Genomic DNA, 1,068,264 nt, shown 5'->3' with positions numbered 1-1,068,264 from the left:
TTTCGATGATGTATTTAGGTAACTATTTTTTTGCTGGACCTTTCCTTCATTAAGTGTGCAGGATGAATTGATTTCTTCAAATCAGTAATTGCATAAGCCCTAGCATTGCTGCCATCCATGCTTCTTCCAAGACCACCAGTTCTCTGCTGCAAGCCTCTCGTCACTTTGATTCTGTAAATTGTCCCTCACTTTAGTGACTGCTTAGACATCAAGAGGGCTGCTCCTAAAAAGAAGGAATTGCCTCAAAGTCTTTCCATATTTTTCAAGAGACACAAGCTCATATCTGCTCTAACATGACTCTAAAATGAAGTAAATCCTGACATATGGGAAGACCCAGACCTCAAATTCCACAGCCCACAAGTGCCCAGAGCAGGGGATTTGGTCTAGCACAGCATATATACACATCACCCACATCCAGAGCTAAATTTGGGTTCATCTCTTCTATCTGTACATGTGTTCCTTTGTTTAGGTCGACAAGAAAAATCTTGTTATTCCAGGGATATGTGCATCAAGCACCTATTTGTGTACTCAGCTCAGTTTAGTTTTGCAAGCGTAAAAATGCAATCGAATTCCCTTTAACCATACACCTGCATTTGCCCAAACCTTCAGTTTGTTTCTGTGCTTGTCCCCCTCTCTTGACAGAGGTATCTGACCCTTCTCTACAAAACATCTGCCAAAGGTGCTTAAGGCCACAAAGCACCTGCAATTCAACACTGCTTGTGAGCAGACCTCCGCTTCTACCTTCACACCTGCACCAAACACAGACCGGCACCACACTGACACCAGCTTGTGCTGTTGCTCCCTGGGCATGCTGGCACTTCCCCATGCAACGCATCTTTGAACTTTAATTGCCCCCACTTATTTCTAATGGGTTTGATAGTGGAAATCGTCATCTAGCAAAGATGACTCTTGTTTCTTCAGACACACAGCTGGTCATTAACTATGATCAGACACCATACGCAGCAAAGACTGCCTGAGGCTCGTTAGGGAGTCAAAGAGTGAGAGGAAGATGTGGTTTGACATTAAAATGGAGATAGCGATGTGCTTCCTCTATTCTTCCTTATTGTCCACAAAACGCATTGCCTTTCTCAGCCAGGTCATTCCTGGCAGCAGCACAAGTCTCCCACAAGGTCCTGTTTAAAATATTTGAGACTCCACCTGACAGCTAGAGAGACTGACATCACAGAAGGGGCACATGTTTGCAGACGCTTGTAGACTGCAGTTGCTAAGAACTGCAAGATGCTATGTCAGATACTTAATGACTTGGAGGACATGTGAAATACATGCACTTGGAATTTAAAGACTAAGTGCAAAGTGCAGAAGGAGGCAAGTTTGATTTCAGCACCTCATTTTTTGGTCCCTTCAATCAGCAGTTCATGCCATTCTTCTATTAATTAATTAATTTAGTATTAATAGTTACTATTGGTATTTTGGTGGTGGTGGTGATTAAAGTTTGAGAAAGCAAAGGGTGTGACTATTAAGGTTATTCTGAACTATCGCCACTTTTGCTGATATCCTTCATTGCTGTAAAGTAGCATATCTTGGCTTCAGGTATGTTTTCCCAATCCAAGTGGTAACTGTCAGGTTGTTTTCAGAGGGAGCTGGGGCTCAGCAGCAGCCAGAGCATGAGCACCCAGGAAGCTCTGTAGGGCCGTGGCACCCACCAAAGCCAAGGAAGCTCAGCTGTTTGTAAGGAAGGTGCTTTATGCATTGCTTACTGTGGATAAGATCAAACATGCAAGTACAATAAAACTGTCACTTCACCTGGTCCAGGCAGCTTACAACCTGAGCGTTATCAGCAATTGCTTGATATTAAATGTTGAATCCTCTTGGAGACACTTTCAGCCCAAGCAGAAAACACCATGGTTTTTACCAGAAACTTTAAAAACTGCCCTTATTTCTCCTCCTAGGAAATGTGGCTTTGTGTTAGGTTACTGTGGGTGGGGATCAATGTAAAGTTCTGGCCAAAGAGAGCAGTTGGTGGCTGCCTTTGCCAGTGCCGTACAAAGCATACCCAGTGCAGGCTGGGCTTGTCAAAGGCTGATGTTCAGTAGAAACTGGGAGTTAGATCGCTTGGTTCTCCTTCTGCAGTACCAGAAATGGGTGTCTTCCTTGCTGCTTTCTCACCTGATCTGATGTAGAGGCAAAAAACCCTGCAGTACTGAGTGGCTTTTTCTGTACAATTTGGACTCTACTGAGGAATTTATTTGGGGGACTAATCTCTTATGCATAAATCCAGCAGAATAATGCTTGTCCTGGATATCCTCTTTTCTCCTTTTTTTTTTTTTTTAACATTTTTAGCAGAATGCAGCTGAAGTGGTAACAAAGATATTAACGGGTTTGTGCAGAGCTTGGCTCTATTTCCAAGATGTCCTCTTCACTGTGCTTGGCGCGACTGCTGAATACTTGTGTTTTTACAGACTCTCGGGGCTCCAGAGATGTAAAATGAACCAGGATAACTGGGAATTCATGCTGTTATCTTGATTGTCTGCATAAGAGGAGGCCCTACAAGAGGGGATTGTATGGAAAACCAAGAATCTCCACTGAGGATGATATATGACTGTGGCAAGGTCTTTCTACTACTCAGCAAGGAAGGAGAGGACAATGGTAGCTGGCAGCTACTGTTTCAGCTGACATACTTGACTTAGATGTGCACTGGGCTAAGAGCGTGCATACTGCCAATTGCTAAAGCTCAGCTAACTTGCAGCAATTTTTTAAGTGGTGGCAACTTGATGGCTTGCATTGTCTCTTCAGAAGACAAACTAGCAAAATGCTTTAAGGCAACAGCGCCCAATTTTTCACTACTGTCAACTTTCTGTGTGTCTCAGAAAGCAGCACTCATTTTTGTGATCTTTATTTTTTTAATTAAAAACTGTTATACACGAGGATTTTGGTGGTTACTTTGGATGGCCTGCAAAGTTATCCAACGGGCACGGCAAGCGCAAGAACCACTGCCCCAGAGCACATGGTGCTGCTCGTCCTTCAAGAGAAGATGGTGGGAACTAAGTTGCTCAATCTACTCTGGCTTCTGCAAACTCCTTTGTGACAATTTCTAATACAATACTGTAAGGTCCCTATTCTTCCTGCCCCAATGACATGAGAAATGTGAAACACTGGTTTGAGCACAGATAAAAGAAACTCCTTCCCCTTGTGCATTTAGGCCAGCATTCAAAATCCTCCATCACCATGATGACATTGCACACCACAAACTGTGCTTCCTACCAGTGCCCTCTGAAGGGTCCTCTCCTGTTACTTTGGCAGCAACACGACACCTTGAATCCAGAATGGATCCCTCGCTAGACCCAGGGCAGGAGAGGTACAACAGCCTAGAGGAACCACGAGGAAATGACGGAACTGGGATTTGTCAGCAAAATATAACACAAGTTTGCAGCTTCCATCAGGAATCCATGTCCACAGCTGTCCCTGGGGTGGCAGGGAGGGATTAATGTCTTCAAACACACACTCTGTTTGTAACCCACAGTTCCTCGTGGGCTCGAGCCCGGTGTGCCAGGGAGAGCGAGCGGCTGCTGGCTTCGCACCGAGCTGCAGGAATGAGCACTTTGCCAAACTTTGGATGTCAGCGATGTAGTGCACCTAACGCACCACCAGTCCTTACAGTCTCCCCCGAGTAGCCCAAGTTAGGCACAATGACTTCAAGGTGACAGTGAAAGGCTGCTCCTCACCCTTATAGTTGGACGCTTTAATTTGATCCCTTTGTTAATGAAGTGATGACTCTTGAAAACAAGAGTGGTAACACAATTATTTATGCTCATCTGTCAGAAGAGTAGATCAAAGCTATCTATACAGCTGCAGGCAAATATCACCATGGATGACCCAGAGGCTTCCTTTGTGCAAAGTGACAGACCGGAGCATGACTTCATTGGGAAACCAGTCTTAGATCCATACAGCAAAGTCACCCAGCCTAACGCTGACCCAGAGCTTCCTCTGCATTTACTTACAGCTGAGTAGTGACAGGGGTTAGAGACGATGACGCCAACCTTCCCTGTTTTTGTTTTTCTGGTAAGAGACCTTATTCAGCACAACAGTATCGCTTATGCTCATCATTACGTGTGCAATCTTAAGATGATATCTCGGCAAGTTCAGACGCGACGGAGGCCTTTGGGTTGTATTGCTGCGAGGTGTGTTGCAGCCTGGCACTATGCAGCGAGGGTGTCGTGGATCATTTGGGAACCTCTGTGGACGTGTGAGGAGTCAGTGGTGTAGCAATCACTTCATGCCCAGTTTGGAGCCAAACCTGACCGGATCCCTGCTGTCCGGGTGTCTCGAAGCACATCCTCACCGTAGCGCTGACACCATTAACTATTAACATCTTCTCAACAAGGAAGAGCTAAGGAAATGTAAGAAAAGATAGAGAGCAAATCAACCAAAGACAATGTTGAAGGCCAGCTCCCCCCTTGCCTTCAGTAGAGCTCTGTCAGCACGTACCAGCTGCAGTTCAGGCCTCTAAAAGGACTGCTGATGTCTAGAGGTTTAGCTGCTGTGTGCTTGGGAAGGTTCCTGTAACTCACTGACAATGACTGATGTGGTCACCCCTGAAGCCCAGTTTTATATACTCGTTAAAGATCAAGAGAGGCAGATCTGAGCCCTCTGCACCACACAAAAGCTCATTCGCTCTCTGTGCACAACGTTATTCATGTTAACTATAAAAGGGATTATATACAAGCCATATCTTGAAGGGTGTTGAACACAACGTTACAATCTTCCATGACATTTGGTTCTTCCAAACACGGCCCCTGAAGCCCCGTGATGGAAAGAAGGTCCCCATCTGCATTTACAAAAAAAGAATTCCAGCTCTCCTTGCTGGAGGGAAATGAAGAAAAATGTAGCTTCAGTGAACACTAAAGGCTCAGAAACAAGAATCAAATCCACCAAAAAAAAGCTTCCCTGAGTAAAAAACATCTAATGCATGTGAGCAAGTATGTTTTGGGACATGAATCACAGTGTCTTCAGTTTTTGCTGGGGTTTTTTTGGTTTGGATTTTTTGGGGAGTTTTTCTTCCATTTTTTGCAGGTGTGTATAATTACAGTCCCAGGATGTGTTGAAGCATTTAGTGATTTGGCTTAACTTCACATGCCACAAGTGGTGTTAGCACGTAGGTGCTCTGCGCATCCTGGAAAATCAGTGTCTCAAGCTGAAAATTCAGAGTCATGACTTAAGGGTGACACAGAAAGTACAGAACACAATTACACTTAAATTATATGGGGGAACTCTATGTCTTTAATTTCACGTTTGCAAGAGTACATGACAGCAATCTGAACTAGAGCTCATTGCTTTATATGTCTTTAGTTCCTTGCATGTGTAAATACTCACACAATTTTTTCATGAGCAAGCGCTTGAAATGTGCCAAGGGCTGCTTGTGCCACGGGAGCACCAGTATCCCTGTGCATCCCTTTGTCTGGTGGCTGAGCACCAAGACCATATTCAACACAACATTCGAGTGCCTTAGAAGAAAACTGTCTGTTGCCATGTGGTTTCTTCCTTCTTCGTATCTTGTGACTGCACCGGTGCTTCAGTTATAGTTTCTTTCGCTGCCTACTTTGCGTGCTTTAATGCTGATGTTTATGTAAGCCCGTATATTACCTGTGCTATATATATTTGTTTAGAAGCCACAGTGTCTAGGGATTGTATTTATGTTCCCTTCAGGTTGCACTGTGAAGGTGAGACTATTAAGCAAAGGCATTTGTCATCAAAGGACACTTTGGAGACTACGAAACACAGTGGTTTTCATACAAAGGCTTTATTGTCATCGGGTTGGTTTGCAGGACTTGTGAGTGGCACAGCCAGGAGCTGCAGAGCCCATCCTAAGCCTCGCTGACGCTCTTCAGTTTGTCCCTGGGCTTTGTGGGACCCAGAAATAAAGCAGGAAATGCGCTGTGGTTTCACTAGCTGTAAATAGCGACCGTCCCCGGGCTGCATGAGATCCATCCCAGGGCAGCGTCTGCCTCTGGGCAGCGGCACCAGCAATCACACGCCTGGCAGACGTACATTATGTCATATATATTATCCCTCCCTGTGCCTCCCTCTGCAGCCCTGCAGTCCCAGCAGCTCTGTCCCACCCTCCCGTTCTGCACCGTGACATTCCCGACCCCGTCCAGCCTCTGCCTGCTGTCCCAGCTCCCTGGTGGCAGGGTGGCACTGGTCGCACCCTCCTGGCTTGGCATCTCAGCACATTTCTTTCCCTTCCCTTGCCGCGGAGCGTGTGCCACCCGCCCCAGAAGCCAGCTGTGTCACCTGCGTGCCCCCGGGGCCACCCAAGCAGGGCGTCGGGCTGGCCCCGCAGTCGGGAGTGCCCAAGCCAGCGTTGATGCAGAGAGGCACCGAGCAAGCCCAGGGAGAGGCTCTCAGGTCGGGTTTGGGTTTTGGGGGATTCTGCCCCCCCGTGCCCACCCGCAACAGTGCCTGTGGGGCCAGGCAAGGGCGAGGGGGCTCGACCCTGTTAGACCATCCTCTGCCTCGCCCCATGGGCGTGAGCCCACCCGTCTGCATGGTCCATGGGAAAGCTGGATGTGACATGCGAGCTGTGTTTGTTTCCTCCTTTAGCTGAAGTTGCTCTGCAGTATTAATCCCAGTGATTATCAGGAGAATAATCCCCTTTCATTTCGTCAGCGCCAGATCCAGCCAGAGGCCTGTCTTGCTTTCGAAGAAAGAAATTACAGAAGAACATTTGAGCAAGTGCAGAAAGAAATTACAAAGGGAGATGATTGGGGCAGGGGGGGAGAAAAAGAAAGACAAAGACAAAGAAAAAAAGGAAGGAAAGAAGGAAGGAAGGGAGGGAGAGAGGGAGGAAGGACGGAAGGAAGGAAAAGAGAAAGAAAGAGATTACATGGAAAAATTAGGGAGCATGTAGTGGAGCAAAGTAAACCCTTAGCATTGGCCAGGATTCCCCTGGTGCCATCCTGAGGAAGGGGCTCTGCTGCAGTAAGGAGCACAGCGCAGATGGGCACGCATCCCCTCCCACCCCAGCTGCAGCCCCTGAGCAGCTGCAGACCGCAGGAGAGGGGGATGCTGGGGCTCGTCTGTTTCTATCTAGATCCCAGCTAGAGCCTTGCGTGCACTTTCCCCAAAACCACCCATGGATGCTCAGCTGTTTGGGGACATCTTCTTGCCAGATTTGTGGGACTTCAGCATCATTTCACTAATCCGGCGGGAGGGGGCTGGTGAGGTGAACGCTCCCTTCTGACTGCGCGGGGCAGGAATTTGGGTTTCGTCGTTCCCTGACAGTCAGGCGTTGGGGGGAGCCCTCTGTCACAGCACCCGGGGTGAACAGCCCCAGCACTGTGGCCTCAGTGCCCCCGTGCCCCAGCCCGGCTGCACCCTGGGGTTGCTCCTGTCCTTGCAAGGTGATGCTTGCTCTGCCTGCAAGCGGGCAGGGGTGCAGTGTCACCTCCCGTGCACCCCAGCCTGCACACACGCATGCACACAGAGACACACGCATGCACACCCGTGCGCTGCTGCCGCTGGTGAAGCCCATCACATGGTTGCTATCACAGACCATGTTTAATTATGCTTTGGAGCTCATTACCACAGGAAGCAGCCGAGGCCAAGAATTAAGTAAGACTTTAGAACGGGATCGGCCATTTGAACAGACAATAAGAGTATCCAGAGTTGTCATAATTCATGCCGATAAAGATTTTGGAAAGGATGTGCAGCTCTTTGCCTCGGGGTTTAAGCCAAGTAGAAGAGACCAATAGACTTGGTCTGAGAGGAGGGGAGTCGGGGGGCAGATTACCTCACCGTCTGGCTATGGCTGTGGCCCTACGCCTCCCCAAACCATGGAGCCCCTGGGCCTTATCCGTGGCCGGGCACAGGGCTTGGTGCCCCGGGCTGGCCCCAGGGGCATCTCCTGTCCTCTTTGCCTGGCAGTGCCGTGGGGCCAGGTGATGCTTATCTGCCCATGGGAGGGAAGGATGGGGAAGCTCTCCCAGGTCCATGGGAGAAAACCCTACAGGGTCCTGGTCCATCCCCATGGCCATCAAGGGGATGCGGGGCAGCTACCCCCATGCCAGCCTGCGATCGGGGCCAACCCTGTGTCCCTGCCCGAGCCAGCAGTGAGAGCTGGTGGGACTTGGGTGGGAGGCTGGTCCTGCCCTGGTCACACGAGCCACGGCTCCTCGCTGGGGGCCGCTGAGGAGGGCAGTTACACTTTAACTCGCTCAGCCCACAGAGCCTGCTGTCAGGAGCGCCTGTCTAATGATTAAAGTGCTAAACCAGGAGGCATGAACTCTGCGTGCTCTCCACAGCCTTGCTACCGAGTTACGTGGAGCCAGGCAAGTCAGGACTTCACCCCACCGCAGCCGCCAGGTCCGTCTGGTTACTGCCACGTCCTTTAAATCCTTGTGTCTTCACAAGGGTTTCTCGTTACTTGATTTCTTGGTATTCAAAACCTAGGAGTTGGCTCGGTTCACCCCTTTGTTCAAGGACCAGGGAGGAAGAGAAGGGAGTCACAAGGAGGAGGGCTGCAGCCGTAGGAGATCTGCCATAGGAGAGCTGTACCCTGATCTGCCCTGCACCCTGTGGAGCTCGACACTCAGAAATGCAGCTCCAGACACTGAATCCCTTGTGGGCACCTGACGGGCTTCCCAGAGCGGCACTTTGGAGGACCAGGAGGGAAGGGGCAAACCGGACAGAGGATAACATTTGTAGCCACCGAACATGAAGAGGTAGCCTGCCATCTGGCAGGGCGGCACATACCAGCCAGCATTGCGGGCTGTCCCATCTGACCTCTGGAGCTGCCCCCCAGCCAGCAGCACCGTCGAGACAGGGGGATCACTCCCAGGGACCCTACTAGTGCATCACCGAGGTGAAGAAAGGCAAATGCACAGCCTACAATTACTGCCCTTTGGGCCCTGTGTTGGCGGAGGGGAAGAGCATGCTTGGTGATGTCCACCTCCAAAGGCAGCAGCTTCTGCCCACCTCATGGAGCCCCTGTCTGGCTCCTGTCTCTTCTCAGCGGGGTGTCCTTGAGTCTAGGATGGGTTTTACGTGGTGATGTCAGGCCAGATGAATCCTGGTTTAATTGACCGTGGGTGAAATCGTGCTTCGATGGTTAATGTTACACTTGGGGCTGGGAAAACTACTGCAAGATCATAGCAATTAGAGCTGGAAATGATTCAAGTAATCTAATTTATTTCCTCTCTCCCCCCTCATTGTCTCTCCCAGGGATGGGGCAGTAAGGTTCCCAACAATACGTCTCCCTGTGCGTTGTCCGGTCCTGTCTCCCTGACTCAAGAAGCGGAGCATCCACGTCTCCCTGGGGAGACAATTCCACCGCTTGAAAGACGTCAACATTAGAAAATGTTTCAGAAGTTTAGCCTATATTTCCTTTTGTGGAGTGCCACAAATTCTCAGGTCATGAGCTTTACGCCTCAAGGAAACTGGCTGCTTCCCACGAGGGCAGGGGCTGGGAATAAGGTGGTGGTTTTCTTCAGTGTTTGCAGGGGCAGGTAGAGAACTTGGGGGGGTGGGTCAATGAAGGTTTTCACACCTGTGAGGCAGGTCAGATCAGGTAACTCATCTGGAATGAGCCCTCCTTTGGCAGAAGCTCATGATACTTTTTTTTCTGTTTCCAGATTTTTATTCCATGAATTCTACCTTGACTCATAAAAATCTCACTGCTGGAAACATGTCCAGTTCCTCACAACAAATTCAATCCCTTTGACTTGCTCCTTCTACTGCTACTAATCCCACCACAGGATTGTGGGGCAAGTGGTAATTAAAGGACAAAAAAAGGTCCATCTCAATGAAAGAAGCATAGTGAGTACTCCTTGCAAGCTGTCGCAAAATAGGCATCATCTTGGCCTCGACTGCCCTGCATGCAGAGAGGACACAGGACCATCTGACTGGGGAAAGCTTATTGTGCAGATGCAACTGGGGTAGAAGAAACTTCCCAAGAGATCAGAGCTTATGAATACCACATAAATGCTAGACTGGGGCTAAATCTAAGTTAAGAAAAGTTGGAGCCACATGGCTGACATCCTAGTGATAAGGTCTCCTATTTCTGAATATATTCTGCAGGGTCATGCCATTAACTGAGAAGGACTTATGTTCCTTATACATTTTAAATTGCTCTTCTCCTCTGCCAAGTGAGCTGAGTATTTCCACATCCCAAATAGTTTGAGCACTTCCCCACCCTCTTCCTGCTCACCAGCAGCAGAAGCCAGCCAGGTGAGAGACACACCACCTATTTGTGCAGTAGAAGAGAAAGAGGAGCGTGAGGGCGACTGGAGCCATAGGAATGTTTCAGCGAAATGAAGTAAAACGGCTTGTGGTGTCCAGGGGGCTGCATGGGTTAAGCTACTTTTCGCAACTGATCAGATGTAACATCTCCCCTGGGTGTGCTGTGACAGTGTCTCCCACCAATATTAGTCACATCCCAGACTCTGGTCACAGAGTAAAGTCCACACCCTGCCCAGTTCCAGTTGTGGACGCTGCTCATTATTAAATAAATGAGGCTTAATCATATCGGGACATCTTCTAAAGAACATCTGGAGGACATCTTCAGCAGCTGAGACTAGACAGGAGCCCTTCCTACTGGCAGCTGGTGCCCCCAGTACCTAGTGAGGCTCACCCCTGGCCAGGTACAAGTGCCCTTTCCTCATCTGTCCTCCTCTGTAGATGGAGTGGACAAAAACTATGGTATGATATTCATAGGGCGGTGTTTTGGTGGAGGATAAAGCAAACTTACAGGAGAAACTAGAAGGAAAGAAGGCAACCAACTTTTCTCCTTACAGGAGAAAAACATCAAAGACATTTCAGCAGAGAGGACGAAGTGAGGTAAAGCAATAGGTGGTCTCCTGTCTTCAGCCACTCACGCAAGCACCATGACCAACTCATTCTATGTTTTTTTGTTGTCAGCACTGGCAGGAGTGCCAAGTCTTCACCCTTGTGAGACACACACCCTCCCAGATGGGCCATGCAGCTTGTTACTGCTGGCTGAGGACCTTTCGCCTCTACTCCAGCCCTTCAAGCAGCCAGCCAGGGGCCCACTCCCACCCAGCTTTCAAGGTGTGCACCCCCAGCTGTCCCTCCTGCCCTTCCTGGCACCCAGCACCACCACAGGACTGACACACGCCTACATGCCTCCCAATGGCTCGTCTTGTCCCGCCAAAGCAAGAGTGGAGACAGCAAGGAAGGATTAAAGCTTTAGGAAGTCCCATCTTCCTCATGGACTACACTGAAGCCAGCATGGTCTTTCAATAAGCTGGGATCATTTTTGAATAATTCACACAGCTCACAGCTGGAGGTTTTAAGGAGAACATGTATCCAGTCCTGCCCATCTGTCTCTGCTGTTGGTCCTACAGTGGCTCTGCCTTCCCCTCCTGCCAGCTCTAAGCCTGATGTAAAACACCGTCTCGGGGTGTGAAGCAGTGCCAGCCCCAGGAAGATGCCCGTGAGGACCGATGAGGATCTCTGGCCTGCTGACCCATTGTGGCCAGCTGTCCCTTGTAGCACCAAAGTGGAAAAGCATGTTACTCAACAGGCCAAGCAATTTGTTACCAAGCCTCAGTTCTATGACGCTCCGCTTCACACCTCCGGGTCCCCAGGAGGGGACTCTGCTGTTTTCTAGGTCCCCAAAGGAGCACCTCACCCCTGCCCTCCACAGCCTTAATGTGCAAGTTAGAAGTTTGACAGACAAGCAGGGAACAACAGCCCATATGGTAAACTGGCTTTACCTCGGAGCAAAAGAGCTGGCACCCAGAATTTCCTGCAGCCAGCTACAATTTCAAGACTGCCTTTGCCCTCTAATTAGTTGGTATTTGCTGTACCAACTATTATCTTTCTAGTTACATAGTGCTGAGGACAATGGCTCCTTATTTCCTACCACAAACACTGGGTTACTATTTACCTCCAGCTGTACCTCCTCTATCTCCTATTCCCATTAAAAGAAAGTATCATTAATGACTACAGTGATGGGAAACACTGCAACAGTTGGTCATAAATTAAGACACTCGGGGCCTTCAATTATTCGTACCATGTAGCCTGCATTCAAACATTTACCTGCTCCTCTACAAATGCTCACATAAGTATTTCTACTCTGAACCTGAACGGATGCTCAGAGCTGCTTGAAACCCCGCACTCGCATAGAGGTGCGTGCCTCAAGCTCCATTGAGTCCCAGTCCGGTACAAATTTGAGTAATTCTAGGGGGCCAAATGCCTCCCTGATCTAACTCCCTTTGGATACTCATCTGCGTGCAGCTGTGCGTGCACAGGAGCAGCAAGGCGCTCCCTGCATTGCGCGCAAGGCTCTGCGACTCCTGCTGCGCGGAGACTTTGGATGCTCGATGCTGTGGGGCCCGCAGACGGGGATCCCAACACAACAAGTGTAAATCCTGGCTTCATTGGCTGCTGCAGAGCTGCCACCGAGCTCAGAGGCCGGGCAGGTAAATCCTGCCTCCACGCACCGAGATGCCCAACAATCCCCAGGGCTAGGCACCGCTCCGTTACACCAACATAAATTTGTGGTGATCCTGCTAATGCCTGTGCAGCTACTCCCTGCTTCTGCCAGGAAAAGTGAGAACAGGATCTGGCCGTGAATCTGTGAAGTTTTATGGAAGGAGAGGCGGGGGAGAGCCCCCAGTGTGATTCCTGGTGTTGCAGCCGAGGGATGGATGTGCCTGTTGAGAGCCAGCCCCATCAAGAGCTTCACGCAAGCTGTGCGCTTCCTCCTCTGCCAAACTTTGCCAGCCGTTTTTAACAGCGTCCCCAAACCAGCCTTTGCCTCCTTCGCACCTTCTCTGCACCCACCCCACCCCAGCCCTGCCCGCACTGCGAGACAGATGCCAAAAAATCCCCGCTCGACCAAAGCAGCAGGTCACCAGGTCAAAAGCCCTTCTCCAGCGGGAGCCAGAAACCCCACTGCCCGCGCCGGAGGGGCTTTGCCTTCCAGCACGTTGGCCCCCGGGCCAGGGGCCACACGGGCACGGTGCCCGTGAGCACCCACGGCGGGAAACGTATGGCAACGCGCTGCTGTCTGCTGCACCGGGTGGTGGGGCCTGGCAGCCGGCGGAGGGGGGGGCGACCCACGAGTGAGAGTGCCCCTGCGGGGGCTGTGCTGCCGGGCACGGGGCGGGGGCCCGCAGGGACCGGAGGGCTACAGGCGCCGCAGCGGGGGGAGCCAGCCGGATGCCCTCTACCGCACAGGGCCGCGGCGTTCCCCCCCCCCCGGTCGCCCCCTCCACCCGACGGCAGCGGGCCCGCACCCCGGCCCCTGGGCCAGCCCCCCGCCCTCCCCATCCCCGGGGCCGCCCCGGCGGGGGAGGCCTCCGCGCCCCCTCGAGCGAGCCCCATCCCGGCGGCGGCGGCGGCGGTGCCCGCGGCGGGGCGGGCGCAGGGCGCGGGGGGCGGGCGCGGGGCGGGGGGAGGCGGAGCGGAGGCGGCCGGAGCCCCCGGGATCCGCCGGCACCTCCCGGGCCCGGCACTCGCCGCCGCCGCCAACTTCGGCCGGGAGTCGCCCTCGGTGCCGCCGTTCCCGGAGCCCAGCGCCGCCGCGGCGACGGGGAGGGCAGCGCCGGCAGCTTCCCCCCGCTCCCCTCTCGCTGCCGGCGGGGGGCTCGGCCCGGCGCGGCGACGGGGCCGCGGCCCCCGGGGCAGGTGCGTCCCCTCGCGGTCTCCGGCCGCCGCGACGCCGCGGAGGGGGGTGCGGAGCCCCGTGCCCGCCGCGGGCGCCCCCTCACCTGCCGCCGCCGCCGCCGCCCGGGGACGCGGCGCCCGGGAGATGCAGGTAGGAGGCGGCCCCGGCCCGCGGCGGCGGGGAGGGCGGCGGCGGCGGCGGCGGCGGGGGGAGGAGGCCGGGGGCGGGGGGCGTTTCGCCGTGCCGGGCGGCGCGGCTGCCCGGGCCCGTCCCGTCCCGGGGCCGGACGCCTCCCCGGGCGGCCCCCGAAGGGGCGGGAGGCGGCGCGGGCAGCGCCGGGGCGGGGGGGGGGGTTGCCGCTTTCTCCCAGCCCGGGAGGCACGGCCGCCTTCCGCCGCCGACCCCCGGGGGCGCCCCCGGCCCGTTACGGCCGCCGGGCGGGGCGGGGCAGGGCAGGGCGGGGGCTGCGGGGGGCCGGGGGGTAGGGCCGTCCGGGCTGCGCGGAGCGCCCGCGGCGGGCGGCCCCGGCCGGGGAGAGGGGCCGTCGGGGTCCGCAGGCGTCGGGGGTCTGAGCCGCGGCGGCTGCCGCCGGGCAGCAGCCCCCAGGTGAGCCCCCCCAGGACACGGAGCAGCGGAGGGGTGACCGGAGCAGGGGGCTAGGGCCGGTCGCGGGGTGGCCTTGGTGGTGTTACTGGGGTGGGAGAGACCTGCTCTGGCAGGACAGACGCTGCTGGGGCGTGAGGGGCCGTACCCTGGCACGAGGGACGTTGCTGGGGTGCGAGGGATGCTCCTGTGGGGTGGCAGACGTTGTGCTGGTGATAGGGATCTTCCCTGGGCATGACAGACACAAATTTGGCAAAACAGATGTTACTCTGGTAAGACGGACGTTACTCTGAGCGGAGGGATGTTGCTCTCCGAGGAGGGCCATTTCCCTGAGCGTGAGCACAGCGGCTTTCCCAAGCGCACCCAAGCCCCCAGCCCACGCCGTCCTTCTCACCCACGTGCCCGTGGTGTGGCAGCATATGCCATCACGGGCCGTGGCATGTGACGTTGGAGAAGGTGCTTGTGTGCGTGGAAACACAGACAAGTAGCAACAGTGTGCCCGGGTCTCATGGTACCAGGGCGTGAGCATCCCAGTTACATCCGTAACAAATGCGCTCTTTTTATGAAACTTGTTTTTTTTCTGGGAATTATGGTGCAATACTTCCCTTAGCGGTAAGGGTAAAATAACTTCCCCAAACATTTTTTTGTGTGCTGTGACGCACTTCATTGCCCCATGTTTTTCGTGCTTTTCCTTTGCCACCAGATAAGCATCCCTGTCGGTCTCTCTATCCAACTTTTACCTGCCTCTTAGTGCTTTCCTGCCTGCGCTCCAGCATGTGACCATCATCATCCTTGCTCTGCTGCCTGCACCCACATACTCACCTATTCATCTTTGGGGCTGGTTTTTTTGGTGACACGTGGAGCTTTTTGTCACACATGTACCAGCATTTATGTTCTTGCTTCATTTTCTTCATAGCCAAGAACTCGGGTGCATGCGCCTCGCGTTCCTCGTGTGTGCCTGCACGTTTCCAATATAATGTGCTTTGCCACCCTTCACCCACACATGCAGACTGACTTTTGCACTGATGCCTCCTTGTCTGCCTACACATCAAGGGCTCTTTCCTCTTGCCCTTTATTTGGGCTTTTGTGTCCACACAGCCTCAGGCACGCATGTATAATGGGCACACAATGTATCTCCTTCTTTTACACTCATATTCATCTGTCTGTCCCTTCGGAGCCTGTCTGGTACATGCGTACCTCTAACGTCTCCCCCACCTTCCCTTGCAGGTGGGAGGGCTGCAGGGGGGCACCAACACTCAGGCATTAAGTCTGTCGTTGCCCTTCCTGCCCACATTTGCTGCTGGGCATCGACACATGAGCTGAAGCGACCGCTTTTTCTGGTGGTGGCAGGTTTAGCCTGTGGGTGCCTGTCTTCTGTCACACGCACAGATGCTGTTGTAAATGCAGAACCAAGTTGGGTATATGCTCTTCTTCCCAAAAGAGAAAGAAGTGGGCTTTCTCAAAGTTGTCGGGAGAGACAGACTGCCCTTAAACCGGTGTCCTATGCGTGGACACCTGAGTTTATCCAAGGTGAAGGTTGGGCACTGCAGGAATTCAGGTGGAATTTTTTTACCCCAGGAGTCCAATATATGTGGTAAGTTGCCACATGTGGCACTGAAGCTAGCCCGAGTACTCGGGTTTTTTTTCCTCCTTCTTTAAAGAAATTAGCCAAGTATATGGAGAGAAAAGCATGAGGTTGAACTGCCAGTGCCGGGTAGGAGGCAGAGCTGGGGAGGCGAGCTGGGCCCATTCCAGCTGTGGGTTTCCTCTGCTCCCAGGCTCCGTCACTCACTTGTGTTTCTGTGCTCAGGAGCATCCGCGAGAGATGCCTCCCTTTTGGACAGGAGTCCCTCCCTAGCTCCTTCTGTGCCTTCAGCATTAGCACACCTCTCCTCTCAGTAGCTGTAAGCAGCCCCTGTGTCCTTTCCCCTGTCTCTAGTGCCCGTACAACGAAAATGTCCTTCCATGTGTGACTAACCTCTGCTTAGGGAAAGCTGAAGCTGAAATCGTGGCTGCACACTCCCAGCCCTGAGAAGTCTTCTCTCTTGGCCTCTTCCCTCCCAATCTGCCAGAATTCATTACGTCAGTTGAAAAAAATGGAAGTTTTGAAAGAGCTGGGTCTAGAAAGTTGGCGATTCTATTTTTTTCAGGTAGTAAGGTATGTCCCAATTGTATTGTCCAGACTTATTCTGCAAAGACCAGAAACACACCTTTTTAAAGAAAAAATTCACATTCTTGTATAGTGGAGTCTCCAGGAGGACTTTTAGGAAGAGATCAAATATTGTGAAATTTAAAAAATGAGTAAATCAGTGCAGTCACCTTTAATGCTGTTTGTTCCTTTCTGTAGCCCAGTAGGTCTCTGTTTCTAGACTGCTTCAGATCTTGAGTCTTTTGTCCTGAAGTTGTTGGGTTTGGGTTTCAAGGCGCGCAGGGAAAACAGTTATTTTCTGAAAACTGCATGATTGCTCATCTAAATGAATATAAATTGTTTCTATTCATGAGATCTTTTTTCTAATGACTGATCAAAGTTGGAGTGAAAACCATTTCATCATTTCCAAATTAATTGGACACACACACAATAAGCATTTCAGAGAGACTTTTAAACACAGTACTTTTAAAATCAGGATGCGGATAGCCAAGGCATGTTGTCATGTAAGACAGGGCAGGCCGTGATTTGCTTCCATTTTTTGCCTAGAAAGGGACCTTCGCTTGCTGGCAAAATGCAAACAGACTTCATTAAAACTGAAGGCAGCGCACAGAAAAGTCATGGGAATTTTTCCTGGACTGGAAAAAAATCCTTTTCTAATGGGACATTTAAGGAATGTGAACCTAGGTAGCATTTCAGAAAGAAATCTAAGAGGTAGCATGGTGTGATACCTGAGCGCTTTCAGCGGCACTGAGAGTAACTGGTATTTGGCGAGCTTTCTAATTCAAGAGGAGAACTTAAAGCATGTGGCTGGGCATTTAAGATCTATGCATTCACGTTAGGAACAGGCAACGTTTTTAACAGCAGGGTGATTAACCATCGGAACAAACGACCAAAGGCAACGTTAGCTTCTCCAGCTCTTAAAATCTTCAAATAAAGACCGAATGTCTTTTTGGAAAAGATGCTTTACTGGAGCACGAGTTCTTGGGCTCACTGCAGAGATAACTGGCTGAGACCATATGGACAGAATTACAGACGAGACCAGACCCTGTGATCCGCCGCCCCTTTCCAAGCTTTGGCTTAGGCCTTGATAAAGCTTACGCAAGCCTTCCCCTGCTCTGCGTGAGGTAGAGCAACAGGGTCACTGAAAGGAGATTGTCGCTTTTCAGCACAGCAGTTTCCACAAAGTAGGGATGCTCTCATGTACCTTGTAATTGCATGGCCAATCTCCACGAAAGCGCTTTGCAAGGGGAGCCCGTTGTAGATGGCAGGCTGCCTATGTGGGGATCCTTTACCTGTCCTCGGGAGCTGTGAAATGGGCAGTGAGGTTTGAAGGCTTGCAGCAGGGCTGCAGGGAGCATGGGGAGAGGAGTGCTATGTGTCCCCTCCGGTCCTTGGGGTCTGGACGACTCAAGCTAGAGTTTGGCTGAGTTTGCAAGACTTTAACTCCTCGTTCTTGCATTAATTGTCACAAGCAATGGCTAAGCCTCTTCTTTTACCCCTTTTTCCCTCAGAAAGGGAGCTCAGCAGGGCTCTGGCACCCAAACGGCTACACCGACGCTGTGGCCCCCATGTTTCTGGTTGGATTTTCCCTGGTACCTTTCCTTTGCACAGCCCCCGTGCACCATGCGTACCCAGGACTGCGGCTCTCCTCAGGCCGCTGTGTCCTGCACGCTTCTCTCAACAGCTTTCCCAGTTCCTGGGGATGCTGCCTGGCAGGGAGGAGCTTGGAGCAAATGATGGGGAAAAAATGTCCACGCAGTTGGGCACTCCCCCACCTGCTTGCCCCCGACGGCCCTATTCGGCGGTGCCCAGCCCGTGGCTACAGCCCCCCAGCAGTTTTTTTAGGGGGTCTTCATCAGGGCGTGGCAGTGGCGGATGGTGAGGGCTGTGTGAACCCCATCTCTTCCCCTCGGTATGTTTACCTGTCTAAATTTAACTCCCCAGCCGGCTTCATCCATCCTAAGCCGACCTGTTCTCTTGTGGCTGAGCTGTGGGTCTGGCTCCCGCTGCAGCGTTTCCTGGCTGCCTCGGGCTGGTGGTTTGCTGCTCGCTCCCTCTCTCTGGCAGACGCTGGCTCTTTCGAGGTCCCCAGCAAGCCAGTCCTCCCCACTTGAAGGTTTTATTTTTAAATCTGGCTACACAGCCTTCGGGACTGGAGGGTCCCTTGTTCTCTCATCCCTGGTTGCTCTGAGTATTTACTCTGCCGTGGGCTTCAGGAAACCTCCCCTTGTCCTGCTACAGCCCACAGCCGTTTTCCTTCTGGCTGTGGTTGCTCCTGAATGGAGACCAGGCACGCAGAGGAGCTCCCTGGCCATCTCTAAAAGGACAGTGCCTCTTTCTGCCCCTGTCGGGACCCCAGCGGTGGGGTCGGTAGGTGCTTCCCCATGGAGGCATCTTCCTCATTTCACTTTGTTCAGAGCTGGGCTTCCTGGAGCTGGCTTTTGTCCCAGTTTGTTTGGGAACTGAGTGATGTGCCCCTGGGCTTCAGAGGAGCTGTAGGAAGGGAGAAGCAAGGGAGAGGGAGCGCTCCTGTTTCTGTAGGGCTGGACAGAATTCCCTTTCTTTGGAGTTTCAGAATTTGGGACAGTAAATATGGCCCAACCTGGCAGCTGCCTTCATCTAAATAAAACCATTGGGATCAAACCATTCGTGTCCTGCATAACCCTGCGAGAGACCCCTAATTGATCTCTGCTTTTCTGGGCATGCCTGCTTGTCGTGTAGCTAATGCTGTGGTCTACCACATGAGAGAGACGGTTTGAATCCTGGCCTCCTCTGTCACTCTTTGAGCTAACCCGGTGGCCTTGTGTTTAATACTCTCATATTCAGAGGAAAGGTAACGAAGGCCAAGGTTTTCAGCAACGACTAGTGATTTGGGGTATCCGACTTGAAACACTGTCAAAGGTCCTGATTTTTTTCCGAGGTTCAGCTATTTCTGATGCTTGGGCTGGCTTAAGTAGTCTGGACTTGATTACTCAAAATGAATAGCCCATTTTGCAAATCTTCATCTCGGGATCTGGAGCAGAATTAGGCAAAACAAAATGAGATCAAATAACGCACGATGCAGGTCTCTAGCAGGGATACTCAAATGGAGTGAGTTTTCCTAGAGTGGGAATTAGTTCGTGGCCAGAGAGCTCATGGGACTGTTGCATGCAGGGATTTGAAAAAGAGTTCTTGGTTTACTTTAATTTGTGGTTTTCGATAGCTCATGAGAAAGGCTTGAAGGATTTAATAGTTTTATCTTAGGGAAAGAAAAGGAGAGCAACATTGTACCTTCATATATAGCGCTGTGTGTGTGTGTAGGTACACACATGACATTTAAGTCTTATTTTATTTGAAGGATTTGGGGGGAAATATACGATGTTTTCTGTAAACTCTCCCATCTCAGTTGGAGATGAAGGAGACTGAAGTGGTTGGGTGGAGCACGTGTTTTGGGTTGTTTTTTTCATCATTAAGGGCAGAGTGTTAACAAACGTCATACCAATACTAGGATTTCAGTGGTCTCCATAAATTTATCTTCCTTTTCCAGTTGTTCTCTGTTCAGCTTCTTGGCTATTTTGGCATCATTGTTTCACTGAGTCCTGAAGCATTGTAGCACCTCTATTATGGACAAGTTGGAGTTCTAAAGCAAATTAAATGAGAATCTCCCTTGCTTAGCCGTGAAAACATTTCTGAGCTTTGTTATGCATCAAGGAATGGCGAGAGAAACATATGAGCGCAAATATATCTTCATTAATGGAACATTTTTCAGAAAAAATAATTTTGTGACTGTCGGGTTCATTACTCTCTGAGGTGTTCCTAAGTACTCCGAAGTTGTCTCTAATCATAAAAAATTGATACTGTACAAAAGAAAATTAAGTTCCTTTTTTTTTTTCCTCCTCTGTTTACAGATAGAGCAATTCTAGAGGTTTCCTTATTATATGCCGTGGCCCAGATTTGTTAATACATACTGTAAATATTGGTCCTGGCAGAATGTCAGGGTTTTGTTTAGTAAATATTTTGCCATTATCATTTCTGTGTCACAGCTGGGAAGGTTTGGAGTATCCTGTGGCTGCCATCACGCTTGATTCTGCCCAGCTTTGCAACTTTGAAAACTAACTGGAGCTTTACAATCTTGTATCAAGATGCTGCAGTTATTCATGGGGCAGCCCCATTACTCCACATGCTGTAGTGGAAGCTTCTGGTTTTGGACCAAAATGTCAGCTCTTGCTCCAGTGCATGGTGTGTACAAACCAGATTTCTCACCGACATCTGCAGCCTTGTGGGTGGCTGCAGCTGTTATCCCACCTGCGGAGATTTTGCAGCCTGCCATACAGGTAGAGTGGAGTGAGTGCTCCTGTGAATTATGACCAATTACCTGTCCCAATTTCTTTTCTGTTTTTATAACTATTCCCCATTTCCACCTATTCTTAACAAGCTGTTTGGGAGTTTTGCCAAAGTACAAAATGAACTTCTATTTTTTATTAATGGCAAGAAAGTTTTCAGCTGGGTAAGCTTGGTAAGTGCAGCACTGTTTATATTCAGTTTTTAATGTAGCTGCCCAGGCTCTTTCAGCATCTCTGCCATTTTCCAAGGAGCCTGCACAATCCTGTAAGGCTCGAGAGCTGGTTGTCGTCTCCTTAGCATGCTGAGATGATCTAAGAGTGGGTCAGTATTTCTGCGCAACGACAGTTGCGCTCCAGTGGCATAAAACCCCATTGCATGTAACAACCAAACTTTTTGTCCACAAGGCATGTAAAACTTCTGTATCTTCTAAGAAGATGGTGCCATTTAGCTCAGACTTGCACATCAGGAACAATCTACTCCAATCAAGCTCTGTCTGAATTTGACTGCTTGTGTTAGGTTGTGTCTATGGTAAAGCAGTGCCAGGCTTTTCTGCCAGCGTAGCTGTGACACCTTTCCAAAGACCATGAAGGCAGGCAGCAACAGCTCCTTCTGTGGGCACAGCTGTGGCCATGCAGGCATCTTTGTCAGCGCAACAGTGTTCACTGGGGTGTTGGGAGGCGTGTGTTTTTATTCTGTCTTTTTTTCACTCTGTGAACTAACAAGGTTTTATGGGGTAAACTTGATAGTCTGGACCAGGCCCTACTTACAGACACCAGGTAATGCTTCTAAGTCAAGCATAAAACCAAGCTACAAGCAATAGGAAAAGTGGTTGTGTTTAGACAGAGTTAGTTCGTGTTAGCTAAGCCTAACTTTAGCTTATGGACAAAGCTGAACTAGGAAATGTATTTTAAATTCATTGGAGGTAAGGCTCTGTCAGTTCATTGCCACTTTTGGTAAACCTGTGTGAGATCTGAGTTGGCGAACTTCGTGCTTCGTGCAGTCGATTCCAAGCTGAGCAGATGGAAGGTGACCATCAGACCATGCCTCTGAGCCGCAGGGACAGCTTTGCCTGTCACCTGTACCAATTCCTGCACCTCCCTGAGGCAACAGGGAAGATTATCCTCTTATTTCCCATGGACCAGCCGGTCCAGTAACTCATTCTTTCTCCTGGTGAAAGAGGTGGTGATCTTCACAGAGCCCCAAACCTTTGGCCATAGCCAGGGAAGGATTATCCAGCAGACCTGTGTGCAAGAGGACATGTGTATGCTGGCCTGTAGGGTGTGCTGGAGCTGGACCAGGGATGGGGGAGGATACAGCCCTATGGAAATTGTGGCTCATTCGCATCTTGGGACAGGCCATCAGAGGCTCCTGTGGGGTGGGCATAGCTTTCTAAACTCAGCCTGGGATTGAAAGAGCTCAAAAGCAACACCCGTTCCCAAGTTATGGATTGTCATCCAGAAGGTCCGTCAATCTAGCAGGTGCTGGTCTCATGTTGAAAGCCGTGGAGCTGCTTGAGCACGATCTATTGCCCCTTTGGGTCTCAGGCAGTTGTTGCTGCTCTGCTTAGTGTCCTGGTTTTAGCTGAGTTAATTTTCTTCTTAGTAGCTGGTAGAGTGTGTTTTGGATTTAGTGTGAGAATAATGTTGATAACACACTGATGTTTTAGTTGTTGCTAAGTAGCACTTATCCTAAGTTCAAGGATTTTTCGGTTTCCCATGCTCTGCCAGCGAGCAGGTGTACAAGAAGCTGGGAGGGAGCATGGCCAGGACAGCTGACCCAAACTAGCCAAAGGGATATTCCATACCATAGAACAGCATGCTCAGTATATAAACTGGAGGGCATTGGATGGGAGGTGTGGATTGCTGCTTGGGCTTCGGTCAGTGGGTGGTGAGCAGTTGCATTGTGTGTCACTTGTCTTCTTCTTGGGTTTTATCTTTTTCTAAATTTTATTTTGGTTTATTATATTCCTTTTCATTACTATTATTATATGTTATTATTATTATTGTTAGTATTGCATTTTATTTTACTTTAGTTATTAAATTGTTCTTATTTCAACCCACAAGTTTTACTTTTTTTTCCAATTCTCCTCCCTATCCCACTGGGGCGGGGGGGAGTGAGTGAGTGGCTGCGTGGTGCCTATGGCTGGCTGCACTTAAACCATGACACTTAGTCACGGTTGTGACTCCACCTAAATACATTTTACTTTTCCCTTCAGTTCCTCTGCCCAAATGTGCAGGAGCCTTTGGCTTTTAATACTAACATCATCCCATCAAATTCATTACTTGATCCTGTCACTCCTTCCTTGGTAGGGCTTTCTCTCAGTGTACCTCAGCATTGGGCCAAGTGGATCTTCCAGACCATCTTTATGACTTGTAATCTGTGGTCCTGCATCTGTGACTAGTCGCTGTAAATTGACTTGCTGTGGGGTTTTTGTGCTGCGCAGACTTGCATGTTCATAGCCATTGTCCCATGTGTCCTAAGCAGCAGATGTTAGTGGCGTAGTTGCCCATTTGGTCAAAGTTTACAATCTCGTTTGGGATATACCGCTTTCTTTCATTGTCCCCCCTTCCACAGAAAACTCCAGGTGGTTATTTCTGCGCAGGGCAGAAGTTGCTGGTAGTCATACATCTGCCAAAAGACATCTTCAGAAATTTTGTGGATTCCTGGAGTTGGAGTTAGGCTTTTGATTGTGTTTTTTTCTGCAAAGAATTAATAATAAATGAGTAACAAGTGATTAAAGGTAATTTTATGTTTCCAGAGGCCCATTTGCCTTTTGCTTTCCAAGGTTTTGCAAAGCTCACCTTTGGACAGAGGTCTGTAATCTTGTATGCTGATGAGGAGATGCTGCTTTTGAGGGCATCTAGGAGTATCCTCAGACCCCACTCCCCATTGTGTGCAAAGTGGGTTTGTGTTTATCCAGTACTCATCTGACACCGTGGACCCTTTCCCCTAAATTAAAATCTCTAAGTGCTCTGTAATATTTCTGGTTCCTAAACAAGACTGGGTGCAGATATGCCAAATTCCTGGACTTCTGTAAGGAATCTCCAGTGTGTCCACAGTGTGGACATGCCCATTGCAGACATGCATATGCTTGGAGCAAATGCCCAATCCTCAAGCAGCAAAATAAACAAACCTGGAGCTCGTAAAATAAAAAGGCTTTCATAAGAAAACATGGTTTGGTCTAAATTGAATTTTTTAGAAGAAAAACATATTTTTCCATAGTGATGTTTCAAAACCTAATGATTTCTGTTTCCAATTGACATTCAGACTTAAATGTCATTTTAAGTTGAAACCTGAAACGAGAGTTTAAATTTCAGGTCAACATTCCCAAATTTCTTGTTCTGAATCAACATTTCATTTTCATAGAATCATAGAATACCAGGTTGGAAGGGACCTTCAAGGATCATCTGGTCCAACCTTCTTGGCAAAAGCATGGTCTAGACAAGATGGCCCAGCACCCTGTCCAGCTGAATCTTAAAAGTGTCCAATGTTGGGGAATCCACCACTTCCCTGGGAAGATGATTCCAATGGCTGATTGTTCTCATTGTGAAAAATTTTCCTCTTGTGTCCAATCAGAATCTCCCCAGGAGTAACCCCTTACCCCGTGTCTTTTCCATGTGACTCCGTGTAAAAAGGGAGTCTCCATCTTCTTTGTAGCCACCCTTTAAATACTGGAACGTGGTGATAAGGTCTCCCCTAAGCCGCCTTTTCTCAAGGCTGAACAAACCCAGTTCTCTCAGTTTTTCCTCATATGGCAGGCTTCCCAGTCCTTCGATCAAATTCGTAGCCCTTCTCTGGACCCTCTCCAGCCTGTCCACATCTTTTTTGCACAGCGGGAACCAAAAACAGAATGCAGTATTCCAGGTGTGGCCTGACAAGGGCAGAGTGGAGTGGGATAATGACTTCTTTATCTCTGCTGGTGATGCCCTTGTTGATGCAACCCAGCATTCTGTTCTTGCTTTGCTGCAGCAGCAGCACACTGGTCACTCATATTGAGCTAGTTGTCCACCGGGACCCGCAGGTCCCTTTCCACAGAGCTGCTCCCCAGCCGGGTAGATCCCAGCCTGCACCGCACTCCTGGATTATGTTTTCCCAGGTGCAAGACCTTACACTTCTTCTTTTTGAACTTCATAAGGTTCTTGTTAGCCCACTCTTCCAGCCTATCCAGCTCTTCCTGCAGGGTGGCTCTCCCTTCGAAAGTGTCCACTTCCCCACTCAGTTTGGTATCATCAGCAAACTTGATCAGGGTACACTTGATCCCATCATCCAGATCACTTACGAAGACATTAGATGGCGTTGGGCCCAATATCGATCCCTGGGGGACCCCACTTGTGACAGGTTGCCAGTTTGAAAAGGAGCTATTTACCACCGCCCTCGGGGTGCGACCTGTCAGCCAGATCCCCACCCACCACAGAGACCACTTGTCTACACTGTAACGCATCAGTTTCTCAAAGAGGAGGCTGTGGGAAACCATATCGAAAGCCTCGGAGAAATGCAGGTAGACAACGTCCACCGCTCGCCCCGTATCAGCCAAGCAGGTTACTTTGTTGTAGAAGGCAATCATGTTTGTCAAGCACAATTTGCTCTTGGTGAATCTGTGCTGGCTTTTCCCAATCACGTGCTTCATTTGACTTGTGATGGCCCCAGGAGGATTTGTTCCGTAACTTTCCCAGGGACTGAAGTAAGACTGATGGGCCTGTAGTTTCCTGGATCCTCCTTTAAGCCCTTCTTGTAGATGGGGGTGACATTAGCCTTCTTCCAGTCTTCTGGGATGTCCCCCGATCTCCACGACTTCTCAGAGATTATGGAGAGCAGCCTCACAATGATGTCAGCCAGCTCTCTTAACACCCTTCACGTGAATAACGTCAGGGCCCATCGATCTGTAGGGGTCAAGCTCCTGTAGTATTTCACATACCAACTCTTCCTTCACTGATGGTGGGTCTGTGTTTGCATCGACCTGGGTTTTTGTTCCCAAGGCCTGGGGCCCAACAGTGCTGGTAAAGACAGAGAAAACACTGGTAAAACATTTTGAATGTTTTGTTTCTATCAGTAATATCTTGGGGTTTTTTCCCTGCATTTTCAAATCAAAAGCATTTGGAATTGTTCATGGCATGAAATAGTATAATATTTTGACCTTTCATCCCTATTTGGGATGCAGGCAAATGTTGAAATCCCAGCTCTTCTTGGGGAACAGAGATTCCATTCTCTGACCAGATCCGCAGAAGTATATTTCCACTGGTTTTGCTGGCCGGCTACTTCAATACTTTGTGTGTGATGACTTGTAATTCACTGCAGATTGAATCCGTGGCGTGTCCACATGGCTGGTCTGAGAGGCTGAGGGCAGTTAATATTTCTTGCTCTGTGTTGTGCTTTCAAATTAATATCCAGCTTTCTTTCCCAAGATAAATTTTCCTTTCAAACCAGCGTTTGGTAGTGCGCTGCACAGCTGCCTGATACATATTCCATGCACAGTTGAGGACTCTGGTGTTCTCTCAGTCTAGCTACAGGCTCTTATATGAAATCATGATGTTTTAAAATTTGGACAGCTTCTTGGTCGTCTATTGTTTGCAATATCACAGACTGCCATATATCTTTCTGCTCAGAAGTTACTTTTTCCCCTTCCCACCATTGTGGGGAACTTTTTCCTGCCGGGCTCTGTGCAGTGTGTCTCTGAAGCAGTTTTATAGTGTTCCCCAGAAGCATGCTTTTGTCAAGCTGCCTCAAAGAATAATCCAGAGAAAAGTCTCTGAAGCAAGAAAAGTCCTTTTCTATTTGGCTTTGAGGTGTTATTGCCCCTCTTCCAAAATGCAATTGGCTCCATCTACATCCCTAAGCTGTTTTGTTTGGAGCAAAGAGAGCTCAGAAAATCAAGGGAGGCCACACACATAAACAACTGTGCGTGAAATCAATTAATCTAAATGAGCAGGAGACATATTCTTAAAGAAGACTGGTTCTCACAGAAACCTCCCTTGTGTACGGCATTGGTGGGACCGTTACAAACATTACGTCACTGGAACAATGATGATCTAGGTGAATATTTTAAACCTTTTGGCTAGTATTAGCCAATATTTAGAGGAAGAGTGGTGTTTGATTGTCTTTGAAGAGCCTTCCACGCTCTTTGTGAGTATTTTAACAAATTATTGTCATAATGGAAATGCTCACAGATACAGTGTTAACATGCTAAAGCAAACGCTATTGAAGGGACCTAAATTTTGACATCTTAACTTCAAATATTTGCATCATAAATTTGGTTCCAGGAATTGCACTCACCCAGGCAGGGATAGGAAGCTACGCCTGTCATTCTTGTGTGTGTTCAGGTAGCAGATACTGTCAGCAATAGGTACCCAAGCAACCTACAGGAAAGGAATTACTTGCAGGAGTTTTTTTAAAACTGAGATAGAAAACCCCTATTTTTTATCTCAAATTAGAGAAAAATCTTATATTGCTTTTTAAAAAATCTGATAAGAAAAAGAGGTTTCCTCAAGCTGTATGTTATAAACTATTATTCGTCTCTGTGGTTGCAGGACTCTGAAACAGGACACCGATGTGCAGGGATTTCTAAACCTGGTTAGCTCTTGGATCGTGGTCACACATAGCGGCAGTGCCCAGCTTTCCCGCAGGAGGAGGGTTATTCACGTCTCAGCACATTGGGGTCCTGTGCTTTAAGGTGCCCAAGGGCCAGTGATTACGATCTTCTCCCAGTTCCTCTCTGCACCTCTTTAAATAATAGTCTTCTCTCTTAGCTGGCTGGCCTGGGGCAGCGATAACATGTGCTGGGAGCAAAAAGCAGTGCTCGGCCTTTCTTGGCTGAGGGAAGGCCATGGAAAAGAGGCCTTGAGAGAGCACTCTTGGGGAAAGGAGCAAAAGATTGGCAAATCTAGGAGACAGCTACTCCGCTCAATCTCCTGAATTGTCAGAGGAGAGTATAAAGCCGTGGAACTCTGAGAAGTCAAAAGTCTGTGCTTGTAATGTTACTCAGACATTGAAGTTTTTTCACAGCCACGAACCCTCCCTGGCCCTACCCTACCTCCCATTTGGGGATGAGGAAAATAATAAGAGAAATTGCTTTGTGTTTTGCACTGAGGTCTCCCTAATGACTCACGCTCTGCTTTTAGTCCAGCTCTGAACTGAAAGTTCATCCTGTGGAGCAAAAGGTTCCCAAAGGCTTGAACTAAAACCAGCCGTGTTCGGGAAGGCTGCAGGCTAGGGGTCTTGATAGGAGACTCCTGTTCACGCAACATCGTCGTTAGGTTTTGCCCTGATTTCTTGTTTCATTTCTAGTATGTAATGGATTATTTTCCTGATTTGAGAAGAAAAGAAAGTCCTTTACAACTAAGACTTTGGTGTGTAATTTTTTTAGTTGAGGCCAGGAGATTGTCCAGCATGGAAGCCAAGAAGATGCCCTGTGTTCCTGCGCTGCAGCTGGGAGCCCTTCTGGAGAAGGCAGAGAGCCCTGCCTGTAGCTTTCTGGGTGGAAGAGCATCATCACCACGTACAACCTGCTGCTGCCAAAACCCAACAGGTTGGCAGATGCTTCTGAGCAGCCACTGCCTTTTATCGTTCTGATCGCCATAATTTGTTTTATTTGCTATCTGATTTGATGGAGGCTGAGAAGGAGATCAATTCCCAGGGCTCTCAGGGCAAAACCTGCGCTTCCTAGAGCTAACCTCTCTTTCCAACCCTCCCACAGCCCGGGGGTGACCCTGGGAGGCATTTCTCTGGGGAGTTGTCTGCTGAAATGCACCAAGTCATTTGTAAGTTAGCTGGCTATACACTGCTGAAATTCATCTCCCGCAGGCACTTTTCTAGATCCCAAAAGCAACCAGCGTGCTTCTTTGGGCACCCAAATATTGCTGTTAAAGTGGCTTACTGTCCCCTAGTTTCACTTCCATGAAAGGGGAGTCCCAGCATGTTCGTAGGTCCGTGATGCTCATGTGGCGCTTACGCTATTTTTCTCCCACAACAAGCCTGAGGAGGAGGGGTAGAGCCGTTCTCATCCCCTACATTCCTGTCTGGTGCTCAGATGGAAATACTAAGAACATCCGACAACACAAATAAATTAAACTGCTAATTTCCAGGACCTAATTACAGCTCTTGGGTTTGCTGGCTGACCTGAAAATAAAACTCCTCTTGTGAAGTTTCCTTGTTTGTTTGTTTGTTTTGTTTTTAAACAAAGCAAGTAAACAAGATCCACGCTACTGAATAGGAGAGGATGGTTTGCCCGGTTCATTTTCCTATATTCCTCCCTGGGTTCTGCTCGGCTGGTTGTGCCCCACGCTGCACTTTGGGAGGGGCGTACTGGGCTAAATATATCTGCACTGCCTGTGAAATGCAGTATGGGGTGCTGCGTCATTTGGTGGAGTTTACTTGGAAACTAAGGTGGGAAGCCAGCTTTTATTTTCAGCCTTGGGTCAGATGCATTGGTCAGTCGTCGCACCCAGAATTCTAGTCTCATCAGGAGTTTGTCCTTGCAGGAGAGACATAAAACCTATTCTCTAAATAAAAAGCCAAGGTAGTTGCAGCAACAAAATAACATTGGGGCAACCGTATTTTTCTTGTTCAGCAACCAGATTTATGATCCAAGAGTTTCTTCAGATAGGTCACCTTAAGAAAAGCAAAAAAAATCATAGCTCAAATATCACGGATTAATGAGTAGAGGAGTTGGTGTGATGCTGCATGCTCTAAATATATCAGAAGGAACTCTAGCGCTGGCAGCACGCTGACAACTGGAGTCCTTGGGCTTTTGCTCATGTTGGGACAGAAATGTATACCTCCAAGAAATGTGTGAGGAACAGATGCAACTTGGTGACTAAAGAGGACTTAGATTTTGCAGTTTCTAGTCCTGCTTTTTGGCTTGTCTTCCTCTGCTGTTTCTGCTAGCACAGTGGGAGTGATTTCAGGGGAGGGGAAAGTATTCCCATGGTGTGTAAATGCCAAGACGTGGATGCAGCGCAAGGAGGCACACCTGAGCTCACTTTAGTCTTTGCCGTGTGCAGGTGACAGCAGCAGGGCAAGTGTAGCTGCATTGGTGACACAAACCTGCTGGGGACTTTTGGGGGCTTACCCAGGCAAATGGGTTGGTGGAAACCCTTGCTCTTTCTCCATGAGCTCGCCAGGATTGCCTGCCTGCCCATCTAATGTACTGCATCACATCTCTGGCTGCCAAATACATTTTTCTCTCTTCTTCCTTATGCCACTCTAAGTGAGAGGAATGCCAGTGTCGCTATATGGCTGCCTTACTAAAAAAGGTGATGAGAAAACTCTTCAGTATAAGGTTTTATATTTATCTAGGGGGATAATGATGATGTGAAGTAAGTTCTGTCTTGTGCTTTATAGTGCCTAGCACATTGGGGCCTCTGAATATTACTGCGGTGCAAGCCACACTTTGCAGACCAAAGCCATACAGGCATAGCGCTCCTGGCACACTAGGGTCCTGCTCTACACCGAGGGATGCTAGAGCTCTGGGATGTGCACTTCATGCTAATGACAATAAAATCTTCCAGATTTCTCTCTGAGGATTCAGTTGTGAGGGTGAGGGCTGGGCACTGGGATTTCTGGGGTTAAGCCGCACTCTGTAACTTCTGGTAAGCCTGAGTGCCTCCTTTCCTCCATGGACTTAACCTGGGTGCTGATGGCTGTGAGCAGCAGAGAGTGCAGAGGATTATCATTGCCATTTGAACCTGCCCAGGTGTAGCTTATCCTCTCTGTAACACAGGAGTGTTGAGAGACCAGATGGGAATTACTTTTATTTAGCTTCCCTTGGGGGCTTGCCTGGTCCTGCTTTTTTGACTGTCCAGCAGTTCCTGGAGGTAGGTAAGTGAACAATCCTAGCAGATACCGCTGTAGAATTTTGGTAACTTTGTATCTCCTTGGCTTTCCTGTACTTTGGTCCTTGGTGCTTGCTTCCCTCTTCCCATCCATCAGTACCCCCACCTCAGCCCTGAGGAGCAGGTACAGCTTCTGTAGTTGAGATTACCTGGTTTCAGCGATGGGATGGCAGGGCTTGGGGAAAGGTTTTTTTTCTGGCAGGGTTAGGCAGAATTCACAAATAGCTGTCCCACAGCCACGTGCTTTAGCTGCTGTACCGCGTGCTGTGGCGTAGACTTAATATTTGTGGCTTTTATTCAACTGTTATGTGAAAAGTAAAGGCTGGCTGCAGAACATGCCAGAAAGATACGTCTATGGAAGTGTGTGTCTCCTCTAGTCCACCTCAGGTTATTAACTAAACCATAACATGTAACTAACCTTTCAAAAATAAGCATTGCTCCTGTGTGAAGTTTGCTTCCTTCCTTCTTTCCCCCTTAAGCCCTTCTCCCTATGCCCTTATCACTATGGATCGCTTCCCAGCCGGGCTCTTCAGCCATCCAGTATATCAGTGGGCAGGTTGCAGCCTGAGTGTCTGGTTTTTGAAGGGCATCTGTGGCCTTGCCTCGAATCCAGCTGCAGAAGGTGAAATTGGCTGAATCGGTTGCTGTGCCTGCACAGTGGGCAGTTGTGTGAAACCACCGAGTGATAATGCTGCGCTTGTGAGGACAGCACGTGGTTTTGCCCGTCAGTAATGCTGCTGATGCTCAAGCTGGAGTTCTGAGAGTGACTCTGGGAGTGCTGAAGTGATATGGTCTGTGTTTCAGTATGTTAATGTCCCCAGTCCCTATACCCTGGGACTCCAGGGCAAGAAACTGCCTGCGAAGGGCAGCTGATCTTGAGATACCAAGTTCCTGAACTGCAGGTTCCCAGTCCCTTCTGCAGAGGGATGCGAGATAGCGCCGAGGATGTGGTGGGCAGGAAAAACATACACCTCTCCACCAGTTCTGCTCCCAGTTGCAAGTGTGAGCGTAAAGCAGCAGCTAGATCCTGGCAGCCCCTGCCCTCCCTTCGGCTTCTGCATGGGCCTCTCATTTTGGTGCCTTTGAGAGAACAGCTGACGAGTTCAGGGCTGCAGTTTTGGGGAGCAGCCTGGCTCACAGCAGCAATTCATTCAGCCGCGCCAGCCAGCGTAACCGTGAACTTCCCTGCCTTTGGCGGGTATTGACTGCAAGGGGATGAGGAGCAGGGGCCAAGAAGGGAAAAGCAGCCTTGGGACTGGAAAGAGCAGGGACAGAAAAGGAAATGACCAGGGAGAGAGCACGGGGTAGCGCAGCGGGGATATGGCACGCGAGAAGGAGGTTGCAGGTTTGATCGCCCACCTCGCAGTATTGACACTGCACTGGTGTGCTACACTGGTGACCCCGGCACAAAATCTCACATAGCTGATGGGCAGCAGTGTGTGTGGAAGGAGATGGGGAAGGAAGGGATGTGGTAACACAGAAGTTTAACCCCACTGCTGTGAGCTTTTCTCTGTTGGCAGGTATCTCCTGTTCTGTATTTTCTCACCCTTGCTTACCTGAGGGCTGTTATCTCCCAAATAAAACGTGCGCATTGCTCATATCCTGTGTAGGAAAGCTGCAAAGAAACCCCAGAGCTGCAGAAAACAAAGTAGGAAATAACTTTTGGGGTTTGTGGTTTTGGTTTTTTTTTTTTATTCCTCAGTCATTACTGAGCCAACGTTCCAGGCAAAAAGAAAAAGATAGGGTGCTGTGTCATGGGAGAAATGATCTGCCTCATGGGATATAAAACTCTGTCTGACCAGTGAAGGTCTCCTGGCACTGCTGCTAATCCTGCCCAGGTTTTATTGCGCAGTATGTAATGTAAAACACGTGATAATTCCTTCTGTAGTTTCAGTAGAAATTTTTCATTTCCTAAACAAGTGTGCTGTGTCCCTATGTCCTGTTAAGCCGCTGCTGTGTGCTGCTCCAGCAGCCCTACCTTAACAGCTCGTCTGGTTTGCTGGGTGGTTTGGAGCCTTTTGATGGAAGGCGCTATTTAATTATCAGCGGTGTTATGTTCCCGGAGCTCGCTACATGAAAGCAAAATACTGGCAGCCTGTAATTAATCTAAGCTAATGTGCCACTGTTTACACTCCATCTCCTGAACCAGACAGATGTAAGAAGACACCCAGCCTTCATCTGGGATCCTCCCAGGTTATTTCTGAGCTGCCTTTGGGGAACTGCAGTGAGTGTATCTACCCACCCCGCAAGTCCCTCGGAAATGAGTACGTTTAACTTTTCTAAGGAATGAGTGGGAGACTTTGTTTCCTAGCAGGGAGCAGGGTTAATGCCTTTGCGTTTGCATTACCACAGCCGACACTGGCTGGCATGGTACAGGAGCACACAACTCCTCCAGTGGTCATGAATTGTGCAGTATGAAAGGGTCCGATGTAATAAGCCCTGCTTCCTCCATTGCTCCCCTCGCTTTGGGTGAGGAGGAGGCTGCTGGCAATGGGATGTGCTGGATCTGTTTAGTGGAAAGACGAGTGATTCCCTGCGACTCCGGTCTTAAAATATTATATGTTCATTTCTGATCACTAGGCCACAAATATTTAGCAGAAAAAGGTGATGAAAATGCTTAGAGGTGTGGAGAGACTGAAAAGATTATGCATTCTTAGTTAGAGTGAAGAGTAATAAAAAGCAACATGACAGAAGTATGTAAACTTAGAAGTACAGAGAAGTAAACCAGGCATTCCTGTGTATACTTCTACATAATACAAGGTTTTCAATGAAATTGAAATAAAACATTTGACAGAGGTGAAACTTATTTTTTTCTTACAGCACATAAATAATTGAGACCAAGAACATAGTAGAATGCAGAAAGGATTAGACATTTATATGGATAAAAAATCTTATGCACAGTTTATGAATTTTATTCTAGCTGTTTTAGAAGGTATCAGGCCTCCTGCTCCTGGACAGTCTTCCAGCTGCAGCTGGTTAAATGCTCTTCCCGGGCCCATAAACCTCGAATACCTTCCTTTGAAACATCTGACAGTGGACAGTAGCTTAGAGGAGTCATTGCCTGAGCCTTGCGTTCCCCAACATCTCTGCATTGAATGATTACTATAAACCTGGCTGGGATCAGAGGTGACCACAACTTTCTAATCACCCGAAGGCTGAGATGTAGAATATGAGGATGATGTTGTCGTCCTCCCGGACTATAGATTCAAGATGCCAATTATCCACCTTGTCAAGCCACCAAGTCAGTTGTCTCAATTACCTCTTTGCTGGTCGTCCACCCCCATGTTGTGGTGGATAGGTGACCTCTGCAGGTCTGAACCGCAGTGGAAGCGTTACACCATCAGAGCCTGTATGGCTCCCATCCTCTTGGGGAACAATGCGTTTTAGGTGTTACATCAGCATCTTTTGTCAGCAATATGTTTTGTTCAGACTGAAGTGAGTTGTAAGCAGCTTAGTCATGTGGGGAAGGCTTTGGTTGGGTTTGACTTTCCCTTGTTATGAGTACGTCTTTGGGCTCTAATTGTTCTCAATGAAAGCTGATTTATCCTGCTGCAGATATACCGGTGTAGAGTAGTCCCCCCCTCAGTGCGCTGGGCATGTTGTACACTGGGGCATCCCAGGGATACCCAGGACAGGCTCCTTGCTTCCACACCCCAGTGTTTTGCTGGTTTAGCAGAGGTAGCCTGCTAGCATCGCTGGCCTGGAGGGAAGAAAAAATTGTAATATCCAGCAGAGGGTGCTCATAAACAGATATGCCAAGTGATCAGGTACCACTAGTACCTCTGCGGGCCAGGAGGAGCGGGTCTGGAGGGTGAACAGTTAGTGCTGGAGACCTGGCACCCATGGAATAGCACTTGGTGGGGGGGGTGTTATTTTGGACTAGTTCTTGTCCGGTCCCATGGATGTGGAGGAGGCGTGTGAGGTATCCTCCTCAAGCATGGTCTCCTGTGCAGTTTCATCCAGAGAGAACCCAGTTCGCAAGCTCTAAGTCTGCTCCAAGTTGCAAACCACTGCATGGGTAGTGGGATTGATGGGGGATTTGCTTCAGAAGTGAATCCCTATTTGAACTACAATACTGGCATTCTCATGGCTGTCTCAGTGTTGGTAGTGGTCAGGTCTGCTGTCGAGTCCTTGTCACCCCTGTTGAGCTGATCCTTTTTGCCGTGCAGGTGAGTGCATATACTCCAGCCACTCTCCATTCAAGGCAGTTTCCAGCCTCTGAGTTCTGAACCGAGTTTATGCCTAAACTGAACTCAAACTCTCAAGTGCATCTCAGTCAAAGCTTCCAAGTTTGATCAGACTTTTTTTCTTCTCCAAGCCACAAGGTACAATGCAAAACTGTAACTTGGTCCCAGCTGTGCTCAGAAGGGTCACAAACCTTTCGGTGAACCTGGGCTGAGTTTGTGCCAAATCCCAGAACCAGGTGTATTTTTCATGTGTTTTTAGGACTGTGTGTTGTAAATGTCACATGGTTCTGAAATGGAGTCCCCAGAGCAAACGTAGCATGTGATCAGAGCACTGGGATTAGGGAAGAAGAGGAAGAATTTTTCTTCAGATAATTATAGGCAGCTGAGTTGCCTGTGGAAAAAAATCCTGCTAATGCTCAGCACCTTTAGAGCACTTACTGTAGAGTAGGCATCATTGAACTCATCTGCATCAAAGGGGGAAATACCTGTCTGGTCTGTAATCCAAGGCACTCTTGGATTAAAGAAAGATCACAGGTCATGATTATAACAAATGCAGAAGACTCACTGCTGTCTTTACAAATCTCTTATTTTTCCTAACGCCTTTTCTACTGAAAAATCCCCAAATGTTTGATCAGCGTACCTAATTAATAGCACCATGTTGCATAATTCATCTTTATAGTGCTCTCTTACATGGGATTTTCCACTGGTTTCCACTGGTTCCATTTTCCACTCTCAATGCATTTTACAGAAGAGATTCTTCTCATGATCCCCCTTTTGCATGTGGGGAAGGCAAGGGAGAGGGGAAGGTAGAAGAGACATGCTTAGGTTATGCGGCCAACCAAAGGTGGGGTCAGCAATAAAATTCCAGGTTCTTAGTTTTGGGCTCTGCTGGAACTGTTCCTCCAACCATCAAAGTGCATTTAGGGCTGGATGAAACACAGCAGCTATTGAAACAATTCAGGACAGAAAGTGGAGGAAGGCAGAAATGTAATTGCACACATAGGGAGCGGTCACGTAGCCAAATGCCAGTGTTTGTGTAGACCGACGTGTTGTCTTTAATAACCACGAGTGTGGTCAGGCAACCATTTATTTCCTCTAAAAGACAACGCACCGAGCAGGTCAGCACCCTCCGGCATGATGCTGAAACGCTGGGTCAGTGTTGACTCAGAGGAAGGAGTTCCACTGCCTGAGTCAGCCGCATCGCTTCCTGAGGGACCCTGGTTTCCCCAGGAGTATTGGCGAGACCCAGCACTACCATCCTGCAAAGATCAGATGAAATCATGACCTGAAGTGGTCTGGCTGCAGTTAAATATAAAGAGCTACTGAAAAAAACCACAGCTCACTCTAAGGACTAGAAAGGTGGTGTTTTTTTGTTGGGGTGGGGTTTTTTTAATGATTTTTGTCTTGAATTACAGATCTCTGCCCACCCACCCCCCACCCCCCCAAAAAAAAAGAAGAAAAAAGCCTTCTTTAACTAACTTGGTAATAATAGTATGGTTTTAAAAGTTCTTGTTTAGCCAATGCTGACTATATGCTTACACAGCTACCTCTGGCCCGGGAAAGATTGAAACCACAATGGCTAAGTATAGAGGCCTCTAAAATGTCTTCATATATACGGTGCCTGAATACACAAACAGAACTGGTCTCTCTTCTGTCTACAGGAGCAATATTTTCCATAGGATTTGTATTGACAGAGGTTTTCCCCCTGGAGTTATGCATATTTATTCAAATAAAAATCCTCCAGAACTGCATCCATATGCTGAACCCCATTGAACGACCATTGTCAACCTGATATAAGAAATATCATCTCTTCCTGAAGAAAAGTAAGCACTTTTTCATTCTGTGGCATAGCCAGCTCCTGACTAGGGATTGGTTTTTTTCTTGGTTTTGGTTTTTGGTTTTTTTCTTTGTTTTTAAAGAGGAGGGGGAACTATTGCCAGGATTTCAGCCTTAGCTCTTGAGAACAGCTAGTGCATGAAGGAGAGATGCTCCCATCCTTGAAGTGTGGTAGGATCCATGGACTAAGCGACCAGAGCTGCACTAGATGCTGGGCATACCGAGATGCATTTGCCTCTGTAAAGAAAGCATGTCTGTAAGAAGCATGAAGCTTGCTGCTGGGATAAACTCCTCTTCGCATTTAGTGCTTTGTAGCCTGTTTTCTGGAGTGCAAATCTGTGTCTCTCTTGGAGCCTGACCCCTGACTTCTCTGTGTGCCTCCCTTTAAGTCTTTGACTGAAACTGCTGCAGTTGCTTTTGGGCAGTTGTGGGCAAAGCAGTTTTTCTGTTCCTCCTCTTTGAGTGTGATACCTCAAATATGTTCCTGCCAATTCCCAGCTGTGGGCTAGTTTTGTACTGACACAACATATTCTTGGGTAAATGATGGATTTCTCTGAACCAGGGTTGGCGCTACTTGCTTTGCACGTAGCTGTAGGCAGTGCGTGACATTGTTTTGGTGGGAGCCAGGAGGTGGTAGGAGTGGCACACTGAATGCATGCCCAAATTATGTGCTCCAGGGAGCAACACCTGGTTTATGAGACACGTGCAGATGTTGCGTAGGTGGTCCTCAGGTGCTTGTAGATTTTCCTATTGTTTCTACCGTGACTATCTCTCCTGGCTCTGGATCGTTTGCTGGCACATCAGTAATCCTGGAAACTCCCCAGCTTTCATAATAATAAGAACTTGTCCTTCCTTTTTGGATACAGCAGCTTCTTTAAATGCTTGTAACAATACGCAACTGAACGTATAGACATTCTTTCAACACCGAGCCCCTGTCTGACACAATATGTCTGCAGTTACTGTACTCAAGCTGTGTTTTGAAACCCTTCTGTCTACAAGGCCCATTCTTCAGGGAAATGGTATGGCAGGGGCAGAAATGAACATGTGCTGGGACTTCCTCAAGTGTTGTTGGAAGGCTCTGACAAATTTCCTGTACTGTGCCCTGGGTGCAGGAATATCGGTGATTATGTTTGAGACTTCTCTGACTTCCATGCAGAGGCCTCAAGTATTTTTTTGAACTTCCAGAAATAAGCTTTTCTATTCTCATAGGTACGTACTACTCTCAGTTTAAGCACAAAGCAGCTGAGATGCAGAGGGGTGGCAGGACTTGCCTGCAGTTGTGCAGTGAGCCCAGAACAGAATTCACTCCGTTTTTTCCTGAGAGGTACAATTCACCAGAAGCTCCTGTGGTGCTCTGGGATGGCTGAGTGCCTAGACTTTTAAAAATCCAAGCCATAAGCCTCTTCACTTTCCTCACTCCACTGCTGCTAATGGCCACTGCATTGCATAGCTACACACGGGGGCAATACACTGTGTAAGACGTGGAGTTGTAATTTCCTGGATGAGCAATGTTATTTCTGTGGTGTAGCTCAGCACTTCTGTTCTGCACAGTGATGAGCTTGAAATTGTCTTGAAAATAGTAGTGATAGTGCAAGCAGGAAACAAATACCTACCTGTGCACCATACCTTCTCTGAGTACAGCGACAGTCAGCATGACTTCTCTGCTGAGAGCTGGAAAGGGATTTTTTTTCACTGTTTATCATTGCGGGACATCCTATACTGGTGACAGAATTGACAAGAGCCCATGAAGTTCAAAGGTCTGTAATGCTCGTGCTAGGACAGTTTTGGTGTAGTGTCCAACTCAGACAGGAGTGGTTCCAGTTGGCACGGCCTGTCAGTCCCCTCTTTTCACTTGCGTGATAAAGCTACACTAGAAAAAGAAGATTCTTCTACTTTGTGTAGCTGCATGTGAAACACTTGCTGGTGGTCTTGCTGAACTGAGCACATCCCTCGTGTCTCCATCAATGGCCCCGGGGTAGGGGATGGAAATACGGTCCCTGTTGACTCCTGTGGGGAACACAGCTGTTGGATCAAGGAGTATGAGAGAATACCTGTAAGGAGGATAAAGAAGCGGGGCTGGCAGGTACCTATAAAAGAAAGTAGTGGGAGTGCTGGGACAGAGGGCGAATACTGAGTTACCTATATGTCTTAGGAAGCTTTAACAACTTACAAGTGGCAAGTTGTATCTTTATAATATTTTTGTAGTATATATTATAATAATATTGTAAAATATAAAATCTTTATGACATCCCAGTGAGCAAATCACTTTACATTGTTGGGATTCTGGATTCAAGTCTTGCAGGCCGCAAACATTTGGGAGGATCATAATAGTTTTCAGACATGTTTATCACACATCTAGAAATCCATCCATATAATGCAGCATGATAATTGGGCTCTTCGCAAGGCAAACCCTGCACGGAGGTGGAGTTGAAGCATGGTGCATCCGAGGTGCATCTGCAGGGAGATGAGCGTGAGGACTAAGGGAAAGGAGTTGTGGACCCGGCGGTAAGAGGTTGCCCTGAACAGAAAAGTCTGCAACTCTTTTCTGTTGCCAGTTGTGGAGAGCATTAAAAATACAGCCTAATGTGGAAGACAAAAACAGAATATTTAAGGTGGATAAGGAGAAAAAATATTAGAAGTAAACTGGAAGTGGTTGGGAAAGGGGGCTGCAGGCTATGCCTTTAGGGACAGTTTTAGGAATGGGTAAGATGAACCCTTGTCAGCAATGATCCAAGTATACTTGATCCTGCCTCTGTGCAGAATTTGGACAGTGATCTCTGGAAGTCCCCAGTGTTTCCGTGGTACTGTAAGCAGGGCTTTTCAAGGTTATCTGTGGACAGCAGGCTGTGTGTAAACAGAAAGTCTCGGGACTCCAAGAGCAAGGCTTGCCAACAGCACTCAGGAACAGCAGGCTGGGGGAAAGATCTGCTTCCTTGGAAGTAGTAAAGGATGGCTCTCCTGTGGTGCTATGCTCGGTGTTCAATTTATTAGGGTGAGAAGATGGAGCTGGAGCTGACTCTTCACCTGGCCTTACATTTCTAGTGCCACTAGTGAATCACACAGGTCACATCCTACACTACTAGTTACTGGTGATTCTGCATCCCTTAGCTTGAGCGCTTCAGTATCCAAAGATATCTTGGAGAGCAGACTCATCCGTCTTCTAGAAGTTAGACGTGTACAGAGTATCTTAAAGCACATCAGCCTTAATGAGCAATTTTGAGCATTCGTCTTTTTATCTTACTGTCTTGGAACTCTGCAAAAACAGTGTCCATGTAGATGGAGAGAATACAGTAGAGAAGGGCAAAAGAACTAATCCAAGAAAAAAAACCCCACCAAAACAAATGACGTCTAGGCAGTATTCAAAATTGCAAAATCAAAATCCCCAGCTTAGGCACCACCTAGCTCCTGGAGGCATCTAAATTCCATAAATGCCTCATTTGCCTTTTCTCTGTGTTTGTTTGGGTTTTTTAAAGTTATTTTAACACCCCTCGGGTGCTGAGTGTTATACCTATGTGCCTGCCCAAAACTGCTTGAGGCTGATCATGATCCAGAACGAAAGCACCCTGGCCCCTCAGCCTCCCCAGGTGCTCTCGGAGCACACCTAGCACACACGGACACCATAAGATCGAACACCCAGTGGCAGCTACCACTTTCTTTTGAAACATCTCATATAGCAGCCGAATGGTTGGAAGGCTTAGGGATCAAAACCTGCTTCTCTGTTTTATCCAACAGTTGCTTTATGAAGCACACTGAGAGGCTGGCACCAAGAGTAAACACTGGTGGTCTAGAGCTATTGCTTCCTTCACGTACTCTGTTTCTTGTACTGAGTCCAGAATAATCATCTGCACCGTAGCATGGCTTATATGGGAATAGTGAAGAGTGGCCCTTTCTCCTGGCCCTCGCCTGAGGGCCGATGGTTAGTGCCTTCTCTGGGAGGGGTAGGTTTGAAGTGCCACAAAGGGAGGAAGGAATGAAAGCAGGTCTCCTGCTTCCTTAGGCTAGTGTTTAAAAGCAGGGCACGCTGCTGCTTCCTCCAGGTATGGCTCGCCCGCTTGTACGCAAGCGGAAGCGCGGCAATTTGGCGGCAGAGGAGAAGCACCTAATTTTGGGTCACGTGTGAGCATAGGCAGCTCCTGGTAGCTCTGAGCAAGGTACAGAGCTCCTCAGGCAGGAGAGCCAGCGGCGTTTCTCCTCTGGCCAGCCCATGCTAAACATGCTGACAGTAAGTGGCTCCACGCTCACAAGAAGTTGTTTTGGAGCCTCGGTGGTGTCTGACTTTTCTCAGAGGCTGCAAAAGCACCAAGGACCCTAACCCCGGGATCCACCCTTGGAGCAAGGCCCTTAAAAGCTGGGTGTTGCAGCGTGCATGTCTTTGGTGCCAAGTCTTTTTTGGAGCTTGCTGCAAGTAACTTGTGCAAGACCTCCTGCATAATGGCTTTGCAGAGCCAAAGCCCAGCCTGTCCGGTGGACTACAACCCTGCTGGCTCCTTGGATTTTCAGTTTGGTGAGGCTCACAGGACTGGAATTGGTTGCTTTTTCTCAAGTTTTTCTTTAAAAAGATCTTCTAGCGTTGCTTCTGTGGAAAAGCATTTCTGTTCGTTGCATGGTGCTGGCATGGGACTCGTTTAACCTGGAGGCTGGGGTCCATCCCGTAGGACAGAGGAGGAGTGCCGCCCAGCCGAGCCCTGGTTTCACTGGATCCAGCTGCGGTGGTTTAGGTTTCTGGCTGAGTCTGTCTGAAAGCGGCACAGAGCAAAACACAAAGAGAGGGAGGGTCGTAAGTACCCCCATTCTCTCCTGATAATCCCTTAAAAAATAATTGCAGGCCTAAACCTCTGGCCTCCAGCAAATTTTCCACTCGATTAGAGGCTTTTGTGAAGCGGGGGAAAGGGACACGCAGACTTGCACATTGTGCCGCTGCCTGAAACTTCCAGCTGGGATTTTTTCCATCAAAAGGGGATTTTAGTAAAACCATTATAAGGGGCTTAGTCACAGAAAAGCAGTTGAGCTGAGACAGGGGTAGATTAGCTTTAACATGCTTGTTTTTGGCACCAGGGACAGGGTGGAAGTTACACCCAGCCGCTCACATGCAGCCTCCCCGTCTGGTTGAGTCCCTGGCAGGTGTGTGCGGGAGATGATGTCCCCGCTTGTCCCCCCGGCACGCTGTGTCTCAAACCGGCAGAGGTGAGGGGAAGGGAGCGGGCAGCCGAGGCGCAAGCCCTCGCACCATGTGGTCTGGGTCTGGAAACCAAAAGTCGCTGTCGCTTGGTTGGTCTTTGGTGTGGTCTGGGCAAGTTTTTGCTAATGGATAGGTGCCTCTCAGGAAGGAAAACCTTGAGGGGCGATAGCATTTGCAGCCTTAAGGACCGTGTACTGCCCGCGCCTTTGATCCGCATGGGTGGTCCCCGAGTCACGGCAGGGACAGTCCTGGTGAAGATGTAGATAGAGCAGCTGGGCGAGCTGCAATCCGAGCCGTACCTGTTGTTGTGACGGGACATCGGCCTCCAGGGCTGTCAAGGCGGCACTTTTTGTCAGCTCCACGTTTGTTTGGTGAGGCTCGCTGTTGCCTGAAATAAAAGGCGCAACGGCTGAAGAGTCTGAACAGATAGGGATGGCTTATTGGAGCAGTTCCTGCTGCTGGGAGCATTCCACAGCCCGCACTCGTTCACCCAGTGCTTCTGGGGCTCTGGGTAGCAGAGCCTGGTGTGGGGAAGAGTAGGAAGATGTCCTCTGCACTTAGTGTTTCTCTGTCCTGACCCTCCCTCTCCAGGGCTACCTTAGGCTTGAAAACTCATTTCAGTTGTTGCTGCTCCAAGTGGCAGAAGCCAGCAGGACTGGAGGTGGGAGAGGTGGATGCCAGGTGCTGTTTGGCCACTCACGGATTTGGGATGTAACCTTAGTCAAGTTGCTTCCACCTCTCTTTCCCCATTAGTGATGATACTTCCCTTTCTGATGTCTGTGCACGTAATGAGCCATGCAGAAGCTAATTATTAATTCTAGTAAATTAGCAGGTATAGCTGCTTCTGAAAAAGACACCATCACTGTATCTGTAGCAGCAGTGTGAGAAGTGGATAAAAAAAACTATTCAAGTTTAGGTGCTAAAAAGGACATGCGCATACAGCTCCAGATACCTTAATCACTACAGAGGTATCCCACGGAGTAACCATGCCAACAACATAGCAAAGCCCTGCACAACAAAACTGAACTAAAATAATCGAAGCGTTAATTTAAGTTTGATCCTGCTCCATTACCATTCTCACGCTTGCATGCTTTAAAAAAACCCAAAAACCAAAAAACAAAATAATTTTCTTAGTGTCAAGCTATAGATGTCAAGAGGTGCAGACTTCAGGCAGAAGTACTAAGTCTGGGATGGATGTTTTCCAGAAGGCAGCCGATTCAGGCTGGGGTGTGCGGGTCTTGCACAACGATGGGGTGCGTTGACCACCGGTCCAGCTACGCCAGCTGTGGCTTCCCGTTTTGGTTCGTGGTGCAAACCTTCAGGACCCTTCACCACCATCAAGCACTGATGGTGACGATCATGATGAGCAGCAACGGAGTTCACCATCCCTTTGTAGCTTCGACCTCGGCCACCCCGCACTGATTTGTGCCCGCACAGCCGCGGTGCAGGGTTGCCGTGATCCGATTTCTCGCCCTTCTCACTCGGTGACCCCCGTACCCCCGCTGAGGACGTGGCAGGGGACCCGGCAACCCTGTGAGAGTGAATTAATTAGTGCGTGGAGTTTGAATTAATCGTGTGAGGTGGGGAGCTTTGGCCCGGGATGAGTCGACTCCACCGCCCCGGGGAACCGGGGGCTCCGCTGGGGCCCGAACGGGCCCCAGCGGAGCCCCCGGTTCCCCGGGGCGGTGGGCGGTGGGCTGACCCGGGAACGGGCGGGCGGCGGCACTCGGCGGGCAATGCTGCCGCCTGGCGGAACGGCGCCGCCGCTGCAGGCGGGACCCGGCCCGGGAAAGGCGGCGGTGGAGCGGGGAGGGGGGAGCCGGCGGGTCCTCGGAGGTGTTGCGAGATGGGGAGGGGGAAATCGGTGGCTACGCGGATGGGGGGAGGATGAGGATGCTTCACCCAGCCCACGCTGATGGAGAAACCCCGCCGGTATCATAGGCAGCATTCGCTTTGCTGTCTTACCACGTTGTCCCCGTCTGGTTTTACTGGGTGTTTGGGCAGACAAGCGGCCCAAGGGATCTCGTTGTCCCCGTCGCCTCTGGCCAACCCATATAGGGATTGGTGGCGCGTAGGGCGCTTTGGTCGAGCGGCTGCAGATTTGCCGGAGCCGAGAGGCCCGCGTTGCATCCCAGGCAGCTCCACGAGCCTGGAGGAGCAGAGGAAACCAGCTGGCCTGTGGCACAAGCAGCCTTACGGGACTTTTCCCCAGCGTGCGGCAGGAGGAGTTTATAGCGCTGAAGCTGGGGTGCTGGGCATGCAGCTGTGGCTGTCAAGAAAGGAGATAATGGCAGGGTTTTATTGCTGCTGGGCGCTTGGTGTTTTAGCTCACCGAACAAGGGGAGAGGCTGCTGGCTGCAGAGCTGCAGTCGGCGTGCCTGTGTGGTGCTGTCTGTACACCTCTGGTGTTGACCTGCCAAGACCCTTAAGTTGCTCAGGGGTTGTAAAGCTGGGACATTTTGGGGGAAGAAAGAGTGGAAGGAGAGGGGGGAAGAGGATGAACCTCAGATACAATTTTTTGGCTTTTTTTTAAAGCTGGGAGGGGAAATTGCTTCATCTTCAAATCACTAAACTGTGCCTGGAGACTCAAGGCTCAAAGGAAAGAAAATAACTAGGAGGAATTGCCCATTTCTTGATCCGAGTTAGTTTCTGTAGCAGAAGAGGAGTTTGGTTTATGTCTCAGTAACCCTCTCATGTGGAAATACTTGCTCAGGGCATGTGTCCAGGCCCTGGTATTAAACTTTTGACACTCTTTCCAAAACACGCCCCAGATTTTAGGGAATCTTTTAGGAAAATCATATTTCCGTTCATCTTTCTGTCATAAGGACAGATCAGATTTGGATCTTTTGAAATCTCTACGGTGCTATTTCAGGTTGGGCTGCCATTGAGCTAATGCATTTGGTAGATTTAATTAAAGAAGGGGGAGAAGCTCTAGCGTCCCTGCCAAACGTGGCTGGAGTCTAAGTTCTGGCACGGGAGCCCGACAAACCCTCTCCAGCTCTTTCTTTCGTGCAGCTTGGGGCTGGGGAATTGAGCGGGATGGCCTCGCTGGCTGGCTGCGGCAGGGAGCGTCATGCAGCCCAGCCAGCAGCTCTGGCATGGGGCCTCGCTCATGTCCTGAGGGGTCCTCACATCCAGCCCGCACCACCCAGCTGAGTTTATCGATTATCTGTTTCCTCCACAGAAGCCACTGCTAAAGAGCTGCTGGCTAAAAGAGTGGGATTTAAGGTAGAGGAGGGAGGGAGAGAAAACAAAAAAGGGTCCGCTTTGCTAGAAGCATCGTGCGTACATATGTAGCGAGGCTGCCAGATCTGCGGGACACTTACGCTTGAGCTGTTAATGGCAGCCTGTGCTAACTTCTACCTTTGGTTCCAAAAACTTTGGGTGTCTTGGCCACCCAGCTCTCGTTTTAACTCTTTCCTGACCTCCAAAGGGCAGGTTCAGCAGTAAGCTCTATACTATCTAGCACGGAGATCACCTCTTGTCCTAGCACAGGGGCCAGGTGGTTTGCGTGACAGCTGCCCCATGACCCCGTTATTTATTATCAGGGAAACAAAGGACCCCAGAGTCACCATGACAAACTGATTCAGTCGAACCTGTAGTGTGGGGCAGGAAGGTATAAAATGTATAAATCTGTCATTCACGGACCTCCCGTATGCTAGTCCATACAGTAGGACCCAGGTGGAGCCTCCTTTTCCTCCCCATCTCCCAGGGAGAGGAGCCAGCCACTGGCTCTGACCAGGGGAGCAGCTGCTGCAGCAGCCCAGGGACCCCCACACACACACAGGACTTCGCTGCAGCTTGCGAGCCGGCATCCCCCGCCGCTGCCCCTTGGTCCCTGGCTGCCCCCTCTCCTGACCAGTCCCTTCATCCCTCCTTCATGTCGCTCCTGCTCTGCTCCGCTTTCTGCCGCCGCCTCTTGAGCATGGCCCCTCTGCTCCCCACAGCCACCGGTCCATAAAGCAGGTCCCTGGTTCATCCTCCGTGCCCTGGCTTGCGCAGCTGTAGGCAAGGGACCCTGCTGCCCCAACTGGCACGGCTGGGTGGGCTGGGAGTGCTTTTGCTCTTTTGCTGGGCGCAGCAGCGAAGGCTGGCACCGAAGCCATTGCTGGGGACCGCGGGCTCGCTGACACAGATGGGAGACTTCCAGCTCGCTTCCAAATGCGGGGGGGGGGGGGTGGTGGTGGTGGATATGTTTTTCTACCCCAGTTGCCAACTGAGTCATCTTCAAAAATACAAGAGCGGCTGGAGAGTGAAAATGAAGTTTCCTTGTTACCCTGAGGAGTCATGTGGTAATTGGTCTATGGTTGTTGGCAATGGATTATTTATTTTAAGAAACCCTTCTCTTTACTAGTAGACGCATGCGTTCCCCCAGCCCTGGCCTCGCTAGGCAGGGAGGCCTGCGTCTGTGCCCGAGGTGGTGCTGTCACGCTGCGGCAGGAGAGGAAGGCATGAGGAGCACTTGCTCCATCTATGGGAACAGCCCAGGGCATCTAAACGCTGGGCTTCAGGGAGGCTTTGGTTTCGGCAGCTTCCTTTGGCTTGGGTTGCCCTTAAAGAGCATGCCAGACCACGTGGGCACTACTTTTGGCTTGGTTTTTTTCTAAGTGGGGAGAGGAAGTTTGGGGTTTTTTTCTAAGGGGGAAAAAAAAAAAAATCCTGTCCTAGTTCTGATTACAGAACTTATGAGCACACACGTTATATTTAGACACAGATGGCCCACCATTATCCATGTGAACATGGGGCTTAATAAGGAGATGCCATTTTCACTCAAATCCAGCAGAAACAAACCTACCTTGAGAGATGTATCATTCCCCATTCCTGGCTGGAACTGCTGCCTACCCCAGGAACATTTACATTTTCAGCAGTAATGGGAACCTGATCTGGAATTCCCGTTGTATATAACGTTCGTACATACATCCTCTTTTTCGGTCAAAAAGTTACTGTAAACTTTTTTCTTAACGCAGGAAAGACAGACCCCACACCTCCCTCCAAGTAGAGGAAGATGGATATAGTGTCAGGCTCAATTAGATCCAATTGTGGTGGCTTTCCCTAAAGCGAACAATGCAGCTTTTGTGATGGACTCCCAGCAGAAAGCTTGGAAGTCTTGGAAAGGAGGAGGAAAAAACAACACACACCCCAAAGTCCAAACCTTGAGATAGTCCAGGTCCTTGGGGTGTGGAGGAGATAGTGTTTCTTTTTAAGAGGGCCAGAGTTGGGCGCTATTTTCCCCTTTGAAATGCAGCACCGACATAAAAGGGGTGAGGTGGTTAGAGCTGGCAACAAAGAAGTATGCCCGGTCCAGCCTCAACCAAAAATACCTGTGGAGGCAGAGGCTATGCAGCCGGGGCCGTCCAGCCGGGACGCGGAGGGGACCTCCTTTGGTAGGGCATCCGACCCACCTGGAGCAGCCCCCCAGCGAGGGCTGCTGGAGCGGGGTAGCGCGGGGGAACAAAGTGGCCTGCTCAGTGCTGGAAGTGCTTAAAATGCAAATGTACAGGAACTTCAGACCATCCCCCTCCCTCCTCCTCCTCGGCGCGGAGGAAAGCAGCTTAAATACAGCCAGGCCTGGAGAGGAATGTTAAAAAGAGGGGAAGAATCACCCTCCTCCTTTCCATAGGGACCCGGGCCCGGCCAGATTGAGTATGCATGACTGAGCAAGCAAGCAGGGACAGCTCCTCTTTTAACTTTCCTGAACAATGGCTCCGGCTTCTTCCACCATTTCGCATTCCCCCTCCTTCGAGGCAGGAAGGGGGCAGCGGGGCGAGTGAGCCCCGCCGCCGGGCTGGGGGGAGACGGGCTTTGTCACTGCCCTGTAAACACCGCTTAAGCTCCATCTCCAACAACAATTAAAAAACCCACCTCGCGGAAGGCTAAAAAGGGACCCCGTCGGGTTAAAAGTCATACGTTGAGGAGAAAGATTATGGTATAGGACAAAGGACACCTTAGATTATTCAAATTTTTTTTTTTTTTACACGTTCCCACTTTACTTCCTCTTTAATCTTTGCCTGGGCAGCGGAAACCAAGACATTTTGGATTTTCCAGGCCCTTGTGTGCTGGCGAGGGCACGGGTTTTGGTGGCTGTCGCTGCTGGGCAATGTTTTTATTTGATGGGTCTTCCACCCAGGGTGGGCCTCAATTTAAATCACAAAAAAACCTCTGCCATCTACCTGGAGTGTTAAAAAATTAGGAAACACAGCCCTTCTGTCCCCCCTCCCAAATACCTTCCTGTACTGCCGAATACTCGATTCACTTGCTAGCGAGCTTCAGCACTTTTGGTTTGTCTGACCTCAAACTGAGCTGACACCTCACGCCGATGGGCAGCCGAACTTCGTTTCTCCCCATGGATGCCGCAAGCGCCCTTGCAGACAAGGCTGGTTCTACCAAACCCCTTCCTTACAAACTCTTCCTGATGATGTTACTCAACATCCTGCACAGGAGGCACCAGGCTCTCTTCCTTCCTTCTCCTCCTCTGTCACCCACTGGAACAAGAGCGAGCAGCCCCAAACCCCCAGCATGAGCCATACAGCATACTTACCAAACCCAACAGACAGATAAATAGATACATGCCTTTAAAAAGCACAGACAACACAGATAAGGCTTTTTTTTTTTTTTTTTTCAAAAACATACTTCATATTTCCTCTTTTATTATATAAATATGTTTAACCTTTTTACTGTAAGAATATAAAATGTTTTAAGAGGATCTTTGTTATTTTTTTTATACAAATTCACAAACAGTACAATTAATCCATAGGGGTCTCTGGGTTTGCGTTAACTCCGTGGTCTGGCCTGTTACTGTGGAGGATTTGAGATTTTGAACAGATAAGCAAAAAAAAGTCAAGATATTTTTCTTTAAAAAAAAACAAAACAAAACCAAAACTTACTCTTCCTCTTTAAAATAATAATTAAAAAAAAAAAATCTAAAGACCCAGCTCCATTTTATTGACAGAACAGAGATAAGACAGATGAACTTCAGTCTCCTCCCTGTCACATTGCAGCCTCAGGGCCCGCAGGCCAGCTCTGCTCCTTTCCACCTATGAACAGGAAGCCTGGCATAGTGACCTTTTGTAGGTGATTTGGGAGGGGAGGGGAAAGCATTTGCATATATCTATATATATAAATTTTTTTTAAACGAACTTGCATTTTACACGTTTCTGTTAACAGTAGCCCAATCCTCAGCATGGATTCTCACATGTTACATGTTTGTGCTAGAAGAGTAAAAATGCAGAAGCACAGTTTGGGTCCCCAGTCCCCAGTGAAGAGGGAGGAAGAGGCACAACCAGAATGTGAAGGTGGGACACAGTAGGGTAAGCTTAAAAACAAAAATTAAAAAAAAAAAAAAGGGGGGGGGAGGTGAGGGAGAGAAAAAGAACAAACCCAAGGGGCATTATTCCAGTCTAGGCACAAAAATGTTTCAGTCTCAAAATCTCTTTCCTGTAAGAATTCCAGGGCTTTTAAGGAGAAGAAAAAAAAAAAAAGTAACAAATTAAAACGAGGTAGCCAGACATCATATATATATTTATATATATAGAATATATTCAGCAGAAAAAAAATGTACTTAAAAAATCCACAAGAACAGCAACTTCAAATGTCTTTAAAAATAAAACCATGTAAGAAAATGAATACTGTAAAGAGGAGAATGAGTGAGGAAAACTGTGATCAGTTACAGGATGTAAGCAAGGGATAGATGGGAGAGTAAGAGGCTGTTTTTGTAGCAGTAATTTTTTTTATGCATTTCAAAATAAAAACAGGTCACAGTATCTCAAATGAAGCAGAAATGAAGCTGGAGATTCTTCCTCAAGTCCCCTGGGTAGAGGGGACCTAGCCACCCCTTCTACCCACTCACCCCTGACCCAAAGAGGAATGGATATGTAGCTGGATATGTCTATCCCTGTTGCCAAGAAGAAGGAGGGGAGAAAAAGAGAGAATGATGAAAGGGAAGACGAGTCTCGGTAACTCTCAGTGTCCCCCAGTGCATGGGAAGGCTTAAGAGACTGGGGTCCGTGTCCTGTCCCCACAGAGAGAGGAGAAGGAGGAAATGGTATCTTCATCTCCAGTAGAGAGATGGGGAGAAAGAATGGAGTGCCTAGGCTTTTCTGTCAACCGTAGTGCAGGATGACACGGAAACGTACTGACAAAAGGAGAGGCTGTAGCTATCCCTAGTCTCAGTGCAGTGGAGAACTGGAATAGCAGGAGGTTGTATCCACCCACAGCAGAGAATAACATGGAACTGGAGATTGAAAACAGATTTTTTAAAAAAAATAAAAGAAAAAAAAATCAATGTACCTAGGGAGCAGTATTTCTGTCACAATTCCCAGTTGACAGGGGAGGGGCAAGCGCAGAGGTGGAATGGTTATTTTACCAAAAGCTGTGTCTGTGCCCAGTGCAGGATGACTGGGTAGCTGGGTACATAAGTGTAGCTAGGAAGCCTTTTCTGTTATTGTTTGTTCCCATCTCCATTCCCACTCTCCTTTATATAAACCAAAAATAATCTATTCTGAATACATGGCAGAACAAGGGTCTGTCTTTATCCATCCTTAGTGCACGAGGGGATGGAATCAGGGAGTGGGGATAAAGAGGGGTGTCTCTAGCCCCAGTGCATAAGTTTGGGCTTCTACCTCTTCTGCAGGAAAGGATGCTGTGGGGGAAGGGGGAGCTCTGTCTCGCCAGCGTGCAGCTGGAGGCACGACCTGGAAAAAGGATAGGTGCTTTCTCTCTCTCGTCCTGCCCCCCCTTCCTCCTCCTCCTCCTCCTCCAGAGCAAGGGTAGGTAGGCAGCACAGAAGGGTTGAAGGATATACTCTTTTTCTCTGTGTTCCTCCCTCCGGTGCCAGGGTGCGTGGGTAGCGTGGCTCTGTGCGTGCCCCTCTCTCTCTCTCTCTCTTTCTCTCCTCCATTGCAGCAGTCAGTCAGTCAGTCAGTGAGTCCCTCCAGAGGAGATGGAGGTCTCAGAGCACCCCCCTCCTCTCACCTGACCTTCTCGCTCTCAGTCATTTCCCAAAGTCCCAGGTTGAGCACCTTGAGGCAGGGCAGCTGGGTGATGCGCTCCAAGCCCCGCTTGGTAATGCGGGTGCAGCCGTAGAGGTCGATGCCCGTGAGCTGGCTGAGGTGTTCGGCGATGAGCTCCAGGCCCTTGTCGGTGATGCGGACGCACTGGCCGATGTTGAGGGTGCGGAGCCCGTGCATCTGTCGCACCATGCGGTTGATGCCCTCGTCGCTAATGTGGCAGGAGCAGAGGGAGAGGGAGCGCAGGCCGTCCAGGCCCTGCGCGATGTAGGCTAGGCTCTGGTCCCCGACCTTGTCGCAGAAGGAGACGTCGAGGCCGGACAGCCGCAGGCTGCCCATGGCCAGATGCATGATGCCCGTGTCGCTGATGTTGTCGCAGGAGCGCAGGTTGAGGCTGCGCAGGCTGCTCATGTGCGACAGGTGCAGCAGCCCCGCGTCCGAGATGCCCCCGCAGAAGCTGAGGTTGAGCTGGCGGAGGCGGCCCAGCCCGCGGGCCAGGTGCTTGAGCGAGAGGTCGCTGAGCTTCTGGCAGTCCTGCAGCGTGAGCTGCTCCAGGCCCAGGCAGCCCTCGGCCGCGCTGCGCGTCATGCCCGCCAGGTGCCCGATGCCCACGTCGGAGAGGTGCCGGCAGGAGCGCAGGTTGAGGCTCTTGAGGCGCTGCAGGCCCCAGGCGATGAGGAGGAGGCCGGTGTTGGTGATGTTGCTGCAGCCCCCCAGCTCGAGCACCTCCAGGCCCTTGAGGTACTGGGCGATGCGGCCCAGGCTGCTGTCCGTGATCTGCTTGCAGAGGCTCAGGTTGAGCGAGCGCAGGGAGCTGATCTCCGCCACGAAGGCGTGGCCCAGCCCGTTGTCGGTGAGGTTGTAGCAGCCGCTGAGGTTGAGGCTCTCGATGTCCGCCATGCCCTGGATCACGTAGCTCAGGCTGCGCCGCAGCGACAGGATCTGCACCCGCCGGATGCCCCGCGCCGCCAGGCTGGGGAAGAGCGAGGGGTTGGCGCGGCGCAGGTGCAGCTTGGCCTCCACGCCCCGCCAGACCGAGCGGTGGTAGGCGGCGTCCCGCCAGGCCGTGCACACCTGCGCCGCGCGGCCCTTGTCCCGCACCTCCAGGTACCCGAAGATCATGGCCAGCAGCTCGGGGAACAGGCACGAGATGTGCGTTTCCATCGCACGCCCGCGCCCGGCCGCCCCCGCCGGCGCCGCGCTCCTCCTCGCCGCCGGGCCCGGCCCGCTTCCGCTCGGGGCCCGCCCGCCTTCCGCTCCGCGCCGTGCCGCGCCGCGCTCCTCGCCGCCGCCGCCGCCCCTCACATCGCCGGCCCGGGCGGCGCGGCCCGGCCCGCGGGAGACGCTGCTGCGCGACCGCCGGCCCGGCCCGGCCCCGCGCCCTGCGGCCGCCGCCGCCGCCTCTACCGCCGCGCCGGGCGGGCCGCGCCGCTGCTGCCGCCGCGCTGCTGCGGCCGCGCCGCCCCGTGCCGCATCGTGCCGCCTCCCGGCGGGCGGGCGGGTGCGCCCCGGCGGCGGCGGCGGCCCCCGCGCTCCGTCCCTGGTGCCGGCCGCCGAGCCCCGCCGCCTCCCTTTGTCTCCGCGCTGCCGCCGCTCACAGCCCGCGGCCCCGGGCCGCCCGCATCCCGCGGCGGCGAGAAGGCAGCGAGGGCAGGGGGTCGCGCCGGCCCGGCCCGGCCCGGCCCGCCCCGCCGCCGGTACCGACTCCGCCGCTCCGGGCCCGGCCGCCGCCGGCCGCCTGCTCCGCTCCGCCGCGCGCCGCTCGCTGCTGGGCCCCGGCGCCGCGCTCCGGCCGGGCGGGAGGGGGAGGAGGCGCGGCGAGGCGAGGCGGGGGGGGAGGAGGGAGGGAGGGAGGAGGCGGCGCTGGGCCGGGCCTGGCGGCGGCGGCGGCGCCGCTCGCCTTCCCCCCCACCCCCCCCCCGCGCCGCTTGCGCAATGGTACGATCCGGAACACTCCGAGCTGTCGCCCTGGAAACAGCGCGGCCCATTCGCTGCGCCCCGCCGTTAACAGTTGCTGCGCCCCGCCGCCCCTCCGCCGGCGGCGCCACCGAGCCCCCCCCACCCCCGAGCGCCGCCGGCGGACCTCGTCCCCCTTCCCGCCCTGTCGGTGTGGAGGAGTCGTGGCTGGGCGCTGCGTTGTCACCCTCGGGTGACTTGTCCCCGCCTAGGCGGCGGTGGCGGAGCGCTCCGTGAGGGGAGGGTCGAGCCGCAGATGGCAGCCCCGCTTCGGCTCGGGCCCGCACCGCAGCCCGGCCAGCCCCCTCGCTTCGGGCCTCCCTTGCTCACCCGCTCCCCGTGAGCCCCCGGCGTCTGCCACCGGCCCACCTCAGCCATGGGCCGCGTTGGGCCGGCTGGTAAACAAACACTTGAGCTCTCTGGGGAGCCCCCGGCCCCGTGAGGAGGGACAGGGGCTCATGCTGCTGCACGGGGCGGCAAGGGGAAAGCGGGCCGCTGCCTCGGCCATGCCTGGCGGAGCACAGGCCGCTGCAATCTGCGGCTTGCCCTTGAGACTGCGTGATGGCCTTGAGGGCCAAAGTTTGGGAACCTTCTGTCTCGGCATCCCTGCAGGAGCGATAGGAGCATGGCTGTAAATAGCTCGGAGATCTGGGTAACTGTCAAGGTTGCTAGACCTCCGGGTGGACCGTTTTAGGGCCTCCGTGCTGGGAAATGGAAAAACGTCTGAAAATGGCTTTCAGCTAGTGGTCTTCTTGAGCTAGCTCTGAAAATAGTTGAAGTACTCACATAAACCATGCAATTTCCAAGTGATTTCCAGCAATTTCAAGAAAGAATGTTTGAAATCCCTGTTTCCTACATGTCCGTAGCCTTGTGTAATGGTAACTGTGCATGCTTCAACACTGGGCAGTGCTGCGGCAGTGTTAAAAATGGGTTAAGTTCTACCAGAGATCAGGTAAGGCTTTTCAAAACAGTTTCAAAGAGCAGGGCTGCCCTTCTGTGCCAAAGAGCTGTAAAGAAAAAAATAAAGTTCACAGTTGTTCAACACGACAGGGCGCATTTTTAATACTGTTTGGATTACTAAAATACTGCAAAAATCAGCCTAGTTACTGGCGTGTTTGCTGTACCGAGACTTTCACTAACCCGAAAGAATAGGCTCTATTTTAATCATCATCTAAATTTATCTGCTACAGAAATGCCCACGGCTCCATCTTCACGTACAGATTCCATGTTAGTAGACTCTGTTGACTACTTAGAGGTTGAAGGTTTAGGTTTCATTCTGCTTTTTTCTTTTTGCTTTAAGTTGAAGGCAAGGCGAGTTGAAGGACTCTGAGGCCCTGATCCTACAGTGAGATCCCCATGCATATAAGCATCACTATCGACGTTAGACTGTGGTTTGGCAACGCAGAAAAGCCAGCAGTACAACTCCTATTACTGGCTCAAAAATGGGGTGGCCACATGATGTGAAGCGCTGACCTGGTATTCATTCACTCTGCCTGCTCAAGTTAATTCAAGAAGTTTTTGACAGGTTAACTTTTTACTAGCAGTCTTTATGCTGGATCAGGTATCACTGTACACAACTCTAGCCAGATCAGGTATCGTCTGCACCCCTGCGGCTGGCATACGGCCAGCGCAAAATTGGCGTTGGCTCTGTATCGTGCGCTCTGGCTCATTCAGCAGAAGCGTAATCACGTGCCTTGGCCCAATCCCGATCAAATTTGTACTCCTGGGTGATCCAGAAATGCATAGACCTGGTTTTAATGATCGTGAAGCCGCAGTCCCACACAGACGCTGTACCGGGGTGTTACCCAGTGCGAATGATCTTTGTAGCATTATTTATTTAGTTTTGTGCTGTCGGAGAAAGGGTGGTTAACCATCGGGTTAATAAGAAAAAGATTAGGGCCAATAGATTTTGCTGAGCAGCCACACTGCAGATCTACTGTGCTCAGACTAGTTGTAGAGCATCGCAGCCGAAAAGGAGAATTTCCGTGAAGTGAGGAGCAGGTGAAAGGTGTGGCGTCTCGCAGGCCATGTGGGCCTGCCTCGGCGAGGATTGCTTGGCTGAAGACAGCGGGATCGCTTACGAGAAGGCTGAGTCCAGTAGACATCAGGGAACATGTGAAAGAAATGTGGTACAAAGGTGGTGTTGGTGTATCTTAGTGATGGTTGCATTACTCATAACTGGCAAAGCTACAAGCAAGTTATACAAGTCATTCTGAAAGAGTGCTAATGAAGTCTTTTACCGTATTATCCTGAATTTGACTGCAGAATCTTACCGTGGAAATAATGCGGTATTTCCTCTCTCTTAAGCCTTTCACCTTCAAACCACGTTTGAGGGGGAGTAGGGAAAGGCGTGCTCTTTAAGGCTTAAGCTTAAGGTAAAAGCTTACCTGAAATACTTTTTTCTTTATGTCTTAGCACGTTGTGTCTGTAATGCCTGTTGTGTGTAACCAGAAATAGAAATAGATGATGCGTTAGAAAACAGATGATGCATTTTCTGGAGGCCCTGAAGTTCCCTTTCTCACATGTTACATACTTTGAGCATCTGTGCTTCCTTGTGAACAATTAAGATTTACACGTTAAATGGAACAGCCCTGGAATTTAGATTCCTAATCCTAATCTACTGTGGGTTTGGTTTTTGGGGGGAGGGCACAGAAAGTATTTTTCTAGTAGATTTTTATTGCTCACTTAGACAAAGTGACAGATGTTTGGAAATAGAGGTTTAGAAAGACAAAGTAAAAGTGCATGAAAAGGACCAATTTATCACATGGTTGTTCAGTTGACTTTGTGTTTCCAGGAGTAAGGAAATACGTGCCATGTTTTTTGTGATCTCATATGGTATAAATAGGAGGTGGTAATCACCATGCGATAAACTGCATTTTATTAAAAATCCCTGCCTGCCTCGTATGCACTCTGACGGCTGATCTGTCCCCCTGGAACAGTCTGCAGCATTCCAGCCCCTTGAGCAGCTCCCAACAGCCGCTTTCTCTTTCTGAAAGCACTTGCCAGATAAATGTTTCGTTCTTTTTTTTCCCCCAATTACACCGGTGTTCGGCGGAGGCTGGACATTTTTGCTTGGCAGGGGTTCAGGAGGATCTGCATAACTCACTTGTGGCTTCTGCGATTGGAAGTAATTCGTGCTGATAAAGCTGCACCATCATCTGTCCTGCATCTTTTATTGCATGATTGGGCATAAAGTCCACCAGGTCTTACTGCAGCTCCCATCTCTGTCTGTCCCTATTTGTTTCTTTTGCTTCTCAATTTGCAGGGTAACTTTTGGCTCAAATTAATTATTTAAGAGATAACAAATACAGAGTCCTTCCTTAGCCTGCCTTTTCTTCTGCCACCCTACTCCTGTGCTTCCTGCATTTTTACAGCTTCAGCCATGGAATGGAACACTTGTGAATTTACCCACAGGAATCTGCTTGGCATTTGGTTTTTTCTTACCTGTGGGTGGTGGTCACTGGTACTGCAGGATAGAAATCACACAAAACCGCTTGAACAATAAAGGCCATGCCCCACTAACCCTTCTCTCTGTCTTTTGATCCACTTAGCCTTAAATTAATTCCTACGGTAATATATTTCTCTGCCTTGCTTAGCTAACTGTACTCCTTTCCCTGAACTGGCTCCTTGAGAGACTGTGTTCCTTCTTGCCTTCTCTTGCACCCTGCAGTCGCTAATCACTCCCATTGCCCCACCTGACCGTGCTGTCCCACATCCCAGCACCTGAGGGACAAGGTAGCTTCATCCAAGGGAGCAGAGAAGGCTGCAGGGAAGGGCTATAGAGGCTGCTCAGATTCGCATGCTCCACTCGGTGCAGCTATGATGGTCAAAGGAGTATTAAGCAGGTAGGAGCCCATTGGGTCCTCATTCATGCACACAGCTGTGGAGATCTAGGCTTTCTTTTAAAACAGTGGTGCTTTACTTCCCACCCTTGCAAAAAAGAAGGCATGGATGGCCTCAGCCTCCCTCATCTGTTGCAGAGGCTGCAGGCTGGTGCAGTTTGGGGTGTAGCCTGATATAATCCATTAGCTACTTTCCTGTGACTTGCTGATGTTTGGGTTTCAGTCCTTTTGTCCAGCCCACCACTACATTACTTCTCAGTTTAAAGTGTTTCACTGCAGTCTAAGCTACAGTGGGGAAATTTCTCCTCTCCAAAAAACATAACTGGCTTAATGAGTAGTTCAGTTAACGCTGCTTCGTGACTCGTTCAAGTTCTAGTGTCAGCCACGCTCCACAGAGGGCTACAGTTGTCCTTCACAAATTGGCTTCCAGACCTTCTTCATTAGATTTGAAGCGTGTCCACAAAAATCAACTAAGCCTGATACAACCTGTGATCTTAAACTGGGTTTAAAGTTGGTTTAGTGGAACTTCTTAAAAGTCAATTTGGGGAATGGTTTTTGTGTATGAATGAGACACCTAAGCCACTGTCTTCTGACATGGCTCAGCAAAATGAGGCTGCCAGCTTGTCGTGGAGAGAACATGGTGCTCATCACTGTTTCATGCTGAGTGGACTCCTGACTACTACTGTAGAGCTGTTCTGCTCTTGGCAAGGTGTCATAGAAGCTGCGCTAGGGTGTTTTAGAGGTTCCTTTGCTTTCTTGAACATAAAGCAGAAATGATCCCCTAGAACCCTTCTGTGAAGGCAACCAGTAATTGCATGACAAAGATCTCTATTAAGAGTTAGGCATTTAAGTGTAGGCAGAACAGATGTGTAATGTGCATATTTTAGATACATAAGCATATATACATATCTATGTACGTGCATACAGACGTATATAAATCAGGATAGGGCTGTTACATGAATGGATTCCCTTTGGAATTCATGCTGGTCTTTTTTTTGACCAGAGATTATAAAGAAAATGTAACTAATCAGTGGGTTATTTGGAAATTGTAACATTAGGATCCTCTTGCATGCAGAGGTCAAGCTTAGGTCACTATGAAGCTTTCCTTAAAAATAAAAAACTGGTGTTTTTTCTGTACTTTGCAGGTATCATGTCTCTAATAGGTGCTACACGAATCTGTATTTTAGGATTACATGGTTCCTCCTGCATAAAGTAATTCCAATCTGCTGTGTGTTTCGTGGTGTTGGGGATGGCTTATTCAAAATACAGCATACTGTGAATCTGTGGTTAGGTGCTGGGGCAAAATTCAGAGCTGATGTGTCAGTGCAGACTCCAGCTCTAAATCTGAGCCTTTGGGATTTGGGTATTTTCTTCAGGTTTTGATTTTACTTGTCAGTCAGTAGCTGACAAGAATATAACTATGCTGGTATGAGGAGGAATGGTCAGAGGATGTAAAACGTGGGAGGTCTGGACTATGCTCCCAGTTTTGCCATTAATTGGCCAGTGACTATTGCTGCTGTAACAGACTGAACCAAGCATAAATGAAAGGATTGCTTGAAGAACCAAAATAATACATTATGGTCCAGGCAACTGCACTTGAATGCCGTGTACGTATCATGTATGTCTTGTCTGCTCTTGTGGGACAGGACTGTCTGGTGGTTAGAGCAAGCAACCTGGGCCGTTGGCCGCAGGCAATTCTCTGACTCTGCCACGCATGTCACACCCTTCGTGGCTTATAGGAAGCTCAGTACTCAGTGGTTAAAATCATCAAAGGGAAAGTGCTCTGGGAGGGCAGGATGTAAAATCTGAAACCTCAGCGCTTGCAGTTCATTGCATTGGGTGCTATTTTAAATGTTGGGCTTTGTCATTTCCTTATTAGCAGTACCAAAGAAGATGGAGATGGCAGAAAATACCTGATGTAATCATTATTATTAAAAGCAGTGGCACAAAACCAAAGAGACCTTTCAGGTAGTAATTGCTTTGATAAGCCATTCCTGGGAATTGAACTCTGAGACCTCTACAACTCTACCTAAATGGGGCAGCCCCTGCAGTCACAGCAGAAATATTTGTGTCCAGCGTGCTGTGTGGTACCTGTTACAGCAGCAGGTTTGTGAAATCTTCCTCTGTAATGGCTGTTTAGTCCAAAACCCAGCAGAGATGGCCGGACGCTCTGTGTGTGTAACTCCACTGACAGCCAGCACGTTCAGCCTGGGACAGAGGAGATGTTCTGGCCTTTGGCTGAGGTTGGAGAAGAGTGGATGCAGCCTCCCCTCTGCCGAAGATTTCCATGCAGTCAGGGCAGATAGAGCAATACTGGCCAGCTTGCGAGTAAGGCTTATGTGGCTATCAGGGAAGCTTCTTGCTGTCCTCTCTGTCAGAAGCTCCAAGGAAGAAAAGGCATCAGTACCTGGGCTTGTCCCTCTCCAGTCAAGCCTTGCATGGGGCCCCAGGAGCGAGGTCCAGGGATGGGTAGTTCATATATTCCTGCAATAGCAAGAGTTAGAGGAAACCTCACAAGAAGGTAAACTCGGCCCAGGGAGGGTACAGATGTAGCTGTGTGGTTCTTAAAACACAGGATTTTTGTAGCCATGGATTGCTGGAGCATTACTTTTAACTCCTCCCTTTCTGGACCATGGCCACCAGCACATTTTCAGGTAGTAAATAGCATTCTAAAATTGGCAGTTCACTAGAATTGGACAAAGTTATGTCACCTGCCCTACGAGCATCGCCTCCAAAGAAAGTTCTTAGAGGAAAACTGAAAAATAGGGCAGTACTATTTTGGAAACATGCTGTGAAAATCAGTCACAGTTAGAGCCCGGCACAAACTGCAGGTGAGAGTTACAAAATACAGTTTTATACGGAAGGCAGGATAAAGATATAAAATACAATTTTATACTTAATAGAGGATTTGCATTAGTTCTGGCCACAGGAAGGTTACTTTAACATCTTGTTCCTCAAAGTAACACTGCAGAAACTGTTGGTGCTAAATTCCCCTGATTTTCTGAAAGTAACCTGCTGCAACTCCAATGGATGCACAGAGAAGTGGTGGCAAAAGGAGGTGCCTTTCAGAAACTACCTTCATTCTTGTTTCTGTTCTTGGGTACATGTGGACACTCTAAACCCCCATTCAAACTGCTTAATTCACCAATGTATGTTACCTACCTGCTCATGACAAAAATCTTGAAAATCCTCTCTGAAAATATGAGGGTAAAATTAAGGGCAGATGCAAACAGGGTGGGAAGAAAGTACAGAGTTCACGTGTTGGAGGTGGAAATATAAATGGGTAAAACAAGATCTGTGTTTTATGCTAGTTCTTTCAACTTGTTTCTACACCATTCAGAAAAAACACAATAATCCTTTGCCTACAGTATAGTGTAAATTAATCTTCTATGTGGCCAGATTCTGTCATGTACAATGAGAACACAACTTTCTTTAATCCAGATGGTTCCAAATTTTTTTTAAAAATGTGTGTGCACAGGAAAACGTAAGCTAGAAATACTGCTTTTACTCTTTTTTTTTTTCCCCAGCATACATGCTGACTAAATTATGTGGAAAAGCCTCTTTCTTTCCACTATTTCACCCCTGAGATCTAGTATTTTCCTAGTCTTGTCGGTGGTGGTGTTCCACACTTTTTGCCAGCAATCCTGGTCTGTATTCTTTATGTTCCTTTTGGAACAGTAAATCCTTTCGTAAGAAGGATATTCCTTGATGCCCTGAAGCAGGAAACATAAACAAAAATCTTCAGAGGTATTGAAACCTGTGAAAATATTTATAGAACGGCAATGGTTGCCAGGACGTGGGAGACAACAGGTAACTAAATAATACTCCTTTGCATATCTGTAGCACCTCTCCTTTGGCAAAATGAGAGGTCTATGTAATCATGTAATACCTGCAGCTTCGTAGCATTTTGCATTGCTTCACAGGTTTTAGCCCCGTTGCATCCGTGATGAAACTGAGCCCCCAAATGTATCTTCTGCGTGGATGGGAAGTTACTACCTGCGGCTTAACTTTGTTTGAAATCCTGCATGTTTGGGCTCACACTGTCTCACGCTAGGTGCCCAGAAGTATAGGCATGAAATCAGTTTTTGGAAACTTAGGGCTGAATGACTTTCCAGCGTCACATGCTGGGTTTGTTGCAGGGCCAGGAATACAGCCCAGATCTCCTGGCTCCCTACCCACTGCCTGAACGGCAAGGCCAGTCCTCAGCTCCGTTTCAAGGGATCCTAGAGAGCACTGGCATTTTAGCAAGTCAGCTGGCAACTTCGCTATGTTTTGTTTAGAATGGTTCACATTCTTCCATCTAATTCCCACACTGAAAATTTCCAGCTTCCTATTTTCCCTGAGCTGTCCCGGCAAGATGTATTGAATATGCAGATGTGATGGCACACACTCACACACGTGCTTTTCCTGAAGCAACCCCTCAAAGTTTGTTCTGGATGTTTGTTTTACTCCAGTTCCTCTAATCCCCAAAGTGACATTAAACAGATTTTTTTGTTTAACCTTTGTATGAAACGCTGTCTCTCCCTTTATTTGTAAGGATATGCAGTTTTAGTTACATTTTGTTATATTCCCTTGTGCGTGGAGGAGATGCTGTGTAAATGAAAACATAATTATTACACACCACGCACAAATGTCTTCTCAGACATCTCCCATACATGCCTTCTCTAGAACATATTTTTGAATGTGCACGTGACTATATTTTCAAACCCATTCGTGTAATAAATAACTGCTTTCACACTATGAGTGTTCAGCAATATGAAGGCAGTTCATTCGAAGTCTTGGAAATACACCTCAAAGGCAACTGAAATTCTGACCTGACCGAGAGCAGGAACAGGAGGTAGGAGGCTTGGTAGGCTGTTTCCTAGTGATGAATCTCTCAGTACAAAACTGTCACTGGGCTTGACTGAAGAACTGCACACTGTCAGCACGAATGAAGTAAAGACAATGAAAAAGCTGGCTTCTGCTTCAAGTAGGAAAGTTATTTTGCTACAACAGCATAAATCCTTAATAGGATTTCTTGCTTTCCCTGCAATATAGAGACTCAGGCAATTCCTTCTCTCCTCCTACACCTTGCCCACTGCAGGGATGGGTGCGTATATCCTCATACACCAGCTTTCTGTGGTCCGCACCTGCAAGCAAGTGTGCAAGACACCACACACATAACCCTTCTATGCAACGCAGCATGCTTCCCTCACCTGCAAGGCGAGCAATCCTTACCTTCTCTACAAATACACTGTTTTTTGCAGGACAAACACATTTTTCACTGCAAGGACTTTGTATTTGTCCAAAAAAACCAAGATTGTATTCCAGATGTACAGCCGTTCCACCTACAGAAATTCCCTAGTCCTGTCTAGTCAACATATTCAATAACATACTGCCAGAGAGAATAAATATGTTCAAGATAATGGGGAAAGGAATCTCTGGTACTGTAAATGTCCTTTTGGATGGTAGCATAAAAGAGATAATTTTAATTTTCTCTATTTGAGTGGCAGTTGGAAGAACTTAACCTACTGGATTTCTCCCACTGGGTACATGTTTTCCCTTTAGCTTCAAGGGAAGAATAAACACATTTCTTTCTTTGAAAAAAAGAACTCCTATAGACTGTTCTCTTGTGTTTGGTAAGTTTTGCCTGAGGCATTACTATGAACATGGACTTAACTGTATTTACATGTTTTCACTGAAGGATCTTTAAATGCATTAGAGCCTGTAACGTATCACAGCATCCACAGGCAAGATCACAATACCGGTCCTGAACTAAATTTACCTCCCACTGGCAGATGAAGAAACTGAATTTCAGAGTCTCGGTTATAACCCAAACGAGATGGCTAAGCAAATCAGCAGCGGTGCTGGGAAGACAAGGTCCCGACCTGAGCCCTTGCTGCAGTCACCAGACACAAGGTCAGATCCCCACCTTGCCTAGATCAGCAGGGCTCCAGACGAAGTTACCGCGGCGAGGACTGTTTGTGCCAAATCGTCGGCTTTGTACGTGCTCCTCGCTGGAAATGCCAGTGCAGTGCAATTTAAGTGCCATGTGTTATATGGCCAGAGAGTACCATTAGCATAAAGGTGTGATGCGGCCTCAGTGACTGGGGAGGGGAGGCAGGCTGTCCCTGTGTTACCGAAAAAGCCGGTTAAAGAAACTCTAAGACTCGATCTTGGAGTTTTAGAAAGCAGGCATTCTTTATTGCAGTGCTGGGTGCACAGGGGATCGCTCCACCTATCGTGCACACTGTTACCTACAGCAAGCAGAAAGTTATATTATTCCAGTCATACATATTGATATTATCATTTACATAGTGTCCACCCACAGTGTGGGTCATCTCTTTCTCCTAGTTAAGTGGCCTTGGCAATTTTTAATTACAAAAACTCAGCAGAACTCAAACCTTATCATCAGGGCTCAAGGCACATCAGGCCCGAGGCCTCCTGTCTGTTGGTGCGTTTAGCACATATCATTGACAAAGCTCAAGGTTTTTCTTATCTAATTAGTACATACCAAAATTTTGAAGTTTTCAAGCAAGCAAAAGTTTGTTCGTACAGCGATACAGTAAAATTTTCCTTCTCTGCCTTTGTTCAAGGCATCACCTGCAGGGGACCTGACCCGTTGTCCACCTTGTGCCCAGGGTAAAGTTTGGCCACAGGAGAGGATTTTAGCCTCAGTCTTCCAAGCTCTGTTTGCTTCTGAGGAAAATGCCTTTCCCTCTGATAAATTAGCACGATTGTATACGTACCTGAATTTTCACCAGGAATGAGAATCACTCAGTAGTTGCTTGTTTCCTTCTTCAAGTGTGGTTCTGAGACCTGGTGACAATCTCACGCCATCTGACGCTGTAGGTGTATGATCATTCAAAGATGTCATCAGCCCACATTGCATCAAAAGAAGCAGTCTTGCCCTCCCTCAGTTCTTGGTAGCAAACTGGATTGAAAAACTGGTTGGCATTAGAAGTCAAAATATCCAAGTGCCTTTCTGAAGTCTGCAGGATCATAACGACCTGAATCAGGTGCCCTTATCCAGCCCAGCTGCACCTGCTGCAGGAACGGTGACTTTTAAATCCATATTTGAAGGGCTGCAAAATGTGGGTACTACCAGCTGGGCTCTCAGAACAGCATAGGGCCAAATTCTCCAGTGTCCATCGTTCATGGACTTGTACACCACTTTCTGAGTAGATGAGGTGTTAGATAAGCACCTACATTTTACAGATAATTTAACCCCTTGGAGTTATGCTTCTGGTGGTTACAACATTTTTCATGTCAAAAGCAGGAAAGGAAAAGCGCAGTTTTCCACAGGCACCTCTGAAGTCTGATTCCTTGTTTTGAAGCCTAGGTGTGGGCTGAGCTCTTCAGAGGATGAAGTCCCCACCGGTGGAGTGCAGGATGTGCTCAGAAAACCTCGCGATGGGTGGAAAGCCGGTCTGGTGACAACTGGCACTGGCTGTGTTGATATAAAGCAAGTTTTGACTTTCGTTAGCCCTGCTGGGCAAGCAGAGCTGTGGGAGGAGGAGATGGGTGCTATTCTAGTGTCTGTACCACCAGCAAAAATGTCACAGTACAGTTCATGTTGAGGAGAGAAGCAGGAAAAAAGCATAGCTTTTTTTGGAAAGGTTTTGGATAGCTTTGGCAGTTAAAATATCTATATAATATGCTTTGAAAACTGAGTCAAATTCAAAGTCATTGAAAAGGAATAAATTTGAGTAAAGTGCGCTAGCAATTTTAGTTACTTTTCCAGTTCTTTTTTCTTTCTGCTCAGGGAAGGATTTACAAAGCAGCAAATACTAGTTGCTACACTGGAAACCTCATCTGTTCCAAAGCAGGTAATTTTACACAAAGGCATCTTTCAAATTAATGCTTTGTTACTAATTTTTTAAGACTTAGATTTAAATAACCATGTTTTTTACTATTGTGCTCTTGCACTTCAGGCCTTGCCCTGATAACACAGGGGCTTTGGCAGCAATATGGGTTTAAGTAATCGGTCAGGAAACGGATTCACAATCCACAAACCTCCCAGGAATACAACTTTTCTTGAAGTGCCAGTGCAGCTCCATGCAAATTTAACTCAGGTGAAGGTGGTACCACCGTGGCTCAGCCCCTCCAGCCACGCGTTCCTGCCCTGCTCCGCTGCGCTTCTGATTCCCACGTGAACCAGTCCAGGCAGTTAAATAAGTAAAACCTGGTCTTTTCTTTTTTGTAAGTTTAATTTTGAATCATGTTAACTCCTTATATCATCTTTTTAACTGCTTATATCGTCAAGGGGCTGCACCTTGAAAGAGCAGTGTCCTGCGGCACAGAGCTGGGGTGAGCCCCCAGGGTGGGAGAGGTCTTTATTACCCTGGTAATGCTGCCAGAAGAACCATATTGTCAGGCTCTGGCCTCAGTTTTGGCATCCTGAGCTTTAAGGCACAAGCTGGCACATGAACAAATGGGCGTGAGCTGGCCATGAATAAATTTAGACTGGAAATTAGAGAAAGAGTCACAGCTTTTTACATGGTGAGATGCCAGACAGTGTAGGGACCTCAAATAAACCACAGCTTTCAAGGTGCTCACTGAGTTTACATATGGGATCGTATGTGTCACTGAAAAGAGGCACAACCCCTTGTTCCTAATATTAGATCTTATCTACTTAAAAAGAAAGAAAAAATGCAGTGATTTAACTGAACAGTCTGGTGGTTAAATCATACCGATCTTAATTTTGAAGGCTTTGCTTTTGGTTTAAAGGCTAACTAACCTGCACAACACTGATACACTGATAGAACTCTTCCAGATTAAGTTTGCATGAATGCATGTTTTGCTGAAAATTTGTATCTGGAAACTCTTTATTTAAGCAGGTAATAATGTTACGATAGCATTTTACAAACAAGATCTAAAACAAGATACTTTATTTTCTGCAGTTAGAATTGCACATACATGATTGGTGCTAGAATAAAGGTGAGATATAAAATGATCTTCTTTTTGGTACAAATGTATATGCAGTCTATTCCCAGACAGTTTGAACAGGTTTAGCTTATGTCTGTTGCATCCAGAATTAACAGGAAATGCCTTCACTGAAGTATGATGGTATAGAAGTAAGTTCTGAAATTGGTTAAATCAGTGTAATCTTCTGATATAGACTTTATTTATAATAGTGTTTCAGCCTTTTCTATGTATACTTTTTAATACTAAAACGTAATAAGCATGCTTGGAACATGTTTTTTCTTTGGTTTGGAAACTGTGATAACTATGTAGATGATACAGTTGATACACTGGGGCATTATTCCCAAAATGTTTTGTTTATTACTTGCACTTTGAATGCACTGTATTTGAGCAGGAACAACATTTAATTGATGGCAGAAGTATTTGGTGGTCGAAAGAATGGAAAAAGCAAGCAGATTTTAATTTTTATCCTGATTCAGCAAAAATGAGCAGGCGTATGCTTATTTTCAAGCACCTGGTTTAATGCTTTGCTGAATGGAGGTAAATCTGCACCACAGATTTACTGTTTTGAACCTGTTACACAGCCCTTCCTGCACCTCTTTTTTCCTTTCTGTAAGGTAAGGGAAAAATAGTGGCTGTTAGAGTTGTGGGGTCTAATGTATGGGGTGTATGTGTTTGCTTTGCAATTCTAGAGTGGAGGAAGAGCTGATCATTAATATTATTTTCATTAGAGTGGACTTTATAAGAGCATCTTTGAAGACTCTAACTGGAAGGAGAGACATTAAATTCAATTTGATTTTATTCCATGGCTTACTGTTTCCTTTGGAAATGTATATATCAAGCTTTGCTGGCAATGATTTAACTGACAGGAGGCTATTGATCCGAGTCAGTCTGACACCGGTCCCTGTGACCTACACCAAGGCGTTGAATGTCCGAGACAGAGCAGTAACTGTGCATCTCCCTATTTCCCCTGGTCATTCACTCCTGGAGAGCTAAGAACCACTGCAGCAGCAGCTTAACTGTATTTAAAATATTTGACTTTCTTTGCCAGTTGATGTAATTATTACAGAGTATGGAACAAACTGAAAGGAATATATATATATATATCTACTGAGAGCAGAAATGAGGTCCAGGTCTGTGAGATGCAGAGACATAAATCTTCTTGGTTTGGGATGACTCCAGTGGGACTGGAGGAGCTAGACACCCCTTTAGGGAGGATGAAGAGTGCTTCGTGCTTTGCAAGATCAGAGTAAGGAAGAAAACAACTTAAAATCATCCAGCTGTTCCCATCCCCTGGCCCGTTCTGAAATCTCTGCAGAGAAGTTGCTTTGACTTGGATTGCCTTTCACTGCCTCCTTGCTCATGCTGTCGGAGAACTTTGTCCTCTTATCCTTCCTTATCTTCAAGGAGGGCTGACGTACATGCTCATAACCACCATAATCTGAGTCCAGAGTTCTCATGCAAATCCTGCAGCCAGCATCAGCTCTCTAGCAGGACCAGGGCTGCCCTCCTGTCACTGCTTGAGGGCTCTGTGCCGCAGTCAGCTATGGCAGGTAACAAACCAGCTCCCAGGGTTGGCCCCTGGAAAACAAATAAAGGAGGGATGTACTTTCTTCTTTTCACTTTCCTCATGTCTTATACCCCTCTAGGATGGTTAATCCTCCATGTAAACTTAACACTTGGGAAAGTTGTTGGCTAGATGGCATTAAGGGTTTGTCATGGTTTAACCCCAGCTGGCAGCTAAGCCCAACACAGCCCCTCACTCACCTCCCTCACAGTGGGATGGGGGAGAGAATCAGAAGGGTAAAAGTGAGAAAACTCGTGGGCTGAGATAAAGACAGTTTAACAGGTAAAGCAAAAGCCATGCACGCAAGCAAAGCAAAACAAGGAATTAATTCCCCACTTCCCAAGGGCAGGCAGGTGTTCAGCCATCTCCAGGAAAGCAGGGCTCCATCATGGTTACTTGGGAAGACAAACGCCATCACTCCAAATGTGCCCCCCTTCCTTCTTTTTCCTCCAGCTTTCTATGCTGGGCATGACGTCCTGTGGTCTGGAATATCCCTTGGGTCAGTTGGGATCAGCTGTCCCGGCTGTGTCCCCTCCCAACTCCTTGTGCCCCCCCAGCCTCCTCACTGGTGGGGTGGGGTGAGGAGCAGAAAAGGCCTTGGCTCTGTGTGAGCACTGCTCAGCAGTAATGAAAACATCCCTGTGTTATCAACACTGTTTTCAGCGCAAATCCAAAACATAGCCCCATACTAGGTACTGGGAAGAAAATTAACTCTATCCCAGCCAAAACCAGCACAGGGTTAGAGTCTCATTCCTAGAAACCTGTGATGTTGGGGAGCAGCAGTGTGGGCTTCCTAACCCTGCCTGGGCTTGTGTTTCAGCCTGCCCTCCCGCAGGTCCTTCAGCGCGGTCTGGGGAACTATTGCTGAAGAAGAAATCGTTAGTGCGAATTAAGGAGATGGGGTGCCTGTTTGGCAAGTAAGGTGTGACACCGTGGGCATGTTAAACAAACCACTGAACAGTCAGCAGAGGATAATGGTTTGTACTTTTTTCAAATATATGTATTTAGTGATTTGTTAGATTATGACTACACATAGTGGAGCTGGTCTAATTTCTTATAGGGCTTGCCCATATAAATAAAGGACACTAAGAAGGTTTGAGTTTGTGATTATGGATGATTTGCTGCAGCCCAAGAAACCCTGGTATTCTAGTAGTTGTGGGAACAAGAAGTGCAAAATTTGGGCCAGACATGTCCCGGTTCAGGTCTCTGGCTCTTGACTGAGGTTGCCAACGTGCAAATAGAGTTCCCATGGAAAAAAGAACCGGATGGCCTGGATCTGTCCCTGGGAATATCGTAAATATGGACAGTTTCCAGGCAGCTATGTACCTGCAGGGATGGGTCTATGTTGCTTCCTCCGTGATTTTGAAAAATCAAAATCAGTTTTGTTTCAGCACATGCAGCTTCTACAGGTGCTCCACAGGTCACTGCTGAGTCTCTTGCACTTTTCTTTGGGACATCTGGTGCTGGTCTCAGTGGACCAGGTTGGCTCAACACTGGGATTTAATCTGCTGTAAGAGTACAACTACCACTGAATCACCTTGAGAGGGAGGAGGCTCATGTCCTGGTTTATCCTTGGAGTTTGCTCCTTTTTTTGTAGCGGGTGAGATGGTCTTGCTCCAGATGAGCTCGTCGCCTGTCACGTGAAATATTGTGGCATAAATGACAATGTTGATAAGGCTTTACATATATTCTGTATCTTTCACTAATGAGAAGCTGTTTCATTCATAGAATCACTATCCTTTTTATCTATTCTGGTTTTAAATGGTGAAAATATTAGTATCTGGCCTCTTTTGTTGTCTAATACTTCTGCTTTACTTGCAGCCTTCCTCCTTTCTTGCTCTCCTTGGTGAGGCACTTCAGGGACAGCTGTCACTGGGTCTGCTGAGACTGGCAGGTATATCTTGGCATTTGCTGCACTACATGCCCTGGTGACAGTGAGACTGGATGTCATTGGCCATGGGAGTCATGGAAAAATGAAAGAGCAAGGTAGTGGTAAAAGGAAATCTGGATCTGTCAGCAGGGGTGACAGGTGATGAGATGCAGAAAAAGGTAGCGCATGAGCACATCAGGAGATAAAACTGAGGCTATAAGTACCAAAAGAAACAGGCAGGACATATGCAGGAATAATCTGCCCTTCCAGCAGTGCGTAACAATTCAATGCGGCAAGGCAATGTCGAGACAAAAGAGGCTGACACGAGGGACTGATGTGCTGGGATACTTTGAGAAGGTTTTATTACAGCTTCTGTAACACCCCAGCTGGATCTGGACCTATGGAGGTGACTCCAGTTGCTACTTAAGTAGTAATTGCAATGCACATAAAATAACACATTTGGATCCGGGAAGGCTGACACCAGTACAGCAACATGGTGGTACAGTGCTGAGAGAGGGACAGGTCGGCAGCAGGGGAGCAGCACAAGACCAGATGAGTAGGGGGTGGTGGGATAAAAGATGATTTAGGTTTCTCTGTGAGGGCTGCAATTTAGCTTCAAGGGACTTGTTCTTCTGTTGTTGTTTTTTTTTTAATCTACATTCCCTCTAAAACTGGTTCAGCTGAATGGGCAAGTATGAGACTTCAATGAGATTCCTGAAGTCTTAGTAAGAACTGTGGTTAAAACCAAGCCTGGTTGCCAGAAGCAGATGTATAGCAGGACATTACGGTACACCTCTTGGTGCTGTCAACCAGCAGGTCCATGGTACAGAACTGGAGTGCAGGGATTCCCTTTCGAGCAGCACATGTAAACCCTCCTTCCCAGCGATGCATGTCTACTGGCTCCTTAAGTAGAGGAGACTCTACTTCATTGAGTATTTTTCCCATCTTCAGTGTCTTATGTCAGAGAGAGCAATAAATGGTTCTGGATGCACTGGACATTGCAAGGCATTAAAAACAAGCATTGAACCACAGTGAAGTTGCAAGAATAAACAGGAACTTGAAATAAGCTCTTGATCATTACAGGAAGAATGTATGTCCAGTTCTCCCCAGCCTGGGAGAAACCAGACAAGTTGCAGAAATCAGGATCATTGGAGTTACGTGGAAAGAGACCTACGTTTTCTTTCAACGCTTCTTATAGCACTTGATAAAGATCTGTGTCACACTTGGGGACATCCCAAATTTTTTAAAAACAATAAGGGTAGGACAAGGAATTTGCATGAGTAACTCTCCTTTTCTCACTTATCAGGGCTGTCTTCCAGCCAGAGTTCAACTTTTTTCACAGTCTGCCAAAACTGTGCAAATGATCTCATGGACATGACCTCCCCTTCTTGGAGTCTTGCAGCTTCTCCTCCAGCAAGCACGGCAGGGACGGTATTGGGAAAGCGGTGATAGCTCTCCAGCTGCTCCACTGTGACTTTGGAAACTCGATGTGTAAATTTGTGCTTCGTGCACAGTTGTCACCTCTGAAAATCGAACAAAGGCAAACACAGGTACTAATTTTAGGCATCCAGGCAACACAGTAGACAGTTGCCTAGGGCAGCAGACTGTTGAATGCAGCAGAATGCCAAGGCTTTACGAAGATGCAGGCTTGCTGCCGCTGCTCTTGCCTCTAAGAAGGGAGCATTAGACCTTTAATCTGAGGGTTGAGATTCATGTCCCGTTTTCAGGCGACAGCTCTCTATTTGGCCCAGGTGATCCTCAGCGATCCGGGTGCAAGCATCAGACCTGCAGTGCTTGAGCCGCAGTGTGGGTTCACTACTGCTGAGCGAGCCAGGCCCACTGGAAGGGGTGGGATGGGGCCTTTTACAGCAGAAGTAAGAGCAACCCCTGGTTTTAGAGTTCTTTCTGCTGCCCGTTCTTCCCCTCCTGTAGCAGGAGCAGTGTGAGTTGGTGTGAGTGGGCTGCTGCAGGGGAGGGATGGTTTGGGATGAAAGCGGGAGTCACTTGGGTGGTGGGGGGTGGACAGGGGTGATGGCCAGGAGGGGTGGTCTGCCTGGGGTGAGGTTGGGCTCTCCTGGTTCTGATAGAGGGGCTAACCAGGGAACAGAAAGGCAAGTGAGACTGGCTTTCTCCATGGCCTTCCCAATACCCGTTGGTGTAGTGACCCCCTTCATGTCACTCGTATGGAGCCACCCCAAAATCCTGCTCACTCCTAGCCTCCTTCCCCTGAACCCTCTAAGTCCTGATGACCCTGCCAGCATCCCAGTCGGTCATCCAGGATTACCCGCCGGCAGCTCCTTACCCCCTTCTTACCTGACGCTTCACTGACTCCATTCATCCTAGCCCACCAACAGCCCCGCTTCACCCCACCTCTCATCCTCACAAAATTTCACTGACTTCTCCCACCCAGCCCTGCTTTGGCAAACAACCTCACCAAAGCTGTTTGGACCAGCCCTGTAGTTGGGCTTAAAAAGTAACCCAAGCTTTTTATTTACAAAATCGAAAGCTGGCTTTCAAGATTTTGGTGGCAAGTAGAAACAGGCACAAGGAAGAGGGATAGACAGTATTCTTCGGACCACCAGCCAAACGCTTTGCAGCTTTCGGTCTGGAAGTTGCTGGCTGAGGCTAAATCCCTCCAATGCCACCTCACCTGCTATTACCGCTTTATCCGAAGTCATAAACACAGCCAGTGAAGAAATTATTTCCAGCACCTTAAAAAGGACTCACTTCCACAATGCACATCTTAACTCAATGGCAGTCACTCTCGCCAGCAGCAGAATTTAGGTAGAATTCAGAGTTTCAGACCTTTCCCGCTGAAGCATCTCCTTTAGTTGCCACCTTTGACAGGATATTGGGTTAGCTGGATAAGCAATCTTATCCCACATGGCAGTTTTTATGTCTCGTGTTTCAAAATAAGATCATTGCCTTGCTTGTGCTTGTTGGTGGTCGGGTTGCTACTAGCAGTATTCACATCACTTTGCTGTTGTTAATCATTGGCTGCCTTTGGTTATTAATACTTAAAAGGATATATTTAATTAATGCCGTGTGTTTCTGGACCAAGTTTCATGTAAGTATCTCCCAGGCTTTACCAGCTGGAAAGGCTTTTGTTTCCACTACGCCACAGTGCCGGAGATGGACCGCCAGTGCAGCACCGTGTGGTGATACATCCTTGCTGCCCCGTGGAGTGCTGCGGCTGCGCACATGCTCTCAGAGAAGCTCACACAAACGCGGACATTGACATCACCTGTATTTGTGGAAGTGCCTCATCGGCTGGTGCAGTCTCACATTCCTGGCTGGGAGAGGCACCGGGGTGGCTCGCCACAGTTTACTCCTTTCTCAGAATCCGCGAGGAGACTTGGTGAGGGCGAAGCTTGCAGATACACCTCTCCCATCGTGTCATCTGTTTACATGGCGCATGCCTTGTGCGCGTGTGTATGTGTGTGAGACAGCGAGGGCTTTTTTTTTTCCCTCTGCCCTAGTTCTTCCTTCTGGCTGTGGTGAGATGGAAAGGTGGGACGCTCTCATCTCTGCCAGTGAGAAGGTTTTCTGTATCTGAGGCTGGCTTGGAAATTCTTTAGGTGACATCACACCATGTCTGTGCAGACTCATTGTTTGTCATGGAAAAGCCATTCATCCATACACAACTTCCTTCCTCCCCAGACTCCCGGAGATAAACTTTCCATTCTGTCTATTCCCTATAGAAACAGACCCAAAACATGTATGCGTGGCTACACACACATACACCTCGCCATCCCTCCGTCACGCTCGGGGCTGTGGGAGGAGGAAAGGGGAGGATATAGAAGATGCGAATAAAGTCACCCTGTTTTCTTCAGACGTGGATCCTGCTGTGCCCAAGCAGTAAAACTCCCCTCCCACCGAGGTTCTGGGTCACACAAGGCCTTTTTGTCCTGAGGCTAATTCTGGCACTTGCAGCCCCACATCTGCCTGCCAGGTGAGATGGGCCACCAGCTGCAGGTACAGCACATCTGGATGGGGGAGGAAGCGAAGCGTGCTGCAAACAAACACAGCAAGTCCACCGTGGCGGGAGCGAGGAATTCGATAAAAAATACACTTGAGCAGTCTGAGCTGCCGAGTCTGGTGATTCATGTCTCGGGCGCCGCTCGTGAGGCAGAGCGAAACGCCGGGGACTTGCGGGTCTCGGACCACGTACGCTGTGGCCGCAACCCGGGGGGGACTCGCACGTTCAGCCTGCGTTCGGGGACCCACAGGGGCAGGGTCGGGGTGACCCCAGGCCTGGCGAGGAGGCTGGGGCGGGGGGCAGCGAGGGCATTTGTCCCTGGTGGAGAGGTGGGGACCGTGTGGCGCAGGGTGGGACAGGATGGTGGGAGGCCGTGCAGAGATGAAGGCAGCAGCAGTGGTGGTGATGGTGTGGTAAGGTGGCTGTTTCCCCGCGGCTTGAGAGAGGCAGGGTGCGAGGAGCGTTTGTGACAAGTACCGGCACGGGTGCGGGATGCCTGCGTTTGCTTTCTGCCGGTGTCTGGGGGCGGCGACGGGGGGAAGAGCTGAGGAGCCGCCAGATTGCCCGCGCCTTTGAGGTTCCCGGTGGGTCGAGCGGGGAAGGGAGAGGGGTGTTTGGACAAGGGGAGCCTTTGAAGCTTTTCTCCTGTCCACCTCCCCTGCCCGTAAAGCCATTAGGCTCTGGTGCCAGCCCTATCAGCGCTCGTCGCCGGCAGCCCGGCCGAGCCTCGCAGACCCCCCGCCCGGGGCGCGGGGCTGGGGCCACGGCGTGGGGCCCTTCTGGAGGCCGTTTTGGGGAGGGGGCAGCTCATTTCCGAGCCGGCCCTGCATTACAAAGGCAGCGGGGCCAGCGCGGCGCTTTGATGTGCCCGGCCGGCCGCCCGCACGCCTGCGGAGACACCGCCGGACCACGGGACGGGACGGGGCGTCAAAGGCGGCCAAGCCGGGGGCGGCCCGGAGGCTCCGGGGGCCCCTCCCGACGCCCCTAAGGGCGAGGCCAGCCCCACACGTCTCCTCACTCCCCCCCGCCCCCGGGCGGGACGGGGCGGCTCCGGCGGAGCCCCGGCAGCGCGGCCCCTGCCCCGGGGCCGAGGGCGGGCGGGAGGCAGGGCCGCCGCCGGAGCCCCCGGGAGGCGGCGGCCGGGGGAGGGTCCTGCGGGGGGGGGGGAGGGGGGCGGCAGCCGGGCTGTGCTCGCCGCGCCCCCGCCGCACGCAGGCCCCGCTCCAGGGCTTCTCCTCGGCGCTTCTCCGCAGGGCGCCCCGTCCCGGCGGCCGGCTCTGCGGGGGCTGCCCCAGCGCCGCCGCCCGCAGCCCACCATGACCGGGCCGAGGCTGGCCCTCGCCGCCGCGCTCCTCTGCAGCTGCACCTCGCCGGTGGCCGACGCCAACTCCTGGTGGTGAGTGAGGGCGCGGGGCAGCCGGCGGCGCCTTTGTCCGCCGCCGCGGGCCGGGGAGCGGGCAGCGTCCTGCGGCGGGCGGCGGAGCGGGAGCGGGGCGGCCGCCCTGCGCTCCCCGCGGGAGCTTTCCTGCGTGCCGGGCTTCTTTCGCAGCAGCTCGCTTCTCTCCGGGTTCCCCTCTCCCGCTGTCCCTGCCCCCGTTCCCGCGGCCGCGGGACGCAGCCGCCTCTCCTCCGGGCACTTCTGGGTTCCTTGGGTGAGGGCTCGCTGAAATCCCGCCCGGCCTCGAGGATGTGGGGAACGCGTAAGGAGAGGATGGGTAAGGTTTCCTACCCGCTGCCAAGAGCCCTCGGAGCGGCCGCGGAGCCCCCTTCCCCTAAGGAGCGGAAAACAGCCTGGCTTGAAGGCAGGCATCGCTCGCTGGCGGTCTGTAAAAAAGCAGCCCGCTTTCTTCTTTAGCAGAGAAAGCGCTGAGCTTTCTCTCTGCCCCCTCCCCATCCCGGGTGTCCTCTGTGCTTAAACTCGGGTTACAAACGAGCTGTGTTTCTCCCGCTAGAGCCCTGGAAAAGCCTCGCATCTGGCAGAGCCGTGGAGGGAGGCAGCTGACATGAGAAATGCGCCCGAGCTTTGGGAGCTGGGCTGGGCTGGGCTGGCGGGGAAAGGTGCCGGGCGTTTCGCGGAGGGGGGGCCTCTCCCTCCAGACTCCCTGGGATGTTTTTCTCATCGTAGGTCTTTGGCCATGAACCCCATCCAGAGACCTGAGATGTACATCATCGGCGCTCAGCCGGTGTGCAGCCAGCTGCCGGGGCTCTCCCCTGGGCAGCGCAAGCTTTGCCAGCTCTACCAGGAGCACATGGTGTTCATCGGGGAAGGGGCCCGCAGTGCCATCAAGGAGTGCCAGTACCAGTTTCGGCAGCGGCGGTGGAACTGCAGCACGGTGGACAACACCTCTGTCTTCGGGCGGGTCATGAAAATAGGTAGGAGCACCCGGCATAGAGAGGTGCTGGGCACAAGCCAGCTGTCCCTGGGCAGCTTTCTCCCTTTCTTCAAATACACATGCAGGAGTGATGAGCCCCATTAGCACCGCTCCTAAAGCTGCCTTTAATGAGCTTTTCCATTCCCTGGTGTGCTGGTGCTGCCTGAGCCCTGCCTGTGTGCTGCCTGGGCCTGGGCGGGTGGCAGCAGTGCACCTGAGCCGCAGCGGGGGGGCGAGGGGGGCACACTTTCTGGGGGCGGGGGGGGGGGGAACGGAAGGTCAGGAAGAGGGGGGCTGCTTTTGTGTGCTTGGTTAAAGGTAGGGAGGGAAGAAGCTGGAGCCAGGAACAATGGACCGATGTTATCATTCCCAACATCTGGAGTGCCCTTGGACAGGGAATGCAGCCCTGAGATGTGGGAAATATGGACTCCCCTGGCATGGGATCTGCCCCCCTCCCTCTTCTGCCGCTTTCTGTGTAAACCTAGGAGATTTTTATAATTCCTGCCCTGCTGGCCGTAAGAGGCACATTGACAGGCCATTGCTGCACTTGAATTGAGGTGTGACCTAGCTACATTGTCCCAGCTCCTTTTGAAATGCAGTCATCTGATGGCAAGAAACTGAGAAATCCGGGCTCGGTTTGATGTGTCCGACAGCCGGGACAATAAAGAAAAGGTGTTAAAACAGCCACACACGCGCACACACACACACACGCACGCACAACGCTCTCCGAGGTTTTGTTTCCCACCCACAAAGCCGATCATTTACACTGAAGAACCACCACTATTTCTTGATTGTGAGGTCAGGGAAAACGCTTACCACGGGATGGAAAAAGACTTCCAGCTCCTGCACCCCCAGCTGCCCCCCAGCATTGCTTGCACCTTTTTGGCTTCACTCTCAAAAAAACCGCATAGGCAGCAGGACACCAAGAGATGCATCTTTAATACCTCTGGGGCGTCAAGGCGATAGAGCGCTAGGGTAACCAAGTCCTGTGATCCCTTCCACTTGATCCTGAAATTCTTATGTGTCATCCTAGAGAATTCTAGGGGTATTTCTGCATGTGTTACTCAACCTTTTAGGAATTCCTAATTCAGGCCACCAGAGCCATTCTAATTCCTTCCTTTCTGCCCAGCTCATACGCTAACAAATCCCGGCTTCTCTGGGGTGCTGCCCTGGGAGATGCCGGTTCCTGACACATACTTTCAGCTCCTGACCAACATCCAAGGCATGTGCACATCCTTGATCTCTCACTTTCTGATAGCAAGGGCGGTGGCCAGATGAGGCTGCACATAATCCTAGATTGTTAAAAGTTGTCCTTTGGGGTATGAAAACTGAAATTTCAGCCACTGAAGGGAAAGGACAGAAAATAACACTTCCATCTCTCCTTTCTGGTGTCCCTCCCTCACATGTAACTTATCCCAAAGAATAGGGTAGATTTCAGATCCTCACAGAGATCCTAGTGACTCCACGAGGACACAAGAAAATAGGAATCTCCCCTTCTGGAGCAAACCTCCTCTTCTTCAGTACCTTCCTGCAGCCCAGGTTGGTGCAGTGGGTGAGTCCACACCTGGAGAAGAGAAGTAAGGGTGAACTAAGAGAAAGCAGAGATGAGAGATGAAGGATGAAAAGTGTTGGGAAGGATGACAGAGGGTATACGGGAAGAAGAGACTAGAGTGGATAGTGGAAGAGGGAAGATTCCTCCTCTCTAAAATGAATTTGATCCTGTTAGTTTAGATCGGGAGTAGATTTGGGGTTTGATGAGGAAAGAGGTGGTGTGGGTATGTGATGGGTATGTCCAGTAGTCCTGCTGTTGCTGTTTGGTTTGTGTGTGCTTGCATTTTTTTGTTGGGAGTACTGTTGTATCACTAGTAGGAATCTGCTGATGGTAGTGTCTGTGAGGTGACTGCCTGCGGTTGCCCCTGTTTAAAAACCTATCCTAACAAAGAGTTTTGAACCCATCTCCTTTAGATTCTCTGGTCAGTTAGAGCATGTTCAGATGTTTATACTCCAGCACAAGACAGCACAGAAGAAAGAAAAATGTCACCAGTATTACAGGGGTATTACAGGGTCTGTGATGATTCATTGCTGTTGTCTATGTCAGTGATAAGCTGCTGTGCAGGGGGATGCTGCCTTTTCTCTTAGTTCCACCTTCCGCTTCTACTTTTTCCTACTTTGTAATGAGGCGTTGCTCATCATTTCAGCAAATCTGTTTTCCATGCTGGGGAAGAAAACAAAGCCTTTTAATCTCGCGGGTTGTGTCAACTATAAAATAATTCTTCCCTGGATTCATGCTGTGTGCCTGTCTCCTGTTTTCAACCTCTGAACCCCAATTCTGGACCACAGCCCTTTTTCTGTACTCTGTGCCAATGGCACGAGAAAGGTCTGGAGACCAGGATATCTGCAAGAGCGCAGAAGCATGCCAGAGTGTTGGGGGGGGGGGGGGGGGAAGAGATAAGAAGGACCCAGAAGGTGTATAGTGTGCCAGCAACCCTCAGCTGCCCACCCACCAATGCCGGCATGGCATATATTACATGATTTCTCGAGCTGCTCTAGATTGTGAGAGGGGAGGAGAACCTGTCCTGGCCAAGTCCAAAGCCTGGGAGATCCTCGCGAGACCGTTCACGCGGAAACCTGGAAGATTAGTTTCCTTTCCCCCTCACAGAAGTTGGCTCAGCTCAGAAAAGGGAGACCCGGTCGGTCTGTGTTCAATCATTACACCTTCAATTTGTGCATTTCATGGAGGTGAGGCGGTCCAATGATACAAAGCTTTGTAGAGGCATCTGTAGCACTGAAGTAGGCTGCTTTTATAGCATTGTTTTTTCCTAGTGTTTGTGATGTTGTGAGAATTGCTCTTACCTTTTAAATGTGGTTTATTCAATAATGATTTCTGGCGATGCACAGAAGTTGTCCTTCTGAAGTTGCTTCTTGTTCTGTCAATACAGATTTTAGACTGCATATGTGTGTACATTTATTTCTATACATCATATACAGACACATTCCTTACTTCTACATTTATGAGGGAGAGGACAGAGCACCCAAAAAAGTCATGTTACACTCTCTCCTCCCCTGAGGAAGTTCTATCTCCTTCAGCGCAATCCTAAATGCAAGGCTGGGGTTTCCGGGCTAGTCCAGTCATTTCTGGAGCCAAAGATCTTATCTCTTCTGCCTTTTCAAATGCAAAAGGGGGGGGCGAAGGAGTCATAAAAGAAGAGAACAAAGCGAAATATTCTTCCTCGTTTTTCTTCGAGATTGGCGAACTTCAGGGAAACGCTTTTAAAAAGAAGTCGGTTGAAATGAAAACTTTTTCATCCAAAAAGTTAGAGCGACGCATTTTTACCATCTTTGCGTCAGTCTCCCCACGGGGGCCAGTTCTCCCACCTCCTCCTCGTGCAGCTCCAGAAAAGCAAGCCGTGGGGCCCGACACCTTGCCTGGACCATACAGCTCACCCCGCCACCCGCGCCGGTGCCCCCCGAGAGCTGCCGCAGCCCGGCGCTCCCCGTCCCGCCGGCGGCGGCGGGTGGGCGGCGGGCACAGGAGGGCAGCAGAGCTCCGTGCAGCTCCGCGCCGGCGGGCAGAGCCGCCCGGGGACCGCGGCCCTCCGCCCCGGGGAGGGCACAAGGGGCGCGGGGGGGGGTGTTACTGCCTGACCGTCTCTGTAACCTCTGTTCACGTTTGCACGAATTTGGGGAATAACAGACCTCTCCTTTTTGAGATGACAGCAACTGGAGTGAACTTTGAGGGGGTGAGCGAAAACCCAAATACTCTTCCAAGGCTGGAAGACGTGGCAGGAGAGCAGAGAAAACTAGGATGGATGTACAAGCCCACAATTGCCAGCTACAAATTTGCTTTGTATTAGCACAGGGTTTCATGCACACGTCCGATCCCGCCTCCCAAACCAAGCCGCTGTCTTCCAAACCTACGTCTAGTGAGCACCGCTGTTTCTCTTGCTTTGTGGGCAGCGAGGGAGGAAAAAACCCCGCTGTGACTTGTTTCAGCCTTTCCCGCCACCGTCCTCAGCAGCCTAAACAACTCGTGCGGATCCAGGAGCTGCGCACTGAGTTGTCATGCTGCTACATCTGAAACGTGGAGGCGGTTAAAACATGGACAGTGAAAGTGTAAATCCAGTCTGTGCTTTCAGGGATCTCAGTCAGGCTGTAAGGATGCTAAGCACCTGGAGTCATGCAGGCTGTGTTGCACAAGCTGTGACACCGGGAGGTCCTTTCCTTGTATGTATTTTAATCTCTATAGATGCAGGGAGTGCTCTGCTTAACAGGGCGATTGGTGTGTCTGCTGGGCTCTCACCATACAGGCACAGGCTGGCAGGAGCAAAACTGCACATGGGACCATTACCTTAAAGTACCCATAACACCCAAAACAAACTAGATGAGTAAAAGCTGATTTTGGTTGCTGAAAAATGACCATAACTCCCTTATGGGCTAGTCTCAGCTGAATTACCTTAACTAGGAGTCATTTCTCCTTACTGCTCGGACCACGGAGGTTTGGGGGACAGAGTCCTCTCCTTATGACCTGCTAGTGAGGCCCTCCCTTCCATATTATGTGTCCTGTAGTATTTTATCACCCTTGCGCTGTACTCCAGAGCAGAAGCCCTTAGTGTACGACTCATTTAGGGAGGAAAAAAAAAAAAATCGCAAGGTGGATGCCATTCACAGCCTTGCCTTTGTCTTGGGTCATTACCACTAAGCTGGTGATAAGCTGCTATTAATTACAAATTGTCAGCACGTGCAGATTTGAACAAGAGTTTACCAAAGCCATCAGCTCAGTCCTGCTGAGGGAGCTGGCACTGAGAGCCTCATGGGCTGGTGACAAACTGTTCTTGGAGGATCTGCCCTCTGAAGTCATTCAAATTTGCTTGAGATGCATCTTGCTGGGGTTTGGTGTAAGTAGCTCTTCACAATCAGATTGCTTATTCCAGTGAAGCTTTGGCAGTTGTTCTCTTTATCACCTGAAAGTTCGGTGATGCATACAATGACTCTGACTCTGAAGGTGTCAGTTTAGCTATTTATTATGTGTGGTGAGAGTACAGGTGTAGATTGCTTCCTTCTCCTCATCCCCCTCTACAACCTGCGTTCAGACCCACAGCACTCACTGGTGCAGCGTGCTTGGCCTCATGCAGTGTTCTGGCTGTGTTGGTGCCCCGGTCAAATTGGGGCTGAATCACTGCCAGGAATACATAGCTGGAGACCCGATCCAGCTGCTTGGCTCAGACTCTAAGCTGTATAGAGCATGTGCTCCAAGCAGGGCAGTCTCTAGTAAACCTGCTAATGGAAAGTCTTTTCATTTATTGTTGTCTACATGGGAAAGTTTTACTTGTTCCAGCGCTGCCGTTCTGTAGGCATTGGGAGACCCTGTGCCTTGATGCTTTAGTGTAAAAATGGGTTTCCTTCAGTTTGTCTCAAAACAGTTCTCAACTGACCTTATGTAAACCAAAATAAGGTCAATGAACCGAGGAGCCCATAAAGAGTGCTTGTCCCAGTTAAATGAAGACCATTCCAGAGTGATATCTGGCTTAACCAGAATGCTCCTTTTGCACAGACCCAACCTCATTAGTTGTTCTCAATGATTATTGGCAAATTCAGTGGCTAAGGCAGCAGCTGTGTTTTCAGCAAATGAATAACCCTCTTGCTGCTTGAGAGTTTCCTCCAGGTTAAAATGAGAGGATACTGAAGGAGAAAGAGGCTGAGCAGTCCCTGCCTATGGTGTTGCTATTTCTTTTGGGCAAGGCCTGGAGTTTCCAGGGCTCTTGAATGGGCAAACATAGGTGTAATGAAAATAATAACCCTTGAGGAGCAGCACCTACAGATTCACGAAGAACGTGCTCTTCCCAAGAACGTTCTTCCAGGCGACAGCAGGAATCTCAGACCCTTCCCTGGTGTGCGTCAGAGAATCAGATTTGGGTTTGATCCTGGTTACACAGAAAGTGCCAGTTCTGGATAGTCAAAACTGGGATGCAAGCATGTGTTAGGACAGTCCCCCCTCTGCCAGAATGGGGCACTGCCCTTGTGCTTGACCACCCCATTCCTTTGTTCCAGTTAATTCTGTGCACCTTCTCAGAGCACACCACGTCCTACTGTCCGGAGCCCGTTTGCTTGCTCCTTGCTGCGCGTTGCATTTGTTAAATGAGATCTGTCTGTTGTTAATTTGCTTCTCACGTCTCTCTCGCAGGGAGCCGAGAGACTGCTTTTACCTACGCTGTCAGTGCTGCCGGCGTGGTGAACGCGATCAGCCGGGCTTGCCGTGAAGGAGAGCTCTCCAGCTGTGGCTGCAGCCGGACGGCCCGGCCCAAGGACTTGCCCCGAGACTGGCTGTGGGGTGGCTGCGGGGATAACGTGGAGTATGGATATCGTTTTGCCAAGGAGTTTGTGGATGCCAAGGAGAGGGAGAAGAACTACGTGAGAGGTTCAGAGGAGCAGGCTCGCATGCTGATGAACTTGCAGAACAACGAGGCTGGTCGCAGGGTAAGACAAATGCTGAACCTTTCCTCTTTCTCGGAGGCAGATTCCAAAGGCTTGAGATTGCTAGATACCAAATTACTTGGAGGTTTGATGAGGGATAGTCCAATGATGCCCCAGTAACATTGTATGGTCACATTTTCTGCATTTTTGTGAATATTGCAGACAATATTGACAATATTATATTCCAGTTTTAATGGTAGGCTTCCTTTGCCAGCTAAAGCCAGTGAGTTTTTGGGTCTCTTGAGGTACTGTTATGGCACACATGTGCAGACATGTAAGCCCTTTCCAAATAAACTAGGTGCTGCCATGGCCCGCCTTCAAGGCTTACGCCTCAGAAATTGGCTTCCCAGAGCTGCCAAAGTGAGAGGCTGGTGGTGAAAAGAAGAATTTGTTGGCATGTGGAGTTCTCTTCTACTGCCATCATTTAGATTTTGGGGAATATAAGGCCAGAAGCAAACATCAAATCGGGCTACCTGGCTATGTCTGAAACTTATGCCTTGGTCGGTTACCTCAGTATTGGGCAAAATAAATAATTTGCATCTAGGTGACAGATATTTTCTAAGAAGATACACAGTTTTGATCTGGAGACCCCTAGGGATGGAGAATCCATCACTTCCTTTTGTAGTATGCTACCATGGTTAATCACCCTGTTGCAACGCTCTGCTTCATTATCATTTGAATTTATCTGGCATCAGCTTCCAATCAGTTCTTTTTCTGACTTTTACAGCTAGATCCAAAAGCCTCTTAGTAGTCAGAATTTCCTCTGCACAGAAGTATTTATCTGCTGTAATTTATTCACCACTCTTTCTTGACAAACTAGATTGAGCACTGAAGACTCTCTCAGAGGTTCTCATCAGCCATCAAATCATTTTCACATCACTTTAGTGTACCCTTTCCAGTTTTCCCATGTCCTTTAAGAAACTGGATACCAAAATGACATGATGGGTTCTGGTATTGGTCTCACTGATGCTGTAAACGTAGGTGAAGTTGCCCTGCTTGTATGCATTCAGTGTATGCACGTTTGCTTTTTACACAATTCCTCTGGCTGTGATTAATAGCCTGGAAGGTGTAGCATCATTCATATGTGGTACAATTGTGTAATCCTGCCTCTTTCCAAACGTAGAACAGGAATACTTACTTGAACATTTGTGCCTTTTCCACAGGGTGTTTAAAATTTTTATCATTCTTCCCTAGTAGTGAGCTTTTCTCAGGTTAATTTGATTTCTAATGCATATTAAAAAATCCTATTAGGTGTACTTAGCCTTGCTCTTTTGCACATTCTTAACTAATATCCTTAGTTCCTTATCAATTTTCTGCCCTTTCTTGCTTCTAATTGTTACTGAATTATCTTTGCTTTTCCCATATATGTCTGTCTTTTCTGCATGTAATTTTGGCTTCATTTTGCTACCAAAGAAAATTTGTGCTATTTTTTTGATTCTGAAATCAATGTGTCAGGTTGAAGCATTGCAAATACTTCATGGCCCTTTTGCAAAATCAGATTGGGGTAAATTTGCAGTGGGTGGAAAACCGGGGACGTGAAAGCTGTAGAACTCAGTGGATTTTGGTTTGGGGTTGGGTTTTTTTTGTCTTGGAACGGCAGAGGGTCTGCATTTGCTTAGAAATGGGGGGCATTGCCCCGTGGCGTTGTAGCCTGAAAGTGACATTCTTTTCTGCATTACTTGCTTTGAACATCTTCTATGTCTGGAGTCATGAACTTGGATTACAACAAATAAATACCCTGCCTAAAATAGGGAGTGAATATGTTATGAGAATTTTTAACAGCCAGTCCTATTGCCTTGAGGGATCCAGAAACAGAGTATGGCCAATAGTTTGAGGCGCCAGTTGAACTGTAGTAACATCTGTATTAGCAGATCACGTCAGAAGATACTTGCTCCACAGCATGGGTAAAACACTAGCCTGGCTCGTTAGTCTTGTTATATGGGCAAGAATCTCACTGAGCTGTGATTTCAGGTGGTGATACAGTTTTACATGGAAGAAAGCTTTGTCCTGCTTTAAGGACAGAGCTAAAAACAGTTATGTCCTGCCTTTACTACAGTGCAGAAAGCTGTTTAAATTGTGCTTGGAATGCTACAGCGCCCATGCTTTTTTGGACTCCATAGACAAGCTCTCAAGGCAATTTCTGTGTCTCCAGTTAACACAGAACATGGACAAAAGCTTTCCAAAGGGGCCAGCAAAAGACTATGTTATTTCAAGCTTGGTTTTGGTAGACTCTGTAGGACAGATGGCTGTAGAAAATAACCTTAGATGAAATGAGCACAAGTCATTTTAGATTAAATTAAGTGGAAGTATAAACCAGTGTGTGATTAAGCTTGTGGATTTCAAAGAACAAACTCTGATAAACTAAGGGAGCTGGTTAGTAAACTCAGCCGAGGAACTCGATGTGGAGGAGGTCTGGAACTTTTTCAAGTCAAAGATGCTAAAGCCATTACAATTCTGCATGCCAAGCAAGAGGAAAAAGCTTGTAGGAAGAATATCCAGACCTCACTGAATGAATAACTACCACAGAGAAGCTGTTAGGAATAGACCGAGAGCCTACTAAGAATGGAAAAAAAGAACTGATAGCAAATAAATAATGAAAAGCTCTGTCTTAGAGGTCAAGAAGTGTAAAGATGAAGTGAGAACAGTAAAAAATCACGCTGAGTCAGACCTTGCAAAGGGTAGTAAAATAAACGGCAAAAGTTTTTTAAACTTTGCAAATTGGAGGAGACTGGAAGAAAGGAGACAGCTAGTCAGTGAGGATGGGGGCTGAGTCTAAAGACAGAGTAGTTTTGGTCCCCAGAGTGAGCGAGTGCTTTACCTGGGGCTTAAAGTTGGAATGGGGGGCATTGCTCCCCCTGCTACAGAGGGGTACCGTATGTCTGCTTCACAATGGAGATGTCTTTTTCTGTCCTCCACACTCCTGCCTAGGGGAATAAGTGCTTGTAGTGTAGATTTTTAAATCCCTCCGGGACTGTGCCTTTTGGGGGAAGCCAGGCAGGGTGCCCGAGGGGCAGGCAAGGTCTATCCCAGCAGGTTGTGGCCCATGGTGCTGGCACCCTGTGGGAGCGAGGAAAGCATGAGGAGGCAGCTGTCCTGTTCAGGCAGGTAGAGGAGGAGAAGCTGAGCAGCAAGTACTGAACTTTGGGGCCAGCGGACCTGAGGTGGGTGGGATGGTGCAGGGGGGCTGCTGATGGAGGGGAGTTTGGGATTGGGTCAGATGTTTCAGATGGGAGTCAAGTGGCAGCAAAGGGTTGGAAGAACAGAGGGCTCTGGAGTAAATGAGAGTGGGGCTTTGGGGTGGATTGAGTGGATGAGGATTTGGGGGTAGTGAGGAATGGAGATGCTGGGTTCGGGAAAGGAGATGAATATGAAGGAATCTGGACGGAGATGAGACCTGGAGCGGCTCTGAGATGGTATTGCTACAGGTTCCAGGGTTGTCTAGTCAGGGTGGTATTTGGCCAGTACAGGGCAGCCTTTCCTCTTGGCTTTTAGAAATATATTAGCATGGGAGCAAAAGAGAAAGGAAGGCTTGAAAAGGAAATTATCACAACCAAGGTGGAAGCAAAACTCAGCATAAAGCTTTCAAGTCACCAGGAGTGCCCACTTTCTTTCCTGGCACTGTGAAAGAGCTGGCACCTGGTAGCACAGGCAGTGTGACCTTGGCAGCATTTACAGGAGGACCTGGGGGAAAGGATATCTCAGAGGAAGAGGCAAAATGGGAAATAATTTGAGAAGAATTTCTCAATTGATCACACAATCATTTAGAACATCACTGATTTCCTAAAAAGCAAAATAGATCTGATAGGTCTCATTTATCTGAACTTAATGTGAGTGAGACATTTAATACATTTCCCACATGGGAAACACTTGGTTAAATTAAGAAAGATAAGGAAAAATGCAGCAGCTATGAGGTGGACAAGAAACTGGTTCAAGGAAAGAAGTCAGTAAGTTGTGTGAAAGGACGTATCTTGATCTTGACAGAGCTTAATTAGCAGAGTACTTCAAGGACTTGCCTCAAGACCAACACTCACTATTTTTGTTTCTCAGCCTCAACACAAGAATTAGGAATGGGCTTGATGAAATTTGCTGGTGATGCAAAGGTGGCAGATATTATGAATACAGAGGAGAATCCGAATTTTGTACAGCAGCTAATGACATCCAATAAAACTACATTAAGACCATCATTTGAGGTCTTATATGAAAAATATTTTAGTCATTAGGACACGAGTAGAAAAGAATTGGGCGCAGCAGTCGGCTGCAGATGACTGCAGATGTAATGTGGCTCAGAAGGTGGTAAATATCCTATAATGTGCTAGGGAAAGTCTTTTCATAAAACATGAGGGAATACTAATGCCATTGTATTAAGGTCTCGTGAGGCCCCAAAATATTGTATGTTCTCATATTCCCAAGCAAAATGACCTCAGACTAGAAAAGGCTTGTTATGGTTGACCCAAGGGATAGGAATCTTTTCTTAAGAAAGCGGGCTAGAATAGCTTGCCATGTTTAGCCTAGCAAAGTGAAAGTTGAGAGAGGATATGACTGATGTCTGTGTTAGTGGGAGAAATAATAGGGGAGGAAAAGTACTTTTTAAGCAAAAGGCCAATTTGGCACAATAGCAAATGGGCATAAAGTGAATACATTTAGGCTGGAAATTAGAAAAAGATACTTTATCATTGGAATAGTGATCAGAATAATGGTGGCTGAAAACCTAATTGCTTTTAAAAGGGCACTCTATACATTTAGGGAAAATATACTATTTGAAGCGGTGCCTACAATAGCAAGAGATCATACTTAACTGAGGAGGTCCCGTCTAGTCCTGCATTCCTAAATGTTAAGTTTTCACTTCTGAGATTCTGGTTTTGGAAGTAGGAAGGTGCACATGTAACTCCATACTCCCGAAAGTTGGTGCTGAAAGAAAGGAGTACTGGAGACACGGCAGTGGGCATTGCTAAGTGACCACCAGGTGCCATCCCACATACAGCCTTGCCCCACTTTCCCAGCCAGTGTTTCAGTTGATGTCTTCTGATTTCTAGGCTGACTTTTGGCATGTCTCCTCACTCAGTTTCCTGTAGGTGAGAAAGTTCTCCTTGAACCCTGAGGAGCTCTGGTGGCAGGAGAGAAGGTTGTCCCTGCTTTCTGTGGTTCTCAGAAGGAGCTGCGAGGGATGGTAGGGGACCAGAGGTCTTTTATCTTTCAGGCAGTCCTGACCCCATCACCCCTTCACTCCACATCGGAGTCCTTGTGGTGGTGCCTCCTGGCTTTATTGCCCTTGTTTGTTTGTCTTTGGCTGTTATCTCAATATGTCCTTCCCTTCCATCTGTCTTTTTATTCCAATTGGTCTCCATTACCCTCTCTTATTTCTCCCCGTTCCTTATCTGTCACCCTGTCTGGCAGACTGTGGCAGTCAGTCCTTCTGTGCTGTTTACCCAGTCGGCATATGGCAGGCCTCAGTCATCAGTCACTCGAGCCACTGCCAGAAGAGCCTGGAAGGGGGTCTGGCTAATTGACCACAGGGGAATTCTCCATTAATTCTCTTCCCATTCCCATTCTTGCAAGAAAAGAATTGGAAGAGAACTTGGGCTTATGGGAAGGGGCTTTAAGCCTTTCCATTAGAGGTGCTTTGAACCTGTTTAAATGGCATGGCTATCAATCAGACCCTGCCCTTAGAACTGCATGTGGGGTCTTTACCTGTACCTTCTTTACCTTGACCCGAGCCTGGCTAGAGAGGAATTCTCCGATTTCCTCTGCTTTCTCCCCATCTGGGCAGCAAAGGCAGAGGGTGGGAGAGCCATTTAGCAGCTGAAGCTGTGGTTACCTCCACAGGACATTGCTAGTGGGAGCTGCGGGGGGCTGAGTGGCACCATGCTTACCTGCGATAACTGGTAGCGTTTGCATTCCCCAGCACAGCTAGTACCCACATGGGCCAGATGTTTTGAGCATCAGTTGCTTAAAGCCAAGTCGCAGTGAACTCTGTCCCATGACATTAGCTGAGAGGGATCGAGTTGCAGTGTTTTTCTAAAGGAACAAAGCCCGGGATTAGGAAGAATCATAATACTTTATAAAAACACATGCAAGGGCAAGAGAGGCATGAGTGGCCTGGGATTTGACAGAACCATAACCAAAAAGTGCTAACACAAGCTTATAACAAGCAGGCTGGCAATGCAGTGAGGATATAGTAAGTGTCTGGGACTCGGGAAATTCAGCTGTAGCTCTGTCTGGTTATAGTACAGCAGGAATCCTTAAGTAACGGTGTGGTTGGTCCTCCGCAGTTGTAGTTCGATCCAAGACAAGTGCTTAACTCTCAGCCTGTAGCTGTTACATTGCGCCGTGAGGGATTGCCTCAGTAAATTGAGCTCTGAGGAGCAGAACTAAAGCTTCTCTGTTTTAAGGACTCACTCCATTGACTTTCTTGGGAGCTGGATCGGCCTCCATGTGATTTAGCCATTAAGCCAAATTGTATCTTCACTAGCTGTCAAAAGCACTAGATGTTAGTTAGACCAGGGGCATCCAGTTGTTGTAGAACTCTGACCTCTTGCTGCTGGTCCAGAACGTGGTCGTAGGCATAAGGTTTTGCTTGCAGTATGCTCAATTGCCTTAATCACTTACTCCTTGGCAAGCAAATGCAGAGAGCTGGAGAGCTTTCTTCTGTGTCGGTGAGCGAGGCAGAAAAGAAACCTCAGTGTTTGGCTGCTTGCTTCAGCAGAAAACCTGGCTAGAAGACATATTGCCATCTCCTTCAGAACATCCTAGTTTTTTCTCATGTTCCTTGATCTCCCCCACCAGATACCGCTGGTGGTAATTTTGCAGCTAATGCCAAACAGCCCTGCTTGGCACATGGGATCTGGCAGGGGCACTGCCCTGCGAACGTGCAGGACGTGGGACGGTCATGGGAGAGCAGATGTGAGCCTGATGGTGAGAGCGTGAAGAGCAAGGGCTGGGGGGGGTCAGCTGCTGTATCACAGAGCAGCTCTGATCGCATGGGGATGCTAGCTCTTTGCTTTGCAAACTCTTGTCAGTGCCCCTGAGTGCTGACGGGATCTCATGTAGCATGCGGTTTTGTACCTGTCTCTGAAATTAATGGAAAGAACAAACCCAACCTGCATTTTCAGTTTATTTTGAGCTTTGTTGTTCTAGAATATTTTTCAGTATTTCTCTCTCCTCCCAGCTAGTGTGGGGAGGATGAGAGTAACCACCGTTATCCTTTACATCATGTACTTGCTCTGCTCAGGGTTTAACGTTCACAGGCCTGAATTTTCAAGACTATTTGTTAATTTTGATGCCGAATTTTCAGGGGTATGATGCATCTATAGCCCCTGCAGACTCCTGAAAACGTAGCTGAAAGTATCTCAGAAAAGACAGCACCAAAAGCTTGGGTTTGCTGTTTAAAACGTAGGCCCTTCTGCGTGACGAGAGTCCTGTTAGTGAAGGGAAATGTCTGGACACAAGATGGCGCAGGTTTGCAGTTAGGGCTTGCAACTCAGCCCTGCTCTGCATGGAGGGCGCCTGGTAACAGACCCCTCGAGCAGAGGTGAGCTGCTCTGTGCCAGGGTAGAGGTGTTCATCTCTCTCATCACCACTGCCACCCCTGCTTGCTCCTCTCTGGAAAGCAATGACTCCTCTGGACGCCGCCCCTGAACGAGCCCCTCTCAGCAGAGGTGGAGGGAAAGGGAGTGGGTCCGTGGGTTCATTTCCAAAGGATGGGGATGTATCCCTACAATGATAGTGTCGGTTCCTGGTGCAGGTGATAGGAAATGGGCAGGTTCCCAGGTGTTCCCTTTTTGCAGCTCTGAAGGGAAAAATGTGCAACAGCATGGTGGTCTGTGAGACTGGGGGAATTTCCAGAGTCCACGTGGTGAGGACTCTCTCTCTTCTTTTTTCCTGCTCTTGACCCTGCTGTCCAAGTCAGAAATCTGCCAGGGGAAAAGAAGGTGGGGTAGGGAAGTCATGTTTGGAGGCAACATGACCAGAAATAGAAATATTTAGGCGACAAGAATGCAGCAGTTGCAACAAGAGGAAGAGGACTTTTGTCTCTTCTGAAGGGCGAAACAACAGAAACTGGGGGATAATCAAAGCAGTTATGAAAATGTGATGAATTCATTGTAATTAAGCCAGCTGCCAGTGCAGCAGGAATAGACGCAGCTTTGCCTGATTGCATTTCTTTTCCCGCAGGCCGTGTACAAGCTGGCGGATGTGGCCTGCAAGTGCCACGGTGTGTCGGGCTCCTGCAGCCTCAAGACCTGCTGGCTGCAGCTGGCTGACTTCCGCAAGGTGGGCGACCTGCTGAAGGAGAAGTATGACAGTGCCGCTGCCATGAGGATCAGTCGCAAGGGCAAGCTGGAGCTGGTGAACAACCGTTTCAACATGCCGACGCAAGAGGATCTGGTCTACGTCGACCCCAGCCCGGACTATTGCCTGCGCAATGAGACCACTGGCTCTCTGGGCACCCAGGGCCGACTGTGCAACAAGACCTCAGAGGGCATGGATGGGTGTGAGCTGATGTGCTGCGGACGGGGTTATGACCAGTTCAAGAGTGTCCAGGTGGAGCGTTGCCACTGCAAGTTCCATTGGTGCTGTTATGTCAAGTGTAAAAAGTGCACAGAGATCGTCGACCAGTATGTCTGTAAATGAAAGGAGCCACCAAAGCAACAAATCTATATTATATAAATCTATATAAATATATTTTATATTTGTATAAATAAACAGATGATGATAATAATTAAAGAAGCTTATTTAAGAGACATTTTGGTTTTGAAATTTCCCCTGTCAGGCTAGCTGGTTTGCCATTCCTTCAGTTCTGCTGGGGACTTTGTGTTTGGGTGCATCTGCCCATGGATGTCTCAGTCAGGGTGAAGAGGCTGAGGAGGTACTGACAAAATGAACTCCTCCCTGCACACAAGCACATGCTATTTCATTACAGAAACAAAGCCAGCGTGAAGGAGAAGAGTGGGTTTCTTCTGCTCCCTCATCAGTAAATCTCAGCATTTTGCGTAGTTGTTGCACATCTGAAATTACAGCCAGGCATGGCTGAGTCCTAGTTATCTGAATTTCAAACCCTGCCACCCCACTAAACCCACTGGGGAATTTGGAACCAATTCTTAGTCCCTCTAAAGGGCTTTGTCACACTAGAAGGAAGGTTAGCCAAGGCTCCTCTACAAGAATACAGCTTAAAATCCAGAGTCCTGTAAACCATTCCTGGACGCTGCACAGACCACAATGTGGTGGAGGAAAGTTTTACAACCTGCTGTTGTGAGGAAGGAAGGTGTGACCTGTGGCTGACCAGCGCACAGCCTGGGAGTCCCCATGAAGCCAGCACCTAGCTCTTCTGTACCTGCTGGGCAAAGGGGAAATCTGTCCAGCTCGGGCTACATGGCTATGTGCATGAGGGAGATTTTTTTTTTTTTTCCTTTTAATCCCATGCTGAAACTTAATTTGTCAATATAGAGGAGAAGCTGCCGGTGCCCAGGGATGTTTGCAAAGGCAATATACTTCATATGTTGTCAGTAGAAGGAAGCATTGCACGCACACACATGCACATGACTGCATAAGCACTCCTCATACCGCTGCTGGTTTTCTTCTTTGAAGTGGGTGCAGGTGGTCACCTTGTTCAGCTCTATTAAATCCTCCTCACCACCATCACAGATGTATAGTTTCTCTTTAACATTAAACACCCCTCAATGACATTTCTTTCCCTCTGTTGCTTGTGTATATGCGTGGTTTTGTTCTACTCTTTTGGTGGGTTGCCTTTTATTTTGCTGCTCTGTATTTCAGAGTCCAGGGGCCATGCTCTTCCCTGGCATAAGGTAACCACAGATACGTTTGTTCCCAGAATGTGGGCGTATGTTCACCGATGGAAGTCTTTTCTGTGTTTTTCCTTGGTAATAAAAGAGTATAATAAAACTGTACTAGGGCAGAAGGCATTACCAAAGTCTGCTAATCAGTCTTACCACGTTGGGATTTTAGTAGAATCCAATTCATAAAGCAGGGAACAAATGCTGTTTCTAGCACAAGACATTTCCTGTGCCTCTCGGCATCTGCAGAGTTCATTTGCAGTCAGAACAATCAAGAGAAGCCAGTCCCCAAAATATAAGGGTTTGCTAATATACATGCCCTTTGTTACTGACATTCTAAGGGTGTTGGTTTTTTTTCCTGTAAATTTTAAAATGCGCAAAATATGCCAATAAGCAAAGAGCCAGTCATGAAGATTATTATTTTTATATTAAGCCTCTGTTTCTTATAAAGCATTGCAGTTTTACAGATTCCACCATTTCAACCACCAGAGAAGAATTTATATGTACCTTTCATACTTCAAATATTTGAGGACTCCAGAAAAGCACAAGGAAGAAAAATTATGTTTAATAATTAGGACCTGTTGTTTTTTTAAACCAATGTGTCCAGTTTTTACTTTATTTTTTTTAATCCAACAGGCAATATATTTGCTGGCATCCCAGAATGCAGTTTCTTGGAATATAAACAGTGGCCTAGATTTATTTTATTATATAAAATCCAAAGCCAGTGGTATTGTAATTCAAAGTAACGGAAATAGTTTTCCATGCATGGAAAAAATGTGAGTGCAATGGCCTGATCCAACTCCCATTAAACTTCAGTGGGAGCTGGACTGAGCCCAAGATCGGATCAAATCTGTGAGCTATTCACTCCTGGGATGCTATATGTTTCTAGCCCAGTAATAAAACTTACTCTACCTTGGATACATCTAAAAAAGACCTTTCCTCCCACCACCCTCACCTCATGTTCTTGTCCATCCTTATTGCGTCAGTACTTAAAGGTGTCAGCTATTTGTATATGACACCCTCAGGCATTGTTAATGTGTCTAATAATTCAAAATTATTTCATCTGGCCTTTCCAATAAAGACCACACATTTAAGGGAGTCGCAACTCTCCTTGCAGCTTGGCACCACGATTAATTTTGTGGGTGTAAACAACTTTGGGAGCGGAAGAGTTGGCATTGTTAGGGCTACTATTCATCTGGGCATCTTTGGATACCTCCTTCTTTTTCCACCTAAAATGGTGTCTGGATGGAAACAAGATGATTTTTAGCCTTTTGTCCCAGAACTCCGGACCTCTGGCAGCCTGGTTGGAGCCAGCAGTTCCTATTGGACTGGAACCATCTAGCGACAGGAGAGAGGTAACCATTGGATTTCTACCCCCCCCCCCCCCTTTTTTTTTTTGCAAGACCTAGGTTTCAGTCTTCTTGACTTTCTGGGAGTTTTGTATCCAAAAATTTGATCCTGCTAAACTCTAGCTTAAAACTTAATTTCTATGGAGCCCACACATAAAAGGACCTCCTTAGGGTGGTAGTAAGTATAAAATAAGAGCACAGCCAGTTTGGTTTGATGCAAAGCCAAAGAAAGTCAGAAAGCTGTAGCAGAACTGCTTCTTTACCATGGAAGTTAAAAAGTGGTGGACTTTTGAGTTGTGCCTTGTTAGATGCACAAAGTGATAGAGGGATGTGGGGGTGGGGAGCTAAGCTTGATCCTGAGCTCTGCTGATTATCTGCTTTATAATCTTCAACAAGTTACTTGATTTCTTTGCTTTTTAGCCTCTAGCCTCCTCCTGTATAAAATAAGGAGCAGAATACCTACTTTTTCTGTAAAGCTCTTTGAGAAATATGGCTGAAAAAAACCATAATTGAAGGCCTACCCTCTATGCTCATTAACTCTGGCAGGCAGACAGCTGTATCCCCATTGTGTGGGGACACGCTCAGTTTGGGACAAAGAGGCTCAGCGGCACCTCAGAGGGTCAGATGTTCAGAGGTGGTTGCTGGGGGGCTCAGCAGGAGCCTCGGAGAGTCTGCTGCGGTGAAGCCCTGCTCTGGCACAACACTGGAGGGAAGACTGTTCTACAAGAGAGGTGAACTCAGGGCTTGTTTAGTTATGGGTATTGAATATCTTGTAGCAAGAGTATGGCTTAGGGAAGTTAGCCTGGTTTCTGAATCAAATACCTGCCTGCTCAAATTCTGTTTGCAGTTCATATGGATAAGATATTCACACAATACGCTATTATATAGCATGTGCTGGTAACCAGCTGCCACATTCCAACCCTGAAGTCACTGCACTTCAAGGCTGATAGAAATGACCACCCGTAAGTCATGTAAAACTAAAATATTTTGGAGTTAAACGCACTATGCAAATACACGGTTATTGCAAGTCAGTGAACATCAGCTCCTAAACGGAGCAGAACAGGATGCAAATCTGTCATCATTTTCCAACTGGCTAGTAATACATAAGTTATAACGTGAATGAATAAGGCCTTTAGTATGCTCCGCTGCAAGGTAAGCTAAGCAATAGCTGATCCCAGAACAAACAGAAACTTTCATTTTATATTAATTATGGTAAAGAGATAGTGCCAGAGTTGTGAGAGAATTTAAATGAACCTTTTAACACTGCTGGACTCTAGGCCATTTGCATCATTTGGAGGCTCCCATTCTTTGTCCCCAAAAAGTCTGTGCCTACCCAGAGCTCAATGTAACAGAGAGACGGCTGCCTTTTGCAATTCAGGAAACAGCAAAGTTGAACCCAGCCACACAGCGCGAGAGTAACTTTTACACTTTCTATATGGATCCAAGTTTTGTAGCCCTGACAATGCACAAATTAAGCAGATCTTGTTCAGTCGTATAAAATCAAACATGCAAGGGTCTTGCTCTGCTCACTTGCCTGTGTCCAGGCAGAAGCCTAGTAGGTTTAAATTAGGCTGTGGGAGCAACTCCTAATCACCTGTGGCTACAGAAATGTGGACAGTATTTTCATCAGCTGACGCAGATGCAGAACATCCCAAGGACACCTTGGGAAATACCTTCCAGTGACTGAAGGGCATTTCTCAAATGTCTGTCACGAGGTATTCCAGAACCTACTGCTTATATGGTCATTCGCTTTCATTTAGCTTTTGTTTACCTTTCGGGTTAAACAGTTTCTAGAAGATACGCTATGAAATCAAGTTCACTGAATGGCAGGCTCTGAAGGAACTGTCGTATGACAGACAGTGAGTAGATACGAACATAATATCGGACGCCTTTCTCCTCAAAGGTAGACTCTGGCTATGTCTAATACCTGGGACCCAGAGATGCATCCCATCTCCTTGATCCAGGTGTGTATCCTGGTCATGTCCTGACTCCTCCAGGACACTGCAGGCACCAATACCCCATGTGCAAAGGCTTATGGATGCAGAGACCATTGAGCAGGTAGCGTGTCCTGGCTCCAGCTCCAGCTCCAGTGTAGATAGCTGGTGGCTTTGGGACTAGGCCATGTCATGAGCATACCAGCTCTGAAGTCTAAATATAACCAGCTTCAAAGATAAGCAAAACAGATTTCCACGGCCAACAGGTCACATACCAGAAAGGACTAAAAGAATCACGATCAGCCTTTGTAAATCCTCAAATAACAATAATAAAACCCCCAGTATAATACAATGATCACAGCATGCTCACCCTTCAACCTGTTGTCAGTCTTTTCCTGCAGGGCCTGAAGCTGCTACTACACCCTCTTCTTTCTTATCTCTGTTTAAATGACAGTTGAAATATTTTTTTTTTTTGCATTAGGATTCAAAAAGGCATGATCTACTCATAGCATTTCCTCAAAGAGAGAAAGGGGGAACAAACAGTAGGGTTGGGAGTCCTCCCTGTGAGCCGGAATAAAGTGCAGCAGCCATAAAATGGAATACTAAATATTGCCCTGTGACACTCAAGTTGGGCGCCTGCCCCAAGTGTCACAGTTACCTCTCCACACTGCCCGTCCAAAGCAACTTGGGTCTGATGGCCCTGTGGTATTGGCAACAGCTCCGGCTGTTTGGAATGTGGTGGCTGCAGGAAGCACCAGCCTTCAGCAGTGTGACAGAGCGTGCGGTGAGGGTCAGGCCTCTTGGTGATTTGGGAGGGAGAAGACGACTCTGATAAGGAAGGAAATACAAAGAGAATGAGCAGGCACCGCTTTACTGGGAGGCAGGGAGATTATAATACCTCCCCCAGGCCCTTTCCCATTAAAGTTGCCCCATGATGCTGTCACATGGTGGCAGCCATCCTGGGGAATTCAGAAGGGAGCAGCTCAAGTATGTTTGCCAATAGAGATGAAGCAGTTTAAAGGCTTGCAGCAATAAGGCATATCCTGAAAAACACACCAAAACCAAAAAAGGTCCAGGCTCTTCCTTACCCTTGGGCAGTTTTATTCTGAATCATAATTTGTCTTTCTAGAGTGCCATATAGCTGTGTCAATCCTTTGCATGACTGCAAGAGCGTCGTGATCACGTGGGATGGGCAGGATGAGGCATTGCCATGCAAAGGCCACATTACAATCCTGGCTTTCAGGGGAAAAAAAAAAAAAAAAAAGATGTGGGGTAGACCCGGCGTCACTTAATGACTGTCACAGTCACTGTGCTGGAGCTAATTGTAGCCCTGCCTCATTCACAGCTCCAAGGAGCTGCACAAGTGCTAAGCCATTACCTTTCTTGGGCTGAGAAAACATCTAGACCAGGCTCTTAGAGTGGCAGCCTTCTGCAATTCACTGTGATGATTCTGGCCAGTCTCAGTTTCATTTACCACAGGCAAATTAATTCTCTCTTGCTTGGGAATAACAATGGAGTTAATGACCTGCCAATTTTCACAAAGCACAGGGCTATATATTTACGACAAAACCATTCAGAGATGGAATTAAGGCAATGGACATTTTATATTAATGCTAAAATTTCTAGGAATTATCTGTAAATGCCCAGGAAGTACATTACTCAGTTTTCTAAAATGTGTCTTTCTGAATGAATACTTTGCCCCGTATGTCAGAGCACAGCTTTCCTTTTTGATTTCCAGGGTCTCGAACCAGAATAAACCACCCTAATTCCTTTTTTTCAATATTTAACGAAACAGTATTCCTATCTCAATTTCCCTCTTAATTGCCTGAGTATATATTAAGTTACGGTGACAGGAAATGACAGATGAAAATGACATGCAGTTTTTATATATATTTTTCATCAATGGAGCTGAAAATATTTTAAAATCAGTAGCGCCATTTTACAGATGAAATACTGAGAGGGGGCAGGAAATACTTCATCCGGCAGGCACAGGGTGGAGCCGGAGCAGGCTCTGCAGCTGCTACTCTGCGCTGCTGCCCAACGGCTGTCAAAATACATTTTGATTGATGAGAGAAACTGTAAATACATGTAATAGTGCAACTGTGATGTTCAGTAACTACCTTGCTCTCTTCAAAATAATAAAGATTTTAGCAAATGCGCGAGATGGGACAAATTTTAAAGGAGACAATAGGGAATCATAGTTTTATAAATAGGGTTTTAAGGAATGGGCAGTATGTTTTTAATGTTGGTGGGTATTAGGGGCCAAAATGTTTCAAAAACTAACTTATAGGGATAATTTTGTTCCCATTAACTATCTTGTTTACAGTCAAGTGTTTGAGCTAAAATTTCTGGCTGTGGATACAAGTGTATTGGAGTGTGGCTCAGCAAAGCACTGAAGTGCGTAGAGCCACACAAATTACTGATAGACATCAGCCAATTGTTCTCCTTGGCAATTCAAGGTTGTCCTCTAGCAGGATAGCGTTGCTGTAGTGTTTTGACTAGTCTCACTGTACAACATGAACGTGTAGGCTTTCCACCATTTTCCCCAAGGACACCACTTCAGAAGCCGAGATCTCCATGTCACATAGGTTTTCCTGCTGCTTGGACTACACTTCCCATTACTTAACAGAGGAACTTCTTATTCTCTCTGGTGTTCCCTCTCTGCGCCCCTACATTAGACAGAGGTGTTCAGGCCCTGTCACAGGAGCCAGGTTTCCCACATGCCTCCAGCAGCATCAGGCCTGGTAATACTGTCTGGTACTTCATCTTTCTGGTGCTGCACTGGCTGTGGCCTCCCCACCTTGTCCCACGTCCTGGAGTACGCAGTTCAGCCCCAAGCATTAAACCCCGGCCCAGTGAGGCCTCTTCTGCCACCACCATGACCTGTGGCAGCTGCCGTGGCCCCCGGGGACGCTTCACATCTCCCCACCCCAGTGAGTTTCACAGTGTGTCTCTCAGCCTGGACGGCTCTGAGCTGCCACCACAGGCGGCCCCTCTCGGGCCCCTTTCCATCACGCATGCGGGAAGGGCCGCGTGGCCCGGGGTTTACCGTGACACCGCTTTCCGGAGGAGAGGGTCACGCTCTGCCACCCGCTCAGGGCCCAGAGGAAGCGGTGTCACGGGAGAGCCCCCCGCCACCCCGAGAGGCAGGGCGGACGGGCCCGGCCGTCCCTGAGGGGCCGCCGCGCCGCGCCCCTCCCCGGCCACCAACGGCCACCAACCGCCCCACGCAGGCGCTGGCCCGCGCCAGCGGAAAACAAAAGCCCGCGCAAACGTCACTCGCTTCCCCCGGCCAATCAGAGCCGGCTCCCGCACCCCTCCTTTCCCCACCCTGCGCGGCCCGGGGCGGACGGGCGGGCGCCTCGTGCGCCTGCGCGGTCCGCCGAGCGGCCGCCCCTTCCCGACTGCATTCCCCGAGATGCAGCCGGGCCCGCTCCCCGCCCTTCCTTCCGGCGCGTAGTGCGCAGGCGCGATGGGGTGTTCCGCATTGGCGGCGGCGGCCTCGTGCGATGATGACGCTCTAGGGCAAGGAGGAGGCGACGGGGCCGGGGAGGCGGCGGCGACGGCGGCAGCGGTTGCCGCAGGAGGGGGGCGGCGCGGCGCGGCGCGGGGCGGCGGGCAGCACCTCGCGGGCGCCGGCCGTTGCCAGGTGAGTGCACGGGGGGCCCGCGCGTCCCGCTCCTCGCCGGAGGGGCTGCGGGGCCTGGCCGCCGCCCGCGGGGCTGGGCGTCCGCCCGCTCGGCGGGGCGGCCGAGGAGGAGCCCCCGCGGCAGGGGGGATGCCGCCTTCCCTCCCGGCGCTGCTTCCTGGGGACGGCGGCGGGGTGGGGGGTCGGGGCCGGGGCCGCGGCTGCTCCCCTCCCCTCCCCCCCCCCGCTCCCGCCCCCGGCGCGGGTGGGTGGCCGGGGGGAAGGCCGGCGGTGAGCGCTGCCCTGGGCCGGGGCCGGGTTTTGTCGGCGCGGCGGGGAGCGGGGCCTGCGGGCGGTTGGCCGCGGGCAGAAGCGAGCGGGGTTTGTGGTCAGGGTGTCTGCTTAGGGGCACGGAGGAGGACTTGGAGATGCTCGGCTGGAGGAGGCTTTAGGCCAGCGAAGCACTCTTAAGTGGGTCAAGAGCACTGTAAGTGGGTCTTGTTTGTAGCCTTCTGTACACTTGTTGCTTGTCAGGACAGGGAAGTCTGCTGCTGTTGCTCCTACGGTCTTTTTTACGGAGGCGATAAAAAGAACAGCTGCTCCACTTGCACAGTATGGGAACCTTGCTTTGCCTGCAGAGCACTCTGTGTGTGTGTGTTTATGTGTATGCATCTATAAACACTGGAGTTATCAACAGTAGATAATGTAAATATTTGACACTAGTGTAACCACAATTTGGGTATTCTCAAGTGACAGTTCAATAAACTTTTTAAAGTTTGATTTGCTCGTTTTTTTGTTTTTTTTTTGTTTTTTTTTCCCTTTCCGTGGGAGAATCAGGTAGTCATCTCTTGTTTGCTTAGGATGAGCAACAAAGATGTTGAAGCATATGGTAATCGGCTAGAAGACAAAGAAGGTGTGACAGCTGTTGTTCTTACTGAGCTTTTCAAACAGTGTTGGTTTCTTTTTGTGTCTGTCTTAGCCTTACAAGTCAGTTGATTTATTTGCTTTAGTAGATGTGTGTGTTGGCACATGTTTAAGGAAAACGTTAGTATTGGATTATAACTTATTTGACATACAGGCTTTGTGACTTTGTGTGTGTAAACTATCATATGCACCTGTCACACAGCAGAAAAACTTTTAGATATTATTCCTTATTTAAAGATACATTTTTTTTCTTGGTGCAGCATTGAAGTTCTTCAGGCAGTTGAATTGTCTTGTGTATCGCAACTGTGTTGTATATTTTTTTAAAATGGGCCAGGTCCTCTGGGCAAACCCTTCAGGGCATAATCTGGTTTTCAAGAGTTGAGGTCTTAATGCAAAATTTAAACTCTTGTTTTCACTCCCTTGCTGTACTGGTTATGTCCTGGCTGTGATCTTCACAGATCTGGAAGTCCATGAAGAGCTGTGTACTGCACAGTCCTCTCTCTGAGTTATATTGTAAAGATCCTCAGCTTTCAGAGGCCTTTTTGTAGCATTTCAGTAGCGAGGTGCTTGATTTCTACAGAACCTTAATAAGACTATATCAAATTTAGTGGTAGCTGCTGTAACAGAGGAAAATACATTTCTGATCGACAGAATTAGGTGTTGTGTCATGGAACTACGGGTGCAGCGCGGTTGTGAAACACAGCCTGTTTTCCTTGTCTTCGGCTATGAGCTACTATTGATTATACAAGAAAGGAAGTGATTGTGTTGTGGGTTTGTTTTTCATTTTCCTGTACGGGTACTAGCCAGTTCCAGTTATGAAGATCTTATGCTGTGGCTCTTACGTTACAGGGATAACTTATAATGTGTAAACTTCATCTGTACTGTGACACTTTAATCCTATGTGAAGACTGTGAGCTTGTGTTAGTAGGCAACTTGAAAGAAGTTCATTGTTGTGTTGGAAGTGTAAGATTAGTTGATAAAATATGGAAATGACTCCCTTGTCTGAGCTGACAACTAAATATGGTTAAATGAACCTGTGGATAAGGTTGTTGGCAGCTTCATGGTGAAGAGCATGGAAAATAGTTGCTAATGTGGAAAACTGAATCGGAATTAGTGATGGAGGAGTTAAAAGCTGCATCCCAACTCAGCCTGGGTTTTCAAAATGATGCTTTCTGAGTTTAAATCAGATATGAAAAAATAATCTGGTGTGAAAGACAAGAGTGTATTTTTGGCATACTTCTTAAAACCTTTCAGGGTGAAAATTCCTTCAACAGGTTCTTATCTATTATATGTGTGTTCTCAAATACAAAATGTGATGAGTATAGGAGCTTAAATTGTATCAGGTCTTCAAGAGAGCCAGACACAAACTAAAGGGCTCCTCCTTAGCCCCCCACCCCAGTCTTTGCATCAATGGAGTTGTATCAGTGCTGTTGAACTGGTGGCATTCCTACTAGTTTGCTCAAGTGACTAGTGAGGTGAGATGGTGGTTTTGGCAATGTGGGTGAGATTCAGACTTGAAGCCTGACTTCTGGATACAGGATAGAAAGGCTGGAGTTTGAGAAGCCTGTGCTTGCTCTAGGCAAGAGTTTCTGTTGATTTGTCATGAAGGAAAATTAATGGGAATTGGCAGGATATGTAATGCCAGTGATTTTAATGCTTGGATCTCTGCTGTTATCTTGTGTCTTCAGTTGCATGTTCAAGGAGCTGTCTCAAGCATTCATGTAGAAAAGGTGCTCAATATTAGGCACTAAAAATTTTACAAGTTTTACAGGTTTCTGGTTGTGTAACCATATTGTCCAAGACACTGTGCAAAGAAACAAGGCTTGCTTTCGTCAGTGGAGATGCTGTCTGTGCATGAGGAAAATCTTGATAAGGAAACTCCAGGAGGTTGTTGGATTATTATGCCATCAGCAATTCAAATGCTTAAATAGGAGTAGTTCTGAAATAGAAATAGCAGTTTTGAGTATTTATGATTTGAAAGTGTCTGTGTCTGAGTCATTCAGTGAATTTTCTGGCAGACAGTGTTGGTAGGTTTGAAAAGACATTACACGAGATAATGGTAGTGATTATGAAAAGGTATTTGAGACAGAGTTTAAGGGGAGGACCATTACTTTAAACTGTATCGTTCTCTGATAAAACTTGTTTTAAATGCCTTATCCTTTCTACAAGACATCATATTTCAGCTGGTTGTACTTAACATGGTGACCAGCTGCCTCTGCTTTTTAAAGCAGTGTGTTTGTCAAGACAAGTTCAATAGAGAAACTGGTTTTCAAAAATTAAGAATATGGAGACAAACAAGGTACTAGTTCTGCTTCTTCAGAAAAAAGTTTTCTGAAAACATTTTTAACTTTCACTTGTTTATTTGAATATGGTCCGACTACCAGAACATGTTACTTTTGAAGTAGGGTGCTGCAGATCAGTATGTAAACTAATAAGAAGCAGGAGGTGAGTTGTTTCTACGTAGTTCCTGCTGCAGTGCTTTGAAAAGAACGACCTCCTGCCTTCTGTGTGGCAGAGTGAGAGATTCAGACTTTTATCATCAGGTAACTGTAAAACTGAGCTGGAGTTTAACTTGCCCAGTGATTACATATGTTTTCTGGAAAGTTTATTTGACATAAAAATAAAATCTTTATCTTAGTCCAGTTTGAAGATGAACCTCAAGGTTTCCTTTCAGGACACAGTGACAACCTTTTTCTGTGCAGAAGACTGCTCACTACATTGCGATGTGACGGCTGGTGTGGTGGTAAGCAGGCAGCCTCTCTCAGGGAAGGAGGTGCCACAGCTTATACTGCTGCTGCTTGATTTGAGAGGTAGCAAAGATCTTCAGGCGAGGAGGTTTTAGCAAAATCAAGGTGCTCAGAATTTTGAAGAGGAAATATATGTTTAATACCAATTTGCCCTCTGATTTAATATGATTTTCAATTATAACTTCTTCGGAATTTTCAGAACTTCATGGAAATAACTCTGTCCTTTACTGCTTTTTGTTAAGTGGCATCTGTTTGAGTAATGATATGGCCAGGGTAGGAAGAAAATTACTGTACAGGTTTTGTTTGGGTTTTTTTATTTGCAGCTTAATGGTCTCTTGAGCAGATGAAATATGTTGTAGGGCTGATGGGTATAAAATAAAATTAGATTGCAGTTGTATTTGTTGTTGCATGTAGCCATGATTACTCTTGTATTCTAGAGTTACAGATCTCTGCTGCTCAGTTAGCAGAGGAGAGAGTCTCTTTTTCTGTCCACGCAGGATTCTTTGGCCTTCTGTGAACTGTACGTGTGTCAGTGAATGTTTTGGGACTTCTCAGGACTGCCTTGTGGTTAAACTGCTTGCAGAAAGGTGTCTTCAAATGTATAGGTAGATATAAGGTTCATAGGACATATAATTGTCAGTGTAGAAAAATTTGCAGCGTGGTTCAGATGGATTTCAGTAGCTGTGAAAATGCAATGGAGTCTGCTGGGATGTGGCAGCTGCTGTAGCTCTCTGTGAACAGGACTAATTAAGCCCTTGTGAGAACAGAAAATAGTCAGGCACTATTCACAGGAAGAAAGTGTTGGAACAGGCAGAGCTATAATCATTGGCTCTAAGGTACCTTTAGACAGCAGTAAGCAAGAGAGTAGAAAATTTATTTGCAGAATGGGTTGAAAGTCTAGTCTGAATACTTAAAATGGGTGTTGCAGTGTTCTGCCAGCAGATCTAAGTACATTGCAAACTTCTATTGAGACCTGCTGCAGGAAAGGCTACTTCCTTTTTTCACCCTTTCTTATACTCTTCGTTCTGGCAGTATTTTATCTCAAAATGGTTAGCATTCTTGTTTCTTCATCTAATGTTGAAAACCAAACTTATACTAGATATAGATGTCATAATGTTACAACATTGCCTGCATTTGAATAGGTCATGTAAAAGTCTAGCTGTCTTTGCCAACGTGAATTGTTGTTTTTCTAAATGTAGCTATGATCATCTGCATATATTCAAAGGTAAGGTGTGGCTAGGCTGACTTACCGTAAGTATGCCAAAGCCTTTTTTTGTATTTGTTCGTCCAATTTTCCTCCTTAACCAAATTAAATGCTATTTTCCCTAACCCGTTGGGTTCCATCTGCTTAGAGGATTGCAGAGACTGCCATTCCCTTGTTTGAAGCCAAGGTCAATTGTGCTGCTCTGTTTAGGTCTAGAGAATGACAATTTATATGCCACAGATTTCCTTAGGAGATCACTGGGTGTGTTAAGCAGTTCTGCAGCTTTTACGTAAGGGTTGTTTTGTTGGAAGGAACCTTTAGCGGGCTTTTCTCTTGTTTTAATGACAGCATTCTGGTGAGGTTCCTGTTTTACCTCCTTACCGATGGATATGTTTATTGCTCGACTAGTATGATTTTCTCAAAATGTTGTCATAAGTGTGTTTTAGTAAATTGGATGTTTATGGATATTTGAATAAACAGGCTGTTCTTCTGGAGGGAATGTGCCATGGACCTTCTTGCTGTATGAAAGGTATTCCTCACATAATTCTGCAGACCTTTATTAAAGGCACTTGTTTGTGTTCTTCTGATTTCTTGTGCAAACTACTTGGTGGGTGATACTAGGTTTTGGACCTGTTACCATGATAAGGACTTAAAGCCCACATAAGTCCATACATTGTTTCTGAGTTTTGGTAAAATGCAGAACTTCTGATGAAAATGGAATAATTGAATTGAGGCAGTAAAAGCTGCCTTCTGAGAACAAATACCACCTCTGGCTTCTTAGATTAAATCTGACTGGTAAAATTCCTTTAGCTAGTGGTAAAATTCCTTCAGCTAATCTTTAACTCCTGCTTGTACTAGAAATACTTACATCTGTCTCCCAGTTTGCAGTGGGAGCTGTTTTAAAAAGCCATGCAATGCAAAGATAAGTATGGCTGAGGCTGGCTATACTGTCAGTCCTGAGAGTACTGGCAAGCTTTTACCTGCAGGGAAAGGGATTTTAGCATTTGAAATGAGGAAGTGGATGGCTAGTGGGACTTGAGATGAAGAGCTACTGAACATGCATTTCGGCTTCTCTCAGCTGACAGTTCAGGTATGCTTTTGTTATGAAGAATACAGCACTGCATTTGCTAGTGGGCTGCTCCTGAGATTTAGTGGTTGCCATTCCCTGGTGTAAACTGAAGGATGTACTTTTTCTGTTTTCCTTCCTAATGCTTTAATTTATGTCTTGGTCTCCATGGCTGGTGGAATTTGTGGGCATTTATTACTTAGACAAATACTAGTGCTGTGGAGATAAGTTAATGGTGGTGTAATCTTGTACTTTCTGACATTATGGGGTGATACAACCAATTTGCTTGTGAGGAACAGTGTGCTTTGCAAATTGCGTTAGTTTAAGCAATTATTTGTGTGTCTGTGTATTCCCTAGAACAGCATATAGCATTGCAAGGCTGATAACAGCAATGTTCTGCTGTTCTCAATATTAATCTTTTAGGCAAATAGTTTTTTTGTTTTAATGGAACGTGACCATAGAAATAAAAGGAAGAGCCTATTCATAATTCTTGTTAAAGTAGTTATGTGACAAAGTGCCAACTATTGGCTTTCTGCCTGCAGCACCTTCAGTGGGGAACAAAATGGATTATTTTCTGAGGTGGGTGTCCTGAGAGTTGAGAAAAGCATAACAAAGTCAACAAAAGGTTTACTTAGTGGTTTTCTGACCTTTATATAGTCCAAGCTAAGAGGCAGATGCTGAAAAAAGGCTTGTGTCCTGATGGTCTTAATGTCTATGGTTAAGTGCAACTCCTCTTTGGCTTCCTGCTTTGTGACTTTTTAATAATTGGCAACCATATGAATTTTGTAGCATTACAGAAATAGTTCAATAATGGATGTATTATAAAAATCCTTTCGTTTTTGTGAGCTTCACTAATGCAGTGAAGTAAGTTGCTAGGTAGCTTAGACTTGATTTGTAAGATATTTCTTAAGGGGCAATTTTCAAATATGTTTTTGGTATAGAAGAGGAACATGAAATTTCTCTGACCACCTGATAATTATGAATTATTCATTTCACTCCTATGAAGGATATAAAGGAATAGTTTTTGGTGGTGGGGTTTTTTGTTCAGTTTTTTAGGTCATTCTCCAGAAACACAGAGCATGATTTGCCAAAGCCTCCTTTTCTTCTTATTAGGATTTTTCATAGGTGTTCTGGCATTCTTAAATCAGCTAGGACTATAGAGGGGGAGGATCAGTAATAAAACATTAAAACTTTCTGGGTTACAAAAATCCAATGTTTGATTCAGTAGGAGGTATTTGTTGCTAAAACAATCGAGAAGATGTGTATTGGTTATAGCTATTGTATCTGTAAAACTTTTGTAATTTGGCCTTGATCCTATACTCTGAAGTTTAAAGGTAGGATATTTCCTGTCTTCTGCCATGAAGGCAAACTTAGAATGATAGAGAGTGAGAGAGGCTGACCAGGTTTTACAGCGCTTGCATAAATGTTTCTGTCCAAAACATCTAGCTAGCATGTGATGCGGTTGAAAATGCCAGTTATGTCAACTGATTTGGAAGGATTCCAGTGTAGGGTCAGTGTAGGAAAAGGGAGATGATACACAAGACTGTTGGAGACGATACCAAAAAATCTCAAATACTCAGATAAAGTCAGGGTTGATGTAACAGTACAGCTCTGCATGACTGTGGGTAACCTAGGTCCGCTTTGGGTTTTGAGCAGCAGAGTCTTAAAATGCTGTTGAAAAAGTGGTACAAGATGCTTTCAGAAGGACATTAGCTTTTCATTCTTCCATGTAAGCCCTTTCCAGCTGACTACTTCTGTATCAGTTAACCGGTTCAAATACCTCCTTGTTACACATCACAGTAAAGTCTTTGTGAAAAACAAAGCATGATCGGAGAACCCATGACTGTTTTCCTCTGAAAACTCATGTCTTGGCTCTCTTTCAATAGATAATTATTATGCAAGTGCCTGAGGGCTTATCTGCCTGCAAGACTCACATGAATGTTTTGTGCAGTCTACGGTCATCCTTGAAAAGGTACAATTCCACATTCTTGTTCTTTTAGCAGTAAGTATGATGTGTCCAGTAGTTCTTGTAGTACCACCTGAAATATTACTACCTTTTGAGAGGCTTTATGCTATGTAGAGATTAAAACTCCCATAAAAGTTGGTGCTCCCTTCTTGGAGATCCTGTTTTGAGGTAACAGAATATTTGAACACTTTCTCATTTCAAGCGGAAGGGACTCCTGAACTGGGTGGTAATCTAAGTAATGTCTTTGTAATAAATGAACAGTTTATCAGCATATTATTTGTTACAACATTCAAAGTGACAGGTAATAGTGGTGGTATTTGGGGTTGACCGAAGCATAGTTGCATAATTCCTATCGTAGAATGATGTTTAGTCATACCAATGATGGAGCAAGTGAGAATTACTGGCACTTAAAATTAATTACTAGGCAGACATAAAAAGGAAAGGTGTAGAATGTATGCATTACTGCTGCTTGCATTGGAGACTGCTTCTTCAGGGGATGTGACCAGTAGTAGACCTGTATCAGCATATTGTGCTGATGGTGATCAGTTGCTAAGCAAACATGCAGGATGTGTATGCTAAAACTGCTTCTCTTCAGTGATTGTCCAACTGTCTTTATTTGTCTTTGAACTTTTGATTCAATTGTGCTGAAAATCTTGGATCATCTGGTAAGTCGTCTAGAGAATTGGTTGTATTAGGAGGCAAGCAGTCTGTTAGTGAAAACCAATTCTTTTTGTTGGAAATATTTAATAAGGAAGCCATACAACTGGAAGGCTTTAAACTGTTGGGGCTAAGAGTTTGTATAGAAATATTACCAGCACTTATTGTATATAATGTAATACGTGTAATGTTTGAGCCAGCTTTTCTGTCTTGTGTACTGCTTGAAGTATGGATGAAGTAGATTGTATAACTTACAAAACCTTCCCTCCTCCATGGGAGTGCAATGAATGTCAGTTTGAAGCTGGTATGTGAGTGCTGTATGCTTTATAACTCCAGTGACACAAGATCCTAAGATAAACTCAGCCTTCATTTAGTGAAGTTTTGGGGCTCTAACAACATGCCATGAAGTGAAGCAGAGAAAATGGAAATGGATTACAGAAAAAGTCTGCATTCCTTGCTGTTTTCATGCTGTAATATTTATGTCATAGAGGATCTCTCCCAAGCTCCGATTTCAAACTCCCATGTGGACCAAAAGCAACATTGTATATGGCTTGACAAAAGTCTTTTCTGACTAACTTTAAGTGACCTGAGGCAGATTAACATGCAGATTAATGTATTTGACAGTAATAAATCAGTTTTAACAAGTACCGAGGCAGAGATTTGTTTGGCAGAGGGTTTGAAAAAAATATGGTATCTGGAGTTACATTGAACATTTTGTGGAGAATGATGTAGCTGAGATGGTTAAAGAATTTCCTGCTTTCCTTGGTTTTGTGTTGATGCATCTTCATACAATTTACCTGTAACTATGTGTAACTATGTTTTATTTAAGTCAAAGTTGTCTTGGTGAGCGAGCCTACAAAAATCAAAGGATTCTAATTTAAATGGGATGCATGCATTTTGTCATCCACTGTAAATGTTTAATAACTGCTGTATAGCACGCATACTCTAAGGATTTTTTTTTTCCCCGTCTGCATAAATTTATTATCTAGTTTTAAGCTAACTTGGAGAAACAGCCTTCATGTTGATTTCACGTCCTTTTTGTAGGAATCTTGGACTGTAACCTTCCCAAGCTTGAATACAAACATCAAGAAACAGTGACAAGTTTGAGGTGAGAGAAATTGATCTATGCTTCCTTATAGGTAGCACAGTTATTTGTCAGAGAGCAGTAACAAATTAGAGATTAGGAATACTGGGTGGGTTTGGGAAATGTATTTTGGTGGTTGAGATAACTGCTGTGTGTTACTCCACAGGGATGGTATGAGATCTGTTTGTGTCATTGTTCTAAGTTGTATTTCTCAGGACTGAGGCTTACAAGAAATTTTTATGTTTCTGAAATGAGGTGAAACTTAATGTGACAAGCTTGGCTTCCAAATTGTGGTTGATAGTTGAGATGAGTGCTAGGTATGTGCATGAGAGTATAAACCAGTCAGAGATGGGACTTTAACTAGTCATTCTTTTCCCTTTTAGGAGGGAAACTGTAGCGGTGCGTCATGTATTTGGTAGGGTAGTTTTTTTGGATTTTTTTTTTTCTTCAGGTTTTGGTCGTCTTTGGGGGGGTTGTTTGTTTGGTTTTGGGTTGGTTTCACTGGGGTGTTTTTGGTGTGGTTTTTGGGTGTTGTTTTTTTTTTTTTTTAGTTTTTTTAGGTCGTTTTTTTTTTTAGTTTTTCCTTAAACCTTTGCTCGTATTGTTCTCACTTTGGCAATGGAAATCAATGACATCAAATTGCCATGTGACAGTTTAAACACTATTTGTGGAAGAAGGTAAGAATCAGTGGTTAACAGATTTTATCTAATCTGTATGTAAGAATTAAAGTTGGGGCACACTGAATGTTTTAATTTCCTTGAGTCTCTGGAAGAAGGTGAGTCATGCCATTGAAACTTGGAATTCCAGAATAGCTATAACATAAACCAGGCTGGGTTAAACTAGAAGTCCCTCTGGTTCAGGATCCCACCTTCATTGTGGAGCTGCTGCCTTAAGCTTCTGCCCCATGAGACTCTCTGACCACCCTCTTGTGTGTAACCCAAGTAGGCTGTGTGATATCCACCCAGTCTGCCTCCAAGCCATGCTACGGAAACATTTTCTCGTTCTCCCTTTCCACTTGCTCAGTTTTCTTGCCTTTGTGTCCCACCCATGCACAAAGTGACAAGACCTCCTGCCTGAGGTGGAAAGACCAAGAAGCTTTAGGCTGGCTTGTGCTCAGCCAGTTCTGTGTTTCACTGTGGGGACAAGTTGAGGGGTAGGGTGAGAGTTGTGCTATGGGTGTGTTCATGGTATGGTTCACTTGATATGTCCCTCTGCTGCAGGATGAAATCCTGACGTGCACCAGATGTGCCAGGTTGCAGCACCTTACTGATGCTTTGACTGTGCTTTGTCCCTAACCTTTCTATTTATACCCTTTGAGTCTGAAGCCTGGCCAAGCTGTAGGACCACTTACCAGTCCCAGCCAAGCTGGCCATTCAAGGGAGAAGGAAGAAACTTGGCAAATGAGATTCTGGCAGCTATGGGGTTTTTCTGTTCCCTTGTCCTCTTACATAAGTTGATGCCAGAGCATCAGGGTAGTGCCTACTGGCTTCTTGGATGCCTTTGGCGAGTGTCTGGCATTGTTAGGGTGCTTTGCTTGGTGTCCCTGAGAAATTTTCTGTTTCAACCCTCATCCTTTTTTCTGTGGGGTTTTTAATTTTCTTTCTCATAATCATTTGACTTCTTCCTGGTTTTCTTTTGTTTTTATTCATTAGGACCCTTTCTCTCTTTCCTCAGAGAGGACTCTTAAGGTTTCAGTAAGGATGCCCATCCCCTAAGGAAGAAAATAGCTTCTAAGCATGAATATGCAAGCAATATATGATAGATATGCACTCGTATTTAGGAACTTCTAGAGCTAGAGGTGGCTTCATGTGCTTAACACCCTTTGATGGATTTATCCTGTGTGTTTGTCCACTTTCGCTGTGAATCCTCATCCTGTAGCAAGGAGTTCCAAGGTTTAGCTATTTGCTGTGTCAAGAACTTCTTTTTGTGTTTGAGATCACTATCTGCTAACTCTGTGACCTTACCTTGGCTGACAGGCAATGCTCAGTCTTTTTACTTTTTCTTGTTGTTTTGGGTGGTGGTGCTGCTGTTGTAGACATGAAGATTGGGAAACCTTGTGCTGTGTTGAAATTCTACTGCAATTTTGAGTGGTCAGCTCTGGTTTTAAATAAAACTTCCTTTGCTATTGCAAAGCAGATCCTTTCTCAAGTCATTTAATAAATGTGTAAAATGTGATGTAAAATTTCTGAACTATTACTGATTAACTAGCACATGATAAAAATAGATATCAGATTTTGTATTTCATAAATGCAAAGCTTGTGTCACTTTGTATTTGTGTTTCCTTAGCTACAGCTGCTTGCTTGTCTACGTAGGTCAGGGCTTGCTTGGTTATCTGGGCAGGTCAGTTGTTCTCCAAGATTTTACTTCTGCTCTCTTCTAACGTACTAAATTCCCAACACTGATTATTGACTTACAAATCTGTCAGTGTCTACTTTTTTCCCAAAAGTATACATGCCACTACTGTGCTGTCAATACTGGAAGAACCTTTCATGCTTTTCATAATAGTATACCTTGGGATTTTAGAAGTGGATAAGGTAGTGCTCTGTTTACATCTGACCCCCTGTATAGAGTTCTCGGCTAGGTTTCCAAGTACATCTTTAGCATGCAGATCAGTGGTTGGCTTCTATGTGTAGCACTCGGTCTCTACTGAGAAGCTTTGCCTTCATTTTCTCAGTATTGGTGATAGTTGTCTGTGCACATCAGATGAATCTGAAGAGCTCTGTTGCCTCTCCATCACAGCCATGGACATGTTAGTTACTCTGTGCATCAAAAATACACTAGATTGTTCTCTCTCTGTAAGAAAAATAAGGTAACTTATACTAGAATGAGATCCCTTATTTGCTATCTCCATTGACAGTACATGTTGTGTCAGCATAAGGTACTTTTTTTTTCTTTCCAGAACACTTTATCTGAATAGTTCTACACATATTAACACCCCTTACAGATCTAGTTGGCCTAGGGTAAGAGTGCCTTCAGTGGGTATTTGAAAACTAGGACAAATAACTATTCAGTAGTTTGCTGACCCAGTTCTTGCTCTCTGCTTGTATTCCTCCTGTCTGGGCCCTTGTCCAGGAAGTCAACCCAAATTCCTACCCTTCCTACTCTTAAGAGTGTGGATGCTTATCAACTTGGCCATGTTTCCTTCCTGTTCTTAGGGTTTCTTAAAGAAATCGAGTGTCTTATATGATATCTAGAACTTCTTTCTGCAAACAGAAAGTGCAGACAGTGACTGCTTAGCTCACTGGTTTTTGTGTTTAGGCGCTATTGTAGGAGCGTATATACATGTATGAAAGGCCCTTTGGTACAAAACAACATTGACTGGGTCACCCTGGCACAAAGAGTTTCCTCTGGGGGATGAATGTGTTACAAGTTCAGATGGCTCATTTGGTTGCTTTTTCTGGGGCTGTTTCAGACTTTGTTATTATATTGTAATTTTCCTGTAACACTTTAAAGACTAACAATGCTCTTCAGAGTTGCAAAATGGGAGAAGGAATGGAGGACTCCATCAGTGTTGTTACATTCTCGTTTATGGGCAAAGAGTGCGTGTGTCTGTGTGTACATAAAAATAAGATGTGTGTTTTAAGTAAAGCCAAGAATTTATTGTTAGTATAATGGAAATCCTAACAGTCTGACTCAAGAATCATTAGTCTAGCTTTAATTCTTAAAGAAAAATTGAGAAGAATATTGCGGTTAGAGTACTTGCATATGGGAAAATGTTGCCAAACACAGCTAGAATTGTTAACACGCATTTTTTGATTTCTGTCCCTTCTGGAGTTACTTTCACCCCTCCATTGCTGCTGTGGGTCTTTTAAGTCAGCAGCTTTGGACTGCTGGAGAGGATAACAGAAGGTCATCAGCCTTGGAAGTCATTTGTTGGGAGAAGTATGATGTTGACATTGCCAATTTCTTCTTCCTCCCTCTAGGATCCACTTGGGGTTTTTTTGTATGTTTGCTAACATGCTTTTACACCGCTTTTCTTTCTTCGTTGGTCTACAGCTCCAGGTTATATCTGAATTTACTATATATGGTGCCCTTTATGTATGTTAGTTACTATTTCTTTGTTACCCCTAAAGCCAGGTTTATTCAGCTTCAGGTCTGCGTTTTTTTTTTTTTTTTAACTGACCATTAGTGAGTTGTTTATAGCCATGGGGGCTCTGGTGGCAAGCCTGTGCCCCATCTCTTATCCATGCCTGTACTCCTCTGTACTGCATCCTGTCTCTCCACTTCTCAGGGCCTCTGTTGTCATACTAGGCCAGTATTTCTCAACATCATTGTAAATACCTCTTTCTAGGGAGGATAACAGGAGGTTATATCGCACCAAGGTAAACAAAAATAAAATAAATTAGCCATAGACATCTAGTCAATTAGAGAAGCTGCTGTCAAAGCTAAACTGAGTAGAAGGCAGGTCAAGAAAAGTTTAGACAGAGCAAACCTGACAAGCCTCAGTCTTGAGGCCTTGCGGCTTGATGGAGCTTATGGCCTGCTGCTCGCACTGGTAGTACTGTTTTTACAGGGCTGCATGGTTATGATTCCCCCCTCCCCCACGTTCGATGTCTGCAAATCTCTGCTTATCACTCACAAGTCCAGGAAGGGTGTTGCAAACCCTCTTATGACTCCAGGCTCCCAAGCAGGACTGAGTCAAGGATTCTGGAGGCATCCTTTCTTTTCTATCTTCTCTTGCCTTGTGGTGACCTGTGTAGGTCTGACGGTAGCCAGTAGTGCTTTATTGTGGTATATAGCCATCGTTACATAGTGTAAGTGCTTCACATAATAGTCTTGTGTTTTCTTTTATTAATTTTATTATTACAGTAAATGCTGTATTCTATCTATGATAAAGGCAACCTGGATGTCTAACTCAACTTTTTCTGTTTTATGTGAAATTATGGTTTTTATTCCTGTTTTGTAATAAGGCATTTCTGTAAGTGTAAATATTGTGTCTGTTTCCTTTGAGGAATGTTTTGCTTGATCTCCTGTTGTCACTATCTTCTGTTGTGAGTTATCTACTGCAAATAGTTTGTCATAACAAAATAATCTTTTATTTTCCTTTAATGTTGCTGATTGTCATTCATCCAATGTTACAGCCTGTCCTCATTTTGCTAAACAAGCAGCATAGCTCTCTTATCAAAGGGTGGATTGCAATTCCATGCTTCAAAGTAGGGACAGTATATTTTTTCACTGAAAGTATATAGAAGTGAAGTGCTCCTCATTGTCACAGTTCACAGCACTTTTTTAGACAATTCCAGTGCGTGTTTGCGGGGCTTTTTTGATTTTGGTTTTTTTTGGAGTTGGAAAAGACATGGATTCCCCCCCTCCCCATATGGCTATCTGTATGCATCAATAAGTGGTATTAAGTCATGCAAAATATCTAATATGTGTATTCCCAAAATGCTTCCTGGTTACTTGAAAATTAACTTGGAGCATGTTTATGGTCTTAAACTGTTTCAAACTTAAAATTTACACTAGCGTAGCTGTGCTGATTAGACTGCAGGCTGCAGCTATACTAACAAAAACTTCTCCAGGGAACACAGTTATACTAGCAAACAGTGTTATGCCAAGATGGTAAAACAAACCACAGCAAGATGACTTTTTGTGTGAGTGTCTTGGTCTAGGTCCTGTAGATGTGTTTTGACTTTAAGCTACACCTGTACTTACAGGTCTTGCATGTATACGGATAATAATTTTGGCTTTTAAAATTTTAGCGGTAATCTCACAAAGTATCATAAGTAGACTGAGGGTGTTTTGCCATCTCTGCTTAGTTACAGGACAGTGGAAAGTAAAAGATTAACTCAACATTTCTACTTTTGAATTACATCAGTGATGTACTGTGATATCAGTGTCCTTGGTCTTGTTTCAGAATTTGAGATGATTTCAAACAATGTTATCAGGAGAGAAATGTGTATCTGAAAGAGTGGCACTAAATGGTAGAGGAGACTAAAAGTTCACTTTGGGTTATTTCTTAACTCTCAACAATTACTATCTTTTCAAAAACAAATTATTCTCTGGCTATTGCATTGAGGAAGTTAAGATATGTAATTAGTAAGTAGCTTTATTTGGTGTTACCTAGAACTTCAGCTATTTGACTAAATCTGCTTCTGACTGACATAAATTAGGTGCAGCCTAGTTACAGTAGGTCTGTCTCTTTTGCTTGAATTTTGGTGGTTAAGAAAGAATCTGAAAAAGATGTTGCACTGCTTTTTTTGATCTTAGACTGATACAATGCTGTGGGTGTGGATGTTGGTTATTCCTATAATGTTCTTGTAACATTTTTGCTACAGAAAAGTAGCAGATTTTTTAGAGTTGTCTGACTTGTGGCAAAACATCATTATGGTTTTTGAGGAGAGGAATATATGCTGTTTTCAACTGAAGAAATGCCATTGTTGAGCGTTAAGTAAAGGAGTAAATTTTCTTTGTTCTTATTTTTTACAAATATGGGAATGCAAACATATTTTGTAGACCAAACGGGTCAGTCACAAAATAAAACACTGATGGGCAAACTCAAAACCTCATGAATAAAGCTTATCAAGATTATCAGCAAAACTAAAGAGTAGGTGCTTCCAAAAACTGGGAAGAGTGTGATGGTCAGCTTTTTGCAACCAAGCTTCTGAGATCCTGACCGCTGCATTAAAAGCAGTAATCTTGGTAAGGTGTCTGGTTTGCTATGCCAGGTGCGGTCTGCAGCTGGTCAGCAGGTCCAAATCAAGGCCATGGTATGTACATATATGATAATTAAAGGCTTGGTCCAACAGATAACTGTCAGTCCTTAACAGGTTAGGAAAATACTGCCTATAAAATACATAAACAATTAAAGTCTTGGTGTGTGTGGTCCTACCCTTTTGGTCATGTTGTCCATGCTGCATCTCTGTGTATTGAGCCAATTCACTTTGCTAGTTTGATAGTAAACGATTTCTCATTCTCCTCCCTGGGTTACTGTTTTTCTAGACTGCATCTGGAGTGGGTTGTGTCAAACATCAGAGTGCCTCTGGGGGGGGCAGCTATGAGAAGTGGGGCTGTTTGCCCACCGAGGGAAGAGTGGGGCTGCCCCCTCTTGGCACCAGCCAGCCCTTAAATCTGCACAGGGATGGCTTCTAAGTAAACAGATGTCCAAGCAAACCAGTAAGAATCACTGAAGGCAACTGTCTTAAATGCTTTCCTGCTTGAAGTTTGCAGCTGAAAATGTGTATTCCTTTTTGGTTTTAAAAGCAAGGTGGTAGTGTTTGTTTCTGTGCAGTTGCTCCAGGCCTTAGAGCATTTTCTTGAGTTGTAAAAGATCTCGGTCAGTTTCTAGAGAGATTCAGACTTAACACTTCCTAGGAGGAGAGTGTTGTACCTGCCAGGGTAGAGGAATGTTTGCTTGCTGGATTGCTGCTGTTGATCTTGGTGCCGTTTACATTCTCATGCAAAGATCCCCTGTGTAGAGGGGTTAAGTGAATGTAACTTCAGTTTAGTAGTCTAGCTCTGGATTTTAGTGCCTGCTCCAAAGACTTTGGTTTCTTCATCTTCACCCACCAGTTCTGTGAATCGGATGTCCTTGAGGCAGTAGTTAAAAGGATGTATTCTAAATTTTCACTTATGAGGAAAGTAATGTCTAATTTCATTCTTTCACTTTTAGACAGTCTGTGATCCAAAGCGTTACTAACAAAAACCAACTGCATCTTTTTGTTGTTGGCAACCATGAAGTAAGTTGGTGTGTGAGTTAGTAACATGCCATAGAAATAAAATCATAAAAGGGCACAAAGATGGAATGTTTCTCACTTGGAGAAACAGAGCTGTTTAATGAAAAATGAAGCAAAAGCAAGTTTTCCAGGTCTAGGCTGTGGATTTTTGTGGAATGTGATGTGAAAAGAACTTGAACTTCTGTTCCTCGTTTTGTACTGCTTGTGTGACAATTCTCTTGGTTTTGGTTTATTGCAGGGTAAAACTAATTTACAGCAGTCATCTAGTCTGTAACAACCAGATATTGTGCACTGGGGGTGGGCCAACCTCTGACATAAAGCTTAACCCAGTTACAAAACTGAGGTCCAATTTGCAGTACAAATTGGACAAATGTTGTAACAATGTAATGGGATCCTCTGAAATGGAACCATTTGGTTAATGTAGGCAGGCTGCTGGCTTGTTTTCTTTCTTTGGATCCAAATGCATAAGAATGTGCTTGATTGTTTGCCTCTGCAGCCTGCTGTGAAATAGCTTAGGCTGAAGTGTCCAGTGACAGTTTACAAGTTATAAAGACAGCTTTTTGGCCACTGACCCTCTGCGGGAGTCTAATCTTTATTTTGTAGATGTCTCTCTATCTAGGGAAATTACATCTAAGAGAAGAGGTGTTGGATTGCTTCCTCATTGTTCCTCATTGTTAAAGATGACCTCCAAAGAATTTTTACAGCCCGATTCATACTTTTCCTTTAGGGTACATTGAGAAAATAAGGTTTTCTGTGATTCTTCTTCCTTCCCCTGTTCATACATACCCTTGTTTGCTTCATTTTTGACTGTAGTTTTGGAGAATATTTAGAATGTTGCTGTGGATGTTTAACTCCTTAATTGAAAAAGACAGCTCAATCATTGAAAGATTAAGAAAAAAAAAGGATAAAAATCCCTTGAGCACAAGTCTTATGAGGAGCGGCTGAAGGATCTGGGGTTGTTCAGTCTAGAAAAGAGGAGGCTGAGGGGAGACCTTATCGTTCTCTACAACTACCTGAAAGGGGGTTGTAGTGAGGTGGGTGCTGGTCTCTTCTGTCAGGTGGCTGGAGATAGGACAAGAGGAAATGGCCTCAAGTTGAGGCAAGGGAGATTTAGGTTAGATATTAGGAAAAATTTTTTTACTGAGAGGGTTGTCAAACATTGGAATGGGCTGCCCAGGGAAGTGGTTGAGTCACCATCCCTGGAGGTATTCAAAAAGCGAGTGGACGGGGTACTCCAGGGCATGGTTTAGTGGGCATGGTTAATGTTTGGACTTGATGATCTTGAAGGTCTTTTCCAACCGAAATGATTCTATGATATTTCAAGTTATACTCTTGAATCTTTCAATACTGCTGCTTTGTTAACTTGTGGCCTTATAACTTAGGGGCAACTCACAAATCTACTTAAAATGTGTGCATTTCTTATCTCTTCTGCTTTGCTCTATGCATAATGAAAAAAGCAGCCCAACCAGTGGATGCCCCATATAGTTAATTAGTGACCCCCAATGGGTTAGCTAGGCCACTTGTATGGGTGACACTCAAACAGCAGTCTTAACTCATGTGACATAGCGCTTGCTGTCTGACTTCTTCTTCTTCCCTTGCTCAAACTGTGTACGCCTGCCTTGGATTGGCACCAGTGCTTGCCTAATTTGCCCAGTAAATGGACCAGGGTGCCGTGTAGGCAGAAAATCAAAGACGACTGCCTTCCCCCCAAAAACCCAAAGCACAAAATCCAACACCTTGCCAACTGAATACTGTTGGTGTTAGTATACCATTTGGGAGGGACTACTTGTGACAGAACCTCCCTACCAGAAGATAGTAGTAGAAATACAATGTGCCAAGAAAGCTACATTTTTTTTTTTTTTAATATACCTTATTTCAGTCGAGGTAGCCAGAATCAACTATTTTATAGGCAAAAAATCCCCTCCATCACCCTATATAAGCCACGTTCTTATCATGAACAATCTGCCCATGGGTTGTACTGGAAGTGCTTTGCCATTTGCACCTGTGCTAACAGTTCTGGAAATGGAGTTGTGCCTATTTTGTTACTAAGGCCTAGTCTAAACAACTTTGGATTTGGTAAAGTTATTCAGCCCATAGGTGGCTTACTGTTCAATTAGCCTTGCCATTCTACTGGCATGGATGTAGGTAGCCAACTAGTGATGCTGTTGTAGCTGTGGTGGTACATGGATGCGGGTAAGGCAAAGTTTGTAGATTGAGAGAGTATCTCTTATAAGACTTTTCAGGCACTAAAGCCTTTCATAAAACATTAATGAATGTTCTGAGAAGTGATGTAGCCTGAAATTTTCATGATGACCTTTTGATAACTTTGATAACTTCTTTTGATAACTAAGCTCTGTTAGGGAGAATGAGATAATCTTATGAAGATTTGTCCAGTGTGTATACATTGCTTATGCTAGTTTAATGGATGCTTTGAAGAGGATTAGCAAGGAAGGAGCTAACATCCATACAGTGGATGCCATTGCCTTCCTGAACAGGGAAGCGTCTATCAGAAAGGCTGTTGGATCTATGACAGGGGAGTGGAGGCGGGTGCAGTTTTCATTCTTCTTCCAAATACCAGCTATAGAGAGAATGAAATACCTTTGAAGGGATCATTCTTGTGGTTCTTATAGGAGGAACATACTGACATACTGAGAAGAGTTGAATGCTGGATAGATTGCTTTGCTTAGGGGTAGTGGGAGGTAGTCTGACCATCTGGGACTGTGTTTTATCCTAAAAAGGGAATGACAGATCTCTTAAATTTAACTACAAACACTACCCTTAGTGTGCTTGCTTTGTTTTGCTACTATGTGGCATTGTTTAGCTGAGGTAGAAAACCAGTCCTCATGCCAGGTGAATTCTGGGAGGTTAGAAGGGCTGTATCCCTTATCCAGGGAATATTCAGGGAAATCTCACAAAGAATAGTAGCATCATCCTGTGGTGCTTCAGTTTGTGTAACTACTCTTTGTCATCTTGACGAGTGAAGCAGTGTCCTAAATATGCTGTAATTGTGGATGTTGACTCTTCTGACATTGCACAATTGTGGTGAACTGCTGAAATGGTATTGCCGTCTGATTCTATTTTCAGAAAGATGCCAAGTGTCTGTCTACAGCCTGAAACTGGCACTGACTCTCCTTGCTGTGGGGTTGACTTCTGAACTGGGATGGAGTGAGCAGCTGGGAGTGATGACCACTTAGGCTATTGTAGGTTGTGTGGTGGCAGCAGCATATTAAGTCGACTAATGGAGTGCTACATTTTGCGTTTATAGGCTGTGTTTAGAACTATGATAGTATTAAACTGGTAAGTCCTTTCTAAGAGCTGACTTAGCCTTTAGAAGTTTTCTGTATTAAAAAAAAACAAAACCAAACAACAAACCAAACTCTGTAGATGCTTTTCTCAGATGATTTTAAACAGCAGGAACTCACTGATTGATCTAGATGCTATTATGCTTACTATACGTGCAATCATTAAGTAGGTTTTAAGTTGTACATGGCAACTTCCTCTTTAAATGGAATGTAATTTTAATGAAAGCTTTTAGTTTGTTGCATGCTACAAAAAAGTTAAAGGATTTATTTATAATCTCAGTGAAACACAAAATCTCTTCCAAGACCTCAAATGTTCTATAGCTTTCCATTTTCTAGTTTTTGTTTTCATGAACTGCCTAGTCTTAGAGACAGAATGGGGCAATATGTCTCTTCATGATGTTTCAACCATTGACTTCTGGCTAGATGCTGCTGACCATACTTAGACTTCCTGTTTTCTTAGGAAAAGGTCATCCTAGTCATTCAAACCCTTCACTGAACTGTGGCGTCATAGAAACTTTATAACAGAAATTAAAGACCATCTGTGCCTTTCCTGTTCATAATCTCAGACTGCTTTCTTTCACTTGTGAACAAATAGTTCTGGCTATTAGCACTTTTCTGCTGGCAACTCCACGTTGCATTCAGGCGCGTGTTTTTTGCTTTTGTAGTACATTTTTAAAAATGAGTAAAAACCAGTAGTGGTGCTTTTGGTCTATCTTTTGGCTTGCTTACCTTTGCATGCCCAGGAAGGGCAAGCATATTTAGCACTAAAGAATCCTGCATGAAGGACAACATGGAAACATCTTAGTTCATTGAGCAATTCCACTGTAATTTCAAGAAACAATGACTTCTGTTTATGCAGAGCTCTAAAGTTCAGCTCTACTTCTGAATGCAAATCTCACTCACTGGAGGTGAAATGCATCTTTTATTTTTAACTGTAGTGATTGCTTGACAGCGGGTGCTAGTGAAGTAAATCTTCAAGGCCCGATTTAAGAAGTCTCTTGGCATTCTTATATCTTCTTGTATTAGAAGAACCTTTCGCAAACATCTTGGCCAAATGTGGTTAAGCTTGTTGTGTTGGTTGTTACTGTGTCTCTGAGCATTGCTCCCACAATGTCATAGAGGTGATGTAAGGACATGCTGTTAGGCAATATAGCAGTTAATGCAGCACACAATGGCAATTCTATTGCTTAAAGCTAGTAGAAAGAAAAACTAGTAAAACTTGCTGGTTAAATGTCCAATGCAAATTGAACAATCCATGAAACTAACTATGACTGTTTTAACTAAGTACCTGTTTGAAATGTTGTGGGGAATATCAGGCAGGGGTGTGTGCATGTGTGTTTGTAACTGTTTACAAACAGCTGCTCTGCTTACTTGCATTTTTTTGGTTTTAGCTACAGCTTCAAATTGGTATAGTGTACTGTACTGAAATTAGTCTCTTATAAGTTGCCTTTTAAATTAAGACGCCCAATAAGTTTCATTTCAAACTGTAGTTCTTGTTGCATACTCTTTTCTTTCTTCCCTAGATCAGTTTTGCCAAATGGCAATGTGATGATGTCTTCATGTTTCTCGCATAAAAATAAATTGTGAATTGGCTGCTTGAAATATGACAAAACCAGTCAAGATTTCAGTTTTTCTGTGGCTTTCTAAATATTTGTTCTTGGTCTTAAAATCCACTTGCTCAACTTCTTCATTGGGCTTCCTGTGTAATGTTGTTAACCCTTGGCATAATTCTCATGGGGTGATAGTCCTGTGGCTCTTGTGTTTACCAAGTAAACAGCTGTGGCCATTTTAGATGTTACTTCTTAGGTGGAGGTTACTGACCCTGTAGTGGAGTTAGCAGGAAGGTGGGCATACCATCTGCTCTGCTGTCATGTTGTAAACTTACCTTCTTGGGTGATTAAAACAGTGTGCCATACTGAACTCAGACAACTGAGGTATCATTTAGTTCTGCAAAGTCTGTTACCTGCTCATTAGCAGCTCTCTCCTCTGGGGATTGCTAGGCAGCTGAGGCGATATAGTATTACAAACTGCTGCAGCAAAATTAACTGTAGCACATTTGTCAGAGCTGAGAATTATCTTGCAGTGATCATGTGTAAATGAGATTAGTCCCTGAAAGGAAGGAGTACATTATTTGTTGGCTTTTTGGGGGTGACATTTTATTACAAGATTGCCAATACCAATATCCCATCTTATATTTTTAATTTGCCTTCCTACGTTATGACAAAGTTCGGCATCTTTTATTGGGCACTAAAATTCCAATCTAATTATGCACCCTGGCAAGTTAAAACTTGTTAGATGGGTTATCTTAATGTTATGTGTTAGTCACATCTAAGTACTTAGACGTTACAGTAATAGAATGACACCAAGTGATTAGCACAAAATGAAGAGATTCTTATTCAGAGTGAATCTGAAGTCTCAGCTAAGCGCTAATTCATTCTGATGGTTTCTGGCACTCTGATTGCAAAGTGCTTTGGCTATTGTGCTTCCCAAGGCTACCAGCATCAAACAGATACCTCTTGACTGGCTATTGAAGTGACCACCACACAGTGGTGTACAAGATAAATAGGTAACCAATAATACTCTTGGATGAGGGCTCAGATTAACAGGTTGTCATTAGGTAATTTTCTGCAAATCTAATTAATCTTTAGCATCTTGAGTTAAATTTACCCCAAATCCTTTTTGCAGTGTTACAAGTGTAAAATACAGTTACTTTTCTGAGTAGAAGGCATGGGTTATGGTTTTCTGGGGGAATTATCTGGTTTTGCTGTGATGGAATGAATGGTGTTTAAATCTGTCTGGTCTAATTCCTTACACAAGTAAAGTTACAGACCCATTGCTAGCAGTAATTGTGAACATGTTAATTTAAGCAAGGGAAACATAATCACTGTGTGTACTACTGCCCTCCTTGCAGTCTGTCTAAAGATAGTTGCTGCTTGAGCTCTGCTTGCTTGCTATTACCCAAGCAGCTGTACCAGTACTTAGCATCCTAGTTTTGGTGAAACCTAGCCCAGATGATTGAGCTTGGGTATGAGCTTCATACTTACAAAAAGCTGATAATTGCAGAGTGCCTGTGATAAGTAGTTTATCTGTAAATAGTATTAACAGCCCAGTGTTTGCAACTTCGTAAAAATAATCTATAAAAACATCACTGTGCTTTTGTGAATTTTACTGTTTTATGGAGCTCACTTTCTATTATCTTTCAAAGTTTTGTTTAATTTGTGTTAGGATACAAAGTGGTCACAAGATGAGAATTCATTGTCCAGCAGTGTGGAAGCCTATATAATTAATTGATCCTGTGGGAGTTTGGGCACATATAGAAGCAGTTGTCATAGCTGTTTGGTAGCTTTTAAGCATGCTTTTCTTCCAGCCAACTCACGCTCTTCTTTTTAACTTTAGTTCAGTTGTACAAACTGTTTGTCTTTCAGAGCCGACACGTAATCAGCCAAACCGAACCAAGAGGAAAGAGAATATTTGAGAAGGCTCCCAGCATCTCATGAATGAACTAACGGAACTCGATAATGCTGGTTCTCCAGAGCCAGGTCTACGGCTCAGAAAAGGACACATGTCTGACACTGCAACAACACAGGCACCCTTTGAAGAGGACAGCTGTGAGCAGAGGCTTCTTTTAGTGGATCCACCTCTGTCTTCTGACCAGGAAAATGTAAGTTTGTGGTTATCTGTTAGGTTTGCTAGGAAAAATGAGTTTGGATATAAGTGCTTCAGTGCTTGAAATAAGTTCCAGAAATGTGAACCATGAGCCTACAACTTCTTTATGCCTGCTAAATAATTGTAATAAACCCAGGAAGATGCCAGAAATATTCAGTTGAGTGTATGGGAACTTGGGTGACGAGATGGGGCTAAGTGTAAGTTTAGCAGCGTTATATTTTTTTTATCCCCTCCTCAAAGAAATGGGACTTGAACTTGTTTGTTCTCTGCTGAGACGCTGCTCATATCGAAAGATTTTTGTTCTGTAACTTCCAATTAATTATAAGTGAAAGGAGAAGATACATTGACTCTGGCTGAGTGTAATCTGAACCTTGGCTAATTGCTATCGTTTAGCGGATCAGGACAGAAAAATCTGTTTGCAAGCATTTTTGTTGGAAGAATGGCCATACTGGATTAGGCCAAACATCCACAGTATGCGATATCCTATCTCGGACAGTAGCCAGTAACAGACTCATAAGGAAGAGTACAAGGATGGGGAAGCGTGTTGTGTTACTTCCCTAGGACACTCTCCCAGCCTTTAAATTGGTGGCTTACGGATTTCCTGAGCCAGTGGCGATGTTCTTGAATTTTTGGTGCATAAGCCTTTGTAAACTTTAGCAGCTACAACATCCTGCGGAAAAGTGTTGCACAGCTTAATTAGGTGTTATATGAAGGTAATGTCCAGGCATTGGAGAAAAGTACCTTCTGGTTAGAGAGTTTCAGAAATGTAATTAATGCTGCTGATAGCCATCTGCATATATCCTGGGAGAAGAGTTAAGTGGAGGAGACATTCATCTTAGGCTCACTATTAAATTTATCATGGCTTAATGAGTTTACTGTATCAGCTCAGTTACAGCAACTGTGTGGTTTTAGCCAGCAGCAAAAACGTGCTGATGCTGCTTAATGTAGCCTTCTATGCAGAAGAGTTGGGCTGTTGCTGTAATTGCATTTGCCACAGATTCTGGGTGTGTGCATGGACCACTGTCATGGTTCAGCTGACATGAGAACCTGTATTAGGCTGTCTTAACTTGATTAGTTTGCACCTTTATAGAATTTAGTTTCAAGTGTCCTTGTAATGAGAAGTCAGAACAGGTATTCATGGCTAATAAGCCAAGCCAGTGCACTGTGAGCTGTACACTGCTATAACTTCTATAGGACATTCTCAGTATCATGATAACAGGAAATGCCCAGAGTCTTTTTCTTTGCGTTATGTGGAAGGTGGTAAACCATGTGTAGAAGGTGCAAAGTCTTAGCCGATAGCTGAATTTGCTAAGGTTACAAAAAGAAAAGTTGAGTTGTACTAGCAGATATTTTGAACATAAATATGTTTATCTGACTGTGTGTTTGGGATCATCTTTTTTTGAAGGCTGTTTTCATTCTTGTCTGACTTTCCTAGTTGAATAATGCGAGTTACCTGTTACCTGCAGATGGAATAGCCCAAAGTAAAAGCCTGTAACTGATTATGTTCTATAATTCTTTCTGTACATTTGCTTAGCTAAATAGAAATTATTTGGATGAGTCAAAGTGTTTAATTTTAGAATTTTGGAAATAAAATGGTTAAAGTACTTTCATTCTCTCTTCTGCTTTTTCAGGCATTCTTAGCATGTGTTAGTCCTTTTTTTGTTTGTTTGTTTTTTGTTTGCTTTCATCCCTATGACAAAAGTATGTGTTTCTTTTGTTTTGGCTTACTACAAATATTTAGCTTTCTTGTATTTGATGTCTTCTTTCTTTCCCAGTCTCTTAAAATGCTGCCACAGAAATTTGTTTTTGCCATTTGGGCCTTGCTGTTCTGTCTTGAACTGCTTCACTTTCTCTGCCTTATACGGCCTCTTGATTTTTTGACTTTTTTTCAGTGTAAAGTTTTATTCCTGTCCTCTGTGACTTCTTGTTTTTAATACTGTGATATCTTTAAACTTTGTTCTTAAAAGGTTGAATAATTGATGCTTCAAATGGATCATCCCAAAACACTCTGCTGTCAAAAGTACCAATATTAGCTTGCAAAATGGCCTTTATTATGTGACATACTTGCAGTGTTCTAAATAATCTGGAAAAAACATTATGCTATATATCTTCCTCTGCCTTGTATAAGCCTCAGCACAGCTGTTGCTCAAATGCCAGCTAGGATTCACTTTTTTGCTCTACTGTACATTCTGGCTATGTGCTACTGCCTCAGAGATGACTTACTAGTTCAAAAGCATGATTTTCCTCGGGTTCTGAAGAGGCTCTTGTTTAGATAACAGTAATATAAGGTTATTGTTCTTCCGTAGGTGGCAATAATACTCGGGCACACAAGCTAAACATAGCCTTGTAAAAGGACTTAAGTGGTGTCCGCTTCATTAGTATTCTAGTGGCTAAAAGCAACCACATTGAAGCCGATGGTAATGATCAAGGAATTCCTATGTTGGAGAAGGAAAGTGGATGAGAGCTATATAGTGTCTTGATGGTAGGACAACCATGGTTATTTAATATGCTTTTAAATAGTTCTACTTATGACAAGCTAATCATATTGACTTTCTTGAATATCATAATATAGATGTATTCTAATAGATATGATACTTCCCCAAAATGAACGGACTCTTTATGCAGCCCTAAAAGCCTTGTGCTTGACTTTTTTTTTTTTAAATATACTTTAACCTCTCAGTGACAGGAAGTAAACAAAAGAACCATTTTCTTTGCCTTTATTCCAGTCATTAGGCTTTCATGTTCCTGAATAATGATTTCTTTCATGCAGTTGAGCTACGTTGTGCAGTTGTCCTATGTAGCACCAAAATGCACCCATGAAGTGGAGACCTGTTGCTCTAAAGTGTTTGATAACCTGCAGTAATGGTTTGGGGGGAGGTATGCATAGCTCCCAAGTCATCTGAATGGACAGAAGAAATTTGGGCAAATAGTCACTTGGATTGTTTCTCAGGGAGCATGGGTTTTGACTTCTCAGTGGAATTTACTTGACCTCTGACAGATTTCATGATACCTGCATGAAGCTGTAAGAGTCTTTCTAGAGTATAAATACCAAAGTGACTTGAAGGAGGAGGCAGAAGGACGTAACATTTTCAGGTACAGAAGAAAAGTTTAAGAATAATTGAAGGTAAGCAAATGACTTGAGGCTTTTAACTTGAATCATAGAACTTACTCAAAGCCTTTTCTGTTACAGAAGTGTGTACTTATTATCCACAAAAGAAGACTTCAAAAATAGTTTTGGTATTGACAGAAGGGTGCATGTAAATTCATGGAATTGTCAACTTGTCTTTATGGTGCATGCTAGCTGAGGGAAAAGATTTACATGAAGTCTTGAAGGCCAAAGGTAGATGTTTCAGTGCTAAGAACAGTCTTTCTGGAGCTGATATTCGTAAATTCTGATTGCCTTAAATTTTTTTCCTTTATAGATTTACCTGCAAGTTTCTTGCTCAGTTTCAAACTATTTAGCTTTATTTTTAATCTAGCATTTTACTATTGGTACTGTGGAGTTAAGATTAAAAACTTGGCACCTGCTTCTATATTTGCCTTCTTCCTGCATTACATTACAGGTTTTGTTGGTAGAGAGTGTCTTCCGAGTGTGTATGGGAGAGGCCTGGCATAACAGAATTTGAGGTCCCACTAAAACATGTTTGCTTTTGTTTTAAAGCAGATTATGTTCAAAATATGTTGTTCTGTGGACTTCTTTATCACCTCTTCCGTTTCTCCATTTTTGCAACTCTTGGGAAAGAATGTTACTTCTTTGAAAGCATATGAATTGACGTTTTACTTCAGATCAAAAGATCTTAACAGCTGAATTTCTCCTTCACTTGCTATTCTAAGCACTGGAAGTAATGCATGTTTTACTAAGACTGCTAGTCACTGAAGAAAGTGTTTGAATCTAGTATCTTTCCCTACAAGTATGCCTTTTTTTTGTATGGCAAAGCATTTTTTGGATACGCAGAGCAGAGTATCTCAAAGCATTCCCACTTAAACAGTACAAAGATGTGATATTCTATGGAGATGGTTTCCAGGCTCCACAGGCTTGAGTTGGTCAGATGCTGATGCGTCCTTCACTGACAGTTGATGTGCCTGGTTTATTAACAGGCTTTTAGAGCTTGAATGTCTGCAGAAAAGGCAGAAACTGGTGACCTAGTCAACTACGAGTAGACAGTATTCTGCTCAGAAGGCTGGTAACATGGGAAATGGCCATGTCTCTGTGTCTGCCCTGTCTCCCAGAAAACACTCATGTAAATTAACAAGAAAGTTGTAATTGTTGAGTTGCAGCTGGGTTCAACTGTCTGGAGAGTCTTAGTTCTTTGAGAGGGGAAGTGTTGGTATTCTGCTGAGTTTGCTGCCTGACAGCTGGTTTTGTGTTGAAACTAGGAGAGGGAGGGAGGGGTTTTCTTTATAATTCACTGGCACAGCTGTTTCCCTGGACAAGGGTTAGATTCCACAGGTTTTGCCTTTGTTCTCCTGGAGATTGTATCTGCCTGATTTGGGCAGCAATGGGGGACTTGACGGCCTTTTGCAGTGATATAAGAGTAAATAGTGTTGTACTGGTGGGTTAACTTGCATCTTCCTCTAACTGTCTTTGATTGATTGACTCTGCTCTTATGTTAAGTTCAGCAGTACGCTTTCAGTCTCTCTTAGTTTATTTTTTTAACAGAACATTTTTTCCATAAGCCCAGCATGCTTGTTTTCTTTTTCTGCTGTCAGGATTAACAATGACAGAGGAGCAGAAAACAGCACATGAGCATCTTCTGTAGTAGAAGCAATTTTTACAGGCTTTTCCCCAAAGTGTACTGATGAGCACATGGTGGGCATTGAGGTCTTTGGTCCTAGTCGAGTACTGGGCATTGACAGAAAATCAGTAGTTGCTACTGCTTAGAGAGTCAACAAACCCTTTTCATCTGAAGATACTTAATGAGGGAGCTAGTTCTAATAAGGATGTATTAGCAAAGTTGCTGAAGCCAAAATGTGACTTTGTCCTAGGACTATTTGCTAAACCAATGTTAAATGTCAGTGCTTGTTTTTAATGAGTGCCAGCAAGCAGTCACCCATGACCAGTTGTATAAAACTGTTTCCAAGTGCTATATTAAATGGATTGTAGCTTTTATAAGAAGGTGACCTACAAAGGAAAAATACTAAACTCCAGGAACCTTCAAGTACTTAACATTTTGACCAATAGGCTGAAAGGGTCTTTGGCACAGTGCTAACAAAAGACTTTTTTTGATCCTGTGACAGCAAAAACAGCTTTGCACACCCTGCTGAGAGGGTGACTGTAGTTAGTCTTTTGGAAACTGTGGTGTATCTATGTTTACAAGCCTGTCAGATTAAGAGAGAATGTAAACTCTAAATGACAAAGCTGTTATTTTAAAATAACTTGGTATGTGCAGAAGTTAGGGGAAGTCAGGGAAAGTTTTAAGGTGCTGTGCTTTTCCAGTTAATTAGTTACAATCCAAAGAACATAAGCTGACGAAATTTTGAAAAATGTGCAACAGGCGTTTAGGAGAAATGGCATGGCACGGCACCACCTATTGCTGCTTTCCCCTTACAAAAGACCAGTTGGTAAAAGGTCAGCTGACAGACTGGGCACAGAGGAGTTGCTGAAAAAAGCAGTCTTGCTAGCTGAAAAGGATGTTACAGGTCTGTGATTAGAAAGATAGCATTTTTTATATTATAGTCTTGAACCTATCTTGGCCATTATGCTGAAGGCTCTCGAGTTACTGAATCTGGCATGCTGCCCCAAGAAACATTAAATGACTTGAATGTCATGTTAAACACTATTAATCATTTATCTGATGAGATCAAGATAAACAGCAGCAAAAACGCCAAGTCATGGCTAGACTTTGTGACTTCAGTTTTATATGAGGGATAACAGTGGTATTGTAAATGCAGTGACATATGTTTTGTAACTTGCATTTTAAGAAGAGAATTGTATATAAGTACTGAGTCGTATAATATCCCACAACTCAGTGTTAATCAAGACATTTACTTTTTCTGAAGTATCTTGCCTGTGTTAGTGATGTGTTTGTACTAAGGCAGAGTTCTCTCAAGCCACAGATCAAGAAGAGAGTGGGGAAGCATCTATCAGCAGCTGAAGGAAGCAACAAGAACATTAGAACAGATTTAGACTGCATTACGCTTTGGAAATTCCTGTGATGGTAGCTATAGGGCACCAGTGACATCCTTGGTGGTGAATTGGCATCACAAACAGTTGAGCTTTGAGACATGGGACTTCATTAACTCCAGAGCTTAATACTACGTAGGTATGTGCATGGTCAGTTAGGCCCTCAAGTAACTGAGTGATGACTGTCTGAAAAGGAACCCTAACACAGAAGAGTTCTGCCCTTTCTGGGGTTTAGGAGACTTATATTGCAGTTGCTAGTGTTACTGGTTAATGTGTGCACTTCTCGTTCTGCATCAAATGCCATACATGCAACCAATGAAAACTATCAAATTTCTTAAAGTGCAGTCCTGAAAGCTGCTGGAATTTTTGAGAATACAGCAGCCTATTGAAGTGATCATTAGTTTAATTTTCCTTAATCCATGCCTAGCTAGGTTCTTAGGCTCCTTTCTAACTGATGAACAGTACAAAAAGGAGGACTGGAGATGATTTGGCATCCCACTGGTATGTGTTGAAAAGAAACTTGGCCTTGCACATGATCCACAGGAAGTATTCTGTAGTGGATCTCAGTAAAATGAGAGCTGATGCTCCCTTTGTTTCTGTTGCACTAGCTTGAGCTCCTTAAATCCCTTGGTTATCTGAACCAACTTTATTATCTAATAGGAAGCTCACCTAGCAAAAATGTGAGTAATTTCTGCCAGATTAGTATTGGATCAGTTAATCAACCCAAGGATCAGAGGGGTGCCAGAAGCAGTGTAAAGGAAGATGGGGCTGAGGGAGGAGAGGACCACTTTCGACACAGTAAGCTTCTTAGGTGGCTTCATTCAAGTCTGATTTATGTTTCAGTTTGCACACCCTAATGAACGCAGATTGATGATGTTTTCTAGCAAAATAGCAGTCTGAAGTGATGAACAAGAACTTGCTTGTCACCTGTGCAAGTAGTAGTCATGTGCAAACTCTCAAACTTTCTAGAAATCTTTAAACTGAGATCAAGAAACTACAGACCTCAAGAAACTACAGTTTTACCACTTGAAGTCCAGAGAACAGAACTTTCTCAAAAGTGGGAAAAAGGTTTCTGGAATCTTTTTCTACCATTGTGCCTTGACTTCTGACAGGCTTTTCCATAGTAAGGGCATTAATAAACGATGTGCCTGTTAACAGATTTGAGAGCAATAGTGTATAAAAACTGTTAAACTATGTGAGAAGGATAAGCTGTTGTAGTAGACAAGAGAAGTATACTGCATTTACTAGAGCAGGTTTCACTGCAGTTTTCTTTGTAACAGGGCCTTGGGCTATGTGATCTGACTTTTTTGGACTGTATTCGCGCAATAAATTCTTTTACTAATGTAAACTTTTTTAAACTTTTGTGCCATTGCTATAAGAGAGTGAGATTTTAATGTTAAAATAAACTTATTTAATGATGGGTACTGTGCAATTGGGCTCTTAAGTTTCTTGCTCCTGTTTGCTCTGGTGCTCTAAGTCTTGGTTTTGGCATTAAACCTTTTCTATCCCTACCAAAGCGCACTCTGAAATTCTTCTTTAGATGATGGTCTGTCCCTGGAAGTGTGTTGCCTGGAACTCTGTACAAAGTGGTATAATTAAGTCTGATTTCTACCTCTTTCTTTCACCTTCTTGTCTATCACTGTCACCACAAAAGAATCTGGAAAACTTCTCAAAATAAAGTGAATATGGATAAACAAGTAAAACTGTTTTCTTCTGGCCATTGTCACTTGTCCTTCAGATTTAGTTTATTCTCTGGTACAATTATTCAACTCAGGATGTGTTTATACTTCTGCTGTATAATTTCCATCTCATTATGTATCTGTACTACGTTTGTTGGTAGATTTAACACTCTGTGAATTTGCAAAGGGGGTAGGATTAAAATTGGAAGGATTATTCGGCATTTCCGTAGAACTGAGTGTCCAGACCCTCTAGACTGTAAGTATACAGAAGCCATGATGTCTGATTTGTATGAAAGACTGATTCTACACATTGCTACTTATGTACAGCAGAAGAATGACAGCTGATGATTGTAACAAGGTTGCTTGTTACAAGTGAATGAGGGTTTTTATTTAAAGATACTCTAAAATGCTCTAAAGACTTCACAGAATTATTTAGTCAAAATTTGAGACTGCTTTTAAAATAAATTGAGTAAATTAGATGGCATGAAAGAACATCTGAAACATCAGCCAAGTGACAATTCTTTTGGCCAATGATCTAGAAAGTACAAAAGTACAAAGTCTTTAATAGTGAGTCCAGTCATCATCAGGGTACTCCACCTCATGAGCTGGAAGGTAAGGATGGAGAGCATAACATACCCCCCTTAATCCAGGAGGAATTAGTTAGGGACCTGCTACGCCATCTGGACACTCACAAATCTGTGGGACCTGATGGGATCCATCCAAGAGTACTGAGGGAACTGGCAGAGGTCCTTGCCAAGCCACTCTCCATCATCTATCAGCGTTCCTGGTCAACAGGGGAGGTCCCAGAGGACTGGAGGCTTGCCAATGTGACTCCCATTTATAAGAAGGGTCGGAGGGAGGATCCGGGGAACTACAGGCCTGTCAGCCTGACCTCGGTACCGGGAAAGATTATGGAACGGTTTGTCTTGAGAGCACTCACATGGCAACTCCAGGATAAGAGGGGGATCAGGCCCAGTCAGCATGGGTTTACGAAAGGCAGGTCCTGCTTGACCAGCCTGATCTCCTTCTATGACCAGGTGACCCGCCTAGTGGATGAGGGAAAGGCTGTCGGTGTTATTTTCCTAGACTTTAGCAAGGCCTTTGACACTGTCTCTCATGGCATACTCCTTGAGAAGCTGGCGTCTTGTGGCCTGGATAAGTGCACTATTCACTGGGTGAAAAACTGGCTGGATGGCCGAGCCCAGAGGGTAGTGGTGAATGGGGTGAAATCCAGTTGGCGGTGGGTCACGAGTGGTGTTCCCCAGGGCTCGGTGTTGGGCCCTGTTCTGTTTAATATCTTTATTGATGATTTGGATGAGGGGATTGAGTGCACCCTCAGCAAGTTTGCAGAGACACCAAGTTGGGAGGCAGGGTCGATCTGCTTGAGGGTAGGGAGGCTCTACAAAGAGATCTGGGCAGGCTGGATCGATGGGCTGAGGCCAATTGTATGAAGTTTAACAAGGCCAAGTGCCGGGTCCTGCACTTCGGTCACGGCAACCCCATGCAGCGCTACAGGCTTGGGGAGGAGTGGCTGGAAAGCTGCCCGGCAGAAAAGGACCTGGGGGTGTTGGTTGACAGCCGGCTGAATATGAGCTGCCAGTGTGCCCAGGTGGCCAAGAAGGCCAATCACATCCTGGCCTGTATCAGGAACAGTGTGGCCAGCAGGAGCAGGGAGGTGGTTGTTCCCCTGTACTCGGCACTGGTGAGGCCGCACCTCGAGTACTGTGTTCAGTTTTGGGCCCCTCACTACAGGAAAGACATTGAGCTGCTGGAGCGTGTCCAGAGAAGGGCAACTAAGTTGGTGAGGGGCCTGGAGCACAAGTCTTATGAGGAGTGGCTGAAGGATCTGGGGTTGTTCAGTCTAGAAAAGAGGAGGCTGAGGGGAGACCTTATCGCTCTCTACAACTACCTGAAAGGGGGTTGTAGTGAGGTGGGTGCTGGTCTCTTCTGTCAGGTGGCTGGAGATAGGACAAGAGGAAATGGCCTCAAGTTGAGGCAAGGGAGATTTAGGTTAGATATTAGGAAAAATTTTTTTACTGAGAGGGTTGTCAAACATTGGAATGGGCTGCCCAGGGAAGTGGTTGAGTCACCATCCCTGGAGGTATTCAAAAAGCGGGTGGACAGGGTACTCCAGGGCATGGTTTAGTGGGCATGGTTAATGTTTGGACTTGATGATCTTGAAGGTCTTTTCCAACCGAAATGATTCTATGATTCTACGATTCTACAAAGGCAAAAATTATTGTGGAAGCACTTGGTTCAGGATACACCATACCTCATTGAAAGTGGGAGTATCAGAGTTTTGTTCTGGGCTTTCATTTCTTGCACGGTCTTAGGCAAGTGAGATTATTTACCCAATGTGTTCCCCATTTTAAAGTGTGGTTCTGTGGGCAGACCTTAGAAATAGTTGAAAACAGGTCCTAAAGCGTATGCTTACTTATGTTGTTATGTTCTAGAATTATGCTTGAAATTCTGATATAATCAGCCAAAGAAGAGAGAATATGGGAATCCTAAGATAGGAGGGAACTTGTCACAGTGGAAATTTTACAACAATATGCCTTCTAAACAGAAAGTGGTATTTTTTTCCCTTCAGTCATTGTCTGAAGAATTGAAGGTCAATAGACTCCTTCAGATTTCCAAATGAAAACTGGCATTGGTGTTGCACTCCCAACTATAGATTTCCAGCTTCAAAGAAGCACAGTTTACTGTGCTTTCTAATGGGATGTTACGGGAAGGAGTTGAGAGAGGACAGACGTTCCAGAACAGACCTCATTTTGCCTCCTTAGCAAGAAAAGGTCTAAGAAGCTGAGCTTTAGTTTTTTTTCCTTGAATGCTAATTTTGCAGTTTAATGGCAGGAAGGAGATAGTAAAATCAATTCCATTTTCTGGCAGTAATCTGGACAGTCTATATGATATGAATTCTTTTTATCACTAGAAGAAGCTCAGTAATGATTTGTTTGTAGGCATATTGCCAAAATGCAGAGATTTTGGACTAGTTCAGAAATAGCTATGCTCTTTGAGCTTTACAGTCTGTTCAAATTTAAACCTTCCCATCATTCTAGAAATGGGAGTATGTGGAGAGGGGGAAATGAACATTTTTTGGCTTTGAGTCACTGGGCAGACTGCATGAATACAGGCTTTGATTCTGTAAGGGACCTTTTTTCCTTCAGTCCACTCAGTTTTGTAAATTGAGGATTACTAACTTGTTCACCCCATTCCAGCTGGTCATTGTGTGCTGGGGGAGGGAATTCTAGGGTAGCTAAAAGGCATAGCAGTGCTTCTTCTATCAAGTACATTAGAACTTAAACACTAGTCTTGCTTTTCTGTAAGGCGTGTTCTTGGAAACTGAAGATTTCTTTGGTTTGTAAGATTGTGCAGACCATCATGAGCATCTTATCCAGACCCTCATGGCAGGGGGCTTGGACTAGATGATCTTCAAAGGTCCCTTCCAACCCAAACCATTCTATGTTTCTATGACCTTGAGTTAATTATTTATAATATTGAAAAATGAGAATCCTAACCAGAGAGATCCATTAGTAGAAAAAGCCAGTAAAATTGATATATAATAATGGAAATAATGTCAGTGAATGTTGTTGAGTCAGAATGAAACCAAATTTGTTTGTTATCAATATGCTTTCTGGTCCAACAGGACATGTGCCTGTTTTAGAAGGATATTAAACCTCTTTACATCTTGATGTTGCCTGATGCCTTTTTTAATAGAATCTTAATAGAATCTTAATAGAATTAATGGGATAATCTAGGCAGTGAGAGTGTATTTAATACTGTCTTGTACTGCTGTAGTATCTGGCTAGAGCTGATCAATATTTGTATCAATCATCTGCTATAAAATGTGAAATCATTGTGCAGACTTACTCAGAGTGGGTATTGACTGGAATGATAAATGAAGACAAGTAGACAGTACAAGGGGCATGGATTATGTACCAAGATTCATTTAGTATATCAAGTTGTCCTAGTGTGGACAAATGCGAAGTCATACATAAAATGTGAAGGATGTATACTATGTATTACATAGCAGAGATCTGTATTCTGGGTAAGCAAAATTGGGTCAAGAACTATGTGGTGGGAGGACCTCTTTGAAAGATGAAGCTTCAGTGGCTACTGCAAGCCTTGGGTACATGGCTCACTGTAGTTTGGAAGAAGTCTCATTTATTAAAAAATGAAAGTTTTAAGCAGCTCGTTCAGTTAACTTGTTGATGGAAGTAGTTAATAAGGCCTTACTCTAAGAAGAGAGCTGTAACGTGGGATCTCTTGACTGAAAGTTCAGGACATTAACCTGAACATTACTGATAATAATTCATAGATAAAGTGTGTGAGGCTTATATAGTAGATTCTCAGTCACTTTGGATGGCATTATTGATAAGTAATCTTGATTTTAAAGTTTTTAACCTTGATATGGGACTAGGAAGGAGGAAAAATATTGTGGCTTGTAATACGGAGGAGGCCAGTCCCCATACAGATCGTGGGGCTTTCTTGGCTTGGTTATGAGGTGTGTGGCAGTTTTCTGCATCAAGACTGAAGGGTACAAAAGACTCATTCTCTCTTTTCTAGCTTTCTCAAACTCGTTTACCTTGGAAGCTGAAGCACTGAATGGAGCCATGAGCATTGTAGTAAGCAAACAGGAGTGTAGAACTTTTGTGGCCCCCCTGCTTTTTTCCTAAATGGAAGGCTAGAGTGTATTGTAATATGTAGATGATGTGAAAGTCAACATAGGGTAGAAAACTACCAAACTTCGTTCCTGTAAAGTTATCAGTGGTGCGTACCAGCTGAATATCCAAGCTGTGGGGGTTTTTCTTGTTTTCATAATTCTCTTGGTACACCTTGGAGCTATGGATGTTCCTCTTTATTTGAATTTTGCTTAAAATTCTGATGCCTGTTACTGCTTTTCTTTGATAACTTGCCTTTGTCTAACTGGCAAAAGTTTCATACTAGTTTCTGAAATACCTTGAAAGTCAAACAAGTGAGTAAATGTCCGTTCCTGGATTATGAACTGAACAGAAGTCAGTTAAATGGAATAGATCTTCAGATTTGAACTAAAAATTGAGGCGAAACATTTATAACAAGGTAAATGGATTCCTCTCCTTGGCTTGCCTTTTATTATCCTAAAATGCCAGATATGTTATAGAGGCATTAAGGCAGGCATAGTGACATTGAAACATAAAATAGGAAGTAAACCTTCCCTAGAGGTGGGTAGGCTGCAAGCCTCAGACTCCATATCTGGGCTTTAATGAAGCGTAACTTACATAATACTTCTTTCTTCGAAACCTGGTGAAAACACGTGCAAAATGGATGAGACATGTGAGTTGTTCTCAGATACCTAAGAACGTAATAATTTTTTTGCTGGTTCTTTTGAACTCCTTCCTCAGTGCCATACGAGGAAAGAAGACTACTTTATTTGCCAAGACCTCAAATCAGTTTTGTACGCAAAACAACGTCACCTTTCTCTGTTCATCTTTCTACAAAGCATTTTCTCTATTTTTTTTTTTTCTCCCAGTGTTCTGAGGATTATAAACACAATGATGAGTCACCTCAAGAAGACGAAGGGTTTATGGGTATGTCACCTCTCCTACAAGCCCACCATGCTATGGAGAGAATGGAAGAATTTGTGTGTAAGGTAAGGGCATGTGAAAACTGCTGAAGTAGTTTCTGTTTTTAGGAAGCTCCAGTGGGCAACAGACTATACATGCAGCAGCTATGCTACTAATGTGAGGGAGGGCAGATACATGCCATCCCTGAATGGGCATCTCTTGTGATAACTGGTAACACTACAGCTTCTCAAGATCTCAGTCAGTCATAAATGAATAAATTGTAAAGTACAGTACTATAGAGATTACAAATGAGACTCTAAAGCTGATCGTGCAACTGAGGAGTCTCTTGAGAAACATCCGAGAGTGCAAAGCAGAATAAAAGCCTTCTGGTTGAAGGCACTTTCATTTACAAGGTCATTTTTTTCCCAGGTTTCTTCAGACTTGCAAATATTTTGCTTTTCCAGCACCATTTGCATCCATTGTAGAATAAGCTTTGCCTCTTACTTGAAAAGAAAACACGGCTGCATTAAAACTGTAACTAAGTAAATCCATTGTAGATTTTGTAATTGCTGACCTTGGATCATTTTTGCGACTTTTCAGAGCCATGGGGCTGTATCAGTCTCTGACCCTCCTTTCTTGGTGAAAGGAGTGCTGCCCCTTTATATCCTTGTTACTGCTGGTTTTATGAACTATTCTTTGATGTTTTTACAGAGGGACCCTAGTTACTTGGTCGTCTTTTGTGTGGCGGTCGTTTTGTTGTTTGTTTGGGGGTTTTTTTGTTTGTTTGGTTGGGTTTTTTTTAAAAAAACTATGCATCTTCCCCCTTTTAGATGTTCTGTAGGGTGGATTGTGTCAAATGAATTCCCTCCTGCTGTTCCTACCTCAATTCAAATTGTTGGTTCATGAAGTAAACCAGTTATTTTCTTGTTTAATGTATTTAAGAACCCAGTCTTTAACTGGGTTGGTTATTCTGATTAGATTTCTTTTGCTTCCATGAAGGAGTGTGGAGAATTGATTTAAAAACTCTGGGCTCTTGTTGAAACTGAAATAAGAATGTAGCTTTTTAAACTTAGTGTTTCAGGATTCTTCAGGCTCGCTCCTGTATTACTAGCCAGACGACCAATCCAAGGAACACTGCAGAAACAACCCTGGTACATAAAGTAATTCCCTGCTACCCCGCTGCTTGGCAGTGCTGCTTCTGACACCAAACTGAAGACTACATGTATCATATGTTACTGAAGCAGTGCTAGGAACACCTGTGCACACTTTCTTTCATTTGGAACCAGCTGCAAGAATAGATTGTGCATATATGCTTTCTCTCCCTTTAAAGAAGAAATCTGGTGGAATTGAGAGTCATGGATCTGTTGCCTTAACTGATCTGTCACCATTTGTTTTGGGAGTGTGAGAGTATTTTTCTTCCAACCTGGATAAGGGATTGGACACTTCTCACTGGACTCTTGCCACTTAATGCTTTCTGGCCCATATTAGTGCTGATGAGTAGCTTTTTTGCTAGACTGCCCCAAATGCTAGCAGATATATAGTCAGATGGGCTTGTGGTTGGAAGAAGAGGCTTTTAGTTAGTTATTTCTTGGAGAGAACTAGGTGTAGGCTTCTTCAATTAAGTAGAAAGGATGATCTGTGAAAAGAACAGAACATGGAAATGAATTAAATGCTTTCCCTTTGTTAGCAGTAAAAAAAGTCCAGTAACTTTCCTGTTCAGTGAAATGCTGAAGTGTTTCTTTCTGTGGGGGTGCAGCTCAACTTCATAATGATACTGTTTTGAATAGGGAACTTAAGCATTATAGTTCAGGTGTAAAGCCTTTTCCCAGAGATGTCCCATCAACCCTTTTCTGTTTACTGTAGTCATAGATTAACTAACACTTTTACTAATATGGGTTTTCTGACTTTTACCATACATCAGTGGAACTCAATTCCCTGCATTTAACTAAAATCTTCTAACTTCTAGGTATGGGAGGGCCGATGGAGAGTCATTCCCCATGATGTTCTGCCTGACTGGCTAAAGGACAACGACTACCTGTTGCATGGACACAGACCACCCATGCCTTCCTTCCGGGCTTGTTTCAAGAGTATCTTCAGAATACATACAGAGACTGGTAACATCTGGACACATCTTCTAGGTATTTTCAGCTTGCCCTAACACTAATAGGCTTCATTGCTCTCTTTCTTTGAGAGCAAGGTATAAAGGGGTGTGGGGTGGTCAGCATTACCATTCCACTAGTAACCTGTTAAATTAACAGGTTGGTATCCCTCTCCTAATTTTATCCCACCAGGGTTGGATGGGACTTCCTTAATTATGGCATTCAATACAAATGAATGAATTAAAAATTTCCTGATTGTTAATAAATTACTGGTAGATGTTCTTTTTTTGCCAGGTGTGTAGGTGTTAATTGAGATCACATTTCTTGCCACAAGAACATGCTTAAGGTGCAGCTTGTATGAGTGGTTTTCAGCTTGCAAGGAGCCTTGAAGGGAAAGGGTTTCTTTGAACTATGCCCTTCTCTTTTTACGTTTTGCAACAGATTTTTTTCATTGTTCTAGAATGTCCAACTAGTGCAAAACAAGTAAAAATAGAGTCCATGCAAGTCTGTATTGCATCAGTCTGAGACAGAAATGTGGTTGGAATGCATAACTGAAGTAGGGCAGTACTTTATTCTGCATGTGTGCTGCTGGTTGTCATGCAGCTCCTATGTTTAGTGCTCCTGTACATTAAAGTCATGCTTTTAGAAAGAAAAGCTTTCAGTATGCATGAACTTGACACCTTTCTGCCTTATTGTTTTTCAGGATGCGTGTTCTTCCTTTGTCTGGGAATCTTCTACATGTTCCGGCCAAACATGTCCTTTGTAGCACCTGTGCAGGAGAAAGTGGTTGTTGGATTGTTTTTCTTGGGAGCCATACTCTGCCTCTCCTTCTCATGGCTCTTCCACACAGTTTATTGCCACTCAGAAGGTGTTTCCCGGCTCTTCTCCAAGTAAGTGCCTAAAGGACATGGTAGGCCAAATAGGAAACAGGTGGGAAAACGGGGTTGGGATTTATGCCTGGAGCCCCGGTGTAGGAGTTGTTCACTGCATGACTGCATGTACTTTGGAACAGAGTGGAGCAGAGATTCAATGCAGCTTCTTCTAATTATTGTTTGTTTCAGCATGAGTTTTCATGCTGTCATTTTAGCCTTAAAACACCGTCATTTTCTGCTGTTTGGCAGACATGTGCATGCATCTTGCTGCTGAAAGTAATATACCTAGAGCTTAGTTGCAGGACTTTGAATTTTTAATGCAACTGTCACTTCTTGTCATTTCAACTATTCTGAGTAACTTTGAATCTTAAACTTATGTAAGACAGCTCCACAATGTGTATCAAGATGTCTTGGTCTTTTGGTTTTACTATGCATTCTTTTTTGGCTGGCTGCTAAATATCTCATATTTCCTAAGATTATTCAGCCTAGGATTGTGTAATCTGCAAGACCACCTCTAAAGTAACCCAGCAATTAATATTCCCTACTGAAAAATTAACTCCATCTTTTGTAGGAGCATTTTGTCAGGGTGTGGTAAAAAGCAATGGGTGTAGGAATTCTTTTTCTTCACTGGTGTATAGAAAAACAGTGTGGTTGAAAAATTGCGACGTTATTCCCCAGTGGTCACTTAAGCTGATGCCTAACTAACTTATGCTTGTCAGATACTAAAGTGTTTGTGTTGGCTGTGCTCTCACAACATACTGTGTGCCCCTTTTTCTGTTCAGAGGACTCTTGTGCTGCTTTTTTTCCCTCATCAGAAGCTTAAATCTGAGTTTCCTTCAAAAACTTTGGTCTAAAGGCTACTGTATGTATTGCTGATGACTGTCCAAAAATGGCCTTACTAGCTGTCTATGAAGGTAATCCATGACTGTGGGAGGACATTGGTGGAACAGTTGGCATTGGGAAGTTGGAATAGTGAGAATAACTTCATTTTGCAGTAAGAAGTAGACAGTTGGTCTACTAAAGAATAGAGTGTTGGTATGAGGACTTCCAAAGGTTCACATTTCTTATCAAACTGATTTTTTGTTTCCTTCTAGGCTGGATTATTCTGGCATTGCACTTCTCATAATGGGCAGCTTTGTACCATGGCTGTACTACTCCTTCTATTGCAACCCTCAGCCTTGCTTCATCTACTTGATTGTGATTTGTGTCCTGGGCATCGCAGCCATAATTGTCTCACAATGGGACATGTTTGCGACCCCTGAATACCGGGGTGTAAGGGCAGGTAAGACCTGATGTTAACTGTTTTGCTTCTTGACTGCCTTTCCTCCTTCCTACTTGCCACTTGGAAAAGCCATCTTGGGAAGATTTACGAGAGCTTAATTTTATGGAGAGCTAATATTCTTGGATTGGGAGCTTGATGGGTTTTCTTTCAGCATTTATTATAGCCAACTGGATGCACAGATAAGGGCTGGTGCAAGTCCTGGAAGTGCATTCCTGAAATGGACAGTAACACATGCAGCAGGGAGGGTAGTGCAAAGTATTTCTAGCTATGTCTAGCAACTTTGCTCTCAAAAAATGACTGACTGCTTGGTGTGTGTATGGGTACTTCTACTGTTTGTCTTGGTTTTGTAATACTAGACTTAGACACTAGCAAATCATTGAATGATTGAATTAGTCTGAATGATTTGCCTAGGTAAAATACATATTCAAAACAAAGAGCCTAGTTTTTCTCTTCACGTGATCAAAAGAACAAAGCCAGATTTGGTTTCACATTCTGAGATAGGAAGAAAGAGAAAGCTTTAGGGGGCAGCTATGGAATGTGCACACAGCTGGGCTGAATAGTAATATTTCTTGTTACTTAACCTGCACATGCTGTCTACAGTAAATCTAGATTTCCTGGACAAGCTATGGGTGTACCTTCAGAGAGTTCAGCCTTCCAAACTTAAAATCTGTGGATGGGACATGTTTATTCCCTCCACGCACTTTTTTTTTTTTTACACAAGATTTCTGTACGTGCTGCTAAAATCTAAATGAATAAACCATGTTCTCGTATATGGCAGATCAGGTGAGCTGCAGATGCTACTTTTCTGTTTCCTAGGACTACTTGTACACTGTATGATAAATAATCTCTTTGTTGTCTCTCCTCGTTGTCTTACTCTTGAGAGATTATGGTAAAGTGGGACATAGTTCATGTAGTCTCAGTGCCCTCTACAGTCCAAGATGTGTAACTGGCTTAATGTACATTAGAGCTGGTGGACGCAATCAGTAAATGAAATATTTCAGTATCTGCTGGAATATATAACTAATTAGCTTCTGGTATATGAAGCAATTCTGTGCATTCTTTAACTTCCTTTCCAATAAAGCTCTTCTGGGGCCCTCCAGCATCAAGAGTTGTCACCTTTCTGCTGCTTTGGCAAATATTGAGTTTTCCTTCCATAGCTTTTGTGTTTTCATTGTTTCCCTTTACCACCACTGTGTTCAAACCTGACTCTCCCACATTTTCTTTACCTCCCAGGAGTATTTCTAGGTCTGGGTCTTAGTGGGGTTATTCCCACCCTGCACTTTGTCATCTCTGAGGGGCTCCTGAAAGCAGCCACAATGGGGCAGATAGGCTGGCTGGCACTCATGGCATGCCTGTACATCACTGGTGCTGCACTATATGCTGCCCGCATCCCGGAGAGATTCTTCCCTGGCAAGTGTGACATCTGGGTGAGTCTACAGAACGACTGGATGAGGAGACCAACGTAAAAGCTGGTTCCCCTTGAGGCTGGAGGATGTTGTGTCAATGTTTTCTTATTGCAAGTATCAAACTGCTTCACTAGAAGCATAGGTCTTAAGGGGTCAAACAACTCTGGGCTCTCTGAGCCCAGCTTACCTGGTGCCTCTCTTGCTGAGTTACCACAAACTGGCCAGTCTGAGGTAACTGCTGGTGTGCAAATTCACCCCGCACATGTACTAGATAGCTTTAATAGATGGGTAAGCAGCTTTGCGAACCTTTGTGTGTGTGTTGAAGATCCTACAAACATGCACCTTACCTTGCTTCTGTGCATAATAGTGCATGGTTATTTCTCTGATGTTCGCTGTGTTCTTTGGGATCTTCACCATGTCTGGCTCCTCATCTTGTGCAGCAAGTGAAAACACTGGGTAGAGATGGTAGATGTTGGAGGAATCTCTGGCCCAGGAGAAGGGAAAGTGGGGTGAGCAAGTGGGTGAGTGGGGGAAACTTGGTGTGAGGGAAAGGATCATGAAGACTGGAGGGAAAATATGTGGGGAAGATGTAGAGAAAGAAATCGGGTAGAGCAAGAGTAGAGATGGGAGGGAGGTAGAACTTTAGAAGGCCACGGTACTTCCACTAGGATAGTTCAAGGCCCCTGAAGAAGACCAGAAGTGAGAATGAGGCCTGGGTGGTTTGAGTGGCTTTTGCACAGCACCAGTTTGCCAGGTTTGTTTAAATAGCCAAACAAAGCCTTGTTATGATAATGAGCTAGGCTCCAAAAGCACTGGTGTACCACCAGTTCTTTTCCAAGCTTCCCATGGAGCCTGCAAATACATATTTGTAGAAATTTTTCAAGAGCATTATCCATATTGGTATGGCTTCCCTCAAACAAGGGCATGCTTTGTCATGTAGCTCCCTGATGGTTTTCATTCTGTTGTACTATAATCAATAGCATCCTGGGCATTCATTCAGAACATCTGGTTGTTTCTAGGTTTTAATATAATACCATTTTTTTCTGTTCTGTTTCTCTGTGGCAGAGAAAGAAAATAACGTTCAAAATCCACTTGGTAGAACTTATGCCTGTGACCAGAGCAGAGTTTGTACCTGTTAGCTGTATGAGAGCCCTTTCTATCAATAAACCACCGGTGTGTGTTGTGAAGGAACTAATTTTAAAAGTGTCCTGCTTAAGCCTTTTGCCCAAAGCTCTGAAATTATCCTTGTCCCTTCACAAAGATGCACTATAGCATTTATGCTACATATTTGTTGATTGACCAGCTGGTTAAGATGATTGTGAAGGAAACGGGGGTGTGCGTGTGTGTGTGTGTGTATAGAATTTGATTATTTTGCTAATGATAGAAGAGGGATGGGCTTTAATACACAACTTGGAGAACTTTGCAGTTTGTGGTTTGAGGTACTGCTACGTGTTACTGTGTACTTCAGCTGAATGTGTGGCTTTTTTGGAGACAGGGTAGTATGAGAACCCAAAGTACCCCAGCTGAACAGAAGTGTTTTCTTTTCCGCAGTTCCACTCCCATCAGCTGTTTCACGTCTTTGTAGTGGCTGGCGCATTTGTGCACTTCCACGGGGTTTCAAACCTCCAGGAGTTCCGTTTCACAGTTGGAGGAGGCTGCACGGAGGAAGATGGGATGCAGTAAAACCAGCCTTCAGCCCAAGATAGTAACCAAAATAGCACCGCAAGCGCGGTTGAAGCATACAGGCTAGCAAAATGAATACCTAAGAAGAATCCAAGTTTCAGCTGATGGGGCATGGAGCTTCATGGGGATTCTGACTAACCAAGATAAATTCTATACCTCAAGCAATGGAATGAATCAATTTGAAGACCAGGAAATTCTGAAACCCTAACTTATTCTTGGGATCTACAGATTGAGCTACAGAGGACCCTTTCCAAATCGGCTTCTGTTCAATGCCATATTTATTTGTAGAATTGGGGAGGGATAGCTTAGCAGTTTCTTTTTTTTTTTTTTTTTTTTAAGAAAAAAATCAAGGTTAAATTTATATCCTCTTGGAGGGTTTGGGAGTTGATTTTAGATGCTCTTTTGGGAGAAAAAATTGTAAATAAGATTTCTAACTTTCTGTTTAAATAAAATTTATATAAATGTTTTAAACAATGGGTGGGGGGAAAAGGGTTTTTGTAAAGAATGCAACATGCAAGTACCACACACTGTTTCAATTTTGCACAAAATAAATGATTGCAGGAGGACCAGGTAAAATTCCCAGGAGTGAAGCGTGTTGGCCCTGCAGATTTTCCTGGTGGCTGGCATGCCCTGGGCAATGTGGGGTCTTGGCCAGCACTTGGAGTAGGTTCAGTATGTGTACACAAGGGTTGTGAAGGCTGAATTAATCACATAGTCATTCAGGTCACAATGTTAGGAGGTTTATTTACTCAAGTAACTGGAAAGATACATCTGTGCCCTGCCTAAGTGTGTGGGACAGCTGCCTTCCAAGCTTGTGTGGCCTGTATAGTTTTGGATAGTGGATCTTACAGTTAGTTGTTTTGTTTCTCATCATATGAATTGGAGCATGATGGGATAACTGCACATGAAATGGCAAACAGTCCAACTCCCATCAGTGCCTGCCTATACCCAAAGGCCCCCATTGAGTCGATGGTTGCCATTTGCAGGCCTGTTCTGTTTTGTCTGAACAAATGATGGTAATACATTTGTCAAAAGATAGTTGAGCATGTGAGCGGAAACAGAGGTGGGGTTAAGATGGACTGGAAAGAGGAAGCTGTGTGCTCCAGGACTTGGAGTTAACAGTTACTGCAGACCTCAAGCACATTACCTTCTCATGTGTCAGACCATATGCCAAGGGAGTTTGCAGGTTTTTCTTTTTAAGAGGAAAAATCCATGATCAGCCCAATGCAGTTCCTTTTTTTTTTTTTTTTTTTATTTTTTTTTCCTTAGGTCTGCTTCCCATCTGTGCTTTAGCAATGGGACTGCTGGTATTTCTTAAACCTAAAACTACGAGTTCAGTTGGATTGCTGTGGAGCAAACGCACCTCCTATATAAGAGGAGGCATATACCCTTCTCCTGTGTAATTGATGTAGCTTGATCTTTGGAGCCCAGTCAGAAGTCAGACTGAAGGAGAATCTTTGGAGTTGTAAGATAAGATTTGAACATTTTGTTTGTTATGGCACAGGTATTGCTTGGAGTGTTTAGTTGGAAATTCAGAGCAATTACCTCTCTCACAGATGAGTTAAACAGCTATAAAATGCTGTATTTCACAAGGAAGGAAGGTAAAGGGTGGGTTTTTTGTTGTGTGTGGGGTTTTTTTTGTTGTTTGTTTGTTTTTTAAGACTCCTGCAAGTTTGAATTTTCATCCTTGAAGAGGAAAATGTGGATTGCAAAGATCTTCCTTGGATATCACGGAGTGTGTTTTGGGGAGTTACTTTGCCCAACGAAGTCAAGTAGAAGCAGAATGCCTTCCTAAAGTTGACTGGATATTAAGGCTTCACCCCACGAATGGAGTCTTTGTAAAGCTTCTGAGAGCAAGGTCAGCTGCAGAAAGAGGTGCTGCAGCAGAGTCTGTGAGCTTAGAGGGACGTGTTCTCAGTAGGATCACTACACTGGATGCCTGCAGGGCCAGAAATAGTTTATCACAGGTCTGTGTGGTACTAAAATGAAGTAAAGAGCAGTATTAACTTGGATGTAAGGGCTAATAGTGCTGGCATCCTGGACAAAGATGTAGAGTTGCCTGGCAGTAAGTATACTGGTATCTGAGAAAAGTGTGGTACATATCAGAATCAGAGTTGTCTGTAAGGCGCTTTGGGATTCCTCTGTAACAGTACCAGCAGAAGTGGCAGTCTCCATCCTGGATCATCCCACGTTCGCTCCTTGAAGGGTGATTGTAACCTGGTCCTACACAGCACAGAACTATTACAAAAACACAGTACTCCACCTGCTATTCTTAACCCAGTCAGTCTCTCCATTCAAGAAGTTTGTGTGTTCCAATAAAAACAACCTAGCTGTGCACTTTTCTGTAGCTCTTGCTGAGAACTCTTCCCAGGTTGGCACCTGAATGCCTTACTCTCAGCAGTCAGAGGCTTGCTTGCTCTGTGTGCAGGTTATTGCCATAGAATAGTTAGGACCTACAGCTTCTTTCCTTCCCCATTAAATAGTGGCCTTGTTCAGTATATTTCTTTTTAAAAATTGCTTACTGTTGGAAGCAATGAAGCACATTCTGGGGTTTTGATGGTTGGGGACTCTGGTGATGGTTCCATATAAGATGGGATCTTATTACTTGCTGTATTCTTAACTTCTGCTAATAAAAGAACCAAATGGATTATTGTCTAGTTTGGGTCTTTGTGCTGTGTGTGAAGCTTGAAAGAGTCACTCTTGCTTTCTTTCTTCCCAACGCTTGCAGGCAACACTTTGTAGGTAAAAGACTTCTGCTGTTGCAGAAACCAAACCAATGCCTAAAGGCTTGTTTATGTACGGTTGAACCGATGCTTGCTGTATGCTTCCTCAAGGAAAAGCCAGTGGGTGGGGGAGTTCGCGCAACAAACATTAGTTTTGCTATGTGGCATCCTCTTGATGTCTAGAATTTACATCAAGTATGTGCCTGGTCTTGCTGTAAGATTTCAATACTGTCTAGTGCATTTAAACATCACAGCAGACAAAGGTGTCCATGGACCGTGCTGCCTCTTAGTTACGGTGCTAATCTCCAGGGAAAATTTTTTTTCCAAAGTCTAGACTTCTATTTGATGCTCACTGGAGTTGCCAGTTGTAGTACAGGGCTGATAGTGGTGTGGGGGAAGGAGGTGGTGTTAGGTGTGTCTGGTTGTATTGGGTTTGTGTGGCAAGGTTTTGGTAGCAGGGGGGCTACAGGGGTGGCTTCTATGAGAAGCTGCTAGAAGCTTCCCCTGTGTCCGACAGAGCCAATGCCAGCCGGCTCCAAGACGGACCTGCTGCTGGCCAAGGCTGAGCCAATCAGTGATGGTGGTAGCACCTCTGGGATAACAGATTTAAGAAGGGGGAAAAAAGTTCCTGTGGCACAGAAAATGCAGCCAGAGAGGAGTGAGAACATGTAAGAGAACCAACCCTGCAGACCCCCAGGTCAGTGCAGAAGGAGGGGGAGGAGATGCTCCAGGTGCCAGAGCAGAGATTCCCCTGCAGCCCGTGGGGAAGACCATGGTGAGGCAGGCTGTCCCCCTGCAGCCCATGGAGGTCCACGGTGGAGCAGATATCCACCTGCAGCCTGGGGAGGACCACACGCTGGAGCAGGTGGGTGCCTGAAGGAGGCTGTGACCCTGTGGGAAGCCCATGCTGGAGCAGGGTCCTGGCAGGACCCATGAAGAGAGGAGCCCATGCTGGAGCAGGTTTTCTGGCAGGACTTGTGACCCTGCAGGGGACCCACGCTGGAGCAGTCTCTTTCTGAAGGACTGCACCCTGTGGAAGGACCCATGCTGGAGCAGTTCATGAAGAACTGCAGCCCATGAGAAGGACCCACGTTGGAGAAGTTTGTGGAGGACTCTCTCCTGTGGGAGGGACCCCACGCTGGAGCAGGGGAAGAGTGTGAGGAGTCCTGCCCCTGAGGAGGAAGGAGCAGCAGAGACAATGTGTGATGAACTGACCATAACCCCCATTCCCTGTCCCCCTGTGCTGCTGGAGGGGGGTAGGTAGAGAATTTGGGAGTGAAGCTGTGCCCAGGAAGAAGGGAGGGGTGGGGGGAAGGTGTTTTAAGATTGGTTTTATTTTTCATTACCCTACTCTGGTTTGATTGGCAATAAATTAATTTTCCCCAAGTCAAGTCTGTTTTGCCCGTGACAGTAATTGGTTGAGTGATCTCTCCCTGTCATTATCTCGACCCATGAACCTTTTGTTATGTTTTCTCTCCCCTGTCCAGTTGAGGAGGGGGAGTGATAGAGCGACTGTGTGGCGCTCAGTTGCTGGCTGGGTTAAACTACAACACTGGTGCCACCACTTCATGAAGCTGCTTGTCATAAGAATTCCCCTGAGATACAATTATTCTGAACTTGCAGAGAATGAAAAGCCTGGGACAACGTGTATCCTGTCCCATGTCTGCTTGGTTTTGACCTCTGCCATATTTTAAAAGTAACTTTAGGACAAAGTGGGATTGATGTTACTGCTAAGTTTCATCTTTTGCTTTGGAAAGCTTAGCTAAACCCACACTGTAGAGTGAGGGCATAAAACTGCAGGGTGGTCTTGGGGCTGGCTAGCCTTCGTCAGGTCTCCCTCTCCATCCTCCAAGCCTCCATCTGAACCTAGGCTAGCTATAATTTCAAAGGTTATCTATTTTTGCATGTTTAGAGACACTAATTTTTAGTGGCTCAGTGTTCCAGTTCCTGGTCTTGCAGATTTTAGAGCAGACTGTATGTGTACTGGTCCCCTTCCTTGCTCCAAGGTTTAAAAGGGCTTTCTCACTGCAGCTTGGGTGCCAGGAGGTAACAGGCAGGCAAGGGAAAGGAACAAGCTGGCCAAGGAGTCAAACTGGGTCGAGCATGATGGAAGGAGCAGAAACTGTGATTTATGGACAGTATTGGAAAGCCAAAGGTGAAGCATTGTGGGGTGGGAGCTTGTAAGGAGAAAAATGGGCAGGAGGGGCTGAGGGTGCAAAGAACAAGAGCTGGTGGGGGGAAAGAGGGTGGGTGCTGGAGACCTCGGTGGTTGTGGGCAAATTTTTAGGTGAGTTGAGATTGAGAAAGAGATGTCCAGGAAGCCTGGACTCAAATGTCTGATGTAGAGGAAATGCCTCCCAGCCTGTACCCATGTAAGGGATTGATTGTCTCCTCCTGGTATGCAGGCTTAGGGGCTGGCAGGGGTGGGAAGGAGTGGGGTTTGGCTGGGGAAGGAGTGGGGCTGGTGCTGACCAGAACAGCCCTGTGCCTGGAGCGGGGCCTTCTGCTCCTTCGTCACTGTTCCTTGGCTGTCAGCAAACATCTGTGAACTGCCTGGGCAAGATATGCCTAATCCTCCTCTTGTGTTGGCTCACACTGAGTCTGGGCATCTACAGCTGTGCTGTTTATCAGTTACTTGACTCGAGATACATGTTTTGCAGTGACTTGTAAGAGCCAACTCCAGTAAATGACCTGTGAGAGCTTGAGGTCTCAGGATGGATGTTTTGGGTTTTTTTTTAAAAGGCAAAGCAAATTCAAGGAACGTGGAGAATGTTGGCATCAGATCACACGAATTACACCAGAATTAGCTGCCATGTTTGAATATGAATTGGGTTTATTCTGTTTTCATAAAGCAGGGTGATGCTTAAAAGTTGCCTGGGCAGGCTAAAATTGTATGTTCTACCTCTTCTGCATGTAGTTGTGGCCATGCTTTGGCTTCTCCCAAGAATTGGTTTGCCGGCTCGGTCTTACTTCTGGCATTTCCAGGAGCTTCACCTTTGCCCTTCTCTCCTCTAGTAAAATTCATGTTTGACCAACAGAGCTATTACTGTTTCTGAGCTGGGAGATGTTTGCACTGGAGATTCACAATGATCTCGCTTGCTAGCAGCTTCATCTCTATAGTGGTACAACTGGGCACAGAGGCTCTTCACAGTTGGCATAAAAGCTGAACCGGTCTAGTTGTAAATGAGATGGGAAAATCATGGGCCTGGCAACGATGTGTTTCCTTAACAGAGGCAAATGGCACCCAAACCAGCTCCAGTAGCTCTCTTTTGGTTTCATCTCTAACCATGCCAGACCTGTGCATGTGGTTTGAGGTTTGCCTTAGTGCTGGCTGGAGCCGAGCTCCCCTAAACTGAAGAAGTTGTTCTCCGCAGCTGATGCCAGACTGCGGGGCCAGAGCCGCTGGCTGTGGCAGAGGCAGGCTGCGGCAGCTCCCGCTCGCAACAGGAGCAGCCAGGGCCGTGGGGCAGCAGCTGCTGCTGGGACGGAGAAGTGGGAAGCCATCCCTCCCGGGAGGGAGCAGCCGCTGCCACCACCTCCCTGCCTGCTGCTGGCCGCTGCCGCCAGCCCGGGGCTCTGGCCCAGCTCCCCCGTCCCGCTGCCTGCAGGGCGGCCAGGCTGGGTTTGCTGCCTTTGCCAGGGAGCCTCCTGCCAGTTTTGAAAGCGATACTGTGTCCCTCAGAGCCGGGCAGGAGGAGGGTGACAGCAGGCTCCAGCCCCTGCTGCCGGAGGGGCCGGCTGCGTGGCGCCGAAGAAAGCCACTGCTGGCTGAAATTTAGACGAACAAGAGCAGCTTGGGGCTTTGGCTAGTGTGTGACTTACAGCATCGGCGTACTCGCCCTCGTTGGTGCGGGGGCTTCCCCGGCAGCCCCTTCCCTGTCCCCTGAGAGGCCAGCCCCTGGTGTGACGGTGGCCTCCAGGAAGGCTGCCAGCCTCCTGCCACCATCCCCGCAGCCTTTCCTCGAGGAGGGCCGAGGAAGCGCCTGTGTGCATCCCTGTGCAGCGCAGGTGCTGCTCCTCGTAATGCCGGTGGGAAGGCCAGCGGTGGCTGCCCGGCCCCGGAGGAGCCAAACGGGGGTGTAAAGACGAGGCAGGGTGCACAGCCCTCTCCTGCTGCCGGCGGGGCCTGCCTGGGGAAAGGCGGGGAGCCAGGGCTCCCAAAATTTGAGGCAGCAGCAGCGAGCAAAGCAGGAAGAGCTGATGAAATTTCCTGCGGGGCCCACGAGCTATTTACAGAAGAGACGTGTTTGGTGGCGTTCAAGTGGGGTTATTACAGTTTGTGTCACGTGCTGATGACGAGCTGCGTTGCTGCAGCTGATGTCATGGGATGTAATGACAGCAGTGTTTGCTGGCCGAGTGACAGAGGGTGTAAAGGCTCCTTTCAAGTGCAGGGCAGAGGCCCAGGGAACAGCCTGCGCCGAGGGATGGGGGAGTTCCCCAGCGTCCGGCGGGGACAAGAGCAGCAACCCCCTCCAGCAAGGGTCCAGCTGGTGATGGAGTCATTCAGCACATGGGAGTTTGGTGCTCCTTCCCCACTTGCTTTTGAAAAATTGCTTCGTGCAAAGTGCGTGTCGCATTTGGCTGTCCTCAGCCTCTCTCCCCTGCAACCAGAGGCCTGTGAGAGCCCAGGGTTTCTGCGCTGAAAGTACCATGGGGTTTATTAGCAGAAAAAGCATCCTGGAAAATATCTGAGGAGCTCGAGTTTGAGAGGTGTGCATAAAACCAAGCAAGACTGTGGTACTGGTCCTTCGCTGTGGCAGAGAAGGGCAGCCCCCCTTAACACAATTGGAGTGTGCGGCTCCTTGCTGCGACTGCTGCCATCCCCAGCCCAGGGTGTGCCAGGCTTTTGCTAAGTATAAGCCAACTCAGGCCAGCCTGCTGAAAAGCTGCTGCTTTTGTGCCTGCTCCCAACTGCAAACAGCTGCTGTAAATCCAGGGCTGATTTTCCTACTATTTTGTAGGATGAAGTCATCCCTGTCTGGCCATACTCGAAGGTCTAGTCATCCGTCTGCTCTGTTCCAAGGCATGAGTCAAGGGAGGGCACATGTATGCGACGCTGTGTGAGGTGTGCGTCCCTGCCCACGGCTCAGACACCCTCAGTGCCCACCACAGCGTTCGGGAGGGATCCAGGGTTACCTCCAGCCTGCAGTGGGGTGTTTCTGAAGCCTGTAAGGAGTGCAACAGAGAGATTTCAGGTCCCTTCCCAGCTCCCTCTCCACCTGCCTGGGAGGAAATTGGCTGCAGATTCAGGGCTTGTGAAGGCCCTGATTTGTGCAGCAGCCAGATGTGGCCAGGTGGGTCTGATGGACACCCCTCACTGCAGAGCACTGCTTGTGACTTTTCTCCCATCCTGTCTTGCCTTGACAGCATAAATCCCAATGCCTACAGTTTGCATGCTTATGGGAGTGGATGGGATCTTGCAGGGGGTACAGCTGTGATTTATAGGATGGCAGCAGGATGCTGCTCAGCTGGAAGTGAGAGGCGGCTCCTCTCACAGCTGCTCCACTGCTGGTCAGATCCTCTGACCTCAGATCTCTGTTTGCTTTTGCTGACCTATTTTCATCTGCTGTGCCCAGCACATGGCTGAAGAAGTTGAGAGCTAGAGCAGCTGCTCTTCCTGGGGATTTTTCTCTCGCTGTAGTGCCATGAACCGCCATCTCTGCCAGGCAAGCAGAGCACAAGGTGGAATTTGCTTAACCCCATGTTGGAGAGCAGAAAAGGGTAGGTGTGCTTGGGTGCTTGGGGTCTACTTTGCTGGCAAAAACCAAGCAAGCCATTTGCGTTCCAAGGCTAAAACCATACCTCCTAGGTACCTGCTGTGGATCAGCAGCACCGTGGAAAGAAAAGGGCTGTGTTTGCCTCCTAATAATTGGCTAAGACAAACCTCATGTACGGAAGCAGGAGCTTCTGTAGCAAAACTGGGTGCCGCAGCATGTGTGTGCTGCCTCCCCTGGGGAGCAGCGGCATGGGCCCCTTGGGAGCTGCTGTGGCCAAGCACACCCACCCGGGTTTCGAGGGCAGCTGTGTGGGGGGCCCAGGGAAGCTCCCTTCTTCCTCGCTCCCTGCAGCAAGCCTGGGAGCAGGTCTATAAACCACACTCCCTCCCTGGGCGGTGAGGACTCCCCTCAGAGGGGTGCCTGGCACTGCTGGAGCTTCCCAGGAACGCTGGGGTCTCCTCCATCCTCCTGCACAGGACCTGGGTGAGGAGAGATGCCTAGGACATCCCTATCAAGCATTGAGTGCAAGTGTGGGGACACAGTGGGAGCAGGCGGTGCAGCCCAGTGAGGGGGCACAAGGAGATGTCTCCCCTGCAGCCAGAGCACAGAGCTGTGCCGCAGGAGCGGGGCAGCCCCAGAGCATCCTTGGCTCAGATGGTGGGAGGCTGTGGGGTCATGCCTTACCCTCACCCCCTTGCAGGGGCCACTCTCCTCTGGAGACACACCAGAGCAGCTCCTGACTATTAGTTGCTGTCTGGTTTCATCCCCCCAGTCCCTAGCTGAAGCCCTGCAGCGTGGGCAGGAGGGGAGCTGTTTGCTGCGGGGCGTGGGGCACTCGGGGAGCAACTGGTGAGCGCTGGAGGAGGCACCACGGGCTGGTGGGTTGGGATGCGATCTGTGGGACTGAGGCAACGCAGGCTGAGGTGAGTGCTTGGCATCCGCTGCCAGCCCCGGCAGGGCCCAGCTGAACTGGCCAGCCGTGCCCACAGCCTGGCTCTTGTCTGACAGATGCCCTGGCATGGAGACCCTGGCTGCTCTGGGAACAGCTCCTTTTGCTTTAGCTGGGTGTACCCCAGCACTGGCTGCACGGAGGCAGACATCCATCCTCCCGCTGCTCACGGCAGCAGCGTGCAAACAGTGCGAGTGACTCCACAGCCCAGTTCCCAGTGTGTGCTCGGGTTTTAAGTCAGGGCAAACCTTCACCCTTATTTTTTGGTTTAAGAAATAATCCGGTTCTCACCCCTGTCCTATTCCCTCCAGTTACAACCTATGCACAAACTTGCTGAGTCAACTAAACCAGGTATAATTCACATCTTCACTCTCTCCGTGCAGGTCTCTTTACAGGACCATGTTTATTGTGGATTAATGCACCTGAAATCAAACATGGTTCATATGCAGCAGGGCAATGTGTATTTATGTATCTTTTTTTAAGCTGAGTGGAGATGGGACTGCTAATCCTTTCTGACAGGGAGGTCACCCTTGAGACTGGTGCCCCAGGAGGGCAGTCACCACGGGCAGGCGCAGGGAGCCGTGCCAGCTGGAAGGGGATGCCCTGAGCCCGTGGCTCCTCCGTCTGCGAGCGGCTCCTGACTCCTCGGCCTTGACAGCAGCCCCTTTTCCCTCCGTGCTGCCTTCATCTTCCTCGGCTGCTTCTAGCTCTGATAAGGTCACTGCATCTGAAGCCTGGAAACCATCTCCACCTCCAGATTTACTTCCATTACCGCAGTCGTTCCTCTCCTCTTTGCTGTAACACCACCTCCAGCGAGGCAAAACCCGCCACAGCAGGAGCTGTAATGTCCTGAAATGTCCCCATCAGGACCTGGTTGTGACTGGTACTGTCCCCTTAGTGTTGGGTGACACTGGTGGCAAGAGGAGCCGGATCCGTACTGACCCTAGCACACATGGGGTGCGTTTGTGGGCTCCTGCTTGTGCGGAGAAGGGGACAGCGCTGGTGTGAGGATAAAGCCCTTTCCCATAAAACTGCCCTTTGCAGCAGCTGCATGTGGGTCTAACCCCAGCGGTGGTGGCTGCGGGAGTGGGTGGCTTGGTGGGCTCGGTGAGGAGCCCCGCAGCTCCACACGGCCAGCACACGTGGCGGGCAGTGTTGTGGGCAGTGCTGCTTGTCAGGCGGCAAGCGAGGAGGGTGTGGGCGCTTGCGCTGCAGGAGGTGACAGCTTGGTGTGATGAGCCGCACAGCTCTCGGGGCACCTGGAGAGGTGCAGGGGGCTCCCGAAGTGGGCCACCTGGCAGAGGAGGCCAGGGCAAGGTTCTGCCCTGCTGGCCTGCTCCCTTGGTGCCACCACCATGGTGTACCCATGGGTGCGGGGGTGGCTACAGATGGGGATGGTGTAGAGCTCAAGGTGAGACCCTGTTTCCATCTGTAGCCATTGGTTGTGGCATCCCTACCCCTGACGTGTATCCTGCCGGCGCCGGTGCCAAGAGCCCCACCCTGCTTCAGAGGTGACAGAGAGCTGTGGGCTGTAGGTGGCTGGTTCACAGCACGCGCTGCATGGCCAAAGGCTCTTCTTCCCGTAGCTCCGGTAAAAACAGCGGCGCAGCAACCAGGAGCACTTCTTGGCATCCCCATGAGTTGCTGGCACATCCCTGCTGGCCAGGCCACCACAGCTGCGTTTGCAGTCCCTCCACTCATACCCTGTCCCCACAGGTTTGGTGGGGAGAGGGTTTTCTGGGATGTAGTTTAGGGCTGCGATTAGCACCAAACATGACATGCTGAAGCTTAAGTATCTATTTAAAATATGCCATATATTTGTTTTTAATGAGATGGTATGGAGCAGTTCATACAAAAAAAAAAAAAAAGGAAAAATGGGTGCTCCCCACCCATTGTCTGTAAAGCTCTGTGAGAAACGGCCCATGCCCACCAGCCAGGAACGCCAGGTCCAGGGCAGGGGGCTGCTCACCCTGGGACAACTGAGGGCAGCTTCAATGAGCAGGGCAGTGCTGCTCTGAGGGCAAAAGTGCCCATTTCTTAGCTGCCTCTGCAGTGAAACTAGCAGGCAGTGGGAAACATACTCCCTCTTTTGGTGGGTCACGCATAACCCCTTCCCAGAGGTAAGTCCATCTAGACAAGAATCTGGATGCTGTGCTAGCAGTGTTAGGAAGGGTCTCCTTGGCAGAGCTGGCGTAGCTGCTGTTAACTAGTCAAGCTGTGCTACTTCCATCATCTGGTTGCGTGTTAAATTAGTGCAGTTCAGGTTAGGCGCCATGTCCTGCCTCTGGGGTCCCAGTCGAGGACCACCCCCAAGACCAAGAGCTGCTGCCTCCCTGCTGGGAACCACTAAGGGCCCTGTTCTGGCAGGGCTGTGCCTGGGCTGCCTCAGACTCGGGCGCTCAAAATCCTGGTGGCTCCCACTGAGGGACAGGCAGACAGCGTCCCCTGCCCCTCCTGCTCTCCTAAGGCCAGATCTGCCCCACCGAGCTCTCTGCCTCCTGGGGCCAACTACCCCAAAGCGGCTCCACGGGAGGCAGGGTGATGGTGAAACGCCAGCCATGCCAATGACCTCGGCTGTCCTGGCTGTGAGCCGATGGCCAGGAGGAGCAGCTCAGTAGGTGTTGTGCCAGGAGCCGACCCTGCTGGTCCTTGCACAGCCCTTTTGCCGCAGCCTTTCGAGGAGGGAGCAGCTTCCACTGTCGGCACCATGCTGGACCTTGTGTTGAAGGACGCAGGATGCGCTGTGCCATGTCGTTACCACCTCATCTCCCCAGGGAGTTGCAGTGGGCATCCCAGAATGGCCTGTCTCCCCATTTCCTCCCCTCCCATCGCTCCGGCCAGTGGCAGCCCCGTCCTCCCGGGTCTCTGCCGCATAAGGCGCGTTGCGGGCAGCATCACCGTTGCAGGCAGCATCACTGCAGGAGCAGCGCCAGGGGCAGGAAGAGCAGCGTCGGCGAGACGGAGATCTCGGCAGTGCCACCACAGTCTTGGGCGTTTTCCTGGGAGATGGGAGAGAAGGCATCAGCTTGCTTACTGCCAGGGTGGCTGCTGGCAGAGGGAAGGGAGCCTGCCCCTCGCCTTTGGAAGGGGGAGCAAAGCCTGTGGCCAAAAGGCAGGATCACCAGCGGAAAAGGAAGGGACTGCTTTGATGCCCGTGGGCCACCTGTGAGCTAGGAAGCCATTTATTTCCTTGGCTTTCGCCATGCTCTGTCTCACACCCTGAAACCAATCCCTCAGCCTCGGAGGCTGCAGCAGGATTGGCTCCTGCCTGCATGTGCCTCCTGCAGCTCCTTCCAGAGTCCCCTACCCACAAGCAGGTCACTGTGCCTGCTCCTGGCCTCGCGGGGCAGGGTCAGGCAGCTGGGCTGCCTTGCACACTGTGCAAAGGTACCTGGACCAAACTCCTGCCAGCCCGGCAGACAGGAGAGCTGCCTGGCTGCACCAAGCCCAGGTCGCAAGGGCTCGTTACAGGAATCAGGGCTCTTCCAGCAGATGAAACCCAGCAACCCTGTGATGTCGCAGCTCAAGCCCTTCCCAGCTGTCACTAGTGTGACCGTCCTCCTGTTGGGAAGCCCCTTGGGGAGTCACATGTCTGTGTCTGGGTCCAGCCAGCATGATGGGCATGCGATGATACACACAATGCAGGGGTGTAAGAAGAGGGGTGCACGGGTACAGGCATGCCCATGATGAAACGCAGCCGCGTGGTCTCCCTCCCTCCTGCTCTGCCCCGGGGGTACCTCAGGGTGAAATGCATGGCATGTGTCTGGCCGCCGCCTCAGCTTCTGGGACCGCATCCGTTCACACTTCACTGAAGCGTTATGTGCGAGGCTGTTAAGGACACTGGCAGCAGCAGGTAGCGAAAAGGGGGACGAGCACCACACAGACCCACAGGCCCCTGATGCAAGTCATCTAGGTGTAACTGCACAGCTTGGGAGACAGAGTGGGAAGGGCAGGTCACCCTGCGTGGGCTGGAGATATCTCCAAGTGCTAGAAGGCAGCAAGGAATGATGGGCAGCTGAAAGTGGCCACAATGCATGGAGAGGGCCCAGCTTCATGGTGACAAGCTGCACCACATTGCTGCCCTTACGAGGAGTGAGGGATGAGGATCCAGCAGGGTTGAGTTACGGAAGCACCTGGGAGCAGTGCTGGGGAGCCAGCCCAGCTGCACCCACCCCACCACTGACCCTTTCTTCTGGCCTGTCCCACCCTCACCCTTGTACAACGCATCTGACAGCCTGGCCAGTGGAGGTGGGCTTCCTCCTGGGGGGCTGGAAGGCAGAACCGTTACCTCCCCTCCACCACACTGCAACCCTACCTGCTCCTTGTCTCTCCCCAGCTGTCCCACAAGTCGGGCCATGCCCCCACCCCTGTGGCAATTGCCCCGGGAGCATGTTTTCTACCCTAGCAAACATGGAGATCAAAGGGCCTGTGGAGCCACGCATCCTGGCTGCGCATGGAAGGATATATTTGACCTCTTTTGCATCCAGCAGGACAGGTGGGAAGACACTGCAGTCGCAGGCAGCATCCGTGATGAGGAGCAGCAGGTTACTGCTGGCAATCTGCTGTGCCACAAACATCCTGCAAGAAAAGAGTGGGCGGGAGAAAGCACATCCCTCCTGCTGCAGCACCAGAGCAGCAGCCCCGGCATCACCTGGCCCACAGCAAAGAAATCCAAAGAAAACAGAGATCATTGGAAACTGGATGTCAGCAGAAAGCGGGACAGACACAGTGAGCAGCCGTACGTACGGGGGAGGTGGCATTAGCATACCTTTTTGGCCTCAGGAAGCTCCAAACTGGCTGAGATTTACAACTCCATGCTAGACACAAAAGCCAAAATCAAACCCAAAGCACCAACCAACAAACAAAACCCAACACAAGCCCTCCCAAAATGGGGCAGCATGTCATAGGACATGATACCTGAGAAGGCCTGGTTTCATTTGGAGGTGTGCCAATGCCCATTCCATGTATATTTAGGCATATGCTTATACAATGCAAGGATGTATGTACTATGTGGTTCTGCAAGGAGCAGAGTTTTGCTAAATTTCATGTTACTGGAGTGAGAAATGGAGGATCCCAGTAGCATCACACGTTACATCAGTGTGATGGGACTGACCATCACCACTGGTGCTTGGTCTTGTCTGCTGCCACAAAAACCATGCAGCTTCACTTTGCAGCCACAATTTCACCTGCCCCTTCCCCTCCCTGTCAGACAAGTAGACTACGGAAAAGGGCTGGTGACGAGCACAGGCATATGCTGGTGGGGATGTCTCTAGATGTAAGCGTTTGCCCAAGGACGCGCACGTGAGGGCTTGCGGCAGCACTGCCGCCCAGTTGTGCAGGCGGCAGAGGGCTTGCGTGGGCAGAGCAGGATGAGGGCAGGCACGTGTTTCGGCTGCGTGTAGGGCTTTGTGCATGAGTGTGTGTGCGCACATGCACATGCGTGGGCAGCTCAGACGTGTCTCCGTGCTCACGAGGCTGTGTGTGCCTGTGACTGGGGGTTTGCGCACCGGCACGTGCATGTCTGTGGCACCCCTGGGTGAGCACAGGGAGTGGCAGGGGGTGCGTGTCCAAGCCTATGCATGCCAGTGTCACCGCAAGGCACTGTACATGTCTGGGCATCTCACCAGCCTGAGCCAACCCCCCCGCCCGATGCCTGGCAGGCATTGCCTGCCCTCTGCCAGCACAGAGGCTGCAGCCAGCCAAAGCAAGGCTGAGCTGCCCACGCTGCTGTCCTCCACTGCCTGCTGGCAGGCTGTCCTGCCGCCGGGCATCAGATGGCCGTACGGCCCTGGCAAAGAGTCTGCAGGCTGGCCTGGGGCTGCTGGGCATAGGGAAGGCCAGGGACGTCAGGCTTGGCATGCCTGCGCTGGTGGCAGGGCTGCGGCGCTGGTGGCAGGGCTGCGGCGCTGCAGCCAGTACGTGGCTCTGTGCACTCCCGGTTGGGCTAGCCACCTCTCAGCCAAGGGAGAGGGCTTAGAAATACTGGATTAGAAATACAGGTTTGTGAGGATGTGCCCCCTGCATCGGCCAACCTGACTGCACCGGAGGACTGCCCTGTCTTCCTGGTTATTCACCACCTAGTCTTGCTGCCTTCTAGCCTTCAGGAATTTTTGTATTCACTTTTAGAGGTGTTGAACGTCACACACTGCAGCATGACCGTTTCATTAGTATTCCTGGCTGATGACTGCTTTGGGAGCTTTGACAAGCAGATTTTAACCTACGCACAAATTCAGTAACCAGGATAGAGATGCCCCATGCACCAATCTGCAAGCCAAATTTTTGCCCAGGATGGAGCACCCAGCCTACCCTCACTCCACTGGGAACCACCTGGGCTTGTGAAACGTGACTGGGAAAGCCTGCACACCTGAGCAGGCTGCTGGCTAACGCTCCACAGAACCTGTGTCAGGGGGTGTGTGTGTCTCTCCCGAACACCTGCATGAAAGATGCACAAGAGATGCGCCTGGGATCCAGAGGCTGCAACTCCACCTGTAACTATGAAGGAGACGAGCAGGACCCAGCGGTGGCTACTGCTGGTGCTGGTGAGGTGCTGCCTCCAGCAAGGAGGGGTCAGCCCCAGGCTGCGTCGGTGGCTTAATGCACAAACAGGTCAGTTTTGTACACTCAGCTCCTCTGGGTCTGCCCAGATCTTACTGCACCTACACAATACCTTGTTGTCACCAAATCTGCAATCTCGTCTAAAACAATATTTAGCAAGGCCTGGTTTTCCTAAAGTCAGGCTGACTAGCGCAGGCTGTTTTCCTAACCTTTAAGTCTTCCCTGCAGTTGATCCAAGACTGCAGTCAGACTAGGTAGGATTGTTGTTTTGTTTTTTTTTTTTTTTTTAAGAGGGATTCCAGTCAGATCTGTTTGGACACTTCATGTTAGGAAAAGCTGGACCAGTGGAAATTCAGCCTTCTGTCACCTTTCTGCATGGGATTGCTGATGGTGCTGTGCAACTGCTGAAAACAGCCTCTTTTCACAATGACTTTTCTGTAATTTTGGACTGTTCATTCTCTTAAAATGAAAACGGAAAATAAAAAAGTGGACCCGTGTTTTCATTTCTTTCAGTTTAACATTTCTTTTTTCCCCCTCCCTGCTTTTTTTTTCTGTAGAAAAACAGAAAAGAGAGAAAATAAAAAAAGGAAAAGGAAAGCCGAAAGCATTGCAAAAAGGAAAATTTTCTAAGGAGAAAACTTTTGCCAGAAACATGAAAAGCCACGAAAAGTTCCTTTCTGAAATCTGTGGAATGGAAAGATATATATATATTTTAAATGTTCTTTCCCTCATTCTACAGCCACTTCTGCTTATTAACAGATGGTTTTAAATTTTTTTCTCTTTTATTGAGAAGCAGTAACTTGGTCACTTCACCTCCTCATTGTCCAGTGTGGCTGTTTAGCTCTGCTCTGTGGCCAGAGCTGCAGATGGTGGCCATGCCATGGGCACAGTGGCAGGCAACTCTTCTCAGATTGCTTTTGTCACCGATGGGCTCTGTGACAAGTCTCGCGTGCCGTCACGACCTGGGGAGCCCCCAAATGAAAGGGAAGCTGCAATTCTTACTTTTGGCAATCTCCGCACTCGATCAGCCCATTGGTCTCCTTGATGGCCGGCTCGTACACAAAAACAGGGTACTCCGTGTCGCAGGGCTGCAAGATGTCGTGCTTCTTGTGCTTGTGAGCTGCGATGGTAAGGAGACAAGGTGAGAAATGAAGGGCAGAGGATCATATAGGAGCGGTCTGCACTGAGATGGAAGCATTTAAGACTGGCGCTGTAGGTTGGAGGAGCAGCCCTGCGTCCCCCCACCCGCGGCAGTTGCCAAGAGCAGGTGCTTACCAGAGAAGAAGGGAAGGAGATGCTGCAGAAAGCAGCCAGGCAGTGATCCCTGCTCCCACTAGGTGGGGTGGGAAAACCGGCCTATGTGAGAAATGTGCCCAATATTCCCACTCGCCTTCCCCAAGCAAGCCTGGATCCTGCCCTGCCGAAGCCGCAGCCGTGGGGCCGCAGCGGCCACAGCACCCCAGGGACACCCGTGGCCAGTTAGGCAGGGGCATTTGGGCACTGGTACCCCTGTGTTCAAAGGAAGGGGGAGTCTACCGAACCAGCAGCGTTAATAAAGTCCCTCCTGTCTAACCGAGCCCTGGTTCACGCACTTTTTAAACATTCAAAGCTGCGACTAGGCTCGTCCTCAGTGCCCGTGCTGAGGGATCTGCCCCTGCAGGGACCCTGCGTGTCCGTGGTGGGATTCTCCATCAACCACTGATCCTTCCTGAGCCCTCTGACATTTCAGAGCAAGCCCACAGCAGGCAATTTGAGGGGTTGAATACGTATCACGTTAAAAAGAAAACACCGCCAGCAAACAGATCTGGCCTGAGACCACAGGGAAACAGACAACAGCTCTTGAGGACGAGCAGAGACCCAGCTAACACACAGCGCTGGCTCCTGGAGGGAGCCATCCACCGCAGGGGCAGGGAGCAGCTGCTCCATCACTCATCAGTCACACTCTGTGGGACTTCCAAACTAATTTGGGGATGAGGGAGAGCTGAATTGCCTTACTGACCCTCCCTCGAGAAGCAAGGGCATCCTTTCTAGGAGTTCAGCAAAGTCTGCCTTGCCTGAAACAACCGCCTTGGGCCCTTCTGGCAATTATTTTCTGCAGCTGGAGGTAGCAAAGCCAGCTCCTGCCTCAGTAAGACACAGGGGAGTGTCGCCGATGGAAATGTGAGGCTTTGTTGCTAGGGCAGAGGTGGTTGTGGCTCAGCCAACAGCAAGTATGAGAAATGGTTTCTACATCAGCTTTGGGTCTGAGCACAAAAGACTCACTCTGCAGCCCTCCACCCACACAGCGGGGGGGCAGGGAAGAGAGTCCTTCTGATGTGGAGGACGGCCAGCTTATCCCTTGCAGCAGCGGCACTGAAGATTTATAGAAAAATGCAGCAACATGGGTTTTAACCAGTAAATGTATGGTAAGAAGGCACCGAGAGGGCATCCATGATCCTGATGGGTAATTTGCATCACTGTAAAACCCTCACTGAGAGCTATGGTCTCCTCTACCCTGACACTGCCAGAGCACCCAGAAAGCAGCAGGCACTACCCCGTGGAGCTTGCCATCTAAACAATGTGGATTACATGAGAGAGAAAAGCCAGGTGATTTTTCTCTGATTTTTCTCTCCACCATGGCCATCCAGCAACACAAGACATCCATTAAGAGCCAGGAACTGCCACACAATCTCCCCTCTAATGCCTTCCCCAAGTGAGTATGATGGGTACTCAAACACCTCCCTGCAGTAGAGAGTCCCCAGTAGTTGTGCCTTGTGCTTTTCTTCCGAACTCTCAAAAAATGTCACTTGCAAGGCAGCCTGCTACTTAAATCCTCCCAGACTGTAGGACCCATCTTTCAGTATCATGGTTAGGTTAATTTTGCACAGATCCAAAAGCACACAGGACTCAATTCCAGCGTGATACCTTGTTCTGTATTCACCCTGGATTCACACTAAATTAATCAACTAAACTCATCGTTTCAGGGTCTGCCTGGCTGTGCTTTGTCACCATTCACCGTCCCTCTGTGCAAACCCCACATTGCAGAAACCCAGAAAAGCCTCTCCCGTTTTTGCTAATGGAGAACACCTCTCCTGTTATGGGGACAAACAGTCCTGAGAACATTTGGCATGAGCAGTAGAAGACCTTGTTACTGAGGTGAATTTCAAAGGCTTAGACATTTCTGATGAAACACGCAGAATATCCCTGTTTATGCTGTAAGGAGAGAAACAACAAACTCTTTCCAGCTCAGACCATCTCCGGGGCTGCTAACTGTATTCTGGCCAGTGAAGTCCCTAATGGACTAAAGGAGTGTGAGGCACAGAGTGGGAGCCCTTTCCTTCAGCCTAAATTCACTGTACTAGTGGCTGGGAAAACAGCTCCAAACTCTGAAACAGGTGGCCAGACTATCATAGTGTGGGCCAGGGACAGACCTTAGGGACATGCTTGTGGCAAGACCGTGCATTGGTCCCTCAACCATGAACCATCCAAGTCCCATTGTGTTACCCCTGGATTTGCAGCACTCAGTGACTGGGGCTGTCACCGCAGCACAGCTGTTGGTGACGGACTGTGCTGGTTCTTGCTCAGAAGAACAGCTGCGATGACCACAAAGGTGACCTGATAAAGTTGGGGCACAGCTGCTTGCAAGAATTTAGCATATTGCTCGTGTCAGGAGTGCCAAAGTGTCCTGACATAGCAGAGACTTCATCCAGGTCCTCATTTTTCCTCTGTCCCTGGTAAAGAATGACATCCTTCACTGGCTCCAGCTTCCTGGTTTAGTGTCATCAAAGCAGATGGAGTTAAAGCAATACAAAAAAACGGTGGTGTGAAAGATGGGGTGCAGGGAGGGGGTGAGTGAGACCATCAGCTTGGAAAATATGGGATGGAAGGAGATTTGAGGCCTCCCAGCCTCAGCCAGTGTTGAATCAGGGCTGTCATGCTAGACTTGTTGGGCTTGGAGAACTGGGCCTCAAGGAAAAAGTCAACTAAAGAGACTGCATGATCGACACCCAGGATAAACCTGGCCAGCACTGCTTGCTGGCCTGACCTGCACACATGGGCAAGAGCTGTACCTCAGCCCTGGACACAAGGACTAGAGAGGCAATACTTGAGCAGTAACCCTGGGCTGAGCTATGCCAAGGTGGCACTCCCAGGAGCAACCTGTGCATTTGGAAGTAAGCAGTGGGAAGTGTACCAGGTTTAGTGCACTTCAGGGGCACTTTTGCCGCTGGCAGTATGGGCTAAAAGTCACTCGCAGAGGTTGCTTTTCTGTTTGAGTCTTTCAAGACCGTCTGCAGTTTGACTTGCTCGGGGTTAACTTCATCACATGCACCAAGCTGTATTTTTAAACTCTTCTAAATTGGCACAAGTTCCCTGCACAGACAATCTTAAATCAGTTTCTTGGCACAGGCTAAATGAAAAGAAGCCACTTTAAAAGCTCCTAACTTCTGCACAGAGACAAGACCTATGACAGAGATTATGCTTAAGCCTACTGCCACTTAATTTGCTTGGAAGCAATGCAGCTGCAGCAGTATTGAGAAGTTCAGAGAAGCCCAGTAGCATGTACATCATCGGCAAAACACTTGGGCTGAGCCTCTGCATGCACATGCTGGACATCAAAATCTTATCAGCGCTCTGAGTCTGGTGGTCAGGGATTAGTAAACAGTCAGAGGAGCTGATTGATAACAAATTGCAAACTTTATAGCAAAGAGTGAGTTAATTCCAGGCTGTCGTTGCTACCATCTGCACTTCCAGAAAGACTTTGTCAGACATTTGGCAACCAATCCTTCTGAGTAGCAAAGGCAGCCGCCGCGCGTTGTTATGACCTATACAGCCCAGATTGTGAACTCTTTCCCACCAGCATAAATCATCCACCAAAGTCAGTGGATTTACTCTGGGACACGAGACAAAATCTGCCACTTACTTAGTTACAAACACAAAACACAGAATTTAATCAATTATCTTGTAAAATATCCTCTGTGAACATTACCATGCAGTCAAAAAGAAACTTTTGTGAGCTACAGAATTTTAGAAATAGTCCTTTCTAGGCTGCATGCCTTGGCTGGAAGTATTTTTGGCTTAATTAAAAGCTTTCAAACCTGTGGTGATGTCCATAAAACAGAAGCCCTCACAAACACAGAGGAATGAGATGCTGAGAGCAGTGAAAAATCTGTGGAAGCAAATGTGTCTTCTCACCATCTCTGAAAAGCAGATTTGCATGGTGAGTGCAGTCTGAATATAGCATGCCCATATTCCAACAGCAAGTCTCGCCTTCCCAGAAAGCAAGACAGCTTGGGAAGCACAAGCTGCAGAGCCAGAGGTGCACAGTCCGGCAAGGGTGAGCATTAGATCCTTGACCATTAATTCCTCTGCACACATCCCTGAATAAATGTGTGCTCAGTTTCTCTCTCACAAAATGTCTCCTTCTCTTCATATTTTTTGCATACACCAGCCTTGGCATGCAGTCAAGAAAATATTAACTTCTCTGGCAAAAATCTACAGCCCCTTCTTAACAACACATGCAATCCATTTCTTCCAGCCCCAACAGTATTCTTCCACCCTGCTACTCCCACACACACATGGGCACTCAGTTTTTTTCATCCATAGACACCCTCTCTTTCTTTTGCTCGTCTTCCTATAGTAAGGCGCATTCCAACTATCTCTATTTCTCTGTCTCACACATACGTCTTGCTGGGCAGAGAGCAAGTCGGCGGACACAAGCTAGGTATGGAAGCAGGGAGATACAAACACAGCCACAGTCTGGACTTTCTCTCGAAGGGATTTCTAACTTGCCTGTAGGAGCAGATTTATGAACTAGAGTATATACTGATCAGTTGAACTGCTTGAAAGTAGTTCTGCATTATCCTGGAGCTGGGCTGGGATTCATCAGAAGGAGCTAAGCCATGGGGTGTGGAAAAGAAGACTTAAGTTGCATCTTAATAACTGAAGTCTACAAGACCCGTATAGTTTTTCCTGCAAGAAGGCACAGGTCGGTCTTTATTTTTGGCATAACAGCTGAAAAGAACGGGGCAGCTGGGAAACAAAGTGAAGAACATGCCATGGTACACAGGCTACAGGCTCATCTATGCCATAGTAATGAATGATGGTGTTGTCTGTGCCCACAGTCCCTGAGGAGGCTGGTGTGTCCCTTCTTTTATTGACTTCTCCGTGGCAGACCTTCAATCACCAGCTCAACCAGTTAAATGAGCAACAGCATCGCTTGCTTCTTTGCAGTGCAGGGAAATAGAGCCTGCCTTGTCCCTGTCACACCTTTCTGCAAGTTCCCCATTGTCCAAAAGGTGGAAAAAGTCTTTCCTAGCCTGGGATTTCTAGCTAAATCCTGCTTTTTTGGCTGTTAAGTGGTTCTACTTACAGTGATGGAAGACAGCCTTGGCTGGAAAAGTCGCATCACACACACAGACACACAATGAAGATGGAGCCACGTGACAGTTTCACATGATGGCAGCGCAATGAAGAGATGAATTTGCACACAGCAGTCATGGAGGTGATGCGGGAAAGAGACGAAGAAAGCACAAAAAGAAATGGTAATGAGCAGTGAGAACCCCCTCCCTTTTTCCTCACATCTCCTCAAGCAAAGACTAAATCAAACTGCAGCCATTTAGTATCCACAGCAGCTCCCTGCAGGAACACCAGGTCAGTCTGTCCCCCAGAAAAAGCACTCCCTCCTGTACCACCACAAGTACTGCACTTGCTCATCTGACTCTTCCTCACCAATTTCTGCATGGGGCCACTCCCGTTACCCTGATGCGCGTGAAGCAGCAGCCGGGGCCGCGTAGAGGATAGCTGCAACTTCTACCGCCGTCTCTGGGGATCCTCTCAGGAGGAGGTGAGTGGGACCTAAACAGTACCCAGACATTGGGCTGGTTTTCTGACTAGAAGGAAATTTTGCTTTCTAAAAATTACTGTTTCCCCATTGTGCCAGGAGAGTTCAGTGCAGAAGACTCAGCCCCACAGTTAGCAGGGAAGATACCACTGTCTCCACTAAAAGCACCATTAGTGAGGATGTAATAACAGCACCTACATGGCTGCACAGAGCACTCCTCACCTTTCCCTTTGGATTGCTTCAGGGCCATTAACATCCCCCCTGCCTACAGGGGCAGGGATGGGACCGCAGAGACTTCCAGGATGTTTTTAGCAGGCAGAACTGCAGCTGCAGGGCAGGTCACTGGATTTCAACCCAGATACACCCCTCTACTGCACTCAGCTGCTGTGCAATACCATGTGCCATCATCTTCTCTCTTCCAGAGAGGGTCCAGAAGGGCAAGTGAAGACCCTCAATGTGTTACTGAACCTTACAGGTTTCTGGCTAGCTTCCTGGGACCCCTGCTAGGCTCCAGAGAGCCTGCTGCTCCAGCCCTGCTCTGTCCTGTCCTGTAGGCTACCCTCAGGAAGGACTGGAAGGGAGCCTTTCCAACTGAAGGGCTTTGCAGCTGATGGTCTCTCTCATCCCACTGCATGTAGGGTGGGGGTCCTCAGAAAGAATAGCCTTCCCCTGCCCCGGCAGTTACCCTGAGGAAAGCAAGTAGCATGCTCCGCATCGCACACACCTCACCCTGACTGCTGTGGTGCTGCGGCAGCCTGAAATGGGGGTGGAAATGGGGGGAGACAGGGTGGTGGTGGGACCTGGAAGCTGGATTCCAGTGTCCGTGGAGGGAGAGGTGACAGGGCAGATGGCAGGCTCCTTGCATGAGGCCGGGCTTCCCCATACAGCTTCTTCTGCCACCAGTGGCTGTAACACTCACGTGCTGTGGGGCGGCTGGACTCTTGTGTACTCACCATCTGCCAAGTTGTCTGAGTGCCAGAAGCTACTCATGTTAAACTCCAAAAGGAAGCTGTCAAAAGAGCAAGAACAGAGGATGCTTTTTCAGCAGCCTGGAAGGGTGCAGGTGTCAGGGAGATGGCCCCGTTGCCTGGCGAGTATCAGTTCCAAAACATTTACTATGAATTTGCTGGCAGTGGAAGTCTGAGTTTGGGTTTTTTTTTAACTTTTTTTTCCTCTCCACATGATAGACTGTATCATGGGATCTGTACTGTGGAATATCTGAATGGGCTTTTTCCTGAAGTACATACTATGAGGGGGCCTCGCCAGCGAAGGAAGGAATGAGTACAGCAGCCCCTGAGGCTGGAAGGGGATTCAGTCACCGTGAGACCCACCTGAGGAGCAGGCACGGGCCGTCAGGGAGCCCATACTCTGGCTACTTGGAGGTAGGTGCACGTCACATTAAATTATTCTGTACCAATATGCTCAAGCCCTCAGAGCTGGAGCTTTTCCACACCTCCCTTTTTGCACACCCAGCAAGCTGAGCCGCGGCACTTTCATCCTAATTTGAGCTTGAACTCTGATTCCCCCCAGCAGTTTGAGGTGAGCCTGAATCCAGCGCTTGATTCAAGGCCTCCCCTCTCTCTTCCCTTGTGTCTCACTCAGACCTGAGCTCCCTGGCTTCCTTCCTTCAGCCTTTGTCCCCTGTGAAACAAAGGTGTACATTTGCTCATCACGGGCAAAGGAGACAGGCAAGAGGACTTGGCATCAAGGATCTGCACGGGGCCCCGGGAGACCCGAGTCCTATTTCTGACTCTGCCACTTTGTACTGAGTGACTTCAGGTAAATCCCAGACCCACTCTGGGCCTCTGCCTCTCAAAATGGGAATGGTAATAGTTTTCTGTCTCCCAGGAGCAAGGCGCTGAGCTGAATGTCAGGAGAAGGCTGAGAGCAATGCCCTATGCGGGGGCCTCTGCTTGCAGCTTTCTCAGCTCTTGCCCCATTGGTCTGAGCCTCCCAAACACCCCCATCTTTTGGTACTCACATGAGGAAATCACTTATCAGCCATTTCACTGCAGCTAGAAAGGCATAAATTGGCTGGAGAACAAAAGAAGACATGAGAAATACCATAAGGACCTGGTCAGAGAGTTTATAATTGTTATGCAGGACCCAACGTTTCAGACCACTTCCCTGATCAGAGCTCTCGAAGACAAGCTGGAAATTCAAGGTCTGGGCATCACTGGAAAATGTTCAAAATATACATCAAAAGCCAGCAGAGCTGCCTTGCTACTAATAATATCTTCTCACCCCCTCCCCATCAGGGTCAGGGAGTTTATCACAAATGTATGAAGGACTTTGAAGATGTAATTGCTTGATGATTTCTCTCCAGTATGGACGACCTTGAGAGCTCAGAGCAGGAGAGAAACACAGCTAAATGGGACACCACCAGTTTATGATGCTTTTATATTCTGGTAGCAAGTGGTGTTTCTGGGACAAGCAACAGCATTGCCCAGGATTTAGTATTATCTGCCATTGATTGATTATGCTTAACTGTGCTTTCATCCAGCTTTTCCTCAAGATGGCATGACTTCTATCAGCTTCCTGCTTTTCAGTTACAAATTGGAAATCCAGCATTGTCCCAGGGACAATTCAACTGCAGAGGATCCTGCTGCTTCTTTTCTTCATGGTAACCATGTCTAATTTTCATCTCTCCCTCTCATAATCACACTGTATCCTCAAACCCAAAACAGATGCAGCAATCACAGGACACAAGATAATGTTCCATTACTGCTAACTGATTTATCTTCAGCCAAAATAAGTCAGCAAACGGTAAAATGTATAGATGGTTGGGAACTTGGCTGATTTTTATGTATGTATATGAAAAATTGACTTTTCTTGATTTCTTCCTTTTCAAGGGTTTCGCTAAGAGGGGAAAAGGACAGATGGAGGCTGAATGCTCACCTTTTTATTCTCTTCCCAATTCACCTAGGTTTTGGCAGCTCATATTTTGTGACATTTCTTTCAGTAATCAGAATTGGAGGATATGATCAAGCAAATATTTTCACTACAATCACAGTATTTTCTCTATCCAGCAGAAATATAGCCATTGCAAAATGGACATATTGTTAAAAATGTAACACGTTGTTAAAAAGTAATATTTTGTTGAAAATTCTTTTACTGGAAAAAAATTACAATGTCATGCTGCAAGAAGTACTTCCAGCACACCACATTTTAAAGTATCAAAACCCGATCATAACAGTAATAAACTCATCCCTGTTTAGGGTTGCTTCAACTAGTTTGAAGGGAACTGAGTGTTGAGTAGTTACTGAGTTCTGCCTGTTTCTGTCTGTTCGGGGCCAGGTTCGGAAGGTAGAGTGGGATTAGATTATTAGCTTGTTCTTGAGGTTGCATTTGGGTACTGGCAAAACTATTCCCTCTGACAGTTTGTTCCCTGGGCTATCAGCATTTCTCTGACGCTTTAACCCCTCTCTCTGTTGCTCCAAGCCCACTCATTCTTCCCTGAAAGGCCAACAGCTTTCTTCCAGATGCTCTGTTCCCTGACAGTGCAACTCTCCTTTTTGAGCTGCTGAGTAAAACCATGCCCTGTTCATTTCAGCTGCTCGCTGGTTCCTTGGCTTTTAGGAGAAGCTTCGCATACTCTGGTTCCTGTCATCTCTCTGGTCCTTATGACTTTCAGTGAGATCCTATATGCCAATAGAGAGCCAAATCGGAAACCAGTCAGTGGCCATCACTGCCTCAGAAATCTGCCTTAGATGAGTTTGGACATTCCCATCATTTGAAAGCAAACATCTACTGAACTTTTTCGGGGAATGTGCTACATCAAGGTGTTGGAGATGTCCTAGGAGAAAGCCTCTGCAGCCAAGGCCAGAGAGGGCTGCATGCCGACAGATACGTACGCTGAGCAGAGGCCGGGCACCGCTGTGGTGGTGGTAGGGTACTTTACACATTGCTTGATAATCATACATGGTCACCCTGCAATCAAAACAAAACAAGCAAACAGTCAAAAGCAAGCAATGCAACTCCCTATGGGGGACACACGTCAGCTTTTTCTAAAAAATTTCCTGTATGGAAGAACTAAAGCAGTGGCCTGCTTACACGTGTCTTTGCTGTTTGGCCAGTGCTGGATCTTGCAAAGCGAGAAATACAGGCTCTGGATTAATGTAACTGGGTCAGTACAGGAGGAAATATGTCCCTAATTTCAAATGGTGAGTAAAGCAGGCTGTGAAGCAGGAGAATTATAATTGTAACTACCTCAGGTCCCCCTAGTTCCTGTTTTCAAGCCACTGAAACTCTGAACTCTCTTATGACATAGGCTGGGGGAGTGGAGTGAGACGAACAGAGGTATTTTTAGGAGAAAAAGAAATGTGCTCAGCCCGCTGCAACAGCACATCTGGGGGGCTCTCAGACAACCGCTCATAGAAAGGCTTTCCAAGTGGCAGAAGGAACTGAAGCAGTTTATACCCAAAATGCCAAGAAGTGTTTCCCATAGCATCTTGCCCTGGAAAAGACAGAGGAGCAGCTGCTTTCTGGCCACATAGAGATCAGGAGTTAATGTGTCTCTTGGCACTTTGCAGCAGGTGGAAGAGCAGGAGATGAGGAGGAACAGGGTGTGTGGTTACAATGGCTGAGCAAGTCAGGGGAGGGGGCAGGTAGATAAAGGAGCTTTTGTATCAGAGAGTCACATGCATCAGTATGTGCATTTTCCCCTGCTCAAGTGCTGCTTATGGGGACCAATATGCCTGACCCACACACCAGCTGAAGAAAGAGAAGTACAGTGCAGAGATCCCCACTTACCGCCTGAACATGCCCATGTTTAGCAGCTGGGTCATTACTGAGCCATCCACTGCACCAAAAAATTTTCCAGTCTGCAAGCACAAGAAAGGAAAAAACCAGAATAAACCGACAACAGTAAAATTTCCAAGTGCTCAATGGCTCCAGCCAATCTAGTCTGTCTGGAGGCCTACTACGCATAACAAGGGTTTTATAAGGAGGTAACGCTGAACTTTGTCCTTTGGCTGGCTGGAAAGCTTGAGGGAGGACTTCCCCCATTGCCAGCTGGGCATCCTGCACCGTTCCTACCGCACCTGGAAATGATTTAGCCCATGTAAAAGTCCCTGCAGCTTGTGACAGAAAAAGGCAGACTCTTAAGCTGCAGAGACCCAGGCACATTGATTCACTGGAAGCCTGGGCTCTCCTGTGGGTTTTTGTGAATCCACGTTCTCTGGATCTGAACGCTTGACTCTCTCTCACTTGAGCCTCTCTGCTAGCCCATGGCTACAGTGACTTCAGAAGCCTCTGCTGTCCTGCTGCCCTGCTGCCCCTGGTGAAATAACCCACCATGTGTAAGTGTGCTGTACAGATTTATTTAGGTAGCAAATGCAATTTTACAACTCACTGCTGTGCAAGTTCTGAGCAGGCAGTAACCCAAAACCCACAACACAAACCAATCCATCCCTTTAGCTTACACACTATGCACTGGCCCGGCCAGAGCTGTTGCACAGGCTCCACTCTAGCAAAAGTTGCATTTTTGCAGGGGGCAACAACCCCCAAATCTCAACTGCATGCCTGGACTAAAAGTGCAGCTTGTGGGCCTCTGGTCCCATTTATGTTTTGGAGTCAATAACCTCAAGTACAGTCCCAATCCCAAATCTGGGAACTGCTGCTGTAAAGACTTCTTCAAATAAACCACAGTTCTGGCTTTCCTGATTACTAAAGCATGACAAATCTATTGCAAAAATGCTTCAAATCTGCCAAGTCCAGTGCTTTGTTTGCAAGCAAGTAAATAAAATACTCGTAAATAATAAGAGCGCAGATATGAGCTGCCCTTCGTCTATTTTCCTGGCTCATGGGTCTTGACATAGTAAATAGCTCCTATATGTTATGGAAGCATTCACACAATTTGGGGGGGACATTTTACTTTTCCACTGATAGGCTAGCAGTCATTTAGCATGTATTAGCAGATGACTTCATTTATTTGAGTGGGGCATTTCCACTAAAAAAACAAAACCCTTAGGCAGATTTACCTAAGATCATATGGTAATCATCTAACAGTAGTGTTACACGATTATGAGCCTCTTCTCAACAGGGTTTAGCAGGCGTTTCACTGTATAAATTGATACATAACATCAACTCCCCTTCAAGCATTTAGGCTGTAATCATCTCAGACATAGTCAAATGTGCCTGAGCAAGCACTAACTTTTTTCACCTCCCTCCTTCTTTCAATCTGATTAGGGTGGTGAGGAGGCCAGCTGCTTCCATTTAATACCGGTCTGCAGCCCCAGCAGGAGGCAGAGCAGTGGGATTTAAGGCAGTGCAAGCTGCAGTTGGTGTGGCAAGGGGAGGGCCGGGCCGGGCCGGGCCGGGCCGGGCCGGGCCGGGCCGGGCCGGGCCAGGCCAGGCCAGGCCAGGCCAGGCCAGGCCAGGCCAGGCCAGCCACCCACCCACCACAGGACTGTAAATGGGGCCTGCCCTGTCCAGAGATGCTGAAGTCTGACCCAATTTCTCCAAGTAGGATGTCTTTCCTATAGGTACAAGTATGAGGAGCTATTAGTGTAATTGAGGTAAGGCCTAGGGAATGTGTTCAGAAAAGCATCACTGTTTTAGGTAGCCTGTGCAGGTAGTAACACAGAAAAGCATCACTGTTTTAGGTAGCCTGTGCAGGTAGTAACACAGGAAAGCATCACTTGGCAGAAACCAACGTGGTCCTGTACTGAAGTGGCATTTTGCAAAGCAGCTCTCATTACAACCTGCTTCCTCCAGTGACTGGCTGCTGCTCTCCCAGATGTCCCTCTGCTGTGTTTGTCCTCACTCCCAGCTCTGGGCAGGTTTCCCCAGGCCTTTGCGATTTTAGAGGTTCACAGTACAAAGCATCGCCTCTGACATCCTGTGTGACACATGCTGTATCACATCCCCCTGCAGCTGAGAGTGTACAAGTACATACGCAGGCTATGCACAGGAAGAAGATGCATCCTGGAGCACCTATACGGCTCAAAAGCTACATCACTGCTTACAGACGTATATGCATCCATGCTTTGCTGGCTCATTGAGAAATTTGCACTTTTGGTACACACAAAAGCTGTAGACAAGCAGGATCTGCCAAATGGGCCAGGCTTTGGGTGAGCTGGCAGCCTCCTCGCTGCATGGCTCAAACAAAGCCAGCCCTTGCTTCTCCACAAGCTCTGTCCAGCCCTGGTGGGATCTTGGCCTTTTAGCTCCCACCCTGTCCTTGGAGTCCCACCTGAGCAGAGCTTGCAGACATACCCTGCAAGATGCCTCAGGGAGCAGGCAGCAGTCCTAGAGAAAGAGGTTTGGTGAGTGAGGGGACATCTGGATGCAGCAGGCGGAGGGAGCTCGAGACCCATGATCTGCAGCTGTGCCTCTGGCTGGCACAAAAGGCAGCTAAAAACTCAGGGGTGGTTGTGGGCCCAGGGCTGCAAACATCAGCAGAAACAGCACCATAGCGTGGAGCAGCCCTCGCGCCTGCCACTTACTTTCCTGCCCTGCCCTGCCCTGCCCTAGATTGCCTGGTCCTCTCCCTCACTAACTGCCTTCTCCTGATTCTATTAACTCTTTGCTCCCTCCACGATGAGTCTGGATGGGGACATTAGCCCGAATTAAGAGATTACCCATTCTTCCCCAAGTAATCCCGCAGGGAGCTTCCAACTCATCACTCATTAAAATCCTGAGTCCCTCTTTCTTCCGTGGTGGCTTCTAGCTGCTGGTAAGCTTCCTGATGCCTTCAGACGGGGGTTATTAGAGCTGATCCCCTGCCCTGATCCCCCCGTCCCAAGGGCAGAGGGGAGCAGAGACTGAGCCAGGCTGTCCTCACCCTGGTCCTGTGTGAAGCTGCTCTGGTTTCCAGTGTGGTCACCCAGGGAAGGAGGTGCGGGCAGCAGGCAGGCGCGGGCAGCAGGCAGCCCCGGGCAGGCAGCGGGCTGAGCGTGCCATAAAGCACTGCCGCCCCCAGGAAGCAAGCGGAGAGTTGGAGCAAAACATCTCAGAGCCCCCGGAGCAGGTCTCCAGCACCAGCTGCTCACCTGGGGGCTGTAGGAACACAGGTGCTTTGGCACCTCTCCGCTATTCTTAGCTTGCACTTTGCCTTGGGAAGCAGGCGTTCTGGACACGACAGCTCCTTGGCTGCCTTCCTCAGGAAAGCGGGGATGCCCGTGGGGTCCTGCTTTTGCTGGAGCCACCACAGCCCATGGGGCTTAGTGGGGCAGATGGCTCGCCTGTGCATCCCCACTCCGTCAGCATCTGATAAACTCACTCCCATCCCAGCTGGTGGGGCAGAACAGGCAGTGTACGGGCAGGCTGCCTTTCTCCCCGCTGCTGGGCTGAAATGCTGACCCAGGCAGCTGAGCCACTCTTGCTGGTTCTGGTGTCTGGTATGAGGCAGGGAGGGAGGGCAGTGAACTAGCTGACTTCTCCAGAAAGGCAAAATACCCACAAAAATCCAGGTATGGGATTTTTTTTGGCATTATGTTAAAGGACGCACTGAGGGAAGAGTGTGGGATGGGGCAGGGAAGGCCACATAGCAGCAAGTGATCCCATGCAGCAACATCCAGGTGGCAAAGCTATGAAACCCGGGGTATTGATTTAATGCTGCTGCTGTCTTGAATTCCCTGTAGGGTTTAACAGTGTGGACACTCATGGTGCCACCAGAAAATAAAAGCAGTAAGTGGAACAAGATAAAGAAATCAGAAGAAAAGTAGTGGCGAACTCTCTGAGGTCAGGGGAGGTAACAGCTGGAGGAGATGACAGCTCTGGTGCCTGCCAAAATGCCTGATCTTGGAGGCATGTGGATAATCTTTATAATTTACCCAAATCTACTATAATGCCATGTTTCTGCTAGTCAGATCTTTCAGAGATGAGCTTTTGGAAAAACCCATTTTCCATAAGATGCAGGAAAAATAGAAACAGAACCCAGGAGGGTGGTGCTGAGGACAAACAGTAGACGTGATAGCTAAAGGGTGTAGTTCCCTTTATCTGTGGACACATGCCACAGGACTCAGTAAATCACCTTTGAAAATGCCGTGGGGGTCAGAGGAGGAAACATCAATTCCTAAGACTACCAGCCCATCCTGGATATGTAGAAGGACCTGGCCTCCCAGAGTAGAGAGCCAATAAAACTTTACAGCATTTTCCTCCCTTATTCTTCAAGTTTTCTTTACTTTTCTTTTGGCATACCATGTCATTGAAGGGGCACTTTTACTGGAATATTCAGTGTCCTGAGTAGGTCACTTTCCCGACAAAGAGTTTGGTTATTCCTTGCAATATGCCCCTCTTCTTTTCTGTCTGTATCACCCCCTGGTGCCACTGTGTTGCTGATTCATTTTGCTTTGTGAGTCTCAGCAGTTCTCATTTTGGCCTCTCTGAACTTACTGTGTAGTTCCTGCAGAATTCACAATCTCACCTTTTTCTTTTGCCAGCGTATTCTGAATATGCTAACCAACACAAGTCCAGATGGGAAACCATGGGACTCATATAGCTGACGTTTTCCATCTAAATATCCATCTAAAAATTCCTCTTCTTTCTTTTCTGTCCCAGCTACTTTGAGATCAATGCCACTGCTTCACACTTCACTCTTTAACCAGAACTTCTTTAACAGCCTCTTGTAAGGGACTCTGTTCAAGGCTTTTAGAAAAATTGAAATGCAGTAGGTCATCCATTCTCCCTTATCTCCTGATTCACTCACACTTTCAGAGAACTATGGCTGATAACATAGGTTTTCTTCCTTTACAGAAGCTGTGCTGCTTGTCCCAATCACATCCATCGGGTGTTCTGTTACTTTATTTTTAATTTCCATTTCAACCTGTTTGTCACATCTTGAAGAAAGTAATTTCTGGGATTGGATCTACTGCCTTTCAGAAATACGCATACGGTATTTGGTAACTCCAGTACTATGGCAATTTTAATGAAACTCTGCACTTCTGTCAGTAACAAAACTGCTTCATTTCCCATTTCTTCTTTAAGCCCACACTTGCTATTGACTTACTGCTTTGTAGTTTATGAGGCTGTTCCAACACGTCACTTTCTGACATCCAAATCTATGGCCTTTTATTATTTTGAAACAAATAGCTCTGTGGTGAATTTACCGGAGAGCAGAAAAGTATAGCTAAACCATGCAGTGGCGGGTAGTGTTGACTTTACCCAGGCTGTATGGGATGTCGCATCACAAACTGTGCCCCTTCAGCTCCCTAGAAATGGTTGTGGAGGCACTGGCAGCAGGAGGAAAGGAAGCAACTTTTGTTGCTTATATTATTATTACCATTCTGAGTCTTTTTCCTCACTCCTTTCAACTCTGCGAGTCCAGTAAATCCTCCAGTTCTTTAGGTTTGCTCCTGTTTCCAATTTGTTTACATGATTTTTTTTCTTCATTTTTGCCTTTGGCATTTTGCTCTTACCATCCCCTCAGTTTCCTTTCCTGAAGAATGCCTGCTTTGACTTCAGAGGCGCTCAAAAGTGCTGCTCCCTTCCCTTCCCTTCCCTTCCCTTCCCTTCCCTTCCCTTCCCTTCCCTTCCCACGTCAGGGCACACCTGCCTTCTGGGGCTGTCTCAGATCATCTTTCAGTAGCATCTGTGCCGAGGGAAAGGAGCCTAATTTCCTCACTTCTGATAAAAAGATATTTTGATTAGTTCCTTCCTTATCACTGCAAACTCCTTCCTCACCTAGGATGTGCTGTCACTCTGCCAGGAGGCTTCCCCCTCACCGCACAGCTGAATTTAATTACACCGTGGCCACCTTTATTACACAATTGAACTTCATTTGTTTTAACCAGCTCTGGTGGGTTATTTAGGAACAAGCTAAGCCACTCTCCGCCTTCTCTTATGCTCTCTTACCTCTGCAGGTCTTTTGGAAACGAGTATAAAGCCGTTGTTATCAACGAGGAAGCAATTCAGAATCTGCAGAGATGAAAGAGAAGCAACATTAAAGACAGCTTTTTCCATGGCTGTCTGGTACACAACCACTGTGTGCAGTATGGAGCGGTGTGGGCTTGTGCTTATGGCAACAGCCTTGGCATTTCCATGCCTAGCCCCACGGCTCAGCTACCGCGGGTTTTACACAATTGACTTTTCCCTCTCTGCCTCCATTTTGAGGTATTTAGTTCGTGAGCTGTCTGTGACAGAGATTGTCTCTTGCCAGGGCTGTGTGCAGGCCTAGCAGGCTGAGCGCCACACTTAAGAAGGCAAGGCATCCTGCAGGAAGCGACAGGATATTTGGAGAGCACTTCTCTTTAATAAAATGGTATCTAATGCTTTCCATCTTCAGATTTCAGAGTTTTATAACCACTCATGAAAATAACCCTCTCCTCACCACTGAGCGCCAGTGCTGGTCTTATTTTTATTTTGCAGAGCAGGAAATAGAGGCACAGTGTTTGGATGAAAAACTTTAGGTCTCACAGGGAAAAGCTAGGATGCAGAGGAAATCCTACATGAACATAGAATGAAAATTCTCTGGTGATCCCACTCTCCTGTCCCAAATATGCCTGAGACCAAGTTTGAAGCAGTGGCATAAATGCAAAGAGGGGTGTCCAGCATGCATGTCATGCTGACAGCCTCTCTCTTTGGAAGACCTGGGATGCCAGTGAGACAGCATTTGAGGAGATGGACTCCTTAGAGTCACTGGCTGGAATCCCCATGCCCCTGCCTGACATCTCACAGCTGAGGGGAAGACCTAAACTGCAGGTTTGTCTCAACAGCACAAGGTCCTGCCTCAGCTGTGCAACCTCTCGTGCGGAGACAACAGGTAATACCTTTTTTGCGGGGGAGACAGAGATCTCCACAGAGCAGGTAGTCAATCACACCCATCACAGGTACAGAGAAGAAATCTGGGCAACTTACATCATCCTGACAGCTTAGCGGACAGGCACCGTCCAAGGCACTGCACTGGAAAGGAAAAGCAGGGAGTTAACCATGGCATGATCTCATCTTACAGTCTCCCCTTGGGACTGCTGCGCTAAAGGTCTCCATACCAGCATGCCATAAAGCTCAGCAATTTAGCTGCTGTTTCCATCAAGATGAGCTCTAGAGCATGCACAGGTACCATCCCCACAAGCTGCCCACTCAGTGGCTCTGCATACTCCCCACCTCTCTGAGCAATGTCTCCTTTGCTGAGGGCTCTGATCCTGCACCCGCTCCCTGACCGCTTCCAGCAGTACCTATGCACTTTGAGCAGAGACTTCTTAACGAAGGGGCAGTATCAAGCTCTCTGGCTACGAAAGCAAAGGTTGTTGTGCACCGGTGAGAAACCAGCATGCATTTCAGCATCTGCTCAGATCTGGACTAAACACATGGCATGGTATTTTAGACCAGGATTCTTCTTAGGCAGGGATTTTTTTGTTGTTGTTGCTGTTGGTTTCTTTATTCTCCAGACAGCTAATGATAAAATAGGATGTGAATGGCGCTCGTGTAGCCCAAGGCACCATCCATTTGTTTCATTTAGGATTTCTGTGTACTGGACTTGACATGTGTTTCACAACACTGAACTGGGTGGGGACACGAGGGGTTAAGTGGTGAGTAACAAAGCCCTTCAGGTGCTTATTGATTTCATAATTGTTCCGAGTTTGCTGTGGCTGCATGTGTCTGTCTCTTTGTGTTATTTTTTAATGCTATTTTCTCTAGCAGTGGAGGGAAGAAAGCTGACATGGTGTTGCCATTTTTGCACACGGGGTCCCCTTCCTGCCAGAGGTTTTCTGGGGTCAGGGAAGGACACTGATGTGTTGCGTAGCCTGTCTGCTCTCAGCCAGCTGCCCTTTATTTCCAAAAAACCCTTATACATAAGCCCCCGCCCCCTTTCTGGATGATTCTCAGTAACAAGATGTGAATTTGCCATTTCAAACCACAAGATGACCATTACTTTCAGTTAGAATTTATTTCTCCTCTTGAGTTTTGCAGAATAAAACCAGTAGTTTCAGGTTTCCATCCCTCTGCTCAACTTCAGAGGAGGCTTGTAGATGCCTGAGTTTGTTTCAATCCTCATGGCTTTGCAATATTGCATGCTCACGCTCCGACTCCAACTGGCTTTTTGAGGTTCTAGGGATGATGGTTTAAAAACATCCCTTTACCCACAGTTGCAAGCATTGTCTCACCCCTGCCTCACCACAAAACAGCATTGGGTTGTTTTGTCTCCCTGGACGTATGCATAGAGGTGGCCCTGTACTTCATCCCTGGTGGGTTCCTTCCTTTAGTCAGCAGAGAAATATGGCCACAACAAACCACAATTATGGCCTTGGGGGATAACAAATACAGAGCCCAGAGCTTGGAAATCAGAACAGAAACCCAGGTGAACCAGAGTGGTTTCCCAGAAGAAGGGCCTGTGTCTCACAGCATCTTCCTCAGCAGTGTGAGGACCGAGTCTCGCTGCTACTGCTCTTCCAGACCTGGAGAAGGTCCAGCAGTGCCTAGTGCTGCTCTGGCCACGCAGCAGTGGGACCGTGGTGAGGAACCTGGTCTGAGAGCACTGGCAGCTTGCAGGGAACCCCTGAGCAGGGCGCAGAGCTGAACCTGAGCTCCCTGGTTGCTCTGAGACCACATCTACTGCCTTACAGGCACAGCTCCCTCCTCAGAGACCAGCCTACTTCACAGCATCCTCCTGCTGTTGGTCAGGTCTCTGAAACGCTGTGACCCAGAGCACTTTCAGCTTTGCCAAAGACACTTAATTACTGTGAAGACAAACACAGCCTACGACAGGCTTGGACCAACTCCAGTGACTACAGACAAGGGACCATGCCTATAATATGCTGGCACACAAACGACACAATTATGAAGCCGAGCTGCAGTGAGGCACGCCGGGATGCCTCCCTGTCCCCAGCTTTTGCCTACTTACATCACTGTCATTGGGCTGGGAGACAGGAGGCACAGCATGGACGTCCAGAGTGGCACAGCATGCGGTGAAGCAGGGGAGAGAGAGAAAACAAAATCTGTTAGTCATTCCTCTGTCAAACGGCGGTCACGTCCTGGGAAACCATATGCAGGCTTTTTTCATACCAGCACCTACCAGGGCTGTGGCATGCAGGCGCTTAGCACACAGGCCTCCTTTCAGCTTCTTTAATAAGCCTTCCCACTTTCACTGAACGCCCATGCGGGCTTGCTTGTGTGAGAGCTGCCTGTGTATGGCCCTCAGGAGATTTTTTAAAATGAAGCTCTCTGCTGATGCTTCAGGATGTACTTACGTGCTTTGCAGAAGTCTTTTTAGCTCAGGTTAGGTTTACGTGATCTCCCACTTGCAAGGATGCTCCTGCCACTGCAGCCAACTCTGGGCTTTTTCATTCCCCACGTGTTCTCGCTCCCAGCAAGCAGCCTCCTGCCCTCCTATCTTCTCTGTCATTCCTGTCTGATGACAGGTCCCTCTCCTGACAGCACAGAGTCGCTTTTGCTGTGTGCTGCTTTGGTCCTGTCAATCTCACCCCTCCAGTATATCTCCCTGAAAGCAAAGCCTGGGGGGAAAGACCTTGGGTGGTAAGGGAAAGGTGTTTCACTTTTCCTACCTCTCAGACCGGGAGGGACTGTTTTAATTATTCCACTTCTCTCAGTCCGGCAACAGTGTCCAAAATCAGGACAAGACTGAAAGCTTATCCTTGGAGCAAATAATTTTTATTTTGGCAAGCTGGTAGCGTTTTGTTACTGTTATCAAGATGATAAGAGAGGGCAGTAGATTTTTTTTCCATGTGCCCAGAATTGCAGATTTCCATGAGGTTTCTGAAAGGCTGAATGAGCACAAACATATTTCCACAATTAAATGTGTCATATGCAGCAGAGCTAATGCCAGGCCAGGATGCTGACACTGTCAACATGGCATTTGCGGAACAGACTCACGGCTCACATGGCATTAGTGCCATCAAAGGATTACAGAAATGTGTGACTTCAAACTAATCTACTTCATAAATCTTTTAATATGAATTTTGCAAAAGCCCTCATCAAAATGCCATCATATGTGATGTAACACAGCATCAACCTAGCTGATGAAAAGCATTAAATTGTCTCTCTGCGTGATTGCTGATGCTCCTACCTGTTGCATGGCCATCCAAAACTTGCGTTGGAGCAACTCCAGCTTAATTTGCACACCCACCGCTATGGGAAACAAAAAGGGGGCGGAGGATGAAAAGAGGAATGTGCAAGAGAGAGAAAGACAAACACAAGTTAGGAAAGGAGGAGTAAATATTTGCCCGAAGTGATAGGATGGAAATCGCATTGCAACCTGCTTCCACATGTGAATGATAAGCATTGGGGGATCAGTGCTGACTCAGACTGCCAAGTGAGAGTCACAGGTTTAACAAGGTAGAGGAAAAGGGGACACTAACTGTACTGAGGTACTGACACCTCCCTCCCACTAAACACTATGCAGCTACAAACAAATTAACAAAAAAAACCCAAACCAAAAAAACCCCAAGAGAGTGAGCGCATGAGCCTTCATCTTTGTCTTTTGTAGATTTGCCTGGCCAGAGTGGATGTTTCTCGTCACCCCAGCCTCAAGTCCTGCACCACACAGCATCAATCAGAAATAAAGTAGGTCAGTGTGAGGAAGGGATTCATTCAAAACCCCACCTGTCTCAAGGGGAGACCACAGAGATTTAGATTGCTCCTAAGCCACTACAAAAGCACAAAACCATGAATACCACTTGACAGAAAAATGTCGTTTAGAAGTAGTGCTTCGTTACCCGGTCCCAGCCTAGTGCACGCTGGGCTAAGCAAAAGTGTATGTGTGTGTTTCTTAATTAAGTGCGTCCTAATTTCTTGGCTTAATTTCTCTTGTATTCCCAGCATCATGTTCCTGAAGTAAGGCATAGCTCCACAGGAGAAGAAACGGTGCAGGGTCTCCCCAACAGAATAACCGAGCTGTCCCTGGGCAGGTTGCCTACAAGCAGACGTAATAACCAGCGCAGTCGTGCGCAGCCTGTCATGGTGACAGGGAACAACGGGGCTGCGTGTCAACTAGTTGAATCCAAGAGCTCTGCAGGAATTACAGCCTCAAGCAGGACCTTGAAATAGACTATAAAGTGCAAGTGAGGGAGAAAAAGAAGTACAGAGAGAAAGAGTTTGAGCCTTTTTTCACAACCACCAATATCGGGCGCATGAAGTGTTGCTGTTTCTACAGATTTCCTCTGAACTAGCAGGAGCTTCAAAGGGGGGAACAGATCCTTTAAATCTGAATCATGCCGTGTGGGTGCTTTTAAGTTAACAGTATGATCTGATGCTCTAATTCAGATGGGTATGAATTAGAACTGGAGCATGCAATGGTATATTTTCTTGCAGCATGTACATGAGACCCTGGCACCTGGCATCAGCTCTGCCTTTTGTACCAGTGTCCTTGTCACATTCCCACTGCTGGTACATCTTACAAAATCCCATTCACAGGCACATTTCTTATCCAGCTCCCCCTGCTGTAGACTGAATCTGACTGCTTGTACATGGGGAAAAGGAATGATTTTGTAGCGATGCCATGCCCTAAGCCTCACAGAGCACAAACCAGACAAGACAAAGAATGCAAACAAAAGAGGAAGCATGGGGCTGAGTCCAGCCCTGGTGAAGATTCATCAGCTTCAGCAGGGCTATCGCAGGCATGGTTTGGCTTGGTGCCCCCGCTGACAAATCAGCGGTCCATGACAGAAGGAAAACGGTGCTGTTGCTGCTGAGTCCAATGAGGCCCACGCACCCGATTTGGTATGTAGCTTTAAATAAATTCATCGTTATCCTTTAAAACCATCTCAAGAAAGAGTTATTTTCCTTATCACAGCAGATCACATCAATGGGACTGAGCATTACCCAGGACACAGAGTTCTTATGACACTTGAAGAGGAGTTGATACCTACATAACTAACCTTGCAATGCAGAGACTTACTGAGTGGCTCATGTTTTTGCCAGCAGGAACACCTAGCCTCAAATTGTTCTTCAAAGGGAGCTTAGCCCCTGGTTGTGAATCCTTGCCTCTGCCCAGGAGGCATGAGTAGCATGTACGAAACTTGGACAGAGTTGCCTGCAACATGAGGAGGAAGAGTACCTGGGGGCTCGTACTGGTGGCCAGTGGCAGGGACAGAAAGCAGAGTCTCCCAGTTCTCTTATTCCTCTTTCCACATCACTCACAGCCCTGTCTAACACATCTGTGCCATCTGTCAGCAAGTCTTGTCCTTTGGATGCAATCTTTGCAGCCCTAACCTCTCTGGAGGGCTTACGCTTATTCATCTTCTCTGCACTAGCCCTTTCTTTCCTTCCCAGCAGTCCAACATACATTTCTAGCTATTCCCCATGGAGCTGCGGTGAGCACCTCTCTCCTCACATTGTGGCACAGTCTGAAGAGGTCATTGAAAGCAAAGCTGGGGGCTATTCTGCCTTGCAGCCAGATTTGTCTGTCTGGATGGTACCCATCACAGGGAACCATACTAGAGGGATTGGCTCCATGGTTCTGCCTGGCAGCACCACTCCTTGCCAGTCGGTGTGGATTGGAAGCTCCTGGCAAGAACTGTGAGAAATTTCCATGCATTCAGGTGACCTGAGGAAGACATGGGAGCTGAGGAGAAACAGGCCACAATCACCCTCCCAGTGCTAGTAACAGATAGTCACCCGGCTGCCTTCAGGCTGTTGGTGAGGCTGGGGAGAAAGGAGGAAAACAGTGATTCAGTCTGAGGTAAGGATGATGCTACAGCTCAGGTGAAAGGGAGAAAACTGGAATAAGCCCCCTTCTGCTTGTTCCAAAGTATAACTGATCATTAATGAGCCTTTTTTCTCTGGTGGCAGAGTATACTGTAGGAGTGGGAAGATCCGAGGTCCGTGAAATGATGAGTAGCCCTGGTGTGCATCACAGCAACAACCGTAGAGTCCTCAGAGAGACCATGGCTAATAGTTTTATTCCTACTAATGTGCAAACAACCTGTGCAACTGTAGCATCCCAGCAATGAAATAAAACACGAGGACAAGCAATGCTGCACACCTTGCATAGTTAGACGTTGCTTCACCATGTCGATGAACTACCCAGACCTGTGCACAACTTCCCACCAGCAGGCATCCTGCCTGCAAACCCAAGCAGTGCCCGCTGCATGGCTGCGGCTGGCTTTCTCCAGAGTTACGTGCTGCCATTCACCGTGGAGATAAGAGCCTTCCCCTCCACCTGTTCATCCCTCTGTTGAGCATGTCTGCCTCATTAGCTCATCCTCTGCCTGTCTCTCTTTCTGTCTGCCTTCCCTGGCTTGTCTCTTTGATTATCCATATGCTATTCTCATAAGGAGCTTTCCCCAAGATTTAATTCTTGGGCCTGCCGCACGACAAAAAGGCATAACAAAGAGTTGCAAGATTTCATCCTGTAGAGTGCTTATCAAGATGTACCTTGCCATTCACAATCTGTTTTCATGGCAGCCGGTCCAATGGTTAAATAAACCCCACGATTCAAATGGAAGAATGTGCCAGAGCAGCAGAGCAGCCCTGCCCACACCATCCATTTGCATTCCCCATTCCATATTTCTGAAATATTCCTATTTTCTCTCTCAAGCCAGCAGCAGAGCTGCCCCACTCAAAATTTTACTTGAAGTCCCCTAAAAATTTTACTTAAAAAATAACTTCCAGACAAATTCAAATGAACAAAAAGCCCAAACCAAGGGCAGCCTGCTTATGATACTGGACCTGACAGAAGACGCAATTCAGGTGGATCAGCAAGAGTCATTCTTGCAAACGTGAGCTACCGAGGTCCTCAGCAAGCTGGAGGAAGGCAAGCGAGGGGTCTGATTTTGGCAGGGGCAGGCTGCAGGAGCCCACGGGATAGCACAGCGGGAAGCTTGACAGAGGCAGTGGGCTGGATTCGGGTGCTTCCCCAGGGCTCATCCCTTCTCCTCCTCACACCTTTCTCTCTGGGTTTATTGTCATCAGCCATACCAGGCAGGGGAGAGATGGAGGGAGGGGAGGAGGCGTTCAGCTCGGTGCCTCCTCTCATAACCTGTGCCTGACCAATCTGCCTCCCGAGGGGCTGTAGGGAGCTCCCCAGCCCTGGCATCTCCTCACCCCTCCCCGGCACGCGGAGAGGGATGGTGGAAAGGGGGGGAGGAGGGAGAGAGAGGGACTGACAGCAACTGCCCTTTCTCCAGGAGGGGTCGAGAGAAGTGAAAACCTCCTAAGCTCCTTCCCTTGGGTGTTTCGGAGCAGACCCTGCTTGCCTGGCAGGGTGACTCCTCTGCACTGTCTCTGCGCGCTCCTATGCGCGTGCTGCTGCCATCGCAGATGTACCCCCAGCTGTCACTTCGCCGCGCGCAGTCGCTCCCTCTCCCGCCTCTCTCTCTCTCTCCCTCTCCTCTATTTATTATTTACGGAGGATTACAGTCCCTTTCCCACGCTGCCATCTCGCCGTGCGGCTCCTCTGCCCTCCACGCAGGGTGAGTGGCTGGCTAGGAGGGGCTCCTGCCAGCTAGGGTCCACCGAGAGCCCAGCTGGCAACGGAGGGACTTTCTGCTGGATTTGTTTTGGGATTGTACCGGGTTCGCTGGAAGAGCTGCCGTTCTCACAGGAGGGTCCATCCCAGCCTGAGAGAGGTAAGTAACGACATCTCTTTTTTGTATTCCCCCCCGCTCCCCGGCTATGCGAGATCAGTGGAGCTGCCCCCCAAGAACCGGCTTCGCCGGGGAGCAGAGTGGCGGTCAGGGGCAGCACCGTCTGCCAGACGGCACAGTCCACAAATCCCAGTTGTGCGAGGTTCACGGGCAGCGATCTTCCCCATAAGGCAGGATGACAACCCTGCCGCAGAGGCTGCTGGTACTGGTTCCAGTCCAGTTTCAGTGCAGGCAGCTGGGAGGAACTTCTACCAGCTGTGAATGGCACCAGTGTCTTTCATTGCAGCACGGGCAGCTCAGGTGCAGCTTTGAGGCTAAGTGCTTGCTGCTGTAGTCACCGGGTACCAAGCAGCTCCTGGTGAGCCCTGGCTTTTGTCCTCTCCTCGGGGCTGTGAGAGGGGTCGGCATGTGAGGTGCCACTCACCTGACCCATGGTGGCTTTGCTGGGAATCATTTTGGTCTCAGCTGTCTTAGTAAGAACAACCTAAAATGGAGAAGTGAGGACCAAAATTGAACAGGTCCAGCACTCAATATACAGCTTTAGGATGAGGGTGTGTGTGTATGTGTAAGGGTGACTGTGTGCATGTACAATTTCACACACAAAGCTCATGGATGTGACCACAGGACGTGAAGTGAAGGATACCATATCACAAGTAGAGCCAAAAATAAGTCCCAAGTTGCTTCCAGCATCCCCACAGGCTGAGCCTGTGATTTCTGAACTTTTGGGCGGAAGGCACAGCACCGAGGGTGGGAATGAAACACAGCACAGAGAAACTTCATGGACTTGTCCAGCCCTGCCTGGGAGGAAAGGGGGAGAATGAGGTCCTGAATGAGCTGATCTGAAGCCCCCTATGGCTAGGGGTATATATGTAAGCATTAGCATGTGTGTGTGTGTGTGTGCATATATACATGTGTGCATATATACACATGCACAGACACGTGCACACATACATCCCACGCAGGGCATTCTACCCCCCCCTTCTCCCTCTGCCTGCTCAGTTTATTACTGCCACTGCATCTCATGCTAATTAAGAGAGACATGTAAAATCAGAGCTCTCCCAGTTTGGGGAGAGAGGATGTTTGCAGCTGTTGCTCCAACCAGGTCATGACCGAGCCAGGTCCTAGGCCTGCCATGGGGACTATCAGGTAGCCTGAATGTGCCACATCCAGCACAACCCCAATGGCAATGGTCGTGAGCAGGGTGTCTGATCTGCCACCCAAGGATGGAGGGAGAAATGAAGGTCTCATTTGGGGAAGGGCTGGAGCAGCTGCTACTGCAGGGTTTAAAGAAGGAAAGCCTTAAAAGACAGGGGGACCCTTAAAGGCACACAGGGACTTGTCACAAAGCAGGGGACATTTCTAATGGTGAGGAGGAGGGGGTGCCTTTCCAGAATTGCAAACCATTTTTCTTCTGAGCTTTGTCGTTCGGGTCTGTTGGGGGGCGGGGGGTGGATCTTCCTCCAACTGCTGTGGGCAAACAACATTTGCAAGGGAATTATTCCACATGAGCGAAAGGCTTGCGGGAGTTGTCTCCCTGTCAGACATCAGTGCAGTCTCTGTTAGTGTATCTTGCCCACTTGGAGGAATTATGGTAAATCCTGAGCAAAGGGGCTGTTTGCAAAGAGAAAGGGGGGAAGCCCTTTACGTAATTTTTATAGCAGATCATAGCTTTACCCTTGCCTCCAGCAAAGTGAATGCCACACGCTAGCAAGGTGCACTCCCAGCTCCAATATCGTCATGAGCTACTCCAGCTTTCTGCTCTTCTTCTGGCTTTTCTAAGCCTGATGCAGAAAGGATTTTATAGGCTCTTCAGAACCACAGAAGCCTGATGAAAGGAGACCTGTGCCTTGGTGCAGCAGGGAAGACCAGCAGCAGCACAGGGCCATAAGGATACCTGGACAGAAGCATCCAGGGAGCAGCAGAGGTTGGAACAGAATGAGGTCAGGCTCAAGCCTGTGGGAGGGCATTTCTGGGCAGCTCTTTGGTGACTCTTCAGCACTTGCCTGTTGCCGATTCAAAAGAGAGACCAAGCAGTTTCCTTCACTTACCATGTTTGGTTACAAGCAGCTGCTTACACCTCTTGACATCTGTCCCAGCCCTGGATAGCTCAAGCCGTAATTCAAATGACCATACTGGGACACTCCTGCCAGCTGGGTGATGCTCCAGAGTACTACACCATGACACACGCTCCAGTTCTCAGTGGGAAGGAGCTGGAGTTGGAGTCCTGGGCTGTTTCTGTCCCTACTGCATGGAAATACCTTATTCCTGCTGTGGCTTTACCAAATGCTGGCTCACAAAAATGCTTTGTGTGGCTGAGGGTGTCTTAATAGCAAGAAGAAGTATTTTTTTTCTATAAACCAGTTCAATTCCAGGCTGGAGAGATGGAAGGAAAAGTTGTTTCACCTGCAAGGGGTGGGATTATGTGAAATATGGTTTTATTCACATTGCAGAAACTGGCAGTTGAAAGTTAGGAAATGTTGGGATTGGGGGCAGCATGCCATCTGCACCCGGTTGCAGTCCTGACTGGTAGGATGACATGCTTTATTTTCATAAGCTGCCTCATTCAGGGCACTGGCTACACGGTGCTTGGGGAGTGAAGCAGGGGGCTGTTATTTTTTTGGTACTGCAAAGTGTGTGCCTGTTTTATTTGTTTACTGCCTGCCATCCAAGCCCTGCAGGCAACACATCATTATTCATTGTCTTGTGGTGTTCTGAAGATGCTGGCTGCTACAATTGCCTCATAGCTTATGATAGAGAATTTATGCTCCTGATGAGGCAAGACAGAGTGGTTATTTTCCTTGCTTTTGAAGGGAAAGAGACTTCCTCTTTAGCCACACAGGGAAGGAGCAGCAGGGGCAGGACCGGAGCCTGGGGCCTCTTGGCTCTTGGAGCCATTGACTCCTCGAGATCGTACCAGTTTGCTGGCTAAGCTGCCAGCATTTTGGAAAACAGCTGTGAGTGCTCAGCAGTTCTGCAAAATGGCCCCTAGGGTCTTGTGTTGGGCACCCGCAAAATTAGGAATGAACAGACTGTGGCCACCTGCCAAAACTGTGGTTTAATATTTAATACTGACCATATAAATATAGCCTTATTTATTACAACATCCTCATTGTTAGCTTGAGTATCACGTGTCCTTTACACTGAGTATGGGACAGGTCCTGTGAAAAAAAGAAATAGTACTTGCTCGGGTAAGCAAAGGCTGTGTTGTAATGCATACATGCAAGTGGCTGAATTAAGGATCTGCAGGTACTAACTCACATTCAAGTGCTTGGCTTTGCAAGCCAAATAGCATATCTTATCATATGGCAATTTTTAAAAAAAAAATGAAAATGGCACTTCCTTGATTCTTTTTTTATGAATGGGAAAACAAGAGACTTTCCATTATTTATACACTGCAATGCCGCACACCCATCACAGGAAGGACTGAGACTTAAATTTACAGCAGGGCCATACAAGTCTGAACTTCACAAGTGACTGCAAGAAAAGGCTGTTACTTTGCAGGCAGGCCCTGCTACCACGCTCCTCTTCACTCCAAGGAGGCTGGGAAGCTGGGAAGCTTCCTTCCCCATGGACCATGCCCTCACACAAGGAATAAAAAAGTAGAACCACATCCTGAGTCTCGAGAGGAGCTGTTAGAGGCAATTTGACTTAGCACTCATCGCTTGGACTCTCTTCCCACTCCTGGTGAGGCTCTCTGCTGCCGGTGCTCCCCAAAGCAGGGCATGCTGCTGCTGCGATTTTGCTGCGAGGTACCTGTGTGGGGGCAGAGGCGCTGAAGGTGGGCCCTGCTCTCCACACCACTTGCCTTTAGGGATTTTGATTGGATGTGAACGTTGCTATACTCGTAACTCTTCTGTGGCTGCAAACCCTCCAGAAAACTAAAGTCACATCAAATTTGAAGACCTTCCCCAGCCTCAGCAAGCTTGGCAGCATGGGGCTGTGATATGTATGCTAACCCAGATGCATCCAAGAATCCTGGCTGGAGCTCTGGGTTGTGAGAACTGTCACCACATCTTGTCGAGCTATGGGCAATGTTCCCAGCTTGTAAAGAGTGTAAGTGTGTCCCAGAGATCCTCAGGCAGCCCTGGAGCTGCAGGCAGCAGCTTGTGTGGAGTTTGCAGGGATCCCCCTCTTGGATGCTCTGGGAAGGTGATGGGGGGCGATAGGGAAGGGGAAGAAGAGCTCCAGGCTCTCTCTAACAGGCAGCACCACCAACCTCATGCCACAGTGGCAACCGAGTGAAACAGATCTAGGCAACTCACTAAGGCAGAAAAAGGTCTCCTTCAGAGTTCAGTGTAAATGCATCGTGTGCAAACAATGAGAGTCAGCCTTTCCTTGGGAGGTTTGCCAGGAGCTGTGTGCATGCTGGATTACCGATCCCCTTACGATAAGAGCAGAGAGGATTTTTACTGCTGGCATCTTGTGCTCTGCCCCACCACTGCGCATGCATGGATGATCCCTGCCCCTGTGAACACACCCTGGGCCACAGGCTTGTGAAGTGGGACAGCAATGAAGTTCTTCCCTTGTCCCACTGTGTTTTCTACCTCCTCTCCCTCCTCCTGCTCCAACTGCTGAAGTGGCAAGCCACTACCCTTGCAGCCGGTGGTCTGATTCAGAAAGGCTGGCAGCCGGGGAAAGGAAGCCAAGGTGCGGGGTGAGGAGGAGGGGGAGGGACTCTTTCACTCAGCAGCTTAGGTGGCAGCAGTTCTCCATCACTTTGGCTTCTCCACCAGAAGCAAAAGTAACCAGAGTCAAGCACTAGGAAGGCTAGTGGGCTTGGAGTCCTGGTGTTTTTCAGAATGCAGGCTATCAAAAAAGGCAAAGCCAGTTCTTGGGCAAATGCAGACATGAATGATGGCAAACAAGTAGGTGTGGGATATTTTGTGTGCGCAGGATCACCCAGGCTTGCAGAAGCTCACCTGATTCTAGGAATGAGGAAGCACAGGAGAAAGGCTTATGGCTGAAGTGCCCTGGGCCCCATAAGGTACAACACGGGTTTCTTGGTATTGATCTGGAAGCCTCTTGGTTCGGCAGTCTGGCCGTACTGTTTGATAGACGTCTGGCCTAGCACTCCAGGGACAGAACTGTGAACTGAGAGCTTATATTGATAAAAAAACTTACATTTTCCTATCTTGCTGCTAAATTGATGCACCTCCATCTACTACTCTGTGCATGTAAATGTATATCTCATCTCAGACAGGCTGGGACCTTCCCTCTTATGGATCTGCTGCATCCTTTGCCCCTAATAAGAGACCCAGGGAAGGTACTGGGATCATCTCAAAATTTCTGAGCCCTCGGGGAACCCTTCACAAATGTGGGCCCATGCATACCCTCCTTCTTGAACACTACCCGAATAAAAACAAGAAAGAGATTACTTGGGGATCCAGAGCACCATCCAACTAAGAAGTGCGGAAAATACCTGGCGTGGTGTGGGGAGGGGAATGAGGACCACAGAACTAGGATTCTCCCACCAAGCCGCCTTCTCGGCCTGGAGCCTCTCCCTGGGATGTGCCACCCACCACAGCCCCGGGCTAGGCTTGGCAGGAAGGGGGGGGGTGTGGCATTTTAAATGCCAGTGAGCTGAAGAATGCTCGTGGGGTGTAAAGGAGTAACTGGGAGCAGAATGATGCCTCCCTCAGACCTGCTGGGTCAGGAGCAGCTGCAGTCCTTCTGTCAAGGGGCTGAGTGCAAGGATTAAGGGCCTGAGCTACTACTGACCATGGGATTAACCCCTGCAGGAAATTAAAGTTGTAGAGAAGGCTCTTCACTCCACAGCTGAGAGAAAGAGAAAAACTGGGATCTGGATTAGAATTGGCAGGGCTGGTGACAAGCCACCACCCACAGCCAACTGTTCCCAGCTGGATCAGAAAATGTTATCTCAGCCTTCATGTAGAACCCCCCTCCACATCTCACTCAGTTACCAATTTTTGCCAACAGTATAAGAAGAACAAAAACATCACTCTGTGGCAAGAAAAAGAGGAGGAAACTGGGTAGCCAGCTCACGTGTCCCTCCTCTGAGCCCCTCTCCCACTCCCTCACCCGCTTCCCTTCTCGGCTGCCTCTGTTTTGCATGGAGGAAACATGCACGTGGTCTGTCGCATTCAATAATACTTGGAGAAGATGCTGGCACACACATGGCTGGATTTCTTCCTGTCAACTGCCCCCTCAGCTCTCCTCCTGCTGCTGCTCTGGGCCTCCTCCATATGCTGCACTCTCGCTGTGCTGGGACTTTCCTGTCACTCCCGTGTTGGATATCCCGGTCTCCCCACCTGCTTCCACAGCTTCCCAAGGAATCCCACTTCTCCACAACAATCTGGGTCTTTCCCATCAGTGCTACCCGCCCTGGCTCCCCTTCGGATGCTCTGTGCTTTCCCAGAGGGTTTGATGGGGCCCAATGCCCTTGGTATTTCCAGCCCCTCTAATATCTCTCAGTCTCGTTATTGTGCATTGGTCAGGGAGGCTTGGGATGTAAATAAGGTTTCTTGGTTAAGGTACGGGATGAGGAATCAAGAAAACTGGCTTCTCTCCTGATTTTGCCACAGGCCCATCAGGAAGCTTTGGGAAAGCCCCACCAAAACTCCTTTATTCTGTGTAACTTTGATAAGCCCTACAAATCATCTCTGCAGGACAGGAGAGCATTTACAAGCCCAAGTGATCCAGTGTAAGCACTGTACTTGGCAGCTTTGGAAATACTGAGTGGGGAACTGATGTGGGCTCGTGATGAGGTATCAAAAGCTGGGCAGCTGAAATTTCAGCCAGCTAAACTCAGCAGCCATTGTTACCTCTGTCGTAGTTTACCCCTCCATAAAATGGAGATAAAGTTGATTTTTCTTGGAGGGGCTTGGGGAAGAAACATTTTTTAGCACCAATCACATTTGCATTTCAGAGGTGCCTACACATTGTCATTCCAAGATGAGAAGCTTTTTGACCTCTTTACATCCCAGAGAACAGGGTGAGGTTTTTATTCACACCAAGTCAGGAATGTGGCAGAGTCCCTTACAATACCGAGTGGGTTTTGCACGCCTTCCACTTACTTTACAGCTTTCTGTATGAGGTGTTTTGCTTAGCTGTGATCGATCACTGCAAGTCAGATGGCACCATTTCTTCTGCAGCTGGGTTTCTAGTGTGAATTTAAAATGTGCTTTCCATTGATTGTGACAGCACAACACTAATGAATCCTGAACACATGTGTTAATAAATCAGCAAGTGCTGGAAATGAAGCCCCCAGCTATTTAGCTCAGAAGCTCACTGGGGCAGTGACACACACTGTATGTTTCTACAGTGCTGCTGAGCTTGGCTGCCTCCTCTGGGTGCTTTCGCAGCCCAAATAAACAACAAACGAGGAGCTGCCACTCAGACAAGGTGACCTCTTGTGGTCAATGATTTGCTAGACCGACCTAGGTCTCTTGGGGGACCAAGAACGGGCATCATCTCCATGCCCTCTAAACCCACTTGTGGTACTGTCAGGACCACCATTTTCCCCTAGGACCCATCAGCCAGGTTACTTCATGAACTTTCAGTTGCTGTAGTCAGACCCCATGGCTGCCGCGTCTCCCTGCCCTCTGTGCACCAGCTTTTCTCCTCCAAGGGCTGATGAAGGAACAAACATAGAACAACGTGCTTTAATCACTGGGCTCTGGGGTACCACTGTCCCCCTACATTATGGGTGATGGTAATAAAGAAGAATCCTAAACACAACAAGAAAAGGGGAGGAAAAAAAGATAATCTCCTTAAAGTGTCCTCTATGCCCTCCCTCACCCTGCTGCTTTTCTGATAAAGGCTGAAGCAGTTCAACATTGGAAAGGGTAAGGGGACTTTGCCATCACTTGCCAAGGAGAGTGTGGGGGAGGGATGAATGTCTGTGTGTACTTCCTGATAATTTATTGCTAGCATCTGTTGCAGCCTCTGTTACCTACTCTTTTGTAATATAGGTCACCCACGTGCCCTGCCAATGCTCGTAAGCCAGGCTGTTAACGGAGTCTGATCCCTGAGCCATGATCCAAGGGTTAGTGCAAAGGACTAGGAGAGATAATCAGAGACAGAGGTTGTTGGGCTCTGTTTCTGACTGTGACTCATCCTAGTGACACAGTCACCTGTCTCTCTAGCCTCAGTGTCCCTGTCTGGAAAATGGGATAGCTTTATCCACCTACCTAGAGCAGAGGCACTACCGGTTACGACCTCAGCCTTAATTCTGGGGGCCATTAAATACAAAATATCAACAACACCTACAACCATGGTAAGAGCCATTCATAAAGCAGATGGAAAGCTTTGGATAGAATATGTCACAGAATTGGGAAGTGTTAGTAAAACAGTATGTGGATGCAGTAAACTGAAACCCTCCCCAGCCTCACAGTGTGGTCCTTGGGACCCAACTTATGAAAGGTAAGGCTTTAGAGTGATACTGCAAACATTACTGGTTACTGGGCAGGGATATGGGAAGCACAAGACAGTGATAGTGCCTGCTGTAGCTTTTATGCCCTGGCAACTGCTGCAGAGCCATTACAATCTCCTGAGCATCCCCCCCAGCAGTAAAGTTCCCTGTTCGAGCCAATTAGGGGAATCCTCATTAGAGAGTCCTCTTGAGTCTGACAGCAGGCCAGATGTCCACGTGGCACTTCAACTCAGTGTATTTTTGGCCACTGGAGCCCATGGGCCAGAAATGGATGATTTCATTCTGTTGCTTTGAGCTGAAACTAAAAAAGTTGTCTTTTACTGTCCTATATCAAACGGCAAGAAGAAAAGGCCATCACCAGCCCCCACAGGCTACTCTGTTCATTTCTCCAGAATCTGGAAAAGAGACTCAACTCCAAGCATGTGGAAGAAAGCTCTGGACACCGTGTCCAATGGATCACAAGGCATTCAGCTGACATGTTGCTCCAGGGGGAAGGAATCACCTAGTAAGCCTGGAAGAAAAACTAATGCCTGGTTTGTGGAGCCCTTGGGTGACTTCGGAGCATTCTGAGCTCCAGCAATGCAGATCAGCCTTGAGCCCCCAAACCCAGGCAATGCCATGCTAGTTCTGAATGGGTGGCATGGTGCCTCACCTCTTGGGCTGGGGGTGCATGGGGGGCACTCCTAGGTCTGACAGAGTCCTCACTGCTGGAAAAGTCCCCGGCTCTCAGGCTGAAAGCAGCCGGACAGATTTGGTGGTGCTCTGGAGAGCCTTGTGCTGTGGGCAGGTGCTAATTGCCCCAGGACTATGAGGTTCCCAGTGCTGTGTTGGCAGTGAGCGCAGCTGGCCTGGTGCTCTGCAGAGCGGAAGGCATCTCTTGGGCCACAGTAAAACAGCTAATTAAGTCAGAATTCAAGATAAGTCAGAGAAAACCTTTAAAAAAGAAACTCTTAAAAATCCTCTCTGCCTCCTTGCTCTCTCCTGGCTGCAGAATGTTAATCACTAAGGGTCTAATGTGCTTATGGGCAATAGATACGTGGGAGAAACTGGGTTTTTCTGGATCCTTGGAATTAAAATTTCTCCATAAACATACTACTTCAAGGTATAAATGCAGAAGCTCATTGCCCCTTGCACTTCAGTAGTCAGGAACTTCTACCTATTCCAAATCTACTGCTCTGCCACCTGAGCATATGTTATGCTTGGAGAAGCAGGCAGTTTTGTGCAAGACATGGATGTTGATAAATATGGGTCACAGAAGAGTCCCCAGCACGCGTGCAAGCCCAACTCTGTGCACACATTTGTAAATGTAAGCTAGACTGGTGACTATATCTGCATACATACATGAAGAAAGCTGCTTTTAAGTCTTCGAAACGTGTATGAGTGCACAAAGGGTGGCTGCTATCTATGGGGTGGGAAGCACTGTGTTTGTGTGACATGCTTTTAAAATAATCTTGGGTTTATCAAGGCGCCTCCATCTTTGTGTGTGTGGCAGCGCAGGAGACAGCATTGAAGCCTGAACAGGTGTTAATCACTATGCACTGTAATAAATTCTAAACATAGGGAAAGGGCTTATTTATACACGGCTGCTCCTCCCACCCTGCACTCCGTGCCTGAGCCTTGGCGCTGCCTGAGGGAAAGAGGCTTCCGTGAGGTACCAGAAATGAGTGCAAGAGCCGGACTTGCCCTGCCAGAGCAGAAGGAGCTAGGGTTAGAAACCCTGACCCCATCACCGTCCTCGCGCCCCGGTATGTTGGTCCTGCTCTCAGCCCCCCACTGTCGCCTGGGGGTGGCATGGCTGAATTGCACAGAGCAGCGAGCAGGGTGGGGGAGACACCAGCCCATGGCCTGAGTGGGAGCCTGGGCTGAGGGGAGACTGCAGAGGGAAGCCGTGTCACGAAGCACCCAAGGAAGCTGCTGGTGTTTTTTTTAAAAGCTTAGCCCCCCTGATTGGAGCCGAGCCAGCTGATACAGATGGGGTGTTACAAAACAGAGCCAAAAGGCGAGAGCGCAAGGAACAGAGCTATCTATAACCCTGACAAAGTTAGATGGAGTGAAGGTGGGGAAGAGGGAAAGACAGAGTGTGGCAGGCAGCCCCTGATGCTGAGAGCAAGGACGCGATTGTTCGGCAACGGGATTTGGAGCTGAACGACTCCCGCTATCCAGCAGGCAGATAAGGCTCTGTGGCTGTCAGCTTAACTCTGCTGTTTATTCCTGTGCTGTAGGGAGTTAAATAGAGCACACGGAAAGCCTGCTGCCGGGGAGTGAAAGTCAAGGAGGGAGAGGGAAGGAAGAGGCTGTAATTGGGCAGTGCCCGGGGAATTGGTGGAAGTGGCTGCGGGCAGAGCCCCTCCAGGTAAGTGCTTGCGGCTTTTCATCCTCTTTGTTGATACTGACAGCCGGGGACAGGAGACTTCAGGGGTGGCCATTAGGACAGAGACATTGATATGGGGGAGGCTGAAAGTCTCCTTCTCAGCCAGGGTGAGTGCAAGCACCGATTGGGGACAGTTATTTGTTGCGGCTTCTCTTTCAGTGGGGACTGCAGGGAAAGGGCTCTAGCTCGGTTTGGGGAGTGGGGGGCTGCAACGGGTGAAGGCTGGATCGGTTTCAGTGCCGTGAGAGGTATTCCTCTATTTGGTGCATTGGCATTTGGGTAAATGATCTAAATAGCCTTGCAAAATGTACTAGTCCAGGCACTGAACCTGCTCATCTGTCTCATCAAGGTGCTAATTTAAATATTTCCTGGCGGTTTACATTCCCATATAAAATAAATCAGTCATGGGAGCCTGGGGGAGGGGAAGCAGCTGGCACGTGTGTGGAGAGGGTGTCCCAGTGGGAGTGCAGCACCCAGTTATAATAATGGCTGTGGATGTTGTCAGAGCCCCTCAGAGGGGATGGAGGATGGTTTATTTCTGTACCCTGGTTGAAACGTGTCCATCTAACTGCTGCTGCGACTGTGGGTGGCACATCAGAGAGCAAGCAGGGGGACAGGAGGGTCCGTGGGGTTTCCCCTTTTCTTGCTTGCCTGTATCCAAAAGGGAAGCGGGAGGGAAGTTGGAACCTGTTGTCAGTCACTCATTGTCAGGGGAGAGTTTATGGTCTTTGGGTTTCTAATTAGACTGAGCATTTTTCCTTCTTCTAATTGAGATGTAATTCCTCTCTTTTCAACACTCCCACTCAGTCTCCCCCGCCCCGGGTCCTCCCTTCTCCTCCGAGGCTCACTCGCTCTTCAGCTCCTGCAGTTGCTGCAGTGTGAATTCCCTAAGCTGAAGCTGTGCTCTGCTCAGCCCTGCTCTAGCCGCCACATCCATTTTACCTTAAAACATAAAGGAAGCACTAGCACGGAATACAGGGGTGGGGGGAGAAGCGCCTTGGCAGCTGCTGGTGCCCAGACCTCAGTGAGCTTGAGCTGTGTGTCAGTGAGAGGATGCACAGGTGGTACCAGCCTGCGTGGAGGCGAGAGGGAACGAGCTGGAGTCTGCTGCCCTGGCAGGGTCACCTCAGCAATTCATCAGGTTAACCTTGAGCGTGAGGCTAATGTAGCTACCATAGCAGGCTGTTCAAGCACCAGTCTGTCTCTTCGGCCTTATCTCTGCACTGCGAGGTTCAAAGTGAATTAACGTTGTGCCTTTGTCATGCTGCGCCTGCTGAAACATCCTCCACCTCTCCTCCAAAACTGAGCTAATGCCTCAAAGGCAAAACTCTAGTTGGGGAGGGGAAAGGACAACACGGAGCCCAGCCCTGCGCCCAGGGAACTGAATCTCACCCGCTCTGCTCTGCTCTCCCCCTCCAGGACCTGGCAGGCAGGCTACAAGGTCATTCCTCCTCCCTTTGGGGCCGTGTGCCAGGCTGGCTGGTGGATGTGAAGACACGCTGGAGAAGACAACAATGCTGCCTACAACTGCCGGCCACCGGTGGAGGAGCAGGTTCCTCATGAGGTGGCAAGAGGCTTGTCGTAAGTAATGCCTACTCAGGTACTAAGTACAATGATCCTGTTTGTCAAGGGAGTGGAAAGAAAATAGGTCACATCAGGGTTAAGAATAAGGGAGAGGGACAGCTAAGAATGGAGATATTTGAACTAATTCCTGATTCCTTTAGAGGCCAGGCGAGCTAGGAGGGAGAGTGAGACTCTAAAGCTAAAGATGGGCTTAAAGTGGGACAGTGAGTGATGATTGCTTCTGAATTCCAGTGGGCCTGGCAGGTGAGAAACAGCGAGACAGATACCGTGGCACAAAGATGCACTCCGAACATTTCTCAGACCGGCATCCTGTAAGCTGCAGACTCCTCTCTGTGGTAGGGGTTTATACATAGGCTGCTGAGCAAGGCTCCCAGCTCTTCACAGCAGAAGTCATGACAGATTTTAGAAGGGAATGCAGGATGCGAATGCAGAATTCTCCTACCGGGCACTGCCACATGTAGTGAAAATCAAGGAGTAAATAAAGAAGATCTCTTTTAAATTAAATTGTAAAAGTTCAGCCTGTGCATATTCCCAGTGGACCAGGGCATCTGCTATAGTATCCCTGTATGCAGAGCAGAGACTGCTAGGGTGATGTGGGGCTTCAGGGAATGTACCTGCACTTCAGAGAACCATCTGGGAATTGCAGCAGAGGAAAGGGAGCACTTGGAGGGTATCCATCACTATTGCATGCCTAGGTGCCGAGCTGTGGTTTCCCTTGTTCCTGCCCCCCTGATCAAATTTGGGGCTGCTCCTGTAAGAAGCTGGGGGAATTGTTTCCTTCTCCAGAAAACAGGTGTCTTTGTAACCCATCCTCACAGACTAGATTGCTGTATAAATTATTTATAATGAATGCTACTGAGCCTTGACTTAATCTGATATACCTGGATCAGCTTTCTGCTACCTATCAGAGTCACCAAACACCCCACAAAGTAACTTCATCTTCCCCTAACATGAAAACACATACTACTCATCCTTCTGTAGGGCTGGAAGACAGCTGCAGGTTCTATCGCTTCCCTGCCTCTCTTCCCCGTAGAGCTGCATTCTAACCAGTGTGATGAATTCCTTGGTCTCAGCTCACATCCTTGTGGATGCACCTCTTGCAGGGACTGAAAATGAAATCAGACCTTCTCCTCCCTATGATTTTAGTAAAATATTTCCAAGAGCACAAAGCAATATATGGGTAACAACAAGACATTTTTGGCACATCCTATACGTCTGCAGAAACTTGGCATAAATCCAGTTCCTGAGCATAACCACAGCCAGCTGCCTGAGACTTTGTTCCTTCCAGCCACTGCCAGCATACATTCTGGTGGAACCCCAAAGCCACCCAGTCGGGGCCGGTGGCGGGTAGGCATTTTGAGAGATAAGCCCTGAACAGAATGCCACCTGTATAGCATTACACACAGTCTGCTCTTACCTTTCTTGGTGTACAAAGCAGCTAAGTGTTATCTCATCAACACAGCTATCAATCTATTATTAATATTGTACTTTTGTTAAGCATCCAGGAAAAGATGGGGTTACCTGAGTGACTCACGGCTCTCTCCCTTCCCCACTCTAGCTCCCATTCTTTTAATTCTCTCCCTACAGCAAGAGTGCAATGTATTCTGAATGGAATTATATATCAGTCAGCCAGCCAGTACCTGCACTGCACCAGTCCACAGGCTATGATCTGCTTTCATGGCAATCTCTGCTGTTGACCCCAACCTTTGCATGACAAGGAAGCACAGAGGTGCTCAGGGTAAAGATCTCTCTCATATTTCACCATAAGGATCCATAATTATCATTAAAAGAACATACAGATTGGCACAGCCTGGGCTGATGTACACCTGAGATCTCAACTGTAGGACAGAAAAAAGTTCTTGCAGGAGTTGTGAAAGATGGATGAAATAAAAAAGAGCTGAGACACTCTCTCTGAACACTTATCACTTGGCCCTTAATAAAGTCATATAGCTTAGGATCCGAACTGTGTAGTTGTCCTTAGGCTACCAGTCCATAAATCTGCCAGTTCTCTCAAGGATCGCTGGGAACACAAAAAGGCCCTAGGCAGGATGACAGGGTTTGGGTGTGAAGGCAGCAGTACTGAGAGAAGCAAAGTTGATATAAAAAAAATGGGCTATGGGTCAGACTAAACTCTAGAGAGAGTGGTGCGAGGGAAGAGAGGAGGAGCATGGCTGACTGTAGAGCTGTTCCATGCAGAGCTGCTTCAGAGCATGGGTCTCCACTGGCTCCCTCTCCTATGGCAGTCCTTTCACAATTCCTTTGGGGTTAAGAAACAAAATACCTGCTTATTGGTTCTTTGGAAAAAAGCAAAACGGAAGAATCTGGTTTCCAGTCCAGGAAAAAATGGCGAGACAATAAATGCATCCACTTTAGCTACCATTCACCCCTAAAAAGACTCTACCAACCCCAAGTGACTACTTTCTCTGAAGAAAAGTGAGAAAGGGAGAGGACAGGGCATGATATACAGAAAAACCTGCTTCAGTTTTAGTCAAATGCTCAAACTTGTCACCTTAAAAACCAGCGAGGGAGCTGAATTTGCTTCCCACATTGAAGAAATTAATCTCAATTCCACAATAGGAATGAAGATGAAGGATGCAAATGTTTTACATAGTCTGCTTAAACATAACTCCCACTCCTCTAATGACAGAAGGCAGAAAGCTTGCTTTCCTGTTGCTGATGCTTCTTTGTCACAGAAATGAGAGTTTTAAAAGCCACTGGCTCCCAGGGAGAGGGTTGGTAACTAGTCCTTTGACACCACTCACAGGATCTGGACCCATGTCTGGAATGGTGATCCACAACAGCTCTAAAAAATGCTGTTTTGTGGATTGTCTGACCTCACCTTTGAGACACTGCAGGAGAAAGGGGGTATGTGCTAACCTTCTTCCTAACACCCTTTTCTTCAACTACCAACCTGCATTTTTTTCCCTCATCTCCATTGCTATGGGCAATTTTGGTCAGAGGAGATACTTGTGGGGCTATTGCTGTGGGATTCAGAAACTATTTTGAGAGCAATGGCAAGCACCAGGTGCCCAGTGTTTTAGGGACTCCTTGTTACTTTTTAACAGCTTTCTTGGTCATCCCTTTGTAATGTAATCTAATTAATAAAAAAGTCTCTTGCCACAAGGTCCACGCAACACAATGTGGATATGGAAAGCAAATGCTACCCTGATTTAGGGGCTAACTTAGACCCGGGTCTGATCTATCACAAAGATTAGGATTCAAACTGCAGGAGCACAACTGAGATGTAGGTTGTTTTGTTTTCATTTTTCTTAAAAGCTTTTCATTAACATGTCTATTTCTGAAAAAATAGAGCTTCTTAAATATATACCAGTCCCTCCTCTCTCCACTGTGACTGTTTAGAAAGAGCTGTCCTTTATCAGAGGTGACACCTCCCACCACTCTCTGCTCCATTCTCCTCTGACAGGTTCCAGTGCTCTAGTACCTGGCAGCAAAGTCCTCTGGGATGCACTGTTCTAACTTCTTTGTGAAACTGGAAGGATATTTACTTGCTTGCTCTTGAAAAGAAGGCTAAGAGGAAAATCCTGCTGCCAGGGTACAGGGCAGCAGTAAAGGGATGTAGCTGTGAGGAAGCTCACTACACTGCAGGGCATTGCGGTGAAGAGTCCCTCTGTGAGGGTTATATCGTAGCCGTAGCTGGGCTCAAGGTGGCGATGGGTGAGGATGGGAAAGCACTGCTCTAACACACGCACTCTCTTTCCCCCGCTTTTCACCTACCAGTGCTTGGCTGTTGGCTGTCTCTATGTGCTGCCGAGTCCTTCTTTGCTTGTCCTTCCTCATGCAAGTGTAACAGTGGCAACCTGGAAGTGGACTGTAGTGGCTTGGGCCTCTCTTCCATCCCCTCAGACATCCCCACAAACACCAGGACCTTCCTCTTTCTCAACAACAAACTCAGCATCCTGCCGGGAGCAGTGTTTTCCAACCTCTCTGCCCTACAAAGGCTGGATCTATCCAACAACTTCTTGGACCAGCTCCCTCAGAACATCTTCAGCGACCTGGGGAACCTCACGGAGCTCCATCTGAGGAACAACAGCATCCGGGCCTTGGACAAGGACCTGCTACAGCACACAGCCCTGTTGCGCCAGCTGGATCTCTCCATCAACGGCCTGGCCCAGATACCCTCGGGCATCTTTGACGACCTGCCTGCTCTCCGCTCCCTCTCTCTCAGGTCCAATCGCCTGCAGAGCCTGGACAGGGTGACCTTTGAACCACTAACCAGCCTGCAGCAACTCCAAGTTGGGGATAACCCCTGGGAATGTGACTGCAACCTCCGAGACTTCAAGCACTGGATGGAGTGGTTCTCCTACAGAGGTAGGTGCTTGCGCAGCGGGAGCCAAGCTCCGTGGTCTTCCACGGAAAGGCAGACAAAGGCAGGCAGGGAAGAAACACGAGCAGATACATCTGGCAGGTCAGGCTGACCTGAATGCTAGATCTTAGCCAAGGAGCATGAGGGCTGTGCTACAATGCTAAGAGACTTTTGTCTCTTTAGGTGCCACCGCACCTTCACATAGCAACACTGCCAGTCTGAGAAGTCCTCAGCAGCCCCAGATCTCCTATTTCCTTGTTTTGTTTCTAATCTGAAAGATTACTTTTTTTTTTCTTGGGAGAAGAAAGAACTTTCCTCAAATAACATCAAAATTTTAGGATTATGAGTTCCCCTCGCACTTTCTGCCTAAAGAGAAGAAATGCTTTTCACGCTTGAAAATAACCAAACCATTCTCTTTCTTAAGCCGGGAGAAGTAAAAGCCAGATTTGGCTGTAAAGCATCAGGTTTGCTTTCAACAAAAGAACCATAGGAAACAGTGCCACTTAGGAAAATACTGCAACTAATATTAGCAAAACCAAACTAAAGCTCAAATTAACAATCCAGACCCAAGTCAGACTAGCTATAAAATCATCATTTCAAACCAAGCAGTTTTTGACAAGTTTGCATTTCCAGCTTTTCCTCGAAATACGGAAGGCTGGAAAGGTATGTATCACTTAGCAGGAATGCTGACGGGATGACACACTTTCAGGAGCTGCAACTCAGAAAGATGGCACATTTTACAGGAATAATGATTGAAGGCCTGACCTTCTGTCATTGGAGCCAATGAGTAGGAAAGGGTCTCAAATCACGTGGATAGCAACGGTCAGCTGTCACGTCCTTCCTGATCACAGCCATGCTGCAAAAAGATTATCTATGCCTATGGCTACACTGCAGTCTGAAATATGCATTTGTGTGAGCAGAATCAAACAAGCATACGAATGTCGCTTCCTTCTTTTATTTGTTTGTTTCTTTTCCTTCTTGACTCTCATATGACAGAGTCGATGGAAAGCACACGGAGTTAATTTTGCTTTTTTGTCCCCTTCCAAAGAAATTGCCCAAACTCACTCAAGCATTTGTTTCAACATCTGTCACTATTTTCACAGAGGGGGGATGGATTAGTTGTTAGAAGATGGGACTGTGTGTCTGTTGTTATTTTGAGAAGATACAGCCTGGTCCTATCTTTTTGCTTTAATTTCTCCTTTTCTAAAATGGTTTCTACTGACACTTATATAACTCACTAAACAGTGTGAGGCTGACTTAATAGACAGTTTAAGAGGGCTTTCATGTCTTGGCCTTAAAGATGTCTATGCAGATATCATGCACCATGAGCTCTACTGTCAAATCCAACCTAGGCAGAAGCATACCAGCCAGCTGCCGTGGTTGAAGCTGTTCCAGTTGTGGGGGGCCAAGGCATGCAAAATGCCTCCAAGTTAGGCAAAACAATCATTTTAAAGGATACCGCATGCGCTCCTTCTGCCAGGTGCATGGAGGTGCAGCCATTCCTCCCTCCCTCCATCTTTGACAAGGACTGAGGATCTGGCAGGCTCTCTTGAATACTCTCTCTACTCAGCAATGCATTCACACGAGGGACTGGATTTTATGGCCCCACTGCTATAATAAAGCAGTTCCCCACTTGGTAACCATAATGCTGCTACGGCTGACTTCTGTAGGGCAAATACTTAGCAGGTGTGAATGGAATCATAGGAACTTACCCCACTTGAGGATCTAGCTCTGCTGTCAGTATATTGGGAGAAAGCTGTGGTTCACTCCTATTATCTCTATTGGGACAGGTGGGAAAATCGACCAGCTGGCATGTACCCTGCCCAAGGAGCTGAAAGGGAAGGATATGAGAATGGTGCCCATGGAGATGTTTAACTACTGCTCCCAGCTGGATGATGAGAACAGCTCTACAGTGCTGGACAATACTGGCCCACCCTGCACTAAAGGAAGCCCAACTCCTTCCAAATCTAAATCAGGCCCAGAAACAGAAGTGGAGCCCAGTGTGGGATGTCCTCAGAAACAGCGATATAGGCCTGTGAGCGTGCGCCGGGCTATTGGCACTGTTATCATCGCAGGGGTGGTTTGCGGCATCGTTTGCATCATGATGGTGGTGGCAGCTGCTTATGGTTGCATCTATGCCTCCCTTATGGCCAAGTACCACCGGGAGCTGAAGAAGAGGCAGCCACTCATGGGTGACACAGAAGGTGAACATGAAGAGCAAAAACAAATCTCTTCTGTGGCATGAAACTCTTCTAGGAAGGAACGGACAGCAATGAACAAAGGTACCGGAGAGCAGTCAAGCATGGGGTCCTCCCAAAATACATCCTCCCAGACAGACAGACAGACTGTGCTATTGCTCCACTCACCCAAGTAGTGCAACATGCTTCTGGGGAGTCAGGGCACCTGGCTCAATTTCTGTTCCTCTGCCCCAGGCCCATTTCGTGCCCTTTCACCCTTGGGCCCTCCCAGACAAATAAAGTAGAGTCAGACCTCGAGTGCTTGCTGTGCCTCATGCCCTTGCACAGAGTTTCCCTCACATGCCTGCTGTGGAGGCAGCTGGCACCTTCTGGGAACCTGTGTCATCCTCTCAGCTTCGGTCCTGAGTCGTCCTGTATCCTGTCAAGAGCTCTCTGCAAACAGAGAGCAGTTCTGTGAAAGCTTATGTGAGGAGCAGGACATCAGAAATGTCCATGCCTCTCTGTTAGGGTCACTGCTGTTGTGTGACAGTAAGTTGCTGCCCACCCTACAAGTCAGTGCTGCCGAGAACACATCAGAAGGGAGGGAAAGTCCCTAGGGGATGACAACAGTCGGGGGAGATTTCCCTTCTCACTTTTAAAGGTGGAAAGATACCCGTATCACTCAAACACACTGCCAGGGAGTGCAGTGTCCCTCTTTTTGCTCCTGGCCAAGTCCAAATCTGCAAGCTGACACACATATCATCTGCTATATGTGCACAGATACAGAGCTGTCCTCCTGTACACACACACACTGACTCATTCTGATGCCAACACACAGGCACAGTCAGACCCAGCTCCAGACACGCCACCTGTGCATGCAGATCCACATGTGCCCATGCTGATCTGCCCTCTGCATGCAGCCATGAATACATTCAGCCATTTTACCTTAGTCTTATCAAAACAGTGCATACCACCTCCTGCTTCAAACAAAATACACGCACCCTGCCACTGAGGAGCCAACAGAAACATCTCAGCCATAGTACAGAGCCAGTGGAAATGGGTGGGAGAGGATGGAGAGAGGCAAAGTTATTAAGGTTACAGCATGAGTTTGTGGAAATGAGTACGCAGCATGAAAAAAATAAGGTGTGTTCTTGTTTTCTATTTTGTTTTCTATGATAAATGGAGAGGTTAAGGAAGGATATGAAGCCTCCATCTGGAAATGTTGGATTGGCAGAGCACAAGTGGGTCATCAGGAAAGACTAGAGGAGGAGGCGGCTTACCACTCTTGGTAGTGTAAGCCATGCTGAGGAGTAGTGTGAGCCTATGGGAAGGTGGTGGGAGAAGACACAACCCAAGAGCTGGCATGGCTGGCGGAGCGGCAGGCACAGTGTATGGAGCAGGGTTATGCAGCTGGGGTGACTGAAGAGATGGGGCACAGTTCTGGAGGGTCTTGAGATGAAGGCTCAAACCTGGACCACAGCATGGCACAGGTGGGAGAGCCCAGAGCACAGGTGGGAGACTCCAGCACGGTAGGCAGCACAGCCCGCATACGCTCCCCTCACCATGACTCTGTGTTCACTGCCATCCATAGCTGCACATGAGTGTGCCCACACACACAACTGCGCACACTGCCACTGTCATGTAGAGTGACTTCCCCCAACCAGATTTTAAAGCTCTCAGACTGCAGTGTCTCCTATTAGTCTTGGCTCTTTCTGACACAACAGGAAAAAAAAAAAAAAAAAAAGTGAGAGGGGAAAAAAAAAAATGAAAGGAACTCAACATAAGGACTCATTTTGTATCACTGGAAGTGGGATAAAATGCTGTCTCCAGGGGAGAATGCATATTGCCATGGTAACCTGCTCTAACCCGTCACAGTGGGTATTCCTGGGCGAGGAAGATGACACCGGAGGTCGTGCATCCGCAGTGCCTGTGGATGCTGTGATCCCTGCCATCAGGAAACAAGCTGGCAGCAAGCCCAGCTTTGCAGGGTGTTTCGCTAGCAACCTGTGTTCAGAGCTGAGCATGCACTGCAGGTGGACCCTGCCAGGGCACTTCACCTCTTCCCCCTGCTCCAGCTGGATCCCAATGCCTTCGGACATCTCACAGCTCTCCTGCTCGCTGCTGCTGGATCCCCATGGAAGTGATGCACGCTGGCTCCTCACCCCCTTCTGGTCCCAGACAGGTGGTTGTACTGACCCATGGGCACAAAATACCAAGTCTTTAATCAAAGTCTGGAGTGGCAAAATCCCTCCTGGCCTACCCAGGGCCACCAGAGGCAAAGAGACAGGATGCTCTGGACTGTTTCAGCATGACTTCCCTTTGACACAGGGATACATGGGACAGGGGAGGCTGTTCTTCAGGAAGCAGAAGACCAGGCTGCCCTGGAAGGACTGGGAGAAGCAGTCTACCCACAAGTGTGCACACACATTGTACCCCACTCCCAGCACACTGCTTGTGGAGAAGAGGAGGAGGAGGAGGGCTCACAAGATATGAGGAGGAAGGACTCTTCCCCCATGCACTGTATAGCCACTCCAACCATCCCATGTGCTGCAACTGTAGCCCAATCTGAAGGGCAGAACTGGTGCACTGCAGACTCCGTATGCGTGTTACTGCTGCTCCACATTCCCAGCAAGCCAGGACTAGACTCTGCCTGCTGGATCCAAACCTCTCCCCAACCTCCCTCTCAGGGGAACTTCTCCCTTTACCATACTGGACTCCACAATCATACTTGAAATGGGACTTGAGTCAGAGCGGTATATTTATAGATCTATATTTTACTTGCATCAAATAATGGTGAAATATTGCACAAAACAAATGGGATCTATATATGTGTGTGTGTGTATGTGTGTGTGTGTGTGAGTGAGCAAGAGAGTGAGAGAGAGATTGTTTTTAAGGGGATAGACTAGAGGTAAAACAAATGGGAGGGAGGCAGAGGACAATGCAGGGGTTGGGGGGTGAAAACCTCCTTTCCCTGCACCTTCTGCATGACCTCCTCCTACCCTGACCAATTTTTCTTTGTTGCTAATAATATTTTCTATATCTTGTGTTGTGGGACTGATGATGACCTTGCCCATCCTTTCCTTTTTGTTTTCATTTATAAGGCAGAAAGTCTGGATTCATCTCAACCCTAGACAAGGGACTGCTATGTTTAGAAACTCACCCAGGAAAGGAGAAGACAGGAAAGGGGAGAAAAGAGCGCTGCTGAGAAAAATGAAGGCTGGCTGCTGTGGGAAGTCCCACTGGAAAGCAGATACTGGGCTTGGAAGGACGAGGACCTGTCCTCTTTCATGCAGAGTAACAGGGTTCACTGGGAAATGCCCACTTTATACCACTGTTTGCAAACAGGCTCTTTACTCTGTTCCCTAGCACACCTGGAAAACAGGCTGCCCTAGTGTGACCGAGCTGCTGCACTGTCCACAGGCACTCTAGGGAACATGGTACGCAGCGTGGTCAGAAATGAAGCTCTCCTGTGGGATGCTGGATACAGAATGAGACCCAGTGCTCCTTTTGTGCCCAGGCAATGGGTTCCTCTGGTGTGTGGGGACAGGGGCTCCCGTTCCCCCTGCAGGCATGGCTAGGCATGGGGGGAATCCCCCTGAACGCACCCTTTGCTGCAGGCAGGAGTACCAATGCCACAGGCAGATGCCTGCCCTCAGGAAACGGTTTTCTGGGGCGGGCAGGTCCAACATGTGCCAGGGCATGTAGGGGCTGGCAGGACCACCAGAAACACCCCTTCTGCTCCCCCTGCTGCCCTTCCCCACACACCCACCTGTAGTACAGGCAGGCACATTTCTTGCAGGGAACAGATGGCACTTGTAATTTCTTTTTCTTTTTGTTACTGTTTGAAGGAGAGCAACAAGATTTTCTAAAATGATTGAATGGAGGTTTCTTTGGCATGAGACAGAAAATTTTTAAAGGTATATTATATTTCTGGCTTGTTGTTACAGAAGAATAATAAAGAATGTATTTTCCTATGCTCCTTCTTGTTTAAATGAGATCTCTGATAGTAACCTTCCCTCTATCCCCTACCCCTTGTAAAAGCAAACACTGCAGGGATACAGCCAGCCAACTGAAAAGTCCCTGAATTCCCACATATGTGTATGCTTGTCTGTACATAGTGTTTGAACTTGGAATGAAAACGCACATATATACACATACATACACTATATCAGTGTAAGTCCGAGGCAAGCATGTACCTGCAGTTGGGGTGAGGCTGTAGGACTAAATACAGTCAGTCAAGGTGAGACCCTAGATCTAGAAACACACACGCAGAGTACTCCAGGGACACAGCCAGACAAGGGCGATTGTGTAACAAGGATAAGATACTGTGGCAATCAGCTCATTACATAAAAGTAGAAAGGGCCAAATTAATCCCTAGTGTAAGAACGCAGAAGCCAACGGAGTTATATTCAGGTCAAATTTGATTCCAAAAGCTTTTTTTTTTTTAATTAGAGCATAATGTTCAATAAAACTTACAGTAACAAATGGTGAGCTATGGGTTCCTACATCTCCAGATTCCTGACCCTCCTGAGCAAGGTTATTTTGAAACGAATGGAAATTGCTATCTAATCCTATTGCACCCCCAAGTACACAAGCTGTCACCCCTAGAGCTAAAAGAGTCTCTCCACCAGCTGTTCACTGGCGAGGTCTATCACACACAGCTAAGAAGTTTAAATTCCCCTCTTCTCCACTTCCAGTGCTAAGCATACACAATTCATCACATACTCTTCCTGTGAAAAAAAGCTCATCCTGATGCTTGTGGAACCACGAAAGATGTTAAACCCCGCCACAAGCAAACCCTTGTGCCACCATACTCACGCTGTTATACTTGGCCACCCTATTATACTCAGTCTGATCTTCAGATGGAAACCAGGAGCAGAACCCAGATATTCTTAATCCAATAACAGCTGAGGCATCTGTTCTGCTCAAAAGGTATGTGCCGCAAGAGAATCACCATTATTGTTTAACAGTATGGTGTCTATGACACATAGTTTAATCTAATTTTGCCATGTAGGTAGAGAAGTGCACACAGATACTACTAAGCAATTCATATAATACCAGAAATGTAGAGCAGAAAAAAACCAAAGCCAACACACTCATCCAATGACTCTAGGCTTTTTAAGTTCATGAATTATCTGGGAGCAGGCTGTGATTTTCTGCAATTTGATTATTATAATCTGATTATTATTTGATTATTTGATATTGGCAAATGTATTTGCCCTGCATACATATCTACTCACACACACATATAACACCATATATATAAACATGTAATTACATATATGTATATATAAAACTTGTAAAATATATAGATTAGAACTCCTCCTCAGTATCTTGTTCATCGGCAGCTTGCTATGCTGGCTTGAACAGTGTTTGCTAGCACTGATTGGAAGCACAGGTCAGAGGGTCAGCTTCTATTCTCTGATTAGATAAGTGCAAGCCCTAACATGGGATTTCTGAGGACCAGAAAGCCTTCCCTCTGAGAATACTGTGCAATACATACAAAAGACTAAGCATTCCCTGACGAGTATGGTTACAGAATGAAGTGCAAGTAAATAAAGATTTCCTGTGTCCTTTTGGGCAGCTCTCCACATCAGTAGCAGCCCTGGAAATCTGGGGACAAGGCAGCATCATCACACCTTTTCTCCCTTTAGAGGGTGGGAGAGAAGCAACCAACAGGGGCTAGACCTCTGCTTCCCACAGTGGCACTGTGCTGCAGCCAGGCAGAGGCCACGTGCAGGGCACCTGGAGCCAAGGAGAAAGCAAAGCTAAGAATAACTCTGCCTTGCTTGGAGCTTCTGGGCCAGTACAACAACACGCCACTATTTGCTTGGGGCTCCAAGTTGAGATTTGGCCCTTCGCATTTGCTTTTTTTGTGTCCTAACTTGGGAATAAACTTGTTTGTTAGAACAGCTGCAGAAAATCAACTCATAAAGGGCACCGAACAAGTGACAAATGCAGGTATTTCATTTGAGGAAATATGCACAGACGATACACTGAGATATTCAACCAGCTCTGCATAAAGCTCAAGGGAAATATCCAGAGTAACAACAATGCTTTGCATTTCTATAGTGCTTGCCTTTGGCAGCTCTTTGGGAGCTTGGAAACATTAATGAATTCACAGAGGCAGAGATTCAGAGAGTATAAAGGCCAGAAGGGACTTTAGATCATCCAGTCTGACCTTCTGCGTATCGCACGCTACTTGGAAAGTGTGTGGAAAAGAACCACAAATATTATTTGAGGGTGGCAGAAAATGCCTTGCTGTGAAAGGCTTAAAGAGCTCAATCTGTTTAGCTTATGAAACAGAAAATAGAGAAGTTATCCTGTAGAAAGTCCAACAGTGAGTGTTTACATGCAGCTAAAGTGAATCTTCCAGAAAGGCATCTACCTTTGATTTAAAAAATATTCAAGAGATGAAAACCCCCCTTTTCCCTTGGTGTCTTACTACAATAACTATTCATGCTCACTGTTAGCATTCACGCTTAATATCTCATTTGAATCCGTTTGGTTTCCTGTCACAGGATTTTTGTTATGCTTCTCTCCCTAGATTAAAAAACCAAACGTTTAATAACCAGTATCTCTCCCTGTGAAGGTACTTTATACTCTAATGAAATAATCTCTCCGTCTTCTTTTTGGTAAGATAAGCAAATTGAGTTCATTAAGTCTTTTGCTGTAAAGCATTTTCCCACCTCTGGAGCAATACTGTAGCCTTTTGTCGCACTCTTTCCTGTTTTCCCTCCTCCTTTTAAGAGTATGCTCCTCATCCATCAAAATCTGTGCTCTGTATTACAGATATTACCCAACTACTGCCATACAATAGTAAATATCACCTTTTCCTACACCTCCCCACCAACCATGTCTCACAACACACTGGCTAGGCTGTGTGAGCATTTTTCCTACTATAAAGATGGAGGCATATGGAAACCCTAGGGCAAGATCCTACAAGTCATTTTGAGGGAGCCCGATTATGGGAAACTGTTCTGATCCCACTCATAACCACCTTTATAATAGTATAAATTCACTGGATTTTAAACAAGAGTCTCCAGATTTGTGCAATTCTTGGCAAGAGAAAAATCTAGCCCTTTATTTAAACTGATGGTCCTCTTCTAGCAGTCTCCACTTTCTCATCCACTCATAGTCTCATATGGTTATCTTTCACATCTCTCCCACTGGACATAAATGTCTTTGATTCCCCAGTTATTCTTTCTCTCTCCCCTTTATTTTCATCCTCTTGTGACTGATCATCCCCTTCTCAGCAACTGCCTCTGACCAGCTGCTTTTCAGATTCTCCCTTCTCTGATCTCCTCAACTGTCACTTGTCAGCTGCCACAAAACACGCCAGCCCCCACATTCCCATCTGCTTTTTAAAGGCTTGTTATCATAAGCAGGGGCTTCTCTGCTCACTCTTCTTTACTTTGCAAAACGCAAATCAATCAAGACAAACCACCACACTGTCCAAGGCTGAAAGAGGAGTTTAGGTCAGCCCTAACTTCTGGCCTTCCAGGTGCTATGCTGGGGCTTTCAGCTGCACTAGCAAGCATATTTTTATTCAGTCATGACTAAAATCATGGAGTGTGTGAATTATATGATAAAAAGGCCCAGCCTTGTACCCCAAGGGAGTGCTGTGGTGAACAGGGAGTGCCCTGAGTGACTGCCCCATGGCTTGCTTGCTTGCTGGTAATTGTACTGTGGCATGGCGATACAAGGGACTTCAGCTCTTCCCTGGTGATGGAGAAGGGACTGCAGGCTAGCAGAGTCTCACCTCATTCTATTCAAGGCACCACCACCTTCTTACAGACTTTTCAAGCTCCAGCTTAAACCTGTTTGTCTTTTTACCTCAGATTCTGGCTAAAGCTGCTTTAGCCTAATGGCTAGAAATCCTCTTCTAGCTTTCCACCCTAAATATTTTCATGGCCTATCTATATTACACTGTCTTCATACAAGCCATGTGCTTTAGTTTAAATGTTTCCTCCAAGATGCATTTATTACAGCAATCCTATCTGCTTCAGCCTTGGTTGGATGTTGTTAAACAAGCTGGGTTCTCCCAGGCTCCTCCCATGAAGTCACACTTCCCTTTCCTCTCATCATCTTTCTGTCCTGTCTGTACCTGTCTCAGCCTGTATTCCTTTGGCCAAAACTGTAACACAAACTAGAGGAGAGGACTCACAGGGCTTTGGGTAGGAGCACCAATGCATCCCCATCCCCAGTGGGAACAACTCTCCAGGTACGTTCTAGGACAACATTTGCTTCACCCACAACTGCATCACATTATCTCTTGCCATCATCCTACCATCACTTAATACAGAAGTTCTCAGCATTTTTCTCCTGAGCTTTCTCAGGATATGTTTACCACTGAGTCTACCCGGCTGCCTTTCAGCAAGGATCTCAGGATGGAACTTGGTGGATGACAAAGGTTCCCTGAATTTTATGTGGGCATCAGGGGGCAATACAGCCTACACTGAGGATCCTCACTGAGACTTGGCAAAATGGGCCCAACAGTTTCCAGAAGACAAGGGCTGCCTCTAGTCCTGCTTGCTGTGCTCTCCACTAGATCTCACAGAGTTCCCAGCTTACAGAAGATTTCTAATATTAGTTCTCAAGCATATGACCTTGTCTGTCGTACTACTGAAATTCATTCTGTTTCTGGTACTCCTGCCAAGGTCAGATAAGGCTTTCTCTACAATATCCTGGTCCTTCCCTGTACTAGCAATGCCTTCTAGTGTTGAATCATCAGGACACTGCCTCACTACCTATTGCTATGTGAGTCAGGGTCTCAGGTTAATGTTAGCGAAGACTACTGGCTGTTAGCAAATCCCATGGCTGACCACGGGAGAGTGCTACAAGTAACCTTTTGCTAGACTTTGAGAGGTGATCTTGCTGCTGCCATCTTCCCAGACTGACTTCTACCTCCCTGCCCCTTACAACTCCTCTGCCTTTCCTGATCTCCTCCAGTTTAACTAGTTGTTTCTTATGTGGCACTGTATCAAGTGCTTTACTGAAATACAGAGATGAGACCTTTGAATTTTCTTTTGCCTTCCAGGAAAACAACCATCTGAAAGAAAGCTATTGGGTTAGTCTGGTATGATCTGGCATTGACAAACTTATATTGCCTGACTCCCTTTCCCCCTAACTGCTTGGTAATAACTATACTTTCCTTCAAGATCTCCTCTAAAGTGCTACAAACATTACAGAGGTCACACTTACAGGTCTGAGACTGACAAATTTATTTCCCCCCCTTCCTTAACCCTAACTGCTGAATTTTCACTTTTCCAGTCTACATGGAGTGACCACTGAGGGTAGAGTTGAAAAAAAATCCTTGCTATAAGCCTGTGTTTTCACATGCCAGCTCTCCTGAGGCCGCAGAGCTCCCAGGCCCAGCACTGTGAGTGCACTAAGCAGCTTGAGCTGCTTATTCCCAGTAGTCAGCTTGTTTCTTTCCCCAAGGACAATATTGCCGTCCATATAAATAACTTGGGTGCAGAGTCCTCTTTGGTTTTGGCTCAGACTATAGTCTCCTTGATCTTGACTTCACTCTTACTGCCCAGAAGTGGCCTCACTTCTTATTCTCTTTTTTTTTTCCAAATAGCTGAAGAATCTTTCGCTGTTTGTTTTAATCTCCTTTGGAGGGTCTAACTCAGCTTGATTTGTAAGCAATCCTCACTTATCCCTACATTTCCTGACCTCTAAGACACAGCTTTCTTTGCTATCTGTTCTTTTTCCATTCTACGTAGGCTCTCTGCAGTGCCAGCTTAAGGAGCCTAAGCAGTTGCCTGTGGTGGCAGACAGATGGAGGGCAACAGAATCAGGCATTGCCATTTACTGACTCCTCCCAGCAATGTGGGCTCCACAGTGTCCCTGAAAGTTGAAATACTCCCTCTCCACACTCCAGACTTTGCCCTGCTGCCTGTGAAAGCAGTGCCAAGAGCCAGCAGCAGACCAGCCCTCCACACGCTCTGCCTGGGCAAGCAAAGATGTCCACATCTTGCCTATCTCCCACACACACAACATCGCTACCCTGCCTTCCCACTACCTTGGGAAAGCCTGATGCTTCCCAGGGCTTCCAGGCAAGGGCTCCCAGCCAAGCTCTTCTGCAGGCAGAAGCAGGACGGCCACCTTTCAAATCTCCTTTCCTCTCACACCCTCTGTGCCTCGCCACCCAACAGTGGGCCCATACCCACGGCAAACTACCCTACGTCCAGCACCTCCGCATGAAGATTTGCTGATGGTTCTCATGCAGAGCAAGGATAGGGAGAGAAAAAGAGAATAATGGCTATCAGTACAGCCTCTGCATGGTACAAACAGTGAGAGCACAGCATATGATCATTAGGGAGGAACAAGGAATATTTCTGGGAATATTATTGCAATAAAGCTCTAAGCAAACTGGTCTGAACTCATAGCTGACCCTGCTTTGAGCAGGAGGCTGTCTAGAGACCTCCTGAGGTGCCTTCCAAACAGAATTATCCTATGGTCCTATGAATGGACTTGGGTATCCCAGTGAGGGAAAGGAGGAGAAGCAAAGGTCTTATGAGGGGAAAGGGCTGGTAGTAGGAGTCCTATTACATAGCCTTATGACGAGGAGATTTGTGCCTTAAGTGGATAGGTAGGGCAGGAGAAGAGGAACTCAGGAATTCAGCCTTGGCTGAATTTAAGCCAAACCATCTCACAAGACATTTTGTATAACCTCCTCTGCTGTAATATTTACCCCCTCATCCCTACACCTACAGACTGCTTCAGCAATCCCTTTCAGCATCTTCTCACATGACTTTGCTCCTCTGCTGAACTACAGGTCCTAACGCAGGTCATGACATCAATTATACCTATGCGAAGGCTATGGTCCTTGCATGGGCAGCACTGCTTTCCTCCATGTAGTTTAGATGCATAGATGCAGGCTGTTGTGGGGGGACACACATAAGAGAGGCAATGCACTGGCGTTGCAATCACACAAGATTTAGGTTTGCACCCTACTTGGTCAGAGGTATTAATGCCACTTGCTTGGCAGTCTGTGGATCTTCACACAGCTCTGAATGGAAGGTCCTGGCCAATTCATGACCCTTGAAGTTTGTCAGTCCCCCTGAATACTCAGTGCATATTGACAGACTCTACACTCTGGGTACACTTCCATGTTCACACAGATTACTCACGTACATACCTGTGTGCATACACAGCAAACATTCCATCACAGACAGGAATAAGTGCAAATCGCTCTGTGAGTATATGCATCTGTGCACGCCCCTAGTTATGCACACAGACAGGTATCTCAGCCACACAACGCACTGCAGAGAAACTGTGTATGCAAATACACACACATATGCACAAATCCCCTCACACATTGTACATCTACACACACTCTACATACAATGCTGTCCCAAGGGCCCATGTGGTCCTGGGCAGAGATTCAGGTCCCTGCTGATGCTGGCTAGGTAGGAGTTAATGCAAGAGAGGCTGGGAAGGAAATTAAAAGCAAAAAAAAAGTTGAAAGCCCAGCACATGATTCTTCTCCTATCACATCTGTGAATCCTGGAGCGCGAGAGTAATTGTCTGCAATGAGTCAGACCAAAAGGCACAAGGAAATGGTTGCCATGACAACCCACACACTGCTCTAATTCGGCTCAGAATTAAAATGATATCAAATAATTTGCAAGCAAAGGGAACACGGCAAAGGCGCCGGGTGCCAATCTAAAAAATCCAGCTATATGCAAGCCTCTCCTGAGCCAGTGTCAAGGGCTCTTTTCCCTTCAAGCGTGACAACCATGGCAATCAGAGGAGCTACAGAGGCAGCAGTGATGGATAACCTTAGGCTAGAAGTTTCTGCTACACACAGGCAAGAACAGGCTCCTGGGCTGGAGCTCCAGCCTGGAACAGGCTCCAGGACTGGGGATGTCCCAGAGATGCCTGACCAGACGCCACAAGAGAAATCCTATTGCTCACAAGTTGTTATGGTATCCCATTGACAAAATACCCTGAAACAGCTGGTGAGGGCAGAGTGTGGGCACAGGTACCCATCCATATTGGGGGCTCTGTGCTGGGCAAAGCAATGCCCACATGGACTGAGGAAACGTGGGCTGATTCACTTAATGTTTTTCTCCTGGTAAGTGGTGCAGCATGCAAACTCTGGCACTCAGCTGAGGCTACAAGGAAATATTTATTCTACAGAATTGGCTATTGTCTTTGCTTTTCCCCTAGCCAAAGGCTCACCCCCAAGGCAATAGGTAATGTCCACACACACAGGGAGGAGGCACGATCCCTGTGCTGAAGATCTTACAGCCTACGCAGAGAGCAGATACACCTTGGAAGAAAAGGAAATTGCTGATGTCCAGCCAGAGTGGGCAGAATGCTATGTAAGATGTCTCACATACCTATTTTTAGCATTCTTTTGAGGATAAAATAAACTTATTTGACCCCCTTGTCACCAGTTACTGTCTATGCATGGAGACATCTATATGGAGTTTTGCAGGCAGATGCTTGCTCTTTCTGCCTGTTCACTGACCTGGCTGGAGGATAACCAGCTCTGAACAGGGAACCATGTGGCCCCAGCACTGATACCAAATCTTGGTGAAAGGCAGAGTTTGTAAGATCAGAGCCAGTGCAAAATAAGGCAACCACCTCACTTTTGTCTGGCTCAGAACAGTTTGTGTCTGCCCCAGAAACACCCCAAAAAGCAGCCTTTATACTTACAGGTCTCTCCCCCAGGGCTCAGAATGTAAAGTAGAATGCAATGGATGCCAGGCAGGCAGAGGGATGGATGAAGGGTGCAAAAGGCAGTGGTTTTGGCACACCAACGCCACCGTGTAATGTTGATACCCTGGCCTGTGGAGTATTGGCTCAACCCTTAGGCCAGCCAAATGTTTACTTACTGAATGGCCTCCAGAGAGATGTCCTGAGAGGTAGAGAAGGCATGGCTGCTGTTAGTACTAAAATCATTAGCATTTCTGCCTTACTGAGTGCCCCTAACACTTTTTATGACTGAGCTCCAAGGCATGGCCCCTTCAGATGTCTCTCTTTTTGTCAGATCAAAGGGACGCCTGAGAAACTGCTTGGGCTTCGGGGATTGCCAGGAGGGAATGGCATCAGGCAGAAACCAGACGTAGCAGGTGATGGGCTGAAAATGAGTTGATTCTTCCTTCTTTCTACCCATGCTACCACTGGATGCAGGGAAGACCGTGATTTCCACAAAGGCACCCGGGTCATGCCTTGGGACCTCACAGAAGTCCCTGCACTGGGACAATGTTGGCACAACCTCCAGCATTAAAAGAGGGGCAGCATTCCTTCTGAATACCGCAGCACACGTTCAAGAGATCAGCTGCTCTCAGGTTTTGTATGGGTAATGTTATACTGGTTTCTGAGCCAGTCTAGTGAAATCATTTTAATTCTCCAGCTTGAATGCAGTTACTCCCATGTAAAAGGTGCTTATGCTATTGTAGCTTATTTCCACACATTTTAGCAGCTTCTACAGGTGCAACTGTCACTTTTTAGAGAGGAGGTTGAAATGTCTTATCCACCCAAGCAACAAAACTGTAGGAATACAGAATTGTGTGTAAATTAGTTTGAAAAGATGCCACAGCAACAGAACTGCTGAGAAATCCACCTGCATGTCCTCTCTTTGCTCACTGGTAACAGACAGCAGGTAGCCAAAATTGGGGACCAAGGAAGAGGATGGAGAGACATCGAACTGGCCTGTAATTGCTTTTCAAACGGAGAGCTTCCGTCAGACTGATAGAGGCTGTATTTTAACCAGCAGTATAATGGCAAAATTACTTCCCGTTATCTATTTTTCAGACTGATTGATTTCAAATACTTTTGAAAAAAAATCTAAGCTTTTTTGAAAATCTGCTCCTGCTGTGAGTACAGAGCTCTTCTGAAAATACTGACCTTAATAACTCAGTGTTCCAAAACCCTCTCTGTAAAATAGAGACACTATTTCTCTTCTCTCACCCTTCTCTAAGCTTGCCTAGGACTCTCCCCAAATACATCTGTATATACTGTCGTCATCATGGGGTAACGATTTCACTGTGGTCCAATCACTGCAGATAAGAACTAACAGTAACTCTGAATATAAACAGAGAAGAGAGGTATCACATAAAATAAACCTGCATCTCCCAAGTGCCCATTTGGATTTGTTTTATTGGGCACCATGGAGCCTGTGCATGCCTCATGCTTTGTTGGTATCAGCTGTCTCCCATCCCCGAGACACGACAACCATGGCAAGGAACATAATGGGAAGAAACCCCTACCTGCCCCTATCGGGACTGGCAGCCAACTGACAACCACATAACTTGAACAGCGAGAAGGTCAGGCAATGAAAGAGACGTCATACACAGCCTGAAGTGACAGCTAAACTCCTGCACAGATTCCAGCAGTTTCACTGGGGCTTTAAATCACTAAAAGCTTCTGTCAGCATCTACATGTGATTTCTGCTGCGCACCCCCTGAGGACCAGAAAGCCCCAGGCTACTGACTCACGGGAGGGAGCAGATGACAGTGCTATCTGGGGCAGGACTTGGCTTGGGGAGAGTGCCATCACAATTCCTTATTTTTCATTTCCAACAAAGTTAGTGTGCGTGAAAGGTACTGGACTGACATCCCAGGAGAATAGCTGCCTTCTAATTAATTATAATTAATCATCCAGGCATTACTTAATGTTTGCATAGTGCTTTGAACTACCAAAACACAATATAGCAGGTAGATATTATTAATTCAAAGAAACAGGTATAGCCAAGCCAGGGGTAGGTCTGCCTGTGTGGCTTCCCACCAAAGAGATCACACCAACTCAGCTTGCACAAGGGAACCTTGCCTTGGCTCCACCATGTCCTCTGAGAGACCTGCGGGTACCTTGAACCCTTTGTGTGTCCCCCTTGCGCCCCAGGTACAGGGGCTTGGCCCACGGGGGAAGGAGAGGGATGGGTGAGAAGGGGAGCGGGTAGGGCAGGGCAGAAGACACTGCTTTTCCCTCTTGAATATGGCTACCTCCCCACCTGTCCTTGTGTGGAGCAGCATATCTAACAGTGAGAGGAGCATCTCAGACTGCCCCCAAACCCATTCCGGGATTCCCTACTGAGCTAAGCCAGACTGAAATGGGAGGAAGGAGGCCATTGTACTCCCCTTCATCCCTGCCCTCAGCCCTCCAGCCTGGCCACTCTCTAATCCCAGCTGACTGCTCCCTCACGCCCTGACAGCATCCAAGCCTGTGTCATCTTCCTGGACATTTGATTTTACCAGTTCGCCTTTCTCTGCCTTGGCTGGGGACTGCCATTCAGCTGCCAGAAGAAAAGGGGCCCAATGCTCCCTGTCATTGGTGTCCTCTCCATGGGGGCACTCGGGGTGCTGCCTTCCCACAGGGATGGCTGTAAATCCTAGAGCTTAATTTTTCACTGCATGCATAGTGAACATTTCAGAGCGCTTACAAATCCCCCCCAAGCACTGTCAAGTCAAACAAGTGACAGTAACGATCAGTGGCAGAATGACAGGCCAGTTCATACCACATGCACTTTTATAGGGGCACTTAAAAAGTCTCTGTTGTTCTCCTTTTACAGAACTGTGACTGCATTTATGCAGAAACTACAAGCCTACCCAGATATTTGGCTTTCTGGGAACCAGTGCTGGGTACCAAACATCTGGTAGTATCCTAACTCTAAATGAACACGGTATCAATCCCACTGAGGGCTGATGCCATCAGAATAACAACAATAATAACAACAGTCTGCATCCCATTCTGCTCGGATTGCCTCTTGCTGTGTCTCCGCTCACTCCCCTTCCTTCACCTCTCTCCAGTACCCAGGATGGTATTGCAGCACTGCCCAGCATCATTTGTGCTGCAGCCTCTGCTGTGGGGTGAAGTCCCCTAGAATCAGGTCCTAGCCACTCAGGATGATTAAATTAGTGTGAGGGGAGATGAAGAGAGACCTACATCCTTACCCTCAAAGCTGCTATCCTCAAGATCAAATAGTATTGCAACAGGTAGTGTGACCACAATTATTCCCCCTCCCCCCCTTTTTTTTTTAATTACTATTGGTATGAAAGATTTAGATGATGAACCTAGTCACTACTGGAAAAAAAACAAATGGTAATACAGACATAGTACCTTTTTGCTCCCTGAAACCCCCCAAAAGATAGTGTAAACTTATGCCCAAGCCAGCAGATGGGACATACCTCGGCAAACCCTTGCACTCCCACTGAAGTCAATGGGGGCTACAGCTGGGGGCCTGAAGGACTTTGGACTCTTTGGGAGAAATTATTTCCCTCAGTGCTGTCATGCAGCCCATACTTTGGATGAAATATGGGTAGTTTTCATCAACGCTTAAGAAATGGGGAATGAAGAACACCCAGCAGTATGTACCACGTATGGAAGTAAGCAGAAGATGCTTTTGGTCAGGTCACCTAATGTGCGGGCTAGTGACAGGGACTGTGGTACCTTTAAGGAACAAAAGCAATTGAGTATTCATTTCTGTGTCTCAACTTCTGTGGTTACCAGTGAGGAAACTGGTTTGTTCTGTATCATTTCCACAAATGACAGAATTTTTACCTTATTGTTATTGTTTTAACATGATTTCTTTCCCTATCCTCTGCTGCTTTCTCCACCCTCCTCTTCCCTCTGCAGAGGATCCTGCCCCTTCACAGCGTGGCCACACTGACAGTCAATTCAGCATTCAGCATAACTGAGGGGGTGGAAATCTCCACAGGGGTTGTGAAAAGCGCTGCTGACAGCAGAGAAATGGCTCTGTCAGGGGCAGATCTTCCTGCCACTTTTTCTTGCTCCAGCTCTTCCACCCAGAAGTTTCCTTTCTTGTATTTATGCTGAGTGCCAGATGAACTGCTTGTGTGCCTCTGCTCTAACTCACAGAACGGGAAAGGGAAGGAAAAGAAACATGAAAACAATCTTTTTAAAAAAAAATGTTTTTCCTCCTCCCAAATTCATGCTTAGAAAAATGCTCCAGTGCCGCACAGAGACCCTGGGTACACTTTCAATGCTATTTCATTCTCTGCTGGGTATATTCATAACAATGCCAGCTAGTATCAGTTTCGAGAGCAGTTTCTATGACCCAAGCACTTACTTAACATGAACTTTACTGAAACCATCTCTATTTCACAGTGGTCTCTGGACAGACTTCATAATAATTTTCTGGCTTTGGGCTTGAAATGGTGGTATATTAGTGAAAAGTGCTATTTCATAACACCCCCCCTTCAGCTTGTAAGTACTTTCTCAATGGCCAGAAGATAATTAAAGAGTACCATGCTCAACTGGGACTTACTGAAAGCTTGGAAATTAAGGAACGCTTCATCAGTTAAACTGCCATAGTTTTACTGACTAGTAGTATTGAAGACCATTCATGGTATCCTACCCAGCCTAGGCAAAAGCAATGGCTGACTCTCTGATCTGAATGTAACTGCTATATGGCCTTCTTTCTACTGGATACTCCTGTAACAAAGTCATTGTTTGGTATCTATTCTGCTCAGTCATTCCTTCCATTATACAGGACTCCAATAACACTAACCATTCTTTCACAAGCAGCTTTGCAACTCGGCATGTTTCTGGTGATAATTACTCCATTACCTGTTCCATCAATCTTTTCCCTTAGTCAATGCTTCCAGGTCTAAAAAAAATTCCACTGAGCTACATCTTCTCTTACCCCAATACTCCTACACAGAGAATTTAAGCTGGATATGATGCCAGCATTATTGATTAAAGTTGCTTTGTTTCGTTAAATGGTTGCTCTGTTTCACTTCTGAGTTTACTGTACTTCCATAAAGGCTGAAGCAATTGCTGCAGAAAATAGTAAAGCTTCAAAAGCTTTGGGGTTCTGTTGGAAATAAAGTGCTTTATGAATTTTCCAAAAGTAGACGCAGAATCTAGTGAAGGTCTGCCAAAAGGATTTTAAAGCTCAGATACAAAGATAAGTTTGGCAATCTATATGTCTGATTTGGAAATCTAGCAACAAGCCTATCCCACCAGCAAAAGTTATTTTTCAGCTGAGATAATGATGGAGATGCATGAATGTTCTGTTCTTCCAAAACCAAAAGTGTCTCCTGCAAACAGTTTAAAACCTGCATGGGCTTCTCAACCTACTCATGCTCCAGAGAAATAGTCTCAATCCACAAATTCACCAGCATTGAAGATGGGAAGCTCCCATTCAAACAGCCAGTTTCCCTTTCAAAAGCCTATCAGCCATTCAGTACCTGTCCTAATATTCTGCTCAACCTAGTTTTCAACATCACAAGCTATTGTGGCTCCTGTCATTTCGCTTGAATGACAAGCTAACAGCTCTAAGCTCCCACTCTCAATACAAGATGCAACCATTTCATTCAAGATAAAAAGAAAAACCAGAATGTCCTACCTGCAGCAATACCCATCTTCCCATCCACAGATACAGCCACAGCCGTGCTCACTGTCACCACTTTTGGCAGGCCACCTCCCTCTGTCAAGACACAAATACAGCAGGCTTGGTTAGCTTACCACCAGAGAGGAGTAAAACGCAGCAGGAGCAGCTTGCTCATATACTTTCACATCCAGGTCAGTGTGTACATAAGCCTCAGCCCTGAAACATTCAAGAATTTGGAGGACTGCATCTTTCAAGACACATAAGCAACCTAAGGGGTTATGAGTAGATTTTTTTTTTTCTTCCAGATAATGGCCCATGATAAAAGTAGCATCCTCAGCATAAAATGTAAAGGACTGGCCTCCCCCATTTTGGGCATGTAGAGCTTCTCTTAGGCCAGAAAGCTGCTCTGCTCCATGCACCAGCTAAACTCTGTAGACAGAAGAGAAGCAGGACACCGACTGTCGCACAGCAAAGGCCAGACTTACACCTAAGTCTGTTACCCAAGCCAGACCAGCACTACAAACTGGAGAGAAGGACACGGCACTTCCAGGGTACACTCCATTTTAGAAACAAAGTCTTCTGGGACCTTGCTGCATAAACTCTGTTATGCCCCAGGGTCTCCTGATTATCCTTTTGCTGCTGCTTTAAGCATCCTGTAGGTCCTGTGTCACATCTGCCAGCCCTGTGCAGATCTCAGCTCCCACAGGGTGTTTAAAATAGCATGGCTATATAGGTTTAAGCAACTGAACCCCACCTCCCCTCTCTTTGTTAGTGCAGTTGTTTCAGACTGTAATTCTCCATGTGACAGATTCCATTTCTGTGTTTTTTTTTAAAGTGATTAGATTAGCTTCAGCTGGGGCAACTCTTTTGGAACTGCCAGGGGACAGTTTGAAGGTCAGCATGATCGATTTAGCCTGCAACTGATTCCCTCCTCGCATGCTGTATGGAAATCTCTTGCTCAGACAGATGGGTCAGGGATTCTTTCCTTCCCAAGAGCTCCAGCATTTGTTACTGCTTTCCATTTCTGCCTTCATCATTCTTGTTGGTACCCAGTGTGTCCTGAGCATGATTCTGTGTCTACCACAGTTTAGCCTGGAGTCTCTCACTCATTTTTTTTGGACTGAAGCCAGATTAAGTTGCTCAAGGATGCCAGAAATAGTAAAGACCTTGTGAAACAAATACCCAGACAACTTATGCTCACATGCCTTGAGTCTAATCCTGCTTTTATGGTGAACCCCAAATTTCTTGCTCTCCGTAGGATGGGACAAGTAAGCAAAATACACTTAGCAACCCTAGAAAAAAGAGACAAACCAAAAAAACCTAAACACCCAACGCATGAGAGTTCTGGGCTGCAAGAACAGTTCTACTTGACTTGCAGAGCTTTCCCTGCTGTCTTCTTCTCTCTGGGACTTTTGGACACTGGAAGGAGGTGCCCTGGATTAATTATTCTGATGACCTGCAGCCATTCCCTGCTGGTTTATTCCCCAACAGGGAGGTCTTCGGGGTCTTCTCTCTTATGTGATGACAAGTACATCTGCCATGAAAACCCCTTGTCACAGAGTGGGCATGTACTGGGTCATGTGGAAAGCATGAAGGGGGGACTTCAGCATCTAATCATCAAGAATTTCATAAGAAACTGGGTAGTCTGCTCTGGCCAAAAGGTAGGGCACCCCTGCTTCATTGGATGTCAAGGAAGGGCTTGGACTCTGCTCTGACAGTGAAGCACTGTGGCTCAGAAGCACTGAGGATTATTTCCTGGCTCTTCACAGGCATACTGTGTGATCTCACGGATCACAGTCTCTCTAAGCCCAGCTGCTCATCTCCCTTACAGTTTAGAGCATAAGGTCTTCAGGGCCAGGTACTACTTCTTACAATGTGTCTGTAGGGTTTCCAGGTGAATGAGGTCCTGGACTTGATTGAAGCTTCTGACCAACAGCCATATAATACAAAAAACAGTGGCAGCTGCTTGTCTTCTGTCTTTATCCATGCAAAACTACCTGTGACTTCTAAAAAAGCCACATCAAGCCACTACCCCAATGTTCAAGCCAGCATTGACTACTGTGGCCTGGGTAATGGCTGCCCTAGGAAGCCCCACAGGGTGTCACTGCCTGGTTTTCTAACCCACGCTCTATTTCAAAGAGGGAATGCCGTCAGGGGAGTAAAAGGTCCCTCCTGCCATGCCTCCCCCTCTCTTCACGCTTGCCTTTTAAGTGAGATGTAAGGGTGCTGGGCAGAGAGAGGCTTTTGTGGAAGGTTTCAAGTATTTTCTCTTTCCACCCCTCTCCCTTTACATCCTGGTTCATCTCTTGCCTCCCAGTCTGGTTTTCTCCTCTTTGCTACTTGCTTTCCCACCCACCAGCCTCCCACCACTGCGCCACAAAAAGCTTTAACAGCTAAAGCGCTGAGCTCAGTGACAGAGATGGAGTGCTAGGGGCCAGGGAGAAGCACAGAGGGGATTTCTGCCTTCTGTGTAGGAGTCTCACATGAGTATTTTGTTTTGATTTTTTCTTTCTAGGCTCTTCTGCTCTCTTCCAGCCTTTGAGGAGGTCCTGGCTGGCCCTGCAAACTCACAGGAACCAACACCCTAAGCAAGAGACCCTGAAAAGCCACTTCTTGCTTACCTCTTGTGTTTAAGCTCCTTAGCTGGGCAAGAGGTGCCATAGTCTAGTAGTATGATGGGACAGGAGACCAACGAGACACCCTCACCAAGAGGAAGCTATGGAAATACGCTCCCTTTTCCTCTACCATCTTCCATAACAAACCCATCCTTTCCTGTTATGGGAAGTGGTGATGGAAAAAATGACACCCTCTAAACTTAGACTTCCTGACTGAGTGCCTGCTGATCCCTCATCAGTCCTAGCTGTTACTTTCATCCAGTTCTCCTGATGATGTTCCCTCCCAGGCCTGGTCACACCTACATGTCTAATTCTTTCTGTGATACCTTTCCCTTCCCTTTCTCATGGTTCACGTATTCTCCAGCCCCACAATTACCTTGTGGTTCCCCACCCCCTGCCTCCCTAAATCCTTTGGTCCGCCCAGGCCCTGCATTCCTACGTGTCCTTTGACTCCTCCGCAACCTTATGTTACGCAGCCCTGACTGCCTTCCCCACAGCTTGTAGCTTTGTCTTTCTGCTGTGTGCAGTATCTTGGCCATGACCCCTCTGCCTCTACACTGGTGTGACAATAATGCCTAGAGACCAGGTCTCAGCACTTCCCATTAGGCAGGAGGCAGCGATAAAGGGATCGGGACAAGCATGGTGTGGGATGCAAGATGTGAAAAGCTTTCTCTTCCCCTCTCCTCTGCTCTGGTGTTCAGGCTGGGGTTACCTGAATCGTCTTCTGAGACAATGCTGTAGATGAAGCTCCCCGGGGGATGCTCGGCTGCCCGGCGGTACCACAGAGGGAAGTGGTCCATGGTGAAGATACTTTCCTTGTCCTTCTGTGTCAGGAATTTCCTGCCAGGAGAAAACCCAGGGCAGCCTTTGTACAAGGTGCGGAGGGGCAGTAGCCCTCCTCGGGGCAATGCAGTGGGACTCCTGGGGCTGGGCGCATCACCTGCATCTCATCACCTGGGGCTTCACCTGTGGGGACGCCCGGGGGGCCGAAACTTGCCAGCGCTAGGCTCCTCGTGGAGCACCCCTCGCCCCGGGGACTCTGGGGCCGTTTGCGAGGCCTCCCTCGCTACCGAAGCACGGGCGCGCCGGCCCGTGCCTCGCCCCTCCGGCAGGTGTGGGTCAGCGACCGACCCCCGCGACGGGCTCAGCGAGCGCTCCCACCGGCAGCCGGGCCGGGCCGACGCGAGCCGCCGAGGGCCAGACCTCGCCCGCGGCACAACCGCCGCCATTCCCCCTCAGCGCCCGGGGGCCCGGCGGCGGCGCCCCCGCCCCGCTCCCCGCCGCTCCGGGGCCAGCGCCTCCGCCGGCCGCCCGCCAGGTGCCGCTGTTGCCCCGGCCGAGGCCCTCGGCGCCGCCGGCGGCGGGCGAGGGGAGGCGGCGGGGCCGGCAGGGTGCTGCCGGCGGCGGGGCGGCGGCTGCCGCGGCTTCCCGCCGCCTCTGGGGCTCAGCGCCTGCGGAGGGCGGGCGGGCGGGAAGATGTCGCTCTTCTCGGGCTGCCCGGCGGGAGGCCTGGCAGGTTACGCCGTGAGGTGCAAGGGGCAGGGCCGGGAGCGAGAAGTGAGGCACGGCGGGCGCGAGCGGGTGGGCGAGGGAAGCTACGGCGGCGTGTGCCCGGTGGAGGGCCGCTAATTACCGCAGGAGAACGGGGAGCAGGTGAGAAAAGGGAATTAGGCAGTCTCCTACAAAAAAACCCCGCCGAACAACCCAAAAAACCGAAGGTCACGCTGCTGTGGCTAAATACGGGACTCCTCGAGATGCAGGGAACTAAGTGCTTGAGGAAATCGGTGCTCCTGAAGGCAAGAGAGTGGGTCCTGAGGGCATGGTAAGACGGGCACTGGGTGCTCAGGAGAGACCTCGTGAAAATCAGGTCATTGGCCTCCCTGGAGGTCCCTACATCTTGCCTGACAAATCCCCTTTGTTTTCAGGCTCTCGTTTTGCTGTATATTTTGATAGAACGATAATTATTCATTTATATGGTTCCCTCCCTTTAGGGGATTCCAGAAGTGCCCCTCTTGTGATGTGGGGGGGGTCTGTCACTGCAGCGTGGTGACTGCAGCTGTTTAAAAGCACTGGACGATGCTTCTGATGAGCAGTCTGGGGTAGGGAATCATCATATCGGCCTCCTATAGCACAGGTTGTTTTCTCCCTTGTCACCAGAGCCTGACGACTCTGACTTATCCAGACTGCCTCAAAAACATGAAGAGTGTGGCTGACGGAGTGTCACCTTTCAGGCACAGCCGAGCTCTCTGCCTTGAACTTATGACTTGTGTTTGGGGAACTCAAAGACAGAAACAGCTGCCAAGAAGCTAAGGACCACCACCGACACTGTCTGCTTCTGTTCCATCTGCTGGTGTGGCTCTGTGACCTGTCCTTTCTTAGAGCAGCATGCAGCAGCCTGCATATTCAAAACGCAACAAAAATGCAAACTGTACCCTTTCCACGTCAAAACCCTCCACTGAACACACGCTTTTGCCTTGAGGGAGAAGACAAGAGAATGAATCATATATGACAGATGTCACTCACATCACTTAATGCCTCACTGGAAGGCACTAGGATACTACTGCGATGTGGGCAATGTAAGAGGCAGAACAGAATAAACCTGGAAGAGGAATTGAGACAGAAAGATCAAACCTAGCCAAGCTGGAATGTCACCGGGGCACTGGAGTGCAGAGCCTCTGCACTGCAAAATGGTCCTGGGGATATATAGTAACTGTGAACATTTTCTCTATTAGCTGACTGAAGTCAGGGAACGATTGAAGGTTTTCATTGAAAAGAATGCACTTTGGGACAGTATTTTAAGAAAAACTCAAAAGGACCAGAAGATGACAAAGGACCCTTACTACCCTAACTCTGTAAATCAGCACCCATGCCACCAAGGTGTTGCTTCTTTCCTTTCTGTTTCTGTCTTCCCAAATACATTTCTAAGGCTGGTGGTGATTTCGTGCTGCCCTTTCAGAGTCACTGAGAGAAATCCCTTAGCGCAGTTGAGGGACGTACCTGTTGGAAATTTTTTCAGAACCCACGTATAGGGCACTCCTCATGAGTCCAGCCCGAGTGCCCAGAAATGCCATCTCGACACCCACCTCAGTCTCCCTGTGGAACAGAAATACACAAGCAGAAGCAAACAGTTCTCAGAACAACAGCCGTCTCCCTGCCTCAGGGTGAGGACCTTTCAAACTAGAAGCCACACCTGGAGATGCGGTCCCAAGTTCATTTGCAATATAACCCGTTTACACCAGGAGTGACACTGGCTCCTACCTGCTAACGGCAACAGATTGTTACTGGCTAACGGTTGGCAGGCTTAGACCTTTGCCTAGATTCACACCTTTGAAGTTTGCTCATTCAATTTACTTCTAAGTAGACCATAAGCTCCTCTCCTCTTGCTAGCCCTGCTCCAGGTTGCCCGCATGAGGCTGAAGTGAGGGAGAGGGACTGCAGAGAGAGAATGGTTGTCTCAAGCATGCAGGGGCTGGGCAGGCTAGCAGACTGACTCTGAAGCAGTAGATTGTTTCGGGTACATCTTGCTAGAGGTATCAAGGGCACAGATGGAACAGCTATGTGGTGGAAAGCCTGCTGCAGTGCCATTGCCTTAAAGTGAGGGGATTGTGTTGGTCTAGCTGTTTAAAGATGTGCTGATAATCGGGTGTCCTAGCATGATTGCGGTTGGCTCAAGCTCTGTTAGTGGTGAGGATACTGGTAACTGAAATGCGGACAGGAGTCCCGTGGCCACGCATCTGTGTAAGTGGCATGTTGTCTACTGAAAGTAGATCTGTGTGATGTTATTAGATACTACAAGCAAAAGGTGTGTCTCTGGAAATAATAAAGTAGAAAGTTGTTCACTGAAGCCAGCGTGTTCACCCCCTTCCTGAGGCTTAATCTGAAGGCATCACCAACAGAGACAAGATCAAACTCCCTTTCCTTTGCTGATGCTAAGGGAGCAAATTCCTTGCCACCTGGCATGGAACTTCTGCTACAGTCATATGGGAAGTCAAGCCAAACCACACTGCTGCCATTCAAAGGGATAACTGATGCATGCAGAAATAACTCATAACTTTAAACTGAAATGTCTCAGGTGCCCTGAGATACCAAATTCTATCAACTACAGAGGCAAATGCAGTGCATCTGTGTTAGGTGCTGCAAAGAATTAGTGCTGAACACCCCTTGCAGTGACATATCTGCATCACTGCTGTCCTCCAGTGATATACAAACTCACCAAACTAAAGGCTCCCCTGAGAAGGTCCAACCTGCTGGAGTCCACTCCTGAGAGACACTTTTTGAGTTATTTCTAAAGCTATTGAGCTATTTCTATCAGCTTTTTTAGCTATTTCTAAAGTTTCTTATACGCTGTGCAAGGATCTGTTACTGTTTCAGGCACGGCATAAGCCCATAGCATCTGGCAATGCATCTTCAATCGTGTTTTACTCATATTTATTTCTAATAGACTTACATGGTCATATTGAGGGCTAGTGTTGTCCAGTAGGCCTCCATGGGTGCAGTGACCACTGCATCAAACAGCACTTCCTGGACCAACTCCTCATCACCTAAGAAGAGAGAACAAGAATCAGGAGAGAAAGATATGTCTCTCCTGAGATGTCTTAGAGTTCCTTATTATGGAACATCTGCCTGGCCCAGGGCAATGAAGCAACATGTCACAAAAAGAGGCTTCCCCTTGCAGGGCTGAGAACAGGACCTATCACTCTGGATGACGGAGAGCACAAGAACAGATGTTACATCTGAGATCATCAGACTGGTTCCCCTGCAAACTTAGTGGAAGGGTTTGAAACTTTGGGTTTGAAAGTGTGGGCAAATGAGAGGCTTTCAAATGAAGTTATTCATCAGACCTTCAGTCTGACCTTCTCCTTGATTGAACAGGCTGTCCACAACCATTGCTTCAAATCCCTGTTTTGATCTGTCTTCTAGGTGCCCCGTAGAAGGACACCAGACACCCCATTCCACTCAAGAAGCTTCTTCAAAGCCCCTAGTGACTGCTTCATGGCTTCTACTCTGTCCTTGTGTTCATTGGCTTCTCTATTTCCTCTCTGTCATTTCTGTAAATCTCACAAAATGCTGTCCTGTCCTGGTTCCCCCCAGATGCTCAAGCCAGTCTGGGCTACCAGTCTAGTCCAGCATGGATTGGGACTGAGAGGTGTTTAGGAAGGTTCGGATATGTGCTCAATGGCATACTGTAAGATCCCATTTATTTGACCTGCTTCATTTCTGTATTGTCCTGCCTGCGTTCATTTTGTCCTGTGAGAATTTGATGGCTATCATATTGCAGATATGTCCCTTTCAGTGCTGTTCGAGGCAGAGCCCACCTCCCCCTGTTTCAGTGTTTCTGCCTCCACTTACTGGGTTGAGGTCCCAGGTCTCCCCTAATATTTTCTCCCAAGTTCTCCCAACTTTTTCTCCTGTATTTGTCACAGTTGTCAGAATCCATTTCTCCATCCTTGCTGTCATTCAGACCTCAAAACCAGAGCTCACCAGCAGATCTTTCCCTCCCCAGGCCCCACATGTCTAGGATGTATCCAAATCCTATTTCTTTTTCCTCCACAGCACTTCCAAATCTGCATGTTTCTCACAGTCAGCTCTCCTGAAGCTTTTCTCCTCCTCCCTGGCCTCTTCAACTCATACATGTCCTCTTTTCAGCCTCCTCCAAAGACAGCCAGGAGGGGTCTGCTCACACTGTGCAAGAGAGGAACAATTATTGGATTACATTTGGTTTTAGTTTTAAGAGATTCCCATCCTCGTGCCAAAGGTTTGTGCCTCTCAGGTAGAGCATTACATGCAAAAGCTTGTACTTGGCACAACTAAGGGGGCTGAAGCCATGTAGAGTGAGGTGGGCTGAAGGACATCCTAAAGCTAATTTGCTGTAGGGAGTTCCCATGCACAGCTGCCCACCTCTGCCCCCCGACAGAGATCCCACTCCACAGTGGTGCTGTATCAGCTGCTTGTCTGGCCACACGTCGCCTGGAGAATGGGACCTGGTGCAAGGGATGCGCAGCAGGGGGGGCAGGAAAGATAATAGTGCTGTAACAATTTTTTTTCCCAAATCAGTTACCAATTGTGTTTGGAAAACAAAATTAATAATCCTTGTTCTGAAAGAACCCATCTGTCTACATGTCACCACGCACCCCTTGGAGGATGCTGGCTGGGGCCCTGGAGAGCAGAGCAGTCACAGCATCTTTCCTGGCTCCTCCTACCATCACCCCCTCTAGCCCAGCTAGTCAGTCTGTCTTAGACATGGTGTGCAGCCCCCCACCAAGCTCCATTCAAGCCTTTCACTTTTCAGTATTTCCTATGCTGAGACCCACAATAAGGCTGAGTTATGTGACAGCTTTGAAATGGAAAAAAAATCCTCTGACGAAAACAAGGAAGTGGATCCTCAGCTCATTTCCACATGTGAATTAAGCTGGGCTTGAGTTCAGTCCTGCCTGTGTGAGCAGGTGCCACAGGAGCTCAATCTGACACCAATCAGTTTGTCACAGTCCCCTCTCCCCTGTGATGGGTACAGGAAAACCCCAGCAGGGCCCTTTTGGTGCCTGGGACTCACATTCTAGGTCAGGTTCCTCTCCGGTGAGGAAACGGATCACAGCCTCCAGCTGGCTGAGCTTCCGATGGTCAGGATCAATGTCGGTGATGCAGTAAATCCTGGTGGGGAGGGGAGAAGAAGCCCACAAGGGCAAAGAGAAACCACAATCAAGCAAATGCTCCTGGAAAATAATAACTGAAAACAAACATTCAGCAAGAAAGCTTGGGCTGCAAAGATTTTGCTGCTGCTGCTGCATGCCGTGCCCACTCAAAATCTAACAATGTGGCTGTAAGTCAAACCCTACCAATAAACCAAACACCAATTAATCTGCCTGCTGCGCTTAGTAGGGCTGCTGTTATGTTCTCCAGCATAAGCTCACAATGCGACATAGCAGTCCCAAATCCTTCCAGCAGTTATTGTATATGTTGTTTAAGATGTGTACCTGTACCTATGTAAACAATAACAATGTGATGGAGAGACCTGAAAAGCAGAGGGTCGCATGCAATATGAGTAAAACTGGATTGGGAGCAGATAAACCAAGACGCAGTGAAACCAAATGTGAGATGAGGAATGAGCTTGCAGTATGATATGGTGGCAACAACAGCTGTCCAAATGGACATGGATGCAGGAGCCTCAGGGCACAGTTTGGGGAGAAGCGGGAGAATGTATTACAAATGTATTATAAAAGAAACCAGTCTTCTAATCCTGCTTCCAATTTTGACTGCTTCATTGTCAGGACAACAGAGAGGAAGGGGTTATAAGAGAGAATTACAACTCATAAAGGGGCTGAAAGGAGTGATTTATGAGAGACATCTAAGAGAAATGAATATGTAAAGTGTGGTAAGCTGACACCCCAAGTTAGGAGTAGAAGAAGGAGAAGTCACTGCTTGTGTCTCAAATGCGCTGCCTGTGAAACTTGACAGTGTAATGAGAGGTGTGAAGGGCTACAGGGCTTCTTGAATATAGTTATTTTGGCTTTGTTACAGGCCGGGTTCATGTGCCTGGGTGTAATTGAATGTTGGGTTCATGAAAATCCCAAACCTCACAGCAATAAATGGAAAGTGCCATGCTTCACCCTGTTTCATATCCAAACAAAGCAAAACCATAAATTATGCTTGCTATTGAAATAGGGGTCATAAATCACTTCCATGTTCACTAGAAATTAGGTCTAGGCCGAGTTCAGAAGAATGCCAACCAAAAATAGGCTAGGATTTAAGAAAGCATTTCAATCTCTCGCTAAGCTTGCAACAAAATTTCCTGACAGGACTGACATATTGTAGGTTTTGTAGCACAATTCTGAGGAACACAAGGAGGAACAAAATAAGTCTGAACACAGAAAACTGAGGATAAATTTCAGGAGATGTTTCTTAGCAGAGGGATGTGCCAGGCCTTGGTGGGATCTCCCAAAGGGAGAGGTAGAACTGAATTGCCTGGAGACAATCAGGTCTTTGCAGGTACAGTCCCTGAACAACACTGCTTTTTCTCTAGGCCACAGAGGGTGGTGAACTCAAGCCAAATTGCTGGGAGCTTTGCCAAAATCTCATGACAAAGTCCTGTGTCATTGACAGGATTTCCTCCACTTACCATTCATTTGCTAAAGACAAGTCTGGCTGGAGCAAGTCATGCAAACCTGAAACCAGATAATACATACAGTATTCAGTTAGGTAGCAGGCAGGCAGATACAGGCTGTGAAGGAGAAGTGAAGCAGTGAAGTTCAGAGTAGCTACCTTGTCCCTTAGGACAGTGTGGCTGTTTCAGCTTAACCTACCTTCTTCCACTGAAGTGTTTCCCAACAGAATGTACTCCCCATGGCCCCTGGACAGCACAACACCCAGGCTGCAGTCAGGAAGGAAAACAGAGGGCTTGTCAGCAAGGAGAGGTGTAATCCCTAAACATGACACTGCGTTCCCTGCAATTACAACCCCTAAAGACATTAACTCCCTCCACAGCTATTAAAGAACAGAACATCATCAAAAGAGGATTAAGTGAGATCCTATTTCAGCACAAGAGGCTAGGGAACCTGTCTGTAGAGCTATGAGGCATTTTTGGTGACAATTATTTTGGCCCACGTTGTAGGTTCAGGTCAACAATAACATTTCTCAAATCTGTGCCAATTTCAAACCATTTCAGCTGGGGAAAAAAAATCACAAAAAAAGTGTTGCTTGATTTCTTATGTGATGTTTTATAATTTTCAGTTTATAACAATGTTTTGGTTAGAGCCATACACCAGAATATAAAACATATTCAGTGGAACTAAAAATTGGAGATGTGTCATTTCTTTGAAATGAAACAACATGCTTCTCCTAAGGTGTAGCTTTTGGACTCTGAACTTCAGATAAATCATAATATTCCTTTTGAGTTGACCCCAAACAATATTTTAATGGCTATAGGAACAAAGAAGTCAGTTATTCCCACTGCTCTACTCATTAGTCGTAGCCAGTTTTATGAAGGGACCAATTTGCTGTCCCTGATGGCAGACTTCTGATACACCATATTGGTGTCACGGGAGTCCTTGCTCACCTGAAGGGTGTGCCACTGATATCCGTGAAGAAATAATCATTGGTGAGGAAGAGAACTCGTTTCTGGAATGAGAGCATGAATAAGAAAGTGAGAGACCATCTGACAGACCAAGAGCATAGTGATGATGGGGACCTGGGATATACATCCCCAAGCAAGAACAGTTGATCATTACCAACACTTCACACCCTGCCAGGGCTGGCTGGAGGCAGGGATGAATGTGCAGTATTCAGCATATTCAGCAACTTGTGACTTTCAGGATCCAGGCAGCCACTCTATCTTTCAATCTAGGGCTTCAGTTAAACCTTTCTTTGCTCTAGGGCTCCAGCACAGGCTGCAGGAAGGGGTGGGGGGGAAGCTGCCCTCCCTCTCACACCCTCCCAGCCAACGCGCTGGGGCCCTGCTGCTCTTTTGCTATACAGAGCAACCTTGATGGCTTTGCACATCATCATCACAAGCAGAAGGGGGGCTCAGTAGGACAAGTAGGAAGGAGAGGTGGGGTCGGAGGAAAGGCAGGATGGCAAACCTACCCACTGTGTGGGTGGGCAGCCAGGGCCAAGTCTCCCCACTCCTGTGGGAAACGCTGAGATTCTTGACATTCGCTTTCATGCCAAACTGGGACAAAACATTAACATATTCCAATTTTGTTAAAAAACATCAGTAAAAAAAAAATTACATTTTCAAATTGAAAAAAAGTGCTGATTCAAATCCAAGCTGTTTTGATTCACATGAAAATATTTTCTTCAGACTGACATTTCAACCGAAGACATTTCAGATTATTGAAAGCTGCTTCAGAACTTCAGCTGTTTGCCAGACTGGCCTTTTCCTGTAGAAAAGTGTTGATTTCAGTGGAACTCTTTTCCAAAGGAGAAAAGTTTTTGGAAAGTTTCTATCCAACCCTTATGCCAGTATATGAACCCTAATATGTTTAAAATCCCAGCCCCAGTCTGAAAACGAGGTGAGAGGATGTGTGTGGGAGACAGGGAGTGAACACAGAAAACTCAGTGTTCCCCAGGGAAAGTAGCGCCTGCTCTAACCTGCTCAAGCTGTGCAGCAGTGGAAGTGGAGCGAAGCACAAAGGGCGAGCCAGTGCCAGCTCCACAGTGTGCCCCGAGTTTGTGCACACAGCAGATGGGCTGACGGGGATGGGGTTATTGTTAGGTGAGAAGGTGGCAGACGGCTCAACCCCTTCCCTCCATGCATGGCAATTGTGTACTGCTGAACACCAGGGTCCGAGTCTTTTGCTGAGCTGAGATGTTCCAACAGTGCTTTGATACCCCCAAGGAACATGGCACGGTGGTGTTTTGGTGGCTGTGGAGAACGTATAAGAGATATTAAGCCTCCCTTTCCTTGCCAGTCTGATCTGATGGCAGAGGCAGGGAGGCATGGGGAAGAAGGAGACCTGAGGGTGTAGGCCTGCCCCTGGGGGAAAGGATGCAGTAGAAAATGGCCTGGGGCACCACTACTCTGAGACCCTTTCCTTCAGCAGGTCTTGTTCTGCTCATCCTTTGTTCCCCTGACCTGCCCCTCTTCTGCACATATAGCCACTCAGCACTTGCGCCTTATGGGAGGGAAGGCAAACCTCTGCTTGGACAAGGGGCTGGGAATGGGTGGCCAGCCCTCCCCAAGACAGCTGGAGGTATCACCACTTATCCATGGGACTGAAGAGAAGCAGAGGCACCCTTGAGCCAAGAGGGGCTGAGGATGATCAGACAGGACTTTGCTATGTAGGTCAGAGCAACAGAGAAGACAGGAACACGGGCATGTTGGCACAGTGATAGGATTGCTGACTACCAGCACTTGCTGTCTGGGAACACATGTGTTTCCAGTTTTGGTACTGTAACTGTACTAGGCAGCCAGTCCTAGCTAATGCCATTATCAGTGGTTTGCCACAGCTCGTACCCATGTCCGTGCTCTTCTGCTTTCACAATCACAGCCCTTTTGCACCCTAGCTGCAAGGGAAGGCATTTTTGCCACTGGATCTGTCTAACAACTGCCCCTTGTCTTTGGTCCTTGTTTTTCCCTCTCTGTCTCACTCCACTCTCAATACCTTCTCGAGATCAACCTGGGGAATCAACGTTTACATGGCTGGCAGAATAATTTCTTCCCCTTCACTCAGCCCTTCTCTCCACCATCTGACTGCCTCATTCTCTTTGTTTCAAGACTCCGTCAGCACTTTCTTTGTTTCAATGCTGCTCTGCTTCATCAGCTAGCAGAGTACAAGTGGGAATTGCTAAGTTTCACTTCTGGTCCTCTTTCTGTGTGTATTCTGATAATAGTAAAACTGTCACATACTCAGCTTCAGTCTCCTATTATGCTTCATAACGCTTGCAGAGTTGCAGAATAAAACAGGTAATATCTTTTACCAAGGCTACTTTTTGTTATCTTTTTTTCCCTGAGTAGGGGAGCAGAAAGATGTCCCTAAAATATTGAACTAAAAAGGTATCCTTGGATGACTCAGAGGAAATGTTATTGAGGGTGCACAGAGACAGAGAAAGAGGTTAAGCTAGCAAAATGAGCAATCTAGACCTATAAAGAATAGATCTTGCTGGAAAACCCTGATTGCTTTTCTGGCAGAATAACAAAGGTAATGGATGAAGGGAATAAAGGACATGCAATGTATCTGGGTTTATATAAAGCACTTGAAACAGCTTCTCATGAAATTTTATTCTAAAGAATCAGTTAAAGTGGGCTTAAATAAGATGCAGAGTGAGAACCAGCTGCAGTACTGTAAACAAAAAGAAACAGTAAACAACAGGGTGTCGAGGGAAAAAGATTTAATGAGATGAACAGACAGGCTCTGTCTTAGGAGCCCTTATGTACAGTGATCTGTAAGACAAAATAAAACAACATTTCTCTGCATACTGAGAAAAAGTCCCAACAGCCCTAAAAATTAGAAAGACTGGACAAAAAGGAGTGGGATTCATGTGGAAAAATGGCAACTGAAAAAAATAGCTAAGAAACATGGACACCAAGGTAGCTGTTCTGGCGCAACTGTGGGAAGGGGTGAAAATTGAAGGGACAGCAGAAAGGAGACTTGGGGCTCCCTGTTCAGAAATATCCTATTGCGGAGAATAGACGCTCTCTACAGAGCAACAGGGAAACAGTACTCAAATAATTCAGTGAAGCCCTGGTACTTGTGTACCAGAAATGATACAAGAGACAAAGGGAACAAAAATAATTGCTGAACTGCTTGGACTGAGAAGCGTGCAAGTATTTCAAATGCAGATGTTGGCAATGCCCAAGAAAGGAAGGGCAAAGCAATTGACAGGTACCTGATAGTTGCAAATACCAAGAACATAGAAAGAGAATTTAGTTACAAGATCCACGAGTACAACCATTCAAAGGAAATGGAGGGGTGTCCTCATTAGGAAATGGCATCATTTCAGCAGTGGCTGTGAGCAGTCAGTTTATTGGAATTGGTGCTGACTGTGGCTTAGCATGGCAGCAGTTCAGCCAGCTTGATCGCTGAAAAAAATGCTCTTTATAAAAGATGGAAAGTTTTCCTGAAATATGGAAGACTTCTGGGCAGTGTAACTTGCAGGACTCTGGAATACTTCCTAACAGGAAATGATGAAAGCCAAAGTCTTTAGGAGAGTTAAATAAACCTGAATGAAAAAGTACGAGTGAATGTAAATGTACAAGATAATTTTGCATTGATTCCAAGGGAAGATGTATAACCCTACATTAAAGCTGGTAGGGAACATTCAAAAGTCTCCATTTCACTAGGACTTTTCATAAAACGTCTGTAAATATTTGCATAGAAATTTAATCCTGGACCTGGATAAAGGAAATGGCATTCTGACAGAGTGAGGGACAAAGTTTTCGTGAGCGTTTTTGGGTAGGGAAAGGGAGTTGCAAAATAGCCTCCAAACCTCTTTCTGTCTAGGTCAGCTCAGCTCAGCATAGTCTTTCCCCATTCTAAACTCTTGAAGATCTCCAATTCATTTCACAGCCCTATAAACAATGAACAACATGTTTTTTGGTTTTGCCTGTACAAAGTAGGGAGCTGTGAGGCATTTCCAATATCTTTGCAAGAGAAGAATGTCAGGAGGTATAAAGAGCATTTCTAACGATGCTCTATTTATGTCTTTAGCACATGTGTTATATATGCGGTGAAACAATAAAATCCTCACACTCAGAAATGCTGAGTATTAAAACCACATCCTTCGTGGTTCTTCAGCATCCATTTCCCATCCCCTCTCTTGTGTGACCTGAACAGAAGGATAATTTCTTACCCCTTTATCCACAGGGACCTTCACACCCATAGAGAGGTAGCCCGTTTCTCCATTGATCATGGCAGTTCTCAGCTGCAGAGGTGAACAAGATTAGTATTAGTGTCTCCAGGCAGGGCAGAACAGGAACTAATAGAGCCACTTGTCATTAATGAACAGGGACTGGCAGAAAAGAGTGACTCTTTTTTTGTCCACCCAACAGCTCTTTCTTGCTTCTTTTAAACTGAGAACCTGTTCTCAGTAGTCAGTATCCTTGTTCAGTCAGGCTGATAAGTGACACAGAATAATAATGGCTTATGCTGAAAGCTTGTTGATATGTCTTTTTAGCAAAAGGAAAGGATCTGGAAGCTATGAAGTTGCCAGTCCAAGTTTCAAACTTCACCATTTGGCAGCCAGAAAGTCATTAGCATAGTGCTTTAAGAGCCTGGAAGAGGAGACACCCGAGAAACCCACTAACTCCCCCAGACCAATTCCAAAGCTCTTGGACATGTTTTAAACTGATTTATAAATTATAGGCTGTATTCACCTCCACTTCTGAGGTGCAGCAAAGCAGCTGTTTAACACAGTAAAGCAAGACTGTATGATAGCAGAGTAGGCAGCAAGAAGACCACTTTATTCAGTCCAGGTTTCAAAGGCAAAATGTAATTTTCACCGTGACTCCCAGCCTCTTGCAAGAGTGAGCCAGGGAATTTTTCCACAAGTGGAGAGGCTTTGACTTTTTGTCCAGCCTGCCAGAGCATATCAACCCATTGCTTCAGCCTGGATAGAAAAAAAGGTGGGAAATAACTTATTCATTCACACAAATTGCTTCCTTACTGCCAGAGACAGGCCTCCATTCAGGTGTTGGCCAGTCTCAACTGCCTTTGCTTTACAGGGCCACAGCTCTGTTTATTATGGCTGCTTGATGTGGGTTATTTACAGGCCTAGAATATAAAGCTTGTGTTTCCCAAGGCCTGTGTCTTGGAAATCAAAACACTGACTGGTACTATTACTCCTTTTTGGCTAAGAGTGTTTGACCTCTTGCCAGAGCCACGGCATACTCTCTGTTCTGGTCTGACAGCCTGCAGCATTTTCTATGGGTTCTGGCTTTAGTTCAGATAGTGCTGCTTCATCCATATCTTCTTGAATGTCAGGCGTCTCTCGTTGCCCCATAAGGCAGTGGAGAAGTAATTCAGTGGATATCTGAGATCTCCTTGGATCTCCTCAGCTCCAGATAGCCTGCAGGCAGGCTACTTGCCCTGTGCCCAGCCCCCAGGTGACAGTGGCTGTAGGTTGGTGCCACAGTCCTGGCTTGCTGCTTCTTCCTCAGTAGTTTTTCCTGCACTGAGAAATCAATTACAGTCCTGGTGTCTGGGAGCCCCCGTAATGCTTTTCAGGCAGGACACTTCTGGCAACAGCTGGCCTCCACTTTGAAAAATGTGTAGCAGAGTTCGGACAAAGGGGTGGTCTGGTGCATGCTGAAGCACTCATTCCCGACACCCCAAACAGCAAACTCTCCTGCTCCAGGGCTATGAGTCTGTGCCATTCCCATCACTGGTAATGGGTGCTGCTGACACCTTTCCCTTATCTGCTTGTGTGGTTTCAAACCAACGCAGACATACAGTTTACCTGAGGGGTCTCACAACATCTAGGTGTTTTGCCACTCAGTTTCAACATCTTTGCAGACTAATTTCTTCTTCAGTGGTTCTGTCAAGGCTGAAGAAAATCTGTTTGGGTGACAGCTCCTAGACTGCTGGGGAAGATCTCTTGACACTTCCCTTTTCTGCTCTGTGCTGGTTTTGGCTGGGATAGAGTTAATTTTCTTCCCAGTACCTAGTATGGGGCTATGTTTTGGATTTGCGCTGAAAACAGTGTTGATAACACAGGGATGTTTTCATTACTGCTGAGCAGTGCTCACACCGAGCCAAGGCCTTTTCTGCTCCTCACCCCACCCCACCAGCGAGGAGGCTGGGGGGGCACAAGGAGTTGGGAGGGGACACAGCCGGGACAGCTGATCCCAACTGACCCAAGGGATATTCCAGACCATAGGACGTCATGCTCTGCATATAAAGCTGGAGGAAAAAGAAGGAAGGGGGGGACGTTTGGAGTGATGGCGTTTGTCTTCCCAAGTCACTGTTAGGCATGATGGAGCCCTGCTTTCCTGGAGGTGGCTGAACACCTGCCTGCCCATGGGAAGTGGGGAATGAATTCCTTGGTTTGCTTTGCTTGTGTGTGCGGCTTTTGCTTTGCCTGCTAAACTGTCTTTATCTCAACCCATGAGTTTTCTCACTTTTACTCTTCTGATTCCCCCATCCCACCGGGGGGAGTGAACGAGCGGCTGTGTGGGGCTCAGTTGCCAGCTGGGGTTAAACCACAACACCCTCGCACTGAGAATATCCCTGTGGTGCTTTACAAGCAACTCCAAACTTCCTTGCTGCCCAGCTGCAGATAGCACTATTGTGCATCAATTGGTATTTTCCAGACAGTGCCATCTTCCTTCCCCTAGATTTCTTTTTAGCAGCTGGCTGTATTACACATCATTAACACTTGGGCATATTTTTCCAGTCTGAATTTGCTGCTTATCAGTGTTGCTGAGATTATACTGCAACTGATGTTGAGTCTGTCATTGATCTAATACCATAGCTGCAAATCTGAGTGTTGAAATGTTGGCAGCTTTCTGCTGCAGTGGGTGTATCTTGAGAGTCTCTAGACTTGCTGAAGTCACACTGCAGATATCGTTCGCGTCACTGAATGTCTCTGTACCCTCAGTGACTGCAACCTTTCTTTCTTCTGGAAGTCACACAAAGTGACTTTGTTTTTCATGCCTCTTTTGACCTTTTTTTTCACTGGATAATTTTACTCTGATTGCCTATGGACAGAAACCTTACAATTTGCATCATATTTGCTTTCAGGTATCAATGTTATTTGGCCAGACAGGAACCTGCAAGCCAAATAAATATGACAGCAAAGCAAAGTCCTCTCATTTCCTGGATTTTTTTTTCCATAAAATAGCAAACTGGGTAAAGAAGAACAGCTCTAAAAGTGTCTCCAGTGAGAGAGAAAACTACAATGGGAGCAGAGGTCCTAGAAGATATCAGCAAACCCACACAAAGCCATTGGCACCTGTATCTTGGTGGTTCCACTGCATGTAAAGCCTCTTATTTTTGTTTTGCTTTCCATGTTTCACACTCAGTTCTGCTGTACTTCCTTTCTCAATTTGCCACTCTTCCACTTCTAAAGTTCCTTTGGTCTGGCCCTTTGTATTTGGCCTGCACTAGTGGCAGTAGCTACTTTGATCCTCTTGCTGGGCAGTTTGTTTGTCCTACCTGTTTAAGTGGATATCTATAGCATCAGATCCATTTATGTCAGCAGTCTCCCCCGTAATCCAGAAGCATGTGTCCCACAGCTAATTCTACCTCACTCCAAATTCAGTTCTTATCTTAGTAACTTAAGTATCTATTCTCTCCTAATTCTTCCAAGTAAAAGAAAACCAGCCACAGAGGAATCTCTCTACCTTCTCATTATATCTGGGTTCCTAGTTGTGCAATGCGGCAATGTGCAGCTGTTAAGGTGCATGCTGTTTCTTGTTTATCACTTTTTAATAATTTTGCTCGAAAGACAGTAGAAAAGGTATTTTCTAATCTTTTCCCTCCGGTCAGCTATTGTTTTCAGTGCCTCCACACCTGTGCAACAAGGTGGTTTCTGGAAATTTGGTTTTCTCAAGTGTCTGAGTCCCTTATCCTCTTTGTCTGTTATTAATAGTGACTGGAAGCTTTAGTGTCTTTTTGAATGTACTTTCTTCCTTGTTGCAGATCTCATTAGTTGAGTGGCTTCAGCTGTATCTCACATACTACATGTATGGATAACATCATGGGACACTACCATACTCCTAAGCTATCTTGCCTTTGTATTAAGGCAGCATTTGGGCCATGTACACACAGACTGGCTCCCCAGGGCACCCTCTAAAGTGCTTCCTTCCTCCTGCCAGCGCTTGCCCTGCCTGTTCCATGAGGAAGAAAACTCACACTGGGAAGGAAGACAAGCACTTTGTAGGGGAGCATCATCCTTGACCTCTTGTGGACCACCAGCTTCTCTTAGTCAGGGCCAGTCAGGCACAGAAAAAAACAGGAGTGCCTGCTGCCTGCTGCTCCTCCGCCCCTTCCATACAGGCACACAAAGCAATAGAAAGAAGGAGCTACAAAAAAGGCTAAATTCACTTTCTGATACTCACAATTTCATCCTGGTCTTCCCATTCCACTTCTGAGAGATCTACGCTGTTGTAGTTTGGCTTAGGCTTCAGTTTCTTTCCTTCTTTATACTGGCATTCATTAATAAAAGAAAAACAGAACAAAACAAACCCCAAGTAAATGGCTAGATAACTTCCTAAACTAACCCTTTAAGAATTGATATGTAATTTGAAAAATACGGGTGTCTAATTTATTCTCTGACTAGGAAGACACCGTTTGGGTGCAAGTGCCTTCTTGGTCCTGTGCCACGTATTTCTTCATGTGGGCAGTGCAGAGCTAGGAGAGTTCAAGTGGGAGAGGCTGATCCAGGAGCAAGGGACAGGCAGGAACACAGGTAAACTTGCAGGTAAACGCTACGACCTCCTTTGTGAAAGTGTTCTTCTAAATAGATCGGTACAATACACTTGCCTCCAGAAAATCAGTTTTTTCCCCCAGCTAAGAGTGGAATCCATTAACACTATAATACCAGCAGGAGATCTTTTCTGATGGGAATTTGGCTTTGACTCCACTGACAGAAAGGTAGGCTTTTCACCTAGGGCTAACTGATGCAGGAGAGCTATTTCCCTGTAATCTTCCAGCTGAAGGACAAGGTGTGAAGCAGATTAAGAGAGGCCAGTTTCAGGTAGAGGATAAAGCAGTCCCCTTACCTAGGATGTGTCCCTTCTCTTCACATACTGAAGTAACTACCTGTGCCTGTGGTCTCCCTGTGCAGAGCTGCCTTTTTGAAGACAGCTGCTGTGAAGGCCTGTGGTGGCATTTTCCCTTGCCAGTATCCACACTAACGGTTTTAGCTGTGTGCAGGTGGATTTGTGCTGACAGACAAGTGTATGAAATGTAAAATCATTGCATGCCTGGGTATCTGAGTAATGAGGCCAGCTGTGTGTCTGCAGACAGATGTGTGGGCTGGAGCTCCAGGTAACACTGTGAGGGAGAAACATTGTCCTTGTGTCCACTCCCTCAAGTCCCAGACGGTCTTTGCAGCCTACTGGTCTCTAAATTGTCTCTGACTTACCATGTTACTAAGATTTGTGGTACTGGACCCTGCTAACCTCAGATTCCCACGACGTCCAACACTACAGGTGCTGGGTAGCTATTACTGTGGTCCTACTCATGCTGAATCTTCTTTTAGGAGATATGCCTGAGCGAGCGGAATTGTTTCTTCAGCCGGGCAGTGAAACCTTGCATGGACACAAATACACGTGCACCCACAATACAGCAAGTGCACACAAATACAGCCCTCACATGCACTCTTATGGAGAACAGACAAGCAGCGAGCCTTACACTTCATACACGTGTGTGTGCATATATACATCTATGTATGTGGAATTGATTTCTCTAGCTCTCATGCTCCTAGGTGCCTATATATCAGTGCCTGGTAGCCTTCACAGCTCAATAAAATATATGAAATCAGGAGCATCCCTGAAAGCCACTGTTTCCAAGTAAGCAAAGGTTCTCAAATTCAGAGCTATACATACCAAAGGACGGAGGTCTGGGTGTGAAAGGATGTAGCCATTGTTGGTGTTCAGAAAGGCGTATCCGTGGACACCCAGCTGGAGAAAAAGGCATTAGAATAATTAGTGCTTTAGCTAGAAACACTGCTGTGTAATGGGTGCACTGATACCCTGGCACCACCAATATTCAGAAATATTTTCCTTTTAAAGGTATTGACCAGAAGAAAATAGGGTCCATCCCAAAGCATTTATATCTGGATCTCTGGCCGCTCTGAGCAGGCTGACTGTGCTTGGATGCACAAAAGGATGGGCAGGTAGTTGATTTGTGTACACATTCAGAAAAAGATGCCCTCCTAGAGTCTGATTGTCCTCGTGGACAATTACCACCTAGAGGCAGAATAAGCTGTCCACAGCAGGCACAGCAGTGCTGCACATAAAATGGGCAACGATGGGGAATGTTGGAAACAGTACAGAAACAGCAGTGACAGGTCTGTATGCCCCTCACTACACATGCACAGCAGTGAATGAACAAGCGAGTATGAATCTCACAGATGGCTTCCCTGGAAACCGGTCAATCTTCAGAGGAGCTCTGCATTATGTTTTGGTGCTGGCAAGACCAGACCTAGCCTAGGCCAACTGTAGAAGCCTGTAGTCTTAAAATGCTTTTTAAGGAACAGCATAATCTAACAAGAGCAGACAGTGGCTGGCCTGATCTGCAAGAGATTTCCGAGAGGGCAACTGCTTGGATCAAGCCCATATACAATACAAATTCCAGCTAAACCCTGAGTTGCTAAAAACCTGCTGATAGCCCGTGCTTGCCGAAACAAGAGGTATCTTGAGGAAAACAAGAATGGCTAAGGTTTCTATCTTCAAAAAGATGTTGCAAATTTATATTCCTATAGAGACAATCCTGGAGGAATAACAGTAGAGAAGTGGGGAGGTAAGTCATTTACAATCCATCTGTGCCTTTTTGAAGGGAATTAATTCTGTGTTTCACACATATCACCAGATCAAAACTTTGGACTCTCTCTAAGTGAAACAGTTCTTTGCAAAGCACACTGAGCTCAGCTCAGCTCAGTGTGGCAAGAATGAAACCAAGACATTGGATCAGGACTACAACAAACTTCCTTGTTGGCCTATTAAAGCTGAAATTTCCCAGCCCAGTAAGCACAATCACGAACGTACGAGCTCTCAAGGGCTGTAACTCTGGAACTGGTCCTTTGTAACGCATATGCCAGGGGATTCAAGTTGAGGATCCTAGGTTTCCAAACTGGTTTGGAGTTGGAAGAGCTTCTGGGAAGTCATGTCCTGCCTCTGATATAAAGAAATCCTTCAAATAATTTTCCCTCCTTTCCTGGCACTGCTTGGAGGGAAGAACAGTGTCCCTCCCTGGCCCAGAAGAAAGATTGTTGTGATCACATGGCCTTTGAGTGATGTGGAGGGAGGAATATGAAGAGGTATTAGTCTTATAGAGAAAATAAATGTGTATAAAAATTGAAGCTCCTAGACAAGGTTCCCCCAGATCCAAACCAGCTAGCTTTTTCATGCTGAGTGCATGCACCCTGCCTCTCATAGTTCCTGGGTTGCCGGAAGGATCATTTCCTACAGCTGCATGTGAATGGTCTGCCCTGCATCCATGTCTGGAAGCGCTGCACAAATTCATAGCTTCTGACAGCACTTTCAGTCCTGTGAGTCTTCAGCAATCAGATTTTGGACAACTGCCTAACTGGCAGTAGTTGCCTGATAGTTATTTAAGAGAAACTGAAAACTTGAAATGATGGCTCAAATTGCCTGATTTCAGCATGATCCTCAGATGTGCTTGCTGTCTCCTGGTGTGCAGACTGATTGAACAAAAGGTCACTGCACAGAATTTACAGCAGAAACCAAACTAAACAGTGCATCTCGGGGCCGGGGTGGTGGTGGTGGTTCCTGTGGATGAACATATTTTTTTAGATATATTGAACATAGAGCTAATGGAAAGTGGTTGGACTAACAATTCTGGAGAGCAAATACTCTATCTAGGTACAACACAACTGAGTGAGAACCAACTTCCCGTACACTGTCCTGCCAAGAAATCTTCATGCTGATCAGGAGAAAGGAACCTCTAGGCATGACAGAAAAGTTGGCTCTCTGTAGTCCATTCAGTCCTCAGTTTTTCTGCTAAGAATATTGACAATGAAAGCGGTTTATTTTTTGCCAACTGGGATGGCAGCTTTTGTCCACTGGCAACTGGATGTAGAACTTTAATTCTTCTGAGATAGGCTGTCAGATCATATAATCTCTGAGAGACCTAGATTGGTGACCATCAAGATGCAAAGGCTCCATGACCTGTTGCCAATCTACTGGATCATCTACTCCTTCTGTTTCTGAAGCAGCCTAAGAGCTTCCAGTAGTGAATGATTTCCTACATGCTGTATAGAAACCACACATCACCACATCCAACATGTCTTGCTTTACACTCATAGTTCTTCCTACAGACAGAGGAATGATTTTTCAGTCATGGCCATGGAAGAATGACTAGTGACTTTGCTGTGCAAAATAACAAATTGCATTATCTCAGTCTTACCTTATACCGTGGAGCAAGTTTTAACAGCTCCCTCAGTGGTACATCAGAGCCCACCACACCCAGGAGAATGCCATGAGATCGCTTAAAAACAAAGGAGAATCCACTTTCAGAAGCAAAATTTTGGTAGCTCTTTACCTGAATACATATTACTGCCTTCCTACTAGTCTCTCACATGTTCTCTCTAGGCTTGTATGAATATATCAATTCAAAACCAACTAACATACCTCAAAAAGTCTCAAGGAGTTGCCCCAGTGTTTATGGAGAGGAGGTTTTCTACCCAATACTGGTCAGCGTAATAGACTATGATTCAGAAGTAACATAAAATCATGACAACAAGTTTTGAGGGCAAACCCCTGCATTCAGTATGTGTAAATAACAGCAAGGGCAAGGCAATCATGCAGAACAGCATGGATCAGTTGATAACTTGGGCCAACTAAACCAAACAACAAATACAAAGTTGTTTGCTAACCTAGGAAAAAGAAATGCAGGAAATATACGCAAAATGGGGAACTGGTTGTTTAGTAAGCATCTGGGGAGCATGATGAAGGCTCCCACTGCGGTGCTGTGCTAATACAGGTTAAGGCCAGCCTCAGATGGAGAAGGCAGGCAATTGTTTGTAGGACCTGGATGAAGAGTTTATCCCTTGTACAGCAGTGGTAAGGTACCACCTACCATTTTAGATGCTGAGAAACTAGAAATGGTACAGAAAAGAGTGTCTAAACGGTTTCAAAACCCAGAAGAAATGCCCTTATCAAAGACACCTAAATTGTCCAACCTTTTTATCTTCAAAAGATAGACAGGTTTGACATTATTGCAGTGTAGAAGATACTTCCCAGGAGAAGATACCAAAGGGTACAGGCTTTTCAATCTAGCAGAGAAAGCCATTATAACAGGAAGGTGAGGTCAGACAAATTGAAAGTGGATTTTAGACACCAGTTTTTAACGGACAGTGAGAAACCACAATGGAGAGCTCAGGGCTGGATGCCTTTCTTCAATGACACTTTTGCCAAACACAGGTTATTGGGCTCATGAAGGACCGTCTGTATGAAATGTAAAGGTCTGCAATAAAATGGACAGACTAGACAAGATAATGATCTCTTCCAGCTTGAAGCTTTATGGGTCTGTGAATTAGGCTAGGTTTGAAAATGGAAGGGATAAAACAGGGAGAAGTGTCATATTTAAGGGGTATTTTGAAGAAATAGCATTCAGAGGAAATGACAGACTGTCATTTTGTCAGATAAATTATCAGCCGCACACCCTGCCAGGGGTCTACCGCAGTCAATAACGGCCAGCTCTTCTTTCAGAGACCATTGGCTTTAAAACCCTGCAAACGTCCGCTGCATCCTTTCACCTCTGCTGGTTGGAAGGAGAGCGAAGCCCACATTGCACTCACCGTCTCGTTCTTTTTGCTGAAGACTGGCATAGCCACTGTTGTCATGAGCAACAGACTTTGAGCCTGAGATGCAAAGAGCTGCCACAGAACAATGAGCCACATGTTAGCAAATGCAATACTGCAGATAATCCGAGTGAAAGGCACTGGAATTCCCAAGGACCCCAGATGTTGATTACAATTAGCCACCTCCTTGTCTCCCACACCCCTCTAAAAAGAGATGGCAGCACTTTTCAATACTCTGTATCCAAGAGGATTGTAGGATGGATGCTTGCTCATGTGGGGTGATAAGGATGGGATGAAAGCCAGAGAAATGTGTTGAAGCAGGAGAAATTAAAGAGCTGTTTTAATGAAGAGACAGGAACCTGTAGAAGTGGTGGCACTATTTATACCCACCACGCATTGGGAGTGTAGACATAAGTACTTATGCAACAAGTGTAAAAACCACCAACACAAGGAGCACAGAATAGAGAAAAGCAACACAAATATGAACAAAATCACAAACGAGATGTCATCTACATTGCAAACACAAGAATACCACGAATCCGAAACACCACAGGCAAATATTTAAAAGGCACAACTACACACAGAGCCTGCTTATATATACTTGTTACTCAAGCATTTAAGCTTAGGAAAAACAGAGACAAAATAACGATCCAAACAGATATAACATAGCAAGCTATCTCTACAGGGGATACAGGACATGCACATGTAATGGCGTAACAGATGCTCCCAGTTCTGCAGAAGACAGATGCTCTAAACACATACATGAAAGGAGGTAAAACAGGCAAGACACATGCAAAGGAGTCTCCCGAACACACCTAGCTATCGAAAGGACATAACCCCTTGATGCCAGTAGCATCCCCCTTCCATCTCTCATTTGGTCAAGTAGCAAGGCAAGAAATGACCTCCTGTATCCATTACTATGTATGCTGGGAGCCATAAAAGACCCAGTCAATAATCTATACAGTCGCTTGATGGAGATTTGAGCCTGGTATCTTGAGTTACTGATCTGGATGATTCTTTGTGGAAACTTCCCATTCACAGCAACACTTGCACTAATACACAGCAAGTAAAGTTCTCTGACACTTACCTGACATATGAAAAAAGAGATCTGGTGAACTAAGTTACTGCACAACAGACACCCCTACCTACTCTGAGCCAACAGCACAGCACAGCTTCCCAGTACATCCAGCATTTCCTCTCCTCTTCTTGCCAGTGTAAGAGGGCTCCTTCAGTCCTGCAGCCCCAGCCCCCCCTGCTCCAGATGTACAGGCCAGCTGTGGCTGTGAGCACTGGCACTGACACACCAACTGGCACAAGGCAAACAGCACACTCACAAAACACAGGGGTGGAGTTACCTCCTCAGACTGTGGCAGCTAGTGAGAGACATGGATGAAGAGATGAATGAATACACGAATGGAGGAATGAATCAAAGATGGGAGAGGTTGGGGTGGAGGAAGAGAATGGCAAGCCAAGCCAAGAGGCAAGAAAAGAGATACAGCAAAAAAAGTGCAGCAAACAAATCCCTGTGGCTGCCTTGGGAAGCGTGACACCATACACCAGTGCCGGGGTGGCATGCCTGCTAATAGCATAAACTTGCTTGGTAGTGAGTAGCATTTCTGGAGGTTTTGCTTAGTGCACTCAAGTACCACGTCCCCAGCTCTCACTTGGCACAGCTCCTGCAGCAGAAGACATCCCCATGTCACCTGCACAGAGCTAGTGTGCCACAGCTGCAGCCTTAAGGGTCAGCCACAGCACAGAGGTGGGGGACGGTCCCTTCCCACAAGAGTCTCCTGAGTATAACATCTATGCACCATGATGGTGCAAGCCTGGCTGTCTTGGAGGTATTTCTTGGGGTATTTCTTTCTCAGGTGGTCTTGACTCTGAGCACAACACCGAGCACCACCATGTGTGACCTGGACTTCCACGTTTCCTGCTACAAAGCTAAGCTCAGTACCCCTACTTTTACTCCAACTGAGAGAGTTCAGGTTTCTCACTGTGGATCTTAAACCTGAAAACTGTGCCTTCTCCCCAGGGCTGTGGCAGACACCCTAAATCTGCTGCTGGCCAGACCAGAGCCAATAACTTCAGTCCCACAGTGGGATTGTCTATGGAAACATTCTTAACGTTTCTAGAAATTTTTTCCCCTCAGATAGTATAAATAGTCCTGAGATGTCAGGTTTGTTTCTGGTAGAGGGAAATCTGACTTCTGGTCAGCTCTAGCTGTCACAGTTATGCAGACACTTCTCTGGGGTGCAGAGTCCAGCGTAGGAAAAAAACTTTGTCTCTCTCCCTGAAAGCACAGCGAGCCCCAGAAGAACTGTAAATTTCTCTTTTGGCAGTGTAAAAAGGGATGGAGACGAACATTGGGGAATGTCTTCTATTTGGGGAAGTGCAGGGGAAGGTTCCTTCTGTGGTGGTCTACTCCTTTGAATTTCAAAGCTGCCTTGGCAACACAACACCATAATAGCACCTGCTCATGATCCACATATCTTCCTGTAGGACAGGCCTGTGACAAAGCAAGGGGTATTGGGAGTGCTGACTGTCTGGTCCTTTGCGATGTGTCCTTTACCCACAGGGCTGAGCACAGGTCTGCGGTGACATTAGGTCTTGCTAGCTCAAGGACTGAAAGAGTGAGCCTGCTTCCCAAACTGAGATCTGTATCTTTGAGTGGCAAGCAGTATGCAGTTAGCTACGGGGCTGGAGGAAATAAATCTCTGTGACCTGTATCCTGAGCTGTAAATAATCTTTCCTGTGAATAATCCTTTAGAAGGTAACCTGCTTTCACAGAAGCACAGCTTAAGTCATGCTATGCCTGTGTGATTAGTCCTGGGCTCCTGGTTCACTGCAGATGCAGACCTGAGTCTGCATACACATCTCCAGGAGTGAGCAGAAAAGAAATATTGTCTGTCTCAGCAGAGCCAGAGACCAATAATTTCTATCAATTACCCAACTCCTGGTTTTACATAAATTTCAGGACTTTATTTAAATTCTGATACACATAAGATATTTAGATGGGAAGCTGGGACAAGTTATATGCCTAACATACTAGCTGGGTGTCTGACACTTTTGCCAGTTTGGCCCATAGGCCTACTGTTTGCTGACTAAAGACTTGTGCTGTAGGTCCTTACCGCACTGTCCATGTAGGCTTCAGTCCAAATAATGTCATGGTCGTGGTTGATGACCATGGGACGGCTGAGCACATGCAGGTACTCCATTACATTCTCCTGGACATCCGCTAGTGTGGAGATCTGAGTGTAGTAGCCTTCATGGAGAGACAGAGGGGTGAGTCACTCTGCTAATGTGACTTCCATATTTTTAAATGAGTATCCATGCAAAGCTAGAAAACTAGATGTCAAAGACTGTATCTACCCAGACAGTTTATCTGCTCTTTACCAAAAGAGCCTTGATGTGCCTTGTATCCACTAGTTTCTGTGGAAATCTAGAGTTTCAAAGCACTGGCTCTCTTCTCAAAATACTGGACCAATGCTCAAGACCAGAGTCTTGATATAACCAGAATCATACCAAGCAGATATAAAATGTTGCTTTGGGTCTTAGGCAAAACCGTCCACTAATCAGGCTGCCTTTGGTCCTGAAGGCCAAACATATGCAAACAAAGTATTCCACCAGGCTACCCACTTACCCTGCCCAATTTTATATGAAGCCCAAACTCCCAACTTCTTTTCCAGATTTTTTCCAGCGCTCTACTCTTCTGTCTGCCTAGCTTTACACCCAAGGATGGTGACTACATCCATCTATCCATTGGAAGCAGCATGTAAAATTGCAAGTTGCCTATTTGCAGAGCTTTGTCCCTGCAGATGGACCCATAAATCTAATACTACAACAAGGAGTACAGGGGAAGAATGTTTTCAAGTTATCAAAAGTTCCTCAAAACTAGCTGCTTAAGTGGTTAGGAATGCTAACACAGTGTAATATCATAAGGACTCTTGTCCTGCTTCTCACCACATGGAACCCATTTGTTGTACTTGGTATAGGACAGAGTATGTCAGATAGATGGAAAACTTTTGTTATCACTAGGAAAACACTGCCGTGTGAAAGGGCTCATGATCTGATAAGCTTTGTGATGTGGAAACAGATTTAGTGTGCTTGAAAACAAGGACTAGAAGAGCTATACAATGTGTTGAAACAGAACCACCAAAATCAGTGAGCCTTCTGCAGAGGTCAAGTCTGGTAAGTGAGAATTCAAGTGCAAAGAGCATATTTTTGTTCTCTGTTTGGTTATTCAGGAGAATCCATTCTCACATTTTATGGTGAACCAACAGCACTGTGAATTCCCTGCCACTAATCTTATGGCTGAATATGCAATCTGAAATCCAGGGTTTTGTTTCGTCCAACAAAAACTAGAAATGCTATGTGTGGTTCATAGTGCTAATAGACAAACATTTAAGCCTTGAACGTCCCCAGCTCACAGACATTCTGCAGGCCAGCAACTCTTCTCTGTCAATTATTTTTGGTAGCAAACACACCCATGCATTTCATAGTCTGCTGGAACCACTGCTCAGCCAGGAAAAGAGTCGATATACCTAGCTAGTCAGCCCCCAGCTTCAGTTTTCCCTTCCTTCCCCTGTTTAAGCAAGATACTGATGTAGCAAGCATTGCCGACCATCTCCAGGCACACTGAGGCCAGGTCATGCCCAATCAGGGAAGACTTTTTTTTTTTCTTTTCTTCCTTTACCCTTGCAGACTCTGATAGGACTAACTGGACTTTTTAACTGGCCCCAAATGCATAGAGGTGGCTTACCTATTCTGAATGGATTTTCCCATTCATGCCAGCTAGAGAGAATATTGGTTTTGGGGCGGGATTAACAAGCTATCCTGGTACCTCACTGAAACCACTGGCACACAAAGAATTTGGATGGGATATAGGGGTTAACCTGTAGACCTTGTGAAAAATGCTGTAAAATCTTTAAAGAAGAGATGTTCGTTTTACATCTCAGCCAAAAGATGTCAGGCTTTCTGACAGAGTTTTAGACAGATTGTCAAAAGCCAGCAACTGGGACACAATAAGCACAGGGACTTAGGTGGACTACAGCCAGCATGAATCTCGGTCATAGTGTCCCTTGGCACCGTGACAGGAAAATGTGGTGGCTCAGCACGATGGAGTTGTGTTAGTTGGACACAGGAACACTTCATGGACTAGCAGGGTCTGCTTTTTCCTTAGGCTGTTTTCCAACCAAGGGCTTATGGGCCCCAGCTGTAGTAGGTAAGCCTTAAACAGGTCCAGGGCCCCATGGCTGCAGTCCACGTGACATGTGTGATGGGGGCTGGGGAATCATTCCCATACAGCACCTTTGTTGTTGCAGGCGATCCATTTCACACTGGGGGCAAAAGTGACCTCCCGTCCAATGAGGTAAGTGAAAACCCGGACCTGGGATCAAGAATGTAAAGATAGAAGAATTAGGCTGTAATATGCTACCAAATTCAAATGGCTGAGGTTTGGCATCCTGTTGTACACTGGTGTGAATGCCTATTTGTGGCAATAGCTCTGCCTTCACACAGAGTCAGGAGCATCCTGCTCCATTGGTTTTGCATTTGTGGACTAGAACTTAATTTCCAATTACAATAAGCCCAGAAAGCCAAGTAGCACCCAGGATCATCTGAATAACAAGGCAGAAGTGCAAATTCTGTTTGATTTTATGATAGCAGCTCTGCCAGGCACTCAGCAACCACATGCGGAGAGGTTTATAGCTCACAGGAATCCTTTACCCAGGGGAACAGCTGGCCGCATGAATCATTTAGAGAAAGCTTCACCATTTCTCTTGTGTTTGACCAATAACAAAAGAGCCAATCCTGAAATAAACTGCTTTAACAGCCCCATGCTCTGGTCTCTCAGTAGGCTGCTTCACTCCCTTTGTGCATTGCTGCTAGCTGGGATGAGGTAAACAAATAAATCAGGAGGGTTTAGGATGAGCCGTGGTCTATTCCACTTTCACAGCCTGCTCTGCTAGTACAAGCCTGTAATCACAGCCCCCAAAGTAAACAGGGCTGGAAGGCACCTAGAGAGGTTGTCTGGGCCATTCCCCTGCCCACTGTAAGAACTGGTTATAGCCAAACCTTTCCCAAACAGGACCAATATAAACAGTCCTGGATGGGATTAAAATTCTTTGCAAAAGTTGTGTTTGTTTTTTTTTTTAATTTTAAAATACTCAGCTCAGTCTGTATCATTTTATCAGAAGAATGTTTTGATTGCCCACACCTTTAGAAAACAAAGTGTATGGAAAAAAAATAAAATTAATTGACCTACAGACATCCATCTGTGATCCTCTAAAATCACCACAGCAGGTTCCTGGCTGGCTGCTTTGTCTTGTGTTTACAGCCAGATGCATGCATTTTGGAGGACGTGAATGCTCAGCTCTGCCCGACATCCTGGCTCACGCTCTTCTATTCCCACCATAGCAGGACAGCACCTTTCCTCACCCTTTCTATTTATCACTTCCCAGACAAACCTTCCGATCTGGCCAGTTGTATTTTTCAAATACAGCTTCATAATCCTCCACTGCTCCGTCTGTGATCAGCATGATAGCTTGGTTACACAAGCCTCCTTGACCGGCATCTCTGAACTACAAACAGAGAGGAACAGCGTTAGTTATCTCAGCACAGGCCATGTCTGTGTAATTGCAGCATACTTATTCATGGTGGGCCAGATCCTGACTTCGTCTTGCAAACCTCACACTGTGCTTAGAAAGAATTCTGCTTAAATAGAGATTGTGTTTGTATGCTGCACATAATTTTTTTTATTCATATAGCCCTGCCTAGCACATGTAGACACAGGAGGCTTTAAAGAAGTAAAATAATAAGGAGAAAATAAGTGCTGTGGAGTAAGGGTGCGATTCCCTGCTGCCTCACATCTTGCAGTCACATTCATTTATGCAAAACAGCTATAGACTGACCATAAACACTGCAATTTGGATTTGACAGCAATAACTGTCACTTTTTATGGCAGAAAATGTGACAGGAGGGGGAAATCAGACTCATTATTTCAGGGTAAATCCATCAATCTGCCAAAAAAATAGCAGAGAAGGGCAGGAGCACATGAAAAAAGAAGGCTACTGCCATCAGAGCTAAAATAGGTTATGAATGTGCCAGATAGGCCATACACTGTAATGACAGATGACCTGTTATCTATGCATAAGTGATATTTAAGGTAGAGTGGAAGCACTCTGGGACTCTGGTACAAATGTTGATGTGCTCCCAAGGACACACGGAGAGGTGTTGAACAGGTTTGCTCTTACTGACAAGCCAGATCCTGCCTGTTCAGCCAGGCAGACCAGCCTTCGAATGCTCCTTATCTAGTGCTTCTGCATGCAGAGGCATTTGCCTCTCATGCCCTCAGGTACATTGGCTCTAGAGAACCAAGTGCCTTACACAGCACCAACAGAGGTGTTGAATTAGCAGTCACCAGAGGAGGTAGCAGAGGACATCAAGGCACAAAAATGAGCAGCTACTTTGCTGCGGCTCTTAGCTCAGTGTCAGTATGCACTTCTTGCACAGCACCTCACTGCTTCTACGCTCTGAGCAAGGAAAAGTCTAGTCAACAAAGGAGTATACAGAAACTGATGCAGAGTAAAAAATATGGAAAGATGAGGATATGACAACTCTGCACAAGAGATTAATGAGAGGCAATGGTACGAGATGGAGAGCATACGAGAGACTAATTGAAGGGTGACTAAGGTTATATCAAACAGCAGCAATTTTAAACTGGAGAGGGTAGTTATGTCTTATAAATGAGGAAAAAGGTATCCAAGTGGCAAGACTAATTGCATAAAATAAAAGCAAGCACTGGATGGGAGAACAAGAGCACAGGGTGTGAACTGGGTCTTTTTAGATGTTTTAGGGTTCAATTCACAAGTTCCTTCTGGTTTGGTAATGCTATGTTAGGACAGAAGGCAAACGTCTTTAGCAACACGGATGGTACTGTGTTTAACATCATGACCATCAATACTTGGAAGCCAACTCCAAGTCCAGATTTCCCCAGTTATTTCACCACTCCTACAATTACCTCTGTGATTGTCCCTTATTATGAAATTACCAGGTTCAGTGCTAATATCACCATAACGTCTCCTTTCACCACCACTTATGGTATCAGTCCTGCCTCCTTCAACGTTACTCTTAATATCATGGAAGTACCTGTTACTCTACTGCAGTAAGCATGGATTCAACAGCTTCTGAATGACCACGCATATGAACCCATCTCTCCCTGTTTCTTGATAGTCCCATTACTTGTATCACTGACCAGAATCAGTACAGATGATCATGAGAGAGAAAGGTGGTGTAACAGGGTCATTTCTAACTAGCTGTTCTCAGGCAAAACATCCATGTGAATGACTGAATCAGGATGAGGTGGTTGGGTGTGCTCCTCCTCTTTCATATCACCAGAGCAGCACATTCAGAGGGGAGACACACTGTACCTCTGCGGCTGTGGTCATGCCAACCCAGCAGTGGGGATCTCCCATGTCTTTCTCTAGAGACTCCCCGAGGTGTGACATTTCCAATGGTCCAAAAAGCTTCTACACCTTGTACCATGGAAAAAAACCCATCAATGCCAGCTATAGGGTAATTGGAGCTCCAGGAAGGGTCAGAGAACACATGCCCCCTGCTCAGCAAGGAGACTCAGGGCAAAGGCTGAGGGGGCACAACAGGAACAAGCACAGGATGTCCTTAGGCGCAAAAAAAAGGGCAAAAGCAGTTGACAGCCACATGGGATTCTGCTACAGACCATCAGGTAGGAAAAGGACAAGGAGTACCAAGTGAGCTATTCCTAGGACAGAGATCAACTGCGTGCAGATTAGCAGAGAGAACGGCTAGCGTGAGTGTCCATTAGGGAGGCATAGGGTTACAATGGTGTGGGAGATGCTGTCAGGATGAGGTTCAGATCACAGATATGTGAACCTTGTAGTTATGAAAGCAGCTTATTCCAGACTGTTGCAATCTACAACATTTTGTTTAGACGATTATTAAATTAACACTTAATTAAGGTCACCCACCATTTCATCAAACTACTTAAGACATCTCTTCATGTAGCTTACTTCAGACCTCATAATACTGAGAAATTAGATGCTGTATCAGAACCAGCAATCTCCTAATTACAAGAGTAGATGATATTTTCAACAGGGAAAATGAGATCATCAGTGTTATAGAAATAGAGATTAAAAAGACAGATTTAGAAAACAAATGAACAAGAGGTAATCCCTGATTTTTAGGTCCTTTTGTGGCTGGCTGCAGCTGTAGCAAATGATCTGACAGCATTCATATCAAGCTCTGAGCATAATTCCCTGCTCTGACTGAAGTCTCAGGAGCATGAAAGAAGGGGAGATGAGGAACAAGATGTCCACAGAACAGATGTCTGAAGAGATGCGGGCTAGAGCTGCAGTCGGTGAATGAGGCACAGAGCTACATATTCTCCTGTTTAACTTCGGTGATGTTGCCAGGAGTAACAGGCGTGCTTTAATTAATTCAGGGTCATAGTCTCTTGTACTCCCTTGTTTGCTCGTTGCCATTTACTTTGCAGTTATAGCCTAGCACAGAGTTACTAGTGAAGCAATAGGAACATCAACATAGCTCAGTGATGCACAGGCACGCATGCTGATAATATACACATCTGGCCAGATGACTGAGCAGCCCCTCTCAGTCTCCACCTGCCCCTTTCTTATGCAGACCTGCCTCCAGAGTAGCCCCCAGAATTACTGAAAATTCAAACTTAGTGGAAAGTGTCTCATGGGTAGAAAATTAGCAGTAGAGAAGGAAACAGAAAGCCAGTGAAGAAGTGAGAGAGAGATGGCATTAAACAAAATGGCATAAACTGGTAAACAGGAAATCCTGAGCTTTGCATACCCTGACAAATTTGCTGCAGAATCCAGGTCCATAAAAATGCAAGTGGAGTCAAGAAAAGATTTATAAACCTTCAGAGAAGTAACAAGAAAGGGAGTAAAAAGAGTATGTTGCCAGACGATAAAAACCAGAGGGAAATTGTCAGGCAGAGATGCTTTATAGCCTCCCTACTTCATCATCAAAAGGACAATATTGTAATGGCTGGGTACATGCTGAAGTGATAAGGAACAAAGAAAAGAATGAATGAATTACAGGCAGGGTCACAAAGTGGTAGGGTTAAAGAAAAAGTTAATTGAAAGCATTAGAATAATCTGTGCTCAGCGGGAAGGGAAAGGATTGCAGAAGGTGTCACTGAACTACTTGCCTCATGGGCTGAGACCTGACTGGGACTATATGAGATCACAAAGGACAAAGAGGAAATCAACAGAAAACGTGTTACAAGAAGGGAGGAAACTAGATGGGTAAGTTGTCCTTAAACATTTAGCACACTGCTAGAAAAATTAATAACACAGTCCTCTTGTGAGTGTGCAAATGAAATGCTTCCCCACACAGGTTGGGCATAAAAGGCCGCAAACTCCTTTGATTACTCACATCAGCAGACGGGTTCATTCTTTTTATGACACCAGTTTTCTCAAGTCACACAGAAATTTACATCTGAAATCCAGTTTGTTACAAGTTTCACCATTTTTTTTCCACCTATAGCTATTTTGGAGTGACCTACTCATAATTAACCTCAAAATTTATGTAATTTCTGAGTTCAGCAGTGAGTCAAGGCACCATTAATCCAGTTTGGTGTTAAGAGGTGTTCTGGTTTCAGCTGGGATAGAGTTAACTGTCTTCCTAGTAGCTGGTACGGTGCTATGTTTTGAGTTCAGAGCGAAGAATGTTGATAACACTGATGTTTTCAGTTGTTGTTCAGTAGTGTTTAGACTAATGTCAAGGATTTTTCAGCTTCTCATGCCCAGCCAGTGAGAAAGCTGGAGGGGCACAAGAAGTTGGCACAGGACACAGCCAGGGCACCTGACCCAAACTGGCCAACGGTGTATTCCATACCATGTGACGCCCCATCCAATATAGGAACGGGGAAGTGGGGGGCAGGGATTCGCCGCTGGGGGACTGGCTGGGTGTCGGTCGGCAGGTGGTGAGCAATTGCACTGCGCATCATTTGTACATTCCAATCCTTTCATTATTGCTGTTGTCATTTTATTAGTGTTGTCATTATTAGTTTCTTCTTTTCTGTTCTATTAAACCGTTCTTATCTCAACCTGCGGGTTTTGCTTCTTTTTCCCGATTTTCTCCCCCATCCCACTGGGTGAGGGGGAGTGAGTGAGCGGCTGTGTGGTGTTTAGTTGCTGGCTGGGGTTAAACCACGACAAGAGGAAACTTCTTTCCAAGGTGGCCTCAGAGAGCAGAACTTGGGGTTTCTTTTCCTCCGCAGCATCAGAAAAACATCAGCTTTCAAAATACTTACTCTGAGCAGATCCTGAGAAAGGACGACCCATAAAAGTCACAGATTTTGTACTGTCTCATCTTAAAGGATTCATATATAACAAATATATGAATATATATATGACTCCTTTAGGATTAGGGGGGTGTGTTTGCATATGTATACATGTACACACACATATTTGGCATGTTTATAAAAATATATAAATATCTTTACAATTGATGTACATTAGAAAGGATAGTCAGAGGCTCAAATACCAAACAGGAGGCTGAATGCTGGCTGGAGAGGAATACCAGAGAGGCAGATCAGCTGGATAGGAATTAACAATGTGACAAAGTCTGAAGAAATGTAGCTGCTGTTTTACATTGTGTTAAGAGGACTATGGTGTGTAAAACAAGGAAGGTAATTATTCTGCTCTGCTTAGCACTTGATAGCTCTCAGCTGCAGCACTTACATACTGTTGGGAGGATGGTGTTTCAGGAAAGGCAGGCAGCCTGGAAGCAGCCTTGAGCAGAGCAGCGCCCAGAACAAAGGGGTATAAATCCTGCAGGAAAAGGGTGAGAGGACAAGACATGCCAAGCTTGTTGAAACAAAGAAGAGAAGATAGCAGTGAGATAGACTAAAACTTGATAAACAAGAAAGGAGCTCAAAAGGTGGCACTTGAGACCTGAGAATTTTGAAGCACTTTATAAATGTATGCTTAAGACCATGGTTTTCCTGGCACACATATTTTATTGAAACCACTTGATGTGTGGCTAAATTGAAACAGAGAGTTTAAGTGGTTTATTGTGCATGGCAGAGAGGGGCAGGGGAGGCTCTGGCTAACTGTTCTCCTGAAGCTGTTCTGCAAATTGCGTCATGGATTAAAATATGCCCTGTCTACCCCAGAACATAATGGAGGAAAACAAAAGACAGTGAGAGATCGTGCTCTTCTTCAACCCGTCTCTGCTACTCATACCTCATTGAGTAGGTCTCTACTGGGCCATTAATTCTACAAGCAATTGGACTGAGGAAAATTACCAGGGAAATTTTGCAGCCACTTTCATTACAGATATTATTACTGGTTGTCTATTGTAATCAGCAAAGCCTGTTTCATCAGCATGATGTAGCAATTTTCATTTTCATTCTCTTGCGTAGGCTCCTGTGAACAATAACAGGACAGTCTGTGAGGAATGGCTATGATTACAAGCTGAGAATGTGAATTTTGTCTGATGGGAAAGGGGTGGCCAATTCCACCAAAGTTCCCCCTTCTCCCATCTGCATGACTGCAGCAGCACAGATTTGTTTCAGGGCACACTGATGGAAACCCTTTTCCTCCTCTATTACTGATACAGATCTAAGAAGCTCTAAGAGAAGATTTTAGAGTCCTTAAAGCATAGGAGCACTTGATAGGCGGTACCCTTTTGCCTTAAGTTGTGGTACTTGCAGAGCCTGGGGTCCTCCAGCTGGTGATATCAAGGTACTCTCTAGATAAGCCCTTACCGGGAAAGCTACAGTTTGGGGGAGGCAGCTGCAGGACAACAGGCGTGTTTCTACACTTGCATGCCTATGTATGTGCAGCCTCTGTCGCTGCTGTGTGTACACGAAACACAATCTCTGTCTTTTCTGAATGTCACCAGGCAGACAGAAGTCCTGGGATGAAGCTGCAAAGTGACTTGCAGGAGGTCCCGCAGGCCTCCTGCTGCACATGCAGCCATCCCACAGCTGGCTGTGAACAAGGCTCCCAGCTGATGGCTTCAGTGACCTTGGACTGAGGTCCCATTTTGCTAAAGAGGAGGCAATCATGGTCCACTACAGTGAATGACACGCTGCAAGAAAGCTGCGACCAGTGTTACTGGGAAAGGAAAGCTGGGTGGAAGAGATACAAAGGCCTGTTTCACACCTTTCTTTGACAACAAAGTTACTGTTTCTGAACTCCTGTTTCATGGACAGCAGTTTCCAAGATGCAGAGAAGCGTCACACCAGCAGTCACTGAGACAACAGCCACCTTTACTCATCTGCAGATGCTCAAAGGAAAAATGCTCAAATGCCCGAGTCAGTTGCCCTCTCTCCAGATCCAAGGCGATAACAAAAGGCATGAGGGAAGCAGCACCTCACCTTGCGAGTGAATAACATCAGAAGGTTTTATCACCACTGGGTGCTGTACTGTCTAAGAGCAATCTCAGAGCTGTTTTGAGCTCATTAGCTAAGGGAGAATCAACAAGGATCAAGATAAGTGATTACTACTTAAACTGTTGACTGCATTTTTGATGCCAAATGGAGAGGAAAAATAATTTCTCTACCTGCCAAATAGTTTTTTCTCTATTACTGCAGTGGAGTTATGTTACTCCACTGGGATGTATGGACGTCACTCTCTCTGGAAGTATTTTTGGTCCAGCTATGTCAGTGGAGCACAATTTTTTTTTCTGTCTCAGCTGTTCCACCATGTACCTTCTATTTCCCTTGGGCATGCCTGGCTTAAAGTATGCAGGGTTTTATAGAGGTCCTGATTCCTGGAGGCTTGAGGATTGCCTAGTCTAGTGGGTGAGCCATGCCTGCCAGAAAGGAGGTGTGAGGTCTCCTCATTAGTGGACCCAGACGAGTTTTGGTGCCTGTGTTTGGCATGACTGGCTGCTATTTCAGCTGGGGCAAGCAGGCTTTCTTTAGGGTTATGCTCCATTATTCTCCACTGAGACCTTCAAAGCTGTGCTGGTTGAGAGAGTCTGCAATTGTACTGCATTGGGCTTCTTTAATTTGTTGTCACTGTACATAACCAGTACTACATTAGATATTAAGAAATCATTTTTCCTCTGGTGGAAAAATCATTTAAATATTCTGATTTATACAACACGGGCCTATATAGGCTCTGGATCTTTGATTTTAAAGATAAAGTTAATTTTGTTATAAAATGCAAGGATACAAGTAGAAAAATATCTAGCAGGCATCTAGTCCATGTCATCGTTCTCAATTTATATCATTACTGCTTCCCTGGTCATCTCAGTAACTATCTTCCTCCAAAGATGTTGAACCATTACTACTAGGAGTGCTGCCAGCCTATTACTGCAATGCCAAGGCTACACCGCACTTTTCTCAGGTTGCCATTAAAACCATTATGTTTCTATTACCACTGATAAGTCAGCTCAGCTACCACCATCCCTGGGTTCAACTCTGATCATGCTTGCACTGGCATAAATTAGGAACAGCATTACCATAGCCAACAAAGTAAGAGTGGATAATCCTTCCCAGGGCATCAGTACCTCTAGCACACTACCTTTAACATCAATGCCATCATTATGGCCACTAGCATAGAACTACATACATATTTTTGTGAGCACCAAAGGCATTGGCATCATTAGGCCAACCCCACTATACACAGTGCCATGAGGAGGTGGGGATGTTCTGCTGGTTCTTGGTCCTTTTTTTGTTAACTTTCCTTAAAAAACAGAGTTAAGTCATATGTTTACCTCCAGGCTACTGAAGTCCCAATTGTTCACATAAGGCAATGAATCATTTATGATTCTTATCACAGGACATGATCAGACTGACTGATTAATTCTCCTGTACCTGTGATTTCTTCCTCAAGCACTGATACTCAGCAAAATGACATTGAAATAAATCTGAAGCCTGAGAATAATCTTTCATGTCTTCATCATCATCTACTTGCCAAGGCTCACTGGTAACATTACTTATGACCAGAATTGTTGCCCTCAGCTGATCAGTTACATTTTATTGCCACCATCTCTAACCAAGGTGCCTGGGCAATGCCCAGTTGTGGGCTTGTTAAAAAAACACTCATGAGGCCACAGCCTTGTCAGCTCCTGATCCTTCCTGGGCAGGGATCGGCAGCCCTGGGGCATCACACACAAACCAACACCTCCCCAAAAGCTGGGCCACCCCTGTACACCGCTTGTCACAAATTTGGGGCCTGTGAGATCAGCTCATTCCACCTCCCCCCTGCAGCACCATGAGGTATGTGATAAGTCATTAGATGTAGAGGGGAGAATAGAGGAAGGCAAGGACACTTGTGCCTGATACAAGCATCAGCACCGACTCTCTTACCTCCCTCAGGATTTTGAAGGACTCTGTCAAAGCCTTGTTCACAGTGCCCACTCCTTTTGCCTGCAGTTCATCCACTAGCTGCTTGAAGTGCTGGCAAGAAGAGAGGGGAAAAAGGCAGCAGTGAGTTGCAGGCAGGGTCCTGTCTTCGACCAGGGGAGGAAAGGCTAACCTGGAAAAGTCTGTGCCATTGGACTTCTGATCCTCCACCACTGCTGGCAGGGTAGTGCAGCACCATGATGGGTGGAGGTAGGAAAGTCAAGTGGCTGCTCCACTGGCAGTGCCATCATGTTTCACCTTTGCCCACGCAGCCACAGCAGGACTGCATTTCTCAGCCTCTGGGCTGTGAAACATTGGCAGTCCATGAAACATCATGCAAGGGACAAAACTGTTAGAAATTGGACTTTCCCTTAACCACCCCTTCAGGAAAAAAAAAATTCCTGTGCATGCAAGAGCAACAGGATTGGGAAAAAAAAATTTGAATGCTTGTCTACTACTTAAGAGGCATTAATCTGGTTGTAAATGAAACCCCCAGAGAGTGCTCTCTGCAAGATAGTGTCCAAAAGGCTTGGGGATCCTTTGGGAAACACTGCAGGAGACATCACCCTCTGGACTTGTACTCTGTGACTCAGGACTAAGCTGGGAAAGAAATTTGGAGAGAAATATGGCTGTGGAAGACATGGAGAGATGTGCTGCCTCTGTGGTATTAATATAGAGAGAAAAAGGAAGAAAAAAAACCAGTAAGAAGAGCTAAAAATACAAGTCAGCCCAGAGGGCAGTGGAGCAGCTGGACACAGGCTGACCATCTCAGGGCTGCTGAGACCTCCTGGATCAAAACAGCAAAACCCCTGATCAGAGAAAGCTTGCTGGCAGTCCACCTTGGCAAAGGATCAGGCCAGGCTGAGAACGTATTCACCAGGAAAGGGCTGGTTTTTCTCCTTTCTGAGGGCTGAGGATATGGGGTTTCAAAGATGGAGAACCTTTGCCCTCTGCACGCTGTTTTTCCACAGCAGTCTGGGCTAGATCCACTCGTGCTCTGGCAGCGGTGGTGCTGAGTCTGTTGTCACACAGGGAAGCTGGTTGCTGCTGTTGAACTAGCCAACTGACCCCGTGTTACAGTGGCTTTGTGTAAGCAAAGGTGAACCATGGAGCCAGCACACACCACTGAACTGGTGCTTGTTTCTGAAATGCAAACCCACGTGCTTCTGGGAGATGGTTGTTTCTTGTCCCTGGAGTTTCATGTCACAGCATTTTAACACCACGTACTTCTTACATTAAGAGAGCTACCTGAATAACATGGATAGGAGCCTGGTACTCACCTCTCTGTTATCTCTGTCTGCTTGGACCAAGATGCCCTTAAAACAGGGTTCAATAAAATGAACATAATCATTGTACTGCAAAGAGAAAAAAGAAAGGGGTTGTAATGGGAGAAAGGGGTTGTAATGGGAGAAAATTCATAAAATGGTTTTACGTCTTAGGTGTATGTTCAGAAAACAGTATGGAGCATTATGCCATTTTATACATATTTCCCTTAAGAATGGTTTGTAGTGATCATGGCAAATTATAATTTTGATAAATCTCATATTTGTTTGAATAATGCATTAATTATGGTGTTTTGCTGAGTTCTATCTGGGCATATCTACACATACAAAGTTACTTTTTTTCTCACTCACACTCTAGAGATTTTCTCTACACTCTAACTTGTGCCCTGGCCTTGCTTCTAGCACTATTTACACATATTTTTGACTGCTGGAGACTTTGTGAGTCCCCAGTCACCAGATGAACCTTGCAAGTGGTTTTGTAGCTGAATGTCTGATGCCTCTGGCTCACGCCTGAACGATAACATATCACATTACCACACATGCACCAAATTGTGATAATTAGTGGGGCATATGCTTCTAGCCTGATACATATGTGAGGTAAAACATGCCAGTGTAAACCTTGTCCTGCAAGGTTAAGAAGAGCATCATGGCTAAGAGGCCAGTGATGCTCAGGTGATCAATAGGAGCTTAGGTCAGGCTGTAATGTGTCTGAGCCAGTAAGTTTTTAGTGTGAGTAAAGGAATATATATTATATGCTCTTTCTGGGCTTGTTTTTGAAGAACAGATGATATTTCCAACTCTTTAATGACTTCCCTCCATTTTCTGCCAACAATTTTCCAGCCATATAAAGACAGAGCTGTCACCACTGGACTTTCTAACTATCTTACACAATAAGAAGCTATCAACAAAAAGTAGAATTTATATCTCAGTGACCATGCCCTAGCAAACTTTTATAGAAAGGAGCCTGGGGGAAGAGATGGCCCTTGAATTAGCTTTGAAAATTAGGAGGCGAGCAGCCATTTAAAGGCATTTAACCTGGCACCAAACCCCCCAGTCTTGGCGTGGATCATGGAAAAGTTTTGCTTCCTGTGGTTAGTGGTGCTGGTTCTCTGTGGGTAACCAGCCCATCCTCATCCTGGCCAGGGCTTAAAAAGGGAGAGAGTAACACCGAGGCAACTTGATCAAACTCCATGCAGGCCTGTGCATATTGACTCTGAATTGGGTTGCAGTCTTGCAGTATGCTGGTGCACAAAAAGGCATACGGTGGTAATTTTCTCACCTGGAAACATTACCCTGAGGATTATACTGGTACTGGACCCAAACACAGTATTATGCTATGATATGCAAATTTATTAGCTCAGGTCCCTGTTAGCTCAGGTGTTTCTCTACAGCACTTTTATCTGTTGCACTCACACCCCTAAGCAAGCAAAAAGATGCAGCTGACATCCTCCATAGAGGGGAGTCAGATGACTTAGCAGCCACCCTGCTGACCACACAAAGCTAACTTCCCAAGGGTAATTAGTTTTAATCCCCCATCCAACATGGTACTAAGTGTTGTAGTTATGCTACTGTAATGCCTGTAGTTTGCTAAGGGGACTGAAGAGCTGGTATGAGGTACAAGGAAGACCACTCAGCACTGGAAATGGGACATACTTACAGCAATGATGTTGACAAAGTCATTTTCTCCCAGAGTATCTAAAATGGTGACGATGGTGTGTTTGGCAATGGTCATCCGCAGGCCCTTCATGCTCCCACTGACGTCCACAACGATGACAATGTCCTTGGGAGAGGTGGCCGCTTGGATGTACCTTTTTATAAAGAAGGATACAAGGAAGCAGAGTGAGCGTACAGAGAGGAGGAACGCTGGGCGTACTGCTGTCACACAATGCTAGCCGCAGCATAACATGTACCACAAGCACAGCTATCCAGCAGAGTCAGGCTGGGCATCTGATGGGTCCCTTCCAACCAATCTGCCTCTCCCACTGGCCCCAGCATCTCACTTCCCACAATGGCAAGTGCTGGGCCTGCTACAGACCTATGTGCAGATTCAGCCGAGAGTGACAATTGCTAAAACCTCCTTTAGCCATGCTGAGTAGACTGAGTGCCCCACATTTCTGGAGTCTGACCAGCCCCGTCCCTCTGGCTGCAGAATTATAAGGAGGATGGGACAGAGGAAGGATATGCTGGTGGCAATTTCCATGTGGCACGTGTTAGATGCCATATGGAAAGCTGGCGCTGGCAGGTGGTAGGGCTTCCTAACCTGCTATTGCATTCATTTATGTACCCCTCATCTCTTGCAGGAGCAGCATGGGACAGTAACTGCTGATCAGCAACTCACCAAGGTGTCACCTTGGAAAAGAGGGAGAGAGGAAGTCTGAAAGGTGCTTTGGCCAAGTCTTTCCAAAACTCTTACCAGCCACGATTCCTGCAGTCGAAGGAAATTACTCCATTCTCATCTGGTAACCACTTTATTCCTGAAGGGAGCAGCAAAAGGAGCAATCAACACACACAGACAGGCAGGCATCTGCCCCCCACTCCCCAGGCACCTGCACTTCTGCTGTGCACTGCTGAGACCCGGCTACGCCGTGGGGGCATGCAGGTCTGGCCAGAAATAGCAGTGGCCATTCTGCAGAAATACAAGCAGAGCTGCACAGTCTTTGGCAGTTCTCAGTAAAATGTATCTAGACATAGTCTGTTCGAATTTGGGGATCAATTGCACTTTGAACTTTTTGCCACTTTGATGTAGTTCTCAGCAGCATCTGTTTCTCCCCAGGGGTGGTGGAGAGCATAAAAACGTAGCAGGAGTGACAGGGATGTGTCTCAGATTCCCTGCTAAAGGCTCTGTTCACAGTCATCTCTGCTTTCCCCTTCCACAACACGTGACAGGTCACAGAACAAGAGCATGCAGCCATCTGATGAAGAGGCCACTAGGCCAAGCTATGGCTGCAAAGGATCTCACCAGTTCCTCTGGGCACGGGGCCTCCCTCTTGTTACATGACCTTACATGCTGCTTGCAGCTGGCAAGTGGATAACAAGTCAGGCTGACCCACCGCATCTGCCATGTGTGGCCTCAGAGGCAGAGAGAGGCTGTGGCCGCCACTAAAAACCACAGGGGAGCATGAGGCAGGGAACCCTCGTGCAGCCTCCGCACCCTGCCTGTGAGATTTGCAGGTCCTGTCTTGGTCTTTTGTGAGCTTTTTGGAGGGCAGCCTGCCTGAGGCACACCCATAAAAGTAGACTCTTCTGGGGTTGCAAGGGCAACATGCCTGGGGGGCTGGTCCACTGGGGAAAAAGGGGTTTATGCCTGCCATGGACACTGTTCCTTCAGCCTAAGTGGCAGCAGCCCATGCACTATTTTGCTCCCTGTACCCTGCCCTTCACGGAGCCACGCTGCCTTCAACCTTCCCAGATTGGGCTCTTCCATGGCATCGACCCTGTCCTGCAAGACTATTGCGTTGTGCTGAAAGAGCGAAGCCAATCTCTTCTCTTACCTGGGTAGAGCCTGAAGAATCCAGTGGAGCTGCCAAAATACTGCCAGGTCAGCGTGGGATCCCTTTCAAAGTTGTCCACAAAAATAGGATTCAAGGCTTCTGACATGTAAACGCCATTCAGGATGTCAGGGTCTGTGGGGGAAAGAATAGAAAGTGGGCAAAAAAGTGGGGGAAAGAATAGAAAGTGGGCAAAAAAGTGTGCAAAAGAGGGGAGGACACCACCACCCCAGTGGAGGAGGAGGATGAGAACAAAGGCAACCACAGGAAGAATGCAGCTTTGTCCAAAGCTTTGACATTGGACAGGGAATTGGATGCATCATTCAAGTAAATCCTGGAGGGCAGGTCACCACTGGCCGCTACAGGTGATCTCAGCTTGGTCATACGCTATTATGCCCATTTCTCTTTCCAGCCTTGTCTGTCTTTGGGTGTTATATCTGTTTGGAAGAGGGCTCTGAGAGACTCAGGAGAACCAGCACTGTGCCAAGCACAACTGGCACACCACACAAACAGGACTCAGCTGCTACCTAAGAGGGGATGTGTGGCTGTTGTAAGGCAACTGCCTGATGCACCACTAAGTGGAGCAGCCTTTCTGCAAAGAGTGTTTAAATTTTTGCTAGATGTGATTACCTAAGACAGAGGAGCTCTAGGATTTACATGCCATTTCTCCCTCTCTCCTCTTTTCCCCCAAAATTCTTTATTTTCTTCCTTGCCTGCCCTTTCTTTCTCAAAGCCTGAGCTGTCCTCCCTTGCCCCGATCTCATCAGAATCAATAGGGAGTTGCAGACTTGCAAAGAACTCATAAAAGGCAGTGTATATTTAGTGTCTGTGTTGACTCATTGCCTCAGGAGACCAAACAGAGCAGCAGCAATAGAAACAGGGAATTATAAGAAACTGGTCATTGTAGGATTAACTGTATTAATGTTGAAAGGGATGGGGCTTTGACCTACCACTTCCTGTTTAGTCACTTTACTAAAGGCGGTTTTGGTCAAAATAGGGGAAAAATTGAACTGTGACTCCCCAGCGATGAGGCCAAAGTAACTCATGCAGGAAGGGAGCCAGAAGAGCTGTGGAGAGCCAGGCTTGCTGCTGTTTGCAAGAGAGGGAGTGAGTGCTGCCAGGCACTGCGCCTAGGAAGAGCCCCGGGCACGGAAGCAGCCCTCCTTCTCCATCTCCTGCTCATCCTCCAGCCATAGCCAGAGCAGCTGGATGGTTTGTGTCAAGTTGTACAGGCAAGAAATCAGCTAGCTAGAGGCATCTCTGCTGTCTCTGACAGTGGCCATTTGGCCACCTCTTTCTGTATGCTGCTGTATGTAGGCAGCAGCCTACTTTGTGTAGCTCTTCTGTAGCTACACAGACAGCTCTGCTGGTGGCTCTGTTGTGAGCAAGATTTTAGTGTCTGGGGCTGTCAGACCAGATGGAATTAATTTCAAATCATGGGAGAAATAGAAGTCCCTCTATTATCCCTCTAAATAAAGTAGCAGTTGTGAGCAGACACCAGCACCTGCCCCGTCTGGTCCTGAAGATTGTAAATGAGCTCTATCTATGAGATAAGTAATGGCACTTTTTTTTTTTCTTGCCAAGATGTATGCAAGGGGGAGAGCTGATGGGGAGGCAGGGAAGGAGCCAGGTCAGGCAGCTTCGAATGTTGGCCAAAAAGAGCAGTAAACTTAGGACAATAACAACTGGTGTCTTAGCCGGCAGATTTGGCAGTGTGCTGGAGATGGACTGGTGCCTGGTGTGTAGTTGGAGTGTTGTGAACATGCAGGGGGGAGGACATAGCCCGGGCACAGATGAGGCCATGTGAGCCTTGGTGCCTCCCTGGGCTCCTGCAGCTGCCAAAGTGCCAAAGGCTTGCTGAGAACAGAAGATAGCCCAGAACAGTCATGTCCCAGTAGCAGTTGTGAATTACCTCCAGTCCCCTATGGATATGCTTACTGGGAATTAAGAGTGTCCCCGTGAGGTGTTAGTGCCTCATAACACAAAAGTACTTAGGGTCTAAATTCTGAGCTGAAATCAATGAGATCCTTGACACCCAAAGACCTTGATAGATCTGACCCTTTGTACAGAGTAACAATTGCCAATAAATTCACATCACAGTTTGTTTCACAGCATCTTTGGTTGGGTAGATGAACCCTAGAAGACTATACTGCCTGCTTAGGATGGAGGACCATCCATTCTTAGAGGTCTTCCAAGAGCAGATTATACCTAAGCCTGTCACAGTGACAGACTACAGCACAGACATGACCATGCCTTGGGACAGTATCTTTCCAGTCCTGTTTTGTTTTCTGTCAGTTGTTTTTTTTCTATTCCCATTCTTTCTTTCAGTATTATTACTGGTAGTTTCCACCACAACCTACTAGTAGTGAGAAAGTAGAGGCCAGCAGAGCCCATTACCTTTGTTGTAGACATTGGTGGGGAGCTGGATATCACTGTATGTTGTGTTCACCAGCAAGTTATTGAAATGCTCATTTGGCTCCAAAATGAATTCATCTCCAAGCTCCACATAATTGTCATTTTCATCCTTCTCATTAATCAGGAGAGAGTTGTAGTAATCAAACTGTTGAAGACAATGGAAAAGAGAAAGGCAACAAGAAAGAATAAGACAGACTATTACCAGTACTGCCTGAAAAAAACCCACTGTTTAAAACATAAAAAAGGGATATGTGGAGAATTTAGGCTTCAAAAAGGATCAAGAGTAGCAGCAAACAAGGGCCATTACCAACTGAAAAGTGTCAAGCTGCCCAAATGAAGGTTTCTGCCCACTTTCTTATTGTCAGGTGCCCACATGACTGAAAGCATGGTCATAACCGACAACAGAAGAGCCACCTGAGAGCAAAGGGACACAGTGGCAGACTCCTGTCGTCCTTCAGAAGTATTTAAGTGACTAGCCAGAGAGGTGGAATGTCTCTCTGGGTCTGGCTCCCAGGTTGGCCACAGAGCATGCCAATGCTGACCTTACTTGATCTGTCTTTTCAGCTGTCATTTACTGGAGTTAACTCCTGATGTACATCCAGCCAGGATTATCCCCTCACTCTGTCACTCCAAGCAGCAGGCACACGTAAAGAGCAAAGGATAGAGCAGAAGGTGCTCAAAGACAATGCAATTTTCCCCCTGTGAAGGCCACTGGGGATTTAGCATCTACAGTCACTTTAGTATCTTCAGGACACTCTTCACCCTTGGATAACAGATGTTTTTAAGATGTTTTTGTTGACTTTATCTGAGGGCAGAGGTTATTTAAAGATTTTTGTTCAAGCACTAACAATAGTCAGGGGGTACGAAGAGACTCATGTACCTCAACTCACCCATGACCCTTACCGTGAGTGCAGCTGACCCAACTAGAATGACTGAATGTGATTCTTAAATAAAGAGGTAGGAGAGGTGAAATTGGTAGCTAGCTTGATTTCAAGAAACATTTTCATTCCCACCCTTTCCCAGCATGGAGAAGTATACTTGCAGGAGTAGCCTGTACTTCTGCTAAGCACTCTGTGCTTGTCCTGTGGACAGTGGACTTCAGAGTTTTCACTCCAGTTCCCTTCACCAGCCATAATCCCATAGCTTGGCTACAACAAACAGTTATTAACAGAAAGCCAATTATCCACATTGCTTGGACAGTACCAAGCTTTCACCTAATGGGAAGTCCTGACAAGTGGGTGTCTAAAGGGTAGAGAAAAGAGGATGGGAGCTATTGAGAAAGATGGTGAGAAACTCGGCTCATTGGGATTAATGGTTTGCTGTGGGTATTTGCAATGGCATCCTCCTCATTGCTCATACACACTCAATTTTTAGCTCGTTTTCCAGTTAAGTAACCCACAAAGTGCCAGCGAATTTGCACTAACGCGTCACATAATGACAACGTTGGTGCACAGTAAATGTAATGCCAATACCATCATGTAACGCCAATAACATCATGTAACCCAATGTCTTCCCAAATCCAGAGCCAAAGGGACTAATCAACTTGGTGTTACTAGGTTTGGGATATGCCAAGGGAGTCTCTTACTCACACTAGTTTCTAGGCAAGCTGAGTGTCCTGAAGACAAGGAAACTCCTAACCTGTCCAGGAACCCAAGGTGACCGGGTGCTGCTAGGCCTGCCTTTTGGCTAGGCTCTCTGAAGATGCGCGTCACTTTGTCACTGACCAGGATAAACTTACCTCCAGTGAGGAGTTGTACTCGTGGTTCAGATCTGCGTCTTCTGCTGCTTCCACCAACCTCTAATGCAAGCACACAGAAAGAAAGATGAGGGGATGCTGTGGAAAGCCCTCCAGAAGCTGTTCCAGCTGTATCAGCCATTCACACAGTTAGTGAAAAGACACATGGCTGCCTCCTTCACCACAACACAGAGTCATGGGGCTATAAACTTCCCTCTTTCCCTCCTTTTCTGCTGACCTGTCATTCTGCGCTGCAACTTTTCAGCTTGGAAGGTACATTCACAGCTATTTACTGCCAAGTATATTCACACCTACTTACTCCAGAGTCCCTACTAAACCCCTGAGCAATCTTAGATATCACAGGACATATACATGGACAAAGGATAAATAGAAACATGTCCATTTAGAGAAACAACAGCCAGAGATTTAATTTCATTTTCCATGAACCCTTCCAAAAAGCCATGGGAAAGGCATTTCAGACCCAGCCTGATGTCAGTATCTCATCAAAGGAAAAGGCCTTGTGGGAGTCTCAGTCTGGTATTGTTACTGAGACAAAGACCATGACTTGATTTCATAAAGGGCTCAGCAATGCTGTGGCCATTTATAAGCTCTTACCATTTATGGAAGGCAATATAATCAACTAGTATTCCCCAGTATGATGCTTCAGGGCACTAATTCTCAATTGGTACAGACTGGGAAGGAATCCAGCTAAACACGTACATGTTTTCAGGGTTGCACAATCAGCAACAGTCTCAGCAAAACTACCTTTTGCTCCTGCACAAAGGATAAGGCAATCCAAACATTGGAAAAGTCTGGCTATGAATTTAATGTTATGGGCCAAAGCTCTGGGTCTAAATATGCCCACATTTCACTTTGAGATTCAAATGATGTGTTTCTGGATGACTTTTCCACATTAGACGCCTTAAACAGTCAAGGCTCTGTGACTACAGAAATATGCTTTTCATAGCGGGTAAATATAAGGGAATATGATAGATCCTTAGATGCAAGAAGTAAGAGGGGCCATAACGATTACCTGCTCTGATCTCCAACACAGCAACAGCTAAAGACCTCTTGCCACCTCCTCCACGCCTCCCCGTGTACACAGCTGAAAATCCAAGCACCTTCCTTGCAGCTTGTGTTCAGGGGCTGCAGAAATTTCCCGAGCCACAAGCACAGTTGAAACAAGCTACCAGTCTTCAATGGCCAGAATGCATTATGCAATGATGAACTTTATTTTCACTTGTGAGAGGTTTTTTCTCTTTAAACAGCTCTTTTCTCCTAAAAGAGTGTTCGTTCCTTCATATTTATTCCTAGACTTTGTTTTTATCTTAATTCCTACTTTGGGCTGAGGGAGAAGCCAGCATTCCCTTGTCTGAACACCCACATCCTCCCACCAGTGTCTACTTAAAGCTCAGAGCGAGCAGCCAGCTGCACTAGCAGGCATTTGGTTGGGCAAGGAAGTCCTCATGCAACCTCTGCGCCCACACACTCCTGGTACAGGCAGGAGGCCTGCATCTACTGCTCTGGGGCTGACAGGAGAGAACTTCCTTCCCATAGCCCCCGTGGTCATACCTCAACGGCTTCAACCTTCCTGCGGAGCATGCTTTCCATCTGCTCCGAGAACTTCTTCACCAGCTCCAAGCCATCCACCTCTTTGATCTTCAGAGTTGGCTCCACATCTTTGTACTTCTACCCAAGGGAAAGCAGAAAATCTTGCTGAGCAGGAGGCTCATAAGGAGAGGGGTGAATCTATTATTGTTAGCTGGGTATTGTCTTTGGTGAAGAAAGATGTGTTGAAAGAACTGGTCTGATTTATCACCTTCTCCCATCTCTGCCTTTCCTCCCTTTTCACCCCATAATTTGGGTGTGTGCAGATCACTAGCCATAACACAAAGCATCTTGACTAAGTAAAAGCAACTGATCCAATTGTGAGCTTGTGGCTGTTAAAAACAGCAATGTACCTCAAGCTATTAGTGCCTACAAATAAGAAAGAAGCAGAAGGCCAACTTTTGAAAGCCTAATACACATTGTGCTTACATCCATAATAGCATTATATGCATCACATACCTGAAATTTACTTAAGGCAGAGGGAAGGGCAAGGGAATGGAGCTGTATGCTGTCATTACATCACCTCCTACGTCATATGTGCTCTGGGGCACTAGTGGGAGAGATATAATGCTAGTGCATGTCCTATCCTCCCACAGTGCCATCATATCTGTAGGGTAACTTGTCAGGTCTGCAGCAAGAAGGGTCTGCTCAGTGCTTAGGTGGGAGACTGCCAAGGAAAGGTCAGCAAGACAGTTATGATGCTACTTATTCAGCATGCATGAGCATGCTTTGGGCCAAAAGCAGCACAGAGGCAATTCCCAGAAACCAGGAATTACGAGCATGGCTGCTTAGTGCTGTCTCCACTGGGAGATATGCCATAATGAGCAGGATCTCAAACTGACAGCTTTAGAGATAACCAGTTTCTTCTGAACATGTTTCATATAAACTAGGCATTAAAAACCTGAGAGTACTCCCAAACTGGGTACAATGGCCTTTATTTCTCCTTTTCAAAAAATCCTAAAGCTAACAGAGATAGACAGAAAGAAAGAGTAAAAAAAAAAAACAAACCACACCTGCAAAAGGACATAATATGATTAACCCATTTCAGAAAAGACAGAACCTTATCTCCCCAGCAATATGGAAGCACGAAGGCAACTGATTGAATTTCCTTGGTCCCTCATCATCATTTCTCTCTGCAGAGTATACACATCCCCTCCATCTTCATGTTGCATTAGCACAATAGCAGCAATCTCAGCCAGGGCTGGACTTCTTGTGCTGGTACAAAATGAGGTGGTGAAAAGGGTAAGGGGATGGCAGGGGCTTTAGTGACACTTTTGAATTAGAAGAAAGTGTGTGGTGGGGGGAGGACTTTGCATGTCTTTAGGGTAAGCAAGTGGAGTTCCTTTTGTTCAAGAAGCTCATTGACCATCCAGGAGGGCAGCTGAGCACAGGCAGAATAAGAAATGCCTTGAGGATGGGGCAGGCTGAGGAGGTCAGACAGAAATAGCAGCAGCATCCAGCCTGCAGCAGGCATGGCGGGGAGGCTGCTCGCTCTGTCTGGCGTGATTAACAGCAAGGGTTTTACTGGATTAAAAACGCCAGGCCTCGCATCCCCTCTGCTGTGGCTGGGTAGCTGGGACGGGCGGGGGAGGAGGAAGAGGTTGGGTTGAGCACAAAGGTTAGCATAACCATGCTGCTGAAAGAGGGATGTGCAACAACCCCCCAACTGAGGTCCCTGGCTGCTGACGAGACCACAGCACACATCCCAGCTGGTGCCTGTCCCATTTAGATCCATGTCATGGTTTCGTCAGGAGGGAAGTGATCTCTGCCAGGCTAGGCTTTAATCAGGCCCTCCTCGGGGGGAGGGGGGTAATCTCTCCTGGGAAAGCTAGCGAAGGGGGGGACCGCACCAGCACGGGCAAGCACACGCTTTACAAAGTGACCTGCCATCGGTTACCTTGGGTCATATCTTGACTTAAAAAGAACAGGGCTCTTTACCTCTCAATTAATATTTAATGTGCTTTTGACACATTGACAAGTAGATATTAATAGGGTAAAAGTAATCATGAGCAATCACGAGCAGGCTGCTAATACTGTACACACATCTCAGCCCCAGGAACTAGCCAGAGCTGGGAAGACAAAAAAACCCCAAAACCCAAAAACCAAACCAAAACAAAAACCCCAAAACTTTCTGCAAAGTTGCAGTTGGCTTCGAGGAATACACCAGCTTTGAGCTCAGATCCCCTTTGAGCTTTTTTCCTACAAATGATCCAGCAAACCATTTTGTATCTGTATTGCTGCCACTAAAATCTCCTGCTATGAATGAATATTCATTGCAAGAGTTCCTAAGGGTGGGCAACAGAGTAGCACCTATTATTCCAATACTGCTACCAGACACCATGGCTGAAAGTACACAGCAAATGTCAAATGTCAACACAGGTGCTTGTAGCCAACCAAGATTAACCTGCACAACCTGAGGTTAGGGTTCAGGTTATCAGATCATTATAATTTACAGAACAAGTATCAGCTACAGGCTTGGGAGAACTGGCTGAAAGCATCTGATGTTGAAAAGGGGCCAAAAAGTTAACTCAGATTTAACAGAAAATCACATCATATTCATCTAGTACTTAGTATTCCCTTAAAACAGCAGGAGCGATTCATTAAGATTCTCCTGCTGCACTGGTGGGGGTGGAGATTTAAAAGTGGAATATCCAGGATTCAGTATCCTAAGTTTTATCTGTGAACAGAGATATGTCACCAAATATATTTTCTTGTTCCCACCTCCATGAAATTTAGCCCATTGAAGTACAGTGTTGCATTACTCACTGCTAGTGAAACTATATTAAGAGCGCGAAAGACATTCCCTTCATCTTCACCCAGGAAAATGTCTTGACTGAACTTCTTCAATTTGTCTGTTCTTTACCATATAGTTATTTGTAGTGCTTTCTAGTAATTACACAGCTGGAGCCAAGCCCTGCTGTCCTTTCTCAGCCCTATCCACCAGGGAAGGCATTTAGCACTTCAGCTACAGAAGGAAGCAGGAGGTAATTCTCAGAAACACTTATAATGCATTGTTAACACAGCAGAAAAGTTAAGTTTTGAGTCTGCTGAAGCTGATGGTGTTTCTGTCACTTGGAGGCAAGCCCCAAGAAGCACAGAACCACTGTGGTATCCTCCTGGCATGGCTGCCCTTGGTAGCCCCAGGCCTTTGGTCCCTGCCTGGTCAACTCTGGCAAACAGACCTAATAAGCCACAGGTTCAAACTTTCTGTTCCTTAGCTCTGGGAGATGCTACTGCCCTCCCCCTACTCAGCCTTTCACACACCTCTTTACTCCAGCTGTATTGGCCTCAGCTGTCCTAGACCCCAGCCAGCATTTTAATACAGATCCCTCATCTCTGAGCCAGGTTTAAGTGCACAAGCTTATCTTAACCTCTGCTGCATAATGGTCAAAAGAATACAACGAATGCTGCAGCCATCAAACCAAAGCCACTCTTCAGCTTTTGCTACCTCTGTGAGGTTTAATTTGATGGTATGCTGACTGCTTCAGATAGAGAGCCTCCTGGGGTCTTTCTCAAAGCTCTCTGATCCAGGGCGAGAACCTGCCCTTGTGGATTCAAGAGATGTCTGCTGGTTCACCAGGTCTCTGGGAACAATAAAGCCTGGTAAGAAATTGACCATTTGGGTTTGCAACATGATGTTTGGGCTCTTCTGGGGGAAACAAAAACCCCAAAGAAAACCAAACAAATTCAGAGCCACAAAAGGAAGTTTATGCTAAATATTAAAGAGAAGGTTTACAGGCAAAACATTCAGTAACTGAAAAATTATGGCTCTCAAGGCAACAATAAGCTAGTTACTTCAAGCCTATAAGGCACAAGGGAGACATGAAGTAAAATATGAAAAGTGCTGTTATCTCTCAGTTTGTATTTCCTTAAAGGCAAAATGCTTGTCAGATTAAACAAGCACCAGGGAAAGAATTGTTTGAGCCTCTACACTGTGCTCCCCACCCTTCCGCTGGTCTGCCCTTGCACACACACACAGAGAAATATTTCATGTGAAAAAGAGGTAATAGCCCAAAAAGAGAAAGGTGCCTCAGAGCACACATTTGGATTTCCAGACTTCGGTGCATTTAACTCCCCAGGCCTGACTTGCCTGCAATCTGCACCAGTGTGGTGATCTACATAAAGCTATTTGGGGTCTGCCAAGGTGCATCTCATGGGGCATGAAAATGTTGCCTATTAGTAAAAGATCTGTCTGCATCTCCTGAAGCTGTCCTTCTGCAGCACTGTAAGTGTCAGGGATGCAGAGGGAGCCCTCCAGGATGTTCCCTGCTTTGAGACACTGATTTGTGAGAAGTGCTTGCTAAAGAAATAGAGGCTGAGAAAAGGACTGAAGAAGTGGGTGCTGACTGGTCCTCCCCTATTTCCCTAGTCCAAGGGAAATAAGGGGAAATGAAAGAGCTCAAGAAGTGGGACTTGACGGTTGAAAGGTAAACCTGAGCTGTTTAAACTGCTTAAGTAACATTAGGGCAGGGCAGGACACACATTTAGGAGATGACTCTTTGCTGGAGTGTTAACAGGCAAGGCTAGATCAAGCTCATCTGTACTCCCTGCTAGAAGTGGTGACAGTGACTCACTGAAGGACATTTTCCCTGAGTCACGGGTGACACTGTGTCCCACTCAGGGGTATCCAGAGACCGTACAAAGCCCAATCAGTCTGTGCTGCATCCAGGCCCCAACACATGCAAGAGCAAACCAGACACCTTCCCCCCCTCCAACAACAAAACCATGTGGACATGGACTTGGGAAGGCAAATGTGATTATTTTATAAGGCTGCCAGACCACCAGGGAAATATAGCTCTGCCTTGACTCCCCTTGACATGAATGCTAGATTGGATTTGGTTACCTTCAGGGTTCTTACACGCACAGCTGTCTCTTGACACCCACCTCAGTGTCACATCTGCCATCCTTGGCCTCCATTACTAACTTTCACAACACTGGTATTTTCAAGCTATCCCCTGTTCTCCTTAGTCCCACTGACTTTTGGACCTTAAGGAACATAAACTCCCTTAATCTGTTAGTAGAAATAGCTACAGAAACAGTGCAAGTTGGCTGTGTTGAAGCACACCTATACAGCGTCAGACACAGAGACCTGACTATCAAATAACCCCAATCTATCTCCCGCCCACTGGAGCTCCAGCACTCACCAGAGATGCCTTAGCATGTCACTTTGCCTCTAGCAATTATCACCTGGGGAACCCATGGAAGAATAGGCAATGCAGAAGCACCATCAAACCTGCTAAAAGCCAAACTTTTGCCTGCATCTATATCCCACCATACCTGCCTCATGATTAGTGCATGAAGTACCTAGATTAGTGCTGAGGGTTTTTTATTGCATGGTGGCACATTCCCTCTAAGAAGAGCTGATGATCAGTATAGACCTTTGTGATGGATGCTGAAGGCCTTTCTTGGCCAAGCCTAGCAAAGTTGATGCTGCGTGAGATGCTCCCTTACTCCAGACAGAAAGCAGCACTGTGGGGAGAGGGAAACAGAGGGCTCAGCAGCAAGGCAAGAATCAGACACCTAGAAGGCTTAAGAGGCAATGCGTGGCTTGTGTTGAAGAAAAGAATCAAAGAGAAGAGAAAAGGAACCAGATGGCCACATGAGGTAGAGAGGGGACGGCATCCCATCAGATGGACTCTGCAGCCACCAGGCCCCCTGAGCAGCACTTGGGAGGTGCTGATCCATACAGCCCTGCTGCCACAGTGCAGAGTTCACCAAGCCTGAAAGAGGAGCAGCCATTCAACTCTGACTTCAGGAATCAAGGTGACAGGGCAACTTCTCTACAGCTGCAGATGGGACCATTTATTTAAAACCCCTGCAGCTACACCCTTTAGTGCCGATAAAGAGTTTAGTGCAACAGTGCCCGTTTGGTGACGAAGCCAAGCAGAGCTCTGCACCTCTGGAATACCATGGCTTCTAGGGCACCTGCCTCAGAGACCCTGTCCAAAGCAGAGTTTTAAAGGCACAATTCAAAGAATTGATGAGTGACTGGAGGAAGACAGATGAGGCAGCAGAAAGAAACAAGAGTGCCAGCTGGAGAGCTGCAGGAGGGGACGATGGGGTGACAATGAGCAGGTGAGTGATGAGTAGGAGGAGAGGGACTGATGTGCACTTAGGAAGGGAGGAGTGACAGATCAGTGTGGAAGGGCATGAAAAGATCATCAGAGGGGAAACATGAGGAGTACTGTTAAAAAGTATTTTTGAAAAATGGGACAATTTAGGTGGTGTTTGGCCATGGCTAATGATAGCAGGAAAGGCATTAGGTGGATCCCCCTCTCCAGTTCACAGAGAATGGCCACAGGGCATCACTCTGTGCTAATGGATATGAACCTGCATGGTTTTGAAAGTTAGCTGGAGACCTGTGTGTTTTGCTTTCTTCTACCCCGGGGGAAACCTTGGAGGGCTACATGGGGAGATGATGTGAAGCCAAAGCAACCCTCGCAGCTTTTGCCTACCTTCTGCAAGAGGAGAGAGCCTGAATACTTAGTCACAATGGAGTACAGCTCCCCACCGAAGGCATCTGCCCAAGACTTCACCCTAAAAAGAGGAAAAAAAGGAAAACGTGTTGATAATTCAAAGTCAGCAGAACAGCTTACTTCTTCAGACAGGAAGATGGAGTTTTCCCTGATTTCTCTAAGCCACTATAATGACAGTGACAATGCTTTCTCCCCAGACTGCTAGCTAGACAAGCAGTAAGGCAGGAAGCAAGCGCTGCTCTGGGACATTCTGCCCAGGACATTGGTCAGCAAGGAGAAACACTGAGTTCTGCTGGTCTCGGTCACTACATTTTGACTCAGAGTGGAATTTGTCTCACCTAACTTTAGAGGTACAAAAGTTGTACGTTTGATCTTAGAGATCATCTGCTTTCCTCTATTGTTATCAAAGTGAAATAAATAGCTCTTTGCAGACACCTATTTATCTTCACTGATTGCAGATGGAGCCTGGGGTGAAGGGCTAGACACCTAATGTCAAGACTGCTGAAGAGAAATAAGTGTCAGACCTGAAAGAAGTCTTCAAGATTCAGCCCTTGGATTCAGTTCCTAGAGCTGTGTGGGGTAGAGACTAACGAGCAGGATGAATTCACTGCTCTCAGTGGAGATACTGGCTTGATAATGCCAGACTAGATTATGCACCTCATCTTTGTAAAACACTACTTACATTTGTGCCATCCTGTAAATAATTGATGATAGCAATACCACATGGAGAACATAAAGATGTTGAAGAGCAGCCTGAACACTGAGCCATCCAAATCAAAATAGATGGCTCTCGTAATTGACAGGGCACTTCATCAGAAGTCTATTACATGATTCACATTAGGCAGTTCCACCTACATGCAGTTCCTTCAACAAGGATTCACTTAGGAGAGTTTTACTTAATGGAATAAATGGCCTTCTCCACTTAACCAGAATACACTACTTATTTATGGGGTGCAGAGTCTTACCTATGACTTCCAGGAGATTTCTTCCAGTCCTAAGCAGACTTTAACCTCAGGGCCTGATTTCCCAGTGCATTGCACCACTTTCATGGCAGAATAATACACCAACATAGAGATGAGCTCTGGAGTAAAGCCAGCACAGCAATAGTAGAATAATCACAACAGCTAAGTTTAGCCTAGGAAAGCCTGTTTAGGCTCCCCTTTTGCAAATTGAGACAAATAGGCAACTACAGAGGATGATTTGGAGCATACATAAAGCTTCTGCTCTGAACCACACCTCTCTCCACTGCCAACAAAAGGAGTACAATGAGAGAGTGGGTGCCTTTTTTAATCACTCCTTAAGTGGCAATGAGATGTTCATTTCTAACCACTGAGTGTGATCTAGCACCAGCTGAAGTCAATAAGAACAAGGCTTCTTCCCCCCCCACCCCTCTTTGGGGTTTTTTTGTGTTTTTTTTTTTTTTCATTGTGCTCTGCATCTGATTTTGACAGCCAGAGCTTTTGTCTCTTCATTTCATTCTTAGAGGACAGAAGAATACGGGTATTTGCTAGGAGACCAGGATTTATTGCCCCGTTTCAGAGTTATTCTAGCAAGCCTAGAGTAAAAGAGGACCCCACAGGATGCTTTCCTGTTTGTTGTAGTGACTAACATGTTCACTGAGGTATGAAGATCTCTGAATCAACAATTAACTCGATGCCCATCTACTGCAGCTGGTATTACAACTTTTATGTATGAGATGTTTTGTGCTGATATTAACTAATATCCTCCAGTCTCCTCACCTTTTACTGTAGAAAGAGAGAACCCAAACATGAAGTTTGGGATTGTAATTTTAGCAGGAAGGTATATTTTTACCCCATTTTCCTCCCCCCAAAATTAGGTACACGTGATCCTGGTCTTTCTGGTTTGTGCCATGTCTGTGGCTGTGCGTGTGCCCCTATTCCTTCCAGCCCTCATCCTTTTTCAATCCAGCAGGGTGGAAGAGTCTGTGATATAAATTTCTGACTAGTGGGTGTGGCTGGGCAGCTTCAGCAGAAAGATGCTATTATTGAGGTAAAAGGTCCGCAATACCAACATAGCAACGAGCAGTCAGTAGAGAAGCCAGCCACAGACACAGTTTCATAGAAGACCCAGCCCTGCTGCTCGTGGATCTGCTCGTTTGTGAAGTCCTTAAGTCCAGCATGACTGGGGATTCTCCCCTTTCCTTAAAATAGGAAAATAGAAGGTTGGATTTTAGCCTTTGAGGCTGTGGCAAAAGAAGCCAAAATGTATGAACCTTGAAACTTCCAGTAATAGCAGAGCTCAAGGAAAAAGAAGGTCAGGGTTTGTGAAATTTTGCAATTTCTACATGGGTGCCCTGTGTGTCGGACACTCAGCCTGGGAGGGCTCTCTTAGCCCACCCGAGGCAGCAGCCTCACAGCCGCTTCTGAGCTGCCCCTCTGGCTCGGGGGCTGATATTTCTGCTGGCCTCGAAGCAGAGGAAGGAAGCACAAAGGCAGGGGGGAGCAGAGAGAGGGCCAGAGACTGGCAGCTTTGGAGGGCTGGTTGGAAAGTTAGGGGGCACAGAGGAATGAGAGGGCACAAAGGTCCCAAAGCCCTTTGTGACAGGGCTGAAGAGTGGGTAGTTAAAAATATATCGTGGCATTTCATTTAAGTTGAAAAGGAGGCAAGTGAAGAGGCAGAAATATGCTGGCATTTACATATTTAAAAGACAATTATTTGCCAGGGAAGGGAGTGACCCTAGAGTACAGGGAAATTAAGGGCAGCCTGCTGAATTTAAATAGATTTCCTTATTATTTACATAAACAAGTGAGAAAAAAGGTCAGTCTAAAATTCATCAGGTTGCAGAGAAATTTCATCTGAGGCTGCTGGCTCTGTGAACTCAGGAGCAGATGTATAGAGACAGTAGGGGCAGCCTAAAGAGGCCATACCAGGTTGGTCTTCACCTCTCCCACCAGCATTTCCTGGCATTTCTGGTACCCCAAGAAGCACAGGCTGAGCAGCCAGCCCCAAATCCTCACCACCCTCACAGCTGCAAGCACTCCTGCCTATGCCATGGCCAGTTGATGAGCAGAGCAGTGGCCAGGAGGAAAGAGGAGGTGGTTTCCATGCTGAACTTGCACCCCAGAAGCATTGCTAGTGACTGATTGAGCAGATTTTTGCACCGCTGGAGTTAAAGCTGAGTGAGCTTTGCAAAAATGGCAACAAACCAAACACAGCGTAGCAAAGCCAGGCATGACTTGGGGAGCAGCACAGGCCAATTTAGCCTTATGTCACTTAACTGTGATTGAACCCAGCTGGTGTTTAAAAGACCCTGTTTTTTTGTCCCCAAAATGTCCCCATGTAACCTATGGAGCAGGTCCATTTTCTGCTGATTTACTCCCTTTGGTCCTCTGGCCAATGTGTTCTTCTACTGAAATTTCATTCAAAAAGGGCAACTTTTGTGTTTTAGTTAAATTCATGAGCGGATTCGAAACACCAGGGATTAATTCAGCTATTGGTCTGGTTTTGGTACCAGGGGAGAAAAGCTCTTCTTCTATTGTTTATTCTTCATTCTTGTACATGAATAAGTTCCAAATTGTGCAAAGTGACATAACTCTTTTCTCAGTAGTAAAGGGCTATCACATTATAATCAAACATGTCAGAAAAGGGTTTGGTCAGAGATTGCCTGCCTGTAATCCCTGCACTTGTATTCAGTGGTGAAAACAGCAGAAAGGATGGTCTGGCTTCTTAACGCCACAGATTTCAAGGCTAAAAGGCCATTTCCATGTAGTATTTACCCTGGGCACGGAAAGTCAATTTTTATTTTGCATGGTTTGAAATTGTCAGAAGTTGGATTTTATTCTGTGTAACCTCTGTGTCGTTTTTGTGAAACCCAAATCAGAAGCACTATGCTGAAGGAGGGCTTGATAATGCAGACAAGAACAAAACTGGTGGCAAAATTTCCTGAGACCTCCCTGGATAAAGTCAGTGCAACTTTTGGTAATCACATGGGCTGTACTGGCAAGCACAGCTGTGAGGGTCTTATTGGCAATTTTTGAATATAAAACATTTTCTCAGTCTCAGGAAAGGGCTTGAGCTGACTTTGGTCAGTTTATTGGCCATATCTCCTCCTGAAACCGGATGGCAGTGTTGTCTCCTCTCTAGACCAACCCACTGTCCTGCGCAGACAGGCCTATCCCAGCTCCAGCGAAGCTGCCCCACAACAATTTTTACCCACCGCGATGCTGACATTTTTAATCCTTAAAGGATTTAACTTGCCTAAATCAGCTTAACAAGGTGAAGTTTTTAAAAACTGGGTTTGCTGAGAGCTGTTAGCCTCCTGGTGGGCTGCTGGGGTGGGCTGTACTGCTGGTGGGGAGCTTTCCGGAGCTGCTTGTGCGCACCAACATGCATGGGGGCGTGGGTGCCCTGCAAACCCACATCCAAAAAGGTGTATCAAGATTCCCTGCATGTGCACTAGCACCCGGACCCAAATGCAGTGCCTGCACAAAACGTGGCTGTTTATGCTTTGTATTGCAGCTCAGCTTTTCATTCCTATGCTCCAGAGCTCTGGGAAGGGCTTACGCCCTTTGTAGTAAGATGGAGCAGGAACAAGAAAGAAAAGGTGCCATGTCCTCTTTCTTCTATTTGGCCTCCCTCCACTAACATCCCCTGACATCCACACACACAAATAAACATATGTGTGTGTATTACCCAGGCTGTGTATGTGTCCACGAAGGTTTTTTGCAGCTATCAGTATACCAGGCCAATGCTAGCGATCAGAGCTTCGGAGCTGCAAACCTTGCACTGCATGATCTGGATCTTGTGTATATTGAAGAGATGTGTCTTTGCTCAAATACCCCGTCCATATGCCTGCCATGGCCAGATCCTGACCAGTGCTATACATCCCAAGGTGTCCCCGGCAGGCTGCAAACCAGCAGCCTCTGCTGGGATGGCTCTGCTAAACTGGGGAGCTGCTAAACTGGGACCGCTTACATCTGCCTCCATGACTGAATCTCCACAAGTTGCACCAGTGGTGGGGTTTTACGAACATGTCTTTAAACTGGTTTTGCCTTCTGCCGCCCAGTGCATTAAGCAGAGCATTAATAGATGTCAAAGTGCTTAACTAAAGCAGATGAGTATCATTGCTCTGCTTGACGAACAGGGAAAATGAGGCATCGCATCTGCGCTAGACCTGGGAACTGAATTTGTGGTTCCTGTGCCCGTGTCCTCTTCCAGGAGCCATCACCACCATCGTAAGGAAATGCCACCCCCTCCGCAGCGACGTGCCCCTCTGGAGGAGCCTACACCCACAGTGCCTGCCGCTGGCGGGGAGGCACTCCCACCTGCCTGCCCATGCCCACGGCATCGCCCACTCCATGCCAGAAATGCCCCACGGCAGAGAGATGGAAACACTTACGTCTCCAGCGGGATCTTCGTCTGGGCCCTGGCAGAGGGCGGGAGGCAGAAGAGCCAGAGCATCATCCACGGGACAGCCCAGGGCCCCATCCTCCACATGCCAACCATCAGCAAGGGCACCGGCCGGTGGGATGCGGGGGTTCCCTGCTCTTCCTGCTGCCCCTTGGGGGGTCCCACACAGCCCCTGCCATGCTGCCGGGCTGGGTGCCCTGCCGCTGCGGGGCCGAGCCCCGGGGTGACCCTGGCCGCCTCCGCCCCGGGAACGTCGGTCCTGCTGCTGGGTGCTGTCAGGGGTCTCCAGTGCAGGGTGGGCGGCCAAAAACCCACCAGGGACCCTCGTCGGCGGGCACCCACAGGTGCGGTGCGTCTCTGCGCCCTGAGGAGCAGCCGCACGGGGAGGGAGCTCCGTGCTGGGAGCCGCAGCGGCTACGTAATCCCCTGCCAGCCCCTTAATCCCCTCGCCAAGCAGCAACAGCCGCAGATTTAGGGAAGTGGAGTGGGATAAAATCACCCAGGATTACTCTGATTCCTGAAGACGGGTCTCGGCTTCTCCAGCCGGAGGTCAGGCTGTGCCTGCTTTAAAAGGGTCGCATCCACACCCCCCGAAATATCCCTGACCTTTGATGTCTGTCCAGAAGGACCTCCCTGTCACACTGCAGAATGCTGGTGGGTTGCTCCGGCGGGTCGCTCCGGCAGGTCGCCCCAGCACCGTTTCCTCCCCACTGGGGACCTGGGGTTGGGACCAGGTGCGTGGGGCACGTGGCAGGCTCCAGCGGCTTTGTGCCGAGGTTTGCACAGCTTGGTGCTGAGGTTTGCACAGGACCGCTGAGGCTGGGCAGAGCCGGCGCCTTGGCAGCATCCAGCACAGGTCCTGCCGAGGCACTCGTTCTCCAAGCCATGTCTGGGGACCCCACACAGGCAAGAGGAGAGGAGGGAAAAGGGGCAGTGGGAAGCAAAAATGGCATGAAAAAAGGAGTCTGCTGGTTTAAACAGATCACTTCCTAATGTGAGCGATTATTTATTAGTAGTCGAACCTTTCCATTCAGGCAACATTCAGTTGAGATTGCCATCCCCTCATCTGTGTCTGGAGACCAATGACTCAAAGGAGCCCAATGGCTGAGCTTGATGAATAGCAGCAAGTAGCAAACTGCGCGCTCGGATGAGGGGCACGCTATATAAGCTCATTATTGTCACGAGAAGTATGAACTATAGATAGGGCAGCGGAAAGATTATAAATGACTGGAGTGACAGTTTGACTTTATGGTTATGAATTAACCCATTTATTAGAGCATCTTCCAATCATCTTTTGCACCTTTATAAATGGCTTATTTAATATAAAATGCAAAGCCATGCTAGATCGTTAGGTTTCTCGTACAGATGTGGAGGGGGAAACTGGCTGTCAAACACTGAAGTAAAACTAAGGTGCTTATTAGAGATGTGCTACTGAGTGCAGCGTTGGTGCTGCACATTAAATGTGATAATAGGAGTGGCAGAGGAAATACACAGAAGGGAATAAAACCGTGAAATATGGAATTAGAGGTTAAATTGCATGATGAAGAGGCTGAAAGCTCAGGGTGAGCAATTAAGTAATTACAGGAATAACTCACTTCAGGATAGTATAGTTTCGTCATTTATTACAATCTTTACTCCAGACTGAGTATCTTTTTGGAAGTTACAATCTTCTTCAAGCAGAGGTTGTGAGCCCGAAGGGCAGAAATTTCCAGATGATGTTCTTAAGTTTGTGCAAAGGGTTACACAGGAAGGTTGAAATGGTTCTTTCTGACCTTAAAATCTACAAAAAATCAATTTCTACACACACAAACACTCTAGAGACAGTGCCTTCAGGGTACCACATGGCTCTACAGCAAATGCTATAGACAGCATATGAAGGCAACAGGCAGAACAGATCTGGATCTTAGTAATGCATTTCTCAAATGGCCAAAATGTGCTATGGGGCCTCTCACCCTGAAAAGGGGTACATACAGACCCGGACAGCCCCAGGGGGAATCTGGAGGTGAGGACAGTACAGAGAAATGTCTTCCTCCCAGAAATGCTCATCGCAGACACAGGGTGCAGTGTGTTGCCCATGGGAACAGGAGGAGCTGATTGCCTTTCCCCTGACTGACCTCATGCTGCTGGGACCATGGGGATGGGCTTCTGCTGCCTCCCCCTTCCTCTGCAGCCTGAAAAGAGAAGAAGATTGCTCTTAGGGGAGCTAGGAAGACTGATAATCAAGGTCTCATTTCTCCGTGTTTACCAGGATTAAAAATGAGGGGTGGCATCCAGGGTGGCAGGCTTCCCTGTCTGGATACTTCAGGGAAGACATGATGAAAATTCATGTTCTGAAAAAAATCTGAAATGAGATCTGAAGGCAGAAGAATCAACATTTTAGATAGCATTTTCACTCCACTTTGCAAAGAGCCGTATCAAATAGTTATTGTGAGTGAATTTTGCAGCCAGGACCCAGTTTAATCCAGATAGGTTCTGGCGAGAGCCCTTGTCTGGGTGTGTTTGGAAAACCCTGAAACACTGATAGAAAAGGCAATGAGACACAGCAACATGCTGAACTGGGAGATCCAAATCCCTTTATTTGGATTTATCTTGTTTACTGGATATATCTCACTTAACCCCTTAATGATCTAAAGTTGCAACAGAGATTTGAAGATGAAATGAAAATAGCAAAGAAACTGAAAAACCCCAGGTGACTAGAGGGCCCTTAATGGGATTAGTGTGCATCCAGTTACTGCTGCAGAGCTCAGCCACCACAGTGTGCGAGCCCAGTGGGAGCACAGGGAGGAGATAAACGATGGCAGGGTCTGACCGGGGAAAAAGAAAATGAATCCTATGAGAAAGAATGAAAGCAAACACATAACAAGGAGTGAGAATTTAAGGCTGCAAGAGATATGGGGTGCGCCAGTACAGCAAATTAGAGCTAAATTTGCAAAACCATGGGGCAATAAAAAAATGTCAGTGTGATTTTGTGCTCTATTCACAGGCAGGGGGAAGATTTACCAGCTCTATTAATTTCTGGTTTGGCTAGAACCTGAGTTCAGTTTGGATTATCTTGTTATGAGAAGATACTGGCAAATGTCATGACCAGCCAAAGAACAAATATCATCAAAACACTGGTGTAAGCAGTATATGTGAAGAGTTTATTAAACAGTAGAAATCCTCATTCATGTGGTGACCCTGACCTGGAAATGCCTGAGCAGACTAACAGGTAGTTTTACAGTGGGATAAATATAAGGAGAATGGGGTAAAACGAAGAACGGGGAACTCTACACTGAGCATCAGAGAAAGCTGATTAGAAAGATGTGCTGGGCATGGCACAACCTCTTGAGGCAACCTCTCTCCATGCAGTACTAGTCAATAAGGCACATTTTGTAGCAGCCAAGCGTCTCTTTGTAAGAAAGTCAGCAGGAACAGGGGATATGGCAACAACCTTGAACACAGCAAAGAGAAGAGTATGCAGCTTTGTGGAGATGAAGAGCAGATCATAGGATCGGTTAGGTTGGAAAAGACCTTTAAGATCATCGAGTCCAACTGTTAACCTAGCACTGCCAAGTCCACCACTAAACCATGTCCCTAAGCACCACATCTACACATCTTTTAAATACCTCCAGGCATGGTGACTCAACCACTTCCCTGGGCAGCCTGTTCCAGTGCTTGACAACCCTTTCCTTGAAGAAATTTTTCCTAATGTCCAATCTAAACCTCCCCTGGCACAACTTGAGGCAATTTCCTCTCATCCTATCACTTGTTACTTGGGAGAAGAGACCCACCCCCACCTCCTTTCAGGTAGTTGCAGAGAGCGATAAGGTCTCCCCTCAGCCTCCTTTTCTCCAGGCTAAACAATCCCAGTTCCCTCAGCTGCTCCTCGTAAGACTTGTGCTCTAGACCCTTCACCAGCTTTGGACATGTTCCAGCCCCTCACTGTCTTTCCTGTAGTGAGGAGCCCAAAACTGAACACAGTATTTGAGGTGCAGCCTCACCAGTGCCGAGTACAGGGGACAATCACCTCCCTGCTCCTGCTGGCCACGCTGTTTCTGATACAGGCCAGGATGCCGTTGGCCTTCTTGGCCACCTGAGCACACTGGCAGCTCATATTCAGCCGGCTGTCAACCAACACCCCCAGGTCCTTTTCTGCCGGGCAGCTTTCCAGCCACTCCTCCCCAAGCCTGTAGCGCTGCATGGGGTTGTTGTGACCCAAGTGCAGGACCCGGCACTTGGCCTTGTTGAACCTCATACAATTGGCCTCGGCCCGTCGATCCAGCCTGTCCAGATCCCTCTGTAGAGCCTTCCCACCCTCGAGCAGATCGACCTTCCCTCCCAACTTGGTGTCATCTGCAAACTTGCTGAGGGTGCACTGGATCCCCTTGTCCAGATCATTGATAAAGATATTAAACAGAACTGGCCCCAGTACTGAGCCCTGGGGAACACCACTTGTGAACGGCTGCCAACTGGATTTAACTCTGTTCACCACAACCCCTGGGGTTCAGCCTTCCAGCCAGTTTTTTACCCAGGGAAGATGTCCTAGTTTCAGCTGGGATAGAGTTAACTGTCTTCCTAGTAGCTGGTACGGTGCTATGTTTTGAGTTCAGTATGTGAAGAATGTTGATAACACTGATGTTTTCAGTTGTTGCTCAGTAGTGTTTAGACTAAGTCAAGGATTTTTCAGCTTCTTATGCCCAGCCAGCGAGAAAGCTGGAGGGGCACAAGAAGTTGGCACAGGACACAGCCAGGGCACCTGACCCAAACTGGCCAACGGTGTATTCCATACCATGTGACGTCCCATTTAGTATAGGAACTGGGAAGTGGGGGCGGGGAATCGCCGCTGGGGGGACTGGCTGGCTGTCGGTCGGCGGGTGGTGAGCAATTGCACTGCGCATCATTTGTACATTCCAATCCTTTCATTATTGCTGTTGTCATTTTATTAATGTTATCATTATCATTATTAGTTTCTTCTTTTCTGTTCTATTAAACCGTTCTTATCTCAACCCACGGGTTTTGCTTCTTTTTCCCGATTTTCTCCCCCATCCCACTGGGTGGCGGGGGAGTGAGTGAGCGGCTGCGTGGGGCTTAGTTGCTGGCTGGGGTTAAACCACAACAGAAGAGTACACCCATCCAAGCCATGAGCAGCCAGTTTCTCCAGGAGAATGCTGTGGGAAATTGTGTCAAAGGCTTTACTAAGATCTAGGTAGACAACATCCACAGCCTTTCCCTCATCCACTAAGTGGGTCACCTTGTCATAGAAGATCAGGTTAGTCAAGCAGGACCTGCCTTTCATAAACCCATGCTGACTGGGCCTGATCACCTGGTTGTCCTGTATGTGCCGTGTGATGGCACTCAAGATGATCTGCTCCATAACCTTCCCCGGCACCGAGGTCAGACTGACAGGCTTGTAGTTCCCCAGATCCTCCTTCCAGCCCTTCTTGTAGATGGGCGTCACATTTGCTAACTTCCAGTCAACTGGGACCTCCCTGGTTAGCCAGGCATGGCTGGTAAATAATTGAAAGTGTTTGGTGAGCACTTCCACCAGCTCCCTCAGTACCCTTGGGTGGATCCCATCCAGCGCCATAGACTCGTGTCTAAGTGGTGTAGAACATCAGTCACCATTTCCCCTTGGATTATGGGGGCTTCATTCTGCTCCTCTTCCCTGTCTTGCAGCTCAGGGAGCTGGGTACCTGGAGAACAACTGGTCTTACTATTAAAGACTGAGGCAAAGGCAGCAATAAGTACCTCAGCCTTTTCCTCATCGTTTGTCACTACGTTTCCCCCCACATCCAATAAAGGGTGGAGGTTCTCCTTAGCCCTCCTTTTGTTGCTAATGTATTTACAGAAACATTTTTTATTGCCTTTTATGGCAGTAGCCAGATTAAGTTCTAGTTGGGCTTTGGCCCTTCTAATTTTCTCCCTACATAACCTCACGACATCCTTGTCATCCTCCTGAGTTGCCTGCCCCTGGATGCATCTCATATATATCAGATGGGAAAATGTCTCAGCCTCCTCAGGCATCAAGCTCATTGTGATACTACTCCTGTTGCCAGGAGGTTTGTTGGGCTGAAGCTGGTCACCAGAGACACTTCTTCCCCATGGCACCCGTGGTACTGAGCACCTGCCACACTGATCTCCCAGTTGGCCCATGCAGTGAGGCAGGGGTGCTCCCTCCTATTTTCTGGGTACTCTGGAGCAGGGTCTCAGGGCCCAAATGGAGTGAGCATCAGGGTCCTTTTTGCACTGTAGATATCAGGACTGGGGAAGAGGCTGCAAGGGATCAGCACTGACTTATTTTTCATTGTGGAGACACTGGGATCTTGCTGTGTGCCTGCCACCACCGTATACCTCAAAGCAAGTCTTCGCTCCATCATGATCGTGAACTTAAAACATCTGGGACATAATCACTTAATAAGAATAATTTGCTTTGATTTTGAATAACTTAAAACAAGGCATGATGGGAATAAACTATGCGGTCTTGTTCACAGCAGATGCATTTATCTGAGACCATAATCTTGTGCTTCTCATTATCTCTTGGCAGGACTCCTTAGATAAGTATCTGGGTACAAAAGCTCCTTTCTATCCTGGTCAAATATTCTGCTTGTGAAACTGCTCTCTCAATGGTGTTTAAGCTTGTGCCCTGTTCAGGAGATATGAGGACGATGCCTCTGGCCTGTCTGAGTAGGCTTAACTGTTCCTCAGGGTGGTTTGGAAAGCAGTTGTGCAGTGTTTTGCCAATACTAGAGAATCTGATCTCTCTGTCCCAGCAGCTGCCAGGAGGAGGGGGCCCTTGCCAGAAGCAGCAATGGAAAAGCGCTTTTAGTCATGGTTTTACTGGCTGGTCATGCAAATCTCTTCTGATCAGGTTTCAGTGCTGTGGAGAGTTAGCAGTCGCAAGCTGAGTTTGGAGGGGTGTGGATTTAACAGCTGAGTGGGGACGGGGAAGAGGGCTGCCGGCTCGCTTCTGCAGGAGTGCTGATGCTGCAGGCAGGCCCCAGGCTGGGCGCTGGGGAGGTGTCCCCACAGCTGAGCACTGCCCTCCCTCCCTGTTTGGTGGCATCAGCGCCTGTGCAATCCCAGCTGAGCTCCGGGAAGCCACAATGCAACAGGGAGATGCTGTTTGGTCTAGGACTGGGTTGGCCGTGTGACTGGCAGTGTGCCTGGGACCTGGGAAGTTTGGGTTGGTGAGACCTGAAAGGTCTGCAGCGCTGGGTGAGCACAGCCTCTTTGAGTCCCCCTTTCTCACCGCAGCCGTTGTGGGAAAAGGATACCTCCCCCACTCCCAGGTGTGTTTTGGGTTAAATTAGCTGCCTTTAATACCATCTGGGTGCAGGGGAAATGCTTGATACAGTCTGAAGCTGTGTGTGGAAGGGTTCTTCTGCCATCGGAGATCAGGCAGATGAGTGCCAGTGGTCACAAGGTGACCCTGTTATGGCTCCATAGAGGAGGCACACAAAAGCCTGTTTACCATGGGAATGCAGGTAATACCTGGATACCTGAGACCTCACTAGGATCTCTGAGAGCAGGACAGATTCACACGTAGTGGAAGACAGCGGGGATATACAGGGGAATATACAGGTACGGCAACTGACATGTAGGCAGGTATTCTACCACTGACTTTCTTCATTTCAGGTTGCCTCAGAGGCAGTGAATAATGGATGAATATCTGGCCTGCAGAGCATCATCAGACATCAGCAGGATGACTCGGACCAAACATGTCTGTCTAGACCCCACATTCTACCTGCGTGCTCTGTAAATATCTGCCTGCAGACCCAGTCATCTGCAAGCCGCATGCTCTCCTCTTTGTTTATAGAAGCAGCCACATAGGTGTCGTATTAATGCCTTCAGCTGGTTACTTTGCCTTTTTTCCTTCTTATTTTTTTTCCACAGCCCCGCTCTAAATTTAGACTTGTTTAAATACTCCAAGATGAAATGAGCATTTCTTATTTTTTTTTTTCACTAGCAGCATTTTAAACCCTCATCAGGCAGCAGGAAATTTAGGGCATGGAGGGAGACACCAAGGGAGAGCAGAATGCACAGGATACAAGGAGCACTGAAGCATCTTCCCACCATCTCTGAAGGCAAGGCAAGAAAAAGAAGAAAGAATAAAGAAAAAGGAAAAGGAAAAGTAAGTGAAAGCAGATGCTAGTTTGGGGAGCACTGTCAGCAGACTGCAGCTTTCCTGAGTGCTGTCACAAAAGCATCCGGAGTGAAAGTCAACTTTATCCTTATCTCTCCACTACCAAAGGGTTAAACTTAATCTTTTCAATTTCAAGTCCACATGACCTGAAGGAACTTGATTAGGAGGAAGGGAAACCCCATTTTAAGAGAGATTAAAGCCTTTTGTGATAAAGTGGCTGCACTAGAACAGCTTTTTCGAGGGAGGAGGCTTTGCTTCGTGGGGAGCCCCAGGAATTGTGGTGCATCAAGTGACTAAATAAATGATGCCACTTATTCTGCTAATCTCCACAGCTGCAAAGACACTTGACTCAGTGTGCATCTAGCAACATCATTTATGTTGCCAAATCCTTCTTATTAAATGCATGATGCAATGACCCTATTCAGAGGACATGCTACAAATACCTCCTTCTCTCTACTCAGTGTGTTAATAAGGATTGAGGATTTTGCAAGGTTATCAGGACAGAGGTATTTGGGCCAAATTAGGGTTGCTCCACCCTGGCTGGGCTAGAAAGATGGAGGGTCCCTCCTCCCATGTGTTCCTCTGTCAGGGTCAGCAGATGTGGAGGGCGCAGAGATGAGTTACTTAACCTTCATAGTCTGACATTACTGCCTCACCTATTTGCTGAAATCCTGATAAGGATTTATTAGGTAAAGGCTGTAAGGTGCTTTGGAAATACAGGGTGCTCTCTAATTCTCTGCGCTCTTGCAAAGGGAGACAGCATATCCTCTGGGGCTGAGGACCATCTTCTCACTTGGCAAGCGATCTACAGGGGCAAAGCAGCAAACCACTCCACTTCCCTCCCCTCCCCTGATTTATTTGGATCACACTGTCAGTGGTCCAGGGGTCGGACCGAGCCCACAGGGTGGTTTTATCTGTTCCTCAGCAATAGGGGTGGGTCAGGGAGCCAGCAGAGCTGGGCTGCAGCACTCCGCAGACCTCTCTGTAGTGATCTGGGCGTTAAACATCTGCCTGTCAGGAAAAATGGCATCAATACAGATGAGCTGGCTGTCTCCAGCACAGCGTCTGTGGGCCACGGGCTCTGTGGCTGTCGGTTTGCACAATATATACAGCAGTTGTTCCTGATCCCTGGGGAAGCTGCTGCACGCTACTGTAGCATAAATAAAGGGCAATGTCTAGGCAGAAAGACTTTTAAAATATTTTTTTTTAAAAAATCTTTTAAAGTTTTCCTGTTAATTTTATTTGTTTTGCTGCTGATACTTCATGTCCAGGCAAGAGCTATTGCAGAAATGCATATCAGAATTTCTGGAATATTCAGAACTCAATTAAAAATCTTAAAAGTTTGATTATTTTTTTCCTTCCTTTTGATTTCACAGAAGAGAGCAGCTTTGCCAAAATTCTAGGTCACAAATTATAACATTGCATGCTTTTCTCCTTTGAAAACAGGACTATTTTTTTTCCCCACAAAAATCAGAGGCGATCAGTTTCGGTGTGATTAAAGATAAAAGCTGGGCTTTGGATACATTTTACCACATATTGATGTAGGTGTAGATAAAAACAGTCCATTCTTTCATGAATATTAATGAAAACATGTTTTGTGATTTTAGGCAACCATCAATTGTTATTAAAAATACCCTGACAGTTTTGAAGAAGAAAAAGGGGTGGGGGAAGGGTCCGCCAGGCTTTCCACAACCGATTAACACCATTTTGCAGCAGCTTGCGTTTTGCTCTGCAATTACTCTGTAGCGAGTGTGAAAGGTGTTTCCCTGACCTATGGCTGCTCAACGGGCCGACAGGGAACAGTCTTCAGCCCATGTGAGCACAGCAGCGCCGGCACTGTCTCCTTTTAAACTCTTTTAACCTCTGGTTACAATTCAAGTCACTTCCCGTCACCCTAAATTGCCTCCGAGTCTGTAATTAGCTCAGTCACCTGCCAACTTTCATAACACACGCTCACTCTTCCTCCCTTCAACATCTGACAGCATCTCACTCCATGAACAGCTTTCAAAGAGATTCCCCCTCCACCCCAGGGGTTTTCGTGCTGTGAGCCTGCCCCGACAGCATGAAGATACAAATCATGTTGTGCCCAGAAGGATCATTAAACGCCTTCTTTGATTTCCTTCAAGGAGATCAAATTAGCTGAGGAAGCAAACCAGTGCATTTCTTGCTAGTAGTTTTTGTTGTTTTTTAACCCCCATCCGCACAGGATGCTAGAGCCAGTAGCCCCCCCACAGTGGGTAAGGTCTCTTCAGGTTGCTGCCGTCTCCTCCCGACATGGGTGCTGGCCACGGAGAATGTCAATCCCCCAGGAAAGAGTGGCTGATGATGATTTAGCCTGGTCTAGGCACATATGTTATGAGAGCGAATAATCTCTCTTACTGCTGGAACGTATAACAGTGTGCAAAGTATATGTCTGAAAAAAACAGTTTCCAGCAGCCTCCCTTATTCTGCTTCCTCCTGCTGTTGTCAGCATCTGGGCAGCACGTGAGACAGTAGATAGGGACAGCTTGACAAACCATTTGCTTGGGTTGGGGACAGAGCAGTCTGCAGCACGCTTGAAATAAAACTAAGAACTGCATTCACTGCCTGTGACAAAAAGTGGAATTTAGAATTACCAGAGCTATAGATAAATAAATCATGCATGCATATATTGCAAAAAAGAAAACTCGATTTCCAGGTTGTGATGTCTGTCTAAAAGCATCTGCCATTTGCTAAAGAAGCACTCCAGCTGCCTGCCTTCTGGTTAGTGCAGTGTCGAGGTTGAAGTTAACATCTTTCTGAGCCACAGGCTCCTGAAGTTTCAGACAGAAGCCAAACAGTTGTGCCCCGAGGGATTCCTTCACAGGAAATCTGATGTGCATAAAGTAGGCAGAGCGGCACTGAAATCTCATTAGCGATGGTTGCTTGCTGCAGCTCTGACCTTAGCTTAATTCGTTCAAGTGATGCCGGAGTTAATTGGCGTTCTGATTTTGGAGTGATTCCCTTTTCTAGCTGCAGTTTAAACCTAGATCTACTCTGCTCGCCAGGCCTATAAATCCCCTAGGAAGAAAAAGCATTACCTGCCTCTTCTTGTACTCTAATGTACAGTCTCACACTCTGACAGCCACTAAGCTACTTTATGGCTGTGTGGGGGCCAAAATGTCATAGCAGGCAGCAGTGAGACGGATGTTGCAGCTTGCATGCTGGTAATCCTGGTGGAGCACTTCTGCTCTGAACACTTACAACAGCCATTAGACCATGATGTCTTTGTCCATTTTCAAAGCACTACATTGCAAGAAATGAAGACCACATCTGAGAAACCATGATGAACGGAGTCAGCAAAGCCGCTCTGGCAATGCTGGCCTAGGAGCACTGGCAAATGCTGGTTTGAAGGGGCAGGTCCCCGTGGTGGCTCTCACAGGGTACGTGAGACACCCATCACACTGTTGGTGTCGTGTCTCAGGAGAGCCCTGGGCAGAGGTAGGTGACGTTTCCATTGCAGGCCAGGACACAAGCACTCCCAGCTGAGCAGCCGCAGCTGTGAAGAGGTGGCCGCGACCCGGCAGCAGTGGCATGCTGTGCTGCACAGGGACCTGCCTTTTTGGCATTAGTGGTGTACGTAGTCTAAATTATTACATCAGGCCGGTCACACTCAAGTTTTCCCCTGCGCTTTCCAGCTATATAAGACTCTACCAGCCTCTGAGTGTCACCTACCCATGTGGAGCCCAGGGCTGGAGGGAAACCACAACCAAACACAACAGCTGGGTTTTACAGCATACACTGTTATGCAGCCTTATGGTTATCCACTCTCCGTCGCCAAGGCACAGGGCCAGCCACCTCTTGCCAGGACGCTCCACCTGCTCTCCTGCTCCAGCAAATTCCCCTTACTCAGCTTGCACTTCCACCTTGCAAACTCTAGCTCATTTAGGTGAATTCCTGAAAGTGGCTGGGGCTCTCTGCGGGCACCGGGGTGGTGCGCAAGGCCGGAGACCCAGCACTCCTCACCGCCCTGGCGATGTAACCAGTGCCCAGGACTTGACAAGTCCTTTGCTGGGGCACCTCTGAAGTGTGCTGTGGCCATTGTCACAGTCCTGGTCAGCTTTGTCCCATCTTTAAAGTTCCATAAGCTCCCCCCACTTGTCTTCTAGAGGTTTTCCAGAGCTCTGCTGATTTTTTTTTCCTGTGTGCTAACGTCTGGCTTCACATCTACCAACAGCTGCTTTCTCCTCGTCTACCCAGGCAGAAACAGAAACTGCAAAGGTTATTCACTTCCAAAGCCTTCCCTCGAAGGCTGGTCTCCAGCAGCAAAGGGCAGGCTGTTGTTCTTTCTCATCTCACTGACATGAACATCTGTTGAGGGTGATCAGGAAAGAAAGGAGCTCACTGCTTTCACAGTCCTCCCAAAATGCTGCGGGGAGGCCAGCAGGCTTTCAAATACTGCATGCTGCTGGTCATACCTGGGCTAAAAGACAAAAAAAAAACCCCTAACGCATCTAATATGGAATAAGATGGAAGCAGAGGAGATTGATATAACTAAAACTCCTTAGAATTGATTGCTCAGGAAGGCTAGGAAGGCTGACAGGCTAGAATAGCCATGGAGCCCTTTTCCTGCTTTTCGGCAGAGAAGATACCGATTAGCTGCATTTAGTACACTGCTGCACATGTTAACCAAGTAGAAAATTGTTATTAGCACTAGAAAATTGTGAGTTGTGTGTATGGCAGTTCAGGGCCAAGAAAGTGTAGAAACTAACGCAGATAATCTGCTTGAGAGCACACAGTGAGCTCAATCTCTGCACAGGGGCTCTGTGTAGACAAGGTGAAAAGTCGCTGCATTCAGGAATCAGGAAGATGTTTCATCATCCACAGTGGTTTTCAGCATTGCTAAGCAGCGCTATGCTGGTCTGTGGGCTTTCTCTGAAGCATGAAGACTGGGGTGGCAAAGGACAGGGGCAGAAACAGTTCTCAAAAGCCGAATAGTGCAACCTATTCTGGCAAACTCATGTTCGAGGGGAAGTAGCTAACATATGGGAGGTTTTTCCTTTTCCTCTGCCACTGAAAACGGACTTTCTGTTAATTGTGGTCTTTTCTGAAATGCCAGTAGCAATTGCTCACCTTTGGACAGACCATCAAAAAACCTTTAAGACTCCCATTGAGCTGCTGCAGTCATCTGGCAGAAGAACATTTCTAAGGAGGAAGTGCAACAGCAGCTTTGTCAGCAGCACGTCGCAAATCACATCAGAGACTCTGAGCAAAGAACTGAGGGAAGAGCAGATGCTAATAGGACAGGAAGTATAATGGGAAACTTGCACCGACTGGCCTCTTTAGTGTGGCCTCTATTACACAGCTAGAGAGAGTACATTTCGGACCAACAGTAATTTATTTTTGATCAATACAGGAATAGCATATGAAAATAGTGTCACTGTTCTGTTCATTCCTGCTGGCTTTGTTCATTCGTCTGGCCTACAACAGGCAGAGGGCACACCAGGCTGTCACATGCCAGCCTGTGGGATGCTGCAGAGGAAGGGAGAAGGGAAGGGATTCCTGCTGGGTCATATAGCACCTGCAAAGGGAAAAAATGTAACATCAGAAATCCTGCATTTGTCAGGACTCATTTTTGGTCACTAGGTTGCTGCTGTTGCCTCTGTCTGTTCCTTGCTTTTTCCAGTTTTCCCCACCTACACAACATGCTGATCTCTTATGAAGTGCTGCATCTGGGAAACAGAGCAGTTTGGGCTCGATTGAGGGATTTATCTGCTTGCCACAAACAAAAATGAAGTGATGGAGAAACGAGCAAAGCCCCAGTGAGGTGTGACTGAGCATTAGTCTCTGCCTTTGACTCTTGACTTCTTCTGTGACCTCCATAAATCCATTACGGAACCACTGTTCGTGTCCATTTCAAATGGAGATATTATTTCCTTCTCTCTCCTTTGCAAGGGTAATTTGTATAAAAAGCACTTCTAGATACTTTTTATCTATCATCTAGCTATTTGTGTAAAAGCACTTTCAGAGCAATGTTGAAGACATAGAAAATATATGTAACAAATAGAAAACCTTTAAAATCATGTAAAAGTTTTCATCCAAAGATGTTTTAGTGGATTATGAAATCATCACTTCCAAAGAAAGAGCAGGTCGCTATAGGTTAGATATTGATCAGAGTGTCCCTCCATTCTGTACATGAACCTGCCCATCTTCCCCACCCCACCATCTATACATTCAGACCTGGCCCCTCAGCACCAGTGTAATTGAACATTATTATGGTGTGACAAGAAGAGCCCCCAACTTTTCTCCTTGTATCACCTCCTAAGCTGGTATTTTCTCTCTGAAATCTTCCCCGTATCATAAGTTGATTTCTTCAAGGTATGCACAGTAGCACTTGCAGAGCACTCTGCTTTGCAAAGCTGGCTCTGCTTTGACTGCCTGCTGATGTCTCAGAACTGAGTGCTTATTGTCTTCATCTTTGGTCATCCAGCTGATTCAATGCACTTGACACTGAAGAACGTTTCTCTGCTGGATTTAGCAGCCCCCCACAGTAAGGGATTAGCTTAGTGTTTCTTCTGAACTTTAATGCTGTGTAAAGTTCTGCTTTTATACAAGGAAGTGAAAGTTTTCCTGAACAAAATCATGTTTCATCTGTGCTCTTCCATCTCCCTGCTTCCTCTTCCAATCTCCACACCTTCACTTCTGTCCCTACAGGTGAGTTGAAAATACTGAGCTTTCACTTGTTTATTCACTACCCTTCCAAAGACCTTACTGGATTTTGTTGAGTATATAGCCAGCATTTCTTCATACTACTCAGTTAAAGCAGTTATCTGGAGACTCTTCATCTTCTTTATGTTTCTACCCATTCCTTCTACCCTTCCCTTAATGAAGCTCGTGTTTTACAATCCTTGCAGGAACTTTTTGTAAAGATAACAAAACTTTTATTTGTTATAGCAGTCATCATCTTCATTTTTGGTCCTGCTGATATCGTCCAGCCATTCCTAAGTTGTGGTGCACATTTCTGGTGGGATGTGATCTACTTGAAAGTAGTACATGGTGATGGCTTGCGCTTGCTCACATGGCAGTCATGGGCAAACATCTCCCTGTGAGCAGCTGCTTTGGAGGAACTGGAGGTGGGGATTATAGGAATTGAGGCAGTGGTGGGAAAGAGGACACACTGCTTGGATGCACTAGGTTTTGGTCTTCAGGTGTAGAAACAGGGGAAGGGAAAGGCGTATCACAAGAGGGTGAGACAGTAGGGACAAGTGGTTGATTCTGCTTGCAAACATAGCTCTAAAAGAGATGGGAATTACACCTCTATTGCCAAAGAGCAAGCATTAATAAGTATGGGATCCCTGAATTACGCTATGATACTACAGCCTGACTGATCCTCTAATTCAAACTCTTGGCCACAGCTTGCTGCATCCATGGGAGAAGCCAGGAGAGGCAGGACTTCCCTGATAAGAACCCAAGAGGGGAGCCTCAGGCATAAAACCCTCCCTTTCTTAGATGAATAAGAAGTGCAGGCACTTTTACCAAGCGGTAGGTCTGGGGCTACTGCTCTGAGTGGAAAGGCGGTGGGGCTGCTAGTGAGCCAGGCTGCTAAGCAGCAGTAAAAATGAAGGAAAACAGAGCTTTTGTTCCCAGCCTGAGTAGCCCTGCGCTGGGAGCACTGCCAAGAGCCTGCACACTCCTTTCCTCTCTCCCTCTAAACATATTTACAGGCAAGTGCTGAAGAAATACACACAGGTTGGTAGGTTTCTGAAGTGACGTAACAGTAATCTCTCTCTGTTTTAGTATGTTTCAGAAGTAGATTTCAGGTATCGGGTGAAGAAATACAGTACCAGTGGCTGTACCAGCAGCACGGTTCAAGGCAATGCGTAGCAGCTCTGCATTCGGCACATGGGCCTGGGGAGCAGGGTGGCAGTACTTGGGCAAGAAAAGAGTTAATATTTATGTAGGATCTAACGACAGGATTAGCATCCCTCTATACACAAGGTAGCAGCTGTAGGACTTTGCCATCATTTCCCATAGATCCCTCATGGCGTGAAAGCAGGCTACTCTCTTGCTGATGGTAAGATGTCATCCTTTCTATTTCTTGACTTTCGTTTAGTCACCACATGCCAGAGGGTTTTTTCTTCCGCCTGTATTGACTGGTGGTGTTCATGCAGACACATTGTTCTGAACTCAGAGCTTACTTTGCTTTTTGTGGAATTTGTGTCCAAATATAGTAAAAAGGGCTTTTAATTAATATATGCCCCAAATGGTTTCAAAAATGTTTTTTTATTACATGTATGACTGAAGCTGCTGCTCTCAAAAAATGCGTAGTGACTTCCTATTGTGTACACCAGATGTTTACTCTAAATTCATTCTTTGGAAGTTACGATGTTGCTCGCCTTTTAAAAGGAAGAAGCATGGAGATTACTTGCAACTCAAATTCTTTCCATAACAGCTACAAAGCTATTCTTTAAAATGACCTAAAAATCTCTCTTTTTCTCCCCTTTTTATCTTTCCAGTGCTTATTTCCTGCTTGTTTCAGTAGCTTTTTCAGCTACACATACAAAAGCAATCTGGTTCCTGCATTTCACATTCACTTCCATGCTGGGCAGATTTATATCTGAACAGCCTGTTCAGGTTTGATGGTACAATCTCCATTAAATTTAAAAAAAAAAAAAAAAAGGAAGGGAAAATTCGCCCAAACATCTGCCATATTGTGAGGAAAGGTAGGGGCTGACTCTGATATCCGTATTGGTTCAGTCCAAGATGGTGGTGGTGGGCAAGGTGTTTGCAAAGGCTAACTTTAGCCCAATCTAATCTCCCAAGCTAAATTAGGTTTGTACTGAGACTTGCCCTCAAGCGGATCCTGTCCTTCCACTGGCTCTGCAGACAGCCTGGAGAGATTAGGCTCATGCACAGTTGCTACCCTTTGTGGGGGTATCTGCAAATACTTTCACAGACTTCCACACAGTGCCAAGGTAGGGGATAACAATGAAGTCACATTTTGATCTTTGTGGCATCTTCCGAGCCTTAATGTCAGAGAAGAGGCAAAGGCCTTTAGATCACAGTTTCACAAAAGCTTCAAGTCAGTTTAAGGCAGTACTGCAGCTCAAGTCTCCTGCCCTACTTCCCTCTCCCCACATCCCACCCACTTACCCCCACAGCTGCACACCCCATCCATACACCGATACAGGTGCCTGGGCTGCGGTCCACTGAACTCATCTAGGTTAAAACCAATCTCAGCATGCAGGGAGTCTTAACCTCGACTAATTCTGCTGCAACACATTTTACAATGTAGCCATCTTAATGAAAACAAAAAAGGAGAAAAACAAAGGAAAAAGGAAGGAAAGACTGGTGTGGGATGAGCAGCTAGGAGTGGGTGGCTGGGACAGGCTGCCTCAGCAGCAGCAGAGCCAGCTTAAAGTATTTATAAAGCTACAGCCTTTGTTTCTTCAGTGTCTTGCAGAACCACATTTTCTTCCTCTTGTTTGTACGTGCTAAGCTCCCTCCTCCTATAATCTCAACTCAGCTGTGCACAGATTTACGTCTACAGGCCAGAACAAGCTTGTTAGAGATATCCGTAGCAGTTTGGAAAAGGCAAGGACTTGTAAGAGTCTCTTAAAAGTCCTTAGGATTAGCAGTAAAGTTTACTGTAGGTTGACTGAGGATTAATTTTTTAGTGCATTATTCATCTCCGGGACTAGAATTTTGCCTTTTTCTAGGTTTCAGGGATCCCTCTGGGTAAAGCTGCCATCTCATAACATATTCTACATTAGAAGCTCAAATGCTTACTGAAAAATGTCTTTTAATTTTGCCTTTTCCTCAGCAAAGATCTCCATGTTTGCTAAAATATTAAACTATTATTTTAATATCCTAAAGGGACAAAGATATCTTGAATACTCACCACTTTTATGACTGAAATTCAATGCTCGACACGTTTTAAATAGGCTGTCAGAGGAGACGAAGCATCCTGCCTATTCAGCTGCATCCTGCTCCTGTAAATTTTATTTTGCTGTAAAATTTTAATTATCACCCTTGCAGCTGCAACAGGGAGGAGTAAATAGAGGAGCAACAGAAAGCTAATGAATAAAAATCAAATTAAGAATTTGAATTTTCTGTGAGAAGGTCCTGAGCAAGTATTTGGACGCCTTCACTGAATATTATGGATTTCCATGATAAACACTGACAGAGATTATGCTTCACTATTTCACTGACTTTCTACTCCTTGCCTTCTCACTCTAGTTTAATAGCTGTGGAATTTTCTAAGGAAGTGGACAGTGGTTAAGTGGAACTACACTGAAAACTAATATCAATTCAATGCTGAGACTGGGATTAATGCATAAAGCACTGCTGCAACTTCTGGAATTCTTGCTAAGCCCCAATTTACAAAGTATTTATTCTACTGGAAGAAAAAAACCCGCAACCCAAAATCAGCAATATATTACAAAATACACAGACAATAAAAAATATTACACATGCATACTGTGGAAGCATCTAAAGCAGAGTTAATGTGATCCTTACATACCTTCTGATTTTTTGTTTGCTACCTTCTTTTCTTTTTCAGATAAAAAAGAAAACAGACCCAAAGAAAGGCAATCCTAACTGCTGTGGCCTTTACCCCTCTAAAGGTCTTACTAGCTTAAGGGCTCCCTAGTTCTAACAGTATCTTTAAAAATAAATAAATAAATAAATAAAACAATAGGGGAACCCGAGTGTTCAGAACCACTCTAGTTCAGAGGTCATCTATCAAACCCAAAATAAATTTTTTGGTATCATGCACAGATCTGGCTGCATAAAGAGACAGCTGATAAAAAAGCTATTAAACAAAACACAATACCAAAAAGCAGAGATTAAGTTTTCAGTATTACGTGAGGATCCTCCAGCTTTTCCATGGTACTGGAAAGCTCCAACTATATTTCTGGAAAAAGCCTTTTTCTGACCCAGGTTTCCAAGACAGTTTGTAGTAGAAAGAAGAGAGAAAGGGGCACAGCACAGCTTTACACCCCAGTATGACTCCAAGCTCAGTCTCCAATTCCCAAATGCCTCCTAAGAAGCAGAACCTGCCATCTGAAATGGAAACCTAGACGAAATGTTTGGCTTCATTTCTCAATAGAATTCTCTCACTACTTTTCCTCTTCTGTTCATTGTAATGAAATTCACAATTTCTTTCTGAGCCTGTTCTATCTTCTTACCTCTGTTGTTCTTGGTAAGCATGCAAGTCAGCTAGAACAGCACCTCCCTTCTTTAGCAACTATCCTTCTTTTCTTCACTCCACAAAAGGCAAATTTATGCCTCCTGAACAATCCCAGAAATCCCTTATAGCATAATACAGTGAGAGAAATCCAACTCTGTCAGTGTTACTTGGTGTAGATGTAACCAGAAGAAAGGGCAGTGAGAAGAAACCCAGAATTAGCTCTATCCTTGTCTGCTTTAAGATAAGGCTCAGCTTGTCAAGGATAGTGCCAATGCTACTGTTGTCATAAGCTCCAAGAGTGAACAGAAGATGTTTTCAAAAACATACCTTTAATTTTTATAAATGATATGTTACTCTGAAAAGCAATAAATAAGGTTGTTTTTAAAATTTCTACTTGCCTTTTTTGTAAATAAAAATGTTTCCCCCATGACTAGAAAACCTATCACAAACACAGCTTGAGATGCTTAAGGATTATTTCTACCCACCAATTACAGAAGTTCTACATGTCAAATGAGGTCTTAACTATGTGTCCCCATCATCTTTAAATTGCACTCTCAGATAATCCAGCATCACAGACACCAATTATGCATGTATTTAGTTTCATACAAACTCTTTTGTGTAGATTCCAATTTCTTCCACACCAGTTCATTCAGAAATAATACCAATTAACTTAGTAGAATCCCATAAATTTTAATGGCTACATAAATTATTACGGCTACAGGATTAGAATTAGGATTTGCTGTCTTTAAAGTCTGCCCTTCCTGGTATCTGCTCAACATGTTCTTCTCACTGAATCTGCAAGAATCATAAACAATTTTGTAACAAAATGGAACTAGAATACAACTTGCTTTCTACGAGCTACTTAGTGTAGGAAAAGTCTAGTAGTTTCGTAGGCACAAGTCTTTTGGGGTTATTCAGTTGTGTATAAAGAAAGTAGCTCTTGACATTTTTTTAAAAAATATTGATTTAGAGCCTTTCCCAAGGAATGTGAGCAAATCCACTTCCCCCCCAAATCACACTCTTCCACTAGAGAAAGCCAGATGTATGGGGGGGGTGGGAGAACTGTTGGAATCATTACGACTACACTACTTTAAAAGTGCACCCTAATTTACACTGAAGAACCTTCACAGATGAGGCTACTGAGTTGTGCCTACATCAATGCCCATAGTAAAGAATAGTGTATACTCATTTATGGATTACAGGTTGGGTTCTCTGCGCCCACAAAAGAAATGCTTCCTCAGCAATAACTTTGGGTTCCTAAACTGTAGTAAACTAGCACTTCAGCAGCAGATGCTAATAAAAATATACATAAAATTTCTTTCAGTCATTTATTCTAATTGATTTAAAACCTCATGTGTCTTCTGCCAAGCGTAAGAACATTTTAAAGTCATACAAATACAAGTGACCCAACAATTCTAAATACATAGTCCACGGTACAATAAAATGAAATCAGCACATAGTAGCAATTATCCATTTTATTTTCTTTAGAAATGGACCAATGAAATCACTGTGCTCCAGGAACACACTAAAAAAAAAAAAATTAATAGGACTTTTACACCTGGTAGTCTTCCCCTTAACAAAGTTGTACATTGCTTATAATAATGCAGATTGGATCTGGAATAATAGAAACATGAATCCAGTGCCACCCCAGAGCTATGTTGACAGTGAGTACATTCACAAACAAACCCTCCCCCCAACTCCTCAAAACACCTGCAGAGTCCCATTTCTACAGCTAGCTAAAAATATTCTTGTTAAAATAGAAAAAGATTTTTCTACAAAATTTTTGGGGAAAGTCATGACATTTCTTCTGAATTGCTTTGCAGACAACTAAGTACGATGATAAATCAGCCTGCCCAAGACTTTCCCTTCCAAGATTTCACCCAGATTTTCACGTTCCTAAAAACAGTCCAACATTGCCACCATGTGGTCAGAGATGGGCACGTTCATCGGGACAGTTGCATGTGACGTCTCCCAGAGAAAATCCATGACAAATACCTAGTCAATGAATAACCACGCTGCAAGTAAAAAAGGAAACTGAATTCTGAGAACTGATTCCTTATGCAGGGAAACCGATTCTAAGTATGGGCCAATATAAGAAAAATAATTTAAGATATTTTGTGATTAAGTCTTCAGTATCGTGACACTCTGCTCCCTAAAGGCACAATCTGTTTCTGCTCACTTCTTTCTCAGTACAGCATGTAGTTGCCAACAAGCAAAATCTATGTGTATGTAAAATACCTAAGACCATTCGTTTCTTTAAACATAAACATACTTGAAAAATTTGAAACCTTTTTCCTGGAGTTCAGGAAGCAATAGTAATTGAATTTAAAAATCATCTTTCACAGAGACTTTTTAATTGCCGCCTTTCTCACACTGAAGAGATATGCTTCATAAATAATATTTAAGAAGTTGTCATCATTCTGAAAAACAAAACAGGTAATTGTTAGTGCACAAGAGGCGTTTTGAGTGAAGAGATTAGAAGATTTTTCCATTTCATGGACCAGATACTTTTCAACCTTACTCTATTTTAAAAAGTGAGCAATAGGAAAGCTATTTCCTTTACCAAAAACATGTATTATTTCCAAGCCTTACTAGTAGCCTTAGAAGAACTGGACGTGAATATCAACTTTACTGCAGCAAACATGACTGTATCTCTATAAGAAGTAATGAGTACACAGAAAGCAGATTTTCCAAACTCACAGTGAATTTAACTCTTGCATGATAATACAGTGATGATACAACCCTGTAACTTCTTCTCTTTGCCCTCATTTACCCAGGGATTTCCTTAAGTAGTTTCCTCCATTAGGTCTGTCATAATTCCAAGCATGTCTGAAGGAACAGTGAAACACACTGGGTTTTGATCCTATACTAAATCCCACCTGGGCAAATCCCTGCATCTTGTTTAACTCTTTTAGACTTAATGCTCCTAATTGATGCTGCTCATTTTTCTTTATTGCTTGTTTAACTTTTTCCTCCTGAAGATCATTTTGCAAGAATGATCAACCCACATTAAGAAAGAATGTCCTAAGTAGCTCACATGAACATATGAGGATAATTAAAATCAAGATACTATTTGAGGAAAATCAGGAGCATTCGAGATTGCGGTTTTATATAATGGAAAATAACAGGTAAGAAATTGGAAGTAAATAATTTCCAGGTAACTCAGTTAATCCTAACTATCACCAAGAACAGCAGGGGCAGATATACAAGTAGAGTAAATCCAATTTTCCTTGACTAGTTTCTTTTTTAACTTCATATATGGTTTTACTACTATCCAGATACTTAAAGTATGTAAAGACAGGATAATGTCATATTTTTATTTTTTAATCCCAAACTACAAGCGCAGGGGAAAATGAGAAAAGCCTCTGATTTGTTAAAGATACTATTTTCTTTCTGGGTCTATAACTGAAATTGCAGCCATACAGGCATATAGTTTTGGCCTACAAATTGGACCCTTAAACTTGCGTCTCTATTCCTTGTGCTTTGTAGCCAGGTCTTTAGTTACATAATCTGTCCTCAATGTCTACTCTTCAGATATTCATCACATGGCAAGTTAAGGAAAAAAATATTCATAATCACTCATATCATCCCAAAGCAGTAAACGATCATCTCGTACATGATGTTGGTAACGCTTTGTCACATTTAAACCTGAAAAACTGCAGCAAAAGGAATTTTAGCATTTGAACTAGAGAATTACATTGAATAAACTGAACTAGTATATTCTTAGATTATCTAACCCATACTTTAAAGTTGCTCACACTCATCCTGCAATTTTAATTTCCCATCTGAATTCCTCTTACTGCTAACATGCATCTCTGAAATATTTGGCAGCTAGGATAATCAACCATTATTTATCCTTAGCTAAAAATATAATAGATATCTCTCTGGCTCATAAGACGACCTTATGAAGCTTTCGGTCATCTTTGTTCTTTTCTGTCAAATTTATTATCTTTCCTGAATCCAAAATCAGATGCATTAATCAAAATGCAGTTAAGCCAGCAGTGTGCAGGGAGAGGCTATCACATCCCCAGTCTACACCATAGTGCTCCGTTAACACGCAGCCATTAAGTGGTACAACGTTCAACATATATTTACTCATTTAGCCTCTAGACAGACGGATGAAACCGATTATAGGGTGCTTATATCAAAACGGGAATCAGGATTTTAAGCGAAGTAGGAGAATTCTTGGCACTTTACCTGGATCAGGTGTAGAAGTGTTTCCTGGAGCTGCAACTTCGTCATTGAGCTGCTGTTGACCACAGATGGCTCTGGGGTTTGCAGTGGCAGGAGAAGGCTAGCTGAGCTAGCAGCAGGTTCTTGGTTTGCTGCTGCTAACCGCCCACTTTCATTTGCTTTTGGTGGAGCAGGTGTGGACTGAGTGAACACCATTGGGGACATCAACAAGGTAGGAGTCACAGTGGCAGGAATGCGTTGCGGTGAGATTACCTGTCCATATGAAAATAAAGTCATCAGTTAAACCTATCTACTTAATTCTATGGGAATAAAGATGATGAAAACTGCAGACTGATTGGCAACAGTTAGAGAGACTGCTGGAGATCAATACAGTTAGGTGAAACTCCAGCTCAGCACCACTTATATGATCTATTTCCAGATTAAAAGGTCTTCTATCCAATTTAAGACTGCAGCAATGGATTCACAAGTGTGATTAAGTCTGTTGGATAGGCAAATCATCTTAGGGCAAGAGCATTTTATTACAGAAATCAGACTACTATTAAATATCAGCACTCTTAGAGAACGCAGCTGTAAAGTCTTCTACATAGTGACAGTAAGTCATTAAGTTTAATCTTTGACAATATACTTACATGCAAATATCACTATTAAAGACTAATCTTTGTACCTAATACTAGAAAGTACTTTCCAATTATAACTTTCAAATTACTTTATAAATAAATACGTATGTATATATTTTTTTCTTCTCATTTTACTTAAGGAGAGGGGAAAGAAAACAGATTAAGTAATTTATCTTAAGAGCCACAGTGAGCTGGTGGCAATGTCAGAAACAGAACTGACTCCTAACCAACACGCAGCTGACAAAACCAAAAAGGCCCTCAAAGAGAAGGAAAACCTTGATACTGCAGTAGTTCTGCAAGTTCCCTCAGTATCATATCCATGCAACCTGCAAAGATATGTGTCAAAGAATTTTTGTTTTTAAATTTTGCAATGCATCTTGGAACGGTAAAACATACAGGACTAGCAAATACTATCAGATATAATATACAACATAACAAAGTTTATTCACTCAGTTTGCAGATATTAGAGCTCTCTCCAGGTAATTCCAGTAATAAATCTCAGTCCTAATCAGCCATCTCCTTGCTATTCAAGTATCCTATCTTTTTTTCAAAGAACAGAACATACAAAGGAATTGATATGAGCTCACCAAAGCTCCTCTCTTTTGGACTGGAGCATGATTTATTGCTACTGTATGAAGGTGAAAGGCTACTGAATCCCTTCACTCTGTGTCCTGGTTACATTTCAATTTTGAAGAAAAATTAAGAAAATAAAACTGAGGTTTATCTCCTAGGTATGCAAAACAACATAGTGTAATATTAAAGAACATTCATATTTTTGTAGCTTGTCTTACTCCTAGTTATGATTGTTCTACCCAAGACATTTCTGAACAATGTTAGTTAGACTACAATACAAAGAGAAATAGCAATGAGGAGGATTGAGATCTCATGCTGTTTTACACAAAATTTATGGAAGCAGAAAGACTAGGTGTCAGGAAAGACTCATGGATATTAGAAAACATGCAATATGCACCTAATGCAAAAATCTCCCAGTTCATGTTTTAGGTAAATATCATTTGTTTCTTAAATAGAGTACTACTTAAAAACAAAACTCTTGACATACAGCCTTTTTCCTACCCCATGGCACGTAATTGTAACAGCAATCATCAGGTCTGTGTTACAAGCTCCTGACTGAGCTAAGGTATTCCTAACTCATTGTAGGTTTGCTTCAAAATTAAGGTAGTGCATATGTTTGTGCACCTATGCTTGAAAAACAATGTTCATTTCAGAAGAAAACCAATGTAAGTCCAAAGTGACATCCCTCTCTGGAGCGAGACCTTCAGACTGTGCACAGATGTTCTCCTGTAAGTGAGAAGATTGTTCTCCTGCCTGTGGAAGATTGACTACCTCCAGATGCTTATCACAATGTTTCTGCTCTACTCATCCATGCTGCTGAAGTAATTTCTCTTTAATTTACCTCAAGGAAAATTGGCAGGGTTTGCTTAAACCAGATGATTCTTCCTAATGCGATTTAAAGAATGCATATACAAACTGCTCTCCAAGGGCAGGAACCTCCAGCAAAGGGATGGTGGTGAGCAGCTGGAGGAGATAAACTGTCCCACTAATATAGCTGAATCTACAACAGACTGTGTCAAAGACCCAGATGACATGTCCTTCAAAATCAAAAAACATTTCTCTCTAGAGTCCAAGGCAAATAAACAAAACCCAAGACAAACTGTGCTCTTAATAATATACAGTTACTACTGTCAAACACTTATACATGTTGTGGTTTAAAAGACATATGAAAAATTATTTGTTTGCTCTGGATAGAAACAGCTTTTTGGTAGGACTTGCCAAGCATATGGAAACTATATGGAATAAGCAATATTGCCATCTACTGGTGACACAGCTAATATATACAGGTTACTGCAAAACTTAAAATATTTGTGTCAGAAGAATAGAAAATATATGTATCATTTTTTAAGTGCATAGCATTTGTTTCTGTATGCAAACATTAAAAAGTATTTTCCTGCTAACAGTTCATGCTCAAAGCTTCTGCCACTTAAACTTTTATGTAAACAACATGTTTTTTTTAAAAAACATGAAGGCAAATTTTTATTTTAGATTTAGTTCAGATCACCTTCAGTCACTGGGACAACTGATACCTACTTGAAAATGGGATGCTGATCTTGGCAATACTAGTGCAATTCCTATAGCACCATGCTTTTGCTGAAATCACTGAAAATGCTCTGTAGGGACATTAATAGCCTTTGGGCCAATCTTTTAGCTTTGAGTAATTTCTCACGAGACATAACAGCCCTTCCAAAATGCTGTTGATCAACTTCTTTCCCACAGAATCTAAACTGATTTGCTTGTTCATCCAGCCTCTACTGAATTATCTCCAGCTTTATCAGGTCAATACTTAAATCTCTGAGTCACTAATAACACAGTAGGAGTCTACCATCAGTTGTGCAGCAGTGAAGTAAGAACAAGGAAAAATGTGCAAAATAATCGGTGTAACATATAGTTTTCCTTCTCTGAAGCACAAATGCTAAGATACCTGTTTGATATTCTGCATGGATGCTGGCAGCTAGGTGACACGATAGCTGGCAAATTCATGTAACACCATGAATAAGGAATGCACTGGATCTCCTGTAATGCAAACTGGCACCCTCTGTTGCTTCCTCCATGTGCAGAATCCCATGTGCATCAAGTGCCCCTCTGGAACATCAGCATCTGGTGGGTGCTGTAGGCCTCTCACTGTTTTTAGTGGCATTACTTAAAACTGAGAACATTTAATCTAAGATTGGTTCAGGAACTTTAAAGACGGTTACTATTAAAATAAAGCTGGCTACAATGCTAACATTGCTTTGTCTTTCAAGTTTAATTCAGAATTTTTCAATTGATGTTTAACTACAGAATCTTAAATTACTTTTCAAAACAAGTTTAATGCACCTATTTGCATTCCTCCCGTGCATGTTTTAAATCTCATGCTGAAACTGCAGTCAGGACAATTGAGAGGTAATGGCACGATGCTCACACCAAAAATACTAGGTACCATGCACATATTCAGAAGATGTAACACTATGTAAAAAATACATTCTTGATGCAAAATGCTCCAAGACATGAGAAAAATGGGCTGCAAGATAAGTGGCCTTCTGAAGAAAAGATAAATTTGTGTCAAGGTTATTGTAAGCACTTTAAAAACCAAATTCTGATTAACATAAATACTTAAGCATGCATGTATCTATAATCAGGATAACTCATGCCTAACGCTAAGCATATGCTTAAAAGTCCACTGCAGATTAATGCTTTTTTATTGCATCTTAAGCACACGTTACTCACTGTCCACATAAGGAATACTTCATCGAATAGAGCTGGCACCACACCAGACTGAATGCTTCCAAGTATTATTCTTCAGCTTTTGCTTTTTTCCTGGTTTTTTTTTTTTTTGGTAACTGGTCTCTTCCTTTCTATGTGGGAGATCACAGTTCTTACACCATATGGAAATGCAGCAGAAGCCAATTTAAACTTGGACTCGTAATGTGTCAATTGTGGAAAAGACTATGGCTTTCATTTTCTTAGTGCTGCTGATGGATTTAGGGTGTTCCTTTAATACAATTTTTCCAACAACAGACACTGTCCAGATACCTCCCTATTCCTGTCAGATTTTTTTAGAATTTGCTTTTTCTGTATGCTGAATTGTAGTAGAGAGGCAATACCAAAAGATAAATAATTACAGAGAACAAACCTTTTGCTGCATTTGTTGTCAGAATCTGCTTTGATCAATTTTGCATGAGCACGTGCAGATATATTTGTGCCAATTCAATTTCACTCGAATGTCTGCAGGCATGGCAGCACTTAAAGCCTCTGGTCTACAGCAAGGATGATATAAAAAGATTAATGTTGGTTTTAAAAGTTGTTTCAAATTTTTACCTTCCAATTTTTTTTCAAAAGTAGGCATATTTCATGTGGCTAATTCATGGCATTCTACAGGAACACAGACTCGTTCCTTCATTTTTAGCCTTCTCCCCTTTTTCTTTTTTGGCAATCTGCTGCATGTGAAAGAGGCCATTCCTTCCAGATTGCAGAGTTTTAGGTGTCCTAAACAATAATTAGGCCTACTTTCATTATCATTTTTAGTCTATATATTAAATCTCATAAGCCATACTAAAAGTGTCGGAAGAACTGCATCTAATACTGTTTTCATAGCAGCTGTGGCTGTGTCAGTCTGTGAAACCACTCCTAGGCAGTCTCAATCTATGTGGTCTGCTCACAGCCATGCAAAGTGAGACTGAGAGCCTCCTTAGTTGCTGCTTTTTCTTTTTTTTTTTTTTTTAAGGCAAACTTGCAGCAATAATCACATTGAATGAGACTTGCTCCAGTGAAGACTTCTTCTCTTCTCACAAGCTATTGTTCTATTCATACTCAAGCAGTAAAATTATTGAAATTGCATTATGTCAGTAACTCCCTTTCCATATTGCAACTAACGTTGGCATCATTTTCTTTTTCAAATATATACAAAGTCATTAGCCATATCTATATGGATTTTTCATTTGAAAATATATCAGCATATTTGCCATTTTTTATTTATGCGTACTGACTTATAATGTATAGCCTGGCACTTGCCTCATTTTACTTCTAGCTTCAAAGTAGAAATGTCTTATGTCTCCATGCTATCAGTACATGTACCAGTGAATCAGACAATTTCTTCCATTTCTAGTAGGCAAGTTCCATTCCCAGTGAAAACAGAAGTAAATTTTTGTGACTCTGGATCCTCTTTTTATTCATTAGCACTCCCTTGGAAAGTCAGATTACCATCTGTAAGCAACCGATCCCAAATAATTTCAATGACTAGTCCCCCCAAAACTCTTTCACACAGATTCAAAGTCATGCTGCTTTAATTAAAAGAATAAAAATAATGATGGCTATTTGCTATATCAAACTGATCTTCCTCTGACTTCTCTCACAGAATGAGAAATCTTGACCTGTAACAGTGTTAGTGACGGATGTGGCCCTTAATTGTTAAATGACTGTTTCAGCATCTTTGTGTGTAGGATAACTTTCTAGAATAAGGAGGATTCTTGGAGCATGCTGAAGTATTCTGTAGTCTTTCACTCAGGTTTTTAAGAAGCTGCAATAGAAAAGCAGCTTTTGAACTTTACATTGAAAAGGTGAATGCTTTTTCATTTGGCTAAGTAACTTCCAGACTCCAATACAAGTCAGACTCCAGTACAACACAAGTCTTGTGAACAGTCTGTCCACAATAAAGGAAGTTAAAAGTGGCTTAGCTGCATCCCCAAACAGGACATTTACAGACATTCAAGCGTAGAAGATCCTACAGAAAATGAAGCTGTTAGCAAAGACAGTCCAGGATGGGACATTTTGTAGTTGCACATGATATTTTTCTAAAGAACAGAAAAATGCAGTCATGAGAGAGACACAGTCTCTTGACATCTCCTGAATTTTTTAAGACACCAATCTGACTTTTAGGGTCACAATCTCCAGAATTAAGGGCTTTGGTTTTTTTGAAGGCATTCAGGCACAAGGCCTTTTTTCAAAATAATACATAGCAATAAAAAAAAATAACTAATGAATAGCTAGAAGTTACAGTACAAGATAACTAATTAATTGATATACATGTACTTCAAAAATCTGCTGTTAGAAAATAAGTGACCTTTTAAGCACCTTTAGCAACTGGCATACAAAGGAATGTATACCTGCACAGAGAAAGCTATGACTAATTTTGTAAGAAAAATTATTAAACCCAAAATATTACACTCAGTAACCAGCCATTACACAAAACAGCCTGAGGTATGGCAACTGAAAACTAGGTGACTTTTCAAAGTGCCTCTGGAAAAACCCAAGATTGCAGTATTTTCGGTCATTATTGACGTGCAAGAGATGTAGCCTTCAGTATTTACAATATCACAGCTTGGTAAATCAGAACTTACTTGATGTAGTTAAATTATCACATGCAAAATGAATGATGTGCAACATGTGGTAAGATAGTAACAAGGACAGACTGGCCAAAATGAAACAAAGACTAACCTTACAAAATACCAAGTTCAAAAGATTGCTAGGTTTTTATTTATTTATTTAAATGTTGAAGTTTCCCATTTACCTGAAGAAGAGTGCTCTGTTTTTCTGTACCTGGTGCCTTTTCTATCCAGGATTCTAGTGGTTTCAGCGTATTGGTATTCTGAGTAACAACAGGAAACTTAGCTGCCAAGGTTGGTCTGCTGGATACATGCAACTGTTGTTCTTGTTGCACTATCTGGAGTTTCTTCAGTAACTCTTGAGGTGAAATCACCCCAGAATTGGCTGCTTGATTGCCAGAGAGAGAAAGTGGCTGTCTAGGAAGTTTGGACTGTTCTTTACCAAGTGTCTGAGACTCTAAAGTCTGGCCTGGTAGGGAACCATTGAAATACACCAAAGGTGGTTGGCTCATATTATTTACTGTTGCTGCTGGTGCTCCAACAGCAGCAGGAGTCCTGCTGAACACAGAAGCTGTCGAGTTCGCAGATCCTGTTGCAGCGGGGTCCATTTTAGTCACTGACCCTGACTGACTCTGTAATTTCTGTAATAGGCTCTGAGTGCCAGCAGTATCCTGAACTACATGAGATGTTGCAATACCATGAGAAGTCACAGGTTGGAAGAGTCCTGTGAAAGTCTCACGCACAGGGTGGATATTGCCATTTTCACAGAGTGGGTTCTCAGGAAACTCAGCAAGTGGATGAAGGTCTGTCCCACGCACCATAAGCTTCTGAATGGCGGGGCAAAGCTGTTTCTCTGCAGAGGGTGAATGCCTGCTAGGTTCTTCATAGGACAGTGAACGTACCACACCCTGCCTAACAGGAAGATTCTCTTGGTGCTGCTTATTAAGTGGTTCTGAGACATCTGGCTTTTCTTGTTTTCCAAACAGTGCTGTCAGAGACAAGTGCTGTGGTTCAGAATCCACATTCTGTGAGGGGACAGAAGAAAAAAGTAAATGTAGTTCCCTCATGCATAAGTAACATTAAGTGGTGACAATATTTAGCCAGCAGTATTCAAGGAAAAGCTGAGAAACTGCTATGCGTTTTCCTCCCAAGAGGATTTTTAATAGTTTTGTCACATAGGAAGGGCAAGAAGACAGTTGTCAAGCTGCTAACGTGGGAGAAAATCAGTGAATCTGAGAGAGAGCAGTGGCTTTACTTTAAATACCATGAAAGAGCATCTTCCCTTTCAGCTATCAGTACAATATTAGTAACAGACAGAAATCTCCCCATGTATGAAGTAAGGCCACGTCTTGTGCGTCTCCCTGTCACAGCTGAATTCAGCTTTTAGGATTTTGCAGTGTGATTTAGCTTGAAGATATATCAAGAGACTTTTCTTTATTTAGATTAACTGAATTCACCTAAAAAAAAGAACACACAAACTGTGGTCCAGCAATTGACTAGACCAGCTTGCAATCAAAGCAGTATCTGAAATTTGAAAGCCTAGTATTTCTTCATTGCATCAGGATAGTATGCCTTTAATTTACATGCTTCCACATCATATGGTGGGGGTTGGGGAGCTTTTTATAAAACATTAGTTTTGCATTAAAATCATTCCTCAGAATGGTTCCACCTCAAATTCTTGCACTGACCTTCCGACTCAAATATTCCTACACGGTTACTCAATTACAGCAGCACTAGTCAGAAAACACAAAAAACATTTTACCTTGTTTTGCTGAGATATTCGTTGATGCTGATTTTCACTAGGCTTCACTGGAATTGGTTTGATTAGGTTGGGGTTGTCATAAATTGCAGAGGAACTAGTTATTTGTTTTGGCTCTGAGCAGGTCTTACACTGCAACAGAAAAGCAGTATTTTTTAGTAAGCGTGACAATACCTTTTCCTTTAGTTCTCCACTATAGTAAAATACAGACATAGCCAGGTATTCAATAACCAAAAATACTAGTTGCAGCACTGATTATGAAATATGATGCTATTGAAAGAACTAAAACAATTGCAACTTAATTTTCTAAAACCACAAAGCGTATGTAAAAATAAACACTTGATTCCAAGATTTCCTGAGTATGAGGCTTCCCTCTAATTTAAATCTCGCTTCTCTTTATCTTCTGCTTTTCCCACACTTAAAAAAACATAAAATAATTTTTAAAAAGCACCTTAGAAACCAAGCAACAGCCATGCTTTTCCTGCACCAGTAGGCAGCTAGAAGTAGTTTAGAAACATGAAGGATTAATGTGCTCATAGAGAACATTTAAAATGCTTTTTGTTAAAAACCGGAATTATAACTCAAACTCTTTTACATAAATCTTCCACATTGTGGAAACTTGGAGGATGCATATACCTGCACAAAAAAATAATTAAAGATTTAATCAATTTGTAGAATCAGTATGTTTTCTTATTAAATATGACAGGATTAATAATATTTATAAAAAGATGAGCAGAGACAGATGACTAAAAGTGAGCAGGGACATGGAACAACTGACATATGAAGAGAGAAAGGCATGATTTAATTCATAAAAAATGCACAGAAAATGCTGCATGAAAGAGAAATAATAAATGGAATAGGAAAAGGTGAGTAAGATGGTCTTATTTACCTTGTACAAAAGATAAGGATATAGTCAATGAAACTAAAAAAGCATTGGGTATACAAGGAATGCTGCTATTGTCAATAGGAAAGAAAACAGTATATTGGAAGTCATTGTTGCTTGATAACAATTGAAACCAAGAAACTGGAAAGATGTTTTTAAAGAATGATCTATCAAAATGTTAACCCTATCTAACAAGAATATTCATAGTTAATTACCTGAATTTGATGGGCTCTAAATTTTATGCCACAGGACTAATGGTTGGGTAAGGAATGACCAGTTTGGGTTTCTCATTCTTTCCTCCAAAGAGCCCAGTCTTGTGCATTAGTGGGGACAGAACTCTGGACTCGACAGACTGCCATACAGACACACAGCAGAGCCACTGCTGTGCGATGATGAAAATGTCAGTGTCCTTTCCAGAACTTTGAGACAAACTCCTCAGGATGCAGGCAGATAGGTGAGAAAATAACCCTCACTCTCAAATATACAAAACCAATCATTTAATCCATTTTTGACACCTACCGTAACAGTAAACAAAGACACACTTGCTCCAAGGCTGCTCAGTAAAACAGAACTTGAGTTCTTGAGGGGACTCAAGGGGCTCTAGGAGGTACTCAGTGCCTTCTTTGCAACATTTGCCCACAGGAATCCCAGGCCCCTGAGGCTGGTGGGAAAGTCTGGAGTGATGAAGACTTACCCTCGGTATGGGAGGATCAGGTCAGGTACCATGTAAGCAAAAGGACGTACACAAGTCCATGGGACCAGATGGCATGCACTCATAAGAGCTGAGAGAGCTGCCTCTCTCATTGTGAAACCACTCTTTATTTTTGAAAGGTAATGGCAATTGGGGGAGGTTCCCAAGGACTGGAAGAAAACAAGTGTCAGTACTACCTTCAAGAAGGGAAAGAAGGAGGATTTGGGGAACTTCAGGCCAGTTTGCCTGACCTTGATCCCTATGAAGGCGATGAAACAAATGGCTTCCTAATGGAAGCCATTTCTAAACATATTAAGGACACGAAAGTGATTGAGAGAAGCCAGCACGGATTTACAAAGGGGAGATCATGCTTGATCAACCCAATAGCCTTTTACAGTGAGATGACTGGCTCAGTGGATGATGGGAGAGCAGTGGATATCGTCTACCTTGACTTTTGCGAGGCTTTTGATACTGTCTCCCATAACATCCTCAAAGACAAACTGATGAAATGCAGACTAGGTAAGTGGACAGTGAGGTGGATAGAAAACTGTCTGATCTGCTGGACTCAAAATATTGTTGGCATGAAGTCCAGCTGGAGGCCAGTCACTAGTGATGTACATCAGGGTTTGACATTGGGGTCAATACTGTTTAACATCTCCATTAATGACCTGAATGATGGGGCAGAGCAGGCTTGCAGACAATATAAAACAGGGATGTGTAGTTAATAGACCAGATGGTTGTGCTGCCGTTCAGAGGGACCTTGACAGGCTGGAGAAATGGGCTGACAGGAACATGAAGTTCAACAAAGGGAAACTGAGAAAGAATAACCCCATGCGGTACAGGCTGGTGCTGACTGACTGAAAAGCAGCTTTGCAGAAATGGACCTGGGTGGACAAGAAGTTGAATACAACTCAGCAACGTGCCCTTGTGGCAAAAGAAGGTCAACAGCATCCTGGGTTGCATTAGGCAGAGCACTGCCAGCTGATCAAGGGGGGTGATCCTTCACCTCTACTGAGCACTGGTGCGACCACTGGTTAGACCCGTCTACTGAGCACTGCAGTGCTACATCCAGTTCTGGGCTTCCCAGCACAAGAAAGATGCAGACACACGAGTGAGTGCATTGAAAGTCTGTGTAAGCACCTGTAAAGCAAGGAGAGGCTTAGTCTCCAGAAGAGAAGGCTCAGGGTATAATATCAATGTGTATAAATACCTGATGGGAAAAAGTAAAGACGACTGAGCCAGACTCTTCTCAGTGGTGCCCAGTGAAGACAAGAGGCAAAAACCAGAATATACAAAATCTTGTTTAAACTTAAGAAAAAACTTTTTTACTTTAAGGATGTTTGAATACTGGAACAGGTAGCCCAGACAGGTTGTGGAGTCTCCGTCCATGGAGATATTTTAAACCTGACTTAACATGGCCCTAAGCAACCCACTTTAGCTGATACTGCTGCAAACAGCGAGGTTGGACTAGACTATCTCCAGAGGTCCCTTCCAGTCTCAATGATTTTGTGAGTCTCTGCTGAAAAATCATCTTGTGGGTGTTCAGACAGTCACGGATTTCTGCAATGACTTTCTGAAGACGTGATCTTGCAAAGTAGAAGTGTAGTTCCGCTCACATACCTGGCTTTTCTCTATTGTGTAACAATTTTTAGTTCAAATGTTGCTCTTAGAAATAACTTTAAGGCATGCACAGACAATCATGCCATAGGGTGGTTAGCTATTTAGTTTGAAGAACAAGCACCTGTCTCTTCTTTCCTGCTATACTCCTACTGCATAAAGCGAGAAACTTCCTCAAGCACTAGATTGGAAAAAACATGAAGAACAAAATACTGATTTTGCCAGTAATGCAGAGTTTCACAGCAAAACTGAATTTCAGTTAAATATAAAACCACGTAGCAAGTGCCTCGTGGCTAATTTGAGTAGGCCACATTCAGCATGTAAATATGTTTAACTCAGCTACATTTTTTGCCTTCTCTGGGGAAAAAAAACCAAACCCCACAACCAAACCAAAGAAATAATTTTACTAGAATGTGATATCTCATTCAACCAGAGCCTTGCTACCCATCTCACAGTGCAGTGCAAGTTTGATGACTAAAGATATCCCAAAATTCAAATAAATTCATGGTAAGCAAAACACTTTTCTTCTAAAGCTAGTCCATGCTTACCTCCCTTCTCTATGATTCAAAGCTTGATTAATGGAAGCACTGGACAAAAATCTACACTTAATTGAAATTTCAGTTTTGCTAAGCAATTCATAATTAAAATAGTTATGAACGGATTGCTATGAAAAATTGTAACAGAAAGAAGCCATGAAAAAACAGTATAGAAGACAAGCCTACAACACTAACATAACTATTAAAGCTTTTATACTAGGGAAAAGTTTCCTTTCCATTTATTAGCTCTGAGTTAAATTTATCAATGCACTGCTCAAACAAATTGTTTTCTTAGGTTCTTCCAAGCTTACACTTTGTTATCCTTGAATTTGAGTAACTTAACTTTTTTGTCATTGTTGTTTTCTACAAGGTTTATTTTCTCATCATTTCCAGGCAGTTCATATGGACTCTTAACAATGTCCTAGTATGAAGCCTTCTGCAGCCTCATCAGCTTTTTTAAAATTTTGAATACACTAGGACAAATGACTGAATATTCTTAAATCACTTTCCCACCCAGTTTCTGACTGGTGACTTATGTTGTCTCTCATTCACTTAATGATAGTTATGCATCTTACCTAATTAATTATCACATGAAAGTTTTTTTCATAGTCCAAGTAAGTGCTTCCTATAGCCCCTATTTGATCTATATTAAAACAAGTGAAGATAATTTTCTTTTTTAGATTGGATAGATCCTACATGATATTACATAGACCAAAACCACACTTCAGTAAGATTAAATAGCTTTTTTCTCACAAACTGTTCTGCTTCTAATGGTGCTGCCTTTTCTTCAATATACCTCCTTCTTATTGCTATTTTTCAGCATAGCTTTTTGGGCAAAAAACATATAAGCATGTATTTAAACTTTTTTTCTTTGACACGATGGATAACATACTCTTGTATATTTCACAATGAGTTCTGCAGAATTTAAATAATACCCTTATTTCCCCAGGGTATTTTAATAGGCTGAATTCTTCAGAAACCATAAGTACCTTAGATTCCACTTTTATACTCTGCATTATAACAGAACTAAGCATATAAAAATGAGGTGAGAAGCAGTAGAGTTTAACAGAGTTATCACTATATGAACATTTTTCAGACCAAATTCCTCAGCAAAATGAACAGCAGTAGACACAAAGGTCTATAGAGAATGACTTGGTTTCATTCCCATGATTTGGTAACATGGCTAGTAGGCTGGTATCAGATACAGAGAAGTATGCTGAAGAGAAAAAAAAACCTGTGATGATTTCAAAGGAATCTGTAACTATTGGAGCTCAGAATATAAGGTCATTTGGCAGCATGGCCTTGCTGATGAGTAAGTTAGGAGCAACAGCATGACATTTTAAGCAACTGTCAGGTGGACAGGTAAAGAAGATATCAGATGCCATCATCATCAAACAGCAAAAAGCAGGATGAAAGAAATGTCACCATGCTCTTTAGTGACAGAACCAGAAGAGTACTCATCAGCTACAACACTTGACGATTACTACATCTTGCTTCACAGGTCTGTCCTTTAGTCAAGCGTCTTGTTCAAAGCTATGCTCCTACAAAAGACACATAAGAAATCAAAAGGTTCTAAGATCAAGTCAAAGAAAAGCTAAGCACCATTGGAAAAAAAATGGACATATGTGGTGAATGTCAGTCAAAAAGAACAAGACCATCACTGAGGACATTTTAGGCAAGTTTGGTATAGTCACAGACATTTGAGGCAAACAACTGCTCTATGTTGTGAGATTTCATATTCTACCTGTACAATATGAAGCTCAAGATGAAAAGGACATTGTCAGAGGAAGCAGACAACGGACAAGCATTGTACCTCAGTATTGCAGTTCTCCTGAAGCATATACCATGTCACATCCCAATCTCATGCTCTGTAGCAAAAACCTGACTTTGAGGCATGTGAGCTGCACAGACCTGTCAAGTACAAGGAGGAGATGCTAGAAGGTCTGATACAAGGAAAGAAGGTCAGCCAAGACCTGATGGAACTTAGAAGAGCTTTGTAGATAGATTTCCATGCTGAAAGTGATGAAGACGACTTTGAAGTTGTCAGAGCTTGAGTGCAGAGCTAAAAAGTCCTGGAAACTGGGGATTTCTACCTAGCTGATGTAAAGCAGCCACAAGATGACATTAATGAACAGTCACATGAAAGCATACAAGGTGCTCAGCAGAAGAGAGGAACTAAGGGGGACAAGTACTGTCTCAAATAAGAGCAGTAGCAGCAAGGATTTCCAGGCAGAGCCCTGTTTAAGTGAGACATACAGAACCAATTCAGACTGTTCAAGAATAGTAGCGTAGACTCTGCATCATCCAGGCTGAGTATGGCACAGTGCCCTGAGGAAAGCTAGGCCTTCTGGATCCTACTATCAAGTCTTTCACACAGTTAACAAATCAAAAGCTAAGGCACCTGAAAACTTAGAAACCATATTCCTGTTTGGACAGCGCAGCGCAGTACCATCAGAACATTTTGCTGAAAGACAGTGAAGAAGCAGTCAAGGAACAGAAATAGAAGTCCAGAGGCCATGCTTGCTTGCTACCAGAAATGATGTTCTTATCAAATGGATGTGTGTCCTTAGTAATGAAGAAGGAAGCTTCAGGTATTTTGGGCACATCAACCAGACAAAAGACGTCCACCTAATCTGACCTTTAATAGATCAAAGATGGTGTAGTAAATGGGTAGATGCTGTAGAAGAACTGTGCAGCACAGAGCTAAAACCAGGGCTTGTCCTGTAGAACAAGAGAAACACATTTTGTTATCTGTACCCTAGCAGCTCTTCAACTGTTTATCTCCCTAGCTATCATTATGAGGCCAGCTAATAACACTTCTTCTTACCAGAGAACAAGAGAAGGCAAGTGCATAAGAAGTATATTTTTCAAAAAATACTTTAGTGGTTTAGCAGCTTAAAGCTCCATTAGTAAAAAAAAGGAGGGGGGAGGCTATGTGTTTTATTTTACATGTAACCTCTAAATCTGTAAATTGATTTGGGAATAAGATACACCCTTGAAAGTTCATTACATTCTTAAAAAAAAAATCTCATCATAGGACTTGAAAACTGAGCAAAATTTCTTAGACACTTTGAAAATTGATGTTCTTATTCTACAGCTCCCAACACTTTAAAACACCCTCTTCTCTGAAACCACACAGAATTCAAAAAGGAGAATAACATATTTCATAACTGATTTCAGCACATCAGCATTGTAACTCATAAGACATACACTGACAAGGAAGTAGATGTCATAAAGCAGCCAAAAAGCATGACTGCTCTGAAACATACTGACATTAAATAAAAAAAAGGTTGTCATTGCCTTTATTTATCACACCCTTTTTAATTTTATATTACTAACAAAACAAGAAAAAACACATATCCAGTTCTTAAGCGGTCAGATACTCCTAGCACTCATGTCCCAGACGAAGAAGAAATTTTCATGTTATTTCCTTAGCCATCCCTCAAATGCAGAGAGATTAAAGATGAAATAAGAAGCAAATTTGCAGATGATCTTATCTGCAGGGAAAAAATTCAAAAGACCTATTATTTAAACAACAGAATTTCCTCTCCTTTGTCTTGATTTTCTGTGTGGTAATGTAGAAATGGAAGGTAAATCTTTTTAATTTATTTCCTCCTTCTCACAGAATCTGAAGACAGCTTAGTATTTTTCCAGTTTTCCATTTACATTATTTTTGAGGTTATTTAATGAAAACTGCTTAAGCATTTCATAGTACCTCAAATCACACTATTTTATGCCGAGACTAGATACTGATTCAGCATTAAAACACAGAAAAGATACCAGGTTTTGGAGGTGTTTGTCCACTATAATACATTAAATCCCTATTACAGAAAATATGAAGGTCCTAAGCTTCAAAAGAAGCTATGCCACAGCAAAAAGGGCTACATTTCACCATCATTCAAACAGTTTGCTATTATCTTTGGGGATCTTATTAGTAGCCACATTTCAGAAAAATAACTTTTTCTCTCTTTAAATTGCTTATGTTTAAGATATATATATATATTTCTAGACTGAGAACACTTATGAGCTTTATTATTGCATGACAACACATACAAAATACAGGAAACAGCAGTAGGAACCTGCAGGCCCTCTAACAATTTGCAGTGTATATATGAATAGTTAAAATTATTAGATTTTTATTCCCCAAAGTAAAACGTTTTTGATTGCTCAATAATAGAGAACATTATTAGTCCATTAGTTACTTCCTTATTTAGAAGCCTCAGAAGACCAAAGCAGCACATGGGCTGAAATCATACTACATTTCAACCTTTTCATTTCCTTCCATTAGTATTTGAAAGTAGCTAACAACCACAATTAAAAGCAGTAACTTCACTGTTAAAGGTCTTCTCTGAAGGAAGTTATTTGTACAAACCACAGAAACTATTGGCAGGTTTGAATACTCCACCCAGAAAGAGGAAACAACTTCCAGGTGCTACTCAGTAAGTACAGGAGCTCTAAGGGTCAAAACGAAAGCCAATTTATACTTGTTCTTACCCCCTAGTATTCAACAAATAATCAAGCATATACATGTTCTCCTTTCAGAAGTTTTTAGTGATGGCATTGATTTCTTTTGAATCTTCCACAAATTCTAACAAAACTTTTCTACCAGCCAGCTCTACACAAAATGAGAGAGCACACTGTCCAAAATCAGTTCCACTTTGAGGGAAACTACTTAAAACCAATCCCAAACCTTGTATGTTTTAAAGTGTAAAGTGTGAGTAAGTTGGCATCATAGTATCGCCAAAAAGAAACGTCCTCTTTTTATAGACAGCAAGTCTCACCTTGGTATACTCATCTTTGGCCTTAGTAAGCATCCGTAAGATATCCACTTCTTTGTTATTAGAAGAATTCATGATCATTGGGGACACTCCTGTTCCCGTGCCCTGCTGTGCTTTGAATTGTTCCTGCTGAGTTAGGCTGAAAGTTGGAGGTGAGAGGAAAATATACAAGACAAAACACAGATAAAACATAAAAACTTTAACCACAACCACTTTACAATAATTAATCAAAACAGAAATATTTTCATTCCCCCCCCATCTGCATTAAAATGTGTAAAAAAACCTCTATTAGAAGATCTATATTCAAACATAATTCGACCAGGCGTGAGATTCATTTTCTCCAATCTTGAATACACTAGGCCATAGGCTAAAATTTCCGTAACTTAGTCACAATTTCTATACCCAGAAGGAGCAGGGAATTTATAGTGTTATTCAGTTCTGCTGGTGGTGGAGGATGGCAAACACACACAAATCAGTCATTAACTACTAGCAAATGACCAATTTCCTGCCCCAGCTGTTTTATTATTGTAGAATGCTGAGAATTAAAACAGGCAGCCAACTGGCTGAGCGACATCTTTTATCTATATGAAACACTGCTATTATAAACCACTACACGTGGTTTACAATTCCATGAATCCTCTGAAAACTAGTTTTTATTGTAGTAAATTACCAGTTTGAGAGTACCTAATCACCACCAACGGAAACTTGAGCTAGTTAACTAAAATTAGCTGTCAAAAACCTGGGTTTCTAGGGTTCATTGCTTATTTCTGTAAATTCATCCCCATCAATTATTTCTTGGGTCACAACTGCCTTATTTTAGAGCTGTAGGTTATACAGAAAAACCACAAACCCCCACTGTTGTCACAGTCTGTGTTTCACAATGTTTTGTCACTGCAAAATGAAAAGCAGCAGGTATTACTTCAAAAAGAGATATAGAGGAAACATGACTACCTTTCCATCCAGTATTTTATAACAAATCCTATCTGGAACATAGTGGCAGAAGAGTTAAAGCACTTTGCAATGGATCGAGATGTGCAAGGATGAGCCTTGCTTGGACTTGTACTGCAGGGCACATAAATGGGCTTTTGGGCACTTGGTAACTTTGGCAATCAAAACTGATGTCACTTTCTCAGCATGCTTCTGGCTACAGAAGCTGTTAAGATTGGGACAGATGACCTGAAAAGGAGAGATTCACAGGTCTGACAGTGCCTTTGCATTGCGCTCTGTCAGTACCTAATGGTGTCAGCTTGACTGTATCCCCTTCCCATGGCTTTTCTTGGGATGACAAAGACCTGGCTCTATGTCATCCCTCCTGTCCCTTAAAAGAATTGTGACACAATGATATGTCCAACTCTATATACTGCAGGCAACTGGTATATCCCATCTCTGCCTGCTCCTGTTGGGCCTCTTTACTATATCCTCCATATTATAGCTCTAAAAAATTTAGATTGCATAAGTTGATAAAATCTGTAAGACTTCAGCTCCTTCCACCTCTAAACAAACATGAAAACCTGCAGAATATAGTCATAAGAAAGGGATCATTGCAAACAAGCCTATCATTAGGCCAACCAGAGGGTAGAGCAGAAGAGTGAGCCCTGTCCATCCTGGACACGTGAAGAAAACAGTGATAGTGAAAAAACTATCCATGATATTAAAATACAGTTGAGAATACAGTTCTTTTTGAAATTTTAATCTCTGACTTGACTGCAAAATTAAAGATTGTATAACATGTATAAAATAATATTATGTACATAAAAGTAATGAATTAAAAGCTAATTAAAGTCTTGCTTTATATTCCAAAAACAAGGCAAATTTTGTACATTTTGCTAGGAAATGAGGAAGCAGGAATTCAGCCAAGATGTAGAAACAGGATAAAAACGACAGAAATAGTATTATTACAGTATGCCTTCATGATAGCCCGCACTTACACTGATACAAGAAAAAAGGTAACAGCAAAATTAAAAAAGAAAATCTCCCCAAACTGAGAAATATATTAAAACCCCAAAGAACACAATTCTTCAAAACAGATCTCTGAGTCATCGGGAAATAAATCAGATGAACTGTTACACTCTGATGTAGCTGGAAAGCTGCACAGCAAATTATGAAAAAGTATTGCAATACAGTGACTTATTTCTGATTATACAAATGCAGGCTTGACAACTTTACTTGCAACAAAAATCTATAAATACAGGTTTAAAGCAGAAAGGTATGACCATCCTAGTAATATAATGTGCATGTATGTACAGAAATACATACATAAAAAAAGCACAAAAAGTCTTGTTTACCCATCACTTACTTTTTCATGAGCTCTGCAATTCTTTGGCATTCTTCCTTATCATAAAACCAAATCCCATATATGGACACTGTAAATGCACATCAAACACAAACTATGAGCATCTTCTCAAACAGCAATTCTACCTGGTAGATATTTAAAAGTGACCTGTAAAGGAATTCTTAAATTTATTTCTGTCTTATGTTTTCCCCATCTGTAAACATGACACCTCAGATCCTCCAAAATCAAAAAAGATCAAAGGCATATGTCTAAGGATGTAAATTACAAGCTCTTGAACCTTCAATAAAGGCAGAGGTATTTGATCCTTTTCTTCAGAACACTAAACCAGAGGGTTTTTTTTCTTTAAAACCTTTTCCTCTGTCATTTTTTTCAGTTGTCCTATCATATCCATTAGAGTCCAGTGGCTAGTATACTGCAAGTAGTGTTGCACACATATGTAAGGAAGAAAGATCTGCTTAGTTTTCAACAACATTCAGGTCTATCTTGATATATCATCAAATTTGTTAGAGTTGTAAGAACGCACCTCTGCCTCCCTGTAGATTTTCTATAATGTTGCCCATTATTTTCACCACCAAAGTAATTATCTGTAGCCAGCCCAGGATTAGAAAACCTATATCTAAGTTCAGATGTCCACTAAAATAAGTGCCTGCAGCTTTGCCCAGCAATGACAGATTTAAATTTACTAGTACTTCAAGATTCTCAAACATACACACTGCTAATGAAACCATCATGATGGTAATAGCCATAATGGAACTGTAGTTAGTGCAGGTTCCACAATCATCACAAACAGGGAGCTTTCTTCCACTCACAACCACATTATATAGCTCTGGTAAAATAGCTTGGGAATAAATCTACAACATAGTCTTAAAACAATCTGTCCACATTTGTCAGGGTAACTGTCCTGGTTTTAACCTTAGGCGCAAATCTGCTGTGAGAAGAGGAAGGGAGAAGCACTTAAAGGCTTAACACAGATCTTCCCCTCTATCACTGCGACCTGGTGTAACATCCATGCTCCCTTTACATGAAATGGTAGCAAACAGGTAGCCACTGTGTTTCTTCCCCCTTCCTCCTCCTACCATATTGCAGGCAAGAGTTTTCCCTTAATCTTACTAAGAAATGGCAATTCCTAACATATCTTCAAACACAGTAGGAGCTAGATTTTATTTGAAAGGGGCATAAATGGACTGAGTACCTGTTTAAAAACAATTGCAACACTGACACTGACGATGTAATATTTCCTTATATTATCAGAATCCAAAAGCAATCACTTCTTCAATTCCACAGAACGAAAACTGTGGCATATGTAGTATAAGTTGGCTTTGTTAATGTTTGGAAAGAAAACGAATGTACAGCTGTTTGTAAGACATTCCCCCTCAAATTTTCAGCCATGTGTTGTCTTCTATACAGCTAAAAATGGTTCAGCTGTTTAATACAGCATACTGGTGAAAAGCCTAAAAAAACCCACAAACAAACAGCCATCCTGTAGACATACAATAAATATCTTTTAAAAGATGTACAGTCCTTTTTATGATTAACTTTTGTCAAGTGTGACGATGATTTCTATTTTTCACCTAAAAAAAGGCAAGTAACATAATATGCGCCAGTGGTTCTACAAATGTGCAACATAAGAGCTGACCTGAACTGTACAAATAATCTCCATTTTGTGACATAGATATTAATGTTAAAATATGCATTTAAAATAGACATTAATATTCTAACACCTTCGAAGAAGCATCCAATAATAAACTGCAAACTTTTAGAAAAGTATGTGAACAATACATAAGGTTCCAAACCACCAACCTATTATGCAAAACCACACATCCTTCTGAAAAAACATTTGAAAACTTGTCCATATTACAAGTAACCCTATATTCTTCAATGCAACAACATAGCAAGCAGACTGAAAACCCCACACGAGTCAAATTTGTTTTAATCAAGATTCTCCTTTGTTGTGAAAGAATCTCCAAAGCAGAAGAGTATTGATGAAACTTTGGCCATCTGGTCCATCCTCTCAATTTTTTTTTTTGTCTGCCACAGCTGGTGGCATCACCAATATGCGAGACAGGTTGAGCAGCTTCACCTTTTGGCCAATTCATCAAACATGTCATAGACTATTTATGAATATCTAATAAATTTGAAAGCTGACAGTCCCATGGAAATACTGCAGTGTTTCTGGCCATTAAAAGTTGAAAGACTGGAATCAACAGCAGAAACAAGCTAGTTTACCTCAACTCAGTGACAAACACAGGTAAACTGATTACCAGTATAAAAGACCATTTCAGATTTTACAGAACTAGAACTAAGATTTTGAAATACAATTCAAACAAGTGCACACTCATTTCAGACCACAGAATAAGGACAATAATTACTGCCTGTCCCACCAGACCAAACCACCACCCAACAATATATCACATCTTAACTAAAGTTTTAAGTCAGGATATTGCAGATCCAGAGACCTTTAGCCTAGATGTCAGCTGAGCTTCAAACCCACCCACCCACTTACCCACGCTTACTTTCTCACCTCAGCTAAATGGTACTCTCAACGCAGACTGGGAAGCACAGCTGCAAGCAAGCTATACCCAAACCCCAACATCCTCTGAGCTTACAGTTCACCCATTCAGCAGTGAAATCTTTCAGAAGTGGACAGTCCTTGCCTTCTTCCTTCCACACTTCTCCCATCTGTCCAGAACAGATGAACACTTCAGAAATACACTGAGAAATAATCACACTGCCGCTCCATTTGTTGTGGCACAACGTACTCCAAGCTCTTTCATGCATGGGAGAATGATGTACCAGTGAGAAGGCAATAATTTGGTGGAAATCTGAGATACCAGGTATCCAAAGTACACTAATGTATTGGTCATCACCTGGAGTAACCATGGTGTAAATTCATACTACAGTAGTATATTCTGCTATAATCTACATTTAAGGAAACAAATGTAAATAATAGTAGTAAAAATATGTATTAATGGCCATCTTCTTGATGAATGGTGAACACAAAATGGCAAAAATTTTTTTTTATGTGGATGACAACACATAAAAACCCAGGACCAGCAAAAGAACCTAAGATGATTACGAACTGTAACTGTCAAGCTAGGAACCTGGCACGCTCTCCAATAATAAAAACTAAATACACATATAATACAAATTTCACTACAAGCTTTCTACCAGCATGAAAACACTGCATGTCTTATCAGGATTAAATCTAAACAGATTACTTTTATCTGCCTTCCATCTCTATCAGACTGTTTGACAAAAAGGAAATCCTGATCTAAGTATCATCTGTAGAGCGGTAATTTCACTAAAATGTTCACATGTTAAAAATGAATCATGAAAGAGCGGAGGCACAACTGAATCACTAAACAGCAGACACACAAAGCAAATTCTTCTACTGCTGCACAAAAGGGGAAGTATTAAATAACTTTTAAGCCCAGATTCAGCTATAAAGTTATTCAAGACGAGATTATTGTAAAAAACTGAAAAAGAAAAAACAAATCAAAGTCAAGTATCTTCTGCTAACCAAGTGAGCCAGTTACATGAAAAGCAGCTAACAAAAGCCCAATAAGGAGAGCTGCTCTTATACTGACAAGACGATACACATCTATTCATCCACTTTCAATAGTTCCAAAGTCATTTAGTAAAAGAAATGAGATTTAGTAATAAATTGATCACATTAAAGAAAATTTTAAAAAGGCACCAAAGTTATGATGTTGTTAACAAGATTACACAAAACTAGAAGGATATAATGCAGCTATCAAATCAACATGATACAATTAATATTGAATGGGAATAAGCTAAATTAATTACTTAAATCAACTAATTGAAATTATTAAATATTAAGGGATATCAGTCTTTAGAATTTTTAGAATTTGAAAAAGGTAGGTTACTCATAAATAAACCAGAAAAATTTTAACAAAATCTGTGAAGCTCCTTTAACATAGCTCAATGATTGAATTTCAGGAAGTATACTATTTAAGTTTTAAATCATGACTTCAGAGCCAATTCCACAGCTTCCGCCTTACAATTTTCATTTTTTGGCGACGGATTTCTCCCGTCCTCACAAACACTAGAGCACTTGATACTATTTATAAGCAGAAGCTGACAGCTGCTATCTACCAGAATTATAGATGACAATTTCTAACCTCTCAAAATCTGAAACATTTCTTTATGATGATGATGAAGAATTTCTTATCAACTCTCATAATTCATGCTAAGTATCCTATTAAAAAGGAAGGCGTTTCTCTAGGATTATTTATTTTACTCTTCATTTGTCCAGCTTCAACTTCCAGCTATTAGATTTTTGTCTCTTGGACATACATTTCCATTATCAAAGTTTTGGTTTCAGTGTACCTGCAACATACTATTTTTAAGCTATTGCTCCACAGACTGCATACAGTATTTAAGTGCGGTAAAAGTAAATACAGAAATATCCTAACTACTGACTAGAGGCTTCCCTGTACCTAGAAACTGTTTTACACTTGCTGGTATTATAAATAAATAAATAAAATGATTCTTCGACTTTCATGTTTTATTCTTGATATCATGCTTCTTAAGGTATTTTATTCCCTACATATGGCCTAGGCTCTTGCTCCTGAATATGTAAATCCACACTTGGCTATATTAAAAAGCAGTTTCTCTATGCATATCTTACAACATAGCTAGACACCTTTATGTTAGTCATCTTTTCTCTTTGCTATCTACCATTCATGTAATATTTGACTATTCAGCAAACTATCAATGCTTGCATTTCTTTTTCTAGTACTACTTAGAATATTGCAGCCTCCATTCTGCAGGACCTACTGAAAAGAGAACCAAACTAGGTTATATGCACAATAATAACTTTTAATCTATGAGTTCTTAAAACAGGAATTAAAGCATTCCTTGTTGATTTTGTGCTCTTCTACTTCAATGCAAATGTGATCCCTTTGTCCATCATACTGTCTTTGCAGTTACGATACAAGCATATGATGGTCCTTCCACTTTGCTCAGGCTCAAGTAGTGAAGGAGACTTGCCTGTTGAAGCCCTACATTGCGCTCTGCAGCATAAAGCAAGAGAGGACTGCAACAAAGGAAAGAAGAAATAAAAACCCTGCAGCTAAGGCAGCTGCATGCTATCTTGAAAAGCTAAATTCCATCTCTGACACTGCCCCAGAGATATTATGCAATGATACTTAAGTTGTGGAATGTCATCTTGGGTGTCAGTGACTGTACATTTCATTTCCCAGCGTTTGATTTGAGGTCCTAGACCTCGGTGTAAGGTTTTAGTGTACAACCTGCAAAAACACCAGCTACTTATAATCACAATCAAAGTCTGTTAGAAGTGTTTTTGAACATATGAATGATAAATACATTGGAAAAATTAGACCCGAGTAATTTAAAGTCGGACACCCTACATTTAATTGATCTCTGTAATTGTTACTGCTCTGCCCTAGGATCCCAGTTTCTAAAATGGTAAGAATACTTCTAATCTGAGCAAGGTACAACAGTTCAGCTTATCCTTGAGTTATCAGCTATTATACTAATTAGTATCACAGAAAACAACAAGAAAAAAAAAATTAATAGTTCTGTCCCTAGTGCAGAACTTCAGTGGTATATAACAAAGCAAGAGACCCACATATCAGTAATGAGGAAAAAACCAGAATAGTGAGTAGCTGCTCTTTACATGAACACCATTCAGACTATTTGATAACTGAAGCAAAGTCCTTATTGCAAAAGAAGATGAACACATAATTTAAAATTCCATAAGTAAAAAAGAGAGATTGCACAAGCAGCCTTAATTTTGGCATTTGCTAGTTTAGGAGCCTTAAAGTTCTTTTAGTTCTTTACAGCCCTAAAGTTATTTCAAACACATTATTTTGCTTAGCTATTTAGGTATTCAAAAACAAAACACTAGAAAAAAATTAAATTTTGTCCTACTATACCATATTGATAGCGATATGGCGCATCACCAGGAGTGGAACTTTCAGGTCTCTTGCTTCTCTACCTTGCGTAAAGCAGCACAATACAAAATATATATAAAAGAAACGTATTTGTTTCTAAATAATGGAAATTCAGCTTAGACATATCCTGTTATTTCTGGAAGTTTTTAGAGGGGAACCAAAATTTTTATAATGTCCCACTCACAAAAATGCCAAGAAACTGAAGCAAGGCAAGAGTTTTTCAAACAACAAAAACCTGTATTTTGATACGAGCTTAACTTAAATTCCTAAAAAGCTGCTGGAAAAAACCAACCTGTCAGATCATCAGACATTGTTCTGTCATTTAAAGGTTGATAAAGCTCCTGATCCACTTACTTGGGGAACTTTTAATATAGACGGGGAAAAAGTTGACTTGGTATTTCCATTATTTCAAATGTTTAAAACATTATATATGAACAAGCAGGAAGAAAAGCCAGCTATTAAAGGGAAAAGAATCCTGCTCAGAGACATCTTAATGCAAACTGATGATCACACATGGAGAGTGAAAAACTGTTTTTCAGCGTGACCACTCAAATTCAAGTGAGGAGGGAACTGTTCAAGGAACTTTCTTAAAAAAACCCCACCCCACAATAACAAGAAAATATACAACAACAAAAGCCCCAATAAAATGCAAAAGCCCCTCAAAACCCCTTTCCCCAAAAGCAGATGGTTTGAGAGTGGGCAATGATTGGCAACACTACTGAAGTCAAGAATACGTTCCTTACCACCATCTGCCTAATTGTGCCTGGAACTATGCCTTAAAAAACAACACAAGAAACAATTTTTTGTTAATAGGATGGACCCTGAAATATCCCTGCCATCTTCTACCAGTTATGGAAATTGGGTGACGAATTTGCAGACTTCCAGATAGAGACAGCAAATATTTCTGATTTCATAAGGCAAAAAAGGGACAACTCGGACATGGTGGATTATTTATTAAATCACCTCTGTGGCTCTAATGTGATAGCCTGACTTCAGCCAGATTTTTAATCAAAATTTATTAGAAAGTCTTTATGAAAAAAACATCAATTCTGTAGCAGACATAATAAAAAAGATTGGCTCACTGGAATGCCCCTTAAATAGCCTCAAAGCTAAAGTTATATTAGTACTGTAGGAAACTTTAAAGCCCATTGATCCATTTATTTCCATAAAGCTCAGCATATGTAAGAGTCCATCAGCAGGTTCTTTACTTTTTGGAAAAGAGCCCAAAGGCAAACTGAATTTGCAAGATTTCCCTTAAAATCGCATTCTGTTGATGCTACAAGAAATTTTTAGTCACGACACAGGAACAGCATCTATGTTATGATCCATCTGGCTTACTGCATTTATTTTTTTCTCCCCACCACTGGTTTTCCAGTCACATCCCCTGCCATTGCATCATCAGTACCAAATAATTTTTAAATCACGATGATACGTGACACTGAAATTAAGGCAGGAAGTCTGTAGATGCCAGACTATCAATTTCTTAAATAACAAGTTGTTCTTAATAAATCCTTTATTGTTCTTATTTATAAGTTGTTCTTAAATAACAAGTGGTTCTCATTACTATTTCACAATGGACTGGAGCTCCACTGCCTTTTGTAATGGAAACAATTAAACAGTCTCACTCAAGGAGTATAAAAGCTAAGTGAAGAGGTATTAAGACAAACAAATGGTGGGTGAAAGTACTGCTCCATTTTTTATATAGAAAAAAAATAGATACTGACTTTAGAAAGGTAAGTGAAGAAGTCTGCAGCAATGCTAAAAACTAAATCCAAATATCCTGAGTCAACAAAAGCATCCTTCCTGTGAAAAAAATTCCATCAGAGACTGGCTCAGCGGAAAAGAAACATAACTCCTCAACATCTGAAGCTATTACCTGTATTAGCTTAACAGTGCTCTATATTCTCTGCTAACTTTCTACAGCAAACCATAAAACATGTCTTCAATGCACTGAAATGAAACCAGGCTCTGACCTACAGGAATCATCTGAACATAACACAAAAATACCATTACACAAATCCAGGCTAAATACATATCCATAACTTCTATTAGCAGAAAAGCTCACACTAACATAACACTATCACAAGTGCAAGAGGTTAAACTAGAAACCATGCTCTTTTCTTGATTCTGTGCACATCACATCATTCCTAGTAGCTAAAAGCAATGAGAACTCTCCTCAATCGAGGAGGAGGAGACAACACTGCCTTTCCAACCTGGAAACGTTTGCTTTTATTTTAAAGAACAGGAAGGAGAGCTGCCTTCACCACCTCAATTTCTGGCCTTTTTATTTCCATCCTGCCTTCCACTAGGCTAAGAAAAGCAGCAGCTTCTGTTATGTTTCTTGTGGAGTATCTGGGCTTCTAGTCCTGTGGGGATAAAGCCTGCTCTACTGTATGTGACATACATGGTTGGTAGAAGACTCATCAGGATTTGAACATCATGGTCTTCATTTATAATTTAGTCAAATCTAAGAATATTTTCCCAATGATTTTTAACGTGCATCTCTGAGGTACCTGCCAAAGGTCAAAGTACATCTCTAATTCCAGAGCAATAGGCAAGTTCAAGCTCTTTTCCAAACTCTGCCAATGCCATTTTTTCAGTAAAATAGAAAAGAAGGAAAAAAAGAAGGAAGAATATTTTAACTTCAAATAGGTGTTAAACAGCATGTTATTTTATGGTGTTTTCTCCTGAAACCTTAATTTTTACTATAATCAGTCTGATAGGCTGTCACCCCTAATGGTTTAACTCCCACAAAATTATGAACAACTTCAAAACAGGCTTCATGAGGAAAATAAGCAACCTTAACTATAGATGATGTTTCTAATTCTGACTGTTGCAATTTCATTTCTTATTTCTTTATTGCATACCTTCACATCCTAAGTAATGGAAATACATTTGCAGATCTGGACTAAGTTCTTAACCTGCAACAACAAAAGTCTAAGTTGCTTGTATATATGCACTTGTTCTTGTAAAAAGTAACACCTAAGAAATACCATAAGATTAACAGAATTAAAAAAAACACCTTTGTATTTTTCCATTTGTATACTCTGTACATGCCATCATTTTGGAGGCAGGCAATTTCTTCATTTTTTCCTACACCATCTCTATTTCTGAAACTGTTAGAAAAAGAATAAAAAAATCCACATAGAAATAGGCAAAGGAAAAGCCAGCTACTCCTCCTGAAATTTCAAATGTTTAGTTCATATTTACAGCATATCTTATGTATTTGCTTTTATTGATTTGCCACAGCCTGTTAACATGTTAGATTCAACACATTAAAAAGAAGTTCTCTACTACTCTGTAGCCATTCCTTCTCTTACAGTCAGCTGTTATATTGCCTTCAGTAACATCTGCTTATCTGTAGAGCTGCCGTTGGAAATTTTTAAGTACATACAATTTTTAGCGATACAATACCATTTCACAGGCACAGAAAGGACTTTCACTGTTCTCACACAATGACAGGCAAAAAGTAATGGGTTTACTCCAGCTGAGGGTAGGTTCACGCTGTGCTCACAAGATAATTTCAGTAGATGGCTGCACCTTGGACCCTTTATCATTCACATATGGCCACTGCACTTTTACATGCCTGAAAACTGAAGGATCATTAAATTTAATCTTAAAGTACTAATAAAATTGTTTAAAATATATTAGATGACCTACTTTTTTCTTGTGAAAGTTGCAGTTTAGTAATTTCTTTCACGAAGGTACAAATAGCACCTCTTTGAACTACCTTATTGCTTTTTTCTTTTGATTGCTGTAATTTTTTTTTTAACATATCCATGTATGTTTTAAAAAACTATTTTAACTATTGAAGTTAGTGTTCAGATTACTACAAACATTAGCAGTTTACTGACTTTTCTGCCTTCTTGCACACAGGCCATTCTGTGTGGGTATATGTACAGAGGGAGAAACAGAACGTACTCCTGAGATCAAGTTTGTCACCGTGAAAATACAATTTAAGCAGTATGCATTTCCTTGTTTTAAACCTGTAATCCAATGGAAAAAACCCCCACATTTATCAAATTCATTTTATATTAGCAGCTAGACATTTCACAATAGCAGCACTGGGAAGTACCCTGCAATTTTGAATCCCTGAATATAGGATAGAGATACATTTAAATTCAAATAAAAATTTGGAATTTTGCATTGGGTGATTTTCATTACAGCAATTGTATTATTTTCACACAGAAAGTAGAAGTGCATATTTCATTTTGCTTCAGAAGTCAGCAGTATTTTACTTGCTCATGCATAATCCTTTAGGAATAAAACATATCAGTAATCATCTTCTGCTTCCTCAGTCTCTCCCTTCTTTCAGCTTTCAACTCTCTCAGTGCAAATTTGAACCTCTACTTTGTTTTCTTTTTGAAAGAGAGATGTACAAAATATTCACGTGAGAGAAACAAGTATAAAAACAGAAGAGATAACAACAACAACAAAAAAGCAGCAAAGCACTGCAGGAAGGCATATGATACCTTACATAAAAATCCAATGTTATTTCTCTCCTTTTCTAATTATTATGAGATTTCATGAACCTCTACATTGAGAGATGCTACACATTCCTGTGCAGAGGATTTAACACTGTATGTTGTTAAGCAAATAATACTGAAATTTTACAGAAAGGCAGTTTGTTTGACCGAGACAAAAGAATTGGTGCAGCTCACCAAACTGAAAGTCCATATCCTACCTAAGACAATGACCAGCACTAAATGATTCACAGGAAGAACCTTCCTAGTCCCTTTACGGTTGACTTCTGACCTGAAGCATGTGTCTTACATCACCTACTTTTTTTTTTCCCCTGGCTACAAGATCTCTGGTTGTTTTTTATTCCCATAAATAATTGATCTGCTATGCAAAAGGATTACTGAAACAGGCTCCAAAAGACCTAGGAGTCTGCATGTCCAAAATAATGAAGCTAGCAGGTAAAACCCACATTTTTTTAAAAAGATTGATTTTAAACAATACATTATCATATGAAGACTTTATAGTTTATTAAATTTTATTAAAGCAAGCTCTGCATTACAAAAACAACAGCTGGGCTGCAGCTGCGACCATTAAAGCACAGCAGATAGCAAATATTACACCGAATGCTGTTACTAGTTTGTACGCCAGTTAAGACAAAAAAGCAACACTGCCTTTGCAGCCTTACTGGAATTCCACTGGAGCAGTTGCACCGTGTTTCTGTATAGAACACATTCCTTGTCCTTTAAAGGGTATGCTATCTTATACTTGAGACGGGTTTCTTTCTTTTTTCCTTCCATAATTGAAAAGTATTGTTTACTGCTGATTTAAGGCTTGTTTTGACGAAGAGAGAGCTGATGAGGCACTCAAGAGCTTGTATTAAATCAATACTAGACAGAAGTGAGAAGCTTGTATATGCGCTGTGGGATACACTTGCTCACATATTTATCTTCCATGTTTTAAGAGAAGGTTACAAATATTTTCATATATATACACACATATAAAAGAGTGCGAGTGAGCAAGATCACATTCCAAGAGAAGTTTTCTGGCTATGTCAGGAGTGAAGTCCACCCCCTACTAGATAAACCTATTTTTTTCAAACACAAGAGGATATTATCAGAGAAGTCCGTGCTGATATACACAAACCAGAGATCGTCATGGCTCGGTGAGGTGATGAGCTGACGGGTGGATGGCGCCCATTATCTTCACTTCTCAATCCAAGTTTTCCTGAAAAACCACAGGGGGAGGAGAAGGCTCCAACTGAGCATAAGGCACAGAGGACAAGAAAAGGATTAGGAGTGAAGAGCAAGGAAAGGAAGGATAATGCAAGAGATATTGCAAAGGTTTAAAAGAGCTAGAAAATAGTTTCTAGATTAAACAACCAAGTTGTCAGTAATTTAAAGTAACATTCAGGTTTAAACTTCTGTACAAGGCTATTACATAAAATAACTCTGAAGTAAGAAACAATTGACCAAAAGGAATTTACCTTTACTACATATAGAAAACATACTCAGGTTCAGCTGTTTCAACGCTCCTTGGAATTTTAAAATGTTTCAAGCCTTTGTTCGGCAAGCCTATCACCCGCTACCCAGCCACCAGCCAGAGGAACCTGAAATGAAGTATAAGGGGAAGCTGGTGCATGAAACTCAGCTTAACTGCTTCTACATCAAACCTGGAGGTAAGACAACATCACCCAGTTGTGTGCACACAAACTGTACTGGTATCTACCTGCTGGGATAAGTATTCCCTTTCTATTTAAATAGAACAGTGTATGAAAATACACTAATAACTTACAGTAATAGCTGAGGATAATGTACTGTGAAGTCCTGTATGTGTGATCACACTACCACAGGATTTAGATAATTCTGATAATTCTCAAATCTGTGGAGTTAAGTAGATGGATGGCTTCTCTTGGTAATATATTGTCTTTTGAGCATCTAATAAACATTGCTTCCACTTTGACAAGAGAGGGGGGGGGGGAAAAAAAGGCACGCAAGTATACAGAACAAGAAAGAAAAAGGGCTTTTTTGTAGACAAAGAGGCTAAGAAGTTTAAAACATACAAAAACTCAAAATATTAAATGCATGTGTGCGCGTGTGAAGGGACTAATCTGAAAAGGGGGTTACGTGAGAGATTTCTAAAAAGCAACTAGCTCTGTAATATTTTCATTTGCAGAAGAAATATGTAGGCATTCATGTACATATTTACACCGATCTGGAAACATCTACCATTTTATGCTATACAAGGAGGTGTGTATGAAGTAGTGGGTATACAGGTAGTCACATGAAAATAACCGCTTTAAAAAAAAATTGTCTGTTTCAACTTGAACTCTTGAGCTTTACTGCATCATACGCCTATCTTATCTTGAAAAGATGTCTGGAATTCCCAGTGCTGGCAGTACACTCTCAGCAGTAAACGTCCAGACAAGCCAATATGTTGCTTATAAACTGACATCCATAAATGGGAAACAAAGACCATGTCTAGCAGATATACACAGTATTATATTCCTTTCATTCTATACAGAAACTCATCCACAACTGCAGGATGCTTGATACATGCTTTTAATTCTACTCCATTTACTTCTCCTAACAATTTGTTTGCCCAGGCAGAGATACAGTTCCACCATACACAAAATAATTACCAGCCATCAAAAAACTACATAGCTTTTGTTATCTTAGCTCCTTAGTCTGTTTCTTCTCAGATGACATATAGTTTCTCTGACTTTCAGATTGGACTTCATCGTTCCACATAACTGAAAACCTATGTCAGGATTACTGCACTTCTTTTCCTTCCACGTTTTTTTTTTTTTTTTTTTTACCACCTTCATCACGCAACAGAAACGCATCATTAGAGCAAAAAAGATGACTGCAGACATCAGTTACAGTTGCAAAAAGCCACTTTACAAAGGCAAAGCATTCTAAATTGTTTGCTTTGCTCAAACACTTCCACAACTGGTACCAAATCCTCAGGGTAGGAAAGGTGAGGAACAAACAACAAAAATATCCTTTTAGGAAAGTCTGAATAGAAATATCTGTGCTGAAATGCACGGGATGACAAGGGACATGGGTTTTATGCATCAAAACTTGTATCTTAATCTTAAGGCCTTCACAACTGGCATGGACAATTTCCACTGAAAAACACATCTTGTATTTAAAGGAAAATATGAATAATAAGGCAGCTCTGGAAAAAAATAAATTTAGAAATACTTACTAGTACAAAAAATTTTGCTTTAAAAACAACAAACAAAAAGGGGGTATTACAGTTCCTCCTCTGGTTTTTGTGGGTTTTTTATTTGAACCCTAAAAACCTAAATCACAGAACTACATTTACCCTCCACAATAAGCACAAAAAAATTCCAAACACTCTGAAGTAGAATTAACCAATACCTGCTAATCCTGGAATCATATCAACTATTTAGTTTGGTTGGGGCCTCTGCAGGTCATTTAGTCCAACCTTCTGCTCAAAACAGGGCTAGCTTCAGTAAGAAAGTTAGGAAAAGAAGAAATTATGATCAACTACAAGTTACCACAGAAAAGTATATGCTATGGCACTTTTAAAGTCAATTTATTTTTTAAAAGTAATTTGCATATATGCATACTTCTTTACTCTACAAATTATCCTGTCCCTTTCATTACGTTAAAAATCCACTCCTGCTTCCATAGATTCAAGCAGAGTTTAGTTACAGATTTCAAAGACAGGCCTATCAGGTGGTATACTCTAGAACAGGCAAACCAACTAATCACTGGACAGCAAGATTATGATTCCTGATCTTAAAAATCACCTGCCTTGAGTCAGCACTGCTACATGTCCATCCGCACCCGATTGCAAAATAGCGTTTACTTATGCCATCAATTTACAATAATATTTTTATATCTCAACAGGCAAGTATTAAAGATTTTTAGGCATCCTTGAAAATTAAAATGAAAGACAGAAAGCACAAAAATCTAATATATAAATGTACATATTTTATGTTTTTATTTATAAACATGTAAATCAATATCTATACCATTTCCAAAGGGCAGTTTATTATTTTTCTTGACATTCTGAGGCAATTTTTACCATCTTCTAAGCATATTAAAATCACTAGTAGATTGAAGTATAGACCACAAAGTGAAGAACTATATGGGAAATGTAGTAGGGAATTAGTAATGCTTTTATATATGCTTTTATAAACTGGTCTAAGAACAGATAATTTCTGAGTATAGGTACAAGGAAGTCAGTAAACTGAGTGCTAGACAGCATCTCACAAAAAAAAAAAATTACCATCACTATACATCTGATAAGCAAGTTTCTTCCTGCTCCTATTTATTTGCTTCTCTCAATAAAATTTGCACATGACAAACTATAAAATAGTTAAGTTGGACACAAACTGTAAAACAGGTTTCAAAAAAAACCAACCAAAACATGCAACATGACAAAGCGCATGCTGCGACCTTAATTTTCTGGGTTTAGAATCAACTCTTACTATTTTCAGTATGCATATTTTCCTTTTAAATTTAAAAAAGGAAAATAATATCTATGCTTAACAGTGTTAGCATTCCAACGCTCTCAGCAAAACTGAGGTTTCACTTTAAGGTCAGTAACATCTAGGGAAGATAATCGCGACCTCTGCTGCTGTTCTGTCTGGCTGGATGCATGATGAATTTTTATAATGCTGATCAAAGGAGAGAAAGTGGAATAGGAAGAAGGAGTGATTTTTTTATTTCTCTGAGACAAAAATGTCTCCAAGGACAGAACCTCAGGTAGACCACAAGCATTCGTATTCTGAACAAATGGCAGTAGTCTGTCCAGGCAGGCTTTTAAAAAACAAGCTTTAGCCAAATCTGTTTAGCAAACAACAGGTCGAGAAGAACATACCGCTACAGAGGGCAAGGGCCTTCTGCCAAAATTACTTTGAATTTCTATAGTTTGAGCTTTCACTTTTCAAACACTTTTGTTCCAAATTGACAAACATTTTTCAAAGAGCTTTAAACTATAGAAATATTTTCTTCAACAAAATATGCAGGTTCTAGCAGGCCAGAATAACAATTTTGCAATCAAACTTAAACTCAAAAAAATTGTTTTTGAGTTATTCAGCTGTGACAAAAACATTGCGTTTTGCTTAATGATGTGGCAACAGAAAGCCATGTAATACTTCTGAATCAGCAGACCACTGAATTCGGAGAAAAATAATACAAATTGAACGAAGTTAAAAACATTTAAAAGTATTTGTTTCAAAATTCAAAAAGACCAATGAGCATTTGGGGAATAATCAGCTGGATACAGATTTCAATTTACTGTGTTCATCCTGTTGGGTTTTTCTGTTATTGGACCAGATGCTGTATGCTGGAAGGTAGGAGGCTGATAAATAAGGCTCTCCATTTTAAACTGACATTTTTACCAAAACCAAACACCGAACAGAAACTCTATTACATCATAAAAACAAAGCCTGGAATATCTATTTTGCCTGTTTCAATAGAAACAATTGAGCAAGTAGTTGTTTATTGGTCAATATGCAGAAGGCTAAATCTAAATATATACACAAGTAAATTTAACCACCAAATGCTGGTTTCAGTCTCAAATAAAAAAACACATTTCAGAAGCAAGAAGAGATTTAAAATTGAATTACAGCATATATAATGTAGTATAGACTAAGAACATATTTCAGGGTAAAAAAAGACACTATAGTATCCAAAAGAAGATTGTTTTTCATGACACACTCATTTTTACATATCACTCAAATTCTATTACAGTTGTCTCCTGCTTTCCCTTCGGAAGTAAGCTTCTAATAATCTTCAAACTAGGATGTTCTTTACAAGAGAAACGTTACTTCAGGGTCAATGGGCCTTAAGAAATGCCTACAGAAGTGGGACACTTGTTATCCATTTAGTATTTTTTACCAGGATGTATTTACTTAGAAGGCTGAACTGAAATGAGCCACAATCAGTCTCCAAGAAGATGAGTTATTTTATTTGAGAGGGCTCGAGGATGCTGTAACATAGAATTTAAGAATGAAAAATAATAGTTTAAGAAAAATATACACCATTATCTTTTCCTAAACATTTTACTATCACTTGCCCCCAACCATATATTTAGAAAAATTTTCACAGATAAATAATTATGACCTACAGGAAAAAAAAGAAAAAAACACAAACAAAAGCCAAAACTTATGGTACTTCTTTGGACAACTGGCAAACTTCTCTCTCCCTCCCATCCCATCCCATTTACTGGATGTCTTTACAGTGTGTGAATTTGGGAAGATAATATTAAATTTTCAGGGTTCTGATAAACATATGGTGGCAAGTTAAACTGGACAACTGAAACTAGCATGAGGTTATGTACGTATCGTGTATCTAGACAGTTTTACCAAAACCAGGCATGTCTGGTCTGCTTTTGTACCACTTCCTCACCCTCTGCAAAAGCTCAAATTCAGTAGTATATGCCACATCTCACTAGGAAGCTTCATTCACTTTCAAGCCTAGGAGATGACATGATCAAAGGCCTTGCTACAAATGTGGCACAGAAATGAAAAGTAACTTCTATGTTCAAATAGGTGTAGAATCTAGTCAGATATAGAATATTTGTTGATCTGTCACACACCTTCTTTCTTCACTTGCTATAGCATAAAAGCACCCAATTAACCTGTATCAGACCACTGTCATAATTAGAATAATAACTGTTATAAGGTAGGATCTTGTATTTTTCTCTGGCAGCCGAAATGCTCAAGGTGAAGCTAGCTCTAAGATATGCAACTTTATATTCACCAAGTGCTGTGTCCTGTAAACATGAAAAACACTATTCAGTGATAAAACGATAAATCAGTTGACTGAAGAAATAATTCACTGACCCAGCATACACCCATGTACAGTTGGTACAATATACAGTTGGGGATAGCTGCAAGTACACTGTTACATAGCTGATCAGCGCTGAAAGGAGAAAATGAAGGTATTTTAACCAATAATTTACAGTTATGCATTTCTTTTGAACTATCTCATATTAATCAGCATCGAGTCTTAAGCAACAGGCTCTAAACATTGGTTTTCACAATAAATATCACCAAAGATTAAGAAAAAAGTAGTTATTATGTAGTTAAGATTACTCAAATATAGAACCCAGGAAATTATTTAAAACCCTTAAAATTATTAGATAATCTAAACAAAAACTGTCTTGCTCTCAGAAAGAAAGTGTCTAAAATTGCATAAGTTTTAGGTCACTTTCAAAATACCTATTTTATCCATAAACCTTCTGTTTCTTGGTGGACAAGGATATCTGCTGGCATTAAAAACTGTAATTTGAGCTTCCCTCCCGGCTTTGAAATGAATAACCCTAGCTCTAGCCTAACAGATTTCCCAAACTAAACTTTTCTGTGAAATTGTGGATCAGTGCAAACATTAAGTGGCATGGATCCCAAATCCAGCCTGAAAAGTCCTGGGATTAGACTGTAGGTGACTGCAACACGGTGTTTAGACAGTATTTCAGCTGTAGATAACCAAGATCATATGGAACAATAGAAGAAATACAAAAAACAATAAAGTAAAATGTAAGATCAAAATATTCCTTTTTCTTATTTTATGTATTCCTAAAACTTATTTTACTGTGTATAATTTTGGAAAACTTTTTCTATTGTAATCATATATTGAATGCAAAGCAATCTTTACAAAATGATAGCTATAACGGGACAAAATGTCGGAGGACTTGTCCAGTATAGAAGTACTACGTTTTGCTGCCAAGAGCATTTATTTTAGACTGTGTGATACAGCCAGCCACAGATATTCAGCTATACTGAAATGAAGTTGGTTTCAACAAACATTCAGAATATTGGAAGAAACAAAACACTGGGCAGGATTTCTTTATTCCTCAAAATGCTTGCTTCTGTATTTTTCTGAAATTTACATTGTTACAAAACCCAAATGTAAGTCCTGTTATATGGGAAAGCAACTATACCAATCAGAAAAACAGAGGAAACTCTGCTAGTTTTATTATATCTATTAAGAAAGTATGTATGAAAAATAGAGTAAGAAGTAACCAAGTCAAACAAAAGGTTAGAAAAAGATAACTTGTTTCCAGATCCTGTTAAGTATTACTGCCAAACTGTCCGCTATTTTGCCAAGTAAACAGCTATTACTACTCTTGTTAGTATCTGTAAGCAGGAGATAAAAATAATATAGGATTAGGGCCTAAAGCCACCAGTTTTCGATGAAAACTCCATTTAATAAGGAAGAAGCCTGAAGCCTTAGTTTTGCAAAAATTATAAAAGACAAATTGTATAATAAAGTAAAACACAAGGAAAATATTCATATAGAAAATTCAAGATGGATATTCAGAACCGTGTTTGGACGAGACCCTAGTGAAAACAGATACTTAATGTTGAGGAGGTTCCTTTATTTTATGTAGCTAAGACTTTGAAATACACAGTAAGGAAGAAAGGGTCCCATGTAGGTGCTGTGGGTTCACCCCAGCCAGCTGCTCAGCCCCACACAGCTGCTGCTCCCTTCCCTCAGTGGGCTGGGGAGACAATCAAAAGGGCAAAAGAAAGAAAATTCATGGGTTGAAAATAAAGACAGATTAATAGGTAAAGCAAAGCTGTGCGTGCAAGCAAAGCAAAATAAGGAATTCATTCACTACTTTCCATCAGCAGGCAGGTATTTAGCCATTTCCAGGAAAGCAAGGCTTCATCATGTGTAATGGTTACTTGGGAAGACAGATGTCATAACTCCAAACACTCCCCTTCCTCCTCCTTTCCCCAGCTTTTATTGCTGAGCATGTCATATGGTCTGGTGTATCCCTTCAGTCAGTTGGGGTCAGCTGTCCCAGCTGCATCCCCTCCCAAAATCTTGTGCCCCCCCCAGCCTACTCACTGGTGGGGCAGTGTGAGAAACACAGGCAGCCTTGATGCTGTGCAAACACAGTTAAGCAGTAACTACCCTAAAAGAACCATTGCCTAGACAGAAGAACCCAGAAAAGAAGCCTTCTGCATTTTGCTGTTGCACAATTAGCCAAAAAGCCTCAGACGAGTTACTTGAACGTAGGCCCACTGCTCCGAAGCACGTTAGTACTTCTATTTGAGACCCTGCAAATCTAAAATTCTGACATCTCTTAGTGAACAAACCGCTTACACCCCTCAAAACTCCCAATTTTTCTCCTAATAAAAACCCAAACGAATCACAATTTACATGTAGTAATCAGACTAAAGATTGTCTTACTTCATGTCAGCATAGAGATATGACAACTTCTAATTACTCTTTATACTACTTGTCTCAACAAAAATGAAAAATTAATACATCAGATTTCAAGAGGTAGATAATAGTGTATACATACATGAACTCCTAATGGAATTTCAAAATGAGGTAAAAAAAGATTACATATACATCTTCAAAATCAGGTGGGATAAATAGGTCTCATGGTACTTAAAATCCTCATGTTTGGGTCTAGTCTAGGTTAGCCTGGAGATGTCTGCATTTCTTTTCAGTTTCTTTGGGAATTTCAATTCTTTGTCAGCCTATCAAATACTCTCAAAAATAGAAGTTTCATTTAGGTTATTTAAAATGTTATTTCTCTATTGCTTCTACCACATAGTGTGTGTGAACAACAGGATTCCCTCTTGATATACTTTCCAACTCCAATAAGTTTATGAAGTAAAAAGGTCTAGCAGATTATCAAACTGGGCTGCTTTGCATGCCACGAATTTCCTCTGCTTTTGCTTCATCCAGAGGGAACAGTTCTGCATCCCAGTTTACATAAAACATTTCTGCAATCTGCTTTTACGCATCAAGCACAAAGTATAGATCATACTACAGCTCTGGTTCCAAGTACAGATATAAACTGTGTATTTATAACTGCTCATTCTCATATAATTGTACATTGTAACAGTCTGTATGCATATCTGCATGTAAAAGTACAGCTTTTTCATGTCTTCCACTTATTTCTGAGTTTGTCTGACAGTTGCTAATTCTTGTATAAAAATAATCATGTAAGATAAACACAGTACTGTGTTACTCCAACCCTCAGTAGATCTGCTTTATGGCAAGACTTCGCAACACTGACTGGGGTATATTCAGAACACACAATATCTCTGTGAGTCTCTACACCTATCACATACACACAACCATAAAAGTCTACTATTTGTCAGTTAAATGAAGAGATTACAGTTAAGCACATTCTAATACTTTAGAAGAGTGGCATTTTAGGAAGCACTGAGCGACTCTTGCAGCATGTCAAAAACCAAAATGTATTCCTTCAATTGTAACTGTTAACCAGCTAGTTTCAGCCCTTGAAAGCTGCAGTCTAATCATTTGGACTGCCTTAACAAAGAACAGACTCTGAAGGAGCTGACTTCTTCAGTATTTAACCCAGCATATCACATACTTACATCTGGCATTTCTGTACAGTAGAAAAGGGTCCTGCAGCTGGAAATCGAGGTCTTTAGTAATAGGTTCTGTTCGATTTTCCATGCTCAGTCTGTTCATAATTGTGAAACCATGCCTTGGAGAAGCTGATCTGAAAATTATCAAGTAGAAATCACATCAAGTCAAGGAAAGAAAGAAATTACTAGAATTTGTTGTATAGTTCTCTAAAATGTTTTGGGTTTTTTTTTTTATTATTTCTAAGAGATACTACAAAAATCTAATTTGGTTGCCAAGGAAATAACAACTGATTCCTGCAGTGTTTCATGCAATCCTTTTAATTATGTCAAAAACCTACATTATGTATGAGGAATAACAGAAGCACCACTGGTCTCACAGTAGCTACAGAGAGTATGCCACATCTGCAATACTACTATTTGAGGTCCAATGACTTAGGCAAAGCATAATCATATCTGCATGTCCAATTTTCACTTCAAGTTGTAAGGCCTACAACTTCTGAACAGGCAAGCTGTTACAAAACGCCACTTTGTCCCAGACCATCAGCATCATGTTATCCAACCACCACTATCTACCCTATAGCTTCTTGCTGAAGTAGAAAACAGCAATTAGAACGATTCAGTCATGGGTGGGAGCAAGTATATTTTTTAACACTCAGGTTAACAACTGCAGGTAGTAGCAGTCATTCCAGATAGGATTTTCCATACCATCTAAAGCATAAGAACAAAAGTGAGGGTGCTGAGACACTGGAACAGGTTGCCCAGAGCAGCTGTGGAAGCCTCATCATTGGAAGTGTTCAAGGTCAGGCTGGACAGAGCTTTGAGCAACCTGATGTAGCGAAAGATGTCCCTGACGGTGGCAGGGGGGGTTAGACGAGATGATCTTTAAAGGTCCCTTCCAACCCAAACAGTTCTATGATTCCATGACTCTAAATCATTATGCTCATTCATGGCAGTTACACTTCTAGTCACTTAGATAATTTTAATTAATGCAAGCTGTTAAACCTATCACAATCCTGACAGGAGATATTACTTTCAAACCAAGTATGACAATAAAGGAAAAGATGATGGCTAAACATTTGGGAAAAGTGGCATCTCTGGTAATTGCTGGTGGGTGGATTTCTCTATGAAATCCAAAGCACAGGAACCTGCATTACAGGATTGGAGCCAACAGAAAATTAAACAGAAGTGGAACCCTTAACAAGAATCCCTGTTTGCAACAGTCACTACTTCATTTAAAACAAACACACAGACAAAAAAAGTCCACTTGCACTGGTGTTAACCCAGCTGGAAGTCTGATTTTCTGACCGTTCCTCAGATTTTGCAAAGATGAGACAGGTGAATAAATAAGTCAGCTCCAGTAAAACGGTCACATTACTTTACATTGTCACAACAGTAATGAGAAGCAACAAAGGCAACACCAGCGGTCTCCAACCTACGGTCTGTTGGCAATGTTTTTTCCACAAGACTTCAAGACTTTGTTCAAAGCCACAGGGAATGAAAGTTAAAACTGATGGGGAGGGCAATGTATGATGTTACTGACAGCTCAAAACCTGTTCCATACTGTTGCCTATAGGGCAGCCAGGGTAGCAATCTCTGCTGTAAATGGAAAATTCCTCAGCCAACAAAAAGAATGGTGAAGGATCAGAGATGCTAGGAGTGCCAGGTTACCCATCAGTTCTGGAGTTTTAAAACCAACATACCAGAGAAATACTACTTCTGTTTTGCAGTACACAACTAGCCACCTCCAACTACTGCTAGCACAACTAAGGGCCAGTTCCTTCCTCTTGTGGTGGTAATTATAACAGCATCTCATCTCCACTTACCTGAAAGCAGCTTAGAAAAATTACTGATGACAATTTCCACTGCTGGTACAAAAAAGCTCAAAAGTTTGAAATCAGCATTCCCACTTCACACAAAGTTCACAGTCACTTGGGTCTCCCTGTCGCTTCACACATACATCTCTCACCTTCTCAAAACAATCTCTTGCTTTCTCAGTTCTCCTACCAGATCCTCATCAACATAAATGTTGAAGAAAGTTTCTGCTTTGGTGTCCCAGCCCAGCAGCTACTGCAAGATCTACTTACTGTATTATTTTCTGATTTTAGCAATAGTCACAGGGAAATGCTGGGGCACTAACTTGGAAACCCAAACGTAGGGCAGGCTTCACAACAGATCAAAGGTACATGCTAGAATAAATGATGTAACCAATGCTTTGAAAAGCCGCCACAGGAGCTGCTGCTAAAAGAAAGCACTAAACCCATCCAAAATGTTGGATGAAATATGCATGAAAAATGAATAATCAGACACAAGCAGTATGAAAACTCCCTAAGTAGGGAACACAATACTTCGTAAGTTCTACCATTCCCTTAGTTTAAGGAATGTCATTATTTATTTCACTATTTGTTTTTTGTTCAGACACCTTTTAAACTGCAAATGCTACATCCTATTTAAAACAACATAACAGATTTCTAAGGTTTACCCACATTGAGATTTAAATCACATTTGGAAGTCTTATTCAAATACAAGGTGATGTCTCCTTCCCAGTGTTTTCTTCCCCACATTTGGCTCTGCCAATTTCAGTTTCTTTTCACTCTTGAACAAGGAGGAGCATTTTACTTCATTCAGCCAGGGTCCATCCCAGCTAGCTTTTCCACATCCACAGGTTTCACCTGCAGGCATTAAAACATTATGTCCTCACCTTGTGTAAACAAACAGCGTTCCCTCCACGTCAGTCTTCTCCTGACGAAAAGGAAAGTTAAGAAAGTTGAAATCAGGGCAGTGTTTTGCTAGCCATCAGCAAGCCCCCCTTTATCTCTGTTTCACCGATACCATCAGTTACACTGCGCTTACCTAAGCCATGAAAAAAGCATTAAACCCAACTTCATCAGCTGGTGGAGAGAGACTGCAGCTAGCACAGCTCACCGTGCAGCTGACCCAAGCTTTATGACAAGACATGAAAAGGCTAAAGGCTTGACACCATGAGACTAAGCACTGCGCTGGATTAACTCTCCACCACGCGTGAGGGCAATGCCCAGGCCAGATTCAGGGAGAGGATTTTTCCAAATGGCGCCTGGCCTCAGGGGCAACGCTCAGACGGGTAAGGGGGAACCACACAAAAGGCAGATTGCGCAGGTTCTTCAAACACAGGCCCTAAGCCCCACCATTATAGCAAACCAAGAACCACCTGCAAATAGCCGGAATGTTAAATTACCAAAAGCTTCCCCAAGTTAATTAATGGTTTTAATCTTCACTAGTCTTTTTAGCATTTGTAACTCCAACACTGTTTTGCACGCGTTTTGGTCCTGTTACGGATGTCTGAATGGCAGAGGAGCTCCTGAGCCTCACGCCCTGGTCTAAACCCCAGTCCCCTACAGCCCTGCCCTGCAGGATACAACTTTTACAGCCCTGTGAGCCTTTCAAAACCCACTTCCCAGGCACCGCAGGGCTTCTCGCAGTCCCCAGAGAGGCTGAGCCAGGCACAAGCCCTCGCCCCACCTGATGACCGCAGGGAGCCCCCCCAGGACACCCGGCCGGGCCAGGTCCCGAGGGACCCCTCAGCACAGCTCCCGCAACCACCCTCCCCCCTCAGCAATGGCCGCACGCCCACCCCTTCCCCCCACCCCCCGCCCCGCCCCAGAGGAGGGGCGGGGCCTCCTCGCCGCCCGCCCCTGCTCCGACGCCCCGGAGTGGGCGGGGCCGCTTCTCGCCCGGCCCCGCCTCTCGCGACGGAGGGGGCGGGGCGGGGCGGCCTCACGTACCCACTCGTTGGCGCGGTGCCCGAAGGTGTAGAGCGCCACCTGGCTGGCCACGTCCACGATGCTGCTGATGTAGGGGTCGTGCTGCTGCAGCGCCGCCAGGCTGATGTCCAGCCCCTTGCCCAGCAAGGCGGCCCCGGCCACCGCCGCCGCCATTTTGCCTCCGACAACAACACAGGGTTCCTAGTAGGCGCAACCAATCCACCGCCGAGAGGAAGGGCGGTGGGTCCCACCCCCGCCCGCCCAGTCGGAGGGAGAGCGGGCGGGAGAGTCGCAGCCCAGCCGCCGCAATCGAGCGCCGAGCGCCGCCGGCTCAGGATTGTTGCCGTTGGCGACGGGGCAAGCTGAGGGGCGGCCTGGCGGGGCCCGCCCGGGCCGCGGGGAGGGCCAGCCGGCTTCGCAGCGCCTCCTCCGGCAGCGACCCGCCTGCGCCGGCAGGTTTTCCCGCGGTGCCTGGCGCCCTTCGTTTTCAGGCCTCTCCCTGCCGCTGGGGAGGCCACAGACTGGCTTCTTTTCCAGAGGGGCAGCTGTGCGCCAGAGGAACAACATGGTTCCCGCGGCTGCAGGCCTGAGAGAACCGGCGAAACTCGGCGGGAGATGCCGCCAGGGCGCAGGCCCTCACTGTGCCAAGCAGGGAGTCCTGCGCGCCCACCGTGTGCCCCTCAGCCTATGCGGGAGAAGGTGTGGTGTGCGCCACAACATACATGGCCTCCGGAGAGCGGGGAGCCACACAGGCTCGGCCTTAAATATGGACGGAAGCATTTGGGCGCACAGGTGTGCCTGCGGAGAGAATGTTCGTGTGAGACTGTGCGAAGTTAGCACATGTATCTGTAAGCACATGTATCCGTAAGGACGTGTGTGCTTCCTGTGCGCTCACACGTGCACTGATGCAACGCATGCACAGCGCTTGGAACAGGAAGAGAAGTTGGTTGAGATCCGTGAATATACACAGTCTGTATTTGCTAGCATATGCTCACAGACTTCTGCATGGAACTTGAGGGAAAAGGAACACGAGTGCAAACTAAGCCATCATACAACCCTTGTGTGTATATATATATACACACAAACATACATGTGACAAGCAGCTGAAACATAAACAAGCATACTATGATATGGAGATATACAAACAGCAGAGGAACAGATGGACAAGACCATGAATTTAGTTACCATATTTTCCTGTCAGACACACATATTTATTATTAATCTATTGATACCAACAGTTTACAGCAAATACATGAGCTTTATGTGGCATGCAGATAAACTCAATATGTACTTGATTTAAAAGATTTCCTTAACTGTCCAGCCTGAACTCCCTGAGACAGCAAATTTTTTTTATTTCATCACCTCAGACCGACGTAGCAATTTTGGAAGGAGTTACCACCTTCTGTATATAGAAGCAGTAGGGCGATATATTTCCTTCCAGAAAAAGGGATACCCTGGAAGAACCAAAGGCAAAGGTAATGGATGCTATCTTGTTTATTTGCAGTATCCCTGACACAGCATTTTTAAGAGGGCAGTAGTTGGTCATAGGGGATGAAGACTGCCATTTTGTTTTCTTCCCTCCTTTTCACTCTAGGCCAGATGGAGCCTGTGGGATACAGTGAGCAGTAGCATCTGCTCTGAGAGCAAATGGGCAAGCCCAGATGAAAAAGCTTCCATAGTGTGAAGTGGGGATAGGAGAGAACTGAGAGACAGCAAGCTGGGAATTCATAGTACTAAATGTAGGGACAGTGAGTCTCTTCAGTGGAGTTAGGAATGGGCATGCTCTCAGAAAGGACAGAAAGAGTGGCTGTTCTTTGGGACTCAGGAGAGAATATGTAGGTTTTGTTGTAGCCCAGGAGGCCACTAAAAATTGCATTACCAAGAATAAGGACCTACAGCTTGCTCTGTAAGCATATAGTGGGAGAGGATATCTCTATAGATACTCTTTTATTATAATACATCGCACTCTTAGTTCCTCTTTTTCTAAAGCCACCTTGTTTCAGTTGGGGCTGTAGTGAAACACAGCTTTAGAGTTCAGAAGTTTTTAAGTGGTTTTGGTATACTTGTGGTAGGAAAACGGCTCTAAGCAGCTCTATTGCAAAGCTCCAGCTGACTTACAGATCCTGTGACAGCAAGGAAGATATATGGGCTTATGGTGGACAAGGGAAACTGCTGTCCTTGGTCTGGAAATGACCAGAGTAGAATGGCAAAAACCAAAAAGTAGTAAGTAGGAAAGATAAGTCATGTTGCTCAAATAGTGAACAGACGCACAATCAATTCCTTTTGCTGATTAGATAGTCCTCAATTCCCAGTTTCCAGGCACACCTAACCACATTCCTCCTCATGTGCTGGAGTTTCTCATTACCATCTCATCTCCAATTCTTTGGCCATTCTCCTGCTTACAAAAAGTCCCAACTTGTAATGGAAGTGTCAAACTCTTTTCCAGATGCCTTTGTTCCTTCCAACAATAATACTTACAAAAAAGATGCCCTCCTTTTTTTATTTTTTTTTTTGGTGGTGGTGGGCAGGGTTATTGCAAAGTCCTGTAAGGAAGAATGTGTTATGGAAACTGTATTTCAAAGGCTATTCATTTGAATTCAAAATAGTTATAACTGTTATTGTGTAGGAGAAAGCAGTATACAGAATTTAGAAGGTGTATTGCAGCCCTGTTACAACTGAAAAAAAAAATGTTTGAAGCAGAAATAAGGTGTCTTTCAACTTTTACAACTTACCTTGTTTCTGTTGTTGCCCCTCTTGTCAGGCCAAGCAGTAACCAATACTTGAAGCCTTGCACATTTATTATGTTAGAGAGACAGACTGACAGGCTCAAGTGTGTCTCCTGTGCCCTTCTCTTGACATAGGAAGATTGTAGAGTGTCCTGTTTCCTTGAGCTCCATGGAGGAAAACCCAACTGTGAGGGTAAATATCTTGAAGTAGGCTTGTCAAAAATTTCACCTGCCTGTTTTTGGTGGCCTGTTTGTGGATGCTTTTTTAGAACTACCTCCCTCCTGGATTACTGTATCCCTTTCTAACATAACTGGACAGACAGTTCCCTAGCCCTGTGTTTTGAGTCAGCGAACCTGTCAAGCTTCTGATCAGGCCTTTTTATATTTTCTGTTGCACTGTGAGGTAGCTTCTGCTGGTTCCAGCTGTTCTGCTATATAAGTGGGATGTAATTGCTCCTTCCATTTAGCCTGAAGTAAAGGTACTTAATAAAGCCATTAGTTCTGCCTTGCTTTATGGGATCACTTATAGTAGACTAAAAATTTTCCAATGAAACAAGATCTTGTTAAGAAGAGAAACACTGAATTCTCACTGCATCTAAAAAGTTAAGGATGTTTTAGCAAAAATGTCACAGCTTAAAAAGGTTGATTCTTTAAACTGCAGTTATTTGCTTACAGTCAGTAATCCAGTAGTCCATAATAACTATCAAATCGAATTAGAATGATTTTGCTGTAGTTTATGAAACAAAGTAATTTTCTAGCTTTCAAAATGTCGTAATTTCATGAAGTATATAATTAGAATGTCACCTTTTTGTCCTCCACCCACCTGAATACTATTCTGTTAAAAAGCCCCACACCTATGCTGTTGACATGGTATGAAAGACATTTTGTGTAGGTAATATCCAGACCGATTTAAGGCAAAATCCACACAGCATTATGTTCTTAAGGTCTCCATTAATAATAAACATTAAGATGGTTAGGCCAAACCTTTTCGCAAGGATTGTTCAAAGAGGTATTAAGCCTTAGCTTCACATTCAAGAATCTATGGCACTTACAAAGATGAAGTCATGCCTCCTACAGCAGATTGTTGACACTGAGGATATGATTTTATGTGAATATACTCGGTGGCACTGCTGAGTGTGCACAACCCTTGTCCCAGGTCCCAGCCATTCAGTCCTGCCATTCTGGCACCTTGGTACTGTACTGGCACAGGTGCATATGTGGCCACAGTGTGAACCGGTCAGACTGGGTAAATGAACTGATTGAAAAATAAGTGTTCATACTGCTGCTGAGATCACAGCCTCAGCTGACTGCTTTCCTACCTGTTCACATTCAGTCCTTTCTCTGAGCAGCAATCTTTCTAATAAACAGCAGGAATCACTTGAGAAAATGTAGTGTTGAGCACCTCATTTGCTTCACTTCCTCATCTCCAGCCCCTTTGGAGTTGTTATTGCACAGTAGTTGCCTTTTTCTCTTTATTCCTTCTCCAAGGCTGCCATAATTTTCTTCTCAGGCTGACTGCTGACACTGCTGCTGCCCCTGCTAGCGGAAAGGGTGCTGAGGCAGTATTAATAAGCTCCTCTTACTCCAGCCAGGGCCATTTGAATATCTTTGCATGGTGCCTTCCAGCCTGCTGGCTTCCTGAGGAATAGTGGGTTGCTCTTGTGGAGCCAGGATGACCCCACAAGTCTTGGTTACCCATGCTCCACATATTTCTGGGGATGTGCTCACAACCCTGCAGCATGGTAGCTCTCACCACTTGGGAACCAGTGCCCCTGTAGTTTGTGCTGGAGGCTAGCTGCATCCCTTCCCAGACACTGTTGAAATGTATGGTCTTTTCAGCCCACATTTATTACAGGGTCTCAGTTGCTAGTATTAGAGTGCTTTCTTCATGCTCAAAAGTTGAAATTGTTGGTTGTACTGTTTGTCCACTTCTTAACTCCAGTCCTAATGGTTAAAGCAATTTTAGTCTTTTTGTTAGTAATTTATTACTTGCTAAAGTTTCCTTAATGATTATAGGGTCAGGCTATGTAGTTTCATCTGGTGCAGTTATTAAAAAAATATATCTCTGTGGTAAAACTAAATCTGGTTACTTTCACTCCAATTCAAAACAACTCTCCCCCCTGCCACCAAATAAACCCTGGTGCATTAAGTTATTAGCATGCACATGTATGTCTGTAATGTTGTGCCCTGGTGAAGTTTATGAGACCATTTTGAGATTTTCTGCAAATGTTAGTCCACACAAGAATGGGGTAGTATTCTTTGGCATTGTTGGTTTTGAATTTCTGATATTATACATACTGTGTATGAAATAATTAACTATAATTTACTATGATTTTCAGTTGAAGGTTGGGGTTTTTTTCTGCGTGTAAGAGCCTGGGTTTTTACCAAAAGATTTTTCTTTCTTTGACTTACATTTTGCGAAGTGATTCTGGTAGTAAGTAACTCTACACTTTTTCTTTTGCTGTACACTTATTTGCAAGATACTGAGCTTTGCTTTTCTTATAGGCCCAGCTTCTGCCAGTGGCCTAGCTGGAGAAGAACTAAAAGGAAGGTTCCCTACTATCATTAATTGAACTACACTTTTTTCTTACTAACTTCCTATGTAGAAATTCTTCTTCTGGAGTGAAGAATTCTTTTTTATTTAGCTTTAATCACTTTTCAGAGGGCATAATCTGAGCTGAAAAAAAATTTAATAGCAGGAAAAGACTATTTCAGGAGGAGGAAGGGAGAGGCTGTACCAATATAATTGCATTGAATTATAGTGTTATACAGAAAAAAAAAATCTTTCTTATGTAATCCATTTAATTCCATTTAATCAGTAAAAATTCTGATTTTTATTAGTGTTAGATTTTCAATGTTTTAAGTGACTATATGATTTCAGTGTCTTATCTTTCAGTAGCGCAGAAATGAGAAAATGATAAACCTCAAAAAGATTTTTGTGCATGGAATGTTTTTTCCCAGTTACACTAGTTGATACAATAAAAGGTGTTACCTTTATCCATAAAGTTTGCCTGACTTCTATAACTGTACAATTGTGAGTACGATTCTGTCAGATCTCTTAACAAAATTCTAGATTACAGCCTCCAGTCTCTCCCTAAAGCTGATAATGTTCTAAACATACATTGTTGATTTTCCTGCTATAACAGAGAAAACATACTGTCGAAACTTGTTGCTTTTTTCACTTTGTTTATTAATGTAGCAGAAATCACCAACTTCCTTCAGTAATATTTCTTAAAAGGCTTAACTTTAAAAGTTCCTTTACTTTCACGCCCATACTACTTTAATTACAGTTAAAAAAATTGACGCTGGATTTTATTATGAGAAGGCAACTATTTTGGGCCAGTATTTGAGTTCTTCAGTAATTTTGTTACCATAACTGTATGTGCTTATAATCAATAAAATATTGTTGATAGCCATTACCTTATTGCTATCCTGATAAACTGCCATAAACTGATGTTTTGATCCATCAGCTTCATTCTTTACACAGTTGATTGGCTAGACAAACCACCAAAATACTGATGAGGATAGGGCATTCCTGCTATTTCCCACAGGTTAATAAGATATAATAGTAATTATATATTACCTAAGATAATACCTTTCCAACCACATCCTTCTGGTAATCACCATTTAATTTGGCAGAATCAAACACCTGTAGCTCTAAAAGAGCTATTTTCCAACTAGTTACAGAGAAGATGGCCTTGTTTAATTAATTCCTAATATGAAAAGTTCCATTAGATAATTACATTAAGTCGGGACCTCATTTTTACACCTCACCTGGCATAGGAGCTCTGGCCATATTAAGGAAATGGAGTCATTACAAAGTTGTGTTACTGTTGCTGCTGCGAAGAAGCTGCTAGCAACACTGGAGGAGTTGGTTTTGTTTTGGGTTTGTTTTTTTTTTTAGTTGATGAACTAAAGAGAAGCGCTGAATAACTGTTTTGCCTGTAGTTGTTACAGTGTAACTTTATAAAGATATTTGTATTATTGCCTTCTCAACTGACAAAAGTATCTTCTTGGTTTTTGTTGGGTTTCTTTTTGTTTGTTTGTTTTTTTTTTTTAAATGAAGAATGTTGGTGTTTTATTAAAGACTGATAAAGGATTTCATAGCTTTAGACATAGCATATGAATGAAGTAGGAGTGTTGTAACAATACTGAATTCTAGAGAGCTACAACAGATAAATTGTGATATAAAGAAGGATCCTTAAAGTTAAAATAACCAAGCAAGTAAAGTGGGGGTTCTGCCTCAAATATTCCCCCAATCTTGTTGTATTTTTGACAGCTGCTCATGAAAATTGCTATGGGGAAATTCTTGTGATGCTAATGGCTGTTTCATATCTGCTCCTGCAAGTGGTGAGAGCTTGTGCAGGTGTTCTCACAAATGTATCTTCTGCAGTTAAAGTTAGGCTTAAAAGCTATTGTACATGTCTTTTAACGTGACATCATCTAACTTATAATAGCATGATCTTTACACTTTGGTATAATGCTTTGGGTGATCCTTTTATTTGTTACTGGCTTTATTTGGCTAACAAATATCAATGAGATATTTGTTTTAAAGTAAACTTCCTTTCAAACTGAAAATTGACTTTTTTCTTTCATTATGCCTCATGTTGCTATAAGGATCCACAATTAACTCTATGCTTTAAATGCAATTACTTGCTTCTTTCTGAAACTTAAGGATGCATCACTTTGATTTTATTTCTTCATTTTGATTACTGTTTGTGTTGCTCTAGGGTTTGTGGGTATGGGAAGAAAGGCCTCAGTAGAAAAAGGAGCTCAGATTTGTGTAACTGTACCAGGAGATAAAACTTGATAGCATTTGAAGTGTTGCCCTGGGAAACAATGAATGTAGTCTATCCCTGGTTTTTAGGAGGGATGGATTTAGGCAAAGGCACCTTCCAGCAGGCAACCAATAGAAGATTTAAGCACTTTGAATGAAATTTTGAAGTGGAAACTTGTGGTAGCACCACAAACCTCCAGTGGGTATCTGAGTCTGGGTTTATTACACTCGTATGAATTTGTTTCCCTTGGTGAATTCTGAGAGCTGTGAAGGCGTTTGGCAGTCCCTCTCCTACAGTCTGATTTTGTCATTTTCTGGTGATGCTGTGCTATGTCTTCTGTCAGATTAAATTTACAGGCATGTTACCTTGCTTGACAGAAACATGAACTACATGGATTTTTCAAAGAAAAACTTGCATAAGCAGTAACAGGCTGAGGTTTCTTTCTTCCTCTTATTTTTCCTGCTGTTTTGCCCAAATCTGTTAATTTTATTATCATCCTAAATCAATCTTTTAAATGTAATCTTCAGCTGAACTTGCTTTGTGATCTACAGTGAAATTGCTGTGTCATTTAAGCACTAGTAAACCTAACAAGACTATGTAAAACTAAAACAGGTTGAGGACACTTTTGTTAAGTGTTTCTGTTATTTACTCTTGGCTTACTACTCAACTTTAAGGAAAGATCTTTCTGAAATAGTTTTATGTAGCTTCTGAGGGAGTTCAGTTATTAACAGATCAGATAATACAATGTATTTCATGGTGCTCTTAGAATCACAGAATGGTTGAGGGTGAAAGGGACCTCTGGAGGTCATGTTGTCCAACCGTCTCAAGCAGGACCACCTAGAGCAGGTTGCCCAGGACCTCCAATACTCCAAAGAGGGAGATATCGCAACCTCCTTGTGCAGCCTGTGCCTGTACTTGGTCACCCTCTGTCCTGGTTTTGGCTGGGATAGAGTTAATTTTCTTTCTAGTAGCTGGTATAGTGTTATGTTTTGGATTTAGTATGAGAATAATGTTGATAACACACTGATGTTTCCAGTTGTTGCTAAGTAGTGTTTAGAATAAAAGTCAAGGATTTTTCAGCTTCTCATGCCCAGACAGCAAGAAGGCTGGAGGGGCACAAGAAGTTGGGAGGGGACACAGCCAGGACAGCCGACCCAAACTGGTCAAAGGGGTATTCCATGCCATGTGACATCATACCCAGTATACAAGCTGGGGGGAGTTGGCCGGGGGGGTGGATCACTGCTTGGGAACTAACTGGGCATCGTCTGGTGAGTGGTAAGCAATTGCATTGTGCATCACTTGTTTTGTATATTCCAATTCTTTTATTATTATTATTATTGTCATTTTATTATTATCTATTATTTTCTTCCTTTCTGTCCTATTAAACTGTTCTTATCTCAACCCATGAGTTTTACTTTTTTTTCCACTATTCTCTCCCCCATCACACTGCGGGGGGGGGGGGGGGGCGGTAGGTGAGCGAGTGGCTGCGTGGTGCTTAGTTGCTGGCTGGCGTTAAACCATGACATCCTCACAGTATTTAAAAAAAAAAAAAAAAAAAAAGCGTTTCCTGATGTTCAGTGGGAACCTCCTGTGTTTCAGTTTTTGCCTGTTGCGTCTTTTCCTGTCACTGGACGCCACTGAAAAAGGCCTGGCTCTGCCTTCTTTGTACCCTCCCTTCAGGTATTTATATATATTGATAAGATCCTTGTGAGCCTTCTCTTCTCCAGGCTGAACAGTCCCAGCTCTCAGCCTTTCCTCATGGGAGAAATGCTTCAGACCCTTAATCATCTTTGTGGCCCTTCACTGGACTGTCCTCAGCATGTCTATGTCTTTCTTGTACTGAGGAGTCCAGAACTGGACCCAGTACTCCAGGTGTGGCCTCACCAGTACTGAGTAGAGGGGAAGGATCACCTCCTTGAACCTGCTGAAAGTACTTTGCCTAATGTAGCCCAGGACACCGTTCACCACCTTTGTGGCAAGGGCAAGTTGCTGGCTCATGTTCAGCTTGGTGTCCATCAAGATCCCCAGGTCCTTTTCTGCCAAGCTGCTTTGCAGCTAGGTGGCCCCCAGCATATATTGGTGAATAGGGCTGTTCCTCCCCAGGAGCAGGACTTTGCACTTCCCTTGTTGAACTTCACAAGGTTCCTGTTGGCCCATTTCTCCAGCCTGTCGAGGTTGCTCTGGATGTCAGCATGACTCTGGTGTATCAGCCACACCTCCTAGTTTGTGTCATTTACAAACTTGCTGAGGATGCACTCTTAAACAGGAGTTTAACATCTTAAGTTAAATATCTTAAGTTCCTTTAGTCCTTATTCTAATCAATATGATTCCCCCCCCCCCCCCTTTCTGGTGCAAGAGCCAGCATGTTTTGTTTCATCTCTGAATCAAAAAGAAAAGGGGGGCAAGGGGAGAAAATGCATGAGACAACTTGGTATATTGGATTGTATAGGAGAGATAAGGATTGGAAGAGAACTAGTGATAGTATTGTGTTATTGTTGATATAATACATGAGACTGGGAAAGCAGGATGCATGTGCAGTCACAGCTGATGAGATGAGGGAACAGAAGAACCAGGAAGAATGGTATGGAACACAGCAGGCAGAGCTCAGGTGGAACAAGGCTTGCCATGGTGGAGTGGAAGGCAGAATTAGCATGGGGGTAAAACTGAAGGAGGCTGGCAGCCAGAATGAGACAACTGCTAGGAATAAAATGAAATGGAAAGGACAGAGTTGTGTAGATCTTGGGGCAGAAAAATTCAGGTAGATTTTATAACTGGAAGTAGAGTAAGAGGAGTGTTTTGAGGTTTTGATGGAATGAAATGCTGAGCACAAGTAATCAGCACTGGGTAATCAGTGTGCCGTCACTACTGGAAACTGCCCTTCTGCCACGACCGTTTTTTATGTCACTTTAGTTGCTGCTTGTGACTTGACCTAGTTGGAAGTGGTTGCTGTTGTGGAACAGAACATATGGAGAGTCTTTCCTCACGCAGCACTGAGCGATTAGGATCCAGATACAGCATCACATACGTTTTCTGTCTGCCTGAGTGGTTTCTGAGGGATACAGGACAACAGGTGTTTTCTCTGCCTGCTTGAGGAAGAAAGGAACATAGACTTAAGAGTTGTAGAAGTTGGTTGACCATCAGGAAAAATGTTGTAATGATTGAGGAAAGCATTTATGAAAGGATAAAACCGCTAGAAAGCATCTCTGTTTTCCCTACTACTTGGCAACAGTTGCCACAAGATGTAAAAGCCCCCTGTACAATTCTGAGAGATATGATACAGCTTAACATTTTCAAATGTCTTAGTATCATTAATTCCAACTGACAAATAGCAGTTACATCCTAAAAGTAATCGTATGTGAATAGAGAATGCTGTTTGAAATGTGGTTTAGGGTATAGAGGGAAGAAAAGGCATAGAGTGCTATTTTAACATTCTATCTTGGATATTGCTGTTTGCAAAAATTATATGAACAAGCTGGTTTTGTCTGAGCTTTAGGTAGTTAGGTAGTATATGTATGTGTGTTTGTATTTAAAAAAAAAAAAAGGCCTAAAATGGGAGGGGGGCTCATTTTATTTGTCACTAAAAATTTCAAGCAATGAAATGTGAAGCTTTTCTGAAGTTTGATTTCCTCTAGCATTGGGTTATCTGCATGAACTCCATCAACGATGATGTCATTTTCATTCAATGTAAGTAAATAAGATGGGTTGGCTTATGGGTTTTTCCTTTCACATGGCAAATCCATCATGCTATGCTAGGAGAGAATCATAACCATGTTAAGCTTGTAGTTTCATTGATTCTCAGGTGTCCTATGATACTGAGGAATATGATCTTTGTTCTGTGAATGACAATACTGGACTTAAACTGCTACAGTAACAGAAAAAAAGGATCCCAAATTTGCCTTTTCCATAAAAGTGACTCTGAACAGATCTTTGATTTAAAGCAAAAGCAGTAGCAATGGGAATGGAGATTCCACAGTGTTTCTGGGCAACCTGTTCGAGTGTTTTACCACCCTCATAATGAAAATTATTTTCCTCATGTCTAATAGGAATTTCCTCCTTTGTGACTTGTCTGCTGCCTCTTGTCCTTTCACTATTTACCTCTGACAAGAGGCTGGCAACAACTTCTCTATACCCTCCACTTGAATACCTGAAGACAGCAACAAGGTCTACCTTAGTCATCTGTTCTTCAGGCTTAACAAGCCCAGTTCTCTCAGCCTGTCCTCATATGTCATGTGCTTCAGCCCTCTAATTTTCTTAGAGGCTCTGGACTTCCTCCCATATGTCAATGTCTTATACTGGGTAGCCCAAAACTAGATGGGGTACTCCAGTTGTGGTCTCACAGAATGACTTCCCTGTGACCTGGTGGCAACATTCTTGCTGGTTAGGTCCAGGATGTGGTTGGCTGCCTTTGCTCTTGTTCATGCTACTTGCTCATGTTCAGCTTAATGTCTACAACGACACCTGGTCCTTTTCTGCAAAGCTGCTTCCCAGCCTCTGTTGGTGCATGGGATTATTCCATTCCAGGTGCAGGATTTTCCACTTGCCATTGTTGAACTTCATGTGGTTCATGTCAGTCCGTTTCTCCAGCCTGCTGAAGTCCTTCTGGATAGCAGCTCTGCCTTCCACCATATTGACTTCTCCCCCAATTTGGTATCATCTACAAGCTAGCCGAGAGTGCACTCCCTCTGATAATCATGATTGTTAATAAAGCTGTTACACAGTATTGGCTCCGGTTTCAATATCTGAGGGACATATGCCACCAGTAGTTGGCCACCAGTAGGACTTTGCTGATCACAACCCTTTGAACATGTCAGTCTGGGGAAATTTTCACCTTTCTTACTTATCCAGTCCGCATCTCTACAATTTGGCTACAAAATATGGGGGACTGTCAAAGGCCTTGCTAAAGTCAGGGTAAGTGACACCCATTACTCTCCTGTTCTCCAGAGAGGCAGTCATCTCGCCATAGAAGGTAGTCAGGTTGGTTTGGCGTGGTTTGCCTGGGGTAAATCCAGTATGGCTGTTCCTTTTTGTCCTTCGTGTGCTTGAATATGGCTTCTGGGATGATTTACTCCATAATCTTCCCCAGAACTGAAGTTAGCTTGGCTGCCCTACAGTTCACTGGGTCCTCCTTCTTGGAGATGGATGTGGTTTGTCTTTCCAGTCATCAAAAACCTCTCCTGATAGTCATGACTTTTCAAAAATGAGAGAGTGACTTTGCAGTGACAGCTCATGTCATTCTAAGGATCTGTGTATGTCCAACTGGCTTAAGTGCTCCACTCCCACAGACTGCCACAGGGCTCAGCGACCTGGAAAGCCTAAAGACAAACCTTACTAGGAAGAAAAAAACCCAAACAAAAACTTAAGGCAGAACAGGCACTGAGTACTTGAGCCTTATCCATGTCCTTTGTCACTAGGTTCCCTGCCAGACTGAGCTGTGGGTCCACATTCTTCTCAGCCTTCCCTTTGCTGCCAATGTGTTTACAGAAGCCCTTCTTGCCTTTCATTCTCTCACTATTTCAAACTCCCTCTGAGCTTTGGTTTTCCTAACTCCATCACTGTGTTCTTGGGCCATGTCTGTGTATTCCTCCTGGGTATCCTGTTGCTGCGTCCACCCTCTGCATACCTCCTTTTTTGCATTTGAGCTCAGGTGGGAGTTCCCTGTTCATCCATGCTAGCTTTCTGCCACGCTTGCTTCACTCCTGCCTGTCAGAATGGCCTGTTCATGTGCACTGAAAAGGGGGTCCATGAGGACCAACCACCTGTCCTGGGCCACTTTGCCCTGCAGGGCAGTCTTCTGTGGGATCCCATACAGCACATTCCTAAACAACCTGAAATATTTCCTGAATTCTAGAGTTGTGATTCCCCTGTTTCCCTTGCTCACTTCTTTCAGGATGTTGAACTGCAGAATATCATGTTTGCTGCAACCTAGGCTGCCTTTGACCTTCACATTGCCCAGCTCTTCATCCTTTTTCATGAGTAACAGGTTGAATGCCTCTCCTAGTCATCTTGTTGATAATCTGCTTCAAGAAATTGTCATCAACATCTGAACATGATTATTCATGAGAAGGATTTGATTTCATGAAATGTCTAGTTCAAAATTATAGACAAAGAAGTTTGAATAAGTTTCCAAAACTACTGGGTAATTATCCAGATAGAACTGTTTAAAGCTCTCCCACTCCTTATATTAATAGGAGCCACAATATTCCCATGCTGACTATGAGGGGAAAAATCAATATCAGCAAACGTACATACATATTGATTTATCTTCCCTTTTGGTTTTCTAATTTAGTAAAGGCTACTAATGCAACATTACATAAAGATTCTCAGGAGAGTAAAAAGGCTAATAAGATCAGGTATCACTGTTTGTTCTGTGGAAGTGAACTGACTTTACTGTACATAGCCAACTGTTGAGTTGGCCAGTACAGGAAGGTCACCGTGTACTTTTGAGCCATGTATTGGAGGGCATTATTCCAGGGAAGTGGACTAAAAGGAGCCATCAAGATGACTTTTTGGAATGCGGGCCCAGCATGCTGTTAGGATATGTGTGTTAGAGAGGAGAGGTCCAAGGGAACAAATACTAAGAATTTTTTTCCACATAGCAGTCCAAGAAATGTACATGTATTTGAACATCCTATTATACATGTCTGTTCAGAGCGGTTAGTAACCTTTGTCAAAGTAGGTTAGGAAAGGGTTTTCTGGTCATGTGCAAGTTCTTTTGCAAATATTTGATTTTTAAGATGATATTTCATGTGTTGTATGAGGAAAAAGGAATGCATTATGAAAATGATCAATTTGCTTTGCTTACTCATTCTAAACAAAGTGAAGGGAAGCAAATGGGGGGGCGGTGTTTTTATGATTTGAAAACTGAAGTTTATGACTGTCCAGAACACCAGAAATTTGCCTTGTGGGAAAGTACGTCAACTATACACACACATTTATATACTTAGAGGTGAAATTAGGACATGATATAGGGCAAGCTACTGCATGTTTGAAACAATATTAAGCTTCAGAAACAAAACTTGTTAATTTCACAAACACTGTACAATTAACACAGCCATATCAATCTTGTAATGCTATTTCTTGCACTGAATATTAAATCTCAAGATATTCAACCTTATAATTAAAATAGATACTCCTTGTTATGTTACAAACATGAAAGTGCAAGAAGTTATAAAATGGGAACACCATTATCTGTATTCTTACTGTACATCATTTATATGCACAGATTCATGATTGGAAGTATTTCCTGCATTCCATGTAGTTGTTTCCCTGCCCCCTTTTTGAGCATAGGACATTCATGAGGGCACTGTCAAAAAGTAGGACATTTCCTTATCCTACCAAAGGACAAGGAGAACAGCAGATTACTGAAAAATAAGACTAATTAGGTCATTGAAGGCCCAGGCTCATGGAGGTATTTAGTGTCTCAGAACAGCTGATAACCTGCAGCTGAAAAATCACATTTTCAGGATGATTGTAAAAGTTGAGTTCTGTCTCCCAAGCTCCAAATTCCTAATTTTTCAACCTTTAATGAATTTGGCCATCAAGGCTTTCTAGTAGAGATGTAAATGCAAGAAGTCTTTGTGCCACTATAATTGATTGAAAATTAATTTTCATTAGTCACTTTCATTGGACCATCAACAAGTTCTTGCTTATGAAGCAGGATTACATCTTGATTTGGAGTACCAAATGATAAGGTGGCTATCTCCAAATGGCCGTGACATCATAGTTTAAAAACAACTGTGTTCAGACTGCTCTTTCCCAGTTGTCCATCAGCAGACTGTGATTCCTGCCTGGAGCTACAGTAATTCTAGTTTGGCTTAGTATAGAAGTGTGTCTTTTTTGTAGGGGCAGAGATTTTACTGTAAATGTGACCTCTTTACTCAGTCTTTTGGTTCCAAGGGTGGAGAAGATAATATCACAGAAGTAAGGTATTCCAGTGGTCCTGGCAGAAAGTAGTACTTGAACATAACTTAAATATTATAAGACATTAACTCCATGGAAACAGAATTGCAAGGTTACTCAGCCAGGCTTAATTCTAGTTTCTTTCACATAGTCTTTTGGATATAATTTTCTTGTTATGCATCTCCTGAAACACACATTTTCACCCACCCCAAATTTAAATATATAGAATGTTGTAACTGCACAGTTTATTAAAACAGCTGAATCATTTCTATTCATAGCCTTTATTTTGCCATTTGAAAAACAGGAGTAACTGATAACAAGTGTAGGTAAACATACTGTTATGTCATATCAGCCCTGGAGAGAAAACAGGGACTACACCTGCAGAAGATGTGGAAGCTACTCTCTCTGAGCAGAAGACTGCTAGAGATCCAGGCATGGAGTTCTAGACTAGCTTCTGAGGTCAGTGACTCTTGTGGTCTGGGATGTTTCTGGCCCTATAGCTTGTTCTTTTTCCTTACTGAACATATGGAAGCCACCATTCTTTTATGGAACTTTAATTTGACAAGATTCAAGTCATGTACATGACAGAGGCCTTGAAATCTGGGCAATTTTGCTTGTCAGATTGCAAGTCCTAGCTCTGAAGCATTTATTACCCATTTTCATTGGGAATTTCTAGTATATGAGTTTTTTAATATTGTAAGAAAAAGCACTTCTTACCCTTGTCTTAGAAGTGACTGATTATTTTTTCCAGAAACTTGCAGAATAAATTCACCCTGCAACCTGAGAAATTTAAATCCAAACAGTTAAAAGTTTGCTATCAAAAACTTAAAAGAATGTCTTGTAGCAGTGTTGCCTTGTACTTACGTTGTGTGAAAATTTCATTTTCAAATGAAAATCAAATACAGGCTACCATTTAGTAACACCATAGCTCATGTGTACTAATATGGGTTTTCAGTTCTTTCATTACAGGATCTCAAATAACTTCACTTCTCTTGGTGAGATGCAGAAATACTATATTAATCTTATTTTTAAGTAAAAATAGGGGGGAAATAGGCTGCAATTGGTCAATATAAGTGAAGAGGCAAGATACGTTTGAGGTTAGAGATGAAATAATTTACCGAGTCCTTCCTGTTAACCTTTGAAACTGCAGCTCTCCTTTCTGAAAGGCTCTTTAGGAAAAACTTAGTAGTTCCATCTTTGTTTAGGATGGCTGCATTATTCACTGAAGTCAATGTGACTCTTTGACTTCGTTAAGTTTTGAATTAGGTCTCTTATTGCTGCTTGCACAGTCACAAAATCTTGGTTGGTGACAACAATCCATATATTTTTTTACCCTGACATGTTCTTTTGTAGGTGATGCTCTGCATGTCCTGCCCAGGTGCCTGGTCAGTGAATCAACAAGTATTTTAGATATTTACTTCCATTATTTTGGCCTGGTTAGTGCAAAACCATGAACACCTGTGACATCTTGTTGTCTAGAAAAGTGCTTGTCAGCACACAGACTAATTTGGAAATTCTGGATAGCTCCTAATAGAGGAATCTTTTGGTGCCCTTTCTTTATTTAGAGTCCATTAACTGTAAGTTAAATGGACACTATCAAGCAAAAACTTGTATGGAGAAAATTTTTAATGTATTTTAGCCACAGGCCTGCATCTTTTAGAAATAATTTTTAAAAGTCAACACTGATACTGTTTGTTTATATTTTGCTTTTCATTTTTATTATAATGATCAGTGTAATTCTTCATTTGTAATCACTTCCACCTTTTATTTCTGATGCACTAGTCAGTAGTTCTTCATCTCATGTAGCTTGGTGAAGTTATTAACCTCTTTACAACCAAGGATTTGCCCATATTAATGAAATACTTCTGAAGATACCTAATACTTAATCTGTTTGGACAGTTGTCTGCTGGTGATAAAATAATGAGAAAAATTTTCAAAAATATTTCCAGTATTCAGAAAGTTTGCCAGTAGAAATATTGCCAATATTGCATGTTAATGATGCAGTTTCCCTAACTGAGATGTCAGTGAATTATTAGGGTCTGTGGGGACACTGTTTTTCTCAAATCATCCTCAGGCTTCTTCAGAGGTTTTTAGGATGTATGTTACTTTCCTGAAAAATCTATTTTCTGATCATTAGTTTTCTGATCAGAGGAAGGGAGGCCTGCCTGCATGTAGCTTTCCCTTGTCACTGTTCATCCAAATGCTTGGGTGATATTAGCAAAATATATGAAACAGGTAAGTCAAAATTCAGTCTCAGAGAGTGAGATGAAGGGAGGGATGGATCGGAAAAGTAATACAAAAAAATCACGATGCATACTGCATCCTGTTACGAAGAAATCTGCCTGAAGATTAAAAGTGTTTGCAGCCTTATGTTCTCCTAGATCTTTCATTACTTCCAAAAATCCATAAAAGTTTTACTGCAAACCAAATCTTTTCCACCTGAGGTTAGCAGGAATACTGCACGTCCTCACATGAAAGTTAGGCTTAGTCATAGAAAGCCACATGCATGCCATGATCAGGTTTCATTCTTGTAACTGTGTCTCCCTGGTGCTCTCTTTCCCTGTGAATTGTGGAGACCAGAATTTTTGGGGAGAGGAACACAGAGCGTAGAGAAGAGAGAAAGATTGATTTAGTTCATAGTGTTACAAAATGCTAAAAATCTTGGGGGTATACCTACGCAGAGATATGACTAGAAGTTAGCAAGGAGATGTCAAGTGTTTCTTTCCATTTCTGCAAGTTTCAATAATAAATTACCCCGCACTTAAAAATCTACTCCTCCCACCCCCAGCTGGGAACACACTAGCTTCCACAGTGCCTCACTGATGGAGGGGAAAGATGGGAAGATGTCAGTACAAATATCCTCACTAACTGTATGTGGTGGCTGGGAAGTAAAGGGTGGAGGACATGACACTTTGGCTAAGTCAAGATATGTCTTGAAACTAATATTAAGGAAGAAATTCTCTTCATGGTACTTTAAATATGATCTGAACCCAGAAAGCTAAGTGGGGATAAGAATGAAAAACTAAGAACAAAGTATGCAGGAGATGCAATGCATTGTGATACCTTAAATAGTGCCAAGTACTGAGGAAACAAAAATAAAATATGTTGCACGTTCTTTTTTCCTTTTTTTAAATTTTTTTTTTTTGAGGGGTGAAGGAGGGACAGCTGGTACATCTCTTTTATTCAAATACAGTGTATTTTTAGATATACTCTGGCTTATCCTTTGGAAGGTTTTCGTGTGTTTAGTAAGCTACTGAATAAGAGAAAGTATCTGTAATAACAAAGGTCTTGAGTAATTCAGAGGTCATCGATCTTTCTCTGATTATTCAACAGTCATTGTCACTTGGGTATTAAGGATGACAATATTTTGTTATTATGAAAGTAAATGATTAAGGAGCACTTTCTTTATATACCACTTGTAGTAATTTCCATGTGTTGGCCCTTCATAGGCTGACATTTTACTCAGTGAGTTCATGATTACCCAGTAGTTTTCCCCCCACCTTATAACTCATGGCTCAGTTCACTTGGTGGGTGTTTGTTTTTTTCCTTTCAGAACTGAAGATAGTTTACTTAGAGAGGGGAGTGCAGAGTGCTTTTTGCTTTGTGAGATATTCTGTGACACAAATAGCTGTGGGTAAGTGGTATCCTCAGTCCCTCCTGGAATCACTTCTTACATTCAGAATAAATAAGGTGGTGGAAAACATCTTTGTTCCCACCCTGCTGCATGCGTGTTTTCTGGTGGAAGATGATAATTCAACTGGTGACGCATTCATGATGTGCGTTGTAGTTTTTCAGGTCCAGTTCTGCCAGATGTGCAGACCATAACAGGCCAAATGCAGTCTTTTATTTTTGTCTACAAAAAGTTGAATTGGCTCTGGCATTAGTTCTAATTGTTTAAAGTTACAAAACAACTTTTTTTCCTTTCTTTTAACCCTATACAAAGGAGAGGGCTGCTAGTGTTGCAAAATAATTGAGTCAGAGCCTGTTGCAATCAAAAGATGATTAGTTTCTTGTGTTTATGTCTGTTCTGATGCGAACCAATCTATTATATCTGTTTTGTGTTCCTAAGGATGCACTATTTTTACGTGGAACTTGCAAAAGCAGAGACAGTTCACTGATGTTTATTAGTGACCTTGTCTTGTCCTCTGAATTATGGACAGTCTGCTTTGAAGATGGGGAAATGCTACTAGCAGTCATTGTGTGGATGTTCAGTTTTTTTGTAGTTGTTTAACCTCTCCAAGGCCCTGCTGCAGTTCTAGATGTAAAAAAAGAGAAACTGAATTATGGGTGTTTAAGGCTGAAGTATTTATAGAAGCAGTTTTTTATTTAAAAATAGCATTTGTGCCTGAGAAGATCAGATGTACCACTTCAGAATCAGTAACCAGATTTTAGTTTATATTATTAATAGAAATTACATGAAATTTGATAACGTAATTTAGCTGAAAATATTTTCTTCCAGTCTAGGTTTTGGAGTGTTTTTGTGTTACTAAATGGTATAAAGAAAAAAAATAATTATTCCGTATTGTTTTATAGCTAGATGTTACAAAGACAAATAGTTGAATTACTGTTTATTAAAGAAGGGAATATACCAAATATCAGAACATACATCATAGAAATTAGATCTTTCAAATTAAAACAGAGGCAAGGGATATTAGAAAAATAATTTTGCTTGCTATGAGAAGATGGGATTCCCATCTATCACCAACGAAGTGCTATAAATTAAGATGAAAATGTGTTCTAGAAATAGATTAAAATTAAAAACTGGATTGTTTAGGTTCAAAAGTTTCCTTAATTCCCTGTGAGGGAAGCTTCTGTGGACTTTCAAAATCCATCCTTATTAAAAATGAAAAGCAACAATATGTGGATTCCTGAAGTTGTTATTGATTTGAAGTCTCTATTTAGGTTGATAAACATTTTACGTGAATGAATGTCAAGTACTGCAGGGTGCAGCCCAATTGATTTTAAGGTGGTGGCAATCATTAGAGCTCCAGTATGAAAAGTGTATCCAAATTTGGGTCATTTGGAAATGCTTCCTGATCTGAGAAGTCATATACTGATGGGGTTGAAAGGGTAAAAAAGTATCCTGTGTTTCTCTTCTAAGGCTCAGGCAAAGAATGTAATATACTGTGGTGTTTTTCAGCTCAACGAAAGACACTCTTCCACGTTCTTTGTAAAATGCTAAATTGTGATAAGGAGTAAAATAAGTGACTATTGTGAGTTACTGCTTTGACTTTTCAAATACTGTCTTAGAGCACACCTGGGCAGGAGGGGGGGAAGAGAAGTGCCCTCAGAGCAATGATCCACAACTCCAAATCAAAAATGTAAATTTGAATGCATTTTGAAGAGGGGATTTGCTCCACTTTCTTCAATATTTGAAAATATTCCCAGTACTCTGACAACTCTCTTAAATAAAAATTTGAAGAAAAAAGTCTTCCTAAAACTTTGGATACCAACTATAGAAACCAAAGCCTGTCTGAACAAAGAGAAATTCCTGCTTCATGTTTCCTTAGAATGACAGATCTCCTTGTCTTTGCAGCCTTCTCCCCAAAACCAGCGTGAAGCAGCACTCTTGATTAGTCAAGAGAAGGCAGCATGCAACTATTAATATTAACTATCACATCACACCATCTGGCTCCACCAGCTTGGAAGTGATGGCCTGTATTCTTTAGTCACGGCAGACAGGAAACAGCAAATTAACTGGAAGTACAATTGTGATTTTTCTTTTACCCCTTACTCTTGACTCCCCATGGTCTACCGTTCATTTTGCCTTTGAAAGACCTAATACTTCTAACTGTATTGGTTGGTCTATTAAGAAGAGAGCATTTATTGTATACTAGAGCACTAAGTATATAAAGAAAAACAAAAAGTAGGTGGAAGCTGGTGTAGAACTTAAGTTTTCTTTTAAAAAACACACTTTTTTTTTTTTTTTTAAACTACAGAGTTGAAGGAATATGCTCTTCTGTGAAGATCCATGTAACATTTATTCTCAGAGGTATTTATGGACAGAGAGAGGAATGTTAGCATGTAAGAATACTGCTAGGCAGCCACCTACTCACCTTTTTATTTCCTAACACATAATTAACCCGATATCCTTACTTTATTTGAAAATACATTTGATCTTACCTCCATAAGTATGTTTTTTCTACAAGCAAAGTTTCCAGGATCCCTGCAGTTTGGTTTGGTTGAATCTGAGCATAAAGAACAAGATGTTATTCCTTGTCTTCATAGATGCTCTAAAAATTAATTAGCCCATGCTTTGCAATGCTTTGAAGAGTTAAAAATGCTATGTGAGCATTGGAATTTGGTTCTTCACTCTAGTGTAATCCAGTTTTTAATTGCTCTGCTTGCTATATTACCAGGAATTGACCTCTTGCAAAATAAGCAAAATCAGTCACAGTTATTAATCAAATGAGACTTCAAGTAGAATTTAGGGTGACACCAGATGTAGTAAAGCTAGTGAGCAGATTGCATTCTTCTCCTGGAATAAGTACTGAGCCAGCAAAACTACATGCTCTGGGTTTCACTGTGCTGCCTAATATGCTACCCTTCTGTAACTGTAATATACATCTGATAGCTCAACAATTTATGGTCATTATAGATCACAATGAACCTTTTCGTAAAGTTTAGTGGACCAAGCTAATTTCCTGTTCTTATAATTATATTCTGACCAAATTCTTATAATAGCTAAATAATGTCATACGGCATTTTTCAATTTCAGTCTCGAAGTATGGTGTGGTGTTAATTCAAAATGAAGCTTTAACTCAAATGTCAATTCTATCTTTGTGACTAGTAAAATTATTTTTAAACAATTTTTGTGTGCTCTCAAGTTTTTTGGATGCAAGGCACTCTGAATATCATCAGTGACTGTATTTGATGCTGCTGCAGACTATGGGAGCTTCATCTCAAGGACTGAGAAACTTAGAACATGGGGAGTCACGAGTATGTTCTTAACTAGTGCCAGAACATCAGCTCAAGCTGATTGCTCCTTTGTGTCACTCTTAGGGCAAGAGTGTGATTCATCACTTCCATTTTGCTGAATGCTCAAGTGTGGATGCATCTTTATGGGTTAGATTTTACTTCCATTGAAGACTAAATGGCATTCTGATCTCATTTGTAATAATGTAAGTTGGGAGTAATTAGGTAAAACTGATTGACCTACACAGTCTAATTCTTGTGTGAGATCTTGTCAGATTCAACAGCTTCACTGGAAATAGGTTTGGTCTTAGCAAATACATATATTTAATTCCCTTGAAAAGTATGTGCATTTCCCATGCAGTGGGGAGCATGTCTGGATTCTGACTGTTTTTCACCAGTAGAATATTTGTAAAATAAATTCACTGAACACGTTTAAGCCATGTGGTCTTCCTGTGTGAAAGTTCAGGCATGATGTAGCTTTCAATGAATGATTAGACTTGACCACCGGCTCACTTTCATTTTGACAGTAATACCATCTGCCATTCTTTCATACTGTGCTTGTTCCTCTATCTTTGTAACTTTCTTGATGACTACATTGTTTTGATATGCTAGGCCAGTTAAGCTGCGAAAATCTAGTTTAAAAATAGCTGTATGATTTTAAAATGATTTTTAAAAACTGGAGGAGCACAGAAGAAAAAATTGTTTATATATGGTTATAGATCTATTTCTGTAGTTCTATTTCTGGCAAACTGAAGCTATCTGATACACTAGAGTAGCACAAAAAGGAAAATTTATGTAAGTATAGATATGGAGTCATTTCAGGCTGTGGTCAGGATGATCTTACTGGCATGTCTTTGGGTCACTGGGCCAAGCAGAGTTTGTTTTGGTTTGGTTTGGGTTTTTTGTTTGTTTTTGTGGGTTGGTTTTTTTTTTCTCTGTAGCATTGTTCTTCTATCAACCTATTTTATTTTGAGAACAGAATTTCCTTTCTAGTTTCTTCCTTCTTCAATTAACTGATGTCTTTCACTTCTAGACATCAGTTAGGCTGCAAAACAGCAGTACAGTAATGTACAGTTAAATACATATATTCAAAATGTGAAATCTGTCAGTCCATCTCCTGGGCACAAGTCTATGCCTATTCATGTTAGAACAACAGTCACATGTCTTATTAAATCAGGTACTCTTTGTGCAGCCCAGGTACTGTGGATTTGCTCTGCTATATACTGCATAAGCTCCACTGTTGTGCTTGTGCTGATAAGTGTTCCTTCCTCAGGCTGCAGTGAAAACCAGCAGCCCATGTTGTGCATGGTAGCAATTGCCCTAAACACTACAGGCTTGAATGGAAGAGAAATGGAATCCGAGGGATGTAATAGTCCCATCTTATTTAAATATTCATTTTTTACATTCTCAAGCTCTACCAACCTGGAACTTGCAAACTACACTTTTCCTTTGGGATTGACAGGCAGCACTGACCAGTAGAAAGCTCAGAATGTCGATACCTCCATTTTCCTGTCTTCCTCCAAAGTTCAAGCTGTGTTTCTTCAGGAGATGGCAGCAGATGATACAGTAATTGTAGAAGTCAGAAACTCTCCTATGAGACTGAGGAGGAAAAAAAAAATCCTTATTTCTGTCCAACAGTTACTCAGTTAAATAACAGAATGATCAAGCCTTTTGCATTATGATGATACAGATGGAACAGAATAAGATTTTGAGCCTTTTGTGTTCCTTTGACGCAAGAGAAGTACCCTGCAGACCAGAGGAAGGTGGTAAAGTACAGTTGAAAGTGAATGAACAGTTTTGTTTCACTTGATCTTGTTTCATAATTGCAGTATATCAGTAGACATTTTATACTGATTACAATAAAAGAAACACCAGCGAAGTCTCATAAAAATTTTGGCATTTTTACCCCTTTCAGTCTTAGAACAGCTTATGTTGGAAGGGACCTTGGGAGGTCACCTACTCCAACCTCCTGCTTGGAGCAGGGACTGTGTTGCTTAGGGTTTTGTCCAGTTGACTTTGAAAACCTCCAAGAGATGCCCTTCTGAGAAACTTAGTCCAGTGCCTCACAGCTCTCAGCGTGAAAAAAGTTTTCTTTATGTCAAGTTGGACCATCCTGTGTTTTAGTTTATGACCATTGTCACTTGTATCTGTTGTAATGAGCCTGGCTTTATTTTGCTCTGGAAGTCTAGAAGAAGAAACTAAGGAACTGGATAGAGAGACTTTTCAGGGATTTAGTCGTTAACGAGCTAGGTCTGAAATACTCATCCGGCTTTCACTCACCCAATCTTCTTCTGAAGTCAGAAGACTCAAACTGTCTCATGGTAACACAAGTAAATGAGATATAAAGGACATCTGAAAAGGCGATCAGAGAAGAAAGTGGAAAGTGTGTCCTCTTCTGTTGTTTTTACAGCTTCTTGCTTGTGAACATTGGGTTGGAGGTTTATTCTGTTTTTCCCAATTTGTAAGATTACATATGATAAGTATTATAATCTATCACTTTATTGGTTTAATGTCCAAAATTCTGGATCAGGATCAAGGCCTGAGTTCTTTACAACTCCTGTTTTTTCTGATTTAAGAAAACAATGCAGAAAGGTGAGGAGGACAGAACAGGAAGGAGGGATAATGGCAAGGTATGAAATGATGCAATTGCATATGCTTGCTATATGTTTAATTAGCATGAGCTTTCCATTCTCTTTTGATTTTGTTTTTTCTTATTAAAAAATGGTTAGTTTTTCTTCCCATAGAGTAAAAGGGAAAGTTAAATAAAGGCTGAAAAATTCCATGGTGCTCTGAGAAAGCGTCAGTTATGAGTAACAGCTTAAGCAGCCTTAGCTGGTGATGTAACCTATTCTGAAACCTACCTATTTTGTTACTTTGAGAACAGTGTAGTCTTGACTAGCTGGTGAGAAGGCAAGAAGTTTTCCCCTCAGTGTAAAACTATTACTATTTTAAGTTCCAGCAAAAGGTGGTCTTCCTCTAGTTCTCCCTTACTCTCACCCTAAATCAAAGAGGATATTAAACCTGACCTGGAAAGCTTATTCTTGTGATGCATTTCTTTTAGATAAAACTGCCGCCTTTTTTTTTTTTTTTCTTTCCCTTCTTGTGTGTGTGTTAGGAGCTTAGCTTGGTCATTCTTGGTCTCATGGAGTTCTTGAGAGGCAACTCTTATAAACTAGTGTAAACATCAATGGCATTGTAAAATAATGGAACTCTTAACTATTTATGTTAAGGAAATATAAATATTTCCTTCAGAACATGTGGAACTAGTGAGTAAAGATTTTAGAGTTGTTTATTTGTTTCATTTTGCTTGTCTCCATGTTTAAGCAAAGATGGGAAGAAATGAAAGGGGAGACATAAATAAACTGCTCTGATTGCATGCTGGAGGGGTAGTTTAAATAACAGTATAACATTTTTCTCAGCTTCTAAAGCTGCAAATTTTTTTTGAGAAACTGCAAACATAATGAACACTTCTTACACTATGTTGATTCAAAACCTACCATACTGTATTATCCCCCAAATCAAATAATGCTCTCAACTTTGCTTCCTGTCAGCTTCACCTATTTTACTGCTTGTGTTCCATCAAGGTTCCACTGCAGCTAAGGAAGTTTGGAGGGCACATATTCAGGAAACCACCCATTACATATTGCTACAAGTATTTAGAATGTTCTGCAGCAGTTGTGGACAGCCACACAACCATTTTAAAATTAAAGCTATTTGAATAACTGTTGTGTGCAAGCCCAAATCCATGCAATTGGAGCGGATTTAATTTACACAATATTCAGGAACCTTTCCAGGATGCCTTTAATATCTCTCCAGCAAAATATACTTTGAAAGACTTTGTTTCACACTTCCAGAACTTCTGTAACACTTTATTAAAGTCCCACTAAATGAGCTTTTGGATGTCCTAGGAGAACAATTAGTCAAGATGGAACCGTAATGAAATATACAGTTTTAAAGTTGATGATATAGCAATTCAATTAGGGTCTGTGTAGCATTTCCTTGTGGTGTTTTGATGATGATTTTTATGGAAATCAAGAGAGCTATTCTGAGCAATCTATTGGAACTAATTTTGTTTTAAAGGGTGGTTTGCAAAGAAGGGCTTTAGATCACTTGAATGCAAGGTTTAGGTGGTACTGAGATAACCCTGGACTGACTATAGTCTGTAACTGTGCAATTCTGGAAACTGGGATTGTGTTGTGGTTTAACCCCAACCAGCAACTAAGCATCATGCAGCTGCTTGCTCATTCTCCCCCCTTCCAATGGGATGGGGGAGAGAATCAGGAAAAAAAAGTAAAACTCATGGGTTGAGATAAGAACAGTTTAATAGGACAGAAAGGAAGAAAATAATAGATAATAATAACAATAATAAAATGACAACAACAACAATAATAATAATAAAAGAATTGGAATATACAAAACAAGTGATGCACAATGCAATTGCTCACCACTCGCTGACCAATGCCCAGTTAGTTCTCAAGCAGCGATCCGTCCCCCCCAACCAACTCCCCCCAGTTTGTATACTGGGCATGATGTCACATGGCATGGAATATTCCTTTGGCCAGTTTGGGTCAGCTGTCCTGGCTGCGTCCTCTCCCATCTTCTTGTGCCCCTCCAGCCTTCTTGCTCTCTGGGTATGAGAAGCTGAAAAATCCTCGACTTTTATTCTAAACACTACTTTGCAACAACTAAAAACATCAGTGTGTTATCAACATTATTCTCATACTAAATCCAAAACCTAGCACTGTACCAGCTACTAGAAAGAAAATTAACTCTATCCCAGCTGAAACCAAGACAGGTTGAAATTGAACATTGCTACATGTGGAAGTTGTCTTTAACTTAGCATCCGTTCGAACTGACCACAAAATCATTATTCAGCTAAACACAATTAGAAGTCATTTTAACAGGAGGCAGTGGGAGAACTGCAAGTTGTAGAACAGATTTTAAGATTACATGAAATAAAGGTGCTGCAGTTGAAACAGAGGCTGATTGCTTGGTGAGTTGTGATTTTCTCCATTTTGGAAAGAAATAATCATGAAGAAAGCCAGAACACCACCACAAAGATTGCTTTATAACCAGATACACTTACTAAGCAAGTTTAGTCCTTCAGTATAGAAAGACCCATTGTTCAAAATGAAATGTTGACATTGTGTCTAAGGCCAATATCACAGTAACTGACTATGCTAACTAATCTAATCATCTTGCAGCTGATACATAAGACCATATATTTTTAGACCATTTTATCTCATTAGTGTTTATTTATTGTAGAACCTCCAAAATCTGTCGGAATTCCAAATTGTTGCCTTCCTTGAGTTTGTCAATAATTTCCTATGTTGACAAAGCAGATTCAGAAGTTCTGAGACTTTAAATGCCCAAAGAGAAGGAAGGAACTTGGTCTTATAGCCCACCCCTACATTTCATTTGGTTTTCTTTTTTGAGCTCACCTTATGACATTTATACTTAGAATTGGTTGTACTAGCTAGATATATTTTTCTACATTGCCTTCTTATTTTGACTTTGTGTAGTTTTCATTGTTTAATAATTAGATCCACTGTTTCCAAATGCCAACATCCTGTAATCCTTCTAGTTACTGTAAAGTCTTCCTCAACAGCTTGCAAAAATTTACTCTTTGAAGAATCCATCCCTCCCCAAAAAAGTCTGTCTTGTACTTGCCCTAAATCTCAACTTACGTGTGGTACTTAGTTATGAATAAGCTACAAACTACATATTCCTGAGTATTTTGTAGAACTATGTTAGAAGCTTAGAATGGTAATAAATTCTTCATTTTTGTTGTGTAAGCAGTGGCAAGTAGCTAAGATACCCTCAACAGTTTGCATAATGATTTTTTTTGCCAAAGTGTAGGCTTATTGGATTAAAAATTAATTTTCCTTGTAGATCTCTTTGTAGATATTGTTAGGTCATGTCTTTTGTTTGACTGATGATTTTAGACTATTATTAACAGTAATTATTTTACTTCCCCCCTCCCCCCCTTTTTTTTTTTAATTGGCAGTAGCTAATGATGAACTGCTGAGTTTAAGTCTCCTTGTATCAGTACATACCCAGTCTGGATAGGCCCAATTATTTCTTGTCTAGAATAGAAACAGTGCAACACTTTTTGTTAAGTTCAGGTCTTTCCCTTAAGCTTTTATGGCAGAGTCAACAACTGACCTTTTCCCTTCTTGAGGAACAGAGACTACTTCTGTATTGAAATTCTGCAAAGGTGTTAAACCTTCCTCAGTGCACTAATTAGCGCTGCGGCAGGGTGTCCATGATGGCGATGGCATAATGAAAACTGCCACAAGTTCTCTTCAAGTTTGATAAGCATACCTGCATTTATATTTTACTTAGGATAAATGTCTATTGTTCAAGTTTGTGCATGAATTCATACAATGCTACATAGTAATCATTAAACACTAATCACTTATTTACAGTGATAAATGGCGAGCTCTTTCATTTCTGCAGTTGGAATTAAAAAAAGCACCACTGCCACCACCCATTGAAATCACGGATCACCACTGAAAGCTAAGATAGCTAGCAAGATTTGAATAAAATCACACTTTCAGATATCCAGGTTGCTTTCTAGAAGCTTCTGCAGTCTAGAAAATCAAAACCTACTTAAAGGCTATCAATTTCATCTACTTCCTTCTCTTACATGTCTAACGACAGTTTATTCTAATTACTAGCTACTTTCCTACCCAGTTGTGAATTATTTCATTATTTCCTTTTTTTTCCACTTAGATCTAATATTTTCTATTGTTTACCAACACTAGGCCTTAATATGTTTCAGCAGACCATATAAATATCTTGATAAATCTTATAATTTTCCTTCTAACTTTTTGTAGTTGCTTGTTGACATCTGAATGTAAATATAAAAGCTAATGACTGAAATTTTGAAGCCAAGTAACCACTCCTATTAATTTCAATGCGGAACATACGGCAAGTTACCCAAGTCAACTTTGAAAATCAGTCTTTCTGACTGTATAAAATTTCAAAAGTTCCTGTGTGTATGGCACTGTTCCAGATTTTAAGAAATTAAATTATCTAGAAATCCTGACCTTCAACCTTCCTTTTCTCTTGCATCCCAGATTTCTTTTTTCTTGAGAAAATCTCCTGTGTTCTAGCTAGTTGATAGTTTTGAAAGGTCTGCAGTTTCCTGACCACACTTTGAATAGCTTTAGATAGGACTGTCAACTGCTTTCATTCCGATTAAAATTAAGCAACCAAAGAAAAAAAAGTCAGATAAAGAACATTTTTAGAAATCCATACTCACAGATGTGAACAGGTATTTTTTTTCAGTAACAACTAGGAAGTTCAAATGGAGAGGATTATACTCACGTTTTTAGATGATATGTAGTTCAGAAGAATCAAAAATAACTTTGAGAACACTTCTAAACAGAGCAGTCCTGACATATGAGAAAATCTTACTATCATCAATATTTGACTTAAAAAAAATACATTGTTGTCATGCAACACCAGCAAATACCCAATGTTTCTGTTATACTGTGTATGGACAAACAATGCAGTATTGTCAGAAATGACATAAGTTGTTAAGAGTATTATGTTATTCATGCACAATGATTCTTTTAATGTACCCAGGACTGATCAGGCTATCACTTTAAGTCTGAATGCTCTGAAGGAAACAGATGCTAGACAGAAACCAGAATTATTGACATGTTAGCCTTTGAAAAAAGGAGGGTCAAAGTCTTCATGCAAAGATTGCCCTGTGTTTAAATCTCATTTATTTAAATCAGTCACAAAAAAAATCCCATAGTTTTCAGTGCAAGAAAGTGCTGATTCTTATGGGAAGCCTTCTCTGTTTGTTGGCAGAGGTGCAAAACCTTAAATCTGCAGGGAAAAAAATACCTTTCAGCAAAGTAATAAGGAGCTCTGGCACTGTTTCTCTGTGCTGGCCCTGGAAAGATTCACATTTGTATTGTGAGCCTTAATACTATTTCTGGGGATAAATACATTTCTTTTCCACTTTTGAATAATTTACCTTCTTACTTTATAGTAAAAGGCATTACTGCCAAAATAGTGTGAACATAATCTACTGCAATTAGATAGCTAGCTAACTTATGCGGTAGGCCCAATGAAAACCCTAGATCATTTAAAAAGTACTGAGACTGCTTAAAAGAACCTTTCAAATAATTTTATAAGTTATAAAAATAGTTCAATGCAGAGTTATTGTATGCTTTTGTCTGTTTTCATCCCATTGCTTTCTAGCCCCATCTTTAAATACAGCGTGACAATAACTCTTCCTCTTTGAATCAAGGAGACATTCTCCTGCACAACCTATTCGGGTGATTTCTGTTCTGAAGATGGATGTGGGTTCTGATACTGGATTTTGAAGAAGCTGTTGTGCCCAGTATACTCTATATATGGCTGGGTAAGAGGGAAGGAGTACTACATTGTACACAGAACAAAAAATTCCTGACATGCAGAATGGACTGTTGCATGTTCACATTATGCACCCTACAAATCATCTTTGACACTTTGTAACTTTAAATAGCTGTTTTTCAGAAATCTCTGCCTTGGTGCTTTATATGGCCCTCATTACTATTGTTCTCAAAGCAATTGGAGAACAGTTTTTCTCCTTGTAGCATTCCTGTAGGGTAGAAAACTAGTATGTCCATTTTAGAGCTGGCCTAAGGCTGAACATATATTGGATCATTTGTCCAGTCTATAGTCATCTGCTTAGAGGAAGTCTACAAGCACGGATTCAACTTGGTGTGAGATACCCTTGTGTCTGCTCATTACACTGTCCATCTTACCTCTAAATCTGCTGGCTGCCATATCAGGCAGGGACTAAGAACTTTCTAATTGTTTTGGTATTGAAAGAATAATTCTTTCATAAGTTTAAGATCTTTCTCTCACTTGTATACTCATCTTTGGGCTGCATGTGTGGGGATCTAACTCTGAAGAAGGCTAAGTGTGTGCCCCTTTCAGAAGGCCTTAAAGCTTTTCAGAGCATCAGTCATTCAAAAATGATAGAAAGTCTTCTAATTTGCTTAGGCTGTACGCTTTGCCTTTAGAGTCCTGGCCCAGAACATACCGGATTGGAGAGCTCAGCATTCAGAGGCCATGGAGGAAAGGGCTGTTGTCCTCCATGAAGTCTCCAAGCTGCTGCTCTGGAATCCCTGATAAAATCCCTTCTGCACTACTTCTATGAAAAAATGGAAAGAAAGTGTAAAGAATGGAAAGAAACAAATTTGGGGCCAACTGAATTTTCCTGGTTTCTGTGGAGGGTAACACCTCAGGTTCTTTCCTGAGATAATTATTATTAAATGTGAATTTCAGTAATCACATTATTATGAAAAAATCCTACAGGCACCTTTACTTCAAATGCCAGCTCTTTACCAAACCTTTTTTCATGGACTACATCATTTTAGCGTACTTTGACAGTACAAATGCTTTAGGGGAAGGTGTGATGTTCATTCTTATGCCACCTGATTCTCCTTCATTAGCAGGATCTTTCCATTTTAATCCTACAATCAGTTTCTTTCCACTTCTCTGCATAGAAAATTATTTGTGTCAGAATTGCTGAGTAAGGAAACCTCAAGTTATAGTAGAATTTTATTTATGCTGAAGAAATTAATGCCAGCTAATATTCTTGTTTCTTGCTCTCTTTTCTTCTGAATTTGATTTTTGGTAATTGGCCCAACTTGTGTCCCACTGTGGGAGCCTGGCAGAGAGAGAGGGATAAAGAACAGAGAAAAAGATTTGTAGGTGGCAGGGACAGCTTGTGTATGTGGCTGCATACATATGTGAGCTGGCATAAAGCAAGGCTATGTGGATGTTAACTGTTTAACTAATACTGTATATAAATCCTTAGCTAGCTGAGAATGTGACCCAAGAAGGGCAAAAGAAGTATTTACAGGTGCCCCACTGGTGTTTGATTTCTGTGCAAGAGTGATCAGCTTGCACTTAATTGCTTCCCCAGAGATTATGTCCATGCAAGGGTGAATCACACAACTCTTGGTTGACTCATGGCTGGAAAAAATGGAGTTAGCACAATCCAAAATGGCAAGGATTTGTGGTCACAAGGAGAAAAAATAAAATGGGTATTTACACAACAAATGTAGGCAGTGAAGGATTTGCTGTTTAGTCCTTCTTATAATGGTGAAGGGAGGACATTTTTTTCAAGGAAAAGGCAACTTGAATTGAAAATGAAAGCTAATATATTGCCATTCCACCTCTAGCTGTGATCTTGCTTGATCTGGTAAGTTAAACGGGGTAAGTGCATGTGACATTATTAGAGAAAAACTAGGCAATAGAGGACAGAGTATTTTAATTGCTCACAGGAACTCTTCCTCCTGAGTCAGAAATAAAGCTGCGTCTCTACATGCTGTCAATGGCAATATGTTGTTGGTGAATTACCCTTTCAATAGCATCTAACACAGAAGTTTTGATGATCAGTGGTTATTAGAAACCTAAATGACCTTTTTTTAGGACAAGTGCTTTGACTGCATCCAGTTTTCGGTAAGTGCTTTACATCTATTCCATTTTTTCTTGTAGTTCTGAGTGGATGTGGTGTTTTCTTGTTTCTTTGCCTACATCTGTTAGCTGGTGTTGTTTTCTATTATATTTTGAGTTCCATCTGAGAGATAGCTCATTTAAAGTGGTGGGGGGAAAGCCTCAAAAAAAGACAGCTATTTGATACATCCCACTGAAAGCCATTTGTAGGGAAGGCACTAAGTTCATTCAAAAGTAATTCCTTTGTAGGGGTATTACCAACTTTAAAATACTTTTTTTCTAGTTGAAATGGAAAAATCACTTGAAAGGAAAGAACCACTGTGTTTGAAGTACCACAAATAGTATTGCACGCATGTGATGTTAAATGGATCCTCTGTTATGAGAATTTACAGCCATGGGTTTGCACGTAGGACACAGTATTCTGGACATTCACCTCCATGTACGTCAGAGCGGTTTAGTTTCTCAGGTTGTGGCAGTTTCTGCAGTGGTTCCTGAGGGGTGTTTTTGAACTCTGCATCTCTTGTTTAATATGGCAGCTCGGAGAGTCTAGATACATTTAACATGTACTGCATTCAGTTCACATTTCGTTTTAAAGAAGTCATTTTTGCTCTCTGCAGAGGCTTCAATTATAGAGGGCCAAATGACAGGCATAATTAAGGCAAGTGGTGGGATACCAGCGGAGCACTTTGGTGTTTCCACCAAGGATTTTGCAAATCCTAGCTTGATTAATCGGTTTAAACATCTGTGCATCCTCTCGTCTGCGCAACTTATCCCTGGGTATCTCTTTCCCTTCCGCTGCCTGCCCACCGTGCCTGTATTTGCCTGCTCGTAACGGATCAAACACAACCGCAGCCCGTTCTGCCGCTTCGTTAAGCGCTTGCACACGATGCCGCCTGTAACGCTTCAGCAAATGATATTGTCCTCCTTGAAATGCAGCTCACAGTCGCATTCCGTAGTGGAACCGCAGGGCAGAGCCCACAATATTGAGAAACCGGATCGAAGCGGGGCCGGAGGACGGCGGCGCCGGCTGCCGCGGGGTGCTGGGCGCGGGCGGCCGGCGAGCGCGGCGCCGTGCCACCGAGCCGCCGTGCCACCGAGCCGCCGCTCCCCGGCCCGGCCCGGCCCGGCCCGGCCCGGCCCGGCCGCCGCTCCCCTCGCCTGTCCCCCCACTTCTCTAGGCAGCCGGCTCCAGCTCGCCTCCTTGACGTCATGTCTGTAGCCAGGCTTCAGCAGGCGCAGTGAAGGCAGGCAGCGTGTTAACTTTCAGATCGAGTCCGGCGGCTCCTAACGCCGTGCGCGGGGGGCTGCGTGCAGCCGCCGCAGCTGGAACATCTGGAAGCGTTCAGTGTGTCTGTCTGTCGGCGAGAGGCAGAGAGCGGGGAGCGAGCGCGCTGAGGGAGGGGAGGGAGTAAGGGGCTGGGACTGTGCTCTCTTCCTCTGCAGAAACAGCTCCCTGCCAACACAACGCGCTCAGAATGGCTTTGAAGAGGAGGAGCAGCAGCGTTTGAACATCTCTCCCCCCCCCCCCCTTTCTTACTCTTGTAGTTGGTGGATTTAAAAAAGACATTTAACCCTCAGAGGTTTGTCCTGGATGCTTTTGCTTTTTCCTTTTTTTTTCTTTTTTTTTTTTCTTTTTCCCTCCCCTCTCCCTCGTTTCCCCCCTTCCTGTTCTTTTTTATGGTTTAACAGCCAGAGGTGCTGTGCTAAATTCTTGGAAGGGGCCCGGATGTACTGAGGATGCATTGCAATTTCACTAAAGGAGGCAGTAGTGGAAAGGATCAGTTTTTGGTGTTTGATGCAATAATGGGAATCAGGTAATAATAAAAGGGGAAATTCTGCAGCTCCATTCTTCCTTGAATTTTACCAAGCCGATTTGCGGAGGGATTAATCTGGACTCGTTTTAAATGGTCAATGAAAACAAGAGGATGTACATTCCAGAAGAAAACCATCAAGGTAAGCCTGAGATTTACCTCCGATGATCTAGCAACCGTTCTCTTCCCTACCCTTTGTCCGTAATCTCTCGGTTCGGTTCAGCCGCTGCCAGAGCCAGCGGCAGGCGGAGGGGCCGGGGCAGAGGACAGCCTTTGACACCGGTTTCCTTTCGGAGCACACAGCTCCCCTCAGGCGGGCGTGCTGCAGGGAGACCCCCGCAGCCCCTCGGGGAACGGGTGTTTCATAGGAAACCCCGGGCAAAGAAAAGTTGCTTTAGGTCGCCGTCGTCGCCTTCTAAGGCGGAGGGGCGAGGAGGGGCGCCCGGCGAAGGGGCTGCGTGCCGTGGCCGGGGGCTAAGGGAAGCCGCGGAGCAGCCCTCTCGCCCGTGTCAGAGGAAGATTAACTCGCCGTGCGGCTGGAATTAGGGGACCTTTCCCAATTAATGTCGTCCCGGTCCTCCTAACCCCCATCTGGGTACGGCTTCCTAAGACACCGGGAGAGGAGCCCTTCCCTTCTCTAAAGCTATTTCTAATGTCTCACACGAAAGGGGAGGGGAGGGGGGAATTATCTGTTTACACACATATACACCATACACGCGCACATACTGAGAGAATGAAGGACAGCGGGGAGCGCCTGTATTAAAATGAAAGTTGGGTTTTACTTGGGGCGGTGATTTCTCGCCGAGCTCCTCTCAGGATTGCCCGCATCATGGATACCAACCCGCGCTGCTGCTCCTCGGCATTAGCAAACGTCCCCCACTATTCCCTGTAGTAAAACTTTGTTTGTCCAAACTCCACAAGCCTTCCCCCCCTCCACCGCCCAACCCCGATCTGCCGTTCCTGAAGTTATTTTTATCCTATTACCTGCATGTTGTCACCCCCTCCCCTCCCTTCCCTTCCCCACCAGCCCCGGCTGCACACACACGTCGGTATTGCAGAGCAGGCAGAGCCATTTCCTCCCCTCGACGAGAGAGGAGCAGTGCTCCGGCGGGAGCGCGCTGTCTCTCTCTCCCTCCCCAGCAGAACCCCCCAGCCGCGGTCAACTTCTTCCCCATCTCCCCCCCTCACCCCCGGCCTTGCCCTGCAGGGCAGCCCCTCCCTCGGCCGGGGCCAACTTACCTGCCCCCGCCCGCTGGGATTGAACACCTGCTCTGGGTGCGGGGGTGCTCGGGGGGTGGGGGGGGGCAGCGGCCTGGCGAGGGCCCCCATCCCTGGTGAGCTCCCCAGGTACCCCCCACCCCTGAGCCCCTTGCAGGGGCAGCCGAGGATGCAGCTGGGGAGGGGCATTAGTGCTGTGGCAGCCCTTAATAGTGTGTGTGTGGGGGGGGGGGGCAGCGGGTTTCACAGATAACACCCCTCTCCTTCCGATTAAATACAGATTAAAAAGAAAAAAAACCCAAACCCCAAAACCCCAGCACCCCCACCCCTAGCCACTGTATCGAAATGAGGTGGGACGGGAAAGGAAGCAGCCCCTGATCCAGAGTGCTCCTTCCAAGTGGGAGCAAGTCCACAGCACATGCATTCAGCAGGCATAGCTGGGCTGCTCTTCCTGGACCAGAGCTGATAAAGTGGACGAAGAGCTCAGCCTCCATAGTAATATGCCAATGCTATAGCAACCTAAATCCAGCTTCCTCCTTATCAGCTGCAGTGATTATATAATTGGAGGAACAGTTTTGCATCTGTCTCTTGATGCGGATTGTCATTACTCACAGGTGAAAGAGCAACTTCTAAAGCAAACAGAAAATCAGCCAGGTGGAAGAAAGTTCTGTTTCCTGATAGTGCTTGGGCTGCCATTTATTTAGAATCTATTTTTATTTTGTGCAAACAGCACCTGAAAGGTTGAATTGATCAGTAGTCAAGAAAACCCGGTGGCAGGGAGATGGGAGCAAACCAATCGTAATGTGGAATGGAGTGATTAAAGCAACCACAGATTCCCAGTTGCAAGGTAGAGATAAAAAAAAAAATGAGTAGAAGGTAAAGCTAGGTCTGTGATCCTGGTCTGCCCCTTGCTTCTAAGAGGGAAGATTGATTTGGATAAGTCCTTGCTCTTGCATCCTTCTCAGTTGCTGGCAGCAAGCTGAATGTTCCAGGTACTACCAATGCAAGACAAATTTTTTATGTCTGTTCTCGAAATGTGAGTAATGTGACTAGGCCTCTGCCGTCAGTCGTGCTCTGCACATGTCTGTTCTCAGCCCCTTATCAGCCTACCTGAACAGCCTTATGCTCAGGAGCCTGGGCAGCAGGGGACCTGGTGTAATAGTGGTTTACTTAAAATAAATAAATAAAGCATGCTAGAGGCTATTAGTTAGATTGTGAGGACTGTGGGGAAGAGGAATTGTATTTGAAAGTGCTTTGTTGACTTCTTAACAGCTAATTTGGGTAGGTTTGTAATATACTTGTTTTATGCTTTTGAATGTGACTTTTTACACTGAAAATCTTTCACCCTAAAGTAAGAATTTCCTCATTTTTTGGATGTTAAAATATAAATCTAATGTGTTTTCACTGCAGTCTCCTACTGCACAAAGAAAGGGGAGCTGATAGTATTAATTGTTGATGCTGAGATGCTTTTCAATGTTTATTTTTGCTACACAATGGAATGTATTTTTATAACAATTAATTATTCATTATTACCATAGAGTATGTGTTTATCTAGAAAATTTTAAGAACCCACCCGACAAGCACCAGAAAAGCTTTCAAAACTAGCTACATCACATTTAATGCACATGTGGGACCGGGTGGAATCCTAGATGGGCATCTTTAGTGCATTCCCTCATAATATTTTGAAAACTTGCTCTCCTAATATAAAATGGAAAATCAGTTTGCAAACCCACGTTTTACAGCCCTCTCAAGGGAGGGACCAGGATGAGTCAATCTGGTCCCTGGTGTTGCAAGTTTGAATCTCAAGCCCAGTTTAAACATCTAGTTGAATTTCGCTGCTTGCGATTCTGGCGTTCGGCGGGATCTCTCCTGGTGAGATTTGGTGACCGGCCAGGAAATGAAGCAAAACCAGTAGTTCTTTCTGCTGTGTCTTTCAGTTCTAGGGATTAGGGGAGGAGGAGGAGGAGGGGGGGGGGGCGAAGAGCGGGTGGGGGTCCCGGGTACTGCCTCCCCCAGGAGGTGGCACTACAGGGCCGCGGAGCCAGGCGTGGTGGCCGCGCTGCGGGAGAGGGGGGGTGGTGGTGGCAGAAGACACTTCTAGGTCTGCTTCGTCCATCCCCTACTTTTCAGGAGGAAAGGCCAGATGTGTAGTACTGATAGATACGTAACTATCCCGGCATAAAATTCATTAGGATTGAAGAGCCCCTGGTAGGTCATTTACTCCATATAGTAATGATCCTCTGAGTGAAAAGCCATTTCTGATACTATGTCTGAACTACCCTTCCTTCAATTTCATATAATGCCTTTGGGCTTTGTCCTTATTGCATATTTTGAACAGATTTCTACCTGCTGCTTGTAAAAAAAGAACCCCCTCAGGTACTTGTCAACCATAATTAGGTCTTCTTGCAACCTCCTTTCCTAACCTGTGCATATTCTGTTCTTGAAATCTTTCCCTGTAAGACACTTTTCATAGTCCTTGTATCTTTTGTATCTGTTAAATTAGGAACTAATTAGTATATCCTTTATTTCTCGGAAGCTTATTGATAGTGAGAGGGTCAAGTCACAAACATAGTCCCTAGTGCATTTTCTGACCTCAAGTGAGGGTCAAACCCATAAATATTCCCCTTAACTTTGCAGGTATAAATACAGAGATGACTGTGTACACTTCACAGCTGATTTGAGTTGAAGGGTTGAAATCTGTCTCATGCTGTGCTACAAGACAAAAACCATTGGAGATATGGACTAGAATTTACTGGATGTTTACTTTAATTTTCTGCTCTATTTTCAGAATGCCAATTTTATTTCCTGTAATTTTGGGGGGCAGTGCTTTCACGTGTAGGAGAAACCGTGCTCTCTCTGTGTTGACAAAGAGATCAGATTAAGCAAACTGAGTCTTCATTTTTGAGCATTTGTTTTTGTGCTCTCGTTTTGCTGTAAAGGTTTGTCAGAATAGGCATTAGTTGTGGGGCATAAAGGATACCTCTAAGTGGTTTGAAACAGCTTATCTTCAGGATTTTTTTGGAAAAAAATCTGAATCACTGTTTTAAAATGCAGCACTAAAATTCCAGCCCCCACTGATTTAACAAGAAATGCTTGTATTTATAAGGTACAATCTTCTGCCTCCAAGAACTTGGAACATTCAGTAAGCGTTAAACATTTAATTCAATATAGTATGAAATAGCAGTGTAATAGAAAAATATTTAATATAATGTTAAATAACAGTACTTAAACATTCTGCATAATACAGTGCACTGCATTTACTTGTGAAAGTTGCCAGTACAGTCTTCAGAAAAGTATTTAAGTGCTTTCAACCATTTCCTATCCTTAAAAGGAGTATTTAAGTATCCTGCTAAAGGCATGGAATTTAAAGTATACACTTCTGAAAGATTTTCTTTGAAATTATCTTCAGTCATAGAGACCAGTTTGCGTTAGGTCATTATCGGCATTCCTGCTGACTGGTTCTTCCTGAAGTTTGAGAGTTTCTGCCATCATGAACACTTGCTTGTGAAGACCTAGCCAGTGTGCTCTCTGCAACCAAGACACCCTTATGAACCCACTCTTGCTTGCATCTCTGCTCTGCAATCGAATATGTTTTGGGGGTTACATCTGTGTAATTCACTGCAGCAGATGTGACACACCCTTGCCATGTGGAATTAATTTATCCTACTGAGATATTTACTTTGAATTATTTGTCCTCATCTTTTTGTTTTGTTACCTCAAAACACTTCAGAGAACATGTCATATAACTGCAATATTACTATGTATGCTTATGTTTGGCTTATTTTCTTTCAGTTTTGTGGAAAATGGGTCTACATCCATGCTTAAAATAGGATTCATCTGAATGGCAATCACTCTTAAATTTACTTTTTGCGAGTGTGTATGTGCATGTCTGTGAATTGTCATTGTGGCTGTTTGACTTGTTAGGAACTGTCTTATTTAACCCTTTCTGGGAATTGATTCAAGGAACAACCTCACTGAAGTTGAGGAACAGCAAATACAAGATCTCTTCCAAGCAAATGTGTTCACTAAATTTATTGTCTATCAAACAACATAACAGATGTGACTATGTGCAGTAAAAGTCTCTCAAATTATTGAAAACAACAAATCAGATCAACACTGAAGAAAGCTTTTACCAATGGCAGATATATGCTTTACAAAACGTAATGTTATTAAATGGTTCAATTGCCTATCTTTTTTTTTTTTTAAGACTGTAGACAAACCCAATATATTTTTGAGTCAATCATTTATCCAAAACACTGTTTTTTATTCAGATAGTGGGGATGAGATGAATTTGAGAGAAAGTGTATTAATTAAAATGTTTATTACTGGATTTCAGCAACATTAATTTCAAGAAAAGACAATATTAAGTATTCAGACGTATTGGTTACCACTGAATACTTTTCCTTTTGACATAGTTCATCTATTACCTAACACAAAATTGGCATTTTTGTCCTTGTAATTTTACCACTGGAAGCTTAAAAAAACCCCCAGATCTAAAAATGGTAAATATTCTTTACTTTATTGGAGTAAAAGCATCATTGTGCATTTAAGCTACTTGAGGATTTCTTTCCTTATCCTTCCCTTTTTTTTCTTATGGAAGAGGAAGTGACAGTCAGTCTTCTGTGCAGAGAGCATGGTGATGGGCTTATGGTGCTTCTGCCAGAGAGCAAGTGTAGTTTTAGGTGGTAGAATGGTCCTGGTGGGAGCTCTGAAATACAGTGGTGAAGTTATATGATCACAAGGGCACCTGTTGCTGTTGCAAAGTTGTCATGCAATAACTCAGGGTGTAGTCAATAGTATATATCAATCTTTGAAAGAGTTTCTGTTAGTTTCCATGGATGGGACATAATGATGAGAGTGATACAAACTTCATTAAGAACTTGAGAGGGATTCAGGGTAGCTCTTTCAACTGGAAGAGTCACAGGTGCCTCTGTACTGTGTATAGAGATTTCCAGAACAGAAGGCCTTGCTGAATTTTTCCCAGAAACCTAAATATAACATTAGAGATTGTATGGTTTGGATTGTTGAATTTGACAGTCCGGGGGGGTGTAGGGGGTTGTGGTGTGTGGAAGGAGAAAAGATTAATATCTGTATCGTAGAAGGTGACAGAAGATTTGGTAGAATCACATTTTGTCTATATTTTGTCATATTGGCAGTTGTCCAGATATCAAGGTTGAATTATTGTGATCTACAGGTGAGAGATTATTAGCACGATTCATCCTCCAGAGAAGCTTAGGTTGAGGGGAACCCACTGATGATGGCTTTGAATCTGGTCTACTCTGTATGTTGCCTTCACAGGCATCTTTCCCAGAAAGGATAGTTCTGGGAGACACTGCTCTCACTGGTATGCATTTCACTGCAAAGAATTGCATTTTTAAGTAGTGGGAATTAAATAAAATCTTAATGTAGGATGGAAAGGACCTGCAGAGGCCAGGTAGTTCAACACTCTGCTCAAAACAGGTCTAGTTAGATGAGGTTGCTCAGGGCCACATCCAGTCAAATCTTGAATGTCTCTGAGGACAGAGCTTCCCACAAACTCCCTGGGCAGCCTGTTGCAGTATTTAACTACCCTCATGGTAAAAACCAACCAAACAAAAAAAACCCAACGCATTTTTCCTAGTATCTACTCTGTATATTTATATCTGTGCATTTTAAGATGGAGAGCTAATTTACATATGTCAGCCAATAGCTAAACTGCAACTATGTTTCTGTGTTTAATCAGACATAGTGGCCATTTGTTGAAACTTTGAGATGGAGGACTTGAGGGACTTTTGCCTCAATGCATCACACCAGTTTCAGAGTAGTTTGCTTGGTTTTTTGGAAATCTTATCATAGTTTATAGGTGAGGTGAGACAAGCCTGGAGTCTCGATTGCTCTGATAGCCACACGGAGTTTGTAAGTGGGTTGTTTTCCTGCACTGTGCTAGAACAGTTTTCATGCAGAATTGTGGTTAGAGAGACAGACTGCAACATATAATGAGGAGGTAGTAGAAATCTATGAGTAGTTCACTTTAATGTTCCAATACATGTTAACATATCAGGTCAATAGATGAATCCTGCTATAATTTACATACATTTAGCTGAATCTAGTTATTTACTGTTGGGATATATGTACCCACATAATATCACCAGGGAGTGATGACTATAGGGCTTGAATCCAAACAGGATTGGGGTACTAATTTTGATTTAGATTCCTTTTTCCCTACTGACTAAAGAAAATTGAGATAACTGTTAATGGATGTTCTATGGGATGTTAGAAGCTTATATAGGAACACTAAGACTACATACTTGTAAAGGACTTCTGCAATTTTCCTTTTTTGTCTGTGTGTGTGGTTTTTTTTTTTTTAGCCCCAGATATTAAGTTCTGAATCTCAGTAGCTGTCTCAGCCGGCAAAACATTCAGAATCCATGAAAACATACCAGCAAGTTGAATCTCCTTCAACAGCTGGGAGGAGTTATCAGAGTACTAGTTAAAGCCTTGTCTGTGGCGGGGGGTGGGGGAAACAACCTCAAACAACATGTTATTTAACCTGGTACCTGTAAGGATATAAAAGAAATCCACAAGATTCATCAGTCTCCTGAGCTGGGCACCAATGAACTTAGCACATTTAGTTCTTTGATAAAAGACAGAAGATTAAAATAATAAAGTAATTCTTAAGGATGACTGGAGACTTAATGGTTTTCAAACCAGAACCAGAAATGAGACCAAAAAACCCTGGCTAATCCCATGGGAACTCTCTTTGCATCTTGTACATAAATCATAAGAGTTAATTGCTTTAAGAAAAATGTTGTCTGAGATCCATCTAACCTTAAAGGACGCTTTATCATATGTTTAAAATATGCTTCTCTAAATGGTATTGTTATTTATCTTAAATTTTTCAGGTTTTCAGTCCACGATGTGGATGGTTGCCTTTGGGTATTTTGGAAAAAACAATTAAATATGACTGAACATGACATTATAATTACAAAGTAAATATGCTCTAATTGAGTAATTAACTCAACATTTCTTCCTAAAGGCATTGCAGGAATGAATTCATGTTACTGATCAGATTTCAGATTCCTTATTCCAAAGGAGACAAAAATGCTGTTCTTCAATATGGCTGGCTAGATGTAAGACTTCTTAAGATTCCTCAGTTTTTGAAATTTAATATGTATTTTTGATACATCAGATGTTCATCTAACACTTTTTGTCAGATGAAATAATCTTTTACATACACAAAGAGTACCTGTGTCTTTTTGCTTGCAAGTCAGTCCAACTCTGTTAGGTACCAACTATATTCTGCTTCATGCATTATTGACAAAAATAGTAATTCTGAAATTAAGACTTGTATGATATAGCTGTTAGTAGTAGAGTTCATGAGTTTTAGATACAGAAACATTACAACGGACTGTGTGAGAAGCAATGGAATCCAGGTGAGTTCAGGAATTAAAATTGATGTTTGTTGAAGATAGAGGAAAAGTGAATTATTGCACTTAAATACACTGCATAATATATTTATGTTGAAGTATGATACGGATTGACAAATATCAGGAAGCTGAAAGTCAAGAGTGATATGCAATGCCAGATGTTGCGCGGTTTTCTGTCTTGTATCTTTCATATAGTTCACAAAAGAATGTTTTCCATGCAGATCGTATATGTAAATATTAGAAATTTGGATTTAGTTAAGTATGAAGGGGTCTGATTTCCTTGGGATAAATTTAAGATATTTACAGCAAAGTTAGCAAATTAAGTCAGATGAGCCCCAGTGCCATTAAGAAAACAGAGGAAATCCATAGTGTTCATTACTTTCTCGAGTTGTAAACAGATAGACTTATGTGTAGGGAGGAAAGCTTCACCTGTGTGCTGAAACTCCCATATGATACTTAAATCACTTATTATTGCTGACTTATAAATTGTATAGATGCACAGAGTGTTTTCAGGTGTAATTTAAATTTGAATTTGTCTCTTTAGAGAGAAGTAAAATGTATTTATAGAGTGGAAATTGAAACTGATCAGGTTTAATTGTGGTTTGAATGGAACTTTTGTATGACTGTATTCAGGAGCAACAGGTAGGAGTGGATTATATGAAATTTTTACATCGCTTTCACCTAAATGAAAATTTTAAGTGAAAAACCTGAGATTTGCAGACATCAGTTAAATTTGGTGCAGGCAGTGTCAAAATTGAATTCTTAAATTGGTGAATGGCTTGAGTGATATAATTCTAATATCTCTTGTCAGTCAGATTCTCACTGGCTTTGGCTCAAGTGTACAAATCCTATGAGTGTGAAATGTTTGTTAGCAGGTGTTTGGGATGTGGTAGTTCTGTACATAGCCGTACACTCTCTGCTGAGCTCTGAAACACATTTGTCTACAGTTTTCTTTGAAGAGAGTTGTTTGTTATTTGTTAAATGTAATGAAGCTTATTGCTTAAATTGGAAATGGGGGAATCCCAAATTCCTGGGAAGTTCATGAGGGACTATGTTGAAACTTAATTCTAATTTGTTTTTTTGGGTTTACGTTATGACCAAAAGAGTTACAGTTTAATTTTAATTTTGGATTTGAAACTAAATGCAATGACATAGTGGTGACTGGAATAAAGGGAGTATCTCTTGTCAATTTAGCCATTATAGCAAAAGTCAGAAATAAAAGCAGGGAGTGAAAGATTAAGATGAACATGGCTGGAAGGCTTTTATCTGCTTTAAAGCAAAGGGTGTCCAGAAAGATCATAAGAGATGAAAACTTGTGTCCTAATTCGCATGCAGTGATAAAAGCTGTTATGCATGCCAGGAAGTCAGTCAAAAAATAACTAGAGGTAGTTGCTACTGACGGTTCCTAAAAACAACCAAAGTGTTTTAAAATAAAATAAAAAAAACCCCATCAGATATCAAGCTTCAGAAAATGTGAGCATGGCGCTCTACAGGTGCTTGGCATTATCTCCAGGGAAGTATCTTAGCGCATGGTCAAATGTGAAGCACTTTAAAAAAGATCACATCTTAAAATGCAAATAATTCAACAAAACATTACAAAAGTTTTTAATGCTGATAATGCAACTTCCATTACTTCCTATGAAACATTATGCTTAGACACCTTCTTAAGTGCTTTTAATCTGCAGTGTGAGTAACATAACTTAGAGTGTTTCTGTCAATAGATATGTATTTGACTAGAACATACATTCTGCTGTCTTAATGCAAAGCTTGTATTGAAATAAGTTTTTGTTTGAATTTTACTGTATATATGGGTCAGCAGTTTTCTATCTATTTCTCTAGTACTTAGCATTCTTGTTGAGAACTTTGCTGTTATCTTGCTTTGCCTTGATTTTGCTCTTATTTCACCAGAACACTGTTTTAGTTTTATTTTGGGGTATGAATTTTGGGGATTTTGTCTGTTGTGCTTTAAGGTGGTTTCTCATGGAGAACATTAGTGCATAGAATATGGAGCTAGGTTTGACTGAATGTTGCTAAGGATTTTGGCATGCATGCTGTAGGGCCAGAGGATGCTTTATTTAGGAGAAATATGGATGAGGAAACCCTGTGTGGAGTCAATTCTACAAATATCAGAGGGCAGGAAATTTATTCTTATAGCATGTATCAGTGGTGTTTTGATACTTCAAAAGGAAGGTGGTGTAAGCTCATCCAGATGGCTTAATATATTGGTGAGTTTTATTACTCGCCTCCCTATGTCAGTGTTGAAATACTATTTTAAAATACTATTTAAAGATAGAATTACTGTAGAAGACGGAAAGCCCCACTTGTCATCTTAGGATTTAAACCTCTAGTTCATGTAGCTAGTTGTTCTAATAACAGCAATAAAAAGTATCTAAACCTGATTCTGCAGCTACAAAACACCGAACGGAGAGATTTGACAGATTGTCAGGTGCTATTTGGGAGATTAATGTAAAGACTAGAGTACGGACATGTAGAGGATCAGACTGTATTTTAATTTATTTCTGTGTTAGGATGTAGACTTCCAGAAAGTCTGTCATACCTCCACAAATACTGTATTTCTTTCCTTTTGGAAGGTTGGAAAAAAAATATTTTCTCTGAGGTTATCTACCTGTGTTCTTATATATTTACATGGTCATGATCCCTGTAGTATGAACACCTCCCAGTGTTAAAAACTTTGTTTCTCTTGCCAACATGCCAGGTCAATAGGCTTGGAAAATTCATTCTCTTTTTCTTCATTAACTAGGTTGTGTGTGCTTATGCGAAGATATTACTCTGGGAGGTACAGGCAAAGAAATTAATATGGCATTTAATTTTAATAAGATGTGTGTTATGAAATGGTATGTCATTGCTGATGTCATCAAGCATGTAACAGACAAGGGCATGGCAGTGCTAGGATGCTCAATCCATCTGTCTGGGTGCAAACCGGGGAGAGCAAGCCCTGCCCTGGTCGTCCTGACTGCACAAGCAGGTTTGAACCTTGTGGTATGGTCAGAACAGGCTGGTTTGTACTGGTCCAGCTGTGATGATCAAGTGCAGGGCTCCCAAAGGGTACCCCCATACATCTGTTGTCCCATGATTTGCATTATCCCTTTTCACTTCTGCTGACTTTCCTTTTCTCTGCCTTTGTGCCTCCCTTCTCTGTCCAGTCTTTTCCAGAATGAACAACCCACCCCTAGTTACTTTTTTTCCCCCACTGGTCGCAGCTCTTCTACATCAATACCCAGAATTGGTGTTTCTGATACTGGTACTCAGTAATCCTGGCCTTATTTGGCCCTGCTGACACAGTTACCTGGGCACTGTTGGCCTTGCAATGCTCCCCAGCAGGACTCCAGTACTTCCCTTCAACTAACTGTGAAGTTTGGTCATCTCTGACTCAACTCCCTCTTTAACTGTGTGTGAAATCTGGCCATTCCTCACAATGCTACCTGAAACTCTTGTCAGCTGCTCACTCTGTTGTCATGTCTGGTAATTTCCCATGTCATATCCAGTAGTTTTCCATGTCCTGTTCAGTTACCCAGGCCAGGACTGAGTCATCTGCCTGCAGCCCTAATACCAAGTATTCTGAGTAGTCTTAACTTTGGCCAGTGAGTGCTGTATATTAATAAGTAAAGAGGATTCTCTTCTTTGTACTTACAATCTTTCCCTGGTGATCAGCAGTTTTATAGTTAGGAGATGTAATGGTCATGGAAGGAGACCAATATCTTAGGTAACTGGAAACAAATGATCGGGCAGGTTTGGTCAGAGATCCACAGGTTTATGAGGAGTCAGTGCAGAGATCTTGGTATGAATTTTGAACCAGATACTTTATCATCAGGGGGTGTGTGCTCTTTGATGTAAGTAGCAGAGATAAAGTGTGCTTCTCTTGAATGTAGATGTTACCATGATCAAATGTGAATCTGATAGAAAAGTGGACTGCTCTCGGGTCTCTCCCCAGGGACCGCACATGGTAGTGTGTGGTGTGCACACAGTGTACTTGGTGCTAATGGATAAGAGGAATTACACCTCTCTCCCAAGTCTATGCATACTTACCAGTAGGCACCACCAGGGCTTGAATAGCAACCTACATATACAGGCATTTCTGGTTTTATCTACCATTTTTTCCAGTGTGTGTATCACGCATGGGGCATTTTTACTTTTGTTTTCAAATAGTTGGGAAAAAATTATCTATGTTCTGGAACTATTAGAGTGTCTCAGAGATGTCTGCAGTTACACTGTGCCTACACAGTTGTGTATATATAGGCAAAAGTGTAATTTGCTTAGTGGACCAGAATGAATAAGTGACTGTGATCGGAAGGATCTGGGTGTGTTATGAAAGACTTGGAAAGAAATAGAATAATATGAAATAAGAGAGAAATGGTCTATGTTTTCAAATTGTCATTCTTCATATAGAAAAACTAATAATTTGGCATAGATTTCATTTTACCTCACTGTAGGTGTTTAAATTGTCTAGTGGGAGCTAATCATCTAGAGTTCATGTGTAGTCATTGGAGAGGAAGGCAGCCATGGCCACAGAACATTATAGATAGTCTAAAATAGGTGGAGTGGACTGCTTTTTTGGAGGTCCTTAACTATGTCTTGACTATATAGATAAAGCTTTGATGACTAAGTTAGTCTAATGTCAGATTTTAGATTACTAGAACTAGTGAAATGAATTCTACCTTCTGCATGTGTGTTGACTTCTAATTTTGTTTGTCAACAACAAGTGTAGTGCGAAGAAAGGAGTTATGTGCCTATAATAGGTTTTAGTAAGTCACTTATCTGTCAGGTGACCTGTGTGAATGCAAACACATTATAGTTATACTTCCTGCCTGAATGCATGCCATTAAATAAAAGAGATCGTTAAAGAAAAGCATGATGAGAAAAACTAACTCCGGAAAAATCCCTGTTGGAAATTCAGGGAAGCTGCTTCTTGTCTCCATCTGGGGTGAAAACAATTCATTTTTCCTAAGACTATGTTTAGGAGTGGAGAATATTGTGAATGCAAAATAGGTAGCTTCAGGAAGGAGGTGGGGCTTTCCAGACTGTGTCAGAGAGGGATGGCAAGCATGCCAGAAGACACAGCATCAGGGAAACCATGCTGTAATCAGTCAAATCTGCTTCTCCTAGCTAGCGAGTGTGGTTAGCTGGTCTGGCTGGAATCTACAAAATTTAAAAGACAAGATTAATAGTTAGGTGATAACAATGTAGAGAGAGTTCTCTGCAGTAACTCTTTGGTTTGTGTGTTTTGTGCTTTTGGGTGAACAAATACAGCATGCCTAATTTTGGAAGTGCCCTTTTTGAATCATTGCAAACTTATGCAGTAACAGGGTCCCAAAAAGAAAATAAATTGAGGTGCAAAATTCGTTTGGTCTTGTTAACTTGACAACTTTGTTCAGCTTTGGACGTGTTGGCAAATAGGCTTCTGCCTGCCACAGCCTGGAGTACCAGGTGAAGTGTGCTGGGTCTGTGATTTCAACCAGAGGGAGAGCCCTTGTCCCTTCAGGATGCAGCCAGAGGAGGAATAGAAAGGTATATCATTCTAGTGACGTCAGGAGAAAAAGTTAACCCATTTCTGCAGGGCAAGTTTTTATCATCGTAAATAAAGGGTGGCACACACACTTTCTTTATATCTTTATAATTCTATATTATCTCAAAGAACATGTATCTTTTTTCAAAATTTCTTCCTCTCACTGCCACAAGCAGGGATATGAAGTCTTTATGTATTATCCTATTATCTCTTCAGAGCCTCTTTTCCCAGAATTTATAGCCTTGACTCTATCATGCTGCCCTTTGCATAAGCTATATAGTGACTGAACACCTGCTGTGCCCTGGAAGAAAGGCTGTGCTGTGGCAACTACGATATGTGAAGCAACTATTATAGCTTCCTGAAGAGCATCAACAAGAAATTCTGCTCATAGAAATTGTCATCTGCAATGGGGTAGACCAGTTCAAAGCAATACTTGTCCTTCTGGTGAGGTGCTGATAAAATAATTGAACCTTTTGAACTCAAATTTGAAAACTGAATTTTGAAAATAGGAAGTAAGGGGAATTTTTGATGAAATAACTATTTTTAGAATGTAGTATTTCCCATCAGTGGCTTCCATTTTAAAATTTCTATAGAAATTGCAAACATATGCTATGCCTTTATGGAAGCTATTTTACATAGGGTTGTCTATGATGCTTTCTGTCATCATTTCACCATTTGCTTTTGAATGCTCTTTTCCTGCCTGTGACTGGTAATGATACAATGACTCAAAACTTGAGACAAGAGAATGTTTCAGGAAGTGTGTAGATTTAAGTGGGAGTAATTTACTTAACCGTTTTTGTAACACTGCGTTTCTGATTAAGCCATTGTGCTGCAAATAACTTGAAATAAGGACAACAATGGGGATCTCCAGTTGATGTGTGAAAATGTTGCATTTATCCCACTACAGGCCTCAATATGTTGTAAAAGATACCAAATTTCCAATTGATGTATTTTAAATATCATCATAATAGCTTTGTGTTTCCTACTGTCCTTGGGCTGTCTGTGGATAACAGATTTTTCAGAACATCTGCCAAGCTGAAGAATCTCACCCAGCAGTTTCTGAATCCTGCTGTTTGAGCACCAAAAAGGACATTAGAAATATACCCATGCCTGACCTGAGGAGACAAAGTGGAAGTGACCGCTGACATTTCACAGTAAAGTTTTCCACTGGTTAGGCTTCCTTGTTGTTAGCAACGTGTACCTTATTAGATGTCTGAGTTTGCTTAGTTACAGCTACCAAATATTTAATCTCATAAGGGTTATTCTAGTTAGTTGAAAGGGTCATGTGGTGTCAAAAATCTTTCGCATGCTCATGCTGATAAATTCTGATCCAATTTTTTTAACTCTCTCTTATATAAGACTAAATGATTTGCCTTCGGTGTGATCTGAAAACTATCAGAAAGATGGAGCTGGAGCAGTGGCTAGAGCACTAACTCAATGGCAGTGCCAAAATATTGCCCACTGAGTTATAAGCAAGTGCTCTACAAACCTGGTGTGTGTCTGCTCTTGCCACCTTTGCTCTGGTACGTGTAAATTCAGTAATGATCAATGAATCTGCTTTTATATAAGCAGGATTTTTTATTTTTAGAAAGAATCTATAAAGACTGTCTCAAACATTTGTCTGCATCTACTGCAGAAAAGGTCACAGAGAAGCTGGTTAACAATGTTTGTGTAGACAACCAGTGACATAAGAACTATTTCAGGCTTACGTGTCACAGTGTTCAACCTAAGATGTAAGCCAGATGCTGTTTTGTCTCATACAGGTGCTTACAAAGATTGTCTCTTGCTAATTTTTCCCACCTTTTATTATCTCCATGTCATCGCCCCCCCCCCCCCCCCCCCCCCCCCTTTGCTACAGTTGCAATCTTCTGATTTAGTGCCTTATTTAGCTTGGAAATGCTCTTAACTAGCAGAGCAAGTCAAGAGTGCTTGTTTTTGCATCTGGATATTACACATGTGTAATATTCAGACTTGGAACATTCTCCAGGAGGATACCAGTAAATAAAAAGTAATGTTAGAGCAAAGTCTGCATGTTAGAGACAGAACATACTACTTTAGATACCAAACAACTCTGTAAAATGATTTTCTTCTATGTAAAGTGACTATAAAAATATGAGACTAAATCTGTTAATGCTGCAATGCCTTTAGATCACAAATGTCTAGTCTGAGTAAAAGTATGTTTGTTTGGTTTTTTTTCCAAGTTGCCTTTTAATATTACCCTGAAGTTGAAACAAGCTACTGTTTCCCTTTGTTGTATAACATGGTTTGTATTCATGCATTTAGTAATTTTCTGTGGGTTTGTTTTAATGCAGGTTTGCAAGGCCTTCCTTTTTCTTGAATTGCAGACCACACTGCATGTGGAGCATTGTCTTGAGATCCTGTGGATGAAAGGAAATGGAAGGATAGGACTGAGGCAGCATTTTTTTTTTCTTCTCTCAGTTCAAATTTTGCCATTTTTTGCATGATCTCTTTCTAGTGCATTAATGATACCAAGTTACAAAGAGCCCTCCTGTTTGAATACTTTTATTTTGTCTAAAATTATTCAAAAATAAGATAACATTAATTAGATGACTGAAATTAGGAGAAAACCCAAACTTATCTATTTTCACTTGCTAAATTATTAGGATTTGGTAGAACTTTTTGTATAGTCTGTTTCAAAACTTTCCTCTTCAGTTGCTTTTTCTGATGTTTTGTTGGTTTTACTCCAAGCAGCAGGGAAAAAAAATCACATTTAAAAGAGAAATGTATTTTTTTAGAACCCTAAGATTAATAGCTGAAATCAAAGTCAGTTTTGACACTTGAAACATCTTGTAATAACTTTTCCTTTGAAACTGCCTGCATTTCAAGAAGGGAGTGCATCTTTAATTTATTAGGATATTGCATGCATAATCTAAAATTAGGTAAATGCAGTTTAAAATAAATTCTAAGTTTTGCCTTTCTGAAAAGCAATAAATAGTCTTTAGGTGACTCTGTTTTGTGTGGGTGCTAATGATATAATTTGCAGATGTCTGGTTTTCACAAAGTATAATGCAGTAGGTACCTCTTAAAATTAGATATATATTATTCTCTTAAGCTGTATGCCCAATACCTGAATGAACCTTTGATTTGGGTGCCTACTGTGGTCAGCTCTTGCAACCCTACCCACAGACTCAGAGATAGTAGCAGTGGTGCAGTGTGGTGCTGGAGAGCCAAAGGGGTTGATGAAATTTGACCACTTTGAATGAGGGGGCTAAAAAGGAGGAGGGATGTGGACCAGATGGCCTTCAGAGGTCCCTTTTAACATAAGTTATTGTATGATAATGTGGATCAATGGCTTTCTGATGTGGGTATCACAACTGGGATGGAGGGCTGGCAGGGAGTACTTACTTATGGAGGGCTGGCAGGGAGTACTTATGGCTTGTATAGGAAGGTTAGGTATATATACTCTCCTTTTATACACTGGCTAAGCTCTTTCCAGCAAAATCTGCCCACTGTCTGGATTTGTGCAGCTGAACAATGACCCCATAAACAGCAAGAGGAAACAAAAAACCTCACCCTATAAGAATTTGCACTGTGTATTGTTTATCAGGGCTGATCTCCATTTAGATCTGGATGCTAAAGGGGTTTTGTTGTTGTTGTTGTTTTGTTTTGTTGGTTTGTGTGTGTATCTGTCTTTATTGAAATTCATATTGTTTGTAAATCAGATACAGACCTATATAGAGATATCTTTGTGCTTTTTAGTCATCATCTACCTGACGTAACTGGGAACAGACTGCTATTTCTGGACTGAGAATACTATGAGTTGTGGAAGAATTGAGATTGATTTTCTAGGATGAAGAATCATTGAAATTGCAGGCTTTGAATTATTTAGATATCATACATTTGTACATATTTTCCAAATTTTGTCACATTTTGGGCCAAAAGCAGCTACAGAGTTGCTCCGTACTTTGTGCCCAAACACATGTGCATGCATGTACTCCCCACGTGTAAGTGGGAGTAATTTAATCTCATTTAATCCACTTAAATTTGATATTGATATGCAATTAAACTTATGTTTTAGATTACTTCTGTCCAATCTGAAGAGAGACTGGCACTTTCAGGAGGTGGTTTCACTTGTATTTTAGACATCTGTCTTAGGAATGGAAGAAATGGTCCTCTGCACTGACTATAGAGGGACCTTAGATAAGATCCCTTTATTAAAATGATTTGGGTAGGGTGAGGCAAATCACATTAACAGGTTTGTGTATTGATTTCTATCCCATTCTGCATTCTCAGACAAAGAATCTGGAGACCATCTAATACAGTAAAGATTATTTTAAACATGTAAGAGCTTCATTTCTGTAAAGAAGTTATATTTAGATTACTTGCTAAGTGAAGAGTAATCATTCACCAATAAGAAAATGATGAGCAGCTGACAAGTTTGTCAGAAGAATCCAAGCTATTGAGTTACAGTTAATCTCCAGAGGAATTTTACTGAAGTTAAGGAAATTTTACCACAGATGTGCTTGATCCCAGGATCCTTAATGGTGGTAACATTAATTCAGATGAATGGTGAAAAATACACATTTAAGCAAGAAAGCACTCTCTTGGTGTCTCCATTTGAGGATCTATGCTTGGAGTTTGTTCTTGGAAGAACAAGAAACTCACCGTGATGTGTATGCATGTTACTGCAAAGGTTTTGTGCTGATAGGTACCCTAAAATACTTTAAAAAGATGTATTAATGCACTATACCATGAGACATACATCTATAACTGTCTCAACTGAGGAACCTTGGTTTTTAATTTATATGCCATTTGGTATTAGAAATGTCTTTGTGCTTTGCATTCTGTGGGAGATTGCATTATCACAGCAGAACTACAGTTTTGCATAAAAGCTTTTGCTAGCTATTCCTTCAAATACACGGCTAATTGGGTTCTCTTGGGCTTATTTGAGATGAATGCAAATACTGTTATTAGTAAAAAGGATCTTTATGTCACTAGTCCTTAGCTGATATTTTTGAGTTTTATGAATGTTTCAGTGAGCTATGGTTGAAGGAAAGGAAAGTGTTTCCTGGCTTGGTGTCTGAGACCTTAATCTAGGTGCCACCAGAACCATGTCTCAAGAAACTAAAAAGGATTCTTTGTGGGTTTCTTTGTGTTTTCTTGTAGCTTGAAAGCCACAAGAAAATGCAAATGCTTCAAAGGAAATTGGCCTCTTAACAACCCCCCCCCCCCCCCCCAGTCTAATAAAATTATCTCCTAATAGAATTTGTAGTCCAGCTGAGTGGTATTATAGACCTCTCTGTTTCTCCTGATATCTACATCGATTATCAAACTTCTCGCATTAGACACCTGCCTTGGAGCTTAACATTTAGTAAGTTCCATGCTTTTTTCCCTTCTTCCTCATCTCTAAAAAAAGAGACCTTACCTCCCAGTCTAGTTCTCTTGAATCCATAGTTACAGAAGAGACAATCAGAAGCTAGATGGATTTTTGTGACTGCTGAGGATTTTCAAACTTGTGGCTTTCTAGATTCTTCTGAGCAAGGTTTGACAAGATGCCTCTTTGGTGAAGAAGGCAGAACAGACTGTTGCTTTACTTTGTTTTGTTTCAGAATGGAAAGATAAAACTAAAGAAGTAAAAGAAGGAACACTCAAGCGATGAAATCTTAGATGATAACTTCTTATCACCTGCTAATTAGAAGGGGAGAGAGGGAGGGATTCTATCATTTGTGTAATTGTAGACCAAGCTGTAAAACCCCAAATTTGTCAGTAAATAAGAATATAATTTACTTTTCCTACAAGTGCAAGATTGTGTCTTTTATTAAAAAAAAAAACAACACAACCCAAACACCCCCCCTGCCCCCAGGAAAAAAAAGCCCCAAAGCAAAAAACCACCACCCCAAACACCTGTATTGTGTTCCTTGAAAACCATACCGTTTTCAACATAAAAGTAAGGGAAATGGTAGAAATTTGTATCTCTGCCTAGATCTTTTGCATGTCTAAGTGCATATGGAGGAGAGATCTTATTAGGAAGCAATGGGTTTCCAACATACTCTGAAACAAGGTATTTTTGCATTAAGAGAACTATATATGTGGTGATTTTAAGAGAAGAGTTGTCCCATGATTTATTCCAGTGCTGATAGGGAATTATTATTGCTTGTGTTCTTGTGCCTTATTCACAAGCCAGGAATCTGTTGTGCTGGATGTTCTACCAATATAGAATAAAAGTCTCTCTCTTTCTCAGAAAATTCAAAATCTAAATTGTGTTGGCAACGGTATGATAATTTATCATGCAGTGTCTGTAGTTTTCAAGCATAAATATTTAACTTGGAGGTATTCAATACTTGAAGAGTAGCTTGTGCACTTGCTCTCTTCATTGAAATGGACTTGTTTTTTCACATTGCTAGTAGCTCATTACACCTTCTTATGTTAATGGAATGCAGCAAAAAACCCCTCTGTTTGGAGTGGGGAGATAAAGGAAAACAAAGATCTAGTTGCAAATGAAGCATGGCTCTTGAATAAGATTTTTTTGTTTAGATTTTAAAAAAATGTTTAGTCTCAACTATGGCAAACGAACTGTCTTAAATCATGTATCTTTCATGTGTGTGTTCTGAAGCCCCAAAACAATTTACAGGAAAAATTCTTTAACTCTCTTATCTGAGCTAACAACTACACACTGAGTTTTAGTCTGACATGATGTTTAAAAGTGTATGTGTACATTATAAATTTTGTTATAGAAAAAGCCATAGCTCAGGTTGCAATCCAGCTTTCATTAGAAGTCTTATCTCTACTTACAAATTACCTCCAGAAAATTTTTCTTTTTGGAAAAAACTAGTGTCATTTTAGCAGTTAGCTGTCAGAATTAATGTCTTGGCAACTTTTTTTTAAAAAAGGCAAGTAAGGAAAAATATCCAAATTATGCTTTAAAGAAAGTGAGTTTTATGTGTGTGCAGACCTGCATACACTAGGGGAAATTTCCAGGGATGTCAACAGAAAATTTACTAAGGATTTCTGGAAAAGACTGTTTTCTTATACAAATAAGTGGGTTTATTTAATTTTAAGATTTTAAGCTTTGTGTATGACTAGTTGTTATTGTCCTGGGATACTGAAAGACTTTTAGACTTTTAGAAAAATATATTTGCAGAGTGAGGTTTTAAAGCCAAAGAAATAGAGTTCCAGGTCAATTGGACTGAAGGCCCTCACCTTCCCTGTTGCAGAGTGACAAGCGTGCATATAGAAGTCTTACAATGTGCTGATGTAGCTGTGATGATCTAAAGGTTTGAGTGAAGCAGGGTTTACTCAGAGGGGCCTCTTTAGATAGATTAACCAATGGAAGAAATACATAAGCTTTCTGTGCAAAGGCCTTCCTTCAGGTCAAACTTGCTTTAGACTAAGAAAAGAAACTACTTCTCACTATAAATCTTACGTCATGTCTGTGATTCGGGAGAAATGTTTTTCTGGCCTGATCTAAAAGACTTAGAGTGTGGGAGGTGCTGCCACCAATCCAGGACGTCAATAGGTGTGTTTCATTGTCTCTATGGTTAGAAAGTGTTTTCCTAAGGTACATGCTGAATTTTTCTTACTGCAAAAGCCATTGCTTCTGCTTATCCACTGTGAGTATGGTGACAGATATTCCCTTTCTGTTCTCTGAAATCAAGTGTACACACACACATCTAGAAATATATGTTAAAATATATATATGTGTGTATATATATATATAAAAAAAATATACACACACACTCTTAAAGATTGCTATAATACCCTCCTCCCCCTCACATCCTCAGGAGCAGCAGTCCAAGTTTGGCATTCCCATTTCTGTCACTTTGCCTCATAGCTTATATTTTCTAGGTCTTTGGTTGGTCTCCTGGCTCTATTCAGGGCAGCCTGAACCAAGCCACATCTTTCTTGAAGTGTGGAACCTGAAACTGCCCACTGTATTTCAGCTGAAGCTCTGCCAATGCTGAGCTGAAGAGAAGGATTACTTGTAGTGTTGCATAGATATTATCCCTGTTTATATGCTACATTGCAATGACTGCGTTTTGTGGGAGGAAGGCAGTATGACAATATCAACTTCTGTTCTGTTGGGGGATCCAATATAACCCCCAAGGCTTTTCTGAAAATAATTTGGGCAGGTGATTAATTTTGCTTAAATACTTTGCATTTGTCCCTGCTGAACTCCATTCTATTTTTAAGAATTTTTCTCCAATTCATGAAGTTCATTTTGAACTCAAATCCTGTCCTTCAGTGTATTTGCTCTACCTCCCGGCTTCATAGTTACCTGCTCATTTAATAACACCATTCACCAGTTCATCATCCAGATCATTAATGAAAACATTGAACAGAATTGGACCCAGGGCAGGCACTTGGGTACCTCCATGTGACACATCTTCCAATTTATACTGTGTACCAATGATAACTGCTCTCAGGCATCCACTGGTTTCGTATTCATGTTATTGCAATTTTTTTCCTTGCTCATATGTCCCTAGCATCTTTGTGAAATAGTCACACAAGACCTCATAAAACTATTAATAAAGCCAGGAGACATGGTACCTACTGCTTCCATCTTGCCTGTGAATTCTGTTACCCAGTTCTGGAAGGAATTAGTTTTCTTTGACACAATGTATTCATGACATCCATGTCTGCTGCTCTTTTTTCCTTGTCTTCCAAGTACTTGCTGACACTTGTTTATTTTACTTATTCCAGATTTTTTTTCTGGAGACTGAAGTTCAACTGGATTTAAATTTCCCCCCTTCCCACTTTTGTAACTGGGGACTCCATTCACCCTTTCTCAGTCCTCTGAGATCTCTCCTGTCTTCCATGAGTTCAAACTAGCAGCTAACAGCTTTGAGATTGCTTCAGAAAGCTCTTTAAATATTCTAGGGTGCGGTACCTAAGTAGCTGAAACCTTGGACATTATCTAAGTACTTTCTAATTTGTTGCCCTTTTACAGTTGGAAATGATACTTGTTTTGGTTTGGGGATTAATTGTGCTAGTCACCTGCTCTTGATGGATTTTTCTTTAGTAAAAATTGATGTAAAAAGGTCATGTAACACTTAAGCCTTCTTACAATCATCTATCAAATGCTCTCCTTTTTCCATTGGTTAATAGATTGATGTTTTCCACATTCTTCCTCTTATTAACAGATCATCTCGTACACTGATTTTTTTTGTGTGTGTGTTATTCTTGACGTTTCTTGTCAGGGACCTCTCACTTTGGTCTTCTGTAACTTTTTTTTCTGTGTGCTTGAATTGGTCTTACACATGATCTTAGTAGTATGACCAGTTTCTGACTTTGTTTCCTTTCTTTCAGTGTTCAGTTAAGACATTATTTAACAAGTTTTTTCTTTTACTGTACCCATCTCTCTGCTTTGGGGGAAAATACAGTTGTGCAACAGTTTCAAGGTTTGCATTTTTTGGATTCTGTTGTTTTTAAAGTGATGGAATAAAAGAATGGTGACACTGCACATTGGCATAGCTCTATTTTAATTTAAAGAATTAATCTAAGCACAAATTCCTCTAAAATAAATGTATGGCTAAATAGATGAAGTCAAGAAACTTAAAAGTTGCAATTCCATTGTGTCATTAACTTGCCCACTCCTCATATAGAATAGTCATTGCTTAGTTTTGGTTTTTTTAATGATGCTTTTGGGATAGTTAATAGGTGGGTGCAGATTACAGATAGATGTTATGAGAATGCAAATAGCACTTAAAGGTATTAATGATCACTGTATATTTTAACAGTGATTTTGGTGATGACCATTTTGGTAATTTAGTTGTAAGCTTACATATCAGGTATTTTGTGCAACACGGTGCATGTCCTGTTGTATAGCAACCTTATCTGTTGCTTTTCTAACTTTGATTTTTGAGACCTGTATTTCTGTTGTTTCTGCATTTGAAGTAGTTCTGCAACTTTGCATTTTTGCAGAAATAAAAGTCTCTCCCAAAGACTTTGTAATCAAATTTGTTAACTTATATGGACTTTTCTGTTTAATTGCTATTCAAATGCTTAAACTCATGATCTGTAGCACAGAAATATTTGAGAGAGAAGAGTTTTGTACACCAGCTGGACATAGTCAACGGTACAAATTCTTGCTACAGGGTGGTAGGGATTATCAGGGTGATGATGCTGTGGATCACAGTGCTTAGTGAGTTATTGCATTTGGGTGGGGGCTGAATCTCCATTTCCCAGTTCTGGTCAACTTCCAGCTTAACAACAGCATAAACAAATATGATTAAAGTGATTTAGGTATTGGGAAACTTTATTTGTAGAGGGGAAATTGAGTGAAGTATTTTAACTGCTACATTGCAAAATGAAAGTAGCAAATCTAGTAACTGCAGTTCTCAGGTTACAGCAAAGTTTTGTGGTGGGGAGAAATGAGTGCCATAGGTGAAATTTAGCATGGTGCCTCACAAGTTCAATATGAATTTTGTTCTGCTTACTTCCTAGGAATTAGCACTAAGCATTTAGATTATAGGGTAGAATTTCATTCTCCCTGAAATTTTGGCTATGCCATCTTGAAAATATTTTGCTCAGTTCTTGAATGTACTTTCCGTGAAGCTGTGTGAGCTTCATTCTTTAATTTAAGCTATTTCTATAAACTGCCTGTAGATCAAATAATTTGTCATTGCCATTAGTTATTTAGTACAGATAGAGTCTGCACCCTCTGAGCTTCATAAAACAGACAGATCCTTATCAGTAATCAATATTTGTAATATTTGTTAATATAAATCTGTCATTACTGACTCATCTTTTGAAATTAATTTGGGACAAAGAGCTTTTTTATGGGACTGGTGATCATAGTAGAAGCAAAAGCAATGCAACCACCACAAGTTGTATCCTTAACTTTGCTGGCACATCAAAGTCAAAATGCGTAGACTTGAATCCTCATGTGAAACCTAACTAATAAGCAATAATAATGAAGAAACTTGATACATTCCCAAATTGCAGAAAAGTCTTCATTAAGATGCAGCAGCTGTTTGTTTTCAGGACCACATGGTCTAGTCAGCATGATAAGAACACAGTGGCAATGGATCAGCAAGTTTGCTTTAACTGGAAAACACACACATCTTTCTTATCCACTCTAATGGGTCAGTATTAAAGAGGAGCTGGAGTTGGAGAATAATTAGAGTAATTTTCCATTTATTTTTCTCTCCAGCATGCCTCAGGCTGGGGAGGTCAAATAGACGCTAAAGAGAAAAACTGCATCTGGAACTAGTCTGAAAATAAATATGTATCCCATGAGTAGTGCTGTGTACAATTTGCTTAGTCTTAGAAAACTAACTAAGTTTTTCTGCCAGTTGATTGCCTGCTTCACGAGGAAATCTGCTTAGCCTGTGCGATTCTGAAAGCTCTTTTTCTTCAGTTTCAAAATCTGAGGGATGTGAATTAACTATTTCCCATTTCTTGTTTCTTTCAGCTTTCCCTTTCACATATCAGAGTCATATTACTCACCAGCTTCCTTTGGCTGGTTTGCAACTAGCAGGTTTTTCAGTAAGCAGAGACAAGCTCTAGATTTTCTTGCTATGCAATGAAACTATAACAGCCTGGAAATCTTAAGGCAATGCCTGACATAAAATAACATCCGACTCCATCATGTCCTTCCTTGTGATTCCGTGAGATGAATTTGAAAATCTTGCATGCTTTCTAGGTAGACGCATATCCTGTTGCACTCTGTGTGACAATGTAATTGTATTTATTCTACTTGCTTTAATTCATTTGTAGTGCAGTCATTGCTGTGATATCTTGGCACTGTACATCCAGCTATGAAGTATGCATCTTGGGTAATTATTTCTGTTCAAGAACAGTTTGCCAGTTCCTGGTTTTGAATGTCTTTCATCTGATATTTTAAGGAAAGTGGAGTGTCACGTGGTCTTCTGTTTGCTTTGTCTAGCAGTCTATAGGAGCCCATCTGATCTAGTTCACCCTATTTCTATATTATTCTGAAGCTGAACATGGTCAGTAGCAGACTTTGAGCTTGCTTTGAAATAAAAGGTGATCTAACTCCTTTACTGGGTTTCTACTACCTGCCCCTTGCATGTACACTCTTTCTGAAGCATAGCCTCTGAAGGGGAAACAAAATCTCTCGAGTGTGCAGTGTTTTGAAACTGAAGTCTGGTTTCATAGACTGTGAAGGAATAAGATATGTAGATCATTTGGGCTTCCTTTTACCTGTATCTCAACATATGGGCCACAGGCAAACTCAGAAGTCCACAAAAAATTTAAGTAGTCTCTTAAATCTTATATAGGACATATATAAACAAGATGATCTGCCTAATTAAAATTGTGACTCTGTGTAAGTTTTATGTTGCACTTTTCTAACATGGCTTATATTTTCTTCTATGAAGTGTCTGTGGCAAAATTCAGTTAATCTTTCACAAATTCTCACATATCTCAATTGAAATGTATTCCAAAGAGAAAGGGAATTGGTTTTGAAGCTTCAAAATTCACTCATTTTGAAGTGATTGAAGTTTTGAGTTGCTGAGAAAGCCTCATTGAAGAGGCACAGGTGACTTAACTGTCTTTACTGAAACAATGGAACAATTGTACTAGCTTGAAAGGGTGACTTTCATTTTTTTGTAGCGCTAAGACCTTCTAAATATCAGATACATGTGACCAGATAGATATGTTCTATTATTATGATTGGGCAAAAGCATATACTCTCTCAGTTTTGGCTAAAAGAGGTGAAACTTGGGACTGCTAGGTCTTAGCATTCTTGTTAATACACGCTTTTTAAGTAAGTGTTACTCCATTGATTTTAATAGTTCGTCTATCCTAAAATCAGCTTATCAGGATAAGGAATCAGTTCTAGTTTCTAAATATGTGATGGTTGGCTTAAACTATCTGCACAGCACCGTATAGAGCACAAAAGCCATGAACTCTGCCTTTGTGTTCCAGTTTCTGCTTCAGCGTACCTTCTAGTCAGGCTCTTCTTAGGCTTATATATATGTACTGTTTGCAGAGAGAATTAACCTTACTGTTAAAATTTCACTTTACCTTGAGGTTATCTTGAAAACTTAAGGATTTTTATGATAGGACTTGAGAATCTCATTTGGGTGCTTTGCCACATACTAAATAGCATAGTGCTGCATGTCTGTGTGATAAAGTGATGAGAACTAGCCTCACCTTTTGAGCTTTCAAACAATCCAACTTGCAAAATGTGTGGGTAAAAAAGTAAAAGAAGGACAGTTTCTTTTCTGTGAATCCCTGGAGATTGTATTGATTGGAGGCACTTCTAACAGCTCAGTGTCCATTGGGTCTTGTTGGGAGACTGTTGCAAGATGAATGATTGCATAGTAGTATTACTTCAAAATGAAGAGCTTGAATTGGAGGAACAAGCTGGTCGTAAGTGGATACCCTACACTTATCCTTAACCTTAGCTCTTGATTTTACTGATACTTAAGATTTTTAAAAACCCTATTTCTCTTTTTTGCTGCTTAAAAAATGTCTTCACAAATTTCTGGGTTTTCTTCCTTTCACAGGTTCCAACTATGGGAGTCCCCGTCCAGCTCATGCCAACATGAATGCCAATGCAGCTGCAGGGCTTGCCCCAGAGCACATCCCTACTCCAGGGGCAGCTCTGTCCTGGCAAGCTGCAATTGATGCTGCCAGGCAAGCCAAACTGATGGGTAGTGCTGGCAATGCAACAATATCCACAGCTAGCTCCACGCAGAGAAAACGGCAGCAGTACGGGAAACAGAAAAAACAGGGTACCACCACAGCTACACGTCCTCCCCGGGCACTGCTGTGTTTAACACTGAAAAATCCCATCCGGAGGGCATGCATCAGCATCGTCGAATGGAAATATCCTTTTTTGATGTTCTCATTTGGAAAACAGTGAATTGTGCACATCAGGCACTATTCGTAAGTGTGAAGAAATCAATACATTAAGTTGAAAGGCACCACTGGGAATGTAAAGTACATGAGTAGTTTTTGATGTCTTAACTGAGATCATTTATGCTGGGGGGAAAAAAAGTTTAGGACTGAAGCCTTAAATTTACCCTTGTGTAAGAAACCGCTAGAAGTTTAAATGATAAAGGTTAGGGGTTGGATTCTGCTCTTTTAAAAACACATGGCCCAGGCTGACATTGATGGGAGATACGCAAGATATCTGAGGCCAGAACTGAACTGACTATGGGGTTGACAGCAGCTGCTGTCTTTCCCTTTTTTTTTTTTTTTTTTTTTTTGCAAGCACTTAAAGAGGTGTCACCAGTCAAACAGCTCAGGTACTTTGCATCATATGCTTTTTGTTAAACACGTGGCATCACACTTTCTACAGTATGGAGGAAAGACTGGGACAAAAGGAGGATAAGAAACCCCAAACGTATGCAATAAGACCCTGAAACAGGGCTAAGGTCTGTTAATTATATTGGAATTCCACTTAAACTAATAAGGCTCACTAATGTATGGTAAGAGATACTGGTTATCTGGAAGCAGGGAAAAAGATAGACAGTTAAAGTAATCCTGCAACATGTACAAATGCAGTACAGGGCCAGATCTAGTAGTCTGAACAAGAGACAGACTGTGCCACAGATGATAGATGATAATAGCTGACACAGAACTGCAGAATGTAGGAGTCAGTGCTGCTTCCCTGGAAAGTAACTAAGAGTTTGGCCATTGGCTTCTGCATGTGGAAGGAGCAAAGCCTTTTTAGTCACCCAAGTCTGATCAGCACAAGCTGGAATTTGAGAACTTAGCGTGAAACACAAACTGAAATAAAATATACCTTCCTCGCCTCCCCAAAGAGAAACCAAGACTAACCCAGAACAGTAATTGTCAGTAAATCACAAGCTAATAGGGTTCTTCAGTAAATACAAAAGAAAAAACATGTTGTTAGGGATAGATAAGCATGTCAAGGGAAGGCAGTACAGAACTTGGCAGTAGTTAATATGATAAAAAATGAATGATGGCATTTAAGACAATGTGATAATATTGGTCCTTTGGGTGTCTGGTGGGATGTTAGAAAGATGAAAACAGAATATGAGTATATTGGGTCTTGCTGACATGGACATATTTTTCAGATGAAGAACTTGTTAAAAATGCTCCTGTCAATTCTTAGATGTCCTTAAACTACCTGCCTGCCTATTCCTTTCTTCAGATGCTAATTTTTAATCCCCCTGATTAAGTTTGCTACTTTTTATCCCTTCTGGCATAGCTCTGATACTTTAAGCATAAGATGATGGATGATGACTAACAGGATGAAGCTGAATATTGGTTTACTTGCCAGCACCCCAGTAAACCACGTCTTTAGAGAAAAAGCACAGAGTGACATTTGATAAATGAATAAGATCAGCAATGAATGATGGGAATGATGTGTTGTAAAACAGGATACAGCACTGCTGAGATCAAGAGAGGACAAAACAATGTGATTAAAGCAATTCAAATAAGCTGATGCTTGCATTTTTTGGTTTTGTTTGGTTTTAGGTGAGTTGATGGAAATATTTTTTTTTCCATCAGAACCTCTCATTGGAGATGTAGTGTTTATAAATGTGAAACACTTCAATGACAAGTAACAATATCAAAGGGTTGTGATAAAGTGTAATTTTATTCTGTACTCTGACTTTTCCTAATTGCTAAAAACTACTGAGAAAAGCTTAGCTTAATTTGCTGAACCACTAAAGTCTAAGCATAGTAGGTATTAAACAAATATCAAATGGTACTTCTGTGGTGTTTCTTACCCAAATATTATAGTGTTAAGAGCCTGAAGATGCAATTGAATATAAGAAAAAGTGAAATCAAGTAATTACTTTATTTTGCAAAGATTTAGCTGTGTATTTAATTTTCTGTAATGTGTGCAGTGTATTTGTAGATTTTATACCATTTTATTTTTACAGTGCAAAAAGAGACTAGAAGTAAAAGAAAATATGCATAAACAGTGCTAAGTTAATGGATAATAATCCTGTCAAAACCAAAAAGTCTAGGAAGGAAGTGATTAAGAAAAAGAAAGCCTATGGAAATTCAGGTCTTTATGCAGTAAACACTATATATACAACTTGAGGTATCTGAGAAGTCCTGTTGATTTCACATATAATCTACTTACCCTGATCTGCTCTTCTTCCTCCATATCATCATGTAACTCCTGTTATTCATAGGTTTAAGCACAGTAGTCTGGCGAGTTTGGAACCTTTTCACTCTTCCATATGTGAAATGTAGAACGTATCTGAGCATAAACAGTGGTCAGGTGCATGTATATGTTGCAGTTCAGGCTGCTGCACATCCTGATCTCCAGTTCTTTCCTGCTAAAACCTGCTGAGAACAGTAGTCTGCTGACCAAAATCATACATGCTGTGTTGACATTTGGCAGCGCTGCAAAGCCAGTCCCATGGTAGATAAATTCATGCTCAAATGCACTCTATGGCACAGGTTATGCTTGGCATTCTCCCTGTCCTATCCTGTTCTTCATTCCCCTCCAGAGTACTGGCGAGTTATCCCAGAGCTAGTCTCCAGGATATTCTTGCAGGCAAGTAAATGTAGACAGACTATAAATCTGGTTTCTAGTCTGTTTGGAGACACTTTACAGCAATTGAGGTTAAGGAGTCCACCAAAGTAGATGAAGTACAGTGCCAGCAAATTGGTAAGGAGAAAATGCCCTTTGATTCCAATGGACAGTCATTGGGGCATCAAGGTTGTGCAGGATTTTTTTGTTGAACATCCCAAATGTTTGGGTTTTTTTTCCCTGATAAGGTTGATACTGGGCTGAAATGCCCCTGAATTGGTGTTAGTTTCTCTGCCATAAGGAACTCTTAATTTGCTGGTGTCCCTAATATACATGTTTGTTTTCCCTATGATGCCAAATGAAATGCAAATAAAAGAAAAAGAAATACTCCCTCAAATAATTTTAAAGCAAAACAAGGATACACGACAATTTGCAGTATAAGCACATTTTGGACAAAGCCATGATTTTTTGCCTTAACAAACTTTATCATCATTTAAACATCTTCTAACTGAATGTATGCATGTATTTCTTGGGCCCTTGCATTTAACTTTGAGATATGAGAGAGAGATTGAGAAAGGGGGAAAAAATACAACAACAAAAAACCCTCAAAACTTTTGTTAAAACTATTCCAGGGTTTGTAAATGCAGATGGAAAAGAGCAAGAGAAACTAATCATAAGAGGAAAGATGACAGTCCTTCTAGAACAGGCTTCTGTTATTAAAAATAGTGCAGCCACACTTAAAGGAAAATAGGGAAAATGTGATCTAAATAAATAAAAGAAGAAAAAACTTTTAAGAAATCTGTGTTTACTCTGGCACGCGACTGGCCTACACTGCTTTTGACATATTAGGAAGATTCTTGGCTGGGACCTCCTAAAAGCACTTAAAAAGGCATATGTTTCTTTTCAGAATATAAGGGGCTTGGAATGTTTTCTTTAAACAGAATTCTTATAAATCTTTTATTTTTTTTTTTTTTATTTGTGTGTGCACAGTTTGGAACAATTTCCTTAACTCCATTCCTCAGACCATTTGAAATAATTATTTTACTGACTATTTTTGCCAATTGTGTGGCCTTAGCTATCTATATCCCCTTTCCAGAAGATGATTCCAATGCCACCAATTCCAATCTGGTAAGTCTTTGATGGTGTTTAGTCTTACTATTTTGAAAGTCCTTGTAAAAAGTGACCAGAGAGACTGTTGAAGGTAGGGAACATAAATATATCCTCCAAAGATGATAACATAATAAAGTAAAAACTGGTTTTGAGTGCTATGTCTCCTATTCATGTTAGCACCTGTTTCAGTTGAGCTGGCTTTAGAAAAGAATGTTCCAAAAGTTGTGCGGGTGCTGTATGTGATGTTTTGGTTAACAAATTTCTGCATGCTGCAAAAGTGCTTGGTAAGTTTTAAACTGCAGGTATTTGTGGAAGAAATCTTTTAATCATGGATTATATGGTGGTTTTTGTCTCAAAGTGCTATTGTGAAATTGATTCTGTCTTCCTCCCAGGTGACACATGAGAACACAGCTTGATGACTAATTTCTAGAAAGTACATTAATGCTTGCATTTCAGACACACATGTTTGGTTGAACAATATTTGTGGGTTTGTTTTTTTTGGTGTGCTGTGTGGGTTTTGTTTGTTTGTTTGGTCCATCGCGTGTCCCCCGTCCCCCCCCCCCCCCCCGTTGGGGGAATATAGCTTTTCCTCTGTTAACACTGGTGCTAATGTTGGTAGTTTGGGATAGATCTGTCCATATAAAAAGGCGAGAGTGTTTACTTTTGGCTTGGCATGAAGTCATAGCAAAGAATTCTGTTCAGTAAGGGAACAACACAAAACAGCTCTGGAACGCAATTCACTGAATTGGCAGAAAACATTTTTCTTCCTCTCAAATATGTGAACAAATCTCCTACTTGTCCGGTTGGATCAGGATGAAAACTTGCTTCCAGAGTTTGAGTTGGGATGCTATTTCCTGATTAAAATTTACTGAGACATAAGAAATTTTAGAGCAACAGAGGAGGAAAACAAAAGCCATACTTCCAAAGTAGGGGTAATTGGGATGGCTGACAGACATTGTAATTAAAATGATGCATGCTGTTCTTGGAAGTCAGTCATTTGATTAAATATCTCTTGAAGTTGTATAAAACAATTTGGGAACTTCAGGATTTTGCTGGAACAGTACTTCTGTGTTTAAAAACAAAACAAAAAAACTAACAAAAAAATTGTAGCGTAGTGCTCTTCCACTGCAACTCTGTAAAGAAGTTTAAAAATAGGAGCAGGAGGAGATAAGTGATTGTGAACTTTTAACTGTTTTCTATACTTACAGAATATGTGAGTTGGTCTTGTTTCTCTTTTGCTGCTATCTCTTTGTTAGCTTGATTTTAGTGTTAAACAATGATGAATTGTGGTGTGTATGTTTGAAACACTTCAGTATGGCACCTTTCAAAAATTACTATCTTTTATTAAATAAAGCAGATTCACTTGATCCTCTGGCTATAAAAGACAGTAAGTTGTTTATTGCACGTTCTGACTTGCAAGGTTGAAAAAGGAAATGAAGCAGAGTTGAAGGTTAGAGGACTCTTAATTTGTCTTGAGTTTAATTGGATGTGGATATTTGCCTTATTTCAGTGAGGAGACTGCTGGCTAATACTAGGTTGGGAGTATATTCATAATTGAATGAGGTATATTGAAACTGTTCTACTATCAGAAAATATATGCACCTCGTGAGCTGTTGCTGTTCTGCATCTGTTTTCTAAGACATCTTTTGCATCATTTGGTCAACTTATCAAAACATTCATGTTATTTGTGAGTAGGATTTAAAGAAACAACAGCCAAGCCAAATTACCATCTTGGGAAAGTTTAGAAATGTTATAGCCTTTAGGATGAAGAGGCATTGTTCATTTATATAAATAGCTGTTTCACAGAAGTGAGGGGAGAAGAAAGTAAAATGGGGAGTCTGCTTGACCTCACTTTGTTCTTTGGGTCTTAATGGAAAAAGTAATTAAAAATGGAAAATGGGATACTTAGTATCCCATGGTGGGCTTGCACTAGTGGAATTAAGACTCTATTCTACACTATAGATCAAACCCTGGAGCTCCGACTGCTCATTAGCCTTTAGTCCTGTGATTTCCTCTTAGTCCTTGTTTGTGGCTGTGGTTGTTTGGTTTTGTGTGTTTTGGGGTTTTTTTTGTTTGTTTTCTCAGGGTGATATACATATATCTTGGCATGTATATACTGCTGTTGGGAAACAAACTTTCTGAGTATATGTCATATTCTGCATTTGAGAACATTTTACAGAATTGTGAAGAGTTGTATGTTGTGATCAGTTAATAAAGTACTAAGCAATAGGGAGGGGAAGTGGAAGATAAGGGTGAAAAATTTTGTCAGTTGTGTTTTGGAATGGGATGAAAGAATAGATGAAACGTGGAGTTAAAGGAAAGCTATTCCAGATGGCAGGAATTGCAGAAGAGTGGGACCTTACTCTCAAAGACCCAAACTGTACATAGAAGGGACTAGAAAGAATCTGGGGGTAATAATATGTTCCTATAAAAGCTCATGTACTCACTTGATTTTTTTAATTTCTCTTTTTCTACTTGTAAGCATGTATTTTGCAATCAGATTTATTTCATAGCCGTGAAATCTAGAGTTCCAAAGGCTATAATCTGAAACAGGAAAGGAGTGTATGTCTGCAATGTGTGCATGCAGGTTAACAGCGTGCACAGATGCGTGTACTGTGCAGAAGTGTGAGTCTGACTGAATGTATACAGAATCCTGCTAGCTGCCCAGAAGAAAATTTCACTTGTGTAAGAACTCGATTCATTTCCATTTTGCAGTTTAGTTTTTTAGGGGTAAAGCTACCATAGAAACTTGTACATTCCTGGTTTCCTGAGCCATCTCTAACTTCCTGAGACATGAAGAGACTATCTACAGAAAACATATGATGAATAGTAAGGGTTTTACAAGGTCTGAAAGTGATGACACAACGGTTTTCCTATAAGCTGCCACTTTTCCCTTAGGGTCCTAAGTATTCCTTCTCTAAGGTTTCATCTCTAAGGTTTCAAACAAGGTTTTCTTTGGGGGCTAAGGTAAAAATTCAATCAGTTGTTTTCAACAAGCTAATGGAGTAGAGGGTGGTTAGAGAAGAGAAAGCAATTCTGAATTGTGAGTGGCTTCTTTCCTTTTCTTTGTAAAAGCAGAAAAATGATAGCTAAATAATATTTTGATAAGTAATTGCTCTGTATGAATTTCACAGATGCGATCAGCCATTGATCAAATAGGGCATACTGATTGCTGTATGCCTTCCACAGTAGTCTTGAGGAGACACATGCCTCATTTGCCTGTACAAAACCAGTAACCTATAGTCATATATCCATTTTAATAAGCCTTGTCTTTAGGTGCAAAACCTATTTGATATGATGCCACAGTAATTAGTATGGGCATTGGAACTAAATACAGAAGAGTCCAATAAATAATTCCTTCCCTTTTGTGCTAGCGAGGAATTGTGATTAGCTGTTATGTATTACAAGTTTAGGCCAAATACCACATGGGTGTTCTGACTGGTTCTCTGCAATCTGGCTTCCTTAATAATAATAATTCCTATAAATCCTCAAGCCATTTTATCAAGTCTAGGGATGGTAACTTGGACTGTGAAGCACTTTCATTTTTCAAATGCACATTTATACTAAAACCCAGATTTCATATTTGTTATGTTCACTGCAGTGTCTTTGTCGCTGGCTTTAAGAAAAATGCCAGAACAATATAATGTGGTAATAACAAATGCTTGAAATTGGCTTCAGCAGTTTTTATGTTTTACTTCTGCACTGTGTTCACTGGAAAACTATTGAACTCATACAAATGGAGGGGAGTTGTATTGGGCGCAACATTTTTTTAGTATTAAGGAACTCTGCTTTTTTGCTTAAATTTACAAGTGAAGAAAGCTCATGCATGACCCTGTACAAAGAACAGTTATGTGTTCTCTTTATGCAGTCAGGAATATTGGAGCTTGTTTGAGGGGAATTAAAGTTAGCCTGCATGAGAGGCTGTAACTGATATGGAGGCTTTCTGCTGTTATCCCTGCAATTATGCATTAGAACAGAGATAACATACATTTAGGAATAAAACTATAGGCTGCCTAAGATAGGAAGCTGAGAGGAAAATGCTTCCGACACTTTACTGGCAATTGCAAATGGCACAAGCCTGGTCAATGTCGCAGCATGGCGATAACATAATGAGGTTAAGACCAAGGTTTACAACACGTTCTGAGGAAGGCAACTCAGTCGGTTGTTTATGCTTTGGATAAATAGCAGGAGAAGATTCCTTGTGTTGTTTTGATAGCTCTGCTTTCCCTCCCTTGTCCTTATTACAGGAAGGAAATCCTGTTGTACACTAGTTAAATTTAAAAAAAGATCTCTTGTGTTTATATATGAGCTTATAATGGGATGTCAACTTCAGACTAATTTGTTAAACCTGAAACAGGACCCTGTGAAAGGAAAGATGGGATTTCTGCTTGCTTGTCAGTGCTTGTGCCAGCCGGTGTTTGTGGGAATGCCTGCCTACAGAAAAGGGGCTTGCCTTTCAAAGGGCGTTTGTCTTTCAGGAAGGTATGGCTGCTTTATTAACTGGTGATTATGGTAGTATCCAGTTGAGCAGGTGATTCCTGTTCAGAAAAGAAGAAAGTGTTTTTAATCTTTTTGCATTTGCAGCAGACTGACACAATAGGTGTGGATGTGGCTATATATATTACATTTCTGATATTGGTATAACAAACTTCAGCATTTTTTTTATACCAGAGAATTCTGGAGTCAGCATATTGAGCAGTCTCTCAGTTTTTCTTGTGCAAAGTCAGAAAGCGTCAGAGAGCAAAGTGAGGGTGAAGGGGTCAGGAAAAGAAAGGATGGCTTTTCTGGATAAGGAAGAATACTGCACAAAAGCTTTTGGATCTCTTGTGTCATTGCTATTGTCCTCCTGTGTGACAGTTCCCAACTAGTAAGTGAATACAGTGATGAGATATGCTAACATTAAGGGTGAGGTGCAGGGTGGGATAGACTGGATACCAAGCTAATAAGCTCTGATAGGTTTATTAGCTTGGGCCTCATGCCAGCATTGCTACAGCTGGGGGAAGTTATAGAATTTGAAAAGTGAGGAGTAAGTGACAGAAGCCGGAATAGGGGAGCTGAGGAGGCTGGAAAGTGACTGAAGTCAGGATGAGAAGAAGACAGGAGCTTGTTCCAAAAAATCCTTGAGGACTTTCTCCAGAAAGATTGCAAATCACTGACTTGTGTGATGCTAAGGAAGTTGAATATAATGGAATTTAGGCTCAACATTTCCCAGAAGCCCCGTCTCTGGCAGAGAGAGGCTGATACTCAGACAGGGTGGAAGAATAAGCATTGGGTTTGAGAGGAAGACATTCAAGCTTGTCTGCTGGTTCTGGTGTTGGCAAACTGTGTCACCCTGGGTGAATTGCTGTCTCGATTTTCCCTTCTGTAAAGTGGGTTGGTTACTGCTTTCACAGTAAAGGTAATTAGTCAGTGCCTTTCACCATGCAGACAATTACAAGCGATGCTGTAGAAATGACTGTCAAGAAAAGAATAAAATCTGTAGCAACCAATTCAAAGCCAGTGGTCAACTGAACAAGAAGGGTAAAAAGTAGGATGGAGGCCTCATTTCTTTGCACTGGTGGGGGCAGATTTTAATTTCCGCAAAGAATCGCGTAGGACTGCATTGTCACAATTTGCTCATGTGTGTTGAATTAATTTGAGGGGGACTCAACTTTTGATGCTTAAATTTGCAGCCTTTGTATCTTTCTTTTAACATAGTGTTATCATTTCCTAGGCTTTGTGAAGGTGAAACTGGTAAAGCAGAGATTTAACGCCTGTATGTGTTGCTAACAGGACCAAAACTGTTGGGTTCCCTGGGCAGGCCTTGGCCACTTGAGTTGTCTGGGTAATCAGCAGTGGTAAGAGGTGGTTCTCTGTGTGGACCAGGTGAAGATAGGATTGGGAAAGTTTGGCGGAGGGATTCAGAGGTGTTTGCCCACAACAGATGAATGCCAGGTTCTATTCTAGGCTCTGGAAAGGAATATACTCAAAGGACTCTTCTTTGGAGAAGTCCAAAGGCTTTTGGGCTTTTTCTGGCTCTTTCTTCCAATAATGCCTCCTTCTGAACCTCCCCTCATCTGAGCTATAGTTGTCTGAGCTATAACTCTTCCTCAGTTCTGCCTTTTCTGTTCCTTTTCTTTACTGGACTTAGAGTCCATACTTCAGGTTTCTTATTTTTCTACCATTTCATTAGCAGTTTTCTGTCCTGCACAGGTCTTGCTGTTGAATCCCAATCAAATTCCAGCCTTCTGCTTCCCTTTATACCAGTGGTCCCAGTGTCCTCACCCAGTCTGTACTTTTTGTTGGTTACCATGTCTTGATCTGCTCTAGGATCTCTTATGTCTGCATGTCCCCATTTTTTGTTGCTTTTTTAACTCATTATCTTTGCTTTGCCAAGTAATTTTTCTCCTTCCACTCCAGCTTCCATCAGACCTGTCCCTTTTTCTTTCCCTTTTGCTTTCCCTTTTTCCTCCTAACTGCAGTGTCCCCTCCATAGTGGTTTCATATGTTACTTACCTTTTTTCTCATTTGATCTCAGTGCTGTTGTCACTCATCTTTGGCTCCCTGACCACTTCTCTTGTTAATTCTAGTCTTAAATTGCTTTCTGCTCTTAAACCTGGTCTCTGTAACCAAGCTATCCCAGTGCTCCTTCCAGCAGCTTCTTTCTTACTTTCCAACTCCATTCTCAACAAATTGGTCTCCCAGTCTGAGCGTGTCCCCGGTTTGGCCTTTTGCTTTTGAAATCAGTAGTGTTCTTCCCAATGATGTCTGCACACCAGTGGTAGAAATACTGAGAGAGCAGCCCCAACTCGAAGTTCAGTTGCTTTATTCCAGCATGATTCAGACCAGCTGAGAACAGTTATTACATGGGTCCTTGAAAGCCCTTGTAGCCCTTGCTCAGCTCTGTGGATGTGACACATACATTCTGGTCTGCAGAAGCTGTAAGATGCCTGATTAGTGTTTGTAATGACAGTTTGGGTGTTAAGTCTTAGCAAGTCTCTGTAGAGCCTGTGCAGATGGAGGTTTTTAAAAGTCAATATGGCCAAACTTAAGTGGGTAGGCGAGGCAAAAGATGCAGCCCTGACACAAAGGCCATTAATTTGGCAGTTCATATGACCTTGTTGCAAAGAATATGATCACTAAAGAAAATAGTTGCTGAGATTTTTTTTTTAAACTGAGATAAATCAATGGATATTGTAAACTTTTTTGTCTGAAATAGTGCACAAATATTCAGCCTGAGACAGAAACCAGCCTGGAAAACTGTAGCATTAAGTGGTAAAATCACAATTAAAAGCAGCTGAAAACAGTACCTTAATAATGGAAACTGTTGGGTAGCTTTAACAGAAGTAGTGCTAGAGATTCACCTCCATTAATATCTTCCATATTAAAATGTAACATGGTGCTTCACTGAATCAGTGAGATATTGAAAAGTGGCATAATAGGCTTTCAGAATTAAATAATGAATTATATATAATGCTGTAATGATATCAAGTACATTTATATTATGCAGTCTATAATGTAGTAAAGAGAAGAGGATTAAGAGATACAGACCAAGGGGAAAAAGTAGGTTTCAGAATAGGATTTGAAAGTGAAATACGTGCCTTTGAGGCAAAGTTCAACTGTTCAACAAGGGCTGTCCTGGTTTGGAGGAGCTGCAGAGGAAGGACCTTTGTACAAACAGCCACAAGACTGATAGAAGAAATGGATACTCCTGTTTGCTTACAGTAGGACTGTAAGTGTAAGTTGTGGAAAAAAAAAATTCTGTTACATAAACTAGTCCACACCCATGAAACAGTAACTTGAAATTTGCAGGTTGTATGTTTCTGTGTAAGTGACTTTGAAATTTTAACTATATATTTTGGTTCTGATTGATGGTAACTTTATTGGTTTAGTCCAAACATTAAGCCATTTATCCCATTTCTTTAGACAGCTCTGATTTACCATTTGCCCTTTCTTTATGTGTAAGCTTTCTAAATCTCTGACTTATCAATTGTGTTTTAGATTTTTTTTTTTTCAGGTGGTAATCATTCTTGTTTACCAAACTTTCACCGTAGGATGCCTTTCTCCACTCTGCCCCCCCCCCCCCCCCCCCCTTTCAGGAAAGACAAGAAAAATGTGGAAGCAGGCCAAATAAGAGATTTTCAAGTACTGTTGTTTTCACTGTAGTCTAATTCCTGCCCCTGCAAAAGTAACAGTCTTTTAAAAGCAGTGGAAATTTCCAAAATAACAGGTACTTTTTGTATTGTCTTTTTGGTACAAGTATCTTTATCCCTCTAAGTCTGTGGCATGTTAGACTTCTGTTCGTGAGTTTATTGGAATCCTTTTAATGATAGGAAATAAGCATCCCTATCTAGAAATTCGATAGATGGTTTTACATATTATCTTTAGATTCCTTTATGTATAGTTTGTATTATACCACATTCTTGGGTATTCAGTCAGGCAAACTTCCCATTGACTTCACTGGCATTTACTTTCCTGTCACCCAAATCCATCCACTAATTTAGCGCATGCTACTGACAAACAATTGTTGGAACATTGGGCTTTGCTGACAAAATCATTGACTCCAAAGACAATACTCCTTGTACTTGTGCAAACTAGAAAAAAACCCAACAACTTTTCATAATTCCCTTAGAAATAAAAGAATGGGTGTGCTGCTTGCCAAGGCATAGAATTGCCAGAAGGGAAGATTGTTTTGTATGTTCATCAAAGTTTTAACTGGCTATTCCTCTCGAGGACAACTCCTATTTTTTCCCTTGTTTTCTAACTCCTAAAACATGAGGTTCTGTATGTCATAGCAGCTCTTCAGTCCTCCTGGCTGGATGACAAACAGCCTGTACTTCAAAGCAAGCCAAGACCATCCTTGAATTTCACTTTTGAGAAATGCTGGACAACTTATAAATGAGTTTGTCTACAACCTCATGGAACAAAATCTCTTTTCTTCTTATCATTGATAAGCATAGGCTCTTCATTGTTATTGTATATTTCTCTATTAAGAATATGACGTTGGAAGTCCAGTTAGGGCAAGACTTCTGGTAAGCAGCAGGAGATATTCATTAACATCTCTTCAGTATGTTGCATTTCTGGCAGATGCTGGGAAGTTGGTGCAGCAGGTTAACTCCTTAAGACATCCTTAGCAAGTTCTGTTTCACCTAAGCCTAGGCAAGGGAGCTGGACCATCCTTGGACTGCAGTATTTTTATAAACTTTTGCTATAACCTTAATAACCTGTAATGGTCTGTGGGACACTAAGGAATGCATATTTTGCTTGGTTGAAACACTTTAATGGTGTATACCTGTAGAGTTTTATACATGCATGATGTAAATTGGTGTCTTGATGCTCATAGTGACCTTATCCATGCAGACCCCAGGCTCTAATGCAGAACACCTGGCCAAAGGAGCATACCCACTCTTTGAAAACTGTTACCTTCCTGTGATTGCTGGTAGTACAGTTTCTTTACAGTCTCTTTAACAGTGGTGTCAACACCTTTAGCCCCATGCACTGAATTTGGCAATGGCAGGAGCAAGATGCCCAGCTCCCACAGTATAAGCTTTTCAGAAGTGGCATGTATGTGGTTCCCCAACTAGCTGTGTTGGCAAGTGTGCAACTGTTTTTCAGGCTGTCCTGATAAACTTGCATTGATTGAGAGTTTGGGGTTTTGGAATTCTTCCTCTTCTGCTGGCTTGCTATTGTCTGTTGCCTGTAAAATTTATACTTAGGTAGCTTATATTAGAAACTGAAGCAATCATCTTTTGCATATGATTATCTTCATCTGGTATGTTGAAATGTTTTTCTAGTTAGCAATAAATGTGCTTAATCTCTTACTATTACTCTTTGATCTGAAGCATTTTAAAATGTTTTAGTTCTATTACATACCCTCAAATATAAAACCTCACACAAAAGTGGAACTTGCGTGTTATTTTATTGTTGTTGTTATTATTTTTATGCATTGAAAACCACTTACAGTGCTGTTATCCTTGTGTGGCCTTATTGTTTGTTAGAGTCACTTTAAAACAAGAATCACTGTTTAAATGAGATTATGCAGCCAGACATGTGGTCACAAAAGATTTTTAAAGATCTAGTTGCATAATTGTTTCACAATCTAAACTTGTATTTAAAAACAAACAAACAGAAAGCTTCTCGTCATTATGGTCACCAAGATAATGCCTGAATCTGAACAAAAGGCACATCAATGCCCTTCAGGAGTAGTTGGCTCAGATGAAAGACTGCAAGATGAAATAACATCGAAGAGAATGAACAGCTCCTATTCACCTCCTTTAGCTGTTAAGGCTAAATCATAACAATGACAAAATAAGATCTCAAACGCACGTAAGATTTGTACCACTGTAGTGACAGATATTGGGGCATTTAACTGTTAAGGATTGTTTTTCTGTAGAACGAGGAAATCTGCTGCCTCTGCTCTTTAAAGCCACTGCTGTCCTTACAACAAAGGGAGGGAAATACAGGATTTCCAGCTTCCCAATTCTATTAAATGCCTCAGGTGCCTTCTGAGTCCAAGAAGTTAACTAAGCATTTGCTTGTGCAAATACTGAATAATCATGCACAACTATAGTAACGGAGCAGTACTATATTTTCATCTGGAGTTTTCTATAAAATCCAGTGCTGTATGTCAAAGTTGGGAGAACAGTAGGTAAAAGTTGGCATCTGCATCTAGATATCCAGGCTGGATGTGCAGTGGTGGTGTACACCTGATGATGCATTGATTTCTACCAGCAAGAAACTGATATATCTCCTTTAAACCAAACAAGTTGTATCCTAATTTGCATAAGTCATTAAGCATGATTTATTCTTCCTTTATTCAACCTGAACCAAGTTTTATCTGTGAATCAAGTCACTAACATTTTATAGCTCTTCTTTAACATTTTCACTGTATCCCACTTCTCATTTGACTTCTCATATATTTTATCCATCTCAGGGATGTGATGCTTTCATCCTGACATAAGTAAGTTCTTGTTTATAGCAGTTCGAACTCAAGCATTACCTTTTACTTACTCAAATTAAATGTTTAACACATTTTACAACACACTTGAAAATTACATTCTAGTTTCAGCCTCTTTTTTTTAATATTGGATATAAATATTAATGTCCAAATCTATTTTGTCTCCAATTTTCATTGTCCCTATGATAAAACCAGTAGTGCTGCTACTTTGTTTTCTTTTTGAAGCATCAGGGTGTTGCATGCAAGTATTTGACAGTCCATAGGGGAAAAAGGTAGAAACAGATGAAGCAAAGTTGAATGTTTTAGCCTTTCAGAGGCTATGAAATATGAGAATGTGTTCGAGTCTTTCAGATGATCTTTCTGTACTGAAATCTTACGGAGTGAAAGAAAAAGAGGAGGAAAAATATATATGCTGAAATGAATTTGTAACTCTCAGAAGGTCTAATTCTGCTAAGTTTTGAGCATGTACATAGCAGTAACCTTACAGAGGATATGACTGAGGGACATAGCGTTTTAAAGGTTTAAAGAGCAGGAGCTAATCTAGGGAAAATGCAATGCAGTATTTGAGAGAATTAAGTGCTGATACAACTATGGAAATGGTTCTGATAAATATTTCTTGAAATAAATATAGTCCTGGCTGACAGCTCCTTTTGGAAATGTTTACCTTTGCTTTCACATTTCAATACTGTATTGAAAAAGGATACCACAGAGATATTGATCCCCCTTTCAGAGGAAGAGAGATCACAGCTTGTATTCAAGCTGCTGCTCATGTGCTTCTCTGCTCTATTCATCTTGGTTACTCAAGTCATTTTCCATGGTAGGCAGGTAACATTGTTGGGCTCTGCTATGAATCTTAAGGAGCGTGTTTAAAACAGCCAGTGTTTTTTGTGGTTCATTTCCTCCCTTCCGCCATCCAGACCTGAACTAACATGGTCCCAGCCTGTGTGCCTGCTGCTGCTCTTCAATAAAATACAAAGAAATGTTTCATTGGATGATAGCTTATTATAACTTACACATTTTTCCTTTTCTTAAAAGAATAATAATTTGCAAAGAAGGGTTTTTGAATCACTGGTTCTTCAGTATGTCCTGGTGTTTTTTAAAAGCCTCTGTTGAATTAATACATTGAAGCAGAACATACGAAGAGCATGGTTCCATCTTTGCTAGGATCCACTTCTGAGATCTTGGGAGCCAGGGTTATGGATGTTTCTGGGTGGTGCTCACAGCAACTCACGTTACCAAGAGGCTGTGTAATTGTCAGAGGTAGGCCTTGTCCCTGTCATTCCCCATCTCTAACAGAAGTACACACTCATACTGACACAGACGTTCAGGGTAACAGGCACCAGTCTGGAGGCTTCTCCCTTGTCTCTGCATGCAGACACAGCAGCAGCTGTGTGTGTAGGAGTGCCTTTTCCTCTCCCTTGCACCTTCCCTCCTGTCTCACTGGGATGGGTAGCAGGTCCATTTGACAGTCTGTGCAGGGAAGGAGGCTGTTTGCTTTTGAAGTAGTGGCAGAGCAGGTAAGGCCTTTCACGGTTCTCCCATGGGTGACTGTTTTAACCTTTGATCAGGAGTGTGTTGCAAATTGCCTCTAATCGATGCATCTGCATATATGGACAGAGGGCTGAACGCAGCTAAATATGGTGATAACCATGTTGCTCTGTGTGCCTCTGGCTGTAGAAACTGATGTGCCTTTACTGTTTCAGCCAGAAGCCAAACTGGGCTCAGCAGAGCCTTTAACCTTTTGAAAGCATGAAAATCCATAGGGAGCTGAAATTATTCCTTTTTCATTGAACTGCCTAAAATAAAGTGGCCTATGATCCCTTGAAAGTATGTCTGACTCTGTGGGACTAGGGAGGGACCAAATGAACTAGACCATAGCAGGACCCAGAGGTGAGCACAAATGCAAATTTGGAGGTAAACTCCATAGATCAGACTACATTGTGAAGTGGGAGGTGGTGATTTCAAGCATCTAGTCTTGCATTCTGCTGGTCATATAAATTCATGCAATAATTCCTCTATCAAGAAAAGGGAAGATGTGTACAGCATATTTGAAAGGACAACCTCAATTCTAATTTAAAGCTGTTTAAGAATAATGTAACCTGAAAAAAGGTAGAGGTTTTTTTCATTCCTCAATGTATTCTTCTGCTACTATACAAATTCACATCAAGAATAAAAATGTCTTTCCTAACTCCATGTAAATTCTGACAGATTATGCTTGAGTCATGGATTAATTGTCCCTATTATAAGGACCATAACTTTTTCTATGTTTTCACTATTTTGTGATGATAATTCTTATGGGTTTTTTTTTCTCCTGAAAATACTCATCAGCATCATCTTTGAAGGATGGACATTGGAGGTAGATAAAGTTTTTAATAATGTTCTCACTAGCACAGCACAGAAAGATAATAACTCTTCTCTGGTTCAGTTTTTTCTTTGGGCATCCTAGAAGCTTATTAACCATCTTATCCAAAAGCTTTGCCCTGATGCTTGTGTTCAGTTGACCTTGGAAGTGATCTGGAAGCCACCATGAAGAACTGTTGCTCTCCAGTATGTAATGACGGTTTGGTAAGTTTAGCCTACATTCCTTGATCCCAGATACATGCCTTTGTTTTTGGTTATGCTGAAACACATTCTTCAATAGTTCCCAATTCTCTGATAAATACTCTTAAGCTTGCACTGCTTTAGCAAGATCAGAAGCATTCAAATTGATCTCAGTTGGTAAGTAAGTCTCACCCAAACAGCTTGCAAACAATATGCTGTGTTTCTTCTGCTGTTTGGCTACTCCTGTCATATCTCTACATCTTCTCTTCATCTTACCTGCTGGAGCCCCATGTTGTATACAAGTAATTATGGAGTTATCCTGTTCTGCTATAAGTAAATACCTTTTAATTGGACTAGAGAGCAAGAGAGAGTGATTGTGGGCTTTGAGTCTGTTGTATTTACTTGCCATATTAAAACCTGTTATTTTAGATCCTCTGGTCTGAATCAGAAAAGCAAGAAGTGAAAGCTTGTAAACAAATCCAGGTCTTGCTTTCTAAGACACAGATGAAAACATATTCTTCCTCATCGTACATAAGTGAGAAAAGCGGTAATGTTGTAAAGCAAACACTGAGGGGAAAATGGCTCATAGAAATAATGTATAGAAAAAAAGCACCAAGTGAATTTTAAAAAGCCCTCATGTTATGCCTGGCCAACAAGGATTGTACAACAATTTGTTCAGATATTTAATGCCAGAAAAAAAAAAAAAATCATTCCTGCTTCAGGATATTTGCCATTTTCTTTACAATAGTGAAATACTATATAGAGCCCTAAATGTTTTGGAATCTAATCTCATCATGTCCATCAAATGACCATGCTCGAGGTATTTATTGATGAGGCTGGATAAATCCTAGCTGAAGAGAACACCACTTGTCATGGAGTGAGTAAAATCCTGGGCATGATGCCAGACTCTCAGGGACAATTTTGCCTTGATGGCATATAGTGATTTATACTTGTCTATGCTTCCATCACTGAGTGCTAGAACAGGGAGAAGGGAGGAAGGAGGAAAGCAAAACCCCTGTATTCTCACAGGGATTTTTTTTTTTTTTTTTTTTTTTTTTTACTTAAAAATTAAAATCTTCTCATTGCCTCACCATTTTCTGGGGGGGGGAGGAAGTAGACTACTAGCTTCACTTGAAATGATATAGTCTATGCTAAACATGAATCAGATATGATGGTTGTGATGACTTTCTCACCCTAAATTAATTTTTTCATGCTGAAATACTCATAATCCTGTGACAACAGAAGCTAGTTTGTATTAAATAATCTTAGACTGGACTGCTGGAAAATAGACTGAGTTCTTGGTAGAATTTTTCTTGCTACTCAGTGATGTTTTATTTCAGTGAGCAAAAGTTCATTTTCCAGTCTGCTTTCTGTGAATCATAGAGACGTCTATACACCTTAAAGATGGAAAATGACCACCACATAGAAGCCTTTTGTGACTTTCAATAAAGCTTTTTCTTTTGCTAGCTTATTAAAATGAATTTTTGCATTTGGGAGCTGACTGAGTTGTGCAAGGAGCAGTAGTTTCCACCTATTTCCTATAGCCTCACAGGAGAATAGCATTCCCAGACAAAAGTTGAGTCAGGAGAGAGAAATGACTCATTCTCTGTACTGCTCCCCTCTGACATTACTTCATGAACAATCAAGAGGTTTAGTCTGAAGTATGACTGTTGTATGAGAATGCAGAAAGGTTACATTAACTCTAGGGGAGAATGGAACAAGAATTTGGAAGAGAGGTCGGTTGAGGGTTAATAAATAGACAAACTGCATCAAGCTGAGGAAATCCCCTGAGCTGAAAATAATTGAAGGCTGGGAGCTTACGCAGGAGAGGTACATGCCTGTCCTGTCATTGATCTTCCTTTGGCTTTTGATTATGGTCACTCTTGGAGGCATGGTACTGAGTTAGATGAACCCTTTTTCAGGGGCGGGGGGGGAAGCCTGAAAACCAGAACTTTGGGATTCAAAATCCAGAAAGAGCCCAAGACTTTTTGTTTTATGGTTTTGTGGCCAACCTTCTGGTGGCATAGAGGGAAAGGAAAGAAAAGGAACCAATCTATTTTGAATACCTGAGACTCATAATGCTGAAACTGTCTTTTAAGGTCAGTAGTCTTTGCCTGTTAGTGAATTTGGTTTAACAGAACTTAATTGTAAGTAAAGCTGAAGATTTGTGGCTTGTTATTGTAATTAAATCTGAGGAAAGAGGAAGGCTCAAGGTTGTCAGCTGAGAAGCTCATCCTGAGACAGCAATGTAGGAGCCACCAAACTCAGGTAGACATCTGAAAATGCACTTTTACCTCAAATTGCTAATTTGTTGGTAGTAAGCTTTGGCTTCATACATATTGTGGACTTAGATCTGAATGAATTTGGGAAGTGAAACCTGAATGTGACTGGTTAAAACTATTCATAGGGAATTTTCTTCTTTCACATCCCTCCACATGGGAGAACTCTTCCCAAGAACTTCGCTTTAATTTCCCCTTATTGGTTTCTTAATTAGGCTGGTCATCAAAGCTGTGGTTTGTAAACCCAAAGCACCAGTGATTCCTGCCATGAGGTAACACTGTCCAGATATATTTAAGGTGGCATTGCTAACAGCTACACTAAATTCTGTGCTTTCCTGAATCTTTCAGGATGCTGTCATGGATTGTCCAAGGTACTGAAGATGAAAGTAGTCTTCATTTTGGGAGTTCAGTAATTGTGAAAGAGTATTCAGCAAAAATTCTTCATCTCAGGATGGTACAGAGAGTTGGAAGAGTGGTATTAAGCTGAGATGGCAATCTCAGCTAGAAATTGAGGGGGCGGGAGGCAGATAACATCACAATGCTGGTTTATTTATTTGTGATATAGTCCTCTATTCAAAGCATATCTTCTTAAATCTAATTTTGTTTTCACACTGCAGTTAAACAAGAGAAATTGGAAATCTCTGAAGTGACACCATGAATCCTGCATTAGAGTCTTGGCAATGTAGTGTCACAAAGAAGCTGATAACTCACCATCAGACTTGTGACATTTTTTTTTTTTCTATTCATGATGTCCTTCAGTAGCTTTATTTCAAGGAGTTTTCAGTGGAGAGTTACATACAAGGACTATAAAGGAGATGGCAGGACCCAAGACATTTCAGTCTCTCTCCAAGGAAAACAGACCTAGCAGCATGGTCTAGATACCGTCCCTATTTTCATCAATTCCCTAGCAAGTTTGAGTCCAGATATAAGTGTCCCAGATATCAGAAAAATGGATCTCTCTAAGGCCTCAGAAACCTTACCTGAACAGAATCCTCTGTCTTTCCAATAAAGTTCCTGACTGGGGAACTTTCTTAGAAGACAGCTTACAGGAACAGGCTATGCTTACTACTTGTGCACAGTATCAACAGGTGCCAGCTCTAACCACATAGCGATATTCTACCCATTTTTAACAAGGATCTGCTTCCCTTTTAGTCTTTTAATTTTCTACATAGAGGAAGCACAAGCACAGTTTGATGTTTTTCCAAGGTGGCTTAGCCAGTTCACCAACTGTGCAGAGGTCATACTGTAACCCATTCAAAACTGGGTATGTAAGAACTTTGAGGCAATTGCGTTCACTCTATATTGGTGATGAAAGGGAATTTCTCTGGGCTCAGGAACTAGACTGGGATCAGCTCTGTAGCATCTAGGTCAGTCTCTAGTGTTGTCTGAATTGAAGGTCTGGATGCTGACTCTTTATGTTGGAAAATATCCTTCTGGTTTTGCATTTGGGTTTGGCATTTCTCAGATTCTCTAGGAAGACAGTTCAGCAAAATTATTCTGAAAGCCAATAAAAAGAAGCTGAAAATGTTTTTGGTTTTTTTTTTAGCACACTAATATATCACCAGGATGTCATTAGAATCCAGACATTGATGCATTTCCAAATCCAGATCCTTTTCTCTATACACATGCTTCTGTTAAATTTTACTGTTAAATTTATCTTTTGTTGATAAGTTTTCTTTTATGGACCACTAGTGGTTGCTACTGATTTCCTGAGGATGTTAAAGTAATCTAGTAAAACCTGGAACTGCAATTCTGAATTTCTAAAGATGGGCAAAGCAAAACTGCTGTGTTACATAATGTGTGGTTGGATCTACTCGACTTCTAATTGGCTGTTGTTCTCTCTGTATCAGCAGATGTAGAGGGTGATTAGCATGAACCACTTTCTGCATCAGTGAATTTCTGGGAAGCTCAGATTCAAAACAGGAGAGAAACATAAGAATGTATCACATCATAGGATCAAGAGTGTCCTATAATGACTCTTCAGGTCACCAGATCTTCTTCCTGGACTTACCCTAGGTTCAACCACTGTGTGAAAATGTTGATGAAGCTGCTTTTTTTTATGGCCTATAAATCTGACCAGAACTTTTCTTGTTATTTCATTCCCATTTTCACAACTTTTCTAAGTATAGAACTGTCATGAAAAAATAATCATCCAGTCACAACTTACAAGGAAATGAGTAGTATACTAATTGTTTTACCACGTTTGCTTTCACTTCCAGCATTTAAGTTAGGTACCTGGATTTAGGACAGGCATCAGCTCCTGTTTGACACTTACTTCTTCAAAAGAACAATTTTAACAATGTCAAGAGAAGGTCACAGAGCCCATAGAAGTATCATCTGGGTTATAGTATTTTCCACTTGTAGATTATAAGTGTATGTATCATGACAATGCCTTTGTCATTTTTAATAATAGTTAATATAGTGATTTGAAGAAAAGCGGTTCAGTTCTATTAGGAACACTAATTATACACTTTTGAAAAGACTCTGATAATACATAGGACAAAGGAGTTATAAAATGGTTATAAAAATCCATGAGTTGAAACTTTGTGGTAAATGATTCAAACTGATAGTCCTAATTCAACCAACACAAATAAATCTAGTAAAAATCTATATGACCTAAATTATGTGAATAACACTTATAGGATCTGAGAAGGCTCTGAGTATAAACACTGATAACCACTTTTTTTAAAAGAGTACGTTAAAACTGCAGAAGAAAAGGTTTTTATTTTTCTCTCCAAGTTAAATTAAGTCATTAGCAGAAAAATAGTCACTAGCGATATAAATTATGTGTTTGTTTCTTGAAAGAACTTTATTGGAAAAAATAAGGAAGCTGCATTTACTAATATTTATCTGAATTTTTTTAAGCAACACGTGACTACATCAACATGAGCAAGATAATGTGTAAATACTGATTTTTGAATTGTTACCAATTGTGAGTTGGTTTGTTGTTTTTAAGGGGTGTTGATGCTCTCAGAGGTTCTGTGACCCTTCCATTACTGATACGAATGTTTGAGGTACAGTTGGCAAGATATTAGTTCTGAACATATATCAGGGCTTGCTCTTTAGGACAGCATGTCTACATGTGTGTTTGGGAGGGTGGAGGAGAGTCTATGGTCATCACTGTTCAGGTGAAAGCATATCTGCTTCTCATAGGGGTTTCAGGATTGGAGGAGTAAGTTGAATTTCAATAGGCTGGAGCTGATTCTAGAAGCATTTTGTGTATCCTTATGGAAATATCTTTAATACAGATTTAGGTTGAAGCTGTCTTCTTGGGTTTGCTATCTTGAGTGAGTGCAGCCGCACAGTGAAATAACACTTGAGTAGCACATAGCACTTGCATTAGCAACACAGAGTAGTGCACAGATTGATCTGTGCCATCTATGCCATTAGACTGCAGTAAAATTATTTAAAGAATCAAAGCTGCTAGGAGCCTTAGCGGTAGGCCAGACACCATTCTGCTAGGCATTATAGAGAATAAAAGATGATCCCTGCCCCAAATCTTTCAGCGTAGCGCTTGGAAGAAGCAATCCTGTGTAACTCAAACAGTTTTCTCAAAGTGCTAGGTTCTTTTTCCTAAATGTGAACAGAGAATGTATGTATCAGTAGAAGCTGATATCTGAGCGAGTTTATCTGAGTATCAAGAGCTGTCTTGAAGAAAGAGACAAGTTTCATAGGAAGTGGCATATATCATAGTGAATTACTGCTTTACATGCCTATATTTAAGAATGCATGAGTTTACACAGCATTTTCAGTTTCTTAAGCTGTGCAAAGTTACCAAAACAGGAGGTGGGGGTTTCGGACTACTCTGTCACAGCACTTTATCTGTCAGTGTAATATTGTTGTGGTTTTTTTTTTTTCTTTTTTTTAAGCTACTTTTTCTTAAATGGTGCAATTGGAAGAAGAGGTGTCTGTTGGCTCTTGCATGTCTAGAAGTACAATAAAGTACCATTGCCTCAAAACAAAATATAGGAGAATATAAGAATGTCACTGGAATTTTTTGTGCTTTATAAAATTAGTTCTGAATTATGATAGCTATGTTTTCACCTGTATCTACTGAATGTAAGACAAAACATATGGGGAAGAAATTTTTAATAGAAAATATGCAACATCATTCCAATGATCTTGTAGTATTCTCAATAGAATAGCTTGTAGGCCATGTCAGATTCTCTTTGTTTTGTGAAGAGAAAAAAAAATGGTGCTAGTGTTATCTGCAGGTCATGTTTAATATTACTTTACTGCTTCTTTTTATTTTCACCAGAATATGAATCTTTAATAGTTGTAATATCTGATGCCCCACAGTGAAAGTTTTGTGCCACCTTTACTGCATGTCACATTTAAATTTAAGGCAGCAGGCTGAGATTTGACAGATGGTATTGCCTCTATGTACTCTTAGGCTTGTTGCTCCTGAGGTTCCAGCCAGTGGCATGTGCAGGTGCTCCTTCTTGTCTTATTGTGAATAAAGCTAGTTAGGACTTTGAAATTGCTGATACATACTTGTGGGACCCTCCTCCCCTGTGTGCTTTCTATAATGTTTAATATTTCAGTTATCAACTATTCTGACAGGCTAGCATGATAGACATGACCACTGGCTTGAGGAGAGTTTTGGCAGAGATGGGCAGGCTTTCATTTTAGAATTTCCTTGACGTACACTACATACTTATTCAGCTTGTGTATGGGTAGGACAACATGATAGGACTACAGAAGAAAAAATGTCATTTACTTTTCAGAAGAGGACAAAGTAAATTTAAAACAAACTGAACAAAACCAAACAGAAAAAAACCCCATAAAGTGAGATTTTGCCCAGGCTTTACTGACCCTTTCCCTTTGCCTGGAATAAATGTCATGAGACTCCACTAAGTTACATTGCTGGCAAGTGTTCAGACCCATACTGGCTCACTGAGGATTAGAATGGAAGAGCATTCCCACTATAATTACCCAGTCCACTCTCTACAAAATTTCTGCTTAGATTTTGTATTCAGGTTCTCCTTGTGCCCAAACCTCCTTAATTTTGTGATTTAATGTTTGAAAACTGTCACTACTTGAACTGATTAAGCACCAGGAATCATAGATATAGCCATTTGTGAGTGGCTGGTTTGAGACTGTAGCCAAAGGGTTATGTTTTTTAATTTACCAAAAGTTTCCAATCTTGTGGTGCTGGAATTAAAAATAAATCAGGAAAGTGGTTTAGCTGGAGAGAAGGAACAATAGGCATGAGGACAGTAGTCTCTCATTGCCTTCAGATAATTTACAGGTGGATAACAATTCCAGATTGGATGAAGCACAGTTTCTTATGAATTATGGATTACGATAACTTTGTTTAAAAAATAGTAAGAGTGCCTGTTAAGGAAAAAAAAAAAAAGGCTTGTAACTAGCAATTTGGAATAAAGTCATCAAGATAAACAGCATCCTTATTTTGTGGCCCTTGCAGTTCTGCTTTTTCCTCCCTTCCTCAACCTTTTACAGCAAATGGGATATAGTCACTTTAAATTCTCCATCCTGTTCCTGAAGTCTAAAACTTAGAGGGAGATTTGTTATTACACATTTACATGGTATAAAATGATGATGTAGGATCAGGACAGAGAATGAGAGCTTTCTGCTAGATACAGAGTGATTCAAATAAATCAAATAAAAAAAAAAAAGTAATAATTCAACCTCAGTCATTGTAGTGAGTCACTGTCCTGAAGACTTTATGTTCTGACACAGTAGTGGATTAAGCCACACTCTTCCATCTTTTCTTCATGCACAACAAGTCATTTGGAAGAACTGTGCAGCTGGCAGAGAAGAGGTGCGAGCATGTCTATCTCCTTGACAGGCCTGACACTTTTCCAGCTACATTAGGTAAAATTAACTGATTGACTAGGGACAACTTCTAGTTTGTGCCAGGATAAGGAAGAATACCTTGAGCATGATTTTCCTTCATTTTGTTTTCCATAGACTTTATAGTACATAATTGTATTAAGGGTAAACATATTTACTAGCAACACAAATATTTTTTTCTTCACATGTGAATGTGTGCAGAAATTTGTAAAATTCTTATAAAGATGTTAAACTGTAGGATTTATTGATAAAACAATATGGTAGCTGGACTTCAATGCAATAATGTAATGACTAGCACAGTTTAATTATGCCACATATTTTGACATAAGAGGTTTGCCTGTTGGTATCGGAGAAGTTCCTTGCATCTCTATACTTCCCACATGTTCACAAATTTCTAATCTCATCCAAGGGTATGATGGAGATTTTGTGCTTTCCTACGAAATTTCAGAAACTGGCTACTAGCCAATATAGGTTATCAGACTAGATTAATGATTTGACTATATTGGATATTACATGGGTTCTTAGGATAAGATCGTTATTCCCCTCTCTGACTTCTTACTTATCAGGGTGGTGAAGCTGTCATCCTGTGGTTGTGCTTGAAATTTAGTAGTCTGAATATTGTTGTCTTTGATACGGAATGTCAAAAATTTGTATTCTTGATAATACCAATGCCAAGAGTTTAAGATCAAAAAGGAAGAATATAGGTATTTTTGTGTCCATATACGGTGTAATCTAAGAGGGATTTTTGAACTTCAGAATGGAAACATAGGATTTTAAAAATAAGCACAGAGTAGTGCTGTAGTGTGCTTTAGGGTGCTTCATGAGAACATTGCAATTGCCACATTACAAAAGATACTGGCTTTCTTGTTCACTATCCTTCCTTAGGTAGAGGATTGTAATGGTATCTGAATAGAAGAGTGGAAGAGGAAAAGCCATTATAATGTGCAAGGTTATCTGAGACGGAAAATATTTTTCCTCGTACCAGTTGGCTTAGGCTCTAAAAGATGGTTTTTTCATGTGCATTCCTTTTAAAACCTCACTGAAGTTCTGAACTCCCTCATTTCTTATGGCAATGAGTTCCAGTATTGATATAAAAGCTTTTATTTATTTAGTCAGGCTTTTCTGCTTCACCTGTCAAATTTTCTAGATGTATCATGAAAAATAAAAGGAAAACATGTCAAATAAACTTTGAAAAACCACACTTCCTTAAAAAAAAAAAAAAAATCCCAATTTCAGTGGCCTTTATTATTCATCCTAAAAGTTAAAATAGGAGCTGTATGCTCAGCACTTCCAAAAATTAAACCACTGCTTTAGATGCCTAAGTATAGGCGTAGAATGCGAACTTCAAGCAGTCACTTTACAAATTCTTGGCTTTGGTTACAAATATCAGTGAATACAGGTAATAGTGGAAGTAAACCACATCATGCCAGAATCTAAATAATGAAAAGACCTGTATGATAACAAATCTGTTATGAAATACATAATGAATAGAATCTATTATGAAAGCATGAAGGAATTATTATAATTAACCCAATATAATGACTGAATAACACACGAGGACATATTTTAAATAAATACTTTTTTACAACATAAATATTTGGCTTTGGAGCACATAAAGGAAGAGGGAGGACTTAGAGCTTTTTTTATTGGGACTGATGGAGGCAAACAGGGCATCACAGAAGTTACCAAATAGTGGCAATAATGTGCCATTCTCTTGGCCACTGTATTGGCTTTGTGTGGCAAGGTTTTGGTAGCGGGGGGGGTGTTACAGGGGTGGCTTCTGTGAGAAGCTGCTGGAAGCTTCCCCTGTGTTCGAGAGAGCCAATACCAGCCAGCTCTAAGACGGACCCGCCGCCGGCCAAGGCCGAGCCCATCAGCGATAGTGGTAATGCCTCTGTGATAACATTTTTAAGAAGGGAAAAAAAAAAGTTGGGACAGACGGAAAACGGCAGCCGGAGAAAGTAGTGAGAACATGTAAGAGAAACAACCCTGCGGACACCAAGGTCAGTGAAGAAGGAGGGGGAGGAGATGCTCCAGGCACTGGAGCAGAGATTCCCCTGCAGCCTGTGGGGAAGACCATGGTGAGGCAGGCTGTCCCCCTGCAGCCCATGGAGGTCCATGGTGGAGCAGATATCCACCTGCAGCCCGTGGAGGACCCCACGCCGGAGCAGGTGGGTTCCCGAAGGAGGCTGTGACCCCATGGGAACCCCACGCTGGAGCAGGCTCCTGGCAGGACCTGCGGATCTGTGGAGAGAGGAGCCCACGGAGCAGGTTTTCTGGCAGGACTTGTGACCCCGTGGGGGGCCCACGCTGGAGCAGTCTGTGCCTGAAGGACTGCACACCGTGGAAAGGACCCATGCTGGAGCAGTTTGTGAAGAACTGCAGCCCATGGGAAGGACCCACGTTGGAGAAGTTTGTGGAGGACTGTCTCCCGTGGGAGGGACCCCGTGCTGGAGCAGGGGAAGAGTGTGAGGAGTCCTCCCCCTGAGGAGGATGAAGCGGCAGAAAATAACGTGTGATGAACTGACTGTAAACCCCATCCCCATCCCCCTGTGCCGCTGGGGGGGTTGGTAGAGAATCCGGGAGTGAAGTTGTGCCTGGGAAGAAGGGAGGGGTGGAGGGAAGGTGTTCTGAGATTTGGTTTTATTTCTCATTACCCTACTCTGGTTGATTTGTAATAAATTGAGTTAATTTTCCCCAAGCTGAGTCTGTTTTGCCCGTGATGGTAATTGGTGAGTGATCTCTCCTGTCCTTATCTTGACCCACAAGCTCTTTATTATATATTCTCTCCCCTGTCCAGCTGAGGAGGGGGAGTGATAGAACGGCTTTGGTGGGCACCTGGCATCCAGCCAGGGTCAACCCACCACAGCCACCCATTTCAGTTTGGGAGGTAAACTTGTCTGCCTTGGGAATCATGCTGGTATACTAGATAGTGAAATGTGGCTGCTGAATCACTGGCAGATACTCTGCACGCTGCTGCCAGAGCTCCGGGGTCAGTTACCTGCAGTCATGTGAAATGGCAGAGCAGATCCCTTGATGCAGTAATGGTTTTTACACTGGATGAATCCGAGTTATTGCCATATTCAGTTGTCTCTAGGTTTGCTTATGAAATCAAACTCTTCTTCCTCCCCACCTGGGGCAGCAATGAGCACAATGCACCTGTCCTCCAGTTGCTCCAGTTCCTGCAGGTCCCAAGGGATGCCTGTCCTTCTGCTATTCTCAACTGCCCCATTACCTCTTTCTTTTCCCTGTGCTAATACTGCTGCTGTCAGGATCACAACTTAATCAAAGAACTGGTTGAAGAGCTGGAGATAGTAGGATGATAACTATTTCTTATAATGATGGTAATTTTTACCAGTTTATAATGGCAGAAATTCATAGAACAACCCTCTTTACACAGGGCTAGGAGTAATTCAGCTATTAAGTGAGGGAACTCTAATTAGCAGAGGTGTTTTGATGGCAATTTACATGGTTTCATTATTGTGAGGCTTGAATGAAAATAGTTAAAATGTGGTTGAAAGTCAGATGGAAAAACAAGAGAAATCTTAAACTATAAAATCATCCTGGAGAAGACTATTTAAATGCATTTTGTTACAAAAGCAAATTGAATAAACAAAATAAAGGTACTAAGTTTGACACAATAAATCATAGAAGAGAACTAATACATTAGAGCCTAAAAAAACTTTTAAAAAATGGAAATTCTGTCCAAACGCCATTAGTAGATTGGAGCACGAGTTATGACACAACCTGAAAATAATATTTATTAAAAGATTGGAAGATAAATACAAACAATAAAGTGCTCTGAAGATATGATGTAAGGTAACTGAATATATAAACAGAAGCTTCTGCCCTAGTAAGAGATGACTGAGAATTCTCTATATTGCAGAAAACATTGAGGAAATTGCTTATTTGAAAATATTTGTTTAATAGAGAAATTTAGTATGGCCCCAACTTGAAGATAAAACTTTTGGAATAGTGTTTGTGTCTTTTTATGTATTTACAGTTTGATCTGCTCCTTGACTGGCTCAGGATTGTTTAGAGTTTTTGGATTGGTGTGATGGCAGTTTGCTGATTTTTTTTTTTTTTTAATTTTTTTTAATTATCTTTTTTTTTAAGTACCTCTAGTAATAATCAGAATATAGGGGATAAATGAAAGCACCAGAATCAAATTATGTTCAGAAGCATTTTGAACAGATGGACAACAATTGAGAAGTTTGGGTCTATATTCCAAAATCTGGGATGATTTAGGATAGTATTTTATTTCCAGTCAGTTTCTAGATCTAAAGCGTGAAAAGAAATGGCAGATATGGGTGAGGAAGTGTCATGCATCCACAAAAACAACTGTGATCAAAGACTTGAATTTGCCAAAAAAAACCCCCAAACCCAAAAACAAACAAAAAAACTTCCCCAAACTGTTCAGACTCTGAAATTGAATCTATTTAAGGACAGAACTGTTTAAAGATCTGAAGTCTGCTTTGAGCCCAGAGCCCATCTTTGAGTGGGAGGTTGGATCGGATGACCTCCAGAGGTTCCTTCCAACCTAGATTATTTTACGATTCTTTGATTCCCTCGGGTCTGTTTTACAGTAGGCACAGAGAGGTACGTTTTACCCTGGTCTTGTGCCAGATGAACTCAAAGGCATTGCAGCTCCCCTGGGAATGCCTCTTTGCATGGTACAACTTACCACACATAAGTGTCCCTGTCAGGGAGCAGGCTGACTGGCACGTATGTTGGCAGTGGGCCTGATCCCCCCAGCAAGGCAGTGCAAGGTGAGTAAGGTCCCAAGATGGTTGGATGTACAGCCAAGAGCTGCAAAGATACGAATGCTTCCAGGAGTGAAGTGAGGATGGGTGGGTTAGGATTTGGATTCCCATCCTGCAGCAGATGCTTTGCAAGTGAACCACTGAGCTTGTGCTCAGTAGGAGTCTTGAATGCTATTTAAACTTCCTTTATTTGGGAATTAAGTATGATGAGTTGTGTGTTTGTAACAGTCAGTATGTTCACCTACATGGGTGTTGTATCTGTTTTTGAAGAGTAAGCCAAGATGAAATCATTTTCCTTTTTGAATAGTCTGGGCAAAATTGTTTAAACCAGCCCTTGGTTTTTAATGACACTCTATGTTCATTAGTGGACAGTATCTAAATCAGCTTGAAACTTGGCTTGTTGTAGTCTTCTCTGCATTGCTTGGTGCCTAGCAACCATCATCAGGGCCAGCATTTTCATCCACTTTCCCTTTGAAGTGTTTTCCAGTTTCTTCTAGCTAGGGTATGAAATAAAAACAGCCTGAGAGACACTTACCTCTGTATGTAATGGCAATAGCTGATTTTTATGTACTTCAGGGCAAGCTTACCGTGGTAGGAAGCCCTCCAAATCATTCTTTATTATTCTAATATTATGATTTGGAATCCTTGAATTTAATCACTTGGAAACCTTTCCCATGCATGTGGTAGGAAGATGCAAGAATTTGTGTGCTCTATGTCACTTAGGAAAAAAATCACAGGTCATTTGCAGGAAGAGAAATAAAAAAATAGTTCAAAAGGTTCATTTTCCCAAAGTTGTTCTTCAAATGAGTTATCAAGAAAAACAGTCTTGAATGCTTTCTAAATAAGCAAACAGCTTGCAGATACAAACAGTTTTTCATCTCTGTGCTGTTCAGACAATAATCCTATTTTCTCAATCTTAATAACTGCAGGGGCTTTAGGGGAAAATCTACTCTTACAGCAGATGTTAAACCAAAACTGCATAGCCTAGAACTTATGTGCAAACTACTTGCTTTCTTTGCCAGGTTTCAGTTGGAAGATATGTTGTTCAACTATCATCCTTTTTTTTTCCTCTTTTAGGAAGGTATTGTGCCTGCATTACTTGAACAGCATAATGAGACTTTTATACGTATTTGCAAGTGCCATTTGTCTATTGCATAAGGCTGCTTTCCTCTGTAGTGGCTTAGCATGATTATTTCTCTTCACAGTAAACTAAAAGAAGGAAATAACAACTATGTTTGCTTTCTTTTAAATCAAGTAGCTTTAAAATTGACCATCTACATTGCTAGCTGTAGCATTTAATTTCTTTACAGCACAATAGCTCAGCTAGGGTATGCTGGAGCTTGTGGTTCCCATAGGTTCTGCAGAGGCAGTTGAGGCCACACTGCAGAACTTGCAGATCACTTGGGCAATAGCAATGCTTGCTTTAATGAAAACAAAATTAAAACTAGGCAGGAGCCTCTGGACTCCTACTATAAGTTATTTAATTACAGTTCATGGAAAGCTAGTGAGATGAGATCATTTCTGCCCATATGAGACTCTTATGGTGATGAGCTATTTGTGAAGATGAAATGGTTTAGAATTAAAAAAAAAAAAAGCACAAGTCTTGGAGCTAGATCCTCAGACTGTGTAAACTGGTGTAACCCCACAGATTTCAATAGGACTAGGTTATGACTGTTTGGAAACACAGTTGTCGTGTTAAAAACAAACTTAACTGTGACGAGGGTGGGGAACAACCTACCTATAAGCTCCTCTTCCCTAGGCCTTTCCTTATTTTACTACTTTCCTGCAGTCTTCCCACCTACGTAGTCTTCCTTTTTTTCTCTAACAGTCGTACCAAGGGACAAAATCTATTTGTGCAGTCACAATACATTTCAGGAGACTGTCCTCAGGGACTGGTTGATGTAGCAAAAACACATATTACCTGAGTCATATGAAGTATGCTGTTTGACTGAGAAAAGATCTGTAAATGTCCTTTCAGATGGTGACTGAACTTTGCCTAGTGGAGGTTTGGGGTTTCTTATCCGATTACCTCACTTTCCTGAAACATTGTACTCCAAACTGGGGTTCAGTATTTTTTTAAGCAAATTTAGTGCTTACAGCTGTGAAATTAAATGTTACAGATTGAAGTCTGGCTGTCTTATCCAATGAGAAATACATGTACGTTATCTCTTACTGAGCCAGTTGTTGTTCTGCCTCCTATGCACAGTCACTGTACTACCAGTATGTATTTGTAATTCATTTGGTACTTACTGCTGCTCAGTCATGTCCCAGGTAAAATTTTAAAATATTAAGGTTATGTATAAGGCAGTAAAAGGTCAGCTGGGACACTTGTTGTGTTTATTTCTTTCCTTTGAAGTACCAGTTCTGTTTCCTAAGCACTTTCAAATGTTAAAAAACATTGATATATATTGCAAATTATATAACATAGGTAATGATATTCCTTGATTTGTTTGCGAACTTTAGTTTTTGGAATGGCCTCCTGTCCAGTTTTGGCTGTAGGGGAGAAAGAAAGAATTTAATGGTAGAGGGATAGGAGATTATTCCTTTTGGCAGTTCCATAGTCTGTGTATTCCTCAGTGCATGGGGAGAAAGAGATTAGGAGCATGATCATCAGAATGTGTTTGTTAAAATGATGAGTGGAAGGAAGGTAGTTGAATTTGCCCGAGATGACATCATCATATTTGCCATCACGTTTCTCATATGTGCCAGCGTTTTACTTGGGACACCTAGATTCTTGTGGCAGCCCATTTATACAGAGATGGAAGTACCAAGGCAGCAGGTGAGAATTTTTTGATAGAAGCCTCATTTTTAAGACAGAGAACAATGAGCAATTGTGTCTTCTAACTCAGATCCAGCCTGGAGAAACATGAGTTTTGAACATATAGGTTGCATAAATGTCAGACTGGAATTTTCTGATTAGTTCATGTGTCACAATAGGCACTTTTATAGCAATGCACACTCACAGTTTCTGCAGGAAAAGCTTTTCAGGTTCAGAGTGGAATTTATAGTTAAGACGAGAAAACACACAACCTGAAGCAGCCACTGAGAGTTCAGTGTCCAGGGCACTCACTTGATGGGGGTGATTCAGATTCAAGTCTTCAAACATCTCAGCAACTTAAGTGGTGGCTCCTCTACCGAGCAAAAGCCCCAACTACCAGGTTACAGAATCATTCTTGGCTTTTTACCTGTCAGAGATATTTTTGGTGAAATATTTTTGGTGTGGAAAAAGTGAGGGGGACTGAATCCACGTCCGCAGTTAGGATAAACACTAGAGATGTGTAAAAGATTCAAGCCTGGTCTGCAACAAGTAAATCATTTATACATAATGAGTTATCTGCAAAACGAAACCTTGGGAGTGAATAATTCGGTAATCTAGTTGCTAAGACATTCTTTTAAAAAATTAAGGTTCACAACCTTAAATAAACAAAGTAAAAGATCTGTATTGGGATTTCCCAAACCCAAGATGAATGCTGTAATCAGCTGCAGAGCTACTGGTTATGCAGTGGGTAAGGGCTCTCTGTTTTTTCTCGTAGACTCTAGAACACCCTCATCTGTAAGAAGAATTTGTTTCTCTTAATTTCAGGCTCTTGCATTAGGAAACTAGGGACCTATTGCATGCTTAGATTCAGTCATTTCGGTCTAGATGGAGCATTACATGGTGCCTCAGTGTTAAAGATTATAGGTGGCTCCACTCCATTTTATATATATGTGTTCTGTTGCTGCTGTTTCATTATGACCCTCTGTGGACAAAGGATGTGCATCTATGTACCAAACTACTTGTAGCTGGCTTCACTTTGCAGTTCCCCATATAAATGGTCAGAAAGAATGATGAAAGCCAGTAATAACAGCAATACCGTTTGCATTATTAAACTGCCTTCATTGTTTTGAAATGCCTCAAGTGTATATCAACAGGAAAAATTTTAGAAAAAGGCCTGTGTACGTTTTGCTGGGATGTTTCTATTACTTTAACCCTTATTTAATGAACTACACTAAACTAAGTGCTTAAAAGCCTTATAAATAGTCACAAAGATTGTAAGCAGCCTTTTTGAGCCCAAAGCAGGCTAATGAGAAACATTGATTTAAAGGAAACTAATAACTTTGGCTCAAATTAGTAATGAGACAAGAGAACATTTTACTGCTTCAATAGCTTGTGTGAAATGAATTGGTGGCCCCAGTCCAGTTTCTAGTAAATGTTTCGCTGCTACAGTAATAGTCTCTCTATAAATCATCAGTAGTGCCCACATCAGAAAAGTCACCACTAATATTTGACCATAATTGGCTGAGTGAACATGTTCATGCAGGGTTGTCCTCAATGCCTTTCAAAGGAGTTTCTCTTTGCTAATGTTAAAAAGCATGGGCAAGAAATTTGGGGGGTTTTGGTGAGTGTTGCTGCAGATGTTCTTTGTGTAAAACTCCTTGATTTGTGATTCTGTAAAAGTTTCATTTTTGTCCAAACTAAATTTCAATGAAAATGAAGTGGAGGAATGTAAAGAAAGGCATTGGACCATACAGTCCTGACTTTCTCTTGTTCTAATGGCTGATGTTTCAATGATTCTTGTGTTGCTGCCTTTTCAGTAGTATGGACAATAGTATCAGTAGCAATTCTATTTCTGGGTGTTCACAGAAAATGTGTTCTGCAATTCTTTACTTTGTTCTAACACTCGCTGGTGTTTTCTTTACCTTTAATACAGTAAACCTGTTGTATACTCTAAGAGTTGTTCTGAGTTGGCTGCTATTTTAAGTTTTTCTTTATGAGACATACTGTCTTGCCTGCTGTCCTATTGCTTGCCCTAGGGAATCTCCACAATATGTTCCCTTTAATGGGAGCTAGTAAGATATGCTTGGTCAAGCTGCCAGTTTGTCAGAGAAAAAAACCTCTTCAGGGTCTTAAAAATCTGACATATGTGTAACAATGTGGCTCTAAGATCCACAGGACTGTCTTACTAGAGCACTTAGGACAGCCATTACAAATAGGTGAATCAGCCTGGATAAAATTAGAACTGACTCTGTTCTTTACCAAGTCCTTGAACTAAACCTTGGTGAGATTACTTTTGAAGTAACCGTCAAATCTCTCACAGATTTTTAACTGGAATCGCTCTTTCAGGACTCTGATCCTTCCTTTTCTTAAGCTCTTGAAGTTAATCCACTTTTGTTCATTTTCATGCACTCTGGACTTCCTTCTTCTAGCGACGGCCCTTTGTGCAAAATCTGCATCATGGAAGGGTAGCTATTCCAGCCAGACCAGACTTGGGAGGGACCAGAAACTTGCCCATGGAAAAATAAAATCAAACTAACCAAATACAACAAAGCAAGAAACATGAAGTCCCATATCTGCTCTTGAAAGACTTCCTTCTGTGTTAAAAGACCAAAGAGGCTTGGTAAAGGTTTGGGTAGTCAACCGTTCAGTGTACTTAACAGAACCTCAACCCTCCAGTGGTTTGACTGTCACTGTTCAGAGTTTAAAAAGGCTTTCCTTGCTTGAGTGTACTATGCATATCTAGCAGCCAGTCTCTTTTTTAGTGTGCTTCAGACACAGTAGTGTGCTATTAGCATTAGCAGACAATTCTCTTAAAGGTCAGGTGAAGTCAGAGAAGCATATTCCTCAGCGATAATAAAATAAAGCCAGAGCTGACACTTCAACAGTGTCAAGGAAAATGCAGTCTTTTTTTGTGTGCATGCATGCATGTGCACCTGAATCAGAAAGCCAGTCTCTGCATTCTGTTAGAAGACCATAATAACTTCATAAAGAGTAGTTTCCACAGAGAAACGTAATATTGACTCTTGAAATGAGAATTGTGTTTGGTTTTCATGAAACACTAATTAATAAGTATCAGTGATTCACAGGCTGTGGCTAGGAAACCGCAGCAGCAAAGCCCATGCTGGTTGCATTTGTATAATCTTTTTGCTTATGGCAGATTAAAAGAATAAAATCATTGGAGATACCTGGAGACTAATTCATTAGGAAGGAGTTGGATAATATCATGGTACTTTTTGTTTTGCTTCATGCTACTTTATTTCCATATGCTGTTCAAGATAATGAGTGAGTAAGACTGGAGTGGCATGACAGATGATGCTAGGAATGGTACTTTGGTTATGTTATTTCAGTATTTACTCTACAAACATATGTAGTCTAACTGGGGCAGTCAGGTAAAAGTCAGAACAAGCAGAAAAAAAAGAGTGGCCCAAAGGCACTTTCTCCACAGCAAATACTTAAAGGTTGGACTTTGGAAGGCTGTTTTTTCACTCAGCACTACTCATCATGAAGTCCTAAGTGGAGTAAACCACAGCAGTCTAACTCAGTCATGTCTACTGGGTTATACTATAGCCCATAATCTGGTTATGAGTTAAAAACTGTGGGAGTCTCCTGCAATGTAGAAGTATGAAGCCTAGGACGTGCACAGAACTGGACATGAATTGCACACCAACTGTACAGAAACATTAGTGGAACAGAAGTAATCGTGGTGATTCTCACACTGGAGGTAGGTTAGCAGTTGTGCGCCCATTGATTGTTTAAAAAGAAAAACTATTTACTTTATTCTAAAGGTTGTTTACATTCCCTGGAGCAATAGTTAATATTATGTGCATTGTTATGATGATGACAGCGTGTACCTTGAGGTCTGTTCTCCCTTCCCACCCCCATCTAACATATTGGCAGATAATTCTCTTTAGAAATTAAAGCTGCTTCCTAATGAGGCTAATCTTTGGAAGCTAATGGAGTTTGTAGAGCATTGATGATAAAATATATTATCTGTAGGAAGGTAGCTGTCACATCATCTTCATTGGTCATTTTCAAAGTCAAGAATAAACTGTCTTATTACATATCACAAGATCTTCAACACTAAAAAGAAAATAAAAATCCTAGCAAAGCTGGAGAGAGCATCGGCATACATCCTATGAACATATATCATTCCTACCTCTTGACACAGATGTCTCTTGTCTCACATACTTGCTTTTGACTTCCTCAGCTAGTTTCAAACTCATGATCTTTTGACTTCTGCACCTACATATCGCCCATTTGAACCACAACATGGAGACATCTGTTCTGCTCCCAACTCTGGTGCAGATGCAATTGGCTGAATGGGACAGAAGCACAGAAGCTCCCCCTTCAGGCAAAATTCCATTAGGGTCCTTCCTCCTTCAGGACTCTAAGGTGTATGAGATGATGGGTGCTCACAGAAAAAGTTAGGGGGTTTGGAAATATGTGTGAACCTGGATGATGACTGGCTGGGGCGGGTGGTCATGCAATGTAAGATATGCTTTGAAAACAGGCCTAGCAAAAGAACAGCAGGTGGAACTCAGTGAAGAATCATCATAGTAGGATGATAACTGCAGCCTGTACTCATGAGAGTTGTAAGATGCTTCTGTCCTTAACCTGGAAATCTTGACCTTGAAAATAGACTCACAGAATAAATTAGATTAGTAGGGACTTCTTAGGGTCATCTGGTCTAAGCCTCCATTAAAAGCAGAGCCAACTTTGAGGTTAGACTGAATCTCATAGTTAGATCAGACTGCTCAGTGCCGTGTCCAGGTGAGTTTTGATCATCTTCAAGGATGGAGATTCCACAGCCTGTCAGTTTGACCACATTTGTGATGAAGTGTTTTTCCTAATATCTTATTGGAAATGCTGTGGTGAGGTTTTCTATATATGTAAAGTCTGGTCTGAGTGACATCCTGCTACGACAGAAAGGATATACATGTAGTTTGAAGCTGTTTGCAATTTATTCTAATATTTCACAACGTTTCAATACTAATTTCTTTTTATTCCATTCTGTTTTTCTCTGGCAAACTGCAGTTACAAAAGTAGAGGAAATTCTTCCATTCTAAAGAATTTTTAGGCACATTACGTTAGGAGAGAAAGTAAATGAGGTGTCTGAACTCTTACGAACTAGATAGCTTTTTCTTTCACTCTTAGTCTTCAACACCTATATGTTTCTTGGGGGCACCAAAATGGAAGGTATTATTTCTTAAAGAAAAGTTTGGTTCCTTTTCATTAGCATGAGTTTTCACAGGTCATGTGATCCCAAAATTGCACGAAAAAGATGAACAAAATCCAAACCACTTACATTTAATATCTCTATGCTAATATATACCTGTGAAAAATCATACTGTTCTCTGCAGCAGCAAAGCCTACATATAGAGGAAATAGTTATCTAAATATCTTTTCAACATAACAGGAAATAAATATCTGTATGTTTAACTCCCTTATGTAGGCAGTGAAGGACTAGAAATCAAATTTTCAATTTTTATTTCAGATTATTCCTATTTAATGGTTTTTATACTGAAGGTTTTAGAGGAATGTGTCATTTTCAATTGCAATCACATATAGGCAAGAAATGCTAGAAACATTTCTTTTTTGTGTGTTTCAGATGGCTTCTAACAATGTTTCATGGTGTTTGCCATTTCCTGTGGGGTAAATATATTTACGGATATATAGATATTTCTTCCATGTATTTGCTCTCTTGAGTAAGACTCTTCTAGCCAAACAGCTTTCCTTCCCTTCCTACATAGTCATCTTTTGCATCTTTTGGGAACTAAGCATTCACTTTTTGTTAGTTTTATTTCGTTTCATAGCCACCATTGTTCTTGGATGGTGTCCATGTCCAGAAAGTGCTGGACTCCTCCTTTCTGTAAACCTTCTGAGTAACAAGGTTTTTTTGTTTGTTTGTTTTTCTTTTTTTTTTTTTACACCCCCCCCCCATCAAAATGGATCTGATGTGAGTTGCTTGTTGTTTGAATGATCCTGGAAGGAAGAATATTATGATGGTAAGTGTAATTGCTTTAGGAATGAAGATGGAACAAACAGTGTGAAATACAGTATCTGAGATGATGGCATTCTAGTCATGTGGGGAAAGCCATTTCATAGTTAGAAAGTGTCTCATAATCTTCAGCGTAAATACGTTCACAGCTTGAATATTCCCCTATCTTCATCATCTCTGTCAGTTCCTTAAATCTTATTCAAGGCTGTTTTAGGTGTGCCCTGGAAATGCAGAGAGCATGTATATTTCATCTAGATCTGATGAAATAGCAAGCATAATTAAAATGTTTTAACCTGTTTGTGGTTGCCAGTACATCATTAATCAAAGATTTAGCAGAAATCTGTGCCCAGTAGATTTGGATGTGTGTAAGAGACCCAACAAAGTCTTCTAGTATTTTTGTCTTTTGTGAATTCTTTTTTGAAGTAGGCAACAAAGAAAACATGCAGAGATCTCAAAAATCTGACCTGGGAATTTAAATTTTATCTTCCTTTGGGGTCTGACATTTAGTTAGGGAGCAGTCCTACTTTCATGGTAAACCACCCACAAAACAGGAAAGCACTTCCAAGATAGATGTATCAATTAATCCTTTCTTCCTGTCAGACTTGAACATAATTGATTGGTTTATAGACCTCTACTGGCCTTAGAGATCTGTTTCACCCTGGAAATTGCTCATTATATCCACAGCTCTTTTTATGTAATGTGTTTTGCAAACCAGATGTTGTTTGCTGGAAACACCTCTTGTCTTTATGTGGAATTCGTAGGTCTGTTACAATTTTATACTTAACCATACTTTTGTTTAGAGACTACCAGGGATACTGTTTCCTTTGCACCTGATAGTGCATAACATATCCTGGTTTGTATGTAATTGTTTGCATCAACAACATGTGAGGCAGGAGTTAGTAACTGGCTGCAGGACGGCGCCTAGGAGATGTGTGGCAGGTTTAGCAAGCTCCTGTCATGCGGACGGAAACTAAAGGCACATCGTTGCTAGCCTAAGTGGTAAAGCAACAAGCTTTTATTTTCAGGATTATGATAAGCAAATGTTTCTTGCTAGATGTACATACAGATATGGATATTGTTATAGGTACACAGAGCTAGTCAGAACCCTAGATTTCTACAATAAATTTTGATTGAACTATGAAACGAATTTTTTCACTTTGTTCTCCAAATTAGCGTGCAACCAGAGGAGATTTTTTTGTTTGTTTATTTTGGTTTTGTTTCCTATGACAGAAATTGCCTGAAAACTAACATGTTTTGTTAAATATTTTCTTTATCATTACTGCCTTTGGATAAAAGAAATGAATAATGTGCTGAGGAAAGTTGCTGGTCACCAAACTAAAGTCACATAACTAAAGTTATGAGGCATTATCACTACCAGAGAAGATCTGGTATATGAGAACAATTTGATGATTAGTCTGAAGTAGAAAAATTCAGATTTATTCTTGTAGCACAAAATACAAGGTCATGCCTTAAGGACCACCAGGAAGAAATTTCTGGTATCATCTGGAAGAGCATTTTTTTGAAAAAGCTAAGATAGATAGTTACAGTTTGACAAGAGGATGAGTATGAATTTCCAGTGTAACTTAACTGAGAAGGAGGTTAATGTGTTACTTGTGTCAACAGAAGTCCAATAGATTGAAAGAGCTATTAACCCTATCGTACATGGTATGCCGCAGATGATGATCTTTAATGTTAGATGTGAATGAAACAGAAGGTGGGGAAAGGCGTAATAGAAGGAGTAAGAGAATGGAAACCATTATCAAGTTGATTGCAGTAGTTTCACTAGTCCTGCTTAACAAAACAAAGCTGGAGAGGAGGTATGGTTACTGCCTATAAGTTCTCAGGAAATAAGTATCAAGGAGAAAAATACTTTGTTTAAAGGATAATTTAAGGGTTTATAACATTTCTGGGGAAATAGTTTATCATACCATTAAGCCTCATTTTAAATTTGTACATGATTTTACACAGAAAAAAAAGACAATTTTTTTCATTCCTTGCTAACACCCAGACAACCACCACTTATTTTGAAGCTGAGAAGGTAACTCAAACAGGCATGAGTAGCGATGTCTTCTATGTAGAACTGTGGGATTTGTAGTGACTGTAAATGCTAGAGAGCCTCAGCTGTCAAATGGTGCCTATGTTAGCAACAGCACAGCTCCTTCTAAGAGTCTGTTAGATCAGTCATTCAGTTATTGATTTATCAATACTGGCTTCTGTAAGAGAAAGCCATGTGCTGAATCATGGATGAGGCTTTCTGCAAAGATCCTGTAGAGATTCTGCTGTGTGCTTCCCCTCATCTCTCTTAAATAGCCAGTATAACCCCAGACAAACTCAGGAACAGAATTTTCCCCAGATGCGTGTTTCAAGTTACGCTATTCTGCAAGGTCCTTGCTACAAGACCAGGTAGTAGGGGAATGGTGGAGGCTGAGCTGAGCAGAGGGTGAGCATCTTGGGGAAGTGAAAGGAGCTCAGGTCTATGAGTACTGAGGAATGTTCTGCTGTTACGCACAAGTGGTGACAAATTTACATCATTTTCGCAGTCTACCCTAGTTAAATTGATGTTCATGCTTCTCTTCAGAGCAGCAGAAAGACTAGTAGTATAACATCACACACTTGGAGTGTCCCATTCAAATATTGTGGACAGCACAACTGCTTTGCTTTTATACCCCAAAAAAGTCTAAAATCCATTGCATCTGCAACTTGAAGCAGGGTTTGCTGGTTTCTCACGGGTTGGGGTAAATTGAATATTGGTCACAACTGAAGTGAGCTCATCTAAGAGGTGCTGTAGATCTATAGGTTTCCACAAAACCAGGTTGAATATGCTCTCCAGTATCACCTTCCTTGCGAGCAATGATAGCATCCCTGAGGTGCTAATATCTCAGGGTCACTTTGAAATTTTATTAGGCTTTCCTGGTCCTCTCTTTTTGTGAACAAATATGGCCAGTGTTAAAGGAGCACCAAAAGAAATCTAAACTTAGCAAAGTGCTGATAAATGCTTGCTTTTTGGAGTCTGTTTTTTCACAAGGGTCTGCAAATCCCTTAAAAATGATTGCATAACAACTGTGAATAGGGCTGGTCAGGACTTTTTTTCAGCTAAATGTTTCCATCTGAAAATGAGTTCACTGAAAAGAAAGCTTTTGTAAGAACCTAGCACTTTTGATGAAACTTAAACCAGAAGGGGTTCTGAAATCTTGGATAGGATTCCTGGCTGAAAGCACTTCTAGCATAGCCAGTGTTCTGGTGGATGAAGCACTGATTTGGGACACAGGAAACATGGGTTCAAGTTCTCTTCTGTTTCCAACTGGGAATCTGGGACTGGACTTCAGCTGCAATGGTTCAACTCCTGGAAGAGTGCAGCTCTGTTCATTGCAGTGAGCAGGTGAAACTTGGTTATCCTCATCCCACAAGAGACTCTTAAAACACTGAGGACTGTATTTTTCTGTCCTGGTTATTACTTATTCATACAAAATAGGGCTATTACAACAGGAGACACTAGAAAGGAACAGCTGTGTCGAAGTCCTCAGCTGAGTTTACACTATCTAGAATTAAAACCTTTATCGTCCTGACTGTGGGTAGGGGTTTTAGTTCTTGCTTTCTACATGCCAGAGGCATTCTCTGCCCAGAATGTACCTAGGTGGATCTTACAGTATAGCACTCAGATTCTTTTTAAATTAAAAAAATCTGAAGTATTTTGCATTTTTTAAGCAAACAATTTTCCAAATCTTAAAAATCATATGTGGCAGGAAAGACATTTTATAAAAATTCTGTCATTCTTTACAGATGATGTGTTGCTTCTTGAAGAAAGACTATTTCACTCGAGTCAAACTGCTCTGCATATAGTCTCTAGGGACCGTTAGTGGCCTATGGGCTATAGTTTGCAAGTCACTGGTTTCAGTACTGGTCATTGTAGACCTCTTATTGGTGCTACAGCTGGAGAATCAACAAGGATGGAGAGCAGAACTAGCCAGAAAACAGTTATGTACCTGAAATAACAGAAATGAAAGCATGTAATACTGCGACAAGTGCTGTTAAAACAACACTTTTTTCAGAAACCATATAGCTATTTAAAATAAGGTATTTACCATGCAAAATAAGTCTCCAATATAATGAATTTAGGAGAGTATTTTAATCTGTTGCAATTCATCTCTTTTGCATTTGATGTATATACAACAAAAATTTAAGAACGAGGTTGTGGACTATTTTGCAAGGAAGGGCATAAAATATTATGACCTTCTTGTGTGGCTTCATTTAAGACTCTGTGGTGCAATATATTCAATCAAAAGGGACAGTGCTGTGTGTTCAATCTGTTGAGACAGGAGTCAGCTATTTGGAAGACAGAGCACTGTATTTTTAACATGTTGCAGAAAGTTTTGGTAGAAAACTAACAACTTCCTTGATTGTATGTTTATTAATTTTATACTCAATTATTAATCAAAGTGTTTAAAGGTAACAATCAATAGAAACAAAATGCTTAATCCCATTTAGGATGGAAAAATCCCATCAAAGAAGTTGCAGTAGCATTTCAGTCATTTTAAAATCTTCCCAACTCCCCCTCCCCCTTTACAAACTGCCTTAGTAACTAGAATGAAATATCTTTTAGGCAAGTTTGTCCTGATTTTTCCTATACCTTCTTAGTTACCTTTGCTTTATGAAGAAGGTGAAATTCACATCCTCTTAGACTAATGCAGGGCCACACCTTGTGTTTCCCAGTGTTGAAAAAAAGCGAACAGAAGATTTTTGGTATAGGAGGGAAGGAGGAGAAAAGGGGGAGAGAGACTGAATAGGGAAATAGAAACTATAATCCCACTTGTGTGAGTGATTGTATATGACCTTGTCCAAAACACCTTTCAATTTCCTGTAACTGTATGAAGCTCTAGCAGATTTGGTCAAGAAAAAAAGTGTAATATAACAAGAAAAGTTATACTGAATCTGAGATGAGTTTTGTGGTGAAAGAAAGAATAACACCATGAATGACAGTTCTTTGAACTGTGTTTTTTGCATAGGTTGGTTCTTTAAGAAAAAAGCATAAGTGATAGCACTTTCTGTCAGTCTTCTGCTAATAAGTTTTGAGTTGGCAAATTTAATCAAAATTAGCATCTGGACAGAGATCTCAAAGGTATTAAGTTCCTAAAACAATTATCAAAAAGGGTGGCTGATGAAAGGAGAGAAACCCTGTTAAAGGCCCCACTGAGAGAATGGCAGAGAAAACGGAGCCATTACCCATCAACTTGGCAACAGCCAGTTGGGCAGTCAGCACAAGTGTACAAGCCAAGCAACCAGCACATGAATAGTACATCAGCAAAGAGCATGTGTGGCTCCAGACAAACTCATGCTCTGCCTTGCCCAAACAAGAAAGGTCAATAAGGTTTGGAGCAAATGAGGAATATTGCTGCTAGGAGATGGTGTAAAGGAACATTGTATACAATAGTATAAAGAAATAATGTGAATATGGGGAGGAACAGAAAGTCTTTTGTGGGTAGTTGGTATTGCAGGTATCTGGGGAAACTTGGAAGATCTAATGGAAATACAATAGGAAACATGGGGTGAGTTGAGCTTCTTGTCATGGAAGTGGAGGAGGCAGAAGACATCTAGTATAAAACTGTTGGAACCCTGATTTTATTAGTTTTCCAGCCTCAGAAGCCATTTGTTCCCTTTTATTGGGGGTGGGTGGGTGGTGCACTGTTCCTCCTTTTAGGTAGAGCTGAATATGGTAGAGGTTTAGTGCTTGCATCTCTGCATAAGGGTCCTCATCCCAAAGACAGATTTGAATAGTACAAGTTTTATTTTAAATATTGTGCATATTTGCAGACTCCGTTATTGAGAAAGAAGATAGTTTTTAGGCTTAATTTGACTCTGTTTTGCTTGTCACATTCAAATTTTCTTTGAAGATTGTAAATTAGAGTTTTGTGCTAAAAGGTCAGAGACCTTTCAGAAGAATCAGAAATATCCATACTCAAGAACCTCATGTTCTTTGGATGCTGATCAACATCTCTGTTTTTTCCTTTGTGCCTCTTATTAGTTGAAGTAAAAGGATGTGCCATTTTACCTTTATTTTCCATTTTTTTCTTCTTTTAGATCTTTGAGGCTGTGCTTGGAAGTCAGTGTTTAATTTATCATTTCATGTTGGTTTATTCCTCACTTAAAGTCATAATTAAAGCTGATTAAATATTTCCTTTTCTCCCCAAGAAGTAAGATGTTTCAGTTTTGTTGACAATTACGTAAAAACTTGGATAGAATTTCAGCAAAACAGGTATGGATTAGTGTAAATTAGTGCATACACAAGGCGTGGGAGATATGTGATCAAGTCTGTCATCTGCTGATCAAAAAACAAAAGAAATCAAAACTTCAAACACTTTCAATATGTAAATTTGTTGTTTTCCTGCCAGCCTTACCAATATTCCATAAGGATAACACAGTTTGTTGTTTGAAGGTGATGAGTCTCTTTCAATTAGATAGTCTAGAATAATTAAAAAATAATAAACAGTAGAAAATATAGGTCTCTGATCTTGTGATCTTAGCCTTTCAAAATGGTGTATCTGGTTTTCAAAATGCATTCATCCCTATGTAGTAGCACCCTGAATAATTCTGAGAAAAAAAACGGTGGACCACTGTGGGTGTTCTTAAGAAATTAGGTTGAAGCTGTAGGGTGGAGAGACAGGAATGAGGCTGGCTGGAGGCTGGTGGGTCTCCTGGCCTCTCTTATGAAATAATTCTCAGAAGAAAAATGGTGCAGAACTACTGCAATGGATCAACAGGCTGATTTCTAGCCTGTTTTTGAGAGCTTCCCAGGAGGTGGGAGGTGGTGATCACTCCTGAAGGACAAAGTTCTGCTCAGTTCTTCTGTATATTTCTGAGGGAAAGCCACCCTTCCAAGGGGCATGTAAAATGATTGACTTGAATCTAAAGATACCTGCTGGAGCTTTGCATGTTCATTATGCCCACTTTCTGCTTTCATAACTGACTCAGACCTCAAAACTTGAAAGACTCCTTAAATTGCAGTTCTTCTCAGAAATGTGACTTTGTTTAAAAAGAAAAAAAGATGTGATAGGTTGTCATGTTTCTCTCTATATAACTTCACATCAAATATATTTAGATTACAGATATTTTTGCTGTCAGCCTTGCAGACTTAGCAAAGAAAGACAAGCCTAATTCTTTCCTACTTGTGCATCATCACCAGTAATATTCTGCAGCACAGATTTGACTCTCAATGAAACTTATACAAGCCCATTGTTTCAGTGTAGTTTTACAGGTGTCATAAACTTCCAGAGCTGGCACTTCAATGGAAACTTATAAATTGATATATAAGCCAAAAATGAGCCTGTCTGACTTTGATAGACACATTCCTTCCTCACTGATAGAAAGAAGAAAAGAAATTTAAAGCAGCACCTAAGGCAATTAGTTACAACAATGTTGTATAGCTAGTGTTCATGTTGATAGAATTATTTTTATGGGTTGCTTTGTAAAGGAGAAACCATAAGGAGATTTGTGAATCTTTCAAGTATGTTTGAGTCAATTACAAGTTTTTAGTGGAAATTAGCTGCAATTCAATAATTCTAGGGAGGATTTTACTCTAAGTTTTAGGTGTAATTAGAGTTTAAGTGGCAAAAAGTTTGTTCACACCGAAATGTATACACGTTCATGTAAAAAACGATTTAAATGTGTACTTTTGGGTCAGAAATTCTGCAATTCTTACCCAGTCAAGGGACAAGAGTAGAGTATCCTGTAATTTACTGAATTAGTTACAACTGAACAAATAGTCTAGTGAAGGAAAAGGATAAATATGTCCTCATGGGAAGGTATTTCAGAATACCTATTTTATTTTAAATTGATACTTCTCTCTATACTCCATATAACTTCTGTGTATAGATAAATGGTGACACTTGAAAGAGATTTGGCCTTCTAATGACTAAGTGCTCCTTCCTTCCTAACTAAGGGTGTAAGAGATGGTCGTGTTACTTAATTATTCAAAACAGAGAAAGTGATGCAGGAGGCAATTCCAACACATTTAGAACAAAAAATACTTCATCAGATGACATAACACTTTTACAGTGCATTTAAGGTAGTTTTCTCAAACTGAACAATGGTCTGGTAGAATTTGAGACATGAGATCAGTGCATCCTCACTTTAGTGCTGCACAAGAAGGAGATCTATGTCATGTTTTGGTTACAGGTCTCATCAGCAGTTCTTCCTCCAGTGTGCAATCTCTAAATTTTGGATTAATAGAGAGATGTTTGTTGTGTTTTGCATGCTTCCTCATGTGGGACTGCAACTAGATTCTTTCCCCCACTCCTCTGATTTGTTACCTGAACACAAAGCTTTTACTTTTATTTTGCAGTGAAATAGGTTAATGTTATGGCAGCTTTTTTTCATGTTTTTCCTGGGGTAGCTGTTGTTTTAACCATAAAATATAATGTAGATTAAAAAAATCCCCAAACTATAAAACGCTTCTTGAGGCTAGAAGAAGGATTTGTTTGAATTTAAATGATGTTTTAATGCAAATATTCTGGAGGTAAATTAATAATCACTTTTTCTTGAGTGTATTCAATTTAGCTAATGCTCCCAGGCTGCAACTGTATTTCCCAGAAGATTCATGTGAATGTGTGATAGTTATTTGTGTCTAAAATACCAGGTTTTCTCTTCCATGGGAAATTCCAAAATTCAAGCAGAAAATAATTTCAAGCTGGAATATACATCCAACATTTTTTTGAATGAAGATTCAAAATATAGCAATCATTTTGATGGTATCAAAACACTTTGTTTAATTTCATTTCCACTTTTATATTGTACTATCTCACTAAGTATATATTATTTTTATATATACAATTACAATTAATAGTTTAATATGAGAAGAAGTAGATTAATTGCTATGTTCAACGTCTGAAGTGGAAAGCTTTGACAATTTTCTGTCAAAAATTTAGTTGATATCAACAGGTCTGCAAAACATTGCTATTTTGATAAAATTATTTTTATGCAAAAGAGAACTTTTCTGCTGTTGTGATGGTTTTGTTGGTTTTTTTTTGGAGGGGTGGTTGGTTTTTGTTTTTTTTTTTAAGCTTTAAAAGATACCAAAAGAAAGACTTAGTATAGGTAATGAAAGTGCAGCAGAAATAAAATAAGGAAGATATAATGAGACCACTTGATGATGGCTGTTCCCTCATTGGCCCTTATTACTGTACATGTTAAAACTAGAAATAAGAGCTCACCTCTCCCTTCTGCTTTCCCCCACCCCAACCCTCCCAGCTGCCTCTGTGATACCAAGTGAGGAAACTGTGCTCCAGCGCAATTAGTAGCCATTGCTGGGCTTTGCTCTGTGTACCTAAGGCTGTGTTCAGGCCCCCTCTTTGGGTGTTGCTGAGGGATTCGCCATGGAAGACTTACTGGGGACGCACTTCCCCCTAACTGGTTAAGCTCTGTGGAGACAAATGGAGTCTTGTGCATGGCACAGAGAACAGAATGTCTTTATAAAGTCATGCCACTTTGTGCTCCTCTTCAGGGGAGCTGCTAACTGGCACCTCCATATATGCAAGAACTTGGCTCAGGCTAAGGAATCCCTAATTATACTTTAGAAACAAAACTAAGAAACTCAGAGAGTTCAAAATAACTCTTTGGAACTTCAGAAAACATTGTATCTCTAGAACCCATCACTACATGTGTATTTGTGTTTCCCAAGGGGGTGCAACAAGAGGGAAAAATCAAGCCAGATTTTTTCGATATTCGAGTTTGTGGCTTCGTTAAAGGTTATCGCCATATTCACAATTACTTTGTATGTTTATGGGAGCTGAAGCCCATCCAGACAAAAATAAAAATCTAGGCTGAAATCAGCAGGGTTAAGATACAGTTATATAAAGTGTTCTGTGTGTCTGGCTATGTTTGTATAAATTAATCTTATCTGATACTCAGCAAGTCAAAATGTATAAAATTCAGTGATGGATGCCAGAACAAAGGGAAGAGGATAAGAATGATTCTTCTAATTAGAAGAGACGTTTTAATTTTAAGTCCTTTCTGAAAACAAACAGTCACTACTAAGAAGTCCAGCTCCATTGTTTTAGCTTTCTTTGTATTGTTCATTTTTAGAAGTAATTTTCCACTCAAAGTTGGCCCTTTTTTATTTAGTGCCTTTGTAGGGTGTCTAAAAATATATTTTTAGAATATTCTCAGTAAATCCATGGCTTCTTTATGTTACTCTTTCAAAGGTCCTTGTGCCCAAGGATGTTATTCCAGTTTCTCAAATCCACCATGCCGCTATTAAGTGTGACATTATTGTCAATTATTGTGACATTTTCCACTTGCCATTGATTCCTAATATACACTGAAAAAGATATATTATTTATTGAAACATGGGGGGGGGGGAAATGAGAGAGTCATTTTCATCATAGTACAACCAATGTCCTGTGTCTTTCTAAACAATAGGTCCTGTACAGCGTACAATTTAGGGGGAAAATCTTGTCTGGGCTGAGTGCTTGAGGTAGAAGAGGACTATTTTGATCAGGTTTTACTGCTACTGAAACATACAGATTTTGCAACATCAAGATGTTTTAGAAATTCCTTTTTGTTGCCCAGTTATTGATTTGAAACAACAATGTTAAAAACCCACCAAATGTTTCATTTTAGCATCTTAAGCATTGAAAGTTTACATTATTTTAATCTGAAATTACTTTGCATTTCATAATTCCTTTTTTGGTTTATGTCATTACATTTTGTTTTCAGTTTACACAAAAGAAGAAAAAAGTCTTTCCTAGTAGAAAGAATTAATGTTCCTTCAGATTTTCCTTACTTGAAATGGAAAAAAAAAATAGATAAACTTCCTTTTTTAGTTAACCCAAAGGAATTGTTTATTTTGTACATTGAAATGGACTCAGACTCAATGTTTCATTCTTTGTCTAGCTTTTCCTGTGAAAGGAGTCAGCTGGACAAGCAGTTTGGCCCAACCCTGCTGTATTTCTGCCATGGGCTTGTCCCTTGAAACCTCCAAGGAATGGTTCCAGGGAATCCAGTAGCACAAACCCATGCATATCTTGGAGTCAATAACTGTAAAACACTACTGGTTCGGATCAGACTTGATTCTGACATTTCAGTTTACAGGACCTTTTACAGCTTTCTCTCCTCTAAAATACTTGCTCCTGGGAAGAAAGGTGCTGCAGATCTGTCTTTCCATGTGACCTTGGGGTGAGTTGTGGTTGGGTTTTGGGGTTTTTTTTTGTCATGTGTCCGTGTAGTGACCAGGAAGAAGGAGTGAAGGCCACCTTTTGTCAGTTTTCTTAGTTGCAACTTTTATTAACTTCTGTTGAAGAATTTTTCACTTCAACAGCCTTTCCTTCCTTGGTGATGAGCCTTTGCAGCATTTGCTTTCATAAACCCTGTTGTAGTTAGATGTGGCATATCCTGTATTCCCATCATATCTTCAATCTGAGAATGCCAAAGCCCTTGCTGTGTTGGTTTCACAATATTCTAAGTTGCATTTTCTCTTATTTTATAGGGTCCATATGCATAGGGAATGTTTAGGGATGGTAATGAAATCTTTTTTTTCCTCATCCCTTAACTACAGGACAGTTCCTACACAGAGGATGTAAACCAGCAGAGCCGCCATGCTTTCCATCTCTGCTGATGTAGAGATTTAGAAGGCTTTTATACTTTTATCTGTCAGTTTCTTTGAATATTCGGAACAGTTTATCTCCCTTCCTGCTTTTTAGTCTCATGTTTTCATTGATTTGGAAAATCTTCCCACTGTCATGTTTTGGTTGTTTTTGTTGCTTAGAAAAATGTGCTAATTTTAAAAGGTGATCAAAGCCTGCAGAATATAAACACCGCGTAACTGCTGAGATCTTGAGGGAGTTTTATTATTATTTTGCCTGTTACACATGAACATCTAGGAAAAAATCCCCGACATCTTTATTTTTAGGCCTTGCTAATTCTCAGTCTTCTCTTAGTTGTGGGCTACCTGGCAACAGCTGATTGCCATGGCAACGCCGCGCTGATGAGTGAGGCTCAGCCTGTCTGTTCTGTCTGGGTCGTTCTGATAGATAGAGAGCTGCAGTAGCTTTATGGTCACTGAAGGGCATAAACCGACAGACTGCTTGCTCACTCGAGATGCTGCAGTGCTGCCGGGGACCTCCTGCGTGCTGTAGAGGTGGAAGGAGAAGGAAGGAAGGAACTTGTTGCCTGGGGCTCCGATTTTTGTTGGGAAATAGAGAGCTATTCCTGTCGAATTCATCTCCTCTTTTGAGTCATTATCCAGACTCTCAATGCACTCATTATCTTTGTTCAGTTCAGAACCGCAGTTACACTGGTACCTGTTTGTGTTCCTTACTCCGCTTACTGAAAACACTTTTTCTTTCACTGTTTCTGAATTTTTCTCGCAGCCAGAGGCACTCAGCCCATGATGCTAGAACATGCCCTGATTACATTCATGTGGTTCATGCCTGGCATGTAGTTTTGTCACTGATACTAGAGTTTTACCTGGGACTTTAGTGCCGAGGCTGTAAGCCAGAGCAGAATTTTGACCATTTAGTGTAATGAGGTTAAACTAGCACAACAGGAAAGAGCTATTCAACCTTTTGTAAATTAATGTAATGCTTAATGCTAGTTCAGAGGTTAGATTTCTTATTATTGTTTGCGTTTATTCCCCTGAACAGTCAAAACGTAATATTTATGGTTTTCTGGTTTCTGGGACTTTGGTGTGAAAGTTTGCTAGAGAAAGTTGTTAGACAAAGACCATTCTCTCCCCTGGATGTTAGAACACATTGCTAGCTTTGCTACCAGCTTTGGATTGCTACGACTACCACATCTTGGTTTTGACTCAGGCCTGACTGCTCTTCTTTGCAATGTTGATGCAAATTAGAAGTGATTGGCATCTTTGCATCAGAAGATGTTTTTATTGAAATTCTCCTCAATGTGACTTGAGGAGGAGTGGGCGGATCCTGCAGGTGAACCACTGGTTGCACAGGTGATTTGGACAACAGAGATTCTGCTTTTATGACCATGGGATCCTCCTTAAGTATCAAGGACTGCTAGGGAGAGGTGGGATCCACCTTACCTAGTGGGCCAAAAGCATCTTTGCCAACAGGCTGGCCAGCTGGGTGAGAACTTTAAACTAGGAGCAATAGGGGAAAGGAATGATGACCCACAATCAAGTGAGGGAGGGGTGGACCGAGTTCGTAAGCAAAGGGTGCAGGGTTTTGCAGGCAGGAGAGAGCTCTTAATCCACAGGGGGTCCACATTAAGCTCATGCATGCAATAAGGAATTGCCTACAGGACAGCATTACAGGAAAAGCATTCTTGCCTTTTCTGGGAAATCAGCATGACCAAGTACCCACCCGAAGAGTCTGTTTGCTAATGCATGTAGTGTAGGGAACAGACAGGAGGAGTTAGGGGTCTGGGTGTAGTTTCAGGGCTACAGTCTTATGTAAACTGCAGACATGGTGGGATAGCTCACACAAGAGCCGCACTGTAATGGATGTGTACAAGCTCTCTGGGGAGGATGGGCCAGGAGAGTACAGGGGGAGTTAACTTTTCATGTGAGGGAGCAGTGGGAGTGCATGGAGCTCTGCCTAGGAGATCTACCTCTGAGCCAGCTGAGAGCTTATAGGGAAGCCCCATGTGGGCAACCTTGCAATAGGGCCTGCTGCAGACCCTCTGATCAAGACTAAGAGGTGGATGAGGTCTTCTTCAGACAGTTGGAAGAAGCCTCATGTTCAAAGGCTCTGGTCCTTGTGTGAGACTTAAACCACCCCAAAATCTGCTGGAAGGACAATATAGGAGGCCACAAGCAATCCAGAAATTTTCTGGAGTGTGTTGGTGATAACTTATTGCCAAAGATGATCAAGGAACCGACAGGAGGAGGACGCTCTGAAGCACCTCGTACTTGCAAAGCAGGAAGAACTGGTCAGGGATGTTAAAATTGGGGGCCATCTTGGCTGCAACAATGGTAAAATGGTAGAGTTCAGGATCCTGAAAGGGAGCAAGGCAAATAGCAGGATCGCAACCCTGGATTTCAGGATAGCAGACTTTGATCTGGTCAGGGATCTGCTTGGAAGAATCCTATGGGAGACAGTCCTGGGGAGCAGGGGGTTCCAGGAGAGCTGGTTGGTTTTTTTTCCCAAGAATCACCTCCTCAACTCTCAAGAACAGTGGATCTCAACATGCAGAAAATGGAAGGTGGCTGGACATTTTAAAACTCTCATTTTAAAAAGGAAGCATAGGTGGAAACAGGGTCAGGTGACCCAGGAAGACTACAGAGGCACTGTCCAAGTGTGAAGTAATGGGGTTAGGAAAACCAAAGTCCGCCTGGAGTTGAATCCAGAGAGGGATGTGAAAGGCAACAAGAAGTGCTTCTACAGGTATATCAGCTGTAAAAGGAAGAGGAGGGTAAATGTGGGCCTGCTGCTGAATATGGTGCGTGACCTGGTTACAAAGGACAGGAAAAGACCAAGGTACTTGGTGCCTTCTTTGCTTCAGTCTTTACTGGTAGGACTGTTCTTCAGGAATCCCAGGCCCCTGAGATAGGTGGGAAAGTCTGGAGTGATGAAGACTTACCCTTGGTATGGGAGGATCAGTTTAGGAAGCACATAAACAAAATGGACATACACAAGTCCATGGGACCTGATAGTGTGCACTCACAAAAGCTGAGGGAGCTGTCTCTGTCATTGTGAGACCGCTTTTGATAATTTTTGAAAGGTAATGGCAATAGGGGGGGCTTCCTGAGGTCTGGAAGACGCTGTGGGTTTTTTGCTCCATAGTGTGAAAAAGGAGTGGTGTACTAATCATAACAATAGAAGTAAAAGTAAATTCAAGAATGCCTTCGAACTGGTAATCAGAAGCTGATTTTCTTTTGGTTTTCCAAAAAATCTGAGCCTACTAAACATTGTACATCAAAACTAACTCAGTGTTATATACAGAAAAGCAGACTTTTTTTCCTGGAAAGTTTGCTGGTTTCCAAACTTGATTTTCCTCACAGAAGTTTGTGGGACCTGAAAGGCTACTCTAAACAGTTCTCATTTAAATATGATAGCTGCTGGTTTGCCATTCCTTTTGGGTTGATGTCAGCGTAACCAAACTGATCAATAAACAACATGTCATGAAGTTCTCTGATGCTGTCACTGCCTTTTTGAATGTGTAAGGGAACTATGAATCAAGTTTCCGTAGAGCGAAGGGAGCAGCCTATGGCAGGTGTGCTAATGGTCAAACACAGCGGGTACTAAGTGGCACAGAGCAGAGCCAGCACAAAGGCAGATCTAGGACACCAGGCACCCTCCAAAAACGTTTGTGAGGGCGAATGCCTCCCAGGGCCTGCTTTCAGAACTCAGTGGGAGGCTTTCCCTCATACTCATGAAGTGAGTGATAGCAATGTCTCTTGGGTCCTGCTGAGTTTCCACCAGCATATTCAAATATTCAACATCTTACCTGGGAAAGGAGCATGCCATTTGATACACTATTCTTGGCAGGTAGATCACTGATGTTTGCCTCGAAATTTCTCATCTTGAATCTGGATTGGTAGGTTTGGGATTTTTTTCTTTTTTTAAATTTTTTACTATTTGCATTTTCATGTCTTAAATTTTCTAAATGTTGCTATTTGTTAGGTTCAGTAATACCACTTTGAGGGTTTTGATAATACAGAAGTGAAATGTTTTTCATTTTTACCCAACAATACCCAAATATATGCTATTAAAACCCAGATATACTTCCTGTCATGTCACTTTGAGGGCCTGTAGTTGCTCATAAAAGCACTGATTGATGTGCTCATTTCCCTTATCTCTCAGTGCAATAGAATACTCTGTGACTGGTCTGGTATTTTAGTAACTGTCATCTCATACCTCTGTTAGCAGTAGTAAAATACCAAGTACTAATGCTCAATTCTGTACTTGAACTTGACTGAAATTCCTGGGTTGGTGCAAACTAGAGAAGTAATGAATTTGTAGAATACATGTCTTGATTTAGAAAACTTTGGGGATATCTCATTTTGACATTTTTTGGGGAATTTGAGTGTGCATGTATATATATTATAAGACATGATGAGATCTAATATTTTTACCATTTACTTGCTTTCTACATCATTCATAATTCATGGATGAAATGCCGTATTATGTTACATGTGAAATATGTTGATGATTATATGCATCTTAGAAGCAGCTGCACTTACTAATTTAGATTAAGTTTAAAAAAAAAAAAAGATTTGCTATAAAGCTACAGACAAAATTCTGTTTGATACTCACTGATTGAGAGTATTATGTTTAGCACCAGTGGGAGCAAAACCAGTTTCTTGGTGGGCTCTGCATTGTTGAACCCTGTGAATTAAATGACTTACTAAATCAAGATAGTGACCTACTTATAGGAGATTACTTTTTAAATAAAACCTGTGAAAGCACGGAGTTATTGTAAATTCCTTAGGTATGTGATATAGCAATCATTACAATCTCATTCCATCAGTAATTGATCTTTACTCTGAGTCTAGATTTCACTGGTAGTTTGCTGAAGTTCTCATGTAAGGATTTGTGGAAGTCATACATCCTGGTTTCAGCTGGGATAGAGTTAACTTTCTTTCTAGTAACTGGTATAGTGCTATGTTTTGGGTTCAGTATGAGAAGAATGTTGGTAACACACTGATGTTTTCAGTTGTTGCTAAGTAGTGTTTAGACTAAGTCAAGGATTTTTCAGCTTCTCATGCCCAGCCAGCAAAAAGGCTGGAGGGGCACAAGAAGTTGGGAGGGGACACAGCCAGGGCAGCTGACCCAGACTGGCCAGTGGGGTATTCCATACCATGTGATGTCATGCCCAGTATATAAACTGGGGGGAGTTGGCTGGGGCAGGGAGCGGATCACTGCTCGGGAACTAACTGGGGATTGATCAGCAAGTGGTGAGCAATTGCATTGTGCATCACTTGTTTTGTATATTCCAATTCTTTTATTATTATTGTCATTTTATTATTGTTGTTGTTGTTATCACTATTAGTTTCTTCCTTTCTGTCCTATTAAACTGTTCTTATTTCAACCCATGTGTTTTACTTTTTTTTTTTTTTTTTTTTTTTTCCCCCCTGATTCTCTTCCCCATCCCGCTGGGTGGAGGGGAGTGAGTGAGCAGCTGCGTGGTGCTTAGTTACCAGCTGGAGTTAAACCATGACATCATAATAAATAGGAATTTAAAAAAAAAATAATACAAAAGAATTTAAAAGGTTCAATCATATATTTATAAAGAGATTCCTTTCCTTTTTGATCCAAAAATTACAATACAATTTGGAGCTACTGGGTGGCCTTTGCAATCCTTGGTAATAATTTTATGGTTTGTTGATCCTATTCAGGCCACTGGAAACGTTAAGGTTATCTTATGTTAAAAACATATTGTACTCGTTACATACCTCCAAGGGTTCTATCATTTTAACACTTAAAAACTGAGGTTGTGATTTTTGTTGTCTCTACTTCAGTTTCAGGGCTCCAAAAGTCAGCCTAACCCCTTAACACAAGGCTTGGGAACACTGGGAGTCTTTCTGGTATCTGTAGAAGTTGTCACTGGAAGCCTTAGACAAACTTTGTATTGGAAAAAATATGTCTCTCTTACTATTAAGAGTGAGGGAGCTATTGGAAAGAATACATAAACAGAAGAGGAACCTCTAATCACTCAAATGCTCTCCCAGGATAAGTAGTTTGCGCTGCTGGGCTACATTGTGTTCATAGTGATAAAATAGAAGATGACTGACACCTTCAGAAGATAGGGAGGAAAGGGTAGGTTGCTGTGAGCTTTGCAAGAGAACTTTTAAAGTTGAGATTATTCATACAGCCATCATTCTTTATTTTAGCATATAACTCAGTTTTGGGGAGAGACTTTATGAACGTTCATGTGTTTTATTCCAGATATAATTACCCTGCTGACATAGTAAACACTTTATTCTCTCAATAACATAATCGGTCCAACAAGCTGTCAGCGGGATGGAAGATGCTTTAGAATACATCCAAGCTACAACACTCTTTGCAATCATAGCATTGTTGCAGGTGGCTGCTTGTAGTTCATCATTCCTTTGGGAATAAAAGCCTTAAAAAATTATAGAAAAATACAGCTATTACAAATAGGACTGTTGTCGAGGGGAAGGACTGTTGTTCAGGTAGGCTTTTAGAAGTATATTCAGAATTGTAATTGTGGCTGAGCCACAGTTTGTTCGCTCCTGGGACCCCAGTTCTTGAAACTGAATGCTTGAAAAACAAGAAGTGCTGCTGCTTTCTCATTTCTATAGGCCTGGCAGTACCATTCTGTTAGGAGTTTCCCCTGCCAGTCACATGCAGCTTCCTACCAGTTCTTTCTGAATTCTGCTTTGTCTCACTCTACCTCTCTTATCCTGAAGCCTCTCACCATAGCTGGGATATAAATACACCTTGCAAATATACAGCACTTCAAAACTGTGGGGAGCACTTAGGGGAGGAGAAAGGTATGGGAAAGTCTTGGGCAGAAACAGAACCTGAGGTGCATTCCAACAGTAGATTTGAGGGGTGTACTGATAGTTTTCTTTAACTTCCCATCAATTGCCTTTAAGCAACAAAACCAGAAAACAAGGATATATTAGGATTCATCTCTTTTATTCCTAATCCATTAAAGTCACTGGGTCTGTAACATGCCTGAAGAGAGAGCCAGTGGGCCTTTATGATTCACAGTGCTAAAAAGAGGAGTAAATACTGAAATTCTTTAGGAAAATGCACCTATGCAACTCTTCATTGTAAATTCCAATTATGGAGGAGAGACTAAATCCTTTTATTTTTAACTGTGAAGGGTTGACAGTGTGTTATGTAACTTCAAAATATTGCCCTCACGCTTTCCTTGAACATCTTACTTAAAATCCAGGAACAAAAGCATATAAAAAGAAGTGCTTTGCTGTATCATCTGTACTGTGTGCTCTGTAAGCATCATCAGCCTGGACTGAATATGCAATGCTGTATACTGATGCTATCACAGATGCATTTTTGCAATCAAAAATTTCCCCTTTCACAAGATGAAAAGATATTTTCTTAATGTTCATTACAGCATATTAAAACATTAGTGCTCAGATCCTTTCAGTGCATTAGACAGAGCAGTGTCATTCTCTTTTCTCATCAGATGAAATAATTGGTTATCTGAAATTGCATTATCTTCAGATAAAACAGGGAAGAATATGGGCTCAAGCTTTGACAATCAAGGCTTACTTTAGATAATGCAGTTAACCACTTGAAATAGCAGAGTGAGACATCTGAGCCATTGCCACGTAGCAAACCAGCAGAAGAGAAGGCAATGCTTTTGACTTGTTCTACAGCACTGCATGCCTATTTTAAGACAAGACTTAAGGCAAAGGTCAGTCTACTTGTGATAAACTTTCAAGCTGCCTTTGCATTAATAGGTGAGAGACAGATGAGAAGATGTTAAGAAAAAAATAAGAACACTGTATTTGCATGAGTTTTTAGGTTTTATATGGAGTCACAGATGTTTGTGACACTCGGGCAAATAAAACAACGGGTCTTGACACTGAGGCATTAAGAGTACAATGAAATGTTACACAGTAAGGGATGACAGTATTCACAGGGAGATTAGAAGAAAATGTTTTCACAGGAATTAAGTATCTTGAAATGTGTTTATTACACACATTTTGATGTCTATCTAATAAAATGTCAAAGCAAAGCTATACTTAATACTGTAAGATTGTAACTGCTGTCCCAGAATAAGGGTTGGGCTGAAGGTCATTGATGGAAAGCTGCCTTAAAAATTTAGAGCCATCGGGTGTCTGAAGATGGAAACATGAAAGCTGGGATCTGGGAGAAAACTGCAAGCAATGGGGAGGGCATGGTAGAAAAAATATTGTATTCTGCTAATCACCAGCAAGTAAGACTCAGACTAACTATATGTCCCTGAAATCTTAATTCTGGTTGCCATCCCAACCCAAGGAAATGGATCTGTGTCTTAGTGCATAGTCTAAGGCTATTCAAAGAGCCCATTCACTTCCACTGTCCTATGAAAAAGTGTCTGTTTTCTCTCCCACTTCCTTGTGAGTGAAGGGATAGTCTATCGCAAGGTGGTGGAATTGACCAAGCAGTCAGTGGACGAAAGTAAAGAGCAGGAGACAGCAATGATCTGGTGTCGTTGTTTAACACCAGCTGGCAACTAAGCCCCACACAGCTGCTTGCTCACTCACCTCCCTCACACTGGGATGGGGGAGGGAATCAGAAGGATAAAAGTGAGAAAACTCATGGGCTGAGATAAAGGCAGTTTAACAGGTAAAGCAAAAGCCATGCACACAAGCAAAGCAAAACAAGGAATTCATTCACTACTTCCCATTGGCAGGCAGGTGTTCAGCCATCTCCAGGAAAGCAGGGCTCCATCACCCCTAATGATGACTTGGGAAGACAAACGCCATCACTCCAAACGTCCCCCGCTTCTTTCTCCTTCCCCCAGCTTTATATGCTGAGCATGACATCATATGGTCTGGAATATCCCTTGGGTCAGTTGGGGTCAGCTGTCCCGGCTGTGTCCCCTCCCAGCTCCTTGTGCCCCTCCAGCCTCCTCGCTGGTGGGGTGGGGTGAGGAGCAGAAAAGGTCTTGGCTCTGGGTAAGCACTGCTCAGCAGTAAGGAAAATATCTCTGGGTTATCAACACTGTTTTCAGCACAAATCCAAAACATAGCCCCATACTAGCTTCTGTGAAGAAAATTAACTCTATCCCAGCCAAAACCAGCACATCTGGATTCAAGCAATGGATTGAGGGAACATTTAGACCATTTAGGCTCTATGGAAATAAGCAAATTAAGCAAAGTGGGAGAATTATCTAGTAATGGCCTACTCGGCTAATCGAATCACACAAACTTCAGAAAGCACTGGTTTGGGGAAAATGTCTGTTTTCTTTCAGGCAACTTGTAATGGGGCTTTCCTCTATGTGCTATGGAGGTAAATGTGCAGAATTTGGTTGGAGATGTTCAGTTGAGCCTTCTGTGGGTTTTATGACTAAAATGAACTTGCTACCTTTCCTTGTGAAACAGAAGGACAAAGAATACTTTCCAAGAAAGTTTGAATTTTGCCTATTATCCAGGAACTGAAATAAATTCTCTTCATAGAAAAGAAAATCTTCTGCAAATATCTGCTGTTTCTTAAGAAATACTGCTTCCTGTTTGGTAACTGCTGTGTTGAATGCCTTAAAAGAGACTTCATGGTGATGTGTAGTTTGCTTATTTTTTTTATCTAAATGCATGAAGATCAAAGATTGAATTCAAGGCATTTCTGCATGACGAGACAACTTGGACAAGAAAGAGACTGGCATTATCAATTGGCAGAATTTTATGTACCACGAAATTGTTAGTGTTTGTCATCTGCTTAGCAGTACCTCTATATTGAAGTGAGAGATGGGGAATGGAGTAATGATTGTAGATTGCAAATAAAATTCTGAATTTAAGTAGACTTTGAAAGGCATTGGAGACTGGCTATCAGATGTGGTAAAAATAAAGACATTCATCAGCTTTAGGGGGCTGTGGTTAAGATATGTGATTTTTCAGATAGGAATGCTGAACAAGAACAAAATAAAAACTTTGTCATGGATGTGCTTTTTCCAAATGTATTTTGAACTCAGGAATCTTTTAATCTTGATTTTTATTATTTTTTTTAATCAATCTGTCTAGAGATGCTTCCAAAGATCTTAGGAATAAAACCATGCGTTTTGTTTCTTTGATAAGCTTAATTTTCTGAGTTAAACATTTTAGCTATTTTAAAACCTATCTAAATATATTTAGCATGTAAAATGATGGCTGGAATGCATATTGTGTGCTGCCGAGAGGTGTATTTCTTAACTAAGAATAATCAAAATCTACCAAATCCATTTTATTGCATGATAACAAAGATAGTCTCTAAGGAAGGTTAGTCCCTTCCCCCTCCACATGGACAGGAAAATGCTACTTTCCTGGATCAATCCTGATTTCCTTAATCAGTTTTGACTTGGTCATTATTTAAACAGACACTTTACTAACTTCACATTGACTGAAGAAGGAACGAATAGAAATGTGGGAACTTGCCCCTGGATGCTTTTTCATGGTAATTTAATACAATGAAAGTATGTTTTGGGATTAGGAGAGAATTCCATTGGAAGAGTTGATGTGTTCTTGAAGTGAAGAAAGTACAGTTAGCTGTCAGAGTCACTCTCAACAGCAGTTTGCATAATAATAAATAGTTTACACTTCTATAGGTCCTTTCAGTCAAGAATCACGAAGTGCTTTATGAAAAAGGCCACATATTATTATCCACACTATACAGATAAGAAATTGAACTACATAGTATTTGAAGCACAGGTCCAAGGTCTCAAATGAAGCAGGCATATCCAAGTTCACAAACAAATCTCCTTTTTAAACCATGAGACCATCCTGCCAACCCTTGTGACACTTCTTTTTAGCACACAAACTTTAGCAGATTGCAGTGAGATTTTTCTAAACTGACAACCATTTGGGCTTTATGGTGGCTGTTCTTAATTATGCAAATTTGCAATCATTGCACAAACTGAGATTTAGGACTTGTTGGCAATTACATCTTTTTAAAGTGCTGCTGGGCAGTTGTCAATGCTTTCGGATGACTGAACAGATTCACACTCGGGTGATTGCTTGACCTCTATATGTGAGCTGCAATTTTTTTTTTTTTTTTCCCTTTACTGTCCTGATAGCTCTTAGGTTTACTCAGGAGTTTTTTAATGCATCTTTTATGGTATCTTTGGGTTTTTTTATGGTTTGGTATCTTCATGTACAATTTAATTTAGTTAAATATTTCAGTCACTAATTTCCACACAAGAAAAAATTGCATAAATTATACTTTACCTAAGAATGGCTGAAGCTGAATCTGTCAAGAAAAGTTAAATTCTCACTGCACACTGTTCTTCTAAGCAATTGCACAGCACTGCACTTGAACGGACATTTTCAGACTCAAGTTCATGGTTCAATATTAAAGACAGGAGATCTCACTTCCCAAACCAGCAAAAATCAGGAGCCAAAATTTAAGTCTAAACTTCCTGATATACCTTATTTGAAGTCAGTGAGAATGCACGAGAGGAGACTAGCCTTCCCTTCCCACCATTAGCATCCTTCAGCTCCACTCTCTTCTTTCAGCTGAAAGCATATTATATGTCTTTGGTTTACATTCTCCCAGTTCTCTTTCTGTTGGTGGTTACTTACTGTTACTGTTTTATTGCCCTCAGTTCTCTTGCATTTGTCTTCCTTGTCCATTTAACATCATAATATCTTTGAGACAGGGACTGTCTCAGCTGATGTAGAAATATGATCTCAGAAGCGATGGGAATTGAACTTCCATAAGCACTCTCAGTAGTAAAAAGATAAAGCTTCAGGAAAAATAATAATTCCAGCATCTTAGCAGATATGGAAAAATATTATGCAGACTAAAACTTCTGCAAAACCTACTCAAGAAAATACCTAAGCATTTGCTTCAGTCTCTTTATAGGATTGCTGCAGAGGCCTAAAGTTAATCATATTCTTAAGCACTCTTCTGTATCCAGAGCCTGAATTATATTCTGTTGCTGTGTGATTATTTTTTCAAATGAAAACCTGCATTAAAATGGAAGTTTTCATTACTATTATCCTTTGTTATTTGGAAAATTGCATAGAGTAGTCACTGGAGAAATAAAAGCCAAAAGGACAGGTGAAGTGCCATAATTGACAAACACCAAGAGAGCCCCACTGAGACTAAATCTCATTAACAATGTTGTAGAACTGAACTGGGTAATGTCTTTCCTGATTTCCATTTTGCATAGAGAGATAGTTGTCATCTACGCTAGTAGCAGAGAAGAATCCCAGCCATGCAGTTTAAGTATTTTCTTTATTAACCTTTGTGAAGGTCTATTTATGCCCTGTATTGTTCACTTGTACCCGCAAAGTAACAATGAGGAAATCGCTTCTTAAAAACAACAAACTTCAAGCAAGAATCCCTTCACATCACTGTGGAGGTTTTTGAAGCTGGGAAAAACTTTGTTCGGAAGCCAAACTGAACTGCATTTGACTTATGCATCAGTAATGGCTCTTTGCTATTACCTTTGCTATTAGTCTGTTAGTTTTATGAACTTAAAAAATGAATTTCATTGGCTATTGGCAGGCTGTAGGATCCAACATCTTGATATGGCCATGGTTAGCTAACCCACATTAGCTAATCTGATGGATGACATAATTTACAATGATACAATAGTGATTTGTTAAATGTTTTGCCATCTAGCTGAATTGTACCACATAAACAAGGCCCTGGTGGTTTGAAATGTTAAAACAAAATAGATCAGTATGTAAAAGATGAACGACATGTCTGAATATCATCTGGATATACGTTTTATCACATAGATTTCAATTCTGTATATGCATGAATGTAAAATATAAAATATGTATGAGGTGTCCTCCCAGACTTGTAAATACAAATCACTTCGTCATTAGATAAGCATTAGCAGCCTGCATTCAATTCAAAGAGCAACCTGATCTCACATAAGATTAGGTTATTCTTAGTGAGTTGATAGCTTCTGGGATGAGGCATTCTTTTTCATTTGTGGAAAACTGAAAAGAAACACTCATTCATCATCAGAGCGGGCAGCTTCTGTGGAGCTGTATTATTGTATAAACCTACCAGAAATTAATTCACAAAGGATGCCTGCAGAATAGTGCCACAGGAAATGAGGACCAGGGAGACTTCTGCACAGTTCTGTCGAGTTAGGGGTGCCAGGAATCAAAAGAACACACATTATCTGCTTGTTTTCATGGGTACAAATAGAGAATCTGCTGAACAGACCTTTAGGTTTTAATATGATCTCTCCCAGCTTTTATTTATCTGTTTCTCTCCAGTCTACAGGTAGTGTGTTCAAATTGCTGCTATGGTAACTTAGGATCTAAAGCCGGCAGAAATTTTTCTATTTTAAAGATTTCCTTTTGCCATTACCATTCCCTCCATACTTTTACCAGAGTCATATTCTGGAATTATATTAACAAATAAGTAAAAATAAAGTAAAATTGTGTTTTTTCAAGTGAGAATTAACTAGGCCAAGAAACAGCTAGGTAACTTAGTCCAGACTGAGGAAGCTGAGGTACAGAAATGCTCACTATATGTCTCTAGTGCTGTGGTGGTGTGACATTATCAGAAAACAATTCAAGCAGGGTCCTTTCAGAGGTCTGCAGGGAAAAGATGACACTAAGAATCATATTTGCAGATCACAAGGATGTCAATAGGGACTGTATGGCACATGTACCAAATGGCAGGGCTTACAGGATTGATTTGGACCAACCTTTATTAACACAATAAGCTTAAAAGCAGCTATGTTAGCATCTCCTTGTTTGGTTCCCTTTCCTAGGAAAATGAGTAAGCGTAGTTCACAGATTCCTTTGCAAAATCTTTTCAATTAAAAAAAAAGAACAAACTTGTTTAGGAGATGGAAGAAGGTCCAACTCTTTATTCTAACATAATTCATCCACAAGTAAAACTAGTTTAGAAAAAAAAAAATATAGTGACTCCCTGGAAGTTGATAAAAATGAGGGGTGAAAAAAAACCAGGAGCAAAAACCATAGAAAATTGTACTAAAACATGTTCCCTAAACAATTATATTTTAGGGCAGAACTGATCAAGAATAATAATCTTAACAATGTGTTTATTATTTGATAATTTAAAAATAGATGCTGATAAATTTAAACCTGCAATTTCCAGTACTGTATGCTCACATTAGCATGAAATTGAATCAGTCTTTTTCCTGCCTCTATTCTGTCTGTATTCTCTACAACTAGATTCTTTTAGTCAGAAATAATCCCTGTTTCATAATGCTTTCCCCGCTGTTGTACAAATCCTACCCCACTTCACAGTGAGGTAGAATTTGCTGTAATTCTGATCTGGTGCTGGAATGCTTGCTGGAGGAAATAAGCCAATTTTATTTTGCTTTTCTTTTTTTAATAAACTTCCTAAGATATAGATGAAAGTTTCATATCAAGACAACTGCTCCCCAATCATGACAGCTTCATTTATCTTTCTGCAAATCTTTCTGGATATTATTTGAACTGGACTTGAGAAGCAATTAGTAGAAAGGGGCAGAAAGACTGTCTCCTGTCCTGTGAGATGTGGCAGCATTTAAAATATTGACTTATTCTGTAGATGGACAAGTCTTTCAAAGTGAAGAAAGATGCTCCTTCTAGCGCAGTAGGACAGGCACTCATTTTCTATGTTAAGGTCTATGCTTGCTTGGAGCAAAGTTTTAAACCTCCCTCTCCCATTAGAATATAACCAGTTATTTTCTACTTATCTAGATTTTTCTTACTGCTAAACTGAGCTTGGTTGAGCCATTCTCCTTTTTTGGGTCAGAGAATCCATCTTTGTCGATACAGGCATAGATGTTCATTCGAAGTTTTGACTTCAATTTATCAACATCTTTCTGGAAAAAAATAACAAATGCTTCATTCAAAAATCTTTAGCCAGCTTTCAGAGATACTATGGTTGAAATGCCCTCTTGCTGGTGAGTGGAGCCAGACTTTGGACAGGTCTCTCTATGTCTCAGAAGATGTTGTTTTCACTCTGTAATGGAGATCATAACACCTGCCTGCTAATGGAGACCATAACACCTGCCTGCCTAACATAGAAATTGTGAGGGTGAACGAATTTATGTTCATGCCTTGCTAGGTGTTCTTCCTAAAGCTAAATGCTGCCTGAGAATGAGAGTCCTGACCTTGAAATTAGATGTAGTACTGTTATAGGCAAAACTTACCACAGAGTGAATGTGCCAACCTTCTATTTAACACTTACCCGTTTTGCTAAATTGCAGCACTCTTAAAATTACACTCTAATTCATCAATAATTCAGCAGTGAAGTTTTATAAAGAAAATACTAGATGCCATTTTGAATAGCTCCACTGTCAAATGATAAGCTATTCAGAGAAGAGAGTGGGAATACTGCTGAGATACTGTGTCTCTGTTACTAAGGGAAATTCAGTTAACATTAGAGAAAGCTACAACACAACAGGGCTCAGGAGATTGTTTCACAACAGACCTTTGGTAGACACATAACAGAATGACGGGAAGGGAGAGGGAAGCCTGTGGGGTAAATATATCGATGTGATCTTCTTGCAGCTTTGCAGGCTTATCTGGGTATTTAAAGCTCCCACAAGAAAAGCAGATCAATGCATAAACCAGCATATTGCGCATGAGCGCAGGGTCTGGCATCCTGCCACGCTCTGCCAACGCTGCAATTAGTCAGTGTGTGCTAAACAGATGTGTATGTGGTAACCCTTTATATCAATGCTAGGCTTAACTCTTTCGGGATGGCTGGCACAGCACAGGGCCAGAGCACAGGGTGCTGGTTCTCTGCACTTGTATGCAGGTCTGTCCTATCGACTGAGTGCATGTGCCTATCATGCAAAATGCTGTAGAGGAATGGTTGCAGTGATGCGTTTATGGCAGAGTCATTTCAGTGGGACTTATTGGTATCTTGGAAGTCTGTCCTCTCTCCTACTCCCTTTTTCTACGTCTATTTTACTGTGTGACAAAACATTTGTAATTAGGTACCTGGATACAGGCATGGATATGCTATATGTATGCATTAACGCTGTAGTAACATTTAATGGGTGAGACAGTGCATGTTAAATCACAGCTAGATCAAATGCATTAAAGTCATTGCAAATGATCTAACTTGCACAGTAATTCACCTGCCTTCATTTTTGGTTTGCCCTGAAGTTCTGATGGGCTTTTAAGCATAAGTATACTTTTGAAAAACATCCCAATGTATTGTAAATTTTCTTCTAACAAAAACATATTTGTGAGATTACGACAGGACTTTGGTCAAAAATACTGTATATTTGTAGCTCCAGCTCCAGCCTTTTGTATGACAGAACATGAAGAAACCTTCTTCCAAAAAGTTTTTCTGCAAAATATCTGAACCCTGGAACCCACTCACAATTCCCTGCAACACTGCAAAATCAGTCCCAAGGTGGAAGCTGCGCTGCCTGTGGCTTGTACAGGCCTGGGCACTCCCATACAAAATTTGAGGTCTTACAGAAGACAAAATTGTCTTTTTCAGTTCTGGTTGTGCTTGCTTGTCCACTTGATCCTGGTGAACATGGTCTTTTGTCAGGCATATTTTTCTCCATGCCCTCCCCTTAAGTCCCTGAATTTTCATCTACCTCTTTTTCCCTTAGGCTTCCTAGGGGATTTGCTGCTGCTTCCATACCTGAAAGAGAGCAGCCCTTAGAGTCCCTGGATTGGGTAACAGCTGCATTTCTTTTTCAGGGACCACCTTGTAGTTCTGAAATTAACCACTCCATGCAGGTGCTATTTAACTCTTGATGGGAAAAATTAACTTTTGCCTCTTGGGGCCGCTACCAATGTTAACTGTCGTTATTTATATACAGTAATGCCTAAGAACAGCAGCCCCATCCTGCCCAGACTATCATTTTGATGCCAGCAAAATTAGAATAGTGCTCTTATGTATAAAGCACTCTCCATTTCTTGTTCTATTCTGTTTGTTTAAATCAGGAATTGTTAATTTAAACATAAAAATTCAGAAATATGAAATAAATAACATAGTATTAAAATGCAAACAGATTAAAAACAAAGGCAGCATCCTTCTATTCCTCTCTCTCCTACACACTTACAGGCTCAGAAGGGAGGCTGGGAAAGACGTAGCATTAATAAACATAAGGCCAGCAGCGATTATTAAATAAATACCATTAAACAAATACCCTTGATATTTAAAAAATGCTGAAGGCTTTTGTCTAATAAAAAATGGGTAGGAATATACCCATGGGTATATTGGGTATATTGGGTGCTGTAGAGTAGTGAATTCTACTGTCAAGAAATCAGCAATGATAAAGTACAAAGACCCACCACTTCAACAGGCAGCAGTGGAATCTCTGGAACAAGGATGATATCAAGTCAGTACAGAGGTTTCTATGTTATATAGGGTCTTTCCAGTTGGGGTTTTAAAACTTAATGAGATCACCTTCAAGTCAAAATACCACTCTGAGCAGCCCACCGAAAGCGCTCAGGGCAGACTAAATCCGACGGCTCTTTGGTGAACAGAAGAGCAGACGGGCTAATCCATTCTGAACAAGCTGCAAGCTTCGGAGCTGCTCTGCAAAGACAGAATTACGGCACCTCCAGCCACGTGGTGACCAAGGCACGTGTTGCTGATACGAGATTGCCATGGGATAAGGGCACAGCGTATGCACACTATGCAACAGGAAAAACATTTTCAATCTTGTATTCAAATCTCTTTCCAGAGCAAGTCAAAACTGATGTCAGGATTCAGCTCACTTGCTTTCAGCTTCTGTGAAATGTTGGAGGGCCACAAAAGAGGGAGCCAGGAAGGCAAGTGGTAAATTGTCTAGTTCCAAACAAAAGTGCTGGCCTGATATGTTCAAATCACCAGCAGCTTTAAAGAAAAGAATGCCTGTTTCTACATGTACTGAGGGTTGTAGAGTGGGAAGTATTTTCCAAATACACAAGATGTGAAGACTCTTGGGAGTTACAAGACTCAGAAGCAGCTTCTTATTTAATCTAAATAGCTGACAGATCTCTGAACAATGATGTATATAACAGCGGCTTGTGCAAAAGTAGTGGAGCTAGATTTAAAACTGAATAGCTTGGCTAGCAATAGCTCTTTAATCACAGCAGCACAGAGTTCAACTCAAGCTAACTGCCCAAGTATTTTCTGAGCTTCTCAGGAAAGCTTTGCAGCTTGTTCAGCATTTTCTGATTCCACAGTCGTGCTGGTAGCAGAACATCTGTAAGCTATGTTCAGGCATAACTGTGTGAACATGGCTGTGTGTATATCTGCATACATGGAAACTAGTGTGGAGATATATATTGTATCTACTTCCGAAAATGTAGTTCATAGATTTAGCACCACTTAGGAGTGGGACCTCCATATACACATTCATTCTCTACAGCAAAACCAAAGTAGTTTATATTGTTCATTTCTCCTCCTGTGAAAGGTAAGTTGGAATATTTTGCAGTTACTGTGAGCTCATAGGTAGTGGAAACTCAAAGTTCTTCCAAATAAATGTGTTGGTGGTATTCCTGACATCATGTAGGCAATACTTGATAATGAAGAGCATTTTTGCTCATAGATGGTGTGATTCCAGACCATTCATTTGTTATAGACCTTTTACATCTAATTGACTTTTATTGTACCTACAAAATGGAAATGCATTGAAGAGCATCTCCATTTCACTTATAAGACCAATAGCCAATTTTCTATTCTATGTCTTTTGAGAGTTCTTAATTGTCTTCCATAATTAGATATTGGGAGTGTAAACAATCATATGAGATCATAAAAGGGGTTTTTTTTAGTACAAGGTATGGTGTAAACATCTAGGAGTTAGGTTGCTGCAGCACTGTTTCCTATTTTTCCTTTTGCACTGAATTTTACTTTTGTAATTCCTATTTCTTGTTCAGTTCTGCATAATTTCTTAAAAAGTAAAATATTAACAAATGTAACAATTTCTAATACTTGCAAATTATGTGGTCCCCACAGTTTTAAAATGTGTCAGTAGGATATCAAGACATTCCAAAGGGCGATTGCAGTTTTTAATGTAGAATAGTGTTCTGTAGCATCTGGAGACATCATAACCCACAGTTTTCCTGGCTTTTGTCTTTTTGGCTTTCCCCATAAAAATTCCACTGGCAAGATCGCGCTGCTATGCTTTGTGAAAAAACCTCACTTACATGAACTATTCTGCAAGTTGAGGAATGTTTGTTTTACCCTCCGGAGCAAAACCAGGTAAAAGCAGAACTATCACAAGGTATTTTTATTGAAATGCAGATGTCATACCATGGTCTATTTGGATTCATGCAACATTTGAACTCCATAGCAGTTTTCCTTGAGTATTTCATTTGGAATGATGGTGGCTCTCGTTTCTATCTGAGACCCGTTACGTAACTGGTGGGAGTCATCATATTATATCCAACCTCACACATACTACTTAGATGAACTATCAGCTGGAAGATTTGGATACAAGTCTTATATTCACACTCATTCATCTCTGCTGGTTTTGAGGTACTAGTAATCCATCAGTCCATCCCGTCTCTCCCAGTGAATAGACCATCCAAGCTTTGGAGCTGTAGAAAAGTTACTCAAGTAGAAGATCAGATAATATTTGGACAGCCACATGATATCACTTTGCTCTGAAGGACATACTCAGTTGTAGGTAGGAAAAAATTAGTCCAAATAAGACTTAAATTGGACTTGATGGGCCATAGAGAGAGAACTTTGTCCCAAGGTACTTCACATTGTTGCTGTTGCTTTATAATGTATGATGAAGCATGTGTTTTTGTCAAACTTTCGTTTCTCTCATTCTCCTCTTCCCCTCCATGCATAGCAGCTGATTTCCATAGTAGTTATTAGGGCATGAACAGGGAAGACTTTGTGTCCCATGATGGATGGGCCAGTGCAGTGTGCAAAGCACATGCTATATATTATACTTCCTCTCTTCCACTTTTTCCCCTAAGTTCCTTGCTGCTGTAACGGTTTGACCATATTTTACTACAGTTAATAGCATGCTTTAAATACAGTAGGCCCTGCTTGCATCAGCACTAAGACCTCCTTTTCTTTTTTTTTTTTTTTTTTGAAAGGACAGTTTTAATATTACCAAGTGGCTGCTCCTGTGATGTTTTCAATATGTTTCTAATCTGTAAGTATCTGCTCCTGGCAGTGGCTGAGGGCCTCCTGTGTCGTGGGTAGTGTGCTCGGCTTCCACTGATTTCAGTGGAAGCTGAAGATAATCAGTACCCTGCAGGATAGGCCATAAGTGAATGCTCCAGGCAGTGGGAGCACAGAAGGGTAATCACGGTGCTAATGAAGGCAATAGGTGGCTGTCTGTGTAATACAGTTTTTTGTATTGAGTTTGTCTTGAGAGGTTAAGAAAAGTTTTGCTTGAATTAAATGTGTATAACACACACACACACACACACACAGAGACACAGAAAAAGCAGGAGAGAAGATTATTCATATTTCAAGTTTCTGTTCTCAAGCTGCCATGCTAGGGCTGCTCGAAGGAAAAGTCACTGGAGTTCTTAGACACAGAGGAAAGAATATTTTCCCATTGGCTAATAACACAATTATTTTGACTGACATAAAAAAAAAATTCCCCCAAACTCAGCTTGAAGCAGGGTGAAAAATTTCTAGCAAGACAGTTACATGTCAGTAATAAGCAGTGGAAAAGGATATTTTTTTAATATGGGACATTTAACAGCCTTAAACTAGATGTTGCTGACAAGAGTACTGCCACCTCTGGTAGCTTGTTTGTCCAATATTAGAGAGCAAGTGGGGACACAGTAGAATGATGTAAATCTAACAGTGAAGAGAACATTTTTAGGATGCAGCTAAAGGGTTAAATAGAGATAATGACAGGAAATTATAACAGGGTAATTTTAGACCTGAGGGGAATAGATTGTGGAACAGAGAAATGGTGGGAACCGTGTTGTTGACAGATGTAAATATAGACTGGACAAAATGTTAATAAATGTACAATAGGGAACAATTTGACATTGTGCTCAAGGAGATGGAAAGGATGCAGTAATGAGTCTTTTAAAAAGGACTTTCAGGTTCTCTAATGTACTTTATTGTGAAATTTATTTCACTTTAAACATGTTTATATTTAATATAAATACAACAGAATTTGTCCTATTTATCAAAGGAAATTTTGCTCTCTTTTTTTTTTTTTCCTCCCAAACATTACACTTTTGAATTCAACCCACTGTCCTTGGTTGTCTTGTAGGGCATAGGCATCTCTGCTGACTTGTACCTAGTGAGTGCATAGACAGTGGTAATTTATCTTTTTGTACCTTGAAGGCACTAACCTGTTCAGTTTTAGTAAATCACTCAACAAGTAGCTCCAGAGAAGGCACTGGCATTCAAATATGGCCCTCTGAATCTGAAAACCCACTGAAACTGTGGAAGGGAGTGAATCTGAAAACCCACTGAAACTGTGGAAGGGAGGAATGTTAATATGGAAGCAGTCAGCAGGATCTGTTAGATACTGGTCTTGATATTTTCTGAACCGCCTGTCAGTATCCCACAGTCATGAATCACCAATACTAAACTGTTGAAAACAATCAGCACTATCAAAAAGGTCATTTTTAATTTGCAGACAAGACAGTGTGAGAGTAGTGGAGCTGCCATCTAAGGAGAAGATACATCCAAATGAGTACATTTTTTATATGATTGAGTTGTGCTAATTTAGTTTATCCTTTTAAACTCAAGCGAATCTTCAGAAAATTGTGTTTGCTTTAGTATAACATGTTGAAAGATAATTAATGGTCCTTGACATTGAAGTTGTAGGTCAAGTGTAAGAACTTAGCATAAATCTAGGGAAAAGTACCTTTCCAATGACATATAAAAATAATTTATATTTGGTACTGTTTTTCATCCTGGAGGAGGTCCAGATATTTTGCAACTACCATCCATGTGATAAAGTTTTCACTTCTCACTAATAGGAATTTATTGTTTACAAATTGTTGGTATACAAAATGTCCTTGACATTCTATAGATATAGGAGAAGTCAGTCATTGTCCAGAGAGTTTGTATGCTAATAATAAACATGGTGCAGCAAGGGAGACATGCTAAAATGAGGTTGATCAGTCTTAAGCTTATAACATAGCTGAGTAAAAGTAAGTGTCTTTAATGTAAAAGTCTAGTAAGAAAATATTTCTCTCTACTATGTTTGCCTCAGCTTACTAAAATGATTTTAACTTGAGGATATCCTTCTTACTAATTTTCACTACTCACTCTGACATTTCATTTCTCAGCACATTCTTCCTGCTACTCCCCTCCCTTCTGCTAGCCAGTGCGCTGGCTGTTTCCTTTGGGGCACTACCACAGGCCTTGTTGAGTGAGGAACATTATAGATCATAGGTGAAATCCAAAAGTGAGGAGTTCAAAACAGATTATAAGGTATCCTCATTATTTTAATGTATGACAGAATTCTGCTGCCTTTCTGAAAATATATGGCTTGGCTTTACAGTTGGATGAGTTCATGAGAAAGCTAGTAAATTATAGATGATATTTGAGAACTTTATAGCAAATCAAAGGGAATTACCTGTCTGTGATATTGTATGTTTTGAGATTCATAGTCCCAGTGCTTAGGAGGAAAGCATGTTCTCCTGTTCATATATAATGTTTGTTATCTCTAAATTATATATAGCAAAAATTTATTTTATGCATCTCCTCTCTTTCTTAAAAGATTTGACTAGATTACATGGTAGGAAACCTCCTTGCAATTCTGATACTTATCAACAAGAGAAGACAAAGTAATTCTTATCAGAGGTGTGATAGCATGATTTTTAACCCAAGAAGCAAAATAAAGAAACATAGTATGCCACTGAACTTACTTTTGAAGAAACCAGACACTGACATAGTTCAGTATTATAGTTCCATTAATAGACAATCCCCAGAAAGCAGACTTGTGGAAACCTAATACTCTGTCTCTTATTTAAATTTTTCTTTACAGCGCTCCTTACCTTTCTTATGGTTATACCTGTTCATGAGAGAATATTAGATGAGATCCTGTGATTAAAAATAATGGTATTGAAGAGTTTTCCTTCTTTTAAACTGAGTTGGGCATTAAGACATGAGTTGCTTATCCTAAATGGAAAGTAGTGAATATTCAGCTTTTCTCACTTCTCAGGAAGCAAGCATCCCATGCCTCAGTTCTGAAGTGGAAGGAACATTTTTTGTGTTGGAAGGGCTTTGGATCTATAAACATTTAATCCATGGTCTCTTAAACAGGCGAGGTGCCAGTTGATGTCTGTTTGAAATAATGGCTCTTCTAGGTATGTTTTCACCTGGAACATTTCAGTATTGAGGGCTGAAGGAAGATCTGCCTCACGTCAATGTCATGCCTACATGGTATGATTGATGCACTGAAGTGCACGTTACCACTGCAGCTATAAAGGCTTTTTTGTGGGGTTTATGGGGATTTCTGCCTTGGCAAGCATGGAGGGAGAGAGTATAGGGCAGACAGTTCAACCTGCTCTTAAGGAAGTCCGATGAAGCTGAAAGTGAATCTGTGAGCATGTACTCCAACGCTTTCAATTCTTTTCTAGATTCATGTAAAGAGAAGGAGAAAGGTTTGAGGATGCCTCTGAGCTCAGGAGCAGTGACTGTCAAGTATGAAAGATATGCAGGAGGGGAAAAAACAGGGCGGTGAAGAGCAGTTCTGCTCTGTGGAGGCATTATGCAGGAAGAGGCAAAATGTTTAGGATGGATGAGTGTTGGTAGCTGTAGTTAAGGAAGGGCAGGAAAATGGGGACATCCTGAGTTCACAGTGCACTATCAAACAGGGCAAGACCTGAATAAAAGGCTGTCCATTGCTAAATAATGATTTCTGTAGCAGGGACAGAAGCAGGTTGAGGAAACAGTAGAAAAGATTTAACGTTTATTGTATTTTGTACTTTACATTAATTCTAAAAACGTGTGAAAGCAACTGTGTGGCAGCCAATTCTTTGTGTCACCTTCTGTTCACCTGCCCTAGAAATGTTTTTATTAAATGACCTAGCTATATTAATAGTATCAATTAAAAGTAAAGGAGGGGGAACATAACTGTGTGTGTGAATTCCTTAGCTGACAGGAGGAGAGGGGCAAACAAATCTACAATGGATACTGAGTTTTGTTTTCCTTTTGGATAATGTAATTGGCATTTGTACAATCTTGTTTGAAAGAACTTTTGCTGCTCTTGAGAACCTTGTGATAACAGGCTTTTTGTAGCACAGCGGTTAGACACAGCTTTGTTGCGTTCATGTTTGCATGCTGGTTGACACTCAGTTGAAGGAGACAACCTCAGTCTGTCAGAGTAAAACCACCATATCTCACTCTCATTTGCATTCTACATGCCATGTTTCCGTTTTCCATCATTAAATAATAATTTGTAGCTATGTAGAATCTTTTATTAGGGATCTCAGAAAGCTTTATGAATATTGTATGAATGAAGGGAGCCTCGCAACATGCCTGTGAAGTACAACTAGGTAAGAGTCATTATCTCTGTTTTATGCAGGAGCAAGATAGGACATTAAAGCATAGGCAGATTAAGGCTCTGAATTTCACCCCCAAATTGTGAAAGCACTATCTCGTAGCAAAGCACTCAACTGTTGAACATGTATATTTGCAAAAGGCTGATATATGTATATGCAGGTAACCTGAGTGCAGTTTCACACTAAAACCTTTTTTCTTCAAGGTCAACGAGTTTAATCAGAGCGAGGAAGAGAACTGATGTCTTAAGTCTCCCTGTACTGTGTTTTAAACATAGAGCTATTCATCCTCCTTGAAAGACTGAAATTAACGGGGAAGTTGATATATCCCAGTGGGGATTAATCCTACTCAGAGCTTCATGTAGGCTTCTCTGATTTGTTTTTTGTGTTTGCTAAATGTTTTTTTCTCACATTGTCTTTTCAGTTAGATTGTTCCCCGCTGAGTTAAAAATAAATGTCAAACAATATGACTTAAAGAAAAATCTGTGTGTTCCAGAACTGTCTGCTTTCCCTAGGAAATACTAGCCAATTAATAAAGCAGAATGAGGGATTTTGCTTAGGGAGCCATCATGAAATAAGAAGTGTGTATAAATACATGCACAGAGACACATACAAACCCATTAAAAGAGCATTTCATTTGGACAGGATCTACTTATCAGCGTGGAAAATTATGAGGCACTGTAGAGCATGAACAACCACAAATCATGGGGAGGATGCTATTTTAAAAGGCTGATGAAGTTTTCCTTGTATATTTTTTTGCTACTGCAGCAGGAAGCATCATGAAGACCATGAAGCTGTTATTGCGTAAGTCTATGCTGCAGAAGTTCTGAAGCAGTTGTTTTTCCCCCAAACGCTTAGGAGGATGTTATAATGCATTTATATACTACCATTTCCATACTAAAAGAAATTTCTCTGTGTCATACAGCTTGAGTATCTCTCTCTGACCACCTTCAGTAACAGTTTTAACTTTCTCTGTGGAGATCTGCTCTAATACCCAATTACACTTAATATTAAGATATTTCCTTATAGCTAATGAGATTTCTGGCTGAGATTCAAAACCAGATTTTATGTATTGACTTTGTACAAGTTGCCCATGTTTTTTCTATGTGATCTGTGCACATTATATGCAATGCACTTTCATCTTCAGATTACCCATCCTTGTCTTAATCTTCTCCACCTAAAGGCTAGTAAGTATTCTAAGACGGAGTTATCACAGCCATGCCAGGTCGGAAAAAAGGCTTCTTAAAAGAAAGACTCACCATTATAAATGCCAAACTGTTAAAAGGAATATCTCATTTTCTGAAATCTTAGGAATTACTAGTGGCAGAGGCAATAAAAATCTTTAAAGCGCTTTGTGAATTATTAAATAAATTTCTTTTAAACTGCTTTATTGCTTATAGGAATTGTATCAATCAACAGTGAGAGCTAAATTACTAGATCAGTCAGAAAATATTGTTGCAGCTGAAGAATCAATGCTAATTGAATCATTAAGGCATTATTATATGAAACACAAATAGCTCAGGATGATAAGTCTTTGCACTGCTTGATCCATGGTTTACAAAGAAGACATAATACCAACAATTGTAATGCTTGATTGTTCTCCTACTAAGCATCATATTTTCTCAATACAGTATTTTTCTCTATTGGTGTCATCTCCTACTAGTGAATTTAAAAAAAAAAAAAAAAAGCTGATTTTAGACTAATGCAACACACATTTTCCCTGTAGTTCAAAGGTCAAACTTTCTTCAGCCAGACTCCCACTGATTGCAATGAAGTTCAGAGCTGGGGACATTTTTTTGCTTGAACTACTTTTGCACTTTTGAAACACCTTGTCAGTGCTGGCCTTACTATGTTGTTTGAAGCAAGGCTGGAGCTGATGGCAACTTTTGACAATCTGTAGTAAGACTGATACTGATTAAGGGAACTCAGTGCCTTGTGTCTCCTCTGTGTGTGTTTTGCCCTGGTTCACTCTTCACTGACAGCCAGAAAAGTTTGCTATTAATTCAGGAGGTGAAGGATGTGGGTACTGTCAGTATCCTTGAATTTACCAGGCTCTGGTCATATAGGATGAACAAGGATGGTGTGGTATCTTCTGATTGCTGCCCAAGCCCTCTAACATGTAACTAACTACAGTCAATTTGCTAGACTTTACTCTGTTGCTGTGAGATTCAATGAACGTTTCTCTGTCTTCTAGCTGTTGTAATATCATTGTATCATGGCTAAAGCATAGTGACAGTTAGACCTACAGCCCATGGATTACATATGTATATGTGGGTGAGAGAGAAAGTGACTATATGTGAGCGTTGGTGCATATGTGCTAGTAGTGGTGATGAGGATAGTATTTAGGTGTGTAGATGGAGGCTTGCTGGGGTAGATGGGAATAAGAGCATCTATGTGAGAAAGAAAGTGTGTGAATATGTAGGTTAGAGTAGGTTTGAGATGGTGTTTTTGTTTTGATCTTCCTACTCCCTCTTTTCCATGAAAAAAACAACTTTGGGCTTAACATATGTACTTGCAGTCATAGCAGGATTTTTCATATATGGGGTATGCTTTTTTCCCATCTTGTCCCAAAAGTAAAACCAGCATCTTGTGTGCCAAAGAAACCCTAGGGTATTTCCAGCCTCTTGATTTCTCATTCTTCTGGATCAGGAACATCATTTTAGTATATAAGATAATTTATTTTGCAAATCGACACCTTCCACACTCATCAAAGGTTTGGAGTAGTATAAGTGTATGTGTATGTGTGTATATATAGTGATCAGCTAAAAAGCTGTTTGGAGCTGGAAAAAATAAGTCAAGGAATCACAAAAGCCATGACATATTTTTTAATTCTAAAGTTCATTGGCTGCATTAAGAAGATTAATGAATGAAAGATCTTGGTGCCAGCAAAGGCCTGGAGTGCACCTTTTGAATCTGTGTTAATGTGATTTAATGGGTGGAACAACACAGCTGCATCACTTCTCTTTTCTGTTTTTTTTCTTTCTTTTAAAGTAAACATTCTCTTTTGTATTCATGCTGATGGCTTTGCCATAACCTTTCCAGGCAGTTTGCCTGCCAGTCCAATGTATCAGCTGGGAAATTTATAAAGTGCTTTTTTCTTTCTCCGCCCTTTCCACATTTCTGCTCCTCATCAGTGCCCCAAGTGAGTGGTCGCCAAGTTCTGTAATCACAGGGCTGCAGATGCTCATCATCCCACGCTGGTGTAATATGGTGCAAGATGCAGTGGGGAGGCAGCAAAACATCATGCAATCATTTTCATTCAAGTCAAAAGATATCCAAAGATTTTTTTTCTTTTTTTTTTTTCCCTTCCCCTTCCTCACTCCAGTTCCCAGGCCTGTATAATCCAAGACAATGCAGTGTGATAGGCATACATTCACATTTCACCCAACAAAGTTCTTATCTTAACCACTGTTTGCAAAAGTTGGGTTTGTCTGTTTGGCAAACAAACAAATCCATGCGAAGTCACCTCCATAGTGAAATAGAGCAATTGTTTTAAAGTACCCACAGTTACAGAATAATTTTAGAGGAGACATTTCTGGGCATACCAGATAGTTAAGAAACAGTTTCCTAAGTTGAAATTTAGCTGGGGTACCAGGTCAACAAACACACTCTGAGAATATATGGGGCTTGTTAGGAGAGACAGATATCTGATACAAAGCCTCCTGCTGCTACTGAAAAGTGGTCCCTACCTACAACCACAAAATACTTCAAATGTAGCCAAGTTCTAGTACTAATTCACTAACAATTCTTGCAGTACTTTATTTTTTTTCTTTGGATAGTCTCCAGTCGTAAGTGACCTATTCCCACCACATTCAGCTAGAGGCACTACTAGCTAATACCGTGAAAACAGTATGACTAAATTCAAAGATTCACAGCCATCTGGGAGATTTAACAGTGATTTACTAGTTTATCTGTCTCGTGCATTTCTTTTTTGGCTTTCCAATAAGGACCTGTCGGCAGTTTCTTCAGATCCCTGAAGTTTGTTTCATGGGGTCTGTGGCTAATCCTACTGACATTATTGAGGTTTATTCCACGTTTTTACTAGGGACAGGATTTGATCTATAAAAAGCTGAAACATTTTTTAAAAGGAAAAGAAAGTGTTCTAAGATCTCTTTCAGGTTAGTTACAGGTGAAAAGCTCTAACATACAGGAAAGTGAGGCTACGGATAAAATGGAAAGAAGGTCCTGCTCCTGAATACTGAAGAGTCTGAAAGTACCATAAACAACATCTAAAGATAAAGACACAGAAATCAACAAAATCTTTTCCATCATTGGTGATTGTGACAAATCTTAAATCCCAAGTTCCTTTTACAAGTATGATTCAAGACCTTCCTGACTCTAAAGCTTATTAATTTCTCTTACTAAAATAAGTGTATTTCCAAGCTGATTTTAAGAGGTTTTATTCCTTCCTGCAGTACTCCATGTTTGAATAGCAGGGCTCAGAAATATTTTCCCTGTTTGTACATGAAAAAGGGAAAAAACAACTAAGAGGAGTGAGATGTGCTTACCAAGAACAATGAAACTAAGTCCATTTTTGGAGCTGTACCTTCAGAACATCACTCCATGCTCATATTTCAAATGTGGCACTTAGGCCATTAATATCATTCACATGAGAGCTGCTGGGAGGATTCAGTCCTCACACTCAGGTAAAGCTAGATATGGTCTTGCCTCCTAATGAAGTCTAACTTCGTGAACTTAATACTACTCCATTCTCCTTGCAGCCTAGCTTCTGTTTAAAAGATACATCATCTACTGATTCCTGCCTCTAGAGGTGTACAGTCTATGAGAACTGGTTTGACACGTATCAGGATGATGGCTAGCAGAGGACATATGAATCTAAGAAATGTTCAGAACAGAAAAAGGCCACGTATTTCTCTATTTCTGGTTTTACCCTGCTTTCCTGATTTTTCATTCTGTCCCTTGGTTCTCCTCCAAAAATAAATCTGGACATTTCTTCAGTTTCTGAAATGCTTTGATTTTAAAGGCTTCTTCCAGCAAGTAAAGTTAGCTCCCTATAGTAAATCCTGAAGAAATTCTCAAAGAAAACAGGTGATTAAATTTTTCAGTGTCGGATTCTCAGAATGTCTTAGACTGCGAACAGATCATCTAGGCCATGCAAGCCAAATCTCAATTGAATTCAAACCTAGTTTCTAGGTAGTTTGAAAATAGTTGTTGAATTTGTGCACCATTTTTATTTGGGTGGGCAGCTTCTGGTCAGCTGTTCTATATGACTTTGCATGTTGTCCTTCCCTGCAAAATTTCTCCTACTGTTAAAAAAGCTGTTGCTGGGATCAGTGGCAGCAACAGACTTTGCTCAGTCTGGTGCCAGTAATCGGCTATGTTGCGATCTGATGAAGTGAAGTTGAACATAATGAGATCTCTCTGGAAAGTGCCCTTTGGACTAGAGGTTGGCACACCTCTAGTTGATGGTGGTTTGAGAGGAATGTTTTGAATGGATTGTGAATGGAAAATAAATTTACTGAACTGGGCCTGATGATTTATTAGTGAAATATTCAGATTGGCTTCACTATTTTGGAGAGATCATAGGAAGCACTGAGTCTCCATTTGTTTCCCATGACTGTCGCATTCTGTGTCCTGCAACCTGTGAGTGATCTGTGCAGCTTTGTCCCATCCTAGCTGCAGCTGTATTCCAGCAGCTGAAGAGGACAATCCAGTTGCTCTCTGTTCTGCACCTTACTTCTTTCCCAGGCTGTGGAAGTCAAAAGAGAGCATCACCTACACCTTCCTTGGGGCAGTGGTGCCTCTGCCAAAATGCAGTCCCCCTTCTCCTCCAGAGACACCTGGAGCAGCTCAGGATAAGGAAGAAAGGAGAATGGACTGATGACAGATGATGTGAGATATTGGAAGCAGTTCAGTTTTGTTTAGTCAGACCAATAGCTGAAAACGCCACTGGTCTGCAAACCATATCCTGAGTGCCCTACCTTCTGCTGCTGCTGGCCCCTGTCTGCAGAGGTCTGCCCAAGCACTCAAGTTAGTAGGGAACTCTTCTGTCCTCCATACTTCGGGCCCAGCCCTCTGTGTGTGTTTGTCTTTGCGGGCTCCCTCTCTGGCCCTGTTTCCTGCATCCTTCTCCCAACATGGATGATACTGTGATATATTCTCTATGTCCCTGAATCTTTGTGGCAATCTTGGTAGAGAGTGTAGCAGCCCTTGGGCTGCTCTAACTTGACCCTGTTATATGTGATTTGTAAGGGCTCACACACTGTGTGGCATACTGCATGCTGCAATTATTTTCTTCCCCTCTGCTTGCTGCAGCTCAGACCCCTGGCTGGCTGGATGCTGGCCAGGGCAATTCTCTGCCTGCTGGTGGCTTCCTTGTTTAAATACTGTTCTCAGCAGAAGAGCAGTTTGGTGGTAGAGTATCTGTCCCAAAGCATTTACTGTGAGCTTTCCAAATCAGTTCTTTTAATACTCACTGTGAATTGATTAGCTTCTGCTTTTTTACAGGATGGTATGACAGTGCATCATGTTGATGTTGGGACATTGAGATGCTTCATTATGCAGAGCTGCATTTGTTGTCTTTGTGGCTGAGTGAATATGTGGTTGGATATCGGTCACAATCCTCGAACTGTCCAATAGTTTTTGCTTTGCTTGAAGATGGATCCTGTGACAGTATTAATTAAAACTTACAGGTTTCAATAATTTAGGTACAGGTTCTGCCTTCAGCTATCTGTGTGCTTTTCACAAACAAGAGCTCTGTGTTTATTTTAGATCCATCTGTCCTCATCTTCCTTTGATTTTTCAGAAAGGCAACTGCTATTGAAATTCAGTGCAAAAATAAGGAACAGAAAAATATAGAAACCTTCTTTAAAATTCAACTCTGGATAAGGCCCTGAGTTTTCCCCTTCTCAGATTTTACCGGGGCATCCCTTACTGAGGCTCAGCTCCTACAGTCCTGTCTCAGGAAAGATTCGGATTTAGACTTTAACACTCCTGAGCTATTTTGAAATCTAAAAGCACCTAAAATGGCTCAGGCACAGTCTCCATTTCAGGATAATCATCCACGCATTTTGCATTCCTCCTCGGATTGTTTATGTTGAACATTCTCTTAGACTCACTTGCTGTAGTGCCATCTTCTTTGTAAGAAATAATAAATCAAGCTCATGGTGTTCTCTCCTCTGCCCCCCACCTTTAGTCCAAGGCCTGTGCAAGAGTGAGCAGATCCAGCTGCAGTGATGGTGCAGGAATGCCTGGAATGTCTCTGATCTGTTTCCAAGGAACATTTCCCCATGGCATGGCCAATGAGCAAGAAAACTTTCCTTTCCTTTGTAACAAAGCTGAAGCCCTTCCTCCGCTCACGCTCCTCAATATATTTAGCTTCTAGCTGCAAGCGAAGAGTTGGGTCCTTGGTACCATAGAAACTGACAGGTGATATATGTTGCTAGTTGGCATCCTACATAGGAAATAGATCATAATGGAAAGGTGGTGGCACTACCTGATGAATGAGAGTTGTTTTCTTTTACTGGCACAAATTCTGTTATCTGCATGCAGGCTTTACTCTGTCCGATGAGAGTTACCAGTGATGCTCGGCCTGTGCCTTTGATCTCTGAACATTCATGAAAGGGGAGTGTGAGGTGAGGAGTAACGGCAGATGATACATCTCATCCACTGCATTGAAGTTGGAAAGTAATGCTGTGTTATGCCCATGGAGGGGGAAAAGGCTAACTGATTTTTGAATGTTCATCTGTACTTCTATGCGAAGTGAAGTATTTGAGATACTCAGACGATGGAGATTTCAACACATATAATTAGAAGAAAATCTAGGTCCAGGCCTTAAGTAAAGTTTAAAGGTGTGATGAAAATTAGGCTTCTACATCTTTCATCTTCCCAGATGGGGAGCTGCTGAGATCAGTGCTTTTTAAAACCACACTGCCTTTCTAAATATTTAAATATGAGTTAGAAGCTTATTTTCAGAAACCTGGTTATTGAAACAGGCAGCACAGCGATACAAACATTTTTCTTAGTCCTCCTTTTAATAAAGATGGCACTGCTTTGCAGTTCTTCAAATTATCTATAATGTCCAGCAGTTTGACTTCAAAACAAACATCCTCAAGTACTTCACTCTCTTTAATACATAAAGCCATATCACATCCTTGTTAGGCAAGCTAATATTATTACTTCTGTTTTAAGAATGAGGAACAGAATGATTAAGATGATTGGCCAAAGCTGCTAAGAAAGTCTGTGGTAATGCTTCAAACAAGAAGAAATCTTGGTTATCACTTTTATTTTTTTAAGTCATTGGTTGTCTTCAGCTTTAGAATATTCTATATGGTAGAATTTTTTTTAAAAAAACTATTATTTGTTCTATGTGAAATAACTACAAGTGAAATTATTTTATCCCTTTGTTTAAAATTGAAATTTTAATTGCATTTACAAGTATAAAAAACAGGACTATTTTAGGGTTTTCTCCTTTTCCTTGTTAGCTACTGAACACTCTTTCTGACTAAGAAACAGAGAAAATGGAAGGAAGTAGAAAACTAAGGTTACAAATTTGTTGGCGGGGATGGGTAACTCCCCATACTCGGGCAATGGAAAAAAATCTAGGGGAAAATTTTGAAGCTTAGAAAATTAATTACTTTCTCTTATTCAGTTTGCATTCTTCTGATGATGAAAGAAAGTTTGAAAGTTCCTTCTGTTTTTTTCTTATGTTAAAAAAGAAGTTAATTGATAAAAAAAATAGTGAAAAGGCATTTAAATTCCCTCTTTCCAAAAGTGGAAAATATAATTATAATTATAAATATAACTACAAAGAAAATGTTTTCCAAAAACAATCACACTGAATAAAATTAGATTTTCAACCAAAAATAATAGATTTTTTTTTATGAAACTTTTTTTTCAGTTGAAGTCTGAAGCATCTGTCTAAATCAAGTCAGGAAATTTGATTTTAAAGTTATAACTTTTGTTTCAGAGAATTAAAGTTTTCACTAAGTATTGCCTTTCTATCAATATTTTGTACAATATTAAGTAGATATATTGTTGGGTCTGAGCTTTGTTGGATAAATGTTCACGCAATGAAAGAATGGTATACAAAAAAGTTTCATTTAAAAGCTTTAATTTAGTTGCATTGAAAGTGGTGTCATATCCATGGATTTATTTTTGTAATGGATCTTTGAAATCAAGCAGTTTTTAGGGGAGTGAGGGACCAGAGAGTTCTATATAGGGAACTAGTCGAGAGTTTTTACACTATATCTACAGATATGTACCTGCTACACGTGTGAGCCATAGTAGTGCGTTTTCCATATTTAAGCTTTCTAGAGGAAACAGTAAATGACAATGAAATTTGGGGCAATATTAACCCAAAACAATCTAGATTCAAACTACTGAAAAATATATTTGTATTTGAGCTGAATTTGGTAAATCATTTCAATTTTAAGAGAGGCAAAATAGTTAAAGGCAAAATATTTCTTTTTTTTTTTCAAAACAGATTGTATGTATTTTGATATATAAAATGATAGGAAACATTTCACCTAATTTGAAATAAGTTTTCAGCTTTCAATTTCGCTGGGGGGTGGGGGGAAAAAAAGTTGTTTCTCATCAACCTGAAAAAAATTAAAAAAAATGTGTTCAGCTAATGCCTAAGCCAAAAAACCCAGTAAACATTTGTTTAGCTCTAAGGAGAAGTCTGCTTTCCATATATTAGAAAAAAAAAAACTGAATTAGGATACAAGAGCCACAGTGTAACTGCACTGTCTCCCAATACTTCTCCAGTCTTGTTGAGATTTCCTTCATTGTATACCGATCCATGCTTTCTGCTTTCCTATGTAACTCTACATAGTTATACATATAACCATCAGGGCAGCTGCTGGTGGGGGACCTGAAGGCATTAAAAGAAGTTTTTCACCACGTCAGATCCTCACCATCTTCATTTTGTTGCCTGTTGTGGCCAGTCAGAACTTCATGGTAATGGCTGAGAATAGCTTGCAGTAAAACTGACTGCTGTTCCAGCAGCACAAACCACATGAGTTAAATGAGACTTTCATATTGATGGAAGTGGAAGGGCTATTGCACACCCATAAAAAATTTGGGTTCTATTTGACAGAAAGCAATGGTGTAACATACACATTAAGAGCCAATTAAAGACAGTGTCATTATAAGCAATCTTGTTGTTGGGTAGCTAACAAAGCCCTGTGACTGTGTCTTATCCTCTTATGTTATGTTGAAAACCTGATTATTCTGCTGCCAAAGGATAAAATGCTCTGGAATTTAGTTCATTTTATCTTATGTCTCAAGTGCCAGCACCTGGCTGCCACCTCTTTTGTGATATTTGGAGTTCTGCATATATGGACTGTTTCAGAATCAAAAGCATGCCCCTCTCAGTAAGTGATAAAATAGTTCCTTGGGCTAGATAATCTAAATGCTCTCCCAGCTTTAAGAGTTTCATTTTACACACATGTAAAAATAACATTAAATAAGTATTTATTAAAATGAGCTTGCGATCATTTCCAAGAATCGGTGTGCTCATGCCGCTGAAGTAGTGGAACACACAGCTTTGTACCTGGTCATACATTTATGTAGCTATCTGAGCAGGAACTCATCTTCTCCCAGTTCGCTTATGTATAAAAACAAAACTTGAGGTGGGGAATGTAGGAGCCATATGTTCCCTTGTCATATGTCTGTCTTAGTTTACATCTTTATTAGAAAAGCTTTCTGGGGGCTTGCATGGAGCTTCCAGACAGAAGAAGAGGGAAACCACAGATTCAGGTTCCATCTCTGTTCTAAGGACTATATACTCAAACGTTGGTCTCTCATTATGTATGTGACTGCTATAATGACAAGAATTGATGCAGGAAGAGGCTGTGTTTTGTTCTAATCTGGGACAACAAAAATGAAGAAATACGAGATGTTTCCATGAAATGGAATTTATACTTTCCAGCTCTGATGGTTAGAAGATGGAAAAGAATGTCTTATGATATTAGAAAAGTTCACTTATGTTTAAACGTGACATAGAAATGATGTGGAGGGAGCATGAACAATACCTCATGTAAACATCACGGCCTCTATAACTAGTTTTGTTGCTCTGAACCGTGAAAGTTTCTAAGAAATTTCAAATACATTTTTAGTTCTGTAAGAAAGTTCCGCTGTTTCTCTTAGGAGAAAGGAAAATATTTGGTCAGGAAACAGAAAAATAGGGATGGATATGGAATAACAGCACTTTCAAGAGTCCAAAAATAAATATTTCTGTTCGCTTTGCTCTGAAAAGGCATGTGCTCACACAAACTAACAAACACTCCTTTGGGAGAATAGAAAATGAGGACATTTTTGTGGCAAGCTTATATTTTTTGGCCCAGCTTCTGCTTTGGCACCTGTTTGACCTGGCAATTTAAGCTCCTTTCTGAAAAGCATGGTTTATCTGTTAACTATATTGGAAATTGGAATCTCAGTAGGAATTTGTGATCCCAGCCACTTGTAAACAGCCTTTGTCCTTCCACGTTATGTCCTCCTAACCCCCATAGAATTTAAAGTGTACAGAAGCCTCCTAAGCAATGACTCGTGCCATTTCACTGACTTTTCTTCTACCACCACAAGTAACAATAAAAGCAGTGAAATGAAAGCTGTAACAAGCTGCTGCTTTGGCATAATAGCTTGGAAGTACTTTACCCATAGTTAGTATGCACCTGGTGCACTCTCAGATAAACACCCCAAGCAGGGACCAGAGTGAAGAAGTATGCCCAAATACATATCCAAAACCACCACAAATTATCTCTGACATTTATAGATAGGATCCTGGCTACACTGTATTTGTGTTCCCCATGTCTGAAATGTGTTGGCTGTTGGTCATACTGCTTTGAATCTCATCTTTCCTAGAGATTTCCCAAAAAAGTCTTCCTGCAGCTCTGGAAAAGGTAAAGAAGAGGAGGGATAATTCTTTCTAGATGAACAGATAATGACCGAATCCAGTGCCAGGGATCTGGATCTCATATCTCCTTTACTTTTTATTTTCAGTTACTGTGTTTTAATTTTCAGTTACTTTGTAAGAATTAGGAGCAATTTCTGAAGAATGTAGGGAGGGTATGGTTGGATTTGACACCCTGAGTCAAGTTGTTGGTTCCTCAAGTCTAATACCATTACCTGGGAGTGGCCATCATTTGAGGCATCAGAGGAACATAAAAACAACATTCAAGGGACGTAGTGATCTTTCTGGGGTGAGGAATGAGACTCCCGTTCCCACAGAAGTGCATTTTGGACACTGATAACAGCTTGCATTGTACCAGACGTTTAATTGATAAAGTTATCCCGCCCTACTACATATCTTTTGGCCTCCTCTTGTAATTGATAAATTAATTTCTCAAGTTTCGTATAGAAAGAGTAAGAGAAAATACTTTTAAGTTTCTTTTAAGTTTACTGAATTTTAATTTTAAAATGGTGTTAGGAGTTGTATAGTTCCTTCCAATTTTTCTCATGTCTGCAGTACGTAATACCTGTCTTTGCATCCTCTACTTCAAAATACAACAAGTTGAACTACAGATCTGGATCAGTTTGAATCAGAGCTATGAATTTGGATTAGTAGGCTTTCTTCCTTGTAGACTTGCATACTTTGTTCCATGCTTCTGTTTCCAGTGCCCTTCCTGACTACACTATTGAACTGGTTTGTCTGCCTTAAATTATTATTAAATCTCTGTATTTCAGTGTATAGTTCTAATGAGGTATCAAACAGATCATCAAATGTCTAAAGACCTTTAAGCTCTTGTAGATGTTTATTAGCATTTGGTGTAGACCAGACAACTTAGAATAAGAAAACCTCAGCTGGAACCAGAGAGTAGCATAGTCTTTTACAGTTTGGTGCTCTGTTGTTTCACCTCTCTTTCCTCCTTCTTGGAAGGTCATGTTACAGTGTTAAGTGCAAATTTCAATGTAGTGTTTCTGTAGTAATGGTTTTCAAGCTGTTATATTTTCCATATTCTCCTTTCCTTAGTGATTCAGTTGCACCCTAGGAACAGAATGACTCAGATGTGTTCTATTGAGTATAGACTTGATTATGGCAAAACTGCCAATCTGAGAAGTTCAGCCCTTTGTGAAAATATTTTTTCAGGCTTCTGCAGGTTATTTGATGAGCCAAACAGAAGTGGCTACCTGACTTACAGAATCTCCTCAGCCAGTGTTCACAGCCAAACTAAGGCTTACATATCACACCCACCCCACTTATAACGCTCATATTAGAGTTAAAGAAGTGCAAGGGCTCAAGCTTTATGCTAGGCTTCCACACAAGGAATTCATCTCATCATCCCACTCAAAGGGAAACTTGGATTAGCACTTCCAGTAGCCTCTTTAATGACATTACTACATATGAGTTAATTTTAAAAGGTTTAAAAACTATCTAATTTTCTGTTGAAGTGTTTGTCTATGGAAGGATGTGTTAAGCACTGTATCATCTGAATTACATTTTCCTCATCCTGCAGAATCACTGCCAGTCTTTTGAGAGTATAAGAGTATAAAAATACCATTTATGTAAGCTTTTGACCATTCATAAAATCTGATAACGGGAGTCTTGTCTAATGTTTTAATATGAAAATAAAGGGCAAACTTGACCTCAGTTTTTTAACAAAAAAATTTCTATGTTCACTTTGTTGCTGTAATTATTTTTAAAAAGAAATAATTTAATATCTCTGAAGGTAAAAAGACTTTTTCAAACAAGAAGATTTTTGATAGATACTCTTTTTTGTACAGACATCTTTTTAAAAATATTTTGGCAGTTAGTAATTCCCAGGACCACAAATCACTTCCAAAACTCAGCCAAATAATTTAGCTCTTACATACCACAATGTCTTAGCCCATCAGGGTTGAATGCCTTTAGCAAATATTACAGCTTTGTTCGACTGAAAAAAAATGAACAAGTTGGAAGACCAACAGGGTTGAAAACTGCTGGATCCCAGACTGGGAAAATAATATTCCCATTAGCATATTCAGGGGACTGTAACAGTTGGGTAGACTTTCAGGTCATGGAAGTATCTCTTTGCTGATCAGAAAATGAATGCAGGGCATATATGTGTGAAATTTTGTATGCATCTCCTCAGATAGTATTTTTTCAGCTGAAAAACTGGGACCAAAAAAAAAAAAATATCCGAGTTCACTGTCTACACTGACGGGCAAAATAAGTGAACCATACCTTACAATTATGTGATGGGCCCCAGGTTTCCAATGTTATATGAATAAATCCATGCGGTTACCGCAGTGCTCAGGCACAAGTCCCTCTTTTCACAGCTCTACGCCTTTCTATGTTCCATATCCAATCCAGGCTTATTCCCATTATTCAACTAGTTTTTTCAGTGCTATTTGTTTATTTTTAATTATCCCATTACAGCCAAAATGAAAGGCGGCTCTGTGTTAGCATTTTGATACAGAAAAGCAGTGCAGTTTTGAAACAAGTCCTCTGATTGTCCGCACTTATCACCTCTTGGTACATTTCTCTTCTGTGGTTTTGGTTCATATTAGATAGATTCTTCTCAGAAGAACTGCAACTAAAAGCTCTGATCTGGGTATGTATCCAGAGGACTTAAAATCCTAAAGGGAGCGTGGGGGTCTGAACGAAGGATCAATCTGCTAGAGAGCTTTACACCACATACATAGTGGGGATGTTTTGATCCAGGAAAACAGATTAAATTTAATCTGAAATAATAGGGAACTTTGTATGGTGGAGATTTAGGGGCCTGAGTACCAACTGTTCTGACCTACTGATCCTCTTCTGTTGTGTTAGAAAACTTTCTCATGTAGACATAGGCAAAGAAAGCAGTTTTTGAACCAGTGGGGTTTCAGTTTTGTCATAAAACTATCACCAGCCATTCTCCTTCTAATTTTTCTTTCTATCTCAATCTGATGGGATATTGTATGGCGTTCTAGAGCTGCACTTGATGGTTGAAAAGAAAGTATGCCACAGAAGATCAAAATCGGAAATATTGTCATAGGACAATAGTCTTTCATGCTTCCAGCTCTGCAGGCAATGAATAGGTATTAGCTGCCACTACGGAACAGAATTAAATGACATATAAAATGCTAACCTGTCTTCCTAGTGGGAGTGCTCATAGCAATAACAGGTAATTGCTAGTACTCCTGCTCTGGAAGGTCATTCAGGATTGAAACACAGATGCTCCCATCTTGTCCTTGGTGTGAGTACAGTTACAGCATGAAGAATGCTGGTTTAATGGGAGCCTGCTGCTACTGAACACCTGCTAAAGGAAATTCAGGATAATATGTTTCTGAGTGTTCTGCTACTATGAAAAGAAGATTAAAGGATAAGTGGCTTATACTGTTACATTTACTTGAGCCTACAAAACAAAGTGGCAGAATTTTTTTCCGTGACAGTTTTGATATGCTGTTTGTCAGTAGTGTGTGGCTTCCATTTGAGAATTATAGTATTAAAGAAATAGATGGGAAAATGTATTTTGCCCTGTAGGGAGGAATGTATACCAGTGCAAGAAGTGTGAGAAATGTAGAAATCAGTATTCTAACTTGCTCCATGACTTCAGGTAAGTCATACTTTCTGGAATTTTCAAACAAAAGTGCCTGAAATAAAGTAATTGCAATATTGAAGCTTGGCTAACTAAATGAAAGAAATGAAGAAGGGTCAGAGCCCTGCACACAGACAGAACATTTTTCTGGTTGACAACTTCACTTGTGGGGAATCCACACCATTGGGGAGAATTTGCTGCTTTCAGAAAAATCAGTGGTTTTATGCTGTTGTCTGCTAAGGGAGGCCCTTTGAATCAGCTGTTTGAAAATCCTATTATAAAAATGCAGCAAGTTTCCTATGTAAGAGAGATGTGAAGAAATACTAACTTCCTAAATCATGTAGGGGACACTTCTAATCCGGTTCTGTCACCTAAAATTAATAGGGATTTCATCAGCTGGAAGGTGGAGGCACACCTAATTGCCCCAAATCACTGATGATTTACTACATAGGTAAGGGGCAGCATGCACAAACGACCTGTAAATGACATTGCTAAAAAGCACTTTTTTGATGTGCAACATCAGCTTCCTCTTGCTAGGACACAGGCATGTGATTTCTGTTTCTGTCTGCCTAGTTCTGCTCTGCTGGAATCCACTTACCAAAATCCCTTGCTGTCTTACTTGCAGGGCCAAGGTAGATGCTTTCTGCTAAAACGCATACATGGACTATCAAGGTCTCATTCTTTGAGATCCAAGCATGCTTTTATGCTCCTCCCAAAGATCTGAGTATACCTTTCCTGTCTTCCTTTCTCTCACCAGGAATATAAACATAGATTTAATTCTTAAAGGGCACACGAACTGTATGCTTTTCCCCTTCATTACTGATAAACTCAATGCTAAGTACAGTTTGGTGAGACTAGACCTAATGCTTCAAGCAAAACTCTTATGGAAGCTACAGTTTTGTGTCTCTGTGGACAGCAATGCTCTGACAAAGTGGAAAGTGGCTCTTCCAGACTGTGTTCATGTAATACAGTGAACTAGAACATTCTTTCTACCTGGACTTTTTGACCCATTTTTTCCTTGCATTCCTGACGAATCTTTGGCCAATGTGCTGCAGGCTAGTGAGAAGTTTAATCTCTAGGGTAAGGACAGCATATAATTAAATGTTCATGCACTGTCAAAATACTGACAGTTACAAAATGCTCCAGCCAGCAACTTGTTGGAGAGCAAGCAATGAGCAAAATGACTTCAATATGCAGAAGAAATTTAGATGCCCTGAGGGAATGCTAATACAGAAAGATAGTAATAGGGATTACTACTTGATTTATAATGTGGCTTGAAAGGAATCAACAAAACCAGACCTGCTGCCTGTGTGTGCACTTAGCCATACAGTCACAATTCAGAAAGGAGGACATTAACTGTCCATCTTGCCTTAATGCTACTTTCTCCTCCTCTGACCTCTTCTGCTCAAAGCCCAGGTAGACTCTTTTCTGTCTCTGATTAAACAACTTCTCTGTGGCTTCATCTGTCCCTCCCATTTCCACCTTGTACCTTTTTTGCTTCACCGGAAAACTTACTGAATTTGCAGCTGTTGCCCCAGATGCCACCACCTCCTGTCTGATAACATATATAACCCACTTCAGTCTGTCTTCTTCCTTCTCTGTGCTGTAGTAACTGCACTCATTAAGGTCTAGAAAGGTTTCTTTGTAGACAAATCTCCTGTCCTCTTTGCAACCCTGAACTCTTTTGCTTGGATGTATCATTCATAAATAAGTTTTTCTCTATTCTCCTTTCCATTCCCTCCTTTGCATCTTCCAGTTACTGTGGAGTTTCTTCTGGCCCACTTAACCTCCAATTTGGAAAAGGAAATTGCACTTTGGCATGTCAGCCTGGAAATACTGTTGACCCCTCATTTAATTTCAGCTGTCTGACATGCTTCATGCTCAGCCCTCTGCTCTTTTGCTTTGCAATGTTTCTTCTGCCACATTTTATGGAAAAGAGTCAGAAGATGGAACGATATTCTGTGAGTCACTTGTGCAATGATGACTTGCAGATTTCCTTTTTTACTTCCTAATTTTTTCCCATCCTGCCAATCTTTTATTTCAGTTTCTTCTTTAAAAGGGGGAGAATTCATTTGTAAAGTACATTGAATGCCTCAGCTCTTACTGCAAAGCATTTTTAAAATATTATCAATATTTAGAGCAGAATTTCTCAATTTTCGTCTGCAGGGCATATCTGAAGGATTTCTTCTTTTTGTTAGAAAATATAATCTTATCACAGAGATTTTAGAGCCCTGTTCATGACAGCTCAAAGCGGGAAATTATATACCCGTTGAACTCTGGTTCTCTTATGAGAAGCCAGCTGGAACTTTTTATGCTTTTTGTGTTGTACCACCTCCCCCCCACCCCCCCTTATTGTTTAAACTATGTTGGACTATGGAGATACTGTAATCTGATGATTTAGGATACTTGAAAGTATTAGATTTGTTATTTGGGACCTGGGATGTCTTATTGTGTAAGTAAGTGGGTGGTTGTCTTCTGGAAGTCATCTTAAGTTTCTGACTGGGGTATACAGTTGCCTCACTGGTGTATTTAGCAGTGACTGTCCAGGTGCAGAAGAGAAATTCACAAAAGAGAAATGAGACAGAACATTATATAGTTTTATTCTAATGTATTTGCTGATAGCTTTGTTTTGAATATGTCTTTAGTTTTGATTTATTTTGATCTGCCCATTAATTAGTTATTGCCATATGTTCTATAAGTAGAATTTGTGTCACTGTTCAACAGTCATCTTTTGACTATGGGACTTAACAACATTTTCTGTTTTTCCTCTTTGACATTTTTAGGGTAAATATGTTTCTGCAATGGCTTGGGTTATTATGTAGTCAAAGCTGCTGTCAGATAGAGCTACCCAGGCAGCTCATCCATGGACTGCGACATCTCATTACTGCAGGCCTGTGACCTTCACCCAGATCTGTGACCTTGTCTCACGTTCTGATTTCAGCCTTCCTCATTTCTGCTGTTCCAGATATGTGCACTACCTCTACCATATGTGATCTGCAAAAGCCTTTTCTGTTCCTTTTAGGGTTTCTCACATAGACTGCCTAATGTGTTTCACATCTGACCTGTGTAATAGCTTTGAAGTTTGAATCACAGGCCTTACTTGAAGAGACATTGTCACTCCTGTCGAGTCCTGCCAAATCTGATAATAGTCCACAGTCATAAAGAGTGCATCCCAAACCACACTTTCCTAGCAGAGCAATTCCTGTCATGAACCTGGATTTGAGGCCATCTCTAAAACACTGAGTTTGTAAAATTAATAAATGGAGACTAAGACGATACCATCTCAGTCTCTTTCAGATATGCTACATGCAAGGTCTCAGTAGGGAAACTAATTCTTTTGGTCTTGTGATGTCTGAGCAGAACAACAAATGCAAATCCTTTTTATCCCGGTAAATGTTTTAAAACATTGACAGGAAGCTATAATCTTATTCTGGTTTCCTGGGATAGTATAACGGTTTCATGCTACACGGCTTCTGAGTTTTCTTAAGGAATGGAGGAGCACATCTGTGAACCCACAAATAATGGAAAAGTGTAATTTTAAAAAAGGAAAAGGTCAAGAAATTAATGTAGTTATTAAAATAAAGGGGATTATTTGCAGGTAATCTCAGAATTTAACATGTAAAGGATCCTGTTTTTAATAAGGTTACAAAAAAAGGGAAAGATCTTAGAAATATGGATTGGGAATTAAAAATTGTTAGATGACTGATCAACTGACATTTTATCATTCTTCAAGAGAATACTGGAGCTTTCACAGCTCATAGAGCATAAATCTGAAAGTCTGCATAAGTCTAATATTTCTTTAAGAAAGCAAGCTATGAATAATAAAGGAGTCATTCAACCTCCTATTTTGATTTATTTCTGAAATGTAATATATTTTATGAAATTTCATAATACATATTGCAGTTGGAGTGAGGTGTTTTTTTGGTTTTTTTTACAGTCTAGGAGTATTAGTCGCTATCATAAAATGAAATATGTAACTTATAACTAAAGAAGCTAAGCATGTTTAAGTTGCTAGCAACAAGTGTTTGTACAGAAAAAGTTGCTGAAAGCTGACCCCATACTAGGAAAATTGCTAATCTCCAAACAGAATCCTAAACAACTTAAACCACACATTTTACTGCATGCATTTTTAAGGTCATCTCACATATTCTGAGACAGTGTTTCATTGCACATTGGCAATACGAATGGGCTTGTGCCTCCAAAACATTGTTGTTTTTTTTCCCAAGGAAACTTCTCGTCCCTATACCATGCCACATTTGCCCCATTTAATATTTTCTCAAATAGAACACGGCAACTCCAGCCTTGCTTTTTGGGTTTCTTTGGTGATTTTTTCATTGATTATTCAAAAAAAAACATCTTGTCAGCTGTCATTTACCTGGTGAAATTTGTTTTTAGTACAGCATCAAAAGGATTCCCTCATTTAGAATTTCTTACTATAATCAAGTTATAACTATATAGTTATAATATACACTTAAATATGTTAAATGGGTATATATGCATACACACACTTTCAGAAGTGGTGAACTACACCTTATATCTCTCTCTTGTGTCAGAACAACTAGTATGATTTGCAGCCCCTCAAGATTATTAGAAAAGATACCCATCTGAAATATTCCACAGTAAAAAACAGCAGTAGCTGAATTGGGACTATCTCTCCACTTCAGTCACTTGGGTGCAGACAAATAAATGGAGCAAGCTGAGGGCCAGATTTGATGCAGGTGGGTGCTCCTCAAGCAGGAACCAAACTCCAGTGAGACATTTCCTACAGAGAGAAGAGAATCAAAAACCAAGTGTCAGCAAGCCAACAGCCGTGAGAATCCTCTAGCTTAGAAACAAAACAAAGTGCTGTTTGTTGTCCTCAGTAATATGATTATCCCAAAGTCATGCTGATTTGCAAGTCATCATTAGGTTTTTTGGAAAATGTGCTTCAGTTCATCCACAAAGACAGATCTGATTATCGTAAAAGTCACTTCTAGCCTCACAGTACTGAGTGAAATCCTAGCTTTGAAATTGGTGACAGAACTACCAAGTTCAACACATCCATGGCTGCTTCATCTGAATCCATTGTCTTTATGTACATTAACTATTCTAAAAACAATAATGATTCCTTATGTCTCAAAGGTGGGATGACTCAAATTATCGTCTTTAAATATTTGAACAGTTTCAGATGAAGGGTACTTTGTAGATATGAAGTATTATTCTTAATACTTAAGTGCACATCTTAAAAATATGTCTTAATTCCTTTTCTATTTACATAAATGAGTGTGATGATAGTCTCCTTGCAGCCATGGGGAGCCTTCACTTATCACATGTTCCCACAGCATTCTCCTGGAGAAACTGGCTTCTCATGGCTTGGATGGGGGTACTCTTCCCTGGGTAAAAAACTGGCTGGAAGGCTGAGCCCAAAGAGTTGTGGTGAACGGAGTTAAATCCAGTTGGCAGCTGTTCACAAGTGGTGTTCCCCAGGGCTCAGTATTGGGGCCAGTTCTGTTTAATATCTTTATCAATGATCTGGACAAGGGGATCCAGTGCACCCTCACTAAGTTTGCAAATGACACCAGGTTGGGAGGGAGGGTCGATCTGCTCGAGGGTGGGAAGGCTCTACAGAGGGATCTGGACAGGCTGGATCGATGGGCCGAGGCCAATTGTATGAGGTTCAACAAGGCCAAGTGCCGGGTCCTGCACTTCGGTCACAACAACCCCATGCAGCGCTACAGGCTTGGGGAGGAGTGGCTGGAAAGCTGCCCGGCAGAAAAGGACCTGGGGGTGTTGGTTGACAGCCGGCTGAATATGAGCTGCCAGTGTGCTCAGGTGGCCAAGAAGGCCAACGGCATCCTGGCCTGTATCAGGAACAGTGTGGCCAGCAGGAGCAGGGAGGTGATTGTCCCCTGTACTCAGCACTGGTGAGGCCGCACCTCGAGTCCTGTGTTCAGTTTTGGGCCCCTCACTACAGGAAAGACCTTGAGGTACTGGAGCGTGTCCAAAGCTGGTGAAGGGCCTGGAGCGCAAATTTTATGAGGAGCAGCTGAGGGAACTGGGGTTGTTTAGCCTGGAGAGAAGGAGGCTGAGGGGAGACCTTATCGCTCTCTGCAACTGCCTGAAAGGAGGCTGTAGCGAGGTGGGGGTGGGTCTCTTCTCCCAAGTAACAAGTGATAGGATGAGAGGAAATTGCCTCAGGTTGTGCCAGGGGAGGTTTAGATTGGACATTAGGAAGAATTTCTTCAAGGAAAGGGTTGTCAAGCACTGGAACAGGCTGCCCAGGGAAGTGGTTGAGTCACCATGCCTGGAGGTGTTTAAAAGACGTGTAGGACATGGTTTATTGTGGCTTGGCAATGTTAGGTTAATGGTCAGACTCGATGATCTTAAAGATCTTTTCCAACCTAAAAGATTCTATGATTCCCCTTCCTTTCTGTATCTACTTGTTTTCATATTTTTGTGAACTGAATTTTTTTGTAAAGAAACTGTATTCTGGGGCGTGTTGTGAACTGCCTTGCGTTGTGAAGGTCTGAATCCAGGCGAGACCTCTGGATGTTACTGTACTATTAATAATAATTAGCAACACCATGTTTTACCAAATGTTTATTTAGTCCCATACTAACAACATTTAACACTCAGATTACATCACTGACACAATATTTCTATGAAATAAGCTAGAAATTTTTTTTAGTTCTAGAGCATAAATAAAGAAATTGAGTCAGAGAAATAAAAAGATATGGCTGGCAAGGGGATGGGACTTGGTGATAGAGCTGCATTCTCAAATCCTGTTCCTGCTTCCAGGCTTATCATGATTTCCCTGGGCAGACTGCAGCAGGAGCTGTACCACTAGGGTTTTCCTTTTAAATGGGAAGCACTCAGTTTATAAAATAATACTTTACTGGCCTGATGGTCTGCATCTGGATATTAAGCTAATTAGTTTTGCCTGTCCAGCATTCAGGTTACAGTGGGTCTGGAGTTTGCTCTGTGGCTTATCGCCTCTCTTGTTAACACATTAAGACTGGCTTTAGATTTCTCACTTTAATTGTATTTGAAAAGAGCTGTTTATATGAAGCCCCAAAATGGATTTGTTTTCCAGTGCTTCTCCTTTGTTGCATATTAACGCTTAATTAGCAAAAAGATCCTATTACCTCAGCACTAAAAGTGAGAATAGCTAAGGGACCTGCTAAATATAAAATTAGATGCACAGTCAACCTTTAATCTGGTCATAATGCTGTTACCTAAATATTATTATAACTGCTATCATAAACTATGATTTGATTGATTTTGAAATGTTTATATGTGGAGTGTCTGGCACAACTTGTTTTTGTGAGTACGCTAAAGTCAAAATGTCTGAACTAAAGAGACGGCTACTCCTAACAAGCTTTATTTGGGGTTTTCTTTGGTTTAAGTGGTTGGTCTGTCATGTCCTTCCTTCAGAATGGGAACTGAGCTGGAATCCAAGTTGAACTTAAACCAAGAAAAACAATTCTCTAAGCATACTTTAATCACCCATAAATGTTCTCATGGCTCTGAGGACCATCTTTCAGTGGAATCTGTTTTTGAAGGAATAGCAGGCTTTTCCCCTACAGTACTGGAAAGTGTGGGTGCATAACTAAAAGGCAGATGTAACACAGAAATATACAGGAAAATATATTCTTTTGTTCAGTTTTTGGTTTAGGGTGAGAGGCTTGAAGCCAAAGATTAGATGGAAATTTTCACAATGGGATACATAAGGAATGGCAAACGAAAGGGCTCCTGGTATGCCTGTCCCTCTGCGGCTTTAAGGAGAGCTTTGCTATTTATTACAACTATTACCACAACAGTTAAAAAGGCTTTTGGTAACATGCCCTCTGCAAAATCTCTTGACTATGTTTTCCACTTAGTTTTTGTTGCTAAGTTCTGTTTCTATACATGACATCTTTGTGTTTTGTTTTGCATTATGATGTCTCAGCAGCAATATTTCATCATGGACAGTTGTTTTGATACTCACGTATTAATATAACAATGGGGCATCTCACACATCCCTCTATTTTAAATTTGGGCCTGCTGTTAAAAATCATGATTCGAGAACACATAGTAAGGTTGCTGGGATGTTATGTGATAAGGCGTACATCTGAAATCTTGTGACAGCGTATAAAATATGTTTGATCCAGCTTAAAAAAGAGTAAAAATTGAGATAGTTTAACTAAAATTTTGATTATGCTTGCCCTGACAGCTTCCAATTTGGAAACTATCTTTGTTATTCTGGTTTGAACTTGGAAGCTAAAATAGTTTGAAAAATCACACAATGATTTGCTTTTGTAGTTTAGGAACAGGATATCTCTTGAGAGGATTAGGTTTTGCGGCAGTTTCAAGTAGTTTGCAAATGAAAGAGGATTTCTTTGGTTTGTATTACTATTTATCACAACATTTTCTGAAAACAATATTTTAACAAAAAACTTGTCTTTTGAAAAACTTACATTTTCCTTCAGAATTTTTTTACCCGTGTTTTGTTTTTCTTGGAAGAGAAAGCAAACAAAGTACTTAATTTTGAGTCTGGTTAAACTGAAACAAATTTTTTCATTGTGTTGAACTGAATAGGAACATCTTCCCTTTGAATTTGTTTGCTGTTAATTTCCTGAGCTGGCTTAATGCCTCACAGAAGAGGTAGCTGAGGTACCTGCTGCCTCTGTCCTCCTGTAGGCACCAGCCTTGGTCCACAACATACTCACAGCCTGTTCTCTGGTTGTACACTGAGCATCCATCATGGGAGATGTAATAGCTAGACATGGCCTGTCATGTGTGACTGTCGTGAAACACCAGAAACACTTCTAAGAAGCAATATGACAGCTTCCAAGAGTTCACACTAATATTAAATCAAACTTGAAGAAAGAGTTTCTTTTCAATGGATGGTGTCAAACAGAAATAGTTCAACAATTCCAAACATTTTTTTAACATCTTCCAAGTTATTTGAAACAATTGCTGGAAATATTTAATTATTAAAGCCTTATCCTTCAGCATGTGTTATGTACTAAAGTGCCTGAGAGGTGGTTCTCGGTTGTCATTCTGAGTGGATGAGTATGAAAAAAATAAATGCAAGAGGAACCACATTTACTGGTATGAAATCTTGCAACACACATTAGAAGACCTATTAGAAGACTATAAATATAATTCAAATTCCTTTGACCACCATGCCTTGGCAGGTAGGCTGCAATTTCTGAAGCACACAATTGCTGCTAGTGTATTGATTTTTGTGGTTAGTTCAATGACTAGCTACTCTTGGGACTTTTCTCTTTCCTCAGATATTTGCTAACATTATTTTTATTGTGTATTAATTAAGTTCTCCCATTTATTCAACTCTTCAACTCTGTTGCTGGGACAGGTCTAAAACTTTTCCACTAGGCAACAAAAAGAAAGCCAAATGAAACTGCTAGTTCCCTGAGAATACATTTTCCTCTGCATTTTAAGAGTTGCTTATTAGTTCTGGCCCAAAGTTAAAACTGCTGACCAAGCACCAGAAGTGCTTTCAAGATTTGCTTAGGGGTGAACCCACCTGATATTCAAGGTGGAAAACACTGAGCATGGCTTGCCATTACATTTGCCTGCCATGTGCATTGACAACTATGGAAAGCTCACTGTTCATGACCCAAGTAACTCCATGGTTTCCATCTGTCATTGTCATGCCATAGCACCACTGGTGTTAGTCATAGAAGATGTCCTGTGGTCCTCTTTAAAAAGGCCGAACTCACCTGCTGCAAGGACAGATGGGATTAATAGGCAGCCGTATTTGGACACAGGAGACATTTAAGGAGAACTGTTGACAGCTTCCAGCTGATCCCAGTGCCAGCCAGCTCAGGTACAGATATGCATAGCCTTCATGTTAAAACACCAATGGATGCAAATAGGATGGTTCCCTTTTTAAAGCATATGAACCAGCTTAAATGACTTTTGTACCCTACAGTATTCCTGAGTTGGTTATGCATTTGTCAAATGCCCTTATCTTCCTTTGGTCTTGTATGCCTTTCACTACTGTTTTTAAATTTGTCCTGTCTGGGTTAGCTGTCCCGATTCCTGGTAGCACAAAATATGTTCTGTACATTTGGTTTTTTCTGTTTTAGTGCAATGTGGACAGTGATTCTGTGCTTATCATTTTAATTTTCCAGTTCTCTTGCATGAGCTGTTGTTGACCAGTTTTCACCATCATGGTGACCTGATTCCACCCTCAGTGAACTAGACTTGTTTGCAAAACTAGAAATTGGGGACTAGGACTATATTGCTTTCCAAATAGGTTATTTGGAAAACACGAACTTTTTCTGCATCCCTAAATATTTAAGAAAAGGGGAACCAACAGAGAAACTGTTCAATCCACAGACAATAAACTCTTTGGGTGCTTGTATATGTTACGTAAAGATCAGATTTAATGTAGATATTTGGAATGAGAACGTCATTCTTTAGGATAGTTCAGAAACAATATCATCTTTGATATTACAGCTCTTCAAATGTTCAAGTCGAGCAGACACACCTGACAGCTGACCCCAGCTTTTCAGTCAATTTAACTGAGCAAAAGTTGCATTATTAGCCCTCCTTCTGAGACAATTGAAATGCGTGCTAAAGTATAGAATCATAGAATCATAGAATCATTTCGGTTGGAAAAGACCTTCAAGATCATCAAGTCCAACCATTAACCACGCCCCCTAAACCATGCCCTGGAGTACCCTATCCACTCGCTTTTTGAATACCTCCAGGGATGGTGACTCAACCGCTTCCCTGGGCAGCCCATTCCAATGTTTGACAACCCTCTCAGTAAAAAAATTTTTCCTAATATCTAACCTAAATCTCCCTTGCCTCAACTTGAGGCCATTTCCTCTTGTCCTATCTCCAGACACCTGACAGAAGAGACCAACACCCTCCTCACTACAACCCCCTTTCAGGTAGTTGTAGAGAGCGATAAGGTCTCCCCTCAGCCTCCTCTTTTCTAGACTGGACAACCCCAGATCCCTCAGCCGCTCCTCATAAGACTTGTGCTCCAGGCCCCTTACCAACTTGGTTGCCCTTCTCTGGACACGCTCCAGCAGCTCAATGTCTTTCCTGTAGTGAGGGGCCCAAAACTGAACACAGTACTCGAGGTGCGGCCTCACCAGTGCCGAGTACAGGGGAACAACCACCTCCCTGTTCCTGCTGGCCACACTGTTCCTGATACAGGCCAGGATGCGATTGGCCTTCTTGGCCACCTGGGCACACTGCTGGCTCATATTCAGCCAGCTGCCAACCAGCACGCCCAGGTCTTTCTCTGCCGGGCAGCTTTCCAGCCACTCTTCCCCAAGCCTGTAGCACTGCATGGGGTTGCCGTGACCGAAGTGCAGGACCCGGCACTTGGCCTTGTTGAACTTCATACAATTGGCCTCAGCCCATCGATCCAGCCTGTCCAGATCTCTCTGTAGAGCCTCCCTACCCTCAAGCAGATCGACCCTGCCTCCCAACTTGGTGTCGTCTGCAAACTTGCTGAGGGTGCACTCAATCCCCTCATCCAAATCATCAATAAAGATATTAAACAGAACAGGGCCCAACACCGAGCCCTGGGGAACACCACTCGTGACCCACCGCAAAGTAAACAAAGCAGAGAGCAAGGTGGAGATTTTCAAAGTTATCTAAGAGATTTGGAGTCCCAGAACAGGTGGCTTTGAAAACCCTGTCTTAAAAGTTGTCAAAAAAAAAAAAGAGGGGAAAAGACAACTAAATGTGTGAGAATCTGAATAGACCTAGTCCTTCAGTCTCCACCTTTATGTTCCTGGCTTTCTTAACAGATCTTTTTTCCATTCAGATCAGTGCTGCAGCAGGACAGTTGGTGTTGGAGGTGAAGCAGGATCCAGCGAGTCTCCTTCTGTCCCCTCTCCCTGTGGGGCCTCTTCAGGCTCATCCTCTCCCCCTCACTGTGTTTTCTAGCTGAGACCTGAGCTGTTGCATTGCAGGAGCTCCTTCACTGTTCTATTACTAATTTGTGTGAGGAGTCCTAATTACAATTTACCAAAATGTTTTTCCATTTTCTATCTATCATGTTCTAAGTCTATAAAAGAGTGGGTGAGAAGACTTGTCAGTAAGTCACACCTCTTCCATTTTTTAAGCTATATTTTTAGTTGACTGACTCAGATGGACTTTTGCTGTCAGAACATCAAAGAAGCCTTACCCAGCATGTATATCTCTTTCCATGATCAGTCATTTTGAATTCAGGATTTGAGTTCATGAGGGGATGTATTTGTATCCTCAACTTACTGATTAATTTCAACTTACATGTCGTTTCAGTCTCCCGAAGATTGAGGGTAGCTTTCATGAAGCTGTGAATATGACATATTGCAACCTTACCAGTTGCTTCTTCCAATAAATAGTTTGAGTAGTAAGCATTTGCAGTATGTGGCCTGATTGCTGTTGATACATAACCTGAAATTTAGCTCTAATTATATTGCATGTACTGATGAGTCTGTGGTCCCTGCAATGACAGTGAACTTTTTCATCGATCAGGTGACTTACCTAGGGGGGTAAAAGTACTTGGATACGCAATAGGATATGGAAGAGAGATCAGTCGCTGCTCTTGTTTAATTTCTCTCATCATTCTTCCATGTCTAGCACTTTTTACAACGCTGCTGGGTTTTTATTTGTAGTATTATGTGGTGTTCTTTAATAATGCTCTATGTTATTGACAAACATCTGTAAATTGTTTTCTCCAGTAATAGTAGTTTTTTCTTATCTTTTACTTGCCTGCTTGCATATACCTACAGTCACCCGTGCATTCTTATGCCCACCTGCATACAGCAAATGCACCTGCATGAGCACACGTAAGATTCTTTATGTGGAAGGTGAAACTGCTAGAAAGTCTTCCTTATCTTTATGCATCAATCATTCTGCATAATGGTGTACCATCTTCTTCCAAGATGTATTCTAAAGAGCTGCTTCAAGTTGAAAGCCCAGCTCTGAACACCCTGAAGCTGGAAAAACTCAGTTTCATATCTGAAACTTTGCAGCTAATGTGGTCTTTAACACAGAGGCTCAGGGTGAGGCTCTGGTGTGAGGAATTGCTGCTTCCCAAAGTGTATGTCAGTCTTAATTTAAGTCACTTCCATTATGGTCAGAGTGCTTTAAATGTTTCATGCTGTAAACATTCCTAACAGGAAACAATTCATTCCTCATTGATCTTTTCTGGCAGTTTGCTTCCTCCCTCCAGTGGAGTGGAGAACTGCACCTTTGGGTTCGCCTGCCATATAGCTGGCTATTTCAAAACCAGTATTGACATTACCGAAGCTTTATGGAGCCTATCCACCAAGGGGAGTTAAGGCCTGAGTGTTTCATGTCTCCTTAGTGGTTGTCACAGAGAGGAACAAAACACTGATTGAGCAATTGCAGGGACAGGCCTGACCACAGCTGTCCCAGACAAGGTAATAGGAACTATGTAATATCACTATACTGGCTTTGATTTAATCTTTTCACAACCTCTTACAGAAGCCAGTCCTGTCTTTGGTACCAAAGTTGTAGTAAATTTCTGCCCAACTCTATATTCTCCCTCATATATATACACTTTTTCTTGTGCTCATATGTGTTAAGAAATGCCTGTTACTAGAGTCTTTGTGGTCATCTTCATTTCACAAGGTTTCGACAAGCACATCACTAGCTTTGATGTCCAGTAAAATGTGAAAGTACAAATCCACTTGCTACCCTCCGTAGCACAGTACGGAAAGTAGCAAAAGAACAGAAAGCCAGGGTGAAGAAAATTCTGTCTTCATTTCTGTAATTCTAGGAATCACCCAAGGTCACTAGGCTGACCTTGAGAGGGGTGTGTTCACTGCAAAACCTGACTCATTTCTAAGTTGAAATGAACACAGGAGTTTGTGCTGATTTGGCCAACACAGGTTGCTCTCGTTAGAGCAAATCACCTCTGAGAGGGGGCTCTGGCTGCAGGTTCCCCCCAGGCCAGGGTGGGGGGAGTTCAGACTGTTGTGCTGAGGATCAGAGGGCTGCCCAGGTGTTCTCCATTCCCATTAGAGGTGTGAAAGAGCCAGTCCTCCTGGGGCAGTGTGGGATACAACAGTGGGCTCCCTTTCTTTTCTATGCAGAGATGAGCTCCCCCCCCCCACCCCCAAGACAGAATCATAGAATCATTTAGGCTGGAAAAGACCTTTAAGATCATCGAGTCCAACCATCAACCATGCCCACTAAACCATGTCTTGAAGTACCCCATCCACTCGCTTTTTGAATACCTCCAGGGATGGTGACTCAACCACTGCCCTGGGCAGCCTATTCCAATGTTTGACAACCCTCTCAGTAAAAGACATCTGCTGAGCGGCAGCTCCCAGCCCTCCCTGGCCCCTCTGCAGGAGCACCCATGTAAGTATAACATCTGACTGGTAATCTCTCAGCTGGGATGTTTTCTGCAGCTTGTATTCCTCCTATTGAGATTGCTGATACTTTGCCTGTTAGCAGCCTTTGGTTGTTATCTGATATGTGTATTTCTGGTGTACATTTAGTTTATGGAAAGCGTGTATTTTTCCTGTGTTATATTCCATTTACAAGTGTTCCTTTGTATGGGCTGTACAGTGAATGTTAACAGCGCAGCCACTTGTGTATGCAACAAACGGGTGAGGGAGAGGATACTGTACATACTAATGAACATGCTTCTTGGTTTGCTGCTATCTAGTGGCTCTCACAGCCTTTGTTGAGTAATATTTAGTATACTTGGTTGGAAGAACCGTGACTGTCAAAAGGTAGTGCTAATAGGTACATCTGACCTGAAAACTATACTGTAAAGTGCAGGGCAGCGTATGTAGTATAGACAATTTTAATTAAACTCTGTTCAAAAGCTATGTAGCTCATTAAAATGACGGGATGCCAAGTTGTCAACTTGCCAGTCAAACTAAAAGGGTTTCCATCTAACAAAGTGGACCCACTTGAAAAATATGGTTTATTGAAATTCAGCACCTTTGAATAATTATGCACTAAATGCATCTGCCCTGTGAAGAAACACCACGATGGATGGAGTTATGCCTGGCACACCGAAGCTTCCCGAGTAATAAAGAGGTTGCGAGACAAGTACAGTTTGTTCACTAGGAGTGCTTGAAGGCAAAGGGGGTGATACACAGTGGGCTGGAGGTGCAAGACCACCATTATGTGGATCTCTGCAGGTTTAAAGAAGTCTTTTCAGCCTGTAAACTTCGTGATTTCTCATAGACATCAGGGACATTGTGCAGATGCAATTGGGCCATTTTAGATCATGGCTACCTAATGTTGTAGTTATGTTTCTTGCTAAGTCATTTACATGAGTATGTGCTATAGATTTAAGGTAATGCAATGGGGGCATCTGTAGTGGATGCATTTTAATTGTGGTATAAAAGTGCAAGTTTAACCCATTACCAATTATTTTCAGTTTGGTAATTGGGCTCTATGCAAAATAGTATTAAAGCTGGTTTACATATAAGTCTAAGGAATGCAACAGCATAATTTCTGAATTTAATTAACCCATTAGTGACTGAAAACACACTCTTTCTTCTGTCTTGCTCTTCCAAGGTCAAGGTTATTCATAGGTCCCATGTTAACAGTGGTATCCAGAATTCTGACCATTTTGATATATTTTATCTTTACCACACAACTCTGAGGAAGAGTAATACTGTCTACTCTGATAATCTCAAGAGGAAGGGGCTCTGGAAAACTGTTGTTACCAATAACTTGGAAGAAATAGAAAAGAGAAAAATGCCCATTGTACTGTGGTAACAACTTTTGCTGTTGGTGTTTCATGTGAAGGATATGCTCAGGTTTGCACTATCCTACTGCTCATTTTGCAAACAGCAGGGAAAGCAAATGAGCGGAGTTGCACAGATAGGCACTGGTGTAGTAGACAAATGTGTCTTTCATGTCCTTGATTTCTTACTAGCACTATAACTGCTGGACCTTCCTTCTCCAGCATTATGAATATCAGCCCATTTTCAGGGCTTTGGTCTGAAAACGCTGCTGGCACAGTTTCAGGCTATCAGGAACATCTGAAAGATGTCAGCCTGCTCAGCATAAGTTAGCTAGAGCCATTACAGCTGTGCAAAGAATGAAGGACGGAACAAACCGGGAGCAGTATGTGTTGAATATATCTTGGCAGGTCTTGGATCCATTGTCCTCCTACCTGTGTCAAGTAGGGGTGGGTTATTTTTTTCTATTTAAAAAAATTATTTCCAGGATCATTCAAATCCAAAAGGAAATTATTGCAAACACTTAAGGAAGCTGTTTAAGTTTGGTAACTTTGCAGCATTTCCACCAGCATGCAACTTCATTGCATAATATTGTTGGGTCATACTTCCTGTGTTTACAAGCGAAGTTAGATCCTTTTATGAACTCTAATTCATGGCTATAGGGAAGGCAGTTCTTCTCCTTCCCATGGTGTTGGAGAATTGTTACCATCTCCCAGAAGGGCCTAGGAGTGGCCATGTAGGTGCACAACAGCTGGGGAGTGTAGCAGAGATCAAGACGCATGTTCTTCTAGAACAGTGGTGTTAAGGTCACAGTATGTTGCAAACTTGAAGAAACGCTGAACAAAAAAAAAAAAGTTCAGGATGTTGGGGGTATGCAGAGGTTGAATGTTGCAGGGCTTTTGTTTTGTTTGAGGATAACAGACAAATAAAAGCAAAATTGTGTTTCAATGATCATTTGTGGTCCTTACCAAAGAGGTACGCCTGCTGTTTTCTTGCCTCTGACTATATAACTCTGCCACATCTCTTGTGCCAGTGCTTACTGTTTTTGCAGCTCTGTGGTGAGTCAGATCAGGGTGAAAGCTAAGCTTGTAGGAGAGCCATGACTGTTTTTCAGCAGAGCGGATCCCTGCTCAGGTGAATGGAAGGAGTCTGGGCATGTGGGGTTGGGGATGAGGAGCTGAGTGGGCAGGACTACCCCTTTGGATACCAGCATGTGCTTAGACATTGACATTAAACTTCATGAAAGATACAGCATTCAACCTGTTTATGGTCATGAATTGCACTTCTTTGTAAGATTTGGGATATTAACCACTCTAACTTTAGGAAATGCATTCTTCTTCTCTAATTCACTCTTTTGGCTGGATACAATAAGCTTCACATATTGTCTTTTGGTGTTGTTACAAATACTCTTTTATCCCTGAATTCAGGTGGGGAGGGCTTCAGCAATGGGTGAAATAATGATTTTTTTTTTTTTTTTTTTTTTAATCTCTTCCCTGCTTCTCGGAAGGTGTTGTGATGCTAATGATTCAAGGATACTCAGAAACTGTTGAATATAAAGCAGTGTAGGAAGCCAGAGTGCTTTTAGAAGATGCAAGGAACCTAATACACCTTTTGCTAATTTGCCCACAGAAAAATGATGGTTTACCTGCCACTTTTAGTAAAAATGCTGCAGTGAGGTTTTTTTATTACTTAAGACTTCATTGCTTTTAAAAATGTGCAAAAGGATATTTACTATTATGTTATGAAATATTATCATAAATAACTAACACTATAAATAACACTTGGAAAATAAATGATCAAAGTATATTGCGTGATGCGTTGTGCTTGCTTTTGTGTTAGTGGTATTCATTTACTTAGTACCTAAGAAAATTCAGGAATTTTCCACATGTTTCATAATGAAAGATCTGAGAAATGACAATTTAGTGTATAAATTTAGAGACTGAAGGCTATAGTTTAGTCACGTAGACAAATAACTCCACTGACTTCTAGGAAGTTGTACTTAGGTGTCAAGCTGATGTAAAAATTATGAAAACAAGCAAAAATATGAAGAATGAAGTTCTGTGTATGGTTAATAATGATGAAGTGAAAAAGAAATACACTTTTTTGGACTTCCTCCAAAATGGAAAATTTTTTATTCTAAAATATTGCACTATACGTATTGTAGGCTTGATTTTTTTTTAATTAAATACTTTTTTTAATTTAACGACAAGCTGAAATATTCTATTCTGAACACACGTACTTTGACATCAAATTTTTTTTTATTCTTTCAACCATCAAGGTGTTATGGTTTGGGTTTGTTGTTTTTTTCTTTAATCCAATCATTTGCAGAGTATTTTGCTACAAACTGGTTCTACCTCTAACTTCTGTCATCTCTGATTGTTTTTACCCCTCTTTATCATTTCATGCAAACCAGAGTTAGTTTTTTTCACTTGTGGTACACAGCTTACATGAAGATGTGCCTTAGTCTTGGCCTCATACCTAAATAAATACGTACCTTTCATTTCTTGGAGGAAAGATGAAAAAAAAGAGAAGACATCTAAAAATAAGTGAATTGGATACTGGTTTTCCACGTTTCAAGCATTCCTCAAGAAGCCCGTTTCTGTTTCAATAATATGTGAGAATTGGAAGATTAAAAAAAATCTGGTGCCTTGAAAGAGAGAATATAATATCATTTTAGCAGGCTAGAGATTAAATTTTGTAGTACTATCAAACTCCCTTTCACTTTAAGGAATGGTGGGCATAGGAAATAGCAGCAGAAATTTGAAAGTAGAATAGCTGTTCACTGGTGTACATACATGCAGCTACACACAAGCTGATGTTATTAGACGCATTTTTGCTGAAAACATTGGAGAAATTTTTAAATGAAAGAAACTTAGTCATTTCAAAGGAAAGCAGCAGTTCTAAGATATTAAATATAAGTGTAGTTTAGAAACCTGGTATTGAGAGAATATTGGGTTTGGTTCTGCTTTTTTTTTTTTCTGTCTTTTTTTTAGAAACACTTATGTCACTTATTTAGATAACCGGAGAGCTTGCTAGCACCACCTATTGGATGAGAAATCCTTCTTAAATCTAAACTGTAACTGTTAATTTATGTGCAAAAAAAAGGTGTGTATTCATTTGAAGCTGAAATATCTCTAAATGGCTTTCAACAGGCCATTTCATTTAGTCTGTCTTTCAATATATATAGTAATTTAATAATTAGTTGCCAGAACTGAGAAAGATTAGGATTTCATTGCTGCAGCATGAGGGTTTTCTTATGCTGGAAGTATACCTAAAGCTGCTGATCATTTAGAAAATCTTCAGGCTGAGCACACTAATACTATAGCTGTCACTTTGTGGGGACATGAGGAAGTACTCAGAGCTTGGTGCATCCATTATTTTTGCCCAAAATTGCTTGTTGTTAAACCCTTTGTACTCATCTTCTCATAAATAAAAGGTATTCATGAAAAAAAAAAAACCCAAAACCCAACCCTCCTGCCTGAGCTGATTTCTTTGAAAAAACCTTATGCTGAGCTAAAACTTTAGCTCTTCAGAAACTATATTTAAAATAGAGCTATGCTTTTCACTTCTTTTTTTTTAAATAGGTTATTTATCCTTCCATATACGCTAACACAATTGACACGAAAGGCATAAAGAATAGTTATTTATTTCCACTCCTACTCTCTTGTTTCTTCCCTATTAGCATTATCTCCTTGGTAACACATCCCATGAATTGTGTCTATGATATGCCAATTACTGCAGTTCATTTAGTGTCTTGCTACTTAAATGTATTTGAATTTTGTCTGTGAGGTCCCACCCTAAATGGTGAACTTTTTAAAGTTTCTTTTTTTTTTCCTTCGATCTTTCCTGAGTGTGTTTTTCCTTGATTTTTTTTGTCTTAATTGATCCCAGGTGTAATATGACCCCTGCCTCTGAAATGAATGACACTGAACTTAATTGAGCCAGAATTTCTGAAAAGATTTTTCTCTTTCAATCCTATTTTAATATCTAAAAATATTCAGATGTATCTTTTTAGTATATTAAGTAATACCTCATCCGAATGTATGTTTATGCATAAACTTAACAAAAAAGACTGTGACATCTTTTTTTCTCTGCAGTACTCTTGTGAACCTAATGACCTTTGTTTTAAATATTTGATAATGTGTAATCAGAATCCATCTGAGCTGAAAGCATTACCACTTTTAATACCAATTATAGCTGATAAGGTTCTCTCTTTTGCAGGGGGCTGATCAGACATGTTTATATGTAATTTTTGGAAAACTACGGAGGTCTGCTATATTTCTATAATGTGTACATTCTGTATAGGGGTCCTCACAACTGATGAAAAACTAGTTAGTCATTTGGGATGGTATAATATTAATCTCTGTGAATTTCTAAATTGACTTTGATACAGGCTACTTGAACTTCTTAGTTTCAGCACCAAAGAGAGAACCCCTTTAACTTTCTTGTCAGAATAAAATTAAATTGCATCCTGGCGATCTTTCTCTTTCATCTATTAAAAAGTTATTAAATGGCTCCCCAAAGAAATACAAGAACATAGAAATTGCATCCAGGACCTAAAAAACCATCTGGAACCAGCCCTCTTCTATGAAAAATTTTGGCTTCATTGATTCAGAATTTTCTAGTAATAAGAAACTTACATTGGCTAGTTAAAAATTGTCTGAGCTCTGCTAAATATCTCAGTGGCTCCCTTCTTTTTGTAGTAATGAACATAGTCAGGGAAGATACTTTATTCCTGATTCTGTGAAGCAGGAGTTCTGGCTCCTGTGGCAGACACTTCCTTTGGTGTGCCCTGTCCAGCCATGCAAAGCAGAGATCTCAACAATGGCTTTGGATACCTCTGCAATACAGTCCAAACAAGCTCACAAAATTACTGGTCACTAGCAGCAGCACTGTCTCTAATATATGTTTTATAATAGAAAATGGAGATAGTGGAAGTAATCTGTAAAATACATAAACATTAATATTCACAAAGTGAAACTCTAGCCAGTGCAGACTTCAGAAATGCAAAGTGTCAAAAATATGCAGTAGTGAGCTGGAGATGTTGCAGAGGACAACTTCCGTAATTTAATGCGGAGATAATCCTGGTGAGATAACTGAGTATTGGCTGTGTTAAGGGAAAGCAAGCTTGGCATGAATAACCTGCTAATAGGACTTGCATGTCTAAGGTGCTAAAAGCAGCTTAACAACCTGCAACTGTGCATGTGTGGCTGTGCCTCTGTGTGGGTACATATACAAATGTGTGTGTCCTGGTGACAGCTAAGGCATTGCAACTACAAATGAATAGGCTAACTCCTTTTTTGTTGTCAAGAAAATTAGATTATGTTGAGCTACTCCATTTGTCTCACCTGGTTTATTCATTGGTGATAAAACTGGCACTTTTCTGTATGTGAAGCATCCAAAAAATGGCAATAGTTTCTTGGCAAATAGATGAAGAAATCACTCCAACTCCAGTGTTAAAAGGCTGGGAGTAGTGTTGTCAGTCTCATGTGTCTGAGAGGTTGGGTGCTGGTCCATGTAGAAGTAAAGACATTGTACCTAAAGGTACAGTTTTGACAAATTAAAGGCTTATGCATTTATTTGCTTTATCTTTGTCAACACTCTCTGTGCCAGGTGTTGATAAGATCCTTTATTCTAGTAACTTGTACGATGAACTCTGTGGACACTTTTCACTTTGTAATCTTTATTTCCCTAGTGAAATAGTGTTTAGTAAAATAGGGGTTTGTTTCCAAGTTAGTAAAAATGTCTGCCCCAAATCTGGGTGTTTCAATATGCAAATATAATATTTAATTATCTTTATCCTTTGTGACTGGCACGGTGGTCTATGTGAATGGGAAGCGGAGAAAGTGCAAAGAGCAGGACTGACAAGGAGCAGAAATACTTTTTAGGCTTTTTAATCATTGTTCTGCCATGTAGCTTAGAGAAGATTAATAAACCAATCTGAGGAGAGGTATTTAAGCAAGCTTGCAACCCATGAATCTGCACTTCTAAATAGCTAGGGAGCCCAATATTTTTGCTGCAGCAAAGCTGGGAAGAGGAATGTCAGATTCTTTTGTTCTCAGAAGATTTTTTGAGATGTATAAACTAGGCTCATGCAGCTTGGCCACTCTGAACTTAGAGGAAAGAGCCCAAGTCTTTACTGTTTTGAGTAGGGTGCCCAAAATCCGTGCCAGTACTTCTCAGGAATGACTTCTGAATGGCATGGTGATCTCGCAACTAGGAAACAAATGGGAGTGGAAAGAGACATGTTAGTTGCTGGGAGAAAAAATGTTGATAATGCAATGTAGGCAAGTTGAATTTTGATTGTATTTGCAAATTTTCTGAACTCGCTTATTTTCTCTTGGTTGACATGTCTAAATTCTTAATGTCAATTACCCACAATGACAAGGAAGGCGAGAAGGGGAAATTACCCTAGCTGTCAGCAGAGAGAGCTGCGCTATTGACAAGGAGCATTTACCAGACGTGTTAAAAAGTTGTTTGCTTTATCAGCCACATTGGCTGTTTTATAGAAGAGATACAGTAATCTTTCACACAAGCTAAAACTGACAAATATAAAGCCTTTGACAGAAACAGACACTGTTATTAGGTTACACATTCGTAGCAGGATTTTCTTATTATGATATCACCTATTTCAAGAGCATAAAGACTGCCCAGACAGCAGACTTGGATTACAGGCTTTATTCCCTTTCCCCTGCCAGGGCAGGAAGGTGGTGTGCAGAACAAACCCTGAGGAGCTGGGGTTTGGCTAAGGAGGAGCACTGATGTAATGTGCTACTTCAGTACACCTTCTGGGTATGAGAGAAATCTGACCCCACATTTCTGTAGGCCCCCTTATTATGCTTTCTCTCTCTCTCTCTCTCTTTTTTTTTCTTTTTCTTTCTTTTTTCTCTCCTAAGAATAAATGGCCCTCAAATTTCAGGAGACCCTTTTGGCACAAGACACAATTTTGTTTTTTATGATTAGTTGCAAGGGAAGTTATGAGTCTGGCCTTCTGACTTCACGCGTGCAAAAGACTTGCAGTGTACTGAGCTGTGATACTTTCAAAAGTCACCAGACTTCATCTGTTTTATGCTGGGCTTAATTTCAAACCTCAGCACAACCATTCAAGTCGAGCTGTTGGGTATTATCATTGGGACCATAAGCTTGACCTGTCATAATTTTGTCAAAGTCCCATAGGAAATGTCCGATGGACTTGGGTGTCAAGACTCAGGCAAACAGCATTATACCAATACCTGAAGGATTTAGCCTGCAAGCACATCTAAATTTGGCAAGCTGTGCATGCACGCACATGTTATTTTGCATGTGGATTTTGCATATGTTTTTATATTACTCTGAAAGTGTTTGGACCAGTGAAAAAGATTTACCAAGAAGCCTGAGAGGATGAGCTTACAGGGATACCATAAGATTATAGTTTGCGTGAGTGGCAAGTAAAAGGGCTCATCCAGGTGTCAGGGAGGATTTAAAGAGCATTAATGGCAATGAAGAAATTGGGTCAGACAATCTGCAGCCCAGGCAACAAGGACAAGACATTTTATTGCCTTCGAGCTTCAGGAACTATTCTGAAGGTAGTGCTTTTAGAACCAGGAATTGAATCCAGGCAATATAGTTATTGTTTTACATCAGGAGTCCCATCAACATGAATATACAAACATGTTTCCCTGGCAGAAATTGCACTGATACTATGCAAGAAAATAATTAACAAAGGGTGACAATGGAAGCTTCAAAGGAGCCTGCTTATAAGACTACTTAAGAGACAATTTGGGTCAAGTCCGAAGTTGCATTTAAAAAAAGTATATAAAAGAAATACTAGTGTAAGTTAGTGTAAACCAAAATATTTAAGTTTTTCTTTTCTTTTTAGTTTTAAGATATTTCTAGCTATGTACGGTAAAGCAGTCCTCATTCCTGTTCTGTTCAATCCTCTGTTTAGAGGAATTCCCCTGTTACATAGCTATGGCTGAACAGAGTAAATCGTCCAAGTTCACATCCTTGGTGGACTAAAATAATTTCATAAATATTTTAAATACAAGCAGAAAGTGCCCTTTGGCTGACAAATTGTCCTCAGATTAACATCAGGACATGTCAAGTAAATGTTCAAAATGTTCAGAAATTGTCATGAATAGTTAAGGTACGTCATGAAGGTAGGCAAAGCAGAGCTGTGTTGGCCTGTGTATTGCAAGGAATGCAGGCAGGCAATCAGTCCTCTTAAGCAGAATAAAAAAACTATATAAGAACTTGATTTCCAAATTTTTCACTAGGGACAGCAAAATAAAATATTACACTGTTCACCTCTCAGTGCATTGACTACAGCTGTGTCAGTGACAGCTTTCTTGTTATCTTCAAGTTGATACTAAACCTGTCTCTTCCATTTGGACATCCTGACTTGCTGGAGACCTAACAGTATGTAGAGATGAGGATCTTGCCATCAGTGATACCTCAGAAGTGTTCACAAGGATAGGAGCTTTGTACATACATACATGCCAATCACGTTCTAATTCAGGAAAGTAAATTCCCCTGCTTGATTTTGTTGTGAAGCTACAGCTGCATACTGTATTCACTTCTAGTCCTAAAATGCTATGCAGCATTCGTTACTGGTGCTGGTTTTGTGGGTCAGGACCTCTCTTCCAAGTGCATGCCCTTCCTGGGAAGGTCCGCATGCCTGGACTTCTTTTAGCAGAGAAACTTGCAGTTCCCCTCTGCCCAGACTGAGCACCATACAGCTTTTGTTGCTCCATTTCCTGAATTTACCACCCTTCTATTCCAACTGTTCATAATATATTTCTCAACTGAAGAATTTCATGTAGAAAAATGAAGTATAATTTAAGAGGAAGATGTTTTTAATAAATTAAGCTATTCCTACACACTGAACTTCCCTAAGCTTCTTAAAGCCTCTTTACCTTTAGGAAGGGCATGTTTTTTCAAGAACCCTCATGAAATGTCTGAGGACATCAGCCTGTTCCCTGTGAACGTGTCCTGGAAATTGCTCTCTGCCAAGATCAAGTGCTTTGCATTAAAACCTTACCGTAGCCTTTGTTGCCTCATCCCATGTCTTTTGATAGCTTAGTAGTATATCGGTTAGCTCCATACAGGGTTAAACCATGACCGTGGCCTTTGCATTATCTCAGGTATTTTTGGAGATGATGTTAATGAGGTTATTGACCTCCTTCCTGCTGATGTGCAGCTCAGTCTGTCTTGAACCAACTCCTCATGTACGTACAGTTAATCCCCTTTACTATAGTCACTTTGCACCCCAGAGGTGCTACATTTCAAGGAAGAAGGCAATGATTTCTGGAAGTATGTTTTGTAAGGTAGATTTTGTAAGGTAATTTAAAATCTTTTGAAGTAAAAGCTGCTGTTTACTCTGCAGCAATTGTTACTACTAACATAAGGTATTAGAAAATATTCTTTCTTCTCTTTCAAAAACCGCTGGTAACTCTTCTGTCTAGGCATTACATTGTACCAACTTTTATCCAATACAATTACTGTTTTCTAGGGGAGCATGAATCCTTCATTATGTTTTTTTCAGCTTTGGCTACACTGCAAATCAATTGTGCGTGATCAGTACTTATCTGAAAGTATGCAAGATCTTCTGAGAATATCTATAAATCCTCCTCTTCCCAGCATTGCTAGTGGGGCTAGAAATAGAAACTGAGAAGATGAGGAGTGTGGTCTACTAATGTCTTGTCACTTTGAGAGTAGTCTGCTTTGATGAGCTCTAGGTGAGGCTACATCTTAAAGCTGGTTGGGGATTGCAGTGACTTGCAGGCAGGAAGGAGATCTGTTATTTCTTTAATGAACATATTAGCTCTGTCCTCTTCAGTCCAAACTCTCCTGTTGGTTTTCAGATATATTTGTACACATTTTCTGTGAAACTTTCTCTAGTTTGGGTCTACTGTCTAAGAAACTCTTTTATCATAATGTTCTGTTATTATAGGTAGCAATGGTATAAAGGGGGTGGGAGAGAGTAAGTAAAGGACCTTGGCTGGCCAGACTTTCTTAGGTTTCTTATTCTTCAGTGTGCAGAGTGAAAAACTCTTTTTTCCCCTCACTGGTGAGGTCATACATGCAGGACTATCACAGATGTTCAGAACTCTAGGAGTTGTATGAGAGGATGTTAGTCCATTTTATTTATATTCACAGATGAAAGATTAAGATCCATTGAGAACATTTTCTCTGACCTCTGGAATTACATGGGCTGCAAAATTTTGCTAAGTGATTTCCTCTATCAAGTCAGGCTTCAACGAAAATATACCTAAAAAAGGAGTCCATGCTTGATGTATGACATCAAGGGGCAGAGATTCCATTGTGCCTCCGTAGTTTGCTTCAGTATTTTATGTATTTATTTTTTTTCCTTGGTTGAGTTGTGGCACAGGGATTTGTGAAAAGTCCAGAAAGGGTGTCCAGGGCAGTGGTTGAATCCTCTGTTGAAATTTGTACCAATCTAAAACAATAATTATTTCTTCCAGTTTCTGGTCACTGTTCAGTTTTTCATCTAAATGAGGTTCATTCATGCCTGTAAGAATATTTGCAATACGAGTCCTTTTCTTGACTAATTACAATGTAACTAGAAACAATGGCTCCAAACTACACCCAAAATTTCACATTAGGTTCTGTGTGTCATTTGTCTGGATTTTTACAGCTTTTTTTACTTCTGATCTTGCTTCTCTTTTGACTGTTGATATGATGACACCTGTTTCCTTGGGTGAGAAACATCCTTTTATGTCCAATGGCATTCTCTTAATCTAGCTTGCTGCATCTGTATAGCCCATTAATTTGCTCAAGAAATACATTAATGATAGAGTAAGTAGAAGATTATGTATACCTCTTCCTCTAAGTGCAAAATGCCTCCTTGGGGGGCTTATTTAGCATTACTGTGGTACATTTTGGTAGGGGTTTTTGGTTTGTTTGGTGTTTTTTGTTTTTGGTGTGTGTGGTTTGGTTTTTTGGTTTTTGTTTTTTTGTTTTCTAAATAAATGGAAATAATCCCACTATTGTTGGGTGACACCTCAGGGACTGAGGTGTAGCGCTCTACCTAGGATTCTGCTTAAATCCTTAGAAATATTGGTGTTTTCAAGACTGTCAGAAAGAGGCAAATAAAAGCTGGAGGAAGTAGGCAAAAATGTATAGTCTTTAATGGTTTAAAGAATAAAACTCCAAGAAATATTGTGAATTTGCTCACCAACATTTTTCAAACCTATTTTTAGTTGTTTGAACATGTTGACTCTTACATAAGATTCATTCAGAATATATAAACTATTTTGTAAATAGTCCCAAATATGAAAGAATCATATTTTTACCCCTTTTGTTTCTGTCTTTCAAGTTCTAAAACAGGCCACGGGAGCCTTTCAAATATATTTCTGTAATAGTCGCGTGAAGTTCTAGCACTGATTCATGAGCATACATAATATGCTAATAACATTGCACGAAAGTCAGGACTTGGGCAAAGAGAGAGACACTATATGATGTGTGTGTATATATTTAAATAAGCTCTGTATCTTGATAAATGAGTGTGGTGCTTTTTTTTTTTTTTTTTTTTTGGTCATGTCTGCTACACTGCAAAGCTATGTCTGCGCTGATGAACTTTGCAATACAGCTGCTTGATCACTGAGTTACTCCATGATGTATTTAACCAGGGATATATCTGTATTGCTTTTGGTAGCTGTGCTGGAGTTTGGGCTTGGCTACACAGAGCAAAGTCAACTTTTATCCAACTGTCCAGAGAGGCAGAGGTTGCACTGAACCCAACCTTATGTTCCTGAGTTTCTCTGCCAGTAGAAGAAAAACCAGAATCTGATTAAAACCTGTTGAGGAACTCTGGTCTCAAGTGCAAGACTGAGCTTTCTGGTAACATAAGATAACCGTGTTATTTCCCTGTTGTTACAAGATGTTGAGGGTGCAGTAACGGTACTTGACTTTGCACAAGTGTAGATCAGTCTCCTTATGTGGGCAAAGTTACAGCTTCCAAAAAAAGGAACTTTTTTCCCCTAACCACTGAAAACCACTGAACACTGAAAAAAATATGTTTTATTCAGTTTGCTACTTAGCTCCTATGAAGATTTTTAGGTATAACTGCAGTATGATTATGCATACTGTTCAAGACCAAGGCTTCAAGAGAACCGGGGGGGTTGATCTGAGGAGGTATGATGTTGGGGCAACAGATTTCACTCTATACTTTAATGGCATTTTATGTCTGAAACACTGCAGTGTAATTAGGATTAGCCTGGTCTATTTAGGTTAAAGAACTATCTTTTGTTATACTTTATTATTCATACGTAGCACTTTAAAGTGAATAGAAAAATATATTGACATATCTCCCTTTTGCTTATGAAAAAAATCCTCAGCAACTATCTGGTGACAACCCTGAAGAAGGATAAAATAAATGCTCTGACACCCATACCTTCAATTTGACCATTATCTTCCCTAAATTCCACTGATCTGGAGCACTATGGGAGAGTTGCTGCTGTCTCCAATAAGAGAAAAGAGAGGAGATCTCAGATCCTCTACTACTTGTCTCATGTGCTGCTTCCTCCAGGCAGAATTAAGAGCTAGCCTGACATTAAGTGTTTCCAAGCATACACAGAATAAATAATAGGGAAGGGGAAGCGTTGGAGAGATTTAAAACAAAACAAAAAAAGTTTTTCAGGCTTGCCAAGCTAAATAATTTTAAATAGTTTTCTTTTCAAGTAACAGAGTTAAAGACCAGCATTGCAAATGAGCAAATGTCTCCTGAATATTAATCCCTGTTCCTATTCCTCTCTACCTAGGAGAGGGAGGGGTGAAGTACTTCTGCTGCTGCTCCCCCTGCCCACCCACTCTGGAAGTGGTTGCAGCTCAATGCATAAATCATGTTCTTTGACATCTGCATGTTTCCTGACCTGGTTCTGCAGGGTATTGCGCAGTATGGAAGAAACCAAAACTTCATTCCTCTTTCCTAAAGGAAATTGCTTTACCTAACAGCAAATGTCTGTGGCTAGGTTCACCATGTCTCCCAGATGTTGCCAGTGGTGGTCAGTGGGGCTGTATTTCTCCCAAACATTCCCATACCATAACTGTACTTGGGGCTGCATATGCCCAACTTGAAGGTGTGATGGGTTAACCCTGGCTGAACGCCAGGTGCCCACCAAAGCTGTTCTATCACTCCCCCTCCTTCTCAGCTGGACAGGGGAGAGAAAATATAACAAAGAGCTTGTGGGTCGAGATAAGGATAGGAGAGATCACTCACCAATTACCATCACGGGCAAAACAGACTCAGTTTGGGGAAAATTAACTCAATTTATTACAAATCAACCGGAGTAGGGTAATGAGAAATAAACCCAAATCTCAGAACACCTTCCCTCCACCCCTCCCTTCTTCCCAGGCACAACTTCACTCCCGGATTCTCTACCAACCCCCCAGCGGCACAGGGGGACGGGGATCGGGTTTACGGTCAGTTCATCACACGTTATCTTCTGCCGCTTCATCCTCCTCAGGGGGAGGACTCCTCACACTCTTCCCCTGCTCCAGCATGGGGTCCCACCCACGGGAGACAGTCATCCACAAACTTCTCCAACGTGGGTCCTTCCCACGGGCTGCAGTTCTTCATGAACTGCTCCAGCATGGGTCCTTCCACGGTGTGCAGTCCTTCAGGCACAGACTGCTCCAGCGTGGGCCCCCCACGGGGTCACAAGTCCTGCCAGAAAACCTGCTCCGTGGGCTCCTCTCTCCACAGATCCGCAGGTCCTGCCAGGAGCCTGCTCCAGCGTGGGGTTCCCACGGGGTCACAGCCTCCTTCGGGAACCCACCTGCTCCGGCGTGGGGTCCTCCACGGGCTGCAGGTGGATATCTGCTCCACCGTGGACCTCCATGGGCTGCAGGGGGACAGCCTGCCTCACCATGGTCTTCCCCACGGGCTGCAGGGGAATCTCTGCTCCGGCACCTGGAGCATCTCCTCCCCCTCCTTCTTCACTGACCTTGGTGTCCGCAGGGTTGTTTCTCTTACATGTTCTCACTCCTCTCTCCGGCTGCCGAATACCTCCGTCCCAACTTTTTTTTCCCTTCTTAAAAATGTTATCACAGAGGCATTACCACTATCGCTGATTGGCTCGGCCTTGGTCGGCGGCGGGTCCGTCTTAGAGCTGGCTGGTATTGGCTCTCTTGAACACAGGGGAAGCTTCCAGCAGCTTCTTACAGAAGCCACCCCTGTAACCCCCCCCGCTACCAAAACCTTGCCACACAAAACCAATACAGAAGGTGATTTGCAATGTGATGGCTACGGGGCACGTACAGGATTTAATTAGTGCCACCACCACCAGGCCTGTAAGCCTGCAATTAATTGTTGACATTAATACCAAGCGAGGTAAATCAGCTGTTATAAGAACAAACGCAACTGAGTGACTTTGTTCCTTTACCTGCAAGGGGGAGGGAAATCACTGATGATCTGTTATCATGGGTCTTAACAAAAAGAATCTTATTCTTTCCTTGTTACCACAATAATTTTGACTGTTACACACTGGGGATGGAGTGCTGCATGAGGAAAGCTGAAGTGCCAAGACGTTTCATTTCTATTATGAAATCAAGACACATTCAGCCTGTGGGCTGATATGATCTGAGATTACTTAAGGGGGTCACGACTGGGCAAAAACTGTTAAAGCTAATTCTACTTTAACATCAGAGAGAGAGGGCTCACAACCTCCTATTATGTGTCCTAGAGATGAACAAACCTAGCCAGGGACCCACACAATCCCAACAAGTAGTGTGTCACACAGAGGAAGCAAAATACAGAGTTTCCACAGAAAAGAAACCCAGCAAATATTCCAGGGGAAAAAAGGTTAAAAATCTTAAGATGCAGGATGAAATAGCATCTAGTGAAAACAATGAAAAACAAATGGTGACAAAAAACAGGGCTTAGCGCTAATTAACAAACATCAGCCTGCTTCTGAAAGTCTACATGAGGAAACATAAGCCGCTGTGTGACTCACAATATGCATCAGATGAAGCAAATTCCAAACCCATTTTGCCAGTGCCTGGAGATAAACTATTTCAAAGATGACAATTTTGGCAACAGCATATTTAGTCACACCCTGCATAAAGGACGTGCACCAGACAGCAGCCACCTTTGGGGGAAGATGCTGTGCCTGGAGCTGGCAGCAGCTGTGGTTTGGGTTAAGGCTGCATGGTGATGCTGCCTCTCCACTGTAAGGCGAGCTGTTGGGTGTCTCCATGGGCAGCCTCGTAGGGAAGGAGGAAGCAACAGCCCTTAATATCACTGCCAGCCCTGCTCAACCCTTCTCTGCCACCTGCTTCCATTGCAATCGGGAAACTATTCTGCTCTGTAGATTTTGGGGAAAAAGATAGATTATGAAGGGAGATTATAAAATGCGTATTATATATGTAAATACATGTATATATATACACACACATTTCTTTTCCTGAGGCATTAGCAATTGTCTACTAACATGTTTTCTCATTGGGGAAACTACAATTTTGCCTATACCCCTTGATTTTTCCTTTTGGGATTCAAAATTACATTTCACTTTATACATTCAAGCTACTGAACCAAGGTGTTTCAGGTCAATTTGATGTTAATCTTTGTTCACCTGAATTGCTGTGATTCCTTGTGAGTGTTCCTGTTCAGATGGTGTGTGTCCCTGTTCTCTTCCTGGGTTAGGCCTTTCCTTGGGGGGTCTCTGTTGTGATAGCCTTTGTTTGGCCATTGCAGTATATTATGACCCATATATTCCATGCAAAACAAAATGCTTTTATTTGAAGTATAGTGTTGAGTTTCAATTTGACATTAATGTCTAAATGAAAAATATTGGCATTTCTAGTTGAAATTTTCTGGTACTTCATGTTCTACAAAATATGCATGATGTTTTGGCTTTTTTACTGAGTTTTGGCACACTTCTTTGGTAAAAAACAGTGCTTAAATATCAAATGACGGTACTGAACTTCCCATTTTTGACTAGTTCTAGCCTTTGTTTACGCTGTTCCAGCCTTAGTGTACTCAGTCTGCTCTGCAGAATTACAGAAACCCATATTTCATACCAATCAACTCCATCAAGACTTCGGTATGTCAATAATAATCTATATATACTCCTACCAATCCTGCTGAAACAGAAGGAAATATGCATTGCCCAACTAGTAGTAAGCAGATAGTAGTAGATAGCAAGTGCTGATAGTAATGGCATGACAGCATCCTCAGTACAATGTTATATCAATAGCGTGCCCATGTGAGTGACTTATGCCATGTGATCTCTTTAATCAGAAAAGAACATTTCATAAATATATCTGTTCAAATAGCTCTATCTACATCATCTCTCATAACTGTTAAAGCAAACTGCTGTTGCTTTACTGTTTTGTTTCACACACACCCCCCGCCCTTTGGTAGGAATTGCATCATATTTTCTCTTAACCTCTGTATCTGTCACTTTATGTGTATTTATGAACCAAAGACCCAAAGGTAAGTCTTCCATGCTGGAGTCATACATTTTCCTGAATATATTTTCCTGAATACTTGCATGTTGTCAAATATTTCAGCCAAGGTCACCAATTTCTGCTTTAATTGCCACCACTTTTTTTTGAGAAATAAGAGTTCTACCCAGATGGTGCTAATTTTTTTGTGACTAGTACATTTTCTACCTCCCTAATTAGACTTGTAGCAGCAAAATAACATTCAGTTTCTAGGTCCCATGCAAAATACTCACAAGATACAGCTGCGCATGAACTAAAATATGAGAAATACATCTTGCATTCTCAGTTTCTATTGCATCTTTTTATATACTGTCAGTTTGACTGCAGCAAGGTTGTAAAATTGAGATCCTCTCCAGTGGTCTTCATGCCATTTTATGTGTTTTAATTAAAATGTAACTTTTCCTGAAAATCCAAACTGTCTTTTGACACTAGTTCACAATTCAGTTGACCTAGCTGTAATTTAATAAGAGACCAGTTTAAAATAAAGAACCCCACCAAAACCCAAGGTAATATCTTTAAAAGGTTTCATTCCTGATACTCTAGAAAATTAGCCTTACATAGAACAGTTATCCAATAAGCTAAGAGACAAAAATTCAACTCTTCTGCTGATCCACTTAGGGTTTTTTCTGAATGATTACTGAAATCCCAATGTTTTAGCAGCCTTATCTAAACAAACAGCAGAGCTAAGCACAGATGCTTCCATAACCTAATGTACCCATTTGTAATTCTTTGGTCAACTTGTGTAGGGCAGGATTCAGCTGTCCATGTCTAAAATGAGATTCATCTGCTTGAAGGTAGATGTCTCAAATAATTGGTTGAATCTTAGGCTTGAAGTGTTTCTTGCTTGCCACCAACTTAAAAACAAACAAACAAAAAACCCCAAAACCAACCAAAACCAAACCAAAAACCAAAACAAAAAAACCCCAAACCAAAATCTCATTGACTAGCTCAGATACAGACCTGTAATAAAGATGAATCCTCTCTCTGCCAAAAATCTGGGAATCTCATGATGCATTTCATATAATCCCTTATGTGAAAATAGAAGAATAGTTTCTCCTGGAATAAAATAGCTGTGATCACATATGCCACTGGGCCTGATTGCTGGTTGAAAACACTTCCACTCAACTTATTAAATTTTACTCAAAGGAGACAGGGAATAGCCATTTGAGCAGAATTTATCTGAGCACTTCAACACCTCTGCCTGCCTGAGCATGCTGTCTGCTACTGCTGTTGCCATTTCTGCTGCAGCTTGGAGAGAGACTAAAGAAGAGAGGGCAGATGCCACTGGGGGAAATGGCACATCAACAAGCATTCCCGATGTCCCCAGCACTGGCAGAAGTGGCAGAGTTCTGCAATGTTGTGGGAAGGGATATGTCTGGCAGCTGATAGTGCTTGACACAGATGGGAATAGGCTTGGGAAGGATGGTTTAGATGCCATGGGGAAGGGATTGTGGATGGAGCAGGGGTGAGTTGGGGGAAAGGAAGGGTCCTTAGATCTGCCCTCATGTGGCTGGAGGACCCTGCTGTACACTGCAAATGGCAGTCACGTGGTGGTCATTGCCTGGCCTTCTTTTCCACGTAAAAGAAACACAGTACTTTTTGAGAAAAGAGGTGGCTGGATGATTGCAAATAGGTCAAGTATCAGCTTATCTCTCCATTAAGTGAAATACAGAAAATACTGACAGCTTCCTACAGATTGCTTCTGCCCATTTCTGTACTGTGGCAGGCTTGTGTTCAGAAGAGCAAGGCTGCTTCCATTCAAATGACCTTTGGCTAGTGACTCAGTTTGCAGCTGTAAGAATTGCTACAACAATCAGCCCACTTGATGAAATTATTCTCTTCAGTTGCTGTTAAAAGGAATGGACAAGAGCTTTCTTCCCTGTTTAAGCATTGTTTCCCTTAAGCTGGTCATGGATTTCTGACTTGTTTAGCAGTTTTTACTGTAGTTTCTTAAAACACACTGGTCATTTTTTTAGTTCTTAGGGGATTTTAGAAATAGTTAAGGAGTATTATTGAGCTACAGGAGGATATGAAGCCATAAAAGGTTTTTGTGCATGATGAAACAACAAAGAACGAATTTGTGAGTATGTAGACATGAACAGTGTTTTGACTATGTGCCAAGACTAAAAAACAGCCAACACTTCAAAGAATAAAAGAAGAATTCTCAAGAAAATAAAAGCTTTTTCTTACACTACATATTTTGTGCAGCTACTTTTATAGATTTTTCTCTTGTTTTGGGGTAGGGATTATAGTTCTGACTTAAACATTATTTTACCTGCAACACCGTTTTTTTTATCTCTTTATAAGAACTCTATTCTATAACAGAACAGAGAACTTCCTTCAGTACAGACAGAATTATAACAAAACAAGACCATACGGACCCAGTCTTGAATGGTAATTGTCTCTTGAAGGAAAATGATGACTCTGAGCCCTTGAATGTTAGCAGCCTAATTCCACTTTGACCGAAGTCAGTTGGTGTTTTTTTCCACTGAATTCTGTGTGAGAGGAACCAGGCTGCAGGTGAATGACAGTCTGAGGATGGACATAAAAGAGGGAGTGTTTTTCTTTTGTATGATTTCTTAAGGGTTTTCTTTGCTTATCTTACAGCGTCATGGGGGTTTTGGCAAAACTAAACCCTGTCCGCTGCCTAAGATAGCGTCACATGTTTTTAAAAAGTGCATCATAGAAATATATTGTCTTATGTCATTTAATGTCGATGTGACAGCATAAGCCTTTAATATGTGTTGGTTTTGGTGGGGTTTTTCCAAAGTGCAGGTTAGTTTTTTTCTAAAGGGGTTAAATAGTAGACAAGATAATAGACATTCTAACAGCATAGCTTTGAAATTCATTTTTTTGACTAAAAGTGGTGGTTATTTCTGGAGATTGGCTAAAACTGAAGGTTTTAATGTAGGAAATTGATTTTTTTTTTTTTTCAAGTAGTTAGAAGATTAAGTATTTAAAGTTGAAATAGTGTTTAGTTTTTAAGTAGCTTTGTTATCTATTTAATTAGTATATACTGTACCATTTATAGGTAATATCTCTAATATCACTGTCATGCTAATTACAAGCAGTAAAACTACTAATTCTTTCGGTACCTACTCTTTGCCTTCTGCAAGGGAGAGAAATGCAGGTTGTGTGTAGGTATAATCAAAAAGTTTGGGAATCAAAAGGTGTTTTAGACTAGCAAGCTGGAAATGCATTCTTTCAGCTTAAAAATAACATTGTTAAAAGGTATATTTGCCCTTGTTCTTTGAAGTCAGTAAATACTGAAACTTGTAACCCTACCTTACCTTAGTAATAGGATATAAGGAAGCTGCTTGTGTACTATTTAAATGTAGCCAGCTGTCTACGGTGCAAAGGAAGATGAATATGGAAGCTCCACAAGAGCACAAAGCAATGTTACCAAAGTGTCTGGGATGAGAGGTAAGGCTGAATACCATTTACAGCTAAAACTGCAGTGAGGATTTCAAAAGGCACCCTCTAATCAACTGAGTAGGAATGGCAACCATGCTGCGATATACAGAAAATATTGTCACCTCCTAAATTGCCAATGCTAAATATATTCTTTGGAGGACTTGCATTAAGCAGCTGACCTAATACAACTTTCTTCAGCTCCTAAGACCTGGTGATACAGCAGTGTCAGGTGGGATGGCTGTAGGCTGTCAGGGGTATGCTGAGATACTGGAGTCCCTGTAGCAGGGGAGGTGTGTATCAGCTTTGCAATAAAAATCCTTTGCAATAGGATGATATAGGAGAGGTAACGGTTGCCAGAGTCCATACACACATCAGAGGGCGGCAACCGATAAGGAGCCCTTGGTCAGTAAACAGTGTGCACGTTCCCACTGAGTCTGTTCTGCTCGTAGCCTTCATAATTTGGTATTGTTGTTTATGCAATTCATACCCACGCAATCAAAAGTAGTTTCTTTAATGCTGTAGAACATAATTATAGGCCTGACAGGCTCTGACAAGTTGTTAGAGACGTTTATTCTTGCAGCCGGCAGATGCTTAAATGATTTTGTATTGGAAAATGCTGCCTGTGAAATGTTCTGTCTTAGTCTCTGTTACTAAACCCAGATTCATAATGAAGTCTAGCATCAAATATTTATGTAAAATTACTTTAATCTGTAAATAGTTTTATCTATAAAAGATAAAAACAGCTGAGAGAATTAGTCAGGGGGGTATCAGAAGTTTGTGTTACAAAACAGCGATGTGTTTCTTTTCTGGTCTCTTAAAATTTTTACCCAGCTGGCACTTTACAGAGAGAGAAGTCCACAGTATGTATTGCTACATGGAAGATGTTAGTGTTCTGAGGTATTAATAACACTGTAACCTATCCCTCTTGCGGTCGCTATTATTAAAATCCTCTCACAAGACCCATTTGGAAAAGCAGAAGGCTTTGATACAATAACCATGAATCAGTCATAAATAAAACACTTTCCCACAGAGTTGACCAAAACCAGGTTAGTTCTCATTAGGAAAAGCCAAAATTGTATACATTGACTTGCACCTGTATAGTCCTCTCTACCTTCTAGTTTAAGCTGTGTTATCTTGGAAACAAAATCAAGCAAGCAAACCCTCGTTTGCCATGAACTGACTTCAAGTACTTGGAAAGCCCCAAGGAAGAGAGGGATGTCTGCAGCTATCTGAGCTCTTACTCAGAGGTTTTGACAGTGACTGAGTTTCTTTTAATGAGTTGAGTCATTATTTGGAAACTTCGGTAGCTGGCGGTTCATCTGCAGCATGGTTGAGTCTGAAAGTGACTGCAGCCTGATCCTATGGAATTGCACATTCCCTCAATATTTTAATAACAGCAAATCTCCTTGGGTCCACTTTTTCTAGCTTACACACTCTCTGATGAAGGGCACTATGGAGGCTCTGCTTATTCCTACCATGAGGGATGCAGAAATCTCAACCACTGACTCTGCTTACAACTTAGTATTTCATAAGGTTTCTAAAAGTAATCCCTTCCTAGCCACTAATCTGACCCAGTTACTATAAACTGATTTCTCCGGGATGAAAAGGCCAGTCTTTCCTCTGGGACTACTGCAGCGGGACTCACACAGATTACTTAGTGGGTTTTATACTCTCATCTATGACTGCGTAATTTGGAGACTCTCCACTGAACTGTTTGTATAGCCTATGTAACTGATATCCATATATCTCAAAAATATTTAAAAATAAATGGTCTCGGTCAATTCCTTTCCAGTTTGAAGAAAGGAACTGCATATTTTGGTCACAGGATTGTGTTTGTTATTTGCTCATTTGTTTGTGCTTGTGGGTGGGTAGAAATTTGTCAAAGGAAAGCTCAACAGAAAAAAAAAAAAACAACCCTGAATTTGGTTCTGAAACTAATGAGAGTGTGATCAGTTTTCTCTCTTCTAAGTGTAGGCTTAGCTGCTCTGAAAGTTGTGACATCATTAGTTGGTGTTTAACTGTGTCAGTGAAAAGGAGGTGTTGTAGGAGGGCTTGGACAAGGAAAAAAGGTAGTTCTACAATGGCCAAGAATAACCCCCAAAAGATTTGTTTTTCTGAACAGGGACCTTCACCTCTGTATCCAGCAGACTATTGGAATAGGAAGCAGAGTATTGCAGGGAAGTGCCTCTGTGATTTGTGCTTCCAACTGCATAAAGGTCCAAGATAAGCATGGTAGTGTCTACAGATACTTGGGTGATATTCTCCTCTCTGGTCCCGTTTCTTTCTAGACATACACATAAGTGGGCTTTCTTGCTACAATGGCTATTTGGGTGATGTCTTAAGGAATCCAGATGAGACTAAATAAGCCCCAGTTAGAAAATCTGAGGACAAATGTCTTTGAGGGGAGAGATAAAAGCTGCTTCTTACCAATGTTACTCAGTTTTGTGTAGGTTGTTCAGCTGTAGGTAGATACCATGCCTCCACATGCTGTTTTCATAGAGGCACTGAGAAAGCTGAGGGATGGTGCTGTTTACATGTGATAAAAAGGAGACTTAGAGCTGTGGGTTGGCTCACAGACTGCCAGCATGACAGTGTTTGTTATCTTACTGGCTCTCCCAGCAGCTTCATACAGACAGTGGGTAACGTGGAGGAAAGATCTGATTCTTGAGGACTCCTCCGGTAAGGACTCTGGAAGTGAAAGAGCAATTTCCCAGACCTCTTCTGCTCAAGTGAAGCAAAACAATATTGCTATTGACCGTTGTTCATTCTCTCTGGCAAAGGTCATGGAGTAAGCATGAGACATAGTACTTTGACTTCTTTATTGAAGTCTTGGAAGGATTAAAGCCATTGGGCTCTCCTCTACAGATGAATGCATTAGAAGGAAGCCCAAACCTTTCCTCCAGAACAGTAATTGTTTTGATTTTTGGGTCCTCCATATAGCACTTATTATTCATACAGGTCTTATAGAGCCTTTGGTAGAAAATAAATTTTTCCCCAAACTCAGTTAATGGAATCAATGACCATTTTCCTGCACGTTGGAAGTTACCGGTAAAGATGAAATAGTCCCCCTTGGATTGCATAGGAGAAGTAGGCTTGTTTGGTTTTTTTGTTTTTTTTTTTAAATAAAAAAATAATGGAGACTTGAAAGGAGAGTTACAGAATGTCACTTCTTGCAGACAGGAATAAAGTGTGTAACTGCCAGATTTACTCTAGATTACATGCACATTATAGAAAAGTGCTGCTGCTTATGCTTTATTACTGTATCTATTGGATATCTTGGAGTTCTTATATTTGTGTAGGCACCTGTGAATTAGCTCGTAAAGAATTTTTTTTTTGCAGGCATCTGCCTTTAGTGCCTATGAAATTCACTGACAAGAACAGGACTAGACAACTCAAGAAGGAATTGGAGAATTATTGTCATGTTTGCTTATAAAATACACAGTTCAGATTCCCACCACTACTTGCAATATGCAGACACTCTTGATCCTCATGCACTGTACACTAACCACCCATGAGAATGTTTACTTACCATGCAACTCCTTATTTCCTTTCAGAAACTAAAAAATAATGATGTGGTCATTTCACTGAGTGCGTGCTGTATGAAAATTATTCTAGATTCTGACAGCAATCACTCCAACAGCTTGCTTAGGGCTATTAAAATATTTCAATTTCTGATGGGAGCTGCAGCTAAACCTCTTAATGTGTTAAGAGGTATTAAGAATATAAAAAGGCTCCAGCAGGTATTTAAAGCATTGGAAGGTCTGATTTTATAGCCCGTAATCACATATTTACAGTGCTTCATTATTCTAAATTAAAGGTGTGGTAAGCAAAGCAACAGCCACTTTCCATAGAAGTGAAGAGAGGGTTGCCTGCCTAGGCTGAGCAAGTGGCTATATTGTTCAGAAAAGCCACAAGCCAGAAAAGACCTATTTATTCCACCTTCTGGGGGAAAAAAAAAAAGAAAGGAAAGGATTGAGGAGAGAGGAAAGGAGGGCAGGGAGCAAGGCAGAGAAAAGGAAGAGGAGAATATGTATATCTTGCCAAAGCTCATGTTAAGATTCCATAATTGAATACAGCACGTGAGGAAATGTAGAAGTTTTCTATTATAACACCAAGCTCCCTGCACAGCACAGATAATATACTAACTTGCATCTTTCACTTTAATACCAGTTATCCAAAACAAGATATGTAGTTAAGGTCAAATTACCTTAATATGGTTTAACGTTTGTATTTCCTAGGAAAAGAATGTTTAATATTGAAAACTAAGATTATAGCATCCTAGATTTTTTTTTTTAATTTAATTTCCTGAAAGCAAATTTAAAAGAATTAAGTGCAGAAAATAATTTTAAAGGGTTTGCAGCATTAGTCCTGGGAAGTTACACAATCGTTATTTTGGCAACCCTGTAGCCTGTATGCATGTGCCTACTGTAGATATAAGAAGAATACAACCATCCCACAGCTGTATGACTTAACCATTATATTTGCCTTGCAGCCAGAGAAATGCATTAGGGATTAATGTACCTAGAAACCTGTTCATGCTTTTTGCTGTTGATGGTGGCTACCCATTTAGGATTAGGTCCCTCACTGCATTCTAGACTGTGCTTGCTCAGTGCTCTTGGAGAACATAGCTACATTGTGGTGTAGGCTGGGAACTGCTCTAGTTCCCAGTGTTAAGAAGCTCACAGCATGAGTAAATTATATCCCTGATGGCTAGGGACCCAAATGGCTGTTCTGACATCCAGAAACTGTTGAGGTGAAGGCAAGATGCATCTTTGACAGAAAAAGCAAGGAAGCTGATATTGGGAAACCAGCACAGAGCTATATAGCCCATTATGTTATTGTAAAGGGAGTACATGCCACCTGGGGATGCACAAGCAGGAGAACAGCCTGCAGAAGAAATGACAGAACCCTTCACTCTTACTGAGCATTGGTAAGACTTTAGATGAAACGCTGAGGCTAGTCCTAGGTCATACACGTTAAGAAAGGTGTGCACCAACTGCAGACTGTGCAGAGGAAGAATGATCAAAGCATGAATTGCAGCTTAGGAATGTTTAGTCTAGAGATAGGAAGTCCAGACTAGATATTAGGAAAGAAACTTTAACAAGGATGGTGAAGCTTTGAAACACATTGCCAAAGAAGGCTGTAGAGTTTCTTTCATTGGAAGTTTTCCAAAAGACTAAGCAAACATCTGTTAAAAATGATGTAACTATGTTTGATTCTCCCTTGGAACATGGAGAAGGAGTAAATTATGCTTAAAGGGATGAAATAAACTAGTGATTTTCAAACTCTGGGTCATGCTACTCTTGAATTCAAAGGAGTCTTAAAGTGTTAGCAGTGGCTAAATCTAATAGCATTTGACCTTGAAGTCTCTGGCCTCTATTCACATAATTGTTGCGAGAAGATATATAACCTGAAAGGGAGTTGTGCTTTTCAGAAGGTGAAAATCATTGTAATAAATGGCTTCTGAAGGTTCCTCCTGGCATTCTCACTCTGTGATCCCACAGAACTGCCGCTAGAGCAATGCAAAGCAAAGTGGGCAGAGCAGATCTGAAATTCACATTTCAATTTAGATTAATCTCTAGCAATCATTTTTAATGGATAAAAATACATGATGGTCATTGCTATCAAAATTTAAGCTAAATGGCCATTGGTGTTTAAAGTTGTAGTAACTTTTTTATAGCTACTCAAAATGTTTCTGCAGAAAGGCATGCAAAAGTATTGTATTTTTCTCCTTGTGAAACTTATAAAATGGCCAGAAATATTAGCTCACTCCTGTGGACAAAGAATAATTATAAAATGTTCTACCCTACAGACATTTCTTTAAACAAGCATTTGTGTAAGAGCATAGCAAAACACAGGAAGTTTTGAAAGTCTACCATGAACAAATCTCCCTTTTAGTCCCAGTACTAGAGGAAGGCTGCTAATTCTCAAACTCAGACACAAATGAAAACAACTATAGAATGCATGAGTGAACCATGAACTAGTCAGTTCATTTAGTGGAACAATGCCTGAGTGAGAACCACTGCCCATACCTCAGGAAATGACCATGTATTCACATCATTTAAGCCTGGGGTTTGCAGTAATGGCTTATCTTTGTTACTGGCTTTTAATGTATGCACAACAGAAGAAATATGCTTTTCCCAGTAAAAACATAAAAAGAGAAAGGAAAACTAAGAAATTACACAGTATAACAAAAGCGTAGAATAATTGAGATTGGAAGGTTGCTCTGCAGGTCATCTTGCCCAACCGTGTGCTCAAAGCAGTGCTGACTTGAAGGTTAGATCAGCTTGCTCAGAGGCTTTTTTCATTTGAAGTTTGATTGTATCCGAGGACAGAGATCCCACAGCCTCTCTAGGTTAGGTGCCTGATACAGTGTTTGATCACCTTCACTGTAACAAACGAAAAAACCCCAACAACAACGAAAGAACCCCAAACCCCACCAAAACAACCAACCAACAAAAAAAATATGTTAGAATTTTTCTTGCTGTAATTTGTGTCCATTGCCTCTTGTCCTTTTGTTGTGTAGCTTTGAGTAGAGGCTGGCTCCACTGTCTATCAACCCTCCCATTAGGTAGTTGCAGTTGAAGGCAGTAGCTAGATCTCCCCAGCACCCTCCCCACCCCACAACTTTCTCCAGGCTTAGCAAACCCAGTTCTCTCTGCCTCATCTCATACATCATCTGCTCCAGCCCGCTAATCATCTTGGTATGTCAGTATCTTGCTTGTGTCTTTGGTGGGGAGCCTGATGTAGCCTCATGTGCTGAATAGGGAGAAATGACCACTTTCCTCTAATTTTTAGCATCATTCCTCCAAATGTGATATCTAGATCGCTTTGGTGTTAGCAAGGTGATTCATACTGCTAGTTAAACACCTGCCATGCCTGGTTGTGTGTCCAGGTGACAAGTAGCAGAAGACTTCCAATTCTCTAATGTTTTCAAGGCAATTGAGCAGTGGTCAGGGCTCCGTGTAAAGAGTTGCCTGGTTTTAGCACCAGACATCAATGTCTAGTTGTCTCCTTTTACCACAGCAAAAAAATTGATGTTGAGAATCTACTCACACTCTGATCTCATGCTTTAGCATGTACAACCCGTGTTTTACATAAGGTGCATGGTTGCAGCTTCTGATGTAGTCAGGGATTTGGAGTTTAAGAGGATGTACTGACAAGTGTCTTTAAAAAAAAACAACAAAAAACCCCCAACAATGCAGGAGTTGTTCTCTCAATTTAAGTTCATAGAGGTATTTCTGAATATAGGGCTCACTATCCCTCAGTACCTCTCATCTGGCTACTAAAATCAGAAAACTCTATATAAAGATCAGATTCATGTTTTTCCAGCACTTGAGGTGTTTGGATCCACCATTATTATTTAGGCCTGTGTATTATATTTTCAAATGAGATTTAAAATCATATTTCGCCTTCCCCCCATCCTTTCTTTTCTCTAAGTCTCTTGATTTTTATTTTTTTACTTCCCCCCCCCCCCCAGCTTATTCCTTCTTTCCAAACAAAAGAATTGCTGTGGCCTGGTACCTTAGATGCATTAGTTGAACATTGCTGTAGTCACTAAAAAGAATCATGGCTTGCTTTATATGTATTGATGCACAAAATATCACTGAGAAACCAGGAGACACTTTGTATAGAGCTACTGATGAAATTTTCCTTTCTAGAGAAAAAATACTCTCTAAAAAAAGCTGATATGGATAAAGTGTTTAATGAATTTTTTTTTTTCTTTTTTCTCTGTACCTACCATAAGGTATTTTTGCTTAGCATCTGTGTAAGATATTTATATAAACTCAGACCCTAGTAATGCCTATTTCAGACTTATCCTAGGCAGAGAAAGAAAAACATTTAGTTCTAGTTGAATCAAAATTAAAAAAACCCTCTCTGTTTTATTGCAGGATATTTGTCTATCCATTCAGAAGGCGGGACAATGCTTTTTTAATAAATATATATACACTTTTATTAAGTTTTTGTCACTGTTCTGTTGCATCAATAGCAAAGAAATAGAACAAGCAAAGCATTACTACACTGCATGGCTAGGCATGCTCTCTTTGTGCACTCACATGTGCACATGTATACAGGCAAATCCAATAATTAATTAAGCTGGGACTTTGCCCAAGATAATTATGGGTCAAAGTTTCTAATAGATGTGCTGAAAAGGAGTTGGAGCAGGTGTAGAAGCTACATGGGGCTTATCCCAGGTGGAAGTACTTACTGAAGTGTGATGTATGCTGATGACCAGATCAGTGCTGTCTTAAATGCAAGATTCTTTTCTTTTTTTTCTGAAACAGAAAATAGCTAATGAAGTGAGATGACAAAAAAATTACCACTTCAATGCTGTAAAATTGGGGTCCCAATGAAGATGGCAGAAGCTGTTTTTAATGTCTTGGGACACAGGAAAGTCTTAACCATTGAATGTGGAAGTTCTGGCATGCTGACTATAAACTGACTGCATTTTATATAGAACCTAGTTATAGCTATCAAAATATGAACACCGTTAGCTGCATTTGATTCTTGTCAAGAAGAGGTTCATAATTTCATAGATACATGTTTGAATCTTTATTACTAAGGGTGTGCTTGGCATAATTATGTCTGGTTTGACTCTTTTACAAAGAAGTTCCCTGGAAAATCTTATCTGCACAATGGTCTGATTCTGTCGTTATTTGAATTTGTACTCTAATACAGCGATAAAAGCATCAAAGACTTCATTCTAAAGTGTTGGGTTTGTTTTTTTTTTTTAAAGTAAGATTGCTTAAAGATTAAAATATATTTGAAAAATATATTGTGAAGTATGTTTAGTTCCAGTGCTCAACATGAGTTTTTCACACTGAACGTATGCTTTTGATAGGATGAAAGGCCCAGGGCAAGTACGCAATAGTACAAACTGCCTCAGCATAAATCACAAAGAAAGTATCATTACTGGCCTAATAAGTCTGTCTCTTGCTAAGATTGACAGGAAGAAGGCCACTCAGCAATAACAGAGACTGATATATGGATAACAGTGTGGTAGGAACTGAAATGAGACCAAGAATTCAACTTATTTCTTTATAGTAACACCTTCTTTAGACAAATCCTTTAACAGATTAGATCTCTTTGATGCATGATCCAGACATAGATGATGATAGGAAGTAGCTCAAGTTTCTTCCAAATACAGTATAAGTCATGTTGGCAGAATGACCCTGCTTCTTGCTGTTTCTAGCCATCAGTTTGTTTTCTGTGAATGATCAAGTAAGGATTTTCTGTGGATCTCTGCACCTGTTTCTTTCATATCACCCTATCACTTCATTCAACCAATATATTTGACACTATCTAGTAATTTCTACAAGTGCCTCCCCTTGTTTTCTTGGTTGTTATTTCAGAGTCTTCTCAGAAAACAAAAACTGGAGGGGGAGAGGAGGGAAAAAAAGGAAAAAAAGAACTATTTTAAGGTCATTTGGATGCCAGGCCCCCTGGAAGTTTCAAAACCTGAGAGCATGCTCTCATGGACTGTGCCAGAATGAGCAAGCTTTAATTCCTGTATTTAATTCCTTGAGTCACTGATAAAATTGTGGGTTAATTCAGAAGGATTAGAGTTTCAACCTAAATTCCATCTAAAGATGATGGAAAGCTGATGTTCTAATCAACTGTGAATGCTCTTCACAAATGTGACTTGCTTGTCTAGGGTAGACCAACACTTTAAGAAAGAGCACCTCATTTTTGTTACTTGTGACATAAATACAATAACTTCTGCTGTTGCCAAAGGCTCTATGTCCAAATAGCTGTCTACTTACATCTCTCAAGAGCCAGTTCAATGGTGCATTGAATAGAAGCAATTTCAGTCTGTTAGTCAATCTTTGATAATTTTTGGCAGCCACCTGGAGTTTTCGGCACTCTTTTACAAAGCATTGTTGCCTGGACTTGACAGGAGTTAAGAAAGCAGTCAGAGACTGGACTATTTGGGTAGCAGAATTCTTTTATGGCATTGAATCACCTTAATCCCTGCCAATCTCATTTCATTTTTCAGAATTCTACAGATTATTTTTTTTTCCCCACCTTTTCTTCAATATCTATTTTCCAGCTTGCTGGCTATGCATGATCACATTCTTTCTCTTTCTCTCTAGCCTAGCCTTCTTTAAAATGCTACTCCAGGGACCAGCAAAAATGGGTTGCCAGACAGAGCATTATCTCTAGTTACAGCCGAGAAAGTACTCCTCGAAACAACATGGAATAGCTGTTTTAAAAAGAAGGCTGCCCAGTTGAGGCAGTTGTAAGCACAAGTGCGAGTACTTAGAATAAGAAAAAATTTAAACACATTTGGAGAACATTTTTCTGCTCTACAAGCTTTTTGGTTGTGTTGTTTGGGTTGCTTTGTTTTTTGGTTTTGTGGTTTGTTTTTTTTGCTTGTTTGGTTGGTTTTTTAAGATTACATCTTAAAATATAGAACCTGATTAAAGCACTGCTGCCTGTTGAATTCTGACAGTTTTTAAAATCTCGTTTTCAAGCCAAAAATTTTAGTTCCTAAGACTAGCAGTTTGATAGGATTCTTTGGAAGTTACTTAAAATCTTAATTTTTCTTTGAAGAAAGTAATTCTCTAACCTTCCCAACCATTAAGTTGATCCCTCAGATACTGTTTGGCATTGATAACAGCAGTTTCTAAGTAACCCATGTGGGCCATTTTACAAGATAGGAGCATGCAGCTAGTGTCAAGGATATTGAAGTTGCTAGGCAAGAAAATGTGCTGATGCAGGAGATCAACAGTTTAAGCTTTAGGAGTTCCTGCTGATCACATGTCCCAATTCTGTATATGAAAAGAATTCTTTCATCAAATCAGTTCAGAAGACAGTTGCAGTTTCAATTCCATGAAATTCTGTCATACAGGCAGGCTGCTTTTTTATTGATTAAAATGAACGTAATTGAAATACTAATACAAATTCATCATGCTGACGGACACCTTTTGTGATTAATTTTCCTGGAAATTTTGTAGGACTGTGTTCCAGGTTACAATGTTTAATTTGCTTTTATACCTTATATCACAATGATCACACCACTTTAAAAAGTTAGCAGCAAGATATGCAGGTTTTATAGATGGATCCTCTTTTTCAGTGTATCTTTCTGAAATTTGTCTTCTGATGAATTCAAGAATGGCTAACTTACGAGCACAAAACAAAGCCAAAAAAAAAAAAAAAGGTAAGCAAAGATACTTCTAAAATATTTGAGCATTGGAATGTGTATTCTGAGAGACCTGTAAAAAGCTACTGAGGTTTAGGTGGCAGGATAAGGTGTCACTCCATTATCAGTTCAGGCATTCTTTCTTAAACATAACCAGGTTACTTCCAGGTATACAGGTCAGAAGGATACATGGTCATTGTTTCTTGAGATGTCTCTTCTACTGATGTTTTGAAACAACAGCAGAGGCAGTTTGATATCTGGTTTTCTAACAAAATGAAATACAAGTGAAGAAGCATAATGTGAACACTTTTATTCATGTTTCACTGATTGCACATATTCAGAGGAAATGTGTTTATTTCTGCCTGCATTCAGTTCCAGGGTCTACAGTTCCTATTTTTAGCAGCCATGCACTATTGTTAATCTGAAATTTTTGACTATCCAATGAGTCAGAAGGTCTGACTGCCCAGAGATACGTGAGTCAGACAGGCAGGAATAGTCTGTTCTTCTTCAAGACACCAGGAGACATAGATTTAAAAAGGAGGTTTCATATTTGGTGAACAATAGAAATGGAAACATAATGTATAAATAGAAATCCTTTTAACCTTCACATTGGATTCTTTTCCCAGGAAACTCTTGTCCCAAAATTGTTACTTACTACACTACCTATTTGTATATGAAAAGGGATAGCTTGTAACCCTTCTTATTCTTTTCATATCCCCTGTCTATTGGTTAGGTAATGTATTTCTAGGACACATGATCATCTCACTGTGACATAGCTATTCCCACAGTAAAAGACAGAATACGTAAGAAGGCTAGAGAAGGGTGTGGGTCAGGGAGGAGAATTGCATAATCATTTAAATTTATCTTCTGAAATTGCCTCTCTGGGAGGGGCAAATTCCACTAAAACAGCAAAGACACAAGGGTGTATGTGGTCCTGAAGTTTCCTTCTGCAATGTATTTTGGTTTTTATTTTCAAATGCTTATACATGAACCTTTCTGACACTGTTCATGAAAACTGTTAATAGCCATAAGGCTACATATAACATGTAATCTAGGTATGTAACAGTAGCCTGTAAAAGGATGAATGTTACAAATTCATGTTCAGCCCCAACCTCTGCAGAGTTTGCTGGAGGAAGGCAGAAACATCCAACCAACTATAAAATTTGGTGGATTCTGAGCTGGGGATCAAGGTTAATAAGTAAATGCAAGATACAAATCCACACCGGAATGCTTAGTAATGGACTAACAGTTCTTTTGCCGCTCAATAGCCCAGAAATGAAACAAGGATACTATTACTCAAAGGTCATTGGTTTAAAACCTATCTAAATCACAAGAGACTAAAAGGCATGGTGGTATTCAGAGGAGCAGACATTGGTGATCTTAGGTCTAATTAGACCAGATGGGAACACAAACAGCATCAGCTGGCTGCCTTTTGGACAATTTTAGCAGAAAGCCATAGGATAAAGATTAAAGTTACCTACTCTTCGGGTGAAGAAAGTGCATGAATCTCTAAGAATCCAGAAATTCTTTTTCAGAATGAGTAACTAAGTGACACAAAGAAAATGCATTTTCTAATATCTGTATATTTAGAGAGAAGTTCTGAAGACCTCCATGCGCTTCTAAGTTGAGTGAGAGCTTAGTATGCCTCGAGTCCCCTTCAGATTTGGTTCAAGACAAAGGCTCATGAAGTGATTTGAACAGCTAACTCATGGCGCTATTTAGAGAAGTAGTGGCCTGTAAATGAAGGAGAACTGAATTGAACTCGTAGTAAAATAGTTCTAATTATTTTCAAAAACTAAAAGCAATTGGCCTTTTATTTAGCCTTCAGTTTGATGTCTGTAATATTCGTATCATCTGTTAAGCTCTCCTAGGGCTTGAAGTGGTGCATGGTTTCTTTTGAGCCAAGTATCTTCCATGTGACTAGGAGATTAGAGTAGAATAGAATAGTTCAGTTGGAAGGGACTTAGAATGACCATCTAGTCCAACTGCCTGACAACTTCAAGGCTGACCAAAAGTTAAAGCCTATTACTAGCAAGAAAACCTGTTTGAACTACCTGCATTCCTGGAGCTGTCTGTTCTTAATGTGTCTTCAAGAGCCACTTCTTTTTCTGCCCCATGGTCACATGGGTGTTATTTCCAACAATGTAGTTAGCTCTGCAAGTGACAATGCAGAAATGTCCAAACTGAAAGGCTGCCTGAATAAGGACATTGTCTTGTAAACAGTAATGAGTACATCAGTTTTTTCATTGCTGGAGGCAATCAAGATGTATGACAAAACTCATCCAAGTTTAGTGTTTTCCCACATAACAATAGGGAACACGCATCCAGACTTCACTGGATATGGCTCATCTGAATTTCAATTCTCTTCCCCCTCAACAGAGGTTCTAGAAAGCATTGCCTTTGTCAAGAAGACTAATCAGAGCCAGCATTTTCAGAAGGATGTTGCTGAGTGTGCCAAGTTGAACAGAAGAGTCTGTACAACAGTTACTGATGGATGTCTGTATTGTTCCCCAAAATGGAACTTTTGAGCATTGTAATACATACATGTTTTGGCACATACTTGTTTCCTGAAAAGTCCCTTTAAAGACAGTAGTCATTTCAGTTCTTTGAGCCAAGGGATGACAATTTTTGATGATTGGTCAACGTGTGATATGGAGAGATTAATAAAAGGAAATTAACTTTGCATAATTGAATGGTCATTTCTTCAAGTGAGTGGTCAACCAATCTATCATCTCACCACAAATGTGTCATCTGACTTCATATTTCATTGAAATGAAATTGATAAAAGGAATATTAAAAGTTCCCCATGGCTTTTACACCAAGGCCAGTTACATCCTTGTTTTGCTTGACATTTAATTATCTGGACAATTTCAAAATTATTGCATTCATGTGACTTCCCTATTGGTGTTCTCCTGTTGATCTGTCATTCAGTCTCAAGCCAAAGCTACTTAAATCACAACAATGCCCATGTCAAAGCCAGGCTTAAGCAAAAACAATCATTAAAGCTAGGAAAATGGTAAAAAATATTCTTTAAAATTTCTTCTGCAGAGTCCGTATATAATTTTGATTAGCTCATATTCACCCCTAAACTGTACCCCTTCATAAATTAATTAAATAAAACTAATAACTCTTTTAATAGTGAAATTTTATTCATGAGAACATTTGAAAAAACTAATTTTGAATCCAGAGCTAAAATTAATTTCAAATGTGATAATTTCAGGTGGGAGCAGATATAATAGATTAATCTACCATTGAGTATATGGTTATAAAATTAATCCAGGTGATCTGGGAATAGAAACAACACAAGTTGGCTGATATTAGATGTCAGGATAATTTTGATTTGAATTATCATGCAGATCAGCAAAAACAGTTAACCAGAAATCCATAGATTTTAACTATATTAAACCGTTAAGGAAAGTGTAAATATTGTGAACTGTGGGGCACAATTCATAATAACTGCTCAATCTGTTGAATAAATTGTCTGTAATAATTCTGTGCACCACTGTAGATTTGCAAAAGCAGGCTGTATTTTTCAATAAATGGGTGATTCCAAGCTATGTTGCTTTACTTATTAGGAGTAATATTGATTTTGTTAATAGTTAAGTAGAAAAACTTTTTGCACCACTTCAAAAGAGCTGTATACTTCTGTCAGCAGAGCCATACTGAACAAGGGGAAGAAGCAATAGTGAGTTCAGGACTGTGGTACTTTGGAAGAACTGTATGAGAGCAGGGGGTTGGAGGTGCAAGGGTCCTGGCTTATATCCCTGGACAAATTTTAAAACTAGCATGATACGGCATAGCAAAAAATGTTAGAGGAACATCATCTAGAAGGGCAGAAGATCTTGCATGTTGTGATTAGACTGTTCAGAGAGAAAAGTTTATGGAAATGAGCTATCACTAGCCTGCACTACACCCAGGTCAAGGCAACAACATGGCCCCTTTGTTTTCACGGGGGAAGAAAAAAATCCCCCGAAATAAAAAACAAACAAATAAACCAAAACTAGGGAAGGAGGACATACAGGAGAGGTGCAAAAGAGAATGACTTTGTTCAGACCAGGTCTGGAAAAATGAAAAATAAGGGCATGGGCTCCAACTCAAGAAATGGAGGGAGGACCCTTGGTTAAGGCTCACTCCTCTTCCTTTGGGACCCCGTCAGTTAGGTCCTTTGGTCTGTCTGGTCTAGTGCATGTGTACTGCCTGCTTCTTCAGTAGCAAGCAGCTTGAATCAATTCCAACACCCACAAGTACCCTGGACAAAACTATCCTCCATCCAAAGGGAAGAAATTTGAGTAGTGCTAATAATAGGAACCAATATATCTGCTAAAGAAAAGATGACCTAATAAATTATTTTCAAATATTAGACCAGTAGAGGATTCCTTGCTATTAAATATTATCGCTTATGTCTCTTCTGTCCATCAAGTGTTAATTTGTGACAATCTGTAACGCAGAGATAATTGTTAAGTTTTATTTAAATTACATTACTAACGTAACTCATTCTGTGCATAATCTTAGCTATCTAAAATTATTCTGTGGGAGGGATGGTTTTCAATTTAAGCCAACATTTTTGGTCTTTTTTTCTCCTCCATTGTGCAATATTTAGCTTCAAGTCTTAACAGACGTATCAATGATTTTAGATAATAAAAATTCCTGCTAAAAAATTTCATACATTTTCTCTTGCATATGCTGTGCTAGTATTCTTTAGAAATTGTTAACTAATCTGATTTGGCAAAAGCATCTTCTGGAAGTTTCATTATCACTTGATTGATGTCAATTTAGTCTTTAACTACAAAAGCATCTACTTTCCATAGTTTTATCATGATATGTAATTTCTTTTCCATGCTATAAAAGAGATGAAAGATTTTAGAATTTACAGTTATGACCATTAATACTATTTTCTTTTACTGGAGCTGCAGTCTGTTACATGAGCAAAAGAAATTGTTGCTAAATTTCTCTCACTATCTGTATGCCAAAAAATTATAGTCTCCAGCTGGAGTTACTCCAGATATTCACTAATATAGATAGAATTAGAGTGAACTGCAAATGTTTCAAGATGGAAAAAGATCTTCAAACTTTAAACCTGAAATATAGGGTTCTGATTTTTATCTACAATGATGAAGGTTAGAAACACCCCTAATAAAACTAGCAGAATTAACACTAGTGAAAAGTCAATGCAAATGAGATTAAAATCAGGTGGAATGGAAATGATCCCTTCCCGTCTCATCCAAAATCTGGTTAAGGCCTGATTTATGCCTGGGCTGGGAGCCAAGATGATCTTTCTCATGAATATACAGGCATTGGTTATGGCTTAAGGAAAGTAGAGGTTTTGTTGTCAACTCTTTGGCAGCAGCTACCTTGACCGTGAGTTGTTGTCGTCAGTTTATTTCATAAATTTGTCCAAATAGGGCAATTTATGTTGTGAAAGATAATGTCTATGAATCAATACAATTATTATTCAGTTGCTAATCTGGAGAAAATAAGATGGAAGCTGCAGGCAATAAGGAGAGATGTGAAAGAAGGACACTCATATTCAACCCCCCCAGAGAGGGAGTAAACAGAATCAACAAATACATAAGAAGTATGTCTGACAAAAGGAGCAGGATGAAAGCTTTCAGCTCTCAAAACTGGATTGACTCTTGTTACTCTTGTTACTCTTGTTACTGAGGTTGGCTCTACCACTGATGTTGTAAAAATCAGAGTGGGATTTTATCCTCCTTTTTCCTCCATTCCCACTGTACAAAGGTAAATCATAGCATTGTTTTAAAAGTGAAATTTTGTTATAAGCCTTCATAAATCTCATCATGAAACTGTGTCTAGAGCATTAAAATAATTTTATAGCAAGACCACTTAGGATAATTTGATAAGGTGCTCTGACACCAGAAGAGTGAAAGTCCTCTCTGCGTTGATCCTTAGCAGAGCTTGAATAAAAATTTCAGAAAAAGAGGAAGCCTGGGTAAGAATTCATACAGGATCTACTTATCTACCATGCTTTATTTCAGAATTCACTTCAGTGGTCTGACAGCTTGCACACATTGTTCATAAATCCTGATAGCCACATGGTCTGTATTTGTAGGATTGGCACCATATGGAGAAGCTTTAAAAGTATGTGCTACATACATAATCTCATACGATATTTCATAACAAAAAATGTAAAGCTTTTCCGGGTAGGGAAGGAAAAGCATTACCCAAAGGTCTCTTAGAATATCACTGCTTTTTCTCCCATCAGCAACTGAGTGCAACTTTTATAGAAGTCCTTTACTTGGGCATTTTCAGACAAACTCCTTCTGAAGGCAAAAATTGGTAAGAACTCTAAGATTCCACTTTGTTTTCCTTCTTCTTTTCTTACTAATGAGAATAATTTTATCAAATGTCTAATTTTAATTAATATATTTTGGCTTCTCCTTCCATATCTGGAATTTGTGAGGTATTTATTGTATGCTTTTGAAATGAATGTGGTTTCCCAGAAGTTTCTGATTGTAGTGAGGATAAACATGATTAAAGGAGCTCCTAAAGAGGTAGATGATCATTTTTCAACAAATAGGCTAGATACAGATCTCGTGAAGTCAAGCACTTCTTAGTTGTCTAAAAATTTCATTTAAAGATGTAAATTTAGAATTGTATTACAACCAGGAAAGCCTAGTTGCAAGTTATATAATTAATCCACTAGATCATGCTGCCACTTAGGTCTGCTATTAAGAAATGTATGTCTATGTAGCCTCTCTGAAATGGGGCCTCCTGATGAGATAATGTATTAGGGAACAATGATGGTTGTTATATAATGAAACAAAACTCCCTATAATCTATGGCTGTGATGGTTAAACAGAAGAAAAAAAAAAAAAAAAAAAAAAAGCTGTTCAGTCTATTCTTTTGAGAGGTATTGTTCTGTGCTTAGTCCCTCCTTTAAAAAGCACTTTAAAATAGCTTTCCAGAATCCCTTTTCCAAGGTCAAAAGCCTACTGCATCTTGTTGTGAAAGCCTAGATGTAAGCAAGAATAGGCAACAAGTAGATAAAAGGTTGAATTGTCAGAGAAAAGAGACCAGAGTTTCAAAACATACAGATATCTGAAGGTGCAGATACGTGCCTAATGAGATTTTCTAAAGTGCCTAAGCAGGTTAGAGCCTGGGAGATGTATGCCTGCCTTGGTTAGTTGTGTCTGAAAATCTCAGTTGGCTCTATTAGCCCTATCAGTCTTCTCAGTAGCTTTCAAAATTTGGCTAAGGGAGCTGAAAATCTGTTTTCTCTGTTCTAGAAACCTGGTAAGTCCTGTATGCCCTGGGTGTTGGGGAAGTTCCAGTGATTTCCAATGGGCTGATTTTGTTATCTGTCCTCTCAGTTTATAGGCACGTGTTCCAGACAGTGCAGGCCATTACAATAGCCAAGAATTCCTCATTCTTTTGTATTTTTATAGTATCTGCTCAATGTGGTAAACTGTTTTGTGAGGTACGTGTGCTGCCATGTGAACCAATATGCAGGCATAAGAAAATAAGATACGCTATTGGTTCAGGAACGCTCAGCAAGCGTGTTTGCTTTCACTTGATCTGCAACTCAGCAATTCACAAGGAGTCTAAAACCTGGACCTTTCCAAGCTGTTCTTGCCTTGGCTTCAATTCAATCTAGGGAGCAAAGGCAATCATATTGCTCTGTTTGGCTTCTCCAGTTCTGAGGTTGCTACCTGGTATAAATTAGTTCTTTTCCCTATTTTTGTAAATCATGGATTCAATTCTGTTTTCTGTTCTTAGCATGGACTTCTGGTTGTCACTATCTCCTTATAACTGAAGGAGATAATCTGATTTTTTTTCTTCTTCCCCCCACCCCGTTTATTCTACTCATTAATAAGGCTAGACACTGCATGCTCCTGGTCCAGAAGATCCAGTCAGGGATATCCCTTTATAAAAGGGAATTACATGGTTGACATGAATGCTTAATCATTAAAAATAAAAGCTACTAAATAGCGGATGAAGACTGGAAGATAAAACAAAATCACTTTTTCTTGGTATTTCCATGAGTTTGCAAGTCAGCAAAATTAAAGTTGTAACTGCAGAAGGCCTAATGATAAGACAGGCCTTCAAACCTTCCTTGCTGTTTCGTTGTACTACATTTCTCTAATGCCGAGTATATGCTTTTTCAATAAAATGTAACTGATCAAAGGAGGCAGAGGGAAAGAGAGAGAAAGTAATCCAAAGCCAACCCTGCTTTATATAGGATTTTCTAGCTGATTGGATTCATAGTAAAGAGGACTAGAGAAAGAAAAAGAAACCATTTAGTAGCAATTGTTTTTGAAAGATTATTTTATGGTGGGGTGGAGTATATCAAGGCAATAACTCTATAAAATTCAAATGGAAAAAAAACACCCCACCAAACACAGAAAAAGGCACTTGATTTGTGAGGGTTGAATGTAATTATAAAAATTCTGATCAATTCTAGTCCTGAGATGGCAATCGTATTACCATAGATACAGAGGCCTGAAGCAAGAAGGTAACAAGAATATATCTGTTCTTTTACCCTTTCTTTTCTTTTCTTTTCTTTTTTTTTTTAAATCAAAACATGTGGCTTAAATGGGTTTTGGGGTTGTTTATAATTAAATTTTCCTGAACAATGCTGGAGTTGGCCATTTCTCAACCGTCTAGGGCATCTGTTTTCACATACTTCAAATACAATAAAGATTTTTGTTGTGTGGGGTTTTTTTTCCTTTCTTTTTGGACTTCCTGTACAACAAAAGTAGGAATGGATGTGAATTTATAATTAGATATGCCTTTTGGGTACAGACAGCTGGAATAAAAACTGCATGAACCAAATTTTGCCCTTAGTTATTCTTAGATAATCTTATGGAACTTAAATTCTACAAGTGTAGAGAACAGACAAAACTATTCTTAATCATTCTACGTAGAGCAACTGTGTCTTCATCTTCTAAGGAAACACTGGTTTAGCAATCCTTTGTCAAAATAACCCAAGTTTAGTATTTTCTTTCAATCTGTCTTGCAGTCAAGCTCTGTCTCTGCCATTTGTCATACAGTTGGTGTCAAAATATTTGATTTGCATGTTTCTTCATCCCTCTTCTGGACCTTGATTTTTTTTTTTGAACTTTTCAATAAACTCCAAGTTGCTTTGGTAACATGAAAAACACCCACGAAGTTGGGACACTAGACTGTTAACTATTCAAGGAGCTAAAAGCTCTTAAACTTTTGTTACACAAACTCATACTGGCTTGGTGTCACAGACTCTCTGGGGTTTTTTTCCTGCTGTTTTTCATAAACTTCTCCTGGTGCTTGGAAACAAAGGCTGGTCATTCTTTTCTCAGTAAAGGCATTTAGTATCAAGATGTTTATCTTCATTTTGCCAGTCAAATAGAGCTAGGTTTGTTGTCCATTTTACAATAACTTTATTTGAGCTTCTCATGTTAAATCAATGTGAGGAAAAACTGTACCATTATATTTAAAGCATTTCAGCAGTATTGCAGCCTGCTTTTTCTCTTTCTGCTTCTGTAAAAGGCTGTAGTGAGTGTAATCTTTTTATTTATCATGTGATTTAGAAAAGATATATTTTGAATGAAGCAACTCTGTGACTGTTTGAGAAAAATGCCCAATAGCACTATGATGCTACCACACAGTTTGTTTATTGTTTGGTTTTCTACATATCAGAAATGGTACTATTTGTTACAGTAAAGGCAAATCATGTCTTCAAAGGTATTTTTAAGTTTTCAAGTACTTGGCTTTGTGGTTTTCTGGAATTTCTCTCTTTTTAAACTTGTGCCATCATCTGGACTATTGCTTCAAAAAGTAAATTTTAGACTCTAAAGAGAAGGTTTTTTCGCTTTGTTCCGTAATAGTGATAAACTGCAAGGATTTGGGATGTACCTGCAACACTTCACTCTACACAGCCTGACTTACCAGTAGAACTATGCAACAGATTGCATTGTCTGCATTTCAGATATTTTTTTTCTTCACTCTTTTGACTTTTCCATGTAAAATTCTGTCATTTTAGGCAGTTTCTAGATAAAGAATCATTTAAAACCTTTTGGGATTTGGTGTTTTGCTTTGTTGCTTTTTGTTTGTTTGACTTCCCCCCCCCCCCCCCCCCAAAAAGCAAGAGGCCACTTTTCAAAGACAGATTATTTTCAGATAAGCTCAGCAGATCTTTTACAAGAAATAAATAGAGTGTGCAGAAAAGATACCAAACTAGATGAGCAAGTGTATTTAGTACTGGGCTAGTGCAAGGAATTAAATATTGCTTATACAACCTTTTTGTGGCTCCACATACAATTAGTTACTCTCTCACTGTGAATTCATAGAGGGGAAACACAGTAATGGAATAATTTCTTGTTTTCAGCAGAACTGTTCTTTCCATTGTGTGGAACAAAAAATAGATCATAGAAAGTTTTTATATGAGAAACTTTCTTAGGAGAAGGTGGTTGGGCCTGGTATGATAGCTGTTTCCTCTCTTCTTTGTTTCAATTCCCTATTCCTTTTATTCCCCTGTTAACATATATCATTGTACCAGCTCTGGTTTGAAATTCTTCTTTATAATACGGAATTCCCCTAGGAACATATACATCAATATCTTTGTCTAGGAGACTGATCTATCAGGGTTAGAGTCTTTTTTTTTCATGACTTAACCATCAGTTCAGAAAAATACTTATCCCCTCATATTTTGCATAATGTTTCAGTTCATTTCTCAGATCCATGAGCACTGCTACAGTTTCGATAAGCCATGGAAAAATATGCCCATGTTGTACGTTTCTATGAAGCCTATTTTCCTTGAGTAATGTTTTGAATATAGTCCAGTGGGTGAAATTTAGTATGTGAATGGCGTAATAAGAATGGTTATTATTATATTCACTTTTGTGTCTCTGCGCACAGAGCTGTAGGCTGTAGAAGTCATTCTGGCTATTTTTCATTTTTCTTGTAATCAGATGTTGCGGTGCATTGCACACAGCAGTGTGATTCTTTCTCTTGATTCACTGCTATAAGACTTCTTATTTCACTATACTTTTATTCTTAAGTTAAAAGGAAAAAAAAAAAAACTAATGATCGTTTGTGACCATTTTTCCCCCCTCTCTTTTCACAAATCAGAGAAATCTCTCTGCCAGCACACACAAAAATATGCAATTTTTTGTTTGTTTTCCTGTATGAAAAAATGGTACTTCAGAGTTTTGAGAGATCAGGTTAGAATCTGGTTAAGCTGGTGTACGTAGCTTAAAGAATTATAAAAGTTCCTAACAGTCCTGCCGTGAAAGCAGTTTAGGATATATAAGCCAGTTTAGATAAAATAAGAGCTAACTGCAGTCCTCCCACAAAACTCAGATGGAGCTCTTTTTGTAATTCAGAATTGTTCAGCTACTTTTTTGCCTTAATTTTTCATATTTTTCATATCTCTGCACTTTGTGCAGAAGCATCAATAAACCGCAATAAAGACTATTCTGCAGACTCAGGGGATTATGATAAGCATCAGACATTCTGAATGCCCATCTGAACCTTCAAGGTATTTGCGGTTTGCCCATGACTAATTTCCGCCTGGCTCTGGAGGGAGCGGCTCAGGATGACAATTTTTTCCATAGTAACATAGTAATCTACCTGGAGATACTATTTTTTCACCAAACAGGCCTTTAAGAAGTTTTCTTCCCCTTTCCGGGACATCAGTTAGCAAAGCATTCCTTTGATTTTTCCACCACAAGATGAAGGGAGAGGAAAAAAACTGACAAAACCACGACCTCTGTCATTTCTTTTCTTTTAGCTGATGCTGCTCATTTGCTTGCTTAAACTGATGGTAGGGATTGCTAATACATAATACGGGGTCTGCTAGTTGCCCTTTTGCTGTTGATACAGCTCTTAACATGCATTTGGTGTGAACAGGTAAAATGTCAGGGTAGCTGAAAAGAAAAGAGCAGTAAAGTCAGTTAATTTGATGAAACACTACAAGGGAAATTATACCCTTAGTCATACCTGACCGAGGTCCCAGGTGTCAGTGGCATTTCAGGTGTAAATGGTGGCAGACCATACATGGATGTATTTTGCTGAAAAGCCAAATGGTAATAGCGTCCTCTCAGAGGAGACTATAGTTACAGGCTTCTGCCGTCAACACTGTGCTTGAAATCTCAAGGGAACACACTTCCCCATAATAACTTGGGAAATCGCCTCTTTCTAAGGAGGCTAGAGCATTTTGACAGTAGCATTTTTCGTGGTGTTTTGAGGATTAGTACGGAAGTGTAGGAACTTGCAAGTAGCATAAATGTGGGGCTCCTGACTGATCAAAAAAATACCTTGGGAAGTTTTGAGATTTGTTTTAGGTGAGAACAAAAGCACAGGTAATTTCTTTTTCATTATGACAGCATTTGCCTATGCTAAAATGACAACTCTTTAAAATGAAATTCCTGTGTCTTCAAAGTGAGAAATATTTTCATCCAGCTGTTACTTACCATCAATTAGCATTGTATTTAGTCAGGAGAGGAGGAAATGGAGATGTGAATTTTTTTATTGTTATTAATCTCCTTGTTGGTGATTTCTCTTACACCTGGAAAGCTTCCACTTCTAGAACATTCATAGTACACCAAGAACTTGCAGACAATTCCCCACATAGCTACAGCAATTCAGGATGCAGTATATTTTCAGAAGAGTATGTTTGACTTTACAATATGATAAAGAAGAATGGGTAACTATTTTCAGGGACAGGCATACTTCATCTATCTCCGTCTGTTATTTAATTCTGAATCTCAAGAAATATAATGTATGGTACAAAATAAGACTTGGTTTCTGTAGGTTCATTAGTGAAGCACAGATCTGTCCTCCCAGCCAATATTTCAATCCGTACTTCAGTCTGACATGTGCTTAAGTCTCTTATTAATCATTTGGTTTAAGACAAACCTAACTAGCATCCTAGACAGATAAAAGGAAAGCCACCCAGAAAGAGAATTTACTTTTTTTATAGAATTGAGGATGTAGTTATGCATAACAGGATAACCACTAAAAGTTGTCCCTGAAGTAACAGTGTACAAATTGTTGAGATAAGCCTACATTTAAGTGTATTTAGGCCTTGTGGTTAAATAATAAGTTTAGACCACTTGTCTCTGCAATGTGGAACCTCTTTGAAGAATCTGTTCTGACACCAACTGCCTATTCCACAATTTTACTTTCAGTGAAGTGTTCAGAAAACCTTTTTTAAATAAACTGTGCACCAAACATAAGGCAGAACAGAGTATCAGTTGGAGATGGGAGCACATTCTTACTTAGTTTGCTTTTTCTGCTGGCTTCTCCTTTATAAGTTGCCTCTGTAGCATGTTGGGATTTTTTCTCTTTTGTTCTTGCTTCTCCTCGACTAGCTAGCTGGTTTGGCATTTTATACTCATGACTATTTTTAGCACCTCTTGAAAAACTTTGAGATGGATTCCTGCTGCTGATCAGCCAGTGCTGCATTCTCCAGTAGTTGCCATCAAAATATCTTCTATCTGCTTCCTTGGCACTCTTTATTCACCTATTTTTTTTTTCTATTCAATGTCCATAATATCTATCTTCTAGCAAGTGTTCCCTTTTTGGGGGGTAGGAGACCTATGAATTCTAGTTTGTACTCTGGATGTCTTTTGCCCGGACTCTCGACTTGCTGTTTAAATACCTGTCAAAAACTTTAGGAGTGTATTTCCATGGTGATTGCAACACGTTTACTGTAGTACCTGCCTTGTATTTTTCTTGCGTAAGAGGTCCCTTCCTCTCTTTGCATGGTTTTTTGTGACACTGCAGGAATGTGCCTGACATTAATTCTGACAAAATAACCTTTCTATGTATTTAATGCAATGGGTTTTGGTTTTTTTTTTATTTTTATTGCAGAATAACTAAAACTGAGAGGAATTGTCTTCTGAACAAAGACAGCCTGTAGGGGTGGTTTTTTTAGACCTACCCAGTACATCTTCTCCTGATGCAATAGATGCCTTATATAGAAGCCTGAGTTTGCTCACTTCAAACTCAGAGAAAATGTTCTTAGTTATTACAGGCTGTTTATTAGCAATGGCAGTTTTCATATCAAAACTTCCAGAATTGGTATGCTTCTGCCTGGCCTCTCTCATGACACTCACTGGGAGCCTAGAGTGGCTATGCAGTATTTACTGCTGTGTTCCAGGCATGCTTCTTGCTGAAGCTTTTGCTAAGGTAAAAATGAGTTTGAAGCACAGGCAAACAAGTAAAAGGCAAACCTCAAAGTCAGGCAAGATTGGGTTCACCTCTCTCATTACCTGGAGTGCCGTGTGACTGCTACTGCACCTGCCCAGTTTTCAGTCCACAGCACAAATGACCAGGTAGCCATTTACAACTGGGTCAAATGAGGACAGTCTTTTACACAATTTCAGTAGGAGAGCTCTGCCACCTACATCCCCCAAATGAACATGTTATTTATTTCTTCATAACTCTTCTCACTTTTGAGGGCCAGATTTCCGACCCCCAAAATACATGAATTGGATTCAAACCAAATTTCTGAATTAGCAGACTTTTCTGGGAAGCACTCTAGGAAGCATGGGAACATGGCTGTTGACGTGAGCTCTCTTCACCTCGGCTTGTGAAGACAGCGTTGCAAACAGTGCATGTGGCACTGGCAGGTATTCCCCAGGTGTCGCTTAGCCTTTTCAGCATTACCCTGGAGAGTGTGTTATTGTAGATTCATTACTTCTGTGCCTGTCCACTTTCACTATTTCCTAGTCATGTGGGAAAGATTAAGCCATGTTATATTCCTTGTTCACTAACCTGAAGCAACAGAACCTACACACACTGCACATTTGTCATCAGAGGATGAGGCAGCATCTTGGAAACTCCTGGTTTATCAGTAGTAGCCTCATGTGCAGAAAGCTCTGGATATCAAGTTTCACAGTAAGGAGCATATGCTTGTGATGCATGGACACAAAACAGAAGAAAGAAAAAGAAAAATAAAATTGAAACGCCTGCTGATGATATCTGGGAGTTTTCAGTCCACTGATATTGCAGAATACTGTAAAGAGAGGGAAGAATCACTGCTCACTAAAGTGGGGAAACAGAGGCACAGAGAAGTCAAAGGGCTGACTGAGAATTTCCATTCTCACTGACCTGGGTATGCATGCGGCTGATTCTTGCTGTATCGTGTCCAGCTGTCATCACGGCTTTATGACGTTTATCTTAAATGTTTTATGGAAACCTTATTTATTCTCCTCTAGAAGCTTATTTCTTGTCCATTCAAAACTTCCAGTGATGTCAGAGGTTCAGACGTGCAAGGAGTACAGCACTGTGCCCTAAGGGAAGCTGGTTTAGTGCTGCTCAACCCTTTCCTCCTCCTAATTCAGTATAAATATATAAAAATTGAATTTCTTATGTGAAAAGATAAGGCTTTTGATTTTCAAAAACAATCAAACGGACCTCAGTAATATCCCTAAGGTTTTGTTTTCTTCTGTTTTGCTAAGAAAAAAGATACCAACTAATATATCTTACATTTTGACAGTGCCTTTCTTTAAACAGAAACTAATTTAACTGAACTCTCAGTTAATTGGTTCAAAAATATGAAAAAGCTCAACTAGAGTGTGCAGTCAGCTTTTCATAGCACATCCCGGAGTCAGTTACCATGGCACTGTGAAAGATTTTGGTCTCCATGGCAACCTCAGGTCGGCTTGTCGCACCTTTTATCTTATGCAGACTGAAAGCAGCAGCTTGTGGTATCTGGAGTTAATATGTCGAGGAGGAGGCAGATATGTTACCGGAGAGGTGTTGGGTTTATTGGGTTGGTGGTTTTTTTTTTTCTCTGCTTCAAACTCAGTCAGTCTCTTAATTATTGCTAATCAGGCTAATGGCAGGAGCTGGCAGTAAGGGGTGAGTGGAAGTGGCACTGCCTGGTGGGTGCATGGGGAGGCAGGATGCTCCTGGGGACCCTGCGGCAGGGGGAAATCTCCCCGTTTCCCTCCTGGTGAGCAGCCAGCAGAGCTGGAAAGCCACGGCTCCACGTACTTTTTGAGACCCCTTTGTAGCCGGTTGCTCCAGGTGGCTCTTTGCTAACCCTGCAATGAGACGGGCTGCGCCTTTGGTGCCCTGTACACAGTGTGTTTAGTCAGGCTGCTTCGGCTAAATGCTGGCTCTGGCCACGGTTAGTGCATGCCCCGGACCCTGCTGTTAACCTCCCCAGTGTGCCGCTGTCTCTCCTGGCCATCAGTCCCTCCTCTCTCTGGTGGCTTCAGCTATTGCTGCATCTGTGATACGGTGCCAGCCGGGCGTTCTGCTGCTGCCTGGGTGCAGCGAGAGCAGCCGGCCAGCCCAGCTCGGGGAGGGTTGGCAGCGGCCTTCATGCATGAAGCAGGGCAGGACAGAGAGTAGGCACCAACTGGGGCACTGGGAAATTATGCTTCAAGTACACACCTTCTTTCTCAAATCACTCACCATCTAAGTGCTGGGTGACTGACTTGGGGAGGTGGAGCAGGTGGTTTCCTTTAGCTTTCTGATCCAGCTGTGCAGGCTGTGGTGCACGCTTGTATGGGATGGGATTGTCTTTGCTCATGTTTGCTTCTCCCTGTTGGAGCTAAGCAGGATACACCTTTAGGCGTAGTTATTACTGTTACAATTGGCCCTCTGTAGCTGTGAAATCTGGGGCTGGAGGGAGAAGCTGCCTCCTTGCGCTTCTGGCCCAAGGACTGCCTGGCAAAGCAGAGCGTAGGGACGTGCGGTCTCAGCACTCGTAACCTCCCTTGCTCTCCCTGCCTTCATGCATGCTTAACAAGCATTGCCGTGTTGCTCCATAGATAGTCATGTTCAAGGGGCTGCTGTTACAGAAGACAGGGTGACATAGGAGGTCCCTACAAAGACCACCTCTGTACATTCATTGGGCTTGTCTTGCAAAATCATGCTGGTGGTGTTCAGGCCCTGTTGCTGGAAAGCATGGAAGAGTTTCTGGAGCTGCAAAAAGGGTAGTGTAACTCTGGAACCCGTGCTCAGAGCTTCTTTAAATGGGCTTTCATACACTCACTTGTTTACCTTGAAATTGTAATGGCTGAGAAAACAGGCTGGTGAGGAAGACTGGCAATGGAGGCAGGAATTAAGGCAATATTTTCTAATTCCAGAACAGACTGAAAACTCTTTATGTTGATCTTTTCAGGGATTTTGTGTGTTCTCAGGGCAGAGTGGCACATGCAACCAGAAGATAGTTGTTTAGCAGTGGGTGTATTTGGTGTAAGGTGAAGCTTCTCAAGTTACACTGTTGACTAAAAATAGCCAATGCTTAACCCATGTTAATAGTGATTTCTGAAAGTTTTGTCTACCAGGAACGTCATTCTTAATAGTCTAACATGGAGCTTTCCAACTGCCTGTTTTTATAGCACAACATACTACAAATAGCAGAAGTAAATTAGTTTTGCTTTTAATGATGAGTAGACTGTCTTCATATGAAACTGGCAGGCCTGAAAATCTTAGGTAGCTGGTAGACAAATGAGTGTTACAATACATTTAAAATACCCCTACAATTTTCATACATATTATCTTGCATTCACGCAGCTACCTCTATTGGGTTTGCGTGGCAAGGCTTTGGCAGCAGGAGGGCTACAGAAGTGGCTTCTGAGAGAAGCTGCTAGAAGCTTCCCCTGTGTCCGACAGAGCCAATGCCAGCCGGCTCCAAGATGGACCCGCCGCTGGCCAAGGCCGAGCCCATCAGTGATGGTGGTAGCGCCTCTGGGATAACAGATTTAAGAAGGGGGAAAAAAAGTGCTGCGGCACAGAAACAGCAGCTGGAGAGAGGAGTGAGAACATGTAAGAGAAACAACCCTGCAGACCCCAGGTCAGTGAAGAAGGAGGGGGAGGAGGTGCTCCAGGCACCGGAGCAGAGATTCCCCTGCAGCCCGTGGGGAAGACCATGGTGAGGCAGGCTGTCCCCCTGCAGCCCATGGAGGTCCACGGTGGAGCAGATATCCACCTGCAGCCTGTGGAGGACCCCACGCTGGAGCAGGTGGGTGCCCAAAGGAGGCTGTGACCCTGTGGGAAGCCCGCGCTGGAGCAGGCTCCTGGCAGGACCTGCGGATCTGTGGAGAGAGGAGCCCACACTGGAGCAGGTTTTCTGGCAGGACTTGTGACCCCACGGGGGACCCAGCCTGGAGCAGTCTGTGCCTGAAGGACTGCACCCCGTGGAAGGGACCCACGCTGGAGCAGTTTGTGAAGAACTGCAGCCCGTGGGAAGGACCCATGAAGGAGAAGTTTGTGGAGGACTGTCTCCTGTGGGAGGGACCCCATGTTGGAGCAGGGGAAGAGTGTGAGGAGTCCTGCCCCTGAGGAGGGAGCGCAACGTGTGATGAACTGACCGTAACCCCCATTCCCTGTCCCCCTGTGCTGCTGGGGGGGGTGGAGAAAAACAGGAGTCAAGTTGTCCTCAAGAAGAAGGGAGGGGTGGGGGGAAGGTGTTTTAAGATTTCTTTTTATTTCTAGTTATCCTACTCTGATTTGATTGGTAATAAATTAAACTAATTTCCCCAAGTTGAGCCTGTTTTGCCTGTGACAGTAATTGGTGAACAATCTCTCCCTGTCCTTATCTTGATCCATGAGCCTTTTGTTATATTCTCTATCCCCTGTCCAGGGGAGTGATAGAGCAGCTTTGGTGGGCACTTGGTGTCCAGCCAGGGTCAACCCACCACACCACCTCTGAGGTGCATTTATTCTTACCTTCCCTCTGAGCGGGTGATGAAAATAACCTCAGAAGGCCCACAGATTTATTCAGGAGGCTTTGTTAAACCTCATTTGGGCAATAGCGTTTTCTGCTCCCTTAATGTGGAAAGGAAAAACTCCCCCTCCCCCCCCAAATCAAATATTTTCTCAATTTTGTTCCTAGTTCAAGACCAATGGAATGAAAATCAGGGCATATGGAATATTTTTGGGCCTCAAAATAGATTTATATTTCATATGGACACAGGCTTTGGTTGAGTCTTATTTTATCATCTGTTCTTAACCTAATGATGAGGCCAAGGAGCAAAGTTTGGATCCAGTTTTGGAGGAGGAAAGTACGTGTTGCAATGAAGACTGTATTTGTGATGGTGTTAAGCTTTCTGGCTAAATTTAGAAAGTCTGTTTTAAGATTCAGAAATGACATTTTTGTATAAAGCATTGATACATAAATCCGTATGCTTTTAAATATATGGATTTCATTTAGAAATTTGACAGCCAGAACTGAAAACACTTAGCTATGACAGACTATTACCCTGTTAAATATCGGGGAGAAAAGAGAGGAGAATTATCAAAGATGGGAACCAGATGTAAGGGCATATTTTAGATTGATCCCAGCATTAGAGGGGAGTGCTTCCTTTCTCGCCTGTGCACTGGCCGTTCTGCACTGGAGTCGAGCAGCTTTCCTGCTACTTTCCCAGCAGGCAGCTGCCCTGACAGCATCACAGTCCTGCTGCCTTGAGAAGGCAGAGCTGTAAGGATAAAGTTCTTTTTCACATTTCAAACGTTGCTCTGCCCAATACATTGAAAGATGGAAATATATACACTTGTAAAAATCCAACAGCTTTCCAAGTTGGTCTTAACATTGGGAGCTTCCTTGTTTATTTTCCCGTAGCACTTGTGTTCAAGAGAAACCTGTGACTGCTGTAAGGGGCATTTACTTGCTCTGACTGCGGTGGTTTTCAGTGCTTAAAACAATGCTTAACAAGTGCATAACATCCCTGCACAGTGTTTTCAGCAATTGCTCTGCAGCGAGAGAGGGAAGGAACAAGCAAAGGCAGAGCACGCTCTGCCTTCTGCCTGACTTGAGATAAATGACAGTAATCACATAGACAGTAATCTGGCCTTTTCTGCTCTGCCCACCTGCTGCTGCTGTTGTCATGCTCTGCACTCTGCTGCCATCCTCCGTGACAGCGGTGCCTCCAGTTTGGCACTGCTGGGAATAATTAGGGGTGGCACAATTCTGCAGCTGCTGTGGTGGTAAAGGGGGGTGCAGGGAGAGATGGGGTAAAGAGCTGGGCTGGAGCCAACATAGCAGGAAATTAGCTGAGCTGTCATTCCTGCAATCTGCGAGTGGTTTAGCTCTAGTATTAGCTGAGGGTGTGAAAGGGAAGTTATTCTATCTGGAAGTCTGACTGTGTTAGAGGGGAGAGGAGGGGGCATCATCAGAAGTCCAGCCATAGTCAAAAGTGTAGATTGCCATAATGTAGCTCAGAGAGCAGGCCTTGGCATCTTTAAGTACAGTCGTGGTTTCTTCTGCCCTTCAGAAGGGGAGCTTTTCACAGGGCAGCTCAGGGCTTCAGTGGAATAGTCCGGGGCAGAAATCTTCCTGTGGACAACAGGCTGTTTGAAAGGGCAGGTGCTGTCTAGCTTTCTACACAGAAGGGCCACATCTTAAAACACTTCAATGCATCCCAGCTGTAATTAATGAGGAAACAAAAGTCTTTAAGTGTGTATTATTTTTTAAGTAACTGTTAATGGTGAATTTAAGAATACAAATCCTACTGGATGTAGCTAATTGAAAAGACTGTGGGGATATGGAGACTAGGTAATGAGCAAGCTGGTGAAGAGAGCAGGGTAAAGAGTAACATGGAGGTCTCCCCTAGCTTTGAGTTCACAGACTCAATGTTGTTTTGATGTTAGGGCTAAGCAGGGGCTTTTAACCATGCAGAGGTCAGGGAGAACCTGTTTCTAGAAATTTGACGTGTTCCTATCAATGGGATGTATCAGCACTCATACTGGGCTGCAGCATGCGAGATCATTATTTTATCTGATCTAGCTATTTTAGGCTGAGCCTCTATAGTTCAGCATAAATAAGGACAGTTCTAAGAAATAAAAAAGTATTAGGCTTGTTCTGAGGACATACTAACCTACATTGTTTTGTGTGTATGTACGCATATACACACATACTTATATGGTGTAAAATTGTACACTGCCATGACAGTGTCTAATCATTTTGGTCTGATTGATTGAAACACATGTAACATAAAAGATTAGTTTTCCGCTATAGATAAGCTAGAATTGATCTTAAAATGCGAAATGAACAGATATAGCTACTGCTTTTCTGTATCTTTATTGAAAGGATGACCTTGTTACTATTTGGAGACTTCTGACATGGGAGATGCTTAGAATCTATCATCAATCAGTGCCAGTGCCTTTGGTGGACCTCTGTGGGTGTTGGTTTTGAGTCCTCCCATAGTTTCCATTGCTCCCTTTGGACTTTCTTTATCAGTCCCTGTGCGGCATCCAGAAATGGGCACCCAGACCTGAAGCCTTCCGGTTGTTCAGTAGAATGGAAGGATAATTTTGCATGTTAACTTTCCTTATACATATCAGTATTTCACTGTCAGTGACAAATATTGTTTGTATATTGGGAAGTAATCTCTAAAATAGTGTTCTTGCCAGTTTGCACCTATGTTCATCTAAGTCTAGTTTTCTACATTTATGGCACATAAGAGCACATTACATACGTTACTGAAGTCAAGTTGTTCAACATTTAATGTCCTTCCTCTCTCTCCACAAGGCCAGTTACCAGGTCCTAAAAAGAAACTAGATTGGTGTGACATGATTTTTTTCACAACCATCCCTCCTGGATGTTAGTAATTACCTTCCATATAGTTACAAATGTTTCATAATTTGTTGCAGAAATTGAAGTTAAACTGACTGTTTCTAGTTCCCTTGCTTCTCCTCTCATGTCTTCTAAAAAAATTAAAAACTACTGAAAGGTAAATGTGAGGTCTAATACCTTACCCAGTCTTGATGAGTTCTAAAAATAACTGCTAAAAGCTCTAGATTTCATCAGCCAAACCTTTAGGTTTAGGCTGGGATGAAGTTCATTAGGTCTGGGCAATTTGAAAACAACTGAATTTAGCTAATACTTGTTAATCTGTGGAGGTTTTTTCCTATTCAAAGACTTAGATCTTGCTCTTTTGTGACTGGCGTTAGATATGATAGCTGTCTGATGAAAGGTTATCTTTTGTGACGATCAACACACAAAAAAGCATTAAACAACTTGACATTTTTGACATCATACATAAATAACTTTCACTCTTGGTTTCAAGGAAGACTACTCTTGAGACTACCTTTATTGTTAATGTCTTATTGAATGATTTCTTGATGTTTCTTGCTGGTTACATCCAACTTTGTACCCTGAACACTCTTAGTGAATAACACTGTAATTTAATGTTATCTCGTTGGGGTTTTGTACTTTTGCTTGGTAATCTGACTTGGTTTTCAATGCTGGTTTGCTTCCTTTTCATGCTTCAGGTCAATGAAGAGCTCATAGTCTAGGCAAGGTTACTATGTGACTTGTCTTTTCTCCACAGTGAAACAGCTGGCACATAAGGCCATAACAATTATTTCCTTAAAGAGTTTCCATCTCTCCTTAATGCCTTTTTCCTTAGACCATCCCCTGGAGGTCTTCCCTGACAATCCTCTGGGATTACTGAAGTGTGCCCCATTGAGATCCATTCCTTCGACTTTCCTGTTGTGCTGCCTTCCTATTCTAAGAGTGGAAAAATGAAGAACTCTGAATACTTTTAGCTTTTCCCTTTAAGTAACGCCACCAGATTTTTTTTCCTGTTTGTGTTTTTCTTCATACTAGTCCCCTCCAGTTGTCCCAGATTTGACAAACACGAAGGGGGGATATTTGTTCACATCACCTGCCTTACTCAGGTGCCCAAGTTCAGAGGTTAGTCTCTGTAGGCTCTTGGAAGTGTTGATGGAAAGAGGTAGGGTGTGTATATGTGTGCGTGTGTTAGCAGAGTGGGATTCATAGGCCACTTCAACTCTTGCTTTGAGTTACAATCTAGCAGGGCCCCTCTCTTTTCTAGGGGACATAAAGGGAGACTCAATACTTAATTTAGGCTTTTAAGTTTGGTGCTCAAAATTAGGTACTTTTCCATGTGATGCCTGCCTTCACTTTCCCTCCCAAATTCCATTTTAGCCTTATGCTGCATCGCAATGTCTCTTTAAGACAGAAATGGAGGACCTGCAGGGAAGAAACGTGATCTGGAAAGTCACCATGCACTGTACAATTTTCTGCATTCTGACTGATAAGTTATTGTGTCTTCAGTGTGCTCTGGCATGCAGTGCAGTTTGTCCGTGTAGCAGTGATGATAGGTTGTCCTGAGCTAATAATCAAGACCCCTTTATTTAAATTCCTCAGCCTTTTAAGGAAGTCTTAAAAAAAGAGTTCTTATTTCTTTGTCAGTTTTTATTCACATTTTATCATAAATAGAGCAAGCTTTTAGCCTTGAGAGTTTTACTGTGTTCACGTTAAGAGGCAATCTAAGAAAAGAAAAATAATCAGCACCGTTTGCAGTGACAGATTGTCTTTGTTTAATTGAATGTTGCAAAACGCTTAGAAAAGGAAAGCTGCCTTTCTTGTTGTACGTCTGAAATCTCCGTGTCACCAGAAAGCAACAGTCTGGCTTTGCCCTGGAGTTCTCTCAGCATCACCATATGATTTCACACTCTATGTTTGGACCCTGTACCTAGTCATCTTCCTTCCACCTTGCAGTCAGGGTGCCACCCAGAACAGTATTCCGGCATGTGCTCCACAGCATGGTACCCTGTCTCCCACTCTCCATCTTCTATAACACTTCCTCACCATACAAGCTGAAAGGTTTCTTTCAAATTAAAAATTGGCTGGCAGGGTCACAGGGGCAGTTCAATTAACTTTCGCAGAAAAAATGTTGAAGAGAATTAACTTAGCTCTTCAGCTTTAAGCTTGCATTATTAGCTACTTAAATTTGATTATGTGCACCAAAACTATTAATGGGTAGTCTCTCATTCTTGAGGGACCAGGACTGTTTCCTCATGGCAGAGGGACTACTGATGGAGCAGGAATTGTTCCATGGCTATCTGATGGCAAAATTAAAGGAGGTTGAAGGTGGGTTGTCTCCTCTGAGTGCTTGTAATAATAGAATGCTTTCCCTTTCTCAGTATGATCTGCAGCTCAGCTGTGTCATCTTTCACTGCAAAATGTAAGGCTCCCTTACTGATGTTTTAATTCAGTTTAAGAGCACTCATATTTTGTTTTCTTGACTTCATTCAATGGTAGAGATATTTGGGCTTCAAGATTTCCTTGTTCATGCTTTGGGGATTTCCTTCGTCATGTTAGTCCAACTTCATGACTATGTTTTGTGATCAGTTTTAAGTAACCAAAGTAATATAGAGGCAATCCAATGTCTCACCTACCTAGTACTTTTAAAGAGGTTTTGCAACTGATTTCAATGAAAGTAGCCTTTCAGTTTATTGGGAGAGACCAATTTAGCAAAAACATTTTTATTTTCCAGTACCTTTAATCCTTTTTTTTTTTCTATGTCAACAAAGCATAGCCCTCTGAGACTGATGACTCCAGCTCTGTGAGACATTACAGCATGTACTGTGCTACTAGTGACAGCATGGAGCTAGTCATTAATATTTCCACAAAACCCCTATTTTTCAGAGCAGGTGGATTCATCAAAACTGAATTAGTTCACATCGCAAGTTAGTTTTGGTTAATTTTTCAAGACAAATATTTTTGGGGGAGTGGAAATTTTCCAAATTTGCAATACATCCATTTTGACCTTTTTTAGATTTAAAAATAGTCCTTTTTCATTTCAAAATGGCCTTTGCTTTAGAAAGCTAACCTAATTATCATTAAAACCTTTTTGAAACTAAAAAGTTTAGAATTAAATCTTTTAGGCAACCTGAATGGCTTTTTTTAAAATCTTCCTAGTTCTTCTGGGACAGAAAATTACATTTTTGCACAGCCACGGACGATGCCTGTCACTGACCAGCAGGGAAGCTAGAAGCCTGCATTGAAGCAGAATACGTGTTTTGGTGGGGGTTTCATAGGGAGAAGCCTGTAGTCTTTTTCTATTCAATTACATAATATGGAAAAAAAAGGAACAAGCCACTGCACAAGATAATTACTGTAGCCTTTTTATAGTTGTAGATCAGCCACCTGTTTAACACAGCTAGCAACTTCTTCAGAAACAATCCTGACCCTTAAATCAGGAATTATGCTCACCATAACTGTAGCACACACATTCAAGAACCTTTTTACTCCTCTCCCCCACTTTCTCATGAGATTTCATGTGTGTTTTATGAATGCTTACCAGGCTGTGGACTGAGGTGGTGTACTATTAATGTTTTGAAAAATTCCTATGGGAGATCCAAAAGAAGAGCTCACAGCCTGCAGAGTAAATAAGTATCAGAAAGATGTGCAAATGTTTATTGCAGAAAGAGCTTTTCTAAATGAACTCAGCTATCTTACAGCAACCACCACAGCTTTTTTGTTATGCTCTCCAAAATCATGTACTTCTCAAGTAACATCTGCCAGAGTGAAGACTGACTTGAGTTTTCCAAAGCACTATGTCTAGAAGATCTAAAACTTCTTTAGCCCATCAAACCATGGTTATTCAGTCTTGTGAGTATCATACCCTGGTAGGAAAATACATTTTGTTCAAGGACTTAGATAGCCCTTGTTACAGATTCCTCGTATGAATGCTTGCCAGACTGCTGTGTTTCTATCCTAGAACCTACTCGTTCATGTGCTCTTACTTTTCCTGATAGACCTAACTGAAGTTGTGAGTTCTGCAATACTTACTAGGTAGAAGTTTGCTGTCTACTGGTCCTCCTTGTAAAGTGCAACTCATTTGCCTTCTCTCTTCAGGATCAGTGCTGACCACTTATCCCCTACCTTCAACCCAGGTATTTTATGCTTCATGCTTATTTAGGCCCTTTTCTGTAGATCCACTTTGGATATATCTGCAAGTTCATAAGGGGCTTTTTGAGTGGCATATAGTAACTGAAGCACAGAGACTCTCATAATACGTATGGATTTTGCATTGTATTTATCTGGTCTCTTTCTGTCCTAACTAGCCAGACTCCTCCTTTCTCAGTGGGTTTCTTAGCTCCATGAGACCTCTGAGCAATGAAGTCAGGTCCAGGCCTGCTCAAGAGTCTTTGTGAGTCTTTTTATGTTTCTTGCATATATCTTGGGCTCCATGACATTTAAGATAAAGGCCCTCTGTCTCCTTGTGTGTGTGTTCACCACTGTTCACGTCCCAGCATTCTGCACACAGTTTGGAGGAAGCTTCTTTCAGCCATCCCATCAAGAGAGACATTGAGGTTTAACAAGTGTGCATTTTCCTTGGCCTGGAAGGTACACAATAGTGTAGATGACTCTGTGTGCCAAAGCATCCCATGGATCACAAATTACAGAATTAATAAACTGTACATGGATAGATTCTTTAAATATCCATGAGGTCTTAAGCCTGAAGGAGCCAAGATTGCTAATTATATAGATAAAGGTCTAAATCTGTGCTCTGGAGTCAACACCAGGATCCTGGATGAGGGTGCTGAGGAGTGACAATAAAGGTCAGAAGTGGGGGGGGGGGGGGAAGGGGAGGAGAGGAAGAGGAGAAAGCAACTGCTGTGAAGTCCCCTTTCAACAGCATTGTTGCAAATCATGGCTATAGATTCTAGCTTCTTGCTCCCTCAACCATGCCAGACAAGTTTGATTTATGGAGTTTAGTTTGCATTTTCTTATCAGCTGTAGTACATTTGCACTGATCTTATGAAAATAAGACAAAATTGCAGCATCAGTGGCAGGTAACAATAGGACACCCTAAGCTCCTAAATTGGTGTTTTCCGTGCTGCGTTTTTTGCATGTGGTATGATATCGAGGTTCATACTGTCCCACCAGCTACACTTCGCTTCCCACAGCGTAGTGCCTTCAGTGAAAACCCTGACATACTGTCTCTGTTATATAAAACTAAAATCAGGTACACTATCTTTTTCCTGTCTAATCCTTGCCAGTTGTGCCATTTAGCATCTCATATGAAGCTGCATGGAGAACTATGTACATTGAGAATCTTTGCGGTAGGGGCAGGAAGAACAGCAGATAAGGCTTTAAGCTGTTGTAAAGTTAAGGGAACTATGGAAGTGGTTGGGGTGCTGAATAGGTGAAGTCAGAGTAAGAGGAAGCCCAAGGGGGGAATATATTTAAAGCAGGGACATGAAATAATCCAGTAGAAGTAAACTTTATCTTATGGGAGAAGATACTCATTCTGAAGTCATGTGGCAGAAGACTTAGGAAAGTAGGTAGAGGAGGACCTGCTGCAGCTATACACCTTAATACACAATAGCATGTCCATTAACACTGCTACTTGTGACATTCCTGAATTACTGAGGCAATCACACAATTTAGCATGTCCAAAACTGATTTTGTTACAGGACTCTTGTGTCCAAGAGACATAAGATTAATTTAGTGGCAGAAGTCTGTTACTGAAAAAAATCAAGTCCCTGGTTTGTAGTTGGTTGGCTTTGTCTTCTAGGATAAGACATTTAACTTCCCTGAGCCTATGTTTAACCATCCCAAAATGAGAATAATTCTTACTCATCTTCCAGGCTGCTGAAATGTTTAATTAATTAGTGTTTCAAAACTGTTCTGGACTATGCAGATATGAGGCACAGTAAAGTGCTGCTATTATTTCTTATAACACTACATACATACCTTCTTTCTATTTTTTTGTAACGGTAAAAAAAAAAGCAAACCTCTGCTGCAAGCTACTGAAGCTGTATGGTGTTTTAGTCTATCATCCTATACTAACCTTCCAGCCAGAAAAAAGAACTGAGCCAGACATTGAAACATTTACAGACACTTTTCAGTAATCGCTGCAGTTAATAGAAACTCCAGTTGCTTTAAGAGAAGTCTCAGTTTATGGCTGCGTTTGAATTTAATGTGCCATGAAACCATTCTGACATGCACAGAGCCTGAAGCTTTTGCTGCTCAAACCTTTCTCCATGAAGCTGAGAATCCTAATGAGAAATGAAGGCCCCAAGGTAAGGATCTCACAACAGGCTGTTGCTGTAAACAGAGCAGAAAATGCACCCCAAGGTGAGAAATCCTCTTTAAAAGATTACTCGGCTGTGGAGGTGGAGGAATGCCAGAGCTTCCTTTAATGACCAAATTGTTTGGAGCCAGGTAGAGGTTTTGGCAGCTGCTATTTGATGAAGAAGGAGGACCCCACAGCACCTTCGACTATCTCTGCAGCAGTGCTCTGTGGCTGCTCTGGGAGGTCCGGAGAAAAGCCCCTCTGCTATCAGAGCTTCTCTTTCCTGACAGTTTTTTTAATCCTCCCACCCACCAGCCCTTTTTTCCCTTGTAAGACCTAAGTACACATTGACTCAAAGGTTGTTGGATGTACTAGTTAACAACATTTTGCAGAAGTGAGCCAGGTCAGTATTAACTACAGCATACTTCTGATATCAGGGAATGTTTGAGATTAAGGTCTGGACTCCATTTCACCAGACATGTCGTGAAAGCCAACACAAACAGAGGGCAACATGGGCAGTAGCACAGCGGTGTCCTTCCTCCATCTTCTAAGCGGGCAGGTGAATCCTGCCACCTGCATCAAATTCAGAGCAACCAAGTTGTACCCAGTCAAAGTCTATTTCTGGTAATTGGGTTATTTACAAAGAGACATTCAGTGCAACGCAGCAAATCAACAAACCAAGAATTTGGGCTAAAGTTCCTTCGCAAAGCTTGCTCTGGTCTATGGTAGGCCATTTTTAGAGGGATGGCTGCTGCCAACCGGGTGTGCTGGCATGGTCATGAGTTACCTATCTCAACAACACCCACTCCATGTTTTCCAGAGGGATTAGTGTGAGGTTTTCAGATAGGTTAAGGCTGAGGGGGTTAGATGCAAAAGGCTGGTTTATAACCTCTATTACTCTGCACAGTATAATCTTGAATCAGATCTACATAGTAATATTGTGGAATTAAAAATTCACATACAGTTAGAATGCAATAGCAAAAACCGTGGACTGTGTGCGGATCTGGTTAATGCCAATTTAGTGAGGGTGCAGAACTGCTAACTTACCCCAGGTCCTTGCTGCTTTACATCAGAAATATTGGGAATGATTCTATATTTGCTAAATGAAAAAGTTTAACAAACTGGAATGTATATAAAAATATGCATAATTATGCACACATAAATATATAAATTAATGTGTACTAAATACATATGAAAGATCTGGAGGGAGAGAATTACTTCACATTTGTGTTGATGTTGTTGCCAAAACTGAATGAACACAGTAAATTCAACAATGCTCTCTGATCGTTGTTGTAATCAAATTGAGTGTAAATATTTTGGCAGACTCCCATTTCTGTCAACAATTATTAGTCAAAAATATATTTGCTTTTTGAAAAACAATTTTCATGTATGTCACTAAATTTAGCTACTTCAGGGCATATTTTCAGTGTTAGGTGTGTTTGTGCATTATGCCAGCTGCAGAACGCCCAGTTCTTTTTAATAAATAAATGAGAATTATTTAACAGTTGCTTCAATCTTTGTACCTATCCTATCTGGTTGCTCAGTGTGGAAATGGGCTTCTTGTTCTGTAATATTCTTCATTTCTTGCTATGTAGTGGTAGATCTGGGAGAAGAGAGAGCCCATATGTACTTGTGCCTGTCTGGAAAAGGATTTGCAATCTATTCTGATCACTTATTTTGGGGGTTGTTTGTCCTATATACTCATGTGTTGTTTACTTTGAATGCAGGAGGCACAAGTAACAGAAAAACTGCTCACTGACATTTTGGCTGATAAAAATTAAAATCATTAATGGTCACCTGCAGCCAGAGAGTGTCCCTGTACCCTAGGCCTTGATCTCCCATTTTACCATGCTGCCTGTTCCAGAGCTGCTTCCTCTACACTCCGCACCGACAATTTCTTCAGTCTGGCCTTGACTGTTTTCAGTATTTAGATGATTTAATTCAGCTGATGCACAACATACAATCTCCTCTTACAACCTTCTTCCGTGGGTCTCTCAGTTGCTTGGCAGAGCAAAAGAGCTCATCAAAGACATTTGAATTCTTGTTGTCTGGTATAGCCAGCTTATTGCAAACAGAAAACAAGGTTCTCTCAAAATAAAAAGTTCGCAGATATTTTTGACAAATGTGTTCTCAAAAAAAAACACGTTGCAAAAAGAAATTCAGATCCCTTTACTCTTGTAGGTTATTTCTAGTCCACAAGGAAAGTTTACAGTTACACAGTCGGTATTAACAGAGGCTGTGGGGTCATTAGTGACATCTTTGTATTTTTGAGGAGAGAGGAATAAATTCAGTAATTCAGATGATCCATTTGTTGGGTGGAAGATCAGTTCTGGAAATTGGGGTTTTTTTCAGCCTTTCTCTCATAAAGGGAGAACGGGGTTTAAGAGGTGGTAGCTTTGAATACCCAAGAAGAGAGTCAGAAGTCACCTCGTTATTGCTCCTGAATAGGGCGGTTTGGGTGCTTCAGGCATGTAGCTTGGCTATCAGAAATTATCTTCTCTCATCAAGACCGTTCTAGTAGCAGGGCTTTCTTCTGGTTCTAGCGACACCGAGTGACAACCTGCCACAAATTCGCTGTAATCTAGAGGATCCTTTTAGCTTGGTTACACGATACGATAGAATTTGTAGGAATTTCTTAGGAGGATCTTTGAGTTCATATGCAACACAGCTTCAGAGATTTGTCAGGGGGATGGTCTGTCAAGAAACCTAAAGTGAATAACATGACAACCAAAAGGGAATGAAAATGCCCTTTTTCTATTCAGCAATATGAGTTTTTTAGTAGACACGACAGAGCAGTACCATAATTGAAACTGGAAAATTGCTGCAGTTTTTACAGGCAGAGTGTTTCTTTTTTGCCAGTTTTTGTAATGTGAACAAGTACTAGCCTGTAGATGTGTAATGGACATTGTAAACAATGCTGCTGAATCACTTGGACATCTCCAAGAGAAATAAACCAAGCAATTTGATTATCCACCACTTATCAATGGAAATGGAAAGCTGTTGCTTATTTGGATTACTGTATGGAGAAATTGCTGAGCTCTTGTAGCCCATTGGTTTTGTTAGCAACAAACACATAGCAGATGCCAAGTTGTTTGTTATTGGTGACACCTTTAGAAAGCAGAGAATAGTGAACAGATTTTCTCTGTACTAGTGGGATTCAAAATCAGTCTCTTGCAAGGTTTATGATAGCAAAGTGTGTATTTGGCACATATGAGAAGAAAAAGTAGTGTTCTTTATGTGCTATCACTGCTACCTCATTGAGAAATGCTGACAGGCGTAGGGTGGAGTCTGCAGTGTAAGTAGAAATGGAGGAGAGCACGTGAGCTAGGGTTGTGTGAAGGAGGTAGTTGAATAACAGTAAAGCAACTGCAGGAAAAGGGCTTCTGGTTTCAAGCTGTAACAGAATGAAGCAAAAGAGGATGAACAGCTAGGGGAGATAAGATGCTGGACTGAAAAATGTCTGGGGGAAATAGAAAGGTTGGGGCATCCTTAATTATTTGTATGACACACTGTAGGCTTCATTAGTAATTTTGCTTATTATTATGTTTCTTGGAGGGGGATTAAGATATGTCATTGTTTAAAACAATGAAGTGCTGGATTAATCATGCAATCAACAGTGTCCTGTGCAGATACGTTACATAGAGCTGGACTACCTCTGCCAGTGTTCTGTTTCTTTTTCAGAAATTGTGCTATCGTCTGTGTGAGACTTATTTTGCCGAGTATCCTGAAAGGGGTGAGCAGTGAGGGTTTGGTTTGGATTCCTTTCTGGATTAATTAAGCTTAGCCCATTCTCTGGGCCCTGAAACACAGGCTGGCTCTCCATGACATGTGGCATCACACGGCAGCATCATCACTGCCAGCCTGAATTAAAAAATATTTGGTTTGATGTCAGAGAGGCTTGGCCGTGGATGTCCTGGCTTAGGTGAAAGGAAGGAAGTTTAACACACTAAAGCAAGATACTTTTCTGTGCAACATGCAATTTGACCTGTGTTACAAATGGGGCAAATAGGTTACTAACAGAAGGTTGGACTTGTATTTGAATAAAAATAGTGGTTAATCTGCTTTGGATAAGATTACAAGCATGTCAGCTCCCTATGTTTTAAAGAACTTTCAGCTGGTGTCAGGAAGAAATCGTGCATGTATGCAGCTGGTTTACAGTACCACGACATTCAAGGCTTTGTGGAGGTCAAGTACTTAGATTTGGATTTTCTATAGCTCTTTTATTGCATTTGCATATGGAGTAGCTGACCTTGTTGTTGGAGGGTTTCTGTCTGTATCGATTTAATTATTATTCTTGGGAAAGAAAGACTGACAGCAAAATTTGGGAATGTCACAGACCTCCCTGATCACTGAAACTAAGTCTCCTAGTACTGCAGGCAAACCACAGAATAATCCCTTTTATAAACTGATCAAACACCATCTTAGAATAGTTTTCTCTTATTTGAGAGGCTGTCCCAGAACCTCACTTCTTTTCTGGTTAGAAGTCTTTTTCTAATTCCTACTTGAAACATAGGCATGCACTGTTTCTTGAGCCTCTGTGTCCTTTTGGTTAAATAGGTCTTCTCCCTCCCTAGTATTTACTGTGATTTGTGTATAGACAGCAATTACATCCCCCCAGTATAATGTTGTTACTGGCTAGCCTTAGGTGAAGAGATTACATACCAAACTCGCCCTGGCATTAGTGGAAATGCATTCCCTGACAAGAGAAAATAATGTAGCCCTATAATTTGGAACTGTGTGTTAAAGAATTTGAAGTGGTAAAACTTTCAGTGTTGATAAAGCCCATGTTTATTTCATTCTTCTAATCAGAAGTGATGAGTCATTCTTCCGTGCAAACCCAGTCCTGTGGCCTGTCAGCAGCTTCTAGGAGAGAATAATTTCTGAAGAAATATTGTCACTTCTGTAGTGCTGCTCATCTTGGTGAATCTGAAAGCAGTTTGTGAAATGACGTTTAAACTAGATAAGAAGTTTATTTGTCCACTCCTGAGGTGAAGCCTTGTCTCTGTGGTGGGATGTAGCAGTTTCTTAGCAGAGCATTTTATTACCACCATGAGAACAAATGTCAAATTTACTTAAAATGGCAGGGTAGACTTAGGTGTTTTGGAGGAGATCCTGGGACAGGCGGTGTATGTGCTTCTGCATTGAGACCTGCAAGGTTTCTTCCTTTTTGTCATCATTTTTGTCTGTTAACTTTGCAGCTCCCTCAGCCATGTCTGTCATCCCTGGTGGAGCAGGAAAAAGCCTTAATGGTAGTGCTGGGTCTGCTTTCCTTTCCTTTTGATTAATTTAGGCTTTTTGATTAAGTGACAGCTTTCATCACTTTCAGCAGTCACTCTCTGACAAGGCAATTTATAGATGCATTGGCATTATATGATTAGGACAAGCACAGTAAATAACAAATGAGAGTGATTTATTTTGAAATTTAAACAGATCCTCCTCCAAAATTCAATGTTCATGCTGTTTTCATATACAGAAATATATTTTATTTGTTTGCTGAGCAATCTAATACTCAGAGTACCTTCCAAGGATAACTGCTGCCAGGCAACGATGAACACAAAAGACAAGATATTTAATATCACTGGGAAATTTGGTCTGTATTTCTGCAAAATCTGAGCTAACTAGATATAAAGAAGGAAAAGTTAGAGTTCAAACAGCTCTTTTGGTGTTTCCATCTTGCACCAAATCAGCTAATAATTAAATGTGCTCTGGTTGATGAACAGCAGTTAATCTCCAGCTACCAGTGTAACTATTTCAAACTCACAGCTTACAGCCTGTCACTGGGTGTCTTAACCCAACTATGCAGAGACAGACAAGTACTAGTGATTGACACAGTTGCAGGAATTCGTTAGACATTTTCTGGAAGTATTTCACTTCTCAAAAAGTAATTTCAGCAAACTTGAAATGCTTGAAAGATGTGGTGTGTTAACTTAGACAAAATAAATAAAACATAGAAAGAACAGAGGCAGAACATTCTAACATTTTATTTCCAAATTTTTGGATCAGAATATTTTGATTTTTCATTTTGAAATGTTTGGTTTGTTTTCAACAGCTATATTGATGTTATACAATATAAAACAAAAAGATAAAAATGGAATGAAAGGTTTTAGTTGCTCTGAAGAGAAAATTATTTGTTTCAGTGTTTTGTGGGAAGATTCAAGAGTTTTGGGGTTCCTTGCTGTTGAGGATGTGGTTAAGTGTTACGGACTAGGACGTTTCTGGGAGCTGCAGGTAACACCAGTGCTAGCTGCAGTGTAGTTGTGTACAGCCCCATGGGGACAAGCTGAAGGATGACCAAGATGAGCGAGGAAGTTTCTGGGGTTATGTGACGCTACAGTCACTTACAAAATCATACTTGGATGTCATACCTCCTCTGGAGAGGCAGTAATATGAAGTGCACAGGTCCCAAAGTGGTACATTTTGATAGGTATATTTTGAACCAAATGTTGAGGAGAAGGAAGGATGAAAGAGTCACTTCGGTAGTAGGTGTAGGTACATGTAACAGAGCACGATCAGTGAATTGTCACATACTGGTGCCTGGTAATGGACTAGTTGCAGTTCTTGACACTCTCTAGCAGCTGCTGCTCCAGCTCTCAGACTACCAGCCCAGGACAAGTAATAAGAGTTAGAAGCTCATGAAGTTCTCAAGACTGAAGCCAAAACATGCTCACCTAGCTTATTACCTTCTCTGGGAATATTCTGAGCAGATCCTGTCCCCGTCCTTACTGAAGTGACTCCCTCAAATGTGTGATTTCTTTGCACTCTGATACTAATTTTGCTTTTCCAGAGGTGAATGTTAGAGCAGCATGTAGTTCTTATTTGGTAGTCAGTTATAAGAACAAATCTTGGGTCTTCTCATGCTTCATGAGAGACTCCTGGAGAGGTTTCATTTCTGTTCTCACTTTTGTTTTACATGTCATACTAATTGGCTTCATTTTGGAAAAGGCTGTTTAGTCTATTAGTCTTCTATTGGTTTGGTTGTCTCAGGCCTGTAAGCCTGAGATAAACAAGCAGGTTTCCTTATTTAATTTGATAAATGGGTGTGAATTTGAATAGGGGCTTGAATAGAAATAAAAGACTAATGGAAGACTACTACCAATCAAAAAATATGAGGTTTGGGGTTTCTTTAAAAAAAAAGATATAGTAATGGAACACTGAAATATCATGAAAGGACTGGCTACGACACCACACCCAGATGGCTGTACATGTTTGTCTGCAGACATCTACAAAGGTCACCAAAGCTGCCATGCATGGATCAAGGTTCTGTGATTCCAATGTATTTACGCTGATTCATGAATTAGATTAATTTCTTTGTGAAAATCCTTGAGATCCCTGCTAATGATAAATTCTTCTTAAAAGCATTTTTTCACTCCTAGATAGTCTTGTATCAGCTGGAGCTATCTCAGACTGAGTAACATTATGTTTTGGACCTTGTTCAGAATATCTTTAGACCTCTCCTGTTCAATCTTAATAATCTGCCCTTAATTTGCAGCCACAGAACTGGGCAGCAGAATTCATCTTCTTGTTACAGGGAAGTGCACGGTGCAGCCAGGAATTGCTTAAAAGGATATGTGTAATTTCTTTTGATTGAGAAATAGTACTTTCTATGTACTGGGGTGGGAAGTCATGGTATGGAAGATTACAGTTCACTGTGGGATTTAACTCTGATTCACTGAAGGTGAAGGGAGGGATAAACCTTTGCCAAGTTAAAAAGTCCCCTGTTAGAAAAGAGGTGGGATTGATGGATAAATAACGTAAACCACAGATGTCAGGATTCAATAATGCTGTTAAAGATTAAATACCCTGAATGTTAGTAGCTGGCTTTCCCAGAGTTTAAATGCAAGGGATGGTGTTGAAACTTCCCTTTTTTGTGACTTGGTGTGTTGTATGTGGACCTTTTCATCATAAAACATAAATTCCTGCCCAAAGCTCCCTGCGAGACTTAGTGATTTCTAGGGAAGATCTATCTAGAGGCTTCCCTATGGTACACAAGGAAGGGGCGAGCCCACCTGCTGCCAGGAGTCAGAGATACCCTGCAGTGTTCTGGTAGCTTCTGACTCAACAGCTCAGCCAGATAATCCTTCCTGCCTGCTGATGTGAGGCTGTAGCCAGGCTCAGAGCTGTGGCTGTAGCTCAGCTAGGCTGCGTGTCTCCAGGAATGCTTTTTCCTCTAGCACACGCTTCACTGAACAACTCTGTGTGCTCTAAGATGCTTTGTGGACCTAATCCACTGACCCTTGGGTTAGCCATGATTGCCAAAAGCCAAGTGAGCCCTCCAGTTTTTCCTGGTGGGCTGCAGCCCTTTCTAAGAGCTGGCATAGCCCTCCTGCTTGGAAATGTTAACCCCTCTAGGTTAAGCATATGTTTATTCAAATTCTCAGGAAGCTGTGAGTTGCAGGATGCATTTTTGTCCTGGATTCTGTCTGCCTGTCTTCATGGTTTTGCTTTTACGTTGCTGCTGTTGCTGTATGTGTTGGTTAGAGGCACTCAGACACTGGGACATCCGTGCTTGAGAGGAGAGTGTGGGTGTGTTGACAGAAGTACCAGGAGGTACTATACATGCTAAATCCCAAGAGGCTGGAATTAAAACAAAATTGCCACATGAGAGCAAATGAGTTGAAATGGGTGTGCTTTCCAGAAGGGTGTGCTACTTACAGAGCAGGCATAAGGATTTCTTTTTAGCTCTTTTCACATTTCTCGTTCCAATGTGCTTTTTTCCTTTGTAAAGAGAGGAATTAAAATTGTAAATATTAAGTTTATAGTGGGCATAAATCACAACCAAATTCTTGGATTTAAAACTCTGTGTACTTGTTGAGTTCTGGATATGTTGTTAGCAGTTAATTCTTTTCCCTTTAATATATAACCACCCCCCCAAATTTAGACAAACCAGGACATAAAATAAGGACATATGTAAATCTGGAACTTTCAATCCAAGTTAATTTTGCTTTCGGCACTGACTTTTTAAAGTCAGATTTGCAGGTAGATGCCAAAACTGTGCAGAATGTCAGTGGATGAACACGCTTGCAGAGCAATGCATGAATGCATTCAATTGCACATTTGCACACGGAGAGTCTATAAATGTCTCTCCAGATATTGGGTAGGTGTAAACAAGTGACAATTTCTGCACACATGAACTGAGAGCATTTGCAGATAGTGGAAAAAGTGGATTTTCTGCAGGCTATTAGGAAATGTGATCTCGGATACCTTGTTAAGACAGCATCATCTCTAAGCTGAGTTTACATCTTCTGTCTCTGTGAAAACTTAGTAAGAATTGGCTTACTCCAGATTTCTGGATCTTTTTGCTTCTGCTTAGGAGATTGTATTGAAAATATTTTTCTCTGTTACCCTCTCTATTAAGTGTCCTTGAGTATTGCAGTGTCAGCCACAGCAAGTGGGCTCTACACCTCACTGGCTCCTGAGGAGAAGCAAGTCCCAGAGCAGAAGCGTGCAGGCAAGAATACAGCAGAGGCAAAATTTGCCTTGGCTGCTCGATGACAGGGCTGATCCAAGAGCCAAAACCAGTTCTTACTCTTGGTTTCAGCTCCTCCATCGCTAATTAATAATCCCGTGCACCTCATTTTCCCTACCACTAACTAGTTTTAAAATATGCTGTCATTTAAGAAAAGAGCCTGGGTTCTTGAGGAGCTGCTTTCCAGTTCTAGCTCTGCTGCAAACTTCCTAGGGCAGGTTGCAATTGAAATCCTAACGGGGAAACTGAAGGGATTCAAGTTATGTTGTGAGTTTGCCATTGCTGCCTTCTTTTGGCACAGTTTTTGTACACATCCTGTTTCTTAGATTTGAGGATTGACTTGGGCCGAGTACATGCCAGCAGCAATTTCTCCAAAGTCATTAGGAATTATTGGTTCCCAGTAACTAATATTCAGTCCCTATTCTGCTGATGCTTTGTACTTTTTGTACTTTTGAAGAGGAACAGCATTCAGTAGTATTCTTATATAAAATGAAAAGGATCAAAAGTTGTATTGTGTGGGTTCTATACTGTCCCTACTCAAGATCAAATTTTCTGATGTATAAGTTGAGAAATGTATGCATTTGTTTCTGACATAACAGCTAGTTCTGAAAATGTAATCTGAGAGCCAAACTGGGCTCTTGAATCAAGTAGAATGTATTGTTCTGAGACACAATTAGACCTTGATTAACAGTTTTATTGCTAGTGCTTAAGATACAGAGGAATGCAGTTTCTCTTCAGGATACGAACAAATGTCCTTCTTTGTTGTATTTTAACAGAAATATTTCACTCAGACTCATCTGATTTTTTTTTAATTATTATTTTTACTGCATTTCATTTTTAGGCAGCTGTTTTTCAAAGTACTTGGCTAGCCTAACTAGTCTGAGGTATGGAGTGAGCCTCTCTGCAAAAAATTGCTGTTACTGAAGACCTGATCACCTACAGCTTTGTTAATGTCATATGACATTTGTAACTGCTTAGGGACCTTGTAATCAGGTCCGGGATATTTCTTTTTCTATTTTCTACCTGAGGTGGTAGGTAGACTTGAACAAGCCTTCTCTGTTGTGGTCCTTAATTAGGCAGATTTCCTACCATGGCTAGAAGTGGTCTAACCACCGAAGCCTCAGGACCTGGGGCTCAGTTTTAGGACCTAGCTGCAGGTTGCAGCCTCCTTCCTTATATCAGGAGCTGCTTGCCTCCTCCCCTCACATAGCAGCAGCATATTCCCACAAGAGAAAATTATTTTCTCAGTTGCTGGGCCTGCTCATGTCTACAGCCATTGCCTGGCTTTTTATATTGGTGCAGAAGGAGGCAATCTGTAATTTGGGTAGCCAGCTGCATTCTATCACAGCTGAACTGTGTTTTTGAGAGTTATGCTGCATAAGCTGCTGTGAGATTTCATAGATTCTGCAGGCAACTGAGTGGAAAATATGTTTGCTTTGGTTTTTTTCATACTTCTAGGTAAGTTTGGCTCTGTGTGTTGGCACTCTTAAACACAGCACATAGCAGTTTATTGCCCATCAGGAAACAAACACGTGCTGCTTAGGTTGATACACATATCCAGGGAGAGCTCTGACAGGGTTTACTACCAAAATAATGTTCAAAGCTGATTTAAGTTGGGCTGGTGTGATACATATGAATAAACATTGCTCGAGAGCTGTGTAGAAACACTGCCTTAGAATGGGGAGAATCCTTTTCATTCTTACCCTTAGGGTGAAACACCAACCTATGTTATGTCATGTCATGTTGTAGGTTCATTTTTTCTTCTGTTCCGAGCTATTTCAAATGAGGAATACTTTGAGCAAGCAGACGTAAGTGCAGATGGGACATACAGGTCTCTAATGTCTGTGGAAGTGAGCATGTTATTTTAGCTCCACCAAAACAGGTTCAAATGTGAGTAGTTGTAGGTTAAGGATTTCAGTGGTAAAAGTATATCTTTACATACTTTTCTTCACCACTTCTACCTTCAACAAATATGTTGGGTATTTCACAGTGGTTTATACAAGGTCAGCAGCTTTACAGAAAGCCTATAAGCCACATCTTGTCACAACCACGTTTCTTGACTTCCATGCAGTCAAAATCTAAACTTTATGCCCACATGGATTTTTAAACTGTTACTTGCATATGTAATGATTTTAAAAGGTCTCCCACAATGTATTTGATGTTTGTTTGGGTTTTATTTATATTACCAGTAGTAGCTGACTAAAGATATATCACTGCCTTCTGGGGAGGCTTGTCCTTTATGCACGTATGTATTTGTGCATGCATAACAATATACTTCTGTCTTGTTTTATAACTCAGGCTATTTATGTTGCTGCATGTTCACACTCAGGCTTAGTCTAAAGCATTAAAAATTATCTCCTGCTATAATTGTCTGAACTTTGAATATAGGCATTGAACAATACTCCTGATGGATGCTTTTAAAGTGATTTAAAAATTGTGGATTTCTTTTCTTAGTAGTGCAAAACAACCAATCAACTTTCCTAATCCCAAGAAAATCCAGATTCAGTTACCAAATCAGCAGCTGTAACTTCAGTTCCAATATGCTGCATACAGTTTGTGTCAGTAAGAGATTGTTTTGCAGATGGAAATGATTAGCAGTAAAATGTATTGTAATAAGGGAGCGTGCTAAGGTTACATAAGTTCAAAAATACACAGTAAAAACAGACCATCATTTGCCTTCTCATACAGCTGACCCAATTAAAAATGCTTGCTGTGCTGCATCACATGAGCAGCCATCCTCTCAGTTCGCTCCTCTCCTTTTCTTTAGTCTCCTTCCACTTCCATTCTATTTCCTCTCCTGCCTTGATATATCAGTTCTTCCCAATTGTTTGTGTGTCCCATCTTAGCCTCTGCTCTTCTATTTCCACAGGAAATACTATATTCTTTCTCTGTGGTTCTCTCAGAAGGGATGCACAGAAAAGGCAAATGCCTGGTATGATTCATCCCAAAGTGCAATCCATGCCGACTAAGGCAGCAGTGTTGCTGTACAAAGCTGGGAATACGTGTATGTTGATGTGCTGACAGGCATGAAGCCCTTTGTATTTCCTCCAGGAATGTCCAGGCAGCAAATGAATCAGTGCAGAGGACAGGCTCAGTTAATGATAAATCATACTTTTCCCTTCCCACCCAAGACATAGGAAAAGACTTTTCTCCCACAGCAGAAAAAAAGCAGGTGCGAATTCTGGAGCTAAGGAAGATCTCCTTTGCCCGGCAGTGATAGTAGCAGCTGTTCCCTTATCCCCTGTTCAGGATAGCTGCTGGGGACAAGAGTATGCATGTACTACAGACTGTATTGCATTGCAGTAAGCCTGCAAAAGCCATTTTGAATTGGGTTGCATTAGTGAAGGATGTAAAAGTCCATGTGAAGCTGCTCAATGAAGTTTGTGGTTAACAAAAAGGATCGGTCCACTGAGGAGGGGTAAGGTGTAAGAAAACACATTTAGATTGCCTTCCCCCAGCTTGCTTCATCAAGTGTGATTTTCTGACTACCCTCTGTCTTGTTAACAATGTACAGTAATGGCTGTACAAAAGGAAAAGATAAGCTATAGTTTTCTCATTCAGGGAAGCATGAGTAGGATAAACACCAGAGCTTCTCTATGGAATTGTTGTGCTCTGTTTTTAAAATCACAACTGGCACCAGGTGGGGATATAGGGAAATAACTGTCCACCGTCTTTTCCTATGCATGAATTGTGGAAGACGAAGGATTATGTGAAACTAGCAAGTGACAGGACAGGTTCAAAGCAGTCAAAAGAGCTTGACTTTTACCATGTCCTGGGATTCATCTGTGGAGCTCCTTCATGCAGGTGGTTGTGGATATTGAGAGTTCACAGAGGTTCAAGAAGAGACCTGGCTCATTCGCAGAACAGAAAGCCACCAAAGGCCATTAGGTGCAATGATACTACTGGTGGCTCAAAGTCCCTCAGCTAAGACTGTACAAGACGGGCTCTGCAGAAGTACCACTGGAGGCTTGCCTTCGTCCTGGACCTCTTAGCTGAGCAGCTGCCGTTGGCCACCGTAAGAGCCAGGAAAAGGGGCTAGGCAGATCTTTCATTGAACTGCAGCCTAATATTGTTGCTGTATTTTTATGCTGTCTTTTCTTTCCTAAGCTCTCCTTATTGCTCTCAAGTATTACTCCTATTATAAGCAATACGAACCTATATTTAAAATGCGATGGCTGCTCCTGATTTGAGCTGACGTTTTTATAATACACCCAACCTCATATGGCAGCTAATTGATCCAAGTATGTCTCTTTTCTTGTTTTCATTGATTCTGATCTTTCCGATCCACCCTTTGATGGGTTGCCCACCTTCGTAGAGCAGTGGCTACCAATTTCCACGCAGTTCAGGCTTTTTTGTCTCACAAGATTGTTGGAGAATGAGAAGATTTGGCTCTGTCACTGTTCCTCATTGTCGTGGTTCTCTCCTTTTCTCATTGGCTGTCTGGCTCTACCTTGTGGTCTTTGACATTTAGAGTGCAATTCAGCTGCCTAGGCTTGGCTGTGTTGTGCCATTTTATGTACCCAGAGTATCCTGCCTGGGCTCCAGGAGTGCTTGGCTCTCCATTTTAGGTTCTGTGTCAGATCTGCCAGCCCAACATGGGTGCCTCAGAAAATTCAAGTTTTTTCAAAATGGCTCTGTTCAGAAAACTGAAACCCATCCTTAAAACACGTTTTTCTTTAGCAGTTTTTAGTACATCTGCATTGCCTGTATGCTTTGAATTCTGTGTTTCCTTCCTTTCTTCCTTAATGTCTCTGTCCTTTTATTCTTCATACCCCTTCCTTTTATACTTTGCCCTCCCTTCCTAGTTTTTCCTTCATTCTCCTCTTTTTCTGAATTTCTCTCTTTTCACTTCCTATCAATGTCACCTTCTCTTCATGCCCCTCCCTTTCCCCAATTTGTTAATGTGGTTGTCCTCCCTTTTCCATCCATGTTGTCATCTTTCTATCGGAAAGGCATTTTGGAGTATGGGAGGCACCTTCAGTTTGTGTGCTGCAATTAGCATATGGATTGTATAGTGAGCTCTATATGCATGTGTGTGACTAGAAACTGTCGGTAGACTGACACCTCCCAAGGAGCTAAATTACAGAAAAAAGAAAATCACTTCAGCTTTAACTGATGATTTTGGGCTTCTCACGTGTCCACTAGCTAAGCTGCAATTGGGATAATTCATTAATGAAATCATCCTCCAATAATAGCTGTTTGTATTGAATCAACTGCATCTCTGTATCTCTTCCTTCCGTCTGCCTTTTGTTTAGAGTATGACTCAAGTGCTGTAGTGCTGGGGCTCTTCTGAGTACCTAGCCAAGTGTATAGGCTCTGTTACATGGTGGAGGCTGTGTGAGGTGGCTGTGTCAAACGTGCCATCTCTTCAGCCCTACCACAAGCGAGGTTAGGGCAGCCTGGTCCTCAAGCAGGCAGGAGTCCAATGCTTCCTATGAGGCATCCCCAGCAGCCACCCCTTCGTCGCTCACTTCCCTTCCTTGCCTCCTCGATCCTGGGAACCACAATAGCAAAGCAGTTTCAAATCCACATCACTAAGGAATGGGTTAAAATGTTGTTGAACTGCGAGAGTGAGCATGTATGTGTGTAATCCCTCCAAAGCCACCCACAGCCTGAGCCCCAAAGGGAAAGTCTTAGATCTCCTTATATGGGGATCTTCTTTTCAGAAGAAAGTGGTCAGAAATTGAACAGTGTCTGTGTTCAGTCTCCGTGTGTGCACAGTGTTGTTACCTACTGCATTACAGCTCTGCAAGCTCAGTATAGACTTTCTCCAAGGCAGGGGGGAAGTAGGGGGGTCAGGGCAGCTCAAATACTACTGCTTTTAGTCGTACGGCACAGAAGCCTGGTGGGTATGATCTTTACTTTTGCAGATTTTTTTTCAAGAGCGGTAGATGACTTCCCTGTTTGAATATAGTGGTATTACTGACTTGCTGCTCCAGCACTACTGCCCAAAATTATTCTTATATTCTTGTCTGGTTTTTTTTTTTTCTCTTATTACTTTCCAGGAATGGGCACACGTGTGCGTAAATACCCACGCATATGCTCAGCCCGGTAAAGCTGGCCCGCTCATTAGCTCAAGGGTATCTGAACATGCAGGGGGCTTGGGATGATTATTTAAATTTCCTTATATGGGAATCTTTGTAAGTGTAGTTTATGGTGATTCATGTTTTGGCCAAGGCTTGGCCTTGAGCCTTTTTCAGCTTTTTCATTAAAAAGACTGTTGCATTTAGTTGGTACAACTATCAAATGAAAGGTGATACTTTGCATTCTTCCCCTCCTGCCTGCCTTGATGGGTGCAGTGCTGCATGTCGCACTGGTGGGGAGGAGAGAATGAAAAGCAAGCTAGGACATGGGGGTGGCTGGCGAGTGCAATTAGGACTGTGGGCCAAAGACCTGCCCAGTCATTTCCCAGCATTCTTCTGCAGAGTGACAAAGACAGTGGCTTCCATCTTCCCTGCCTGTCAGTCAGAGCCCCCAGCTTCTTGTTTGATTTCAGTGCTGTTCCCCGGGGACAGGGGCTGTCCTCCACACACAGACCCCTCTCAGAGCCACAGCCACTCTTGGCTCTCTCTCCCATGACCCTGCTCCCCCTCCTGCTGCCTGGGGTGGCTCTGGGGTGCGTCCTGGCAGGCAGCCACAAGCTGAGCTGGATTTTGGCTATCCCAGTCAGGTCTGCACTGGGGCTATCCCAGTCAGGTGTGCCCTGGAGGGAGGTTCCTGTGGCTGTGCATTTACAGCGTGGTCCTCTGGCTATGCATTTTCAGTCTGTTCACCCTGGAGTAGCTGCATGGAATCAAAGCAGTGATGTAGTCTGTCCTACAGGCTCAGCGTGGCAGCTGCCTGGCCCCGTGGCATTGTAAAGAATATATCTGAATGTGCATGCTGCGGAGGGGAAACTGAGGATGAGCACAAGACGAGAAGGAATCAGAAAGGATCTGGCAAGTTGCGTGGCACGCCTATTGCCAGCCTTGGGCTCTGGTGTGTTAATGACTCCAACAGCTCAGATGCTTCTTTTTCTGTTTGTTTGTTTTATGCAATAGATGTAAACAATGCTGTTCCTTCCACCCCCCATCCTTTCAGCTTCTCTGTAAAAAGTGCTAAATTGAAGGAAAAAGCAGGTTTTGCAGAGACCAGAAAACCTTTGAGCTCAAGGCCAAAGCTTCTTTCCCTGGGAGACCTCGCTTCTCAAAGCAGAAAGCACGGTGAGGGTGGGCTCTGGGGAAGCTGCAGCATGGTTCAGCCAACAGCCAGCGCAACCACACTTTGCCCTGTAATCTTAGTCTTGTGCCTGGGCGGGAGGGCCAGGGAGCCATGTCTGCCCATGAGATGGTAGTGTGATCCCATTTCTCAGGTGTGAAAAGAGGCACTGCCCCCACACTGGTGTTTTGACTGGAGAAACCATCACAGAAAGCCTCATTTTGTGGAAATGCATATGCAACTCCATGAGCAGGCAGTCATATGGTTACTGTGCCAGGTATCCACCAGCAATAGAAGCACAGCACCACTTTGCCGTTAGAGATGCAGTCACTAAGGTTTATTTCCTAAATGAGATTACAGTTGGATCCTATCTACCCTGCCCCCCCTTTCCTTAGGATCCTGCATTAATTTTCCACTGTCTTAAGCTGCCACAACTTCAGTAGTATCCAGCAGTGGTACTTGCACACCATCATGTTTACCCTGGAGACTTAAACGCTGCATGAGAGCTGCAGGCAACTACAAAGTGATCCAGTGGGATCCAGCTGCTGCCCTTCATTTCCACCAGTGAGCAGTGACTTCCAGCTGATGCTTTCTGTTTCCATTGGTGATGCAATTGCTTCATCCCTTTAGAAGGACTTGAATTAATTTCTGAGGGATTGGACTCTTCTCATCAGCCTGCCTGTGACCCCTGACAGTACTAATACTGCAAAACCAGACTTGATTAATCATTAGGCTTTTAAAGAAGATTTCCAAGTCTAGCTGCCTGGATTATCTGCAGCTGTTGCCAATGCTGGCAGGAGAATCTTTAGCAGAATGGGACATGGTTGATGCTCAGCCACATGGGCAAGCATGGTATCTCTTCTCTATGAGAGTGAGGTTTGGGAAGTGCTTTTTAGCTACGCTGAGTCTGTTTTCACTAGTACAAAGCAGAAATGGCCTCATTTAAGGTCAAAAAGGCCTCTCTTCAATTCTCCAGCAGGTATAAAAATCACCCAAATGTTTTTGATACCTGAATGAGCACATGCTTCATGGATTCAAGCTTGGTCATGCATAACAGGTACAATTCTTTTACTTTTGACTCTTCGGACTGTAGAGGTCTTGTTCATTTGAAAGGTGCTGTTATTATTTTTAATATAAAAATGTTTGTACTTCAGTTGTCACATTGCATGAATACAGCTAAATGTGTCCGTTCTACCATGTGAATGGTTTGGAGCTGAACATTTTTCATTTTCTGTCATTGCTAGCATGGTTCTTAGTACCTCTTATAGCTTAGATTTACCTAAAGTATATTTCTTTTAGACAGAATGAGCTTTTAGTCATGACATGAGCAGATACATGTCCCATTGATTTAAGAAGGGAATCCGGAGTGCCCAGCTTCTCAAGATACCCCTGGGATCAATTCTTGGCTTCACCATTGCCCAGTTCTGGACTCCAAGGAAGTCATGTAAGCTGCCATTGCTTGAATGTGTTTCTGTCTCTGATTCCTTGTGGTTTATATCCTTCAGATATGAAACAGATATATCTGTTGAGTTCTCCTTCTTCGTTGTCTCTTTGCCAAGGTCTGCATATTTAGCTTTTTCTTAGTCTTTCCTTCTAAATCGGTTACACTGAGTTTAGATACAGTTGTGTCAAACAGTATCCAATAGGCAATGCATAATACTTTTATAATTTGTAGGACCTCTTTAGCAAGAGAAGACAAATTAACTTTCACCATCATAGTAAGCTAAAAAATCTCATTCTAATGTTTTGTTTCAAAATAGATATTCAGAGAAGTCACAGTAAGAAAAAAACTTACTAAATCATGCAACTTTTCTGGCTCTCATTATGGAATATTTTCCCTACAGAGCACTTTCAATTATGTGTCCAAAATCCTCCTAAATACCCAAAGCAATGGATCTTCTGAACTTTCTGTTGGAAGACTACTTGATAACATACTAGAACTACTTGTAAAGACAAATTGATGTTTCAATGCAAGTTTATCTTTTCTCAATTTAATGTTATTACTCATAGGTTTACTACTTCTTGCACAACCCCAAATTCCTGTCCTTTCTTGGTGTTTATTGCCTTCAAGTATTTGTCATTTCTTGTTATATGCTTTTTCTTCATTGTCTCTGAGCCAAGGTCTGGGTACTTCATTTTCTTAGCATCTCCTTTTAAATCAGCCCCCGGATGTTCTTGTTTCTCCTCTGCTTCTGCTTTAGCTAGATTTTTTTTTTTTTTAGTTAATGAGCTGTCTCAAAGTGAATGAAATATCCCTGAGTCTTCTAGAAATAGGGACTGAGTCTCCCTGTTCTCTGATGTGCTGACCCCAAATGCAAAACCATCTTAATACATGGGGTTGTGAGAAGGTCAAAAGATCCCTGAACCAATACAGGAATTCCCAGATGTCCTATTTATTACAGGATTTCCCATATACCTAAAATATCTTGTGTAATAAGGGACTCGACATAATTTTTCCTCTATTTCTGGGGAAGCCAGCGCTCACATCTTGCAAAGGCTACTAATGTAGCTGTGCTAATAAATCGTGCATGCAGAGCAAATCTGGTGTGTTGAAGTTAGTGTGGAGGCTCGTCTGAACTCTGTCATGTGCTGTGTGAATGTAGTCAGACTTGCTGTCTGCATGTGTCTGTCTGGAGTTGTAGAGATGTTTAATCACAGTCGCGTCATGGGCCACCAAAAATCCTTAAGACAGCCCTACCATATCCTCAGCTACACTGGGGTTACTTTGCACATCTTGAGGCCTGAAGCTATTTTTCAAGGTTATTAGAGGGATGGTGACATTCTTGCAAGGTACGTGAAAGAGAACCTGGCAGTGACATTTTTGCACTGTTGCAATCCACGGCACCAGATATGATCCTTGCAGCCAGTCTGCGACAGTAGCTAATGCCTCTATATAGAGCTCATTTTAGTCTCATTTTTCCCAGTCGTGGTTCCAGCCTTTAAAGCTACCTTTCTTTTCTTTTTCTGATTTTTGATTTGACTAATGTATTAAACCATTTTCTGGTTTATAACTATGTCATTCTTTATTAATGGACACTTTATTTTTTTCTGGAACAATGATGAAGATGCTAGGCAAATAGTGGAGTAACATATTTCCCTATAATATTCCAGTAAGCTAAGTGTGCAAACCTGGTGTAGTGCCAAAACCTTGATTTTGTTTACTGCCATTCAGTCTGGTTTTGCTTTAGATGGTTTTGTTCCCATCAAGATTGAAGTGAATTAATACCGTGAGTAATATTTCCTGAGATGCTCTGTCAAATGCTTGTAATTCAGATTCATCATATGTACTATATTCCCTACAGCCACTAATTTTACAATTCTGTAAGAGGTACTCAGGTTTTTCTGGCAGTCTTTATTCTTTAGAAACTAGTGCAGCTGAAAAAGTTGTTCTGTTATGCTGTAGATTAGAGCTGACTGACTATGGTCTGCAAACCCTAGTTTTGTGTTTCATGTGGTCTGCAAAGAACTGTCTGGTCACAAAGTGCAGTCTCTTCCCCTAGACACTAAATTTCATTACAGGGAGTTAGAGTACATTAAACACATTTCTTAATACTAGTCATGTATATCGGCTGTTCTTCTATGTGCTACAGGACCATGATCACCCATAAAAGGGGAAGTAATCTGTATAACAGCAAGAGGAAAGGGTGTTGTGTCTTAGTTTGCATTAAACTGTTGGCCTCGCTGGACGACAGAATATACACTCTGGTAAGAAAGCTCAGCATGTCTTTGGCCTTTGAAGATGTACACAGGGAGCTACAAAGGACTTTTCCACACCTTTTATACCCACTGCTTTAGCTGGGAATCATTGCAGTTCTGGTCCTCTTATGCATAGAGGGACTTCTGTGTGTTGCCAGGCTTACATATTCTTCTTGGGGGACTAGAGAGTAGAGAAAACTGTAACACAGACCACTGTACTGGCTTCCCACTAGTTGGTCTGGAGATACCTCCCTCCTTGAGTTCTCCTTACTGCATGTCGCCTGTTGCTCCCTGGTGAGATACAGGCCTTCTCCTTGTGATTTTTGTTTCCTCTTTTATTTTAGATTTCCTGTTTTGATCTGTTCCAGTTTGTTGCCATACAGAACAAAACAGAGTAATCATCAGTGCAGCTACACGGCTTGTGCTTTATAGGTGTGTAAGTGCGTTGTACACTGAAAGGGTTTCTTCTATTCCTCTGGTTTCCTGCCCTGCTAAGCAACCTGCATTTCCTGCCCGTCTCTTTCAGTTCAATTTTGTTCCCTTCCTGCCATGGGCTCTGTGCATCTTTCTGCACCCTTTCTTCCTATGCCTTTAGTTTTGCACCCCCGGTTTCCCTCAGAGGCCAGTTTATTCCTTTAGTCTCTCTGAACCAGGGGCTCCAGGCTTTCCTTCATTCTGTGCAGGGGCCCACAGCTCGTTTCTTCCCTTGTTGTGCCCTCCATTCTTCAGCACAGAGAGGATCTTTTATCCTCCCAAATACTTACTTGCCTCATACCATCTTCCTCTTTCCCCTTGATCCTTTTTTATCATGGAGACAAGAGTGAAGCCTTGCAGAATGTCAGTGTTATGATCCCTAGATGGGAGACAGGTAAAGGGAAGGAAATACTGACTCTGGTGGTTCTGTGGTTTTCTGATCTGGAGACAATTATTGAGGCATTAAGATGTGGGCTCTCCTAAGCTGTAGGTATTTTTCATCACCCATTTTTGGCTTTGACTCATTCTCCATTTTTTTCCCCAGACCAATACATTTCTTCCAAAAATGCCTCCTGAAACTATGGAATCACATTGCTCACTGAGTCAAAAGTTCCCTTACTAAAGCAGGTCAGCTTGAATACGAGATCTCCTGGTCCATCTTGCTATCTTTTCCAGAAATCAATAAAAGAAACTTCAGACATTGGAAGTTTTGCTTTTTCATACTTTTCTACAGGCTCTACAATTTTTTGAATGTGGTTTTTTCTTGGTCATTTTGACAAAAAAGTTGCTCTTTAAATTCTCACATTGCAGAACATAAATATACTTTCTTTTCTTCCTCCTCTAATAGTCATACTTACAGTAGATATTTTATTCCATTTCACTCAACTGGGACAGGAGCTTTTTTGCAAGGTCTATCTCCTGCAAATGAATAAAGTAAGATTTGTCTTACTTTGTAATCCTTCATTTTCTTCATTAAATATCCTCATGAGAACAGCCAGTGAAACTCACTGTTAATGCTAGTTCTTTAAATCTCTGTTTAGGACAAATATCAGTAAATTATTGACCTAGGAAAACTGTTGTAAAAATAAACTAGATAAGAAAAAAAAAATCTTATACCATGATGATAAATTTTTGGACGTGGAGAAAACTATTTCTTAGCATATCTTTGTCTTCCATTAATACCAGTAATGCACAAATTCTTTCACGAGTGAAGGCAGATAAGATAGCCACATAAAGACTATCTTTATATGGCTTTGACCCAGTTAGCTGTCCTCAGCTGGGAACCAGAATGCCTTTGTCTTATTTTTTGCCGGCCTGTGTTTTTCTGAGTAAATTTTTCACCTGTTCGTATCTCTAATTTTATCTTATTGCTCCTGTTACTTCAATCCTAAGAGATTTATCTAGCGCACATTAGCGTCCTCTCCTGTTGAACTTTTAACCCCTCCTGAGTTCCCTCTGATGCAAAGAGCCATACTTCCCCAGGTTGCATTTGGCTAGCAGCTGCCCCATTTGCTTAAGCTCCATGATAGAAAGAAATTCTCCTCGCCTGCTGTTTCTGCACCAGCAAGCCAGTTTCTCTAGTTATTTGTTTATACACCACTTTCTCACTCTCCCCAACTTTCACTGTTTCATGCACATCTTTCACTGAGCTGTGACTTCCAAGGAGTCAATAAAGTAGGGAGATATTGGATAGCTCTTCCAGCTGGCTGAAGCTGCAGAGAAGGATATTGTAATTATAGGGGTGTGATATTATGGGAAGGACAGAAAGGAGGCCTTTTATGAGACAAGAGGGAGCAAAAAAGCAGCAGACCAATAAGATGATCTGAAAGCTGTAGTTAAAAAAGAACCTTGATTTTGCTTATGTGCTGCCTCATAAGATACTTGTGCCCCTGTACCGACTGGTTTCCTGTCATGCCAGTCAGGATTTGGGGAGGAGGGGAGAGCTGATGCTTTCCAAAGTGCACTGAACTCTGGTCAAGAAACTGCCTGGTCTCTACTATCTAAAGGCTGATCTGAAACCTTCCAACATGGCCGAGTTGTCTCAGATTAATTGTGAAGGAGGAGGTCACACACTGGCTTCAGATCAGGCAAGCAGGAGTTAAACAACTTGGCTCGTGAAATGTCCTAGATCTGTTTGAACAGTCCTGAGAAAATTCCCCCTGTTACAAGATTGACTGCATTCACCCAGCTACCTTGGGACAGCAAAAGGAGAACAGCATGCCAGCATGTGCTGCCCATGCAGCTGTTGGGGTCCGGTATCTCTTGTTGTGAGGCCTGGATTACATTGCTGGCACTCGCTGCATTAGCAATGAGCCAGCGGAAAGTCCAGGTTGTGTCTGCTTTGCACTGCTTTGTTTAGATCACCTGAGCTCCCTCCCTTCAGGCTGCACTCTTTTGGTCTAAAGTTAGAGACTCTGCATATTGCTTTTTGCTGTCCTTGCACTTGGTTATTTTGTCCTTCTTCCTGCTGACGTAGGTGGAGGTTGCAGATTAACATGCTATCCTCCACGTGGGTCACTTTATGTCATCAGCAGCTGTAATGATAAGCCAAGTTATTAGAACTAATCTTCCTTCCTGTCAGCTGCCTATTAAGAAAATTGTGTGAGTGTGCATGTTTGTAATTGCAGAGAGGAGACATGTACTTGTAGCCAGGCCACCTTGGGGAGTGAGCTCATCAGCTGTGACAGCCCCAGAGAGGCATTCCAGAGGCTCCAGATCCCCCAACACACTATTTTTGCCAATGAGTGCCACCAAACCACCTACTGAAGTTGGTGAGACAGTTAATGTGGATGCCTACTTGCACAGAAGGCATTTCAGAAAATGTAACCACAGAGCAGGAGACCAGCAGTTTCCAACCTCCCTGGCAGTCCATAGGTTAAGTGAGGCCTCACATGTGGGAGTCTACAGAGTGTCTTTTAACCTTGAAAAACCACGAGTAGTGTTTCAGCTGAAAACAAAGTAAACTTTAACCCCAAGGCAAAACCCATTTACAGAGTTGTGTACAGGATGCCTCAGCTTGTCATGGGAAACTGCACTCCTTTGACAAATGCACCAAATTTCGTGTCACTGAAAGTACTCCCCCTTTAGTGTGCAAATGCCACGCAATGGTCTTCTCTGGTTCATTTTTACCCCCATCTGGAAGCCATAACGACTTTAAATCCAGCTTCTTGCTTCCTTTGATGACTGAGTGTCCAGAACAGTCCAGCTTGGAGAGGCTAAGGACAAACTAAAACAACCAAGCCCTGCCCCTTTTTAATCTCCTTCTCAATCCAATAGTAGAAGTCCCCAAATCACTGTGGTTAGTTGTATGACTTTCCCCAACCCCATAATCTTCAGGTCCCAAATTAAATGGATTTAATATGAATTTATGACAGACGGCTGCATGGAAAAGACTTCTTTTATGGGCTGAGTATCTTCTGTCCTTTTTTTTGTACAAGCTGTGAGGTGCGTGTACCTGAGACTGATTAAGATTTTGAAATGCTCATATTGTCCACCTCAGAGAATGCCATTTGTCTCCTCCAGGCCCAGGCTCCTGCAGTCTTTGAAGAGGAGGGATTGGCTTCAGAAGGAAAAGGTTGATGCTCTTACCTATAAACTACTGTTTTCATCTGTACATAAAAAAACTTGTACGTTGTACATAGCAGGCTTCGTCTGCAGCTTCATGTATTTTCCACTTAGGAATAACCCAAAATAATAAGTTCTTAGCATGCAAAAGTACAGAGAAATACTTTCTAGCATAACCATCACTCCAGACTGCACAACAAGCCTTGATCCAAAGGACTCTTGTTCTTCTGGGAATGGGAGGGAGAGAGGGGAAGTGCACTGGGCAGAATCCCAGTCCTCAGGGCATTGCTTAATGCACATCTGTCCTTGTGTTCACTCCAGCTATAAACAAACAGCGAGGTCCAAGTGTGATTTGCACTGTTTGAGTCTAAATGTATTTCCTGGCGGCTTCCAAACCCTATGACTGGAGGCATGCGGTCTTTCCCTGGGAAGGAAATCCAGCCTCAGGAACTGAGAGAGTGCTTGTGGCATGCTCTGATGTGGACGATGGGGGACCAGAAGACTGAGGCGTGCTGCATAGAACATCACAATTTGGTTATAGCCCAGTGATCAAGCTTTATGTGCTGGATCCAGGCTGCTCTTCCATCCTGTCTTGATTGCAGCCCTGTGGTTGGAGGGTGCTTAGCTTCCTCCAGCTGCAGCAGCAAAACCAGTTGTGTTTGGGTCTTGCTTATCCTGTCACTGATTTCATCCTTACACCAGCTGATGAACCTTGAGCCAAGATGCAATCCTGCAGCCCCACTGCTTGGGCAGAACTGAGGTCTTCCCTTGAAATGACATTCTCTCTCCTCGCTGAGAGGTGGGCTGCCTCTCTGAGCACCCTGGGGTCAGTTGCACTGTTTGCTGTAACCTATCAGGCTGATAAGACTAGGGCTGGCCCACACGATTGCTAGTGCTCTGTGGGTCACAGCTTGCCTGTATGAACACTAGTTTGGGGATGTTAGGACATCCAATATAAAATCAATTTCTGGTTATAGGTTTATTTTGCAGGGAAGTATGCTGTGTTAGTAAGGGAATGGTAACTTCTGGTTAGGCATCATAGGGCCACATCTCTAATGCTACCACAGCGTGTGATTGTGTAATTTGAATCAAGGTGACTTTATTTGAGCCTAATTCACTTTTCAATCTCATTTCTATTTTGCATACTCTGGGGAGGCATCTGTCCTCCCTTTCCCACCCCGGTTTAAAAGATCTCTGACCCTAATTTGGTAGACTTCTTTTTGCTACTAAGCACTGAATAAAAAAACAAAGGGTTGATTTCTTAGTGCAGAAAAAATGCCACACTTCTGAAGCATTTGGTTAGTGCTTTTTTCCCAAAAGACTAAGAAGAGAACTCCTTGGGTTTGGAAGCTCTTTTGGAGGAAGGAAATGGAGTAAAAACTAGCAGTATTTGACAAATAAAATGATGATTCAAGTATTAGGAAACATTATAACTGTGAGGCTGCCTGGCTTGTAGAAGAGGCTTGGAAGAGAAATAGTGGAAGCTCCATCTGTATAATATAAGCATAATAAAAGTAGACTGGACATTGCAGAGGAGAATATGCTGTACAGCTCAGTCCTATTTCTTCATCTGCAACTGTTAAAATTTTTCCAACTTTCCTTTCCATGCTATTAGTAGCTTTGTGTCTGCCAGGATAAGAAGTGCATGTCTGTGTGTGGTGTTAACCATCAAATGACAAAAATGGGGTTCCTTCAAGGCTAGGTGTGAAAAAATGGGTAATATCTCTTTTCTCTATTCGTCTCTCCCCTTGCTCCCTCATTCTCCCCTACTCTTTGTCAACAATAAGAACAGAAATATAAGTTTTATATATATGGCATTTGTGGGGCCTCCATGCTCAGCAGCACATTCTCTTGCGGTTTTCAGGCTGGAAAACAATGGTTAATGGGGCACTGTGGAAATTTCTCTGTCCTTGGCTGCCAGTGTTAATATCTGTAAGAAATCAAACTTGAGAGAAATCTACAAATCTTGGGTCATAATGACTGTAACACTGGGGCTGAAACATGAGGGACACTCTGTCTATATTGATTAGACAGAATAAGAAACTTTCCTAATGAAGGTGAAGCTTTTAAAAGTTCATACTCTGAAACACAAGAGTCTTCCTGACTCGATCACATACATATGTTGTTGAGAGAGAAGTTACAACATTGTTTCTCCTGCTCCAAAGTGATTTTTTCAAACATACAAGTAGTGTTACTGACTTAAAATGCAATGAGCCTGGGACATCGGAGCCTCTGCACAAGGCAAGTGTCATTATTTGATTCCAAGGAAACTTAAATTGTGGAGGGTTTTGCCCCAACTGTGAACAAAACTCCAACTGTAAGCTTGCAGCAGTCTTTTGTGGCTCTGCAATCTGGCCAACGCTTCAGTGAACATACCTCCAAATTATTGGATGTACGCATATGTAGTTCACATACTTTAGTAGCTGTCACAGTGCTGTAGATCTTGATGTTGTATGACCTCAAGATGTTTGATAAAGTATTAGCCTTTAATATTCATTAGTCAGTTCAAATGTTTGTACGACTGAGGGAAGACCAATTTTTGATAGTCAGATTATGAAAATGTACATAAACTAGATTTTTAAAGTGTTTAAGCAATAAAATTTTGTTTTTATGGCCAAGATATTAATTAACCATGAGAGGCTGGAATGGTCTCTGCTTTCAATTTGTGCTCAGCTCCACTCCAGGCTGAAAAAAAAAATCATACTTGTGAGAAAGGGGTGTAAGAGGCTTGAGTCTCATACATTTAAGTTCACTGCATATATGTCATTAATAAACTGTGAAGCTTTGAATTGCAGTTATATGAATACCTGAGAGCAACTTTCTTCTTGCATGATACCAAGGCACTTGAAATTCACTGGAATGCTTTGATAATAGTCTTGAGGTTAAGGCACAATGAAACTGATGGTAGGTTATATTTAGCCCAGGTCCTTGTCTCCAGATCTGTCTCCCCTGCTGGTGCAACTGGACCCATCTCTAATGACCTTCAGTTCACATTGCAAGATGGATTTAATTTTTGGGACCTTTGGAAATAGGAATTGGGTATGGATGAATTCTGGTGGGCTACGATGGACGTTGCTTGCACGCTTAGTCTAATCTGTGTATTTTGCTAAATCTTACAATTTTACCTTGAGTTTCACAGTAGTTGATTACTTTGTGATAGCCCAGTCTTCTGCAGTTAAGTTGCTCTCAGCTTTGGTCTGAAAAGCAGTAAATGCTAGCCTGCATAGTTTTTGTAGTAAAGTTTGAAAATGTGCAGTAACACCTCAGAAACTATAAATCAAAGAAAAACAACTGTAAACACAGTATTGCTCTTCCTAATAGATCCTTTTAAGGCAAATTCAGGATTTGCGTTTTTATTTGCTGTTAGTTATAGTATGTACTAGTTTGAAATAGATCCAGAGTTCATAGCAACAATACATTTGAAAAGAGCAATGAGCGGTATACAAGAACGTGCAAAATGCAGTGTCAAAGAGCTGATTTATAATGTCCCCTAAAATTTGCTTGAAAAGGAACAAAACAGGCGACAAGTTACAGGGCAGTTTGTTTGTTTGTTTTAAAATGAAATTATCCTTCTTCTTACCCATTAATGAAGCTGGAAGCAGTGCTACTGGAAACTGTAGGAGCTGTTCTGGTTTTCTCACCATTGAGAATAGAAGTCAGCCTTTGGGAGGGAACTGAACTGTAGATATCCTACAGGCATCTGCTCTTTCTAGGCGCTCTCACATAAAGTACACTGGCAGGAACTTGGTGTTTCTCTCAGCCTGAGTCAATGAACTAAATGTTTTGCACCTTGTTTTGCATTATCAAAGACTTAATACTTCTACTGTCACTGTTTTCTAAATGCTTTCATGGTGTGAGCTGTGGGGTACAGGCGATGGAAGGGGCTTCACCTGTGACAGAAGCCTTGCTCTGCTGACCCTGCAACTGGCAAATGGAGGTCTTAAACCCATGCTCAGCTAAGCTAGAGTGTCTGAGTAATGTATGCTTCTCCAATTTGAGAGGTTGAGAAATGGAGTAAAAGTCTGAGGCAGCCAGTCTTCATAGTGTATTGTTTCTGTGTGATTCATCTCATTCCATGTTGTCCCCCATTGGAAAGGAAGGATGAATGCCACAAGTAGGACCTGATCCCGGGAAATTAATAGCAATATTCAGAGGTACACTGTGACCAGGCTCATGTGGTTTTCTTTAGTCCTGCTTCATAGCCTGTGCATTTTAAAAAATATCTTACTGGGATTCCTGAAATCTGACTGCTTGCCATTCATGGCAGAGCAAGAACTGCAGCACATGTGCTACTGCCTCCCTCTCTCAGGATCATGCTGAAAGGTAAGAGTTGAGTGTCAATGTCTATGTCTCCACTGCTCTTGCCCATCCCTTCCACTCAGGCCTGCTGCTGTTTTCTGGCAACCTGTCATGTTTGTTAGTGTCAGGGGAATCAAGCAGAGCCTTCCTGTACACAGAGCTTCTCTTGGGCTCACAAGATGAATGTTCACTTTCAAGTACAGCTGCTGCATGCAGATCATCAAGGGCTATAGAAGACCCATTTGGATGCTTGCTTTTGCCTATAGCCTTGAAGGGGGAGGAAGGAGTTGGAAGCTGTTTGTGCTGGCTTTGACGGCAGACAGGTGAATTGCGTATTCTGCAAAGCCTTCAAAATGCAGTGAGGCTTTGTGTCTGTAACTAGTGTCCCTTTCTCGACTGCTCTTTCTACATCCTAATAAGTATATCCAGATCAGTTATACTAATGATAATCCACCAGAAGCCCAAAGCCTATAGTCATGGAAATTTACTTCCCCTTTCAGTGTACCAAGATATAAGCAAATAATTATGTTTTTAATATTTGGTACTGTCACCCAGAAAAATAATACTCATAAATTTCCCGACACCAAAATCAAATGCAACCCACTTAATTACTAGCAAGTAAACAATGATTCTTCCTCTTTAAAATACCCAAACACGTTCATAAGTAGCTAATTAAACTACCATATAAATGATTATTCAATATAAAAGAGCGATCGAGAGGCGGGCAGAGGAGGAAAATCAGTGAAATCGTTACCCGCAGACACACTTCTTTCTCCAAGGAAGCTAGTGAATCGTTACAGGAGAGATGATGGGTGGAAAATAATAAGAACAGCAGCAATAATTAACTTGACAGCAATAATTAACTTGACAATATCCGCAGTTTGAAGCCAACCAGTATGTTTGTTTTGCTGAGGGAAGACCATATGTGAGAAGATGTTTACCTCTTTCTCAGCACTTTCGCAGTGCGCGTTGCAGATGGTGTTGGCAGAACAGGGGACTGACAGGGGAGTTCTGGGTTGTGCCCTCTGATAGCCTCGGCTCACTGCGTACCGTTTGGGTAAATCACATAGGTTGGAGTTTTCATCGTTGAATGCCTAGTTTTAAGCAACAAATTCCACATTTGTGGGGAGCTTTTGAGCAGGCCTGAAAAACTGCAGACGGGCTACTCACAAAACCAGCCTTGCAGTGCTATTTTCTGCTGTAGACAGAGCAGTTGCCCTAATTCAGCGCTGCTGTGGGCTGAGTGGCCCATGTAAAACATCACTGTGCCTCATAAGCCTTCACTCATCTGTAGCCTAGGACAGAAGAAATCCCCAGCTTCCCCCTCCCTCCTTTTTAATATAACTTGAGAAATCCTTGAGGTTATGAAAGATCTGAACGTTTTGCTTAAAATGACTGTTAGAGCAGAACTACAATTTGATGTCTCTTCTGCAAATTGGTAAGGCTGGTTAAAAAAAAAATGGTAATCACTTCCTGGTGACTGGCTGTCAATGCTGAGTTTTTAACGACACCACTTCTAATAGCCAGGCAAACCAGCAAACTCCTGCTGGCATGTAATTTCACATAGACAAATTTGTTCATTCAGGTACTCTTGACACACCTAAAGAACAAGTGTTTTATTGTAAGGAGCTCCATTGACTTCAAAATGTTATGTAGGTTTAATTTATATTTCCAAAGACATACCAAAGATAAGTGACATTCCTTAATATCTGCATCTTTTCTGTGTTTCCACAGCCCTTGCCACCTTGTACCTGAACATTGCCTTTCAGCAGCAAGACAGTAGTGTTTCTCTCCTCTTTCCCTGTAGGAGTCAGGCAGAGGGGATTTCAGTGTCTTCCCTCCATCATCCACCACATGTATGAAATATCCTACATAGATGTTCTGGTTGTTTCATGTTTCTTTTTTTTAGTTGAATAACACTTGAAGAGCAACAAGACTAAAAGGGCTATTTGTTAACAAGGCGAAAAAAGCAAAATTTGGAAATACTGTTCGACAGGATGAAAAATGCAGGTGCCTCCTGGGTTATGGAGACAAATGTCCTTTAGTAATTGTATGAGTCAGATTAATTCTTTTCCAAGGTTGTAAGCCAGTCTGCTTTACTCTTTTTCCTTTAGCAGATTGGCAGAGGACATAGATCTATCGGTCGTCTTTCCTCCCTTAAATCTAATCAATTTTTATAAGGCTCTTCTCTATTTTGGTATTGGAAATGCTGCTGTTTTTATGATCGCTTGTGATGTACTAAAGTAGTAACACTTCTGGACAAGCATTGCAGAGATGAGGTATGAGTTTTGTGCCCTTCGGATTCCGTTTTCTGAGAGAACTGTCTGGAGTGTGTGGGCCTTGATAACTTGAATTGAGCAATAAATTGAAGTGATATCTTTATCGCTGTGTGTTTTAGCTTTTCTGCCATGTCACTGAGATTTTTTTAATGTTGGAAGGGGAAATGTGCATTTTGTTTAGGGACCACTTAACAACAAAACTGCTTGGTGGCTAAGGGAAAAAAATAGAAAAAATGGAAATGAAACCTAGGGATGGGGAGTAGACATGAGGGATGCTTGCAGAATTGATCAGTCTTTCCCAGAGCACACAGCAAACAGCAGCTTCTGGGCAGCCAGGTGAACAACTGGGTTGAAGACCAAGCGGAGCAATTTGGGACTGCTGCTGAAAATTAGGCATGAGGGGGAATTGAAAAGAATAAGATGCATATCTGCCACAAACACAACAATAGTAAAATTTGGTGTACAAAGTACGAAACTCTTTGCTTGCCTGGAAAACGCAACCCTGTTCCTTTTCCCACTGGACAGTGAGAGCTACTGAATAGCTCAGGAAATGTTGGTAGGTGCTTTGGTACAGACAGAGAAGCCAGAATTTGGACAGGTGGCTTTTAAAATATTGGCTCTGATTCATTGTTGTGCCCGTTGTAGGACTAGTAATAGCATGGGGAAATGTGGCTGTGGGATTTTGGGTTCTTCTGTTTTCTGAGAATTGCTAGGGAGTAATTTTGTCCATAATGCAGGTTAGAGGTTTAGCAGCTCTTGCCTCCAAAGGTCTGGACCAGCAGTTGGGAGTACTTTGCTGTCCATGTACCCTCTGTTCAAAATGCTTGATGAACGGTAGCATAATATCATCACAGCATTTCTCTGCAAGTTAGGAGAAGAGAACTAGAAATGAGCCATAGGACCAGTGCCAGTGGTCCTTGCATGCTGTTAAAGAGGAGCCAGAGCACCACCGATCCTCAGAGCACTTGTTTTTCCCCAAGCTGAGTCTGGCTTTGTACCTTATGCTTTCCTGCTGCTGTCGTGTTTGGACTTTTCCTGCCTCCTTGTCAGCTTCTGATGACTCCTAAGGAATACATTTTTCTTGTAGGTTTCCATTAAACAAAACTAGTCTAGGGATTACAAACATCGTTACCATAGGGTGCCTGTAGTGTTTTATCAGTGGCTTGGGAACTCTGACAGAGTGTGACAGAAGGTGGGTTTTTTTATTTAAAAAAAAAAAAAAAAAAGTATTTAAATAGGGGTGATAGAGTGGGATGAAAATGGGAGAAGACGCAGGAAGAAGGACAAGAGACAAAAGCCATCAAGTGTGAGGAAGGAAAACAAAGAATTGAAGTAACAAGCAATTAATTTGTAAAATAGTTTCCACGTTAAGCTCTTCTTCTATGACTGCTCTTGCTGCAGTCCTCCATGTTGTCTTGTATCCACATCAAGGGTCTCTGGAGACAGCAAAGCAACTCCTTAAAATAGGCATCTATCCTCTGTGTGTCACAGAATGCCATCGTCCTCTCTCATGCAAAGCTGCCTTGACTTGGTCCCTGTGGTAAACTGTCTTCAGGCCTTTCAAAACCACGTTCAGCTGTCAAGTGCTTCCAGGAGAAGTTAGCCAAACAGTATTTTTTTGCTTTCACATATTCCTTACCTTCCTTAGGTATTCTGAGTTCAAATATCCTTGCTTATGTTAAGCGCATCTTATTTCTTTTCTCTTCTTCTATCTTGTCTATGTAGCTTTGTCACTCCCGGGTAAGTTTCACAGTCAAGTAATCTTATTTAGCTTTTTATTGTTTTTACCTGTGAAAAAGGTAGTGATTCTTTAGAGCGGAGCCCTTAGGCTAAATTGCGTTTTCACCGACATTCATGCCCCACCACTGAATACAGTGCTGCAATCATCTGCTTCACCTTGAGACAGCTTGGCTTCCTTCTGTGGGCTCTTTCAAAAGCTGTGTCTGCTGTGCTGACTGAGAGCTAACTGCTGTAATGAGAGAGGGAAAGGAGAAAAATATGTATTTTTTTCATCTAGGATGTCCCTTTCTTTTCTTTATGCAATTGGAGGCAGATGTCAAAACTTTTTCAAAACATGCAGCAAAAGTCATGATTTGGTGCACAGGTGGCTGTCCTCATATACTGAAAGAGTTTTAGGGGCATGTGGGAGCTAGGTATTTTTGAGGAAAATTTGAGGTGTAGAAAGGTTGGCTACTTTAGTAAAACTAGACACGCACCATGAAAAGGAAGTTACCCTGAGCTTAAATTGGTATAACTGAGAGGAGACCTACAAGTGCCCCAACAGAAAAATCTGAATGTGAATTCTTTCTTCCCGTGTCCTGGGAGTCTGTTTCTGATTGTGATTTGGTTTAGCTTTTCTTTCTTCCCCCTCATTTGCCTGTATCATTTTTGTTTATCATTCTCTGGCCCTTCTAGCATTAACATCCCAAATTAATATAGCACAATGTAAATATCATGCACAACTCTATTACCTAATAAACAAGTGTACATGTTAAATATTAGAAAATGATTAAGCAACTCTGAACACATCCTGTGTCCTAGATCCTGCATGACTCATATGTCACGGCAGTTAATAACCAATCAGCTATAATTGAGTAAAGCAGGAAAAAAAGGATAATACTGAAAAGGAGGGGGCTTGGGTTTTTTTAAAAATAGTACAGGGATTCTTTTCCATTAATAAAAAAAAAATAGATTTTTGTGTCGCCTCCATTTAAAGATCTGGGAATGCTCTGCGTTCTTTGCAGGCAGATTGGGAGTATACAGAGGGATTAAGCAACTCTCCACAGGAATGCAGGCATGCTGGGCAGAGATACAGCTTTTAAATGAGGCAGAGCCACTTAAGAGCTCAGGGTACAAAGTAAAGAAAGCCTCACCAGTCAAAAAAATGCAGAACATGGGAATTTCTCTAATCGAGGTAGGCTCTATTTATCTAGCAGAAATTAGTCAAAACAGAGAGACTGACACTTCTAACTCATGAGGGAAAAGCCATTGGGATGTTTATATCACATCTTATTAAATTGTTCTGAAAGGAAAGTTTCCTAAGGAGACTTGGGGTTTCGGGTTACAGAGCAGTACAGATGATGTGGTACATTTTTAGGTCTTGCTCAGAGGTGGAAAAACTCAGACGCTAGATATAAGAGAAAAATGTGTCCATTAAAATATATTGATGTTCATAGGCTTGTATGTGTGACAGCACATTATTTTTTTTTCCTTCCTAACTGGGCTGAATTTCAAAGACAGTAAAAATCAGAATTTGATAGTACCTGTTATTCTTGGGCTCTTTTTTCCTAAACACCAGCATATTCTTAAACAGTTAAGAATAACCGCTAAAACTGCAGTATTCCTCTCAGAAATTACTGCTGGTAAAACACAGTCCCATAAAGATTATTTTAGAAGGCTGTAAAGCTCCCCTTGGGAGAATGCAGAGTAGGAGCCCTGGTGAGGGAAGGGCATTGCAGGTACGGCTGGGGCTGGAACACCACCACATCCCTCTTTCCGGGGACACGCTGGTCTTTCTGGTGCACCTATATCGCTGGTTATTAGAGCCCCTGATTTCCCTCCTTGTGAAGGCCTTCCTTGCTCACGCTGCAATGCCCCAGTGCACCAGCCCTACCTAAAACTTACCGGTACAGATTTGTAAGGAGTGTGGTGAGTTTACATTAGGGAAGAATGCTTACTGTCAACAGAAAGCCAATATTATCTCCTTTTATGTATGACCTGCTCAGAATTTGATCTTGGATCTCCATTTCCATCAATCTACCCACAGCATGATTTTTCATGATTGCTTTTGAGGAGGAGTGCCATGGCCTTAGCAGTGAGCTATACTACGCCTGTTTTACAAGAGAGACCTAGAGATGTACGCCTTGTTGTGCACTCAGTAGGTGCACCATCTTTTTACATAATTGGATTTTGTTCTGTGTTTTAAAGAGCAGCGGCCTACTGCATTACTTTGTCACAGTCCTGGAGAGTGCGTCCTGTCAGATACTGTTTTATTCAAACCGAATCACAATTTTCCAAGGGATGTTTTGGTTTCTCAGAGAAAAAAAACATAGCAACAGGTAGGAGGAGTGGCAGTTTGATGCACAGGGTCTAACTCAACTTCATTAGGACCCTGGCAACTGGTTCAATTCAGGGGTTATAAATGGAGCAGCAGAGGTCTATCATGCAGAAAAGTATTACAGCTCCCTCTCTGGTAAATGCAGCCTATCTCTACTGTGCAAGGCGTGCTGCACCCCAGTCAGCAGTCAATTGTGGATTAATTTTAGTGACATTTTAGCAAATGAAACTACATACCCACTACAATGCAATAAATTCATTATGCTATGATATATTATATCATATCCTCCCTGCTTTTAACCAATGTGGCAACAGAAGGCTGCTAGACTGTTTTTGACATTTTTTTTGTTTAGACATAATTTTCTGGTTGAGAGAGAATTTTGGTGCTTCTGGTCCCCATCAGCGCTGTGATTGCATTTGAGATGTCTTGGTATTGTTTTGATGTTACAATGCAAATGTCACCAAATAATATGTGTGTTGCTATAGCGCTATATATCAGAATAGTTTACAGAAGTGACCCAAAAAATACCCTTCTCAGATAACGAAGTTTCTTTGGCACCTCATGAACATTGCCTGGTATGTACACCTTGTCTATGGTGTGAAATAGCAAAGTATCCCCCGAGGATTCCACCATCCCACTCCTGATTTTGTCATAAGGTGGTAATCAGGTACCTCCAATTTCCAAACTTGTCCCTCAGTTTTGAACAGCTTGTGTTTTGGAGATGGAGACCCAGACACCTGCAGTTTCAGCTGAACCTCTGGAAATCCTTGTATGCAAGGAGAAGAAAAGTGGAGTGCAAACCAAAGCAACAAAAAAGAGACGAAAGGATAGAAAGATGGCAGAACCAGGAAGGCAGGAGGTAGAGTGGGAAGCAACCAAGAAGGGCAGACACAGCAACATCTCAGTTTGCATCCACCAGGACTTAATCAAAGATTTCTAAACATTTAGACAAGGTCTTTTCATGCTTGTCAGAGGTTTGTCTTCTCTAAATTGCTATTAGCTCGTTAGCTGGTTAAGTCAGCCAAGTCAGTGTGCCAAGCTCCTATCCCTAGAGGCATCATCGCTCCAATTAGTCAACAAACCACTTGGTGTCTCTGGAAAAAAAAAAAAAAAAAAAATCAGGCTGTCATTGTCCTAAAGTGGGTACTTAAAAACTGGAAGACCTCAAATCTTCAAATACCTTTATTCTATGTATTTCTCAATTTTCCCAGTTGTGAAATGGAGGCAGTTTCTCTTTTGCCTGTGTGGTATGATTTATATTTTAATTCATTCGTTACCATATGTGAAGTCTATTGCAACCCTTGGATGAAGGAGAGTGTATTTATTCAAGCTAGTAGTATTGTTGCTTTGAAGACTTCTCTGATCTATGGAAATCAGTAGGTTCAGTGGCCTAAGCCAAATTCTCAATAAATGCCGACTCGTCTTTGCTGCTTGTCACAAGGAAACTCCAGCACTGCTCCAGAGACATAAGGAGTTCATCAATCCACTAATCCCCAAATTTCTCTAAGTCCAGGATTAATTAAAAATATGCTCAGTAAAGCTCAGATTTCTGCTACAGGGGCTCTGTGGACCCAAAGCAAAAGAGATCAAAAGAAGAATAAACATTCACAAGGTCATGTTCCCAAATGCCCTTCAGAGGCTGATCCACTGAGGAAGAGAAACTTATGCCATAAATATCACCAGCCCAGATGAGAATCGGTCAGAATGATAATGCTTGAGAGTCTTCTCAGAGAAGGGAAAATGCCTCCTCTTAACTCAACCTCTACAATGTAATCTTAGAAAACCCTGAAACTGCACCATAAGAACAGAAAAACTTACTCCGTTCCAGTGTGATTGCAATGGCATTTCTAAACTGATCAGCCCTGGGGAGAAGCCTGAATTCTGTTTCCCCCAAGAGAGCTATTGAGCTCCTTTTTCAAATGATGACATATGGAGGCATTCCTTGAAATCCCAAATGACTAACAGATTTCTTGCATACATCTGTCTTAGCTGCATATGTGTCAAAGACATTTTGAAAGGCTATTCACTCATGAATACAGAAGGACTGTCCCCTGGTGTCTTTCTGTCCAAAACCAATAGACAGCTGCCTCCCTGATGAGACAAATCTGGCTGGATCTTGTGGCCATGGACATCTATTAAAGCCTCAGGAATACAAAAGCTAGGGCTAGAAGATACCCTGGGAGGCCATTTAGTCATTCTGCCCCACAGGAGGATTTAACCTCTAGTGATTTAAAGTCTGTAACTTCCCAGGCAGTGTACTCTGGCACAGCCCTATCACCAATACCAGCATCCCAAGGCAAGGTTTCCTTAATGTCCATCCTAAACCTTCTTTGTGCCAGTGTAAAGCCATTACTTCCTGCCATATCCAAAGTGAATGCAGGCAAAGGGGTTATTCACTGCGTCTCTGCAGCAGTCTATAGCCATGTCTTGTTTTGCCTTCTCTATGCTGAACAGTCTCACGACAGTCTTTCCTCTCAGGTTGTTTTTCTGCACTTCAGAAGATCCTTGTTGCTCTCCCCTGGTCCCTCTCCAGTCCATCCTTCATTCACAGAATTTCAGCAGAACTTTCACCCCTGCCGTGTATAGCAGAAGGGTTTTTTCTTGCGTCTTGTGGTTTCTATGTTTGTTTACACATCCCAGCATGTTGTTTGCTTTTTTTTGTTTTGCAATAGCATGACATTGAGTCATATTCAGTCTGTGATTGACTATAACCCCCTGGAGCCTTTTCTGAAGATCTAAAGCACTAAGGTGATGAGACAAACTTATCACTGGCAATCTCATCCTTTCAGTCAGCTCTAGAAGACTTGTGGGATAATTTAGCCCTACTAGTTTCACATCTGGCAAGCTATACAAGAGATTTCACTGTTATTTCCATTTTCTGTGTAACAGCCCAACTAAACATAATATAGTACACTGAATCTAACAGCATCAGTTCTTGGTAACTGAACCTTCCATGAAGAAAATGGTTGCAGAAAGGAAGCTAATTAAAATTAAAGAATTTCTCTTAGTTATTTTATTTTATGGCCTTTGCCATAGGCCAGTGGATTCATAGTCCTCCTTGCTTATTTTTTTTTAATCTCCTTGTGAAAACAAATTGAGTTTGAAATAAAGCAGAGTGAGATAGCATAGGAGAGTGAAACAGAGGACATGCAAGTGACAGATGTGGCTGGAAGGTAAGTTGTGGAAAGTAGCTTGTGGAGTCATGCTCAGGGGCTTGAGACAAGTCTTTGTGGCGTGCTATCTTGCTAATGTTTTTCCACATCTTTGTGAATCCTGATGGATCCTATAAAGAGGGAATCATCATGAGAGAAAAAAATTACCTTGGAAAATTTCAGTTAAGACTGATGGACTAAAATGGGAAGATTTCAGCAAAACATAAAAGTGTTTGCAAAAATTTAATCACAAGGTCCTTTTCCATCCTTAAAATGTTCTATGAAAATTTAGGTTGCTGTGTGTGTTCTTGCAGTCTTTCAAGGGATCAGAATAAACTGTGGACTGAGCAATGCTTATTACCTGCAAAATTCGTTCTCCTTCCATCTATGTGTTACTAATGGTACCAAAGATAGTCAAAGCAGAATGAAAGAGTAATATTGAAATTATTTTTCACCATTTCTGTGTTTGCTCCTTTTTACACCCTTTTTGCTGTTCTGTAAATAATAGCAGCTTATTCCATTTAATTAGAGTTTTTAATCAGTTCCACCATTGAGCTCAAACATTAGCACAACACTGCCTTAGCACAGTTTGTAGACAACTAAAATAAAACACTAAAATCCCTCAAGCCTGTGCAACTCGATTTAGTGTTATTGTAGGAGAATATTTCTGGTATTACTGGGCCAAAGCTTACTATACTTACTCAGTTTTTACTCAGTTCTTGCTCATGCAGACCTTCTAGAAGTTGGTGGAAATTATGTCCAAATAAGGACTTCATTTAAAATCTGTTCCATGAGAGATTTTTTAAGTGTTTGCAAAAATCTATATTTTTACCACCTTCTTTTTTTTCTTTAAAGTGAGTCTAAGCTTATTATACAGTTTATCTTAAAAGCTTTACCTGCAATATCATACCATTCATTTCAGATACTACTTTTTGCAATATTAAATATGTAGTTTGATTTGATGTTTCTGAATTTAATGTGGTAGTCTTCAATTAAACACAGTAATCATTGCATGTTTGACTGGGAGTTAACACTGTGATAGGAGAATAATTGTCTTAAAACGGCATCCAGGAGTTCATCGAGCTCCAGCCACTTTTGCGCTGTCAGCAACAAGCCCAACTTTACTATGTGTGACCTAAAACGTACAGAAAGCAGGGTGGGGGAATGGAGGGGTAAAAAGCCAGAAAATGTCATGCGATGACACTGTGCGGAGTCTGTGATACTATGAGGAGTATGGACTGAGCACAGGAAAACACTTACGCCCCACCAAAGTTCAAGTACAGGCATTGGCTGTCTTTTATTTCTGTGGTGTAAGCTGGGACTTGGCCAGCAGCAAGGCAAAAGTGATGCGTTTAGTGTATTACAGATCAGTCAGAACAACTAGTCAGGATGAAAAACTTGGAAGACATCCAGCACAGCAGCCTATAACATTAATAGCATTAAAAATAATTTTCAGACAGATCAATATGAATCCTGTTTGCTTAGAGCCTGAGGGTGATTAAAGAGAGAGGGAGCCTTGGGAACAAAGTAAGTGAAAACACAAAGTGTGTAACATCTTATTTTCATCAAGTGAACACAAAATCTTGAAATCCAAGTCCATTTGGCAAAACACTTGCCAGCCCCGAGAGGTAGTCTGCCTGACGTAGAGGAAATCTAGCTGAGTTCTTAGAGATCATTTCACCAGAGCGACCTCCCGAGCCATAGGCGTCATAAGGATTTGACTGTAACTGATGAAAGGGAATTCTGGTTGCGGGTGGGATTTGGATTTTTTTCAGACAGGCTAGCTGAAACCTAATTTTCCCTTTAGACAGAGATCCCGCAGCCTCCTTTATCAGGAGGTAAAGCCACCCCTGAAGCCAGGGAATGTAGGAAGAGTATGCCTTTTTGCAAACTAGCAAGAAGCTAATCAAGTTGAGTTTAATTAAGGAGCATTATAGGATATTAATAATATTCCTGACCTTTCACTGTCCAGAGTCTAATATTTTTCTTAGTTTTTATTTTAAGTTTATCTATGTGAGAATAAATATTGTCTTCAGGGTTTAGCATAGTAAGAGAAAACACAGGTACATCGGCTGCATCTCCTCTGGCATGAAAATTAGTAGCTCACTGTAGTTCTTTACAGCCTTTTCACTTGCAAAAAGTGGCATGGGTGCACTGTTCATTCCTTATTAATGCCTGAACTTCATTAGAAATCCTTCTTCCTTGTTTTTAATGAAGTAAATGCATTAGCATGCATTAACCCACTTTGGAGCTGTTTCTCTTCTTTCCATTTTCCCTCCTGCTGGTTTGCCGGTCAGGCTGGTGGAAATATAGGCGTTGTCTGGGAAATTCCAATATTTCGAAACTTGGTTTTGTTGAATATTAGAATGAAAAGTTTGAAGTATTCTATACGTGGTATTCCCCCTCTCTACTGTCCCTAAAGGAAAATTCTCAGTTTCAGTGCAGAAATAACAGAGCATTATGTTTAAACATTTTTATTGAACAAAAATGTTTTAACATTCCCAGATCCATGTGTTTGGCTTGCTTGAAGCAAATCCAAATATTTTGTTATGACGTGACTTTGTATTACTCTGCACCCACCCAAGCGCTGCCGTGGGCTTTGTGAGGGTGATCTAGCGTCCTGCAGGCTGAGGTTACACCAACTTGACACCTAGCTCCAGTCTAACTGGATGGAAGGTGGTGACGTTTGGCAAGATTATTAGTTTGCCCCTTTCGCCTGCAATACGCACACATGTGAGGAAGAAACGCATGCTTGTCTTACCAGAAACGAAAATACATGCCCTAGTCTGACTGGCAGGGTGGTGAGGGGCAAGAATCCAAATTCCATTTTCCAGCTTCTTGTCCTGGGTCTATTTCAACATCAGCAGCTACTACAGTGAGGGTCGGCAGAGTGGCTGGTGGGAGTCAACCAAGGGACAGAGGAACTGGCAAAGAATATCAGTTGTTTGGGGGTTTTTGGTTAGCCTAAATTAGCAAAACCTGCTAAAAACTAAAGCACTTCTTTCACTACTTGCCCAGAAGAAATCTTGCTACTCTGCAGAGCTGCACCCTTGTGAGCTTTATCTGTTTAAAATGAAGTCCATTTCTATCCTCTGGGTACTGCACAGGTCACAGTCATGTTTTTAATTACCAATTAGACTTCCATTAAGGAAATAAAATGAGTTTTATGTGCTGGTTGTCAAAGGTCCTTATAGCTGCCTCGTTTCACGTGCCTGGTCTGTTCAAGCAGCAAGCAAACGAACAGAAACTTACTCCGGGTAGTAAACAAAAACTGAAATCCTTTGCCCCACAGAAGGAAAAATAGAGGCTGAGATAGAGAAGCTGCAAGGACGTTTCATTTTTCAGTCCCTTCAGTTGTGTTTTTCCTGTCTGCCATGAGCAGTGTGAACAGAATGTTAAATATGCCCTTAAGTTACTCATGGAAAGAAAAGGTCACACACACGTATGCACTCCATCTCTCTCTCTCTTTCTCTCATGCGTGTGTGTATATTGTGTGTTTGTATGAACATGTACAGAGAGACCCCAGCCCTAGAATGTTGACCTGTGGGACCAATTTATTTGCTTAGAAATTTCAAGAGGGAAAGGTTATAAATAGTCATAAATTCAATTTATTTATAAAGCATTCCCTGTCAGGCGTCACTGCACAAACAATTATAAAAGAATTGTAGTAGATTAAAAACATAAATTAGAGCATCATAAAATGCACAAGAGTGATCGGATTTGACAGAAATGTTTTAAAAGTGGGATTTGATGAGCTCTTCTGGGTGGTCAGTCAGAGAAAAGTCTGTGCTCAGTGGCCTATTAAAACAAAGATTCAGAGCCAGATTTCTGCAGGGGGTCTCTTGTGGCTACTCTAGTTCTTAGCTCAGTAGTTGAGAGTAATTCACAGAGGGTCTAAATAGTGCTGAATGTGGCTATGGTTTCTTGAGGAGCCCATGTTTGCTAACATCTGATCCCGTGTTTGGTGGCCAAATACTTCTTTCTTTGGCTGTTCTCATCTTTCTTTCCCCTGCTAGTCCTGTTCTCTTCTAAAAACATGTCCTATGTCAAGGGCTTGCATGAGAGAGGCAATGCCAGTCATTCTGTCAGCTCAGTACGTAGTGGTGCCCTCTTCAAATCGGGGTTCCCCCTGCAAGGCAATTTAGGGAAGGTTTCTAATTCTTTAGTGTTACCTGAGAGGTTATAAAGACAATGAAGAGAAACGGGGAATTCATCCTGTAGACAATTGCTGATTTACCTAGTTAGAGGATAACACTTTCCATGTTAAAATTAGAAGCAAAATTCTCCCTGGTTTAAACTGTATTTTAGTCTAACCTGGCATGTACTAGAATTACTCAAAACCTTGTAGGATCAGATCATTTTTAAAAAGAAAAATAAAAAGCTTTCTGAGAGAAAAGATGCTTCATTAAATTAAGGGTATGGAATGCAACTCCTCCACACCCCTTATCCATGAGGGGATTGTAAAAACCCTTGGCACACAGAGAGTCTCGTTGTGGGTATATTTCCAAAGGAACTCACTATCCACATGTTGATCTCCGTTGGAAATTCAGTCCTTCATTTTGGGGCCCAATTTTTGGTGATCTCTTAGAAAAGATGACTGAATAAGAACATGAATGTTTTTCAGCATGCCTGTCCATATGACAACAGTCTAAGCTTGCAAGGCAGACAAACTACAGTTGTCGTGATGTTGATTCCAAGCAGTTAAAAAATCATCAGCTCCTGAAATCACATGACTGACTTGAAATTAATAAATCTCATTGAGACAGGGTTACTTCTTTTCAGCAGTCAGACGCTTAGGATTCACCTTTGTTAAACTTTTTTCCTACCACTAAGAAGTTTAGAGACTTGTTGAAAAATAATGTACTAAAAGCACTGATTGTGTAATGATGATCAGGTTAAAACGATATAATGAGAACAACTCCGGACCTGTGACTGGTACAAAACAATAAAATCATTAGAACAGTTATTGCTGAGGTCACGTAGCTTGTTTCCAAAAGCAAGTGTGCTTGTGTATCCTGCTTAGATGATGCACTGTAAAGAAGATTTTTTAGAAACTGTCCTAATGAGTCAATATTTAATTAGATTTTTTTTTTTTTTAAGAATTCCTCCTAAAGTGGGAGATATATATATATATTTACTGCTCTGCCTGGCAACAAAGTGCTAAATATTTAACACTAACATGGTTTTGAGCATAGAAAGGTTAGGTTATGCTAGAGGGGACCGCTTTCTAATATTAATAATAATAAAAAACATTAATAAAATGGAGCACTGAAATGTTTTATGGCTGATAGACTTGTATATTTCATTGCATACATGATCAAGTTCAGACACCTGAGCATAGTGAATAGCCAATTTCTAACTTATTTGAGTCATTTTGGGAGCTGGATGAGACATGACGTGCTTTGTGATGATCTGTTAGATATAGCTGTCATACTGGGGCTGCTCTGATTTAAACGAATGCTTCTGGTACCCTGTCCTTAATCAGCAGTTGGTAGATGGACAATTGACTGTGGTGTTTCAAATGGCTGTGCTAACCTTGGGAGAAGACACTGGACTGCCTCACTGCCTCTGAAACTACATAAAGGAAACTAGTAAAAGCTTTCTTCTAAGGGTGAATTTAATTCCTAGGCATGGTAACAACACAACACCTAGCCAGCTTTTAATTTCTATCCAGAGACCCTAAATGAGGTGCTCTCACTCATAAACCTTGTGCTGCCTTCCCTGATGTTGCTTCCTCCTAGAAGCGTAATCTCTTGTTGGTCTGATCAGAATATAAAGTGACAGTTCACGTCAATTGAATCAGCATAGTGGACCAAAACAAAAGAAACTAGGATACGACATTCTTTGCCTCTCCAGAGCTGTTCAGGTTGGGATGTTTGAACATGGCCTGTTAGGATGGCTTCAATTCTTGGTCATGCCAAAGAAAAACCGAGTCCATAAGGAACATATTCCCTGGATTTAATTCATATATAGGCAGGATCCTATTGTTCTATTTCAGTCCCCAAAAGAAGAAATCTTGAGCAACAACACCCAAGAGATTTCTGCTACTGCTAGCCAAAGACTGTAATGGAAATACTTATATAGGTTTGACATTATCTAATTGGTACCAGAGTCCAAATTTTAAGTCCAAATGGATGCATAATCCTTTATATGAATCCAGAAAGGTGCATGCTTGACCACCTCTATTGTGGAGAATGAGGCATCCCACTGGGAAACATTGATGTGCAATGGAAGGGCAATAGCGAGTTTGTTAGATTATTCTGAGGACTAGAGGCGCATTTAGAATGATAAAATATGCATATAGAGTGTCGGAAAAAAATAGGGGTTGAAAGGGACTTCTGTGGCTTGTCTAGTCCAAATTCCAACTCAAAGCAGGGCTGTCTTCAATATTAAATCAAGTTCTTTAGTATAAAGGTTTCAGAATAATACTCCTCTCATATTGTGGTCTAAATTATATTGGCATGTCAACCTCTTCTGAAACGTAGGATTCCCAATAATTACATTACTCTCTATAGCTGGAGCCTGTTTCTCCACCTAACGTTAGTCAAAAAATGTAGGTGAAATGATAGCAAATCAGAACAGTAATGGCATTCATCATCTGTATTTTGGGTTGAGTGAATAAGGATCATATGGCTCACAGAAAGGGAAAGCGTATTTGTACAAGGTACCTAGCACAGGGGATTGACCCCTTGTACCTTGGCTTTGTGTTACAGTTGGACTCGGACACAAAATGTAATTCCACTGAACCTGTAAATAAATTCAAATTGATCCTTGCCAAAGTGCTGTAAGAAAAATATGGAGCTTAGACTAGATCCCTCAAAAGACCTATGCATGAAGTATTCGTTGATTTGCCAAGGCACTCTTGAATATAGGACATGTGTATCAGATCTGTAATCATTCAAAACTATTAGTGTCCTCTCTTCTATTCATTTCAGTGGAAAGTTTTTAAATGCATCGTGGACACGTTATGAATTATCGTAAAGTACCAATGGCTGGCTTGCACTACATTCCTGTTTTATAATTGCTCATTTCATATTAGTGAGAATTCTATCTTTGGCTTATACTTCTAGTGTTGGACACCTTTAAAGTAGCTGCATGTGAGAGTATCTCCCATTTACAGGTGTTAGTTAAAAGGTGATATTTCTGCGGTGCTTGGTATGAATTTAACTCTGCTCATTGTAAAGCCTGACGTTATATAGACACCGCCTTTGGCTGGAGTGGAGAGAAGGCAACGCTGATCATATTTGGAAATCTAACCTTTCAGAAGCTGTTCTGACTTGGGTTATGTTTAGTTGAATGCCAGTCACCCACTTCCTTCTTTGGACTTATTTTACCCCTGTCAGGTAAAATCAGATAGTGTTCTTTTGCTCAATTTGGGGAAATATTCCTTTTGGGGAACAGGTAAAAGAAGGGACAGTGTGTTTTAGGACCAGCAGTAACAGCAAATGAAGTTATGTTCGGCTGTATGCTATCTTATCATCTCTTTCTATTTATCAAATAGATGGATATGGCCACTTGTTTCTGCAATGGCAGTAATTTTAAGGAGAAAGAAGGAAAAAAAAAAAAATCCAAACATGTTCACTGCTTTAAGCTTTATTCCCTCACGTGCTTGTGTACTATTTTCAGGCATACATAGCTGAAAATGTCTCCTGAGTAACTGAGTACATTCAGAGGTAACTCATTGTCAACAAACCTGTCTTAACATCTGCTTTATTGAATTGATCCTTTAAGTGCATGCATAAGGCTTTTCCTCACCAAAGGTCAAAGTTATTAATACTAACAGTAGTCTTCAGGTCAGCATATTCACACAATGAGGATATCCGTACCTCAGATGTGATGATAACTTGTAATCCAAAAGCATGGAACCTTTTTTGATAAAGTGTCTGGGCCATCTTTCCCAGCACTGTAGTTTAGTGTCCTTACTGCCCATCAGAAAAGATTGTTTTCCCTACTAGTAAAAAGTCTGAATGCTTCCACTCTGACTTGTTTCTTTCAGAGCCTATTTATGCAATTAATGCCAAAACATCCTATATGACAGAGGTCCTTAAAAAACTGCTGTTTTCCTTGGACTACTGAGTATTTGCGTTACTGAAGAAATGTATTCTCTTATGTTTAAGGAAGCACTGGGGAATAATGATGCAGATGCTGACGTAACGTGGTCTAAGGTCAAACAGGCAGCTTCGTAAAGGTTCTAGCTGTGCAGGGCTTGCTGCACATTGCTTCAAATACGTAAGGTCTAGTTTTTGAACATGATCTGTAGCAAACTGAGCAGAGCGCAAGCAGAGCGAGACAGCAAAGTCTGAGAAAACTTTTTGTGACTGAATTTTAGATTGTAAACTCTTCAGACTGGGCTTTATGAGATGTGAGGACCTGACTGTGATTTGAGCCTTGAGTAACTCTTGCAAAGAAAATGTTATAACCTAGTAGTGCTGCTGGGTGGATGGGATTTGGAGAGCTAGGATCAAGATACAGTGAATCATTCTGAGGACCGTTTCTCAGAAACAGCAGTGGTCTACTCACTCCTCTCCTGACAGGAGAAAAGCCTTGTGGCACCCTACAGTAATTTCCTTGGATTTCCTGTTTTCAGACTCCTTTTATGAATGCAGGATGTCATTAGGTACAGTTTAAAAATTATAAACAAAACAAACGTATGACGTCTTCAGAAGGCACAAGGGATTAGAGGGGTTTCGTACTTAATACAGTAATCCTCTTTTGGAAATATATCTTAGAGCCTTAACAGTAAGTTAATGTTTGTTTCTTTGTTAAGACTAAGATGATGTGCAGTTCTTTTTCTTGGCAATGTTAGTGCTGGCTAATCTATTAGCTAGGGTAACTGATGCTTATGTCCTGTATCTACAAAAAACAAAACAAACTCAAAAAAACAGTGGTAGAGCCAGTCCCAGAACATCTGCATATACTCCAGAGACTGGCCAGTTTTCCAAAACTTTTGTCCTTCCTCTTCTTCCACTCATATATTGTTGGTTTCTTTCTGTGGTTTTTGAAACATCTTCATCACTATTGCCCAAGCAGGAAGCTCCTGCCTTGTAATTCTGCAACCTGCAATATGCTTCATGTATCTCAGCCACATCAACAGGGTTCCCATTTCTAAGACACAAATAGAGAAATACTGTTCTCTCTTTCTCACAGCTCCAAAGTCAGTTCCCTCTCTTTTGATGCTGTGGTTTGGATTTGTGTTTCAAGGCGCAATGCTGTTGCTATCTCCTTTGCCTCCCACAAAGGTAGTGGGCAGCTCCCTCCCTCCCTCCCTCCCTGTCAGCAGGGAGCTCTCAAAAAGAAATGCCAATATTTGTCTAGCTTGGTTTCTTTTAAAATGGCACCAGATTGGCTCCTCAGAGGACTGGGTGTTATGGATACTTTGCAGTGCTACGCCCTGTGGGAGCTTGAAACACTGGGGCCCAGTCTGCCTAACCTGTGAGAGCAAAACTTCAAATGAGCAGCCAGAAGTGTAAATGCCCATTTAACAGAGGCAAATTAATTGTTCTGTGACTGCTGAGGGCAACAGGTCCTCCTCTCATTTCTAACCTAGAGGCAGGGGGTGGCTAAGTCACGTCTGTGAGTTCACCAGGCAAGGTGGCATCAGAACTGGGACTGCAACCCAGGTTCCTGGGAACCCAGTTATGCTACGTCATTACCGAGTTATGCTGTGTTCATGAAGGCTCTTGAGTTTTATAGTATAAGGAGAAAAGGGAACACAAATTAATTTGTAGGCTTTTCAAATTCTTCTCAAGTCTAAGCAGGAGTAGCATCCTGAAATGGTCTTGGAGTAGCTGCACTGTTTCATCGCGGCAGGATTTTTGCTTCAGTTTTAGATCCTGAAATCATTAATTTAAGTGCAGAGGATCGTAAAATCTCTCTCCTCTGCTTAGCATTCTGTATCTTATGTTCATTTCAGAGGCTTTTATAGATTTTTATTTTTTATGGATCTTTCCACCTTAACCACAGCATTGTAAGGAATTTATTCAAACAGCTTGTAGTTGTATATGTATGTATGCATATATCTATGTATAGGTATATATATGTGCGTGTGTGATATTTTGGCATATTATTACCTCAATAACATGGTTCAACAAACAGCATTATTACAATAACAAAACAGGACTCTGTAGTCCCATAAGCATCTTTAGAGGAAAAAAGGTATGAGGCTTCTAAGCCCAACCAAATGGAACTTGTTAGTTGTTGAAATACTGGCTGCTCTGTGCAGTATTAAATATTTTTTTAAAAAAAGTTGTTCCAGAATTTTCTCAAGTATTTGCTTTTTTGGACTTTTCATTGCATTAGTACAGGTATTTCAATGAAATTCATGGAGTGGAAAGGCTCTTCTGGCTGGGCAGGCCTGCGTAGCACTGTGGCCACAGAAGCAGCACAAAGCCAGATAGAGCTGGCAGCAGCATTTGTCCTAGGGTGCCCGGAGGTCAAGGACAGTGCTTGCTGTTAAATCACTGGGCATGGGATCAGCTTTAGGCCTTCCTCATCAATTGTTCTGCCGATCTGCTTCAAATTGGACGTGGAGTTATTAAATGAGAGCGTGGGGTCCTCATCATCCTCTTGATATCAGTCTAGGCTGTGACCGCCAAGAGAGGTTTTAAGGGAAGGCTGTCTATTAGGGCCTACAGCACTTCTCCATGAGCCCATGTCTCTGTTTATGGAGTGGGACGCCAGATGAATTGAGCGCACAGCGTAACCTCAAAGGTAGTCTGAATGAGAGAGTGGTCTCGGACCTACTGTGGCCCTTCTTGTGGGAGGGAAAGAAAGCTTGCCCACAACTGTGGAAAGCCCTTGGCTGAAACAGGGAGTGAGACCCATTAATGGGCTGGGTTGCAGCAAGAGAAATTTTCGTTTCTATCCTAAAAGATGTTCATTCATCCCTACTGAGGCCACGTCCATCCCACACACAACACTCCCTACTCCCATCCTCGGTTCAGGGCAGGTTCTTCACACAGAGAGCCCATTTCCATCTTCATTCAGCCTCTACACAGGCTTTACCTTGTCCTGTCAGAGGTAGGGCATCGCCTCCCAGGCAGAGCTACTGCGTCTGGCCTGGTGCCATGCTGATAGAGGCATGTGGCAGCACAAAGGTGCAGGGCAATCAGAAAGACACTGCATAGACTTCCCATCATACAATCATTTTGTGGTTTGGTTTGGTTTGTTGGGGTTTTTTTTTTTTGAGAGGTTTCATGACAGCTTGTCTTACTTTACAAATATGTGCATAGAGCTTGATTGTTTGGGTCTGTCTGACTATGATTTGTACATCAATTAGTACCCATTCTGTTGTCAGCAGCAGTGGAAGGAGAAGGGCTGCCAGGTTAGTCCCTTCTAGGAGTGTGCAAGCCATTATGGAGCTCTTTTCTGTGGCCAAGCCCCTAGCTGGGCTCCTGGTTGTTAGCATTTACGTGCCAATTCCTGTACTAAATAAAATAATGCACTTACTATTTGTAGAGCTGGGGACATAGTAGTCACTAGTATTGTATGCTGTTGTTTCCTTCTCTGAGTTCAAGGGGAGGGAAATCCTTAGTGTGCTGACCTGTCTCCGTCTGGGACAACAATGGACAAATTCTGTGCTGTGGGCCCATTCAAAAGCTTTACGACTGGGTCAGATAACTGCAGAATGATACTTTTTCTTTTTTACGTATTCCCTGTACTAAGTACTGGGGAATACTACAGGCATTATGAAAGCATTGTCTGAGGGAAAACAGCAATATTTTAAAGCACAAACGTGTACTTGCTACTGTCAGATGGGATTTCTCAGTTGTGTAAAATAACACAGTAATGTAAACATGCAATTGCCTTTTTTTGATCAATGGGTTGCTAGTGAGTTGTTAATTACCTGGAGCTGAATGGAAGATGTTCACATGGGCAGCTGTCAAATGATGGAATGATTTTTTTGTAATCCTGCACATTTTGTATTGCTGTATCATATAAAAGTGTCATACATGCACTCAACTGGACAGAGGAACAGGGCAATTGCAGTTTGGAGCTGAAAAGAAAAATAAAGTAGTAACCCGCCTGATTGTCTTGCTGGGTACCCTGTAAGATATGACCAGGAATGCCTAGGATGTTTTAATTTGTATTTATCTCAATTTTTTATTTCTTTAATGTGAACTTTTAATAACTTTGTAGTTTAACCTTGTAGGGACCTAATCTCCTTTTGCTGTCATCTAGTTTTCACATACTTATTTCCCACTCAGCTTGCCACGCAGCACTTTTGTAGTGATTACCTAATGCTGCAGTTTCCCTCCTACTTAGGTGGAGGTCCCTACCATTTCTGCAACACTGCTATTCGTATTCCACACTGGGGCTAAAAACACCAGAGATGAGAGAGAGTGAGCCTGCATACTGACTCCAAAAGCCCGCTTGCTTGTCCTGAATCAGGCTGTACTGTCACTGGAAGTGACTTTGTTTGGATATGCTTAATTGCAGCCTGTATTTCATGGAGACATATACATTTCTGATGAAATGACTAAAAGCCTCTAGCATTAGTCAGCCTGATCTGTAAATCGTTTACCACCAATATTCAGCCTACCTATTCCCCAGCAACAGAAAAGGGAATCCCAAAGAAGGTACAGTTTGACACATGCATCAGCCTCAGGTGGGCCCCTCTCTTTATTTCTCCCCATCTCTCTCCACAACATTGCATCCAGCAATATTTCCTCTCCAGAGGTAGAAAAGGGTTGGATGCAGTTCATTCTGACAATATTTGGCAATGTACTCTGTAGAAAGCTGAGTGCTAGAACATGCCTGTTGACCCTCTCCCCTCCTCCTTTGTACAGGCTTGTGCAGTGGTTAGACCCTGCCAAAAGCAAGGGCAGCAAATTTCAGAGCCTAACCAAAATGTACCACCACTGTCCTGTCAGACTGGCTGCAGACTATGCAAGTCTGAGGAGAAAAGCTCTCTGGCAAGCCGTGCATGTTAGATGTACCCAAGTGGCGAGTCAATGAGTTGGAGGCTGCCTGGGCGGACTGTGACAGAAGAAAACGTCCTTATCCACAGTTTGTCACTTGCACTAACCATTGTCTCTGTTGTTCTCTTATCTTCCCCAGGAACGAGTGGAGTATCTCTTTCTCATAATTTTTACAGTGGAAGCATTTTTAAAAGTAATAGCGTATGGACTTCTCTTTCACCCCAACGCTTACCTCCGCAATGGCTGGAATTTACTAGATTTTATAATTGTGGTAGTAGGGTGAGTACTGACATTTTGTCTTTGAATGCACTGCACACGTGGGGATACTGGCAACCTTTGGGAGCATGAGGGTGGGTGAATGCTTGGTATGTTACGGATGGGTGATGTTAGAGGCTGCTGCTCATCATGTTCTTCCTACAACCACCATTTGTTCCTCCTGTGTTAGCCCCCCTACAGATTCCACATTTTACCAAGTTTTATTGTGTAACCTAAAAAGACAGTTAACTCACTGGTCTTCTGCAGGTATAACTTGATTCATGCTAATTTCAGTGTGTAGCAATGATTTACCTTGGGGTAAAGATTCAGGATTGACAATCAGTTGATGTACATTTTCTGTGTGGTATCCCTTGCTGCTTAGCCTTTTCCAAGGCTTTTAATGGTTTGCAAGACATGGAAATTAAACTGGTCTTTGGAAACAGGGATAAAAAGAGGAAGCAGTGCAAGGCTGTTGGACAAAGTCAAATGCCTGAATATGCTTAATTGGAAGAAAATCCCTTGTAAATCTATATGAATATTAAAAAAAAAAATCTAGGTGGGATCCTTTAATTAAGATTAGAGTTGGATGACAAATAAATTCTGCCATCTTGTGAACTTTTACTCTTTCTTATTCTCAAAGATGGATGAAAAATTTAAATCCCCTGTTTTCATACTTACAAACAAAAATATGTTCTTCAGTTCAATTGCACTGTTCTGCTGGTGATTTCCACACTTGATTTTAACCCTTTTAATGTTTTAACCTTTTTAAAGACTAATTTTTCTATTGTAGATCAAATTTCCACTTTGAGCTGCAACCTTTCTAATCCCCTTATTCCTCTCCGTGTTGTTCAAGCTTGGCATTTAATTCATTCGAATAAAAGCAATGTAAAACACCTTCTGCTTTTTCTTCCTAAGGGTAAGAGATAAGCAAGGGGTTTGAATTGTGGTTGTTGAAGGGAAGAGGTGAAGGATAAACTATGCCTGAAGACAAAGAGAACAAATATTTCTTTGCTTAAGTAATTTGTCCCATCCTCCCACCACTCCATTGTTAGAGTTTCATCGCCACAAAAACTTGCAGTCTTTTCACCTCTTTACCAAGGAAATCCCGCATCAGTTCATAGGGAAAATGTCAAAAGGGATGCTCTCAGTCATCAAAACCCCCTCATAATTTCTGCCCCAAATCAAAGTCTATCTAGCTTCTTCACCATTTTTGTGGTGGCCCCAAAAAATTACATCGGCAAACTGCTGTGTGCCACCCAATCCCTCCCACTTTCTGTCATCATGGGGAAAAATGGGTGGAAGGAGAATTCCCAGTGAGGGGGAGGGAGGACAAGCTGGAACCTATTCTTAGTCCCAAGACCTCTCTACCTCCACATGGGCATAACACTTCTCTTTATGGCAGTGCTGCCCAGTTGTTTTTCTCCTTCATTCCTACCTGCAGCCAGAGGATCCAACAGCAAATTAGTAATTGGAAGTCAGAAAATCCCCAGCCCCTACCCTGGCATTGATGTCCAGTTCTGTAGCTGGTTCTGCCTTTGAATGCCCTCAGATATCTCACCTGCTTGGGAATTGCTGCTTAAGTTGAAGAAAGACTGGAGAACAAAAGTCCTATGAATGTGATTATTCCTTTTTCATTTTTATGAGAAAGAGACTTTTTAAAGAGGACATGTTACCTCTTCTTCTTCCATTGGAACGCAAAAGAGCAGGGCTCCAGAAATCACAGGGCAGCATTATATCTAGTTTAAGTACAGTCCTTTTCAATTTTCCTACTAGGGCAGTTAATCAGCAAGATGATATTCAGAGTGAAATTAATTCCCTTGCCACTGACGGAAGCTGCAGCTCTCAGCTATTCTATCTGCTCTTGCCTCCAGCAGCTCTCAGTCACTAGATGGCAAACAAAAAATGTAACTGGGGAGGGATTACATGAGTATAATAAACACGGCCAAGACCCCAAGGTCTCTGTTAAATAGTAACAATCTCAAGTGACAGATTCCACTTCAAGGCCAGATGGGTTCCTTTGATGTTTATCTGTTTAAACTCACTCATACAGTACCACAGCCTATGCTGGTGCACTGCTTTTTCTCTCCATAACCGCTCTGCAAAATCTACGTGGTGGTACCATCTGTTACTGTTCTGCCCTGTCTTCTTTTCCTAGGCTCTGTCTGAAACCCCTCAATGACATTATGTTTAAATTTCAGTGTATTTGAATATTTTGTCAAGGAGGAAGTCCTATGGAAAAGGTTTAAAATAAATTCTAAAGAGAGAGAGAGAGAGGAGGAAGAAAGCAAGTGCTGGTAACGTTTCCTTGTGGTGTCTTTTTCTGCCTATTGATGGAGCTATTGGAGAAAGCTGACTAATTTGGACACAGCTGTAGCACTGGACAGAGGCATTTATTTACTATGTGGGGCAAAGGATGGTGTAGGACTCATACCGGAAGCATCAAGTCCCCAAACAACTGTGGTAATTGCCATTTGTGCTTGTTCTGCCTTAGGAATCATCTTCATTTTCAAGGATGATTGTCCTTGCTACAAAAAATAGAAAGGCTAGGTGGAAAATACTTCTTCAAGTACTGTTAGAAGTTAAAGGAGCAAAAAAACAAGACAGCTTTTAGATCCTTTGTCTCTAAATCCACCTAGTATACACTGTTTACCACCTATATCTTGAAGAGATAATACAGCAGAACTGGCTTAATTTATGTTAAAACATACAAGTCAATAGAGTAAGAGGAAAATGGACATGTGTAGGACCAAGCATAAATTCTAGAGGGAAGGCTCAGTTTCTATAAAAAAATTTTATAACAGTGCGCCTGTATGCTTTGCCCTGCCTTCTGAAGATAGGTCCCCTGGTATCCAAAGGGATTTTAGAGTCAGTGGTTCTAACAAGGCCACAGGAATATGCAGCAGCAGCAGAGGGGAGCACTGAACACGACTGCTACATTTTCTGGAGAAAGGATGCACTTTAGACCTGTAGGCTTGTAACAGCTTATCATTCTTGCAGTGTGGGAGATCTGCTTATTCACCAGCTAAGTCTTTTAAAGCTTGATTCTAGCTTATCTTTAAATAGTCTATGACCCTGCTATAGCAGCACCATTAAATGCTGCTTTGAAGAAAAATGTCTGTGTGAGAGTATCAGTCAGAGGCTCTGTGGATAAGAACATTATTAGTTAAGAGTAGAGATCGCACCCCTAAGATGCCTAATGAGGCACAACCCACAAACACTAATGATTAGTCAAATTGTTTCCTGCTTCCTTAAGTTTTACTGTTCCTCTTTTGGAAAACATTAGAACTTACAGATGTAATAGTGATGTCGTTTAATATTAGGCTGTTGGAGGAAATTTCTCTTGAGAGAAGACTAACTTGACAATGTTGTGCTAGAAGAATATCTGTCTTTCCTGGAAGTGCTGTGGTTTGTCTGCCAAGCACAGTCATTCTCCAAGGACATATAGCTTCTGCCAGAAAAAAAGGTGTCGTAATTTGAAAGGCAGTCTTACTTGGGAAGGTAAGCAGTGAAGGTATTTGGAAAGGATCTGAAATTCAAAGCAGACTGGAAAATGTGGTCACAGTATATCTCTTTCTGAAGACCTGTGGGGAGTTTCTAAAGGGCAGACCCAAACACTTTCACACTCACAAATCAGAGGTGAACTGTAAAACGTTGTGAAAAAAAATCATTGTACTTTACTATTTCTTTATACCTATGAGGATTCTTTCAGCTGTTTTTCTGCTGATTTTTGGCCTTAGAAATACCAAGCCCTCTGTTTTCTCTTTACATTCTGAAGGCCCTTAACAAGTTCTTTTTTTATGTTACAAAAATCAGTGTGCCCTCCCCACAGAGGAAGAGATGAAGAGCTGTAGAACAGGTTACAGCCTTATCATGCTGCTCTTGGCGTCATCTAGCAAAGTGAAAACATTTTTGATATTTCAGATGTCAAAAGGGAAACAGAAAAATATAAGAAAGAAAAACAGTGAGGCTAGCTTCATACCTCGCAAGTAAATGTAAAAATAAAAAAGTGGAATGTGTCCATACATGCATGTGTGTGACAAATTTATTTTCTGCTTTATAGTTCACGTGTGTCAAATTAAATTAGTTTAGGTGTAGTCATGCCACAAGTGAAATTCAGAAATCAAGATGCTGTTAACTGTGCTTCATCAGTGGAAAGTACTATCTCCAAATTAAAATGGGGCATGAATTTAGGCTGGTGGAAAGTAGTTAGCTGGAAGGAAATAAGATTGATTTCTGTATTTTATTTTTTTTAAATGGCTAGGTTTTCAGTGGCCACAAGAGATTAGCCCTCTTGCATTTTTATACCATCCAAACTTTGATTTCTCTGTCAGCAGTGTTCTCACACCATGCTTGGAGCGTACATTTCAGCTAACTCACCTACTGAGAAGAGAAGGAAAGAACTGCACCTCGCTCCACCATACCTTCTGTAAGCTTTTCCCAGAGGTTTTCATCAAAGAGTAGATTTTCCCATGTAAATACAGGTAGAAGGACTCTGGCCTCCTGTTCTGTATCAGTAGCTTAACATCTATCCATCTTTTTTAGGATTGGAAAACAATTAGCTGAAAAACTAGAGAGTCTGTAGAGCTCATAGAAACTACAAACTGAATATGGGTTGTGGGTTTTTTTCTTAATTAGAGGATAATGGAAGGGGCTGTCAGAAGCCTTACATTTCTTCTGTGTCTTAACATTGGTGCTATTTCTGAACAGGACATTTTATTTTTTTATTTTTTTTTCCTCCCCTCTGGGTCATAATGTGTTACAGCCAAAAAAGCATGTGGTAGTTGTAGCCTCTGAGTCATAGATATTTGCCCATGCCCTAACTCAGGAGGCAATAGGGACAATGAAGTAGGATTGGCAAGATGTACTATAAATTTGAAGAGTGGAGTAGAGATTCAGTATGCCAGATTGGGCACAGTCTAGACCCCAATACAAAAAGGAGAGAGAGTGACATAAATGAGAGAAATAAAAAGTTGTATTGCATTAGTAAAAAGCAGAATTAGTATAGGGAGAGATATTAAGCATGGAATAAATGCGTTAAAGCAGGATTAGCAGGAGTAATGCAATTCAAGTTTAAACGTAGGTTTGTAAATAAGGAGCAGCAGGAATTACTGCAAATTATTCCTGAAGTACAGTAGGCAGATGACTGTGGGTACCTCAAGACAGCATGGTTGGCACATCAATGCTGGACCACACAAACAGGGCCAACTGGCATGCAGTGTAGCTGCATTAGTCCGGGAAGGCACATTCGAGCTCCAGTGGAGTAGCCATCCTACTGGTCTTGTTTCTGCTCCTCTTGAATTAATTTAGGACATGTATAGCTTTTCCTAGAATGCAGAAATCTAGAGCAGCTCATGGTTTGTCCATTGCATGGGCGGCAGGAGAAATGCCTTTGGTGCCAGCTGCCAAGAGCTGCTGTTTGGTAAAACATGGGGCCAGTGATAATGGGGACCAGGAGAATGGACCTTCAGTTTTGTATAATTGCTGACTCAGAGTTCCTTGAGATTTCTTGTCTTCAGCATTGCAAGAGAGCTGAAAAACAGCATAAGAAACCTTTTGCAGTGAATTCTTTTTCCTCCAGAGGATCCCAGGAGACTGGGACTGTTGTATAGGTATGTCACTCATCATCTAGTATGGGAATTCTGTTGACTAGGAAGATAGAAATGTTTGAATAAGAAATAGGGCATATTTCTAGAGCTTAATCACTAGCTTACTGAAAATACATTAGGCCAAATTTGACCTACAGCGTTTCTATTATGAAGACCAGCAGAAAATTGCAACTTTGTAATTTGTGTACACAGCTCAAGAAATACATACATTCCAATAATTCATGTTCTTTGCATCAGCCCTTGTTTATCTCTCTCTGTGATATCTTTAGTCAATGCAGTATTTCTCATAGGCTCTGTTTTTGTCTTCTCTGCGTCCTGCTTCTCAGTCTGCAACACCTACAAACTCAGCATCCAACCTCTCCACACACAGTTTTTCCCACGCTTGTTACCTAGTTGTTAAATCTTTCTGCAGTGCTTGAAGTTGAGGCTTTGAATAGATCCAGTTAGGAGTTCCTCAGTCACAGCTGACAAGTTTTATAAGACTCTTTATATGAAATTTTTTTAAAAACTGCTTAAGAATCTAATTTCACATTTGCACTCCCCTAATCCATGTTTTTGTGCGGATTTAGTGCTGGGGAAATGTGTTGGCTTAGATGCTTCAGTAAATGAATCCTTCTTTTTCTATCTAGGGCAAGCTCTCTATGTTTGTTGGCTCTATCAGTAAGTTTTAACGGTGGACTGCAGGGATTGGAGCTCCTTGTAAAGCAATCAGGCAGCACAGTCTCTGCTTGATATGCAGTTTGGGGGCTCTCTGTGGAATATGCCAGTCAGGGCGTATAGATGAGAACCTGCAAGAGGCACTGCAGACTGCAAAGTCTGAGAGAGAAATCAGCCAGTGCTGAATCCAAGCCACTCCAACTAGGCTGTTTCTGGCATCCCAGGCAGCTTCTTTAAAGTTACCTCTGGTACCTCCATGGCACGCTAAGGGCCAAGGGGTCTCTGCCACTCACAGGCAAGCATTTTCTACTGACGCCAAACATCCATTTAGACTGGAACAGCTTTTAACCTCCTCTGAATTTGGCTGGGCTCAAGCTGATGACTTTAAGGCTGAAAGCAATGTCATTAGCAAATTCATGAGGAATCCATCCTCCCCCAAAGGTACTAATGTTTTACCAGAAAAATGGAAGCTGCTTCCTGAAAGCTAATTCATTAAATCAAGTTCTTATTAACACATAGGGTGAGCCTTCAGCTCTTTCACAGAAGAACATTGTCTTTTCTTCCTTCCTCTGCCTTTTCAAATGTGTTCCAAGTGAAACATCTTCTCCTTAAAGCAGCTACTCCTACTAGCCAAGATAAAACATTAAGACTGGTATAATAAAACATTCTAATAAGACGACTCCTACAGTTTTGCACTTTCCCTAGCCAATGCGTCAGGGAATTTACAAATGGATACACAAGCACATAATCTAAGCATATTCCCTTATCTAAAAATTGGCACCTTGAAGGATCCCTGAGTTTTACACCAAGTTCTGCCTGCAGTGACCTTGGTGAATCTCAATTCCTTGTAAAATGGGTGACAGATAATTCATGATTGGATTAATTATGGATGATGATTTTTTCCCCATGGTGGATTGTTGGTTAATAAAGACAGCAAAGTATTGGCAGCAGAAAGAGCAAAACCTAAAATTTGTGCTTTCTTGCCTTTCCACCCACTAAGTAAGTCCGGACTGTCTGGTAAGGACAGCCTGAAGGCTGCCTTCAGAATCTGACCCACGTGCTCTGCTGTTGGTGACCCTTTAAATTCAGCACAAGGCATTGCCAGAAAGGCCATTTTGAAGCACCCGGCAAGCCCCAGCACACAGGGCAGGGACCACACATCCACGTGCTACCAGGCAGGCTGGTCGCTGTGGTAGTCCATAGCTGGCTGTAAGAAGCCATTAGGCTGAAGGAGTATGTCGTGTTTATGTCTGCTCCAGAAACAAGTGTATTGCAAATGGTATAGACATCACCATTAAGCTATTGCATATGGGAAGAGTCTGCCTCTCCTCCACCATATGTGAATGTCGACTGAGATGTGTGACACTCTTCACAGGTCTGTGAGATAGTTTGGGTGATATGATGATGATGATCTCTGTTCCTGTTTAGCCCAAGCCTTGCTGTCTGCCTACAGATTGTTTCCTCTTTCTTTTTGCAGGCTTTTTAGTGCAATTTTAGAACAAGCAACCAAAGCAGATGGGGGGAATTCAATAGGAGGAAAAGGTGCCGGATTCGATGTTAAAGCACTGCGGGCTTTCCGAGTATTACGTCCGTTACGGCTGGTGTCTGGAGTACCTAGTAAGTAACATCATTGTTTTTCTTTTGTGTATGTCTGTGGTGTGTCGTGGGGCAGAAGTAATTTGTGTAACAATTTTGAAGATAGAGTGTGATGCAGATTATTTTTGGTGTGTGGGGGAGGCCTTTTTTCAAATTAATGTATCCATGATAAACGTGATATTAAACAAAGGATGACCAAAACAGAGCTGAAGGGGAATGGAAGTTTCATGGTATGTCAATCTGATTGTGCAACCTTTATAAACTGAAAGTGGGAGATCCAAGATCTTCATGATTTCAAGTAAAAGATCCTTTAGATAATTGTAAAGTCACAGTGTATTGTTGGTTTTATAAATACTTGACCTTGATGGAAATGCTGTATGGTCATTTATGTTGATTTTGGAGGGAGAGGAGCTTTTTCATTAAAATTGCATTTTCTTCTTCACACATGATGTTCTGATCAAGAGCACTGGGAACAATCTAGAACCAACAAGACATAGGGTAATGACACAGTCATGTTCTTTGTTAGTCTTATTTGCTTAAATTATTTATAATGTCTCTGAGAAAGTCCTCAAGCGCCTTTTGATAGTCTAACATCCATTTTCTTATTTACAATGAAGGTATGAGTAACTGGAAGTCTGGTAATTCTATTATGGAGGTGGAATATGGACATCACAGTGTGGGAGGATTATCTCACTTGGCTTGAGAGTTTGTTATAGGCAGGACCTACTGGCCTTTTGGAGAGAGACTTAGTTGAAAGCTGTCATTGCTTTCCATGTTTATAGCAATGAGAGATGTAGTTGGCAGGAAAGGAGTTAATCTTCTCCAGAATAGCTGTGGAGAGAGCTTTGTTTATTTTGTTTGGGGAGCTTGCTAGTTTGATATCTTAAAGTACTTCTAACCTTAGTCATTCAAAAACCTTGAGTCAAGTTACCATAAACTCTGTGAGATCAGCTTAAAAATCATGATTTAGTTGTTAGGAAAAATAAGTGTGAGGTTTTTTTCTTTGGCTTGTTTTCTGACCCACTAGGTTATATCAAAGCCATGTTTGCAGGCTTTTCTCCACAACCATAAAGGGTAGAAACTTTTTAAATGAAAGGTAAGAATCTCTGTGGAAGGAGCTGAAGCACTGATAAAAGCAAAAAATACTGAGGCAATGGACAGCTCTACTATTTGGTCTTATAAAAAGCCATGCTTGGTAAACTGTCTGCAAGGCCTCAGCTTGTGCCCAACTTGGGGTTACTTTGGGCATCATTTGGTGAGTAGAAAATACTGAGAAGTAAATGCTGTCTATTGGGCAACTAAGGAACTTCCCCTCTGATACAGAATTAACATCCACTATTCATGCCACCTCTGTTAGGAATTACTGCAGTGGGTTGTTTCATGCAGGTAACTGTGTACCATACAGTACCTTCAGTCCATGCAGAATGCAGCTCTTCTTTCAGCCAGATTCGTCTCATGAGGAGTATTCTGTCTGTGGTCTTCAGTCTGCACTGGCACCCGCTTAATTCATGGCTGTAAATTAAGGGTTTGTTGTTCTTTCCTAGTCCTTCTCTGATCTAAGTCTTTTGACACTTTCTGGTTGTGTGCCCACTGTATGGTAAAGGGGAAAGTACTCAAATTTAAATATCTGTGAACTGGAGTGTTTTTGGTGAGATGCTGCTTATGCTGGGACATGTTCTGAGAGTTGTTCTGACATAGGCTGAACTTAACTGTGCTTATAGTTCTTGCTGTTTTGGAGAACAACATGTGTTCCCGGAGAGAAAGGTGTTTTGTTACTACTGTTCAAGTCTCTTGACCAGTGCTCTTAGAGCACTAGAGGAAGCTGAGGGAGCCAAATCTGACACAGTTCATATCCATATGCATATATGATATTGACCCCGGTGTAGACTATCTAATAGTCCATTTGCGGGTTTTCTCATCAAGAGAATTATTTAATCTGCACAAGAACAGAGCCAGAGAGCCTGGTGCATGCTACCAAACATTCGGTCTAGACAATGAAATGCCAGTCCAGTGTGAAGCAGGCAAACCATAAACTTGATTTGACAGACATCCTGTATTAGTCTTTATGGTTCTGACTAGTGACATATTTATTGAACCAGGCTTCTTTGGGGCTGGTGTGGCTTTCAGAAAGCCTGCTGGGGTCTGTAGCTAATATGGCCTCAACTTTCACTGGGCATTTTTTAATTGTACAAATGCCTGTTGATTAGCCTAGATAGATTTTATCACATCTATATGTATTAGAGTGTAACTTTTCTCATGAGGCCTTTTAGATAAGATTGCCTAAGCCAACCATAAATAGTACATTACAGGATTACATTATTACATAACTTAGTGCAGGGGTTTAGAAGTCAAATCTCTGCGTCCCATTCCGGTTCTGTCCCTGAGACATCATAAACACCAGTGGGTGAGTTACCAACATTGCACTTGCTGTGTTTTGCCATCCATAAAGAAATGCCTTTTTGCTTCCTTCCCCTTCCAAAATGTAGTAGACTTTTCCACTGTGAGGAGACAACCCGCACAGATTTGTCCTAAAATTACATGAATGTGACATGCACTGCAATTTATTCTCACTTAACAGACTCTGTAAGTGTATGGAAGTAGCATCTCATTAGTAAGAGGGGATCCTCTGGGTCATTGGCAGCCGCCTTCTGCATGGAAAGCCCAACATCTGCTGCTTGGCTTGAGGTCCAGATCTAACTACCACTATTTGGAAAAAAAAGTGTAAAGCACAATGATTCTTATAAACCAAATTTATGAAGAACATGGTGAATTTTTGCATGCAAATCTTAAACTCATCAGGATTGGGGTTGGGAAATAGTTTGTCTGAGGTGGAGAGATTGGCTTGCAGCATAGAATCGTTTTTTCCGAGTCAAAAGGAGTTTGCGTGGATTTTTTTTCTCTCTGGCTCAATCCATAGGAAATAATCCAATTTAAGAGGGACACCTTTTGTATTCAGGTTTGAGAATTTAAAGACCTGTTTCAGAATATAGAGCATTTGCATGTAAGTATGATTAGAAGTAGGGGAAAAACACATTAATTGCCCTCTAAAGTAAATTACTAGTGTCTGCATTTTGCAGATGGAGAGACTGAAGCAAAAGTTCAAGGTGTAACACTTTCAGAAGTGGCTTCTAACTCCGTATGCCTCATATTGGCTACCAGTGCTAGACACCTGGGTCAACACGGGTATCTGAAAGCTTCAGATAGATGGATAGAGGATGTTAGCCTCAGAGCTGAGAAACCATTCTAAGTCTCATCCATGCTTTGTTCCTGGGACTTGGCTGTCTCTTGCCAGAAAACGTCTCAGCGAAGAATTCAGGGACTGTTCAGTGCAGGAAGTGGTTCATCTGCAAGCAAAGTTGGTTCACCCACAGGAAGACAAGCAAAGGTACCTTTGACAATCTTTGTTAGGATTGAACTGTCCCAGGCCCCAAATTACTTTAGTGCCTCCTAAAATCAAAAGGGTTTGAGGTCATGAATTCAACAAATCCTGAGGACTATGTCTGGATGACTGTGATGGGCACATAAATATTTCATAATCTTTAGGAGAATAGATGATATTTTTATTCTTTGTGGTTATATGGACATTCACTAGACCACTTGTGATAAGGAAGGAGATAGACATTTTGCTTAAAAGATGAGACAGACGTTTTTTACCCACATGACAAAAACAATTGTAGCATCATGGGAGAAGCCTTCAAAGGCACTGATTTTAATGTCTTTGGGTCCCCATTATACCTTCAAAAATTGGTATTAAGTATTTACACATTTCCAGGCAGTGCAATAGGGGTTGCTTGTGTTGTTTTGGGTTTTGTTTTGTTTTGTTTTAAAAAAAAAAAAAAGTAATTTGAGTTCCTTTCCTGAAAACTTTTTTTGGAGTGAGAAGTACAGGTTTTGCTGTAACTATGTGAGGTGCATGGCAGAGCAGTAGATTAGATACTTCCCACAGCTCTTATCGCAGTGCCGACAGTTGCTTTTTGAACAAAATAAAATGTCAAAGAAATAATTAAGCAAACTCTTTTTTTTATTATTATTATTATTATTTTTTCATTTCCAACTCTTTTTCCAGAAGCAGTATGACTTTATAAATGATCCGCTTCCAGTCTATTTAGCCTGGCATTAACTTGTAAATTAATGGTGAATATTTTCAAAAGCAGATGGATGATTTAGGTTTCACACTGGTAAGTCACTTCTGAAAATTAGACATAAGCACTTTATCTCATTGATACACAGGCCAGACTTCACTGTTCAACTATTCTGTTACAGCATACTAACATAATTCTTGTAGTGCATACTTTATTTCATTTGCTGAAATAACTTTACTGCTGGTATACCAAAGCAGTCTCCTTGTAAAAAAAAAACTCATATGGGCATTAAAGCACACATCTTAATGTGGTATTAAGATCAATATATTGGTTTGAGAAAGGAGAGAGAAGGAAAACAATTCCCTTGATGGACATAAGTAGACAAGTGCAAAATCAACATGTGTACCAAAACTTAATCACTTTAGTATCTTGGAAACCATTACCCAGTATCTCCTTTGGCAGGAGTGTAAAGCATTGCAAAGCTTTCTATGGACAGAATCAGGTCTGCCCTTTTGTGTTAAGAGTTTTCTGTTATTACTCTTCTATCTCCATTTTACATTATTACATATTTTAAAACTTGTTTTAAACATTTTGTGCTTGAGAAGGGCAAAAAGAAGCATCCAATTCAGCAATGAAGAAGCATGATCCAATTAAAAAAGAAAATCACTCCTGACTATTGGAAAGGGCAATCAGTTACTCCTACGCATGCTAACTTACACCCATTTGACTTATTAAATTCCATTTCTATCACCTTTATTCGTGCTGCTCAATTATACCACCTCATAACATTCTGTTCATCTTCTTTAGGTTGTACTTCATCTTCATGTAACTACATTGTTGCCACTAGTTATTGCCTATCTGATATCTGCCAAACTTAATTTACAAGCTCTTCTAGATAGCTTGAAAGCCATATAATTTGAGTAGATGTTGTGCTCCATGTTTGTATTTTCAATGAGATCCTCTGCTGACTACCCAGATTTATGTGGGCAGAAAACCATGATATCCTTACCAAAGCTAGAGAGAAAACTCGACTGTTCCACTAGGACAAAAATTTGTCATATTTTTTCTTTTCTTTCTTTAAAAAGAACCACAAAAAGCTAAGCCTGTGATGTGTTCAAGCTTCCCTGGAGTCTCCTACAGGAAAGAGTTACTCAAATGCAGTGTAGGTAGGTCTCTAGCACTAGTACTTACATGGTCTACTGGAGATGCAATAATCACATAACCAGGAAACAGAGGGTACGAGCAAAAGAACGTAAGACAGACCCTCCTCATGATAGTGCAATGTCCTTCTGTCAGTGAAACAACAGCATGTAACTGGCTTGTATATTTTTTCAGTTAAAATGAAGTAAGACCAGGATTTTCATGTATCAATGCCTAGAGATGACTACCTTTACATGTATTTAAATAACTAACTAGAGCAACTAAAATTTTGGAATGATGCTGCTGTTGAAGTCCATGATTGCTGAGTTCATGTGAAAATTGGGCACCTTCAGACAAGGTGAATGAAAAATTTAGACATTTTTAGATTTTGGTCTGTCTCATTACGATTGGTTCTCATTTGCCACGAAATGCTCTTCTCTATTAAAATTTACAATGCTTTCTCAGGCCCAGCAATGTTCTCTACCCTATATTCATTGCAGTGTTTTCTCATTACCACAGCCTTCTTCCATCCTTATCCCAAACTCTCTGGCATTAATCAGATTGTTTCTTTGAACTTTGTAGTATGTAGGAAAGTATCCTGTCTTTACTTGCAGTGTCCTGATAGATCTGAGCCATTCAGGTGTGTATATATGATGCCACATCCATGCTTGCAAGGTGTTTAGGCTATAGTCTCAATTTCCCAATTAGGATTGTTCTTAACTCTAAGACTGTCAATTTTTCTTTTTTTTTTTTCCCTTTTAAAGTAATATGATCTAATCTAATGATTTCAAATCATAGGGGAATTCTGTCTGTATGATCTCATAATTCAGAGATACCCCCCACTGAAAGAAAAATGAGGGGACTTTCATAACAAAATATAGAGTAACTTACAGAGTTTAAGACAGTAGGGACATGTCAGGCTCACCATGGTAATCCTCTGAACATAAGACTAAGCAAATTCTCTGTCTCGTGTTTGATTACAGGACTCTGAATTTGCTCTTGAATGATTTACAAAAAATGGGGGTTTGATGCTTGTTGCCTGTCAGAAGGCCTCTTAGTGCTCTGACCTAGAAACTGGTACTATACTGAAGACTTAGTCTTCAACTACACCTGATTTGGAGATAGTATACCTAACCAGCGGGGAACAGACACAATGTTTTCTCTCTTGTGTAATCCTTGTAAAGCTGAATTTGTCTAGAGGCCAAATTGAACTCAGGTGTAATTGAAGCATCCTCAGAACCACTCTACCCAGTGTGTGGAGAAGGCCGGGCCAGTAAATAAGGATCAAGCACGATGCAGAGATCCCAGTTCCTGCTGCAGGCACGCCGCCTCTGAAACTTTACGTTCTGCCTGTACTGTATAAAGCAGGGAGAATGAAATGGTGATTTTTAACTACCCTTAAATGCCCTTTCCCAGGGTGAAATTCACTATTCTCCTTTGTAGCATCATGTCAGCTTGAGTGTGCCAAACCACTTTACTGGAAGGTGAGGATGGGAATTAGAGCAACTCTACATGTAGTTAGTTCTTTCTGTATCTAAGTGTGCAGTGGTGACATTCACCTTATCCCATCGCTGGCACCTGACTGTCTGGCCTCTGATTGCCCTCCTGCTTGGGCTTGTGATGCCCTTCCCAACCACTGAGACAATGCAGCTCAATCTATTGCAATGATTCCATTTTACAGCTGTTGAAATAAACACACCCAATGCAGTTATTTGGCTTGCATTTGGGATTTATTTTTTTTTAGTGCACAATCAAAATTTTCAACTGTAATTTCTCATTGTTTTCTGCACAGCCCAAGAAAATTATCACCACTTTATATAGTGGAGGAAATAATGTAATTGAGGTAATAAACACAGAGAATTCAAGAAATCCAAAATGATATCTCTTCTGAGAACCATGCATTTTTGGAACACAGCAAAGAAACGTGAGCTGTTGCCTGCTTCTATATGTTGAATAGCACATATTAAGTCTTAAATTTTAAGCAAATACTAACTGGCAGTCAGGAAGACAATTATTTTTCAAAATGTGTATGCTTCTGGCAAAGTATAGTTGACAGTCATCTCTTTTGTACATGGTTTGCATTTATACACTGTCACTGGTGGAGCTAGGGCCTTAAATTTACCCTCCTGATGCATGTGAAGTTATGGTATAAACAGCATACCAGTGGAGAATTCTGGCTTGCCTTCAACTGAGGAGACAGAAGTGGCCCGATCAAAGCTTCCAAAGTGTGAAGCGTTTGTGTATAGGTACAAAAGAGTAGAGTAAGTTGGAGGAGACCCTATACTTCGCAGTTTACTGCCACCAAACCGATGTGATAAAGGTCATTGACAACAGAGGGAATTGCTGCAAATATACTTGGACAAAATTTGGCTTCCAAATCTTAATTCTGCCTTAAACTTTGTTGTTATTGCATTTAATAATGTCAGCTTTTGCCAAGCCAGTTCCTTTCTTTTCTCTTGGGCTCTAAAAGCTGTAGGAAACGTGCTCTAAAGCAGATTTCTTACGTTCTCCTTCGTTCTTGAACAAAACTTCTCAGCCATCTGTACCGTCTCTCCAGCACAAAGAGCACCGAGTGAGGACAAGTTGCACCACCTTTCCCATGTCGTAACCTAGTTGTTTTTAATCTCAAGTGGCCAATTTGTTTTGCTTTCATTACAAATGGGAAGGAAGTGGAGAGAAAAAAGGAGAGAACAGTCTGAACCAAATGTCCTCATTAAGCTTATTTCTCCGTAGTTAGCTTAGAACTCTACACATACTTGCAAGTCCTTTATTTACTTAGGTCACTGTTACTCAAGGGAGTAATTTGAATCCAACGTAGCATCTCCCATAGGTAAAGATCATTCCTGTGAGCAGGACTTACACAATCAGGACCTAAAGCATGTTTCTTTGAGTGGTACAACCTGCAGAATGATGTAATTTATGGCAGAAGAGGTTAACTCAGTGTAGCAAAAGGGGGTTTGTCTTCGTAAAGAAGATTGCTCACAGAGGCACAGCCTTCTTGTTGTAATAAAGTTTTCTCTCATATTTAAGGAACGCCAATGAAAACAGGGAAATATTTATTATTTGATCTTGGCTATGTAGCTCTTTTAAAAATAGCACTAACTATGAATGTATCAAATAACTGTGTCAGCCTTTATCCTACCAATTACTGTGCATGCTGGCATGATTATTCAACATGTCAGAACAAAACAAAAAATCCTAATACCGTAATGTGGAACCACATCAGGGTGTAGGCAGTCCCTTCCAAATGAAGAAAATAGAACCCACACTGACATCAAAGAGGAGACGTGGAGATAGTAAAAAAAATCCTAACTTAGCTTAGTAAGAGGTTTTTCAGAAGTGCTCTGGACAGATCAGACTTTCTTTCTAGCACCTTTTTTTCATTCTTCAGGTAATGCCCAGAGTTCGCATTCAGAATGGGTGTAGGGCATGTCTCTGAGAGAGAGCCCATGCCATCAAGATGCTTGTCCTAAAGCATCTGAAAATCTAATGCCATCTGCTGTCTCCAAAGAATGGTTTGCGTTGTTTAGATATGCTTTTGCCTGGACCATAAAAGGAGCAGAAATATACATACAGATTGTAACTAACTGGTATCAGCAGGAGTGTGTTGGGTTCGCAGTTGCTCGCTTGTAATTGCTGGCCGTTGCTGTCTCTGTGATGGGCAAGGGAAGATATTGGTGTTCCAGATCAAAATAGTAAGGATATGATCTACTCTGTTTTCTTCTCACATTCTTTCCCAGATGACATACATCTCTACTGCATCTGATGTCATCCCAAGCTTACATCAAATGTCATTTCATACTTTGATTCCAATTGGCTAAATTTCGCATTGCTTATTGATTTAAGATCCTGTATGGAATGATTTAAGTCCTTTATTCATTTTCTTTAAAGTGAATGTACATCTATTAATTTCTTACTGAACTGTTGGGACTTTTTAACATGTCTGAAGCTTTCTCATCCTCTCTCAAAGAGGTGACTAACACACTGGGTAGCATTCGTCTCAGAAGTGGGACACAAGAGAGTTCATAAAAGAGTGTTTTGCTCAGGACACAAGGCAGTACATGGATGCTCTGTGACTTTGGCATCGTTTGAATTAATTCTGTTTGTCCCAGCCTTCCAAAAGCATTGTTAGATGCCTGTAGTCATTATTGTGATTTTCACAAAGCATTATCAAAATATCAGCAAACCACAGAGCAGCGGACCAGTCAGATAGTTCTCTCAACCAGTGAATACTTTTTAAGCCTTCTGTTTAGTCTCCAGGTAAATTATTTTTTCAGTGATGATCTGAATTTGTAATAATATTGCATCTTGTACAAGTGCTATAGGGGGGGAAAGAAACAAAGCACACTGAACTAAGAGGAGGCAAATCTGAGGAAATATATTTAAAAATTTCAGTGGCTACATAAATCTGTTGGAGACCTTCCCTCTTCTCTTTAATCTAGCTTCTCCAAATCATCTACTGCCTTCTGAGTTACATCTGCTTGATATTACTGTGCTAGTTGAGAACACTGGAATATTGGCTGGTAGGAACAACTAATAAACTTTTCTATGCTTAAGATGTTCACTGATGGAACAAATAATTTGTTGTTCTGATCATGGGGAAGTATTGACCAAAGGCAAACTACAGCCCACCTAACCTGCCCAGTCTCTTAACATTTTATCAAAGTTTTCTTTCTGCCAGGGAAAAGGGAAGGAGATCAGACATCTTTCCTAATCTCCCTTTTTCCCAGAAGCAAATCCAATTCCTGTTTAACACATGTAACAATAACCTATCCCATATGTGTTTTGCCCTTTGTTGCAACTGTTTTTTCTGAGTTGTCTGAATAGCTATGCCTCTTATTTTTTCAGTTTTAGATTATTTACTCCTGGTTTGCCTTGCCACATCAATCACAATTCAGAAAACATCTGCTAGCCCTCTGCAAGGAATCTTTTTTTCAACTTCAGTAATGCTAAAGCTGCTCAACTTTTTTACATCAGAAGCATTTCTGACAGAAAGTAGCTCATGGAATAAAAAAAATAGAAGAAATTATAAAAAATCTGGTTTTGCCACTTTTTTCATAAGGCTTACTAAATTTTGTTTTCTTTAGGAGTGGAAAGATCTATAGCAATCCAATTTCATTATCAGATTACAAAACTTCCCCTCTAAACTTTTTTCAAGCATCTCATCTTTCAATCAGATACCATTCTTGTAGAGGGCTCCCCTTTTTGAAGGCAGTAGTACACACCTGGTGTGAGAACTGGGATATATCAAATGCTACATATCTTAGAAGTATAATCTGTTGGTTCAGTTTCTTTTATATAACTGTTAACGTATTAAACTAGCAGCCTGACTGACATTTCTGTCTTGTTTTGCATTGGCTGTTGGGTTTAGTAATTTTTTCTGCAATAACTGTTGTTCCTTGTTCAGTGCATTTCTGCAATTGATGTTTTCTCATAGGTTGTTGCCGTACATTGGTTTTTAATATGTATTAGACGTTACTGAAAGATGAAGTTTCCAAAAGATAAATTTCCTTTTAATCAGGTTTGATGTCGTGATCAGAAATCAAACCAATATGTCCATGTATCCATACACACAAGCTTTACAAAGTCCTGTTTTAAATCTAACAGTTCTCTTGTTTAGTATAAACAGCGCCCAATGAAAGAATGTAGGGTTGAGTCTCACCCTTGCCCTCACAATATAGGTGATAATTTAAACTGAAGCTTTAGCCCATCTTTTGGTTTTCACATTCCAATGTTGAGATTGTTATTTCACTTAAAATCTTTTCTTTGGAGGGGGTCAAATTCCACTCAGATTTATATTTGTAGATTTCTGTATCTGTAAAGAATTTAATTTAGCTGTTCAGTTTGCAGCAGGAGAGCCTTATGATTCCCTCTTGACAGTTTATTATATGTAAAAGGAAATTCAAAATAAATAAACGTTTAGTTCCAATGCATTCCAGCAAGACATACACAGTCTGTACAAAAATCTTTTTAATTGTGCAAGTCATTAAGAAAGTTACAAAGAAAGTAAATATCAATAAAGAACCATTGTTTTGTCTAACAAATACATCTTTGTGAAAACTGCAACCATTAATTTTTCTGTCCAAACATACTGGAGCTACCTAGTGAGCTAAAGGAGGTTTTGCTTATTATAGCAGAAGGTATTTTTTCCCCTAAAGGCATTTTATTATCTGAGGCTTGCAAGCAGAGTTTTAAGACTAATCAGATTCATAAAAATCAAAAGCAACAGTCTTACTACTGTGGGAAAGAAAAAAAGCTGGAGTTTTAGGTATTCTGAGATGGGACTGATTAACCACTGAATAGATGAGTCCCTAAATACAAACTCTCTTCTTAAAACTGGTGCAAAGTTGTTCAGACTTGTCTGGCCATGTCTTTTCAAGGATTTTGACATTGTACCATGCGTTTTCATTAACAGCATTTTTAGTAGTTTAAAAAGAGAAAACAAATCCCATGTGTGCATCAAGACAGTAACACAACAGTGATCACACATTGTGTGGTTCACATAAATTCTTTCATTATCTGATCAGGTAACTGTCTATTTTAAGTTCTCAAAATACTCTCGAAAACCCTGTATGACAGCTATTTTGAAAATGTCATGTCTTTCCAGACCTTAGTCCCAACTATGCTCATTAAGCACTATCCAAAGTCAAGAGGTGAAGTGAGTTTTCTTCTCCAGGGCTATATAGCCTGTGTTTGGCATATATGGTGCTGCACTTCTAAATAGATAGCCATCTAAAGAGAAAGTTTTAGGGTTTATCCAGTATTCTGTTGCACTTTTTCTAACATGAGAAGGTAAAAATTAGCATAGCTCATGGCATGCCAGTTATGATAGGCTTGGAGTGTTTAACACGCCAGATCAATTTTTTTCATCAATATATTTTTCTCCAGGTACTACAAGACTGTAATACTATCACTCCTGGAGGCACTTTTACATTTGCAGGATCCCTATTAATGTTCATTACCTTGCTAGCTTTTAAATTTTCTAATCCTGTTCACAAGTGGTAAGCTAGAAAAAGCATCAGAAGGAGCTAAGACAACTCCTTATTTTTTATAAGACAGAAAGGATTATTTAACGATGAACAAAAGGGGCTAATGTCCACTTACCTGGGGAGCTATGAGAATAAACAGGTAAAAAAAATGCTGTTCATGACCCTGAGAATTTGGCAACTTTACAAAGGCATTTATAACCCAACAGCTGTTAGTCCTCCACTTAAATGCTGGTACACTCACAACTGAGACCCAAGTTTTTTAGGTCCATTTCTGTTACCATGATGCTTTAGCACTTATAGGTGTCCGTAGTTCCTTGTTTCAAAAACTAGATCCTTAGGACACATTAATGTGTGTAGTCATTCCTCAGAGCTGTGTACAAACAGTACTTGGCATTCTGAAACAAAGCTTTTTCATCATTGTCTCAGTTCAGAGGTTACTTAACTATTGTTTTGGGGGGGGTTATGCTCACTTGAGCAGACTAAAGGCAGTACAGCATTTTGACACATTCCTATACAAGTTTTCTGAGTGAATCCGGTGTCACAGGACTAGGCCAAAATTTGCTCCTGTACTGGTGCTTGGAAGACTGTTCTCTGTCACAGCTGTGCTGGAGCAAGAAGAAATTTTAAAAAGTGTAAGTAGGATGGATCATTTCAATGAGAACCAGTGCAGTCTTCTGGCCAGACTGTCTTTGGTTTTGCATAGCTCTGTAGAGAAAGGGGCAAAAAAAAGTTTTTCCTATTTGTGATCCTTCACAGTGATTATAGATAAAACCTTTACAATGAACCCAAGAACAGAGTTCTCAGAGAGTCCATGTTTGTCCTGTCAGCAGAAAATCAAAGCTATTTCCTGGGAAAGGGTGACAGCTGATCTTTGCTGGCCTAGGAACTGCCAGGGCTCCTGCATGCCCTTTTCCTACCTTACTTTCAGCCCGTCTTTAGGAACTTCTGTCTGGCAGTGAATACTTGACCTCATCCTCCCCCCTCTCAGCATCAGACTACTTTTCAGTGTGCTCTGGTGCTTGTTCAAAAGAGCCTCAAATTTAACTTACTGAACTTCATTTGTGTTTTCGCTCAAAATGGTCTTTTTTTTCTGTAATGTGCAGTTTTCAGTAGGCAATTAGTTGCTGTTCTTCTCTCCATGCTCCTCCTCTATACGCAGGTAGCTGCATGGGAGGGGGACTACATCTTTTTTTTTTTTTTTTTTTTTTTTTACATTGAAGGTCTGTAGATCTTGCCTGGACCTTATCCTCAGATGAACTGAGCTAAGATCAAATGGCTGGAGAATAAAGTTGAGCTTGTAGGAGCTACCTAATGTGTTGGGACTGGAAAGATGAGCAAGGTCTTCTGATCAGCAAGCAACTTTCTTATAAAGTGAACACTTATGTACTTTGAATAAAAAGCTATTTAAAAAGGTTAAAGGCCCCTAGGAGGGGAGAAGGGTGCTTCTACGAGTGGTAGCAGAGGTTTCTTCCAGCAGAGAGGCAAAGAGCCTAAGGCAGCATGTATGTTTATCCAACCATCCTCCTCAGGCACCCAAAAGCTGGGGCTGTGTGGCCGCCATGCTGAGGGCAAGCTGTATTGTTTGGCTAAGTTAAGTCACTGACAAGCAGAGGATACTGAAGATTAGTTGCTTCCCAAGAGAAAAGGATCCAGAAGGAAGAGCTGGGGTTTGTTGTGGCTTTTGTTTTTGTTTTGCTGTTCCTTTCTCACCTCAAAGGGCGAGGCTAGGGCGGTATTGCAAGACTTGACAAACATAAAACTATTGTGTTCGCATACACAAGCCCATTTGTATGAATCTCCTTTTGTGTGTGTGTGTGTGTATTTCAGTTTGAAAAGTCAATGAAAACATGGTTTGAAAACAAAGGAATGAGAACATTCAGAGCAGATGCCAAAACTTTCTTTTCTCTATTAGTTGCAGCACATGGTTTTGAATTGTACGTTCGTATAAGTTTAAATGGCATTACTTACTCCAAAACAGTCACTGTTCAGCTTGAAAAGTGTCTTTCCTAGTTTTTCTTTCTTTTTGCTTCAGCTAGTTTGCTGTCCTGTGTTGTGTCTTTCCTTCCTATTCCAAGACCTTCTCTGTTACTCTTGAAATAGAAATTACATCTGCAGCCCCAAGAACACTGCACTACAGCCACAGAATTTGCTTTATCTAGCAATGTGGCACTAATATTTTGAGACTCCAGCAAGACAGTAGTAAGGGACTACCTCCCTGAATTGTTACTGTACAGCTGTCCTTAACTGAACTGTGCCATATGAGTTTCCTTTGCAACACTGGTGAAGAAAGTCCTCACTGTTTTCCCTCACAAATCATTGCAGATGTACTTATCTAAGATATCTTGCCATGACTTTGGACTGTTTTGTGATAAAAATGTCTATTGTTTTCCAGGCTTCCTTTAAAATTGGTATAAAACCTTTCATATTTATGAATATTTAATATTTCTCAATTTTCTTAGCCAATGCCTATGTTTATTAAGTGATAAACATCCACTTTGGGGAATATTACTGGTTATATTGCTTGTGCTTTGGAAATAGAGATAACTGTAGTGGCAGTCTCTTAGTGTATCATCAGAAATAACTGTGATTTGTGGGTAGGCCTAGCTCATGGCTGGGGATGGCGCATAAACTCTACCACTTAAGAGTGGTTCCCAGAAGTGATCTGACTCAGGCACTGTGCTGAGTCACAAATCCTCCCCTGCTTCCTCCTTGCTTGCAGAAAGTAGTAGTTTTCTTCTGAACTATATTAGCAGAAAAATAATTACCTCCCACACCCTTGGCACTGGCTTAAGTATGAAAATCTGTGTATGTTTGTGTGTGTATCAGGAGGGAGAAGAGGGATGGATGGAGTTGAAAGTACTCTTCTTTCCCTTTTATTCCTGCTCATTCCCAGAGGGTCATTTGTATGAGATTGTTCCTTCTCATACTCCTGGTTCAGGGAACGCCATGGTGTCGGCAAAATGTAGCCCTGCAAAACCAATGAAGGAGTAGACTTGGAATACACTTTCTCTGAAGATCTGGACTACTAATATGATGAGAACAGGAAATCACCCTGTCCAGCAAACCAAGTTTGATCCAAAATTGAAGACACGTGAAAATGTGAGATAGAGCTGTGCTGGGCAAGGCTCAAACATTTTTTCTGAGACCAACCTACCATTAGTTTCCTTGGACATGTTCCACAGTGCAACAATGCCAAGTGCATTTTAGCAGCTGGGTCTGGTGCACTTTTTTTTTGTGTGCCATCTTGCTGAGCATTGGTTGAAATCCAAAAAAGCTTGTAAGTACACAAGGGGGTATGTAGGTAATCCCATTGCTTTAGGTGCAGACATTTACATGCTTAGAGGTAAGCATGTTCTTCAATAACTGCCTGAATTGATGAGGCAGCAACCAGCCCTTCTTATGATTGTCTTCCTGAGAGAAAAGTACAGCATCGTATAAGGGCTCTAAAACACCTGCAGCATCCCAAACAGCGTATCTCCCATAGCTTTGAGAAAGATCAATGTTGCTTGGTAAAAGCTCTTTTCCTTCTTTCTTCCCTGTTCCCTCTGCTCCTTAGTTGTGCCCTAAACCCTTGGGTCAATGCAGGCTGAAAAGGGCTTGACCTTGTATAAAAAGCAATGTTGTTCCCATGTAATAAATATTTAAAACGTTTTATCAGTGTAAATAAATGCTAAATTCTGTGAGCCCAGGGAACGGTATTAACGTGTTTTGCTTACTGAAACATTTATGGAGTCAGTGTCAGCCAACAGAATGCAGCCAAGAGGGGTTTTTTTTAAGGTAAACTGAAGTGCTTTTAAAATAAATATTAAGAGCTGTTTAAGATCTTCAATTATTAACAGAAGAAAAGCGTGGGCTGAAAAACTGCAAACAATCCCTTTTGTGGCACTTTTCCTAACCTCTGTGCAGTTATCTCTTTGTCCAGCCTGGAGTGAGCTCCTCAAGGCGGTTGCTGTGCCTTCACAGATGTCTGGAGAGTGTCTAGCACATGGAGAGAGCTTCCACGAATGAATAAGCACATTTAGAATGCCAAATATTTGAAAACCATTTATTTTTAAATTTACTTGCCAGGACATAAGTTCAGGACTCTGTGTTTATGGTTGGCCAACGATGGCATTGCCAGCCTCTATAAAGCAGTGTAATAACACAGCTCTTCACTCTGCTGTGGGAAGGCAGTTATTGGCATCACCTACTTGAAATCCAGAGGCCAGCTTTGCAGTCTGATCAGGTCACCAGGCATTCTGATTTAATTATGATTATAAGCTGCACAGCTCATTGGAGTTCAAGCCTTACCTCCATGAGGGAGAAAATGCCAAAGATGTGCAGTGGTGTATTACAGAGAGCATCAGGCAAGTGGGACTCTATTGCCCCTGTACTGTGAGAGCCCATGTTGGGTGATATCTATGTGTCGCAGTGTGGAAAGATTAAGACCATGCATGAGTTGGGACAGAGAATTCTTTTTTTTGTAAGTTCAACTGTCTTTTCTTCCTCTGCATGGGGAATGAGCACGTAGAAGTGTGTAGAAGCTCTTGCCATTGGTTAGAAAAAGCTTTGTGACTGCATGTAAGGGGATGACTCGCCTTGATTTACCCTGCTCAGAAATGCATCTGATCATCCACAGACACTGATCTGCATCTCTCAGTTTTCAGAACGCAGATTTGATGTGTTTTGAAACACATGGGTTTTTCATTAAAAAAGTGTCTGTTTGTTCCACCTACCCATGGCTCTCCCCCAGCCCTTTAACCCTTTTTTTTATCTGCTCTCCCTGGTCTCCCCCCCTTGCTACAACACTGACTTTTCCGATTGTCCAGGCCTGGTTCCTCATGCCATTCCTTGCAACAGTTATTCATGTTGCAAGTGGCTGCCTGAACTGAGAATAAAGTAAGTTACTGGCAGCAGCTATATTGGAGCAGTAAGCTTGACAACAATACACGGAGCATGGTTATATGCACATATCCCTTGCCCTTCTACAAGTAGCATTCATTACTTCTTCTGAGAGGATATTTCCAAAGTTGCTGCATAGTTAGCAGTTTTAAGCTTTTAGAAACTCTCTGAATACTTTAATAGTAATGTATATAAGCTTGCTAATTAGTGGAATCATCTGGATTTAAAAATAGACTGCCCTAACAGGGTACTGCACGGCACACATCAAGTCATGCTAACAGTATTCAGTAGCTCATCTCTTCTTCAAAGTTGGTTTATTATCCTCAAGAAGCTTTTCTCTAATTAAGCTAGCTGAAGCTCATCTAAATCTTCTGGTGGTACATGTTCCCCTTGACTGTCTAAACACCTTGTCATCTCATGTTTATGGTGCAAGCCTTTGATGTCACAACCACTGCTTTACTAACACAAAGGACATTGGTTTGTGCAGATATCTTCACTGGACATCTGTAGTACACTGAAGCACTTTCATGTCATGGGTGATAATGAAGCTACATTTAAAATGAGAGAGTTTTTTGTTCATCATTGTGTCTGTCCTCAGTACTCTCTCAAAAGCACTGGGTATATCCTATGATGAATATTAAATCAATTAATAATAATAATTAAGGGTAAATTACATAACACCTGGTATTAGAACTCAACCTTGTGATCTTGGCTACATTTTGGATTAACAAGGCTCCTAAAATCACTAAAAATGAGGGCCTTTATTTGCTTTTGTGTAGATTTATTTGAAGCTACAAATATTTCAATCTGCAAAGTTTGTGGGGGTTTTCCAGGTTCACAGCCATCTGTAGTCTTTTAACTTTCTTGTATTATACATTGTTTGGGAGAAGGTGGGACATTGTTTCAATTTTCTGGTGAATGTTACGTTCTCAACTGCTGTAAACTATTGGAGTGATGTTGATGTGGACTGCAATTAATTTTCTGTATGGATTTAGAATTAGTAGACTGAATGAGGTGACCATCTAGGGGAAAAGGTTGCCTGCCTCATGTAATCGCAGCAATATTGTTTCCCCAGAGACATTGCTTATACAAACTACCTAGAGGTAACTGAGCAAGCAGAACAGCCCACTCTTGCATAGGATGAGTTTTGATCCTGTCAATATTGTTCTTCATGTAAGGATCTCTTTGTGAAAGCTGGAATGTTTCATGCTAATATCACTCCCTTTGGATAGTAGCATGAACCATTAACAGATAACGGAACTGATTGCAGACACCTCAAAAAATATTCTGACTAAAGGGATGCTAGTAGCCAGCTTTGGATTACTAGCAGGCAGTGAGCGATCTTGCTGGCCTGGCAGCTGATGCCACCTTTGATTGCTTCTGCTGCATTCCATTGTGGCTGGCGAGCAAACACAAAGTCTCAGCCTTAGCTGTGAATTGGCAAGTGGATTGCCTATGAGTGAAAGTGCTTGTCAAGAGATGTGTCATCCTTATTAGAAAGTATTTAAATTAGTTTAAAAAAAAGTAGGAAAAATGAAAATCTAAGATCTTAGATGATAGATTTTAAAAGTTAATAGTTATCACAAATTCTCTTGGCAGACTTATAACAGACATTTACAACTTATGAATCACATTTTTCAAAAATCACAGCTAATATCAACTTCTCTGAGGAGATGACAGCATTTGCAGGAGACATTAATGGCTTCTGGCTCTCAGTCATTGCAAAATCATGAGCTCGTAATTGTTCTGATCTGGCTATTTGTAGACTATAGAGTTCTAGAGGTCTCTCAATACTTCCAGCATTAATAACCTGCCAGTGACAGTGGTTGCCATCACTGCCACCAGTAATAATAACTTTAAGACCTTTGTAAATGCAAATCCTTACTAAAGGCTTAGGAGGCTGGCTTTGTTATTCTGATTTTACAAATGAGAAGGAGACAGAGAAAGACCCGTGAGTCTGCAACTTGAGTCAACTGCATCTGAGGGTACAGCCGCTTAGCGTTTTAGCAAACTTGGCTACAAGTCACCTTCCCCGGGCCATTCTGGAAATGTTTGGCTTGCTCATGATTATGAGTTATACCAGTCTCACGCCTTAACAACAGCCATGTAATAATATTTTGTTCGTACCCTGTCGTGGCTTAACCCCAGCCAGCAACTAAGCACCACGCAGCTGCTCACTCACTCCCCCCCCACCCAGTGGGATGGGGGAGAGAATCAGGAAGAAAAAGTAAAACTCGTGGGTTGAGATAAGAACAGTTTAATAGGACAGAAAGGAAGAAACTGATAGTGATAATGATGTCAATAATAATAATAACATGATTGGAATATCAAAACAAGTCATGCACAATGCAATTGCTCACCACTCGCTGACCAATGCCCAGTTAGTTCCCGGGCAGCAATCCGCCCCCTCTGGCCAACTCCCCCTAGTTTATGTACTGGACTTGACATCACACAGTATGGAATATCCCTTTGGCCAGTTTGGGTCAGCTGTCCTGGCTGTGTCCCCTCCCAACTTCTTGTGCCCCTCCAGCCTTCTTGCTGGCAGGGCATGAGAAGCTCAAAAATCCTTGACTTAGTATAAACATTACTTAGCAACCACTGAAAACATCAGTGTGTTATCAATATTCTTCTCATACTGAACCCAAAACATAGCACTGTGCCAGCTACTAGAAAGAAAACCAACTCTATCCCAGCTGAAACCAGGACATACCCCTATCTAGGGACCTGGACAACCTCTGTTATAGAGTGATCCCTAAATCTTTGGGCAAAACCAGCACTGCTGGTTCTGACTCTCCCTCTGTGCAGACTGAATTAAAGTGAGGTGGATCTGGAGTGCAGGGAGATCCTAAGAGGGCCAGGAGCTCTCAGTCAGTATGGGTTTGGTGGTCCTTCAGCAGCTCAGGCTCTGCCTGAGACTGACTTGACCTCTGGAAGAACCCAGAATCAGAGTAGGGGCACGACTTCAGTTTGCCATCTCTCCCCATGCTCTGGGGTGCAGCTCTGCAGTATCCCAGCATTTGCCTTCTTGTGTGTCTCACTGTTCTTGTCCTCTTTCAGTTCTGGTTGTTCTTTGTTTTTCCCATGCTTTAACTCTCGTCAATACTGTCCGGGGAACACCTTAGGTCTCATTTTCAAGAACAGGCAAAATAGCTAATATATCCCCTCCCCAGAGTGGTGGTATTTTGGTGACAGGTAACGTAATACCTGTTTTACTTTAGTCTGTGATCCAGGCTGTGATGGTAAATTTGTGAAATGCTGGGGATCTTCTGGAGGGAGGTGATTTGTAAATGTACATCTTTACATCATCAAGATAATGACTTTAGGTGAGGGGGAATGAAATAAAAATGACGTATTATTGTGCAATTTATAGCCTCTCTAAATTTTGTTCTCTTGCTGATAAGTGCTTCCTTCTGTTCTCTCTACAGGTCTCCAGGTGGTTTTAAATTCAATTATCAAGGCCATGGTCCCTTTGTTGCATATTGCCCTGCTGGTGCTGTTTGTCATTATTATCTATGCCATCATTGGACTGGAGTTATTTATGGGGAAGATGCATAAGACCTGCTACCATGTGCAAGGGGGACTGATAGGTAAGGGGAACACTGTATCACACACACAAAGCTTTTCTGAGGGAGACTTTCCCCATATATAATGGAGCATTTGTGCTGGCACAGGAGACAGGTGGCTGTTGCTCCCTGCTGTGTACCTGTCTGGGGTTTCACAGTGGTGGTTCCTCTGTTCTGCTTCTTGGATATGAATCACCTTTGATGTAGAGACTGCCTTTAATGGTGACAGTTTATCTTGCTCATCTTGGGCACTCAGTTGTTGGCCTGTCTGTAAAGGCTACATGGAAAACTGTCAATTCCTGCTGAACACAGTAGTGGACTTAATGTGGACCTTTGGCACTACAAGCCAGCCTGAGTTCTTTAACAAATCTCCCAGAGGCTCAAGTAACACTAAAGTAATGATTTCACCACGAGCAGATTGAGCTACAAATGAGATACTATCACAGAAATTAACAACTCTTATATTTTATTATTAATCTTGTACACAAATACATCTTCATTTTAAAGAAGCATCATTGTAAAGGAATATCTAATTGAAGCCCAGTACCCTTTTTTTTAATCACAAGCTGTGACCGTGGTTTGAAGTGCAACTAGTAAGAAAGCAAAATTATATCGAGGGGAAGAAACTTTTTGCACGAAATCCATCAGGAAAGAATTTTGAAATTATTTACAGAAAGAAATATTCAAATTTCAAAATAATTCAATTGTATTGTCACTCACTCATCTAACCATTGGCATTTTTGATTTATTGAACTTGAACAGGAGTGGTTTCCCACGTGGTGGTGGGTGCCAATGCCTAGGACCCAGTTTGGATTGTAATCAACAAAATATTCTACAGCAGGAAATTGTTTCTGAAGTTCTATATTTTCTGCTTTTATAACGTTGGCAGATTTCATTTTCTGAACATAATGCTAGAACTATAATGAATTGTCAGTCTGGTTTAGAGCTTCAAAGTGTATATATCTTTCTCCATACTGTCTGGAATTATTTACATTACAGCATCTAATTCTAATATTGCTTTAATGATCAGAATGTGATCATAACTTTGGAAAATTACATTTTTTGCCGTATAAGATGAGAAACAAACATAATTACCTGCTCCCACACATGTACCTGCATCTGTTATAAGTGTAGCACTGAGCTCTGAAATCCGTATATTTAAAAAAAATCCTATTGCAGGAGTTTTTGTGCTTATAAATATGTTTTCTGTAGCATTTTTCATATACCAAAACATTTAGGCAGGCTTGTTATATGGGTTCTCAGATCTTTGGAAACACCTGTACAGAAGATGGATAATCAAGCAGTAGTCTTTTAGAGCTTCTGAGTGCCACTGCGCTATTGATAAAATGCCACATAGCTTCTAAACTCCAAAAGAGCAGAGCTCCAGAGACTCTCTGCTGAATTTAGCAGTGGCCCAGCACCATATCAACCTATCTCCAGAGCACTGAAGCCTGCCTGCTGCAGAGGTTCAGCCTCCTTCAACAGAGTGCCAGTCAGTGCTGCAGTTCCCTTCCAAGATTAACCCAGATGCCAAGTGACTGCGGAATGAAAACACTGGTCACAACATGCAGCCTAAAGAAATGTAATAGACTTGATCTAATGCCCCCTCTCATGTTGAAAGGCATGATTCCTTCCTCATAGAAGGGTATGCTTTAAAAAAATGTCCATCTCAGTTTTGACTGTAAAATTTGACAGCTTGGCCATTATTTTTACAAAAAGAAAGTGAAGCACAACAAAACATCCCTCTGCCCATTGAAATTAATACAGTTGCTTGTGTATTCCTAGAGAAATCTGTCAAATTCACTGCAAAATGTATTTGTTAAAATCAGATATCTTTTACTCGCTTATCAGTATGTCAAATAGCAATTAGTTCTCTTCACCTCCTTTTTCTCCCTCCTCTCCTTTAAGATACACCTGCAGAAGATGATCCGTCTCCCTGTGCCCCCCAGTCTGCACATGGGCGGCAGTGTCAGAACGGCACGGAGTGCAAGGCAGGCTGGGAGGGACCTAAACACGGCATTACGAACTTTGACAATTTTGCTTTTGCCATGCTGACGGTGTTTCAGTGCATCACGATGGAGGGCTGGACAGATGTACTGTACTGGGTACGTATCCGAAAATGATAAGCTGAAAGGCCTGCTCATGTGCTATGGCTATGTTGAAATTTCAGGGCTTTAGCTTCCGTGCTTGTTCTACACAGTGAAGGCATGGTTGCTAGCGTGAAGCTTTAATTAACTCAGAATATTAGTGGGTAAAATGGGAGGGTTTATCTGGCGCAGTTAAATCAAATGTAAATGTTGACTTTCCATTGATATTTTAATGTTGAAAGATGGCACATGGCTTATTGGTTTGAAGATTTGCAATGTCCCTTTGTTGAGTAGAATGTCATGTAAAGACTCTCTCTGCAGGAGTGAAATATCTCGTACATCCCCAAATTACTGATGTAGAAGTATTTGTGACAGATAACTATGTGCTTTACCCATTGCATTAATGTTACAAAGGCACTACACTGATCAGCTCATAGGTTTTATAAGAAAGGCCTCATAAATCCCTTTTCATGCCAGCACTACTCCTGATTATGACTTGTATCATAATAATGTTAGAATAAATTATCATAACTCTGATATTGGTATTGATCATGTTTAGCTGAAACATATTATCTTTAATCTAAATGCAGTCTCATCTTGTCCTTTACCCTAATTCTGGAAGTTTCAATGGCTTTAGTTTCTACCTTGTAATTCCTAATGTGCTGGGAAATTCGGTGGCAATACAATTATACTATAGGACTTAAAATCAGATTTAGCCTTCACCTGTAAACCAGATATAAACACATTTCTGGATTCAGCTCTTGCCATCACCTTTTGCAGCAATATGTTATGGTCCAGGAATTTAATTCGCACACAGCTCAGTCCGATCTGTATAAGGCTAACACGGAGTCTTACTAACTTTGAGGACAGGCATATTATGACACCTGGTTCTCCAAGATGGTAGGATGTGCTGCAGTGCATGATGGAATTTAACTCAAGAAGACCCAAAGCACACAAAAGGATAACCTGGACTGAGGCAGCTTGCACTGTTAATCAATATCAGCTTCTCTCTTAAACACAAGCCTGAAGCTGCCTTCTACCCACCAGTGAGTTTGGGTTTACAAGATTTCCCTTTGAAGATGTAGCTTATCTGCAATAGTCTCTATGTGGAACAGCTAGCAGTTGTCTCTTCATCCTCGTAACTTTAGTTTAGAATTGTGACTCCAGCTTCCCTCTAACACCTGAGATAAAGGGCAGAGATCAAACCACAAGGGGAGCTGGGTCTCAGAGCACAAAAATTGCCTTTACTTGAAAAGAGGGTATAGATTAATAAAATAATGAAGAAGAACAGAAGTTAAGTCAGAAAAGGAACTGGGCAAAACTACTGCACGGCTCAAGTATGGCTATATATAATAAACCTGTCTTTTTATCACATTTAGCTCACATTCCTCCAGTCTTTGTGTGATTGAGAGGATTTATAAGTAGTTCAGGGGAAACAGGAGAGAGTAAAAGGTATCAGAAATAAACATGAAAATAGTTTTGGCAGTGTACACCATTTAGTATAGTGAAACCTATACACAAGTTATCATCATTTTCTCCAAAGGCACGTGTTATGAAAGACCCTGCCAATCCCCACACTTTTGGGTCCATGTGTCATTTGTGTGACTGGATGTGAATCATTCAGAACTCAGTTATCAGTTATCTAATAACAGGAGCCAAAAGCATGTACTCACTGCTAAATGATTTTCTACCATGACTGCTGCAGATGGTCTGATTTTTTTTTTATGGTGTCCCTGCAGCAACCTGAATTTTAGCTGTTGGCTTTTGTTTGGTATTCAGCCAGCTTTTTTCACTGATTTCCTGGGCTTTTCTTTTTTTCTTTAGAGACAGTATGGTGAACTGAGACCTTAAATTAATGCAGATTGATGGTCATTTTTAGGGGCATCCATATAGTTAGCCTTTTAGATTATGGCTTTGATAGAAAGCTTGCTTTGGAAACAAAAGAAATATTTGTTATCATCAGTTCCCTGTTATTCCTAGAGAAGATTACAAAAGATAAGAGTTAGCACTGCAGATAAAATTTCAGTAATTGAAGAGGAGGAAATTTAGTTTGTAAAGAAAAAAACATATCACTTATGTTTAAAGGCCATGAAATACAAAGTTTGAGTAAGCACCTGAACACCTGAGCTGACAGACATACTCTTAAGCTGCTGTAAACAATCCTAAGAGTACTATTGTCCCATATGAATTTTTTCCTCTGAGTTATATTGACAAAGTGGATAGAAGTCAGCTCTGATCAGTGTTTGCCATATGGTAAAGAAGGTATCTGAGATGTGATGCGTATTTCCTTCTGCAGAGAGGTCTGTGCTACTCTGGGGGCAGATGTTGATTGTGCGGTTACTACAGGGCACACTTACAAGAAGCATTGTGGCTTTAATATTTATATGTAGAAACATATGTCTCTAATGTCTCTAAATGTCCATGAAAAGGGCATTCTGGATTAAGCTAGCCAGATCAAAAGGAAGAGTACTTCTGGATAGTGAAGAATAGAAAAGATGCAACATTTCAATTTCTGAGAGTGAAGAAAGAATTTTAGTAAGTAGGGTAGGATATGTATATATATATATTTTAAACTTAGTGTGAGCCACTGTTTCATTAGTGAAATCTGACTCATATATAACTCTACTCCCCGGCCTTTGCCTTTTGAGCAAAGGAAGAGTGGACTTTTCATAGACAACCCATTGGATGCTGCATCTCCACAAGAGTGCAGAGATAGGAGGCTATTCTCTTCTCAAGTAGATAACACTTTGAAACATCACCTGGATCCATAGTGAGGTCATGGAAATTAAAATTTGCTTTATTAGGAAATAAATCTGCACAGCTAATTAAATTAGAAATCCAGACTTAAAGATCCCCTCTCTCCTAAATCCTGAGATAGAGTTGGTTGTCCATTTTACACTGAAAGGAAAGTACAGAATGGTATAAGAAAATGTCTGTAAATCAGACAGTTTTGCAGCTGAAAATTTTAGGTGATGATTTGCAGAGGTCATTCCTTAAATTTAATGATGTAGGCTAATGGGTTGATATTAAAAGTGCTGAGCATTCAAAGTTCAAGCAGACTGTTAGGTTCTTAGCTCCTCTGCAATTCAGGGTACATACCAAGGTTTGAATCTGGGCTCCTGCTGGGGTCAATGTCAAAATTCCAATTAATTTCAAAAGGTCAAGATCTCACCTTCTGTTTTGTAAAATCTTGATCATGCTGTTGAGATTTTCCACATGCAGCCACGTGTACAACATGAGGACTTGCAGGTGCCTAATCAGGGCCTTGGCATCTCTTGTGATAGTCTTCCAAGGACATACATGTGGATGCAGGGAGTTTTCTTTGCTCCCTCCTTAAATCTGAAAACAAGAGCCTTACCTAAAACTCGGCAGAACAACAGATAAAGCTCTGGGCTGAATCACTTGGCTGGAAATGTTTAGACAATGGAGTAATTCCCTTGGTTTGAACTTTTCTATAAGTGCTTTTGAATTATATCTTCCTACTTTCTGAAAAATATCTTTTGAAAGGTACCTAGATCTCTGCATTCCTCTCAGTGGGAATGGAGGGAGCTTAGCACATTTCAGCATGTTGCCCTGAAAAATATACTAGTAATTTCATGAAACCTATGTCTGTCTTGTGCCACACTTTGCAAGGTTAAACCTGCATGTTTAAAACTTAGAAAGCTCTATGACCGTCCACAAGCCCTGGACTCCTAATCCACTTAGTAGCTCCTCAAATTTTACCTTCAGTTTCCTGCTTCCTTCTTCATGCTTCCCCTCGTGCCTCCTCCAGCTTTTCACCTATGTAGTGAAGCCTGTCTCCTCTCTCATGGAGTACTATTTCCCAGCCTGTGACCCACATCCTCACAAAAAGATAATCAGAGACAGGAAAGCAATAAACTTTTATTCCCTAGAAGGACTTGACATCAATAAGATCAACACACTTTCCAATCTCCTCTCTTACTCAGCAGATAAGACTTCTGAGTAGATTGGCTTCTTTTGAAATGTGAAAGAAAAATGTTAGGGAAAACAGTTTGACACTGCTATAGTGGCAGGTAAGATAATTACTTACTTACAAGGAGCCAGTTTTTTAATGTGAAATAACTGTATTGGACAGGATGAAAATCTGTGCAAAACAACCTTGTTGACTCTTAGCTGAAGAATTGATCTTTGTTGAAGGGAGCATTAAGTGTTTATAGGAGCACATCTCCTATACTGCCTCAGTCTTACAAGGTTTACTTTCTCCCAGTACAACTGCCAGGTGGCTTTGTCTCATATGCAGTCAGTTCACAGAATCATTTGAGTAGACAGGCACCTCTTATGATATGTCACATCATAATTTTTCCTATGCATTGTAGAAAGATTGAACTACTTATTCTCAAAACTCTCCTTAATGTATGATCAACCAGCATTAGCAGCTTGCTCCCTTGTGCAGGCAACAAGGCCCATTTCTGAAGACCCCTCAGTCTTGGAAACTTCCAGCAGCAGATGCAAATCCAAATGTTACAAATTGAGTCATTTGGTATTTTGTAATCAGTCTCTGCTGCAGTCCGTTATTTCTTATTGTCTTGTTGACTGAGGAGGAAAATTAATCCCTGTGCAGTTTGTAACATCCTGTTTAAGTATTTGTAGGCATTTGTTGTCTTCCCTTAATCTTTTTCTAATCTGAGCAGATTCAGTTCTTTCAACCTTCCCTAATGGGGCTTCTTTTTAATTATTTTTAATCAGTTTGTTACTGTCCTTCAGGGGAAGCTTTGCTTCTGAGTTAAATACAATTTGGACAGTGCCCTGTCTCTAGAAAGGCTTCCATCTTTGTGTGAAATGTGCTTTCTACAGCTGGAGCCTGGTGGCACTGCATGCAAAACTGCCTACTGCAGCCGCAGTTTTACATATCCGGTCTCTCCACGCCCCTGCATCTAAGCAATCGTATATATAAATGAAAACAGAGTGCAGAGCAGATCCAAAATGCAACCATACGTTGTTGCATTGGGCTATTCACACTGCTGGGTAGTGGAGAACCTGGTCCTGAGATGTTCTGTGTACAGCTTGCCCATTACAGCTTGAATTCTAGGATCGAGTAATTCTACTTGATCTGCTTGATGATTATTAATTATGAGCAGCCTTGAGCCTGCCGTCATTTTTGGAGTATTGGCTTTGTCCCATTTGGACAACACTTCAGAATACTTGGTTGAATCTCTGAAAATAACATGCTGTGCCTCCAGGGACAGTTTACCTCAAGGCTCTAACTGTAAACTAAAGAGTGTGGTATTATTATAGATGGACTAAAGCCAGGTCTGGATGAGATCCAGGGTGCTAACCTGTCCCTGGAAGAGATGCCTGAACTGGTGCATAAGTTGACTCCCTCAAATTTAACTGAACAATCCTTGGTAGGCTTGCCCAGTCCCTAGGCAAGAAGACATTTTAGTAATCTAAAACAGTGCAGTAGAGCCACCACAATGTAGCGAGACCCGCAATGTAATGAGATTGAATCAGTGGAAACATTCAGAAGCATCACATCCCCAAGGACAGCATAGAGTAGCATATATAGATGCAGTGGGTTAAACAGGCTGTCCTGGAAGATCCTTCCATGTCTGAATCTGTGAGATCGTACTTCCAAGAGTCACTAAAAGAGCTTGAAACTGGAGCTTACAGTCACCCTTACAATTCCCATCATGAAATCAAAACGGAACAAACTGGACAACAGATATAATTTACTTTGCTGACAGCGTTGACAATCTTTTGAGCTTTTCTCATCCCCCCACAGCCTGTTGCAGCCAATGAGGAAGATGATGTGAGGAATACAGAGAAATTGCCACAAAGTGGAAGACATTAAACGCAGAGCTGCAACCCCCAATTTTCACCAGCTGTGTTTTTCCTTCTAACCCTTTATTCTTGCAGCACTTAGGCTTGAATTAGTAAGGCTTTCCACACAAGAGAATGATCTGATTCTAAGAATATATCTGTCTACATGTTTCCATGGTGTTTATTCCCCGTCCGCCCCCACCCCTCCAAGAAAATGCTGGGCTTTTATTGTTGTGGGGTTGAGGTTTTTTAATCATCTTTTCGGCAGGGATTTGCATGGATGTGAAAAATTTACAAAGAATAAGCACACAAGTATGAGCAACCCATCTCTGTGATTGCAGAGGTTATTTCATCTCCATCTGCTGTAATAGTGGTGGGTAAGGGGAGAGGGCCCATAGTTCAGAGCACTGAAGGGCCACAGCATTCATGCACTGAAAAAGCAGTGTCCACACTTAATTTGCATAAATGCTGACCTAAATCTGTTTTCCTTTTTCTCATGAACAACTACACGTGCAACTGTCTTGGTTGCTTGTACTGCTGCCTTGAAAGTAACAGCAGTGACTTGTTCGTTGCCACCTGCCACAAAAACCTGCTGCTGAATGTTTGTTCAATGCAAAATAGGCACTTATTGTGTGAAATGAAGTTTTCATGAGCCCTTCAGACCTCAACTTTGGACCTCTCAGTCCTCTTCCTCTATATGGAAAGAAACTCTCCATTAAAAATAAGCTTCTTCGGGTTGGTTATGGGGAGGTGTTAATGGAGACCCTCTGCCCAGTGCTCCTGCGTGGGAAGGACCTCTTTGATAGCCCTGTATTTCTGTTGCCCTTTCTCTATTCTTTCTTCTTTTGTTCTTCTTTAGACTGTTTCCTAATTGCCGCTGTCTAATCACCACAGAGACCTTTCTTAACTTTAATCTTTTATCCCAGAGCTATAAAATTAAGAGCTAAGCTACTGGGACACTTATATAGGACTTAGGATTTTGAGGGCCTCTGTGGGTGCACTGCTTGGGCCCTACTACCAGTTTTTCAAGAACTGATGATCATTGCTTGCTGAAACAATCATCTTCAGAGTTGTTCAGTTTGGACCCATATCTGCTAGACAAATTCACAAAGAACTGACTTTGGTTCATTGTCTAGGCCCTGGGAAAGAAAAAGACAGGGGAATATGCCCAAGGTCGGAACACAAATGGTGGCTCTAGAACTATTTCTAAAACTCATGTTTAATTTGAGTTTAATTTGTTTCAACATCTTGTTTTCAAGACAAAGGGCAATACAACTAAACCCTCACCAATCTTACTGTGAATAATAAGTCTTTCCTGCCTGCAAAGAGAATTGGTCCACTGATACTGGCTTTATTCATTGATTTCAGTGGGATTTCTGCCTGAGCAGGGCTTGAGGGCTCAGTATGATGGGTGGTCATACCATCATAAGCGTATAGTTTAGCTGCACCTATGACCTCCTCTAGAACTGTCTCCTTCTAACTCCAATCTTCTGCACTGCACCCAAATTGGAGGTCTAAAAACAATACTGGGCACATCTCCGTAAAGATACAAAGTGACCAGAAGTAGAAAATGAAGGGTTTAGGACTCAATCAGAGGAATATTTACCACAGAACTCAGACTCACAAGAAAAAGAGAAGGGGCAGTCTTGTCTGCCAATAATGCAGTTGCACTTCATTCAGGCTCTTTGATAGTTGTTTCTCCAGTGAACCTCTAGTGCTTATACAATATCCATGAGTGGCTAGTGTGTCTATCAGATGAAGGTTTATTAGCTGTGTGCTATGAGTTCTAGATATTGTACATTTTATTTGAGAATTTTGGGTGTGATTTCACAATTGAAAACTGGATTCAGCATTTAAAATGTAGAATGGATTTCTAGGAATATCATAGATTGGGAACTGGCTACAAAGGAAACTGGGATATACTGATCAAGTGCAAAAAAAGAATTGACAGTCATGCCTCCACTTATTAAAGAAGGCAGTGATTATCTACAGCTTACAGTACTGTTTTTCATTATCTTTATTTTTAAGGACTTAATTGACTATGTAAATCAATGAACAGTATGTGCTTGTGTATTCCTGTGCATGCAGCAATCAGTGCTGTTCTGATATACTTGTGGTAGAATTTGCTATCAGTCTGCACTGAGATAAATAGAAGCAGTTATAAAACAGCAATACAGTAAAACAGGCAGAAAATCCTTTCTGGATAATCAGCCATGCAAATGTAAATACAAAATAAGCAGAGAGAGGAAGGGATAGCCCAGAATTCTAAGATGAAATGAAATCTTTAGATTTGGAAACCCACCATCCTAGGGGATATTTTCGTGCTTGAAATCAGCACTTTATTCTTTTGGAGTGAATATCCAAAGCCTTTAAAAGATGAAAAGGTTTTTAAATAACTGAGTAGCAGTAAGAGATGGAACTGCTGCAGTAGCTCTAATGAAAGAACTATCAGCCCTGTGGCTAAATAGCCTTTGGGCTTTTGGATGACTTTTTCAAAGATCAACCTTTTTCTTTTAAAGGGAAAAAAGCTATACACACTTACATGGGAACAAGCAACTCGTGTAAAGCTCTGACTTTTGCCTCTGGAGGCCTGAATTCAAATCCTGATTAAGTCACACAAGTCCAAATAATTTTTGAGGTCACTACATGGCATTTCTGCAAATTGCAAATTCACCCAACAAGCTAACCCACTCATGTAATTGGTCATGTGAAAACTTTAATGGGTGCTGTTACCTGTATAGGGACCTGACTTTGGCAGAACACTGCAGATAGATCAATGACATGAATCTCCTCTAAGTAGATCTACTGTTCAGGAATCAGGAAGAGTAGTGTAATAAGAAGGCAAAAGTAATGTCACTATTGATGTTAGCTGGTGGGTAGGGAAGAGGTAGGGAAAATAATCTGCCAGTCATCATCTATATCAACAAGCAGAATGGATCAAGAGCAAGGGCTTGGCATACTGGCCTCTAGGCTATGTTTGTGGAAAGTCCTGAAGACCTGCTCAGTCTGGGCCTAGTGTCTTCAAGAGCTCTGCCTGGGTCAGTGTATGGCCTGTTCTTTCCCAGATGGTCTGTATGACACAGCCTTAATGCAGAGAGTGACCCGAGCCACCATTAAAAAAAAAAAAAAAAAAACAAAAAAACCCCAAACCATCAAAAAACTTTTGAGGGAATAGTTTATAGGGAATTATTTGCATCCTCAAAGTGCAACAGTTCCAGCACACTCTAGAATGTGAGTTGCTTTATCACTTGGCAGCAAATGGTGATGGCTTTAAACTGAAAGAGGGTAGATTTAGATTACATGTAAGGAAGAAGAGAGAGGTTGTGGATGCCCCATCCCTGGAAGTGTTCAAGACAGGTTGGATGGGACTTTGAACAACCTGGTCTAGTGGAAGGTGTCCCTGCCCATGGCAGGGGCTTTGGAACTAGATGGTCTTTAAGGTCCCTTCCAACCCAAACCATTCTATGATTCTACGATTCTAAATGTATTTCAATATTTCACTTTTGGGTGACATGGTCTATGCTAAACTGAAATGAAATACATTTAATTTTTTTTTTCTCTTTTGTGTATTAATCCTGGAGAAAGAGAGTGAGGTGGCAAAGCAGGAGGCTTATTGGAGCTCAGAATTTGTCTTTGATGTAAGGAATTCTCGCTGTGTAACTAATGTTTTCAGTGGGAGTTCAGAATCCCTGCATGGCCAAACATGCTGCAGAGGTACGTAGCCCCCTCCAGTTTTCACAGAAAAACAGAGAAGTCCCACAAGAAAGCACAAAGAGTACAGGTAGGATAGGAGGAGGTGCAACTTCCTGATTATTTCTGTTTTCCTTCCCCTGGTATAGTTGACTATAGGAATTCTGCAGTGGTACTTGCACTAACAAAATTTAATATGCTGAGATTTTGTCAGCAAAATTCACTTTTCAGATAGTTGTTTTGCCATGGTAATCCATGTCCCTTTGAAACATTACTAGCCCTAATAAATGTTGCAACTTTGTGAAAACAAACCCCAGCAACACTGCTGTTTCCTTTAAGTCAAGGGAGAGCCTAACTTTTTTTCCTCTATTTTGAAATGAAAAGTGTGAAGTCAAATGCCAGTGGCCTTTGCCATCAGTTGAAGTTATACAGGAAACGTGGGTGAAGGCTATTGAAAATTACAGATTTAATTAAGACAGTAGTAAACACACAAGTCAATATTGCACCCCTACCCTCCAGCAAGCACAAACTACTGTGCTGTAGAAGTATGGGATCAGTAAGCAATTTCAACAGGAAGAGCTTGCAGTAGAAAAACAGTTCAGCTCAATCCTTGTGTGCCACAGACATTTTGACCTGCTGGCATTTGAATTCAAGTTTTAATTCTCTTCCCGCTCTCAGACAGAGACCTTATATTTCCCATAATAGCTCATTCTGTTAAAGAACAGCTGACTGCAAAAAAACAATGTGCACCCAAACTGAAACAGCTCAGATATGAACATAGAACTTTACCAAAGAATGTAATAATGTTGTGGAGTCCAGTGATTATATACTGGGGGCTAAAAAAACACAGTGGAAGGATTCAGTGTCAGCATACAGTATCAGTAATCTGGGGCTAGGTAGTTGAAATTTGGGGGGTTTTATATGTCTCAGACTTTATACAGTCTTTCCCAGCTGAGAAAGCGTGCATGTCCTTGAAAAGGTGGGGCCAGTATTTACTGAGTGATGAAAACATGACTCAGTGCTGTTACAAAGAAATAAGCTTGGCAAATTCTACTGGTAGCAATGCACTTCCCGCATACTGTATGCAACAAAGAGCAAATACAGTTTACTTCACATCTTTTATGTGTTCTTCATTGAAGGGAGTTCGTATAACCAAAATGGCATTCCACTGTGTATAATTTCAGAGAAGCTCAAACAGCTATTTTACATGTTTTCACTTTGCCATCAAGCAGCTGACATGGTTATAAGGTAGTGCTTCTAGACCTTCGCTCTAGCCTTGTTCTTGCACAAGTTGCAGCAGCCTGGTAGGGCTCTTCTGCAGGACTCCCACCTTTACACAGTCTCCCCAAGAAGTTCAAGCTAGTCAAGGTGTATCTTTTGCAGGAGTGTGTGCTGTCATGACTCTGAGGTTGAGCCCAGCACTGCTTTCACTTGTCTTCTCCATAGTGCTATGTGGGAAGCTTGGTCTGTTCTGGAGACTTCACCCTCTTGTCAGGGAGATAAGGCAGCATAGCAATGAACTATAGGTATACCAAAAGCTTTTCTAAAATAAACCAGGAATTACTGTTCACCTGGATCAGAGCAGGTGTACTTGGGTGAGGACATTTACAGCAGATTCAACATATTCTTTGTTAGCAGGGGTGAAGAAGCAACCTCTGCAGACTCCATCATCTCGGATCTGTCTGCCTCCTTTCCCTTCTCTCTTCTGGACTCATCTTCCATTGATGCAGTTTCTTTGATTCTTTCTCAAGGGTTCTCTGTTGCAAATTAATCTCTTCCCTTGATGTTTCTGTTGTCCTCATCGAGGCAGTCCTTTCTCAGTTAATGGCTCCGTTTATCTCCTGCAGAGAGTTCTGTACAAATTGCCAATATTTCTAACTTAGAGTGGAATTTTAATTTGCTCCTTACATCACTACAGAGCATACGGGACAATTGGGGAACCAAGGTACACATAGGAATCTTATTATTCTTCCCACTGCCCACGTATGATGAAACTTGCCTATGTTATTTGCTTTTATCCTACAGTGACCGTGTAGCAGAATAAGCTGTCTGGAGCATTCTCTGCCTTGGTTCGTGATCCCTGTGCACTTGTCTTCAGCTCTGTCTTGCCTTTCTCATGAAGACACTCTGAAAAAAGGTTATAGGTGTCTATACGTACATCTAGAATGCACATAGGGAATTTGTAAAATTCCATAATTGAGGTAATGCAGTAAGAAGAGCCTTAAAAATAAGTGCTTGGAGAGAACAACTGAGCTAAATATTTGCCTTCTCCTTCAGTACTTCGAAATGAAAGAAATGTGATTGTCAAAACATAATTTTTAACAGGAGCAATGGATCAAGTGCTGCTCCTTCCTTTGAGTGTCATTAGTTCAGACTGAAGCTGGGCTGAACTCTCCAGTCTTTCCTTTGCATCCATCTGATAGTGCCAGGTACAAAATGCGGAGTATTTCAGAACAATCATAAGGAGCAACTGTGGCTTGGAGTCCCTTTAAGACTATTAGGATGTTGATGCTTAGAAGGAAATTCTACCCAGAATAAGAACAAGGCATCTGGAGTCCTTTGCTTATATTTTAAGCCATTCAGAAGCAATTTTATTCCATTGTTCCTAAGTCCATAAGTCTAGTTTATTTTAGCTTTTATATTTTTGCTTATTAGAAGGTTTGGAATTTCGTATTTTTTTACCCCCATCTCTGTCCTTTTGCCTTTAGTCAGCTCTGAGACCTTAAATTCTAACTCCTTATCACCTGTCTTAAAAACTCAGGAAGGCTGAAAGAGTATTTCAGGTTGACAAGATAATGATAATACTTCTCATGATGCACTAGAATGTCTAGACTGAAATGCTTAAATCTTTTTGTCATTTTTTAGTCACTGTGTACACTAAACTTCTAATTTTTCCCAGGGAATTTCAGAAAATGAGCTCCTTATCATATATTTCTCCCAGTCCTGTGCCCCATCACATTCAAACAAAGCACTTATGCATATCAGTCCATTTCTGCTGGTAACAATAATATTGACCATTGACTTCAATGGAATTATTCGTATGCCTTAAATTATGCACGCATATGAGTACTGGATTAAAAACGAAGCAAGCAAAGACAACTAATTAGATTTTAAATATTGAAGGATCTGCAAGGTGGAATCTTCATCCTTAGGATAATAATGCACTAAGTCTAAATCCAGCTTTAAGGATATATGACGGGTAATAGGAAAAATGATCCTTCTCTTGCTTCTTCTGTGAATGGTGAAGTCAGATGGATATGTGCTGTGTATAGACTTACTTGAGGTGTATGTGGAGACCAGCCAGGAATTTCTCAAGTAAAAATGTGCTTTTTTTCATTTCTATATTAACATGACATGCACCAGCCTCACACCATTCAGGCTCCAAACAAATCAGCAGATCAGGATGTGCAGGATTTCAGAGCTAAAGAAGCAATCCCATAGTTTGCCCCACAGGTTGGAAAAAGTGCTTATGGAGTGTAAGATACCTAGAAAGTAAATTTTAGTACTGTGTCCTTTTTTACTGTACCTTTAGTTCTGTGTAACCTCATTGAAATCTTTCTGGAGCTTCTTTTAAGCATTTATATTTTTGTAAAAAAGTTAGAAATAACAATGAGTCATTTCTTTGTTAAAAGCAGTATTGTAAGCAGTGGGGCTTACAATAAGTTGCAAAATGCAAAATTAATGTATTTATCACAAGTATTACATGAAAAAAACAGTATAACATAAGCAGTGTACTGTTTAGAGCTCAGAGAAAAATGCAGTGTGCAGGATTTGTTACCAGAGCTAACCAAACATACTAATTTTTTGCATATTTAGGGGTTGGTTTATTTGTGTCACAGTCTCGATAGTCACAGTCCAGTTACCTACCTATGAGTTGTTTAAGTGCATGGCTGCTAAAGAGACAGTTGTCAGATGTCTTAGATCTCTAAGGAGAGGAAGTTGAGAGAAAGAAAGGAGTGAAACCTTCACATCACAAGTCCTCTGCCTGCTCTGACTACTAGCAAGAGCTTTCAAGGCAAGGACTGCAAGTACTTCAGAGCCAAGGTGTTCTTAAGCCCAAATCACTCTGCAGTTGAGAAGTTAACCAGAAGAGAATGATTTATTGAACAAATAGTTTCTTTTTTGTTTGCAAAGCAGCCTTAAAAATCATGCTATTGCCAGTTACAGTTGTTCGTTGGATGTTCTTAGGAACTGCCAGCAATATCCTTTTTCTCATTTGGGATGAATATTTTGTTCTTCAGCTATTTCTGCTGATGTAATACATCTAGCATGAGGAAAGGTAGAAAAATGAATCTTTCAAAGTTTTGCTTCTTCATTGGACAAATTTATCCGGACACTTTCTAGGAAATTCACCCCACCTTAGTTACTTCTGAAGGGTTACATTGGTTCTATGAGACCTTTTTTGTTCCTTGGCTGTATGAATACAAAGCATTTTAGTCAGTCTGTGAGGTTTCAGAAACAAAGCAAAGCTTTAACTATCATGAAAGCATCACAAAGATATAATGGAAGCCAATGAAATAATGGAAGGGTAGGAGTACTTTCCTTTCTAGGCCACATAGCCCTTGCCTGAGATGTAGGATTTACTGACTGTCTATAATGTAGATTTTTTTTTTCTTTGGTGTTGTCAACACAGCTGTAGCTGTGAAGGGTGAAGTTCCATCCTCTGTTTATTTTAATTGTTTTTGTACCTGAGTTCTGAGTAAAAAAATTAGGAGAAAACATTATTCCCTCACAGTACAAAACAGTGCGTCATCCTATTAAAAAAAGTTTCTAGTAACTTTTAAGCAGAGTTTAAAGTTGTAGTTCCATGAGCATATGTGTGAATTAGGTGCATTCACCCAAATATTCATGGGAAGAGAAGGAAAGAGGGAGAGAAAAAGGAAAATTTATGTTTTAATCCAAACCTCTTTACTTCGTAATTTATCAATGATAAATATCTAAATCTCACATTAGTATATGCGTGGCCCTTCATGTATCACCTGAGCTATGCCTGCAAGTAGGCTACCATTTGATCTTTGATCTAAGCTGAGGAAATCACTTCTATGCATCCTTAAAGTTATGAAGGTGCTTAACTACTTTTCCTGAAAAAGATGGTTTTCAAAATGAAGGCTTCAAGCAGGCAGATATATTCAGCACAAATTAAGTGTTACCTCTTCTTTCTGCTGTCTCCTGCTCCCAATATTCTCCAATTTTATATTGTTACAAGAAAGACCTGGTTTCAACTAGAGATCTTGCTACTGGCCGTAACCATTACATTTGGCTAGATAATTTCCTGAGGCAGTGAATTCCACAGATAGCTGCATAAAATAGCATTTCTTTCACAAAATTTCCAGATTTACTGCCCTTTAATTTTACTGAGTACTCTGCTCTTCTTGATTAATGTTACTCTGTGAAAGGTTATACACTTCATTACAGAATACTTGAATCACTTAACTTGTATTTAAAAAAAGCTATCATAACATTCTATAGTCATTAGAAATCAATTAGCAATTTATTCAAGAAATAGAAGCCTAGCCCTGGTGTCCTAGCTAAGTTACTTTCCATTAAGCTGCAGCTCTCCAGTATTGTGCACTGAACGAGACAGACTTAATTTTTTTCTTCAGCTTGCTGCATTCCAGTGACAGCTGCCCTTCTATGATGGATTAAACTTTTCCTGTAACTTTCAGTTATTTTTGAAAGACATTTCGCACAAAGTGTCAGGGTGTGGGTGTGTGAATTGTAAAGTCAGCAAAATTCAGTGAATTGTGTCTACCCCTCCCATTAAGTGACTGAAAGACCTCCACTATATGCTTGGTGATGCTCAACCATTATGTTAATAGATAATATGCCTCTAACATTATCTTTGAACTATGATGTCTGTTTAATGAATGAGGTACTTGCAAAATGTGCAAGACTATTATCCCTGGGGAAAAAAAATCTTTAAACAAGTAAGGCATGCATATCTCCTGTGGCTTTACCAATATGCCTTCACCTATGTCTTCTGAAGAACCAGAAGACATAGGCACAAAGGTCTATTTATAGAGATAAATAGACTTTTATTCCTTGGCCCCTACTGAAACTGCAAACTACAGAATTAAAAATCCTGGTGTTTTTACTAGGAGATTATCTGTATCATTGAGAGAAAAGCCTTCAACTGGACATTGAAATGCTATAGTCATGATAGCAGTTAAGAATGCTTGGCAAAGGAAGAGGTCTTCCCCAGTACACAAGGTCCATCAGACCTCAAATAGGCTGAAATACCCTCTTTTTGTCATGACGCTCAGTGGTTTCTTTGACAGTACCCAGTAAGTCAAGGTAGTATCCCACTTTGCAGATTGGAAAGCTGAAGCATAATGAGCCAAAATGATGTCACCACAGTGCCAGAGAGAGTATGTAGCAAATCATGAGAAGGAATCGAAGATCCTTAACCCTGAGGTCTCTGAGAGATGATGCATTAATGTTCAGAAACGTGCCAACTTTCTCACTGTTGAGAGTAGTGAGATGTGAGTGTTCAGATGTGAGCTGTGAAAGGTCAGGCAGTTTGACACAGAAAGCGGAATTATTTCTATAAATGACCATCTGCAGATTCCTACCAATGCTGTGCTTCCAGCTGACCTAACAATTGTCCCATACATGCTTAAGTTGATATCAGGTTGCAATCACCTTGACTGCTGTAGCTGGTATATTATAATTCAGACCTACACTGGCTGATAATCTTTGTTCAGAACTGTAAATTTGGAAGATGATCCACCTTTCTGTTGAGATTCATATGGTTAATAGTAAACACTCAGGGAGAAGTAGTGCACTCAGTGACCAGAGAGCTGAACTGTGTATCAGGAGTTGTACTGTCCATCCTAGAGAGGTAACCTATTGCAGACCTCATTTTCTGTCCTCAGTAGTGTGCAAATGGTAACACTTCTTCTGATCTTGTTATGACCCTCTGCAGCTTCTCCATTTCAACACCATAATTAGGAAAAATCAGCTCTACCACCTAAGTTACGCTTGCTGTGAAAGCCTCCAGCTGCAGTCAACAGGACGCGTATGCATACACACGTGATTAATAGCTACATATTCACAGAATGATGATAAGTCTCCAGGAAGCAGTATCACTCAAACACAGGTGCAAGGTTTTTAATATTATCTGTATGGGAGCATTGTTCAGTTAGGACAGTCCATCCTGGACTTTAGGATACTTCTGTTTTGGAGGAAGCATTTCCAGATATTTGGAAGGATACAATCTTAGCCAAGAATTTAATGTTTCTTAAATGTTGATACATTGCTGTTACTGTTTTGAGTAAGTCTATTTCTTTTTTTTTCCCCAACTTCTGCCAAACAGCCTATATCTCTGCATTTCTCCTGCAGATGTTTTTCAAGAGCAAATAGTAAGCTCACAGTGTACTGTTTCCTTGTCAAAGGGGTTTTTAACATAATTTATTAAATACCTAATGTTCTATCAACACATAACATACGTTCCTGTCACCTGTGGCTCAGTCCCACAATGCGTGGAATAATCTCAACTTCTACTAAAGAAGATGAGACCTGAGAGCCCCAAACCTAGGAAGTCCAGTGACAGAGACACAGACTCAGCTGTCTGCCAAATACTGGTGGTTTCTCTACACTTGAGAAGCTATCACTGTCTCTGCCTCTCAGCTTCTCTGTTACATACAGGTCTGGGCAATAAGAAGGAGATGAAAAGCTAACCTCCTAAACGTTCAGTCTGAGAAGTTCCAAATGCTCTGCTGTACCAGAATGCAGGTCCATTTTATGCCGATGCTAGCTGGTACAATCATTGCGCAACTGTGCAGGCATTGGGAATAGCCAGAGTACACTATACTCTAGTTATATACTTTACCAGGCCACGATGGAAGCTTCTTGCCATCTGGAAATTTCTTTGTGCTAGAGCAGTACAAAAGACAGCCGGACATGCACCTGAATCCTGTACCTGGCATTTGTTATTTAGGATTCACTTGTACCACAGCTTTCAGAAGTTCCACTTTCCCAGCTGACAAAAGAATCCTGTCGATAGATAAATACCATACAGCTGAGGCTTTTTTAATCACCATCTATCTTAATTAGAGGGAAGTCGAGTCATCACTGTGCCTGCACTGGTAAATTCTTACAGCAGTTTTTCAAAGTTATCCATAGTCATTTTTTGGTGTGGATTGCTTTATATAGATAGTGGCATTCTTTGTAGAAGAGAGGGGATGTTATGTCTCATTTCTTTACTGAATTCCAGCTTGGCAGTTACATTTTGCCTGCCTGATATCTCCACTGTGATTTCAGGTGAATATTTGCTTCCATCTTTATATACTATGATGTTTTGTTCTCTTTAAAGCACTGATGTATTTTACGCCAGAGGTGTCTACTTTTTGGTCATGTGGGATGAAATGTGGCTTGCAAACATAAAGAATAATTAGTATTACTTATAAACTAACTGAGCTATTCTACAAAAGTATTAAAAGGGAAGCTGGTTAATATGCTTAGGGAATGTTAGATGTTCAGGTACTCTCTTCTGACCACCAAATGTATTAATCCTATGAGGAAGGAGCTGATGAACTGTTTTCACAGAGGCAGATTTTGAGCTTATTTTTTACTGAGTCTACTTCAGTCGCAACTGAAGGAGACCTGTGGTAGAGTTCTGGATCGGCCTATTGACTGTGGACTATTGCCAGACAAGGAATTTAGTGACTGTACTTTGAAAGAAAAATGGATAATGGACTTCCATCCACAAAGAACTGATTTTAATAGTGTTACTCTCCTGCCTTGTCTTACTGAAGGTCTGAAATTCCTTTCCTGAGTTGTTATGAATCTTGAGTCAGATATCCTCCCCTGAAGTGTGTCTCAGTGCCCATGTATGGAAGAATATTTCTTCTGTGATCATAACAAATGCTTAGGTTGCAAAGAAGAGAGCGTTTTCCTGGAAGGAGAGGACAACATACAATAAAGTTTTCAAAAGCATGAAAAACAAAGGAACCTGGGCTGTTTTATGCCTTTAGGTACTTTCAAGTCTGCAATTTACATTCATAAATCATTTTAGTGCTCCTGAAAATGTTAACCACCATCTGTTCTTTAATGATGCTATGTCTGGCTCAGGAGATAAGTGTTTATGAAAAGTAAAGAAGAAGGGACTCTGAAATTTTTTTATACCATCATGAAAGTGAGATTCTATTAAGGTATCCAGCAACTTTCCAAAATTTTGAACTTTGAAGGAGACTTAAAGATAAAATAGTGTTTATGTACCGGATGCTTTTAGAATATATACAATATCTTATGATGTTCTAGAGTTGCTTTACACATAATTAGAGGTTCTGGTGCTAAAACAATAGTCTGCCTGCTTCATTTCCAGATGCTTGTAGTAGTGTGAAAGCTAGACCTCTGTGCTCATGTCATTCAGTTACAGTCTCAAATTCTCTGAGTATTCAGTTGTGTAAGAATCACATTTTGAAGAGATTCATCCTTCAAGGAGAGAAAGGAATTTTGTGAGAAAGCTTTAGAAAACACTTGACCAGGTCAGAACATGGTGGGCCTTGGAAGGACCTTCCTCAAAAACAGCTACTGCCCTCATTGTGGTATACTGTGAAGATTACCAGAGCATTGCCAGGGAAAGATCAGTATTTGCTCACAGTTACCACATGCTTCTCTCTGAGGTACGTGTACCTGAGCTACACATGGGAAGTAAACGTGATCTGACAACACACTGTGGTAATGCTTAGCAAAAACTAGCGATATTTTCACTGGCAGCAGAGAGTCATATGTATGTGCAGTGGTTAGAAATTTAGAAGTCATCGGACGGACCCTTGTGGTGCTCTAACTCCAGAAAGTGACAGTCCACAGCTTTGACCATCCAAAGAAGTGCCAATATGGCACATGGTTGTATCTCAGCCTATATTAACCACTGCCTGTAAGGAAACAGCTAGAATAAAAAAGCAAAGGAGCAGTCACATCAGAAAGAACATACAGAAACACTTGCTATGATTATGTGTAAACCAACCACAGGCTCTGTTTACAAACCTTTCCATCTGTTCCTTTGCCTAATCATTTCTGCTTTCCCTCTCTGTCTTCTAACTTTCCTTCGTCTTTCCAGATGCAGGACGCTATGGGCTATGAGTTACCATGGGTGTATTTTGTCAGTCTGGTCATCTTTGGATCCTTTTTCGTTCTAAATCTGGTTCTTGGTGTGTTGAGCGGGTAAGCTGACAGTTTTGGTGTCCTTTTTCCAATGCTACAGGGCAAGACTCCATAATAAGGGTTCTTCCCTGTCACCAGGACTCTTTCAGAGGGATTAAAAATCTGAATCCAAGGAAACTTCACATCAGCTCTCAAATATTTTGACAAAATATTCAAACATTTCAAGTAACAGTACAGGTAACAAAAGAGGTGTTATTCTCTGACAAAGAAATTCAACCTCAGGGCATTCAAAATCTCTAATGTCAACCTGTCATAAATTTCCAGAAAACTGGCTATTGAAAATCTTACTGCTGGTGACTTGGGATCTCTTTGGCTGGAGCCTTGCAGTGCTCAGAATCTGAGCTTGTCTCACTAATTATCATTCCACTCTTCCAGGTCAATGATGCCATAGGAAGGGACTGGCCCTGGATCTATTTTGTTACACTAATCATCATAGGGTCATTTTTTGTACTTAACTTGGTTCTCGGTGTACTTAGCGGGTAAGCAGTACCAGGAAAATGTTTTATTATTGTTTATTTTTAAAAATTTGTATTTCTATTCCTACTCTTTTGTTACCAAAACAATGGGCAGTGGTGGGTTGATCTCAAGAACCTTACTAGAAGGCCTAGGCTATTGCTGTGCCAATAGCAAAATATGGCATTCCTAATGGCATGGAAGGAGTCTTTTGACTAAACCAAAGGAATACAAGACAACTCTTTCCCTATTACATGTTCCTCTACCTAAAACCTCTACCTGTACTCTGTGGGAAGAGGACAATGCTATGCTCCCCTGTGGGTGAAGCATACCATTCACCATAGAAGAAGGGGATTATAGTTAAATTTCTGGAAGAGTCAGTGGGACTGAAGGAGGAATGAGAGCATGAGACAAATCCCTTCACATTTGTGGGATGAGATTCCTGCCAAATTGTGTCTTCTCACATGAGAAATTTTCAAATTGCTTAGTGTCTCTAAAGCACAGCCTAATGGAAGACTATTTTCCCTGGAGAGTGTCTTGGGCACATTTATTCTTCAATAAGCACATCTTCTCTATTGTGCAGATTACAAGCCTAGCATGATGCAGGGAGAAAAGATCATTTCCCTCTGACCTTTTCTAAGGATGAACAGAGAAGTGGGAGAATTCCTTTTAGTGTTTAAGCATTCCTAAGACATCTAGCTATATTTCAGTTCTGCAGTATAACCCTCACTGCAAAGCATCATTTTAGTAGCTTTGATTAAAAATAATTGATATTGTCCCCAGTAGTTAAAAAAATTACTGCCCCTGGGGAGCCACATAATTAGAGGAATCAAGACAGCAAACATTCCTCGCAAGATTTTTAAAAAAAGATCTCCTAGAATTAGGCTTCTAATTCTGTATTTGGGCATGACTGGGTGCCTACAGCCATTCTATGTACATGGATAAATACGGTATGAGGACTTTTATGCATCCTCTTTTTCTTTGTTTCTAACATCCTGCCTCCTTTAATGAGTTCTAAATGAATTTGGTCAGAGCCTGTACCTGTTGCCTGAGTGGGCAGCTCTGAAGTCCCCTGTCTTTTGATCATAAGAGAGGGAAAATGATCTCTGAGCAGGAGAGAGGACTTGATGCCTCACAGAAATTATGTCCTCAGTACTTGGGCCATCAACATAGGAAGGGCAGTAGTAGGACCAGAGAAGAAGATCCATCATTGGCCATCCTGCAAAGAGACAGGTAATAGCAGATCTACAGGAGGTATTACTACTATCTTCATTACTCCGTTGAAGGGGACATGCTGTTAAGACAGCTGCTGCAAGGAGAAGGGTTTCCAAGCAGTAATGGGAGCAGGAAAAAATCCCCGGTAATGAAGTGTCAGGCAATAGTCTGTGTTTGGATATCTGGAGAGTGATACTCTGGGTACAATTTTAAAATGTAAGCTCCTTGTTTCTCCAGGTGGATACTCTAGTCAGCAGGTAAGAATGTCAGCAGTAGTGGAGGATGATGAGCAGCTGACAGAGAGAAAGTGATCTGTTGTATCAGAGGTGCACTCAAGGATGATATAGGACAGTGGTTAAAGATTATATAGTATCTGATTGGATAAACAGTGCCTGTGAGCCCAGCCCTGAGGAGTGCATACCATTGAAGCACTGCTGATTCAATTTACCTACACTTGGATTTGTGCCTGTACATAATTAAAAATTGAATTTTCTCTCTCTTTCATTTTTCAACTCAAGAAAGTGTTTTGGGGTCTAGATCTTCCATCTCCTGACGTACTGCAGCTAGACCACCACAGTTAGTGGTAAGAGATGGAAACAATCTGTAGAGAGAACTGAAATCAAAGATGAAGTTCACCTTGTTTAAGCTGTGAGTCACTCTTTCTGGCTGTGTTCACAGTGTTATGACAGCTGCGCTGTTTCTGCAAAATTTTTCCCAACTGGAGAAAAGTAAAAAGAAACTCAAGAATTTGCATCCATGAAAAAACACAGAAATTATGGGAGAAGTGTTCCAAATTTGGGGGGGGGGGGCTAAATAAGCAGGTCTTAAACAATTAACTTTCTAAAGCAGTTCTAAATTCTGCTGAGTTGCAAAGTGTCTTCACTTTGCAGATTCAGCTTTTTTTTTTTTAGACACTTGCTATTGCTATTAGTCCGATCTATGTAGATGATCCACCTGTCTGTTCTATGTAGATACAAAGCAGCATTCCTGGCCATCTTTGTATATCTGTTCTGGGCACCTTTCTTCCCATTTATCTATTTAAGGAACTTCACCAAGCATGTCGTGCAGGTAGACTTTGTCAATGACAGATTAGCTTAGGTTTTTTAATCACTTCTGAATATATAAGTGTAATTAATTGTACTCACAAAGACACCTTGATTGCACCTGCAAAATCAAATGCTGAGTTCTGCTCTGCCTAAAGAGCTCATTTGTAATTTGTTTCTCCTCAGGTATGTCATCCATTCATGGTCCTTCTGGTGAATTTACTAGTCACATGCTAAGCCAGTCAAATAGTATGACAGAGTGTTCATGTGTAGAGCTATAATCCTCTTCCTGTCTTGACTGAGCAAAATATAAAATTCATGTATTCCAAAGGAAATATCTAGTCAGCAGATCACACAGTAGACCTCCTCAAGCCTAAGCAAAAGGATTCCACATCATTGCTGTGAGCAGTGAAGCCCCTCTTAAAGGTCTCTTGAGATCAGAGATGTTCATGTCTGTGTTATCTGTTTCAGTCAGTTAGTGAGGAAAAAAATGGTCATGTTGGTTCAACTTTCAGACCTGCACGCCTAAGCATATAGATTCACATTTCTTTTATATTTTACCTAGCAGTGATCCAAATCCCAGAACACAGACCAAACAAGCAGTTGCCTAGGGCAAATGGAGGGCAGGAGAACAGCCATTTCTTCTGCTTTGAGAGGATCCTGGAAAACCCAGTTGGCTGCTTTTGATGCTCTTACTGCCAAAGAAGAGGTCAGAGTGAATGGGAGGCTGGCTGTGGTTGTAGCTCCTCCTGGAGCAGTTTTTGTGATCTTTCAGGACTTTTTCCTAGTCTTCTGTCCCCTGTTCCAACCCTTCCCTTTCCTTCATGTACTTCTCAGGGTTTGAAGCCTTGTGCTGCACTTTTAGTAGTAAGCAAGAGTTTTGAACTGCTGGAATTCTGCTGTTTTGCTCACTTCCCATCACTCCTCTAAATGTGAGAAATCATATTGAGATCTGATATAGAAAAGAATTACCTATATTCCATCATCAGCATGGGCAAGAGAAATTTTCTTCTGGAACAGCACAGGATGGAGCTGGGTGTTTATATTTATGATCTTGACCCACTCTAACCTCACACAGAAAAAACACCTCTCCAGAATACTCTGCTTTTTGGTATTCCCATTGGCAGATGTATCTTATAATTGTCTAGGAGAAGTAAAGGAAAGTGAAGCAAACTGAATTTTGGTAAAAACAACCAGATTCACTGACTCTTAAACTGATGTTCTCTTGTTCGCTGGAAAGAGACAGATTGCTTGGTGGTTCTGCAAGCCTTTGTCGACCTTATCCTGACATGATAGTGCAATCTTTTTTGAGAAGGCCACCTCCAAACTCAAGATGGCACTTCCATCAGAAAGTTTATTTGATCCTTAACCTCCCTGCTGAAACTGCAAACAATGACCATTTATTGCCAGCTGTGATGGTGGCAGAGGTAATGGGCACACCTGCTTGCAATAGGAACTGGTCTAAGGTCACCAACTCATTTCACATGTGATGGTAAATGACCATTGATAGTAATTCTTGATCGTGAACTGCATTAGCAATTTCCTGAGCCACCTGTTCTCAATGATTTAATGTTAGTAGAAATCAAGATAATTTAAATAGGTTGTCTTCTTTAGAGAGTCATCTGAGATGTGGAGTATCATACGTTGTACAAAGGAAAGCGACATGCAATTGCAGATCATTTAGACTAGACAATCACAGTATTTTCAGTTGTGCCATTAAAAAGCTAGGTAACAAATTCACTCATATGCAGACAGTCAGTGTAAAGATATCATGTTAAAATCTCACATTGGTTTAGTCAGCTCTGCCCCCAGCCCGAGTCCTATTTGAGAGACACAGTAAGTGGGGACTGACAAGACCCAAGCAGGCATTCAGCTTACATGCATCTACCATAAATGATCCACTTCAGGACACAGTAGGAATTTCACTTTCTGTAAGCTGGGCTGTTTCATGATGTTTTCCACTTTGGTTTCTAAAACAGCCCCTTGCAAGTTATATCCATGCACATATAAATAGTTCTTACTTGGAGTTGAGGGCTCGGTCCCTTTCAAAATTGGACCCATTTGCTCTGGATTCTAAAATACCAGTTTAGGAGCCAACAACTGAAATATTGGGATTTGATTTATCAAACAGGTTCAATAATACATAGCTTCAGTATTTTTTTTTTTTAACAGTTAATTAATTTGGGTAAGGCACTATGTCACACCAGAGGAAAGATGTTATTGAAGCAGGAAATATAACTGCTATTGATTGAATTTTTCTAAAATTCTTTGTATAGTTTTTATTGTTGTTGTTGGGGGTTTGTTTTTTTGTTTGTTTTACATTTTAAATAGCAAAATATTGCTCCCAGCATGAGAAAATTTGATTTTTCATTCTTGCTGTGCTTGCAATAGCTGTTTCTGCCTTGTGGCTAAGTTTGGTCCCAGGGCTGACTGCGATCTACCTTCAGGCCTGAGAAGTCACTGATTCTCTTCCTCATTTCCACCGTCATTATCACACTCCCATGGGATGGGCTGAACCCTCAGCAATGTAACAGGGGTGAAGATCACACAGGCATACTTTGTCACATACTTTGGCTTGAAGTTAAAGCACCATCCTACTTTCTTTCTGCTGCAGTGCTGGTTTCATGCACAGCTCATAATATTGAAAGCCTGATCCAAAGCCTGTGAAGTCAATGGAAATCTTTCAGTGGGTTTTGGACCAGACAGGAGGGAAGTATTTCGCCATCACTTAGAAACTCACCTCCATCTCAGTTGCTTGAGGATACTTCACATGGTACTCATTAACATCTTGGGTAGGATTTTCATAATCCTAATATTATCCCACCAAAGTTAGTGGTAGGTTTCCTATTTGTTTTTGCAGGAGCAAAGCTAAGACAAATATTAGGTGGAGGTTTTTTTTAAAATCCACTCATCGCTAACAGTCATCAGCAAGCGTAATGGATAATGCATTGGAGAAAATTACTTTACCTCTCATTTCTAGAAACAATGGGCCATTTTATCTGCTGTGTGTGCCTTATGTAATGATCTGCTTCAGCAGATACAAGACTTAATGCTTAAGTACTCTTGCTCTAGCACTTTTCACAATCATTAAGCTTACTTTTTAAAATACAAGCATTAAAATCTGGTTTAGAACCACAGGACAGAGTTTAAATAGAGGTAGGTCAGCATTTCTAGAAACAAAATAATGCCTTATAGGTGTCTCTGAAAGAGAGGAAGACAGAGCACCACAGCCAAAAAGAAGGCAAAGCAAGTACCCAAGTTCATAACTAAGCAACATGAAATTCTTGTTCCTATGCCCTCTGTTTTAAGCCTATGTTCTCAATAGTAGCCTTTCATAAAACTATCAAATGTCTACCCTAGCGCACTTTCTGGCAGAATCTATTAGTTTTGTCTACCCATAATTTATCATAGTTGTTGACCCAACTTGAGATTTGAAAAATATGTTTCATGTCAGATAACAGCCCTGAATACTGAAAGTCTGCAGTAAAATATTGAGGTCTGGGTTTTTAAATATATTGTCCAGTACTGTGGGTGAAATTGCCGATAATTAAATGTGTACAGAATTGTGAGTACCATTAATTACACTTACAATTAGCCCAATTTAGTTGTGATTACGCATATGATCTTTAAGACAGATTGAAACCTGGCTAAAAATTAGAGCCACCATCTCACTCTCCAGATATCAGATTATTGTCAAACAGTTCATCATTGAATTAAATTAACCATTACTCATATAGATATTTATGGATAACTGCTGGAGAATATCAAGTGATAAAGTGTATTAGAAAGTGTATGGTATTGTACATAAATGTTATAGATGCGTTTTATTTGAATTGTCAATCAAATGTTGAGAATGAAAGGAGTAAAAAAAGGTATTAATCTTTTCCTAAGCATTGGTAAAAATGTGGACGCTCCAGCTGTTTTACATGTGTATCTAGCAAGGAATCTCCATTCATGTGTCTGTCTTGAAAGGATAGAGTAAGCTGGGTGTGCTACACAGGATGTGGAGACTTTCTAGTGGAAATCAGTCTAACCCATTGTTTTTCAATCTCTTCCTTCCCTCCGCCCATGTCCTGTCCCTCCCTCCCTCTTGCTAGGGAGTTTTCCAAAGAAAGAGAGAAGGCTAAGGCTCGGGGTGATTTCCAGAAGTTACGGGAAAAACAACAGCTAGAGGAGGATTTGAAGGGATACTTAGACTGGATAACTCAAGCAGAAGATATTGACCCAGAAAATGAAGATGAAGGCATGGATGAGGAGAAGCCTCGAAACAGTAAGCAATTTTCTTCTTTCTCTCTCTCTCTCTTTCTCTCTCTCTCTGTTTTTAGCAAGAGAGCCTGTGCCCACCTGCTGTAGTGCTGAGATGGCTTATAAGGAAGAATGAGTTCTTCCTGAGACTCTCACTGTGCTTAAACATGATTCCAGCTTAATGCCTGTAGGAAACTGTGGGAGGGAGAAATATGTGTACAATAATTGATACTGTTCTGCAGATCCTCAGTACCTTGTCTGTGATACTGACATAAGATCCTGATAATAAACAGAAAAAAGATCAATACTTGCTGTTAAAGCCCACTACTGAGATAAGTTTTAAAATATACATCTGTCTCCTATTCATTTATTTAATTGCAGTTCAGTGTTGCAGGCTGTTTACACATGGTTAATTACTTTGAAAGCAAAGGTTTTTAGGCAAAGCAGTGCTACACTATGGGAGAAGGGACATTATCGACCCTGTTGTACATTAAGTGGGCCATCTATAACTCCACTGAAATCAGTGGAATTGTGTTTGCTTTTGCCAAACTGGAATTAAGGTCTCAGACATTTCTTGTAAGGGAACTACCTCTTATTATTCTGTTCTGGAGTTGAGAAGATGTTTGTGCAAAGTGAGGATTCACCAACTATCTCTTCTTATTAGAAATCCTGAAGAAGAAAGGGCTTGAAGAAAGCAGCAATTCACTATATTTCATTACCTTCATTGAATCTTCTACTTCCACCTCCTCTTTTACCAATACAGGCTGTGTAACACTTCAGAAACACCTGGCAGTTATCATTGCATGTTGTGCACTTGGGAAATGTCAGAGTTGGAACCTTTAGACAGTTACACAGTCAATGGACAATGGCTCTACTCTTAGCTTTCATTACAGAAATGTGCATTTTCCTAGTTTGATTTTGGAAGAGAAGACGTGAAACATTTCCCTAGAGACGACCCTTCCCACCAAACAAGCAAAATCCATGGGATGATCCAATCAGAAAAATATATTCTAGTATTAGGAAGATTAGACATGGGAAAGCTGTGTCTACAGAGTAAAGCAAGATTTGTATCTGCTCATGATCTTTTGGGGAGTAAGCACGACTCCCTGTTGCTGCCAGAACATTTAAGTTCTTTTAGAAAAAAAATGTGGGGTCATTAATATCAGGTTACACCCATGATACTTAGGTATCTGGACTTGAAGAAGTCACTGGGGTGACTTGCTCAGACTTTCCCCAAATCAGGTTATTTTGATTTTTATCCTGGTGTCTTCATAGGGCATATAGCTTACTTTCACAGTTTAACCTCAGTAATCACTAAGAAATGAATTTATTATTCATGGCCAAAATTTGCTGTTCTGTGGCATACAATACATGGAAGGTAATGTCTGGTGATCTAAATTAATATATTTGTACACAGAATTCTCTATTTAAAAAAAAAACCACTACTGCAGTGGGCTCTGGTTGTTATACTTAGATGATATCTGAGTGGGGAGGCCAAGGACTGAGTTGCACACAACTCCACTGAAGTCACTGGGAGACTTTCCCTTGATTTCAGTGGGAATTGGGTCATGTTTATCATGTTTCATCTTAGAGCCATGCCTGCTAAAGAAAAGTGTAGCCGTAGTGGTAAGGTAGTGTGATGAGAACTTGCCTTGGTTCCCAGCGGATCTGAAGTTTTTCCTTTTTAATTAACACAAAAATAATGCTGCTTTGGTAAAAAGGTTGTGGAATATGTCAGATGCAGATTCATTACATGTGCTGTGGGGTGGGGTCGATCCACATTTGAGCTAACAAGCTCCTTTTATGGGTGGTAATGTTAGAGGCCTGAAAGGTAACATATCTTCAGCTTGCTTTCAGTTCTTCCTGTTCAGTTCAATAAAGTGAGTTTTGTAAGACATGGTTTATAAAATTAGTCCTCTTGCATTCTGACAAGTTGTCTAGGGTCTCTCACAGCTGGCTGTTAATGATGGAGTTACATACTATTAGCAAAGTAACTTGTTACCCATTTCTTTTCCAAACTATTAATGAATACAGTTTCTTCAATGCCCTTGGTTCCAAGTATCTAAGGGCAGTGGTTGCTGACTAGTCCCTAGTACACAGCATATCATTCTCTGTGACATTGTGGATTTGGGTCTCATTATCTGTTTTTGTTACATGACAGACCAGGCTTGGGAACAAGTGTCTGCAGTGCCTAGTGCTAAACAGTATAATTACACCTCTGTCGAGACGAATTGCTCAGGATATGAAGAAAGGCTGTGGACTGATTTTGGCCACGTACTGGGGACAACGGTCATGCTAACAGAAGTCTCTGCACAAGAGAATACCAGAGACCAAGCAAACAAGTCACTCCGTGAGGTTTATTACATATGTGCCCCATCTAGAGCAGGATGTTGATAGCAGTATTCTTCTTAGCACCTGAGGTCTGCATCTGTGAATGCCAAATCAACCCTTCTTCTAGCTTTCGTGTACTATCCAGTGCCGTACCTTGGCCTTCCCGCCACAGGCCTCTCGGGCTGTGGAAGGAAAGGGTCTCTGTGCTGCCATCCTCTGGTGAGGAAGCAAATAGCCTCTGGGTACAGACGGCAAAGGGCAACACCCCACCCCCTCGCCGAAGCCAATAAGAATACCTGGATGAATGCCCCCGCCCAGTAGAGTTGTGGAGCTTACACTCTGGCCTTTTCTATTTCATAAAACGCATTCATTTTTTATTTTGCAGTAGGCTGTTGTATTTGCTTTTGCGCAATTGCAGGTACCATGTTGTTTAAGCTCTATTGTATTTCTTGATATTTCTGAATTTCGATCTTTATTCACATGATAAATGACAACGTGTTTTGAAAGCCAAATAGCTTGCAGACATCCTCTACTAAGATGTCGTACTCACTTCATTCGCTTAGCTCGGAAAGAAATTCCTGGTATACTTACTGTACCTACCCATGTGATTCCACATCTTGCTTATCCTACTGCCTACAAACATACCTTCTGCAAAACCACCTGAACCCACTCAGGTGCTGGAGACTAGTTTACTGACCATCTCTGACAAGGCCTGTCTGCTCTCCTGAAGCTGAGTCATATTGCAGCTGTACTGCTCTTGGGGCTTGATAGATCTGCTAGAAAATGGGTTGAATGAACACTGTGTAACAAAATCAAACCGAGAAGTAGAGACCCTTTCCTTAATGGCTTCAGCTTAAGATAATACCACAGAAAAGGTACCATGAGTAAGTGACAGAGTGTTTTGTTTGGGGTTTGGCGGGGGGGGGGGGGGGGTGTATTATCTACTGTGTTGAATGTTTTGGCATTCATGCCAGCAGTCAATCACCACAGCAGGGTTAAAGTGAGGGAGAAAGATGGTGTTAATTCTCTTCCAAAAACCATCTACAAAATAAGCTCCACTGTAAGGGACAGATGGCACAGTTGTAAATGCCCTCAGGAATCCCTTTGGCTTGAGTGCCCCCAAGGCATTTGAATCCCACCTACTGGCAGTGCTGAGCTTGCATCACTGAGGCTCCAATGTCTTCCTTGTCTTCCCGTGTTTAGCTCTTGCTGAAAGAGCTCAGTTGCCTCACATGTGGCTTCAGTGTGCTTTTCTCTCAAGTGCTCTTCAAAGCTCACTGCCTTCTGTCTCTAGTACAACATCCTGAAGTCCACAGAACAGTGTTACTCCCCCTTTCCAGCACACTTTGTTCAGTGATTAATTAATTAATAATGTTGACTTTTAAGGTATCAGCCCTGAGACTTTCACATAACAGTTTCCTTAAGTGCACAGGGCAGTTCAGACCTCCTTAAGCTGTTGTTTTAGCTCAGTAAACTTCAGGGGTTGCCTTTGTATCAGTTGTATTGTACTGATGCTCAGGAGATGTGGGCTCCTGCCTGAACTCTGACAGTGACTCACAGCATTACTTTAAAGAAGTCACATCAGTTTTTGCATCCTCAGTTTCCCCTTGGAGGTTGTTTGGAGATTTGGGGGTTTTTATAAAGAATATCAGAAGAGTTCAGGAGTTTAATTAAAATATACTTTTAAACTAGATTCTCAGCTAATGTAAACTCTAAGATTCAGCAGTTTATACCATCTGGGCTCTGACCTGGGTAGTCTACCTCAACTGAATCATCCCAAACACAGAGAACATATGTTTCCAGTCTCTTCTCTGTCCTTGGCTGCAGAGGCAGGTTTTGCTGTTGTCTTGCTCTGTAGAGAGGGCTGCCTGCCTGTCAGCATGGGAACTGCCTCCTGTACAACAGGAAACACAAGGTGGAAGGGAAGAAAAATTCACTTGCATCCCCCTTTGGTTTGACTGCCTGTGCCAGTCCTTAGGGCATTATCAGTCATATTTTATATTTGCTACTGCTTTCCCGAAGCTGTCAAACCTTGCCCTAAGTCTCATTGGGTGTTTACAGCCCTTAATGTAATGGTCAACAAGCCCAAGGACTACAACAGTGAGGACCTTAGTGGAGGAAAGTGTAAGAAAGGAAGATAAACGCAGCCAGAGTCGGACAATCTGTGCAGCCTTTCACTGATGCTCTCCATAGCAGAGGTCCTGGCATTATTCTGAGGCAGTTTATTGCCGGTTGTCTCTCACATGCATTGAGGGGCATTCAGAGAGCAGGCTGAATTCATTCTCTGTGTTTTGGGAAGTACATGTTTAAGGCAGTTTTTCCTTGTTTGCAAACATGATTTTGCCATTATGGCAGATGTGAGGTGGGAAATGTGAAAAGGCTTCTGGGGGCTGTTTGTGTTGATGGTTTTCTTCTGTGCTCTTTCCCTGATGGGCCTTCCACATGGGAAGAAAACATTAATTTGACAGAGGAGAGAAACACATGTCATGGCACAAAACAGCTACTGAATTTCAAAATTACATTATAGCAAAGAGACCCATCCCTCCTGTTGCCACAGTAACTGGGAATTTGCCCCCTTTTTTTTTTTTCTTCCTGAGAGTGGTCTGGAATGCATCTGTGTTGCTGTGGGCAGAAGCAGGAAACCTCAATCCAACCCAGATTCTCCTCCTATTGATATTAATTGGCAAAACTCCCACTGACTGCACTGGGGTGAGGAAAAAGTTGTGAATGGGCAGGGAGAAGTAATTTGATGTTTCTGACTGCTCAGATTTTGCCCTCCCTCTGTTTCCTTCTATTTCAGTTCTATTTGGTGCTGCTGTCAGCAATGTGAGTATGACCTCAGTAATGTCAACTGAGTCCCTAAGAGTAACAGAGCCCACTGCTTGGCCTGGGATCTGATAACAAAGGCATTCTGTGATTCAAGACAACTCATTTTTCTAGTTAAGTCATATCCAAGGTAGTACTGTAAATTCAAGAGCTGATTTGCAAGCAGCTTACCCTACAAAAATTTAAAGTCTAATCATACACCAGGGCTCTATTGCAATGGGACTGATGGCTGTAGATAATCAGGTTTTCAGGTAACACAGCAGAAAAATAACAGTACAAATCAATGTGTTGCCTATCAAAAGCATGTAACAATACTTCTGATAGTAAATTAAATAATGAAAGGTGTGGGAAGGAGGTTGACTCTACATGCAGATTTATGCCTCAGTTAAAGTGGGAATAGAAAATGCCCAATTGAAAACAAGTAGTACAGAAATACAGGCAGATTCTAAAATATGTAAAAAACTAAGCTGTTTAAAAAGAAATAGTCTTGAATCTTCACCTTCAGAGCACCTATTGTAGTGCCTTAGTGACCTTTGGAAATGTTTGTTAAGATTGGAGTTTACCGCCTATAAGGAATCAACTGCAACCTAACTTTTTGGTGGACCACGGATTTTGTCTTACTGCTAAAACCAGTGTTACTTGTGAACAGCACTAATCATGATTAGGTAGTAGAGTGTATTTGATTACAGGCTTATGAGAGTCTTCCCTAGGAGAAATGATTTTGAGACAGGGAGGAAGTTTTCAGCTGCAAAATTAAAACTTTTAGAAGGAACTGGGACCTCCTGGACCATTACAACTTTTGGAAAATCTGTGTCTTTCATGGAAACCCTTTGTGCTTCTGAACATCGGGCCAGAAATGAGAACAGGAGAGCTGATGGTTCAAACAGGAGAAGAGAAGAATTTGAGAACTCTAGAAATAGAAGCCTCAGTAATTTCAGCCCAAACAGGGTTTTATTCCCAAGAGCTCCAGTAGTAGTTTGACTCTATTACAGAACAGGGATAAAAGCATGGCCACCTTTCTCTAAAAGTTCAGGCATTTTAGAATTTATCTATCCAATTCCTGTTGACTTCCTTTTGCAAAGTCAACTTATATACCACAAGGAGACTCCATGGATCTCAGTGAGGCTATGTACCAAATACTTTCCGTTGACTTTAATGAAAGTTGCCACTAAATCCTGTGCAACTCTTTGGGAAAGTTAGCGGTTTGAAGCTGTTGGCTGGAGACAGTTTTGTGTACAGATGTAATCAGGATAGCAAGATAAAAGAACAGCAACATGTTCAATTTTTACATTTAGTAATTTCATATGTCAGCTTGTTCTTTGGCCTCCGAATCATGTGCTTCGTGTACTGACAAAGAAGTAGCTTACTACTTTCAGCCTGAAAAAATAGCATGGTGCTGTGGGATAATGTCTAAGGTAGAAAGTACATAAGAGGATTTTCAAAGACTTGGTTACAGGCTAAAATTTCAGGGTGGCCTAAAAATTCTTGGTCCATTTTCTATGATGAAATTTAATGGGTAAGTACACAGTTAGGGAATTAACATGGAAGATGTAGAGGGGAAAATGAGTGAGTATATTTACAAGATGTCTATTTTAAATTCAGTCTTGACCATTACTGCCTTGAAACTCGTCGTCTTATTCTGCGAGCAAAAAGATGGTGTACTGAGTTAATTTTTGTCTCCTGTTTACAGAACATACTTGAAACACACTTGAACTTGTCTGTTGACAGCAAGTCAGTTCACCCTGCTTTATTCTAGTTTCATCCGCAGAGTTTGTCCCAACATGTTTCACATACACGTGGAAGGACATGGGCAACCACTCCTTGACAGGCACGTACAGCTTGATATTTCAGAGGATTTTTGCCTATTGTCAAAAAGCAATTAAAAAACCACAGGGTGCTCGCAGGGGATTTAAAATCATCTAAGCAAAAGCTGTAAGAGGCACAGGCCGGAAATGAAACCTTTATCAGTTTAGTTCCTCCAATACCAGTTGGTGATTTGAGAATGGTATCATACAACCTGGTTGCATTTTGCTTTCCATGCGTAAATACAAGGAAATAAAAGCCAGTGTTGTAAAATAATTTATTATCTGTCAAAACCTCATCTAAAGAGGAAGAAAGCACAATGTCATCTACTTTTATCATTGTCCACTGATGTGGAAAACAATCATCTGGTAACTAAGAAAAAGATTAGTTACAGTGCCAACAATTGTAGGTATTTCACAAGGGCCCCTGACAGGTGTTTCACAAGGAGTTTAATAGCTGTGATAGATTTATTCTCTTTCACCTGGAGACAGAGGGACAGAAGAAGTGCTTTTTGGTGTTCACTGCACCACCAGTTTCTTTTAGGGGAAAAACTCCATGTACTCGGCTGCTGAGGTTCCAAAATGTGGTTTGCTTGGACAGGAGTGAGAGCAACTCCCAGTTGTGTGCTATGCCCAATGCATGCTCTGTAGAAAACAGTCCCAGTGGCATTTTTCTACTCTGCCATCTTTTGAAGTAGCTTATACACTGCTTTTAATATAAATACTACAGTTTGAGGACACTTACAAAAAGGCCTTTGTAAATGATAAGTCAGCTTTGGTTTTGTTGTGTGGTTGTTCTCTTCTTCACAGAGAAGCTCAGGTTGCAAAATGCTGCATGGGTTTGTGCTACAGATGTCAAGCTTGAGTCTATAATTAGCGTGCTGCCTAGAAAAAGCTTCTGGGACATTAGTTCTCACATTGGGCTGAATCACTCCTGCAGTTCTTAGGCAAAAATCCTACTGAAGTTGCTGGGGATTTTGCCTGGGTAAGGACTTGGGCCTTCTGTTTCATCTGAGGTCAGTAACAAAACATGCAAGTGTCAGCACTTGAAAATGCTGCCCAATGTGAGGTCTTGATGCGCCAGAGGCTTCTCTCTGCTCACACATGACTTCAATATTGTGTAACTGTCATTCACCAAAGGGAGAGCATGAGATATTTGGGATCTGAAATTGCTTACAGGACTGAATAGTCCAGGTAGTACTGTTTGCCCAGTGCGTAATTCCACTGGCTAAAATGCAGTTGTATCTGGCATGAATTTGCATTTTGCTTCCATAACTGTACTTAAGGAAATGTGGGATCAGACCCAGATAAACTTTTATATCCTTAAAAGGAAAAAACAACGTATATCAGAAAAGAACAAGAAAGTATTTGTGAGGCTTCATAGTGACCCTGTAGGTAGCTGTGGTGGCAGAGTACCTAGGGCAATGATAGTCAGCACTGTAGGTATGAGAAAGTAAAGGTGCCATTTAAAAGTGTCATTTTCATTGTGTAACTTTATGTGCAGCTGAAGTAACAAAAAAAAGATCATTTAGGGTGATTCTGCTTCCACTTTTGCCCCATGTTACATCAAAGTCAACAAAACTATGATGCCAACATTTGACTTTTTCCTATTGGAATAAAACCAAAACTGAGAGTAGACTTCCCTCCTGACTATCTTCACAGGTTGCTTTCTTTTTATTGTGAGCAAAAAAGCAAGGAAGCAGTAGAGCCTTTTCCTTGATTGTTTTGTCTTTCTCCCCATTTTCAAGAGGAGAAAAGAGGAAATAGAGAGGAAAAAAAATTAGCTTTCTTAACAAAGTGAAATTAAAAATTTGGGGGTTAAGTTATGCTTAGAAATGCTTCATATACAACATTGATTCTTTAAAATATGTATGCAGGTTAATATTTGGAGAAATGTTGTTCTGGGCTCTTTTGTCTAGTTTAAAGAAAAAGGCACAGGAAGGCTAAACAAGGTTCTCAAGGTCACCCACACTCCCAGTGCCAGTGTCTCTCACACAATTCTCTGCCTTCTAGACTAGAATTTTGACCTTGGATTGTATCACATAAGGCATTTACAGGTTTGATCAGGGTGGTTTTGAACTATTTTCCTTCTCTGGGAATTCACTGTAATCATCTTAATCACTTTAATAGATACAATTTTCTTGTTCCCCTGAATGTATGGATGGTTCACTCTGTTTAAGTTAATCAACAAGTTTGGTTTTTATTAGTAATATAATTTCACAACCCAGCTTTTATTAAAAAGCAGCATTTAGGTTCATTGTTCTGTAGATTTCACAACTTCCCAGTTTCTCTTTCTGGCTGAAAGGAAGCTTTGATCATAAAACAAAAAGCAAGCAACCATTTGAAAAACCTTCTTCCCCTTCCTCTGCTGATAGTTACTGCCAAGGGTAGGTAAATCCTATCTAACCAAACGAGATGTAGAAGCATTTTAGCTCAAGCCTGTGTTTTATGTCAAAGCACAGTTTGGAAAAAACAATTTGTTTCCTTTGTTTGAATGGAGAGCAAAAGAAGAAAAAGCTGCTGATATTCAGGAAGCCTCAGGACAAAGCTGTGGCCAATGTTACAATCTATAATTCTGCAGTAATTTGTTCCGACATAGAACAGAAGGCCTGATATTGTTTGGTGAAGTGGGAAAAGCATTTCTAGAAAGTAGAGCAAAGTAACTCTTCAGTTTGGGGAAGGTGGGCCAAATTCAGGCATGCGTCTGACTCCAGCAGCCAGCTTCTTGAGTGAGTGCTGGTGAACAGTGACAGCTCTGAGATAATTAAATGACCCTGAAAGGGTCACTGCAATAAGCATCTACCAAATCTCTGTGCCAAACTCCAGAATGTGCTAATTTCTGCCTGCAGGCTCAATTTTTCTTCTTACTCTCTTGCGGGCATCAAAAGGTACGTAAATTAAATAAGGTCCCAGGCCGCTGTAGTTCGCATCTGGGAAAAAACGCTTCCTATAAGATCCTCTGTGACTGAAAAAATTTTGTGGTGATCTACATGTGCTCTTGCTCTCTTGCAACTGAGGATCTGGCTTGTGGTGTTCAACTTAGTTTATTCCAGCTTCTCCCTTCCCTGACTCTTGTAACCTGGAGTGCAAACAACATTACACTGAGAACTGCTAGAGCAGTGATGTGTGACCAGCTACAGTATATAGAGGCTGACATTAATGTTGATAGGGCATTAAGTTTATCTACTATAAAAGCTATTTCCCTAGTAAAGACTGCCTGGTGAGATAACACCTCTGTTTTGCCTGCTGGAAGAGAGACTTATGTTGATGTAGGAATCCTCTTATAGTACTAATACGTTACAGAGAAATATCTTTGAAGGTAAGGCTTTAGAGGGAATCCATTGTTTATACAGCTGGGGAAGATACCTTTGTGCAAATAAATTAATCTCTGTCTGTCCTGTTGGGAAGTACTTCTTGAAGCTGTCAAGATTTATCCACTGACATTGTGATTCCACTTCTCAAGAAAGGACTTAGAGGAAACAGTCTGTGAGAAAACCGCCATTGCCATAACTTCTGACGGTTTGAACGTGCTTTATTTCGCATGGTTAGAAAGGCGTAGAAGGCACTCAGTACCAGGATCTCCACAGAAAATTTTAGGAAGATATGCCACAAACCCCCAAGCTGAGTATTTATACAGCAAGGCCTTTTTTTTTTTTTTTTTTAAGTAGATGCCTAAAATGTGCTCTTAAATCTTTATAAGGGCACTTATAAAGTGGTTTTAAAAACAGTGGAGTATTCAGCAGTTCCTGCTGAAGTCAGCGAGAATGACCTGTGATCAGTGTTTGAAAATCAGTTATCACTGCAGATGTAGCCTTAAGAGTCTCTTCATTGAGAAGAAAGCATTGGTGAGCAGGACTGAGAGCAGCTGAAACCCCGAGGATTTTTTTTAATGTGGTATAAAGAACTGTCAGGAGAGAGACTGTGGTGTTCAGTAATGGTAGCTGAGGGACACGGAGCATGTGTTTGGAGTTAGAAACAACTGCTGGGGGTGAGAATTAGTTGTATTACAGTATTGCCAACTGAGATCAAAGCCACAGTGTGTATACATAAATTAAAGTATGTGTATGTACCTCCTTTTTACAGAAAACCAAAACTAGTATAGATGGGGTTCAGCTGCCTAAACATATTCATCTAATGCCAATTTAGACACTTCATGGTACCCAAGACCTTCATTGTGGACTGACAGATCAAGTATAGCAGCTGTGGCTTGTACTCTTGCAGTGTGATAGTTGGAAGGGCATATCCCAGGTGGGATGTCAAAAATGCCATCCAGTGCCTCAGAAGAGGCAACTGAGTGTGGTTAGTCCAAAGACATGTAGGAAAAGTTTAGTACAACTAGAACCTTCAATATAGTTCTTGTAAGCTGAATGTCTTAAGTGGTCTTGGTAGGTAGAAGAATGTGATAGGACCAACTGTAAGAGAAATTGTTCTGATATGAGCTTTTTTCCCCCTCGGTCTAAGTGTGTATTCATCATGACCTATCTACCTATCTCTTCTTCTTCCTTTATGTATTTTATATTGTAACTCGAAGATTCATTTGCAGGAAGATAAATACTGAGGCCCAGACCTTGTATTCCTTGGCCCAGACCAAGAGCTCTGTGTGAGAAGAGGTCAAACTGGGAAGCCTCTAAGAGACCAGGACAGGCTGAGGGAGGCCAGGGGTGCATTAGCAGAGCTCTCCCACGGAAACTGTCATATCCTCCGCCTTCCCTGCCCCTGACTGCAAGGTAGCTCAGGTAGTCCATCACTTTCTTAAATCAATTCATGATCAAGCACACAAGAAGGCAAAGATAATAGTATTTTGTTTTAAATGCAAGTGAAGTTAGAAAGCTGACCCTGCTGTTGTGAAGGCAGTGCGGTGGAGCGGCACAATGAGCTGTAGCTGACAGGAGGTCTGCGGCGCTGTGATGTTCCTGTGGCGGAGCTCAGAGACAAGGAGTCTGGGCGACGTTACACAGTTGAACTAGTATATATGTTACTGACTTGATAGCCAGTGCTGGTGCAGCTGAGAATAACCACCAGTTGTGAATGGCACCCAGCCCTTTTCAGCGCTTTGGTGGGAAGCCTGGTAAGCTTGCAGCAGGACCCCGGTACAGGCATGGCGCTGAGGGAGCAGCAGTCACACTCTCTCTCTGTGCCTGCTCACTTCTGCTTATTGGGTGAGAAACTTCACATCCACTCCAGTACAGTCTGCTAATAGCATAAAAATCTCTGGTTGTATTTGCTCCTGGGAAGAAAAGCAAGTCTCTCCATCCCAGTTATCTCATAAACAACATCAAGCCTGGAGAGGTGGCGGGGGAAGGAAAATGTTTCCAACTGGGGAACCAAACTGAAAATAGCTGTTGCACTGAGTCTGCCTGCTGATTACAGCAGCTCTTCAGTTAGCATGGTTGTAGAGATAAGTCAACAGATTAGAGAATTGGCCTTTCAGATCTTGAGGCCTAAATTCAAAGTCAGCTTTAGGGCCCATGGGTGTTCATAGTGCTGCTCACATCCTCATTTCCATTTACAAAGTTCACAAACCACAGCATGATGAATCTCACTTCTTGTCCACTTGAGGAAGGACTGCAGTCAGACATGTCCCTCTAAGTGCAAACTATAGAGGTCTTGTAGTTGACCCAAGGATAGGTAACACAGGGGTCACTGGAGATCAGGATGAGGATGTTACCAACTACATTAAAATCCATAGGCTGAAGTAGCAGAAGGGTTAAGCATCAGAACAAGGATGCAGTGGCAGAGCTGCATGGATCCTCACAGATGTGCAGATCAAAATGTAAGTGTATTATCTAGCTGTTTGAAGAACCACGAGCAGAATAACAGGGCTATGCCAGGTCACGAATGACTTGCTTTAACACAGCTGTGTGAGGGAAGCTTGCATAACACCTGCCCACACTAAGCTTAGCTCAAGCTGTTGTTATCAGTCCCTCACTCTCCTGCATGCTAGAAGTATTTGCAAACTAGGAATCTATTATTTCAAGGCCACTATAAAATGCCTGTTTCTTTGGCTCTGGGTAATTGAACTATTCTCAATGCCCTACTCAAGAGGTATAAAAGCTTTAATTACAGGTTTGACAAGCTGACTTTAAGGGCAAAACTCTTTAACTTCAATTTGTTGCTTTTCTCCTGGCTGCACAGTAACACAGAGCCTGCCCAGCTAGCATGTCTCATGCTTCTGACTCATGTGATATTGTGATAATAGTGTCTAGTATCAGACTAGTCATTATGTTAGCAAAAGTGTCTGAAAGAACACCACATGCAGGAGCAGCACACAAAATCACAAGCATTTTATTTACTAGGCACAGAAGAAATGTAGCAGACTAGGGTTTCAAAACAGAATGTTATGCACATTTCGGAATAGGAGAGGTAAGTTCCATTTCAGATCATGAAGCTGAATAGAATCTGTGCAGTGCAATCCATGAATGCAACTGTAGGGGTCCAGTGCTTTCACACAGCCCTGGCTCCAGAGTGACCTAGATCTGATGTGTGTGTTGCTGTACCTGTCAATCAGTGAACTGAATTGCTTGATTGTTTACCATCAAGGAAGACATCATCCAGGAGCCTTCTCACACATCCCACATGAATACTGCTATTAGAAAATGTCTGCATTTACCAAGAATTAATCTCTGTCAGGCACTGCTTGTGCAAAGGGACTGCTCAGATGGACAGGGCCTTGCTGCTCTCTTTTCTTGATAATATTAATGCTTAAATATTTTAAGGAAGTCACTCCTAAATTAAGTCTTCCCAGATGCAGGAAGCATACACTACTTTTCCAGCTTGCAGAGTGGTATTTCAGATGAAAATATTCAGTCACTTATTCTTTCCCACAGTCCCTTCAGCCATGGCCCAGCCTCTGTCCAATTGCCCTGCCTGTCCTTTGAAATAATACAGCCCAATTTCTCCCTCACATTCACTTCTTTTTTTTGTGATGTCCTGCCAACAAGGGCCAGCCTCCAGGAGAATAGTTTCCTTCTATACCAGATATAGTCCTCAGAGAGACCTACCTTCTCATTGGCACAATTCCTGCCTAAGCTCCCTGGCTGCAGGGTTCTGCGAGCTCCCTCTGGGAAAGATGTCCATTGCGAGCTACCAAGGCATGGCTCCCCACCTGCTGCACTATCCAAACAGTTCCTGCTGTCCTGACATATCCTCTTATGTGCTCACAAATTGTAGGCCACTCACTGAGTTTTCAGGCATCGCCCACCTTGAAATGGCTTGTGACAGGCAGGAATGTCATAAAACAGCCAGAGCTGCATCTCAGTCACTTTGAAGCTTAGCAGTCTAGGTGGCAAGCAGCACTCACCAGAGAGTTTCTGATGCCCTAAGCAGATAGAGTTGGAACTAGCTTCTGTAATTTTTTTGCTTCTCCTGGACTCTACAGGGAAGACAGATTCACAGGACTGTGAACTGAAAGAGCAAAGATGCTTTGGCTGAAGTAGAGATCCTCATCAGAGTTACTGGCTCACCACCCAGGTGTATATTTGTATGGGTGGGCAGGCGCAGAAGTTCCCCCATGCACAGGAATTTCAGGAAACACGTGGCCTGCTTTAAAACCACATTTGTGCTTGAAACTTATGTGCTGGTTATTTTCATTAATAACAGTGCTACTAAGCAAAATATTAATAGCGCCATGATTATTAGAGGGACAAAAAGGATCAAAGCAGGAGGGTTTTTTTCTTTTAGTTGTTGATTTTACTGTCTTGAGGGCATTTTCTTTGTGGTTAGTTATTTTGTTCATGATCAATGTTTGTATCACTTCCCAACACATTATCTACAGTGTTTGCAGCTGTCATGCCCACATTTCTAAGGCGTCTGCCAGACCAGCCTGCAATAATAGAATCCTTCTGGTTTTCAAGTGAGGTGCTCCTGCTTATTGTGCCCATGTATCATTTTGCAGGGTAGATTGAGGCACATTTGATGGCACTGCAGCTGTCCTACCTTCCGCTGCTAAAAATCATAAAGAATGAAAGAGAAATCTTGCAGAACCATTCAGAATGTGCTGTTGTGATTTGTTCACCATCACAAAATACTGTTGAAAGAGTCATAGATCCTCAGTTGTTTTACTTTTCCTTTTTTCTTTCTTTTTTTTTAATGAATTGCTTCAGAATTCTGTGGGGAAAGAGAGGCGCTGCTAAAAACTATTAGACTGACACCAGAAACTTACACCATGTACTGGCAAGTAAATGCCTTGCACTTTGGCACATTAGTTGTTGCTCCTAACAAGGCAAACAATACAAGTCATTTATCAGACAAGAAAACCAGTTTAGGATGTCATAGGAGAATCCAGATTCAGGAGAGAGATATCTTTCAAGATCTGTTCTGGTAGCAGTTCTGTCACCCTGTGACCCAGCCCATCTGTCCTTCTTCAGCCACAGGCATTAAGAGAGTTGCTTCCATTGAACTTGCAGGCAGATACTCTGCAGTGAATGGACTCCTATTGCAGACTTAGAAGTTTGCTCAGCAGTACAACCAGTTACCCAGGGAGACTACTCATCTTGTCCTTTTTAGCAGAGTTAGACTCCTTTCCATAAAGTCTGGGTGAGTCCTACGTCCTGTACTTAAAAGACATTTGAGATACCACAGGTTATGCAAAGAATATCTTCACCCTTCAGGAAGGGAAATGCGAAGAGGATTTTAAATTCTTCCCTTCAAATACAGAACAGAACATGTGTGAGGCTTGCAAAGGCTGTCCCTTGGTAGGGCCAGGAGTTTGACTGTGCCCATTACGTGGTCCTCTGTGCAATGTGCTTTCCACTCACCAGCTGAAATGAACAAGTATTTGAGGAACGCAGCATATTACTGTCAATACTGCTATAAAAAGAAGAAAAACTGCAGCTGTTTAAAGTAGCTGAGGAGTTTGTTATACTAAAATAAGTCCCAGGAAGATTAATTAGTAGCAAGGTAATGCATTTATAGGTGTGCAGTGATCTGCACGTGGTAATGACAGATCTGTTAATCACATGCCTGCACAACTGATACATGCTGCCATCTCTCCTGTTCCTCTTTGTGTATGGTATAAATTCACTTAGTGCATGGCTATATCCCCTCAGCATCATAGGATGTGTATGTGCATATGGTGACACTCTGGAAGGGGAGGAGGACATGTAAAAGCAAGGGGGGGGTTATATAAAAGATATACATTGCAATTTGTACTATAAAGTATATAATTTATCTGTGTATGAAACGTTTGATGATATGATACTCCATCTCAGTATTGGCAATGTTCCTACTTTCTGCTACTCCATTCAGTAAAACAGTGCTACACTGCATCACTCTTCTCTGATGCAGTCCAATGCCCAGCCTGGTTTTACTGTAATGACAGGTCTTGTTACTACGTGCTAGCTGCAGCACCTTTGCTGCTGGTTCACTGGTGTAAAGATCTTTTTACCGAAAGCCTTTTTGTTTTTTTTCACTGAAGTGGATACAACTGGCAATCACTTCATGGCTCTTTATTACTATCTTAAATTCTGTGGCTGACCTTGAGTGAAAGTGTGAATCAAGCGCTCTCCTTGCAATTGCAGTCATTTGTATGTAACACAAAATTAGGTTATGCAAAGTATATATATTACATGTAATTAATGTAAAATTGTGTGTATAATACTGTTCATATGAGCATTGGCCTCTGAGCCCTTGGTAAGGATTTTCCAAGTATTTTCACAATTGTTCTTGATTTTTTTTACTGTGCTAGATTCATTGATGCATTCTGTCTAACTTTGGGAGGCATGTAACCACCAAGATCCTACATATAGTTCAAGTTCTTTTTCCTCTTCTCCTATAGAAGCCTTCCTATTGCAGAACTCCTTTTCAAAACAGAAAACAGAAGAGTTCCCCAGTCATATCTAGTGTATTTTCCTGACAAAATCAGGATATCTAGAGAAAACTAATCATTTACCTCTGCACACTTTACTTTCTGCATGCTGCTTGCATTTAAGAACATACTCACTGATTGTTCCCAAGACACTGTATGCATGTAGCAGAATGAAAGCTGTATCTTATTTAAGTTAATGAATAAGATGAATGAGTTCAGCATTTCCAAAACAGGCAATGAGAAAAGGAAAGCTAGCCAATATTCACATATTAATTAAAATAAGAGCTCTCCACCAAAAAAATATGAGTTGGTTGATATTCTGACAGCTGCCCATAGACTCATTCATGAAATGGTGGGCATGAAAGGCACCATGGGAAGCAGGGTTTTTACTGGAGACAAAGTCATTCACTTGATGCACATTCTGTTAAAGGAAGCAGCCTGGATATTGCAATTTATTCTTGTTGTGCTTGATGGAGAAAGAAATCTTAAATCCCAGCTGGAGAATTCACAGGACTTCTTTGCTCTTTAGGTTTGCTTTATAGTTCTGCAGAGTCCCGCTTGGGAGACATTAGCATCAGTAATAACTATAGTACTTAGCGCTTATTGTAGTGTGTTTCATCTGCAGATCTCAGAGAGATTTGCAAGGTGAGTGCAGAATTATAATCCCCCTTTTAGAGAAACCCCCCCTTTAGTAGAAAGGCTTGGTGATACGGCCAAGGTGACACAATAAGGTGAAATAGTCGTAGAGTGACGTCAGGTCCTTCTAACCTCAAATGCCAGCATGGGCAAAGGGGGTTATTTAGACCCATATTTTGCAAAGTAATTCAATACCAGTAGAAATTGGAGTGTTGGAGAAATTGGAGTCTAAGTGAGCACATTAGAAAAAACAATCAAGTGTATTGTTGCTTTTCTTAATCTGAAAACCCACTACAGGTCTTTTTCAATATGAATGAACATACTGTTGGATAGTCACACTGTTTCAAGTCAGGTACCTAACCCAAGGGTATAAGGTAAATGCCCAGCCTGTCCATACGGTTGAGGGAGACATCAGTATGGCATTCAGAAAACCTGTGATAGGAATCTATCTGCCTCTGTAGCCTAACTCAAACAGCTAAATCAGAGATGTGAAGTCAGGCAATGTGAATAGCCTCTGACATATCCAGTTCTAAAACTAATGCACAGATCTGCAAAGTCATGTAGAAACATATCCTATTAAAATCTGTGAAAAGTTTATGCTTTGTCTATGTTTGTGGAACTTGGCATCCATTGCCCAGGCATGATCTTCTCAGGATCTTAAATTGTCACAGTATTAAAGTGAGATTCAGCAACAAGTGTGGCAACATTATGTAATCCAGAGAGATAAATCTGAATATTAGAACTACTTCCACTGCCAAGATAACAAACATGTCATAAATGCAAGATGCAACAGTGGTAATGATATTTCTGAACTGGGAGCTAATATTATTCTCTGAGCGCGTAAGGGAAAAATTATCTCTGGGCTACACAGAAGGGTATTTGCTTGTACCAGCTTTCTGTTTCGGTGGTTGGCTGTCTTTTGGCAACCTGCCATCTAATAATTCATTGCATGTCCATGGGGCGTTTTGTTGGAGAAGGGGCAGATGTTAGTGCAAGAGTAGAGTTGGTATCAATGCTTCATGCCAGTGACATGGAACAGAGGCTCTCAAAGGGTCTTGCACATCTGTCTGTCTAGCCGGTCACAGACTGCAGACTCTTTGTCCTTATTTCTGTCTGTTGGGCCTCAGAGCTAGAATTAACATAACATGAAGCATTTTTCAGATTTGTTTTTAAGGAAGCTGCTACGTAGCTTTTGTTGTTGCTTTAGCTGCTGCAGGAATGCTATATAAGAAATGTGAAATTGGAGTTTAGGTGGTCCAGGAGAAAAAGTCTACATTCAGAGATGAGCCACACTGTGGCAAGATGTAAGAAGCACAAAGGCTTCAGAAGCAACTGTAGAGTATAAAACCTACTGGTCCTTATGGTTTGCGCTCTGTTGAAAAAGATACTTGCACGCCTTTAAAAAGTTTTCACTTCCCTCTAAAAAAATTGCTATGCTATGCTACCTAGACAATATGTAACTAATGGGAGATTTCATCAACCAGAGTGAATTATGGATGTGATGATAAATCCAAAAAAAGAGATTCCCATGAAAGCAAAGCCACCATGATTTGCTTCTGGAATAGGTACGCTGGAACAGGTTTCTCAGAGAAGTTGTGGATGCACCAGTGTTCAAGGTCAGGTTGGACGGGGCTTTAAACAACCTGAGCTAGTGACAGATGTCCCTGCCCATGGCAGAGGGGTTAGAACTAGATGATCTTTTAATGATCCTTTAATGGATACAGAAGGGAACGTAGCAACCAGTGATGAGGAAAAGGCCGAGGTACTTAATGCCTTCTTTGCCTCAGTCTTTAATAGTGAGTCCAGTCATCCTCAGGGTACTCCGCCTCATGAGCTGGAAGGTAAGGATGAAGAGCATAACATACCCCCCTTAATCCAGGAGGAATTAGTTAGGGACCTGTTACGCCATCTGGACACTCACAAATCTATGGGACCTGATGGGATCCATCCAAGAGTACTGAGAGAACTGGCTGAGGTCCTTGCCAAGCCACTCTCCATCATCTATCAGCGTTCCTGGTCAACAGGGGAGGTCCCAGAGGACTGGAGGCTTGCCAATGTGACTCCCATTTATAAGAAGGGTCAGAGGGAGGATCCGGGGAACTACAGGCCTGTCAGCCTGACCTCGGTACCGGGAAAGATTATGGAACGGTTTGTCTTGAGAGCACTCACATGGCAGCTCCAGGATAAGAGGGGGATCAGGCCCAGTCAGCATGGGTTTATGAAAGGCAGGTCCTGCTTGACCAACCTGATCTCCTTCTATGACCGGGTGACCCGCCTAGTGGATGAGGGAAAGGCTGTCGATGTTATTTTCCTAGACTTCAGCAAGGCCTTTGATACTGTCTCTCATGGCATACTCCTGGAGAAGCTGGCGTCTTGTGGCCTGGATAAGTGCACTATTCACTGGGTGAAAAACTGGCTGGATGGACGAGCCCAGAGGGTCGTGGTGAATGGGGTGAAATCCAGCTGGCGGCGGGTCACGAGTGGTGTTCCCCAGGGCTCGGTGTTGGGCCCTGTTCTGTTTAATATCTTTATTGATGATTTGGATGAGGGGATTGAGTGCACCCTCAGCAAGTTTGCAGGCGACACCAAGTTGGGAGGCAGGGTCGATCTGCTTGAGGGTAGGGAGGCTCTACAAAGAGATCTGGACAGGCTGGATCGATGGGCTGAGGCCAATTGTATGAAGTTTAACACGGCCAAGTGCCGGGTCCTGCACTTCGGTCATGGCAACCCCATGCAGCGCTACAGGCTTGGGGAAGAGTGGCTGGAAAGCTGCCCGGCAGAGAAAGACCTGGGGGTGCTGGTTGACAGCTGGCTGAATATGAGCCAGCAGTGTGCCCAGGTGGCCAAGAAGGCCAATCGCATCCTGGCCTGTATCAGGAACAGTGTGGCCAGCAGGAGCAGGGAGGTGGTTGTTCCCCTGTACTTGGCACTGGTGAGGCCGCACCTCGAGTACTGTGTTCAGTTTTGGGCCCCTCACTACAGGAAAGACATTGAGCTGCTGGAGCGTGTCCAGAGAAGGGCAACCAAGTTGGTGAGGGGCCTTGAGCACAAGTCTTATGAGGAGCGGCTGAGGGATCTGGGGTTGTCCAGTCTAGAAAAGAGGAGGCTGAGGGGAGACCTTATCGCTCTCTACAACTACCTGAAAGGGGGTTGTAGTGAGGAGGGTGTTGGTCTCTTCTGTCAGGTGTCTGGAGATAGGACAAGAGGAAATGGCCTCAAGTTGAGGCAAGGGAGATTTAGGTTAGATATTAGGAAAAATTTCTTTACTGAGAGGGTTGTCAAACATTGGAATGGGCTGCCCAGGGAAGTGGTTGAGTCACCATCCCTGGAGGTATTCAAAAAGCGAGTGGATAGGGTACTCCAGGGCATGGTTTAGGGGGCGTGGTTAATGGTTGGACTTGATGATCTTGAAGGTCTTTTCCAACCGAAATGATTCTATGATTCTATGATTCTATCTTTAAAGGTCCCGTCCAACCCAAACCGTTCCAGGATTCTGTGAAATATGTAATATCTTCTATGGGACCTGTCCCTGTGTTGTTGTTAGTGGTTCACTGTACTGGTTTGGTTGATGCAAGCTGCCCACTCTGTGTATTCATTGCCCTGTTAGCTGGACTGCTGCTCCTGGTGTAGCCAGGCAAAGGCAAACTGCCTGAATGGAAATGCCTTCTCACTCCTTTGACAACCTGCTGTCACTTAGGATGGATAAGCGTGGGGACAGAGGTGTTCTCTACTGTCAACAAGTCAGCTATATACAGCATTGTTATTTAGTTGCTTGACCTAATACCTTAAGGTATTAGGTGGGCAGTTGAATAGTATGCATGGGGATCGATCACTGCCTTGCCCATGCTGCAGTTTGGACACTGAAGTGCCTTCAATGCAAAATATGTGGTAGATGGAAGATTTAATGGTCTGCTTGAAGGCCAGGAAGTGGGGAGGTGGGATCCCTCTATGCCTGGCAGAACGAAGCCCTCTGGGGATCTCTGGTTTGGTTACAAGCACTGGATTTTTTGAAGTTGACAGAGAATGACTCCTGTAAGACTGCATAAGTCACTGACACATGGCACAGGACACAAGGCACCAGGATTTCCACTGCTAAGTCACTTTGTGCCCAGGTGGGAGGAAATCTGCATTTGCCTCTTTCTTGCCTTTTTCTCAGCTCCCAAAATTACAGGGAGGAAGTGGCCACTGAGATGGCATAGTCTGTATACCATGGTCCTAAACATAACTCTGGTCTGGACTAGAGCCCACCATTTAGAAAAAAACATCTCTTCTTGATTAAAACATTCCTGTGGTGGATTTACCACCAGCATTCTTGGTACATGGTTCCAGTAATTAATTACCCGGACTGCAAAAATGCCTGCCTTGTTTCTAGACTGGAGCCAGGGTGTGGGCACAAGGTCTGTGTCTCCGAGAACCGAGTCAGATAACAAAGACATCTGGGCAGTATTTGGTCTACTTCGTCTCATATTCAGGCCCAGTTTATACACAGCTCTTCTGCAACATCTTCTATTTTCAGGATTTGTTAACTGGCCTGAATAAACCTCACAGCATCTGCACACATGATTATCCCCTGATATTAAGAGGGGATGTGAGGTGTCAGGTGAAGTAAGCGACTGCCCTGCTGAGAGCATACCACATTGGGGAATACAGTCCTAATCTCCCATCTGTCCTGACCTTTAACTTCTAGGCCGTCATTCCTCTAATACTTGATACTATCTTAATATTTTTTATTGTCCTTAACATTTTCCATCAGTGCAGTGTAATAAATGCCTGTGAGCTAGTGCCAGCAAGCTAGCCTGAACCACAGGAGTCTCTTCAGCCCGTGTGCCACTGCACCTGCATCCCTCACTTTACTTAAATTTGGCTTTTTGCAACAGTAAGATTAGGGAAGTGCCAAGTACACTCTAAGATGTCTCTATGCATGCACCTTTGATCTGCGTGGGCTGAGGAGCTCTGTGCACAACAGGCAGAGGATCAACATTAAGTAATGCCATGAAAAGCCATGCAGCAGGAGGGCATCAGAGGGTGAATGCTACATGTAAACTCAAATGGAGATCATGAGACATAGTCTAGTGGTATCCTAGTTTGGGTAAGGCAGTATACATATGAGTGCTGGATGAAGGTTGTTAATCTCTAGAGATGGGGAAGAACAGAGAAATGTGATTACCCCAACAACTTTCCTTTAGCAGCTCTGACAATTTTGAAAGAGTTTCTAGATATTGGAGCAGTTTAGGAAGAAAGCCAAGGAACCTCATTCAAAAATAGGCTAGTCCAGATTCCTACCCTAGGGGTCAGGGGATAACCTGGGGACACATTGTGATTGCCTTAGTCTCATCAATTTCAATAGGTCAGACAGTCAAACAAGAAGAGTTTTGCTGTTGACTTCACTGGAAAAAGGATTTGACCCATAAACTTAAATTCAGCAACTTCATGTTCTCAAAAGCCAGATAGAAAAAAGAGCAGAAGGCAAGGAAAGGTTATTCTCTGAAGATCTGTTATGATATTTCATACTTCTGTATACCTTTGTTTTTCATTTTGTACTTTTAATTCACATGATGAAGTTTTCAGACAGAAGTGGATGTCATGTGTAAGCTGAGTTCCTTGTTTTTTTCTTTTGCCTGTCACTGGCTGCATGTTCTCTATTGATGTCTTGTTCCTGGTACTTGACACTGACCATCTTGTCTGTGAAAGGAAGCACTCCAGCTGGCTTGCCTGATAAGAAGAAAGGAAAGTTTGCTTGGTTTAGTCACTCCACAGAAACCCATGGTAATGTTCCACTGCACTCTGTGTCCACACTGCGTGTATCTGTGTGTGTGTATATGTCTATATATCTCTATACAGACTGACATATAATATAGCTTTGTGTATTTCTGCATGTGCGTGCCTTGCTTTTTCTATTGCTTGTGCAGTGTCCTCTTCATGCACTCAAGCTAATAAGCTGCTCTGCAAATCAATCTCTTGCTAATGTCTTCCAAATTGTTTTCCATTTGCAAATAAGCTCAAATATGTCTTGAAAGTGCTTTACCTCATCTTCAAAGATGACTTGCGAAATATCAATGTTTGGGTTTTTTTCCTGAAGAGCTTGGTCCGGACCGAAGATTTTAATTATGAATGTTGTTTTTTCCTACAGCTTACTTGACTGTTTCATGTACATCAAAATATGAATTCAGTTGATTCCTTAATTTGTCTTTTCAAATAGGCAAGATTATTAAAACATCTAGTCTTCGTAAAGGAACAGGCACAGTTAGAGTACAATATTTCATACTTATGTCAAGAGTGCTAAAGAGTTCATTATTTCATGTGGTCCTTAGAACACAGCACAAGAACTTTAGATTTCCTAAGACGTGTTGTAGGCATGTGAATTGTTGGGGTGGGATGAAGGAAAGATAGTTCATTTTGAGGGACATTTCTACCATAATGTTTTCAAAGCAGTAACCCATGACCTCTTTGGAAGAACCTTCTGATATTTTTCTAGCTTTTGAAAGAAGACCTGGTACCATGGCCCATTAAACATCTGCCCAGTTGAAACGCAGAACCTATTTTTTCTACATTGCCTCCTTTTACTCCAAGGACCCACAAATAGATATGTTCTTAGTATTGAGTAACATATTCTTAAAGGCTATTGGAAGGCTCTCTAACAGCTAATAGTGCATGCTCTCAAGTTTCATCTGAGATATATATCCAACTGCTAATACAGGTCATGTTCTGAAGTTCTACCAGGCATCTGAGACATCTGTTTAACTCCTCCATCACTAAGTTTTAAGTATCATTTTTTCTTTTGTTTTGTGTATTTGAAAAGTAGGGAGGAGGGAAGAGGACACATATTGGATCCTATCCATTACCCTAACTTATATTGAATGATTATGTATTAAGGACTTATTAGAGCTCATACAGGAGCTGGGAGCACCTGGTGGAATGGAAATGGTGATTTTTTTTTTATGACCTGTAGAAGCAAATAAAATATTGAGGTTTGATAACAGATAGAATATGTGACAGGTCCTTGGATCCAGATGAAATAGGTTCACAGCTAACGTTGCTTTCATTTGATGTTTGTTCCATGATACTTCTGTAAAAGCCTAGAAGATTCTGTTCAGTTCTTAGCTGGTCAGTGTCAACATAAAATCTCCACCATAGTCCATATTCATTAGCTCCTTTGTTGCTAACATCTGAATGGGTCAGAGACTCTGAATTCCCCTCTTATCACTATAGGTCCAGTTTATAAGTGTAAGGTTGAAACATATTAACAGTTAGTGTATGACAAATGAGCAATCAGTATTATTTATGCGGTACTTGCTATCAGGCTAACAGAAGCCATTGTCTGAATGCATGTCAATCTGGTACTTTGTATTCTAATCATCACACAAAAGATTGGGGAGGGCAGTGAGGTGGTTGGGCTGGTGCAAGTAAAGGGGCATTTTTTTAAAGTGTTCCATTGAATCAAACAAAAGCTTCTTGTTGGCTTTGCCAGGTTCTCTAATTTTCAATGGTTGTCATTCATAAGATTTCCAGGAACTGACTCTGAAAGAAAGAGAGCAGCTGCTTCTTCACTTTTCTTTAGCATTTGAGTAACCTGTGTATGTTCCTGAAGTCTACCTGCCCAACCTGGCCTGTGCAGGAAGGCACTAGACTTGCTAAGCAAGTTGCTTAATCCTCAGGAGCTGCAGCTGAGGGTCTTTTCATTAAAGCAGTTCCTTCACTCATGTAATTCGTTAATAGATGTGCCAGGTTCTAATGGCAAACCCTCTCTTTTTCTTCCCTTTGACTCTTACAGTGAGCATGCCCACCAGCGAGACCGAGTCCGTGAACACAGACAACGTCCCTGGAGCAGATATTGAAGGCGAAAACTGCGGTGCTAGGCTAGCGTGAGTACATATGCACAGATATATGTATGTAGGGGTTGGATTGAGCTTGGTGGGTTAAAGCCAGGGCAAATGTCAGGCTTTTTAAGGGGAAGAAAACTCCACAGTGGGTGAAAGGAGAGGGTGCAGAAGATCTATTGATCCTGGTTCTTATCTTAATTGCAATGTAAACTCACTCTGGACATTAGTGGAGAGCCTCTGGGTTTACATAGATGTAAATAAAGCACAGAATGCCCAGGATAAGCAGATCTGGTTTTGCATAATAGCTAAAAGAAGAAATCATAGATAACAGTGTTCTTATTTTAAAATTCCTCTTTGGTGATAGATAATCAAATCCAGTATAAGTAGACCAAAAAGTGGAAATGATAGGTCTGTTTTAATTTCTCTGATGATTCTTGTACACTTTACAGTGTCTTGTAATAGAAACACATGGATGATATCTCCCATCCTGCAGCCTGAATTACACTCTTAAAATGCTGAACACAATACTGTACTGACAAAGAAATGCTTCAGTTAGGAGGGAGTAATGCCTCCTTGAAATTGCACCATTGTAGTTAATGGAGATGCTCAAGAATGTATGAGATGGCACTTATGGAATACCATATTATAGGGTATATTTTTTAGCATCAAGAGATGCTAAAGAAAGCAACAATTGGCAAGAGGAGTCCTTTCTTCCTTTTTGCATGACTTGGAAAGAATGGACTTTATGCTGGGGGGGAATACGTTAATCCCTCCAAATTTCCTTGAAAAATGGGCTAAGCATATCAGTGCTATAGCTTGTACCATGCTGGAGTATTTTGAGGCTCTGTCCTGTCTTTGGGCATACCTTGAGCCCTTCAGTGTTGGTCAAATGCTCATCATAAGTACAGAAGAAATGCTCTGTTTTGGCAGACCTGTGGTCCAGCTGGCCCAATGTTCAGGTCCTGACAGTGACAGAAGGGCAAGTATGCAAGCCTGGCCATTTCCTACTTTTCAGTCCCCTTTTACTGCTCCCAAATTCATGCTTATTGGATTAGAGATGTTAGAGGGCACACTTCTGCTTTTTGCTGTTAGTGGTCATTTATGGACCTGTCATCCATGCATTTATCTGAACCCACTAAGGCTGTCTGCCCTCACAATCTCCTGTGGCAACAAGTTTCAGAAGTTCACTACCTGCTGTGTAGACAAGTACTTTCTCATACCTGTTTTAAGCTGATCTACTACTACTTTCAGTCAATGTCCTCTCCTTCTAATACTGTGAGATTTGGTGATCAACAGTTCCATATTCAGCTTATCTATCACTTTCATGACTTTGTAAATGTTGATTGTATCTCCCACACACACCCTTGGCCGTCTCCTCTACAAACTGAAGAGGAGGAGATCTTATCTGCATTACAAGATGCGATATGTGGAATATGTTGTAAATTCAATCTGCTTTCCTGTGTCAGCCAGCAACTTACAAACGCCAGGAGAAATTATTTGTGATAGCTTTCCTTCACCTGCCTGCTGTTGCCTACGTGCTGCGTCTTTTAGTTTAGATTATGAACTCTTTTCTGAAGGAACCAGGCTAGATCTATTCATGGTGCTAAGGCAGTTGTAGTCCTTCCTTTAGCACCCCACCAACTTGCTTGTGCTCTTGTCGCATTACAGGAAGCAGCAGCTGGATATGTGACCAGTTCTTCCAGCTGGATCCAATTTGGAGAACCATCTCTATTCTGCAGTTATGGTTCCCAACAGAATGGATTCCCTGCTGCTACACAGTGCCAACAACAATAGCAACTGTTACTATAAAGTTGCATATATTTTTAATATTATAGCTTGCATTCGTTTAATGTCCTTAATCCCAAAGGATCCTAAAGCACTTTATGAACTGTAAAGGCAGGGATTGTTTTCACAGCATTAGAGTTCAGCCACCATCAGGGTAAAATGTGACAGGTGTTTAAAAACAAAGGGCACAAGTGTGTTAGAAGATGTGTGAGGGATAGCTTCTTTTGCACTGAAACTGCGTTGGGAATTTTGGCAAGCAGAACATAATCATCTTAGCTGTAATGTGGCCAGGAGAGCTGAAGTTAAACCCAACCCTAAATGTAATCATGACTTAGAATGGAGTTTACTTAAAATGGCCCAATGTTCCCCCATAAGAGTGGCAGTAGTGTGGTCTGGCATGGTGATCACTATACTCCTAGCATTAGGAGAAGGGATGGCTACGTCCAACACATTTTAGGGAAGAAGACATAGGGAAATGACAGGAAAACAGAGCTTCATTTCTTCTTCCCATGTTGTAAATGTTAAAACAGGGCCCTAAATTTCACCAGAGCAGGACATGTAAGATTCGGGGAGATAAAGACTTTCCTTGCCACTTTCTACTTCATTTGAAAATGGGTGATGTATAGTAAGGGAATTGAAGTCTGTTACTGAGAGGGATTTTTTTACCCCTTACCCAAGGATAGTTAGGATCCTCAAGGCCTCACTCAGATTGCTTTTCATCTCTAAGAGATGGATAGGCTCCTTCATCCAGGAAAATGAATGGCTGTATCATTGTATTTGAAATTCTGGAGTGAGACACAAATTTTGCCAATGGTTCCTGCTTTTGTAAAATGTTTGTTTCAAACTTGTGGAGCTGCAAATTCCTTAGTTATGGGTAAATTCAGATCTGCCTTTGATTCTGAGGCTTGGAATCCTTTCTAGTTTGTTTTGTTACTGCATCACACACTCAGGCAGCTTTCCTGGTTTCTAGAAGTATTAAGTCCTCTTCTTCTCACTGAGCCCTAATTGAAACCCCCCATAGGCCAACATTCTTGCTGGAACATATAAAATGTAAGCAAGAATTTATTTGAATGAGTATTTTTTTTTATTGAAACCTGACTAAGAGAATCAGAATTTGGCCCAGTGTTCAAGAATAGAGATAATTCATGTGGGAAATCAGTTGAGCTTTTCAAATAAGCTCCTCATCTAGTACTAGTGACTTTGAGTAAGCATTAATAATTATAGTCATGCCATCCAGATTTACTCTAGTTGAAGATTAGGCCCAGACTTTTGAGCAGTCATCTGCCCTCCAGATTTTGTTTTTACAGTTGAAATGGCTAAACAAGTTTTTTGTTTGATTGTTGAGTTTCAGATGAGTCTTCATTTTTACCAGCCAGCTAAAATCACCCAGTAGCCAGGAGTCCCCATTGCCTTGCTATACACATTTTTTTCTCAGAGGGCAGAGACTGCACTGGGCAAGCTGCAATCAGACATGACTGAAGCAACAGGGAGATTGCAAGTCAAAGCTAATGTATTTATTTATTTAGTGGCATCAGACTGCTAGGGCATTTAACCACCCCAGCACCACCACCATGGTTACAGGCTGAGCTAGCCATCAGAATGCACTCATGATAAAAGGAAAAAAGGTACCCAGGAGACTGAAAGAAAAAGCATTTTTATTGAATATAACTTAGAATTACTGGTTGTTCTTTCTGTTCTTATAAAAAGCTGTAGAGCTTTGAAAGGCTGAGCCTGTGAATGACAGAAAGATCTGCTTGAGAAGCCAGGCTCAAGCGTGCCTTTTGGAAAAGGAGATCTTCCCTGACAGCCTTTCTCAGCTCCACAGAGACATATGCTATGTGAGATCAGGAGAGTACCTCTCAAACACAAGCTATCTCCTACTGATGAATTGTCTCAAAGAAGCTTTTATTTCTATAATATCCATACTATAGAAACTGCCTTCATCAGCTGCGCTGTCTGGATCAATGCCAGTCTTCAAACCAGCAGAAGGAGTTTCAGGAAGAATCTAACATCTAGTATCTCTTTGCTTATTGTGTAAATCCAGTTTCTTCGAACTAAAACAAACAACCCCCCCTCATCCATATTCATTCCTGGTGTAATTCTGATGCCATCAGGAGAGCTGTGGCAGGGAGTAATTCCCTTCCTAAGACTGGCGTTAACATTTTCAGGCATCTGAATTTGAAAAAGTTTTTGTACGGTTCCACAGGACATTGAAAAGCATCCCACAACTTCCACAGTATATCATCCCTGTCATGGTATTGCCTTGTACTGCCCTGACATCTGCCCTGCAGTAGAAACACAACAGCTTTTATCCTCAAGGACAACATTTGAAAGCGGAACATCTTACTTCTGATGGGTCACAGCTTTAATAACCTGTTGCCTCTGGGTACAAAGAAACATGTTTCCTCTGCAGCAAGTATCAGTGGGATAAACCCAGCACTAGGAGCAATGGGTTTCTATTTCAGGATAGCCTTATAGACCCAGGACTTCCCAATAGCGAGTAATTTCCCTGAGCCTCTGTGGTTACTGCTGTGCAGGACATAGATTCCTGAGGACGGGCTATTGCTCATAATCAGTAGTAATCTGTTCTGTGCGGGATGTCAGCATATATAATCCTCCAATACCACCAGAATGTTAATTTTCTAGTACAACCATACAGATCTGGAGTGCCACAATAGAGCTTGCTTCTATACATATGTATTAGCTAAAAAAAAGATCTTTGTGGAAGTTAATGTTCCATAGAGCCTCAATAGAAAAGTGAAGCACTTGAGCTCAAAGGGAAAGAGAGCTTAAAATTATCTGCTTTCATTGAAACAATAAGCCACTTGGCATTTTCACCTTGGCCAGGATTTCTATACCTTTGGGGGGGACAGTTCAATTGCTTTTCCACCAAAGAGGGTTAAAACAATAAAACAGGATAAAACAAAATTAACAACCTACACTAGCTTTCCAACTGAAAACAGTGTGTCCTGAAAATATTATGAACAATGGAAGCTTTCCCTGGCAGCTGAACTATCAGTGATTTTCCCTTGGTGCTTTGCTGGCTGGGAAAATAATTCCTATGCAGTTCTTGCAATAATCAGCGTAGGAGCTAGTGGTAAAGGCGAAAGAGTCAGTTTGCTTGCAGGTTTGCTATAGCTGCTGGTTTTCACCTCATGAGAAGATAGCCTCCTTCTGTGAGGACCAAAGTCCCCATCACATCAGAAGCAGTAGTAAGAAAAGTCTGCCAAAAGCTCTGAAACCACTGCTGACTTCAGCAGGAAAACACACAGGATCAACCCTTATGTGTCAAGCTCAGCTACTGCTCTCCAATTTATTATGAGCAAGGTGTTTTTGATATTCACAGTCAGCTCTAGATATGTGTCTAAAGGACAATAGCATGACCTTGTGGAGGAGGAATTATCTTCCTACTTCAGGTTCTGTGACAGGCCTTGCCTCTGACTTGCCACAGGGAGAGTAAGAATATTCACTAAATGCTGAAGTGCTGGCCTATTTTCCCAGCCTGTAAGAAAGCCTGTTGAATAGCAAACCAGCTCAGTTTTAAGCTAGACAGATCCAGTTTTCTTAAGGATGTTCCACAGATTCTTACTGCTGCTGGCCAACAACCACCTCGCTCTTAAAACCAGCATCACTCCCATCAGGTTGGCATGCTTGCTAGTGCTTCTGCAAGACGGGCAAAAATGTAAAAAAAGAGGAGAGGCATCGCTGTGTGGACTCTGCTGAAATTCAGTGATTGCCTCAACAGGAGGATCTCAGTCCACATCAGAACGCAAGTTATCAAGGGTCAGTCATATGTTCTGTTTTGCTGGAAGCTTTTAATTAACGGTCAGAAATAAGAAATGGTCATTGCATGTTCCTGTATAACTCCCCAGTGTTAACTGCATTGTACAGAGGATAAGCAGGCAGAAGGATGGAGGCCCATTGCTTCAGTGTGAATCGCAGAGGCATAGCTGAGGGTAGAACTTAGCCCTAACACTTTATTAGGCTGAGAGATTATCAGGTATGCAGCATGCATTCCTGAAAATGTCATGTCACTATATGCTTTTGTCCCAGTAATATGTGGAAAAAGGACCCAAGGGTGGGCATCTTCTGTTCAGGGATGCCAGCATCCTGACTAGAAGCAATGAAATGTCATCAGCAGGAATAGAGAGAGGGAAAAATGTTGTGCCACTTGACCAGTAACTGCATGAATGCACCATATTGCACCAAAACAGAATCAATATCACACCAGGACTGTGTTCTCACAGCTCTAAAATCTGTAAGATAGGCACAGTGCAGCTCTTTGGATGTTCCCCAAAGTTGTGTATAACCTAGAGGCATAGTAAGTAAATTTCTGTGTTACTGCTTTTCTGAGAGCTTTTACTAGTATCCAAGGGCTTTTTTAAGTTCTCATGAAGATGGTTGCCTATAGGTGGGATCATATGGTGTAGAAGTAGTTGTGATCAACATGCCAGATAATTTTCATCGTCATGTTTAGTAATTTCTACACCCAGAAAACAACTGTAACATGGCCTTTGTGTCATGCTTGGAGACCTAAAAGATTTTTCCAGAATTGTTTGTTGTGTGTACAGTTACACAAAGCCCTCAATCCCTGTTATACACGAGTGTCATATCCTTCACAAGTGCATAGTTTCTCTCCTCTGGTGTCCACTATGAACAGAGAAATGAAGACTTTATCTCTTAGGATGTGGCATATCTCACTACATTTAAATTACACTGATTATCCTGAGTTTATGTTGATAAAATCTTTAAATTTCACTGTCTTATCTGTATGTGGTACATAACTATGTAAGGTTAGAAGAGTTTTAGAGAATTTAAAAGATAGCTAGTCAAACAGTAGAGGTCTGATTTTTGTGTTTGTCTTTATAAAAGATAATCTGAGTTACATGGTCCCTATGATAAAAACACTCAGTAGTGATCTGAAATGGTTTTTATATAGACTCCTATACCATGATTTTAAACAATAGTTCTCAAGACATTCCAGAGCTGGACACAGATGGGGACACTCTCTTTCTCCTAATGACATAAAGCTCCCAGGATACCAGGGATGCAAGAGATCCATGCTTAAACTCAGCAGAGAATCTGGTCCACCCTGAACCCCTGGCAACTGCCAGTTTGGAGTGCCAGAAAGAGGCCATGGCAAGGCTCCAAATCCAGACTATTTGACAGCCCCTACTCACACCATAAAAGCATTTTTTTATATGACATAGTTAACCCTGGTTCTGAAAGACAAAAGATTCTTGACCATAAGGGTCATTAGAAAAATGTGGTTCAGATTTGGGCATAATGTTTTCAGAATCAGTTATTGTACCGTTTGTGTTTCCAAAATTCCATTTCACTCTTGGATTCTGCCTCTAAATATATATCTCTTCCTCCTTCCTTGTCCTGTTCTATATATATAGCACACCCACATGTGATAAAGCCTTCTGCCATAGCACTAAGGCAAGGGGGGGGGGGCGGGGGGGGGAAGGCTGTAGCTAACCTGTGGGAGCACTGAATGCGCTTGGCTGCTGCTCCTAATGCTCCAAAGATATAATTATCACATGCGTATGAGTACTACACCTGCCACATCTCTTTTGCTTAAATAAATGAAAGATTCCTTAAATGCCACACAACTCCCTTACTGGGAAACCATTAGCCAGAGAGGTCACCAGAGGGCTTCACACTCCCTGTCCTTCACCTTCCACCAGGCAGGTTCCCCATGACATCTCTCTTTTCCTCTCCCCCCACAGCCGTTTCTTATGAAAGTCCTCGCCATCTCCTTTTCAGTGCCCAGCTTTCTCCTTCACTGTGACTTTTGTTTCTTTTTCTTTCCCCTGTCTTTGTCTGAGCCTTCTTCCCCGTTGCCTGTAAACCTGATCCATTACAGTTTGTAGGTAGCGATTCTCAAGCAAGAATTCTCAGTGTGAAGTTGGGATAGCTTTAACATTAAGGATGTGCTTTGTAGGTGCTTCACTCGTCATCCCTGTTAAAGCTTGCTTTGTCTCTGCAGCATAATTTAGCATTCTGTTCAGCCAGTGCATTATTTCTTCTTTATCAAAAGAGTTCTTGCATGTGTCTGTAACCACACTGCTGCCTAGTATGTGGCCTAGACAAGCTGCCTGTGACACAGCAGGAATGATGTATTCAGTGCAAAGGCTTTTTTTTTTGGCTTGGACCATCTGCTGGTGAAATGTTCCTATCACTAAAATCTCTTCCACATAAGAAAACTGACCCATCACTGATTACTTGTCAGTGACTGATGTCCTCAAACAGGGATATGACCATTTTTAAGGCTGCTACAGAAAGTAGCGTTAGATGCTTTGAGAATTACTTTGTCCCCTGTCTACTAACAGTGAATCCATTTTTAAGTCAGTACAGTAAGACCTTTGCTGACTGTTGTCAACAATGAATCACTTTCCTATCATAGAGGGAACCTTAAAAAATGCTTCAACCCAGCAGAAATATCTTGTTCATAGTCACTCCCCAGATTCTCATTTCTTCTGTTATTGGTAGTGGATTTTGCAGCTTCCTGAATCACCTCTGACTCATGTCATTGCATCCACATAACTTTATTTCTCTCTGTGTACCATTACGTATGTACCAAAAGACAGCCAAAGAGCTCAAAGGCCTTACAGGACATGTGTCAAGCAGATCAAGGTAGTGGTTAGATAACTGGGGTCTATCTCTAGTTTTGCCTGTGACTTCTCATAAAAGGCTAATGAGATTATTTAGGTGAATAAATCCAAGTGCATGGAATTAGATATTTAAACACGTATATAGTGGGAACATGGCCAAATTTTCAGGAATGCTTAATTCCCCAAATTTAATTGATAGCAACAGAATCCATTATTGTTCAGACCCTTTTGAATTCAAACCAATTTACATAGATAATAAAGACAAATAAGTGTTAGTATCTATGTTTGAAAATATCCACCATGCACTGTTTTTCCTTCAATTGCTGGGAAAAAAGAAAGCATTATTTTCCCCATGGTTTCATAATGTGCTTATATATCCTGAAGTGACAGGTGATGTGTGAAAGCAACAAGTCTGTCTGTGTAAAGTCATACATATTTTAATATAAGAAAAAAAACCAGTGACTAAAAGAAAAAAAGAGTCATACTTGAAAAATAAATTTGGTAGCAGATGTAGAGTGCTCCTAGCATTAGGCCAGCCTTTTACCCAAGAGAAAAGCTAGTTCACTGATGTCTGTAGGTGGTGGAATCCCATCAATGCATGACTTCTGCTTCATGACTCCCATCAAAAAACAAGATTTGTATATCAGGGAATTCTAGCTATGCCCAGTGCCTACATTGACTTACAGGGGAGGGGATTCAAGAGGAAAACAGCATCCATTAAAAAATTAATTGAGCTTAACTTTGTTTCTTTCTATTGCTATTTTCATAAAAGCCTGGGAGGTATGGGACAGCTTCAGAGACTTTAATGGCAATTCTTATCTTTCAGGCATCGGATCTCAAAATCAAAGTTTAGGTAAGTAAAACTGACTTTCGCTTTTCCTCCTTTCCACTGGTTTTGTTCTTTATTTTGTGAAGTGGTTTACTCCTGCATCTATGGGACACAGTGGTGATTCTAGGAGATACTGCCAAACTTGTCAGATTTTAGTCAGTCACCTACCAAAAATCAAGATCCTTTTTCTTAGTTTCATACTGAAATAAGGCACAGGGACTACTGACAATATTTCACTCAGAAGTACCTATCTGACTGCTACCTGCATATCTCAAGCCATAAAATATAAAAGCAGAAGAAAAAAAAAGTTCAACCACATAATTATACTACAGCCATTAACATCAACCCTGTCAGCTCAAGGTTCTCTTTCCTACACTTTGTTGCACTACTCTGCTTTGCTTCATTGTAAATCTTTCAACTGATGAGGTTTGCATCTTACTTGTGAAATTCTCCCTTTCACCATGGGACATGTGGAGTAATCTGGCAGTATTTGTTTCTCTGTTGACTTAAAGCTTGTGAATATGTGAAACAATTCCCAGGTGGTCGTCTATGGGTTTTGACTGGAAAGGCTGAATGAACTCACGGAACTTGGTTGTTGAGGTCCCAGTCCATTTCTACCTCTTCAGTAGGAACCCAGCTGCCTCCATAACTGAATTCAGAGTCAATTTTATAAAAAAACTAAATTAATTTTCAGAATAACTGGAGCAAGTGAGCAACTCTGTCCTTCAGCTTACCTAAATAATGAACAGTAATGTAAATTCAGGAATGCACATATGCGTACAGACTGCCTATATGCATCCCTGTGCAGAGTTGCATACATGATCACATTCCTACAATCGGTGGATTTATTTGTATGTAGGTATAAGCACAAAAAAACACTTGTATCATCACATGGTCACATGCATGCACATTTGTGCATAAGTACAAACAAAAGTGCATGGGATTGCTAATGATTTAACAACAACATGAATGTCTATGTGGTGTGTCCATTTTGAAAGTTGGGAAGATCATTTCTTGTCCCAAAACCCCTACAAAACACACAACCCTTATTAAATGTCTGTGCTAGCTCAATTGGGTGCCTTTATAAATTGCATAGCTAAACCAGCCTGGATTTGATTACCTGTTAAAATGTTGTTGCAAAATTCTTGGCCAGTGTGCCTGGCTTTAGCTCATATAGGTGCTGAACCCTGACCTCACAGCCATGGTTTATCACTGGAAATAATACGTAAGAAAAGACTAGCCAAGAAAAGTTCTCTCTTCCTGTAATGTTGTATATGTGTGTGTCTCTTTAGAGATGCATGCACACACATATGTATGTAATATCTATATAAAACTATTAGATTTATTATACAGTAGCAAGTGTTGCCTGGAAACTGGTTGCTATGCAAGTTAAATTCTGAAGAGTAGGAGGTGTGTAATTAGCTTTAAATATCTTCTGTGGTTAGTAATTACCCTCTGAAATCAGTGACACAAGGGGATATGTTCATGGAAGGCAAACTTTAAAAGGTCTGTTGATTCGCAAATGGTATCCTTAGTTCCAGGCATGAAGGTGAGATGCTGAGGTTCCCTAAGTTTTGTTTTTCTGTTCAGAGTTAGCGCTCATATTGGGCTTGCTCCTGAACATTGCTGAATGTTGGAAATGTTCCATGTTTTTTGTTTGACCTCACATCTCCAAGGACTTAATGCAAAGGTCCATGGTATATAGTGGGTATCTTTTCATTGACTATCCTGAGGCTGGGCAAGGTCCCATTGCAGGCCACAAGCATTAAATACAAGAAGAATAATTATTTTTGTAGGAACTGGGCTAAAAAAACTCTCAGGGTAGCTGCGATGGATGTCTTCATCAGATTAAGACGTTGCTTGAAGAGGTTTGTTCACCCCTGAATGTTGCAAATTGGCTTAGGACTAACTTTATTCCTATAGCTAAAGGAAGGATGATCACAACTGTTGACTCAGATGAGAATGAGAGAACATTTCTCAGGGTGAACTTTAAAGTTATTCTCTACCACTCTTGAACAATAAATCAAGACTAGAGTCTCTCTTGACAGAGATTTGCAATAGCCTAAGGATCCCTATCTGAAAAGTACTTTTCCTTTTCCAATTTTTCAAGTCGCTACTGGCGCCGATGGAATCGATTCTGCAGAAGAAAGTGCCGCGCCGCTGTCAAGTCCAATGTTTTCTACTGGTTGGTGATCTTCCTTGTGTTTCTCAACACCCTCACCATTGCCTCTGAACACTACAACCAGCCAGACTGGCTCACGGAGGTCCAAGGTGAGGAGAAGCTGATGGTTCTGTTTATTGTAGTCAGTGTCAAAAAAAGGGGCTGAGGAAGGAGCTGATGCGTTAGACCACACAATGGAGCAGGAGCATACACAGCTCCAAATAGTCTTCTGTCTGTGAATGATCTTAAGTAACACAACAGAATATCTGCCTACAATGGGGGAAGTTTCAGGGAAAATGTAAGTTCCTCATTTCCAGCCGAAGCAGTGTTCCACTGGGTGTAGGTGAAATCAGGAGCTTATGCTAAATATATATTTGCAGAAACTGCATTTCCAATTTATGGATAGCTACTGGGAGCCACAGGTTCTCCAAGGTTTTCCCTGAAATGGCATTTATGATAAATTCTAGTTACCAGGGAAGTGATTTGTAAAGTTCTTCTGTCTGCAGAACAGTTGAATCCTTACCGAAGGTGAGAGCAGCTGAAAGGCTTAATTAAGCAACAGTAGGTAGCACAGCAGCTCTTCTATTCCCACTCTCATCTGCAGATGACAAATGTGATGGGAGGTTGTGCACAGGAAGGCATGTCCCTGCCATGGAGGTTGTGTGGTTGTGTAATACATCACAGCTGTACGTGCAATACATAAGAATTGCTGTAAGCTTATTTGTAAAACATTTCTGTGAATGAGATGCCCATGCTTTTGAAGTCTATTCTTTGACCCAAGCTTATATGAAGTTAACCTTTCAGACTGATCCCAGAAGGGGTTTCTTATAGGCAAGGGCCGATGGTTAGCTGTGATGACCTTTTGACTAAGTTTCATTAATCTATTTCTGTTTGTTTTTCATGAGACACTGCCAATAAGGTGCTGCTAGCTCTTTTCACGGCAGAGATGCTGCTGAAGATGTACAGCCTTGGTCTCCAGGCCTATTTTGTGTCCCTCTTCAACCGCTTTGACTGTTTCATTGTGTGTGGAGGAATCCTGGAAACAATTCTCGTTGAGACAAAGATCATGTCACCACTGGGCATTTCGGTGTTGAGATGTGTTCGACTCCTGAGAATATTTAAAATCACAAGGTACTTTTGTGCTTCTTTGGAAATGAAGGAGGGCTACTGCTCAATACATAACATATATAGGTGCAAGTCACTCACATCCCTGTTTTTTCACTTTTTGTACCACTAATTGGGTAGTGAGACTGCTAGGTTGACAGTCCTCTTCCTCTGAAGTCTGTGGCAGGATGGGGAGGGCTGTACAGACTGGATATCCCTGATGTGAGTGGTAAGGATTGGTGAGGAGTCTGGCATAGGGGGCTGGAGTCACTTGATACCATGCAGATTGTTCAACTGAAATCTGGAAGGATAATGTGAGCTGAGCTTGGGCTCTTACAGTTCCCTGCAAAAGACAAAGTGAAAACAAAACAGCAGATAGCCTTGTGATCTTTTCTGTTGCTTTATGGTAACAGAGAAGAGCCTGAAAGACTGCTTTGAGCCAAAAAAACATTTGACTGAGGAGCCCATGCCAACTCCAATAGACTCAACAGTGGCCTGAGTGGGAGACAGTGTCAACACCAGCACTATAGGCAAAGGATGTTGCCAGCCCTTCTCCTTCAGAGGAGTCCAGCATGAAGCAGCAGCTTTATCAAGAAACTAGGCTTTTCCAGACCCCAGTGTCCCCTCTTTTGCCTTGTCCTTCTTTCTCCTCTCCCTCTGCATAAAGGCACAGGGGTGTCAGTCACTGCTTTCTGCAGTCAGGTACCTCCAAAACACCAGCTTGGTTTGGCAGGAGTTTTTCAGCTTGAGGGTAGGTTGTAGAAGAGATCAGCTCCCAGCTTACCCAGATGGGAGCTCTTGGAACAAATCTATCCAAGTGTTCACCCGAAGCAGCACAGGGTCTGCTTTTTCCCATGTGGGCACCAGTCAGCACCTTATAAAAAGCTTGACTGAGGTGGTGAAAGAGTGCGTTTTCTGCAAGCTCAGCTATGAAAATGTCCCTAGAATTGCTATAAACTCCCCCAAAGGAAATTTCTGACAAATTTGAGATAAAAAACACTGCGCGTGAGAAAAACAAGACCAAAACTGGAAGACAGTCAAGATGGCAGAGCTGAGAGGCAGAAAAAACAACAGACTTGGACTTGTGCATCCTACAAGATTTACCCTTAAAGCTTCTGAGCCTCTACTCTCTGGCAGGGTGGATGGTTTTCAGGGTCAGATGGCAGAGTCAGAAAATCAGTTTACAGTCTCAGAGAGAGAGGCCAAAGCAAGCCTACAACTATTAAAAAAAGAAAAAAAGGTGGTCTGGACTTGTGATCACAGAAGAGGGAAAATTGTTCCAGCTAAAGAGTTTCCAGCAAGAAAGGCATCTTTGCCCTTTCAGAAATAGGGGGGATCTCTGGTCTGGTGACTGTTTTTCCTGGATCTTTGGGTCTGAAAGCTATCATCACTGAGTCCCAGGCCTGGTTTCTGAGGAAACCAGTAGCTGTTTCAGGCATTGGGTAATCAGATACACCCAGGGCAACATACCAATAGCTATAAAAGCATAAGCTTCAACATAGCATCCTGGAGAGGTCATTGTTTTTTCAAGACATTTCTCCATTCTTACACAAAATATATAATCTAGCTAAGAGAATTCTGTAATAGAAAGGCAAATGCTGAGAGAATATCATTAATACTTTAGGAAGCTTGAGCTATTGGAGTACTCAAATATTCCTAAAGCTTCTGGCAGAGGTGTAATGTTGGAACCAACCAGCAGTAGGACTAGTTTTATTTACCTTCATTCTGCAGCAGAACTAAGGAAGCAAATGTTACCTGGAATGTCTCCTGCAATTTGTACATGGGTCTATGTGTAAAGCACAGAGCTGAGGAATAAGTCATAATGAATAATGTATTAATCGGATTTTGCCTTCTTTCCTGTTCCTAGAATATTGGCAAGTAGGTTGCAGTAGTCTTAGATTTATCTGTGCTTTTTAATTATTCATAATTTTCTTCATGATTTTTCCCCTCCATGGGTGAAGTTCACCCTCATGTGGAAGGCCCTAGCACAAGCCTCCAAAGCAGTATTTTAGGCCCACTCATGTCTTACTGCAGGAGAGAATATTCTGGAATTAAAGCAAAACTTTTACCTCTGATGTTCTCCAGTAAAATACTAATTTTTCCATTATTCAATCAGTTCTAAATACAGTGATGATTTATTGATGACATTATCAATACTGGTGGAATACACCACCTGAGTGCAATGATATTACAGAAGGATACAATCCTAGAAAGGTGGGAAGGGTAGGAGGGATGATAGTGTAATGTTTTATGTCAAACATATATTCAAGAGCAGTGACATGGGGACATACAGTGGACATGAAAATAGTGATAATCAAGGACATTAAAAAGGCACAAAGCAGGAGAATTACTCTGGTGAGAGTATATCAGTAGATAATCTTTATATATTTATATGGATTTTCCATGGTAAACACCAAGCACAAACAAATTCTGGGTGCGTCAAGATGATACACTTCTAGGAAAAACACAAATGCAGCTCCCTAATCTAATAGAAACAAATAAAGACACCATCAGATGAACAATGCATCATTTTAGAAACCACATTTAGAATTTCAAGAGCAAACATTCCTTCCAAAATTATAAATACTCTTCAGAATCATTTAGTCTTGTACATTAGACAAGCAAACAATTTAATCTGTTTGTTTTATTCTCCCTAATTTTTACAGGGCTGTGCAGAAAATCTCCCTTTGCTATGAGAAAACAAATTATTTTCTCTTTATAAACAGTCCTTTACTGCTTTATAAATCCCTATATTTAGTCCTTTATACTTAAAAAATGAATCAATTTATTTGCAGCAGCATACTGAAATTTGATATTTTATACCTAATCCTGCCACTAGATAAGTCACTGTGAACTGTAGGGAGGAGAGAGAGGGCACCTTTTTTTTGTACCTGCTTTCAAAGTGGTTTTATATTGGATGAACAGTGTGGGAAGCTTTCCTACAATGAGACTGCCAGCTGTTGCTACTGTTTTAAGCTCTGCATCTGTGATTGCCAGTACCATAAAGACATAGTGGAAGGCAATGGAGAGGAGAGGGAAGAGAACAAAAGAACTCATTAAGTTCTAATCCAGTTCTGCAAGTGATTTTTGTGTGAGATGTTGAACAAACCATTTAACTTCTCTGCATCATTCCTCCATTTTGAAGCAGGGATCATAATCACGTCCTACTCACTGAGGTTTTGCAGTACCTCATTCACTAGCATCCTCAAGGGTCTGAGATCTGCAAGTGGGAGATGTTAAGAAGCACATTCCTTTCCCTCTAAGTCTGAGGCAGCAGCAGTGCTTCTCTTGTACCTCCCATTATATGCTGCCTGGTCCAAAATCTCTGATTCCATCCAGCAGTGCGTGACATTTATTGTAACTGTTTTTTCTTTGTAGTATATTAATCAAAGAGGATGAAGTAGTGAGAGACTTTTTCTTTGTCTGGGCTTCAACCGTTCCTGACGTAAAAGCCTTATGTTTCATTGAGTAACCCCAGATCTCATTTTGAGGGGGTGTTCGTGTTAGTTCTGCAACCACCTAATGTGGCAGATGGTAACCTCAGGTCAGGCTTCTAGGACACTAAGATAAGACAATTGTTATTTTCACATCCTAGTCAAGTCAAGCCTTCCTTATCCTCTCCCTTTTCCTTTTTCTCTTTTTTTCCCCCTGATTGGTTTGTTTACTTTTCTAATGGTGCTGTATTTCTAGCTAGCTCTCAGTACATAGATAAAACAGCGCTGATCTTATCACCGTGTTATCTCAGTTAATTGCTTTAAGTTTCATAGTTACATAAGAAACTGAATCTCAGGTACTGAGCCATTTGTAAGAAATGCAGGGCTGATGAAAGCCTGCGCAGTTGCACTCTGAGATAGCAAGGCATTTAAGCTTAGAGTCACTGAGACTATTCAGGTGTGTAACAGCTTCACTTTATGCCTTTTAAGGGCACTCCTAGAAAGACCTAGAAGATGTGTGTCCTGGCTGACATTGGAAGACTTAGAGAGATGTACTGGACCCCATCAATTTCTGGTTTAAGAATGCTAAAGTCAGTTAGTTTCTGAGTTTCATCAGAAATGGATTTTTCCCTTTTCCTGTGTCACTTTCCCTTCCTACCAAAGTGTGAAACTATGAGAGCTGTAAGCATAAAAGCAAATACAGCGAGCTGTTACATTGCACATTCAGTGCGGGTATTTGGTGGCACTGAGCCCACAGCTTCCATGCCCTTACCTTTGCTCTGTAGTTTTTCATTGCTCATCTCTTTAATTGCAGTTAAACTTTAAAGCATTCTAGTTTTCTCTGAAGTGCTGAAGCTGGGCTGGAGGGAAAACATCACAGTTCTCTTTGAAGCTCAGCCCTTGGAGATGAACCAGTTGCTGAACTTCAGAGGACATGGCAGTGTCCCTCTGCAGATCAGATTGCTAACCTTCATAAAGTGATTGGGCTGCTCAAACATTCCTGTCTTCCATGGGACAAGAAAAGTCGTCTTTTCACACTGACACTTTAAAAATATTAAATTAACTGGGATTTTAAGAACCCTTGTCTCTAATGACTACACTACCTTCAGAAAAAAATTGTACGTTGAAGGATCAGGCTTCCTCAAAGGAGTGAGAGCACTAGACATGTCTGCCATCCCTCTCAAGTGGAACTTTTGTCTCCAAGGAAAATATGGCTGGAAACTCAGAGTCCTCTAAGGAAAGAAAGGTTCAGTGTTATGGGCTTTGGGAGAAGGGAGTGGAGAACGTTGGCCATGGTGGAACCTCAAAGCATGGTGGTAGGCCACAAGAGATGATGCTAGAAGGAAGACTTGGACATCACAGGCAAACATTACTGGCTTGCTGACCTGTGACAGCTGTTGAAGCTTGCTAGTAATGTGCATTCAAAATGAAGTGATTGGAAGATGACAGCTAATCTTCAGCCCAGTCTGAAAGCTCTGTCAGACTCAAAACTGCACAAAAGAGAAGTGGTCATGACCAGCTAAGCCGTAGACTAGGAGTGGTCAAGCAGATGCAAGGCCAAAGTGGGAGTTGCTTCATGGGTGACGTGGTGGATTCTTTAGCAATTTTTTCTGAAGCCTTTTACCAACACATGGCTGCTCTGCAGGCTGGCAAAGAATGCAAGCAAACTGACATGCTGCAGCAGAGTATGCTGCTCACATCTTTGAACCCTAAAGTGGGACCACAAGGGCAAGAAGATCCTTTCTCTGCATCATACATCAGTCTGATCTGAGCACAAGCCTGAATACTCTGGAAGAACAGGTCTTAGCTATCCTCTCTCTTGAATGAAGCCCTTCCAAAATGTTCTGCAGCCTATTTGAGGAAGTATAGTGAGTTTGATAGCAAAAAAAAAAGCAGTGATGATGTGCTCTTCCAAGAGCAAAAAAACCTCTGGACTTTATGAATGTAGATCTGGAGTCTCTTTTAGGGTCCATGTAAAAGGACCTTTAATATCTTTCTCATTTCTTTCAATTCCAGAAAGCTTAGCAACCTCTATCTGTGAGTGAGCCCAAGCACGTACTCACACACACCAGATTTTGGACAAGTTTGTATTTGCATCCAAACTGTTTCCCCATCTGCTCTTGTTAGTTATTACAGGCCATTCTCTGGAGTGAGGTATTCTGGCTGCCATAACATCTGTGAGTGTTGTAATGAGGTTGGTTAGAATGTAACTCACTGAAGCAGCAAGAACTAATCACTGTATATTGATAGAAGATTTGCAGAGCCTTAGATGGAGACTGCTGCAATAATCTTCTGGGTGTGCATATGGGGTGGGGGGTGGAGGGAATTGTGTATGTACACGTGTGGTAGTAAAATTACTCATTAGCTGCAGTAGGTCTCATTATCTTAGGGAAGCACATCAATGATTCACTGCTTAACAGGGTGTCTGGAAATGCCTGCTTATACGCAGAAGGCAGCCGGAGCCAATATCCTGTGCAGTCCATGAGCACCTGTCTTGGATTGAAGGAAATTTAACTGCCTCTATTTTCTCTCCCAGATACTGGAACTCCCTGAGTAACCTTGTGGCTTCACTCCTGAATTCAGTCCGCTCCATTGCCTCCCTGTTGCTGCTTCTCTTCCTCTTCATTATCATCTTCTCACTCCTGGGGATGCAGCTCTTTGGGGGCAAGTTTAACTTCGATGAGATGCAGACCAGGAGGAGTACATTTGACAACTTCCCCCAGTCCCTCCTCACTGTGTTTCAGGTAAGGGCAAGAGTGATCCCAATGGGGCCAACACACTGTGTTTACATGGGGTGAGACAGAGAGCAGGTCCCGCACCCTTCCCCTGCAGTCTGACAGTCCCGAGACTGGACATCAGGCTAACAGTGCCAGGAGCAAGGTGCCACACTGTGCTGCCAGCACAGGAGTATTCCCTCCAAAGTGGGGAACCGAAGCTAAAACCACCAGGTCTTAGCAGGGTAGGACAAGAGAATGGCCATTGCCATGTCCCAGGGCAGCACCTGCATGCCAAACCCCAATGCTGCAGCTGTCCTTCCCCCTCCCACAGTACTGGGGAACAAATATCTGCTCACGGCACCAGAGAATTAATCAAACGGCCTTTAAGCTGACTGCAGTTTGGGAAGTGATCAACCAAGAGCATCAGGATCATGATTTCATGTGCAAGGTGAAGGGAAGTGGCAGGGAGGGCTGTGCTGAGGGCTGTCTTCAGTGCTATAGGTCGTGCAGCTTGTCTGAAACAACAGACATGTGGGAGGGAAATGCCTGGGAGAGGTGGGGAGACTTGAACAGAGTTGTCTGGGAGAGCCATTTGGCTTCAGCCATCATCTTCAAGGGGACATCTGGGGTTTTTTTACACTTTGAGCACAGGCCCTCTTTGCATTCTCCTTGTTCTGGTTTTTTTTGTTGTTGTTGTTTGTTTGTTTCATTTTCTAGATGGACACAGCCAGAGTCTCCAGCCATCCTGGGGGAGGGGGTGTTCTCTAGGATAGTAGATATCTTTGTGTTAATGGGGTTTTCAAATTCTCTGTGTGGTCTAACACTGTATCCCTTATTGGTGGGAATGTGTCATTTAGATCCTGACTGGGGAGGACTGGAATTCGGTGATGTATGATGGGATCATGGCTTATGGCGGCCCCTCTTTTCCAGGAATGTTGGTCTGTATTTACTTCATCATCCTCTTCATCTGTGGAAACTGTATCCTTTGATGCTACTCTTTTCTCCAAGTGGGGCTGAATTTAAAGCCACCCTTTACTACTTTGTTATGTCAGAAAGTAATGACTTTTGTACCTTACAATTTTACCTTTTTTTTAGGTCTGAATTTTGGCTTTGCACTTCCAAAAGTTAAACAAGTTTATTTAATTTTAGCTAGTGCTAAGGTATATATACAGTTGTAAGAGCCAGCTACTTGCCAGTTCCACATGCTAGCTTTTATTTAGTATCTTTACATGTTTAGTGGTTTTATTTTACATTCCCCTTAATTCTCTCATAGGTTTTTCTTTCCTGCCTTCTCCAGAAATCAATCTCTGTGTGTACCTACTGTACTTACTGCATATTTTTGCTTTAATTGCCTTTTCAGTAACATATTCCATGTGCTTTCATCCAAGCTTTATGTGGAATAAAAATATGTATAATCTACAATATGCTATATACAAATGCTGTAATAGGAGTAACATATGTTTGACATAATTGATTTAGGTGAGATCATATATTAATTCATGTATAAACTAACAGGAACCGTGTTCCATTTCAGTTACTGCAATTTGTGTATTCTTCAAACAGAAAATCGTGTGCTCTGTTATCTTCCAGCCTGTGCTGGTGTTAAGTAACTTCAGTTCTCTCTGACTTCAAGGTTAAGTGAGGGCACTGTACATATCCCAGGAGGTACAAAGCACATTGCATGATTAGGCTGTGAGTGTCTTTTCACAGGAATTTGCATATAACGCAGAGCTATGGTTCTGTTCCATATCTCAGTTTGCTCCAGATTTGTTCACGTTTAGTTTCTGCTTCCCTAATAAATGGCCCTCCTGTGTCAGAGGTGACATTTCTTTTTATACTGATTCTTCTATAAAGCCACCTTGTAGTCTCAGCCCAGCTCTTCCATCCTTTCCTCATAATTCAGATCTCTCAAACCCTGTTTTCTGACATTTCAGTTGACCTGCATGCCCTCTCTTCAAAGTGAGATGGTGCAATTCCACTTATCTGAAGGTCGAGGCAGGCAGTCTGCCTAACAGCTTAAAAAAGCTACAATTTGGATCTCCTTGTGAACTGCAGAGGAAAATGTGAGCCAGCTCTACATGCTGGCTGACTTTGGAGCCATTAGACCCTGGAGCCCAGGGAGGGGGGTGGCTGTATTTCTAGATTAAGCCTTGCACTGAGGTTTACTTAAAAGTTATTATGGTAGAATAAGACCCACTCTCAAGAAATTTATGAAGGAAGCTGATGTTCAGATTTGTAACATGAGGTCTGAACACTGACTGGCAAGACAAGAAAACAGTTGTGATTCATTGCCCTTCAGCTACATGGGCACAACTGGCCACACATGGACCCTCTGCTAGGAGATGGCAGAGTTGTCAGCTCAACTTTCAGTGCCCAGACTAAATGAATTTCTTTTTGGTTGCCTCAGAAACGCTAATGAGAGTGCTATGTTTGCTGTCCATAAAATCCACTCATGTCTGTGGGAATACCTATAATGAAGTTGTTCAACTCAAGTAAGTAGGCCAAAACTGGAAAGCCCAGGTGCCTTATGGTATGAGGCTCTTGAAAATAAGAGTGCTTTAATAAAAGTGGCCTAAGCTGTCAAAGATGCAAAGCATTCGGCACTCCCCTTATCTTCAGTGGGATTTGTTGCACAAAGCGAGACGCTTTGGGGAAATCGGAAACTAAAGTATAAGTTTGGACCTAGATGTTTTATATCAGTCATTCTGCTGTGAAATTTTAGAAACCTCACACAGTGTGTTACCCATTTGGATGGAAGGTGTAGGTTTGTGGGTGCTGGATACGCACATCCTGAACATTTGTGTGAAATGGAAGTTTGGAAAATCCAAGAAATCTGATGACAAGTTGATAAAAATTTTCAATTAAGAAACCTTTAGTATAATGTTGTTCTGCAGTTTTCAAAGCCCATTTTCTTTAAGTAGCACACAAACAGATATCCTGCTGAATGTATTTTTGGCCATTGCTGTGGACAACCTTGCTGATGCTGAGAGTTTAACATCTGCACAGAAAGAGGAGGAAGAGGAAAAAGAAAGGAAAAAGCTAGCTAGGTAAATCCATTTGCATACACCTATCTACACTCATATGCATGCATTCCTGTGAGTATATTTACACACATTATGTACATATATATGTGCAAGTAAGTATGTGTGTATATGTAATATATACACATAACTTCTCTGTAGGTGTGTATAGATTATATATATGTGATTAATATTATTATATATATTATTATGTATATGTAATTTTTTATGTAAAAGAATTCAAACTAAAGGACAGGAAGGTGTCATGAGCTGGGAGTCCCCACAGTTGCAACGATGTGAGCAGAAGAAAGGAAGTCTGAGTGACTGATGAACTTTCAGGGCATCAGCAGAGAATGAGTGTGATATGGTGTCAATGTTACAATCCTGTTTGAATCTCCCTATTACCTTCCCATTGCTTTGGACCACAAGGCATGTTTTCAGACTGTTGTTGCCATGACAAGATTCAGCAGCTTCTTTCTCTTTTGAGGCCACATGCTGTTCTTCTCTTTTTTCTGCAAACTTAGGAGGCACGAGCTGGATGTAGAGCTTCTCTGTCATTACCAGCTGCCAACAGCGGGGAGGCCTCTCCTTAACTGGTTATTTCTATTCACTGTCTTCCAGACTGCTTGGAGGGGATCTCTTGTGCAGATCTTTCTGCTTTGTTCTGCATGAGAGTCAGCAGGTTTCCCTGGCTCTGGGAGTGCAGCGAGGGGCTAAACTTTGCAGGCAACCTAGCGGAAGTCCACAAGATATGGGTTGAAAATGGTTCATGCCTTTGTCGTTGGGTGAACAAAGAAATCTCTAGTGACAGATCTAGAATACTCATGTGCACAAACGCACAGGCACGTACTTCCCCCACGTGCACATGCACACACACGCACACACACAAACACATGCCATTGAGAAAGCTATAAAATAAAAGGATGGTATACAGAATTAGAGCAGAGTCTCTGCCTTTGCCTGCAGATGAGGAGAAGGTAGAGCCGCTGGTATGTAAGCTGGACTCAGAATGGATGTACCAGCCAGCTGATCGTTCTCATGGTGTGCGCTGTACTACGTGAAGTTCCTGAAAGGGAAACAGCTTTCCACCTTTGTAACTCTTTGCTTTTTAACTTGTAAAATTGTTAGGACTGCTAGTCCCGAAAAGAAACAGGAGATAGAAAAAACAGCCGTGGAGGAGGAGACAAAGGAGGAGAAAATTGAACTGAAATCGATCACTGCTGATGGAGAATCCCCGCCTGCTACCAAGGTAAGGTCTGCTGCCAGCCAGCATTCTCTGTGCAGCGATGGCATGAACAGCTTGGGTTTCTGAGGGAATGAAAACCCTCTGGCTTGTCTGATAAAGGCTTTGCTGCTTCTCCTTCCATTTCTGTCAGATCAACGTGGATGATTATCAGCCCAATGAAAATGAAGAAAAGAGCCCATATCCCACAACAGAAGCACCAGGTATATACCTTCTTCCTCTTACCCCTGATTTGACAAAGAGAAGCTCCAGTTGCTAATGCACATAAAGCCAAATTGTGTTAGCGTGTATGCTGAACATGTAATGCTTTCATGACGGGACAGGATGATGTACTTGCCTGTGTTTGCACAGGTGTGGACTTGGTCCTTTGCAGTCCCTATACTGATTAGTTGTATTTGATTTGGTTCTCTGTAAAGCTCTGTATTTGACTTTGTGTTTCAAAATACAGAGCTTTACAGAGAACCAAATCAAATCATATACAAATCTCTGTATATGAAAATGTATCTATGACTTTGTTTGCAGTTTATTTTTTCAGTACTTAGTGATCAAGGGAGTCTCATAACAGATACTCATGAAAGGCATAGTGCTGAATGCCTTTTTGCACTTTTGTCTAATCAAAAAGGACAGTGTGACTTATTAACATAATTCTAAAGGCATAAGATCTCAGCCTAGAATTGGAAAAAAACAAGCTAGAGCATTAGTTAGGCTAGTTTTCAAGTCAGTTAAACCTAATTAACTTCATCCTCAGATAATTAAAACATTGGTTGAAGAAATCTCAGAACTTCAAGGAGTTTTTCTTCAAGGGATCCTGAATGGGAGGTGGGGTTGGAGCAGAAGAATTATAAGCTAGTCAGTTCAACTTCCATTCTTGGAAAAGTGCTGGAACAAATGACTAAACAAACTATATGACTGCAAGATAAGGAGATGACTAGCAGCCAACATAGATTTGCCAAGAACAAATCACGTCAAACCACCCTTATTTTCTTCTAAAAGGGGCTGACAAGACTCGTAGACAGGAGAAAAGAAGTAGATGTCATATTCTTTAGCTTTGCTAAGGCTTCTGACTGTCTCTTATAACAATCTCATAAGCCAGCTAGAAAAACACAGTCTAGATGATTGAGAGAGAAATTGGTCAGACCCTTTATGTGGGGAGTAGTGATGGCCCAAGTGAGGTTCTACAACCCAAGAGTCTGTCCCGAGTTCAGTTCAGTTCATTGTTAATGACCTGAATGATGGAAGAGGAAATATGCTTATTACATTTGCAGATGACATAAAGCTAGGAAGGACAGGAAGCATGCTGGAGGGCAGCATTAGAATTCAAAGAGCTCTTGAGAAACTGGATAAATGGTCTAAATAAAATTGAAAGTGCCAGGCTCTACACATAGACAGGAATAAACAACTCACAAATAAAGGATCTTAGGTGACAGCTAGTTAGGTAACAGTCCTTGAGAAAAGAATCTGAATCTTGTAATCACAAGCTCGACAGGTGCCAACAACATTTTGCTGTCTTTCAAAGGGCAAGCAAGTAGTGAGATTTATAAACAGTGAAAACATGACCCTTTAGTCCAGTTATGGGTTTCTTCTAACTGGCCAGTGAAAGCTAATCAGAGCAAAGCAATTGTTTTATTCTGTTCACCATTGATAAGGTCTCAGCTGGGATATCGTATCTCATTTTGGGTGCTCTGCTTAGAAGTGGAGCTGAACTGGAAGGAGTGTAGAAGAGCATGGTGAAAACAATGCTAGTAGGAAGCAAGAACTAAGATTGAAAGAATTTTGGTCGTTTGAGCTAGGAAAGGTAGGAGAAACATCTTCGAATGCATAAAAGCCTGTTACGGGTAGGAGGGGTATTATCTTCATTATGAAGAAGTAACAGATTTAAGATTCACACCAGGGGACAATTTTCTAATGGTGAGGCTAGAAAAGATCATGAAGATGGTTGTGGAAGCCCAGCATCACTGAATGTTGTTAGGAACAGGTCAGAAAAATATCTGCCAGAAAATACTTAGATATAACAAGAAGTTGATCCTGGCTTAGCAGAGGCATGAACTAGAGGGCCTTTTGCAATCCTTTCCTGCTCTGCTCTTCTGCGTTTCTGTGATTCTGTAACAGGCTGTAATAGGTAATAAACCACATTCTCTTCTATTCCATGATTCCTAATAAATGTCTGATAATAGGTTGATGTGATAGGGTAAAAAAAGGCACAATAGTTCATTTTAAATAGACGGACAAAGTGTTTCAGACAAGCAAAAAGGAAAACTGTCCATTGCATTTGATGTTCAGTACAAAAAATCCCCACATTTGCTATACTTGTATTCATCAATATTTATAGCCCATTTATCAGGAATAGAGTGTGGTTCCAACACCATGCAATACTGTTTTAACATTGCCTGGAGCAGATCACTCTGGCTTTAATCTTCCCAGCACATCTATAGGCACAGGCACTTACTGGACACACATCCCCAGTTGCTAAGGGGTTTGTGGGAGTCTTTAGACAGAAGAACAAATTAAAACAGCTTGATACAGTTCTGTTTCTGTTTCTCAGCTGGCCTGGATTTGCAGACCATTACATTTTTTTCAAGTGAAGGTACAGTCACCTGTATATCAAATTTAAGCCTACTGATAATAGAATTGTGTTTTAGTTACCTTCTGTGGATAGCTTAGAAATAGTCCGGCATGTGAACTACTTGACAAAAGCTACATCTACAATTTGTGTCATGGATGTTTTATCTGCAGCTATGCATAGGATTAGAGTGCAGAAAATTAAGTACAAACACTTTTAACTCCTGCCTTGGGGTGCCAGTCCCTGGCTTGGCGTATTTTTGAACAGAACCTAAAATTTGAATGGATGGTCAGGTTTTCTCCTGTCTCCTATTAGAAATGCAAAGGGACAGCATCTTGGTTATTTGGTATTGTATGATGCCATTTCTAAACAGGCCTATTCCCTGAATTGTTTATCAATTCTTTGTGAAGAGTGAAGCTGATCTCTAACAGCTCACAAAATTACCTGACCACTTCTTTTAGAGTTCATGGAAGTCGACCATAAGGCTCAGAGGCAGTAAAGTTTTGTAAATCCCTTGTTAGATCAGATTTACCGTGGTCATCTACTCCATTCTGCTATATAAATCTTAGAAACACCGAAGCCCTCTGAGCTGATGTGGCATGTCACATCTGCCTTGTGTAGTCAGTTTTGGGGAACAAGGCCCGAAGGGTTTCCACAGCATTAACAAGCAAGAATTTCCCAATCCCCACATGTAGCCCTGCCCAATTCCCTTGTGGCCATCTGACCAGTCCAGAATCCTTCTGCTGATTGCTGATCGGTGCAGCTGTGGTACAGGAGCTGCCATGCAGCCATATAGGGCCCATCTGAGAACACATCTTTTCTTGCCCACTTGCATGTGGATCCATTTTAGCTGTGCTTTGAGTGAAGCATGCTATTGCTTCTTAGATGCAGTCAACTGGTTCTACCTATTTTCTGTTTATGATTTAAGCTGTTAATACCTGTGACCTTTCCATGGCAGTGTATGATTCCATCCTCTGAAAACATCCTTCATCCTAACCCAGTGTTCAGAAACAACTTGAAATGGTCACTTCATTTGTTTTCCCTTTATTCTTTCAACATACCATGCTCAATCTCCTATTTGTTTCCACTGCCTCAACCAGTTTTCTCAAGAAAATCTTCTGACTCTATTTGCTACACAGTGTTGCTTTTAGCCCCAGGAATACTCTGTGTACTTGCAGCTCATCAGATCACCTATCCTCTTTGTTGGAAGGAGAGACTAGTTATTCCAGAGATTTGTGTACACTAGAAGGATTATTATGATGATATGTTTGTTATAGGAAGACAGGGAGCTAGTCTTGCAGTCTAGTACAGAAACAGACAAAGAATTCAGAATGTCAGATGTAGGTAAAAGCTTGGGATGATTCATGGGAGCTTGAAGCAAAGCAATGTCCTTACACATGAGTTCTGGTGTTTGTACAGTAAAAAAAAAAAAAAATCCTCTTCATTGAATTTCTCACTGATGCTGCACTGTAGCCTGTGTGTGCTTTTGGCTTCACAACCAAAGGACATCACTATTCTAATGAAGCATAATTTAAGATGACAGTCCCAGATTTGAATTTCCTTGAACTTCAGGAGGGTTCAAACCTAGATCTGAACTTGGCAGCTCTGAGTCATGTTTCTTTATGATTTCATGGCAAGCTTGACTAGAAGGGTCACTTTTTAAACATTAAAATACCTTAGGTATAGAAAACAGTCAAAGAACAAGTGTTGGATTGCAGCTGGTGTGCTGCCCAGCCCATCTGTGAATACCATGTTGACCTTTGCTTCTACGAATGCTGGCAACTGTGCAACATACTGTTTCTATATGCAGGTAGATAGCTTAGGTAGTGACCTGAGCTGAGGCTGTAATCATGTTATTCTTTGTGTATTTGGGCCTCGGCGTTTCCTTTCTTCTGTGCCCTAGACCCTACTTTAAATGAAAAATATTTAGAACATTATTCTTTATCTATGGCTGAGGAACTGAACGTATTTTCTAGTCTGAAGGTATGTGGTTGCCAGAATCATTAATATATTTCTTGCTGTATGGCAGACACAAGAAAAAAAGGAGAGTGTTCTTTATGGTATTCACGGGGCTGATCCTTCTGCTAAGAGTCCATTTTCCTGAGGCATTGTTCCATACCCATTTCAAAGTGTTTTTTTAAGCATTCCTCTGACTAAAAGAAAAAGTGAAGGCACAGAACAGGTACTCAGAATACTGGTCTTTTTAAGTAAGAGCTCTCAAATATCATATGTGATCATGGGCATCAGTATTCTGGACTGTTAAATAAGTAAAAGAGTTTGCTTACTTCACTCATTGTCAGCCCACTCTGAAATCTGAAGATAAAAGATGCCAGTGCAAAGTATTTTAATATTAAATAAATATAAGCATTAACGTTAACACTAATTTTACCAGTACCATGCACAAAAGTACTTCTGAAAGAATGTTTCTTTAACTAATAAAGACTGTAGAAAGAGTATTATAAAGTATATTAAAATATTAAATTGAGCTGTTAAAAAATAGACTGGCTTAAAAAGTACAAACTCTATGTACCAGCTCAAACATTTATGCAAAAATCTATCAAGTGAATTTGAGCTGAACTCTTGCTACTAGAAGTGTAAAGAAAGAATCATATTTGCATGCAATAATGGCATGCCTTGAAAAGGCCACTTTTCTCCTGTCTCTGACATCAAGATTAGGATCTCTGCTGATTTATCTGTTCTTTCTGATGTGTCCATTACTAGATCAAGTACAGTACCTGACCCTAAAGGAACAGGCTCTTCCTGGAATTTATCTCACTTTATGGACTCAATATAAACGTTTTAACTAGAGTTTCCTCCTTTGCATTGGCTGGAAGATAAATCAGTTGCATCTAACATGTCAGGCTCCCTTCTTAAAATATTTTTTCCTGTCTATCTGGTTAAGTTAGAAGATTAGGATCTTTAAAAGAGCAAAATACTATCATGTCATTTACAAAACAGCATCTGACTTCAGCAGGTAGAAGAAATCCTCAAAGGTAGAGGGTTCTCTTTCACATACCACTTAGTCCCCATCTCTGCATTTTTTTCCTTGGGGGTGCTCACTGATCTGCACAGTGCCTGGAGATCTGCTCCATAGGCATCAGGTTCGAGAGTTGCAGCCTTGCTCCTGCCCTTTCAATCTTCCCCCCACTGAATTATGAAAGGACACAATTTTAAGAATTTCTGATTAGTGTAAGTCAAAGTGCCCATGCTCCATGTTTGCTCTGTGCCATATGCGCACTCATCCAGACACAATCCCAGATGTGGCAGTGGCTTCATGGAGAGCCTTACAAAGAGGAGAAAAACAGATCTTGATAAATTGGAGGAATGGTCTGAAGAGAATAAAATGCAGTTCAATAAGGATGAGGTCAAAGTGCCACTCTTGGGAATAGTCAGCAGCACAAGTGCAGAGGGGGGAGTGACAGGCTAGGCAGCCATTCTGTCATAAATAATTTGTGCTTTGTGCAAATCAGAAACTGGTGGCAAATTAATGCCAGAGTGTAATGAAAAGAAGTGCCCATGAAAGACATTTAAACAGGAAGATAGTATTATAAGATATAAGAAGTAATCCAGCTCTCCTCAGCACCAGTAAAACCTCAACTGCAGGTTAATCCTACAGATAATCTGGAGCAAAGTAGCAAGAACGATCAGAGACCTAGGGAACACAACACCTCAAGAAAGACTGTTGCTGTTTTGCTTTAGGAACCAGAAATCCTCTGAGAGGCATAATAATGGTCCTTAAGTATATAAAAACCTTCTGCAAGAGGAAGGGAATTCTCTGTTTTCTGTGTCCATGGAAAATAGATAATGGATTTAGACCATAGCAAGAAAGGTTCAAGTCAGCCATTAGAAGAAATTTTTTTTGCAGAAGGGACAGTGAAGCATCTGAGGAGACTGTTGTTGAGGATATTGTGGGCTTACCAGCATTGATGGTTTTACACAAAGACTAGATCAATGTCTGCCAGGGAGAGCGCCGGGCAGTGGATGCTGCCTTGGAGAAAGCAAGTGGACAAGGAACTTCAAGCTTTCATCATTCTATTTCAATGATTCTTAGTTTTTATCTCTAGTTATGACAGAGACAAATGCCCCAGCACTCCAGAATGGGTTGTATTTTGCATTAAAAGACAAAAATGCTTCTTGCAGCAGAGGAAGATGAGGAAGAACCTGAGATGCCTGTTGGCCCTCGGCCTCGCCCAATGTCTGAGCTGCACCTCAAGGAAAAGGCTGTGCCCATGCCTGATGCCAGTGCTTTTTTCATCTTCAGTCCTAACAACAGGTATTTAAGAGGCTGCTTAGCTGGAACAAGGAGGCGGAGAGCAGGTACCCCTTTCACGCTGGGCCCCAAAGGTTACGTGGTGCAGAGCTCCCTTCCAGTAGTTCATATCAGAGATCTCCTTTGACCAGTCTGTCTTTTAAAGGCCCTGGCATGAAATCCTCATGAAAGCACAACTGTAGGGAGCCCCCTGACAATATTCAATGGGAGTTCATGGCACCTGCAAAGTTGATTGAAGACACAAATCATGAAAGCTTCGGAAATAAGGGACTTGGAGGCAAGTCAGTAATTGGAATTCCCCAACATATTCAGGTCCAAATTGCAAGCAAGCCATCATGCAATCAGTTGAGTGTGAAGTAGGAGCTTTCTATCCTAACGGCTGCTCAAAATCCACTCCCAGTAGGGAGTTCATGTGTCTCTGCTCATTCCTACACATCAAGAACAAGCATAGAAGAAAAGGGGGGAGGAGGATGAGAGTCCATAGCTCTGAGGGGGAGGCTGAGAAGAATGATTCTTCTCTCTCAATCTTCCCTTGGGCTCCTGCAACGTGGCTTCACATTGTCCCACTTGTCTTTGTAACACGGATGTGTGAGACCAGTACTGTGAGTGGAGGGCTGAGCTATGACAGAGGGGAATATACCTTTCCAAGGGTGCAGAAATGAGCTGACTGCCCAGCGGCCTGTGGACTACCATGTATCCCAATATCTTCCTTGCGGACTTGGCCTCCAAACACAGCCCCAAAGTAAGGCAGGGTTGTAAAAGCACAGCTGAATTCAAAGCCAGTCTTTCCACAGCGGGGCTTGTGCCACTCCTCCTTGGGTATGTGCAACAGGGAGGGACTGATGATGATTGGGATTCATGGACTCTAGTGCCAGCTTTGTCACCCACCCACTGTTGAAGAAGTACATTAACCTCTGCAGTCATCTGTAAAATTGCTATATTAGGGGCTTGTAGGCTTAACAGCCAAAAGTAGAGCTAAATAGATTAATGAAGTGCCTCTAGAATTATGCATAGGATTGTTATGAGGTTTAACTCCTTGTATCCTGATACTAACATATGGAAGGTACTGTAATGGTCTCCAGTAAGCATACCGCTGTTGGATGGGAGACTGCTACTTCTTTACCTCCCAGTTTCCCACTAAGAGCACCAAGCACTTTATGTTGGGCTGACATTTAGCAGACACCCTGCATGACAGGATGTCCTCCCAGAAGCCCTTTGCAAATGCCAGCATGCCCTATATCCATTTGGTCAGGTCTGGGCCCTGTTAGCAAGGTAGATCCCCCATAGCTCCTGCTCAGTGACACTCCAGCCCCAGGTCAGGAAGACATTGGCTACCCTGAAGCCTTGTTCTGCTGCTTTCCCCCTAAATGAATGGGGAATGGTTCTGTGAATGAAAGCAAGGGATATAAATTGGGGTTGACAAGTTTCAGACCATATCTATATCACAAAAGGCTCTGTCAGGAAGGAGTGACTGTTCTCCATTCAAACGCATCGAGCATGAGTCTTGCAGGCAGCCGTGTGCATCGCTGCATGATGTGGAGAGCCAAGGCTGCCCAGCATCCAGCAGGGCCAAGCACAGCTGCCTGGGCCCATCATTCTCCTGCTGCTGGGGCAGAGGGAAGCTGCTCTGCAGAACAATCCTCCAGGGCCAGTCCTGCTGGCAAAAGAGGAGGGGGGAATGTTTCCCAGGTCTTGCTGTTCTCTGAGAGATAAAGTTGTGCCTCTCCTCTCTCTTGCAGGTTTCGTGTCCACTGCCATCGAATCGTTAATGATAACATTTTCACCAACCTGATCCTATTTTTCATCTTGCTCAGCAGCATCTCCCTGGCAGCTGAGGACCCCGTCCGGCACCTCTCCTTTAGGAACCAAGTATGCTTCCCATCCTCCTTCCCTCACTGTGTATTAAAAGTGTGCTACAAGCAGATCGTGAGTTGAAGCCAGGAAAGACAGAAAAGACTGCATCAGAGGCTTTGGGAGTGACTCTCTTCCCTAATTTGTGCCTTTTGTAGGCTGTGTGTGAAATCACTGGGTTTTGCAGGCAACATGAGTCAGTGCAGAATTTGGCCTCTAGTTCATTTCAGAAGCATGAGTAGGGGAAGGAAGGACAGGAGGCTGAAGCAAAATTATTGTTCCCGGGGATTAAGGCATTAGAAGTGGGCTGTAGAAACATTGGTTGGGATACAGATAATTCTAATTTGGGGGATTTGCAGGTTTCCTTTGGAACATTTGCTCTCCTGCCACATGCTTTCTTTTGAACTAAAAAGCCCAGGGCCAGATTTTTCACTTTGTTCACACTGGTGTAAATCAGGAGTAACATTCTTGAGTTTGATGCAGTCACTCTGGGGGAAATTGGTGTAATCAAGGTTTGAATCAGACTATTGGAACGCAAGCTGCAAAGCTATCATTAAATTTGAGATAACCCCCAGAAAATATGCTGTGCTCCTCTCCTCACCAGCCTGGGGGAAGGAAAGGAGGGCATTCAGCATGGAGATACATTCTCACCTTCTTTCCTGACCATTCTTATTAGCCTTTCACGAAATGTTCAGTGCTCCCTTAACTTTGCCAGTGGTTGTTTCCATTAGTCTGGGGTCATTGCAGAAATCAGAAGAGTCAGCAGTCGTATGTGAGACTTCTGATCTGTGCTGTCTGCAGTGGCATTTTGGTGCCTTTATGCTGGAAGAGCTTGCAAGGCTTAGAGTGGGATGATTTTTTTTTTGTTTAATAATAAAACCTTAATTTAATGCTCAGTGTTCTACCTCCCTGAAATATCTTGGCCTGAGCATGCATTTAAACACATATGTGCATACAGAGAAGGTGTTAATGGAGGTTTATTCCTGAGCTTATCTCAGAGCTGCTTTGCATTTTGCCTTGAAGGAGGGTACTAAATAATATAATCAAACCTGTGCCACCAATGACCCACTTGTGTACAGCTGAGTGTGCCCACCGTGTAGGGATAAACGTGTGTCAATACGTATTAGCGCTGCAGCATGATGTCAGCTGGCATATGGGCTTCTGACATGCCACAGAAGGTGCCACAGAATCTGTAGCAGAGAGATCTAAATGAGGAAAACAAAGTAGTCAAAGCTGGTTGTCCTGGATAAAAGAGCTGAAGGTTTGGGGCAAAGCATTGTCTTGTGTATTTGAAGCCACTGATGTTGCATGAAAATCTGTGTTTAATTTTTGCAGGTACAGATGTTTAAAATGTATCATACAAGGGGATACTGACAAGATGTTTGGGTTGCAGATGTGGTCTGCCTTTACACTTTGACAGTAGAACAGTAAGACTGTGTCCTGCCCTGTGCCCACACAGAGGCCTGGGATGGAAAGCAAGCAAGCAAGCTGAAAGCAAACTAACTGCCTCTACCTTCACTCTGGGACAACATAATCAGGCATTAACCTGTGCACAAGGACTCATGGAGACTGGTGCTGCTGTTGACACAAACTGTCCCAGAGCAGGAAGACAGGAACACAGAGCCCAGCAAGGGCTAGTGAAGGGGCTTGGACACTGCTTCTGTCCCAAGGCGGGCTAGTGGCTGCATCTTTCTTGTGTCACACTGGGCTCAGGCAGCAAGTTTTTGGAAGTGCATCGCCAGTCTGATGAAACAGCCTTTAAAGCCCAAGCAAGTCCTAAGACGTTGTATGCTCACAATATTCTCCTGTTTGCACCTTGGCAAGGTGCTAATTCATTTTAATATATTCTAGAGTAAATTCATATTTAGATAATAATAAATATGCCTGCTGATAAATGATACTAACTGCACAGGTGGAGAAGTGATTTTCATTAGGTGTGATTTCATCTCTAAGGGACACTACTAGCTGCAGCTTTGCGGCCAGATTCACTAGTATGCTCTAGCTGCTTTGCAGTGCTTTGGTGATGTAAAGCAGCTGCAGGTACAGCTTAATCATTCACTTTAATCAAGTTTATGGCTGCTTTATGTCGGTGGTGTCATGCAAAACAGCCTGAGAGTACCCATGAATCTGGCCCATTGATTATAAAATTATTCCATTGATATAATAACCAAATGTCAGGACTTACAAGGCAGCAATGCAAGGGGACATTTCCAATTATAATGTGTGTAAATTAATATAGGATGCAATTGAGATCTGTCCATCCCTGAAATGGCCCTTTTTTAATTCTCTATGATGCAAAAATTGATAGAGCCCAAGACAGCCTTGAAGAAGTGAGAACAACTTGAGGTCAAAAATTGAGCAGTGACCTGAAGAATTTTAAGTTACACAGTAGCAGTAAGTGATACATCCCCCCATTTGACATTCAGTGTCTGCAAATTAGTCCAGATTCGGATCATGCTTAAATAGCGCAATTTAAAATAACCCTGTAGTTTGCAGTAGCTACCCCACAGCCCATAGCATACTAAGCTGTAAGAATCTAGCCACCTATAAACTGAGTTAGGGTACAGGCATTGAGATACAATAAACACCTGTGGAATGGGAGAGGGCAGTTTACTGCTGTATGTTTAGTAGTGTTTTAGCAGTAAAGGTTTAAATTTCACAAATGGTTAGTTTTCTACAGCTTCCATATATTGGCCTTCCAGTTTAGAACTTGGTTATGGTAAAACAACAATAATCCAAGGGCATGATACTTTTGATTTTCACCATATGTAGTGTAGATAACACTAAAATGGCTTGGGATAGCGGAATACATTGGAGACAAAGAGAGTTCAATTCTGGTCCCATTATTCAATGAGAAAGTTCTCATTTGCTTTTGTGGGATGTTAATTGATCGGCAGTGAAAGACATTTCTGTCCTTAATGATGTTACCTTGAAAATCACTTGATGCTTCCAGACTTGCTGTTGCCTTCTGTGACACTCTAGGGACACTTTTTGTTGTCTGCCATGCATGCCACCAGTATACCCATCACCTGGTCTAAGTTCATGGGAATGATAAGTTTTTCAGCTTGCCTGTTATCCAGGATGCCGATAGAAAGATGCAAGATCTAAGTTAGGTACCTTTAGCACATGACCAAATTATGGTTGCAATACAAGAGCTGGGATTCTGTTCAATTGGCAGAGTCTTTGTTATTCATCCTAATCCAGGGCAAATCAGGATAGAGAAAAAAATAGCTAGAGCATAAATTTGCAGTTTGCTTTTCTTGCTTTGTGAGAGGCACAGAACAAGCCTGAATGGAAGTTAATAAGAAGGAATCTCACGTTTTCCACTGAGACACCAGGCATCCTTGTATTCTCAGTTTGGAAGTCTATTTGGGAAAACCCTGGAATCATCTGTTCTTTATCAAATTTAAATTAAAAAAAAAAAAGAAAGTCAGTCCTACAACAACCAAAAAGTTATTTTGCCTCTAGAGCCCTCATGGGATTGTAACTCGGAAAAGATTTTATGTAATGTGCTTCTTGACCTCTGTGCCAGGACCTTCACTGCATTCAACAGGACGTTGTTACAAAACCATTTCCTATATAGTCCTCCTTGTTCCCTTGTTAAAATGCATATGTATTTGATTTTGAACTGTGATTTCCCATTCAAGTGATCAGTCACTGATCTACCCTCCCCAATCCTATTCCCTTTTGTTTTTACAGATTCTCTTTTATTTTGATATAGTTTTTACTGTCATTTTCACCATTGAAATTGCTCTGAAGGTAAAGTGCCCATCTTCTCTACCATTACTTGTTCACAAGCTTACTAGTTTTCTGCCACTATCTGTTGCTAACACACACGCCTGTTTGTTCCTGGGTCACGCTCAGTACCACTAACCCAATTGTGCTTATTTTTCAGATCCTAGGCAATGCAGACTATGTCTTCACTAGTATCTTTACATTAGAAATTATTCTTAAGGTAACCAATCTGAGCAATACACTCATTTTCTCCTTCCTTCCTTCCTTCCTTCCTTCCTTCCTTTCTTCCTTTCTTCCTTTCTTCCTTTCTTCCTTTCTTCCTTTCTTCCTTTCTTCCTTTCTTCCTTTCTTCCTTCCTTCCTTCCTTCCTTCCTTCCTTTCTTCCTTCCTTCCTTTCTTCCTTCCTTCCTTCCTTCCTTCCTTCCTTTCTTCCTTCCTTCCTTTCTCTGTTTCTTCCTCTCTCTGTTTCTTCCTTTCTTTCTCTCTATCGCTCTCTCTTTCTTTTTTTTTAACCTCATTATTATCTCTACACAAAGGATTGTTTATCTTTTGATTTTAACATTTTGGTAGTTGCTTAAAAAGTCCTCTGTGAAATTTTTATATTCAAATTTGTAATTCAGAGCCTATATCAAAACAATGCTTTTTAGGGGAATTGCAATGAAAGGATGATCCTGTTGGGAAAAGCAAGAGGGGACCAAGAAAAGGCCATCACCCTATAAATTTCTCTCTCTACCCTGCCCAGTCTTTTCAAAACAGGATTTGTTTGCTGTGCAAGGAACCCTGAGCACATACACCTCCTCTTACACACGCTACAACCCAAAGGGAAGGTTTCTGTTCTGCACAAGTCATGATGAGGCCAGGCCAGAGGGCGGCCAATGACTTCTGTAAGGTTACAGGGTGCACAGTCAAGTAGGAGACAGGGAGCACAGTGCAGAAGCTCACTGTTTAGGTGTGGAGAGATAACCAAGAGTACAAATCACTGAAACACCAAGGACTGTAGCTGCGAATGAAAATTGCTGCATTGCCTGTTTGAAACCTGGCTTCCCATTTCCCAGGAATGTGCTCTATACCAAAGGAAATGTGCAGGAGAATGGTTTATCTGGGAAGAAAATAAAAATAGGCTACCTTGTTCTTAACTCTAATTTTCCCAAATTGGTAGGCTAATAATTTAAATAACAGTAATTGAGCAAAGGTCTGGCTTTCTAAATGCTAGGCTCATTTGGCAGCTTGGTTTTTTTTTTTCTCAGCAAGCTAATTCTAAGTGCTGGCAAGCAGTACCTTAGAGCTGCTCAAATCTTGCAGCTCAAGACCCTAATAACAGTATCCATACCGAAGGCTGGCAAGCAGGGTGGCCCCTGCATATTTTTGTAGAGAAACACGCTTTTTGATATGACTTACAATCACCATAGCCATAATGTTCTCCAAAGAGATGTACATATTATGCTTGTGTGCAGTGTGCATCTGTGTTTACACAATAAATCTGAACATGGACATACCAAATGGCTGATCAAAAATGCCTGTCAAAAAAGGAAAACATCTCAACAGCAACATTTAAAAATAAAAGCATAGTTCAAGGCACCTGTTTGAACTTACTAATTCTGCTCCCACTGAAGCAAATGGTAACACTCCTCCTGACTTCAGTGGAAGCAGAACCTAACCCAACTTATTGGTATATTGCTGTTTTCATCAGGGGAATGTACTGCATAGTACCTGAGCCTTCCCAATGTCCTCCTCTTAACTTCAGTGGGTTTATGTCAACACCCCTGGATATTCACTGGGTTCATGTGGGAGAGGAGGGCAAGGACTACAAATGTTTAAGAAATTCTTCTGTTCATATCCTGTCAGTTCCTGCCTCACAAGTTGCTTGGTTTCTCAGTGTGTGTTTCTCTGCTGCCTTGCATTGAGCACAATGTTTTGCACAACAGCAAAGTTAGTGTAAATGGTAAGAAACAAGAGAATAAATAGCCATAGGATATCCAAGGCTGGAGAGAAACAAGCTTCATCCCCCCTCATGTTGCTGATGACACCTGTAAGCCTCACACTGCCATGGTGGAGCCTGGTGAATGTTAGCAAGGTGACCACCAAGGTTTTTTAATTGGCATCCTAAAAGCTTGTTCAATGGCCCAGATGTGAGGCAGATGTAGATTATACACTCTTTGAGGGTCTCTTCTGAGATAACAAAATCTCTCAACAGGCTTAAGAGAACCACAGTTTGTATAGAACTTAAACTCAGCAGAGCTTCCCCTCCTGATTTCAATGGTGTCTCCTTTCTTTCAAGATTGCCATACAAAATCTAACCAGTAAAGGGCATCTTTACCACCTTTGTAATGGCAAGAACCCGTCCCCCCCTCCCCAATTGAATGTGTTTATAAGTATAAATTCTAAGCCAAGATCAGAGTTTATACTTCCCTCCCTTCTAAGTTCTGTCTGACTGATTGATAGTCAGTTCCCTGATGTCATGGATGTTTGGTGAAAAAAATAATCTGATATACCATGTGCCCTTCTACCCTCCTCTGAATAATCACAGGTAGGCATGGCTGGAAACCCCTAGCAGGTATGCCACCCTGAGGTATTAGCAGGAGCCAGAAAACTCCGGTTTGAATTTCTAGTTCACACTTCTCAACTGTGAGTCTGGCTAGAGCTCGTCATTGAGGAACAGTCTCATGGTGTCTGCTCAAGTTACTTTAGACACCTAACTTAGATGAGATTCAGAGGAACGAATTTAGAAGACTGTGTTCCTAACCCAGGTAATGGAAGGGCATTAGCAGTTGTGGGGATGGGGTTTCTTCAAAGCAGCTACATTAGATCACTCACCGAGTCTAAGGTAGGTGGTAAAAATACCCCCATCACCTCACCCTCCTAACAGCGCCAGACCCATTTAGTCACATTCTGTAACTGAGCTCAGTCTAAAATTCAAATTCGGAACTTGGAAGTGCTTAGGTCTGATATTGTGGCCAAGATCCATTTCTGTTTACACTGTCACTTAATCCAGTTCTGGAGCTGTGACATCCTCCTCAAAGCCAGCAGGTATTCAATACCCCTTCAGACCAAGATGGGGCAGAGGGTCCCTTGTAAAATATGTAAAATTTTTCCCTTCCTCTGCTGGGTGATGTTCATAATGATTACCTCCACAAAGAAACCACTCTGTCTCTAGGAATCTTACCTTGGGCTTTGTGAGGAAAACCAAGGGGAAAATACAACTGCATTAATAAAAATGGAGGAAGCTGGATAGGGATAGGAAAAGGGATACAGGATTGAGCTGAACAGAAGGAGCAAACTGAAGAGAGCAGGAATTCCTCCAGTTGCTTCAGTTCAGCTCTAAAGCATCAAATCTCTGAGGGATTCTATTTTTTCTTCATGGAGAGAAGAGAGCTCAACTGTCCACTGCAGCTGGCCTAAGCATTGAAAAACATTACAAAAGAGCCCTTTTTATTTTATATATTTTATTTAGTTTAGCTAAAGAGACCTTTATATAATACAAGCATCATACTCACAAGTGTCCTCTGACATTGAAGAAAAGGGGAAAAGCATATGATTGCAGAGTAGTTTTTGCAAACAGTCATTCTGCTGCTTTGCTGATTCTAAACATTATGTACTCTATGCACTCAAAGTGCGTATTTTCCTCACTGAACCTCGTATTGTCTTTCCCTAGTTAGGTCTTCCATAATTATCTTACTGTCTTCTTCACTCTCTTTTCTTTCAATGGGGACTCAAGTTCTCCTTTGGGGTCTGGGGGTAAATTGTCTGATGTGTTAGAAATACTTCCCCTCCCCAATTCTATACTGTGAGCACAACCAGCTGGGTTTGGTTTCTGAACAGATGCTAATGGCAAAGTGTGTTTGTGTCTTCATGTGCCTTCCTGCAGATGACTGCATACGGGGCTTTCCTCCATAAGGGCTCCTTCTGCAGAAACTATTTCAACATCTTAGACCTGCTGGTGGTCAGCGTTTCTCTCATCTCCTTTGGGATCCAGTGAGTGAGCTACTTTCAACTGGCTGTTTTGGGGGGATCATAGGGCCAGGTTGGGAGGTGATACCTCAGGCTCATTGTCTTATCTGGGTAAGATTTTTCTCATGAGCCTGGAGGTATTTTTCTCAGATCATTCAAGATCATTAAAATTCATCCTCAAGAGGGGAGGTAATAACTGGGAAATGCTACACTAGTGACTTGGAGGGGGCGTCTTCCAGAAAGAGCAAATGAGAACAAGAAACGTGGTCCATTGGCAATCACGACACTTAGCTTTGTTCCAAGATCTCTGATTCACTGTATCAGTTCAGGACAGTTAAGTGACTGTTGCCTCCTAGAGGTCTCATAACCTCTTTGGAAAATGGGGTGATAGTTTTGCTACTTTCTAAGATGTTGCGGGTCTTGGTCAATGGAAGACCATCAAGCACTTGATGAGCTGTGTGAGAATCTGCAGAGTACTGGTGGCAGAGGCAGTTGATCCTGCTTCTGTTGCGCCACTTTATCTTGGTTGATCTGTTAATTTGCTTAATAAGTTTATAGATTTACTTGACTATGTGGAACTCTATGTGTTGGATAGTGAGTTTCCTACGTAGTATCACATCTGATAAGATATAAGCTCCTAATTGTTACCATTACAGGTTAGCAGCTCGCATATATTATGTTCCAGAGCTAAGTCAAGCAGAAGGATTTGTCAGGCCCTTTGGGCTTTCAGTCAAGGTCTTAAGAATGGCACAGTACTCGTTTTGACCTGCTGTTTCTTTCTTACAGACCTATCTAGACTCTTAATATGTTAGCAAAAGACTGTTTCAAAATCAGTATGAGGGCTCAATGTCATACAGCATGGAGAAGATTCTCAGTCAGGGTTTTAGTCTTGGAAGATGCAGAGAGCTCTGTTGTAGTAGATAGTTGTGTTCAGTACTTAAGTACATAAGCTGTCCTAATCAATTCAGTGGGAGTTTCCACATCCTTAAATTTATTTACAAGTTTAATTGATTTGTGGGATCAGAGGCCAAACACATTGCAGGATCATAGTCTAGGTGGACAGTATACCTTTAATGCTGGACTAACCTGGAGTTTCCACTCTTCTATGAATATTTCAGTGAAGTGCTTCTGTGAGCCTTATCTGCAAATGTCCTGTGATGACTGCATCTTGGCACAATTTCCATATCATAGGTATCTACAGAACATTTGGCAGCTTGCCTGCTTAAAAAAATACCCTGCCCATGTTTAATTCCCTTCATTAATACAGCACAGATGGTGAAAGTCAGGAGAATGTATACTGAGCCTGCCCAGATCAGGAAGCAAGACCTATGAAGATAATATCAGAGAGTAGTTCCCTTACCCCTGAAGTGCCATAGCAAAGAGTTGACTCTCTAACTGTCCTAAGCAGTCCAAGGCTATGTAGGATTTAAAACAAGAAAGAGTGGGTGAAATCCATCTGCCCTTGCAGCACACTCCCTATATTGCTCTATCTCTCAAACCTTCCAATACCTTCTTCCAGGTCCAGTGCCATCAATGTGGTGAAGATCCTGCGTGTTCTGCGAGTCCTCAGACCACTGAGGGCCATCAACAGAGCCAAAGGACTAAAGGTTAGAAGAGTCCCAATGCATTCTGTAAACTATAAATTCAAGTTATTTCAGGCTACAAGGACTTTTGCAATGGTTCAAGTAATGTTTCAGTAGAAAAACAGAATGATTGAGGTTGGAAGGGACCTCTGGAGGTTGTCTTGTCTAACAACCCTGCTCAAGCAGGGCCAGTGAGAGCAGGTTGCCCAGGACCATGCCCAGATGGCTTTTGAATATCTCCAAGGAAGGAGACACCACAACCTCTCTGGACAACCTGTTCTAATGCTCAGTCACCCTCACCGTAAAAACAGTGTTTCCCAATGTTCAGATGAACATCCTGTGTTTCAGTTTGTGCCCGTTGAGTCTTGTCCTGTCAGTGGGCACCACTGAAAAGAGCCTGGCTCTGCCTTCTCTGCACCCTCCCTTCAGGTCAATATACATTGACAAGATTCCCCCAAGCCTTCTCTTCTCCAGGCTGAACAGCCCCAGCTCTCTCAACCTTACCCCATGGGAGAGATGCTCCAGTCCCTTAATCATCTTTGTGGCCCTTCGCTGGACTCCCTCAAGTACATCCATGGTTCTCTTGTACTGAGGAGCCCAGAACTGGACCCAGTACTCCAGGTGTGGCCTCACCAGTGCTGAGTAGAGGGGAAGGATCACCTCCTTCAACCTGCTGAAGGTACTTTGACAAATGCAGTCCAGGATACCATTTGTCTTCTTTGCAGCAAGGGGTCATGTTCAACTTGGTGTCCACCAGGATCCCCAGGTTCTTTTCTGCCAAGCTGCTTTCCAGCTGGGTGGCCCAGCATCACCGCTGAGGCTAAATGATGTAGTTTGCCAGATGGGCTTACAAGCCTATTTTAACATAGCCTTTTTGTATTAGATAAACTCCTTCCTGTGGGCTGGTGGGTGCCCAACTATGTAAGCTGGTCCTGCTGGAAGTTTCAGAGAGCTGAGGTCTGGTGTTTTCCTATCCCTTTCTGCCTGCTTCTAAGAGTACAGTGAGGAGTGTAACATGTTTATTTTCTCTCCCCTTTCCTGAGACACTACTTAATGGGCAATAGTTAAACAAAATTGTTTTATTTGTATTTTTAGTCTTGGGTTTCTCCCTTAGACAGAGCAGCTCAGAACAATCCTGCAGGTTACTTTTGTTCCTATCTTCCATTTGCAGCATGTGGTCCAGTGTGTGTTTGTCGCCATCCGAACCATCGGAAACATTGTGATTGTCACCACTTTGCTGCAGTTCATGTTTGCCTGCATTGGAGTTCAGTTGTTTAAGGTAAAACCATTGAGCCCATTCATTCATCCATTGCACTGAGCTGTATTATGGGGTGGGAAGAAAAATAGTGTGAAGAAGCCCAATGAAGGGGAGATGGAGTCCTCTGTGTGAAAGGCAAAACATTTAGGGCACTGTCAGTGTTACCTGGGCTCCTGCTACTGGCAGTTCCCCAAAACTGGACCAGGCATATTCAGAACTCCTGCCCTTCATCTAGAATTATAAGAAATCATCAATAACATCACCTTCTTCCCTAAACAGCTTGTGGCATGACTTAGTGCCAGAGAGATGAAGGGGGCTGTTCCAAAGGATTGGTATTTGCAGGCTGTCTACCCCTCATCTTGTAGAGGAAGGGGCATGCCAGATAATTATGGGAGGTTATTCATTCACTTCTTTATGTCTGCTTTTATTTCTTTGCCCTTCACCACCCTTCTGACAAGTGTTCTGCAGCACTCAGTGGTCATGCACCTCAGAAAATACACATAGAAGTACTGTGCAAGCAGATGAAAGCCTGTGCTCTGAGCTACCCAGATGCAGGCAACTCTCAATCCAGTTTGCTCACATCTGCCTGCAAATGAGCATTTAAACATACTCGTAGTTGGTTAAGCAAGTAGTAGATGCAGTCTCCTTGCTACATGATCTGCCCTAACCCTTGCACTGTCAGGAAAGGAAGCTTCATTCCTCTTTCTTCCTTTTCAAGGGCAAGCTGTACAGCTGCACTGATAGCTCCAAGCAGACAGCAGCAGAATGCAGGTGGGTCTGACCTTTCCCAGTTAGCTCCCTTCACTGGCTACCCACTCTCCGGGCCTCATACTGGAAGTGCAGTTCTGCCATGTTCTCTCTCTGCTCTCCATCCACAGAGGGTACTACATTACGTACAAGGATGGTGAGGTCAACCAACCAATGATACAGCCCCGGAGCTGGGAGAACAGCAAGTTTGACTTCGACAACGTCTTGACTGCCATGATGGCACTCTTCACTGTCTCAACCTTTGAGGGCTGGCCAGAGTGAGTGCTTCTTGGACCAGTGCAACACTAGCAATGTCCTCATTCATTTCAAAAGAGAAAATTAAAATGCAGAGCATGGTCTTTCCCATTCTAAGTATTCAAATAAGTCTAAAGCATTAAACATAGCAATAGTAGCAGCAGTCATTGTAATATTATGTACTTTGTAAATTCCTCAGGACCTCCAGGAATTGCTGTTCCTCTACTTGTAAACAGTGCACAGCACTGTCTCTACCTCTTAAAAAATGATTGCCAGTAATAGCAGTGATAGCAATATTTGTTACAAATATTATGTATATAAATGGATATAAAATGCCTGTCAGGCACTTACCAGTGTTCCTAGGTGTTGCAAGTTTCCCAATGGAGCCAGCCCGGCAATATGAAACACAGCAGTGCTATCTCTACCATACGGGCAGACATGGGATGTCTTATCAGGCTGTGCTGTCTGTGCCACCGGGGCCGAGGACTCCCACAGTTCCACTCTGACAGAGTGACATGGACATGCAGGGTATCAGGGGGCTGACCCTCACCTATGTCAGCGGGTGATGCCAACAGCAGTGTTAACAAATGTTAAAAGTGTTGAGATCCCCTTTTCTCGCAAAACTCATTTTCCAACAACAGACTTTCCTGTCTTCTGTTAACTGAAGGGCATGCTTTTGTTTTAAATTTTAATTGTTCAACTATGAAAACATTTCACCCCTGAACAGGTTCAAATGTGTAAACTTAGTAAGACCCGTGTCTTCTCTTTTGCAAGAATTTACACTCAGATCATGCAAGTCTGTGCATCTGTGAGTGAATTAATTTTGATACAAGTAGAAGAAAATCACAGAGTTAAACTTTATAACATCACCTATAAGGCCTCAAGGCAGTTGCAGATTTTCTCTGCATTGGGCTCCTGTTTGCTTTCAGGTTGCTGTATAGGTCCATTGATTCCCACATGGAGGATGTGGGACCCATCTATAATCACAGGGTTGAGATCTCCATCTTCTTTATTATCTACATCATCATCATTGCTTTCTTCATGATGAACATCTTCGTTGGTTTCGTCATCGTCACATTTCAGGAACAAGGAGAACAAGAGTACAAGAACTGTGAGCTGGACAAAAACCAGGTAATTTACAACACCTTGTTGCCTCTAAAGGTAGAAAATACATTGAGAATAAGCATTTAAAAAAGAAACACATACAGAGAGGAACATGTGAAGATAGCTACAAGATAAAACAATAAGCCAGCTTCACTGCCATCTTTCAGGAGTCAGGTAATAAAAATCTTGCTGTAAGATTTGCTCAAGGGACAACATTTACTTTAAAATGTGTGCTGTACCGTTTGGTTCACTGAGGTATTAGATGAGCATGGCAGCATTGTCTGGCCAAAGTAAATGCATATGGAACTCTTCAACAGGTAGAATATGCACATTCAGGTTATGACTTGAAAGAAATTCTTCTACCAAGCATTTTCATTTTAATCAAAAACTTGAAACATGTATTTTTATTAAATTTGGAGGTAGCTGACCAACCCTGTATTTTGGGTTTGAGTTTTAAATCTACCCTGCCTCTTTCACAGCGCCAGTGTGTAGAATATGCCCTGAAAGCCCGGCCCCTGAGGAGATACATCCCTAAAAACCAGTACCAGTACAAAGTTTGGTATGTGGTCAACTCCACCTATTTTGAATACCTGATGTTCGTTCTGATCCTGCTGAACACCATCTGCCTGGCCATGCAAGTAAGTAAGCAAGCAGAAAACCTTACAGGTGATGAATTATTAGACTTTGTTGGGGAAAATATAGAAACGGCTGAGGCTGAGACCTACTTGCACCTTCACACCATGTATTGAGGGAGAGGGACAGGGACATGATAAAAACCATTGTACCATGTTCACTCCTGATGACATTTAGTTAAAATGAGGAATCTGCCTGTCGTCCTCTTCCTGCTAATATCTGACGCTTTCAACAATTCTAAGTCCTTAAAAACAAACAAATGAAAAAACCCAACAGTTATATTACAGCCCAATTTAGTGGCCACTATAATTACAAGTGACTTCTCAATTCTGACTTGTCTTGTATGAAATGCAGCAATAAGCCACTCACCTGAAATGTGAATTCTAAATCTGGGGCTTTTCTGTGTTAAAAAGTAGAGAGCAAATATTTTGACAAACAAGGCAATCAAGGAAACTGGGGATAGAGGGTAGGAAGGCCCTAGTATCTCCTTTATTCTGTATTAATAACCATAGAAACTGCCTAGAAAGAATCTCTAGAGGCCATGTTGTCTAGTCCATCACCTAAAGGCAGGATCAGCTCCACCTGAAGCATTTCTTGATAAGTGTTTGCCTACTGATGCTACTGATTGCCTTACTACCTGCTGTGCTGTGCATTCATTTTCCTTACTGTGGGAAGGTTTTCCAAACATCAAATGTGAATCCATCAAAGAAACATTTGCAGCTGGATCTACAAGAATAGCAAATAGAGGTGGTAGATCACCACGTGGAGGTGGAACAGCAGTAAAGGGGAAGGAGTCAAAACCTTTACTAAGTAGCCAGCTTACAAAAAAAGAAGTCTTAGCTCCTTTCAGTCAGGAAATGGGCCCTCATAGACACAAACTGGTCTGTACATTTCCCCAAGTCTGTACTTTCCTGGCTTGTTCCTTCCAGTCTGTCTCTGCCCAAGGCCTTTCTCACCTCCCTTTCATTTTCAGTTGGTCCCAGACTCCCAGACTGCTAAGCCTATCTCTGCACTCCCAGTTTGCTTGGCCACTCAAGCCCTGTTCTCTTCTATGCTCTGTCTGCTTAAGAGCTAGTCTGCCTGTCATTTTCTTCCCTAAAACCCATTCTTCCCCCTCAGCCAGTCAGTCTCTGAACTCTCTTCCCTGGCTGGTCAGTGGCCCAGACAGTTCAGATTCCCATGCCTCAACCAGTCCTTCTCTTCTCCTCACTACACAGACTCCCAGTTGCAGTTACCCCTCCATGGACCTCCTTTCTGGTCTCTCTCTGCCCTTTCCATTTGATTGTCTGCTACAATTTGTTCCCTTCTCTAGTTTGTCCCTTACTGTGAGTCCAACTCCCCTTGCACTCCTACACCAACTTTTCTTTTGACGTTAGCATCCCACCACTACATTTTCCACTGGATCCATCCCAGTCTGCCCCACTCCCAGCCTCCCACCAAAACTAGCCTCAATTTCCTACTACTCACTAACAGTCTAAGTCTATATTCACAGTCAATTTTCACCTTATTTTCTCTTGCTGTCTCCAGTCCAATCTCACTAGATTTCTTGACTTACCTACTTTTTCTTCATCTGGTCTAGCTCTTTCCCGTCCCCATTGAAAAGGCTTCCTCTGCTGTCTTGCCTAAGGTACCAATAAAGGAGTGAGGCAGCATGAGCACAAGAAAGTGCTCTGCTCTCAGCTGAAGTATCTACTGCCCTGCTGTCATGAAGTGATAGAGAGGGACTAGTATGTTCACTCTGAAGCTTTGAAGCGTGCTCAGTTGCTGTGACAATAGTACATGCCCAGGGCAGGTAGAGCTAGAAGCTGTGAAATGTTTCTGAGCCCACAGGCAGGACAGCATCTCTGGAGATTCTAGGGAGTCTATATCCATCTTGAGAAAAGTATAGTTTTTCAACAGCTTATACTGTGGCCAGATTTGGGTCAAAAATTTTAATGGACAGCAAACACAAAAGCCACATTCCACTAAATTTGCAAGTTTTTAAGCAGAGTCCTGCAGGCACTAGAGTCTTTCAAGGAAAATGTTACAAGAAATTTTGAAAATGCCTCAACAATATATTTTTCCCTGGCCTGGTTTTCAGCTGCAGCTGAATTGTTTTAACTGAAACTCCTTTAAATCAATCACCCTGAGTCAATGCAGAATATGAAAATTCACCCCAGCTGGTTAAAGTTTATCGAAGCTAGGCAACTACAAATGGGGTCTTATAACATGAACTGGAAGATGACCTTAGAATAAGGCAGTGCAATCAGTCTCAAGTATAATGATCTGGAAATAGGGATATGAAGAGTGAGGTGGCAACATTTGCAGAAGACACTACTTCAATTAATCAATAAAAGATGGAGAGTAACTTCATAAGATCTTAATAAAGTTAAGTGAATGGGTAGCATGATTGCAAATTTAATTCAGAGTTGACAAATGCAAGATAATGCATATCGGAAAGATATGATTTGAGCTGCTCGTGTACTTTGCAGAATCCTGAATTAAGTGTAATTACTTGGGGAATGGCTTGGTATCATTATGAACAGCTCAGTGAAACCCCTGTTCACTGTGCAGTAGCAATCAAACAAAAAAGTAATCTAAGTGTTAGGGAAGGCTGAGATAACAAACACAATTGGAGACTGTCTTGTACCATTATACAAATTTACAATAAGCCCTCAACTGGAATGATAAGTGTGATTTTGGTAGACCCTACTCAAAAAGATTTTTTTAAAAAGATAGGAGATCCAGAGCCAGATGGCAAAAATGGCTGGAGGTATGGAAATGCTTATGTGTGAAGGGAGATGGGAATTCTAATTTGAAAAAATGGAGCATGCTGGGGTTTTCTTTAGAGAACCTTAACATAAAGGGAGATCAGGAGGGGCCCTGTGGATTCCTAACTAGCTGATGTCTGTTCCTCACGCTGCTACCGGGATGCTATTTTTCAGCACTACGGTCAGAGCTGCATGTTCAAGGAAGCCATGAATATCCTCAACATGCTCTTCACTGGCCTCTTCACTGTTGAGATGGTCCTGAAATTAATCGCCTTCAAACCCAAGGTAGGTCCTATAGGTGTAGAGTTTCCTGGCCTCTGTGTGTGTGTGCATGTGTGCGGGGCAGCTGTGAGGAGAAGGAGGAGGTGAAACTTTCTGATCTATTACCCCACCAATAACTGAGCTGGACAGTTGCTCTCTGGATTGGAGTCTCACATATATTTAATAACTTTTCCACTGGAGAGTAGACACACTCCAAAAAAAAAAAAAAAAAAAAGGCAACACCTGCTAATAGAGAAGGTTCCTAGTTCTCTGTTTTCATTACGTTATAACAGTGACACTGTGTTAAGGCTATAACATGTTTTCCTTTCTGAATGTTATTCTAATGCTCTCTCTGACTTTCCTTAAATAAATTACAAATAGCATCCCATGATTAGTCTCCTGGCCCAAGTGAAGTTAATCAAGCATGACTCATTTTGAGTTATGAGCATTGGAAAAAAATGTTTCTTCTGGGAGGGCTACATCTCAACGATGGTTTGGATTGCTTTAGTTTTGAATTTAAGAAGTCATTGATAATATTCAGTACTCCAGCACGTCCTGTCTGAAAGGGTTGTCCTTTCCATTGGGCCATTGCGTTCTGCTAGTATAGCTGCACCATGGGGTATGATTATAACCTACAAGCTCTTCCAACTAAGTTGGTACAGCTGCTACAGGACAAGGACAAAGATTCTGACCTCACATAATTTAAGATTACACAAGGCTTTCTTCTTTGGAGTTTAAATTCAGTCGTGTGTCATAAGGAGTTGAATCCAGATACCTAAACACAGGTACCTTATGCCATTTCATATCTTCAACAATACCTTGACACATGGGGTTGTATCTTAAAGGATACCTCAATACATTGGGGTTGGCAAATACTGTCTGAAGCATCAGTTACGACATTGGTAAAGGTGAGAACAATCGTATCTGACAGTCATGCTTGTCTTTCGTGTTAAACATTTAGGGGATAACTGAAGTTAAGAGCTCCTCCCAGCTCTGACCTAACATCTTCCTCATCCTCAGCTCAGAAAATTTGCTCTCCAATTCTACTGAATTTGGTCTTACTTTTTCTCATTAACTCTGTGTTGACTTTACTTCCACCCAGCCTCTCTCCCTCTTCCACACTTTCTATGACCTTCTTAGAGTCACAATTTTATTTTTTTCCTGAGCCCAATATCACTATCCTGTCTTAGATGTAGTTCTCTTGAAAGTTAGGAGCATCTTGTGCAGTCCTGGTGAATACTGATTTTTTTGTGTGAGATCTCAAACACTGTCTTGGGAAACTTTTAAGTATCATCATCTGTTTCAGAAGGAATTGTAATTTTCAGGAGGGATCTACCTTTCACTTTTGAGATTTCACCATGTCTATTAGCAAGCAAATCTTCTGGGACTTTGTAAAAATATTACCTGCACACTATATGCCTAGAAACGTATCTCACAGGCTTCGTAATGTTCTTCTGATTTCATGGTTCTACTTTACAGGAGATTATTAACTTTGAGAAAGATGAAGTTCTCAGCAGAATTTGGTTTGAGCATTTAGGGAGAAAGGTCAACAAGTTGAGCTGAAATATTGAGCTCTGTACATATACAAGGAAGGCTTTACCTGACATGGTTGCCTCTAACAGTAAGGAATTGGCATTGATAATATTGGAGGTCCTTTCTACTTCCTGTGTTTTGCTTTCCTGTGTTCAATCTCCTTTCAGGTTTTGCTGCACAACGAAGTATTAAACAAAATCAACTGAGGGTAAACATGTATCCTCTGGATAGCAAAACATTGGAACAGATTACCTAAAGAGATTGTGGAATCTCCATAATTTGAGGTTTTAAGGTTAAGTTAGGGGGACCTTTCATTAGAAACAGTTTAGGAATGTATGATCTGCCTTGAGGCAGGGGAATGGACTAGACCATCTCACAAGGTCCCTCTCAGCCCAATTTTCCATGATTCTGTAATTTCCAAACTAAATCCCCAGCTACTACACTATAGTAAAAGTGAGAATATAAAAGAAGTTTTCCTTGTGACTAGAATAGTAGAGTCTTACTAAAGTCCTCTCAACTAAGGATCAGACAACAACTTCAGGTTGGGTCCTGCCCATCCTGAAAGAATAGCCAGCAAAAAGAATAAATCTGTTTCAAATCCTAGTCTGGCCTGTATGTCAAAACCAGTACTAACTCTTAAACTGCTATTTTAATTAAATACCTTCAGGAAAAAAAAAAAAAAAGAAAAAGAAAAAGAAAAAAAGGAACCACAGGATTTACAGGGAAGAAAAACAGGAATGAACTTGTGAAAATAACTAATACAGCAAAAAGACTTGCCTCCAGCAGTATGTTCACACTGGATTATGTCAAGTACCAGTTCAGTGACTCAAGTTTGGAAACATCAAAATTCCTTGTGTAACTTGCCATTGTCTGTTCCGTACAAGGATTTGGCCTGCAGCCTTCTTTCCGTGCTCCATATTGACTCAACCTGCTCTCCAGAGAAGGAAACCCCCTCTCCCAGATGACCACTTGGACTGATGTGGACCAACACTGGGGGACATAATCTGCTTCTCTTTAGGTAGCACATTGGCACTGAAGCTGAATTTGCCTAGAATATGTCCTGATGTGGGAGTCTCCCAGCACGGAGAAAGTTGCTACCTCAGCCCTCTGCTTGGCCAGACTTTGTGTTCTCCTATCACTCAAGGTATAAGAACAAACTACATTTGCAGATGGAGGTTGTCCCCAGGAACAACAGCTGGAAAAGTCCAAAAGGATTTCATTGTCACCTAGGTGAACATCACTACAGCACAGCCATCATCCTCTCCCCTCTAACCACACAAGTCCCTCAGACAAAGAAGATGCCAAGTGATATTAGTGTTTCCAAGTTGTGAAATGGCAAGATTAAATGCTCATGAGATCTCTGCTGAAGACAGATTTGTCTGCTATTTCCTGAGCAATAAAACACAAACCAGCCTTTGTTTAAGCTGCTTTGTCTCGTTTTGAATTTGTGCCCAAACATCACTCTTTTCTCTCTGAAGAGTACCCTAAAATGAGGGAGCTGTGAGATTTATGACTGACAATAAGAAAGCAGGAAACTTGGTTAGCTGAAGGTGGTGTGTCCTCGCAACAAGCCCCAGGAGAATGTGGCAGAACAGAACTGAGCACAGAAGTGAAGCTGGTAAAATTCGCTCTGTTTTCTCCAACTTTGTGGTGCTTAACCCAGCAGTGGGTGCTGCAGCTAACCCTCAACTACAGCAAGCAATGCAGTAACTGACTTGTAACTCTGAAGCAGCCACCACAGAGCTCTCCCTTGCACAGCCGCTTCCTAAAGGCACCTTGGAATGAATGGTCTGCAGCAGCAACAGAGGATCATGGTTTTCTCCATCTGTGCAAGGTAGAACAAGCTGCTGTTTATTCATACCTTTACCAGAGAGAATTGCTAATGGAAATGGGACAGATCTCTGAGGTACTCAGAGCTGCTATTGCCCTGCCTTCTTGCAGAAGTCACCACAGGGATGTGCCCATGCAGAACAGCTTTGGGGGAAGCCTAATATGCAGAGTTCCTGCTGCAGGCAGTGGTGTGGCAATCACTATTATATGAAGTAATATAATGCACTACAGCGCTACCCGTGTATTACATGCATAACAGCAGAAAACGTGGCAGCCTCTGGATAGAGTTTTTACTGTATCCAGGTTTTTTTTCTTCACTTCCAATCTGTGAGGAGACATGTCCTTCTTATTTGCTACTCTTGACAGTAAAGGTGAAAAAAAGCAAACACAGTCAGTTGCACAGACATTAAGTAGGACCACATATCTGCCTGACTGCAAAGAATCAGCATGGATAATCCAGCCCTGCAACTAGTTCTTGTGCTAAGAGCAAGGATTTACTCATTGTAAGGCCAGCTGTAGGAATAAGGAGCCAAGTCTGAGTCAGGGCTCATCTCCTAACACTTACAGAAAGTATGTGAAGGGGGTACAAAGACAAGGGCTTTCCTAACTAAACATACTGTTACTGTTGAGATTGGTTGCTCTAGTCAGCAAGTCCCTTTGATACCTGTCCTTTTTATTGGCCATCTTCTGTGAACAGTGTTTTGGTTTGTTTAGTTTCCAGGGAGGCTACAGAGAAAGAGGGGTGCGTTAACTGGAGCAGCTGCTGCTGGTGTAGATAGTGCATGCCAGGCAGGGACAAGGCCAGCCTCTGAAAACCCCAGTGTTTCTGTGTGGCGCATTTTCTGGAGGAGAGGATCAGTTATCCCAGGTTTTTTGCAGGATAAATCTAAGCACTGTGTAAGACACCTCATCTATGTCTGATGCAGTCTTGACAGGAGGGTGTGCTAACAGTGAGCAAGAGAGTTTTGGGATGATTAGGGCTGCTGATAAAGAAAACATCCACTACATGCCCTGCATCTCCTTACAGAGTATTAATGTGCTGCTCTGAAGCAAAGCTCCCAAATGGACCTGAGTGTTTGTCTTGGCTGACGTTCTTAAACTGATTCAAGACTAGTTACTTCAAAGAGACAGACAGTCTAAAAGTAATGCTGTTGAGCCAAGGCCTTTTGCTGCTTTGTTTTTCTAATTTTATAAATTCTCCAGCCAGTCTGGTGAGCTATTTTCCAGTTCCTATGTGGACCAAGCTGCTGCTGCTTGGTGTTTTTTCCAGAGAAAACTACTAAAGGGAATGAGAGGTGCTGTGCTGTCTGGGGTGCTCACAGCTACCACTGTCCTAGCTTCTTAAAGAAAAAATCCCCACAAGCACCAGTCCATGAAGGACCGGCTGCTCTACAAAACCTCCCTGGGGTTTATCTTTTCAACTCGAAGACAGTGACTTAAAATTCCTATTCATATGAAGCTGCGCCATCTGTCAACGTATGTGCTAATATGGGGATGGATATTCCTCCAGGAATTTCAGATGTTTCCAGGTCCCTGGAATGGACTGTTTTACTGATGAACCACATCTACTTTTTCTTTCAGGAAACATTTCATCTATCCCCTTATTAGCTAGGGCAGGACTAGTAATCTGAGAGCAATTAATTTTCTGCCGCTGTCCCTGTCATCTCAAACTGGGGAAGACATACCAGTGGAACTACTCCCATGCATAAAGTAAAGCACATGTTCATCTATTTTGTCAAATCCAGGTCTGTGTGTGGAAAGGGAATCTTCGGGATTTCCTCTGTGGAATTATGACTGTCAGAGAGACTACAGATCACAAGTCTATTCCATTTACCAGACACTGTCAGCACCTTTCTTCCCTGGGTGTTTATGGATGTTACTTGTAAAGCAGCCTGTAACAACGCCATCTGTCCTGCCTCAGATAGTTAGTTCAGTACCTCATTTATCACTACTACTTTACTCTGAATCCTTGCAATTCTTTAATGTCATTTTCATGTAGCTGAGTTCAGACTTCTGTGCACTGTTTCAAACAAGTTTCACATTCAGCACAAGGCATATAATCCCATGTGATCCCAGGAAGAGCTATGACCCTTTGAGTAGTGGAAGTCATGAGTGTCGCCCATGGTTATTTCTTAGTCTCCATTTACTGATGGATTTATGCGTCCTCGGTGTTTCTTTATCCCCTGACGCATTTGCCATTCTGTATTCCTCTTTAAGCTCCTCTCAATCAGCATTTATCATGCATCTGATGCACTGATATCTCTTCTCAAACTTGCAAAATGACTCTTTGTTCCCTTTTTACTACTCCATTTCTCGTACATTTATGCCTATAAACAGATCTTTGAGCAGCCTCTCCTGAAGTCACACTGGCTGCTTCATATTACTTGCATACTTCTTTCTCAACATAACCATAATCTGTCATTCCTTGGTCAGTGTAGAGGGTTCAGCATTTCCACAAACAACTGAAATTTATATCCAATCTATCCCCTTGCACCACAGAAACAAGGTTGGTTAATTTTGGAAATCTAATGCTTTTTATACTTCTTCAGTCTAGTACTTTTAGAAATACCTGTATAGCTTAGGATGCTGCCCTGGTATCATTCATCACAGTGTTTTATTTCTCCAGCTTATATGGAGAAAGCAAAGTACAGACATTCTGCACTGATACAAAAATGTCAGGAAAATGGGTTACAATTGAGTGGGTTTTGATTCAGCACAGAAAAACACTTCAGGTCCATCCAACAGACATAGGAATTGTATTTAGTTAAAAATCACATGGTCTGGGATGAACTATGGTGGTCTAAATTAGTAGTTTAGGTTGTGTAAGTATATGTGAGCCCATGGTGCAGGCAGCTGCCTCCCTGTCATGGAGTTTGGCCACACCATTCTGGTTGTCAAATAGCTCTTACTTTGCAGATTTTCTCTGCTGGTTTTGGCAGGTTCTTAACCTAAGTAGTCATCTAGTTGTTTCCTCTCCTCAGCTTCAGTATTACCCTTTCTGTTTTGGAGGGGCAGCATCTAGACATGGAGTATTTGCTGACTGAGTCATCTACCCAGTGCAATGGGAAGGGCTGTCTCCAACCACCACACTGCCTTTGGCTGGAACAAGTGTTTTGAAAGGCAAAAGAAGGGGTGAGAAAGCTACTATGTTTCAGGATCTGTGGGTGGGGAAAAAAAATATCCCATTCAACAAAAAAGAAGAGTGAGCTCTGTTTGATGTTGGGTAAGAAATAATGAGCATGGAGAGAGCTAGGAATAGTCAGGTAAGAGAGTGTGTGAACTGAAGAAAGTGAGAGAACTAAACAAACAGGAAGGACCATGTCTGGGGGGGGAAAGAGAGAAACCAAACCTGGAGGGGAGGAAAAGCCATACACAGGTAATGGAGAGTGGGAATGGACAGAATATCCTTAAAGGCATATAGAAAAAAAATAAACCGAAGACCCTGAAAGAGGAAAGTATTAACAAAATGAAGAAAGAAACGATTGGACAAAAAATGATGCAAGGAAAAGAAAAACAGAAACAGGGCTGAAAGGAAAAGTAAACATGGAAAGGGATTTTTAGAAAATTAAAAACTGAATTAAAACCCATAGCTTTTAAGCTAATGAACATCTTTTTGTGCTTCTACATTTTATTGAAGTTCTCTGGCAGACATCCCAGGTCTCCACGTTCAAACACATCAGTATCTCAGCCACAGAGCTTCCCTGTATACTGTCTCATGAGAATAATTTGCAAAAAAAGTTGGGGGCAATATATTTCCCTACTTCTGTGAATTAATCTCAGCCCTGTTGCAAAATGCATCAGCATCTTACCCCAGAAATGCTTTCCTTTTTCACCCCAAATTTTTTTCTGGGTGAAGTCTGAACATACTGTATATTCTTCTGGATCTTCTGTATAGCCAGTAGCCCAGATGGAGTTAATCTCAGCTGCTCCGACAATCCCAGCAGCCATATGACCAGAAATCCCTGACATCTCTGTAGCGCACGACCAGACACTGCATTGTATGCATGCAGTCAGTCTGAGGCTCTCAAGGAATTGCTGAATCAGGCTCAAGGGGTTTGGAAATACACTAGAAAAGGGAAAAAATCTTAACCCCTCATTAATCGCTCCTCTGCTTTCTCTTTACTGTGATTACCTGTCTGCCAGGAGTTTCACGCATTTTGCATAGCATAGATATCATGTGGAGATTTGACCATATAGTCTTTCATGTTCTCAGGTCTGGGACAAAGAATGAGCCCCTTTTCTAAGTCCTTTCTGCAAAAGTACTAAAAGTACTGTAGGTCAGAGCAGCGTGCTTAGGTGACTTTGATGTGAAGAAATACTTGGGATAATTATTCTGGACATGGATGATCACATCATTCCAGTCCTTTATACCTATCAGTAGGTTGGAACAGAGAGTCATTCAGGTAAACTCGCTCCTGGATGCTGCTTGCCTGACAGAATTTCTATCTGCCCATATGTCACGGAGAAAGAAGAGAGAAGAGAGGCTAAGAAAGTAACCGAGCCTCTTGTAGCACAGTCTGTGCCACAGCACTCTCACAGCAGCTCAGCATTGAGACTTTCTCACAGAACACAGAAGGGCATCCCACTAGCCAAGGGCCAAAGCAGCTACTTTTGTTATTCCGGGCCTTAAATCAAAACTCCTCAGGCGTCTGTGCTGCCAGCAAGTTACAAGGCAGTGACACTAAAAGAAAGAGGAACCACATCCTGGTGTTTTAGCGTGCTGGCCAATCAAGTTAAACAGCATACCTGGTGTAACTGTAGAGCCTTGAAAAACAAATCTTCCAGTTAGTACAGAAAAAGAAAATTGCAACAGAACACTCAGGGATGAGGTTGATTTAGCAACAGTTTCTACAAATGAGGCAAGCAAATAACTGTCTTCTCTGTGATGTGAAAGTACGGGGAATCTTCTTTGATATTTCTAGATTTCACTGAGTTCCTCACCAGTTCCTGAGCGTGCGTGGGAGGGGAAGTCTGGCCATTCCTGACACTTTGAAGGAGAAGAAAGTAGTGCCAGACTAAAGTTTTTCTATTGTGCATATGCTTATATTCTGAGATGGCATAGGCGTAACTCCACCTAAACAATTCATGCAGTGTGAAAAACATTTGGTAGGTGAATGTAACAGAGGAAACTAGACAGATGATGAGAAACATAATTTCGCAGTAAATCCTACCTCATACCTCTAGTTGAATCTGGGTCAGGAAACATCAAAGCCTTCTTTCTGAACACTGGTTGACATCCTGTATGAAGTATACTTGTCTCTTTCCCATTTCCTGGTGGAAAATATATGTTGCAGAAAGGCATGAGCAGAGTGGATCTTGATTGGTTTCTTTGTTGGTGGCCCCAAAAAAGAGGCCAAGAATGAAATGAGTATACAGAACAAACTTCCCTCTTCATGCAAAAAACTTGTCCTTTCATGATGTGGTAGAATCAATTGGTGAGGGACAAAAAGGCTGTTTGATCTGCTACTTCCCATGTTGCATTCATTGTTTAAATGCAGGATGTTCTCCTTCCTGGAGGACAAGGCCAGCAATTTTCTGCACACAAATAGATCCTCTAATTACTACACAGAATGTGTGAAATTTCTAACACTGATCAGCCAGAGCTATGCAATCCTCCAGCTTTCTGAATGATCAATGGAGAATTCAGTAGGCAGAAGAAACCGTTAAAGAAGCTGTATAAGAGCTTCAATGAGAGAGGACCTTTTCCTTCACAGCAAACATACCCAGAGAATTTGCATATTGCTGCAACATTGTGACAGATTTATTTTCAGTCTGGCACTTGGGGGTTTTAATGTCATTATAAATGATCAAAAATAATGATATGACTGCACAATGCAACAGTGTGGGAAGTACTTTATTAGCTATTACACTTAATTATTTAATACAGAAAATTATTCACACAGTGTTAAAAGCCCAGTGGGATGGTGAACCGGGGTCTCATTCACAACAGCATCGACAGCATCAGCAGCAGCACATAAAGGGAACAGTTCCAGGGAAAAGTGACTTGGTCTCACTCAGAAGAAAAATCCTAACCCTCTATCACTTCATGTGAGGTTGTTTTAAAGGGTCAAAAGTTCTCATAGACGTGAATCTTCTCTTCACATAAGAATGATACCAGATAACAGACTGTGATACAGCCCCTGTTAAGAATTGTTCATCATGTTAGGAAATTACATTTCCACTGCCAAATGGTTACCCAGTTGAGGTCTAAGAGAGTTGATTTCTCTTCTCTATCATGCATCTGGCTTTTGTAGGACCTTGGAAACTTTAGTTTTCTACATTTCTGCTTCCCCAAGTGTAAAATGAGACTAACCATCCTCTTTTGGAAAGTTATGATTGATGGATTACATGAAAGGAAGCATTATTTTATTAACTACTCTAATCCATAGAAAATCAAGCCTTTTCTGAAAATGGAGGTAACTTATAAAAAAGAAACTATTCAAAAACCTATTGCTCATACTTACCAGCCTGTTTCTAGAAGATTGTGCCTTTCTTCCAGTAAGTACCACTACCCACACAGCAACCATGTCAGAGCAGTCCATAGCCTTTTCCCATGGTGCATATGGAGACAGGGAAGCTATTCCAAGTCCAGCCCCATATTCAGAATGCTTCTTCACCCATTACTTGCCACTGCCTCATCTTCCCACAACAATAAACGGCTCTTCATGCTGAAAGATGTGTCACTTCTGTTCGTACAGGTTGAGTTTTACTTCTTTTGAACCATTCTTCCCTGGGCTGGCATGTCAGTCCAACTTTAGAAGATAGACTATCTTAAACAGCAAAGCTCATCCTTTTGCTCTTTTCATAGGACTGTTTCATGTTGCTGGTTTGGTTTATTGCCTTTAAGAGTTACTTGTTGGCTTTCATCAAGACCTGCTTTTTCTGGACCTTGCAAAGTCTTTGAGCATTTACAGCTTCTTCCTAATGAAATTTGACAGCAAAATTCTCACAGAATGCATTCTGTGATAAATGACCTGTTCAGACATAGCAAGCCATCACATTCACTTTCCAGTCTTTCTGGTAAGACCGGTGTTGATTTTATTTCTCTTTGCTGAGAACAAGTCTGGTTCCTGACTGCAGGGCAGTAATTGTTAAATGATTGCAATGTAATTGCTGTTCATGAGGAAAAGGGCCCAACTCCTCACAGGGTATCACTGTGCCACAACATACCTGTAGGAAAGTCAAGAACATTTAGCTTCTATTTCTAGGTGGACAGCAGAATTTATAAAAGAGCTTTCTTTTACTCTGCCTCCATTCTCATGCATTTCTACCAAGGAGGCCTTAGGCATTACTGTTCTGAGGCATTACTCACCCTCCCTTCAAAGGCAGCTAAGAGCAATCCAGGCCAAAAATTACATCAGGGTCAGCTAACTGAATCATCCAGTTTCAGCATGTTTTACTGTTATCATTTCCTCAGGCCTTCTCAGCATGGTGTCTTGAAATACAATCTTTGCCACCTTTAAGAAATGCTTCCATAATAAAAGCTTCCATATTGCCTTTGCCATGCTTCTTTCCCAGTCTTTGGAGTACCTGGGACATAACATTGCACTTCAAGCCTTCCACATGGCTGAGTGCTTGTGTACTACTAGCCACTTTACAGTAAATGAAATACGGAGAGATGTAAAATAACTGTACCACCACATAGGTGGGCGTGGAGGGGCTCATGGGACCATCTTGAAAATACAATTCTGGTGGAATGAACTGCATTGCAACATCTGGAAACGGGAATTCTCAGTTCACAGAATGGGTATGATAAAGACTTTTCTAGGCATGTCCCCCTGATGTTGTCAATTATCAGTAGGTGCAGAGAGCATATAAAAGGGTCTGTTGTGACACAAGAGATTATATAGTGCCAGCCTCTGTAAATGTTTAAGTTTGTCAAATGGTAGCTTGGGGACCTTGGTTCAGGCAGTGGGGTTTTTTTTCTTTTTTTTCCTGCGATGGAGATATTTGTCCACTAGAAGCACAGGTGAGACCCGTAGTTTGCTTTAGGACCTACAGGCTCTCAAACAATAATCAGAAGGTAGCCACTTTTGACCAGTAACAAGGTACCCCAGTTTTATACCAGTGACCTAGAAATAAATATTTGGGGTCTTTTTCCAGATCACAGAGCCATTCAAGCACTCCAACTCCTTTGTTTCTGTCAAGCAGAGTGTCCAGTATGTCCAGGCAGGCCCTCGGACCCCAAGGGACACCTATCTGCTTTCACCGACACCCTCATTGTGAGAGCAAGCATGAAACAGTGAGAGAGGATAAAGGAAAACATCAAAATTTTTGAGCACCTATCTTGGTCTACAACTTGGTCTTGTTTTCTTGTGGAATAAGCAGAGCGGCAGGAGCCTTCTTCAGAACTGAGCAGACATTTGGAATAGTATGGGGAGCTGGAAAGCTCCTCTCCTCACTCCTTTGTCTGCAGAAAGATTTGATGGAGTACAGGGGGGCCTTGTGCAATTCCCTGCAGCAGTGACTCATTACAGCAACTGGTAGGTGAACTGCAGGGAGTCTGTGTCTCAGAATTAATCCGTCAATGGATGAGAGCTGATAGATAGTATGCAAATAAATGCTGTTTTCCTGCAGCCTGTCAGGAGCTCCAAGCAGCTGCATCCTCCACTTTCTTCCTTCTCTATTGGGTTCTGCTAATTTTGCTGATTGCTGTTATGGCTAAATGGTATCTTAGCATAACAGAACTTGCATCTGACACAAATCTCCATTTGGTGTCAGGAGCTATTGTAGCTTTGTAAGATTGTTCAGGATACATGGAAATCACTCAAATCTGCTGTGAGGAGGTATGCCAAGAGTCACGGTACAGTGTAAAGGTCATTTCATTCGATACTGTTGTCCAATGAAACTGTCCCTTTTGCAAAAATACTTTCAGGGAAAGCCTCTTTTAATGAAGTCTGAGAACTGACTTTTGCAGCTCCAAATAGCCTGCAGTATTTTCAGAAACAAACTCACATACTAAGCAACCATCAACCAAACTAGCAGTTCATCTCATTTTGCAAATCCCCAGCAAAGTCTGCTTTGGTGCCCTTTACAATCAGCAGGAAATTTTTGCTAAGAAATCACACTGAATATCAGGGTATCAGCCCCTTTCTCTCCTTCCGATGTACTCTTTCCAGCTGATTAAGATTGATGCTTCTTTTTGCTGTTTTAATGTGCAGATTTATTTCAGATAAGTGATAGCAAGGTTCTCCTGTAGTTTGCTTTCCTTTTAGGCTGTGTAGTTATCTATATGCCCTAGTTTCTCCTCTTCGATGCTTCATTTCTGTGTTCACACGTATATACATGCATGCCTGCATGCATGTCTTTCCCTTTTTTCCCATGACGTTGCAGCATCTTCTTCCACTGGGAACCATCTGACCTACATTCATATCCCACCCAGTGAATAGCCTTGACCCTTGCTGTGCTCTTCATCTTTAGAGGCTTTTCTCTCAGAGGGGTTTGTTAAATTTTGCCAGCCACCTTGTAAGAGACAGAAATGAAAACCTGGGACTAAACACATAAATAACTGCACATCAATTAACACACAAGTGACCCTGCAGCTCCCACAGGGCTGGATGCTCAAAACGCCACTGGTACCATGACTCAACAGCACCCTTCCCCCGAGGATTTCTGTGCTTTGGTGTAGATGCATAGCTCCCCAGCCAGCGCACGTTCTTATTATGGGCCCCAGGTGACTCAACTCAGACCTTGAGATAGACTCCAGTGGGCAATTTTCTCTGCCGTTAATGAGGCTTCTTAGATACTGCATTTAGGATCTCGTCTTCACAAAAAGTAAAAGAAATGGTCTCCAGAGATTTCAATGGCTCCATGAGTACCAAAACAAACCCTAGCTTCTTTGATAGCTAATCTCAGCAACTAGGAAACCTAAAAATGATTGGCATACTCATTCTGAAATGCTATGATGTCTGCTCCCCTCACACAAATGAGATTCCATTCCAGTCAGCTACTGCATATTTATGCTCAGCCTTTCATTAACTTATTGATCATGTGATGATACGCTATCCTTTGCTACCTTTGGGGAAATAAAAGGGGAAAAAATGTGCTCTAATGGTGGGGCTATTTCATGCTTCCTGAATATTCAGTCCAATCCTCCTGGTCTCTTTCTGTCCTCTTTTCTCCCCAAAAGCTTCATGGATCTCCAAAGACATCCCACAAGAGAGGGTGACTACCATTCCCCAGTAAGCCCCTGAGGCTGCCATTATGTGGCATGCAATTATACAACTACATCAGGGTCAAGCGTCTCCCTTTAAGGGTAAAATATGGTATTACACTCTAAATTCCTGTACTGCAAAAACAAACAGTGCCATCAATTCATTTCCAGTCAGACCTCCACCCCCTTGGGAAAAGTATACAGAACTTTCTGGTGGGAAAAATAGTTTGGAAATACAACCTTTTTATTAGAGTGAAAGCTCTTCCTTCATTCAGCTTGTCTTTCATTAGCCACCCTGGTACACTCCAATGAGGAATGTGGCTTGAAGATGCACTTTGAGGTCACAAGAGGCAAGTCCTGAAGGGGTGTACTTCACTCTCAATATGTAGTCATAATTCCTGACAAGATTATGAGGTCTGATCCAAAGCCAAGTAACCACATGGCTGTTTGTAGGTAAATGTCTCTAAGGAGGGTGGCTTTTTAAGGAAGGATTCCATTACCTTGCACACAAATGAAGCATCTATATTCTCTGTTTTCTTTGAGCTCTCTTACTGTGAATAATATCTTCCTATTTTTCACCCTTCTGTTTGAAACACAGAGGGAGCAGGTGAGGAGGAAAGGAAGGCTTTGAAATTCATGTGTTTCCTTAAATCAACACTGGCATATTGGATGTGGGGTTGAGTAAAACTGCATTCATATCCACGGCTCCTCTCTATCACTCATCTAAGAGGTACAGGAGGAAGAGAAGAGCTCTCTGAGTCCACCTTACAGCCACACAATAACAGACCATGGTAATGCTCTTTCTGTGATCCCAGAGCAGACCAGCCCATGACTTTCAAGCAAGGAGCTGGCTGATGAGACTCAGTAGAGCATCCCGGGAGAAAGAGCTCACAGTATAAATCTGGAGCAACACCACCAAAGTGAGCAGAGTGACTCCAGATGTTCTGTGTGGTCACAAAGGTCCAAAGCAGCTATTTGTGATGGCAATGAAAAAGGGACCTTTTCTTTCCAGGCCTGAATCTCTCCTGAGATGTGCCAACTGTATCAGTACAGTATCATTGCTTCCAGTGAAGTTGCATTACTGCAACTGGGAGCCAAATTTAGTTCACTGGCTTCAGTGGTCATCTGAGGACAGGATGTGATGCTACTTGTCACCTGGGTTTTGTCCCAACAGCAAATGCTGTTTTACCAGCAGCAATGGCTATTGGGCTCTATGTAAGAAGTCGCTCAGTAAAAAGAAATTGTGAATTTGGTTACACCAAAAACATTCTTTGCAGTATGATGCTAATCGTAGTAAAAAATAACCACCTATCTATCACCACAGATTTTAAAATAGTCATCATTTTCATGGGCAAAACCTGAACAACATGTTTTGGATCTTCACCTTTGCAACTGCCCAAAAGCAAATTCTGGTTTTTTTGAGTTCTTTTGGTTCCTGCTGAAATCCTTAATAGTTCCAGAACCATGCAATTTGAGAAGGAGATGGAAGATAGCCATGCTATTGGATGCATGTATTCATTTGGCATGTGAGCAGTGCCATTGCCTACAGCAGGACTGTGCATGTGAACAGGGGCAGGAGGATTGGGTCTGTTGTCTTCTACACTGTTCTCTTTGATCCTGCAAGTGTACTGTCTGCCAAGGTCGCATCAGGCTGCAAAGGCACTTTTTGCAACTCTGTATGATCTGTGTCTGTCCTTTATTTATTCAAAATGCGTTTGCCTCTACAATTTAATCTGCTGTTCTCTCCCTCCCCTTCCTCTTGGTGAAGTCTAATTACAGTTTTATTCCAGGTCCATCTGGTTGCTAATGATGCTGGACATCACCGCTGAATTCATTCTAATATTTGTTGTGTATTTTCTAGGCTGGACGCTGAATAATAATATTCTCTGAATTTGCTTTTGCTCCTGTTTCCTTCCTCCCTGTTGTAGCTAATTGCGTAGTAATGTGTAGCCATGGGATGATTACTCCTCCTAGTGTAGATCTGCTAAGAGTTGCCTATTTCAGGCTGCAGAATAAAGGGGGGATTTGTTGGTTTTGAGGAGAAGATTTCAAAGTTCACTCTACCAGCTCCCTTCACTGGTGTGGAACGAGCTGGGCAGTAGCTTTCTCTGCTTCACCCCTTTCCCCCGCCCCCCCCCCCCCCCCCGTCCCAAGCATAATACAGTTTATAACTGTGAGTCTCAAAGCATCCTGGAGGCAGTGTTTCAACGTTAGAAAGACACTTTTTGCCAGTGCCTGCTCCAAGTGATGGTTGAACCCACAGTAATTTCAGGTTCCCAAGCCTGGCTTGTGCAGTGCCAGTGCTGGGATTTTTTTTTTTTTTTTTTTTTTCCCGCTTTCTGCAACACTGCCTGGGAACACAGTCTCACACTTTACCCATGACCTGACTCCCTGGCTAAGAATAGCAGTCGCAGTGCAACTTGGGTTCAGTCTCACTGGAGACATGCTGCAGCTGGGAAACAGGGAGGTCAGATTAGCCCATACTCACAAAACCAAACACATAAAAGGAGTACAGAGGATTTTGTATGTTCGCCTCCTTTTAAGACTGCAGAACAAGGGGAAGAGGTTGGCACAGGTGTTCAGTGAGCCAAGATAAATTTTCTTTGCTCATGACATTGACTTGTACAGGAAGTTTACATACAGAAGCCCATCTTCTAGGCTGAACAGAACCTTTTCCAAAAGGGTCCTGTATCCTTATGGCCTATCCAGCCAAAAATCATGCAGGATGGGGACAGTAAGCAGTGCTGATTAGCATCTCCTGGGCCCTGCTTAGGACAATGAGATGTTTGAGATAGCCCCTGAAGTGATTCTGCACAGCAAAGTGAAGGTATGAGTTTAGCACATGCTAGCGGATCTGCCATAGCTTGTCCTAGACAGCTAATGTGACAGTGATGCTGTGGCACTACCTGTAGCATGAGTGAGCAACAGGTCGCGTTCTGAGCACATGCTAAAGCCAACTTTGCTCTCATTCTTACCCTGTCCTGGTGGGATGCGCCAGCACATGCTACAGTCACACCTTTGTTTTGTGGTGCAGACGTGCTTTCAGAGTAACAGAAATACCAGTCCTGCTCTGTAGTTTTAAGACAGGAGCTAAAGCATTAGTAATAGAAACTGTTAGGCTAATGACTGTCATAATACTCATTGTGGCTGGGTAAAGCTAAAGGTGACAACCAGTGAGGTTTAAATAGCACATCCCCAGCTTGACTGTGCCCTCTGCTCCGTCATGACATGGCAGCCAGCCGTTCCCAGCGCCAGCACAGAGCGTTACATCTGTTACATGGACTGGTGGATTGATATTCACACTGGCAGAAGGGGAGCCGTTTTTTGAGAGAACCGTATGATACCATTCCTGTACTCTTCCCCCAGCCAAATCTAAGCCAAATGGGGAAGGGTGCTGTGTTGCTAGGAACAGGAGATGTCTGGAGGAGCTGGTCCTGCAAGCCCTACTCCTGTGAGCAGACATGCTCAAAGCGATCTATGTGGCTTCCCTTCACCCCCCGTCCCAGAGTCGGAGGGGAGGGGTGGCTGCACTGGGATCGCATTTGCTGGATAGGGACTGCTGACACAAGTCAGGAATCCCAGGACTGGGCTACAGCTTGAGGCAAAACAAGTAGACTAAGAGGAAAACCCCTTGAGGTATCAGGGCAGTAATTCTAATGGTAATTTTGAACTGTTTTTGTCTGTCTAACATTCCTTTTTAATCCCCATCCTGCCTGCCCCTTCCTTATGTAGGGTTACTTTAGTGATCCTTGGAATGTTTTTGACTTCCTCATCGTAATTGGCAGCATTATAGACGTCATTCTCAGTGAAACTAATGTGAGTATTACTCTACCCTCCCCAGGATACCACCACCTCCTCCTCCTCTGCTGTTCCTTCTCTCTTTCTCTCTTTCTTTCTCTCTCTTTTTTTTTTTCTGGTTTTTTTCCCTCTAGTCATGCTTTTATTGAACTTGCCGTCGTCCTTCTCCTTCTCCCAGGGAAAAAAAAAGGAGGGGGGGAAATGCCTCCTTCTTTTTCACTTGTCATAGCTCGCCCCAAGGCTGTGACTGGTGAAAGCGCACAGAGTTTGGGGTGTGTGTGCTTTTTTTCCCTCCAAAAGGTAGACATGCTTGAGTGTAACTTTCTGACTAACCAGGCTTTTGTTGATACCCTCCATCATGTGAAACGTTACAGAGGTTTGAGCAACCAATACTGTAGAGTGGTAAGAGACTATTTAATATGCCCACGTAACCTCTTTCTTTTCTTATTTTTTTCCTCTTCTCTCCCTCTTTCATGCCTTTGTTTTGTTTTGTTTTTTATTTTATTTTACTTTTTACTTTTTTTCCCTCTTTTCTCCCTTTCCCTCTCTCTCTCTCCCTCCTCTCTCTCATATTCTTTCTTTCTTTTCCTTTCTCTCTCTCTTTCCTTGGCTTCTCTGCCACATGCAGCACTATTTCTGTGATGCATGGAATACATTTGACGCCTTGATTGTTGTGGGTAGCATTGTTGATATAGCAATCACCGAGGTGAACGTAAGTAGCTGGCGTCTGTCCATGATCGTGCCTGCTCTAACATTCATTTGTCTTTCCCGGGTTCTTTTTTTTTTCCCCTCCCCCTTCTTACTTTCTTTTGAGTTTGTTTTCAGAGCTTTTTGTTTAGTTTTGAAGCTCTCTTTTTTTTGTTTTATTTTATTTTCTTCTGTTTTAATTTTTGGAACGACTTAAAGGACTTTTTGACCGTTGCATCATTTTCTTCCCCTCATAATCCGCCTGGCATGAATTAAACTGTATAGCAGGAAAAGTGATGGGAAACGTGGAGTGTAAGTGAAAAAGCTATTTGTACCATGGGAAGCTGCTAGAATAGTCCCAGGCCAGCACTTTGGTCTACACACTGTTATGCTTTGCTTCCCATGGCAGTTCAATACTCTCCACCCCACAGAGATCTAAAGGTCAGTTCTTTCGAGGTGGAACTGCGGGAACCAAACCAGGAATCCTCCCTGTGCCTCCTCACGAAGGCTTCCTCCGAAAGAAATAAAGACCAAATCATCTCTGTTTAGATGAACATTCTCCCAGTGTTTGGGTTTTAATTTGAAAAAAGGTAGAAAAAATAAAAACAAAACGGAAAGCCCAAAGAAAAACAAAGCACCAGAGGTTCAGCCCAGGTTTTTGGGTTTGCAACCCGGTTTGCTCCATCTCACAAATTCCACCAGCAAAATTGACACTGATTGGCCCCTCTGGTGCCCATCTCAGCAGACAGGTGAAGGACTGAATGAGCCACGGAGACTGAAATGAGCAGCTGGTGTTCAAGGAATAAATCACATCAGGCACTTTCTCCTCTGTCTTTCTTTGGAGGTGGATGGATATAGAATTACAGGTTAAACAGGCAAAGGACAGGCAGGAAACACACAGATTCTCAAAGAAAGACTACAAAGGACCCACTGGGTTTATGAGCACAGACAAAAATTGCACTGCAGAATCCAGCTTAGCAAGGCCAGGAAAATAGAAAGATTGAAAGAAAATTGCTGTAAATATGTTAATGAAGAGCAAATCAATCATGAATTTGCAAAATGATGTGGCTGTTGAATAAACATTCCAGCTTGGAATTGTTGTGTACTGTAGAGGCAATCCATCGCAAGCAGAAAAGTGACAACATAGTTTTCACTCAGTGCTGTGTTTAGGGAAAAATGTAGGTGATGTTTTGAAAAAAATCAAAATGCCGTACTTGGAACTTTCCAAACAAAATGTTTTCATATCTTGGTTCTAGTTTAATTTCTGTTCAACATGATTTTTTTTTTAATTCTGAAACAGGGACATTTATCCAAGTAGTAATATTTTGATTTTTAATAAATGAAATATTTCATTTGACACTAGTCTATTTTCCTTGCCTTTTGAGAGAATGGAAAATAGTTTCTAACTGGAAATGAACTTTTATTTTACATCTCTTAGATGTCCTACTTTCTGGACACAAAAAATTGTTTACAACATTTCCTCCAGAATGTTGTAAACAATTTTGGTTACCCTTTTACTAGAGAGACATTAGAAATGTGCTGACTTTTTAGAGGGAAGTTACAATGATCAGCAGGCTGAAGTTGTTAATTTTAAAGAATGAAATTAAAACCTTTTTTTATGCCACACTTGTCACAAGAAAACTAAATGGGGAACCTGGCAATAGCCTTCAGATTATGAGAAAGTTCGATTCTCATCCATAGAGGCAGAACTGTACACAGTAATTGAGGAAATAAGTACAGTTAACTGGAGATGAATTATGCTAAACATCAACAAGACTTTCCTGACTGATGTATTTGAATCCGTACAAAAGTCTTCCAAGCAGAAAGGAAGGAAATCCTTGTGTTTTGATAAATGAGTGGACGTCTATCATAGTCAGAAACCCTGTACTGGAGGGAAAATCTAATGTATCCTTTTGAAGAAATTCACAGTAATTTCCTATAAATTAAAGAACTTTTTACATCATGGGTTAAGGCGCTTTGATACACATCTCATTAAACTTCAGTCATCTGAGAGGAAGACAGATAGTCACCCAGGCCTCTTCTTACTGTTAGTAGAGAGAAATGCACACCTCCCCAGGCCAACCTGTGCCTCCCTGTACATGTCTATGACAGGCAAAATGAATTGCTCTTTGGAGGTACCCATCCAGTGACTGGTGAGTGTCTAGGTTTGTTAGGTTTGTCTAGACACCCAGCTCTCAGATGCTAAATTTAAGCAGGATAAATGGCATTCACTCTCAGCATGTTGTCAAGAAGGTCATGCTGCTGCTAATTGTGCTATGTTCTGATCTTCAGTCTCCAGGGCTAGCCATACTGGTGTGCTTAATTACCACTGACAAGGCTCCCTCTCTTTTCCATTCCCTGTCTAAATTCAAGTTCATGTCAGCCAAGGCCCAGAATCCAGTTTTTGGTTATAGAAGTCTCTGAAAAATGAGGTTGTGCCTCTGTCCAAACAACCATCACCTGTCTTAGTTGAGGAGGCGGCAGGAGTGGCCCTGACTCTTTTAGTAAGGGTTATGAAGAGCATTGCGTAATGGTCCCTCTGTTTCCTCGAAAGAATCCTTTCCTTCTATACAGTTTTTACAGATTTCTGCACACGTCTTTTTGTTACCTGGCATGTTTAAATCTTCTCTTTTTATCTAGGCAAGTCCTTTGCTACTAGTTTCTAATGTTTGTTACTAAAAACTTGCACAATCTTTTGATGCACTGATAAATAAGCAGCAGCTATGGATGGAGTTTGTTCTGAAATGTTCTGAAATCCCTTTGCACTTATAACCCTTATTGAATAAGAGAATGTTTTGTATGTTGGTTTGTCCTGTCGGATTCCCTTCCTGCTAGCAGCACTTGATATGTTACATCTGTAGCAAATGGGCTTTGGAAGTAGCAGCCCATCTTGGATGGAGAGTTGTCATCTTCCCAAGCAGTGTGAGGCAGTTTATCAGATAACACTTCTCCCCTTCTCCTCAGGAGCTTGTTGCTTTCTTGCTGTTTGTGGGTTTGAGCAAACCCTGCCTTGTGTTTCTGTACACTGTCTTGTCTTGTTCCAAGAGACCTGGAGTCTGAAAAAGAAAGAAAAAATAAACCCTAAAATGCCAATAAACTCCACTAACTGGAGATGTTTAGACTGGTCAGGTGCAGGTAAGATGTTTCTGCCCAGCTCCTTAAAATCTGAAGAAAGTTTGTGGTAGGGTCTTGGAAGGTGCTGTTCTTGGAGCTAAAGGACAGTTTTCATTGTGGTCAGTTAGGGAAGATGGAGACACCTGGCACAGGTTAGTTTGACATGTGGACATAGACATGTAAGCCTGAAATCTCTGTGAGGTTCACCAGACGTTTGCATTCAGGGGAAGCATACCCGGCAGGGGCTGAGCTGCAAGAGCTGTAGTTGTGGTGGGAACCCTGACTGACAGGCTCCACAGCGTGCGTGTAGGTATGTGCTTGCATCTATTTGTGCAGATCCCAGTGCTCTGTTTTTTCCTTTTGACAATTATTTTTGTTTCTTGAAAAGGAATTTCCCAGACCAAAACCTTCGTTAAGATATATGTGAGTGTGCATGGGTGGGTCTTTGTGTGTGCACTCCATTGGTTGTAGTATATGTTCCTGAATGTGTTTGGGTGCCTGTGTATGGGCTACAAATCCATGGGAGAGTGTACAGACACGAATCCGTGGGGGGGGAAGAGAGTGTGTATGCAAGCATACGTATTTCATATGTATTTGCGTTCTGAATGGTTGTTGATGGAGACACACGGGTTGTTGTGTATGTAACTGAGTCCATTAACATGTTTTCTGAGCCAATGTGGCTATCTCACTGTGCAAGTTTGATCTGCTTATGGGTGGGTGTTTATATCTGAGAGTTTCCTGTATGCAGGCATGTTCATCTGCATGCCTGTGGGTGAGTGTACAGTTGCATGTCAAGCTCAGCATATTTTTGTTAGCATGGCTGTGCATTCAAAAATAGCGAGAAGGCATGTACTCATGAGGTAGGCCCCCAGGTTGCCTTCAGCGTTTCCGAGTCCTTTAGGAAGTCTCTACTTAAAATACCTCCACAGTGCGGAGATATATCAAGTGATAAGTCCAATTGCATCACGTTAGGCCCACTTGCTTGCTGCAACTTGGGAACATCTCCCAAGTCCCCCCAACAAGCTCCACAGACACATGGAGATGCATCTCACACAACTGAGTGACTGCAAAAGGCACCAGGTGGGTTAAAATCTGGTGGGTTTGAAAACTTCAGTGTGGCACAGTTTCTGCCAAACTCACTTTTAAATTGCCTTACTTTGAAGCTGCATTTTCAGAGCTTTTGCTTCTCAGTAAGTGTTACACACTTAACTTCCTGGCCACAAAATAAAGATTTTTTTCAAAATTTTCTGGAAATATTCAATGATTCTATTTTGGGCCACTCTTAAGCCACTTCTTAAGTAACTACAGAGGGAGGGGAGGACTTTTTAATCTGCTATTAGAAAAAGAATTTCCGAGGCAGAGACCACATCTACCATGTGTCAACTCTCTTTAAGTGCTAAGACCAAGAACGACTTTCGGGGAATAAAATGAAAGATGATGTAATATATGGGGCCTGGGAGGTTGGGCCTGTGGGTTGTATTCCTTGGACTTTGACTAGATACCCATACCTCAGTGTCCCCATCAGTAAATTAGAGATTGTTGTTATTCCCTACATTAAGAAAGCATTGTCATTAGTGTTTACAAAACACTTTAAGGTCCTTAGAAGAAAACATTAAGGTGGTAAAAATTATTACTACCTATTATAATAATAATAGGAAAGAAAATATTATAGGAGTTGAATAAAAGCCAGCAAATTTGGAATATATCATCCCAGAAGTAGCCCCCCACACAGGCTTGCATTCCCTTCCTTTCCACATCAGCAGACACAGCTGGAGTTGAGTGCTGTGAAGCTGACTTACAGCCTGCTGTCCCCTCCTCCAGGCAAATAAAGTTGCTCATTACTATTTGTTGTGCTGTATCAAAGGGGGAAATCAAGTTTGATTTGTGCTCTGTGCTGCGGTGCCCAAAGTGATGAAAGAAAAGAGTCAGACCCTGGGAAAAGCTGCTAATGTAACCTCCTTCCTCTCAGTCAGAGAGAAGAGCCGACACCTCTCTGGTCCATAGGGTCCTTTTTCCTTCACCCTTTCCCCTGCCAGTGTCAGACCAAAGATTCACTGTGGCTGAGTCTTTATTTGCCACCAAAGCTATGCTCACAGCAGTGCTCACTGAGCTGGATGCATCCCTGTAGCCAGCCGAGAGGTTGGCCCATCCAGCTGCAGTGGGCAGTTCATGGCGTGCAGTTGTGTGAGAGTTACGGAGGCATGTTCAGGTGGGAGCATGTGCATCTCCAGAGCACCGGTGTAGGTACCAGTGACAGTGGGGATGTCGTGTGTTTGATTCTGTCTGTCTGTCTTGAAAGGATGTCAGGGAGGGAGGGTTTGTGCCTACCTGTGAGCCTGTCGCCGAGGGCTTCTGCCAGTGCCTCTGAGTGTGTCTGCATGCACGGGTACCTCTGTGTTCGTCAGCTGTGTCTGGGAGTGCATGAGGATGACTGAGCAAAACCATCTGGACTGGTATCCATCCCACCTGTTGACTCAGTGACCGTACTTGCATGTCTGAGCGTGTCTGTGAACACTGCAGGAGGTACAGAGGAGGAGGAGGTACCTGTGACAGATATGCAATGCAATACAGCAGATGTGACGAGCCAGGGGATGTGCATGGGTACAAGATGAGAACTATCAGGGACAGGGAGTCGGTGACTTGCAGGCTTTTGTGAAATAATGGAGTATTTCCCTGCGTAAGTTGCCCTCCTGCTGTAAACAGTACACATTTTCCTACGCGTGAGCATTGTGGCTGGTTTGAGGGTTGATTGAAATGGTGGGGTTTTTTAATGGGAGAGGTCACAGGAGGAGAAAAAAAGGAAAGTACAATGTTGTGTGTGATCTAATGCGTGGTGGCATCTGGGAGACGTAGGACCTGGGCGCTTCAGAAAGTAGCACCCCCACGAAGAAGGTTAGAGAAACCCCAAACCCATCTTGCTGTATTACTTCCCCTAGAAATTGTTGGTCTGATCTGTTGTGCCCAGGCCTGCTGGGTAGTGGTTTGATGTTTGTCTAGCAGATATTTAGGAGAGCTGAGTACTTTATATCTTGCACTTCGGAAAAGGTTTCCAAATTCTGCTAGGAAGTCAGCAGCGGGCTGCAGCTTGGTTGATTCCTGAGTGCTGATGCAGTAGGGCCAGAGAGGTACCAAAGTGTTCAGCTCCCAAGAATACTTGGAGACCTGTGCAGTGATTTCTCCTTTAGTCATCTTTATTTCTGAAGTAAAGCAGCTCAGGCTTAAACCAGGCGCATGGGCCCTTTCCTTACAGTCATCTTGCTTTTGGTATCAAGAGGCTTCATATGATTTGTCATGGGCTCTTGCTCCCATTCTTTGGAATATCTGACAGCCTATACTCAAGTCTCCCCCTCACCTTCTCCTGCACTTCTCCCTTTTAACCCACCCCCTGCCTTTCTTCCTTTTCTCCCTTGCTTTCCTTTCCCTCGTCTCCAGCCACACTAAACCTCACGAGTTCATTTTCACCCTCAATCAATGTGTCTGAAGGCAGAGAACCAGTGGCTTAAATACTGCAATCCTTATTCAGGCAGAACTGCCCCAGGGCATTTCGCCTGTGCAAGGACTGGAGCCGTCGGCCCCTGTGACACAGTCCTATACACACACCCCCCCGCAATGGGAGCAAGGATCAGTGGAAGGACGACATACATCTAGCCTGCACCTCAGTTGGGACTGGCATTCATCTCTGTCGCTGCGTCTGTCTGTCTGTCTTTCTGTCTCTGCCTGTCTGGTTCTCTCTGCTTCCATGCCCTTTGCTGCTCAGATTTTGGCCATCAGCTGCCACTGGACACAAATCTTTGCAATTCCTAGAACTTGCAAGTTCGTTTACCCAAACCTTCTGGAAGAAGCAGAAAACATCTCCCTCCTTCTCTCCTTCTCTCTCCCTCTTTCTCAAATGCTGTCTGGGTAGCAGAGGCCTCCAAATTATGTAGCAAAGGGCTGGAGAAGCACAGCGGCTTCTTTTGACATCTTGTGTTGTCATACCCTTACTGCTGCCATCCTAGAAGTTGTACGTAGTCCTGAGCTATCCCTGTGTGTGTGTATGTGTATGTATATATGACTTGTTTTCTTTTTGGAAAAACTACTGATAAAATTGATGGGGGTGGTGGGGGGAGATTTAGTTTGCTTTTTTTAATATCTGGTGGTGGTTTATCGCTAGAATAATCCAGGTAATGCACCACGGTGGCCCCAGCTTCTCTATGCAGAAGCCACGTTGAAGCATGGTTGTGAGCTGTAGCAGTGGCAAATGCTAGTGCTTTATTTTGCCTTTGGTGAACATCAGGAGAGCTGCCCTGAACTCCTCCCCACTTAGGCTTAGATCGATTTGAATTTGATCACCTCCCATGCTTAATCAACAATTCTAGTACATGTTTTTCACCCTGTGTTGGTGAGAAAGAAGTATGGTAAGACTATCTGGCCACAACCATGTTTGAACAGGGTTATTTTGTTTTTATTTATCTATATTTTTGTCATGAAGATGGGGCCTCTTTTTTTTTCTCTTTTGGCTTAAAAATGTTGGTATTCTGAGTGCATTTCCAGAGTTCATAAGGCAATTTGCCCATTTAAAGAGGTGATTTTGGTAACTGTACAACTTTTTCTGTAAGGAAATCTGTACAAAATATGGGCAAACAGAAAAAAAATGTATGTATTTTTTGCAGAAAAGGGGATAGTAAATGCAAATTACTCCTTCCTCAGTTTACCTGAGTATTTGAGCTGTTACTGATGACTAGCAATATTAGCACAATAAGAAGAAAGCGTGTAGTTCCCACTTTGAAAGACTCTCCATACTACCCAGTTTTGAGGAAATACCTCAATATTGTGATCTCCACAAAACTACTTGTTGTACTTGGCTTCTGATATTATTCCAGGTGCATGGAATAATCAGAATATATTTTAATGCAGGGGAGATTTAAGAGTAGCATAAAAACAAATTTGCCTTACTGTATAAATTTAACCACACAGATGCTAGTTAATTAAAATATGAGAAACAGAAGATAAAGAATCCAGGAGAGCAAATTCTTAAAAGCTAATTGTAAAAGCAGCAAAAAGAGGCTTAGATAGCCCTAGAGCTGTGAGACTTGATGTACAAACCTGTCTGGAGTCCTTCTGAGTGAAAATGTTTAGAGCTCACTTTAAAATGGTGGGGCACAGCGTCTCACTGACTACACTGAGGAGTGTATCATGCTTTTAATTACTGCAGGCTGTCACATACCCAAAACCTTGGTGGGTTTCAAGGCTTTTAGAGAAGGAGTCCTGTTTTTTTATTTGACTGTAAATTATTGTTACAATAACAATAACAGCTAATAGTAGGAACACAAAGTACCACAGGCCTTGTCCTGTGTTGGTTCAATGGTAAAATAAGTGTGTGACATACATTTCAGTACAAAGAGCTCTTTAAAAGACCTACATCCAGATTTTCTGACCAGTATTTAATTTTTCTTGTCATTTTTCTACCACAACACTTTTAAAAAAACACACTACAATATTCTGGCATCAACATTTGTGATATAATACAGTTATATTTCATTTTCTTTTTAATTCCAATATGTTTTTCCAGAAAGCTAGTTAAAACGCACAAAAGAAAAAATAATAAAAAACATTAGAACTACCCAAAGCTGGTTATATTTTCCATTAGCTTGCTAGCCAGGATAAATCATTCCTTTTGCCTAGGAAAAGTTTCTTTTAACTTTCCCTGAACTCTAATAGAGATTGTATCTTTATATGAATCCATAGAAAAATCTCTGACTCTGATTCCTTAGATCGTCTCTGAATATATTAATGTTAATTAATGATAGCTCCCTAAGCACCATAAGTTAGGTGGTCAAAAAGGTGCTCGGGTGAGTTTGAATCCAGCTGGTTCTGTCATCTAAGGCAATTCCTTGAAGCAGGGAAAGATGTTTTCTGGCATTTAATTCTCCTTTTTCTAAGACCTACTTTGCTGAGAATGCCCATGGAATTTTCCAGCGTTGCTGTTCTCTACACACAGATTGCAGTAATAAAGGGTGCACAATCCCCTGTATTTCGCACATTCAGTTTTGTGGTAAATGCTTCTGTTCTTCATCCAAATTACAAGAGCTTTTAACATTGGTCCTCCAAGACCTCATTGCGTGCACCATCTCGTACTATTATGCATATTTAGAGATCTGCTAACTCATTCCAGATTGCACTGCCAGTTGCAATGAAAGCAATGAAGGTGATGGAAGAAGGGAAAACACACACAAGTATTATACTTGTTTTCCTCTTTAACTTTCTCTTCTCCCCCATCTTCTTATCCCCAGTGACTTTCTCCAAATTTTGCTGAAATCTTGGGTAGCAGAGATCATGTTTCCTATTCCCAGGAGCACTAGGAGTAGTTTTCAGCAAGGCAGTAATTAGTTCCCCTCTACCTACTGTATCAGTGATTTTTCCTGTCTGTCTTCAGCCAAGATACCATCAGTCCAGGGGAAAGGCTGTTCCCCTTTGTGAAGGTTTTTGTGCCAGGCACTCGGCAGCAGTTCAGCATGGTGATGGGTACCATTTTGTAAACCCAAATGCACCGACTAACAGGAATTTTTGAGGTTCCCATTAAAGACCTGATTGTGGGCTTTTTGCTGGTAGGCAAGAGAATGTGGCCTCCCAGCCAGATTTGTAATCAAAGGTAAACACATAAAAACTAATTTTATGCTTTCTAATCTAGTCAATTTAGCACCCTCATTTAGCTCCTGCCCTGCTCCCTCTACCCTCATATGTACCAGCCAGGCAAACATAAGGGGTTTTTTTTATTTCTCACTGGACAACTGTTTTTAAAATGGCTGTACTCTTACCTTCCCTCACTGGTCTGTTCTTTGTGGAGACTGTCTGGCACAACAGGCCAACAAAATGACTTCTGTTTCATGTATCTTCCCAGACATCTGCTAAATGGGACCCATTCCCTGCTGCATCCAGATGACCTAGCTGTGGAGACCGGATGGCTGCTTATGGTCAGCTGATTGATGGCCAACAGTGTGGGTCTGGCTCTAATTGCTAGTAAAACTGTTGCAGAGTAATGGGACATCCCAGCTGGTCACATCCCAGTCATTCTCTCAAAATCCACTTTTATACTCAGAGATACCAGTCAGCAGTGCTGTCTGCTGAGCCTTGTCTGAGTGAGTGGGAGAAGATCTGCTTCACCCAAAGCCAGATCAAGTGACAGCTTTTCCTAAGCTGAACAGACATGAAGGCAACGATGCCTCAGCAGTAAAGAAACACTTGTTAATAAAAAGGCACTAAAACAAATTGATATTTAGAGCTAGGGATTTTGTGACTCAGCTGTCTGCCCAAACTTGAACATAGTAAATCACACACAGTGAGCATTACATATCATCCAGAGTATCCCTACTATTTTTTTAACCAAAGAATTCATCAAATCAATAATCATTTATTCTTAGAAAGAGGTGTAGAACAAAAAAAATGTTGCTCAGTAGCTTTGTAACAGCTAGCTGCAGTCTCCTTATGACCACCTGTAACGTGCTCTGATAATGCCTGTGATTGGCATTTCCAATCCCAGAATGGCTTGTAGGCTTTATTGTATCCCATATTAACATACAGAAATCCAGTATGACTCTGTACGATGTTCTCTTCTAGGAAACATTCTGCATCAACATTAACTAACTTTCTAATTTAAAAGGCAATGAAAAGACACAGCCTGGGAATTAAATACTAACTGCTACAAATCTCAAATGAAAATGGTCCATAACAAACTCTCTCTTTGGGCTGCTGGTATCTCTGGCTAGCCTCCCTTGAGCAGAGATTCATTACCCAAAAGTAACAGGGGCTCCTATTTCACCTGTAGCTACTGTCTCTTGCAGTCCACAGTCCTGTTGCATTTGAACGAAGGCGGATTGGGTTTTCTTCTGGTTTCAATGGCATGTGCAGTTTCTTTCAGCACCTTCATCAAAGCGGAAGATGGCTCATTCATCTTCACCCTGTCCCAGAGCCTTTGGGCTTGCCAAAGGAAGGATCCTGGCAACACTGCATGCAGAGTCTTTGAGCTGGTAGACTGCCTGCCTTCCTCCCTGGAAAAACCTGCTCATGATCTAGTCTCCATCTGGCTCTGTTAGTCCCCAGAAGAATTATCATACTGAGGAGTGGGTATTTTGCTGTAGACCACAGGCCTGCTTCTGACCTTAATACCACCAGTGTAATTTCCCATCAGTTATACAGGAGTTGCAAAGATGCTACTGAAGCTTCCTTCCAGATTCGCCTGCTGCTGCCAACCACATCACAGTAAACCCTTCATACTGAGCTCCCAGCAAACCCCTTCCCAGATGGAGCCCTACAAAGTCCAAAGGCCTCCAGCCCCAGGCAGGTGAGGCTGCCCAGAGAAACCCCAGTAACACCAATACACAGAGGGCACCAAGTTTCAATCTGTTCTTCATTTTTCCTTCTTCCTTATCCTCTTCCCACACCGTGGAACCCTATTAGGTACTTAATAAGTAATTAACAAATAGCTGTAGAAGCTCAAACACTCAGTGCACTGAAGACAAGCACAGCCATGACAGAAGGAGGACATGCTTCTGGGATTGTGCTTGATTCCTCAAATCATCAGCCCCCAGGGAAGATGAAGCCAGTAGATGTTACTCACCCTCTCAGTACGAATGGAGTATTGCAAGGTGTTGGAGACAAGGAAAGCTCCTGCCTACCCATGGCTCAAGAAATTCATCTTAGAGAAGAACTCTGCTGCCATTATCCTTTCTAAGACGGGCTGTGGGATGTTACAAGAAATGGAAAAATCAATACCTTGTACAGCACACAACAGCATGTCTTTAAAGTAACCAAGACTGGTATGAATGCTTTGAACAGTCTCTTTCTTCTTTTTCATTTCAAGATGAAAATCAGTGGCATGATCTTAGATGTGTCAGACACCATCTCGCTACTTGCAGCCTTCCAGAGCACCTGTGCTTTCACAACACTGCTACAAATAAGAAGTCAAGATGATGGATTTATTGGGGTATTTGGGATGGGAGAACCTGGATCTGAAAAGAACTGTCATTTGAAGTGAGTCAAAACCAGATACAGGCTGTGCACCTTTTGGAAAACCAGCCCCACCAGATTTCCCTCCCTCTGTACCTCCCAGACAATGAAAAAAAAAAAAAAAAGAAAAGAGAATAATGATCAGTGTAATAGGGACCATAGATCTTCCTAAAGAGGTGGAGGGAAAAACGACTGCCTTTTCCAGCACAGTGTTAAATAGACTGCTGGGTTTGGTGTTTAAAAGCCATATTAACTTTGCCATAGGAGAGGCAGTGAGGCACATTGGACTATTTAGGAACAGCAATGAGGAAACCACTGGCATGGATGGTAATAGAGCTGAGGAAAGCTGGAGACCTGGGAACTCTAAATTTTCACACTTTTTCTCTCTCTCCATCTTGCTCAGTGGTCTGGTCTGCTCCCAGGGTCACCCCCCTCAGTCTGCTCTGGGCTGGGACAGCCTGATTACCTCCTTTGGGAGCCCTTGCCCTGAGAATCAAGAATCAGTCAAGTGAAAAGGCAAGTTGAATTTAAAAAGTCCACTCTGTCACACGTGGCTTCTGGTAGAGGTGTTCAAATCAGCAAAACCTTTCCTCAGCTGATACTGAAACCGGAAAATCCTTAAAGTCGCTCCACCTGTAAAACAAAAGTAAAAGGTCCTGGACACAAATAGCCTTTCAACATTTATTTTCATGGCTCGGTTTATCTTTAGAGCCTTGCTATCCAAATGTTCTAGGGCTTTTTTTGGCTACATGTCCCACAAAACACAAATAATAGAACACAGGCAAGCTGCACCTGCCTCTCTGAGTCAGACCAGTACTTGTACCTGAAGATGAGCACTACATCTCTGATAGTGTTTAGTATCTACTTGTTTCTCAGGAGCCCCCCAGGCTTGATTACCGTAAGACTTGAACTCATCATTTACACAGAGCTAATGAGAAGGATTATTAAAACATCCTGAAAAATTAAGAATAATTTGCATGGATATACTTTACCAATTGTTCTGCTTTTCTGAAAGTCATGGAAAAAACCAGAGCTTTCAGCTGTATAAAAAGCAACTCTTTCATTAACTGTCCAGTAATTGTCAATCTAGGGTAATCTGCATAACCAAATTAAAGTAATTGACTTTCCTTATATGTACCTTAAGCACTTGGAACCGTAAGATTACTGTCTGACAATTTCATGGATATATATATATGAAATTAATAAGCTATTCAAATTGGTATGATTTGCATATTTGAAGCTAATTAGAAAAGCATGCTCTAGAATTTCAAAACTTTAGAATACATAGGAAATGAAGGGAAAAAACTGATAGCTGCAGGACTCTCTTGCTTTAAAAGTTACCTTGACCTTATTAACTGTATTTGAAATAGGCTTTTGTTGCATACGGGTATGCTAATATTTCCCCCGAGATCTGAGATCGTGTGGAACCTGTCTGAAGTATAAATGCATATATATTGCATTTGTATGAACTGGCACTTGATGTCTATTGGCCCACATGAGTTAGTGCAGGCAGAAATGTAATGGCAAACTTCATTGTAGGTATCACATTTTTCCCAATTTCCCTTATTGCACCAAATAAAATTTTAATTCCCCAATGCAAGAGATTTCAGAACCTTCTGCAGAGCTGCCTGAGGATTAGCATGTTACATTGCACTGGAACAACTCAGGGCTTTTTCCAGGGAAATCAGCAAGGTGTTCGCTATTTGCCCCAGTAAAGGCGGCATCATACACCTTGATTCCCTGTTTTCCTGTAAGATGGTGCCCTTTTCTAATAGGCATTAAAACCAAACCTCAGTTTATGAAAATGATCCAAAAAACCTCTGGTGCTTCACCCAGATTAGAGCTATAAGAAGGCTTAATTTTTTGTTTCACAAAAGCCCCTTGTAACATTTTTTTCTGTTTTAAAATAGAATAAAAAATTAAAATTGCAAAATTTTCAGTAAAAGCTTATTCCAACAGAAATAATTGAGGAAAATCAAAACATTTGCTTAAGTAAAGTAAAAACAGTTTAGTCTGGGATTGATTTTTTTTCAGTTATATAACATTTCTAATGGAAATGAAAACTCAAATTGAAATGTGCGAGGACAAAATGTGAATTTCAATCTTACATTTCTGAAACGTTTTTTTCAAAATTGACATGTTTCTACAGAACATCTCACTTTCAGCATCAGCATTCTTCTAACAGAAAATATTTTTGTAGAAAAAAAAAATAATTCTGGCTAGCTTTATTCAAAATATTCCCAGAAATTCTCAAAAAACTGCACACTTAATGGAAGAATGCAGAATTTGAGCAGCTTGCCTGGCTTTTTTTTTTTCCCTGCTAATAATTTGATTTCACTGTAAGGTTGTGGGAATTGAGAATTATGCCATCTGCAATCCGGTAGTATTCCCTGTCAGAGAAATACCAGATATGTTTCTGCCTGGTCTTATAATAACTTCACAGACATTGGTGGCAGGTGGATCATCTCTAGAGTTCTTGTGATTAAAACCACACACAGCAGTGGCAGACAGATGACTTTGGAAGGGGTTGTGGTAACTCCCCAGTGTAATGGCAGCTATTACCTGCCAGCAGCCAGGTTGATTTGAAACCCTGACTTTTTCCAACTTTCCACAAAGACTTGTGTTAGCCAGCCTCCTGAGGTCACTTCAGACTTTTGACACTACAAATGCAAGAGAAAGTCTAGTGTCTTCTCTTTTATCATGTCTCCATGGCACTGATAAATTCTAAACCTCTTTTTCTCCTATGCTCTGGTAAATTCTTGTTCTTCTTGAAGCTCATGTCCTTGCAGTTCCCATCTCAGCGTGACCCACGTGGGTGAAAGAAAAATCTCCAGAACAGCAGTGCTGTTGGCTTGCCATTGCCCTATTTGTGTCCTCTACAGCCAGTCAAGATGAAGTGGCCAAGCAGCTGAAACAGCCCTTTAGTTCTTTCTCACTCTCTGTAGCAACAAAATCAAATTACTGTTGGTCATCGGGTATCCCTTAATGAAACTGCTTTTAATTCCCCTCAAAATCTTATCCATGTTTGTATGATGAGTTCATTTCCCCAGAATGTCTCTTTCCACCCTTCATTTTGTGTCCAAGAAGGTCACAGATGCAGTATGACTAAAGTAGGCAGGACTCTTGGAGGACCTTTAGATACAAAGAACTTGAGATAGAGAAGAGCGATATCCTAGAACTGCAAAGGAGCTACACAGCACTGCAGCCTTCTCAGGTGAACTCTACAGTGCAGATTCTCAGAGTCATCCTTCCTGCAATGAGTAGAAAAAAGCAAGAAGTGAACATCTATCGCCTGCTTCCTCGTGGGAGAAGGCTAACAGACCAATGGACAAGTTTCCAACAGATCCAGCATCTTCATGGGTAAGTTTTCATTCTCCAAATATCAACAGCAATCAAGGAAACATCTTAGCAGGCATCCATCACCAACAACCAACTACTGCAAGTAGTCTCCTAAGAGCTTCATCCACAAGCCATATTTTCCTCAGTGGAGAAATGCCATTATAGATTATTTGTCACAAAAGGCAACATAAGCATCTGACCATTTGTTTTTCTTGAGAAATATGAAGATACTCTGTCATATCATGGTGTCAAAGTCTCAAACACAGATTTCCTCTCATGTCTTCAAAGCTAGGGCTACCAGGTAAAATTAGAAGTCTGCCATTGTACCACTGCATTGACTGAGACAACCCTGACTAACAAAGCAACAATAACACTGTGTATTCAGCTACTTAAATGTTCCGCAGATCAAGCCAGGCCAAAGTTCTCCACAACATAAAGGTTGGATTCTGTCTTGCAAAAAGAGATTCCTCCCTATAAATGGAAGAAATCTTGTTAGAAAGTAAAAAAACTATCAGCAAGGAAGTTTTATGCCTCAAACATCAGGAAAAAAATCAGTTTGGACTTCCTAGAAAAGACTGGATCTTCTGAAGGAGCTGAACTCATCATCTTCCACATGTCCTGTGGTGTAAAAAAATTACTACCATCAACAGTGCTGGTAATGGGAATGTCACCTGCCTGTACCATCATCTCAGTGGCAGTCAAGCTTCTACAACTACTGAAACATACTTAGCCATCAGTCAGGGAGCCTCCTTGGATATATTGATTAAATATATGCTGTACAAACCTAATGGAACTAAATGCCTAAATTCTGGCATTGCTAGGTGCTGCTTCTCTGGATAGCCATTACAGTTGTCAGTAAACCAGCCAAAAACCCCAGGGAACTCAAATGTCTCAGCATGGTCCTCCATCTCCAGTGTTCCACAGGGATGAGGTGGGATTGATATCTCTTCTCAGGACTTTTCTACTGAAACTTTCCTTTGAATCTATTCATTAGCACACCTTATTGTTTTCTTCCAAGTCTTTATCTATCCAGAAGATGTTCTAAGCCACGGATATTTCAGGGGGAGTTGATACTACCATGATGGTACAAAGTCTTTAGTCTTTTTGCTCATATTTTTGCTCCTGTCTTTACACCTCTGAAGAGTCAGTTCATCCCTTCTCAGAATTTCAAATGGATTACATTACAGCATAAACATTGTACGATATTGCCTGTTACATATTGCCCTTGAAACATTGAAACTGGTTCTCCTGGAATACAAATTTTATCCTCTCCTAGCTTCCAAAGCAATCATGCTATAATCGGGATTTGGAAATCCATAAACGCAACCTGTTAAACACTATTTCCTTGACTTGATGGCAAAATCAGACACCAAGTTTGATATGCGAGTCTGATGCTCCCTGTACCCATATGGAGGTGGTATGTTCTTTGCAAACAGCCACCAGTAAACCTTACTCCCACCTACCCAGGTGGAGCATGATTAGCAGGAACACAGTACTATCAGTTACCTTATTCGGTGCTGTGGTCTCTAAGATTTTAAGTATCTCTCCATTGAATAAACCTGTTTCCTTTCCCAGAGACTTCGTTACCTGGGATCCTGAATTCATGATGGGCATAAGCTGCGCCTTTTTCTTTTGTGCCTGTAGGGCTTTTAAGAATGCACACAGGTTAGCAGCAGCTCGAGCAATGTGTCCATTTAAAATGTTGGTGCTCTGCTACACATTGAAAATAATTGATATATGTAGGCAACAATATTCTGAAGAGCTTTTCAGACATGCTTCAGGGATCCCTCAGTCTTTATCCTACTGCATCTTTACTTTGGCTTCTAGAGCTTGCTTTTCTGTTTCTTGACCTCTTCTGCTCCTTAGCATCTCTATTACCTTTTTCAATATGGTGACATCAAGAGGGAAAAAAAAAAGAAACAGCCCAAGCAGTTTCATTGCATTCATCCCCATTGAGTGTCTTTACACAGACGCATCCTGCCTCACATATTTCTTTTCCCACTCTGAGCTTGCAGGTTCCCTTCTACGTCATTCTTAATATGCTCCTGGACTTGTTTGTGATTTATACTTCAGGTCCCTTTTCTCTATAATGGAAATTGTGCAAAGCATCATGTCTTGACTGATCTCACTGTTATTGTTGTTGCCCTTTCTCATTCAGTTGTGTGCATGCTACTTGTACCCCAAATGACAGAAGCAGGTAGAATACTTGAAGTTCCTTTGCAGGTTAGACCATATGCAGGAGAAGAGGTGGCTGCAAGTAAAACAGAATACAGCCAAGGCTGCCTTCTGTTAAGTGGTGTAGCTTCTCCAAAAGCTCTTTCAAAGACATTAAACAGATGAGGACTTGCTTTTGTACATTGTTCTGAGATTTGTAGAAATGAAATTCTGTCCACTTCAGATGGGCATTAGATACTGGCTTTAATTCCAAGTACCTATCACCATGCCTCCATCCCTGTGAACTGATGTGACTACTACGTTCTCAGGTGCCAGGTGCCTGTCCTTGCCCTAAAATTGGCATATCCGCATCACTTGCAAGCTTGAAGATTCTCAGAAAATCTAGCAATAGCTCTCTTGGCTTTATAGTTAGGAATGGCTACACTTGAAAGGCTCACTAAAGGGTTCTCAAATATCTGTGCTTAGGTCCATATGGTGACTTTTTGGCATAGTGGAAAATGGTAGGATTTGGCTCCTCTCTGAAACCTTTGTGGATATCAGAAAATGTATTCAGCAACCCACAGCTGGGGTTGATTTCCCCTTCATATACTCACGCTCAAAATACTGTATGTACAAGCATATCAGGAACCTCAGCCCACAGTGCTACAGTTTGTACAAATACCACTTCCAGCATTAACGGAAACTTTCCCATGCTGCTTTTGAGACTTTACTGTAGGTAGTGATATAATTTGTCACATATTTGACCCCATCTTAAAACACAGGCCAGTTAGCTCAGGGAATAAGAGAGGAGTAAGTCAACCTCTACTTCACTTTCTTAGCAGTGCCAAAGATACTCAGAACCTTTGGTTTCTGTTTTTTCAATGTGATGCCAGTTCCTCTGAGTTGAGCATCTGGTATCAACAGTGCCTTATATAGTCATATGCTTTTATACAGATTTTTTTACTGCTACATTACTATTATCTGCACTTTCTGATAAAATACTAACAATATCAAAATGAAAATTAAGGTATAATATTCCACAGTAACTTACAAGACTTCTTCAGCCAGTCAGTCACAGATGCACCAACACTGTCAGCCAGGAAGGATGGAGAATCCTGAAAGGCGCTGAAAATTTTGAGGCTTCCTTCAGGTAGTTTGAAGGGGCTTTGTACCTTCTACCAGGAATGCAGCAACTAGCAGAATAAGGGTCTTTCTATTGTTAGAAAAGATGATTTGCAAAACTAGAAAGAGGAAGGGGGATGGGACAGAGAAACTCTTTGCTGGAAAGGAGATGTTTGCCCAGCAACACAAAATCAAAATCCACACCTGGTCTGTAAGAAATATCTCTATGGGCACCAGTCCTTTATTTGGTATTCAAGCTAACTTTTGCCTGTATGTGATCTGAAGAGAAAACACAAGAGCAAACATGTGAAAGAGGAAGATAAAAGCAATGAAAGCTGACACAACCAAACCAACGAGTTAATCCAAAAGACTATTATGTGATTAGGTGCACCTTTGGTTTTTAATTGTTCTCATTTGCCTATATCACCAAATAGGCTGTGCATCCAAACTGCAGTTTTTATTTAGGTAATACAATGCCAGTGTGGTTACTGCAGCATCCTTGGAGAGCAGAAGAACACTGCAGGATTTCTCCACGGCACTAGAGGTGAATTCTGCCATTGGCAGAAGAAAAAATACATCAATTTCAGCTTTGCTAATGTAGTCACAGGAAGTAATGACAGACAGGTTTGGCATATGGGGCATATGGTAGAGGTTAGGCCTGAAGGATTATGTTACTGTTGAACTGAAGGACTCCTGATAAAGCTGGTTTTATTTAATTTTCAGTTCTGCTTCTTATACCTAAGGGTATTTGCAGCTTTGGGTGGTTTTTAGAATTGCTCTCAGTATTGGAAATGGCCCTGGAATTTAATCAAGGAATGTCAGGCAGAGTGTTTGCAGCAACTAGACTCTTCTAGGCATGACCAGGGCTCAACCCAGCTCAGCTTGGCCTCCAAGGACACATCCATTAGGTCCCTGGAGCTTTGGTGAGAGGTGGGTGAAGGTACAGCAAGCTAATGAGCTTTACCAACCCACTTTCCACAGCTGGTGGTGGGTGTTGTAGGGTTGCCAACAACTGATTAGACTGTCCCAATCCATTGTCTTAGTAACAACAACATTATCACCCAGAACTATGTGTAAGGGAATGGGGATATATAAATAGAAAGTGTTGCTTTAGCACTGGGATACTATGGGTTTACAAATCAGACTGATGCACCAGAAGCTGGCTGGTCCCTGTGCAGACATGGCCTAGATCTGAGTTGGGGAGCTAAATCAGCCCCTGTATTGAACTTGATAGTAGTGATACAAGAAACATTTTAACAATATCAGTACCTCCACTGCCTGGATGCCAGGATGTCTAGCACTCACAAGGTACTGGGTGCAATTCACATGTGGTGGTAGTGGATACAGCTTATATGAAATTCAATGGGAGTTGTACCTACTTCTGCCATGGCCAGCCTTGATCCTGGGCATCCTAGGGAATAAGCCCAGCCTCTTGTGCATTTCTTTCAAACACCCTTTTGCCCTCTTCTGCCATTTTGTTGCTCCTGTGTTAGCCAAGACCTAGTTTACTAGGGCTCTTGATTGGAGACTTATTACAGCTTATTTCTGTCTGCCTTTCTTTAAAGCCAGCTGAACATACCCAATGCTCTTCCTCTATGGTAAGACCGAAAATACAGACCACCCTCCCAGCTTCTGTGACACTCTTTCTAACACACTCCTTTATTCTCTTCCCCGTGATCACGAGTTCTCTCTCCAAGCCCAGCCTAGTTATTTGTGCATGAAGCTGCCATGTTGTGTATTGGTGTGAGTCTGGTGTTCACATGAGCTGTGAATATGCTGCACATGTGTATTTCTTGTGCATCCTGAGCTTTCCTTTGGTCAAGTTAACTGTCGTTCTGCCTTCTAATGAATCACCAAGAGAGAACTAGACCTGGTAAGATTTCTTGTTAGCAACAAACTATGTCACTATCAATGTGACACTGAATGAGTTTGCAATATGCCTTCATGTCCAAGCCTCCAGACTAGAAAGGATTGGGACTCTTAAGTTCCTCTTCAATGAGGTGATTCACTGTAACATTTGAGTTCATACTTTGCGCAAAAAAGAGTCATGCAATGGTGCACACAAACTCTGCTGCCTTGGTGTACAAGGCAGTTCCCACACCACCCCAACAGAGTTACAGTAACTCCAGTCTCTTGATTGCCACTTTGCAGAACCTCCCTCCTCCGGCAAGGATACACCTTCAAAAAGCTGGATGAAAGCCAGGAGAAAGCAAGCAAGGCTACTCAAGCACCAGCTAATCTGTAGCCACCTTGTCTTAAAATGACCGTAATATCCTGAGGCATCACTGAGTGGTTTTGGCTAAGTGTTTGATGCCAGTAAATTGCAGATTTGTGTCAGGGAGGAATTTGTTCTATATTTTATCAGCTGCTTAGACTTTGCCTAGTCCAGGACCCTAGGAGGACAGGGATAATTTTCTGCCTAAAGCAGCTGCATCCTCTCAGCAAAGAAAGACAAAAGAACACTAAAACCTCTGTCCAGATGCATGTCCCAACTTGCTGCCATCCAAAGGGCCGAGCCGACAAGAGCAGCAGCAGGTAGAATAAGAAAGCTTTTTTTTTCTTTTTTTTTTTTTTTTGTCACAACCACAGCAGTACTGCTGTCCACACAACTTTTCAATTTAGACCTCAACTCTCTTTTAGGTGGTACTGGAGTTAGGCCTCTGGGACTGTAGTGCTGAGAGCACTGAATGTCATGATTTTTGATTCCTTGGAGGCCACATTCCCTCCTTCACCTCAGAGCAATTTCCTCTGATTCACTGAAGACCCCAGCCTGTTGTCCAAGTCAGAAAACAAGAATGATGTGAGATGTAGGGAGCACTCAGGCTTTTCCTTGACACAGCCTGCTCCCCTGATCTTTTTCACCCAGTTACTGCACGAGCAGCGAGTGTCAGCTTCTGCTGCAGACTGGAGGAAGCTACCCAAAATATCCACCGGTGATTCACCACAGATAGACAGACAAACTGCAGCTAGGATACAATCCTGAGCTATTGCACATAGCACTGCGCTTTCTGTGCGAGCGGGGTGCACACACACCAGCAAGCAGCTGTGGCCCCTGTGTGCCCCCCAGGCTGCACAGCAGGAGCCGGGGGCTGATGGAGCTGAGCACCAATCTGCTCATCCTGGGTTGGAAACAGGAGCACACACAGCGCACAGGTACGCGTCCTCATCTGGACATTTAATCCCAGAAACGTAGGTCCGTGCAGTTCCCGTGCCTTGGGTTTTATCAGGAGCAGACAGGCAAGCAGCTGCTGTTTTCACTGCCTGATGACAGGAAATCCAAAGGGTCTGTTCTCTCTTGGTTTACACAGTGGTGAGTAGTTAACAGCGGGGGTGATCTGCACTGTTTCTTCCTCCTAAATGTTGCTCTTTTGGTGGCATTTAGAATCAAACTGTGGTCTTTGCAGCCTGGGTGGGGACAGAGAGGGGGTTTCCGTGCACTTCTTTGCTCCACAGCAGGTCAAGTGGCAGGGTGACAGTGTTATCTCCCCCCTGTGACAGGAGGTCACATTCCCACAGTGCTGCTAGTGGAAACCACCAGCTCCACAGGCTTCTCACTGTATTTTAGGGGGTTAACGAACTGGGAAACATGGCATTTTCTGTGCCTTGCCTCCCCCTGAGCTAGGCAGCGGATCGTCCGCTGAGGCCCAGGTGAGCCTGCTGCCGTGGCAGTGCTCAGACGGATGTTGCCTTCACACGTGTGAAGGCTGAGGAACGTCAGAGCTGGTTACAGGCCCAGGGGAAAATGCTTAGGGACAAAGCAGATGCTGTGAGAAAAAAAACAGCCCAGAAGAAAGACTATTTTAAAATACTGCACGCTTGAACAGTAGCAGTGAAGCCAAAATAAAATGTTTTTAAAAAAACCAAAGTCAGTGCACAGACTGTGGGAAATACAAAGGGGTCATGAGAAATGCGAAAGGCCCGAACACAGGGCAGCGGGAGCCAGCGACCACGGCCCGGCCCCCAGAAGCATGGCCACAGCAGCGCAGGGACAGCGAGGCTGCCAGCGGTGCCAGTGACGCCAGCAGCTGGGCAGGGCACTGCACGCCATGCCCCCGAGGGGTTTCACACCCCGGAGCAGACCTGGGACCTGCTAGTGTTTCCCAGCAAAGCAAGTGGCACGTGGCTGATGCCTGACACCAGATTCACCAGAACTGCCGGCTGAGGCACTTGCTGGGGTAAAACATCCAAGACAGGTCAGAAGAGAAAGTATATTTCTTCTCCAGTACAACGTCAAAGGAGAATTGCATCTTTCCAACGGGAGGAGGAGATGTAATGGAAGGGTTTATAGCATAAATATCCCTAATCCCCAGAAGTCCAGGCGACCTGAAGAGAGAGGCCGATGGCCTTGAGAGCCCCCACAGAGTAGCCTTACCACCATGAGAGAAGCCTTACCACCAAGGGAAGGCTTGACCGGCCTCAGCCCATCCCTGGGGTGCCAGGGCAGTGCAAGCCCAGGGAGCGGTACCAGGACAAGGAACAGTGCAGTGAGCTCTCGGCATAGCATCCTCTGTGGCCCAGGGCCCCTCTTCCTCCCGTGCTGTTGTAACTCCTGCCTCTGTGCCAATGGCTTCTAGAACGCAGAGGAAAACTCTCGCATCTCAATCACCTTCTTCCGACTCTTCCGCGTGATGCGTCTCGTGAAGCTCCTGAGCCGAGGGGAGGGCATCCGGACGCTGCTTTGGACCTTCATCAAGTCCTTCCAGGTATTCCTTCACTTATCTCTAAGTAAGACCTAACTCCTTTTTTATTTCCCCTCGGTGGCCTCTCAGGGAGGGGTTTCACCCAAGTGCCTGAGCTCAAAGGCTGCTTGGTCAGAGCCATGCACACTAGTGACCCATGGCACGAATGAGAGTCAAGTAAACGGCGCTCGCAGGGGATGACTGCCTGGGTGTGAGTTTCATCTTTAAAGCATGAGTAATTGCTTGAGACCTTCCTGAACAGCCTTGATAGTTCATTTCAACTCAATTACTGCCTGTCTGTAACCCTTCAATCTCCTCTTACTTTTTTTTCAATTTTAGCTGTATTTTATATCTGATGCTTTAGGCGAAATACACAGGTATGGGAAAGGCCTAGGTCTCAATTAAGCTCCCCTTAAGCCTTGTTTTGAGGATTTTCATTGAGTACTAGAGGTGTGTGCCCCCCATGCTTTCATCCAGGAAGAATTTGACCGTTTTGGCCCCACAGCTTTGGCCCTGGTAATGATGCCAAGTTATTAAATTGCTGCTTCTTTTGCCTTGGAGGCAGGTTGCATTTCAGTGGTAGGTAAAGTACCAGAGTAGATAGGGGAAGGCGAAGGACACCAGACTGGATAAGAATTGTCACCTCTGGGGGAAAACAAACACCAAGAGATAGCTATTTGCTAGAAAAACTGCTTCCAAACCAGCCCCTAACCACATATAGAAAAATGGTAGAGATGAAGCATAGCATATTCCTGCATTTTACAAGTACTTGACCTGGATTTACTGGGCCAGCACAACCTGGACGTTAGCTGGGGCAGGTCTGGAGGAAGCGTCAGGGAAAGACAGCACAGGAATACAAATGGTGGTCCAAACATGGGAAAAGATGCAGGACACACCACTGGACAAAAGCATGGAAGACTAACTTGTGCAACATACAAGTCTTGAAACAGCAACCACATATCCCTCAGGTTGAGGCTTTAAATGGTTGATAGCATTTGTATTGACTCAAATTGGAAAGGAGCTGATCCACGCTTTAAATCTTAAACCTCACCAGCTACAACCCAAGCTGGGACCAAAGCCTGCAGTGCTGTGGATCACCACAACTTCTGCCTCTGTCAGCAGAAGTAGCACATGTGTACACCAGTGATCAGTCTGGACCTTTTCCAGTGCAGTTCTCGGGTGGTCTCAGTAGCCAGACCACCAGGCTCATGCAGAGGACTCTTATTTTGCACACTCCTTGACTGCCAGAGGATCTAATATTGCATAGCAGTTTTCTGACACATCCGTACCACAAGCAACTTTCTCCATTGCTTACATGGTTGCTAACTTCCAGGTTGTTATTTGAGCGGCTCTAGTGGGAACCATTTTGTCTGCATGCATAGGAATGAGATTCCCTTGGCACAGCTCAGCCATCCCTGATGCAGGGAACAGAGTCACACTTTCCAGTTCCCACTTCTCCTCCCCTTGCCCCTATGCCCCTCCAGCCTCTTTAGCAATAGGTCGCTCTTATCCTGAGCTCAGCTTGCCACAGCTCTTGGCTGGAGAGGATGAGATGGATGGGAAAGGGAATGCCTGGTACTTCCCTCCAGTGACCTTCAGACCTTTTTGATTGGAGAGTCACTTTTAGGCAGGGTTGTAGGGTGATGGGAGAAAGTATCAAGGGAGGTATCTTCCACAGCGGGGGAGGTGGGGGGAAAGCACTGCAGGCAAGTGCCTTTTCCCTTGAAACCTTTAGCCATTTATAACATGGTATTCTCTCCTCAGAGCTCCTCCTCTTGCAACTACTGGGATGCTCCTTTGGTAGCTAAGAATAGCCACTGTGCAGAGCTCTTAACTCAGCCACTCCCACTGGCAAAATCTGGGATCTCTGCAGATTTTGTCTGGCATGGGCTCTTCTCTGTGTCCCCACATGCTTCCAGGAAGCATCTCTGCTCACACAGGGCAGCCTAATAAGCAACGAACTTGTGCTGGATTTCAGACGCCATCCTACCTACCTGCACGGCGCACAGTGCTTACATACAAGTTGGGGCACTGGTCAGAGGAGTTTGTGGTGGGAAAATGCTCAGCAGGGTTTCCGCCTGCAGAGATAGCAACAGAGCCCAGGCTGGCGAGTGGGAGGAGTAGGAAGTGAGAGGGGTGCTGAGGGCAAGGCAAGGCTGTGGGAATCATAAGGACAAAGTGGTAAAGTCAGGGAAGGACAGAGGCAGAGGAGGACAGAGCCAGAAGAGTGGAATACGGGAGGTAGGGAGCTGAAGGAGCCATGGGGAACAAGGGGCAGAGATGTAGAAAGGTGCATCAGTGGAGAGGAGCAGGCTGAGCAGAAGAACGTGGAAAGAAAGTGGAGGGCCAGACAGCCAGGAGAGAAGACACTTTTCTCATCCCTGTTTGAAAGACAGAAGAACTGGCAAGGTTATGCACCTCAGGTCCTGTCTGGACACTATCCCAGGAGCTCTCCTTAGGTCTTGTGTGTATCAGGTCCCAACTAGAGCATCACAAAATGTTTGGAGCCCAGTTCTGAGCTGGTGTATCTCCACTGACATTGTGGGGTAACCATGCAGATTTGTCTGACCCCATAAAACATAGAGGAATCTGCCCCAGAGCCTCGAGATGACGATTACAGACATTGTTTAAAGGTTTGAATTTTTGCCATTTTAATATTCAGATCTCTTTGAGATGATTTCTGCAGATCTTAGTCAAATCTCCATAGTGGTCAGTGAAAATTTTTCTTTGATTCTTCCTATAGGATTTAGCCCTGTTGAATTTAGGCATAAACTTAAAATGTGCAAATAATTTTATATTTAAAAATAATAATAACAATAATATTGTAGGCTTTTTATACTCTGTGAAATGGGGTATTCAAATTCCAGATCAGGGACAGTACTCACATTTTCAGGATGGATGTGTCCACCCATCGCCTCTGAAGTAAGGTCTGGAAATCTCTGGTCTGAGCACTATATATTTCAAAAGCAAGAGGGTAGAAAATTCCTCCTCAAAAGCCTGAGCCTGTGAGGTCCCGAGCTGTGCCCTTGATTCCTGCTAGTGCCGGAGGAAACCGATAGCACTCAACACTTTGCTGATTGCACTGGCCTCTTCCTTAGGAGGCAGCTCTGCATATCAGGGCTCTGCATTTCCTCTTCAGCAGCTGATCACAGACCCTTAGTGTGTTGCAGACACCATCAGAGACACCTAACGCTGAACAGGGAACAAACCTGATGCTGCTTTAGGTACTTAGGAAGGTACTAGCCATTGTAGCCGAAGACTTGAATTTGGATCTCAGCAGCTGTTGCATTTTTTATTTCACCAGACTGGATCCAGAAAAAATCACATTGCCATTAGTGCCAGAATAATACTGGTTATGAGAGTTTTCTCCTCTTGGTAAGCAGCTGTAAACACTGGTTTTGCCCTCACTTTCCTCACTCCGTCAAGGGCAGGACTGGCTTGAAGGCAGCAGAGCTACACCATCACGAGTGGGAGCAGAGTAAGAGCCTGCCTGAGCTGGGTGGCAGCAGCGTGGTGACGGGGAGGGCAAGCAAATGTGGGACTGTAGAGGCATCTAGTGGCCACCTGGCCAAATTACAGACTCCACGTTTGGGGCCAGCCTCTGCCCAGTTTCCCAAAGCCACGAGCGTGAACCAGGCTCCAGTGTGCCGGCCTCGGTGGAGACACAGTGCTCTCTTTTTTGTTGTTTTTTTCTTTTTTTTTTCTTTTCATTTCTAGGCTCTCCCCTATGTGGCTCTTTTAATAGTGATGTTGTTCTTCATCTACGCCGTGATCGGGATGCAGGTAAGTGATGCTAAAGAGCTCAACTGTGTCTGTCTTCTTCTGTTAGAGTTTTGGGAACTGACTTATAAAGTAACTAGATCAATGTGTGGTTGTCCGGGCTTACAAGAATGTTTTCGCCCAGTAAGGTAAGACGGCAGCTAACCTTGGTTGGAAAACATTGTCTGCCTATGCACTTCCAATGGGAGCACAACACACTCCAGAACAAGAACAAAAACCGACCCATTTAATGGCAGAATGCAATATACAAACAGTAAAAGGACCTCCACACTCTCAAAGGAATACCCAGCAGCAGTGGCAAAGGAGATTTATTGCCTCGCTCGTTGGTTCAAATTAGTTGTTTCAGTGGGCTTATGGCCATACTGCACTGAACAAACCCAATTTTTCTCTCGCATCACTTTCCCACTGGCATAACTTCCACTGAGTTGTAAAGAGCAGCTTTTGATTTACGCTCATGAAGGTAAATTTGGGATCAGACCCAATGTACTGACGCTCTGTGCTTGTGCCAGTTCTTCAGGAAGCTGCATCAATACAATATCCTATTCAGTTTGCAAAATGAACTTGGAACTGGCCTGAGCATTCATCTGTGCAAGGAACTGATGCTGCATGCAGACCATTGAAGAAAGCATGTGATACAGGTGCAGCCTGTGACACTCCCAGCCTCATTTGCCATGCTGCTTTTCAAACTAAGCTTCACTTTCCACTTCGGTGTTAATCAAAGATCTCAGACAAGTCAGCCATCTGCGACCAGAAACCAAAGTATAGAAAGGCATGGCATAATTGCTTCGAGAGATCTTCAAACATGATAGGCTTCTTGGTTTCACAATGCCAACGGAATTTGTAACAAAATTCATCTGACCTCTGCGACCTTGTTTTAATTTGTTTCCTGCTACTATAATGACACCTTTTCACAGACTCCATCTACCCTGCCCCAGTTTGAAAAATAAAACTAATCTTTTCTTGAATTATCACGGGTTATCTCAGTTGCCCCCAGTAATTACAGCTGTCATTTAGTCTACTAGGCTCATACTGTAAACTTGACAGTTTTGCCTTTATTACCTAACTAGCTCAAATGGCCAAGATCATACAGGATTACCTGTGCTATACAGAAAATCACTTGAGGGTATTACACAAGTGTTGTGTAGCTACACAAAGCATTAAAAATGGCTTCCAACCACCCATGCAGGTGGGGGTCTACAATGATCGGGGCACTGCCAGGGCTAGATATTTTATTTTGTAATTCTATTCCCTTTTCTGTCACCTAGTTCTAACTTGGCTGTTTAAGCCTTGGCTTACATTCAAGCCTCTGTTTAAATCATCTCAGCAGCCTGAAGATCATACATCTGTCTTTCACATTGATCTAGATTACTAGATCGCTTCCTGCCCTCCTGTCTTCCAATGAGAAAACCAGCTTTTCTCATCTTCCCTCTTTGCTTAGAGCCCACAGACCTGTCATCGCTTTTTGTTCAAATGGCTTCTCAGAAATGTTGTGTGCTGCTCTCTTGAACCTGCTGACACATAGAGTTCCTTCACACATAGGGACACGTAGGAAGGAAAATCCTTCCTTGCTTCATTAAGCAGCTACCTTGAAAGACTACATGTACCAGATCTGATGAAAATACAAGAATTTCCCACATAAAGGAGACCTACCACTTTATCTCAGCTACTGCCCTGACTTGGAACGTAACAACATTCAAGCCTCGCTACATAATGTGCTCAAATGGAAAAATCCAAATTGATGCTGCTGGATGGAGCTACTCAACTCATGGCCCAGGAGGCACAGACTGGAGAGGCCATGAGAGAGGAACCCCTACCCATAGCTCCTCGTAGGTGCCCAAGGCAAAGCACCCATAGCAGGTGCCGCCAGTGCTGTGTGAGGGAAGCCGCAGGGTCGAAAGGAAAATCAGACTTCTGGCATGGGAAGTTCCCTTGCCTACGCTTGCCTGAAATGAAAAATATGGGCTGCCTCGGCTCAAACTGCCTCTGAGCATTTAAACTGTCCTCCTGCTCCTCCTCAGTGCAGCTGGGGCTGTCACTGCTACCCACGGCATGGGGCGGTCAGGGCTGGGGAAGGCCCACACATCCATGAGGAACCCCTGCAGAAATCCTGCCACGTACAGACCCTCCCTCCCGTCTGGCATGGCCTCCCGTCATTGTCCCTGCACTTCTCTCCATGTCATTGTTTCTCTTGGGGTGTTAATTTTCAGTGACATTTGCTTGAAAAGAAGCTCCATGTCCTCTCAGAGCTGCTCGTTTTGGCTACAAGATTACAGCTCTCAGTCCTTGAGATCTCTGTCACGTTGCTATCGATGGGGAATAAATAGTCCTGACTGACTATGCTGTGCAGAGACCTTTCTGCCAGGCGAGGTTTGTTAAGCTCTCAGTCCTGGTGCCCCAAAATACCAAAGCTATATAAGCTGCTTTTTCAAAGAAGCCTGAAACTCCCGCACTGGGGTCTTCACATCTGAGGGCAGGCCCCTACAAAGGTTTGCTGATGGCTGCAGGCTTTGTGCTGTGGCTGGATGAAGTACTTGGTGCACCAACGGTTGGTTGGGCATGGAAGGAAGCTGTAAGCCATCCTTGTCTGGGCAAATCTAGTCATCATCTTCACACTGCTGCATTCTCGGGGGGGAGGCAGGGGGAGGAAGGGGAGGCTGAAACACCTGCTGGTGACAAGCATGGCTACTAGAAGGGCAGGCATTTGGACAATCTCCAGATCCAAGGCAATGTACTTTACATTGTTTTGGGAAGATCCAAGGCACCCTACAGAGTTGGAAGCTCAAGGCTTTGCAGCTGCTGGTCCTTTGCTATCATTTCCTCCTGGTGAAGACAGATAAGCAATGAAGGAAGGAGCCTTTTCTTCTGTGTTATTGATTTCTTTCAGCTGGACCCCCTCCCCATATGAGTGCCTGTTAAATTAAGGCCCCATATCATGTATTCACAGAGTGTGAAATAAGGAAAGATGTCTTGTTTTAACAAAAGATGCCTCTTGTTACAAAATGAGTGCTTTTCTGGTGATAAAGCACAAGCAAGGGAAGCAACGGCAAATATGAAAGACCTGTGGAAACGATTTTTTAAGAGATGAGCAGATTCTGTTAAATATCAGAGTCAGGGTGAGGGCAAGAGCTACAGGTGACGAGGTTTGGGGATTTTGTAGGGCTAACCTGAAAAGACCTCTGCTTTCTGCCAGGTGTTTGGTAAAATTGCGCTGAATGATACCACAGAAATCAACCGCAACAACAACTTCCAGACCTTCCCCCAGGCAGTGCTGCTGCTTTTCAGGTGGGTGTCTGACAGCTCTGGGTTGTGTCAGCCTGGGAGCACGATTCCTCTGCTCTTGGGCACAGCTTATCTCCTTCTACTGTGTCGTGCTCATGAGGTGAGTAGAAACATGTTGTCCCTTAGCGGGGGAGCCTAGGAGTTATGTCAGATGAAACGACCAGTCTGTTAAGCCTTGTACCCTGCCAGCTGACACTGGCCAACACTCAGTGCTAGGGAGGGAGGCAAGTCCTCCTACTCAGAAGGAAGGTAGCCAGTTTTCAGTGCTTTCAAATGTTCATATGCATCGCAAACTCCTCCTTTCGTTCAAATCTAGCCAGTGAGACTTCCAGCTTATTTTAGCAGGGAAAGGGACATGAGCTCCCACTCATGCTTTGGCATGGCCATGCCCAGCTCAGCTTAGCACATCATCCTGCTCCAGATGTGGCCAGATGTGCCGGGGCCAGGGCAGGATGCTGAAGGGGTGGGGAGCTGGCACGAATTCAACACTTTCTACTCATTTTCAAGGAGTTTTTTCATGCAGTCTGTAGCCATGTCACACACGTCTTGATGACTCTGACTGCTTGCAGCATGACAGCCCTGTACCCAGACTAGCCAAAGCCAGTCAGGAACAACACGCTGATGATGGCAACAAAGCCAAAAAGAGGAGCAGGGTGTGCCAGTGTACGTCAAAGCCCGGCCTTCAGCCTAACTTGCTCCTAATTGATCTCAGTGGCAAAATTCCCATTAACGTTCACAGGAGCAGGAACGGGTTGCTAATGTGCCAGTCCCTCTCACATCGAAGGTCACTGCTGTCTTCCTTTGCCATGCCCAGGTGTGCCACCGGTGAGGCCTGGCAGGAAATCATGCTGGCATGTCTCCCAGACAAGAAGTGCGACCCAGAGTCCGAGCCAGCCAACTCCACTGAAGCCGATCACTCCTGTGGTAGCAGCTTCGCCGTCTTCTATTTCATCAGCTTCTACATGCTCTGTGCCTTCCTGGTGAGTCCGACCCAGCAACTGAAACCTGCCCGCTGTCAGACTGAGCCCCTGTCCCCCCAGACATCAGCACTGCACAGCAGAAGAATGATCTCAAAGAGGGGAAATCTCCCCACAGGGTCTTTCCCAGCAGCACCAGTGACAACGCCTCCTTGGTCGCTGCCATTCCTGCCTCCCTCCAGCTCTGGGGAATGCTCTGCTTACAGTCCCAATCCTTTGTGCACAGCAAAGGAGCGCTTTTTCTCCCCCCCAATGAGAAAACCAATTTAGCGTGTTGTGGGCTGTGCTGAGGCTAGCAACGCCTCAGCCACACTTCCCACCTTCCCTCCTACCTTCCTTCTGGCTGCTGAGCAGGTTTTTTCCTCCCCTGCCAGCAGCAATGACTGTGAGAATACACATATCCCACTTGCATCTGCTCCGTGTTGGCAATGCGGCATTGCTCAGAGCAACAGCACATGCTCTGCAGCTGGCATCAGTGCGCAAAACTCTCCCAGTGAACAGCAGCAACATTTTAAAAGTTTTGGTCTTGGGCCAGAAGAAAAGACTTTTATCTCAGCCCCACTGCCTATAGAGGATAAATCCCAGGTTCTCCCACCACTACCCCATTCTGCCAGGCAAATAAAAAGCCACCACAGCATGTCTAAGCATTCAGCAATCTTGGGCCTCATAGATTTAGCAAGGAAGAGAAAAACGTGACCAGCTGAGAATATCCCGCCTCTGGGATCTTCCCATTTAAACTGGGGGGCTGGCAACGGGGAACAGAGAACCCACCCTTAATGGCTTCCTAGTTTTACGAGTCCAAATCCAGACCTTAAATGGAGAACCCAGTAAAACCTACTGTTACCTGCCTCACCCATCGAGTCATCTCTGTCCTTGTTTGCAGATCATCAATCTTTTTGTAGCTGTTATAATGGATAACTTTGATTACCTGACACGGGACTGGTCCATTTTAGGACCACACCACCTGGATGAGTTTAAAAGGATCTGGGCAGAGTATGACCCTGAAGCCAAGTAAGTAACCCAGCCTAGATATCAGAGCTCCTTGGGAGAACAGGCCGGTTATTTTCTGTTCTCTAGACCCAGTGCAGTAAGTGCCATGTTCCTCCTGCAGGAACACTTTTTGTTCTGCAGAAATCCTAAAATAGATACCTCCACAAGGTATTGCTGGTAAATCCATAAGCCAGCAGTGCAAAGGCTACACAAAAAAATCTCAGCATTTAGGCTGCACTGTTACCTGGCAGAACATTGCTTCACTTTCAGTCGGGATGGAGATATAGACTGTTTCGGGAGGGGCAGCAGGAGATTGAGCAAAGGAGGTTAGAGCATTGGTTTATTGCTGCATGTGTTTGGGATATTGAGCTGTGACTCTTCTATTTGACTTTCTACTCACAGTAGAGCTGCTGTGCTCAAATCTCCGTTTTGTCATATGTCATATAGGCCCATCACAACCTGTACCTTCACATGGCTGCGTTAAATTGTCTGCAGGGTTATTCACATCAGCAGACTTGCAGGGATTTAAAGTTACACAAGAACAACTCACACAAGGGCTTAACTGACATTCAGTATTATATGCTGTTTGACACATGCTTAGGCTTAAAGTGCATTTAGATCCCTGTGGCATTACAGTACAGTTGACAATTGTAATTGCAAAGCCCCCCTTCATAATGCTAAAACTGTGGAAAGAGATCTTGGTGTAAACTAAAAGCAGATCTCTTTAGGAGACATAGTGTCAAGATTAATTTGGGCTCGGCTTCTGCAATATGTAAGGCCACGTTACATTGTCGGAGTGATACATAAATTGAAACACTTCTTCCCATCCATGGTGACTTCCCAGAGAAACTTTTAATATGGATAGGGGATAAGCACAGAATTCTGATAAGTATACTGTTCGTTAAGAAAATAGATGCTGCTATTTGTGCTTGTTTGAAGGCAAGACTGCAGTGGCTGAAGCCATGTTATAGACAGCTGCTCTGTCCAGATGACATCCTGTTCCTTCCCACCTATAAATGGGAAGCTCTTTCTTTCCTCTTCCCCATCCATGTCCCATGCTTGAAGCCCCACCTTGGGTTCTGGTAGCTCTCCTCCCTCCATGAGAGAATTCTTCTTTTGAGATGCCATTTACAGAACTTAAACCCAACTGCTGCTGTGAAGGGAGTTCAGCACTGTTTTGCACTGGCTCCAGTGATGGCCCAAAGCATAAACAAGTATCAAAAGACAGTGGCTTGGGGCTATTTATATGGGAGGTATAGCACCAGGAAAAAAAGAGGCCCTTTGCACCTCTGTGCCTGCTATAGCCCTAAGACCAACAAGTACATAAGCAGATGAAGATTTTGAGCAGGTTGGGGGTGGGGGAACCCCAAATTGTTCATCCACACACTAAGAAACTGCAGCATTCAAAACACTGAAGTCAATTCGTGCAAGTATTGACTCGTGTATGACTGACAGCTGGGTTTTCTGTACTAGCAGGAGTTATATGAGCGCTGGGCAAATCCTGGGGAACGCACCGAATGCAGGAGGCCCGAAATAATAGCTTAAGCTACGCCCAGGCCACAGGGAGTGGCAGCATGGGGCCGGGAAGGTCTCGGTGATACTTCTCGGTGATACCCGCGCCCTGCAGGGCAGATCAGCAGGTCGCCCCGTGGTAAGCATGCGACCCTCACTGTGCTGTCTTCTTCAGGGGACGGATCAAACACTTGGACGTGGTGACACTGCTCCGGCGGATTCAGCCCCCCCTCGGCTTCGGGAAGCTCTGCCCCCACCGGGTGGCTTGCAAAGTAAGGCGCGCTGCGGCTCGGGGAAGGCTGGCGGTCACGGCCGCTAAATAGCCCGCGGTGGCGCTTCCTAGCCAGCCCCGCCGCAGGGCCCGGCCTCCCGCTTCGCTGCCCGTCGGGCGGGGGCGGGCGGCCGGTCCCGGTCCCGGTCCCGGCGGGAGCGGGGCGGGAGCGGCGGCGCGTGCTGCCCCGCCGCGGCGGAGCCGGCAACGGCACGGGTTTGAACCGGGGCACGGGTTTGAACCGGGCCCCCGGCCGCCCTGCGCCGCTCCCCGGCTCCGCGGGGCGGCAGCCACCGAGCCGAGGGCTGGGGGGTCACCAGCAGGCGGGGCGTCCGCGGCTCAGAGGCGTCCGCGCCCCGCCAGCCCTCTGGCTAGCTGGGAGAGAGCGTCCGTGCTGACCGCAGCTCCCACATGCCGAGCGCGGCATCGGCCACCCACCCCTATGTTTGCGGGGCCGAGCACGCGTCGCAAGACAGATGAGGCCAGACAGAAGTAACAGGGCGAGCGAAAATACCTCCGAGATTTTCTTTGGACCAAGCTGTGTGCCAAAAACCTGGCGGGATCTCATTCTTGCTTGAATAACTGACAGGTATTAAACAGCAAGGTGAGCGTGGTATTAAAAGACAGGAAGGGCAAGGACAGATTTTCTGCAAAAGTGTCTCATTCGTTTCGTTGGTTGTGAGATTCCAGCTATGAAAAAGGACTCTCTCTCATGAATAATGACATTTTTATAACCTTTATGCTTGCTTCACTTGAAGTTCTTTGTTCGTCTCTTTGCAAGTCCCAGAGTTTGTATGTGACACTGGTAGCTGGTTTTTATATCAGTCTCGGAGCGAAATACAAAGCCTAGGGCCTGTACACAGAAGTATATGACTGTCGATCCCTTTCAGCCTGCAGTCTAGAAATTGTTTGTTGTCTCAATCAGGTCCAAACCCCCCCAGTATATGGTTGTGGTGGTAGTGGTGGGGGCTGACACCCTTTCCTCCAATTTGGTACTGAACCAGGCCTGTTGCATGAAAGTGGCAGAAGACAGAGCTCGAACAAAATCAGCCCCTGAAAGCTCTCACTGAAGTTCACCCTGCAGCTGCAACAGCACTCAGCACTCGTGCTCTGTCCTACATGGCTTTACAGAATCACTGCAGGGCAGACACAGCCTTGTTTTAAAAGGGAGGGGGGGAATAGTTGGATAAATAATTGTGTAACTAAATCTACAGGCCATGGATGCTCATGTAAGAGAGGTGGCAGGTGTGGAAGGCATCATGAGGGCATAAGGAAGAGCATGCTTCAGACCATGTGTTGGCAGTACGATTGTTCTCTTTCTTCTCCTTACCCCACAGCGCCTTGTCTCCATGAATATGCCACTGAACAGTGATGGGACTGTCATGTTCAATGCCACTCTCTTTGCGTTGGTCAGAACAGCACTGAGGATCAAGACAGAAGGTAAGAAGCTTGCTGACTGCAAGGGTACAAAGGTAGCTGAGTGGTGTTCACACACACAGACAAAGTGTGCAGAGCTGGAATATAACAATAAGGACATCTTGTGTAAGATGATCCCAGTTACTCATATGCAGCACATGGTACAAAAAGCAATGTAAAGATGTTTTGAAGCATAATATTTTCTAGGGAGAGAACAGTGTTTCCAGTTACCTAGAAAGCTAGTGCTTCCCATGGTATCATCTCAGATTATTGATCATATTCTCTACAATGGTCTCAAAGTTAAAGTTTTAGATCAATGTCTGCTCAAACAGCAATCAGGGGAAGGAAGAAGTGCAAAGAAGCCTCCCCTTGTGCAAACTGGCTGCAGAGCTGGGCTGCATTTTGACTGCTGTTGCCACTGATCTTCCAATCCAAGGGAGGCAAAAGAGCTTGGACTCGAGGGTCTCACCTCACTAAAACTCCTCCTGTGCTTCCATTAGCATGAGTTAACATCACGTTGTCATGACAGTGGTGTTGTAGGCCTAAAGACAGATGAGAAGCAAAGGGACTGATAATAGCTTTACACAGACCAGCAGATATAGTTGGGGAAAGCAGACAAGATTTTGGGCTCAGTTTGTCCCCTTTCTTGCACTCTGTCACCTGCTGTAATGAAAGATATTGGTCCTGAGTCAAAACCTGGCTTCATGTATTAATGAGATGCTCTAAAAGAGCATGTAGGTCTGCCAATCTATAGCTAAACACCTCTGCCTCAGGAGTGGCTGCATTATACTTCAGACATGGGAAAGCAGAGACCAGCAGAACCCTAGCTTACTGTGCCAGGATTATACTGACAGCTGAGCCAAAAAAAGTGGTAAAATAAAAAAAAATTATATTATGGCCTTGAATGTTGTGCTAAACTGAGTTTGACTGTAGCCAAAGAGGGTCTCCTGAGGAAAAAGCCAACCGCAACCCCTGCAGGACATCTTGTGTCTTATGAAACAGAGACCCAAAAAGGACTCAATTTTCTTGTCCATCTTAGCCTCCAGCTCTCAGAGTCATTACCAGTGAACTCCTGGGAGACCACCTAAAGCCTCAAACCGCTTGCTTTCTTGCTTTAGTGGTTAGTTGTAAGTGGTTAGGGCAGGACTTTGGAATTAACCCTCCTGAGTCAGATTTCTGCCTTTGATGCTGTCCACCTGTTTCATCCTCAGCAAGTTACTTAGTGTCCCTACCTTCACTGCATCCTATTAAGAGAGCTGTGCAGCACACCGAGGAGCCTTAAACGCTGGGGAGCAATAAGAAAAGCTGCAGGAACAGCACCTTTAGGAGGACAAGGTAGTGGGTTTTTACCCCTAGAGAGAGAAGAGAGCTTCAATTATAAGGAATTTGAATGTACATAAATCAAGAAATAAAATTGAAGGTGAGTCGTTTGGGAGGAAATGGGTATCTAGAAAGAAAGGATATAAACTGAATCTGCTTCACTCGCTCTCAAAGGGGTAGTGTGGCTTGATTAATGTCTCGTTTAGCTCAGAGCCCCTTGGAGGAACATGTAAAGTCTAAATTCAGTTACATAAAAGGCTTGTTATAGCCTATGCTGTTCTTCAGAGAATAGACACCAACATCCTGGGACAGTCGTCCGAGTCGAATAGCAAAAGCCTTGCACGTGCCTGTAGTGCCTTGTCAGAGCACTGTGCAGACTCTCCAAGGCAGACTCTTGGCACCATGTGAAGAACTTGGTATCAGCTGGGAGGCAGGGACTGCAACAGGTAATTCCTGAGATGTGCTGCAAGCAGAGGCTCAGGTCTTCAGATTTCTAGATGCATCTTTACCACCAATTATTGGTCTTCCCAAGCTGTAGTTTCCCATTAACTGACCTCTGTTCTCATCATATTCAACCTTCACTGGATCTCAATTAAAATTTGAAGTGTTAGATGAGATTGTTGCTTTTTGGGATGAAGTAGCACCATGGTTCTGTTGTTTCTGGCTGTTGCAGACCATCAGTCAGTAACAGAGTCACCTTCCTACCCTGAGATGACTATGCATATTTAGGAAGAAGACCTCTTGCTGTGAGGAGGCTTTAGCAATGGTCTGAGCATCTCTTTACCCAAAACTTTCCACTACTGAAAAAGCTCTGATATTTTCCTCCTAAGATTGCTGTGCCAGACAAGAAATTGCTCCTCTGCGGGGTCTGCTTAATTCCTGTCTCTGATGATTTTCACCCTGCAGGTAACCTGGAGCAAGCCAACGAAGAGCTGAGAGCAATAATTAAGAAAATCTGGAAGCGCACCAGTATGAAGCTGCTGGACCAGGTGGTGCCCCCCGCAGGTGGTGAGTGCAGGATCTTGTCCCAGCCTCCGAATCTTTTTCCCCACCTGACATGTCCTACTGCACCTCATGATCATCAGGTGGAATATGGGGGACAAGCTTTCTTCTACAAGCTGTTACCTGTATTTCATCAGGCTGAGATCTGTTTCTGCCTGTACTATGTGAATATCATGTTCTTACTGCTGAGAAATCAGGGAAGGAAGAAAAGGTGCATAAATAGGAGTTAGAAACATTTATTCCTAGATCTTGCCCCAGTTTGATCATAGGCATTTGCTCCCCTGGACTTTACTGGGTGCCTGCTGGGGGCAAAAGAAGCAGGCAAAGCTAAGTAGCACCAGGGAGGATGATGTGGACTTTATCTGACTGTATAAGGGGTACGGCCTTACACTCAAGTTAGGGATGCAGCCCCATCTCATAACCCCTTCATATTTAGCAAAACTACCTTTACTATGGCATATAACTCTTTTTTTACTTGCGTAACTGCTTTCTGCTATGATACTTGTCAATGACTCATGTACCTGGGGACATTCCTTAGCCAGTCTGAACTGGTGTAACAGATTGCTGTGGGTTGCTATGCAGTGCCGCTGGTAGGCTGTAATTAACCAGGCTTCTGGGCAGCTCCTTTGCTAGTGTTGTGGTTTAAGCCCAGCCAGCAACTAGACACCACGCAGCTGCTTGCTCACTCCCCACCCCAAGTGGGATGGGGAGGAGAATCAGAAAGAAAGTAAAACTCGTGGGTTGAGATAAGAATGATTTAATAACTAAAGTAAAATAAAATGTAATACTAACAATAATAATAAAAATATAATTATTATAATAATAAGAATTGTAATGAAAAGGAATATAACAAAATAATAAATAAGTAAATAAATAAATAAAACCCAAATTAAAAAATAACACCCAAGAAAAAACAAGTGATGCACAATGCAATTGCTCACCATCCACTGACTGATGCCTGAGCAGCGATCTGCTCCTCCCAGCCAACTCCTCCCAGTTTACTGAGCATGACGTTCTATGGTATGGAATATCCCTTTGGCTAGTTCGGGTCAGCTATCCTGGCTGTGTCCCCTCCCAACTTCTTGTACACCTGCTCACTGGCTGAGCATGGGAAACTGAAAAATCCTTAACTTAGGATAAGCACTACTTAGCAACAACTAAAACATCAGTGTGTTATCAACATTATTCTCACACTAAATCCAAAACACACTCTACCAGCTACTAAGAAGAAAATAACTCTATCCCAGCTGAAACCAGGACAGCTAGGCTTCTTGGGACCCCAGGTACATGGGCATCCAGCGTGGCCTTCACTGACCTTCCAGGTGGGTCCAGGGGCTATAGCACAAAACAGCACTTGGCACTTAGTTAACAGTCACAGCCAGATCCTGAACCTTGCCTAGCCTGCTCTGAAGTCAGTGATCCATGTCTTACCAAATTTCCTGTGGGTTTGGAGAAGGGAGGAGAGTTATCTGGATAAAAACTTTGTGCACGTTTCAGCTGACTGACAGTTTGTATTGAATGACAATACAGCAATGACTGTGTTTCTGGGGAGAGGTGATCATTTTGGTTTGCTCACACCCATGCTAGGCACAGACAATTTCAACGCAGAGAAGGGCCAGATCAGGTCTGGAATGGATGGTCAGTCAGATGCTGTTCATTAATCCAGACTCTGAGTATGTATTACCCCAGGCTATCACAGGACAGGGTAGCACGCATTGACCCAGACTGGGAGGCTGCTGCTATAGCAAGATTCTATGTGGTTGTCCTGGTTTCAGCTGGGATAGAGTTAATTTTCTTCCTAGTAGCTGGTACAGTGCTAGGTTTTGGGTTCAGTGTGAGAAGAATGTTGATAACACACTGATGTTTTCAGTTGTTGCTAAGTAGTGTTTAGACTAAGTCAAGGATTTTTGAGCTTCTCATGCCCAGCCAGCAAGAAGGTTGGAGGGGCACGAGAAGTTGGGAGGGGACACAGACAGGGCAGCTGACCCAAACTGGCCAAAGGGATATTCCACACCATGTGACATCAGGCCTAGTATATAAACTGGGGGGAGTTGGCCCGAGGGGGCAGATCGCTGCTCAGGAACTAACTGGGCATTGGTCGGTGAGTGGTGAGCAATTGCATTGTGCATCACTTGTTTTGTATATTCCAATTATTTTATTATTGTTATTGTCATTTTATTATTATTATTATCATCATCATCACTATTATTTTCTTCCTTTCTGTCCTATTAAACTGTCTTTATCTCAACCCATGACTTTTACTTTTTTTCAATTCTCTCCCCCATCCCACTAGGTGGGAAGGAGTGAGTGAGTGGCTGCGTGGTGCTTAGTTGCTGGCTGAGGTTAAACCATGACAGAGGTAAACCAGTACCAGAGACTGCAAAGCTTAGAGGTGCTTCACCATAAACAATGTACATCCAGAGGCGCATAGCTATAGGGGTTCTCTGCCAGCAGAGCCAGCCTATCCAAATGCCACGTGCACCTCTCCTCCTGACTACTTACAGCAAGCTCTGGCTGTGGAGCAATCCCCTTCCTTCAGCCCTGCATCCTGATGCCATAAGAGGCAGAGATGTACTGCAGTGCCTAGTGCTTCCGAGGGCTCGTGTTAGCAAATACACTGTTTAAAATCAGTTGCTTATTTAATTTTTTTTTTTTTAATACCCCTTTGCAGATGATGAGGTGACTGTTGGGAAGTTCTATGCCACTTTCCTGATTCAGGAGTATTTCCGGAAGTTCAAGAAGCGTAAAGAACAGGGACTGGTGGGCAAGCCCTCCCAGCGCAACGCGCTCTCCTTGCAGGTGACAAGCGGGCACAGGATGGACAGGGGTGGTACAGTAGAGGCATTTGACCCCATTTCTCTCTCAACCATTCTGGGGGCTGCAATGGGCTATCCCCACTGGAAAGGAGCTTGTAGACCCCTTGAATTACCACATCAATCCTTTTGGATAAACGTGTATGTACCATGGGCCACATCCCTTAGTTCTGGAAGTGGAAGGCACAAGTGAGGTATATCCACAGTTTATCAATCTGCTGGTAATAGTTGAAATTTGGGGTCCTTTTAGAGAAGTGGTATGAAGTGTCCAGCAGACATTTGCTTATTACCACATTCATTCTACCCTTTCTGAGGGGAGTCAGTATAACAGGGTCAGGGAGACCATGTTGCCAGGAGGCAAAATCAGTTAAAAAACAAAAAGCACACCTGGATGCCAAGATTATCCAACAGATGGGGCATCAGGCTTTAAGACCTGGGATCTGTTCACCACTGTGCTACACGTTCACTGGGTGGACTACCAGGCTGTGTGAAAGAATGAGAAAGCCCCATTGACTGTACAAGCAGCACCATTTATGTCCCTCGAGGGTACAGTAAGAAGGGTGACTCTGGCATTCCAGCAAGCTAAAAAGTGCTGTGGCGCAGGCACAGATACAGACTGAGGTCTCAGCATACCCACAGCTTACCTCCCTGGATGGACTCCCTGGAATGGACTCCAGTCAGTGAGGGGTTTGAGGACTGTCCAGGTCCAGATGCCAGAAGTTTAGCTATTAAATCCATATTTAAGCTACTGATTAAAAAGATGAGATTTTCAGAGGCACAAAGTACATGGTTCAGTTGGAACTGTGGCTGCTCTAGGGCTTCTGGTTGTGGATCTGAGAACCCAAAGTTTAAAGCATGCAGACTTGCTTAGTCAAGCCTGTGGATTTATGTCTGTGTCCTGTTGTGATGAAGCCAGGGGACTAGCAACAAACATTCCTGGGTCGGATTGCTAAGAGTTTCTCCCTCTCTAAGCTGGAGATGAAAGAACAGAATGTGGTGGTGTTTTTCTAGAAGCTGGGGATGCTATATTAAGTAAAAGGGCTTCACAGTGCTCAGGAAGAAAGAGCACTGCTTTTATTTCTCATATGCCCACTCGGAGATATGAAGCTCTATAGTTTGCTGTTTTGCAGGCTGGTCTGCGCACACTTCACGACATTGGGCCAGAGATCCGACGAGCAATTTCTGGAGACCTGACAGCTGAAGAAGAGCTAGATAAGGCCATGAAAGAAGCTGTTTCTGCTGCCTCTGAAGATGATATCTTCCGGGTAGGTGCCGAACAAGTTTGCAAGCTGAGGCTAGACCAGTAGCTGAGCTCAAAGAGTGCTACATTCTCTTTTATGTGCTTTCATTTATTTCAGCTGAGCCCTCTTTCTCTTTCTAGACCCTACTAGAAAACAGAGTGGTGGACTCAGGGGTGCCAGGTCCTAAGATCTTTGCACAGGTTTTATCCCATTTTCTTCTCAATGGAAGTTTCCCTCATAAACCCTAATAAAATCAGAACAAGAATGGCCAAAGAGTCTGAAAAACAGATCAGTTCAGCCATCTTACAGTCTGCAGAGCAGCAGCCAGGCACACTTCAGTGTTTTGTTCACTCCTTTCAGTGGCACAAGTAGCATCCAAAAAGTACACCAGAACCCAGTAGAGCTCCTATGGAAGGAGGAGATTTTCTGAGCAAGTTACCTAAATCTTTTCTTTCTTATTTCATTCCTATTTCTTGTAATTGTCTCCTCTGGTAATATTTCCTCTACTTTGGCGTTTTCCTCCTTTCCTTACAGAAAGATGCTGTCAGTCCCTTTCATTACTCATCATCTAAACAGTACATAACTGGCTTATTAAATCTGTCTTCATTTGTTCCTCCAGGTGATTAATAGTTTCTAGTGCTCTTCTCAAATTCCCTCTCATGTCTAAATGTTGCTTTGCAACTGCACTGTGAAAACCAGAGAGCAGTTACCTGCTTCTTGCATCCCTACCCAGTCCTGCACTTCCAAGACTGGTGGGAGGTGTAGAGACACCTTTGCCTCACCTATGCACCTGGCCAGTCCTCTGAAATACCTTAGAAAGCTAAAGCTTTCACAGCCTGCGTGTACCTAGTCTTTCTGACAGAGAAGTCCACGTGCTATCCTCTGGAAGGGAGAGCACCAGTGCCATCGTGCATACTTTGGTCCTCACATTTTTTTTTAACTCAACAGGCTAAGCAGGAAACATCAGGGCCCTTGCACATCCTCTCACTCACAAAGGGAAAATCATTCCTGTTTCTCTGACAGAGAGCCGGCGGCTTGTTCGGAAACCATGTCAGCTATTACCAAAGTGATGGCAGGAGTGCGTTCCCCCAGACATTCACCACCCAGCGACCTTTGCACATCAATAAGTCTGGCAACAACCAGGGAGATACCGAGTCTCCATCTCATGAGAAACTGGTGGACTCCACCTTCACTCCCAGCAGCTACTCATCTTCAGGCTCCAATGCCAACATCAACAATGCCAACAACACTGCCCTGTGCCGCTTCCCCAGCCCACCCAGCTACCCCAGCACTGTCAGCACAGTGGAAGGCCACGGGACCCCCTTGTCACCCACCATACGTGTGCAGGAGGCTCCTTGGAAACTACCTTCCAAAAGGTAAGCTTCACCTGTGAGTCAAGGGACGAGGTACAGGAACACACATGCAAACACCAGAGCACTGCTGCCTAGCTGAAGTCACCCACCAGACATTGCCCAGCCTGCAGCCTGGATTGAGCCTTCTGGTTCTCCACTTGTGCCAAAGCCCACGGTGCAACAGATATGCATCAGTTGACCACTGCAAAGAAGCAGCACTCTTGCTGACCAACACACTTGATTTCTCTGGGCTTTATCATGAAGAAACCTTTGTAAGAACCAAAAGGAGCCTTATTTGTCCCTCCTTCACCTCAGGGAGGTGTTTCATCAACTGGTAACTAAAAGAGACTGCAATTCATCTCTTAAGCGCCCAATAGGGAGCTTTGTGGAAGTCAGTGGTTTTTCATTCAGTGGGTCACATCCCTACAGAGGTCACCAAAGGCATTCTGGGAGGAGGGAGGCAAGGTTTTCAGAAATGCAATACTGTACAAAGCAAAGAAAATCCCCTTCTCTGGACAGCTTTCAGGCTGTCTACGCACACATGACTACTACAAAAGGAGTATCATTTTTATCAGTGGGGGATTTTTTTTTTTTAACCTTTTCAGTAACAGCAGGAAGGACCAGGAAAATTTTTTTTCGGTGCAGAGAGTGGGCGATGTGAAAAGGTGGAGAAATGCTGCCCCAGCAAAGGACAGAATAGGACAATAAGATGGAGGAAATTCAGTGGGTGCAGAATTGCCCAAGTAAAGAGTCCAGTGGTTCTTCTATTTTGTGCGTTCCTGAGGGAGGCCACAGAAGTTGCACAATATGTGTTACCATCTGCCCTCCCCCTTGCTGACTTGTGCTGATGTGACACTGCTAACATGGTCTTCTTTTCTCTCCTTGCTTCCTTGGGCACCTTCCTTGAATTAGGACACATTACTACGAATCACTGGGACGGTACGTGTTCTCCCTCATGCTCTAATGCTCTCTGGGTGTAAGACCCATTGTTCATCCTATTGAAAGTCCAAATTCCCATTAATGCTGAATATGAGCTCTTCTTTTTGGTGTCAGTAGGGCTGAAAAAGAGGTAACGATCACCATGACACCTCCAGAAAATACTCCCGACTTGGGGCTTTTCTGCCCACAGTCAGGTAGTGATGTATGGACTGTTTCTAGCTGGTTTCTAGATTTGGGGGGTTTTAGAGTTTCTAGCTGGGCTCACACATCTAGGCACTCTCTGATCACAGCACAGTGAAGTACACCCTGGCATGTTCATACAAAAATTCTGTATGGTTTTGGCTAAATGCAGACTGTTGAATAGGGGGAGCTGCCATGTACTGATTTTCTCTCCCCTGCACCTTAGCAGTTTTACTTGCCTCCCATCTCAGGAAGAAGGTCACTCCAGCACTGTCCTACAGGCTGTTTTATACCATGTATATGCACATTTCTCCCAATGTTTTTTGCTTAAACCAAATGATAAAATAATGTTTCCTATCCGGTCCCTGAAAGATGGGAAAAAAACCCTGCCCCACTGCTCTCTTCTGTGAATGCTAGTAACAGACTGACATTGGCTCCAATACCTCCGTGTCAGTATCTCAAAGATTCACACTACCTTCAGATTTTATTTCACTCCTCAGAAAACACAAACTTAGAGTGAAGTGAAATGAAAGCCGAGACGTGAAACAGAGGGACAAAGAGGAGGCAAGCAGGAAATTAAGGGCTGTCACACTTAAGGGTTTGAATAATTCCTACTGAATTCAGTAGAAGCACTCTGCAGTTAGTGATGAGAAAAAAGGGACCAAAGATGGAAAAGACAGCAAGGAACAAGAGCATGAACAGGAGGCAGAGGGGAAAGATGGTGCAGAGTAAGGGATTTGGGCGGCAAAGACCATACACCACAGAGCTGAGAGGGTTATTGTTAGTGTCTAGGAGGCTTCTCTGAAATTTGTAACCAAGGCTTTTGCAACAAGGGAAAAAGCTGTTATTTCCAAGAGCCCATCTCAGATTTTACTTTGGTTTCAGTGAGACATATGTTTGGAAATGTGGTCAGTGTGATGTGCACATTTATAGAGTATATGTAGTCACAAATGATAATAATATGTTTACGTTATTGTTCAGCATTGATTTAAGAAACTCTTCCTCCGAAAGAGGACACAGACAAAGGTTGTTGCTTTGTATTTGTGAACTCTGCAGCTCTGTTCAGTCATTGATTTTTCTATGATAGCTTTTCAACATTATAATAAACTGAGACAGATGGAGCCTGTCATTCTTGTCTTTATAACAGGTTGTCTCTACCATCTCCATATCTTGACTTGTCTTTTTTGCTCATTAGCTCCGGTTCCAGAGACAGCCAGCTGGCAATTGTTTGCCAAGAGGAAGTGTCTCAGGATGAGACTTATGATGAAAATTTGAATGAAGACATTGAGTACTGTAGTGAACCAAGTCTGCTCTCTACTGAAATGTGAGCTTTGCAGCTTTAGTCAAGGTGTTTGGGTGGTTCTTTAATTAAGGGGCAGAGGTGGGAAGAGGTTACGTTTTTCTACAAAAATCTCCATTTATGGGGTAAGGCCAGAAGATGTTAGCCAGACAACTCAAATATCAGAAAATAATTTAAAAAAAAAAAAAAAAAGCAGTTCAGCCCTGAGAATTAACATTGAAAAGGATATCTCTCACCCAGGATTTTCTTTCTTCTCTGAATGAGACATCTGGATCTGCAGGGCCTCCCCTCACATTCACTTCTACCATCTAACGTTCCCAGATCTCATCTTTAGAGCATTCTCTGTTTCATGGTCTCTTGTTACTGCTCCTGAACCAGTTATAGCTCAAAGCTAGCTCGCTGTTGCATCCATTTGATAGCATGAACTTCCTGGCTTCCCTGCTGGAAGAGGGGTTATTCTGTCCAATATCAGCTGCTTTTCTAGAATCTCTCTGTTCTCCTTTCCAGGCTTGCATACCAAGATGATGAAAACAGACAACTTACTCCACCAGAAAACAACAAAGGAGAGGACACCCGGCACTCTCCGAAGAAAGGGTTTCTGTGCTCCTCAGCGCTAGGTAACCTCCCAGCATGACATGCAGGCTGTGCTTTCCTCTGCCTCAACTGAGTTCTCACGTCTTGCTGGAAGAATCCAGCGTGTGTGGGCAGGGGCGTTGCTGTTGGCTGCATTTAGCCCATGAGACCAGGAATCCCATGGCATGCATACGATCCTGATCACGCACATGACTCTACTGACTTTATGCTCAGTCAGTAGATGAATCTGTGGCTGTTTGGATAGTCCATGTGATCTGTTTGATTAAGCCAGCCTGTGAATTAGGGGAGTTTATTAGAGCACTGTAGACTCTCCAAACAATCACCACGGAGTCACCAAATGGGCTAGCCTTGAGTATATGGTGTTCTGTTCTGTGTATATTCAGCAGGGAAAAAGGAGAGGTTGTGTCTTGTCAGCTACGAGGAAAACAGTGAATTTCAGATTAAGTTAATACAATACAAATTTGCTTTCTGCTCTAATTGTGCCTGGAGATTTTCAAGTGCTTGAGCGCGCAGACTCTGCTCAGGTGAAATCCACAAATCATAAGATTTTATGGAAGTATCAGGACAAATGTGACAGTCTGGAAGAAAATGAGCTCTTTTATGTAGAATATTTTTCAGCCTTTTTCCTGAGTATTGGTGTGGAGAAAAAGGACATTTAGGGGAGAAACTAAGAAGAATCCTGTACATAAAATACATTCTTACAAAATAAAAGTGACAGACTAGGTAGTGTAATGTTTAAAGTGAGGCTACTGAGTCTTCACTCAAATCCTTCAGGATGCTTGTACAATTGAGTATTTTAAAAGCATTTACTTTATTTCAAAACTTAAAATATTAGGCAATGAAAATTCCTATATCTATCTGTAAGGCCAAATTTGCAGTCAGTCCTTGATACAATGCTTCATTAGCTACATTCTAGTGAATATTTATACAGTTATGTCATACTCATTTTACTGGGTTTTTTTCTCTAGAAAGAGGAAATACTTTTTATCTGCATTGTAGCATTCATTCTCTGGGTTATAACACGTTTCCTTCAACCCCCGAGAGGGCCTTTTCTCAACAAATCAATATTATAGATGCTTACTATTTTCAGCATTCTTATTTTCTTTTATTCTTTAGAAAAATGTCAACAGGATCAAGAAGTCCACAAAATATTTTAGTGTGCCATGCAGCTCTATCTTTAATACTGGATTTAGTTGCCATTCTTCAGAAGTAAAGCCTGTGCACTTGTTCATAAACATACTTCACTGTACTTTTAAATTCCTTCATAGGGAGTACCTTTCTCATATTTACAGAAGTTCAATTTTATAGTAAGTAAACAATGAGACTGTTTCAGTAGTTCCACCTAAAGCTCCACGTTTATATAAGAAAAAATAAAAAGCTTTTTTTTCTTCTCTTCTTTCCAAATTTTGGAAATGCTTCATGTCTATATAAGCAGCCTTCCATTCACCAGTGAATTCAACTATTGATAAATTCACTTCCACTTGACCTTGCTATAGACACAGCCTCATAAACTGTGGTATGTCTGGCAGCTAAGGACACAGATCACATGCAAGCGGGAGGCCGATGTCACCTGAGCAGCCTGACGGCCCCTTCTGCACATTGTGTACAGCCAGGCACAGCAGCAGAGCCTCAGCTGCCATCATCAGTCCCACTGAGGGCTTTACCTGAACCAGAGAGGTCTGAGAACGCTTCCACTGCTTAGAAGGGAAATCAGCTGCATGGTATCCACTAGGACAGTTTTTTAAAAGAGGAAAAATAAAAATCATCATCCAGAATTTTATCTTGCAGCTTGCTTGGAAGGTAGTGCTGGTTGGTCAATGATGCTTGATTGCTTTTTGGAAAGGGCAAGGTGTTGAGGGAAAGTGGACAGAGCCTAAAATGTGGGTGTCTTTGCTGTATCTCCAGTGGGACTGCACTAAAAGAAATTGAAAACAGATTACCTCTAGTGTATTATGAGTGATGGACACAGTTGTGTGTGATTGCTTTTCAGGTCGAAGAGCATCTTTTCACTTAGAATGTCTGAAAAGACAGAAAAACCAGGGCGTAGATGTCTCACAGAAGACAGTTCTGCCTTTGCATCTGGTACATCATCAGGTAAGCATTAATAACCACAAAGGCCCAAGCAATGTAACTGAGACCCTACCATCTGCAGTGCCCCCACATTGTATCCCAACGCACTTTTTAAAAACCATTTGGGACAGCTTCTCACCCATATCAAAGGTCCAATTTTTAGAATTGTATTTGCCATCATACTCATTCCTGCTTCGAGGATTTTTATCATTCCCAGAAGAATGCTACAGGAACATGTCCTTTGGAGTCTGCAGAGTTATCATTTTCTGATGTCCATGAAAAAGTAAAATAAAAAACTAGCTAAAAGATAAAAATAATTACCCAAATTGCATGTGGCAGTGCAATTACACTGGCTTGATGGTAGTATGCACACAAATAAAATGTGCAGGGTCTACTTTCATATTAATTAAAGGTAACCAGTAACTGTAATTAATCATTTTAAAACATAAACTGATTACATGTAATTAATCAGCTTCTTAAGCCCTTTGTAACTGCATTCAGCAGCCTAGCAAATGTATGCTCAGGCACGTACCTAGATGATTAGCCAGCTGTCATAGTCCAAAGTAGATTTGTGTCTTTCAGTTTGATGATGCCGCTTTTTGTCACCATAAAAGAAACAGGTGCAGATGGTAGTGCCAGCCTTGCAAGTGGGGCATCCTGCTCTGTGCAGTCCCCCGGCGCAGGGCAGAACGGCCTTCCCACCTTCTTAGGCTGCCACAGGGGCAGAAAACTCCATGCGGCAGGGGCGGGAGTAGTAAGAAGTCAGAGCAGAGGAGTGAGAGATAAGCACGCTTGAGGCTCCCTGGCCTTTCTCACCTCCACTCCTAGCCAGTTATCCTTTAAGGATCAAGTTCCAGAAAGCAGTGGTCTGCAGAGAGTTACAGCTGTGGCAGGGACAACCAGCAGATGTGTTGGGGCAGGGAGGAGTGGGCGGGAAACAGCTTCCCACATTCCCCACAGCAGCAGCAGCCCTCTGGAGACTTCCTTCCCTCCCACAGCAGGCCAGGCAGAGGGCACATATGCACCCAACCCTCTCAGCCCACCCGGCTGGCAGAATCACCTCCCTCTAACCTGTACAAAGAGGATGGAGCTACTTCACCCTTCCTCATCCCACCATGCTGCTCCAAACCTAGAGGGATGGGGTTCTGCCCACCCCAGTGTCGCTCAGCCAGACTGAAGGGTTACCCTGACATAGGCATCTGGCCTCCAGCTGACAACACCCAGCAGTGTTCTTATGTTTACAAAAATGTTAGGCTACAACAGTGCTTAAAATAAGAACATAAAGTAGAAAGGTTGCCTCTGCTAAGCGCACTGGATTCGGTTGCTCATGAATGCTTGAAGGGCTATTCTCATGAAATACTCATACATCGTGATATGTAAATATAGGCAGCTGAAGCTCAAAGCAATCCCTAAGAGCTTCTTTCAACTTCCTCAGAACCTTACATTTTGGATAAAACACCTTGTATATGTTTCTGCCAACAAGCTGAAAAATGGTTCATTTGTCCTGCCTGACAGATCTAGGACTCTCCTCAAAGTCCTGGCAGTTTAAGGTATGTGCTGAGGCCATCATAGCCTGCAGGGCATGACTTATACAGATGAATTTTTAGGGGCTTTCTTCGTCACTGAAATTTCACAGGAGATGGACATCTAATTCCTGAGAAAATCTTGAACCTTGTAGGTGACTAATAATTAATTCTTTTGTTCACCTGTCACTGAAATCATTAGCCCAGCATGGTTATCAGTTCCCAAGGATTTCAGTGGCAGATGGACTGAGCTTCACTTAACTTTAGATATCTTAAAGTTAGCTCTCTAGTTTAAACTGGTCAGTTCAGTCCCACTGTGGTCAACAGAGAGAAAGATCATCGCCAAAGGGCAAGTATAAGTCTTGTCTAAGTCTCGCCCTCCAGATAGCATTTTCAGGCAGGTATCGAAAAGAGGCAGGAGGCTTGCTGGTGTCTCTCTACACAGTTAGCTTAGACTAAATATATAGCCTTCAGATAGGTGAAGCTGGGTGAGACTAACCCTAGCCCAAACAAGAGGGCTCTGCAGCATAACCCACATGCTTTTGTATTTTCTATGCGTTTATTTCTTTGCTCATACTAGGCAGCAGTGAGCTCTGTGAGATGAGTTTATGACCCTGACAGCATTGCTTACAGAACAAGGCAGCAGTCACCATGAATAAGGCCCTGTGCAACAAGGGGCTTCTTGAGAAATTTGTTACAAAAGGAGGCTGGATGACTCAGAGATTGTGTATATGATTACAGGAAGGACTGGATGGCTTGAAGTATAATCATCAGATATTGATCCTCCCACCAACAGCAGGTGCCTTAAAATCCAGTGGTGGATTTATAGTTATTGCCAACTGCAGACACATCTAAAATTCACATCTGGTATCTGTTCATGTTCCACAGTAGACACTTATAGAAAACACAGCAATTGGCAGTAAATGCTAGTGGTGTGGGCGGTGGCAGTGGTGGGAAAATGAATTGCTGTCTCACCCACTGGAGAAGTGGTGGTATTTCTGGCAAGGCTGTGGGGAGTGGGGCTGCATCTCTCCTGTCAGTGCAGTAGTTCCAAGGCTGAAGAACTGCAGTCATGCAAGTTTGCAGTCTGGTGCTTGGCACTAGCTCAGGATACACCATTTAAAGGAAAGCTTGCAAAATGAGTTTGCAGGAAACATCCAAACCGTTCCAGGAGCTGGCAGCTGTTTTCATAAGCCTCGAGAACCTCCGGGCCTTTCTCGGGTAGTTTCTCCAGAAACTCCTTGTTCTGGCCCTGCTGCTAAGAGCAAGCTCTCACTCGTCTTGTTCCTTTTCTGTCCACAGGCGTTAGCGGTGGCTGGCCTGAGTCCCCTACTCCAGCGAAGCCATTCCCCCACCATGTTCTCTCGGCTGTGTGCTACACCCCCCGCTACACCCTGCAGCCGTGGCTGGCCGCAACAGACCATCCCAACTCTGCGTCTCGACGGGGCAGAGTCCAGTGAGAAGCTCAACAGCAGCTTCCCGTCAGTACACTGCGGCTCTCGGTACCCTGACAACACTGGCTGCAGCAGCCCGAGGAGAGCCAGACCGGTCTCCCTCACCGTCCCCAGCCAGACCGGAGGGAGCAGCAGGCAGTTTCACGGCAGCGCTGGCAGCCTGGTTGAAGCGGTAAGACTGCAGAGTCGCGAAGGACATGAGCAGTGGCAAGGCCAACTAGAAATGCGGCCCTCGGAAGAGCAGGGCAACAGATATATTGCTGCCCACAATGCTAAGAGTAGGCGAGCCGGTCTCCAAGCAGGGATTAGCAGCGTGAATGGGAGGAGAAGGACCGCTAGGGAAAATACAGCCGTAACGAGGGTTGTGTTAGGGGTGCGACAGGGTTGATGATGCAGAGTACTAATGTATGTCTTTGTCTCTGGTTCCCTACCTGCTTTTGAAGGTCTTGATTTCGGAAGGACTGATGCAGTTTGCTCAAGATCCAAAGTTCATTGAGGTCACAACCCAGGAGCTCGCAGATGCCTGTGACATGACGATAGAAGAGATGGAAAATGCAGCAGACAACATTCTCAATGGTAACAGCAAGCAGAGCCCCAATGGCAACCTCTTGCCTTTTGTTAACTGCAGGGACCCAGGGCAGGACAGTGCAGGAGAGGAAGAGGAAGAGGTACAGAACCCGGATTGTAGAAAAAGTCAGGAGGAGCTCAAGGACAGCAGGATTTATATCAGCAGCCTGTAGTTGCCAGGGCTGGAAGCGATGCTGGTTTTTTATTTGTTTCAATGTTCCTAATGGGTTTGTTTCAGAAGTGCCTCACTGTTCTCGTGACCTGGAGTAACCGGAACAGCGTTCTTCATTCATTTCTGTTGGGACGAGTCGCAGAGTTGGGTGGTGTAAGAAAGCTTTTCAGGAGCGGATATAACCCCAGCACGTGTCCATGAAGCAAGAGTGAGGAGGAGGAGGAGGAAGAGGAGGAGAGCCAGCTCCCTCTTTTTTTTCAGTCCCTGCACAAGGAATGACGACTGCCTCCCAAGTGTGAAGGGGAACCTCAGCTTCCTGTGGATGGCCCTAGCCAAAAGGACCCTGCGTCAAACGGGTGTCTTTCAACTTTGCTTGTAAAAATCATTTTGCACATATTCTGTATGAGCCTCACCGTCTCCATAAAGCCAAGGCCCTTTGATTCGGAAGGAGAGGAGGACTTCTTCTGCTGTGGATTCCCGTACCGCGAAGGGGAGGAGGAAGCAGAAGAAGGCCGAGGGCGCCCGAGGGGCAGCTGGCAGCGCTGCCCAACCCTGCCCAGACTGCCAGGCAGCGGTCTCTGCCGACCAATCCAAGCTCAGGCAGCCACTCCTGCCAACCAGTCAGAGCTCGAGCAGTCACTTGCCAGCCAATCCGAGCTTAGGCAGTCTTCTGCTGACCAATCGGAGCTCAGACAGCCAGCCATGCCAGCCAGCGGGAGAGCGGGGAGCAGGCTCTGCGGTGGGGCTGAGCCAACCTGCCCCGCGCTTGCTGAGGTGGCGGTGGGCTGGCGGAGATCTCTCCTTGTTTTGCAGTTTGATATTTTCTTGAAAGCATGTTGCAGTTTTTATTTTGACTAATTTTTTTTTTTTTTTTTTTTTGGAGGGAGAAGGGAGTGTTTACAATGTTTTGTAATCACCTACCTTTTTGTTTTGGTTTATTTTCACCTTTGCAAATGTTAAATTGGTTTGATCATGTATTATTTAAACTGGGGTTTTTTTCTCCATTGAAATTTGGTAGAAGTATAATGATAGACGAGTTTTACCAACCATTATGTACACCAAGAATTTGTAATTTTATTTGCTAGTAATTGAAACCTCCTTTTTTTGTTGTTGTTTTATAATTTAAAGATAGTAGGCAATGCACTTGATATAGTCTTGCACATTTGAGTGATTGATTTGGGTTCTTTTTAGTGCTAAGTATATCTGTGAGTGTGGGAGCAATACCAAGCGAGTGTGCGTGCGCGCGTGTGTGTGCGTGTGTAAGTGCATGCAGTTCTCCACATCCTGGTTTGAGCTGCAGGAGATCTGTATCTGGGGCCATTTGAATGCAAAAACAAACCACTGTCTCTGCTTTTGAAAGGGGAATCAGTAACTCTTTGCATTTTCTGTTCCACAAGATATGCAAAAACAATGCAATAATATTAATTTTAAAATACAATTGTAAGTTGTGTTGACATTAAAACTGTATAGAAAAAAATTGCGAGGGTGGGGGGAAACAAACAAAAAAAAAACCAGAAGGCGTTACGCTTCAATATATTCCGTGTGATGTTTTATTGCATTGATAATGTTTCTGTTGAAGAAACCGTTATACTTGAATTCAGGTCAGTTTCAGTATTTTTGAAATATTTTTTTAAAATGAATTGCAATTGTGCCAAGCAAAGATAATGAATCGAATTAAGTTTGTTTAAAAAAAAAAAGAAAAAAAAGAATCACTTCTTGTATATTTTGCTGCATGTCAAGTGAATCATTTCGTATTTGGAATGTGCCAAGCTTCACCTTTGAACTTTTAAGTGCTTTTCTACGTGTGGTTGGGGAAAGGGGTACTATTTTTTTTCCTTTTTTAATTTGTACAATGAACAAAGTGTACCTGGTGTAAGTAACTCTTCTGCAATCCACTGACAGGTTGAACGTTACTGATTTTGCATATCTTGTGTTCATTTTCCTTCTTCCTCACTCCCTTTAAACATGCACGATGACTTTATTGGTAGAGAATCTTTCTTCCCAAGACTGGGACATTTTATTCAGGCTTTGTTCTCTTTCCTTTTGCTCAGTTTCTCTAAAGGTCTTGTCCCACTGGAGAGTGGCAAGACCCTCAAGCTGATTTGGCAGATCCATCCTACATATTCAGCTGGCACCAGCAATTCAAGGAGCAGGGGAAAAAAATCTGCTTTCAAATTTCTTTTATTAAATAGCTAACCCTGATCAATTATAGCAGGGTCCTGGGATAAGCAAATGCCAGAGGCAGAATCGTTAACAAAGTAGTCTTAACTCTGGTCTGGACTGAAAGTAGAGGGCAAGTGAGGGAGAGAGCTCTGGATTGTTGCTTAGAAGAATTGCTGCAGTCTGGTCCAGATGCAGATGTTAAGTGACTTTTTTGTGTTCTTATGCACGGTCTTATCCCTCTTCCTAGACTTTAGTGGATGGATCAGATTCTAAGTCACAAAACATCTGACGGCACAGCATGTCCTAGCCATATTTCCCTACTAGTGAGTGTGAACCTCTCTTGACTTTCCTCACACCAATACTTGGCCCTAACCTGTGAGAGAGGCTGAAAAACCAGGCAGGTATTGTTAGATTATGCAACTGATTTTTGTCTAGACTACTGCTGTTTTTTCTCCCTTCTCAAGACGGTTCACAAACTTGCAGATCAGTGCTGAGCTAGGAGGTGTGATCTGACTCAGAACTAAACTTTCATTCAAATCTTGAGCTTCTGCAGATGTCTGAGAACATAATTTATTGTATATGTTGATTACATTATTTTTGTAATGCCCTTGTTTTTCTTTTTGATTCTCTGCGGCATAAGGCAGAAATAGCAAAGGGTACTTTTGACAGTGCACTTTTTTCAGTGTCATTTTGAACTGGCCAGTAGCAGCTCAAGATACCTTGAAAAAAAACAAAACCTTTTAAACTAGAGAAATACAAATCCATTTATACAACCACCTGGCATCAAAGTCCTAATTCAAGACTTCCCTGGAGAAAGTAACCAGCTGATGTCTGTCAGTCTCACCCTTTCCATCCCTCGTGCCTGTATGGAGATGGGCCCACAAACGTATCTCCCTTTGGGAGTTTGCTGCTGCTAGTGCTGATGTGCTCCAAAGCTACTTGAAAGGAAATAATGCTGTGCCTGGCTGTTTCTGAAAATGAAGTCACTGTAAGGGCTCCCTATCTCATTTTCTTCCACTAGAAAGTCCATCTGACCCTCCCAGTGAGAGACAGAGGTGTTCTCTGCTCCTGAGAAACAAAGTACTGATCTAAATTAGTAGTGGCAATGGGCATTTTGGATGCTTGACAGCCCGTGTCATCTTTTAGGATTTTTCTTGACTGGAAGGAAAATGGTGGAAAGGATTATGCCCCACGCATTCCCAGTGAAAGCTGTGACTCCCTCAGGGGTCAGCCTACAATGGCCAGAGGAAACTCCGCTCCCTGCTGGAAGACCCCTTAGGTCCTGCAGAGTGGAAAACACACGGCTAGCAGAGAATGCAGATGACTTTTGCGGTTTGAAGGGCAGGTGTTAAATTTAGTAATTGCTGGTGCCAGCTGTGCAAATTTCTCTTTCTGGGGAGGGTGGTGTATATTTTTTTTCATTTGAGGTACTTCCAATGTGCACATTGTGACAGGCCTGAGCAAAGAGCTACTGCCTCCTTCAGGTGAGGTAGAGTCTGGGGGACGGTGGGAAGGCGGGGGCAGATTTAGTTCCTGGAGTGTCCTTCTTTCCCTGTGTATGGGAGCGGATGGTGGGTACAATCACTGTGCTGTGGATGGAAGCTTTGAAGGATCCGATGGCTGAAGAGTGGCATGGAAGGAAAGGAAAGAATGGGGGAAAGCGATCTGCTGTTTGCCACTGAGCATCTCTGACTTGCAGACTAAAGACGTTTCGTATAAAACAACAAACCTCCTCCCTGTATCACTCCTGCTCATTATTCCAGGCAGTACTGGGCCAGCCGCACCGGGTGCGTTTCTTTTTTTCTTCCTTATTTCTGTGTGGCTGACGTGACGGGGAAGAAAGTGGAACTCATGATCCAGAGCTGGAGTTTCGTTATCCACAGACCTTTTCTGCATCATCTGCCTCTTCAGCTGGACATGTGAACGATGATGGTGTAGATGCTGCTGCTACTGCAGGGGTCCCGCCTGTTTTATTACCCTGCCCACCACACCCCAGCATGGAGGGACAGCCAGAGAGGCGCCATGTACAGAATTGCATCTATTTCTGCTTTGTTTTCTGACTCAGAACCCTGCCCCTGATGACTACGACAATGATGACGACAACAACAAAAAAAGGGCAAATGCATTTTTTACATTTCTTGATAATTTCCAAAGCAATGTATCATTGCTTTCTTTAGACTGACGCCAATATAACAGTTGTATGGGTCTCAGCCAGGCTCCTGTGTCTTTTCTGCCTGATAGTTTCAGATTGCTGTATGAAATGTATGCACGTTTGCACACAGACACAATCGTATGAGGTGACAGCACTGCAAGGCCTTGGGGTTGTTCACCTGTGTCATAGATGAAGTTGGAGGCCTTGCTTCGTACGTGTAGATGAGAACTCCAACCCATTGGTCCAGTGAGCTGAAATGAAGCAGCCATACCAAGACAGAACTGAGTATCCTAAGATACATGCACGGTCCCGTTGTGACTGTCCTTGTGGCAGGGGCGGCGGGGGGTGGAGAGGAACACTGAATGGGGAATTTGGAGCGCAACAAAGTTGATAAAATTAAGTAGAATCCAGTTGGGGGCTTCTGGTAGCGATGAGCTTTTTCTCAGTTCCCATAATGAAAACTGTAGTGCATATAAAGAAAATATTCCAGGCCATCAGAAGCCCCAGTTCCCATCTTGCTAACGCAATGCTGGAGGGCACTAAGAGGCCAAGGAAGTTGTATTGATGCAAAGAATGTGGAAAACAGAACTGGGCCCCAAAAAATTTGATTATATCTTTCCTCCATTTATTTTCTTCTCCAAAGAAGTCTAAGAAATATAAATGTCAATAGCTGCACAGGGTTTCTTCTTTTCTTCTTTTGATTGTTGCAAAGTTTTAAAAGTTTTATTCTGGATTAGCAAGCCCAGGGACCCAGAAGGTTTCCAAGAGGATCTCAGTCCATGGAGCTTTGCTCTCTGTTGTTGCTTTGTTTCTGGATAGCTGAAAACACTATGGCCTTGCTGCTACAGCTCCCTGAGATAGGGCAGATGAAGGCAGAAGCACAGCAGAGAGATATGTCCTGTACTGAAGACAGACTGGGCTACAATTGCTTTCAGAGAAGTCAGTAGCATCACACTGGAATGGAAAAAAACCCTCTTCTGGTACAAACTTTAGTGTTCTAGTTAAATCCTCCATCCTTCCCCTTCCCCATATGGGGGACTTGACTTAACTGTTAACACTTGAGCGTAAAAAACAGGCCGCCTTTAGGGGCACAGGGCTCGACTCAGTTGCCTAAATGTTGGCATCTACTGCCACCTGAGATACCCTACAGTACTCTGCCCAGCCTGCAGCCGCTGGTCTGGAAAGACACAACTCTTCCCCAGGGCTGGTGGTCACAGCTATCAGCCCCACACTGATGGCAGAGATCTCAGGTGGCAGGAGACAATTAGGCAACTTAATCAAGTCCCTTTCTAAAGGGCTAATTGAAAGGAGCAGCACCAATGACTGATGTAATAAAGGAATCTTCATTAGCATTAGCAAGGGCTTAGTTAGGCACCATCAGGAGCTCATCTCCATGCTCCCATGCTGTTGTTTTTCTACCCCACATCACCCAGATAGCCTCTACTCCTACAGCCTGAAGTCCACGGCACTCTGCCCAGCCCTTACGTTAGGCCAGGGTTAGCGGCTGCATCCCAGGCCCAGCGAGGTGGGGGCAAGCCCAGGCGAGAGCAGGCATCACTCCACCCAGCAACAGATTTTTCTGCCAGTGTTTGAATGGCCCCTTTCCAAAGCATTTTCCTATTCAAGACAGACCCACAGAGACACCATTCATTAGCCTCATCGTTCAGACGATGAAATACCCGTGTTTTTCTGTTGCATTTTGCATTTTGCCCAGCCAGGCAAAACACACGCTCTTTCCCAAACAGGCTGTAATGCTTTTGATATTTTAAGCATCCTAAGCCAGTCTCCTCCCATCTCAAGCACCTAGGTAGACTGGCAGCCAATACTACCTAAACATCATCAACTTTATGATTGCTCATAGAAGTGATTGGTTCAGGCTTATTCAGTCTTGACAGTTTGAATGTGGAAAGATTTCAGAGGAGGAGGAGTGAGACTGTAAATATTTCTTTGACAAACATTGCTGCATCACACACAAAAAAAGGGGGAGATACTTTTAAAACTGCCTTAAAAATCAATTCTGAATGATGAAATCTCCCTCCAAACAATTACCGCTTGGTAGAGCAAGGGATAAGTCGCTTTGGGTGAATTCTGGCAAGAAGTGGTTGGAATCTAGTCCAGTTTCAGGAGTGAAAGTGTAATTTAGCAGCTGATCTCTCTCTCAGTCTGAATTCACATCAGCGCCAATGACTGAGCACTGCAGGATCAAAACTCTTTAACGCCTGGGGGGTACTGTATCTGGCCTGCGTCTCCATGGTTTGGGTCTGGCCCGGCAAGGTACTGCATACCTGTGTCTCCCAGTGACTTCAGGGAAGATGGGGTTCCTCAGCACCTAAGTTCAGGCCCTGGAGCACCATTTCCTGCTCTGATCATCAGCTATAAATGTTGATAAATGTAAGTGTTTTGCCTTCATTTGAATTGCCCAGAGCTGTAAAATGAACTCTCTCAAGTATAAATCAGTCCAGATATAAACCTCCTCTCCCACTCTTCCCTACGCTCCCTGCCCACCCTCCCAGCCCTTCCTTGCACCCTGCCCACCCTCCCAGCCCTTCCTTGCACCTCTACCCAAGCCCTTCCCCGTCTCAATTCTTTACCTCCTTCCACAATTTTATATCTAGTTTTCATGAACCCACAGAAATGCTTTTGTAAATAATGCTGTACAGTTTGTAACCGTCATGTAAGCCTGTCATCAGTGCCAGAGTCCGTCTTGCCCTCTCGCACGTTTTAAAATCAACAGAGGAAAGTTAGCGCGAATGGCCCGCCAGTGAGCTATAGGGTCATCTCTGTGTGGGACAAATGTATATTCCTGTAAGATTGCATTTTTATCTAAGGAATGATGTTATTTTAAAATTGCTAATAAATTTCTAAACAATGTCCAGATTTGTTTAATATTGTAAATGTTATCAGAACTCCTATGACATTGCTCCCTTCTCTCAGCAGTGACTGAAAAATAAGACAGCTTCCTGCAGCCCCTTATTTTCCATCGTCAGTCCCGCTGCCGTTCATGGGCTCCCTTGTGCATTTAAGGGACTGCAGAACAGTCTTGGACAGTCACAGCCTGCCCTGTTAAACAGTAACTTAGGAAATCCAACTGTTCTCTGTGTTGTTGTTGTCACTACAGAAATTCCGCCATGTCATGATGTCCAAAGTGTGACTCAAGCGTAACCACACACTTAACATTTTCTCCACAGGATTCTTTTTTACAAAGTGTATGCAACAAAAAATGAATGCCCGCAGCCAAAATACAGTGTAATTAGTATATACATAAGCTACGAAGCTAATGGAATGATAAGTAGCATACCACACATTTACTTTTCGATTGAACAAATTTGTTCTACCATGGTTATCAAGCAATTACGCTGCAATGCCAGCTGAGCACTGTATTTCCTGTCGCAGCACTATAAATCATAGTGTACTCAGTCCAAGTACATTGGTATAAAATGGAGCAAAATAATGTCTAAACAAAAAACGATGTTTTTCTTCAGTTATGTGTATATATTTTTTTTTCCCCCGACTTGCACGCAAGTGTCAGAACTGCAGGTTTTGCTGCTACTGTTAATTAGTGGTGTCACAAAATGGTAGAACCCAGGAGGTGATTAAAACCTGTGGATGTCATCAGCATGAGGCATTGGAATTGCAGAACGATCGTCAGAAGCCTCGTTATCTCCAGGCTCAGACAGGCCTTCAGTTAGACGTTTGCCACCACAAAACCGTACGAAACCACCGCGCTCTCAGCTGTCGGTCGAAGCCAGGCAAACGGCTCAGCTTTGCTGAAAAGTTCGCTGAGCTGAAAACCCAGCTGAGCTCCCTGGGGCCGGGCTACAGCTTCGTGGGAAAACCACGAGGTGAAAACCACGGAAAAAAAATGGGTGAAAGCCGGCTGTGGGTGTGCTGCAGTGTGAAGAACGGTGCGAAACCCTGAGCGAAACCTGTGAGACAGCTGAAACGCGGTGAGCATCGGGAACGAGTGAAAGGTTTGCGCAGTCCCCCGTGAGCTGGATACAGATAGAATAACCCTACGACAGGAAAAACACAGCACACACCTGTAATGTTTTTTACTGGGTAGCTGCAGACAGCTGCCGAAGTCGGTTTTTAATGCTCACGATATTTCCCTGAAGCTAGAGGCGTGCAGCGGGGAGGGTGAACCCTTGCGTTTACTCGAGAGCACGAAGACAAACCCCGCGCAAATCCAGCTCTGGCTCCCTGGCCCCGACCTCTGCCCACGCCGCTGTTCTCCAGCGGGGCCGCACCTCCCGCCAGGAGTCCTTCGGGCCTCACAGCAACCTGAAGCGGGGCGGGAGGGGAGGGGAGGGGAAGGGGAGGCCGCCGCCTGCCCCGGGCGCAGGCCCGGGCGGCTGATCGCCAGCGCAGGCGGGCCCGCTCCTCAGGGCCGCGCCCTCGCAGGCGAAACAACCGACGCTACGGTTACAAGCGGGGGGGGGGCCGCGGCCCGGCCCGGCCCGCCCCGCCGCAGCGCCGCCCCGTCGGCGGCGGCCCCTCCTCAGGTGAGGGCCGGCACCGCCCCGCGCCCAGGTCGGACCCCGGAAGCCCCGAGGCCCTGGCGGCGGCGGGGCGGTCATGGCGGGCGCGGGGCCGCGGCGGCTGCCCCTGCTGCTCCTCCTCGTCTTCCCCAGCGCGCCGGTCGGCGCGGCCCTGCGGCTGCTGCTGGGCGCCGCGCCGCCCTTTACCTGCTCCCAGCCGGTAAGCGCAGCGGCGGCGGCGGCGGCGGGAGTGCTGGGAGCTCGGTGGCGCTGGCCCGCCGGCCGGCAAGCGGCGGGGCCGGGCAAGGGCACGGGGCCGGCGGCCTCCCCCGCGGTGCGCGCAGCGGGCCGGGCCCGGCGGCGGGGCCGGGGCAGGAGGGAGGGAGGCAGGGAGCGGGGTTTCCCGCTTCCTACGGCGTCTCGCGCGGCCGACGGGCGCTCACCGCCGGTGTGTCGCGGGGCGGGGAGGGGGGGCTCCCACGGGCGGCCGTCCCCGCGCGGCCCGGGGCCCGGACAGGGACGAGGAGCGGCCAGGAAGTTGGGATGAGGGAGCGGCTTCCCCGGTGGAGGGGCTGCGGGGGTCGGGCGGGCGTCAGCGTGGTCTCGCTGTGCCGGGAAAGGGCTTGTCGGGCGGCGGGCGCGGTGCCCCTGGTCGGGGCCCGGGGCCCGGGCCCGTTCCGCTCCCTTCGGAGCGGGGAGCAGCAAGGGCTCTGGGGCGGGCTCCGGGGAGCAGCAAGGGCTCTGGGGCGGACGCCCCGGAGCCGCCTCACCCCCAGCCGCGGCCGCAGACGGCCCCGGCGGGCAGAGCCTGGGGCCGGGGAGCTCGCTCTGCCTCGCGGAGCGGAGCTGGTGGCGAGCGCCGGTCCGGAGCGGAGCCCGGCAGCGGGGGGAACCGCCCGGGCAGGCAGCGGGGTGGCGGCGGCGCCGGCGGGGACCGCGGACGGGTGTCGTCCCCCCCCCCCCCGGCCCCGCTCCGAGCTCTCGCAGCTGACAGTGGGTGCCCTCGGCCCATCGGTGGGCGTTGTGGTCCTGCTGCTGGCCCCATCCTCGTGTCGCGCTGTCCTGCTCAGTTAAGACCCGGTGCTTGGTTTTGTACAGTTTGGGGACTCGGTTGCAGTTGATGTGGGCTTTACGTATCAAAGCGACTGTACGTAGCGCGAAACTGCATTAACTTAATATTAAACCAGAATTGCAAACACCGCAGAATTAGCCTGGCCATGTGACGGCTGCCAGGAAACGCCGGTCACTAACGTCTGTGAGGGGCTGTGGCTGGGATTTGCTAAAACTGCCTGAAGTTACTGAGCAGGATGTGAGTCTTTGCTAATAGCTGAGGTTGCCTAATGTCCTCAATGTTCTAATCTGTTCCTCGCAGCTGAGGGGTTTTTAGGAGGAAGCAGGGAATCTCTGCTGAAGGAGTAGGTAAACAAACATTGTATGTACTTGAAATTTTGAAGACAGATTTTGGTTGCCTTTTCTCCCTGTGAAACGAGCCAGAGAGGATATAGATTGAGAGGCGCAGATGTGGTGCCTATGTAAAAAGTGAACTAACCAACTTCAGCACCCCAAAGTACAAACTCCTAGCTGGTCTTTCTCTCTCTGGGGGTTATGGGCATTTGGTGTGTTTTTTGGTTTTTGGTTTTTTTCTAAGATGCATGTAAAGAGTGTGTGGAAGGAAGAGATCTGGTTTTGCTTTTTATTTCTGTTAATAGTGGTGCATGCATAAACAGGATGATGGGTAGCTGCCTTCTAAGCTAAAAAGTTTTGTATGTCATGATGCACTGTCAGCAGTCTAGCACAGGCAGCTAGTCAGATGTGGCTGTAGACATACGTAAACCAAAATGTGTCCTTTGGGATGAAAGCTTCTACAATCCTTTCCTGCACACGCTTCCTATCCTTTGTCTATTCTGCCTCCTTTCCTAATGTTTGACCATATACTTACCCCTGTTTTACCTGACGTCTGCTGCCTTCACTCCTATTTAAAAATACTCCAAGAAAACAGGCCAATTCTGCGATTTTACTTCAGGCTGGGCATTGTGGAGTTACAAAATGCAAAATCTTAGCAAAGGGGAAAGATGACATTACAATATTGCTTAGGCATCTAACATAACCATGGGTATCCCAAGCATTGTTAGTCACGAAGACTAGGGGTAATACATTATAGAGTTTCTGCGAGTCCTTGGATGCTTGGGCTTTGACTGATTTTTGTCTTCCTGGCTGTACCTTTTTTCTTTTTTTTTTTTTTTTTTTTTTATTTAGGGAATGTGAACCACAGTAACTTGGTGAGGGGTTCACCAGTACATCACTAACTTTCACTGAGGAAATGTGTTGCCCCGTACTCTGGGTGTGCTCATAGATCAGTGAATGTGTAAGCCTGCTACTTTGGCCTTTTCTTTCAATAAGCTTTTTTCTTAAAATGCTGACAGACTTATGAAAAACGAGTTGGCTTAAGCCCATGAGCAGCCTCTTTAGAAGCAATTGTGAACCTGCAGACACATATGGGAAAAAGTACCATCAACTGAAGTTATGACAGTCAAGAACAATTTCTCCTTCCCTTTCTGTCAGCTGCACTATTTTCAGAGGATGGTTCAGTAACCCTTCCGATGAGTGACTGCAGTGTGGTTCAAAAGGGAAGCTGTTGCTGAGCAGGGTGGGTAAGACCCACATCCTTTTTCTAACCCACCATGCTTGTGCTGCTGTTGCTGAGCTTCAGAGTAGCTCAGGGTGAGCAACAGCGGTTTTTTCAGCAAAACTCTCATGTGGCAGAGGCTCTTTTGGAGTTGGAGTGGTGGAGGGAAAGTGTCATATCAGTATCGGTAGACACCTGTAAATTGTGAAAGTAAAACTAAGTGCTCATTAACAGCTCATCTTATTAAAATGACAACAAGTGCACTTAATGGGCCTTATTCACCACCACTCCATCAAACCTGCTCAGCTGTAAGGCTGAATAGCACAGCTGCAAATCCAGTTCTTTCTACTATCTGTTATTTGAATATGTCATCTGCGGGGAGGTGGGGTTCAGGTTTTTTTTCTGTGCACAGGGGAAAAACATCCCACAGCTTAAATACCCATCTGGTTGTTCACCATCAAGTGTTTAATCACTGTGTTCAGTCATTGGGCTGTAACTGTTTCATGACATGGCATGCCTCGGTGTCCTAGAGGAATTTATAACCCTGCCATCTTTAAGGAGCCAGACAGGTGTACGTAGTTCGGTCTTTGAAATCTATTTCACCAGCTTGACGGATATTCACTAAAAGTCTCTGGAGGAGAATTGATGTAACATCTCTCGTGAAGATGAGCGATGGTGGTGCATGTGAGGAAGACTTCTCCTGGCCCTCTTTTACAAATGTGTTCATTTTACCTTTGCTATTGACCGACTTCTCTCATTCCCCTCTGTGGCATCTTTTTGCTATGTAGGATGTTACCATAAACCATGGTCACACTTAGTGCTGCTGAAATATTTCTGAACTTCTTGGCATAAAAAGAGTTAGTGATCAAAACTACCAAAATAAGATAAAGAAAACTTTAAAACTTATTTTTGTGAAGAAACTTCAACTTTTGTGTTTGGATTTGATTTTGCTGAGAATTTATATGAGGGCAAGAGAAAAACTTAGAAACTATAGAGAAAAATGCCTAAAAAATCAAAACAATTTTGTAGAATATGGTTGTTTCCTACCAGCCTTAAACAAATCATCTTTCAACAGTTATTCCTGTAATGTGTTCATGTCCTATTGATCTCTGCTTTTTTTTAACTAAGGAATCAGGAAAGGGAAACTGTAGTAAACTTCAGATCGGCCAAGCCTCAGAAGATACATAGAATGGCTCATAAGTGAAAGGCAGATTTTTGGAAAGCTGGAGCCCTTCCTGTTCAGCAGCCGCTCTTTAAAGGAAAACTGGATGCTTGCCCAGCTCACGGCAGTTTCTTGCTACTTACCACAGAATCCTGCTGGGAAATCTTGGCCTCCTATTAATTTAATTGAATTGTTATGACATGGTGCTGTTAATCAGTTTCCCGTTTCTTTTTCAGATTCCTATGATTCTTTGGGGCATATGGTCTGTTCTTTTTTTATGTCAAAAGCAAGAAATATCTTGGAAAAAGGAGTGAAAGAAACAGTTGCTTAGCTTTCTGTGAAAATATGGCAAGTAAACATGAAGAGTTGACTGTGCCTGTCCTGCTGATAATAGTTTTGGACATCACCTCACAATCATCTTGTTCTCACATTTATGCCTCTTGTGTCTGTAGCTTTGCTTGTTGGGCCTGAAAGGCACTAGAAAGCTGGTGAGAAGAGAACATCTCAATTTAAGCCCCTTCTATAATAATGTGCAGAGCAAGTTACCTGACTGTGGGCTCGGTCTTCAGCTTTTCTGCAGAGCTCTTCATTTTCGTTCCTTCTCTTCCCATTTGTCCTCTTGTCTGTTGTATGCAGACAGACACGTCTGTTCTGTCAATGCTTCTTAGATGCTTCTAGCTTTGTGTAGGTGAGCAGAAACAATCATCGTGGCAATTTTATTTCTATTGTATCATCTAAATTTGTGCTTGCTTAAGTAGGGAAACTCAGTTAAGTACTTCTGCTGACCACAGCTTTGTTAATGCACTCTGAATGAGCCAATGCATCAGATAAGGTTTTGGGTTGGTCCTTGGTGCTGAGGAGGTAGCCAGTGCAAATCTGGAAATAGTTGGCTTATTTTACTGCAAAACTGACTTGTCTTTTTCTTTAATTGCTTCCTGGCTTTTGGATGCCATTGTCTGGAGTTATACTTTCATGGTATAAAAGTGTGCCCTCAGCTGCAGTCCAGTCCAGTTCACCTGGGCAGTATCCAAAAAGGAGATGAGGGTTTTCATGAGGTATCTCTTGGGGTTGTTACATCTCTGCCTGTATTGTGGCTTTATCTTCTCCTTCTGTTATCTTTGCTTCCTTATGCCAACAGCAGGACTTCCTGGCTGGATGAATTGTTGTTCTGGGTGTTTTTGTTTGTTAGGTCATCGCTGTAGTGCTTTGGGTACTGGGAAGGGAGTGGACCAACAGCTGAGTTAGTGCAGGCTGCCCTGTGGTGGGATAATCCTTCCCTGCTTCTTGTGGTAAACCTGCTAAATTCTTGACTAACTGGTGGCAGCTTAAAATACTCCAATGTAGTCAGCTACATATAAAAAAAAGGCTACTGTCACAGCAGGTAAACAGGCTACCATGGGGTAGGAAAAACACATATGTAGGTAGCCCCTTGAAAATCCTTAGTGGGGTTGGGGAACAGTGACGCACCAGAAAAAACATTGCTGTTTGTCCCCATAGAAACCCAGTGTTGAGGTGTAAGAGATCTCTTAATTGTCGAGTTTCAGTTCTGAATCCTCATCAAGTGACTGATGGTTCCTGATTAAGGTCTTGGCTTTTTAATGGATGTCAGAAAGGGCACAGGCTCATTGATGCTGGGAACATCATTGCAAACACTCTACCTCTGACAATAGATCTGGAGGAAGAGAGAAGCCATTTATATGCTGTGCAGGTTCAATATTCATATTGATCATAAAACAAAAAGGGGGAAATACAGCACTTCCTCATTTAACTCTGTCTTATCTGCTAATAAACAGAAACACCAGCACTCAAATGAAAGCAGATGTTGCTGCTCTTCAGGCAAATAATGCCTTATAATTTATATAACGGCTCTATCATGATGCAATTTACAATAATTACTGATAACTGCAACAGAACAAAGAAAAATGACTGAATATTAACTGATAGGTTTTAACAGAAGTCATTAAATTACAAACAAAAAAACGTGGTTAGTAGCCAATTATTTTTGTTGCCTGTTGTGGGTTCACCCCAGCCAGTAGCTCAGCCCCACAGAGCCGTTCACCCTCTCCCTCAGTGGGATGGGGAGAGAACTGGAAGGGCAAAAGCAAGAAAACTTGTGGATTGAGATAAGGACAGTTCAATAGGTAAAGCAAAAGCCGTGCATGCAAGCAAAGCAAAACAAGGAATTCATTCCCCACTTCCCATGGGCAGGCAGGTGTTCAGCCATCTCCAGGAAAGCAGGGCTCCATCATGCCTAACAGTTTCTTGGGAAGACAGAACGCCATAACTCCGAACATCCCCCCCTTTCTTCTTCTTCCCCCAGCTTTAAATGCTGAGCATGACGTCCTATGGTCTGGAATATCCCTTGGGTCAGTTGGGGTCAGCTGTCCCAGCTGTGTCCCCTCCCAGCTCCTTATGCCCCTCCAGCCTACCTGCTTGGGGAGAGCAGTGTAAGAAACATAAAAGGCCTTGATGCTGTGTAAGCACTGTTCAGTAATAGCTAAAACATCCCTGTGTTATCAACATTGTTTTGGTCACAAATCCAAAACACAGCACCATACCAGCTGCTGTGAAGAAAATTAACTCCATCCCAGCCAAAGCTACTGCACCCGTTTATGCAAGGGGCATTGTCAGGCTAAATAATTTACCTAAGAAAGTCTGATTAAACATTTGAACTGTTAGGAGTAATTTTTTTCATAGCTTAATCTGTTTTTCCATACTGGTAGTTACAATTTATATTTTTCTCTTCTTCGGTGATTGTAGTTTAGCTAATTTTGGTGTAATCGGCATTTGCTTGCTTGCTTTCTAGGTTTTTGTCATTATCAAAGGATTTAGGTTGCAGATGCTATGTGGAAGGGTTGGGGGGGGAACCTTATTTGGGAGGTACAAAGTTGCAATAAAGTTTCTATTAACTATGCTTGTAACCAGTTTTTCTTAAGTCTGACAGGATATAAATACTCAATGGAGCATTTGTCAGTAATAATTAGGTGCAGTATAATTGTGAAAGTACAGTTCAGACTAAAATGGTATTTTTGTTCAAATTGATCAAGTTGATTCCCCTAGTTGTGGCTGGTTTGACCTTTTGAGCACAACAAAAATAGTGAAAAGTACCTCTTACGTGTCCTTATGTATTGACATTAAGTTCCTAGATTTATTTTGCTCTTGGTTATGTTAGAGCTTCTCTGCCCCACGCAGGACACTGCTATGCAGCTTTTGGGGCTGCTTATCCCAAGACTCCCATGTAGCAAGACCCTGTTTGGGTGTTTCCAGAGCTGTTAGTGCCACAACCTAGCAGTGAGGTTGGGGATCCAACAGTGAGCTGAAAACTTCAAGAAGATCCGGAGCAAAGATAAGGGGAAAGGCAGGTGGTTTCTGCAGGTGAGCTGCTAACACCTGGGGGTCAGGGGACAAAGGAAGAGAAGAGAGTGGGAGAACGGCAAGGAAAGGTTAAGCGTGTCACTGTGTATCCCCCTTCCCTCCTCATTTATAAAGGCAACTTTTGATTAACAGTGAAAAATAATCAGAATATTTGTTCTGACTGTGGGATGTTGCCTTAGTCCTAACTTAGTTCACCAAAGATTATCTCACTTTGAAAAATATAACATTGCTAGCTGGCTGGTAGGAAAACAATTCTTCACCAAAGTTCAGTTCTCAGGCAGAGTGTTATATAGATTTGTGTATACTTAGAAGTCCAGGGTGGCCAATAAGGCAGATTCCTTCCTTTGAACTGATTGAAATGTTTCCTAAATGATAATAAAGTTGGTCAATATTGCACACCTTGGGTGTTGCACTGAATCTTTTTCAATATACCTATATATTGAGTATGTTTGTAATACTGCTTATTGGAGTGTGGATGTGTTTCTTGTGAAGGGTGCCTGAACACTGGATTTATACCTGTGTATTGTTTTGACTTGTGTAACAAAAGCCCAGAAGAGATTTTTCAGGTTTTATTTTTTATATAAGCATGAGGAGCTTAATGCCAAATCTGCCTGCTTTCGCTCAGGGTTTGTAGGAACACAGATACATTAGCTGAAATGTAAGCATTATGTCTGAAGTATTTTTTTCATAGTCAGTAGAATTCTGCTCATGTTTGAAATCTGTTGCTCAGCACAGCTTGTATGATACAGGATTTCACCAATTGCTTATACTTTGTATTTCCTTCAAATGGGAGAAAGCTTAGTAATCAATGTGATGTTTTGCCTTCACTAGGACTTCTTTAAAGGCAGGATGTAGTTCTGTCCTGTTACAAGCAGACAAGAGCCAGCACAGCTGTGAAGAGCAGCGCCCGCCTTCCTCCTCAGGCCTGGTGGTCTGTTCCCAGCATCTCCCGTACAAGCAGGAGCAGAGGTGCAGAAGGGCAGAAGATCTGGTTCGCAGCTGACCTCCCTTCCTCCCCTTGAGTCGGTTTCAGGCTGTAGCCAGCTGCCCGCATGGTCACACACGTGCTTGTGCCAGCACAGGGCAGGCTGCAGTGCTGGGGCGCAAGTGAAGGGAGGTTTAGGGTTGTGCCTCTGGCAGTGATGCTGTCTCGTGCCAACTCAGTGTCTGAAACTTTAGCTTTCCATGCCATGCTGGAGGGCACGTTCACTGCCCAAAAGGCACAGCTGGCTCTTTCAACCATCCATCCCTGCAAATGTGAATACAACCTGCACCACGTTAATAAGCTAAACCCCAAATACACTTGGAGTTGACCTTAACAAGTTGCAGAGAGGTTAAAAACCCTGCTGCCTTGCCTCCTCCACTGGAATGAGTTATTGTGGCAACAGTGTGACAAGAATATCCACATTTATATGTCAAGGCATAGGAAACCAGTGGGAGGAAACCTAGCCCTCATCTTGATTTACTAAGTCAGTGAAAACTTCAGGCTTCCTTATTGCTAGGATTTTGCATCACATTAACCAAGCAAGCTCACCTGCTTTTTCCTGGTGACCATGGGGTCTTGCCAGTATAAATAAAACATACCTGGGGAAACCAGGCAGAGCCCACATAACTTCTGGTTTCTTCTTTACGTTCAGGACATCTTTATCCTTAATATGAAAGAGTCTAATTCTGATTTTTTTTTTTCCTTCATGGGTTGCCTCTCAAATATATTTCTAAAAAATAAAATCACCATATCCTAGTTTCAAGCCTGGCACTTACTAAATGTTGTCTTTTCCCTTCCCTGCTTCTTACATGGCATCAGGAAAAAGACCAGCCGTAACTGATGTAGCCTTTCTGTTCAGGGGATGCCCTGCACTAGGCAGTGTGTAACCCAGTACTTCAGTGGCAAGCCTAGCTGCAGAGAGCTCATGCTTCCAGTCAGATGGGCTTAGACCTTGCAAGCGCTACCAGCATGATCGCTGCTGGGTAGCAGTAACTTAAAGCAATGGTGTTTAAAAAACATACCCATCTACTTCAAGCAGTCTTTCATGTCACACCGGTTTCTATTTTCACAGTCCTGGATTTTGGAAGGTTTTTACTACCATAATCTTGCATTTTTGCCTCTCCAGTTTCTTTCCATTGTTGCAACTATTGCTGTCACGTATGCAGTTCAGGTGTGAGCAGGTTTCATGCCCTGTGTCCTTTGGTTTTCTGATGAACAACTTTGTGCAATGTTTCCTGATGGTTAATACTTCCAGTGTGTATGCGTTGCTGTTCACTGAATTATTTTTTCTTCCTGTACCTCTCCTGCCACTAAGCAGAAGCAAATTACTGTCAATCCAGTTTCTATTCTGGGAGTAATATTGTTTCTTTCCCCCCACAGGATTTAAACTGCCTCGTAAGAAATAGTAAGTAATTTTTTTCTTCATTGCATTTTTTTATCGGATCATGCTTTTTTTTTTTTTAACTGGGTTCATACAGCAAGTTCTTCCTGCTAGAAACAGAGGGATGTAAAGTGAAGCACTGCTGTCATGCCTTGCTTTGGGAATTTTCAGTTTGATCCATAATCAGCTCCAGCTAAAAGAGGAATGGAAAGTTAAGTCTTTCTCAGGATAAGAGTTTGGGGGTGGGGCGTGGGTGGAACATAACCCAACTTGTTTAGCTTCTATTTAAAGCTGGGATGCTCAATTTTTAAAGAAATGGGAATTTTAGGACAAGTTTGTCAGTAAATGTTCTTTACAAGCTGTTATCTCTATGATGGTACTTAATGAAAAATTAATGTATGAAATAGAATTTTAAAAAGGGGCATAAAGGGGTGCAGCTGAGAGCAATTAATGGAAATTTTTGGGCAATGAATTAACTCAATGATCTTAGGTCTTTTCTAACCTAAATGGTTCTATGAATTGGAAAAGGAAACTAGAGTTACTGTAAGTCCCACTGAACAGATATATTGGACATATCAGGTGTGAGGGGTCAAGTCTTAGCAATGGCACGCATCTGAAACACTTTAGTACAATTATCCATAATGTTCTTAAAAAAAAAAAAAAAAGAGAATGTTCTGCATTTACCTGTTTGGTACTCGGAGGCATCTGGATGGCACTGCAGAACTCCTTGGCCTTTTTTTGCAGTCATTGTTCTAAGCAGGCTCATTTCGGCCTCAGTGCTCAACCCTGTATTGTACTGGCACAAGTATTTTTGTAGCCATGCTTGGCATGCCAGATCAGGGAGATGACTGTGCTGAAAATAACCAGATTTTAAACTTTTTTGGCAGGAGAGGGATTGGGTGGGATCAGATTGGATCATATTTCCCACTGGCAGACAGCCATTGGAATACAGCTCGACAACACAGCTAAGCCAATCTTCAGCTCCATTATTAAAATGCTTCCTTATTTGAATATTTGGTTTAAATTCTGCCTTATGGTTCTTGTTATGTTTTTCTGCTCTAGGAGAAAGGGTTTTTTGGGGTTTTTTTTTTTGTGTGTGTGTGCTTAGTACCCCCTTTTCTGAAAGGTACTTTAATCTTATCAGGTTTTCTATAGCTATTTTTTGGTAGAATGAGCATTTGAGGATTGTCTAATTGCTTCCGAAGGCTAAAACTATGCTGTTACAAGAAGGGATAGTGCCCACTTTCCACTGTTCCTATCACTGACCCTGCAAAAACCACTGAAAGTGTACTTTGGAGAGTCTGACCATGCTATTTTTAATAGATCTGATAGGTCAAATGTCTTACAAAAGTCTAAGTAGATCATGTCTGTCTAATGCCTGTCATACCTGATTTCATCTTCAGATGAGATTACAGAACCAGTTTTCCCTAACACTGTATAGACTAGTGTAAATTATTTTTCTATCCAGAGAGCTCATTAACTTATGAAAGGCATAACAAGCAGTTGTTGGAAGCTAAATTCAGATGTATATTCAAATTAGAAGTAAGGCAGTTTTTAAACAAAGTAACTGACTATTGGAACAATTTCCCTGGGTATCTGAGAGACTTCTCATTGGAAGGCTGGAAATTAGTACTAGTCTTCTAACATAGGTCTGTTTCAGCATCAAGGTCTGGACTTGCTGCAAGAGATATTAAGTAAACTTACCTTACCTGACCTGTTTAGCCTGACTACATTGTGATGAGTACTAATGGATTTTAAGGAAAAGAAGTGTAAGTTACTAGAATGAGTGAGTTCAGAATATCGCAGGCAACTTAAAGTACTTGCGTGGTGAAAACTGCCTTTCTGAACTGTGAAGCAGTCTGTCACCTAGTTTGCCCTCTGAGTAACCCTGACCTAAAGGGGAGACCATAACTGCAGTTAAGCAGAGCTTCCTCTGCCCTGCTTTAAATAGTGGTTTTCGTTTGCTGGACAGGTACCTGCATGGAGGCGAGCTGGCTGCAGGTTCCCCCGTGGACCCCTTCTGCTCCAAGCAGTCTTCATGTCTCTTCTGATGTTTTCCGTCAGACGGATGGAAAACTGCTCCCTGTGCTTCGAATAGAATGGAAAGTGGCCACTGATGGTAAGTGGTGGTTGTTTAATGTGAACACGGAGCAGAGGAATTAAGTGTGACCTAGTAAGGTGTCATGGTTTAACCCCAGCCAGCAACTAAGCCCCACACAGCCGCTCACTCACCTCCCTCACAGTGGGATGGGGAGAGAATTGGAAGGGCAAAAGCAAGAAAACTTGTGGATTGAGATAAGGACAGTTCAATAGGTAAAGCAAAAGCCGTGCATGCAAGCAAAGCAAAACAAGGAATTCATTCACTACTTCCCATCAGCTGGCAGGTGTTCAGCCATCTCCAGGCAAGCAGGGCTCCATCATGCCTAACGGTTTCTTGGGAAGACAGAACGCCATAACTCCGAACATCCCCCCCTTTCTTCTTCCCCCAGCTTTAAATGCTGAGCATGACATCATATGGTCAGGAATACCCCTTTGGCCAGTTTCGGTCAGCTGTCCCAGCTGTGTCCCCTCCCAACTTCTTGTGCCCCTCCAGCCTACCTGCTTGGGGAGAGCAGTGTAAGAAATGTAAAAGGCCTTGATGCTGTGTAAGCACTGTTCAGTAATAGCTAAAACATCCCTGTGTTATCAACATTGTTTTTGTCACAAATCCAAAACACAGCACCACAGCAGCTGCTGTGAAGGAAATTAACTCTATCCTAGCCAAAACCAGCACATAAGGATAAGGAGTAGAATTATGACTTGAAGTCTTTCACTGATCTAGTCATGAAAGCAGACCTTTGAAATCTGGTGTTTGGCTGCTTCATTTTGTTTGTTTTGGGGGACGTTTTTTGATCTTTCTTGACTGAATTGGGGCTTTGGGTGTGGTGGGTATTCAAGACTTTAAAATGTATCCCATACTAGTGGAAAATGACATTTAAAATGGGAAAAGCAGATAAAAATGGATTCAAGTGGCCCAGACCTTTCCCACGGTAGTGAGGGGAGAAAGGAGGTTCGCACTGCAAGCATTGCCTTTTCAAGGCATAGTAACAACTGCAGCAGTCTCATGCAGGGGAATTACATCTACAAACTGAACAAATGAGAATGAATTTGAGAGAGCACAAATGAATTATGCGCCATTAACCCAGTGCAACTTCTTCCCGTTTTGGGTAATCCAGTCCTTGTAACTTAGGTTTCCTATATGCACATGTGTCTTGATAGAGGAATAATTGTCTCATTGCTGGAGCCAAAATGAGTACCAGTAAGTCAAGTTTTCTCCAAATATCTTTGTTTGTTTGTATATGAAGTTTCCCTTGCATGCTCTTGTCCATGGTTTTGCACTGATTCAAGACAGAATTAAACACATTCATTTCTTCCTTCTGCAGGGCCTGTGTCTGAGGGCTATAGAGTTATTATCTCAGTATAGCTATAGTAGTGTAGAAGCAGGTGTGACTCGGGTAATCCTGTCATTTTGTGTAGCTGTGGTTATAAACTTTCCCATTGGGACTGCCTGTACCAAAATAAAAGCATATTTGCTTTGGTGCTCAAACTGCATGAAGCAGCCTTGAGAGGCAGAGCTAAACACAACGCTGAACCTGTGGAACTGCCAGGGTGTCTGGAAGAATGAAATTGCCTTCTACTCTGCCCCTTCACTTGCACAGATAGAGTTCTTGCCATGCAGGGCAACCTTTAAGCTGTAAGTGCTGCTAGGCAACCCTGCATGCTCACTTTTTCATGGCCAGTTATCTTTGTGTTGGGATTCCCAGCACTTCAAAGGAGTAAGACTGTGACAAGACTAGGCACAGTGGTAATCTCTGTGGGGGTTACAACCTCTACATGTGCAGATGACAGGAAAAGAAAGACATGTCTCTCTGTCTCTGTGCCTGCAGCTAGTATCCGCTATCTCCAAGGGGCAGAGCTGGCTGTGATGCAAGTGAACAGCAATCAACAGATCTGTGCCCAGTTTGACTTTCAGAACAACTTGCCACTTCAGGTCCGTCCAGATGGAGGCCGGGTGAGTGCAAAGGGCTCTAAACTACTTTTTCTAGTCCATGGGTTTGTTTCTGCTTTCACTGTCATACAGCAAGGTTATCGATTAAAAAGTACAGACTGGTTAGAAGAGTTGATGAAACAATCAAGATATTGGGCTTGAGACTTGCTGTCATTTCCAGTTTGTTTTACACTTGTGTGTAACTGTGTACAAGCTGCTTACTTATCTTGGTTTGTCTTTCACTCTTCCCATCCTTCAGGTTTTAAGAATTGTTGCTTTCAGTGCCTAGCACATGTTATGGTTCTGGATGTTGCTTAAAGCAAATAATTGTAGGAGTTTTTGCATTCCACTTGACAGGCGTGACATTTATAGCCTTTTTAACTCAACCCTTCCTTTTACTTCCACTTCTTTCTTGTACTCCCTTGCTGTGGAGGAATGCACCAACCTTGGGGGTGATCTTTCAACTTACGCTTAGTCTAGGAAACTTGTCAGAAAAGTGCTTATCATCTACAGCTCCCTTTATGAACAATAGGAATCTGGAGTTCATTGCTTACCACGCAGAATTCAGCCATACTCAGCTTACCATCTGGAGCCAGTGCCTCCTCCAGAATTTGCACAGCATTGCTGATGCAGAAAACAGTATAGATATAAGAAAATATGTATGGAATGGCCAGGTAAAGAACCATATATGTGTAAGTGCAATTCTAAATGCTTAGCACTTGCACAGTACTACAAGTTTCATAGTAGACTAAAATTTCAGTCTCAAAACTGCATATTTTAGCCTAATCTCCTTTCAGTTCAGAATGTAATTTAGTGGAAACTCCACACAGTTGTTTGGCGTAAGACTGTTGTATCAGCTCAAAGATCCCAAGAAATAACTGTAGTTTTCTCATTCCGAACAGAAGAATTTGGGACTGACCAAGGGACTGGTACATTCAATACACTTGAGTTTCGTTTTTTTTTTTTTTTTTTGTCAGGCTTCAGAAAAAGGGTCATATGGGATGAGGGAACACAGTGGAACAGGGCCAAGACAGCTTTTAATTTCAGTGCCTTTATAGAACAACATTCTTGTTTTAAGTCCTTGTGAATGTGTTTTGTTTTCAGTGGAATTTCACTTTTGACCGTTTTGAAGTGGAACCTGGCCAGACTTACCAAGTGACTGTCTACCACCTGCCCAAACTGGGTGTAGATGGAGACTACAACTGCAAGTCCATGTCTCTCACAATGCCTGGTAAGAGGTGCTCTAGTTCACTTAGGCCTTGAGCTTAGGACTGTGATGGCTTGTGGTCCTGTGGGTTGGGGTTTTTTTCCAGACCAGATCCATGAACTGTGAGCAAGTTTGGCAATAGGGTGGCAATATTATAAAAACCTGTTGTGCTTTCTGAATATTGCTGTTTAGAAAGTCCATGGTGCTAGCCTTATCTACAATACCCTCATAGTATATATCCAAAATGCATGTATCATTTGTGCTACAAGTCACTGTTCTCGTTTCTGGGATCCCGTGTCCCGAAGTTTGCCAAATCTCTGCTTGGAATAAGGTGCATATGGAGGGACTATTCTGTGAAGGACAGACCCTTTGATTCTGGTTGACTGTAGTTCCTACATGGAAGATAGTGCTATAAAAATTTTTAATATGCTCTCTAGAAAGCTGGACAAAACCTTGGACTTGGACCTCTGATTTCTGAGAAATTGCATTTTTAGCTTGTTGAGAATTCTGCTACAGCTATGGTTAAAGAGATATTCATAGTTAAACCTGAAAGCTAGTATAGATGCCCCTCTGAGGGGCTGTTTGAAGGTAAGTTACATCTGGATTTTGTTGCTGAAATGCTCATCAGTGGAGCAAGCACAAAGATATTTCATCTACGTGAATGGGGCTGTAGAGTAGCCTTTCATGCTCTCTGCAGGCTATCACTGCTGGTTTTACTTAATTTGAAATATTCTGAAGTTGCCCCTCTGCTTATGGAAGCTGGAAGCTCAGATCAGAATTTCCAAATTGGAAGGACTGAAGTTTGGCTTCTAATATTAAATCTTAGACATGTGAAGTTTGATTTCTAAAGTACAGTTAGGCATAATTTACCAAGAAATTTGATAGAGCTGAGTGCCTGACCCTTTCTTGTGTATGTGAAAATTTTCCTATAACTAAAAAGAATTTTTATTGTTTTCCCCAAAGATGCTGAGCATTTGCAGTACCCTCTGCCTGCACTGACTAGTTTATGAATATTTGACACTCAATACAGAGCTTAAACTGGTTCATAATTTTCTTCTTAACTTGCTTATAGTTGTCAGTGTGACTTTGTAGTCACAGAATTGCAAAGTATGTCGTGTTTCAGTTCATGTAAGCTGGAAAAGGTAAGGGGGGCACTTGTTTTTCAGCCCTCTTATCCTTTCTTATACCTGGTCACTCTTAAGAACTTCCTGGCTTTTATCCTCCAGTGTTCTTCAGAAAACTAATGCATTGTGTCAAGCTCAGGAGTTGCAGGGAGCTTTGCCGATTAGACCTTACTTGTGAATTACAGGGGCACTGTAAATTTTCCAACTTTGAAAGTTGGAAATTTAAGATACGCAATGTTTTATTTCAACTGTTTAAGCAGGAAATTGTTCCTTTTCCTTTGTCTAAACCTTGGAGGAGAGACATAGTTTAGGCTGAAGCTTGTAAATCTCACATTGTTAGATGTTGAATATGTAACTCTGGATTTGACTCTGAAGAAAGTCCCAAAGAGCAGGGCCACTCTGCCAAATGAAGCAAAGAGAATTATAAATGTGGAAGAGTGTTTTGGGATCAAGAAAGATTCCAGTCTCCTAGTTTTCCTGGGGCAGAATGCTTTTGGAGGAATCTATCGCTGTGGTGCTCTCAAAATCCAGAGATCAATATGAAGTTTTAATTCCACTATGACCCTCTCTGCACAAGTCTTACATTAGCAAGTGTTGTCAAATATTAGTTACAATAAGTATCGTATGTTTTCAGTCTTTTCTTAAATTATCTCTGTTCTGAAAAAAAAAAACAAAACAAAACACCATAACATCAGTGGAGGGACTAGTCTATACACTGGAAATGAATGCTATTCTGCTGCAGAATTTTGCTACTGCTTTAGAACAAAGGTCTGTACTCATCAAGGAGGGCTTGGTTAGGTGTCTAGCTTCTGATAAGAAAATGGGTGTTTTTTCCTAAATGGAAGTACGATGTTTCTGACTAGTCACTGACGGTCTTTCTTGCAGACTGCAAGGACTCTCTGATGAAAAGAACCATCCCATGTATAAAGACAGGTAAAAATTTTTCTGTTTGAGTCATGTAGACATGGGTGCTCTGTTGAAATATTTGACAGTTGAGAAACTTGGAAATCTCTGCACTACTTCCAGGCAGCTTGTGGGAGCCCAGGATCCAAGGTAAAAGTCTAGATGATACAACTCTGCTTGTGAGCTTTAACCCATGGATGGAGTCAGCCCGATACCAAATTCATGTGGCCAGTTTCCTGAATGAAAAGAAGTGTAAAATGATCACACGTGATTTCACTGAGGTAATTACCTTCCTAAATGATACCCTCTGTGGTAATTTAGACAAATATTTAATGGTTGCTAAACAAGGACTTGGAGCCATGATGTAGGAGATGTAACAAATGCACTTGAACATCAATTTTTCAAGGAATTATTTTCACAGTTTTTTAATTGCCTTTGGTTAAGAGGAACTTTATTTCAGGAATTTGGTGGATAAAAGATCAGAAAGAGGTTTTTATAATGCAGTCTGTAAACATCTGTAAAGAAAACCAAAATTTGATACTTGACTATCTGGGCTTTTATTACCTTTGTCAAGCCAATGCCTGGGGGATAAGACTAAATAAATCAACCAAAATTGAGATGCAAAGTTTCAATAAATCATTGAAGTAGTTCATCAAATGTGATGGCAGGAGGGAGGCGTGTTAATTAAATTTTTTTAGATCAAGAATGAGTGGTTTTGTAACAGATGTTTCAATCAAACTGAGAATCAATTCCTGTAGGTCTTACAGCCTGTATTGTTCAGAAGCTCAAAGTAGATCCAGAGTGTCTTCTGACATAAGACATGTTCCCCTTCAGGCATCTGAGAGAGGAGAAATGCTAAATATTTGGTACCAGTCTCCACCCTTCCTTGGGGGAGGGCAGATATATTGGTGTTCAGTTTGTTTAATCTTTCCCTTCTTTCCACACTTAAAACCCTTCATACTGCATGCACTGATATGTGTTAAGTTATTACTGACACAGCTGGCACAGCTGTGTGCATATTTCCCTGGTAGAGGGGAATATAGCTCATTTTGGAGTATGTATCTGCTAATCATTGTAAAGAATATATTTAGATTATCATGATGCTGATTGTATACAGCAGGTAACAAGGGCAACTTATTTGTCTGTTCTAGTGTCAGAAGCAGCAGTGCTGACAGCTGTTTTTAATTAAGCAAGGAAGCTTGTTCATATTTACACATTAAATAACTGAAGACATTTACATTGTTAAGAAACTGTAAGTTTAAGTTAACACATTTGAAGTTATACCGTGTGCATCCTTAATTGTTTCCTGTTACCTGTGCAACCTTAGCCTGCTGTCTTAATTCTATTACAGTGTCTGTCACACAGGACACCTGCAGTGATGGTGGCCAGACCAATTATCCATTTTGTTCTCTGTGGGATTCTTGTTCAAAAAAAAAAAAAAAAATCTGCTGCTTTGGACCACTCTATATTCTCATGTCAACTCCTTTTCTTTTTTCCTGCTTTCATTCTGGTTTCTTCCTTCCCTTATAACTTGCATCTGATTTCTGCAGGGTGGACTACAACAGCAAGTGAATGTCACAATCAAAATAGAGAAGAACATAAGAGCTTGCTGCAACTACAAAATACAGGTAGGATCTCACTGTTGTCCCTATGTCCTTCCTTCACCAACAAGGCAATGAGCAGCTTAGGAATGTTATGGGGTCTTTGTACAATGTTTTGTTCTGAGATTGACTAATCCCTAATTACATAGATCAGGGAAATAATGATTATGGCTGAAAGAACAGGTTTTTTTATATGGGGTATTCTCTGTAGACAGTGGCTTTTCTTTAGTATAGGGTTGCCAGGTCAGAGACTATGGAGTGGAAATGGCAAGGGTATAACCTCAGGAGCTCAATGCCGCCTTAATGTATTGTGTACGAATTCTTGATGAATCTTGTTTTCTGAAGGGAAGTGGGAATTCTGTGTCCCTGTGCTAAAATACAGGGAATGTCGAGGCAGGGGGAAAGTAAAGTGGGAAACAAACTTGCTTTTAAGTATAGCTTCTGTTTTCTGAATTTATTTCAACTGCAGATTCAGCCATTCTTTGCGAACTGTGACACAGACTGCCTGAGACACTCTGCTTTCATCCCATGTTCACCAGCTCCAAGTGAGAACTGCTTTTCTGTAAATTAGATTCCCATTGTCTTACAGATGAGAGCTGAATTTTTAATGTAACTCTTCTCTTTTGCAGGTACAGACCCATCAGGTAAGAAGTTCTTCCAATAACCTGGAACTTTTTTGCTGCTCTTTTCCTGTCATATAGAATAACACATGATTCTCCCTGGGAATGACCTGATGGGCAGAAAATATCCCCTTGTAACACTGAGTTCAGAATGAATTGTGTTAAGAGTTACTTCACTGATTTAACAAGGCAAGTATTTGTATGCAGTGTGAACCTTAAAGAGAAATTTTTTTAGAGATACTTCACTTGCATAAAATTCTTTGAGAAACAGTTTTGACAAGAAGAGTCTTAATATAAAATACTTTCTGTCACTTTGCTCGGTGTTAAAAAATTTGCATAATATAAAGCAGCTTTTGGAGAGAATAGCTTGCATATATTCATTTTTATGAATGTCAAGATAAATCATGTGCATAATGATTTGACATCATTTTTTTGGGCTGCATGTTTTGGGTTTGTGTGGTGGGGTTTTGGTAGTGGGGGAGGGGGCTACAGGGGTAGCTCCTGTGAGAAGCTGCTAGAAGCTTCCCCAGCTCCAAGTCAGACCCACCTCTGACCAAGGCCAACCCAATCAGCGACGGTGGTAGTAGTGCCTCTGGGATAACGTGTTTAAGAGGGGAACCTGCAGTGAGTAGAGGGATCAGAATGTGAGAGAAACCCCTGTGCAGACAGCAAGGTCAGTGAAGAAGAAGAGGATGCCCCTGCAGCCTGTGGTGAGACAGACGGCAGGCTGTTCCCCCCCCAGCCCATGGAAGTGAGCGGGGGAGCAAATGCCCACCTGCAGCCTGGGGAGAAGCCCACACTGGTGCAGGTGGATGCCCTTGAAGATGGCCATGACTCCATGGGAAAGCCTGCGCTGGAGCAGCCTGTGACTGAAGATCAGCCTGCGGAAAGGCCCCATGCCAGAGAAGTTCGTGAAGGGCTGTCTCCCCTGGGAGGGACCCCACGCTGGAGCAGGGGAAGAGTGAGGAGTCCTCCCCCTGAGGAGGAAGGAGCAGCAGAGGCAACGTGTGATGAACTGACCCCAATCCCATTCCCATGCAGGGGGGAGGGAGAGAAAACTGGGAGAGGAGTTGAGCTGGGAAGGAAGGAGGGGTGGGGGGAAGGTGTTCTAAGATTTGGGTTTACTTCTCATTATCCTTGTTTTGATTGGTAGTAAATTCAGTTGATATTGTTTATCCCCAAGTTGAGTCTGTCTTGCCTGTGACCATAAGTGGCAAGTGATCCTTCCCTATCCATGTCTTGACCCACAAGTGTTTTTTTTATATTTTCTCCACTTCATCCCGCCTGGGTGGGAGGAGTGAGGGAGCAGCTTCGTGGTGCTTTGTTGCTGGGTGGGCTTAAACCATGACACTGCAAGAACACCTGTAAGGAGCTAGTTTGCCCAAGATTTAAAAAGAAAAAAACACCTATAGATTGAAAAAAAACTACATCACCCAAAATGGTGATGATTTTATTTTTAAGATAGATTACATGAACAGGCAGGACATGGATGGCATGCCTGTCAAAGCTGGATAAACACTGCTATTTAGAGGAAGATTATTGATCTGTGTTTTCGGTGTGCTGCACATATGGTTCTTTGTGGAGCAAGTTTATGGTGTAGAGCATCATCACGAAAGCAGGAATTCATTTTGAGAAGTGACTGTGATATGTTGTAAGGAGGAAGTGCTGGACCACCTGTGGTTTCGGGCAGAGCCAGGGTCCTTCTCCCTTGGCCCATGCTGCTCAAGAAACTTCTGTTCTTTGGTGAAACTCTATTTGTGTAAAGCAATGTCTGAGCACTATTCTTGTACTGCAGGTGATATGATTATATGGCTCTACTGGTGTATCACTGGGATCTGTGTGTTACTGGTGGGATCAGTCATAGCAGGTGTGATTTGTATGACCAAAAAACGAGCAGGTAAGACTCATACCAGCTAGGAAGAAAAGAATCAATGCTAGAACTGTATTTTTCCTACCTCTGTACCTATTCCTATTGCTGTTTTCTTCCTTGCTGTTCTGATGTCTTGCCACTGAGATAATGCCTATATAAACACCTCCTTCTGTTTTACATCATAGGACTTGTAACATCCTAATACCATCCACCTAGTTAAGTAAAGCCTTCCATGGGTTATGCTGTCTGACACTCCATTTTCATAGCACTTCAGAGCTCCTGAGGGGAAAAAGGAACTTCATAGTTCAGCCATTTGTTTCCTGCAGATTGCTACAGATATCTTTTCCATTTATTTTTCTCCTGCATTGCATAAGAGTTTTGCAGGATAGAAGCTTCCTGTTTGTCCAGACTGTAGTCTTTCCCCTGTCACCCAAAGTGTCTACAATATTCATTTTTATACTATTTTGAGCTTAAATAGTGTTTTTCAATTAAGATGGGAGAAGAAAAACAGGACACAGAGGCTGACATTGAACAGGTTGGAAAATTGGGTGCTTAAGGACTAATTCCTAGTCTTTTGTGCTACAACCATGAGCCTGTTATCACAGGAAAACTGTGCAACTCACTATTTTGGTGTTTTTTTGGGTTTTGTTTGTTGTTGGTTTTTTTTTTTTTTACCAGAGAGGAGTAATTGGAAATCTTTTTGGAAAATTTCTTAACATCAAACTTGTCCCTAGCTACATCTTATAGATATTTTAGTTGCCTCTTCAGAGAAGCCTCTTAAGAAAAAGCTATCTTTAAAAAAGTCTCTTCTCCTTAAGGAGAGGTAGCAAAACAATTGGGGGTTCTGTACTTCTTGAGGCTGGCTGGATCTGGGGAAGATGAAGAAAATTGGTTTTGAGTGCATTCCTTCTCCTTTCAAAGGAAAAATGTAGTAAAGTACATAGCAAAATTGGCTGTAGAAGAGTATTTATTAATTTAGTATTTTTTTTAATTAGGCTTCTCCCTCCCCATGGTTTTATCCCTGCACAGTTAAAGATATTTTTTTTTAACCTAATCTTTGGAAGGTGTTGTCATTTTAAGGGTTTAATCTTATTTCATGTTTTCAGAACTGACAGTTACTTTCTCTCTCTTCCAGGACACTGGCGAGGGAAATGCAGCCACAATGATTTGCAGACTGGTAAGATGTCCTGCCTCTGTTTTATCAAGCACATGTAATGCGTTCTGGAAGTCTCACACAATTCTCCAGAATGGGCTTTCATAGGCTCTACTACTCTATAGGTGGTGCTTAAAAACCAAAAGGTAGCCTTAGGATCTTCCTGTTTAGCTAAAAGAAACTTTGTATATGGAATTTGGAATGCTGTATTTGCCAGATGGGATATAACTGCTTTGTAAAGTGATGAGGCTTTTGACCCAGCTGAGGCTGTACTGGCAAAAGAACCTTTGCTAATCATCTAAGCCATAGCAATAGGAGATTGTTTTAGGGTGGGCGCACTCAGCGCTCCAGCAGAGAATGTATCTACATTTGTAAGCCTCTTGAAGCTGGTGTATTACTTTTGTGTGATGAAATTCCATGAACCATCCAGGCATTATTACAAATCACAGCTCCACTGTCTCGACTTTCATATTAAATTTCTACAATGAGATGTTGTCTGCATATGTTGCCAAAATAGCTTCCAAACTTGTAGCTGATAGAACCTTTTGTTAATATTCTCCTATGTTGATTGCTGCTGGCTTACACCATTACAATTTCAGGAATGTGGCTGGGATGAATATTTTTCTGTCTTTCAGCAGCACCATATACCAACCTTCCTTTGCCACCCTTGAAGCCCCGGAAGGTTTGGATTGTGTACTCTGCTGATCACCTGCTGTACGTGGATGTGGTGCTGAAGTTTGCAGAGTTTCTGATGACGGTCTGTGGCACTGCTGTAGCCTTAGATCTGCTAGAAGATCATCAGATCTCAGAGTTAGGGGCATTACCCTGGCTTACTCGACAGAAGAAGGAAATGGAAGACCTATCTTCAAAGATCATCATCTTATGTTCACGGGGCACTCAGGCCAAATGGCAGGCCATGCTTGGGAGCGAGCCTGTGTGTCTCAAGCAAGATCAGCAAAAGCCGATGGGAGACCTGTTCACCCCAGCCTTGAATTTGATCCTGCCAGATTTCAAGAAGCCAGCCTGTTTTGGAATGTATATAGTCTGCTATTTTGAGGGGATAAGTAGTGAGAAAGATATACCTGATCTGTTCAACGTCACATCCAGGTACCAACTGATGGAGAAGTTTGAGGATATTTATTTTCGGATTCAGGACTTGGAGAAGTTTGAACCTGGGCGCATCCATCGAATCCAGGAAATCACAGCTGAAAATTACATCGATACCCCTAGTGGGAGGAAGTTGAAAGAGGCAGTACAAAAGTTCAAGAACTGGCAGACAGAGCACCCAGACTGGTTTGAGAGTGAAACCGTCTGCTTGGATAATGATGAAGAGTTGCAGTCCCTAAACAGAGAGAGCCAGGTGGATTCATTGCTAAGTGAACCGGGTGGAATTGTGAAACACCAGCTGCACCTACGGGAGCCTGACCCGAACTGTTGTTATGTCATCAACCTCCACATGCATGAAGGTGAAAATAGAGGCTGTAAACTGCAACCTCAACTTAATCCTTGTGGGGATCCAACTTCTCAGACCATGGTCCTTCCTATGGATGAGGCTCCTCTAGTTCAGGTACTGGAGCCAGTCTCTTCCATTGAAGATAGAAATATACTTGGTCATCATGTGCTGAGTAATGAGGACTGTATGGAAGGAGTTCCTCTTCTGGAGACAAGCTTTCCAATGAGGAATAACATCATCCTCCACAGCGACTCTGAAGTTTCAGCAACAGATGACCAGAGTCCTGCAAATCTCTCAGGTGAACTGAGACACCATCTGAATGGACTCATGTATTCTCTTTATCAGCAGAGCGTCATTCCTTCAGAGCCACCTCTCTGCCAAGAGGAGGCTGACAAGCAACACCAGCTGGTCTTTGATGACCAATGCAAGGACCAAAGACAGTCAGTGCAGTCAGACCAGGGCTACATCTCTAGATGTTCTCCTCTGCCTCCTGATGACCTTGTGGAGGAGGAGGAGGAAGAGGAAGAAGAGGAGGAGGATCAGGAAAAACAAGTGGTCTTCCATGAACTCTCTCCAGAGGTCTTGAACAGTCTAAAGAGCCTCCAGCAGCAGCTGTTTTTCCAGGACATTCAACGGAGCTCTGACTGGGGGTATCCAGCTGAGGTGATGGATGTTGGCCAATCTTTGGAGCACTGTTAGGCTCTACCTGTGACATGCTCAATTTGAAATACAGGGATAGAAGGTGGTACCATGCACAGTGCTGAAATTGCGTTCCCTGCACCATCCTTGTCCTTGTATTATAAATGACTTACTGGTGGGATCTTCCTGTCTGCTGCTAGGAGGCAGGATTGCCCAGCAGACTGGTAACGTTGCTTCCAATCTCTGTGGAGAGAAGCAGCTAATATTAGCTGCCCCTGTGAAAGAACAGACTAGTTCTGTTCCTTGGGGGGACATGTATTACATTGAGTCCTCACTGATGGATGGCAGAAAAATTATTGTGGCTCATCCACTTGTGCCTTCAAAATGTCCTCCAGCTCCACTGGTTCTATTGCACTGGATAAAAGTCACGGCCAGGGTTTGGAAAATAGATTTAGATAACATGGCAAAATCTGCATTGCCATTTTAATACACATTTTAAATATTTTGTTGTAAATACTGCGTTAAAGATGTGTGCCTTAAACTTCAGCTCAGTTAGGGCTGTCTCTACCTGGTTGATACATGTCTCTGGAGATTTTTTTTTTTTTCTTTTGCTGCTCATTCACTCATTTACAACTGCATTTCCATGGCCATTCAGAAATCAAGTGGAGTAACTGAGCAGTTAGTGGGATAAACTTTTAAATTAGGAGTCTCCATAACTCTCCCTACCTCCCTACTGGGAGGTATGTGCTTGAAAACCAGCAATAGAAGGAAGGGGGAAAAAGGGATAATGGACCAAAAACTGGGATTCAGGCTTATTGTACAATTATAGGAAGAATCTGGGGCTGAATACAGAATTACTGGATCAGAGGAATCTGGTGTATTCTATAACGCGCTGCTGCAGTGCTGTTTGCTTTTGGACATCTTGGCACCAGGAGGGCTTGAACTGAAGATGTAGATAGTGACACACAATTAAGGAAATGAAAGACTATTTTGGGGGATAAAAAAAGTGTAGCTTTAGCAGATGCTCTTTTAGAGTGGAGATTATAACTGAGTTAGGGGGAGACTGAGCTAAAATGAGTGTAAGATGTACTTATGTGGGTATAAACTCAAGCACAGGTAGTTCAGGTTAACCATTGTGAAATATTTAATAGACTAAGGCGTTCATCTTCCAGGAGCAGTGATGGTTAACTGTATCAATTCCAGTGTTTTTAAAAAATTGGGCTTGATGCACTAGAAAAAATTGTTCCCTGTGAGTGATTGCATGTTGGCCCATGTAGCACTGACTGGGTAGCAGACTAGTTGAGGCTGGCATTTACCCTGTTTGTTATTGCGGTTTCTGCAGTCCAGGCCTTTCTCCTTTGTGTTCAGACAAGCTTGTCATCTTCCTGTGCTTCTAAGCTTACTTGTCAAAAAATCCTAAGATAATTTTATTTCAGCTTTTTTAAAAATCTCATATCTCAGAAGATAATCTGTTCTTTTGACTTGCAACCAATATTGTATTATGTATATTTTATAATTTTGTTTATAACTTGTGTTTTGTTTCTTAAATTAAAAAACAAGAATATTTTTTGGATATATTTACTTAAACACTTTTATGTCCTCAATTCTGCCTAACTCCTTATGTTAGTATTTCTTATAGAAATCTGAGGCAAAACTGAGAGCCAGTACTAAACTGGCTGACAAATGCTGAAATGTGCCTGCAAAGTGTTGCAGCTGTATCCAGTTGAGTGGGGTATGGCTGAGGGCCCTCATGTGTGGAAAGTGCCTGTTCCTTCAAAATGAGTGTTAAAGAAAGGAAATGTCTGTAATTTCTGTGCAGGGCTGCTCAGTGAGGCAGGACTGTTAAGACAGCTTGCTTTCTCTGCAGCCAGAGGCCTAGAAAGACTAACAAAGGGACAGTCCCTGCATAGATCCAAACTTAAGACCAGGTGCCACCTTTGTTTCCTGTCTGTACAGGACCTGACCCAACAGGAGCTAACCAAGAGGCAGCTGTGATCCAGTGCTTCTCCAGTGAGAACCCATTTCTCAGATTATATGAATAATTGTCATCCTGATGATCCCATTTCTTAAAGGTTTTTTTTTTCTTACCGCAATTAAGATGTAAATCTGATTTTTTTTCCCATGAGCCTTTTTCAAGTGGTATGAATTCCTATAAATCGTTTCAATAGGAAGCTCAGAAGTGTCATCTGGATTTTCTTGCCTTAGTCATTTGCTTCTCAAATAACTCCCTTGGTGTTACAGCTTTTAGAACTCACTTTCACTTACAAGAAGTTTGTTTGAGGGAAAAATCCAGACACTATTTTAGCAATCAAACATAAGGAAGTCAAGTAACTTTAATACATCTGTTGGTCCCTGAATGCAAAATTGAATAGCCCAGCAAGACTCAAAGGAGGGGAAAAAAAAGAGCAAAATCAGTCACAAGTTTCTAATTTTATTTTAACAATCTTGCTTTTTAAAAAATACAAGTTCTGATTAATGCCAGGGGGATGCCAAGTGTCCACTGGCCACAGGCCTTCTCTCTCACTTCAGTTTACCCTCCTGGGAGTAGTCATCTCTTTTTGTCAGGGTAGCAAAGAGAGAGCAATAAAATACTAAATAGCTGAGTTGTGTTACAAGGCTTGTAACAGAATCCCAAGGGACCTATGTCTTATGGCACAACTTTGTTTAGCAAAGTGTTATTGACCTGGTCCAGTAATTTAATGTTGGCAGAATATACAGTAGGTGTGCAAGGTGCATCAGGTGAGGTATTGTTTGCACTTTAATGGTACCACTATCTCTCTCTTCTGCAAACGGATCTATTATGCAGCAGAAGTGTTTAAATGGAAGCGAGAGCTCAATTACAGAAGAGAAGGGAATTCAAAAGGAGCAGCAGGCTTATAATCAAGACATTGAAGCGCTTTAAATGTTTCTCTGTAGTAAGTAATTGAAGTGGCAGCAGAGCTGCCCTTTTAGTTGCAAGGGGGCTTCTGTACACCCAACTACTATGAGAGATTTACACTCTCCAAACACCACATTTACTAACAACCTAGAAACCATGGCACTACAAAGAACCACTTTTTCTACAAAGGAATTCTATGCAACAGAAGCATCATTTTGCAGGGTCATCTGTCCCAGGCAACCTTTGCATCCACAGACAAATTTGAACTGTGATTTCACTGTCCATGGTTTAAATATGCCATGGCTAGATAAATTTCAAATATGCCCTTTTCTCACTAATGTCTTAAATTAGAAAAGGCACTCACTGTTCAAACAGCAACTTCGTTATGTGCTATGAAGGGGTACTAAAGTAAGACTTGTTAATAATTCTGCTGTGATTCTTCTAGCGTCTCAACTATGCTTACGCTTCAGTGTATTAGGGAAGTTCTACGCACTTTGGTGCTATTGTGGACCTGGCCATAGGAGCAGCAAAACATAGTTGGGGGTGAATAGCTTTTTTTTCCTTCACCTTGTTTTTGGCAAAGTTGTTTGTTTTTCTTCAGCTGACTGAAGCATGGAGTACTCCTAGGTACAGGTATCATCTCCTTCTCACTTGAATAATACTGTAGTTCTTTCTGAGCTTTTACTATCTGTTGAATGCTAAAAAAGGAAGGTGCAAGGAAACAAATATCTGTACGAACATAATGTACCTGTAATTACACCTCCTTTGGGCAGGAACTTAGCATCCCCTCGACACATCTCACACCACATAGGAAAAGTTCACAGTACCAAGTTTTACAATCACAGTCACTCACAGCACCAAGATTGTCCAGACAAAAAGAAGTTACCGAAGAGAAAGGCCACTGGCCAAAATTCATACAATTGCCCAAGTTAAGGGCTCAGGTTAAAAATAAAGCACTGGTGGGAAAGTTAAGCCTAGCCTTTGCTGACTCTCCGTTTGGTGGGGGGAGAGCAGCAAGTCACTCATCCTAGCTGCAGCTCTGAACAGAACACTGCTATTGCCCCATCTTTTCTAAGGGCTTTTCTAGCCCCTCAAAACTCATCAGCCACCCAAGTGCTGGGGGAGAAGAGCCCCGTGGCACCCCCACTTCTGCTTGTGGGAGCTGGAAGTTACCAGACTGTAAACATTTTATTGTAGCAGTCCACGGGAGCAGGCAGTTGATCCCACTCTGTGAAAAGGGAGGTGGGGCAGAGGCTCAGTCCCACTGAAGCCTGAGCCCTGAAGGAGAGAATGGATGTGTGTGCAGGAGAAGTCTGGGCTGAGCCTGCAGTTCTACTGTTGGCTCTGGGTAGCAGTTGATTGTGCTTTATTTCCCCTTCTTGTCAGGACAGCTTGAAAAAAGGCTTGAGACAGGAAACTGGCAGCCTTGCCCAGATAACAAAATATAAGCCTGGGAGGGGCAAAGTCCTTCCTCTGAACGTGGCCTCTGTGCTCCTGCTTCCATTTGGCTGGCTTCAGGAGCATCTGTAGCCAGGCAGAAGAGCGGGCCTTAACCGCCATCTAACATTCATGGAGCTTAAAACCAAAGAGAACTGTGTTTCTATGAGGAGTTACTAACAATTAGCTTTTTCCCCACCTCCCCTTAACCACATGCACATGGAGGACAGGATGCTGGTATGTGGGCTTTCACCAAAGCTCGGGAACCCCTCTGCCTCGAGGGCTCCTGCAGCACTTTGCTTTCTGTGCTGAAAAGTGAGGTTCACCGAGCGCAGGGCCCACCCCCGAGCAGCGCTGACATCCTCTGCCCTGCTGTTTGAGAGGGGGCAGTTTGCAGGCCCAGCCCCATCTCCGCTCTCTCAAACAGACACGGGAGGGGACCAGCGGAAAACTTTCCAGCCTTCCCGGCCTAGGTAAAGGGAGACCCTACGCTCCGCATAAAAGAAAACGAACACGGATCCCATAAACATGCATATTCACAGAGAAATGAGAGCCCCAGCACCTGGGTGCTGCTGTCTGAAGCAAGCAGTAGGCTGCTGTAAACCCTGTTCTCACCAGAAATAAATGTCTCAGCGGTAGTGAAATGGGGTCTAAGCCCCTGGATTATGTCCGCGCCAGATTCACGTGTTTCTTTAGCGTGTGAAGTCAACGTAAGATGCAAAAGGTTGAAGCACAGAGGTAGACGTTTTCAGCTTGGAGAAAGTGGCTCCTGGGCTTGAAACGACCAGATGGCCGGCGTGCTCCCAGAGGTTCCCCAGCTGGTACGCGAAGGCCCTCTGCAGCTCTGCTGCTGGGAAACAGTGGTGGCAGCTTTGCAAGACCTAGCGAAACCAAAGCGTGCTTCCTTTTGTCCTGCCTGCACCCTGAAGGCACGTCTCTGCTGGTCAGGCCCCTCTCACATCTTGTCGTCGTGGTCAGCAGGAGTTCTTAAAGGAGGGGACGAAATCCACGGGTCCCTGTTGTTCAGGAGGAAAAGGAAAAACTAAACCTTTATGGTCACAAAGCAACACTATGTCCTGGCGGGGAGCGGGAGGGGAAGAGCGGGACCCTCCAAAGAGCGCGGTGAGGCAGGAGCGCTAGAAGAAGACTCGGGGCGAAGGGCAGGCGCGTTTTCCGGGGCCAAGCGTCAGCCGTAGGCTCCTGCAGGTAGTCGGGTTTGCGCTGAGCTTCCGCCGCCGGATTTGTCCGCGGGAAAGGGAGGAGGAGAGCGAGAGTCCGACGGAGGAGCCCGCGTCCCCTTCCCCTGCTCGGCCACGGCGGCGGGAACCTGAGCAGAAACGCAGAGAGACTCTGCCGGGAGCGGGCCCGGAGGCGGCGGGAGCCCCTCCGGGGGCGGCGGCCGTGGCGGGGCGGGGGGCGGCTCAGCCCTGGGCGGTGACCGCCAAGGCGTTCACGTACCCGTGGGGGCCCACGTCGGCGTCGGAGAGCCCGTGGGCCAGCGGGGCGGCGGCGGCGGGGGCGGCGGCGGCGGGGCCGTACTTGGCGGGCGGCGGGGCGGCGGCGGGGCGGAGGAGGCAGCAGGTCTCCAGCGCCTCCAGGCCGCGGCAGGCCAGGAAGAAGAGGTTCTTGAGCATGAAGAGGGAGAGCGGCTGCTGGTAGCGCAGGAGCAGGAGGCAGCGGAGCGCCAGGAGCGGGGCGTCCAGCAGCCCGGCGGGCAGCAGGAGGTGGAGGGCGAGGCGGGCGGCGCCGGGGGGGCGGGCGGCGCTGAGCTCGTAGAGCCACAGCACCGGCGAGGCCAGGCAGAGGAAGTAGACGGCGATGAGGAGGTAGCGCAGCGGGGCGGGCAGCGGCGCCGGCCGCCCGGGCTGCAGCACCAGCTCCAGCAGGGAGAAGCTGTCGAGCAGGTCGAGGCAGGTGGCGAGGAAGGCGGCGGCGGCGCGGTGCTGCGGCGGCGGCTGCGGCGGCAGGAGCAGCTGCCCGGCGCCCTCGGTGCCGATGGCCCGCAGCAGGCAGTAGAGCAGCGGGGCGGAGAGCGCCAGGGTGACGCGGAAGCCGGTGGTGCCCAGCGGCAGGCGCAGCTCGATCAGCTCCAGGATGGAGGTGCCCAGGATCAGCGCCGCCTTGGGCGTGAAGGCGATGGAGTAGATGAGCCAGGCGAGGTGCGCGTAGGCGAAGTCGCCGCCGCGGGGGGGGGGCCCCGGGCCCGCGGCCGCCGGGCCCGCGGCCGCCGGGGGGGCCGTGCAGCAGCAGCGGGTGCGGCGGCGGCGGCCCGGGGGGCGGCGGGGGCCGCTCCCGGCGGCGCGCCCGGCTGTTGCGGCAGAAGAAGATGCCCCAGCCGGCCGCCAGCACCAGGTCGGTGGCGATCCAGCTGCACCAGTACAGGTCGGTGACGGCGATCAGGTAGAGGTCCAGCAGCGCGCCCTGCCCCAGCAGCAGCACCAGGGACAGCGCCTGGAAGCCCCAGCGCCGCCCGCCCGCCGCCCCGCCGGGCCCCAGCAGCGCCCCCGCCGCCGCCCCGCCGCCCGCCGCCCCGCCGCCCGCCGCCGCCGCCCCGTACAGCTCCGCCGCCGTCATGCCGCGACCCGGGCTCCCGCCGCCGCCGCCGCTGCTGCTGCTGCTGCTGCTGCTGCTGGGGAGCGGCGAGGCGGCGGCGGGCAGCGGGGCGGCGGGCGGCGGCACTAGGGGCTTGCTGATGCTGATGCTGTCCTCCTCCTCTTCCTCCTCCTCCTCCTCCTCCTCGGTGCTGCTGCGGGGGCTGCGGGGCCGGCGGGCCCGCGCCGAGCCCGAGCTCGACCCCGAGCCCCGCCGGCTGCCGCCGCTGCTGGAGCCCCCCGGGAAGAGGGGCTGCCGGTCGGCGGCGTGCGGCAGCGGCGGCGGCGGCGGCGGCGGCGGCTGGAAGGAGCCCGAGGAGGAGGAGACCGAGCGCTGGTTGGAGGCAGCGCGGTGCATGGTCCTCCCCGGCCCCCGAGCCGGCGCGCCGGGCCCGACGGCCGCGCCGCGGCCCCCGGCCCGCCCCCGGCCCGCCCCCCGCGCCGCCGCACCGGCAGCGGCGGCGGCGGCGGCAACGGCAGCGGCAGCGGTGCGGAGAGCCCGAGCGGCGGAAGCCGGCGGGGCGCGGCGGGGGAGGCCGGGGGCGGCGCCGAGCCGCAACCGCGGCAGCTGCCGGAGCCGGGGCGGGCCTCTCGGCGGGCGGCGGGGGGTGGGCTGGGTGGGGGTGGGGAGCGGAGAGCGGCTGTGCGGCCGGGGGAGGGGAGGAGGGGCGAGAAGGGGAGGGGGAGGGGGAGGAAGGCGCCCCCCAACCTCTCCCCGGGGCTGCCACAGAGCCAGATCTCGGGGAGCAGGGCCCGGCTGGCCCCTGCCCCCCCAAAGACCCGTGAATGGAGCCAGCTGGGCGCGGGCGAGTCGCCCGTGGACACGACGCAGCCCCCCGGCACCCACTCCAGAAAATCAGAAATACTTCAGTCCCCCCCGATCTCTCTGGGCTGACTAAGACGGGGGCCGTCGGCCTGGCGCAGCGCCTACAGCGAAGCACTCGCTTGCAGCTCGTCATCCGTGGCGCTGGACACGCGGCTGCCCGTACTTTCAGTCCGTTGTAAGTAATTGCACACCAAAGTAAGTGCCTTTTACCCCACCGATTTCCTGAGTTGAGCAGAGCCACATACCGAGGGCTCTGCCCAGCTTGCCGTGATGGGACGGTGGCTTTAAATTGATGTGAATAGCCCTAAAGTTCCTACTTCTACTGAAAGCACCGGTCAGGGCCTTCACTGACCCTCTAATAATGGCCTCAAATTGAGCTTGGCTGGCTGGCTCTGCCACAGCCCTAGCACTAATGACTTGACACATCACATTTCAGAGTGCTCAGCATCACCAGTCCCTCATTCCTACCTCTGCCCACTGGTGATGAGCTGGGTGCTGCCCATCAATGACGTGAAGCATACTGAATAAGCTATACCCACAAATGTCTATATTAACTACACTTTGTGATAAAGACCCAGAATAGCTTGACTTTTGAGGGTGTTGCTAATCAACACATGGGGTTGAGCAAAACCCAGATGCTTAGGACTGGGAAAGGACATCCAGGACAGCAGTGATAACTGTCTAATACATGTTGGTGCAGCCTCCCTGAAGAGCCCTACTCCAGTAAATGTCACTGGCTGCTCTTGTCAACAAGGAGAAATCAGTCTGGGGTACCAGGAGAATTCATGCTTAAACCTGAAACAAAGAAATAATTGAGAAAGGGAAGGGGAGAACTTGAGGTGGGTTGACACGAAGATTTCTTTAGACACATAGCAATAATCAAGAGGAAAAGCAGGGGAAGAAGACAAATCGCAGCAAAAGCATTACCGTCAATGGAGACTGGAGTGAGGGGGTACAGATAAATTGGTTTTCTAAAAGCATGGTCAAAACAGAGGCGGGGCGGGGAGATAACTGGAGGCTACGCAAGCTTTGGTGTAGTTACTTGGGCAGCACAGTACTGGAGTGGTACAACCTCTAAACTAGGGTAGCAACACACAGGCATTCCCGTTGTCTCCCATGCTGGTTGCTATCCTGCTTTAAAAGTCATGCTGCTGCATCTCTGCTGCCATTACCGGCATGGCTGGGTTGCAGCTAGGATGGGGGATGCCTGGTTTTTGCTACACTCACCCTGCATTTTCAATGCTAGGATACACTTGCCAAGATTCAACCTTGCATCGGCGCTACTTGTGTTCATTGCCTTCCTCTAACTCACCTTGTCATGGTACGTAGCATCAGATGACACTGATCATGCAAGCGGTCTCTTGCTGTCTAAGGGCCCTTTCTCCCTAATTCCACATTTCAATTAGCAAATAAAAATACTTCATGTTAAGAAGGTCAGTAATTATAGCATATCATAAGAAACATGAGTGTTCTAAAGAACAGTCCAGCCTGGAGGGCAGTAAATGGGCTGGTGTATCCTAGCCTGGTGCCAGGATGGAGGACACAAGGCTTCACCCTAGGGCAAGACAGGCAGGACACCTATGCAGATGCTCACAGAGGGACCAGGATGCAGTAGGCAGCACCGCTAGCCTTGTAACTGTGACAAGCATCACCGGCATTCACAAGATCAGGCGAGTCCACAGTGGGCTGTCGCCATTTATTTTCCAGCAGATGACTGCGTGGCAGCCTGAGGCTGAGGACCTCTCACAGCAGGCTTCTGACAGCCCTGTATAGTCCTGCCCGCATTTAGTCCAGGCAGCTCGAGGGCTTCTACCAAGGCACTTGGCCCTGGCATCACAGCTCTGGCATCCCCTCTGCCACATGGAGCCATGGGGCTGCCCCCCACGATCCACATCCCATGTCAATGCCTCGGAGGCACTGCCACATTGCTGCCTCCACAGTGACGCAGGGAACACTCTTCCCTCTGCATTGCTGGGGCGTGGGGCTGGCCCACAGCCACCCAGCACGGGAAAATGGCAAGCTTTTGCATGATAGAAGCAATGCAGCACCACTCTCAGCCGAGCAGCTTAGTCTGAGGACATTCAAGATGCAAGAAGACAGTGAGCAGCGAGCCACCTCTCCTTGCCAGATATGCTCCCATTGTGTTTGCTCTCCAGCTTCTCAAGGTGTGTGGACTTTGTCAGAGATGAAAGCGCTGCACCTGGGCTCTGCTACCGAGCGCTGCGTGTTTCGCTGGCAAGGCTTTCTCTCTTTGACAGACTTGCCTGCCAAGAAAAAAAAAACATGGCCAAACAATTGCTTTGAGTACAATTTTTGTACAACCCCACAAACACCTTGCTTAGGGCTCTGTTGGATGGTCTCTGTTATATAGGGAGCGTGAGGCTCGAGGCCAGGGCCAGGGACGATGTTTACTATCTGCATTGCTCTTTCAGGTTCGAGCAGGGCCCAGTGATGCTTCTCTTTGACTGGTGTCAGGAGTTGCCCAGTTCAGGATGGCAGCAAGGGTTTGTGACTGACACCAGCTGTGCCTCCTAATTTCGTTTCCACAGAAGGGCTGGGTTAGATGGCAGTGTAAGTGTGTGTGATGAAGGCTAGAAGGTAAAAAAGTCATTCTTACATAGTGGATCCTGGCCTTTATCTAAGGTGGGTACATTCACTTGCCCCTTCTCAGGGTAAACCAACGCTTGTGTGACAAGCGTGACTAATGTGTGGTCAGTCCTGAGGATTAGCTAAGTCGGTCTTGCTCCTACCACATTCACCTATTCCACTGCAACAAAAGTTTTCCACTTCTATGAGAAGATGTGGAGTGAAAACCAAGCATCCATCTGGGTCGCTCAGGGCAACAGCCCTCATGCAGCGAGGGTTGCTCCCGCCCTACCTGGCCAGCAGACAGTGACGGCTTTGCCTCGTTGGCTCTCATGCTCCAGGCTTCCTGGGCAATGCACTTCCCTGGGCGCTGGAGGCTGGACATGCTCACTTAGCTGCCCTGGCAGTCTGCCTGTAGGCACTCTCATCTCCTCTGCTGTCGGTCCAGTGGCTCGTTTCGCAAAGGTTTGGGTGTGTTTCTTGCTGGACTGGTGTCTGTCCCACCTGCTGGGGTAAGTGCAATTGGATGGGGGTCCCAGGGCTTCGGGAGGGATGGGCTGTCACCCACAGCTGGCTTGCCCACCTGGGGAAATGGGCTCTGACACACCAGCCAGGTGATGTGGTGAGCTCAGCCCAGGGGAATGGGGGAAGCGAGGCACCTGGGGGGGAGCTGGGTGCTAAGTGGGCCTGCCTGAGCTAGCATGTGCTCAGTGAAGGGGCTTGCACTTCTTGTACCCTGGGGAGCATGGTCCTGCTGGGCTGTGGCTGCATGAGCAGGTAAGAGGAGCTTTATGGAAAAGGTTCTCCAGAGACCAAAGGAACTCTGCTGGGACTGGGAAGGTCCCTGTGTCCAAGGTAGGCAGGTGGGAACAGGGACCTACAGCTACAGTGCAAGGGGAGCTATGAGCAGGGACGGGGGAGCACTGGGAAGGAGGGGGGGAGCTCAGGGGCTTCCTTGGGCTGAGCATGGGCACCAGCAGGGCAAACACAACCCAAACAAACAGGTGAGAATAAGAAGAGAGCTTATTTGTGGCAAAGGAAGCAGAAATCGTGCCTGTACCTTAAAATGGGAGTGAGGGGAGAAATGTCTTCTACTTGAGAAAGCACTGCAGAGCTTTTTGTAGCACACTGTAGGATGAGATATGACAAGTGGATGCTTCCCGTGTGATCCAGTTATTTAATGCAATATGCAGTCCTTGGAAGTGTTAGTGCTTAACCATTACTGTTAAAACATTAAAAGGCTAAACTATAAATAGCTTCTACTCTTCAGCAGCTCCAAAGCTATGTTTCTGGCTTTTTTATGTATTTATGTGTATGCATAGATATGTGTGTGTATACATATATTTAAAGGCAAGCAGCAGACAAGAGAATTTTATGAAATAGTCATACTGAATATCTAAAACGCTACCATTTCTAGTTTACACTACTAGTGGGAACAAGTAGTGTGCCCTCAAAAATACCCCTGCTGGGGGAAGAGACAAAACTTTCTTGAGGGCAGAACTCAAGGGGAAACAAAATAATGACTCAGTTTCTTGGTGGGAGGGGAAAGAAGAAAAAAAAAAAAAAGAGGCAAATATATGCCTGAAAGAAAGACCAGAAACTAAATCCCTAATTATACCCTGCAGTAAGCTGTCAGAAACTGGCAGCAGTGGGAGGGAAGGAGGCAAAGCTGATCTCGGTGAGTTTGAGCGTAATCTGCTCTAACCATACTTAAAATGCTTTTGAGTGGGAAAGGAAGGTTCTGGGATTCTCTGACACGCGCTTTGTACTGCACTTATCTAATCCGTTCAAATGGTCAGGGTTGAAGTTACAGGCAAATGTAGAGGAGTTTCACCTGCCCAGCACCAAAATTCAGAGATGCCTCGGTTTGTCCGCCTCTGAACACAGAGCCTTTGTAACTAAACTGCTGAGCCAGTGTTACCATTTGGGGAATGCAGATACTCTTCAAAAGGGTATAAAAGCGTAATGATCTATTACTTGTAATTACATTTCAGTTCAAAGAGCTTTCAATACCAGCATAAAATGCAAAGAGATTTTTTTTTTATGCTTGTAGTGGGGTAGGGGTTTGGAAAGTGAAGAGGATTTGGGGGTTGCTCTTAGTATTTTGTACTTACTTGGCCTTAGTACACAGTGTGTATTGGAACTGACCTTGGGGAGAAAGTGAAAGCTCTTAGAAGTAGAACTGACTGTAAGGGAAAAGCAGGTTTATTATAGTGAAATAGAGAAAAGGGCTTTCTTGATGGAACAGTTACATTCCTAGAGAACATGCAGCTGCCTTGCTGGTGTGGGGTTTTAAACTGTTGCAGACTGGATCCATAAATGTCTTTGCCTAATTTTCATCAAATTGACCATGCGGCTGCAAAAATCCATAAAGACTTGTGCTTTTATAACTGAGGTTAGATTCAGTAAAGGAAGGGTTTGGGCATGCCCCTGAAGGGCTAAGGTCTGTACCGGGGTGAGCAGGTAACTGCTTAGCTTGTATTCAAGGCCCACCAGAATCCATAGATTAAGCACTTCTCAGGGCCCACCCTGGTAGGTATTTCTCACCCCATCCACCTGGGAGCAAACGCCAACCTGAATAGGGCTCTTGGTTCCTCTTGTTCAAGTTGCTCCTTCTTCAGTGTTTCACAATGCCAATGTTTAACTCTGCTCCTTCTGTTGGTTAAGGATTTCTGTGGGACTCTAGCTTCCAGCTAAGGCTGTCTCCTACAAGGGACACTTTAACCCTAGGCTGCCCTTTTGCTTTGACAATAGTGTAGTGATTTAAAAGCATTCATGTGAAAGGTTCAGGTTTTGATCTCTTTCTGCCTAACTAAATGTTGATAAGCCCTATCCTGGGCGAGTGCTCCAACTTCCAGAGTACTGGATAAAAGGAGAAGGCTGGTTAATGCTTTTTATTATTATTTATTAGAGGTTGGGGCCATAGGTAACTTCTCCAGGATGTAGAATACAGTTCCATTCCTCTCTCTGCTGAGAATGGGAATCCTTGTCCAGTCCCTCCAAAATTGCTTTTACTGCTTTATCAATTGTTCCTTTCAACATCAAGTTCTCAGGATCCTCAGTCATGCTTGTTTTGCTGTCTAATCTGCCTCCTGTGAGCTGTGAACTTTGTAGATGGAAAACCTTCTGGTGGAATATCTTCTAAGAACAATGCCAGTGAATTGGCTGTTTCTAGATCGTTAAAGCTGATGTTTTTCACCTAGTAGGATCTTTAATTTTCCATTTGCTGAAATCAGTGGAAGCTTTTGGCTCTAATCTGAAAGTTTGCCAGCTAGTATATCTCTCCCTAACTGCACTCACCTTTTTCAAAAGGTATCAGAGTATGGCTCTTGTCAAACAAGTTGGGTTTCTTTTATGATCACAAAGGGTTTAACGGAGACCCAAGTAAGCTTCTAGTGGTTAAGTATAGCTCTCCATATCCCTTAGGCTTGTTCTTCATCGGCAATAGCAGGTTAAGTTGGTGACTTTCAGCTTGTGGCTTCCCCACCCAGTGGACGTAACCGTTACTAACTGCTTAGGTCAGGTCACAACTAAATGCCCACCCTGAAAGCATCTCATACACAGGTGGCATCCCAAAACTAGTCTTGACTGTGAACAGTCAGTCAGGGCATCACAGCTTGTGACCTTTTTTCCCCCTAGAGTAAGAATGGTCAAAACTGCACTCATCTCAGCTGACTATGGCAGATGTAGAGCTCACAGGAAATTAGTTTGGCTCAGCCAAAAGAATTGTGGAGGGGTATCTTTCAGGGTGGTTCCTTAAGAAAATCTGAGAATGGCTTGACCAACAGAACAAAAGAGAACTTGTCCTGATAATCTTCTAGGGCAAAGATGTGAAAGAGACCAGGATAATACTCATGAAATGTACACACAGCAAGTTAAAATTTATTTCAAAGAAAACATCTTTTATTATTTTATATATGTGCTAGATCAAAGGAGCAACTCTGGAACTGGGTTAAAATTAATAGGAAATCTAAAATAATCACAGCTTGCGATTTCTCTGTATGATATGTAATTACTCTGCTACAGTGCATGTGACATAATCTGAATCGTTACCCATTTATTGGAGGGAAAAAGACACACCAGGATTAAGATTGGAAGAAAGGGGACAGTAGTGTTATGTGAATGCCTGAACACCAGGCTAGTAGTTGCATGTGTCCTGTGGAATAAAGGAATTGACCTCTCTGGCCACCATGTTATTGTCTGACATAAAAGCTCTCTGCTTCAGATCCAAAACAAGGTCTAACCCTCCTCTGGTTCCTCCCTGCTATTCTCATTTGCCTCACCTCGCTGTATACTCCCTTTAGGCTTGACTAAAACCCATCCATCTGTGGAAGATGGAGTTGTTAGGATCAGGTCTTCACCATGTTTGTTGTATAAGGCAGTGCACTGTATAAATATTAAGGTATTGGATCAGCAAGTGAAGTCCCCTCTCCTGCTTGGTCCCATAATCTGCACAGAAGTATGCTTGCTCCAAAACAGAGAAATATGCCTTTAAAAATACCACTTCCGTGCAACACATGGGACAAAGGAAAAGTTTTGTTCCAGCCACACTTGAAGCTCATTCCAGGAAGCTGCAATTCCAAGGAAAAGGGATTTCACTGAATTCTAGCAGTAACAGATGTCCATAAATGAACTGCAGATAAGCTAGAAGCCTGCACAGCACTCTAGCACAAAACTCGTGGAACAGGAGACCTGGCAAGCGCTTTTGTCAGTAGAAATCTTCCTCAATCAAGTCAGTATCCAACAGCAGCTGGAGAAGCCAGATTTCCTACTCTATCCACTGTGTCCATGCAATTCCTAGGCAGGGACTTCGACAAAGTGCACTGTTTCAAGGAGCCGAGCAGGGGAAGAGGGGAAAGGTCTCCTTGTTGCTCAGACCAAGGACAGCCCATCTGACTAATTAGTGCACAGACCAACAAGCAGAGCCTTTTATGCAACCTTACTTGGTAAGAATTGGGGAAAGGGTACAAGATTCTTCTAGATTCCTTCTCCTCCCTTCTGTCCAATTTCAACTCGCAAGCGAAGCATTTCTTAAATTACTTATCACTGAAGCGCCTCCCACACGTTTTTAAGACTCCCAGAGGACTGTTTCAACACTAACATGACAAAAAACCAAACCTGGAGCTAAAAGCAGATTTGGTATCTGAAGCAGATTCACATCAGTCAGCTCATCTCCACTGCTATTCCAAAGATGGAGATGCATGGCTCACTCTCTGTGCAAATGCAAAACTCTTCCTTTCTTGAAAGAGGTGCTACCTCCTTCCTCTTGCTACCTACCTCACTTCTGGCTGAGATGTGCCATGCATGCTGATATGAAATTACAAACTGCTTGTGATTTCTCAAAATTCTTCTGCGTGTTCCTTCCACAAAGCTACCACCATCGTCACAGCAGCAGCCAGTGCACCTGGCTCCATTCATGCAGCAGCACTACACCCCTTGGGGAATGCTGGTTCAGCAGCACCTTGTCTTTGAGTAACTGGCACCACAGTCTTGACAAGAAAGAGCTTTGCCAAAGGTTACTACGCACAGATGGACAGACCTTAGTATTTCTGCAGAAAAGTGCCTACCAAATTGAACATGTGGCTAGCAGTTATTGCCAGCAACCAACTCTCTGAGGTCTACGTAATCATGGCCTAGAAGACCATTACCAATTAATCCTATGGAAGTTATCATCCAAGTTAGCAAATACTGCAAGGAAAGGGAGCATTCCTCTTTCCACACTGGATGGCACCTCTGAAAAGTGAGGCTGAGGGACACTGGTGCTAGTTTATGAATAAACAGGGTCTGGACTTCCAGTTTCAGGCCTTGCACACTGGCTCCACAGCAGAATTGTGCTGTGGAGATGCACTGAAAGCTAAAGGAAGTTCCCTATGTCCTTCCCTGTACTTATTCTTCTGGAAACAAGCCCTTGTCTTGTGCAAGTAGATGAAATGGTAATTTCTTTTTCTCTCCAGTGAAAGGCAGAAGATTCAAACCTAAGATTGTGTTCCTCACATTACAGCTGCTTTTAGAAGCACCAAGCAATTCTTGTCCTGGTAAGACAAAGAAGAACCCCAGCTAGTCCTAAGGGAGGAAGCGACTGCTTCCCACTATGGATTTCACATGAGGGAAATTCACCCAAAGAGGTATTTTTCTGCTCCTATTCAGAAAATAATGTATAGAGAAAGAAGCCACAAGAGAAGGACCTCTTTGCCTGGATCACTGGCAGAGCACCCAGCCCCCTTCAGATGCGGAGCCTGGCATAACATAAGAACAGAGCCTGCTCTGCAGTGTGACCTTCCTAGGAAGATACATCAGTATCGAGAAGATGGGAGAGCTGCTGAAGCAGAATGTCAGTGCACATGGATGCTGAGATTTGCATTAAGAACAACTCAAACTTCTGTATAGAACATCTTGTTTGTACCCTGTGTATGGAGCTGCCTGGTAAAGCAGGAAGGAAGAAAGAAGAGGCAGAGCAGACCTATTTCTGATCTCTCAAAAATGTGGTGTGAGCTGAGTATAACTAGGAACACCAACTCAGTTGTGTTGGCTCCGAAGGCTTTCTATCACGTACACAGACTGATTTATGCTTCTAGAATCACAGTGCTCCTCTGGAATTAAGACACTCCTTGCTGAGCCAATCTTTCACATGGAGTTTCTCAAGCAATGCTTGCTTAGCTGCTTTGGACTGTCTAAGGAGACACAGGTCTTGATCTTTCTCTGGATAGCCCCAACTAGGAGAACAGAGGCAACAGAAGGTGCATGCCATTAGGGATAGGGAAATGTTCCTGGGCAGGCAAGTCCCAGCTGCTAATTCATGTTAGGGGGACTCTAGCTGCCATGCTAAAGGAAGAGGAGGGAACAGGGATCAGACCATATGGGGGTATCCCTGAGCTGCAAACCATACCAGGGAAGAGAGGGGAAAAAAAGGAAGTGAAGGACGAATACATTTGTACTCTTAAAGAGGAAGATTGGGTATTTGGGGCTCAGGTACCATCCTGGCTTGATGATCTCCTCTTTCAATCCTTGCATGCGAGGAAGGAGCCAAGGTGGACTGTGACTCTTCCTGTTTGGCCCTTGTTCCAAACAGGGGCCTCTCTTTGGAAGCTGTGCCAGCTGGAGCAGGGGGATGTCCCTTGCAACAGTTGGGGTCAGGGTGGGTGCTGAAACAGCTTCTTGCTGCAGCACTGAGTTCTGGGCAAAGAAAACTCTGGAAATTCAGACTCTGTTGTGGTTTCCTCTGCTATTGAGAGCAGGCTGCTGGCTCCCTAGCGGGACATGAAAAGGCAGAAGTGTTCACAGAATGCTAAATAGTGGGGAGGGCGTAATATAACTTTCCCCTCGGCCCTGCAGCATGTTGCTCTGGCTACTGCAGCTTCCTTTGAGGGGCCCTGCCTCTCCATAGCTGCCGGAGGACTGCAAGATCAGACTTTGTTTCAGACTGACAGTGATGCAGTGGCAAGTCCCCAAGCAAACAGAATTTGTTAAAGTCCATAGGCACTTATTCTTCATAAGGAGAATGTTAAGACTTAAAGCCTTCCCTTGGCAGAGTGTCACCACAACACAGCTTCTGGTGTGCTCATGTCACAGACTGGATGAATAGCACATTGTATGAATGGTACATTGGCCGATGGTGGCTCCTTGTACAGGGAAGAGCTTCGTCCTCAAACACATCGCAAGGAGGAGGGTGGGCTTGCCTGATCTTCATGCACAAAGGGTGGAAAAGAAAGAACTCTGATGGCTGAACAAAACTGGGACTGCTGGGACAAGCCTTCTCCTTATACCCTGTTTCCATTATGGCTCAATTATTGATGGCAGCAATGTATGTTCACAGTTGAAAACCTGCTGGCAGCTGCCAGGATTGTAGATGAGTATCAATGAAAGCAAGGGAGAGAGACAGAGTTTTCTTTCATGTTGGCTAGATTAGAAGGTCACCCCAGGTCTCCCCCTGTTCTTCCCCTCTTCCCTTCCCAGTACATAAAATCCCTGATGGTAGATCTTTAGGCACACCTGTCTTAACCCTAGCTCCAGTTCTCCTTCTTGAAAGCAAGTTGCACAGCATCATTCACATCCTGCACTATGTAAGATGCCTCCACCAGGCTGGGGTCAAAGCAGAAGTCCCGATGACCGTGGAACACTGTCTCTGTCGTGCACTCCTCTGTTTTACTGGGAACATCTGCACTGTGGCGGTAGACCCCAGTGCAGACCAGAATCGACTCACAACTCTCCACTGAATTGTTGCAGTTCTCCTTCAGTTCAAGGTGATCTTCAGTTTGGGGACTGGTTGCTTGTGGGCTCCTCTTCACCCCAGCCTGGACCCGGTTCTGGTGAGCTGACTTGAGGTAGTTGTTGTAGAGGTTTGCCCCATAGATATCAGACATAGGGTTATCCCTGGATAAGGTCACAGTGTGAAACGGAAATGAGTAACTAGCCCATGCATCAATTTCTGGCTCTGGCAGACTGGGATTAAGGCACCACTGAGGAAGGAGGGGGGCAAGGTATTTGCTAACATCAAGAGAATCACCCAGACTGGGCCAGTGAGTCCACCTACTGGTGTGTCCTGTTCAGCTGTGGTGAAGGCCACGTGCTTCACAAACATCTTTCAAAGGGGAAAAGACACATTCAAAGCACCCAAAGCAGTTTCAGCCATTACTGTAATGTATTCCCTACAATCCCAAAGCGTTTGGCCTAGCTGGGCTAATGGTACTACATCTGGGTCTCTTTAATCCAGTCATGCTGCATGCACTCTGCATCCCACAGTAACAGCTTTACTAGGCTGACGGGGCCCTTCAAATTATTAAAAGTGTAGGGTGCAAAAAGCTAGCAAGCCTCTGTTCCAGGATGTGAGGCTCCAGAGACACCATGGGGATTTTGGTATTCATTTTAGAAATCTCCATTAAAAAAACCACTTCAGAGAAGTCAGTATGCAACTCCCTAAGGAAACCAGCAGGAAAAATAGTCTCTTACCCAACTGCATAGAGGCATCGGATGGGTGACTTCCAGCCCTGTTTCTCTGCCTGCTGTTTTATCAAGTATTCGGCATAGCGGTAGGTGACTGTGCTGGGTTTGCCAATCAAGGCCTCGTACTTCAGCTCCTGGCCTGTCACTTTCTTGTAGATGTTCTCCAAGCACAGAAGGAAAGTGCCATGGCCAAACCTGCTCCAGAAAGGAGATCATCAGTATCCCCGGTCACACCACTTAAGTAGCAAATACACCTCAGTGAGGAGAACTATCTGCTGTAGCCAGGGTACTGCCTAGTTTGGACACGGTGTCTACCCACCCATAGGCAGTGGTCTGGCTTTTGCTTCTTGAAAGTTTTAGTCTTTATTTCTCATGCAGTTTTCATATCTCTGCTGCTAATTATGCCATACAGTCAAACTCTAATGCTAAAAAATGTAGTAAGAAAAGATCATCTGCAGGAGACCTGTATGAAGTAGCCTAAAACAAATACCACACATGCTTTTCACCTGGGCATCTGGGCTTCAGCCATCCACAGCAGATCCATGTTGCAGGCAAGGACCGGCAGATGGGGGTATGGTATATCTTGCAGCTCTGCCCCAGGGTTCCCGTTGCTCAAGAGTACATCAATAATAAGTTGCAGGCTTGTCTCCCACCTCACTGGCTCACCAAACAGAATCACCCCTGGAAGATTTTAAGAGATGCTTGGAAATTCACAGTGTCCAAGTACAAGACCCACTACCAAAAGCCACCCACTAGCAAAAGAACCCCCTTCTGGGATGCCGTGGCTAACACAGCTACTAACCAAACACAGTTTGTGCCAGGGTTCCAGTCTGCATATCACTGTACCATGTGCACCACTGCTTCCAGATGTTGGAGCATGGCACAGAGAAAAGTTGGCTCTGCTCTTATCAGCTTGTGCTTCACGCTGTGTGAGGGCTGCGAGGCTGCCTCCTGACTGTATCCTCTGAATAAACTGCCTGTGGATCCCAATGAGCCAACACCACATCATTAGCTCCCATCCCAGCTGGCTGGCCTGACTGTTATTTCTCCTCACTGTTCATATGTAAACAAAGGCTATTGCTTACCTTCTATAGTGGGGAAGCCAGTGGTTGGAGGAGGCTGCCAGAAAAAAATGAAGGCTGGGTTAGTAAAGCAAAACCTAATGCTGTCTCCAAAACAAAACTAAAAATGCTTCCTTTGAACCTGCCAAGGCAGTTCCATAAAGAGGCAGGACAAGGCCACCTGGAATCCCGAAGTAAGGTTTCCCCCACCCTGCCTCCCCCTCTATTCCAGACTGGATTTCACAGATCTTGCACTCCTGTCTCAGAGCTGGAGATGTCAACCAAACCGTCTTACTATTCACTGCAAGGAACAGCAACAAAAGACAGGAACGGCATGAGAAAGGAGAGGGGAAAGTCACTGCCCTTCCAGCAGGAGCCAACGCTGGAAAGAGCAGAGAGATGCTGGCTGCTCAGCACCAGTCCCAGGCTCTTGCTAAAGAAGGTCACTAGCAGCCAGCTGCTCTGTGCCTCTGCAGCTTCTCCACCCCATGAAATACACCGTAAGCCCCACCACACCGGACCACCAGTTCTACCAGTGCATCAGGAAATTACCAGCTCCTTTGGCCTCCGGCTCTGATCCACCATGTCTAACAGGGGATATGCCTTCCTCAGTGCCTCTATGGTGACCACATGCTTGAACCCCAGGCTATTTCAGACCATCAAGGAAAGATGTGGAGACTGGTGGGGTTCTTTAAGTTACTTGCAAAGGTATCTACAGAATGAAGAAATACAAGTCCTAGTAGCAGAGCAGTTATTTAACCTGGTAGTGCATAACCTCATCACCTTCAGTCAAACTGCATGCTGTGCTTCAACCTAAAGGCGGCCCTAAAGGTTATACAAAAACCCAGACTGGGGTGATTTACTTTGTGATCAGCAATCCCTGGAAATAGGCAAGGAGCAAAGGTTGCTCCAAGACAGAATGGATGTGCTTTGGGAGACCTTTAAGGCCAGGGTTCTTGTATCAGTGCAGCACAGGGGGCTGGTGAGGCTTCTTGGCTAGAAGCAGAATCAGTGAAGCTCTGGTCAGCTCAGCTGGTGAAAAGAAAATGGTCTGTGCTGATAAAACTACGCAAGTGAAGGATGAGTTGCATTCGCCTGCAGAACACCTTGGCCTTAGCTTGCCCTACTGGTCCTGGGGAAACAGAGACGGGCCAAGGTTTTGTACCAAATTAAGTTAAACGTTAAGTACGAGGTGTGACTCTGTGTGTGTACGGGCTGAGATATCGCAAACCCTGCCGGCAGTTCTCACCTCCCTGCAGACGTGGGATATGTTGGACCTGCTGTGCCCTCGCTTCAGCCAGGCAATATGCATGTGGGATTGTCATTTAGACCATGACCCTGTACTGGGACGCTCTGGTTCTAATGGTATTTGAGTTCTTTCAATTGTCATCAGCGTCCTGGGGAAAACCTTAGCTGTGGGGGAGTTGGGAGTGATCTCAAATGGCCTTTGCATTAGAAAGAATGGGAAGGAGCACAATTTAACTCAACAGTGAGAGAGGGCCAAAGCTGATGGAGTCTTCATGGTGACATCTGACCGGCAGGAACAGCAATGCAGCTAACAGGACAGATAATCAGTGTGAGAAGCGAAACGCAGACCAAGGACAGCCACGAGGTGACCAAGAGGGAGATCAACAGTTAGTGCCTGCTTTTGAGCCTCTCCATGAGGGTGCCTCCCCAAAGATGAGACCAGCGACCTTTCTGTCTCCTTGCACTTCTACAAGCTGACTGAGCGAGTGCCAGGGGTAGGAGCAGCAGCGTTTAGCTGGGAAGCGGCAGCAGGACACGCGGAGCACCAGGAGGCACGGGCAGCAAAGGATACTTCTGGGCATTCTCCTCCACAGGACCCTGCCCGGCCACCAGCATGCACTTCTGGTGGAACTGGCTGAAGAGCCGCAGGGGGCTGTGCGACAGGATCACCTGCTCCGGAGACACCTGCGGGAGGGAGGAGAGGCTGAGGAGGGATCCGCGGGGAAGATTTCCCCCTTCTTCCTGCGGTCGGGTCGCGTCCCTTCCCCGTGCTGCCACCCGCCTCCCTCTGTCCCCTCAGGCCGAGGCAGGGCCGGTCACTCGCTGCAGCCCTTCACCGCTCCCAGGGAAGTCGCGCTGGGTGGGCTCCCTCCTCCTCCTCCTCCTCCTCCTCCTCCCGGTGCTCCCGTCCAAAGCCGGGACACCTGAAGGGGGGTGGCCGGCGGCGGGCCGTCAAGCGGCGCGGGCTCCGTCTGACCCCGCCGGAGCAGCCGCCTCGTTCCCCCGCCCTTACCTGCAGCCCCAGCGCCTGGGAGAGCTCTTGGGCCTTGGCCGCCCTCAGGCAGTTGCCGGCGTTGGTCAAGAAGACGACGGGCACCCGGAGCCGCCCGCTGCCGTCCGCCAGCCTCCGGAAGGCCTGGCGGGCGGCGGGCACTGCCTGGCTGCCCCGCACCAGCACCCCGTCCACGTCGAAGAGGAACCCGAAGGACGGCGGCTGCAAGGCGAGCGGAGGGGACGGTCACACGTCGCCGGGAGCCCTTCCCCCCCCCCGCCCCGCTCCTCCCCGCACCCGGCCCCGGCCCGCGGCGCCCTTCCCGGCCCGCGGCAAGGACGCGGCCGGCGGGCCCGGCCCCTCGCCCCCGGCGCCGCCGCTCACCCGGCCCCCGGCGCAGCCCCCGCGGGCGGGCGGCCCCCGCGGCCCCGCGGCGCGCAGCAGCAGCCGCCCCCGGCCGGCCCGCAGGCAGCCGCGGAGCGCCATGCCGCGCCGCGCCGCTCCCGCCCGGCCCGGCCCCGGGGCCGGCGGGGCACGCCGGGGCTCGTAGTTCCCGGACTACAGCTCCCAGCGAGGCGCGGGGCCCGGCGGGGCGGGACCGGGGGGCGCGGCGGAGGGCCGTCTGCCTTCGCCCCGAGCTGGTCGGGCGAGGGTGCGGGCGGGAGGGTGGCTGGCGGGAGCGGGGAGGGGGGGCCCCGGCAAGCTGCTGCTCCGGGAAGGGTGCCGTCGGCCGCGGGGCTGCGACGTCCTGTCTGCTTCGGAGCAAAGGGTTACAGGTTTGGGGAGAGCTGGGAGAGAAGCCGAGCGGGGCGAGTGGTTGCAAAAGCAGGTGTGGGAAGCAGCGCCGAGGCTGGCGGGGCTTGCCAGGGCAGAGGAAAAGGGAGTGCGCCGGGGAAAGGGCTACGAGCAGCCCTGCCGTACGAGAGGCGCGCGAAAGCACTAACGAGGAGAGGTTTGGGCAGGAGGAAGCGAAAGGCTTAGACCCCTCCCAAGCAATCACACCGGGTTTATCTAACCCCTTCACAAAATCAGGGAGCGGGAGACTCTGTTTCGTGAGTGGAGCTGCTCCCGTGCTGTACGGTCCAGTCCTCGCAGTTACAAAGGCGTTTCCCAGGACATAGCCTGGTTTCAGTCTAAGCTGGTTACAACTTACCCTGCCCACAATGCGCACGCAAAGGATCTTCACTGCAACCTTTTACCCCTGCCCTGCCTTTGCTCAGTCTTTTCTACGCAAACCCAGGTCTTGCGGTCTTTTTGCTACAGATCATAAGGTTTTCTAAAACTCCGGGCGTTTTTCTTGCTCTCTGACAGACTGCGTCCCAGGGGCTCCCTCTTTCCTGTGGAATGGGACAGAAATCTTGACGCTGAATTCAGCCGAGGCCCTTCCAGACCTGAGGAAAGCAAAAGGTTCGCTTCACATCCATGGAGATGAAACGACGTTTGTTTGCTTTCTGGCTAGGCTTAAGATCTCCTGACTCCTGTAATACAGCAGGTTTAACATGTATGACTTTAGGCATCAATTACACAAACAGTGTAATTGTTTGGTTTTATGCTTCCATTGCCATGAGCACCAAGCTTAATTCGGTTTTGACCCACTTTAACACCCAGAGCACTTTCTGCAGAGCTATTAAAGCACTGGCAACTCAGGGTTACACATTCGTACAGATGGTTATTCTTCCTTAAGTGCCTTTGCCTTAACTGAATTACCTACCGTTTATTTTACATAATTTCTCAACTCACCAGGATCGCTTTTCTCAGAGCTGTTTGCAGCTCCTCCTGCTCTGGTGAAATTTACACTGGCCTCAGAGACATTACTGAAAGTATTTAGTTCCCTGCAGAACTGGGCTTCAAACCTTCTTCCACTAGCGCAAGGGAGCCAGTTACAGCTACTTTGAAGTATGCCTTCCCAACTACTTACCCACTTACAAACCAGGACCTCCAACCCTCATTTCCCTTGGCTGCCGATGAAAAATACAGTCAGAGAGAGAGGCAAAGACTTTCTAAAATTAATGACAAACAGAAGAACCTTGTCTCGAGCGTTTCTCAGCTATCCACCAAGGTGGCTCCTGGCAGAGAAAACGTTTGATTGATTTACTGTGATTTTGCCTAGAGTATTGGCTAACGTGGATTTATGGCCTTTTAACAATACGACCACTTGCCGGTTAGATGGGTTGTTTTGGTTACCCGTCTCCGCGCCTCTAGTCGCTGAAACCAGGCTGACCCTTCAGTCCCTTCTTTTTAACTGCGAGGCTACTTTTGCCCTTTTCCCGTTCCCGAGACTTGCGAAAGAGCTGTGAGAGACACCTAGCCGGTTCCCTATCGTAGGGAGGATTTAATTGCCAAAACGTTTCGCGTATCTAAATATCCGGGAGTTTGGGTTCCCCCCCCCGCCACCTCATTTTGTGGGGATTTTTCACCTCGTTTTGTTCGCGCCGCTCAGGAGTCCGCGGGGCGGCGCGCGGGAGCTGCGCGCGGGGCGGCGCCTCCCGCGGAGTCCGGCAGGGGTCCCCGCTGCTCCACGGCGCGGGCGCGCGGGCGGGGCGGGGCGCGGGGCGGGGCCGCAGCCGCTCACCTGGGGTGCGGCCCCCCGCGGCCCCCCCGCTGTAAGGCTCGGCGCTGGGCAGTGGGGGGGCTGTCGCTCTGCTCCCGAGGGAACTTTGGAGGTGGTGGGGCGACGGAGAGGCGGTTTGTAACCTTCACCCCCGCCCCGCCCGCCCGCGGGTGAGGTGCCGGCCCCGCTCACGCCGTTTGCGTGCTCTGCAGCGTTTTCCTCCTGTGCATCAGCCGTAGCAGAACGCACCGGTGCGGTTTGGGTTGCCGCGGCGCAGGGAGGCGGGGCCTGGGATCGGCGGGGGATTTGGTGCCCGCCGTGCCTCCGACACGCGAGGGCCGGTGGAGAGGGCGGCCGTGTTGCCAGCCGGGGTACCCGCGGCTGAAGAGGTGCCCCCGAAGCGTGTGCGTGTGCCCCGGCGAGCGTTCCCAGCAGGCTGGCAGAGCTGCTGTGTTTATTTTTACAAGGAAGACTGTCCAACGGGCTGAAGCGCTTATTTTTAAACCAACGCGGAGGGAGTTTGCCAGCGGTCGGGCACAGGCTGAGCCTGGCAGGCGCAGCAGGGACCGACGGCGGCATGGCTGCCAGGCATCGCACCCCGTGGAGCCTGCTTTGGCCGCTGAACCCCCGTCCTCCCGGCACCAGCAGGCAGACTTCAGCCCGTCATCCCTGTGCTAAACGCCCGATGGTGCAATTTTCCCTGCAAGAGTCGAGACTCTCCTCGTGACTCTGCTAGGAGCTTCCCATTTTGCATGTTACGCACGGAGGGACCTTACTATTTCTTCCGCAGGCACATCTGGCAACAGCCATATCCCCTAATGCCCCTAAAGATGGTCTGTCTGCCCTTCTCACACCAGCCCACAGGAGACTCGCTCTTCTTCCCCCATCTACGCTGTACTTAGATGTTTCCCCCACGCCCTTTCATAGCTGCCTTTAAAGGCAAGCAAAACAGGCAGTTGCCCACAGCCTCTCCTGTGGGTTCCTATGTAAACTTTGCAGCTCTGTTTTCCCTGGACTCGTAGCACTGTCATCACCCCCCCCCTTCCTGACCTTCTAACATCCCCCTCGAAAGCAGCCGTACCTTCCATCTCTTTTCTTGCCACAGAAGATCTAATGGCCTGAACCAGCCCTCCCCCCTCGCTTTATCTCTTCTCTTTCTCTGCTGCAGCCTGCTCATGGAATGATGGACAAGCTAAAGGCTGAGAAAATACAGTAAAATGCCTTTCTTATCCTGTAATGACCAAGGGGGAGGGGACAGCCTGATAAAAATGACAAGCCAGAAGAATTGAGAGCCAAACCCTTCACCTGCCTGTCCTGCAGCAGACAGAAAACACTTGATAGACCTGCCATGATTGCAACTGCTGCAAGCCTGGAAAGAAAGGAATTAAGTACTGACCCAATTAGAGCTACAAGTTTCTGGCCAAAGAAATGTCCTTCTGCTACCTGTGAAGAGACTAATTCAGAGACTTGCAGGAGAAAAACCTGAAGCAGGCTGAGCATTAGGAACTGGTGGAAAACACATCTGTAGCCCTGTGTTTTATGGCCAGAGGGCTTTGCTTTAGCATCTGGCATCTGCATAGTCCCACCACAGTGATGGAGGCTCACATGACATATAGATCCAGCTGCTCGCTTGGGCCTATCTCTATTTTCAACCAGCTACTTTACTCCTCTGTTTTTATCGGCATGATTTTTGACAGCAACCGTAGTGCTGGATCAGCCATTTCCTGATGGTGAGTGACCAGGAGGCAAACATTTCATTTGCTAAAGTGCCCCAACGGCGGTCCGAGCTGCTGTGCAACAAAACACCAACAGACCTGTGACATGGTGTGCTGTGAACAAAGCTCCGTCCACCTCCCATTTAAACAAATTCAACCTGAAGAGGCCACAGGGAGAGACCGATGGGGGAAGTAACAGGCATAAGACTTGACATATTCCTATGGCTGCTGGAAGTAAGCAGCACAGAAACATCCATGGATTTTCTGCTCTCCTTCCTTGCTCCTGAGTCCGGCTGGAGACCAAAGGGGGCCACTTTCTGCCCCTTTAGGGTCTGCCCTACTCAGCCTTCTGCCACCATTGTGGCTGCCTCCAGTCCTGCTTGTCCAAATACCTCTTTCATCTCAGGTCTTCAGGTTCTCTAGCTGGGAGGAGAGGTAGCACGAGCAAATCATGTCCGTCGGGTGGTCTCTGTATGAAAACGCAGCCCAGAGCTGGATGCAGCTACTGTGTGTTTGGGGAAGGGGGGGCTGGGGGACCTGTGTCACGTCTCTGCCAGGTGGCTCGGGCTTGACTCCACAGCGGTTAGCCCCCTGGATCAAATTGCCCTTTGCGCCGTGCTGTGAAGACATTTCGGACCCCCTCATAATTGTGCTCCAGACTGAGTGACGCAAAACATCCCCCCTCCACTGCACATTCCAGATTAAAACCTCACACAAAACATGGGTATCCCCAGTTCTTTTTAACCGAAAAAAAAGGGAGGAAAAACCCCACAATGGGAACAGGTTTAAAGATTGAAATATATACTATGTGCTGAAAGAGGTGGGCAAGAAAGAATTACATGCAATGCATTTGCACAACAAATGTGAGCAGGGAGCCAAGGTACTGAGGGCAAGGGAATGGACTGGCAACAAAATCCTTGAAATGTTACTGTGAATGCTTAGAGCTGAGTTTCAATGAAGGCCCATAGCCAAAGTTACCCAAAGCCTTGGGGATATCTGAATGGATTGATCTTTCTTAACTGCTGTGGTCCAACCTGAATCCCTCCTTTTTTGCCCACCTACAGTTAGGGAGGTGGGGATGCAGGCTGAGTTTCTCAGTTTGCACCTTTCTCCGAACTAAGGCACGCTCTAAGGAAGAATTGATCCCCAGCAGTAAAGCCGGCTGGCCCTCCTCCCATCTGACCCTCTAAGGCCCTAAAAATGGTTAAAGCCCATCTATTGCTAGAGGACTCTTGGGAAGCCGCAGTCACCACACATGGCAATGCCCTGTTCAAGGAGGGACCCAAAGAAGGCTACACCGCTGGAGTGAGGCACTTCCATGCAGTTCAGGTTCATATTTAAACACATGTGATCAGGATGAGAGAGTTTCGGCGATCTGACCAACCCTAAGATGGATACCTTCAGCAGAAGTGGAGTCACTAGGCTAGTCACAAATGCAAACAGAGCCCTGTAGGGTCAAGTCCCACCTTTCTGAGGGCTTCATCTGAAGATCACCTCAGACCTGTACAGTTTTAAACCCCCAGTGATTTCTGTGCTGTAATCCCAAGCAGCATCACTCACTGGTGGCTCCAGACACTGGGCCACACCACGTTACAGTTCCTGATGCAAAGTCGGTAAATGGCTGAGCGCACAACAGGCTTTTCCTAGGAAGGCAGGAACAAGCTGGACACAACAGGTAAACTGGTCCCAGCAAGCATTTGGCAAACAGAAGGTCTAGCCCTGCTGATGATGTGGGTAATGAGGACGGAGGACTACAGCTAACTGAAAGACCATCAGTGGGTCAAGCCCTCAAGAGACCATGTGCAGGAAGAGCTGAAACCTTTCCACTGCAGCAGAAAAGGAAGGGACATGGGTCAACTTGTACTGAGGAACTCAGCTCCTCCCACACTGGTTCTGTAATGATTAGCTTCACCTTGGCAGCAAAGAGTCTCACTTAAGGGAGAATCAACTCATGGCAAATAAAAGATCTTCCTCCATCCACATATAGCAAAGCTGAAAGATCAGGGGGCTCACAGGGACTGGGCTTTTGGTGAGTGGTTAGCAGCCATTCTACCTGTTTACAGCAGTTTCCCTCAGCAGCGTTACAAATACGGCATTTCCCAAGTCAGCATTTATAATCTGACCAATGCCTACCCTGGGGACTTTAGACCGAGCTCTGTATGCAACATTCATGGAGGAGGAAGAAAGGTGCCTCTACTCTGGCTCCTCCTCCAGTATAAAGCTCATCCCAGGACCGAACCTGCATCAAGGCCCAGGAAAGGCCAGCCTGCAAAGATCAGCTGCCGGTGCTTCAGGGGAAGGTGTGGGGTGTGCGGGCAGAGAGAGCTGGAGTGGAGGCAGCTGTGGCTGAAAAGGGCTAGGATGTGGGGGACTCAACCCCCTTGGTTAATGAGGTGTGTGACTGGGTTCTCGCTTTTTGCTTTCTGTGGTTTACATTGCTGGCTTCTGCAATGTCAACACCTTTGGTTTGTTGTGGTTTTATTTGGTTTTGGTTGTGGGGTTTGTATTTTTTTCCCTGCGATAACTAGAGATGAACTTGCAGCCTGTGAAATGTGGGCAATTTAACCTGGGATGCACGGGCTGCGCAGCTTGATCCACCTCTGTAGTAAGTATATTTGCCTCCTGCTAAGGTGTTTTAACCAAGGTCAGTGGAAATAAACACTACAGCCAGGCAGCTTGAGACAATTAGCAGAAAACGTAAAGACAGCCAATTTGCCCAAGCTGGTCAGATCAGGAAAAAACAGTCCTTGCAAGCCTGCAGCTCAGAGGAGGGAGATGTCTTTCAGCAGGAACCTTTGTAAATTCTCCCTTGGCTGATGCAAACCAGCATAATTGTACTGAAGTCAGGGAGAGATGCTGGTTGATCCTGGCCGCGTCCTTGGGGTATGCGCGCCGAAGGATTTTGCTGAATTTACTTAGCATCCTGATTAAGACTTCTTTTTTTTAATCTCCCTGCGACTAATTCTTCTCCTGATTTTTTGATGATGTTAAAAAAGGGAATCTGCTTGTCCAGACGCTATTTATTGTGTAGTCGCTGCAATACTTTTTTGCCAAAGAGCTGGAAACTACAAAGGTCCAAGTGCACACTATGGATATCCACAGTGTTAGAGTAGTTCTCCACCGAGGTGAAAATCTCTCTGACAGGCTGAATAAGGCCACATTTGCATTCTGAGTTAGGTGACAAAGGCTGGTGGTGGAACCCCCTGAAATTAAAAGGTGTTTCCTATAAATGCATGTGCTAACATGTCCCAGTGCAGGGGGAGAGTTTTAATTAAGCTGGATCTGGGAAGCCAGGTTGTTCTTTCTCAGCTGAAAAGTGTTTTGGCTTCCTTGTGACCAGAGGATAGGAAAAGATTTTGGAGTAAAAAAAAACTTGGCAACTGAGGCACCTATTTTTTGGCTTTATGATCACTGTGCAACCAGGCTTAAATGTTCTGGGAGCAAGTTCCATCAGCTTGTTTCCAGCCATGGTAGGTCCTGAAATAGCAGACATCAGACCTATGACTGGTTCTTCGACCTAGCAGTGCTATTTTGGCAGCAGGCCCAGGGTTAAACATAACAAGAGTCATTTTCAGTCCTTGCTCTCCTGAAGGTCAGTGGCCCAAATGGCTGGATGTTTGTCTTAGCTGTTTCCGGACAAGGTCTGCATTTTGTAATGATAAGGCGAAATTCAGAGATCCTCATGTTGGCAATCTCCCGCTAACTCTAATTAGAAAGCATGTTTTTCCTGAATAAGGATGTCAGGATTTGGTCACTGGCAATTTTTAATTGTTTTGACTATTTTGAGTGGGGTGTTCTTTTGTTGTTGCTATAAATGCTCACTGTTCCCTTTTACCTCCAGCCCATGCCTTTCACGGGGTAGTGCAGCTCATTCTTAGCATTAAGACTAGCTTACCAGAATTGCCCATTGCCAGGTGAGACTTGAGGTTCTCTCATCTGCTCAGGTCACATGGAAGAAGCAGTCTCCCTCTTAGCAATAAGCCTGGCTTGCTCTGGCTTGCCAAATGCCTTCTGAGATGAGTCTCCTCCCCTCTAAAGGTCCCTCAGAAAGCTATCAGAGAGGTCAGCCACAAATTGGTCCCATTTTTTCTGCCAGACATCTTCGGCCTTGGCTTTCTCATCTGGTAGCATGGCACTGTATCTGTGAGAGGGAGAAAAAGTCAGTATCAGACGGGAGACAAGGGGGCAGCTATTTCAAGATCAGTGACCAAAACAAAAAGGCAGGAAGCAGCAACAGATTAACCCTTGCAGGATGTGCCTACACCACACAGAGTAACACAGTGTAAAGAGCCTTGAGCTCCTGCTGGCTGGGCTCCCGCTGGGGTGAGAAGCATCATGGCCATATCAACAGCTACTGAGTCCTGCACCATGAGGACAAACAGCTCAGTCTGCAAAAGCTGGTGATTCACTGGGCGGCACTCAGTGACTAGTACAGAAGAGACAGCGCTGCTGTTGCTTTCAGATGTCCCCTGGGCTTGGTCCAAATCGGTAGGACATAAGAGTATTTGTTGTCTCTCTGGCCAAGCGGGGACTTGGGATTGGCATGAGGACTGGCATAGGATTTGGCAAACAGATGAGATTCTAGGAATGTGCAGAAAGACCCTGGGCACTGTATCCAAACTATTTTGGGACACATATAGCTGTCCAGATAAACAGAAAAAGTGGTTAAACACACACAAACTACGTGCTGGTAGATTATTTTCCTGTGTTTCCCCAGTGGGCCATGGCAAACACCAGAGCAAGTCAAATTTGGGCAGAAATAGACAAGTGATACAAAATCATAACATTTCTCCCCCATATGCAGAACCAGGTGCTGGAGGAAACTTTGCAAAGGATGGAAAAGGGGGGGAATAAACTGAGACACTGAGTTAGAGAAAGGCGCTCAAGGGCATGGGCAGAGGGGCTTCTGCGGTCCCTGTGTCCTGCCCTTGGAGGAGACACATAGAGGAGACTTTGGATTAACAGAAGCCCAGTTCATGTAGCAGAGGAGACTCTGGGGCCAAACCCAAAATACAGTGGGTTTCCAGGGAGCAAGCTGATAGTCCCCTTAGCATTATTATATCTAGACAAGAGAGGTGAGGAACTTACTTTATGGAGTTGAGTGCAAGTTGTTTTAAGGTCCTCAGGTCAGCATTCATCCCTCCGATGGCCATGAACACCTCGTAGAAGTCATAGGAGATGCCCTTTGCCCCAAAGATAGCGGGATCATCAGGGCTGATCACAATGGGGTGCCCTTCAGCCATGAGGCTGGCTGCAGGGTGGCTCCGCAAGTCAGCTACCAAGAGCAGGACCTTGATGGGGAAGGGTGGGAGACAACATGACCTTGGGTTATTGCTGTAGCTGTGTTTGCATTACAGCACCCATCACACCGCATACCTGCTATAGTTGCTGTGCCAGCAGGTAGTCATCAAGGAGGAAGAGCCTCTAGAGGGCTGTTCAGGGTGTGTTAGGCATTCTGCTCTGAACTGCTTCAGGAGGAGCCTACTTGTCTGCACTGACTATATAAGGAGATTCGTTTCTTAAATTAATCATCTAAATCAAGGCCAGTGGGGTGAATATCTTCTGCTTATTTATAACAATTTGACCGTGAGCGTTTCAGGAAAAGTCTTTTGGTTACGTATTTGCTGTGACACTTAGCTGAGGGCATTTGGGGCTGGTATCAGGGTTCTCTCCCTCAGGGCTCACACTGGTACATCTTTACCCCAGAGCATCCTTTCTGCTGTGCCCAGGGGACAATGCACATCACGCTAATGTGTTGCAAAAGAGTTCCCCCTGGTTATGAATTCTACAAAACCAAAAGGACTCCCAGTTGCTACCCCAGCTTCTAAGCCTCTGGCCCTCCTGGCTTTGAAGTATTTTCCATTATATCTCTTTAGGCACCTCCCTGGCTCTGGGCCTCATCTCCTCTAGGGAGGACTGCCTTCCCAGGTTCCTCTGGGTGGCAATTTAAATGATTTTGAGCTGGCTGGCATTACAAGCCTTATACATACACAGCGTGTGCCTACATAGCAGACTGCAGTGTAATGTAGTGCAGAGGAGACTGAGCCAGCCTGGGTGCAACAAAACATCTAGCTGTCCCTCAGCTCCCTGTGGCTCCTAGCTGCTATGGTAAATCCCATTCCAGTGTTCCAGCCCCAAGACCTAAGCTTTTAACAACATACCTGGTTGGAGATGGGACAGACTTCTACAGGAACATCCCTCTTCAGAGACAAACTTTTGGCTACTGGGTGTTTAATGAGGGCAAGTCCATGGCCAATCCGACTGGTATTCAGTAGCAATGCATCCAGCACATTATTGTCTACAGAGGTGCCCTGCCAGTCTGAGCAGAGACAGGTAAGAATCACTGCAATGCTGTGAGGAAATATATCTTCTCAAACTGCTAGGTGATTTTGTTAATAAATGTCCCAGTTGCAAGGTGAGAGGGCTGCTCATGCTCTGAGTTCCCACTTTGCATTTTCAGTGAAACAAAGATCCAAATCTGCCCAGGACATTGCCCAGCATAGAGATACCCACTCATCTCACCTGGCTTTAGATGTCCGCAGTATAGTTCTTACAGCTAAGCTAATCATGCTGGTCTCCATTCATAGTCAATGGAGAGAAGTAATAATTTCTGGGGAATAGCCTGTGCATTAGGATGAGATGTATTGTGCCTTAGAAGTGCTTGTTACTGTCCAAGTCTATAAAAGGAGCCTGGGGTAACTAGTTCAGATGTAGACATCTCTGTAGATGTCAACATGCAATAAGCACAACACACAAGTTAGACACAACTGTCATGCATGGTTAGGATAAATCCCACCCATACGGACTCAATAATATATTGCCAATAATAATACATTGCCCCAGGAATGAAGGGTAACTATCAGTTACTTTGATGAGTGTATTCAGTTAAGATTTGAGGCTGGCTCAGACACTCCTTCACCTTAAAATGTAAAATAATGGTTGAGGAATTCTGTTGCCGCTGTGGATGGGAGGTGAGCACTGCTCTGAGGAGGAAATGGCTACTAGCAGTAACTCTTGCAGCATGACTCCATGTCACACACGGGGCAAAGATGCTTAGCAACGTGACGCCTACAGTCAAGAGCAGGGAGCAGGTAGGGGAGGTGCCATATAGGAATGCTACAGCAACAAGCTGATATGAGGAGAAACATAGGGAAAACCGATTATATACACGTGTATACACATACACATCATCTTGATACAGCCAGGCTTGCTGCGTCTGTGCTTTGCAAGACTTCACCTCTTGCCTCTGCAAGTAATAACAGGCCTTGAGTCCTCATGCTTACCAGTCTCCCCAGCATGGAAAAAGTATGGCAAGTTGACCCCCAGGGAATACGGGATGGTCAGGGCATCCTTCAGGTCCCATAAAGAGTGACCTTCATCCTCATTACCAACCTGGGGGAAGGAGGAAAGGTATTTTTGAACATGTTCTGGAAGATGGTGGGACTTACAGCTATGTATCACTGAGGTGCCAACTGTACTGAAATTACAATGCTGTGGGACAGGGAGCTGATTCTGTCAGGTGATTTTGTCAATTACCCTTAACAAAATCCTCAGCTGGAGGATTTGTGACCCATTTACACTGATTTCAGTACAGCAGCAGAGGATCTGGCTCTGGTATAAAACATATGCCATATTATACATGTAGTTATATTGCACCTCTAGGGGTTAACGTGAAGCCATAGAAGAAATACAGTTACCAGGTCGAAGCCTGCTATGGTGTCTGGGAAGCGGCCTCTGAGTGCCATGGCAGTGACGATGGCTTCTTTAATCTGGGAAACATTCAGCATCCTAAAGAGCAAGAGAGAGAAAGCAGTACAGAGGCTCACTCCCATGGGCCTGCCTTCTTTGGGTTTGAGTTGTGAAACGGGGCCCCCAGGGGTATTTCCAAAATGCAAGTTGCTCCTGAATCTGACAACCAGCTTCAGGTCTCCAGAGTAACAGCAGTAGAAAATTGATGTTATGAAAGGAAACCCCTGAATGACCAGGAAATGCCTGGCTAGACCCTGCTGTCACTTGAGTTGAGGCATGCTTGTCTGACTCACTGGCTTTCCCATCTACCAAGCAGGGAACACAACAGCATGGAGAGAAACGCTTAAATATTTCTTTTTTCCTCTTGACTGTTTTGCTGGGAAGTGGGGCAGTAGCTGCATTTCAAGAGAATTTTAAATTTAGATTTCTTCCAGCCCTATCGGACTTAGACATCACGGCACATTTTGCAGACAGACTCTGTCCGTACCCAAGCTGGCCAAAGGCAAGCCAGCTCTGAACTGGAAACGGCATTGTGCCGAGCCGGAGTGAGTAAGTGCTGCTGAGAGGTCTGTTATATTTGCTCAGGATCACCTCACATGACTTCATGGCATCTGGCTGACTTGGAGAACAGCCTTGTGCCTGCCTGCAAACAGCAGCACAAACATACCATACAAAGGCTGCCGGGAGAACAGCATTTGCAGGATCCCATGAGGACCTTTGCAATACCGAGTGCCCATACTCGGGCACTGCTGTCACTGCTTCAGTTTCCACAGAGAGGGGGAGTACGTCCAGGCTCAGGAAGAGAGCATGCATGGCTTGGGCACACATGCTCGCAGGCAGCCCTTCCCTTGCTCGTTCCCACACCCAGGGCTCACAGACGCTTGTCTCCCCAGCGCACGCCATGAGCTAACCCTGTTCACTTCGCACGTATGCAGACTTATATAGATGATTTCTCATCCTCAGCCTTTTACACATGCCAGGGAATGCTTCGGGAGTCAACACCCCAGGTCTGATGATGCATGCAGGCATTGCTGACCAACTGTGGCACTTCAGCTCAGCCCTCAGCATCGCTTCTCCTGGCCTGGATCCCTCCCCACTGCCGCCTCCAAAGCAGCACAGCCAGCCACGCACAGGCACTCTTAGCCCTGCTCAGCCTCTACCTGTGTGCTGTAAATATAATCTTGGCTCCAAGAAAGTCAGGGTGCTCCTTCACAAATTGCCTAGTCACTTCCTGATAGGTTGCCACGGACCATGATTTGTTATGCCGGGTGCCATCCAGTTCATACACCTGCAGGGCGAAAAGCACATGGCAAGCAGAAGTTGGAAGAGGTGTTTTATTGAGGGGTGGGAGAAATGAACTGAAAAAAGCCTTGGGAGAAGCAATGTGCTGCGGTCCTGGCAACAGGGCAGAAAAAAGCAGTTAAATCTGTGCAGAACATTTTCTTCTTGAAGCCTTTACCAGCTGGCAAGAACCAAGGAGTGGTTTTCCTCCCTCCTGTGTGATACAAGAAAGAAGTTTCTCCATGTTCAGATATGGCAAGCAAGTGCCCTTAAGTACCCAAAGGAGACCATGACCTCTTACTCATGTCTGTATCAAATGCTGGAGCATTTTGTCCAGCTGTCTGGCGGCTCACACACACTCTCCGTGCCTTGCGGTGTCGGTCTGTCAGCCAAGGCAGCCTCAAGGCATGTGAGGGCTGAGCCCCATAAGCTACCAGCTGGGCTGGGCTTCTGCTCCCGTCTGCCAGAGGTTTGCTCCATGACCTTGAGTCAGTTGTTTAGTCTTGCCACGCTTTCCCAGTTCTCCGGCTGCAAACTGGGAAAAATAATCCTTTTGGCATGCTCTCTCTCATCAACTTACTTTGCGAGTTCCTCACTGCCAGGGCTATATGCAGGGCTTTTGCCCTGCTTTCAGCAGGGGCGTAGACCCCACCATGCCCCAATTGATACTAACCCACAAAGGCCCCGTCTGGAGTCGCTCACAAACAGTGGCTGAAATCACTCTGTTCTCATCCTTATCACCTTTCTTTTCTCTTCCACCCTTCTCCTCCACCCTTCACCTGATCCACTCCACCTTCTCACTTCCCCTCCGGTGCTGGCCCTCGCAGCGATGCCCCTCGCTAAGCTCCTGCGCCCCGTCACGCTGTGGTGTCCCCCCCTTGCAGGCACCAGCAGCTGTGGGGCGGCCACAGATGCTCAGAGGAAATATTCCCCTGCTGCAGCCCATGGGAATGTGAGACTTTACACAGCTGAATTTGCAAACACAGCTGGGTTTGGGGTGCTTTTCCACAGTGTTTGCTGTTTTGCACTAAATCCTGACTTTCATTTACTTTACTTCAGGGGCCGCTTCTGGTGGGCTTTCCTGCAAGGCGAGCTTTTGCAGAGCGTCAGCACTGTTGTCTAAGCCTTGTAGAGGATCTCCAGCCACACAAGCATCTTGCTATTCCCGTCACACCCTGCTCACCTCGACTTTCACGGCAAAGCGTTTCCCTTCCCTCGCGTCCCCGCTCCAGGCTAGCTGGCACTTCCCTGCCTGCGCTGCCCATCGGGGCTGGCAGCCCAGCGCGCTCGCAGCCCTCGCAGGGCTACCTGGGCTGCAGGCAGCCTGCCTGCCTGTACCTCGCAGCACGCCGAGCTGCCGGGTGCGAGCAAGCCCGGGGGCTCTGGAGGCTCCCACGCCTGGAGCCAGCATTAGGGGCTGGATGGGAAGCACATCTTCCCTGCCAAGCCTCTCTTCAAAAGACATTACAACCATGTCTAAGGGCTGCCGGTAAATGCAGGGTATTTTCCAGTCAGGCCCACGCACTCGTAACATCACAGATATTCTTGGCCCGGAAACCTGTGTGACCTGGGGGGATGCCAGCACTTGCACTGTCTCACGGGACAGGAATTTTGACATTGCTGTTATTTTCTCTTTCCAGGTACCCCAAAGACAGATGGTGACTGAGTTCAGAGCAACTGGCTCATGACCAACCACCAGCAAAGTAAGATACATATAAGCTTTGTGGTCTTCTCCTCCTCCTTTTTTTTTTTTTTTCTTTTCAATACACCCTTCTCATCTCAGGCACGACAGAGTGTCAGCGTGCAGTGCTGACGCTGAGCCTTATTTTGCTATGGGGCCAGCCCGAGCCGCAACAGGGTAGGGTTAGCAGCCCGACTCCCCAGCTGTTGGGGGGGAGGCATGCACAAAGCCAGATCAGCCTCCAAATTTGTCACAGCACCTGCCTGTCTGCTGACGGGGTGGCTGCAGAGGCCTTCCCAGGAGCAGCGGTGGTTGCTGGGGTGCAGACATTCATCTGCAGCTGGCTGGAGCCTACCAGCCATTGAACGCAAGGGCAACGATTTAAGAAATTTGGTGGCAGGCACATTCAGGAGTCAGGCCACCAGCAGGACATCAGCATGGTGGCTCCATCCGCTGGACTCTGTGGTGCCAGCAGCAACCTGCTACCTGCGTTCCCCTGCACAAGCCACCAGCACCACCTGGTCCTTCAGGTGCTGCTGGATGGACCTTGCACAGCAGCTTCATTCCCGTTGCAAGGGACTGTTAAGAACATGGAGGTAGGTGGTGTAGTGAGGAGCAGCGGCCCCAGTTCATTTGTTTTGGTAAGGCATCTGCTTCTCTGACAGAGCTCCCACCGCTTGGAGCTGCTCTGGAGAACTGTATGGAAAAGGTCTATCTGCAGTGTCGAAATTGCCACTAGGAAAGTGGGAACCGTTACAGCCGAAGAACAGTGGTGGGGTCTGCTGGTGCTTGGGAAGGCATTGGGGCAGCATGGGATTGTAGGACAATCTGACCAGCTCCGGGCAAAATGCAGGGAGAAAGGCCACAGATTTTACTGTTAGTGGCAATGAAAGGAGCAGTTCATACTTCACATACATAGCCAAAATTTAAGTTGTCTGCAAGCTGTGGAAGACTGTGCTTTGCCAATCGGTTTACTAGCCCGTTCAGAGAAATCATTCTGAAATAAGCTGTGGATTTAAAATAATGTAACTATTCCAGAATAAGTCTCTATTCAAGATGGGAAATTGTTCCAGAAGAGCTGCCACAGAACAGGTGATTCTGGTGCAGACAAAGCTGAGACACATCTTCCCAACCAGCAAGATTTTGCCACAGCTCCCAGTCAGACTGTACAATGCAGTTTTGTGCTGTTGCCACAGTAGGTATCTTCCTTAGCCATGAAGAACAAAGCATCTCTCGCTTTCAAGCCCTTGCCTATGCAAATCTCCAACAAAGACCTTTGAATATGATCAAGGTTTTCCAGCATCCTTAGAAGGGCAGGTATGCAAACATCCAAAAACTAAATTCAAGATAGGGCTTGAGAAAAGTTATGGAGAAATAAGGATTTAAAAGAATACTAGAGAAGCCAAAAAATACGTACCGGAGGCAGGAGAGCTCTTATCTCAACATACTGTACGTTATCTTCATAGAGCTCCAGCAGCCCCTGGTAGAAATAGGCCTTGAACACAGGTGCATAGCAGATAAGTCCAGAGGCAATGAGAAAGACTTCTTCAAATCTTTTCCAAATGAAAGTCTGAGAAGGGTATGCCAGCTCAGGGGCATCTGTCACCAGGGTCAAGTTTCTCAGCAAGCTGTAGAAAAGGGTAAAGAGAAGAGGAAGAATTAGAAGAACAAACAAGACAACTGGCTTTCAGCAGGCAAAAAGCTGCTGGCTGGCAGCTGGGTGTTCAGTACAGGAGGAAATAGGTTTCCTCCAAGATAGGTGTTAGTTTTATTGTCAGAGACCAAGCTTTGCAGATGTGACACTCTCCCACCCGCATGCTCTGGGGTGCAGCGGGGCAGCGGCTGTGCTGAAGGAGGCACGTGTTCTTTGGGCAAGACCAAGAAAAGGTGCAAAGCCATTCCTGCCACAATAGGGGCCCAAGATCTAACTCAGAGCCTGTTGGCACTGCAATAAAACAGGCATAACAATGACTGGTGCAACTAGGAAGCATTCAGGTCATTTTTCTGCCACCTATATTTACTCCTCTAATGGCTGGTACAGCTAATAGCTGACAGGTAAAAAATCATATGCTACACGTTGAGCTACAAGCAGGGTAAGACTAGGTGTTCAAAACCTGCCCCTTCCTTTTTAGAGGGCAAAATCTTGAGGAGTAATAGAGTTACAAAAGCAAGTTTGATGTTTTTATATCATAAGAATTGCACTCTGCTACCCAGGGGTATCCTTAATCTGAAGGTAGGCTAGTACATTACTCCTGCAGACAATATATTCTCCCAAACATCTTCAATGCATGTAAAAAGTTACAACACCCAGCCCTCTGTTCACCACCTAAAGGCAGACTGAGTCTCCAGGAGATGCCATGTACGGGGCCACCATCAACTTGTTTACTAAGCCTGTAACTTGCCCTGGTACTTTCATATTGTCAAACTATGTCATCTAATATAAGCAGGGGGAAAAGGATTGTGAATCAGAAAACCTTCCCCACCACCACCATGGAACAAACCTGATATCCTGCCTGCCTTGCTGATAACTTCTTCAGATTGTCTGCTGGGAAACAACTGATAAGAATCACAGGTCCTGGCTTTTCCTTAGGGGGACAGAAACATATTTCTTTCCCCCATAGACTCAGCTGGCATATAAACCTCTTTCAGAAATCCAGAGAGGTGGCGGGTAGTTTTATCAAGCATTGTTTAAGGGAGCCAGTAATTGCAAGGTTATCTGGTTGTGGGTGGCAGCTTGCATTTAGGACAGGGTGAGCGTCCATGCTGCAATGCTGTCCTCTCTCTGACAAGCTGATAGCCTTCATCCTGCCCGAAGCCTTGCCTCTGGCAACAGCTCTCCTCCCTCCGCTGGTGGCCACGTGAAGAAGAGTTCATAATAAATTTCTCAGGCTGGTGGGCAAAGTCTAAATGGCAATACAGGGGTCATTAACTTCATTCCTGAGTGGACAAACTGAAGCCATTGCAGCAAGCTACAGAGCCAGTTGCTTGCAGGCAGGTGGGCTTACCGGTCTGGCCAGGACTGATGCTTATCTAGTGTCAGGGGCTAAGCAGGTTCAGATAGAAATACCTTCAACCATGCTTCATCTTTCACCTGAGTATATTCTTTCACCCCTCGATAACAGCTACTGATCTTTAATAACGTTTTGTGTTTGATGTCTTGGCCCCCATCCTCTTGCAGTGCTCTGCTCTGTTATATGGGAGGTGTGGCTTTGATTTGTGCTCTTATTATCTTCTTCCAGGAGGCTTCTGTGGATGGAATTAAAAACCTCCCTCCTACAGATGTAAAATGTGATCTGGTCCAAACTCATAAACTAAGACAATCCAGGCAGGGATATCCCTTTTGAGTCCCTCCATCCAGCCTGTAAAATGGAGCCTGTTCCCCCAGCGTTTGCCTGCTGTTTCACTCTCTGAGGACCCTCTTCCAGTGGCTGCAGTTTCATTTCTTCTTTGCTCTGTTAATTTCTTTGCCGGGAACAATTTTAGAAGCAAAGCGGTACATAAAGAGATGCTCGTACCACGGTAAGGATGAGATTTTAAATGCTCAACAGTCATGAAAATTCAGAGTTAAGGTTTCCACAGCAACTTCAGCTCTGCCCTCTTGCGCATTACAATAGGGGCTTTGGTGCCATTATCACAGGACACTGGGCAACACCAGCTACTGTTCAGTAATCATGCAACCAAAGGGACCGAGCTGGACCATGGCAGGGGCGGTCAGCATTTTGGGCGGACAGTGGGGAGCACGCAGCAGCGGGAGACACCACAACATCACCCTAGAAACCAGGAATGCAGGAGCCAGGTGCATGTTGAAGGCGCTGATCCAGCTGCCGGAGCTGTGGTGGAGGCCAGCCGCCGGCGGAAAGGGTGTGCTGCAGCTCAGCGGCGAGGGGAGAGGAGGTTTCATGTGGGAAGAACTGGGGAAAAGAGATTTTTTCCGCTCCCCTCCTGGCCGAAGGGCAGCTCCCTGCCAGCGCCGCACTCCGGTGGAGATCACCTGCCCGAAGCCCAGAGCTGAGCGAGGCTGTTCCCACCAGCCCTGCAAGCACCGAGGGAAAAACCTCCCCATGGATCAAAAGACCGTGCAAGCCTGTTCTCGCCACCCCGCGCAGCTTCGTTTCAGATAAGGACGGGCGGTTAGCTGGGCTCCCACTGCTTTCTCCCCCTGTCCTGTGAGAACTCAGCTCCTCCAGCAATAAGTGCGCACAGGGCTCCCCTCCCTGCCTTTAAATCTAGCTGTACAAACTTGTGGTTGTTTACTTAGCCTGTGCTCTTGGGCTAGAAACAGCAATAAATCCCCACACTGCCCTGCTCCTAAAAGCACATAAATCAAATCGTGCTTTTTTTATAATCCCCTTCCCTTTGAGACTGATTATTGATCCCTATAACTGTTGAAGATTTATTGCGTAATAGTGATCCATCCTTGATAACTTGATAATCTCCTAAGGATTCAGGAGCTTTTGCCATCAGTAGCTCATGCAGATGAAGCAAAGCTTCATAAATACCTTTTTTTGCTTCTTTTCTGGAATGGGCCCTTGCCAGTGATCAGGTGCAGACTACAAATAGCCTTCCATGTCATGTCATATATGCACTGAACAATGCTATTGCAATGCATATGCCCAAAGGGGCACAGCTAAAACGACCAGCTAAGGTTTATTTATTTTTCAACTGTGGTTTTGCTTTCTCTTTTCCTGTTTTTTTCCCGTTTTGCTTTTTTGTGTTATATAATGCAGAAGCAAATGGTTTTGATGCCTTGTTTTTAAAGGGATTCTTTTTCCTGCTTCTTTTTCTGTTCTCGATGGGTAATTATAGCCCTCTCCTCACTGTAGTATCTGAATGTCTTCCAGTGGTGCATTAAATAGTGTGACTAACATCTGTCACATGTGGTTCATTCGCTTTCTCTCTCTCTCTCTCGTCCCCTCTTCTTCTCCCCAAGGGGAGACTTCTAGAGGGAGCAGAGTGCTTTGTTTCTGTAGTGGATTTTTATTCTTTTTTTTTCTTTGTAATGCACACACTGCCCTATTTTTCTGTGAGATAAGGCAGTCAGAGGACATGGAGGGGAAGGTGATGGCGGTCCAGGCAGCCGTTAGCACCCAGGGGAGTTGTTCCTGCAGCTTCGGCCATGGTGTCAGCTCCCTCACAGATGACTTCATCCTGGTGATAGAGAGCTCCGCTGGGCCGGCGGAGCTGCACTGCCGGGCATGGCCTTAATCCTCGGGCTGCTGGCGGGGGGGTGTGCCGTGGTATTTTACAAGTATCTGGAATGTCAATGCTGTTTACCTAAATATCTAGGGGCACGCTCTTGCTTTAGAGATGGTGGCCATTATGTTGCATCTTGAGGGAAAAAATGGCATTCTCCTATAACATAATTGATTGTGAAGTAAATAAGTGAGGATTATTTTTTCTTTTAAGTCTCAAAGCAGAATTCCCTTCCTTTCTGTGTCTCCTGGCCTGCGGTCTCCTGGCTCTCATAATAGCATCCTTTGGAAGCTTACCAGTAACAGAATACTCCAGGGTCTTGGCCCATAAGACCTGTGTTTTGAATAGGAATGATTAAACCTTCTTTTGAGGCAAACAAACAAAAAGACTTCCTTCCAAAACACACACACACATATGTATATGTATGCATATGTACCTATGCAGATACCTCTCTCCCTCACCCCTTCCTGGTCAGGAATGCAGTAAGGTGAAAGGGGTGCAGCCTCTCGGAAACGCTTCCATTGTTCCCTTCACATTTGCTGATCCACCCTGTCTTGCATGAGAGCCCTTCCCTGCTGCCATATTCCCTTGATACTTCCTTGAAACCACCCAACTATCCATCCGTTCCTTCCTCTGACATCTGCTTTCTCTCAGCTTGTCAGTGCTCAAGGGCAAAGAGGAGTGCAGGAAAGAGGTAGCCTGGGATGCACATGTTCAAGAGACTGGGAGAGTTTCCAGAAACTGAGAAGCAGAACAGATTGGGGCCTATTCCTGGCTAGAGACCTATTTCCAGACGGCCAAAAAACATTCCTAACCCCTAGACTAGTACCCGGGGATTAGATGAAAATAGGAAGGGAAGCGCCTCAATGTGGCTGTTGTTCGTGTGTTGCACATTATGTGCAATGACTCCTCTGCAATTTTGTGGTGATGAGCACAGAAGGGCAAGAAATGAAGGACAACATACTCAAATGAGTAAGTTTGAGCACCCAGGATGTGAGAGATCCAAGTTTGTACTTGGCTCTGGCACGCGTTGCTGAGGAAAATCACTTCATTGGTTTCTGCCTCGGTTTCCCCTCTACCCTTGGGGAGACCCTTGTAGCGGGATCTGTCTTGTGTCCCCGTGCAGTGCCTGCCACTCTGAAGTCCTGCTCTGACTTGTGGCTACTAGACGTTGTCAGACAACTAATACAAAAGAAGGGGAATATGATAACACTGCCTCTGAAAAGAAGTCATATTTCCACACAGGAACATAGGGAGCCAAATAATGCACAGCTCCACCCTCCCAGGTGTATAGGATGCCGTGGCCTCTAGCCTCAGCCAGAAAGGGATGTCATGCTACAGAAATACAGCTGAAAACAAATACACCAAAGGGTCGCTCCTGAGACAGTTCTGAAATTCCCAGTGCAATTGCTTGGCCTTTAAGGAAGTGAAACTGTTTCAAAATCCAATCTCTCGCACATTATTTATGGGTCTCCTGGTGGGGTTGAAGAGAGCTTGTGCTGTGATCTTTCCCTCCTCATCATTCCCAGTAGAAATGGAAAGGAGCTAATGGGGAACCAGTTTTCTCTTTAGAAGATGTAGATAAGTGACTTCTCACCCGATCTTATTTCCTCCATCACGTGTCAGGGCAGTTGAGCCTCAGGATATAAAAAAAGGTCAAGAGTCCTGAGTCTGGCACTACTTTCTCCTTCCTTTCTGGACCTCCGTAGGAGAGGGCTGGTGGGTGCCCTGGAGAGTCAGCTCCCTCTGCCCTGCCCCTTGCTGTTGTTGGGGAGGGAAGGTAATACCACGCCAAAGGTCTGGCAGCTCCTCAGCTTCCCAGCCTGACCTCCTTCCCAGATCTGTAGGGCACAGAGCCCAGACGGCTTCCATGTGGAGGGGATACCAGCTGCCTAAGAGTTAAAAGGTCTCTAAGAGCATACACCCTCACTGAAGAGCACTACAGTAAACCCCATCAAGTTTCTCTTAGGAAATGCTGTAATTAGGGTCACCCGCAACACCTTAATCCAGCCTTCTCCTCATGTGTCGGCATGGCAATACTGTCTTTAATTACATGACACCCCATACTATTTTTTTCTGTGGGACCCCAGCCCCTGTAGCACCGCAGATGGCATTGCCCTCTGAAAGGATTGCTACTCAATATTTGCCTTTGTCCTCATCACTCAGTGTCTGGCTTCATACATTATTTAGTGTGCTCTCTGCAGCCCCCCACACGCCATGCAGAACTACTCGCTTCCTCCTGGCCTTTTCGGCAGGGCTTTGTCCTGGGATCAATGGCCCCTGGATGGGGAGACAGGGCTCTCACCACCGGCTGGAGGGGGAGCCAGGCTGTTCCCACCCACCTGTAAGTGATTAAATGGTACCTGGCTGCTCAGCAGCCACCTAGCACCTGGTCCTGATAAAAGGCTGCTAGCAGTTAAGGTAGGAGCTGCCTGCAGGGAGGGGAGCTCCTGCACCAGAGTGGGTGAGTGATGCCTTGGGGAGCCATCTGTGGTATGAAGCTCCTGGACAGCTATAGGAGATGTCGCCTGTAAGGGGAGAAGCTCTGTTGGCAGGAGGGAAGAGTGCTGCCAGGCAGAGGACCTGTGTGTAGGCTTCATTGGCTCAGTCAGTGCCCAGGCTGAGACCCAAGCCTTTGTCGGAGGGTGAGTTGCAGTTCCTGGTGCCTGAGGGTCCTGTTGGGAATGAGTGCCTCATGCTTCAGTGTAGTGGGTACTAGTGGGGTTTCAAAGACAGTCCTCAGAAAACAAGGTTGGTGTTTGGAGGGGGAGGTTGGGTTGGGTTTTCTTTTGGGTTGTTTGGGGGTTTTTTGCTAGTGCAGTAACTAACATAAGTAGTTTGCCCAACTTCTTGCTCTGAATCAAGACAATGACTTTACAAATGACTTCTCTACTGTTGGGGAGAGCCTGTTCATCAGCTACCTGACTTCCTCATCCTGTTCCTGGGTACCTCAATGGATGAGGCAAGGTCTTTCACCATGCAGCTCTGTCCCATGCTGGGAGTACATCCAGCCTGGGTGGTGAGGAGAGGTGAGGGCAGGTCACATAAATCTACTTAAATGACTGTCTTCAGCATGTCTGTGCAAAGGACCAGAGTGAGGGTGCACTGAAAATGTCAGTTTTGATGGTCTCTAACTCTGGTGTACTTAATGCTGCAACCTTCAAACTCTTATATTTGCCTTTTCTATGTATGCAGCCCTAAATGGAGTTCCCCACTTCCAGAGCAGCCAGCAAATGGGGAAGTTGGACCAGAATGATCTTGCTGGCTACACAATGCTATCATGAAGTACCAGCAGGCTTGCAATCCCTCTTCACTCACCTGCTATCAAACTCAGTCACGTTGCGCAGCTGTTTCCGGTAAGTCTCCAGCAAAACCCACTGGGAGCACTGGGCTGGCACTGGGTGAGGCGGGTGAGGCTTGGAAAAGTGAAACCGAACGGTGCCCATGTGGGTGAAGCAGATGTAGCAGTTGGGGAGGTAGGTGGCATTGTATACTAGCCAGTCCACGCTCAGGATGGCATAGTCATGCAGGTGTAAGACAGCACCTGGTGGGAGGAAAAGTATATCCTAATGAGACAAGACAGCTGAGAAGAAGGAACTGAGGTTTGATGTGAGAATAGTTTGAGTTTGCCCATCCAGGGGCATCTGGAAATGCTTCTAGATGGCTGTGAGTGACCTCTCCCAGCAGAGGCTGCGCGGCTGCTCTGCCTCCCCCATGCTGGGGGATGTGGCCCCCTCCACATCAAACGTGGGGCAGGCAGAGCGTGACAGCTCCATGGGAGCGGAGGGAGGGTGGGAAATCAATAGGGAGCTCTGCTGCTCTGCTGGGATGGAAAATGCTCTGAGTTATTAAAGGTCTTTTAGACAGACTTTGCTGTGAGCTGGCTCAGGCCCCACTGATTTAAAGAGGAACTCGCACAGTAGGCAGCAGTTTACAAGGCATGCTAGCTACATGGCAGACCTGAAGCAATCCTCTGTATCTAAGCAGTTTGAATCCCAGCCTCAATTTTTGCATCTAGTCTGTGTCTTTTCTTTCATCTCTTTGAAACTCTGGCATACACCAAAATCCCAGATCATGACACATCGGGGAATTGCACTCAGATGCAGAAGTACCATCTACTTCTATGCCTTATCAAAAGCATGCTCACTTACGTTGTACATCTGCTGCTGGCCAGCACAAAGGGCCTCTGGGATGCTTTGTTATTGTGCAGTATGTTGGCAACTGCCAGTCTTCCTGGCATAGGAAGCATCCTCTGCATGCTCACCTTCCTCAGCCCATCCTTTCGTTTTGCTAAAATATCTCCTTTTGCAGAGGCTTCTTGTGGTGTTGGTGCTTGAACTAAAATTCACCTTTGTAAAGGGAAGATAATGTGAGAGCTAAAGTCTTACAGATATGCATTTTATTAGTCTAGGGGAGACCTCATAGTCAAAATAGCTTTGATGCCCTTAGGGGTAAAGGGAGAACATGAGTAGCAAGAACAAGACAAAAGACTGGTATGTATGTGATGTTAGACAAACTTCAAGACTATAGTGTACTAATCTAATATAGACTATAATGTCTATAATATCCCACTACAAAGGGTCTGACTGTTAAGATGCTGAGCAACTGTGGTTGCTGCTTTCAACAGAGCTAGTGCAACAGAATGGGCATGCCACAGAGGGTCTAGATCTGACTCTCCTTTCACTGGCAATGCCACCCTCTTTCCCTGTGTGAGAGCAGCAATAGAAATTACAATAGTGCTTGAAACAACAGTAATTCCCAGGGGCTCTGATCAAGACTGAGGCTGCTAAGACTGGGTCCTACTCAAGCAGCTACAAGGATGTGATCTTGGCCCTAAAAGCTTATGGCTCTTGCAAAGATTCTGAGAACCCATTTCAACACGTCCTGGATTGAAAAGTGTTAATTTTTTAATTCCTCCTTGGTATCAAAGATACCCCATTGGAGGTGAAGAGGGAGGTACTTTTAAATTCCTTGCTCTTCAATTCAGCAATGAGAGGATAATGATAATTCTGACATAATAATAATTTATGGTAACAGATTAGGATGCTGCAAGCCAGGGATCCTCATCCCACACCACAGGCTAGGAGGGAAAAGCTGGGAAGTGAGAAAGATGGCTCTTATCCATGTGCCAGTGTCACAGCCTTGCAAGTGAAAAATTCTCCTGTGGAGAGCTGACTCCCAAATATTCCAAAGCAGGTCACCAACCTGTTTCCAGGCAGCCATGTGGGCAAGGCCATGGGACTCTGAATCTAAAAAGGGACCACCTAGAAGTGTGGACATATTGTTCAGAGTCACAGGAGTATTGACAATGTTCACTGCAACTGTCTCATTTTTAGTTAAAGGCGGTAGCTTGTTCAGCTACTTCCTTACTGAACCAGACACGCAGAGGGAGAAACTAGTCAGTTGGGAGTCAAGGCCTTCCTCCTGTGATCACCTCAACCTCCTGCCTCTCTGCTGAACTGTCAGCAGCTCAGGGACATGGAGACATTAGGCTTCCTGCCACCCAGGATAGGTGGTCTGGATTTCACCTTGGCTAAAAATATCCTCTCCCCCTTTCCATCGCAACCCGGAGTACTGAGCTTTGATGCTGCTGTGTCCCAGCTGCTCACCAGAGGATGCACAGGATGATGCGGTGAAGGTATCGGACAATCTCATACCGCTATCTAACCTAAAAAGGTCTAAGTGCCTTTAAAACTGTGTGCTGCATAGTACAGAAACCCTCTTGGTATAGGGCATTGCAGCCTGTTAGCACATAGCTTGCTGCACAACAGGGGGGAAGTGACATCTCTAAAGGCAAGAGGAGAAATGCCTGCCCTTATAAGCAGAGATCTCCTGTAAGTGCACAGACCAGAACCTGATTAAGAAAGACTGAGTGAGAGAATACAGTAGTTTTTATATTGTATTCTATGGGTCACATCAACACAGGCTTTGACTTGCATTCAACAAGTAAAGAAACTTGCGGTGTTGGAGGTAGCTACCTTCCTCTTCTAGTGCCCCCAAACTTTCCGGTAGACTTCCAGGTCTGCTACAGAACCACCTGTAGAAAGACTTATTGGGTGATACAGCATTTTTGGCTAAGATGTGGGCTAAGACAACGTTGGTAGCATGTCTGTGGTGTGTGAAAAAAGGAAAAGCCCTAGCTGGAACATGCTGAGCAAATATGGATCTGTGATGTCTTCTTGTCTTTGCTTCCTCTGCCCTTTCTCCACACTTGAAAGTCTGAAGGATCCATATGGTAAGTTATACCAAATGCTACAATTGCTGGAAATGTGTATTCATTCAATCCATCCCCCTCTTCCTCTCTCCCCCTGCTCCATCCCCAAGCTCAGAGGCAGGGCTCTTCCTGGAACCCAGTGAGCACAATTTACAGCTCTTGTAAGCTTGTCTGCCACATCTTGTGCTTTGTCCCAGCTCTGCCTTAGAAAGCAAAAGGCGACAGGAGGATAAATAAGCAACCATTAGGCCAAGCCTACCTTTTGGCATGCGCTTTAAGATGCTGAACACTGTGCTCTGATCAATGAGGCCTTTTGCCCGAAAGAAGTGCATGGTTGGAGGAAACTGTCCTGTAGTTATGGCTGTTGCAACCTCCTCCTTCTTGAGGTTTGAGAGCTTTGTACTGAGCTGCTGTTCCTGTCTACTCAGCACCAAATTGCCACCTGTCTGATGGGCTTTCTCCTCCTGCATTAGGGAGTCCCGGTCCTTCCAGAGTGGGATGGGAAAGCAGAGGGAAGCCAAATTCAGGAGAAGGTATGCCAGCTTTGTGCCTTGCCCAGGCGGAGGCTTCATCTTAAAGCTGCACCTAGGCAGGGGGAGAAGATCGGAGCATTAGCACAGGTCAGAAGGTGACATCTTAGCAATGACCCACCAGGATATTAAACTGTTAGCTTATTCTGCAGTAGGGTCAATTGGATGCTCAGTACTGGGGGGACCATCTGATACCAATGTCCCCTGTATTTAGGGCTATGCATTAGTACACTCCCCATGATGCTGATTGCACACAGCAAGGCTGCGGGCAGGGTGGAGAGGAGATATGGCTCCCTGGATCAGGCTGGCAGCACATTGTGCAGACCTGCAGTATGGCAAAGGTCTAGCCCTGGAACAGGGGATTGGTGAGGTCAGGACTCTGGTTTGTAAGCTGGGATGGAGCCCCCTCAGAATAAGGGGTGCTGGTGACAAGGTGCTGGCTGTGCTGCTAGGGTCCCAGGGAGGGAAGCAGGGGGCCATAGCACTTGAGGTGCTTTTGGTTTTTGCTTGACCTAATCAGATCCTGATTCCTACGGTCAAGAGAAGACCTTGTTGCACCCTCATGGTATATTTCAGCTATCAGAGGGGTTAATTTACAGGCAGAAAATTCCATGGCTTCCTCTGCCATGACGGAGGTGTGTCCCTTCCTTGCAATCGCAGAAGAAAGAGGACGGAAGGGAGACCATGGGAGTAGTAAGAGAACACAGGAGACAGGCACATGTGAACTCTGAGAACTCTGCCCTTCCCAAAAAAAGCACAGCTGCAATATAATCCTTCAACACCAGGCTTTAGTGACCCTCCACAGCAATCTCTCCAGACCAAAGCAGGCTGGAGAAAAGTTCAACATTTTGAAATGGTCCCCCATGAATTACATAGTAAGTCTCTGCTTCCAGCCTATCCTCCAAGTGTGGGTCTACCAGGGTGCCCTTAGCCCCATCAGTGGGTCCCAGGAGATGAAGGCATGCTGAGGGAGCAATCTGCTGGGAACAGAGCTGGGGGCAGAGGCAGCCCCAGGTCAGGGCTGGCTCTGAACTTAGAGAAAGAAACATCCTAAAAGGTGCTATCTTATCCCTGGTGAGACTGACTCACTTACTGTTAACTTTCCTCCTCCTTGCATCCAGAGCTCATCCAGCTGCCGCCCGAGAGAGCAGGGAACAGTTGTGTCTCTTGCAAGCTGGCTCTGTCCCAGCAAAGATAAAGAGGCAGGATCTGTCCCGGCAGTGCAGAGCAAGGCACCCACAGCGCAGACAGTTCCTCTTCCTGTGCCGCTGGTCTGGCTTGCTCAGCTTTTATTTATCCCTGTCCCTACTGCTTCATGAATATATAAAGAGGAGGAGGAGGCAGGGGAGGTTATGAGAAAGCAGGACATACGCGTCCGGGCAGGCGGCTGAAGGGAGTTGGGCTGGGAACTGGGGGGTCAAAGCAGTGGGGGAACCCCTCCAGCTCCCACACAGAATAAAGCTGGACTTTTTAACCTGTCATTGGCTGCCAGTGAGTCAGTCGGGTTTGTCTGTGCAGCCCTCCCGTGTACCCTGGTACGCATATGCAGCTTTTAAATATCCTGGAAGAAGCTATTAGGCACGCATTCCTGGTATGGGGAAACTCTAAAGCCCTGCTCAGGCTGTCCCAGGAAAACTCATGAGCTTGGGTATCTAATCTGATGTAGAGCACCATACGTTTAATGCCAACAATGCTGCAAACTCTACTTACTAATGGTTTTTTATCCCAGAAAACAGTAATATGTAAAAGTAGTTTTAAATGACTTTGCCCAGTCTTTGCCAGCTGTGTGAACCAGGCAGACATCAATCCAACTGGCTACACTGGGTCTGCATTGGGCTCACAGGGCTAAGCTTGTGCCTGGGAAGTAAATCAGGTGGAGGTGGGTATGGTCTGATTTATTTATTTTTTTTTAAATCACAACAAATATTGTAATTTCACTGTTTTATTTTGCACAGTTGAATGGACCGAGTATTAAAGTTATTTAAAACAGATGTTACATAAACAGCTTCCAGGGGAGAACAAAGTCCATTTGGTTTAATTTAATCAAAATTTTAACCATTTTAATTTTTTAATAAAAAAAGAAAGATCTTATAAGCCAAGAGCTATTGAAAACAACCCACAGCAGTCACAAAGGTAATTTTTGAGGCAGAGAAAGTAGAATCTGGTCAATAATACGTTAATTTCATTAACTGGCACCACTGCAACAGATTGAAAGTGGGGTGGACAGGCCCCCCTGAATATCCCAGCTGGACACCACCAGCTTTTCCTCCTCTCCTGGTCCCTTCACCCTTTGCTGTCACCAAGATCAGTCCCAGCATCCATGCAGGGATCAGCCGGGGTTCCCCAATGCTCTCCAAGCCCCAGCCAGGCAGCGTATTGGGAGGGTGGCTGCGGCCCCTTGCCTGCTCCTCAGCAGGACAGAGTTTTTCTTGAGTCTCAAGATGATCCTGCTCCCAAAGGGAGATCAGAGAAGTGGAGGGATGACCCAGCTATGCTTTGCAGCAACTATTAGTTGATGAAAGCAACGTGAGGATGTGAGGTACAGGGAGAGACCACAGAGGGAAGCGTGTGGAGTGAAAAAGGGACGGTTCAGTAGGGACAAGCGTTCTGCCTACAAATACCTTCAAGGGAACAATATAAGCAAAGGAAGGGAATTGCTCTAATTATCTCTGAGTAGTAAAGCCTGGTGTTAGGACCATAAAACCAAATTCAGGCTAGGCAGTTAGAAAACCATCTCTGCAGTGAGCAATTGGGCGCTAGAGACAAGTTCCCAGGGAGGAGCATTGAGAGGGGTTAAAATGCTGTGCGAAGGATCTCAAATAGCAGCTCAGAGTCAGGCAGGGGTCTTGGAAATGCCTGCCAGAGGGCCTCCGAGATTTGCAGCACTGGCACATCCTGTCAAATCAAGTTTGAAAAACAAAACCAAAGTCCAGTGCTAAAACACTTCTTTAATGGGACTTTTCCACATAAGCAATCGCAGCCATTGCCAGGAGAGTGCTGTACAGATGTTGCAAGGGTTGTGCTAGGAAATAAGAAGGTGTTTGAGATGCTTTGCTGTCTATTAAATGTGGTCCATGCTCTGAAAACAAAAATCATGGGGAGCCAGCACTGGTGAAATAAGACCGTAGTCACACTTAGGCAGGATCTGTCTGGACATGGAGGGTAGAAGGAAGGAGAACAGGACAACCCAAGCCAGGGTATGGTTGCCACCAGCCAGGAGCTCCATTTTTGGGAGGACCTGGATTCCTCTAGTGCCTGCAGGCGTTCACAGCTCTGGTGTCAGACCTCCCTGGGAATCCAGCCATGGTATAGGAAGACTTGCCCTGTATAAAGGACCAATAAGGAATGTTATAGGGGTCATTTCCACGCTGATGCATCTCTTGGCTAGTTTGAATTCTTGCTGAGAAGTGGGCAGCCTGTCTGGAGGTTGTATAATAGCTCTGTGTGTCTGTCCACAAGACCATGACTGCAATTCCCAACCAGTCTTGACTGGCTCCTGAAATAATCTTAAACTCCCTTGCTAGGGTCCTGCTTGCTGTTTAGCGGGGACTGATAGGGGCATCAATCATGCTCTGCTCCTTCATCAAATGCCCCAGCTATTCCTTGGTTTCTTGCCCATGCTGACCTCTTGGCTGCTGCAGCTGTACCTAGCAGTGTTCAAAAGCCCTGTTTTAAAGCTGTCACGGGTATGTCTGTGCGAGCTGCAGGCACACCCTTTCTTTAAGCCCAGCTGCACATCAGATGCATGTGAAGCTTTAAATAGCTGGTGGCCACCACTTAGTGCTCTCAGTTGAGTTCCCCTTGGTTCAGTTTCAGTTCCATATGCAAACCAGTTTTTTTCAAACCTTTTGAGCTTCTTGGAGGTGATGGCTACCATCTCCTCCAGCATGCTTCCCCACCTCTCCCTCCTGCATCTTCCCTGCTGCTGCCACAGCTGGGTGTCTTCTCCCACCATTAAGTCCCTTGCAGCAGCAGCAGTGCAAAGGGGAGCACGGACACAGACCCCAGCGGTGGGGTGTAGGAAGGGGGAAGGACTGCAGAGGCAGCAGCAGCATCGGGCTTGCGGACATGCATTTTTCACTTCATGTTTCAGCTCAGCATCTCACACAGTGCGTTACAGCGTCCTGCAAAGTCCATCTTTCTGCTGCAGCCTCTGTGTGGAGGATCAGCTTGCTGTGTGCCACTGCAGATCCCAGCCCCAGATTAAAGCCCTGCAGCATGTGTAGATGATAGCAAAAGTTACAGTGGTGACAAATTCAGCAGAGGCTAGACCTAGGGGTGGTGCAGACCCGGCTGTGTTTCCTGTGCGGGCAACCCATTTTGCGTAGGCCAAATCCAAACCAAGGAGCATTTCTGATAGTACAGAGGGTTGGGGTCTCTTTTAGCTTCTTAGCCTCTCTGAACACGCTGAAGTTTAAGCCATGCTCTGGAAATATCACCGTAAAGCCAGGAAGAGAAGGTTGGAGCTGGGAAATGTGTTCCCAGCTCTACCAGTTAGATATCCTTTCTGTGCCAGCTGCCTCATTTGTGAAATGGGACCAATTCCCTGCCTAGCTGCCCTGCTTGACAGTAGTGATTATTTATTGTATCTGCTGGTGAAATAGCTGCACTCCCCGGGCCAGTGGCTAGATGGCTGCAGTTTTAAAGCAAGTCTGCATAAGAGACATACTCTAGTTTTGAGAGGAAAACTGTGAGGTGGGACAAGGGGCTGGAAGACAGCCATAGGTGGGCAGGCGCAGCAGGGAACGAGGGCAGGCTGTGGAAAGCCTGCTCCTTCAACCCCTGCCTCTCTGCCAGGGCTGGGTGAGACTGCAGTGCCAGTCCCCGCTCTGAAGTGGTCCCAGCCCCTGGTTAATGCCTGTGAAATGCTTAGAACGTATAGAAGTGCTAAGTGCTATAAATTATTATTAAGAATAGACTGGCCCAGGATGTTTGGGATGATTAAAACCTCCCCAGTGGCCTGCTAAATAACCTCTGCTTTGGTCTGGCTGAGCACAGGTTGGTATTTTTTTTTTTTCTTCCCGCCCCCACCTTTGTGCCCAGCCAGGCAAAAATCTGGGCCATTTACCAGCCAAGCAAGGAGGTCAGTGGGAGCGCTGCAGCAGAGAGGATGACAGTCTGCCATGGGTCATGCCACCAGCATTGCTCCCCAGCCTGCAGCCAAGCTCTGCTCTCCCTCAAGGAGCTCCATCTCCCTTCAGAACCAATCCCAACTTAGCTGCCCGGCCATGCTTCTGTGCATCTGTCCTTCAACTCCTCCTCAGCTACATCCATGGCTATCTCATGATTTAAAATAAGACACTCAAGATGCTACAAGAACTGGAGCCAGGGAAGATGGAGAGATGGAGAGAGCCAGGGAAAGAGCTAAACTCCCAGGTTAATGATGAATCACTCTGGGAGTGGAGTCATTGATTTGTAATCATTGCCTGGCTCCCAAATATAATAGCTGTGAATTCCTCTGACCAGAGACCAAGATGAAGTGCTTTGGACACCTGCAAAAATTCAAATCTGTCTTGCTCACAAGAGCAGGGTTCATAGCTCCAGGAGCCCAACAGCCTCATTGGCACTTGCCCTCTAACATGTGGAGCCGCCAGTGCTTGCTGGCATCAGCCTGCACACATGCCAGGCTGTTGCTGCACTGCTGCTGAGCTGAGCTTGCAAATAAATAAGTTAAACTGCATCATTTCCTTCAAAATCCTCCCACCCCTGCCAGGGTTGTTCCCTGCTGCTGTCACCCGGCAGCAGAGGGCTGGGAAGGGGAAGGACAAAACAAAGTGAGCCAGCGTGTATTAGCACCCTGCTGCTTTGGGAGGAAAAGGCAGGCTCCCAAGGGCTCCCAGGGCAGGAGCTGAGAGCCCTGAGTATTTGGAAAAGAGGCTCAGTGCCATCCAGGGCTGGTCCCAAGCTGACTCTGAGGTTTCTGTGCAAAGGTTCCCAGAGAATATTAGCAGAGCCTCAAGTTTATTATTTGTATTCTTGTATTCTCTCCCTCTTCTATCTGCTAGGGGCAAAAATGAGAGTAAACTAGGCAACTGAAACATCCTGCATTAGCACAAGTACTTGACTCACTCTCTCTAGGGAATGACCTTAGGGAGCGAAAAAGCACAGTGCCACTGTGGGAAGTGTTTTCTTGCTTTTTGTATTAGTCACATCACGTTTCCTGCCTGATCTGTGGTGTCTATCCATCACCAGGCTATGGTGGCTCCCACATATCAGCATGGTTTTGAGGGGGTTTGCCCTAGTATAACAAGCAGGGCAAAATTCCTGTTCCCAAAAGCTATATTCCATCCAAACATCCCCACCCACTCCCAGCCTCATACTCCACCCATAGAACCTAAAGCAAACCACATCTCTGCCCTAATCCCTCCACCTCTGCCCTGGGAGTTCATCATGCTTTGATACAGAGGATCTGAGTTCATCCCTCGTCACTCTGCAGCTGTGAGCATCACCACAACCTCTGCCAAGACACTCTGTGTCTCCACATCAACTATCTTCTCATCTCACTGGCTCTCCATTTCTCTGTATCTACATCACCCAGGTTGCTCCACTGCCACATAGACTTCAAGCCCAATCAATAAGAAGTACAAGGTCTTGCAGTGACACAGCACCATGGTTTCTCTCTCTCTCCCCCCCCCCGGGCTCTCATAGAAATCCCACCAAAAGACACATGTGCTACACTGCATCCCAGAGCTATGGCTCTATCTTATACTCTAAGACTCCAGAAATGCTTTGGGAGAGAGGATAGCAAAGGCTGGGGAGCACACCGGCAGCTACACCCAACCTTCAGCTGCTTGGAAGTCACCCTACTGCATATGGTTTCTTTTCCTCCCGTGTGTGAGGCAAGCAAGTTGGCATTTATAATGGGTTTATACTACAAAATTAATGGTAGTGAGGAGCATTTGAGTTAAAACCTAACTGCCCAAAAGTGTCTGTCTTGTAGCCAAGCTTCATCCTGCCTAGGCAATCCTCCAAACTTTATTAAAGCCTTGAGATGTCAAAACAAGGCTTCTGCCTTATTCCCTTTACATGTACCTCCATATACCATCACCACAAATGTAGACACTGGCCTCAAGCCAGTTAGTGCTAGCAGCGCTGCCAGCAAAACATCATTCCCCCCAAGCATTACCCAGCTTCTTAGGCAGGGTTGTGCTCTGCGGGGATTTATATTGCTATCAACTGTAGCAGCACCTGAGCAACAGAGCTTAAAGTAAGGTGAAGGGTGCTCATCACAACAGTCACCCGCCCAGGGTATGCACTCAACAGCAGAGCGCAGCCACTTGGGATCATTACAGGAAAAGCTCCGGGCATTTCTGGCATGCCTAGACTTGTTCATCCTGTTCTTCAGAGGCATTTCAGCCCAGCCCCTAACACTTTGCCTCTTGTCCCCTGACACCTCCCAACCCTGTCCTGCAGGTAGTGATAAGTGCAATCTTACCTTCACCTAAATCACTGCATAGCCCCAAGAGATGCTCTTTCACTAAAGCACTACGGCACTACCTGCATTACCACAGCAAGCAGAGAAATCCTCAATGCACCCACCCCAACCTGGGTGACAAGAAAGGCATGAAGCACACGGTAAGCGTCGCTTTTGCAAGCCCTTCAGCAACAAGCTGCGATATGATCACTGACCTCACAAAGTGAGGCACAGACAGGGGCCTCAAGGATATGGCTTGAAGGGTCTTCAAGCCAAACAACCCATGTCTTTTGGTAGTCATGGGAACACAAACACTTCTCAGCCCACCTTCTTTCAATCACTGGTGAACAAGCCTTGGCTCTTGAACCTCACTGTCAGCTCTGAGAATTGCTCCTGTGTGAGTAATACACTGTGCGACAGGACAGGGAACGTGCTGCTGCAAGGTCCTCTGTGTAACCTTCATCATCAGCTATGGGAGGAAGCATGGCTGCAGGGACCAATGCCTCTGGCTTACCCTGGGATCCCACTCTACATCTACCATAGCCCCCTCCAGAGTGACATGTTAGGAGCCCTGGGGAGCCATTATCACCATCTGCCTAAAATTCCCCATTCCCATGGCTCTCTTCAGTTTGAGAGACAGCCCTCATAGCTCTAGCACACATTAAGATTTTGGTATGTGGCACATCCGTGCAGGAATGCTGCCCATTGCTGCTTTGCATTATAATATGTGAGTGCTGCTTCCTTTATATTCTGCCTGATCAATACGTCTTCTGCAGACGGACAACTCTATTTCCCACTGTGGTTTCACTCCATTGGTGACAGCCAAGGCAAAATCACAAGCAACGTCAGGGATGTAGGCATCAATCAGTGTGTCAGCTGTTCGGAAGCAGCAAGGGCTGGCTGCTTCACAAGGGAAAGTGAGCCTGGAGCTGGGGGCAACAGCAAGGCAGGCACAGGGCAGTGGCCACACTGTCAAAGGCACAGTCCCACAATACCTGAGCAAGAAGAGCAGAGCAGGTCTGGTGACGGGTAACCAGGTTCAGCCAAGAGTCCAGCGACTGCTGGGCAAGTCCGTGATGACGAGGCAGATCCGAGGTGAAGTTGGGGACTGAAGTCCACAAGCCAAGGTCTACATAAACAGGGTACATGACACAGGCATGGCTGCAACACAGCTGTGAGGTAGCCCAGGTGGGGACCAAATTCAAGATCCTCAGATTACAAGTGAAGAGCAGAACAGGCCCTCACTGAGGCTTTTTAACAGAGCTTTCTCAAAGAGCTCTCTTCAACGTTGGACACCTGCATGATTATCTGCTAGCCCTGAGCCCAGGGAGCCAAACCCCCAGGGGATGCACTCAAGGCCCTGAAACTTGCAACCATGCTGTGTAAGCCTTCTCAAGGCAGGTATAGATGCCAGGGGTTAATATAATCTGCTGCCAGTCTCCAGACTCAAGCACCACACCACCACAAATGCCCATGGTTAACAGCAGTGGGCATTTTAAAGGAAAAGACCCTTACCAGGCACCCCTCACCTGTATCCCAAGCACTCTACCTGGTTGGGACGAGCCTGTGTTTGTACAGCAAACAGTCTAATGCTCAGTTCTGCTTCCTTGAACACCAAGTCCTGCCATAATATAACCTGAGGCAAACCATGCAGTAGTACCTGTGTACCGTGGTTTCACCGAGTCTTGCCTCTGACTTTTTTACGCTCTTGCTTTTGATCTGACAGCAAATGCCACTTAAGGCTGGCTGCTGTTTCTTTTGCATCGCTGTGAGTTTTCTACAACTTTGAGCTCTAGTTTCCCTGCCCATTTGTGTAAGGTGCCCTTTGCAACTTCCCTGGCTTTTCGGGAAGGTACAGGGCAGTGGAGGGAGGGATGGTTTGTAGTGTTACGAACAAGCAGTGGTTTGGCACCCCTGTACCTTCTGCAGCAGTGAAGTTCTCCACTCTTATAAAGATCTTGCTTGCATGGAAAGGATGTGGAAAGTTGCTATAAAAAAAAAGGGAGCGAATAGAGAAATTGCCAACCGCATAAAAATAACTGTGTTTCAGCAAAGTTTTTGAAGCAGTGCTGGGGACAGAAAGCAGTGCAGTGCATAGGAGGGAACTCTGCCTCAGGGTTAATACGTGCATGCACACACCTTCTTATGCTAAAAGAGTATTCACGATTTCACTCTGGAGAGGAAGAACTATAAGCCAAGCTGAACTTCTAACTGACTCCAGTAATTCTGGTAGTTTCTGTTTATTCACCCTGTTGTGTGTTGGACCTGAACCAGATCCTATCTGCATCTCTCGGGTTTTCAAAACCCACCTCTGGGAGACAACAGGAAAGATTAAATGCTCACCATTCGTGTCATCCTCACCAGTCCCTGAGGAGAAGAGGGGGCTAACAGCCACCAGCACCCTTTCTGGACTCTTTTCTAGGGCCAAGATGAAGATGTATCGAGGTGGGGATGTAGGAGGGACAGCAGTGTGATAGGTTCAAAGATTTTGGTCTAAACTCTGCATCCAACTTCTGCCCCAGTGAGGCCCCACTGCAATATGAGAAATCAAGCTTAATAAAACATACAGAGGGCTGTGCCACAGGCACTGAGACACAGCCAGGCTGCAGCTTGTTGGAAGGGACCGTCTCCATTAGCGTGAAGAAAGAAGATCCAACAACTGGATTTAGTCTGTGGATATCTTAATGTCTCTGACACCGCCAGCTTGCCTCCTCCTGCTGCCGTCCCAGCCCAGCGTGCATTGCCGATCACAGCACTGACGTAACGCTGTAATTGCCAGCACGGGGACTGGGGCCAAGGGGAATTCGCTGAGGCAGTCGGCCTCTCCAGCAGCCTGTCAGCTCCTAGGTCTGCAATGGAAATTAATCACTGAAGCTCAAGGAAGCACACCTTAAACAAAAACCCCACCAGCTACACTGAAGAGGCAGGACATGTCCAGCCTGTTGAAATGACCTTGTAATTAAAACTTAATAAAAAGTGGCATTTATCGATGAGTTGTATTAACCTTGTCTAAAACCATTTGGACAAATTAAAACTCTCGGTCTTTTCCTGCCACGTTAAAAGCAGCAAGGCATGAAACAGATCAATAACGCTAGCCACATTGGCTCTTTGTTTGGGCCAGAAGAAAGCTTTGCTGTTGGAAAGCTTCAGCTGGCATGGCTTCAGCCACCGAGACGCTGCCTCCTGGCCTCTGCCAGGGCCCCTGCTGGCGAGCCCCAAAAGAGATTGCCAGGGTACTTACATGGGCACATAAAGAATGCTCCCAAAAACGCTGCCGGGGACCAGCTGTCCCACTCCGGGGGACACTTCCAGGTTATTTGCATGAGCAGATATAAATGTATGCCCCAGAGAGCGCTGCCAAGGCCCCTGCTGGCATGCAGCAGGGGCTGCTGCCGGGGTACTCGCCCGGGCACAAAGCAGCACGGGCCTCGGGATGAGGCTGTCACGAACCCCACGTGCGCACATCGCACCCATGCGAGGGTGCTTCACGGTGCAGCCCCTCGTGAGAGCATAAGCACCCAGGGCCCTGCATCTCGGCTCGATCACTCTCCGCCGCTCCTGTGCCGGCTACAGACCTGTAAAGCAGAAAGACTGCCAGACCTTGAGCTCTTTCCTTCCCTCGCCCAGCTGCGTCCGTCTCGCTCCAGCCACACAACAGCTGAGCAGCTCAGCACCGCGCCACCTGCTCCCCACCTCCAGTCCCCCCCCTCCAAATCCCATGCGTGGCCACCCTGGGGACGGTCAGCGCTTTGCCCCATCGGCTGCACCCTCCTCCCGTGGGGCTCCAGCCCCCATGGCAGCTGTGGAGCCGATCAAGCGGCATGCAGCAGCCGGGAAACGAGTGGGCACCTTGGGAGGAAAATAAAATAAGCTTGGCCGAAGCAGCGTGGGCAAGTCAGCCCCGTGTGTGCCTCCTCCCCACGCAGCCAGGCAGGGTGGGCAGCAACGTCCAGGAGAAAGGCATGGGCACAAACAGGATGCCTTGGTCTTCTGTCCACTGCGGGAATGCTCACGGTTAGTCACAATCTGCTTGTGACAAGCAGTTACTGTGGCTTCTGCTGAGAACTGCCCCTAAACGTGCACTCGCATTTGCTGTCGGGTTTGCTTATGCTGCGACCCTGGTGCTTCTCCCTGTGGTCCTGCTGTGGCCGAAGTGCTGCTCTTATGCCCCGATGCTCATCCGCTGTACTTCAACAGCCACTGGCTTGCCACAGGCCATTGCATGTGTGAACACTACTAAGCATGTGGATGTAGTGGTTTACCTCTGTTTGTTCTGGTACGATCAAGTAGGCACAAGGCTGGTCCCTTTTTGGGTGCTGGTAAGTCCTTGGTCTCCGTCACAGTTCACAGCAGCTAGTGACACAAGGGAATTGTGCTCTGGCTGCCAGCAGCCCTTCAGTGACTGCAGTTGGTACATGCACACTACTGGCATGATGCAGGCATCCTTCAGGGATGCTTAAAACAGGCAAAACACTTTTAGAGAGAAAACATTTAGGAACTTTCTCTTTGCAAATGCCAATGTTGCAGCACGGCCAGTGGAATGAACTTCTGGGAGAAATAAATCTGATAAAGTTTGCTTCCCACCCGAGCAGGTAGTTAAGCTGTGGAACTCACTGTCCCAAGACATTTGTTTAAGGCAAAGGATTTTTTGCACCTTTTCACAAGCCCCTAGCACAAGCCCTTACTGGAGTAAGGACCCTGCGGGCATCACCCTCAAGCCATCTCTCTAACCCTGCATTCGCCTCAGGACTAGTCAGGATTACAGTGGGCACATTCAGTGCTCGGCAGTTTAAGTAGAAATAGAGGAACTGGTTTGTGTTGGATCAGAGTAACTCTTCCACAGTTCTAGTGCTCTGTTTTTCCCAGGGGTCAGCATCATGGGCAGGGACACAAAAACCTCCAGTAGGTAGAAGCAGGAAAACATCCCTACTGATGAAACACTTCCCAACTCCACAGGCGAAAGTTGAATTCAGCTTTGGTAATCAGGGCTTACATCACTAGAAGCTTTTGTTACTTTAATGATAGCTTTTAATATTGTCTGTAAAAGTGTTTGAGACCTGCTGAACTCTTTTCTGAATCCTGCTAAGACCCGTGGGCTCCATTGCACATGGTAGAAGCAAGTTCCCCAGGTAAGATGTGAATGGCGTGAGAAGATACTGCCTTTAATTGTCCTGATATGATTTCTAATGTAATTGAATATCTCTGGATTTCACATAATGAAACAGGGACATGAGTTCCTAGTGAATCTCTTCAAGCCGCTCATTCTTTTATAGAGTTTTATCAAGCTGCAACCACAAAGGAGGGGAAGAAAAGACTTTGACTCAACCCTGGCTGGGGAGGAAAATGCCTTTGTTTTTACTGTGGAGTTCTGTTTCCCATTTGCATTCAGAATTAAAAGTACTCCGTCTAGTGACAAAAGTGAGTTCTTGATGCTTTTCCCCTTCCTGCACCTTGGTTTTGCCCAGTCTCCTTGCAAAAGCAACGCCAGTGGAGGAGATTAATATAAAGGGTTAGCGAGCAAAATCTGCCACGTTGATAAAGGCATATGAAGAGGAAAACCCTGCTAAAGCCTCAGGCCTCCTGTTCAGTTTGCAGGGTTGCAAAACATAAAAAAATTCCCTGTTTAGTAAATTGGGCAAACATGGTCCGGAGCAACTGAGAGACAGATGTGGAACCCCATGATGCCAGTGCTACAGACTCGCTTTTCAAGCTAGAACAATACTTTAAAATGAAAAATTCATTACCCGGATCTGTGAAAAGCAAATGAAGCTCAGCCTTTCCTAACCTTGACATTTTCCAGACTGCTGGCCAAATCCACGGGTAGGACACACGCAAGCACATCCACCCCCACCCTTCAAAGGGCTAGCTGGTCTGCCAGAGAATGCCTTTCAGATGTGACTTATCTTCTCTGAATGAGCTGTGACACCACCGAGTCCCAGCGTACGAGGCGCTGTGCATCTACACTTCTAATTACTAAAATGGGCGGTGATAAAGGCTTTACGGCTCTGACTGTGCACTGTTCTGGTGTAGTCTGCAAAGACACAAACCAGAGAAAGAGTGGGTTAAAGCAAAGTGCAACAATTAGTAAGTTCATTTGCCAGAAGACCATTTGCATGTGCTATTGCCAATTGCCGCTCCACTTAGCCATCACAAGCTATTTTGGCAACCGGGGTCTGCTCGCTGACGTGAGGCTATCTGAACGCCACCCTCCTTGCTGTGTGTTTTGTCCCCATCCTCCCCCAGCTCTGACTATAATGTGACAGTTTCTGCCAAACAATGTTAGTGCATTAGCCACTTTTCAAACGATCGCTTCCCCGCTGGGTAGGGTCTCTTCAGAGTGAGAGGACGGAGACCGCAAGCCTCTCAGCTCCAAAGAGATTTTTCCCCTCTCCGGTTAGTGGTATTCCCTGAGCCCTGCTGATGAAAGACACAGATGTGTCTGCAGAGGAGCAGCTCTCAGTGCCTGCCTCATTCCCCAGAGCCCTCTTCAGCCAGTTTGATGTCTAAGTGGAAGGGAAGAAAATAAGCTGACAGTGGGGTTACCACCCAGATGATTTTCTGAATTGATTAGCTGCTTTTTCATAGGTCTCACAGCCATACAAACAGCAACCTCGTTGGATCTCGCAAGCTAAGTAATGACCTCGGCTAGGAGAGCTCTAGAGAAAGACCAGCCATAATGATGTGCTGCTTCCCTAGGAAAGAAACAAAGGAAAAGCCAGGGGAAAACAACGTGAAGGGAACTAAATAACAGCTAGAAAGAGGCAAGGGAAATGCAACTTGCAAGAGCAAGAGGAAAAATAAGCACCTTTCAGCAGCAGCTGGTTTTTTACTCCAATGTGTATGTAAAGGCTGGGTGGGCAAGGAAAAGAGAGCTCAGACCACAATTTTTTGAGATCAAGCCTGTGAGTGCGGGGCAGGCTCATCAGCAGCTAAGGGCCTTCTTTGGGCATGTGATGATAGAGGTGATGTTGTAATAAAATCCAGATCCCTTTGAGCTGTCATGTGCTGGCCAGCCCACTGCCACACGTACGATGGCCAGGAGCAGCATTAGCAGCTCCGGCCGTGACCTCCCTGCCAAGCGAAGCCGAGCCGTGCAGGGCAACCCCGTCCCTTATGCCGGGCTCCCGCACCTCAAACCTTCCCGGCCACGAGGTTTGCGGCTCAAGCGGGCACTGTCCGTGCTGCGGACCTCCTGCCAGTGGCTGTCCCCCCCCACCCCGGCCCCGGACACTGGGCCACAGTCTACGGGTGGAAGCGGTGGGCAGCAGTGCTGGCTTTAGGTGCACGCTGTCTGTCTGTCTGTCTGGGGCCTGCGAACGGGAGGGGCCAGGCAGGGCTGCTGAGCCCGGCAGCCATATCAGGGCTTCCTCAGTTTCTCCCAGCATTTCTGAGAGGGAAGGCTTTCCTTCAGCATCCTTGAGCAGACCCACTCATGGGGAAGCTACATCGCAGGTGGGGAGGGTGGGTGAAGCCCTCTCTGACCCGCCTGCAGAGCACTTTGGGGTCCCTACGCGTCCCACGCAAAGTGTGAGTTTCACGTGCCTCTGGGCAGAGACGGGCTTCAGCAAGGGCTGCCACCAGCCAGGCTGTGGGTGCCACTGGGGCACGCTCTGCTAGACCCTGCAGAGATGATGGGTGGCATAAAGAGGGGTGAGTTGTGGAAGTGGAGAGACCTAGACTGCACTCCAAAGGACTATGCTAATTTGGATCAGATACTGAAAATCTATCTTTGAAGGGGAACTAATGGCTCAGCCTTCCTAATCTTTTGCTCCTGCCCCCTCCTGAAACCCCAGAATAATGCAGATTAGAAGAGGAAGGGTGGGGAGGGTGAGAAGAGTGCTGTGAAGCCTCATCTCATTGCTCTTTCCCATCTGTGCTGTGCTAGTCCTGCCAGAGGTTTTTATTTGACCAAAAAAAAAAAAAAAAAGCTGGAAATAAAACCCACACACACTATATTCCCTCTGCAAGTGCCCCACGCCTAGAACTGCAGTCTGCTGCTCTGAGAGCCTCTAATTAGCTAAGCAAGGCAAGTGCTCATTAGCCCCACCTGGGTCACTCTGCAACTGGGAAAGAGGAGCATTAAGCCCCACATGGCTCCAGAATAAATAGGTGAGAGGCAGATTCATTCCCTGTGGCTGCCTGTCCCGGCAGCAGGGCTCCAGGCAGCCTGACCCTGGAGCAGGGCACCTTTGGGTGGTGGCTGTGCAGGGCGGGATGTTGGTGTGAGGGGGCTGGGCATGCTAACAGCCCTCCTCCGCAGAGTCCAATCTCCCTGTGAGGTGCTATTAGCTGCAGATTAAGAGGGGAACTTTGGGAGGGGGAAAGATTTGTTATAGCACCACAAAGCACAGCACTGCAATTTTAGTTGTTCTTGTGTCATAAGTGCTTTGCTGGTAGTGTCTCCCGGAGTATATCTGCATGGGAATAGAGGAAGGCTCTGGCACGATGGGTATGACCACAGTGACAGAGTTTGGCTTGGCACTGATCTGATGTTTCATAGCCATAACTTCAGAGAGCTAAGCAAAGCCAGCTGCCAGCTTAATAAAAAAAAAAAACTTAGATGTGTTTTTTGTTAAAGTTGGGGCACAAGGGGTAAGTGAGCACCAAAACTATTCCCTGTGCTATCATAGAAGTATTTCTCTCCTTCTGTGTCAAGGCTTCTCTCAGATAAGGGGTTTTTTTCAGCTATAGTAGTACATCAGGCCCCAGTTTAGAGCCCAGGGTGCTGGGTGCGACACATACATGTGGGACAAATCAATCACTGCCTCAGGCTGTTTGTAGCCTTTGAGGAAAGGCACTTATACACTGGATTCACCCAAAATGGTCAGGCAGAGTAAGTCAGAGAATAGAAATAAGTGTGCGGTTCCTTGTTCAGTAAAGTTCATTATTATTTTTAGGAAATTGGTGCTAAACCATAGAAGGCATCTGTCTGGGAAAGGACAAGAGAGGAATAGGAGCAACTGCTCTGCCTGCAGACAGGAGATGGTGAAGAACACTGAGCAGCAGTAAGTGCTGAAAAGAAAATATGCCTCTGTCCTTCTCTCTCTGGTACAAAGAAACAGCATGGGGCACAGCAGCTGCAGCAGGCAGCAGCAGGAAAAGGATGGAGAGTGCTTAAAATACTTCATTACTCTGACCGAATCTTGGGGCTGCAGGGAAGTTCTGCCTTCCTCTGTGTCCCGTCCCCCACCCCACAGGTGGGAGGAAATCTGGGGCAGAGAAGGCCAGTCGTGGAGCCTGGCATGAAAGATACCCCTTCCAGGATTGGGAATTATACTGGGTATACCAAAAATGCTATCCTGCCTCTCGTTCATCCTTTCCAATCAGGGCAGAACAGTTAGGGAGACCCCCCCGAGTTCCCCAGGGCAGGCTACACAAATGATAGTACGGCAATGAGCCAGTAAATCAGCAAGTGACCAGTGACTTCAAGTCACCCCCCAGCTACTGCTCTCAGACTTTTTTTTTCTGAGGACCATTTCTCACCAGGCATTGATCACTGACATGGAGATATCAGGAATAGATGTAACGGGCTGACAGCCATCGACCCAAGCTACCTAGTGGCCTTCTGGGTATAGCCAGCACATAAAACATTCCTCCGCAAACCCTGCCCTCTCCCATGCTGCTTCAGATGAACGGCCAAACAGTTGGCCTGAGCTGTTAGTAGCTCTTTGCTCAGCAGCTTTGGAATTTCCATGCAATTTCCTAAGCAGAAAGGTTAAAAAGGCATAGTCCATATAGGCTACCTGTGTACATACATAGATATGTGCTCATGCACACACACGTCTCCTCACATTAATAACATTGTAGGAATTTCTTGCCTATCCTAACTTTGCAGGCTATCAACACAGGCAATAAAGCCATAGCATGGCTATTAGCAGTATGGAGTCTGTAACGCACAGTTAAGCAGATCTTGTAGCGAACAGTGACATATTTGGCAGTTCATTACAGCACTTGTTGCCTCCCTCTATAGTCTTCCACCTATAGCATCTCAGGGCTACAACTATATGTTAACATCTTCATTTCACAGACAACAGTCTTGAGGCATAGTGATCACTTGTACTAACAGCAGTTTAGAATACTAAAACTGATAACATTAAAAAAAAGGGGGGGGTTACTATTTATGCTAGTTCTTTTCCTCCTGTATTTTTTCTCAGCTGGATCAAAGGAATTAGTTTGCTGGTTTCTCTTTTACTTCAAGCCATCTTTACTTTTCTTTCTGTTAATCTTCCCCAGCATGGTCTTCAAAGCTGGGGTTGGGAAGACTGCAGGGGAATTTTGACTGTCAGTTTGGTTTATATTTAATATCACTGTTGTAATGGTATCCGAATGTTTTGCTAAATGAATTTTTGCTTGTTTTTGCTTTCAACTTGACTTCTATGATACTACTTCAGAAAAATGGTACCCCCTCTCATGTGAAGGAAAAATCAGTTGAGAAAAGCACTTGCTTTGGAGTTGTGATGGATATTTAGAGACTCTATTTACATCAGAAAGGGAGGGGAGGGGAGGGAAAGAAAAGAAAAAGTAGTCAAGTTTTGCCTCTCTAAGCAAAAAGACTCCCCAGGAAATGGTGGCCTTTTGTGGGGCCCCTTTCTGAGGCCTTAGAAAGCTGGGCGTGCAGAACCAGAAATCATTTAGGTGGTCAGCTCAGCCTAGAGCTCATGGGCAAACTGGTACTTGTGGCCACAGGGCTGATGGGAGAGCACAAGCTAAAGTTGAACGTTATATGTCAGTGGACCAGCCGATGGACCTGGGGAGGAGATGAGCTTGGAAGAGGGCTCCTGCGAGATGCAGTGGCTGCTTAGAAGCGTAAATTAGAGAACACCCAAAAGATTGTATATCATCATCCCAACCAAAAAGCTCATTGAATAGGTCCCACAAAAAATCAGCTCTTCAAGTGTTTGCAGTGAACAATGCTTAATCCCCCATTGGCACCATTCCCGCTTCCAACAAAGGTAGCACAGCACAGTGTTGCCTGCAGTATGTTACTGCTTGTGCCCTTGGGCCAGTGAAGAGTGGAGACCGCTGATGTCAGGTGTGCCTACACAGTCAAATGAGAGTGACTCTAGCAAGGGCAGGCACACCCACACTAGCTGCCAGCTCGCCAGCCGAGTAATAACAGGAGCGAGGATACTTGTCACTAATAAACCAAATCTGTACTCGAGTGGGCTGGTCCAGTTCGTGCTGAAGCCTACGCTGCTGCCTCTTCACCACTGCTCTACGCGTGCTGGCTCGGAGACACACTCCCCATCCCACTTCACTCTGAACACATGCAGGCGTTTGGCAGGAGGTGCTTGAGCTGCCTAAGCTGGGTATGGCTCGATACGTGCACCCAAAAAACATCTGCCCTGCTCCTGCCTCATCACATCCCCCAGATCAAAGAGCAGTGAATTCAAACATGAAGTATGGCTGGCAGATAGGTAATGCTTCTTGACAGATGATACTCTGCAAAAAGAAGAGTGGCTTTGGTTTCTCTCCTCTTTGTAGAGGCTCACCCAGAGGAGCAGCAGGATGGGCATGATCTTGTGGTGTGTGAACTGCTCACCATAAATCTCCTGGCTGTGGTGGGCAAGAAAGTGCTTCTCTGCCATGTGTCCCTTGTGTTGGCAAGGTTTTTCTCCCATCTAATTGCTTCACAGAGAACATGTGCCCAAGCAGCGTGTTTTGAGAAGAGCAGGCATTGGAAGCCAAGTGGCCCAGGATAAGGTGATCTGCCCCGTCTATGTGTCTCAGGACATCAGAGCTGTGCACTGCCACTTCCCTGAATGGGGGCTTGCAGGACCCATCTTGTGTCTAGAGACTTTCCCCTATCCACTCTGACCGCTGATCAGAAGTACAAAACATGTTCCATCCAGAAGCATCTCCACGGTATGTACTAACAAGCCATTTCTCCTCCCAGCAGTCCAGCTGCCGCTAGCATAGACCTTGCACAGCAGGGCACATTTCACCAGGGAAGAGGAAGATTAATTTTTCCTCCAGCTGAAGCTGTCTGGAATTGCTTTAAGTCCAGCAAAATGCAATTGCTCAGGTTGCAATGTGCCCAGAGCACACGTGCCCAAACACTGCCAGGGGATTTTTAACTACCAGGACTGGATAGGACCTATATGCAATATTACATCTTAAAAGATAGGATCTCTGGAAACTCCATCCCGCTCCCTCCCCAAACACACACCTGCCCCCCAGCACCGTGCCTCACGTGGTTCAGCAGTGACCCCGAGGGAAGACTGCTGACTCTGGACACGCTTCCCATGCTCTCCTGGCTCTCCCTCGGAGGCCTCCCGTCCCGTACAGAGCCAGCCCATGTGATGAGAGCTCGCGTGAACTGAGCTTTCCCCCATGGAGTCCATGTGAGGTAGCAACTTCATGTCGCCAACAAGGACAGCCCTAGCTGTGTGTTTGGGGTGACAGGAGGCAGTGGGAGGATTTGCTATTTGCCTGACATGCTGGCTCTCTGATTTAAGTTCCTTAACCCCCTCAGGCTCAGCTGTGACTCACTGCCGGTATTTGATCATATTTTCAGAGCAGGATTAATTACGCTTTATTGCTTGTTCACATAACGGACCAGTATCGTCTTCAAAGGCCCATTCTTTGGAGGAGGAGGAAGGAGACATGCCGCATAATTTAGTGACCATTGCTTCTAAATGAGAAGGTTAATAGCTTGACCACTTCATATTTTAACCACCAAGCCTTCTTCCCTCTCTAATTGTAGAGCATAATGTTTTTTTATTTCCATACAGCAGTTCCCTGTGGGGCTTTGTCTAGATGTATAAATCAAAGCCTTGCTGCCGCATTTTGGGGCTCAGGGGCAGAGATTCTGCCCTCACCCAGAGCATAAAGTGGGGTCACCCCCACAGCTGCCAGCAAAGTTACCCCATTTTGTCTGCATATCGCTGGGAGCCGCCCCTGGGAACAGGCAAGGGAAAGATGGCCACTCAGATAACCTGCAGGACAGTCGGGTGCCAAGTACTTTCGCAAATCAGTCTGTTTATCTAGGTGATTACATACAGCATTAACTTCAAGCGCTTGATTTTTTTGACGCCATGGTCTAGCAGGGCAGACAGCAGTTTGGGGGCTGAGGTGGACAGACAGAGCTGCCAGCATACATCCCTCTCTTCCCAGCAGGAAAATGAGGCTTAGACATGAGGGTGAACCAGGAAGGGCAGATGTGGGAAACCCCAAACTTGAAAGCTATTAAGTGCAGAAAAAGCAATAAATCAGCCAGCCCTTCTCCCTGCCAATGCAGGCCTTTCTCCATTACATATTTACTTGTATTTTCATCAAGTCATATGTTTAAAACAATTCAGGCGCTTCCACAGGAGCAACCATTCCACCACAGCCAGGTTGTTTGCAGCAGGATCCTCATCTTGAATTTAGGGGAAAGCGGAGGTGCATTGGCAGAGCTCTTTGGGGAGCTGGGAACCAAAGCCTAGATGGTCCTCTGGTCAACACTGTGATCCATTTATCAGATCTCTGTTCAGGGGCCTACAGCATCCCTCCTGCCTAATGCCTGACTGTAAGGAGTGCTAGCAGCTTGTATTGACATCTTATTAGCATGGGAAACACTGGAGCTGAGCCTCAAGTGTTTGATGAGAGGTAGTAGATGAAAACCAGCTGGAGGAGTCAATGGATGACAGTGTCACTAATGGCACAAGCAGGTCTTTTCTTTCCACTTCTGCACTGCTGGTTTAAACTGGACTAGTGACCAAGAGACATGACCAGCTGCTGTCATTGTGTGGCCTGTCTTAAATATACCACATGGCCTAAGTCCACACCTCTGAAAGCCTCTGAACAGTAGAGTTGCCATCGAGGATACAGGGGCTCCATCAGCCAGGCAGGGTTACTTCCCAGCAGACAGTTATTTCATCAGTAAGGAGACCACTGCCATGCAAATCATGTCCAGGAAGCAATCCTTTGGGCAGCTTCAGAATATTGATTTTTGTGGCGATTGGTAAAGCCTTGCACAAGTGCATGCAAAACCGTACCAGTGGCCCAAGCTCCCTGGATTTAGTGTTAGCTGCATGTACAAAACAGTAGGCTGAGAGGAAGGGGAACCAGGGGGTCTAAAAGGAGACAGCAGCACCCCACATTTCTACTTGTACTGCTCAGTGCACCCTGTACACTGCAGCATGCATGACGGGAACAGCCACACTGCCTTGCAGCCCCCCTGTCCCCATTCACAGTGTGGCACTCAGGCTGTGTCAGACCCTGGGGAGGACTGTTTCTGGCTGGGTACAGGGGTGTGCTGCTGGTGCCATGGAAGAATGAAGCTGGTGTCCACAAAATGCAAAGTGCAAAACCATTTCCCAGCCCCTGTGGAAATGCCGTAGGAAGAGCAGCCTGCCTTTTCTGGGCTAACTGTCACCACTTGGCTAGCCAGGCACCCCCCACCTCAGCAGGCACAGCTACTGGAGAGGCTGGGGCGAGAAGGGGTGAAGGCAGCTCCTCGGCCCTGCTGCCAGCATCTCAGGTCTGTTCTAATGCACATTTGGCACTAATGGAAATAGCCCCTAAAGTCAAGACTGTGCTCCTGTGGAGGGTCAGGCTTTCCCCTAACTGGTCGACAGAAAAAGTTGAGTATCTTAAAACTCCCTAGTTACAAGCAGGACTGTTCTGGGAAAGGTCTGGAGATGACTATCCGCATTAGTCACTAGCTCTTTCCCTTTGAGGCTGGGCGCTTAAAATCCCTTCACTCCATGAATCTGCCAGCCATCCCCCACTTCAAGCTGCCTACAATCACTTTTCTCTGAGCAACTTGACATCTAAACAGATTTTGAAAGTCTTTCATAGACCTTGTTCTGACTGAGACCTGCCTGGATTACTTATGCCAGAGGAAGTGATCCTAGCTGTTTTCCTTGCACTGGAACCACAGATGTGTCTAAACCAGTTTAAATCATGTTTATGCTGGGTAAGTTTAACTACAGCTACTGAATTAAGTAAACCAGTAAAAGTGCAGCTTAAACTGGTTCAACAGCAGCTACATTAGGGATCTGGAAACAAATAAATTTTGTTATATGTCAGGGAAACTTTTCTCCAAGTAGGCCAGACCTCATACTGAAGCCATTACCAGGAATGTCAACTCCCTGCCTTTGGTATTTACAGAGAAACTGGATTAATTCTCTCTATCTCACCTAGAATAGTAATGTTTAGCATGTAAGTAGCATTTTACAATTTCAGAGCAATAAACATTGAGATACTGTGGTAATGAGAGCTGACAAGGCACTAGTATTGACTAATTAAGCCTAGCAACTTCCCTGAGGTATCTAACTATGACCGTTTCCATTTTATAGGTGAGGAAAATATAAATGAATTGATTTACTCATAGGCACAGAGCAATTCAGTGAAAGAACTGGAAACACAACTCAATCCTGCTAATGTTTGGATGGCTGCTCAGCCCTCTGTAAGGCTCTGCCTTATTTTAGACCAGAGCATCAGTGTAACCTAGTATCCCATTCTTAGCAGGATTTAGAAATAAATTACTTTTAATTTCTGTTGACTGCTGTAGAAGGAATGGGCTTTGAGTATCTTCCTAGTCAAATGCAGCAGCAATAAGCAGAGGTTCCAGTGAGGCTGAAGATGGATGCTGCTGAAGTCGCAACAAGTTAGCATTCGGGAGTCGCACTCACCACAGAAGTAGCATAGCAGGAAAAGCAACTGACAGGTGAGTGTCAAATGAAGTGTTGGAAAGGTCTGTGTTAGCTTAAACTGTCCCGGGTCTTGCCTTTCCAACCCCTGCCACAGCTGCAGTAATTGGTGTGCACACAACCATATCGTTTTTTAATTTGTATGGACTTACATGCAAATTGGTTGGTTTACATCAACGCTGAATCTGGCCCAGAAACCTCTGTCGGGAGCACAGCTTTGGCACCAGTTCTGAACAGAAACCCTCTTGCTCCACGCAGATGGGTACCCAGCAAAACCTCTCATATCTGTGTGAGATCAGCGGCTTCGGACAAGAAATCAAGCTTTCCCTCATACCGTGTCTTTAGGTCCAGACTACGGAAGGCTGGTAACAACAAAGAAAAATTCAGCTGCACTGCCAGAGCTGCTTTGATACCTCTAATCCCCGTCTAAGAAGGTGTTGAAACAGAGAACAAAATCGTTATGGGTTGTAAGCAAAATGGCCTTTTAATTCCCCTCAAGGAACATAGTTTTTCTCTCCTGGAGTGACTGATGGGGAGCTCCTCTATGCATGGAGCACCGCCCTGCTGTGAAGAGTCCTCTGCATTTCATCTGGGGCTGTTCTATTTGACCGTGGGTGCCTTGCCTCCACAGCATGCTGCACCTGAGCTGAACAAGCTCAGGCTGCGGCGGTGAATCCCAATGAGGCTCTTGCTGGGTGTTCGGAGGCAGTCTATAGGAACCAGTACTGGAGTGCACAGTATGCGTATCAGCACCATTGCTAACCGCTGGTCTGGAAACAATTAAAATATCTCTTTGTTTACACCGTAGCCCTGCTGCCTGTGGAATAGCTGCAGACGGCAGAAGCAGAGACAACAGACCTGGAGAGACATGAAAGCGTTTGGGTTTGCATGGCTCTCCGCTCTGCTTCCCACCGAGGTTTCCAGGGCAGATCGCTAGCTCATCTTGTTTTGCAGCCATTCAAGCCAGCCCGCGTCTGACTCGTCTCTCTGCCAGATGTACAGACCAGTGCACGGCAGCAGCTGTGAGCATGGCTGACCACAAACAAACGTGTACATGGTGGGCCCCTCTCAGTGCTACTCTTTGGGGAAGATTTGGAAAGATCCAGATTCCCTGGCTTTAAATCCATTGCCACAAATTATTGTTTGCCTGTTGATTGCTCTCTAGGGGACAAAACATCAAGTTACAACCTGTGGTTTTCAGCCCCAATGGATTAAGAGCAGAAAATCTGTTGAGACCTAAGGCTTAGATCTGTTGGTTTGATATGTAGTACAGCAAAGCATGCAGAAGAGGAGCCATGATGGAGAATGCTTGCCACATCAGTGCTAGCCAAATTCCCAGTAGGTAGATGCTTTTTGACTAAGAGAGCCGATGCAAGCTAAAAATGGTACAATGTTGCTAATTTTCTGCCTAAAGGATGGTGATGTGTGTGACTGCTGTTATGCTTCATGGAAAGAGTGGCTGCACTTCAGTAACATGAAATTACTCCTAGTTTCCAATGGTTTGCTTAGCTGCAAATAGTGTTGCCAAGTAAGCACCTGGGATATTACAAAGCGGATTGATCAGTTTTTCAGATGCTCTGTCAGATTCACAGGAGTGACTGCTTTCCCATTAACTTGTACATTGAACAAATTGAATGTGTATGTCCAGGAAACAAAACAAATACTGCACCGCACTTTTTCAATTGTACCCTCCACGGCGTAACAGCTTGGGTCTGCATGTGAGAAGTTGGAGGATATGATCTGACCAAGCAAGAGGTTCTTGAGCAGATGAGCCTCAAATCCACGTTGCCCATGATGCAGGCTGCCAGAATCATGGAAAACCTCCTGGTTACTCAAAGCGAAAGAGAAATGTTTGTGTCCCAGCTAAATCTGCAGCCCTGTTTATGTTAGCTGAAGTTTAAATGGAGCTGTATTGATACCCTATACCCAACTTCAGCAACGGACCTTGTGCAAGCTGGTTCACTGCAGCACAGTGCCAAATAAGGGAGAATGCCAGTTTTTTCTTGTGCTACTCTTGTTTCCAACTCCTGTCTCCCACACTTTCCAGCACTGTCCAGGCAGACCCTGTTCTCTGTCATGCCTCTACTCAGCAACTGTTGTCTGCACCCAACCATCTCTTCCCTATCCATTCTCTGCCTTAACATCTGACTCCCCTTTTTATCGACTCCCTCATCTTTTCTCTTCATAACTTAAATTCTCACATTGTTAGGCTGCTCAGACCTCACATTTTGTACCTTCCTCATCTCACCTTCTTATTCAACACTGCAGCATCCTACTCATCAGCAGTGCCTCCTGTTTGACCTTGCCTTCACTATGCATTTCTTCCTTTTTCTCTATTCAGCTTCTTCCTCCCTGACTTTACCATCTCTTTCAGCTGCTCCCCACTCTTTCCCTTTCTTACAGCATTCCTGCTCCTTCCACTCCCCGAGTGTTTGTGACTACACTTTTCCATACTCCCTCCTAATTAGGAAACAGATGTATAGACTCCCCCACTTCCCACCTCTCACAGTATTTACCAGTTTCTCTCATCCCCTGCTTCCCTTGTGTCTCTCTCATCCTACACAGTCTCTTGACTACACCAATATCCTCTATTCCAAATCTATTTTCCTCTCCTTCAGCACTTTCTGGTCAAAGAAATGGGACTCTTCCTGTTGTTCCACTCCTGTTGGCTTTCATGCATCTTATTTCAGCCCCTTGTGTGCCACTGTTGTCCCTACTGATAAAATCACAACTAGTAGCTCAAAATAAGTAATTATCAAAACCTAACGTGGCTTTCTTCTCTTGACTCTCCTGGTTTAGTTACAGGAAGCAAAGTTTCTCACCTGCTTTCACACCTCTTCTGTGATCCCTCCAGCTGCCTCCGTGACCCCAGCCCCACCACTGCACGGAAAAACCTGTGACTTCATTTTCACCGTGTGTGCCTCAGTTTCCTTGACTTCTTGTCTGAGTCAGAAAGGCAGATCAAGGGATTAAAGCCAGACCCCCGATGCTAAGTACCCCACTTCAGCCTTTGCTCTGTTCAGGAAGGCATTTCAACCATGGTATGTAAACCACAAAATCTCTTCACTCAGGAGGCCTTGACAAGGGAACAAGGAACTTGAAGATGGATCAAAATACAAAGAGTCCTAGAAGGTAGAAGTGGCTTGGGGTCAAAGTAGGAGGCTAAATCACAACTGTCTTCTACTTTATAACTCAGAGAGCACAAAGAAGCAAAGGCAGTGAGATTTGCTGGTGCTAGACTATTGAGGGATGTCAATACAAACAAGGGAGCAATAAAATTCAGATGCGCTAGAAAATGGAGCTGAAGCAATTCACACGGTGAAGTACAAAAGTTCTGTTTTAAAGAAATACTGAGTTTAATCTATTCTTAAATTGTTTCCCCTGAATTAGGAAGATCTGAACCTCCCAAAGCCCTGTGCTTCTGAGAATGTGCTGCCAGTGAGAAGAGAGTCTGAGGTTTGGCTGGTCCTTCTGCAAGTGCTTTTGAGTCCTTACAAGGGAAGACTGCAGGTCCTCTTGTACCTAGTTTATAGAAACCTAGTCAGTGGGGCTTTAGCTTAAAGCCATGAAGTGGAAATGCAAGGAAGCTAAGAGTGTTTTAAAAGAGATCCTTATTAATGATAATTTCACTTCAGCTGCTGAGGAACTGACCTGTACCTGTCAGTAATCCATTCTCTTTCAGAGGCAGGCTACAAGAGATCTACCTGTCATCAACCTGATATTACATTTAAGCTTTGCCAAATCCAGCACATATTGCAGGTCTTTCTGGAGAAAGTAGAAAGCATTCCTCTTTTCTTTTTGTTTCCAGGTGAAACAATTTGTCATACAGGAATGGGGACATTCAGTCCCTGCATCTCCTACAACTTTTTTGTTGGCTTTTGGCACTTTGAATTTGGCATTTTTTCTCAAGGAAAAGAGCTCAGAAATCCAGAGATGACCTCAAGCAACAAAAACATGAGGCTTTGATTTGGTCCATCAGCCTCGGAGTTCTTTCTCAGTGTGGCTCTACATGGTACAAGAACTCAACTTACAGTCATTTTGGGAAGAAAGGAAGAGAAAAAGCACAGAAGATAGGGGAGGAGTATAAGTATGGAGGGCAGTGAGCAGCCAGGATTGGATATTGAGCTGAAAAATCAGTAGGCAGGTGAAGTCTTACCAGTAGACTAGAAAAAAAAAAAATTACCAAGGGGAAGAATATAGCATACCAGGAAAGGACACTACTCAGAGCAGCCTTTGGTTTTGTTAGTCATGAACAGGAAATTCATAAGTAAAGGTGGTTTGGAAGGGGAGAAACACACAGATTTGTGAATGGAGATATTTATCAAAGAAGAGGAAATGCCATGTTGTATTCACCAAGTCTTTGCCTCCTGTTGAACAGCACTGGCAGAGCAGAAATTTTTGTGCTTGAATAATAAATCTAAAGAAGTAATTTAAGAACAGTGGAAGAATCTAGCAAAGCAACCTTAAGTGATGGTAGGCAGCCCCCAATGTCCTTGCATAAAAAGACCAATATAAGAGAAAACACAGTCCAACAGAAATAATGGGGACGATAGAGGGAGCCAAATTGATTCAAAAAAAGTTAGGTAAAATTGGGACCGTAGTTCCTCTGACAAAAGGAGAGATTAGGAGTCTTCATTAACGTTCACAAAATTCTTAGTGGGATAGAGAATGGAGATACTACAAAGCTGTTTGACCTAGTGTCAAGAACAACCAAAGATGCAGCAGTAAGATAAGCCATGGCTGGACATTACAGGAATTCAGGGAGGAATGTCGGGATAGAGCAAGACAGAAATGCAACATAAATTCCCCTTACATGGCCAGAGGACAAAAAGGTTGCTCCATGGAAGAATCGGGCATTAAGTAATACTGTAGAGTTCTGTAACTGGCCCAAAGGAAACTGTGTCTGAGGATTTGTCACCCCAAGATTTCCCATGCAGAGCTATTGGTATTTTATAGTGCTCCTGCATGTTGACAAAGTACTATAAGTTAGCCTGCACTCTCCTCTTTGGCAGTTACCGTATTGTAGCTGGAGCTGGTTTAATCTAGTGCAGGCAGATACAATACACAAGAGATCAGATACTGCCTTGCTCAAGATCAAGTCTTGGAGTCATTGTGCCTTGAAACAGTCAGGGTTTCAGTATAACATATTGGTCTCCTGTAGACAATAAATTAAGTCTAGAGGTTTTGGGGGAAAACAGATGCAAAGACTCTAATTAGAAAGATAACTAATAAACCAATTAAACAGTGCAAAAACCCTGGTGGGGAGGGCCTAGGAAATCTCTGCTGTGGGTGTGAAATTTACAGCAAAGGAGAGTGAGGTCTGCATCTGAGGGATGATAGAAGAGGTCTGATGCTACCTCTTATATCTTGTCCTTTTTACCACTCCATTTCTCAAGTAACCCTCACAGCCCCCCACCAAAGACCATAGCAGTTGCCGTACCAGATCAGCCCAGTAGCCCTCCTAATCCAGTCTTCTCATTTCAACAGTTGCCACTCTCTGATAGTTCAAAGAAAGGTGTGAGAAACCCCGTAGTGGACAATTATAGAATAACCTGCCCACAAGGGAAGTTTCTCCCTAATCCCTCGCCATCAGTTAGTTGTAATGTTGTGCCTTGAAGCCTGACGCTTTATATCCCTTCTAAAATTTATTTATATCCTGTCTAATGTGACCATGAATGTTCTTGGTACCCATATAAATGTCTAATCCTTTTCTGAATCCTGCTAATCTCCTGGCCTCAATGAAACCTCATGGTAACAAATGCCATGTGTTAATTACACATGGTACAAATATTTCCTTGCACCATTTTAAATTTGCTTCCTTCCAATTTCGCTGGGTATCCCTTGATCCTGCAATATGAAAAAGGGCAATGAAATTAGAGCTCGTTCATTTTTGCCAAGCCACACTGCTGTCTCTTGATTTGTTTCTTCTCTCTAAACTAGCTGTTCCTACCCTCAGCCAAAGTTTTCCTGGGTCAGGCTGTTAGGCAGTGGCCTAGGGCACAGCACAGAGCTTATGCCTTCACCTAATTCTCTGTTGCCAGAGTTCATTTTGAAGGGAAATGGGGAGAGGAAACCCTGAAAGTCTCAAAAGTACATGCTTGAGGTTGCAGACTCTGAAATCAGACTGCTCTATGTCAGCTGGTATTAGCTCAGCAGCAGCACAATGACACTGACTGACACCACTGGCCTTTCCCGCTGATGCCTCCAAGTCAGAGACAGAGCAGGACATCTGCAGCTGTGGTTTCCCCTTAGCCTGCTCCAGTCACTTTTCAGGTCGCTCCTGAAAAGGGAGGTCCCACTCCTCCTCCCACCCCATCTCAGGCATTTCACTGCTTCCTTGCATCCACACTGCTGATCACCTGGCCGTGGGATTTGTCCAGTCAGTTCTGGACTAATCACCCTCAGCCCCAGCCTGAGCTCTGCGTGTCTCCGCTCTGCCGTCCTGCGCTGAGCCTGCGCATTCATGAGCAGTGGCCTGTCAGCCTCAGCCAGTCGGAGGCGGCACTGGAAACGCAAGGGAATATAAGGTGTGAAGGGGAGAGGCTAGAAATGAGAAAGTTAACTGGATAAAGGAAGGGGAAGGGTAGGAAAAGTGGAACTGGTATAAAAATGGCCCTGGCCAGATGAAGGTAGGAAGGAGTGGAAGGAAGGAAGTCCTAAACCGTGGTTAAACACTGGCTTTGCAGTTGTTTCCCTGGAGGTAAGACACTAAGCTGGTGCAGCTGTGCACAGTGATACTCTGCAACTGTTTTGAAGCTGGACTACGGAGGCAAACTGAGAGGTTGTAAAGCAATGCAGTGACAGCGTGCAAAGTTATAGCAGCTTGGTGTTATGCTGAAGCTCTATGTCTCATTAGGGCAGTCCCACAAGAAGGTGATGCCTATCTGCTGCTGAACGTTTGCCCGTAACAGATTTCAAAATCGAGCAGCATTACCCTCTTCATTTCAGAGCCAGGAGAAATGGATGTAGTGGGCATACGGGTAGAGACACCAAAGCGCCTCAGGGCAGAGGAGGGTGCCTGGCTCCTCGCGGCAGCCGCAGCAGCACGTGGAGAACAAGAAGTGCCGCTTGGGCTCCCTCACTCAAAAATACAGAGTGAGAACAGAAATCCCGGAGGGTTCCCCCTTCGCTGCACCCAGAGGCCAGCCCCAGCAGCTCCCCGCCACACCGAGCAGCCGCGGCCACCCCTGGTGACCGGCCAGAGGGCCCGGGCTGGGGTTCGCAGGCCTGGCACAGTCCCGGGCAGCCCGAGGGCCAGCCCCGGTGCCCCGGGGACCGGAGCAGGAGATCCACCCGGGCTGAGGGAAGGGGCTGAGGCCGGACACCAGCGAGCTCCGAGGCGAGGGCTGAGGCGAGGGGCAGAGGCGGATGACGCCTGAGGCGAGGGGCAGGCCGCAGGCGGGGGGCGGCGGTCGGAGGCTCTCCGGTCGGCGGGGTCGCTCTCCGAGAGCCTCCCCGAGGGGGTCAGCCGCGGGCACTTCGTCCCGCCGCCTGGCTCCGGCGGGGGACCGGGCGGGGGACCGGGCGGGCACCGCCCAGGCGAGGCCGGGGCGCCCCTTCCCCCCCCCCCGCCCCGCGCAGGGAGGGACACACGGGGTCCGCCGCGTGCGAGGGACAACGGCCACCGCCGCCGCCCGCCCAATCCCCGGCAGCGCCCGGCCCCGCCCACCCCCGGTGGCCCCGCCCCTCTGGGCGTGGCCGGGCGGGCGCGGGGGGCCTGTTGTTGTGATGAGCGCCGGCTCCACCCCCTCCTCGTGCACGGCCGCGCAGCCCACCCTCCCCCAGCCCGCCCGGGCCCCGCCCACCCCGCCCTCACGCCTTTTGTCCACTCCCTGCGCCCCGCCCCGCCCGCTCTCGCCTCCCCATTCGCCCTCCCGCCCCGAGCCCCGCCCTCCCCGCGCGGAACCCCGCCCCGCCCCTCCCGGGTCCGTCCGTCCGTCCGTCCCCCCCCCCCCCCGCCCCCCCCTCCGCCCCGGGCCCATCTGTTCCCGGCGGCGCGGCGGTTGCACTGCAGGGCGCGGGCGGCGGAGGAGGATGGGCCCGCGCAGCGGCGGCCGCCCGCGGCAGGGGCAGCAGCAGCAGCAGCAGCGCCCCCGCCGGCCCTAGCGCCCCCGCGCCGGCGCCGAGCCGCCCCATGCGCGGGCGGCAGCGAGGGGGCAGCGCGGGGCCGCCGGGGGGCGGCCGCTGAGCGGCGTGGCGCCGGGGGGCGGGCGGAGCCGGAGCGCCGAGCGGCGGCGGCACGCAGCAGCCCGCGGAGTGAGGCGGCGAGCGGGCGGGCGGGCGGCCGGCGGTCCGCGGGAGATGTGCCCGGAGGAGGACGGCGGCTGCGGCGGCGGCTGCGGCGGCGGCGGCGGCGTGGCCGGCACCGGCGGCCCCGAGGCGGCGGTGGCGCTGGACGAGCTCCGCTCCTGGTGGGAAGTCCCGGCCATCGCGCACTTCTGCTCCCTCTTCCGCACCGCCTTCCGCCTGCCCGACTTCGAGATCGAGGTGAGAGCCCCGCGGCCGCCGTCCCCCGCCCGGTGCGCGCCCCGCCGGACAGCCCGCCGGCCGTTTTCGTGCCGCGGCGCCGTCCCCCCGCCGTGCTCCCGCTGCTCCGGCGGCTCCCGCACGCCGCTGCCCGCGCCGGCGGGCGGCGGGGCGGGGGGCGCTCCCCCGCCCCCGGTGCGCCGCCGGATCCCGGCGCGATGCGGCGCGGGGTCTCCCCTCCGCTCGCGGCGGATGCAACAACTTCCCCGTCCCTCCCGGCCGCGCTCGCAAACTTTCGGCGCGCCCGTCCCGGGGCGCCGGTGGGCGGCGGCGGGCAGGACCCCCGGCTCCGGCTCCGGACCCGGCGGGGCGCACGGCGGGGGCAGCCGCGGGTGGAGCGGAGCGGGGCCGGCCGCCGCCGGGCCGCATTGTTCCGCGGGCCGGTGTCCGCACACAAAGGTGGCGGGGGGGGACGGACTCGGCACGGAGCCGGCGGTGGGTCCCCCGTGCCCAAAATGGTGGCGGCGAGAGGCGGGCCCGGCCCGGTAACCCCCCACCACCACCTCCCCCGGGGGTACCCGCGGCTGTTGTTGGGGGGTGTCCCCGGCCCGCTCAGCCTGCGCCCAATTTGGTCCCTTTTGTTGGAGGGGGTGGGGAGGAAGGAGGTCCCCACCTGGCCGGTGCCCGGGGGTGGTGGTGGGGCGTGGGGGTGGCGCGGAGGGTCGCCGCCGAGGCGGGCGGCGGGAGGTGCAGCCTTTCTCCCGCATCCCAGCAAGCCCCAGCGAGGCCGGGCTGCTCCGCGGGGCACCGCGCCGCTCATTGTGCGGCTCCGCGGAGCCTCCGGGGGAGCGACGGTGCCTTCACCACCGCCGCTGCCCCCCGCGTAGGGAAAACTCTCGGCTTCCGAACCTTTTTACCCGTTTTCCTCTGTAACTTTCTTGTGCGGTTTTGTTGTTTTGTTGGCGTTGGTTTTTTTAATTTATTTATTTTAATTCTTATTTTCGTGTGCGTGGCTAATGCTCCGTAAATATTTTGTGCTCTGGCTACAAATGTTACAAACAAAGTGTGTCCTGGTAGGAAATCTTTTGTGCTTGCTGTGAAAAGCTATTCTTGCCAGCGCGTTGGCAATAAACCGGGTGAATAACGTGGTGGCGTGTGTTTTTTAAAGACAGTAATTGCCCCGTGAATGCGAATTCCAAAGATGCTTAAAAGTTCAATGGGATGCGCGAAGCCCTAAAGAGCAAAACTCCTCGAGCAGGATGTGAATTTCTGAAGAGGGGGAATCCCTTATGCGGTGCGAAATCTTGAAAGGGGATAAGGTCTCTCAATGATGCAACTTCTTGCGAAAGGGAACTCCCCTCCCCCTCCTATTGATGCCAAACCATTAAAGGGGGAGGCTCTCCGGGCCCAGCAGCGCAAAATCTTGAAGGAACCTGAATTTACAATGATAAAAGGGCCAAGGCACTAGCCTTTCACCTTTGGAGGCAATTAGCATCTGGCTTGCTTCACAAATGAAGTAAATGTGGGCTCCCCTTTGGTTCCCGGAGCACGCTTAGGGTGGGGGAGTTAACATCACTTGGAACAAATTAACTTGCTTTTTTGGGGGGTTGCCCGGGACGAGGAACGTGTGTGGGTTGGTGCTGAGGGTGTTGCAGAGCAGAAGCAGCCCACCGAAAACGTCGCCAAAAACGTCTGCGCGCATGGATGGCCTGCAGCGTTCGGCAGAAATGGGTTTTAAAGGACGGTGTTTGTCCGAGGGACGGTGGAAATCGCGGTTAAAATCGGGATGCTGCAAGAGGACGAATGCGGCTGTCAACTCGGTGTCTTCAGGCACGCGGAGTAAACCTCCTTCCCCGGCATGGTGCGAGCAGCCCAGCACAGGCGGTTTCAAAACTTGATGTTCCTTGAAGCTCACCATCTTGTTACCCCTTGCCTGGCGTAGTTGTTCCAGTCTCATTACCAGTTTCAGGAATATCCGGGAACGGGGCTTTGCACAAAGAGCTTGCCGAAACAGTTCATGGTGTGAAACCGATGGCCAGCGATGGGACTTACCCTTTTTTTCTAAGAGTACTGCTCTGTGTGGTTTTTGGTTTGTACTTTATTTGGCTGCATAAAGAAGGCTCCCCCCTTGGTTTTGGACCTGGGAATGCCAGTGCCCGTTCTGGCTGTCTCACTGCTGCCTCTGAGATGGGCTTTGAGTTTCAGGGGCATCTGATTAAAACAGAGGTGGCTGTTCTTCTAGGGGTTTGGCGAAATGCTAGGACTTGAGGCAAATATTAGGGGGAAATAAAACCTGAGCCAGCCATCAAAAACTGAAACTGTGCTCCTGTACAAATGACATTTTCTTGCTTTAGCTTTGGTTTTTGTGGGGAGGTGTGCTTGTGGCCAAATGCGAGCAGTTTGAGAAGTTACTGCCCTTTCCCCCAAGTTACTGCCCCTCATGGGTAACCCGGGGGTGAGTGCCCTGGTCCATTTGGATGCAAAGTAAAACAGGTGGTTTGAGTGAACCTGTTTTCTTGTGTGTGGAAGCAGGAATGGAGATCTCGGGCTCAGAGGGTTTCAGATGGAGGATGGTCAAGCTCAAACTCCTTGAGCTTCGCAGCAAATGTGTGTCCAACTCTGCCCAGTATCTCTAAGGGCCTTGCTCTGGACGCAGTCGGCCCTTCTTGGAGGATGTTGTCTTCTTCCTAGGAGGACAGAGCTCATCTCAAGTTAAATCCTGGTTGGTGGCTTTTTTTTTTTTTTCTTTTTCTGATACTAGTCTATCTCCAGCAGGGAGTTTGGTACTAAACTGTTACAACATTGTTACAAAAAGCAAAAGTTTTAAACAAACCTTGATTCTGCTTGTAACAAATATCCCCTACTCTCTCCCTCCCTCTCTCCCTCCCTCTGATTTTAGCAGGCGGTGAGGTTAAGGTTTCACTGCTACAGTCTCTGCAGTCCCCAAACCAGGCAAAACTTGATCTTCCAATATGGTTTTGCTGGTGGTGTTGGTTTTTTTTTTTTTTTTTTTTTGAAAAGCTGTAGTTATCTTTTGTTCCCCCCCGATTTTTTTTTCTTCTGGTGGGTCTGCCCATAGCTAGCTGGAAGGCTCTGTAATGATAGGCCATCTGGACCCATCCCTCCTGTGCCGAGCAGATTTGCTGATGGTATTTGAGAAGTTTGGGGGCTTTAGTACAGGGAGGCAGCAGGGAGGGAGCTCTTTTTTTTTTTTTTTTTTTCCCCTTTTTAAGTGCAAACCTTTCGCCCTCTACTTATTGGCCTAAAAGAAAGTGAAGCTTCCAGATGCGGGGCTGCCATCAGCAGCTGGATGTCAGAAACCTGGGAAGCAGATGTTTTGTTTTTCTTTTTGCTGGACCAGTGCGTAGCCCGAGACTACGGGGAAGGGGTGTCCAAAACTGAAAGAAAGAAGCGCATCCATCAGGCCGGGCCCTGGGCATTGTTCAGGGAGGGGGTGGGCGCAGCTGGCCCCCATGCTGGCTCTGGCAGATGCAGGCGCCTGACGAGGCGCAGGGCTCCTCTTTTCAAATCTGCGCCGCAGCATCACCCGGCGATGGACTCAGGAGGGGTTCAGCTACCGCCAGCGGGTCAAAAGTTCAGTGGGCCAGGAGCGGGTGCTCCGGGACGCGTTCGGCTTCATGCCGTGTTTTTACGTGGATCTCTGAGGATGGCAGAGAGCACTTATGCCTGCTGGGGTGTGTTGTGGGTTTTTTTTTTTTTTTTTCCCTTCTCCCCTTTTAAATGGCTGCCTTGTCAGCCATCTGCTGTACAAAACTTTCATGTCACTTCAAAAGTGGGCTTTTAGTTCTGTTGGTCTGGTCGTTGTGGCTTCTTTCTCGGTGGTTTGTAAAATCTGCATCGAGTGAGTTTGTCCTTAACTACTCTAACAGTACTCCAGTGGGAGAAGGTCTGGCTGTACAGGGCACATATTTTTTTTTTTTTTTGGTAGGCATTGCCTTGACAGACAGAAAGGATGCTTTCCACATTCAAGTTAGTGCAGGCGATGATAGGGAGTGATTTGTTTCCCTCTTCAAGACTGGACTGTAATGTGGGACACCTCTTGTGACAAAGTGTCTCCTGGCCATGTGCCTTCCCCTCTGAACTGAAATATCCTCCTGGCAGCTGTAGGGATTGTTTGCATCAAAAATATTAGGAGAATATTTAACGTTTTCAACTGTATTTCAGCACAACTTGAAAACACTGGACAGAAGCCAGCGTGGCATGGCCACCCAGCTCTTTGGCATGTGCTCCCAGGAGCTGTGGACTAAAACATTTAGGAACTTCTGCCTGGGTAGGTCGAGGGGAGGTGACTTTCCAGAACGTGCTTGAAATAGTCAAAACATTGTTGTTAACTTAGTTTATTTGGAAAAGGGGGAAAAGCCACATTACACAGGGAAAACATAAATCTTTTCCTGTGGTTTTTAAAAGCGCCTTTGGGCAAATTGCCTCTGCTGTTAACTTCACTACGGCTTTAAGATGCTTTTCCTTGCCTCTTGTTCCTTCCTAGCACTTTGGGCTCTGGCTCTACCTTTAGGTGTGTTCCTCCCACCCACAGACAGGGCACTGCTGCTCTCGCCCACCTTTTTCCTCCTGTAGTGCGGTATCTGTCGTGTCGGTTCTTGAACAGGCTCTTTCTGTCAGGAATATTCTGTGGCTGTTATAAACCAGCAGCTGCTACTGCTCCCGTGGGTCCCCCAGGAGGAGGAAGAGTATGGAGAGAGGGAGAGCTGTGCTGTGGCTGTCTGAAGGAGACAGTAAAGAACAGGGGGTTGTTCTATCTGTGCAAACCAGGTAGATCTTTAAAAGCAAAGATATTTTTTAATATGTTAAACTCCAGGAGTGTTATAATTTTAATACTTTGGAAAATGTGTTTTTCCTAGTGAGGACAGGATAGCCAAATATGCTTTGAACCTCCACTGTCCTGTCATGTCAGGTCCTGCTAAAATTTCTCTGTGGAGCCCATTGCTCTGTGCCCTCCCTGTGGGTCCCTTGTGATCTGTGACACCAAAATGGCACAACCTTCCTGTTCTGGCAGTGGTTTGTATGGAGTTAATTGCACAGGCAGTGTGGTACAGTACCTGAGTGCTAAGCCTTCACCCCTCTATAGCTATTCTGGTCTGGTACTGCATTATTATTTGTATTACAGTAACATATACAGCATCTACTGATGCCTTGTCATGTTGTATGATAGCTGATGGCCAGGTAGCTTCTGATCAGTAGAATTTAGAATCTAATTAAGATCAATGCGACAAGTAAGCACAGCAAGCTGACCAAAATGTCAGTAAATCCATGTAGGTCAGCTCTCCTCATAGAAGGTAAGTCTGAGCCAGTTTAAACACCTTTTCAGTAGAATAGTTCAGGCATTAGGATGTCTGTCCCTCTTGCCATTTGCCCATTGGTGGTAGGCAACATTAAAGTGGAAGGGAATGGGCACTGACAGTCTAAAACAAGAATGAACAACAGATGTGCTCACTAAAACTTCAACCTCATGCAAAGTGCTTGGCTCTAGAAAAAGTGAATTGTCTGAGGAAAGGTAGAGTAATTGGCAGTGCAGGGAGAGGCGCTGTACGGTGAGAAGACAGGGTTGGAAAATATGATAGATTTCAAACATACTGAAAAGAAAAAGTGTCAGCCCCATTGTGCAAAGACCCATTTATGGATCAGTGTATGAATTCAGGTTATATACCACAGTCACTCCGTGGTGGCTCTGCTTGCCCTGGGCAACACTGGCTTCATTGGAGCAGAGGGTGCAGGGTGTGTATTTGTTTTTTGAAAATCAAGTTTAAAAAACAAGAATGCAATGGAGGGTTAGTACTGGCTTTATTGTTCTTTCTACCTGTTCCATCCGCTGTTTGGTTTTGTTGCTTCGGCAGTGCCCCATCCCTCTCCCTGTGTCTGTTCCAGCAGTAGTTCTTACTTTGCTGGTCTTCACTTTTGCTGCCTTAGTTATTCTGTTCATAATAGAATCATTAACACTCTACGTGTCAGTATTGGGCTCTAGAGTTCATTGAGATTAATGGAGGGGGAGGCAGAGAGATACTTCTCGGAGCTGTTGTTTCAAGTGGTCTGCAAATTGGAAAGCATTATATCAGTTTCCATTTCAAATGCAAGTCACATCTCTCCCAACTGTAGATCTTAAACTTTTTAACAAGTGTTTACATTTTATATAATGAGACGCTAGTGTAATTGGATACAAAAAGAAGGAATAGGTAGTTCAGGAGGCTGATATGTGAGTTAAAACATTATCTTAAGCCTATGAAAAGAAACAAGAAGTGACTGCACACAGCCAAAGGGTGTCTGCACAATGGATGAGGAAGGTTATTTTGACAGCAACATTTTGAATGGATCTGAGTTAGATGACAGGGGATTTGGGGAATGACTGTAGCAGTCGAAGGCAGAAGAGAGAGGAACGCGGTAAGAATTTTGGAGTTTTGGATGGAGTACATTGAAGTTGATATTACAGATTTTCTGTGGTGTTAATTGTTGGAAACAATTGCCTCTTCTGCTCGTGCAGCTGACTCTGAAAATCATGTCTGGTGTTAGCTGATGTTTTTGTGTACCCGCAAGTTTAATGGTTTAAGCTGAACTTGTCTAAAAACCAATTTAAGATAATCTGGTGCAAGTCTTTCCCCGCAAGGAGAAAAAAAAAAAAAAAAAAAAGATGGTCTGTGTAGTAGCTTGAATACGACTTTGCAGTTTACTTTGGTTGCAAAGACTCGACTACCACAAACCTGTACCAATTCAGTGCAGCTGATGTAAACCTCTGCCTAGCACATCAGTCCTCAGAAGTTTGCTCCTTTTGGAATTTGTTCTAGCCAAACCAGCTAAAAGTAACACCGTTAAAGTGTTGCAGCTTTATATGTAGACCTGCTTAACTGCAGTCTTTCTCTCCCCGCGAATAATGCCGGCATAGCTGTGCCATTCTGCCCCTGGCATCTGTTAAGTGCCTGCATGAAGGGTGAAGAATTAACTTTTGTAATGGCAATGGATGCTTTCATAGACTTCTTTCAGGCAAAAATCTCCTCAAGAAAAGGGCTATAGGCAGAAATGACAACAGCCAGGGAGTTAAAAGTTCCCGAATTAAAAGTTTATAGTGTAAACCTTATTGTAGGTAGGTATGAAAATTATTTTTTTTTTTTTCCCCCTCCTCGTTACCAGAAGCAACAGCATCTGCTGTGGTGGTGGGAACAATGCAGCCTAGTGATTCCTCCTTCCTTACAGTAGAGAATCCTGTTAAACACACAAGGCTGTGCCTCAGAGTGTATCCTTTCAGCAGGCTTGTTCCTTTTAATGGGTGCCCATTCCTGGGGTCTCCATTGTTTCACCAACAATAGCACTAGGGGCAGCTGATTTGGTTGACAGAAAATGTGTTAATTTAACAGATCTATTCCCTTTAGCCACTCTCCTTCCTATTGTGCCCCAGTTCTCCCCCAGTTCCTGGGGAGGAGGGCCCCGAGAGCAGGGTCTGTTAGGTGGAGGGCTCCTGCAATTAGGAGGGGTTTGTGGCCTTTTGTGTGAGGCACAGAAAACAGCTGATGGGGAAAAGTGGTCCTAGTGTGGTTTGCTTACTGCCGGAACACATGTTTTCCTGCTTTTTGGGGGGATTTTAAGTCCACCTTTACTGGGGACAGGGGAATAACTTGACGTTACGGGCTGCTGGCAGTCAAGGTCTTTGCTTTGCTCCGAGGTGGCTTTGCAGCCCACTGTGGCAACTCCTTTCAGAGCTGGCTCAACTTCTTGATGAACTCTTTATATCCTGTAAATGCCTAGCTAAAACACCAGCTTTTCACTGAAAAAAACAAAGCTGCTGGTATCATCCAGGGTAGAGCTGCTGAGGCCTGGCTGGAGAAGGCAGTGTGTAAAGTTAATACAAAATGATTTGAAACGTGAGGGGCATAATGGTCCTCGCGCCACCTCTGCCCTGGGACAGGCCACCAGTTTAACGTAGTTTTGGGATTGATCTGATTTAAGCAGTGCAAGCTTTTCAGCCTAGATGAACTTACACTGCTTCAGCTCTTCCCTATATTAACATAGCTTAGTTCAGCAACAGGGCAGTGGTGGTGGGCTCTTTGTTGGTTTTTACATCGGTGTGGTCGAGCTAGTGTGTTCAGCCTGGTGGGAAGGAGGGCACATGTGCTGCTGAGGGAGCAGTGAAACCTGAAGCTTTGGTTTTGGGGGCTGCCAGAAGGAAGATCTTGCTCCCTTTCAAGCTCTCGCCCCGGCCACGCTTCTGACTCTGCGGTCTCCCCTTACCCGGCGCCAGCCCAGCTGCTCGCTGGGTCCTGGCCGGGCTTTTGGTGGGGTTGTAGTCGTGTGGTGGAAGCAGGACCTTGTGCTTTTGGTGGCCGCAAGCTGCTGGGTCAATCCGCTGTGACTCTTGAAACTCTAGCCTTAGTTTACTTCTGGTTGCTGGGGCTGGTGATGTAAAAGGAGCTCTGGAGGTTCTTTTTCCTCCTTGTTGGTAAAGCTGTTAATTCTCTGGCCCTTTCTCTCCAGCTAAGCCTGCCGTAAAGGGGCTGGAGCTTTGCATGGCCAAAGGGTTGGAAGGCAGAGCTAGTTTTCTTGTTTCCGGTGAGCCCTGTACACAGGTAGTTGTGTGGCAGCAAAAATATTTATATATCCATAACACAAGGCAAAGAGGATTGTGGGTTGGTTTTTTTTTTCTTGCTTGGGTTTTTTGTTTGTTTTAGGAGGCAAAGGGTGAGAGTTCACTTAAAGAGCTTGACTCTTAATAGAGCTTGTCATTGTTGCTAATATAAAACAAATGATGAGCATGGGAGAGGAGTCAAGGCTCCCTCTTCTGGTGTGCTGGGAAGGTTCAAATGCTGAAAAATAAGTAAGGGGGGAAAAAACCCAGCAAGCAAGACCCCTTCTGTGCTTTCCTGTGGTACTTTAAGACCTCACTCAGGCCTCACCCTTACTGGCCCAGCATGTAAATTTCTTCATGACCCCTGAATAAGTAACCTTAAGGGTGCTCTGTAAAAGTGAAATGCATTTTCAAACGCAAACTACATTGTACTTGCAAGTAGAAGTGAACCCTGGTTTCAGAGGAGTTTCCAGTCTGAACATGGAGGATGGCAGCCCTTCACGTCCCTGTGTCTGACATTTCTCAGTGCTTCTCTTTACTTCTTCTCTTTTCTGCATCCTCCTCTCACAAAGATCATGTCTTGTCCCATGCAGCTCCCAGGCCACATGAGTGCATTGGCATGTAAACATGTTTGGGATGATTGCAGGAGCCAAGTATGGTGAGCACACTCTATAGAAACTGCGTTTCCAAGACTCCAGCACTCCTGTTGCTTTTAGTTGAGTCAGCCAAGAATTCAAAACTTATTAATGGGTGATTGATGGAGAAATGTGCATAAGGAATAAAACTTTGTTGGGATTTTTAGATGAGTTTTCTAAAAATCCTTGTATAAAGTGCAGTTGTGAGTACCTCTGAAATTAATAGGATTTCAGGGCATTAGAGAAGTGACTTTTTTTTTTTCTTTCCTATTTTTGTATTCTTCACTGGAGAGTTTGACATCACGTGGCCATTTTCCCTGTGGTGTTAGTGTGGACTTATGAGCAGTGTCTGGTGGAACCTGAGGACATCAATTCTCAAGCTGCCTTCCCACGGCAGCTCCTGCCACCCGTCACGGCTGGCAGTAAAACTGCTCACCCGGATTAAAAACCACAACACTTTTTTCTTTAAGTGAGCTACATCTAACCAGGAGCGGTTCCCCCAGCTGGCTCCCCCCACAGCCCCACAGAAGGGTTGTACCAGCATGACTGAAGCAGTGGCATGGTAATGGAAACAGGCAGCGGGGAGGGGAAGGGCTTTTTATAGCTGACGCTTCTGCTGGAAGAAACGCTTATCGCACTGCAGCCTTGGGTAGCAGGTGGAGTGAGACTGCACAGGTAACAAGAGGTCATGCAAGGGGGGCACCTGGGGAAGAATCCTTATCAGCCTCTGTAAAAGGGTTTTGGGGCTTGTTTTTTGGTACTCTGTCAAGGCTTGCTATATTTCTTTTTTCTTTAAGTTAACATTCTGGTTAGAAAAAGTTTAAATTGAAGTTGATGGTGATCCTTTAAATTGTTCCTTCCAAAGTCGGACCCAAACACGTGGTCAAAATCAGTTAAACTTCACTGTAGCTGACAGTCTTGCACAGAAACAAAATAGTGCAAAACGTTATTATCTTTCTTAGAAATTCAGGCTTTTCTTTTTAAAAAAAAACCAAACCATTTCCCCCCAAAAAGTTTCCCTTAGGCTTTGGTCACCCAGCAATGCAGGTATCTATCCATCAGGATTTGCTTGCCTGTGCTGAAGAGGCCAGAGCAGCTTGCCTTGTCGGGCAGGGCAGCCACATAGAATAAACAGGGAATAGCAGTCTCGATTTCCTTTCTTTCAGCCTGATACAAGGTGCCGAGGCACAGAAGACTATTTTGCCCTTAAGATAATTGTGTGTTGGAGAGGATCAAAGGGCTTGAGGGGGTTTTTTTGGTTGAAAGGGGATTTTCTCCATGGACAGCTGCAGTAGTGCATTAGTAGTGCAATGGATTATCTTTCCATGATCTGTAGGATCTCAACCAGCTATCGAGGGGCCCTGCTGAAGGCTGCTGCTTGGGGGAGGCAGAGTGAAAGTCTCCTGTTAGGGGGAGACCTGTAATGCCTGGGAGCTCGGACCACTTGACTCCCTCTGCCCCAGCAGGGTGGGTGGTGCTGGATATTCTTAGACTGCAGATAGTGCCGTGGAGCATGGGGAAAGGGAGCCCAGCTCTCGGTTATGATTAACTGCAGCTGATGCCCTGCATCCACCCTGCTCTCCGATGGAAGTGCTTATTAAGGAATGTGAGAAGGGAGCCGATTCCAGCTGCTGCGGCATCCCATAAAGGGCAATGTGTAATTTGGGAGGGTGTTACGAGTCCCTTGGCGGAACAAACTACTCACTGTAGTAAGTGTCTGACCTGCCAAACGCCCGGACTTTCTCATTTTGGGAAGTTTTGGATGATGGCTGATCCGCAAATAGCTGTGGCATTGAGAGGGAGTCCCTTCACATGCACGGACCGGTATCTGTATCCTTGCTCTGTGCTTCTCGTCGGGGGTGGGGAGGTGGTGCATGTGGCCTGACTGTGGCAAGAGGGGATGGGACAGGCCTTGGTGCTATCAGAGGTGGAGATCAGGTCATGCTGTGCCTCCCTGACCTGGTTTCAGGGCTGGGGGATGAGGGGTCTGGAATGTGCAGGGCGGCGGAGCTGTCAAGGAATGTGGGTCCCCAGGTGGCCACTTCCATCCCTTGTGCTTAAGTCGGGCTCGAATTGCATCTGTGTGCTGGTTAATAAGTGTTGGGGCAGCTCTGCCATGGCAGGTTCTCCTGTGTGCACTTCCTGAGGCAGTGGGATGCCAGAAATATGGGGGTGACAATAGTATCTTGGTAGGCAATAAACTCACCACCTCAGCATTTTTAGAATTTTTTGCTACCTTCAGTGGCACAAGTTTTATCACTTTTGCGGGGGCGGGGGGGTGACTAGTGAAGCACAAGCTGGGATGAACCCAGCTTTGGATTTCAGGGCTGAGATTTTTTTCAGGACAGGCAGTTAGAAAGACTTGTCTTTTTTTGTAAGCAGGACTGGTTTCAGAATTAAAGGATGAACATGGACTGCCATATGATGTTGTGTTGTTTTTCCTTGGAGGAGTAACTGCAATTTATAATCATTGCCTAGTCCGTAGCCAGTTGGCAGGAAGGCTGCTGTGAAGGGATTGATTATTAGTGGATGCTTCATTGTGCTGTCCAAGCCTGAATTTCTTGATCTAACCGGTTTCCTTCATTTGGAATGGCTGTAGTCAGCAGAGAGAAGAGAGGGAGATATGTCTTCCCTCTCAGCAGTGCTGTTTCTTGTTCATGGGATATGCTCGGGGAAAAAAAGGGTCAACAAAAAGTGTCAACACTTAAGCATTCTCATAGAAAGCCAGCTGGCTGGCTGGCCAGCTGGGGACTGCTCACAATTTTCTGCTTCCTCTTGGGATTCTCTCTGTATTTGTTTTCAGCGTGGTGACTTAAACAAAACTAGTGCTGTTTGGTGTGAGCATCCTGGAGGCTCTGCTCTTTTCCTGGGAAATGCACCAGGAGAATGGAAGCGTCACTGGGAAGGTGATCTAGCACTCAGAAATGAGAATGCCCGCCCTGCGGTGCAAAGGCACGCTGGCAGCTGTGGCAATTGGAGCTGAGTTAGCATTTAAACTGGCAGTAGAGGACGTACAGAAGTACAGATGCAGCAGCACAGGCTTGAGCGTGGACAGCAACATCTGTCGAGCTCCTCGGATAAACGCTGGGATGGTTCAGTCATGCTGAACCACATCCTGCTGCAGCTCCTCTGATAAACCTGGGCTAGCTAATTAAAAGTTAGCATGTGCGTGGCTAGGCAAAAAGCAGCCGTGCCGCCGTCGTGCGGTAAAGTAGCTGGCGCTGCTCTTTGGGAAAGGGAGTTTCTGAGCTGGGTCTGAGCAAGAGCGGTTGTGCAAGTAAGGGGTCGATGGAGGAGGTAGTGCGGCAGGCTTGGGCTGGGCTGCATGCCCCAGCTTGGCTGCCTCGCTGGGCTTAGGCTGAGCGGTAGCAGTTGGAAGAGGACAGCTGAACTCATACTTAAAAAGCGGAGGGGTAGAAGACTCCATGCCAGATCTTGGAAGTACAATCCTAACCCTCTGCTTGTCTCCTCCTTTCCTCCCCCACTCCCGTAGCCCCTCTTCGGCTGTGTGGAAGTGTCCCAGTTCTTGCAGCTGTGTTAATTGTAATGGGTCATTTAGTCCTGAAATCCCTGTTTAAAAGGGGCAAGTCCTTGCCTCGTGTGACAGCTGCCGCCTTGCACTTTTCCCCAGGCTGGAAATAACTGCATATGACACAGGAGCAGAGCATGGCGTGGGGGAGGGAGGAGGGTTTCTGGCTTCCTCTTAGTGCTATAATGGCTTTGCTGTGTGACTCCTCTCCCATGTGGACCATGGCAGAGTCATGCCCCACATATTTAGCAGATCTTTCAGTTGGCAGTGCCTAGGCGATATGCTAACAGCCTGGTGCTCTCCTGGCTCTGGTGGACTGGAGTCTTCCTGGACATCTGGGAGCATGAGAGAAGGGACATGGGGCAGTGGTGGCAACACAGGACACTTGCCTGGAGCATCAGGGAGCCTCTCTGGAACCAATGTGCCTGCCCATCTGGAAGGGGAAGCCACGCTGTTCTGTGCAGAGGCAGAGACAACGAGAGGGAAGGCGGAAAGGCTTCCAGTCCCTGCTCCCATCCCCTCTCTCCAAAATCCAAAGCCTTGAGCCCATGGAAACCTGGCCAGCTTTTCCTTCTAGCTGAAGGGCCGTCTCCTGATTGGAATGACAGCTTTGAACTGGAAGACATTATTTCATTAGTGTGCTAATCAGATACAGAGATTACCTGATTGGCTACTTAATAATTAAATGAAGTTGCCTGTAATTCTTTGAGCACACAGAGAACTAATTAAATTAACCCTTCACTGCCCTGTGTGCCTGGGGTGCACTTGTGTGAAATGGAGAGGGCAGCTTCCCCAATGTGGAGACTGTGAGCAGAAGGGGGTGATGGTTGCAAAGTGGCCAGTGCTGGACTGCCAAGGTGGTCCTTTCTTATCAAGGGCCTGGAGAGAAGATGACACACTGTTATACCCTCCAGTTTAGTTGGTGTTTGGCCCACCTGGTAGGTGATCATTATGTCTGGCAATGCTCTACCAACAAATCATGTCCTCCAATACCCTAGAGAATGCACTGGCCTTATGGAAGTTGGCGCCCAGGCATGCATTGTAAGTCAGACAATGGCTTTGTATCACCTAACTAAGAGCAAAGCATTATCAAAGAAAGAGGCATTTCACAGTTCTTCAGGAGAAACAATCAAGTGGAGATCAGAAGATGTTCTGATGTACCTTGGAAGCGTTCTTCCCAGTCCCCACTGGCACACAGTGCCAACCAAGCCAGGACATCTCCATGCATCTGACAGGGTTCCACCAAGTAAACTTGTTGTTGACCACCAATTTCCTATTTCTCTCGACTGCTTCAGTGGCTGCTTGAGGAACTGCATTTTGCACATGCTCACAGGAATACAAGTGTATTTCCTATAGTTTGAGGAGGACACAAAAGTCCTATCAGTGCCATAACTTTCCTTTATTATAGATTTTTTTAAAAATAAGTGAAAAGAGTAATAAGCAGGAAGTTTCCTTGTGTTTTCCAGCCTCGTGTTTTTGAGCCTTAATGCTGTGCCCAGGCTTTCAGCTTCTGTAATGCTAGAGGTGAGGTACAGAGTTTGAATTTTATGGTGAAAGGCTAATTTTTAACCTGTGAGAATATTGTTATCATGCTGAAGACACTCTGATTATTTCATTGCTAGGGTGAAGAGTGAACATCTATAATTCTTTTTTTGTATCTGTTTTTAGTACTGAGCAGTGGGTTGAGGCAACAGGAAAGCTACCTTATAATAATCCAGCTCTGTTCCCTTGCTGCTGCCACCATCTCCTTCTAGACTTTGCCCATACATGTTAAAATGAAACTGTCAAATTAAGCACATTTCACTGTCATCCAAGACTAAACTTGGCAGAGAAGAGCCCTTGGACCTTCTGGCCTAAGTTAACCACGCCTGGCTTCAGCTACCCAAGGAATTGCCGCTCCTCTGTTTATGGCGTGCAGAACGGCTTTCCCCTTACCCGTGGCCTGTGTTGCTGGATCTGTCCTCTTCTCCCGTGAAGATTGGTGGTAGCAGCAGTGCCCTCGGAGTCAGCCAATCCTCAGCGGAGGGATAAATATCTGAGCCACTGCTTTGTCTTTAAAATCTGGCTTCCACATGACAGGCAGCCCAAAATGCCTGCGAAAACAGGTCAGGAGACAGAAGAAAACAGGGAGGATGGGAAACAAAAGGGCAGCTTTCAGGGTAATTAGACGGTTGCTGCGCTCCCTCCTGTAGGGAGCATTCGCTGGTGAGAAATGATCCCCCGTGTTGACTCTCTACAGATGTGGGTACGCTGACAGGGTCTGAAAGAAGAGCAGAGTAAGCAGCGACAAGGGCCAGCGAGCCTTGGGATTGCGTGTCCCTATTGATCCCTGAGGTTTAGCGCCTTTGCTTCCAAGGGGAGCCGCCGGACCTGTTCTCCCGCCCGCTGACCTTCGCAGTCCTTCCTGCGTGCCCCACGCCATCCTGTGGCAGAGCCGGAGCTGTGGTACCCACCTCCGACTCCTGGCCGGGCTCTCTGGGAAGGTGCTGCCCCCATTTTGTGAGCGCACGGGCAGGCATCCGTCTTAAAAGTGTGGGCTTGGGGGAGGTGGGGAACGTGCGTTCAGCGCATGCAGGGTCAAGCTTGAACCCAGCTGCAGGAGTCAGTTAGGTTTTAGTATTATTAATATTTGATGGCGTCCTGTTGTAAAAGGGCAATAAGTAAGGCTAGCAGGCCCGCGCCTGGCCTGTTGTTGCAGTAAAAAGCTGTTTTCTGAGGAGATTTCTGAAACAAAGGATATTCGAGTGTGTGGTGGAAGTGGCCATTTAAATGCATCTGACCATAAAGATGCTGCCTGCCAGCAATTTTGATATCGAGCTTGTGGGACCCACTCCTGTGGGTAAAATCATGCTCGACAGGACAGAGCCTGAATGCCAGAGATTCAGTTTGGGGATGGAGTTCAGGGAGGCTTTTTACCTCTTGTGTCCTCCTCTTTGTTTTTGTTTATGGGTTTACAAAATCAGATTAGCATTTCAATGTTGGAGGCAAAGGCCCTTGGGCTGTGGTGGAAGGCAGCCTGGCTTAGCCGGTTTGGGATTACTGCTTCTTTCCCAGCAGCCGACCTTCCCCTGCCCTGGTGAGGAGCAAAGCCCGAGGCTTCTCCCTGTTGGGAATGCACCCGAGCTGCAGCTACCCCTCCAGCTGAATCTTAAGGTAGACAGGCAGTGTCACCATGAAGGGTAATTAGCCTTCTTTTCAGGCAAGGAAATTTTTTTTGATTGTTTTAAATGGTAGCACAAGTCTGGGAAAAAAATACCAAAACAAAACAGCTGGGAATCCAAAAGCTGTTCACTTTTTCCAGTTGTAGCTGCTGATCTAATAGATGTTGTCTGTCCACAAACTTGGCTTTGCTTTAATCCTGGGAATCTCACATCCACAGTCCTACTGCTTTAATAAAACAGTGTATTGAATAAAACAGAAGCCTTTGCCCCTTTCCTCTCCCTGTAAGGCATAATTGTGTATTCAGTCACAGCGGTGTAAATTTGGAGCAAGTCCAGTGGGTTCAGGTTGATGTACTCCAGATTTATGCTATAATCACAGAAAGCAGTGTCTCATCTGAAACCAAAGTTTTCTCTTTGGGATGTCCCTTGTTTGTTAACGAGAACTGACTGCTGCTCCATGTGGTACCCAATCTGTACGCTGAATATGGAGTGCTATAGGAACAGTCTTACATGCTCCTGTAATGCAAGACTGTTGCATGTGGTTGAGCTTGCAAACTTACTTTTACAGAAGAAGCTTAAAGAGGTAACTTAAGCACAAGAACTTATTTGTCTTTATTGCTTCTTTATTCCGAAGAAAATTTGCAGATTTTTTTTTTTTAAGTCTTACCCCAGTTTGATTAAATTGCTCATATGGCTTTTTCCCCCCTGTGCGAAGAAGGCACTGCATTCTTTGGTGAAAGGTCAGTCTAAAAAAAACTTCTCTGCTTGTAGCTATTAACAAAAAGTGTTTTGAGTCTGAGTAAAAAATATTTCTCTAGACTAGTTTCACCTTCTTGGCTGTCTCAAGTCCTAATTTTTTATTCTAATATAAAATTTTATAACTGCTAGTACTTTGTGCTGCCTCTCTTCTCATGCTAGGGCAGGGTGTACACCTTCATTCCTTGCTCCCCTCCATATTACTGTTTGTCTGCTGTCTGGGAGAGAAGTCATTCAGAGTGCCAATATGTTAAGCTGTTGAGAGAATGGGGAGAGATGAGATGAAGGTATTGTTATGCTGGAAGGTGTTAATTGGTGCTATCAACCACTTGTTTGATTTCTAGACAATTACAGCAGTGCTTGAAGTTGTGTCTGAGCCAAACAAATGGCTGGGACACTGCAAGTTCCTGGTCTTCTCTTTTTTTGAGTGCTTATTTCCTCACTGCCACCCCAAAAAATTAGCAGGGCTATACACACTTGAGCCAAGAGGCTGTGCCTGGATGTTGAGTAGTTTTCTGAGTGTACTGCACAAAAGTTATGACATTGTGTGTGAGCCCTGGCCTAGCCTGGTGGCTTGGCAGTGGCAGGATGAGGAGCAGGGGATGGGGAGGAGATGCTGAACTGCATGGGGATGTTCCTGGGTTCCATAGGAGCAGAGGAACAAATGTACTTGGGTGATGTTTTCCTCTCTGATATTACCTGCTTAACAGACAGATGCTTGACATTATCTAAGGCAAAGCCCTCTTGTAGGACAAATACCCAGCTGCCAAATAGAACCTCTAATTTGTAGTCTGGGACTTCTGCCCAGACAGCAGGCAAGTGAGAGTCTCCATTCCTCCTGCTGTAGGAGGGGTGTATGAGGTCTGGCCTGTGGCACCAGAAGAGTGGCTTGCTCCTCTGCAACCGAAGAGGAGGGATCCTCTCCTCATCTGCTCTTTCTTCCTATAGCTGGGAAGTAAGGAACCATCCTGATTTCCCTGATTTATTTTTCTTTCTCCCAGATGCAATAAGAAGTGGGATGGGGAGTGGCACCTGCTGCATCTTGGAGTCAGGTTCATTTTAGCCTGAGTACATTAATGCTGCCTCCTTCCATCAAAAGGTCCAAGGTGTGTTGAACATTACTCAACCACACCTTTGTGTGGACCTCTTAGCATTCATATAGACACATGCATCCAGCCCCAAATGCTTGTTCATCACATTCCTTTGTGGAGTATTGCCACGCTGGTGTCCTACTGTGGTAGGTTAACCCTGGCTGGACACCAGGTGCCCACCAAAGCCATTCTATCACCCCCTCACACCTCCCCTCCTCAGCTGGACAGGGGAGAGAAAAATATAACAAAGGGCTTGTGGGTCAAGATAAGGACAGGGAGAGATCACTCAACCAATTACTGTCATGGGCAAAACAGACTCAACTTGGGGAAAATTAACTTAATTTATTGCCAATCAACCAGAGTAGGGTAATGAGAAATAAAACCAAATTTCAAAACACCTTCCCTCCACCCCTCCCTTCTTCCTGGGCACAGGTTCACTCCCAGATTCTCTACTTCCTCCCTAACAGCGGTGCAGGGGAATGGGAAATGGGGGTTATGGTCAGTTCATCACACATTGTCTCTGCTGCTCCTTCCTCCTCAGGGGCAGGACTCCTCACACTCTTCCCCTGCTCCAGCGTGGGGTCCCTCCCACAGGAGACAGTCCTCCACAAACTGCTCCAGCGTGGGTCCCTTCCATGGCGTGCAGTCCTTCAGGAGCACACTGCTCCGGCGTGGGTCCCCTGCAGGGTCACAAGTCCTGCCAGAAAACCTGCTCTAGTGCGGGCTCCCCATGGGGTCACAGCCTCCTTCAGGCACCCACCTGCTCCGGCGTGGGGTCCTCCACAGGCTGCAGGTGGATATCTGCTCCACCATGGACCTCCCTGGGCTGCACGGGGACAGCCTGCCTCACCATGGTCTTCCCCACGGGCTGCAGGGGAATCTCTGCTCCAGTGCCTGGAGCACCTCCTCCCCCTCCTTCTGCACTGACCTGGGGGTCTGCAGGGTTGTCTCTCTTACATGTTCTCACTCCTCTCTCCAGCTGCAGTTTCTGTGCCACAGCAACTTTTTTCCCTTCTTAACTCTGTTATCCCAGAGGCACTACTACTACCGCTGATGGGCTCGGCCTTGGCTGGCGGTGGGTCTGTCTTGGAGCCGGCTGGCATTGGCTCTGTCGGATATAGGGGAAGCTTCTAGCAGCTTCTCACAGAAGCCACCCCTGTAGCCCCCCCACTACCAAAACCTTGCCACACAAACCCAATACACCTACCCTGGGTGTAATGGCTTTGCTTGTTGCTTTTCATGATTGTTCGTGGTGTGCACCTGGTTTTGTGCTATGTCACACGTGGAGAACAGAGTGAAAGAAGGCATCTGAACAGAGAGAGGTGATACTAAATGGAGGCTGAGACCTTGAAGGAGTAAATGATCTGTGAAGACCGTTTCGAAAGGAAAGCCAGTTAAGACTTGATTTCAGGAAAGACTGATAAGGAAACCCCAGTACAGAATCACAAAAGTATGTAGTCAGAAGGAACCTCTGGAAGTCTCTAGTCCAACCTCTTGCTTGGATTGAGGCTGTTGCCAACAGTAGGTTGGGTTAACCATGGTCTGAAGAATGCATAATGCTTTTCTTGGTTCTTTTCCCTTTTCCCACCCCCCAAAAAAGAGAGCAGAATTGTCACAGGAGTTGTTTTAAGAGAACATTTAGCAATGCATGGTCTAAAACTCTTTGCTGAAATTTAGCGTGGGTAGAAGGGGAGCTGGGAAGCAAGGGTGTTTAGTTCTGAGGCAGGGATATACCTTTTGCTGGTGTTTTTTTGAAACTCCACTCAAACTGTGACTGGTAATAAGACAGGGTTGGAAACTGCCAGTTCTTTTTCTCATTCTGTAGGGAATAGTTTGCCTTTGAGGGATGGTTGTTGCCTGTGCACAGATACCTTACTTCAGGAGTCATTATGCAAGCACTCCAAATGGGACCTCTGGGTAAGGAACACACAAAACAGCAGCTGTTGCCTTCCCAGAAATGCCTTAGACCAGACAGGAAGATTTTTTATGATGATTATTATCATTATTATTATTATTAAGAACAGATAGCCCAAGAGTTCTGGCCTTTGGTTTTTTAAAACCTAGCTCGTTTCATCTACTTCTACATGCCCGAAAACTGGGTGACTATCTAGTCTCTGCATCCCTATCAGCACTTTCTCAGGTGTGCCAGCACAACTCTTTGTGGGGCCATGCTGAAATAGGTAAGGGAGCTGAATCTGGCTGGTGGATTAAAACAAACAAACAAAAAAACCAAACACTCAACTCTCCTTCCCTCCAGTTATTTTTTGCCTGGATTAATTTTATGAACTGGCTCGTAGAGTGGCCTCGCAAACATTTGAGCAAGGCATGCTGTGGTGCAGGAGTTGGAATAAGTGGTGGGGATGAGAAAAGGGGCAAGAATAATTTAGTGTTCAAAGTGGACTGTTATGTCAGACTGATCATGCAGGGGTTCATCACTGTCCGTGGAAAGAAGTTGATCTTTGAGAGATGAGAAGTCTATTTTAGATTGGAATGAATCACTCTGAAGGTGTTCTCTCTTTCTCTATGGATGATGGAGAGGAACTAAGTGCACCAGCTCAGACATGACATCAAACTTAAACCTCATTTTTTGACTCTAATATTTTAGTAATGAAAATATCAGCATGCCTAATTAATGTTCATAATGCTTCACCTTCAGTGCTGTTGTAAATAAAAAATGTCACCAGCTGGAAGCAGAATCCCAAACTTCTTAACAGGGCAGGTGCGAGCAATAGCGATAGCTGTGAATATCCAACTGCTAACCATAATGTAACTGGTTGAAGAGCTCACTATTAGCTCTGGGGAGAAAAAAACCACTTTTAACTGCTTGCCTTTGGGTAGGCTTCCCATAAAACAGGGCTGTTCCTGCATGCTTTTCAGTGTTTCTGTCCTGCAGCGAGGGCTTCAAAGAGCAATATTCTCTGCTTGCCTGCTAATGTAATTTGTACTTGAGCTCAAGTGGTAGCGGTGGTAGAGAAGGTGCCTGCTTCAAACCACTGCCGTGACATGATAGTGAGGGCTTTATTGTACGTTATTGTTTTCTGTGTTCAAACTGATGCTAAATGATTACAAATTCAATTACTTGACAGGAAACTATAGATTTACAGTTGTCTGTGCAACCTTTAATGCGTCACCTTGTACCTGCAGATGATGATTGTTTTTAATTACAGGGTCATATGCTTTTTCCATGGGACAATGTCAGTGGTTGCTTTGTAGGGTAAATGGTGCTGAGAGTATAAATCAAGGCTGTGCACTGAACGAAGCTGTTAGCTATGTGGTTCTTGCCTCATTTGCTGAAGAAGTTTGAAGGTGGGCAGGACGTGAAAGACGGGAGCTGCTGGGAGAAAAGAAAGGCTGTCTTTTGGCTAAGTGAAGGTGTAGTGCCATGCCGGTCTAGCCAGTGGCAAGGCAGGTGTGAGGTCCTTGGCTCTCACTTCTTTTACTTTTGCTGCTAACCTAAGAGATTACAGCCTCTTTTCACCCATGAGTTCAGCTTTGTGGCATTATGCTTGAAACCTGGAAATGATCCGGGTTTCAGAAGCTAAATTTTGGAGGTTTAGTTTTTAACTGAAATGATTTTGGTTGTCTGGCTTACAATGAAGCCCTCAAATGAGTGGAAGAGGTGTAGGAATAGAGGAATAAAGATGGGTTTTGCCAACAGAAACATACTGATGTGGAGTTGCATGTTCAGTCTCAATACTCATCTCTGTTGCAGAGACCCAGACTGGCTTATGACTCTGGGTGCGTTGCTTAAGGCCCATTTCTCACAAGAAACCTTCATTTATCCAGCTTCACGCTCTTGAGAGTGTATTCCCACCACATGTATTTGGTGGCAGGTCCAGGCCCGTGCTCCCCCCTAGTTGCGGCAACACAACTGTTTTGAGCTGTTGTGGGAGCTGGGAAAGAGCGTAGGTGAAGCCAAGGGAGCCTGGCATGGGGTCCCAGATTGCATCATGGATAGGCCCCACAAGTTACTGCGTCAGCTGAAGCACAGAGGGCAAAGGCTCCTTCACCCCCTGATTGCAATGCAGAGCTCCAGCTTGGGGCCCTGGTTCCTTCCCCATGCCTCCATCCCCAGCCACTGTTCATCCAGATGATCCAGACAAGAGTGTGGGTTTTGCTCGCTGAATTATCCAGCTGAGGAACAGCTGTGGGTGCCAGCCAGTACAGAGCTAAACTGGGGAGATGTGTTAAAAATGGCAGAGTTGAGTTTATGCTCCATAGTGCTCTGTGGCATTTCTGGTTCAGCACCGAACCCTCTGAAGCTATCTTAACTGTATTGCCAAACTTTAGCTTTAGGAAGTACTGAGAGCTCGGTGCTGAAGTTGAAATTGGTAACAGTGCTGCAGGGAAGAGCCAGCCCCTGCCACACGTTCTCTGAGCTGCTTTGGTCAAGGCACCTTTCTCTCCCTTGCTTACCCTGCCTCTGCGGTGTATTGCTACCTACCCACCCTCTCGTAGTCCTGGGAAAAAAAGCAATTAAAACTCTGTTGTGTTTTAAATGCTGCCATGAAAATGCCAAGCATGGGGCTTGTGGGATTCTTTTTGGGGGTGGGGGGAACAATCTCAAATAGGGGTGCAGCCACTGGATGCTTAAATGGAGTGGTGAGTTTTGCTAGCATTGGTCATTTTTTTCCCCCCAATTTTTCATTTGTCAAACCAGATTAAAAATCATTAAATTGTAAATAGATTGAGAAAAGAATTAATGCTTATTGGATTGAGATGCTATGAGGAGGCCACCACGGAAGAAGGTCTGTGAAGCGATTAATAACTTATTTGGTGGTCGAGCTTGGAAACGATGTAGCAAATTAGGCATAGGGATACACAAAGAATAAGAAGGATAAAAATCAATATTGAACAGCTGTCTTTACTTCCTAATCTCACTCCCATGTACTGAATGAAGTGTAATGGAGATGTATGTGATTACTCATTTAATAACTATTATAAAGGGTTTGAATAATGGGACAGACCTCAGGTTGTTTTTACAGTCCTAAATGTAGCATTTCCTTCTTCACATGCTGTCACCTGAACTGTTATGGAGAGTCAACAGTCTGCATGGGTGATATGAAAAAAGTAGTAATAAGTGAGGCCATGCAGCAGTGTAAAAACTGAAATACTCCAGTTAATGAGTGAAGAGTGAAATAAAGCTTTGGGTGTCCTCATTTGGGTGAGGACAGGAGAGAACAGGAAAAAATAAGCATTAAGGCTACTGGAATTTGTAGAAAATGAGAATAGAGGGAATTATCTGGATCAGCGATATGCAGAGTGCCATACTGGTTATAGGATTGAACTGTCCTGGTATTAGATGGTTTTCTGAACATGTGATTACTAACAGATTCAAAATTTTAGCGTATGCAGCTCTGACTCAGAAGACAGATGATTTTTCTGATAGATATCTGTAAGATCTAACTTTTTCTTTTTAATAACCTAACTATTGTAGTCTCAACAGATCTGTGGCTTGCAAAAATGCAAATTTCTGTATGTCTGATGAGGTAGGCTGTATGGAGTGGATGTTGTCAACAAGCTGGCTGGTGCTGGTGCTGCTCTGTCTCCTCAGGGATAATAGAATCTGGGAACAATTAAGAGGCAGTGTAATCAGTTCCTGGGGGCAGGAGCATACCCTCTTGCTTTTCAGCATTCCCTTGGCTGACTCATGAACTCTGTTGATTGACTTGGGAAGCAAATGAATCCGGCTCTCCTCCACAAGGAAGAGTTATGGAGGCAAGGTGGTGAGAGGAATACCTCAGATCTCAGTCATCTCCTGCCCTCTCTGCTGCGAAATGCATGGAATTCACAATGGCTACTCAGCTGCTAAGCAAGTAGGATTTCTCCCCCCCCCATCCTTTAAACTCTGTCCGTCCTTTAAATTAAGGAGTACAACAAGCTATAGCTGAGAAGTGCTCATGCATAAGCACAGAGGAGAGTCTTGGCAGCTTGCTAGAAAACAAACTGTAACTAACTATAGTTGTCCAAAAATAAATGCAGCCATAAGATTTGCAAGCACTTCATATGTGCTTTGGTAAACGAAGGAAATGGTGTGTTTGGATTCACAGCTACTTGGGCTACCCTCTTGTTATTCAGTCGTTCCCATGCAGGTGACTAAGAACTTTGCTTTGGGGTGCAGGTAGACATCCCTGCTTTAATGCATTTTCACATTTCCTTCCACCCAGGAATCCTAAGAGCGTTAGCGGCTGGTTAATGAGGGCGTGCAGGCAGGCAGGAGCCCCGGGAGCTGGGCAGCGTCCTGGTCTCGCAGGTGAGGCACGGCGTGGTGCGGAGGGGTTAGGTGACCTGCCACAAGCTTCCCGCGTGAGCGTGGGCAGCCGACAATACAAACCAGATCATCTGTCTTCCAGTCCTACATGTGGAAAACACAAGAGCACTTAAAGCACGAGAGCACTCCAAACGTTTCTTTTTTCTTTAGCGTTACTTAGTTCTTTTGCCAAACAGTCTCTTCATTTTTTCCTTTTTTTTTAAATCCTGTATTTTGATGCTGGTATGCTCTAGGTAGTTACTCATCTCCCAGGCACACAAAGCGGGGGGATAAAAGCTTGAAATACACAAAAGCGCATGCAAGGAAGAGATGGGCTGCACGAGCAGGACTTGCCCTTAACCAAATTTGGTTTATGATATCTTACATTCAAGGACGAGAAAAAGGCCAGTGGTAAAAAAACTTCCCGGAGGCTGAGTGGGTTGGTGGCAGGAGAAGCTGCTGAGGCGGGGAGAAGAGACAAGCACATGGAAAATAAGCTCCTGCTCCCTCAAAAACATGCATGCAGAATGATAGCGGGGTGGGTGTGGGGGCGTGTAAACAAGTAACATCCCAGAAGCTGGAAGAATAAAATGAAAAGGCAGCAGGATCAGCCTGCAGATGAAAGGCAGCCCCTTTAACATTTGCTCCCAGACTCCGGCAACTCTCAGCAGTTGGCTGGAGACTAAGCTGGACGGTCCTGTGGAGCTCCAACAAAGGGACGAAACAAACCCCCGTCCCCCGGGGCCCCCCTCCCCGACAACGCGTGAAACAACTTGATAAATGATTGCTCTGTCAGGGGACGAGGGGATGGAGACGTCTGGGAGCGCAGAGGGAACGTATCTAATTCAGGCGCAAGGGGAGCTTGGGGTGGGAGAGGGGAGTGGGCAGAGGGGCGCTGGGGCGGGGGTACGCGGTCCCCTGCCTCGGCAGCACAAGTAATAAGCGTGCGGAGGCGGAAAGGCGCGGGCGGCTCTCCGGAGGGCTCTCTCGGGAGCAGGCTGACGTGCTCCCCCTGACCGCACCGCACCGGTGGGGCTCGGGTGGGTTCCCCCTGCCTCCGCCCTACCTCCAGCCCCCCAAGCCACCCGGCCCAGCGCTCGCATTACCTCATTTAATGGGGATGGCAGGAAATACAAACCTCCCCCCGCCGCTCCCAGCCCAGTCCAATAAGGGCTGCTGATAGCATTGAAAGCTGCAGAAACGGGAGCCCATGCCCTGGCTCTATTCAAGGGAACATTAATTACCCTAAAACAAAAACAAGAGGAGTTCACAGCTGGGGCCCAACACTTCAGATCCCCCTCCCTCCCTCCATCCCTCCCCTGCTGCTCCTCCGGAGTATGTGCGCGCCAGCTATTTATATGGTCTCCCCTCCCAAAGGAGCGATACTGGGCACGGAGCACCCTCTGTGCCCGACCCTCCGCCACCGGGATTTACAGGGCCAGTGTTGCGCAGGCATCTCGGAGGCAGAGGCGGTCCAAGGGCTGGATTTGTGCCGGGAGAGAAGCCGCATGCCACCGCCACCAACCAAAAAACGGCTATGTAGTTTGTGGAAAGCCGTGGCAGCTGGAATAGCGAGCAGTCCCCTGGAGTCCGGAGGGCTGCTGAAGGAAACCCGGGCTTGGGTGGCTTAGCGAGGATAGGAGGGAGCAGTGGGAAAACTTCAGTGAGTCCTGCTGGAAGCAAATAGAGGTTCAGTGGCAATGTCTTTTTCTCCCTCCCTCCCTGTGGGAACAGAGCAGAGAACTTAATTTAGAGCCCTCCTGAGCTGCTGGTTAATAAACGCTTGATCCAGGAGGCAGCTGCTGCCACCACTTACAAGGTGACCTGGAGCCCTGTTCCAGCGTGTCCAGGCCACTATGTCATGAGCACCAGTTGCCAGGAATAGAGAGCATGGCAACGTGTATAAATAAATAAAATGGGGTTTGAGTGCACTTCTGTGTTCGGCTGATGAAGAGGAAGGGCCTCGCTTCAGGAGAACTAAGTGCCATTGAGTTTTGTTCTTGTTTTTGTTATCTGGTTGCTGTCACCTGTCCAAAGAGAAGTTGGCCCCAAGCCTCGTTCTTGGGGCACGTTGGCAATAAATATTAACAAAAATAGGTAAAATGTGGAGGCTACCTGTGAGGAAGAGTGCTCTGAAACATGTGGAAGGCAGTGTTTGCCAGCTGTCAGCTCCGAACACAGTCTTCACCAGTGAATTTGATCTCCCCTGGGTATTGCCCTTCCCCTTCTCCTCTATGCCCCTGCCCCAAGTTCTGCGATGAGCTTAGCAAGTGCTTTGGCACAGGGTAAGGTGGCTCACCTGCAGTGGAAGCGTTGCATTCATTTAGGCTGCTAACCCTCTGACTGTGTAGGAAAGATGGAGGCTAAAGCACCCGAGTGCTCAAAGCCCTCTAGCACCTCCCTGAATTCATCTTGTGTCTCCAGGAGTTTACAGGAAAATAATTTTGGAACAGCTACACATATGGCATGAGAGCTATGAGAGATGCTCCTGTAAGTGCTGATGTGAGCAGCCCCTGCAAGAATCCAGAAACTGATGTGTAACTGCAGGGTAGCCACTTGCACTCATTTCGGGTTAAGCGAAATGCTGTTCACCTGAGTTAAGTAGACCTATTTATAATGTAGAGTGGCCTGGTTCAAGCACTGTTGCAGATTAGGAGGACAGGAGATAGGGAATTAGTCAACCCTTTTAATGTTCTACCTAGCAGTAAGGAGGAACTGCTGATGGCCATGCCTGCTCTGCTCTTGGTCCTGCAAAGACCATCAGTGCTTTGGTTTGTTAGAGAGATAGCTGTCAGCCCTGATAACTCCCTTGGACGTCACTTTTGGAAAGAGGATACAGTTTGCCAAAGTTGCCTCGTATTAGAAAAACCCAAAGTATAGAAAGACTCTTTGTGCTATTTGGTTTGGATTATTGAGAAAGGAGGGGAGAGTAGAAAGAGGTTTCATGTAATGTTACCTCTACACTTCAATTTATTTCTTGTGGACCTGAAACAGTGGGAATAAATAACCGCTAAATCCACAAAAATTAATAATAGTACAAGCAAGGCAAAGAATGATGTTCTTTGTGATCATTTGCACTGGGTTGCAGCACCTAAGTTGTAAAGCATAACGCAGGGACCTTTAGAACGCAGATCTTTGCTCGCAGTCTAGCAGGGAACAAATCTTGTCTTGTAACGCTGGATTTTTGCAAGTGCATACGACAGTCAGGAATGTAGGCAACCCATTTGTTTTTCATTTACTGCAAGTTCCCAACTCATATAGGACCATCTTCCACCACCACCATGTAGCATTTCACCTTTTTCACCAGCAGCCTTGTCTAGTACTCCGGGCAGTAACTTTCTGCAGAAGGCCAGAGAGGACAACTGAATGCAGTGATTTCTTTTAAAGCCCCTGCAATACTTTGCCAAACTTGTAATCTTACATGGTAGTAGTTGTGGGTTGTTTTGGTTTTGGGGGGTGTTTGGGGGGGTGTTTTTTTTTTTTTTTAAAGGAAGTAATTTCCTACACAAAAGGGGAGTATTTTTTCACACGAGACATAATTAAACTGGAATTCATTGCCACAGGATGTTGTGGATGCCAGAAGTCGAGATAGGTTCAAAAAGCAATTAAACAAATTCATGGAAGAGAAGTTCATCAAGGGCAATTAAGCACAAAGATACAATCTCTGGCACAGGAAGTCTTAAGCCACAGCATGCTGGAAGGGGGAAGCCTTATGGTATGCTTGCGCCATTCTTACGCACCCGCCAAGTACTTGCTGCTAGTCACTGTCTGGGGTAGGATATTGGGCTCCGTGGACCTTTGGTCTGACCCAGTCTGATGGTTATATACATCTATTGTGCTCTAGACAAAATGCATGGTGCCCCAGTTTTACTAAGGAAATGCTAACAGCATGTAGAGATGCGTGTGACCCTTTGGAGTCCCTTTTCTGTGCCCCTTTTTTGCAAGCAGAAAGCAGAATCAAGACTAGGTCTTCTGGTGGTAGCAAAGGACAGAGCTGGGCTCACAAGGGAGGGAGGGGGGCCGTGGGGAAGGAAAGGAAACCGGGCTGTTCAACCACTGTCCTGCTGGCACATCACGCGGTCTGCAGAGCGCACGGCATGGTGCTCGTGGACGAGCTCCAGGCGCTTCATGTTCTTCCAGAAAACTTGTGTCTGCGTGAGTCGCGTCTTCCAGCAACCTGCCCTCATCTGCCAACTGCTTCCTCTGGTACATCCAAAACATGGTGCCTTTTAAAATGGACTTAAAATGAGACTTCAGGCTGATTAATAGCATGTAGATACATAAAGTAATTCCTCAGATGGAAAATAACTTGACTTTTAGCCTCTTTTTTTAGTTTTATGCTTCCTGCAGTTTACTTTGGTTCAGAAATTTAAGCAAAGCACTGTTAATACAACATTGTATTAAGTGCTGTTGTTCAAGGTAGGTAACACGTGGCTATAACTTTGTTATTGGAAAACACTTGATTTATCTCAATAATGCTGCTTAATTTATATAGAGAACTGTAAAAGCAATAACCAAAAAACCTCAGATCATCTCCCTCTACCCTGAGCAAGCCTATAACTGTAAACTGTGCTGTGAGCAGGTATGTATCAGGGTGTCACAGGGATCAGAAGTAGTTTCTGTCTCAAATTCATTGATGATTCAGAGAAGGAAATAGGCAGTGTATTAATTAAATTCATGGATGTTAAAAATGCTAAAGGAGTTCTACTCAAAAGTGCAAGAGCCTAGAGAGAGTTTAAAAGTATAGATAAAGAAATTCAAGTTGGGAGGCGTGTGCTGTCATATCTGGACTTAAATAATCTAAACCAGAGCTAGTTGTTGGCAACATTCGAGATGTGAGAACAAATGTGCCATGTCTTGTGACTTTTGGCCAAAATCAGTACTTCATATTTTACTCAAACCTTCAGTTCTTGAAAATACTTTGAAAATATGGTCCAAATATATGCCCAGTTTAGAGAATGAAATTGAGCCCAGTGTTTATTATAATTTAAAAAATGTTGTGAATCCAGTAGGTCATGTGTGTTGTGGGCCTGACACCTTGTTCTGAATGTTTCAGAGAATAAAGCAGACCACTGGTTCAAGAGAGGCTATAAGAGCATAATGTTGCACGATGTTTTCTTCTTAGATGTGTGTTAATACAAAGGAAAGCTACTGACTGCATATAAAGGAATGTTATACCATAAAACATATTAAGACTGGCAGTAGCCCCTACCCTTTTGTGTAACCTGTTTTCTGAACACCTTAATACCAAAAATATTTTAAAATTGTGTGGAAGTCATAGAGTATCAACCAGAGTAACTGCACAAGAACGATCCTATTGTGAAGAAAGATTGAAAGGCCTGAATATATTGGATGCTTACCTGTATCTAAAGGACACAGACACCAAGGGAGCCAAGGAAATTGGGTGATAGAAATAATAGGAGAAAGGAGGAGGAGAAAATTGATTCTGAGCACAAGGAAGGGCTCCTAAGCAGGAATAGGAAGCTCTGCTCTTGAGACACTTATACTAGACAAATACCTTGGAGGGTGGCAGAGAATATCCTCCGAAGAGTCCAGGGTTAGAAATAGGATCTTGCATGCCATTTGTGTCTCTGAATTTTATCCTCAATAAAGTGAATAGGAAAGCAGGGGATGGTTAGTATCATGAACGGGTTCTTAGTAACCAATATCGGGATTATTTGACAAAGCAGGAGTGTGGGGACACTTCAGACATGCATTCCGTTGACAGACTTGGGCTAAGTACTAAACAAGGGACTCAGCATTTACTGGAAGGTATAAGAAGGAATTAGATGGCAAATATACAATGATCTTGCTATGTGAGTCAGTGCTCTGGAGGCTAGCTGACTGCTCAGTGGTCAGTTTTTGATGGAGATGGGTTTTTTCACTGATAGGCAGAAAAGGTTGGCATCTCCTCAAATACTGTTTTTTCCTCTGGTGGTAGATGGCCATCAGGTTGGTAATCTCACACCCACCTTTCTCTTTGCCTAAAATGACGTGATGTGGGCCATGTTATGTGACCTGCAGGGCAGATGTGCAGCCCTTCTCCCCTTTAGCATCGCAGTCCGCTCGAAGTCCACTCCAAGTTTTATCTATGCATGTTACAATTCAGCAATGGCTATTCTACTTTTAAGTCCTCACTCTGAATATCTGAATGGATATGCAGGTGTGGGCAAGACCTAGGCAAAAAAAGCCTCCTATTTGGTTTGGATGGAAGAGTCGGTGACAGTAACTGTAGGGTTGATATTGCTTCCTACCATTTTCCAGAGAAGGCTGAAGGTTTTAGACATTAAAATATCTGTTTCTCGGTGTTTTTTTTCAGCTGTCCTTGTGGTGACTTAAACCATCTTTTCCTTGAATGCAACTCACACAATGAAGTTAAAAATCATGTCTTCCCTGTTTCCTTTCTCTTTCATTCTGAGCTACTTTCATGTCCCAGGGTTTATCTGTCTCTTCACATTGAACTTTCTGAGCATGTTCTGGATGAGGCCCCGGCCTGGCTTGCTCTCGTTCCTTGTCCTGAGTCATGCCTAATATTAGATACCTTGGAAGAATGAGTAAAATCCTGCAAAGACAAGTGGGAAAACTGCAGAATTCTCTTGACTCCAATTGCTGACATTGTTGATGTTTTGTGGCTTTTAATCTTATTAGGATTATTGCTTCAATAAATACCTTGCAGAGAAGAGTTCTGTGGGCTAGTTCTGTCTGTATGGGTGCAGCAGTATTTTCTTTCATCACTTCTAAATCTATTGTCTTTTATTTAGTTGGACAACTCTTTGCTCCTGTCTTATTGGGAGAAAAAGAGGGTGGGAATGGAGAATAAGTGCATCCAGATGGCTTTCTCTGCCTGCTTTATGTATCGTATGCTTGGATCATTTCACCTCTTACTTATCGCCCCTTGAACGCAGCCCAGAAATTTGAAAATCATTAGAGTTCTTATTCAGCAAACTTTTTAATGGACTGTAGACCATCCAAAGTCATGCTAACTAGGGTTGAACGAGTCTGAGTTTTGTAATGTGTGTATTTTGTAACTGAGTTATTAGACGAGCATCTTTCTGGAGCTCTAATTTATGTCAACTCTTTCTGGACTTTTAAGTTTCTGATATTTAGTTTTGTTACAAATGGGTTGAACGCAGTGTTCAAGGCTGAAATTGTGTTTTCCGTATTATTCTTTATGTCTCTCTAATACAAAGCTCCACATCTGGTTTGTGGTTTTGACAATGACTGGAAACTAAGCAGATGTTTTCCCTGCGCTGTCCACGAGGGCACTTAGATCTTTCTCCGAATGGTTACAATTAATGTGGAACCCATCCATGTCTACAATTAGTTCAACTTTCCTTGCCGATTTGCATATCCTTGCACTCGTGTGTACTAACATTTATTTGCTGTAACTTGGGTTGATCTTTCAGATTTATTTTTTTAATTCTCACTGGTTTTAACTAACCTAGAGCAGTATCATCAACAATTTTTTTTTTCCTACTTCACATTGTATATGCCCTTTTCCAGATCATTTAATATATTAAATGTTGATCATAGTATCCGCCCCTGGGACTTCCCCCATTAACCTTCTTGAAAACTGGCCATTTATTCATGCTGTTCATTTTTTCTAAATTAGCTTTAATCTATTGACAGATGTTTACCTCTCACCCCCTGACTAGTTTTCCTAATAGGCTGCAGTGATTAATATTACCAAAGGCTGTCTGAAAATTCAAATTAATTATATCTAGCAGTTTTTCTTTAACCACTGTCTTGACTCTCCTTATAGAAAATATGGAGGTGCCCATTTTTCTTATGGAAATACCATGCTAATCTCTGCCTCCTGTATGGCATTAATCTAACTTTCATAACTACCCAGTTGAGCCATTTTACCAGGTACTAAAGTAAGGTTTACAAGTGTCTGTAATTCCCAAGCTCACCATTGCTTTTTATACACGAATGCACGGTATCGCCTACCCTGCAGCTTCGCCACTTCCTATTTAATTTTAATGATCGAGCTGCCAGCAAAATACGTAATACGCCGCTTCGCTCTTAACATTGTTTGAAACTCGGGCAAGTGCTACCCGGGCCAGTTTGTTTCCAATTTAAATTAATTTTATGTGACTCCAGGCATCAGTGGCAGGCTGCCCTGGGTTTTTACAGTGCCTGCTCTTGAACTGCTCGTTACCGGCACCCGTCAAGGGCTCCTGCAGGGTTCGGCTCTCTGCAGCTGTGATGCCCTCCTGTACCGATCTGTTTGGTGTAGCCAGCACAGCCTCTTGCTCTGGAAATACACTTTGAAAAGGTCTTCCAAGTATCTTGACAAACCCTTACTCTCAAATTTTTGGGAAGTTAAACAGGTTTGTTAAAATTGGAGTTTTAAATTTTTTAATTCAAAGAAGCAAGCAATAAATAGTAATTTAAATATGATTTTAATATTTTTTGCCTTTCATGTTAGTAAAAGTTGGATTACCTCTGGACCTTGCTACGATGTGGAGATTTACAGCCTAATTCCGTCTTTATGTTCAATTCAGTATTTTCTTCTGTACATGTTTAAGCAATTTATGGCTTTAATGTACATTTACTTGAATTTGTTTTAATGTTTTAAGTGACAAAATCATAACTGTTTCTTCCTGTTTACAGAATAAACTATTTGCTTATGACCTGTATTAAAGTGCTTTTGGTTAAAAAGTTGAATTAAAAAATGCACTGAAACTTTAAAAATCAGTTTGATGATGAAGTTTAGTATTAAACTGTGTTAAATGAGATGCTTTGCACCTAAAACTGATTTACTGCAGTTAGCCGACTGACCCGGTTGGTTTCTGATCTTCAAGTCCTCCAGGGCTCTATGAAGTCAACATCTCAGCATCTCACATAAAGGCTTTTATTCAGAAATTGGAAGAAGAATGTAAGTTTTCAGCTTGCAGCTCAGTGCTCTAAGGGCTGTGCTCAGGTTGTAGGTAGGTCCTTGGCAGCAGCCGTGTCCTCCCGTGTGCTGTGCTGCGTTGCCACAAGTGACTGCAAGGTGGGCAGAGAAAGGTTGATCCACCTGTAAAATAATACAGCAAAGAAAACTCAACCAGCTAATCGGTTTTAGGATTATAAATCCTAAAAGCTTCCCATGCCTGGTCATCGGTGATGCCCAGGAGCTGCTGCAGAGCTGTGAGCGAGTGGAGCGGGGGACGCAGGTAGGGGAGCTGGGCACCAGCCTGGCAGTGTTCCTATAAAGTTACCTGTGAAATTTCATCCAGGGTGAAGGGAATAAACAGAAATGAAGCACGTACTCTTCGTCGCTCAGGCTCCACACATGTCAAGGCTCAATTTATCCTATCAGTAAGGTCTATTCTGGGCTCTTCTGTGTTTTCTGCCCGTTCAGTCTGGGAGTTGTTTTACACCTCTTGGCAAATATTTGGTTTGGATGTTTTTAAGTATAATTTAAATGATTGATGAAAAGTCAGAGAAAGCTTCACTTCTTACTGGTTATAGTAATTTCAAATTTCGCTTTAAATAAGTTTTAAAGGCATTAGCATATCTTGAGTATTTGAGTGTAAAGTTTCAGTGGATCCAAACAGCCTGTATTGCTGTTCTTGTAGTCTTCGCTTCGCAGTGGTGCTGGTATCCCAAGTCAGAGCCTCCCTCTGTGATACAGTTAATATTCAAATGATATAAGGTTTATACTCCTGATTGGGGGGGGGGGCAGAAATTTTGGTAGAAAGCATTGAAAATGTTAGGCTAAGCATTGTTTCTTTATTTCTAAGTACTCGAGTGCATCTTGGATGTAGACTCAGTATTCAGTACTTAGCACATTGTGCCAAATCATCCTATTTATCTCCCACTCTTGTAGTGTCATGCTGATTCCTTCCTATAGTTTGCAGTGTTGTTCTTTAGAGGCTTTGTGAACTTTTCGGCTCCTTAGATGCGCTTTCCACATCTTATATTTTGACTGGCTTTGAAACCTCTTCCCCTCACACCTTATTGGGTTTAATTTCCCTGAGCTGATTTCCTGCCATGGAATTATTTCCCCTGTCCCTGTGGCTGTGGTTACACCCCACGCCGCGTCTGGTCCCAGCGGCCCATGAAACGTGGTCCTTGGCATGCGAGTGCTTGGTGTTTGCTATCCTAACTCTGCTTCTTCAGACACCACAGTGCATCTCAGATGTTTAAAGAATTCAGCCTCACAGCTTTCCTGTGCATTAAGAAAATATTTTCTCTGTTTTGTGGAACAACAAAGTGAAATGCCCAACATCGTCAAGGAAGTCTGTGGCACAGCTGGGAAATGAACTCTGATCTCCCTGTGTCTGTCCAGTACCTTAATTACGTGATCATCTCCACTGCCTTATGTCAAATTCATCTCTTGGAGTTGAACGAGCGTGTCAAACTGCATTTTTCATCTCTTTTCTCTTGCCTCTGCCTATAGCTCGAGGCACTGGAGGAGAGTGGAGTTTTTACATGTTGGGAGTCTTCTTCAATACTGTTCTTTTATCCCCTCTTTTTTTGCCTCCCTTCTTACATCCCAAGTCATGTGAAACCAAGTCTCTGTTCCCTTCTACATCTGAAATGCAATTTTCTGTATTCATATACATACTTGCCGTCAAAAGTTTAATCTCTGTCTTCCGTTTTAATGCTGTAACAAGATTTTATATTTTTGTTTAGGACCTTCACATTTTCCTTCCTCTATGACATTCAACTCTAGGCAACCAGTGTTTTCTGCATTTGCAATCTAAATCACGTTCTTTCCTGTTCAAATTTTACTATCCCCAGCCTGATTCAGCGTGGAATACAAACCCTTTTCTGCCTTGTACACAAAAATGGATGTACAGGGTTAGATCAAAGGTCCGTCTAGCCCAGCATTCTGTCTCTTGTTGTACAGTGGATACCCAGGGAAGAGTGTCAGAATGGGGCAATTGAGCAATGATACTTACCTAGACTGTGCTCCCAGCCTCTGGCTCATATTTGCAGCTCAGAAACTTCCTTTTGTATTTAACAGCCCTCGATAGATTCCCCCCACTTCTGTTAATTTGCCTGTTTCTTCTGCAAACCCATGTACACTTTTAGCATCCATAATATTCCATGGCAAAGAGAAAGGCAGATGAATTATTGCTTGTGCAAGGAAGTGTCTCCTTCTGTTTGTTTTTATCCTGATAATTTCATTTGATGTCTGTCCATTCTTTTTTCAGAAGGGACTACGAGCACTCATTCTCCATGCCATTTCTGGTTTTATAATCTTTTATTGTTTTGCATAATTGTTTTTCCTGCAGAAGCTGTTTCATGCATTTGATCACTGTTGTTGCCCTGCTCCAGCTATTCAGTTCTTCTCTTTTTTTTTCCAAATGTGGGGGCCAGAACTGCATGTAGTGTTCAAGGTGTAGGTACACTCTGCATTTATACAGAGGTCTAATGATGTTTTATGTTCCATTCCTCGGCATGCCTACTGTTATTAATTAATTTTTGACAGCTTCCACTATATTGCTTCTACTTCCAGGGTTCTGCACGCTGCTGCCCAAGCTGAATCTCTGCTGAGCATTTCCCTTTTGCTTATGATCTGGACCCTGACAGTTACTCTTGCTTCACCAGAATTTCCTTTTTCCTCTTGCTTCTCCCTTTTTATGCTTTGACCATATCTGAAAGAGCTTCCTTCCTCCAGTGTTCCTACCAACCTTGATCTCTAAATTCCTGCCAAAGATTGATACTACAAAGCCCTTCAAAAGCATCTGTTCTTTTTTCCCCTTATCTAGTATACCAGCACTGTCAGGCAACTTTCTATTATGCTGGAAATAAAAAACGCCTCTAAGATGTGTGCCAAGCTCACAGAATGTAAATCCACATATCCAATCCACTCTTCTTTTTTCTCCTTTCCTCTTCACCATCTGTCTTCTAATCTGGTTTCTGTGTGCATTAAGGTATAATTTTACACCAGTCTGGTTAATTCCAAGTTGAGTTCTAGTTTGCACTGTTTAAAAGTGTCTTACGTTAATAGAGCTTAATCTGCTCACACTGTGTGCAGCATCTCAAGCAAAGCAGCATTGCAGGATTTTAAGAAGCAGTCCAGGGAAGTCTGGGGCCTCCTCTATTCCCGTCTGGGAGCTTTTGGATAGAAATCACTCGGATGATCTGTGTAACTTCTGCATAATAAGCCTGATGTTCCTTCTCTGTGTTGGACCCGCTGCACCACTGATGTGCAGATGTACAGCCTGTTTGCCTTCCAGACACGTTGGATTGTACACAGATGGACTCTGTGAGCAGTGAACACACGCGCGAGGTTGGAGGCATACCAAGCACATCGTGTTTGCTGCTTACGTTGTACGCTGGGTCAGCACGTAAGCGTTTGTCCAGAGTTGTCCTGGATGAGTGGTCCTGGCTGGATCTGTAAGAGGGAAATCTGCCATCGGGTGCCTTCCTATGCAAGTCCTGTTATTGCTCTGTGTTTTAAACACAACCAAGGTAATATGGGAGAACGCTGTGTTTACAGCATTATGACCTATAGTTGCTGTATCCCCATTACAAATCATTAAATTACTCTGATTACCTCTCTCTCCCCTAAAAGTGTAGAGTCCCTTACAATTTCAACAAAAGGGGGTTGTTACAGGCTCCAAGCATTTGAAAAATTGGGCGCTGTGTTCAGGTGCTGCTATATGGACTTTGGACCTTGGTTAGCACTGGGAATATGCATCATTCTATGGGTGCAGTGAGGCAGGATCAGTGTCCTTCTTGCCCTGACTTCTGCAACCAGAGAGTTTAGCTGCAGTGTGGTTTTGAAGGTCAGCAGCATTTCACGCCCCCCAGTTGAGGAGGTGGTGCTGAGGATGACTCCGTCCTTAAGGTTGCACAGTTACATTTACATGTAGAGATGTCATTCACAGAAAAGTCCAAATCTCTTCCTCTAATGCATGGCTCCACACCATGTAATAGTAGGTTAGAATAAATCTGTTAGCTGAGCGTTAAGTTCCATTAAACTAAATTAGAAATAGATTAATGCTGCAATGGTCAGAGGTCTAGTCTGAGAGTTGTTATGCTTTGGTTTTAGTGCTCTGCATTTGGCTTCCGGTGTGATCTTGGGCAAGTCACTTAGCTTATCTGTGAGAAGACCACATGGTTGTTGTGAGGTTAAATGCCATAAAGATGCATGAAGTCCTCCTGTGTATGTTACTGGGCTTATACAGAGACTGAAAATAACAAAACCGGTCCCTCTTTGTCTTTTGTCCCTTTCTGTGTCCCAAGTGATCCCTGTGGTTGGAAAAAACCACACGCTTAAAAGTTCCTATATAACCAAATCTTACAAAAATATTTAAATAGGCTGTACCTGGATAAATGATGTTGCACTTAAATGTTTAGCTGTTGAATCTAATGTTTATGATAATATTGGCAGTGTGATCTGCTTCTGTAGTGAGTGTGGCTCGGAGCCATTCTGATGTTAAAAAAGGGACAGAAACAATCAGTAACCCCCGCTGCCAGGAGAAGGAAGGATGAGGGCTGGGGCAGACAAAAGCTTAATCTTTCTCTCTGTTTTTCTAAGAGTTTGAGCTAATCACTGATAACCACCACTAAAACATCTGAATCATAAATCTATTCAGCTACTGCGTGACTCTCAACAAACAGATTACAAACTGTTTGTGCCTTAGCTATTCCCTTCCCTGCTGAGCCATGCCTCTCATTTATCTCACATATAACCCCTTCTCATAGTCTTTGCAGGTTTAAAACAAAATTCCCATAACACTTTTTACATTTAAGTCATTGGGGCATGCTTTCTGTGGTAGGTCCCTTTTAAGATAGCTTTAGGCAGAAGATGAAATCACGGCAAAGAAGTCCAAAGACCAGGGATGCAGCCTACACCCTCATCCTTCTCCCCCACTCACCCCCCCAAGAGCTGGGACTCCTGCTTCCCGCTATTGTGAGAATTAATCCTTTAGTGCTCCTCGCTGCTTTACCTTCCATATAGCCAATAAGGACAGAGTGACTGAAAGATTGGATGTGTGTTCGAAGGAATGAATAGCAATGGATGAAACTGCTGTAGCCCTTTCACAAGTGCTGTTAGGAAATATAATAGTTTGCTTTTTATTTGAAAAATAATTATGATACCTCAGTTTATACGAAAGTAAGTCTGGGCATTTTGGTATTTTTTTCTTCCTTATTAGAACAATAGAAAGATGCAGGGGGGGGAACAAATTCCTAACTTTGCACCCCAGCTAGAAATCAATGCAGAGGTAGTCCTGAATGCTGTTCCTTGATTGCTGGCTGTGGATGTGCTCCTGTGTTGACTGAGGCTGCCCACAGTAAATGCATAGGTGGAATTTTTTCAACAAAATTTATTTTGGAGGAAAAGGAAGTGACATGACGTTGTTGTGGTCGGATAACTTTCTTCTGTGCGAGAAACCCTGGAATGAGCAAATTTTGTAGTCTGCAGAGTAGGATGTGATTTTTTTGTTTGCTTTTTCTTCTTCTGTTTCGACTGGGTGGAAGTGGCGTGGAGGTTATTGAGTTAAAATGACTTCCTGAGATTTCTGCGTGCTAGAAGCAAATGAGTTGGGAAGCGGTCTTTGGAGCCCCTCTTGCTAAAGCTTTGTTAGTGAGGCTGAGTCACAGGAAAAATTACCACCCATCAACAAGGTGGGATTGAGTCCTCTGGGAGTGACCAGGTCAGAGTCACCTGTGCTCATGGGCAAGTAGGTGTTTCAAACAGTAGCAGCATGTGACTGCCTCAATCAAAATCTTGGGGTGTGCAGATAAGAGCTGTGCTCAGTCTTGAAAGATGCGAGTCTTTGAAATGTTGTAGTGCATAGCAAGTAAGGCTCGGCATGCCCTCTTTTAAGAAGGTTTGGAAATAATGAAATTGTTTTCTACCCAAATGTTTTATACTCATTTTATTTAAAAGTTTGAAGGAGACTAATATTTGGAAACTAAAATATGAGGAGTATGTAACTGTGACAGTTTGGCAGGAATGGCAGGCACCTTCTGAGAGGAGACTCTAAGCCAATATTGGTTTTCACAGTGGAGATGTCTAGGATGAAGCTGGTTTTGGAAGGAAAGTAGTGATCCTTGTTCCCAGCACTGAATGTTCTGTGTCATCTTGCACTTTTGGTAGTTTTCTGTATTTTACCTTTGAAATGCTTGGGGTTTTTTTTTAATTGAATTTATTTTGTTGTCTTTAAGTTGGTTTTAACATTCTTGCAGTGAAATCAGATCCTGCAGAGGAAAGCTGTTCTTCGAGAGTTGCCTAGCCAGCATGGCCTTCCATAAACTTGAATTTTTCTTAGTTTCAGTCTTCCTCCTTTTGAGTGCCTCCTTTGGACAGAAATGCTGGAGAGGATGAGAAATTTCCTTCATTGCTGAAAAAAATGTAATTGGTAATGCTATAATTCAGGATTCTTGCCTGTATGAAGTGCGCAGTGCAGGTGTCCTTGCTGCTATCTGTGGGACTTACTGTTTCGATAGGTTTGAGAAAGCCTGCATATAAAAGGGCCTGCCATCCTCTTCTGCTTTGAGGGATCTGTGAATAGTTAAGCTGGTTCTCGTTGTCTTACAAATATTAAGCCTCATGGGAGACTTAGGTATTTGTCTCTATATTGTGTGTATTGAAAAAGAGCAGAGAATAGTCAAGTGGGTTGCCTGAAGTCACCCAGCCTGACAGAGCTGGGAATAGGTTTCCTGGCTCCCAGTACTGTACTTTAAACCACAAGATTAGTCTTTTTTGAAAAGGATAATCTGTATGTTCAAAGAAGGCTTTATAAAGCTCCCATTAACCCCGGTGCTGTACCTAGTGAGGAAACTAATTTATGTTCTGGCAAATGAAAGCGGTTTTGAAGACCTTAGTGCTGCAGGTCACTGTCAGACCTTCAAGGTCCATTGCCACCAGTTTAATTTTTCTCCTGCTTGGATTCGCCTCTGTCGTTCCTGAGAAAGGAGGAGCAAAACTGTTCTCCTGAGGAAAGATTTCCAGAGACATCCAGTTGTGGGTAACTGAGAACAAGGTCCACGTGGGGTTTTTTTGCTATGCTTAGTTAATGTACAGAATGACTAATATTCCCATTCCTTCTTTGAAAGAAAAAGATACCTTCTGGCAACACTTTTTTTTATTGCATTTTATCACTTAGTCAAGATCTGAAGATCTGAATTCCAGTAGCCAATGACTGGAAATGTCCTTTCAAACTAAAATGTTGAACTTTAGAGTTTACCCCTGAGTCCTCGAGCTACCTTATCTGAGTGGCAGAGGAAATTTTTTTCCAGTTTTCTTCTGTTATCAAGGTAGAACACAGCATCTGAATGTTAGAGGAGTAGCAGTACATTAACCTCAGCCTTGCTTTTACTCAAAGATTGCAAGTGTTTTACAGGGTTGGCTAAAGATTATCTAACTTTTGGATGGGGGAGGAGAGAGAGACAGACAGAGATTTAGCTCTCATCACTGAATGCATGAAGTGAGAATAAAAGCCAGGGCTTTCCTAATCCCGTGCTCTACTAATAACACTTTTACAAGCTGGTTATATAATTATCTGTTACCGTATTTTTTTCCCCCCACTTCAGGCAGATCAGCTATTTCATCCAACCAAAGCGTTTTGCGCAGGTCTTTGGATAATCCGGTGTCATCACTTCTGCACCAAATTGCAGAAACAATGCTGGCTATTAAGTTTACAAGATGTAACAGACCTTTGTTTTGTTTTTTGAAATGTAATGAAACAAGTCTGGGTTTTTTTCTTTTTTCTTATTCTGGATGACAGGAAAGAATTTAGGAGAAAAAGGTACTCCAACTAATGTCTGTAAAATAAGTGTTACAACAATAGACCTGATTTCCTATGTGTCTGGGCAATAGTTTACTGCCCTCCTCTCAAATGACAATGTTGTTTATAATGTGTGTTTTAAAAGTGTAGTTAGCATTAACATTTATGAACATAATAATAATAATAATTAACATTAATAATAATTTGGCATTTCTGGCAGATATACTATTATTGCTAAATAGCCAAGTGTTTGTAGCAATCTGGAATTTATTGGCTCTAAAGATGACATTAAATTAAGCTAGAGAAGAATTCCTGTATGGTGCATGTGTTGAAGAAGATATTCATCCTGTGCTCTGGAAGGAGAGCTACAAGCACTCCATCACCTTTTTTATGGAGCAGCATTGCCAGATGTGGAGTAAAACACGGAGCACCCGTCTCCTAAGCACACGAAGGGCTCTGTATTGTTTCCCTTGGCAAACACACATGAGCTGAGCTCCTTCCAGATGCAGGTGGAGGCGGTGGTTCATGGCCACCTCTGGCCGAGGGGCCTTAGCCAGGACAGTCGCACCAGTGACACTTGTGCGAATGTCCAGTTACTCGCGGTATGTCGCAAGAAGCAGCTCCTGAGATTTTACGCTTTACTCAGCCTAAAAACCTGGGACAGCCAGCTTTTTGCTTTGTTTTTCTGAGCAGACCTTTCTCCCCTCTGCCTTCCCCCACCTGTGGGGAAGGGAACGGGAATTCCCGTGGGGCTCCTGGTTTGTCTCCCAGCTGCTCCCAGTCCCGAGAGCAGTCGCCTCGGTCACCAGACAGCCCTATTGGGTCCTGTTTGGGTTTTTACTAGCATCCTGTGGAAGATGACGGCTCAGCAGAGCAGGGCAGGTCTGCGTGTTCAGAAGGACAGCCGAGGAAGAGTGGACCGGCCGGGGAAGGCGTGCTAGATAGCAGTCGCTGGGGGTGGACGCTCTGAGCTCTGACCAGGCTTTAAAAGCTCTGGGGGCCTTTTCCACGTATCTGATGAAATACATTTTTGGATAGGGCTGAAGATAGAGTGTGAGTACTGGAAGAGGTAGCTTCCTTTATTTATTTTGACATTGGATCCTGTGGTGATGTGCGTTATGAAGCCAGGGCTGTGTAAGGAACTGTGACTCGCCTTACAATATTCAACAGGCTTGAAACACCGTTTCCTGTGACAAGCCTATGCCTCAGTGCATATATCTCTCATTAGGGTGGTAGCATCTGTGTTTCTTATAACAGTAAAAAAAATTGTATAAAAGCCATTAATTTTTGTATTGAAGTATGTCTGGGCTGTATAAGCTTGGAATAAGCTCAGAGAGTTTGACAGATAAGCAAGGTGATGCTTTTGGCTATCCAGAGGAGTGCAGACAGTTATCTAAGAGTACAGAAAGACCTATTAGTTATGGTTCCACAAACTGTTATGCCGTGGAATAGTTGTGTGTTTTTAAAACTTACTCTTAGGCTTGAGACTAAGCCTGTTGCAAACAGACAGTTCATACATCTGAGTAGCTGGCTGGCTGCACCATCAGGGTTGATATCAGTAGGCAGCTATTTCATACTTCTGCAAATTCTTCTTTGCTAAATTAATAGAAAAAAATGCTGGAACTTGGATTTCAGCACAGGACTGCACTGGAATTCACCCACCATTCATCTTGGTCACGCGTGGTGTTAGAAACCCATGGGGTACCTGTGTGTGGCTGCAGGCTCTCTCGGCAGCTTTTCTTTTGTCCAACCCAGAGAGAGGAGGAAGAGTTTTTAGTGCCGACAGCACTTGAAGGCCAATCTCCCCGCTGAGCTGCCAGCCGGGGTTTGTTTGTGGTGGGTACGCTGTGGGCTGCGCTCCACACAGCATCCGAAGGGAAGGCGGAAGAATGGCTGGCTGTGGAGATCAGATTAAAGGAAAAAAGCAAGGCTTTACAGCCTTTTTTATTCTTAATGTGTTTTATCGCTTCATCCTGCTTTTTCAGGCAAGGGTGAGCAGGGACCTTTTTTCCCCCACTCAAAAGCCAGGTCATCGTTTTTGTTTGAGGGGCAGAAGGGATGTAAGGGAATCACCTGAATCCTTAAGGATTGATCTGGGCTTTCTGTTTATTTCGACACCCGTGAAGATAGTTTTTTCATGGCTTGCTTATCAACTGGCAGCTAATAACATCCTGGAGCGGGGAGCGATGTAAATGCCAGAGCACCACTTGTTGCTGTTACGGGAGAAGTTTCACGGCGGGAGTGCAAACCAGCTGCATAGCTTGAATGCCATGGTGCCTCGGCAGTGCATAATGGCAGGGAGTAAATTCCCCAGGAGTTTTGGCCAGTGTGTGAACTAGAAAAGCGGAGGTTGGCTTAGATGGGCCAGTCTGCCTCTATCGAGAGCAGTGAAAATCCCCGTTAAAAAACTGTTTTCCCAGTAAGTCTTGAAATCTTTGCAGAAACTTTAACCAGGCAATCCATTCCAGATTTTGGAACTTATCCTCTCCCTTCCCCGTGCTCATGCTGAGCAGATGAGTGCAATGGCCAGACCTAAAATGAAGAGCATCTACAGTCTGATCTCATCCTCCCTTGCTGCCTTTGGCTGGAGAGGAGGAGGAGCTTTGAAATCAGATTATTACTTCGAGCCTCTTGGCTTTGGAGCTACAGACTGTTCCCCACGTTGCCAATGGGCTTAAAAGCTTAGCAGAACTCCCACTAGGTACCCAGGAAGCCTCTTACCGCAGGAGATGGTGACACGGCAGGATCAGCTGTTCTTTATTTATCGTGCAGCAGAATCATCTGGGGAGGGACCATAGCTAACCCGGTGATGTTTTTCCCAGAAACAACATCTAGAACAGGTAGAGCCGTGCTGATGCTGTTCCCCACTGGTGTGATTGTGCTCACCCGAGGCGCTATGTAAAACAGTTCCTAAATTTTTAGTCTTTAGCTGCTGGTAGTGATTAGCCCATAAATGGGAATGCTAAATCCAGCATTTGTGGAGAGAGGGAGTTGGGGGTTGGTTTGGTTTTACCAGCAAGGTACTACTGGCATGGGACTGTGCGAGCTTAACAATATATAATCTATATGGTATTATGGGTTAGCTTCAGAATGGTCCCAATCTCCAGCTGTCCGCTCACCAATTTCCTCAGCCTGTCTTCCCAGCAAAAAACCTCAAAAGCCTAAACCAGCACAATCTACAAGTAGTTTAATGATCTGAATACATTTGATACTCCGTGCGAGCGCAGCTACAGGGAAAGATCCTTTCTAGGTGATAATAAATGGTATCTTTCTGAGGGTGAGGCAAACAGGATGCAATTCAAGCAGACTGTGTTTCCTCTCATACTGTTGTGCTTGGAGGTTATTTTCAGCTAGAGGGGTTGAACTTGTGGCTTGGGCAATAGTGGTCAGCCACTTTGTGGGGGTGTTTTGGTTTGGGATTTTTTAAGGGCGTGACCCCAGTACTTTTCCCGTAAAGGCACAGACCCCTGATTAGAAATTTAAGCAGACTGGTGTTAAGCTTGCTTTTCTTAATTGCCTTTCGCAGGCCTCTTGGAAGTCTTCCACGGGGTCTGCAAGAGGTCTGCAAACCACAGGCTGGAGACCATCAGTTCTGCTGAGCCTGAGATTTCTGTCTCTCTCCCATGTAAAGCCAGCTCAGTGCCCAGTGCGATGCTTGCCCCTCAGCCAGCATAACTGGCTTATGGCAAATGGTGTAGATTATCTGCTCCAAAGGAAGAGAGGATTATTTTGAAAGGAGAAATGATCCTTTGGAGGGAAATAGCACAATCTCCAAATGCTTTGGCTGCTAATAAAACTGCTGAAAAAGAAAGATGATTGCAGTGGCATCAAGTGTCAAGCCTTATGGCTTCTCTCTTAGCCTCACCACTGAGTGAAGCATGCCCCTGGTAAGGATGCTGGGGCTTCTGTTAGCTTCTCCATCTGTAAAATTGCTCTGCATGTGGGTGTGTGCCTCCCCTTCCTTCACAGATGCTGCAAGGCTTTACTGAATGTTCTTTAAATGCTTTGATGCTCCAGGATGAAAGCTGCTCTAGAGGCATAAAGTACTAATGTCTATTAAACAGAAACTAATAGCTTGTTACTTCAGAGCTTCAGATGTACCCTGTCCACCTGAAAAGGTACTTTGCAGGGGAAAGAAACGGAACGAGTAGCAGTTTTACATCTTTTAAGTGCTGAAAATGCATAAAATTCATAATGAATGTAGTTCTTGTCCCAAAGCACTTGCACTGCAGGCAAGATGAGCTAGGAGGAGAGGAAAGCTTTATTAGCACCAGTGCACTGCTATGGGGCATGAGGGAGACTGGACTGATCAGTCTGAAATCTCTTTTCAGTACAGTTTAGCCACCCAGCGTGAGCTGTTCGTATTTGTTTGTATTACACAGAAGTGAAAAATTCCAGTTGGAGAGCGAGCAGCAGCATGCTGTGCAAACAGGGGAGGGTCCCTGTCCCAAAGGAGAGATCAGACAGCAGGTTAACTTGGATGGAGAACAACTGTTCTGGTGAGTGGGATAGGTGGTAAGATAGATAGTACAGTGGTCTCATATTTTTAAGCATCCTGATAGAGGCTAAAGGAGGACAAAACCAGAGTATGTCTATAAAGCAAGCCTAGAAAATTCTAGCCTGGCCAAAAATGTCCATCGGCATTGGAAAAAGTTTGCATTTTCAAACCTACTTGGGCTGAACTGAGCAGAATTCAATGTTTGTGCATCCCCTTTCATAGCTGAAGGGAGCTGCTGGAGGAGGGGATGGCTGACGTTACCCTTTGCGCTGCTGGCACCGGGGGGGAGTACGTGGGATTTGTTCTTTGCAAATAGCCGTAATGTGGAGGCAATACGACAAATTCTTCCTGGCTTTCTGTTTATAACCATCTCCCTCATACAAAGCTGTCATCTCACACCTCTGCTTAGCCCTGGAGTAACATTATGCCCCTATTTACAACGTGCTTGAAATAGCCTTCAAAGTCTGCTCACAGAAAGTCGAGGGAGGTAGAGATCTCAGAAGGCACTGAGAGACGTTGAGGGGGGACCTGAAGAAATGGGAAAAGGGAATACCTTTGCTGCCCTTGCTTTTTCCCCCTCCCCAAATGATAGTCCCCTTCTGACAGGGTAGCTTTTCTCCTCCCTCATGTGTTTGCTCTTCATCCCTTGCCCTCGCACACACCAGGCTGGTGGCTCAGAGAAGAGCCGGGTGCTGAGTGTCACTAAACTTTTCACCTCGCACCCCTGAAGCTACTGTAGAAGGCCAGCTTGGCTTCCCCTGAGCTCGTGGTCCCCAGGGGGTGAGGTGAAGATGATGATGTTCCCTTGAGGAGAGCTGCTGATTTGGTCCCCACTGCCAGGAGCACAGGGAGGGCATTCAGTGCCCGCTCTCCCTGTGGTGGAAAGGCGGAGTGGAGAAGTTGGGGGCCCTTTTGGCTCAGGAAGCCGTAAAGCCCTGGAGCACGATATAGAGAGAGGGCAGGCTCCCGCAGGACTGTGGGGAAGCTGGGAGAGGCGCGTCCAGCTGCAGACTTGGATAATGGGTGGTGTCTCCAACTAGCCGCTTAAAATTAAGATAACATGGCTGGGAGATTCCATCAGGATCAGGAGCCGAAACTTCTTTCTGACTTTATGGCAGCCATCTAAACCCACTTCTGTTTGCGCTTCTAGGGTATCGTGACCCTAGAAATACCCCTAACTCCCCAGAATGCCCTGCTGCCTTGTCATGCAGCGCAGGGCACTCTCAGTAGGTTTCATATTTTGAAAACTATTTCCATATGATGGCAGCAATCACAAGCAGGGAGAGCATGGCACTGGGCTGCAGAAAGCACTCTGGCTGCTGGGTGGGGGCATGGTGTTTTCAGGTGTGCTGAGTACGTCCTGGGGACTGAGCACCCTGGCAGACCAACAAGCTGAGTTGTGGGGGTTGGCAGAGCAACTGGCTCATGGTGTAGCTGGATCCCATCACCTCAGCTCTGGGACCGTATCCCACTATTCATGGCATCGGCCTTCTGCTGCTGCTTTGGGTGAATCAACTGGGTGTGCTCTGCAGCCGATAGGAGGGTGCCGCACTTTCCTCTCTGGGATGTCTTGGGGGGAGCAGTGGTCCCTCCCCAAGTCCCTGCATCCTCCTGGGATGGCTGGCTCTTTGGTGGGGAGGACTGCAGGAGCTCCTAGCCAGAGATGTGAAGCATGCACACCGGCTTCACGCAACAGGGATAAATGGCACTTGTTGGAAGCATTTCAGACCTGCAGCTGACTTCCCATCTTCCTGCCCAATCCCAGTAACTCTACTCGTTTGCATGAATTTGCCTGACTCTTGCCCAGGTACCTGGTGTCATTCACTATCTGTAAGGGGAAAAGAATGTCCTGACTCGATTCAGTGACGGCGTTGAAGTTTCAGCGTATGGGTTGGGGCTGTCCCAGCATGGCCCACTGGTAGCTTTTGGTGATCTCCTAAAGCCTCTGCAAAAGCCTGTTGTGTCACTTGGGAACATTGCAATGGAAAGCTGATAACGGCAGCAGTGTGGAAATAGAGCTGAAGGGATTGGGGTTTTTAAACTGATGGCTAACTTGGACAAGGCTTAGCTGTGCTTAAACTGGTTATGTCCATCAGATTCGGTTATAGGTGATTCAGCTCCAGCACAGAGGAAGCCTTTGAAGTGTAGTCCAGTACCTCAGCAGCCAGCCTGCTCATGCCAGGCTCTTGCATGTGCTGGGCTTCCCTGTGGTTTTGGAAAAGCCTGTTTTCTGAAATGAGGGTCCCAAACTTTGTGACACCACCCTCCAAGCAGACAGCTTGCTAGGAGCTGGAGTCTTACTGGCTGCTTTCCATAGTTCAAGAAGCCAGTGCATGCAGCAGCCCCGCCATCACCTCAGCGCTGGTGTTGGTGACAGTGGTGTCACTGCTGTCACGGTTGTGGACTCATTCGTTTACTTTTACCCGGGAAGTTGACTGTCTTTCCTCTCAAAAATCTGGGCAGATATCAAGAAGGAGAATACTTTGGGCTGGATGGGGCTTGGGTCACCATGCGTCCAGAGGCAGCAGCACTTGGGTGCTGTCAAGAGCAGACCGAAGTAGCAATTGCAACAAAATGCAGGTGATATCAGGGTTTAATACATGCTTACAGCAGCTCTGGGGGAGCAGTGTTTGTTTTAGACTCAGCCCTTGGCCAGCAGCACACCGGTGGGATTAACCATACCTGCCGGAGTGCCTGGCATGGGGCAGGCGGGCAGGCGTGGGGCAGCGGGCAGGCGTGGGGCAGCGGGGCCCTTCTCTCCCAGCCCACCCCTGCCAGCTATTTTCCCAGGGAGCAGGGAGGATGGGTTGATGCCCTCTTGCCCGCCCTGGCTCACCCTGCTTCGGGCCAGCGCTCCCCCTGGGTGAGGTGGTCACCCTTGTTCCGGCGGCCACCTCTTCCCGAAAGCCCTTGCCTGACTCAGGGAGGATTTAGTCCCGGGCTGGGGGGAGGGAAAGACGTTAAACAGGCTTTTCCCTAATGAGGTGTGACGCCAGCTGGAGAGGGGGAGAATCCTGCTTTTCTCCTGTCTGTTGCTCTCTCCAGCTAGAGCAGGAGATGTGTCCCCCCCCTTCCTCTGCTGATTTGCTGCCTCTTCTGTTTCCTTTCTGTGCCGTCCCCAAAGCGTTTTGGCAAGGTTCAGATTTCTGTGCTCACAGCTCAGTGCTCAAAGAGAAAAGGGGAAAAACAAAAGGCTTGGAGGCGTGGGGAGGATGGTGGCGGGGAGGAAGCCCAGCCGCTCGCCCTGGCCAGGCTGGAGGAGCATGGGGACGGGCGCCCGGGGCAGGGTTTGCCCTGAGGACCAGAGGGGGTTTGGTGGCCTCTTTCTCCTGGGAGTCCCTGGCGTTACTTTGGCCACCTCTGCTCAGATGCACCACTCGAGCACCGTGCCGCTTTGCTGGCCATCCCTTGTTGGAGGGGAGGGCTGGAAAAACAAGGTTTATTCCTCCTCCTGCAAAATGTGGGCTGAAGCGTTAGGTGAAAAACCAAGGGGATCCTAACTCTTCGCGGTCCTGAGATGTTAAGATTTGCATCGCGTCCTCCTGGTCCCTGGCGTTCCCACAGCACCCTGGGCATGTGGGAAAAGTCCAGGATTTAGGTGTTCTGGGGCAGAAAGCTGGAGAACCCAGTGGGATAAAAAATTGTGACATTCTGTTAAACAGGACCAATAGACCCAGTCCTGGGAAATTAAAGCACCTCTGGCTGCTTTTGCACTAATGCAAGCAGCAACAGAAAAAAAGTAGACAAAAACTTTACAGGACAATGTCAGTATCTTTTTTCCAAGACAAATAATCACAGTGATACTTGAACTGTGCCTTTACCATAACCGACTGGCACCAGGTGTGACTGTCGGTAGGGACCAGAGGTCCAGAGCGGGCTATGGGCAGCACCCATGGCATTGGGGAGCGCAGTGCAAGCACCTTTTTACAGAGGCACTGACAGCCTTACACCTGCTAATGATGGACCTTCATTAGCCTCATACTAAATGCGTGCTGATTAATCCTGACTCGTGCCAGAGCCCCTCAACTCAGCATGGTGCCGGGACTCTGCACCCAGTCCCGCATCTATCTGCGTGCCCGGTGCCCCTTTTAGCCAGCGGCTGCAAAATCCATCTACGGCTGGGTCGGGTCCCCAAATCTGTGCTGCACCTGCCATGAAGGCAAGGACGAGGAGCACCCACCTGGGAGAGAGGAGGCAGCAAAGGAGGGGGGAAACTACCCGGCCAGGTGTTTTGGGGAAGACTGGTGAGTCCCTGCCCAGGAGACAGCACATTGCCCAGTGCCCGAGGAATGTCCCCCAGCTCCCAGGGTGACCTGCCAGCTCCGAAAACGGAAAGGTCACTCCCGGGCCTGGAAAACAATGGCTGCAGATAGGGGCTATCTGAGCCGGTTGTGGCCACTGCTTAAGGAGTGTTAGTCAAACAGCAGGCTGAAAAGGCTCACGGGAAGCAATTTAAATATTCCTTCATACAAAAGGCTGTCGCATCCCAGCAGAGGCAGGCTGCTGACTGACAGCTTTAGTGCACAAGTGTGTGTGGATGAGGGAGAGGCTGAATGGTGGGGAACATCCTGAAAACTTACTTTCCCCCCACCCTTTATTGTGGGTCTTAACATGTCATTTTTCACAAGCTGCAAGTTTACTGTGGTAACACATCTGGGATGTTTTAGCACATTGCATACTTTGGGGTTTTCCCCCCCCCCTCTCAGGTATATTTTGTTAGAAGGCAGATGTCCACTAAAGTAATTTACAAATAAAATAAGTCAACACCTCCAAAATATTAACGGCTTACCAAGTGAATTTACCCAGTAATTGCTATTTCTATAGTGTGATTACTATTTATGCAACAATAATATCACTCTCTCCAAGGGATGGCAAGCAGCAACTGCAGTTTTTGTATTAACTTGTCACTAAGCAGGGTAGTCGTCTAGAGGCCAGAACAGATATTCTTGGGACTTTTTCCTAGCTCTGTGGCAGGGACGCTGTGTCAGGCTTTGGCTGCCCACTGCCCTTTCCTTACCTCAAGTTTTCACATATAATAGATGCGTTTAATACATTCTTCACAAGGCAGATGTCAGGCTTCTGCTTGTGAAGCACTTTGGATGTTGCACAAGAGGTAAATAAGAGCGGTGTTGATAATGAAAATATGTCATTAATACATTTCCAATAAAAAACTACAAGCGGCGTTTAATCTGCAATCTGTTATCAATAATTTTATTACTGCAGTTACTGCAGTCTAATAAAAAAGCACTTTCTCTTCTTTATTGGGTAAGTGCCAAAACGTTTATCCTTTATTCTCTGGCCATTAACCTTTATTCTGTAGCCATTAGCTTAGCCATTTGTGTAACAGTCTGTTGAGTAACATTCAAGTAGGAATTTGTATTCAATGCGTTATTTACTCTGAAACCCAAAAAGAATGGCTTCTTATGCCTATGTTGTTTATCCATATTAAATCTTGTTAAGTGCTATATACTACAGATTATAAGTCTTACAGGAAGTGGATTTTTCTTACTGTGAATGATTTTCTGGCATATAAATAGAACTGTAGTTAACCTAGTAATATTTTGTAAACAAAGCTTGAAATTGCTAGCTGAAAAACCAGATATTTCTCACAACATGGGCAAAATTCATAATAACTACATTTCAGAAGTTTATCCTTTTTGTGGATCAGTTCCTGCATCACACCTCTACGTGAACTCCATCATGCTGAAATAAGCCATGATACTCTCCACCCCTTCATCAAGGTTTGAGGTTTTGGGTCATGAGGTCTGATATCCCTCAATCCTTTCTTTCTTTCTTACTGGAGGGGAAAAAAAAAACCACCAAAAAAACAAAACCAAAGAGAAATAAGTTAAATAATCAAAATGCCTGCTTCTTTGAGGCATTTGCTTGCTAGCTTTCAGCCATTTCTGGCTATCCATCTGAAACTGCTGCTTCTCTGTGTAAGTGGCTTTTAGGGCCACGCTTTCTGAGCACATCTTTTAAATGAACTCACCAGCCTTAGCAAGTGGAAAGCAAAGCAAGAGAATGAAACCGTTGATTCCTGCCCATCAGCTGAACATGGGAGAAATCATGGCTTTCTTATTAGGCTGTAGTATCTCAACCTCACTGAACCCTATTTTTCTGTTTCCAGACAAAAGCATTAGTCTTCTGGCTGGAGAGTGACATTCAGTAAAAGCCTTTCAAGGTCTTCCCATAAACTCTTGCAATGAAGAGGTAGTAGTAGCAGTATTTTTAATGATGGGGAAGGTCAGCTTACCCAGTGTATGCTCTGCTGTGGTACACGTACTTGAGGCTGCTTGGGTCTTTTTGGTCCTGATCGCTAGCAGTAAATTTTAAGGAATTAGTTTGATGGTTGGAAATTTTTTTCTCTCCTTTCTGCTCATTAGGAACTGGAAGCTGCTCTTCACAGGGATGATGTGGAGTTTATCAGCGACCTGATCGCCTGCCTACTTCAAGGTTGCTATCAGCGCAGAGACATCACGTGAGTAACCTCGCTCTATGGCTTACACGCTTTGCAAGGGGAGCTAATTAACACAGTCGTGGGGATGTTTCATGGCTGTAGAGTGATGACATGGCAGTGATGAGCAGCCACCAGCAATCAGGCCAGATGCTTCACCGAGTGGAAGGGAATTCTAGCTCTTCTTGGGTTGAGTTGCAGGTTTTTAGTTTTACAGACCTGTTGTTAAGCAAACTTCTTTGTTCAGATCCCATGCAAACGTTGATGCTCTGCTGTAGCACTAGCGCATACAGTGAACATTCACATCTGCTGTTATGCTCTGCACTCAATTTGGTCAAATTAGTGATATCACACTAAGTCTTTAAATCATCACATATGTTTTTGACATTTTATATGTATTGCATAGAATAAAACTTGCTGCTCTGCAGCCACTTCACTTGCATGCAAGATCCCATTGCTTTACAGAGGGACAATTGTTAATTATTTTCTTAGAGATAAGAGGAGTATTGGAATCAGCTCAGTTGCAGGATGTTGGAAAGTGATTTGACACGTACTCTTAATGTTTCAACATCCAGAGACACTTTGTTAGTGTCCACCAAAGTAGTGTCCCAAACTGAGACATCGGTAGGACATCATTCTTTAGAGGATCGCCACTCATGCAGTGAAATGTGCTCCCAGTGATAATGAAGGCTCGTTGCAGTGTGTTTTATTTGTTCTTCTGTGAATCATGTTAATAGCAAAGCATAATTGTGGAGACAAAGACAGCTTGGCAACACTTGCAGTTGCTTAGAAGAGGTGTTAAGCAATCCTGCTTCCTAAGATTCCCCTGTTGTGCAGAGGCTGAGGCTGGTGTATAGGCATAACCATAAGTGCTTGCATCGAAAGCTCTATTTCTGATTAACTGATTAAGTTCAACAAAATTTATATAGGTGGGGGGGGGGTTATATATATATCTGCCACCTAAGTAAGTTCTCTTGCATTGCTGCATTGACATTCAGCATAAGTGGGTATCAGGACCTGAACAAGGCAGCTGCACTGCATTTACTGTCTCTGAATGAAACTGATGTGATGAGATGCTTGATTGTAAAGGGACTGCAATCATGTATACCTCCTTCATCAAAATAGCCACAGAGCAATATAATCTTGCTTATAAACATGCAGCAAGTTTATTTCTTCATACCAGAAAGTAGTGGTTTAAGTGTTTTGCCCACGTTAACCAGCTCACGCTTGTAGAAGCAGTGGCAGATTTGTCTTTGATAAATTTCATAAATTCCACATTGTGAGGTTCTCCTAAACTCTCCAGATCTACAAGTGTCCACTTAGCAGTTGCACTGTTTAATTGCCTCCCCTTTCTCAGCTGTTCTAACTAACAAAATTCAGGGATGAATCATGGGTGAGTCGTTGGGCACTGGCAAGTGGTCTGTCTGTCTTTCTGGGAAAAGTTACACACGGACACATGCATATACACTCATGCCCAGTTACGTGACTCACCTGGCAGCTCAACAATGTGTAGTTATTCAGTATTGCATGTAGGTCCCAGTTTGTGCCTGTGTAAATACGGCTTTGGTTAACTCTGAGATGCAAAAGCTGCAAGGAGGCAATGTCATCGCAGAAGGAAGGGCTGGTAACCCAACTGTGGTTTTGTGCAGCCTAGTCAGGGTGCGTGTGCGGCATAGCTAGGTATCTATGTAGCTGTTGCTGTGTGTCCGTCCATGCACGAGAGGTGCCGTAGGAAGTGGAGGAGTGCAAAGTCACGTAGTGAAGTTGTGAGAACTTACACCTCACCTGAACGGTTGTGCTAGGGAAAGCATGAGGTGCCTGAAGGAGAAACCAGCTGCACACTTTCTACAGCACGTTCTGTAGAAGGCGACTACCTCGTGGGCAGGGCAGGAACAAAAAAAGTTGTTTCTGCAGAGGGGATGAGGAAAAGAACACAACAGGAGCAGCACGGTGGAAATGGCTGAAGGAATATATCAGGAAAACTACCTGGAGCCACTGGGATGTCAGGGAGGTGGGCTCTGAAGTGCTGCAGAGGAAGCAATGGGGGAAGCTACCTGGAGACAGAGGGAAAGGAGCTGTATGCAGAGGCGTGTCATGAAGGAAGAAGCATCAAGATGTAGTCTAAATATGGAAATCTGTAGGTAAAGGAGAATAAAAATGATGGCTTGGATATACTTCTCAGAAACAAACTTGGCCCACTGTTTCACGCTTACAAACCAGTTATGGAATTTTTATCCAAATGAATGTGTGTTTTTAAAACCTAAAATTCTCCTTGTTCCTTACACATTTATTTCCAAAACCTTTGCTCCTTCTAACTTGAGTTCAAGCGGCATAGGCCTTCGCTGATGCACAGCTTCCCTACTGTACCTAGTTTGTCCCCAGTTAATGGTAAGGAGTTGAGCCTGTAATTGATTTTTTGAGTGCTCAGCAGACAAAGACATGCAAATTGGCAAAGAGGCAGAATTTGTGTGGAGTTTAGATTTGGCTTTTCACAATGGGCCAGGACTCCATATTTTTCTGTTGCAGACAGATAGTAGGTATCTGTCTCGCGTGGGAAAAATCAGCAGTTTCACAGATCATCACAGTGGCGTTACAGCAGCAATTTCTCCAGTCATTTGTGCTCTGCATCCTCGTGCCGAGGCTGTGAGCTGTTAATCTTTAGGCTGTAAACTTTGCTCCCTGTTGCACCTCAGAGGGGAAGGTAGGAGCTTGTTCGCATCCTTGTTCTCGGGCTGGAGCACTACGGCTCAAGCACAAGATGCTTCACATAACCTCATATAAAACATAGTTTACCTACCTCTCCAAGGAGTTTTGAGCTTTAATTAGTTTTGTATCGTGTCTTACCTCTTTGATGGCCAAAAAGTTATCTGCCTATGCTTTCTCACAGTCTGTCTGGGAGCAGCTTGTAGTTCTTGTCACATCTGTTTTGACGGCATGCAGAACTTGCAGTGGAGCTGGGCTGCCTGGCTTTAATCATGCATCATAGAGGGATATAAAACTGTCACATACCTTTGCTAATTATAATGTGCTCTCAAGTAATTTTGGAAGTGGAACCTAGCTGAGAGCCCTTCTAATGCACAATTTAACATACTCTAGATTGATTTGCTTTTTATTCTTTTAAAAAAAGAGAGATTAATACTTTTGTAGGGTTCTGTGATTCTTGGTTTTGAAGTGGAGCAACTTTACCTTGGTTTTGATATTCTTTATGACAGACTTTTTTAAAAAAAAGAATCACATACAAGAGAGAGACTGTTTTTCACCCTGCTTGATGATTAAGGAGTGTTGAATGTCTGGTAACTTAAGACTTTCTTGGAGTTATGGGTATCTGTGTTTAACTACAGAGACTACTTAATGGGATGCCACATGATCTTCTCCAAACTCTTATTTATCGTAACCTATCATAGCTGTTAGGAACATTCTTCATTGACCTGGTTCTTGCCATGTTAAGCACTGTAGAAGTACAGAACAAAAAAGACGGTAGTCTGCATTTCTGGCTTCTGGCATCTTTAGCAATGACCCTGTAGCTGTCCTTGCCTGGCACCGGGTGATTTGAGCACTTGGCCAGGACAGTTTCCCTGTTGCTCTCCTCTTTTTGCTCTGACCCAAAATACTTTTGTGCCATGATCTGCAGCTTTTGTTGTTTTATAAATAACCTTCATAGTATTCATATACCATCCGTATCATCTAACTACTAACGATGCAATAACTAATATCCTTGAAGCTTTTTGTTCAATCTCTTGGTTCATTTTTATGTTATAGGCACGGTTTGGTTTGATGCCAGTGAGTTTACCCATACATTTTCCTGCCTCTAGCTTTTGTGCACAGGCCTTGAAATGCCTATGTTTTCTTTTAATTGTTTCAAAATGCAAATGCTTGGAAAGTGGGGAGGGAGAAAACTCTTAATAGACTTTGGGGTTTATAAAAAATAAATAAATAAATAAAAATTTAGCAGTTTGAAAAAATCTGCTGCTTGCTTCAGATTCTGTCTGATATAAATTGGGCAGCTGCATAGTCCCTAGGGGCTGCCACTTTAATTCCAGCAGGAAATGCGACTTGATGACTTGTATCAAGACAGGAAGATCAGAGCTTCAGCTAACGGCAGCGGCCCCAGCAGGAGCCTTCTGCAGCTGTTTTTAAGTAAGAAGTGATGGTGTGACATGGATGTGTACACTCAACTAAAATAATCCAGAAAAGCTCCCGCTGTTCAGCATTTCTTTGGGTGAAACTCATTCTTCACTGCTCTGTTATTGCATTTTTGCTATTTTTCTAATGTGATGGCATAAAAAGTTTCAATGACTTTATCATATTTCTCATTGGGGTGCATTTTGTATGCTGCTATTGTGTCTTGAAAAACATTTTAATTGCTTTTTCTTATAACATGTTTTATTTTTTCAACATGGGCAAAGGTGCCAGAAAGTGAGGAGGAACCAAACCAGTATCTCTGCTCTTGCATATGCCCCTTGAGATTCTGGGGGTTTTTGTTGGTTTTTTTTTAGTACCCCAGGGGATTGGTCCATCACTGTAGCTGAAAACTATCTAACTGACTTCTGTGGCACCACAGACAGCATTTGCTTCCTTAGGAACCTCAATTATTTTTTTTCTTGTTCTTTCTTCCCTTAATGCATTGGAATTTTTTCTTCCCAAGTGGATCACCTGTTTTGCACCCACCTTAAACTCTTTCTGGATCTGTAAACTAACCTTGGAGTCTTTGGCTTGTAGTTTGCACCTGGTTTGTTCTAATATGGTTAAAAGGATATTCCTTAACTCCTCTTCCCTCCCCCACAATTGTCTTAATTATTTCTTTCATATCCTTAGTGTGGCATTGAGAAATACTCCCAGTATGGCATCTGAAGGGCTATATTTCCTACTTGTTGAATTGCCAATCAAGGATACCGCCTCTATTCTGCTTATTTTCTAATGCTTGTTCTGTAATCACTTATTTGAGCTTTCATCAGAAAGAGATAAGGGATAAACTGAAATCTTCTAACTCATCAGGGCAGAATGCCCGTTTCCTAGGACTGTGTTTAATAACTCTGAGTATTTCACTTCTTCCTTCTGCTTTGTCACTTTTGTCCATCCTTGCCCTTTATTCTGTGTGGACTGTGTCTCTACAGGCTACTTTGGGGGTTACCCCAGGTCTCATGTTTCGGTAGAAGTGACCTCAGTAAAATGCTTAACATCTTGAAATTGCCCTTCTGCATGTGACTATGTGAGCTGTGTCCTTTAAGAACCGCTGTATCTTGGTCTGGTCTAGGGGATAAAGTGGCAGGTTAACTGGGATAGCTGCCAAGTTTTCAGTCTCATGGATACTGTGGTGAAGCGGGCTGTGCGAGTAGCTAAGCCAAGGTACTAAGACACTCTGAATGAGTTCAACACTTCAGTCCATGCCATAACATCTGAGACAGCCAGCCTAAGCTCAGTCGCAGCAGACCTGGGGACCACCACCTTTCGGAAAGGGTTTTAACAGCCGGCTCTTGCAGGTGTGCCAGTGACCTTGATTATAACAACCGTTTCAATGGCCCAGCCACAAAGCACCTCACTAACTCAGAATCATATTCATGAATGCCAAGTGAATATCAACAAGATCAGCATTGTTTACAGTGTGGCTTTTAACAAGTGCTGCCACGCATACATCATGGAGATTGGTGGATGGCCTCTGGAATTGACCCAGTATCATCGGCGCAGGAGATACCGTGAGGGGGCAAGGGAGATGAAGTGGCTACATTGCTCATCTTGAATGTAATATTAATATTTATTATAATAATAGCCAAGCCATGCAAGGTGAGCCTTTTAAAGGGTAAAAAGTGAAAATGAGGCAGCTGGCAGGTGTTGGGAAAGGAAGGATGAGATTACAGCAGTAAAATAACACAGTCATTCAGAGATTAATGAGAAGCACAGTGGAATAAAATTATAGAGTTCAAGTATAAATAAAGCTAAGTAAATGTCTTTGATTCTCAGATGGATAAAATGAATCTTTAAAGAAGAATTTAAAGAAAAGTTGGTAGCACGTTCTGGAAGTGCTATTCCATAGATGTGGCGGAGAATAAGGACTGAAAATGGTGGAAGAAAGAGTGTGAAAGCTGTGCTGTTATTGTCAGGGCAGGTGGATGAGAGGCATAGATTGGATAGCTGGAGAAAGGGAACTATGCAAAACATTGACAGGGAGGAATAGGTGGCTAAACTTAAAAGGATGAATAGAGAACAGTCAGTGAAGGGTCTGGGAGACTGCAGTGATGTCATCATGCCAGTGTCAGGGTTTGAAATATGAAATGGACAGCTGTATTTTTAAGTTCTTGATGTTGCAAACCAAGCACTCTGGAGACAAGGAAGAAAGCAACAATGAAGAAGGAAATTGAGAAGGCAAGTGAAAACATCTCCTTTGAAGGAATAAGACAAAGAATGATGGAGAGAGAGGGACAGGATGTGGAAGTTCTCTCCACATGAAACCTTTGGTCTCACTTTTGAGACTTGCATTTCAAGATAGTGATGCTCCAAACCACCCTCGCAGGATTTTTCCTCCAGCATGGTTGGTTTTGCAGGCCATCTCCCAGCACCTCAGCCAGGTTCAGAAACTGATCTTTAGTCCAAGTGTGAATACTGGAGAAGTTCTGAAATTATTTTCTTGGAGCCTTTTACCCCAGTGAGCTTTATTGAACAGCTGGGGTGGCTGCTGGCCAGCTGCTAAGCCACTACAATAATTTGGTGTGTCATGTGAGTCTCTGTTCTAAGCCACCTATACTTTTAATTTTTCTCTCATTTTACCTTCCGTCCTTCCTCAGCTTCTTTCTGGCTCAACCAGTGTAGTGGTTTAAGCTTTAGGGAAAAAAAGAGGAAATACCTGTTCTGAAATGAATCCCAAAAGGGACTTCTTTAGGACCCATTTATTTATCTGTAAAAACTTGTCTTTATCCATTGTCCCCAGAAACTTGTAATGTGTGGGGCTGGCTCTAAGTAATGAATTTGCTAAGCTTGTTTGCTTCAAGGCAACCCCACACTAGGTATTTTTTGTCTCAAAAGGGACTCTCTTCTCCCACATTAAGCATATTTTTCTATGAGCAGCAAGGCACATAAAGGCTTGTTTCATATGGATTTGTGCCATAATACACGCATGTGTCCTATTTCCCCATCATCATCAAGACAATAACTCTAGCTTCTTCCCCACAGTGCTCATCATCACTGTAATACCCTAAGGTCCTCTCTGCAGCTCCTAAACAATCGGAAGAGCTTATGGTGCAGCAATACTGTTGTGTTTCCTTATGGCTATGAATTGGGAGCATGCTTTCTGTTGATGGGCACTAGCAATGAACAATGCAGCATTAAGCTGGCTTCACTTGTTCTTCAAGGGTCCAGGAATGCATAGTAAGTAATGATCCTCTTCCAGTCTGAATGTGGGGCACAGTGAGCCTCATTCCTATTTGCTCTTTCAGAATATAGGAGATGTATTTGGGTCTTTCATAAGTTAATCAGCTCCAACTCCCAAGGGTTGATCTGCTTCTTTTCAGAAAGAGCCGTCACCGTCAAATAACAGTAGTAGAAACAAAGAAGCATGTGGATGAAAATTGGCAAGCACAGATTGAAGTCTGGTTAGATGCAGGTGAAGGTAGTTGGTGGGAGAAGTGAAAGGCCATCACAGACCAAGCAAAGCCCTTGCTGTGTTACCAGGTCAGTTCACAAGGTGAAAGTTGGGCTCTAGGTACGTTACTTTATTCTGGACCATCCAGAAGGCTGTATTCATCCCTCCTGAGATAAAGGCTGCTATGGGTGGATCTTCGTTTCATCACATCCAGAGTGGCTTGTTGTCAGGCATACACTGTGTGCTTAGTTGTCAAGGTCACACAGAATTAGACACAAAAGAAGGGGGGAGAAAACTCCATGCCTTAAGAGTCAAAGTGTGCACGTGGAGGCAGCATGTGGCAAGAGCAGAGAGCGCAGCAGTGGTTCTCACACTTCATTGTGTCTGTGTGGCCATCGAGATCCGTCCCTTAAGGACTGCACATCTTTTCCAGGTCAGATCAGTATGTGCCGGCTATACACTCAGCATGCATGAACCAGAGTCTCCCTTGCAGAACCCTTCAAAGCAGTAGCCAGCAGCCTACGTCTTACCAGGTCTCTCACTCTACACCAGTGTTCCCCAAATACCCCCCCACTGCTTGACAGGGTTGGCTTCTGCCAAGGTACTTGTTCCCCTCTTGAGCATCCAGATCCTTCTCTCTCCCTTTTTATGATATCTAACAACCAGGAACTAGTTCTTGGGTTAGTTAATAAATAGTTCTAACACTGGTTCTTTTTTTTTTTCCCTTTTTGATCCTTCAAGAGATAGCCTTTTGTTATTCAAAGCCAAAGGTACTTGACACAGAAGCAATGCAGAAGCCGCAGGCTTCAGACACTGTCCTGGCTGTGGGATCATTATGCCTATAAGTGATTCCCATCCTCTGTGTCTGATAAGCCTTGGGGAAGAACTGGGCAAAGAAGAATGCAGCACTCCAAATTCCTGAGGGGTGCTGGAAGGCATCCATCCATGTGAGGGCTGGAGGAGCAGCTCTCACCTGCTGGTCAGGACCTTTCAGCAGCATCATTTCACCCCACCTAGGGACCCTTTTGCCTTTGTCTGACTCCCTTTACAAGGCTCACAAAAATCTGACTTCCTATCTGGGGGGTGGGGGGGAAAGGTAACCCCTTTTGTTAAGTTGTGCTCAGAAATGTCCGGGTCAGATGGTTTTTGTTTTGAGGTCCAGGAATTGCTCCTTGAGCCCAAAAACTGACTTTGGGAACTGCTGTGTCTCAGATTTATTACCTCGGGAGCATGTGCTCTGCAGAGAACCCAGGTTCTTTGCTTTTCCGTTGCATCCAAAACGTGACATAATTTACTGATACCCTTAAGTCTGTCAGTGTCATCAAGCCTGCTGCCTGCTGGTGTGCCTGTAAAGTCTCCAGTTTGGCATCAGTATTGCTTAATCTTCTCTTGGTGATCTAATGCTTCACCAGGAGACCAGCTGTGCCCTGCGGATCAGTGCATTCTTCCTTCAGGTGGCTCTCCTACTCTGCACCTCTGTCTTGTGTACTGGTATCACCAACCTCAGGTCTGATTGTCATGACATCTCATCACTGTTACCCTCCCATCCTTAGGTACCATCCTACACTCCAGTGCCTTCAGTACACATCCTGGTGTTGGCTCTGAGACTCAAGACCTCTCTTCTGCCTCCTGCCATTCTGCCTTTGCCAGTGGTGTCTGTCACTCATTTTCTGATTTTGAGCCTGACAGAAAACTGCACTTCAGGGTCTCGGGAGATTCTTGCCACTTGATCTGAGCATACTGTCAAGGAAAAATTCGTGTTCTCAGGCTAGCTACAGTGATAGATCTCGTTGGATAGGGAATTGTTGGGCTCTGACTCTCCTCAGCTCTCCGACCCTATTCACTAGCATGCCAGGGAATTCATTGTTTAATGAAAGCCATTTTCCCTGGCCCTTCCGCAGCCAAGATCAATGTCATCACATGGCAAGAGGTGACAGACACTTAGACATCTCCCTTGTATCCTCCTGCAGTGTCATATGCCAGCTTGATGCCAAACTTTCTTCATATGTGATAGACTTTATTTCTGTCATGGATTTATCATAGGCGCTTGGGGTGAGATAACTTTTTTCCTTGGTCCTTTCCACCTCAGACAGAATGCGTGATGGCATCAGCACTGATACCACCCTGTTCTAGTACCAGCTCTGCCTCCCCTTCTGGGTAAAGCTTCAGTAACTGATATTACCTCTTTCTTGGGCTCCCTCAACTCTACAGATTGATTCCTCAAGGCAAGAAAAGAGCAGCTGACACTGCTGGGGACATGCACCTTGTCTCCTCTGTGACTGATGGACTGTCCAGTGCAACCGCTGATAAAGAAATAGAAGCCACTTATTGCCTGATGGACACTCAAGTCTTCTTCCCTTTCAGACAGGCAGGATATCTGACAGACCATCTTGCCAGGAGTTTTCTGGAGGTTCCTGTATATTTCCAGATGCACAGTATTTTACAATTTCAGCCATATCTCAAGGAACTGAGGTCTCTATTTTTAGGCAAGAAGAGAAAAAGTAGCTGCAATATCATCTGCTTTCCTCCATGCTGGAGCTGGGGTGCATGTTTCAACATGGCTGATTACAGAGCTGGTTTCTTCTTGGTGTTTAAACCTTCCCTTGCTGCTCTCATGGGTTGTACATCACACTGAAAGCAACTGATTTGTTATTGTGCCCTTTAATAGTTTCAGGGTAGTAACTTAAAGGTAAAATTGAATAAATGGTGAAGTACAGAGTATCTGTGGGCTTAGTGTGTTGGCAAAGCTGGGCAGGTGTGTTTAAACACACCTTTGGTGTGAACGTGGTCATCCTGAGTCAAATCCAACAAAGCCCATGGAAAATAGCATAATCACATTTAATTAATCATATTCATGCAGTTACAATTAAGGAAAAAGACAATTTTTAAAACTGTCTCAAATTGTCTCTTCTTTGTATTCATTCAAGGTAAATAATCCTTTCTGTTCATCTATTGCTACCTTAGTTCATGTTTTCAGGAATATATATATACAGCAATACTGTTTGCTCAACACAGTGATGTTTCAGGATCTTTTAGCAGAATTATTTTTTTCCCCTTTTTAATCCAGTTGTCCAACCCATTGATTTGTCATTATCAGTTTTCACTCAAATTGCAGCTTCAGTAGTGGGGGAGGGGTTTCCTGCTTCTCTGTCCATACCACTACCCCAAAACCCTCCATGCATTGAGAGCACAAATGTTCACTTCATGGGGACTGTGCAGAGACTTACTGAGTTTGAAGGAAGGGTTGAGCTATCATTGAAAAACAAACAGGTAGTCATCAAGTTTTAAGTTTTATTTTAATCCCATTAATATTCTCTGAATCTGGGCAGTGTATGCATGCATCCTCCTGCTCATCATCTTTGCCCCCAGCACTTTCTCTTCCTTGGGTACCATACACCTTCAGCTGTTATTTGGGATGTTTCTGGCTGCTCTGGGTTTATTGCTGCTCATATTCTTGTTTCTTCTTTTCCCTAATCAAACAATGAAAACATCCAAGCAGCCCTTGCTCCTACCTAAAAATCAAATGTAGGCTCCCGCACCCAGTGTGCATCTAGTTAACCATATGTGTCTTCCTTATCCTCCAAGTACTGCATAATCCACCAGGCTTGGCAAATCCAACCCCTCTTTCCTCCAATGCTTCACATCTTCACCCCAATTGCTTTCTTTCTCTGGTTTACTTGGCCAAATAGGCTGCTGGTCTCTTGAGACGGGGAGATGGATGCTGGGCATCTGCTCTCTTCTTCCTTGTATTTTGGTGGGGAGGTAGAAGGGGTGCAACAGAGAGGCAGATAAGGGCAGCGAGGAGCAGTTTGGCGTAGCTGGAAGAAGGGCCATCAGCACCTTCAGACTGTATTTCCTTCACCAAAAATCACTTTCACGTTCTCATATGGAAGGAGAAGCAACAGCATGCCTCCTTGTTGCCTCCCTGTACCTTGAGGTGTTAGAGGTAGGACAACCACACAAAACACTTCTGGCCTCTTCTGCTGATCCTGGTGATGGTGACAAAAATAGAGCAGCCCTGGCTCACAGAAGGGTGTTTGGAGCTCCTGCAGGCAGGGAGACAGAAAATGACAGGACAGTTCAAAGTAACAGGTATGTGTGATTTCTCCTGCCGGTGCTGCCTTTCTCTCACACAGCCCAATTAACAGGGGTCACAGAGCACTGATTAGCTGCCTTGGCGTTTTGTGAACATAAAGCAGTGAGAAATCCAGGGTGAATGGGGGAAAGAAGATCAAATAGACACTCCCGCCTGTCCCTGGCATTTGCCAGCCTAAGGGAAGAGCCTTTTCAGAACAGGCCAACACAGGACTGTGCTATATCCGCACCGATATCTCTGCTGCTTTTCTGCCTTCTCTCAGCAAAATAACAAACAAGTCACCCCCAGTGGCTGCGTCATGCTTAGGGTCGTTGCTAGATAAAAGCCGAATCGCAGGAGAAGCATGGACTGGAGGCAGCTGGGGAAGATCAGAGCATGCCCTTTTGCCACACTGCTGTGTGAGATGAGTTCAGTTCCTACAGCTGGCGTCAAATTTTGGAGGAGTGGACTTGCTGCCTCCTGTCCCTCGTGTGATGGAGAAGGAGTGGAAGGCAGCACGTATCAATTCACAGCAGGTAAAAGGCCATCTCCATCTAATTCAAGAGTTGGTGAGAGTGGTCTAGTAGTGCTACAGAGCCCAAGCTGGAAACTTCCTTAGTTGCTCAGTTTTTCTGCCGTGGCTGGGGGGAGAAGTCTGCATGAGCAGACCTGGCACCTCTCTGAAGGGTGGGCAGCTGTGGTGACTTCATGCCTTCCCCTTCTTCCTTTGTGCTCCCCTTTTTTGGGGGTGGCAAAGCAACACTCCCACTTCAGCTGTCATCCCCAGGTTAAGTGGCTGCACTTGCTTCTGTCAAGCCAGGACATGCTCCTGTGGTGTGATCCCTTATTAGACTAGACAGCCCACATCAGCTCTCCATTCCCTCTGCCTCCCTGGAGACACTGCCTCGCTCCATAGCTGTTCCTATTCTGCTTCTCTGTGGGACACAGCATATCTGCCAGCTCCCCTTCCAGCTTCCCCAGTTTTTATTGTATGGATGATAGCTTGAGGTAAGATGGAGGAAGACAAGGAGCAGGAGTGGAGTATTCTTAGATGCTGACAGCCTTGGTTTCTCTTAGCTGATTTTTTCCCTCTCCTAAACATGAACACTTTGGGAGTTCATCTGGGAAGGCAGTGGATTCCCCAGCATCCAACAGTGTAAATTAGATTTCCTTAGCAAGATCGAGCAGCCCTTCTGCTGGAGAACCTCCCATCGTAACTTTGTGTTATCATGTTGGAGGAAAGGTCCAGAACCCTGATGTCTTCTCGAAGCATCCCTTCAACATATTCTTGGGGGTGGTCTCAGTGCCACATTTGAGCTCTGGAAGCAAGTTAGGGGGTAGACAAGTGAGGGGCAGGGAACAGGAATTGCAAGGGTGCTGAAATTACTCTGCTGTCCTTTACTTTTGTGGAGGACTTGGATGTGTCTTTCATGGATGTGGAAACCTCTGATAACTCATGTTTCAGACTGCCAAATCCAGGATTTAGACCAAACTACGTTGGGGAAGACCTGCCACTACTAAACATTTGCTGACCAGCTGGGGTTTTGTCCTTGTGCTTTGAAACAAAACCAGGGTTGTAATGTAGAAAGAATGTCTTCCCGTGTTCAGCAATGGTGAAGACAAAGGTCATTGTGTGTAGACCTCAGTGCAATCCACCCGCTCAATTCTTCAGGTGTCTTTCTCCTCCCCTTCACTGCCAGTGCTCCTGATGGCCACACAGGTAAGCCACAGAATTACTTGAGGTTTGGGCAATGTCTGCACTCAGAAAACTAGTTCTAGCTAGCAGTGGAGGACAAGAGGCAGGCCTGTATGTGCCTGCCTCTTGTGACAGTCTTGTACTCCAGCAATCTCTGTTGTCTTTCCGGATCTCGGAGGAGAAACTTCACTCTGGGGCTTCGATCAGTCCAGTTGATTTTTTTTTTTTTTTTGGTGGTCTCATTCAGGGTCTGTTAATATCAGCTGTCTTCCTTTTGTTCACAGCCATTTGCAGGCCAGCTGGTATTCTCCAGGCATGAATCAAAAGAGGTCACTGAAAAGGAGGATGAGCCTGCATGTTTGTTTCCTCCATCACAAGGGCTCTGCCAGGGTTGGACCTTGCTGAGGTCTGTCACCAGTTTGATGTGGCCAGGAGTTACTGCTTCCTTTGAGACTGTCCCTGGCTGGAATTTGTGAAGTCTGTCCCCACTGGTGGTGCAGCTAGTGGCGCTGCTAGTTGAATTGGAAATGAAACATGGATGTTAAAGCTTAAGGTCGTGATTCCTGGATCTCCAGGTTCTCGGTCATTTTGCTCTGCTGCAGTGAAGTGTTTTGAGGAGACACCCTTCAAGGTGCTTGTTGCCCTTGAGCCTTTGCCAGTCTGATTGCCCTGATGACAAGTTGGCCCATGGTCTGAGGAATATGTGGTTTCTGTTGGCTTGCACGCCTTCTGAGTGAGCTGCACACAGAGGGCTTGGAAGGAAATGGGGAATAGACCTACCCAACCCTTTTCTCTCCCAGAAGGATGAGGTAGTATCTTTTTTCCCTTGCATCATGTCTGACTTAGCTTCTCAGTAGGGAAAATTATTTGAAGGTAAAGTACAAGCTGGTCCATAAGGCTTCCTCCCCCACCTCAGATAAGAAAGCTCATTAATACAGTAAAAAAAAAAAAGTCTCCATTGTTGCATGAGAGCTCAAGGTCAGGCTGGTAGTAGTAACTCATATTGCTTCTAAGGTCAGCCTAAGCTTTCTCTTTCTGACAAGCCACGATAGATTGATCATGGGAGCCCTTACATTATTTTTTTTTCTTCCGAAATAGGCTTTGCTTCTCCTGACCCTGTTAATGATGTTTGACTAAGGTCATCCCAGCAAACCCTGAATCCTTCCCATTACCTTCTAGAGGGCTTGCCTTTGTGCCAAAGCATTGTATGCTTGTTAGGAATTAAGCTTTTCTGATGTCGGCTGTAGCAAAGAAGCTGTCTTCATTGGAGAGGGGAGAAATATCTTGAATGCCATCTGTCAGTTAATGCTCTCATTAACACCTGAGTGACTCCCAACACCAAGCTGGTGCCTTTTTGCCAATTCAGAACTTAAAAGGTGCCAGCGCATAAGGTGAAATATCTTCAGTCCATAAAATTAATTCCATGATAAAACATCTGTTCTGATAAGACCTTGATTTTTTTTGTTGTTTCTTTTAACTACAGAGATCACAGGGGCAAAACCAGTTCTTTTGTGTGCTGTGAATTAGATGCCCAAGAAGTCTTTTTTCACATACTTCTGAGAACCTTGTAAAAGCAACGCTTGTGCTGGTTGGCTGAGGGAATCCAAGTCTTTCAGCTTTTAAAGCTTTTACCAGACAGAAGTATTGCCTCTATTATTTTTCTTACTGGCTAACTTCGTAAAAGGAGCTACGAAAGTAATTATATTCCTGTTTAAATAGTCTTTGAGGGAATGGCTGAGCTCTCCCAGTCTTGTTTTCCATGTTCCTCCCACATACTACTCTTGGGCAGGAGGTAGAGGAGGTCTATTGTTCCTGCTCTCTGTCATCCTCCGGTTTTGTCAGGGTTCTTGGTTTTAATCTCAAGTACAGAACAATATACTGTCTGGGATTAGACATAGGTCAGGCTTGCCATTTTCCCAGCAGTTTTAGCTCAAGAGCGTTCCAGTATTTACTCTTCCGTTGCATTTTGTAAATTAAATGTAACAAGAGACTTAAAACACTGTCAACATGATAGATATTCTAGCTAGTGGGTCCAGGCAATTATTTGGCATCTGAACTTTCAGAAGGCTTATCTATGTGTACCAGCAGTATCTGAGCATCGCTGAGAGATTTTTGTCTCCAATATTTCTAACTCCTTGGCCTAATGTTTCTTTTAATCCAGTTTTTACTCCCGCAGTGTTGGGGGCTTTGTGTGGGGTTTTTTAGGGGTTTTTTTGAGGGGAGTGGAGGCGGGGGGGGGCTTATAGCAAAATTGGCAGCAATAGGCCAGATAGGGAAGTGTGCTGTGACAGTAATTCCACACTCCGGGTATGGCACCCTGCCTGCGGGAAGTGCAGATTGACACGGGGACTCTCTTACTGAATCAGTGTTTGGTTTTGCTTTTGGTTTTTTGGCTTGATTTTGTTTACAGTTTCCCAGCCAAGATTTGATTTACTTTGGAGACTTTAAAACTAAAAGCACAAGTGACTTTGCTTCCTCTGGGCATGAGGATAAAAAAAAAAAAAAGTGTGTGTGTGTATACACATAATCCCAGCCCCAACGGTGCTGAGTTCACTCAGAAGGCATTTCACATTGAGTTTGCCCTACAAGGTGCTTGTGGGGCTGGGGTCTCTAGGTGCAGCTGTCCCCTCCCAAGCGTGTGCACCAGAAGCTCTGACCAAATTTTTCCATCTATGCTGTCAACCCTGTGAAATTTCTACCCTCTCTTCCAGAGGTCTCCAAAGGACCCCCTCTGGGAAGCCAGGCATGGTGAAGGAGCAGCAGGATGGGGGCTCGCCCCGTGAGCTGGCCAAGCTTCTTTTTCCAACAGCAGCGTGGCCCCGTGCATTAAAAGCCCAGGCAATGGGAAAGGTGCCTCTTCTGCGAGCAGGGGAAGCCACTGCGGAGGCAGACTGCCGAATTGGGATCGCCAGGCGGGGGGAGGAGTCCTCAGCTCCCCTCTCCGGGAACACAGAGAAACCTCCCTCTTTGGGAGGCAGCCGGGCGGCAGATGGCTGGGCTGCGACGCTGAGCTCTCAGGGGGTGTATCATTTCTCTGGCTGTTCTGGACGCTGATACCCATGTTGGAGAGGAGCCCCTCCTTTGACTTGCTCCCGTCTTCTTTATGCCCTGATTTTTTTGCAGCTGCTACTAAAGATCGCAGGCAACTTGAGCTGCGGCCTTGCTGATACTCTTGTGGATTGTCTGCCTCTATTCCTTCCCTTTGACACTGATGTGCTAGGTCACGTCCTTCCCTGTGCCCCACATTTCCTTTTGTATATGCAGAGGTCCGCAACATATGATTAAAACTTTCAACCACAGGTGCGATTCAGCTTTGACCTCCTTTCTAATCCCTGAAAAAAAAGGTAGGGACCACTGACAACGACCCTGTGGTTTCAGAGCACAGCCAGGGACGAGACTAAGAATTGCATTGGGCTCACGAGAAATCACCTGCATCCATTTGGAATGTATCATGTAGATACGCATGTACTATTCCACCATTTCCCCACTACCTCTATCCAACTTGCTTTGCGCATCAGGTGGCAACTGCGAAGTAAGGGATGTTGTGACAAGTGAGAGAAACTTTGTCTCAGCTTTCTGAAGTATTAATGGTGCTAGTGAAGTTGGGATGGGGAGAAAGATGGTGGGAAGGATGAAGTTTTACAGTTACAGAGTACTCTAAGGTAACTTTTCTGACCTCTTGTAGGTGATTTCTCTAATACTTTTCCTTGGTTTATAAGCTGTATGGAAGATGTTTGTGCTGTACAGCACGGGGGTGGGTAGAAGTGGTGGAGATACGGCGACAGTCGTAGCCCACGGTCTCACACTTTTTTATAAATTGTTTCTAGGACCCCCAATTTACTTTCAGGAGAGAGTTGATTTTCCTTTGTATATGTGCCCTGAGACAGAATGTGTCCATGTACCAGTTCATCCTCCTTGGGAACACTCAGATTTGTAGAGAAAGGACATTGCTGACCTAACATTGCCTCTGTTGGTTGAGTGTTTTTACAAGTCTCAGTGATGCTGAGAACCTCAGAAGAAGAGATATATCTGTCTCCTCAGCTTAGTGATCTCCTCCCTGCCTTCTTCCTACCTACAAAAGGGGTTTTGGAGGTTCTCAACTGAAGCAGAGACTCTGTAGGACTTGCCACACCTGCAGGTGTATCACTGTCCTATTAGTGAGCTTGAAAAAAGGGTATTTGACAGAGCGCATCCAGGTCATTCCACTCCTGGACCCTCTCTGTCTGATTCTTGATTTTGAATTTTATGGATAATGCTAAACAGTTAGTCCTGAGCATTTCTGCTTTGCATGGGGAAGAACCCCAAGAGCAGTGTTCTCACAGATTGCTGTGCTCCCTGCAGATTTTCTTCTCCAAACCAAGGGGACTGTTTCAGAAACCTTTTTCAAAGGGAAATTTAATAGAGAGGGGCTAAGTGAGACTAACCATAGGTGTGGCAGACAGGTTGAAGATGAGCACCCCACATTTGTCTGGAGAAAAGAGGCTGGCCCCCATGAAGAGCAAAAATGTAAATTGGGTAAGACTGAGAGTGATTGGGAATGCCTTGAGACATCTGGTTCCCATCTCTGGTTCTCATTTCTATCCTTATTCAAAGCGACAAATGCACAGTAGCTGTCTTTGAAAATTGATGGCGGTAGGAACTCAAAGTACTCTTGAGAACAGAGCTTGTAATGTATCGAACACTGGGTGGATGGCGGAAATTTCTAGTGTTAGCCACTTATGCGAAAGTCAAACTCAAACCAAATTGGTTAAGTTAACAGAGCCAGTCCCCAGGGGGAATGAGAGTTACATAGGCAAAGACTTCAGATGATCTTCTGGAATTGAGGGGCTTCCTGGATCAGTTTTCTTTGAGAGCAGCCAAAATGGTAGAGCAAGATAAGTGAACTCATGCAAGCAGTAAAAGTATTTGTCTGATCCATGCCTTTGCCTTTTTTTTGGTAGAAAAAAATGTAGCCAGAAAAACAGGAGCAGATAAAACCCTGTTACTTTTGTTGCTTCTTCCTGGCATCCCGTGTCACCCACTAGTTTTTCAGGATCCTAGGGAAACAGTTTTATCAGTCAATTTTATTGGAAATAGCCAGAGCCTCTCTATCAGATCTGATGAAGTAATCTTCTGCCTTGAGCTCTGACAGAGTTGAACTCAGGGGGCTGAAACTCGGATGCTCTTCGAGACCTTACAGTCATTCCCCTTCTGCGACAGACTAAGCATCTGAATGCAAGTGTTGCTTTCCTGCTTTCAGAAAAGGATGTTCTCATCACTATTTCTGTTCCAAAAGCTAGTCAAATCTGTCTTTCTCTTTTTCCTTTAATCCAATGGCTTCAGTAAATATCTAACATTTAAGCTGTGTGTGATCAAATAGCACTCTTAAAGATAAAAAGTCTATAAAGACAGTCTAGTATTGCACTTTTTGCCACGTTGAAGTCATTGCTGGAAGTTGGGTTGGGTCTTGAGGTATATGAGGAAGACACTGTGGGAATGCATAGCTACTTCAGGTAGGTGTACTGTGCACTGAGTATTTAATTTTAAAAAAGTACAGTTGCTGTAGTTTTTACCCTAAAATTAGTACTTAAGGCAGCACAGAAATAATTTCATAAAACAGCCAGTCCTCCTTTGTTGACCAAGCTTTGTCAGTGTAGGGGACTGTTTCAAGTTGCATTTGTTTGATTGCTGATATTAGTGGGGCAAAACAATGATACTTGAAAATGCTTGGACCAATGCTTTGCTTGTGTCATGCAGAAAAGAGCAGACTGCAGGCTGCAGAAGGCACTCGATCCAGGTACATTCAAGCATCTGTTGTTAAATACAACCAGAGGGCTGGTAACACTCATCCGGTGAGAGGGGATATCTCTGGGAGGTCAGCTTGCGTTTGACGTCAGAAAGAAGCAGGCTGGTGGGGAGTGATCTGCAGGGTGGTAGCATCAACTTCTTTCCACTCGAGGAGGAAGGGGAACGCTGCCAGGTGGACATGGCTTGAGGAATCATGTGGCATCTGTTCCTTCATTCTTGCAGTCACTGTCCAGTCATGGTCCTTGCAAAGACACCCAGTCTTTACCAAACACATGAAGCCCCCTGTCTAATAGCTAACTGGTTGTTGACTTTTAATGATCTTTCTTCAGTTGGAACATGCTCCTCTATCTCTTTGTTAAAAAATAATAGCTTTTGTAGTAGTTAGCAATTTCTCAGGCAAATGCAATTCTGTAGCACTGGCACGGTTCCATTAATCATATAGAGTAATCCATTTGTGCCAAAAACCTATCAAGTCGAGCTGCCTTTTTGAGAGCTGGTGGGAATGTGTACCCAGTGGTGTTCTTGCTGGCATATGGACTTCCCGTGTGTGCAAGAATGACTGGGGCATGGGGGGTCCCCCTTTGCTGTGCTCAGGGTACACAACTCGAGCAGGCTGAGAGAGCCTGGCGAGTCTCAGGACTCAAAATGATATGGACCGATCTTAAGGAAGTTTTATATTTAGGGACACATGGCCTCACCAGCACTTTTTCATTCCCTCCCTTGAAACCTTCAGCAGTCAGAATAAGGACTTAAGTCTCATTAAAATATAGGCAGGAGTTGTTTTAGCCTTAAGCTCTATCAGCAGTCTAATGTGTGTCAGATGGAGACATTACCCTCAATGCCAGATGAGGGTAAGAAATGTGTGTTTCCTTGCATTATATGAGGAGCTGCTGGGAATGAAAGGGGAACTTAATGTGGCCCAGCTAGAAAATGAGAAAGATAATTTTAGTAGCAATGTTTATGAAGAGTTCAAGTGTTCAGCTTGATCATCTGGGACACGAGAGGAGAGAGTCCTCTGGGCTGAACCCTGTTTGGGAGGTACACTCATGTTGGGAATGAGCCTTGTTGTGTGGTGGGGCCCAAGCTGGGTGCATTAACCGGGCCGTGCAGATGTCCTGCCAGAGCCACTGGTGGAGGAACAGGCAGAAAGTGGCAGCACCTTTGGGGACGAAGGGAGAGGAGAATAGGGGCCACAAGAGGAGTATGGGAAGCATACAGCAGCAAAGTGGGGAGGAGACGATCAGCTATGGAAAGTTTCAAGGCACTGAACCAGGGGATGGAAAACCACTTAAGAGGCAGAGAGAGGAGCAGGGCTTAGCAATGGCAAATGTGAGGAGCAAATGGAAAGCTGAAGCTGAAGAAGAGGGTCTCCACATGAAATGGGGAGACATGGAAGTTGATCAGACTTGTCAGCTTCGTTGCATCCTATTTTAGTAAAGGGTTGATGTTGGTGCTAGCACAAGGCACTGCCCATTGGGATAGAAAGGGGATGATGCTGAGCTGGCATCATATTTAGCTTGTTCTTTCAGCTTGGAAGGAAATAACAGTAATGCAGAGTCCTGTAAGCTGTATGTGTATAATGTGAAATCCCGTGGTGTTGCAATGAGATTGCTGTGTTTTGGGAACCTGAGTTACAGAGCTGTACCTAACCATAGCTGTCATGGGGCATGGTTTTCCTTCAAGTGTTAGCTATCTCCGTGTTGTGTTTGTTCAAGTTGCTTGGTTGCACCAGGTGTTTCTGGCATGGCAAACTACAGTGAATGTGTGGGACTTTGTTTCCTTGGTTAGATCCCAGACGTTTCACAGCTACCTGGAGGACATCATCAACTACCGCTGGGAGCTGGAGGAAGGGAAACCCAACCCCTTGCGGGAGTCCACCTTCCAGGAGCTGCCCCTGCGCACCCGGGTGGAGATCCTGCACCGCCTCTGTGACTACCGCCTCGATGCAGATGATGTCTTCGACCTCCTCAAGGTGCTTTGGGCAGCAGGGAAGGGGCAAACAGTGCGGCAGCAGGAGCTGGGCCAGATCAGTGAATCTTCCTGGGAAGAGAAGGGTTGATGCTATTAAGTGTATTTTAAGGCCAGGTAATCAGGGGAGGTGCAGCGCATCAACAGTTCCCCATGTCCTCCCCTGCCTTGCAGCGGACCCAAGGCAAGCGCTCAGGACTGCTCTTGGGGCCTTTGTCCTGCACGGATGCATCGTAACATGGGAGTCGCTAAGTAAATTGGCTTCATTGGCTACTCTTCCTGTGAAGAGTGAATTTGGAGATGCTCCAGCGGTAATGGCAGGGCTGTGAGAGCCGAGACTGCCGTGCTGAGGGATGGTGTGAGATGAAAGGATGGGGCTGAAGTGTACTGGGGGAGCTGGGGGAAGGGTGGTGGCAGGGAGGGGGGAGGGAGCTTCTCAGGGCTGTGCGTGACTGTCGCCAGCACTAATTAGACCTTCCCTGTCAGGAGCACCAGAGATGAAATGTTAAAATGAGAGAGGCCATTCAAATTAGAGATGCCAATCTAAATCCTTCCCTGGACAGAGAGTGAATGTTGCCTTCCCCCTGGAGTAACATTTTCCCAGCTCGCCCAGAGGAGCAGCTGTACTGCTGCTGTGGCATGGTGGGAGGGGAGGAGGGAGGGAGGTGTTTGCAGAGGGGTGTCATCATGTTTTGTGTGACAATGTGGCCGCTTTTCAACTTGTCACCGTCTGGCGGGGGGCTCCCGGTGGGCGCAGGGCTTGGACGCCGACAGCCTCCGCGTGGAGCCGCTGGGCGAGGACAGCAGTGGTGCCCTGTACTGGTACTTCTACGGCACGCGGATGTACAAGGAGGACCCCGTGCAGGGGAAAACCAATGGAGAGCTGGCCCCAGACAGGTAACAGCCCCCACACATCCCCCCCGCCCCGTGTCTGGGTGCAGGGGGCGAGGAGGGGGACAGCACAGCCAGCCCGGCTGGAGGGGACTCCGCCTGACTGCTGTTGTGTCGGGGGGCGGCAGTGGGGAGCGTACGGCAGCGCGGGGGGGGCCTGGGAGAAGGCCGGGGCGGTGCGGGGCGAGACTGGAGTTGCCAAGCAGACTGCGAGCTGCCCCGCGTCGCGCATTGTGTTGGAGCCAGCCTGCAGCCTTTGTGGCACCGGGGGAGCCTGCTGTGGGAGCGATGCTGCCTGCCCCACCGCATTCCTCCCCGTCTGCCCCGCACCGTGCCGGCGGCTCCCAGATCAGGCTCCCAGCCAGTGGGAATCCCTCCTCTCCTCCCCTCCCTGGCCCGCTGCTGCTCTGATTTAATCCCTCCTTTGGTTGGGTTCCTAGCAGCTGTTCCGATTTCCCTGCCTTTCTCCCATCCTGCCGGCCGCAGTTCCCTTGCTCAGCAGATATTTCATGGTGGTTTTGCCGTTTCGCAGGGGATGCGGGGGGCAGACAAACACCCCAAATGTTCCTGGGAAAACGGGCAAGAGACGAGGGCGACCCCCAAAGCGGAAAAAACTACTGGAAGAAAATTTGCTGAGGTAGGAAAGGCTATTCCTGCAATAGACGTAAAATGCGTATGTTCCCAGAGGGAAGTATAATGTACTTCTGGGGTTCCCCCAATAAGTATGTATATACCATGCAGCCATAATTTCAATGCATCTCTGAAGTGAAGCAAGCTCAGACTTGGTGGGTGCTTTGATCACTCTCCAAAGAAAATTCTGATTGTGCTGGAAGCCAAGTTTGGTGAAACAGCGGGTATCGCTCTTCCAACCACCTCACTTCAGATGCAATTCCTCCGTGCAGTGCTAGGGGATATGCTCCTGATAAAGAACACTTTCACTGCCTAGCACTTGAAGCCCAAAATCCCGGCCACTTGAGTCAGTATAGATTTTGGGATGCTTCCCGTAAGAATTGAAATACTGTCCTTGCCAAACTCCAGCCTGCACCTTTACTTCTTAAAATTTTATGAAGCTATGATAAATATACATGCGAATATATATATTGAATGTGTGTTCTGCATGCTGGTTTTTTTCATGGTTTTGCTGTGCATTGAATAATTGCTGCATCCCCTATTCTTCTCAGAAGCGCCTGCATTTCAGTGATCCAAAGTAATGTATTTATTGTATCACTCCTCCTCTTTCTTTTTTGGTAGGGAGAAGGCAGAAGAGAACTTGCTAATCCGCGAGACTCAGATAAGAAATGGTAAAGAGATTTTGCGAGGTCAGGCTTGATATGATTGGCTAACACGGCTCTCAAATTATCAAAGCCCAGAGAGATGCCTTTCTCAGGAAAAGGAGAGTCTTTCTGCCGGCTGCTGGGGCTGGGTTTGGAGGGAGGGGTTGGTGTTACAGGCTGCCTTTCAGCTGGGAGCCTGGGCACCTGCAGGCTTCCTATCTTATCATGGATTAGTTTGGGATGAAGAAACCTAGCATCTTGGGTTACACTAGGCCTTGGGGGCCCACCTACTCACTAAGGTTGATGGAAGTGGGCTCTGAATGGCCCTTGCTCCTCTGGGGATGAGGTGAACACAAGCCCCTGTTTGTAGTGGGCGCTTTTTCTCAGACTGGGAAGAGAGTGGGGTCAGTGATGCCAAGATAGGGAAGGAAGAACCTTTTTAATTCTCCTCACCTCTCCTTCCCAGTGGCCGTTGGGTGGCTGAGCTTGGGCAAATGATGTCTTGGGGATACCCACCTAAGGGTTAACAAGGCAAGCAGAAAAAGTGAGTCAGTAACATAACGTGAAAGTGAACTCGAGCAGGCTGGGACTAATTTGTCATACATGCGGATCCATTGGCTTCCACATAACCCAGGGGCTCAGCCTGCCCGTTGCCCCACAATAAAAGGTAAGGGTAGCATTGTCTTTCCCATGCCTCCCTTCGCCCTTTGTCGTTAGATTTCTTGGTGGCTGCTCCGGAGCTGGGTGGCAGAATCGGAGCAATGCACATGAGGCGCTGGGGGTTTTAGCAGATTATTGTCTTCCAGCAAATTGTGTCACTTCAGCTGTGGAGTAATCTGGTGGCTCAAATCAGTGCCTTAGTCCTGGTTGTATTGAAACGAGTCCCCCATAGGCAGTTGGCAAGGGAAGGGGAAACAAGGGTGCAGGTAAGCTCCCCACTGCAGGTGGGCAGGGGACAGCTTCGCATAGCCAGGGCGGCAGAAACCAGCACATGGTTGGTCCTTCGCCATCTCAGTTACCAGTCCCCAGTGCATTAACTTGAGCTGAAGCCGAGGGTGGGTTAAGGTATAGGCTGACATATGACCTGGAGCTAGCACGCACTCGCTCTGTGCCACTGCCATGGCACGGAGGTTTCTGACAGGGCAGGTGGCTGGAGGGAGGCTGCAGCTCTCCAGTCTTCCTGGGGCAACCTGATAGCTTGTGTGCTGGAGCTGCTGGCAGCTCAGATCCACAAAGGGCCCAGGGTCAGGTTCAGAGAGAAAGGGGCTCTGTTTTTTGCTTCTTTATATTTTTCATAGTTAATTTGCTTGAAAATGCTGTGGGAAGCTGCGTGACATCTGCCAGTGGGGGTAGTGACCATTGCTTTCTTTCCAGTCACCAGTGGTTAGCTCTAGAAAAGCCTAGAGGGAGCTGGGAACCCCTCAGCCCAAAGGGGTTTGAACCAACCTCTTCCCACTCCCCCAAAATGGGCCACAACCCTTTTTTGCTTAGAGACTGTCCCAGGGCAAAAGCATGCAAGTTGCAAACGATGAGGCTTCTCTGCTCTGTGTAAACATTTGTGGAGCAGGAACCACATTCCCCTTCTCCAGGTGGGTGTTCCAACCACCACGTGAGAGAGTCCTTCCTTCGCAATTAATATTCAAATGTTTCACACAAGGCAGAACAGCTCGAGTGCCTTGGCAGCTGGGACATGCTTCAGAGTGGTGGGAGATCTGCTTCAGATCCCACTCTGGACTGAGCAGAGATGGGATGTGAACTTTTGGAACTTCCCCCTCATCTGGCAGCCCGATGAAGCCCATCCTTCACTTCCTCTTCTGTTCTTTCAAGTGCCTGCAAACAAAATGTTTCATTTGGGGAGAACGGGAGGTTTTATTCACCGCAGCAAAGGTTTGCAGTGCTAAAGAAAAAGAAAAAAAAAAAGGCTAATTTCAAATAACAATAATTTTCAGTGTTTTTATTCTGCTGCCAGACTAAATCAGGCATTTGCATTACCCTATGTCCTGCTCTGGCTGACAGCCTCCATTACAAGAAACAAATTAAGTCCTTTTCTCTGGTCCATCGTAACTGGAATGGAGGCTCACTACAGGAATGTCACACTACCCATGTGTTGCAAAGTGCCGCCATTGCTTCTTCACCTGTGTACTTCCTCTGTGTCTTGGCATCACTTTCAGTGTCGCTAGGGGAGGTAGTAGTGCTTCTGGTGGATCACCAGGGCTTTGGGTCTATAGCAAAGAGCATGTTTCTCGTTAACAGTGGCCATTGGCACTATCTTTTGCTCTTCCTGAGCCCTGAGGAGAGGAGAAGGGATAAAGAAAAGTTGTTAGTCATAACTGCTGTGGAGATAACATCCTTTCATGTTGTTGAAGGGTCCCAAGGGCCTGGCCGTGGGACATGGTGGCTGCTGTGTCAGACGGAAGAGGAGTGGAGGCAGGTCACAGAGAGCTTCAGAGAGAGGACTTCCCTTAGAGAGCGGCAGCTCTACAAACTCTTGAGTGAAGACTTCCTGCCGGAGATCTGCAACATGATTGCACAGAAGGTGAGGAGACATGACATCCTGTTTACCTCTCTTTGACCACTTCCAAGAGCGTGGACGTTTGCTGATTGAAGGACAGCTAAATCCAAGCAGCCCTCACCCCGTCCACCGCCTCCGGCCTGCAAGTGTTGTGGATGCAGGGGCTGTTTAGCTTGTGTATGGGGAGAAAGGCTCTCCCCCATGGAGCAGCAGGGCTAGAGTCGATACTTAAGGATCTGGTTCATGATTGCACGGCAGCGTACGTAGGACGGCTGAAGGGGTTACTGTCTTCAGCCATGTTCTGTGTCCCTTTTCTGCTAGCAGGGAATCTCTGTCTGCTTTTGAACTGCTGCGATTTACAGCCTAGCTTTTCTATGCAAACTGCCTGTGATTCCACTTTTACTGCCGTTTCTCAGCTGGCTCTGCTGAAGGGGCAGTGGCTGCTTTAGCTGTCCTAGCTAAGTCTGCTTGAGCTGGTATGTCAGAGCCCCAAAACACCGAAGGGTACTGTCTATCAACTGAATGTTTTCAGGTGGGACAGATTTGGAACGGGATCCTTCGGCTGGATGGCTTTGTAAAATGGGCTCTGCAGTCAGCGTGATGTTCTTGGATTCAGTTCAGTTTGCTTATTTGCTACCCTTGTAAAGCAAATAGGGATTTCATGGTCACTTCTAGCCCCCAGAGTTTCTCCTGCCAGTATCACCGATGTGCCCTAATTTCCTCCACTCTCTTTTTCCTTCCCTCAATTCTCAACCCTGTTTCAGGAGAAGCGTCTGCAGCGGACAGAGTTTTCTCCCAGGTGGATGTCTGACCATCAGCCCATCAAACCAATCAAGCAGGAGGTGAGGGGGGGTGCGAGGGGGAGGACGACGGAGGGAGGCGAGAGCAGATGCCTCCTGGGGGAAAAAATAAACCGCAGCATCGCTATTCAGTGGGAAGGAGTCATTTGAAAGTGCTTGTGCTGAAAGAGAGATGGGTGGTAATGCCCGTCAAAGGCAGGCTGACACTCGGAGTTTCTATGGCGAGCAGGGAGGTGCTGCCCTCTGGATTGCAGAGGTAACCGGCCTCGCTGCAGACTCGGGTGCAGCTGCATATGGAAATCTGCGCTCAGTCTGGGGAATTCCACTTCAATGAAAGTGCTGGCACATTCGAGGCAGTTCAAAGAAAAGTTGAAGAAGGATGAGAGGGCTAGAAGAACCGGCTTACAAAGGGAAATGACAGAAATTCAGCCAAGGGGAAAACGTGAGGCTGCAAACACATGAGGGTGTAGATAGTGCGGAGGGAGAGAAGAATGACTGATGCAGTACAGAGCGGAGCTAAGAGGGGGTCAGCTGGAAATGGAAGTCACAATTTAGGCTGTTTGAAGAAATGCTTATCAAACTGCAGCCTTGTCAACTGAAACAGCTCTTTCCGTGCCTCTTCACCCTCATCTCCTCTCCACCCCATCAGTGTAACAGTGCTGCTGCTTGCGGGTCTGTGCAGTGAACCAGACCCAGGAAAATGACTGGAGTTAAATATAACCTTTTTCTTTGGTCGCGGTTATTTTTAACATAGATCAGCTTTCCGATCCAGTTCACCACGCAGCCCCCAACAGTCACGCTGGCACAGCCAGGGGCATGGTACAGTGGAGTTGGGGGGCCTTTGAACTGGCAACTGCTACCCAAAGCAATGGGTCAGGCAACACAGGATTAGCTTTGGAGGAAAAAATTGGCTTGATTCTATCAGGCTGTGGCATAATCTCTCACTGTAGATGTAATGAAAATGTAGTTACCTGGTGTTTTGTCAAACCCTGGGAAATTAAACTGCAGGGAATATCCCACGTGAGCCAGGGTCAGGGGTTTCCGCAAAACAAAGGAGAAAGTACAGTTCCCCACAATAAATATAATTACTTAGAATAGATAAATAAAAGGAAGGAAGAACCTCTCATCATGCTGCAGATAAAAGCCTGCCAAGAGGAAAATAAGACCCCAGCAATGGTCAGTTTGGGGCCAGAATTGCTCTCTGCAAAGCCCACCATGCAGGAAGCCGAGGGACACGTGCTTGTTCACAGGCAGCAGAAATCCCAAAGGAGGAGGGGAGTGGGAAACACATGGAGCCTGAATGATGCTAATCAGTACCGCAGGTGCTCCAGGTCTGCAGCGGCAGAGGGCTGTTAATTGCTGCCTGTGGGCCAGTGAAACGTTTCCCGTGAGCGGGGGGCCCTCCCCGGCACCCGCTGCGCCGGGGCATGGGGAGCCAGCCAGCGCGAGGGTGGCGACGCTCGCGCCAGCTCCCCAGCAGGACGTGGCAGTCATCCCTGCCGCGAGGGAGCCAGGGAAGGTGCCAGCATGTCTGATGGCTTGTTTGCCGAGTGAGGGGTGGGCAGCAGGCGGCTCTGGGGGAGAAAACCTCAGCCCGGTGCAGGGGTGACCCCTTCCTCCCAACTCCGTGAGCTGGATGTTGCTTCGGTCCGAGATACAACCGCTCCGTAGGCTCCTAATCCTGCGGGGGATTTCTCAACAGGTGGTTCAGATTAGCTCCTCATTAGAGAGCTGCCTGAGCAGCACCCTCATTAGGGCAGCGCTGCGGAAACTGGAGCAGGGAAGGTTTGGAGGATGAGGGGCCGGGGCGTGTGGCTGGAGGGGGCTGGGGTGCCCGGGGCACCCGTGCCTCCTGGCCTTCTGCCCCTGAAGTCTGATACCCACTGTCTGGAGAGCAAAGCAAAAGGCAGAAGTTTGGCCCTTTCGGGGTCCCGGGTAGGGGGGGAAGGCCGATGTTGTGTCCTGGAGTGCTCTCTGGCGGAGGGAAGGAGGCGGTGATGCTGCAGTCGCAGATGCGAGGGGTGTTTTATTATCCTCCAAGTGGGGAGGAAGGTGGAGAAACATCCCTTTGCCACCTCTTTGGTCAGGAAGGAAGTTTAACATGCGTTGGGTTCTTGTTTTTATCGTTCCAATAGGCGTCTGCTTCGATCACATCTAGTAGGAGTTTACTTGTTGGTTTGCTTATTTTTTTAACCCTGAGTTGAGTACATTCATCCCCAGTGGGCTTAAGTGGAACACCAGGCAGTAGGTCCCTCTGAAAATCAGGCTATTTCTGTGTCTGAAGTGTCTCAAAGAGCCCGTGCCAGGATTGCTGCTGCCCTGCAACCGGTGCAGGGAGCAAGCGCAGTTGTTGTGAGCATCTGCTGCAGCCCTTGGTGCTCGCTACACTGTGCTTGTGGTTTCTGCTTTTCCTTTTCTTCTCTTCGTTGATCTGCTAGGATGACATCCTATTCTTTGCTTCAGATTGTCCCGTCACTTTGTCAATGCTGTATTTGTGGTGGGTTGATGTGGAACGTGCTATAGATTCTGTGTCGCGCCATTACAGTATAGGGTGCTGAGTGCACCCTGCAGGCTTGGAGAGCCCTGGTGTGAGCACTGCAGCTTGGATGTTGTGTTCACATTTCCATAGGACATGAATGGTGGAAACCATATGAATCCAGGGAAAGGGAAGGTCTGACCTGTGTACCAAGTTGAAGAAATCAGTGTGGTATGCCAGGCTGGCTTAGATCTACTGGCTGGAGAATCTAGAGGCTGATGGTCACATCCTCAATAAAATATCTTGGTGTACCAACTTCTGGTGGCTAGTTCCTGCTCACCCCTTTCTCTTCCTAACTGCTGCACAACCTGATGGTTTTTGGTTCCTACTGCAATTTAAAGATTGATCAAAAAAGTTAGGGGAAAACTGTTGGACAGTGGTCAGAATCAGTCCTGAAAAGAAGTTGTTTGCAGTGCATGAGTAGAAAATCTGATAGTAGGGCAGTTGAGAAAGGGATATGAAAAGAATCAAAAGTGGAAATGTAGAACCCGATTCTGTAGGTTCTTGACCTCTCGTACTTGGCATAGCAGTTTCAGTACTGGGCATCCTGGTGTTTGGATATTGAACACTTGGAGGAAAGGCCTGAGAGAGACAACTGGAATGATTAGGGAGCTGGAAGGACTGATTTATAAGGAAACATTTAACTTAATTACAGAACCGTGGTAGTTTTGTATAAGCGTCTGAGGAAGCCCATAAAGGCTGGAATGTGGCTGAAGAAGAGGAGAATTTATGTTCACCCAGAACAGCGTAACTAGGAATAATTGGATGGAATTGAGGGGATGAGAAATTAACTTTAGACTGAATGTGAGGAGAAGCTGGCTAACCTAAAGGCATATGGACTCACAGAATAGTTTCCCTAGGAAAGGGGTAGAAGAGTGAGGTACTAATATTTGGAGAAGATAGGCAGAATTCCCTTGTGGTAAGATTGTGCTGTGGGTTTCACCTAAGAGGATCAGCACAGAATAGTGTTTTTGCTCTCCAATCTGTCCCTAAATGCAGGATATGGTCCTAATGTCATCAAGAGTCCCATCACCCTCTCTTGGACACTTCTTCGTGGCTGTTGGTGGCTGAAGCATAATTCTCTTAATATATTGTTGCTGCTGGAGGCAGGGAGATAATACATGATGGTTGTCCACGGAGAGCTGCAGGGGAAGATTGGAGGGCAGTGCTGTGTAGAGGAAGGGGAGACAGAGGGGGAATGAGTGTACAGTGAAACCAGACAACTTTTCTAGGCATTTGTCAAAACACCCCGAGGTTCTACTTCTAGGCAATGAAACAAGGACAAAATAGTAATCATGGTGCCAGATTTTTTTTCTGGGGATTAATAATGGGCCTGGAGAAGTTGATGGTCTGAACAGCAGCCAAGGGACCCCAGCGGATTGCTAATCCTCAGGAAATGCCTTCTGCCTAAGTGGCAGTTGCTGGTTATTCCCTGAAAATGAAGGTGGAGAAAACTGTATGCACATTGTTCTTTTCCAGTTGATATTCCCTGCTGATAGGGCACACATATCTTGGTCTTGCAGAAGTCGAAGAGGTGGGAGTGGCTGGTGGATGACAAGTTTATCTGTCTTATAATTAAGTTAAGCTAATAAAGGTAATTCCACACTGCCATATACATACCTCCCACTTTATTGGAGAAATAGGAGCAGGCGATTCCTGGTCTGGGAATCCTGCAGTCTAAGTGGGATCAAACACAGCCTTGCAGCCTGCTGGCAGTGGGGAGGTGAGGAAGTAGGGCAATAAAGAGCCAGGCATCCTTGAATGAGAAAACTGGTTGGGGGACCCAGCAGGAAAACTGTCCAAACAAACAAGCAAGAGCTAGTTCAGGGGAGATTAGCACACAGAAATATGGCAGGCCTTATTTTGAATGGGAAAGGAAAACACTCCAAAAGATACGTTGATGCAAGGCTCTACCAGCCTCTTTTCCTATCCTAAGTACTTCGTGTTTTATAGCCAAGCCAGGTTTGGCGGAGTAGTCCTTTCTGCTCACGCTTGCAACTTAGGCCTCTGCTAGCTGGAACGGGTAGAGGTGTTGTGTGGGGGTGTCAACAGCCCAAATCCTTTGCCCAGAAGGGAAATACACGCGGTGCGACCCTGGCAGAGTGGCAGCTCGTCTAAGCCATTTCTTCTCCTTCCTTTGTCCCTTTCTCAGTAGGATTTCATTGCTTGACAAATAACTGTCCTTTACATGTTGCTTTTCATCCAAGAATTCATATGTACAAATCCTTTTTATTCCTTTCATTTTTTCCCCCAGCCATTCATTGTAGGTATGCTTTAATACTTGCTCAAAGTAAACCTGCCTCTGCTCAGACTTTAATAAGCCAATGCATTACAGTTTTTGGTGTACCATTTTGTTACAGGTAAACCCGAACGTGCTGAGTTCAATGGAGAAGCAGAGGCGCAGAGAGGAAGAGGAGGAGCGCCAAATCCTTATAGCAGTGCAGAAGAGGGAGCAGGAGCAGCTGCTAAAGGAGGAGAGGAAGAGAGAGATGGAGGAGAAGGTCAAAGCAGTGGAAGGTACGTGTGGCCAGTGTGAAGCAGGGATGGAAGCTTTCAAAGCCAAGATTGAGATCTTGAATTAATATCTGCCATTTGCATTCCTCCCCTGCCAGACCTGCTAAGGGGAATATCTTTTCTTGCACTTATGTCTCATAAATTGGTCTGACTGTAGCTTCTTTTCCTTTGTCTAGCTCACTTGGTGTTGGTGGCTGTTCTGTAGTGCACCCTTCAACTATGTTGTCTTCCTCAAATCATGCTTATTTTCTCCCTTGCTCGAGCTGTACTTTTTTTTTCCTGCTATTTGAGTTGTTCCTCATTTCTCTTCTGTCTCCCCACTTGCGTCCTCATGGATTTCCCTGTGTGCAGGATTAGCGGGCTTTGCTCTTGCTGAATAGCATTTGGTCCTTTTGGCCCAATGCATGATAAAAGAAGGATTCCCTTTGAGGAGAAAGGGAAGGTGACAACATGGGAGTAGCAAGAGTAGTATTTTTGTATTGCTACTGGCCTTATCAACTGGAGAACTAAAAACAAGGGGACCAGGCTAAATAGAGCATCAGAAGTGGCAACTTCAGCTGTTGGTCTTGTTTTTTCGTGGTTTTGAATTAAATGCTGATTTAAGCTGTTCTGCAAGAAACAGCTGTGTTGTGTTTAATATGTCAGATCGAGGCACAGACAGCAGGCGTCCTGCCAGTACATGTAAGCACTGGTGTCTAAGAGCAGACTTAATTTCTGACCACCTTCTCCCTGTCAGCATCCCTTATGAGGATTCCTTTATCTGCTGCTTTTCCTGCAGTGGCTGGCTGGGCTGCTGCAGTTCCAGGGAAAGGCTGAACATCTTCAGAAAACTGTGGTGGTAATGTGTGGCGGTATCAGTATCGTGAATCCTTAAGTGGATAAAGAATCAGAAAAGGGAAAAAGTTTAAGTTCATGCAAACCTTGTAAACTTTCCAAGATGAAACAGTCTGCTACCAGATGTTTGGTAGCAGACCAGATGTTATCTAAGAATAGTTTCTTTTACCTGCTTACTTTTCTAACCTTTAGAAAATCCAATTACTTGCTTGGCCTTCATATATTCCTGGTTACCAGTCCTAGCTAATCCGGTGCTTTAAACTGTGATTCATCCAGCTTCCATATCTGCCACAGATATCTGTTTCACCTTGGCAAATTGCATATTCTCTGTGCTTTAATTCTCCATCTGTATAGACAAAATTAATCCTGAAGTTCCAGAAGAGCTGCAAAGATAACTGTATCTGCAAAAAGGTCTTGTTTTGGTATAAGCCATGTCCTTTTCTGGGTAAATGCAATCACTACATCATCTGATGCAAAGGCACCAGAGCCACTCAAAGAAACTGGCATTGGATTGGGCAGTAGACTGTTTTAAGCCAATTTAGCATACATTCATACTTTTCTTGGCAGAGATGCTTTTATTTTGGTTTGTGCAGTTTCTTTCAGTTTAGTTTAAACCTGTCCCTAGTCAGTTTAGGCTGTTAGTCAGTTTAGGAGAAGTCTCCTTTTAAGCTGGTGCAAAAGCTGTTTGGAAAGGTTGTTTAAATGGCTGACTTGTTCAGTTAAATCACTCTAGTATTTTTCATCCCTAGAAACAGCAGCTATTGAGGTGAAACTTTGGCTTCTTAACCATCTTTACTTATTGACAAGCACACCCTCCATTAGCATTTACTTTCATGACAGTTCTTATGAAGGACAGAAAGTGATTTGAAAATGAAGTAATTCGTTTTGCTTGGTTCAGACTTGTTAAAACTGGACATCTGTCAACAGAGATTTTAGGGTAACAAAGATTTTCAAGTATTTTGCAGTGTGTTTGGGATTTAACATTAATTTTGTAAGGTCTTCTGTAGGGGGGTGATGTGAAACACAGGGTGAAATATCTGCTCTCTGATGAACTTCATCAGCACTTCACCTGCTTCTCGGTTTTGGACTGTATGCCTGTTTTTAGATCACGTTCCTGTTTCCAGTCTGGCATTTCACTTCCTCCCACTCCAACATGTGCCCCAGGTAGCGAGCGTCCTGCTGGGCCCATCTGTACTTCCCTGAATTTATGAGTTAAAGCAGCTTTCTAGATTTCTACCACAACAGCAGGTTAGAGTTTCCTGGTTCTCTTCCCAGATGCTGCTCCAACATTCTCTCTCACACATATGACTTCCTAGCTGTTTGAGATCCATTTTAGGGCATTGGTGAGATTTTGAAAGCTGCTGGGTAGGACTCAACCCAGGCCAAGAGCATGACAACAAGCTCTGCTAGTGATCTTTAACATCCTTTATTAATCACTTGCTGTGGTAGAGGGACCCGCCATTAATCCTGAATGAGCTCCACTCTGGTACCAGGGCTCCCTTGATTCCTGTCAGTTTACCAGGTCAGATCCTTGGCAGGCCTTGATGGATTTCTAAAATCTGCATCACCTTACCTCTTGGCTGCTGTTGCCATGAGATTTTCCTTTTGCTGCCCAAATCATCGCCTCATGTTTTACTCAGCTTTCTCACTTGGGCATCCATTACGATGTCATCTAAGTGGTGCTAATTTTACAGAAGAAGCATTAAGTGCTGAACTGTGCTTGGACAGACTCAGATAATCTCTGTTAACTGCAATTTGATGTTGGACTTCTCATCATTAAATGTTATAATAGATGCTGTTAGATTCTGTAGGGCATCTAAGATGCAAGTCCTGTCTTCCCAACTTCAGTGCTACCCAGAGTCTTCTAACAGGAAACTTGGACTTTCTTTTACCAGTCTTTGACATATCTGGCCATGGACCCCCCTGGAAATACCCACCTTGTAGCTATTCCTAGTTTTCTTGTGCCCTCAACCCCCATCCCAAGTTTGGTTTTGACTGACGGAGTAAGACAGTAAATTACTACTTTTCCAACAGAGCTGGTGCTTCTTGAGTCTTTGGCATTTTCCAAAGATGGAGCCTCTGCTAGAAGGTGTTAGCCAAGTCTCCCCCATCTTTCTTTCACTCAGGGTGTTCCCTGATGTGGCCTGTTTTCTGGGGTCTTACTCCTATAACATCTCTCCTTGAACACTACTTTCACAGAATTCTTCTCCTACAGAAAGTTGGTACAACCGCAGGTGTTTAGTAAGTCAAATGAATTCACATTTCCTATAAGAAAAAGGAAATGAGGTTCATAAGAGCCCATAAACTTTCTATTATGAAGCAATCTGTTAGCCAGCTGTCCGGTTGCAAACCACAGGTTATGTTACCAGCGTTGCTTCTTCCTGTCTCTCACCTCTTAAACCAAAGCTGTCCCAGTGGCCCTCCTGTGTGGCAGCTTGCTTGCTCTGGCTGCTGGCCATGAAGGCCTACCTGAACAATCTTCCCAAAGCTAGCCATGGTGGTGGAGGATATTAATGACCCCAGTTACTCAGTGCCACTCAGCTGGTAGAACTTCACCCTTCCCTCAGCACTGCTCTTCATCCATTTCAGTGCAAAACCAGCTGCCTTGAGTTCACCCGGCTGAGGTGAGGCATCTGAAGGATGGTAACTTAACAAGCCAGCTCTTTCCATAGTGCTGATCTATGCCTAGGTCTGTGCATTGAACAAACCATGGTCACAAATTTGTCTGGAAGCTGCCTAGGGTAGCATCTGTATCACAGTAATGCTTCAAAATCAATGATTGTAAATTCAAGAGAAAGTGAAGAGGCGTGTTGATGGTGCACTGTATTCTCACCTCCTCTGCTCCTGTGCTGTTGCTGCTCTTGCTGAAAGAACAAGAACATTTCACTGGAGTTCTTGAGAGATGCAGGACCTGCCTTCATTTTCCCTGCAAGATGTTGTTGACAAGGAGTGCTGAATGGTTTTTCACCTCTCTTCCCTCCCCACTGCAGAACGGGCCAGGAGGAGGAAGCTTCGTGAAGAGCGGGCCTGGCTGCTGGCACAGGGGAAGGAGCTCCCCCCTGAGCTTTCCCACCTGGATCCCAGTTCCCCTACCAGGGAAGAGCGAAGGACCAAGGATCTGTGAGTATGCAACTGGGCATGCAGCATATGAGTGCATTGAGGTAGTGAGTACGAGAAGGAGAGGAGTGTGATCATTCACAGGAATGAGGAGGGAGAATTGAGGTTGGAGAACAGTGAGCAATAAGCTGAGAAACATCTGGATTTGGTCCATGCTAGAGGAGTGTTTGTGATAAGGCCTGTTTGTCAGCATTATGGCACAGTGTGTGGAGTAGAAGGGAAGATGAAGTACGAGAGCATGTCTTACGTGTCCTCAGCCTGCATATTTACTGTTGCGCTTCCCATTACAGCTTTGAACTGGACGATGAGTTCACAGCCATGTACAAAGGTTAGTCCTGCCCCAGCTTTCCCCTTTGCATGACTTGCTCAAAGCAGAATACTCCTCTGGGTGTGTGTGTTTAACCGTTCACCTTTCTTTTGCTACTGCCAGTTCTAGATGTGGTAAAGGCTCACAAGGACTCTTGGCCCTTCTTGGAGCCTGTTGATGAATCGTATGCTCCCAACTACTACCAGATCATTAAGGTATGGGAAGTGGTCCCGCCATCTTGACTGATGCACTTTGTTGACTGGGATGCAGTTTTTTGGAAGTGTTTTGAAGTTTTGTGGCCTGTGTTACCCTCACAGTCAAACTGCATGACTCCAGTAGTCCCTTCTAGCCTTACAAGTCAAGGAAACCAAAGATGAGGTGCTGCCTCTCAGGAGAGCAGCCTCCACTCCCCATCCCCTCTCTGTGAGGAAGCTAGCTATGCAACTTTGTAAACCCCACTATGCTTGCTGTAACTGAAGGGACGTTTTGTTGTGTTTCAGGCCCCCATGGACATCTCTAGCATGGAGAAGAAGTTGAATGGAGGTCAGTACTGCACCAAGGAAGAATTTGTGGGCGATATGAAGACCATGTTCAGGAACTGTCTTAAGTACAATGGTGAAGGCAGTGGTAAGAGCAGTAAGATGCTAAGTTCATATATTTGCAGTGCTCAGTCAAAGCAAGCAGTGATCTTTTCCCGCTCACCAGTACTTGGTTTGTGCATATTCTCTTTCAGGGTATTTTTGGGAGGCTGGCCGAAGGAGTAGGAGCTCCTGAGTAATATGGCCTGGGGCTTTAGCGAGGTTTTTGGCACAATTTGGTCATGCTGAATTGGGGCATGGCATACCAAGGGACTCCTATGTTGGTAGATGGTGATGGTAGAACATACAAAGAGAGGAAAGTCTGTTTGTTTCTGAGCTCATTCCTTCGTATGCTTGTGTGTGTCCCTTTTTCTCATAACATCTAACACAGACTTTGAAAAGCATTGGAGTCTGGTTAGCTACCAGTGTTTGAGTACCACAGAAAAGTGAGGAATGAACTAGGCTTGTAGTCCTTTGGATGGAGAATGTAGGTTTTAAGTTCCTTGGCTATTGAATGAACAACATGAGTCTGCAAATGGGAAACCCTGGGTTTAATTGCCATGCCAGTTAAAATTCTACGTGTTGCTTAGGTAAGAAATCACTTCCCGTATGGTGGGTCATCACTGCAGACTGTGTCTCACCAGCACAGCCTTGAAAGGGAAAATAGAGCTGCCCAGCTTGTCGCTGTGGGCCCCAAGTAAAAGCATTCCTGCACTGCCACTGAGAGAGCTCTGTTTCCCCAGAAACTTCAGGGTTAGTTTAGTGGAAACAACTGGAAAGTCATTTGCTTCAAGCCCTTGTCACTAACACCTCTCACATGTCTTTTCCTTCCTATCCACTCCAATGAAAAGTAGGAGCCCCTCTGAGCAGAATTGTACTGTGGAAATGATGCAATGGGGACACTGGTGTTGGCAGTAGCTTTCGTGTCAGGGTCAGCAAGTGCTTTAGAAACTGTGCATGGATAAATATGTTTGCTGATTTTTCCTCTGTCTTGTAGCATGCAGCAGAGATTTGAATGAGTCCAAGAAAAGCCTTTGAATGTAATCAAATAGCATTGCTGGAAGTTCACATTTCTTCTCTCAGCACTCTGCTGGCTAACTCTGCAGGTCACACATCTCTGCAAGTAGAGGTGGTGCTTCTCGTAATGTAATTCTTGGCACTATGCTGGAACACTGAGTTAATGCTGACTCTGCAGGCTGTGCCGCTAATGGTACTTTGTCATGCCTCTGTGCCTGTCCTCTGGTGGGGTTACTGAACAAATCTGATGCTGCGTTGCTTATGGAGTTTAGAGAACATAAACCAAAGTTGACTAGTTAGAAACACGTCTTCCTCAAAGAAACTTTGTGGAGGGGAGATGAGTTATCTGATGGGGAAAGTCTGATGTTGCTTAATTGTTTCTCTCTATAAGGCTCTGTCCCTGATGTTGTTTGGGTTTTTTGACTGCAGAATACACCAAGATGGCTTACAACTTAGAGAGGTGTTTCCATCGAGCAATGATGAAGCACTTCCCTGGGGAAGATGGAGACACAGATGAGGAGTTTTGGATCAGAGAAGACGGGAGACGAGAGAAGAGGAGCCGGCGGACTGGCCGCTCCAGTACAGGCAGTGTTTGGACTCGGTCGCGAGACCCGGATGGACCGGGCAAGAGGCAGCAACGCCTGGAAAATGGAGGAAAACCTCCACCATATCGAGCTACTTCCAGGGCTCCTGCTTCTTCCTCCTCTTCCTCTTCCTCCTTCTCCTCGTCCTCTGCAGAGGATCCAAGTGGCAACCCAATGCAGCCTCCTCGAGAAGTGGGCCCTTCCAATGGACGAGGTTTCCCTCGCTCTCTGCAGTACGGCGGCATGCCCAGCCCTGTGCCACATCCCGGCCAGATGGTAAGGAGCAGTTTCTGCTGTTCTTCACCCATCAGGCCTGTGGAGGGAGGGAGGTAAAGGGGAATGAATCTCTCTACTGTGAAATCCCTACTGCATGGCAAGAACCTCTTCCCAGAGATTAAGGGTCAGGGCTATGCTTTCTACAACTGAAACTTTTCAGCCCTTAGATTTAAACTGATACAGTTTCAGTCTTTGCCACACTACCTGGGAACAGTCTCCTAATGTTTCCCATGGCTGGCATGCCCCCATGTGGGCTTGCACCAGCTCTGGCTCCCCCAGTTCTCTTCTTTCCTTGGACAGTTACCCCATTGTGCATGGAAAGCAGTCACATTTCCTCTTTAATCTCCAGTTTATGATGCTGAACAAGCCGGTCTTCTTTTGTCTCAATTGTTTACAGATGCCTGGTAACTTTGTGCCATCTGTGTACTACTGCATTCGTGCCTTGAGTATTTATAAAAGCAGTAAACAAAATCAAACACAAGGCCACCCTGGACTGCAGCAGTGACCTCTCTTTAGCCCAACATTTCTTCTCTGAATACCACCTGTTCTGCCTCCCCTCTGGGCTGTTCCTCACCCATCCTTCACTGCCTTTTCCATTTTAACCAATGATGTCTTGTGGTGTGGTGTATCAGCTGCTGCTCTGAGATCCAGGCTATCCCTTGCCCTGTTAGCTAGAGATCAAACAAAATTTTTAGAGCAATTCTTGTGATGCAGATAGTGGGAGGCAGTAGGAGAGCTGGAGGTAGCAAGTATTTTAAAGGAAACTCAGCATGTTCCGCCATCATCCTAGTTCCGCCATCATCCTACTTTGCATACTCTTGTGGTCCGCTCCTCTCCTTGGAGTGAACCACTGCCCCCTCCAGTCTTTTTGCTTGCTCCCAAGTAGTTGGGTGGCAAGTGAGTGTATTGCAACCTTAAGCACAGGGACGTATGGCTGGGGTGTGAGAGAGTGGCTTTGGCAGGGGAGCTGTGTCACCTCGTAGGAAGGACACTACAGGTTTTTCGTGGTATCTCCAAAAAGCCCATCTGCTCATGTGTGTGGTTCCTCCAGCCTTGGCTTCCCCTCACCTGCAGCAGCTCTACTGCTTTTCTGCGCTTCACAGATTGTTTTATTTCTTCCTCCCACACCCCGCCTCGTCCCCCAGAGACCAGCCGTGCCAGGAACGTTTGGTCCCCTGCGTGGATCGGATCCCACGAAACTGTACGGCTCGCCGCGAGTGCCTGAGCCCCACCCCGGAGACCCGGTCCAGCAGCACCAGCACTTTGCCATGCAGGTAAGAAACGCTGCAGCCAAGGGATTCAGCACCTCGGGACCTGCAGGTCTCCACCACTCCTCAGTGTGACGGCTCTCACCGAGACCCACCCTGCCTCTCTCTCTCTCTCTCTCCCCCCCCTCCTCCCCAGCCGGCCGTCGGACTGAGCGAGCACCGCGGGCACAGGCTGGCTGCCCCAGAGAAGCAGGCGTGTGCAGGACCGACCCATATCGCTGGCCTCAGCCCCCGGCCGGGCGCCCTGCAGCTGGGGCGCGTGAGCGGCCCCCCACCCGACACCGTCTACCCGCCGGCCCAGTTCCAGCAGGGCTTCCTCCCCCCGAGGCACAACGGGCCCCCCATGAGGCCACCGGAGGGCTCGGAGGTCCCCCCGGGGCACATGTACAGGCCCTACAAGTACATGAACCGCACGCACCCAGCCCTGTGGAATGGCAGCCACGGCCCTGGCAGCCAGGGCGCCGTGGGGCCGGAGGAGAAGGCGCCCATGGGGCCGGGGCCCTCGCTCCAGCCCCGCGCCCTGGGGCATATGATGGACCCCCGGGCCATGAGGGCGCCGCTGCCTCCCAGCCAGTGGACCGAGCAATCAAATTTCCTACCTCACGGGGTGCCTCCCTCAGGGTATATCAGACCGCCCGGGAAAGCCGCCGGCCAGAGGATGCCGCAGCCACCGGCCACTCTGTTTGGGGGACCGCCTCAGGTTCAAAGAGGGTGCCAGGGCGGGGACTCCATGATGGATAGCCCAGAGATGATCGCCATGCAGCAGCTGTCCTCCCGCGTGTGCCCGCCGGGTGTGCCTTACCACCCTCGCCAGCCGCCCCCGCCGCACCTCCCCGGACCCTTTCCCCAGCTGGCTCATGCTGCCTCTGCCGCCGGCATGCAACCTCCGAAACCCGTCGTGGGGAACGGGAGCTCGCAGGATCCGACCAGTCAGACCATGGAGCCGGAGAGCAACCAAGGTAACACCTCGAGAACCCGCCCGCCAAGGCAGCAGCCCCTGCCTGCAGCATTTGACCTTCCCTGCCTGCATCTGTTACCTGCATCCCCCTGCCTGCCTCCCCTTTGCTTCCTGCCAGGCATCCCTCCCGCCCGCTGCACAGCACCGCCATTTCCCGTGCCAGAGCAGACCCTCTGCCCGCTGGTGTGCGCTTGTGGGGAGGGAGCAGGAGCACCCCTAGGGCAGCTTTGTTGCTCTTGGGCTCCAAACTTGTAGGGGCCCAAAACTTAACCGTCATGCAGAGGCACAAAATCTGTCTGCAAATGTGGCTTTATTTGGATTTTTGCCACTAGAGAAGTGGAAAATATGCCCTGAGCTTCAGGCTCACCAGAGCCAATTTTAAGCAGTGGCTGAGGCTCAGCAACAAAAGCAGGGGTTTTTTTCTAGAAAATAATTAAAATCTTGATAAAACAGTTGTGGGGCACACAGTTTTTACACATACCTTTTTATTTTTTTTAATCTAAATTGGAATATATTTTCTACTCCAGCCATCACTTAGATTTTTTTAAGATTGTTTTGTTTCACTGTAGCCTGCCAGAGGTCCCCTCTGTCCCAGCTATACCTGCAAGTTATCAGTTTGCCATGGGGTGCAAATGCAAAGCATAGGCTGTGATGCTTCTAGAGCTCACTTGGAGTTAATACAAAAATTGGATCTGCAGAGAGTTAGGTAAGGAAAGAAGACATTATGTGAATAACTGGTTTAAATATACTCCTTTGAGTATATGTCAGTATGGCTTCTCCTCTGAAATGCACACGTGCCTTGTGAGCTCTCAAAATCTTCACACAACAGGACTGCCTGAAAGCCCCGAGCAGCCGTGTTAATTCAGGTGGGATGGCAGCGTGTCATGTGTGCCGTCACAAGTTTCTTTCTAGTTGAATTTCATTCATTCTAGCTGGTAAACTAGAGATCAAAAAAACCCCTTAAAAATAAAACAAACCTAAAGTAGAGATCAAAAAACCCCAGAGATCAAAAAAAAAATTTTTTTTTCATTAATTCTAGCTGGTAAACTAGAGATCAAAACCCTTGCATCTTTTATCGATCCCTCGTGTGCCTTGCACTAAGAGGAAACTCTTTCCTTGTGTGGCATTGCTTAAAAGTCATCATCGTTTAACTGTGCTGGATATAGAACAGAGACTAGGGGAGGACATTGAGTGATTGCAGGGCAGAGTAGCCGCATCTCCAAATCACAGTTGGTTAAAATATGGCTGTGATCGGCTTCACAGCATCTTGGTGTGTGGTAGCGCTTCTGCCCAAGATGTGGGCAAGTGGGGTTTGTGGATCAGAAAGGGCAACGCAGCCTGAAATCAGGCTGCCATTACCCTGACTTCTTATCTTGCTATCATGTGGACGCCACTGTGGTATTTCCCAACTCTACCTCTCCATTAGGCAGCCTCTGCACACCCATGTGTCAGATCAAACCCACGCGTGCAGTGTTACTCCAGTGGCGGTATGACTTATCAGTGGCTTGCAAACTACAGTGTGCTGTATCTTGAGGGTTCAGTCCACGTGTGGCATCTTTCCAAGAGAGGTGCAATCTCATGAGTAATTTTTAAAAGAGCTCTTTTAAAAGAAGCAGCTACTGAAAGTCACCCAACTTTGTAAAAATGCACTCCAGAATTGCTAAAGGTCTCTGAAGGGAAGACTGTGTGGTGGGTGTGGGTGGCTGCAGCCCCGCAGAAGAGTGAGTACTTACAATGGAAGGACCTTCATGGCTTTAGAAAGTCACTTCTTTTTCTCTTCTATTTGCACAAAAGTGGGATACTTTTTCCATCCAGATGTTAGGGACCTGTCAGGCAGAACTGCCCAGCAACTCTGGGTCAGCAGCAGCAGAAGATGCTGAAAGGCTACTTTGGTAGACCTGGTTAAGCTGGCAGGAATTACTCTTTGGCACGTGTGCTTTGAGTGAGCGTGAGTAGGCGTGCGTATGTGTCGGGCGGGGAGGGCCGATTTCCAAATTTAGACCGATGTGTGACTTTTTTCCCCTCTCGTTCCAGTGGAGCCACCGGCAGGCGTCGACGAGAAGGCTCAGTGCATCGGCATTCCTGACGGGGCCTACGCCAAACTCCTACCTCATCCCAAGCCCCCGCTGCCCATGGAGTGCACCAGGCGCGCCTTGCCCCCGGACGGGGAGGGGGACGGCTCCGGTGTGAAGGGCGACCTGAAGGCAGGGCAGGGCAAAGGCGCGTGGCCGGCAGAGAGCAGCTACGCCGGCGGCCCAGGCTGCGTGAGGGACCTGATGCCCGCCCCCGAGAGAGGGGGTCCCCTGCCTGAGAACGGGGCGGCGGGCGAGGGGCTGGCAGCCGGCGCCGAGGGGAAGGGGCTTGCCGCCAACCTGCTGGAGAAGCCCCTCTGTGGCGGCGGGAAGGCTCTCCCCGAAGCGGCTGTGCCTTGCATGGGGCAGGGCACCGGCCTCCCCGGTGTGGACGCCGGCTCCATGGGGGCTGCCCCCAACCAGTTCCACCCTCTCTACATGCCTGGTCTGGAATACCCGAATTCGGCTGGGCGGTACCACATCAACCCCGGCCTGCAGGGGTTCGGCCCTGTGATGGGGGGGAAGCCGCCTCCTCCCGCTTCCCACCCCCAGCATTTTCCCCCACGGGGCTTCCAGCCGAGCGGCACCCACCCCGGCGTCTTCCCCCGGTATCGGCCCCCCCAGGGCATGCCCTACCCCTACCAGCCGCAGCCTCAGCCTTCCTACCACCACTACCAGCGACCGCCCTACTACGCCTGTCCGCAGGGCTACTCGGACTGGCAGAGGCCTCTCCACCCCCAGGCCAGCCCCAGCGGGCACCCCGCCGCCCACCCGCCCCTGGCCAGACCCCCTTTCCCAGACCGGGGGTCCGCCAGTGGCTTGCAGGGCTGCGAGGCACTGAGCGCCGCCCTGGCCTCTCCCAACCGCATGGACGTAGCGAGTGCCAAAGAGGTTTCTCCGAGCGACAGGCAGGATCTGGGGCCTGAAGATGAGAAGTCCGAGGAGTCCCAGGAAAGACCGGAGAGTCCCAAAGAGTTTCTTGATTTGGACAACCACAACGCGGCCACGAAGAGGCAAAGCTCGGTGGCAGCGGGGGAGTTCCTCTACGGAGCCCCCCCACCACACCTGGGTTCGGGGATGGGATTTGGCCCGTCGGCTTTCCCTCCCCACGGGGTGATGCTGCAGACTGGCTCTCCTTACGCATCCCGACATCCCGCCAGTCATTTCCAGCCCAGGACATATGGATCGCCCATGAATCCTCACCTGTCTCATCATCCGGCCTCCGGGCAGGCCAACGGCCTCCCTCAGGAGGGACCCCTGTACCGCTGCCGAGAGGAGAATGTAGGTCACTTTCAGGCCTTGCTGATGGAGCAGAGAGGCAGTGGAGGTGGCATGGGGGTGCCACCGCAGGACTTGTATAGACCCTCGGGGTAAGACCATGTTTTCTACGAGAAGGCAAGGCGGGAGGGGGATGATGCCTGGGTGATGATAAGTGTTGGATATCCTTGAAAGGATATGGCTTGAAGTCAGAGGAGATGGCAATCGAAGTTGGAAGGCTATCAGGTGACTCTTAGGCCCTTGGAGTAAGAGGTCTCTTAAGCTGTAGTGAAAGTCTCATTGCAGCTCCTTAAAACAAGTAGCAATCATTATGATAGAGACCTGTTAGCCTGTCCCATCCATCCCCACACCAGTGCTTTGTTTTATCTGATAGTGTTTTGTTAATGTGTCATCCAGGGCTGTGCATCTCTTAATCAAATGGACTTTTGCCATTTTCTTTGCAAGAATTTTATTGCAACTTTCTCATAGTGAGGCAGAGTAGCTAACTAAAGTGGAAATTAGCCTCTTGTTACAAACTCCTTTACTTCAGTGTTGCCCCCTTTTCCCCTCCTCTGACTTTGCCCTTTGTCCCTTCGTCTCTGTCTCAGATTTCCCTCACAGAAAAGTACTTCTCACTGAGACTGTGCATATCACATTTTATTCCCGAGTGGAAAATTCTGCTACTCCGAAAATTCCCTGTTCAGATTTTATAAATGTGCTTCAACTGTTACTGTTTTGTCATAGTCCCAGCATTACAGTGCTCCTTCTAGCATTCAGGGAGCTTGGCTTACAACTAAGCCATTGGGGGAGTGGCATGGATTAAAGGTTGTGTTTTGGGGGAAAGCCAGAAAGAAGAATACACGAGATGCATGCTTGTATGCGAATGTTGTATGTATGCATTCGACAAAGTAGACGGGATTTGCTCTTGGTGTTCATGTGCTAAAACTCTCTCCATTCAACCTGGCTCCAGAATGCAAATGCATCAGGCTCAAGTTCCCTTCCCGAAGATGCCTACAGCAACCATGTCCCGGGAAGATCTGACGTCACAAAAACCATCAGCGTTGCCTCTGGATCAAGTAAGGGCTGCTAAAGAGAGCAGAGTTGAAATGCGAGTCTTTCCCTTCCCACTGGTTAAAGGAGTAAAGTATTTGATGAGAGGGGAAGCACTGGAGGAAGCTGGGAAATGAACTCCTGCTATGCAGAGGAGTTGGGGTTGTCTCTATGTCTTAGCTGACTGTAAAATGTAACCTAGGTGGACCGGCAGTGCTAGCTTTGAACTGGTTGCATGCAATCATGAGGTTATTCCTTTCTAAAGCTGCCAGTTAAAGTCTCCAACTCTTGTTCTTCCTCTTCCAGAGCTAGTCTGAGGAAGGAAGGACCTCACGAAGATGAAAGCCACACGTGATTTGGACAAGGGGGAGGAGGGGCAGGCCTTCCTCCCACCCTCCCCTCGCCCAAGCAGCATGTAGCTTCCTGGGTCCGTGGAACGTGGTGCCGCAACGGCTTTTGTGTTGGAAACCTGGAGCGGTGCTGGGCCCCAGCCAGCCAAGCAGCTGGCTCACCACCACAGGGCGAGCATCGCAAACTAGTGGCTTTCCATGACCGGAGACTGCGTCTCGTTCAGGGTTTGAGGGATTTTTTGGGTGGGGAGGGCGGGGGTGGGGGCGGAAACTTTCATTGACTGCTAAACTCAGGTATATTTTTCAGGGTGGAAGAGGACGATGATGGAATTTTACTTGTAGTATTAATGTGTGTGTTTTGGAGCTGGATCCAGTTTACAGAATTTAACCTGTTGCCTTTTTAAATAAATTTCTGTTGTTGGTGAATGTATTGTACATAACGGGGGAGGGGGTGGGCCCAGCTTGTAGTGGGCTTAGCACTGGAGGAATCCTTAACTGTTTACAATCATATCACACTGAAATCTTTCAGGATAGGGTGAGGGTTTGGGGGGAGCGGGGAGAGGTGAGGGAACGTGTGATGGATGACTTGCTGTCCTTCTTCCTGTCCTCTGCAACCGAGACACGACCTGACAGTTGGTTGACTTAATAACAGGAATTGCTCAGGAGCATAACGTGTCCTCCTCTTTCTCTTGTCTTCTTCCTCCTTCCCCTCTCACCCCCACCTCCACCCCTCTGGATCTAGGGCCTGAGTGCACTTCCAGCTCCTGTCATCATGGGGGAACAAGGAAACCAGGACCAGGAATTGAAACCAGGACAGGACACTCATGGCATTGTCCCTTCTGCTAGTATAATACCCTTCTCCCTGCCTTTCTCATAGGAGAAATGTATGCTCTAGAAAGCAGAAAATGACATAACTTGTCATCTTAGACTTCTTTCAGTGAAACCGGTGGAGCAGCACCTATCCAGCAGAACAAATAATGTGCAAATCTGTACTGCCCTGCTGCCTGAGGAGTGGAGACAAGCCCCCACCTTTCTTTCTCTGTCCCTTGGCTATATTCACTTCTTAGCAGCAGCGAAGCAGAAGGTACCCTGTGGTTCCTGACCACTCTTGGTTGCCTGTGAAGGAATAGCATGAGGCTGCTTTGGGGGAATGGTTGGTTTGCTGCAGTGTGAGCCGTTTGTTGGCTAATGGCGTTGGATTTGTGTTTGCAAGTTGCCGGTGAATCAGAAAGCACTGATATGAAATCAAATGTAGAGGTGGCATGGCTCAGGGGGTGAGGGACGAGAAGGCTGTGTGCTCGAGTTGACTTGGTTTACCTTTGCCATCATTGATGCCGTAGCAGCAAGTCCTACAGGGCTAGTGGCAGCTTCCCTCAGAGCCTGTGAGCAGTCTGCAGGGGCTTTCCTCACCAGTTGCAGTACTGCACTGGGGAACCCCTGTGTGCCAGTGCTTTGCCAGGCACCAATGTTTAAATGTAGGTTTGACAAATGAGTTTCATATGAATTTCATCTGCAGACGTTTACTCACATGTTAAATGTAACAAGGAAATACAGCTGATTATTCTTGGGGGAGCTGGGGTAAAACAAGGTGGAGTTGCTGTGTGAGAAGATAGGGCAGCAAGATCTGCTGGGACCACAGCCATAGTGCAAACTGCTGGTTGCCCTGGGGGACAGCGGTATGGTTAAAAGGAGGATGTGCCAATGTGTTGGACAGATTGTGCTAGCAAAAGCACAAGTGGCAGCAGAAGTGAGGACAGAGCAGCATGTCCTTTAGTCTGTGGTACCAGCTAGGGGAGGGTCTTTGTCTCCAGGTTTCTGGAAAATTCTTCTGGCTGCTTTGTTGTCTTGGATGGTGCCATCACCCATATCTTTAGCTGGATTGCACTAGCATGCATGACTGCATCACCTTTGTCCTGATGTGTAGATCTACCGTGTGCTGGCAAAGCTGTTTGAGCAAATGGCAGGTAGCATCTGACTGAGCCATTACTCCTTCTGTCCTAAGCTTTTGGAATAACAAAAAGCCTAAAAGATGAGAAAGGAAGCACTGCCACATTAGTGCCCAATTACCAATGAGTCCCACTGCTCTGTTGCTACTGTACTTTTGCCTGTGATGAGCTGTGTAGGGCCAAGGCATTTTCCAAGCCTAACAGGAGTTAAACTTCTTAATGCTATTCCCACAAGCATGTTTATAAATGCAATTGTTCGTACCCACTGCTGCAGCTAGCCTGTGAACTATAGCTGTTGTCTGCTTAGTCCAGTGAATTGCCTGGGACAGCTGGCTCCTCCACAAAGGAAGACTTCAGTATAATGTCAATTACTTACAATCTCTATCTATAGATGCCATTACATTATGAAAGGGAGATTTTTTTTGGTGGGTTTTTTTCTGTGTTTGTGTTCATCTGTCAGAGAGCAATTGTCACTGGTGGATTGGTGTAAACTGGAATAGATGATCCTGAAGGTTGTCCTTTGACTGAGAAGCAGGTAATTGCTCTCCCCACCCAAGAACATTAGGCTATGGCTCATCCAAATTTGTCCCAGATCTGAGGGTCTCCTGCTGGCTTGTCAGCTGGCAGTGGGTTTCCAGAGGTGCCCCAGCTGCTCAGAAATGCAGGTCTAGATCCTCCACTGAATGGAGGTACTGAAGCAGTAGTAGGTAGTTATGAAAAACTGTGCAAGTATAACTGCTCTTCAAGACAATAAACCTGGGACAAGTGAAAGCATGGTTGCTTCTCCTTGTAAAGCAATCTTTAGTTCATTGTAGATATAAAAATAATTTGAAATAGCACATTTAAAAATAGAGGAACTATAAAATACAACTTGTAGCAAAGTATTCGAAATTCTGGAAATGTGAATGTAGATTCTGCAAACAACCCCTGCTGTACTTCAGCCTGTGTCTTCTGTATCACAGACAGTTACCTGAATATTTGAAGTGCCTTTCGTTCAGCTCATTGTGAACTTTGTGGAACAGGAGGTTTTTGGAAGCTATAAAAAAAAAAAACCACCAAGCTGAAACACTCTTGGCCTTCAGACGGAACTGGCACTGAAAACATGGTTCTAGTGGTCATGGTATCTGGATGAGTACCAAGCCCAGATTAAAACAGGGGATGAATAAGAAAGGCAAGAATTGCTTGTGGTCTGCCTGGAGAGCATAGTGGAGTGTTAGTGATAGGTACTCTGAAGATCCTATGTGGAGTGTGCGACATGAAGATATTATACCTCACCTGACATAATGCAAGTCTGGGAGAAGGGTTTGACTTGCAGATTGTAGACAAAACAGAGTAGTGAAGCTGACTCCTCCTGGGAGGGTTTCTAGGTAAATGGCTTTTGATGTTGTCAGTAATTCTTATTAAAGTGACTAACAAGCTGCTGTTGTGAGGACACATGGTTTATATTAGAAAAGTACTATATAGCACTAATATAGCATTGGAGGAACTATGGCTGGGCTACAGGGATAGGGCTGTCCTGGGGACAGGGCACATGAAGATGTAGAGCTGCTTGTGGAATCTTAGCTCTGAGTTTCCAGACTTTCAAATGCTTTGTTCATAAGTGTTTGGCTGGTTTGTTTTTTTTTTTTTTCTTTTTATGATGACATCTAGGGATGCCCCAAAAATCAGAGCTCTATCTCGGTAGGTACAATCTGAGCAAATCACAGAAAATGGGCACCCCTCAGAGGGCATGGGGCTGGGAGTGGATTGCTGGGATGGAACACCAGTGGAAATGTACAGGGAGAAGCAGAAAATGTGAATTTCATAGTTTATGGTTTCCCAACCTGTGCTGCGCAGGGCTGTTTTGTAGATGTTGTGAAAGAGACGGGTTTAAGGAGGGATTTAGAAGAGAGTAAAATGGCAGCTCTTTACATACGGAGTGGTACTTTTTGCCATGGGTTGGCATACAGTGCAGGAGAAATGTAGCTGCATTTTAAAATATCCTGGCATTTGAGTGCCATACTTGTGTCACTATCTTAAATGATATTTTAACACAATACAGAGAAATTCTGGACTCTGGTTGGAAGCCCTCTTTCTCATCTCCCAGCGCTGTTGTAGTATAATATATTAACTGTTGGTCCTTTTGCAGCAAGCATCCTGAGCTAGTGACTTTGCAAAGTTTCCTGTAGCTATTACTTTTCCCATACAGAGGACGTGTTTTGCTATAATTACGGATTTCTTGTTAAACGAGACTATATAATACATAGAACAAATATGATGCTGACCATGCTTGAACATGCCAAAATTTTCCAATATTCTCAGAAGAGTTTTCTATGCTACTCTGGCTTTTTAGCCTCTTGCTCTCCCCACCACCGCCTCCTTTGCAAGTGGTGTGTGGTGTTCCCAAGATCCTGAGATGTTCAATTGCCATTATAAGTGCCATTGTATAAACTCCCCTTGGGACTCTGGAAGCTTTGGGCATCTTAAGTCCTACAGGCCCTGGCAATTTAACTAAGTATTTTAAGAAGGCCAGTCACTGGAGGCTTCACAGTGATTTTTAGCTGTGTCCAGCAGAAGTTTGCAGTCTGTAAATTCCATGGTGTGACCCACCAAACCACTCAGTAGCAATCCAAGGCACCAGCCTGCAATGAGGAGGACAAAAGAGGAAAGTAAATTTGAAGCTTCAAGGCCCAGCTGGTTTGATTTGTGACTTTAAAGTACATGGAGACACTTTTCTTGGAAGAGCTTCTGATTCTTTCTTGTCTGCCAAATGCCTTTCCCATGCAGACTTTCCGAAACAAATCTCCTGTGTATATTTTTGTAAGTGTGGTTTCTCGGGGTCTTGGAGAGCTATCAGCTTCTTGATGTCTTATCTGAACGCTACTCACAGAGGCTGTCTTTCATTCTGCTGACTGAGGCAGTTCTCCTGCAGCTTCTCACCCCAACACTTCTCCATTAAAAAAGAAAGTATCATTAGAAAACAACCTTCTTTTTTTCCCTCTACTGATCTCTGTCAGTCTTCTGTGCATCTCTGTGTTGAGCCTGGGCTGTTGCTTTGCTCGTGATGGCTTTGTTCTGCTTTCCTTTTCCGAGGAGGCGGTGCATTGCCAGATGCATTGTGGAGTTTTGGAGAAGGTGTCGAACCAAGTGACGGGGAAGCACCATCCCGAGGGGTGGCTTGGAGAAGACAAACAGGAGAACTGGTGATGGTGTGGTTGCCCCTGGTTCCCCTCGCTGCAGACCAACCACACAACTGGGTCTGTGCTTAACCAGAGCTACCACTTAAGAAGTTTTTACTGTGGTGCATTGGTGTTAGAGGAGTTTGCTCTTGCAGAATTCCTGTTTTGCTTTTAGTTCGGCACTGGTGGTTGAAGAGCAGGTGTGTGTGCTGTAACATTTCTGTAAGGCTGAGATTGAGATAGCAGGCTGTGAAAGTAGCGTTGCAGCTGCAGGCCATGTGACAAGCTTTAAGAGTGTGTGCTTATTGTAACTGAGAAAGCATCTCAAACGTTGACCTTCCAGCCTTTCCCCATCTGTACCTGTTTAACATACAGATGGGGATAAAGCACATTCGGGCTTGGCAGGACCCCTGCCGCCCATGCGGAAGGAAAACGCTTTTAACCAGCACATAATGAACTACGCGCTTTGGTTTTCACTCTCCGCTGCCCACCTACCTCTCTGAAAAAGAACTGGGGGGGACCCATTTCCAGCTGTCTCCAAATAGGAGCTCCTGGGATGACAAGCGCGAGGCGAGGCTCAGTCCACCCCTAGGCAAGGAAATTCAGGACAGGGTTGTATGTATTTGAAACTAGATAGTAACATCCAAGTGTACCTTCAAAGTGCAGGTGTAGCAAGCTGTGCGGTGCCATTCCCTTTTTGATTACTCTCCTGCCTTGGCTCACATGCAGTGTTTGAGAGACCGTGGAGCATTCTGTAGTTTCAACACTGCTGGCCGTGCACTGACTGAGGGGGGGCGTTCCTTAATCTGCAGCAGTGGCCTGGATTTCTTTTGGCAAAGATTTTCTTCTTTTTGAAATGTGGATGTCAAAGTGGACAGTACATCCAGGAAAGAGCAAGAGCTACATCCACCAGTGGAAGAGGGAACAAAGGATTAATTAGGGCTGAGGATTAATTGGGATTTTCACCAACTCTAGCAAGTCCCTCTGTCCTTTGCCCCTTTTGTTTGGAAACACATGGCTTACTAGCAGAAGGGCAGGAAGTGGAATATCTTCTAAATAAAAGTGGAACTGACTCTGTGTGGGCAAAATTCCCTTGTTGTGGACAAAGTTAGACCAGATGGCCATCAGGGATTCCTTTGGCCTTCAAATCAGTAAGAGGCAAGCAGATACATAGTGCACTGAAAAACTGTTGAGTACGTCAGAGGAGTGATCTCCCTTTCTGAAGCCAGCCAGGCAGCTACAGGAGCTTGGGCCTCAATTTTTAGTCTGGAAAGTCCTCTGATCCCCTTTTGTGTCATGCATCAACACTTCCCCTCTCCTTGCTTCCTAGCTTTCAAGTTTCTTTCCCTCTGCTCACTTTGCTGCAGTCTGTTGCTGTCAAGTGCAGAGATGAAAGCTCACTGCCCACGCGAGTAGAAAGGCAGAAGGTTGAACTTGCCAGCTGTCTTCTCTGCACATGCATATATAAAGCAGGTGGGGAGTACACATTTACTGTCCTCATGAAATTAAGGTGTCCTCAGTGGCTCACTGGTGTTCTCCCACATGCCCCGAGGGTTTGCCACCCTGGCACAGAGTTGTCTGTCCCTCTGCCAGCACAAGGATTTGCTCCTGGCCCCTGTGCAGGGTTCCTGCGCATGATCCGGGCGTGCCTACCTCCAAGGGAGCTTAGGTTTAAAATATATACTGTGTACAACCATGAAAACTGTTGCCTCTCTTGCTTGATAGATCAATGAACACTGCTGCCTGATTTTTTCTGAGCAATAATAATGTGCAGCAGTGCAACTTTGACCTTCCCATATTGTTTCAGGGAACGGATGGCTATGAAACACTGGGGGGTTTCACAGTTTGAGTGGGAAGCAAGGTGCTTTCTGTGGCCCTGCATTTTATCTATGCCCATGTTCCTGCTTTCCCAGTGACTGTTGGATTGATTTAGGTAGCTGAGAGAGCTGGTTGCTTCCTCTGTTTGGGAAGGTAGAAGGGAAAGGGAGCAAGTTGGTAAAGTTGAGCCTTGTCCACAAAGCAGAGCACATGGAAGAGGGGTGCCTGTTGCTGCCGCGGAGTGAGGGGTGGGTGGACCACTGATTCAATGCCTCTGGGGGAGGAATGCAACCCGCTGCTGCTTCACCTGGCATTTATGGGGGAGGTAGCAGGAGAGCCTATGTCACTATGTCCATTTTTCTGAAGTTGGGTGCTGTTGGGGTTTTTTTGTATTATTGTAAGTTTGTAAAGAATGTAATCTGTCTGTTGGGGGCACAAGGAGAAAACGGGGGCCTTTCTCTCGTTGGGTGAGGCTGTTCTTATGTTGCTGTGTTTTTTGTTGTTGGGCGGGGAAGGAGTTTAGGGGCCATGGGGGCAAAAGCCTGGCCCCTGTCAACTGGTTGCAACTGTCCCAGGGCAATGGGAGGGTGAGCTGATGCTGTGGCAGAGACCTCCCACACCAAGCTGTGAAAAGAACCCCTGCCTGCATCCTTCGGTGGGGGAATCTGACCTGCATGGGGCTCGGGACTGGGGTGTTTTGCTGGGTGGTGGGACCTAACGCTCTAGGGCTGGTCCTGCTCGTCTTCGTCTCGGTTAGAAACTGAGCTGGTCAACTGCCCGTGCTGTTTAGGAAAGGTTAGATTTGCTAGCCCGAATTTCTCAGTGGAAGGAGTTCATGCTGGAGTGGCTCACCCCGGTGCTCCTCTCCGCAGTGGGGGCTCAGGTGCTGCACCTCTCCGTTGCCTGGTGCCCAGGAGCCCCCCTGGCTCTCACCCCCACCTCCCTTCCTGTCCCATAGAGCACAGTGTCAGGGATCCTCTTCTCTCTCCTGCTGCTGCAAAGTTGTGTGAACTTTCCTGGTCAATACTGGAAAGGGGAATGCTATTTATTTTTATATTGTGTATATTTTGTCTTGGTCTGCTGATTACCTTTGTTCCCCAAGAGCGACAGTTACCTCAATAGTTAGTTTAATACTGTGTGTTGGGTAATTTTTTTAAAGAACTTTTTTAAAAGCTTGATCCTTGGAGGTCTGTAGATTTTATTTCCATATGAATTGGTTATTTTGTATAAAGTACGTTCTTAAAATAGCAATCACCCGTGCTGTATGTGTGTTTTCTTGTCTCCTGGATGGTCTCCCTCTTCCTTTGTAAGGGGGGAGCGGATGGGGGTGGGAGGGGAACACAGAGGGCTTGTTTCAGAGGGACAAAGCCCTGGACTGCAGACAGAGTTGTACCACCTGAAAGCCATTTACAAGAGAACACCTGGAAAGCTAATTGGGATTGTTTCCCCTTCTGAAACACAGCTGTCTGCCTACGAACAACCCAGTTGTGGAAATGAGATGGTGTCACTTCTTTTCCCCAAAGTCCCTGGTGGGCTGTGGGTTCTTCTGCAGCCCAGGTGTGCTGGAAAGCCTGCCTTCATCCCCAAAACACCACTCAGTCTTGGGTCACAGGTAGTCTGTTTCCCCACACTCACCCAAAACCTCTCTTTGCTTTAAAAAGGGTGACTGCCCTTTAGTAAAGCCTACGGAGTAATGCTGCTATGAAGGAGGAACCGATGTAGCCTGCATGGTTCCCCTTTGTGCTGCTTTAATGCTAAGCAGCATAGGGTCTGACAGTCCTCAGGGGCTGTTAGAGGAATGGGAAGCCTTTACAGCTTATGTGCAGTGGTCCAAACCCACATCGGACCCAAAACGGCACTTGCCATTTGCTGTTTATTAAATCTCCCATGTGAGATCGGGCAGTGGTTTCAGCCCTCCCAGCAGAGAGGTGTTGAAAGACTTTCTCATGAGGGTTTCAGCATCAGAACCAGGAACTGGCCATACCTTTTCATGCGGGAAGGCACCTGCTCTATGTGCTTTGGGGCAGCTTGCACTTGGCCCTTGCTCAGCTGGTCCCTTGCTCAACTTTGCTGATTCAGCAGCTTTTCATCAGGACAAAATCAAGGCGATTTTAAGGAAAAGTTGGTGCCAGCAAAAGGGGGCACAGGGAATGAACGGTAGAAGGCCAGGGGCACCGAGGCTCCCAGGTGCACGCTGCATGCCCCTTCCCTTTCCTCCCCGGCTCTAGCTGGTAAAAGCTCCCTCTGCCTCCTCCAGGGCTGGTAACAGATGCTCTTGCTCACATCTCCTCCTGCCAAAACAGCTTCATAGTGTAGCCTGCTTACACTATGGGCTCCACCTGCCTCTCCTGTGAGAGCCTCGCTGGGGCTGCTCCCAAGCCCAGCACACTTGCCTGGCTCTTGGCACCGAAGCTGCCTCTGCAAAAAGGTGCTCACAAAACATTTGTCTGTGACACAGGACCCCACACTTGCCAGCCAAACCGGGGCCTCATCCTGTCCTCATAGCTCTTCTTTCTCTCTGTGCACAAAGACGGGCAAATGAGCCCCAGTGAATGAATTGTTCAAGAGCTGACTGTAAATCCCCAGTGCATCGCCACTCCTGGGGCCGTTCAGGGACTCGCTGTACCCTCCCTCCATGGCTTGGTCTGAGACTGACTTATCCCGCCACATACTTGCATATTTTATGCGCAAAGAAGCCCACAGGAGCACATGTTGGCACCTTCCCATCCCTGGGAGTCTGGAGGAGCCCGAGATGGAATCTGCTGCACCCTGACATCTCAAGCACCCCAAAACCACCAGCCGAGTGTGGGAGCTGCCCCTTCTGCCTGGGCCAGGCAGGTGAAGCCAAGCATCCCAGTGGGCACGTCCCGACACGGCTGCAGGTCCGGGCCCTGCAAAGGCTGTTTGAAGACGTTGGCCCCTCCGAGCTGGGGCAAGGTGAGTTGTTCCCGGGGGCGGGCGAAGGGCTGCTCTCTGTCACATAACCCCCTTCCCCCTCTTCCCCCTGCAGGGGCCACAGTTCGGGGTGACGAGAGCAAGCTGTCCAATTTAGGAAGGGGAGGAATTCGGTCGCCCCATCAGTCCCAGGAAGCATTTGGGTCAGAGGGGATTGGCAGGGGGAGATTTCTAATCCTGGGGCTAAACCAGCGCTGAGCAGAGCCGGCGTTAATTGGAACCAGTCCCAGGGAAGGGGTGGAAAGTCACTGCTTTTAGAGCTGCCTTGCAGCCCAGGCAAAGACAAAGCTTATCTGTGCTATAGGAAATGCCACATCCTAACCTTGACAAGATGCTATCGTGAGGGTAACAGGCAGTATCACGCTAGGCCGTGTGTCCCCCTAATTCTTTACCTTTCTTCCTTCTTTCTGCTGTCCACAATTTTTGTTTCTTCTTCTCCTTCCTTCCCCGCCATGGGTTGGCAAAGCTATCCCCTTGTACTAAAAAAAGAGCTTTCCTGACCTCTTGGGCTTAGGCTTTAAACTCGACTTCCTCTCTAGCCTCCTCCCTGAGAACTGGAATGCTTCTCACCACCAGCTTTTTGTCCAGCCATCTCAGAGCAGCTCACTAATTTGTGTAGGCTTGAACCGGGGATGGGTGGATGAATCAGTTTCCGTAGGGACCAGTTTAGTGCCCAGTTTGGCTATGGAAATAAATGGCAGCCCCTCACCTCCATTACGGGGCAGCCCCCTCAGAGAGCTCCAGCTCCAGGAAGGTTTTGCTAGAGCTGATGGATGGTGCATCTTTGAGGGGTGCCTAAAGGCAAGGGAAGAACCGGAGTGTCCTTGGCACCCATCAGTGGTTTGGGGGGAGTGTATATTTCCCTGAAAATAAAGAACCTTGCAGGTAAAGTTCCCATCTTGAATTTTCCTATTAGTCACCACACTTGAGCATGGGACACACCACCTCACACAGAAAGGCAGGACTAAGGCAGGCATTTGGGGTAGCTCAGAAGGACTCAGATTTAGGCTAAAATGAATGGTTTCTATTCACAGAAATGTTTAGTTATAGGTATTAGGAAAAATATATATACTCATAAAGTCAAGATTTTCATTTTTGTCCCATGTTGAGATGTAAAATGCAACTTCTCCAAGCAGCCGGGGATCTCTTGAGGGATGGGACCCCCCCCATATCTCCTGCAGCCCTCAAAGCTGCAATTTTTGTTTGGTGGAGAAGGCACAGGCACAGAAAGGCAAAGCAAAGCCACTTGCCCACTGGGGCAGGCCTTGTCCCTGGCAGGTGGGAACGGACCCAAATGCCTTGTTCCCAGCCATAAGCTCAGTCTGAGGGTGCAGTGTTGTTGTGTATATATTTATACACATGCATAACGAATGTTAGGGTCTCCCAAGCGCTAACAAAAAATGCAAACTTATTCTGGACCATAACAAAAGCCCTAAAGGCTGGCCCCCAGATGGGTTGCCCCGAGGGCCCTGTGCTTGCCCAGCAGAGAGGAGACAGAGCGTCTTTGCCGGAGGAGGAAGAGAAGGTGGGAAGGGGCAGGGGCTCACCACGGGCCCGGTGCAGCATCTCAGGGCTGCCCCCTCCTCCCCTGCCGACACTGGGAGGCCACATGTTCCCTGCCCGCTTTTTTTAAATTCCTTTCCCAAAGAGGCTGCCAGGGCGGAGGGATCGTAAAAAGTTCACCCCCTTGTCACGAATGCGCCCGTTCTTCCGGGGCCGGTGGGCAAAAGTTGTTTGCAATTTCCTCGGGCCGTGACCTTTGTTTTGACCATGGCAGAGGAGGATTGCAATCCATCAAACCCTTGCCTGGCCTGCGCCGGGGGCGGGGGAAAGGGCTGCCTTTGGCCGGCGGAGGGGGGATGCCTGTCCAAGGGGCACAAGGACACCCATTTGCCCCTCGGGTTTGGTCGAGAGGCAGGGGGGATGCCTAGCTGCTCGCTCAGCTGGCGGTTCAAGCTTCCCGATGGGGGGGATTCAGCGAGGGAAACCACCGTGTGTGCCACACAATATGCTTCCGCCAGAGAGATTTGAGAGAGTTTGCTTTAATTTTCTTTCCTGGGAGGGATGCCTGATCGCGATTTACTGCATCAGCAGAGTGGAGAAAGATGTTTTGCAGGGCTTGTGCCTAGATCCAGCCCCGGAGAGCAGCCGGCTGCATCAGGACTGTACTTTCAGCAAGAGCTTGGACAAAATGGGAGATGCCAGCAGATTTAGCACCTCCAAAGCCCCAGCCGCTAATGGTCCCTGACATTTCTAGGCTGCACAGCTTTTTGAAAATCCCACACCACTACGTTTTGTTAGGAAAATCAGCAGCAAACCAGAACCATCCCCTGGGAAATGGCTCCCATAGGCATCTGCCTCTCCACTCAAGTTCCCAGGGTGGCAATTCATTCCAGGAGTACATCTTCCCCTGCACCCGGGTGTCCCCTTTGAAGACATACCTGCATATGAAACAAATCTCCCCTGAGGAAATGCAGCCTGTGCATACCAGTCTACCCCGCTTCCCTTGGCTGCCTGCCCCCCTCTCCCCTCCCTCTGATCTGTGCTTCCCTAGGGAAACGCGTCCTACCGCACTTCCCTGCTGCTAAAGACAGATTCCCTTGGGAAGTTACTCTGTCACGAATCCCCCTTGGTCAAGCCCTTGGAGAGTGCCTAGGTTTTGGGGGTCAGAAGGGAGGGTTGCAATTTTTCATCTGGCCCCTTGTGTAACACCAAGCATGGCCTTGCAACACCCAGACCATCCTTTCCAGCCTGACCACTTGCATGGGAACCAGAACCAGGGTACTTTTTTCCTAGGAATGAGCTGTGTGCTGATTTCCAGGCACAGCAGACCATGATGTGGAGAAATGTGCTGCTCAGTTCCTTGTTTGATGGGCATCTGTTGAGCTCAGGGAGGAGGAGGGAAGGGAAAGACCTTTTACACCTCAGACTGAAAACATTATGCTGGGGGAGGTAGCTCCTTGGGCTAGGAGGAGGAAGAGGGAGACATGCAAGAGTACCGCAGAAAGTCTGTAGAAGACAAACCAGACCTCTTTCTAGGCATCACCCTCCTCTCCTATGTCAATCGCTGTCACACTTTGTAGCCTGCCTGCCTGGATGCTGATGCCATTTCTCCTCTGCAGCTCTCTCCTTCCCTGCTGATTTTCCCCTCCGCACCTGTGTGCCCACTGTCTGACTCACACCAAACTCGAACCTCTTGTCTGCCCTTGTCTGCATGCATGTCCCCAACAGCTGGCTCGGCGCCCAGCTCCCTGAGAGCCCTCCCCGGCTGACCTGCCTCACGCCCTTCGCCCCGCGGGTCCCAGTGGTTCCTGGTGGTGAGAGCCCCAGGTGTGAGCGAGCTTCAGGAGCATCCATCATCTCATTGCTTTCCTCCAGCTGCCGGGAGGCTGTTGTGGACCAAGTACAGCGGTAGCACCCCCTGAGAAAGCTAAGCCCCCTGTCACGAGTCTGTTCCCTCAAGAGGATGCCCTGAGCAGGGCCAGGGGCATCTTCTTCTCCGGGTAGGGGAGAACGAAGCCTACCACTGAAACAGCCTTTTTGCAGGGGTCACACCAGGGCTTGCTTTGCTGGTGCAACCCATCACGAGCCAGATGTCTGGTCTGGAGAAGAAGGCGGTGACCATTGCACAGGCACACGTGCTAGCGGCTGTCCCATGTGTGCGACTGACGGGCACGTCTGTGGGCATCGTGCAATGAGGATGCCTCCAATTTGGTGGCGTGATGGGGGGGGTCACGCTTTGCTGCAGCAGTTCAGGGAAAGCTGCCCTGGTCTGGGGCTCTTGCAGGGATAGGACTGCTCCTCTCAGCAGGGAGAAAAGTACCCCAATTCAGCCCTCTGAAAGGCCAGAAACCTGCTAGCAGTGATTATTGCCAAAGCTTGTGATTCTGGCACGAGTCTGGGTAGGGCTGGTTTCTCTGTTTGCCAAGCTGCAGGTGATGTTACTTGACAGTTGTCTTTCATTTCAAAATGTTGCCTGTAAAGAAAAGCTCGAATGCCCTTCCTGCTCACATGGCAAGAGGAAACAAACCCTTTTCCCTTGTAAGCAAATCTCTCGGGGGGTTTTTTTAAAATGCTTGAGTCAGCAGCACTGGGGCTCAATGTCTTTGATGTCCCACCACACGGTGACCACCACTGCAGCTGAAAAGGGCCAGCAGCTGCAGGCTCGGGCTGTTTTGCAAGGGATTTTGTACCCTGGGTGCTGGCCCTGGGCCTGCTCCCGCTTAGGGTCTGTCACCACCAAAACACCAAACACGGCCCCTCCTCACCACCCTGCCCAGTGCCCCGTGCCCGTCCCGGGGGGCACGTTGTGCCGTCTGGGCTCAGAGCACCCATTTTCAGGCCTCACTGAAATTAAACCCAGGGCATGTGCCCCAAAGGTCGGTCTCCTTTCCCCAGGCCCTGCTTTAGCTGTTCTCCTTCCAGCCCAGGAGCCCCTCCATGCTGCGGCTGCAGCTCCCACGTTGCTCAGAGCAGTTTGGGGGGCCGCAGCCAGGCACAGCAGCACTCGCCCCGGGGCATCGGAGGGCGTGGGAACAGCGGGGAGCCAGGGCCGGACGCTGCTTGGCTCCACCAGCGCCTGCCTTTTCTCCGGGGCTGATGCTGCCTGCCTGCTCTGAAGGAGAAGGTGCACAGAGCATGGGAAACAGTGAGCATCTTGCTTTGGGTTTTCATCCCCCCCTCCCCCAGTCACGCATGTCTCTGGGCCTGCCCTATAGGCAGATGTATGGCGGATGCCCATATGCCAGATGTCCTGGGAGATCAAAGTTGCTGCTCACTGCATCCTCCGTTCACGCATGCGCACACCCCCCCTCCCCGCGCCTCCCAAAAGACTTATAACTTATGCTCTCTATCTTCTGTCCAAGATATTTTCCTTCCCTTCCTTTGTTTGCTTTCCAAACCCCCTTTCGTCTTTGGCACTCCCTGCAGCCTGGGCCGCGCCAGCAGGGAAAGGCACCCTTTGCTCCCACCAACAGCATCTGGCAGCGGGGGGTGAGCGTGGGTTGCCTCGTGGGTTTTCTATCCCACTTCCCTGCCTCCAGGATTTGCTCCTTCTTGGAGTGGGATGTGAAGGGATCTGTCACCCTGGGGGGGCTCTGCAGTACCCCTGCACCTTGCACCCCACCCCGCGCAACTGAGAGGAGCTGAGGGGTGTTACAGATTCGCATGGTGACCAGGAAAGCCCCCTCAGACATCTGCCTTTGTTCCCTGCAAATTTCTGCAGCCTGCTTAGCCTCTCATACTCCTGCAGGGTTTTCCCAGTCTCAGCCTCTGGGGAAGCCCTGAGACCCTCAGAGATGCACCAGGGACCGAGAGCAATGCAATGCCTCTAGCACATGGGCTGCTACACCCTCTGGCATGGAAAGCCTTTTTGATACTTCAGAGGTCTCCAAAGTGGGGTGCATGCAGGAGAAAACACCATTGGGGTGCAGGAAGAAAACACTGTTTGTAATATTAATAAATAATATTTATTTCATCTTTATCTCATCCTTTTTTAATTTCTAGTTTTGATATGTTTTATAATGTACATAATGTTAATACAGTAGCACATGTATATAATTTATAAGTAAACATATATATTGAGGTTGTATGCCCCCCAATATATGTATTTACTTTTACCAATAGGGGTGCACAATGAAAAAAGTTTGGAGCCTGCTGGCCAAAATCACCAAGCAAAAGGTTAAAATCGAGGCAAAGGGGATGCCCGAATGCCAGCAAGTCACTCAGCAGTGTAGAGACCACTTTACGTGAATAAAGCAGCCAAGCTTTGGTCAGCTCCATGGGTTTGCCTCTCTCCTCTTTTCCCCCACCGGTACCTAATGAGGGGTCAGGAGGCTTATGGGGACCTCAGGCACAGAGCCAAAGTGAGCGCAAACCTCCCTGATAGGCGCTGCAGATAGGGGATTCCCATTTGGGACTGCATGGAGAGGGGGAAACATGCACTTTCCCCATCTTCCCACCGTGTCATGTCTCCCCTCTACCTGACCCGCTGGGTAATTCATAAGTTAAGCAGGCTCTTGCCCAGGTCTTCTTGCAGAAAGGTCATGGACTTTATTTCTTCCATCTGTATTTCAGAGAAATGCTGCATCCCCAGCACATGGTGCAGCACAGCCGTCTCCTGCCTGGAGGACGGACCCGCTCCTGCCAGCCATTGGGTTGGAAAAGCACGTGCTGGTTAGCTATAGCTAACCTATGGTTATAGCTGCCGGCGCAGGGACACAGAAGGGTCATTGCCCTCACATGCGCCTCCAGCCTGCTTTAGATGAAAGCAAAGCAGTAGCGGGTACGGCAGAGCTGTGGCTGCCACCAGGCACAACCATGCCCCTCCTGCCTCCCTGATGGCTCAGGGCGATGGCGGTGCCCGGGGTGTCCCGGTGGGTGGCCAGCCTGTCTCTGCCGGGAGCATGAGGGGCTCTGGCCTGATGCTCTGGCCCAGGGGATGGACACCAGCCTGCTACCAGCCCACCATGGCAGCAAGGCGAGAGCCATCTCCAGCCCGGCTACCCCGCCAGGGCACGCAGCCGTCGCTTCCAGTCGTTGTGTGTAGCTGGTGCCTAATGAAAAAGGGAAACGCAAGATGAAAAAGGAATGATTAGTACGGAGCAATAAAACCGATCAGATGCAGGGAGATATGGTAGCAATATATTAAATAAGGAACAGAAAAAAAAGCCAGATGGTTGCTCCAATTTACTTTACAACTCCAGATGACTTCACAAGAGGTCACTTCGTGGAACTGAAAGGCAAATGCTTCAGGTTGGATGAAAGCAAACACTTCGTGCCTGCTGACATAACGCATATGACGCTGAGGAATGTCCTGCTTCAGAATGGCATTGACATAGCTGGAGTAATAACATTTTTAACTGTTTTTAATAGGTTAGCACCTTTAATCTGCATTGAAGCAGCAGTTGCTATTACACTGGAATGAAAATTCCAAAATGCAAAGATTTTAGAGCATGAGTGATGAAGTGCTCATGCTCTCAGTCAAGAACGGTTCCCCTGGACACAGCACAGCAGACCTTCCTCTGTGTGGTTTATTGCCCCAGGCAGGATGTGGATATCCTCAGTGTTAACAATTCTTGTGTGCCTGTTCCTAAAGTCCAGCGATGCTGTGGGCTCCAGACACCTTGTTGCTCCACCGGCATTTCTTCTAGGGACCATTTCTGTGCAGGGACTTCTCCCACTCCAACCAGCATTCGCAGAGTAGCCAAGAGGCCTATCATGGTTTAGCCCCAGCCAGCAACTAAGCACCACGCAGCCACTCTATCACTGTCCCTCCTCAACTGGACAGGGGAGAGAAAATATAACAAAAGGCTCGTGGGTCAAGATAAGGACAGGGAGAGATCACTCAACCAATTACTGTCATGGGCAAAACTGACTCAACTTGGGGAAAATTAACTTAATTTGTTGCCAATCAAACAAGAGTACAATAATGAGAAATAAAACCAAATCTTAAAACACCTTCCCCCCCACCCCTCCCTTCTTCCCGGGCACAGCTTCACTCCCGGATTCGCCACCTAGCCTCCCAGTGGCGCAGAGGGATGGGGAATGGCGTTTATGTCAGTTCATCACACATTGTCTCTGCTGCTCCTTCCTCCTCAGGGGCAGGACTCCTCACACTCTTCCCCTGCTCCAGCGTGGGGTCCCTCCCACAGGAGACAGTCCTCCACGAACTTCTCCAACGTGGGTCCTTCCCACGGGCTGCAGTTCTTCACAAACTGCTCCAGCGTGGGTCCCTTCCACGGCGTGCAGTCCTTCAGGAGCACACTGCTCCGGCGTGGGTCCCCCGTCCTGCCAGAAAAACCTGTTCCAGCGCGGGGTTCCCACAGGGTCACAGCCTCCTTCGGGCACCCACCTGCTCCAGTGTGGGGTCCTCCCCGGGCTGCAGGAGAATCTCTGCTCTGGCACCTGGAGCACCTCCTCCCCCTCCTTCACTGACCTGGGGGTCTGCAGGATTGTTTCTTTTGCATGTTCTCTCTCTCCTCTCCAGCTGCAGTTTCTGTGCCACAGCAACTTTTTTCCCTTCTTAAATCTGTTATCCCAGAGGCACTACCACCATCGCTGATGGGCTCAGCCTTGGCCAGCAGCAGGTCCGTCTTGGAGCCGGCTGGCATTGGCTCTGTCGGACATAGGGGAAGCTTCTAGCAGCTTCTCACAGAAGCTACCCCTGTAACCCCCCCACTACCAAACTGCAGGCATTGTGCCAGCCCTTGCCATCAACCCAAACTTCTCATCACTTTTTGTTCTCCCACCACGTCATCCCTCTGGCAGTCTGGGAGGACTGCTGCTGCTCTGGAGCAGCACCCACTTAGCAAAGGCTGCACAGTGAACATGCTGGTTTGACATCCACAAATGCTGTGCACGGCTTTGGGGGAGCAGGTATTGTATGAAGTTGCCCACATGCATTTTTAACCACACCTGTGCCTTTGCACCATGAGTGTGCCATAGCAAGTAGATGTAAATATGCCTGTACAGCCATGGGGACAGCTGCATATACTTTCACGTGTTGTGCAGATGGTGTGTAGGTATATCTTAGGTGTCTCATCTCCAGCATTTGTGGATCCAACAGTATGGCCCCTCCAAGGTGTTTGATTCATGCTGATCAGTACACAAATATGCAGGGAGTGTGTAGGGCTGCTGGCTATACATACGAGGCTGCCTGTCTGGGCAGCATTTAGACCTAAGTAAGTAAAGAGCATAACCATCAGAGAGTAAATGATTAAATAGTTGCTTTAGTGACCCAAGTTTAGCCTAGCATCAAAAAAATGATGTAATCCCAATAGGCATATCTAGTATGAAACTTTTTTAACCAGTACGTAAGTAATCTGTGGAGCTCATTGCAGGATATCTGAGAAGCCACCTGATTTCTTTATGTGAACAAGGAAATACCTCTGTGTTTAAGAGCAGCATAAAACAGTATGCCAGTTCTAAGTGCTAAACTTCCCAGAGGTATCTTGAGCATCATGACTCTAAGCCAATCGCCAGCTGAAGTCAGGAGGGAATTTCTTTTTGTCATACAGACTATCATCAAGACCATTTTAGATTCTTGTGCCTTGAGACCAGAAACACTGCTGCTGGGCAGTCTTGGGATGGTGCATGCAGGTGAGTGTATTTTGGGAGCAGGGAACCAGGGAGGAGACCTGTGAGTGCAGGGGTGGATGCTGCCAGCATGGCCAGGAAAGCAGTGTCTTTGCAGTCAGTGTGAGAGTGTGTGCATGCATGTGTCCCCGTGGGGCAGTCGTGCCTAGACTGTCCTCTGCATAAAGTTGAAATGGCGTTGATTGGGAGAGGAGCTGGGACTCACTGACTGGGGTTTGTTTGTCCCCTGAAGATGCTGTAAATTCAGCTTCAGGATCCTGGAGGGTGGGGTGATACCTGCTTTGGACTGGGGAGGCACAAAAAGACATCCAGGCTGTTGCTTGGTGCTGTGTCATGGATCCTTCCGGTGTGGGGAAGCACGGTCCTCAATAAGCCCTTTGTATCTCAGTGAGGGCTCTGCAGTCCTATCCCACAGAGCCCACGGGTGGTGGCAGGGATGCCTGGGAAGTCACCCAGGCAGTGGGTGAAAGAAGCCTTCCAATTCCTGCTGTCCGAGATCTGGTTAGTGATGCTATCATCTTCCTTTGAAGTGGTTGGAGCTGAGAGCACAAGGGTGGCACAAGCGGCTGCACTTAAACTGTTTGACATCGTGTATGGGAATAATACTCATAATTTAATTTTTAGACAGATTAATAATTTTCTTGTGCTCCCACTCAAGAGTTGCTTTGGGACTAACTTCTAGCATTTTGCTGCTGATAGTGAGGATCCCCCTCTTTCTGGAGCCCTCTGAGGGGAAAGCACCAGCCTTTCTCCAGAATTTGTTCCAAGAAGGTTTTGTCTGTGGTGGGTCCCCACTACAGGGTTGCTGTGACCATCTGGGTAAAAGTGACCTTTGCTGGGAGAAAGGCGTTACAATCGCAGGCAATGTTCCCAACGAAGCCAGGCAGAGGCTGTGCATGTGTGGATAAAAGAAGAGTTCTGCAAATGATAACTGCCCCTCTGTGGCAGTACATCCCGCCCCCCCCATCCTGCCAGCAGGAAATGAAACTTCTCCAGGAAGGGAGAAGGGGAAGGAAACCCTGGAGGCCGCAGGTTGAAATTTGAACTGGCCAATCGAGACGCGCCAGGTACACGGAGATGACTCTCCTGGCCAATAGGATTAAATGACCACCGGTCAGATTCGACAGGGGTATAAATGGGGTCCCGCCGGAGGACACGCTGGAATCAGTCCTCCTCGGAGCAGCGGGTCTGCAGTCGGGGACTCCCCCTCGGGCCGGGGCACCGCCCGAGCCAACTCCTCAAGGGAGAGAGCCCTCAGCTTTTAGGTGAGTGATACGCGCGTTTTGAGCCATCACTTTAAATCTTGGGAATTCTTAAGTCGGCCGTGTAGTATTAATTCTCTTTACATCATTGAGCCTGTGGTTTTATAGAATGTTATTGGACCTCTAACTAACTTTTGCTGAAGAATAAATCTGAGTTTTAACACCTGTTGAAGTTGGTTAGTCGTGCATCCGTAACACCCTCCAAATACCGGGAATACTTTGATGTGTTCCTCTCTCCCTTATATGCATTCAGTCCAGCAGCCAGGGCAAGCTAAGACAGTTGTTCCCTCCTCCTCCTCCTGTCCATTTCCAGCTAGACATCAAGATGCTGCCTCCATATTTGATACCCTGCAGCCATGGAGAGCATTGTGAAGCTGTAGATACTCAGGGGTGGCACCTCTATACCAGCAGCTACCTAAGGGGAGGAGGCCGGCAGGTGGGGAGAGAAATGGCCCTGCTAATAATACACAGGGCTGAAGAACCCATACGGGCAGCCGGCAGCCAGCATCCAGGAGAAAGGAAGGAGGAGAAAGCGTGAACTTCCTGCATGCCCTGCCACTGGTTTGAGAGGCAACAAGACTTTCTTTTAGATCTTAGAGCTTCATGCTGTAAAGTCAAAGCCACTCAGAAACCAATGATCTGTTAAAAGATGCCTAATGAAGAGCTTCATGTGAAAAATAAGGATGTTTCTGCTGCTGGCAGATGGTAGGATGAAATCCAGGATCCTGAACAGCTCCAGGGTTTGCAGTTGGTACTACACTGGGGATGTGCAGTCACTTGGTGTTTAGGTAGGGGATGTGTGGGCCACGGACTGTCTGGAAAAAGGAGCTGACCTCATGCAAACACTCTTGGACACAGGATGGGAAAGGGTCTTCAGAAATGCTGGGAGGGACCACCCTCAATAGTTTCACTATGCAGTCGCTCACAACACATCAGCCTTGAACTACCTAAAGTAATGTGGTAGCCTTGATTTCCACAGCTTTTGATTTCTATCATGTAACATGGGCTGGAAAATGACATTCTTTGGCACATTGTCAGTATGATTCTTAACCTGAGAATGCTCCCGTACAGATGTTTTTCTTGCTTTGTCTAAAGCAAAGCCAAAGAAGTGGTATGGGATGCTCTGAAAGAGATGCCTAGGAAGACAGATTTGGGGTTTCCCAGCCAGCTCTACTTTGGCTGAGAGCAGCAGGAACTTCCCAGCCCTAGAAGGGCATTCTTGTCAGGGCCTGTTCCCTGCAAATGTGTTTGAGAATGGGGATGGGGGGCCCCCACCTGCCTCTCTGAGCTGCCTGTATCAAACAGCAAACATAGCCAAACTGTGCTGCAGTCTGTCTGGGCTCTCGCTCAGGGCTAAACACCTTTTGCCAAGTTGCTTTACTGCAGTCTCAAGTCTTTGCTCCCCAGAATAGCAGCTCAGAATTCACTCAACCAAGGAAAATTTTTTGCTTTGAATTTTCCTCTGGGGTAGTTTGCTTTTATTTCCAAGTTTTTCTGCTCTTCATTTACTGCAATTTCTTTGGAATTAAATAAATGGGTAATTTTCTTTTAATCTCCCAGACTATTTTAGGCACAGGCTGTGGGTCTATAGAGATGGCTCCAGTCTCATTGTACTGCATACTCTATTGGTCTGTGTAGGGTATTATTACCTAACACTCTTCTTCTATTGTCCAACAGGGATGCATATTCTTCTGTTACTTATTTCCCAGTGCTTGCTAACATCAGCAGGTCAGGACAGGGGCATTCAACAAGCAAGGTAATCTCTTTCTGCCAGCTGGCTTCTGGCTGCATGCTGTGACCTGTGACCTCTCTGGACCATGAGCACCCAAAAGCCTGTAGCCGGGTTTTCATGGCAGGATTCACCCAAAAGCCAGATTCTCGCTGCTAGCTTTTAACAAGGCTTGTCATAGAAAACATGGCTGTGCTTTCCTCTAAGAAAGATTGGCTCTCAGCAGGGAGCTGGGCACTTCAACAGCCTCCCTGCAGCACGCTTGCCCTGTCACTACCAGTTTTCTGATGGGTAGCACTCACCCCCTGACAGCCAGCTCAGAGCTTCCTTTCAGAAGTTATAGTTCTATCAACTGTTACTGGCTTAATAAAGACATCGAGGCCTCAGTTCTCAGTACTTTCTGGTTGTTTTCTTCTAGTCTTTCTCTCACCTTGACACTTGCATGCACCTCCAGGGATCATTCATACAGCATGTGTCTCTCTGATTAATGTTAATACCTCTCAGTGTGAAAACTAAGTACTAAAAAAGGGGTTGTGACTCAGATGTGCAGTAACATTTTAAGTCCTCTGCTGATCACTTAGTGTCAAACCCGCTCTTAAATTTTCCATTGCCAACTGTGCAGAACAAGTGCAACATTATCTATTTCCCTAACTCCTTTTCCAGCACTAGACAGAACCAGCTCTGCACTCTCCATTAATCTGCGGTGCTTGCCTCTCCCATCACAACTTAATTCTTTTACCTGAACCCTGATTTAATGCCTCCTTTGTTCCCTGTATTTGTCCAGTTTCTTAATGTGCTGATCTGGCTTAGGGGTTGTTTACTATACCCAACTGGAATATTTTGCATGCTTATACAAAGATGAATAAAGATCAATATCCTCATTGATTTGCCCTAGGTCATCAGGTAAATCAGTAAGAAAAAAAATTGTGCATCCTACTTCATTTGCTTAAATCAGCAGTACAGTTCAAATAATAAAGCAGTGCTGCAATGACGCTCCAGTAGGAACTCCAAAATCCACCTAAAATGCTGCTTATGTTTCATGTTTTACTTGTAAAAACCTGTGTACAAATGCTGAAAAGAAGCTTGGATGAAGACACAACAGGGTTGCTAACTACACCAGGTACACCTGGATGAGATATTCTGTTTTTCTCTGCATCTCTAATGTAATAAAATTTGGTAACAGCCCCTATTACCTGGAATGAAGGACAAGGATGTTCCAGGTAATGCAGACATCATTTCTTGTCATCAATTTCTCTCATGTGGCTGTCCCAAGATTAAAATTAATCAGTGCCGCCTCCTAACACACTTGCAGTGAACTGCTGGTGCAGGAGGAAGCTCCTGTCACAGCTGACATGGTTCAAACTAAGAGTGGCCGCCATTCTGCTAATAAACTGAGTAAGCGTAAGTGCTTCAGTTGGCTTGTGGAGGAGAGGGTGTAGGGGGGTACAAACCCACTAGTCTCTGACTTCAGATGCGATATATGTAAAGCTCAGACCATTTTTAAGGACCTGCTTTGAATCACTGCGGCCCACGTGATTGACTAACTAAACACATTCTTGAGGCCACTAACTTTTGTATGCAAGTATGACAGTGGTTATTTCTTCCTCTTTCCTGCACAGGAAGATACAAGAGGAGATAGATACAAAACTAACAGAGGAAAGCAACTCCAATATCTTCCACTATGAAGTCCACAGTCAGACAACTCACTAGTTATTATTTTGCTTTTCAAAAGCGTACAAGATCTGGATTTGTGCAGGTCTTGCTACCTTCATGAAAGAAGCAGACCATCAGATCCTGTACAGAGAATCCCTTTTTGTCACAGCCAAGCATGTTTATGTTACTGGTATCAGAGAAAGTCTTAGTAACTTTTAATACTTTTTTTTTAGTGAATATAACCTACCTGAAGATAATGTTGTAATATGGCCCATCCCTGTGGAGTGAGGTACAACAGAGCCATCTGTCTCTTCTATGACCCCATCTTTAGCTTATTCTGTCTGTGACACTATCTACAAGCATTACCCCATTGCCTGTATCAGTTTTCCAAGGGCAACAGTAGCACTAGGACAACATAAAAGCTACACTTTCAAATGATGATGGCCAAATCTAGGCCGTTCACTTCTTTAGAGATGATCTTACGATCCATTTGAAGTCTTTTCATCGAGCATTGGAGCAAATATTCATAGTGCACGTCACCTCCCAAAGAGTAGTTACCTCCTCTTGTCTCACCCCTCAATATTTTATTACCATATGCTGCACTCTATTTCAACATTTAGAGTTTGTTCCTAGCCCTAGTTATAGAGAAAATAATGACCCAACTGCGTAAGTTCAACTGCATTTTCAAAGCACTGGCAGATAGCCTACTGATGAGCTAGAAAAAAACCATCAGAAAGGACCCAAACAAATCTGTTCCAAAAAGGACTATTTGGATCAAGAAACAATATACTTAAGCATGCACATGAGAAGGCTTTTCCTTTACTAGAGGAGTGTTACAAAACCAGAGCCCAATGCTTAGTCAGGAAGCTTGATCACTGACAGTTGCAAAGATGAAAGCTGTAACCTGTAACAGTTATACAAAATCTAGAAAGAGTAGGACTTTAGTCCAGATACACTTATCCAGTCACAGAACCATGTATCAAAAAGCAAAGCACTAAAAGAATAAATACCGTAACCATCTGTGTGGAAAACAAAAACTGGTACCTAAATGCAACAGGAAAGAGCAGTAAAACAAAAAAAACCCAACCTTGCTGAAGAATCTTACAAAGTAAGAGGAAATCAAAAGCATTTCTTCCAGAAACAGATTAAATAAGTTTGGATTCGGGATTTTCTTAGCAGTCATTCTCCATTTTAGAGAAATGAGGCAGTAAAAGGCTTATCTAGCATTTAGTCTACTCTAACATGAGGGCATGCACCTCAGCTTGAGAAGAAAGGGCCTCAGGTTAAAAACACTGCATAAAGCAGTGTTACTGCAGCTTGGCAAGTATTCTTCATAGCACAATGTAAAATTCCTACCATTCCTGAATCACTGCAATACTTACAGAAGATTATTTCAAAACATATTCCAGTGGTAATTCATGAGTTTCTTATTTCCATGAAACAAGCTTCAGAATTGAGCACTAGGTAGAGAGTCATGTATTCCGGCAGAGGCTTGTAGTATGGAAAGTCGCCTCAAGAATTTTTCTGTCCTACACCATAAAATGTGGAGACAATACTAGTCATCACAGCAGAAGGAAAGGAGAAGTAAGCGTTAGTAAAACTTAAGAGATTAGGTAAGGAATATAGTTATGCTACTGTTATTTAACTTAATAGTTACTCTAACAATAGAGAGAATAGTTGTAAGAGAGTCAGTTGTTGTTCCTCAAGTCCTAAAATTTAATTACTACAGGGGTATGGTTTGGATCTCCTGAACAGAAGCAACAAACCTGTAACTGGAAATGGATTGTATTTGTTATATTTAAGTAGTGCAGTTATGTTACTCTCGTTCT

General features: G+C 43.9%; 12 protein-coding genes and 2 long non-coding RNA genes across 33 annotated transcripts; 7 read left to right on the top strand and 7 right to left on the bottom strand.

Annotated features, from left to right (window-relative positions):
* The first annotated feature begins 13,420 nt into the window (after window positions 1–13,420).
* On the top strand, window positions 13,421–91,356 carry WNT5B (Wnt family member 5B). Of its 2 annotated transcripts, none has more exons than XM_052789175.1 (5): window positions 13,421–13,611; window positions 74,072–74,214; window positions 74,944–75,191; window positions 81,372–81,664; window positions 89,831–91,356. In XM_052789175.1, exons 2-5 carry the CDS (start codon window positions 74,135–74,137, stop codon window positions 90,287–90,289), a joined length of 1,080 nt encoding a protein of 359 aa, XP_052645135.1. In that variant the 5' UTR covers window positions 13,421–13,611; window positions 74,072–74,134; the 3' UTR covers window positions 90,290–91,356. The 2 variants fall into 2 exon arrangements, with proteins under 2 accessions (XP_052645135.1, XP_052645134.1); XM_052789174.1 differs by having other exon boundaries at window positions 13,488–13,741.
* Window positions 48,617–52,046, bottom strand: FBXL14 (F-box and leucine rich repeat protein 14). Its single transcript, XM_052789173.1, has one exon. The coding sequence runs from the start codon at window positions 51,862–51,864 to the stop codon at window positions 50,662–50,664; it is 1,203 nt and encodes a 400-aa protein (XP_052645133.1). The 5' UTR covers window positions 51,865–52,046; the 3' UTR covers window positions 48,617–50,661.
* Window positions 91,357–98,234: 6,878 nt separating the features above from the next.
* ADIPOR2 (adiponectin receptor 2) lies at window positions 98,235–145,984 on the top strand. 3 transcript variants are annotated; one of them, XM_052789572.1, is made up of 9 exons: window positions 98,235–98,381; window positions 107,969–108,032; window positions 122,409–122,644; window positions 135,962–136,081; window positions 137,962–138,133; window positions 138,798–138,984; window positions 140,061–140,248; window positions 141,482–141,675; window positions 143,206–145,984. In XM_052789572.1, exons 3-9 carry the CDS (start codon window positions 122,477–122,479, stop codon window positions 143,335–143,337), a joined length of 1,161 nt encoding a protein of 386 aa, XP_052645532.1. In that variant the 5' UTR covers window positions 98,235–98,381; window positions 107,969–108,032; window positions 122,409–122,476; the 3' UTR covers window positions 143,338–145,984. The 3 variants fall into 3 exon arrangements, 2 of the variants coding, with proteins under 2 accessions (XP_052645532.1, XP_052645531.1); XR_008235543.1 differs by lacking the exon at window positions 107,969–108,032 and having other exon boundaries at window positions 98,257–98,381; window positions 143,206–145,038; window positions 145,088–145,984; XM_052789571.1 differs by lacking the exon at window positions 107,969–108,032 and having other exon boundaries at window positions 98,257–98,381.
* Window positions 145,985–153,100: 7,116 nt separating this feature from the next.
* On the bottom strand, window positions 153,101–286,468 carry CACNA2D4 (calcium voltage-gated channel auxiliary subunit alpha2delta 4). 3 transcript variants are annotated; one of them, XM_052789187.1, is made up of 39 exons: window positions 286,013–286,464; window positions 280,633–280,714; window positions 274,142–274,258; window positions 272,573–272,632; window positions 270,817–270,979; window positions 268,423–268,554; window positions 267,345–267,405; window positions 266,589–266,739; window positions 264,929–265,003; window positions 263,613–263,702; window positions 254,746–254,859; window positions 253,589–253,667; window positions 251,410–251,543; window positions 248,279–248,356; window positions 246,886–246,966; window positions 244,344–244,418; window positions 242,853–242,939; window positions 238,646–238,717; window positions 234,411–234,472; window positions 233,659–233,726; window positions 233,475–233,520; window positions 231,912–232,009; window positions 229,809–229,902; window positions 228,359–228,454; window positions 226,074–226,201; window positions 222,762–222,842; window positions 181,067–181,128; window positions 179,885–179,899; window positions 177,901–177,945; window positions 176,899–176,961; window positions 170,854–170,924; window positions 169,956–170,031; window positions 168,083–168,135; window positions 167,055–167,110; window positions 165,631–165,651; window positions 160,284–160,401; window positions 157,192–157,304; window positions 156,464–156,546; window positions 153,101–155,725 (listed from the first exon to the last, which is right to left on the bottom strand). In XM_052789187.1, the coding sequence occupies exons 1-39, from the start codon at window positions 286,117–286,119 to the stop codon at window positions 155,639–155,641; spliced, it is 3,294 nt and encodes a 1,097-aa protein (XP_052645147.1). In that variant the 5' UTR covers window positions 286,120–286,464; the 3' UTR covers window positions 153,101–155,638. The 3 variants fall into 3 exon arrangements, with proteins under 3 accessions (XP_052645147.1, XP_052645146.1, XP_052645145.1); XM_052789186.1 differs by lacking the exons at window positions 153,101–155,725; window positions 156,464–156,546; window positions 157,192–157,304; ... (1 more) ...; window positions 165,631–165,651; window positions 167,055–167,110 and adding exons at window positions 249,637–249,654; window positions 260,029–260,118 and having other exon boundaries at window positions 167,262–168,135; window positions 286,013–286,467; XM_052789185.1 differs by lacking the exons at window positions 153,101–155,725; window positions 156,464–156,546; window positions 157,192–157,304; ... (1 more) ...; window positions 165,631–165,651; window positions 167,055–167,110 and adding exons at window positions 249,637–249,654; window positions 260,029–260,118 and having other exon boundaries at window positions 167,262–170,031; window positions 286,013–286,468.
* On the top strand, window positions 184,785–208,409 carry LRTM2 (leucine rich repeats and transmembrane domains 2). 3 transcript variants are annotated; one of them, XR_008235503.1, is made up of 6 exons: window positions 184,785–185,567; window positions 196,200–196,330; window positions 197,768–197,929; window positions 201,671–202,261; window positions 204,047–207,186; window positions 207,535–208,409. XR_008235503.1 is itself a non-coding variant. In XM_052789188.1 (5 exons), the coding sequence occupies exons 3-5, from the start codon at window positions 197,863–197,865 to the stop codon at window positions 204,499–204,501; spliced, it is 1,113 nt and encodes a 370-aa protein (XP_052645148.1). In that variant the 5' UTR covers window positions 184,785–185,567; window positions 196,200–196,330; window positions 197,768–197,862; the 3' UTR covers window positions 204,502–208,409. The 3 variants fall into 3 exon arrangements, 2 of the variants coding, with proteins under 2 accessions (XP_052645148.1, XP_052645149.1); XM_052789188.1 differs by having other exon boundaries at window positions 204,047–208,409; XM_052789189.1 differs by lacking the exon at window positions 184,785–185,567 and adding an exon at window positions 195,425–195,722 and having other exon boundaries at window positions 204,047–208,409.
* A 20,140-nt stretch (window positions 286,469–306,608) lies between the features above and the next one.
* On the bottom strand, window positions 306,609–353,237 carry DCP1B (decapping mRNA 1B). 3 transcript variants are annotated; one of them, XM_052789481.1, is made up of 9 exons: window positions 353,036–353,237; window positions 351,976–352,016; window positions 349,284–349,411; window positions 328,542–328,608; window positions 326,249–326,384; window positions 317,744–317,872; window positions 316,167–317,006; window positions 309,492–309,740; window positions 306,609–307,714 (listed from the first exon to the last, which is right to left on the bottom strand). In XM_052789481.1, the coding sequence occupies exons 1-9, from the start codon at window positions 353,186–353,188 to the stop codon at window positions 307,634–307,636; spliced, it is 1,824 nt and encodes a 607-aa protein (XP_052645441.1). In that variant the 5' UTR covers window positions 353,189–353,237; the 3' UTR covers window positions 306,609–307,633. The 3 variants fall into 3 exon arrangements, with proteins under 3 accessions (XP_052645441.1, XP_052645443.1, XP_052645442.1); XM_052789483.1 differs by lacking the exon at window positions 353,036–353,237 and adding an exon at window positions 352,489–352,803; XM_052789482.1 differs by lacking the exon at window positions 353,036–353,237 and adding an exon at window positions 352,128–352,470.
* CACNA1C (calcium voltage-gated channel subunit alpha1 C) lies at window positions 340,209–839,155 on the top strand. 4 transcript variants are annotated; one of them, XM_052789484.1, is made up of 49 exons: window positions 340,209–340,613; window positions 415,198–415,534; window positions 419,174–419,279; window positions 631,428–631,567; window positions 639,284–639,423; window positions 659,920–660,081; window positions 661,966–662,162; window positions 682,158–682,261; window positions 688,591–688,763; window positions 713,910–714,000; window positions 723,187–723,213; window positions 725,300–725,460; window positions 726,256–726,481; window positions 732,425–732,632; window positions 733,463–733,583; window positions 735,538–735,652; window positions 736,754–736,874; window positions 737,002–737,071; window positions 743,569–743,701; window positions 745,438–745,567; window positions 749,249–749,308; window positions 749,445–749,504; window positions 753,150–753,256; window positions 754,752–754,839; window positions 755,987–756,094; window positions 756,792–756,844; window positions 756,952–757,098; window positions 758,005–758,206; window positions 758,659–758,817; window positions 761,737–761,847; window positions 779,072–779,155; window positions 779,766–779,849; window positions 800,104–800,136; window positions 803,113–803,241; window positions 806,935–807,000; window positions 810,188–810,279; window positions 811,091–811,256; window positions 812,137–812,264; window positions 813,931–814,027; window positions 815,364–815,466; window positions 817,669–817,770; window positions 820,436–820,563; window positions 821,708–821,842; window positions 822,842–823,194; window positions 825,485–825,613; window positions 826,097–826,206; window positions 828,174–828,277; window positions 831,079–831,402; window positions 831,674–839,155. In XM_052789484.1, exons 1-49 carry the CDS (start codon window positions 340,484–340,486, stop codon window positions 831,968–831,970), a joined length of 6,651 nt encoding a protein of 2,216 aa, XP_052645444.1. In that variant the 5' UTR covers window positions 340,209–340,483; the 3' UTR covers window positions 831,971–839,155. The 4 variants fall into 4 exon arrangements, with proteins under 4 accessions (XP_052645444.1, XP_052645448.1, XP_052645445.1 ...); XM_052789488.1 differs by lacking the exons at window positions 682,158–682,261; window positions 749,249–749,308; window positions 779,072–779,155 and adding an exon at window positions 681,679–681,782; XM_052789485.1 differs by lacking the exons at window positions 682,158–682,261; window positions 749,445–749,504; window positions 779,072–779,155 and adding an exon at window positions 681,679–681,782.
* LOC128142858 (uncharacterized) lies at window positions 792,417–832,471 on the bottom strand. 2 transcript variants are annotated; one of them, XR_008235531.1, is made up of 5 exons: window positions 832,383–832,471; window positions 831,662–831,753; window positions 798,468–798,817; window positions 794,486–796,900; window positions 792,417–792,556 (listed from the first exon to the last, which is right to left on the bottom strand). It is a non-coding gene; the product is annotated as an uncharacterized LOC128142858 (long non-coding RNA). The 2 variants fall into 2 exon arrangements; XR_008235532.1 differs by having other exon boundaries at window positions 796,850–796,900.
* Window positions 839,156–840,213: 1,058 nt separating the features above from the next.
* On the top strand, window positions 840,214–866,233 carry IL17RA (interleukin 17 receptor A). 4 transcript variants are annotated; one of them, XM_052789480.1, is made up of 13 exons: window positions 840,214–840,231; window positions 850,291–850,315; window positions 852,264–852,410; window positions 854,218–854,342; window positions 855,423–855,549; window positions 857,535–857,582; window positions 857,676–857,833; window positions 859,103–859,180; window positions 859,623–859,698; window positions 859,783–859,797; window positions 861,569–861,670; window positions 862,779–862,820; window positions 863,432–866,233. In XM_052789480.1, the coding sequence occupies exons 3-13, from the start codon at window positions 852,272–852,274 to the stop codon at window positions 864,946–864,948; spliced, it is 2,427 nt and encodes an 808-aa protein (XP_052645440.1). In that variant the 5' UTR covers window positions 840,214–840,231; window positions 850,291–850,315; window positions 852,264–852,271; the 3' UTR covers window positions 864,949–866,233. The 4 variants fall into 4 exon arrangements, with proteins under 4 accessions (XP_052645440.1, XP_052645439.1, XP_052645437.1 ...); XM_052789479.1 differs by lacking the exon at window positions 840,214–840,231 and adding an exon at window positions 840,769–840,982 and having other exon boundaries at window positions 863,435–866,233; XM_052789477.1 differs by lacking the exon at window positions 840,214–840,231 and adding an exon at window positions 840,770–840,982.
* Window positions 866,234–867,299: 1,066 nt separating this feature from the next.
* TMEM121B (transmembrane protein 121B) lies at window positions 867,300–872,166 on the bottom strand. Its single transcript, XM_052789909.1, is given in 4 exon segments — window positions 867,300–870,530; window positions 870,662–871,425; window positions 871,427–871,711; window positions 871,754–872,166. Coding segments are annotated over 4 exon segments (1,719 nt in total). The 5' UTR covers window positions 872,153–872,166; the 3' UTR covers window positions 867,300–870,259.
* Window positions 872,167–879,087: 6,921 nt separating this feature from the next.
* On the bottom strand, window positions 879,088–887,939 carry HDHD5 (haloacid dehalogenase like hydrolase domain containing 5). Its single transcript, XM_052789886.1, has 8 exons — window positions 887,831–887,939; window positions 887,468–887,668; window positions 887,027–887,139; window positions 885,760–885,853; window positions 885,232–885,265; window positions 884,653–884,827; window positions 884,153–884,341; window positions 879,088–883,576 (listed from the first exon to the last, which is right to left on the bottom strand). The coding sequence occupies exons 1-8, from the start codon at window positions 887,930–887,932 to the stop codon at window positions 883,207–883,209; spliced, it is 1,278 nt and encodes a 425-aa protein (XP_052645846.1). The 5' UTR covers window positions 887,933–887,939; the 3' UTR covers window positions 879,088–883,206.
* Window positions 887,940–894,721: 6,782 nt separating this feature from the next.
* Window positions 894,722–915,623, bottom strand: ADA2 (adenosine deaminase 2). Of its 2 annotated transcripts, none has more exons than XM_052790419.1 (10): window positions 915,454–915,623; window positions 914,090–914,415; window positions 910,935–911,160; window positions 903,841–904,051; window positions 900,622–900,749; window positions 899,410–899,500; window positions 898,996–899,104; window positions 897,874–898,031; window positions 896,801–897,003; window positions 894,722–895,853 (listed from the first exon to the last, which is right to left on the bottom strand). In XM_052790419.1, the coding sequence occupies exons 2-10, from the start codon at window positions 914,400–914,402 to the stop codon at window positions 895,745–895,747; spliced, it is 1,548 nt and encodes a 515-aa protein (XP_052646379.1). In that variant the 5' UTR covers window positions 914,403–914,415; window positions 915,454–915,623; the 3' UTR covers window positions 894,722–895,744. The 2 variants fall into 2 exon arrangements, with proteins under 2 accessions (XP_052646379.1, XP_052646380.1); XM_052790420.1 differs by having other exon boundaries at window positions 915,450–915,609.
* LOC128143321 (uncharacterized) lies at window positions 902,381–924,744 on the top strand. 2 transcript variants are annotated; one of them, XR_008235722.1, is made up of 4 exons: window positions 902,381–902,445; window positions 905,663–905,942; window positions 910,812–910,972; window positions 924,197–924,744. It is a non-coding gene; the product is annotated as an uncharacterized LOC128143321 (long non-coding RNA). The 2 variants fall into 2 exon arrangements; XR_008235723.1 differs by lacking the exon at window positions 905,663–905,942.
* Window positions 924,745–945,444: 20,700 nt separating this feature from the next.
* Window positions 945,445–1,043,053, top strand: LOC128142980 (chromatin remodeling regulator CECR2). Of its 2 annotated transcripts, XM_052789771.1 has the most exons (19): window positions 945,445–945,899; window positions 997,454–997,548; window positions 1,018,444–1,018,627; window positions 1,019,381–1,019,520; window positions 1,020,047–1,020,151; window positions 1,020,766–1,020,815; window positions 1,023,155–1,023,324; window positions 1,024,065–1,024,142; window positions 1,028,997–1,029,153; window positions 1,032,975–1,033,104; window positions 1,033,392–1,033,429; window positions 1,033,532–1,033,623; window positions 1,033,909–1,034,035; window positions 1,035,433–1,035,863; window positions 1,037,009–1,037,137; window positions 1,037,268–1,038,090; window positions 1,040,124–1,041,531; window positions 1,042,389–1,042,494; window positions 1,042,775–1,043,053. In XM_052789771.1, the coding sequence occupies exons 1-19, from the start codon at window positions 945,714–945,716 to the stop codon at window positions 1,042,778–1,042,780; spliced, it is 4,455 nt and encodes a 1,484-aa protein (XP_052645731.1). In that variant the 5' UTR covers window positions 945,445–945,713; the 3' UTR covers window positions 1,042,781–1,043,053. The 2 variants fall into 2 exon arrangements, with proteins under 2 accessions (XP_052645731.1, XP_052645732.1); XM_052789772.1 differs by lacking the exon at window positions 1,024,065–1,024,142.
* The last annotated feature ends 25,211 nt before the right edge of the window (window positions 1,043,054–1,068,264 follow it).

The sequence above is a fragment of the Harpia harpyja genome, chromosome 6 (genome assembly GCF_026419915.1).
Source record: "Harpia harpyja isolate bHarHar1 chromosome 6, bHarHar1 primary haplotype, whole genome shotgun sequence".
NCBI lineage: Eukaryota > Metazoa > Chordata > Aves > Accipitriformes > Accipitridae > Harpia > Harpia harpyja.
This window is presented reverse-complemented; position numbering and strand designations above follow the sequence as displayed.

Excerpts from the sequence above, each read along its gene's own strand:
- HDHD5 (XM_052789886.1), bottom strand. The coding sequence starts at position 887,932 with ATGGCGCTCCGCGGCTGCCTGCGGGCCGGCCGGGGGCGGCTGCTGCTG. Across the intron at positions 885,854-887,026 it reads GTGGAGGAGAATGCCCAGAA|CCTGGGGTTCAAGCATGTGG; the intron begins GTATCCTTTGCT and ends GGTCTGAAATAG. Across the intron at positions 884,342-884,652 it reads GCTGAAGCCCAGATGCCCAG|GTTTGGCCATGGCACTTTCC; the intron begins GTGAAAAGCATG and ends TTTCTGGAGCAG.
- WNT5B (XM_052789174.1), top strand. Across the intron at positions 74,215-74,943 it reads GCCGACGCCAACTCCTGGTG|GTCTTTGGCCATGAACCCCA; the intron begins GTGAGTGAGGGC and ends TTCTCATCGTAG. Across the intron at positions 75,192-81,371 it reads CGGGCGGGTCATGAAAATAG|GGAGCCGAGAGACTGCTTTT; the intron begins GTAGGAGCACCC and ends TCTCTCTCGCAG.
- ADA2 (XM_052790419.1), bottom strand. The coding sequence starts at position 914,402 with ATGAAGCCTCCGCCTGGGCAAGGCACAAAGCTGGCATACCTTCTCCTG. Across the intron at positions 911,161-914,089 it reads CTTAAAGCGCATGCCAAAAG|GTGCTGTCTTACACCTGCAT; the intron begins GTAGGCTTGGCC and ends TCCTCCCACCAG. Across the intron at positions 897,004-897,873 it reads TCTGTCCCATCTCCAACCAG|GTCCTGCTCTTGGTAGCTGA; the intron begins GTATGTTGTTAA and ends TTCCCCATCAAG.
- ADIPOR2 (XM_052789572.1), top strand. The coding sequence starts at position 122,477 with ATGAATGAACTAACGGAACTCGATAATGCTGGTTCTCCAGAGCCAGGT. Across the intron at positions 122,645-135,961 it reads TGTCTTCTGACCAGGAAAAT|TGTTCTGAGGATTATAAACA; the intron begins GTAAGTTTGTGG and ends TTTTTCTCCCAG. Across the intron at positions 138,985-140,060 it reads GTTTCCCGGCTCTTCTCCAA|GCTGGATTATTCTGGCATTG; the intron begins GTAAGTGCCTAA and ends GTTTCCTTCTAG.
- IL17RA (XM_052789477.1), top strand. The coding sequence starts at position 840,860 with ATGGCGGGCGCGGGGCCGCGGCGGCTGCCCCTGCTGCTCCTCCTCGTC. Across the intron at positions 854,343-855,422 it reads TCCGTCCAGATGGAGGCCGG|TGGAATTTCACTTTTGACCG; the intron begins GTGAGTGCAAAG and ends TTTTGTTTTCAG. Across the intron at positions 859,181-859,622 it reads GCTGCAACTACAAAATACAG|ATTCAGCCATTCTTTGCGAA; the intron begins GTAGGATCTCAC and ends TTTCAACTGCAG.
- LOC128142980 (XM_052789771.1), top strand. The coding sequence starts at position 945,714 with ATGTGCCCGGAGGAGGACGGCGGCTGCGGCGGCGGCTGCGGCGGCGGC. Across the intron at positions 1,019,521-1,020,046 it reads GGAGAGCTGGCCCCAGACAG|GGGATGCGGGGGGCAGACAA; the intron begins GTAACAGCCCCC and ends GCCGTTTCGCAG. Across the intron at positions 1,033,430-1,033,531 it reads GTTCACAGCCATGTACAAAG|TTCTAGATGTGGTAAAGGCT; the intron begins GTTAGTCCTGCC and ends TGCTACTGCCAG.
- LRTM2 (XM_052789188.1), top strand. The coding sequence starts at position 197,863 with ATGCTGCCTACAACTGCCGGCCACCGGTGGAGGAGCAGGTTCCTCATG. Across the intron at positions 197,930-201,670 it reads GAGGTGGCAAGAGGCTTGTC|TGCTTGGCTGTTGGCTGTCT; the intron begins GTAAGTAATGCC and ends TTCACCTACCAG. Across the intron at positions 202,262-204,046 it reads GGAGTGGTTCTCCTACAGAG|GTGGGAAAATCGACCAGCTG; the intron begins GTAGGTGCTTGC and ends CTATTGGGACAG.
- DCP1B (XM_052789481.1), bottom strand. The coding sequence starts at position 353,188 with ATGGCGGCGGCGGTGGCCGGGGCCGCCTTGCTGGGCAAGGGGCTGGAC. Across the intron at positions 349,412-351,975 it reads ACGCTGTTTGTTTACACAAG|ATCAGCTTCTCCAAGGCATG; the intron begins GTGAGGACATAA and ends GATAATTTTCAG. Across the intron at positions 326,385-328,541 it reads ATTGCAGAGCTCATGAAAAA|CCTAACTCAGCAGGAACAAT; the intron begins GTAAGTGATGGG and ends TCCAACTTTCAG.
- CACNA2D4 (XM_052789187.1), bottom strand. The coding sequence starts at position 286,119 with ATGGTTGGCATGTGGAGGATGGGGCCCTGGGCTGTCCCGTGGATGATG. Across the intron at positions 265,004-266,588 it reads ACTTTGTCAACATCATTGCT|TACAATGATTATGTTCATTT; the intron begins GTAAGTATGTCC and ends TTCTCTTTGCAG. Across the intron at positions 233,727-234,410 it reads ATCAGTGGCACACCCTTCAG|CCTGGGTGTTGTGCTGTCCA; the intron begins GTGAGCAAGGAC and ends TCCTGACTGCAG.
- FBXL14 (XM_052789173.1), bottom strand. The coding sequence starts at position 51,864 with ATGGAAACGCACATCTCGTGCCTGTTCCCCGAGCTGCTGGCCATGATC.
- CACNA1C (XM_052789484.1), top strand. The coding sequence starts at position 340,484 with ATGTTTCAAGCCTTTGTTCGGCAAGCCTATCACCCGCTACCCAGCCAC. Across the intron at positions 725,461-726,255 it reads CTGGCTCACGGAGGTCCAAG|ACACTGCCAATAAGGTGCTG; the intron begins GTGAGGAGAAGC and ends GTTTTTCATGAG. Across the intron at positions 749,309-749,444 it reads CCATTGAAATTGCTCTGAAG|ATCCTAGGCAATGCAGACTA; the intron begins GTAAAGTGCCCA and ends CTTATTTTTCAG.